Below are 1,153,433 nucleotides of genomic sequence, written 5' to 3'. Positions count from 1 at the left end.
CTGCAATTTGAAATAATACTGAATTAAAATGCATTTCTGAGGTGAGAACGTAGCCAGAAGAGAAAGCTTGCAGGCTTTATGAGACCCATGGTCTGCAGAGAGTGGCCCAGGACAGTAGAATCATTGTTGTGCATAAAGTAACATCTGAAACTAGGCCCAGATTCAAAGTCAGACTCCAGAGGCAGTAGTTGTAAAAAGTTTCTGAAGTGTTCTTAAGAATTTTGTAACAGTGACTTTACTTACTACAACAGCTCTTTTTTTTCTGTTGGTTTTTTTTTGCTTTTTTTTTTTTTTTTTTTTAATGTAAGTGGCTTGAAAACTATTTAATTTCCTGCAGCATAAAAGTGCTTATTTTCCTACTGCAAGTTTTCACTCTACCTATTGAGTGTGAGGACATTAAGGGAATTGTTCTTTCTGTGATAAATACAAATTATTTCTAAAGAGGAATTTAACTACTCTTGGTATCACTTACATTTTACTTCTAAAATGGCAAAACCTTTTGCATTCATTGCGTTGTGTATTCACTGCATCATACATTCATTACCTTGTTTGTTTTCATACGCATTGACATACCAATTACTGCTAAGGTACAAGCTTTTGATACTGTGTGGGTTACAATGTTGTGGTGGATTGATGCTGTCTGACAGCAAAGCCTCCACCCAGTCACTCACTTGCTCCCCACCTGTGGGATGGGGCAGAGAATCAGATGGTCTGAACCTCTTGCCCACCCCCTATCCCACTTGCTGGGGCAGCAGAGTGAGAATCAGAAGGCTTTAATGCTATGTGAGCTCAGCTCGGCAATATCTGACACCTTGGTGTGTTATAAACACGGTTTTGGTAACATATCTGAAACAGCACCATACAGGCTGCTGTGAAGAAAGTTAGGTCCATCCAGGCCAGACCCAATACAAATATATAAATACAGTTCTGAATCACTTGTGCACTCAGATCAATGCGTGATGTGACCCCCAAATACAGTATGAGCTGCAGGATCCTTGAAGCATTGAACCTGTTTCTCTATTCATCCTGTTCTGTGAGTCCAGCAGAATAACGAGCCCTTCATCTGATCAGTCAGGGCTCTTCCTGAGAGCAACCAGCTCTTTGGTCCTGTGGCTTATCAGCCAGCCAGTCCTTGAGAAGCTTTTGTAGATGATTCATATGTTCCTGCTGACCTGTTTTAGCACACAGTCTGCAGTTTTCCACTCATTAGCCTTTTCTTCTAGTAGCTATTTCTCCTTTCATGCCTAGGGGGTCCAGTCATTCCATAAAGTGTTTTTATGATCATATGATATGAGCTACTTAGGTCTCTTGTTCCTATAAAAAGCCACCGCTCCACTTCCTGTTTATGTTTCTAGAGTAATAATTTTCTTAATAATTTCTAAACTGCTGGAAAGGGAATACTATTCCACTGGAGAGGGCACTAGCCAAGAATTTGGGAGTTTGCTCTACAAACCGGCCATTTATTTTTGCTAAGTCTCACTGTGCCTTGATACCAGTTTTGGAATTAGAGACAATAATATCTTCTATGTCACAGAAGTGTTGGGAGATTATTATTTTTGTTACTATGTTTAAACATTTCTGAAGTCATACAAGTAGATCTGTAATGTTAACCATCAGTCAATGAGATACATAACACATAACTGTAAAGTGCTTTCCATTTTCCTTTTGTGTATTCAAAAGAGTTTTCACTTATAAGTGCGGACCAGAGCCTAATATTTTCTTCTGGTTTTTCAAATGCATATTATCATTCTGCAATATTTATGTCAATTTGGAAAAACACACAGGTCATTTTTCTGAAGACTAAAAAAATACCCTCCAATGAGCAAAGCTAATCCATGCCTAACACAACAGCAGGGGTTAGCATATGAGCTGCACACCTGATAAGAAGGCAATTCAAAGCCAACTGAAGTGTTTTGGAAAGTTAAAACTCAGCATCAGCTTGTTTGACAAATAAATATTAAGAGAAACACTAAGATATAGTGAGAAAATTCTTTGTGAGTCTTCAAGACCTATGATATTTTTAAAAATAAGAACACTTCAGAACTATTAAAACCAACAATTTTCATTTCTGGCCTTTCTTTTTAAGTGGCTGGACATATATATTACATGGATCAGTTCAAATGATACTTTCTTTTCTCCCATTTGTTCAGGTTGTGTAGTACTCACTCTCTGTAAATGAATTTGCAAAGCCGCAAATGGGAAACATAAGCAGCTACAGGATTCAGAAATCTTTAACAAAGCACCTCAGAATTCTTAAATCCACACTGATGGATATAAATAATTGGCCTTACTGAATCTAACTGTTTTATTCTACCATATGTCATAGCATTTTTCATCTAATAATACAGTTTTATCAAGTCTATTGGTTTTAACTAGTTTCCTCAGATGTTGAATTCATACTAATCAACAGTACACTTGGTGGCAAATAATTTGCATATATCCTCCTCATCTTTTGTACAGTGAAAAAGGATCAATTGCTACATTACTGTTAAAAGGTACTGGCATAACGTACAAAATCTTTCTAGGATTGTAGTAGTAATATTGTTAAAGTGAATATGGTGTGCCTGGTTAATCATTTGCATGCTCTAATAAATTGTTCATTACTATCTATTGTCTGCCCTGCAGATGTTTTCTTTCACAACCCATCTGGGCTGAGTATGACAGCTTTACATTCCACCTGGTATTTGATTAAATACTTTTATTTGAGAAGTACTTCTCACAAGGAAAGAGATCCATGTGCCTTGAGGCACATACTGTTCTGTAATGTGTAGTACATCACAGCTACTACTGTATTTGTAGCAGATCAGATTTGTCAGTAGCTACTGAGATCAAACCTAGATTATAGCCTTGTTTTTGAATAAGTTGAAACCCACAGCTAACGCAAGAGCTGCGGTTAACACTGGAATCAAAAGCATGCAGTGAGATATTAAGTATCCGCTGGAAAGTAACTCTGACTTACCATCAGCTTCTATTTAATTGAGAAGTTGAATTTCTGGAAGAATATTTAAGATGCAGAGATATCTTACTGCTTTAAGAAAAAAACCTTGCATACCTTCTAAATAAATGCATTTTAAAGTCTGAAAAATTGTATTTTCCAGCCACTTGCTGGGAGATGTCTTTCCTTTTCCTTTCCCTTTTCTCTTTGTATGCAGACAGCATTTTTTTATTCCATTTCACCAAAACCACCTATTCTTAGAGCAACTTCCAGTTGAATACTCACCAAACACAGGTAAAACTCGAAAGCAATTATCGTATATTTGAGGTGGAGCTGAAGAGAAAACGTTCTAAAGAAAAACAGGTGTTACAAGCTGTGTACTGAAATCCTGTCTTCACATGCTTTCTTAAATGACAAAGGAAAAATAGAGAGAAATTGATGTCCTTTTTAAGCTGACTTTTAGGTCAAACAACAGACCTATATTTCTAGTATTATATTTTTTTAGACTTGTAATTTGCCTACAGTGTGGGTGAACTGCCTGTCAGCCAGACAGCCTTGGTTTCTCTCCATCATTCAGGAATTTACAATGGCTTCTTTCTCAGACACAGGCATGAGACAATTGCGTGGCTGCCTAGTGCGACAGATTTCTAGGGGTTACAAAGTGAACGTGCCCCTGCTCTTATGCCTTGCCTATGGCAGAATTACAGGAAAACAAGCTTCCGTAAGGCACATAGGATAAGAACTATGGGGTCACCCCCTCACACTTTGTGAAGCAGCCATCATTATCTCCATTTTTCCATCTCCTTGACGGAAGTAAGAGCAGTAACCCTGGTTTACATGCACTCGGTTTCTCAAACTACTTATCTCAATCTTCATATCCATTGGCAGGAGTGGCCAGAGCTCTGTTCTTTGATCCTTTTGTGGGCAAGATCAAATTTGGCTTTCACTGTTGAGAAGCCTTTAGTTAGTACTCACCAATCAGCATGTTTTTACTTCATTTACCCAGATGATGTGTATAGTGTTCTTCGTGCTAGTATCTAGTATTCTTAAAATTTGAAGAAAACCAAAAGAGCAATGGCAAGAGCTACCTCTGACCTGTTGCATTTCTAAGTTGTAGTTTCTGGTATTCATTAATGTAAAAGAAGTAAAATATGCAAAACCTATTGACAGTCTAAATAGGCAAGGATTAAAAAACAATGTGCTTTTTCCATCCGTGGCTTCTCTTCTGAGCACTTTACAGTGCAGTCTTGTTTTCACATAGTAACAGTCAGACAAAGAAAAGAATAGTAAAAATAAGGCAGAGAAAGCAGAATAATTTAGGGTGAGGTACAACAACATTTATTTACTGTTTACCCTGTTCTAAATCATGTTATTATTTTCTCTGTAGAATGTTCCATACCAACCCAGCCAGAAATGGCCGTGTATGCTGCCAGTACTCCACTACATTTGTTTGAAGAGGATAGTTTTACATTAAGGCAAATGGTAAGATTCCATGCTCTCAGGACAGAAAAGCATTACATATTTTATTATCAGAGTGTTTCATTTTGTAGTAACTACATTGTAATGAAGAGAATAAAACTGGTATAGTGAAACAGTCACCGGGTAATGACTATCAGTTAAATTTGTATTTCGGTACTTCTGTATTCTGATCATGTATTTTCCTGCCACATCGCTGCTCATTTTTTTCAGTTTTATTCCACTTTCCTCTGAATCCCAGGAGCTGAAGTCTCCTGGGAGAAGCTAGATTTGGACTAGAAAATGTATCGTGATGAGATACTTCTGAATGAAAAGACATTATTTTCAGGGCTACTTGAAAAACATCAATTTCAATTTTTTTTCAGACTTCAATTAATGATTTTTCTGATATATGTTTTCTGATACGTTGTTCTATAAGAAATAGCATGTTTATACCCATTTCTATCATTAGTGTTGTAACTGGTGAAAGCAGCTGGAGACAGTGTAGCATTTCATGCAGCTGGGGTGAAAACAATGCTTAAATTTTCACTTAGTCACTCACACTCTACAGAAAGCTATTTATAATGCCAGAGCAGACTTTCTTGAGTTGATTATTAATTAGATTTAATTTTTGTTCATTTAAATCATATTTATCATAACGAGAACACTAAATTTTAAGCTGCCTTCTCGTAAAACTGATAGGTTTCATGAAGAAATTTCCAGAAATGGTTTGCAGGTGTTATGCTTTACTGCTCTTAATTCTTGCTCTATTTTCTTCTTTTAAATTGTTCTGTGTGTTTTATGCTGTTTGGAAGACTAGCTTGTTCTCTGTGATTTTATTTTGATTTATATTAATTTTAGATAATACTGTCTCTTTGCTAATAACAAGTAATACTAGTCATCAAAAAGCAAAGTGGAAACAGTTACATAGGGTAACTGCCACCTAAGGACTTGAGTCTCAAACTTGGCTTCAGTCCATTAGGATCCAGAGATTACTGAAAAAGAGGCATGGCAGGCCAAATAGGATGAGGCAGATGAATCTATATGTCTGAAAAAGTATTTTAGTAAAGACTGATAGAAAAATGGAAGTTGACAGAAATTAAATATAGAAGCGTAGTGGATTTCTTGTGGGCCTCAGTTAAAAAAGCCCATTTTCAAGCTTTCTTTGGGGGATGAGAAATACTATATCAATAGAAATAATTAAAGTTTGGAAGAGTGGGTTCATTGCTTGGGATAAGAGTTGCTCCCTAAATTTGGAGGAAATTTTGTCATTGGCTGAAGTTGTGCCAGAATTTCCCTCCAGAATGTTTGCAGTATCCCTTTTTTGCTGTTCTTTTCTACTGTGTATGTCCTTGGATTGATGTGGCTTGAATTTAATTGTCCTAAGTTTGCTCAAATAAAATGAAAAAAATCAATAGTTGAGTTATTCAAGTGTGTTTCCTACTCAGCAGATGACAAGTTCTTCTTAATGGCACCTATCTGGTCCTCTTCAAAATCCTTTTTAATCTCAGAGGTTTTAATTTGCTTTTTTAAGTTGTTTGAATATGTGTGTGCCCAGTCACCATTCCTGTAATATATTTTATAAATTCAGAGGCATTATCAAATGAGGCTGATGTATTGCTTGTGTACCTTAATGTATTTAATTTGATCATCTCCCTTTAAATAACCACAAATACATTCTTTGCAGTTTGTAATTTATATAACCTCAGAAATGTTTGACAATGAGCAGGAGCAATCAGAGACTTGCTGATGAACATGTTAAAGAGTTAAGTTATGGGTGATTTATTTAGCAACAAAAGGAAGATGTATTTTTAAAATCAAAGGCACGTACAAACCTTGTAACAGAACTTTCAGAAGTGAAAAATATTAAGTCCTGAAGTATTATTATTTTAATGGGAAGAGCACCACTCAATGACCACATCTAAAATTGCTCTTAAGTCTATTGCTTTGGTATATGGGTCAACTGTAGTGCCTTTAATGTGGTTTCTAAATTAGCCAGCAGATAAAAATCTTAACTTTAATGATGTATTGGTTCAAAGACATATTACATTATGGAGACTTCACAAGTTATCTGAAAGACCAGTTGCTTTTAGAATTCTGCTGCTTTATAAATTCAGCATGAAGTAAGGACTTTTTCTCAGAAAAAGTATTTTTAAATCTTTATTTAAAACAAAATGTTGTCACTGTTATTTTTGAACATCTTAATTCTGCTTCACTTAAATTTTTTTGTAGTGCCTAAAAGAATATGGTTATATAAATAAGTTGAAAGAAGTGATGAATCTGTTATAAAAAGTAAAATCTATCGAAACACTTCTAAGTATTCAATTATACTTTTTCTGCTGAAAATCAAATCCTAATTACAATGTTTTTGGATAGCCTTGTCAGGTGAACGATTTTTGTTTCATTTGTTACCCAAGCTGTTAGATGCTTTTGTGTGCATACTGTTCTTTTTTTGCGAGAGATATGAGAGCTGACCCCAGTGAGATAATCTTTCTGTGTTTCATAGTCTGATTCTTCAGAGAAGCTGAGGCAAAATGGGCTTTCCCACATACATAGCCATCCTGTCTTGATTACTAGAACTAGGTCCTGTCCTCTGGTAGCACCGCCACAACCACCACCAGTTCCTTCTTGGAAGCTTTTCCGTCAGAAAAAGGAGACTGTTGTGACATCTGAACCTCAAGGTTTGTCTACTCAAACCTCCAAAATACATTTCTAATTACTTTTTCATTATTATAAACATTTTTAGAGCCCTACTTATAATCTGTTAGTTTAATTTCCTTAGAAGTTTCCTAGGGATTACTCTTTCGTTCTCTTTTTTTTTTTTTTTTGGTTGCCAATTTTGTGCTACTTCCCCTTAGCCCTATTATTTCTTAAATGCTTTGAGCAGTGTCTTAATTTATCTCTGAGAAAGCACTCTACTGGAGAAAATGAAGAGGGAGTGTTATCAAAGCAACGCAGAAGCTCTCTCATGCAAAGCCATGAAAGCTTCTGAACACCTTTTAAACTTTTGAAGTATGTGACTAGTCCTGCTGCAACAGCTCATAGTTTTAGGGGTAAACTTGTTCTAGGGTTTGTCTGTACTGCGCAATGGAGTTAAATGCATGATATGAGGCAGATTGAATATGAAAGCATTACAGGCATGCTAGCAAAATATACTGGGGTCAGAAACAGAGGAAATCAGCAAAGGCAGAATGTGCTGCCATAGTTGTTCTGAGCTACTTTGGATAACCTTGCATGAAGGTTAAGAGCACTTTTAATACCCTGCAGGCTGAGGATCAGAGTGTTAATTTTTTCATGATATGCCACTAAGGCCACCCCTGGTTGTGCTCTTCCTTTCAAGTGTATACAATGATACTTGGAGAATATTAATACTATATATTATACTACTATTCAGGGGTGATGAATCCACTATGGAAATTCTTTGTAAAAATTGTAGTATTAACTATTCCCTATGAATATATATTTAACAAGTTGCTGCTTTTTTTCCAGAGCCTGTCGTAAAGAAACCTGAAGAATATATTGAGATTGCTAGCCTATTTTTGAATTACAAATTGAATCTTATCACAATACCCACAGACATGTAAGTATTCAATGTAGTTTCAGCCCTAACATCCTATTGTTGGTCCATTTCACTGTGAAAGCACAATGGCTTATGTTTACTTGTGTCACGGGGCGAAGCTGCTCAATTCATGTAGTTTAAATCATATCAGGATAAGAGCACTCTATTGCTCTATAGAATGTCACACAGTTAATTGGCAATGAGTGAATTGTACACTTAGGATCGATATCAGCAGTGCAACAGATAAACCACTATACTAGATGCTTACAAAGCATTAATAAACACCTACAAACTTCTGAACAACTTTCTGTAACTAATCCCAAGAATTTCTAATCATGCACACGCAGAGAAATACACACCTTCTCTTTTGGGAGTGCAGGTTCTTCTAGTTCCACACATCTGTTGGAGATGCAAGCTGGGATGCTCTAAGCTTTATATGCTGTTCCTACAATCTGCTAATCTACACTCTGGTGAAAAAGCCAACCAGGAGGTGGCCATGCACACACATGAGGGGTGAGTCCCAATTTGTCACACCCTGTATGGACACCCCCTGATTTGGATGCACATTTCGCATGGCATCTGACATTGAAGGGCAGGGAGTTATGTCAGGCAAAAACACTTTACCGGTTTCTCATTGAGTCCGAAGACAGAGAATATTCAATAGATCACTTCCACCACAGATGGGAATATTCTTTGATATCTTTCAATTTTTTCCTTCAAACTAGTGGTCTTTTTCAATTCTTGCACATATCAAGGAAGTCATTGAATGGCCAATCAGTACTTTCATGGACATCACTTATTTGGCACAGAACAGTTACCGTTAATGTTTATGAATAGAGCAGGCTGTTCTCTGTTCATTGTAGTTGTTACAAGAAGCCTGAGAGTACAGGTGAAGCAGCTCAAGCTCAAAACATGACTTTGTATAAATGTATTTGTTAAAGACTGTTTAGAAGTCCTATAAACCCTTGAAAACCAGGGTATTTAAACAGGGTGTCTTAAAGAAGAAGTTTCAGAAATTGATGTATACACTACTTCTATTCAATGTTCAGCATAATACTTGCTCACTGGCAAGAAAAGAAGGATTAATATTAAATGTATTAGGGTCTTGTTCTTTTACTGTGACCCACTGCATACTAAATTACTGTCAGGTTCAGTTTATAATGTGAACATTTGGTAGACCACTGCTAGAGTTATTGTCTCCTCTCTTTTATTCTGACTGAACTCCTGACAGAGGAACCATTGAATGTGTCACATAGCAAATGTATCACGTACCAAAGTGCGTACCAAAAGGTTTATGTTATTTTGGAGGATATTTCTTTTCTTGAACCTGAGTCCAACAATAATTTGTAAGTTGTTGGAGGTGTGTGTATTTTTTTTTTTTGTTATGTACATCTCTAAGTAAACTGAATAAATTACATACTTGACAGGTTCTGCATTTTGATTATCATGTTTGGATGGACTGACAGTAGGCTAGTTAGATTTTTTTTTTTTTTTTTTTTTTTTTGAACAGCAATATTTGTCCATGGAAGAAATGACCTTGGAATATTATGGGAATATCATTATCTTACTGATACAGTTGCATTTTGGTTAAAAATGCATTAAATTACTTATCGTTTGTTTTCAAATAGCAGGAGTAGAAATGCATAAAAATGCTCTAAGCAATATCTATTAATAGGTTATTAAAAGAATGAGAGAATAGTAATTAAGATGTTGCAGTATTTGCACGTTAGCATATTTTATATTGTTGGTTTTTTTTTTTTTTTTAATTTAATAGATTGCTTCATGGTCAACTTACCCCATTTTGTCAAGGACAGTTTATTTAATGTGCTAAGTTTCCATGACAATCAGCTAATTTAATCTCTTGTGATTTAATTAACAGGTAGTCACCAAAAATATATAGCAAGTATTAGCATTTCATTAAAGTAACATAGCTGCCTAAATAAGATAAGGGACTTAGATACACAATTGGGACTGAAACTGCTTTTAATCTCTTGCTTTTATTCTAATAAAATATTTTGAAACACTCAAAGGGAAGCTAATTGTGACTGTGTTACTGCTAAAGATCTGTATATTTCATTATCTCAGCCCTTAAAAAGGGGGGTTAGATAACACATGCTTACATTTTTCTCTGTTCTTTATTGCTGCAATAACACAAATAGATACTTATGTCTAATTGGCATGTGCATGACATTGTTTTGATCTTGTTCTCCTAGTTCTATTAACAAGCACAGTTATTTATATGTCCATCAGTTTTTACTTGTGCCTTCACTTAAGTCAGCAACAAAGCTGCTTTTAACTATAGCCAGAATAGGCCTTGCACAGGTTTCCTTGGTTATCATGTGTTTTAGCTGTCTGGTAGCTATGGAGACCCATTTTGAGGGGAAAAGACAAAAAACTGTTCTGACACAGAACACTTTTTTTTTTTTTTTGCCCTGCCTCTCTTTAAGTAGTTCACATTATAATTTTTTTTCCATGTCTAGGGGCCGTAGGAATTTATTCACTTCTGGCTTTATCATCTAGTTTTCCTCAAGTGACTTGGGGTTTGTTTTTTTGAGGGTTAGTTACGAGGGCATCAGTTCAGTTCTTTTGAGCATAGATATGTGTGTAGTGCCAGGCCAATAATGATAAGAAACATATGTATATAGAGATTTTGTGATGCCCAATTAAGCTGTCAAAATAAAGGAGGCATAAATTATTTTGACAAAAATCTGTTAAGAATAGTAGTTATGAAGATTGTCATTTGAAAGTAAATGTATGGATTAAAGTGTTTGAGTTTTCTTTTATTATTTAGCCGCTTTCCACGGTCTACCATCAAAAAAGGATTTCATTCCCTATCCTGTCTCCCTTCTGTTACTGAAAGTGATGAAAATGTAAATGACAGTAATGTGGTTATGAGTCAAAGTGAGAGACACTCAAATGCAGAAGATTCTCAGGTAACATTTTCCTAACTTTTTTAAACTTGACCTAGTTTTATATTCCAAAGGACAGTTAAAGACAAAATAGAAAATACTTTATACTTAAATATAGGCTTTTAAAGGCTTTTCAGTAGGATTTTTTTCTGCTGATGTTTAAGTAACTCCCCTGCTGTCTCCACTTCATAGCTATATTGGTGTGTACTGTTGGGAAATCTTTCTAACACTGTTTGTTTTAACCTTATTTTTTCATTATTTATTCTTCACATTCTAGAAGTCCTATTGCTAACACTATGAAATTTTTTGGTTTTGCTCTTTAAAATCAATTTGACGGGAGAGTCTTAAGAAGATAGTCAGGGATCTTTATAAATAAATGTTTACTTCATGGATTAATATTACAATTAGTGTATTTCATCTACAGTGAAGGATGTACCTAGGCACGTGGCTACTTGAAAAATGTAAACTTTGGAAACAGATGCCTTAAAATGGCACCCTCATTTGGTTCTTAATTGAAAGACTTCAGGCTAAATCTAGAAAAAGAGTTAAGGCTTCAATGCTGAGTTTGCCTGCTCTTAAAGTTGCAGAAGCTTTGCCTTCTAAGGGAATCCTCAGCCATGAATGAGATGTTCAAAGCTTCCTGAGCGACACCCTGAGAGAGTGACATTCCTCCAAACAGGTTCACTAGATGCAGCACACTGACCACGGGTTGTCCAAGCTACCCAAGGAAATGCTAGTTATTAGGTAGAAGTTTCCGTGGTAGTTATCCAAGAGAGATAAGATGAATGTTACCCAAGTTCAGTGAAACATTGTTACTAGGATGACTTTGGGCAGTTCTAACTACTGTTGGATTTTTTTTCCCTTATTGCTGTTTGTTGTTGGGTTTTGTTTTGTGGTTTTGTTTTGTTTTGTTTTTTAATTGGTGTGTTATTTACATATGCTACCAAAGTCTGTTTTTAGATAAACCTTTAGCAAGATGCTCCTTATAATATTTAAATCTTATTTGTTAAACAGAAAAAAGTATACTCTCAAAGAGCTTCTGGACGCTATTTCACACAAAGTATTTTGTATAGGGAAATAATTTGCAACGTGGAGAAGTAGACACTTAAATATTCAAACAAACAAAACAGAGCTCCACTGAAGTTATTTTATTTGCTCAACACCTACAAAAGAAGCCAACTTGGCAGTGCCAATATCTCTTCAATTTCATATTCATTACAGTAAGCACTGCTCATAAGAGCATCTGATAACATTTCTCTTTTTGACTTTAAGAAAACTGAGGGGAAAAGCAGTCTAGGCAAAATAAAAATGCTTTGAATGAAGCTATACTCAAAATCTGGATCTGACCCGATAAACCAATTATACTTTGGGGAAGATGTAGTCTCAACTTGTGTTTACTACAGTTCTCTCCTCTACATTTATTTTCTATCTCAAGTAAAGAATGAGTACTTCTTCCGTATCTGTTACATTCAATATGATTACATTATCGAAAATAGTTTAAAAGAACCTATAAAATGCATTCATCCATAATGCTGCATAAAGGAAAAACAGAAACAAAGTCCTTACCCACACAATCCCGCAGTAAAGATGACCCAATTATTTTACAATTTGTACTGTTATTTTCTGGGACAAACTGATAAATATACTTGACGATAACATTTGTGATACTTGGTTGATATATAGTGGCTGCCTGTAGGGTTACAAAATACATTTGAGACCATAGACATACTGTTAAGGATAATGTTAGGTATCTTCTGAATAAATAAAATAAAAGGGAAATAATTTTCTGTGTAATTTCTATGTATATGTTTCCTCTTCAGAGTATACTGTAATGCCATTTTTGTGTTAAGATCTGAAACTTGGTTGTTTTAAACTGTTCTATGTCTATTGTGTGAATAGAAAATATGTGTGGATATAGTTATTGGGTATGTATTAGTTTAAAATTAAGTACTTTTGTAGTGAAGAAGAATTCTTTGCAGCAGAATATATATTTTGTTATTCTGTATTTTGTGTACATTTTATAAACAAAAGTTTAATTAGTACTTCATGACCTTTTAAAAGTCTTTTTAATAATTGAAACTTAGGAAAACCATTACGAAAACAGCAGGGTAAAAAAGAGCTGTAAATAGCATCTTACAATTCATAATAATTATTGGTTGCAAGACTTCAGTCTCTCTAGATGTACAAATATAGATTTAATTAATTACAAATTAATAGACATTTATGTGCTGGAAGCATAGAAGTAGTTTGGAAAGTCACTTCGATTTTCTCCCTACTCCAGTAGTGTAAGAATCATGTGCTTGCTGGTCTGTCATAGCAGGACATACAGTCAAGGAGAGACCAGGGCAAGTAAGAGAGATATATTAATAAAATATGTCTCAAGAGAGAGAGATATATTAATAAAACTGGAATGGCTGGAAGAATACATGAGACTGACTTAGTGTGAGGGCAACCTGATTCAGACATGAAATGTAAGAAGTCATGAGCAGCTAATTGACTTATACTTGAACCTTACTTTTCCCTCAATTTAAATCTCAGCTGAAAAATGCTAAGCCTGTTAATAGCTGCAGCATGTAAGTAGGATTGCATTTGTACGCAATGCAAAATAATGTTTTTAACTTGCAGAATGATCTTCTTCTTCATTTCACATACTGAATCTTTCAATCAACAAAATTATGTGGATATCTCTGGGAGATTCATTATGGAAGAGCTTTCTTTCCAAAGTTTTAAAAACTTGAAATAATATACATCTATACTTTTTTTTTTTTTTAATCAACTACAGATTAAAAAAGAAAACACTGAAAGAGAAACTTTGATATCTCCAACTCATAGATTATGGCTAATTTGTAGAGATTTGTATTATAGTACACTGAGTGTGAATAAATTTGTCTCCATTTTAGACTGTGCAATTGCTATTCAGGAGACATCTGCTTTAAAACCTTTGATATGGATAGGGTAAATCTTTGGGATGCAGCAGTTTTATGCTTCAAGCTCACTGAAATTCAGTCAGCTGCTGTGCCAGATCCTCAGCCAGTTTAAATTGGCATATTTCAATTCACTCCAATGTAAACTCTATGAAGTTACATCACTGAATATCTGCTTCAGTGTTCCTAAGGTCTGTTGTCACAGAAACAGACTAGTGATAAATGAAATATTAAAATTTTAGGAGCTGGATGTACCTTCTTTGAAGAATATCAAGTTAAAAGACATGGCATTATCCCTTGTGTCCCCAAAGTACTCATGCCAAAAAATAGAAATGTTTTATTATTGATTTTTTCAAAGTTTTTTCCCCCGAATTACTCATTCCCTCTGTTTTTACAGTTCTGAAAGCTTTTTGGATTTGCATTAAGGAAAAAGAATATCTATTTTTGGTAGTTAAATTGATCTTGGATCACACTGTTGTTAAGATAATTTTTGTGAAGTTTTTGTTTAAAAATTCCATTCTTTAATGAAGAGGCTTGCTTTTATTCTTCTTCAGTAGGAAGCTAAGTTATGTGTGTAAGATGCATTGAAATGCATGTGAAAGTAGATTTTTGGCTTGTTCCATTTGGTTAGAAATTTGTGGAATAATGGCTTCCTCAACTAGAAGGTTTTCAGAATTGGATTTTTCCTTTCGTTTTTATTCCTTATCCACTTCTGTGGTCAGGAAAAAGGCAAAAAGGCCATCATATGTAAATTGCACAGTGTCTTGCAGTTTTCTGTAATAGCGATTTCGGAAAACTCTTTTGAGAAAAAGATTATCTTGGAATAGTGTTTCGTTGTAGCTCTGTCATTCAAAAGCCTACTTGAGTATTCTTCATCAAGATGACTTTTTTGATACAAGTTATCTCAGTTCCATTGAGAAGAAAGCTCTTTACCTTCTGTTTGAGGAAGTGTTGAACAGTAACAGCAAGAAAAATCTAATCCAAATACTTTTACCATCAATGGCTACTAGATATTTTAATAGACTGACCTGGTTGCTGTATTCAGAAATCTTAAGCAGAGCACAATGATTTTTCTTTGTGGCTTCTTCAGTGTCAAGCTCCCTAGCAATGCTACTTCCTAGAGCATTGGGGTTAAAATTTTAAAATTTCCACTCTCTCCCAGTGACATAAACACAACACATTTGTTCTTTAATGTTCACATTTACCTAATTTTTCTTACTTCAGTGCTATCCTTTTATATATGCAAGCTCAGTCTTACCTTCTGCTTTACAGCTGGTAACAGTCTGTTTAATTTGCATGCTCAGTTGTGTGAGTTTTTCATGTTCCCCATAAACATTCCAGACTGCTGTGTTATAACAAGCTTTTTCTTCTCCTCATTTTAATCCTTCTTATGAGATATTTCATAATCCCAGTGAATTGGTATTGAGCCAATAGGGAGGGCTAGGTGGAAAATACAAAACTCTATTTTCTTTAAAAATTTTGTAGTTTTGAAAATTACTTCAATCTGCACAAAATGAAAATTCGCTGATTATTTTTTCAGGGTAAAAGCACACATGAGATATGAGACAGATAAATTAGAAGAGGGACTTGAGCTCTCAGTTTAAATGTTTGTGGTACAGAGAATCTTTCTGATGGGCCCATAAAAAAGTATTTACTTGCTTACACAGATTGGGACAACTCCAACATTAGAGACTGACTAAAAGAGAAGCTGAGCTGGTAATTCAGTATTTTTAATCCATTCCTATACCTCTGTCTGTGCTCAGCTTTGCAGCTGTTTGTTCTTTTGTACCGCTGCCTTCTTTCAAAAGCCACCTCTGTTACCTTCTCCCACATCACAGCTAAAACTAGAACTGATGTTCCATTTAGTAAAAGCACTGACTCAGAAGCAGGCGAAAAGAGAATGCATCCAAGTAACTATAGATGCAAAATCCTTTGATGATAGAACTCTCAGGTCAACATCAAACCTAGAAATTTAGTACAGGGTTGAATCTAAAGGAATATTTTGGTCATTGTTGTCATTTTGGAGGTACATTTAAAATTAAAAGTTTATTTAAAAGTGACATATTTGAAGCTTTATTCCTTCATATCCAGAGAGCTTATTTTTTGGAAGACGACTGTTGTTTTTTACAGAAGAACTGGTGTAAAAAGTTTTGCCGTTCATAATTTCTACAATAGAAAAGGATACTGGTTTTGTAAAAACATCAGATAGATTTTAAAACATATCATTTGCTTGATTTGAATAATATAATGACATCGTTAATGTTAGGTGGCCGAACAATACAAATGAATCCTTGAAAGTAACAAGATAGCTATAAACTTATGAATTACCATTATTTTTACAATTATGTGTTAGTAAGTGTAAAACATAATAGATGATAAATCAGATTTTTAAGTTAACCAGCAAATTTTCCTCACGTTTTGCATTCAGAGTTTCCATTGGTTGCAGGAAGAACAATAAGTAACTGAATTCTCGCTGAATCTAACTGTCTGCATCCTTTCATGTTTCACAGCTGGATCCAAGTCTTTTTTTATTTCTTTCTTTATCAGATAGTGTGGCAGCAGAGCTGACCTTTCAGACAATGCGTGTTCATTAAGGAGGAAAAATGCCTTTAGTTTCTCTTTCTGTGCCAATGTCTTAGTCACTGTAGCTGAGGCAATAGCATAACAGGATGAGAACTTCCTTGGCACTCCCAGTTGTCTCATTATCAGTGAGGTTTAGGTAGGTGGACACATCCCATATCATTAGAGAAGCAGACAGCTTTTGACTTTGTTATGTTTGTGCTCCAAAGACTGAGTAAATGAGCCTACAGGAGACTCTGCATAGCTGCAGTTAGATTGCTTTCACAGCTCAAACTGCCTAAAGTAACATTACTAAGCATCAGATTTTCCAGGGTACATTTTCCTTTTTTACTGGAAATTCTGTTGAAGCAGTTTTTGAGGATTTTCTGTATCTCTCCAGGCCTTCCTGCTGCCAGCCGTTAATACCACAAAAGTAGCCCTATACTAAACTGCTACATGTCCCTACTAGAATCATGGATCATGTGTACTGTCCGGGAACATTGTCTGGCAGAAAGTGCCAGACTTGTGGTGCAAGCATTACAGTCTCCAAGGCTTGTACAGTAGATCTGATAAGTTGTAGGCTCCCATGCAGAAATACAGCAGCTCTATGCATGTGTACTTCTGAAGTCACAGTTGAAAGGGGAGAGACAGTCTGTGTATTACTAGAAATTTTTCAGACCCAAATGTTGAGGTGTGACTGTCAATGTCACGTGGCAAGTGATCACGGATTGCCTTTTGTTTTGCACAGTTGTATGTACACAAGTCTGGAAACAGGAGCTGAAGTACATGGGCAATTGCAAAATCCTGTTGTGTCCTTTTCAGCTCCTTTGCTCTAGAAAAGCAAGAAATTAATCTAAAAAGGCACATGTAAGACGTAACATATTTCAACTACTAAATTGTTCGACCAACTGTTAGCAATTTCAACAATGTCTGCATTTTTTTCTTAATTGCTGTTTATATTAGATCTGTCCCGAGCTTTGACTCATGAACATTCTTTTAAAAATCCACGACAGATTTGGAATAGAATTTAGGATTTATGCTGTGAAAAAACTGGACTTTCAGATTCCCTCTCAACAAAGAATACTGCAACTAAATTATAAGTATTAAATTATTTGGTACTTCCTATTTTAGGGCAGAGTCTCTTAAATCTGTAGTTTCTTCTCTCAACTCTTTCCTTTAGTTAGTTCAGAGAAGAACAACTAACATTTTGACAAGAGGGTGAGATCCCTGAGTCTATTCTGTGCCTATGGAGATGCTGTAAACTGCTGTAGGAAGACTTTCACTGCAGCTAGGAAATAAAGTAGAAAGCTATAAAGCTTTCCTCTAAGGAAGAATTCACAGGTCCCTTCACATTGTGTATGCAAAGTAGTCTGTAATAGGAAGGTTGAGGCAAGCCTGGAGTTATAGCACGATGACCTTGTGCAAGCTTCAGCTGCTGTTGTGACCTGCCATCCAGTCTAACTTACTCAGACTCTCTAAATTATGTCAATCTACCCCTCAAAAATGTTTCTAGATTGTATTGAGAAAGCATAAAACTAGCTCTAGGTCAGTGTAGCTCCCACAACTCCTCCTTCAGATGCAGAGCAGAAAATCACTGTGTGTGTCCAGATGTTTGCCAGCTCAATGCTGTCAGTGTCAGCATTAGCGCCTTTGACACGTGTAAAGATGGGCATATGAGGAGTTTGTTGGGGGGAAAGGATGACAAATCTTGTTAAAGGGAGACCTGGGTTGAAAAGAAGCTTGCAAACTTGTTTGCAGTAGCCTTTTTGGGCTTTAAATAATTATCTTTGCAAAGTCAAAGCTAGTCCATTTAACCCATTATTAGTACCACATTCAAATAGAAAATAAACTGGGAACTGTGGAATCTCTTTCTCCCACTCTCCCTCTCTTGTTAAAAAAAAAAAGTGCAGGTGAGTCTTGTGCAGAGTGTGTCATATTGCAGGTAAGAGAGCAGTCAGAAGGAAGGATATCAAATATTTTAATCTCTCAAAGAAAAAGACCCTGTCTTTGCAAATTTAATGAATGGACTTTCTGAAAGGCTGGCTAACTTGATTTCAAATTTAAATGTAAGTGGATATTGCATTCATATTAGTTCAGCAGATCTAGCTTGGAAATGGGATTGACCAGGATAAAGTTGTTTGCCAAAATCATTAAAAAAGAGCAGGCTACTTTTTGTTTATGCAGCTGATAGAAAACAAAAGATGCTGTAGCAATCAGGCATGCTGTTGCCAATGACAGCTGTCTACATTTGCACAGCAAGAAATGCTTGTTGGAAAAAGACCCCTCCATATACTTTCCAAGAAAGGAAACTTAGCGTAGAAAAGAACAGAATTGGTTCTAGAATAGCACTAATTAGTTCTGAGAATAGAACTTATTTTATTGTCAAAGGACAGTAATATAAAAGAACATTTTTTAATAGCAGAGGAGTAGGCATATGGAACAGCTTTTTTCCCAGACTCCACCTCACATGTACTTCTCTAGAAAAATATCAGTCTGTCTACTGGTGATGTTTATGTAGGTATTATGGTGAATTTTATTGTTTCTATTTTTCTTTTTAGAAGAAAAAAACACCAGAACTACAGTGAAAACTTACTAGTTTGTTTCTCCATCTCAGGAGGGACTGCCCCCAAACCAAGTATTTTCTTTAACAAAATAATGCAAGATTATAATCTCCATTGTTGTTTCTATGTTTTTTTCACCATATAGGAGACAACCCTCTTTTCAGAGCAAAATACAGAGACACCCAATAAAGGTAAGTGTGTTTAAAGATTATATTTGCACTTCTATCGTTCCCATATTCTTTGGTCTCAATATTAATCCTCATGTACAAATACCAACAGTCTTATTTATGGTTATTGGTTTTATGAGAAAAGATTTCATAGATTCATAGATTCATAGATTGGTCCAGGCCGGAAGGGACCTCCAAAGGTCATCTAGTCCGACCTCCCCGCAGTCAGCAGGGACACCCCCAACTAGACCAGGTTGCCCAGGGCCTCGTCGAGCTTCACCTTGAATATCTCAAGGGAAGGGGCCTCAACCACCTCCCTGGGCAACCTGTTCCAGTGTTCCACCACCCTCATGGTAAAGAACTTTTTCCTAATATCCAATCTAAATCTCCCCTTCTCCAGCTTAAAACCATTGCCCCTCGTCCCGTCGCTGCAGGCCTTTGTAAACAGACACTCCCCAGCCTTCCTGTAGGCCCCCCTCAGGTACTGGAAGGCCGCTATGAGGTCTCCTCGGAGCCTCCTTTTCTCCAAGCTAAACAACCCCAGCTCCCTCAGTCTGTCCTCATAGGAGAGGTGCTCCAGCCCCCTGATCATTTTGGTGGCCCTCCTCTGGACCCGCTCCATCAGGTCCATGTCCTTTCTATATTGAGGGCTCCAGACCTGCACACAGTACTCCAGGTGAGGTCTCACCAGAGCAGAGTAAAGTGGCAGAATCACCTCTCTGGATCTGCTGGCAACACTTCTTTTGATGCAGCCCAGGATGTGATTGGCCTTTTGGGCTGCGAGAGCACATTGCCTGCTCATGCCCAGCTTCTCGTCAATCAGCACCCCCAAGTCCCTTTCCTCAGGGCTGCTTTCTAATACCTCATCCCCCAGTCTGTGTTTATACTGAGGATTGTTTCTTCCCAGGTGCAGAATCCTGCACTTGCTTTTGTTGAACCTCATGAGGTTCATCTGGGCCCACCTCTCCAGCCTGTCCAGGTCCCTCTGAATGACATCCCGTCCCTCCGATGTATCGACAACACCACACAGCTTGGTGTCATCTGCAAACTTGCTGATGGTGCTCTCAATCCCTCTGTCTATGTCTTTGATAAAAATGTTAAACAGTACTGGTCCCAGGACGGACCCTTGAGGGACACCACTAGTCACTGCTCTCCATCTGGACTTAAAGCCATTGAGTACCACCCTCTGGATGCGACCATTCAGCCAATTCCTTGTCCACTGAACCGTCCACCCATCAAATCCGTATCCCCCCAATTTGGCAAGTAGAATGTTGTGAGGAACTGTGTCAAAGGCCTTACAGAAGTCCAGATAGATTACATCCATAGGTCGCCCCTTGTCTACTGACTAGTCACTTCATCATAGAAGGCCACTAGGTTAGTCAGGCAGGACTTGCCCCTAGTAAAGCCATGTTGGCTGTCCTGAATCATCCCCCTGTCCTCCATGTGCCCAAGCATGGCATCCAGAGATGCCATTTCAAAGAACTGGTAATATCATGTAACAGTAGAATCTTCAGATTGGTATTAAAAATCTCTAATTTACAAGAATATTTTGAAAAAATAATACTTCTCATCAGTTACTCTCCAGTAAAATATACTGAATTCCTGAATTTCGCACACAGAGCTCTTTTTCTTGCTACTGTGGATTATACTTTTTTTTTCCCTGAAATGAAAAACAAGAAGAAAGGGCAACTTCCATTGTATTAAATGTTACTTTTTAAATGTGTTTGAAGGTATTCAAACTGAGTAATTTTTTCAAAATGAGTACCTCTTGGTTTAAGCGAACGTTTTAAGGGTTTGGTCAGGAAAAATTAGTAAGAATCTCCTTTTTAAAAGAAATGACCAGATTTGCTTGGTGCACAATGAGTCTCTCCAAAAATTGACTGCTAGGAAACACCTTTCCTTTTAGTAGAATTCTGAAACTTAATCTCAGAGCAGAACATATGAAACTTGTGAATGGATTCATGCTTTATTTACACCATTTTTCATATATGTGACACTTGTCCTGGTTTTGGTTTTCAACTCTTCAGGCAATTTAGAAGCCTGTGCAATGCACATTTGCTTCTTACACATTTCTGAAGACTGATTTTCATGGGGGGAAAAGGCACAGAATGTGAGTTTTAATTTTTTTTTTTTTTTTTAATTTTATTTGGTCTTTGTAAAATATTTATGATCTCCTCTTCCAATAATTTAGGAATATGGTAAATATCCTCTCAGTTAAAGCACGTGCAAAACATCCTATCTTCTGCAGTATTTAAACCGAGTAATTTTACTCAAAATGTTTAGATATTCTCACAGTTTTTAACATTATCTTTGTTCTGGAAAACTGTGCAACCTATCAACCATCTCTAGTAACCCCCAAATAGGGTAATACAAGATAAAGAGAGGGGGGGAAAAAACCCCACAAAACCCCTGGGTCATACTAAAAGTGTAATGGAGAGTAAGACTACATTTATGATTTTTAAAAATCTTGAAGCAAAAGTAAATCATACTTCTCCAACACCTATACTAATAAATAGTTTTTTTAAAAAATTGGTAAATATATGTTCAGTACAGGCGAAGGGTATAATTTTGAGGTTATACTTTTAAGAACTGATAATGATTTCAAGTACTACAGTGCTTGAATGAGTTTTCTTATGACTCCTTGTTTTTATTTAATATCATTCCAGTAAAAAAAGAACCAAACCAGAAAAATCTCACTGTATCAAAATGGTAGAAGTTAATGAGCTTGAAATATATCTTTCAGTTATCCTCTCTCAGCTGAATGCCAAAACCTAATAGAAATGTAGTAGATTGCAATAGATGACTCTTTAAGCCTGCCATTAATATGTTGGAATCTTGGAGTATTTTTGTAGCTGTCACTATGAATTGTTTCTGGTTAGTGTTTCTCAGTAGCCAGGTTGCCATCTTTTCTGCTTACTCAAAAGTCTACTCATGAGATGCCCATTGCAGAATAGCTCCCATAGCACAACCAAGGAAAAAGACGAAGTCAGCGTGTTTCCATCCTCTGGCCTATAATACTAATAATTCACATTACTACTGTAACAAAATCCTTTGCACTCAGGTCCTCTTCACAATCTCCAGGCCATCTCAACCCATATGTTGTCATTTCTCTGTGCAAAATCCATTTATTCCATCTTTGCATAGAAAATGCTACTGATCATTACAGGATTCAAAGACTGGAGCTCTGTGCTCCTATTAGGTGGTATAGATATGATTGTTTTTCTTTAAATAACACAATTCCTTTTAATGTCTTAACTAGTTTTGAACTATACCTATCTTCAATTCTTTTTAAAAGAAAAAATAATCATTGGGAAAGGAGGCTCAATAATATATCTTGGTTTAATGCTTTGCATTATGCTGTAGATTATGAGAGTAACTTCATATTACTGTTATTTCAAAACGTTTCATAATGAGTCTTTCAACTCCACAGAATATCTGAGAGCATGAATCACAAGCCAAAACAGAGAAACAGAGAAATCTTTTAAAAAATGTTTTATTTGTCTGTATGGTGGGTTTAGTACACTTTTTAACATGGCTAAAAATTACTCAAATTTTGCAAAGTATGTGAATGAGAATTCATTAACTTTATCTTTCCAGAGTTTGGTTACAGGTCATTAGACAGTTAAATACATGAATAGTCTAATGTCAGGAGAGTTCTTTCTGTTCACTTGAAGTGGATTTGAAACACATTCCTATTGAGAACAGTGTTATTTTACAAGGAAGCTCACATATAGAAGCAAATTCTGCCCTGGCTTTTCTGTATTTCAACCTTCTAGTTTAAGTATCTCTGTCCTTTTATGTTGTTTTTGTTGTTTGGTTGGGTTTTTTTTCCATTTTTTTTTGGTGGTTTTTTTTTTGTTTTTGTTTTTTTGTTTTTAAAGTAATTTAAAATATTCTCATTAAACTATTTAAGCTGCTAAAGTCCATTGAAATTTTGTGCTATTGAGGTTCACCAAATGCAATGAAATTTTTTTTGTAAACGTATAGTGTATCATTGTCTTTCTTTAGAATGTCCTCAGAATAGAAAATCATAGCTTTGCAAATTTACCAGAACAAAAATTGTCTTAAATAATTACACTTAATTGTGCTTTGTTGTAAAATTTAAATTTGTACATTTGCACTTATTCTGTGTTGTTTTTACAACAAAACAGTTATATTCTCTAGATGAAGTGCTTTTCTATGCTTCCCAATTGCTTTTGGTGCACATACTGGACCTGATGGAAGTTGTTTGTAGTGTCAGATTATTCCCATGATTATCTGTATCTCACAGAGATCTTACTGTTCCAGTATTTGTCCAGAGACATAATGAAACTAAAATACAGGCTGAAAATGACAAAACCAGAAAGTGAAATTTCAAATAAGCATGCTGGAATTAAGTATGACATTACTGTACAGTATATAGAGGCTATATGGAAGTAGTACACATTAAGGTGGAAAATTTCTTTGGTCATGTGGAAAATCTTTATATTTTCCATAAAAGTAGCTAGAATTTCACATTCTGTTAAAGTGGACCTGAAGTTGATAGATTTGTAGCCTTCAGCTTTTCAGCATTATGTAGCAATTTTTCAAAATAAAAATGCAATTTGGTTTAAGGCAGAGCATGTATGATACTTCTGTTTCTTTGTTTGATTTTTTCCATCAAAAAATCCCTTCCTCCATCCCCCCACTGCCCTCTCCCCCCCCCCCCAAAAAAAAACCAACAAAAAAACCCCAGACCCTGAAGTAGTCTGGTATGTTCTACCTGGATAAAGTTATTTTGCCTTTCAATTCATTTACCCACTTGCCTGCATTTGAAATCTGGTTTATGGGCATCAGACTAAATAATCTGTAGTTGCTTAGGTCACTTTTCATATTTTCTTTAAAAGATTTGCTAATCTTCAAACTCATGGTAGAAAACCTGCATTTAAAGATCTCTTAAGTACTGTTTTGTGGATCCGAGATTTCCTGTGCCATTCTCTCTGCTCTTTTATGGAAATTACCGACAACCTTCATATTAGGTGTGTTAAGTTCTTGCAATTTCTGCTGTAAATGGGAAAGTTCTGGGTTTGTACCTCTATTCCAATAAGCCAGCCTGTCTATACCTACTTACTGAAAACTGAGAAAATTAAATTAAATTTTGAACCACATTGAACATTTTCCTAACAAGGTAGTATTTTCTCATGCTTTTTCATTTACTAGGCTAGCAAATGCTTTAATTTGCTTATTACTTTGTTCTCCTAAAGAGCTAGCTTATGACTTCAAACAGCCAGTTACAAAGCGTCTAGATACTGAAAATAAATGTTAGCACCCAAAACTGTTGTCAGCTTGATGAGGGGCTTGATTTCCATGTAAGCACCTCAGTTAAGAGCCAGTGCTTGAAAAATGATGAGCGCTTATCAAAAGCAATGACAGTGTTTGAGCCTGAACTGTCTGAAAATGTCTCTTCTCACTTTAAGAATGTTACTCTTTAATAATTTTGGGGGTTTCATGCAGTACAGTTTTTTCTTACCATATAAGTAGGAATTTTTGTGATAAACTCTGCTAACGTATGTTCATTTCCTTTCTTTTTTCCCTTTTTGGATTAATTCTAGTTTGTATGCTGCTGTGTTCTTAGTTATTGATCTGTTTTTATTTGTCTTCTATTTTTTGTTACAATGCATGTTTTATTATTACTTCTGCACTTGAACATTTTCCCTTATTCATCAAGTTACGTTTTTTTCCATTTGGGCTTGATTGTAGCATTAATCTTTGTTGCTTGAGTTCTAAATAGCAAAAAATTCTTGAATTCAAATATGCTGTTCCCTTTTCTGAAGCTCTTTGCAGTGTTTAACTTTATAATAAGCTCATATTAGATCCCTGTGTTTTTGATTAGTATTTGCATTTGTTAAAGGAATTAATTATGTGATAATTATGGACAATTATTTGCTGCAATTATCTTCCATACATCAGTTTTAAAATACTATTTTATACTGAACATCTCTTAAGATTTGCTTCAAATGTATTTATCGTTTTATTTCATAAATTATATCTTCATTATATCACCCAGTGTTTGCAGGTTCTCATAGCTGGAAATGTCACTTCTTGCATACAAGGTAAACGATAGTTAGCAGTTTGATTTACTTTTTTCTTATAATGGTATCAGGAAGCTCTGAACAACAGTCTTTGGACCGCATAGATCAAAAAGGATAAAATATGCTTTTTGACAACATTCGCACAACATTCTCATTACTTCTGCAAAGAGAAATGTGAAGAACTGGCGGTTTTGTTGACACTGTTTTTGCTCTCCTTTAGCTGTACTGGAAGAGCCATCTTCCCACTAACCCCAGTCTGCACACAATCAATCGAAAGGTTTATGCATTGACTTTTAAATAGGGTGCAGCATATCTTCTGTTTGAAGGTTGCAGAGATCTACTGACCCTATTGATCCTGCAGAAGTTCTATTGATATTACTCTAGTATTCGTGTTCAGAATGAACGCTGAGCAACATTGAGCCACAGGAAGATGATATTGGGCATAGTTCGGTTGTGGTGAGCCCTTCATCATCCTCCTTCTGATATTCACATTTGGAAACCAACCACTGGTTTTTATTTCACTGGAGTCCTAAAACCCATGTTAACTTAAATCAAAGAAAAAGCCTAGATTTTATAGCTTTCAGGTAGTTTTTCCATAGTGTAAGGAACAGAATAAGATCTGTGGTGCTTGTCCTTACATTACATTTCTTTCAATTCTTGAAAAGTAGTTGCAAACTAATTTAGAGCCACCTACATCTGATAAACTCATTAGTTATCCAGCACATCATTATGTGTCTTGCTGATCATGAAGTATTACAAAGCACATTTAAATTATGTATTTTTCTAATTAGCTTTCTCATTTGTTATACCTTACCTGTTTGGATGTTACCTCATCTTTTTTCTCAGTAAACATTCTGGATTAGTAGCTGTTCATGTTTGAGCTGTTCTGTTCTACTATTCTTAGCTGTTCTGAGATATTCTCAAAACTTCCTTTTGGGTCAGATTAAACATCTTCAATAACTATTTATATGAATGTCACAGAGTAAAGGCAGAGAAAGTGACATTACAACTCAAAAAGTTATTAAATGATTGCAAAAGGTGTCTACATAGCATTTCTGTGTTCATATTTTGGTATGAATCTAACAGTAGTTCTGGTTTTCCTACAAGAAAATTCATGTAATGTAGTTCAAATCTATTTCTGTTTACAAATAGACTGGTTTGTATGAGTAGCAGCACAAAGGGGTACTATATAAGTACCAGAGGCAAGGATAGGTCTTTGTGTCCTCCACAATTCTGTGTATTTGTCATTTTCTGTGGTTTGTAAAAATTTTATGATACTGCCCCATCAGCTTTTCACTGAATAGGAACTTTGGACAGGGGGTTATATTTTTCTTTATATAGATGAGTTTAGGTTTGCAGAATTAGTATGTATGTTCACCTAACATGCTTATATTAAAGGTTCTAGTGCATAGTTCAATATGTATTTTGAGGCAGAATACTGAAGCAGATGTAAACAACAAATATCTATACAGAGTTGTTTCAGTCACCTTTTGAGCTTTTTAGGTTAGTGGGTTAGTTTTTGTTTTTAAACTCTGAGATGTATGGAAAATGTCTGGTGATTTTAGGATAATTTTTCAGTATAACAACGATACTGCTTTAATGTTCATATTGTCACTATATTGACTCCTGTGTCATCTTATCTTGGCAGAAGAGTGTCATGAGAATATCAGTTTTGATGCAAAACGAATGTCAGAAACAACTGATACTGGTATTAACAGCCAGACAGCAGATAAATCAAAGGAAGAAACAAAGTCAAAAAGGACTTCTGTTTCCAGGGAAACCTGGATTAGCTTTGAAGACTTCTGTGTTTGTTTCCAGTAAGGAGCAGAGGGTTTGGGGTTTCTTTCATGAAATATGTATATAACAATGGTAAAATGTGAAATGTGACTATATAACAACTGTATCTTCTCAACAGATCTTCTTTGTATTACTGTCCCACCTTTCAGGGTAGTCCCAAGGCTACTCTTCAGACCAGACTTACTGTTCCTTTGGCCATGAGTCTGTAGGTACAGCCACACGCTGTTTCCTGGGTATGTCCTCCAGAGTACAGCAGAGAACACAACCACCAGCTTCATAAAGCACGTCAGACTGAAACGTGGGTGGAGGATGGTAGGTCACGGAGCGTGCACCCATTAGGGTGCTCACATACCAGACCAGGCCACTTGAACAGACACAGTCTGCATCTGAACAACACAATTGTAAGGGAAAAAAAAGTTGTTAAAATCGTCTGTTGCCATCAGCATGGCTCAGCATGGTCAACTAGGTGCTTTCTTTCACTCCCTTTTCTATACAATTCCAAGGCATTGATACCTCTGCAAACATAAAAAGGGCTAGTGTAATTGTAGCGTAATATCTTTAGCTTCTGTCTTTCAGATTTAAGAAGCCTGGCACAATCTAAATTCTTTAGAGAATCTGATATTGCTGAGGGGAGTAATTTTATCAGAGAGAGCTCACCCAGGGATTTTTTTTTCATTTGAATTTGTAACTGAGATGTATTTGTGAAGTTTTTGTTTTCATAAATGAGTGTTTTCTTGAGCAGATATTAAACTACTCCCTCTCTGAGGGTGAATGTATAACTTTTGTATCAGCAGCACTGCAGGAGCTTTAGGAATAAAAGTCCATAGATCACTTTAAACCTCGTTAAGGTTTGCCTGACTAATTTTAGGGAGCCCCAGGTCCAGGAATATAAGGCCTTCAGAAAAAAGCATCACAAATAAAGTAATTTCCTTTCCTTTCAAAGTCTTGCTCACGTGTCATATAGAGAAAATGTAAAATATGAACTTTTTAACTTGTTAGCCAAACACTAAAGTACTGTTGACCTTTTGTAGACCACTGTAATATTAATGTATAGAGCATTTGTCAGTTTCTTATTCCTGTTCCTAAATGGGAGAGAGTTTACTTATTTTGTAATATTTTTTAATGCTGTTAACAAAGCATCTTGATTGACCTTTGAAGAATTTATTACTCAGAAGAAATTAGGTGCCTAAGATTTTAATTTTACCAGTCAGTTCTGTTGAAAGCATTTCCTTGTCTGACATGCCTATATCTCAGATGCAGTGAAAAAAAAGATGAACGTTCAGAGTTCGTATCAGCTTTGAGAAATGAGAAAAATTTTAGTCATTATAGGAATTGATATGCCAGTAGTGTGAAGTTGCTGAGTAATCAAAAGATTTATTTTACGGAAAACATTGGACTTCACATCTGATACCATCCTCAAAGCTGAAGGCATTTATGTTGCCCTTGGGTAAATCAAGGTCAGAAAAAGTTGTTGTCAGGAACTAAGTAGCTTTCTGAAGGTGTGCAAACACCACAGAATTGAAAAAAACACATTAATAAACTATATAAAATAGTTCTTCCTTCCAGTGATACTTTATAGATAGCTTTATTACAATGATTTTCAGGTAGGCATGGAAGTTTTAGAGTAATATTAGCTTATTTCCATTTATAGATTCAAATTGGACAAATTAGTGGCCTGATCTCCAATAGAAAATTGTAGAAGTGCAGAAAAGATACAAATTAATGTCAGCTGCTTTCTCTGAAGATGAATTGTATTCACCTTTTATGAAACTAAAAATGTTGAACCACTTTTGAGAAATAGCTGGGAGTCTGATTTATGAAAGTAAAATTAGTACCTTATGCTATGAAATAGACATTTACCTGAAATATATAATTTATACTAAAATTTTTTCCTACATGTATTTTTATTTTATTTTATTTTATTCCTAGGAACCTGTATGTTTTCCACAAGCCACATACATATGCTTATAACTATCAGAAGACAGATTTTAAGGTATATGATTGTATTGAGTTTTTATGTGCCTTTATTTATGTTTGTCAAAGTCCTACATAATTAGATAATAAATATATCCGAAATGATATTGGTAGATCACATAGGACTGCTATTACTCAAAAAGTAACAATGCATTAAGATTACTGTAGTAAATACAAAGATAATGTTTGCTAGCAAATATCCAGAAGTATTTCACTCTGCTTAAGACAAGAAAAAAACACTATTGCAAAATAATAATAATTTAAAAAAAGTACGTAAATCACGAACTTTGAGAGTATATATTACAGTGGATGAGTTCTCCATCCTCTCCTTATATTGGTTTAAATCCATTTTGTAACAATTTAGAGACTAAATTAAATTTAGTGATGATTCAGCTGCAGAATCTGCCCTTCAGTTCTCCTTCATCTTCACCTGTCACCTAAAACCCAGATCAGGAGTCTGTGTAGTGTAGCCCTCCATTTTCTCTTTACATGCTACATCCCTTAACAACTTGCAAGATTCTGTTCCAAGGACTGAAAATACCCCTTAGGTACAGTGAAATTACAGTGTTTCTTTAAGCCTGCCATTAGTTCATATTATCAGAAGGTTATTCAACATTCTTGAATATCCTGTTCCAGCTCTAGTTTTATACTGTAACTGAAGTGTAATTGTAGAGTCCTGAAATGTAAACTCTGAGTGTGAACTTCATGTAAAATCCTGTACTGAGAAGGTTAACTACATGGGTTATGCTTCATAATTATAGTATACCTGCAATTTCACACTTCCCTGTATTTGTAACCACATCACAAGAAATTTTCCAATCATGGTATGACACACTATCGCAAGCCATAATCAGCATCAAGACTATGTAAGTCTGTGTGCTATTGGGCCAAAAAACTAACCCTTTGCTGTAAAACCATTCTTTTTTTTTCACATTGAGAGAGATGAGGTATTTACACTATTAGGTAAATTCTGTATCTGACTTATAAAAGAACACTTTTATATTATGCTATGAAGGGAATAGTAGTGGTATGCCAGGATCAAGTACAAAAAATGAGTTGATGTGACTCTGGAGAATGTAGGAAGGAGTGTATTAAAACAGTTCTGAAGCAAAGACGCTCATTCACCTTCAGATTTTGAAGAATTTCTAGGAACAGTAGAATCATTCTAGGCCACGCCTGGAGCACTGTGTTCAGTTTTGGTCCCCGTCATACAGAAAAGAAGTGGACAGGCTGGAGAGGGTGTAGAGAAGGGATGCAAAGATGATCAAAGGACTGGGGAGCCTGCCATTTGAGGAAAGGCTGAGAGAATTGGGTTTGTTCAGCCTGGAGACAAGAAGGCTAAAGGGAGACCTTATATCCATGTTCCAGTATTTAAGGGGTGGCTACAAAGAACACGGAGACTCCCTTTTTACAAGGAGTCACATGGGAAAGACAAGGGGTAATGGGTACAAGTTACTCCTGGGGAGATTCCAATTGGACACAAGAGGAATTTTTTTCACAATAGGAAAAATCAGCCATTGGAATAATCTCCCCAGGGAAGTGGTGGATTCCCCAACACTGGACACTTTTAAGATTCATCTTGACAGGGTGCTGGTCCATCTTGTCTAGACTGTGCTTTTGCCAAGAAAGGTTGGACCAGATGATCCTTGAGGTCCCTTCCAACCTGGTGTTCTATGATTTTATAGTTTCTAATATTGGCATAGGAATTATATATTAAAGTTGAGAGTGAAAAATTCTTCCTCCATATATTTTTGTAGAAAAAAAAAATCAAAATGAGGCAGAATAAGTCACGTGTTACAAATTAAGAGAGTGCTTATTTCTTTCAAGCTTACTGTAATTAATTAGAATCAGAAAATTGCAGCACAAAACAAAATTTTTAGTCTTCCATTGAATGTTGTTTGGCAAGTAGAACTACTAAACTGAGGTACGTATGAAGAATATCATACAAAAGTAGATATATTCTCAATCAAGAAACTTTTCTGTTTCCTTTTACCTCTTAACTGAACATTATGGTTTATACATGCAGCATGAGGCTGTGGGCTTAAATGACATGTCTGAAATTTGGAAAAAATAGTGAGAGTTAATTACTTATTTCCCATACCATATCTAGGGTCACAGTATCTGAAATCTTAGTCATACTATGTATAAGACCAGGCAGACAGCATTCAATGAAAATGAAAGATGAACAAATGTCCATTTTTCCATGCAGTTTACTGATGAGCGAGTCTTCTATTATTTACTTGTGGACAGTCTGATGCCCATTGAAATCCTGGTTGGCTTTTCTGCATTGGTATGCTGGGATGATACTGGAGGTAAGGCCAACATAGAAAAGTGCATATTACTATTATGTTTTCCCAGTCTTGAATATGTCTGTGCTGTTGTGTTTGTCTGTGGTGTATTTTGACAGAGTTTGGGTTTAGCATTAAATAGTCAAATTGATTCCAGTAAATACAGTAATATTCAAGCAATACTTTCTTGTTATTTCATATCGATTTTGAAAATTTTCTTGAAAGGATCCCTCCTTTTACCGTTTATTGTGATTTGATGCAAGCTTTTCATCAGTATATTTCTGGTGGGGATTTCCTTGTGTTTCTTAGACTTCTTTTTCTACGAATTCCATTCTTGCAAGCTACTTTATGCCTTAGCTGATCAAAATACAGTAAAATCAGCAATATGACCAAAGTTTATTTTCTAAGTGATTTATAAACTGGTGTACAGTAAGCTCTTAATTATATTTACAGCTGGCTTATTTCAAGATCCAACAACTTGGATGATTTAAATAAAACTCACTTGTATTTTATGAAAATCATAGAATGGCATTCAGAAAAGCTAATGCATATTATGACAGTCGGCTTAAGTTAATTAGACATTTAAACGTTGGTTATGGACATGCTTTTAGTGTATCTAGAGTAGATACAATGAAAAGAAACCATAAAAGAAAAACAAACTGACTATCCTGTTAAAATAATTAAACTGTAATATAAATATAAGCTTTGTATGGCTGTTTGCTTCCTTTGTACGTGGACATAATTGATTTTTATGGAGTTTTAGAGCAGCCTTAAATGATGTGGAAGATGTCTGATTTACACATCCTCCTGACACATTGTTTTAACCATTATTTTTTAGTAAATAGCACAAATAAGCCATAGTTGGTACCACCCAGGCATTTTAAATGACTGGCTCTTTTCTCTGAGTTATCAAAGCTTAAGTAAAGACTTCAATGACTGTAAAGTACCTACAGATTCTGTGTAAGTGTATTTGTCTTAATTTTACTGTTATCTACCCCCACAATTGTGTGGGTTGTTTGTATGTTTGTTTGTTTGTTTGTTTTCTTTCTTAATCTAGGTAATAAACAAGAGTGTTCTAGTATTTCAAAGGGTGTGCTGATGGTTGAACATTTCTCTTGGAAATCTGTGACTCCTGGAGAACTTGTGTTAAAGGTGCATACATCCGCAACCAAAGCTACTCTGTTAAGACTTCCTGTTGGGTATGTATGAGGCTTCATTTCTGTCCTAACACTTTCATCTCAAGGCTTGAGATGACCTTTTACTTTACACAGTAACTAAGAGTTGATTTCCTAAAGCATGAGTTTTTGGAGTATCAAACTGTTTGATAGCTAGGATTTGGTAAGACTGCAATATTGCTATGAATTTAAAATAATGACCAAAATCTTTATGAAGGTTTTGAATTATTTACTATTATTTAAGAGCTTTTAGGAAGAAAAATCATACTGACTTGCTAAAAAATTAACTAGAATAGGAATTCCTACTTAAAAGTGTTTCTAACTGGAATGATTTTGAGATGTTTCCTTGACTACGAACAAAAATTAAAGAATTAGTATTTTTAGTGGAACTGTAAAAGCATGATAATGCCATGGGAGGTTTCATAGCTTTTCTTGAAGCAGGATTTATGAAACATGACAGGAGAAATTCTGAAGTTATCCAGGAAGCCTTGCATATCTTACTTCACGGTGCTTAATATGATTTACTTCTCTTTGCATGTAACTCTAGATATTCAGTATGGAACATTAACTGGTTGTTTAAATAAAGAAATAGATAAAAGGGAAGAACCTTTGATATTTGCTAGTTTCTGAAAATGCTTGCAGTGAAACTAGGAAGATGACATCTTCGTATCTTGCCGTAAGCATAAGGTTGCTGACTAATTCATTGAGGCCTTCTACTTTTCCAAAAATAGAGGATCACCAGTTTAATCTCAAAGAGATGAGACAAAATGTATTTTTAAAAAATCAAATAAGGTACCAAATAAACAGGCATAGGAAGAAAATACGAGCACCTTGATATCAAATCAAAGATCTTTAACAATGCTCTCTATTTGGTTTGATTCGGACTTAAAATTGAAAAGTTATTTTTGTGTTTATAGGTTAATTCTGGTGCTACATGTATTTTCTTAGTGTAGTTTCTAAAAGTTGCATCTCTGTGTCCTGTAGGGTAGGCAAAAGCATTTACTTTTTTGCACCTGCAAATTTCACAGCTATCAGAGATACAGGGAGCTCAAATTGATAAGCTTCTCACCTTTGATTCTTTCTACTCCAGATAGTGCCAGCAGGCTTTCAGGAAGATTTATTTTATAGCAGGTGTGGGACACAAATGGACTTATTGACTGCTTCCCCATTTGATTCCAAATGAGAAATGACTCGCTAAGCCAACAAGGCTCTTTCTTCCCTCTGTCTGTTGGTGGCCAGGGGGCATTCCAAATTTCACTCGCAAGAAGATGGCAATTAAAAAAGTGTGACCGTGTGTGTAGGGGTAACTTTCTTACTCTCGCTGTGCTGGATCTCTGGTTAACACTTTGAAGCTGTGGCCTGGGTGGACTTCTCCAGCTAAATGCCATTCTGACAATGATATAAGACCATGGCTTCACCATCTGGTATCGGCAAGCTCCTCAAGTATTTCAGTGGGACTGCAGGACATTGTTGACTGGAGAGAAGAGCATGGATCCCCTGTGTTGTGTAACTATAATTATGAATGGTTTCTTTTGTGATTGGAATCTGTTACAGGATATGATCAGGCAAACGAGAATGAGCTGAGTGTACCCCAGTAAGACATACTGAATTACTATTGTTTGCCACCTTAGGAGGTTGTGGTTGAGTGGTTTGGCCCGCAGTTGCTCCATAAAATTGTTACTCTGTAGTGTTCATCTAGCCTGACACAGTTATGCCTTAATTTTTCCTGGTTTTGTTAATGCGAACATGGGAATTGTGATCTAACTAATGGACAGACAGAACACTTTTTCTCTTAGCTTTCTAGAGCAGATATTTTTTTAAGTGTAGCTAACTATAATCCTGACTGAAAAACTTCAGTGTTGTATCCATCTGAAATAGTCAAACTACCTATTTTGCTAAAGAAAATAAAATTAAAATCAAAGCAAATAAAATAAGAAAGTAGTGAGTTCTCTGATTTCACCTACTGCCTATTGTTTGGAAGTTCTTGAGAAGCAAGGAATTAGAAATGCGGATTTGAAGATCCAGGAGATCTAGGGAAGGATTTCATTTTATCAAATGTATGAAAGGAAAAGCTTAAGAATTATTGGAATTTAACCCAAAAAGCACCTTTTTAAATTTTTTTTTTCTTGAATGTAGGCGACACGTACTGCTGTTCACAGTAAGTGCTCCCATAGGGCACCATATTCATTTGTGTAGCATGGTGCCATGTGTCTTTGGAGACGAGGATACTGTGATGCCAGGTCTTGAAAAGGTAGGCATAACCAGAACCATTCAACCATTGTGATAACAGTGTTTCTGCGTATTATTTAAAGTGAAGTGCTGTTGGATCTTCATTTAGAGTTCCTATATTTAATGGTATAATATTAATTTCAATATGAAATGGATGCTTGCATAAAAGAAATGTGTTTTACAGCACAGCAGGCACTGAGATGGTTATTGCAACAATTTTCTTATATAAATATGTAAGTAAGCATTGGGTAGTATTGTGCTTTACATATAGCAGCAGCATAAAATGCAATGTTAAAAATAATCTTGTTGAAATACATATGTCAGAGGTAGATTATAAGCTGTCCTTTAGGGGCATGTGATAAAAGTGATAATATACATGCACAGATATTAATTAATATTCACAAATACCCACCTAGTAAAATAAACTGTCACATCAGTGAAGTTTGCTTTTTCCCATGAGATCACATTACTCACTAGATCCCAGAGAAGCTTTTCTATCTAAAATGAACAACTGGTCCAAATAACTTTTCATAGTTGAGATAACAGGCCCAGGGGAGTAATTACTACATTTTTTGTTCTTTGTTGCCTGCAGTTGAGACAGATATCACTGTCATCTGTATTTTCAGATTTCTTTGGCAAGCAGTAGGCCTAAATATTTGTCATGGGCAATGAGGGGAAGGAGTTATAGCTTCTAGAGCACAGTTGGGCAAAAATATTTTGAAAGGTGAGTACAACAGGAAATTTATATAGCAGTGTAGATTCAGGGTCCTAATAATAGGACATTAAAGCAGCTTGTGCAAATCTGTTACATTTATTGTAGCAAAGAAGTTTAAATATAAGAAGTTGGGCCATTAAAAATGTCTTGTGGCTGTACTATCCTCTTGTCTTCAGGTTGTGAATGAAAAGCTATTCCTTATCAAGAAAATAAAGCAGGATTATATCCTGGGGTCTACTTTGCACTTCTTTTTGAAGACAGCAATTTCTCTGCAGAGTGTCATTTGCAAGAAAGTGTCCACATTCTTGCACAGAAATCCTAATGAAGATTAATGATGCTTTAGGCAGCATGTATTTGGACGTTGTTTTCAGCAGGGTACAAATACTTCTCTGTTCTTTTATAATAGAATAGATGCTGAGCATTTCAGCTAACGAGTCTTACTATCACTGTAGAAGAAAGTCTCCAGATGCATCTTATTTTTGATTAAATGTCTTAGGACTAAGGATACAGGAAAAATTCAATCTTTATCAGATATATGTTGTGGTGCCTGTCTAGTGTTATAACATTTTTATTTTAATAGGTAAAATCAGTGAAAATTTGATATACTTTTGAATGCCAGAGACCTAATTGATTTTACAGTTCATAAAATTAATAACAGTTGCTTGACTTAAGAAGCGTTTTGTACTTTATCACAGAAAAAGATGCTTGTATGCTGTCACAGGCTAGAAACAAAACAAAAGAAAATCTTAAAGCAATCTTTCTACCAATGGTTGTTTTTATTCACTTTCTCCAGGAGAGCTACCGGTTTATAGAACAGGCTACAGCTATCCTGAATGCTGTTGGAAATGTGATAAATAATTTCAGCAGTAAGCCTGAACTTTCTAAAGCCTTGAAGAAGTTAGAACTAACTCATTGTCCTCCTGGCCTCCACGGTACTGGAATGGCTGAAGAACACTTCAAGGTGAACAAACAGTTTTAATGAACATGTATCTAAAGGCTACTGAAGCTGGATAACAGCTTAACATTGTCATTATCCTCTTCAAACCAATGGATATGCTTTTAAAAATGACAATCTGAGTGCTCCAAATGTGGCATTCGTTATTAAACGTAAGCCCAAATGACATAGCTTGCAACTGTGTGCAATAATTATCTTCTTTTAATGTGAAAAAAATTCAATATGCAGAGAGTAGCACATTCTAAATTTGAGTCTCAAATTCTGTCAGTTTAGTTTTGCATACTTTGAGGCAGAAAGCATCAGCTTTTTAAATTTTATTTAAAAGATGCTACCTGAAATGCAGAAAAGCTAGAATGGTTCCTTTCTGTGCCTAATGTTGATGGCACAGGAAGACATTATTACAGCTTATATTACTGGAGACAGTAATTAATTTTTTTCATTCACAGTATTTCTGAGCTGTTTTTCTTTGTTTTTTGAAACTGCAACATTTCTATTCAACTTCTTTCCTCTGTGTGTGTATGATAAATTAAAAGGTCTTTAGATACATGATGAAAATGTTACACTTTTCTGTAGATCTCTATACTGTAGTTTTTCAATATTATAAAAAGATTGAAACAAAAAAGTTATGAAAAAGATATGCTAATATTTATGTATATGCAAATGTTGGTAATGCTGCTATAAATGAAATTTTCTACAGTCAGTACTTTATATATTTCAGATGCACTTACTTTCATCAAAGTACTAGAAAGCTCATGCAGCTTAGACTGCATATTTTAGAAGACTAAATAGAAGAATACATTGATATTTTTATATAATCACTGATATTAAAAAATAGAACACCTAAACCAGTGCTTTTATACGTCAGCTTGACACCAGGCTCAAATTCAGCAAAACAACAAAATTAAGAAAGAACGATTCCAGGTGCACCACTCATGAAAGAGGTAATTTTCATGCCAAGTCCAACAGAAAAAATTGGTTTGACCTCTCTGAAATGGAAAATAAAAATTTTTACAGTGATTCAAGAATGAAAATATACAATTATCTATGTTTAATACAAACAGTGAAAAACTATTCTGAACATAAAAATGTAGTAAAGTAGAAGTCTTTCTTCACCAGTCTTAAATATTTCAAAATAAATGAAGTGTTTATTAATATTAAAATACATAACTTGGATAAAATATTTCTAGAAAGCAGAAAAATATGAATATAAGAACAATCAAAGAGAAAAATAAGGTCTTTTCCAATAAGTTATTAGTATGTTCTTCAATTCAAATTATTAAACAAGATCTGAAAAACCCACTCTAAAATTTCCATCTACTGGAAGAAGGAAAATATTTGATTTCTACTATTTAAAGAGCATCAATATGTCGAGAATAAAAATAAAGCCATCAGTTTAGTCATATAAGTAGAACACCAAATCTTCCTCTCTTGCTCATCAATATATTCCTACTTTTCCCTGTTGTGCCAGCTCATAATTCAGTAAGCGTGCCTGTTTGGTTGTTGGTCTCTGAAGCCTCTAATGGCAGTTGTCATCATGGTGATCTGTCCTCTGGTATAAGACCATCAACTCACTTCATAGAAACTACTAAGATATTTTTGGGTGATAAAAACTTATGCTGTAGAATCAGTCCTATATTTAATAAGCCAGGCATGAAACAGGTTTTCTCGTAATTGTTGGCTTGAAGCATTGTAGTTCTACAGTTGGGACTAATTTTCAGATATTAGATTTGTTAGAGGAAGTTAAAGACTTCATTTTTACATGAAAAAGGAAAAGAGCTAAACAGTTTTTTAAACAATACTGAGAAGCAATATAAATCAGCTTTTTAAAATGAATTGTTCTTTGAGTGCTTTTCCTCTTTTTGATTTTAGGTTTTCAATAGTGCCTTTTGGCGTTTGATCAAATATGTATTGGACAAGAATGCTGCTGACAGCTGTAAATTTGCCTTCAGGTCCTTCACGTTGGATTTTAAAGACACTGATGTTTCTGAGGATGACACTGCATCTTCAGGTACTGTGTTGGTATTGCTAATCACTTCATATATATCAGCCTATTCTTAACTTTTAAGGAAGCCAGCTCTTCATGTATCTTGTGTTTTCTTCCCTAAGTACATTTCTTATGACATGCCTAAGCCTTCTACTGTTGACAGCACGTCAGAGACTCGTCTCAGAATAGAAATGATCCTTTTCTTTATTCCAGAATGTCTGTTCATGTTCTGTTAATTTATAAAATTGCCCTTTGTCTTCTATGACTGGCATTTGTCAGTATTGACAGGCATTAACAAGAATCTACAGATGCTTTTTTAACCTGATGTACTGCAAATCATGGCTCTTGCTCTTGCCAGCTAAGTTGGCAAACATAACCCAGTAATAAAAAAAAATAAAATAGAATCATGATATCTAAGTCAATTTGGTCACTTCTGGAGCCTGCTTACAGGCAATTCACAGTTCACAATTCACAGTTCTCTAGATATTATGAATGCTGTTGCTGGTAATACAAATACTGAAATACAATATAAGCCATTGATTAAATGCAGATCATGTTCCGACCTTTTTCAGCTTCACTGAATGCTACTACTAAAGTCCTGTCCTTCCCCCCTTCCCATCCCAGAACATGTACCCCCACTACAAGCAGCTGCACAGGTGCCAGGAGTTCATATCAGCTTGCTGATTTCACAGGAAGCTATGCCAGGGAAAAAAAATAAAAAATTGTTCATTCAGCAAGCTAGTCTGACTCACCATGCCACTATGTAATCTCTTTATACGGTATTCATTTTTCCACACCTGTTACAAGGTTCTCATATAACTTAAGAGGAGAGCCTATTGGCAGTGACATACAAGCTGACACTACTAAACTTCTTGCTTACCTGTCGGAAACCAAGTGCAGGTGGCACCATCTTGCACCAGTTGTGCTTTTCTTGAGGAAGCTGTGGATTATTTGATTATTGATTAAGAAGTAACAAGAATAACACATGCTTACATGAACCAGGAGTAACTTTAGATGTAGTCTCACTTTTATGTATTATTAATTCAGGTTCATTGTTAGGGTCTCCTTACTTGGTAGGCCACACTGTGTAACTCTGTGTTCATATAAAAAGTAATATATTATAAAGTAAATAAAAGTTGTATAATTTGCCTTATATGGGGAATGCAACAAAGGCCATTATTCTGAGCTAAAACACCTGCTGAAAATAGAACTCTATTTCCTTTCCTTGAAAACAATGATTAACGGGGTCAAAAGGCTTTTTGACACTGAATTATTTAATTATGAAATAGACAAGCTTGTAGATGGAACAAATTCATTTTGAAATATGATGAATAAATGGGAGAAGATAAGAGCCAGCGCCTTTTCAGAGATGCACAGTGTCAGGACACATCTTAGAACATGTTGAATTCCAGTCGGATATTGGGAAAAAGTTTTTCACCGTGAGGCTGGTCAAAAATTGGAAGAGATTTCCCAGCGAGGTTGTGGAGTCTTCATCCCTAGAGATACTAAAAAAATGGACTGGACGTTTGCTCAAGACCATGAGCAACCTGCTCTAAGTTGATCCGGTTTGAATGTGGGATTATATCACATAACCTTCAGTGGTCCCCTCCAGCCTATATTATTCTATGATTATATGCTTCTGTTTTATAAAATTGTTCGTGCCTTTCATATTGTTGAGTTCTAATTTGTTGTCTGTTGAAGTGGGCTTGTGTAACCTTTCAGAGTCACAAAGTATTAAAGAGGCTTTCTGGGGTTTAGAAATGTGACAATAATGAGGATTGATGGTTGGGAACACAGCCACATTTAACAATATTCAATAAAAGAGATTTGATTGAAAAGTGTGATCTCCTGGCTGATGACAGAAATATTTTTTCTTAAGCTAGTTTGTTTGTCTGCAATTCTGTCTGCATTTTTCAAGCAGTTTTCTCTATTTTCTCCTCCTTTTTGTTTGTTGGTACTTCCTTGTGCAGCACTGTATACTTCCTCTCATGCTGTCTCACTGCCCTGGTTCTTTATCTGTGCGGTTCCAAACTGACCCCGTGGCACTGCCTCCTGGTAGTGCTGCTCCCCACAGCCTCCCCCGAAACCCTGGCTCCCAGGATTCTTAATTTAGGCAAGGATGCCTTCAAAGAGCTCATTACTAACCTGTCAGAACCTGCTAATACCTGTTCCACACCAAACCTCCTTTGTAACAGAAAGCTCCAGTCAGATAAATGAAGTCTCGCTTTATCATAGATCTTATCCTTATTCCATGGCTCCTTAGCGAAGGTTGAATACAATGTTTTTGAACAACATTGGTGTTTAAATTATTACTTAAAATTATCAGGTTGAGAGACAGAAGCACTTAAAATGTTGTGAAGCCCTTTTAGGCTGTATGCAGAGTCAGGCTTTAATATGTCAAATTCTGTTTGTTCGTGTTTGGAAGGATATTTTGAAATTACACTAGGATACTTGATTTTAAAAAATGAACTGCAATAGCTGTCCATAAAGAGAAGTAAGAATTCAATGATTTGGTATTTGGAATTAGAATAGTAGCTGCATTCTGTCTTTGTGTCATTACATTTAATATTTTGTCTATTTTATCCTGATAAGAGCAAAATTTTAAGAGTGATATTTTTGTCATAAATGGAAGTTTTATGCAGAAACCACTCTGTTTCTGTAATATAGCGCTCTCGTTTTGTGTTTTGGTTGGGTTTTTTTAACTTCATTGCAAGCAGCTTCAGGACTTCCAGATTTATTGATGTTGCTCATCCTCCTCCCTGTCTTTCAGAGAGTTGTGAGAAGAATTCCCTTAGTAGCTGGCAGAACCGAACTCCCACTTCTGAAGAAGCAGCAGCAGCTCTTACACTTCAAGCCATCTGGAGAGGGACCTACGTTAGGAAAGTACTGAACAGCAGGAAACCAGGTGTGTCCTTTAAAAACGCCTTTTAAAAAATGTTTCATATTTCACCTTATTCAAATATTTACTGCAAAGATTTTGTTACTAATTAATATCTAATCAAAATGAACTGAAATGCAATAGAACATTAGAGTTGAATCTCTAAGAATTCTGTTCAACCTAACCACTCAATTAGCAAGTAGAGGAAAGACACCACCCTTAGATTGTCATAGATATGAAATGAGAATTTACATTCATTTATATTTAGCTCACAGCTGGGCTAAATGTTTTGGGGTTTTTTTTCTGGAAAGGTAAGGGAAGTCCATACAAGAACCTAAGTATCATAATGGATAAGCAGCAGAACACAACATCAAAGGCTGATACTGTGCTCAAAAGATACTGTGCTGATACTGTCCCTCATTCTTATGTATATAAATAGAGGAATCTTAACACAGAAGTTGAAGACTTGTGTTACATTTCTTATTCTCTTATCTCAGCTGGAATATTATATACAAGTCCACAGCCCAAGAAGAAAGATAAGTAACATGGGTATAGTTGTAAAGATCAGGATTAAAGAAGGGCCTTGTACTTGCAGGCTGTTATTTTGTGATTTCAGAAAGGGAAGATAAAGAATTACTTCAGTATAATCTGTAGTACCCATATGAGAAAAGGAATTTGATAACAACGGGGTCTTTAGTCTGAGATCCAAAGGGTTGATAAGAAGGTCTTTGTCTGAGATTCAAGGATTCTGAATTGAATCCAGACCCACTCAAATTAGAAAAAGTGGCATTTATTTTTAGAAGATAACCAAGATTTGTGTTACACTACTGAAAACTTGAAAATCAAACAAATGCTAATCAAACAGGATTAATAGTCACTTATATATGATGAAATAGCAATTAATATGTTAACAAGACTGTTGCAAAGAGAGTTAGATCACAGTGATTCCTTCTAGGCACACAGTATATGAATGCCTGAGGGTCTTGACAAAGAAAAATGCTCCATTGTGAGATATATGTTCCCTCTTTAGTAAGTCACCCCCATTCTGCTGGGAGCTCCTTCTTGAATTAACATTCATTCTTGAATTAGCTGAGGTTCTTTCACCTATATTTACCTGCACCAGATGCTCTCTTGAAGCTATCTTTTGTACCTTCACCTTCTCATCAGTAAATCTGGTGCTGCCTCTCCCAAACTATCACCTGTAACCCTGTCTTCCTTAAGCTTTCCTACTAAGTAGTCTAGTGCCCTTCTATTTTTGTTTATGAAGTGCCATGTAAATTAGGAATTTCTGTAAACTTTCATGGGTATTATTAATTCCTACATATTAGAGAGCCCAGAAGATGTTCTGTTGAAGTTTAGATTTTAGATTTTTGTCATTTGAGCACTATGTGAGTATCCCAACTCTTTCCTTCCATTGTCTATAAAGTCCTTCTTAACTTTATCTGATTTATCAATACTCTGTTACTTTTAATTCTGTTATTTTCTTTACAGTGCATTACTGTGGGTTTTTTTCCTAGTCATACTATTCTTCTCCTTCTCTCCCCCATTATCTATATTTTTTTTCTCTCTTACTTGCCATTACTGTAAAGTGTTATTTAATTTTTCCCCCTCCATTTATGTCACTAATTGTTTATGCAATAAAGGACTTCACCTAAACTTTAGTCTTGAAAAGGTAGACAACAGGTCTAAACTAGTTGCCTAATCTTCACTTGTACTCTGTGGATAGAAGTAAGACACCTTGATATGGCAACACATCTGTCACCTAAGAGGTATCGAACATGGGTGGGATAAACTACCCACTGGAGCTGCCTGATTCTTTTCGTTCTAGTTACACAGATCACCTGGGCACATACCTACCCCCTTCATAGCATCTGCAGATGAAAGCTGCTGGGGGCTAAGCAGCATATTCTCTGAGGCCAGAGATCATCTGATATAACTACAACATGTTACAGTGAAAAAACTGTAAATCAGAAAAAATATTAATCATCTCATTTTTGCAGTTAAAGGAGTGCTGAAAAGTATAAAGGTGATGATCAAGGGAATTTACTCTGTCAAAGGAGAAATTAGTTTTCAGTTCAGTGAGACTTCTTTAAAATTCCAAATAAAAAATAATGATTCATAAGACAATTTACTTGTGCAAGCGGATTTTTTTTCACAAGTGTTTGGCAGGTGTATATTTAGAGCAAACAGAAGTTAGATGTTATATTTTCTAACTTATTTTATTATTTCCAGGTACTGAAGAGAACACTAGGGTCAAAGAAACCTTGGAAAAATTGTGGACTGCAATTGAGCTAAATTTTGAGCAGTGTGCTGTAATGCTGTTAAGGTAATCATGTAATAAACTATATCCAGTACTACAGAATTGCCATAAAATGCTGGTTCACAAAATAAATATGATAAGAGCATTACTAGTTTTAAAATGACAAAACTCTCTCGGAAGGGATGACATGTTTTTAGTGAAGATATGTGATCCTTTATTCTATATACCCTACATATGTTAAACTAAATCTAATTTTTAGCTACGTGTGTTACAGGTTTTTTCCTACAGCTTGAGCTAGAATATTACCTTTCTCCTGTATTTAATTTTTTAATATCCTGTAGACTGTTCATAAGTGAGTTCCCTCACTACAAAAAAGATATTGAGGTGCTGGAGCGTGGCCAGAGAAGGGCAACAAAGCTGGTGAGGGGTCTGGAAAACAAGTCTTATGAGGAGCTGCTGAGGGAGCTGGGGTTGTTTAGCCTGGAGAAAAGGAGGCTGAGGGGAGACCTTATCGCTCTCTACAACTACCTTAACGGAGGCTGAGGTGAGGGTTGGTCTCTTGTCCCACGTAACAGGTGATAGGAAAGAGGAAACGTCCTCAAATTGCACCGGGGAGGTTTAGATTGGATATTAGGGAAAATTTCTTCACTGAAAGGGTTATCAAACATTGGAACAGGCTGCCCAGGGAAGTGGTTGAGTCACCATCCCTGGAGGTATTTAAAAGACTAAGTGCTTAGCAATATGGTTTAGTGATGGGTTTTGTCAGTGTTAGGTTGACCGTTCAACTCAGTGATCTTAAAGATCCCTTCCAATCTCGACAATTCTATGATTCTATAAATCTGATACTGATTCCTTAGTTAAACAACTAACCTATTGATTTAAAGAAGCATTTTCATTCATGCTATCTGTTAAGGAATTTTGGTTGACATTAGAAAGGAGATAGCTATACTTTTTAATTGTACCAAAGTTTATATCATCAGAGGATTTGTTTGCACCACTTGCTTGAAGGAAAGTAAATGGATTTCTAGGTAGATGCTTTCCCTGGTATTTAATTACAGCTTTTGCAAAGATAGCTACACTAATTTCAACAGTGTTCCTTAAGTCATTTGCAAGCATGACACTCTTCGGGCATTACGCATTTTCATTAAGTGCTTCAAAAATCTCTCTGCAAGTGTTCACACAACTGATCTAGCAGTAGATCAGTTCTGCCAGGTGTGAGGAGTGAGAACTGGCAATAATTACTGGCTGTGGGTATAAATCCTCACTCCTTATAACCAGCAGTTTGAGGAACACTCATGTGCAGTATAATTTTATGTCACTTTTTAGTGTTTCTAATCCTGTAAAAGATTCGTATGTTGATGGGATCAGGACTTTGCAACCACAGCCTTGTACCAAATGTTAGACTTCAGTTTTAGATTTTTAGTATCTCTAAATCAGCAAAGATCAGGTGCAGTTTTTAGTCTACATTCAGACTTAAAGCTTATGGGATTTTATGATGATTTATATGATGATTCTTAGGCACTGTCCCAGGGGATACATTGGGGTGTTAAAATCATACTAATGTGATTTTGTTTATTTTTTTTTTAACAGCTGACACACTTGCATTTAATATGACAAGCTAGCACCTTGGCAATAAATAATATGCAGGAATTTTGAAAGGTCTACATTAGGATAAAAGTTTTCCCATTCTCTAATCCTATACTTGCTGGAGACCAGAAGCAGTACCATTTTACAACACAAACACCGGTTTCAAATGCCCTAAAACCTCTCAGTTTGTGCTAGGGTTGCCACCTGTTTCTCCTTATACATCCCATGTAAGCTCATCTATGTTTAAACTGCTTTTGTCAATGTTTGCATCCACTCTGTGACTCACAAATGTCAAGGTCAGCTGATATTATTGCTAAAAACATGAATGTGGAGATTGTTTCTGTAATTGCAGTTACTATCTAGGAATAACAGAACATCAGCGTAGCATTGTCCAGATTTTCTGGATAAAACTTTTGCTGTTGAACGACTTGAACACGTTCATTTTTGACACAGAAAAGAAGACAGGTATCACCAAAAATGGGTGTTGTGAGGTTCCCTTGGGCTATCCCCTTTATGTAAATGATTTAAACCAAACTTTGAATTAGAGTAATTAAAAGATAGCAAAAAAAAAAGATATATTGTTTACTTACTGCAGAAAGCAGGTAGTTAAAGAATAATGCAAGACAGAGGGGGTGGTGGGGAGAAGGATATCCTTTCCTTTATCTCTATGTAGGCATATTTTCACTTATAATCTCCAGAGAAAATCACTGGAAGGAGTCAAAAGAGAGTGAGACTTATTATCTTTCTCTGGCCTTCATCCAACTACCTGTTCACATAACAGTGAATTTTGTATGCTGGTCTACACATTGCTTTGTCCAGAGGAACATTAATTTCTGATACTGCATATGATAAATAAAAATCCATGGTGTCAGTTAGGTGCCAGTGAGGTTAGCTCTAATTTTGTAGAACTTCATAACACTTGAGAGCTTATTTGCCTTAAAAGTAACTTTTGAATTTAGTCTTATGTTCCTTCCTGTGTGAATGTATTTAATCCCATTTTAAATTTATGTGGTTTTGCTTTCACTCCTTGTTCCAAAATTTTTTAAAGGAAACGAAGGGTTTTCAAATCTCCTAATGATGCCACAGCTTTAAGATGACAGCTTAATAGAAAGAAATGGAAGATATGCTAACTGATATTTATTTAAAAAAAAAAAAAAAAGAGTAAAATTTTGTAGAAACCATAAGATTTTGGGGATATTAGAAGCAGTTGTTCTCACGGATAAGCTGACTGATACAATGATTTGTATGTAAGCATTGAGCCATTACAGGCCATTAGCTCTAAAAGAGTAGATCCCTAACTTTTTTTTTGGAGAGTAAACAGCTACTAGAGAAAATTAGTGACACATTTTATACCATTTTTTTACACTCATGCATGAAGCAGTGTTCTTCATGATAAGCATAAATGAAAGATATATTTGCCTTCTTGATTAGATTTCAGTATTTGTCTTGTTTTCTGCTTTCCAGAGAAATGTTTAATAGAAACTGTAAGTCAATTGAAAAATTTCCTTGCTATGAAGATGAATGGTGTAAGATGTCTTTCACTGACTATGCTGTAACATACGCTGATCAGCCACCAAATGTGTGGTTTGTGGTTTTTAGGTGAGTTTTATACAGCCCTATGTAACTCTTATGGGGAAGTAGTATTGTTGTACTATGATTTTTCATTAACCTGCTTTAAAAACATAATTTTACATATGTCTACTTTCCTTAAATTCTAATGTATACTTTTACTTCATGTTACATAAATAATTTTATTTTTGAAAATAATTTTAATATAATTTGAATTCTCTTTTTTTTAGGGAAATATTTATTGTTCCAGAAGACATGCTTATAGTGCCAAAGGTATATACCACTATCCCTTGCAGTAGACTTCATGTCATTGATAATGACACACTGGAGGAAGTGCCACATGTCTTTTTCAAAGTGACACCTCATGTTTATCCAAAAAATAAGGTAAATGCAAAGAGTGGTTATGAAAAGTATAATTTTAAAAATAATAACAATTGCCCATATTCTGTGGACAGCCACTTTCAGCTATGTCATAATGTTCTTCTTAGAAGCGCCCCCTTATTTATTAGCAAGTTTGAACAGAGACTATCACTGATCTGCTTCTGTGCTAAATCTTTAACAGTGAAGGCATAGCCTTAATTTCCTTCGATATTTTTTTACTAACTCTAAATGGAGGAACATCATCCGATGCCCCTGTGCTGTGCTAATCAATGGCTATATGGCTGCTATTGATGCTATCCATCTGACAGAACAACTTTTAAGAGTCAGAATGAGGTTTGAATAGGCTTTTTTTGTTATACTTACATTAATTAAATTAACATGCATCTTCAGGTGCTAATGATAATTGCCGCATTGATACCAAATACAGCTTTAGATATGCTCCCTCTCAAAGCCTCTAAGTTACCTCAGAAGCATTAGTGTAAATTGCTTCTGAAAAATAACTGTATTGGTAAATAGTTATCACAGCTTCCCCTCCTCCTCCCCCTGCCTTTTTATCTTTAGGCTAAAGAAGACAATTAGCTCAGTCTTTCCTTGCAAGTTACATGTTCTACATCATTACTCTCTCCTCTGGACTCTTTCAAATTGCTGTTGGTTTTTTTCTTGCTTATGATGCACAACACTAAGCACAGTAAACTTTGCACTAAGGATTAACTTGGGCCATACAAATAATGAGTAAGGAGCAATTAGTTTACATGTCTTGTGGGCTTTACTTCTGCTTATATAAGCCAACTCTGATGTTTGCCTATTTTGCAACAACATTGTTGACTCCTGTACTTCTGTAACCCAAGGTGCTTTCCTGAAGAACTGAACCTTGTAATTTATTATTCTTGACTAAATACAGTGTATTTCACTACCGATTTTAATGATTTTTTTTTCAGACCATTTCCCTATTTTAAAATAATGTTGAAGTTTTTTTTTCTCTTCCTCTAAAGTTAAAATCCTTCTTTGTGTATCAGCTAATTAAACATAAATGTTCTCCATTCCAGCATCCACATTACTAATAAAAATATTGAAAAGAATCAGGTTCAGGTTAGATCTTTGAAATCTCACTGATTGCATCCTACTTTTCCAAAAGGAGCCATGAACATGTGCCTTCTGGATGTGATTGTCCAACAGCCACCCTGGTTTCTTCATTATGACAGCATTTCCTTAGGCTTAGAAGAATGATCAGAGAGACAATGTCAGGTGTCCTTTGTTCCCATGGTGTGCTTTCCTATACAAGGAAGCTTGATTGATTTGATAGGAGTTGGGTTTTGCAGTCTCTTTGCCATGTTGAGGGAGTTGCAAGGAGTTAAGTTTATTAGTTATTTCATTATGTTTTCAGCCACTATAGTTATGCTGACTGATAATTTTCTAGATCTAAAAAAAATACAGCATTGCAGTTCTATAGTCTTCCAGTACCTTACCTGTCCTCCATCAGTTATCAAATGTAATTTAAAAGTTTTGTGATTGTTTTAACCTGTTATTGAATTATCCTTCAAACAGTTCAGAAGTTCATCAGGCTGAACTAATCTAAAACTTTAATTTATCTACATAATAATCTGCTACTTCTTTTCCTGTGTTGGCCTGCCTCTTACCTCTTTAATATTACCCCTACATCTTCACATGTTGACCTTTTAGTGAAGATGGGTTCACATTTTTGCCTTCTCAGTCTCACCTGTCATTAACAAGGAATTGATGTCAGTCTAACATTGCAGGAGTAGTTTTCTTGTCTTTCTTTTGTAACTTTCAATTTCATCAGACTTTTTTTTGCACTAGAATGAGCTTGCCTTATCTAGTGTTTATAGTAAATATTAGCTGAATGTGACAGATAAGGACTGCTACTGCTGGAGGAATATGCTTAAAAAAGAAGGGTTGCAGACAAGCTCTTTAAGCTCTCAAAACTAATTTGGAATCCTCAGAGATGGGCTGTGGATTCCACCAGACAGAAAAAATCGGTTTGGAATTCAACAGTGGCAAGTGGCAGGATGCAAAAAAGAAATCTCAGTGGTGAACACTACTTACTGCTTTTCAGAAAAGTGATGAGTTGTGGAAAGAACAATCACAACTCCAGATTTATTTCAGGTCTCTTCTCAGTATTTGTCCTGCTTAGCAGGGTACAACTGCCTACTTCTGTCTTGTAAGGCAGGTATTCCATTTCCTTGATTTTACTAATTCTTTCTCAGACCTCCTCCCGTTTAACGTAACTTTCTTGAATAAAGATGTCCAAAACTGTACACAGTATTCCAAACCAGATCTTACCAACACTTTGTGCAGTGCAGTGGTTTTAATATTGAAAATGCTTGTTTTGCTATGTGCTACCCCACCTTGTACATTCCATAATATATTTTTTTTCATGAACAACTAATGAAAATGCCCCTTTTAATTTTATTCTTGTCCTTCCTTATTGAAGAAGTCCCCACTTAAAGCAGACATTTTTGTTATTATCCTCTAAACTCATGACTTACATTTTAAAATATTAAACACAGTTGATATCAGTAAAGAGTGATTTTGGTTTGAGTATTAAAACAGAATTGTGTAGCTATGCTGTATTTTTCTACTTGTTCTTATTACATTTCTTAATCACTGCTACTGACTTTCTCAGTAAAATATAAATTTATACTGTACAATTGAGCTTGTTTTGTATTTGTAAATGATTCATTAATGTTTCAGTGGACCCGCAAAAACCATTGAAAGCTCTATTGATGTTTTGACAAGACATTATGCAAATATTATGAAACACAGAATACAGTGGTATCGTTTTAATCTGTTACCTTTCTTTTTAACAGTATTTTGTAAAAAACAGTCAATGATGTAATAAATTAAGCAAGAAATTATAAAGTATGTCTGAATTCCTAAAAGTCAATATTAATACAGAAAAAGTCCTATCTTTTTTTTCCTTTTTAAGTAGATCTACCAGTTAGTTGTTCTGCTTCAAAACTACAAATCAGCAATTCACAACACAGCTAAAAAGAAATCCTATCAACAGATATTGTTGTTTTGCTGCTGAGACGTTCCTGGAATGCATTATAGTTCATTTCAGAATGACTGACAATAAGGAAAAAATCTGCACACTAGCAATAATGTCTGTCTTCTTTCTGCAGACATTACAATCTAGATAGAAACTGGCTGCTTGCTTTGCATTATTTAGATTTTTTTCTGCATTAAATGTTTTTCTTCCATGGTAATGTTTTCCGCTGCAGGATACAGTTGGGTTTGGGTTTGTTTTTTAATTCTACTCTATTATTCACAAGTCTTTTGAACAGGTTGTAGAAAAGGATTGAGATAAGCATTTCTCAAGCTTCATCTGACCAACAAAGATAAGAGGTTAAGAAATCGTGACTAATAGCATATTTAGTCTAGAAAATAGAAGTCTATTTGAGCAAGGACACTGATCAGTTATTTTCTTGACTAGTCATAGAAATACGTAAGGAAATCATCTTACTTTAAAAAAAAAAAATAGTTTAGGTGGTATATCAGAAAACAACCCTTTCTGATTCTAGAGATAGTGAACTTTAACAAGATATGTAAGTTGGTAATAAACTTCTCAAAGGTTTCTAAGAAAAACACGTAAGTCTTATGGGTTTGTCTAGATCTATTTGCTTATTTCTCAAAAATATTTCTGATGATTACTCTGTGTTCCTACCAGCCACTGTGCTTTCTACTTGCTTAGTATTCAGGAAGTGCCCACTCAAACAATTTTTTAATCTGAAGTCTAAATTTTCTGCATGTTTGTAGTGTATACCCTTTCTTTATAAATAAATATACAACAGAAAGTGTTTTTCTCATGTGCACCATGATGTCAGATAGCACTTGAATATCTGGCTATCATGAACTTTTAATGATTGAAATAGCAAGTTAGTATGGATAGTTTGGAGAATTTGAAGAAGGTACTTAATCCTGAGTTCCTCTGTTACATTGCAATCGGCCATTGCACTCATTATATCCCTTTTCCAGCCCCTGTCTTTCAACTAATCACATTCATATTGCCTTCTTTTTTCAAATACAAAATAAACTCAAATTTTGAAACCTTTTAAATTATATTCTGTTTTCTCATATTCCTATTCTCAGAATTCATAAAGAGCAGATAAATCTGCATCAGAATTATTGTTGCATTTTTAATTAATTTTGTATTTTATTTTTCTAATACTAGAAATATATTTTCTCTTAAATCATCATCTTCATAAAAGTAAGATTAATATACTGACATTTAATGTTATACTTGCAATGACATCATTAAAAGTAGGGACAATTTTAATTTAACCTCAGATTTGAAGACAGAATGAATCTGATCTCTGAATTTCCATGCAGTAAATTGCATTCACACATAGTTTCACACTGCCTACAGCATGAAGGGACATTTTAAAATCTTTGGTTTATCAGTGAATGCAGTTTTTTTCATGTTTACATTTTACTTTTATCTAAGTTTACTTTCATATATGTGAGGGCTGCTAGCTTTTGCTAAGTGTCTTGTACATGATTTGCCAAAATACTAGTTTCCTTATCTTTAGCTGTGGTCACCTTTGGAGTTAAAAGTGTCTATAATCTCAAAATCATTGTGCAGTTTTCAAATACATCAACACTTTACAATACACATCTTTCTCACATCTGGCATAGAGGACAGATGTTTCCCAACAATAGAGTAGAAATTTAATGTGATTGTCTCACACCTTGGAGTGAAGGTTCTTGGCTTATGCAGTTTTAACTCTTCATTATATCTACTACTACGACTATTACCACCACCACCACATATAGTTTTGGTCTGATATCAAGAGGGAAAAAATATTTTGTACCCAATGAAAAGACTTTGATTGATACTATTGCTACGGATTATACAAGAAAAGAATGGTAATATTACTGAACCCAGAGATATATAGATGTGTTTTATCTGGGAGCTATTGGTATAGTAGTATTATGTACAAAGCAAGAAAATACATGGAATAAATATGTTTTACTGGACTTTACTCATGGTATAAGAAGACTTTTCAGGCTACAGTTCTGTACATGCTTAAATAAAAGAGTAAGAACTCATTAATATTTGTGATATTAGATTTTATTAAACAACTTAAAATAATCAAATTATTTGGTTAGAAAGTAACCTCAGGAGTTTGATTATATCTGCCCTTAAAAATAAGGTTAACTTAGAAGTCAGATTGTATCAGATTTGACTTGCTATGTAACTTTTTGTCAAATATAAATTCCTGTAATATGAGATGTTTCATAAGTTAGACTATAATACTACTATATTTTTCAATAGTAATAGGACTATGTAGTCCTTCCTGCTTATGAAGGACATCTTATTACATGTTGCAGATGGAGTGTTGGACTTCAATAGTAGAGAGAACCATGGTACATTTATTGATATAAAACAGGGATTTAACAAAGTTGATAGTAAATTCAACAGTGTTTTAACAAAATTCACTGGGAAGGCACACTTGGTTATTTACTCCATAGAGGACAGGGTCAGACAGAACTGTCAGGGAGACCCTCCTGTTGAGTCATGAGGTTCAGAGAGGACCCCCTTGCTTTCTAAACTCCTTCTCAGAGAGGAGTCTAGGTGCAGCTGGATCCATTCCTAGTCCCAGACTTGGTCAACAGTTTATGTCTAGAGGATTATATACGCACAGTCAATCCTTTATATCACTTAGCTAAGATTTCAAAGTTTAGTATGCTGTTAGTCACTTTCTGAGGATCCGTTGAGGGAAGGAACCTCATAATCTTGAGAAATAACCTTGAAAGGCATCCCTACTCCAGGGGAGATCCTGGTGTGCAGCCTGATGCCATGCAGGAGAGCTCAAAGGACTCCTGGGCTGTTCACTATTTATGGGAATAAAATGATTGACCTGTAGTCATGTTTGCGTATCAACCACAGTGCCAGCATTGTGGTTAGGTGGGCACATTGCTCGAGCTAGCCCTTGGCTATTGTGTTGTTATCTGTTTCTCCAAAACCTGGTTGAGCCAGTTGCAGCCATCACAACTGAATGCACCCATTGTGACCACCATGGGTAGTTATCGCTTGGGCAGGGTTACGGGAGATAAAGGTCAGGTTGGGGTTTGGGGAGAGTACACCCTCACATTACATTGATGTCTAATTTGGACAAAAACTGTGTTGCGTGTTGCCACAGAGTGCATTTTGAGTAGTGTCATTTCAAAGTGAAAATTACTTCTTTTCTTCTTTCAGAAAGGATACACATTTATGGCTGAAGCATGTACTGGTGACCTACCTTTGGCAGCTGGAAGATGGAGGCTCCGGCTCATCAGTTCTCGTAGTCCACTCCCATTTCTCAATCGTGAGGCTGTAAATAGTGTCTATTCTACTAAAGAAATTCGAGAGTATTACATACCCAATAACAAGCATGTAATGTTCAGGTAAATATTGAGAGAAGAATGGTTAACTTCTGCTTTTTCTATGGACCATCTCTGACAGAAAAGTATATTATTTCCTCTCTCTTAGAAGGGGAAGGTATTAAAGCAAATATCTGTATTTTATGAGCTGTTAACATGCAATACCAAATTTAACATTTCATTTATGAAAGTGGTATTTTCGGAAATATTGCCACTGTTTAATGAAGAACAGGTATGAAGTACACAGACTATAACCTTAAAATTGTAATAACAGTATTTTGCATTTCTGTAGGCTTGATCTTGAAATCTTATTCCTATGTCAATTACTGAAATTCCATAATACTTTGGGGGGATTAAATATGAATTAAAATTGACATTTTGCAGGTGGGAAGGAGACATAAACTTTGATAAATTTTTTTCTGCTCTTCAGATAAAGCTTTAAATAAAATCCAGAAATACACACTTTCTTTCCTGATATATCATACCAATTTCCATTTTGCGGTGTTGGCAGAATTTATATACTTTCTATTTTAGCATGCTGATTCTTTTAGGATGACAAATTTAATAAAAATATGACAATTTATTTTTAATAATCCTTTTTTAATTTATTAAAGTTTATTCTAGTAGAGTTTGAGTTCATAACTGACTGACTAAATCAGTATGCTTAAGTTTTCACACAAAGGACTGCACGCTGCACTTAAGCAGGCCCCGTGCTTAGAGCTAATTACATGTATATATTTTGAAGGTTAATTGTAGAACATTTTGCCTTGACCTGACAATTTGTATCATGGAGAATCAGGTTCAATATAAATGAAGAAAGTATGTAATGGAAATATAACAAATGCACTCAAATTCTGTAAACTCTTGATGAGTTTGGTGGTTTGTTTTATTTTTTCCTCTCTGACGTTGCCAATCTTTTAAAAAATTTGAGTTTATGGAAAAAAGCAAAGAACATAGAAAGTTATGAGTCGCAAAAAAAAATATGTTTAATTTTCATCCTAAGACTCTAATTCTACAGTCTGTTAATTCCACAGTCTTTTATGTTCATTAGACTAGCAGCTGCTATCAAATGAGATAACTCTTTTGAAAGTAAATCTTTCTTCTTTTTCTTTTGCTCGGTTACTTTTTAATTGAAATGGTTCCCTCATCTGGCTAACCACGTTTTTCAACAAATACTAGTACAGCAGAAGGGAAAATGTAAATTATCACTGCCATTTGATAAGGCAGTGGAAAAAAGAAACGGCAAGACCACCCCTGTTTTGCAGCAGCACTTACTTTGATCATAGATTCACTGCACTAAACTTCACTGCAGGAAGCTTTGTCCATTAGACTGCAGGAAAACCATTGACTGCAAACTCAATTTTAAGTGTTCGCTTCCAGTACAATGTTTAGATACTTTCCTAAAAAAGAGTGATCTGGCATAGTTGGTTATATTGCTATAATTTTTTCTTCCTCTTTAGGTATTTAGTGAAAGTCACAGCCTCACATATTGCTACAGTGCAGGCACAAACCTCTAAATCAGATGTGTTCATTAAACTACAAGTCCTAGATAATGAGGAAGAAATTGTGAGTGTCACTGGAAAGGGCCATGCAGTCATCCCTGTTTTTAATTTCTTGAGTAATGAAACGCTTTCGAGTTCCCACTGTAAGTATTGCATTCTGTATTTGATAATTTTATTCACTGAGAGATATACATTCTTACAGTAAGTTCAGGTAATTACAGAAAATATTATTTTTTCCAACTTTTTCCATGAATCTGTAATTGCTTTGTGGTTGAGTGAAATTAGCTACATTTTTGAGCAATGAACAGGAGCTGTTCGTCCTCAGCAATGAGGAAAGGTACCAAAAGGATTGCCTGAGATAAGATGTCCAACCTTATTTTCTTCCTCTGCCTTTTGGTTTTGTTTTGAAACTAAGTAAAGATTTTTCTGGAAAATTGAAGTAGCTTCTCAGTTATGAAAATTTTATGCATATGCTTGTCTTGCCCTTGAGAATTGAAATATGTTTTAGTTTCAAGATCTTGCCTTTATTTGTTTGATGTTAAAGTTCAAAAAATTTTGGCTGTTAGGAAACTGATACCCAGACCATGGGACACGGTAGATAATTTAGAGATGACACTGAGCCTTATGGTTTAAATGCACCATCTTAAGCATCACTACTTGTAGCAGAAGCACATGTTTTATTGGTTTTTCATCCATCATATGAGCTTCAGAGTACAAGGCAAAAGACTCTTGAATAAATGATACAGTATTTATCCTGAAGAAAAAATACTCAATTTTTGACTCTGCCTCTGCTACAGCTTCACCATGATATTGATGGAAATAGAAGACACTGAAGGAAGAGCTACTTGCCCAAGACTTGCAAAGCTTATAAATACCTATTATGCTATTGTCAATTCTTTATAATAGCAACAGAAATACTAAGAAAAAATTATCCCTTATGGGAATACACAAATCCAAACAAAATTTCTTTTGAGATGAATTTATTTGAAAGTTATAGCAAACACCTCACTCATTTTTTGGCTGAGCAGTTGAATCCAAGAAGTTTATTTGATCATAATTAATTTTCTTTTTTATTTTTTTTTAATTTTTATTGCCACTCATTACATTGCCGTCTTGTCAGCTAAGCTTTCGTTAAAGATGAGAGCCAGTGTGTGTTTTCAAAGGTCACCTTTCATAAGTATGCTAAAATTCATGTATTTTCTCAAAGCACTTTGAAACTAGTGGTTGTACCTAACAAAAGTCCAGCTGGCACCAGTTAAAACTGGCTCTTTGTAGTCCAGCAAACTACTACACTGAATCTGCTGTATGCCCAAGGCTGACAGCATATAAATACTGGGGGAAGGGGCAGGGAGGTATAGAAAATTAAGCCAAACTCTTTTCAGTGGCAACCAGTGACAAGACAAGAGGAAATGGGCACAAACTGAAATACGGAAAATACAATTTCAGCATTAGAAAGGGTGATTTGGAAAGGAGGTTGGTTTGGTTTGTTTCATTTTTACTCTCAAGGTGTCAAACATTGGAGCAGCTTGCCCAGAGAGGTTTTGGAATTTTCAACCTTGGAGATAATCAAAACCCAACCGGACATGGCCGTGAGCAACCTTCCCAAGTTGATGCTGCTTTTTGCAATGGTGTTGAACTAAATGGTCTTCAGAGGTGTCTTCCAGCCTCTGCCACAACCACTCAGCCTCCTGTGATCCTGTGATATCAGTTAGTAGTTAAGACATATGGTTTGTTTTTTTCTTAATGATACACAAAGAAACCAGTTTCCTTGGATGTGCTGTCCAACTAAGCAGGTATTCATTTACAAGTGGACTTAATAGAGAGAGCATTCAGCTTGAGACTGTGGCAATGCTCTGCCATCTTTCCCCTCTGATGTAGCAAGATAACTCTGCCCTCTACTGTGTGCAGGAAGTTAGGTTATCTGGTCTTCCTCTTCCGTGCTTTACTTTCAGGCTTTCAGAAGTTAGAGTTCTGCCAAACTCAGTACTCAAGAGCTACCGTCAGACAGTATTAGCTGTTTGCTACTGGCATTTTTATTGTTTGATAAAATTGGGTCTGGGCTGCAAAGAAGCTAAAACAAAATTGGAATGAAAATTTTGTCATCTGAAAGTACTTGGACAGTTGATTGACATTTGATTTTGAAGTGCTGTTTAATTTTACTGTTCAGAAACAATAAATACAGCTGAATGAGGTACATAATTCTTAGGCATATTTTCAGCAGCTGTCCCTGTAGTACTCCCGTAATTTTTAATAAAAAATGAAGTACCATCTACCTACTTACGCTACACTTCTTATATGTAATAGATTTTGGATGCTGCTGCCATGCCATCTTAACTTCTTCCATAAACTTCGTTTCCCTGTTTTCTGTACACTTCATTTCTTTTATTTCCATTTTATTGGTAAGATTGTTCACTATTTTGAATTTTTCATTATATCTATGGGTTACATTTTGAAAATTCTTCACAAGCATTACAAGTTTTCTTAAAGCAGTTGTTTATAAGCAAAGTCAGCTACTGTACTGTCCATGGACTCCATTAAACATCAATGTTGTAAGATACTAAAGTCTTCGGTCCTTTTATGAAGACTTTTAAACAATGAGTCTTCTACATCAATCAGTTTCTGCCTGTTTGAGCATATTCAGAACCTGAGGCAAAGACAAATTGTTCAAATACTGGATTATTGCTTCTGTAAAGCCCAAAATAGCATCATATTTTATGTGCTCAGCTCCACTGTTTTGAACAGTTTAGTTTTCTAACATGACCCTTTAGAAAAATGTTTTATCTAAAATTCCAGTGCTGTGTGGGAAAAATAACTAATTTGATCATGTTTATGAAACATCTTGATTTCTGTCTCAACTGCACCTTGTTATTAACAGAAATGTAAAATTAAATACTATGGAGAGCATGTTCTTAAAGCCTAATTCATTAGATGACAAAGTTGTGGTTTTAAAGGAAGTCGTGGCGAAGCTGTCATGATTCTGAGTTACCAAGATAATCAATAGCTATTTTTGGTTACTGTTTTGGAATGTGGGAATGAATTAGTAAACTTAATAGTAGACTGGTGGAAATAGAAGCAGAAAAGTTATAAAATAGCTGAGATTAGGGTCAGTGTCACAATACTTGAAATAAATTGACAAGTTACGCTCAGTGAAGTGAAGGAAAAACTTTCTCTTAGGAAACCATTCTGTTGGCAAAGATCATAATCTGAAGACTGAAATAAGTTAAAAGGCACAATCAGGTGAAAGAGAAATGTGTTCCAACAGCTGTTGGAAGGGAGAGGATGGGGCAGAATAACTAAGAGGGACGTCTTGTCTTTGGCAGACTAGTAGGGGGCATAGGTTGAGAAGAACTTCACAAAATATCCTCAGAAATCAGACACACACATTAGGTTTCAATCTCTTATTCTTATGTGCTGTGATACAAATAATTTATGCTAATTTCAAATTATTTTAATCCATTGTGAATCATTCAATGAAATATCTGTTATATTAAACTGGTTGAAAATAGGAAGGTTGTCATATCAGGTTCCAATTCAGCAGTGGAGCTTATAAAAAAGTGTTATGATTTCAGACTGTATTTGAAGGTGAAGCAAATATTCTGATGCCATTTAACTGTGTGTGAGTGTATAGAGAGCTGTCATTTAGAAGGAATGACTGTGAAGCTGTCACTGTTTGTTGGGTTTTTTACTATTACTATCATTTTTACGACAAAGTGGCCTTAACGCTCAAGTTCTTTTCCTATATATATGCAGCCTGTATATTACAAAGAAGGCATTTTCATAAGTGTTCCAGGTCTTTCAGAGCATCCAAATTACATGAAAAGATTATGAAATGTACTCAGTACAACCAATATAACAGTATCATATTAGCCAACCTGCTGATCGTCTGTAGGTGCAATTTATGGCATTGTAAAAGCATGTTTCTTCACTTTTGTCAAAAGTGTTAGGAAATTACAGAATCACAGTTTGGGTTGGAAGGGACCTTTAAAGGTCATCTAGTCCAGCCCCCCTGCAATGAGCAGGGACATCTACAACTAGATGAGGTTGCTCAGAGCCCCATCCAACCTGACCTTGAATGTTTCCAGGGGTGGGGCATCTACCACTTCTCTGGGAAACCTGTGCCAGTGTTTCACAACCCTCATCGTAAAAAATTGTAAAATTTTTTTTCCTTATATGTAGTCTGTATCTACCCACAGATTGGCCTGTACAATATAGGAACCCCCATAAATACTGATGCCAAGGTGGGGATTGCTACAATTGACACTCAATACAAGAAAATTCATACTGTCAGTATCTAGTTATTCTCTAAAAAAGTGTGCTTTCACAGAATAGGAATAATCAGAAACCACTGCTATACCATCCGCACCAAATTTGTTAGTTAAGCAAGACACAATCTTCACGTTTGAGACCTATTCAGTGTCACACATGTTCTGCCTCTCATGGAATTGATTGCTGTGTTTCCAGAAGTACTCTTAAGTGACATTATTGTGCTAGCATCACCAATAAAACATTATCCCCCTTTCCCACTCAAAACCCGTTAATTCATCTCCAGTCATGGCTGTTTTATAAATGTCTTTTATAGCTCAAAACTTAGAGTAAACCAATTGATTTTGAATATATTTACTTCTTCTGAGATGTAGCAGGAGACTTGGACCTTGAACGTTGACTTGCTAATAAAGTAGTTATATATAGACATGTTACAAGCACAACTTGTTTTGTTGATACAAGCACAGCAGTCCTGTAAGCACAGATGGGCAAGTGATTGCTCATAATCCTTTTATTTTCCATAGTAACAGTCTGATACAATCCAATCTCAAAGTGTCAAAATCTCATTCTGATATTTGTTTGAATCTGGAATCAAGGTAGGTAGGAGTTCCTTCTAGTCAGAGCTTTGCTTGGGAAAACCAATATTTATTTATGTAGTAAGAAAAGTAGTTTGGTGTTATAGCACCACCTGGTGACAAATGCTAGAAGTATTATTTTGGATGTGTACACATTTTTGGGAACTCTTCCAGGTCATCTTTCCAGCAAGGAGAGCAGAATGAGTCTTATGGAGGATTCCACCATTCTGATCTGTGTTACCTTCATGGCAGGATCACCCTCTAGGCAAATCATTATAGAATTTTTCAATACTTAAGCTCTTCACATTCAGGAGAGAAAAAGGACTAGGGTGGTGAGACATTCATGAAAGCTAATTATAACCTAAGGAATGCAACCTCCCTTGAAACCCCCCTACCTTGATAGGTAGAGGTAGACTCCTTCAGAGGGCAGTGCACAGCTCCTAAAGCCCAGACACCAGACCTCTTGGAGAGGATCTTGCTTCTGTGTTGACTACAAGAGGGAGTACATTTAGTTGGCCTCACTGCTTTAAAGCTACCTTTTTGTAAATTATTTGCAGTGTCCCTTGATAGTAGTGTTCAGGCAGGCATTGGAAGATCCTTCCTGGCTAGAAACTTTCATGCAAATACTGCAAGTGTTACCCTAAAGGGAAGTTACCCAATTGGAAAATTTCTGTATGTAGAGTTATTCTTCCATTTAGAATCCAAATTGTTTCTTTGTAGCAGGTTTTCACACAGATGTAAAAGAACATGCAAAATTCTAGTCTCTGAATAACGTTTCTTCATCTAAATGCCCTTATGTTGAGTGAAAGCCTCGTGATTTTGGTTCCCTCTGATGAAAGCCTTGATAATCTAATCACTATGAGTTTTGTCACGCCTTCACAGCACAGGAAGCTAACTGATACCTGGAAAGCTCAGCAAGTTCTATTTGAGTGAGAAGCTATTCCACAGTTACAGGCTTGCTTAGGCAGGTCTTTTACAAAACAATGCCCAGGGAGTTGCATCAATCTAAAAAATGGGTTAGAAGAAACCAAATATTGTCTTCCTTCAAGTTTCTCTCAGGAGCTTCCTTACCGCAGGGACAGCAAGAGGGATAGCTCAGATGCTAAAGATTCTCAATGTCAGGCAGAAGAACAACTCATAGCTTGTGATTAGGACTTTGAGACATCTTGAAGAAAGCATCTTTGCAAGGTTTCGTTTTCATTTCCTGACTTCTACTGTTTTTCTTAGGAAAAAGGAAGCACTACCTTATGCAGAAGAAGGATCTGATAGTGAGTGATCCATGGCATTTGACTTCCACAAGAAACAATATTTCCTGGCTCCTTTGAGTTTCTAGTGGCACACTTAAGCTTTTGTTTGGCATTTATATACTGACACAGCACCAGTAAATTTTGCTGAATCTCATCCAATCTTCCTAACTTCTGTGAACTACCCTAGATGTTTTGTCGACATACAAAACTCTGTACATTTTTCTTTTGAAGTGTTGCAATGATACAGTATCATCCTTTGCTTCTACAGTAAACCTTGGGAAAATTAAAGCCTTCTATCCTCAGTGAAGTCAAAACTGTATCTCTTTCTCAGTTGATGGTCCAGCTGTTGTTAGTATAACACAGGTGAAGCTGCTTCCCCAGAGGTGTTATTTTTGCCCTTATTCAATTTTCTTTGAGATATTCTGTTTTAAAATTCTCTTTCCTTTCTCTGTAGACATTCAGGCAAGATAATATCATAGATTTCAGTAACTTTAGAAATGAAAACAAGTTTACATGGCATGAACACACTTCTGTTACAGCCTTTCATTAGCACATTCTTGGGTTTCACAGTTTTTCCACATTAGTTCCTTCCTTAGGAGACAATGATATAACTTTACAAATGATAGACCACAAATAGTTCTGTAGCTCCTTCCAAGACTGGCTTTTTCTAAACTTCAGTCAGCTATGATCTTTGTCTCAGGTTGACGTAAGAGACTTCTGTAAGTGTAGGAGTTGCCAGAACTGTGGCCAATGCACCTGTCCTTCCACGGGTGCACAAAACTTATTAAATTAGGTCAGCTAAAAGAGACCCATCATACCGAGTACAAGGCTATCTGTATTATGGAATATATAGTATTGTGCTGTGGTGGTTTGTGCAGGAAAGAAGTGTGGGATTTGAGGGAGGGGAAAATTATATGCTTTATAAACAGTAAGAACAGTTATATATTCAGTCTTTCAAATTTCTCATTATTTACTTTGTAGAGATTTGTGATTTGCATGCAGAATGAAATCAGGACAGTATTTGGAATAAGCATAATTTTAATTGGAACCTTGTGAGTATAATACAGCGTGAGAAAATTGACTATGGTAATTCTTCTTTCTTATAGTTTCTGGAGGCATCTGTTTACCTCATAGTGATAATTCATAGAATTTCTGGAAATTAACACTGACATTTTTCATCATCTTGCAGCAAGCAAAAGCCAGATTATTCAAAGTAGTACAAAGAAGGAATCAGAAACTGGAGGATCCAAAAAAAAAGGTGTTTCATCTTCAAAGGACACCAAAGCTTCTTTCAAGCCAGAACTTGTACGAGAAGGTCCACCTATACTAGAAGATGAATCTTCATTCTTGGAAAACTTTCAAAATAATGGTGGAAGTCCACAACAAGTAAGAGATGCCAAATCATTGGGATTTGGAAAAAAAAGCCCCAGACAATGAAGGGGTACTGATAATTCTTTTGGTACATATGGAGATCTGATATCCTGAGGCAAAAACAAAGAATCCAAAATGAAGATTGTTGGTAGCTTCTGAATGAGGCTATGGAGAAAGGATGATGTACATACATGAATAACCAAATAACAAGACGTCATTTTTATTCTCAAATCAAGGTGATCTATTCTATCTTTAACTGTTCATCATTTGCTCAGTCAAATTCAGGTACAGTATAACTTTCAGCTAAGGGCCAAAAAGTACAAGTAATGAAGTTAAACTTCTGATGCTTCAGTGTGAGTTTTCTTTGAAATAGCATGTAAGAGAAGCCCATCTCTAGTATTTTTAATAGAGAAATACCTGTTGCCAGTCAGCTGAAAGCTTTAGGAACATACACACAATAGCTACTACTTGAGCTGGGTTTCTGAGAGGGATATCAAAAATGTTGATTTTTCTTGACTTCACAGAGTATTATTTGTCTACCTTAAAAAAATAACAGTTATTTCCCAAAACAGTTCTTGTTTCTCTGTCTTCAAGTGTTTCTCTACTGTGATTTTTCTGATAATTGAGTTCAATTGCAACAAAATATTAAACAAAAAAGAAAAAAAAAATTGAGAAATAAATTCCAGGGCTGAACCTTTGACTCAGAACTGGGTTTAGAATTTGGAAAACAATTTTTAAAGAGAATAATTTCCTGTTCAGTGTAGATAATGTTTAAAATAACCCATGGACCCTTTCACCTCTACCTCAAATTAAGACGATATTGAGTGCTAGTGCTAGGGCTCAAAGCCCTGTAAGCAGGTCTTAAAATCAAAGACAAAAGTCTTTGTTTTAGCATGTGGCATACATAGGAAAGTTACATGGAAATCTTAAAGGAATGCAGCTCTTTATTGTATAGCCCAGTTTAGTTTCACTTGATAAACACATGAGTAATTGTTTAATTTCACAGGAATTAAAATAAAATCTGTGGAATTAACACTAATTTTTTAAGCTTCTTGTGAATACTTTAATGTGCAAGCTTGTAAATTAATTATGTGCTTCATTTGCTGAGTTCAGTAGCTGGCAGTTTACTCACCTGCAAGACTTTTGAAAGCTTACTATAATTGTTATGTTTTCAGCATGCTAACATACTGCATTTTCTTTCACAGTCTCACAAGTACGTCATACAAGCTTTGGTGCTATATAATAGTTGGCCACTTACTGAGAGTCAGTCCCTGTTTGTTCAGGCACTGAAAGAAATGGAGAAAAATGAAATCAAAGGTTGGTTCAATCTAAGTATGTATTTAGTCACATGCATCATGTTACTTTTTTTTTTTTTTAAAATCAGTATGTTATATTGTTACAAGCTAAGACCATATGATATTTTTTCTTTTATTCACTGCTTCAGTGGAATAATTGAGCAACAAAGCTCTTTGTTCCGTGATTCATAGAAATTAAGTTTGATTGCATGATTCCGTACCTTCAGTTCACAAATTATAAAGAAAGCAGAGAATACTTTGCAAAAATCACCTGAGCTTATTAGGGCTCAAGTTTAGGTAGGGATGTGGAATGGTTGTAGACTGCTTCTACAGTCAGAGAGACCGATGAAGTGTAATATAAAGACCGAGTGCCCTGATAAAGTACTTCCACACATAGAAGTTTCTGCTGAAACTAGAGAAATGTGCCTGCTGATAATTTAGGAAGATGCACTGAAAGGAGGTAAAAAAAGACCTGTTTTGGAATATGTATTACTTCTGTACTGTTAGGGGAAGAATTTAGGCAGGAGGCAAGACTAGGAAAGTTCCCAAGGACAGGCTGTGCATTCAAGCCTGGAAGACAGAGAAATTTCAGAAACTTTTCTCTTTTTTCCAGATTATCTTAGCATTTCTTGTTAAGGGTCAGAAAAGAACCCAACACATATTAAAAGCAGTTAGAATTCTAGTCAGTATCTTAGAAATTGGGTAAATGGCTCGTATTTGCTTCTGATTTTACTGCTGAGGCTGACACAGAATGATTTAGATCTTAAATATGTTAGACGAAAATTTATCATGCTGGGTCCAACAGCCCAAGAGAGGGGATGCTGCTGCTACTCCACCTCCCAGGTCCAACGAGTAGTGGGGCTGAAAACGTAGTCCCAGCAGGCACATTCACAAAGAACACATATAACTACGTATTGCCAGCCACACAGATCACAAACAGACACTCAGAGCACTGACACAAGCACAGACAGCACCAATGGCCTCATCCTGCTCCCCTCTCTGGGTGGACAGAGTGGAAGTTTACTAGTGAGACTATATATAGATTTGTGTGGGTGTGGTGTGTTTCTACATGCGTATAATGTGGATCCTTCCAACAGTTGGGCTTAGACACCTAGTCTGCCCAGTATAAGGTGCTGAGGCTGCAGCCCTACTCCAGCTGCTGGTGCAGACCATTTCACACACACACACATGCAGCTGATCAGGAATTCCCAGGTCCCAGTAGCTGAATCCCCTGTGCTCTTGACCCTACATTCCTGCAGAATCTAAAATTCCACCCCAATTCCACTACTCACTAAATTCCCTGCATTATTAATATTAAAATTCTATAACTCAATTTTTAAAATATGAGATAAGGAGAATTTATTTGCATTATTCTTCCTCATATATATACACTTGCTAATACCCTTACATTTTCTTAGGAAGATTTGATCTTTATTTATTAGTGGTATTTCTCACTTCTTACTCAGGTTAGATATTTCTTTTTAATGTCTGTTCATTGTTTTTTTTTTTTAAATTTCTATTACCCTGGACTAAAGTTAGATTCATCAGCAGTAATTGCTGATATATATTATTTCTTTTCTTGTGTTTGACTGCAACATTTGAGATTTTTGCAATCTTTTTTCAGCTAGCATTACAGAACTTTACAAAGATAAATCTTGTTGGTTTACTATAGTCCTTAGTCAGTTTTAGTACTATTTGAGGAGCTACATCATGTAGGCTTGCAGGTCTGTACAAAGGCAGCATTTTTAGTGGTTATTTTACCTGCTTTTATCTTGTTGTGTTCTTCACAAAATCATCTGTTCTTCCTAGATGACTCCATTTATTCTCCCAATTTTTCCTTTGATGACAGACTGCTTCTTGTAACAGACATCCTATTACATTTTCTTATCCTTCTGAGTCGGCTACATAGTAAGAGCTTGCACTTGACACACCAGTCGTGCTACTGGTATGTGTCCTTTCACATAGCTTTCACCATGGTCTGTAAAACTGCAGGTCAAAGGAGGTCACTTAATTTCTATGTCACTTCACTAGTTCTCAACTGTTATTACTGAAGCTTCTCAATGTCATGAGTATTCTCATGCTTAGTTTAGGGACCAGTACTCCTGTTCATAGCTTCCCTTCTCCATGTTAACCAATGCTGTGGCACGTTTCCAGTCAACCAGTATCAAGCCACAGTCAGTGATAATAAGCACTTTTCTCTTAGGATTCTTTTTAAATGTTGTGATTTCTGTGTCCTCTCATAATTGCTGCCTTTCAAAGTAACCCAAATCCATTTCATAGTTAACTGGGTGTTTCTGTTTATACAAGGATACCAGCAGATTGCCCAGGCCACCAACACAGTTTAAAACCAACGTATATCATAAACAGCAACACTTACTGTATTTACTACTTAGCATTTTTTTATGTATCTCTATTAACAGCAATATTTATCTGGAGTGCTTACTCCAGATAGGTAAGTATTTTGGAAAAAAGCAACATTTAATCTTTTAATCTTTTTCTGATTATGAACTCGTCTCAAAGCAGTTTGGAAACTGAGCTTTACCATTTAAAGCTGCCAGAAGCAGTTGTCAAACACACAATTCATATAATAGCAATGTTGGTGTGTAACCAAAAAGGCATCTTCTCACATTGTGATTTTTAAGAAGGCTGCAGTGAGCCAGGTGGAAAATTCCTGCAGCAAATTTTCACTATTTTGGGTATCACTTTTCATGTAGGACAACAGTGCCATCTGGAGTTAGTTTTGTATTAAAGCTAACTTAACATGGCAAAAGCATATTTCAGCTTTGTATTAGCATTAACTAGTCTCTCTTTAAAGGAAGACCTATACTATTATACTATCAATATTTGCTAATGTTATAAATATTTATTAGGAACATTTTTGAAGAAAGTGGCATCTTTGGCATACAGATGCTATGAAAATTTTGTATTTTGTTGATGTTTGTTATTCCTTCCTTTCTTCAGCATCCTTAATATTGCAGTTTGGTAGTACTTGTAAAAAGAACTATGTTAGCAAAAGTTATTTCATGACTAATATTTAGTCATATTTATTATATATGAAATCTCATTAAATGTTTTATTAGAGACCACATTGCACAAACAGAACATTAAAAAGGCATTAACCAGGAAAACCCAAGAACACAGAAATTAGAAAGTGCCAGATAGTGTATTATATATAAAGTCTTCATTCTTTTCTCTCTTTTTTTTTTTAATCTTTTTTCCCTTCCATTGGGAACTGTTAATGGGGCAAGATTTCAATGGAAAAATAGTAAAAATGTCTGGGTCATAATTCTTCTGTAAAAAGGGAAAAATTAGCAGGCACTTTTGCAACTGCTAATAGCATTTTAAGTTGCTTGACTGCAAGAACAAAATTATTTCAAGGTCCATTTTGTATATGTGATTTTCAGCTATTGCCTTTTCGGGTTCTTTGGTTTTACTTTTCTTGTAGTTAGATCAGAAGTTTTAGTGTGCAGCTGTCACAGAGTTGAATCATCAGTGTGCGCTGAATGCTGACTGCAGCGTGAATTTTATGTATTGCCTTAAGTTAACTCAAGAGTATTAGCTGTTGATGGGAGAAGGCTGTCTATCCCACTGGGAGAGCAGGGGGAGATAGGGTGCCCAACCCAAGTAGTAGAGGTAGGTTTGAAAAGGCAGGAGAGGCAGTATTGTTTTCAATACTGCTTTTTTTTTCTCCACAGCTGGAAAAGTTTCTCCCATGGGTTTTCCATTCCAGCAGGAGAACTTGCTGGCACATGCCAAGGGCAGGATTTCATGAGAAGTTTAACAGGATGTTCAGTTCTCCCTCTCTTTGTCTCTTTCCCACCTTGCCTGTCTGTAGTGATTAATCACTTGCCTGATGTTCAGTGAAAAAATAGGTCACTGAGGATACATGGTGGTGCTAGAGCTTAAAGACCTGTAGACCTCTAAGCCATGCTCTAACCCCATCCTACTACTGCAACCAAATTGGTGGTTTGCTTCTATCCTGGTGTACTTTTACTGCAACTTTAGTGTCTGGATGAGTCCAACTTTGGAAAGATTTTTGATGTTGCTATCTGTCAAAAATCCTTCTGAGGGTCCAATGAGAGACAGGAAAAGAAACATCTCAACTTCTTGATCATTTCCTAACCAAATCTGAAAGTCTCTCATGGGGCAAGTAACAGTCATTTCTACCAGCCACTGCGTAATCCCACTAAATGCTCGAAGTCTCTTTCAGGTAGTGGGAGCATGATATCTTCTCAAAGAAAACTCCAAAAGACTTATAATTGCCTTCCAGTACCTGAAGGGGGCTACAGGAGAGATGGGGAGGGACTCTGTCAGGGAGTGTAGTGATGGGATGAGGGGTAATGGTTTTAAACTGAAAGAGGGGAGGTTTAGATTAGATACTAGAAAGAAATTCTTTCCTGTGAGGGTGGTGAGGCACTGGAACAGGTGCCCAGAGAAGCTGTGGATGCCCCATCCCTGGAAGTGTTCAAGGCCAGGCTAGATGGGACTTTGAGCAACCTGGTCTTGTGGGAGGTGTCCCTGCCCATGGCAGGGGGATTGGAACTCGATGATCTTTAAGGTCCCTTCCAACCCAAACCATTCTATGATCCCAAAACCGGGGAGACAGCCTGCTCTGCTGGAGGAGGGAGGCAGGCTGGGGGAACCTGGATGGTGCAGGGTACCATTAACTAAGAGAGCTTAACAGAATCCTGCCCTAAGCCTTTATATCTGGAGTTAAAGCAGATTGCCTCATTTTAGCGCTGTCATTTTATATGCTTGTTTGTTATTTACTAACGTCTCAGTGTATGCAATATGTCCAGAGCACCAACTTGTTATTTATAGAAGTCAGACAAAGCTTGTGGTATCCCATGACATAGAAAGTCTTTGTCTGATATAATTTAGCTAATGACACTGAGTGTCTCTTGAGTGTTTGTATAAACAATAAATAATTTATCTTTAAAATTAATAATTCATTGAATAATGCATGTACACCAGCCTGATTTATGGTGCTAATATGTTAGGATAATGCGAAATTAAATGGAAAACCATTTATGTAATGATATTATAACTTCAAATAATGTCATCACTATTTATTTTATATTTGCATTTCCTCTGGAGTTGCTTTGGTGTCTTCAGTATTTGTGGAGACTGCTTTAATTTTTGCTTTCATACTTTAATGTATGCTTTGTTAGCATTGAATCAATTTAATTTTGGTACTTTGGTGCCATTGTACATTATTTAAGTAGCATGAAAAGATAAGAATAATACAATTTATACATAAACACATGTATAATGTATGATGTAATACACATATATATCATATATATATGTATGTGTAAATTATATGTGTATTATAAATATGTTTCTATATATTTACTATTTACAATTTTAGATGTCCATATAACCTCAGCCATGACATTGCAGATCTGACCCAAAGCTCATTAAAGCCAGTGCGATATTGTAGTGAACTTTGGATCAAATCATGCAGCACGGTGATTTGTTCTCAGTGGAAAGAGATTAGAAAGGCATAGCATTAAGTGAAAGGTACCTTGTTATTATTGTCAGATTGTAAAACAGTTCCTCTTTTTTCTAAGAGAAATCCCCTGTTTTATAGTATTGACTAAATCCAGGTTTTCAGCATTTGCTTTAATGATTCAAGCAGTATGAAGGTGGAGGGAAATGGAGATTTCACTCAGATTTTTAATCTTTCTCATAGTGTTGTGGGTACATTCCAAGTTGTTTCAATTGACACATTCCTTATGCTATTCCAGGCTTTATTTATCTGTTTCTTTGTTTTAACAAGAATATGACATACAAAAAATCTTCTTAACAGCTCCCACCAGCTAAGACAGTGCGGAATAAGTGTTACAAATGTACAAATGCCAATTCTCAGCATCTTTAATTCAGACATACAGCATACATATAGCATACGCATGTACTGATAAAATAATGAATCCAACGTGTTCTCTGATAGTTCTGAGAATGATAATTTTGAATTTCTTAAATATGCATCAAATCTCAAATAAGTTCCTTTGCCTTAACAACTTTGCATTTTTGGTGGGGCATATCTTCCCTTCTGCTCTTCACACTTTCAGGCTTACACAGATATGAAACAGTGAGAACATTGACTACCTACTTTGAGGTTCTCACCTGCCTAGTGCATAACACTGACAGAGACTGTATGAGACTATGTAAGAGAAATAAGAGTCAGACTGTGATTCTGTACATTGCAATCTTTGGACTGACCCATACACAAGGCAACAACGCAGTGACTGATGTGGAGGGACCATAGCAAACTCAGAGTTAAGCTCTGGGTAAAATGCTATTTAGGACAGATAAGGCTGTCACAATTTGTCCACCTGGTAAGTCTGTTTTTAAAAGTTGTTTTGTCCCTACATTCTTTCTTAGTCCAACAATAAATGTTAGTATAGTACTTGAACGTGTCAGCTAATTAACTGAATTTTCTTTATCTTTCTGCATGGCTGTTTTGTGCTGTTACTCCACCCTGGATATTATATGGGGACTTATATTTATGGATGACAATGGTATCCTGTAATTCATCATGCATCATAACTACATCTGAATAGTACATGGGGAAAAGCATGAGGACCACAGCTTTCCCCTAATGGTTAATCATTCTGAAGGACAAAAGTCTGCAAGTATTCCTAAACCAACCAAAAAATCAAAAGATAAAGCATCTGAGAAGACAGAAAAAGAGAAGTCCAATAAAGAAAGAGGATCACTTATATCTCTTGCGTATCGACCTGAATCTCAGGTGAGAACAAATCCAAGAAACTGGATTTATTGAATGTGCCATCATTGTACCAAGATATTTTCAGGTCTGCAGATCAGTATTACTAGCACTTCTAGTGTATACCTTGTGTTTCTGTATGCCCTGCTTTGCCACCTTTTTAGTTTTACACTTGAGAGAGATTGAATTACGCATGTAACAGATATACATCCTGCATTTAGACACATAATCTGCTTATTTTTTTGTTTATGTATAAAGCAACTACTGGTTGATCCTTTTTTTGGTCTAGTTTCTGTCTCTGCTGAAGGCTTATTAAATTCCATGAATTCACCATATTCATGTCCCATTAGTCCCTCATTGTAGTGGGTTCCAGGGAGATGAAATAGGTCTTTCTGCTATAGTCAGTTCCTGACTCATATGTCACAATTGTCATTAGCTTGCAGACACACAATGGCAGAAAAATTGGTGCCTACTTGCAAATTCTTCTCAATGTGGTGGGATAAACTGAGTGTTCAGTGGTTGACCGAAAGGCTACTGCCAGCCTGTATGCCTTAAAAGGAATAACTGACTTTATGGATTGCAAACAAATTAATGGAAGGCAAAGAAGAAACTGACAGCTCCTCCTTTAATGGCATTGCTTTTGCTGGGAATTTTGCTGGCTCATGGCAGGTGGTTCAAGGGGACAGCATCTCCATAGAGATTTTCATGAAGAAATCTCTGCTGAATTTTTTTGTTGACTAAACCTGCTGCACAGCAAACTTTCCTGTGATTCACATCCACACATACAGAGTTCCGTAATAGTGCCTTAACCCTTCCTTCAGAGCAGCCCAAATGGCTGCAGTTGAGTTTGTTGGGCACAGAAGTGCAATGCAGCTCCAGGCTGTGTCAGATTTCTGCCTTCAGCTCCAATGATGGCGTGCTACGATGATAGCTCTTGGAAGTTCTTCAGTCTGCCACTAAAACAAAAGCAAGTTTCAAGATGGAACCGCTTGCAGATAAAGAAGATGCACCCTTTAGTCTCAAATGAAAGCTGAACTCCTATCTCTAGTTATAAAACTTGCGCTTAAAGCTTCTGCAGATGGTACAATTTCCAGAAATATATGCAGCACAGCATCTCATTCATTGGTCAGACAGCAGAATAGTCTCATACACTTGAGGCACTACTTGTACCCTACGGTTCTAGAGAAGCCATACGTTAAAGTGGTTTAGATAATTTGGGAAGTGATTGGAAAGAATCAGATGCCTCATAAGACACAGCAAGATGTATTTCTGCACAAAAAAGCCTAGTTAAATATAATAAGACTTCTAGTAAAAAAGCTTGTGGAAGGAAGGAAAGGAAAGGAGGGAAGGAAAGGAAAGGAAAAAAGCTTGACAGGAAGATAAGACGATGCTTGCTACAAAATACTCTTGTTCAGAAAGATTGTTGAGAAGAACTAGGAGTGTGGACCATGCTGTATGGGAGTGGAGGGAAGCACATAAAATACCTCAAAGAGTTTCTAGACATTACAAAGTAATTTTCCTTTCCTTTGGCAGCCACTGTGTAGTAATGCATGTCAAAGTCTATCAGTGTATAATGTATATTAGTCAGGAAAATTAACAGGATACAGAAATACAACTTTATCCTAAACAGTGGCAGTAGATGTATACCAAACCTTATGTTTATGATACTTCACTTTCAGCAAGCTGCTTCAAACAAACCATACTGGACTTTACGTCTAGTTAGTGAACAGAGAGAAGCAGACATTCTGGAGGTGAAGAAAGACACCCAGCGAGCAGATGAGATCAAAGCCATGAAACAGGCATGGGAGTCTGCAGAGCCAGGAAGAGCTATCAAGGTAATATCAGAGTGCAATCTTTGCAGTAATGTTTCTTCACAAGTTCCAGGAGCTGCTGTGGTGGTAGAGAATTGACAGAACAGAGACTTGACTTCACATGGCTGTCCTCTTCACCACTCTGTGGAAAACAGGAAATTTTACACAGCTTAAAGAATCAAAAGTGATATAGGCATGAGTTCTGGGAAGGAATTGGGATCGCCTCCTTTAGACTTCTGTAGATCACTGAGACTTTAGGTTGGCCTTTACAAAACAGAGAAAAGTTACTCCTTAGAAAGCCCACTACCTCTACACAATTGCAAAGCTGCTCCTTGTGACAAGTTTAATGTTTAGCATGAACAGATTCTAGTGAGAAATACACTGTTACAAACATGCCAAAAAGATTTCTCTTGAAGAACTGGCACGTGGCCATATCATCACTCAAATTGCCCTCTGCAGCCAGGATTCCTAACTTCATTCTGGGTTGCAGGTTATCCATGAGCCTGTATGTGCTGCTCTGTATGAATTCACTGTCTTGGAGAAGCAATTCTAATCCAGATGTCAGCTACAACTGGGCTCTTTTGGCATGACGTATGCTTAAGATGGAAAAATAATACAAGTTCTTTCTAGCAAAGCAAAAAGCTAAACTGTTGATTCAGATTTGGAAACATCATTACAAAAAAAAAAAAAAAAAGGAAAATTAAAGAACAAAATGCAGTCTTAAAACTTACCTAGCAGTCAACCGTGGTCACCACCACCACCAATGGTCAGGAACTCCAGCTCATAAGCATTTTGCCTTTTTTATATTACCTTTCAGAAATGAACCTCAGACATGGGTCTTCACAGTAACACTTTCAGATCTTGTCAGTTCTGTTCAGTGTATCCAAAGCTCAAAAATTTTTCTGACACCACTTTACTAAATTCTGATCTAAGGAGAGATGCATTACTCTGCAGTTTTGATTGGCTTGCTGAGACTGAAAATGCAAGTACAGCGTCCTAAAGATTAGCTGGAAATGAATCCACTTTGATGTGTATTAGAATGCTAGTTCTATCACCATTGCCTTTTTTGATCAGAAAATCAACTGGATTACAGCTAAAGGGTTCCATTTTAAAAGCCCCTGAGGTCTGTGACCTTTTTTTCTAAAACATCTGTTGTTAAGAGAATTGCAGCAACTATGTCATATGCTAAAAAAAGGTCTCACTTGGGGATCTGATATCCAGACTAAGTAGCTTCCCTCCTCCTTTTTTCCTGATCACCTTGCCCCAATGTCTGCCTGTTCCAGAGGTCACATGCCCTGTGACTCTGGGAATTAGGTGCCTGACTCTAGCCTTGACTTTTGGCTTCTCCATCCATTCTGGCAATCTGAGCCCTTAAGAGAAAGTCTCACCACTCAGGCAGAAGTGGTGATGCCCGGTTTTGGCATTAAAGGTAATTGAGTCTGAAAAGGCTTGCATCCATAGCTCCCATTTGTTAGGAGGAAGCCTAAATCACCAGGCTATAGCAGCTCCTAGGAGGAAGAGATAATCCCTAGGGAGGTGCAGTAGCTGAATGTATTCTGATTGTATAGTTAGTTATGAGGGAACAGATTTTGCTTTTCAGGTTTATTTTGTTGTTTGTTTTGGGGTGTGTTTTTTTTTTTTTTTAAATCCAAAGATTAGTTTAAACTGGCCAGAGATCAGTGATTTTTTTTGTTTATTTTATTTCATTGCATGGTGATCTTTAGTCTAAGTATTCAAGACCTCAGGACTGATTGAATGGGGACTCTAGTATCTCTTCTGATTTCAGCCCCAGGCAGAGTTGCATACTGAACTCTAGTCTTAGGTTTGTTATTGACAGCATTATTTTCTCATTTGGGATACGTACTAAATATAGCCAGTATGCAATGGGTGTTGAAAGTGTACTGTCTACTTTTCATTTTACTCAACTACCATCTCACAAAGGTTTATTTAGGGGTTCTTGTTCATATACTCAAGACACACTTGATATAAATTAAAGATGAAGTTTAAGTACTACTGCTAATTTATTTCTCCTCTACACAACACATTAAAAGTAAACAAATAAAGCTTCCAGAATTTTACTAGAAATAAAATGGATGTTTCATGTTGACAGGTTATTATTTAAGAAAAAAAAATCTATTGGAGAGATGACTTGAATATGACTCTGACATTAAATGTGGTCCTCTTATGTTTCTTTTTTTCTCCCCAGTGACTCACTAATGGTGGTCCTGTTGTTAGAGGTGGTTTTCATAGCTGAAACCAGTGAAATATACTCACCAGTAATATGAAGTAGCATCATGTCTCACACACATTGGATTTGAAGATTTACTGTCTTATTGACCACTTATAGCTCCATAGCTTTGAAAATTCTTTGCATTTTAAAGTATGCATTAGAAGTTTTCTTACCTGGATTCTAACTTTGATCTCTAGGCTTTTCAGGAACGCATGCGGTTTATTAATAAGTATGCTGTGAGAGATTCAGAGGAGCCCATAGCTGGGTCTGAGACTGCCAGTTTAACATCTGGTTCAGTAGAAGGAGGTAAGGTGTGACGAAACGGGAAAAAGGACTTCACTGAGAGGTTCAAATTAACAATTTATTTGGACTTCACTCACAGGTCCAATACGTCACTATTGCGAGTTCTATGTGTACAATGGCGATTACACTATTGCAATTTAAAAACAATTCACGGAATACACTATTGCAACCTACAAGTGATCCCGAAAAGTAACAACACAAACCACAAGCGCGCTAGATATTAATACCTTAAAAGAGTGCACAAATCACGATCTTAATAGCATGCCATATACCATACGTATGTTTCTTTATCACTTACCCTTTCTCTCAGGTAAGGTCGCTCAATCCCTGGGAAGTTACCCTGTACAGCGTCCTGGACAAGGGGGGGGACGAATCTCCTACAGGCCAGCTGTATCGTTGGAAGATTACCCCCCATTTTCCTCCTCAAACCTTGAGGTTTATATTTCCTGATTCTGTGGGGGTGCAGGATTATGCCTGAGTGGATTACACTATCTGGGATGTTTACCTCTGGTGGTGCGATGGCCAAGTCTCTGTTGCCAATTTTGTGATGTCTAGCACTCAAAGTCATGGGACTAGTGGTGGGATGGGACTCAGGGCATTTTATTTGTTAAGGGAGTTAAGGCTCCATTCGGTTTCGGTTCTTATTGTGATGCAATCTTGAGACAACCCCGGGCTGAGCCGTTTTTGCAGCTCCCCCCAAGTTATCTCTGCATAGACAAGGCAAGGCGGAGATGAAGCTGAGTCGGATGACAACCCCCTGCATCTCACCTATTGTGCTCCGAAACCGGTTTGGCTGGGTGCTCCCATACATTCCACCCCGTGACCTGAGTCACAGATCCACCACTGATATGTCATCATCACCCAATGTGTCTGTATAATTTTCATCTGCGTGTTTAAGTAGATCCAGGTATTCCCCAGTTTCCAGGTGGACCCTTACCTGAGAGATAGATTTTACAATAATTCTTTTGACACAACTAATGGCAATGCATACTACAATAATGCAAATTATGATAACAAACAATGTTTGCAACAAGTTAGTAATCCATCCAGTAAATACCCATCCTATTTTAGCAAAAATATTTCCCAACCAAGTGTCCTTCATTTGGTCCTGCAGCTCATGTGTCACTTCAGCTATCTTCTTCATCTTCTGGAGGTTTTCCCGGAGAGGTAGTGACACATTAGGAATTGTGACACAGCATTCTTCTTGTTCGTGGTTTGCCTTTAGGTATCCACACACTCCTTGTTCTTTGAGTAGTATCATGTCTAGCACGAGTCGGTTTTGAAGTGCAACTTTCGAAACAGCTTGCACTTGGGCATTGAGCAATTCAAAGTTGTCATTAGTAAGGTTTGCTAAAGTTTCTACTTGTGCAGTTAAATTGGACAACATAATTCTAGTTCTAAGGTGACCTATTCCTAATCCGAAGAATCCTTCCGCCCATACTGCTAATTTCTGGGATACAGTCCAACCAGTACCATCTGTACTTCGTTTGGTACGGGGATACCACAGTCCTTGAGAAATAAATTTTTCAGAGTAGTAAGAAGGACATAATGATGGTACTCCCAAAGTACATTGCAGACCAGGATGAATAGGGTTTAACATATCTGTAATAGTCCCATCTGAGCATATCCAAGTTAACTGGCGAGGAGCATATATAGGTGAGTCATCACAATTGCCCATGGTTCGAGGGATCCGACAGGAGGATTTTTCTGAATATTTTAAGTCCTTATAGCTTATGCTGGTGTTACACCCCATTGCTGGAGGATATGGCTTCGTGTAATTTTGACACAAGCAGGCAACACTAATTAAATGCCGTAATGAAGGGATTAACCAAACCCAACTGTTTTGTAGATTCCCACCAGTGGTACAATTGATAATATTTGTGCAATTCCACAGTGGGCTTTTTACACTGGGTTGTGTTGAGGTCTTTTGTTGAGACCTCCATGGATAGCAATCCTTCCTGTCATCTCTTTTCTCCTCATGGACGTGAGACCATAAACAATCAGCAGGTGGCCCCTGCATTACATTGAACCATGTACATGAATTACTGGGTGTTGAAGGAAACTCAAAGCACCACTGGGTGTTTACCGGTTCCACATACCTCAGGACTAAACGTTTCCCCCAGTACGGTTTCTCCCCATAACGCGTATCTGCCCAAGGGTGTTTGGAGCACGGCTGTTGGAAGAATTGTGGTTGTTTACCTCTACATCCCACAGTCTTATTGTCCAGACAAAGAGGGGCATAGGAACAGTTTAAACTCCAAACAGAAGTTCGATTTAGTGTATTGTTAAACGGCCACCTCCATTCAAATTCACCCCAAATAATAGACTTATTTTGATTCCAGAGCCAGTCTAAATTTTTACCCATATCCACAGGGAGAGCTGTTATGGGGAGCCCCTGAGTGGGGGTATGTGGTAGAGGCAGACAGGTAGTTACATGAGAAAAATTAAGCATGCGGGCAAAGCCTTGTATCATCTTATAGATCACATTGTCTGGTTCAGCGTGATTTATAATTGGGGATCCATCAACATGTTGTTCAAAAGCCCGAGGCTGTCTATTCCATATTCTAGATTGCCTACTTATACCTATGATTCTTATGGAGCTAATGACTATTATTACAAAAGGCCTTACAATCACTGCCATGATACAGCATCTAATATTAAAACTTAGGTTAACAAACAACCAAAATTATTCTTATCAAAACAAATATACAAAGATCAGAAAAAAAAAACTTTCCACTTTCAAGTTCTGCACAGTTTGTCCACTCCATGCAAGCACAGTTCATACTTCGGGTCGACGCATCTTAGGTCTCCACCCCGTCGTACTCCTCGTCCCTCCTTTTGTTGAGGTGCACCTGCAAGCAAATGGAAAAGTGCTGCTCGACCGTATATATGATCGACAATGAGTCAGTTAAAAATCTGGTATGATCCACCTACTACTTATTCGACGTATGCGGTCAGGGTTATCTTTTGCTTCCCATGCATGTGATCCCCTTGGATTGGTCAATGTCAGGGGCATAACTCCAGTTTGAGGTATTTTGACCATTACTGGTTGACCAGGATGGAGGGATTTCTAATCCCAATGAAGTCAGTGTGTCCCAGACCTTACTGGACACTTCTCTGACTGCCTCTTCATTGTCCCCACCTATTAAGATGTCATCAATGTATTGGTACCTGCTTACCCTATCTGGTACTTTTATCTCCTTCAATATTTTTGCTAATGCATTATGGGCAATAGTGGGAGAGTGTTTGTATCCCTGTGGGAGCCGATTAAAGGTATATTGCACTCCCTCCCACATGAATGCAAATTGAGGTTTATCTTCCTCCTGAAGAGGAATCATAAAAAACATGTCCTTAACATCTAATGTGCACATCCACGTGTGGTGGTTAGCTTGAATCTGGGTAACCAAGTCAGCAATGCTAGGAACAGCGGCCGTAAGGGGCATTGCATTGCTATTAAGCCTCCTGTAGTCAACTGTGAGTCGCCATCTACCGTCCGCTTTACGTACCGGCCATACTGGGGAGTTATAGGGTGAGTGTGTCCTAATTATAATGCCACGGGCTTCCAGGTCTTTAATAACTTCCCTGATCCCCGTTTTGGCTGCGGCTGGTAGTGGATATTGATTAACATTCGTTACCTGGGAAGGAGGCAGTCTAATGGCTGTCTCCAGTAACCGAACTTCACATGGTGGGGCTCCAAAGCTCCACACTGTCCCGTCTGGCAACCTCCAGACTTTGTTTGCTAATACATCAAATCCCAAAATGTTATTACGATAAGGACCGATGACTACTTTTATCTTAGTCATTCGGTTTTCTCCTGGAAGCCAGACACACACCGTACCAATTGGTCTGATTTCAGGGACTCCAGTTACTCCTAGTACATTTATTTTCTTCCGTGTGGGGACTAAACCTAACTTTTTTGCTGTTTTTTCAGTGATGACACTTATTTGAGCTCCAGTATCAATTAGAAAATTTACAGGTATTCGTCTGGGGCCAGTAGCTAAAGTAATATGTGGGTCACTTAAATGGTTAGGCCATTCTAAGTTAGATATTACGCGGGTGGGTCGGCCTAAAATACCCCCCGCGCTTTCTAGTTTTTTAGATCTATTAAATCCTTCCTTAAATCTGAGAAAGGATTCGCAGGAGCAGAGGGTTTATCTCTCTGTGTTTTAGCAGTATCAGTATGTTCTGTAGTCTTGCTAATAGGCTGCTCCACCGGGTTTACCATAATACGAATATTCTCTGTGGACTGCCCATGTAACATTGATCGGGGTATTCCTAATGATAAAGCCTTTCTCCACAATTCATTACGCTGGGGGTCAAAGCGAGAATTAGTTTGTCGGGGAGGACGAGGATTATTATGCCCAACAAACTGTGCCTGGCGGACCCGGCGCTGTAAATGTGAGCCTTCCTCTAACCAACCCATGTCTCTACCAAAAATCACTATTTCTTGTAATAGTTCCCCCCAAGTCAAAACAGGCTGCTGCCGCTGGTGCGGGTTGCGAGTATTATGGTTAATTGCCTGTGCAATCTTTTCCTTTAGGTTTTGCACATACATTTTCACGGAATCAGGGAGACCTCTAATCAATGGTTTAAGGTGGACCGGATCTACCGGAGCAGCAAGGGGAATGCCCTGCTCACCACGCTCATACATGGCTTGTATACAGGCAGCCTTTTGTACGGACTCAGCTAGCCCAGACAGCCCAGCAGTTTTAATAGCCAGTGGCTCGCCCCGCTCTCTAGAATCTATCCCCCCTGCCCAGTGGGCGACTCTAAGTGTTAAGGGTTGATCCCCTACCGGACCCCTATCCAGAAATACGCCAGGACCCCAGTAACCTCTTGCTTCCTCCTCACTCAGCAAGATACGATCGCCTCCTTTTAGCGAAACATTCCATAAATATTCAGTTGCACTTTCCCCTGGCTTGCGTGAAAATTGCTCTTGCATTCGGGCAAGCTCGGGTCCGGACCATGGGGTGATACGTGTTGTAGTACATCTCCGATCATTTCTATCATTTGACTGCACCTCCGTTTTAATGAGGGGTCGAATTTCAATATTACTTGTCCCCTCGGGCTCCACATCTGGGTCACCCCAGATGTCCCCGTCCCAAGTATCAGGGTCGGCACACATAATTAAGTTCCTGACTTGGGTGGGAGAGGGGGTCGGAGCACTCGACAACAAAAGATCTAATTTTTCCTGTAACCTCCGATTCCTCTCCCTTTCAGCAGCTAATTCGTCTTTCAAAAACATGTTTTCAACTTCCAATTGTCCTTCATGGGCCCTTAAGGCCTCTTTTGTCTTTCGTTCTTCCTCTAAAGCAGCTTTGGTAGCCTCAACTTCAGCTTGCAATTCACACACCTTTTTACTACAATTAGTCAGCGCGTCTGCTTCCGAGTTAGCTACAACCATTTTCTTAACAGCCTCAGATTTCCGTGCCTCCTCCTGTGCACAGACTAAGCATGCTCCAAAAACAGTACACAGAACACCTTTACCTTTTCCGTCTTTTTTCTTTTGTTCCTTCTGACACTGCTCTACCCATTCCACCACTTTCCCCTCACTTTTCCACAACCTCTTAGCCTTCTCCCTATCCGCCGGAGAAGGTTTACAACCATGTTTCTGCAATAGCTCGTCCATTATACACCCTGCTCGCTGCGCCATTTTTGTGACGAAACGGGAAAAAGGACTTCACTGAGAGGTTCAAATTAACAATTTATTTGGACTTCACTCACAGGTCCAATACGTCACTATTGCGAGTTCTATGTGTACAATGGCGATTACACTATTGCAATTTAAAAACAATTCACGGAATACACTATTGCAACCTACAAGTGATCCCGAAAAGTAACAACACAAACCACAAGCGCGCTAGATATTAATACCTTAAAAGAGTGCACAAATCACGATCTTAATAGCATGCCATATACCATACGTATGTTTCTTTATCACTTACCCTTTCTCTCAGGTAAGGTCGCTCAATCCCTGGGAAGTTACCCTGTACAGCGTCCTGGACAAGGGGGGGGACGAATCTCCTACAGGCCAGCTGTATCGTTGGAAGATTACCCCCCATTTTCCTCCTCAAACCTTGAGGTTTATATTTCCTGATTCTGTGGGGGTGCAGGATTATGCCTGAGTGGATTACACTATCTGGGATGTTTACCTCTGGTGGTGCGATGGCCAAGTCTCTGTTGCCAATTTTGTGATGTCTAGCACTCAAAGTCATGGGACTAGTGGTGGGATGGGACTCAGGGCATTTTATTTGTTAAGGGAGTTAAGGCTCCATTCGGTTTCGGTTCTTATTGTGATGCAATCTTGAGACAACCCCGGGCTGAGCCGTTTTTGCAGCTCCCCCCAAGTTATCTCTGCATAGACAAGGCAAGGCGGAGATGAAGCTGAGTCGGATGACAACCCCCTGCATCTCACCTATTGTGCTCCGAAACCGGTTTGGCTGGGTGCTCCCATACATAAGGGTATAACTTTCTGCCAAGAGTGTCATCTGTTCATCATGTTCAGCTCCTTAGAAAAGACTTCTGCATTAAATACTGGTAGTAAATGGATAGAACATCCCTGCTAAAGGTGTCCAAACGCACGTAACATGTTTAGTCCCTATCTTCTCTATCACCTTTTTGGTTTAGTTGTTGCATTGCTCTATTTTCAGACACAGATCTTGGAGGCCGCCAAGTTACCTTTAAGCAAACTTTAAACAGTCCTCCTGTACTAGAATTCTAACCCTAAATTAACCTGAAACTTTTGGTAGTTCATTAGAAAAGGCTTACTCCCTCAATTCCAAACTGGGTACCAGAGGTCATTAATGTAGAAATATTAAAAAATTGTTTAGCAGCTGAAATCGCATGTCAGTAAGATGCTAATACTTCTAATGTACATTTTCTTTATGTTAAGGTCCATGGAAACTGTTCATGGACAGTGACCTGGAAGTACGGTGTCAATAAGTGCATACTGAGTAGCATCAGCTTCCTGGCAGTTTGCATAAAGTATTGCTTAATTGTATGTAATGGTTACAACTTCTACGCATTCTTCATTTGTATTCCCTGGCAATTGCCAGACTCTGATGAAAATCTAAACTGGGTATAAGGCTGCAAGGCTGTTTGTTATTTCTTTTCTTCTGAGAATAATGCTGAGATCAGGCTATCACAAAACAGAAAGTAAAATATCCAGTCTGATTGTGACAATATCTGGTCATGGCTCAGGTGCATGGAACTAGAGCCTGTGACTAGCACATAACTTGTTGAGATTGGTATTTTTCCAATTAGGTAAGTAATCCTCCTAGGAATGTTTCAGAATTTAAAGCAAAAGTAGTTCTCACTTTATGCCATAAACAAAAACATCACTAGTTACTTCTTGCATTCCAAAGGAACTTGAAAAAGTATTATTTCCTTAGAGTTATTGGATAAGGACTTCAAAATTAATGGTTGTCTACCAAGAGCTTTGTTCTAAACTAAGCATTTTGAGTCTAATACAGTGTCTCATGAAGTAAAGAGGTGATATGCCACTGACTTTAAATTGTTATGGTTTGGTTCTGTAGAGTGCAACAATAGCCAATAATGTGCTTGAACATATATGTTCGGTATCTTAATGAGAATTGCTATGTTCTGGAGAATACTTTTCTGATGGGCAGCATCTAAGGCACTTCCAAAGTCCATGTTACCCTTCTAGACCAACAGAGAAGGCTGGTATATTTCTTTATGTATAGATAGTAAATTTTTTTAATGCTCAGAAACCTCTTTCCTATTTTTGGTAAGAAAATTCCAGTAATGGCTTTTTAAAAGTTTCAACTGATTATTAAAATAAGTAGAGTAATATGAGAGTTTTTATGGAAACAAACTACTGCAGTCATCGTTAAGCCTCATCAAATTTCGCATGCATTTTCAGTACATCCACACGAGCTGAAAGAATGAAGTGTTGGAATAATCACAGTGCAGTTCAGCCCAGTGGCATGTTTAATGTCAGATATGTAATTGTATTGTGAGAATGCTACATTAAAGCATAATAGGGTTACTATCCATGTGGTAAAAAAAAATCTAAGATTTCAGCATGACAATTTTAACTTGTCATGGAACCCTTTTTCTTTAGACTGCTATTTCTCAAACTAAATCTCTGCCAAAAAGTGAAAGTAATTTTTTTAAACTACAGCCAGGACTGAACAATCAAATTTTTATTGATTTATATATATATATATATGTATATATATATATATATATAAAAGAATGTGATTCCTTGCTGATTAGAAGTTGTTCTTATATTCTTTAGGCACTTTAAATTGAATCTTCTTGCTTAGATTTACAAACCTTCTTGAGTACCATGGATTTAGCCAAAATACATATATATTAATTTCTCTCTAGCATATGTGGGGCTTTTGCAGTGTCTTTGATTCTATCATGAGTGTTAGAAATAAAAAGGCAGAAATATTGTATCCTCTAGAACCCATATTCTCATTTAATAACGTATTTCATTGAGCCAAAACAGGAAAAAACTATATAAGAATTAAGATGGGGTCTCCTAATGTAACTGAATAACCACTTTAATCTGTTCTGTTGTAGACTCTTTTACCATAGGAAAGAAAGCATCACAAACAACTATTGACTCAAGCTTACAAATGCAGCAAACAAAATGGGAGCCTATAGACCTTAGTCCTTATATGAGGTAAACTACAGCAAGAATAATTAAGTCCTAGTGAAACACCAAAATGAAAGACTGGCTAAGGATTTTCATGTATAGGAATTAGTAAATGCAATATGTTTTTATGCACTTGTATCCTATTTGTAATTGGTTGCAGTATAATTGATGTGAATTTAGACTTACTACTTCACATGTTATTGAAGTCAGCTACAATTCTGTAACATGCTTGTTAAAGTTGCTGTGAAAATCCTAGCCCATATTTTATCTGTCATTTATGTTGTGTACACAAAATCACTCAGTAGTGAACACAGAAGTGATACAGTTTTCAGCTTTGATTTTACTGAAAATCTGTGCTTTCCCTATCCATTTACAATTTATTTCCTTTCCTTAACATAATACATGTCAAAGGAGCTGAATCACTGCACTGCATGTAATAAGAATGTGACATGAAAACCTGAAGAAAATACATGTGCAGGGAAATACGTTTATTTCAGTGATCATCTTGAAAGAAGCTCATGTTAAGTTTGTCAGGATGTGATGCTGGATTCAAATAATATAATTAACAAATGCAGTTCAGTTAATAATAAAAGATAATAGCTGAAATAATTATATTAATTATATTCTTATTCAAAAGATCTATATTCTTTATGACATATTGATATGAACCTGTGTAGCTGATAGACATGCATCTGCATGTTTGCTGTGCTGCAGCTAGAACCCAGTTCATGTTTAAGTCCATTTGTATTCAATGTGGCATTTATGCAGCCATTGATTTTCAAAAGACCTCAGAACATGCTGAAAAAATCCCTAAATTTAATTTTAAATTGAAAGGGAAGCTGGTGTTGTATTGAAGGGAATAACATTAAAACAGTAGAAAATATGGCAAAATATCTTCCTTGTTAACATTTAATTTGTGTTCAACTCCTTGACTTTTTCACTAGTCATTTAAGTGGAATTATAAAAATATATTATGGACTTAGCTGCCATTATGCCAATGGCAAGAAAAATAATATTACATTTGTCTCAATGCTGAATTATAATACCAAAAGCTTCTGGAAGATGATATTTCTTGCAAATTAATAAGTGTCATATGTAGGAGTTTTTCATATGCTCAAAGATGAGCATGATTTACAAACAATTTTAAAATAGACACTCAAGTATAAGACCTGGCCTCAGGAATGTACTTTCTCATTGGGGTTATATATAAGCAGAGGAAAAGTGACTCCTTAACCGTATCTAACGATACGATGATGACACTGCAGTATATAACACAAATATATGTATATGGGTGTAAGGAAAATATATACCACTGACAACTGCACTTGAAATGAGACAAGTATTATTTTATTTCCTTCAGAAAAACAATGTCTGAGTCTGTGCTAAGAAATGAGTCTGTCATTCAACAGCAAAAGATTCATAAAGTGGAAAAAATGAACCATTTTAGGGACCTTCGAGAGCTGGCTTTGGAACAAAGAGAAAAAGAACAAAATGCCAGAGCTTTATTGAAGCACCATATACTTGAAATGTATGAGAATCTGCAGGTAGGTTTTCAAGATTGCTTCCCAGTAACTATTACTGTGATATTCAGCACTAGTATGAATATCTTCATCAACCATTCTCAAGACTATTGTATTCAGTATCAATAACTAGAAAGAGTGAACAAGCTTGAAATTTTGCTTGGGCAAAAGTTAAAACCTTAAAAGGTTAAAAAAAGGTTCTAGGGAAAAAAAAATAGTACTACACAACATCCTTAATATCATAGTCTTAGTACTTTCTTGATACAGCTCGTTGCAAAAACACTATTTTAAGAATATCACCATAAAAGGGTAGTTAGAAGTGAGAATAAATTGAGCATTTGATATCTATGACCAGATGCATATTAGATAAAACACTGATTTGGCTGTTTTGGGGGGGTTTATAGAACTGTATAGGGCTTTTTGGCAAATAATAAAGAACAAGTTAATTTACATATGAAGGTGAGTTGCTCCTTGTGTGTCTTACAGCAAAGTTAGAGAGCATAGTTTTCATGGGATATGCATGATGCTAACAAACAAAAAATTGGAATAATTAATCCTTAAAAACCCATGTCTATAAACAATAAATTTGGTAGCATTCCTGTAGGATCCATTGTCAGGATTAACTCAGCCAAAGTACTCCACATGAAATTGGTACAAATATCTTAACAAAATTGGCTTAACCCTTGAGTGTCAACAGGAGCAAAATGTTTTGGTACACCGTGGTGATACAATAAACACTAGCAATCAGTTGGTGACTATTTAGAGCTCTTAAAACTGGATAAGAGTAAAATTAATTTTACATCAAACCAACATATTTACAGAAGTCACTTGAAGACATCTCCTTAACAAGTTCCCAGACAACCTGATTTATATTACTTAACTGAAAGTCTGCAAGGAGCCATAGTTCTCTACCAGTGACTGATTGATCCTACTAAGAGTGCATGTCCAGGTTTTTAGATGTTGCTATGATTTTGGATGCCTAACATATCATACATTAGAAGGGCAAACGTTTATTAAGAGTAGATCCTTGACTCTTTCTAGAAAGTATGCCCGTTAAAGATGTTTCACAGTACTAATTTAAAATGAGTTACTTGCAAATATGCATACTGTGCCGATTAGCACTTTTGCAGTTTTTTTCATCTGTAGACTACAGAAAACTATATCAAAGAATCCATATATACCCATTTTCCAGGATGGCAATGTAAAGAAAAACATTTTCAAAAGTGTCCCAAGTCCCACTTGCCCTAAGTCTCATTGAAGGTCAATGTGATTTAGGCACCTTTCATCTCTCAAAAGACTAGAGCTCCTAAGCCATTTCGGCATTGCTGAAAACTAGGTTTTAAGGGACTTGTTTAAGACAACAAAGCAAGCCAGTAACTGAAGAGGGACTAGACCCAGATGGGCAATTGGTCTGTTGCCCTATCTTTCTTTCACACGATCAGCTTATTATACCAGCATTTAAAAAAGGTTTTCATGAACTTTCTCTTCTACTTCATGGTGAGAAGACTGACATATAGCTGTGTCACTGTGACAAATCAATAAAAACACATGTAAAAAAAAAAAAAAAGGAGAGATGCTCTCCCTGTACTTATAGACTCATAAAGTGAAACATAACAGGAAGGATGCAGTTGCTTGTGGTGAAATCAAGATTCATGTGTTGGGTGGGTATTGCTGTTTGTTTTTGGCTAGGCATCCTTAGATGAGACACGAGGCAGAATTTACAGTATTCGGGAAGCATACAGAAGTAAGCTGCTAGAGGAAGAGCGCAGAAAACAAGAAGAGCTGGCAGCTCTTGAAGCAGCCCTGCAAGCAGAGCAAGAGAAGAAAAGCCCAAATGCACAGAAAAAAAAGCAAGGAAAAGGTTTAGGGAAAAAAAAATAATTGCTAGCACTACTGAATTGTATTTAACAGTTTGGGAAAGGAAGTTTGCATGCAAAGATGAGAAAGAATGTTTGTTATTTTCAATCATTTTTGTCAACTATATCTCATTTTATGTCTTTGCCTGGTGCTAGTGAAAAAATTGATCCAGTATTCATCTTTTTAACAAAGCGTTTGGTATTTTGCTTCTCATAACGGTACTCACTACTATTAAAGTTTGTATCTTTTACAAGAATAAAATTTCACAACAAAAATTCATATTCTGTTCCATCTCACTATGTCTTTCATCCTCTTTTTCCAATCAAAACAGAACCAGCCAAGAATGAACCAGAGTTGAAACAGGGAATGTAACCTATCAGTTTGAAGTCGTTAAACTTGGCAGAAACATGAGCTCCTTAAGTGGATGACAATTTGTGGAGTTTATAATAATTAGATAGTGGCATACCGCACATTTCGTATGCAGGCATTGGAAGGCTTCCCAAAGCCTGGTTCAGTAGACACTCACAAGGTTTCTGTGTACAGTAGTATTTTTCCCTTTCATCATTCTCTTATGTGTTTTTGAATCTCACAGTACCTCTCTGTAGTGGCAAACTCATGGTAAAACTTTCCAAAGCTTGTTGAATACCCCTTAAACCCTATTACTCTCCTTGTTTATCTTTCCTAAGCTATGTTTTGCCCACAGTGGCTTTGCTCAAAGTGATTACAGTAGACTGTCGGTCTATTCCTAGACCTTCAGCTGGAATTTAAAAATGTTACTTAGAGATAGACAGCCTGTGTGAGTGAAATGGCAATCACAGGCTTTCTACATGAAGGGTAAAATATTTCCTCTAAGCTCTTGCTTCCATTAGCATAGAATTCCTATATTTTTTGGTATTGCCATCAAACACAAAAAAAGTGTGTGCATTCATACTCACTAGCTAGCACTCTGTAGTCAGAGACAATGGTCTTAAAACAGTGAAAACTCTCTCTAGACCAGACAGAGCTCTTTTAAATGGTTTAAAGTACTTTTTGCATATGTAGTGACAAGCAGAAGCTTGGGAAGTTGGACTATCTACATAATGTACACAGATGATCTGTCCAGGATGTCCAAAAGCATTTCATTATCTAGACAACATGAGAAACCATGAGACTCACCTATTTAATGCAAATTATGAGAAATGTTATCCCTTGCATTCTGGCTGCTGGTAATGGCTAGCCATTGCGTTTGAAACCAGCCTTTCTTCTGCATCTTAATGACGTACCAGATGTTCAGCTTCTGCTGGTTTTGCTCACCTCTGTTCTGTCAGTACCTCAGTGCCTGGCCTGAACTTGACTCACTTCTCTATCAGTTCTGTGATATCTGTTCTTTGTACATTATCACACCTACACACCTGCTGTGATGCCTCTGCCTCCATTTGGCCTCCTTCCTCCCAAGCAACATAAACTAAACTAACTGGCTTGAGTTTTTCATTGAAACCAGACTCCTAAAACTGCACTGGTGATTTTTATTTCAAAGAGCAGGATCTAAGTTTTGCTTTGACCTGTGCAGGCTGCAAACAAAAAGCCTGTCAGTCTTGTGCTATAATTGCTCTGACTTTGTCCTCTCTATTTTGGAATATGGGCTATACTGCTTCATAATATTCCATCTTGTTTCCATGGCAATAGCACGTGTTGGTTGTCTTCTTATGTGAATCTCTAATGAGCTTCTGTAGAGGAAGATCAAGCTGAAGTTCTGTTCTTGATGTCACTGCAAGTGCTATAATGACATTCTGTTGTAAAAATCAATCCAATTCCAAAAGCCAGCATAATTGACATCTAAATGTCAAAAACTCAGCTAATAACCTGTGTGATCAGAACCCATCCCTGCATGTAATCAGCTATAAACGGATTTAAACTCAGACACAGTGTACTCAGATCTACATTATCAAATCTAGTTCTTATGCTACACACAATTCTAAGTTTCATAATTTCCTCTTTCTAAAGAGTAATGTGGCATCGTCAGAATCTCCTGTGTGGTTTGTGAATGTCTCTATTGGCTCATTTATCATTTCAACAATGCAGATATGATGAGGGAATGAATTACTGTCACACTGTTTAATTGCATGTACTTTGGAGTATGTAATGTTTTAAGAGACACACAGTAGCAGTTTTATTAAATCCCTGTGCATATTCCAGAAAAGCAAAATATCCACTTACATCATAATGGAGCCTGGGAGAGAAAAAGCCTTGATTTGGACTGTGCCAAAGAATTTACATACATTGGACCTAGAAGCAGATGATGGATGAAATTTCATATGCATCAGTTTTACATCAACACAACAGCTTTTTACATGGTGCGCTATAATACAGGCTAAGTTAGTGGGGAAAGATGTCAAAACGTAACTGTATTTCAAAACAGCCATTTGCAGTAATTTAAGGAGCCGTCATGTTTAGCACTTTACTGTAAGAAAAAAAAAAAAAAGTAAAACTGTATGTTGTGTTTTAATTGATGTGATTGTTTCCTCCAGTTTGTAGACCAAGTTTGCCCGAAAGTCAAATTAAGTGTTCATGTGAATAAAGCACTTTTGCCCTTTAGGAGTAAGCTTTCAAGCACCATAATTGCATTAAATTCAACCAGCCTTTTTATCAAAGGAATTTACTGGCCTGGATTCATTACAGGTGATTGCTCAGATTCTGTTTTTACAGACTACATTTCAGAAATATGCCATATTGCATCAAGCATTCATATTTTCTTAAGGTTTCCAGGAATAAAAGCTCTAGAATTTCAACAGTCATCATTCATGCTTATACTCGGCTTGGCCATTCAGGGCCAGGTTCAGTAGGGGCACAAGGACAAGCTTTAAATTATGTGCTTTCTTATTCAATAAAGGATTTCGGCAGAGGACTGAAACAAGAGGTCAAGCCCTTTACAGAACAGAATAAATAGGGAAAGCTTTTCTGAATCAAGACAGGATTGCTGGATCTTTTAAGATGACAGTCGTTTTGGAAGCGCAATAGAGGAATGGGTGCGTCAAAGCATACTTTACTAGGTATCTGGTGGCTTCAAGTCATAGAAGAGAGGATTTAGTTTTTTGTGAGTGGAAGCAGGAGTTAAACAGTTGCCTTCTAACATTCCTTAGAGAAAATCATCCCTGAGAAAGTTTGCACAGTTTGTCACTTACACTGCCTCTAATTTTTGTTCATGGAAGACTGTATGAAGAACATCTTTAAATGTTGGAGTTTAGTTGTCTTACTATTTGGAAAGTTACATACTTCTCCCCTGAAATGCCAAGTCTTACTCCTGAAGAAGAGTATAGCAATAGCCATCTCTGTACATTGATGAAGAGGATGGGGTACTCCAACAGTTCAGAAATCCTGATCTCCCTCTGGCAGAAGATTGTGTGATTCTTACAGAGCCAGTCTCCAATATTCCGGTAAGGTTCTCCTTTTGTGTTTGTGTGATTCTCCCACACCTTAAGTACCTCCAACTCATGAGCCGAATACAGAGCTAATTCCAATCTCTGTGGTTAAAATGCAGTAGGACGGTCTCTTAGGGTCTAGTCATTGCTGAGGACTTGCACAAGGAGCAGCTGTTTCAGGAATCCGCACAGTGGCATCTGAGAGACAAGCCTGGCTTTTCTTCTGGGGACTAACTTATGCAGGCTGAGAGATGTGATGAACTCAGAGCTTAGGGCAATACTGGAAATATTTTACAGCTATACTTTGTGATTGGCTGGAATTTTGATTAAAGATTTAGAGATTCTTTAGAGCAGAGGGATATCTCTCAGAACATCTTTAAGGTTGAGCTGCATCTTTGTAGTGGTAAAACAAAAAGAATTTGTTTACTGTACTGATTCCTGGTATTCATTTCTCTTTCATATGAAGTATAGCCATTATACAAAGGAAAATGTCACTGTTCAGCAGAAGTTTTGAAAAGTTTTGATGGAAACTGGAAATGCCACAGGAGAATGAAAACTTTTCAACATCTTAGACTGCATTGTGAATAATCCCTAAAGAATTTGTTAGAGTTTGCTTGCTTGACTTCTACGTTTTAGGAAAAAAGGTAACATTCACACAGCATTCCAAGTACCTGAGAAAGAAATTAAGTCTTTGACTTAATAATTCAGTTTAATGGGGATTAACTCTGTAAAGAGTTAATCACTTGTAATAATTCTTTGTAGGTGTGTTCTGCTAAGCTTCAGGGGTTTTCACTGCTTGATCCTTTTCTTTTGACCAGCTATTCTGAACTAGAAAGGATCTTTTTCATTAAAATACGTATCTAAAGTTACTTTTTAACACAAGTAGCTTCATTAATCTTCAAATGACTTGTCCCATCTGCTTTGCTTTAATTTGGCTGGCATTTACACAATGAGTTACAGACCAAAAACCAGACCAAGCCCGTTCCAGGATGCCTCGCTGCTGAGACAAGCAATGTGCTGTGAAATCAGGCTCAGTTCTGAGCTGCCAGTCTGCTCACCCCGGCAATATGCAATTTACCAGCTATGTGAGGTCTCATTTTAATTCAAGGAAGAGACACAGCATTTATGCACATGCACAGCATTTCCCCTCCAAACGGCAAGAAAAGTGTCTACATATTTTGTCTGGCAGAAAACATAAGAGAACAGCTTTGCATAATTGCACAGCAGTTTGCAGAATGAAAGAAATTTCACTTTCAGAGCCCTTTTTTCCTCTCATTCATTTCTTGAATCAGCCTTAATAGATTCATAGTCCAGGTAATGTTTCAATGATTTAAATATTCTTATTATTTGCAGAAAAACAAGATGCTGTTGTCCCCCATCTCAAAAGAGGACAAAGACAGGAATGAAGTAGAAAGACAGGGAAGGAGCGAAAACAGTCTGCATGGTAAGAAGTGAGGCAGTAGCACAAAAGAAAGGTGTGTTGAAGATGTTGCTGGCTGAAATAAGAGAAAAGAGATAGGGGGGCGGTCAGGTAGGACTCAGAGCCTTTGATTTCTGTGGCAATAAGAATGCGGTTAGGAACAGTGGTTCAGGGACTGGCAGGCTAACCTGAGAATGCAATAATGTACACACTCAAGTGTAGCCAGGACATGTCACTTTGGGTCAGGTCTGGATGCGCACTCCTCTCTGAAACCTGGGCTTCTCTGCCCAGCACCTGGACTTCTCCCTAAGTGCAAGCACCAAAATGCTCATTCTTTCAGGGACACAGGAGAGGTGTTTGCCTTGCACATGGTAGCCCAGTGGGTGCAGCATAATCCATGGAAAGCAATAGCCAGGCTTCTGTACCCTCAGCCTGAGAAAGCTGAATGGACTCCGTGGGTGTGTGCCCCACCCCACAGGGCATCACAGACATCTTTCCCAGCTACACCTGAGTTGGGACCACCATGCAATGCTCACAAGACCAGGTATAGAGCACAGCAAGAGAGAGCCTGACTTTGCGTATAAGCCAACTCATTGCAAAGCTGGAAGACGGAAGAAGGAGGGATACAGCAGCTGCACGTTCAGGAATGTTGGTAAGGTTTAATTTGCTAATAAGTCAAATATATGAAGTGTCTTGCTAAAAAGAGACTACTGTTTTGTAGCCAGGAGTGTCCTAGATTTAATTTCCATCCCATGGCTGGACATTCTACAGGTGACAAAAAACAGATGACATCAGCCACAGAGAGGGTACAGAGGCAGTCAAAGCAGTCAGCTGTGGCATGGCTAGGAGCAACCAGAACTACTTCAGACATGCAGAAAGTGCCTAAAGGGATACAAACGAGCAGTGAAAAATTCATATTCTCTGCATCTTCTCCTTACTCTGCCCATGCCAGAGACTACAACACAACTCCACCCCTATAGCTTTAAGGCCACAAAATTGTTTTGGTTTTTTTTCACTACAGAGAAACCTTGAGTTGGCTCTGGAAACAGTTGTTGGCAGAGGCTAGAATCATAGATCTAGAATTGCAGGAAAGACTAAAGCTGCTCCACTCCCAGCCATCTGGGAAGACAAGGGGATGAAATCTTATATGTCACAGGGTTTTACGTATCACATAAAAATATGACTCTTGGCAACTGGAGAAAGATGAGACCAGAAATTAGTCACAAGTGCCTAAAGCAATCCTTATACTTTTCTCTCTTATACCACAGAAATGTGGCATAAGATGATGTGAGATTCACCTAAAGAAGGAATTGGAAGTGGTTTCCTCTCGCCTTGTCCTTACTCTTGATAGACTGAGTTTCACAGCACTTCTCTGTCATCATCAAAAGTATTTTACCTTGCTTTTCTATCGATCCAGTGCAAAAGGTGGTTTTCCTGAAAGCACATTTCGCAAACTTGCTTAAGTGGCTTTCGCCTAAACTATTCAGCGTTAACAGTTTCAAAGACTTCATTGATATCTTAGCTTTTTTGAGTGTTTTCTTTTTTTCTTCCATATATATTACTGGCTTAACACATTGCAGCTGCAATATTGCAGATGGAAACTGTTTTGATAATTGATGCTCTGAAATGCCATTTGTGCATAGACTGAAATATTCAAATGCTGTTTAGGGTGTTTGTCCATCTATATCCATATCTGCTTTCTCTTAAAGATTCTGATTTATTCATCACAAAACAAAGGAAAAAAAAAAAAAAAGAAAATCTGGGAACCTGGCTAAAATGAGAAGAATATGCTTCCCTGTCATGCCATTTACAAATTGGATGCACAGAAAAGCAACTCAAGATGAGATGTCATTCTATTTACAGTCTTCTCACTGACCTTAGCAAGAGCTGGAGGTCTATTATTGTCTCCCATGTATCTATCAGCATGTGTGCTGACTATATCACCTATATAATTTAACACACAGTCAGCACTGATGCAACAGTGCCGACATGCAGTGCAGAAGAGTTGCAAATCAGGTGCGAGACATTTTGAAAGATCAAGTCCCTGCTCAGTGGAGTTCAGCTGGAGTTTTGTTAGAGGCTGGGAACTTTGCCAGCGGGATGCAGAGAGTAGGACATTGTGAGATATCACCCTTGACAGTCCAGTTAAGTACTTTGCTTTCAGATACTACAGGGCCTGAAATCTCCTTGTTCCGTTCATCCACTGTTTTCATTGCTGCTTTCATATTGTCACGCTGGTAGCAATGTGGCTAGATGGGCAAGTAATATGGATAAAGTGGAAATGACTTTAAGTAGAAACCTACAGAAAGGTTGTGCAATGGTGATTTTTTTTTTTTTTTATCAAAGATAGTACCGATAGTATAGCGGCAGTGCGTAACTGGCCAACTAAATCTGGAGGCTGAGTCATTCAGCCTCTTTTAAAAATTCATAATGATTGTTGCCTGGAGGAATTTCTAAAATGAGATGTGAATTGTGTCAATGCCAACAGGTAATATACACTGTGAATAAGGTAATTAAGAGAGTATTTAGCTTACTAAATGACTTGTAATTTTTTGTGTAGTCCCGATGTTGCTCTTTCCTCATGTAAAAATCTAAAATATTTTACTTATTAAAACAAAATATATGACAGCTTTACAGTCATTCTCAGGAGTCTAACACCTTCTACCCATATCAGGTGTTTCCTAGGCTCATAAAAATACAAACCAGTCAAACATCCGCATGCGCTCGCAGTGCTCCTTTGCCAAAGTGAAGACATAATTATCTTCAGAGCAGTTGCAGAAGGACATGTCTTCCCACCAGTAGCTTAGATGCCGGCACAAGCCTGAGGCTCCCCAAGATCCCGGGCCAGATGCACGACTCTCTTCTCCCGAACGCCTTCGTTATCAAGACCCCTCACCCCTAAGGGCTGCTTTTCCCCGCAGAGCTCAGCTCGCTGAGGCTCCGGCCGCCCGCACGGCGCTCCGGCGGCGGGGAGCGCCCGGCAGGCACCGGCAGCTTCCGCGACGCCACGGGGAAAATCCGCGCTCGGCAGCGAAGGGGTAACGCAGAGCCCGGAAGGGCTCCCGGGCAGCGCTTGCCGGAGCCGCTCACTAGAGGGAGGTGTTTCGGTGCCAGCCGCCCCCCCGGCCCAGCGGCAGCGGCCCCACCGGCGGAGCAGGGGGTGCTACCCCCCTCTCCGTCACCCCCAGGCCGCTTCCACGCTCGTCCAGCCGCCAGGCTGCAAACTGGGGGACACACAGGAGGAGCCCCAGGGGAGTTCCTGCTCAGAGCTGTGTCCTGGCCGGGCTCTGACAAACCCGGTCTCTCAGCAATTCCCGGCTACAAAAGAGAAATGCTGAATTTCTAGCTGACCTGGGCTTATTTCTGAGAGACTGCAGGCAAGGATAGCTATCTTTGTAGTCTTTTATTTACCCCACAGCAAAATATGTACTCAGTTTTGAGTAGCACTATAAATAAACAAAGTAAAAAGTAATAACTGAAAGGCACTGGTCTGCAAAATAACAAAAGCTCAGTGCTTTCAGCTGGGTCCTTCAAAGCTGTGCCCTGTCTTGCCCTATTCTGCTTTTGAAGGAGAATGAATCTGTGTGAACTGGAAGGTTTTTGTGCGGCTTTCAATCCCTCTGTCCATTCAAAGACCATATGTGTAACTGTTCCACGATAAATCTCAAACACAGCTCAGCTGACCAGTGGATGAATCTTCACTGCTGCAAACCCCCATAAATGCTTTAGTTGCCTCGAGCCTTTGAGTCCTAGAAGACTTTTCTACTTTGTTTTCAGTGCTTCTCCTCAGGCCAGATAACTGCTCAGCTGACCTTTCTCCTCCAGCAAGGCTGACACCAGCACACAGTATTGATCTCACTGCAGTACAAGAGGTGCAGCCAAAATACCGCTACTCACTTACCTTTCACAGTGTAGTACAGTGAACTTCCAAAAAGTGCAAGTGCTTGTTCAGGAGGCTGATAGAGTAAATCATTAAAAATACCTGCTGTCCATTCTGCCTCTTGACATTCATTGTGCTACAGCTGGGACTTGTTTTATTGACTCATTATAAGAATATAATGCACTGGGGAATGAGTAACTTGCAAAGGGAAGTATCTGCTGTCCCATAAATTGTCCCTCTAATTTTGTAAGACATTACAGTTTAAAGGCAGGTCATAATGTTCCCAATCAGTTACCAAAAGGTAGGTCTCTAACTAAAAATGACTTGATTTTGTGAGGAGGTAAGGAGCTTGCTTCAAATTGGGGCACTGAAAATCAGGGCAGTTTGAATTAACTGCTGGTAGAGTCTAGCTCTGAAAACACTGGCTGCCATCTCTGAGTGCAAGGCTTGCCTTTTAAAACAGAACCAGGGAAGGAACAAGCATAAAAATATTCCCTACAACTTCAGGGTACTGTTCAGTGGCACTGGCCATGCCTACGCCAATGAGGAGCATGATCTGCAGGCCCTCGCCTTGAATGACGATGAAGTACAAGGGCCAAATCCACTGGATGGGCATTTGCTTCTTCAGCTGGGATACCAAATCCACACTCTGTATGTTGTACAAGAGGAAAATGAGGGATTGGGATAAGCGAGGGTCTGTTTTCTCCCCTCCAAGTACTCTTGCGCAGCCTGAGTAGCTAAGTGTACAAGTAAGCTGAATCATAGCAGGGGCTGCTTAGGTTTTTGAACAGCTGATTGACCTTTTCCTTCCATTTATGAATCTGATGCATATTAGTATGCTGTTTTCTTTCAGCAAATTTTTAAGTTGCATCATTGAAGACTGCAGCAAACCACTTAAATTTGTTTTAAGTTTTGTTTATTACTTATTTTTCAAATGTTAGCATGCACCAAAGGTCTGCAGGAACCCATCACTTCTCAGGGACAAGAAGACTTAACGAACCTTCTGATGGGGAACGCTCTGTGCAGTCTTCTGCCTACAATAAACTTTTTTCTTTTTTTTTTTTCCCCAGTATGTGGGCACCAAGGCAGAATATCACAGAGATTAAAAAACAGATTGAAGCTCTCATTGTGTTTAAGCTGCAGTATATATTAGGATATGGCATTTGTCTAATGATGAGTCTTATGGCTGAGGTGTTAAAAAAGAATTAGTCTAGGCAATTTAGCCACCAGAGCTATTGATATTAACAGAAGCAGTCTGATTGACTTTGAAAGTCTCCAATTATAATCTTTGCTATAATGAAGATTATGCTTCTCTGTGGATGCACTACTGAGCCTCCACTTTTGACTCATACAAGATTCCCACTAAAGTCAGCAGGAGCTGTGCTGGAGACAGGGCTCTCACAGGCAGTACTGTTTGTCCAAAAGTAAACAAGCTGTTCCTGTAAATTGGCTCCCTAATATGGACTGGTTTCCCCTTTGTATGGTAATAGGTCTAATCAAACATACAGCTTTTGCTTTGTTCTGCCACGGAAACAAAGTAAAGCTTGAGGTCTGGAGTATTTTCAGCCTTGTCCAGCACTGTAAAAGTCTTAACAAGACTTTTCAGGCTGGCAGATTCAGGGGCTAGCTCCAGTCTCTTGAGTCTCCATCCAATAATTCACTATCAAGAATAGTCTGCTTGCCTGTAAATCTTCTCCTCATTAGTTTTTGGACAGACAAGCAAAATATCTTTAATTGATTTCATCATCACAATTAAAAGGAGGTAAGTAGATTTACTGCAAGAGAAGCAAATACTCAGGTTTATTGTGGAAAGCTTACACAGGAAAAAATCTATCTTCATCTCCCTACCTACTACATTATATACTCAGGAAAACTCTGTGTATTGATTGTGGGTGAAGTTGTTAATTGCCTGGACAGCACTGCAAGTGAGGAAACGTGTTTGGGAAGCAGCTTTCCATTTTTTGAGAAAAAGAGGAAACAAAGACCATAAGCTGGGGAAAACCTGAAATAGCAAAATTTGTGAGACTATCATTATTCATGTTAAGATGCACAATGTGAGAGGAAGGCCTTCATATTAGGAAGTTTCTGTAAAGGTTAGCTTGCTGACAAATTGCCCCCGTTATCTCTATAAATCACTTGCTAAGCTGTAAAAAACATAAATCTCTCATCTTGCAAGCAGGTCTGTGGCAGTACAATTCCGTGGGATTCTGTGTGGCCCCACCAGCCTGTTCAAGCTGATCAGAGGATGGGGTTAGGAATGCCATCTCAGGCTGTGTTTGGATGTTGCAGTATTCTCTTATTTCTGGGAGAACTGGGGTCTTCACCCCATCAATATTTGTCTGGGAATCAATGAACACATATATCCACAATCAGAAGTATATGAACATTTCTTCATGGAGAGTTTTAAGAAATATTCAACTGCCCTTAAACAGCGTGTTCTACAGTTTCCTGTGTCCTTTATGTTTCCCTGCTACATGGTCACTGGGCTAACCTAAAGCCGTACCAGTGTTTTAGTGTCAGGCTATTTTTTACAGACTCCTCTTTCCAAAATTTGCAGTATCAAATACTTATAATCAAGCACTGAAACAGAACAGAGAGTATCACTCAAAAAGTTTTCCATTGCAGTGGTAGCTACAGTGTGTCACCCTATGGTATTTGAGCACTTGCATACAGGAATGGTTCCTGTCTCCTGAGAACGCTGGAGGGCAAAGAGTTGTCCTAGTTTTGCAGAGAGTAATTTGGGTATTAGCAGTAATACCACATAAGCATTGTGGCCTTTTGAAAGTGGTGTTGGATGGGAGGTACTGCATGGCCACAGTTTCATGGTGAGTCTGGGGTCTTGTAGGACCTGGGCACATCATACTTTTGACCCTATCAATGTCTTCTCTCATTAATCCATAGCGATGCTGCACAACTCAGTAGAAGAAACCCTCTTGCTGAGTGCATGTTACCTTCCTTCTGTTGGGAGGGAAACCAAAATTTGGAAAGTCAACTCATCCTTTTTTCTCACCTCATTTTTGCAAAATAAAAAAGTAAGGCTTCCTAATCTGCAATCACTTACATTAACCAGGCAGCGACTGTGTCTGAGATGCTCAGAGAGCTCCCACCTGGCGAGCAGACACCAGGTTAATCTGACTTCAACATTTCTGCTACCTGCAGCCAGCGGTAGGGGCGGCACGATCCTTTTCAAGAGACACGAGTGTCACCTAGTGGTGAAACAAACCCACTCGATCACACCCCAAGGGCCACCATCTGCCCACTGGTTTCCAAACAGGGCATTGGGCGACACATTTTGTTTCTGCTGCACTTTAACAACCTAATGCAGAATGTATGTATGTAGTAATGCTTATTTTAGCTTTTTTCCTTGCAGGATTTATTTTACGCAGGCTAACGGAAAATAATATGAGCCAACCCCAGCTAAGCAATCAGCAGACAGTAACATCTCTCTGCCTGAGGTTTTTCTGTCCCTGTGATGAGATACAAAAAGAATATGTCTGCCTGGGTACAATGACCACCAGCACCAGCCTTGCTCCACAGCAAAGTGACAATTTTACAGGATAAAGGGCCATTTAAAGCTTTATTTACTTGTTATATTGTGTAATGTGTCCATTGCAGGAACGGACATTCCAGAGTGAAGCAGAGCATAAAAGTAGTAATTCTCTTTTAATCAGTCAAATACAAAAGAAAAAGCACCATCTCACCAGGAGCATCACTAGAAGAGGAATACACAGGGAAAGGTAGGTGAGCTGCTAACAAAACGGAGTAGGGAAATACTGGCTGGTTATGTGTAATTTTCCTGATTTGACTTTCTGGCAGTTCATCACAGTAATTGCAATACCACAAGCCCAGCTTAAGGTGTTGTTCTGTTCTTCTGAGGAAAAGCAGACTTTGAATGCACGCAAGTCACCTAGAAATCATCATGTTGTAAATTTGCTCCCACAGTTGGAATCCACTTGAGTGTACTCAGTGCACATTTCTAAGTGCAGAACTGGAAACCAACCTTTTTTAGGACAAAGGTGAACTTCCCATATTTTCAGCTTATGCCAAGGACTGAGGCTTAAGGAAAATCCCAAGTGCTAAAATCAGGAGAACTGAGTAGGGGCTGGTGGGTGGAGGGAGCTACATGGCCTTGTAGCCCTGTTCTCACCGTGGGCAGTGTGAATAGAGAGACCACAGGATCTTATCACTCTTCCCTCCCGCTGAAACAAGGTCTGTGGGCCATGCCAATGGAGAAAAGACTCAGGCCTCTTTTAACTTGACTGTTTCTCTGAAGAGGAATCACACCACAAAACAACAAGTGCCCAATGGCCCTTGGGAACTGGCAAGGGAAGAAATGTGGCTGGTCCTGCTGATCTCTGGGACCCTGTTGTTCCACATCTGTATTGCCACCAGTTCAGTGCCAAAGAAGCGCTCCTGTGTTTAAAAAAAGGCACATTACTAGTTCTGCCCTTGAAGCTGTGAGCAAAGGATGCTCTGTTGGCAAAGGATGATCTAGCAGCACAGGGCAAACAATGCTGCAATTCCCTTCCCAGAGAAGAAATCCACCTTTCTCACCCTTTCACCCCTTCTTACAATGGTCCCCAGTTTGTCTCCTGGCTCTGTGCTGTTTCCTTTCTTTGATGCTGGATCTTTTCCTGTTAATTAGACACCCCTGCACGGCTCTGCATCTCTCAGGGGCTGACCTGCCACCTCCTGCCTGGTTGCTCACCCTGTGAGCTGTGGTAGTGCTAATGCTGCTGCCAGCAGCTGGTACGGCACTGAGAAAGGTGCATGAACCTGAGAGCCTGGGCTCCCCGCTCACCACCCTCCTCCTCCTGAACTATGCCACTCTCTCTGTGCTGCGCAAAGATGAACACCGCTAATCCTAGATTTGCTCTGTATTCACCAGTGCATCCTATGTATTGTATCGGCAATACACGGCACGCTAGTTTGCAGCGAGGCTTTTGAACCAGCAGAATCAAACCATGCCCCTGGCTGCTCGCTGATTTGTTTCTGACCCCAAAGCCTCTGTGGTCACACGGACTACGTTGCAAAAATTTCAGAATCCAGTCCCTTTTCTAGGAGGAGAAATTAAGGGCATGCTTCATCCTCCTTCAAAGGGCGCTTTACCTCCCACTGCTCTGCAGCATTTCCTGCTAGAGCAGGCCCTGGGCAGTCATGCCACAAGTGTTTCTTTATCCTAGGGGTGGATGCAAGGGAAAAAAAGAAACAAAAACAACAACCAACCTAATAAAAAGCACTGAATCCCTTTGCAAAGCTGCCAACCGGCTGCGTAACAGGGCACTGGGCAGGGCTCAGATCAGCCAGGTAGTCAGGGTCTCTTGGCAAGCAGAGGGCAGTGAAGCATATGCGTCTTTCCCCTATGTTGCTCCATGCCTGGAACCACAAAGGGAAGGGATATCAAAAGCCGCAGGCTCTTGCTGTTTGCCAGCCCCTCAGCCTCCCTCTCCCGTTCCCCGTAAAGGCTGACCCGGCGGGGCTCACACTGGCTCTTTCATTTGTCAGCCCGCCTGCGTCAGCAGTAATACGGGGAGCTCAGCTGCTCATCATCTCAGCTGATAACGTCTCGGGAGGAATTAGGCAAGGCATGCTGGTAGGGGGGAGAGAGAGGGTTTGAGGGAGAGTAATCACAGGCACAGTGATGGGAAGTAAATGAGATCAGAAAAAAAAATAACCCTCAAACAGGGTATTCTCAGGCTAGAAGGGAGTGCATTTTTAGGAGGATAGGGCTGTTTCAGTCTCAGCCATGGGGAGCCATGGGATCAGCAGCAGGTCTCCCCAGGATTTCAGCAGGGTTTGGCTCAAGGCTGCAGTAAGCGAGTTGCCACAAGGCAAGTGACATTCAGTTGTGCCCCAGAAAAGCTGCATAGGTGTGCTGGGTTGTCCCCTTGTCCACAGATGAGATGTGGCAAGAGGCAGGCGAGGGCTTGCAGACGCTGTCGGATCTGCATGGGCACTGTGCAGGCTTTCCCACTTCTGAGTGAAAGTGTGAAGCTCTGCTTGTCGCAGGTGCGCAGTCACACACCTTTCGGCTGAGATTTGAAGTACTCCTTCCCCGTGGGGATAGTGCTAATGAGGAGAGGCCATGCCACACACGGTCTGACTGAAACCTGGGGAGATCCTGGTGATGCGAGCAGCGTTATTCACCGTGCAGCAGCCGACTGGCGTCCAGTCCCTGGTACCTCCCTTGTCAGCAGAGTGAGCAAACAGAGTGCTACATCAAAACAAGGCATACATTTAATCAATTCCTGTGGTGCTGTAAAACTCAAATTTAATTTGAATTTTTTAAACCTGCTTCAGTGTTTTATCCGATGCTAGCACCAGAGTGACATTATTCTCCTTCTCCCAGTCATTCCCCAGCAGAATGTGTCTCCTTTCACTGAAATTCAGTAAACAAACATTGAGAAAACACTGTGGCAAGGTCAAGGATGTTTTGCAAAATCTTTATCTGTGTAGCCTGAACGGACCAGGTGACAGAACAGATTGTGCTCTGAACTTGGGAAAAAAGGTGAAATAGCTCATCCCCGTCAGTTACGCCATTTGTACGTGGGAGCAAAATCAGGCTGATTGTCCATCTGCGTATCCTGCACTGACCTCCAGCTACATGGCACCCAGAGCCGCAGTGCCTGGATTGTCCAGCGGTGTGCATCACGGAGCCGCTGGGCTCTCCCAAATGCCACAAAGTGACCCCTGAAGGAAAGTCGCATGTCCGGAGTGCCCGCGCTGGGCTGACCACAGAGCTACAGATCAGAAGTGTCAGCATAAAAATCTGCCTTTCATGGAAGCCAGGAAAGGAACAAGTATGACAGTGCAAAATGAGCTTTTTTTCATTTTAAGACTGTTGTGTCATGTCTCTAGAACCCAACACTGTAATAATTTATGAACAACTTTTGCTTTTTTGGACATACATTTGATTTTGGATATACATTTTTCCATAACTCAAATTTTTCTGCGAAGTTCAGTGGTAAATGATTATTTAACAATCAAAAGAAATAGCTCCCCCCACCCTTTTTTTTTCTTTTTCTTCTTGTTAGCTGGCCACCAACAGAAGAAGACTTATAGGGCGGTTCTGAAAACAAAAGTTTTGGCTAAGATTTTCAGAGTGACTGAATGAGAATTGTCGAGGGAAAGGTCTCTGGCCTCTGCACATCAGGCCCTGAAAAGTAAGCCTAAAAAGGGGACATCTTTGTGATTGAATTTTTGGCCAGTGGCTACATTTGAATATTCAACTGCTGTGATGGCAAAGCCTCTCCTGAAATGAATTATTTTGCCTGACATCATGCCGCCAAGTTAAATTGCATTTCATATTCTTGCACAGAAATTACCCCATACTGTGTTTTTCTTTTTGGAACATGCCTGGGGTAGGCAGGCATCCTTTGCTAACAAGCCCGAGAGGAAAAGCCTAGCTTACACAAGCTAAAAAATGTCTGAAGGATTGATAATTTTGTTAGAAAACACTTCATGCCCTTTAAGGGAAGATTATGAGCCATCACCTGTTGGCTTGCTCATAAATTATCAAGCCAGAGCAAGACTGATTATTCTTCCATTTATGAGAATATTTAAAATAAAATTCATCACTAGGTTTGCACATTGTTCGTTGATTCTCTATAAATAATTATGCACTGCAAAGCCTTTCACCAGGCAGTGTAGCTCTGTGGGTCTCAAGCAGGATTGGGGGAAAAAAAAACATTGGTGATGGAAATGGAGAGAAAGTTGTGTTCATCAGAAACGTCCTTTGCACTACCGCCAGCCTCAGTGCCCACTTTTGGTCTCCGGCTGTTTGGTATTTCTGCTGCCTCTGGGGCCTGGGATCAGGGAACTGTCACCCAGCCACCAGGATAACCATCTTTGCTGAACAGCAAAAGTCTCTCATATTATACAGCGAGTTCTACAAATAATCATGTCAGTTTAGCATTATGATAACCTCCGGCTTTTTTATCCTTATTTCACTTTGATTTTTGTTTGGGAAATTCAAAAGCCTGTATAATTCTCTCTATCTCTTGGCATATATCCGCACACACACTAAACTGCACTTAAAACATGCAAGGTTCAAGACTAAGGTGGGAGAAGTGTTTTCTGCATTTTATAAATGGGGTGCTGAAGGAGCAGGAGATGACATGAGTTTCAGATCATACTCAACATCTGCGATAGATCTGGAAACTCAGCCTAAACCTCCAAGGTTAACAGGAAAACAATCTCTCCTTCCTGGGATGGAAAGAAGGAAGCTAATGCGCACAGGAATAAATAGGATTGTGCCTTCTGTAGCATACTTGTAGTATTAAAATAACCTTAATTCCCTGCCTGAGACAGTCTCCCTGCTTTTCCTTCATTTTGCATTCAGTAGTCTAAAGCAGGAGCTGTGACGCTTAATTTTGATTTTATTTTTTTTTATAATTTCTTCATTTTTTGCAGCAAAACCTACAATACATCAGACTCAGAAGCTCTGTGAAGTTTACAAAACCCAAGCCCTACTCAGCTCCAGGCATTCATACATGACGCATACACTCATCAGTGCTTGCTGCTGTTGTTTCTCTGCCAATCACCTTACCCAATGTGACGATGTGTCACAACACTGAGCAAACATGGAAACAGCCACTTTAATCAACCATATTTTCCCCATCTGGTAACTTTCCTTTAACATGGTAGTCCAGCTTTCACACAGATTTTATAGAGAGAAAGTTTACAAGCAATAAAAATTATCAGCCAGTATATATGCAACAAACAAATCAACAAACCCCCCCTATAGTGTGTGCCTGAGTGGATTTAATTCAAACTGTGACTAAACTGTGGTTGCATTTCCATGAGATATTTTGCCTGGGGATGTGCAGTATGCAAAAAGTGTGTGATTCATCTCAGCAAGAACCAGACCAGGGGTGACAGGAAGAAGTTTGGAGGACAAGCACAGAAAACCAGCTGTAAAAGGAGAGGAAAGCCGCACAGGACTGCTTTGCACATGCTGCAGTGCCCGTTGCCCTCCCAGCAATAACCGGGCAGGGCAATGAGGGCCTTCCCCTTCTCCTGTGCCTACAAAGAACTTAGCTGGCTCCCTTTGTCTTTACCTATCCTTCCCCATAGTGAAAAAAACCAACCACAGCGCAATGGGGTTAAATGCTGGGATAGATCATGTTTCCAAGCACTCTCTCTACTCTGCCTCAGATCGCACCACACTTAGAGCTCCTCCATGCACATTTAAAGGACATTTCTGGGACCGCTTCTTTCCCAGGAGAAGAGGCAGTCTCTGGGGGAGGAGGGAGCGGGTGCCTTGCTAGAAGTAATCCTCTCAGTTGTCTGGTTCATGTGTTGTTAATGCAAGGGAATTATTTCCACTGGCATAGATTAGCAGTATTAATGGCAACAGAACAATGAATATCTGTGCAACCAGAATCTGACACCCTGTGTTTGTCATGCCACCAAACAGCTTGTTTTCAAATTATAAAACACTTGTGTGGTGACTGGTCTCAGGCTGTGATAATTTGGATGTATGAACAATGTGTAAGGTCCAGTCGTTTTTGCATCTCATTCAAATACTGCAAGGATGGATGATGGGTGAATGGAGGTGCTTACGTACATCCTGTTTCAGAAAGGCTTCTCTTCTCATCCTTTGTGTTGCTGATTAAACTTCCTCTCCTCCAGCTATTCACTTTTAGTAAGGCAGTTGGGAAGGAAAAGAAAAACCGAACACAGCCCAGCATCTGAGGATAAAGTGTTTTTGGGGTTGGCTGGGAGCGGTAGTCTGTTTTCCTAACAAAACAAAGATAACGTGACAGCTCTGCCAGTCTCTCTTTCTCCAATCTTCTCCTTTCTTCTCCTTGCCCTTCCTCTTTTTTCTATCAGCTGCATGACCTCAGTCAAATTTGTCAAAGGAACTGAGGGATAATATCTGAGATATTTTGCCAAAATTGAGGGATAATGCCTCAGGTTTTGCCAAAATCAGACGCAGAGAAAGAGACCCTACTAGAGCCTGTACTGAGGGAGAGGCAGGCTTTAGCCACTCGCTGGCCAGCCATTACATACACCTCTCCCAGCTGCTTCAGTCATCTGCTGCTTTTTGTCCAATTCTTTTCTGCATTTTGTCCAATCGAGAGGCCAAACACAGGCAAAGCAGTGGGATGGGATCAGGCTAGGGATGGAGGGGGATACAGGCAGGACACGGAGGGATTGCGGCAGTGCAGGAGATAGATAGAAATCTGCAGCAGGCGTAGAAGTGGAGCTGGGGAGCTGGAAACACTGCAGTTAGGACTGAAGATATTGCAGTGTGCGTGAATGCCTGGACCTCTAAAGTTAGTGATGAGGAGAAGAGGGAGTCCAGAGAACAAAATTCTGCCTATAATATTAACTCATTTTCTGTGTAGAGCTTAGAGTGAATTAAAAGCAATGAGTCAAATGAGATGTTTCACAATTTGTGTTTCCCATAACAAATTATTTCTAAGGAATGCAATGGAAATATATTTCAAGAGAAACAAAGGAGAAGAGGGAAAAATGTGAGTCTCAAAACCAAGGATGGATAAGTATCTACATTTAAAATGTTCTTTACTTCCAATTCTTTATTCAGCTGCTTAACCATTTGATTTGATATAATTTGCTTGACTAATTGGCAGAATTTTCTTTGTTTATGACAATGAAAGGTGATCTCAGACTCAGTTAAGAGATGCTTTGTGCTCTGTGGTGATTCCATGGTAAGGTGGACTTGCAGTAGCTGCTATGCAACTTGTGGTTTTGACCTAGCAAGAATAGGACAGTGTTGTTTCTTCTTGGCTGCTTGGGCAATTTTGAGAGCCAGTGATATCTAACACCAAGTTAACAGACAGGCATGTCTTATGGGCAGATGTGAACAACTATCTCCAAGCATGAAAGGAGTGGGAAAATATATATGGCCCTGGGAAATATTTATGGTCCATGATGGGAATAGTGGGAAGATATAGAAAGCAAGAATTATTATGATGAGAGCAATCAGGGGTTATCTGACACCAGTCTGTGGGAACCTAGGCTTTCCTAGTTCCATACTGGTGGAATTCCTTGGTCTAGCAAAGTTTGCTGGTGACTGCTCCGTTCAGTTGTAGAGTGCTCAGAGGGTATTTATTTCTCTGAAAGGAGTAATGGAAGACAGTGGAAAACAACTAAATTAAATTCTTAACTGACGAGTTTTCTTGGTGTGTACTTACATTTTTGTTCAATGTATTGAAATAAACAATGTTGTTAAATGCAGAAATAAAATATATTGAGAAACTTAAGTCCCTTCATCTCTGTTGTTCTCTGAAGACCAGTATGTAATGTACATGTGATCAATATGAATATCATTAATACAAATTTAATTATTAGCTTATTATGATGTGAGACTTTTCTTCAGCATGGGATATTTCAGCATTAAACTTTGCAGCCCAGCTCTGCACAGCTAAGGTGCTGGATGAGGAATGGTTTTAAACGGCTCCTCCAGAAACAGTTGAAAATTCCCAGTGATCATCTCCTGCAACCCCAACTGCACACTCAAAAAGTTAGAACATTTCAGAATGGCTTTCTTCTGTGTTCCTTTGTTTTTTGTTGTTGCAGTTGTGCTAGCTCTGGACAGAGGAAACCACAGCATTTTTGCAGAGCAGGCAAGCGCCAGGAAATTGTCTTATATTCTGTTTTGGCATTAACTCCCAAATTCTCCCGTTCATTTTTCTGATATAATTTTGTTTTAAAGCAATCTCACAAACAACAGGCTTCCTGAGAACCGATAAAGATTTTATGCTCTTTTGACTGTACTAGTGCTGTACTGTTCCAGCTCAGCTTATCAGTGCAAACTCGCTCGCCTTCATTAACTGCTAACCTTTCCAAAGATAACAAGGGGAGATGATATTTTTTTTCTTTTCCTGATGAAAAAGATTTGTGAGGTCTACCAAGGCACTGACTTTCTCATTTTCTCAGCACATTTTTTCTGTTTTTCACCTGGTGATTGTTGGCATGTTGAGCTGCTGACATTTTGGGCTGAGGAGTATCCCACCCAGCAAGAGGACCTGCTGTTATCAATTCACCCAGGGCCTCAGCTTATTCTAGAGATTAATCAAATGAATACGAATAGTGAGGGTGATTATCACATAAATCGCCCGCTCTCAAGTAAATAACTAAACCATTTATCCTGAGATCTGTTAATTAACTTTATCAAGAGTAGGAGATGAATAAACACCTAAGTATCTAGGTGCCAGTAAAATAGTAATTTCTGCTTATAATAATACCAATCCTCTATGAATCCCTACCTACACTTTTGACTCTGAAGAAAAGCCTTTTAAGAGTTTTGTGTTTCTCCTTTGACTTTGCCCTTGTGCCTGACCTTTGAGCAGACACGCAACAGCTGACGGGAATTCAGAGCTGCCTGTTTGCTACTTCTGTAGGATGTCATTTCAAGCCCATCTGGTTCACAAAACTCCTGGGTTACCCTACATCTGGGTGTCTGAACCTGTCTGTCTGCAGTACTGAACCAGAGTGGAGGACAGGGCTGACACTCAGGTATGATCTTGCAGATGCTCTGACTTTTGGAGCTTGCCCAAACATCTGCATTAGGCAGAAGAGCTCTTCAGCCTAGTTTTCTGTGGAGATGAGGCCTGGATGGCTGCAGGTTGGGTGGTGATTCTGCCCATTCTCATTGGCCAATTTTGGCCAAATTTGCTGGAGACATGGAGCTCACAAAAATTATAATTTCCTTACGCATTCAAAAGTTGTCAGCCAGGGAAAGAGGCGTTGTACAGGCAAGGGAAGACAGGTCTGGTTTTCTTTTGCGTTACTTCATTTTACTCATAAGCCAATTAATTAAGAAGGAAGATAGTAAGTCACAGTAACTTTTCATCTCCAGTCCTAACGCATGCCAAATGCCTGTCCTTCACAGGGCTGTCACTCCAAAGTCGAATCCTACAGCTCTGCCCTCTTGCTCTGGCACATGGGCTGAAAATGAATGCCCCGTGGAGGTTTCTCTGTGTGAAGGTTCTCAGCACCGCCGTTAGGTGGTTCCTTTGGATCCAAGTGGCCCCAGGCCCCATTCGTTTCCCCACGAGGTGCAGCAGTATGGCCTGGGCCTTTGCATAACTCTCCTGTTTCCTGTGCCCTTGTCGCAACGGAGTCCTCAGCTCTTCCCCTTTTTCAGGAGCTGCTCTGAAAATTGGTTCAGAGTCAGCTGCTCGTGCAAATCTTCCTGTGGCTTTAGAAACGGCAGCAGTGGAGCAACATTTAATTTGTTGCTTCTACTTCTTAACCTCGAAGGAAAAAGGTGGTAACTGTTAATTGCATCCCAGCGTGCGTGTACTGCAGAGCACAGCAGTTTGCTCTGACTCTTGGTGTCCAGGGGCCAGCAAACCTAACCAAATGCAGACCCAAAGCACCACGTGTAAAAACCTAAACCCAAACCGCACTGCAAAATGTCTCTGTTTATTGTTCCTGTGGATTCGGAGGCAAGAAATCGTTAACCATCCTTCAGAGCTCCTGACGCTAATGCACACAGATATAAAAGATTGCAAGAACGCTGACACATTCACTGGTGAGGGCAATTACACAGTGAAGATGTACATGCGGCAATTCTTTCAAAAAGAGCCTGAAGATGTCCAGATCAGGTATGTTGAAAGAAATAGGTTGCAAAATCTGTTTTTGAGGCCCCATTCTTTTATTTTGAAGATATGCCAGACCTCAGGGGTTTTGTTTGTTTGGGGGTTTGGTCTTTTTTGTTATCCAGCACTGGCTGCAGGGTGCACAAGAGAGCGTGCATTAGTCTACAGGGGAAGGATTTTGTGTGAAAGGCTGCAGGGGTAAGGCTCCAGGGTGAATTCTGCAAGGTTACAAAATCTCAGTGTTTCTTCTGCCTCAGGGTTGACCATGTTCTGTATCCTCTTCCCTCCTCCCTTCCCCTCCCTTCTCATCCTTTGCCAAGTCTAAAGCTGTCACTGTGAGAGGTAAGAGCTGTAAAGGTCTGTGCTGCTTTATAGCAGCTTACAGGGAAGCTGTGATGATGGAAATACAATGAAAATTGGACATATTCTAATTAACCTCGGGAAAGTTGCCATCAGGAATGCAGAGTATTCCCCTGGAAAAGATGCTTTTAAGTGGCGCTGATTGTGTGTTTGTCCATGAAGCTTTTATCAGACCACATAAGAGCTTTGTGGAAAGCTTGTGAGGGCTATTCTTGAATAGGCTTCCATCAGAGAAGGAGGGGTGGGAAGCCAGCTCGGATGCTGAGAGGCAGTCTGTTGCATTTAGGAAATACAGCAAACAGCCATATAGGAGAGCAAAAGAAATGGAAAAAAACAACAGGGCGCTCTGTTTAGTGGATCAAAGGCTTAGGGGCACCTCAGCCAGCAGAACCCAGCAATTCCAGACTGATGAATCCTTAATTATCTCACAACAGTGAAAGCTTTTCTGCGCCAGAACAAATATCAAATCATATTGCCATGCATAGTGACAGAATCTGGTAAACTATTTAGGCCAAGCTACAAGATGAAGATCTGAACTGCACAGGCAACAGACAATAATAAGGTGCAACCCTGCAGCTTTACTGCTGTTTGTGACTTTTTTATATGTAAATTCAAAAAAACTACTTCTGTGTGATTTTGAAAATCCATTTTAAATAGCATTGCAGGGCAGTGTGGGGCATTTTCCTGGACTGTCTTGCCTGCCTTAGGGCTTGAGATGCTTGTATTTAAAATGAGTCTCACCCTTCCCCCTTTCCAAACCTAGAGTTAATTTGTTCCCACACCTCAGTTTGTGTGAACAGATGCCTCCATCTCTGAGCTCACAATTGCTGGCTGGGAAGTGATTCAGCTACTAAACAGTTATAAGTGAGCAGGGGAATAATCACTGGGTATTGCTGACATCTGAAGAAATAATCTTGTGTTCATGGCTTCGCTAGCAAATAAAAAGGGACAAAAATAGAGGCCCAAGCTGCCTCAGAGCAGGGCCACATCTGAAGTCATCTGCAGCGAGGAGCAGGCGAGCACCATGGTGCCCATGACTTCAGATGCGGCCCCACTCTGAGGGTGAGCCCTTCTGTGTGCAGCACTGGACCTAAGCAGCTGGACAACATCCCTACATGGACAAGACTGCTGGCTTTCGGTGGAGGAACAGCATTGAAAGAACAGGGTCAGTTTGGTAACTATGAGCATTGCCTCCATGTCTTCCCAGCATGGTCTCCTATCTCACCCCACAGCTCCCAGTGTGGAGGTTTGACTTATAAAGGAACAGTTCCATGGATGGTTGCTACCATGGCAAATGGATGGATCCACCAGGGATGTGGCGACATGGTACCCCTATACCTGGAGTGGTGTTGCAAAGCACCAAGTGCTGCCTTCAGTGGAGCTAAGTTCTGCTACAGAAGATGCCATAAAGAAACAAGAACCAACAAATAAAAATTCCCAAACTCGTGGGTTGTAATGAGCCAACAGAGGCTTGCAAACATTTGTGACTCACTTTATGGTTGTTTTTTTTTTAAAAATCTCCAGAATAAGCAGTTAGTTTTTATAGTCTTGAATGGGTTTTGTGCATACAGTAAATACACTGGATTCAGTTATAAGTGTTGAGTAGTTCCTACCTTGAGCAGTTTCTTAGTCAAAGTAGCTGAAATAGCTTTTCAAAATTTATTAATCTTTGTTGATGCAGTCTCTTCTTTTTGATTGAACTGTGTTCAGCTATTGAAATAGAAATTTGGGGATTAAAATCACACACAGGTATTAAAGGAGAAGAATTTCAGTTTGCTGAGTCTTTCTACATTGTGTAATCTGAAGTGCAAAAGGATGAATTCAGCGAACAGCCAAAAATAAAACAAAAACTTGTGCCAGAACAATAGCACCTCTGTAGCATACTGACTGCTGCCTTGTCTTTTGTATTGTCTCCACTGCAATATTCCCTAAAAAGCCAGATAACTCCAGTTAATAGTACAGGGGCATAACTCAGAATCTGTGGTCCTCTCAGGCTAATAAATCTAAATTGCAGTCGGTCATCAAAATAAAAATCATAAACAAAGCCTGTAGATTCAGCATCAAAGTTCTAATGTCTAATGGGATCGGAAACCCACATCTGCACCTCTTCAGACTCCCAGGCCTTAGCTTTTCTATACACTGTGAGGTGACCACAACTGTGGAAGCAAATTCCAAGATCTGCACCTGGGTACAGGTAAGACTTTCCAGGTGAGGATACGTTGTATGTTTAATAGTCTTTGTCTACTTTGAAGATCAAAAGCTATCATACAGATATTTTGTTAGGCAATAGATACTAGGACTCACCTGTTCACCAAGCAATTTTTCACCTCTATATGGAGAAATATAGAGGATGCTCCATCCCTGGAAGTGTTCGAGACCAGGCTGGATGGGGCTCTGAGCAACCTGGTCTAGTGGGAGGTGTCCCTGCCCATGGCAGGGGTGTTGGAACTTGATGATCTTTAAGGTCCCTTCCAACTCTAACCATTCTGTGATTCTATGAAATGGATTGGCATAGAAATTAGAGAAATTATTCTGCTATATGGGTTCCACAGAAAAATTCCCACTGTGTACAGACAGTACTGTATATTGCCACTCATATTGCAGATAGGTATCTGCACAAGAGCCTATTTTGTGTTACAGTAGTAGAACTCATTGTACCATGACTACACTGATTTCACTCCTCATGCAAAGCAGCCAGTCGCAGTCGTGTCATCAGATTAGCAGGAGATACATGGGGAGTTCTATTTCTGGTTAGAAAGGGATTATTAGTTTTCAAGTGATAATGATCATGATAAAATCCCAGCTATAATTCATTCAAGAAAAAGGAACTCTTTCAACGAGTAAAAATTATTACCGGTACCTAAAACCATTGTGACTGCTCACCAGATTCTTGTTAGTATAAATCAGTATGCAATGATGTCCTGCAAGCCAACTTTAAACAGGGTGAATTGACAGAAGTGAATATTGGTAAGGAAGGAGACATGAACACATCTTACCACTACAAGCAGGTATGTGGACCACTATAAATAGAATATAAATAGAATGAGGTTTTGAAGAATAAAGGATTCAAATGCTTTGGTTCAGGAGTTGCTGAGGATGGGTCTATCATGTTTAAGATAGAATTGAAGCTGCTTGGTATAAAAGTGCTTCTAGCAGGAAGGAGTTTTCTGTGAGGAATTAAGAGAGAGCAATTCAATTAACAAATATTTAACTCTGTCTTTCATCCTATTAAAATATATAAAAAATGATAATTATGAATGAGAGGCATCATATGCTCCATCACAGAAATAAAGATGTTGAGATAGGCTCTTCTGATAAAAAATGAAATAAAGCTGGGAAAACAATTAAAAAACTGTGGAACATAAGCCCCTGTTGGTATGGGTATCCTTTGGAAAGAATTGTTTGGATGGTAGTTGTGACAATGGTGGGGAAAGTAAAACAAAGGTATAATGAAAGACCACACCTGGACAAGATTTTCTGGACAGCTGGACACCAACAGACTGATCTGGATAAGATGGATTTATTTTACCTGAATAAGATATGGGTGACCTTAAAAGCTGTCAGGTTGCACAGTGACCTGTCAGAGAGATACAGCACAGTCATGACAAAAAGGGTAGGAACAGCGTTTTAACAGGATTCGATGGCAAGGCACACTTGGTTATTTACTGCATAGAGGACGGGGTCAGTCAGAATTGTCAGGGAGACCCTCCCATTGAATCATGAGATTCAGAAAGGACCCCCTTGCTTTTTAAACGCCTTCTCAGAGAGGAGTCTAGGTGCAGCTGGGTCCAATCCTAGTCCCAAACCTTTTCAATGGTTTATGTCTAAAGGATTATATGCGCAATCAATCATTTATATCACTTAGCTAAGATTTCAAAGTTTAGCATGCTGTTAGTCACTTACCAAGGATCTGTTGTGGCAAGAAATCTCTGAATCTCAATAAGTAACCTTGAGCAGTGCCCCTACTCAAGGGGAGATCCTGGCGTGCAGTCTTCTGCTGTGCAGAGAGCTCAGAGGGCTCCTGGGTTGTTCACTATTTATGGGGGTAAGATGATTCACCTATAGTCATATTTGCGTATCGACCACAGTAGCAGCATTGCTTGAGTTAGCCCTTGTCTATTGTGTTGTATCTGTCTCCCCAAAACCACGTTGAGTCGGATGGAGCCATCGTGACTGGATGTACCCATTATGACCACCACAGGTGTTTACCACTTGGGCAGGGTTACGGAAGATAAAGTTCAGGCTGGCACCTGGGCAGGGAGCATGCTTTTACAGTCCTGCTCAACAGACCTCACTACCCAGTGACCCTGGGTACAAACTCCAGAATTATCGTTATGTTTTTTCCAACCCTGTAAGCGATTTCATGGGCTGGCAGTCCAGCCTGGATCTTTGAAGTGCCAGCACAGGAGACATCCTGAGCAGCATGCTTGTCACAGTGTCATCATCATATGCTGCAGAACAAGATTAGAAATCAAAATTAATGTGGAAAAATGTGATGATCTGAAGACCATCTTCATAATGACATGGGATATGGAAAAGTAAGGTGGCCTGAGCCAGAAATACAGGAACACATATGAATTGCATGAACAGCTTTCCAGGGATGAATTCTGCTAGTGATTTCAGAGGGTAACAAGTTGACCAGGAGTCAGAAAAATCACAGTGAAAAGAAAATAGCATATTTCATGGTGGGGTATACTTACCGGAACACAGCCTGGAAGACACATGAAGTAGCCCTTGGCTGGATTGGCAGTGGAAGCTCAAGTAGGATTTACTCAACTGGGCCTCTTCAGCATCAAAACCCTCCCTCCTCTCCTGTTTGAAAGAGCAAGCCAGATGAAGAAAAAAATTGATAAATAGATATGAATTCTGTGCACAGCAAATTGAACTGAAAAGGGAGAAAGTGAAGTCAGAGATAGAGTTATTTCCTCATTTACCATCAAACTGATTATGACAGTTCAATCTACCTCCCAGGTTCCTTTTTCCAGTCTGGAAGGAAAAGCAGACTGCCTCCTTTCACATTACCAGATGGAAGCAGCAATATACACATATGAACGTTGGCCCAGTGTCAGTTTTGCCCTACACCTACTGGAAGAAACTGCAGAATGCTCATTGACTTGAGTGGAGCAGACAAAGAAGAACAGGTTACCGCATAAACCTTTTCCAATGTATTTGCAAACTAGTGTGCATGGCTACATAGTCAAAGGCTTTCTTCAATAGGATTATTAATTTTGGTCTTCTCTTATTTAATTACTTCAAATAAACTCTCTAACAGCATCTCAGTCAGGGCTCCAAAAACCTCTGCCAAAGCCTTCAGTGCAATCCCTCCTTGGCAGCCACAGCTCTCAGAAATTTGCTTGCCATTTACTTTCCCACACTCACGTCTAGCCACCACTGTGGTCCTCGTAATCTCGGAATTTGGCTGTATCACACAAAGCCCAACACTGTACAATTCCACACCTTATCCCTAATCTTTAAGGTAGACTTTGTATGCAGCTTCTGCTCTTTATTTTCTGCACTTTTTCTCTCAGCCTTTTAATTTACATTTGCTTAGCCCATCCAAGCTTTGTCATATTAACACAGAATAAAAATGAGACAAGTAAATCTGCCTTACTTGCATTTTCTGCCAGTTTGGGTCTAGCAAACTTGGTATGATGATATGATAATGTTTTAGAATTGGTGATAGCATTATATAGTGATGCCAGCCCCACAGCAAAGGTCTCTATAGTGTGTAAGCTGTAGACGCTACTCAGCCATCTGGGGTGGCAGGAAAGGAACATCTGAAGAAGCAGCAAAATCACATCTTCTGTCTGCAGCCAGCCCACATCAGCCTAGCTATAGCGGGCTGAATGGCAAATTCTTCCGGACTGCTAAGAAATATGTGATAAAGCATTGTTTGCATGAGGATTTGGATTGACTCAGCAGGTCTTGCAGCTATACTGCTTCCTCACAACAGGATCCTTTTTTTCTAACCTTCTGTTTTTCTTAGGTGTTCACCTTTAAAATTTTTTGCATGAAACTAATTGTGGCAAAGTGAATGGTAGACAAAAAGCTTTTCCTGGCAAGAACAAGGATGATACAAGTATGGAAATAATCTTCCTTATTTAGAAAGGAATGCTCCATCAAGCACATTTTGAAAAATAACTGATTACTAGCTTAAAAATCATAATAAGACCAGCTAATATGCCTGAATGTGAAGAAGGCTGTGATCAGGACTTTGGAGACTGGCACCTAAAATGGATCTCATCAGCATCTGTCCCTGTTGTGTTGGATCCCTTGGGACCAATAATTGGGTTTTAGTCTCCTGAGATTGGTAGGCTCAATGTACATAACAACTATGATTTTTTTCTGAAAAGGGACAGCTTCTCTTTCAAATAGCTGAGCTTAGACACTGCTGCTTTGAGATTGCCTGCAAACCTCAAGGGTCATGCTTCCATCTGGAAAGGTAGGCTCTCAGTTCATCAGGCCCAGAAAATCACTTAGAGAGGTATCAAATTGGGGAGAGCTATGCAAAGCTTTCTGATGCTTTGTGTAATAATATTAAGTAATCCAAATATCCTACAGACGTCAGAGCAATATTTGATAAAAGACTCTGCTGTCCCTCAGGTCCATAAGAAAACAGCTGAGGATTTCTTGACTTCAGAAGTCATACTGAGAATTATTTTTACTGTAGAACCCTATAAGATGACTTAAAAAATCCCTAACAGCAGCTGTTTTCTGTGAAAAGATATTGGATTTTGGAAAAATTTATTGCTTAATTATCTATTATGGAACCCTCCCAATATGGTTATAGCGGGAGTCAGCAGATGGCACTGTTACTCATAGTGATAAAAATTCTTTTTACAGCTGTGCAAAGCTTGCTACAACTTTGAATAAATTCTGCATTGCTGCTCATTTTCTAGTGAAATGTCCTTGGCCAAAACCTAGGCATTGGCTCCCCGCCTCACCTATCAAACCAAAGAAAAAACTTGAGACAGATCTGGCCTTAGAGAGCTGTTCAAACTCCTGAGAAAGCGGGTTGTGTGCATGCTGTCTGAGTACCTCTGTTGCAAAAAAAAAGGAGTAAATAAATAAATACTTTTAAATGAATAGCCATACTTTTTGTCAGTGACTCCTCCTCAGCTGGGAAGTTGATGCTTTCAAGCATACTGGTGTGTGGGCTATATGGATCCCCTCCCAGAGCCCACGAGCCCTGATGGAGAAGTTAGATGGGCACTACAGGACCAAATGGTTGCAAAGCATCCCGAGCCATGCAAACCAAGGGGGTGCTTCAGCTCTAGTAGAAAAAAAAATATCTTTTTGAAAACACATGGTCATCAGGTCACAAAAGCAGGGTGAAGAGGGTAGCTGAGGTAAAGCTGAGGAAGTTTAGAAGACAGGGAGAAGGACTTGGAAACGAGAGGAGACTCACCAGCAGGAAAATGGTGGAAACACTTCAGAAGTCAAGGTAGAAACATGTGTAGTGTTGTGGGGGCAGCAAGACTGGGGAGAAATTTAAAAAGGCTGTTACAGGTACATCAGGCAGGCAGGGAAGTGTGGCAAGAGGAGGCCGTCCAGGGAAGGCCACGGGGCATTCAGCAGTGGTTATTTGTTCCCCAGGAAGAAGCAGTACCTCTCAGAAGACTGCTAGTCCAGTCTGAAGTATTTACCTCACTGGTGCCAGGGACCGAAAGAAACATCGCATAACACCCAGTAATTTTCTCGATAATTGCATCTGTCTTTGTTAAGGTTGTTTTTTCTCCTAAGGGTCTTGTAAAACCTCTGCTAACAAATTCCACTTGTCAATGTTTTGCTTGGTGTTTCTGGCTTCTGTTATTAAAATTCTGACATCAGTCACTTCAATCTGTCTGTTAATGATGAGTAGGCACACAGATGCAGACACACAGACACTTTTTGTCTCAGAAAGACTGTTCCTAAGGTGAAAAGGATTTTACTATTTGACTGAGGCTGCACGCTGCATGTATCATCAGCCTTCCTATACCTGGTAAGGACAAAAGCTGGTTTCTAGGAATTTTCACTAGGATGCTCCTATCTGGCTACATTTCTCTTTGGTACATCCAAATCCATAGAGATCCTGGTCCCACGAGAGGTAATTTGAAATTCAGCCAGGTTTGAGGTCTAGATGGGCACCCTCAGCTCCTCATACCTGTGAGCCACAGCTGAGACCAGTGAAGCAGAGTTGGGGGCGGGGGGAAAGCTAATAGGCCTCTCTCTTCCTCTCCTCTCTCATTTAAAAATATCTGTCTTGCTGTGTTTTTCCTTCTGTCAGTTAATGTCAGCATCCCATCCACAAGATATAAGGCAGAGTCTCTATGCCCTGTGGAAATTTGGAGAGTGCATTCTTTCATCAGTCTTCACAAAGTGCTCACAACTGGGTAAGTTTTAGGCAATTAAGAAACACAGAGCTCTAAAAATAACCATCTATTTATAGTCTTTTTATAATCTATTGTGTTGCTACCATAGTGGTCACAGTTTTCTCTGGTTTGCAAGATATGTTGTAGGGTTTTTTTGTGTTTAAAAAAAAAAAGACATAAGTAAATAAGGACTGCTATAATGGTTGAGTGGATTAATGTTATGCTTGAGGCTCTTGGTTTTCTTAGATTCTGCAGCCAAATTGTTCATCAGCTATAAAAATTATTAAATCAAAAGGACTAAAAAAGACCTTTAGAACTGCAGGAGAAACATGGGCTTCTCAATCTGCTTGCAAAATAATCTGTTGCTTGCTTGTCATCTGTCCTAGGTTGGTTTGCTAATCAATATTTGCTCCATCATTGATTAGGGCAGGGGTGGACAATAAGGGAAAGTGGTAACATGGACTGATCTGCAATACACAAAAGGGAAGAAAAATACAAGTGTGTAATAGACTTCTATTTTTATTTATGGATTTCTGAACCCAGACAAATATTTTCTTATATTAGCTTCTCTTTAGAGTTTTGTTTAACTGCTAGCTGAATTAATGAAAGCTGAATTAATGTCCAAGGCATTAAGGAGTGGGAACTGGGTGTTAGAGAGATCCCTATTTACAGACTACTAAATTATATGAGGAACACTGCTGTACAACGTGCCAAGCATATGTTCAATAAGAGCTGCAAGGTTGAAGACCTGCTAAAATCATTTGGAAATAAGTCACTTGCATGGCTTCCTTCATATGCCTTTAGGCAATTACATATTTAAACTCTCAGTGTTTCTATCCTCTTTTTCAATGAACAAAGAGCTACAAAAAATCCTTTTAAAATTCTGTTCAGTCAATGTCCAATTCTGGTTTGTATTCCTACCTAAATTTGGTAGGTTCAATATTTTTTTTGTTCAAAGATATGCAGTCTTCCTGTGCATAATGGAAGAGGCCACAATCTGGAGGGGTGGGAGGGAAACACACATTTTTCCAACGAAGTACTATTATAGATAATGCTTATTCTGTATTCATTTGGATGAGAATTGCAAGGTAATAATGCTTAAACCTTTCAGTCAATGTTTTGGAACACATTAAAAAAAACCACATGACTTTATTGCTTAGCAGCCATTTGATATCACCTGGAGTGCTATGAATTTGGACACAGTGGAGTGTATACTACCCTTCTGTTATGCTTTTTTTTGGACTTGATTCTTTCAACCTTGTAAGGATTTCATTGGTAGTACCCAGCCCAATTAGTTATTTGGCCTTTCATCACAGCCACCAGCTTACGGAGAAATAGCTCAGGGGGAATATCTGCACACAGGACAAGAGGAATGGCTGCATTACTTCAATGAAAAAGTACTCAATTCTAGATTGTTATTTGCTGGGAAATAAAGAGTTGGGACAAGTTATCAGCAAGGCTTTATCTGGATGTATATCAGATAACTCTAGGTTAATGTGAAAGGTTCATGGCCAAAGCCAACTTGCAGTTCAAAAGGGAGTCGTTAAACCATCTTGCCTTCTCCTCCTTCCCCACATTTAAAGAGGTTTGGACAAAATACGTGTAAAAATGGTTATGTAAGAGCTCAAGACAAAGCTTTTAGATGTAGGAGGGTACAAATGAGAATCCAGTTCTTCAGCTGCCAGGGCTGTATCTGCACTGAGCAACATCTGCCTGCCTGAGCAGTTTCAACTAGGAGGCTGAACAGGGCTGGTGCTTTTGAATTTGACTTTGCTGTTCTCCACCAATGTCTCTGGGCAGCCCACTGTAGCTGGCTGGAGCCCAAGTGCCACATACTGCCAGGAGGACTCCCAGCCAGGGAGTCCTTCCTGGAGAGGCCCTGGGACACCACAAAACTGAAGGACGTGGCTCCCTCCGTGAAGTGTGGTGGCCCAGGTCTAGGATGTGTAAAAGCCAGAGGCATAGCGAACCTTGTGGGTCTTCAGAGACTATTTCCATCAAAGCAGTGCCGGCAGAGTTATCTGTTTAAGCACTGGTAGGCCTTTTACTGGCCTGGCACGGGATTTGTCTCCTGTCAACATCTCTGATTTGGATTTCAGAGATGTTATTATTCGGAGCCAGACAAACTAGAGGGCCATCTCATCCAAGGAGATGGCTCAAGAGGAGATTTTCTGAATAATATCCTAGATCTCTCACAGAGGTATTCTGCAAATTCAGGATAAAGGCACAGGGCTTCACTCCTGCTTCTGTTCTTTTGTGATTCAGCCCCTTCCCTTCCCGGGGAAGGTTTGCTCACAGCCATTGTTTGGCACAGCCTTGTATCATCAGATTTTTTGTAAACCTCAGCCTAAGGGCATGTGATCCTGTATCACTCCTTTTCTACTGACATACCCGAAGATTGTTTTTAGACAAGAGCCTTGGCTCATGGTGTTTTTTAAAGGAGAGGCAAGCAGAAGAGCTGTCCCGGGCCGTGTTTTGCTGCAGTGCTTGGTTGGTCTGTCTGTGTCATTTCAAAACTGCTGATTCATTTCCAGACTTTGAAACTAGTGACCCCAAACATGGCCCTTTTCTAACTTGAGAAACAATTTTTCGTGGTATGTAGACAAATGACATGTTAATGTAAATCATCAGGCTTAAGCTAGAGTTAATCTGATTTGCTGTATGAAAGGCAAAACAACAAAATTCCTTCAAGGCTGTGCCTCGGATTCAGACGTTAGCTTCAGTCATAGCCTCTTTCTGTAGCTGCCAAAACGTGAGCAACAGTCAGAAACTGTTGTGCTTCAGCACAGGGAGTGTAACAGCTAACGAGAGCAATACCTGACCCTTTCCTCTGCAATCTAAGCCCATACACAAAGGCAGCTCTGCCAGAGCACCTTCCAGACTCTCTCTTTCTCCATTAATGCTTTTGAGTTGGGGCATGTGCAGAATTCAGCGAGGCAGAAACATCGCCACTTCCCCCTCTCTACTTTTTCCCCTCTGGGGCAGCTTGCTAACGGGGAGGGGGAGATGCAGGGTGGGGTGGGGAGTGGGTGGGGGGCATGTGGAAATTAAGCCTGTGAGTCATACAGGGAAAGTTCACTACAGGTCACACAGTTGTATACCCTAGCTGAAAAGGGCTGGATGCATTGCTAGCCCAACAATCTCCCATCACTGGGCTTTGCATACAGAAATATGGTGTTGTGCACCTGCAGAGGAGATCACGGTACAGAAGATGCATTTTTGAAATCAAATTGAAAAGCAGGCACGGAATGCAGTAAAAGCATGGGACGGACAAGTTTCCTTAGAGGTATGGATGTCTGAGCTTGTGCATGTGCACATGTGCGGGGGGTTGCTTGCGTGAAAACAGGTTCAGCTAAGGATAAAGAGAATCCTTAGGAGAGGCGTCCCTTTGCTTTTGGTTTGAATTTCATTTCACTCTAGCAAAATGCGTAGGGACTCAGCTGGCTCCCTCAGGATGTGAAAGATATGTGAACCCCAACTCTGCCTCTAGGTGTTTCCAATTACAGAAAGCACAGTTCTTGCAGAATCACCTCTTAGCTGCTTACAGGTAAGCTTCTAGATGGATGCGTCTACTGCTTGGTCTAAACGAGCTAAATATCTGATTGAGCTATGTTTTGTAGCAGAGGAAAAAAAACTCAAGTAATTAACATCTACTAGAGTGTTCTTCTTCTAATTGTTAAATGTGTATATTAGCTACTAGTGAAGTAAACACTTGCAGCCTAAACAGCTAAATGTGATAAATCTGTCTTTGGAAAATAATTGATTAAGGTAATTTAAAATAAAGCAAAGCAAGACCGGACCATGGCTCCAGGTAGCAAATCCCCCTTCCCTATGCTTTCAGGTTGTTGTAATTTAATATTCCAGGGTGTATGTGATTTACCAGACAAGAAAACCTATACCTGTTACTGAGATTGATATCTAAGCTGTTAACATAGGGTACAGTTCATGCTCTTCTGAAAACAAAATGTCTGCACTACATTCACTTCTGAGCAGAAGAATTCCTTTTTCACTCTTCCACAACAACCATGTTTAAAAGGATGGAAAAATAGACAGGAAAGGTGGAGAGGATGAAACTTTGAACTTACTGTTTTGGAGAGAGTATCCCTGCCAGATGACTCAGAATTCAAGCTGCTGCTCATTTTGCAATGCCAAGTGAAAGTCAAGTACCAACTTCAGTGGTGTGAAAGAGGAGGCTGGATTGGACTGAAATACATTGGCCAAAAAGTGAGGTGGACCTTTTTAGTTGTATACCACCGTCCCATAATCTTTCTGGGCTTTCCTCCAAGAGATGCTTCCTGTAAAACAAAGACGGATCAAGAAAAAGAAGGCATGCAGGGTCACTGCTTACAATTTTTAATAATGAAAATAGTTTGAATGATCTATTGGCCATCTTCCATAGCCTGCAGTTAACTTAGCTATGGCATTAAGTATTCATCTGTGAACTTAAGAGGTCTGGCTGGAGAGCATGATGATGCCCAAAAGGAAAGCAAACTTTTGACATTAATACACAAGAATTTCATGTGAAATAATACGGTCTGTAGTCAACTGGGTTGGGTGAAAAATTGATTATCTCCAGGTAAGCTGCTCTCTGGATGTGGTTATCAATGTTTCAACTTCAAATAGGAGATATCAAGTTGGATTCTTTGTATGAAAAGCTGTTTTGGATTGGTTTTTTTGTTTTGTTTTTACAAAGCATGAAGGAGTAATCTGTTTTCAGCCCTTCAAAACCAGAGCAAAACTCTCTGAGCTCATTGAGCATTTTGCTCAGCAAGCTTTAATTGCAACAACAGAGTTAGAGATCAGTTGATAGGGAAAAAAACAACCAACAAACAGCAATCTAAAAGTAAAGATAATGAGATATTGTCTTAGATTTGGGAAGATGGGAAGGTCTTTAAGAAGAGGTTGGACAAACATCAATCGGAAATTGAGACTGAACCTGGACCTGGGCACACACTATGTGACTTCATAAAGTTCTTCCTAGCCATCTTCTTGTATAGTGCTGTAACTTAAGCTTACATTTGAAAAGCAATACATACATATTGCCTTCATGGAAAGGTTAACTTCTAAATGGCTGAACCAGAAGTGAGGTCTTTTTCTCCTAGGAAACTGGAAAATATGAAATTTATAATGATGCACTGAGTAATTCTTTCCACTGCACCATCAAATTACATGCTTGCATCTGTCAGCCATATGCCATTCCAGTCTTTCCTGTCTTGATTTCATTAATAGCACTGGGCCAAAGCAGGCAGAATTCCTGTTTGTGTAGGCAGGTGACCTCTCTCATTAATATCTTCTTGCTTTCTGTTTTAGTGAGTATAACCCCAATAGTATGACATTTTAAAATCACATACTTCATTAATACATGCAACTTAGAGTTAGTTCCTAGATGGCAGAAATAAAAATGCACTGTTTATTTTCAGTCTCCTGCTTTTGCACCTTACAGGGACCCCCATTTATGCTGTGTTCTTCCCGGGTTGCTTGTTCTGTACCACATCCTGCTGCAAATCCTAGGAGGAGCTGGTGTAATAATGACAATGATCTCTGCTGACATGAATATGAACTCTGTGCTTTGTCTGAAAATAATTATTCTAGTGAATTGATCCTCTACTGAAGTGATGGCTTGACCTCCCCACATTCCGTGGGACACATGCGGGAGCCTGTTTTGGTAAGACTGGATGACAGTTCAGAGATACAGGAGGTAATTGTTCTCTGGCAAAAAGAAAATCTCAGTGGGACAGATATGCTAATAGACCTTTGCTGGTTTAATGAAAAGGCACCTAAATGCGTGCTGCTGTGCCCAGAAAGCTTTTGAAAGATAAAGCCCAGACTCCGATACAGCTAAGAAACTTGGATGTGATTGCATTTTTGGGACAGAGGGTGTTTTCCTTCGAAATGGCAAATTATCACACCCCATTTTATCACCTTGCTAAGAAGGCACTGCAGTGGGGTTAATTCTTAAACTTCCTCCCAAATGTTTCTCAAGATTTTCTCTGTGCCCATGAATGAGCTGGAAACCCTCAGGCTCCCCATGAAAACCCTTCTGATTCAGGTGGCTAGTGCTGCAATTACCCCCTTGGTGCCACATGTCTGCAAGCCACGGGGAGCAAACAGCCAGAAATAGGTTTCTGGTTTTTAAACACTTGGCAAGTGCTGGGAAAAGGTAACAAGGACAGAAATTTTGACATGTTCAAGAAGCAAAGTGGTGCAGTGCTGCAAAAATTATGGTGCAATGAGGAAGCTCTTTATATTTACAATTCAGAGGACTAAGTCATGGCACCCCAAGACACTTCCTCCACAGGCAGAAGGAAAGGGTTCTAGCTGAACCTCGTTCATCACAGAGGATGCCAAGTCAATGGTTTTTTTCCCTGATTATGCTCAAATTATTTTATTTACTGAGGGGGCTGTTTTTTCCAAAATTATGGCTTCCCTGACCCGTCTTAATGTTCAGCATAGTTCTGTGGTTTTATAGTCTCTTCACATTAACTTTACAGTAAAGTTAATACGGTAGAATGACTTCGTGCCAGCATCTCTCAACATATTTTATTTAAAAAAAAAAAAATCAAAACCACAAAACAAAACATTTTGCTCTCAAAAGAAAAGGGATGCTCAATCATTTCAAGACTCATCTAGCTAATGTGGAGGTGAGTTGTTTTTCTCTAGGGATATTTTTAGAAAGACCTAGACTTTACTTGTACTCAAAGTAATTTTTTCTATCCTTTTTCAGTCCTCAATTCCACCATGGACAATGTCTTTTCCTGGCATCAAGTCTCTGGTTAAGAGAGAGATTTACAACCCTTTCCCAGAAGAGAGTAGGTACTTGGCCCTCCTACCTAAATCACTGTTTACCTACAGACTACTTCTGATTGGGGAATCTTTAAGAGGGAATGGTATTATCTTTTCCATGTAGATCTCAATTTTATTCTTACCTCAGATTTTATTCATCTTTCTCCAAGGACATTTTGCCAAGAAGAAAATGGTGTCTTTAAGTTTCCGTTTGTTGCAGGAATCTGTGTAAAAAAACTTAACAACAAATGTCACTTCCCTTGAAATTAAATTGCCCAACTGTTGTTTACTTTGCAAAAGTAAAACTTTTGAAGGTAAATATATAGGTTCTTATGTTTCTAGCAGAGCTAACAGAATTTGAAGTCTGACGTAGCATGGTCAATTCTATTTGAGTCAGTTCCATTTCAGCATTTCTACTTAATATAACCAAACTGGCAGAAAAATTATTTATTTGGATGTTGAGGAGGTAAAGCATAATCTTCTGGGTTTCTTTTTTTTTTTTTCTTTTTTTTTTTTTTCCTTAAACTGACAGGCTAAGAGCTGTCTCTACAAAGAGGTCCCCTTTCTATCCAAGAACAGGAGATGCAGGATAGAGTGTGAAGGCTGCCCTGAGATTAGCCAGTCTGTCACTGGGGTGGGAAGAGGTGGATCTAAAGTGAATTCTTCAGCTGTCAAGCATGGGAAAAAATATAATCCAAGGTGTGTACTTGCATATCTGCAAAGAAATGCCTCTGGCAGCAAGAGAATTCCCTTGGATTCCCTGCCCAAAAGTTAAGGAAGAGGTTTGAAGTGACTATCTTGCCATGGATCCCTGAACTTACTTTCAGATATGGACTCCCAGCGTTTTCTCCAAGTCTAGGTGCATTTCTGTGCTGCAGGGAATAAGGGAGGGAACAGACTTGCTCAGAGCAGGTTGCTCATGGTAGTGCAGAGAGCAACTGGAATGAGGTCTTGCCTACGTGTGGGATTATACTATTTTATATATTGGCATATGTGGGAATAGGATAAATGTCTTGTACTCAGGCTAGTGCAATACTCAGTGCCTATAGCCTTACAATTTAAGAGTGAACCAGCAATTGATACTATTTCTGAGCTACCTCAAAAAGTATGGATTTTCTGCATGACTTGGCAAGAATATTTGTATTCAAGTAGTGTGTAAAAGAGCCTTTCATCATGGAGAAGTTAATGGCAGCCTACATCACATAAGAAGAACAAAAAGCTCAACACTCTTAATAAACTTACGTGCTCATAAACTGAGCTTTATTCATTGGGTGGAGATTTCCAAGAGCAGAGAAGAGGAGAGCTGGAAAGAAGGCTCAGCTGGGCTAGTATTGAGTCAATGTCCAAGAGGCTTCAATAGGCACTGAGATAAATATGGCTGAAACGAGGGAAAGATTTCTAGTGTCTTCTAAGGTGATGAGAGAAACTTGTAGGGTCCTTGCACAGGATCTAGACTGGCTTTTTTTTTTTTAAGGAGCAAAAATTTAAGTTTTATTGGGATGATATTGTCAGAGTTTACATCTGGAGACAAAATATATTTCCTTACTTCAGCTACTTAGTGTGTTGGTTTACGTTTTTGAAGTTTACTTGATTAGCTTGGACTGAACCTGTCTTGCTGCCCTTTGATCCATTTATGGAAGTTCATATATTATCGCTTCATTGCAAAGTAAGCAATAGAAATGTTAAATGGCATTAAGACTTCATTCTCTATCACAGTTAGGGTTCCAGCATCACCAAATCTGTCACCAAAACCACTGGAAAGTATATATCATAGACAAACACACCTTCCCTTACCCACACTTCTCACTGGCTTTGGAGGAACCACTCGCTTCATGAATGGGATTTCTAGAGGATTATGGAGGGCTACCAGACAGCTCCTTTATATCAATAGATCATGTAATGCTCATCTGCAACAAAAGGAAATGCTTTTCAGATTGAAAATGCTTATCTCTTCTCACTTGACTACATACCAGTGACAGACCATTCACAGCCACGTAGCTTTGCTTTAGAAGTGTGCCTATGAGATTTTGGTATAGTGCTATTTGATAGAGCCGTGCTAACAATTTAACAGTATAGACCAGGAAAGATCTCAAGCATTATTTAATTAATGAGGAGAGACAGCACCAGTATTCCCCTTCTGAAACTCAGCTGGGCGTTCCTGGGGAGCTGCGGTAAAATGACAGAAGCTCTACTGATATTTAGCTACTGACAATCTGATAGTTAATTGCCAAGGGGAAAGCACAGTGAAACAATTATCTCTTTGATTTCAAGAGATCTCTCTCCTTTTAAGATCTCTTCATTTGTTACATGCATGCTTTTGTAGACACGATATTGAGATTCATGATACCTCCTTCTTGAAAGACTGTCAGTTGTGGTAAACAGTGTTCATATTTATCCCGAAACCCAGATAAGCTGTTGTTCTGGATCTGTAGTTTGGATTTATCTAAATTAATCTAGAAGTGAGGTGCTATGCAATGGCAACTTAATATGATAATAGAAAAGAGACTACAGGTCAGACAAAGGATCCATCTGGCTTACAATTCTAGCTACTACAGTGGCCTCAAATGGAGGCATCTGAAAAAGTGAAAACAGTGCGAACATGGGTAACCCCTAATATTCTCCCAGCTACAGCTATTATTGTCTTAGGGAATGTTGTATAAAGAACCTTGTCCTTTTGTTTGCTTTGAACCTGGCTCCAAATGGCTTTCATTAATGCCTCATTTCTTTTACTGGCAAAGAGGGCAAACAAGTGATCCCTTTTTAACCTATTAATGAGCTTCATGATTTTGTAGACTTCTACCATATCCCCCTTTGGTCATCTTTTTCTGACTGAGCAGTCCAATCCTGTGTCCTGTATCCTTGCTATTTGTTGCTTCCCACCTCTGAATCTGTTCCAGACTCTTACAAGAGATGAGGACACTGCACATAATATTCATGTTGCAAATGAACCTTGGCATAACAATGGTCTCACTTTGTTCTCTGTTTATCACCTAATAGCGCTTAAACTTTAAGTTTTTGAGCATTGCAAATTATTTAGCTGGTGTTTTCATGGAGCTTCCTATTAAATTTATATAGTTACATATTATGTTCTTATTTTTGTTATAGTCTCAAAATACTGCTTCTGAGTGGTAACATTCAGCTCAGTAGTCAGGGACATCATTTATATGTGAAGCTGGGATTGTGCTTTTTCTTCTGTGCATCCTTTATTACCACCTACACTGAATTTCCCCTGCTCCTTTATTGTCCATTCAGCTCTCTGGTCCTGCTGTTTTTCTGTTGGCCCTCGTCCTTAATAACTTAATATTTACAAAATAAGAAAACTTTCTAACTGCATTGTTCAGCCTCTCTCAGGTCTTTCACCAAGATGAGAACCAGCATGAGTCCAGGTAGAAGCAGCAGTCAGCAAGAAATGACCATTTACTTCCAACTTCTGTTTCCATTCCTTTCAATTGGTTGCTTTTCTATGATAACACCTTCCTTTTTTATGCTGTAGTTGCTTCTTTCTACCCCTTTAAAAAGATAACCTTTTGGAAATGTAAGTAGATGCTATCACTCTTATCCATAGAGTTTCTTGGCTCCTTCAAAATACAGGTTTGCAAGGCATAACTTGTCTTTAAAAGCCACGTTAACTCCTCAAGTTGATCATTCAGATGCCTATTAATTCTGTGGGGGTTTTTATTGAAGTTGCCACTAGCCTGCCCTCTACAAAGACCAGGCCAAGGGGCCTGCAGTTCCCTTAAAACTGTTTGTTAAAAACTGACATCATATTCGTCATGTTCCTCAGGTATTGACGCAATGACAGGTTGCATGCTCTTCTTGGTAATTCAGTTATTTCATCCTTGAGTGTCTTTAGAGCTCCTGGGTGAATACCATCTGGTCTTGGCAATGGCAATTTGTTAACTTCATTTTGTCAATTTGTTCCATAACTTATTCTACAGTCACTTCAGTTTCAGACAGATCCTCTGAGTTGCTTATTTAAAAGAACAAACAAATAAAAAAAACTCCAAAAGACCCCCACCATTTTTTGATTTTAGCATGGTTTTAGTGTTTTTCCAGCTTCTCCTAGAATGAACAGCAGTGCAAGAAATAATGTGTCTTCTCTTCATAGGTTTCCACTCTTACATTATGATCAACTGACTCTGTAATCATTGACAGAATTTCTCCTCCTGATGTACTTAAAAGTAGATTTATTACTGATACCTTTTATCCATTATGCCTCAGTGCTTTTGTCTGCTTCACTGTGTATGTAGGTTTTAACCTGCAGGAGTTCATGATCTTTTTTTATTCAGCTCATCTGGACACACCTTTTCAGCTTTGAGGGCTGTCTCTGTTACGTACCACATAACAATATTGCACTCCTCTCTCGAGGATTTCTCCGTAATGGTATTTATTCACCTCATGCTTTCAATATGGTGGCTTTACACAGCTTTGAGTGTATGGATGTAATTCTTTTAGCTATAGCTTGAATTTTACAAGCTTTTCTTTAATTTTACATAGAGTACTGACTTTTTGCAAGTAATTTTTCTGCTGTGAGGAAGAAGAGTTTTCATTTTTTCAGCTCCGAGTGGTTGGGTCAGCAATTGCTTGGGTTTTTTACCTTGACACTTGTTCCTAGATATTAGCAATGGTTATATACTCACTTAGATCCTTTGTGCACTCACTGAATACTGAAAAAAAAAAAAAACAAAAACAAAACCCAAACCCATATATGCACACATATGATTTCTATATACCTAAAATATACGTACATATGAATAGAAATGAATTTGTTGTGTTCTAAATCAGTAGCACCACATGGGATGAATTAACTAATTCTGGATCGTTTTTATGACTTCGTATAATAAATGAGTTCCTGATGACCTTGTTCCATAATGTTTTGATGTTTTTCTGTAAGCGTCTCTCATTGGATGGCAGTGACTGCAACGAACAGTTCAGATAGCTCATAGTTGCTAAGCACCAAGCAGGCCTTCAGTAAAAAGGAAAAGATAAGTGCGAGAATTTAAAAATACACAAGAAATTATTTTAATCCCAAACTGCATCATTTGCTTTGAAGTTATTTGACTTTTGTCATTCTAAAACAGGCAGTTAGGGAGAGTAGTGGTCTGACGTGAGCCTTACTTTCTCTGGTTGTTTACGTCATGTCTTGGAGCGTATCTTTAGGGGGATCTTAACATAACACTAAGGCTACTCAGTGAGGCTTCCTGTTTATAAATTAACAATTTTATCAGTTACTAAGAAACATAGGCAATATTATCAGCTCGTAGCAGCTCTCTGCACGTGGGCATCCTGAAATATTGCCATCTATTTGAACCAGAACAGTCCTGTGCAGTTACATCTTTAAGGCTGATTTGGATGAAACTCTCCCAGTGCTTTACTTTTAAATGTGATTATTAAAAGTAATTAAAAAAACCCTCACTGTATAAATGCTTTCCTAATGCTATGAGTCCAGATGACTTGTGGGCATGTTCTTGTGTACTACACATCCTTGTCTTCCTGTGAAAGATGCCTAGTAACGAGATGAGTAAAGGAAGACATACTGTTACCTTCTCAGAGATGGCAAGTTTTACATCTAATGCTTTGATTCTACTGGCCCATTAGCAGTGAGCTTCTTGCCCTGTCTGTGCACTAAAAGTGGTCAGAATGTGTCACAAAACAGGTCAAAAAAGTTCATCTGCCAAACCCAACTTTTTTGTTCAGATTCTGTTGAAATGTTTAATCTCAGGAAGGTTAAAGCGCAGTTTAGTTGCAATAAGGTTGAGGCATTTTCGTTCAATTTTATCCAGTGAGCTCTCCTCTTACACTAAAATAGAATTTCTAACATTGAGTATTTGAACCAGTTTTTAATGCTGTCTTGTGCTGTGACCAGAATAGCAGGCAGGGTGTCATGCAGAGGACACCCACTGCGGGCACCCCTCTGAGAGCAGTGCCAAACCAAAGCAAATATGCCTCAGTCCCTCCAGCTACTGCTGTCATCTGAGAAGAGGGAATATGATTGTTCCCTGTAAATAAGTCTTGACATAATATGACCGGCACTTCCATGTACGTACACTATATTATATAATCCAGTGTGTAGGCATTCATAGAAAACTTTGCAATCTTTGTCTTACTCTCATTTTCTTCTCCTTGATCAGATGTTGATTTACAAGGACTTTCTGATCTCTTTCAGTGGTGGTAGAATCATAACTTACCAATTTTCCTGTGCTCTAATTCTAATACCAGCATAAATGCTGTTGCAAATAACAGTTTATTTTTCAGTGAGATTGTTTAATTTTGTGTTATATGCCATAATGGCTTGAAGCTCTTGATACACCAATGAGAAACTGCAATCGTATTTTCAGTCACTTGAATATGACTTCTATTTGTTAAGTTTGCCTGCTCATTTATGAGATGGACTACATGTGGTGAGGATTGTCCCCCTGTACTCAGCACTGGTGAGGCCATGCCTGGAGTATTGTACTGAGAGGCCCAAAACTGGACACAAGAGAGATATCGAGGTGCTGGAGCGGGTACAGAGGAGGGCAACGAAGCTGGTGAGGGGCCTGGAGAATAAATCATACGAAGAACGATTGAGGGAGCTGGGACTGTTTAGTTTGAGGAAGAGGAGACTGAGGGGTGACCTCATCACTCTCTACAACTACTTGAAAGGACATTGTAGAGGGGCTGGTGCTGTTCTCTTCTCACAAGCAAACAGCAATAGAACAAGAGGGAATGGCTTCAAGTTGCAACAGGGTAGGTTTAGACTAGACATTAGGAAGAAGTTCTTCACTGTAAGAGTGATCAGGCACTGGAACAGGCTGCCCAGGGAGGTGATTGAGTCACCATCCTTGGATGAGTTTAAGAGTTGCTTAGATGTGGTGTTGGGGGATATGGTGTAGGGAAGAACTTCGTAGAGTAGGGTTGATGGTTGGACTCGATGATCCCAAGGGTCTTTTCCAACCTGAATGATTCTATGATTCTATGATCTGTGGTTGACATGTGGAAGAAAGTACTTCCAGTGCTCAATTCCTCACAGACACTGAAGATACCTCTTTTTGGATGTGACAGATTGTCCTGTGGATCAGGCTTTCTTTTTTTGTTGGCTACATGTCCAGCTCATAAGTGTCTTTAAGTTAGGTGCATAAAATCAGATGTGTAGTTGAGAATTTGGACTTCAGCAATCCTCTGATAAGATTAGTCTAGGCAAGTAGGTCAAGAGACCTCTACTTCTTTCATTACCTAGCTAAGCCATGTTGTTTGCTCAGGCATGGGGTAATGCTATGCCATCTTTTTACTTTTGAACGGTGCAAAAACAGTGTTGTCCACTGCTCTCAATGTATAATCCACAAAGGACTTTCTTATGAGCTGCATCTTATTGTGTCAGCCTTATAAACAGTCAAACAGTTATTATTTGCTGAATATAAAATGTCCATCCATGTTAATATGCCTGACCTCTTTAAATGTATCATGTCTGAGCTTTCTTGATGTACGACTGCACTATTTTTCTCTTCATAAAATGCTAAGCTGCTTCTGGAAGAAGGTTCTGTTCTCCAAGTGGATGGCCTTTCTGAGGTCATAACTTAAGGTTTGGGCATGTATCTGCTAGGATTACTAGGAAAAACTCCTCTCCCTTACAAACCAAAGGGACAGCAAGTCTTCAGAGGCCGTAATAGAAAATTATGGGAGACATCCCAAACCTTGTAGAAATTGAAAAAATCTCTCAAAATATGAACTGGTGGGTTAAATATATGGCTAGCGCCTGCCTCTTGGGAAAAGAGGTCAAAGATATTTTATATCATCTTTGAGGCACTCTGGAGAAAAAAACGAAATGCACTTGAGGGAGTCACACTCCTGCTTTGTTTGTTTCTGCCATGTAAAACGTCCCATACAAACATGCTTTTTGTATTGAATCATACTGCAATGTTAACACCTGATAGCTTGCTTCTACAATTATACTTTTGTCTCCCCTCCCTATAGTACTCAAGTTATTTAGTGGTAAAATCATCACTTCATGAGTGTAGTTAAAGTTGAAATGCAGCAAATAAGCTTGGAGTTTGGAAAGGGAGGAGGCAGACTATGTCTAACTGTCTTGTCACTTACACCTGGTTATGCAGAAAGGCGAAAGTATTTTCAACCTCTTCCCAGTAGGGATTGCATTACTCAAAGTGATTCCTCCTTCACCCTTGATGTGGCACCAATACATCGTCTAGGAATGACTGTGAACATCTGAAAGATGAGGAAGTCTTCCTTCTCCAGCAATGAAAATCTAATGGCCTCCAGCACCTGCCAGCTCTGGGGATTATCACTTGCTGTGGCCTGAAGCAGTAACAGAAGTGAGGAGTCAATAGCACAAAATGCCTTTTTTTTTCCTTCCTTTCTCCTTCTTCCTTTCATTAATCCCAGCTATGGAACAAATTATTGTTTCCAACTAGTTCTGTTGGGTAGGGGCTGGTATGTCCAACTGCACTGCCAAAGAGTTTAAAAAAAAAAAAAAAAGAAAACCAAGAACACAGTGCCTGTAGTATCCTCCTCTGTACAGCCATCTCACTATTGAGGCAAACTAACTGGTGAGGAACCTCAAAAGCAGAAAGGTGACTGTAAAATGGTGTGAGTTAAATTACTGTGCAGCAGATGATATCACTTTATACACCAGTACTGTCTGCAAGGCACGTCTAGCTAGTAAGATTATTATTTTTTTTAACCAAGTCTCTCTTAGCTACAAAGAAGAAATTGCTGAGAAATTATTTCTATTGAGTTTCTGAAAGAGGTGTTTTTCAGTTGCAAGTGGTAATTATGAAACATAATTATACTTAATTTAATTTACATGTAAATTAAATTGGATTTTGGTTGCAACTCAAGTCACTCTTACTAGATTATTACTAAGTGGGAAGAATGAGTCAGACCTGAAAAGAGAGTAGACTTTATGAACTGACAATAAAATTCTAAATTATATTTAAAAATTCCAATTTTAACTAAATAATTGGTGTCACAAATGCAAGACAGTTGAAGACAGAAAAAGGTTTGTAATAAAGACCTTTAATTTTCCATGCACTGCCTTGCTATATTTGATATGAATAAAATCTGGCTTATTTAGTCAGTTTTCACAGGTTAATTCCTGTCAAATTCAGGGGGTCTTGCTTTAAAAAGATGAACAAGATTTGGCTGGTCTGAGTCTAGATGCAGTATACAGCTAATTAAGTCCACAGAACACCCACCCACAAAATAACTTTTACATCAGCGTCTAAAAGCACATTGTATTTAATATGCATACTGAAGATGCAATCTGAGAGCAATGAGAGGGGGCAGGGAAAATATGCTTTTAGAATTTCAGACTCCTTCTTGATCACTCTATCGAAACAAAAAACAGCCAGTCTTCTGGATGTAGAGTCTAATGGGAACATTTCCAACCTAAGTGTAAGGGAAAAGTATCCCCATCAGCCAGGTATTTTTTTTTTTTTGCCAGATGTCTTTTAAATTAGTACCTAAAATAGCATCTTTGCTCCTTCTAAATGCAGTTACCTATTGAAGCAGCCTGGCACATGAGTTTGTTTCCTACTTTTGCCTCAATGAGGGGATCACTTGCCCCAGAGTTAATATATAACATTGCTGCACTGAGAGTGGGGCTGATGGCTCCAGAGATGCGTTGTTGTGCTCCATCGCAGTGCAGCAGTACTGCCTGGAAAACTGATGCAGCATCACAGTGTAGCCTATGAGAGATACCTCGGTGCAGCTTCAGCCTGGCCTGTTAAAGCAACCCCAAAACCATTTGCTCCCAGGCAACATAATTGAGCTGTACAGAGCATCCAGTTGCTCCCAGATTCTTTGCTTATTAGGATAATTTTTCTTGGAAAACTTCACCTTGTTGTAAGTCATAGCGCTTGCATTCATGCTTTGACCATCTTAGTCAACAGTTAAATAACATCTGTTTGTGGTCCTGGAAAATCCTGGCAGAGCTGCTCAGTGACAAAGGCAAGAGAATCCAAAAGCCACTGAAAATAAGTCCGTGCAGAAAGAGCCATCGGTCTGTTACTGGCTATAGTCCTGATCTGGTGATGTGCACATCATTTATTTCAAACAGTAGGCTTTATATTTCCCAATGCAACAACTTTCTGTCTTTGATTTTTGTGACCAAAAACTTTCACAAGTCACCACAGCTGGGCTCCAGTGCGCAGCTTGTGGGAGGCAGAGAATCTAAGCTAAAAGAAATAATAGTTTTAAGAAATTCATGGGCAAAAAAAATTAAGTTGATGAACAAGTTAGTTTTTTTGGTAATGTTTTGAAGTTGGATTATTTACGCTACTCTATTCATATTTACATAATAAGACTGTGTGCATATTCCCTTCCTCACTTGAGGGAAGAGGGAAATTTTTTTGTGCATATTAAACTCCTAATTGTTCTTGATTTAACTTCCTTTACTGGTGCAAACGAAATATGTCATATATAACTAGGTTACTGGGTAAGATTAATAATTTCCTCGAGTCTCACTTCTGGACAACAGGTATTGCAAGCACCCTGTTGTTATCTGTTGTGCTTATTGTACTGTTTAATGTAATTTTTAAAATCTTCTATTCAAGTATTTCTTTCAAATGAATTAAAAATGGGAATACTGTACTCGTGTTTTTTAATACAAAAGAAGTGAAAAATGGGGAGTAATTATAACTCTACAAAGCTGCTTTTATGGCTCAAGCTTTTTCTCCCCGGATGGCTCAGTATGTAGAGTCAGACTTCTTTCAGCTGGCAAGCACTTGCTTCTAATCAATTAACGGGAGGCTGTGTTCAGCTCCTCACATATTTGAGCCTTTTAGATCCTGTGTTCCCATACTAACAACACTTTTCCTAATTGGAAGCAATCTGGGAGCTTGCTGGGATTAGCACTAGGACCATGAGTACCCAAGTTGACTTGTTTTGCAGATTGTTTACATATCTGATAAATTAGCCCTATCATCAATAAATATGGTAATAATGTAGGAATTATTTTTGAAATGGTATATCATGAATAAGGTAAACTGCAGTTTAAAGGACTATGTATACACCCTGTGTGCATATGCATGCCCATTGGCACACACCTTGTGCACGGTTTCCTGTTGAACTTGCTGTTCATTTCTTTTGCACCAGCAGTCAGAAGACCAGTTAGGATTCCCAGAGGTTCCTACCGGGATTTGTTCCAAGTGGTCACGCTTCAGCCTGGTGGGGTTTTTTTTGGCATTTAGACTTGATGAGAAAGATGCTGTTAGACTTGGAAATACCTGCCACACAAAGGCAAAAAACTTTCACATTTGGACCCAAGGTTTTTCCTCCAAAGGCTAGTTGAAGTTTTGGGTTGACTTTGTCTTGGCTAGTTAAGGTCAAGAGGCAGACAGCTGGTGAAATCCTGCTCCAGATGAAGATAAGGGTTGTTTTGCTATAGGCGTTGAGAGACAACATTTTCCTTCACCAGATTTTCCCAAAGAAAGGGCTATCCGTGTAAGGAACAGGGTGCAGATGAGTGTTTTGAGATGTACTTTCTACTGGCAATTAGCAACGTAATCAGTCCAACAGTCCATAGCAACAGTTATGCTACTAAACTGGCTCAAATCATATCTAGGGAGAAAGGAGGTCAAGAACTTTTATAGAACAAATGTTAGTTCCTCCCTAATTTCACTTCAGTTGGTATGTACAGACACGCTGGTCTTCACTTTGCAGTATCTCTGCTTTTTTTTCAACCCCATCACAGATGGAATTAATACATGTGCAGCTTCGGTAGCCCTATATGACATATTAAACTGAAGCAGTGATGAATGATCCGCAACTTGTTTGCAGAGACACATTAACTATAAAATGTTTCTGGTTTCCTGTATTTGCCAGGAATTTTCAGGCTTGGTCCTTCAGTCCAAAAAGCAAAGGCAATTGGAAAAGCATCAACTTCTATCTAGTCTACTGTGTAACTGAAACAGACATTTAATTGTCCTCCATAGTGTCTACTGAGAGCAGAAACATTTTTGCAGGACAGACATGATCCTGAATGCCCTCTTCTCCCAGAGGGAATGCGTCTCCTGGCATCAGGCTCGTGTAGAATGTGTCTGCAACAGCGCATTTCCACACAAGCGTGTCTTGCTTCCTTCTTCAGAAGTCCAGAAACAAAGCCAGGCCTCTTGAATTGCAGCCCCTAGAGTGTTATTTCCTTCTTTCTGTACTGCATGGCACAGCAATTTGGTTTCCTTTTGTCCAATCCAATAATAATTCAGGAAAATAGCATGTTCCTAAAAGCTGATGTTGTTACCAATGGATAAACTGAGATCTATTTTTTGTTTTTGGAGAGGCTTGTTTAAAGCTAAACAACCTTTTCTGAAGTCATAAGGAAGTTTGTGAAGAGTGTCCTTTGTTTATCTCACCACTTTATAGATGAGATATTGAGATATAAAAACTTTTATAAACTTGAGATATAAAACTTTTATAAACATTTCCAGAAAATTTATATTTCGCTTCCTCTAAAGTGCCCTATTCTCCTCCCACCTTTCTTTATAAGTAGAAGAAAGTTATGCTAAAATAATATGGTGTTAAAGATAATCATGTGATATCTGTGTAGTTTTGGAAATATGTGCATTCTTACTGATAGAGGCAATACTAGCTGAACAGCACTATGATGATATCATCACATTTATCACACCCTTGCTAGACTCCTTCACTGTTTATGAAGTTCTTTGTGATCTGTGTGAAGAAACCATATTCTTGCTAAGGTTATATGCATCTGTATTGGTACAAGGCCATCTAAGCAACCTGTCATACATTTAAATAACTCTTAGCAAGCAATGAAGTTAAAGGTTTATTTAGATCTATTGCAAGTATTTAAATGGATACATAAGCGTCTAATACAAGTTCGACTTTCTCCAGTAGCAGAGAAACTTTTGCAATACTCCTAGGCATGTGCTCATTGTACTAACACACCTCCTGATGGGGTGACATTCACAGCAGAATTTCAAACCTGTTTAGCTAAACCTGGTTGCCACCTCGCCTGCCATTTACTACTACTAAGGTATGATGGTAGTACGCTCTCCAAGTATGGGCTGGTTAGCAGCCTCAGTTATGCAAGCCTAAATGATTGGTGTAACTTCAAAGCAGATATATATTCAGGACTTACAGATTCTTTTCTTCATTATCTTTCTCTGATTCTGAAAAGTACATTGCCTTGAGTGAGCTGGGTGCTGTTATGCTCTAGGCATATACATTTTTAGAGTTTATGGTGGTATTTTTGTAGCAGTTCTTACTGGAGTGAGACTCCCAGAAATGAACAGTGTGCAAATATGCAAGGTCTTACTACCCTTGTACACTGCTTTTACCTCAGATTTTATCATTTCTGTTAAACAAAAAAAAAAAAAAGATAAGCAGGGCAGAAGAATTACAATCTGTTTAAAGAGTTACTACCCATTTTCTGTGTAATATAGTCATGTACTATCAAGGGACCTCTATATATCAGCAACGTGTTAGGACTCTGCATCTGCTCTAGAACAGTAATCGGGGGGGGTGTGGAAACCTATTTTTAAAAATAACTGGTTTATGTTTAACTCACCCAAAAAGAGTTTGGATGTTACAACAACAATAAGAATGCTGAGCACTCTTGTAAGAAAAACCCTTTTACATGCTGTGCATATTATAAGATCTTTCTCGTGCATTAGAACTACCATAAAGCACAGACTACATCCAGTTAAACTAAGGAATTGTCTAGCCCCCTCAGAGTGTGGAGGAGAAAAGACTGTTGTCACACTCCATTTAGAAATGAAGTTGGAACTAATGTATATTAATGCTGAAGAATCTGGCAAATTGGTTTCATTTTATAATATTCTTTTATGTAGTTGTCTGTAGGAAACAAATCTACAATCCTTAACAAATACTGGGGTGGATAGGAACAGGCAGTCAACTGAGAACACAGCACGTTACTAATGATATCCTTCAAATAAATGATTCACATGCCAAGCCTTTTGCTATAATCTACTCACACAGTGCAGGTCTCTGAGGGGGAAGAACAGAAACAAATTGTGTTTCGCATCACTTGGCATCTCAGTATAATCAAAACCCCAGATCCATGTGAGTGTGCTATTGAATTGTAAAGTATTCTTATCCTGTTCCTAAAAACACCTATTCACATGTATCAACTTTGCAGTCCTTGTTCTGCTGCCTGAGCTTTGTTGCCAAGCCACAGGGAAACTCAAAAGCTCAGTTCAAGCCAAATGTGATCACAAATGGCAGTGATACCAGGATTTCTGTCAAACCTGCAACAATAGGATTGGAAGGAAAGTCTGAATTTGATGCACGCTGCTGAGAGGTGAAATTTTCAAAGTACTTAAGTCCCAAATAAGGTGCAGGGTCAGATTTTTCAAAGGCATAATGCTGTGTAGACTGGAAGGTATGTGCTAATTTGGATTCTCAAAAGCGTCTGAGAAGCCTGGTTTCCTAAAATCAGTATTTACTCACTTTGACGAGAGTGTTTTATTCTGCATGCATGTTGATGATCATTTCTGTGTCTGTATCTGAAAAGAATACAACTTTCTCATAGATTAAAAGGAGCCATTTCAGTGTATTTTAGTTTTCAACATGAAACTTAAGCTCCAAGAAATTCAAACACAATTTTAATTTGTCTTTTAATTCTGGCTTTTAACCTAATTCTGATCAAAAGTTTGACTGTGAGCTGGCACAGTTCAGATTTATTCTGCATTACCTGGTACAAAGGCTAGTAGTAAAACTTGTAAGACCTTGTACAACTGTATGTCTGCCTACGAAGCTGCAACTGTTGATTCTGAGACCCAACCCTGACATTAGTTGCTCTTTTTAGATTAATGACAACTTAGTAAAGCATATCTGACAAGTGTGTCTATTCAACATGTTTACCTTGCAGAGGGTTAGAGACAGAAATTGTACATTATTCCTTGTTCACTTTATTGATGTTAAACTTTTGTATTTTTCTCCTACTGCAGTTTTTCACTGACTATTTTTCTCTTAATGACCACATGGAATGACTAGTAACTCTTTGATAATCTCAGCAATAGTGTAAATGCCTTGCAGAATTTTTTGGGTTTGCAGAAACCTGAAGTTTTCTAGATGCCATTTTTTTTCCTAGGATTGCAAGTTATGGCATGTGCCATGTAATTGAATAACCAAGAAGTAGAAGGAGCTACCACAACCGGGTGGGGGGAACACTAGCAGTGAAGTAACCTTGGAGCTTGACTATATTTTCTTTCTTTCTGTTTAAATTGGCACAAGGAATTCAAAATAGTAATACAGTCATGCTCAAATCAGAAGTTCAGACCTCAGATATAAATAATGTGTCATGGGACCACCACTAAATAACTTAAGTCCTGTATGAGTTCAACCTTGTACTAATCTCCATGCTGCTTCTCTACCCTTGAGAGCCTCAGCAGCAATGATTTAGGCTCCGGAGGCTGTCAGCTTCTGGAACTAAACACTGCCACCAAGCCCAAAGAGGAGAAACTCCCTCATTGAAAACTGAAGTCTTACCAATTACCCACAACCTTTTCAGTCTTTAGGGGAATGCTTTAGGTTCTCAATATCTTGCTGTAAGGCTGGTTGTCTCCTTATCAATTTTAATAGCCAGAAATATACTACTTTTTTTTTTTATTATTTTCCCTATGGGACACTTAAGGAAACTCACCCTTCCTGCCCTGTAGCCCCACAGAGAGCATCAGCAGTAGTTTGGACTCTGAAACCTCTGTTTATTCTAACCCAGAGTGCACTGAGACTCCTGCAGTCTTTCACTAAGACTCAATCTCTCCGTATCGTTGTGTATGTTCAGAAAGACCTTGCCTTTGAAATGCAAAAGGTCATTAAACTATACCAATACTAGTCCTCAATACCAAACCCTGTAGGCCCTGCAGAGTTTAGCACTCATTTGGACTTTATTTAGACAGGAGGAAAAATTGAATTTTGCTACCACAGGGGTGTGGGACAGGGACCAGGCCACCACTGCTGTAGGAAGAGAATAGGGAGGCAGGGGGATAGAGAAGAGCAGAGCTGACATGGAAAGCGGCTGTGGGAGGTGCTGGGAGGTCTAGCCCTATGGCTTCTTCCAAGGCTGAATGAGGAAGGGGTATGGGAAGGGTAGAGTTTACTGTTGCTACAGACCTCAACAATGGCCTTACCCACGAGCCCCGAGCCCTTCCTTGGCAGTGATACCAGCCCCACCACCCAGGGCTATCGCAATGACATAGCAGGCAGTGAATGGTAGTCTGCTTTGCCACTCCAGCAGTCTGGAGTTGTTGTCTGGAGAGCTGTGCTCTGCTGATGCCCAGAGAGGTGGTGTTCCACTGCCCACAAAGTCATCTTGCAGCAGATGAAGGAGCAGAGCTCAGTTCCCGCCATGCCTGAACAGCCTGCTATCTGCTCAGATCTGCTAAAGTTGCAAAACTTGAACAAGAGTTTTGGGAAAAATGCGTCTAACAGATAAACAGTTTGGTAATCTGGGGAACTTTTGACCCTCTGCTGTGGTGGAAGTGCTTCCAGTGAAATATGTATTTGTCTGTTTGCCAAAGCTACTGTCTTCTTGTCTTCTCCCAAACTTGGGAGTGTAGCCACACTCAGGGCCAGATGTCTGAGTTTGCAGGCCTACTTTCAATTTCAACAGCAGTCAGTATCCCAGCTTCATTAATAATTCAGGTTTTTCCTTCTGTTAGGAAATCAAGAGCTTTTCCTCACTAATCTTTTTAAAAGATATCTTAGTCAATCTTATCCATTTTTACATATTCTGCTAGGTGGCAATACAGTCTCTGGTTGTGTTCTGAAGGTTTTTTATTCCATATTTTTCACTTTGAGCACTCTTTTAATAATTTATTAAGCAATGTGATCATACATATTGAGTGTCTGTTTTTTCACCTCCTCCTTTGAGACACAAATGTGTTTAGGAAGCTGCTTATTTTGGAAGGCTGGGTCCTGCTCCGGTCTGAATTGAAGGAAAAAGTTCTCTTGCATTTTAGGGGAGTATTTTAGATTTACTTGTATTAGTGCTTGCATTAACGTGTGATCACGCTACAGAAGATCAAGTTCAAGAGACGTACCTTCCATTGGCTTGGAAACAGCATTTTTTTTTTCTTTTTGGAGGTTCATTTCAGAATAAATATGTTCCCCAATTTCAGGCTGGCCCTTCATAAAGTTTAATGTCAAGTATTTTGTAGCCTTACAAACTACAGAGCCAGAACTTCTGCTCTGACATCCCTTATCTTTAATAATTTATAAAATCTTGTTTTGCAATTTGCCTTTCTTTGACATTCTGTGCTTCCATTTAAGCTGAGTTTAAGCAGGACAAATGGGGAAAAAAAAAAAACCAACTAGGAGCCCAGGAAGAATTAGTTCCAAGGTAAGCGTACCAGCCAGATGTATAAAATATTTGGATATGATTTAATTGCAGGCTCACATTCAGATGATCTAACACAGAATGGTATATTGGCACTTCTTTCTCACTAACAACTTGTTCCCAAGAATCTGATTTCTTTCTTTTTAAATAGTCTCTAACATGGACACTGAGAAAGCTCTAAAAGCTGAGTGTCATCAGTATAGTAGTGGCACTGGGGTGCTATGTCTGCTTGCATTTTCAGGAACCTGAGAGAATGGCTTTGCAAAGATATGGGCTGCCCCATTTATCACAGTGCCATGTCACGGTGTTTTAAATGCCAGCCTCCTAATGTGCTACTTCTCCAAGCGTACGGAAAAGGCCTGGCAGGAAAATATCTCTCCTGCAAAGATGGCTTACTATGACAGTATTACAGAAATGCTTTTCCTAATCACCAGAGAGGACAGTGACTATGCCACACTTGGAAACAACTGGGTCTTTCTCCTCTCCCATAATTTCTAGTTGATATGCATCCCTCGAAGCAGAAGTTTTTGCTGTCTATCCTGAAATGAATAAGCTTTCTATGTGGAATGACATTCACTCATACAATCTCCATTGCTTCAGTCTGCAAGGTCATCTATTTCTTCCAATGCAATTGTCTAACCCTATCATGTCTCCGTATTGCTTCCCAAATTCATAGGGTCAGCAAACTTCACCAGTGTGCTCCAAATACTAACATTATGTAAGATGAGACCAAAAGACCAATTGCTGATTAAATGCCTGCCTTGTTTCCCTTCCCATTTGATGGTCCCTTCCAACCCACCCTTTTTAGCCTGTTTCTTGCAGCTTACAATTCTCATAGGTATTCCCTATCTTCCCCAGTTTAATTAATAACTTCCTATGTGGTAGCAATTTAAATAATATTCTGATAGGTTAGATCAGCCATATATTTCCCTGTGTGAATACTAATTATCTTGCCAGCGAAAGAAATCAGTCTAGTCTGATCTAACACTGGAAAAATCACATTCTGTCTTATCCCATTTTTTATTTCCTTCCATGTCTATAATGATTTTTTTCTTTAAAATTGACTTAAGTTTTGGTAATAGCAAAGCCAAACAAATGGCTCCATTGCCACCAACATAATTTATGACACCGTTATTGGATGAAGGTATTGTGTCTGCTGTTCCTTAGTCAGATAACACTGCTGACCCCCACCTCCCATATGAACCTGGAAGATCTCTCTGCTTGCTTTCTCCAAAACTCTGGGGAGCGAATCGTCCTGTGCCTTCATCTCAATGGTATCAGCTTCCTCAAGGATTTTACTTGTACCTGCCTTGTGGGTACTTCCTGTCTATATACTGACTAATAGCATCCCATTCTTGCTTGTTCTTAATGCAAATCTGAACCAAAATATTAGTGTTTTGGGACTGTAGTTGAAATGCCTTGACTCTAAATGTCCCTCTGTGGCAGGCTGGATGGGCCCTGTAAGGGCTTGGGAAAGCAGCTACACCCTGTAGGCAGCGAGTCAGCAGAAGGGAGGACTCCCAGCTGGTGTATTTAAATAGCATGCCTCTCAGGGGAGATTCCCAGGGGAAACAAAATTCAGCAAAGCCTTTACAGGTGGAGGAGGTTCTCTTTCTGGATTCCAAGCCGAATGAATGTATCAAACCTGAAACCTGGCATCAGCTTCTGCTTTTATCCAGTTTTAGAGGAATACCTGTGGCAAACATTGTTTAGATTGGTAGGCAGCAAGAGCCCATGTGCTGACCTTTCCCAGCCTTAAAAATTGGAAAGGCAGAGGGTAAAAAAGAAGGAAAGAGTTCTCCTGTTTTTAAAGAGGAAAAACACTTGAGGACAGATGCTGTCTCAGTTTGGGAATGTGCCATTGTGTCTTTGTGCCAGTCTCAATGAGAGACAGTAGGTGCGTCTGTGCCACTAAAAATAAGTCTGCAGTTCACTCTCTTTCCACAATTGCATAAGCAGAAGTTGGAATCTGTTCCAGCACAAAACCAGTAGAGACTGTCTTTTCTCTAGTGCTCTGAAGTCCCACTCATGCAAGCAGAATTCTGGGCAGAAATCTGAAGTGCTTCACAGTGAAAAGCCATATGCAAGTATAGCATAGTACCCTGAAAAGCTGTAAAACCTACTTCATCTTGAATAATCTGAGATAAATTAAGCTTTTCGGCTACCTGTGATCCTACTTGAAATGACAAATAAAAAATAGAATTTGTTGGAGTTTTTTTGCCCATCATCTTGGGGGCGAAAAAAGGAGTGGGGAGGGGACAGCCTCTCTGCCATCCTACTTGGGAAGGCCAGATTGAGTTCCTTTCTCACCAAAATGAGCACTAGCAGTGTGTGTTTATTTTCATAGTACTTCAAGCACAACCAAAAGACCTGCAGGCTTCTACTGCAAACCTCTATTCTACAGAAGGGAAAAGCTTCACTGACGTGGCATGATATACAAGATGATAAGCACAGATTGCACTGTTGGTCATCTGTGCGCCTTGCCTGAGGAGATCATGTTGCAGTTATTTAACAGCCTAATTGCAACACTACAGTGTATTTTAGGATGGGCAGTGAAGACTGACTACCATAGAAAGTGAATTAAGAAACAGATTGGAAAAGCAACAGGACCAGGAAGTTGGCTGAAGCAGTGGAGGGTAGCACCTTACTTCTGTGAAAAATACTGTGAGATTCCTTTATAAGACTACAGTTCTGAATTAGCTCTGGTCCCCTATGGGGAGCTTTGATTTTACTTAATAAAAATTGCCCCTTTTATTTTTATCTTAACCTGTATCTAGAATATTAACGGAAGAGGAGAGCATGTACTGTCTTCCATGAACAGACATCAGGATAAGAACTATTCAGTATTTTCAGTACATGCAAAGAATCTCAGCCATCGCCTTCAAAATAAATTATTCTAATTGTTCCAAAAGCAGTTTGGCAACCTTTAAGGCCTGCGGACCACAAAATGACTTATTTTAGTGTTGAGTTAAAAATCAAGACTTAGAATAGACGCTGAATAACAAAATGCTAGCAAAGTGACCTTTTTGTCAGCAGTTATGAGAGCTTACTCTGCCTGACTGAGCAGACTGGACAGTCAGAATACTCTTTCACTGTAGAAAATTGAAATGAAAAATTTAATGGAAGTGTCAAAAGGCTGCATTCCTGCATGGAGTAGGTGCATAAGATCAAATTTGCAAAGAAGTGATCAGTGATATAAAATTGCAAGCATCTTTCTGAATTTGGAGGAAAAATGTTCAGTAGACTTGAAAGTAGTTGAAATTTCTAGGCCAAATTCAACTCTGATGTGATAGAGAAAAATTATTTTGCTATTCTTCTGTAAGAGATTAACACATCAGTACTTAACAAGCCAAGGAACCTCACACTGTGAGCCATCAGATCTTCTCTTTATGACTGTGAAAGTAAAGTAATCCAGAAGTAGTAATACTTTAGGTATAAAGGCAAGATTTATGCCACAGCAACTATACACACACAAGTACTGAGCAGGAGAGGTGAGTAGGATGCGTACTGACAGCCTGACATGTCCAGAGGAAAGTTTGCCCTGATAAGACAGAGCTAGTTCACTGTTAGTTTTAAATCATAATATTGCAGCATTCAAAATCTCAAACATTTTGACTTTGTCCTGTCTGATATGTTTACTTAATATTTCTTCACCTAATATTCTGTGTGGTTCATTCTTTCCGAGGCCTTAAGTAGAGAAAGACAACCTTATTTTAAGCTGTCATCAGTGCTTCTGTTGAGTGGCGATTAAGTAAGATAGAAACATCTTGTGAAGATGCATGGAAAATGTTTTTTCATTGTGTGATGGAACAGGCACTTGGCTTACTCTAATCCACAGCACTTTAGAAGGCACCCTGCTGACATTAGGTCTCTTTCGTGTGCTACGAGAAACAGTAGCTCTAGTAGAAATATCTCAGCTTTCAAGAAGCACTGAGCATTTTGGTTTGTTCTTTGTTTTCGGGGCTCAAAAACTTGCATCAAAACTCAGCCATGGTCACCAATTCTTTTCAGTCATAAATCTTAGCCATTCCTGAAAGCATATTGCAGGCAATTTGGACAAAGTTCATTGAAATTTAGCCCAGTCTTGTCATAAAGCTGTGGCTTCTGGTGAATCAGCTGAATTATGGAGCTCTTTGGGACTGTCAAGTAGAGTCAAGGGAGCTTTGGAGGCGCAATGTTTTATCTGAGTGTTACTGAGCATGTGCTGCAATTAACTCTAAAAGTTAACTGCAAAATGTTTTTTCCAAACAGGCCAAAGTGAGCTACCTCCAAAGCTACTATGAATAAGATCAGGAGAGATTTCTGACAAGGTTTGTCCCAAACAGTCCCATTTGGGGGCAGACATAGAGTGTGGTTTGCGAGCCCTTAGCAAGTACAGATGGCAGCACGGTGCCATTCCTGGTGAACCGCTGCTTTATTCACTGAGCCCCTGTTTAAGCATTAGCTGGAAAAGGATGTACATGCAGGTGCTTCTTACTTAAAGGCAGATTTTCACAGCTGTGGAGACATAAACCATCTGGCTTGACATTCACAGGGGAATTATAACTGGATCCATTTCCTTGGCTTTCAATAACCCAGACCACATGTGCAAAGTGGGTGAGTGGGTACAAGGGCAATATAACACTTTGTGTGTATAGGTGGAGGAGATGTGTTTTCTGACTATGCAAATCAGTTGCGGAGTGCTTGAGGGGGAAGGTAATATTTGTTATTCACATTTGCACATTACCTATGAGGCTATGCATTTAAAAAGAGGCATGTCATTTTTCTCTGCTGTCTGTGAGTTGATCAGTGTCATTGGGATATCTATAGCCCTGGCATTAAAATGACATCTCTTTTATCTCCAGCTCTTTGCATCTGCAAGAAGTGCAATGGCCCTAATGTGGTGCTGCTTCCAAAAGCCTAATACTGGGGCTGCATTATAAAACATTTTCATACTTTATTTTATGAAACTTAATAATTATTTCCCTTGAAAACATTAGGATTTCAAAAGAGTTTAGAAACACTTTTTTTTCATTCAGCGTAAAATAGAAGTATAGCTTTGTTGTTAAAGCCAGATAATAATTGACCTATATTTCACATACTTTTATTTCTAAAAGTTGACAAAGGCAATGTGTTCTTGAAGCTGATAAGAAATTGTACTGAAACTGGGTTTAAGCTTTTTGTGGTGGTCCTCTTTGCATAGGTTTTGAACCTCGAATAACAGTGATAAAAACTGCTGTACATTGAAACAGTGTGATGAGCTATCATTTTAGAGAGGAAGAACAAATCCCGCTCTTTATTACTGACAAATTATGGGATGCTGTCCTAGTTAACTTTCACAAGTAAACAAACAAACAAAACAAAGACTCTTGCCTTCATTTTTCCTTAGCCAAGACATGATCTACCTAAAATGACATGGAAAACATATGGTTTTTGAAGTCTTTGTTAGTAGCAAGAGGAGAGAGAGAAAATCTGAAGTTCCTTGTGAATGAAAATAAGTTGAACCCTGTAAAAATACAGTTTAGTGGTAGTCTAGAAATGAATCTAATTCACATGCATGGCCTGGAGGGTTCGTATTTTAACTTGGCCTAAGGATGCACAAATGCTTAGTAATTCCAGTTCATGAACGAAGATCAGACAATCACACTTCTCTTTGTTTACAGGGGAAGTTACAAATAAGCATAATAAAGACCTAGGATATGTGTACAAATACTTGCAAGCTTTTCTCAAACATAAATAAGTTTGAGATCAGGCTTTTCATCCTTACCTTGCTCTTTTGTACCTCTGGTTCAGTCTAACAGAATTTTCAGAAGAATAATAGTCTCTGTCCCCTACAAATATCACACTTCCTTGAAAATGCCATTGGTTTCAGGTGTTCTTGTCATCTTGGGATTGGTGAACTGCATATATAATTAAAGCATAGTGGAGCAAGGAAGATCATCTGCGTCAAGAACAAAGTCTACACTCTCCAGATAGTGTGTCTGGCTGTGGAACTGAACTAAGCATGTGTGAGGATGGGAGCTCTTGCAAGGTCGGTGCTTTCTGACAGCCTAGGAAAAAGAAAAACTGCAGAATCATTTCCACTGAACAACAGCTTAGGTTAGGGAACAGGCTCTTGATATAGCTAGTTGGGAGAAAAAGACTAATTTTAAAGAATGAATCAGACCTCCAGTGTATTACTCGTGAGCTGGCAAGTTCCCTCTCTCAAGGTGACACAGTCTGTATATGGAGTATGAAATGATTATATGCGTAAATTAGGTATGGTAGTGAAGTCTCTAAAGACACATAAATTGAATCAGGCCTTCTACAGCCTTAAAAGCAGTTGTAGGTGGGAGCTGGAGAAATGTCAAAAGTAAGGAATAATAGATACAATGTGCCTGATTGAGTCACATCCTACATTTTGTTTTTTCTATCTGGTGTAATTGTACTGTGCCATGAATTTGAGCTCGTGCTGTGAAGAGGGAAATATCTTGGGGGCTGTTGTTATAGAAGATTTTGCATTTATTTTTAATAGCTCTGCCTTCAAATGAAGATTTTATGGAACTTGTAAGTCTTGTGATTTGAAAACTTTTTATTTTCCAATTTCATTAAAACCTTGCCATCCAGCAAAATCAGATTTTGTTTGGTTTTGTTGAGATTTTCTGGCCAGTTTTAGTAACTAAGCAAAAATTACACGTTTAAGTAGCAAAGATTTTTTTGTTGTTTCAGCTTTTTAATTGGCCTAGATTTTGTTTTCTAGAGCTGTCTTCCCCTACCCCAGCCCAACCCCCATGGACGTCTGTAATCATATATTACTGCTAGTCACTTAAGGGAGACTAGCATTTCATAAAATAAGTAACAAAAGCACAGCCAACCTCATGATGCTACCTGAAGGGAACAGCCAATTTTCTAAAGCAAAGGTAATGCTGAAATTAGCGGTCTGCAGGATGTCAGACACCTCTTCTGCTTCTGTGGAGTCCTGAATTCCTCACAGACAAGTGAAGTCTCTTCTTAGTGGCCACGTTATTTCCTTTAGTGGTTTTCTGACAAAGTGTGTTTTCTGGTTTGGGGTTGGGGGGGAGGGTGTTTGATTAAATTTAAATTAAATTTTCCCAAGCTGGAAGAGAGAATAGGATGCATGAAAGGAGAAGGCTGCAGACAGCTGTTCTTACAGCTACACTTTACTGCAAGATTGTTGTTTTGATTTGTTAAAATAAAAACAAAATTCTTGCTCCCCCTACTAAGTACTGCAGTCCAAGAATAAAACAAAGATCCATTAATTAAATAAGGCAACAAATAAGGAAGAATAAGTATAAAATGCTGGTCAAGGAGAGAAATTTGATCTAATTATCAGTCACAAGTGTGTATTGAAATACAGTGTGTGGCTAAAACCTGCTGGCAACTTGAGGCTGGGATGCAAATGCTCCAAGAGTTTGCTTTGCCAGCCTGTGTCTCCTCATTAGGCGCTTCCTGCTTTAAAATGGAGCAATTCCTGTTCATCAAAGAGAATACTGTTATATTCTGTGCTTAGGAGTACATGTTATTTTTGATACCATGATGAGATCTCTTTCTTTGTGAATACTCCAAATCATATTTTCTTTTTTCTTTTAAAAATGCATGTTATGGAGCTTCGTTTATTACCAGGGTGAGGCTTTCAGGTTATTTTCCATTTCAAACAAATGGGAAACACTTTATATTCAGAATTGACTGTAATTTGACTGTTCCCTAGCAAACTTTCTGAGTACATCCACAGACATTCAGCGTGTTGACATAAAAAAGAAAGGGAAGCTGGGAATTTAAAGTAGATCCAATTCAGAGATGCATGTATTTGAACACTTGGAAAACGTTCATATTTAGGTGGGAATGGGTAAATGTGTGATCAAGGCCTCAAATGAGTATCCACTACTGAAAGCATGATCGCGACTGATCCAGAATTACTTAAAAGATCATTAAACTGTGGCCCAAAGGACCCTTAGTCATAGGTGTAGTCTGGCCTGCATTCAGGGCTCAAGGGACGACAGCTGATCCGGATACTCATCACCGTGCTGGGAGCATCGCTGCTTTCTGCTCCCCGGTAAGGACTTCTCCTGCCTTGCCTTGGCTCAGTGCCACCCAGATGAGCTGGAGGAAAGTGGCCGTTCTGCCACTCATATCTGGTGAAAAGACTGGATTTCCTGACAAGGGTTTTCTTACCCTTGAAAGAAAGCATATTCCATAAGAAAAAAAAAATAAGCCTTTTCTTAGCAAAAACTCTAATATTGTTTTTGAATTGTCTGTCTCAGTCCAGTAACATCCCAGCTCTGACTCACTTTCAGTTCCACTTTAATGCTTGAAAGAATAATAGTCTTTGATCTCTTAGAAGGGCATGCTTCCCAGATAACAAGAACATCTGAAAAAAACTTAGAAGAGAGGTTATCTTCAGACCATTCTGGGTAACTAGTGTTTCATCAGGTCCTTCATAGCAGGTGACTTTTCTTTTTCCTGAGTCAGGGCCACCAGCTGAGTCTCAGAGATTCTATCTCTCCATTCTGCATCTGACACAAATATAAACAAGGGAGAGTTTCTTACCAGTATCTAAACTGAAATAATCCTCTCCAATCCCATAATGAGTTGTGGTTTTCATAAGACTAACTCATTTCCTATTGACTTTATTTCTTCCCCTTGCTTCAGTGGGAAAATTCCACTCAGTTTTGGGCTGGCTTACATCTTTAAGTTCTCTCCGCAAAAGAAGCGTGACTCAGATAGGAGGTTCTCCTCAAACAGACACCACATCTTCCTTCTTGCTGGCACCTGGGGATTTGTGTGTGCCACAGGTGACCTCCTGGGCGTGTAGTGACCACCACAAAGCTGCTCTGTGCAAGCAGGCTGATGGTGGGAGTAAATGACACTTCGGTTTCTCTTGACACTGAATTGTCAGGTACAGTAGGAAAAGATGTTTGTAGGGATAAGGATAGTGCAGGTTTCTCCTCCAATCCCTAATCTCTTATGAGGGCTTTTATAGCATGTGTACGCTCAGGTGCCAGCAGTAACGTGGCAGGTCCCTACCCATCATGTTGAGCCACCAGGATGTGATCCCCCTCTGGGAAGTGATGCCAACAGTATTTGGCTGTCCAGAGAAGGATGATGGCGATGACAGTACTTCCACACTTGCTAGTCCAGCCCTACATGTGGCCCTGCTGAGCCAAAGAGGGAGTGGAGCCCTTCCCTGGAGCCACAGCCAGGGCTGCTCTGCCTGGGCTGTGCCAAGCACATCCCCTGGCAAGGACTCAGCCAGTTCTGCACCTCCTCAAGAGCCACTTTCTTAAAGCTAAGTTGCTTGTCCAAAGGGCGGAGTTGCTCACTCTTAGCTACTCTGGCACCTATGGAGACAGGAGTGGCCTCGTGAACTCTGGCTTCTTTAATGCCCTGATGTTGTGGGTCTCTTGCACCCCCCTACCTGAAGCCTGCAGGGGGGCTTTCAAGTGGCAAATACTCGGTGAAGGTTTAGCAATATTTGTCTCAGAATATGAACGAGGGGAGAGGACTTCTGCTGTCTCATGTTCTTAGGTCATGTCCTATATCCGGAAAACTGAAAAGAGGAGGGATTGTGAAGATGTTGAGGCAAAAAGGAGAGAAACAATGAGATCTGAATCAGGGATAAATCTCTGGAGAGGTACAGGCTTCCTCTAAGTCATTTTTTCTAGGTACTAATCTATTCTGTCTTATTTTTGGCATGATCAGGCTTCAACCATTTCCAACGATTTTTAAAATCCTCTTGCAACAACTGTTTCTGTTATTTCTGGACGGCTGGCTCCCTGCCCCCTGCTCTGCTGGGTCGACTCTGGAGAAAAAGTCCTTCTTGGGGCCATGACTGAGAGCACGCTGCCCCAGCAGCAGCGACGCCTGGGAGCTGGTTTATGGCAGTCAGCAGGGGACGTCACGCCTTCCAGGTCCTGCTGCTCCTCCACACGTACTGGTAGCACAGCTGAAGAGGAAACCTGCTTAATGTCTCAATGCACAGGCCACATGGGATGCCAAATTAACAAGCCTGGGCGTCAGTGTTAATAAAGTGTCTATGAAAGGAATACAGTTTAAAAAGCTGATGATCCCACAAAGAAAATATGTCAAAAAGGTCTTAATTGTGTAATTCTATAAAACCAGGCACACAGTGTGTCTTCTTCCATTTGACATCTCTTATAGCGAAAGCTTTGTCTCTGTAATGGGGGTGGGTTTTTTGGTGCTGTATTGCTATAATTCTGCAGGTACTCAGTGCCAGCATGTCTAGCGAAGCTACAGCACATTCACAGAGAAGGCAGGAGAGAAAGGAGTAGTACCATGGAAGAGCCAGCTGACTGCTCACTGACACTGTTGTCAGTCACTTACAGCATCACACAACAGCTTAACTAGAGGTTAATGTAAGGAACTATGCTGTACAACTACATGGTTGAGGCACCATCCCTGGAGGATTTCAAAAGACAGGTTGACATAGTGCTTAGAGACATAGTTTAGTAATGGGGGTTTTGTATGGTTTTCTTTTGTTGTGTGTTTTTTTTTTTTTTTTTATCAGAGTTAGGTTGATGGTTGGACTAGATGATCTTAAAGGTCCCTTCCAACCTAGATGATTCTATGATTCTATCTGTGTACAGCAGGCCTAGGAAAACAGTTTTCACCTTCTTGCAGTTTGTATTTGCTCCAGCCAGTAGTTCTCCTGCCAAAATCTTGGTTTGCTCCACAACATCAGAACCGTGTTTTTAGTGCTGAACTCTGCAGCAGGGTGTGGTATTGGGAATGATACAGGGCAGGTTGGACCGGGGTACAACCAAGACCAGGACTTCTGTTCCTGTGTCCTCTTTACAGCCACGGCATTCAGTGTGGGAGTGTGGAAAGGCTTGTCCAGTGCTGAAGATCTTAAAATTGTTATAGATGCAGAAAGCAGAAGGAGGAGAAGGAAAATGGGCTTAGTATCAGACATTGACTAAAACGAAAGGGAGCTCTGATAAAGAACTGCAGGACTGTGATCTTTATGCAAACAAATTTCAAATTTCCAAAATCTATGTAGAGGATTTTTGGATGACTAGCTTCACAAGAAGTGCTGAGTGTTTATGCTGGGGAAAACCAAACTTCCTTAATGTGACAAGTCATGAATGCAGAATTGGATGCATTCAAAATCATTAATTTCTTTCATGAAGGTTCACTTCATATATGAAGATCCATATATATATATATATATATATATGAAGATCCATCATGTATCAGAAAAAACATTACGCGGGCTTAAAAACAGTTCTCACTGGTTTTAGCAAGGGATTGTGGGCTTTTAAATAAAGAGATAGCACAATGACGAGAAGTCAGTTCGTGAATGTCAGGAAGGAAAATATTTCAGACTTGACAAACAACAACAAAATGCCTTAAACTTAAACCCACAGGACCTGAAGTTTAAACTCAGATCAGACCCGAAGCAGGAAATCAAACACGTGATGCAGGACATGAGCCGGGCCGGCAGCCCGCTGCGCTGATGCACTGCCTGGAGGGGAGGCCGGTGGTGCTCGTGTCATGTCTAATACAGGCCAGAGAGGCTACGGACTTCAAAACAGGAAGAATGCACTAACCTGGAGCAAGTCAGACCACAGTGCTTTACACCAGTTTGAACTGTCAAAATCTTACTAGAGACTTCCTATTATCAGAAGCAGGTTAGCTCCCAGGCCACAGCTTCACAGGCTGCCGTGTATGTGGCTGGCATGGTTAAAGGACTGTTGGCTGCACAGCTGATAGGGAACTACTAGAGCAGGGAGCTATTTCAATGCAACGGTTCGGTTTTTAAAAAAAACCCAAACATAGAGGATTAAAGATTAAAGTATATGCAAGCAAAAGAAGTGTGTAAACAAAGTGCAACCCACTAAAAGCACAGTCTAGCTCCACGACTGTTGTTAGAATAGCGCTTTCTCCTCTAGCTGCAGAGGAAGCAGTTAGCTGGTTCTGCCCTAGAGTTGCATGTGGGAAGGGGCCAGCGACCGGTAAGAAGAAATCATCCTTACTGGTGAGGATAGGTGCCAGCCCACATAGGAGCAAGACCTGTGCCTTACAGCCATGCCCAATTCTGGCTCTGGTCCTATTCTTTCAGAAGGACAGCTCAGCCCCAGGGTAGCAGCCACAGCTATAGGGCAGCCCCTATAGCCTGTGTATCTACGAGTGCCCTGCAGCAACCATGCTCCATGGGGCTCAGTGTGTGTGCTCAACTGGGCAGAAAACTTTTTCCCAGGTAAAGTGCAAGGTTGGTTAGATGCAAACTTGGACAGCATTATATATATACACTATTTGCTCCAGAGAGTTATCACCTTGGGCTGCTTCAAAGGCTGTGTTAGAGACAGGATTGACAATACTTGTGCCTCCCACAGGGATTTTCTTTTTCAGAATTCCCGTGCCTGGTGCAAATGGTTTTTGAAGGTCTGGATCTTTACAACATTCGTAACTGAGCCCAAATGCTCAGTCTCAAACAGAAAGGTTAGAAACAGGTTCCTGGGAAAAGCCCTGTCTTAAGCCTACCCTTCATCTTGTTTCTGTTTTCTTTCTCCGAGAGCTGCAGCTCCAGTACTGCTTTGTTATTGGAGCTGAAACTAATGAATTCACCTTCATATTCCGTGCTCTGGTGGTAAAGAAGCCAGAACTCCCTAAAAGTAGAGAAGCAGAAGTAGTTTACAAAAGACCTAGCTAAGGTTTAAAATTCAGCATTTACCACTTAGGTATTGCAGAAATTTGTAGTTTAATTTGGACAGAGACATCATGGCAAAAATGCAGCTGCAGAGTGCCTCTTATCAGAGTGCTTTTCAGGTAACGGCTTCTCTTTTTCCCTCCTTCACAAAGAGAGGCCACACACAAAACGCGAAAAAATTGGCATCCTTGTTGCTTGGTATTTTTCACTAGGTGTTCGATGCTTTTAAAAGGTCGTGGTAGGGTATTGCTTGTTAGATGTACCAATCACTGCAAACTTTTTAAACTAACTTATATTCTCTGCATGCTTTTAAAATTTCTGCTCAAGTGCTTTTGATGTTTTGCAATATTTCTACAGGACTACAAATACCTGAGAAGGTTAGAATTGCCATACTTACTGGCTGATACCTTCTTTCTGCTGCAGAGGGGATGATTTAAGACACAAAGAATGGTGAAAGGTTTCCATTTGGAAAATATTTTTACAGAAAACAAGTCACAGAGGCGACACCGAACAGACAGGATTAAAGGGCCTGCAGGACTGTTCAGAACTGCTACTTAAAAGATAGTGATAACAGACTAATTAAAATAGCAGCAAAGCATTAAAGGATTACATAATCTAAATCTTAAAAAAAAAAAAAAAAAATTCTTGACAAAAGTGGGAAGAAAGGAAAACAAAACAAAAAAAAGCCAAAAACCAACCAAAAAAGCATTCCCAGCCTGGGTAAACATTACTTTTGGTTACCCTTTCTTGAAGGAGTAACAACCACACGTAGTCCAGGCTGTTAATTATCCTAGATACCCAATTCCCACTCCTTTCCCACCTACTCTATCTCATGGTGTGTGCCCATACAGGGTCCTTAATTCTTACTTAAATGCATTAACCTTAAGTTCTGGGAAAATGATAGTTCTTGCGAACAGGTAGAGGAAAGTCAGACTTCAGTATTTGTTTTAAAAGCAGCTGTGAAGTTAAACATGTACATCTCTCAGAGTGCTGGCTAGCACTTGAATTGATAAGATTTTTTAACAAGCTGACAATGGTTGGTTCTTTGCAAAAGAAGAGTCAGCAGTGTTCTTTCTAAGGCCAAAGCAAATCAATGTTGTCTTCCTACGGTCTGTCTATTCATAAGAGAAAATGACAGATTATTGGTCATTTCACTCTTTCCCAGGTTTTCTAGCCTCATCTCCCTGGATGACCCTGGTTCTTTCAGCTCCTTCCTATTCAAAAATGAATTATTTCCTTTGCTTATGGCCTGTGCTTTCCAACATCCCTACTATTTCTTCGGTACAACTTCCACCAAGAGTCCAGCTCCAAAATCAAGCTTTGCTAGAAATAAAGGATCTTTACTTGATATGGGCTTTCCTTGAGAAACTCACCTATGAAAAATTCTAGCAATAACTTTAGACATTTAATATTTCCATTCTTTTTGTCTGGGTCACAAGCTTTGTAAAGAAAAATTGCCACTTGAAATGTAAATCCATGAACATTTATCTTCTAAGTTAGAAGAGCTTGAAGAAAAGGAGAAAACTTCTTTTTTTCAAAAAGGAAGAAAAATTAAAATATTCATCCTAAAAAAAGTACCACTATGCAAAATATAAAATTATTTTTTTAAACAAAAACCAGAGGAACTTGAAGTCTTTCTGTAAACGCAAATTTAAAAGCAGACTTAATTATATAATTTCTCACAACACTGGTATTTTGTACAGCTGAATAGCTGGCAATGACTAGCTGGTAATGCAACAGGGCTTGTTCCTCTGGTGCTTCACACCTCAGTTATTTTCAAAAAAGCACACCCTTGTTTTCTTCTTGCACTGAGTGGCTATAAATGACTGACAGGTTCTCAGCAATAGCAAAAACGCAGGTCTTCCCTCAGTAGTTTGATTTCAGACAGCCTGGATGCTGGGAAAGGGAAGTCAGTGACTGTATATATATATATTTATGTGAAGTGAGAGCACATTCCTCAGCTGTGTTGTCCAAAAGACACCTGAACTTACCACACAACACCCCCATTGTGTCCACACCAAACCAGCTACTTTCCCCATGAAAACTTTGGGGTTTTTTCTGCACTTGGTAGCAGAGGGTGAATACACCAATGTTTCTACAAATCACGTACTATCAGAGTTTCCTTTAGGTCAAGTTTATGATTAGGTATAAACTTCAGTCTGTACCATACTGGTCTGGGGGCAAAAGAGAAAGAATAATTTCCTCAAATGGCAAAAATACACTAAATGTACACATAGGTTTGTTAAAAGGGTGGAGAAAATCCTGCTTGCTAGCTAGTGACTTCGTGACTCACTTCATCGTTTTGCAAAGGTAGAGGGAAGGGCAAGATTCTCATCTTGCACCTGAAGTTATGGTGGAGTACCTCAGTGGTACAGCCAGCTAATCTACCAGCCCTGCCTCGCTGGCTTGCACGGCAGGGGCAGAAACTCTGGCACACAAGAGGGAAGGTGTTGTGACTCCTTTGCAGGAGGGCTGTTTGCATTCCTTTCTAACTCACAGAGCCAGTTACCTAGATGTAATTAAGTGATAAAGATACTTTATAATGGCCAGGAAAACCAGGCCCCTCACCTAGAGTTATTTTGAGTGCCTTTCCTGGATGCAGTTTCACAAACAACATAGGCTCTTTTTTTAGCCATTCAGGACAGGACAAGACTTTCTAACATGTTTGCTCACATTACTCTGCCACTGCACAGTTTTGCACCAGGCTCTGGCTTTGCAAAGTTCAAGAGGAAGTTTAGGTCTGAGATTTTGGTTCAGGTGCACTGTGAGAAAGGAATTCAGAAGACTGTGAATGTAAGAGCGATCCAGCCAGCTGTGGAAGTGCTGGCTGCTCAGATATTAGTACTTGTCATTTCCATATGCTCCGAGTTTCAGACATATACTGAAAAGACAAAAGAAGCTCTTTGCTATGTGCTATACAAATATAGGTCTGGCTGCAGGTTGGGTTCTCATTAAAGTAATCCATTTACCTAAGGCTGTTACGACTGCAGCCTTGTAGCAGAAATTGGAGAATGATGGAAAAAAACCCCCCATGTTCTTCAAACTTTGACTCCTTTCCTTTTGTTTTCCATTCAGCAGGGCTTCACGATAGGACTAAAGGGGTGACATCACTCCACTGGATAAATTAATTTAGGTTCTCACCAGAAAGCTGGCAGTCAGTGCCAAGGAAGAGAAAGGACCGCAGAAGGAGTGGGAAGGCCACCATCTGCACAGTGAGGTGGCTGGTGCCAACTGGGCCCAGGGCTAAAGGATGGAGGAGGAGAGAGGATGACCACTGTTCTGTGTGCATGGCTTTTCTTGTTTTCCTAGCTACAGATGGGACATGCCCAGTATTTAGAAGTCGCTGAGACTGCTAGGAGAGAAGAGAGGTGGAGAACCTGGTACTGGAAGCACATGGCTGGAATTTGTCTGGGGTACAATTTGTAGTGTCTAAACATGCATGATGCAGTGAATTATATCCATTCTGTCCTTCTGACTGTGTTTATTTTAGAGAGTTGGAGGGTTTAATGTAGCAAAAAGATCAAAGAAAGAGTTACTTCCTCATGCTTAACTTTCATCAATTTGTTATCTGTCACTTTTATCAAAGCAATATTTTCCTAGTCTGGAGAATTCAAGACTGTGATGATGTGTAAGAAATATCAGGATCTTTTCTCTGTATAACCCCATTCAGTCACTAGGAATCTGGTATCAGCTGGAGACTGCTACCGTCGCATCTTCAGTTCAGACACAGGCTGTTGCAGAGGAGACACAGACTCTGTTCTCCCACAGATTATTTACTTTTAGCTTCTTTTGTTGTTCTCTTTTATGCAAAATAATTATTTTTGAATGTAAATATAAGATTAGAACTTGTATATGGAAAATGTGATTAGTGAGTGTGCGCCTACCAGCATGCATATTATTTTCATTAATCAATGTTGACAGTCGTTTTGTTTTCATGCGTTTTGGCAATCCGTTCGCTCTATTCTGAGAGACTCGGTATCTAAGGAGTTTGCTGGAAAACAGAATTTTGCAAGAAGACGCTGGAAAAACACATTCTTTCAACCAGTTAAATGCTGTCATTGGCAGTTACCCTCACATTATGAGCAAACCGTGTGTGAAACCACAGCACAAGCTCCCCCTCCCCTTTTGCCTGATGAAGGCTCATGAGGTTGTATTGCGCATACTTCAAGATGAGGCTTTTTTAACATGCTCTTTAGCTCAATAAAGCAGGTTTCTGACATTAATGAAAGAAGTGTTTGCATGTCCTCTAATAAAAAAAAAAACAACAAAAAAACAAACCACAAAACAGTGAGATTTTAACTAGACCAGGTGATATTAACTAACCTATCACCACTTATAAACTAAGACTGTTTTCTTGCTAAGGAGATATCTCTGACTTTATGGCTACGTCATTTGGCTCTTGGCCTAAATAAGCATATGTATGACTGATGTGTCAATGGTAGATTTCTTCTTGATGAAAACCAGGTGTTTGACAGTATTGTTTTAGCATCTCCTCTTGGTAACCTTAAACACAAAGAAATAAGATCTGTCTTTTCCAGCTGTAGCCATCAAAAAGTTATTCAGAGTCATTCGCTTAGTCTCTTACCATAAACCATGCAGGCACTTCTTAAGAATAAATTCAGCCTTTATCTCTGTGAGATATGTACATGGCAATACCAGATATCTAACTTTAACATGGCTAACTGTAAATTAGGCAGTTCTTCCTTAGAGCGAATGACCCAGTTCCCTCTTAAAGTAGCCATTTATGTAGTCTTTCATTCAGTTCCCTACCCAGTTGGGACTGTTGAAAAGTCACACAGGGCTAAAGCTGCAAAAGGATTCACCTTCTGGGTTTCCATGACTCCAGTTCACAATTTGAATCCACAGCCTTGAATTTGGTGCTTTAACAGTAACAGCCTTGGTTGCCCTCTCTGCCCTGGGAAAGCTGGTACTTTGGTGGGATCTTTCCAATAGCTTGAGCATTCAACTTATAAATAGAAAATGCTTCAGACATGAGTGTTTATCTTAAATCTCACCCTTTTTCTGAATCACATACAGCTTCTCTTGATGTAGGACTCCAGATTTTACTTGGACTACTTAGCCTAGTGGTCTGGAGTACCAAATCACTTCCCAGAGCTGGGAGCCTAAAGGATTCAGGAGGCGTAATTCTTTTTTATTTAAAACATTTGTCCCTGAGAGAGTTCTACTAGTATGAACTAACCTCAGCCTGGCATGTATTTGATGACTCTTAAGGGAGTGAACTCGAGTTAGAGCTTTGAGGCTCTGAAAGGTGAGATGTGTTCTTGCTGCCCGGTGATTTCACATCTGTATAATGGAAGGCCATGTTCAAGAGCCAAGATGGGAGGCCTGTCAGCTGAGGCCTGGTGGCTGAAAGGTTTTGTGTATTCCAAAGTTAGAGACAGCAAATCCAGTGTGAATTAACTCATAATTTATATATTCCCTGCTACTGGAGGGAGTAAGTATGCACATGTTCATATGGTAAGGAAGGGATACTCAATGTCATTCTCCTCTTTCTTTCCCATAGCTTTGAACAACTACAGCTTCCAGCACTGTTTTGACTGGAGACCAAACCTACTTATGTATATGTTTTATAAAGAGTGTGCTGAGGATGACTTCTAGGTCTGGTTCACTATGGCCAAGAAACATTTAAATTGAGCAGCCTGTCCAATTTTGGGAATTAAATAAATTTGCTGAGCCTGTGAGATGGAGAACTTGCTCTGGAATTAAGCAGAAGTAGAACTTGAGGGAACTTATCAGTAAAAATGCAAAATATCTTTTTTTTTTTTTTTTTTTTTAACTTTCTCACTAAGCAGAAAACTTGAGAAGTACCATCAAGACTCTAGGGCTCCAAGTTGTCACTTCTCATGGACTTGTCCTTTCGACTCTCTAATAACATCTAAATATTAGGAGAATAAATTCTTAAAGTCACACATTTAAGATTCTGTGGCGGTGGGAGCCCCATAAGCGCTCAAGAAATATAAAAAAAGCCTCAAGCCCTCAATTCACCCACTCTCAGAACTGCTTTATGGTATTAGGTATATCATTTATGACAGTTTTTGAATGACTGTTCTGCTATAAGGGTAGAATATTAATTCTAAATCCAAAGTGTATTTTGGTATCACAAACACATGTTGAGGCCTTCTTGCACTTTAGATGAGGAACAATAAAAGTGGTATGAAACAATATAACAAAAAGAATAAAGAAACCAATTTCTTACTTTTTATCCCTTAAAACATTATTCTGTTCTAGTTCAGTCTTCATTCTACTTCTACTACACTTACAAAGTGTAAGAGAGAGGAATGCTACTCTATTGCATTTTATTGCATCTTGAAAGTAGTGGTCAATCTGTTTTCTTTTCTTACTGTAAATGTATTTATCTCATACTATTCCACCCAGGCACCATGCCAGAGGAACAGTTATTTCATTGGGGTCATACGTTTCAGTCTCTCTCCATTTTTATTTTGTCACTTTGTACCAGATGTCAATGGTTACTGCCTGAGTCAGACTCAGTTTTCTCAACAGTCTTGCTTTAAATCTTCCCTGTCCAAAAATGTGCCTATTCTCATGATTCAAGACTGAAGCTGTGACCTTCCTAGTTGCTTTCCAGGTATTCTTCAGCCTTTTAAGATCACAGGAGAGTCTTTTAGAAGATGAAATGACAAACAACTTTCTTTGGAAAATATACAATATAGTCATATACATAAAAGTGAACAAAACCCATTGCATCAGCGGAGTGGCCCACAGTCCCAGTCTTAATAACTGCTTGGCTTATTGAAGGTCAAAACGTTACCCATAAAACATTCCTTGTGCATCTGCAGCTTTCCGCTCTGAAATCGGTTAGACTCAGTCAGGTTGGCTGGTTGTTCTCCTGAGTGCTCACTGCCCTCCAGTCCAACGCAACCCAGGTGCCCAGAGTCCACCCAGCCTTGCCACAATCACCTCACTTTTCTTGAATAAGGCCGACCCTGCCTAATTTCTCTGTTCTTGCCAAGGCTACCAATACAAGGTAACTGAACAAAAAAAACCTTCCCAAACCTCTTGTCTTTCAGAAACAGCCCTGTTATTGAGCGGAATTTTTCTACAACACGAGCCTGTTTATCTGACCTTTAACATAAAAAGAACTGTTGCTGCAAAGTAATTCAAATGAGCATTTCTCTCGAGCACCAGCTATAAAACACTGCGGTTTTTCAAATGAGTTCACATCAGGTGCTCTGGGCATGTAGATAACGGCTGCATCTCACTGGATAGCTGCCCTCAGCCTCTGTCTTTTTAATTCCTCCTGCCATTAATGAATTTCCCTCGTGTTCCCAGTGCACATACGAAGAGAACAGTTCCAAACCCACTAGCAAGCCAAACATTCAGATACAAGTACCACGGTATCCACAGTGATTCTGTCCTTCATCCTTGTACCCAGGACCAAATTCACCTTTGGTGTAATTTTATCATGGTCAATGGAGTTCCACAAGAAATGACATTCAGGTAATTCCCAGCAGACAGCCCAGCAGGAGCTGTTTACATTGATGCTGATTCCCAAATCTGTCCCTGGTATTTTTAGGAGAGATGCTGGAAAGAGGAGTTTTGGTTTTCAGTATGATGTTTCCAGTGAGTATTTCCCTTCTGAGTAGAAAATGAAATAACTTTAAAATGTACAAAAAGTGACATAAAACTGTATGCAATCTCTTTTATTGGACTTATTAAAAATAAGAGGCTAGCTTCCATTACTGTTGGGAGGCTGTAAAAGACTGGGGATGTGATTTAGTTGATAATGTTATTGAGCTTCTCTGACAAAGGTACACCCATCAATAACTTCTGTTATTATATTTTATGTCCTCTAAAAATAGCTGCTTATTTGCTTTACATCTTTTTCTTCTCAGAAACAGTTTGTGGGTCAGCTCCCTTTAAAGAATAATTAATTTTAGCTTATAAATTACAGGACTCCTTGAAGTTTCCCTGAATAAATAAGGCGATATCATAAGTCATTTTCTCTCTATTTCCCTTTCTCATACTTGTACTGCACTGCTTATGGAAAAGGAGAAAGCTTCCTGCCAGTGGGGCCAGCGTGTAACTGACCCACAGTAAGGGAATCTGGGGCTGGCCCATGGGCCACGAGTTAGCACAACTCAGCACTGCTGTGCAGGAACAGCTAGTTACCACCTGGTGACTTCAAGACCTTCACTAGGGCATATGGAGGAGATTTAGGACCCCTATGGCTCTCTCTGACACAGAGAAAGAGGTCACCATCAAACTCACAACACAGGTGGCAACAAACAGGTAGGCATAAAGAAGATAAAATACAGCCTCACCCCCTGTCAAACAGCAACACCAGCCTCCATCAGGAATGTTCTCTGGGGATTAATATCTGCTAGCAGTTAATGAGCCAAAGCACAATGTGGGCCATTAACTCCTCCCAGCTGGTTATCGGTTCCCCGGGAAATGTCCTACACCTCAATCATTATTGTTCAGTTACACCCACATCGCTGGGTCCTGCAGCCTTGCTGCGACATCACATTTCTAACAGCTGTGTTTGGCCAGCCACTAGCTAAAAGGCTGCATCCCAATTTGAAAGTCAGTGGAGGAAGAAGGACACAAGGGCTGGTTGATGAGTGGCTGCAGCCAGTCCTGCATCTCCCTGGCTTTCCAGCAGAGCAGAGAGTACTTACAGTAGATTCAAGCAGAGAGGAAAGAAAGCAATAGTCATGCTGGCTTCTTAGCTTCACTGTGGGCAATGACTGTGGAACTTGTCCAGTCATGACTGTGACAAGCCTGTGGAGATTGGGAGCCTCCTCCAAGCATCTGCTTTGCAGAACATGGCAGCTTTGGTCAGTGGTTCCCATGCAGAAGTGTTCAGAAACCTGATTAGCCGTGTTGCATAGGCAAGTCTAATTTCTCATTTTGTTTTGTAAATCCTCATCTTTGACACTTCCTATGAACAGACACTGTGGAAACTGCAGTGTGAATCTACTATCAAAATGTTTGCTTTTAATACTATGAAACCTTTTTCATAAAGTTAAATCACTAGGTAGCTTTAATGTCAGAATACTATCTATCTGTATTACGTGTATATAATAGCTCATTTAGTATTTAAATGCACAGTAAATCAAAGTGGTAAAAGGTGAGATGAGCTGTTTTCATAGCATAGAATTGAAACAAGAATGCTCATTTTTCAAATGGGAAGAGTCCAAATGAATCAATGCTGTCATCTTTCTGTGAAATGTGTCAATTTTAATAGAACTGTCTTTTTAATGGAAACATTATTCTGTCAGAAATTTTCCAACCAGTTATATACCCAGAAGCAACTGGTAAAAATGCCAGCTCTGGCTTTGAAGGCTGTCCCACTAGCCCAGGGCAGTCTGGCCAGTGAGCCAGCCAGCAACCTCCTTTGCCTGAGAGGGGCTGCTGCTGCTGCTGCTTCCGTGTGAGGGTGCGGGCAGGTTCCTCCTGCCAGCCCCAGTGCTGGGACCTGCTTCCACCACACAGCTGTTTGCAGAGTTCTCAGTTTTCCTCCTGCTCTGCCGCCTTGCAGACAAGTAACATCTCCTGTAGTGTCACATACCAAACCACCGATACTCCTTTTTCAGGCAGAATGGCAAGCTATGACATCCAAGGGGTTCACATCCCACCCAGCTGCTGAAGTCCTAAGGGGCAACCAGGAAGGAGCCTTCCAGTCCCTCTGAATATTTTTTATTTGCACTTCATGTAAGGGTGACTTTGCAATATTTTTCTCTATTCAGTGTATTAAGTGGAATGAGTCAAGATTAAACAAATGAATATTTAAATACCTGGGGGGAAAAAAGCTGAAGTTTTGTGGAGTCACAAGCACTTGGGACACGAAAAATGAAGAGTTTGCAAAGCAGGTGGCTATTTGTTGGCTTTAAGGGAAAAATTTAAAAGCAAAAATCCCAATAATGCCATGAAATTTTAAATGAATTTGCATCCACTGAGAACTCAATGCACAAGCACAACAAATAATCACAAGCAAAAATCTCAGTGTCACTTTTTTTCCACACATAAAAATGTTGGTAAGGTTTGAATGTCTGTGGGAACTCCCCCAAAACCCGCAACTATATGGTTCAGGGAACCAGCTTGGAAAGTTTGATGCTGGTTGCTGCTTGCGAGTCAGGGCACAGAATCTGTACCTTCTACACCTATTAAATTCTCACCAGGTAACTGTGTGTGTTAGCTGGGTTTAGTCAGAAAAACAGGGGTATCTGGGCTGCAAGGAGTCTGTTGTGCAGGATCTACTTTTTAAAATGTAAGTTAAGCAAGGTTTCTTTTACTGGATATCACATTGTATCTTTTATTCAGCTGGAATCGTGACTTGCAAGCTCTAGAAGCAAGGTAGTATGAGTGTGAAATAAAAAAAAAATAAATTTATTTAATTTAAAAGCAATATGTTAAGAGCAACATCTGTAGAGTGAATTCCAGACACAGTCTGAAAATAGACTTTTGATCTTCTGTTCTCATCCATTGCAAAGTGAGAGGCTGTTGCTACAGCAGAATGCAAATAAAGTAGGTAGTCTGTTTCTCTGTAGCGAACCTTATAAATCTCAAATCCACTTGTCCTCCTAATCCTGTGTTCAGGTCAAAAAATAATCCTTAAGAATATGGGAAGCTGCTTAAAAGGTGTGAAGAGTAGTGATGTTGAGTGAGAACCCTATCGTGTTATGGAGGCATGTGGTTATCGCCCTCCTGGAGGGGCGTCGGGGCCTTGCTGCAGGCTCTCCCAGGGAGATTTTGGTGGCAGTGGCAATGGCCCTGCAATCGGCGTCTTCACAGTGCCTGCCAGGCAGAGGGGGAGTTGGGATGGCATTCAGACAAATTTTTCTTTAGATATCTCAGAGGCCAAATACCTCTACCTTCCCATTAGAAGATGCTGTTTATTCTGGCTCTTTTTTCTCTGCCTCTTTCCCGGCTTTGCCCTGAACTGACCTTGTAGTTTCCTCTCCCTGCTTTTGTCCCTCAGGCCAAGCTGGACTGCCTAGAAGGTAGCAGTGCTACCAGGACAGAGTGGAGTTCAGGGCAGGCTTTACCCCCAGGTGCTTACCCAGCAGATCTCTGTGTCCTGCATTATGTTCATTATTATTCTGTTAGCAGCTTACTTTTTGTAGTTAGCTCAAACATGGTTTACATGACCTGCAGTTGCATCTTCGACAGTAGCAGCTAGGGAAACTCCATTGCCTTCTGAATGGCAGGTGCTTTGTTATCTGCTCTTAAAAAAAAAAAAACAACCCAAAAAACTGTCTACAGCCTCAGTGCCTAAATGGTACCTCCTTTGGCTGTGACTCCACCAAAGCTTTCTCCTACACACCTGTCCATCAGCGTTGTCTCCTGTGAAAGACAATGAGAAGCTTCTGCCACCTTTGTGCTTGTAACTTGTGCTTGTAACTCAGAAATTGTGCTCCACAGCTACACTTTGTAGGGTCCAGCAGCAAGGTTCCCAAAATGAGAGCCAAAACAACTCCCCATAAATGCTAATGAGGGTCACGTGGATAAATCTGTGTTTGCTGCACATTAAACTTACCCTGAAGGACAAGTTCCAAGACTTGAAAAATTCAGTGAGAGGGGGAGGAATATTAAGACTCTCTTCTAATGTCAGTGTCTTCTGGACAGTTTTGTTACTTTCATTTTATTCCTTGCTGCTGATTCTTAAATAAAATTTATGGTTGTCCATTTTGCACTCACCTATTCATAGGGTCACAGATGTATCCATGCAGAATGATTACTATCATACAGCCAGAGGAAATAAATGCTTCAGGAAAAAGAGCTCCAGGAAAAAAAGGATAAAAACTCTTGGAAAAAAAAAATCACACTTCTCCTATCTGCTGTAGAAAAGACCCAAAAGAGATAGAGTAACTTTTCAGCTTTGCATACATTATGGCAGCAGCTTTACAGTTAGTTTTGCCACGTCCAGCATTATTCTTACTAAAAACACAGGTTCACAGAAAGAATCCAAAGTTCATGGAGGAGGTTACACTTGTCAGCATGCTGGCAGAAAATAATCTTCCATTTACTTGTAAGGATCACATCTTCTCATGCCATGAGAAATAATATGCAGCCTCAAAAGTGCTCTGCATACAGTAAGGCAACAAAACACACACACTGTCCTGTTAATATCTTTGTCAAAACTGCCAAAAATAATAGTTACTTCACCCGGTTGACTCCTTTATGTGCTACTTTACTGGAGGTGTCTTATCACAGGAGCATGTTATTATGTTGGATTGGTTTTGTGTATCAGATGGAGTGGAGTAGCACCTTTGATGCATCATTTCAGTGACCCCTTCTAACCTGGGTCAGTGGTCTGGTTTCTGTGCTGAGGTGCCCTGTGTGCAGCACTGGTCTGATATCTGCATGTGTGAAAGCCAGCACGTCACCAGATCTACCCTGATGACCCAAGGAAACATTGCTGACAGAATGCGGTGCCCTGAATGTACTTTCTGTATAGAGATTATGTGGTGTCTACAGTGCTATCTGCAAAGAAAAGCCTGATTAGACCAACAAAGAAACACAGGAATGGAGGGGATCCTACTTGTTTCACTGGGTTTTTAAGGAATTGGAACAAGGCCATGAATAATTTCATTTAAATTGGCTGAGCAAGATTTTCAAAATTTTCAGAAATTCAACATTCAAAATGAAAGGTACCACAGTAACTACTTGAGAAAACTAATGCTGCAGAACTGTCTTACTCATCAGAAAAGCAGCTCTTATGTAGTCTCTGTTAACTTTTGGCATTGTTTTATTCTGAGAGATTGACTTTAGTGTGACCCTGGCCATGTTACCTACTTACAACCACAAAATAGTTTACTGTCAAAGGGCACAAAAGTACCTTCGACTTTTGAAGAAGTGTCTAAAAGAATCTAAGTAAACTGGTCTTGAATTTTGAGAAATAGAATCTCTTTTTTTTTTCTTTCCTCCCTTAGCTCCTGTGTATCTTTTCACTTGGTCATACTTGGGACTAGAATTAGAAATGCCAGTACAAACATCAAAAAGATGTTAAGCACTCAGGTACTGTTTTGACTACAGTTGAGCACTGAAGTACAAGGGGACCCTTGTGTTGATGCCCCATCCCTGGAAACATTCAAGGTCAGGGGCTCTGAGCAACCTGAGCTAGTTGAAGATGTCCCTGCTCATTGCAGGGGGGCTGGACTAGATGACCTTTAAAGGTCCCTTCCAACCCAAATTATTCTCTGATTCTATGATTCTATGACCCTTTGAAAAGGGATTTTTCTGTTTTTAACAGATTTCAGTGTTATTTGCTAGCTACAGGGTTCCTAAAACTTTTAAAGTGATGATGAAGCTAGGGGACACACTTTAAAAGATGTCTACTGTACCTTAGGTAAGGTTACAGATGTGAAACACCTGGCCTCCTCAGAAGAAAGAATTATACAAAATCTTACAAACTTTTTTTTTTTTTAATAACTCAAGAACTTGTAGATCTTAAACACCCACACATGGCAGTACTTAAAGAGAGGGAACTGGAACCTTTTGGAATTTTTTCACGCTTCTTCCACAATCAGCAGAGGGTTGCAAAGTGAAAGGTTGACATATGGGTCACTTTTGCTGACACACTTGCTAGATCACAAGCAGCTGCCAGACAATTTGTTTCAAGGACATAGAAATCATTGAGTTACAGTAAGAGAGCTGCACAAATCTTAATTGTCAGCTCCTCTGCAGAAATGTATACCTAAGTTTGAAAGTGGTCTCCTCCACTAACTAGAGAGTATACAGAAGAAAAAATGCTCTGTAGGTCTTTTAGAAGAATTGATTTGCTAATTGTAAGATATTTTGATTCATTTCCTCTTTCATAACATGGTAGTTGGACCAAAACTAAAGTGCATTATAAATTCACAAATATAAAATATATCTAAAGAAATAAACTTCCTATAGAAAACCGAAAACTACTTTTGAGACTTATGAAATTTCTCCTGAAAAATTTCTCCTTACTTTTTTCACTGCCTGCTTAGATGGTGGAATTAGTGTGGCATTTGAAGTCCTTTATGGCAGAAGTCTCCATGTAAGGTTTGCATTTTATCCTTTTTTTGTGTGTTTGCACCCTTCAGGTTTACAGCAAAGAGTCTGTTCATAGTCCCAAAAGTGATTGGTACTATTTGTATCTAATTCTTGCTGAATGAGTCTTCTCCATTGGGATATTTCTGCTACCCAAAAAGCTCTTACTAACATTCTCATTTCTAAAACCAACACAATGATGGGACAGTGAGCTGAGCTGTAATTCACGGATAAGAGTTACTTACATTGGACTGCTGGTCCTTATTATTGCAGAGCACACAACTTACTGTGCTCTTGAGCTTAGGTTTGCTGGGCTGACAGAACACAGTCAAACAGAAGTCATTGAGAGATTCTAAAGATAAACCCTTCACTATCATCTCTAAAAAATTAACAAAACTTTCCTGAAAATATAAAATATACAGCATGTAAAGACAACTTCATTTGTTATACATATTCATTGAGTAGAAATCTTTTCATCTTAGGGCATACACTCTTCACGAGACAAAGTTTTTAATAATGGATTAATCTTTTCCTGCTGCTTAGTCCTCGTATACATTCCAGTCTGCAACACTGCAGTCATTTGCTATGGAGGTTGTGATGGTGCCATGGAGAGTAATGACTGCAGTTAACAAATTAGGCATGGAACAGGCTAACTGCAGCAATATTCTTATTTATATCACTTTAAGCCTTGAAAGTGGGCACATAGCTAGTTTGTGTAATTTCTTCTGCTTACCTTGGTTAACTTAAATTACTCCTTATTTCATCATGTCTTAATGCTTGCCTGAGTCTCTGAGTCTCTTCATGGATGTCCTGCCACCACAGGCACAAAGTGGAGCTCCCAATCTTCCCCCGACAAGTCTATATTTTCTTTTGCAGAAACTGCTTCATCTTCCTTGCCACTTTGTTCTTTACAATAGTTCTCTCCTTGATCCTAAAGCTGCATAAGAGCTAAAGTTTCCCCTTATTGCCTCGATAAACTTCCAAAAATTGGCTACCTCTCCTCTCCACCCTCACAGATAAATTTCTTATTCCTCTGCTATGACCAGAAGGCTGCTGCAACAATTCTTTTCCTGGTTTGTCAGTACTGTCTTGAAGAAGGCAGAGAGGTTGCATTCACTGGTAGAATGAACTATTCATCTAAAAATAAAATTATCACAGCAATACTTGTCACTTGAGCTATGATCCACTACAAAACCTTTCTCTCCCTTTCTCTGCTGTGAAATACTTGCCTAGACTATCCCCTTGTTTCTGCTGTTGAACCCTTCCACGGCTTTGCCAATAATAGCAGTCTTTTTGTGTTTTCCTCTCATGTAAGAAGAGCCTCCAAAAGTTCCCCTCCTGCAAAACTGTCTCTTGTCTTAAGGTTGACAAAAAGCATATGCTTGTTAAAATTCAGGCAGCAGACGAGTTTGAGTTACTTCGTTTCAGGCTAACTAATACTGAGTCATCTTTATCTCTATGTTCCCCCTCCCAGTTCAGCAAACATTTTTCATTACTTACCTTACATTTAGGTTTTAAATTCCTATAGAATGTATGTACTCTGCCTTGTAGGATGAGGCCCACATGCTGGATTAGTTTCTGACAGCTGCCTCAATACAATAGCAGAAATAATATGTTACTACCTAAGTTGTGAAGAGGGAGACCTGCACTTGTAGGCTTGTCAGTCTAATTGGCACCTTCGACAGCCACCAAAATTTGCATTAAAATAGCTGACGCAGAATAAATTCTTGATTTATATTAAAACGTCTAGCTAACACAGACATGAAGGCTCAACCCTAATGGAGAAAGTCCGAGGAAAGCTATTGATGAGGTAGTGCTTCATGGTGCTTGGCATGCGTAGCATTACACAGTGTGAGCACTGTATGTGTTTGGGATGGCGTGGAGATTGGGGGTGAGACAGTAGCTCTGCATTAAGGAGTGTTTCTACTTGGAAAGGGAAAGAGAAAAGCAAATGAACAAACTTCATATGGGAGATGGTTGCCTAAAAAAAACCTCTTTCATAAATGAAAGGGCAGCCTTTATTCCACGGCATAGTGAAGCCTGTAAGACCGGCTGGAAAAGCATTGGTCCCTCCCCAACAGGGTGTCCTGAGCAGGCTCAGTACTTCCCGAGGCGGCGGAACTGCCAGGGGAGGTTCCGCCTCTCAGCAGCATTGCTTGCCCCTGAGCACACCAACAAGCCGTGGCTGAGGTCCCTCAGCAGACGTCCTTCTCCTAGCCTTGGGCTCTTATGTGAGGAGCAAAATGTCTGCCTGAGAAGCTGCATTTGGGTGTCTGAGATGGTACATTTTGTGCGGCGGGCACAGCTTGCCCCAGGTACCACTGCCGAGGGATGCTGACGCACTGCCCTTTGAGCAGAGGCAGGCTGGACAGACTGTTACAAGATACACAGTGCTTCTGAACTGGCTGCTGTTCACATCCCCATGAAGCATTGATAGCTTTGGAAATATATTTTAAAAATAAGCTTTTTATGACAATGAGTGAACTCAGAGCCAGGTGAAAGCCTGTCATTCAAAAGCCATTTTGAAAGGAGAAAGAGCATGCATAGCTATACAAGAAGTGTTTTCCATTTTAAAAAAAAAGCCTGTAGAGTAAAGAGATGATAGCACGAAAATAAGGTCTATAATGTGAGGCTATAAACTCAATATACTACCAGCATTTGTACATTACTTGACATTGATGTGTTGGGTTTTTCTGGTAGTGTGAAGAAACCATCTTATTTGTGTCCTACTAATCCAGTGTTATCATCTTCCACCACCACTATTTCAAGCCAGATAAAACAGCATAATGAATTCTGTCTCCACAGGCTAATCTGCATTGTCCTCATCTTGCCACTTCACTGGTATTAAAGTTCTCCCTACAAATATGCTGATTCGGCTTGACCTTCATCTCACACTTAACATCCGCTCTCAACCAACTTTACAGCCACCTCACCAGAAATCTTTAGTTCAGACACAGTCTGGGTCCCTACTCCTCTGCCAAACATTCATTTTTGCATGCATCAGTCCAGATTTTCCATTCCTCTGCTTTGGTGTAATTCAGTTATGCTTAATTGAGTTATCCCTGGCATCATCCAGTGGCAGAGAAGAGACCTGGCCTGATTGTCTTTGTTTTGGCAACTGTAATTCTCAGTTACAATTTTCTTAAAACTATGATCTCCAATTCACTGCCTATTTCAGAGCAGGAGTGGACAAAGCTCAATTTGAAGGGCAAGTCGTACATAAATGGCTTATTAGACCAGTCCCTGGGGTCCCTGGGAAAGAACCAGCCCCCATCAAGCTGGAAGCTGCTCAGACATCCAAGAGAGCCTCTGCACTGAAGGGCGTGCAGTTAAAATAGACAAGAAGGACGGCTGCAAGGAAAGTGTTAACCATAAGAAAGATGAGGAAACACTGATTTGCCAGGCTTATATAGAAGAAAATTGAACAGAACCATTAAGGTTTGACTCAGTACCTCTTCCTCATGACAATACTCATCTTCCCATCCACAAGCACATTTTAAAAATATATTTCTTCTCCATTATTTTTTTCCCAGCTAAACAAGGCTAGAGTTGGTCAGTTCATTACCCAGTGCAAGACTCACTGTCCCCATTGAAGTCGGCAAGGGAACCCTGTTATATGTACCTCACACATGTTTAGGCTGACAACTTTTATTTCCAGGAAATACAGTGCTGCAGAAATAGTGTCCGTAAGGATCTCTTTGCAGAATTTCTCAAGCTTTTCTGGACAATTCAGTAGCATTTGATGACTTTGTATTTTCTGAGAACAACATGAGTGCCACCAGAGAAACAGCATGGGAAAGACACAAGTGGTTAGCGCTTTGCCTCTTAAAGATTTCAGAACAAAATGATGTAGCAAATATGCATTTGTATATGTGCTTATTCTGATAAATGAATATGGCTGATAACTTTTCTATGAATTCAGTATAGAAAATGAGCCATGTCAGAAAAATATTTCATCCTGATAACTCCTCTTTGGAAGACACCATTAATTCTTGGTCATGTGGTTCAGTATTTCAGAAAATTATTTTGTACATATGTACATAATAATACATGTGCATACATGTGCATTTAAAGATTAGCTAAGGTTCTTGCATCTTAATGCAAGCAAGTAAAAAAGTACTTTGTAGTTTAATGCATTACCATTATCCATTGTGTTTTATTTATATGCTTTCTTTATTTTATTATTACTTTAGAGTAAAAACTTGGTGTGTTTTGCTTTTTGAAAAGGAAGATTAAACTGCCTCCTATTCTACAGTAAACAGAGGTAAAATAGAAGCCGCAGTAAAATCACATAGCCTTTTGGTAAGCAGCTGGATGTGATAGCAGGATCAGAGATTCAGGCTAAATAAATTTGTTATTCTAAATAACAGTAAAAAAATAATCCTTAAAAAAGTCAATTCTAAATTTGTCAAAATATATGTCTAAACATATGTCTTAATAACCACACCAGCATTGTAAAAAACAAAGTGACTATACCGGAATTTCTTAAGCCTGCGTTTCCCTGGTATGTTCTGAAAGCAGGGCAGAAAATAAAGCTGATATGAAACATCATTGAAAATAGCAAATTCCTATTTTCTTACATTCATGAAATTTTGTTCTAGGGAATGCTGTGATCTCTTTCGCTCCTGTACTGCCTGTGTTTGTACACATATTTAACTTTATTCCCCTGAATAATCACATCAAATTTTGTAAAATTACAAATTTTGTAAAATTACAAATTTTGTAATTTTAAAGTTAACAATGGAGATGAGAGCTTGCAGGATCTGGAGTGCGCTTTACCCTTCCAGACTTAAACTACAGCTAAAAATTTTCTTACTTTCACCTTCAGTAGAGTTCTTCTATCCCTTGCAACCTCTTGCAATTTTGCAAGTCTAGAAACGAAAGAACAGTTTGCAGTCTTAGGGCTATATTTTTTCAAGTATCGTATTTCAGGTCCCTTGTTAAGTTTAGAATAATGCATAATCGAAGGTGAAAATTATCTTCCTCCTCTAAATTTGTCTCTGTGAACTTCTAGACCTCAGTATTCCTTGCCAACTTTTAGTTAATAAAACATGAAAAGTATTTTTTTCTTTGACTATGAAAATAAGTCTTTTCTGTTGCTGCATTTAGAAAATATTTTTAAAAACAAAACCTGTTTTCTGAAGTGAAGAACTAGATTCAGATGCTGATACACTTAGTAAATCATCACTCCTGGAAACTGCTACTGTTTTATGGTGTTTCATACCTTTCTATAAACAAAAATTATGTCATGCCAGTAAATGCTGCCCAAAGAGTCTTTGTTTTCCCCCTCATATTGTATTTTGATGGTTTCTATTAATGTCTAAGAGGAAATACTACATATTTCATTTATAGTATCGTTTTATGCAGAACACTGTATATGAAGTATTTTGATTTGTTATTTGTCCTTTGAACAGTTGTACCTTCAAAGATTTACAAAGCAAAACCCCATTTTTTTATCTCTGCAAGCTCCTAAACCCCCTTTGTTTTTTCTTTAATATAAAAAGTAAATAACCAGGGGGGAATCAGAAAATCTATTATATCATTAGAGTTGTCTAGTTTCACAAGTATAAAAATGGGACCATTTCCAAGAGACATCTGTTTTTTCATCAAAACCTTTCCTGGTCTTTTTCCTGTTCTGCACAGTTGCCAGAATTAATCCTCACATTTGAAAAATGGAAAAATTCAAGGTATCCTTTTGTTATAATTATGAACTCGGGAACAAACACAACCTGTTAATCTTAAGACCTAATGAGGAAACTGCAGTTTATATGATAGTACAGATGTACCCTAGATAGTGGGAATCCCTAACAAGTATTTTTTCATGTACTTTGCCTTTGATACTGTTAAAAATTTAAATATATTTTCAGATATATTATTATATATGCGCTCGTGAGACCCCACCTGGAGTACTGTGTCCAGCTCTGGAGTCTTCGACATAGAAAGGACATGGACCTGTTGGAACAGGTAGGTCCAGCGGAGGGCCATGAAGATGATCAGAGGGATGGAGCACCTCTCCTATGAAGACAGACTGAGAGAGCTGGGGTTGTTCAGCCTGGAGAAGAGAAGGCTCCAGGGAAACCTTATAGCAGCCTTCCAATATCTGAAGGGGACTTACAGGAGAGCTGGCAAGGGACTCTTTGTCAGGAAGTGTAGTGACAGGACAAGGGGTAATGCTTTTAAATTGGAAGAGGGGAGATTTAGATTAGATACCAGAAAGAAATTCTTTACTGTGAGGGTGGTGAGGCACTGGAACAGGTTGCCCAGGGAAGTTGTGGATGCCCCATCCCTGGAAGTGTTTAAGGCCAGGCTGGATGGGGCTTTGAGCAACCTGCTCTAGTGGGATGCGTCCCTGCCCATGGCAGGGGGGTTGGAACTTGATGATCTTTAAGGTCCCTTCCATTCTATGATTCTATGATATATATATTTATGTTCTCGTATATGTTCTGATAGGATTATCAGTATGTAGGTGAAGTACTGGCATGATCCATTCTAGTTTAGGCAGAGGTACTGATTAATGCCTATTCATAAGACATCTATTTAATACAAAACTATAACAATGAAAAAACATATGATGCTAATATGTGTGATGCTAATTAATGTGACAGCACTGATGTGAAGATCTGTCTAAAGTCAGCTATAAGGCACTAAAACAATTAAATCTGTGCATAGTTAATAATCTCTGGAACACTTCTTTATAGGAAGTATGTTCCTTAAAGAATAGGTTATCAATTCTTTGTCTTTAGCTTGCACTATGCTGACATAATTTACATTATAGAAAATACAATAAGTTAAAGCAGGCAACAAAAGTCCATGTTAATGTAACAGGACATGATATAAAATTGCCACTTCTTGCTTTAATTTTTCAGTATGGCTAAAACGCCATTACTGTCTTCTAGGCCTGTGAAGAGGATGTCATCTTCAGCTTGGCCCTCTCTCAAAATTTTCACACTTCTTTGCATAAAAATTTTAGAAATTCTTCCTACATTACATTTCTAAGAAAATGCCTTTTTCATCCTCCTTACAGTGGCACCCTTATCTGACATGTCAGTTACTGCAACATCCTTTTCTCTTTCTTTGTGAAATGCCACCTCAACCGTCTTTTTGCTAACATGCTGCACTGACTGTCAAGATTTCCCTGTGCACCCCATCCCTGGGCTTCTGTTCTCTGTTTCACTGACCATGCTGCTTCATTTCCTTCTGTAAGACTGCTGATGCCCATCCTGGCCATATGCACTTATCCTCATTTCTTATAAAAATCCAGCTGTAATGCCAGCCTCCGCTTCTCTTGTTAACCTTCAATTGTCTTTGTGGTTTTTTCAGGCACCCTTCATACTCTAAAAGAAGGGTAGCTCCCAGAGCTACCTTGTTTCTTTTCTTCCCTATCTTCTTTATAATTTTGCTTTGCTCCGATGCCTATAAACTTTTGAAAACAGCATGCTCGGAGCATTTGTTGATCAATAGTATTTCTTTACTTTTTTATCAGTCTTCTCACTTAGCCTAAGCTCTCCAAGAGGCAGAGAATGTCTTGTGGTCCCTATTTCCACAGTGCCAAGGACACAGGGTCTTCGTCCATGAATAAGGCATCTAAATGCTATAATATTCCAAATACTAACTTGTATTCCCTACGAGTAGGTCTCTACCCATGAAACAGATAGATAAAGAGGATTTAAGAAGCTTGAATCAGGAAGGAATATGTTCTAGGGCATTTTCATGTTAAAGCCCTAAGGAAGTGGCATGATTGACTTTTGTGCTTGGAGTCCCCATTGTATATTTCTATTTTTTATGCCCAAGGAAACTCTCTTCCACATCAGACTTCAGTTTGTCTTGTTCTATAAAAACTGCTGGCTGCTTCAGGGGAAGAATAAAAGAACTCTGTAGAGGAAAATTATGTAAAAAATACGATAGAAAGTTTGTTTAATCCTATCAATTCATCATTGGCTTATATCCTGAAGCATGTAGGTCTAAAAGTACTCATTTTCTCAAAGGAAAAACAATCCTTCCTGTAAATTATAGTACGTATGACTATAATTCTGGCTTTAGAGATTTTAGAGGGAAGAATAACTAAAAGAAAAAAAATCAGAAACATACTCTTTGTTATGCATTTCATCATTTTTCCCCATCTCCTCTCATTAGGAAAAAGCAAAGAACAGGAATAGTCACTGACTTTGGAACAGAGATTAGGAAATAAGATGGACATTAATTACCAACAAAGTAGTAGGAGTAATGACAAAAAGACCATGATATTAACCTGGGTAAGCTCAGTAAGTTAAAGACAAAACTGTGCACATGACATGTATAGTTGTTGCTAGTTCCTGCAAAAAAGGAGAAAAGTACCCAAGGCAATAATGGCTTAGACATTCTTGTAAAAATGAAGATTTTACTTTTTTTTCTCTAAGTGAATGAAATGCTACAGGGAGAAGTATGATGGAAAAGCCTAAGAATGTATAGAAATAAAAGGAAATGGCTATATGAATGAACTCCGTGTGGCACTAGGATGCAAATAAATAGATTACTAGGTCTAAGGGATGACAAATGCAAAACGTTAGCATATGTGGAGACATTCTTGAAAGAAAGGACATAACAAAATGAGAAAAAAAAAGACAGGTTTGCTATGAAAAAATATTCTAAATCAAAGCTAAAAACCTATATTTAAAGACACCATTACTAGAAGAATATAAATATGTTATGTCTCTTAATCCACTTGCTATATATCAATTAATAGAAACTAGAGAGATATAAAACATTAAGTGCAAATTTACTCCCTTTTAAAAAGTGCTCAAACATGAAGAAATGTCTTTGCATAGAACAATGAAAACAAAGCAGAAGCAAATAATTGAAAAATAAATAAATCTATAGGGTCACTTTCCTTAACAGCACTTCAGAAGAGCTGAGGTCTCTTGAACTTTCTCATGTCATTAATCTTCTCAACACAGGAAAAAAAGGAGAGTTTATGACCTTTGGAAGATGGGGCAGGCAACTCAGGAGGACTACAAGGATGTTGTGAGGTTATGCAGGGAGAAAATTAGAAGGGCCAAAGCCCAATTAGAACTTAATCTGGTTACTGCCGTAAAAGACAATAAAAAAATGTTTCTATAAATACATTAGCAACAAAAGGAGGACTAAGGAGAACCTCCGTCCTTTATTGGATGTGATGGGAAATACAGTGACCAAGGATGAGGAAAAGGCTTAATGCCTTCTTTGTCTCAGTCTTTAATAGCAAGACCAGTTGTTCTCCAGGTACCCAGCCTCCTGAGCTGAAAGACAGGGACAGGGAACAGAATGAAGCCCCCATAATCCAATGGGAAATAGTTAGTTACTTGTTACACCATTTAGACACACACAGCTCTATGGGGCCGGATGAGATCCACCTGAGGATACTGAGGAAGCTGGTGGGACTGCTCACCAAGCCACTTTTCACCATTTATCAGGAGTCCTGGCTAACTGGGAAGGTCCCAGTGGACTGATGTGATAGCCTTCTACAAGAAGGGCAAGAAGGACGATTGGGGGAACTATGGACCTCAGTGCCGGGGAAGGTTGTGGAGCAGATCGTCATGAGTGCCATCCCACAGCCCTCATGATGCCAAGTGATAAGGCCCAGTCAGCATGGATTTATAAAAAGCATGTCCTGCTTGACTAACCTGGTCTCTTTCTATGACAAGGTGACCTGCTTAGCGGATGAGGGAAAGGCTGTGGATATTGTCTACCTAGACTTTAGTAAAGCCTTTGAAATAATTTCCTATGGCATTCTCCTGGAGAATCTGGCTGCTCACGGCTTGGATGGGCATACTCTTTGCTGGATAAAAAACTGTCTGGATGGCCAGACCCAAAGAGCGGTGGTGAATGAAGTTAAATTCAGTTGACGGCTGGTTACAAGCAGTGTTCCGCAAGGCTTGATATTGGGGCTAGTTCTCTTTAATATCTTTTTCAACAATTTGGATGAGGGGATTGAGTGCACCCTCAGTAAGTTTCAGATGACACCAAATTGGGCAGGACTGTTGATCTGCTGAAGGGTAGGAAGGCTCTACAGAAGGATCTGTACAGGCTGGAACAATGGGCCAAGGCCCATGGTATGAGGTTCAACAAGGCAAGTGCCAGGTCCTGCGCTTGGATCACAACAACCCCATGCAGCACTACAGGCTTGGGGATGAGTGGCTGGAGAGCTGCCTGGCGGAAAACAACCTGGGGGTGTTGGTCGACTGTCGGCTGAACATGAGCCAGCAGTGTGCCCAGGTGGCCAAGGTCTATAACATCCTGGTGTGAATCAGAAATAGTGTGGTGAGTAGGACTAGGGAAGCGATGGTCTCCCTGTACTTGACACTGGTGAGGCCCCACCTCAAATACTGTGTTCAGTTTTGGGCTCCTCACTACAAGAAAGAGATTGAGGTGCTGGAGTGTGTCCAGAGAAAGGCAATGAAGCTGGTGAGGGGTCTGGAAAACAAGTCTTATGAGGAGCTGCTGAGGGAGCTAGGGTTGTTCAGCCTAAAGAAAAGGGGGCTGAGGGGAGACCTTATTGCTTTCTACAACTCCCTGAAAGGAGGTTGTAGTGAGGTGGGGGTCAGTCTCTTCTCCTAAGTCACAAGCAGTAGGACAAGAGGAAACAGCCTCAAGTTGGACCAGGGTAGGTTTAGATTGGATATTAGGCAAAATTGGTTCACCGAAAGGGTTGTCAAGCATTGGAAAAGGCTGCCCAGGGAAGTAGTTGACTCGCCATCCCTGGAGGTATTTAAAATACAGGTAGATCTGGTGCTTAGGGACATGGTTTACTGGTGACTTGGCAGTGCTAGGTTAACGGTTGGACTTGATGACCTTAAAGGTCTTTTCCAACCTAAATGATTCTGTGATTCTGTTTTAGGCTTTCCTAACATGAAGTTTCTAACCTTGTTTGACTAATGCATATGTGTAACCTAGCCATGTGTGATGTCATTGGAAGGGTTACACCATTAAGATAAGAAGAGCTTAGGGACTTGCTGAGTTAGAGGTCTTATCTTTGACTATTACATACAATCTGATAACCTGCTCTGAAGAAGGGGTAATAAAACCCCTTCATACTGAAATAAATTAATGTGGCCAGTGTTATTTATTTTCTAGATAATTGCAATAGCAGCACATTTTGCTTTTGAGATTCCTGACACTGTAAGATGACATTCAGAGGTGCAAAGTCTAAAGACTGTAGGTTGCCTGTCTGCTTACTCACCACAGCACACCCTAGCACTGAACTCACCTCAGGAAAACACAGTGTCCCTGCTCAGAGAAATGCAAGACTTTAGACATGCTGTTTCTTGTGTTTTTCATATTACGTAATAGCCACAATTAAGAAAAGGTCTTTAAGCTCTCATTTAAAGGAACAGTGAGAAGAACAGAGACTATCTGGATCCTGAAACCACTGTTGATAGAGAGAAGGTAAACTTCCATTTGAAGGACTATGATTATTCTTATTAATATGTCGTACTAGGGTAGTTTGTAAATCCCTGGAAGGGATAAGTCCCTGGATCTTCTGAGTATCTTGCACATACAGAAGGAAAGGATGCAACAAGACCACTGGGGCCACCTGTATCACAGCAACTTGTTCTACTTCATGCACATTGATGTACACTTAGACATTCTTGTTACCCGTTGGCAAGAATGTCACCACTTGAATCCCACTTAGGCGCTGTCATCACCTTCCACCAGCACAAGGAGGCCTCACCATGTATTCGTGGTGGACACCCAATTGAAGGAAATCATGAGAGCAAGGAAAAATTGTTGTGTGATCAAGGTATTCCTTAAAAATAAGGTGTTAGACAAATAATTCCTGAATAAATACTTAAAGACACTGTGTTAATAAGGGAAACATTATACTTCTAAAACAATTTATACTTCTAGCCTGCTGTCTTGGAAGAGAACTTAATCATCAAATATCCAAATGCTGTTCCATTAAGATAAATGCATGTTTACACTGGGTTTAGCTCAACAAATTTGATTTGATAATTTACATTAATGTTGTGGTTTATTGACAGTTTAGCTAATGCCTCTTGCATCTTGTGTGCAATTGTTTGACAACATTGCTTTATGACTTTCCTGAGCTGTCAAACACACTGAATCTACATCTCCACATGAGCATGCATGAATGGTTCAGTAGCTTCTGTGTACATGAAAGTCAGAATGATGAAACACAGAAATACAGTTAAAGGCACAGATAACCAAACCCAATTACTCTACATAGTTTGCACTCTGTTGACTCTGGTAATTTTAATTGTTTTCTATCACAAACAAGACAAAGGTCAACATGAACGTGAATCATACTGTGTCATGTGGTTCTTGCAGACTTACAAACAGGTTTGTCAGCATTTCTGGCATACAGCAGCTGTATGATGGTACCAAATGTTTTATGTCTAAAGCTCATTAGCTTTTTCTTTGCTTTACAAAAATAGAAACCTGTGCATGCTTTGAAACAGGAAGCTCTGAACTCAAACTGTACATCACAGTTATCTTTCCTTGAAATGCCTGCCTCAGGTAAGGCCATTAACATATTTACACTGATCCATTTTCATTACAGAATGAGGAAGTAGGTTAGTTACAAAGAAAATGGATCCATTCCTCATAGCAAGAATCAGTCTGATGGTTTATTTGTAAATATAATGTAGCAATAGGGAGTGAGGGAAGATACACAGAAGTATCCAAGCTAGGAACAAAGGTTTCTTACGCTTTCTAAACAAACCATTGCCCTTGCGTTCAAATGCACTCTGACCCCACTAACTATACTGAGGATTTTCTTTTCATAATCTCAATCTATAATAAATGATCAAATGAAAGAATGAGATAGATGGGAAAAAAAGAGAGGTCAGATATGCTGGCTAAAATGAAATTGCTATTAGAAACTGTTTAAAAGAATAATCTCCCTGTTTCTTTAACTTTCTGTGTTTGCTCATTACAGAAATAATTGGTTTAGTCGTTGACACATACGAGGGCTTGTCACACCTCACAATTATTTTTACCTGTGACATTGATTGTACACAGCATAGCCAGAATGACTAAAAGCTAATGTATGCTCTTCTAAAATGTTTCATTTGGGTTACAAATACATCATAGGCCTGATTTGTTTAAAATCTATATGCATGAATAGGTCAATGGCACAGGATCCTAAATGATGAAATGCTGGAAACTCTGCCAAGAGGCCAAGGGAGTGTTCGCTTTCTGGCTTTCTCATGACAGAAGCAGGATGGCCTGAAGGCAGGGCAATGCAATCATTACATGGGCATTGCCGAGCAGGAGTGGACACAGCCAAGCTGGCTGCAGGATGTCCTTATTCAGAGGTTTTCTAAGCTGCTGAAATAACTCGCAAACAAAAAGATTGGCAAACTAAGCCAACGATGACCCAATTCTGGCTAGTAGAAATGAAAGAGGATTCTTGGTGTGACTGTAGCCACACAGATTTTCAGAGCTGGCAAAATGGGGGAGTATTGTTTTTCTTTTTTTCCCCTCCGAAACACCAAGAATAATGACAATGGGAATCAGGGCCCAGGTTTCGTTCTCTTCGGTGCTGTGATTTTCAACATGCAAAATTAAAGAATAACAATTCCTATGCTTATCTCCTTGGACACCAGGAGGAAATATATTAATTCGCCTAGGCAGACTTACACAACTGATTGATTTGACACAATTTCCATGCTGCCTCTGTGAGAAGTCCCCACAGGGTGGGGGTAGGAAGTTGTTGCAATATACGGCATTATATTTTCAGTGTGTGATATCTGTGTAGTGTCCATTACCTCCACCTCAGAACCTCATCAGCTTTAACGCAATTACTCTCTAGCTGTGCTGTGATGACATGCAATGCTGCTACTCACATTTATTAGTGGAGGAAATGATGTATTGGAAGGCTGAGATCTACGTATTTAGATACTTAGTTCCAACTAACCCCGTGTGAAAAAAATTAAATCAGTAGGATACAGGCACCTTTATACCCCCAAAGACTTTGTTTAAAACAGTTTGTCTAGGGGTACCACAGGGGCTTATGGGATCAGGGAACTGGACCCCATTGCGTGCTCTAACTACAGATCCAGCATTTCTCCCTAGTTGGTTATTTCTACTATCTCAGTATTAATCTCCTTATAGGGGAATATGTATTTAGTGTTAGGAGCGGAGAGGAGTTTATTTACTGACTGTAAAGTCAGCACACTGCCTAGCCTGAGAGAATTTATAAAAAGCTGTTGTTAACCTAGGCGTGTAACTGCATCTTTATCATTTGTTTCTGGGCATATGTGTTCTAGCATGTGCTTGTGTTACTTTACCTCTATCCGTTTCAAAACCTATGAACTGGAATGAAACTAACCTTGTGTTTGAATGAGTCTTTAGTGCAGAAGCGTAGCTCAGTAACACAGAGAAACTCTCTTTTTTTTGGCATATGCAAAGCCAAAGTTAATGTGTTTGGCCTTAGGGCACCGGGAACTCCACAAAGGTTTATTCACATTTGACTGCTGCATAAAAGATTCATGCAGATGAATGGGAGCATTTCACAGGAAAGCGTAGTAGGTTCTGACTACTAGATTTTTGTTTCAGCTTCTGAGTTGCCTTTGATGTAGCTCATATTCTTCCTTTTGCTTTCAGTGTTGCTTACGACACTGTTCAGTGGGAATTATTTTGCAATTGCTATGTTTGTTTTTCACTTGCACCGCTCATGACCTTATCCAAATGCCTCAAAATCCATCAGTAATGTTCAATGAACCTTTACTAGCTAGAAGTTGGAATGGCATCTTCCCTTTTATTCATTGTATATTGTCCTGGGCACACCTGAATGCCTTTCTTCTGCTCTGCTGGCCATTTTAATATGTACTTTATTGTAAGAACAATTGGCTACTAGGACAACATCAGCTTTCAGTGCAAGAAAAGGCTATTTTTGTATTTGAGAGCAACAACTGTTTTCTTTCCTTGTCCATAATTTTCAGATGAGTTCAGTCTGCAGTGTGCAGGTCTAGAGTATGCTGAAGTTCAGCCCCGAGGCCTTTGCCAGATCATCGTAAAGATAGAAGCCATCTGTAAAATCTGGATCTCTGTGCAAACTTCCTCGAGACTGGAGCCATTCAGTTCTGAGGCTTTGATTTGCATGACACACTTCTGAATATTGACATTTGGCTGTGTCAAAAACACAAGTTAAGCCAGCCCAGAGCTTTCCTCTCCACCTGTTTGTACAAAGCTGCCAAGTGGAAAAATTAAAAGCTTATATTACTAAATGGGAAAGCCTGTTAAAACTCCTGAGCTGTTGATTTCTGCAGCTAGTTTTTCTTTACTTGTTCCTATAAAGATGTTGTTAGCATCTCTTATCAAAGCTGGGTATCTGTTCAAAGTTCTTGAGAACAGTAAATTCTACCAAGTCTGGCTTCTCTGTTGAGACACAGACCCACAGGACAGCAGAGGCTGGAAGGCACCTCTGGAGATCATCTAGTGCTGTCACTGCAGCTCTGTAGTGGGGACATGTCTAGCTATCACAAACTCCTGTCAGTACAGATAAGGGGTTCCTGTACAACCATAACAGTGGTGCCGCTTGGACCAAAAGCCTGGGGACAGGGCTTACTTACCATCATTGCACAGCTCTTGAAGACCTGTTCAGAGCCAGTTCTGCTGTCTGAAACCATGGGGCAGGCTGTGCATCTCTTGTTTGTCTAATTTCAGGCCAGAACATCTATTTTACAGTCCACCAAGACTGGCACACAGGAACATAATGTGATAGCAATTGGAAATATAAGGAAGGAGAAGGAGGGTAGTAACTCTAGCTCTGAAGAGAAGAAACCAATTACAGCCAGCAGACGGGGAAACATCTCTGTCCATCTCTTGTTCTTTCCCTGCAACCGCTCAGGGTGACAGTGACCTCCCCCTCACCCTCCCCTATCACTGGCCTGAAAACAAGTCTAACAGCTGACGGCAACAGCAACTAGCAGCAACTGGGCGACTGAAGTGATCAAACACCTCCCGATATGCGTCAAACAGTAGGCACAGCTGTATGTTTGTCGCTAGACTGCTTCCTCCGCAGAGAAAATCAAATGGCATTTGTTCAATTCTGACTGGGATGATATTTCACATCTTGCTTTTGACTCTTTTTGATCTCCAATCTGTTGACTGCATTTCCCTCCACAATAATGAGGAAGCCTGCTGAGGAACCACAAAACACACAAGAGCCAGGGGAGAGAACAGCACAGCCCAAGGTTCATTGTCATGGCAATTTAATGGGGCCTCCAGGGACCTGTACTTTAAGTGGTTGGGGGATCTCTCACAGTTTAAATTCTTATTTCCCTTGGAGGAGCTACACTATATAACATTAAGAGAGTTGTGGAAACTTAGTGCTATGCCTTCTCAGTCATTACTTCATAGATGTTCATGCACCAAACAACAAATCTTGGTGCAAATCATGGGCTTTGTGACTGACAAGTAGAATTTGGCAGTGTTTGTCTTTTGAAAACCCCTTTTCTGAAAGGCAAAAAGCAAATATTTGCCACTGCTTTCTAAGAGGGGGTGGTTTTGTTTCAGCTGGCCCAGGTCTTTTTTTTAAAATACTGCTCCTATTAAACCATCCCCATTCAAACGCCTTCTTTCCTTCCTTAGAAAGAAGTTAAGCTACATACTGCCTATAACACATTACACTTTGTCTCAGAAATGTTAAACTCAGTGTCTCAGTTCTCAAGATTAGGTGGCACAAGGCCAGTGTAAATTCATTCCTGCAGTGGATCCCTCTTTGGCTTAAAAAGTAGCAAATCCTGCTAAAAAAAAGTATGATAAGGAGCGGTGTAACATTTGGAAGCAGGAGAGCCTGTGAAGAGGCAGCACTGCCCTCTGTATGACATTCATATACCACAGTGGAAATGTGTCATATTCTGAAAGTATATTTCTGTTAGGGATTAGAGAGCGAAAGAAATGGGTGGACAAGGTGGAAGGAATCAGATTATATTTTTGTGATGAGAAGGGAATCCTGGAAATAAGAACTCTTTCAGTGTTTGAAAGGAAGAACCTGCAGGGGCAAAGGTGGGGAGAAAACTCTTGCAAGGAACATGTCAGAAATTACTGGGAGCATTTTGTAGGCTGCATGAAAGAACACTGGGGAGGAAAAGGTTTTCTTAACTTCAAGTAAAAAAGTAGCCCAGAAAAGAAACCAGCTGTTCCTGATGTACCCCTATCCTGCTCATCATTGCCACCACTATCCTGCAAGCTGACTAGTCTTGCCCTTTTCATCACTTATGCAAATTCTAGGTCCAAGCAGAATTTGGCTCTTACTTTTCCACTACAAGAACTTGACAGATATTTTGTTCTTTTCTTTCCAACCACTTTCTAGATCTAGATTTAATTTCAGAGCTATTTATCCATTCAGGCTCCCTGTCTTCTGTATATAAATCAACATTGATCTCCATCTTCTTATTCTTTTAATTAATGCTTATTCACTGAGCAGTGTACTGACAGAAGTTTTACAAAAGACTTCTGCTTCATGGCAAATGAAGCTGGGGGGCAGTGATGGGAAGGGTTGTAAGCAAACAGGAGGAAACTGCCTTCTTTTTCCTTTGTTACATTTCATATCTCATGTTTGCTATAAAAGACAGTGGTGTTGCGTTGAAGCCAATCTTAGGGAAAAGGAAAGAAAGAGTCAGAAATAGACAAATACCATCCTTAAGTAGCTGAATGGACAGAGCGTACATAGAAAATACACTTATTTGTATTTAGGATTGCTTAGCTACGGGCTCTTTCCAGCAGTCCTTTTCCTTCTGGATGCACAGCTTTGATGCTGTCTGCAAGGAGCGCCTGGAGAAAAAGTTGCTTATGTCAGTTTAGGACAGAAATTAAGAGGAAGAGGGAGGGGAAGGAGCCCAAGCTCATCTCCGCTCTGTAGCTGCCTCAGTCTCTGCTCTCAGCTCACAGTCACTGGTTCATGATTTGCTGCTCCTTAAAACATTTTCATTCATGATGGTTGTCACCCACCCAGAAGCTGCTTTTCTCTCCCTAGCCACCATCCATGGCCTCAGTAGCGGTATCACACATGACCCTGTTGCCTGCATAGTTTGCAAACAAGGAAACTCCTCTGAGGTGGCTTCTACCTTCCTGCCTTCACCCTAAATCTCAGACACCATCGCTGCATCCTAGCTCCCACCCCAGCGACTACTGACAGCTGCAGTTGATGTCCTTGGCCTGAAAATGAGCATTGAACGTGGATGAGAGATTCAACTTGTGTTATGGGTCCTGACACCAATGGTTGTAACAGCAGAGAAAGACCAAGTCTTGGCTTAATAAGTTTTATTATAATACCCATGTTTGTGAAACATGAACTCTTAATAGGTCTAAGCAGCAGTGAAATATCTTTCACAGGGCTGTGTCTCAGAAGGCCTGGCAGGCCAGCTGCAAAATATCACGTTGAGATAAAATGAAGATTTCCTGATGAGGATCAGTAATAAATGCTGATCTATGATGTGAATTTGGCTCAAGCTGAGATGGGGGGAAGCAGTGCATTGGGCAATGGGCTTTTTGCTCTGGCAAAAGAAGAGCACAGCTCTGGGGGCAGAAAAGAGACCCTAGGCTGAGCCCCAGGACCTCTGGGCTTCCCACCAGACTTTGAGGAGGATATTGCCTGTTTCTGCATGTCGGGAGGGAAGCCAATTTACAGAAACTGTGAGTTCATGCCAAAACCTGAGGTTAGTAAGGCACGAAGGGCATAGGTCAGTGGAACACAGCTCTCCTGGGCATAGGCAGTAGCCTGCGTTTTAGCCACACACAAAGTTATTCAAGCAGAAACAAAAAATGAAAGGCATGATTAAAGGAAAGAGGTCCCAGGATGCAGTTACTCAAAAGGACTCAGCGCACCAATGAACTGGACATGAGGGCTCAGCATACCTATATGGCCACTATAGTTCTGGGGAGAATAAAAGGGGAATATTGAATAGTACTACTGATGTTATGTTTCCACTATATTAGTCATTTGCACAGCCAGTACTTAGAATACTTAGTCCAAATTTGGTGTTTCAGATCCAGAACTACACAGATAAACTAGAGAGAGATCAGAGCAATGAGGATCGTGCAGAAACAAGCCTTAGAAAGAAAGAGTGAAGGAACTCAATATATTTAGGTTACAGAGATAAACAGTTACTTGGTCACAGTCTGTAAGTACGACAGTAAAGAACAGAAATGTGGTAGGAAGGTTTCTGAAGTCTAGCAGATAAATTAATAACAAAATCCCGAGGAGGCGATGAATCCAGTTAAGTTCCTGAACCTTCAAGAACGAATTTTAAATTTTAGTAGAAAAGATAATTAACTGTTAAAACAAAATTTTATATTTTGTAATGGAGCCTCTAACACTGGAAAATTTTTAGTCATTGTCAGATATTTTTCTAATAATGGCTTCAGTGCAAGCAGGAATTAATTAAGCCCCTTGCTTCTATTGCATCGGAGGTCGTGAAGGGTCATTGATCAATTTTAACAGCAGGATTAATGACCATGTATTCATCTCATAGGCCCAAGAATATACTTTTAACGTCTGGATTTAAAAGACCAAGATGCCCACCCATTCTACCCTAAAACTCTCCGACAACTCAGGGAGATGTCCTCTAGAGGAGTTTGAGCCATATTATCAGGTGATTTTAGGAAGGATAAAACATTACTCAGAAAACCAAATTTTCCTCAAAACCTCCGGAGGAGAAAAGACGGTGAGAGCTATTTAAGGCTGTTCTGCTGCCACATGTCACACGTTGTGACGCACTCTGTCAGTGTGGTTACACAACACCGCCACCTCCTCAGACACAGCCGCCTTTCCACACAGGGCCTGCATCCCCCCTGCCTCCCCCCGGCCCCCCACCATGCCACACGCAAAGTAGTAAAACTCGGCTGATATATATCAATATCAATTCTGAAGCAAGGATGGATTCTTCTCTTCCTAGGGACTTCTTGCCTCTCTTTGGCACACAAAATCTTTGCTATGATCAAAATACAATTGCTGTTTTATTTTTATTAATTATTTACTGGCATTTAATTTGGTGTTCGATAGAAGTATTAAAGGATGCTGGCATTGCATATGAGAGAATCAATCCCGCAGCCTTTCTACCTCCTGGCAGGGGAGTATGAAGCTGTACAGTAGAGGCAGATGAGCTGCATGGCTGGTTTTGCGAACAGCCCTTGGGCAGCCTCACGCCCGCGAGCAGCCCAGGTGAATCACTGGGTCTGTTCACGCAACAGGAACTCTGGAGGGCCCCGAGACACTGTTTTGCAATAACGTTTTGGTCAATATGAAAAAAAAATCATAAAAAATTAAATTGCAACTATGATAGCTAGCAGAAACCCGATAAAAACATGGAAGTAATTTAACATGAGTATTTTGCTTTTTTGGGGGGGGGATGAATTAAGAGCACTAAGCGTAAAATATGTACTGCTGTGGTTATGATTTCTTTTTTAAAATGTTTCCAGGCTTTAGAGATAAGCATGTGTTTACATAATTAACTACTGGCATGAAATATATATATAACAAATAAGGCTACCAGTAATCTCACAGTGAAGGTTGCCCAATACTTTCCAGAACAGGGCTGTGCCTCGAAGTATTTACAGACATGCCAATTTTTTCCCTTTAAATGATAGTATTATAATGTGGGTGTCTGCTTTTGAATGACTGTTTAGTGGGAGAAAAAAAAAAAAAAAAAATCAGCTGTTTCTGACTTTGAAATTAAAGGAAAATATCCTGCTCTAACATTTTAAAAGTACGCTTTCAACCACTTAGTTAAGCAACTCGGACACCACTGTGTTTCTTTGACAAGGTTGCCAACTCGGGAGAAAAGGAGTTGTCCCTAGGGAAAAGTCTGCTCAAATAGAAGTTAAAAGCCTTTCAAAATGTGCACATTCAATGGAAATGTGGATTCCAGCTGAACACCCCCACCATTCTGTCACACTGAGAATAATCCAGTTCGGGACTCGGGCGATGGGAAATGCCTGCACTTGCTCTTTGTCTGTCATGCGTGGCTCTGGCTTGAGCCTTGGGAATACAGGAGCCATGGGAATACAAGGAAGTGAAAGCAGCTGTCTCTACTTTTGTGTTCAGGCAGTATGGAGAAAAACAATGTGACCGGTTCCAAGTGCATAGAAGGAGAGCAAATGAAGTATAAGGTTAATTTTATAGATGACCGGATCAAAGACATCTTGGGTTGAGGATGACATTAACCCTGAAGACTAAGTTAATGTTTCACAAGTGCCATTAGTGATAATGATGAGTTTGCAAATTTACCATTCCCTGGAGGAAGAGAAAGTGCTGAATTTGAAAAGTTTATTTATAACAGAAGAGTGAAGCACTCTTGAAAAAAATCCTATCTTTATTTTTTTATTTAGATTTTTAATTTTTTGCCTGCACAAACCAAAACGAGACGCAAACTCAGTATTATTTTGGTAATCCCAAACCATGAACGTCTTCCAAGGCAAGCCATGTTTTCTTCGTAAAACAGCTTCACATACAAATATCTCTTCCTTCTTCTTTACAAATATAAATACAACAAGCTTTTCCAGAACCAAAGATCAAATGTGGTACTCAGACCTGTGCCCTCTGGGATTAGTCCTGTTTTCAGAAGCTACTAAGAGCTTTCCACCCTTCTAAGCTGGCAGGAGCCCAAAGCACACAAGAACCTGCAGGAAGTTCCCAGTGTAAAATTGCCTGAGTGCTGCTTCTGTCAGGCTGTCTGACTGCAATGCACTGATACTTTCCTTCAAGTACAATTTGTTACTCTCTTAACTTCACAGAACCACAGAGTGGCTGAGGTTTGAAAGCACTTCTGGAGGTCACCTGGTCCAAACCCCCTGCTCAAGCAAGGTCACCCAGAGCCAGTTGCCCAGGACTGTGTCTGGATAGCTTTTGAGTATCTCCAAGGATGGAAACTCCAGAACCTCACTGAGAAACCTATGCCAGTGCTCAGTCACCTCACAGTGAAAATGTGTTTCCTGATGTTCAGCAGGAGCCTCCTGTGTTTCAGTTTGTGTCCATTGCCCCTTTTTACTGTCACTGCTGAAAAGCACCTGACTCCTCTTTGCACCCTGCCTTCAGGTCTTTATATACATTGATAAGGTCATTCTGATCATTCTTTTCTCCAGGCTAAACAGTCCCAGCTCTCTCATCCTTTCCTCATATGTGAGATGCTCCAGTCTCTTCATCATCTTTGTGGCCCTTCATTGGACTCTCTTCAGTATGTCCATGTCTCTCTTGTGCTGACGAGGCCAGAACTGGACACAGTGCTCCAGGTGTAGCCTCACCAGTGCTGAGTAGATGGGAAGGATCACTCCCCTCAACCTGCTGACAACAATTTGGCTAATGGAGGACACCTTTAGACTTATTTACTGCAAGGGCCCATTGCTGGTTCATGTTCAACCTGGTATCCACCAGAACCCCAAGGTCATTTTCTGCCAAGCTGCTTTCCAGCTGCGTGGCCTCCAGCATATATTGGTGTATGGGGTTGTTTCTCCCCAGGTGCAGAGCTTTGAACCTTTCCTTGTTGAACCTTGTGAGGTTCCTGTTGGCCCATGCCTTGAGCCTGTCGAGGTCAGTGGTAAGTAGATCTGGTTAAATGGTATTTGCTGATTCATGGATGAATTATGTTAGGCTTTGTTATGGCATTAATGTTATTTGCAAACCAGTCCAATCATTTCATATTTATTGGTGGCTGAAAACACCCTTCACCTATTGCCAGCAGATAAACACAAACTAGGTTAATAGCTAAATGCTTAGCGTTTGCATTCAGTGGGTAAGTCTGGATTTGGAGAGCCAGGCCATTTGTTACTTAAAAATTCCGTGTCTCTGTCTATTGGAGGCTATACATCAATCTGCAGACTAAAGTATTCAGAGATACATGTGTTTGACGTAGAAGATGTATTCTGACATACTTTGAAAATGATTCAGTTCAGTAACTAGTTCAGGTTCAGCTCAGCTGAACAAGAGCTGAATTGAGCAAGATTTCAAAAATATTCCCTGTGTGTTTCTGACCAGCTCTAATATTGCTCACTTTCTCAGAATTTTTTTTTTTTTGCTTTTCTCTAAAATAGTGATTTTATTGATTTAGGGATTTGCTCAACTAGCCCTGTACATCTTACCAGAGTAAGAAAGCAGGCTAGGATCTCTGGGACTCTGGAACCAATGAAAAGAAAGGTCTACTTGATAAAGGGAAAGAAAGGAAGAATGAGCTTGTGAGAAAGTATGTATCAATGACATACTGCTGCTAACATCTAGCTTTTCTCAGTCCATTTTCTTAACCTTTAAGTCTTGACGTCACTTGAAGAAATTAGAGTAGGAAGGGAAAGGGGTGTGCTATGTCTATCTGAGGGTAATTATATTAACCTAAAAAGGTACACATCCTCGGTTTGGTCCTCTGCTCAAGATTTTTACTTGATGGAGGCCCATGGAAATTCATCTCTGCTACAAACTTAGGATAGAAAAAGTTCTGAGATGGTAAACCAGAGCTCAAGGAGAAGATACCATGACGTTGGCCTCAAGATTATAACAGCTGGGAGTGCTGGGGACCTGATGGCAACACAAGGCCATAAATTAAAACAAATGAAACATCAAACCAGTTGATGATTAAGAATCAATTTTTAAATTGCCTCTGAGAGCAGCACAAGCCATCAAGGGGATACTCTTCTGTGTTTAAATAGTTGCTAAATCTTTGAGGCAGTCCTTCAGTTAACTGAGGTAACAAGAGCCAAAAAAGCCAAAAACACCCTGTCAGAGTAAGGTGTGGGTTCTCCATGTAGACAGCGTCACAGGGGCCTGGGGAGGTCATGGTCACCCTTCCTTTTCATGGCCAGAAATGAAAGGAAAGGACTCATAACTGCGTTTGTCATAGAGGGCCAGGGAAGACTGGGATCTTGCACTATATCTTCACAGTGATGAAATAAAAGAAGGGAGAAAGTAAAAGTTGGTGTCAGCGTGAGGGCAAACAGAAGGGTGGAGAGGACTGTCAAAAGCAGCAACACATTCTGGCTGAACTTCTCAGCAAAGGGAAAGGCAGCCTTCAAACCCTCCCTTTTCATCACAAAGGCAGAAAATTACTGCAAATAGCCAAAGTGTAACTTATCCAGGAAACACATTCTGTCCCCTTTTGGGAATGTGATGTATCCTCATTGTCAGGCACTGCAAACTACAAGAATGCTGTGTGGATCTGCAGATATTACACAAATGTACAAAAATCCATATTATTCAACCTTGCAGTACAGGCACACACATAGAAAATAAAAGAAATACGTTTAAAAAGCAAACTTAATCTAACAAAACTTGCCAGATTTAAAAATAAAAGCCACGTGTCTACGTAAACTCAGTGAACAGAAAGGTCTTGTTAATGTTCACATGGGGCTTGCATTACACAAAACACCATAAAATTCTGTAACTCAACAGAGGTAAGAGTTAAATTCTCTTATCCCTGAGTATTGACATTCTTTTTTTGTAAGAGTTTACAATTCTCTTTGAGGTTTCAAGCTGTGTTGAGAGCATAATTAAGCTATTCAAGTGTAGTCATCTTTGTTAGCTGGTACCTCCTGCACCTCTGTAAGCAAGAGGGTAGAAAGCCCTGTTCCACAAGGCAACCCACCCAGACACAACTCCTGCTGCAAATTGTCTTATGAAGGAGCTTCTCCCTCTATTAACTACGTGGGAAGCTGAGAAAGACTGTCTGGCTGTTCAGGGAAGTGGTTTCTAACACTGGGGGCATGGAGAAGAATGCAAATGACGAGAAAAGATGGGAGAAGATTGGAGTTTTCTTCTGCAGGAAGAAAATTTGCTAACCATTAAATCAGAGAGTTTCTTTTTTCTCCCATTGTTCAAGTTTTTAGTCCACACCACCAGCTTACAAGCAACACAAGAAATTACTAACAACAATGATTCAACAAACTATTTGTGTATTCTTAATTTTAACTATAGAAGTATGTACTTTCAATGAACTGCTTGTACATTTAAGAATGTACTTCAGAGTTTGCTGGATCAAGTGCTGTGTTTATTATGAGCTATGAAACCATCAGAGTGGTTTCTGTGGAGGCTAGGTCTTGATACAGTTTAGATCTTCCTGACCTTATTTTTTTCTACAGCACTGCTTGCTCTACCTGTTCAGTACTGTGATGTGTATTAAATCTGCATAATTACCTATAGTGGGATTTGTTTATCAAGATTCTCTCTTGAGAATTGAGAATCTTGGGGATCTCCAGATTCAACAATTTTCCCACTCGGTAGGCAAGTCTATTCTGCTTTTGATCAAACATATCTAAAGTTATAATGACTCTAAGATTTCACTCAGAAGTAATAGGGACAGAGGTCTTATCAGAGTGCTCAGAAATAGTATTTGTTCTATGGTGTTAATTCTCCGACTTTGTTTGGAAGTTGTTTGTTTTCTACCTGTGGAAAAGAAATTATTTACTTAAAACCTGCAGCACAGATGGGTAGGGCTCTTCCTTCCAATTGGAATGATTTACCCTCAGAGAGTTTATGTAAATCTTTGGAAATTAATTTCAAAAGCCCTACTCCAGAGAATCCATGCTGTTCTTGTAGAATACACAATTATATTAAAAAATAAAAAAGAAAACCACAAACAAAACAAAATCAAAACCAATCTCTAAAACAACATAAAACAATGCACATTAAATGAAGTAAATTTATTCCTTTCTATAGGCCAAATCCTTGGCTTGTACAAATTGGTACAACTTCCAAGTCTTCAGAATAGACACGTTTATCCTAGCCAGCCACTGTTTTCAAAACCTGAATGTCCTGAGCCATACATTTAATTTTATTATATTTTGAATACCTAGTTAATTGCCATATTCCAAGCCCCAGCCTAGAGGATTGCTGAAAACCCTTTAGAAAGGAGTTGCCAACTGCTGGGCTAGGTTAGTCAACACAAAATTAATGTGATGTTTCATGGCACGTTGAGTAGAGCATTCATAAAGCCAATGGAGCAGGTCTTTTCTTTTATATAAGAGCAAGGGAAATCTGTTATGGAAATAATGCCGTTCAGGAAATACAAATATCTGCACCATTCATCTGCTGCCAATGCATCATTTTTGAAGGTCATGAGCTTTACATATAGTATGAACATTCTCCTCAGCGTCATTTCTCTCATGATTTTTTTTCTTTTCCATTTACTATCCCCAGCTCTTCTTTTTCTAAAGGGACCTCTCTGGTGTTCCTTTCACCTTTCATTGACCTATATCTACAGATATATCTTCCTAGGCATCTATAATTCTTTCCTCCTTTCCTTGTTTTTCTTTCACATTTTTCTATATTCCCTACTTATTTCAATGTTCCCATTTTCTTTTGTATCTTTCAATCCATATCTCCCAAAATAAGAAACAGAGAAAATACTGCTAACGTGTATTATCATCAATGAGAAATCATTGCCTCTGGCCACAAGTGCAAAATAATCACAGAAGTATGCCAGGCTGGATGTACCATCCAAGAAACAATATTTTGGTGTTAGTACAACTCATATGTATAAAGGAAGGTGAGATTTTTATTCTGCCAAATAATAATTACCATTCCAAGACACAACTAATAAATCTATCCATGATTATTAGTGTCATATTTAATCAAATATAAGACAATTTCTTAGGAGGCTCAATTTAATTCCTTTCTTTTTTAGCTTGCCAGTCTAACCTAAGATTTTATGGGAAAAAGTAATTTATTTCTAATTAGCCAAGTTTCTGTTATGACCAGCTGCAGCCTGCGAGCAGAACAAATATGCTCTTAGCAGAAAGGATCCTTGTAAAGTTCTCTGCAGTCTGCTTCAAGAGATCAGATCTTTATTTAATCAGCATCTTTATCACTCTTCTCAGAGGAAAATTATCCAAACTGCCTTTTGAGAACCCTTTTTCCAAGGATCAAAGGTTATCTCTTCTAAAGTCATAATTTCAGCTGGGGATTGCAAGGCTGTAAGATCATTAGAGACCCTTCCTCAATGTTGTGCTCCTTGTATGTTCTATAGCTTCAGAGTTCATTAAGCAGTTCATCCATGAAAAGATGTTATAGTTCGTGAGATGTCTTCATTCAAATCTCTGTCATTAAGTCCTTATAATTTTAGGGGAGAAAAATGGGGGTTTTTTGTCCTGACTTTTCTCTGCTCAAAAGTGAATGCTTTGTAAAATTTGGTAAATTTCTACTTGGCCTTTCCTGAAGGAGCTCAGAATATGAAAAATTCTTTTCCTTTGTGAAATTTTGGGTGTGCTTCTTTTGCAGTCAACCAACTCCAAAATGGTCTTACCTATTAAAAACAAACAAACACACATGCAAACAAAACAAAAAAACCCAAACAACCCCCCCACAAGCCAGTCCTCACAGATGACTATTATAACTTACTCTCTTTTACAGTTTAGCATTTTTAAGCATTTCTCCCATTCAAAAAAAAAAATTAAAGTTGGCAGACAGTAAACGTATGAGTAATAAGATAGTGAAAACAATGCATACCAACAATGAGAGTCCATGCCGACACATCTAGCACTCTACCCAATGAAATAATTATTCATCTGCATGCGTTGTGTATTATATACATTCAAACACAAGTCCTTGGCACATTTGACTAGAAAGCACAATTAATTGATCATAATTTCTAAACTCGTTGCAAAACCTCTGTTCAGTGCAATGTTTCCAACACTTTGGAAACCCTTTGAAGTATGTAAGTAGTGTTACACTACATGTAACTTGTCTTCTGAATCTTGTTCCAGATATTATGGTTAGACATCACCAGATCACACAAGCAGGAGTAACCATCTCACCGGTTAGCTAATGCAGATTAACTAATCCCAGATTTTGATGGGACTAGCAGGTTTATGTTAAACCCTGTTTTAATTATGGTTTCAATCAACTGTGTGTCGACCTGCATGAATGAGAAGGATGGAGAAAAATGGCTGTCTCACCATGCCTGCTCTCAGCTCCAGGGGCTGTATAGTCATAAAAGCGAGTTCCACTTGTGCCAGCCGGTATATGAATTCAGAATAACAATGAATCTGGAAACTTTTGTAGTTTCCTGTTATTCTCCGTAACTCCCTCTTGACTTTATTACAAATTTACCTTCTTATTTATTGTTCACGTATTTATTTTACACACGAAGTGTCTATCATATTAGTCCTGCCTAGCACAGTTTTTATTTTCCAGGACATGTATGCCAAACACGTGATGGTAAAACAATGTACGTCCTCCCCACTGAAAGCAAACTTCATCTAAGATCAAAGACCTTTGATATGCCTTTTCAAGGGAAAGATCTATATATGTTATTTGTCCTTAAAAACTGAGAAACCTAGTGAAGTCTAGAAACTGCCGGGGGACTTGCTGCCAGAGCACTTCTCTGGACTCTGGTGGCTTTTGGGCACTGCATTTGCAGGGAACGAGGTAACTGATATCGCTCCTGATTTGCACAGTACTTGCAGGTCACCACAGCATACAGGTGACCTTTCACATAAGAAGGAGCAACCCAGGTTCAAGTCTGATTGTGTGACAGCTGATTCAATGTGTCGACAAAGGAAGTTTTTCCTTTTGTCCATGATACCCAGGGAACCCATTCTAGGGGAAAATATCTGGAGAGGCACAGACAGAAGGGCATATTTTAAATGAAAGATTGAAACCTAGTAGTTTATCAAGACCCATAAGGGTTTGGGTGTTGCTTTTTTTTTTTTTTTAATGGTTTGGAGAAGCCTTTAGTTTCCTTTCCTTTATGTCAGTGCAGAAAACATGAACTTCTTCATGTTTGTAATGATGCAGGTTTACTTGGAGAATCTCACATTTCCAGTATGAACCAATTAAAGACAAACTGAATATATTGCACTAATCTGTTCCTGTTTGTATAGTATTTTGGCTAATGTCAGAACAATAATAAAGCCTGAAATAAAAAGCAGCAAATTAAAAATTCATAAAGCAGCTGTGCATTTCTAAAATAGATGAAGGGAATTTTAGAATTCCAATGAATGCAGTTGTGACTTGGGACCTGGTCTCATTTCAGACCTGTAAATCCAATGGTGTTAGTGACCCTCCAGCCACAGTTCTTTAAATGATGGTGATGTTTTGTACGTGGTTGGCAGGGTTAATCTTCTAGGAGTTTATATTCTGTATGGGGTAATTAAAAGAACAATACTGTCTATAATATAAAGGCTTTTTATGGTCATATAGATATGCCACCTGAAACATGAAGCCTGAAAAATCGTACCAGTTTGTTGTATCTGCGTGCTGTGAAACTGCTTAATCTATAGCCTTTTGATTTTCTTAAGGATGTATGGTGAGGAATGGCATTTATATCTTAAGTTGATTACAATAGACATGAATCAGCTAATTTCAAACATGCCCATATAAAGTTCGTGCTTTCTTTTTGTATACTTATGAACAGAAAGGAGTTGGAATAAGCAGCCTAAGGTCTTGAAATAAGAATGTAATACTTACAGATTGTCCTAAGATAACCTAATACATAAGTGAAGCCATTATGTTTTATCCTCACACTGAGTTTTAGTTTGCAGAAACATCTATAAACAAACAACTCATGACCTTGATTTTCTTTGTTTTGTGGGGTTTTTTTGACCAGCCCTAACTTTCTCTACCGAAGTGTTCTGATATAATTTGGAAAGTTTCTGACCCCCTTCCCAGTTATTCTTCTACTTCCAAAAGTCTTGTGTTTTACGTAAAGGAATAAAACCCTCATGTACTGAGCAGCTAAGCAATTAAAGGCCCTATGGATAGAAGCCAATAGCTTTAGTTTTCTTCCAGCAGTTGTAGATGAGACAGTTGGAAGGTGTTCTTGGGTGAGAGCTACAGTGCTGAACATCAAGTAGCTGTATCTAAAAATATAGGTGGAAGAAGCAAAGATCTTTCAGACAAAATATTAATAGTTTATTTTTATTTAAAAGAAGGAAGTAATCCCACCATCTGTCACACAAAAATTCCTTTACTGAAGTAAGAGATACCATGACTCAGAGAGGCAAAATAACTCCATTATTATTAGACAGTCATTTATATTTAAAAGTAAATAAGAAATAAATAGTGACACTATATAACATGCTTGGGACTGCAAAGAAGAGAAATAGTTATGCTGCAAGAAGTTAATACATTATTATTGAAAGTAATGTTATGAAAGTAAGAAAAGTGTAAAACTTAACTGGTCTTTTTTGTCACAGTAAGTGGTTACATCTGTAAAAAAACCAGAAACTAACCGAAGCTCCATCATAAGACTCCTTTTTCTTTAGTATATTTTTAACAATACATTATTACTCAATGGAAATCTTCATGCATTTAAAATGAAACAAATGTTAAAAGTTTTCCATTCCATTTTGAAAATATATGTAGACAATATAATAACATCATCCTGTAATCAGGTCCATCCCAGCTACAGAACCTTTTTTGCACAAAATGAAGCAAAGGAGTTAGTCTCCATAGTTTTACAGAGGCCAGAAGCTAAGCAAAAATAAAATAAAATAAAATTTTAACACTTTTCAAGGTCAGGCTGGATGGAGCTCTGATCTAGTTGAAGATGTCCCTGCTCATTGCAGGGGACATTGGACTAGATCACCTCTCAAGGTCCCTTCCAATACAAACTATTCTATGATTGAGCACCATGTTAGACTGAAATCGATGTGAGTCAGTATTATTTTTATTTTCTGTTAATTAGTCTCTGAATATTTTTCAAATAATTAGAAGTTCTCAGGTTTACTTCAGATAGTTGTTGGTAAGTGTAATGTTCTTTTATTGTGAATATCAGCAGTTATGTGCCATCAAGCCCTACATAGCAATCTTTTATTGCTCTGTTATACCCTTCCATATGCAAAACCTTTTTCATGAATTTTATTTGGGTGCAGCCTAACATCAATACACATGATGCTACAGAAAGTTAACTCATCCAAAAAATTACTATTTCTCCTAAATATGCTTTTACTATGTTCTATCTGCTTCTCATGTTTATGTCCTATATACATCTTAACCATTTTGCATACTGCTAGCAATGCCTAAACCTTATTGGCTGTACAAATTAGTGACTTCAAGTTGCAGCAACTGAAGTCAGCACTGATCACAACATTAAGTTTTCATATTATTAGCACAACTTTACTTTGCATATGGCTCATTAAAATCACAGGTATCAAAATAATTTTGTTACACAGTTCATATATCCTGATCAAAATGTTCATATCTTATGCTCTGTTCTCCTAATCAAATGTACCTTCTTTTGAATAAAATTAATTTACTTATGCCAAGCTACATGTTATACCAAAATTTTCCCCATGTGCTTTGTTGCAAACAAAGGCAAACACCTCAATAAATTCAGTAGAAGTAAGGGCAATACAATCTACATCTAATTTTAAAAGCATGCCCTTGGGCATAACCTGCAGTTACCTGAGTCTGGAATAATTTTACAGGGATGCTTCATAATTGCCTACTTTGGTGGTTTTAGTACCTTGGCTGACAGATGGACGTTTGCGTGCAATACACCTCGGATCTGCTCCAGTATCATCAAGACCGTGTCCCTAAATAGTAGCCAGCGTTACTGGAAGATCTAGCTATGTACACCTTTGGTAAACAGAAAGGATTGATTGTAGGTAACAGTACTGCTTCTTGGACTCCTGGAATATTACAAGTAGCACAGAAGTTCTGTTTCATTTTGAGGGTTCAGATGTTTGCCCCCAAAAAATACTCAAAAACCAAAAAAAACCTTTTTTCAAGATCCAAAATGATTGCACTTGGATTTGTTTTATTTCAGTGAACATTTTCAGTGAAGGGCAAATAATTTTTGTTGAAAGCCATTTTTCAGAGGTTATTTTTGTCAGCTCCAGCTGAAAATGCACAGAAATGCTCCCTCAGCCCCTGGCTCTTTAGCATATTAGCCATAAAAGCATCACAGCATGCTATGTTAGTGAAAAATTTTTGCTTTGACGAAGTGCAGCATCCTGTTTTCAAAAGCCTGTAACTCAAGTAAATCAAAACAATTTTTCACTCAATTTCAGCTTTTAACATCTCTCTATTACAGTTGTACAGATGTTCAAAATAACACCAGTGCCTTTTTTTGTGATGAGAAATGTCTATTTTCCCACGCTCGCACTCTGAAATGAATTTCTGATCAAACATTTTAAAAATTCTTTTTGGGTAGAAACCAAGTAAGGAATACTCTAACCAAAAGTTGATTTTTTTTTTTTTTTTGAGTTTGAGAATAACTGAATAAAAATGGAAATCATTAGGCTGCCTCAACCAAAGCTTTAGTTGGCAGTACTATCAGATAACAGGCTAGTATAATAAAGTGAGATTACCTGAGGTATGTAGTCACAGAAAAAAAGAAGTAGGATTAAATGCAACGCTTTATCAAGGCTTTACTTTCATTTTACACAGTATTAAAAGTTACTAAACTTCTTGTCGGGGAGAGTTACCCATGCTGCAGACATCTGCACAAAACATTCCTGCAGTTACAGTACCTGCCCATTCCACTCTTATCTGCAGACACTGAGTTAAAATGTGCAAAAGCAAAAAAATTCTCCTTTAATTCTTGTGAAAAGTTTAACAAGGTAGAATTAATTTGATATCTACTCAGTAGTATTTTATTTTCAAATACATATTTGGTTATAATATTCTCTTTTGTGGTTAAATAGAAGGTGGAAGTTGAGAGATGACAGCTGAGGAATGTATTGACTATAGTGCTGCTAATTAGGAGCTTTTGTGCTGGTCTTTTCTTCCTGTCACATTCATAAATCACCTGAAATAGTCTGCATCAAAGTCCAGCAATTTAAAAAAGAAGTCAAATTAAAAAATTCTACATGAACTTCCATCTAGAAAGCACAAATGTTCTTCTCAACAGACCTACAGTCATGTTGCTGATATAAACATAGACTCTTAGTTGAAAAGTCAATGTTAGTAGATAAGGCTTGCATGTTTTCAGATGGTGATAGAGGGTTTTGAACACTTCTAGTCCCACTCATGCTACACTGCCAGGTAGCAGGGACCATATTGTGTCCAAATGGTGACTAATGGAATATTTCTGCTCCAAATTCAGACTAGGTTAAGGTTGGTACGTTGCGAGCTTGCTCACACCAGTGCTGAATTTAGCTTCTTGTGGCGTCAGAACCTATGACTGGTTTTATCAGCCTTACTTTGAGTCTTCCCTGCTCACTGCATATTCCCATAGAGAAGAACTTTGAATCAGTTAAGGCTGAGTAAGTATGATATCCATGCAGAGAAAACTCTTGAAAGCAAGAAAATGTCAGATTACGGAACTCCTCTTAAAGGCACCTCAGTGCCCACACAACACATTTCTACTGACATGAGTAGACTTCACACCTCCCCACAGAACTTCCTTCTGCCTCCCAAATACAAGGGATCCCATCCAGCTCATTAATTTCACACTATAGAACCCCCACGCTATAAGCCTAGCTCAACACTGATTATTTCATAAAGTTAGTAAGGTCAAGATGATGTATATGTGTGAGATTTTGAAATAAAGAGGAGATGGGGGTGTTTGAATTTTATTTATGCTTCAGATTTGTAGTTCAGAGCTGTCCAACTGACAGCAATTTTTTTTTTTAGGTTTTTTTTTTTTTTTTTCTAAATAGAATAACATGCAGGATCTATTTCTAATGCTATATTTCAGACCACCAGCTTGGAGAAAATATTCTGCATTCCTGTAACAGGTGAGGTAGCAGAGCAGTTGGTCCAAAGATTAAACAAGGACAGTAGTAACTGAGAAGAGTTATTAGGTTGAGAATATGAACTGAAACATGCTGGATAAACACATGGGCAATTTTTAAATGGGATAAAGTTACTACTTGGTTTCTGATGAGTTCCTTTAGAAAATTTCTGCTGCGTAATGAGAAAAAAAATTTAGCATCATTTACTAAGGCAGTCGATTCCTGTGTCTTTTATACACTACCCTGTAGTACTGCGACCTCTTCTTATTGCCGTCATCTGCTGTCTGTATATGAAGCTATCCAGAATACATGCTTTATAACAGCACTAGCTCATATATATTCTGCCTAGAGTAGGTAGCTCATATTAATGTTGAATGAAAATGTAAACTTAATGAGAAATAAAGTAGGCAGTATTGAATTTTTAATCACACAGTCACCCGAATATTGTTATTGCTTAAGAGGCAAACTGGTTCCTTAGACTCAGATTAGCAAAGCTATTTAGGATCTTCTTGATACAGAGAGCCACCAGGGAAATCCACAAGTTTACATAATCTATCAGACACTTTTATAAACCCCCCTCATCTGCATGCCTAAATAGCTTTGAAATTGTTTTCATCCTTTTTCTGGATTGGAACAGCATCTTTGGTTGATAAAGGCCAAAGGTGCAAAGGGGAAGTCCTAGCTAGGATTCTCTTTTTGCTTGTTTGCTTGCTCTATCTGCCTAACAGTTTGGAGAGTAGTTTCTGGATTACTCTGAAGTGTACCTAATTTTGGCATCAGCAGTCATTTGTTAGATTACAGGTATTATGGTCTGCCCAACCCCTACAGAATCAGATGTGTCTGAAAAGATGGGAGAGTTGTGAAAGGGTGATCCAGAAGGCACCTATAGCAGTTCCACACCGCTTGAGTAATCCTTAGTAGTAGGAAAGGTTTGAACTCCTTATAAAATGAGTCTTCATGTTTCCTTTTGTGATTGGAGTGATGCAAATGGGACTCAAAATGGAGTTGAGCCTGAACTCACAACAGTTTTTAAATCCTGTTGATTGAACAAAGACCATTTGACTGTAGGTGAATGAGAGAGCATAGTAACAGAAATATAGAGGGATGGCAAAATAAATAAGCATTAGATTTGAGGAAAAGAAATAGAAATTAAGACAGCATAATGAGGGGACAATAGGGAGCAGCAGTGTACTTTTCCCTTTACTGGAAACAATTGCAATATTTTCATGTGGGAGAAGATGGGTCTTTTCATCATTTGTTTTCCCTTCCAGAGAAATACGTTGCTGTGGTCCTCTTGAATACCCTTGATCACTAGGTAGTAGTATTTCATTCTCAGAAAACCATCCTATTTCAGAGAACACTAGGAGTAGTTTGGGAAAACCAAATGTCTAACCCTGTAACTGAATAATTTAATGCCAATGACACATTTGAATCACACTCTTTAAAAAATAGTACCTGAACTTAGAGCATATACAGTAGGCAAAGTAGAGTTGAAATGGTATTTCAAAGAGAAATTTCATACAGAGGTTGTTAAGCAGAAATAATAAGTCTTCTGCAAATGGATCTTCAGCTACTTTTGTTTTTTGGAAATAAGGAATGTGCTCCTAACTCATAAAAACATAAGTAACTAGGTAGCAGAAATTAATCTTTAAAAGACAGTTTTGGTAGTTCCAGGGCTTGATTGGCTTTAAATTAATATGGCTTACAGAATGAGAGAGATATTTGCCACCAGAAACCTCTCTAAAATGCTAGTCAAGCTAAAATGTTATGCAAAGGTATCATGTTCTGCCATCCTGCAGACCTTTCAAACATTCCTGAGATTATTTAAATGCTTTTTGTATTTTATATGAATGTATCTTTATACATACACTATGACCATACTGTCAGCAATTCTTTCCTTGCAGAAGTCTATAGTTAATTTTTTTCCTTTAATCAAGTCAAATATTCCCTTTCATAGACTCAGACAATTCTTTGATTCTATAGGTTGGAAGGGACCTTTAAGTTCATCTAGTCCAACCATCAACCTAACTCTGATAAAAAAACCCATCACTAAACCATGTCACTAAGCACTATGTCAACCCATCTTTTGAATATCTCCAGGGATGGTCCCTCAACCACCTCCCTGGGCAGCCCATTCCAATCCTTGATAACCCTTTCAGTGTAAAAAATTTTCCTAATATCCAATCTGAACCTCCCCTGGTGCAACTTGAGGCAACTCTTGTCCTATCACCTGTGACTTAGGAGAAGAGACTGACCCCCGCCTCTCTACAACCTCCTTTCAGGTAGTTGAAGAGAGTGATAAGGTCTCCCCTCAGCCTCCTTTTCTCCAGGCTAAACAACCCCAGCTCCCTCAGCCTCTTCTCATAAGACTTGTTCTCCAGACCCCTCACCAGGTTTGTTGCCCTTGTTCCGACTTGGATCCATTGCTTCTAGTCCTTCGATTGTGTACCTCCAAGAGTCAAATTCTGGTTTTGGACAGCAGAAAGGTGTCCCCCAAGCCTTCTCTTCTTAAGGCTGAACTAGCCCAGTTTTCTCAGCCTCTTCTTTATACACCGTGTGCTCCAGCCTCTGTTGTTGATGTACTCCTTAGCTTGGGCACGGAACTGCATGGATAAACCAGTCTGAGATTGGTACATCCTAATAGCTGGGTATTACTGGAGAAATGTTCTTGCCTGGGACTTTCTCGGGCATCTCTCCACTGAAGGTTACATCTCCTATGGTACCAGCCAGTGATGAACTAATCTTCTTTCCTGTGCTCAGGCTATTTAAATTTCTGGTTTTGTTTCAAGAAAGTCTAACCTCGATACCAGGGAAGGTCATGGAGCAGGGCATCTTGAGTGCCATCAAAACCCACATAATGGGCAACCGGGGGATCAGGCCTAGTCAGCATGGGTTTATAGAAGGCAGGTCCTGCCAGACGAACCTGATCTCCTTCTATGACAAGATAACCAGATTATTGGACGAGGGAAAGGCTGTGGATATTGTATACCTCGACTTTTGAAAAGCATTCGATACTGTCCCCCATACAATTCTTGTGGAAAAACTGGCTTCACTTGGCCTGGATGAGCATACGATCCGCTGGGTCAAGCAATGGCTGACTGGAAGGTCCCAAAGAGTGGTGCTCAATGGATTTAAATCCAGCTGGCGGCCGGTCACAAGTGGTGTGCCTCAGGGCTCAGTGTTAGGACCATTTCTGTTTAACGTCTTTATTGATGATCTCGACAAGGATATAGGGAGTATCATCAGCAAGTTCGCAGATGACACCAAGTTAAGCAGGAGTGTTGATCTGCATGAGGATAGGGAAGCTCTACAGAGAGACCTAGATAGATTGGATCATTGGGCCAACATCAATGGTATGAGTTTCAACAAGGGCAAGTGCCAGGTTCTGCACTTGGGCTACAATAACCCCAAGCAGCGCTACAGGCTTGGGGAAGTGTGGCTGGAAAGCTGCCTGGAAGAAAGAGACCTGGGGGTTCTAATTGACAAGCGGCTGAATATGAGCCGGCAGTGTGCCCAGGTGGCCAAGAAAGCCAACGGCATCCTGGCTTGTATTAGAAATAGTGTGACCAGCAGAAGTAGGGAGGTGATTGTGCTCCTGTACTCAGCACTGGTGAGGCCACACCTCGAGTATTGTGTCCAGTTTTGGGCACCTCAATACAAGAGAGATATCGAGGTGCTGGAGCAGGTACAGAGGAGGGCAACGAAGCTGGTGAAGGGCCTGGAGAATAAATCTTATGAAGAACGATTGAGGGAGCTGGGACTGTTTAGTATGAGGAAGAGGAGGCTGAGGGGAGACCTCATCACTCTCTACAACTACTTGAAAGGACACTGTAGAGAGGTTGGTGCTGGTCTCTTCACACAGGTAACTAATGACAGAACGAGAGGGAATGGCTTCAAGCTCCAGCAGGGTAGGTTTAGACTGAACATTAGGAAAGAATTTTTCACAGAAAGAGTGGTCGGGCATTGGAATAGGCTGCCCAGGGAGGTGGTTGAGTCACCATCCCTGGATGTGTTTAAGAGACGTTTAGATGTGGTGTTGGGGGATATGATATAGGGAAGAACTTCGTAGAGTAGGGTAGATGGTTGGACTCGATGATCCCAAGGGTCTCTTCCAACCTGGACGATTCTATGATTCTATGAAAGCAAATTCTAATCAGTTCCATGGATTGAACTGCATGCAATCCAATTAGATTTAGGCTTCACAAGAGAAAATGCACAGTCTGACGCTAAACTAGGCCAAAGCTCTGTCTCAGAAATTCATGAGAAAAATAACTCGTCACTGCCCTTCTAGTCAGTGCCACAGTGAGGTACTCTCAGGCAATGCTCCCAGATATTAGGAAGAAAAAAACATGAGGGACAGTCTCAGGTATTATTTATGAAAATTGGAGGTAATTATGGACAAGAATAATTAAGGCAGTGCTTCTGTTTAAAAATGAACAACTTTTTTGTTTCAAAAACTTTCACACCTTAATCACGGTAAACTTCTGCAAATTTTACTTTAAAAAATTAGTATAGCAAACCAAGTATTGCTTGCAGAGCCCTGGAAGAAATTTTCTTTAAGGAAGACCTGAACAAAAGAAGAATAAGATCTGTTCGACATTTATCATTTTATTCTGCAATATTTCCACATCAGTCTCTGCATAAAAAATGTAAGATATGTCCCTTTGCCAGCCCAAAATTGGTCCCCTCTCAGTTTACTTCCATTAGCTCCAGACTAAGAATGCATAAGCTTTACATCTGTAAGAAAAAAGAAGCAAAACCAGCTTTTTTGTTTCCATCCCCAGAAAGCATCTGTAGTAGTTCATAAACAATGAACTTGTCCCACTTCTGCATCCCCAGATATGTAGGTGAAACAGGCCCTCATCACAACAGAGTAAATACACAGTTTGGCCTTCTAATTGTATTTTTATACCCTTGGAAGAACGTTTTTTTTTAAATGTAAAATGTTAAAAAAATTGCATGTTAAAAATTTGCAAACCACTAAAAGTATCAGAAGACTTACTTTTTAATGATGAAAAGAATGCATCTGTTGTGTTACACAGGGCACGTGATATGTGGGAGATTTTCCATTGTTCACAAATTTTCCTTGGTTTTCCTCTGCCTAGTCCCACCTTTGTGTTTAAAGGGGCTCTTGTCTTTTGGATATCTTGGTCTGAAAATGGTACTTCTTGGTACTTTTCTGACTTTAGACCCCAAATAATCAGTTCAGTCCTTGGTACATATCTCATTGCATGCTAGCTGCTGACTCTCTGGTGGCAAGTATATGGCTGTGCTTTAGGTAGGGGCAGCACTGGCTGGTTTTAGTTTCACACTGCCCTCTGCTCCAAATGTTCTAGGCGCATCACTGCAACTAATGTGTGCATTCCTTCTTCCTTCAGCAGGACATGCTGTAAGTCATTCCCTGTTATTTGCAGTATGTTCAGACAATGCAGCACAGTAAGCAACTGCTTCCACTGTGACCCAAGTGTTTATTTGCTTTTCAGTTCCTGAAATCTTCACGCATACTTGCAGTCTGAAATCTGAAAACTTATTAACATCTAAAGTTATCCAACTTTAAAATAAGAGATCATAAGTAGCTATAATTTAGAAAGTAGCTATAATTTAGAAAGGAAATTATTCTTCTTGAGAAATCATGCTGAGTATACTGCTGGTTTTCCCCAGTAATTAGCCACTGAACATGGTTTGTATACAGTGAGGTTTTCTGTTCTGAAAATCTGAGTCTGTTTAGGCATCTGTACTGTCTGTAGAGGGTCCTTCAGTCACAGTTTCCACTCAGCAGCATCCAGAGCACAACTGATCTCCTACAGTGGCAGCACTGTACATGATGTCAGCAGTAGTAAGCAGAAACATTTTTATGTTTTTATTTTTGCTAGGGGAGGGTTGAAGTTACTTCTGTACTTCCAGTGGAGTCACCTCTGCTGTGGGGAAGTTAATTATTCTCAAATATACTCTTGAATTTTAGGAATTTATTGTTCATATTAATGAATAACATGAATATCCATTTATTTTATTTTCTGGTAGTATGTCTCCCTGTCCTGCCCCTCCAATATGACATTAAAATGTGTCTTTTAAAGAGTCCTTCTGGATAGACTTACACATCCATCAAAGTTTTTCTCCTAATCATAGGTCTCAGAAGATACATTCTGATCACTGGACAGCTCCACCAGTTCTTTCTATAGTTTTCTGTGCTTTGATGTAAATCTTCAGTACTACAATGTACATGCTACACTCTTTATAATGATATCTTTTAAATATTTTTGTTAACAGATTTTACTATTTTATCTTAATTATAGTGTTATTAATGTTATGAAAAACTTATAATACTAATACACTTATGTCTGTATTTTATTTGTGTATATTATTGTTCAGTTCACTTATTTACACAGACATATATTAGGGTCCAAACCAGAGGCCAAATAAAGGAGGCCCAAGAATTCTAGAGCCTTGTCAAACATACGTGACAGCACAGCCCTTCCTCAGAATGGAAGAGAGCTCTAAACCAAAGGCATTAAAACCAGAAATATACGTTGCCGGATAAAGAACTGGAAACAATAGTGAAAAGGGACAGAGAACACGTGTGTATTTTATTCTGAGATCTGCTTTCTTGTAGAGGCAGACTCCTTCTGTGAGTAGCTCTGACGTGGAGGAAGCACAATAATGGCCCTTACTGGCACTCTCCACTGAGCATGGTGGAGCAAATTGCTTTTCCAGGCTGGAAACCAGAGGCCCATCCTGAACCACTCCTAGTGCCTACTCAGCTGCCACAGGCATTCAGATGTCAGGCTTTTCCACATCTGTCTTAAGCCAGTAGCAGAAAAAATGACAACACAGACAGAAACCTTTCATAGGCTGGATTGGATTCTCCATTGGTCGCTACTTGGATCATCCTCTAACAATAACTTTTTGAAAATACAGGTCCTCTCATTATGTATTTTTCTTACCAGACTTGATTTGATCTTTGTAAGTCTATGGAAATATTTCTGTAGGCAACAAGAACTAAGGGAATTAACATTGTTGTCTGGTATTAATTCTTCTCCCGAGAAAGTCATAGGCAACATCCATGTTACTGTTGACACAATTTTTGTAGGTTTGACAAATATGGTGAGTCAAGCCTGTTTGTTCACTACAGGTACAACCGGGATGTTTTTCAAGGAGTGCCTGTTTAAATATGCATACCACACCCTCTGTATCAAGGGGAAGGCCTTGCTCAACTGTGCTGGTTAAGCCTTCTACTGTTTTAATGATAATGCTACCTGTTCCAAAGTAGGTACCGACAAAGGAAGGAGGTTCCAAAGTACTTAAGCTTTTCTAGTTTGCTCAGAAAAATGTATAGGTGTCATAGTACCTACAATATACACTTGACTATTCCGTCACTGCATATGAACTCATTAACATCAATCATCTCTTTATGAAGTGTTTAATTTTCAATGGTGTCAGCTCTGAAATTCCCACCCAGATAAAAACTACTCCTGTAGCTGCTGAGACTTCTGCTAAAATAAGTGTAGCAAAAATGAACAGTCCTTCTTACCTCAGAATTAGTCTGGAGAGTGCCAAGGTTTATTTTTGAGGTTAATAATATAGTATTAGAGTGCTTAAATCTTAATATTTTCCTAGTGATGTTTGCTGATTGTTTTTGCACACTGTCTTTGATCTCTATAGCATCAAATGCTAGAGGAGGTGAAAGTAGTTACTGGCTTAGAGTGTTGCTGGAGAGGTAAAAAGATATCAGGGAAGTTATGCCTTTTAGCATTTGTGTATCTATCGTGTTGTGCTTAACTTGGTCGCACACACAGGTGTGAGTATCCACACAACTGCTCTGTCCCCTTATCTGCAATGTAGCAGTGACTTTCATCCCCTCTTCTGGAAATTCAGAGTTTTATTATGAGTCTCATAGTGTCCAGGGTTTCTTTTAAATCCAGTCACCCAGTATTAACAAATAAAATGTGCACCTCTTTGTATTTTAAAAAATGAAAATATACCTAGCCCTTGCATTTGAAAAAAAACCCACACACCTCTCAAAAATAACAAAAGCGTACCTCAAGGTTCAAAACATAGACTGTGATTTCAAAGAATCAAATTTATCCATTCATAAGGAGGTGGGGAAAGCTGATATGCTAGAACTGCATTTATGAAGATACTAAAACACATTTAGCATTAAGCACATGAGTGTCACATATCCTTGAGTGCTTAAATTTAGGCCCGTGATTTTATATTTTGCTCAATCAACATTAGTATGTCCATTTTATGAATGGACACTTACTTTCAAATAAAAAAAAATTCAAAGAAGAAAATAATTATTACAGTATTCCACTTTGCTACTCACTTGAAGGAGATTAAACCAGTTTAGGGGGCCTAGTGTCTGTTTTTGAAGAAAGATGAAGTAACTGCCGTACTGAACAGCTGTTTCTGACAACAGGGAAGCCACTTAGGCAATTTATATTTGCAGTGTTGTTTACATATGGGAACAATACTCCAAAGCACAGTATGTGAGCTAAGGAAAGTAAACATACACCCATTTGTAAACTTTTAATATGCTTGTGTTACCATAAAAATAGACTTGTAATTAGTTCGCAGGAGTTTTGGTACAATAAGACAAAGTCTGATTTCATACAAGATGAACAGAAGATTGTTGCTTTAGCTGAGACTTAGACAAGCATGCCAAGACAAATACAATAAATGGGAGTCTTCCTATAGGTTAAAGTGCCTTAACATCAGAATAAATAGCATGAAATTGAGAGTGCTGACTGCAAGCCAGTGTTCAGTCTCTGAGATTGCTGTGTAAACATAAACATACAGTTTTGAGCAATTAAACAAGATTAACAACTGTTCTGAGAGGGAGGGGAAAGAAATCCTTAGAAGTAACAAAGTTCTAGATCCACAAAGGCATTATGATTTAAGATTTCCTTTGATTTCAGTTTTACTGCATCTAGAAGAAAGATCCAATTCTGTAAAGACTTATTCATGAGAGTAATGAATTACAGTCATCCCCACATGACTACTAATATAAATAAAATACCAAAAATGTAGGCTTGCAAAATTAGGTCCAAATCATAACACAATATGGTGAGGCTCTTCACACAAAAAATACATGTAACAGACATAAAATACATTTAAATGTTTGAAGCAATTTTAAAAACTCAAAAAAGAGGGAGAAATCAAAAACTGCAGCCTCATGAGCATATTTGGTATAAGAAAATCAAATGTCTATGTGCAAAATATTGAAGGTTTTTCTGCCATAGTCATTAAAGACAGTTATAGTTTGGGAGCTTTTTCTTGCATGTTTAATTTAGGTGATAAGCCCAGATGTTTCAGAGCTAAATTGTCTTTTTTGGCAGCATAGGCACAGTCTCATTACATCCTTTTCCCTCTCATCAACGACTTCAGAGACTCTGATGCAGTTTTGAGCAGCTTGAAGTCTTTTTTTCTTTTGTGGTATTTGCAATGAACTCCTAGAAGATGCTGCATGCCTAAGGCCACTACAGTGAACTCCCTTGGGAAAATCTCCCACTGTGTCCTTTATATGCATAGATATGGTCAAAAATGTAACAACATATTCCTATTTCAAAAGATATCTGATTCCTATTCCTGCAATATCTATTACAAACTCTTTGAAGAACCTTTCTATTCCCACAAAATACCATGCAAACTTTCTCTGTAAATGAGTTGCTTTCAGTTTCTCTGTGCAAAGTAATTAAATTATTATCAGCGTTGTAATATGTCCCTCACTTCCTATTGCTTTCCTTTTAAAGAATTATTTTGGTGTATATTGTTTTTCCCTAATCTGGCTTTCAAATAACACAGATATAAACTCTACAACTAATAAATTGTGTTTGTTACTTAACCTCATCTGATAATGGACTCCTGCCATGACATAGAGGGACAAGGGCTTCCCAAATGTGACCACAGCAGTCTTTATAACAAGGTCTCTGGCTCTATCATGTCTATCTGATTGGTGGTGGTTGATTTCAGAAAGGATGGGGTTTTTCTTGCTTGTTATTTGGTTGGTAAGAAGAGAATGTCTTGTACTAGTTTAATCAAGGAAGATTATTATATAACATCTGTCAGATTGACTTGTACCATATGGGCCCTGGGCCATCTTCTGTAAAAGAACTTACAGAGACATCTCAAAATGTCTGTGAAAATAGAACATATTTTTAGAATTGTAGAATATCCTCCTACACTGCCAAATGAACCTGTCAAAAGCGCATCTTGATTTGTTCAGCTCCTACAATTCACGCTTGTTTGCAGTAATGATATTTATTGACCAAAGGTGGGTGGAGAGGTTTTTTGTATCTGCTTTTGCAGATGTGAAATTAACAGTATGGAAGATTTTTTAGGGTGGGGTTTTTTTGCAAAGTTTTCTAGAAGTTCTGAAGCAATCTTTTTTTTTTTTTTTTTTTTTAACATGAGAGAGGGAAGGATAAAAGAGACCAAATAATGAGAACAAAAGAGGAAAACAAAGTAAAAAAAAAAAAATAGATGAAAAGCATTTACATGACCCAGTCTTTGTGTTATGATCCAAATACAAAGATAACATGTACCTGAGCTTATTCATGATCCAAAACTCTAGCAGTAAGAAGTAAAATTTTGAAATAACAATGCTCAGTTTGGGGGTGGCAAAACGGCATCTCCCAAGCCACATTGAGCTCCTGGATCTGGTTTGAGGAGAATGGGGGAAATAGGCAGTAGGAGTGCAACTTATCTGGCAGGGTAGGAGGGCTTCAAGGGGGCAGAGGGGAACTGGAAGGAGAGCATTTGGAAGTGCGGGAAAGCACCTAGGAGCTCAGTATGTGGCTTTTTGACCCTGTGTATTTTATTTACTTAGCTAGCGGTCTTTGAATGATAGCATACTCCTAGCCTACTTACTATGGTAGAAAGAGAATGTTATTCTTTAACAGGCAGGTATTCTAGCTAGTTTCTAGGAGTAAAGTCATCAAGCAGTTGGCTGCTAAAGTCATAGCTGCTAGGATATGGATTTCTGAATGGTGGTGTCTAACAAATGAAGAAGCCTGAGCATAATTAAGACTGAACACAAACAAGGTTTTGAAAGAAAGGGAAGTAAAGAAAGAAAAGGGAAGTAAAGACCCAGAAATTGTTCTACAAACATCCATTGTCCTGAGAATAACAATAATATGGGTCTTTCATTAAGCGAAGTGTCAATGGAAGGTCACATTGTCTAGATGTATTCACTCACAACTTTCTATTGAGAGCATCAATGTGAGATGGGAAAGAATGATTCATGTCTTGTAAAGGAAGCTATACCAGTGGCTCACAAATATGTATCTTGTACTGAAGACAGTGTCTGTTCCTTCTGTTGTGAGGCTATTATCAGCTATCTATCAACTCTGGAAACATACATACATCTAGGACTACGTTTTTAAACACATTAAGGGCAGGATCATAAATGCTTATCAGCACCATGCAAGTACTAGTGTCAAAAGCCACAGCTCAGTCACTAATTACCCTTTTGGGTACCTAGAGGAGAGCTACAGTGCACAAGGAGAGGAGTGCATAGCTGTCTGAACTTCTGTCAAATGAGCTGGTATGACAATATGGTGCAGCACATGTGCCAGCATGCTAGTTTAGCCTCAGGAAGCAGTCTGGCTGTGAAAGGAAGCCAATGTGCGTGAACTAATAAGCTTTACATCTCAGCAAGCCTAATGAGCTTGGGATGACACTGTGCTGATATGACTATAGTGTGGACCATGCTCCTCTTTGCACTACGGACATATCCTTTTTCTCCATCTGCTGGCATCTGCTAGCAGGCTAAATGCTGCTTCCACCTCCCAGTTTGCAAGCTGCTCAGAGCTTTAACTCAAGTCACAGCCCTGAAGATGCTAAAGGATTTTATGTTAGTAGAAAGAGCGACTTGGAGCATTTTCCAGGGCATACCTGATACCTGTGGCATGTTCCATACACTTGTATTTTGGCACAAAGCTTTATTCTGAGGCCAGACACTGGGTAGAAATGTGACAGCACTCCAGTGCCATGTAGATCTGATTACGACTATGGGCAAATGCCATTCTTAAGCCCCAAGAATGCATGTCTTGACATCTGGGTGCTGAAAGGGAGGGATAAGACTGTAATCTTGCAACTGAGAGGTGTTTAGGGTTATGATGTTTGCTGCCTCTTTGCTTACTGTTTCTCTCTACGTAGTTGCCCAAGTAATCCAGTCTGTTCAAGGCAAAGTCAGCTTCAGGGACTAGAAATACTCACATTATCTTTTACCAGTTTTTACCCAGGAACCAGTAACTAGCAGTTGAGCAACTGCTTGATTTGCCTCCTCACGCAACAGGCCATGTTTGTTTGAGGGCTGTGCCCCAAAAGGTTGGCCTTACACCACTGGCACTTTGCACTGAAATGCAGGGAAGGTGAAACATTCACAATTCAGGCAGCAGTCTCACCTGGGAGGCCACAACAAAAGGCTGAAGGGTGGTCCCTGTACCTTCCAGGAAAGGTCTTTCCCTGCCTGTGGGAGTGTTTGCTGCCTTCTGTTCTAGGGCAAACATGGAGGAGCAACATGACTACGTGCTTGCAGTAAAGAAGCAATTTCAGCTAAGAGTTTATGCAGCTAAGGCTACCATTTGTTTGAGAATACACTGGGCAGAAGCAGCAGAGAAAGACCACTGACATGGACAAGAACAGCTGAGAGTTAGTTTAGGATGCTACTGCGCCAAAGCTGTTATTGTCTGAAAGCACAGGTTAGCTTAGCATATGCTAAATACGGTTTTGGCTGTAAATAACATTGGCGTGACCTCTATATTACTGAGTAAGCTGATAATATTTTAAGATGCTTTTGGAAGAGGTCTGAGTGCAGCTGCCAGAAGGTGGAAGGGCAGTATGGCTCTCATCAAAACATAGCTGAGAAACACAGTTAGCACAGTGCACGTCTGTGAGATACCACATGTAAGGCAAGAGGAATTCAACTGCTGGTCGTGGGCTACTAAGGGCTCAGAGACACCATCCAGATTTACTGCAATATAACAAATTATTCCCCTGTAGCTGTTCCCAAATTTGTTCCTCATGCATGTTACTATTTGGTTAAAATTCACTTCCACTTTATTCTTTGAGGCTTAGACTGAGGGACTTCACCTCTGTTTGTCACTGCTCTGACTTTGATGAGTAACTTATCCTGTCTGAGTCAATGAGATTTATGAGTTCTGCATGTTCCCTAGCTTTCATAAGTTTTACATAATGTAGATTTTTAGATTTAAGTTCAGTAGGGAAGTACAGTTTGATTAATATGTAATGCATGAAATGCAACCATGGCTCCCTGCTTGGAAAATTAGGCAAGTAACCCATCCTGTGAACTGCTTGGGAGTCTAACCAGCATGGTACTTGCTAAAATCCATCAGGAATCAGTCAGCTTAGTGGAGAGGTGATTTCCCACTCAAACAATCAGTCCTTTAAAAAATCTCACAAAAATCTGACCACATGCTTCCTGCCTCCTAAAGAACATGTGTGGTAGCGCAGGCAGCCATTTCCAAGACTTGTTTTAAAGGCACTTAAGATATAAAGAACTGGCATAACTGGTTGCCTGTATGCAAGAGCATAACATGCATGAGCTTCTACTGTAGATAGTCTCGGGTGTTACCCAGTGCAACAGTAGCTAACTGATACTGCTGACATGAAATATACTGTCAATATGGAGCCGTTAAGAAGAGGACCTGATGCCAATTTTGCATCTCCTTTACCTTCAGAGAAGGAAAAGAGATCAGTAGGAGGTCTACCCTGCTCCCAGAAGGCTGAATATGGATCAGATGCAGATCAGAAGCAGTACCACAATGTTAACATGCATCATGTGCTCAGGATAACATATGCTTCTTTTTAGCAGAGATTTGCAGCTTGGGTACAATGTCATGCTAACGTGGCTACGTGATTTCCAGAGAACTTGGAGTACAGGCAAAAGTCATTTGAGTACATCTACACCTGCCTCATAGCCACACAGACAAGAATGCATCTAAATTTATTTCTTAAATTTTTGTTGCAGTTATATAACATTATGGTTTGTCTGCGTTGTTTCATTAATGACAAAGACAGCATATGCTTTGAACATAGCAGGAAGAAAGCATTGCTGGCTAGACAAACTCTGAAGATCAGAAAGTAGCTTTTGAAGCCTGTTCTTGCCTTTGAGGTAACCATATACATTCCAAAGTGCAGGTAGTTGTCTGATAGGCAATTACAAGGTTTTTATTTATTAATTTTCACAAGGGAAAAGATTTGAATACAAATATAAATATTGCCAAAGCAGATTGCATAAATGGGAGTCTTCTTATGTAACTCTGGATATGTGTCATAGGCAAGCATTTACAGAAATTCAGCAAGATTCCTTCATTAAGTACAGATTAATTCTAGCTGATCTCTAGCTTCAGCTACTTCAGATCCAACTGAAAATGAGTCTGCAAAAATGTGTATTTTCTCATGTCAGTTTGAAAGCTTCTGAACCATTGATCAAACAAATTTGGAAGATTCTTGAAACATTCAGCAAAGGGAAAACAATCACGTGTATTTCTTGAGCATAAATTGGCAAGAGGGAAAGGTCATTCTATTGACAGGCGGCTAACAAAGGGCACTTTTTTCTGGCAGCTGCAAACAAAAGTCACCGTTTCCTCTGAAGTGTAATATTTGAGAGCTTGAAATGTATTTTCACAGCAGGAGAAAGTCAAGAAGTGGCTCAGCCTGTCCAGTACACATAAGGTGTCCCCTGTGCCTACTGTCCTCACTTTCCCTGCCTCGACATCTCCCACAAGAACGGTGCAGCACCTGCTAAGTAAAATTAAGAGAGGGAAAATACCAAATCGGGCAGCTGAATGCCTTTAATCTGTTGGCTTTCGCTGCCTGACTGCTATGGTAACCAACCACATAAGGTAAGAATTGGAGTGGACTAACAAAATTGTGAATGTTACTATTCTGAAATAATGGTGTTTACAAATAAGACATAGTTTGGAGAAATGGAGCTTATAACACTTCTTAGAGATATTGTTTTAGGCTAAAGCACTGATGAATCCAACACTATATCCACTGGCATTTAGACTATTTTCCTCACAGACACATGCATGAAAAAAAAATTATGACATCTTAAAATCTGCTCTAGAGAAATATCTTATTAGTTTTGTAGTGAGAACAGTTTTGTTGCCTATAATTTGTGTATCATAGGCTTATAATGCTGCTTGATGTCTTTAGAGTTCTTATTAGGCTCGGCAATGGCCTGTGGTAAGGTTGTGCCTACATTTACTGAGATCATCTCTGGTTTTATGTTGCATAAGATAAAAAAAAAACCACCTTAATATCTTCTATGCAGTAGCATTAAAAAGTAATTATAAGGAAGGATTGGTTTTTGCTGTTTTAGAGGTAAATTTAAGCACATTTGCATTCTTTTCTGGAAGTGGAACAGACACTCAACCTTTCAGTTTTTGCAACAGCCTAATACTAACACCTATTTGCTAGGTCCAGATTTTGGTTTCGCCCTTAATGTGCAGCTCTTCTCTATTCTGCTACGTAACACAGGGAATCACTTCAACTGTGTTCTCTGCTTTTAGTCAGTTACATCACATCAATTTTTGTACAATATACATTCTATTTCTTAGTTTTGTCACAGATCCAACAAGACAATAGGAAAGTGAACCAGATTCTGTATTGCCAATAATCAAAACACTTATTCCATCTTCCTTATGTACTGTGTGATTACAACAGTGTAATTAGAGGCAAAACAACTATTTCTAATATGCTTAGGGTGCCAAAGGGGTCGTCCATTACAAAGATAATGTGAGTCAGTAAAACGCCAGTCTCGGTTTTCCTATCTCAGAAGTAGCATGCTTTGCTGCAAATTAGAAAAATCTTTTGTATTATAAACTTTGAAAATTTTAGCAAAAAAGCATACAGTCAGTAAACATGGAATTCTAATTTTCAGAACAGAATCAACAAACATGATCACAAGCCTAGCAAATGCAATATTTTAAAAATGTCATTTATCACATGAATATCAAGAGGCAGCAGTTTTGTAAAGTTCATATTGTCTGTTTAAAAAGTGCATCCTCATAATGTTTCATGTGAGGAAAGGAAGTTTCCCTATGCAAACAAGTTTCTTTTTGATATTATTCTCAGCTACAAATACTGTGAAGTACAATGTACAGTGCAGAGACTGCAACAACTACTGCACTGGTCTCTTGGTATATTTAGGAAAATAAAACATATACACACAAATTTGGGAGGCTGTTCAACCCTGCAAATTAACTAGCTTCCTTACCAGGTGCAAGACCAAATAGAGGAAACTCCAGAGACTAAGTCATATTTTCGTATTAGGAGAACATTGGCTGTAAAATTGGTCCTACCCATAAGACTCCTGAGATTCTTTCACTGGGAAGTATATTAGAGGCCTAGTCCAACTTAATGTATCATTTGTCACACAGAGAATTTCCATTAAAAATTCTAGACCTACATCATTATGCACCATCTCACCATCATTAAATATGTTCTTCATGGCTGACTAAAGTTAGTAGAGACACACTAATAATCAGAGAGATATTACTGCTGAGAATTGTTAATGCTTCCTTTCATAAGGACAAGCTGCTGACCATGCTCAAGCATGCAGTAGTTACATCTTCTTTCTAGCTATCTTTGGATACCAACAGATTCACAAATTATTGTCCTGCCTGGCACCTATTCCTTTTAGAGAGCTATCTCAATTGGTGTTATGTGGCTAAGTATAGACACATATAGAGACTTCATTTTATTTTATCTTAATCAGACTGTACAGACTACCAGAATATTAAGCTTTATGGAAGGTCTCCTCACAGCAAGAATCAGAAGTAATTGTCCTGATTTTTTAGGTCTTCTCACCATTGACCACAATGTATTTCTGGCCTATAGAGATGTATTTCAGGGATTTCACTTTGATAGGGGATTCCAGACTGCTAGAAAATTGATTTGTTCCTTGAACTTTTTCCAGAAGAACTGACTGTACTCTCTTTTGACCCTTCTCTTGTTTGGTGAGTTATTCAAAAAGCTCAAGAGGATTCCTACTTTCCTAATAAGTTTAACATCTCCAATACTTTTTCATTAAACACAAATTCTGAATTTCTCATTCCTTTGCCAGATCTGACAGCAAGGGACAGCTCAGTCCAGAAGTGAAGTTTGGTGGCACAAAGGCATTTTGGGGAGCAGAAATAAGTTTTTTCTGCCCTGTTCTCTGACAGCGTATTAGTTTTTACCTCTGCACAGAGTTTTACTTGCAGGGTAAGAGAGAAGTTGCTTTTAAGATGTTGATGTTGAGGGTGACTGAAGTCCTAGGCAGGCTAGGACAACTGCAGGGCAGCCAGAGGGCTCCCCAGTGCAACTCCCAGTGAATTATTCAGAGCCAGCTGCAGATTTACTTAAGTCAACACATGCACCAAGCTTTCTATCTCTCTAATTAGGGATTTTATAGAGTTCCTGCCACTCTAGTATCTGAGCAATTAGGGAGTTACTCCTGCTTCATATCAATGCTGAATTCAGTCATATCCGGTGGCAGGAATTTCTCACTTGAGTGATCCTACCGTTGGGATGTGCTGCCCTTGAAGGCCTGAATCTCATACCCTCCAGGGCATGATGCCCTGATTTTTTCAGATTAGCATTTGGTTCACTCAAACCTTTTTGTTTTGTTTTTTAATTTCCACAGTAAAAACATTCACCAAACGCAATGCTCATAAATTACATTTTAAACACAAATATATATTAATATCTCTCTATATATAAAATTATAGTATTTACATGCTTTGAAACAAATAATTCAAGGGTGAATTTCACTGCAATGTTTTGGGGTAAAAAAAAGGTTGTGATAATATGAAAATTTATAGGTGAAATAACCAGTCCAGTGTTCACTCTCAAAGCTCAACACAGCTGAGAAACAGACACGCAGTATTAAAATTATTTATGTGAATGGTCATGTTAAATCTATAATATAGTAAAGAATCTTTAGAGAAGTAAATATACATGCAATGTTCTTTTAAAAGGCTTCGAGTTACAAAGTGTACATCCTCTGTAACTCCCTTCAATCCTGAAACACTACAAATATTTCATAGAAGAAGCAGTTTCTTTGTAGGCAGTGAAATTTCCTACAGATACCCAGGCATATTTGCTGGTTGAATTTCAAGTGTCTTCCAGGATTCTTGTCCAAACATTAATAAGTTTTTAAATGTCAGATACTGTGTTTGCCAAATATATATAAAGTTTAACATGGTTTCTCAAACACATACAAACAATACAGGGAATTTTTCTCATTTATATTACTTACAAAGTGATGAATCTTCCCGTTAACATTGATGAGAGGATGGGAAATACTTGTTCCAAGATATGAAGGGAAGTTTCACAATTCAGAGAATAATTTCAGGAACAGAAAGGCTCCTGCACAGAGGTTCAGTCTTGCTAACAATAAAGAAAGTGAGATGCTTATAAATATTGCAAGCAGAAAGAAACTCAGTCATAAGTAAAAAGCTATCACAAGAGAAATAAATGCTGCCTTAGTTGGGAGGAGAACAGCAGTGTACCAATGGAATTAAATCAGTGGTCCATATAATCCTGTTTCTGACAGTGGTCAATACTTGATAGTTACAGGAAGTAAAAAAAAACCTCCAAAATGAAGACATACAACTGATCTTTCTGTAGAGGAAATTCCTTCTTTACTCCAGTTAAATTCTGATTAATTTAGCCATGAATGTCTACATGCAATATTTTACAAAGTTGACAGCTAATAATCAGTGGATGTTCTTATAAATCATCCAAATATGTTCTTTTAAAGTCTTTCAAAGCTCTTGGCTGACTAATATTTTTGCATTGAATTCCAACACCTCATTTTGTGTAGTTTAAGTGACATTCCATGTTGTCAATTTTTAATTTGTCAACTATTAGTTAAATATTTGTCTTTTTTTTTTCTTGGGTGACCAAGCATAAAGTAGACATTGCCTTCTCATAATCCCTTATAACCTTCTCTTTTTCACTATTATTTGTATATAACTGGTGCCTCTTTAATTCATCTCTTTCCTGAATGATGTAGACTCACTCTCCAACATCTTCTTAGAGTTTTCCTAAACAGGTCAGACTCTCCTTACTTATTTTCATTTTACAATAATGTTTAGAATGACAAAATTCAGTCTCAATTCAGTATGCCATTAGTTTTTAGAAATATCTTCCATTGATTGTGCACAATAAGAATTTATTTTTTTGATATTACCAGTCACAAGTTCTCCCGAGCTTTCTACAGGCATGATGCTGGTAATTCAATAAGCGAAAATAAATATACATGTTTATATTTGAAATTTCCCACTCTATATACTAATTTACCAGCATTTTTTTTTGCTGGTCATATGATTCTTCTTAGCTTTCTTCTAACTACTTCTCTCACCTAGATATCATTAACTGTCTTTTCCAGATCATTAATAAATATATATCAATACATACATTAAGCATATATTGGAATATTCTGTTTACATTGTTATTGATCTTTAATGTACTACTTATTTCTGTTTATCTGCTTTCATTTTTTGTCTTTTACGCAGGTCTATTCAATGACTTTTTTTTTACATAATAGCTGTTCAGACAGACATGATTAAAGACTGAATAAGACCAAGTCTTCTTTTATCTATAGTTCCTTTGACAATCTACATTTCACTAAAATATTCAAAATATTAAAGATTTTTTTTTTTATTTTGCTTTTATTAGCTTTATTTGTTTTTTTTTTTTCTCTGTTAAAGGTAAAGTAAATGCATCTCTACCTTGAGGCTGTTCTCAGCATCCCTGATAATGTCAAGAAAGCAAATAGTCTTAGAGTGACCTCAGACACTCAAAATAATTCTTGTGTGTATAAAGATACTTCAGAAAAGAAACGGTGCTCTTTTCTTTCAAAACAATCTGCAATGTTTAAGACTTCTGTGTATAAGGTATATCAATTCAGATCCATTATTTTCATTTCTATCATGATTTTTTTTTTTGCTACATTGTTTACTATGTGGTGGGAAGGAAAATTTCATACCCTATGAGAAAAGTGGTAAATTATATATGTTGAGACAGAAAAAACATTTTTTTCCCTTTTTTAAGCCTAACTTAGGTTGCATGAAAGGCATATGACTTTCTGAGAATCTTACTCAGCCTTCTAAATTGATTTCAGAAACTTTATGTATATGCACGTAAGGCAGCATGGAAGAAAACAGGAAACCCTCCCAAGCAAACAGTAAAATATGAGGAATATGAGTATCAGAAATTAATCTAGGTATGTAAGAAGGAACAGTGTCTTACAGAACTTGGAAATGCTGACAAAATGCTTGAAGTTGAGATAATATAAAGTGAAGAGTAAGTAGGGGTAAAAAAAAAAAAGGAATGATACAGTGGTAAATGATAGGCAGGGATGATAACTTGTGTTGCTGTGTTTCATGGAAAAAAAAAGTGTGAGAAGATGTTTTTAAAGAAGCCAGAGAGAAGTTGCATTAGTTGATATGGGATGAGGATCCAAGAAAGGACCACATCCTTGAGGAGAGCAAAATCTTTGTGACACTAAGAGAGAAGACAAGGTAAAATTGGAGCTTCTATTGCTGTAGAGAGCAGGGGGGAATTCAAATATACTACTTCTAGTGCTGGTAGTGTGAGCTCACACTGTGAGCTGTGTCGGTGTATGAATAACATACATTATACCCTCCTTCTGGGAGGAAGACCAAGCGGTCTGATTCTCTGTGTGTTAACTGAGGGCAAACAAGGGGATACACAAGATATACTTAAAAGATGGCCCATGTCTTTGCTGAAGAAGGTTGATGGCTTACAGATCAGCACCAAGAGACAGTAGCTGTAACTGTGATGAGATAGTTCACAGGAAGCATTAAGTTCAAAGTTCCTTCAGGACATGCCAGAATAAAGTATTAAGGACAATAAACCACACGGGGAGGTAGCCAGGATGGAGAAAAGCCAAGAGTACATAACATCTTATACTGCTCCTGATGATTATCTGACATCTGGTGGTATAGCAAGCAAATATTTTTTTACCTTTTTTTACCTCATTACTGGAAAGTTCTCGAATGTTATGCAAATCTACACAAATTATCTCAGTAAATCTTTTCTGATTCAAACATTTTCATAAATATTTTAAAATACTTTTTCCTTGGATTTCCAAGTATCACATATACCTTTACATCAGAGCAATAAAGGAACAGTTGAGGGGCATGAGTGTTGAGTAAAACAAGTCTAAGAGAAAAATGCATAAAAATATGGGGGTAAGAGGGGTTCACTGTCCTTTGCATAGTTTTCACTCATGTAATACTGTGGCAGTTAAGGTCAGCTGAAGCACTCACACTCACAATTCCACATTCAACCAGGTATGACCTGAAGGAAGATAACTCCACCAAATGATCTTCAATCTTGGAATGTGTCTCTCTTAATCCATTGGAGCTGTAAGTCACAGACCTCCAGGTCACACTTTTTACCCACATTTTTTACCCACTTGCACACTTTGTATTATACAAAAGAAATGTCTAGCTGCTTCTGACTGGGGGGGGTGTGATATCTTAACAGTTGTTTATTTCACAAACACTACACAATGCACATAATTACTTCAGAAATTAAATCAGGCAGTGGTAGATTATGATCTTTTTCAAAATGTGTGAAAAGCAAAGCAGAATCTTACTTTTCTCTATTTATGCCTTCCTTTACTTTGTTTAATTTTGGTATTTTCCAGCATGAAAATACATGAGCACATTTTGCTCCTATTAAATTTTAGAATGTTTCACTTTCACCGGGCATGAGTTTCACCAGTTGAACTCTACTATGTTTTTTGGGTAGCATGAGCTCTGTGGGGAAAGTTTGTTTAAAAAACATTCTTAAGTATTTACTTATTCTATTTATGTTCTTTTCCCTTGAAATTGAGCAAATCCATCAGGGATTACTGATGACCAGGCTAGGCTGGACATCAGGTCACTTACATTTCCACCACTTACATGTTCCTCAGTTCCTAACCAGGTATTTAGGAATTTTCCATATATTAGCTGCTATATCCATGTCTACAGACTTCCTCCTGGCTACTCCATTCAGGTTTGGAGGCACTCATAGACACACTGTTTTTCAGGAATCCTCTAGAGCCACCACATACCTGAAGCCACCTCAATACTTTGAGGAGTCTTGAGACTGCTCTGTCTTTTGTTAGATGCTTTGGCATACTTTTGTCTGTCTCACTGATCCTGCACTAAACACAGTTTTTAAATCCAAGAATTTAGGCCACTGAATAGTATTTTCAAGGAATTATTCTCATGTAAGCATAAATTTGGTAAAGTATATCTCTAATATCTCATAATGCCCGTGACTGGAGCTTTCAGGTGCAGACAGATGTATTGAAAAGGTGTCTTCCCAGAAAAAAAGCTTATTAGAGTTATACTATAATAAAACTTCAGCTCTTCTGAAATGCAGAACGGAGCAAGAATAGCAAAATGGATTTTGGAAATCTTTCATAATCACTGCCTTAATTTCTTTAATTTTAAGATAGACACAGATAGTTCTCCAAATCTATATTAGGCTTACAGTGCATAGTAAATAGCAAATAAAAGAAAACTGATTTTTTGCACTTATTTGTGATGACTCATTACAAGTCCTGTTTCCTTTAATTGCCACTTATGAAGTCACTACATAGTGTTGGAAATAAACAGGAGGCAAAAACTACGCAGTCAAACGAAAATAGGCAACAAGTGAGATAGACAATCTGAGTGACACAGTTCAGAGAAGCTCAGGTTTTACTGATTCTTAAATCAGCTCCCACAAAAGCCAGGTACTCCCTTGCTTGGGAGTTAGAAAACTGAGTGAGAAGATCTTTCCATTTACACCTGATAAGAAGTAAGAGACATTGCATGATATAAATCTCAAACTCATTTTCAGATTAAGTAAAACAAAATGAACAGCTTTAATAGTATCACTCGCATTACATAACTGTTGCCAGATTTTCCAATTTTAAACTTGTGGATGGAGCAACTTTATACAATTTTTCAAAAAAAATCCTTCTGAGATTATGAATGCATGTCCATACTAAATATACAGCAAGGGAATAACTCACTTAAATTTGATAGAAGAATTATTTATGAGATAAAATTTTCTCTTCAAAAAATGTTGCTTTTGTTGAACTTTTAGACAAAAATAGTCATGACAGAAAAAAATTTCCATGGCACACAAATTAAGACTGTCCTTGAGATATGAATTGCTTCTAGATGTCAGCCTGAAAATGTCAGGGCCCTGGGGGCACCACCAGCTCCGACTGCCCCTGCCTGGCCCCCCAGGGCTCCCCCACAGCCCAGGACCCCACATCAGCCCCCAGGGCCATCAGCTCCTGCCCCAGCGACACTACAGCAGGGCTGGCCTCCAGCTCCCCACAGCCCAGCCCAGCCTTGGTGCCCAGAGCTGGGGCTGCGCTGGGTCCTGGTGGCTGCCTGTGCCTGGTGGGGGGTGGGTCGGGCCCTGGCTGTCAGGTCCTGGCCCAACAGACCCCAATGGGCAGCCCCCCAAGACCCAGGGAGCCACCAACCCTCACAGCCCCCTGAGGAATATCTATCAAACTGTCTTTACAATGTAGCCTTCGTGGCCCAGAGTTATAGAATCATAGAATTGTTTTAGTTGGAAAGGACCTTTGAGATTATCAAGCCCAACTTTTAACCTAAAGTTACCACTAAACCATGTCACTAAGTACTACATCTACAGGGCCTGGAGAATAAATCTTATGAAGAGCGATTGAAGGAGCTGGGACTGTTTAGTTTGAGGAAGAGGAGGCTGAGGGGAGACCTCATCACTCTCTACAACTACATGAAAGGACATTGTAGAGAGGTTGGTGCTGGTCTCTTCTCACAGGTAAATAGCGATAGAACAAGAGGGAATGCTTCAAGTTGCAACAGGGTAGGTTTAGACTGGACATTAGGAAGAAATTCTTCACAGTAAGAGTGGTCAGACACTGGAACAGGCTGCCCAGGGAGGTGGTTAAGTCACCATCCCTGAATGTGTTTAATAGTCATTTAGATGTGGTGTTGGGGGATATGGTATAGTGGAGAACTTCGTAGAGTAGGGTTGATGGTTGGACTCGATGATCCCAAGGGTCTCTTCCAACCTGAATGATTCTATGATTCTACAAGTCTTTTAAATACCTCCAGGGATGGTGATTCAACCACTTCCCTGGGCAGCTTGTTCCAATGCTTGACAACCCTTTCGGTGAAGAAATTTTTCCTAATATCCCCTTTCTATGGGGATATCTAATATTATCTACCTTATTTATGTTTACAATTATCTAAAGGGTGGTTTGAAGGATGATGGACCTGGACTCTTTTCAGTGGTTTCCAGTGATAGGATGAGGGACAACGGGCACAAGCTGGAACATAGGAAGTTCCATTTAAATATGAGGTGAAACTTCTTTACGGTGAGGATGAGAGAGCACTGGAACAGGCTGCCCAGGGAGGTCGTGGAGTCCCCTTCTCTGGAGATTTTCAAGACCCACCTTGATGCAGTCCTGAGTAATGTGCTCTAGGCAATCCTGCTTTAGCAGGGGAGTTGGACTAGATGATCTCTAGAGATCCCTTCCAACTCTGAAAACTCCATGATTCCATGATCCAATCTAAACCTTCCCTGGCACAGCGGAAACCTGAGGCTGTTTCCTCTTATCCTATTGCCTGTGACTTGGGAGAAGAGACCAACCCTCACCTCGCTACAACCACCTTTCAGGTAGTTGTAGAGAGCCACATGGTCTCCCCTCAGCCTCTTTTTCTCTAGGCTGAACAACCCCAGCTCCCTCAAGTTGGTGCAGTTTATTATTTATTAGTTAGGCTAGCATGCTTTTCAAAAGCTTAGCTACTGTTTTTGTCTTAAACACTTCCCCGTGTAACTCAGGGCTACTCCACCTCCATGAGGAGCAGCACGCTGAGTGCTGGGGAGAAGGACAGAGGAGTGGGGCTGGCCAGGGAAAGCAGATCTCCTCACCCTGGCAGGGAGGCAGCACAGTGGGTACCCTCTGGCTGTGCCTGCAGCCTCCACCATAGCTCCAGACACGCCTCAGCATTGGTACAGGAAAGCGATTTGCTTTATGGGTAAGGGGAAAAATGCAAATCTAATGCAAATTAAACAGCTTCCACTGCAGATCGTAATTTAGGCATAGCTATATGAAGCAGTACAAATCATACCAGATACTTGCACAGCTAAACCAGCAGAGCTTTACTTCTATGTGTCGCAGTTTCCAGTTGCAAAAATTAAGATAACCTCTTTATTCCCATTAACTTTGCCTAAAGAGGTGGGCGTCTGTGCCAAGAGTTTTTCTTCCATTGTTTCTCAGAAACCGTCTTTTTGGCCTGAGCATCTACATGGTAACATACTAAAAATATAGGTATAATTAATAAATGTTGCCTATTCCTAGTTGGCGCTGTAACCAGCCCTAACTGGAGTACTACGGCTGAAGGGATGGCGACTCCCCAGGAGAGTTGAAGGAGCAGATATTAATGACTGCTTACACACCTTGCCCGAAGCAAAGCTCAAAACCATGATAATGCATCAAGTTGCTGAACTTAACCCCAGCAATAGGTCTAAATTCTGGTCAGGACAATGCTGTGCACTATAGTACTTGCTGAGCTGATCTAATTAAAGCTTACAATTTCCTCCAGGCTTTAATTCAATCAGCTACTACATGCCAAAGTTCCATTGCCTCAATTAGGGTTTCAAAAAGTCCCAGATTAAGTCACCAATTGGACCTAAAGCCTACTCAAAAAGCTCAATGACTAGTGTCTTGGGATAGAATCTAAAAAAATGTAAAGAATGGGAGAAATAAGAATTGTTAGGCTTATTGACTTTATTAATAAATTGGAATATGTCCTGTATAGTCTAGGCTTCTCCACCCTCTTTGCCTTGCTACCCATTCACTTCCTCTGAAACAATCATTTGTTAATTTCAAGTTATTATGTTCTTCTTAAAGTGGAGGGCACTAGCATTTTCTTCAGAAAGTTGCAGCTGTCCTTGTATTTGACCTTCTGTTCTGTTCCACTTGTTGGGAGGGAGGGGGAAGAGGTACTGTTTGCCATGCTTAGAATGAAGTAATACATGAAGTAATACCATACAGAATACTCTTGTTTTTATGGGAAATCTTTTAAGTGTCTTGAAATCTGAAACTTTTCTCACACAAGTGAGCTAATCAGAAAATGTAAATATGTATCTGATATTATTTCTGGATACAAGAAGGGTTTACATTCACAGAAAAATGGTAACATGAATGAAAATAAATGTACTAAAAAAAAAAAAAAAAAAGAAAAAAGCACCTAAAATTAAATGAAGCATAGACACATTTTGGATCTTCTAGCTTCAACATCATTAAATTAATAGTCCGCTTGCTTGCTCGTGGGCCTAGCCTTCCACTTTATGTAATTCACTGATTTTGATTTAAAGAAAAAATACCGGTGAAATAGTAGCCACTTTTAACAAAGGCCTAATATTTCTGTAGTCTAAATGAGTACTTTTCTAGATTGTTAAACTACTGTAGAACAGGAATCCCCTTCCAACTAATGCATTGTAATTACAATGCCAGTAATGAAATATGTGAGGTTTTTTTATTGTAGTGGGCAGTCACTTACAATGACTCATTGATGAAAGATCCTTTCTGAAAAGCTACACTTCGTACAAAATACTGTATATAAACAGATCACTATATTTGAAAAACATTTTTTAAATTGCAGCACTATAAATTTGTTTTAAGAATGGATAAATTAGTTTTGTCCATCATATTTTAGCTTTAATTCATTTAGTCCAAGAAAATCCTTCTTCACTTGGCAGACACTCATACTTCATCTTAATTTGGCTATTTTATAAAGCTTGTGTTGATTTCACTTGTGATATTTTGCTGCCTTTTAATGGAGACATTGTATTTCATACTTACTTCACTCTGTTACGCAGGTCTTAAAGTGGCACTGTAATAAGAAGCACTTGTATCGTACTTGACCAAATACCATAAAATATGTATGATAAATACATATGAAACAATATTCATTACTCAGTAAAGTATCAGCCCATATTTTTCTAGACGGATAAAAGCCTTATGTTGTTTAAAACCTGTTCTGACTGTACTAGCATTGTATGTCTGAGGTTTTAATCCTGGCTTAGGCTACTGTTAATGTAAAACTGAGAAAACAGAAATGCAGCACACGGGATGTGAAATTGTAATTTTATTTTTTAATAATGCAAAAAGCAGAGGTTACAGACTCTCCACCTTTGGAGATATGCAAAAAATTGGACAGGATTCTGAGCAACATGATCTGACTTTGAAGTTGGATCCAATTTATGACTGAGTGGACCGCTGGAAAAGATGACCACCAGAGATCCCCTCTCACCTCAGTTATTCTGTGCTTATCTGATTCTGCATTAACATGTTTGAAGTATCCATCAGAATAGACCAAACTGTAGAAACAATATGGTATAAGGCAAGCAATGATGGAAGTTTTGTACTGATGACAAGTATGTCATACTACCAGTTGAGTAAATCATGTTTTCTCCTGATGTAGCTTAAGCTTATACATATTGTTAAGAAGGTGCATGGATTGCATTGAAGGAAACACAAGGTTAATTACATGTTCAAGTGATGGCATAGCTCGGGTTAAAATTATAAATTCTTTAGAATCATTATTTGTAATTTTGCTTTGGCATCTAAAGAACAACTACAACATATTAAGCAAACTTAACAGTTGAATGTACATATTACATGCTCCTCCTGTAAATCGTTACAATCCAGTAGCAGTATCTAAGTAATGATTTTCTTATAAATATATGGAGACCAAAACACTTCTGTTCAAGTAAGAAATAAACATTATAAGATGAATTCATACACAAGGAAGCATCCATAAAAATATAATCAGTTAGAAATGGAAGAAATTCACAAAGGATCAGATCCAAAGTATAACAGATGTGGATTTTAGGAGCCTAACCACAACACTGAACTTCAAAACTGCTGATTTTGTGGCTGCCTAGCCCTGGTGATGCTTATTCATGAAATGAGAATTTTAATTCAGACACCTCACTTTCTGCCTAATGAGTAGACACAATCCAGAGGAAAATGCCATGGAAAGAGAATCTATCCTTCACTTCTTTCTTTTTGAAAAAAAATTAGTTAGGTGACGGAAGGAAATGATCTCTGCAGCTTACAAAGAATCCACTTGCAAGGGAAGCATCCTGAATTGTGAACCCTGCTCCTAGGGCTGTTAATGCACTACATCCTAGAAAATCATGAACAAAAAAGAAGACATACTCTACCACCAAAAGTGCCTATTTTGATTGCGTAAGAGATTAATTTAATAATTAATTAATAAGGACAACTGAGGAAGCTGCTGTATGCAAAAGCATGAAGCAGTAGAGTTGGGTAGATGCTAGGGTTGAAATACCTCTATTCTTAATGCAGAGCTGGCCCAGGCTCAAGCAAAATGTGATACAGAAAGCAGAAGAAATCAAGAGACTGCATGAACAAAAGAGAAGTGTGCATTTTTAGTACAACATAAGAACAAAATTAATTAAATGCCTGCACTGGCCAAAGAAGATTTGGATAAGCAGAAAAATAAATTACTCCTTCAGACAGCGATAAAAGGAAAGGATTGGCCGGAGCCAAAGCAGTCAGACTGTGCCGCTAGCATGACCTAACCTTAGGTACTGAAGAGATGGCTGAAAATAATGAAAGTAAATTTGAAAACAAAAAATGTGGTATTAAAATCCTCCTTAAATATTTGTTTCGTGTTATTTATTTTTTATTTAAACAATCTCTATCTCATGAAAAAAAAGACAGATGGATGCTTAAGTATATTTTTTGAAGTGACTGCGTATCATCAGTGAAGATAAGAATAGTATGTAAATAGGTCAACAGATAAACAATACACATACTTTGATTAAATACAGTAAATTTTCGTGTATAGTTTAATAGCTGACACTGCCTTTGGTCCAAGATGACAGTGGTTGGACAAAAGTGCAAACAGGCATGTAAGCTACCAAGGAGGACGGTAGACAACCTCTTTCGGAAGTCTTACATTTCCGTTGCATAGCGCTGCTGTCATTCATTCCTTTTGCCTTATGCACTGTCCCTCGCTAGTGTACTGTAGCTATTCACCTCTTGTCACATACCACTGGTAGTGGCCAGCAGTCAGAGACCCACAGCGGTCAACTGGTAAACAACTCCTTAAATCTTCCTAAGACAGCCACGCCTCTTTCTTTTGCCATGCTCTAGCTCCACACGCAACAGCTACTTGTGTATTATTACCTGTACTAGTTGCATAGATCATAGAATAGAATCATAGAATCATAGAATCGTCCAGGTTGGAAGAGACCCTTGGGATCATCGAGTCCAACCATCTACCCTATACTACAAAGTTCTCCTCTATATCATATCCCCCAACACCACATCTAAATGTCTCTTAAACACATCCAGGGATGGTGACTCAACCACATCCCTGGGCAGCCTATTCCAATGCCCGACCACTCTTTCTGTGAAAAATTCTTTCCTAATGTTCAGTCTAAACCTACCCTGCTGGAGCTTGAAGCCATTCCCTCTCGTTCAGTGCTGCAGAGCGTTCCAATCCAACAACCAAGGTATGCACTTGTAATTACACCTGCTGACCTCTGCAGAAATCTTGATGCAGTCTCTGCAGCAGTAGGATGTGCCCTCTCTCTGCCATGCACCTCCATACAGCCTAATGGCACCCATACATAGGGTGTCAGTCACGCTGTTCCGTAGGTCTTCTAACAAAAGATGCCCTTGATCTGTGATCTTGCCAAAGACCACACAGGCTTCCTGATGCAGGAACTCATCGTATCAGTACAGGTGCGGTCAATTGGGATGTTTCTGAAATGGGTGAAATTACAAAGAGTAGACAGTTCATCTCCAATTGACGTTATGGAAAGCACTGGCATAGCTTTTTGCCAGAAGCTGGCCAGCTAATTTACACGTGCTCTTAATTTCCTTCTTGTTTACAGCTTATTCAAATTAAGCTGCAGAAATATCAAGAAGTTCACCTGTAGCTGGAAGTCCTCCTTAGGATTTGTCACCAATGCAGATTATTGGGACAAAAAACAAATCATAGATAGCTGTTTGTTTGGCAACAGCTCTGAGTCTAGAAAGCTTGAGCAGTTTCCCAGCAGCCAGGAAAGATTCCAAAACTCACTTGGAGCTGTGGTTACACTGCCCTGTGCAATACACTTGAGTAGAACAACCTGAATAGGATTAGTTCAGAAACGTTTCCCAGCTTCTTCCTATTTATGGGAAGGAAATGTTTGGCTAGGGCTCAGTCGATCCTGACTCTGCAGTGTGAGTGACTAAGCACCATTAAGAAGTTCTCAGGAAAGCTCAGCATCTTAGTTAGTCTTCAAAGCCTGGATTGACTGACTGTCAAAAGCTTTACTGCAGTTAGAGGCCAAGCAGAGATCTTGAGGTCACTTCTGATGGTCCTTTTCTTGTCCGTGCTGAGTAGCGTAATAATTATTACGGTGTGCATATCACCTGGAGTACACTGCCTTCTCTGGATACAAGCATTAACACTTTTGGGTCTTATGTACAAACTAATGACAAACACCCCAAGTGGACCTGTCACTTCACTCCCTACCCCCTGCTCTGGGATTATTCCACCAAATCTTAGCATACATTAGAACTGGGTGGGCTTTTACTCATTCTGGCTCATGCCGGACTACCATCATTCTCTTTCAGGTTAACACTGGTGGTATACTACCCCACAAAAAAAGAAGAAGAAAACAAGATTGTCGGCACAGTAACAGCTGCACTCTGCAGTTATCCATGAAGTTATTGTGATTATCTTGAGGCAAAAGACCCAACAAGTCTGACCTACACCAACTAATGGTCTGTGGGATCGCACTGGTATGTGGGCCAACACTACATGCCACATTGCCTCAAAAACCTATTAGGAATAGTGGCTGCTTATGTGGTATCTGTAGAATACTGATCAAAAAATGAGCAGGTGAGCCTCTCTCTCCTTTTCTAGGATCAGTAAATAACAGGATCAGTAAGAAAAGGTGCGCAAAGAAGACCAAACCCAAGTGGATTCATTTGGTGGCAGGGATTTGTGTGGCCAATGAAGATGCACTGCTGGGGGCTAAGTGACTCATGCACATTTAACAGTGGCTCTATCACAGCTGGACTCTGTCACAGTTGAGTACAAAGATGTTGCAAACTAGTTGGGTCTGATTGCTTCTTCCCCAGCTGTGCAAGACACTTGGGCTTTGGACTGGAGTATAAAACACTGGCAAGAGATTTCAGACATCAGAGGCCGGAAGGTCTGAGTGGGCAACACGAAGTAAGGAGGTTAAGCAGAATCGGTCTCGTTTGTAAACAGGATGTGGTTATTGGGTAAGAGCTGGAGGCCCCAAAGAAGCTCTGAAATACAGCAGCTAAATCCTGAGAGATAATGGGGATGCTCGCTGAACTACAAAAGTTAAAAGGCCTACTACTACTGTTACCACTGACGTCTCAGCGAGATGGAAGGTTGCCACTAATTTTTTACAGGAAGAGTTGAAGTCCCAGAAAGCACTGGCTTGTTGAATGGCATCAAGTAAAAAGTGTGAGGGATTAATCGTTTTGCAAGTATTAGTACAATGTTGCAATAATGAATGAAATTCTCCTTGTGTTCTGTGCTAATGTAAACGGAAAATGAAATCCAAACTCTCCTCTAAAAATGTATATTCCAATCAAAGAATGGATTCAAGGGCAAGCACACAGAACAAAATGAAGAAGAAAATGAAAGTGACTGTAGTATGCAAAAAGAGTGCTTTTAAAGTTCTTTAATTCTTCACCCAGTTTTGAGGGTTGTGATTAATATTACTATATGATTACTGTGATTAATATTACTATAAATAATGAGGCTACCTGTGCTATGGAAGTTATAACTAGAAGCGTTTGCAGGGCCTGGCCTAACATACACTGACAACAGAACTCAAATATTCTTAAAGTTATATCTGTACACGTCTTTGCCTGTAACAGTCTGTGTGTACCATTTAGTCAAACATGGCCAACTTCTAGAATTTTTCTTCCCAGTTTAAAATAAGCATGTGTGAATAGATGGAAAAATTAGACATTATTTGTATAACTTATAAACTGTTAGCTAAAATATGTAATGGTCATTAAAGACATACTGAAAATGCACACATTTCTCCCTTAAAATTAAGTTAATTAAGTCTACTTCTTTTATTTCTAGGATTTTTGCCATCTCTGGAAGCATTCTTTCACATTTTACCAAGATGATTTGAAGAAGTGTCCAAGTGTCTTGGTAACAAAGGGAAACAGCTCTGTAAGTTCATGACTCAGTCACTTCCTAAGAATATATAAACTGTCCTGGTTTCTTTCAAATGCTTACACATCATATACCTGCTGGCAATATGGCTGGAAATTGTCATGGAGTTACAGGTCTAAGAAAAGTTTGTGGAATTTTTACTCCTGAGGTCATGATGATGGCCACTTCGTAAGTATTTTGCTGCATCCTGATGATGCTTATCCCTCTCTGCACTATTACAATTAGTGCGCTAATAAAGCATGCCTGGCTATCAGGCTGAAAACACCACTTAAAAGGACCATCTTACTGTGTGTGGATCCTTTTAGTGCTAAGGCACTCAGGCTGTAGCTACTCTGGAGATGTGAGCCAATGTCTTGAATCACACGTCTACAAGTTTTTCCCTCCAAAAGTCATGACTGATCTTCCAGTTCATTTCAGTTGAAAAGAAAGTTCAGGAAAGATTCAGATATAATAATTACCTTCAGCAATGTAACAACAACTGAAACAAGCGTAATGTCTATTACCTGACCAGGGACCAGATAATCCAAGACCACAATCTAGTAATAAAAGAAAAATAAAAGCAGAATACAGAACGCTAATATGACAGCGGAAAGAAACGTTTCACTCCGTGCCACCTGCTTCAATTAGCTTGGCTGCCGGATGAAGAACGGATGGAAGCACCTTCCTCAGCCCAGCGGCTCGCCTCGCCACGCGAGGGCTGGCGGCGACTTCTTCGGCCGGCAGTGGCTGGCTCCGCGGTAGCCCTCGCTCCAGCCGCTTTGGGCTACGAACAGCAAACGGGCGCAGGCCGGGTCCGCGCCGCCCTCACCAGCACGGCGGTCAGGGCGAGGGGTACGGGGGGGATCGGCCCCTCCGTTAACCGTTACCGCCGTTGGAAACTCTCCTCCACCTGGCCCCCAGCCCCGCCGCCAGCCCCACCGCCGCACCGTCACAGGGAAACCGCCCGGCGCTGCCCCGGCCCCGGCTGACACCAGCCACCACGGCCGGGCCGCCACCGCGGGATGAGACGCAGCCCCTGGGGTATCTTCCGTGGGCAACCACACGTGAAGCGCGGCTCTCGCCACGGCAGCCCGGCTCCCCGGGAGCCGCCGTGCGCCTCCAGTGCCGTGCCAGAGGCGGGGACGGCGCTGCCGCTGCCGCCACCTGTTACCTGCTCACGCCTGGCCGGAGGCCACCACCCAGCTCCCGCCGCCGCGCCCCACCCGCACACCCGCAGCCCTCACGCCGCCTCAGCCCACGCGCGGGGCGGCGCGGCGGGGGGGTGCGATCGAGCACCGCCACATCCGGGTGCCGGCGCTCTTAGAGCGCATGCGCGGGCGCCCCGCCGCTGCCAGGCAGGGCGCCGCGGTAGTCGCCGCCGCCGCTGCTCCTCCCCGGGGCGCTGCGCTTCCGCGTTGTCAGGCAAGGGGGAGCGACCGTGAGGCGGGGAAGGCGCCCTCCGTGGCGGCAGGAGGAGGAGGAGGAGGATGGTTGTGGGGGCGGGCGGCGGCGGCAGCAGCCGCTGGCAGCAGCCGGGAGAAGCCCCGCCGGTGACTGGCTGGCGGCACACGCAGCTCTGAGGAGGCGGAGGGTGCCTGAGCCGAGCCGCGGGGCGGGCGCCTGTGAAGGGGGGAGAGACTGCGGCGGCGGGAGGGGACCGGCACACGCACGCACACGGACACACACGCACACACACACAGGCACGCACGCAGGGACGGATGACAGCGGCGGCCGCGGCTGCCACGATGTGAGGCGGGCTGCGCGGGGGGACGCGGAGGCTCCGCTGAGAGGAGAAGCGAGGCGAGGCAGACCGCACACCCCGGCGGCGGGAGGGGCGGCTGGGGAGGGGCCGACCGGGCCCGGGGCGAACCGTGCGCCCCGGCGGGCAGGGCGCGGAGCGGCCGCGGGCGGCGAGTCTGGGACCGCTGGTGGGCTGACCGGCTCCTGTTTGCTTGGCTCCAGCCTCCCTCTCCCAGCCCGCGGGCCCCGATGAGGAGCGCCCCTGCGCTGCCGGACTGACGCCTCGCCGCCCTCCCCTCCGCCGCCGCCGACGAGGAGGAGCGCTGCCCCGCGGCGGAGAGCGCGGCGCCCCGGATCGCCGGCCGCCCCTTGCAGCGCCCTCCCCGGCGGGGGCTCGTCTGCCGCCTGCGGGGCGGGCGGCCGCGGAGCGGCGGTGACAGCGCGGCGGCGGCGGCGGCGAGGCCGGGTGAGCGGGGAGCGCCGCCGCCGAAGACGATGAGGAAATTTAACATCAGGAAGGTGCTGGACGGCCTGACGGCGGTCTCCGCCGCCGCCTCGGCGTCGTCCGCCGCCCAGCAGCAGCAGACGGGGAACCGGGAGACCGAAATCCAGGAGACGCTCCAGTCCGAGCACTTCCAGCTCTGCAAGGTGAACGAATGCTGCAGCCCCGAACCGGCTGCCGGCCGGGGAAGGGGGCGCAGCGTCGCGATGGGCTCTGCGGGCTTTGCTTCTCGGTACCGACCTCGCCGAGCCTGCCCGCCGCTCCTGTTTACTTGTTTGGATTCGTTATTTGGAGAGGGGGGGCGGGGGGAGGGGAGAAGAGGGGGAGAAGGGAAGGAAGCGGTGGGTGTAGCTGTACAGATCTCGTTGGATTTCCGTAGTCGTCTTTCCTGGAGAGTTTCGGGGTTTGTCGTCTTCTAGGCTCTTTCATGCGTGTAATAGTGACCATGTTCATGAAGGCTTCGTTGAACGAGTGGGAAGGATGGGGGAAGGAGTGATACCTAGCTGTAGTGCAGATCTGATTATCGCGGCATCTGAGTAGAAGCCTCTGCTAATGGGCCCAAAGGACAGAGGATCTGTCGCTCTGCATTATTTGGAAATGCATTTATCCTGTTCCTTTGCTCCTGAAAAAGGCTCTAGACGTTTGTGGTGGTTTCACTGCAGCGTGTTGCCAAGTTGCTGATGCTGCTATTGCAAATGTTCTCTAGAGACAGGAGAAAAGTTCATATTTTTTTATTTGCTTGTGCGTGATACAATAACTGCGGTTTGTGTCTGCACACTTCAGAAAATGATGCAGCGAATTAATCCACCAGCTGTACCAAGAGGAATAAAAAGTGATTTGAATATCAATAGCCGTTTTTATCTTTACAATGTACCCGTGGCCTAGCTTGATATGGATGAGCTTGTTTGTGGATTCTCCTCCTTGTTTTATCTAGTGTTGCAGGCGTTTCTGCCACTTTTGCAAGTTGTTCACAAAGGACATGGACAAGACCAGAGCTGTTGCCAATTAGATTTTATTCACTGTGAAATACTGAGAGTTGCAGGGTATGCCTGCAACTTCAGTGAAGTAAAAGGAGTATATCAGAAGTTTGCTATGTGTTTATGAGGTCCTAAGGTAACTCTGCTTTAAGCTGAAGGTTTTGAAATGGAAAAGCTAGTATTTGTGTGGCCTATGTTGTGTATGTTTATAACGGCAATAAGAGTAGGTGACACTTTTTATTATGCTCGCAATTCTGATTAATTGCAGCCTGAAAAGTGTAATGGAGTTATTACTTGGTCAATTACCAAATTAGTCTTGGCTAACCAAAAAGCTAAATGTGCCAGTAGCTTCGTATTAAGAAAGAATCCCGTGGTTGAGGGGATTTTGCTTTGTGGGTGTGTTTGGTTTTGTCTATTTTGGGGGCTGTGTTTTTCTGTTTTGGGGAAGCAGAGGGCGAGAGATTAATTCTGTGGAGCTTGGGTTGCTTTTTTCTTAATGTGCTGAGAGAGGTTGCACTGTCATGTGGGGCCAGTTCGATTGAAATTGAAATGATTCTTAGAAAAGCAGGTCTAGTAATTTGTAATAGTTCCAATGACAAGTCTGGCTTTGTTGCCAAACTTCCTAGGAATAGCTCAGATTTTAATAGTTTAGTGCCTTTGTTAGAGCTGAAAATAGGATTACTTGGAAAATGAGGTAGATGAAAAAATAAAGTGCTGAGTTGATACAGTCTTTGTACAGAATAAACGTAAGATTCAAATTAAGTTTCAGTAAATGTCTGTCATTTGATGATCAAGGATGAATGAGTAATTATGACTAGAAAATCTTTTATAATTTGTTCATGTAAGACATTTGATTTTCTCAGTCTGTTGTTAAAATGCCCTGTAGTTCCTTTCATAATTGTTATTAACACTGAATCCTGTTCCCTAACATAAGATATTGATTCTGTTTATTTTTGGTCTGCTGCTTGACCCATCATTACTGCGATGCTCTGACTTTTGTTAGACTGTACGCCATGGTTTCCCCTATCAGCCTTCAGCCTTGGCATTTGATCCTGTTCAAAAAATACTGGCCATCGGGACTCAGACTGGAGCACTAAGGCTGTATCCTTTTATATTCTGAAGTGGATTTAGTGCACCTCATGCAAGTGATGTTTTGATTCAGCTGCTGGAACCATTCAGAAATGTGGTGGGAACCAGGTATGCAGGAGGGCAGAGAAAAGCTCTGCTTTCTGTTGGTGGGTGGCCTGGTTGTTCTGGTTGTTCTTCGTGTCAGTTCAAGCTGTGTTAATGATGTGAGCTGAGGCTGCTCAGTCCCTATTATCTTGAATTTATATATACATTTTGTAGAGGGTTACTGGTGTGCTGACAGTTTACAGCAGCTGACTGCAAATCTAAAGAGAGACCTGGGCTGAGCTCTGTTTCGTTGTTCTGCTGTACCCTCTGGGACTGAAAATTTCCATGCTACTTGGTGGGGTGTTTTGGGGTGGTGGGTGTTTTTTTTTTTTTCTTTCTGTCTTGTTCTTGAGATCAGCTTTGTAATACTGTACTTACCTGCTATTGTGTTGCCAAAAGATGGTTTCCAGTGGGGATACTAAAAGGTGCAGGAATTGTATCTCGCTAATAGTTTCCAAGTGACTGAGATAAGCAGAATGAATTTGTGGAATAAAGCACCAGTAAACCTGCTTCTTTTTTGTTCACTAAAAAGTGAACTACCCATATGTTTATAGCCATATGGTACCATAGCCATATGGTACTATCCAAGCCACGTAACAACATATGTGTTTAAACTTTTATTTTTAAAAGAAGATGCCCTCTAGATTCTTTAATCCACACTGCTTTTGCCCAAACCTTACTTTTCAGCAGAAGAGAATGAATTGAGTTCTCTGTTGTCCTAAATTGACTGAACTCTGACCTTTTTGGGGAAGGCTTAGGCCATTTTCCTAGAAAAATTGACTTAATCCTCTTTAAACTGCAGGTAAATCTCATCTTTTCATTTGCTGCTTATATTAGTCTGCAAGTAGACCTTTTTTATTTCCTTCTGTAACATCACTACTCTGTGTGTAAGGTTAGTTGCCTTAAGAGGGTTGTCTTCTAAAAGTTGAAAAATTAGTACTTTGATATCAAATCTGAGGCTTTAAAAAAAAGGCTGAAGTGAAGTAGCTTGTATGGTATCTATGATGATATCTATCATGAACTCCCAAGATCTTCTAATTCAAAGTATGAGTAACAGTAATGACCATGTGATGCTCTTAATGCTGCATTTAAAACTACCCTTAACTCCATAAATTTTGTTTTTAAATACAATGGTTTTGATTTAAATGAAGAATGAAGTGTGGGTGGGTGATGCTGCTAATTACACTCATATTGGTAGAATACATGAGAACAGAAAGTGACCTAAAAGTAAGGATTTGGGTTGCAGGAAGAGATCAAAATGCACCTGCTTAGAGCTTACTCACCTGTAAATTTGGGCAACATGATGTTGCAGTTTGGGTAATGACGACTTGACAAAACCTGTTTACTGGCACTCACCCATGACTACACCTGTGAATTCTTGGAGTGTGAATTGCTTTCTAAATACTCAAGAGAAGTATTGTGAGGGAAGAAACAGTTACTGTGAAAGGAAGCAGTAGCATTGACAGAAAATGTATTTCCTAGGGGAAGAAGTTTCATGCAGAGGCTGAAATGTTGGTGTTCCCCTGACTTGATGAAGATGAATATGCTTCTTAGTACCTTGATACAGATGTTGATTCTTGGAAGAACTGATTAAAAGCCCTCAACCTTAGCTGGTAGGTTAGCTCTGTAGCCCAACAACACCACAGAAATTGCATCTCCTGTGGTTACTTGCTCTTTGGGATGGAGGAGCACAGGAAAAAAGGATAGACTCAGACACATTCCCAGTGTAAAACCAGCCTCTCACTTTCTGCCTAGTAAAACTGGTTTGAAAAGGACTCTTTGGGAAGGAGTGAAACTTGCAAGAAGTGCTTATTTTATTCTGTTGTGCAAAGATGACTTACAGGATGCTTTACCTGCTAAGGTTTTCATGAACTATAAATTATGTGCAAGGATTCATAAAAGTAGGAGCCACTTACTCCAGAGCTGCAAAAGCATTTTTCGTTGAAACAAAGTGCGGACTAGAAAGACTGAGAGTCCGTAAAGAAGTTATTGAGAAGTAAATCCTAAAAGTGGGAGAAAAGCCAATCCTCATTTTCTTCTGCATTCATGTAGTGAGATTACAGAAGTAAAGGAATGATAATGCTTCTTTCATTGCATACCGGCAGACAGGAGCTGCGTATTAGCCTTTTCCTTGCATCTTCAATTATAGGTGCATCTTGTCAAGCTTTCACATCCTTCCTGTTGCAAGTAATCTGAGGAATTGTGAAGCATTTTTTTTTTAAAAAGGGTATTAAACACAAAATATTCTTAAATCATGAAATGAGCTAACCTGTTTTAGATTTCATTAATATGTGAAGAAATTAAAAAAGAATGAATCACAGCTGTGATTGACTTTGGGCTGTTTATCAGCTAACCCCTTTACTGAACATGTTCTCTGTATTTGACCAGTCTGAAATTGGTGTATTTTAATTTCAAACCCGGTATTGATTAGAACAGATTAATGTGAGCAGGAATTTTCTTAACCACACTTCCATCTGATTCTTCTTTATGAGGGCTGTGTAACCACTAGTAGAGGAACAGAGAATTATAGTACACAGATACCAAATGTTGTCTCGATACTGTGACATGTAAAAAAAAGAATTAAAGCTTTTTCTGAAGAACCAAAAAAAAAATCTGTGGATACAAATACACTGTGTGTTCACTTCGTATATTTCTCAATTTAGAGATAGTGAAGACAAAATAACATCAACACTGTATTGAGTTCTCAGAATCCATAAAGTAATTGTGAAAATGGAAATACCTAAACTGTAGGTGGCATGTCTCACTAATTGAAAGCAGAATTACTAGTCTGTTAATATTCTTTGTCCCCGATCCTAGGCTTGATGGGTTAAAATCAGAGGATAGCATTGTAGAGTTGGTGACTTAGTGTGCCAGTGGCAGGACTTAGCCATTCTGTGCCCATAAGCACCAGTTGGTTCTAGATCTTGCAGTTTTAAGAGGGACAGAAGTCCATAAAAATATTAGGAGGAGACTGCTTTTAATGTAAAACTTAAACCTTATCAGTCACCAAAGTTACAGTTTGGGATTATTTATTAGCTTGAGCAGTGTGTCCCTTGTATTCCTTTTAAAACAAACAAAAAAAAAAACAACAAACTTGTTTGTATTTCCAGAGTAAATTAGAAATATTTGAAATATTAGAAATGTGGTTTCTAACTCTGATTTAGCTAGGAAAATCTAAAATGTTTCTGAGGCAGACTGATACTGCTCAGATATTATCCTTAATTACAGAAGTATTTTGTGCCTTCCATAGGCAGGAATGTTTTTAGCAATTAATGGCAAAGGCTCTGTTCTTCTGTTCTCAGCAGTCGGCAAAAACTTGGGGCCTTTACTGTGTATGAGGGAAAGTTACAAAGTGTATAGTTTAGTAGAATACAAACCTTGGAGAGAGGTCAAATGCTGGACCTTTCTTGACTATAGAACAGCCAGCTGATGTGATCCCTTCCCTGACATTATGATCTGTTGAAAATAGTTAAGCTGTTTGATTCTGTTTTCTGTATTGCAGAGGAAATTGAGTAATGAGGTAGGCACAACAGCAGAAGCACAGTGTTGAGTGACATAAAATCTTAAATGGATTTATTTCGCCTGCACCCACAGTCATCTGCTCACGTGGCTCCAGTTGTTCCTATGAGTTCGTGGTGCTGATCAGAGGACTACTGTTCTAGCTGCTGAGGTGTTTGCGTCTTGGCCGGTGGTCTGGCTCTTATGTGTAGCATTTCTGCCTCAGGCTCACCCTTCTGCACAGCGCTGGGTGCTTGTGGATGTGTTCCCCACAAGGAGCAGTTGTGCTTGCTACTGACTTCAAACTGCAATGATCAGTGTAAGCTGCTGGTGGCCTCAGTTGTCACTGCAGGCCAATCTTTTTGACTTTCTCCATACTTAAAGGGGTCTAGCTGTTACCAGGGTGGATTTAACGTTTTGACCTCCTGTCCCAAATGTGTTAGACAGATATCAAGTAGTTAAAAGTTCATCTGTGCTTTGCCTTTAGCCTGTACATACCCAAACCATTACAGCAGGCCACATAGTCCATAGTTTTCAGCAAGTTTTGTGCATAATTGTACTTTGTTTTCCTGGCAGATATAAAAGCCTTCTAATGAGCTAGAGTTGAGTGTATGATCTCGAGATTTAACTTGCCTGAATGGTGCAGTTGGGTAGACTTCACCCTGTGACATCTTGGCAGCATTCAGTATCATCCATGCTGTCCGTTGTTTTCACTCTTCTGCTTGAAAGTCCTTCGAGGTCAAATGTGATCTGAACAGGGTAGCATCTAATCTGTAAAGTGGTATGAGAAGGGTGACTGGACTTTGTCCAAGGATTTGTCTGTCTTTAGGATGATGATTCCTCAGAACTTCAAACTACTAGTTGTATAGGGCTGTGGACTTACTAGTCAGTGGAGTTTTTTTATTTGCCTTTATAGGAGGTAGGATAAGCTTTGAATCTAAAGCAGAAAATTGGAAGGAAATCTGCTCCCTGCTGTTTTAACTGCTCCATCTTAAACAACTTTCTTCAGTTTTTTGTGCTTTAATTTCTCAATAGCAAAACTAGGACAGTATATAAAATGAGATGTATTTTGATTGTCTGCCAATATGATCGCAATATCTTTATTGGTGCTTCATGCCTTAAAAATACTCATTTGCAGCTTGGAGCTCAGTCTTTCTCTCGATAGAAAGAATTCTAAAAAGGAAGACCATTTCCACTAGAAATTCTTGAGAATAAGGGAGGTACCTGTAGAGTAAGTGCTGTGCCTTCCGTACAGACCAAATTACACTTAGGACTCTTCATTCCCATGCAGAATAAGTTATTTAATTAAAATTTGGGTGTGTTTTTTTTCTATTGCAAACCCAGCTCACAGGAAGGAAAAAAATTAGATTGTTTGTCATTCTGTCATTAAATATCTGAAGATCCAAATCATTCTGAATGTCAACATCTGCTCATTTCCCCCCATTCTTTTCAGCAGTAAAACATGACTTTTATGTAAGCAAATGACTGAAGTTTTCATATATTTGAGGTGTATAAGACTTGCTTTCTGTGACTTCCATTCTCAGGCCTCTGAGAAGAACTCGCAACTGTTATTCTTTGATCAAAATAGCTCAAAGCCTGGACATGTAGTTCTGTGCAGTCAGTTTCTGATGAAATGTTTATATTGCTGCATCTGGATAGCTTTGCTGTAGATGTATACCAAAAAATTAAAGCAATTCAGTGAATTATCTGAAGCTGTAACAAAATTCCATTTTTAAACTTGTCATGTTGTTATATCCATTGAAAATGCTTTTCCTTTAGATCATTTGGACTTTGCAAGGTAGTCTGGGTTTTTTTTACCCCCACTTACTGAAACATCAACTTGAGATAGTTTTGTGGTTTTGGTGGTTTGTGTTTTTTTTTTTTTTTTGAAGTAGCTTTACACCTGCTCCTTCTCCCTTATAGAGGAAGGGCAGTAGGGCAATGACTGGACTTGCATTTACAGTATTCAGAGCAAAGACTTCAGTTTTTCAAACCAAGCATCTAACTGAAGTTGGCACAGCTACCAGTGGGAAACTGGACCAGATGAACTTGGGAGGTCTTTTCCAACCTAAATTATTCTGTGATTATGTCTGTTCTGTGAATATAACAAAAGTTGAACTAAACTACTGTTTTGAGGATTGTCTTTTTTTTTTTTGGCATTTGTACACTGAAGAGAATAGTCTCAACCTTTGCCAATGCTCTTCTGGACTTCAAACAAATCTTCCTGTTTTGGGAAGAGTACATCAGTAAAACTATTAAAAATCTTGCAGTAGTGCCATGCCAGAGATACTCTGTGATTATCTATTATTAAGAAAATGTTTGTTGGCTACCTTGACACCCGATTCACATAGAGTAGTTTAAACAAGAAAAATACTTTGCTTAAAACATACATTAATCTTATCACTTTTCCGTTTCGTGTTTTTTTAATGCTACCCCGTTTCTTATCATATCTTCCAGCACTTAGTTCATGTGGGTATCATTAACTCTTATGTCTGTCTTTCAATGAAAAAATCTCCATCCTCTAAATGAAGAAAATCAACTACTTTTGGATATTCTGAAATGAAATAAGGTCAAAATGCCATGATGAGACACATAACTCTTAAAAAATGTATGGAATTATAGCAAGTTATTCCTACACAGAGAAATCTGACTGAATGCTTCATAATAAATAGGATGGTGTACTTTTTAAATCCATAGTAACACTTACTGGGAAACGGTGATACTTCCATCAAAGCAAGAATACTGAATGGGTCTTAGATTTGCTGTATTATCGCATATACTGTAGTTGTACTAAACAGCTTTAAATAGTAATTGCTTTTTGTTCAAAAGTACCTGAAGTATAACTGTATTAAATCTCATACTGTAATTTACAAAAATGAACTTTAGAATGAAAACTCTTCTTACCTGTAGCTATTTCACTGGCAGAGTAGAAGCCTAATGGATATAGCCTTGCAGTTTCAAACTTGCTGGCTCATAGTGAGCTTGGGGAAGGAAATGCCTTCGGAAAGCATGCAAAGTTTGCAAGGCTGAAGGTGTTAGCATAGCCTGTTTCCTTGTACCTCCTGGCTATTTGTGAAACACTGAGGTGGTATGGATTGCGTGATCTGGTGTTTTAAGGGTAAAATGTAGCAGGGAATTGGATAGCTGTGACCCAGCTTAGGCTTTCAGATTTCTGGTACAGTGCTCAGTTCACTGGGGTCTTAATTCGACATTTTACTGGATTTGTTCTTTCTTGGTCACTGTGGAAGGGCTTTTAGAACTGAAGTAGCGTTACTGCTGCAGGAGAAAAATGAGCAGTTTCAGTAAAGTTATGTCTGGAAAAGTAGAAGCAGCTCACAACTTAGGATGTGATAAAACTTGAAAGTACAAATCAAGATTGCAAACCCTCCTTAACAAAACTTCCTGTTTGGCAAACATTTTTGTAACTGAATTAAATGTCGTATAAATGTGCAGATCTCTATTTTTCAAAGGTTTCACAACGCAAGGATAAGCATTCTTACACATTACCTTTAAGGTGACTAGAAGTACTGGTACCCACAGTTAATACTTTTATGTTTCCTATTGCTCTCTAGAAGTGTTTTTAATGGAACACTAAAAACCCATGTTATTTATCAGAGTTCCCATAGCACGTCTGTTTTTGTGAGGTTATCTATGTAGAAGCTCAGTGAAAAACAGAATAAAATTAGTAAATTGTTACACTCTACATGAAGTTAAACAAAACTTGAGGACGTGGGTTTTGGGAACAGTTCTCTTTGTCCTTCGTCTTAGCTAACTGGTAATGGTTTCACATTTTGAAAAAAATAGGTTCCTTAGAAGTTTTGAGAGAGTTAATACTGTGGTAGGTCTTTATCTTTAATCTCTTGGGTTGTCTCTTTTTCTCTTGCTGCTCTTGATGTGTATCAACAAACCGATCATTAGAATTCTTTGAAAAATGCAGATTCTTAATCCTGCAAAGTACATCTGACTATTACTTTTCCAGGGATCTAGTGCTTTGACATGAAATATATGTATTTGTTTGCTGGCCCGAGGAAGAAGTTTGTGGTACTTGTAAACCAAAACCACATATGAGAATGCACTGCTTACCTGCTGCCAGTATGCTGTCTTTCAGCAGCTCTTGAAGTTACCTTATTTTGCTGAACTATAAATTTAAATCATGGTATCATAATTGGTACTTGAATCCTAATCAACCATACCCTCTTAGTATTCAACTGGTGATAACTTAGGTGACCTTTTTCATGTCAACGCTTCTATCACAGGAACTTGATAATAATACAGCTTACATGTTTATCAAAGGGAACACTGAGTTATCACTTTTGTTGGCTTCCAGTGCAAATACAGGTGAAGGTCTAATGACATAACTTAAATGTCTGGCAGTGATATTAGTATCACTGAATTTGGGCATGGCTTAAAATAATGAAGGTCTTGGAAATGGCGAAAAGTGAAATATTTCACTAGTGAAGACTGTGGTAGAATGGTATAATTCCTTATTTAGTAGATTTCTAAAATATATAGCAATTCTGTCAGCCTCTGCTCTATATTTCTAAAATATATAGCAATACTGATTCCTGATTCATCTTGATTTTTACAATGCTTTAATTAAATTACTTTTTTTCTGTGGTTATCGTTTAGCCTTATCTGACACATTGATACTCGGTTTAAGACCCTTTGCCACAATGAGAACCATTTTGTCTTACAGTGAAAATCTCTTTTTGGTAAGAGATTCCAAAACTGCTTTTATGTCTGAGATCTGTACAGCTTGTGGACTAGTTGTTCTAATTTAATCACTTCCTGCAAAGTCTATTTTGAATCCCTAAGCTTTGCTTAAAAAAAAAAAAGTATATTCCTAGTTATTGATAGTGTTTGTATTGAGGCAGCTATATAAATTGCTGAATTGATTCTAATACTGTATTGGTAAAAATTTTTCACTGAAGTTCAGGAATAGATCTTCCCTAGTCATTTGCCCACAGTTCTACTCTGCATCAGTGGTTCTATACTACAGATTTTTCATTTGCTTTGAATTTTATCTTAAGTGTCAAGAATAGTGGAAGTAGGTAAAACTTGAAATGTGTGTCTGCTAGTGTAGAAAACAAAATGCAAGATTCAGTGCTTTGAGGAATGTTAGGTTATGCTGATTGAGCTAATTAAAATACGTGAAACAAAGTTTTCATAATGATAATTATGCTGATCTTGTAATACTTGAGTACAGTCTGAAGTGTTGCAGTTTGCAAAAGCAACTACTTGATCCCAGTTCTACAGAGAGAATTTTATAGCTTGATAGAAATGACTGAAGGCTACTACATTTATTCATTTTACTGAGTGTCATGGGATTTTGTTTCATAGGTGCCTTAAAATGGCAATAACCAAACTTGGCTTCTGTTTGGGCAACTTAAGGCTTAATTTCCTTTCAAAATTGAGATAATATAATTGCAGTGACCACTGCTTATGTGTCCAGAACAAGTCTTAGCCTGTCCCACTCAAACCAGAGGGCATTCATATGAGCAATGCTGGTGGAGAGAGGAGGTTAGGTTCTCCACCAAGAAGGCTGATACCATTTTGAGGTATCTCACATGGATTCCCTAAGAACTGATTGTTGTCTCCTGCTACTATATTCTTGTGAAAAGTCTTCACAGCAGCTGTTATAACTTTAGAAACCAAGGAACTAAGGAAAGGATGCAAGGCCTTTGTACTTTTGCTTAGCGAGCTACTATTTTATTTTGTGTGATTTATGTGATCTCAAGCAGGGGATTGTGTTGCATAGCATTTTGAAGCTGCTGCCAGGCTTGTACTCTGTATGTGTTTGATTAACAGTATTAGATCTTTGGTTCACATTAAGATGAAATATTTAACACTTCAAGAGTAGTGAACTAAAGAGGTAATCCAGCTGGTGTTCAGTGTTTTTGATAACCTTTTCTACTAAAGGTCCTGCCTCTCTCCTACCTAGTAACACCAACTTGTTGTCAGCAGCAGCAGCAGATGGACAAAAGTAATTTGCATTTTTGTACTTGCTCATTAGGGAAAAATAATAGAATGCTAATTTTTTGTGATCGCTTAATGTTAAATTGATAGGATTAGCATGCCTGTATATTTTTTTAGCATATGCTCTATCCAGTCTTACTACCTTGTTAAACAGAGCAGATGTTCATCTTCACAGTTGAAAAACATTCTTGACTGAACTTTGTAGTGTTGATATTAGAAGCACAGTTACTAAGCTTTAGTGATGCTTATTAATATGCAGAATGGGATGCATAGCAATAACTTGCCTGGCATTCCTTTTTATGTGTGTTCCAGACTTGTGCAGTGAGGTTAGGTTCACAGCCACCAAAAAAAAAAAAACCCAATAAACTTCCATTTAAGTGACTAAATATAATGAGGTTTCTTGCTGGTTTGGTGAATATCCCCTCATTTTTTAAAATAATTAAGTGGGAAACATAATACTTTAGTAACTCACTAGGATCTCTTTCTTGCCTGTGAAAAAAGGGATCAGGTAGCCTACCTCTCTAAAGTATATATTATTAGTAATTCCCTTATGTTTTAATAAGGGCTGCTGACCAAAGGAAACAGTATTCAAGTAGCAGCCACTCACAACGAATACTACCATTTTCTTAAACTTATCTTGTACTTGCTTCTCTATATTTCAGTTTAAAAAAATAAACATAGGTCCAATAACTTCTTTCAGTTACCCACACTGTATGTGGCTGCCTAGGACTTGACTGTTGTACTTGCTTTCTTTTGGATGTTGCCCATGGAAGTGCTATGAATATAGTCCCAATTATGTTAATAGGCAAAGGGATAGTAAAGAAAGAAAAAGTAAAATAGAATGGGACTTATAAATGCTTTAGAGGATGCCATGGGGAAGAGGCAGTAGGAACTTCTATAATGTTGTTTCTTTTCTTGAGTACTAAAGCACAAAACCTACTTACTTTTCAATTATGGCAGTTCAGAAGAACTGTGGGTTTGTCATTTTTTCTTGGGTGGGGGTTTTCTTCCATATGAACACTCTGCCAATAACCTCCAGATCAAATAAATGCTGTTCTGGGTGGAAAAAAAATATGTGGGGAGGAGGTAGCATTTCCTGAGTAAACTTTACTGACTTTTGATGATCTGTTCTTTTTGCTGGCATTTCCAGTGGTGGAAGCAGCGCATCAGAAGATGCTAATGGTGAATTTTGGCTACAAAATATTTAGGAACTGCAGTTTTGCATTTTAGCACGTAACCACAATCAGTTCCAGTTTTGTGGTGATCTTGTGCATAACTGTGTATTCTGTCATTTCCAGACCATGATTTTTGATTGCATTTGTGCAGCCTCTTTTACCTCCTGTAGTTTTGTATAACTGGCTAAAATTTAGTAAACGCATCTCTCAATGCAGGAAAGTCACCTATAATGCATTCAGTGTAGTGTTAGTGCTAACAGTTATAAAGGCCTCTGTTACAGCAGTTTGCGAATACAGCTCTCCAGAAATAAAAACTTAACTTCTACAGGTCTGCAAGTACATAGCTATGCACTGTGATGTCTTTAATTGGAGAGCTAAGTGAACAATACTTGGATGCATCAGTATCTGCTTGGTCCCCTACTTTGCAGCATAACTGACTTGTATTTGCAGCAGACTTTATTTAAAGCTAGCTCTATTTTAGTACTAGAGATTACAATTCTAAAGGGGCCAGAAACGTAAGGGTGCTTGGTTTAAACACGAGTATATGGTAGTCACTAAAAAAAATTTTGATGGTTTTTCTCTGTTATAAAATAGATAAAAATGAGGCTCTTAGTACTCTTGCACCTGAGGGTAAGGTTGTCTGCCTTGGTATAATAAGCACTAGAGGTCATCACTGTCACCAGTTCCTCTGGCAAATAGGTGGTGTCTGCATTTCATTTCAGTAGACTGAAGTTGTAGAAATCCTTAGTATTCAGTTAAGGTTATGGCCAGTCTCTTCTCCCTTAAGTGGTCAAAAGTGACCTTAATTTATCTGTCTAGTGCACCTGGGCAGAAACTTACAGGCTTTAGCTGTTACCTTAGTGAAACCCGTTTTAAAGGAGGATAGTTTCTAAAACCAGGAGGAGGGAATTACTTGACTGTTGCCTACCTACAGGCTTTCATAACTTAAAGTTGGGTTGTCCTTTACAAAGATAATTTTCCTCTATTTTCAAGATTGATGGGGGGGTGGGTGGGAAATCAATTCCTAGTTGTGCTGCAGAAACTTGTGAGATACTACATCAATTCCAAGAATACTACTTAAAGTGTTTAATTTGTAAGTTTTCTGTGTAATTTCATAGTAATTCACCTGTCAGAATTCACAGGAGAGATGATCCTTATGTTTCTCAGTATATAACACATTATTAAATGAACTATATTGTATGTAATAAATACAATATAGTAAAGAAGGGGCCCAGCTTATGTTTTCTCCTTAAGTAATGTTGATTGCTGCTGTAGGAGCTAGTGCTGGGCTGTATGGACCTCTGGATTGAGTCAGTGTGGTGGCTCCTGTGCTCTTGGTCTGGCTGACTCCTGTTGGTGGAAAGAATTCCTTCACCATGAAGTTGTTCAATAGTATGGTTGCATGAACTTCTTAGTTTCAACTCAGTACTTCACATTGTAATCATTTTTGTAAATACAACTTAAAATTTTCAAAGCTTCTGTGATTTATTAGCAAGGAAATAATTCTTGTTGCTTGAGCAAAACTTATCAGATGCCTAAACAGTTGATGAAACAATTTCTCTGGTATGGTAAAATGATAACCACCAATAGTGTTGGTGTGGTATAGTGGCAAGTTTTAATGTCAAGGAAGCTGGCATGAAAACTTGAGCTTGGTAATGACACTGATCTGATAATGTTCTTTGCCTTACCTTTTTTTTTTTTTGTGTCTGCAGCTGAGGTTACTGTTGTAATTAGATTGCTGGGCAAGTTCAGTTACAATGGCCCTGAGTAAGTTTTAAAGGGGAAAAACTATTTTGTGCCACTCTTCAAATGCCATTGTGCTATTGCAGTTGTATCCAGTTTGACAAAGAAGATGCTGCTAACAGTGCTTGCTGTTCTGTTCTCCAGAGTAATGGATCAGCATTTTTAGGACTGCAATCTCACTTGCTGTAGGAAAGGTCATTTAAAGGGACTGCTTTTGCAAAATATTCCTGAAATTGTATTTAATATCAAACTTAAAATTAGCAGGTTTTTGTTAGGAAGCAGGTAAAATACTTAGAAGCATAGTTGAAAACTTTGTCCACATAGTTTGTTCTACAAAAAAAACCTCTGAAAGTAGTAGCAAATCCTTTTACTACAAAAAAACCCACCTGTATTCTGAAACTTCTCATTGTCTGCTATAGTACATTAAAAGCATAAATTAAAATTATACAAATTAATTTGTGAGGAGTTCACGTCTAATAAACTCAGTTGGGGATACTTGTTCTTACTGTTGTCTTAGTGTACTATAATAGAGAATCTTTAAAGATGATCAGTGGAAGTGCATTTTGTATGAGTGATATTGAGTAATTATAAATACATTATTATCAGCTCCTTACAGGCACTTTAAAAAAATATTAGCAGTCTATCTTAGCTCAGTGCTGGTCACAACTATTATTTGGTATGATACTTCTCTGGTAGTCCTCTTATAAAAAAAAAAAAAAAATGCCATTCAGCATACATGCATTCCAGTCAAACACCAACAAAAGTATCAGTCTATCATGGTGGTTTTAAGTAGAACAGACTTCATCCTGGGTTTGTACAAGGCCACTAATTTGATGTTCCTTTTTTCACTTGTGTTTGAGGAGATTATACAGAAAACACTGTTCCTTTTATACTTTTGTTTTTCAATTATTGGAAACAATTGGTTAATAGAAGTGATCTGTCTTTCAAACCCTAGTTACTCTGCCTTTATCTTAAACATATGAAATTTTCAGTGTCTGTGGGTGACTGATTTCTTTTTCTCTCTAAATGTTTCCTCAAAAATAATATTTTACAGTTCTTCAGTTGTGCTTTTATACAGTGCTGCTTCTGGTAGAGTTAATTGTAGCTCTTGTCAATTAATAGTTTCCAAGAATGTATCCATCCTGGAAGAGCCATCTCAGGTGGTTTGAGGGGATCTCCTCTGCTTCAAGAGGATCAAGTTTGTGGCTTGTGAGGAGGGATACGGCTTATATCTGTTGAAATGTTTCTTTGTCCTGGCTGTGCAGCCTGGTTACACATAGTGAATTTGAAGACCACCTGTTCTCTGCAGACTCAACAAGTTTAGAGAGTCCAGCAGAGACTGGACAGAGAAACTAGAGCAGTTTAGAGACTCAGAATGTGTAGGGGGATTTGTAGTTGATTCTTGATTAAACAACCTACTTCTCATAGCCTTTCCTGGAGGCTGAAGTTGGGAACCTGGGCATTCATGGGGAAAAATGAGTAGTAGTGAGACTTAAGGTGGAAGTGCTAGCATATCAATCGGAATTTTTTATAGTCCTTTGAAGAGAAGTTGGGGTACTTTGCAAGCAAGACACTTCCAGACTTGTAATGCTTCAAGGAATGAAAGTGAATCTGCGGTTGGCCAGTAAAGATACTGGGTTTGTAAAGGAAAAATGCACTTAGCTTGTTCTCTAAATATATATGTGATTTGAAATTAGCTCCGGTGGAGTTCTTTACCATCAGGAAGTCTATTGCTTTTTTTTGTTTTTTTGTTTTTTTTTTTTCAGTTCACACAGAGCTACTGACCACTGTAAATCTACAACAGGATTATTTGTTCCTGTTTAAGATTGCTATTCAAAGTTTATGTCTTTTTTTATTAGCATAGCAGAATGGCACCTTGTAAAGATGGTATTTATTCTCTCCAAACTTTTCTAGACAAATGAAAACAATAGTTTTCCCTGGCGTTTTTGTTACTTTTTTTTTCTTTCTAGTAAATGTTTAAGAGAAGCATCACAGGTGATTTAGTCTGGTGGATATCAACTTAAATGCTTACTACTCCACATCATATCTGAGCCTTCTGTGCTTTTACTCCTCACGGTGCAGATCATATGTAAAACTTAGACATGTTGCAACTTCTAATTTCAGCAATAGTGACTGAGGGTTATGTTGCTGGTTTCCTCTTGTATTTTTTGACGGAAGGTGTCACAGAAGTGAACTTTCAAAACAAATTGATTTTATTTTCTTTATTGCTGAGTAGAAAAATCTGTGTAATGCTCAAAACATTAAAACAAATGTTTAAAAACATTTTAAGCAGTGAATTACACTGTATCAATGCAGGTTCTCCTGACTCAAAGCAGGTCTGAACTGACTATGCTACAATGCCATGTTAATTTTGGTGATCTGGATTTGCTGCTTAGAAACCATCTTCGGTCTGGATGGAGTCCTGTTCCAAACAATACTTTTTCTTATGTCTGAGCCCCTGGATATTTTCATGTTACAGCACTTCTAAAGTACTGTTCCCCACAGCTGGAATTTTCCCTGGAGAAGGTGGGAAACCCTGTCTATTTGATATCTGTAACTTCAGGCTTTGATATTAAAACCTCAGTAAAGCTCTGGACTGTGATGATAGTTTACCTCAAACAGTGAGTGTTTGATTTTTATTGTTTTAATGTCCTTTTTTAATTTTATCTGTGGGGGTGATACTGTGACTAGTGATGATGATAGAGGTTACGGTTTTTTTTCTGGAAGATGTATGACTGCTAGGTCTTTAAATACTTTTTATCTGTTAACTAAGCTGTAGCCATGTCATTCTTGGAGTGGTTCTCACGTATAAATAAGTTGCTGAGGATTCTAGTGGGAACCAAATTGCTTAAAAAAAAAAAAAGTCCAAACTTCCTTAGTTTTGTGTTTTAACAACTCTCATTTTGAAGGTAATAATCTTCTGAGGAATCCAGCAGTATTTCCCTTCAAGGGCATCTTTGTGTAGACTTGCTCTTTACCTTAATGCCTTTTTACCATTTAAAAAAAAAAAGGGGGGGAGGGAGGAACAGTAGAACTGTGAATGTCTTTTCTTGGCATTTGGGGACCAAAGTGGTAGTGAAGGAGACAGCAGCACTGAGTGGAAAGGAAAACCTCTGCTCTGTTTCTGCAGCCTTTCCTTGACTATATAGCATTGTAAACAAATGCCCAGCTTTCTTGACACACACAGCCCCCTGCCCTGACCCTTTCCTTGCTCCTTATTAAATCAGAGGTCAAACTATTAAATTTCACCACATCTATTTTTTTTTAAGACAATCTTATTCTTGCAGAATTATTGCCTAGAGGATTGTGGAGGAACCGTGGAAGTGCTGAGCAGTATTAACAGGTATAGCTCTGCATCTTTGAATGGCTTGAAACTGTGATTTGCTGTGTATAACACCTCCTTCAAGCTACCATAGGAAGAGAATGGGGTTTCGCCTTCCCTTGGAACTGGAACAGATTCAGTTATGGGAAGTGAGTCGTAATGTATGGATATTCATTATTGTATCTAGAGTAAAGAAACACATTTATCTGAGACCTGCTATCGTATGGCTCTATCTTGTAGTATAATTACCTATGTGTTGTAATTTTTGAAATATTTTCTGTGACTGCAGCATTTTATACAGAGCCTCTATTTTAGGTTGATGAGGTAATGCTGCCACCTTTCTTAGTTTGATGGGATATGGACCTAATGTGGGTTTCTCCCCTCTTCTCAGCTTCCTATTTTTATAAAACTTACAGCAAAGTATTATCTGCAAGACTTCTCCCCTTCTGTCAAAGTTGATCAAAATAGCTCTTCAGCCTCAGAAATTACTAGCAGATGACAAACTAGTAAAACAAACATTCTTGTAATAGCAGGGCAGATGAGCACTGCCTGAAGTATCAGACATTATTTCGAATCTGTCAGGAACTGGAAGTACACAAGGATAGAAGATGAGCAGATTCTCTAAAGTACCAAAAAAAGTCTCACTGAAGTTAGATTTGCAAGGTAATACCTTCCTTCCATCTAGCAAATGCCCACTAGGAAAACTGCAGGAAAGATTCACAGCAGAACTACCTTGGACTGTGCTTTTCTGTTGGTAATCTGGTTTCCATCCTTTTGCAGTCGTAAACTGGGCTGTGGGTACTTGGACAGCTCATAACACTGAATTATCCCCTTCCCAGTGCTAAGAGAAGCTATTTGTTTCTGACATCCACAGCCTGTACAAAACAGTAGCTCTGTGTTTATGCTCTGATGGGAACTCTTTAGCGCTGTTGAGTGGTGTCTGTCTTGGGGCCAAAGAAAGGACCTATCTGAAGTCCTCAAGGTCATTGAGAGAGCAAAATACAGGATCTAAGATGGCATCTGCAACAACTTTAAAACGAAAAGTCAAGATAGAATGGGTAGTGTTATTTTTAATGCTATGCTTCACATCTTAATAATATTAAAGAACTGCATATTTTAGTGCCAGGCTTTTTTATCTGGCAAGTTAATTTAGGTTTTTCTAATGATCGTTTATCTCTTTTTGGCACTATTTTAAAATAAAATTTAGGCCGAGTAATGCAAAACGTTTACTAGTGATGTGATAGTGCATAAACTTTCAAAAATAAAAAAGTACCATAATACATTTGAGGAGAGATGAATTAAGGTTGCATAAGCAGCTTCTTAGGGACAATGTCAACATTTTAATAGTCCATCTCAAGTTGGATTTCTGGTAAACACAAGCCACAAAAATACCACTTCATGCGACACTGATATGCAGCTATTTTTGTGGTGTGAAATGGAGCTATGTGTAATAGCACAAAAGTCTGGGCAAAATAGCCAAGTAAAATTACAGGTATTCAAACAAAACATAGCAATCCCTCTTAATATTTTGGGTTGTAATAAACTATTTTTCTAAGCTCTATGAAAAGCACAAAAAATTGAAGAAACACTCTAATGAGTAGGAACTGGTTTTGCGTATTAAAAATAAGAATTCCAGCTCCAAGTACCCCTGGTATATTATGAGGACTGTTTCTTCTTTTGATTTTGGTGGAAGAGTGCCATCTACTGAATTGCTTGAATTGTACCTTAGTTTTTCATTTGTGGTGGTAATTTTGAGTAAAACTTCTATAAAATTGCCACTACTACTTTGATAGTAGTGAAATGGTAAGTTTGAGTTCATTTGATGATTTACCAAGCTAAAAATTATGCTACAGTGGAACCTGAGGCTTAAAATAAAAATTGAGAACACTGTTCTTAGAAGGATTATATTGCAAAATACTTAGAGTAGCATTGAGAGGATAGTTATTGACGGCTCATATGTTGGAAGCTAACTTTAAAAATCTTGTGTCATTTTGAATAGAAAAGATTTAAGATTTCTCTCTACTTATGCCTTTGAGCAGACTTCAGGGAAACTCTCCTGACACGTATTTATTGCATTGTGTTTGAATTAGGATTCAGACACTGCTAGCTGAAATATTTAAAAAGCAATAGGAGCAGTGCTGCTTGTGAATGTCACTTTGGGTATTTAGAAGACTTTCCAGCTTGTGACCACTACCACTGTGAGCCTGGGGACAGATTGTCATGTCAAGTTGGTATACACACAGACATAAACTTGTATCTACCACCATGATTTGAGGTCTAAGTTTCTATATTTTGTTTATATAATGGAAGTGTTGGTACTTCTAATCCATGACCCCCCTAAGCATTTCAGTGAGTGACTTCGCCGGTAAATACTTCAAAAGGCTGCATGAGCAAAAAAACCCCTATGATATACCTACATCACTCTATTAATAAAACACCTAGCAGTGAACTAAACTTTCTCCAAAAGGATGTTTGGAAGATGGAGTCATTTCCATAATTGGTACAAGGCAAAATAGTGGGAGAAGCAGAAGAGTGGATTTAAGTCTCATCCGCAAGTTAAGGGTTGAAGGATTGTGTCCAAGAGGAGGAGATAATATCAGTATAGACCACAGTAAAATCTGTGGGAGAAATATCCAGTAGTCAATGATTAAAAATAACTAAAGAAAACTTGTTTGGCAGGCAAGAGTTAAGGGAAGCATTTTAGGTCATGGTCTGGGAATAAAGAGAGACTTCTGGACCTAGCAAAGAATTGCTTTGTAGTCAAAAATCCATGTTGACAGCCAAGAATTGATTGGCTGTGTTCTTTGAAAACATTAAATTGTCCTTCTTATTAGATATCTATGGTTCTTTATGCTTTCATAAGTTAAACTAAATAGGTATATAAATTCACTTAACATCTAGTCCAGAACATCACATTTGTTAATGCTGCTGTTGGCAATGTCTGTACTAAATATTTGGACACTGGGAAGAGACATTGTTCTTACTACAAGTATTCCTCTGTTCTAGGAGCTTAGAATGGCCCTGCCTTTAGTCTTGGCCAAGAAGCTATGGACATAAGAGGAAAAACCTGTTAATTATTAATATTATGATATAGTATGTGCTACCAAAAGGATGGATGAGGTATGATATTTGTAATAACATGTTAAAATTTGATGTTAAAATCTGATGTCAAAACTAAAATTAGTCAAAATTAAAATTAAATGGTGACAGATGAGCAGGACTCAAAAGCATTGCCCTGGTTTGAGGTAAAACAGAACCAATTTTCTGTTCAGTAATTTTACTTCTAACTAAACTCTGAAATCAACAGCATATTGTTTGGAAATTGTTCACTCTCACAGTGATAAGACATGATTATACCGAGGAATGGTATGTAGAGGGGCTCTTGCTTATAGTTATTGCTATAACAACCAAGGTCAGCTAACTTCATTATTTGTCCCTTTGGAGGGTCGGAAGTGGAGAAGCGTGGAGGGGTCACACCTGTAGGGAGGAGCGGACAGGACAGGTGACCCAAAACTGACCACAGGGTATTCTATCCCATCTGCATCATGCTCGGTATAAAAGCTGAGGGATCAAAGGGTCAACTCTTTCTTCAATGGCCGACAATTGAGGACCCGGTTTGTCTGTCTTTGATCCCAGTCTGAGCATTCCTGACTCCAGCACCAGGATCCAGCTCCTGGCCGTCACCAGATCCAGTCTGGGACTTTTCCCAGTGCCTGCTGATGATGTGATCATCATCCTGGGAGCTTGATACAGTTTTATATATACTGTATAGCTTTTTTCTTTTTTTATTATTTTTCTTCTTATTGTTTATTATTTCATTATTTATTAATATTTTCATTAAAGTAGTTTATCTTTCTAAATTCATAAATCTCCTTATCTCTTCCTTCCCTCTCTTGTTTTAGAGGGGGCAGGGAGGGACCATCTGTCATTCTGATTGGCCAAAACCACAACAAGTATATACCAGAATACAAAAATTTTGCCTCTGTGTTTTGATGAAGATCTTTCAAAATATATCTTTTCCTGGGTTTACTCTTCTGTATATAGTCTTTGTAGAAACTTCAGTGAGTTAGCAGTTGCCACCTGTTTCACTGTCTCTTGTGTAGTCAGAGGAACCATTATGCAAATGTATTTGTAGCAATTTCCTACTCTTTGCCTTTGTGTTCTACCATTCTCCTTCCCTTCCATTTCACCTAAAAAGTACCAGATTAGTCACCAGTCTGCATTGTTACTGCTGAAATACAGCTTTTTAGGCTGTAATAACCTGGATCAGAAAACGAAGTGAGTAAAATAAAGGAAAGCCTGTAGTCTTGTTAGTTTTCTGAAATTACTGTTTAGTCTAAATTGATGGTTTTACCTCTTCATTTAACTGCATGTTTTGCTGTCTGAATTGCGAATATAGAAACTTATTAAAACCAATTTTGTTTCCTGTTTGATTTTTAAATCGCAGATTTTTAAACCTCTTTCCATTTGTACTGCTTAATTACAATCTAACAAATGATTGCCTCTCACTGGCAGCTATGAGAAAATTCTACCAAATACAGCCTTTACAGAAAATTTGCTGGCACGTTTCATAGTTGTTTGGGAAATAGTGTATTTGTGCATGTTTGTGTAAGCAACTTTGAAGTTTAAGAGATATTTTGACTCCTAGCTATTATTGGTGTTGTTAGAAAATGGATCAGATACAAATAACCGCTTGCTATTAATTCCCTATTAGTTTCCATGCAAACTCGTTCAATAATTGTTTAATTTTAAAATATATAACACATACTCATTTAAGCAAAAAAAAAAGTAGTTTTGTGCTTTAGAATTGCTGCATCTTCCTGTATACAGAAACTAATTAGAGATCTACGTACTTTGGTGTTTTTCAAAACGGAGCTCCTTTTTTCACCCTATGAATCGAAGTTTTATTTTTTTTTAAGTTAACACTGAGTCATTTGGCTTCTGATGTTTAAAGGAGCTGAGCATTGTTTTGTAAACAAATGAATATTTAAGGAAGTTGAACTGCATTTATGTAGGAACTACTATTATTGGTAGATGCTTTGGAAGTTTAGAAATTCAGAGTCCAGGCAGTTGTGTAGTCACCATTTCAATGGAATTTTTAAAGCTGCAGTAGCAAACAGCAGTAGTAGTTTGCTGTAACCTGTTAAGCTAATATGATATTTGTAATAAGATCTAATGTAACTGTTCAAATACCATACCTAATGTTGTGCACTTCTACCCCCAACAGAAAAAGGACAAATGATTTTGCCCCCCATCCTCTCCCACCACTTGGGAAAGCATGAACTCTTATGAGTGTCAGGAGATGTAAAAACTGCTGAACTCCAGTGGTGTTAAATAATTTCATGATAATGCCGCCCAAATACTTTTTGGAGAAACATAAACTATCTGAATGCAACTTCTCAGCCTTCATTTTTATTTAAAAAAAATTAAAATGCTGAACAGTCAATACTGTTGCGCACTCAAAAATATTTGGTAACTTTGTATAATGTTAAGATTCCTAGAAAATTAGGAAAAAATAATGCATTTTCCAGTATTTTGGCATGTAAACGATCTCTTCCAATTTATCTTCCTGTCTTCCCATTCTCCTTCTCCAAGAGAAAGGAAGACCTTTGGGAAAAACCTTTTGGTAACCTTCCAGGACTGAGATCCTAGTGTCTTCATCTCTGAGGAGCCTTGCATTATTTTCAACCTTTTGACTAATGGAATGAAGCTAAATGTAGAGATTTGATTTTTTTTTTTTTCATTGCCTGGAAGTCATAGTTCTTTACTCTCTAGGGACACTTGATTTAGTTTCCATGCACAATATGTAATGTCTTCTGTCCGAGTAACCAGGTCAAACCATCTAGATACCAGCTAAATCAGCAAGCACTGTGTTTGATGCATACGTGTTGCAGCCAGTCTTCTGACTGTATCTGAGGTGGTGTGTGTTTTTTTTTTTTCCCCCTTATGCTATTTCCTTACTGCTAGTTTTCTTGCCTTCTCACCCATTAGCTGGCAGAAGGAGAATGCATCACAACAGGCTGGCTGGAATTCCCACAGTAAATCGTTACTAGTAATTTGATAGTATTTCCACCTGACAAATTTTAATCTCAGTTCTAAAGCCCTAGTTTGTTTTTGCTTGGTGCTGTTATTTGCATAGAGGAAAGTGGATCTGAAGTCTTAAGAAATATTATTCTTAATGGTATTGTTATTGCAACCATCAGTCCTGAGACATGGGGAAGAATAAAAACCTGCTCAGCTGAGTGATATAAACAAAGCAAGATGCTATGTGGGCCTAAAGCTTTTGAAAGAAACTCTATAATCCTGAAGTTGTTGAAGACTAGTGATATGATACCATATCAGGATTGGTATGAAGTCTGAAACTTTCCCAAAAGTATCTTGTAGATTTTTATTTTATCTTGTTTGGTAATATATAGATGCAAAAGATCAAAGTTAGTTTTGTAGACAGTGTTGACTGTGGTACTTACCAAATTTTTGAGTAACTCTTGCTAAATAGCTGTGTGTCTTGATACTCTGTTCTTCATGAAATTATTTCTGGGAGACACCATGCTTTTGTACGTGCAAGTAATAGTACTGATTAGGTCTAGATGCAGGTAAGATTGACAAACAAGAAAAAGTTGGGTGAAGCTGCTCTTGTACTGCTTTAGTCCTGCTTAGATATATCACTGGGACTTTATGGTACTCTGTAACTTGATGTAAATTAAATCTCTTTTTTTATCTGTTGTTGGATTGTATCCAGAGTTGGCAATGGTGAGTAATAACCACACAGACTTCTAATCTTTATATAATTAAAATACCGTTTGGAAATCTTGCCACCACTGTGTGTTTTTTCTATTATAATGGTTCTTGGGGACCACTATCAAAGCACAGACAAAAGTGTGTGCAAAGTAAGTGGTGTCTTTCCTGCCCATAAAAATAATTCGGGGTCTGATCAAGTAAAGTGGGAAACAGCTACATAGCAGTGACTGTAGCAAAGTATGCAGGTATAGTATGTAGCCCTGGAGGGCTATTTGCTACAGACTGGTATAGATAAGAAAAACGCTGTGAGTAATCTACTGACATTAGTGTTTTGTATGTAATTCAGATCAGTGCTGTATTTTTTTCTTTTGGACAGATACGGCTTTTTTTTCCTTAGAATTGTCAAACGTTTAAATACTAATGTCCTGGTTTGAAGTAAAACTGAACCAATTTTCTGTTCTGTAACTTTACATCCCAGCTAGGCCTCTAACTCTCCGAAATTAACGGCATATTGTGGAGAAAACTGCTCGTTCTCAGAGTGATAAGACCAATGTTTGTGCTCGGTGCCAAGGAGTGGTATGCAGAGAGGCCCTTGCTTATACTTACTGCTATAACAACCAAGGTCAGCCAATTTTCGTTATTTGCCCCTTAGAGGGTCGGAAACGGGCTGACCTTGGGTGTTACAGCTACAGTTTTGAGAAGTATCTAGGAATGAATTTTAAAAGCTGCCACAGTTAGAGTTGTCTTAATCTGGAGCTATTGTAACAGTGGCAAATCTGACAGGGGAACATGGTCCATATCTTGTGCAGTGTAATGACATGAAGATGTAAATATCTGCATGTTGATAGTTTGGAAGGTAATTTATATTACAAATGTATCTCTGTGTACGTAACTGACTTATGCTAGTGATTGAATTGATAGCTACAGGTTTTGCAACTGTCTCCTATGTCAGATGGGCCAAACACAGGTGAAGAACCCCCCCGGTATCCCCTAGGTCTACTTAGAGTAACTTAAAGAATTAAAAAAAAAAAGACTGCTCTTCTGAGGCTTTCGTAAATATTCTGAAATTAGTTTTCTCTTTCAAAATGTGACTTCTAAGGGCAGATAAGCTATAAATAATAGTAATAACTTAAAAAAAATATTTTAAAGTATATTTTGTGGGGAGAACTCACTAGTTGAAACACGTTACTTTTGCCTGGGGGGAGAAAGAAGTGTAAGCTTAGATCTGAAGTTTGTTTGCAAGAAATGCCTTCGGGAATTGTTGCCTCTTCCCACAAAGCAAAGTAAAATCAGTGTTATTATGTGATATTAAATTAGCATGATAATGTGCTTTTAGGTATGACCTGTACTAGTTCTAGCAGTTACGAAAATGAACACTGTTAGGACATGAATATATGACCTCTTCCTTCTCTCAGCCACAGCTTTTGTCTAGTCTTGTGTTTTGAAAAAGCAAGAAATGGGGAAAAAAAAAAAAAGGAAAAAAAGAAAAGGAAATACTAGTGTTTTCCAGGATTTCCTAGTGGCAGTGGGGAACACAGCAGCAGTATTCAAAGGTATAGCTGAGAAGCTATTAATTTATCCTATTTGTTCATGTTTGGAATAGGGATGAAGCAGGAATAGTAGAAAGAAATTCTTGGAAGTGAAGGAATAAGGATGGGTCTTTGATTAGAAAACTGGTCAAAGCAGACTGTTTCCTCTAGAGCTACCCTAAGTCTTAAGCAGAGAGTTTTTCCTGTCTTTGCCCAACTTGTCATTACTCATTATAATTTTTGTCTGTTTTGGGGACTACTATGTGGTAGATCATTACTGCTCAGTACAGTGAGCTCTCTTGCCTTAAGCACACATGCAAGTATAGGGGATTTGGAAAAACTGCATTCCCTGGGATGCTGCCTGTTTTGTGTGGTAAAGAAATGCTTAACATGTACTGAAACAGGCATGTAGTATTATGCTTCTATAGTCACTATTTAAGTGACATGCTTTTTCATCTCAGCATACCCCGCAAAACTGGGAGGCTTTGCATTGCTTTAGAAAAGAAGATTAATGCTGTTTAGGAGGATGATATTAATTTGAGATGAGAAGAATAATTTTAGCTACTAGGTGAAAAAGTGAAGATGACATAATCCTTGGGTAAAGGAACTAAATGGGACTAGCTGCAAGGACTGTTTTTATTTTTTTTATAACTGTAAGCACTATAAAAGAGGTCAAACTCTATTTTCAGATCTGCATATGAGGCTTCCGCTAATTTGTCAAAAAGAAACTTGCTTTGAATGTTTAAAGCTTGTGTGAATGTATTCGCAGTGCTGCATATTTACTGATTTCTGGAGAGAGAACTGGTTCAGGTGTCCTGGAAAATGTAAAAAGATTTTTTTCTTTAAAGAAATGCTCAAGTATTCTCAATATTGAATTTTTTACTGACTGGTTACAACAGTGCTTCCAGAAATATTTGCATCAGAAGTGCTTAAAGAAAACATTTGAGGGATAAAATTTGAAGGTTGGAGTAACTTGAGGAATCCATGGGCTCCTCCGTTTTTCTGGGTCATGCTTCTCTTGTTTTGAGGCAGAGTAGCTGTAAAGACTCAATTCAAGATAAGTGGGTAAACAAACAGGTTACATTTAATTCTGTTAGAAGTTGATGTTCAGGGAGAGGACTGGCAAAGTCTTTTGTTAGAAAACTACCTGTGTCAGTGCAGATAATTAACACGTTTTAAAATTCAGTTCCTGTAAACTTCTGAATTTCGCTTTCAGAAATTGCTTTTTGTCTATTTCAGCAAATAATAATTAACTCAAGCAAATGCAGAAGCATGAGCAAGGCTGAAGCAAATCTGCTCTGAAACTTCTGGTATTCCTCGCAGGAATATTTTTTTCCAATCTGGCAATTTGTGTAGTCAATCCATAGTTAATGCAAAGGGAATGATTTTACATTAAAAGTATTCTGATTTTGTGTAGGAGTGTATCATTTATGGAGACACCTCCTCCCACTCCATGTTTTAAGCTCCGTCTTTTTTTTCTAAAGCTATAAACTGTCAGTGGAGTACACATGAGTTCTTTGTATAGGAACCACGTTGATAAGAATGTCAAATACAAGGGAAAAAAACAGGTGAGGTAAGCTGGCTCTTTAAGAACTTCCGTGGTAGAACAAAATTAAATTACTAATTCTGTTCGGGGAAGAAAGCTGGTATTAAGTTTTCTGTATTATTCAACATCTGTTTAGTATATCTCTCATCACTTAGCTGGAGGTTATGCAGATACATTAGTCTGAGAGAAGAATGTGATTGAAGTTTAAAAGTTAAAATATTGCAGTGTGTTGAAGCAGACTTGTTCCCATTGTAGTTCTAGTTATATTTTATCTTGCCAGCTTAGAGGTTGAGCAGGAGATGTATGAGTTCTGATTTGCTTGAAACCTAATAGTCTCTTCAGCCTTTCAATTGTCTCTAGTGTGAATGCGTGCTTAAGAGTCCTTGTATCCACTTTGGTTTTGATCAGCAGTTTCTCAGTAAATTTAAAATTCTCACCCATTCTGCAAATTTTTCTTTTTTATTAATTTCTGGTGTATACTGAGAGAAGAAGTTGTACATTATACTCCCTGTCTTGCATGCATTTTTGGAATTATTTCCTTTCTTCCAAAAACTAAGGTGACACTTTAAAACAAGAGTAGTTCAGCTCTGACAAATTTTACTCCAGAAACCCTGGGCATACTATAATAATGGAATACTGACCACTTTGTGTAATTCATTTGGACTTAGGTTATTTCTGCTCAGTCTCCTGGAGGTTGGAGAATTTCCTTATTTTTGTATCAGAAGAAGGGGAATAACCACATTTGAAATACAGAACCTTTGCAACTAACAAATGAACCTTGTATAGAGAACTGAAAGAATCTGTGTTGCTGCTGCTGCTTCTATTTGATATTCATTATGGAAGTATAGAACTGATTTATGTGTGGGAGGGAAAATGAACAAGCTTTTGTTATCTCATAGTTGGTGTGAATCCAGGAAGTCTTGATACAGAGATCCTGGAAATTTTCGTTATACATAATTTCCCATTGACTCCTCCATATTTTGGCTACTGATCTTTTTATCTCTGTCACAGCAGATTTTAACATGCCTTGCATTATTCAGCTTGTTTCATCTAGAAGTAGTGTTTAAAAAGGAGAGAAAGCTCCTTGAAAAATGTGATCATTTGACTATGATGTTTATTTAAATTAACTTCGTTTCGTACTACTCCTGATACTTAACCTGCTAAAATAACTGCTTCATTATTCTCCATTGTCTCATTCATGAAGAATCCTTCAAATAACTGTAAGTTAAGCAGTTATAATTTTCATATTCTATGGGGATAAATAAGATGGGTGTTTTGACTCCTTTGTGGTGTTTATAAATGACTTTTTTGGTGATCAATCAGATCTAGATGATTAAATATGTTGAGTGCACTGGCTAGAAGCAGGATGTTAACCTGTTTGAATGTTGTAATAGTAATAGTGACAATGTTGGTTATGGTGGGTTTGTGGTTTTGTTTTTGTTTTTTTTTTTTTTCCCCCGTGTTCCATATGACGATTATTCCTTAACAGTACCAATTCCAGCTTTGGTCGGCCAGGAGTTGAATGCTACTGCCAGCATGACAGTGGAGCTGCAGTAATACAGCTTCAGTTCCTGATTAATGAGGTTAGTAAAATGATGTACATCTTCAGAGAAGATACACTCTGTATCTTCTTAAATTTCTTATTAAGCAAGCATCAAAATCAGCTAACACAAGTGACTCTTAGCATGAATGGCAAGTAGTAATAACAATTGTAAGTTAACTTTTTAATTTTAGAAAATGCTTGCCTAACTGCTGAAAATAACTTTGTCTCTAGAATACTCATTTGCTCGAAGTAAGGATTCTTTTTTCCTAGGAATATTTATTCATGTCATAGAGCATTGCAAGTTATCTCTTGAAGTAGTAAAGTATGTTTTCAACAGTACTAACTTTTTCAATGGTTAGTTAATTTTGATAGAGTTACTTTTAGACATGAGCTGAGCAAATATCCCTAATCTGATCCCTCAGTAATTTCAGGTGTGCTTTTTCTAGGAGTGTAGTAGCTGAGATGTGGCAGCAGTGCTGTTCTTGAGCTAAGTGGGGCCGGATTTGTAGAGGGACTTCTAGCTCAGAGGAATGGTGAGGTCAAACCTCACTATCTCTGTCAGCGCATAGATATTAGCAGATGAGTTCATTGCTTAATTTCTCTATGGAGGTGGGTATGAGGGAACTGATGCACACACACCAGAAAAAGATGCTCCTTCCCTATCCTTCCTTAGTATAGCACTGAACCAAATGTGAATGAGCTGAATGATAAGTGATCACATCAGTTATCTCATTGCTGCTACTTGGAACTTACACATGCTGTGATGTTGATGCATGTGCTTATTTTTTTTCATCCTGGAGGCAAATATGTAATATATTTCCACTATGATGATGATAAACTGTTACTAGGGTTATTGTGAAAATAAGTTGACTAAAACTTTTTCTTTCTCATAGGGAGCTCTTGTGAGTGCCTTGGCTGATGATACCTTACACCTGTGGAACTTACGTCAGAAGAGACCTGCTATACTTCATTCCCTCAAATTTAACAGAGAACGGTAAGGATTGGATTATTGCTTTGCCCCTTACCAACACACTATGTGCTATCTTAAGATCAGATTTATTAATGCAATCCAATTCATAACTTGTTAAATAATTGATTCTGGATTTATGTTGGGATTGACTTGCAGGCTATTATTTGTGAGTAGACACACTTGTGACCTAAACTGAGATGACTTTTCTATCACTTTGCATATTGCGTTGCTGAACATCAGTTTTCCCATCTTTAAAATGTGGAGGTATAGAAGACTTCCAATGTATGTCTCCAAAGGAATTTTAGAACAAAAAGTGTGTGTATGTACCAATGAGAGAAAAGGAAAATTAGTTCATTTTTTATAATTGGAAGGGTTTCTGCTCTTGATGCCGAATTGGAATTCTGCAGTGTTAGAGCTCCTCCTGTGTGTATCAGAGAAGCTGAAAAAAACATACATTTTGGCTAACAATTTTGAGACTTAAGTAATAGCGTTGTAAGCAAGCTAGAGAGATGTTTTAGATTAAATTTCTAAAAGTCAGTTGACAGCTATTTCTGAAAAAAAAGTGACCATTTTTTTTAATAACAAGTAGTCCTTCCCTTTTGGGAAGTAGCTCTTCTCTTCCAGTATGGGTAAAGTCTCAACTGGAATGGTATTTCTGCTTCTGAGCAGCGTGCTTCAGAGATGGACTGCTTGGGGAGCTCAAAGGATGCTAGCAAGAACACACAATAATCTGTGATTTGTACTCCTGTTGAATAGGGCAGGAAGTAATAAGCTTGAAGTAATGGTTAGCAATAGAAAGAGGTAAGATAAATATTTATGTAAAGCCTTCTAATGTAATGTCATTCAAAGTGCTAAACAGACTGTTGAGTACCGGGTTATAGAGTAACTCTGCCTCAAGAAAGTGAAAGTTCCTTTATGCATCATAAACGGAAAAAGGAGAGAAATGCAATTCACAACCTCTAGTTCAGTGAGGATTGTCCAACTATAGGAGATGCAGTGGTGTATCCAAACTGAATTTTCTCCCTCTCCCTTCCCCCTTCTTTCTTAAATGACTTTTTACCTTTTACCTATTTAAGTGTCAATATAAAATTTGGATTTGCAGCCTGAAATCACACTTGGACATTGGCTTCTAACTAAAGCTTTAAAATAAGTATCTGAGGAGGTGATTCTGATTGCATACAAATCTATTGAAAGCTGGTTTAGAGTCTTAGATGTATGTTTGTTTAAACAGAGTGGAAGTTTTAAACCATCCTCTTCCTGTAAATGTGGCATTCTAACTAGCAAAACCTTTCACGGGAAGTTGAACTCTGTGTGCTCGTACCAGAAAGAGGTGAAGGACTGGAAAGGAGTCTAGGTCACTCATTACTTCACTGAAGTGGTGAAGGTATAGTTTGAGACAAGGGCTTATTTTCTAGTACCTTCAGTCTTAAAGTATCCATTTTAATAGCGCATAGAATGAGCCAGAACACTGAAGATCGCAAACCATACATTGTCATAGCCTCTTATTAAGTACTGCTGGATGACTGTTAACTGTTGTAAAATACTCTGTTTTCTTTTTACTAGTTTATAAAACAAAGCTTTATAAAATAGAGTGTAATGTCATTACTATTTTGATTTTGAACTTTAGAGACTTGCACAAATTCACTGTTGAATAATTCTAAATAGGTGTCTGATAACTAAGAACTTAGTGTTATAATTGCACCTAATAGGCTTGATATGTTATGCGATTTTGAAGCAAATGGGCTTTGCTTCGATTAGTTTTATGATATATATTAACTACTAAGTTTGAGAAGAGTGTATGAATAAAGCTGGGTCTTCTCAATTAACAAGTGCTAAATTGTTAGATACCAAATTAAAGAAATCGTGTAAATAATTTAGTCGTAGGATTAAGATTTGCTCATAGGGATAACTAACTTCTCCAACAGGAATTATTTAAAATATTACATGCTACAACATAGAATAATATCTTCTCTAATGATACTTTAATTTGCTAGCTGGTGTAGGGAAATTCAATATTTTGGAAATTAGTTTGGGTAAAAGAATAAATAACTTAAACTGGAAAAACTGTCCGTGCAGGGGAAACAAAGCCAAATCTTACTACATGACTGAAGTGACTATTCCAGTTATACCATTATTTGCTCTAGGACTCTGTAGATGTTAAGGCTTAAAATTATATACCTGACTGGCATATAACTGGAACTTCCAGAGTTCCTGGAAATGTGCTGATATTGCAGAAAAGCAGTATTTGTGTCCTGTTTAGTAGGGGTTAAGTTCAACATGGCACAGGCCTATTTTTCTTCAGATTTTTTTCCTTAATGTGTAAGGATTAGATGTTAACTAGAAGGTTGCTTGTAGCATAGAAAGCCAACTGTAGCAGTTGGCTACTCAGATTAAAGGATATTCCAGTCTTGAAAATTATTACTGAACCATGCTTAAGGAAAAAAAATATAAGGCTATGACTTGTTAAAGAATTCTGTGTTCTCCTGGTGCAGCCTTTTACCAGCTCTGGCTTATTTCCTGCTTTTAGCCATATGGAAGAATTACTGTCCAATGTTTAACAATGTGATTTCTAGATGTCATATTTGTTTCTCCTGTTGGTGATTTAGTTTGGCTAGCTTACTTTCAGGCCAGCTTTGGACATTTTTCAGATAAGGAATAAAAGACTAGCTTGTTTACAAACGCTTGTGTTAAGTATTTTGTATACTTACTTGAAAACTGGAGTATTAAATTACCTGTAAATTAATTCAGACTGCAGTATGACTGGAAAGCACTGTGAATTCCTGATTTCTACTCATGAATTTTAAGAACAGGGAGTGGTAAGAGTTGCTTTTTAATTTAAAATAATTGCATGCCCGTTACAGATTTTGTTCTGAGCTGGGGAAAATGTCTTTATTGGGTAACTTGCAACTCTTCAGATTTGAGCAAACATTTCTTCAAAAGTAGTGGCCAAGAGTCTTTAAAGATGCTGCTTTCTGCTGAATGTTTAAATGAGTTGAGTATCTGTAGGCATGAAACTGACAATTTAATAGATTCATAGCTCTTGACTTCCTTTTTTACCAGTGATAGTTAGTAATTTGAAGCAAGACTGGTGATTGAAGTTTTTGATGTATAACAAATCTGTTATTTGAAATTACTGGCAGATGTCAGAAGCACAGTTTTGCAAGTTTTCTAGCCATTTGTTCCTATTGCGTTTGTGTGGGTTTTGCAGCTGCTTCACGTTCTAGTTACCAAACAAAAGTTAAAGATACTAAACCTATGTCATAGTAAGCTTGGCCACTCTTCCTCAACTGTGGGAAGCAGTGTGTAGGGGCCAGGAAAAAAATGCATAATGATGCTGATATTGCGGGGGTTGCTTGCATGACTTGTTATGCAAGTTGAAAGTGTGTAAGTAGTACATCTTTGCACAACGCAAAATTCAGTGTAAACTTCCCTCTCTAAGATTTCTTCAGGGAATCACAATGTAGTTTCTCTGTCATCTACATACCTGTGTAAATATCCTACACATAATAGAAGTGTTGTGTGTTCCCATGTAATGCAAGCCTCATGACAAATTTGTTTTGCCTCAGTAGCAAATGTTGATGTTAGGCTAGATTAACTCTAAAATAAGCATAGCTAACACTTCTTATTAGAGTAAATATTGAAAGCATGTTCTGTGGTAGATACTCAATCTGGCTTTAGTTTTCTTGCTATGCAGGAACTGTTAAACTTTGTGCTGATCTAAGGTGTGAAAGTTCAAATGCACATCACTAATGTGCTAGACTTTCACAGAACCAATTTAAGAGGGTGAAGTGATAGACTAACTTGATTTAAAAAACAAACAAAAAAAACCCCCAAAAAACAAACAAATAAAACCAGCCACAAAACCCAACCAAAAGCAAACAAAAAAACCCCAACAAACCAATAGTGGTGTGGGCTGACCAATTTGAGTCTCCTTTGCTGCAAACAAAACCCCGAACCAATCTGCTTTACATACAAGTATGAAAAATTTGTTTAGTTATCAAAGACTTGCATCTTTCCTGAGCTGAGATTACCTGTTCTAATGCCAAAGAAATAGTTGACTTGCTTTGTGACTTAGCATAAAGAACAAGAACCAGAATCGTAGTGTAAAAATAGAACTGAGTGTTTAGTGTGTGAGTGCTTTTCATATCGATCACTGAATGCATTGATAGCAGTTTAATTTTTAATATGTCAACTTGTGTGCTGTGGTATTTGAATGGTTTTCTTCACTATGAAACTGCGTGATTCAGAGTGACAAGATGTGGGAGAATGGCTAGCTGAGAAGGGTCACGTAGACATGATCCAGCTGGCCGAGCAAAAGCTTGAGAAACATCGGATTCAGCCCCCGTAACTACTGGGCTGGTAAAGACACCTTGTCCTTGACTATAATTGTTGTATGATAACAGAGAGGTTGCAGCTGCTTAGGCATGGGAAAAGAGGATGAAAGTAACTGTAAAGAAGGAACCAAGGGCGGAGTTGATCTTTCTAAGAACTAACCAATCATGAGCTTAACTTTTGTAATATGTATGAGCTAATTATGTTAGAACATAAAAGGCCACTGTGTGAATCAATAAACGAAGCTTGCTGATCACTCATATTGAGTGGCCCTGTCTTCCCTCCGTCGCGACAACAAGATTATTCTTTAAGAATTGCTGGCTTTGTATCCTGCTGTAAACAGCAACTTCAGCATTGTGTTCAAAACACAAACTCTGTCTACAGAGAGTGAGTGGCGAAAAAAAAACCCACACTTGTATTGAATTCTTATTAATAAACAAGACAACTTTTTTGTAACCCATACCATACCTCGTTAGATACTGTAACTTTACACCCTGCCCGTGCATTAGCAGACATTAGTTGTGAGAGAATTTTTTCTTCCACCTCACTGAATTTATAAACTGACCAATTCTGCCACTTTGTGGATAGCAGAAGGACATACAGGTTTTCTTGCCTGTGAGAGCAGGTCATGATAGATATTATTGTTTGTGGGGTTTTGGTTTTGGGGTTTTTTTCTTCTTCTTTCTGTTGATGAATATCACTGTTTCACTTCCAGCCAGTGTTTAAGGGCTGGCTTTTTCCCCTTTATCCTATGTATTTTGCGGTAGGATTATAGTATAACTAACAGAAGGATTACAGATACATATCCAAACGATACTTCTGAGAAGCTAAATATTTTAGAATCTTTGGAGAGTCGATATATCAAGTACAAGTTTAATATAGCATCAAACCTAAGTTTTTCCACACATAGCTATGTTTTTTACATTTTTTTTTAAACTGGCTTTCTTCTTGAGAGTGAAAGGAAATGATCACCAGCTCCGCTCACCTTTATGGTGTCGCATAAAGCCTTTGTTTACCTGGTGGGCTTAAAAATGTTACTCAATGGTGATCTGCTAGGTGATGCATTTAGGACTTTTATCTTGTTTCAAGAAGTTAGTTACTCCTCGACTGTCTGGATTTGCTGCAGATGTGAAAGTCTCTTTCATGCAAGATCAGATTCCTTTAAAAAATGTTTTCTTGAGGCCATGCATGCAGAGTCCCACATGTTGGTGTGATTGATGGAACTGCAGTTACATCAGTTACCTTCTGCCTTTGGCAATAAGGCAGAATGGAAGTGCTGAGTCCTATTACTCTGAGATTTCTGGTTTCTAAAAAACAGCCCGCATTGTCCTGTTTGCTATTTTCCTTGCATGCTGATGACTTTCATAGTAGTATGAGGCACATACTGGCAAACTGCCATGTTCCTGGGCAGAAATAGACCTCTAGTCTTTAATCCCTGCCTATCTGACAGACTTTAATCTATCATTGATGGGCATAATTCTTCTGTCTTCTGTGGGAAAGCTACATATTTGACATGGCTGGTTTTTTTTAAAGTTGTAGTGTGTGACTTCCCAGATGAAATGTTCAGCCTGAACTGCATGTGTTAGAGCAAGTTACCTGAGTGTCTTCTGATGCCAAAGGTGGTAGGTTACTTTTTGAGTCATGTCAGATATACCACCAGGAGCTCATAAATGTGTAGTGCAGGAGACTTTTTCGGTGGTTAGAGGTCCTCAAATCTTGAGGATATTTTGTGTGAATTCCTTCAATATTGAAAAATTTTCATAGTGTTCAAATCAGTTGCCTCAAAAGGCATGTGTGTATTGGTCTTTTGTCAGCATTACAAGCAGTGAAACAGCCCTTTCTGCTTGCATGGAAATAAAAACGTGGAAACATCTTGTTAGGTCCCAGTCCAACTGTTGGTCCGGGAGGGTTCTGTCAGGTTCTCACATCCCTTTCGAGTGAAGTACAGCTTACAAAGCCATCTTAAAATGGAGAGGTAAAATGGGACTCCATAAAGGAAAGAACATGTAGGCTGTGAAATATATTAGGAACACTGTATCATAAAAATACAGATACCTGCAGCAACCTAAAAAAACCTCTAAAATTGAGCCTTTTTCTGGAAAATTATCTAAATGGCCCTAGTATTGATCACATCAGTGGTGAAAATTTTATTTCTGTTCTTGGCTCTTGCTTCCCCATTACTTCATCTTGACACCACAACTCAGATACTGAACAACAGGCACTTCTCAGCTGCCTTTAGAGGCAGCACTACCAAGTAAATGTATTTGGAGAAGCATCATTTGGAGTGCTGTTATAGGCTATAAATGGAATTGAAGTACCTGCTCCAGTTTCTGTGATATTCTGCATTTATCCATGTGGTCGTTTGGGGGATCAATTCTGGGAGGCATTGAAGAGGGATTCTTCCTCTGTATGTACCTTCTGCCCCTTCAGGCCTTTTTTTGTACAGGTAAGTATTTTAAGCTTATTGCAGTTAACAGATCTGGAAATAGACCCCTTGCAGCAGTCTGGCAAAATCACAGCCACTGCTTGCTTCCATCAGTGTGTCGTTCTGACACTGGCTCATGACTTTTGATGCCCGTTGAAGACTTGACAAGAGACCATGTACATGGAGTCTGGGCTAATGTAAGAATTAAACTTTTCAGCTTTCAGAATTTTACATGGTGGGTATCTCACGCATGAAAGGTTGAAGATAGAGGTATGCAGAATACAGCTTTAGTAGCTTAACACTTTTCTTTTTTACAAAATTTTTATTTTGTGTATATGATAATGATGTGAGGAGCTAGTGTAATTACAGTAACTGCTTATAATGAAAGCCTGAGGTTCTAGAAATAGTTTTAGTGACTTAAAAATAAAACCTGTTATCAATGTTTGTCATTCATCAAAGTATTTGTCACTGTTCTTTGTTAAAGCAGTGGAAAATTCTGAAGAACATATAATACTTCATTACGCAGTAGACTAAGGAAAGGTAAAGATTAATTTAGAAGGATTTCTGTTGTCATAATAATACACTCAAGATAACAGCCTGTCATTTTTACTTAGTATTTCTCTTAAAAGTCTAATTCTTACATATCAAAGAATACAATTTATTAAATTAATATTTCTGTAATTAAATTCGTGTAAGGAATAGTATCACTTGCTATAATAATAACTATTTTGATACTCATTGTGAAACAACAACAATTAAGACTTTTCTTAAGTAACTTTGACAGGTTATCAGAAAAGACACATGGTCTGCAGTTACGGAAGGAAATCCTTTCAGTAGGTTTACAAACAGCTTCTTAAAGACTCTCCTGTCACTGCTAATACTCTCCCATAAGCAATAGCACAACTTATATTTTCAGTACAGTAAGAACAAGAAATACTTTGTGAGGGTTTTACTTTTATCAATGTTTTCCACTGCTAGTCTGCTACTGGGTTTTCTGTATATAACTTTTATTGAACTACTGATTCAGTTCCTACAAACTCATTTCACAGGAAAGTGAAATTTCTTGCGGATTTTTCGGAAGGGAAGAACAGGGAAAGGAGTGGCTTTGCAAATATGTATGCAGTGAGGAGGAGGGTCTTGTGCTTAGGAAAGTACAGCTACAGTAGAGTTTAGGACTACCCTGACTGTTTTGGGGTTGCATAACAGTACCTCATTTTAGCAGTGATGTTGGCATATATTAATATCATACTGTAGATTTCAGATTAAAAAAAAACTCTTTAAAGCATTGGGGTTTTTTCTATAAAGGCTTTTTTTTCTTTATACAGGTATGGGGAAGTGAAATATTTGGAATCAAGTGCTGTGCACAATACTTGGTTTATGCTAAAAGTTCAGTGTTTTTCATAAAATGTGCTATACTTCCTAAGGTAGCTGAAACTTCTTTGCATATAACACGAGGGATCTGTTGTGCCATGAAAGAGCTGCCTGCAAAAGCCTCCTTTCTGTAATCACTGGCTCAGGCAGTCCCAGGCTATCTCTTTAGATGCACAAAACTGGTCTGTTTTTTATAGGTGCTTCTGTTCTAGTATTTTTGGCCGGAATGGCTTGATACAGGAGAAGAAGAGTATGGTACTCTGAACTGATAAATTGTTTCCAGGCACTTGGGATTTGTGTGCAAGGAATACTTACAGTCAACCCAGATTTTTGCATCTATAGTCCTTTCAATCTATTCCCAACAATTGATTGTATTTTCCACATTTATGTATGGATACATTTGTGGGTATGTGAGGGAAGAATGCTTGGGTTGTAGAAAGGGCCAGAGTGTTATATGGCAACTTCAACTTCTGTTGGTCTTAAAGTATGTTGTGGATGGAGTATATTCTAATCTTCTGGTGGCAGAAAGATAGGTTTCTGAGAGAAAAATCTGCATTTTTTCAGGGAAAAAAAATATGCTGTGCCTGGCAAGGTGTTAAATAAGCAAGTATTGCCTCACCACCAAGAAGACCCTGACCTTTTGTTTCCATCTTCCAAAATAAGTTTGAATCTGTTTAATGCTCAGTCCAGTTTTCAACAGAGTGAGCAAGACCAAATGCAGCCTGTGTTGACATGCTAGTAGGTTGACGCTGGTCCTTCAGATGGTCATAGCTTCACTGAATTTTAGTTTTTAAGAGGGCTGTAACATTTCCAATGTTGTTTAAAATCTACATAGTTTAAGATGAAGCCTTAATCACTGAAGAGAGGGAATCTCAGTATGTGAACTTTTATGTTGGAAATGTTACTCTATAAATTGCTAAAGTCAATGCAGTTATCTGAAATGAATCACTTTCAGGAATCCAATTATATTTTTGTCTAAAGTTGGAGGACCTGATTTTTCTATTAAGAAAATAAAGAAATAGCAAATAAAATTATATTTCAAATGGAGTAACATTCACCACATTCAAGGTGAAATGGTGATTCTTTCATTATAGCAGATTCAGCATGACAAATTCCTTTTGGATTTAACTAGTCATCAGTTGTTCTGGGAAACACAAAAGCTCTTAAGAATATTTTTTAGGTTATATAGAAATCAGACAAAACTTCTTTCTGATTGTAGAACACTGGCAAAAGCACACTTTGAAGGACAAGGTTAAGAACCCTGTTTTATATTTGCTGAAACTTAACAACTTTGAAGTCTCTTCAACCTCCTGCCTTTGATAGTTTGAAAACATTTTGTGAAATTACTTATTCAACTCTAATTTACTCTTGGTGTGGAATCCTTTCATTGCTTGCTAACTCTTAACAAAATTAATCTTGCTCGCACAGAGGAGACAGTAAATTGAATATGATTGTGTATTCAAGGAGAGTGTCAGGTGTCTTGAGGAGCTGGACACTTTAAGTGTTGCCTTTTTGCCATAGCAATCAAAGTTGCAGCTGCATCTTGTATTTTTGCCCACCTTTAAATGACATGACATAGATTGTTACTTATAATTAAAGTGTTGGATAACTGTTATTGATGATATTAACACACAGATCAAGACAAATAGGCACATGACCCTGCTCCTGAATATTATTTTTGGCTGCTAGGCTGTGTTCTTAGATCCAACAGATTTGGCTGCCATCTCCTTCTGGCACGTGGAGTCCTGGTACAAAAAGAAGCTGTGGTGTTGCAGAGTGCTGAGGGTTTATATTTTCATGCTGCATCTCTTTTCCCTTCCCATGACCTGCTTTTAGTGGGAGAGCTCTGTTACTGGGCCGTGAGGTTTTGGGCCTGCCTAGGAAGTCTGTGCAAATTACTGTGCTTAGTAAAAATGTTATGACCTCTATAGGTTCAATGAGTTGGAAGAGCATTTTCAATCTTGTATATAGTTATGTTTTCTGATAAACATCAATGAAAAAGTTAGTGCAGCCTTTTGGCTTAAATATTCAAGCACAAGAAATCAAGGAAGTTAAAAAGTGGATAAATTAAAGATTTGCTTGAGCAAACTGTATTGCCTAACTAGAGAGAAATTAGTGATATCAAAAGTGAAGTGGTACACTTTTGATCCAGGTACTATTACTACAGAAGCCTTGGCTTTTGAAACCTGTAATAGAAATTAACATCTTTTCCAGCCATTAGCAATTTTTTTCATTGCTGCTGTTTGCTTTTGTGCTGAAGTTGTGTGTGTATATACAGCATCTAATGTAAAGGATCTAAAGCTGTTCTTTGCATAAATAGTTATTAACGGGCTTGTGAAGTGATGCATGGATTTGGCAAGAAGGGAGTCCAACTGGGAGAAAATAAGAACAAAAAAAAAATTCTGTAAAGCTAAGGATTAGAGCTGACAGAACAAATTTCCATGGGATAATTCTTTTACCTTATTACGGAAACATTTCTGAAATCCCAAGTTTGATAGTCTAAGTAGTTTGGCAAGTTCTTTCAATATTGGACACTGTCAGATTAAAATGGTTTGTAGAGTTTAGTTTCCAGAAAGTCTCTAGAAATTTCAAGTTAGTATTTCTGTTGTATAGAAAGCCAGATACTTTAGAAGCTTCAGTTCCTACAGGCATTATATCCTTATTGCTTTTGAAGAAATAGTAAACAGTAAGCAGGACCCAAGAGGACAGAAATAACCAAGTTTTCAGATACTAATATTTGTGCTGGAGCTACGGTCAAAGAAGAGTTCTCTGCTTTGTCTCTGACAACCAGTCATTAGCTTTTGGGTTTTCTTCAGGTATTTCCTTCCAGCAGAAGAGAAAACCTATAAGGCAGGAAATTAAGAAGTGGTTTAAGTAAACTAATAGCCCCAAATTTAAAAATTATTTTAAATTACCTTTATAATTGTTTAGGATTGGGTTCAGGTTTGCTCTTTCAGAGATACTTTGGGTTACATGTAAACTTAACATTTCTTATGCTTTATTTTCTGCTTTTGTCTACTCACTCAAAACCAGCTAAATCTGCTACTTCTCAAAGGAGGCTACTTCTAAAATACTTTGCTCTTTAGAACTTGTAATTCAAATAGATTCAAGTAGCTTTCAAAGGGAGATTTATAGATTGCAACATAGGAGTATGATAAGTTTAAAATGACAGCAGTCGAGTAAATACATTCAATACAGTAATTTTCAAAGGTGGCTCTGATTTTTTTTTTTAATCTGACTTAATTTTAGAGTAACTTGGTTTCTATTTCCTGTTTATTCAAAGTTTACATTATGCATCTCTTACTTTGTCATGTACTGGCTTTGCTACCTTTCTCTTTCTTATTTCGTGTCTTACTACTTCCTGTTTGCCTCTTGACATTTCTTTAATTCCTCCTTTGGTGGCTTTCTCTTTCAGGATAACGTTTTGTCATCTGCCTTTCCAAAGTAAATGGCTATATGTGGGCACCGAAAGAGGAAACATTCACATTGTCAACGTGGAATCATTTACTCTCTCAGGCTATGTCATCATGTGGAATAAAGCCATTGAACTGTGAGTGAAATCAAATGTGTCTGTTGAGGGGAGGGAACAGAAGTGTCCCAGATGTTATTAACATCAGTTGCACTGCACCAATTACATGATCAAAGTACATAAATAGTCACGTAAATACTTTTTATTCTCATAACTGTGAGTGTTAATATATGTTTCTGCCTATAACATTATTTTATCATAGTGCCTAGAATAGGCACAAAAATAGATAATATAAAAATAGACAAAAATCATTATCTGTGATAAAGAATTAGAAAAATAATCTATGTTAAAATATGATGTGGCTGGTACTTGGGCAGGCTGTCACTTCCATGGTTTTGGGGTTAAAGCCCAAAGTATAAAGATACGCACTGTAAGAGGGTGATGCATCCCAACTATAAAATTACTGGCTGTTATTTTGTTCCCAGAATGTTCTATCTTTCTTCAAAACATATATGAAGTCCATCACTTGCCAAAGGTTGTTGAAACAAATAGCTCTTCATTAGTCCCTCTTCTTCAATACAAGAGGTCAACATAGTCTTAACTCTGTGTTGTTTTAACACCGCCCAGCTTGGGCAGTTTATGAATAATGGCAAGACCCGTTTTCCAGCATAAAAATAAAGATCTTATCCAACTGTGTCAATTCTGTAACAATAAACACTAAGATAGATGTAAAGCTAATGGCAATTTTTTGTGTAGTGGATAAGAAGTAAATAAGTTTTTCCTTCTTATAAAATGACAGAAATTAAGTGTCTAAAAATAGACAAAGTATTTATGGGCTTGAAGATAAAAGTTAAAGTGACTCCATGCTGAAATGCCAACAGCTTGCTTACATGAAGCTTGTATCTGCAGAATCTGTATTACTTGCAATCATTTTGAGATGCAGTTTGGGGCATTTTTTTTTTTTAATTAAATGAAAATATTTCTTGTTTAGGTCATCCAAATCTCACCCAGGACCTATTGTCCACATTAGTGACAATCCAATGGATGAAGGAAAGGTAGGATATGTTTAAAGACTATTCAATACATTATTTTTCAAGCAAGACTTTTTTATTAAAGTACAGATACCGCTGCTTTTTAAGAAGGATTAAGTAGATGAGGACGATATTGAAAGCATAAAGAAAGGCTAAGTCAAGGTTTTAGGCTCTGAAAATAGTATGAAGCAAGGTACAGACATCACTGTAGGACACATTACTGGAATAATTAGATGCATTTTGTAATCAGAAACATCTGAAAACACAGCTGAAAGTGCTTAATTGCAAAAATTCTTGGAAATAAAAGCAAACTACTTTACTTATGGTGGTAAAAATTAAGATGTTGCCAAAAGAACCCAATCATAACCTGAGTGCAGAAATAGTGGGATGGAAATTAAATAAACATAATGCTCTTGGGTGTTGCTGTTTCACAACTTTAAAATGCTTATTTTTGTAGAATAATGTGTACTTTGTCTTTAGTTTAGCTAATCCAAGGCAGCAGATCTTATGGGGTTTGAGATCTAACTGACATACTCTCATTTAGCAGCCAGCATCTAGTGATTATAATAAATTGCTTAAAACCAAACTGGCCTGTAGTACAACTAGATATTTCAGAAAAGTCAATTCAATTAAAACATGTAAGAAAAAGCTATGTATTGGACTTGTCTTTTCCTTCTTTTGAGATGGTATTAACATAATCAGCTTTTTGTCCTGATAAAAAGTTTTACAGTACACATTCTTGAAGCCCTTGCAAGATGAAAATTATGTCCTTTGACATAGCCACAAAGAAGAACTTGAGCTATGAACTCAGTGGTCATAAGTTCCTTCTGTATTAAAGTAAATCTGCAGGTATTACCCTTTGCTTTGGGGTGACTGTTATGTACCTCATGCAAAAACAATGTAACTTTAGTTCATAGTGAAGACTTCATGAATCAAAAAGAGAAAGCAAGGAGTTAGAACGTTAATATGCCTTTTCTAGGTGACAGCAATTACTGTAGTACCAAATCATGCTTTTCATACATACAAATCATTCCCCACTTAAGTCATGGTTACAAGACCTCTTCTACAGGTCGTAAGATGGGATCACATGACTCACCCACTCTATGAAGGATCTTCAGACTCTTTAGCTTGTGCACCCCATACAGTTCTCCAGCAAGTCTTAGTGGTCTGTTTCAACTTTCATTCAGATCCCTTGGTCCATAGTGAAGAGTATGTAGGAGGGGTTTTCCTGAATTTTGATGATAGGAATAAAGCCCAATATGAAAGAAGGATTTGAAAATAACAGTCTTAAATGTGTCTTTTCCAAAAGTCTATAGACCCTTGACAAAAGTATGGTTATAACTTAGCTAGAGAGACCTTGATGCCAGTTTAAGCAGACCTTCAGTAATGATTATGCTCTAGATTAATCTGGCACAAGTGATTAACCGGACTGATTAATTACATTCTAAATTATTATTTTTGTCAGTGCAATGTCTCAAATACCCTAGAGTTTTAAAATCCCATTTGTGAAGAATCTTTAAGGAAAGAGAAAATTTTGCTTACTACTGTTCCACATACACAGGAGAAATATTTTTTGGTTTACTTGTTTTTCATTTGGTGTGTTGAAAACTTGAAGAGAAGGGGAACAATACTACTGTCTCAGTAGTATTTGAATGTTTTTGTTTGAATGTTTTAATAGCCTGCTAGTTAAAAACTTCTATCCTAAACACCTGAGGTTTCAGTTCAACAAAGAGAATTTCATGAGTAGGACACTTTATTTTTTTCACTGGGATGAAGCTTGCTGCAGTAAGTGCATAACTAATGGGTTTCTCTGTAGAACTAGGTTTGAATCACATTCCAGAACCGTGGACCCTAGAATATGTATGCAATGAAGCTATGGCAACCTCAGAAATGACAATTGATCTCTTTGTTCGGGTGTATTCCATCCCCACCTCACATCTAATTATTTTCAATTAAAGTTTAAGAATTACGGTTTTTATCAATGAGGCTAGCAATCAGTGTTTTAGAATCTGACCTTACACTCCTTTCTCATAAGAAAAATTATTGCTGAAGAAAACCTGTGCAGTTGTAAGAATGTCCTGTGTACTCACTTTTTAAATGTGTTCATGCTATTAGCCTTCTAATCACTGTGATTTTTCTAATGTTTATAGTTAAAATAGGAAAAAATATAAAACATGGTTATGATAAGCAAAACCACTTAATAGTATACATGACACTAGTGAGAAAAAAATCTAATATTCACTTTTACTAGATCAAATGTGTTTAAAATTTTGGGGGTATTTTAGTGCTGTATGACACTGAAATAGCATCTTACAGGTAAAATATTTTATCTATCATCCTCTTATTTTTCATACTGGAAATAACAGTACACTTCTTAGCATGCTGAAAAGACCGTCCAGGCAAAACCTCTAGGTATTGATTTAGAGCTCTATCCTTGACTAGAATGGCATGTATGTGAAGGCAGTGTTTTCTTAACTTGTAACACAAAGGATACTCCTAAGGGCACTTTTGTTTGCTTGCATGAAGTAGGCTGTTTCAACAACATGTAAATCCCAGCAGGCAATTATACCTTTTTTTTTTGTATGTCCATGCTGAGGAAAAAGAGGTGAGAGTGAAGGTGTGCTACTTAATGCTAGGAGCTGCTTCTCCTGTAGCAACATTGCTCAAAGGAAAGATCTTACAGAAGATCCAGCAGCTATGAAAGATGAAACTGCATTGCCGCCTTCTATATAACAAGTGCCAAGACTGTTACTACTGCCTTATGTTGACCTTCTTTTGTTTTCGATAAGAGAACTGTGACTTAAGATAGGAGAGCAAAATGCTTAGATACTCAACAATGGGTTAGACCAATTATTATGAGCAATTTGAATCTTCGCTCCCTGCAGAAATGGTTTCATCTTGCTTCTAGCAAAAAGATTATTTGGAAATTACCTTGTTTAATTTCTCTGTAGCTTTCCTCTCTTTAACAACTAATGGTCTTGGTGTTCCTTTAGCCTGTTATCAATTGCGATTAACATCTGGAGAAAGCTTGTATACATAGTTTCTTTATAGACAACGAGCCATTACCTGGAACTTGAGGAAGTGTAGTGTGTTCTTCCAGGAAATCTAAGCAGAACAAATTCTAGTGAGGAAAATGGACAATTAAAAGTTCTCTTTTCCAACTCTGTCCCATTTTCGCTCAAGAGGGAACACACTTAAAATTTTATGTTGAAGTTTCTGGAACCCAAAGGTGTTTCCAGGGACTCTTCAGAGGAATGCATTATTTCTTTCTAATTTTGCATGAATGTTAGTTGTATTAGCTGGAAGTTTAGGAGAATGACAAGAAGCACAAAGTAAACATCTCTAACATTGAGGTCTTCACCTCCTTCTCATTAATTTTTGTCTTTGTAAGTACTTGTAGTTACTACATGTAGTATTATGCTACACCTCTTTGGGGCAAGAACTACAGGCATTGCAAATGGTATTATTTTGCTTGTCCTTATAAAGACTTAATATATATGCTTATTGCAGCTTCTGATTGGCTTTGAGTCTGGAACAGTGGTATTATGGGATCTGAAGTCAAAGAAAGCAGATTACAGATACACACATGATGAGGTAATGTTTTTTTTATCTGCATGACTTACTATGAGTATGTCATTTGCTATTCTAATAGCAACTTGTTTTATTTTTTTATTTCTTCTCCTGCTTCTGTTATCAGTGCATCAATAAACTGAAATTTATTGAATTTGAAATTGCAAGTACTTGAACTTTTCTCTAAAAGAGCCATAGAGTTTCAATAATAGAAACTTCAGACCAACTGTTTACTGAGTTGGAGTTTGTGAAGCAATGAATGGTGGCGTGGATTGGATTTCTTTACTAATTTTGGTGGCGAGGACGTGGAAGCTTTCAGATACATTGTTACTGAGTAATGTGACTTTTACCTGTGTTAAGAGCTTGAGTATTAAGTTGAAGCAAGACGGTATAGCAATTTCTGTAATTTCGAATCTGTCACATATTCTGAAAGTGGGGGGGAGAAACCACTATGTAGTCTCAGTGACTCAGTAGAAATAAAACTGGGAGAGGTTTAAAAAAAAAATCACAATGGCATTGAATGACACTTTCTTTAAAACTTGATTCTTGAGAGAAAGTAGGCTTTTTGAAAGACCGATTAAGAAAAATGATTCAATGTAATATGCTATATGATATATTTTATTTCAAATAACATAAAATTAGTCTCAATTAAATTTCATTGATTGTAAAAAGTCTGTACCGTTGTTCATTACCAACTAGGCCTGTTTCTTGTATTGCAGTGGGTATGTTTTCATTAGCTCTGCGCTGAGCTTTTCACAAGATAGGATTTGGGGTTTTCTTGTGGTGGTTCTGGCTCAGTACTCATGCCTGTGTATCTGTTAGCTCTACCAATGAAGTTTCTTTGAAGGAGGGTGTCTCTGAAAAAGCCCAAGCCTTAGGTCATCAGAGCTGTATTAGAACATCAGAGCAGCATTAACGAGGTTTCTTTGTTCATAAATGTCTGTATAAGCCTCTAAATATGTTGTGTGAAGAGCAATTGTCTATCTTCCAGTTTCATTGCATGCACCTAATTAATTCCCTCTGTTTCTTTGTTTCATAAACTTACTTATATCTCTATCATCTTTTTCTAGTCTTAATCAACTTTTTCTTATACCTCTTATTCTACTTGCTCTTCTCTAACTTTCTTTTTTTTAATAATTCTATTTTATCTTTGTTTTATAAAGAGAAACACAACAACATTATATTGAAGATGTGGACATGCTGGATTTATGATGTGGACTAATTATGTTTGGTCTTGTTTTCTTTGTCTCTTGATCTTGATACTGGATTATCCTTTTAATGCTGAAAGCATTAAGCAGGTACTTCCTTGGAACAGCCTACTGAAAACCAGAGTCTCATTCTTCAGTGTTAATTGTTGGCTCAAAGTCCATTGCATTTATGCATAGCTTCATTTACTTAGTTGGATAATAAAAGTCTTTCTGCAGTTTTTCACTGAAATCTTGATTTCTGCCTTGAATATGCTTTGGTACTGTCAGCAGACTTGTCACCTTAATATGCTTGTTCTAATTTTCTAATTGAATAAGCTGAGCAGCACAGATCCCTGAGGGTCTCTACCAATAACCTTCATCCATGAACTAATCAATTACTGCCAGCCTGTTTTTATTCTAGCTTCCTTTTACTTCCTGATACCTTAACCAATTACTGATCTGTTCAAGGATCTCTGGTCTGTTTGATTTCAGTTTCCTTTGAGAGATGTTGTCTCTTTCTTGTTGAAAGACTGAAAATTGTGTAGACAGCTTAATTGGTGTTTCAATTAGCCACATGGTTGTTAACACTTAGGTTGGTTGGATATGATTTCCTTTTACAAAAAGCATGTTGGCTTCTCTTACCTGGTCTATTATACTCATCCATATGTTGATTAACTCTGTTCTTTAAAAAAGTTTTGTTACAGCTTCTAGAAACTTACCCAGGGTAGGCATAACGCTGCTTATTCTTTTTTTTCTTTGGATTTTTCTGGTCCATTAGTTTAAAACTGACTGTACTTCTTCCTGAACTTGAGAGATTGCAAACAGCAGTGAATAGTTCAGCCGTTTCATCTTTGATTTCCTTTAGGATTTATAAGTGAATGCATGTAACTGTTTAGTTTGTGTTTTGACTGCAGAAGAGGTAATAAAATACCTTAGGTAAGATCCTTTGGTAAAGAAATGTTTGTTATCATAAGTTGGGAATGGATAGGAAGGGGCAAGAAAAATGAAGATCTATGGACTAATTTAACTATTCTCATTAGTGAGAATCAACATACAGTTAAGTTGCTTAAAAAAAAAATTGGCCATTCGGGTCTTAAAAGTTGAAGTACGCTTTTTTCATGAGTTTGGATTGCCCTTTAAGAAAAATTTCTGTTTGGAAAAAATTACTGTATGCAGTAATAATTCGTTAGTTCTCATTCATTTAACATTGTATGACAAGGAATTTCTTCTTCAATGGGCAAGTTATTTAGATCTAATCTTCCAAGGAGGAAGGCAGAATCAAATAATATCTCTCTTTTTTTATTTGGATTTGATACAGTATATGCAGTTTCAAGTTATTGTGTATTCTGGCCTGAGTGGCATAGGAATAAAATGATTAATTTTGTCTAACAGAATTGAAAAATATGTGTTTCTTGAAAGGTGCCTTCGTAGAGAGTGCTGTAATTGTTTCTGGACCGATGGCCTTGAGAGAAGATCCTATTAGATACTGAAAAGATAATGAACAGAAAGCAGCAGGAAGCGAATGATTATATGTATGCTATATATATATCTGTCCATTTTTTTAGTGCAAGTCAGTTGAGATGGGGCTTCTCCTGTATCTTACTTTCACTTTATTCTTCAGCCCCTCTGTTTTGTATGTAGCTGCAAAAATGAAGAATCTCCCTCAGTTTGCCAGTGAAAGGAGTATTCAGCCCGATGTTATCTTTCTAATCATATTATGATCAGTGCTGACTAACTAGTGGCCTATATAAATATACTGTTGCTGTTTTTCAGCTAGCACAGTCTCGAGTGAATGTAAATGTTAAGAAATCCAATAGAAATAGTTTTTTGTATTGCATTTTTCAATAGTAAAATGATATTGCCAAATAATAAAAACTTTGCTGTTTTTTATGAGCAGTTTCCTTAACAGAAAAGAGAAAAGCATTCTCATTTGCTTAATGCTGAAAGAGGTTACTGTGGAAAGGTGGGTGACTTTGAGTCTTAGACAAGTAACACCATACTGCTACTGTGAAAAATGCTGACTGGCATTGTTGGAATTCTGATAATAAGGTAAACTCTTTGTTCTAGTTGAATATCTTAGCAATTCAAATAGTTAACCAAAGATAAAATGTCTCTCTCTCTCTCTATATATATATATATATAGTAAGCAAATAATTCTTTTTAGTTGCAGGCTAGTACAGTTCTGTAGATTTTAAAGTAGAATGGAAAAATCAGAAACCAGGGAAATTGACTGAATTGAGCAAGACACGGGGAGGGTACAGCTAACCAAGGTTTTGGGTAAGTGGAGAGTAACTAGTAGATAGTTCTAGGCAGAAATAATTTGTGTGTCCATTCTAAATTTGACTGCACCTTTTTCTTTTTTTTTTCCACATTTGAGACTCATATTAGTTTTGTTCTCTTAATGTGTAATACTGACTTCAGAGTTGAAAAACTTTGGTCAAGATGACGCAGCACAATCTGATTTTTAATATATGTAATAGAAATAACCAAAGTGTTTTTATAAGGATGTAACCAGGATTTAACACAATTCAAACTTTCAGAGTTAAGCTTGCTTCTGAATGTTTTTTCTGGAATATCTTTTCTTGTTGACTGGAGCACTAAGACATCTGCTCTGTTTATTATAAAGGAGCCTAAAAAATTGGTGGCCATGTTCATTCCTTATTTAGCTCCTTCTCCCTTTTGTCCCCAATAACAAATAATTTGGATGACCTATCATAATTATTAAAGTATTGTAATGTTTTGCCAAGACTCTTATTAACTAGTTTAGTCTAATCTAAGACTGTGTTGCTGCCCAAAAAGGCAGTCTTATCTTAACCACCCCAGCAACAGCTTTCCATAATGAGTTGTGGCGGCATGACAATACAGCAAGTCACGTTATAATTAACTCTTTTCCCCTCTTCCTCTACACCCAAGAAAAGTATCAGTTCGAAAGACCCATTGCACATGAAAACTTAAATCTTAAGGAAAATCTTCAGACTTTCTGCCAATATAGTGGTTTCCTTGCTCAAGAGAGTACGCACAGTCTAGCAGTGGTGGAATAATGCCTTATCTCATGAGATCTCCTCTGCTTCTGATAAGTGTGGCACAGAGCAGAGAAAGCCCTCTGCTATTTGATTTCCTGGTAGCAAACCTTGTAAATTTGAATACTTCTGTACATAGAATCTTTCTAGCTCTTGTTTCTTGTTGATTTCCTGGATTTGCCAGAGGCTTCTTTCATATGCTGACTCTAAGGGCTATATTCCATCCATGAACATGTGCCACCTCTTATCTCACAGAGGATAATACACGTGACGTCCTGCCCTGTAGCAGGAGCAGGATTTTAAACCTCAGGATTTCTATCCTTGGTTCTCTCCTTGTTCTTGATGAGATCTCTTCTGAGTGTGGAGTTGACAATTAGTAAGAAGAGAGCAACTTAGTCCAGTCTTGTCACATGTGAGATCTGGTGGAGAGCTGCTCATCAGACACAGGAAATGCTGTCTGGTCCTCCCTTCTTCCTCCCTTACTGTGCCATCTCAGACTGCTGAAGTGGAGAGTTGCCGAGGGATCTTGTTTGGTGAATCAGGCCTGTTTATTAGCACCAGGGGAACATTATCTGGCTCTAACCCTACTTAAAACAAATAATTCTTCTGGTACTGGTTAACTGTGTAGTCCCATCAGTCTCATAAAATCCATCATCACCAGTCATTGCAAAGGTGATGACTGATTCTGTGTCTATTAGAAATTGTAGTTCTCTACCTGGGGTGTGAGGATTGTTGCTGCTGGGATTTACAGATCTGACATAAGCAGAGCTTGGCACTACAGCACAGCTGCAGTTCTGCATGATGTCAAGGCACAAGATATAGCTGTGAGGACCCTGGAGCTGGATACTTTCCTGCTGTGCAGGCCTTTTCCTGTAGCAGTGCTGTGAAACACACCTCTGTTTTGTTTGAGTGATGGTGGCTGTTAATGGGTGACTAGGCTTCATCAGGCATCATGAATGTGATGGCCAGACACATTGATATCATAAAGACTGCTGGAAATTTTGCTGTTGAATTAGTCTCCTTCTCTCTCATCCCTTTGTATTTGACATTGGTCTTAAAACATGCAACATGAGGGGCTCTGCAGTCTACCACCATCATTTGATGCAACTCTTTTGCCTCAAAACTTCAGGTCTGTCAAGGGGTCCAAATGCTGTGATCTTCCTCTGCTAAACAGCAACAAGGGTCAAACTCCCTGCATGATCAGAGGTGTAGATAGATACCTATGTGATTTTTTTTTTCAGGGAAGAATCTGAATTCTGTTATATTTTTTTGTTGCTTCCTGCTTGCTTTCTTTCCAAGTTACTTCACCTTTAGGAGGCTTTTTTGAAGCGAATTCCCATGTTGTGGTGGGGAAATCTCACTTATTGCCTTGGAAGCTAGGTCTGTGCAACACTATCCATGCTTTCTTCCTGTCTGAACATGTGTGCCTGCCCAGTACCCTGCTGTGATAGTTGCAGCACAAGAACACTAGGAGGACTCATCCCAAGAACAGGAATGCTTATAGACTGGGCAACACCACCACCCCTAAAACCTTTCTAATCATATTTCTGCTTAACCATGGCTGGGGGAGGTGGCTCTGGGTCATGATTAGTATTAGTGCTGATTGCAGGCATATTCTTCCCTCTGCACCATTCTAGTTTGTAACAGGAATTTAATTAGAACTGGATCTTGATTTTTCTATATTACAAATGAGATCCTGAACTTAGAGTACTGTATACATTCTATTATAACAGCATCGTGTCGCATGTTTAGAATTAGTTAGAAGAATGCACAAATATAACATTCTTTTTCAGAGAATTTGGAGGAAATTATCTGTGACATAATGGAACTGCAGTTGTGAATTAACTTTTTCTTTAGAAAGTTTCTTTGAACCCTTTCCTCAAAACATCCTTTTTGTCTTGGGCAGGCTCAATAGAAAAATAAAGCTGTAAATTCTTTTTGCATCATTCTTAAGTCTTTTATGTTCAAACATTGGGGACTCTAAAAAAAAAAAGTTATGCATATCTTAAGTGTAATACAGTTTATACTGCAAACATTTCCCATACTATATTTTCAGCTATGAAAGAAATAAAAACTGGTTTTGTTTCTAAAAAATTAAAGTCCAACTTTTGAAAACTAAAACTAGTTTTTTAATAAAGTCCAATCTTCAAGTAGTGTTTTGTTCTGATTTAAAGTAAGCTTTGATAGCATTAACTCAGCAAATGTATTATAGACTACTATTTTTAGGCTCAATGTTCTGGTACATGGCTGAGTGTAAGAGATTATTTTACAGCATTAAAAACATGTCAAAGTAGCCTGTGGGATTAAAGGCGGTGGGGGTGGGGGGTGGGGTGGAGAGAACTGCGACCCTGACATGTGACTTGCCAGAAACCAAAGCATTTCAATGCAGTCCTTAGACACTTGCACATTTCATTGCATCAAAATATATTGCCATTTAAGGCTCAGTAGCTGTAGAAAAGGAGTCAGTGTCATCATCCATTCAAGTTTACCAGAAAATACTATCCGTGTCCATGGAAATGGAGGACAGTGAAATGTCAATAGGCTATGGTAGACAGGCTGGTTGCAGAAGAAATAATCTCATTTCAAAGAGTCAATCTCATGACTCTTTACCAGTCATGCACAGTATGTTTCAAGCTCAATTAATGGCACAAAAGAGTGAAGAATCATGGTCTAATCCAAAGAATGATGAAAGGAGTTCTCCATGATTTTGGTGCATTCTTGTGGGAAAGCATGCAGAAACATTTTGCCAAAGGTTGTGTTATACTTGAAAAACAAGCAAGCAGAGATGTGTACTATTGGAATAAAAAAAAAACCCACTTTGCCTTTTTTATTTTCTGAGTTGTAGCAACTGTACTTGTAGTAGTCTAAACTTTGGTATTAGCAAAATGGGTTAAAAAGTCTATTTTAGAAACAGGGAGAACTGCTTAAATTAACTTTTTGAATTCACATCAAAGTATCGATATGTTTCTGTATGTATGTTGTCTTGCAGAAAGACAGGGTACCAAGAGTGGTCTCACTTCACTGGTTTCACTGGTTTTGAAATGGTATGCATATAATCAGCTGCAGGGCTAAACTAAGTCTGTAGAAAGTGAAATGGAAGGGATTTTTTGTATATGTATTTTTATGAATTGAAACAGTTAAATCCTCCTTAGTGGAAAAATACAATCAAAGCTTAGTTAGTGAGGTCAGGACTTGGGTTACCTGTGCAAGCAACTCTTCTTAAGGATACAAACGCTATAAATATAGCACCAGTCCTTTGTGGTAGTAGTGCATGATCCTGTCATGAGGGATTACTGTCTGTTGGGATCCATATGATGAGTGAAATGTTCCACAAAAGTACTTGAGATAGATGAATCAGTACCAACTGATTTAAGCACACTGCAGTATTACGGTACCAAAAGGGTATCAGAGAACGTTTTAAATCAAGATGAGAATTGTGATTAAAACTTTGAGAGTATTATTCTGGATCAGTAAGTTTTGTGTAAAATATTGTAAAAATATGCTACTCCTAGGGGCTTTTTAGTGTCTAAGAAGCTATGTATAGATTTGCAGCCTCAGTGGATTCTGCCTGACTTTTCTATTTTGGATGTTATGCTTTCCTTCAAATTCTAGCACTAATGTTAACCATGGGAAAACTTTTGCTCTTGAGTTTTGAGGGCTTTTTTTAGTTTTGTTTTGGTGATTGAGGCTATTGATATCAATCAACTAGTGCAACCTAAAGTTAATGTACTTTTTTCATTGTGACTTGATACTGTAGATATACTAGCCAGTTGTATAGCTAGAGATTATGCTACAGTTACTTAGAGGTCTGGTTTTATTTTTCAGGCTTACAAAAAATTGTGAATTTTGTAATAGCAAAGGATAGTGCTTTCTACTAAAGCTGATCATACTGAGCCCCCAGAATTGTTAGTTGGATTACTTTAAAAGTACATAAAACATGTATTTCTGCAATGCTTTAAATTATATTTAGCTGCATTGCTAAATGTAACCAGATGCTATATAAAACTAGGCAATAAATAGCTGTAAAGCCAAAGGCCTCATTATTTTCTTCCAGTGTTCTTTCCATCCCATCAGGTTCCTTGCAGAAATTAAGTGATAGCAGTCATCCTTCCCCTTGGTTTTCAGTTTATCAGATCTTTTAATGTTCATAAGCATTAATGCTTTTTCAACAGTAATGGCTTGTTGCATTTTCTTCCCCTTGACCTTCTTTTTCAAGAAAATAAAAAAGTGTTCATTTCTCAGATTTATCCTTCTATAAGGCTTGCTTCCATACTGATTGTTAAGACCTATTTCTATATAAATGGATCAGGTTTTGATACACATTTGCTCTATGCGCTGCCTACTCTTGTAAAGGTTAGACTCCACATGGGAGAGTACTTAAAACATACTTATTACTTGTATTAATAATCATAGTATAGATAATCTCCGTGAACTAAGAGATGCAGGAAACAGAAATGGCACCGGTCTTTTCTTACTAGTTAACCTCCATGCCTTATTTGTGCTCTTTGCTTCGTTGTTTACTTTTCTTTCACCTTAAGGCATCAACTAAATTTCATTTAGTCAGCTTTTTTCTGCAGTAAGACTTCATGTGGCATGGCTTAATAATTCCATTTATAATTTCATGATTATAAAGTTGTTTCTGTATCCATGGAGAGATTTACTAGTAGATCCCTACTTTCCTGTACCTCAAAACTGCTATTGTAATGTTAGAATGCTTATTCAAACTAGCATTTTGTTATCATCATTATTAATCATTGTTTCCAAAAAATCTTGTTACTTCAGTTTTACTTAGATTCTCAGCCCATGCTTGCCTCTTGCGCATATCCACATAGACATCTCAAAATGCTATTTAAAACTTTGACTTAATTCCATCAAGTAGGTACTTACTGTATGGACAGCATATTTTTCCCAATAACAAAATTTTGGTTAACAAAGCTTAAACAGTACTTGCAGTTATTCTCTGCATGATACCTATTGTTGAGAAATACTTTAATAGTACACTCTGAGGAGGAATTTTTCCTCTGAAACATGTCGCTACAATGAAGACGATATTTTTGATGGGTAAAGTATGTCTGAAAGAAGTACTTAGGAATGGAGAACTTACTGTGGGTAAATTAGGAGATACTAAGAGCGGTATGATTTAATTAGTACTTTCTGTAATTTCCTTTTGCTATCTAATGTCATTGAGGAAGGAGTAAGGATAAAATAATACTGAGATACTCGACTTTCACTGTTCTGTTTTCTCTTTTCTTGCATAGGCTATCCACTCTGTGGCTTGGCATCATGAAGGAAAACAATTTATTTGTAGTCACTCAGATGGCACCTTGACCATATGGAATGTAAAATCTCCTACCAAACCATTCCAGACAATCACTCCACACGGTAAGATGAAAATGGATACCCACTGTGTTTGACAGCTTTTAAACCACAGAGGACTTATTTTTAATAGAAATGTGTGTTTCAAAATCAAGTATTGACAAACGCACTTGCAGTGCAAATAAAAAAACTTTCTCTGCCATACCAAATTCTGATAGATTTAATTTAAAAAAAAAAAAAGCCCAGTCTTAATGAAATAACAATCAAAATAACTGCAGTTTTATCTAAATCTCTGAACTTTAAACTGGCCTTTCACACAATGGCATTGATCTCAAAATTAAGTAATGTATATTTTGCAGGGCTTGGTTTTTGCTTGACATTTCAATCCCATATGTTGTTTAAAATACATATAAGCGAGCATCTGTTTCATGTATAAATGTGTAGATTACCATAAATTCTTGGAAAGGTTGTAACAGTAAGAGTGGCATCTGGTAAGATGTTCCCACTTTTGAGAAGTCTTGCATTAATCTTCATCTAGGAAATTAACATTACATGTTAGATGCTAGGTTTACATGGTGTGCGCGTGTTTAAATCATGTCTTAGCACCTTATTTACCTCAGGTTCTTAAGTGTGACTGTAACAGTGAGGATAATCTAAGGAGGTTACAGTTATAGTACAAGATGCTATAGTTAAGCAACCTGGTTTACCTATCTGAGTCTCCAGCAAGTCAAGGTTTACTGTGCTGCCTGTGGACTACAGTGGAAAGAGGAAGATGTGGATTTCCACGTGATCCTGTAGCATCAAAAAATAAAAAAAAATCTGTCTGCTACTGTAGTAGGAAAACTAGTTTGACAAGACTAACTTTATTTTAATGTTTTTACCTCTTGTAATAATAATTTTTATTATCTTGGGCTGCAAATTAAATTCTCTGCAGAACTTTATAGTTGTATCAGACTTTATCAATATTGAAATAGAAAAGATGCATATTTACACTGTACTCGTAATTTCTGCTGACTCCATGGGAAATTGTATCTGTAGAAGCTTCAGTTGCTAATAGTGCACAATAGAGAAAGAGAAGGCCTTTATGGTCAAATTCAAATCTTAGCCCTTAAGGATAACACTCAGAATAAACCTCATTTTACTTGTAGGCTGACCAATTTTAATTGCAAAATGGTAGACGTGAGAAATTTTAAATCTCCCAGTGCTACTTAAAACAAATTTTTTTTAGGAGAGGACTATATTTTTGAAAACAAATATTCTACAACACTTCAGGGGAAAAAAGAGGGAAGAAAAAACCCAACAAAATATTCCCTAAATCTAAATATTCTAGTTTGATATTTTTAGAGTTTTAACAAATCTTTAATGCTGTTATTCCAAGGCATACTCTATACTTGTCAGAGGTGTTGAATATATGTTTGTATTAATGTTCTACTTTGCCAGTTGCACAGTGAAGTTCAGAATTTGTCAACAAGTTATGGAACTGTAAGATTAATATAAGAAAATAATTCATTTTAGGAAAGCAGCTGAAGGATGGAAAGAAGCCAGAACCCTGCAAACCTATCCTTAAGGTGGAATATAAAACAACTAGAGCTGGGTAAGACTTGTTCTGTATGCAAAATTAACATATGTAAAATAAGTGCAACTTGCTGGGAATGTACTTTGTTTTCCAGTTGTTGGGATACGTATCCTGATGGCACTGAGCTGCAGTAAAACAGCTGAAGTATAGTTTTGGTAAATCAGATATTGCTGAATAAATTACAAAACTATACGTGAACAAATTACCATATACAATCCTTAACTTAGGTAAAGATAGTGCTAATCCATTGTCTACATGCTTCTTCCATGTTACTACTAGAGTGCATTTTTGCTCAATCTTTTGAGAATATCAAAGAGAAAAAGGCTGATAAAGCATAGAAGACACTGAAGCACAGACTTGAAAAAGTGAACTTCGACAAATAGTAGCCTGATAGAAATACCCTAAATTCTGAATGTGTTCCACCCCAAAAAACTTTACTGACAGAAACACTATGCTGCTGGTATAGTGCAGTAATTTATGTGGTGAACTGTGCCTAATTATGCACATTGAGAATGTAACAAAGCAGTAATTGCAACAAGAGGTTCAGATGGAATTACAGTATCCTGAGTAGCATGTTTTGTTACCAAGACTGCAGTTAGGTTTGAAGAATTTTGTGAACTGTGTGGAATTTCTTTTATTCATAGTTCTAAAGTGCTTTAAAGTGTTTGTGTAAAGAGTGCAATATAATGATAAAATATTCATGGAAAACTGTTCCGTTATTTGCAAATGTTGATTTTTTTCATGTATTTTTTCTTTCACTTCTTGGGGGGGGGTATGGGGTGTGGTGAGATACTGTTTTTGTTTGTTTTCCAGCCACTGAAATCTAGAAGATTGTTACTTCATTTATATAATATAGGTTTCTAGTGTATCTTGGTATACCTGTACATATACTATCAGTGGCTTTGTGTATTTTTGTTTGTATTTTTGGTTTTTTATATTTTTGTTTTGTATGTCTTGGTTTTTTGTTGTAGTCTTAAACTAAAATAACAAGTTTCTTCCACCTTTATTACTAGGGATAAACTTCTTGACAAATTCATCCATGGTTTGAAAAATAAGCCAACTGGTACCAGTTGGCTGAACTTCTGTATATATTGTTCTCTTCCGCATCCAGATTGCCAGAAGCTTACTGACATTTGACAGTTTACTTTTCCAAAATTCAGCAGAAACATCCTGTAGGGTTTTGAGCCATTCAGCACTCAGTTGTATTATGTTTTCATACACTACAAGACCTAATCCTGTGTTTCCTGAACACTTTTTCATTGGAACGTTGCCTCCCTTTGTAGTGAATTTTTTAGAGTGCTCGCCAAGTGATTTTATAGATTTAACTGATGAGGAAATTAATATAGAGGGATTGCTTTCAAACCTGCTGAAGCAAACCTCTGTGTTTGCAGCTGCTGAAATGCTATATAGCAATTCTCCAAGAGTTCAGAACTTATTTTTGTTAAATGTTTTCCATTGTTTCAGGTAGGTAAAATGTAACTGTCAAAGAGGGATCAATCTCATCTATTATTTAAAGTACAATATTTTTTATTTTTCTTTTAAATTATGCATTTCTATTTAACATTCATGTTCACTAACCTTTTAATATATATCATAACTGAAGGGCAACACCTTAAGTATTGAATTAGAAAATGTACAGCTTGTGTTTGTGGTAAATCCATGGTTTCATGAAAATATGAAAAGTTCATACACAAACCTGTATTAGTCTTTCTGGCAGAGTAAAGTCAACTTTATTCTTTGACTCGTATGTGAAAAATCCATGTGACACATCTGTGTAATCTATTCTTAGCTCTTCCATTCTTTGCTTCATAAGGATACAGACTCTGGCAAGCCTGCCCAAAGCAACCTGATTACTTTGAGAAATAAAAGCAGGAGAAACCAGCGTGTGGTTTTCACTGTGATGTATGAAACTTAGAAACTGAAATTTGGCACTTTGTTATTGTCAGTTGATCTTGGTGAACCCACAAGTCTAATAATTACTGCAAGTTTGTTCTGGCAGCATTATTGTTTAAAAAAACCAATGATTTTGTGAAGACAACACTACAATAAATCATTCCAGCAAAATGAGATACTGCAAGTACATGACAACAGTGTTTTTTCTTTTCATTGACATCCTGAAAAATATCAGGTTAAAGCTTGTCCTTCTCATGAAATTACTTCATGGACCTGATCATAAAAGACTGTGAAGTTGCAATATGAAGAATTGAGATGAAATGAAAACTTGGAGAAAACTTACTCCTTTTCTAAGAGATACACTTTTGGCTACTGTTGGAGGCAGAATATTGAACTTGGTGGACCCATGGTCTAATTTATGGACAGTCCTTTGAGGTCTCTTCCTCAGACAGCCAAAGTCTTTGATCCCATTAACTCTTCAGTCATGGGGCTTTTGGAAGGATCAGGCATATTATGAAGTAATTGTAGAAACTGAAAGCTTATCTCAGTCTATTTTACCTTCAATGGTACAGCCACATTTCAACCAAGTCTTAAAACTCATGAAGGGCAGCATGTGCATAAACCAAACCCTTTGCACGTGGTTTTCAAGAAGAAAAATATACCGAATCTGTCATTTTTGTATTTCAAATGCTAACTAGTGAAAGCCATTTAGACAGTATGGGAAAGATGGTGTTATAGGAAGAGGAAAAAAATAGATCTCTTCAGCTTCCGTTTCACAACATGTCAGGATGGCACTTTTTTCCCTACAAGTTTTCTCCAGATACCGACACACTAGCTGCTTCCAAGGTAGAAACAAACAAAGAGTAGGATTCCTGCCTAAAGTGAGCACAAAAGTAGATCAGAGGAATTTCACACTCTAAGTGCCTATTTTTCCTGCAGAAATATAACCTGTAATCTGAGGCAATGGTCAATGGGTGAAATTTCTTGAGCTGTATGCTTATAAACAGCTCTTTAAAAGGTATTATGCTCTATTTTAAACATAAAACAGCATTAAAATGAATGGTGACTTGATAATCGGGAAAGAAAATACCTAGTAAAAAACATTTACTTCATCTCATTTTTAATAAATTAAATACTAAACTGTATGTGATGTGCATATTGGAGAAAATGTGAATGTATATAAAACTATGTTTCTGTAAAGACTTAAGGAAGCCTCTAATCTCTTTTTTCAAGACTAGAAGAAATATTTTTGCTTCGCTGTATTCAGCCATTTAATTATGCAGTAGCAGTAGTCTATGATGTAGAAGTAGTTCCTTGAAATTTGTGCATGGTGGTAGTGGGGAAAATAGATAAAATGCCTAGAGTAAATGGGTGATGAGAGAACTGTGGGCATTTATTTGTCTTTGCTTCTTAAAAGATATTAGGTCTTGGAGAAACAACTAATTGCTTGATAAGACTCAAAGACAGTCAGATTATTGTGACTGCAAAATTACTTTACGTTGTTTCCAAAATTATTCATCTTTCAAAATTTAGGGTAATTCTGTACAGGAAGTAAATGGGACTGTCCTGATCCTGTTGAAATATTTTATATTATGGATAAATGGGGCTGTTGGCAAATCTGAATCTGCAGTTCAGTAGAAAAGAAACAATTCTGAAGTTCAACAAAATAAAAATCTCATCTTGGCAAACAGTTGCAAAGATGGGTTAAATAAGTGGGGTAGATCTGGTTTGGAAGAGATGTCTGACTTGAGTTATAGTCTTCTAACTCCTAGTTTTTAAGTTTTGAAACACATACCCAGCTACTTCATGAAGAGCTGCTTTGTGTTATTCTTAATATATCTCTGCTTAATGATACTGTATTGAACTTTATTATAAGGTTACAAAACATGCCAAATCTTTTTATGTATTATCTTCACTTGATCCTAAATGCTTCTGCTTTATTCCAGGGACCCTTTCATCATTCTTTCGGGAGGCTTGTCATATGACACTGTAGGAAGAAGACCCTGTTTAACAGTTATGCATGGGAAAAGTACTGCTGTGCTAGAAATGGATTATTCTATTGTTGATTTTCTTACCCTCTGTGAAACACCATATCCTAATGGTAGGCTCTGTAAAGACTTTTCTCAGCACTTCACCTTTTCTTTTATCCCATCAGAATATTCTTTATTACTGCCTTTCTGTTTTATCTCTGGGGATCAAACTGCAGCAGCGGCATCTGTTATCCCTATTGTCTAAAGTCTGTTTTGCTTCCCAAAGCATCATAATAGAATAGTATATTATTAAACCTGTTTTGCTTCAGAAGAATGATGATTACTGGTTGCATGGTTTTTTCCTTTTTTTTTATTCTAAAAGCATTTGCAGACAAAAAGTAGCATTACAATTTTAAGCTGTAGTTAACTGCAGCAGATGTGTTCATCTGTTTTCACTTGACCACATAAGGCTTTTCCAGTCAATTCTAAATCTTGATTAGCATTTGTGTAGCACTCAACTTCTAGTGATTCATTCCAATACTTACATGAAGTTTGTCACTAACCTGTAATCTCTCTTCTATAGAAGGGCGTTTTTTGTCATAGTTTAAGTAGTTGTGCCAGATTAATAGTATTATATTTCTGATGGCTCCAATGTTTTTAGCTGTCAACACCTATCAGACTATATAAAACTGCTTAGCTCAGAATTTGAGGTCTACCTGAAAAAGGACACAAACTGTGGAAACTCTTTCCATTTTCTTTTTTTTTAGTGTCAAGTCATCTGTCTTCCAATCCATTTTTTAAGCAATTGGAATGTAAACTCCACTGAATATGAGGAAAAGCAGTTTGAGGGTGGGAGGATGTTACTGTTCAGTAATTGGCTCTTTCTCAAAAATACTGCTTATACAAGCTCCTCTGCATGTTCCTTTTACTGTTTGAGCTGTTTAAATGATTCTAGCACATTTGAAGAGAGTTGAGAAAATTGAATTGAAGGGAGAGTGTGGCTTTTCCAAACTTGGAGTATTAGTGGTGGGGCTGAGTGTATAAAATGTCTTCAGAAACTCTATAGTCATCTTTTTTCTACTCTCAACTGATAGAGTGCAAGGACTGATTGCATTCTTGAGGCTGTGCATGCAAGAACTGCATTTACCAATAAGTAACTTTTTTCTTTCTTGTTTTCAGACTTTCAGGAACCTTATGCTGTAGTTGTTCTCCTAGAAAAGGACTTAGTACTCATAGACCTTGCACAAAATGGGTAAGAATCTTACATAGTCTTTTTAACGGTTGGCTGCAGTGGTCAGCCTGCTGTTCTGCTCTATAGCTTTTTAATTTACCATAATACCTCCCTGTCCAGAACATAAAATTTTGAATATTAAATACAAGATTTTGTCAGCAGAACTGAGAATCTTTATAGATCAACTTTTCTGAAGTTAGTATGTAGTAAATTAGTAGAATATTATGTGACTTTTTCCAGGCTTGACTGACAAAATACTCATAGATCATTGTTGCTTTTAATTATCACAGTTTATTTTGAAGTTGATCCCTTAATGCTATGAGGGGAGCTCAGAATTTTCAGGCAGGAAGCAGGGGGAACAACTGTTCAGGAAAGCCAGGTAATTTTGGCTGACACAAGTATTGCTATCATCACATAAATATTTGCTGATTTTATTGCCAAATAAATTGCTATTTGTATTGGTTAAAGTAACTTAATACTGATGCAATACATACTTTGTATACAAAATTAGGATGGTAATGTCCACTCCCTGGTTTACTGATGTGGTCCAAGGCTGCTTAACAGTAGAAAAGTAGCATCCTATTACAGTTTTCACAACTAATACTTGCCTAACACATTTTGAGTCTTATTTTTACTTTGTCCATGTAACAGTCCATATACTCTATTAGGTAGTGATTAAAAATTCTGTATCCTGAAAATTTTTTTTACCAACAGTTTTGAAATTACTGTAGGCAATAACAACTAACTGTTAAGGGATTAGTAGCAGAGGAACCTGAGGGATAAGATCTTTGTGGTGGTCCTGATTTAAAAGTTGCCAATGAAATAAAAAGGATGTGAAGAACATTCTTCTAGAGCAACACAAAACCCTGTAGATATGTATCCTCAAAGTCAATGATGAAACCTTAGATAATGAAAACTATCAAATTTGGAAAAACAAAGTTTCATCCAGATAACTCTGGAGCTACTGAGCAATTTCCTTTAGATTGTCCCAATGTTGCATGGCCATATGCTGTATCCAGAACTTGTTTCTGATATATCAATGGCATTAAGCTTCCAGCATATTAAGTTGTAAGCTTAATAAAACAAGATTTAATGAGTTTGAAGTAAAAAGGTTTGTACGAGGCTTTTTTTCTTAAGTGAAATAGTTTGCAGGGCCTGAAACTTGAAGTTAATGCTTGTTCCATTTCATGTTAAAAAAATCTTCAGCAGTTATGTTTTTAAAAGTCTTATGATGGTCATTCTTATGATTGACTTGCAAGTTTATTAATAGTTTCCCACTTGAAAAATGTAACAATATAAATAGACTTTTGTTACAGGAAGCTTCCTTTTGCCCTGTGTTGCCATCGTGTTTTGTTAAAATTAAGCCTGTTTTTCATTCAGTTTTTAGAAGATTGTTTTAGCTTTGCAGATAGCTCTGTATAAAGTTACTGGCATGCAGAAAATCTTCAGCTGTTGTTGCTGATTCTTCCTTTCGATGGGTTAAGAAGCTGTGTCCCTTTTTGCCTCTCAAAAACAAAAAGGCAAAAAAAAAAAGCATATGCATAATATGCATTTCTCTGGAGATAAATGTTCTTTAAACACTGACATTTACCTCTTTATTATTATTATTGGCTTTTTTTCCTCATTAATGCTCTGTCACTTCTCGGAATGGAGGGGTGTGTGTGTTTCCTTCTAATTGGTAACTGAGTGTTGCTATTTATAACTTTCAGAAAATGATCTTGGAGTTGCAAGTAGGTTATGAAAAGCGCTGGACAACTTTCTGACTAAACTAGTATAATAATACAAAGTGAGAAGTGAAGTCTTCCTGTCTTTCTCCCTGGAAGAATAGACTGAAGAGTTAGAAAAAATCCATAGCTCCACATTACTACAGTTAAGACTTGGTACAGGTCATTAAAATAGTAAGCTTTTTAAAACATAAAACTGCAAGGAATAGTGGTGTTCTAAAAAGGTTCTAGAAACAGAACAAACTTCAGGTTCCATCTGGCACACTACAGTATCTCAATAGTGTACTGGGTGAGCAGTAAAGTAGCATAGTATATTTGATCATAATGTAATTTGTGTTTAGATGCCTCTATATGAAGGGAATGCAAACTTCAGTGTCTTCAGTGTTTTACTTGTGTTCTGCATTTAAAAAAAAAAAAAAACAAACAACTTTTTTCCTATATTAACAGTCTTCCCCTTTCACCCATTCAAGGTACCCTATATTTGAGAATCCCTATCCTTTGACTATACATGAATCTCCGGTTACCTGTTGTGAATATTTTGCTGATTGTCCTGTGGACCTCATACCTGCACTCTATTCAGTTGGCGCTCGACAGAAACGTCAAGGTTACAGTAAGAAGGTACAAAATCTAGTACATGCGTATGTATTTTGAAAATACTGAAAACCAACAGCTCTAACATAAGAGTAGCCATATGAAGGCCAAAGCTCCACCTGACCTGTTATCCTGTCTTTTGGCAGTGGCTAATAGCAGATGCCTAGAGAGGATATAGCATATGTTAAGCCTATAGTCATGCTTTCCTGATGTGCTCCCATTGATCTACATAGCACTGGAAGCTAAGGGGTTTTCTGGAGCCAGGGGTTTTGTTTTATAGCCCTTGTTGATTTTATTATTTTTTCTCTGCAGTGGATATGTCTAATTCCTTTTTGAAGTCATGTGAAATACTGGAATCTGCAGTATCTGCAGTAATTTCAGTGGCTTAATTTTGTGTTATGATATTCTCTTCCTTAGTATATTTGTTAATCTTCTAGGAATGGCCTATCAGTGGAGGCAACTGGGGTTTGATCACTCAGAGCTATCCAGAGATAATTATTACGGGGTAAGTGATGCTATAGAGTAGTAATAACTTTCTTAGCTGATTAAGTAGAACTGAGAATATTTTGTTCCTCTTATAGAAAACAATGTTCTAAGAGTGGTTTGAATGATTTGAGAAACTATTTCACCAGACAAGTCATTTGCATTCTTCAGACATTAACAAGGAAGTAAAGGAAAACATGGAAGAGAAGCTAGGAACAAAATAAGAGCAAGTGTTTTACAGGGATTATAGTTATGATGTGGTATTATGATTGTCTACTTGATATCAATATATCCTGAATGAAAATTATATTTTATTCTTTAACTTTTGGAAAATAGTTGCATAGTGTTTTAAAGCATAGGAAGCATTGAGCATTGGTGCTCAATGGATTTAAATCCAGCTGGCGGCCGGTCACAAGTGGTGTGCCTCAGGGCTCAGTGTTAGGACCATTTCTGTTTAATGTCTTTATTGATGATCTTGACAAGGACATAGGGTGTATCATCAGCAAGTTCGCAGATGACACCAAGTTAAGCAGGAGTGTTGATCTGCATGAGGACAGGGAAGCTCTACAGAGAGACCTAGATAGATTGGATCATTGGGCCAAAATCAATGGCATGAGTTTCAACAAGGGCAAGTGCCAGGTTCTGCACTTGGGCCACAACAACCCCAAGCAGCGCTACAGGCTTGGGGAAGTGTGGCTGGAAAGCTGCCTGGAAGAAAGAGACCTGGGGGTTCTAATTGACAAGCGGCTGAATATAAGCCGGCAGTGTGCCCAGGTGGCCAAGAAAGCCAACGGCATCCTGGCTTGTATTAGAAATAGTGTGACCAGCAGAAGTAGGGAGGTGATTGTGCCCCTGTACTCAGCACTGGTGAGGCCATACCTCGAGTATTGTGTCCAGTTTTGGGCACCTCAATACAAGAGAGATATCGAGGTGCTGGAGCGAGTGCAGAGGAGGGCAATGAGGCTGGTGAAGGGCCTGGAAAACAAATCATATGAAGAGCGGTTGAAGGAGCTGGGACTGTTTAGTATGAGGAAGAGGAGGCTGAGGGGAGACCTCATCACTCTCTACAACTACTTGAAAGGACACTGTAGAGAGGTTGGTGCTGGTCCCTTCACACAGGTAATTAATGACAGAACGAGAGGGAATGGCTTCAAGCTCCAGCAGGGTAGGTTTAGACTGAACATTAGGAAAGAATTTTTCACAGAAAGAGTGGTCGGGCATTGGAATAGGCTGCCCAGGGAGGTGGTTGAGTCACCATCCCTGGATGTGTTTAAGAGAGGTTTAGATGTGGTGTTGGGGGATATGATATAGGGAAGAACTTTTTGTAGTGTAGGGTAGATGGTTGGACTCGATGATCCCAAGGGTCTCTTCCAACCTGGATGATTCTATGATTCTAAGTCCATTAAATAGTTATGAGTTCAGTTCTCTAAGGGAAGCCAAGTTTTTTATTTCAAAAAGGACAACCAAATACTTAAATCTGTTCATTTTGATCTCTTTTGAAGACCGATCCTTCTAATACTACTCTAGGGAGTGTAAAATGTAGTTTATAACCATGCAGTTTATCACTGAAAGTGGGAGCACTACTAATGTGTTTGTTTTTTTTTTTTTAGAACAGCCCATTAGCCCTAATGAGGGTTATTGTCATTTAATACTACACATCACAGAGACTTTGAGAGATAGTCCTGAAAAGCTCTAGTCATCTGATTCTCAATTTCAAGGATAAGTTAGGTGACTCATTTACACTGAAATATAGTATATTTTGGCATCTCCTTTACAAGTGTCACCCCAAATAGAGGGTATCTTTTAAGAAACAACACGTGGTAAAGTATAGCAAACTGCTTATGGGAAACGCAGGTAACTGAAACCAGTATTTAAAATGGTAATTTAGTATTAGTATGGTGGAATCTCAGGGAGCTAACTTCCAAATGTTTTTTTTTTTAATCCCTTCTGTCTACAGTAATTGGGGCACATGTTTAAAAAATATTGGCTTCCAATAAATTGTGAAAATGTCACTAAGAATACTAATAAAAAAACAATGTTAGCCATATATTTTCTAATCAGTAGCAAAGTCGTCTAACACTCTAACCATTTTACCATCTTATTAATTTTTTAATATTTCATAGGCATGCCGATGGGTCAATCAAGTTTTGGGATGCCTCAGCAAGTAAGTGTTTCCAGGAGAGATTTTTTGCCTGTGCAGTAAGAGTTTTCTAAACTTACTGATTTCTCTAATGAAATGTAATTGCAGACTGGTCATTCTCATTATTTCCTGACTCCTGTAGAGTCAGTAACTCCATAGGAAACTTTGGTTTTAAAATTAACTAAAATTAACATTATTTCCTAGCTAATTGTTCCACTGTTCTTACCACCTCAGTGAAAATGTAATGGTAGTCTGAGGGCCAGCTAGCATGATGGGCAAATGTATTCATTTTAAGTACAATTGACTTGCAGTCAGCTATTTCTGGTTCGTTTTTTTTTTTTTTTAGACAGGTGAGAGGCATGGATTTATAAGACATGAGCTCACCATAAGTTACAGTATCTAAAAATGAGAATTGGAACCAGTAGTAGTTTGTGCTAATAAAATGATCTAGGCATTTGTGAAGAAAGGCAGGAGAACAGTAAAATAAAGACACTTTTGATGGAACACTGAACAAACTACATTTCCCTTCAGTTAAAGGGTCAATTGTGTCTGATGGTCTACACAGCTAGTAGTGAGGAATTCAGTAAGAATTCAAATTAGAATGGACGACACAGATGTTCTAACTAACCTTACTCTTGGTACTTAAAAGCTGTCTGAAGCAATCTCAGAATCATTATCAGTTGTCTTTGAACACTTATGGAAGACTGGTGAGATTCTAAAGTGCTAAGGGGTGTGTGGGTGTGGGAGGGAACAGATGCAATGTATGTGTTTAAGAATTGGGAGGAGGAGTATTTGAAGTGTTATAGATCTTTAATTTCAGTTTGGGGTGGGAGTGGAACCTGGGGGAGAGAAAGAGATGGGGGTAAAAAATAACCCGATTTGATTTTGTGTTCTTAAAAAAATCTATTCTGCATAGATCTGTCAAAAGGAGATTCTGTTAAAGACACTTAGTTTATTTCTAAAACAGATAAACCAACCTCTTAAGGGAGAAACTGCACGTATCCCGTATCTTCATTTTAAAACTTTTAAATCTAATAGCGCAGCCTTACACTTGAACTCAGAAAGTGTGATTCAGGTAAAAGCACTGAAATATGGAAGAGGAGAAAGGGTGCTATAAATTAAGTTGTCCTAATGATATGATTAGTATTTGTAGCAGTGATTTGGGCCATTTGCTAGAGAATATGCCTGTGAAGTTTTAAAGCAACACTAAGACAGTTGAAAGAAAATGTAAGAAAGAACTTGAATTGCAATTGAGAACAATATTACTAATTCTTGAATAGCATCCAAGACCACTTATTTGAATATAGGATCAATGATTTACAGTCAGAACTTACGTTCTGGGAAAAAAAATATTGGAGGTCTGGTGGATTGCAGTTGTCAGTGTTGCGCAAAAAAAATCATCTGGATAAATAAGTGGGAATACATGTAAAACCAACAGGGAAAAATTCATTCACAATTTTAAACTGGGGCAAGGCTTCCCTAGAACTGGGAAACATGGTACCAAGGAAATGTGGACTGATCAGAGCGCAGCACTTCTACTTTGTCCTCTCTGATCATTCAGAAATTGGAGGAACTGGGGCTGTTAAGTCTGAGAACACAGGTGAGAGGCCATGGATTTGAAATACCGTAAGGAGAAAGGAAAGGAATTTCACTTGCTCTACCATAGGTGGGCTTAAGTTGTGGGTATGGCATATGTAACTGGATGTTGTTGTTATAAAGTGATCCCTAAGTATAGTTAAGCCTTGAAGCTGTGAGGGCTTGCTTAATAACTGAAGCTTAGTATATATTTCTCAGGAAAAGTGTTGTTGGTTTTTTGGTTTAGTTTTTTTTTTTATACTAACTGACCCTGCATTGAGCAAGTGGTGAACTACATGGGCAGAGTCAACAGAGCTATTCAGAGCTTCTACTCTGCCCTCTTTTGTAGATTATAGTGGCTTTATCTCTGAAGAGAAGTTTCTAAATTAGAAAAATTAACAAGAGAATATTATCTGTTTAGATCAAAACTAATTTTTATCTCTTTTGATTTGTTCCTAGTAACGCTGCAAGTTCTCTATAAGCTAAAAACAGCCAAAGTATTTGAAAAATCACGCAATAAAGATGACAGGCCAAACACGGATATAGTAGATGAAGATCCATATGCTATTCAGATCATCTCATGGTGTCCAGAAAGTAGAATGCTGTGCATAGCTGGAGTTTCTGCACATGTCATTATTTACAGGTTCAGCAAGCAGGAAGTCACAACAGAAGTCATTCCGGTAATTAGTTTTTCATTTCATTATTGAAATAGTCAAAAAAAATTGCCTCAAATTGTGAAAATATATATATTTTTGTGAAGGAAAAATAATAAATTATGAAATTCAGCAAAAGTGAAAACCAAAATCTTGGTGTGCAATTTTCATTGCCTTTTTCACATTTTGCAGCCAACAATATTTCTTTGTTCTATCTCTCAAAGCAAATAGTGGATCAAAACATGTCTGCAGCAAAGGTAAAATTAAAACAGAAGTGAATGAGATAAGGAGTTTAAGAATTTTCAAAGCTTTTAAGGAGTTTATTCCATTTTTTTCCCTCTATTCCTAATAAATACCATCTGTCTTGGCAAAACTTCTGCAGTCTGCAGAGCTGGAAGAGCAGAAGTATGCCAGACATGCCCTAAGGTCTGTTAAAGACTTTGCTGTGTCACTTTTTTTATTCTGTATAAGATACACTGACGAGTTCTATTACAAGTTTGAGAAGTCCTTTTTTAAATCAGACACACATGCAACTTTACTTATCTGAATGTATGAACGGAAAGCTAACTTGAAGCCATTTAATTATAAAATAGTGTGTTTTCCGAGTAGAGAATTAATCATAATGTACCTTTTTTTTTTTTCCTCTTCCATGCCACATCCTCTCTCTTATTTTGCCCACTTCAGGTAAGTTTCACTTTAAGGAGATGAGGCATGGTTGGTTTTGGTTTTTTTTCCTTCTGGCATTTACTTATGTACAGGTACATTTCCTTCTGAGGGAGCAGGTTGTCAAAATGATTTTTCATATCATCCCTTAGCAAACTATTCTTTCAGTACTAGGAATGGTTAAAAAGAAAATACTGTATTGGTCTTTGTTTCAGTCCGTAAGGTAAGTTCTACTTTGCAGATGATGGTAATAAAACAGGGGTAAACTTTCTTTACACTTCACTACAATTAATACTAATATTGTTGTAGACCCAGCAGAAGGAAATCTAAAATCATGATGAACTTAAAGTTCTTTTAAAATGTATGGTCCAGTTCAGTACAATATTAAACATTAGCACTGTACACAAGACTTGGTTTACAACAGTATAAAGTGTAGCTGTCTACATGCCTTCAGCTCTTCTTAGTTCTAGAATTCCTGAACTAAATAAAACAAGTCATCCTTATAACTGAGGATTTATTATGTGCACGAAATTATAATTAAATTGGTCTTGTATCCACTATTTAATTTCTTTCCAGTATAAAGCAACAGACTTTTAAATATTGGGAAACAAATTAAGATTTTTCAACTTTTAAACAACTTGTAGATATTCAGTCTGTAGTAGCCAGTATGAGTGTTTAGGTTGAATGCTTTATTAAACTACTGTTATCTTTTAAAAATGGGGAAGTCCTGGGTGTCACTTTTATCACTGGTATCTTCAGTTGCACTTCATTTACCGGGAAAGATCATGGAGAGGATCATCCTGAGTGAGCTGTCACGGCAAGTGCAGGGCAGCCAAGGGATCAGGGCCAGCCAGCATGGGTTTATGAAAGGGAGGTCCTGCCTGACCAACTTGATCTCTTTCTATGACCATGTGACCCGCTTTCTCGATGAGGGGAAGGCTGTGGATGTTGTCTACCTGGACTTTGGTAAGGCCTTTGACACCGTCCCTCACGGCATTCTCCTGGAGAAACTGGAGAATCATGGCATAGACAAGTGTACCCTCCGCTGGATAAAAAACTGGCTGGATGGCCGTGCCCAGCGAGTTGTGATTAATGGAGCGAAATCTGGTTGGCGGCCGGTCATCAGTGGTGTCCCTCAGGGCTCAGTTTTGGGGCCAGTCTTGTTCAATATTATTCAATATTATTCAATATTATTCAACAATATATTGTTCAATCTTGTTGTGATTTATTTTGTATATAGTTTTTTGAAAGGCAGAATGTACTGATAATTGTGGGTTTTTTTATTTTTCATTTACAGATGCTGGAAGTACGTCTGTTATATGAAATAAATGATGTTGAATCTCCAGATGGTGAGCAGGTGCCACCTTTACCAACTCCAGGCACGGGTTCCAATCCTCAGTCTATTGTTCCCCAGTCTCATCCATCTACTAGTAGCAGTTCATCTGACGGACTTCGTGATAATGTCCCATGTTTAAAGTAAGTATATTCTGTTACACTTAAGTGTGAAGCTTCACGAGAACATGTGATGAGAATGTATGTACACTGATATTATTACAGAAATGTCATTATTGGTTAAAATGCTATATTTATTAGAGCAATGTTTTCCAAAGATCTGAAAGTTGAGTTCTGTTTTAAGAAATTTATATTGCAGTCTTAGTTTCTTTAAACTTCATAAGCTGATACTAAAAAAACCTCTGAAAAAGCCTTGCCTTATGACTGCTGCTTGCTTTAAGAAACTTTGGCATAGATGTTAGTATAGTTATAGGTGCTCATGCAGACTTTTTCAATCGCTGCAGTACATTTACTTTGAAATCTTATTGTCCATTGAAATGAATAGACAACTTAGTGGTTTGTGACTCTCCTTAACTTCAGGCTTAAGTATGCCTGAATAGATTTCACCTGTTAGTTTCCTAGGGCCTTAGATTTTTTTTTTTTTAGAGCCAAATCAAAAGCAATGCAAATGCTTACAAATAATGGAGAGGTAACTCTTTTTAGGTTTATAGGCTTTTTTCTATAACTCTCTAAGGGAACTACTTTGTATTTTGGGAACAGGAAACAAATGTCCCATTCTCGCGGAGCTTCAGTTTGCATGATGCCTTGTAGTGCTTGCAGTGCTTCAGCCAATTTTCAGGTTTTTTTTAAATTGGGAGTTTTTTCTTTAAGGTTCTTCATGAGTGAACTTTTACTCATTTGAGAAATGAAAATTAGAACAAGACAGTCTTTTTTACTCTTCTACCAGAGTGCATTATGAGGCCTCTAGACCATCTCCTTTTCCTTACAGAATATACATTGAACTTCATTTTCAGATATAAAGTTAAAATATGTATATACTTTCTGTTTTCTGAAGTTTCAAGATCTTAACTTGGATTTTAATTCTGCGTGCATCCACCCAGAAAATAACTAATTCTGATGGTGTTGGTGGGCGGTGTCATATCTCATTGGTTGTCCTGAGTTACAGAAGTGTCTTTCTCAAGACAGTAAACTCTGAAGAAAACTGGACACAGTAATAGAAAAAGTGGGAAAACTGAGAATTCTTATAAAATACTGCCAAACCAAAATATGCATTAATGAGAATGAATGGGTAAAATAAGGGGAATACAGGAACTGAATCATAAGCTTTTTGTTTACATTTGTCTTGATACATTGTGCTTCCCTTTACATTTTCAGTACAGTTCTTCCACGTGCACACTCATCCCCTTTCATTCTCTAAATCAGAGTTCTTTTAGGAGCTCTGAAAAGAATTGGTAACACCTTCCTTTTGGACACTGAACACCTTTATTCAAGTCAGTACAGCATGCTAACGCTGTTAAGCCTTGCTCTGCGGAATGGAAAAGTGAAATATCTGTGATCATTGCTCAATTATTTTTTCAATTAGGTGATGGATCAAGAGAGCCCTTAAGAAGAAGCAAATGACCAGTTCCAGTGTGGTTTTTTCTATTGTTTTTATGTGTTTGTGTTGATTCTTTGCAATTTTCCAGCTTCTGAAGTCCAGTGTGGAGTAGAATTTAATGAACTCTGAGCCCATAAGGAAAAAACGGAGAATGTGGAGAATCATAAAAAGACACTATGTTTTGTTTTACTTTGCAGAGTTAAAAATTCTCCTCTCAAGCAGTCTCCAGGCTACCAAATTGAGCTAGTTATCCAGCTAGTGTGGGTGAGTGGAGAACCTCCTCAACAGATAACCAGCTTAGCAGTCAACTCAGCGTATGGCCTGTAAGTATATTCTACACAGTTTTTTTTTCATTATTCTGTTAAAGTGGTTTAAAATTATCTGTTAAATCTTCATGTGTGTTCACATGAGCTGCACAGCAACAGGAGAGGCAATCAGTCTTCTGTGCTTAAAAGATAATTCCTTTTGGGTCATGGCAGATCCTGATGATGCTAACATCAGAAGCAAATCAACTTAACACTTCCTCACCTGGCACTGTAAGGCTCTGTCAGGTTGGCAAGTACAGTGAGGGTGATCTGTGCTACTCAGTGTCACATGTTTTTACAAGAGAACAATTAAACAATACTGCATCCTAAAATAGTATTTTATAAATATATTTAATTTAGGGTAATTTATAAAAATTAGGAAGTCTTAGAATTCTGAACAGAAACAAATACTGATATAAAACTTTACCAACATTTGATTAGCACTATCTTTCCTTCCGCTTCTTTTTCCAGAGTAGTTCTTGGAAACTGTAATGGTATTGCCATGGTTGATTATCTCCAGAAGACGGTGCTCTTGAATCTAGGCACGATTGAACTGTATGGCTCCAATGATCCTTATCGTAGGGAGCCACGATCTCCCCGAAAAACTCGGCAACCCTCTGGAGGTGAGTAATCCAAAACTTATTTTAACCAACTGTGCCTTTCTTCTGAGCTCATCTAGGCTACTAGTGTGTATTCTTTGAATTCAAGTGTATTTTTCTATATTGTGGCTTCATCATTCTTGATCTATCCCTAATGTCAATGTTCCAGGTTTGTCCCTTCATGTTTCCTTCAAAACTGTTGCTTAGTGGAATCTACCGATGCTTGATATCATAACTCATTTTTCAGTGTAATGTTAAGATAAAGCAGATTGGGAAAATATTATCTGTACGAATGGATAAATCCTTTGTGCTTATATGCAGTTTACAAGATCTTGATTTAATACAGGATGAAGAAGTAGAAGTATCCTGGTATTTCTGATAAACCTAGTACCCATATCACATGCATGTATAAACTCAATGTTTGCAGATACACTGGCTATCTGCTGTGACCCTTTGGCTTCCTATTTTAAACCTTGACTAGAAATGTCCCTGATAGGCTAAAGCATATTATGTTGTGTATGCTGTTATGTTATGTTTGAGAGGAAGCCTTTGATTTAAATGAAACAAACTTCCAAATACGAATCAGTAAAAAAAGTCTTTTTTTTCTTTTTTTGAAAAAAGGACTTTGATTTTTAAAATATAGCGAGGAAGGGTGTTACTTTCCTCCTCAGCTGTAAAGAGACTTTTCAGGCAAAATCTCAAACTTTTGCCGAAAGGAAAACTTAATATTAAGTTATTTTCTTCTTGTTATGTAGTGGATACTTTTAAGCTAATTTGGAAGGCATTCTTTTGCTAAAGGCAGAATGATAAACAATGTTGTTGCTGCCCCAAATGATTATTTTTCAATGGGAAATAAACTGTTCAAAAAACCTTCATGCTCTAGTGTTTGTTGCTTTATTTTGAAATCTAGAATAAAGTCCAGGTAAGTTCTTTAGGTAATATTTTATTCAAATTGAAATGGATGCTCTAAAACATTTGAGAGAGACCTAGTTAACACCACTTAGCTTATTTCAACTGAGGAAACTGGTCTAAGAGTCATTAACGCAGAGCAGAACATACACAGTCAGATAAAATATTTTCTTCTTATACTTAAACTTTAAAAAAAACCTTTTTAAGAGAGAAATAACTTTACTGGTTGACTGTGTTAACTTTTCTTGGGAGTTAAATTCTGATTCATACATTTTGATTAGAAACTGGTTTTTTGAAGTGTTAAACATGACTTGCTTTGTTTTCTTGGCTTTTGTTATTTTAATGGATCGGATCCACATAACTGAGTTACAACTGTCTCGATGTTCATGAATGAAGTTCTTTTCTGCTCATGAATGTAACTGTTACATGAAATCATATTTTTTTTCATCTTACATCTTAATATTAACAGTCTGCATGGCAAGAGCATTTTATAAACCTGGTTATACAAGTTATTCTGCTGGCTTTTCTGTCTCAAATGCACTGTTAGTGTCTCCGTCTTTCCTTTTCTCATTGCTTCATAAAGGTATGCTGACTGTGGCTTCTTGCATGTGCGGCCTTTCTAACTTATATTCAGAGTCTGTGAAAAAGCTTCGCACCTCTTATATAAGTAAGTCATCTCATGGCAATAAAATATTTTTGAACATCTGAATTTGATTTTTTGACTTGTTCACTCCCCGTAAATATTTTCATTAGTCCATTTTAAGTAATTGTTTTTACTTTTAGAAACTAATTTTTAATCCATCACACACCTATCGTGTTTTTGTTCTTGGCATCTGTAAAAGAAACTTGAAAAAAGGAATCATAACAGTCTCTGTATTTTGTGTTTTTTTTAAATAAGTAAATATTAAAATCAAAAGGAAATCCTGTTTCAGAAGTTACTGATGTCTACAAACCCACGATCTTTCTCACCAACCTTAGTGTTGTTTTGAAGTCTGAGGCTAGAAGCTTCCCTTGCTTGGTCCCCTTTCTGGCAGAAAAAGCTTTAGAGCTCTAGTGTTAGGTTATTATTATTTTTAATAATATTTACCACTGTAAAAGATGGCAATTTGTCTATTACAAATGAAAATGTACTTCTACAAAGTTAGTGATCATAGGGATTAAGAGTGAAGGTGTCTGCATATTGCACAGCCCTGTGCGGTTTCCAAGCAGTTTTGAAGTTCAGGTACCTGTGCAAAGGAGGTAGCCCATCAGAACCATGATTTACCTGAGGGCTTCTCTGGCTTACTCCATCATTCGCAGCATCCAAGAATTTTGAGAACGTAAAGCTGATTTTAAAAGCATAACATTGTTCCTTTCCCTAGGGTGCCAGTTTTCTCCAGCCCTTGGGCAGAGGTAGGTAATCTCATCCCATTTTTAATGAAGGAGACTAGAATAAGCTAAGGGAAGAATGACCTGGAGTTAATGAAAAAAATAAAAATAAAAAAAGACTTGAGATTGTGGTGCAATTCTGTAGTTTCTGATATTTATTTTTTTCCCCAACAAGAAAAAAGAAACGTCAGAGGGGGAAGGCTCAATAGCCAAATACTGCTTTCTGTGTAGTCTTCCATCTTTTGCTGCCAAGGGAGAAAGCAAGCTAGGCATAAAAGAAATGCCTCCACCTTATGATAATACAGAATTGAAAACCAGGCTCTGCCAATGATTTATTATTGTGAAGGGAAGCAAAAATTGGGCATAAGTCCCAAAACTGATTTCTGAAGCCAATGGTTGTAAAGCTGAATTTACCTACACTATTTAATATTAGGAATAAGTTAAGACAGGTTTTGTATGAGAATTAATTTCTTAAGCGTGTAGTTAATACCCTTTCCCTCCACCACCCTACCAATATCTTGTTTAGCTGGAGCTAGTGTCTCTTTAAAAACTGAAAATAATTTCTCTGGAGTTACCATTTAATATTTCTCATTATTTGTAGTTCTTTCAATGTTGCCCAGACTTGAATAGCTTAAATGATAAAGCATTATTGCTGTGTAATTTTCCACAAAGTCAGTTACATTAAATAACTATTTTTTGTTATATTCATAGGATTGGAACTATAAGAATTAGCCAGAACACTTTCAGATTTTGCATTCTCCCTTTTTTGAACATTAATATTTGTGTTTAGTGTCTTCAAAGATGTAAGGAACTTATACTTCCTTGGTTTGGTTTTGGAAAATATGCCTTCATTGAATTCTTTATCTTTAAAACATTTGTGTTTTAATACTTCTAAATTTATTTTTCTATGAATAAGACATTTTCAACTACTGTACAGCTCTAATAACCTCCTTCAGGGAGTATTAGTACCTAATTTCTAATTTTTCATAGAAAAAGTGCTTATATATTAAATGTGATTTGTTTTGGAGAAACTGAGTGCATTTCCCATTCTCTGAGACAACCACAATGCATTTTAAAAAACAAAATAAAATCAAAATCATACTAGCCTATGCATGCAATCAGCAAGTTACGAATTAGTTAAGTTCAGGTTCAGAGAGCATGCAACAGAGCAGCATATTGTTACTGTATGTGGTATCCCAAGATGGACAGAACCAAAAATTAAATTATTTCAATATAGAAGGGAGTAGGAAGTCATTTACTGTTATTCAACCACTTCCATAGGTTTTGCCCAAAAAACACAGCAAGAATTCATCCTTCCTCATTAAGAACTCTGATACTCTGTATGTTTCAGCATAAACTGTCTATTTAATAGATCATCAGTATCTGCTTACATATTTATAATTTAGTAAATGGCATGTCCTGAGTCAACCAATTGAAAATTAAAAGACTTTTTAAAAAATGCGAGATTTTCCCTTCACTTGTGTTGCAAGAATATGATGTGTGTTTCTGTCATCTTATTTTTTTTCTACTCAGAAAAGAAATTCAGATTCCCGTCTTAAAGCAGCATCTTTTTAGAGACAAGGCTCTCTACACTAGCTAGACTGTAAACTGTCATTTCAGGCTAGCTCAACAGATACAAGCTCCCAGTTGGGATCGTGTTTTGGAATTTATCAGTGATTCATACCAGGTATATTACTCACATGTTTTGGGTGGCAATTTATAGTTTGTGAAGCATGCAGTATATATGTTTTGTGAAGGCCTTTGAGACAGTGTCATCAGGTGCTTGACAAGGATAAAAACCAAAGTTGACCTTTGCCTTCAGGTTGTAATAGTGGGGGGGGGAACCAACTTCGGCCATGTGCCAAAATACACACCATGTGTACGTAAAAGCTTTATAGCATGATGAAAACTCTACACGCAGTGGAGGCGAACATTGCTTAGAGACCTTTGATAAACTGTTTGCTATAAATATGACAGGAGCCATTAAGAAGGCAACCAATATTGGTACCAAACTATCAAACAATTTGTAATTTTATGGCTAAACACCAAAATTTAAGACAGCTGTTATTTTTCCTTGCTTAGTTACATAATCAAGTTCACATAGGACACCAATCTTAACTCTTTTGCAACCTACTGTTCTTGGGAGTTAAAAGTTTTTATGTGACTTCTCAACTATTACAATATAATACAACAATACAACTCTTTGTAAGTTAGTATTTTGTAGTTCTACCAGAGGCAGTTTAGGATTCTGACAAAATAGAAGCAGTTCTTGCATACATATGACTTCTTTTTTTGCTTTGCTTATACATCAAAAAGCCTTTTTTTGAATGTAGTGTACAAGGGTTTCAGAACTGGGGTTGAGTCAAACCTGAATAAAATACATGCCTAGAACCTTTCTGGAGTTGCTTGTTGTAGTTGTTTTCCCTATGCCCTTTTTCCTTGAACTGAATCTGGACATTAACTCTATTTGCATTTTTAACTTAAACTAGAGTAATGTCGGCTGTGGCTAAGCCAAGTCCAGAACTGAATCAGGAAGTTTGATTGTTGGGTTTGGGCATCTTTGTACTCCATTTTTCAGGTTAATTGTTTTTAATTCTAACTTCTATGTCTTCATATCAAGCTTGTTCTAGGTATAATTTTTAATTAGACTAGTTTCCGGTCAAGTTATAGTTTCTTCAGAGGTGTATCCACCTAAAGATTATGTGAAAAACTGACAAATGGCTCATGAGAGTTGCTTTGTATGTCCATTAATTCCAGCTATAAATCTAGGGAATTTTTAATGCATATAGGGAGTTTTTAGTGCAATGGTATTTTTTGTCTTTAATGACACTTGATTTTTTTTTTCATTCATTTTTGGGTTTTTTCCAATTTCTTGCTACTAGAGTTCAGATATATAAGCTAAAAGCTTATTAGGTCAGTTTTCCATATATTTGCGTTCTAATCAGGTTGTAGTCTTTGCAGTTTTGACATGGGAAATCTTGGAACAATTTGCTTTTGTAATCCATAGTGATTTGCACATATGCTGTAAGCCTGAAGCCAGAGGACTTTGCCAAGAGAGCTGTCTTACTGCCAGTGCGCACACTGCTTCTATCAGGGTACCTGGGCTTTTAAGGTGAACAGCAGTTAATGGTTGTTACACCAGTTTCTTCTTCTCATTGTTCATGGACAGACCCTCATATCTCATGGACTTAACTCAGATTATTCTTTTTTATTCTCTGCTTAGTTTAATTACTAATACAGTTATAGATAAAATTACTTTTTATCTATTCCTGTCTCTTCTCCTCTCTTTTAAATAATATAGCAGTGATGGCTATGCTTAGATTTCCAAGGTTTATGTGCCATAACGATTGCCATAAATCACACTTCTCTTTAGTGAGATAAATCTTACCTAATGTATAAAATTTATAGGTTTATGATGAAAGAATGTTTTGGGGGTTTTCTTTTGGAGCAATTGGTAACAGTTACTCATTGAGATGTATATTGATCAAATCATAGCCTCAAAAACATCTTAGAAATCAAGCATGTTAGGTGTGTGACTTCATTGTTGGCTGTTCCTGTCAATGCAGGATTTCACTTTTCATAGAAAAACTAGTGTGAGAAGTTAAATTCTTCCTATGAAGATAAAGAATTAAAAAACTTATGAGAAAGAGGAATTAAGTTCCTGAACTGTGTGTTTAGATTTGTACAGCTTGGCTCCTGAAGGAGCATGATCTAGAAACATAACTATTTCTAAAAGCACAGTACAGGTTTGTCATCCCAACACTGCTACCATCTAAAACTTGTATTGCTTGTTGGGAGAGCAGCACCTCTATTTTTGAAAGATCTTTTTACGCAGCCCTGGCTAGTACAAAATATTTAGATTGCCATGCATGTCTAAAACTCTGGTGTTTTCAGAGGTGAAATCATACTTTGTTAGAGACTATCTACTACGATTATCCCACAGTGGTCATTGATTTACTGACAGATAAGTAACTAAATAAATAATTTTTTTTTTCTTCTGTGTAGTGGAGGTATAGTGTCCATGTGAGATTTCACCGTATGTTTTAGAATTGAAATCAGCTTCTGGACTGTTGTTAAGTGTAGTTTTAACCAAGCCTTAAGGTCATCTGATAATTTCCTGTCAATCCTAGTTATTGAGTTTTGAGGTTCAAGCTGCACATGTTCTTAGTTACCTTAAAGGATACTTTGCATAAGTGAAACTGTGTGAATGCAACATACTTTTAATGTGTTCCACACTTCAGAAGAACCTTTTTTTTCTTTAAATGATTAACTTCAGTTTTAGTATTGGAAAATCTAAATCTTTGATCGAGTAGTGCTGTTCCCATATTTTCTTTTTGTTGTCTGTTGACAGATATGTACAGATGCACTAGTGAATGTGTAGAATACAGCTGTATAAATGGGCATTGCACATGCAAGCCCTTTTTGCCTTAGCCATTGCCATTACACCTCTCGAACTCTTTGACTATCTGAAATATTTGTGTGCATGCAAAAACCTTTCATTTTAACAAATATTTCTTATTGTTACTGTTAAGTATTACAGGCTTGCTTGCATAAGTATCACATTGTGAATTTTTGGAGGAAGACTTCTATATAAACCTGAAGATGCATTTCTAACCTTAAAATATCGATAAAATTCACTGTTCTTAATCGTGGGCAGTCTTGACAGCAATTTCTTTTCAAAAAGAAAAATAAAATTCTTTGTATACTTCTAGTTAGTGCTATGGAATATAACTTAGGACCCTTATGAGGCAGCTTCCATCTTTAGCATCTGATTGTGGACTCCTGTGGTTTATTTCCTTCCCTGGAATGCAAGGAACAAACTTTTAGATATATTAATATATTGCAGTTATTCAAATGATCAGCTTTGACAATGTAAGAATTTAGTGAAATTCCTCCATACAAGGAAGAACACTTTTGTAAGCACCCTAGTACCTAAATTCTGTGAGGGACATCAGTAAGGAGTTTTGCTGGAAAATGAACTTGGCAATGCAACAGCAAATACAAAGCATGTCACTGTAACAGTGGGAAAATAATTTGAAAAAAGGCACTGCCATTTCACACATACTGCACGCATGGCTGTAATCTTCAAAATTTTCTTTCATCTAACTTTCTTTGAAAATTACATTTTTAATATAACTAGGATTTTTTCAAAATAGAAATTATATTTTACTTAATATATATCTATAGCATGTAATTAACTAACTGTTCTGATAAGTCTAACTTGCTGAAAATGTGGTGTTTTTCCACTGAAATTTAATGAGGAAGCATATTTCGTAAAGAGAACCTTAGTAGGAAGAACTGACTCTACAGTCACTGTGGGTAATGTCCAAATTAAAAAAAAAAAAAAAGTAATTCATAACAAATTCTAGCATAACTGGCTGGTTTGTAGCTAATAAGAAATAAAGTTCCTAACTGCAGTGAAAGAAAGGATAAAAGTAGCAGCTGTATTTATTATATACTGGTTTTGTGTTCCAGCAGGTCTTTGTGATATTAATGAAGGTACAACAGTGCCAGAAGATCGCTGCAAATCGCCTACTTCAGGTAATCATAACTTTCTCTGATCTTCAGTTTATTTGCCCAGAAGATGGCATGCTTTAAGTCAACATCTACTGGTTAAGTAATTATACAAAATTTGTTGTCTTCTCGCATACTATTTGAGCTGTTGTAAATTTGGCTGTGTTGCACAACTGCTTTTTTAAAACAAGGCTGATTTAAGAGATGCAATAGAAATATGTCATAAAGATGAGTGAAGAGAGATATAATCTGAAATATTTATGCTTTGGGGAACATACTGCACAATAGAATTTTGAAACTTTGATAAGAAATGCACAAAGTCCTGTAATAGTTCACGTGACTGTTTCATAGTCCTCAGAAGTGGTAAAGATTATTTCTGTAAAAAGAGGTAGTTTACTTCTGCTTCCTCATAAGTGGTACATTACTATTTTTCTTTGAAATCAGAGGTCTTCAGAAACTGGCATCCTTACAAAGTAGGAATTCCCTACTTAACATTCCCCCTGTCTTTTTTTTTTTTTAAGTTGGCACTACTGTATGTGAGCATTTTAAATGCATGCTTCAGCAATATGTAATACTATTTTGTTTAATAGTGGCTAGTTGAGGTTATAGCCATGTAAATGCTTAATAGTGCATGTTAATATATAGCATTAAGATGAATATTTCATGTACTAGCTAAATATTTTTCACTTCACCTTTTCTGAAAAAACTTTTAAAGTAATATGTCACTTCATCTTTTTCATTGAAAGCTATACTCAAAGTTAGAGTAAAGGACAAGATTGCAGACTTACTCAAGTACCTAAAGTGGCATGTGTATTCTTTACAGTGTAGTGCAAAATGGTAATCAATATAGGCATCTAAAGATAGATTCCTTTTCTGTTGTAGCCTGTACCTTTCAAAGCCAAGTTGAAAGCGTAATGAAAAAATATCCCATTTGTAGCTCCAGTAGAAATTTTAACATAAATTTTAATTTCTGATTTGACAGCAGCTGTCTTTTGATGTTAATTTTAAATTGTGCAAAACTCTCATCTAGATCAGTCAATGTCACTTTCTTTTTTGCTAATCCTTTCTTAGACTAAATTAGATTTATTTATAATTAAAACAAAATTTGGATGGAAATTTTAAGAAGTCTTAAGATGTAACTTCATGACAGACCTGTGTAAAGATAAATATTACCATGCTGCAGTTGTCAACTTCAGCATAATTTTTAATGCAAGCGTTTTTTGTTGTGTTTAGAATATATTCTAAAGTGAATCTCTTTCATTTTTAAATATCAAGACAATGTCTGTAAACGATTTGCTGTGTAGTGCTGCAGTTGCAGTAAATCGCTTTCTCTGTCAAGATTGAGGAGGCTGATGCTAATTCTTACTAAGGTATTTGACCCACTTAAAGTCCAGGCTAAGTCTAGTTTCTCATTGACTGCTATAAAATGTGTACAATGAACAGCTGATGAGTTGTAACCCTTAATCAGTATCCTTTTTTTCCCCCTTGATCTCCAGTGTCATCAAATGTCAGTTCAAACCATTTCCAACTGGTACTGCAAAACTTAAAATACTCTTTCATTTGAATTAGAGGATTTCTTTCATAATTTGGAGTAAAGCTCCATTTATTGTTTCCATTAACAGTGCAACGAAAGTAAGCCCAAAGATGAAAATCAAGGTTTATATGGAAAAATCCTAAATTTAACAATTTGCCTTCCCTCCCTCTCTATTTACCTTCCTCCTTCCTATCTCAGTTGCGCTAGCTGAAGTAGGTTAAAAATAATGCAATTTTGTTATTTAAGAGGATCAAAAAAGGAGGCAACTTAGAAGAGATGGATTCAAATGTCCTGAAAGGAAAGCAATTTAGAGGGAAATTCCTGCTCCTACAGAGATAGAAATCAGTCTCCAATTTCTTAGTTGACTATATTTCTTTGTTGACTATATGAGAATATTCTAATATACACTAACTTCAAAAATTGTAAAGTCTAGAAGTTTGGAGAACCGAGTGTTCTGTGAAAAGAGTGTATGTCTAAGACTTATTTGTCTTTAGTATTGTGTGTATAAAAGTACCAAAAATAGTGAATGGACAAAAGACGGAGGGGGAAGACCACTGTTGCGCTCCCCTGTAAAACAAAATCTTGAAGCAGTGAGGCTGGACTGTGCCTTGCTTCCCTCGGGTCTGTCCTGTTCTCCCAGCTCTTGGTGAATGAGATAAGGCTTCTCCAGCTTTCCTTTGAGAAGGGTACTCAAAGGGAGGCACCTCCCTGATAAGGTTTGTGAAGAGAGAAGAGCTGCAGTTCCTTAGGTCTGGTTTAAGCTTTATATCTTTTCTGGGCAAGAGCACAAGACTGGAAAGAAGCAGGAAAATGGCATTCTGTTTTTGGAGAGATGAGAGGACATCTTGGAGAAATCAGCTGCACAGTATTGGTGAGCTTGAGATGCAGGGCAAAAGCCAGATTTAAATGAAGTTCTTCCAGTCTAGAGTCACTCTAGTTAAGAGGAAAATACACTAGCACAAAAAGTTTGCTTTTTGCTTGCTTTAAGATTGGAGGATGGTATTGGCAACTGAGCACATTATTGGTTTTGACTGCTACAATATGATCAGTAAAACAGACCAGCAACTGTTGGGGCTGAAGTCTGCATTTGCTTAAATGATGTTAATTTTCCACCTCTTCAACCTTTCTGTGCCCAGGTGAAGAGAAGTGGAAGCAAACTTCCATTAGACTTCATCCAGTGGGTGGTTATATAGTTGAGAGGACTGTAAAAGGTATTACCTGTCTATGCAAGTTAGGAGAGTATCCTACATTTTTAATAACACAGAGCTATAGAAATACTGTGAAAATGCAAGAGAAATAATATCTCCTACTTTTTTTACAGAAGTCAAATGGTTACAAGCTTAGGCTCCAGAGGTGTTTATCTGACCCCTAAAACATTGTATAGCATTGTGAACTGTTGAGTTTGTTCAAGAGTGTCAAAATGTTTGCATTCTATTCCTATTTTACACTTCCACAATATAAAATCCAATGACCGTTACCATTACAATGGTAAGCATCAAGTTGTGGCCTATAGCCGCCACTGTTTTCAGTGTTAAGGATTTGGAAAAATCTCAGGTGGCAGCATTGCCTCAGAGCTGTCTGCAGAGTGTTGAACTGTGGCCCAACAATACTTACTGCGTTGGAAAAAAAAAATTTTTTCAAAATTTGAGTTTATTGTTACAACAGTGTTCTGTGAATGATAATTTAGTTTAATCTTTGTGTCTGGAACTGTGATTAGGACAGCAATCTAGTTATTCTATGTAAACATTTTATTCAATGAGGGGAAATATTTCTAGCAATAAACTTGATGCACAGGGCAACGTCGTACCTTGCATTATAATTTTTGTGGTTGATCTCAATATGGCAGAATTCCTGTCATACCAACATAATTTGGACTTCATAGTATCTAGTACAGCAACAGAGGATACTGGTATCGGTATTTGATATTTTAATACATCTTTGTATCTTCCTTAAACTCAAAGCTTGTATTAATATATCGGATTTGTGTCAAAAATATGTTTGTATATCCGTTTCATTCTGTCTTCACTCATAGGTTCTGGTTCACCAAACAATTCTGATGATGATCAAAAAATGAATAATTTTATAGAAAAGGGTACAGTATTTTTCTTTTTTATAGTATTATTTTTTCTTCAGTTCATCCTTTGATACACTTAGATTGATCTTTTTTATTAAAATATTATTTACAGTGAAGAACAAAAGCAGAAAGTTTTCCAAGATGGTAGCCAATGACATAGGTAGGAACTAGAAAAATTCTGCTCTGTTCCTAATCTAGTGCCTTATTCTATGCAACACTAACCCAGCAGCAAAAAAAAAATAATAAAATTTCAAATTTTAATGCATTAAGTTATTAATTTTTCATTCTTTATGCTAATTGGTAATTCTATGGGCTGCTTCTGTACTAAATACACTGGGCACAATGATTTTTAAAAAAATCAAATATATTGGTGGTTTAAATTCTCTGATCTTAAAATTGCACTTCTGTTTTCTGGATGGGTGAAATTCTAATCCGCACTAAGAGTTCAGTCTATGCAAGTCACAACATTATTCCACTACTTTTGCAAAGGTACACTTTCTCTGAGAAAACGTGGCTGATATAATTTCTTTTTATGTTCTGCATTCATAGCCATATGGTCAAATTTCCATATGACTATGGCCAAGATAGAAGTAGTATTGTGTTTTCATTTGATCATCTGGAGAACTTGGTCATATATATATATATATATATGTACACTCCATTACTGTTCCAGAACGGTATTTACTTTTCTGCATCCAACGGTGACACAATACCCTACCAGCTCCAGACCTGTGTCTTAATGATGTGGCAACAAAACTGCCTTGGAATATGTTGTATGCAGGTAGATTGAACCCTTTTATGATTGGAATGGAAATTAACTCTGCTTCTGACAACTGGGTCATTACATAAATGAAGGCAAGAGGCTGTATGATTTAATTCTGGGAAAGGGACTCTTCCTTAACTGGGATATGGTGATTTTCATTTCAGAATCACTGTGTTAATCGTTCATTTTGTTTTTGTTTAGTACATTAATATATCATTGCAAGAGGATTTTATTTTATCTCTTCAGTCAGATCAAAAGGTTGAAACTACTTTAGATAGTAAGAGTGTTTGCTAAACTGCTATTTCATAGGTCACATTGAACTATAGGTTAAAACTAGGGAGGAAGAGATTTCTTTTCCTGTAGTCTCCCTTTGATTTGCTGTTTGGCAATTTAACTTTTATCTTAAACCTTCCATCGCATTTAAGTAATTGAGAAGAAGAATCCAAATTCAGTGAGATAAATAGAATGATGAAGTCATCTTTGGAATCTGAGGTACAGAATGACAAAGAGCAAGAATACGCCCTTTGATCAGTACCGTGTGGTCAGTACTCCTTGCCGTGATAACATAAATGTTAGGGAAGATGAGCTCTGAAACAGTGAAAGCCTGAACATAATTCTAGAAAACAAATGGCTGTCAATAATGTATTATGTCAATTCATCTGTAATTAAAAAGTATGCATATAACTTACATGAGTATTGTTTAATATGTCCTCCAGAAGGAAATTCAGGTTAATTAGAAACTTATGTTCAGTTCTTTTAATAAGAAAAACAACAGTTCATCTTGTGCGTGTAATGTCAATGCCTGGTGATGATATAGTATTTCCATTTTGTTCCAACGCAGTCTTTTCTGAACTTAATACAGCCTATCTTGTGCAAAAAAACATAGTATATTTGAGTATGACTTCATTATTTTTCTTTTTTCAAAGAGTAATGTTAAAGTATTAATAAAACATGCTAATGACAATTCTGTAGAACTATTGACATCTGCTTCAGCTTCAAGCCTTTCAGCTGAAGTGTTGTGAATGTTTTTTACAGCTAAAAAAGCAGAACTTTTATTCACAAGTAATACATTCTTCAGGGTGTAAGTTAAACACAGAGTTAATTGAGACAATAATGCATTTTATGTGGAATTCGTGTGTCTTCCAGTCAGCCCATACTGTGATTTGTGTAACTTGCACAGTTTATTGGAACTTTAAAGAAACTTAGTTATTTCGTCTTCATTCTCTTAGAGTTTTGAGTAGTTTGATGCTGTGAACGGAATGTTTTTTTTTTCACTGACACGTTTTCTGTGCCTGATCTGGCATGTTTACTGTGCATGGCTCTTTCTGAACTTACATTCGAAGCTCTTCCACATAAGTAAAGCATCTCTTCTTCGGTGTTAATAGTTGCATGTTTTTGCATTTCATTGTTATAAACTGAATTGCCAACTAAATGTGGAAATGAGTTTTGTAAAATGTGTCACTTACTGTCATTAACTTTGCCATGTTGTATGAAACAAATTGTTTACCATCAACTGTGTTGACATGGATGAATTTGTATGTAGCATGGTTGTAGCTCTTCACACTGACATATAGTGCACTCGGTTCAAGTTCCTTCCATTCCTTGTCAATGTGTGGAATATAATCTGTCAAATGGATTACGAAACAGAACAAGAATTCTTTACATTGATAATTTTGGTTACTCTTAATATCTCTCCTGTGGGTTTTGTCCTATGGGAACAGTGAGTTAGTGGATACTGCTAGCAAAGTGAGAAGTAATTTGATTTCAGTGATACAAATGCATTTAGAAATAGAAAGCCATTATCAATTTAGTCACTTTATTGAAACTTGTATAGAGACATCTTCATTTCTACAGATTTTTCATTGTTGACAGTATCAGTATCATTCTTGCTTCATTAAAGGATCAAAAAACCACCTAAGAGTGCAACAATAGCATAGATTTTAAAAAAAATTAAATGCTTCATGTACCAACATTTCAGCTTTGCCATATATACTGTTAAGATTGGTGGTTCTTCTGTTGTGTTTTTTTTTTTTCTAAATACTCAGTTGTGAACTTTCCATGCTAAGGATGGATAATAACTCAAGTTGTGAATATGTTGCTCTTGGGTCACATTCCCTTTTATTTGCACCAGAGGTGAACTTTGAAATAGTTGCAGTTACCTTGGGTATATAGAGATACTTGGTTTAACTAACCATTTCTAGAGATTACGGAAAATACTATGGCTATTATTAAAAGCAGCCATTTCTCTTAGGAATGGCAAATATTTGACAGTATAAATAACATGCTGGGAAGTAGTACAGAGAAGTGTACCGAATGTAGATGAACTTACAGGAAGAAGAATTGGTAGGAAGTATTTGATTTCTAAGGTCATGTCATTTTTATAGAAACGTGTTGTGATCCAAATTCAGTGGAAGCAAAATCTTAAGCTGTTTTACTTGTACTTTGGTCAGTTAATTATTTGGCATGAATTGTGACTATGTGACTAAGTATATAGCTACAAATCAGGTCAGAAGTTAAGAGGTATTGTAACAACCACTTCTGGAAGAAGCTTTAGTAAAGGTGCATGCAAAATATTGCAGACTATAAGACCTTCAGAACTGATCCAGTAGGCTACATGTCAAATACTTTTCAGGAAAATTGGTTTTATTTAGTTTCTGCAGTTCATAAATTTAAAAACAGTTGCAAATATTAGTAGAGAGATCTAAGCAGAATACCTTTAATTGCAAATTTCTGTTATCCCTGCTGTTACTGTTGACAAACTTTTTCACATTTGTTACATTCTAAGTGTACACCTAATTATTTCAAACAGTGCTAAAGTCATTAACTGTTAATGCTGTTTTCATGGAATCAAAGCTCAAGATGCTTGTAATAAGTTCTCATTTTCCCTAATGCCAGAGTAAGACTGTTTTTTCCAAGGTGTTCTTAATAATTTGATCTAATCTTGGATATATCTAGTACATCTTTTCATACATTGTCTTGTAAAATGGTTTTATTATTCTTATATCAAATTTAGAGATTCCAGCATTGATAATCTGTTTCTGCACTGTATTGTCACCACTAAAACATTTAATTCTTTAAGCATCTTGAAATTGGTAATGTAACTTTTTCACTTCTGTGTAGCTGTCAAATAGAGAATAGTTTTGGAATTTTGGGATGTCTGGCATTCTAAGCTGCTTAGTTAGTTCTCATGAAATGTTAAATGAAATAGCCTTCATGTAAACTGTTTTCTTGTCTGTCAAAACAGTAAGATGCTTGTCTCCTTTATGATCTTTAGAATATTTTTTTAAAGGGTTTAGACTGTTTCCTTAAATAGGGGATATATAAAAAATCACTCTTTAGCTATCAAACTGATATGCTAGACATTGTAAAGCATCAGGTCAGGATAACCCACTGCAAATAAAATGTAACTATTACTTTTAAACCACAGCCTCCTATTGATAGTTCAGTCATGTCTCAGCCTTCAGATTTTCCTCATTGAATGGTTGAGCCTGCTATGCTGAAATATAACATGCTATGCCAAGGTAACCTTTCATATTTTAATGCCTGCCCCCTCAAGCCTGACCTAAGAGAAATCTCCAAGAATCCTGAAGGTTGTTTTTCGGACAGTTGTCTAATATCACACGTTTATCTCGTTTAATTATATTTATATTAACAATTTAAAGTATGTGTGTGTGCCTGCGTATGACTCTAGGTTTTCTAATGTAGAGGAATATTAAGCGTAGGTCTAAACACAGGCAAAACAGTCACTGGTGCCTTGAGCAGCAGCGTGCCAGGAGAAGCTCCCCAGTCTGTCTCCTTGTCTCACACCAGCTGAAGAAGGGTAGTCTTGGCTGTAAATGCTGCAGCAACCACCACCACCAAGAGAGGTATTAAATTCTGATATGACAGCTACTACTTGAGGTCAGCCATACCCAGCAGGAGCAGTCATCATCACCTTTGCCCTGTTGTACAACTGGAGTAAAAAGCCTGACATTGAGCGCTCTTGCTGTAGATGTCTGTTCTGTCTTTTCCATTTTTCTGATGTATATCTTGTGTTGTAGTAGTTGTATAGCATATTGCTGGCTTTCATCTGAGACCTAGCAAAACTGAATTTTCCAAAACTATTGTAAACCATAAGCCAGATAAGAATACAAGCAGGATTTTTTTAATACTAAGTAATGTTAGTTAAAAAAGGCTTAGCTGGCAAAATATTCGTATTTTCTTACCGTGTCTTTAGGCACTTTTTCCTTTAAACACAAGATGGCACTACTGCTATTTAAATAGGTTCTTGTTTCCTATTTACATTTGAATTTTTGAGGTTTTTGACACATTAATGTAAGTTTTGAAAGTTATTATTTTGGATAGCACATTCATTCATGATTTCTAGCAATGATGTCCTTTTTAACATTTCATGTGTCCTCTTGTCCTATTAATGAGGCATAGTTCAGTCTTTGTAGAAAATGATGTCTGACAAATTTGTTTTACTTTATCAACGTAGTTCACACAGCTGGCCTTTCACTAAGGAACCAAAAGCTAAAACTGTGGATTGACTCCTGGAATCCAACACAAATGCCTGTACTTGTTATAAACTGCTGTATTACCTGTTTCCTAGTATCTTTTTTGGGGGGGGTCAGTTTTCTCTAAGTTGTTAAAACTGTGCATCAAACAGTTGGGGAGGGTCTGTTTACAAAGGCCTGCAGCGACAGGACGAGGGGCAATGGTTTTAAGCTGGAGAAGGGGAGATTTAGATTGGATATTAGGAAAAAATTCTTTACCGTGAGGGTGGTGGAACACTGGAACAGGTTGCCCAGGGAGGTGGTTGAGGCCCCTTCCCTTGAGATATTCAAGGTGAAGCTCAACGAGGCCCTAGGCAACCTGGTCTAGTAGGAGGTGTCCCTGCTGACTGCGGGGAGGTCAGACTAGATGACCTTTGGAGGTCCCTTCCAGCCTGGACCAATCTATGAATCTATGAATTTCTGTCTGAAAAACCAAAAGTGATGGCTCTGTGACTAACTTAACTAAACCTTGCTGGTATTCACATGTAGTAAAAGCTGTGAAAAACCAAAAATAACTCAAATTCTTTTCTGTGTGCATAGTTCAGCTCTTGTTCAGTATCTCAGCTTTTATGATTTACATGTCTAACACAAAACAAATCTTACGATGAGGAACACTTATCTAGTAATTCACAGTTCCAAATCTCTTTCATGATCTCTTTTCAAGCTGACAGCAGAAAGATGGGCTCCTGGTCACTACTGCTGTTTTGTACCATGGTTTCTGTTTGTATAGCTGTGCTCTGATCTGAAACAGGAGTTGATCTTATTGGAAACATCCCTCGGCAGAAACTTCATTTCTATGACTATTGGCCTCACCATTAAGCTAGGCAGATGCCAGTGCGAATGCAAGGATGAAGGTAGTGGGACTGCCTGTTTCAGTTTCAGCCTGCACTAAAATAAGTCAAAGGGACTAGCATTTCAGTCTGAGAGTAAGTAATTTAAGTTTAATTTGAATAGGACATACTTTGTACCATTGACACATGAAGGAAATTAGAAGATTATTTCTGGATTCCTATTCTCAAATTTTTATAATATATGACAGGAATAAAACTGTTCAAGTATTCAGATAACTAGCATTTGCAATATTGATGAGCATGATTGATGATACAATGAAGTATTTAACTTTTTGAAGAAGTGGAAGTAACTTTAAATCACATGCCATTCTTCAGGATATGTAGATAATGGGATGATCTCTGTTAAAACGATAATTTGGATGAGTTAACTCCATTTTTAGCTGAGAAGCAGCAAGATTCAGGCTGCTTTATGACTGGAATCCATTACAGTCTACTCTAGAATTATGAGGCTATTCTCAACATCTTTAGGTAGAGAAGTATTACCCTTAACAAGATAGTGAAGAACTAAATGATATATCAAAATTCAATCATGTGTCTGGGAAGTAAAGTCAGAGTCTAGCTCTTGTCTAATTGTTAAGCTACATCAAAATTACTTCTCCAGTAATTGTTGAAAGAAAGATGGAAGAGGGTTGTGTGGCTACTAGTTTGCTAGTGACTTTTATTATAGCAGCATTTGTTAGCGTTGTACCGCATTTTAAATGGACTGCAAGATTTCTATTCCTGTAAAGAGAATTTTCCAGGTCAGGAATGAGTTAAAGAGCTATTTCTTACTTCAGCAATATTGTCAAAATCGTACTATCTTTTGTTTGTCAGTGTTGCAAGCATTTGTACGCTCCTGCTTTTATAATTATTCTATGTAACATCTTCATTCTTAAGTTATGGACTGCATCTCAGATTACTAGTGTTTAACACGTGTGCATTAGTGTTTTAGCATAATTAAAAGTTCATCTTTTCTCTATTTTAAGTACCTCAGGTTTGATCAGGAAGTAGGGCAGAAGAGCGGATGGGATATTAACTTTATGTAAACTTTAGTGCACATTCTTGCAGTAGCCAAGAGTCTGTGTTCTGTCCTCACCTGAGGAGATAAAACTTGAGATTGAGCCAAAGCAAAATTCATCCAACCCATCAAGTTCTGCTGGAGGAGAAATGAAGCTTAAAAGTCATAAAATACTGTATTTGGGGATGGTGTTATCTTCCATGTTTTACTCTGCACCCTTCCCATGTGGAAGTGAGGCTTTGATTGAGTAGAAATCCTGTTAAATACTGCAATTAATGTAATAAGCAATTATATATTAAATATTGGGAAAGAGGCAAATAAAGGCCAGCAGAATCATGTTAATTCTTTTTAAAAAAAAGATATACTTCACTTTTCAGCAAAGATGTCCAGGAAGCTAAGTTTGCCAACTGAGTTAAAGCCTGATTTAGGTAAGTTTACATAGTTGGTTTTATTTTTCTAAAACTGTTTTACAGAATGCGATGTATGTTAAGAGTCCTACATTTTATAAACTGTTGTGACTTTGTTGCATTTACCTGAAGTGTAAAACGAAAATTTTAATTCCGCTCTTTCTGGGGACTCTCAGGCACAAAATGTTATTGCTGTCATCATAAGGTAAGCCTGCAGATCTTATACATGGCTTACGCACTTTCATCAAATTTTTAGGCATCTACCACTCACTTTATCAGTAGTGTCGTGATAGCAAAAGCATGAATAAGCAGGTAATGTAAGGAGAACTGCTGCCTGTTTAGGACCATATTTTAAATGGAAAAATGAAATATCTTAAGAATAACAGCATATGTTGAGGTCCACTCAACAAATAATTGGACATAGTTTCACAAATGTTAATTGTCTTGTGACCACTCTCTCTAAATGAAAATAATATACAGCTGTTTGGATGGATGACCAGTCTGAGAATTTCATTGTTCTTGAAAAAGCACAGTACCTTTTCATGTCAGAAGCAGTTCCTTTGTGAAGTCTGTAGTACTAAAGGTCACTATATTGCATAACTAAAACAGCATACAAATGAGTAGATTTATTAATTTTAGTATTTTGTCATCAAAAGTTCACTGCCAGCTTGTAGATCAGTTCCAGCTCCCCTGCCTTGTTCTCTAAAGATGATGGAGGACAGCTGTAGACCTACAGCAGTAGATGTAGCCTGAATGTGGAAGCCGCCTGTCTGCCTGCCACAGCTCACTCCCCTCTTGCAGCAGAATTGCTACAACAGCCCCAGCAGAAGACAGGCCAGAATCAGACTGGCAGCTGCAGAACTACGTATTTGACAACTGCTGCTATCAGCAAGGAAAGAGTTCATGGCACTGGGATATCCTGAAACTGAGCTGGACCACCCTGACTTACATTTACAGCTTGCTCCACTCAGAGAAATGTGAAGTTGGAAAGAACCCTCAGATCCTTTAATCCATTGCTATGGCAAGGATCCAGATGTCTGACAATTTAACCTCTCATCTGTTCATGAGCCTCTAATAAATAAGTTTTTAGAAAAATCCCAGACAGAAAATTCCAATGTTTTATAGTCAGATAAATTTCCTGTTATTTAATCATAATCTTCCTTCCTTCCATGTTAACTTTTTCTCATGCTTTCCACAACGAACAGGGATAACAAGGGCTCCTTATCTTTGTTAGCTGTGTTTCATGCTGTTGAAAGCTGTCATTGTATCTCTAATCTCCATTTTTGCAGATAACTTAAGAAAGGAGAAGGAACTTAATTTTGTAAAAAAGTTATGTTGTCTAAATCTAGGATGGTTTCTGTTAATGTCCTCTTGGAATTCTTCCTCATCTCTATAAAACTCTCATGCCCAAAACTAGAAGGATTTAACTGTGGCCTTGCTGGCAAGAAAGAGCAGAAAAAATTGATTTGTCTTTTCAAACTGTCTGTTCTTCTTTACTACGTTTACTAATGGTTTAGGGATGACTTCGGTTTAGTGTGAATTTTATCATACTTTGTAAACTGGAATACATTCTTACTTAAATATTATACAGTTCATTACAATTCTGATGTTGTTTTACTCCCAGTTCTTTGATAGTGATAAGTACTTAGAAAAGTCCTTTCTTTAAATGAAGACTGGAAAAAGAGAATGCTGAAATTCTTTTAGCATTTTCCAGTCCTAAAAGACTTTTAGCATTTTCTAGTTCATTTAATATTTGCTGTTCTTCCTACTGAAATAATGGAGTTTTCTTGTGATCTTACTTCCACTATACTCATAAAATAGTTTGTACTTTCTGAATTGTAATAGCCTTTGAGTGCTGTTGCTTGACTTAGCATATGTGGGGATATCTACACTTAGATGCCTCATTTTGTTTTTGAGGTCTGTAAGTAACTTGGGCAATTATAATTATTTCTTTTTATTTTACTTCTATCTTTTCTCCTAGTGGGATAGCTTTCCCATAGTGTTCTTCAGAGATTGTCAGCTTGCTTGTATTTTTTTGTCACTGATGTGGCTATATCTGCTGGCTCTAGGTGACAGCTGAAATACCTTTCTTCCAAGTTCATTATCCTTATTTTCTCTCCTTTTCCATGGCTTCTTGAAACCTACTTTTCCGTGATCTTGTTCTTTCAAATGACTCTTCTGTCTTTAGATCTCTTTTCTTCCCTAAGTAGCCAAAACAAAATCTAAAGTATGTGCTTCTATATTTAACTTCTGTTTTGGAAAGTGGAGGTTATCTCAAACATACTCTAGTCTGCATTATATATACCATTGCTTTTCAATGTTGTAATCCAGATGATTAAGGTACCACTGCCACTAGGTCCTAACCTTGGCTCAAAAGAGCCTCATCTTTCCATCCTTCTCATAGTGGTGTGTAGTGAGTCATCACACTGTTGTTCCTTCCGCTTCTATTAACAAACCATAGATTCTTCCTTTACTTTAGGGTAAATAATATGCACTAAAGCAGTTAAACTCTTTACTGTCAGTTCTCTCTTCTGAATAAGTTGTCTGTTCTCCACAGTGACCATATTGTCTGGCAAGTTAATTTTTATGGGGTTTTCCCTGTCTATTCTAATGCTTCTGGAATTTGTACACATGCTCTTCAAATGTTCAACCTGATGCAACTCAACAAATGCACATTTAATTGTATACGTGCTTGCAGTTAAGGTATGATTATATTCAGACTGATTAATCCATGTAAGAGTTGAAAAAGCATTGTTGGCAAATATTCAAGCCTGAAGAAACAAGCATCTTAAGAGGTTGTGGTCATCAGAAGAATTATAAAAACAAATAGTTTTCATTGTTTTACTCTAGATTTGATTTTTTTTTTTTAGTGAGTAAACTTAAGATGTCAACATCTGAGTGGTTGACCTAGTTTCTTTCTCTAATCCATGTTTTATGCTTGACTTAGTTAAAAATTTGGCAGGACAGTAATTTTTCTGTCCTTGTTGGAATGAGACAAGTATCTCCTGAGAAGATGCACTGTTTGTGTTGCATAGATGTCTGCACTTAGTCAGTTGAAATCTAGTTTGTATGTTTGTCAAATGCATGTTAGATGTTCTTTGTAGAAAGTTTTGTAATAATTTAATGAAACTATCATAGTGATACTACCAGAAGGTATGTGGTTAAAATGTTGTTCTTTAGCTCTTAATCCTGCTTTAAAGATGCCAAATATATCTATATCCTACACAAAGATCCAAAACAATAACTTAAGTTTTTAAAAATCATTATGTAAATTGCATGAAAATTTTACTAGGAAGTGTTGTCTCATGCTGAAGTTTTGGAATGATGAGTTAAGTAAAGCACTAATTGGTGAATGCACAGATAAATTCAGACATCCTGATGTGTTAAGAATCACCACGTGTACAGACAGCACACAGAATGGAGCAGCATGTGTACTGGTTTGAGCTTTTTTAATGTTAGAATTCATTCTCTGTTACAAGAACCTTATTTGCTAAGCAGTGAGCAAGACATCCTGTAAAGTTTTAGTGCTATTTCTGGCCCTACAGTACAGTATTCAAAATGGAAATCTTCAGCTCTGTGTACCAGTGCCAGGTGGCGTCTGGTAGCATTTGGTGTTTCTTTTACTAAAAGTTTTTGTGTGAGTAAATAGCCTGTTAAATGTCCTTCATACAGTTTCCTAAAGTGGGACAATATTATCGTGAATCGTTACAGGTTATGTGTGTTATCACGCTGTTTGGATGTCACTGCAGTTTTTAAACTAAAATAGTTGCATCTTTATAAGATTATTAAACTGTATTCTACGGAAGCCAATGTTTTTTAATGTGATAAATGAACTAATTGGCGGTGAGTTCTGTAATTTAATTTTTTTAAAAGGAGGAGTCCTGTTTGATCGTAACTGCTATTCTCTGTCCCAAGAAGACAGAAATATGCATAACAATTGTTTGTGACAATTACTGAACAGCAACCTCTGCAAAAATAGATTGGGTGCTTTGTTCAGGATACAATGTTGAAAACTGGGCTGAAAGGAAATATGACTTGGGAAGAATACAAGAATAATAATCAATAGAATGATAGTATAAACTTCATGCTAAAGACAAAAAATCTGAATGCCTGCATTTATCTCTTAATGCCTGCATTTTGCCATTCTTTTTCATTAATACTGATTTATTTTCAGATGTCAAAGACAACTCTTTCAGTCGATCCCGGAGTTCTAGTGTAACTAGCATTGATAAAGAGTCACGTGAGGCAATTTCAGCTCTTCATTTTTGTGAGACTTTCACAAGAAAGGCCGATACATCACCTTCCCCGTGCCTGTGGGTTGGGACCACGCTGGGTACAGTGCTTGTCATTGTACTGAACTTACCCCCAGGAGGAGAGCAAAGACTTCTTCAGCCAGTAATTGTTTCTCCTAGTGGTATGTACAAAGCAGATGGGCCAAAGTATGCTTTGATAAAGTAGTGGTGGTGTTCTTTTTCTAAAAAGAAACATTCTCTCAATTGTGGGTTAATTGAAAGTTAAATGGTTTAGCTTCATTGGTGTAGCTACTAAGGTTAATAATATCGATTTAGTTACATCATTACTGGAGTTTTTAAGTTGCAAAGTTGAAAATATGATCACATATAACATAAAAATACCACTTTAATGTACACTTGCTGAGAAAAACATGTTTTCTAATCTTTAATGTACTACATGGCAATTGTTAAACAGAAATAGCAGAACAGATGAGTACTTCAAATGCTCAATTTATTTTTTTTTTTTACTCTTGAGGTTGGGAACTTTCAGTTTTCCTGCATCATAAAAATGGAATACAAATTAGTGATCAAATATTCCTTTGGATTGCTGTGAGAGGTCTTGTATCTTGTTTCTCTGATACACAGCAACTGCTTTTGTTGTAATTATGTATTAATGGTTTGCTGAATGTGCTGTTAGGCATATACTTAGCTTTCCCGCTACCACTGTCACATGCAGAACATTTAGCTGTGCTCTACTTCGCTAGCACAGATGGTATCAGGACATCCAAATTGCTACGCTGTTTGATTGAAATAGGGATTAGGAATGGTGTGACCTCTAGACCAGATTTGATTTGTTCTCATCAAGTATGATATTGGCAGCAGTATTCGGATTTGGTAACATTTGATGGTAAAGGCAAAGCTGCAGACTGGATGCTGTTTAATCACTGGATCTGCAGCATGAACCCTAAAAGATACTGCCATATGTATGATTTTTTTGTGTACTTAGCAAATGTTCATGCTTTTACTTGCATGTGAATAAATGAAAGTAGAATAAGAAATGTATTAGCTTAAGATCTGGCCTGCAGAGACACAGTGATTTGAACAGTGGGGAGGGAAAACCTTTCCTCTTTCATTTTATGCTAGAGAGAACTGGATTCAAGCATGAACAGCAGCAGAAAAAAAAAACCCTCCCATGTTGCTCGTGTCTGAACCTGTCTGTATTGAAGAAAAAGGAGGTGCTCGCCTTTGACTAAGCATTTATTGTTGATATTAAGCACACTGCGTACTCCTTAGAGAATTGTATTTGTGAAGCTGAACTTGAATACAAATGTGCATTCCAGCTTGGCTTTCTTAATAAATGTATACATTTCCTTTGAAGTTAATGGAAGAGTATGCATACACTTAACCCTTGAAAATGGGCTTAACATTTTGAGTCTGCATATGCTCTTGCACTGCTTCGTTGGGTTTTAGATAAATATCCAAAGGTTTTGGTATGTCTGTTTTGCTACAGACGCAAGCCTAAGTTCTTGTTTTCTTTTTGTTTTGCTAGCTTCTTAAAGGTTTATTTTGTAGCTTGAGAGACAATTGAGCAGGGCTGTTTTAGAAATGTGCTCAACTTCTTTATCCTAGGAACCATCTTGAGGCTAAAAGGGGCAATCTTGAGAATGGCTTTTCTGGATGCCACAGGATCTTTGGTCCCACCAGCACATGAACCATGGAGAGAACACAACGTTCCTGAAGACAAAGATGAAAAAGATAAATCGAAGAAGCGACGACCTGTCTCAGTATCCCCCTCTTCCTCTCAGGAAATCAGTGAAAACCAATATGCAGTGATATGTTCAGAAAAGCAAGCAAAAGTTATCTCACTGCCATCCCAGAACTGTATTTATAAGCAAAACATAACAGAGACTTCTTTTGTTCTTCGTGGAGACATAGTGTCATTGAGTAACAGTATCTGCCTTGCATGTTTCTGTGCCAATGGACATATTATGACTTTTAGGTAAGACCTGTTTGATAGTAACTTAGATATAAAAAGAACAAGTAGTCTTCTGCTAGATAAGAAGTTTCCTTTTCCATAAGAATATGAATTAAAATCTGCATTCACTTAGTGTTGATGAACTACTAACACGTGGGCCTGGATAATTTTGATTATTCATTCCTATTAGTTATGCCTTCAACACATGAAAAAGTTTACCTGTTTAGCTCAAGCCACCCTGATTCAACAAATAGTTCCAACTGTGTGATGTAGGTCATTGAGTGGATGAAGATTCTCAAATGTGAATTTACTCTCTGATGGAGAGAACTGCCTTGAGTCAGACCTTCACCTGGTACCTGACTGCAACTCTGCGTATTTTTGTGCAGCTGTTTGCATCACACTCATGCCTCCAGTTTATCTTTTTGTTGTATAGCTTGATTGTGTCTTAAAGGCCTTAAGCTATAAGGACAAGATTAATTAATAGCACTTGTTTTATAGAAATAAACATCATACTTAAAATCGTAACTAAAGTGATCTAAAACATGTAAAAGTAATGCTTGATTGTACTTAGATGTCACTTATGTAACTTTAACATGTCCTTTTTCTTTAATATTTCCAAATGCTATTTTATTCTCAATAGCAATGTGTATATATCTATACACTTGCACATACATTTTAGTCCTTGCTAATGTTAAGATGAATGTGGAACATGGCATTATACAATTATGCCAGTAAATCTCCTAAAAGGTCATTTTTAAGGTTGTGAAAACAAGCTCTCAGGTTGGGAAATTCTGTAAAAAAGATACTTCTTCAGGAAGCTATTAGGAATAAACCTAAAGCTCATCTGATGCATGCTACAATTAAAAAATGTTTCGATTGTTAAATGTGTTAACTCCATTGATCTATATCCCAACGTATATTCTAAACATCTCTAGAAAATGCTGCTCACCTTGCAGGGCAAACATGCTTTTTATCCCTAATGAAAATTGAACTTAATGTTCAGGTACCATATATTCAAACAAATCCTGTTTTCCGTAGGATTCATTTTGTTTTCTAAAGAACTTTGCATAGAGGTAGGTGCTAAATTATAAATATTTGTTACATTGTGTAGGGAAGTTGAACTCCCAAGTATTAACTCCATAAGCATGCATTGCTGCTGGGAAGTGGATTTAATGTGCTGGTTTTGTAAAGTAGTGAAAGCATTGTGTCATACCCAAGATGCCCAATATTTATCTACTGATATAAATTTAGATAGGACTTACAATTCTGTTAAATTGGAAAATGCTATCATGGATGTCATGCTTATCCTATCTGAGCTAATGTTTTTTGTGTTTTGTCTTGAAGTTCTAAGGATGTTTTATGCTTCCATCGGTCCAAAGCAAAGCACTTCCCTGTTACTAACTCACTCTTATGAATATTCTTATTTTAGATACATGCGTGGCAGAAGTGTCATTTATGGGTGATGTGCTTACAAGAGAATATTGCTTTTTATTTCTCAGCTGTAGAACTTGCCTCCACAGTCATGTTACCTGTTCTCCTTCCTTTTGTTTGTCATAGATAAATTTGCGAAGATAGAAGTCACAATCTGTAAAATGCAAGCTTAACTTTTCGAAATCTCAGTATTAATACAAAAAAAAAAAAACCAACACTAAAAAGCCAACACTTACTGTTGCAGTTACTGCATCTTTCTATTTCATTGCTTTCAGCTTTACTTTGCCCCTCTACTGCTTTTTTGAGTTTCTAGAAATAACTTATGCAGATGATACCTGCAGCAGAAGCTGCTTAACGTATTGTCGGTAGATTTGCAGTTAATATCTTGTGTAAATTATGTTTTTACAAAAACATCACAGGGGATGTTTTTGAGACTTGTTTTTTTGGGTTCTCTATCAAGACATCAGGTGTTCAGTCACTTCTTACTTGCATTTATTATTACTTTGAGGGAGAGGAATGTTTGGTAGCAAGAGCGTTGTTACAGCCTGAGTGTGTTGCATCTGTTCTTCAGTAGCTTGATGCAGTAGGTACTGCAAATACATGTGCAGAATCAGAAAATACAAGGTAAGCAAACTTTGCTGTAAGAGGACTTCCTCTTAAATATGCAATCAGACAAAAAAGGTGGACGTAATTCATAAGATTTTTCTTTGAGGCTACTGAATTCTGTTTTCCTTTGAAAGCACATGTGTATTTCCAAGTGTTCTTGAGGAAAGAGATCTTTTAGACTTGTATTTTTAGTCAAGGAGAAATTCTTTACCTGAGAGAAGAGGTTGGATCTTTAATTGTAAACTTCTGGTAGATGCTTATCAAAATACTTATTTAGTAATTACTGAATAATGCTTTAAGTCAATCTGTGATTTACATGCTCAGAGTATCATTTAAATGATGCTTTTAAATGCATATGTTTTGATTTTGTAATTGCATTAAATTGATACCCTCTTTATGTGGTACTTGCGCAGATGGTGAAGAGAAAAATAATGTATTGCAGTTTAATGAGCCATTTGATCAATAATAGACAATCCTGCTATACTTAGTGGTGTTTTTTTAATTTTTTTTCTTAAGTTTGCCAAGTTTAAGGCCATTGTTGGATGTATATTACCTGCCACTCACCAATATGCGGATAGCCAGAACATTCTGCTTCACCAATAATGGACAAGCACTCTATCTTGTCTCACCAACTGAGATACAGAGGCTCACCTACAGTCAAGAAACATGTGAAAATCTTCAGGTAATGAATTTAAAAAAAAAAAAAAAAAAAAAAAAACACAACAAAAAAACCCTCACAAAACTGTTTCTTAGATTCTGAGGTTCCGTGTTCTAGATTCAAAAAGCTTACAGTAATTTTGTCATAAAGCTTAGCACTTTAGCTTTTGTGCTTAGATTTTTCTCACTGTACAGTCTGATTCAGGATGAATCACTTCTACTCTTAAATTTCACTGATTCATCCATCCTCTTGTATTTGAAACAGTTTCGTACTTGATTTCTTTTTTGATTGATAGGAAACTTCCTTGTTTAACATGTGCAGTTAATAAAATTCTGTTGTTCAATTGATGCTGGTGAGGTGCCTGCTGACATAAGGGAATGCTAACTCAGGATACTTGAAGCAAGCTATTATGTTTTAGGGGTATTAACAGCTTGAAAAGGTTCTCAGCCGTGCTACAGCTTGGAAGAAGTATAGAATACTGAAATAGCAGAGATGCAGGCTATAAGATCTACTATGCTACCATGCATGGATATGAGCATTTGTAGATTCAGTTTGAACAGAACAAAAACAGGAGAGTTGCCCAAGTTGTTGAGGGGCAAATACAGCTTTACTTGAACCCATTTCTTTGCTACTAAATTTCATGAGCTGCAAGCGTGCAACTCTCAGATTTCTTAACGAGTTTTTAGTTTTTATTTGCTAAGTAAGTTGCCTTGCAAAGGTAGATGACTATTAAAGCATATTAATTTTGGTATCAAAATCTATGAAATCGTTGAAGTGAAATAACATTCCATTAATTTGTGTGTGAAATAATGTATGCCTTATATGTGTCTGTTCTTCATTGCAAAGGAAATGTTGGGTGAGCTCTTCACTCCTGTAGAAACACCAGAAGCACCAAACAGGGGGTTCTTTAAAGGCCTGTTTGGAGGTGGCGCTCAGTCACTTGACAGAGAAGAACTCTGTAAGTTTGTGTTCATAATTTCTCTGATATTTCTACCCAAGGAAACCAATGATCCTTGAGAAATGTATTACCTGTGTTAATAGAACATTACATTTGCAAAGAGGAAAGTAAAGGGAATTACGTGCTTTTTCATAGCTTTTTTTGTGCTGTACAACTTACCAACAAGATCAGAAAGGCTTGGTACTGTTTTCTCACAGATTCCTTTACCTCGTTTATTCAGAAGTAGATTATAAAATGAGAAATAGGACGGCTGATCTTGTTTTTATTCATCTTTATGAAGGATACAGTACTGACAATGATTTTTCTTAGTGCTGTGAGACTGAAAGGCGCTGGTTCTGAAGAACACTATTCTGGACAGTGAGAAAATTAAAACTCCATTCTATTTCAGTTCATTTGTGAGATTCTTTTTTCTCATTTGACTTGTGCAGAGATGCCTTAGGAATGAGAGCAAGAACGGAACTGTATGATGATTCAATACAGTCCTCTGCTCATAGGACAGTAAAGTTCAGATTTGGCAAAGTTCTTATTGCTTTATCATTTCCTCTTTTTTTGGATTACAGCTTTATTTTTCTTACTGTGGTGGCATACAGCGTTTTATAGAATCATAGAATAATACATGTAAGGAAAATAACTTCCATTTATTGAGACATTTGCTAGGTAAAAGACTATATTACGCAAGTTTATTTGTAAGAACTGTTTCCTTTTTCACATGAAATGTAGCTGTTAAAACAGACAAGGCTCCCTAGCAATCCTTTCTTTTCATATTGGTTCTTTTGATTTAACCAATAAAAATTAAATTAGACTTTACTACTTGGGCCTGTACATTTTGAACAAATTACAAATATTTAGAGGCCACTTTCTGCATTAAAAACTCTATTTGTCTTTATATATGTGTGTAATACTTTGAAAGCCTCGTCAAGTATTCTATTAGAGAAATTTGTGTGCAAAATTATGTTTAATTAGTATGACTGGGACAGGGAAAAACTGCCTTGCCATGGCAACAGGAAAGCACTCATAACTTTAGAAGCATCTCTTTACATCATTTCAAGTTCCCACCATCAAGTTTTGGCTCAGATCTTTAGAAGGAAATAAGTATTGACTGGGAGAAAAAAGCCTAGTGAATTATACCCTGAAAGTGAGTTCAGTGACAAGTCAGAAGCCATCTGAAAATGTCTTTAAAAATAGTCATATTTAACATGACGGTCAAACCAGAATCTGTAATAAGTGAAATGATTTCTCTTTTTTATTCTTAGGAATTCACAGATGTTTATAGTGTTAGTTGAAATCTAAATCATTCTTCTTAGAAGCATAGAATCAAATCAGAAAATCTTGAAGTCCTACAGCAAAACTTGTTTAAATAGGTTAATATTAGTTTTTCTTGAGATCAAAAAAAAAAAATATTTGAACCATAATTTCATTATTTAAAAAAGAAAAGGTAAAGATTACTTGGTTTGACTTTGGCACCCAAAAGTGTTTTGGCCTTCACTCAAATTTTTGTAGAGTATACAATTCAGTATAAGATTGACATGTCCTTTAAGTGTTGAGACTGAACTAGGTGGCTGATCTCCAATTATGAGCACAGGAGATGCAGTTGGTGCAGTCACTGGAGTCTAGAGAGCTGTTCAGCTGACCAGTCGTGAGTGTTTACTTCAGGAAAGCTGATTTGTTCTTACAGCTGTACTGCCTTTTCATGATTTACATGACATGACTTTTTTGACAAGATTTTTACAATAATGAGAGCACAGACACGTAGTCTTCAGGTATCTGCATCTAAAACTGAACTTCCATCAAAGGAAACTTCTGGTGGAGTCATACTGGCTGGCTACACCAGCAAATCACTTCCAGAATTGACCACAACTTGTATTTTCAAAATTCAGCTCTCCTGCTCTGTCTGCTGAACTCCCAACACCTTCCCTGTGAAGTAAGCTATGTTGTTAAAAACCACTTCACCAGCACAATGCTCTTGATGACCATGATGCCAGCCCTGTTGAGAGAGTTTTAATTTCATACTTGAGCCATTGAAAAGTTTGGAATTTTATAACCTGTCTGCAAACTCAGAAATGTGTTTGAAAATCTCAGTTTTATTATATAGTAACATCGAGTAGTGGATATTGCTTGTAGACATGCCTATGATTAAGTGTTTGGTGTCTATGCAAAGAAATGACACCTCTTCATGAACTAGTTACATTGGCATTTACGTAATAATCATAGAAAACCTTACTATTCTGTCTTTGCTGTTTTGCAAATGCCTCCAGTTGGAGAATCAGCATCTGGGAAGGCATCAAGGAGCCTTGCCCAGCATATTCCAGGGCCTGGGGGTATTGAAGGTGTCAAAGGAGCAGCATCTGGTGTAGTTGGTGAACTAGCACGAGCCCGGTTGGCACTAGATGAAAGAGGACAGAAACTAGGAGAACTGGAAGAAAAAACTGCAGCTATGCTTTACAGTGCTGATTCTTTCTCTAAACACGCTCATGAGGTGAGTCTGTTATGTGTTTAACATTAAACTTATTCTCTATTAAATAAATGCAAGTTTTGTGAGTAACTGACATCTGCAAAGGCATGTTACAGATATCTAATGAGAATGCAATACAACTTATAACGGGCAGTTCCCTGTAATCAGTCGATCATTACTCCTAATTATTAAGTATTAATGTAAACAGCTTTGTCTTGTGGCATGTTGGTCTAGAGCACACCCTCTGCCTGAGTGGCATGTAGACTTCCAAAAGTGCAGTTCAGTTCCCATTAATTAAAGAATTTGTCACTGAATTAGGTAAGAGTGATGTTCTCTGAGATTCCTGTGGTTCTTGAAAAAGATCCAGTTGTTGTATGCAAACCCTATGAGTCCAAGCTGATTATTTTTTTTTCTATGTAACTACATGGGATGGCAGTTCTTTTCTGTGTTCATGCAGATCTTTCCATCCCCTAAACTCCTGTGCAACCTTCCCATTCTCCAAAAAATGTCTTTTTCTATCTGAGGCCGGTTTATCGGCAGTGAAGCCACCATGAGAAAGTTCATCATGCTAAACCATCACTGTTCAGCAAGAGTGTTGTTGCAGTTTTGAGAAGTCTTACTAAAGTTCCTCTTTCTGCTGCCTTCATAAAGTTTTTTTGTATATGGTTTGTGTATAATGTACAGAAACAGTAATTAGAAATTGGTTGTTGTTTTTTTTTTTTTAGATGATGTTGAAGTACAAAGACAAGAAGTGGTACCAATTCTGATGATGCTCATCAATTACATCTGTTTAATTTTGCCCTGATGGAAAAACCTTTTTTCATTAATTTTGGCAGGACCATTGAAATCTAAAGGAGTATTCACCATTGGATACTGTTGTTTCCTAGCACAAATCACACACTGATTTACCTCAGTCATGGCTTTAACTGAGGAGCTTTATATTTAAAAGAAACACATGCAAACAAACTTGAGTGTTTCTTAGCTGTTGGTTAGCTGAGAGTCGGAACAGAGAAGGTAACTAGAACATGTGGAAAAGAGGGTAAAGGGAAAACTTAGTGTGAGATGGGCAGGGGCAATGCAGGGTCAATCCTGTGTTAATATTTCATATGCCAAAAGTTCTTGTGCTATTGTAATTGCCGCCAGTGTTATACCCTCCTGTGAGGAGAGGCAATAAATCAGGGGTCCAAGAGCTGGAATAAAGTTGTTTGTCTTGCTGGACGGTAGCTGACTTACGCTTATCCTCTCTCCGACTCCCTATATTTACCATTATTGTTGAAGAAGAGTTGAAGTTTGCTGTCACTTCTTTCATCGGAAAAGCTGGAAACTTGGAAGATTTCATGCTGAAAATTGTATACATAGTTGACCTGTGCATAGTCTTTTCTTGGACCCCTGATCGAGTATTCTTGTATTCACATCATATTCTGTGAAGTGCAAAACCAGAGAATACACAATTTTTGCATTAAAAAAGTCAAGTGAATAATATGACTGGAATGTGTCATGCTGGGAGTTTTCATTTGTGTTATGGCTGTGCAATGTGAAATGTGGTAACATCTTCATTGTGGTAAGAATACTTCAACTTCTGTTCAGTTACACCTAATTTTTTGCCAAAAATAGTTATTGGTTCAGTTTTTATAACATTTAGAATTGGCTGTGGGTTCCATTCATGCTGTGAATTTTTATAAATGTTTAACAGAATGTATCTTTACAGCCATTAATTAAAATAGCTGAGATAGTTTTGCTCAAAACTGAAGTTCTAGATGCCCCTTTAGTCCTTTACTATGAAATCAGATAATCTTGGACTCAGGTTTTCAAACAGTTTTACACTCCATGGAGGTGCTGATGCATGAATAATGGCAAGCATCTAATATTTAATAATCGTCAGTATCTTATTTAGCAAATTTCTAAATCCTGCTAGTAGAGCTATTTCACAAGTACCTATCTCAGCCCCACCCAGCACTAAAGGCAGTTTGGATCCAAACTAAAGTTTGGATTTAGTCTCTAAAGCTGTTGTTTTCCAATGTGGGCAGTGGTAAGTGTCCACTAAAACTTCAGGAATTGCTGAAGTAATGTTCAGTTTGGGTGAGATAAATGAAATAGCTGAGTTAACTTGATAATGGCTGCTGCACTAAAGCTGTAACAGTGGGAATATCCAGAGCTGTTTTTAAAAGAGAGGATTCCTTAAAATAAATGTTGGCATTTCAAAGATTAATTTAGACTTTTTTTCCTCAAAGGAGGAGTAGTAACTGGTTGGTTTTGTTTTATAAAAGGGAGTACTTCAAAGCTGATAGGTCTACGTTGTCTGAAATGAATCATTTGGGCTTGCTTCTCCAAGCATCACATCCTGTGTGGTTTTTCCGTACACTTTCCAAATGTGCCCAAAGCAAAACCTTGGTTATATTTGTATTGTAAAGTGATGTTGCAGAGATGTTGCGTAGATAAGGCAACCTTACAAAACATTTAAAGGATATAAAATATTAAAGTTACTAGTGGTTCTTAATTCATTTTTCAAGTGAAGGGCAAATATGTTTGGGATGTGTAGCATAAATTGATATTTTTTCTGATTTTGTGTATAGTAACATCAAATTAAAAGTGAATTCTGTTGCCAGTACAAGGGCAGGCCATGCCTTGTCCACAGTCCAAAGAACGTAACAAATGAGAACATGGCAATTTGAACAAGCAGCATCATGATTCCTTGATGGCTCTGTCCCATACCTACCCTGGAGGCAATGTTAACTCCAGTTTAACTCAGCTTGCCACACAGTGTTTGCCTCTGCATGTTAAATTCTTTTTTTGGTGCCTAATGCATATTTAACACTATTTTGTTTAAAATCTGGATAGAAAACTAGATAAACTACTGTCCATACCATTTTCAAAAATCAAACACCCGATCTGACACTTGTCCCCTTCCTTATCTCACATTTGTAAATTGAGATGACTGATGATTATTTCAAGTGATGAAGACGAGCTACATTTCAGAGCAACAGAATCCTGGAAAATTAATCTGGTCAGGCTCCGTGGGAGAAGATGACAAAAGTACTTTTCAGCAAATCGTGGTATCAGATCAATGGAAGATGAATGACTTAACAAGCGTACTTACCTTTCCCATCAAGAAACATTTGATAACCACCAGCAAGTTAAAAAAAAATAAAAGAGGCAATGAGAGACCATCTGCCAGTACAAGAAGAGTAGTGGCTGATTTGGTATAAGAGAATTATCATAGTTGAATCAGTTGATTCAACTGAATTATCAGTTGAATCTTTTTTCTGTTGCATACATTCAGAGGATGCTTCGATATTTGAGAGCTCATGAAATGATTGCTCATGAGATGAATATACAGATGGTTCTTGGTCAATAAATGGGGCCATGTACAATTTTAGTCTAAAATGTTCCTTTTCCCTTCTCTGTGGAAGGAAGTTGATCGTACACACATCATTGCATTTTATTCTGCTATTGGTGGTGCACCTTTTCTACAGCAAAGTCTATTGAAATCCTTGGGGGGCAAGCACCCCATTTTTTTTCACTAGCATTTTGGTTGTGTGAATCTTTTTTAGAGTGTTTGGAAAACTATAAAATACAATTGAGCTATTAACTTTTTTTTATTTTTTGATGGAAGTGTAAGAAACTGCTGCTACCTGTCTGTTTGTATGTAGTGTCTCTCATTAGGAACTGTAAACTGAAGAAGCTTTTCTTCACCTTAGTCCTGCCAAATTGTAACTTTGAATGTTGATATGTGTAAATATGCGTGTATTCCAAATAAGTCTGAAAGTGTTACACCACAGGCATCTCCAGTGATTTGTTCTTCAGCAAAGTCAGTTATAAATATAGTAATATATAGCTGTGTTCCTTGTCTGTCTTTATGCAAAGATTTTTGCCTGAGGTGGTACTTGCATGGCAGGTGATACTGGAAAGCTACATCCAAAGGAGGATTTTTGGAAGCAAGTTAATTTCCTTTTTTCCTTTTTGTTTTCCTTTTCTCTTCTCCTTTTTTTTTTTTTTTTTTTTTTGCTTAATTAATGGCACTGATCTTACCTGAACTTTTAAACTTGAATTTCTCCTGCACTTTAATTCAATCATGGATTTTATTCCTTAATTTTGTTTCTATATTTGTGCAGTTCAGGTTCATTATTTGTATATAAACACACACATTCAGTAAAAACTTTAGAACAGATTACTTTTGGGCACATTTGCTAATTATGTGACTATCATTTAGAATGTGTGTTTTCTTAGCAAAATATGTATATACAAGTATATACAATATAGAATCTAATGAAAGGCACTTATCCTGTGTCAGCATTGAGTTTATAAATTACTGCAACACTTTCAGATTTGTTACTAGATAATACAATAAAATCTGTTATATTTATACATACTGCTTAAGAATATACTTTTAGTTTTAAATAATTTTTATATGTACACTTCTACCTTTAATTTTAAAAAGACTTATGTTCAATTTTTAAGTCAAAGTACTTAAAGTATGTATATTATCCATAGAAGAAGTTGTTTTAAGCTTATGAATACATTCATATCTCATATGGAGATGATACAATTACTAAGCAATGAAAACAAATAGCCCATTTTGCTTTGCAGAAAATAATCATACTTATTTTTACCTCCCATTTGGAACATTCTTAAATAATTCCTTAAGTATGGAGAGGGAAGATAGTGCATTCAGAAAACTAACCTAATGTAAAAGTTTTCTCAGCTGCAGTCCGTGGCTGACTGGTTTTCTATGATTTCTACTATTTTTTTTAGGTATACACATGAAAGGCTTTTTTCAGCTCTATTCCTTGGACTCTTGAAGTTCCCTAAAACCGAAGTGGGGTTTGTCCAATAAATATTTTCTTTGAGTAATGTATATGAATCTTGATTATACATCATCTCTTTACATGTAAATCAGGGGTTTTCTTTGTATACTGAATGTGTGTTGGAAAACTTACAGCCTGTGGCTGAAGTGCCCTCTTCTTTCTCATCATGGTTTAACGTACCCGGGTGGGCATTGAGAGCAGCTGAAGGTTGTCGGGGGAGAAGGAGCGCAAAACCTTGTGGCCCTCTCCAAGTTGCGAGGTAACTTGTCAGTTGAACCTTTTCTTCATTCTAACCAATTTCTTGTATGAATTTACATGAATCTTTTCAGGTGGATGTTGAGATCTTTGCTACTACCACAAAATCTTCAAATACTTTGTAGACAGAAATTAATGATGTTTGAGAGGACGAAGTAAGTAAAATACAAAAAGAGATGTGTAGTGTAGGCGAATCAGCTAAACCAATTTTATTTCAGTTTTCATTGAAAAACTAAGTTAAGCTGAGCCAATTTCTCCTCCTTATGCATGTTACAGAGATGTGCTGGATATCATCTACTTTATTACTGTTTCAAGCCAGATGAATGTACTGTGTTTTTGGGTTCTTTTACACTTTATAAAGTTTAGGCTTAAAGATGGGGGAATTCCTTTAAAATTAGAAAAAAAAAAAAAAAAAAAAAGAGAAAATGAGACAAACATAGAACAATCAAATGAAAGAAAGGTGTCAATTGGTATTCCTTTTAGTTTTTCCATGTAAAGCGCCTAGAAATGTTTCAAGTCATACAGCTGTAGGTTCCTTTGACACTTGTATTTGGTTTTGTTAGTACCTAAGTTACATATTACCAGGCAACTAATAACTACAAGTTAAACTGTTTCAGTTGAAAACATGTAAGGAGTTGTATGTGGATTACCACTACCATTCAGTAACAGGTGATGCAAAGGGAGAGGGGTGGGAACATGTTTTAAATATTCCCTTTTAAAACGGAATTGTAAATAAGCAGTACTGTGTTATTTTAGACCTGAGCTCTGCTATCTGTAGTGGTTAGAACTAGGAAAACATGCTGCTTTCTAGTTATGCTACTGTTTCATTGTACCAGCACCATGGGGGAAAATAAAAAAACATCAGTAAATTTTTCTAACATTGCCCACTTGTGGGTGAGCATGCTTGATGTGTAGCAGTTCTCGTTTATGTATATCTTAGTGTGTACATGTGTGTTTCCTTTTTTCTTTTTGTTCATTGCAACTTCTTCTTCAGTTAAGTCTTGCTGAGCCCCACTAGCTCTTCTGAGGGTGATTACTGGAATATGCATTTTCGGTAGGGTTGCAAATCCATCTGTCTACAAATATAGTTTCATATGAACTGCAAACTGTACTGTTACAAACACAACTATGTTAGATTGCATAGAGTTATTTTACTTACATGTACTTGAACTGAACTATGTCATCATAACAAAGTTAAATTAAGTATGGAATATTTTTGTAAATAAAAATACCTGTGCAGCTGGTATTTTAAATTGAAAATGTATTATACATTAATGTTTCAGAAAAAATGTTCATATATGTGTATATGAATGTGTCATTATGCTGAAGGGCTCTGATTGGGCAAAATAAACTATTCAAATCTCTCCTGAAATGAGTGGAGCTTACTCCTTGTCTTCCTAAGCAGTTCTCTTCTTGCCGGCTGGAGCGTGCAGTGACTCTTTGCCAAAAGGGGCTGTTTTGTTTAAGGTTTTGTGAGATGTGCTTTGTCACGAGGGGAGTGCTACGGCAGTAGCAGCCAGGCCCACGGTGAGTTGCCCCGAAGGAGCACAAAAGGTGAAATGGTTTGTCTGTGGTGATATTCCTGGGCAGGTCTAAAAGCGTTCTGAGACGCACATCTTGATGGTGACGATGTGAGGTCCTGTTATCCTTTTCAGCTCTCAAAGTCAAGGTCACTCGTATTACAAAGACACAGTAAAGAGGAATATTTTCTGTAGGTGCGTTTTGACAATGTTCATTGATGTAAGAATCCAAGGTGCATGGGGAGAAGAGATGAAGTTGATTTTTTTTTTCTTTTCTTTGTCATATTTACAGCACATCAAATGTATTTTCTTTGGTTGTGGCTCAGCTCTGCCACAGACCAATTTCTAGCTTGCAGCCTATTGCGCTTTCTGTCTAAGGCTGGGGGCGGGGGGGGGGAACCAAAACACCACACCTTTGTAAACATGCTCTGAATGATGCAAAAATACAGAACCTGAAGAGGCTGGAGAAGTAATTCTGAGAAATTGCTGCACCTCAGTGAAGTTTTTTGGAATCTCATGAGGTCAAACAGCAAAATATTTCAGTGCTGGTTATTTCAGTATGGGATTGATACAGTGAGGGTGCAGTTTCATCTGTGGGAAAAGTCGGCTGGTTCCAGACCTCTCCTGCTTTCCTGGTTTTGTTCTAGTATGTGATGGTTACGTATCACGTGCTGCTCTGTAGCACGTGGAGTTATTCAAATTATCCTATTTATGAAAAATTATTTTAACTTCAGTCCAATTAAATTGAAGGTATTCAGAGCTGTCATCCTGCTTCCAGCCCCACCCTAGCTCTGGTAATCTCTGCCATCACCAGTAGCGCAGCAAAAACAGCTCTCCCTGTGGGGACTGCGTGGCTGCACATGGGACCAGGGGCTGACGAGAGGAGGGGGTTCTCTGACTAAGGTCGCAAAGTGAAGCGCTTCAATGTAGTGAAGGCCAGGATTTGATGAGACCTACATAACACTTGGTCCCCTTGCACATTATGTGTTACAACACTTCCAGTGCTGATGTACTGTAAATTAAATGTCTAAGACCTACATACACATGATGGTATGCCCATTAGTATTAAACTGTGCAACCCTCCCAAAGTTTTCCTTACCCAAATTCTTTACTGGGAATAGTTCCTGGCCGGCTCTGCCTGGGAGGAGGCTGGGAATCACCATGAACATGTGGCAGTGGGCAACCGAGGTCCAGGACAGGCACTGTAAATCGGGAGTACAGACCTAAGGGACCAGGCTCACGTCCCAGCTTTCAGAGGCAATCTTTTCTTCCAGGCTGGGTCACCAAATCAGCTTCTCCTTGTTGCCAACTGGATGTCACTGGCGGTGACATCCTAGCCCTAATCTCGCTTGCTCCCTCTTCTTGCCCTGGTGCACCTGGGCTGCTCCCTCAGCCATGAGTCTGCCAAGCAAGGACCATTGGCTGTTTCCTCTTAGGAGAAAAGGTAGCAGCCTTGCTGGAGGCATCCCAGTCTGGCCTAAGGAAATAGGATGTTTTTCCCCACAGTCCTGCACTGAGATAAACCCATGAGAGCAGAATGTCAGCAAACACCAGCTTCTCACCTTCTAGGTTCCTGGCTGATTTTTTCATAACATGTAATTAATGCTCCCTTAGTAAGGGCTTGGGGGCTTGCATATGTAACTCATTATAGTAGCAGAGCTCTGCTCAGTTGCTGTAGAAAACAGTTTTCTGCATTTTTCAGCTACAGGAGACAGCCTGGGCTGAGGCTTGCGCGTGGGCTGCTCGGGAGGGAGGGGGGGAGCTGTACCCTCTGGCTGGCCGATACCTTGGGAGCCCTCCTTTAGCCTCAAACACTCATTTAGAGCTGTTTGACTCCAAAACTACTCAGAAGGGGTAATGGAGGACTGTAGCAAAGCCACAATCAAAACAAAAATGGGAAGACTGATGTTCTGTTTTGGAGCAGATAACAGCGTTTCTGTATCTTGCTGCAGTCACAGTGTGAGCAGGGCTTCAGAGAGAGGTGATCATTTGAAGGGGTTTGCAATCAAAATGTCAGACTGTGCATATGTTTTGGTAAGTTTACCAAGTCTTCATTACCTAATTAAGCAGACATAATGAGAAATTTTATATAACTGTGATTTCTGTGGCACAAGAGACTCCTGGGAAGAATAACATGGAATGCAGTCTCCTGTGTGGGAGTAAGCAGAAAACAATTTCAAGCTGGTATCTCCTAATTCTCTTGGGCACCCGCAAGTCTATTAGCACCACCTCAGTAACTACCTTTTATCTGAATGTCAGTGTGTCACCTGCTGACTATGGTGCTTTTTCTTCTGGGATGTTGAAGCTCATAGCACAGGCCAGGACCTCTGAGAGGCTTCTTTTTATTACTGTTACTGTCTCTAGACTGAATATGCACATGCCTCTCATTCAAGATGCATATCACAACATAGTACTAGTTCATATAACAAAGGACTGGGTTTGTTTAAAATCCATCCCCTATGAAAGAGGTAGACAAAATTTAATAATTAAAAAAAAAAAAAAGGACTAATCAAGGTCATTGTATCAGTTTTTCCTCTCTAATATGCTCAAATTCAGAGTCAATTCTAGCTGTGAATTTAGGAGGCCCTGATATTCACCTACTTTCCATTTTGTCTTTAAGCACAGCAGTTTCTGGTTGGTGCTTTTTTCCCAGCATCTCTTGAAAGAATTCTGTGAAGCACCTGGGAAGATAGAAATCAATTCTTTTATTCTACTCTTCCAATTAAACCTTTTTAGAAAGATTCTCTCTTTTTTTTTTTTTTTTTTGGCACATATTTAAATTTAATTTGTTGCCAGAGCAGGATCTGTGGAAGCTGCACTGACCTCTAGAGCTTTCATCTGGTTGTAAAAGGCCATCAGTTAGTTCTAATTATCTAACTAGCAACTGCAGTCGTGCTGCATGCACCGATTTTGGCAAGTAGCTTGTGGGCTGTAGTCACCAATGCAAACTTTCTCTTCCTGCGGGTAAAGGAGAACTGAAAAATACCTAAGCATTGCTGGATAGGAGGCTCTGATACCAGTATCACAACTACTTGGATGTATTTAGCAGATTATGTCCTAAGGGACAAGCAAAAATCTCTCCCTGTGCACTCTGCCTCAGGACTCGTACGGTGTCAGAATGGGGGAGCGCGGCATCCAAGGCCTTTCACTAGCTCATTGTATTTCAGTCCTGGGAATGTGAACGGCTGTCAGTCTGAAGCGGATGCATCCTTTAACTGAGGGCTCTAATCCAGACCTTTAAACTCTGGTCTTCCAAATAGATGTGGTCTTCCAAAATATAAACAGTGGCAGGGATTAGTCATGTACCGCATCCTGGAGAGCCAATTTCAAGCCTGAAAACCCTGGTCCTTGTGATTTAACCTGCAGAAAAGGTAAAGCTGATGTGAATTAATTTAATGGCTGTTTGCCATAGTCCTCCATCAGACCGATGGCAAGAAATAACCTAAAATCTCTCCTGTAGCTGTTGAAAGGAATTTATTTACATTTGCATTATAAACTATAAGGTTGTGATTGGCTCTCGGTCAGAGTGTGAGCTGTGTATATTGCTATATCGTTGAGGGCCCTATTCACAGTCAACTACCTTATTATTGCAGGTAGTGTAAAAACATGGAAAAAAATTGTTGATCTGAGCCTGGGCCCAATCAGCTTCAGCCCAGTGAAAGAATGACTGATGTAGGTCAGCGAGACAAGGGGGCAGAAAGAGGGAGACAAGGTCTGGCTGAGCTGGTTGGCACAACACCGGTTCTCTTCCTGCCACATTTTTGCAGCTATTGTGGCAAAGGAAAACTTTTAAGAATGCATTTAAAGTGAGAAAAAGTGGCTGTTTGGGTGTTTAGGGGGAGCTGCTGCCTGACGTAAACAACAACATGGAAAAAGTGAAGTGGGACTGTTTGAAAAATGTAACCAGGATTGATAGTTTGGCATAGCTCACCAATCATGGGAGATCTGGCATCCCGCTAAAGGAGCAATGATAGCTCTGGAGGGGACAGGGTGCTGAGAAGGCAATAAACATGGAGACAAACTGCTTGCGTTTGCTGCTGTCAAGAAGGGGGGAGCAAAGGGAAGGCAGCACGAGGGGAGACAACAAGCCTGACGCAGCAGGCTTCAAAAAGGTCTTTGCAGCTCCCTTGTGCAGGATGGCATTTGTCAGAGCCAGAGGAGAGAATCTAAAAGAGCACTGATGTGAAGCTTTGTCATGTGGATGTATATGACAGGCTTTGCTGTAGCAGCGATGCACCAAAAAGGGCCTGTGAGGCAGCAGGCAGCCCCATCGTAGGTGCCTGGGGAGAGTAGCTGGAAACGATGCCTGAGGAGACACCTGCTTGGCCAAACAGAGGACCCACGTTATCCCAGGCATCACTTTGCATACAGACAACACCAGATATGGGCCACATGTTTCCAAGCACAGTCACATCTGGAGCAGCACTGCAGCGAGTGACAGTCCAGGAGTGACAGGCCCCAAATTTGTCTGGCAGACAGGGCGAGGAGAGCATTGACCCCAGGGCTCCTCTGCTGGAAGCAAGGAAACTGAAAGCAAGAGTTTGATGATGCTGCCTCCTCCCCAGCATCCAGAGCAGCATGTCCATCTGCCTCAAAGTGATAAAAATGGGCTTCTTGCCCTTCACAGTTGGTCGGACATGACTCAGAGACCCCTCACGCAGTCCTGCTGACACCAGGGCTTTGACCCCCGGGGTTTTTCAAGGTGGCTCCAAACCGAACAAAAAAAGACAGGTTTTCTTTTAGTGTTTCTTTAGCAGGGAAGGTGAAAATTAATCAACCTTTGATTTTATAGATTTTTTTCTTTAAGAGAAAAAAACAAAAAACCCACCGCTCTGGGCTAAATTCACTGGCGATGTTGCTTAACATAACTAAGGCACAATGTGTGCAGCTTCCTTCAGCACACTGACATGTGGCCTCATCTGTCCAGAGGACATTGCAGATGAAAACACCCTTCTAAGTGAAGAAATAATTAGTTGCAGAGTGCCCTTCAAGTAGCTTTTGGCTTCACAGTTGCTCTTCTGCAGGTCTGCCTTACCTTGGGACTCTTGTTCCCTGAAGGCAATGCATGTGACACGGGAGCAGATTTTTTTCATTTATTCCCAGACCTTACAGTGAAGTGACACATTCTGGCTGAAGACTCACAAGATGGGACTTCATGGGCTTGCCAAATTCCTGAGCTTCCACTGCCAGGTCACTGTGAGAGGGATCTGCATCAAGCTCACAGGCTCAGCAGAGAACGTGCCCTGTAAGTAATAAGCCCCTTGGCTCTTGGGCACCAGATGGATGTTCATGGGTGGAGTACTCATAATATTGCAAATTACTAAGTAAAGAGCCATCCCCTTTTCATTGTTACCACCCGTCCTGCTCTGGAGTGAAATAAAAACCCCTCCTGCTCTGTAGTTTTAATTAAAAGCTGTGCTGGTACATCATAGGGCATTAAGGATGACTGAGCTGTAAACTCCTCTTCCCTTCCACTGGAAGATTTACAGTGTAGGCAATGGTGAGTTGTATGTCTTTATTCATACATTATGTGTGTCTTCATTCAGCATTATCCTTTAGTTCCTTTGCATATCCAAGTAATACAGTAATTAGTATATGCTGTAGTAAAACTTCCCATAACAAGTTCCCATATAACTAAAATAGGGGTCTCTAGAAGCTTTTGGTTTGATAGGGGCACTTAAAAGATTCACATGCTCACCTCTTCTTTTTTTTCCAACTCTTCATACCCATGTGTGAGCTACAGTAAAAGCTTTCCCAAAACCTATGCTTCAGTTTTTTGTGGATCGGCATGGCAGCTCGTTGTAGAGGGTTTTCTTTGCTCATTATACCAGGCAAATAAATGCAGATGGGCCACAGGAGTGCAGGCATGGCAGAGGTACCTTGTGGAAAACTCCTCCAAGACTTTCTCTCTCCACGGACAGCTGGCCTTTTCCAGTCAGGTGGGTGAAGAGTGTGGTGTTTACGCTGGGAGGAGGAGAGATGAGAGGCTGCAGGTGGGATGGGGAAGGTTTTGTGCAGCTGGTGCTGGCCAGGCTACCTCCCAGAGACAGGAGAGGACACGTTAGGTGGAGCAGGATGCTAACATGTCTACGAGGCACTGGAGTGCGTAGGAAAGACAGAGCCAGAGGGACCTGAGCTGGGTAGTGGTGATGTTTCAAGCATAAGACTGGGCTGGGCAGGGTCCTGGCTGGCTCTGCCAGAGCCCAGGAAGGGTGCAGCTGTATTTTGGACAGGTGAGGGACTGGCAGAAGAAAATAAGTCTGTGGATTGCCAATGCAGTGGCGGGCAGCTGGCAAGGTGGAAGATGGAGGAGGTGGTGCTGGTTGAGGATGGCGGGAAGAGATCTGTGTGGAGAGAGTCACTGCTCCAACTGCACAGCAGGATCAGGCCTTGCTTGCTAAGACCTAACGTGCTGTTTTGCAAACATTAGGCATCACTGGAGACCTGTGAGAAGCAGTTTGGCTTCTCTGACTCTTCCAACTCATGCTATTAGTCTTCAATTTAAGCTCATCTTCTAACCAACAGCATATAATACAGGGACCAGCTGCGCACACAGCCTTTCACTTCTCTCAAGCTTTGAGAAAAAACCCCCAAGGACAGGATCAGCAGCACCAGCGTGTGGGTCACCCGAAACACGACTGAATCTAGCACTGGGGGATGCTGCACCTTGTATCATCCTACTCAACTCTAACTTATGTTTGCTGGGAAATCCTTGTTTCTGAAAGGATGCTCTACAGTGGCCTGTGATTATTGCCCGTCTGGGGGGCTAAGAGCAAGAGCAAGGGTAAAGATTTGCCTCAAAATATATAATCAAGAGAACAGTGCAGATTTTTACCTAGGTCTGACTGTGAGAAGTGAGCCCTGGGTCATTTAGCAATTATTATGGTTGATCAATAATAAGCACTTCACGAATTAATGTACCCAGCTCCTATAAAAGATGTAGGTTTTACAGATCGTGACCTTTGCCATATAGCAACAACTCTGATACAACCGTCCCAGTCTTTTCCATCACTGAAGAAATCGGCTTTTGTCAAAAGCACAATGAAGACATTAGGCTCCTGGTCTGGGTTCAGATACATCAACCCTGTGGTTTCTCAGGAGTTTTTAAAAATAAAAACAAAATGCCTTTACTTAGCGTAGTCTTCTATTATAAAATGTCATTGTAAGTAGATTACGGATTTTGCTAGAGTTTAACAGTCAATCTTTTCCATATGAGTGCATGCTTTTGGCTGGGAAAACTATTATCTGAATATAATGGCTTTCTTTTCAAGCCAAAAACTAAGTATGGAAGGCTCATCCAACTGAAATGAGAAATGCTGCGTTATTTCAGTTTTTGTAAGACTGCTCTTATTTCTGACAGTGGTTTTGCTGAAGACAGTGGTTTTGCAGAAGAGATGCAATCTTTCTTAAATAGACTATAAATAATAGCTAAAAACTGAATTGGAAGCAGAATAAATAGAGACAATTAATTCAACTGAAAAAGGCTAATTTTCATTCTGATTACCCATGCTAGCACACAATCATCACTTAATGCCATTAGGAGACTGTAGGATGAGGAATAAATCATAGAATTCAATTGATAAAATAAATGGTACAATACGCGTGCTGTTCGCTTCAATCTGCCAGTAATTATTCTCCGCTGTGTTACACAAAAATATTCCCTTCCAGTTTGAACACAATTCCCAAGCTCTCATTAGAAATTTCAAGACGTATATGTAGACGATGTGGGTGATGCTCAGTCCTCAGTTCTTCAATGTTACGTGTGTCTTTCTGCCTTCACTTTCCAAATGCATACTTGGAAACCCTTCTCCAGTTGGTCAGTATGCTCATGCCCTCCCCTTTATGTTCTAAAATATTTCACTGAGGTTATTTCTCTAATTTCAGACAAATCTTGCTGCTTCCCCTCAGCCAGCTAATTTCCCAAGCTAGCCCACAGTTAATTAATTTTTTGTTGTCCTACTGTGCTGGACACATTTCATTTCTGCTGCCAGATGCCAACCGAAGTTCCCTCTAAGTGGCAACTGTCATCTAAAATTGGATCTGGAGGAAAGCCCATGCTGCTCTCTGCTGGGAAGACCTGAAGGTACGTGCAGCGTTTGATGTGTTGGTTTCTCACTGCAACGCTGATATACCCTGGAAAGCCATTGCAAGAATGCCTTTTGAACAAAATTCCTCAATTTTATTGGTGCGGTCTTCATTTTCTGCTTAAAAGCATTACTGTCTAAAAGCTTTATTTTACTGTAATACTGACCTTCCCCACTCTCGCTCATTCCTGTATTTCTGCCCATAAGGCAGGCCAGACAAGACCAGACCAGTCCAAAACCTGTCCTCAGCGTTTCTGCCATGGGTGAGGTGCGATAGCACTAATATACCCGCTTCTCTCATTCTAACTGTTGATGACCAGAGAATGCATCAGAATTTGGAGGGATTTACTTTTAGCATGATATGAAATTTAAGTAAAATTTGCTCAACATCAGCAGCTGGACTCCATGAGCACATAAAACTTGTTTTCTTAAGAAACTAGACTGAAGACCTAGTTTGAAACTCTCAGATCAAAAAGTAACGAGAAATCAATTCAAGAGATCCTATAAACAACTGTACCCTGGAAAAAAAAAAAAAAAAACCAAACATTTTAAACATTAATTTCTAAACAGCAACATACTCCTAAAAAAAAAAAAATGCTGTTAGCTGGCTGAAAACTTTTCCAAGCCTATCTTTCAGTTTATCTCTCATCTTTATAGGCACTGGGAAGGCATTTTAGTCTCTAGGCGATGAATATGATTTGTTTACTCAAAGAGCTTCCTGAAATCACAACACAGCACTACTGTATGTTATTAAAAGATAAAAAATGTATTACCGTCAGGTGAAGGGTCAATGTCAAATCCTTGTTATATCTGGCAAATTCAGATTTAAAGCTGAAGCAGTCTTGAAGATGCTCAATTGAAAGCATCATATTCAGCAAAAATACCTCATGATAACACATTGTTTCCTATGTCTGGGTCCATCTAGTGCTGTCAGGAGAGAAATATCACCCTAACATGCAGCTGCCTGTCGATTTACCTCTCTGGATACTTGTAACAAATTACAAGTTGTACAACAAAAAAAGAAATTTAGAGAAAGACTGACTTTATAGCATGTGTGCCTGAGCGGGAGGAGAGGAAAGGAGAGCGGGGCTGGTCTGAAAGGGCTTGCTGGAATCTTTGTCTCTTCCAGGCTGCAAGAGGTGGTTCTGCACTGAAGGGAGACTGTTAAAATGGCATTGGTACATACCGTATCTCAAAGGGAAGAGGCAATAAAAGTCATTTCTGTCAAATAACTAAGCTGATGTGACTGGATATTGTAAGGAGCGATTCAGCTGGAAATCAGAAGTCATTTTTACATAACTGCGTTCCAGAAACATTCTTTAAGTTTTTATTTCAGCACTCAATTGTGTCTTGCATACTTGTCTTTTCATTCAGTTTTACGTGGATACCCCCTTCATAAGGATTACTATAATGTATTTTATAGAAACTGTGGTTCATAATTATACTTACCCTGGACAATTATTTAAAATATAGAAAGTCTGCTTGAAGTACTTCTAGTCACAGTGCCGTGATGAAGGTGAAATACCACAACTGTAACGTTTTATTCAGAAACTAAACCCAAATGTCTATTGAATTGACCAGCAGGGGAAGAGGGGGAAAAGCAGAGCAGTGTGTTAGGACCACATGGCAAACTGTTCTTACAGCTAAACTGCAGGAATCCATCATGTTGCAATGAGATTCCCAGAGGCAATTTAGGTAACTTTGCTTGATACACATCTCAAAACAGTAATGGTAACAATAAACCACAGAGAAAACAATTTACCCTGTTTCTGACAATTATTCTTTCAATATTGTGGTGACCCCATTAACCAGCCACGTGCATTAGCAAAATCCAACACTTTAGCTAAGAATAAGTGGAAGAATAACAATGTTTAAATGGGTTAATTCTATATCTAATAGCCAGTTGAAAAACCTATAAAGTTTTTATCAAGCGTATAGATTCACCTAAATAGACAATGTTCTTACTTATTTTTCCACTACAGAAAAAGATGAGATCCTTAAATCCAAGGCCTTTTCCACAGAGGGCCTGAATTTCTATTACAAATCTTAGCTGCTGGAAACTGCTTTTGTATTGACATTTTTCTGACAGCAGAGGATCAAATATTTAAAGTGTCTAATTTATTATTGCTTGCATGCAAACAATTTCTCTCTTCCAGAATGAGCAAGTGCAAATAATTACTTATGCATTCCTGACAAAAGAGACACATGAATTTTTCCCCCCACGTAGCAAGGCCGTCAATCCATCAGGTATGACTTCTGCAGTTGTTCTAAAGAAAACATTAATGTCTTTCAACACCTTGATAAGATAGTGTGTCACATCAGTGGCCTATGATAAACCCTGTTCTCAAACGATTTTGCTGAGACAGGAGTTCTGCTGAGCTTCCATATGAGCAATACTCATGGACATATTTCTGCCGCAAGCAGGCATTAACAAATCACATTTTGTCCCCTGAGACAGCCAGAGCTCAGTGGAGTTTGCATCCGGTCCCATCCTTGTTTCAGTCTGCTCAGGCATTTTATTCGGGTTGCAGCTCCTGGTTCCTACCATGGTATCCCTAGAAGAGACCATGTTCTTGCAGAGCTGCTTGTGGGTTTTTGTTCCAGAGTGTCCCTTTGCAACCCCAACCCCATTTCCATAGTTTTGTGCATTATGGCAGAGATTCTTGGCTGGTAGAAGAGTGTAGAGGTGTAGATTCATTAATGCCAGCCGCAAAGTAGCAACTTGTTAGCTTCAATTCTTTTGGTACATTAAGAAAAGAGTTTTAGATGTTTCTCTCCACATGCAGATGTGATAGAGAGTGAGTATTTCAAATTCTTCATATTCTACAACAAAAAATTATGAATTCAACAAGAACAGTGTGTCAGTCAATCCAAGCTTGGTCTACGTAACATTTGGCCATATGTAAATCATTCTGGAGTTGGCCTGTTGACACCCTTATGTAAAACACTAAAACAACCAGTCACTGCTAATGAAAACACAAAGCAGCACAAGCTTAGGGTCTATCTTATGCTGTGGCCCCATGTCATAAAGCAGTTAGATCCTCAAAGATATTTGGCTGCTTGATGCACTCTTAAATTAGTGGAAATCTGGTCATGCTTACCTTTGCTTTGCTTCTTGGGGAATTTTCAGAAGCACTAGAGCACCAAATTTCTACAGCTTTCTCTGGGAGCTGTGAACCTAGAGGTTTGAGTGTTGCTTTTGGGTGCCTATCCACATGCTTGGGTATTTACGTATCTCTAAGACTCCTGCCTTTGGAGCTATGATCTCATTAAATCACAACAGGTAAATGGCATGACGGCTGATAAGTACTTGAACAATTTCCCTGATGCACCAACACGCAGCAACAGCCCCCTCATGCTACAGATGTCGTGTTTTATTTGATTGCTTGTGATCACTCATAATCCCATGCCATTCTTCATAACAGACCTCAACACACAATTTAATTGCAAGCTTAAACTGCAGCACCAACACGGTTGCTATTTGAAATGGTAGATGCAGCCACACTGGGAGCGAGGCAGCGATGGAGCCAGCTTCGTGGGGTGACACGAGATGATTTGGTGGGGCTGAGTGCTCCATTTTCCTCCCTGGAGAAGGGTGGGCAGGGAGGAGGGGAGTGAGGCAGGAGGGGGTGGACCCCACACAGGTGGGGGGGAGCGGGATGGCAGGGCCACCGCCAGCTCAGCCTTGCTCCTCCTCCACCAGCCAAGGACAACGCAGCCCTGCCACACGTGGCTGGTTTACCTCCCTGTTGTGGTATAATCACTGCTGTTATAAGGAAAGCAAAAAATAAGTTTAAAAACTGCAATAAATTAATCAAAGTCCATTGCTGCAAAGCAAAAGAATCAGGAACTTCTTTCAGAGACACTTTCCAGCAATACCACTGTGTAGCCTCCATTTCTTCTCTTTCTCTGTGTTTGAGGCACTAGTTTTCATGCCAAGCAAAGCAATTGTTTGTGGCCCTGGGAAAATGTACAGACATTTTGTGTTTTCATTTACGCTTTCCCTGTGTTTCAGAGGAAGACTCTGCCATGGTGACATAAATGCTATACTCTGCTCTGGACCATACACCTCTGGTAGGACCAACTCTGAAAAATAGAATTTTCCCCTGGGTAAGTAAAGTTCATCAGCCCATGGTGGTGTGTGGGCTCTCATACAGCTGCTTTGCACTTACTATTCACGAGCAACAGCCCAAGAGCTGAATGTGTTGGTTTTATAAGGAGAGAGTTTTTTTCCTTAGAGTCGTCTTCAAAGTAGTGTTACACTCATAGTGTCTCCTAACCATTTCCATCTGAGAAGCTACTTCAGATTTCTGCAAAACAGACAGGCCGTCCGGGTTCCACTCACGGCTCTTCTTGTCACACTCATCAGCAAAGTCTCTTTTCTGTCAGGCTGAAGAGTTTGCAGTCCTCCTTATCAATTCTTGTTGCCATGCCCTGGTTGCCATGCCCAAGCTTGTGTATTATTTATTTTACTTATAATTACCTATTCAGCTATTAGGAGTGTACACCTGTAGTTTAGACACCTTCACAAATAAAACTAATGGTAACTAACATTTAACAAAGTTTGTACCAAATTAAAAGCCAAGGAAGGAAAACCCCATGTTGGTAAGAGAAGTTGTGCCTGCTGTCCATTTTTCATCAAACTCCCCCCAAAATCTGTTAACCCAGGATAAAAGCTTGGAGATTTCCAAGTTGTCATGTCCTTTTTCTCAGCTTTTATAATTTCTAGGAAACTCAGTAAATGCTGGCATAATGGCAAGTGGAAAGTTAATCCACTTCAGGCTACAGAGATCGTTGGGCACATGGGTCAGCACAGCTTATTCTGAAGGAAATCCTTTGAAGGAAAACAAACTGGCTGTCCTGGCTTCAGCTGGAAAAGAGTTAATTTTCTTTCTAGTGACTGCAGTGAAAGGAATGTCAATAGTGCATATGGTTTTAGTTGTTGCTAAGCAATGTTTATGTTTTTCAAGGGCTCTTTTCACCTTCCTATAGAAGCTGAGAAGTAGCACAGACAGAATAGAATGTCCGATGGAATATTCTGTACCACAGAGGTCATGCTCAGTATCTAAATGGGGTAGGCACTCGTGATCACTGCTCCCAATGGTGCCAGTTCACCGGGCAGTGAGAGTGACTTCTGTTATTATTATTATTGTTATTGTTATTATTTTTGTTTTCTGATATTGTTCTATTAAACTGTCTTTTATCTCAACCCACTACTTTTTTTATTTCCTTTCCCCTCCTTTTCTCCCTCTTCCCCCTACCCTTCCTGGTGGTGAGGTGGGGTGAGCAAACAGCTGAGTGGTCCTGCTTGCTGGCTGGGGTTAAACCACAACACTGGCTTAAAACAGAGTGATTTGGTTTTTTATAATTTTTTTTTCCCTTTCAAATCTAGAACAGAAATACAGAGAGCTATGGTGGAAAGTTGAACTTTAGAAGTTAAATTATGCTAATCTTTATGTTTTATGCATATAAGATTTAGGCATTTTTTATGCTAACCTGAAACATAGCAAACAGATTGCATTCTTATTCTGGACAGTGAAAATTTAAGCCACTTAAGACAAAATACCTTTGCTTTGTGTGTATTTTGTAGGAGCAATTCTGGTTACAAGTCAAACCTTTTCTCCTTGTCCCTGTTCCCACACAGCAGGTTTTCTGACAGTGCCTGTCCCTACCACTGCTGCCCCAGCCTGCCCGAGTGCCCCGGGCTGGCTGTCGGGTACTGCTTGGGACCACGGGCCTCCACCAGAGCAATGGTTTGTCCCCACCATACCTATCCTGCTGCTCCCTCTGCCCTGCAGCACCTCATACCTTCCAGCCATACCCTGATCTCTCCTGCCTTAATGCCAGGACAACCCTAGAAGGTCCAGATAGGATCCTATTAACCCTGCTTTGCTTATTATTCCCAAATCTCCAGTGTCTGTATCCTTACTAGGCTCTGCCTTTTCTTCTAGAGCAGTCTGCTCCCTCCCTGGTCTCCTACCCTACCACTCTTTTATAGTTCCTGCCAACCTGACTTTCTTCAGATCTTGCCATATTCAGGTTTCATCTCCAGTTCCACAGTCTGGTGCTGGCTTCCCAGCCCCAGCTCTTTCTCCTTCAGCCCCAAAAGGGTTGAAGCAATAATCTTCCGCCTGAATATAAATAAACTTTGGTAAGCATTTGCTGAAGTGAATAGACTAGCTTTAGCAAATTATTTCATTTTCACTCATGCCCTCAGCATTCCCCACCTTTGAGCAGAAGAACAAGAAGAGTGACTAAGGCTCACTCTGAAGTTCAGGAACCCTCCTTTCACCAGAGAGCCTGCTGCCAGCTGTAAAATGCCCTGTCCCCTCCTCCACCCCACAGCTTTGCACAGCTCTAGCAATGGGGCTAAGCTGGGCCCAGTGGGAAAATCTGCTTTTTGTCCACTTTAATAATTGCTCCATACAGCCGTGTCCTTTCAGTCACCAAGCCGTAAAATTGCTTTTGTTATTTATGTTATAAAAGCACCTTGAGTGCAGCCTCAGCAGAGCTTTCTGTGCTAGGTGGTTGGGTTTTTTTCCTTTTGCCTTTGTCTCGCAATTTATTGATTGAGGTCCTTCTACAGATGATTAACATCCCAGGACTACCGAGCGTGGAAAAGTTGCATTTACCTCTTCCTCCAGGCAGGAGGTCAAAGAATTGGCTTGTGTATTTAGCCCTGAAAATGGCAAATGTTTTGGTCATCTCAGTACCATTTTGTAGTGAGCTACAAACCTCAGACTCCTGAACTGACTGACAAGGACACAAAAAGAAACACAGGCCCTCCCCCAGTGCCACTGCCACAGAGGTGAGCGCTCATTGTTCTCATCCAATTACAAATCCCAATTCCACAGTCCTTTGGACTATACAAATACAAATTAAGAATTGTTCATTAAACAAGATGAATCAAACTTTTCCTTTGATTTGTTGTTAGATTAGAATTACTAAAGACAGCAGGGCTGGGGCAGTACAGTTTCGATAACTGCCTAGGTCTTGTCCTTTCGTCAGCAATGCTATTCTTGATGCAAACGATTTACATTCATATTTCAAGCTTTCAGTTTAAAACAGTGTTTACCATACAGCAGTCTGAATTCAACAGAAAAATTACTGCTGCCTTTCCAGCTGTCAGTCGGATCAGAAGAGCTTCACTCTCCTTTCTAGCAAACTCTCCCATGAGACTTTTTCAAACCCGAAGAGTATCTCAAGGATTTGGCTGGACAAGTAATGCAGTAATGCCATTTCTTCTCATTTCACAAATTTACCAAATATGATAGACATATCTTAATTAGGATTAAGCATTTTAAAGTTTCTATCACAAACAAAGAGTATTTTCAGAAAGAAAAATATATAAAACATTTACTTTCTTCTATTGAATTTCACCCTCTTGAGAGCAGAATATCCACAAAAATGAAATTTTTGCATTCATTGCTCAAAAGTCTTTGGCAGTTAAAGCACTTCCAGGTGCCACCAAGGATGAAATATACTTGGAGGTCAGGCTTGGAGGTTAGCATTTTTTAAAACCCCAGTGAGGTTTGCAGTGTGAATTGAAATCCTGATATTTAAGGTGTTGAGAACATCAAAATGTGTGACTGCAAGTGTACTTACTGGTTTGTACTGCATGGTTAGCATCCATTACTGTCTTCAAGATTTTGTTTTCATACGATGCACAGAACTTCTCAGGTACCTGTAAGTCTATGTCTTAACCATCCCTGAAGGTTTCCAATTTTCCCTTGGTCTAGGTCATGAATAAAATGGTATGCTTAAGGTAAAATGGGCTCTGGCCATCCTGGGAGCATTCTCTTCTATTCTAGGTAATAGGGTTGGGGCCAGTAAACCATCTGAATATTACCTGCTCTTTCAAAAGACCAACAAAGCTTAACACAGGGAATTTGAGAGTCCTTGACCTAAAGAACTCTAAGACCTGATCTAGAAAAAAGTAAGTGCTGGGCTGTTAGAGTGAACAGGAAAACTGCTGGTGGTGACAATGGCAAAAAGTCAGGCCCTACCTGCCCTTTAAGATAGACTATTTGATGTGTAAAGTCTTCACGGAGCCACTGGGCTGAGAAAGGCAAGGGGAGAGAAGAAGAAAACAGACAGGAAACTGTAGTCCATGTTGGGTATAATGACTATTTGTTTTGATATTTTGCCTCCATTTTTGTCTAACCACTAAACTGGCCTGAAGCAATGTCTCACATGGCCTTCAGTCTTTTAGCATTAGGAGGTGGTGTCATCTTGTGAATGCCCTTGGTGCAAAAGTTTCTCTCCTAAACCTCAGTGCTTTCTCTCTCCTAAGCATTTAAAGGGCTTTTTGAAGTTTGGTGATCTTGTGCCATTCCCAGTCTTCAAAGCAATATGAATTGATGGACAGTGAAAAGGCCATACTTTGGGGCTGTGATTTAATTTCAGAGATCTGGTGTTATTGCAGCAAGTTAAGAACAAACAGCAACACTGAAGTCTCCCTCCCCTCACCTCCCTCCTCATAAAGCAACAGCTGTGACTTCAGAAACACCCAGCTCCAGATATTAATTTAAGTTTGAGGATTTTCATTTCAACTAATTGCATGAGCAGTGTGCCAGGGTACTGTCTACATTTCTGAGCTTCATCCATTTAATTTCTTCATTCTCAGCACTAATCCATGTGAATAGCAGATGACATGCAGACCTAGCAGTAGTCTTGTTGCTCCAGTTGTTTCTATTTAATCTTTCATGAAAACCAGCCTTGGAGTAAAGTTTTCAGCATTTCTCATCTTCTCAGCTTGAACTAGCTCTTCATCACTTCCCCTCTAGCATCAACAAAGATTTTACAGGAAAAAAAGAAACAACAGAAAATCAAAGGACTGCATTAACCTACCTCAGAACAAAAAAGGATAGTTGATGGAGAAGGGCATACCACCAGTGGCATGACTTTCCTCTGCTCCAAGAGAAATACTTGTGTTGTTGGTCTCCAGAGACTTCATTGGCACTGGCACTGGAGGAAATGAAAATTGCTAAATTCTATGAAAATACACCTGGAAGTTCAGTAATTATTTCTTACTCTATTTTTTTTCTATGCAAATAATAATTGTTGCCACGGTATATTACAATAAAAATGGTCTGACAGATTGCAGGTGATGGGGTGGAAGAGTCAATGACTTTGTTAAGCTGTGACACTGATACAGAAGCCACTTTTTCATGGCTTTGGGCATTCTGGCCCTTCTCCCTCTTGCTGCCTTTCAAAATACAGACTTGCGTTTAAATGTGTTGGTTTGTTGTTGAGCTTTTTTTCTTAATCAATGGCACAGATTGAAAAGGATGTCACTGCTGATGATATTCTAATTCTTTGGACTAGGCTCATTGAAAGAGCTTGGGTACCCAACCTCCTAAGGCTGAACTTTGGCCTTACAGTGTTTCCATCCACTGCTGGGACTCACCGAAGCAGAGCCCCGAGCTGCAACTTCCACTCTCCTGTTGGCAGCACGGTCCTGTCATCAAGTCACTGTACTTAAAAGACTTTAAAGAAATCAGCAGATTTTTCTTGTATATATAACAAATGCCCCTTAGAAAAAGAAAATAAGATACAACTCTGCTTTGTAATTATCCAGAGAATAAGAGCTCTTAAGCCTAAGACCAAATCCTTCCTTGTGACCATGTAAGCTTGCCAGCCAGCTAGAACACATTCCTTATAAAGACTGGAGTAAATCAAAGTTAAAATTTAGTGTACTTATAACTAGTGATGGATTCCCCAAAATAATTGCAATTACATAAATTTGTACTTTTGCAAAAAATTATTGTTTGTTATTGTGTTTCTTAGTTGTGTATCAGCAGCACTGAGATGCTTTGTGACATTCACAAAACTCCAGAGGGAAGGTATCTTTCTTGTAGCTTCATTTTAGCCACTCATATGAGAGCTTTCACTGATTTGTTTGCTGTTGTTCATTGTACTGAATATGAGCTTCTAAGCCTGTTTTCCAAATCTCCTGTGATATAGCTCTGACCAAGCTAGCTCTGGCTTAGCATGTTGCAGGGGGAGGGGGAAGCCGACTGCTCTTACATCTTTTTTTAATGCAAATATTCAAATGACCTTCAGTTTGTCCTCCTTCAAGTGCCTCTAAGCATAGCATGAATTTTCGTCAATATTTAGACTGCTAATACCACCACTTTCACCAAATCTCTAATTAGCATTTGCATCTGTGTTGGTGCCTGCTGGAATTAATTGATATTTCTTAGATGCTGAAGGGCAGGAACATATGGAGCCCACCTTGCATGCTGCGCTGATCTGTATAAAACCCTGCTGCTGTAACTGCTGAGTCAGTTCTTCCCTTTCCTGCGTGATGGCAGTAGCTCCAAGATTGACAAGTAGCGAAGGTGAAAACATTTAACCTAGTGTGAGAGCACTCTGGCTACAGCTGCATTGGAGTTGTATTGCCCAATAGAAAGTTATTTGTAGAGACAAAAATTCAGACTTTCAGACTATACCCAAATCAGGAGAGTTGCTTTGGATTAGGTCAGTTCTGGGCTGAATCCCAGTACGTGGATGAAGCACATTGCATGTGTTTCTGGAGCACATATTTTTGTTTAGTTTTGACTTGAAGGAAACCAGTTCCTGCACTCCAAGGCTGCTCCATGATGCCCACCAAGCAGTTGCTAAACTCTACCAAGTTTATCAAAGTGGGAAGCAGGAAAAGTTGGGAGACGGTAAATGTAAGCTTACCCTATACATGCCAAACTTCTCATCTGTAGCAGCAATGCCCATGTGTGATCTAATATCTGTTTCATTTCCCTACACATGTCCAAACTGTGAATTATTAATTCATGCCCTGGCTTTGAAATGATCTCCAAAGGTCCCTTCCAACCCCTACAATTCTGTCATTCTGTGACTTCCTTTGGCAAGAAAACATGGGTGTGATGAGAGGGCTGCTAATGCCAAGCTCCATGCCTGTAGATGCAGTGCAGATGTAAACAAAGCTGTTTGGCTTTCGAAGACTGACGTAATCTTAAAAAAAATATCCCAGCAACCTTTGTGGCCTCTTTCACTCGTAAGCCACATACAAGTCTCCATATGACACACATGGACATCGTGCTGTAAAATGTTGCCTGTGGTGGGCTGTGAAGCAGCCAGGCAATTCTGTACCAATGGCCAAAGCACACAGGGGTTTGGTGACTTCAATGCTCTTGTTTGCAGTTGTTGTGACTTGGACTTTGCTTCAAGAAGCAGTATAAGCAAGAAGCTCAGCAACTGCTCAGTGCTGGCTTTCACTCTGACAGTGCAGAATGCCAATTCAAACAAAAGAAAGGCAGCCTACCTGGAGCCCATGAAATAAAATACAATCATAGCACAGCAGAACATATTGTCCTTGTTTTGGCATGGAGACCTTTGGCATGGAGCCCATGGCAAAGGGTGTGGTCATACACGACTTGCTGGGGTTGGGGTCTGGGTTCCATGTAAGCTTGTGTGAGGCTGTGATTCCAAATTCTCCTGTGAGTTTCTCAGTGACTGGGGACCACGAGTAAGCCCTGCCCAGCAGCCTTGACCATAACTTACTGGGGCCTCTCCCAAAAAGCAAGCCTCCCTGCTGTGCAGGAGTCCAGCCCTGAGGAATATCTTGTCCTGGTTTCCATGTTTTGAGGAGAAAGAAGAGAGTATAGCGGCTGTGTGTATAAGGCAAACACTGTCTGACACTGTATGTGGGCAGTGAAGCGTGAGGAGACAGGTCGCAGGGCTTGGAGGCAGGGACAGGTTTCCAGAACCGCTGGACCGTTTTTATTCCTGCCCCATGACAGCTACACACAAGGTCTGAGCTGCTCAAACTACTGGTCCCCATGTCTGACAGGGGCCAGGCACCACTTCTGCATTGCACAGACCCACACCACAGCTACGGTCCCCGGGAGCCTGCAGCAGAGCACGGGGCACGCATCCCTCCTCAGGAAGCTTTGCCCTCGTAGGCATCCTCGCCCTACTGCACGCCACAGGAGAGGGATGCTGCACATCATTACCCACATGCTATTTTTTTGAAAGCGAGGTCTGGATTCTACACTGACAAGCTGCTGCTGCAGGATCAAGGCATCTGTGTCTGTACTGCAATTAATCTGGGTTCTTTTTAAAAAAAAAAATTCGCCCCTATTCAGGGAGTAGTGGTGGTAGTGTAACCATACAATGTGTTACCAGCCTCCTGACTTCATTGTTCACCTTCTTGTCTTCAGAATAAATAAACTGAAAATGCACCGAAAGAAAAAAAGGGGAAAAAAAAACAACCAAGAGCTCCACCAAACCAAAACCTAAAACTAACTCCCCATTGCAAAAAAAGGTGGTGACTGGGAACCAGAGGTGCTGAAAAACTAAATTGGCCATGGCTTTCAGCACTGATTTGGTACACCTTGCTTCCAGGTCTTCAGCAGATGATAGTACTAAGTAATTAGTGCAAGGCTGGGGATGCAATCTAGACTCTGATATTCCTAAACCATTCAGCTTAATCCCTTTTTAGAGAGGACATACGCATTGAATAAAAGTTTATTGTTTTAAAGCTACACTGTAGACCCATCTATTGAGATTATTTTTTCTTAAAAGTTTATGGACTTAACTACATACTAGTAGAAAGTTGCATACACATTTTTCTCAGCCAAGGAAAACCATAAATTGGCTGCATTTACTGACAGAAGAAGGTGCTGCTGAGGCAAACATTCTATTTCGTGCTGAGAGGCTGTGAATCATAGTGCACAAAGCAATACATACAGGGTTTTTATTCCCTTGTAAAAATACCGGGGTGAATTTGTTTCCTGGAAGAAATTAAATGCAGTGAGATAGTGTGAAATACCTTAATCTGTTGCTTGCTGACGTGTTTGGGATAGCTTTCCATTATATTACCCTAAACAGCTGAACATCTGAGTTGATGAGATTTCATCAATTTTTCATAATTAATATAGGGGTTTTTTCCAAGGGAATGGTATTTCTAGCACAGCAAAGCGTTATTTTATTTTCCTTATTTTACTCTCATTTATCTTCACATCTCTCTCACTGACTTTTTATTTCAGCACCTTTTGCTTTTCATGGGTCTTTAGTTCCATTAAACATCCAGCACTAATTAGACTCTGTTGTCTAAACTGTACCAAACACTTCACTCAAAATCAAAGAGCATTTAATTAGTTAGTCTACAGGTTACAGCCTATCTTGCAACATTAACGCAAATGAGCAGTTGAAATGCTTGTTAGAGCCTGGCGAAAATGTAAAAAAAAAAAAAGCTTCTTTAATGGCAATCAAGGTTTCCGTTTCACTATTGATGAGGAAAGGCATGACAAGCCCTTGCCACTCAGATGACTGCTGGGCTCTTTGCGGCGGAGGGAAGGCAGTAATGCTTATTTGTGTCCTTTCCCGAGAACAGCTACGCCAGTGAAGCCCCGTGCCTGTGCTGAGCACCCGTGAGGTCAGAGCCAAAGGGGTAAAGCCACAGGGTCGCCTTGGCTCAGCGCAGCCTGCTACTGCCCTCGGCAGCATCAAATTTCCAGAGTTCCATTCCTGCAGCTTGTTTGGATTTCTGGGTGTTTATTCTGGCATTCAAATGGGAAGCAAGGAAACAACTGCTAGTCTAGTAATATCTGTTTCTAATTAATACAGCAATAGGATGCTGAAGTTCAGTTTATCTGTGTTTATTAAGTGTTTTGATATCTCTGGTTGTGCTACCAAGCTCTTCTGATTACCTGAGATTTTATTCAAGTTTGTCTGTGTGGGGGGTGCACAGCAGGTTTGGGGTACGTTGACCATAGTGTCAGCTCACTGTTAATGAATCTGTCCATATCCTCTAACCATTCACAGGCAGAAGTGAAGATATTAAGCTGAAACAGACATGTCAGACCAAACTTAACTAATTAAAGATCTTAGGTCTTGCCCATCTTTTCCAAATTGGACAGAGTGATAATGAGTTTGATACAATTAGCCACATGCAGGTGAAGTAAGAGGAATTCAGCAACCACGTGCTTATCAGACAAATGGTATTTCTTTCCAGATCACTGCAGACGTAAGGGTGAACTGGATGCCCACTAGATGCGAGACAGAGCATCCAGTGCAAAGTTTCAAAGTTTCCTGAAACTCCAAATCCCCAAAGCAAGCGATTATGCAAAATTTCACCTTTCCTTCTAAAAATAAATAAAAGAGAGAGAGAGAAGTAATCTCCCCATGCTCTCAGCTGCACCCCCATAAAAAAGCTTTCATGAAAATTAAATTAATGTCATCAAACATCAGACATAGTTCATGATTTCTGAATATTCTGGATTGAAAACACACTGGTTGCTAGAAGCAAAGAATATTAGGCAGTTCACTTAAGAAGGAGTTAAATCTCTCAAGTAATTACTCTTCAACTTGTCAAAACCATGAGTAATAATTATTTGTGGTCTCTAGTAAAGCTGTATGTGGCTTGTGTGAATGTTATGTTGGAAAAATGGAAATGGCGAAACAGAGCCAAAAACTTGATCTGAAAGTGCTTTAAATCTGTGCGATCTCTTGAATACTTGAAGAAAAAGATCTGCTCAAGTGAGTGAACAAATTCTGCTCAAACTAGTTCAGACCAGTGACCAGCAGTAATGCTTTCCAGGCATTGTTTGCTCCCTCTTCCTTCTCAGTAACAATCCTCTAGCACCATTTTAAAAGAAAATTCCTTCAGGTTCAGTCTGCCTCTATTTTGCGAGACATTTTAAGTGTCCTTTAAAGTAAAACTCCCTAAAGGAGCCTCTTCTTGTAGATGGGTCTATGTAAGTCATCGTTTCAAAGAAAACTTGTGCTGAAATATGCAGAACTGCTCAAGATGTGCTTGAGATAATTTGTTGATGGCATGGGGTTAGGCAGCTCAGTCTGTGAGAGCGAGCTCTGCAACTGAACAAGGAAAATAGAATTAACTAAACTGCTAGACTCCCCCTTTAAAAACTGGAAAAATATTTTTGATAGAGAAAAGAAATTTATTTGAAGCAAACCAGAATCCAATTTATAATGCTTAAATCAATGCATTTCAGTCATCTTGAGAATAGTAACCTTTTCAGTCACTTGCTTTGGTCCACTAGAATAGCTGACTATTAATAGAGGCAGATGTATTTGTGGTATTCCCATTGTGAAATATAAAGAAAATATTTATGTTACCAGTTTCTAACTATTATTATCATTTTTATAGTGCACTGCTGTGACAAATGATTGCAGCAAGTGCCCTCTCTTCCTTGTTCATTCTAGGAGTAAAAATATAAGGAAATAAGGAAGCTTTTACATTCTCCCTCATGAAATGAAAATCTCCAAAATTAAGTTGAACTGTGCACTGCCAAAATTAGAGTAAATATTCCTTTTCAGTGTGGTTTTGTTAGTGGTTGTGGGGTTTTTTTATAAAAAGAGCTTGCTCCAGTCATCTTTTAATACAATTACATTAAATGCAAGTAGACACGTACCATGTATATGGCTGCCATCTCTGCGGAAAGATTTCCAACAGATGTGCAATTCCATGAGTTGGAGGTGTCTGCCACTTCTTGAGGGGAAGATAAATAAATAAGGCAACATGTCCTAATTTATATTTATTTTAACATATAAAACAAAGTAAAAGCTATGTCTGACAAGAAGTTGTGATATTTTAATGGAGAAATCTGTCTTTAAACAACAACCAGAATTAGTACTTTAGAAACCATGTATTTGACTGACATCTGCTGCAATGCTTTAGGTGTGTTACATCTCAGGGGGATTGCAGAGAATATTGGAGCATGTCAGATCAGCCAATATTAAAAGAGAAGCATTAAATATCTTTGGTCTGCAGTAGAAAAAGACACAGTTTCCTATTTGCACTTCAGGCAGAGGCAAAAAAAAGATAGAGGCCTGGCATCTATAGATACTGTTCATTGCTATACACCACAATTAGCAGTAAGCTAGTGTTCAAATTTAGTTTATTCCAGAAGTTCAGTGAAGTCTTCTAGCATAGCAAAGGTTGATGCACATGCTTTGTACAAAACACCTTCAAGACTTCATTTAAAGTTATTCATTAAATTAATTAGTCATTAAAATTACGTTCATGTGTGTTAAGGCTGAATTACTAGGCAGACCACAGAGACATATATGTTTCACTTCTACACTTTCATCTCATTGATAGGATCTTTCATTCTGTATTCCTCACCTAATTTACAAAAGTCTTTAGCATCTCTCTTGCTCTTAGTTTCAACAGCGTGCCACTTCCAATGTTCCCTCCTATAATTACAGTAGGTACGGGGTATATAGCTCAGCATAGCAATGGGTAAAGGAGAAAACATCTATGAAACAAGAACTTTAGGAGTTTAAAAGCTCTGATTGAAAGCATCCATAGAAGGCTATCTTTTTCTGAAAGTAAAAGAGCTCATCTGGGTGAGATGGAATTTTGTTAACAGCTTGTAACAGAAAACACATGAGCCCTGCACTGGAGTTAGAGCATTTTGCACAGGCTGGAGCTGATAAAGATTTGTTTGGTTTGATTTTTGCTGCCATAAGAAAGGTGAGATTTTACTGTAAAAAGACAGGGGTTGTCCACAACAGTAGCTTATACACCTGCTAACGGAAAGGTAACCTACAGATTGCCTCATAAATTTATGGACTGGCATGACTAGAAAAGAGTTGGCTTTATACACTATCTGGAGAGAGGAAAAATAATTCATCACAGCACATCTCTGCAGAAAATTATGACACTTCAGCTGACCAGTCTGAACCAATGCTGGTTTTATGAGGCTAAGAGTGGTAAGAGATAAAGATGCATTTATCTTCTACCTTGGTCTTCAACTGGGCTTGAATGAAGCAGAAATTTCTCTCATACTTGACTAATCCAAATTAAGCTAATTCATCACTATTTCATTAATTTTATTAACGTTAGATTTGGATCAAGCCTTGCACCTTAATTCCAAATCAAAGTCTTGACCTTGATGAGGACAGGATTTAACCAGTCACAGTCTCAAATCATTAGCAAGACTGAAACCCAGAGGCTGCAGTTAGATGAAAAGGTGGGTGTGCTTCATGGCACACATCTAAGTCCTGGTTCCTCAACCATCTTAATCAAGCTTTTGATTGACATGAGCAATAGCTGTCTTCCAGGCTGTGTGACTGCTGTTCTGATGAGTTAATACAGAGATAACTACCTGGACCCTCAAATTCTACTCTGGTAAGAGGTTGTGACACAGCTGAAGAATTCACCTGGACACCTAGGAGCTCATAAATGTCCTTGGTCCACCAAGCTGAGATATAGCCTTTCTCTGCTGCTCAAAAGACTTAACAATTGCATCTTCTGAATTTGGCAACCTAAAATGGCAAAGAGAATCAGGATGTTGAAAAATACCAAGGTGTTGTCAATGAAGCTGCTTCTGGACTAGGTTTGACCCATGCCTAGATCAGAGTTGGTGTCACAGCTGGGATCATCTCACATGTGCAGCCCATTTTCACTTACACAACAGTCCACTCCTACTTTGCATACTCAGCTGAAGTGGGTGAGACGTGAGAGCCTACAGAAGCCTGGAAGGGAAGAAAACATTTCTTTCTCCCCCTACCAACACTTCCAGGGTTAACAAGCATCAGCAATCTGCACATATGGTATTTTTGAAACTTGAGAGTTATTTGCCTTATAACTCGTCTTTCTCCTGTCTTCTCCCACCAGAAGTGCAGAGGTTAACCCACAGATCTGTCTATCTTTCTGCAGCCAAGTCTGTACCCCTCAGCAGTCTTCCCAAATTCACTTCAAATATAAGCCAATAATTCAAGATGGATGTGGGTTCGCTCAAAGGAAAGTGTTTGTAAATGAATGGAAACTGCATGCATGCTATAGAGAATTGAAGACTCAACAATACAAAGATGAAAAATTCTGTTAAGTTACTGGTTGTTGAAAAAAGGAATTAAAATATAATACATCAAAAATATAAAATTGGATGTGCTCCCTGGAGATAAAACCCATCATCCCAGTTTTCTAACTATGGAAAAATTCTGTGTTCTTTAAGCTAGAATGACTCTCTATAACAAGGAAAAAATGCCTCAGAAGGACAGAAAACACATTACTTCCTCCTTTTTCTTCCTTGCATTTCTAATTATACTGTTATATCAACTTTAGCAGAAATATGTGTGATGTAAATGAATTCATATGATTGTGAGAACTTTTGTTTGTTAATTCCCTGATCTCGTAATATTCTGCTAGTCTTGTATTTGTCCATCTAAACAGTTAAAACCCCACAGACGCACCAGCCGTGACTGCCTGCGTCGGGAAGATGCTGGGTATCAGCTGCAGTAAGACTGGGATCAACACTGACTTAATGAAGAGCCAGTGCTGTGCAGTGACGTGGCAGTCAGTGGGGGAAAGGCTGGTGTGAAGCATGATTGACTCCTGACATGCCAAGGGATGGTGGAACGAGTCCCAGCTGGAGAAAAAGACCACACAAAAGGTGGGAGCCAGGACGCAGTGCTGTCTTTTGGGAGATCTAGTTGAATGACTGACAAAGATCTATTACAGAGAAAGGGGTGAGCATGACTAAAAGGTCTCACAGCGTTTATTCTGACAGGATGATTAATTTCTTGTTACTCATCCAGAATGGGACTGTCTGAGGGGAATTCAGGGAAATATTTGATTCTTTCAAACATTGATTATTTGGAGAGAAGCTTTTGCATAAATCCAAATGCTTTATCCTGTCTTTGTTTTGAAATGGCACAATGGCATGGTGGGAGCTTCCTAATTTCTTGGTGGAGGTTCATCAGAGCCTCAGCACTATCAAGAGTTCAAAGCCAGGAGCCAAATCTGTAGCTGCTTCAGAGGGTCTAACTTACTTGGGCCATGCTGTAACCTTTCATGCCAGTTGGCTCCTTCTTCTCCTTCTCCTCTGGGACTAGAGGTCCTGCTGACATGTTGGGCTCAGGCCCATAAGACGAAAAATCATGGCTGTTAACCTGCAGTGCTGCTTGGCTCCAGGAATTTTTACCTGATAGCCACTTGGATAATAATTTTGATTTCTCCCTGCAAGGAAGCACTTCGCATTTGATGACCCTCACAAAATAGAATAAGTATTTGCTGCTTTACTCTTGCTGATTTCTACCTTGCATGGCTCTTGCATTTATGCCTCTTATCTCAAGTGCTGTTGAGGAAGGTCTGTGTGTTTATACCACGTACAGCATCTGAGCTTAAGAGAGAAAGGGAAAGCTAGGATAGTGCTAGGATTTAGTGTTTCATGAAAACCATACACAGCAATGGCCAGGCTGAATCAGACGCTGAGTCCCTCTAGCCCAATATCCCATCTAGGTTGCAGGTGCCTAGGCAAAAAAGTAAAAGAACAGGGAAAACATTACAAGGGAATTTTCCAACTTAACTATTTTTGTTGGAGAGGTGTGGGGAAAGAATCAGATCTGGACATAGTGAGAGAAAGAGAAAAATAACTGAAACTGAAAAGTGTTAACAAAAAAGCCATTCAGCAGAGAAGTCATGAAGGAAAAGGGCAGGAATTGTGGAAATAGGAGATGATGAAAAACACAGTCCATGAGGCAGGCAGAGCTGCAGGAAATTGGTTGGGATAATAGATGTGGAAGAAGGATGGATGGATGGATGGAGCCCATGGAATAAGGCAACTGAGCAGATGCCAGCGGGTAATAAGAACAGCCAGTCCCTACTATTAGCCGTGTAATAGAAAGAAGCTTAGGGACACAGTTTGAATTCTTACGTACTTCAGAGTACTTCTGGGTTTTGGATAATTTTGAAAATGTCATGATTTTCTATCTATCTTCCCCATAGATCTGAGCCTTTACCTATATGGCTCTCAAGCGAGGCAGAGTGAAAACGAACATGGGAGAAACTAGGATCTGGCTGTCTTATGGCAGCTTTTCTGATAGCTCTGTGAAATGAATGGATGACACTGCTCCAGGAGCGCACAGAAACCTCAGCTCTTCTCAGCTGATTGGCAGATTTTTTTCCATAATTTTCCCAGAGGTCAGGATACTACCCTGTGGTCCTAGGACATTGGAGGACTGTTTTGGAATAGAGAGGATAATTTCTGAAGGGCTGAAGGGTTCCCCTCTCCCCTGACATACACTTTCTGTCCCGCAGTAATTACAGCTAATAATTACAGCTAGTGCCACAATTTTTAGGGCAAGCCGCACAAACTACTTAGAAATGATGGATCCATTTTTGCCCATTTTATTAAATCCCTTTTTTTTTCCCTTAAAAAAATGCATTGGTGTCCTGGAAACCTGGTGTCTGATATTTACGGATTTTCACAATGTATTTGTTCAAGACATATGACTATGCTGACCGTAAGTGAGTTCAATTTTATTAGGCAGTAGCTGTATGCTCTAAATTCAATTTCTCACTGGAAAAAAAGAAAAAAAAAAAAAAAAAGAGCCAACAGCTTGAAAGCTGCATAAAGATTGTTGTTTCATGGCTTGTGCATGTGTCTGATTAAGAACGTCTTCTTGCCGAAGAAGAGTATGTGGAAGTTCATAGAAAAAAAAGAAAGGAGGCAGAAGGTCGTGGTAAATGTCCAAGTGAGCAAAGCTTTCAGCTTTTTTTGTTCATTATGATTCCAAGATGGTATCACATGGAAGTGCTAGATTGTAAATTGTGAGGATGTAAATATTCATTAGTTTTCTACCCACTGAGCCAGTATTCACTTGGTATTTCTAGGGACTTCCACAACTTAAGTACTTAAGTAGCAGCAGGAATGCTACTATTAGTAATAATTTCGTATTTCTTCTTATATTTGCCTGCCATAAATGGTTAATTTAAACAGCATAGAGTGTGAAGTGAAATGTCTTGAGTACAGGTAAAATTCAACCACGTGCACACCATAGTGGCATTATCTTCTGGCTCAAAGCCAATAGCAATGACAGTTGGTCAGTGTTTAAAGTTTGTAAAGACAAACTCACCCTGAATTACTGTAGGGAACTGTTTCTTTATGAAAATACGTGTCTGCCAGCAGTTGGTGAAATAGTAGGCACAATATATTTCTAGGGATAAAGTGTATTTTTGTTTTGGTTTAGAATAGTCCCATTTTCTTTCAGGATAGAGTCTTTGCCAAGAAGCTGGTACTTGTGCAAGCCAGTTTTAGCTTCTCATTGACAGTGACATACAAAAAATGTTAGAGGTTGACTGGTTAATAGAGAATTGGCTACTCCATGGAAGAAGTTTAGCTCTTATACTTTCTCCTTCTGTTACTGAGGAAAAAGAGGCCAAATTTTTAGACTGAATTCTGGTTACAGAACTTGGTCTGAGGAAAACAACAGCCCTGTTTTGGATATTTATTCTGATTTCTATTCGATTTGCTTCTCTATTGCATTCAGAAAGTGATCTTATAGTTATCATAGAATTGATCTTAAAGTAATGCCTGCAAATTTTTAATAGGAAAGGAGCACCACAGTAAATAAAGTAGCTACTCAGTTTCAACTGCAGTCTCAAATCGAAAATAATTTTATCTTCATGACAGAGAGAAAGGGATGTTTCATCAGCTAGATCTGTTACATTCTCAGAAGTCGTGAAGGAGCAGTGAGCATTAAATTACTACAAACATAAATATAGTGAGTACATTTAGGGCAAGGGGTCATGATTTTGTATATTTTAAAGTTTCCTTTAAAACATTGTTTTGTTTATATGAAGTACTAAGTGATAAACTTGGTTTTGTAAACAATTCTATTTTTACACTTAACTTTCATATAAATTCCTTATTGCAATGTTCTCATTAGTGTCATTTTTGGTTTTCTTTCTCTGATAGAGCTTTTGCTTTTAAATAACCCTCCGTACCTCACAAACAGCATCTTTTCAAATTTTTGTCTGCTGACAAACCATGAGGAGAGGCCAGGAGAACTTGGCTTGTTCAGCCTAGAGATGAGAAGGCAAAAGGAACTAAACTGCAGTCTTTCACTACCTATGGGGAAGGCTATAGAGAAGACAAATCCTTCTTAAAAGTGCTCAACAAAAGGATATGAGACAAAGGTCACAATTGCTCTGACCAGACAGGAAGAAGAAATTGGTGAGAGTGGGTCAGTGCTGGAAGAGACTGCCCGGAGAGGCCAGGGAATGTCCACCCCTGCAGATTTTCAGAAGTCAGCTGGGCCAAGCCATTTGTAGCCTGGTCTGTCTTTGCAGTTAGCCCTACTCTGAGTGGAGTATGGAACTGGGTGACCCCAAAGGGGTCTTTCCAATCTAAATTTACCTATTCTTCTATGAGAGCATACTTAAAATAATGGTAATCTGATTTTTTTATGAGGAAAAGTGAATCTGCAGAAAACTTAACAGCCAGTACTATTCATTAGAGTTAGTACACCTCACGGGAGTTGACAGGATGTGCACTAATTTTTGAAGTTCTAAGCTTTATACATAAGGTTATTTCTCTGCAGAGTTTACATGAGCAAATGTCCCTTTAGACGCCGAGTTTTGTTGCTATATATTCTTTAGAATTAACGTTTCAGATAAAGCAAGGGATATTTTCAAACCTTTTCTCACCATCATCATTACTTTCCTCTGGACTCTTTGCCAATGTACTCCAGGTACAGTCAAATAATTGCAACATTTTACACAGAAATAAAAATAGCTCTATTTACCTGAACTAATAGACCATTTCTGCAAATATTTGTCACTGTGTATGAGCAGTTCCATTCATTCTAGTGAATTATTCACCTTGTGCCCTAGTGGAAACCTTAGAAAAGTATTTGAGAACCTACTTCTGATGTTTCAGAAAAGTACAAAAGTATTAGCTTGCATTCATTGCACATTATTCATTGCAACATAATCATGTGGTAATCCCTCACTCTGTGTGTGAATCTGAGTTTCCTTTTCTAGCTGAAAAACTTCATAAATATCTTAACGGAAACGTATTCATTTCAGGGTCTTCCTTTCATTCATCCACTACTTAGAGTGGTTACTCCTCTAAGTATTCGTGGTCTTGTCTAGCGTTGTTTCAACCATGAAATAAAACAGTGTGTGGTTCAAAACACTAAAAAGTATTTAGGTATCCAGAGCAAAGGCCCACAATGCTTCCTTAATGTGTCAAAAATTGAGTTAAGTATTGATAAAGGTAGCAAAAAATAAACAGCTGTAAAGATTCCTGAATATATTTTGTACCTAGGTGTAAGTTAGCATTCAGCTACATTTTTATTCGTCTCATCCCAAGCAAAATTATTATATACTATATATACATATTTCTATACTATATTAATGACATAGAAAATACGCCACCAGAGCTTTGCAAAACGTATCATACATTATTGTCAGATAATGTAATTCAATAGATAATCAAATATTTTAGTAGAACGGAAGTTCAAGGATGAAACTCTTTCATTTCTTAGTACACTGTAAATTTAGGGTGCCCTCTTTTAAAGGATGCCTAAATCAACGATTCAGTTAAAAAAATCCTTTACGTTTACTACGCAAATCTGACATTGTGCTTTTTGGCAGTATCAAACACATTTATGTTTTATTACATGAATAATGGTGAAACCTGCCAGGAATGTCAGTTTTTCCTCACAGTGGGCCTGCAAAGCTTACAGAGGAGAAAAAAAAATCCTCAGGAAAAAGAGTATTTTTTCTGCCACGCATCTCATCTGGACTTGATTCTTCTGAATACAAGTTAGAAATATCATCTATCAATTTTGCTAGAAGTTACCCTTAAATGCAAAAAACTCATCCTTACCCTCCACTACCAAACTGCTTACATGTAAAAACTCTACCAGCAACTTCATAACAAACATTTCTGTACTTGCTTTCCATATGCATGTATGTATATTGTGGCTGCAACACAGCAATCCTGTATCGTCATGACATGCAACTTCTAATACATCTTCTCACCTTTATTATCTGCTGAATTTGAAAAACAAAGTCAAGACTGAGTATGGAGTTGGAGACAATCCAGTCATACAGAACACTCAGAAATTAAGCCCATCGTGTCAAATATTCCACAGCGCGCACACTTCAAATAAATTCCAATCCAACTGTGGATTGATTAACTTAAACTCAGATAAGTTTGGAAAGAAGTGTTCTTTATTTGAATAACAAGGTACGAAAAGTGGGGAGAAGTGTCTGTTTCTCACCTGTTTATAAAAAGGAAGAAAATATTTATTATGTGCGGCGCCTCTCTCCTGGAACAACACAGTTCAGGTTTCCTCTGGAAAGCTCATCCTTTCTCAAATAGTCCATTGGCAAGGTCAGAGACAACAGACTGTTCCATAGCCTGGGCACGGACTTAGGTAATCCTAGAAAAGAGAATAATTATTTGCATGATGAGAGTAGGGTGTAATACTAAATGAAGGAAGCCAGGATGGGTGGCACTAACATATTTGCTTTTCCACTCGTAATAGCTTCTTTCTGTTGTTTATCCTGGAACTTGAAGGCAGACCTACCTGTACATGCTTTATCTCACCCTTATTAGTTGTCTGACTGTGCTCCTTTGATTCACAAATTGCTTCTGCTCCAGCTCTTTGTTTGGGCACAACCTATTTCCAGGATATGCCAGAAAACTCTGTGCATTCAGGGAAAGCTCCTCCCATCTTGTAACAAACACCTTAATTAGTATGTGTATATAACTCAAGTATAAATAGTGTACTGCAGAGATAAACTGAATTCAAGGTGAAATACAGTGTATATATTGCACCACTAAAATTAATCTGCAAATACTGTAAGAAATACTGTTTAGAGTGATACTACCCTATTAATTTAATAGTTCTATAGATACAATACGCATGATAGGTGGGGCCTTAAAATCAGCAAGCACACTCTTAGGTTTCAGCTGGATTGAAAGCACAGTTCAACGTCTCAGAAATTAACATTTTTTGCGTTTAATATTTTCTAATAATAATTTTGGATTTAATAAAAGGTACATAAAGGAAGTTTTCAAACTGAGTTTGCCATTATCACTCAAAACATGCCTCCATTTCTTGCTCCACTACTCTGTGACCTTCCTCTTTCTTTTTCACTCTCAAATTAGCTTCCCAACATACTGATTACCCCTCCCAGTTTGTTGTTGTCTGGGAACTTGCTGAGGCTGCACGCCACCTTGTCACTGAGGGCATCAGTGAAGATATTGTACAGTGCTGGCCTCTATCAACTCCTGAGGAATGCCCCTTCTAACTACCCACCAAAACTGCATGTAAGACTTCACGAGGTCTTGCCCTGAAGTTTTCCCAGGGCCTGAGGTGAGGTGGACTGGTCTTTGGTCACCTGGAGTGTCTTTTTAAAGGTGGACATAACATTCTTTTTTATTGTTGTTTATTTTTGTATTTCAAAGCCATATAAAACTTTGCTGTATCTGCTGCCAGGTGAACTCATTTTGTGAAACCAACATCAATGCCAAACACAACCAGTTTCACAATGTTGTAACCTGCTGCCAAACTCCATGCTCCCACAGGGGTGCACCACTTCTCCTCCTGCTGTCCCCTCGGAAGCTAAGGATCCTACCCTTTTACAGGTGGGATACCTCTAGTTTACCAAGCACATCTGAATCATAATATTTGCAATACCTTAAAAGCCTTCCAAGACCCTTCTAAATGCACACATAAAAATGATATAATTCTGTATGTACTGTCAACAAGCCCAATTAATATGGGCTGTACCAGTCAGTTTTTCCTATCTCATACACCATCAATTCCAGCTCCAGTTCACAGAACCTCCTTGCTAATTTCTCTGGCATTGTCAGTCTTTCACCAGGTCTGTGAAGAGAAGGTAATTGCTGCTTCAATCTCCATCTCGGGGTGGGGGGCATCTGTGAGTCTGGTTTTGCTAAATTTGGCCGAAACCACGACACCTGAGAAAAGGGTTTGAAATATTATGTATTCTGGAAAGAAAATAAGATACAGAAAAAGAGGGATGGAAGGAGATTTTAAAAGGAATAAAATGCTGTTCCTTCCTTTCTCCTCTTTTAGCACGTGAATCTGATCTCTAGGCTTTATACCCAGAAACTGCATTTTAAACACTTTTAAATATCTAACCTTTTCAAAACACCTTGCAATACAATGTTTTTCATGAGAATGCTGCTACGCTACATAATCCTGCGGTGAACTACCACGAAGTCCCGAGGACAAATGAGGGCCTATCTGCTAAAGAAACCTGTTTACAGGTTTACATCAGGAAACCTGTTACAAACAAAACCCACCAAATTACAAAAGTGAGTGTGTTCCTCCTCTGGCACCCCTGCTCCTAGCAGCGGTGTGCTGCGGGGCGGCAGGATGGGTGCCCCCACTATCGGTCCCCAGCTCCCCCCTGCCCGTGAACCGGGTACTGACCCTGGCCCTTCTGCCGGGACCCGACAGGCAGGGCCAGCCTGAAACGCTCCCTCAGTATCCCACGCATCGCGGCTGAAGCGTCTGCCGAGGGAAGGGGATTTTCGTGAGTAAACAAGTTTCAACCTGTTTTAAATTAAAATGGCAGCGGGGTGCACGCCTCATCCCCCTGGGGGTCCGCAAGGGGAGCGGCGAGACCCTGCCACCCCGCCCCGCCACCCGCCGGGCCGGCTGGGGCGGCGGGTTCGGGCCGGGCCGCGGTCGGGCGGCGCTTTCCGCGGCGGCCTGACGGGGGCGCTGCGAGCCCGGCCTTGCGGGCCGAGCGCGGCGGGCAGCGTGCGGCGCCTCCGCCGGCCCGGGCAGCCCGCGGCGGCGGGTGGGAGAGCGGAGCCAACGCCTCCCGCCTCTCCTCACCGCTTCCCGGAGACGCGGAGGGGACGCTCTTCCCCGCCGACAGCCCCGATCCCCCTCTCCCTTCCCCCGAAGGGTCGCCCTTCGGCCGCGAAGGGGCTCGGAGAGCCGCCGCCGCCGTCGGTCGCCCCGTCCCGAGGGCGCTGGAGGGCAGCTCCCGGGGCCGTAACGCCTCGGCGCGGTGCCTCTCCCTTGCCGGGTGGAAGGCGGCCGGGCAGTCCCGCCGGATCTCTCGGGGAGCGGAGGCAGCCCCCCGCCCCTGCCCGGCCGGGCTGCCTTGCCCCCGGGCGGCCGCACGCCGCCCCCTCGGTCGGTCTGGGGGGCGACCGGCAGCGGGGCCGGCGGGGAAAGTTGGAAAGGCCGTGGGGAGGGCGCGGGGCAGGGGGCTGGCAGCGGGGTGACGGGCGCGGAGGAGGAGCGGGGAGAAGCCGCACCGGAGCACCGGGAGGAGCCGGAGGAAATCTGCTGGCGGCGCGTCAGGCGCCTCGGGGGAAGGGGAGGACGGAGGACCCCTGAGGGGAGCACCGTCGCCGGGTACCGCTGGCAGGGAGGGGACAGCACCGCCACCAGCCGGGGGAGGCGGGGGGAGCGCCGGTGACCTGCCGCAGATCAGCTCCGCCGCTGCCGCCGGAGGGTGCGGGGAGCGCCGGCTGCCCGCACGGCCCCGCCGCCTCCCGAGGGCGGCTGCGGGCAGCGGCGGGAGGGACAGGGGAGAGCGGGGAAAGTTGTGGGCGGCGGGAGCGGGGCTGCGTGCCCCGGAGGGGCAGGGGGGCACCGCCGGCATCAGCGCGGAGAAAGTGGGGTTGGAAAGCAGTTTCTGGGCGCTTTGCCGCCGAAGCGCGTTTAACCATCATCCCAGGGATGAAGGGGAACTGGGAAAGTAACTCGGAAAAGTGAATGGGATTCTTATCGGTTTTTTTTTCTTTTTTTTTTTTTTCTTACCTAATCTGAAAGGACCCGCTTAAAAGGAAAGCAGAAGCCGCCGTGTGCACCCGCTGCCGGGAGAGATACGGGAAAGGAGGGCACTGCACGCTGGCACCCCTGCCTGGGCTGGGCGAGGGTGCGGGATCCTGCGCTCGGTTCTCCCCCAACACGATGGTGTACCAAAGCAGCTACACATAGTAAAGAGATTCATCATGCGACAGAGCGCAGGAAGGTGAGACAGAAGCAGAAACAGAAACTAACACTGAAAGGAAGAGGGGAAAAAAAAGACAGCGACTGCGAATTACTTCCAGAGAAAGTGGGTGGATGTTGTGCAGCAGCGACTTGGGATTTTAGGGGATGCACCCTTATATTTTGCTTCTCTCCAGTCCGAGTCTCCCTTCTCCGGTGCCAGAAAGCTGCTGTACTTGGTGGTAGGAAAACAGGAGGAGGAATAAACAGGAGGGTTTCGTTCAGCAGTGCTTGCGATGCCCTATTGATCTGCTTTAAGGCTTTTAATTATTTTTTTTCCTGGTGGATGTTGATTTCTTGACCTTGATTTTAAGTCCTTTTAGTTGCATCGCAGCTTTTGGTTTGTGTTTTTATTTCCTTTGGCGAGGAGTGCTAAGGGGGAGGCTGGCTTCGGTGCTGAAAGTTGCAATCGTTATTTTGGAGCCAGCATGTGCACCAACATAGTCTACGAGTGGCTGAAGACCCTGCAGCTCCCCCAGTACGCGGAGTCCTTCGTCGATAATGGCTACGACGACTTGGAGGTCTGCAAGCAGATCGGGGACCCGGACCTGGATGCCATCGGCGTTGCCGTGCCCCACCACCGGCGCCGGATCCACGAAGCCGTGCGGCGGCTGAAGGAGGCGGACGAGCGGGCGGCGGGGCTCTACTTCACCCTGGAGCCGCCGCCGCCGCCGCCCCCTCCGCGGCCGGCGCCCCCCGCCGCCGGGCGCTGCCCCCGCCGGCCGGCGGGGCAGGATGGGGGGACACGGCGGGGGGCGGCCCCCCGGTACCGCCCCGGCGGGCGGCGGGGGGCGGCCGGCGGCGGGGGGCTGGCCGCCTACCCCCGGCTGAAACTGAAGATCATGATCCGGGACAAGCTCATCCGCGACGGCATCAACCTGAGTAAACCCCCCTACTCCAACAAGGTAAGAAGGTCCCGGCCCCCCCCCTCCCGCCGGCCGCTGCCCTCAGGACGGGCCGTGGTCTCAGGTGTGGTGAGGCAGTGGTGGCAGCTGGACAAGTCCTCCCACCCAGCTGGAGATGTGGGGGTCCGTCCGGCAGGGCTTGGTCCCAACTCTGCCGTGCACTGGTTCTGAGCGTCACCGCTGTGCCTGTGGCATTTTTGGAGGGAAACATGGTCAGGACTTCACACCAGCCGGGTGTGAAGAGGAGTGAGGCCAAAACGGGTCAGATCCCGCAGTGCTTGTTGGTCTGATGTGGACTCACAGGGTGGTGCAGCGTTGTGCTGTGTTTTGGTTTCACCGCTATTTTTTTCATTAACCGGTTCTTTTAGTCCAGTCTAGTTTGGGGCGTGAAGGCAGAAATTGACAGGGCGGTCTTAATGGTTTGGGGTTTTGTTTGTTTGTTTTCCTTTTCTGTGAAACTTTTCCATTGTGTTGGTGAGTGATGGCTTCTCTCATCTTTTGTTAAAGGTCATATTTTAGTGTCAGTTTCTGTTGGCGCAATGGCTCATGAAGCAAGTGGTAATCTGGCTGGAGGAACAGCTCCTTCTGTTGCCTGGATTTATTTACTGGAGGATGGTAGTGACTGGTGAATGTCAAAACTATTCATCAGCCGCTCCAGCATAGGTTGGTCTATCTCCAGGACACGCAGTCTACTGAAAGGCCAGAAAAATGCAGGTCTTGGAAGAGTGCATTCCAGTTTGATGAAACCCCAATATTTACCTAATTCTTATCTTTTGAAAAGGTTAAAATGTAAGATTAATGTGGTTTGGAAGATAGAAATTGTTTTGTCTCAAGTTTTCTGTAGGTTTCCTGCTGAAAACATTATATACGGAATAAATAAAATGATAGAATTAAGTGGATAATACCACAGAGGAGAAAATGATTTGTGAAAGAAAATAAGTTATTTTAATGCATGGTGGCTTCAGAGTTCAGAATTAAGTGCTTCAAAGTTGTTTGATGACCCTAGTTGCCTTTATTTTCTTTAATGATTTGAAGTCTGATTTTTCAGAAAGACTGAGCAGTTGCAATTGACATTCAACTTGTGGGTACTTTGTATCTCTGAAAAGCTTATGGAGGGATGAAAGCAAGGTGATGGGGAAGTCTGCAGATCTGGGTTTACAGAAATGTGAGGAGTTAAAATTGAGAATGAATGATCTGCTGTAGGGGACCTGGATGTGAGGTCAAACCAGGACAATAACAATGTGGAGGTGCGGGTACTAAGACTCCTCGGACAGTAAGTTTCAGGACTCCAATTTTTTTACAGCTTGGTGATAGAGGGCCACTAGTTACTTCTCAAGTACAGTACAGTTTGAGATATTTGTTTGTTCTCTTTTCCTGAAACATCTGGCTAATGACGTTGTCAGAGAGGGTGTATCAAATCTGATAGGACAGTAGGCAAATCTAACAAAGCATCCACGGACATATACATATCTAGTCTAAGTACAGCATCTTCAAAAAGTTACTGTATCATTTTTTGAAAGATTTTTTTTTCTCCCTCCCTTTGAAGTGATACATCATTGAACTGACACCCTTCTGACACTACCATTAAATGTCTTATATAAAAGACCTTCTATGGAAATTCTGTCTTATCATTGTAGCTGCAGCACGTTACCCACCTCTGTAGCTCCATTTCACTTCTTGCTTTTGAGTTTGTGTATGTTCACAGTCACCAGTTTCATCTTACCAGGTGAATCCTCTACCTTTTCTCTTCTATATCTCCTCCATAGGAAATGTAAAATTTCTAAGATGCCAGCATATGACATCAAGGAAATTCAAATCTTTGGCGTTGATTTCTTCTTTAGCTCACCTTATTTTAATTTGATGGGTCTGATAATAGTGTGGATTAACTGTCAGGGCAAGCTCGTCTTACACGGAAAGCATCACTCAGCTTTAATTGGTTTAAATTTAAATGAATATTTTGAAATAGAAAAAGGAACTAAGCTTACTTTCCTAGTTTTATTTCAGCCTGTGGTGTCAATGTATTTATTCTGGATGATAAATGCATATAACATAATTTTTTTTACAGTAATAGAAAAACTTTCTCCATCTCCTCAGTGTGAATCACTTCACATCATAGCATGTTGTAAGAAATCATAAAGCTGGCAAGATCTGAGTGTGTGTTGCTCAACATGTGTTATTCTGAATGCCACCCACTGTAGCAATCCATCTCCAAAACGGCTTAAAGGGAATAGTGAAAGATCACGTCACTGTGAATTATTCATTGGATGTAGTTTAGAGCAAGAAAAATGAAATACTGTATTCTTTCATTTGGGAAAGAGCCATATTATAACAGTGTCTCTTTAAAAAAAATCACCAAGCTCTAGAAAATTGTGGATATAACTTAAGCAACCTGTATTGTACTTTTTATATAGAATATGCAGTGTACAGACTTCGGAATGTCAAAAAAAACCTGGGATGTACTCTCTGCATAGGATGAAAGAATCAGCTTGAGGTTTGAGTTAGGTTTTTTGTATACGTTTTCTACACATCTGTCTACAGATGGTCGTGTGGATATTCTGGAGCAGGGCACTGGACACTGACCTATTTGACATCTATTTGCATTGCCAGTGCTGCTGAGCTGCTAACTAGCCTTTCACTTCCCTCCATGGCTTACCTGGAGAATGCCATCATCTTTTCCTGTTAATATCTATGAATGGAAATTAGTATCTCTGAACAGAGGAGCATGCTTGTGTGTGTATGTATGTATGAGCAACCTGGTCTAGTGGGAGTTGTCCCTGCCCATGGCAGGGGGGTTGGAACAAGATGATCTTTAAGGTCCCTTCCAAGCTAAACCATTCTATGATTCTATGTGTATATGCATTTTACTTGTTTCCTGAAGAATACTTCATGTGTTCAGTTATGTAGTTCTCAGACAATTTCAGAGTTTTATTTGAAAACGTCCCTGAGAAGTGGAAGTGCTGCTCCTCTGTCTTGTTTATAGCCTTTTGCCAGCTGCCTGAGCTGTAGATATGTCAAAAGATCAAAAGTGAGTATTGGGTGTGGATGTGGAGATGTTAAAAGCATCCTTTTGCTTTCAGCGTTGTTGCTGTATTTTCAAATGAAGGGTGAAACAACAGAATGGGAAGGATAGAAATGCATCGGCATGGTAAATTTAAGTTTAACTTAGTTTGATTACAGTCAGCAGAAATGACTAACAACTGCTTAGCAGAGCTTAATATAATTCTCTTAAGACATGCAAACTTTGAATTGAAGCCATGTGTGTGGGTGACTTCAGACATGGAGAATTATCACAAGCCACATCTTGATTATTTCCATGGAGAGTTAGAACAAGGCTTTACCTCCTCAAATTGCATCATATATTTTTCAGGTATACACCAAGGAATGTAACTGTAACTGAGGAGAACTCTGTAGAAGTCAGGTTTTTGTTCTATGTCGGTAATGCTCCTTAATACTCAAAGCCTTTTATTTTAGTTTCATGCCTGCTGTTGCTGGCTGATAGCCTTAGAAGTCTCATAGAAAGAAGACATCTTAGAAGTCTCTAAGAAACCTCTTGTGGAGGTGATGGGCCTGAATGCCCTTCAAACAAGAACCTGCGGTACATCTCTGAGTCAAGTGAAACATCTGTGTCATCTCAAAACATCTAGCTGCTTTAAAAAGTTATCCTTGATGGTTGTAATTCTGTCCTTAATTAGGAACTTAATTATGCCCAGTGTAGGAATACCATTAATATTGCTTTGCCATGTAGAAGTTTTGGGGGATGAACTGATGACAGAAGGAAACCAAAATGAGCATCCCCCCTGGGTTCCAGTGAAGATGAACAAAGAAAAGCGTGGCACTGACCTGAACTAGCCAGATCAGAGGAAGTAGAGCCTTTACCTCCATACGTAGATATTTCTTGCCTTAGTGGGCTTGTTGCAAAACGGATTATGTCTATGCGGGTTTGAGCAGGAGTAGTGTCACTAAATGTCACTGTGGTAGGGAAAGCAGAGGAGCACCGATTTTGTCAATATAAAGACAAGTACAGTACCTCATTGTGGAACATGCCAAGAGAAATTAAGTATTCTATTTATCTTGAATATAGATTAAGTGACATTTAATAGTTTATTGGAGTTTCATTACTATTTCTAATTGAAATCAATGGCCTGGCCTGTTTCTTGAAGAACTTTATTCAATTTTGCAGCTGTGGAGAGTTGCAAATACATTAAAATTCACTAAAAACATACATGCATTTAAAGCTTCCACACCAATTAAGATGATTTGCTTAGCCTCAGTAAAGTTATACTCATGTAGATTTCAATATTTGTTAGAGAGAATAAAACTAGTGTGACATGTATGTGTACGTGACCCCATTGTCACTCACTGTGCTGTTCATGATTATCAGCATGCTTGGAAAACAAACAGTAAAAATTCAGCTGCATTTGAGGTCATAATCTCAAGAGTTCAAGCAGATGTAGAAAAGTAAGAAGTCATATCCAAGTGAGTATCTGCTTAAAGACCCAACCACATTTTTTTAAGTTCTGTGCTGATGATATAGCACAGATTTGTGGTTCTGATTAAATCTTTGTTTAATCCTTGCCACTACAAAATGAGGAATATTTCACGTAAGTTAAATGTTAAGAGGTAAAGATGCCAGTAATACTGCTATGAAATACAGTGGTTCAAGCTGAGTCTGGGGCTGGATAATGTAGTCAGTGCTTTAGATATTTACAGGAGTGAATTCAGTGAATTAAAAATATTGTGCTTTGAAGAAATGGCAACACTCACCCATACTAGAATGAAACATGAACCTTTTTCTAAAGACCTGGCTGCTTTGGAATAACTGCATCAAGTCTGATTAGCAGAGCGTTCTCAAATATGCCTTGGGGAAAGCTGCCTATTGACAAAAGTACCAGTGCATTAAGTAGTAACAATATTTTCATGGCAATAAATTAGCAAAGCTACAGGCAATGTTCAGGAAGTGAAAAGGTATTTTTTATAAGAAAACACTGGATTTGCTTTTGACTTCATAACTCTGTTTTCTTTTAAAGAAAACATAGCACCTCATATATTGGGCAGTTGTTTCAAAGTCCTGGTTTATTAAACTAATGGAAAACAAACAGGAGAAGGTCTTCTTCTAATCAGACCATTAAGGCAAAATGTTGCAGAATATGACAGTACTGTGTCATATTCGCATTTGAATTGTTCCTGAATAAAGTGTATTCAATAATCTCCTCTGGAAACATTGAATGTAATCTTCTTGGGTTTCATTTTCATTTCAGTTCTGAGGAGAGGAAGATCCTGTTAGGGTATATGAAAAGTGGAGAGAGGGTAGTATCAACTCCACAGCCTTCTCGCCCCCTTTCTACTGTCGTGTTCAGTGCATTTTCTCAGCTCTGGTCGTGGCGGGGGCTGGCAGAGGAGAAGGGGAGCGTGTGGCTCCCAGCTCCGAGGAACTGTGCGGGGCTGAGCAGCCTGGCACTGGGAGCAGCAGCAGCAGCCCTGGAAGGGGGATCCTTCCTGTGTCCTCCACATGGCTCTAAGTTTGAAGGAAAAGCTAAACTTACAGGTTCCTGACAAAAGAGAAATGCCTGGCCTCTTGTCGGTCCCTGAAGGCTTTTGCTTCCACTGAAGGACACTTGTGGTGTCCTTTGCACCACAGACCACTGTTGTGCAAAGCAGAACTGAGTTTTTTCACGTAATGCGGGGATTTGTGTCCATACTGCACCTCAACAGAGACACCACCAGTGGTGTGGCAAAAGTCTAACTACCAGTTTCACTCCCACACACCCAGAAACCTGTCTTGTTTTAAACAAATTTGGTGATCCTAAGTCTTTCTGAGGAAAAAGCACATTTTAAGAAAAATATTTCTGTTGATCCCCCCACCCCCAGAGCTTCTGTCTCTGCCATATGTAGGATGATGAAACCCATACACACAACCGTGTGTGAGGAATACCAAAGAAACCAAGATAATTTCTCACCAATGAAGTAATCTTGTGAACCATGTTTCTAGTTCGGTTTATGACCAATATCACTCTCTCACATATACTGTAACACATAGGGCATGTGTCCCTGATTTCAGATGTGAAATTGAAGAATTTGCCTAAAGTAATGAAAAATTTTAGACAGATGAAGCATTGGGACCCACTACTGCAGCATCTTTGTCCATTACCTTATGATTTAGAGTAAACTTCCTTACATGTAAGTAACAGAAAAACGATCAAGGAATAACCATTAACTTGGCTATATGGCAATTAGTTATGCCTGTTAATTTTGCCTATTAGTTATACCCTGTGTGCATATGTCATTATGAAGAGTCTCTATCCACTAAGGTGTATAGATCCATATGTATAATCTGAAACATACTACCAGCTATTACAGAATTTTTGAAAAGTGCAGCAGAGGGGTTTGAAGTGACAGGAATATTGTTATTGCAGATTAGGAATGAATTTATTATATCACTTACAGGAGCTCACTTACTGGTTTTAGACTCTTCCAAAGCAGGAGAGGACAGAATGAGTTAAGACTAGATTGGTAGGTTCAACTTTTAAATTTCTTGCTTTGTCAGTTTGAATGAGCCCCTTTGCTTGGCATTTGACAAAGCTATCTGGTTCAATCTCTTTGTCTAGGCTAATATGACATCTCATATTGATGTACTTATCTTGACAAATGTGGTGGCTTGTACACGCTGCAGGAATTGTCATTTATTAAAAGAGCTCGGCGGTGCTATGTTTAGCACTGCCATGTTATTTTGGGACCGGCTGTGGAGCAGGAAGGGGAGAATCGGGTGAACCTTCCCTGACACTGGCAGTCTGTGAGCTGGGTTGGCCCAAAACTATCTCCAGTGACTCATCCAGCCTCTTCGGTTTGTTACTTGCAGATAGTAAAAAACTTTTCTTACTGCCAAACAAAAGAGAAGTGGTGTGTCACATGAAACACAAGTAGAAGGGCCTTCAAATAGTATCTTATCCTGGTTCTCACAAACTCAGCAGGATGTGAGTGACAGTGATGCATGCCTCTCACGGGAGCCTTGCTCCTCCAGTTGGGCTCATTCCCAGTGAAGTCAGTGGGGGTTTTGCCAGTGATTTCATTTGATGCTGGGTTTGGCGTGAAGTGTTCGAATTTAAATCAGCTAACAAGCACACCCTTACCGACTGTAAATGTTGTGGTGGGTGAGAACAGGATGACATGAGATGAGAATGATAAATACATCAGTAGCATGCAAAAAAAAGAAATCGGGACTTTTCAGAGCTTTGAATATCACCGTTAGCAGCTTGAACAGCAGCAAGGCAGACTTCTGAACATAGATCTAACAGGTTTGTGCTAGAATAAATGTTTGGTAAATATTGTCTGAAATCTCCAGTAATGTATATTGGTTGGACCCAAGTACACATAGTTGTTTACAGCTGTCCTCTCAGTAACTTAAAACTAGGGAGAAATGGCAATAATATTTAGCAAATAAAACTTACAATTGGGTACAAATGTATGTCTTCCACAAATTCTTTTTTCCCCAAGAAGAATTGCATTGGTTTTGAGGATCCACACCTGAAGGAGGGACGTGGTGTTATCACTGCATATGATGTCAGTCGGAACTTTATGGGGAAGGTAAGTCTGGTTCTGATGTCTGTGCCTCAGAAACCACTCAGTACATTTGGTGTGGTTGATAAAAGAATTAAAAAGCTGGAAAAAACCTTGCCTTTCAGTCAGGGACTAAGAAAAGCTTGCACTGTTTTTTTTCCCAGAGTTAGTTAAGTGGCCACTTGGCCATGCTCTCATATGCACGGAAGGAAATATTTTTATTAGCAGAAAAAGGCATTGAGAACTTCAGTGGCTGAGAGCTGGAGCTAGGCTATTCATGCTGTGAAGAAGGCCAAAAGCCAGTATAAACCAAAAACTTAATAAGTCAATATTCCATAGAGGAAAAAAAACAACCTCAAAACCTAAAACTAGGAGTGGGCGCCAGTTCTGCATCAGTGCCCTTGGTTTGCGGATAGAGATGTTTGCTGGGAGTGACTGTTCTGTGCTAGCAAGCTCCTGTCCCTTGGGCTCCATATCTCTAAGTCTGCCTCAGGGCACATGATCTTCTTCCCTAAGCGTGATCTCTTTCCCATCCAAGAATGTATGTCTTTTGCCTTAGGTCTCCCTAACCTTTTTCTCCCCAATCTGCATTCCATATCTCTCTCCTACTGCCCCAGAGTCTCAGGCTTTCGGATCCTTTCTCTCCCACTCAGGAGAGCGGGGTCATCACTTCTCTCTCCTTTGTGCTCAGTGCCCCCATCAGCCTTCCCATTGACCAATGCAGGTGGCTGAGCCCAAGTTGTTCTCATAAAACTAAAGCTCTAGAGTGAGATCTTAAAAATTTCAATCTTAAAATTGCCATAGGCTGCAGTTATCCAGAGTCCCTCCAGACCCAGTCCTGTGGAAGAAAGAAGGATCTAGGAAAAGGAGGATGTATTATTATAGCTTTCAAACACATTTATGGGACTGACTTGGTCTTTTTGAAGCAAGACTGAATGTAAAATGTTAATTTTATAAAAATATAAGAGTTTTAACCTCATCAAAAGTTATGAGTTCAATGAAAACTGTTGAAAGAATTTTTTTGCATAATTTTTTAGTGCTCATCATGTGATCATGATAATTACTTCTAATTGCAGCATCTCTGAATTCTTGTCCGAATATTTCATGGTTGCCAAAATGTTTTTCTTCAAATTTTGTTTAAAACCCTTCTACTAATAACTGTGTTGTACTACACTGAGAATTTTTATACAAATGCATCTCTGATCTTTTGTATACCTTAGAGTTAAGGTTTCCCTGTAAATATCCAACTATCAGTGTGGCAACAGTTTTTCCATAGCCAAGGAATGGCAAGTACCAGAATAAAGAATCATCAAGAATCAAATTTTGCCTTGAGAAGGTCTGTCACAGATCTTCATGTGATAGTTCCTATGCTAAAAATTTCAATCAAAAGGTAACAGCAAGTGGCTGTTTCAGCTTCTGAGTCTACATTGTCTCACGTATCAGACCAAACATAACAAGGAAATCTCATTTTAAAACACTAACCTGAAGAAACTCAATGGTTAATAAAGAGAACTGTGGAAATTACTAACCAAGAAGGCTTGTTCATTTGCAAGTGTTAATAATGTTCAAATAAGGAGAGAAACAGAAACTAAGGAAATGTGACTGAAATTATACCAAGAGATCTGGAAAAAGAGTGATTTTGATTTCACCAGCTTTATTATTTTCATGTGAAGAAAATTTATCAGACTTTCCTTTGATAACTTCTAAATAAGATTTTGCCAAGAGAGTGTTTAGGAGAGAGGATTTTCACATACACTTGGTATTTATACAGTGGTAAAAATAATGCTCTGTAGCTTGTGGAGTAGGATGGAGCAAGAGGAAGCTTGACAGGAATACCACTAGCTGGTTTCTGTCCAGCTCTAAAAATTACATACAGTAAGGACATACTTCATGCAGCCAGTGACTAGAAGCAATGAAATGTGTGTGCCATTGCCAATAATGTCAAAACCAAACAAAAACTCCAGTCACTCATTTTGTGTCTTTTTAAGAAGTAACATTAGTATCCCTAGCAAAGATTATGGCAAAATTCTCCTAAAAAGTTGACTTTCTTTACCAGATTTGTGGTCTAAAACCTCAGTCTTTGAAGCAATGTTGAAAAATTCTCCTTTCAGTAGTACTTTGGGTGCTGATGCAATAATTCCCTGGGAAACCAATCTTATTCTTTTGGATAGAAAGGCATGCACAGTGAAAGGAAGGGAACTAACAATTAATTGCAATCAGGTAGCAATGGAAATCACCTGAGCCAGGCTTGCTCCTGGGTACTCTCAAGCTAGTACCCTCAGTGCTCATTTACTTCTATAAGTATGAGTAGCACTGCATGGGTTTGAGCCAGTTTGGATCATTTTTCTAATGAAGTTTAGATAATCTGCAATACTACTTGTCATAGGTAAGTTTTATGCTTATCAATGAAAGCAGATTATCATAATTAGAGGTAGTCTGAATCTCTTGTTGAAGTTGGCTTGTACTGGTACTGTAGTGAGTATGTGATAGTGTGGGTACTGTGCATTTTATAAAATATTACAAAATTGGGTGGTTTTCATGTGAGTCTTCAGTAGCAGGTATTAATTCATCTATATAGGAAGTTGTAAAGGATTGAGGTTTTTCCCGAAGGAATTATTTCATCTTAGAGCTGGAAACTTACTTAACAGAGAATTTATATTCTAAGCTTGCGTATATTAAAAAGAACTGCTTATGCAACCAGTGGATTCATAAAATCAATTCCTATGGTGTCTAACAGGAAATAAGCCCTTGCAGTATATCCTTCCTCTGTGTGTGTGATGGTTTTGGTTTTGGAAGGAGCATAGACATGTCCAGGAGAACTGATTGTTTTCATAGAACTTGTTTTATAGATCTTTCAGTGGCTGAAATTGATGTAATAGTTAATAGTATTGATGTAGATTTGGAAAATAAGGCAAAACTTCCTTTGTGCTGAGCACACTTCTTCCTACGGGGATAGGGAAATGATCATCATCTTCTTAATAAGAAATAGCTTCACACTTGCAGCGAATATGAATTAAATTCGAGGTGAAGGTAGTGAAGGAATTTCAAGGTCTTATTTTGCTTTTCTTCTCCTTGTCTCTCTTGTCATGTTTACCGTGAAAAAAATATCTTTCTCCAATTTGAATTTGCTACATGACTGGATAAAACCAATTTCATCCTTCTACTTGGCACATTCTAAATTCATAATCTCCCCTTTTTTGTTGTTTTCCCGAATAACTTGTGCAGTATGAATATACACTTCATGTACTCAATAGTTTACAGTGGCTAATTTTAGATTTTCAAGATGTGCTATTTTTAACTCAAGTAGTAGCATTGTTTTTCTTTCAAATTAAGCATGGTATTTAAATTCTGTTATGAGCTTTTAGAGGTGATGTCTTAGAAATGACTTTCAAAATGATTGAGGTGTTTTCTCTAACACCTTGCTTGTTTAGACAGTCCCTCCCAGAACTTATATTGGCTCTTTAGTAGTACAAGTTTGCATTTTAATTTTTTTAATTTACTTTATTTTCTGCTCCCCACTCCCTGCCTGCTTAGTATTTGCTGATATATTTCTATTTCTCTGGTTCCTGCTGACAAAAGATTAAAAAATGTCATTCTAAACGGCACTGCTTTTGATCACTCCTTTATTTTAGTGAGGGTTTTGTCTTGCAAAATCTTGCATTTACAAAAACCCCACAAGACTTTTCTGTAGAATCTTTCAGATAGTTACCTGAATAGTAATTATCTATTAGAGATAATGTATATGACCTGACAAGGAATAATATGCTCATGAAGCAATATTTATGGTTTTTATATTTCATGGTTTTAGGGGAGTGCATGAATATTTAGGGTTTAGTTTTAGGGGATTTTGTAGTGGTTTCTAAATAGACTGCAGCACTGAATTTTTGTCTTTGTGTACTTTCCTGCGGTCTGTTTGGTAGCTGCTTGAAAGTGAGACATGTGGAATTTGTAACTGAAACATGGACGTTGGTGGGTAAATAGCGCTTTGATATGAGAGGAAACTTATGCAGCTTAAGCAGCGAGTGTTATCAGTTGCCTTTTCTATAGTAGAAATTTCAAAACTAAAATCATGTTTACAATAGATTCTGTCAGGCTCTGACCCTGTCACCCCTAACATGAAAGTCGGTGGAATTCTTGCCATTGATTTTGTTGGGAACAGACTGAGGTTTCTGCCGAGGACATACAATTCTGTTTTCCAAGTACTATAAAAAAAAAAAGTAACCATTATGGTTGCTGGTTGAAACCTTGCCTTGATCTAAATGGCTTTTTAAATGTATTTTTATTAGCTGCTATTTTCATGAACTGGTAAAAGTCCTTTCTCTTTGGAATGAGTTGCTGAGATTGTGGGTGCCCCTCCCCCCCAGTTAATACCATGAAAGTGATCTCTATTTCTTTTCTCTCTTTTTTTCTTTATTGCTTTCCTCTCATCCGTCCTCTCTTCTTTTTTCAGTTTAGAGCCTTTTGAAGTAAGTCCTAGCCTGTCAAACAGTGTGGTGAAATTCTGGATGCTTTTCCATTTTTCAACTAGAAGTAACGGAATAGAAAACGTAATCAATAAGAATGAGATGATTTTTGATACATGAAAAATATCCAGAAGGCAAGAAATGGAAAAAAGCTGATAAGTATGCTATAATTATTTACTGATGCTGGATACCCCTTTCAAAAAGTTTTTTAACTTTTTTAAGAAGAGTAATCCTATATGTTGATTATTTCTGCCTTACTGGGCTAAAACTGCCTGGGAGGAGCTAAATTTGGAAAGGAGATATGAGCTGTAGTCAAGAAATCTCGAGAGCAATCAGGTTGAGAAAAAAGTGTTAATGCTGCGAGTTTAGATCATGTTGTTTTGGATCTATATGCCCCAAGGAGGAGATCAATTTGACTTTGGTGAAATGGCAGGATTTATCTGGAGATGGGTAGATGGTTTACTTATGTGTTTTATCAATCCTAAAGGTGGAAATCTGGCAGACATTGTAACTAGTTTCCTGTGATGTGTTTAGAGGAGTTGCTGGCTGGCTGCCCATACGCTCCCTCACTTTTTCTTCAGAATCTCTTATTTCTGCTCCCTTTCCTGTTAAACACACTGGTTTTTGGACCTGTTAGTCCATTGCTTGTGCCTGTGTAGACCATTTTGTCAGCCCGGGGGCGGGGGGGAAAAGGTCTAAAAGGGTATGTGAATAACACTCTAAGTGTGTTTTCTTTCTATGTTCCCAAAACTGTGTATGAAGAATACTTAAACTTTGGGTTTCCAAATACAAGAAAAAGTTGGAAGAGAAAAGCATTATTTTTTTTTTTATAGGTTCATGTTTAAATTGCAGCTCTGGAGGTTGTTTAGACAGCTTGCAGCTGAAGAATATGTTTAGAAAAACTCCTGCAGTTCTATGCAAGCTTATTCTCCACTATACAAATAAGTGGTGGTGCTGCATGGAGTAGAAGCAACTGCATATCTCTAAGGAGCAGAAACAGCAGTGAAATTGGTGCAGCATTTTTCCATGTGTTTCTTTAGCAATATCCATTTAGTCAAGCCTTAGATGTATTAAAGTTGTAAAAATAATTCCATTCACATGATATCAGATCCATGCTGGGAGTTAAATGCCCTTCTGCTGTTTGATTAGTTGGTAGTACCAACTCTTTGTAATTTTTGTGACTGAAATACTTGTGCAGTACCTCTGGACAGAGACGATATAGTGGCAAGCATTTTCCTCAAATGTGAGCTGGATTTTTGAAACGACTGATTGACAAGCAGTTGTCTAACTCTACAGAGGTTACATTACTGATAATCTTGGCTATTAATCTTTTTATGATGCTAAGATGTCTTTGCTATTAAATATATTTTTTTTCCTAATATTTTACCTAAATCTTCCATGCAACAGTTTTAGCTTGTTACTTCTTGCCCTGTCTGCTAGGGCCACGGAGAACAGAGTCTTTTTCTTTTCCTCTGATGGCAAGCTTTGGCTACCTGAGGGTACTACAAAGTCCTGCCTAAATGCCTCTGCTGTAATAAAGAGATGGTTCATTAATCCTCCTTTTAGGTTACACTTTCTAGACCAATTCTTATTCTTTGAAGTTGGTCCCTTCTGTCCTCTCTCCCTCGCTGGTCTGAAGGGGTCTGGACATGGTATCCCAGTAGGGGGCCTTGCTGGTGTTGGCCAGAACGTGACTCTGTCTTTGCAGTTGAGAATTTGGTTCGTTTACCCCCATGTGGATGTTACCCTTTTTGTAATGTTGAGATATTGCTGACTCATGCCTTGGATCCACAGCAGGCCCCGAGACCTTTAGGGAGCAGAGGGAGCCATTTGTTTTCCATTTTTGGTGTATGTAATAATTCATAGTCGGGTGCGCTTTCTTGCTGTTGTCCCTGATGAATAACATCCCTGTATTTACTGGGCTCTCCCTCCAGTTTAAGGCCATTTTGAAGTCTAAGCCTGGCCTCCTGTGCAGTAATGCTCCAACCACTTGAATGTGGCCTGCTGATATAAAAAAACCCAACCATTCTCTGTTTCACTACCCAAATCAGTACTAAAATGGTTATTGCTGTACTGAGGACAGCCCCCTGCAAAACTTCTCTTGATACCTCTTCAAATTTTGGCATAGATAGTTTGTAAATATGTTTCTCCTCATAGTTTATACTCATTTGTTATTTTCCTTTAGGCTGTGCTTCCCTAGTTTGCGAATACAAATGTCTTGTGAAACAGTATCAAAAGATGTAATAAAGTCAAGATTTTTGGCATCTACTTATTTCCTTTTTTCCTGGAGGTTTGTTGTCTGGTATACAAAGATATTAGGTTGATTTGACATAATTAGTTCTTGACAAGTCTATGATCACTGTTAAACACCGTGTCACTTTTTGATTCATGAAACGAAAGCATTTTTATGTGGGAGGATCAATAAGGCTTTCCCTATACAGCTTAATAATCTTGCTCCAGTAAATACAGGTTTCTTTCATCCTTCTGTTATCTTCCCTTACTCAAACAGTAACTACTCTTGGTCACTTACACCACCAGTTTTGGGGGAGGGTAGCGTGCTTTCTGGGTACACAGCAGACCACCTCCTTACACACAGACTAGTTTTCCCCCATCATGCTGCCAGTCTAGTTGTAATCATAAACCTAACCCGGTCAGTGGACTCGTTTGTAGAGCTGTTTGCCCCTACATGTACAATGTCTGTTGGGTCCAGACACCTGTGTGTCCTCTGCATTTCAGGTCCCACTAGTTTTCTCATGGGTAGAAGGAACTGAGGATAACTGTGCTGCACTTCAGCCCTTTGTGCCCGTGGCAAGTTGGTCTGCAGGCATTACAGGAATGTGCACATTCCACAGTGGGGTCTGCAAAGGAAAGCCTTTGAGACACTCGTGTAAATCATCTCCTGGGGAAGATGCCGTGTGCATCTTGGCCACTGCCAAGGATCTGGCCTGATGAGTATTGAATGCTGAGTGGCGTCCATGCTGTCATCCAGGATGTAGCTGAAGAAAACGATAGTGTGCCCGGGTCACACATGAATCATGATTAAATTTCTTAACACTCAGATGTATCTTTATTCTATGTTAATCTGACTCAAAAGTACAAACTGTAGGAAGCACTTTTCCTACTGGGCATGTCATGTAAAAATAAATGTCGGTTCTGCGTCTCCCTGCAGACATATTCACCTGATTCAGGGTCACTAGGGACAGGACTAATGTGGCTTTTAATCGCAGGCCTTTAGGATTTTACTATATACTTGCAAGGATATCTCCCTCCCTCCCTCCCTCCCTCCCTCCCCCTCTGTATAACGTGGTGGATTCGATCTTCCCAAGGAGTCTATGCTATTCTGCTTTTTGCCTCTTGCATCAAGACCTCAATCATAGACTTTTTTTAGATCTGGCAATGGGCAGATAGGTATCCTGCAGTTTGTTTGTGATTTTTTTTGTTTTTGTTTTGTTTGTTTGTTTTGTTTAGAGAGGGTAGACTAAAAACCATCTAACCAAAACCAGAAACCAGTTGATTAGCTTGTTCTAGTTTACACAACATGCCAGGGACAAAGGCCCAGGAGTAGCCTGCTGTACAAGTATGAGCAATTGAATGACTGACACAGGAAAAGACTTACAGGGCATACCACTACTTCCCTTCATTCTGTACAGAGAAAAGGTGCCTTCTCCTTTTTCTCCCCATTGTGCATCTTTCTGCTGCTTTGCCAGGAATTCATCATTCATGCTTCTAATCCCTGGGATCTTCGTCCTTTTTTTAAACTCGCCTAACCTCGCCTTTACGTGGGAGAGTCACAGCAGGATTGTTTTAAATCTCTTCTTCTGTCAACAGTGGTCCAGTAATGAAATCTCTGATACCATTACCTTGGAAGAAGGGCTCTTCCTCTATTAATTGCACTGCATGATGGCCATACATTGTGAGGATCTACCTGCTGTGATGTTGCAAAAGGCAGAAGCAAGAGCAATTGACTATCATACCTCAAGCATTTGGCCTAACAAGAAAAAAATCCTTTCTTGGCTCTAAAACAAGGGGTCAGTCATATGCACAGCATCCTGAAACATAGCACAGTAATGTAACCACAGGGAGGGATGTGCTACTGAAAGGAATCAAGTTCATGGAAAAGCCCTGGAGAGTTTAAATGCACAGGCAAGAGAAAGGCAGAGCCAAGTGACTCTTCTGTTTCCTCAAGCCTTAGCAATGGAAGGGATAAATGAGGAAAAGCAGCATCTGCATCCCCATGTCTGCTTCTCTCTAGTGCAGGTCCCTACTTGTATAATCAGCAGATCTTCCGGTTAATGCAGTGGGAACCCATTTAGCGTCTTTAAGTGTTGTTGGCATTATCATTCTAATGGACTGAATATGTTTTGAGTCACAAATGCTGATCTTAATGTGAAGGGGGCAAGCTGCAGCATACTGGAGATTACACTTAATTACTGAACCACACATTCATCTACATATACTTATGCAAAGTTTGGCATTTTCAACAGTTTATTTTTAAATAGCTGAAAACATTCTTAAATAATGCTGATGTTACCCACTTTCAGCATGTTGTTTCTGAAAACAAACAGTTCAACAAACAACAGTTGCTTTTAGGGGAAATATTTTTGCATGGGTGCCCCTAGCCTATCTGCAAACTGTCTCCTACTGATTTTTTTTTTTCCAGTGTTTTAATTGAGGAAAACCCCACCAGAATGAAAAACAATTGTTACCTACCTTAAAATAAACTTTAGTGACAAGTGGAAGCAAACAGTGATGTCAGTATGTAGGTGTGGAAGAATCTTTCTGATTTAGGAAACTGGTTTATTCCTGCTGTTCAACCTAATAGAAGCACTTAGTATCTTCAAAACTGTGGTGGTTTTTTTTATTTTTAAATTGGAACTATCTTCTAATTTCCAACCCACATTTATTAATGAGTTCTTATTCCTTTTTAAAAAAAAAAAGATGACTTTCAGTTTAAGTAGGTTACCATGTCAAAAGAACAACAGCAGAGTGCCCATCCACCTGTGCATAGTCCCCAGCGTGGGTGTCCCTCCTCGCATGTGGAGATGAATTGCAGCAGCAGTTCCCATTCAAGGAATATCCCAGGCTCACCAGCAGGATGAGAGCAGTCATATCTCTTAATGTCTTCGTCCTGATAGCTGAAACAAGGAGAGCTCCTGCAGTCTCTCCTTGTAAATTGGGCTGTTCAAATCCATGGGAACCCTGATATCCCTTTTCTGCACCCATCTAAGTTTGTATTATCCCTTTTTTTGAATGTGGGTTTATTCCAGATGAGGTTTTTATTCTAGTATTCTGTGAGATGTCTAGCTAGCATACACTTTCATGTATCTAGAAACATTAAAACCTTTTCCCGTTTATGAGATTTAATTTTTCTGATTTCCTTTTCACCCTTCCTAGAAAACAAATATTTCTAGAAGCCAATTTTCTGTGTATTACCAAAGAAATGTGGTAGATCATGTAAATAGTCTGTGGGCAGTTTCCTTTTCTTAAAAGAAACTCATATACAGTGTTTTACTATTCTGTGGAATGTTCTTGGGCAGTGCTGTAGGTAGTAAGTCATACCAGGTGTTATAAGCTGTGTCTTGAAGTTTTTAATTACAGGTCCAAACTGCACAAATACCACTGCCGGCCTTTTCTGGTTTTACCTATAGCACTTAAAGGAGATTTTTTTTTAAAATTGGTTATTTTGATAGTCACCTGCATTACAGGAGTGCCAAATCTGATCCTTGCCATTTTTAATTCTTTTTTTAAATACCCAAAGCAACTACTACTGTCCCTGCCACTACCACTCTCTGAGATAAAGTAAATGTTTTTAAAGTCAATTCTGCAGGGCTGCAATTCTTGGCAACAAAATAATTTTGAACACTAGTAAGGAAATTTATGGATTTCAATTATAGCTTGTAGTGTATCATAATTCTAGTTTTATACCCTGTGCAGTTCAGTGTTTTGGATTTTTAATGGGTATAGAGCAGTAATCATAAAAGTGATTCAAAATGCACCCAGTAATTACAGAGATTTGCTGTTGCTTTTGCATTAAAAATGATTATGATTTACAATCAACAAAATTGCAGTCTGTGGTTTTACTTCAGATACTCATGCTATTACACTGCTTATTAGTTATGGTCAGTGATTTAGAGCTTAAAAGTTACAGGTTAGAAAGCTGTAAAATTAGTTATTCTTTAATAGATGATAACAGCAAATTTAAAACAGACATTATATTAATTATAATCTTGTACATTAAAGAATACATATGTAGCCCTTTGTATCTTCTTTTGTTGCTGGAAATTAATTACAACTAAAATGAAGTAGTTGGGCTACAAAAGCTAGAGTCACATAAATATTTTTTTTCCTCTTACTTTCTATTACAGTCCAAGAATTTTAAGGTTAGCTGCCAGACTAATTTCTGTCTAGCAAGTAATGTAAATTAGTCCTTTTCTTCACCCCTTTCCATACCTCAAATGCATATTTTGGTATATAGAGTTATTAAAAAGGTAGCTAATATAATGAAATTGTGAGCATTTAAAATCATGTAGAAAGAATCACAGAATTGTAGGTGTTAGAAGGGACCTTCAGAGATAATCTAGTTCAAGCCCCCTGCCAAAGCATGTTCACCCAGAGCAGGCTGGACAGGAACGCATCCAGGCGGGTTTTGAATACGTCCAGAGAAGGAGACTCCACCACCTCTCTGGGCAGCCGGTTCCAGTGCTCTGCCACCCTCAAAGTAAAGAAGTTTTTCTGCGTGTTCAGATGGAACTTCCTGTGTTCCAGTTTGTGCCCATTGTCCTGTCTCTGGGCACCACTGAGAAGAGCCTGACCCAATCCTCTTGACACCTGTCCTTTAGATATTTATAAGCATTGATGAGATCCCCTCTCAGCCTTCCCTTCTCCAGGCTAAACAGACCCAGGTCTTTCAGCCTTTCCTTATGAGAGAGGTCCTCCATTCCCTTGATCATCTTTGGATGAAGAAAGGCATATTTTACCTGCAAATTATTTTTAAATACCTTTGGAATAAGGTAAGAGTATGGAAGGCTTCTGCTCACATGTCTCCTTTCTGTCCATTTTCTTCCTTACCTGTATACTTCCGCTCTTTTCTGGTGCTCTCATGCATCAAAACTCAAGGAGAACAGATTTCTATCTGTAAGGACTAATATTTCTGAATTGCCTTTGCAGTTGGGAACTACAAGAGTTAAAGCTATTTCAACAACAATGTGTTTCTTTAGAACATTCTCAAGCATTAGCATAAACAGCACTTTCCCTCCTTATTAAACCTGGATTTTAACTAAGATAAGATAGTGATCAGATACATTAGCAGTCAAGTCACGATGTGAAATGTACTGGCATAGTTACTGATTACATAGCTGTTTGTTAGAAATCCTGACTGAAAAACTCAAAACTAGAGAAGTTTCTGAACTGTTGAATGACAGTGGTTTGTTTCTACAAGCTCTCATGGAGAGAGTGCACTTACTATTTTTGACCAATGGTGTTACTAGAATAAACATACAGTACTTTATTTTAGCTTGTGTTTTATGTGGGATCCATAGTTGACTAAGGTTTCAATCGCTGTCTTGCATTAAAAGTTGCATTCATCTTACTGTTTGCAAAATATCCTAAAGTGCTGGCCTTTAGAAATTCTCCTTGTCAAAATTCTTCATCTGAAAAAGGGTTTTGAAATGCAGCAGAGACGACCTTGGGACTAGTTGCTTTAGGGTTTGTACAATCTGGCAGATTCTTCACAGTTCAGTACCTTGTTTAGGTGGTTGTGATAGTGTGAGACAGGGTGCATAGAAGAATTAGAATAGCAAGATTTTATTTTTATCATGGTTGAGGACTAAAGCATTTGTAAATGCAAGCAGGAGAGATGAAGCCTAAACCCTCACCTGAAGAGGTGGGTTTTTTCACCATGCTGTATTCAGGTCTAGAGGCTGTTGGATATTTTTTGATGAAAACTAAGTCTGAAATGTTTCATTTAGATTCTTCCAGGTTGAGTGAACTTCTGGTTTCTGATGAAACCTGGCCCAGGCTTCCAGCAGAATCTCTCTGGTCTGTAAAGCCTAATCTGTTTTTCTCTTCCTCCCTGGGAAGAAATAAGAATCCCTAGCTGGTATCTGGCCCCGTTTTTTGTAACCAGTCTGATGTATTTGTGAAGCCCAGGTGGTTTTCTGTTGTGTAGGCAACACCCCTGTGTTTGAAGTGTGGGAATTGATTGTCAGGGTGAGGAAGAGTTTGCCCAGGAGCTGTATATCCTGCAAGCCCTCACAGCTGCTCAGTGAGATTGCATTCTTACATCACTAAAGGTACCTTTTGTCAAATTGGGTTTTAACTACTGCACTTTAACTGTTAGCTGAAATAGTTTGTATCAGAATTAAGTCCTCATTTTGCAAGCAGTTTAAACTGGTTATGGTGGTGTGTGGTTTTTTTTTTTTTTAAAAAACCTTTTTTAAGCACTTCATTTTAAATCTGGACTACCTTCCTCCTGTAAAAGCGCGCACACAATCTCTCTTTGTATGAGAAGGATTAGTTTGGACTTCAATTAGTCCTGTGATATGGGCAAGTCCATGGTCATGCAAAGATAGGTGGTATAAGGAGCATTAGGAGATGGAGTAGAGGCAGAGATGAAGATGTGAGGGCTGGGGCGAACTGATGAATACTGCTTCAGAGTCAGGGTTTGCCTCTGCCTCCTTAAAATGTGTGACCCTCTGTCCTGTGCGCTGTAGATTCATGTTTTCTGAGCAGGATTATTTCAGCCAAGTATTAACTGGAAGGGGTAGCGAGTGATGGATGAGAAGTAAACAGCCCTGACAGAGTCCTTTGCTCCAACTAGCTTTTCTTCTGTTTGTCAAGAGAGTTCAAGCCTGCCTGTTCCAAAATCATTCTGGATTTGTAGAAATAAAGCTGTTGGGCAGGCTTCATTTTTTTTGGCCTATTTGTATAGTGGATTGTGCCGGATGGGTTAATACTTGCTGCTAATAATTCAGTGGTTTCTCTGTTTAGACTCTGTTTTCCATGTATTACAGGAAGGACAGAAAAAGTAAGACCTTAAGTTCCCAGTAAGTCTGTAAAGCGCGAACATCTGCTGGAGTCATGAACTGTGTATTGACTGTGTTTGGTAACAGGGCAAAGGCAGCTGATCATGATAGTCCTGCTCTTAATTACTTTGTCAAATGTCACTACAGTTCCATGTAGGGAAAAGAGGTATTTCCTTAATGACGAGGAAATAAGATAAACAGCAAGCAAAAACGGGATAGGCTGCCAGTATGCTGCTGCTCTTAGTTTTATTTGATCATAACTGTCATTTGTCATGTTGAATTCTTTCGTGTTAAGATCTCAGTACCTTTTTTTACCAAAATACATGATCTCAAGTTCTAGTTTTAAAGGCAGCTGGCCTTTCATCCTTCTAGTAATCACCCAAAGTGAATATAAGTCAGAGTGTACTTGGATATTGCTCCTGCCATTTTCTCTAGCCTGATGCTCATCCACTCTAATATTGATACTTTCTTTTTAGTTTCTTCTTAATGCTTTTATGCAACAAGATGAGGAAAAGGTATATTTTGCAAATATGAATAGCTTACCAGAATGTAAAATGGACAGACTTCAAATAAATCTATTACCTGAAGCTCAGCCTAGTAATAGAAATTATGTTTCAGGCCTTTGGACCTTCAAGGGACACTCGTAATCCATAGCTAATCTTTGTTAGCAAAATCAAAGATATGTTAATTCATTTTTAACACTGAAGTACTTATAATATCCTACTCCAAAAGGGATTGAATATGTAAGCCAAAAGTGTATTATGTCATGCTAATTCCTTATTGATCGTTTAGCTTGTGAAGCTTGAATAAGGTATTTGTGGCCTGTAAGGCAAAATAGACCCATGACTCTGTTACAGTCGTGACTTCTGCCTGTTCAAAGGCAAAATCAGACTTAAGCTTTTTTTCAGGGTAAAGCTAGCTGGGTGATAGCGGTAATATCACAGTTTAGACTTCAGTGTCGACTGTGATATTCTGCTGGGAATTTTCTGGCCAGCCAGGCACACACGGTAGGTAGATAAGCAAGTTACGCTTTCGCTGTCCTGGAGCTGAGCTTAGTCTTCTCCATTTGTTAAGTACTGCTGAGTCCCCTGAGCACTTCTCTCTGTGGGAGTATGAGACAGCAACAGCTTCTTGTGCAAAACAACCCACTACAGCTGTTCGTTAACACTTACTATAAAAGTGACTGCCTTCAGTCATGCTGAATTATGTTAGCCTTTTTAAGATGAAATATTCTGAAACCAGCTGCATTTACATGCATTAGCTGAAGCTGCCTAATTAGTTTAATTAATTAGCATAATTAGCTAAAGCTTCATTGTTCTGCAGAGTTAGACTGCTGGGTAAGCCTTTGGGTTCAAAAAGGGTATTTGAAGTACCTGGGCTAAACTAGCGTAGACAGGGATGAACTGACTGTTTATTAATCTCAGAAGTAACCAAAGATTTGGAATTTCCTGAAGGTTCTGGTGGGGTTAGTATTTACATATAAAGGACATCTTTAAGTCTGCTAGGATGTGGAGTTTTCTCATATGAAGACTTACATGAACAGTTTTTCTTGTGGTAAATACAAAATATGGGTTTGAACTATGTTGCAGTGAGATTAGAGTGTAACTTGTTGGTATAGTTTAATATAACTTGTCCACAAAAGGTCCAGTCACTTGTATTGACTTATTATATTATAAATTCCATATGGGTTGCTTGGGAGCATTGTTAGGTGCCTGCGGATGGCAGTCAGGGCCCTGAGAAGCACCAGCAGTGGAAGTTGCTGTGTTCACCACCATTTCAGATGACTGGGCAGGCTCAGTTTGCTGATGATAGAACAGCATCTTCTGTCTGATGCCTGAGAGCAGCACACCTGAGCAGGGAGTGCTTTGGTACCCTCCTCTCCACAGCCGCAGCCCAAGACTGTGCTGGGCTCCGTGCCCTTTCACAGCAGGTACATGTGCAGAGCAGACAATGGGCTGCTGTGACCACGTGCGAGTACACGCCAACCTTCTCAGACTGTTCAAGGGATTGGTGCCTTTTCCTAGGTCAGGTTGCTTCTGAGCAGGTGTAGATGAATTCTGTCTGTGTGCCTGTATGGCTGATGATATATAGGATTGGGGTTTTTTTTGGCTTGACTGCTCACAAATCCTGAGGGGCAGGATTTGTCCCTGATGTAATGTATAAAACTTTTGTGGAGTCACTGCAGAGTTGAATCTGATATGTTTTGGCTTGTGTATCCTTTCAAACTAAAACAGTAGTAGCAGGATGAGCAATGTTCAGTAAACCAAATGTGGATTTATATTTTGGATACTGTAAATTTTAAGGTATGATGTTTGGTAAACAATACTGTCACTAGATAGATTTATGGGGACTTTGGGAAAACTGAGGCACTGCATTATTTGCTTTTGGGATAGTTCTTTAATTATTCTCCGTATAGTTGCAGAACTGCATCACAGCCATCCCTTCTGTTTCTTATTGAATCAGAATTTTAATTTTTTTGTCCTAGAATGACTTCTGTAAAAGCTAGTTCTCTTATATTCATTTATGTAATGATCTGCAGAAGTGTGAGAGAGGATAACATACTGCTCTTTCCTTTTTACTGTGTTTCCTCTTAACACATTGCAAATGCTCTGCCTGTGCATTGTATGAGCTTCTATCGTTTGTTTCTCAGTAAGCATGCAGTACCAGTGCATGCAACCGAAACATTGAGGCTTATATGGCAAAGGTGTGGAAGACGGGTAAGGCATCATCTTATACTTTAGTTTACTTACAAGTTCTAAAAAATTATTAAAATGAGGAAATTAAGCAATAAAGAGTACCGTGGGCTTACGTAGTTTTAAGTGTGAAATTGAAATAGTCTTGTGATCGTAGTAAGTGTCTACATTATTAATGCCTGGTGTCCTGGTTCCTAAAGCAATAGTAATATGTAGCAGCCACTTCATTTTAGTGATTGACCTGAAAGTAATTTTAAAACGTGCAATTTTAGAGGTTCGGTTGGAACCAGCCATTTGTGACTGATAAGTCCTGGGATGCATTCAGTATTGAAGCTTAGCATGAACGCTTATTCATTCAAAATCTTGCCACTTGTAAATAAATGGAAGTGTTATTTTATTGTGTGAGCATTTCCTTCACCAGCACCACTTGTTTCAGAAAACCTTGTAGATAAATGATGAGTGTATACTAGGGGCCATATGGGTGCAGAAGTGGTGTTGAAAGCCAGAGTAATTTATTACAATCAGCTTGTTCCTGGAACAGGTGGGGTAAATCATTAGTTGCCAAGGACATCTCATGAGTGTGCAGAGAGGCAATACATTAACTGAGGAAAAAGCAGAGCACATCTTTAATATTCTCTTGTCCTAAATATAAATGAGGAAGAAGAGACTGGTACAAACAGGATACTCTGCCTCACAAGGACTAGGGAAGACGTCATGTTGGGGTTTTGTTGTTGTGGCAAATGTATATTGTTGTGAGCAGCTAAATTTTATTTGTCCTGCTAGTTGTCACTGATACACAGATGAGCTCTCTGGAGTTTGCATCTCCTGTTTGTTCTTTAGACAGTTTTCTGCACCTTGTTATAGTCCTAAAACTTCAGAAGCCTGTGGCTTCCCTTGTCCAAATTTTAAAACCAGCTGTTGTTGTACTTAATTGGACAGTAGAGCTGGTTGAATTTTTTTCTGACAATATTTTAGTGAAGCAGTATTTTTTATTAATTATGTGGGATTTGATACGATGACATTTTTTCAATGTTTCAATTTTTCACAGGAAACAGCAACATTCATTATATATTTAATAAAAGGTTTGAAGTGGTCAATTTAGCATAGAGTACTTCTTTAAATAAAATTAAGCTTGTACATCAAGTGAATGTGTTGTGGTTTAGGGTTTGTTTTGTCTTGTTTTTACCCCCTATGGAAATGATGAGATTCTTTTCTGGAAAATGGAAGCAATATTTTTTTTCTTTGAAATAAAAAAAATTAGTTGGTGCTGATGGGCAAGATTTGCAAGCTAAGGAGTGTGGGAGACGGAAGTAAGGGATATGACAGGGTGGAGGCCACCCAGGAGGGTCATTACAAGTTCATTCTTTCTCTTTTGGAAACTGAGAAGGAAATGTTGCAGAGTAAAGGGAATACAAAGAAGGCGGAGACGGAAGTATAGGTTAGTAAAGTCCTATGCCAAAGTACCAAACCTAGTGTGTTGTTTCACATTATGGGAATTAAATAAAGCTGTGGCCTGCCATATAAACTGATACTGTTATCCTTGCTGCATGCTTGAACAGTGATAGCTAAAAGCTGTCAGATAAAGTGACTGTTTGACTTGCTTTAGATAACTGGAAACGTCTAAAGCACATCTATGTGCTCCGTGTGTTTGTTTCTACCCTTTAGGTTTACATATCAATATTCAAAAATAAATTTGGGTCTTGGCATTGCATGACTGGCTGTCATCTCTCTGCTCACAACCTAAGGTCCTTTTGATCATGATTTGTTGCAATTGATTGCTTCCAGATCCTCTTCCAATCTGTGATGAACGATAGCAACTTTTTTCCTCATCTTGTGTATCTGTCTTTGTACATCCTAACCTAGGTCCCTACAGCAGCTGGTACGTACAATGCATCACACGGTTTGAACATAACTGTTCTTGTTCTGTTCATACAACTCTGAAATTAAATCAGACCTTGACTGCTGTATGGGATCTCAAATGATGAGATTTCCTTCCTAATTAAATTACTCTAGTTATAGCAATATTTCAAGTTATACTGCTAACTTTGGTTTTCTCTATACTGTCAAGCTGACTTCTGTAGGTGATGTGCAGAGAATCTTTACATGTTGCTCCTCCTTATTTTGATTGTTTCAGGAATGAGATTCTCCCATTTTATATATGCCAATTTTGATAACTTTTTGCAGATATTTGTTATTGTTGTTGACATGCTATGAAGGAGTGCAGCCCAGCTGGAGGATGGTGTGCCTCTCAGGATTTCCATGCATCCAGAACTCTTCTTGTTCAGGAGGTTATTTGGCCGAGGGTCTCAGGCCCTTGTCTTTCCAACCTTTGCCCTATCAATGTAGGGTAGTATACTTGGGAAGGGAGACCCCTGTTGGACCCTCCTGTCCCTCTAGGAAATCCATGTGCCAATAAGACAGCAAGGAGTTTATGATTAGTCTGAAGAGCACTGATACTTGATGCACTGATACTTGATACACTGATTATTTAGTCTTTGTGATGGGGTGGGAAATTTTTTTCTTTCTAACACTATTTTTATCATACTCTCTTTTGCCTCTTCTCCAGTTGATTAATAAGGCATCTAAATGACCGAGTTAATAATAAATAACTTGCATCTTCCTCCTGCTCTGCATACTAATCCAGTTCTCTGTGACTGCTGTGTCCAGTAGGCAGTTGTGATTGGCTCTGGGTTTTTTTCTAAACTACTTGGATCTCCTCTGAACTGCTCAGCCGGTGCTTTCCTGCTGCAGTGGAAGGGAGGAAATGTAATCTCTGATTGGTGTTGAGGAGATGCAGTGTCCTGCTGAGGGCTCTGTCATTAGTCTCCCTCTGTGTCTTGAAATCAGAAGATCCTTTTCCTAGTGGTAAAATATCAGTGATTGGAATGCATATACAGCAGCATAAAGGGATAACAGATGAAACAACTCATCTCCTGATGATGAATTCAAGAAATATGATATGTCACAGATGGCAGAAGGACTGTAACAGAAATAAATGGGTGCAGTTAAATTCTGTACTATAAAAATTAAAATCTTCTCAATAGCAGACTCAGTTGAAATCCTCATTGCAATATATGTGAAAAAGCAAGGCATTTGGGAATGAAGATTGTATCTTGAGTCTTAAAAGCTGACATTAAGGATGCTTGCTGAAATGGATGTTGCATTATTATTATTATTATTAAAGTGTTCTAGGTTTAATTAGAGAACTAAAAGGCAATGCAGTGTTCCACCTTTAAGCAACTGAGGCAGAGTGAAGTTCTGGAGCTGGAGTCAGGAAAACAGATACATAATTGCAATGGAATTGGATGTTTAATATGTATTTGTGTAATGTGGGTTTATATGCATTTTTAAAATTTCTTTTGCACTACTTCAGTCCCAGACCTTCAGAGTTAATCAGTGCACAGAATTTACGCGATCATCTGCACAAGGTTGTTTTGCACATTGTGTGTTGGTTTCCCAACTAGAAGCACAAGCTCTCAGAAGATAAGAAATTTTTGAGGATGATAGGAGGAGGAATTGGAGGTTACAGTGTGGATCAGCTGTTTATGGGAAACTTTCTGGGGATAAATGTGTTATGTCTGATCTTGAACTAAGTGATCAATGTGAGAGGGAGTCAAGTGCCATTCAAAAAAAAAAAAAATCCCAAACAAAACCATCCCCCAAAACTCCAGCATTAGTCAAGGTAGCATTATTGCAGGTGTGTCTTATTGCAGTAAATCATAGTTCTTGTATCCCTTATAATTTAAATGTGCCAAGTTGAGTCAACAGTGCATGTTTTGGGAGACTACTGGTAAAGCACTGGCCTGCAAGCTAATGGAGACTTGCTGAATTCATTATTCAATACCTGAGTGTCACCCAGTCTCTAGTTTAGCCTACAGGATCTATGACGTGAGGTGGCAGGCTGAAAAATTTCTGGTTTGGTACTGAGTGTTGTGATATTTGTTAATGAGAATTATCTTTGTACCAGGTTAGTGCTTGCTGCCGTGTTGCTTTATGAGCATGTTAAGGAGACTGTCGCTTGGACTTACCATATCAATAGGCAAGATTATGAAACAGGAAAAAAAAGGTGAAGGGTTGAGCTGATGCATATAAGAACTGGGGCTAAATTTTCCAGATTGACAACCTGCTGTGCTGAGCATCAATATAGTGAAATGGGGACCTTTCTCCTGTCCTTGGTTCAGCAGCCCTGCGGGTTTCCTCTGGAAATCTTTTTTGCTTATTCTTAATGTATAAAGCCTGATGGTTTTTCATGGGGTGTAGTCTGCATTTGGTGATCTGGTGCTGCCATTGTGCCAATTGATAAAAGTTTTTATCTTGCTTGGAGCATACAGAAACAATGCAAGAATTTTCCTGTTTGCCTCTTCAGGCAGGTAGCCATGAATGCTGGATGAGCTGGCTGGCAGCCTCCCAGTTCCTATCTGCTTCTCCTTCTTGCCCCACCAACACTGATGTTTTACTTCAGGTTTCCAACCCTCTCAATGACAAAGCATTTTTTTTTTTCACGTAGCAAATGTAAAGTTTTTGAATGCTATACAAAATACTTTCAGTGATAGAGTAACCCGAGCATAAGTTAAATAGTATAATGGACAAAAATGCCTTGTTACACTTACGTTTTCAAGTAAGTGAAGACTTAGTAATATCTCCCCAGAGATGGGAAGACAGTAGTTCTGTGAAACATAATTACAAACTTCTTCGCTGTTTGCTACTGTTGGCTTTTGTTTCTGATAAACAGTGTTGTTTGGTGTTTTTTTTTTTTTAAACATTGTTGCTCAGCATCAATGGTTTCAAGTTACTGTTTAATGTTCCAGCTGTTTGAGTTTCATGGGAGTTGAGAAAGGGCTGGTTCATAGTCAGTAAATTTCTTGGTTTTCCAGCCAGTGCAGTCATGTTTCTGAAGTAGAAAAATATATACAAATCTAAATTAATGTTTAGTTTAGCTGAATTGAGAGATTTATTTTCCGTTTAAAAAAAAAACTATAGGTGATTTTTTTTTTGAATAATCACTTTCCAACAAAATGCTTTTCTTACAAAGTGGGAACAATTATTTTAGTAGTGTTTTGGATTTTTTTAATCTGTGTTATCTCAGCAGTGATACTCTCAAGACTGTGGGAACACTTTTTAATATTGCATGTGATATTTTTTTTCATTCCTTTAATCTGTGGATTCTGTAATCTCTTGACCTAGATGCCTACTTAGTGAACTGAAAAATAAAAGTACTTGATTATGTAGAGGTCTTCATCAGTAGATCAAGTGTTTTACAATGGAAATAAGTACCATTTGACAGGTGATGAAACTTAGAATAGTAGCAAAATATATCACCTGAATTTCCTCATTAGGAAAAGATCTGGGAATAAAACACAGTTTTTTCTGTGCCACTCTCCTGTTCTCTTTCCAATAAAAAAATACCTTCTTGTGCAGCCAGGTTTTTCCTGAAATGTCTTTGTTTCCTGAAAAGAGTAGCTGGCAGTTACTAAAAATAGTAACAAGTAGCATATGTGTGCACATATAGTGTTATATATAGTGCTTGCCTGCTCATGGCTCTTTGCAAACACTAATTATTCTAATTATCCTCAAGGTTAATATAATTATCTGCAAGGTTATATTTTATTATATGTTATAAGTATCGTTAATATTCCTAATTATCTACAATGTTAATATCATTTTTAAATTCAATCAGACAAAGCTGTCTCTTCTCCAATGACAACATCAATCACTATGGTTTAAAAGAATAAAAAAAAAAGAGGGGATTTGGTTTATTGTATAAAGTGAGATTTATCTCTCTTTCTATAAAGTTTGGTTTGGTGGTTTTCTTAAAAGATTGAGTAGAGGTCTTAGTATTGCCTTTTTGAAAAAGCTGTAAGACTGGTTATTCTTGGCCTCCAGCACAGATCAAAGGAAGTAATTCTGAAGTAGGATTAAACTTTTATTTCTGTCTTAACATAAATGCCCCATATGCATAAATTGGATTTATTTCAGCTGAAATGGAATGTCACCATTGTACATACCTTGTTGATCCATCACTGGATTATATTTGCTTTTCCTGTGGGTGGTAGTGTCTGGTAGTGCTGACACTCAGTTAATTACAGTTTGATATATATACTCAGGTCTTTCCGCCTCTAATTTTTTTGATATAAACTGACATTGCACTCTGAAGTGTTATGGCTGTCTCTTTTCCATACGTTAATCATAAATAAAAAGAAAGGATCATCCAGTTCTGTGTGAGTGTGATCCTCCTGTGTGTTGCTGAACCTCCCCTGCTTTGTGACATTCACAATTTCCATTTACTCCTTTTCTCATGTCAGGGAAAAGACTAAATAAGATCAGTCTTAGGACTGATATTGAACACCAGCAGCAGCCTTGTTTACATTGCATAGTTCCTTTTTCATTTTAGCCTAGCTACATCGCTGACTGCTTTCAAATTCATGTACTAATCACCCTGCTGTCCCTGTAGGAAACTAGGTGAATTTGATGTCAATATGGAGAAAAAGTGAGACTGAACAGATGAGGTGTTAACAGTTCACCAGGACCAGATGCCATTCACCAAAGGGTACTGAAGGGACTTGACCGCAACATGCAAAATAGCTGAGCTGCTGGCCCAGTTGAGTAACATCCTATTTCAGATGGCCATCATGCAGATTACCAGTATGGTGCCCATCTACAAAAAGAGCTTAAATGGTCATCCTGGAAACTAGAGACCCGTAAGTCTGGCTTGTATCCATAATACAGTGGTAGAGCCTGTGATTAAGTATTCACACTGGGATTAATGGGTGGGGATGGGTTTTGATCAGTGTCTTCAGTGACGTTAAGAAGAGCTGAAAGAGTAAAATCTCTAATCTTATGGATGTTGTTGAGCTTTTCTTTTGAGTGGTCAAATGCTGTTGCGATGTTGGGGAACTGCCGGAGGAGCCTCACAAAGGTGAGTGGACAAAGAGACAGCAGAAAGCTTTAGTGTAGAAAAAATGTGTAAGCACTGCATTGAGGGGAAGAATAATCCATACCAGGACTGCATGTTTCTGAACTTGGAAATGCCAGTTGCAACTCAGGAACATCACAGCATGACAGAGTGGGTTTGCTATTCTCCGAATCTTGTGATGTGAGAACTTCAGCATACTCAAAACTTGTAGGATATGGGTGTAGAATGGATAAAGGAGGCTTTCCTGACAGAGCAAGTAGGGAAGTTCTAAAACTGCCTGCCCTCACAACAGGGAGGGAGATGAACTGCAGAAGATGACTGCTCCCTCAGCACCACTTTCCCATTGCTGCTGCTGCTGGGGATGGAATATGGGCCTATATAGACTACTGATCTAAACCTCGATTCATCCTCTTGTGTTCATGTCTCCTGCCCTCATGTTCTGTAACCTCAGCTATTAAAAACTCGGCCAAAGTAAGTTTTGGTCCATATTCTAAATTTCTTTAGAATTCTAAATTCTAAGCACCTTCCTCCCAAAACTTTTTTTAATGACTGATGAAAATAATCCTTTTTGTACCTCTTCCTGCAGCTACTAAGACTTGCTGTTATTAGTGCCCTTTTTTCATTAATTTCTATGTGGTAGATTCAGTTACTGAGATAACTGTGTATTTGTGGCTTCTTCAATAAAACACTGTTCTTCACTCATAGCTTCAGATTTGTGTTTAAGATGAATATGCTCCAGCAAAATTTTGGCGATCTTCTGTGTGAGTGTTCAACTTGATGCATGCCATGAGCAGCCCAGCAGCAGGAGTATGTTTATTATGGAGAATTAAGCATAAGTATAAGCCTCCACAGGATCATACTTCTGGGTTCCACTTAATCAGTTACTTAAATGCCTAACATAGGCTCTGACTTGTTCTTTTGACTTCAAAGCTACTTACCTTGTGGACGCTTATGTGGGAGTTTTGTTTCTAAGATCATAACAGAGTGGAATAGAGCTGCAGAAAAGCTCTAAGGGACTGGAGGGCTTTTCAAAAGATTATTTTCAAGAGCAAATATCAGGGATTTATTTTTCCCATATATGTTTAAAAAAATTAGTTACAACATGTGCTGTAGATATCCACTATAATTTCTTTAAGTTTCACATGTCATCATTTGACATGGCTCTCGCTATCAACTTCACTTAAGATAAAACATTCTTTTTTATGTGTTGTTTAAGTTTAAAGCATTATAGTTCATTCTTTGCCAATGAATTTCACTAGTAAAGGATGGATAGTGGGGATGTTAGTATGGAACAACACAATGCAATTTTTGTATTGTGTTAAAATATTGATTTTTTTAATTTCTTTTAGGTCAGTATTTCAATACTACTTTTTTTTTTTTTTTAAATGACATAAGTAGAAGTTTGAAAAGATGCATGAGTGGAAATCTGTGTAATCCATCTAGCATTTTGTGGTTGCACTACATAATTTGGTAGGTTACCAAATCAATTAGTAACAGCCTAATAGTTAACATACTGGCACCAGCAAGCAATTATTTCAAGTGTGACTTTTTTTCAATTCTTAAATATTGTTCTCTGGTTTAATGCGATTTACAGTAATAGTATAATGAAAAAATTATGAGAAAAATATGCTTTCAATATATCTGAGTATGCTTTGAAAAATCTTGATGATACAGTCTATAGACAAAGCTCATATTCTTGATGAGGGGCAGACATTAAGAAGTCCAAGAACACTTCAGAATATGTTGGATTGCTTTTAATAGTAAAGTAAGGGGAAGGTGTTCCTGGGTTTTAGGACAGTAACAGAACACGAGATCATCTAAACATCTTCATATCACCAACCAAGGAATCCCTCCCAATTTCACTTGTGCCTCTACTCTTGGAAATCTTTATCAAAGTATTTGCTCACGCCGACTCCTCTGGAATAGCAGGTTGAAGCATAGACTTACGTTGTGTTTAAGCTATGCGTAAGCCTCTTAGTAAGGTTTTTGTTGGTGCGTGGGAGGTTGTGTGATCTCTTGCAGCGAGGTGAGTGTGGCTGTTCAGCTAAAGCTCACAGGGAATGCTGGGGGTCACCTGCCCAACCCCCTTCCCCTCCCACTCCTGGCCCTGACTCTCTACTCGCATCTCCCTCAGTGGAGTCGGGGGAGATGCGCCGTAACACACATTTCTGAAGGGCTGACATTCAGCCTTGACAGATGGGTGGTAAATCGTAAATTCTGCTCGCCTTCAGTTTTGCAGGGGCTGTCGTTCCAATGAAGGCAGTTAAAACTGTCAACACCTAACAGTGCTTGAAGATAATGAATGTAATATAAACCTGGGAAGCCCGTGAACAGCGCTGGCTTCCCACATAGCAGATGAAATCCACTGGGTCTCTGCATTTCAAGAAAGCCTATTAATCCTATTCAGGCATTCATAATAATACAGTGCTTATGTAAAAAATTCTGCTTGCTCGAAGAAGCATGTTAACAAAAAGAAGTTGAAAGTATTTAAGCATCCTGTGTTTAATGGGTTCCAAAACCACTGCAGTATGTTGACAACTGGTTATTAATTACAGTGCCATGGATAAATATGCCATGATAGTGCAACATATAATTTTATATAACTTTTATACACATTTTCCAGCCTCTGCTCAGTGTTTCCTTGGTGGATTTCAGCAATAAAATATGATACAGTGGATTTCTGTGTTGACTAGCTTAGGTTGTTTTAGTTGGGTGCGATGTGGAAGTGAATTTCGTTATCAGTTAGCAATGTTTGTGATACTTGCCTGTTTTTATATGAGAAAATGTCTTTGTATTTAAGTGACTTTCCTTTTTTTGTAAGGAAGATAGGAGGAATGAGCCCTTGGTAAGACTCTAAAAGCAGGAAATTTAATGATGGAAGAGGCCTGGCTTTCAAAATCCTTCTTTGAAGTGAAATAGAATACAAAGTATTGTAGTATAAAGTAATCCCCAAGGAAAGTAATTAAATGGAGAAATGATCATGAAATGTGTGAAGTAATTGCTGAGAATCATGCATACACAAATAATTTGTTTTCTGTCAGTGTGTGTGGCTTTAACTAGAATAGAGTATTGTTTGAAGACACTGAAAGCTGCCACTAGCTGTGGAGTATTCTGAGTGATTTCCCTTTTATTTGACTATTGCAATGTAAGTGGCTTGAGCTTTTTAATTACATGATCCTATATGATAGGAGGCATTTACAGTTATAACATATGACTTTTGTTGTGGAAATCACATGGATGCTCTAGAAGTGTTCAGCAATTATTATTAAAAAAGCTGGTCCATACACGTGTGCATATATTAACATCATCATTCTATGCACTTCCTTGAAGGTGCATTTCAGAAAAGAAGTTCACTTTCAGCTTTCTGACGTAGCAAGGTGTCCAAATTAAATCTACATGGGGGAAAGGAACTCAGCTCTTCTCTGCCCACATTAGTATCTGAGGGCAGAAAAGGTGATCGTTACTGTGCCTTGAATAGTTAAACACCATACAACAGCCTGACTGATATTTGCTCATAGTCTGTCTGTGGGAGCTCATTGCTGTTACTTCTATTTTTTTGCTCTTTAATACTATTTCTACAGAAAGACAATACATCTGTTTTTGTAAAACTACAAGCATTTAATTCAAAATGAAAAAATGACAACCTTATGTGATGGAAGCTGTACAGTAGAGCTTTGGCTTAATTTTTAGTTAATACCAAAGGATTTGCTTAGAATTACAGATCCCCGTGCTAAACAGTTCCACAAAATGCTGCAGAACATCCATGTAAAACTGTGCAAAATCCTGGGTGCATTTCAGCTATTACTTGCATGTAAAATGAGTTTTTTACAACTTACATTACTTACTCCTTTATAATGTAGAAAGAACAGGTGATTAGCAGGAGGGCTACTTTGGCTTTTGGAGATTTGTAAGTGAAATGCAAAACTGTGGGAATGAATATAGCTAGTGAAGGGTATAGATAATGTTGCTGTGCACTAATGAAACCGATACACTGAGCAATAAGGGTCTATAAACACTAATGACATTAGCTTAGTTTTATACAAGTGAACTGTTCCACTCAAGGAAGAGTACTTCTCAGTCATGTCTAAACCTAAGGAAACATTCAGTTCTTCGATGTGTTAATCCAATAGAGGTTATTTTCTGGAACAGGAGTAAATATAAAGCTGTGATTATTTCATTTTCGCGTATCACAAGAAAGACAATGCTTTTCTGAAGAGAAGGTAAGTTTTAGCTAAGAGATTGGGTAGGTTTGGTGGGTTTACTTTTTGGGGTTTTCTTGAGGGTGGTGGGTTTGTTTGGGTTTTGGGTGGCGTTTTTTTGTGTTCTTATATTCTTCCTGTGACAATCTCCTGATTTAATGTGTTGCGAATGCTTTACTGGCACTTCTTGTTTTCATTCAAGGTTCAGGCACCTTCACATTGCAGGCTGTGTATCTTCACTCCCACAGGCTGTGGAGTGTGATACCAAACTGGACAATATTCAAATTTTTTCCACTTTGGTCTTGGGCCAATAGCTGTATGCCATAGTGATCAGCTGAAGTTATGGAACAGAGCGTATTTTACATGTGTTTGATAAATTTATATATTTAATTCTAACTCCTGTTTTAGCAGTTAAGGCAAAACACTGCAGTGATACAGTGGATATCACACATCAACATGCATTTCGGAATTGGACCAGTCATAACTTTTCCCATTGAAAAATGCTGTTGAGAGTCATATAAAGAAACAAGTCAACCAGCTGGGGGGTGGGGGGGGAGGTAAAGTTTGATTCTTAAGCTAGTTTGTCAAATAATCTCCCCTGAATTTCTTGGGAGAATAAATATCAAAAGCCGAAGTGAATGAAAAAAAAATAGATTTGTTACTTAAATCTTTGGGGAGACTTCAAAATCTTATAAATGTTAATATTGAGTTCGGATAAGAAATAAATGGGTTAAACTCTACATTTAGATCTGGTTTCTACTTTCCAGCTAGTTCTGCCAAAAAGTCATTCTACTGGAACATTAGGAAGGAAATAAACTTTTAAACATAAATTAAGACCGGAAAAATCTTTTATGGTTGTATTTTGTATCATGACTTTTATAAGAATGACAATACTTATTTCAAAAATGAAACAGCCTTTCAAATATGTAAAGGATAAAATAGTACATCCCTCGGACCAAATGTGAGACATGTCACTGTTTTCTGTATTTGCTTTAATGGTTCTAAGTGTTTAACATTCTTAGCAACTAGTTCATATACTAATGGCTTAATTCAGTAAATTCCTCTAAGATTACGGAAATCTGCCTAGTCCCTGAAAAACCATTCTGGGGCTTGTTCAACAATGCAAGTGCTTATATAAAAGTGTGTGGGGTCTTCAGTTTTATTTTAATAGTGTCCTAAAAGTATTTCCCCATTGGATTTTCTTTTGGTTTTTTTTTTTTGAGGGACCCCTAAATCTGAAGCAGTTTGCTTATTCTTTTCAGACAGCATAAACATGTTCTTTTTTTTCCCCCTCTGTCACTTAAAACTATTGTTGCAGTAGAACTATACTTGCTGCCATTATTTCCATTGAATAACACCTTATCCTTGAAGTATTTCCAAATTCCATGTATAAGGGATACTTGACCTTGAAACTTGGTTCTTCTAGAGAAACCAACAGAAGAAGCACAATTTTTCATATAGTTTGAATAACTTTAGTTTTGTCATGACTTGCAGAATTCCGTAGTTTATCACTTTTATTCTCACGAGATCAACACATTAGTCCAATGATGGCAGCATTTCTCCCTTGCTATCTCTTGGAAGGAACCTGCATGCTTTGGGCAGCTCTCAGACCTTCTCTGTATTCAATGAACAGAGATAATTGTACGTAGAAATTTGGTTTCCAAATTTTGGAAAATGGGCATATATTCTGAAAGAGAAATAATCTTTGGTGCTTATTCAAGAGGAAACAGCAATAATATTCATTGGATTGCCATTGAAAGCACATCATGTTTGTGCAAACGAAGCAAGTGTGGGCTCGTGGCAGTGGTCTGCAGCTATGTGCCAACTCCAGCCAACGGTGATGTGCGAGGCCTTGTGTTTATTAACAAAAAGGTATAGTATGTCAAATGTTAAAATTAACGTTTAAAACCTTGACTAGGCAAGGTGAGCCACAGGCATATAGATGATTGAGGCCTGTCCTTTTAGAGTCAAATATAGATGACTGAGACCTCAAAGTCCATTGTGAAGCTAGAAAAAAGTAAGTCTGTTTTTTAAACTAGCTGATTGCATATACAGGGAGGGGGTCATCTGGGACGTATGAAGAGGGTAAAACCACAATTCCTAGACTTATAACTGAAACAATATTCCAAGGATTCTACTGAGCCTATAATTACTTCTTTTTTTTTAACTGAAGGTAAACCAAAGTGTTTTCAACCAAAATGGTAATTTTCAAAAAAGAGTTAATAAAACTGTCATTTGAACTATAGCTACATTCAGTCTCATAATAACACTTAAATGTTACAGACATCCTTAATTCTTATAATTAGAAAGAAGGAGAAATAAAGACAAAATATCTTGCTTTGTGAGGACCTGCCTTAACAGTGGTTTCCTCATTTTATTTTTATTGGTGCAGTTTTACCTACTTCAGTATGCCCCTATATAGTTACAATTTTTTATATAGTTACATTTTATATAGTTATAGTTTTTCTGAAGCCATCAGAATACGTTACCAGGCTTTCATTTCCATAGCTCCATGCTACGTTTTAGCAAACCATACACATCTGTGGATCCTTCCCTCCCAGTCTGGTGCCAAGAGTCTCACTAGGTCAAAACCCAGAAAATACCAAAATCTAAAAACAACAAAAAACCCCTCCAAAATTTAAAAGATAAAATCTAAATATTTTCAATAACCTGAAGAATCCATGCCCCTGGAAAAACGGCAGGCAAATGTATTCTGTCAGCCTTCTGAATGGAAGGGGTGGAGATTGAGGGGAGAGGAGCTTCAAGAGTTGCATCTAAAAGCCCTGGAAATGAGAAATATGGAAGGCAATGAGGAATATAACAAACCCTAAAGTATTTTCCACAGGGAGTGTGTTAAGTAAGTGGAGAAAATAGCTATGCATCCAATAAATTTGGACAGGTACTGAAGAATATATGAATTTATTTTGCTGTCTAGTCAAATTACTGTTAATTGGAGTAAAAAATTAATTAGAAATATATTTGAATGAGACTGAATTTGTTTCACATGCCACCTCCTTTCCCATCCCCTTCCAGTGTACGAAGCACATGAAAGGAGAAAATCTGGCTGTAGAAACAAATTGAAGCACTCCATGACAAATTGTGGAGTGTTACTGGGATGAGAATTTAATCAAAAAGATCTGAAAGTTAGCACAGGAGGTTTTGCATGAGTTTAACAAGTTAAAGTTCTCTAAATGCATATATTAGGATATGATTGAGTTTTTAAGTGATAGGCCTTGAGTTTCCTTCTTTACACCCTTCCACTCCCATCCTGAAAATCCTTCCACTAGATTAGATGCTCTTATTTTAAATAACCTAGATTAATCTTCCTTGTTCCATATTAGTCATATTAAGTATGTCCTTTAGTAGCTAGATAAAACTCGAGTTTTTCAAGTAAATTTATGAATACAGTTTCTAAAACAAGTAGCTTCTATAAATACCAAATTCTAATCACTTGGTCAGATTGGTTGATCAGAACTTGACTGTTTTATGAATTGTAAGCATAAAGTAAAACCAACTTAGGTCTCTTTGTGGAAGTAGTAGTTAAGATCTTGATGATTGTTAATAGATTTTTATTTTAAAAAAATATTTCAGAGAAAAGAATGTTTTGCAGAATGCATGGCTCTACATAATCTTATGTTAGTGAGATAATTTAAGGCCTGGCCTCATACAGGTCAAAAAGCAAATACCATACTACTGTGTCTAATGTGTGTTCTACTTGCTGTAAGAAGGTTAATTATAAAGGAGAAGCCTTGAACAAATAGTAAATGTGATTATCAATCATTTTTCAGGTTGCCTAGGGGCAGTGTGCGTTTCTGTAATTAAGGGTGCACACTTAAGCAGCACAAACATGGAAAAAAATGTATCAGTGTCTTAATACTGTGTTTGTGAAGCTGTGTTCATTTCTTTTCTAAACAGGACTATATATATGAAGTTATTGTATCAAAATCAAATTTGCTTATGCTATTTTCACTAGTTTTAATGATAAAAAAAAAAAACACAAAAAAACCCAAACAAAAAAACAAACCCAAAACCCAACAACAACCCCTCCCCCACCATAAATATCGGGTAAAAGATGATAGTCATTTAAAGAACAGTTTCAGATGGTGTTCAGGAACTAGGTCGTGGCTTTCTGGAGAAGAAAATGTTACTTTTGTTCAGATGTTAGACTACTAAAAGTTTAAATATTGTATGCTGACTGTTCTTGAAACTCTTCCCTTCCTCTGCTCAATCCTTGCATCTCTCTACCTAGGGTTTGAATGAAATGAAATGGTATTTGTATATCTTGGTTTGCTATGGTCTGTTTTTGATTAACCCAGGGCAGCTTATCCAGTTTTGAGATTAACCCACCCCCAGGGGCAGATGGATTTGCTGGCACTAGGCAGGGTGGGCTCTGCCACCCCGGGCTGCTGTTGGGGGCTGCTCTGCACAGGTGTTGCAGGTGCCTCTTTGCTTTTCCATTTGCACTTTCCTGTGTTGTGTAATGTCTCTTACATAAAGTAGCTTGATATGGCATTTTCTTCCTGTGTTATTCAGGAAGTGAAAAACTCCGTAACCTACAAATTTAAGAAAAATAAAAAGAAAAACCTGCATGACTCTGAACTTGAAACTAGAGTTTGTCCAAAAAAAAAAAAAAAAAAAAGGAAAAAAGAAAAAAATTACAAAATGGAATATTCAGTGGGGTTTTACCTTCCTGAAAATCTTTGTCCTCTCACTTTGAGAGGAGACTTCTGTGTGTTGGGGGTTCAGCCATCCTAGCCTCCAATGTTTATCATGAAAGACACCAGCTCTTCCAAACCAATTGTGTAGCACAATTGGTGTAATTAGATCTTTTCTCAGGCTCCTGGTGTATGTTAAGAACAGTTAAATTAAATTGTCTTGTGTTATTGTAGATCATCCCTGTGTCCCACTGATCAGTTTATGGGGCATGGATACTGTATGCTTTCTTTTTCCATCATTTTACCTTGCCCTTTTAGCTCCTCAACTTATTATATTGTCAATTGTATCCTTTCCCTCAGTTCATCTGGAAGTCATTTCTGAATATGCTGTCTCTGAAGATTTTATTCAGGATCATAAGTTTTAATACCAAGTCATGTCTGCTTCAATGGATATAACGTACAACTGTTTTGCTCAATGCTTCTACTGAGCTGTAATATTGCAAATGTATTCAGAAACACTCTAGTGGGTGGCTCTAATACTGTGTTGCCCAGAACAATATCATCATAGTTCTTTGTTTTCTGTTATCTTAAAAATAAGAGCAAATTTAGTAGAAAATCGAAAAGAAAATTGTGTGGTTGAATCCTTCCCCAAAAGCAGGATGCAGCTGAATGTCACAACTGCAGTTGCCTACAGCGTCCTTCTGAATGATATTAAAAGCAGTGGCTGAATATTCTCTACTTAAACTGATAAGAAAAAAATCTTTCCTCCTTCAAACTTCCCCCTCGTGTGTACACAAAAATACGTCGTGAAGAAAATCTGGTTGAAAATCACTTAGACTCTTTGTGAACCCTGTATTTCACTGCTGCTTGGACTGTATACTTCACTAAAATTCAAGGCAAAAACTTTGATTAAAAGGGTCCCTTTTATATAATAAAAAAGAAAGCAAATGGAATGTCATGTCAAGCTGCAGCACAAAACAAATCTAATGTGCATAGATGTATATTTAAAAGGATGTGTGAAACAGAAGTTAATTTAAAATCCTCATGTGCTGTGTATAAATAGCCCAGAACAGAGAGACCCTGGAGATCTGTACAGCAATATTAAGTAAATTATTGCAAAAATCAAATGCATCAAACTAATAGATCTATTAAATAGATGGTATTTCAAGAGATAATCTGTGCATTTGACAGTCTTTTTACCATGTAAAGCATTTTGAAATACAGCTATTTACACAACAGCTTATGCGGTCTCTTATTTCTCGCAGTATTTCAAAATGTTCTTCTTCCAGTCTACCACTTGTCAAAATGTATTAGTTGGCATTTGCCTTTGTTAAAGATTTCAGAACTCTGCCAAGTTAGTTTAAGGATTTGTTGACAATTATTAGGGAAGCTTGCAATATAATTAATATTTTATTTCATGTTGTATTATGGTGCTTTACACATTGTGTTGCTTAGTAGTTAAAACTGTTTTTTTCTCTAAGGAGAAAAAAACCAGTTTGTTTCAGTGAAGTTAAAGAAAGAATGTTAATTTAGAAAATAAAAAGCTGTGTTAAAGATGTAGTATGGTAATTCCATGATTTGCTTGCTATCAACAGTTGCTTGGGATTAAAACACTACTTAATGCCTGCCTCAGTAAGGGTAGATATATTAGAAATGAGGTACAGCTCATCAAGTTTTACCCTTTAAAATTTTTCTGTCAATAGAACTTAAATAATAACAAAATTACTTCTCCCTTCTTGATCCTCATTGTTGAAAATCAATATGCTCTCTAGTAGGAAATACTGTTTTGGAAGAGAGAGCTAGCACTTGCAAATTAGTTTCATTGGGAATTTGAGGATAAAAATACATGTATGTACACTTACAAGAATGGAATAGTGCATAGTTTTATGCCTATGACTAATTTCCTTATGCTGACTGTAACTTGCTCTTCCTGAGGCTGTTTCAAGATATCTTGTTTTCAAAATCAGGAGAAGGGTATAACACCGGCTAAGTTTTAAAACAGAAGTGCTTTTGGCTGTGTGGGGTTTTTTTTTGGTTTTTTTTTTTGTTGTTTTTTTTTAAAAAAAGGCCAGGATTTCCCAGCAGAACTTGTTGCTTGCTTTTCTTGTTATTTACGTTTCCTATACAGCACAGTGCTGATCAGTGTGGAGAGAAGAGTTCACCTTCTGCCCCTTGCATTTAACCACTGGATCCTTAAAATAGTGTTATGTGAGGATGAAGGGTTGGAAATGCTGGCTAGTCAAGTAACATGAACTAAATGAGGTGGTGCAAAGAAATAGACTTTCTGGATCTGTGTGGACCGAAGTCCAAGTAGTGCCAGGCATGTCTCACGCTGTAAGCCATGCACTGGGGTGCCTGGCAGCTCCTCTGTACCAAAGCTCTTCTGCTCAGTGCCCGGAAATCTTCAGGCTGTTTTGAACTGCAGCTGCTCAGGTAGCTAGAGTATTTGGAGCATGTCCCCTGGTGGGATGTCCCCAAAGGAGGCTGTGTTCAGGTGGTGCAAGTGCAGCACACGTGGGTTTTTAGTGGATTGCACTTTGGATACTGAAAAGCTCCCAGAAACCTGTGTGGTCTGGGTCAAACTTATTTTTTTGGCAGGTCTAGAAAAGCAAGAGTGTAAACTGAAGAACAGTATAAAATCATGTTTAGCTGTTTTTAGGAAGTATTGTTTTCCGAAGTTCAACTTTGTCCTATGTCAGTACTGGTCAATAGGGTCTCATTTGAGGAACTGTATGATATGGATGTGGGATCTCTGTGACGTTTTTAGCAGCCTTTATCCATGCAGTAGAAAAACCTAATCTCATTTCTCTAGGTATGATCCCTCTGCACTAGGACAGACTGAGTTTAAAAATGTGCATCATTTGTCTACATTCTCACTTTTCCCTGGATAAATAGACTGTTTTTAAAACTGCAAACACCACATCTTTTCTAAGTACTAAATTCATTATTACAGAAGACTTTTATAAGAACAAGAACAAACTCTTCCGCAGTTGTGAAATTTGCTTAGGACTCTTACATTAAAATACATCAGTAGATGTGATTTCCCATCAGTGCATTACTTCTAAAATTTCACATACAGGAATCACTTCTAAAGTGATTTATAAGATTTATAAGTGTGTAATAAGCATACTGATTGGTTTGATTTTATTTCTGGGAATGAAGCAGAGCACAGAAAGCTACAGATCTATGCTGAAAAATCCTTGTTCTTGTCCTTGTATGTGCTAAAGGAAGAAGGACGAGTGAGGGAAGAAAGTTGGGTTATGATGAAAGAAGTAGCGTTCGGTTACCCTTGATTATGTTTAGTTTGGCAGTGTTACAAATGTAGACTCATGATGAGATAAAAGTTTTTTCCACTTTCTGTTGCATAGTGTGTATGTACATGTTTTCTTTGGAACTGATAGGGAAAAGTAAATGTCATAGGCTACACTGGGCATATGGGCGTTCAAGTGCACCCTCCGAGGTCCCTCTAAAACATGTTACTCAAAATAAGAACAAGTTGTAAAAAGTTCTCCAAAGGCTGTGTGTTTTTATGTTTTAAGTGTAAAAAATGCAAATGCTTTTTTGTGGGTTGAGTTTGGGTTTTTGAGTGCTTTTTTATGGATATTTTACAGAATAGAAAATGAAGCAGATGTTTCAACAGATGTCACAGGGGGGCCTCTGGAGGGAATGGCTGTTCCATGCACCAACAGCATTAGAAAACTACTGAAAGTGGGGGAAGTCTAGAGTTCTGTAGCCTGAGGTCCAGTGAGCTAGGACTCAAAGTCTTTGAGATTGCAGCTATTAAGAGGGGCAGGTTCTACTTTTATTCTTGTATCAGGGCACAAACTCAGAAACCTTCATCACAAACAGTATTTCTCCTCCTTTGGCAGCTAGGAAACTCTCTGCGAGGACTGCAGTGGCCCTCTGCAAGGTCTTGTGTGAAGTGCTTCATCACTAAGATGAGTGGTCAGAAGCAGATTCCCCTCCCTTGTGAGGAAAAAACCTTACTCTGGCCACTGCAGAGATGTGCTCTGTGGAGGAGCTGCCAGAAGGAAATCGGGCACACCTATCTGCAAATGTGTTTTCTGGGCTGGAGAAAACTGCTGAAGTGAGGGAAGGATGAAGAATAGAAATTAAAAGCAACCTTAAAAAAAGGTAGGATGGGATATGAACTTTAGACTCTTGCCACAGAGTTAAGTGGTACCAGTTGCAGCATTTAGTCAGCTCTAAATTGAGACTAATTTAATTTCACAGCAAGGAAGAATTGCAGCAGCCTCCACATCCTGTCTAGCAATGCCTTGCTCAGGAAACAGCTTTCCTATCACTCCCCTGCTTTTTTTCTTTAATCAAAATGCCTTTCCTAGTTCTAATAACTACAACAAGAAAAAAAAGTTGGAGTTAAAATTAGATGATAGGCAACTCGGTTATCTTTATTGCTTAATGTGCAAAAATGTTTTTTTTTTTTAACACACTATGTGAATATTAGCTCCAGCAGTCCTGAGTCAGCATGATTATTTGTAGGGTGTTCGTGCCATGAATGTGATATGCTTCATTCTTTATATGCAGTTCAGTGGAGAAATGTCATCTTGCTAATGAATACAAACACATATTAAGAAGAAAAAGGAAGACTTATTTCATTTGGGAATAAAAGCTTTTGTCAGTGAGGCCTTGTAGCTTCCAAACATACCTGAGTCTTCTGTCTGAATGACACAAAGCTACAGGGAAGATAAAGTGATAGGTCTTAGGAGTCAAGAAAACCTTTCAAAATGCAAAATAAGCCTTTGTCTTTTAATTACCCAGAGAGGGATGTTGAAAGGAGTGGGATGATGGAGAGGGCAAAGGTAAGGAAAGCAGCTCATGATTTCTCATAGAGCTGGACTTGCCCAAATCTGCAGAGGCAGGAAACATACAGTTTTCCAGTTCATTAAAGGCAGCAAGCTGTCAGTCAGATGCTTATGAGCCAGCTCAGTTGAGAGAGGACACATGCCTTGGGTGTTTACACAGAAATCCTATGACTGCTGCACAAATGCTTTTGCAGCCACTGTTGGCTGCACTTAACACAGTGGCGCGTTGCTTTGATTTCAGACTTGCTTCCCAGTTTGGACCTACTTTCCCATGTCATCACAAATCAGCCTAGAGGGATACAGAGCACCCTAGATTTTTAAGTGTTTTGGAACCAAAAATTTTCATGGTATATTTTACCTGGGATTGACTGTATGTTTCTATTCATTTAATCGGTGAGAAACTGCTTCTAAGAATAAATAATTGCAGTAACTTATACAATGGGAATATGTATTACAGAAATAGAACTGTTTCTCCTTTTCCCTGCTCCATGCTGCAGTATGAAGAAAAGCCATCATCCTACTTCATGGGGGGAAAAGGGTTGCCAGGGCAGGAGAAAGAGAGATTAAAATTTTAAGAGGATTTAAGAATTCCTGACAAAATAGTTTTTTGCCTCGTGCTTTTCCAAAACATGAAAAGCACAAAATGAAGGGGAGAGGGAAAACCCCCTAGAATTAAACAGAGCAAACCAAAGCCTAGAATCATGGAGCTCTAAGAATGTATGAGGTGTTTTGTTGGGTTGGGGGGGTTGGTCTGGGGTTTGTTGGCATGTGTGATTTGAGGAGTATCTTTTGACTCCGGGCAATACGAAGCTGCACAAACAACACTGTATGCAGGAGTGTAGAAAACACTGAAGAGCTTTAACAGGAGGAGTGGAGCAGAACCTGGGACCATCTTGGGCTACCGTTCCCAGAAAGGTGTGATGCTTCACAGAGGTGGGATCAAATGGAAAACAACCATTTGCTGAGAGGGAGAGATGTACCCATAGTGGCAACACTCACCAATTCCTTGTGATACAGCAAATTAGCATGGCTTAAGTGTTTGGAATATAATATTTTGATGCAAGTGGAAGATTTACATGTATTATCCGCTTCCCGAATGGAAAGTAATGCTCTGCCAAATTCTTAGTTGTGAACATGTGAATGGCTGGAATTATACTCAGAAAGATGTCTTCCGTTCCTTTTTATTATGTCATTTAGTAGCTCCTGAAAAAGAGAGAACAGTTTTGCTGATTCAAGGGCCTTGGAGATGTTTGTTGCTATTTTCCCATGTACCGTAAATCTCATTATTCGTACTTGCAGCAGCAAACTGATTTGCAGATGTAGAGACTGAAATTTATGGTAAGAAGTAGAGGACTCCAGTGGGTTTAATACTGTCCACAGCTGAATTGAAATAAATCCAGAGCAACTGCATTTAAGTGTAATAGTTGCTTCAGAACTTTTTTATTGCAGTGCCTTTTCTATCCAATGTGCTTTTTAACCTTTATTTTTATTACTACTTATTTATCAAGAATCATGTAACTTGAGACCATTAAAAAGGGAATAGAGAATTAAATGTTGGATATTTGTGACCCTTATTTGAACATCTGCTATATTGCTAAAAGCCAACCTGTTGTGGTGGCAGGTTTTCTGGTTTTGGGGTTTTTTTTGTTGGTTTGATTTTTAAGTAATGCACAGTGAAAACAACTAAAGAGTCTCTTAGATGATGGAGATTAATCCAAAAGGAATGGTGTCAATACTACACTGATGTATACATGGTCTTGATTTGATGCATAAGGTACTCCATAATACAGCATGAAAAAAAGAGCCATGAAAAATGCTTCTCTGTTTCCAGAAAGTGCCAATGCAGACTGCCCTCCCCCTTGACAATGAGAAATGCAAACCTTAAAGAGCCACAATTGCTACTTTGTTTGATAGCTTCTGATATTTTCATGCATTTGTGATCTGAAGGTGGAGCAGGCGATGAAAGTATAGTTATTGTTGATGTGCATATTAAATGAACCCCCTGAATGGTGGAGATGTGGTTGTGTTTGTTTATAGTGCAGTTCTATTTATTTTCCATTGACATATCTCGACAGAAAGTCTCATGGAAAGACCTGGGACTTTTGAGACAAGAATCCATTGCAGGGCAGTGATGTTCTTTCTAAAGTTTTATTTATTGAAAACCATAAGGTAGTTATTAAATGCCTTGGACACAATATGTACAAAGAAGTAAAAATATGGAAGTGTGTATTCCTTTTTAGAAGGGCCAGATTTGTTGCCCAGAACACAGACAGAGTTCATGCCATGAGGAGGAGGATGATGTGAATGGGGGAGAAAGAGAATACTATCCTCCTGACGTATGTTTTAATTCCATTCCCAGTGGTCTCTTGGAAACCAAGGACTGTAATACCAATGAGAACAATTATGCTCCTTTAAAAAAAAAAAAAAGTAGGTATGTGTAGTAGATCTGCCTCTGTGAACAACAGTATTGCTAATCAAATGCTTATACCGTTTTCTCAGGAATAGGAGTGCTGGTCCAGCAGTGGGCATGATCTATCCCAGCTCTGGGCAGTGGAAGGTGTTTGCTGCAGAGGCCTATTTAGGTATCTGCAGGAAAATCTGACTTGCTTTTTCACCCTCACTCTTATCTGTGAGGGAAATGGTGGATTCTGCAGTAAATCTCTCTTGTGCTGGGTGTGGTGAGGAGCTGTTGTGTTTTGCCATCTGCACGAGGGACACATACGGGAGACTTCAATGCCATGTTCACCTTGGTGTTACGTGTCCTCTTGATGACTTATGACTTAATTACATCAACTCCTTCCTGACTATGCTTAGGGCACTGCCATTCACAGATCTTACTGAGAGTGCAGCAGCCCTTTATTTCCTCTTCCAGGCCACCACAGCTGTATTACCACCCAAAAAAGAAATAAGGAAACTGAAAATGATGAGATCAGTTCAGGTTCTTTTGGTTCTTCTGAAACTTATTTTTGCCTGTTGTTTTTGCTTTTGTGCTTTTTTAAGCTTTTCACCCAGTTACAAAGAACACATTATTAAAGAGTTATATGTTCATTGGATTGTCACTTAACCATATGCCTTGGGGGGGGGGAGGTGGAATGCTGATGGCATTTCTGACAGTGTTGTAGAAGTTGGCAGTGTGCTTATATCCTCTCTGTGTTCCTGACAGAGAAGGCTGACTTTGACACTTTTATTTTGCCACTCTAAATTATTTGGCTGACATGCATATTAAAAACAAAAACAAGAAAAAACCCACAAGCCCCTATTTTTTTCCACTACTAGTATCTAAAGAAAGAAGTGTGAGAATGTCCTTTAAATATACTGATGTCACAAGACTTTTGTTATGGTCAAGCACAGGTATAAAAATTGAATGTCCTGGATTTCCCTCTTCCCACACAGTAGAACTCCAGTCTTCAGTTTTGTGTTTCCGAATTGTTTGGTCTTTTAAAACTTTTATTTTGCTACTATTTTTTTTTTCTCTCATATAAACTTGTTTTCCTTTCTTGTATATTCTACCATCATAAAAATTAGCCTCTCTTAAACCAAAAACTTGTTTATTGCTTTGGTGAATTGGGTTTTATTGCACTCTTCTATTTTCAATACAGCATAATAATGCAAGCAATTTAAGGAGAGAATGTTTTAATAATAATTAGTTCAGCTACAGGAGGTATTCCAATAACTTCAACTGTAGTGGTAACAATGTTTTCTATATATGTTAAAAAAACCACAATAGCATTTGCAATAGTAGCGAGGACATTTAGCTTTACCTTAATCTACTGGTTGACAGATCACCTGTCATCTGCTGACGCCAACTAGTTACTAAAGACTGAATGCAGTTATGTTTCAGCATAGCTAGAAGGTCAAGTTTTCTCTCCTGATGCTTCAGCTGAAGGGGGAAGAAAAAAGAGTCTTTTATGTGACTTAATCTGTACCACCCCAAATAATTACATAGTTTGAATTACATATTTTTTTTTTTAAATGAAAAGAAATAGAAGGAAAAAGGTAAAGCTAAAGGACTATAGAGGTACTGCTGAAGTCACCAATAGTTTTCCTGTGCTGTTTGTTTAGACCCAGTAGTTTGGTTCGATAAGTTCTCCTTCAAATTATGTTTCTATTCAATTAGGCTCTTCCATGCTCAGATAATAATCTACTTCTAGCTAATGTTTGCAATTTAAATGTATGCTTTGGTAACTGTTATGTTAGGGATTTCTGTGTGTATATGTCAGTTAAACAGAATCATTGACTGTATGTGATACTTCCTTAAATAGGCATCAGGAGGAAAGGGTGTTAAATGCATAGGGAAAAGTAATATGAAAAGTCACAATATAAGTTATGGATAAAGGTTATTTTTAAAAATGCAATATTAATGATTTATTTTTAACTAGTTGATCCCACTTGGTCTATCTTTCTCCAGACACTTCAGTTATCAATATAATGCAAAAATAAGTCATTCAATTCCTTTTAGTTCTCTTTATGCTTGTCAGACACATTTCTGCACGGACTGTTTTGGCAGCAGCAGTGATGAAATACATTTATTGACTGCAGTCACAGCAATCTAAATAGATATCTATCTTTCCCTAACACCATGTAATAGGAATTTGTGGGTTTTATTCCTGAAGTAAATGTACTTAGAGAATTTTTCCTACCATAGGTTTTAACGTTTGGTTTTGTCTAGAGTGGTTTTGTTAACTTTTGGAATACTTACTGAAGGTGGGAAGGTGGTTTCCCATAACACAATGTTCCTTTTGAACAAATTTCACTGTATTTTTGACTTGTTTCTTAAAATTCATGTATAGTCTCGTGTTCTTTTTCTTTCAGTAAAACCAATCATTTACTGTTTTCTATAAATGTGGTATAAAAGGAGCCTGAAATAAGGGCTTACAGTACACACAAGTGTGCAGCTGCTTGGTAGGACCTAAATTAATGGCAAGTATCAACCAAACTTACTTAATCAATTCTGTTAAGAAACTTCTGATCTATCATACAGCTGCAGAATTTTTGGGTGTTTGTGAGCAGGGCTTTTGCGTTTGATAGTAATATCCAAATATTACATTGCAGGTAAAATAAGCACCCTGAAAATAACTAATAATGAGTATCCTATAAATTTCAGTGATAGTTTCATTCGAGTTATGAATTAGATTTCTTTGCTGTTCTCATGTGGTTTAGTATAATAATTTGACACACATTCAGGAAGAGGGGGGGTGTGTGTGTGTGTGTGCTCGGGGTTTATTTTGTTTTACTTCCTGGGCCAGAGGGCGTTGGGCATAAAGTGATGCAGTAGGATTTAATAAAAAGATCCTTGTAGTTCTTACCCATTGAGATTCTACGAGGCACCTTGGTGAATTTTTATTTTACTAAGTAGCTTCTAGAGTCTGATGTGGAGTGGTTTCTTTCAGTCTTGGGCTTTGGCAACACACCTAGTTTTCCAAAAATAAACAGCATGAAAAGACTTAATAAACTAAAGAGAATATTACGGCTGCAGAAGCAAGCACTCAGAATGGAGAAAATATCAAGTTGTGGACACCTGTGCAATTTTAACTACTTCACCCTTTCTCCTCTCCTTCCATGTGTATGCTATTTCATAGATTTTTTTTTTTTTCCAGCCAACCATAAACTTGTTTTATTACATGGGATGCAAGATGTGCAAAATGTTACTTTTTCCTCACTATATCCCTAGTACGTTTTATATGCTAGTTAAACTGTATTTAATGCAGAATTATTCATTTCTCTGTAGGCTTATAAGGTGAATTTCAATGAAGCATCTTTGTGCTTCACGAAGTTCATTAATTTATTTTCACAATATCCCTTGATGTACTATCTCCATTATACATTTTTTTGGGTAACTTAGACACAAAGAAGGAAAACGAGTATCAAAATTTTTATCATATTTAACATCCTATAGACATACTGTCAGATTCAACTGTGATGACAGGAGGATTCTGCAATGAGGTCTTTAGCTTGATATTAGACAGCACGTTAAGCTGGCTGTCACACATTGTAGATGATTATGTTTCATATGAAATACCTCGTATAATTACAATATTTCTTGTGTGGAAAGGGATATACCCATCTTCTCAGTGAGACAAGACAATTACATAAGATTATTCACAAACACTGCAGCCCTGTCATGGTTTTGCATAGGCTTCTCTGCTGTTGTGTGTCTCTTGCATACCTTGATGATTTTAAATTAAGTAATATTCATAGGCTGCCTCATGATTTATGTATCCTCTCACAGGCTTCGTATTAATAATTGTCTTTTCTCAGATTCCCACATCAGTGCCATACTTCAGAATCAAGAGATAAGTAAATGATTTTTAATAGCATTTGTTTCCTGTGGTATATGTGCTAAAGACCAGAAATATCGCTGCTTTTAGAGTTGCTCTGGATGTTCCCATGGCGCACATGGTCTTGTCAGTCAGTAGTTAGCTAACATGTTCTAGAAACATGAAGTTAATCATGCAGATGGGCATTTAGGAACTCAGCTTTTTCTCAGCTTTACAAGTTGATGATGATTTTCCTTAGGACTAATTAGTAGGGTTATTAATCCAAACAATTAAATTCTCTACTAATAGTACAGCTGTCTGATTAGTGAATCTATTAATTAATCAGTAGGTTCTCCAGATGTCTACTAAGATACTGTCCCTTGAGCAGCAATTTTAGTTACTGAATTTTTGTAAACCGAGAGCCATTTGTTTGGTTGTGTGTTAAACAGGAGCTGGATTTATTAAAGTACAGGGGTTGTATCTTTTCCTGTTTTCCTCTGAGTAAAAATCTCTTTTGAATTATCATTGGTTATTTTTTCCATTCAGCCACCTGACATACTTATGAATAGATAATGTTGTGATTAAAATCTAAGGGGTTGTTATTCAAATGCTTCCTTTCCAGTGACCCAGAAAAATCTCTTGCAAACTTGAATGTTACCATATAAACATGCAAATAGCTTAATTGCTTTCAATTTCAAAAAACTACTTACCTTGTACCAGTAAGTCATGATCTTACCACAATACTGCTGCTGCTGAACTCTTGTATTTACTTGGATGTGTTTGGTGTTTTCCTTACAACTGAACGGGAACACACTTGTTGAGCCCAAGGTCACTATTTTGTTCAAAACATTTAGGTAATAAGCCATTACTAAAGATCTGGTGAACCTTCCTGCTGCCCTTCTGTGTGCTCATCTCTTCCCTCTTTCAAATTATACAAGTGCAAGGACAGGGAAAGTTCTTATGCCTTTCACCTGGAGATTATGGGTTGTCCTTCTCAGTCTTTGGTACGGGGAGACCGACCTGTGGGAAAGCAGTGTGTGCTGTATCGTTCCCAAAGGTGTGTTCTGGTCTGCAGCGTGCTGCCTCGCAGTGCAGCTTGAAATCGGGCTGACATTTGGGTCAAGTTTGGCAAAGTCATCCTGTCTGGTTTCGTTTGACTGACACCGTTTATCCCATGGGAATGGAAAGTGCTTTGACCACACACTATGTGTATCTTTATGTGCACAGGTTTGACAAAAAAAACCCCACGTTTCTCGGCATATTGAAATATATAGGATATGCTGCTCGTGTTTGTGCTGGTCTACTTGATTTGTAATTTCTTTTCAAAAAAGTTGGCTTTCCAAAACTAAATATTAAATCTTGTTATTTAGCATCTTTTGTTTCATGACTAAAATAGTTCTCAGTTTATTCAGTAATGAAACCTTAGTCATCTAAAAGTAATGAAACCTGAGGATCATGCTTCCCTCTCTGTTCTGCAGAAGCCAAGGTATAAATTACCTCGTCAGTTCTAATTATCGTACAACAGCCTAGAATGTATCTACTAAGCTGCCATGGCTGCATTTTTGCTAGCACATTGTCTCCCTCAGACGCAAGGACTTATTTTATTTCTCCTTTCACTCCTTCCTCTTAAAATTCCTTCCCTTTTCATTTATCAGGTACAAAAGAAGGTAAGGAGGAGGAATTTAAGAAAACAGTATTCATTTTAATTAAAATCCTAGAATGCAGTCCACACCTCTTATATTCCTGTGTTGGTGTGTGCGCGACTCCAAAACTTGCCAGCCCGCAGCTGCCAATGTTGCTGTATTATTGGAACATATGCAGAGTTGGCTGCTTTTCCCGGTGCCATGCGTCCTTGCTGAGAAAGGTGCTATGCTGGGGAAGGACAGTGTCAGAGGAGCCGAGGGCATATGTTCTCAATTGGAGTTTGTCCGTAGTGACATTTTGCTGGAGGCTGGTGCTGCTGTTTGGGAAGGTAGTTTTACTGAGGTGACAGGCTGGGTTTTGCCAGCTGGCATTGAACTTATGCAAACTATTGGCAACAAGAAACAACTGCTTGGAATAAAACTTTGTAGGAGCTCAGACCTGAGTGAAACTGGCTTTACTTGGGAAATACCTTGTTCAGGTTCCTTCAGCTTCTGTCCATCTAATTTAGTGTTAACCCTGATATTTTAGGGAGCTTTGAGATTACATTGGCTCAGTTTCCAGCTGAGTTCTTGGAACTGAAGACCGAGCAGGGGTATAATTCTGTTTCTAGCCATAGAGCTAGAGATAACTGTTAAGTGTTTATTGTCTGGACTGTTGTGCAGAAACCTTCAGTTGCATTATATCAATAGCTGTCTGCATGTGGCTAACCAAGCACGGAGGGCTAACTGGAAAATAGAAAGAATGCTGAACTGAGGAAATAAATCCTGAATCTATTAAAGGAAAAAAATAGAAAAACCTAGCTTTATAAAATTCTTCTGAATTAGGAAAAGCCTCAATGTGTTTCAAGGGCAAAAGCTTTATTTAGCTTATCTTAAAAAAAAAAATACAAATTCACTGTTCCTATTCATCTAAATTCTTTCACTGGAATTTAAAAAAACAAATCTGACAAGTGAAAAACTTTCAGTGGCAGCTGAACAGGTAGTATTTTGGGATTTTTTTTCTTGTAATTGGTATATGTTTGTATTGCAATAACTTTGGAAATCATTCCTTGATCATTTTTTTGAATGCATTTAAAAAAAACCTCAACAAACACCCAAAACAACCCCCACATCAAAACTTTAACTATGTAAGCATTTAATAGTAAAAGTCACCACCTCTAAAACAAATGACAGTGGTGTTGGAGAGCTTTGTATAGTTGCATCTTAAATATTTTCTCTGACTAAAGAATCCTTGGAATCCGGCTAATCAGAAACTGGAAAACAGTTTCTGTCTCTCACACACAACTGCATCCCCCTCCTTGCTCTCCTCTTTTTTTTTTTCTTTTTTTTTTCCCCCTCATCTTAAGCTCGATTCATTATCTAGTACTTGCTATTGTATTAATCCTTGTATATTCTGTGTATTTGAGGCAACAGTGCTAAGAATCATTTGAGTAGTAAAGTGAAATGAGCAAAATTCACTGTTTGCTTACTTTTATCTTGACTTTCAACTGTGTCATAGAGGTTTTCACTCTTGTGGTTCACTAGTTATTGGTGGTCTGGGAAATATATGGCAAGTATTTGATCCGTGGAGAGCTAGGTAATAGTATAGTTTTAACTGTCCTCTCGGTTTTCAATTTTAAAATTGCATTAAAAGGAAGACAAAGCCACATTGCCAATATTGTTTCCTTATGTAAGCAATTTATATAGTAATTGAAAAGATATTATATGAAAAGGAAAGTTGACTGTGCCTATGAAAGGAGGGATATATGTTTAAGAAATATAAGACTATGTTAAGACATAGTCTGCAATATAAAAGCATTTGAGTAATCCTGCTGTCTGACCTCAGCCTCAATGTTTTCATGGATTCACATTCAAGGATACCCAGTGTGGTCCAAAACCTGGTTCTAGAAGTTTTCAGAGGCAGAATTAAGATGTGCCCAAGTTCTGCTGATCTAGAAGACAGTTTAGAGCATGCCATTGTATTTTGTGCCTTAGAAATTGTTTCCTGGCAGTGAAATCAAGAGGTCTGTTTTTCAGCCTTGGCTCTCTTAATGTCTTTATTTCCCCTTTTTCTGTCACAACCAAAGCTATAATATTTACTCCAACCTTTTAACCTACTTACAAAAACCCCACCATGTAGCTATTACTGCTATATTATTCTGCGTCTTACACCAGCGCTAATCAAGACTACTTTAATAAGACACAAACAAGATGGGGAAAAAGGTTCTATCAATTCTCTATTATAGATTTCCACAATAAGTGCTGGAGAAATATGGTTTTATGATCTCCACCACTTGATGAGAAACTTCCTTCTAGGGTGGACAAAGTAGGTTATTTGTTAAAATAAGCTCCACTTTCAGCTAGGATTGAGAACTCCCTGAAGAGCATAGGTTAAAAGCATACCTCAAAGGTGAGATTATTTCAAGAAATGATAGTCTTTACCTCTCTGCTAAACTCTTCTGTGCACTTGAGTTTCTCACCACCCTTCTCTGTTTCATTTCTTTGACGCTAGCTATTGGTAGTGTTTAGAGAAACTTTGTCAGGATGGTCTTGAGTACAGCAGATTCTTGCTATGCAAATAACAACATTCTTTTGAAAGCTGGGAGACGGTGACATGCCAGCCAACTTTCCAACTAGGTATAAATAAATTCCAAAGTAGATTTCAGAAAAATGAATTTATATCTCTGGTGCTATTACTTTAGAGAGTAGGCCAGCAAGGAGGCTACACTATGTTTGGCAGAGATAGGTTTTTAAAGGCAACTTAGTTTGAACCTTCTGTTTTTTGATGTATGTGGTAAAGATCCTTGAAATATGAATAGATATTTTTTTTTTTCCTTCCAGCCTACCTAAACACAGCTCCTTGGGACATCAAGTCAGTTTTGAAGAAAGCAGAAGGGCCCCTTGTCTCCTCTTTAGGCAGACTCTCTCAGCATACTGTGCGTGATACTTCAGCACTTTAAATAAACATGCTGTGTCAGGCATACTTGATCAAAGGTAGCCTTCCACTTCTGATTAGGGCAGGTGTGCTTAGAACTTGACTTTTCGGAAGTGCTGAGCATCTACAAAGCTCTGAGTCACTTGGATTTGCAAACATTCAGCATCTTTGGAAGTCACACCACTAGCAATGACAAAATTGGAGTATCCAATTAGGTGATCTCATTGTAAGTCCAGTTAAATTATAGATGTTAGTATACTTACAGATGCGGGTAATTATGTGAATGCTTACCTCCATTGAAATCAATAAATGTTAAATTACTCAGTGCTTTTGAAAATCCCATTAGGCACTGAGACAGCTGAATAGCTTTAGAAATCTGATGTATGGGAACATTATTTTATAGGTATGGCATCCATTATGGTAGGGCACTGTGCAAGAAAGCTGAGCTTTTTAGAGGAAGCAAAAGGAATTAAATGCCCAGTCAGTGGGGCATTCAGTGGCTAACTGTCCCAAGCTACTTTAAAGCCTCAGATTGCCGTTTCTGCTTCCAGAGGTTTATGGCCCGTATGTGGGAAAAGAACAACTTGGCATACGGCAACACTGAAGCCCAGAAGAATGTTTATAATGTTCAACACTGTTGCCCTTGGCGGAGAAGTCTAAATATTGACCCACTGCCATACTTTCTAACCACTCTTAGCCAAATTCTCTTCTCCAATACATTCACGCAATGCCATGAAGTTTGGTGGACAGAACCTAATAAACATGAAAAGGGGCAATTTCTGGAAAAGGAGGAATTCTTTAGAATTGATTATTTTTGTAATCTTAACTTATTTCACTGGATTTCCTTGTTCTCCTGGTCTTTGTGAAATATAATAAAATAGTATTTTCAATCCTGAGAAGTTGCGTGTAAGAAAGGGTTATAATCTCTTAGGGAGGGAAGGGGGAGTTACGGATGATAATCAGGAAGCCTGAGTGGTAGAATTCCAGTTATAGTGTTAGTGAGGAGAGGAGCAGATGCTTAGCCAATATGAGTCATATGAGACGATGTGAAGATATGCAATTTTACTCATCTGACAGATGTTCAAAACCTTATTTCAAAGGCATGTCTAGAGCCCTTCAGTGAATATGAATGTATTAACAATGTTAGTCTTTTAATGTTTCAAAAAATAAAATATATTCGAGCTACCACTTGGCTATCAGCTCCACCATGAACTCTTCCAAATGCCAGCCACAGATAACAGCAAGAAAGCTTGTTTCATCAGATATTATTAGAAAAGTCAAATTATGTCTTAGTTGCACTTTATTGAAAAAAATAGATACAGAAAAGGATTGAAAACTGTTTGAAATTTCCTTCTGTTGTGTTTGTTGTCTTGTTTTGCCTTGACTAGTCTAGACAGCTTTTTGAAAATACATTTTTAAGATCTTAAAATGTTAAGAGACTTTTATAATGAAAACTTTACCATGTGGTCAGTTACTCCATTTAGAAAAACCATAAAAAGCATGTGTTCGTGAAGTGCATTTACTTGGCTAAACTTTTGAATACAGAAACTGCTAAAATTAAGGCTTGAGTAACAATTTTTTTTTTATGGTCTGAATATATTTTATGGTCTTATTTTGTGATAACAGCAGTAACCAAGCAGGAAATTTTTACCTAAAAAGCATCTGGTGGAATGCAGTTAAATCAGGGTTTGTTCCTGCAGTGGTATTCCCTTTTCTTGGGGCAGGAGGGAAGTGAGGAGGGGAAGGTTTGGCTGCCCTAGGGGGGTTGCTTTTTTGATTGGGAGGAATTTGGTTTTATTGGGACAAATCTTGAGGATGGACGCTTAATAGAGCTTGCAGCCTTCGCATTTTTTAGTTTCCTTTCTGAAGATAAGGGTCTGGGTCAAAAATACTGTATGTGCTTAGTGATGATAATGTTCAATAGTGCTGCAAACTGATCCCTGTGAATGAATCATTCTGCATGACTCCTCACCGTGGCATGCTGTTATAATTTAGTGTGTAATAATCCTCAGTAAATTCCTGTACTTTTATTTCTTGATATGGCATGTATTTGGAGGTATGGTAACTTGCCATTGTTTGACTTGAGACAATTTGTACCTCACCAGAATGATCTATGGGAGCCAAGCTGCTTTTATTATTGGCTTTATCTACCAAGTTCCATAATTGGCAGTACAGCCTTGAAATTTAGGAGCAGGTGGCTTTTTTTGTCAGGGCTATGTCTGTCTTTATTCATTTGCCAAATTACAAACTTTTAAAGTCTGCTTGCATGGGCTGAATACCTCCTCCCTACAAAAGGGAGGTATTGAAAAAGGCTAATCTTCTCTGTAGTTAATGGCAGACAAGTTCTTCCAGGGCTGATTGAAAGGATCAAAGTTAGGTTCCTGCTGAGTTGCTCTCTTCTTTTATTACTTCTGGAGGAAGTCAAGGGAGAGGAAACTCAGTTGACTGAAGTTAGCCTTGGTAAATGCTCCTTTTCAGGCTGACTGAGTTCTCTGAAGTTGTATGTGAGCATTTTGCTGCACCTTTTAGTTCTGCTAGCGCTGACCAGTCTGTGCACATATCAACCCCCCTGAGATACTTAACATACTTTAGCCTGGAGCTACATCATTAAAGTTGGATTCATTTTACTGCAATTGCTGCTCCTGGCTGAAGAACTAGCACTGAAACTGAAATCATAGCCCCTATCTTGCTGTGCTCTTGGTGAACCCTGTGCTTGGCCCTAAGGCAATGCTGAGAAAGAAGCTGTCAGACAGGAGCATGCAAAGCTAGAGGGGAAGAAGCGGGGCTGAAGCATTTCAGTGGCAGTGGAACAGCAGCAGTGAGAGGACATAGTAAGCCTGATAGTTCATATCTTTTTTGTGACACAAGGGAAGACAGGGATTGGAGGAAAACCAAAACAAACAAAACTCCAGCAAACCTAAAAACCCCCAATCAAACAAAAACCCCTTGGTTCTTCATCGTGTCACTCGCTTTTGTATGTTTCCTTTTATTTTTTTCTATATTGTTGCCCACTGCTTTTTAATTTCCGATTTCCATAATAAACCCATTTATACTCAAATGTATGAGAGAGTGATGCTTTTGTGTGTTGAATGTGCTTTGACATAATTTATCTAGAACTTGACAGGGATGTCATCCCTGATGATTAAAAAGGCATTAATGAGATGGGTACTTGTCAAGACTGGATTATGGCCATCTCCATATTAGTTAAATGGCAATGGAATGACTACTGGAAACAAATGTGAAGCACACATTTTTGCAATGAATTATTGATTGTTCTTGATAGAGGAAATAAGGAATTAAAATGGCTGGACAGCAAAACACAAATGCTACTTGGTATTTGACGTTGCATCTATAACAAATCTCAGAGCTTAAAAATCAGGCATATTATGATGTAGTCGATGTAAGATAAAAAGCTGCACGTTATATGAAATCACTTCTCTTTAAAGAAACCTAGTTCAGTTTAGACAGGAAAAAAATGAATGTGTGGGGTTTTCTTTTTTGATTAAGCCATAATGTACTATGGTTTATGCAATATGCAAATAGTTAGGTTTCTTCAACATGTACATGGGAATTCTAAATTACCATTAGATAAACTGATAATAATTCAGCTAGATGCTAAGCATATGGTTGATTTACATCTATAACAATTCTCAGAGCTTAAAAATTTAAGCATACACTAATGCTGATTTAATTTCTTAGCTGTTTAGTTATCTATTTTTATTTGACAAACTGAAATAGGTGGCATCTTGAGGAACCAGACCAAAATCTGATGTGTAAATACTTATCTTTGCAAAATGCTTTACAGACACTGATTTTTCTGTGAAAGTCTCTTCACTGATTTTTATGTTGTAATGTCAAAACAATTAATGGGAAAATAGCATTTCAGGATGCTTCCTCTTACTTGTCTTCGGTTTGTTAACAAGCTCATATCTCTGTATCTGTAGGTTTTTAATATGTATGTGTGAGGAAGGACGTACTGCAGTGCTGCTGCTGCTTTATGGGGCAGTAAGGCTTCAAGAAAATTGTAACAGTGAATGAATATTCCTTTACACACACCCCTCCTCAATCTAATCTCAGAAGTATGCGATGTGAGATACAGTAAACATTTCCTGCACACCATAAATCTGTGTGTCTTCCAACAAGAGATAAGAAAACCAACACGTTAGGGTTTGGCATTTGCAGAATTTTGCCTAAATGTGGAGATGTTACATGTGGAGATATTAGGATATATTGCTCTCTAGAATTTGGAAAAAAAAAAAAGTATTTATTTTCAACCTTTATTTGCTATTCCTCTCATCACGTAGTTGAAGAAGAATACAAGAAAACAGTTTTAATCACCTCTAATTCCTCAATACAAACTTTACTATTTCTCTTGTGTGCATCAAATTGGCAGTCTTTATCTACTTTCTTGTTCAATACTGTACCCGTGTACTCTCCTATTTGAAACCTCATAAATAACAGTAGCTTTAATTCCAAGACATGATGAATGAGTATGTCTGGGCTTTTAACACTTGATACAATAACTTTTAAAGGTATTTATTTTCACATCTTGTTTTTCAATCATTATTTTAGTAATTAACTGCAACAAAATAGTAGTTAGGAAGATCCAGCACTGACATTAATGTGTCCAATCTTGTGGAGAGCCACGTGGTCTTCCGTTCTGAGTTAGCCACTTTGGTTTTGCATTGCAGCACAGGGATTCCAGGATTACACTGTCCACTATGTTAGTAAATGATTCCTGCCTGGCTGCAAGGCAAGTATGTAGTAAGGGAGAATAACTAAATTTTATCTCTTTAGATTCTTTTTGTTTCTTAGTGGCAATAGCTTGGAAAACTGCTCCCCATCTCCTCAATTGTTTCTAGCTGTGGGTGTCTTTTCATCATGGCAGGTAATTTCTTATAAATACCTAAGCATAGATGTCTTGTAACACACTTGTGGATGTAAGCGTGACAAAATATCCTAATTAGTTTACTAGGAAGTGTGATCATCATGTGTACAAACATTATCAGGCACATGATCACTTGTTGTGACTTTAACTTCCCCCATTTGGCAAGAACAGGAGATAATCTGCCTCCTCTTAAGCAGCATGAAGGGAACTAACTGTTTCCTGCACCCTGGCCAAGCAGCAATGCTGGCAGAGGGATCCGCTTTGCTTCTCCCACGATAGGATTACACCAGGAAAAATTTCCAACCAAAACGAGCCGTCACATGGAAGGGAAAAGGGGTGGGCATGTGTGTGTATTTGTGGTGATGGGGGGAGTAAAGACCATTTCACCAAGAGTTGAGCTTGGTCGTCTGAATATTTCAGCTAAATTAGCACTCAAGCTAATGAGAAGGAACTTAAATACCTGCTCAAGCTATAAAGTAACTCTTGGCAGAACAGCAAAGCACAGACGTTTTCCTGGCTGTTTGCGTTGTGCCAGGTTGTGAACAGCCCTTCAGGTTTAGCAATGCACGTTTCCTCTTTCATTGTAAATGGTAACTTTCAGAGTGCTTGGCTTTTTTAAAATTGTTTCTGTGAATGTAAGGTTTCTACATTTAGAGAGTGAGAAACACCCCTTTTTTGAGTTTTATGATGCTTGGATGTTTTGCCTTTGTGAGGTTTTTAAAAATAATGAGAGTATTGTGAGATTAACGTTCTCCTCTCACTGAAATCAGTAGGAAAACCTCATGAACTTGACTGGGAAGAGTATCAGGCCAATAATGGGTAGGAAAAACTGAACCATGCTCTGACACCAAGCTGGTTCCGCTTGTGCCCAAGCCCACAGCGTTTTCTCATATAATGACTTCTGGGAGATTGCATTTGTCAGCCCCATGCTGGAAGCCCTGGGCTGACTGGAGTTGTTCCAAACAGACCTAAATATCGCCAAATAGGTAGGAGTCTGTTGCATATTCCTATGGCTTCCTGCCCATAAGAAACAACTCATGGGTAGGTGTAGGCAGGCTGAAAAGTCTGGTTATCTTTAGGTTGGGTAGCAATGTCAGTTTTACCAGATCTGCCACAGAATTACAATTCAGAGAGAATGGTATCATAGAATACCAGGTTGGAAGGGACCAGGTTGGAAGGATTGTCTGGCCCAACCTTTCTTGGCAAAAGGATGGTCTAGAAAGATGGCCCAGCACCCTGTCCAGCTGAGTCTTAAAAGTGCCCAATGTTGGGGAAGCCACTGCTTCCCTGGGGAGATTATTCCAATGGCTGGTTGTTCTCATTGTGAAAAATTTTCCTCTTGTGTCCAATCAGAATCTCCCTGTGGGAACTTGTACCCATAAATACGTGGTATGTCATGTCATCACACCTTGATGTGATTTAGTCCTTGCTGAGAATTTAGCAAAGGTAGTAAGTTGTAAGGCTTTATGTCAGCATTTTGCAGCTGAATCAACACAAAACATTAGACTCACAAGAACTGTTCTTAACACAAGTCCAAGCGTACAGTGAAAATTAAGTTTCCTACAGAAACTCTCTCAAAATATAAACTCCGATTCCCCTATTTTGTTAGATCCTGTTTAGTTGAAGAATGTTATGGGCATATAAGTAAATATTGAGTGGAGAGAGCTGTGAGAGAAAACAGGTTCTCTCTCCATCTGGTAGGTTTAAAAGAAAAATTACGCTAAATTAGAGGTTTATGTTATCATTTATTGATGGTATTTTTATGCTTCCATAACATCTTAAATTTGAAAAATATCAATGCCTCAGGCAGCAAACTCATTTCTCTGTAGGTGCTAAAATTTCCATAAACGTGTGGCGTGAAATCTGATACATTTGTTTGTACTGAATTGAGATGTAACTGAGTCTCTATTAACTTGTTATAATTCCTTTGCTAAATTGGGTTCTGTGTATTTTCTTACTGTTAAGTTTCACTATGTGCTGTATGTATTGCAAATATGTAACTCTGCAATTGACTGGGAATAGTTGCGAAGAGGTTGTTATGGTCTCTCTTGCGTAAGTAATACATCTTTAGAAAACAGAATTAGGTCATTCACACACACATTTAACAGTGATTTGACTCAAACAGAAGAACTGGAACTGTTTCTTTGCCCCCTGAGGAAAAGAGCAGTTCTTTGTGTACTGAAGTCCTTCTGACTCTTCATCATAGGCTATATGTTATGATTCTGTCCTTCCTTTAGAGGAGTTTCAGACCTTTTTCTACTTCTCCCCATCAGACACACAGTTTGGCCAGGATAACTGCTATGACTGGGCATACTCAACAAGCTGAGCTCAAGCTCTTAAATTCAAGCTTGTGACTATTCACTTTGGAACACTTTTACAGTTAAAAATTCCAGAATGAAACTCAAGACACACAGTGTGCTTCCTTTGCAGTAATCAGAAACTCACAAACCTAACTATCTTGGAATTTGCAGTTCCAGAGAATCTTTCAACAAGGCTGTCAAGGTATTCTGCAAATTTTAATTACATAGTACACTTGGACAGCAGTTTACTTTCTCTGCTGGTAATTGAAGCACCAGCAAGCTCTGGGGTATTGCTATGGCTGTACACTAAATCAGTAGTACAAAGAGATAAGAAATTCAGAAGTCCAGACTGCCACATGCTACTATTGAACCACTATTTCCTCCAGTACATCTAATTAAATAACATCTAAAGGTTAGCTATACATCCAAAACTGGTAAGCGGTTTTATCAGTTTATATGAGAACAACTGAGAGAAGTCTTAGTTTTTAAAGGACCTCAGTGACACGAAATTAGTTAAGAAAATTGGGTGTGTTGCTGATGCAGGATGTTGGCTGGATGGTTTGTGGCACTTGTCCCCATGAGTTTCTCAGTGAAGGCTTGAGTTGCTCAGTCTGTGCATGTGGTTGTGCCTCTGCTCTGCGGGAAGCACTGCGTCAACACAGCTGTGGAAAGCCACGTGCTTAGATCTCAGTGTCCTTCCTCCTCACCACCCCTTGAGCGGCTTAAGTATGAAATGGCTGTTTCAGAGTATTACATTTAATTCTTCTTTCTTTTGTCTACATGAGACCCTATTAAGACTGGTTCTTACTCGGGGACAGTTTTATATCACTTTCACTTTTTAGAGATGACTTCACATGGCCTTAGGTTACATCCCCCACCAGTGGGGTGTGCCTCTGGTGAGCTGGAAATAAACTGTCTGTAAGCTACAATGCGAAATGTGAGCAGATAAACTTTGCCAGACCCAGTACTTTTTTTTTGCATTGTCAGTTTATCTTAGTCCTAAAATCTCGGTGCGGGAATTTTGTAGCTGTGACAATTTTCCAAGAAACGTGGCTATGAAGAGGTTAGAAGCAGCTATTCTGCACTTCTCCACAGTGTGAAAGAACGTACAGGAGAACTTGTTTACAAGTGTTAAAAATCAGTTCATAGATATGCTGGTCAAAACCAGAATAGCTTCATTAAATCCAGCATATAAATTCTGGACTGGCATTCAGTGAATACAGCAAATTGTCACATTGCTGCTTGAATATTTTGTTTCATGCTTAATACAATGTCCCTGACAGAGGAAAAATGTCTTTATATTAAAAAAACCCAAACACCCTGGACTGTGGTAGTAGGTTGCATAAGAATCTCAGCACACTGTAAAAATAAATATATGAAGTAATGCTATATGTAGCAACCGTCATATGGTTTAATCATCCCTTAATACAACCAAGTTCAGCCTGAGTCCAAGAGATAGTTATCCTATTAAAACCCAGTGTGATTACAGAGCTGTTTTCAGGAAAGAGGGGGAAAAGGGCTTGTCAGCTTTTGGCAGTGCTGAGGTGTTGGACTTTGATCAGAAACTTTGATTCCTGTGGCTTCTATTACACAGGAAAGGAACTAGTCTTGGCACATCTTCTAACAGGTTGTGAAAGATCTGTTGCTCATGCCCATTGGAGGAACTTTCTTGATTATCAGACATCTTGGTTTCATTAAATAGTTTCAGAGAAGTCGTGAATTAGAACTTGAGCATTCAAAAAAATGGTTTTAATAATGAGTTTCCAGGCACCATATTTATGAAGCATGAGAGAATAGCACTTTCCTGCCTGCCAGATATCTGGAAGGAAAAGTTTATTGAAGGTTATGAGATGCTGTACTTAACTGGAGATTAAAACACAATAAGGGAATGGAAGGTGAAAAGTAATTTCTAAATACTGGTATGAAAACTAGAAGCTACTGTATCTGATTTAATAAGCATATTAAACAAAAATGGTTGAGATTTTCTATATTTTCTTAGGTTTTACATTTTCTATTACATTTACCGTTTGTATGATTTCATTCCCCTCTTAAAGTCAATGTAGTGCTATAAGTGGTCAAGTTTTTCTTTTTACCCCTCAAAAGGCTCCTCCAGGGAGCCATAGCAGCCTTCCAGTACCTAAAGGGGGCCTGCAGGAGAGATGGGGAGGGACTCTTTATCAGGGAGTGTAGTCATAGGATGAGGGGTAACAGTTTTAAACTGAAAGAGGGTAGATTTAGATCAGATGTTAGGAAGACATTCTTTACTCTGAGGGTGGTGAGCCACTGGAACAGGTTGCCCAGAGAAGTTGTGGGTGCCCCATCCCTGGAAGTGTTCAAGGCCAGGCTGGATGGGGCTTTGAGCAATCTGGCGTAGTGGGAGGCATCCCTGCCCATGGCAGGGGGGTTGGAACTAGATGATCTTTAAGACCCCTTCCAACACAAACCATTGAATGGAAAGCCTCTAGGCAGGCATGGATTTTCTAGAAGTTGGACAAATGTTGCTGCTTCCTCAGCACTGCCTGCTGTAGAGCATCTTGCCCATGTGAGATGGGAAAGGCTGTGTATGATCTCCACTCTCTGACCAGCCAGCCCACTTCCATGTTTGTAGATACAGCTGCGGTTTTCAGAGCTGTGGAGCTACTGCTGGCTGATCTCAGTCATATCCCAGTTATCAGCCACCTGAGTCTTCAATACTTCTGAAAATTCAGCCTTAGCTCCCCTTCCAAATGTTTCTCATTATAGCAGAGTGTGAATTAAGAGTGTAATAGCTGTGTCTGATCAGCTCCACATCCAGAACCTAGCAATAGGGGTGCCTATGCATGGAGTTAATCAGAAACACTTTCATGTACAGATAGCCAAACTAGTTCATCCAAGGTGATGGAGACTGGGAAACAGATTTTTGGATACTGTAAGTCCATGCTTTGTAACCTTAAGCTTTAGCTTATCTTTTTCTTTAAATGTAGTTATTGTACTGGTTGAACAGTGTGGACTGAGCACGTCTGCAAGTATGTTCCACGGACCTGAGATACCCTAAGGTTATTCCAGCCGTATGTGGAAAACTAGCCTTTCTATGGGGAAGCAGAGACTGCAGGAGGGGCACTGGAGGATTGTCAGTGTTATTTTATTTGTATTCTCTCTAGAAAATGAGCATGTGCGAACTCAGTTTAACTAGATCCTGGGCTTGAAGCCACACTGCCATCTGTGCTAGCTAGTCAGGATTCAAGATACCCAGACTCGAGTTAACCTTTTGTCTCTGTGGAGGTGAGGAAGTTTCAGCCAAGATTCAGTGAAAACATTAAACTATTGATAACAGAAAAAGGACTGGGCTTATTTTATTTTTCATTAACTTTCTGGACTGAAATGGTTTGTTCTTGTATCTGTAGTTGGAAATAATACACAAACAAATTGCAGCCTTTGAATGAAGTTTGGGGTAATTGTAAGTTTCCATACAAAATAATAATATTAAAAAAAATAAAAACATCAGGACCTGACAGGAATTAGTGTTTTTTTCTTCTTACCATTCCAAGGCAGAATTATTCAGTTCAGCTCTGGGCTTGATTTTCACTTTGGATGATACAGCTTTCGTTTTAACTGAATGATGTTGTAACAGTTATTTAAGCCAAAGATGTTATGTACATTTTTTTTTTTTATCTTCTCTGGTTCAGAAACAAAGGAGAGAGTCAATTAAAAACATAAGGTTTGTTTTTGCAAAATATATCCTTTCTATGTTGTGTATACCATAATTTCATGTTTAAACTTTTAACCAAAATCCAGCATACTTAATGAAGTACAACATGCAGATCAGTGGTTTCAAATTTTCTGGTGTCTGTGAATCCAGTTCCAGCGTCACAGCCTTTTTTCCAGTTGTTCCTTTGGTCTGTGAACCCTGATTTGAGAACCACTGAGTTTGCAGAACCATGGCTATGGGAAACCTCAGTGATGAGGAATGAGCTCTTTGTTTGCAGGAATACCAGCTCCCAATGCTGCCTTGGCTGGTGTCCTGGCTCTGACAGTGCATTTGACAGCATCAGATAACCAAAGTTGTAAAAATGGCACAGTAGGCAGATAATTTCTTCTTCACAACTGTTTTCACCCTGATTACAGATATTTAAAGATAGGTTTAAAACCATAAAACATGAGACTTTAATAGCATTTCAAAATGTTATGATAGTTTCACAAAATCCGAGTATCCTTGACAGCTGTGCAAGTTATGTATGGCTGTCAAAACTTTAGATATATCCTTGCTCTTTTTTTTTTTTTTCTGTAAAACAGTACTGACCACTTCTCTATTTCTGAATTTCTCTGCCTTTGGTTTCATTGCATGACTCTTCGTTCTTGTATTGCGAGGCAGGGGACTCTGATTTTAACTTCTCTGTGCCGTTGCTATTTTACTTTCCTATACTAGCTGTTCATATTGTTTTGCTTGAACAAAGCAAAAAGACTTAAAATTGCAGTCTCTTTAGTTTCATGCTACCAGGTTTTCCCATGTCCCTAAATGAGAATGGTGCAGATCAGATAGGTGGATGGACCACGACAGACCGTTGCAGGTTTCCCAGTGTGTACAGCCTTTCACTTTTCCCTTTCACATTACTCCTAGCTCTCCATATGCCCCTGAGTTGCCTCTATGTTGTTCCCACTAGTTCTGTGATGTCCTCTGTATTTTAAAATACCCTAAAATGTTTGGCCTTCTCTGGGCAAGAGGCAATACAGCTGGGTGGATGAACATGCCCTCTGCCTGGATGAGTAATGGAGGTGGCTGGGAACTGCTGGGCCAGTCGACTTTTGTCTATGGCCTGTCGTGCACTCGTGCAATTTGCTGTTTCATGATGTATTCATTTTAATAGCACCAATGTGATGCTGGGGTGATGAACTTAAACTGCTCTTTGGTGAGCCTGGATTGCATAACTCAGTCTGAATGTGCAACTTCAGTTTAGCAGGGAGCTCTTGGAGGAAAAATTAGTAGCAAAGAAAATAAGTATCAGAAAGTGAACTCCGGTGCAAATGTCTGAGGACTGTTGGTGGAGAGGGAGAGGACAGGCACAGGTGGCAATGCGGCAGAGAGCTGAGGGAAGGGGCCTGTTTAGGAGAGATTATGACTTTTCTTGGAGAGGGGAAGTGTTGGATGAAGCTGGGATGGTGGTGGGGTTTGTCTGAGGCCTTTCCTAGTTACCTGCAGACAACACTCAGTCTTTGCATTACCAACAGCTTCACATAGATATGTCTTTTTTTTTTCTTTTTTATTTTTTTTTTTAATCCTAGAGACAGTGTGAATGTACTTGTGTTTTAAGGTGGCTTTGCAGTTGGTCACTTGTCACAGTGGGCTGGAGGCCCAGCTGTGGCAGGGCCTGTTGGACACACAGTGGGTAGTCCGGGAAGCAGTGGGGGCTGCGATGTGGGGTCTCACCAGGCTCTGCCATAGGGCCTGTGAAGGCTGCAGATTGCCAGGTCTAACTGGATTATCCCTCTAAGAAAACCTGATCTTTTCTTCTCTGGAAGTGATGGGCAGTGCTGGAGAGGCAGAGATATGAGGGAGCAGGGGCAGGCCGGCTGCCCGAGAGGGCAGGGCTGGCTCTTTCTCCCCCAGGCAGCAGTCACTGCCATGCCTTACACCTTCCCTCAGCATCACCCCTCAGCCCTCTGGCTCCTTGGAGATCTGGCACAGGAAAGCAGGTGCCAGGGACAGGACTATTTTGCTGTCCCAGCAATCCACCACTGTAGGCAATCATCTGCTTCGACTGCACGGGTGAGAGGATCCAGCATCAGGGAAGTCTGAGACAGCCTCACAGTGTGGCAGCAGGTGAGTCCTGCCAAATGCCAACATATTGGAAAACTGGATTTGAAGAGGGATGAAATTTTACTGCATCTTGATTCAGGATGTCAATACAGGTTATTTTATTTATATATATGTATATATATGAGAGAGTAATTAAGCCAAAGGGAAAAGTTGCATGGAAAGATGCTGGGACTGTCAATTCCCAGTCCGAAAGACTGTACCCCTTAAAAGAAGATGCAGAGGTATTTTATGCAATACTTTCTACTCTGTGTTGGGGTAGGTGTAGTTTTCTAAAGGTGTAATTTCTTATGTTATTCTGGGTGTGGCATTTCTTTAGTAAGCGGAAGAAAATCAAGAGAAAGACTTCCCGAGCTTGCTAGCAATGAGCCTCTTTAATATCAGTCTATTGAAGGGGTGTGAAGTTATTTTGCAGGGCATTTATAAATCCTTTCTGTTCAGCTGGTATTTGTGCCTTGTCCCATAGTTTTTGATGATTGTGTTACACTCCTTCTACACTTGTGATGGACCCCAGAAATCATTGGGCTGGATTTTCTTGCAGGGTTGCAATGTACATTTCAGTAAGTGTTCTTTATAGTAAAGATTGTGAAAAAGATCTGCTGTGATAGAATATGCATGATTTTTCAAATGCTTTGCTCAGATTAATTTTTTATTCCCAGAGAGTCCAATAGCAACTTACAACTGGAGTTTTTTCATTAAGTTGTTGGAAATAACTGTGCTCCAGCAAATGATAAATATGCTATATTATTCTGAAAATTCTGTGCTGTAAAGTATGAACATAATTTTCTTACTTATAAGATACTTTCCATGCTGTGCACAAATCTCTTATGTGTCTTGTGTTGTGGTTGTCCTTATTTTCAGTTAAATTTATTGCAGTGCTTTGTCTGAAGAAAATATTTTGATTGGTTAGTAAACATGCCACAGGGGGTAGGTAATTTACATGAACTGGCAATTCTGTTGAAATTGCTATTCAGCACTTTAAACTACCTATTTCATCCTTGCTGTAGTTAAACTAGGGGAAGGAGCTCCCCAAAACACAACCTAGAAAAAAAAATAAACAAAAACACCCCAAAAAAACTCAAGCAAAAAACCACTTGTCATTTTCAGAGATATGGAATAGGTGATTTGTTTATTTCCTTCTAATAAGGGAATAACTTTCTGGGAAAACAGTAGGAGGCTGGTGCCTCTAAACACACCAGCGATGTGTTTCTATTGCAATAAATTCCTGTAGCCATCAATGCTGTTCTTGTTCTGTTACAAAACTAGGTGGGACTGAAGTTCAGTACTACTAGTTTGAGACAGATAAAGTTAATTTCTCAACTACTCCAATAAGCATGAAAAAATGCCTACAAAGTAGCAACTTCATTGACGAAATGAAACAAATGAAGGCCAATGTCAGAGATCTGTCAAGTATGAAGAATACTGTTTTAAGAAACTTCAGGTTCTGGACAAAAAGTTGTTGTTTGCTCTTGTTCTGGTTATAATAAATCTGTTAAGTATTAGTTACTAAGACATGAATTCTGTAAAACCACTTAGTACCTTTGACGTCACCTGAGGATTGTTAAGGAAGGTTTAAGCTGTGAACAGCCTCCCAGTTCTGATACAGGACTTTTGAAAGTTGTGCAGTCCTGGGCCTCCATTTCCCAGTCTTTCATGACTGTGTCAGGCTGTATGTGAAAGCATTTGTGTTTGGGAACAACTGAAGCATATGTAATGCTGACCATTTTAAATATGTAAAAGATTCTGCTCTGGGACATGATGTGACAGAAATGTCCTTCATTACTCTTGGACATTGTGGAGCATCTTGCACTCTGTACGTACTTGGAAAACATTCACTGATAAACTGCTTTCTGCTGCCTTACTCCTTGTTTCCATTTTCATGCATTCCAGCGAAGTAATGAGACCCAAGCCCCAGTGGGCCCAAAACTAGATAGAAAAAGAAATTTAGAAGCCTAAATGTATTCTCAAGGTATGTCTAACCACACACATGTCTCAAGTCAACTAGTGCTCAGATTTTCATTAATAAAATTTTCTGAGAGCCAGAAGCTCTGTTTTTGCCTTGGGCATTAAAGTATCTGCCATATACCCATGATGATTCCTGTCATTTTGCTACATTGAAAAAATCAAAAAGGGGCTACAAAAGAGGGGAAAAAAGCCCCACCCCAAAATGTGAGGGAGGGTGTAGCCTTCCCATGTCTGTTTTAGAGCGCTTAGCAAGGTTGTGAGAGATTGAAGGTTTTTTTTTTTTTCTTTCTTCCATCTAGAAATGTTCTAGCTCAGACTCAGGAAAGTGTCTTGCCTTGCAGATGACACTTGTCTGGGCTAAGGGACAGTCCTCAGTTGAAACTGCTTTTTGCACACAAAAAGATGAGAGAGCTTCCTAAAAACAATAATCAAGAATTTAGATTTTTAATGTTCATCGGTCTAGCTCTTGGGCTACATTCCAGACTGGTTAAATGGGTACATTGCTGGTTGTTTTACAGGGGGGAGCTGGGTTGAAGATGCACCATTAGGTTCCCTGCTAGCATTTGTGGTTCCCATTGGCTAACTTCAGCATCTCCCTAGCCAGGTTGCTGGTTTCTGAGGGTGCCCTGTGAGGCACCTGCTTTCCCTGTGAATGCAGAGTGCTGTGCACAGGTACTCAACTCCGGACTGTAAGGACAGTGCCTGGAAATTTGGCAATGAAACCTTGGCAGCAGGTACCTCAACCATGCAGGGGCTGTGTCTCTCCCCAGAGAAGGTATTTATCAAGTTGTATTCTCTGCCCAAGAGAAAATAACCTGTAAACTTCCTTTGTAAGTCAGGATTTGCATCCTACCTAAACACTTCAACCCCATGACTAGTATTAGCCCAGGCTAATACTGAAAAGTGCAAAAAGTTTGTACCAGGACAAAGGAGGCAGCATGTGCTAATCACGTCCACATGGTGATCGAAGAGCCAAAGATTGTACTTTTTCCAGATAGTCTTCTCTAAAACATAGCAACACTTTTAAATCCTGGACATCTGAAGAATTAACAGTAAGTCTTGAGACCAGCTGTAACACATCTGAAGATTAAATGTGGTGATCCAGGATCAGGATAATTCATTCAATGCCGAGCCACAGATCTACAGCATCCCTTTCTGTTGTATTTCATGGTGCCTGTGGGTGGTTTAGTGTGTGATTGATAGAGTATACAACAGAAGCTCATAAGCTTTTCAGTCATTTTTCAAATAACTTGTTGCACATATAAAAGCAATGAATTAAAAATCAAAGCATAAGGTACTGTAATACTGCTTCTCAGCTACGTACAGGCAATTTCTGTTTTTTTCTTTTATTTCATACTGAAGCTCTTCTGATTCAGTGACAATTCATTTATGTAAATATAGTTCATAAAATGTACCTTACAGTTCATTCCAATTTCTAATTCCAATCCAGTTTGGAAGGCTATCTCTTTACTGCAGTTCTGTAATAGAAATGCTTCATGTCATGCACATGAAGACCAGGCTAAGCAGCAAACTACACCAGAATTTTCCTGGCTTCAGTGTCAATAGGAAGTGGTCAGGAATTTCCTGCTTTGAAATGTTTTTGATGGAGTTTTGAAACTGTTGTGACGTTCTAATTAAACACTATTTAAATGAAATAGTTCTGCTTTACTCTTTGGTGTTTATTTCAAAAGCTATAATAATTCACAGTAAAACAATACAAATTACAGCCATCAAAATAAAACATTTGAGTTGATTTAGGATTACTTTTGGCTTGAGGCCATGTTTGGATTTTTGATGTTTTATTCATACTTAGAAAAAAAATACTGAAATTTTGTGTGACAGCAAAACCACTTCCATCTCAGTCTGTGTAGCACTAAGATTGTATTAAGCTAGCTTTTCCCATTGGAAATTATGAATGGAGCATAAATATGGCAGGGATATATTTCTTAGACATAAGAACAACTCATTATGAATGACACGTAAAAACTGCTAACCTTCCATTGACAAAGTCAATGTCATAAACATATGCATATGTTTGTATATGCTCTAGTGTTAAAATCTTTTGAAAGCCACAGCCACCATTCCACTTGAGTATTTTGTCATAGTTCAAATTTGTTTAGTATCCCTGTTTTCCCTTTTGCTCCTTTTGTGTCTCCTTGCTCATTCAGGTGCATTTGATATTTGTAACGTTATGGGTATTCTTGCTGCCCTGAAGTGTGCAAAAGCTCAGTAGCTGATGAATATATAACATAATAACAATCATTATAATAATGACAACTAATTTATTACTGTCCAAAGCCTAATCTGATGCAGTTGTCAATGTCAGATGCCTGTGAGGTTGTTCTTCTTTCTATATTACCAAATTAGGAGCAAATTGAGGGTTTGCAAAAAAATGGCAGGAATATTTTCACTCAAACTATTTTCAACCTTTGTGAAGTACCTGTTGCCATTTGACGTTTTACAGTTGGGCTGGTTTCTGTGAAGTTATATTGGAGAAAAGGAACAACTCTCTACACCAGAAACTATACTGTAGCTTTGAAATTTTGGATAGATTCTGAATGTGTGTATGCTTTTATTGGAGAGTTAGTACGAGCCAATGTTGCCATCGGAGTGGTAGAAAGCCTATCAACCACTTCCTTTTCAGCTATATGCTAATATATTTTGAGGCATCTATTTTTGGGAACAGCATATCCCAACAAATAACTTATTTATGGCCAGTTAAACTTGTGTTGCAGAAGCACAAACAATTTTTTTCCTTGTCTGCACGCGGAGGAATTCAAAGCCTAGGCTGGAAGTGGGGAACAGCGAACCTTGTTAAAAACTGCAGCTTGGCAAAAGTGTGATGTAGTTATCCCAAAGAACTAATGCCACTGATTATTTTACAGGCAGAAAACTAGTTATAGGCCACAGCTGGGGATAGGGATGGAGGGGAAAGGAAGCATGCCAAGACTGTGAGAAAGAAATTGCTTTTTGTTGAGCCAGCTTAAGATGTTCAAGTCAGGCTCCTAGGTCACTGCTGCAGTGAGAAGCAGAAATACACCTGCTGGGGAAACGTGCATGATGGAAACACTGACAATAGCACTTTATTTTTAACTGTAATAACTTTAAATGGCTTAAAAATAGTAGGCATTTGGAAACCAAAGTACTTCAAGGTGGTTGAGAATCAGAGTAATTTAGGTTAGAAGGGACTTCTGGAGACCTAAGTTCAGCCCTCCACTCCGAGCAGGACCAACTACAACAGGTCACCCAGGGCCTCATCCAAGCCAGCTTTGAGTGTCTCCAAAGATGAGCATTCAACAACTTAACGAGCCCTCTCTTCCAGTGCTTGACTGTTTCATTGTGAAAACTGATTTCCTAATACCTCACTGGAATTTCCTGTATTACAGCCTGTGTCAATGTCACTCATCCTCTCCCTGTGAGCTTCTGAGAAAACTGCCCCCCCCCTCCATTTAGCTAGTTTATGTTGTCATGTTATCATATCCATGCTGACTGTAACGAAAAGAAAGAACAAGCAGCCTTGTTTCCAAGAGCTGCAGATTCTGAATCATAGTTTTACAGGGACCCAGAACAAGAAATTAAGAATACAAACCCAGCATCTCAAGTGAGCATTTTATTTATGTCATATTAAATATCAGTAGCAACAGAGCAATAATTATCTATCTGATATTTTCCCCAGTTTAAAAAATGCATATCTTAATATGGTATTTAAAATATAACCCACATCCAGATAGGCTCTAAATGTTATTGCTGGCTGGAGTCTAGTGTACACCTTTCTACAATTTCCAGTCTAACTCTGTGTTGATACTAGTTAATTAGATTTAGTAATGACATGTCTTCAGTTCAAACATAACTTTGTCTTCACATGCTCTTCGATACACATGATAACAGAAAGAAGTGCCCTCTCTTGATCATCCCCTTAGGTAGTCCTTTGCCTGCCCCACTTCACTGCTTAGCAGCTGCTTGGATTTATAGGATAGTTTCTGTGCCAGTTACATAAAGTGTGGGCTGGCAAGTTCATGATTAGTAAAGAATATGTACAGCTGATCACAGTAAAAATTGATTATGCTAAATGTGTTAAAATACAGTACAATACTGGTGCCAGTGTGGTGCTTTGAGATAAGCACAAATGTCTGAGATGTATTTCATGTATATAATTTTGGTTAATTTAGTTATTTAGGATGAGTTTCAAGTCCTTTCAATCTAGCTATCTGGTCAGGCGCCAATCTTGAACATCTCCATACCGTGTTTTTTTTATCTACCTCTGAAGATGCCCTTTCCTGTGATAAAAGAAGAGTACGTGCTTGGATTTTATTTTTTTGTTTTTAGCTGGCCAAAACTAGATAGATAAATCCTACTCTTAAGCAGTATCTATCCCCTGTGTAATTCCCAACTTCATTTTCATAGTAGCATAGTTCTTTTCATACCACCTTCTTCTCATTTGTGGATTTCACAACACAATGGAGACCAGTTGCAATATACCAGTTTCTAGGTGGGAAACTGAAGCATCATAAACTGAGAGTGGAAGCAGATAACAAGAAAGCCATAATTAGAATCTGTATTTTTTAATTCCCAATGTACTGCCCTAGCCTCTAGGACAAACTGTAATGTCAGTCCTTCAGGGATTTATTTTTTTCTTAGGGTTTTGTGGGTTTTTGTGTTTTGTTTTGGTTGGCTTTTTTTTTTTTTTTTGTTGGTTGGGTTTTTTGGGTTTTTTTTCAAAAGTGCTAGAGCTTGGAATTAGGTTATTGTGTGATAACTTCCATTTCCTTTTTAAATTTAAAAAGTTTGAAGATACAAGACTCAAAACTGTGAAGAAAATAAAGAGCTTTACATACAGTCTCTAAAGGAAAGCCTATTTTTAAACATAATCTCTTGAGCTTTGGAGAGGGCCTTAGTCATGGCTGTCCCCTCCCCAAATGCCGAAGATTTCACTTTTTTTTCCCTGACTTTTTACTGTGTCTTCTTACGTGTATGCATTTAGCCAGCACAGTATGCTCTGTTTATGCAGTGATGGTGGTAAATAGTGATAAATATATTGCAGAGTAGCAGGTTTTTGCAGAGAGCTGTGGTAGTAGTCTAATCTGTCTAGTGCAAGGATGATTCAGTATTGAAAATCTGGGTGGTCTTGGAGGGGAAGGAAACAATAGCCTGTTTTAAGTAGCTATATGTTAAGCAGACCACCTCCTTGCTTCTTAGTGTGGGGGGTGGGGAAGTAAAAGTTAAATAATTTTATCTGTCATCAAAAGCCAAGCAAGTCTGGAAGGACTGCTTTTCAAAATCTATTACTTTTTCCAGTTTGAAAAAAAAAAAAAAGAATCCTGTTGGAATTCTTTTTTGCATTTTGGGGTTTTTGCATAGTTTTTTGCATAACAATGTTGCTCAGATACAATGGTGGGAATGCGTCCTTATGGATTGATTGCAGCTTACAGTAAGGGTCTGGATCTGTTGGTGTAGAGTAATTAACAATATAGAGCAGTGCAGATGCTTACCCCTGAACCGAAGTAAAGGAGACCTTTTGTGTTTTTAGAACTAATTGCAGTAAGCCTACATAGCAGGGCATTATACTGTAGGAAATACCTCTTAAACGTTGTGGTTCGGTCCAATGTGAAAGAATTTAGCAGTAAGGCTGAAGAGGATTAATGAGTTAATGTGGGTCAAAATTATTTCTCTGGATGATTATCTTAGACTAAAGGTAATATAATTTTGCTAGTGGTTTTCAGTCACTTGCAAGTGGGTAGGTGTTGGCTTTATGCCTAATGTACTACATGATGATGTTCTGTATAGTGTTACATAATGCTAATTTTCTAAACTTAACAAACATAAGTACAATGAATCTGAAAAGTGCATCATTCTGATAGCCTAAATGGTGTTAAAAGGATATAGAAGGGAGGGAGTTCAGAGAGGTAAAGGTTCGCTCTGTGTGTGGTGTCCTGGGGAAAAAAAAAATCTAGTGAGGAAAACATAACTATTTCAGTGTGTGTGGGGAGGGGTAAAATATATGTACTTTTGTCATCACCTCAGCATATGTATATGCTTCATTTCAGTAAAGTGAAGTGAACTTCTCATAATGCTGCAATAATCACCATTAAGTGATATTTAAGACAATATTTTAATTAAATTTAATCCTTCAAACAATGTATTTAATTAATAGGTTGTGTTCCTTAATGACCTCTAAATAAAAGGGAACTTATTTTGTTTTCTGTAGAAGAACAAATGGTTTCATACATAATAAGCTGCTTGAGGACTTTTCCTTTCTAAACCTTTAAAAGCTGATTTGGTCTTTACAGAAAAAAATTCAATTGCAACTCCCACTTGTGTTGCCCTGCTGCAAACATACCTAGGGAAAGATTCAGATGGTATTGCACGTTACTGTACAAGTTGAAGAAAACATAATGGTTTTTGGTACTTTTTAATTATTTTGCATGTGCACATATGCAATTATATGGGTAAAAAGTAGACACCAAGATTTCTAGCTGAAGCTGTTTGTAAGTGTTGATTAGGTTTGTTTTTTTCCTAAATATATGACTCTATCATTATGTATGTTTGGAGTCATTTTAGGTAGTGTTATTTATTTCCCTTCAGTAAGCGTTGGCTGTCTGCCTTTACTTCTTTATGTCTGTGCCTGTGATAAGTTTCTGGACAAATACTGTTATGCTTTAGAATCACACCGTTGTGGCTCAGACACTGTTTAAGCACAGACTTGAAAGGAGTATAATTACTGTTATTTTAACTAAACTGTAGCTTTTTTAATTGGCAAAGTAGTATACTTACCACATTACATTTCTGAAATCAGTTTTAAAAACTTCTTTTTTCTACTTTTTTTTTTATTTGCCAGTCCCTGAAAAATATCTGGAACCGTAACTGTTCCTGTTTATTCCTCGCTTTTACATTTATTCCTTCCATTTCTTCTATTTCCCATCTTCCAGGTTTGCTTGCTGTTTTTTATGTACAAACTTTAGATTCAGTCCTTTGCTTGAAGTGCAACCACTAAATTTTATGGTATCATAGTAAGCAAAGTGATGGACTACAGCCCTTGTTATATGCTCATTTCACGGCTCAGATTTGGTTTTTTTGAGACACTGCAAACAGCCCTGAGAAGTGGAAAGTGGCTTCATGGGGAAGGGATAGAGATGTCCTTTTACAGCTGACTGTCACTTACTTGAGTTGCTGGTAGGAAAACAAGAATAGAAACTGGACCTACAAAAGAAAGAAGCCCTCCACCTAAGGAATTGGATAATATGGCACATACTTTCAGATGGGTTTGTGCTGTTCTCCCCTCAGTGCAATGCAGCAACAACACAGACTTGGTAGACTTTGTTCTCTCCTGGAGCACGAGGGGGAGAGGAATACAAACTGAGTGAGTCTCCCTCTTAGACTGTTTCTGAGGCTGTACAACTGTGTCCTATTTGCTTGTGACCTGCATTGACTGCAAATTTAGAAAAAAAAAAAAAATGCTATTCTAGGCACTTAACGGGGATCAGAGTGGTTTTATTTGCAGAACTCTCCTGCACAAGGCTATATTTTACTACTAAGTAGTAAAGCTTGTGTGATTGAAAATGTGACATACTGCTAATTGCAACAACACCCAGCTCCTGGCATTTCTAGTGCTTGTCCTGAGGAAATTGGAAAGCTCTTCAGTAACATTACTGCTATTGGCCTTCATTTTGAAGATTGGAAAATCGGGGCACGAAGCGGCAAAAGTCTAGGGCAGTGAGGCATTGGCAGGTTTTAGCCCAACGCACAGTACAATAGGCTGTTAACTTCTGTTTGGCCCATCTGTTGTCCATGAAAGTGTGATTGATTCAAGTGCTCTTTGGATACATAAGAGCACTGTATGAATGGTCTGTTTGTTCCTATTATGGTATGAAAGGATTTTTTTTTTTTTCCTTTAATGTAGTTAAATATATGTCCATATTCTGGAATCATTGTCTTGCGTTTTTAATCTTTTGTTTTCATATTGTACCTGATCCATCTCTGTTTCTTCCTTATCTATTACTTTAATTCTAAATTTTTTTTACTGTTAGACAAAGGTTGATGGATTTCCATAATAGTCTTACAGATTCTTAATCAGTTTTCAACAAGAAGGATATAGAAGCTAAATTTTAAAAGGTAGAGTAGAAGCTTCTACACATTGTTTGATTTTAAGCTGTGGATAACAGCTGCTGCAGCTCAGATGAGAGAAGGTGTTTGCCATGTACAGACACTGCTCAGGGAGGCAAATCCAGGGATGTAATATTGTATCCCACTAAAGCCCTATGAACATATGTTAAACAATGGCAGTACTTGGCATAAGACTTTCAGAGATACTTCAAATGGGTATTTAGATTTGCATGACTTTGAAGGCCATTGATATGCAATTGTTCTGAAACAAATTGAAGCAGTGGGTATGATCTATGTGGGGATGGAGTTTATTTCCGTGTGCTGCAAAAGGGAATGTGTCGGCAGTGGATGGGGGAATGGGAAACCATGTATTTTTCACTGACAAAAAAAAAACAACCCAAACCCCAGTCTTATCACTGCTTATCATGAGAATTCACTTCAGAAATCTTTAAGTAATTCCAAAAGAATTAAAAAGACTTACATCTTTGATCATTTTTCTGTCAGCGTAACTTCTGACCCAATCCTACGTGTCTCATCTCTTTTTGCAACAGCATCTATACACTCTCTATCCGCACCTTCTCATGAGCTATAGAGAGTCATTGACTTTAGTGGCAACAAGCATTTTGCTAGAAAAACACCATGGAGAAAAAATAAATCAGAGAGGCATTATATAGGCTTTTGGTATGTGGTTCATCTTTGTAATGAAGATTGAATAGGTGGTAAATTTCAGCTTTAAAATAATTTTACCTTTGAGATACTAAAGTGGAGGAAAAAAAACATCTGGATAATCCTTATAGTGGTGATAGAGGATTTTTATACTTGGGTGGTTTTTGTGTTTGGTTTTGGTATTTTAATATGCAATTTTGCAAGAATGATAATACTCTCAGAATTCATAGGAACAAATTAAGCATAAGAAATTTGTCCCAAAGGATGACCTTCCTAAGAAAAATGTACGAAGATGCCTGACATAGCAATTTATGAGAAAAAATGACTTCTCAATCATAGTTATGACATTGTCCCTCCGATTCTGAAGTCTTTGTACTAGACGTAGTAAAAAAGATTGTATTTTGTTTGGTTGCGGCAGTACATTGTTGGTGTAACTGCTAATCCTTCATGCAGCTTCTTAGAGCAGTTATTCTGTTGTTCTGCTGCAGCATTAACTTAGCTTTAATTATATGATATGCTTGCTGCTTACCTGCAAATTCCCAGTTAGAATGGATGCTTCATATTGTGCTTTTAACACAAAACTTGTCTTCATATTGTCAAGTAATTGGCAAACACTTACATTGGCTTTGGCATTGGTAAAAATTAAATTGATACTATGCCAAATTCATTCATGCTGTAACATCATTGACTTCAATGGCATTGCACCAGATCTCAGTTTAGTCTATTGTGCTTCTGTGGCTTGGTTTTTCCAGGCACAGATACAGGAAGGAACAGGGTGGATATAGAATAGTTGATATCTTCTTTGCCTTTCCCATGATTCATTTTCCTTGTAAATTAGTTTCATTGAAGGAAATGATATAACTTAGCAGATCCCTGGCACAGTTCTTCACATAAACAAAACACATTATGGAAAAAAAAAATAATCTTTGTCCATTATAGTTTGACAGCATTGTGTTCACTAACCATGTCTGACATCTGAAAACATAATGGGAGCCACTCCATCTGAAGCAAGGAAGGAGCAAAAAAAGCATTTCAAATAGGATGGCAGTAACCAAATAACATTTCACAATATGGGTTTTTGTTTGAGTTCTTTTAGATGTTTTATAACATTGTGGTAATTTTTACAAAGTCCAACCAAACCAAAGAGCTTACACAATAGTTTTGTTTGGAGTATTGTCAGTTAAATTAGGACACAAAGTAGAAAAATAGGCAAATATAGTCTATGCAGCAAATTTGGTCTAACCTGATGATTGTTACTATCATTTCTCGTGGAAAGAAATTTAAGAAGAGGGAAAGCAGCTTAGTCCTGGATTCTACCCTGTGGGTAAACAGTGAAGTGTGAATTGTGAATCTGAACATAACATTTGGGGTAATATCTCTTCATATTTTACTTGTTTTCTGTTCGTTTCTTCAACAGCTCTTGAAGCTGGCAGAAAAAAGGAAGACAAACTTCGTGTTCATCCTATCTGTCCTGTAGGCCCTCATCCTTCTCTTTGCCTCTGTAAATGAAGCTTGCTTGTCTTACCTCCTTTCAGATTGCTGCATGATATGTCCTTTTTCTGGCCTGTTGCATTGACTGTTGACTCTTGCTTCTTCTTTTCTACTATGTAGTTGCCATCAGTACTTTTCTTTGTTATTTGGGATACGTTCCCTTTTTGCAGCAGCCTGCTCTTGCACTGGATAGGTCTAACATGAAACTGGTTTTGGTGACATCATCTTCTCCCTTTTATCAGTCTACGATCTCTGTCTCCATTACCTACGAAAGAGAATCTCAAATGAGCACCCATTGCAGTTTCTCAGATGCAGCTTTCCATGCTTGGCTGGAGGTCATCGTGAAGATCTGCAGAGCTACTTCATTGCTCTCCATGTCCCTCCTTTAAACTGTCCTTCATCATGAGCCCTATGGAAAACAGACCTTGTAGATGGCTGTTGGGCTGACCAGCACTGCTCCCACTCTTTGTTTTATTGAACTTCCATCTCCCAAAATCCATCTCCCCTCCGTCCCTTTGAGTATTATTTTACTAAAGGGAAGAACTGTCCTTATGTTGTTCATTCTGTTTTTTACAACAGTGAGATCTTAATCCATGGCTAAGGCGGACTTAAGTCATCTTTCTCATACTTATTGGCATGTTGCATTAAAGAAGGACGTAATGGAAGGATAAGGTAGAGCAACACTCAGAAAAAGTGCTAAATCAGAAAAGTGGTGGAGATATCACCACCAGTCCTTTTAGAACGGATGCCACATGGCACCATTCCTTGCAATAGGATTTATTTCAGGACTAGTTTTCTTCATTGTTCATTCAATTTCAGTGCCAGCACCCTGAAATATGTATCTCCAGTGCTCGTGAGAGAAAATTCTTTTGTGGTTTAGAGTTGGCATGCAAATATTAAAATTAAAACAGACTGGTAGTTAAGCAGCTCTGCTTTGAAGTAAAATGCTGTTCTTCCTGCAACCCTGTTCATTTAAGGACAGATTTGTGTGCAGGAGAAACCAGTCGTGATACGCAGCAGTACAGATAAGCATTAGTGGGGTTTTCACTGGGGTGCGAGAAGTGGGGGAAGAACAGCAGTGGGAGTAATTTTGATTATAGATTCAATTCATGCCCACTACACTACTTCACTGATCTGGTTGATAGAAAACTGTTGGAATTCCCTTCAAAACTGTGTTTTGGGAATGGGGCACCCTCTGTACATCTGAGGTTGCACAGAGCCCTTCACTGTCCTTTCTCTCACTGTGTCCCTTGATGAGAACTGCACACTCTTGATGATTACTATTGTACTCTGACATAACCATATGTATTATTTCTTGTGACACTTATAGCTCTGCTTTCTTGGGTTTTTTTCCCCCTTTTTCCTGGAATTATCTATATATGAATATACATCGTTACGGTGGTAGGTTCTTCCTATATAGGGTGTCAATATCCACTGTATTTGAACCTAACATATTACAATCATATATTAATTTTTAGATGCAGTAATTAAGCATGTTGCTCTTTAAGTCCACCGTCAAATTTCACATCCCAGTGAAGTAGCACATGTGCTTTAACATGTATTTTAACTATTCCAGAAAATGCCACAAGCCAAATCCTGTTCTGTTTTATACCAGTGTAACACAGAAGTTAAGGATTTGCTGGTCTAGCATGGATTTATACTAATGTCATAGATGTCTTTGGACTTTGCAAAATTACACTGCTATTAAATGAAGCATACTAATAAAATAGAGCACAAAACAGAAATAAAATCTCTCAGTATTATTTTTTACATTCTTTTCTAATAAGTGCAAATAAAAGTGATGGCCCTGTTTATGAAAAAAGGGAAAGTCATATGAAAACAATTAATGCATTTTCTTTTTTTTTTAATCAAAATGTCTTTTCATAAAGCTTCGTTGTGCTGAGAGTGCTTTGAAAGGGAGGGGGAAAAGCCCTAAGGAAATACAGAAGTCATCCTCTAGCTTATTTGTTATTTACTGCCTATAAAAATTTGGGATTAGAATATTTTTTTTGTGGTGGAGATAGAACTTAATGGTGTGTATGACATTGTGGTTTACAGGAGCTTAATTGTCAGGGGGAAGATCTGTTGCTCTTTCGTGTTGAGCAATGGGGCATTTGTTTAGTAGCAGGAGAGCATCCAGTGTAGCATCAGCTATGCCTTCCCCAACAGGTGGGCAGCTGAGAGGGCTGCTGAGTTTGCTCTTGGACTGTGACAGGTGAAAAATGCTATTTAATGAGTTTTCTTCCCAGTCAATTAGCAGAAGGAGGGAGCTTTCCCATCTGTGCCTGACACAACCAGGGTTTACTGGTTGCCACATTTCTTTTGTGAGACTGATGGGTAATTCATAGAACGGGGTAGTGACAATGACTTTGCTGGCTGCAGTCTCACTAACTGCTCTGCTCTGTTTAATCTCAGGGTTTTTTTATTAAATACTTCACAGTAGTGAAAAAGGGCAGTGTGGAAAAAGGGTTCTCTCTTAGGATAGTGCAGTGCTGGACATGGGCTACAGACGTCTCGCAGTAAAACAAAGAGGAAAAACAACCAGCAACTCTTAGGCTGCACTTAACACTCTCATCTATACATATAACGTATCAGTAAGGTGTATGTTTATTTGGATTACTTACTATCTGCAGGAGCTACTGGTACACGCTGTCTTATTTTTGACTACTACTGACTTTCTCGAAGTATGTTATACCCACATCAGTAAAATATACATAAATTCTTCTGAAGTCTTTATTAATCTTTTCCCACCGTTTTCTTTTCAGGGACCTTAGTGAAGAAAACTTTAGTCTGACACCAGAAAGCACAAAAAAAAAAAAATCAGTAGATTACCATTCACATGAATGCCTTCCTCTCTGCAAATTCTCTACTTAATTTAAAGAGAATTTTCTAATTGTGCATTTTAGTCATTCAGAGACTATTAATCCATCTAATGCATACACTTTAAATTTCTTCACACATCAGTTCTGCTGAAGTAATGGAAATTAGAGCACATTAACATATCACATCCTACTGCTGATACATTGTATTTGCTTGCAGTGATACATAGAGTTTTCACAGAGGAAAGGGCAAGATGGGTAGCTATGCTTTCTGTACAGCAAATCAAAATATCTTTGCAGGTTTTCTTGGAAAGTAAGGTTCTTAAAAGTATATCGTGTTTGGCTAAGAATCTATATATTGGATGGCACTGAGTTGCCTGGTAGCAGTATTATTCCTGTTACCTACATGCTTAGTATTTATTTTTCACTTTCCAAAAACTATTTTTGTCTTAAAACCTACTTGAGCCATTTTATTTCATGTGTTTTATTGTGGGTTTATAAACTAGCATAAATACAGTTTTGAGTAGAGGGAGTTGCTTTGTTTTTCCTTTTCTTTTAAATCTTCAATTCTGTGAAATATAGTCGCCTTGGGGATTCCTTTGAAAAACCTGATAATGAATGTAAGATGTGAGTGACTGGTGTGTGATTGTGTTGATGTTTTCCCTTCTCTTGAGCCCAGTTTGAAATTCAGCTCTGCACAGCAGGGATTGTCCTCAGCCACATATGACTATTTTGAGGATTGTGTGCTTGAGTAGCTGTGCAGGCTTTGGGCAACTGGCAGCAGTTTGTCATGGCTGCCTTTAGGCTAGTAAACCTTGGGGATTTTAATCCCCGTCCCTCTCTGTCAATCAAGTCTGTTTCACTTTTTAATATAGTGTTATATATTTTCAAACAAATGGTGTTCATTCTACAGTAGGTGCAAAAAATACCAAAAGGCAAAATACATAATGTAGGGAGTTTACCTATTTTCCCCGAGCTGTGTCACTGAAAATTATTTGCTCTGTGATATAATTGTTCATATTTAAATCATCAAGCTCACTTGCCTATTTTCTCATTGTTTTATTTTGATTGAGTACTTTGATGCTGTGAATCCTGGCTGCATTTAATTCATTATAATCATGTGAAACTAAACCCTGAATGCGTTCCAAATGAATATTATTTAATTTTCTTTGGCATTCACACAAGCAGCTTCTTTGCCAGCTAAGTAGTAAGTATAGACACGTTTTTCACTTCTGTGTGACATGGTCAGATTTTAGAGCTGTTCTGCTGCATTTCCAAAGTACTGAATATGCTATTCTGAATACTTTATTAATGTTTTTCATTCCTTTTACTATCAAAATGTGAAGAGTAAAGAATAAATGGTATTAATAGCTTTTTTTTCAGTGCTTTACAAGATGAAAAGAGAGTTTCCACGCTTAATAGCCAGGTACTGTGCAAAGATGATCAGACATACTGAATGTCCAGGAAGAATAATATGATGTGTACTTGTGGTACATTTTAAAGTATTATTACATATTATGGAAAAAAAAAAGCCATACAAATATCTTTATGTGTATAGCCATGCTATTCAATTGCAAAACCTCACACTGTAATGTTGGCAGGACTGCCAACACTCCAAGCAAATTAGTTTTGATTTTAGGTTTCTTTTTGTGCCTTGTTCCTTCTTGGGCAAGTCAGTGAATGTGGTTCACAGTCTCTGTAGATAACTTACCAAAATTCCAACATTTTAGTAGTTCAACAAGTTAGTCATAGAAACTCAAATATAAGTGATTTCAGGAGGAGGCTGAGGTATCATCTTTTATTACCTGACGTGGTAGGGGAATCAGTGTGGCTTTCAAAGACTTTTGATTATTTGAATAATACAATTCTTCTTATACCTGAAAGGAGCATGCAACCAAGAACTCAAAGTTTGCTCATACTGAGCTGACAGAGCTGCACAGCTAACTGTGGTGTTTTAGAAGCAAACCAACAAAACCCATCCTCTGCTGACTTCTCCCAGTGGAAACAGGCACATAGTCTAAACAGTGGGACTTTGCAGCGTTGTTTTGCAAAGAAAGGGCAATGTAGTTCCTGTTCTGTGGCACTCTGATTGTTTTCACAAACCATGAAGCTCACATACTTGGACTTTGGCCCCATTTTGTTTTTCCACCTTTTGAGGATTGTTACCCTATTGTAGAAAGATAAGTTTGGGGTTTGGGTTTGTTTTTTTTTTTTTTAAGTGAAATGCAGGATCATCAATTGAGAGATTTCCCTCCCTTACAGCAGATCATATGATGAACACAGCTTTCATGATATGACGATAGGGCTAATGCCAGGTTGCCTGTCTCCTGCCTTCCTGTTGAGTCTGAGAGTGGGTAAGTCCCTAAAGCCATTGCTTAAAAGAATAAAATGGTAAAACCCCTACATAATGGACTCCACGTGGGACAAAATCCAGAGACTTTATTCAGAACATAGAGGTCATCCTTTGATGATGATTAACATGGGTCCTCTGGTCACTATAGTACATGCGCTCCTATGAGAGAATGTCTTTTCTTCTACTCACTTATTTTGGTTTTCTAATAGGGTTTGAATACGTAAGAACTGCAGGCTGCATGGCTTGTATTTGAGTGGTACGAGCACCCAAAACAAGAATCAAATGGGAATCCAAAGAATTCAAAAATTAAGTGACAGTAAGTTCCAATAGATAAACAGGAAAAGGGAAATGGAGGAAAGGCTTAAATCTCATGAGATGTTAGAGACAACTATGGCATCCCATTTCAATACATGTTAAATGTATGTATGTTTGTTAAATACAACTTATCATGCTTGTCCTTGTGTTCTGCGAGTTGTGAGTCTGACCAGACATTTGATTTTTAGAACCCTTGGTTTTGCTTGCCGGCGGAGGGACTTGCTTAAGTGTGTCTACATTTCCTGTAGTCTTTTTTTTTTTTAAGCTTTTTTTTTTTTCCTTGTAATTTCCATGCTGTTATTACTCTGTTACTTACTCAGTCACTTAAACACTGTGCATTCTGGAAAACTTTGACCCAGTATTTGTCACGCTGTCAGACTCCCACAGTACAATTACAGAATGCATGAGGGAGGCTTAAAAATGATTTGGTCCCCTAGTTTTTAACAGTTTTACATATGATTAACTGCTAACTGTCTCAAAATGCTGCTGCAAGCACCATCTTTATATTCCACCAGAGATGTGCTCTCAGGAGAACAATGAGACATTTATAGTATTTGGGTGGGAGGGAGATTAGAAAGTATAAAATAATTTCTTACTCATAAACTGCCAGTAAATTATCTTTTCATTTTGTAATAAAACACTTTAGTTTCAATAAAGATATACATCAGTGGATTGCCAGAAAATGGCACTATATTTCTAGTCCTTAGTGAAGGATAACAGTGAAATAATCAGATGGTTTTGGAAATTGTTTATCACAAATCTTTGGATCTTTATTTGTGGGAATTTTAGTGCTGAGCCCTTTCATTTATATTCCCCTCATCATCTCACTTTCATTAATTCAGAACCTCAAGTTACTGAATTGCGAAGTCTGCTTTTGTTTTCATTTAAATGGCAGAACATTAAACAACAGTGATATGTTACACTTGGATGGCAATGCATTTTCCTCCTGAAAGGAGAAGACATACAGCCCAAGACCCAGATATTCCTCTGTCACAAAAGAATAGATGGTCCCATAGAAAGACAGGGTCCCGCTCAGCCCTGACCACCTGCTTCCTTTACAGTCTTCTGTTGTCTTACATGGAAGATACACTCACTGTCTGTGGCTGTGTCAGTTTGTGTAACATTCTAGGTGATGGCCCTTCCCCATAGCCTACCTGGCCTTTGGCATGCTTTTCTAAAGAGCTCCCTAGTCTGGATTAATTTTGTGTGTCGAAAAACGATGAGAGTGTGATGGATGCTATGGAAGTATTAGAGACCTCCTTCTGTCTCCGAAATTTCAGCTTTCATATATAAAGTTACACGGGGGTGAGATGATTTGGACATAAGGATGTTAGGACAACTCAAAAGCTTCTCCTGCATTCAAATGACTGGCTTTTTTCTGGTTCTCATTCCGGAGCAGAACAGCTCACTTTGAGCTGGGTAATCAGGCTGCAGCATCACACTTGCTCAGAACTTGCCTTATGGGTTTGAAATTCTTCAGGCTTAACCCTGGGAATGGAGTTAAAGTTACCTTTACAAATGGCATCAAAGACACTAAGTAATGAGTCTGAAGATCACATCCATGGGCACAGAGATGATTCTAATTAAATCCCCATCTATGTACCATGCTATAGATCTTAGTCTTACTCTCTGGCTTTTGGAAAAATAGCCTTCAACACATCTGTTAACAATTGGTTAACAATCTTCAATATCTATAAAGCATGCTTTTGATATAGCTCTATACAGTTGCATTAATGTCTAATAGATAAATTGAAGTATGGGTGATATTCCCAGTGAATGATTAGTCTCCTTCATTCATTACAATCCTTATTTGTTTGTTCTCTCTATTTTTAAAAATAGGAAGGAATATTTACTGGTATTATCACTGTTTAATTTTATTTAAAAAATTATATACGGTCCATTCTTATGAATTCTAATTCTGCACTACAGCAGAATGTTATTAAGTTTAGTTTTCTAGATGGATAGTCTTCATCTTCAGACTTTTTCTTCCTCTGTGGTTGATTCAGGTTCCTGGTGTTTTCACTTAACATCCAGGATTCAACAGCGTAAACTAAATGACCTGTGTGTGTCTCTTCCAACAGCTCACATCAGTACCCAGTCAGCTGAGTGAGCAGCTGGGGGTTCTTTCACCAGTGACTATGCCCAGCATTTTTTTGAGAGGTGTGCAGTACCTGGCTGACCTGTGGATATCTTTTTTAATTGGAAACATTTTAAATGGACAGAATGGAATTGACAAAATGCATACTTTTCTAAGGGAAGTCAACCAATTAATATTTTTGCCTTGTATTTATGAATTTCAAAGTATATGGTCAGACTTCAAATAGCTGATCAGCTTGCTTGATAGGAAGAACTTGCATAAAATTACAGTCATATTTCTACACTTGCTTCTTTCAGTGCAATGGAAAATGAGAGATGCAGTATGTGGATGGCATACTCAAAGCAGTAGCGTGAGGAAATGGTCACAACTGAGCACTGTTACATGTACCAGCCTTAGAAAGAAAAATAATACAATAATCAAGATGCAAGATGCTGTGGGCTCGCATGCGCATTGTAGCTGTGTGGATGGACACAAACCAGCCCTATCTTCCTTCCCTCTCCCAACAACCCAGACAACTAATTCTGCTTCCTTTTACTTGCACTAGTGCCTCAGTTTGTAAATCACAGAACTAAAAAAAAAAAAAAACAAACAACCCACCCCCCAAAAAACCCCAACCAAACAAAAAAAACCAAACCCAAAGCCACAAATTCTACATTCAAGTACTAAGAACTAGAAACTGTTTTGGTATACTATCTTTCCATGCTTACATGAAAAATAATTCTCTGTGGAATTATGTAATTCTTTTATTTTTACTTTTAAATAAAGGATCATACCAATTATGAAGTCTTCTATTCAGTTGTTTTCTTCGTTTGTAATACAATACATATTTATAAACTAGTAATACATATTTATGGATTGCTTCTAAGACAGCATGTATTCCGCAGTTTGTATAGAAAATAGTTCACAGGGCTCTACTATGTAATTTTCAGAGCTTGCAGAAAAATAACAGTATTGGTAACCTTCTTTTGAAGAGATATAGCCTTAGCAATTTTCACTGTTAAATTAAAAAAAAATTAAAGCATGCCTGCATAGCTACTAAGCCTTTGCTTTTTTTTTTTTTCTTTTTCCCCTGCTTCCCCCAAAGCACAAGGAGTGGAGAAAGAGTGAAGTGATAAAGGTAATCTGTAGCCTTCCACTCACAACATGTAGTACAATCTGTTGTGTTTGGGAGGAAGCCTGTGCACCAAACAGAAACATTGCTCTGGCTATTTTAGGGTATGAAGCTGTCCTCTGGTACCTGGGGGAAGGAGCTGATGTGAGTTACGGAGCATCCTTTAAGCAGTTTAATACATCTGGGAGACATAAAGGTGACTTTTGCTTCTTCATTCTCCTGGACTGAGTCTACTCTGCTGTACTTTATTCACTCAGCACAGGATATGGTTGTTGATTTTTGTGGTCCAATTAAATAGAACTAAGCTTGGGAATCAGAACCAATCACTTCCGATACTTGTCTTTGCCTGCTTTCTTAAAATCAGCATATCTTAGAGTTGTACAAAAAATAACTGGAGAAGAAAATATACAAGTCTTTAGGAAGTTGTAACAGGAAGGAGTTGTGCCTGCTTTTTAAAAGCAGATAGCAATGGGAAGGAGTAATTTCATAGACTAAAAATGTTCTGTCTTCATAGCATAATATTACTGATCACTGTAACTCTTGTGTTCACTTCCACAAGGAAAAAATTGGGGTTGTCTGATTCCTCAGTTGATTCGTGTTTGTAGCCTGATCATCTCTGCCTCAGGGCCTGGTTTGGTGGCCAACAGCATGTCTCCCACGTACATAGGAGTTACTCAAAGATTTGGATTAGTGTGGGTCTTAGTTGCTCAGAATACATGTCTTCTGTCAGGTGAATCTAGCCAAGTTCACATAGGAGTTTAAAACCAGCTTTTCCTCTTGCAGGATGAGGCCTATATTGCATGTACAACTTGAGGGAACTGGGCATTTCTGTTTCTGCTGAAGTTCACACTGAGTGAATGGAGAAAGTGAGAAAGATGAAAGCCTATTTCTTCACCTCTGCTCATCTCTAAATTAAGAGTCTTGTAATGTCCCAACTTCATGTTGGGACAAGTCTAGACCACACAGTAATTCCTCCTGCTCCTGCTGCCCTTATTTTTCATCTTTTCCCTGCACCCACAGACGCTCAGGTCAGGTGCCCTGCACTTCAGACACAGTCTTTATGACTAACAAGGCCCAGTGCTGATGGAAATCTCCAGCTGCCTTGTTACTGCAGCACCAAAGGAGATAGCCATACAACTGCAAGGCAAATTTGTTACATATATAGAGATTTTTATATTCTGAAACCCTGTATATCTGCTACATCTTGAAAATTTTACCATTTAAGGTCTACTGTTGTGATTTTTCTATATTATTTTTACTATTGCTTTAATGATAAATGCTTATATTAGTTTTGTGGCGGCTTTGCTATGCTACTGCAAAAATGTTTGAAGTGCTAAGAGAAATGCTTTAAAAGAGATACGAAATTTACAGGTGCTTAGAATCCTTTGAGTAAAATAACTTCTATTCACCTTTATCAGTGTCCAAAGTAATGGGGTTTGCAAGATCTTCCAGTTTTGAACATTCTTAGCAGTATTAGAAAGTTAAGATTTTGGAGCTTGCTGGTGTCTTACACTGTTTCATTAGAAGCCATGTGGAAATTGCCTCGCTTTGTCAATTTGGGAGGATTACTGAAGATACCATTGCAGTTGTGCCTTGTACTGCATAGTCTTCATTGCCTAGAAATGAGCAAAGACCTTCATGCCAAGGGGAAGAAGAAAGGAGCGTTCTAATGAAAATTCCAGAGAAACACACTGTACTTTGTTTAGAGGCCATAAGTGGAGATAATACTTCTTCACAAAACTTACAGCCTATCTTATGTGGCTGATGATTGTAGACAAAAGTAAGAAGCCACACAACAAACTAAAACCGCATAATTTAATATCGTTGACAGCAGCAGTACCAATTTGATGGATCTGAAAATAGAAATTCCTGTCTCAGGGTTTGGCAAGCAGTCTGGGAGCATAATGCCTGATATTAAAACCGTGGCTACTAAACTGCATAAGGTAAACTAAGCTATGATTCTCAGCAGTGTTTCAGGTATCAGCATCCGGACAGGTGGAGTGCTGCAGGCTACCCTGACAAGACCATGTATACCTGCCAGTCAACAAGGGAATTCCTAGCAAGGCTGAGACATTAAAGAGAAATATAGGTGGCAGATACTTTGCGTTCCCTATCACTTTCAGGGGGAAAAATACTGTTAATGTTTCAAACAGATCTGTACACGAGCTTGGTAGGTGTTTAGGTTCTCTTACTTCTTACAGGCTGTAAAAAGGGATTTCTGCTCTGTGTCTCTTCTTATTACTTGCTTAACTGAATCCGTTGCATGTAGCAAGAATGAAGACTTTTATAGTACTAGAAAATGTCCAATGAGTTTATGGTGCCAGTGTGCTCAAGGTAACCAGCCAACACAATCCTCTTCTGAGAATGATACTCTTTGGTTGCCTCTGTGCTTTCTTAAGGCTTTGTGACTCTGTAATAGTAGTAGTGCTACATGGAACTCATTTCCATTTTAAAAGATTCACCTTAGTGTTGGTAATCCAGCAATGTTAGTTAGTCTTAATGGCTGTAATATTATATGCTCGCTCACCCTCTCTGCCCCCTCACAATTTTTATTCGCTAATGTTGCCATGCATATTTTTCCTTAGTGCGTTCTGTTTACGTTTTAGGGTGGGGATTCTGATCTAATCATCTGTGGTGTACACATCCACATGTGAATTCAGCTACCTTTGCAGTTCATAGAAGTGGCACTTGGAGAAAATGATTCACATGTTCATCCTCTGACAGGCGTCTAGAGCTGGTCAGGTGAATCACAGCCCAAAAACGCCCTTCTCATGGTGAGTCTAGGCAGCAAGCCAAGATGTGGATGTCTGCGTTACAGAAGTCTGAAGCTGTGTCCTTAAAAAAAAGTTATTGCTTTCATTTCCTGAACAATGTAAGCTATGGCATTCTAACACTATTAGGCTATTTAGATAATTGTGCAAAGAAGTTTACTTTCAGAGTCTGAACTTTAAGAAAATCATTTAAAATGATGGTTGAATAAGTTAAATAGGTGAGAAAGCACATTTATTTAAAATGGTGGTTGTGATATTGGTATTTCCTGTATTTGTTTGATTTTTTTTTTTTGTACCTTATATATAACATGCAAAATAATTTTTTCATGTTATATGGAATTTGTTGTAGGCACATAGAAACTTCCGTTCAGTAACTGTAAAGGCAGATGCTCCCTCTAGTGCCTAAGACTATTTTCTTGTAATGGCAATAGCTTTGTTGGGCTTTCTGCCATGTTTTAGTATACAGTTGCTTGAGTCCCTTAGGTGTCAATCTTAAAATGGGTAATATGAAAAGGGGATCCTTTATTATTGCATGCCTCCTGCATTTTTCCCCTTGTGTGTAGCAGAGGGAGTCAGATAATGCATTAGGATAAAACATATGGGAAAGTTAATCTAAATATTTTAATGTAAAGATTTTTTTTATAGCCTGTCAGGTCAGTAAACTGTTCCTTCAAATTAAGCATCACTTGTGAGCATTTCTGGACCTAAGGAATGTTCATTGTGTACATGGAACGTGAGGGACTTAAAAAGTACCTGGACGCTAATCTCAAATTCAGGTCATTGTTCCCTTTTTGATATTTCTATTAGTGATGCTTTTCATATGGCTATTGAAGGTATCAGACTAAGGTTATATGACGTATTCTGAACCAGTATATAATATCACTGTGCAGAAAGAAGAAATGCCTGAACTATCTAGACAGCCATATACACTGTTTAGTAAGAGGGTGTAAGCTGTGAGCATCCATGCTAGCATCTGGGAGGAGGAGAGGGGAGAATGGAGTATATTTGTGTGCCGTGTGTGATGCCTGAGGATGCATATCCTCCTTTCTCGTTAGGCTGCTCCTGTTAGGAGCATCCTGGCACACAGTCCTTTCTGAAGGCAGCCTTTTGACACTGTATGCATTCTGAAGTTTTTAGATGTTATTTTTAAAAATATGCATTCTACCGTTTTGTGTTTATCTGTGAATCGTGCTTAAAAATAAATTCTGTTAGTATGTGTAGAGAAAAAATATGTATGATTCAATATATATTCTTAGCAATGTTCCATGATAAATTGTAAAATCCAAGGTTCTGAATAGTAGTGCAGTAATGCATTGCCTACACCATTATCAAACTCGAGTAGATGTGAGAGCAGGGTGATTTGAGGGAAGAGAACAGGTAGAGGTTTCAGAAGAAATTTCTCCCAGGTACGATGGTGAGTGAATATTCTTGTGCTCTGTATTTCTCCTGACTAAAAGCTATCCGCAATGGTGAGCTTTTAGTTTAAGGGGTTTTCTCTTATTTCCATAGGTAGTCTGTGTGTCTCTTCTCCCTGCTTTTCCTTCCTCCAATCTTTCTCCCCGCAAGGAAAACAAATGGAAAATCTATTGTAAAGGCTCTGTGGACATCAGCATTCAAACCCAAGAAAAATGTATACAAGTAAAATGCATGTTCTACTTCAACACCCTGGGAATATCAGTAATATTTTTCATTCTGTAGCTTGCATTTTTACAGCTGAATGGAAGAGTGATACAGTGCAATTTGAAATAGCGGCCAGCAGCAGCCTCTCTTTTTTCCTGGATCCTTGAATCTTCCTTTTTCCCAGGGGGAGGGAGTGAGGAAGTGTCCATGTGTTTTAGCAATCTTTCTTTTCAACATGTACCAATACCCAGTGTAAGAAAAAGTAACTGAAAGTAATTAACTATGCTTGATTACATTTAAAGTAGTCTGAAACTAGAGCTGAGTACAAAAAAAAATAAATCTGGTAACTTGTTACAATTGTACTGATTGTCTATTAAAAGTTACTTTTTCAGCATTGCCATTGGCAAAGCCATTTGCCTGCCGTAAAGATTCCTTTTCTCCTTGTGGTGGCATTTTATCAGCATTAGTGGGTATGACAGTAAACAGCAAAATCATGTCATTTAAGAGCTAGACTCCACTACAGATAACCCCTCCATGAAGAGGATGCTTCTTAGATTACTTCTCTTAAATACTGATAAGATATGTTTACATCCTATTTGATGTCTCCATATGCCTTTAACCACTTGGAAGTTTAAATGTTGTGCACTTACTCTTTTGTTCCCAGCTGTGCATTGTAGATTTTGTGCAGTAAAATGTTCCACTTACTACTTCAAAATTGCTAGGTAGGCTAAACCCTCAGCCAACTGAGTCTACATTTTATTGTGGTTTTTGGGTGGTCAGTGACCTTCTCAAGAACGGCACATCTTTCCTAGGAGGGGAACTTGGCCCCTAACTTTTTATTGTGCTACATGATTACCTTTGCCGAGGTTCTCTCAAGAGAAATGCTGTTGGCAGTTGCAGTACAACGTCAGCAGAGACAAATATGGTTCAACAGAGTCATATTCAGGAATTTTAAAGATCAGGTAACATGTCAACATCCTGAAATACAGTATGGAAACGATCATTCATGAGGATGCCATTTGCATGTGAATATCACATTTCTTTTCTTTGAGGAAACGGGAAGGAATTTATCCATCATAAGCATTTGCATTCCTGCTTCAAATACAGGTTGTTTTCTTCAAGCTGCATTGAGTCAGCAGGATGTGACCCATCTCTACAGTTCCCTCCCTGCTGCTGCTTCTCTCTAAGACTATAGCAGTTAGCCAATAACCTGTTAGAATAGCTAATTATTACTCCCCCTCCTGCTGACTCTGCTTAAGGAAGAAAAAAAGGAGGATAAGATTTTGGATATGAAAAGCTGAATTATCTCTTTTCTTATCTGATGATCAGTCCTTGTCTATTCAACCTGAAGATATGGGTGCTATTTGAAAGTGTTTAATGAAGTAGACTTTTTTTGTTGTAATCCATCCTTAATGTTGTCTTATAACCATTGCTGTTGCAGAACCAAGATGCTCAGGCTTGTGATCTTAGGCCTATTTCTGCTCTACTGCGTGTGATTAGCTTTGTGCTGCTTAGTTAAAATTGTGACGTTAGTTTAGAAACGACTAAGAACAGAAGCGCACAGCATCATTCCGCAGTGATGCAGTTATTATAATTTCTGTCTAAACATTAAGTGCTATGGGATTCAAACTTTAACAAAATTTTTAGATTTATAGTTTTTATATTAGTAAAGGGTAAAGTCTGCCCTGCAACTCTGAAAAAAATGCATTGGCTTTTGGTTTTTATACTATATAGTAGTTTTTTAGCTAAGAACAGGAGAATTTCAGGTAGCTGAATATATATTTTTAAAATTACTGTTTTAGTCATTATTCCTTGGAGCTATTTTATTTTTGCTTCTCCAGTCCTGGGAATGTCTGGGCAGTGGGACACTGACCTGACCTCTAATTCTGTCATGAATTCAGGTCTCATCATAGGTATTCGGATGTATATTGCTGCTGAAGTTCAACTAAGATCTTGACCATTTATATGTCATGTAGTGATTTTTTTCAGGTAGTTTTTCTTTTGTTCAAAAAAAGGTGGCTGTTGACTTTCTTTAAATTGTACAATTGTTAATGTTTTCTAACAGTCCTGTTGTTCTGAGTTAGTCTTCCCCTGAATGTGTTTGTACACTGTGTGAAAACTGCTTTTTCTATGATGCAACATGGGGGCAGAACTTAGCTGGATTTAATTTCATTCTAATAGTGACCTATTTGACACAGTTCGCAGTTCACCTTTTTATAGATATAAATTCATACTTTGGGTCTTATATCTTTGTATTTCATCTGGATTTTCTCAGGATAGACCTAGAGGAAAATGCTGTCTTTGACAAAAGAGCTTTAAGACACTAAAGCTAGTGACCATATCAGACCTATAGTTTCCACAAAATAAGTCAGACATAATAATAAACCAAAGCCCCATCAAACTTTTAGCATTATCCTACATTCCTTACTTAAAACTAGAAAATAAACCCATTATTATTTCTCTCAGTTTTCTTTTGTAACAGTTGATAATATAAATAATCTCATTTACACCATTCATCTGACATGTGCTACCAGGGGTTATCTTTTAAGTGTAAATCAAGCTTTTGGAAATATTTCAGAATATATCACAGCGTGATATGTATCATTGTATAAACATGTTGGCAAAGCTTATCTCAGTATAACTCTAGTGAATTGGAAGTATAAGCCACTGTGTTCATGTATTTCCAGTAGCTATTTTTCCTTTTCACACTTTTGTGATAGTTGACCTGCTTATCTTGTATGCTACTCTCTGATTTGTATGCTCTTTCTCATTTTCTATCCGAGTGTTATAATGCTGTATGCGCTTCCTGAGAGCCAATTAATTGGCTAGCTTTTCATGCAGCCAAGAATAGAGGTAGCAGTTCTACATGGACCCCTCATGTCCATTGATGTGTACAGCAGACATCCTAAGAATGGGGACACATTTCCCTGGTCTTGTGACTGCATGCTGTTCACATCAATTTCCCATTAAAAGGTAATTTAAAGGTATAGCCCCAGGCAGACTCAGGAGAGAGTTATAAAAAGAGTTTAATTAACAGTTCAGAGTAATATAATCTAAGGTTGAATAGTCTGTAACCAGCTCATTTTTTGTTCACATTTGTCATTTCCTTTACTTGCAGATTAGAGAAGACTTCCTTGTTTGGTAAAGAATGCAGTGAAATAGGTCTTCGCAGAAGCTTTGTTATACGTGTCTTGGAGCTAGATCACTGCATTATCACAAGCTTTAAACCTGCCACTGCTTATCTCTTCTCTGCATTAGCTCACCTCTCTTCTGATCAACACGTTTTAAGGAAAGAGATTTAAGTCACCTCACAGTTGGGTCCTCCATGCTTTTTGAAAGCTTTGCTGCTATTCAAAAAGGCATTTAGGCCAACTTGTTCCAAAATACTCTAAATAAATAGCTATTTTCATGTGTAGAAAATGGGGCTAGAAGAGATACAGAAGGCGTTGTATTCAAAAGCAAGTACTGTTGTTTCTCTTTCCCTCTTCTTGTTGGTTGTATTTTTGATAAAACTTTCTTTGCAGGCTTTTTTTTTTTTCCTTTTTTTTTTCCCTCCTCATGTGTTTTGGTGTTTCTGCACACAAGCAGCCAGGCTGAATATAGCAGGATGTGTTACTTTCGTGACTCCTAACAGCCTTCAAATGAGAATGATTTTCTGTCACACTGGCCTGACCTTTTCCTAGAAAAATTTATTACCTAAAAGATGAAAAAAAAAAAAAAAGACACATGAGGGGATCTGAAGTACTTTCTTCCTTGAGGGCTAAAAATATACAGTACTTGTTGTCATTTAACCGTCCACCCACCTAATTCATTCTAAAATGCCAGCTACAAGTGCAACAATTTGTGGACATGACATATCTTGTGTGTTTGGTACATTAGGTCTACAAGCCTGACAATTTTATTCTTCCACAGAAATCTGTCTTGCTTTCTTAGGTCTGCTTCCTTTTCTCTTCCAGTGGAAAATGCGTAGATTCTTAGAAACTTTTGGGTTTTACATAGATCACCTCTGAGGAATAGAGTGGAAGCAGTGACTGAACTCTTGTTTTGCCCTGTGGCCTAGTATGTTAAATCATTCCACAATTAAATATGGCTACGCTGGGACACATTCTGTACAAGTTAAATAAGCCTGACTTGTCAAGTACCAAGTTTGTTTTGATTGCAGAGAAAATGAGATGAAGCATAGTTTGATCTCTATTCTTTTGTGTGCCAAGTTTTTAAGTACATTATGACAATTTAGGAAAAAAAAAGAAGCAAAACAGGAATCTTTTCGTATGATTGACAGAAAGACCCTGTAAGAAGTGCTTGAAGTGACTACCTCAGTGAAAACTGTTGTGGAGCTAAATCAGCTTTTTCAGTATCTAATTAACACTGCCACAATATCCAGATACTTCTTTAATTACCGTTCTGCTTCTCCCTCCAGTTGCTGTGTCAGGTAGGCACAAAAGGTAACATATACCTTCATAGTATACATCAAATCCATTAATTTTCATCGTGCTTTCACAATGGAAAGCTGTAGAGGTGATCAAAATAAATTTTAACTATAGCTATTCTGAAGGCTTAGTAAATTTATGAGGCAAATGTTAATTTACACGTCTATTTCAAACATATGGTGGTTTATAATTATAACTGTGGAATGGTTGGTGGGGTGGGGATTCTGTCTTGTAGAGCTGAGACTAAAAGCAACATTTTTCAAGCAAGGCTGAAAAACTCCCATGGTGCTGACAACAGGGATTTTCCAAAGTGAGCATAACCCAAGCAGGCTTGATGTTCAGTGCCAGGAAACTCTGACTTCAGGGGTCTCTAGCATTCATGAGTTCCAGGGAGTGGGTGAAGGAAATTAAAAGTAATTTAAAAATAGAGCTGTGTTTCTCAGCTGTAGTGTAGACATGCTGTCTCATGAAAATAGTCACCATGTTACTCTTTTTTTTTTTTTTTTTTTACCTCCTTTTTTTCCTAACATCGCCATTCCCCCAGTTGCAATGCCAGGCTCCTGATCTGTATCTATCCTATACAACAGACCCTGTATATCCAAAGGCATAATTTTTCCATACAGACATGAGAGCACAGCAGTGAAAATTGACTTTACTGTCCTATAGGCATACACAGCCCTTCACTGCAGGATTGAGCACCACTGAGGAAGAGGTCTAGTGCTTGACTTGCACCACTGCTGCAGGACACCAGAGGTGACGTGAGCAGGAACAGGAACATCAATAGCTGCATTTTATTCTTAGCTTTCTGTTTGCTCACAGGTATTTGCTGACCTACACAAACAGTATATATGCTGCCCACTAAGCAAGTTTGGCTAGTATATGCAGCTGTCTGGAAACAAAGTTCTGCTTGTCTGCAGTAACTATCTACTCTGCAAGGAATGAGGAGAACGCAGTACAAGTTTCTTTTGTGATGTAGGCTTGAGGACTTGGTAGCCCAGGTAAAGATGAAAAGGAAGAGATGGGAAGCTTCTCACTGGGTTGCATAGTGGAAATCAGTATCTAGCTGTAACTCACTTAGGCCTGAAACTACCACTTTCCAGGAATGACAATAAGATACATCTGTGTCAAACCATCACTCCATCTTGTATTAGGATCTGCATCTTGTATTACAGAAAGAATACATCCAGCCTTGCCCAAGGCACTGTACTGCAGACAGTTTACCTGCTGAGAAGGGCATTTGACAGCTTGTCCCTGAGAACCATTATAGGGTGATCCTGGACATGAATTTGGCTTTTCTCTAAAAAGTTGGCCCAACTAGCAGGGACAGTGAATTTTCTGTGGAACCACCACTGAATAGCTAATAACAACTGACACTTCTCAGCCTTCTAACATGGCAGAGAGAAACAGTGCATTCAAGGGTTTATTGACCATCCCTGTGCAAAAGATGGCTAGAGAATAGGAAGACAAGAGACATGCTGCCTGCCCCAGAACATTAGAAGTTTTCAGATTCAGGAAACAATGAGATTAGACAAGAGTGGGCAAGCCCAGTACCTTTGTTATTATGGTTTGAATTAGAATTTCCGAACCATTTAGAGTACAGTGGCTGTGATTAAATAATTCCCTCCTTTAGCTGAAATTGGTAAAACTAGAAAGAGGAGGAGCCTGCAGTCAGGGGAAGGAGTGAGGAAGTGTGAGATCAAAGCAGCACCAAAATATTCAGATGAGTACGTCAGTCCTGGAGAGATCTGGATCTATTAAGAGCTAGTGGGTCTGCAGATGTTTAAACTGTTCAGCGGTGGGCTGGGCCAAACTGTCGCACCGAACATCTTTTGATGGACATCCTTAACTGTCACAAATGCAATCAGGAGAAATACAGCATGTTGCAGTTTTTAAATCTATTTGCGGTGCTCTTTCATTTCACCAGCTGTTCTGTCCTTACTTCATAGTAGCTTCCAAAGTTTTAATTATTCTTGCCCATAGTTAAAATTATGCTTGTGTGGGTAAATGCAAGTGTGTTCTATCTAACGTCAGAGATAATTGCTGGCTGCCTCAAGAGACTTGATAGATTCATTACCTCTACATATGGTAGGAAGAAAACTGTCAGATTTTATTTAAGCTTTGAAGAGCCTTTAAAAGGGGTTAGAAATCTTCACAGAAAGAGCATCAGTTTGCTAAACAAGGTCCCACACATTGCTACATTGGTGCGGTATATTTAGATTGATACATCTTTCCTACTTGTCATACAAAAAACAGCCTGGAAACAAAAAATAAAGTATTTACGGCTCTCTTTCTGATGCCCATAGAACTTCCAAAATGAAGCACTTCATGTTGGACTCTGTCATTTTGAATATCTCTAGGAGATCTGTCAAATATGTTGAGGTATTTTCCAAGCAAAATCTCTGATGCTATCACTTACTAAGAATATGGCCAGTTCAGCAAACATTAAAAGCTGCACGTTCACTTTGACATAATCTTATTTTATTTATTTTATGGTATTTTTCCAGTTGCATTGCACTTAATAGCCTCATTGAGTTTGAAGTGTCGTTGGATGAATGCAGAGGAGACACATTCTTGTTTCAGAAAAGTAACTGAAGTTCTTGTAAGCACCTAGCAGGAATTTAAGTTGATTTCATTGCTGGCTGCATAGTCCCACTCACCTCCTTTCTTTTCTGCATGGTCTCATCCCACTCACTTGTGCCACTTGATATTCATCAAACCTGTCTTTCACCACACCAAGACAATAAAACACTGATCCAAGTAGCCAGTAGCTGTTTTGTTTAGCCTGCTGTAGAGCCTCAGCCTGGAGGTGCAGGTGCAAGTTTCAGCTGAACTCATCGAGTGCTGTAGAGAGGAGTCCTCCCTTGCTCCTCCTGTCTGCTGCTAACCACACGCTTCTATCCATCTCCTTTGCCACAGCTTTGGCTCTCACCACCTTTTCATTTAATTTGTTCAACTTGCTGATTCAGCAGAAAGTTTGTGGTGCGAAGGAGGATAAGGGGCAGATGAAGTGACTGGGATGAAAGGGGGGAATGGCAGAAGAATTGGCAACAGTGGGAGCTCCTTCTTCGGTAGCAGCATACTTCAGATCAGCTTGGGTCATAATCAGATCAGCTTGGCTGCTTCTCCCCAGGACCCTAACTGGAGGAGCAGATAAAGGCCAGGAAACAGAGGTGCAGGGAGCTGGGTATTAGCTCAGGAACTCCACACCCACCATCATCACACTGTTTTATGATCTTTGTGAACTTGTGGCAGGGTTTTGAAAACTGCAGCTGTTGCAGAAAAAAAGCACAACAGATTTTATTGGATGTTTTCTTTTTTGAATCCCTCTGCCTTCCCTGAAATATTTACACAAACATAGCAGATACTGATAAGGTTTTGTTTTTTTTTTTTAATGCACCAGAAACATTACAGCCTAATTTCAGTGTGTGAATGAAATATTTAAGTAATAAAAGGAGAGGAGCGTGTAGTGGTAAGAACAACAAGTACTTTTACTGACACATAGGAACTGTGAAGGCTGTAGGGCAGTGTGGTGGCCTAAGGAGGTTTCCCAGTGACACTTGCTGGAATTCTCAAAAGCTTGAATCCTCGCTTTGTGCTGAGCTTTCATGGGTGTTTAAATCTGTCATGAGCAAGCAGGGAATTGATCAAAATATAGCATGCATTTGACGTAATGGCGGCTGCAGAAAAAGGGATTAAATCTTTTACAGATGTTGACATATTGCAGTTAGCGCAAGTGGAATTCTAGCTTGTCTTAATTAACACACAGAAAGCTGGAATACTTATAAAGAGGAAAGTTCTTCAGAGCAGACATGGGATCTTTCAACTAGTTAGCCAACTTGCTCTCATCTGAAATTTGGAATGGCATACCTTTGGACAGAAGAGTTGGATGATGAAGCACAATTGTCCCTCATTTTTTCAGCATTTAAGGTTAAGGAATCTGGTTATCCACAAAAAAGTCCATTTGTAAAAAAAGTTTTTGTGCTTAATATCTGTAACAAACTGTTGTGAAACTGTGGAAATCAAAATTGGTGAAGAAAAAAGCAAGGAGATTCCCAGCTTTTCCAATTTTGAAGTCTTTCCTTCCAGTCAGTGAAACACCACACAAGTGTACTACTACCAAATATGGAGTATTCAGATAGGAATTTTATATTAAAGTAGATTAGAAAGCACATAAAGTAGCTCTATTACTATGCAGAATAATCTTATAAAGCAGTAGAAGCAAGCGTGAAATGTTTGACTTTTTTTTTGACAAAAAGTTTGACTTTTTTGACAAAATTTTTCTTTGTTTGACACACCTGAGAAACAGAGGGCTACTCTGCAGAGGGACATGTAGGAAAGCAATTAGTTCATGTTATGATGCAATGTGCATAGAGAGTCATAAAAACCTGTAGGGTTTTATTTGGAAGTAAAAGAGCATTTATTTGTTGTTGTGTAAATCTCCTTTGAGGAGAATTTATATTGGTTCTTTTGTCTTCAGTTCTGTCAGGGAAAACATTTCTGTGCATTCTGTAATGTGTCTGTTTCTTTCTTCTCTACACTGCAATTTTCTCTGTTACTCTGGGGAAGAGAGTTTTTGAGGACAATGATTTGGAAATTTTGCAGATGTCATCCAGAAAGTGAAATTTGTCTCACTATTGGCTGAGCTGTAGAAATTAGCTTGCGAGGTTAACAGTGAAATAAAAAATGAAGTTTGGTGCGATCTTTATTGTTTGTGATTTATTTGTGGTAATAGCCTCTGTCATACAACTAATCACTTTACAAGTGTTCAAGGAGGACGTTCTTTGCTCTAGGGAACTCGCAGCATAAGGAAAACCGGTGAAGGGAATGGGGGGACAGTGACAGGCAATTTAAAGCTTTGAAGGTGATGACAAGAAGCTTAAATTTGATGTGATAGAAGTGGAAGGCTTCAAAGAGGGAGTGACTTGACATGATCAAATCGACATGTGAGGGTAGATGGCTGTTGCAGCTGTGTTTTGCATGGAATGAGGGGAGTCTTTTGGCAAGTCAAGGAACAGGATTTACCAATGCTTAAGGTGGGATATAATGAGGGTCTGAGTCAAAGACTTTTCTATAGGAAACAGCAGCAGGATCTTAGAGATGTTAAGAATGAAATAGCAGTAGAATTGGAGTGTGAGTCAGCTGCATGATAGAGGAAACAGCAAAGTGAAAATTAACTCTGAGATTGTAAGTATAAGTGATGGTGAAATCTGTTGAGTTGTCATCTTTCATAAAGAAGTGGAAAAGTGGAAACAAAATGTTTATAAGGCAAGATGTGGATACTGTTGTGGCAGTGTTATATAATATCCATGTACTTAGTTACTCAGTATTGAAAAATAAAATTGGAAGTGCAATGTCTTTTACTTCAGTTTTCCAGGATACAGGACAAAAACAGAAGGCAAATCTTCTAGTCTGTGCAAGTTACCAGCAGTGCAGAGCAGAACTGTGTACGCTGTGGAAAACACAGGCACAGTTTAGAGAAAGAAAATTTTAATTCACCATGAACTGGGTTAAAAAGCTTCTCAAAGCAAAGCCATGTGAATTTTACTGATGGGAAAAAGTTCGTTTCAAGTCTCAGAAGTCACTGAGATACAGAGAAGCTGTGTTCAAGTGAAATCTAGGCTCTGTGACCGAAGAAAGGGCTATAGAAAACTCAAAGTCAAGCAAAACAATTTTAGTACTTCATCTCAAGTTCTAAAATATTTCAGCTGTCTTCCATGTGAAGCCAGAAGCATCCTCGTCTGAGGAGCAAAGGCATAAGCAAACACAAAGAGTTAGCACAAATCACAGCAGTGTAATAATTTTCAAAGTTATTTTTTTCTTCTTGGTTGCTGTTGATTTTTACTTTTTAGGGGATTTTTTTGTTTGCGTGTGTGGGACCAAGGCTTAAGGAGACTTTTTTTTTTTTTGTGGAAGTATCCTAAGAGACTGGTGGGATTCAAAGCCACAACTCTCTCTTACAAGGAGATTTTTCTAAACAAATTACTTCAGAAGGGTTGTCCTAGGGTGGGCATCTAATTATGGGGCAGTACCTATAGAGAAGATGCCCACTTTATCAGTCTGTATCTCACCTCTTAGCTTCTCTGAAGTTTGAGGGACTACTTCTTGGCTGATGTCAGAGTAATATTTGAAAATTATGAAGTGTTTGTTCTCTCTAGATTTCTCCATGTACTTTTTTCCTGCTAGTTTACAGGATATGAGGTCTGTGGCAAAAACTATTCTGTTGCAGGTTATAATTGTGCATGATATTAAAAAAAGAAAGAAAGAAAATCCTACAAAAATCAAATTAAGTCAGGTAGCACTTAAGGATAATCTAAAATTGTTACCAACATAAGAATATATGGAAAGCCAGGCACAGATGATTTTAACCAGTCTCACTGCATAACAAAAAATTATGATCTGCCAGCCTGTCTTTTTCATGATTCTTTTCTTAGCCTTGAGCTTTATGAAACACATTTATTTTAATTTTATTTTATATCACCGCCCGAATAACGTGGTGGCTGAATGTCAGACTAGAGTGAAATATGCTCTCCTCTACTGTGGGCTTTCACACAGGCTTTTAATTCCCCCTGTTATTGCAGAATATTTCTTGTCTGAGCTCTCATAGTGAAATGTGCTGCAATTCTCTCTGGCTGTCTTGGGTGTTTATGGATTGCTGCTTTAAGAAGCAGAAAAGTTCGCATTACTTCACAAACAGAACCCTTAAGGTAGGGTAGTGGAAGAGGCAAGATAGCCCTTTTGCTACTGTAATGGCACAAGCAGCATTACATTTCATGTTGCACTTGCTCAAGACCAGCAAGCACTAGATTTTTCAGGAATTTTTGGGTGGTGGGAGAGGACTAACAGAAGACTTTTTTTAAGACAGAGTATCTGATGTATAAAGGCATAGGGAAAAGAAATAACATATCATCATTGTCATGATAGAAATCACGGGCTTCCTGGGAGTCACTGGCAGTTAGTGGAAATAAAATTAGTGGGCAGGAGATGTATTGACTTATGGCCAATCTGAACATGAATATGTTCGGTTGCATTTTTATTTTGATAAGGTTGCAGAGACTTTGCCAGGATCCATCAACGTTTAAGGGAAATGAGACTTAAAGGATTTACACGGATACAGTGTGTTTTCATTGCAAGAATGATGCAGTTTTGCAGGTGCTTCCTTGTGCTGGCGATTTCTTTGCTTTCAAACTTGCACAGTGAAGATTTCTAAGTATTATTAACCCACTTGTTTTTTTGTTATCTCTCGGAGTAGCTACCTGATTACATAATCCATGTTTCAGTTTACAAAGTCATGTTACTCAGTGACAATGTCATTTTGGGGTTTATATTCCCTTTCCATGGAAGTACCCTGGAGAGGACAACATAGGAACAAAAAACTCACAAGGAAATGGCTGTATGTTCAGAATAAAATATCTATCTGTCACACTAAGTCATATTGTGTGTGCTTATATATTATTTGCTTTTCTCTATGAAGTAAATGTAATGTGCAGGGGTTTTAACCTTTGAAAAGAAAAATGTTTAAAATGCAGACTGAAACAGCGGAATGTAATGTAAGGGCTCTTCTACAATGGAAAAGATCAGATATTATTATGATTCAAGAGAAAAACCCTTCGCATTTTAAATTCCCTGTCGACAAGAGTTACTGCTGTTAAGTGTGTGGGTGACCAGCTGCAGATCTTCAGCACATATGAGTAAAGCAGTCTTTTTTTTTTTTTTACATATTATCTATCTCTTTCAGTAGCTATACAAATGTATACATAAATATATAAAATGTCACTGGATAATAAGATGGCTAAATGCTGTATGTCTGGGAATTATGGGGGAAAAAAAGAGCAACAGAAAAGATAGAAAACAGGAGATATTAGAAAGGACTTGGGAGATGTGGAAAATAGAAACTCAAATTATGCAATGAAAAGTTGCTCCATACAAGAAGGTCTATCTCCCCAGACTTGCGTCTTTTCAGAATTTAATATAGGGAATAATCTCCAATTACTTGTATATTTTGGTAAGCACTTGACAGTTCCTCCTCTGTCCAAATTACTATTACTTGGGTGGAATTAAGTCAGAGGTTGTAGTAAAGACAGACCTTGAAAGAAAAAGGAACTTTACTTGCTATTATTTGGTTCCATCTTTTTATTTAGTAGTAGTCCACAGATCTACAAAAAAAAAGAGGAATAGCATATGCATGGCCTTGAAAAAAGTACATTTGCATGTAATAAACTGCAATATAGTAGTTATTGGTAACTTTTTAAGGCCATTGCTTTTAAAGTTTTAGCAAAACCAGAATGTATAAAGACAGACAGTCAAGCAAAATCGTATACCATATTTCTTCTGATATATATGCTTTTTTTCAAATTGTTTATAAGTTCTTGGAAGAAGAATTAAGCTGTATATTTTGAGGAGATACTGTTTAGAAGGCTCTGTCCCAAATTCCCTGTGATACATGATCATGTGCTACACTCCCAGTATTAGAACTGACTTCTGAGTATTGGTAACGGTAGCAAAAGATTAGCCATTTGTGGGCTTTCAGAGGTGAAAAGAAAGCTGGTTAGATTTTTTTTTTTTTTTTTTAATTTCTGTTTCATGCTTTCATTTCACATAAGATAAATGTTAACTTGCTAGTTAAAAAAAAAAGAGAAAGCACCAAATGCTTTATTCAGAGGCACAAAGAAAAGGCATATGAATATGTTGGTAAAGCATATGGAGACCCTTATGTAAAGACAAAACAAAAGCAAAATAGAGTTACTGGCTGGACCCCTGAGGTGCAGCATGTAAGAGCATTTTGTGGAATGTTGCCAATTCTCTTTTCTTCTGAAGAACAAAAGTTCCTTTATATCCTAAACAAGTAAAAACAAGTAACGCGGACAGTATACATCTGGTAGCAGCAGAGAGTTACACACTACTTGAACCTCTGTTTTTGTACTTGTTCCAAAAGTAGTGACCTTCAAAAGTTCATGGCAATTACTGTATTACATTAGTTGGCTTATTACAAATGAGTGCAATGCACTTTTTTCTCAGGTTGTGTATTCACAATACACAAAGATTGCTACTGTAGGAGCCTCCTTTCTCTTAACAAAGATCGTTACCCTGAAGTGATGTTTTCCCATTGCGATAACTTAACTACACTTGTGAATAAAGCTTCACTGGCTGAGCCCAGAAACATGGTTTAATGCATTTACTGTTTCTCTAAATTTTATGCAAATTTTTGGTAATTTTTACTTCTTTAGTAATGCGTCGTGTCTCCTCTTTTCATATATGGCAGCCACTTAGACACACCAGCTGTGCAAAGGTAAACATGTACTTTAAAAAATTAAAACATTTATCTTTTGCTGAACATGGCATCTATTAATAGTTTGCTCTGAATGTATTTGAATCAACCTCTGGGATCTGCTATAACTGACACATACTGTCATTACTAAATTAAACATGCCAAGAACTGTTATGGCATATCCATACACTCATAATAAATTTTCACACTCTTTTCATGTCCTCCAAAGCAGAGGCAGCATGGTTGTAGGCAGACTGCCTAGTAGGAACACTGTCTAGTGTATGCTAACCCCTGAACCATGGCAGGAAGTTGTTAGGGAGCTCACTGGTCATCACAGCCCAAAAGTACATTCTAGTGATTTAATAGTAGAGAGAGCTAAGGTTTGGTACCCAGGAACGTTCCTTGGCACAGTAAAATTTACTCCTATAGGTATAACCAAGGAATACTTCTACTAAGTCTTCTTCTAGCTATTGCTGTCTCTCTATTCTGAGTTGTTTTTAGGAAATATTGCTTGGAAAGAGACCACCTCACCGACCATTACCCCTTTTCAGAGCATACACAGAGACTAGAACTCCTGTACCACTGTGCACATTGTTTAAAGAAAAAAACCAACTCATCTTCTTTGGAGATTTTGAGCTATGAGAACTTTCCAATGTTGCTACCTAGTAGATGGCTAATTAATTGTGCTGAATTTTTTTAAAGGACTCAGAGTTGAGTACTCAGCAGCAACCAATAAAGATGTCTTGACAACTTTGACAACTTCAGGTTCTTCTAACAATAATGGTCGCCATTTTCATGATATCTTTTTAAGATATCCTTAAAATTAACTAAAAAGCCTATAATGGTTACTATTGCAAATTAATAATGTTTCTTTCTCCAAAAGAATGGGAGTTGTGGTGTAGCTTCTAATGTGTAACTGAGGTTAAGTTCTGAAATGTAAAGAATGTATTTGGGAAAGCTGAATAGTTGTCATATTCTTCTACACTCAGATATTATGTCCTAAAATATGTCTTTAAATTACAGACTGGAGTGAAGTAGGAGCATGCATGGACATGAGGGGAGAGAGAGGGTGTTAGAGCCCCAAGGGGAGCTGCATACCAGAAGTGACATCACTCAGAGCTGTGGCTAAGACACATACAGTGTCTGCATGGGCACTGTGACAAGACCTCCGCAGCAGCATTTCTACATCAGCTGCAAATTGTTTTAAATGTATAGCTCCACCTCAGTCCTGCCCAGCCTAGTATGTGTGAGACAAACCTCTGTGTCCAGCATTTCTCAAGCTAGGATGATACCCTGCAGGTTTGGAGCATGGCACTGGCCTTCCTTTCAGTCTGTAATCTCACATACCAGAGAGAGAAGCTCATACATCTGCCTCTTATCTTGGAGACTGCTGTACCGTGCTGCAGCTGTGTGTGCTTCCTAGCATAGCCCCATGCTGAAGAAAGTCTTGCCGGAAGGCTTCTTATCTTCCCTCCCCACGTTTGGAGAGGACTGGCATAGCCCATCTCCTCTTGTGTGGCCAGAAGTATTTCCTGTGCACACCTCCATTGTATGGGCCCTTGTAAGAAGAAAAAGTTGATCTCTGCCTGTAACGTGTCTCAAAATTCTGGAGAGTCTCCATTTTGGTTTTGGAGAAGATCTATAAATTATGTTGTTAAACGTAATTCATTAGGAAGGTAGTTTACCATGGATAAGTGTGTCCAGCTGTTAGTGTGAAACAAATAGACAAGCGGTGCTTGGCCCCAAGCCGTGACTGAAGAGCAATTGAGCAACGCGTGCTACATGTCACAATTTGTTTTGCCATTTGTTGGATGTAATTCCTCTGATATGGAGAATTCATCTTCTACCCCCACCTCTCCTTTTTCTAAATGGCAATAGAATTTAAATTGAGAACAGTTTCCCAGACAACCTTAACATTCCTTAAATGCTAAAGACACTTCTGCTGTTTACTGTAAATGGGGTGGAAAAAAAATCTTAAAAAGCCAAGCAAGCTATGTCCTAGTTTATGTCAGTCATTTTAGCAATTTGCTGTGATTAGATTCAAAATTCATAAATGATTTTTACTTTTATTGCCTATCAGTTGCACCAAACAAAGTTGCATTTTTTGCCTCTGTAAGGGTTCTTAAATGCCAGACTGATATAAACAAATGTGGAATATCTTTGCTCAGAAGGATGTACTACAAAATTTTGAAAAGAAATGTTGAGAACATAGCCATAGTCTGGAGAGTGAAATTCTGCTGCAGGTAGAGCAATTCCTTCTTTTTCTTCCACACTCCCCAATTTGATCATGCTGATAAGAGTCTATCTATGGGTCTACACTACTGCATTAAAAGATTAAAATATTTTGGGGAGCTTATCCAGTGTCCCTGCAAGGAACAGATTATCTTTTCAGACATGTCTCTGCTATTCTGTAGAGTAGGATTTGAGGTGGAGGTCACAATGAGCAGGAGAAGAGCAGGAAAACTGGTAGGTCTACTCCTACACAGTAATTTTTGCAGCCATTCTATGGCGAGTCTGGATGTGGGAGAGACCAAGGGGCTGCTGCTCTGCAACGCAGTTAAGGAAGGAAGATAACTTTCATCCTAGCTTTATTACTATAAAGTATTTCTGCTAATAAATAGTTTTGTCCCATGGCAGTTTAAATATGCAACATTATTAAAAGGCACGTAAGAGAAGAACAGAAAAGCTGGAAATTACAAGACTGTCTATGCATGAAGACAATTTTCCAGAAGACTTATATTGCTAATACGTTCAAATCTTTCTAATATGATGCTGCATTTAGTATGGTTTTTAAACTTTTGCCAATTCAAATTATTATGATACTGTGATGAAAAAAATGAAGACTGTTTCAGTGTCTGATGTTATCCCAAGGAGTAGGTAGCAGCAGTGTTTCCCCTACAGGTATATAAATAATTTCTTTTAAGGCTTTGACGCTCAGGTAGGTTTTCACCGTAGGTTTAGTGAACAAACCCTTCCTATTTCTGTAGTACAAGGTGGCTACATCAATTTGAAGGCACATATTCTCATGGTATAGAGCTCCTGTTATTGAAAGCTCAAATAGCAGCTCTGGCTGAGTCCTAACCCATTGAGCTCAAAGTTTTGAACCTTCCCTGATGGTCCCTTAATGCAAGTAGTTTGCATTGTTACTGCTTTGTTTTGACTCAGTGGCACACGAAGGTGGTGAAGGCTCTCTGACTCTTCGACCTCCATGGCAGTAGATGCTTTTGCGACTTGGCCGTACTAGGCCTCCAAACTATTGCTGGTTCCCCAAAGACATTCTAGGTGTTCAAGCATCATCTTCAGAGGTTAATGATTCTCTGTTGTGCTTGCTATGGGAGATGAATTTTACTATTTGGACAACGGATTATGGATTCCAGGTATGGGGAGGCATTTTCTGATAGTTTGATAAATCAGCCAAAATTTATCACTTGTACATACGCAGTTTATCAGAATATTTTGTTCTACAAGCACTCCTTAAGCTATTTTCCAGTCTCCTGAGTGTGACCTACAGGTATCAGTTGGATGGGTTTACGTAGGGGAGGCCTTATATTGAAACAGAACATAATGGCAGATTAAAGGAAAAGAAATCGAAAGTCAGCAAAAGGTAACCATTTCTGTTGTACAAGATCAGCTGCAACAGTTGACACCTCGCACTGAGTAGCACCACAGTCTGCCAGAATTGCATGTTCTACAGAAGGATTTTGAAAGGCACAAAATAATTCTGTATGCAAGCAGGGTATTCACTATCAGTTTTACTGCAGATCTGTAACCAAGATTGTAACATCTTGGTTACAATTTTTTGTCCTCTTTCATTAACCTCTATTAGGACTTTTTTGTAATTTTTAATATTGACAGCAACAATAATTAATATTAACTTAAGGTATGAATATAACATAGTCTTACAGGTGTAGTGAGATAATGGGGAAATACTGTTTTAGATATTTTTAAATTTAATCACACATGCTTCTTTTTCTTCCTTCAAATCAAAAAGATGTTAATTTCCATTGCTGAATTGCTTTTGTTGTATTAAATTATTTTAAAGTATACTTTACAAATAACTTTAGATCTTGAAAATTGAATTAGTAATTTGAATCATGGAAAGTAATGGAAGTGCATGTTTGGGATAATATGCTTGCCTTCAAAATCAAAGACTCGATTTTAATCAGAATTATAATAAGAAAACTTCCCGAAAGGGAGCTGTGGTACATCTTCATTGGTGTATGTGTGGTGAGCCTGCTGGTATCAGTGGTTCATGGACTGTGAATGATCCCATGAGTTCTGGTAACTTGAGGTCTTCATCTCTCAGAGTGGCATCTTTAATTTCTGTTGTTGAGGGTATAAGTGTGTGCGGAGAGCCGAGGGTCTAAATATTCAATGAGCAATTTCCTCCTCCTTTCAAGGAAATTGATCTTTTTATTACCAAGTGATTTCTGAATTTTTCATTCTGTTAATCAAGACAGTACATTATTTTTGCCTTTCAGAAAGACTCAGACACATATACCTTAATTTTACAGTGTTGCTTTTCAGAATGGAAGTTGCATTTATCACCTCTGGTTTCCTACATAGCAGATTAAGGAGAGATTTGTATGTGTTTAGCAAAATGCACAATGTCATTAAAGACTATTAATCCCAGGCTATCAAAATTATTTTTGACAGCCAGAATTGCAGATGATTTAACATTCAGAAGTTCCAAAGTGCCAAGAGGGAAAATAGATGTAAAAAAAATAAAAAATCCTAAGCATGAGAGTTAGTTGGTAGAGTTAAGATAAACTAGAACTTAGTGACACTAAATACCCTTAAAAGTCTGAAGACTAGAGCTCTCTGCCTTCCTTCAGCCTTCTAGATGCTGTCCAGCTATTATGAAGCATATCCTTATGACTAAAGAGTTGTCATGTCCTCCGGCCGTGTAGCGTCCCCCCTTAGGAAGCTTCAGCAGAAGACAGCTCATAGCTTTAACAAGTTGAAGGGAGGTGGGGAGGAAGATCAGTAATAAAATTAATTAAGATATTTATAGTTCCTTCTTACCACTAACATGGTCGTGTGTGCATTTTTATGCCTCTGACCTTGGAGCTTCATAAGAGGATGTTTACTTTAGGAATACGTGATAAACCATGTACTTATAAATTTTGTAAGTATTAAATTTTGTGAAAAAAAAAAAAGTGCATTATTTAAAATGAAAGCAATTCACTTTACAAAGAAAAATGTCATCATCAAAGAGATGAGAATTACACTTGGTTGTTAGTTTGCTGTAGATTTTTAAAGAAATTATAATAATCTAAACCATATGGAAATTTATAACCTTCTGCTATAAAACAGCTGCACTTTTCATAGCTAGTAAAAATTATGCATATTTTATATTTGTCAGATTAACTGCTGGGTTTGGTTTTTGCCAGAGCTGCTGTTACAAGATAAGACAAGGATTAAGTTCATCTTCTTAGAGCACACTCTGTTATTATTCTTTCCTTTTTTCCCCCCTTTTTCACTCCATATCTCACTGTAATCATTCCCACCCCATCTCCAAAGATCTTTTTTCAAACAGGCTTCAGTCTGTTGTCAAAATTGGTACGAGTAACCTGTTAAGAAGGTGATAGTGGGCTTTGGCTCCTGGGCCTTTGCAGTGGAGCAAAGTTATGTAAGAGTGTTTGATATTGAAAAGTAAGTGTTTTAATTATTTTTTTTTTTAACATTTTTTTTTCTTTACATGCTTATGCCCCGTCTACCCATTTTATATGTCTTCTGTGTAATTAACTCTGAAATAACAGTGAGATTTCTTACCTGATTGCTTATTGTCCTGTAAGCAGTGGTGTTTTCCAAACACAAGAACAACACTATCATGTTTCATGATCGGATGCTGATTTCAGAGGACAGTCTTTCATATAACTTTTCCAAACTAAAGTTTGCCCTTTAGTTATAGGCAGAACTGAGAAAAAGGTGTCTCACTGGGCTACACTGACTTCTCATAGCCTCAGCCTCCCAGGTCCTCTAGCTGGACAAACGTGCCGAGTGTCTGCACAGGGTATTAACTCTAGATCTCATTCAGGAGTTTCGTGTGGTTTATCATCCTATGAAAAGCAAGCAGCTGATGCTGAGTAATAAACACCTCATTCCCACTTTGCAAAGGAGAGGTGGGAGTTCTCGGTTTTCTCCCCTTCCCTCTCTGCAGCTGCTCCCCTTCTCCTCCATTTCAGACTGTGAAGATATCTCCTTAAGTGTTGGTATTAGAATACTTGACCAGAAGTTTCAGGTTGCTTCCATTTGTCTCTACTGATGTAGGTGAAATTAATTTTGAATGATGAGTTATTTCAATTACACAGCCTTCTCTGCCTGCTTGTCTTTAGAAAGAATCCTTAACTGTCTTAGCTCTACATACTGTAATTATTGTTTTCTTCAAGCTTATTATTCATTGGTTTAAAATAGAAAATCATTTGCTAAGGGAAGAAGAAATCTCGGTATGTCTACTGTTAATCTGGATGTTTTTTCCCATCTGGTTTCCTAATAATGATAGGTTGTGAAAAAAGGATGTTTATATTTACGGCTGTAATGAACTGCATGATCACATGAAGAACTGGTAGGGGCCTGCTGGGGATAATCCAGGAAGGAGGAAGTGAGATGCAGAACATAAGTGCCGAACACTGTGTGTAATTAGAAAATCTGCAGCACATTCTTACAAACTGTGACCACTCATCTGCGCTGCATATTTGTCCTTAAAGATCTGATCCTGGGAGATATTGACCGTGATGCTTGCAGGATACAGTTTTCTTTGACATTAGTTGGAACTGAGGGCATATGCCACCTTGCATGAACATATGCTCAGAGGGGTAATATCAGTTACCTCCTGCCGTGTGATTGCCAGCTTTGATCCATCACAATGCAGTTTCCCAGATGTGTCCTGGGTCAGGTCTCTGTGCTCAGGCAGTATTGTCCACCTAGAGGACGAGTGTCCTGTATGACTTCTGTACTCCTTCCTATACCTGGGAGACTATTTGAGCCAACACAGCTCAGTTACTGCAGTAGCAGCCCTCAGGGTTTTGTGGGTGGGTGGTTCTTTGTGTGTGAGTTCTGATGGTGTATTTACATTTTTAAAAAGAAGAAAACTGATCAGAGGAAGAAAATAAAAAACATAATTCTCCTTCTGGAGGAACTGCAGGCTGACGGACTGTTTTACTCAACTCTGTTAAAAGTGCCCAAAATGTATTTACACCACCTCATTGATTATCATGACAAGAAATACACAGGAGGAATTTTGCTGGAGGCAGAGACAGCACCAGAATGTCTGGCAATTATATTACCACTTAAAAAATGGATCTTAACCTCTGCTTTTAATCAACATCTTTAGCAAAGTTGTTTGTTGAGGGGGTGTGTGTGTTTGTGTCTGTCTCTTCCTTCCCCTTCGCTTTCCACATTGTAATGGAAATGCAGGATGCCTGTGTACAATCTTTCACCTCTGACAGCGTGTACTGCGTACTGCACGCAGCTGTCATGGTAATGACAAGTCTGGTGCACCAGGATAATTGGGTACTTGAAGAAGATTCATAAGGCAATATGCTGCACAGTACTGTGTTGTGCCCTGGGGCAAGGGGAAAAAGAGAGAAGGTACCAAACAGAGTAGGGAGTCTTTTTGTGAGAAATTATAATCTAGTAATGTGATTTTGTTTCCCTGTGAAGTGGTTTCCCCCATGCCCACCCGCCTCACAGAATTACATTAAGGTTTTCAAAGTTGGTTTGTACTACATAGGAAATAGGCTTCCATTTCATAAGTAATGGAATTGAAATATCCCAGTGGAGTGAAGGAGGTCAGTGTCATCACAAGGCTGTGGCTCTCTGCGAGAAGTAGTTTGGTGTCAAACCACACTATAATCCTGCCATCTGACAGCTCATTATTAAGAAACAACAAGAACTGACTTTATTACTGTACACTATAGTTGGCTTAGCTGCAAATTACCATCTTTTGTTCCCTTGTGACAGATTCTGTCTGCTTTTCTGGCATCTGTCGTGAGGTGTTAAAGGGGAACATATTTTTAGAGTTTAATGTGATAACAATTAACCTCTGATCTCTTTTTCTGATACATCTCCTTTTTCATTATTGTTGAAGTTACTTGTCTTGGAGTAAAGATGAAATGCTTATGATACTGATAGGCTGTGTAATGCACTATTAGATATTTAACAGATTACTCATTAAAATTTTTATGATGGCTTCTCTCCAGCAAAAGGAGAGGAAGTGTTGGTCACCATTAAAAGCAGGAACCTAAGATTCAAACCTTCCATCTGAATCTCTGATTTTGTTTCTGCGTCCTTGAACAAGTCATTTAATCTCTTGGTATAATGGAAATAATAGCCATGCTACCTCACCAGCACATGGAGAAATCTACTTAATTACTGTTTATATAGCACTTGGGTACCAGCGAATTACTTGTGGCAGAAATATGAAGTATTATTAATAATAATAGGTTGGAAAAATGAAAAACTGCCAATAAGGTTTTGCCTGGAGAGTTTTTTGTGGTATCATACAAACAGAATTTTCATCAAAAAAAGAAATCATTAAAAAATGAGATCTATAATGCAATTTATGCTGCAGATAATATGGATAGTGATACCAGTGTAACATAATAATAGCACTTGTAAACAAGAGCTGACTTGCAGTTATGTAGAGGAAGGTCACATGCCTGAAAAGCTTTTCCGGCATCACCAACTTTGACTATTACAGAAAATGAAACGTGTATTGAGGCATCCTTATCTTATTAAGAATAAAGAAGTTGACACAGGCCACGGATGAGTGCTGGAAGAAGCACTCCTTAACCACCTAAATGGTGAATTAAGCTGAGCTTCCTTTTCATACATCTTGACAAAGAACTTTTGACAAAGAAAATTTATTGTTTTGTAGATACCCCCCTTTGGGAGCCCACGTTACCCTTCAATGAAATTAACTTGCTGAGTCTTTAATTTTGCAGTAACATATTCAAGAAATAATCTAGAAGCCAATGTGCTATCATATATCCTCTGTTTCTGGCATTGAGACTATGTATTTTGAGTGTGTTTGGTCTTTGGCTGAACAGATGCTTCCCTTCATTCCCCCTTATTCCTCTCATCAAAAAAGGATCTGAGATTTTTCACTGCGTTTCTCTCCAGAGATGCCTTTGCATTTTAACCATCCAAGGAGGACTGTCTTAGGACAGTCCAATTCCCATTGTCTTTAAGTGAAACTTCTGGGCGTGATCCTGCCAGGTGCAGAGCACTGCCACCTCACAGTGTCCTCAGTGGGAAATAACAACTCTTCATGCCCTTAAAAGGGTCATACTGCCTTGCAACATATTATTATTCTAGTTATTATATTAGAAATTGATAAGTTAAAAGGCAGCATACAGGTGGAAGACATGACCTATTTAGCTGCTGTGTTAGCTGTGCATTTTGATGACTTATGATTAAACCGTTTTCATTTTTCAAGTATCGAAGGGGATAACCTCACACTTTATTGGCGTAACTAGCATTGTATGCAGCTCCCTGGGATAACTCATAATGTATACACTGGACCTTTGATCAACAGTGTACTCTCTTGGCCAAATTTTCCTGAGAACGGAATATGATTTGTTTTCACTTCATTGAGAGCTGCAGACTTAAATTATCTCTTTGGATGTTATTTTCACTGCAGTGATGAATCACAAAGGGTTATTTTTTGTGATAATACCTCTGAAATCTCCAATGCCCAATCATCATTATTTGTTAGCAGCAAGATGATTCAGGCTATACTGTGTGGAAGTATGTCTCTGTCTTCTGACTTTTGAAGGCACATAATGCAGGAAAATTTCACTGCCCAACTGGTAGTCCCATCTGGATATCTGGAAAGCTCTGGGGCTGGGTATTTTTTGTTGTTTGTTTTGTTTGTTTATTTTTTTAATTCTGTGTTCCTTCTTTAAAAACAGCAAGACTCAACCTTAGGTTCACTGAGAAACAAATTGCTTAGTTTTTCAATAGAAAGATGAGTACTGGCTCAAATAAAATATATTGTAAAGAACTTTATTCTTGTTGTGTTACAGATTAAAGAAAAGGTCAAGTAAAGAATTAAATTTGTACCAAATCAGGCAGAAATCCATTACACTATTTTGTATGCTCTGAACTAAGGAGTAAGCTTCAGAGAGTATCATGGTTGTCCTGAGGTCTTGTACAGTTTTTCATTCTTACCCCATTGGCTTTAGTTCACTGTAAAGGATCTTCCATGGGATTGTCACCACGCAACTGAAAGCTCATTTTACTCTATTACACAGAATGATAAGATGGGACTTAATTCAAGTTGTGAATATGCTGCAGGTTGGTGATGATAGCAGGCAGATAACCAAAACCACTTACAGAAAGAAGTAAAGGCAGCGGCCTGGATTTCTAGCTGCCCAAAAATGCTTCGTTGCAGATTGTGATTCTGATGAAAGTCTGTGCTGATGTGGGCCTCGTACAGCTTTTTTTTTTTGAGTCTGGTCTGTATGTAAATTGACTACAGTACTTAGTAAAACAGACCCCTGACCGTATTATCTTATTTTCTTTAACATGTTTGTTATATTGGGTGACAGAGAGGTAAAGGGTACATATGCCAGATGGGATGATCTGGCTACTATCTGTCCCTATTGACCTGCCAAAAAGGCAGGTTGTTACATCTGAGGATTTGACTCAAGTTATTTAAAGTAATAAGTCTGAGCTTTGTGAAGCTATTGGGGTACGAGTGCATATACTTGAACGGGTGGAGACCTGCAGTAGGTGGGGAAATTGTCACACACAAATTCCAAATTTGACTTACAGGAAACATGCACATTCCCCAAATGAATCCCCCAGAATAAATTTGTCTCTTTAGTTTGAAGAATTTGATTCTTCATCCTCACCTATTTGCACCATCTTAAGAAGCCTTTTGAACCTCAGGAAAAGCATATTCCAGTTTAATGATACCTAAGGGGTTAGACTTTCTTTGCTTTCCATAATTCTTGCTAATTAAAAATGTGCCTGTGAAGAACTAAACTGTAGAACAAATAAAGACTAATACTTACAGATACTTTCACTTGCTAAGTTCATTGCTGCTATTAACAGTCCTTACTCATAAAAAAAATATGGGTATAAAATACTGTTATTCATAGAGGTTTATTTCTTATATGAGATTTTTGAGACCCATTAACCATATCAGTTAGTAATTTTAACGGGGTCCACATTCCCTACTATTGAATGAAAAAGTGTTCACTTTTAACCATAAGCAGAATACATAAAACCACAGTAAAAATTATGTTTACACAACACAACCAGTAAATCAAAAAATACTGTTCAGTAACAGCCTGATGTTTGACATCAGAATTATAGAGTTTATACACATACTAAATTTTCTAGAAATAATAATCTGTAATTAATGGTTTCATTTTATTATCAACTAAAGAGACTCATGAATGGTTGGAATGAGAGAACGCATTTTTAATAAGTAAGTACATCTTTTAAGTGCTAATTAATTCATTACTTGTTCATCCTTCACCATTCATCTCTTTTTTTCTTCCTTTTCTTTTGGTGACTATTGTTGTAGCACCTTTTTGCTCAGTGCCTTGAGCTTACATGCAAAACTGTTGGATACTCAGATTGGCCTGCATTTTAAAAATTATAAATGTCACTTTTATTTGGAGGAAGATCTTCAGTCTTCCTTTGTGTTTTTTTTATTTATTTATGTATTAACAAAAAAGCGTAACAATCCTTGTTTCCCTGCTCCACAGAAAAGCAGGTAACAAAGGAATTAAGGCTTTAAGGATGGCAAGGAATTACCATTAAGCCACAAACACAGGTAGGTCTTCAGCATTATAGGCCAAGTAAATCTCTGAAGAAGTCTGTTTCTATTTTTACAAAGCCTGTAGGATCCCTAGTAGAGACTTCCTTTGTTGTGACTTTAGAGCCCTTCTCACCTTTTGCAGTCTTCTCCCAATGGTAGGCTGCAGCATTGGTAGGTAGGAGCCTCATGAAGTCTTTCCTGCTGCAGCTACTACAAAGGTATAAACTACTTGGGGGTCTCTTTGGCATAATCAACTGGGATGTCCATGGAAATCAGATGGTCTATTTATTATGGTAACTACTCCTTACCTACTTCACCTTCTGTACTAGACATGCCCATGATTCACAAGGAACGGTAATATCACAAACTAATGATAAAATGTGCTTAAGGAAGAGCTCAAACAGAGCAGTGGCTCCTCTACCTTTTGTCAGTCTTACCCTTCTTACACAGGTTTAGTTGATCTGGTGGCTTGCTTTTTCTTTAGTTATTTTGTTGAGACCAGTGGGATCAGTATCCAGAAAGTAACTGTAACCAAGGTATGAAAGTGATTTGATCATCAGTGCACATATGATGCTCTGATTCAATCTTTTGTATCTGAGTGGTTTTTAGGATATACAGCAACAGGGCAGGAAAAGGTAGACAAGCGATTGTTCGGAGGCATTAGTTTAAATTTTGATTATATTTTTGACATGCATTGTATGCTGTGGAAGAATAGGGAGTTGTTCCTCAGGGGACCTAGCACATTCTTTTATGCAGGTTGATGCTTAAATGTGACCAGATTGACAATGCTGAAGACACTATTTAAAAGTGAGACACAACAAAGCACCACATCATTTAAAAACAATATTATTGGAAACAATGATGGTAAATGTGATTTGCTGGTGGTAAATTGAAATCACTGATTAAATTACATCTTTGGCTAATAAATTCGCTGGGGGAACAGTGCACAGCAAGTGCCAACACAGCACAGCCCTAAGGCATAAATAAAAGTTATCTAATTGACGGCAAAGATAAATCAGAATAGAAGCAAGTGGCTTATTAATGTGCTTACACACAATTCATTACAGCTGGTGGGAAAAGCTCCTCCTCTCTGCATGGTTCACTGCACAGGGCAGCCCTGGTGTCTGTCCCTTTTACCCACCTGAATTTGTTACCTTAAAGTTTCTCATGCATGTGGGTTCATTTGGGGGTGGGGGTGGTGTACAACAGGTATCTGTGAGATATTCCATTCTTACTGGACTACATCATGGTTAAATTGACGCTTGAGCCATCTTTAATTGCTTTCAGAGTTTTTCTCTCTTTCTCAAGAAGCCTTGAGTGTTTTATTAGGGGATGTCTTTAGTTTGTGGAGTGAGTCAGCATCCCAAGCTAATTTCAAATCTGCCTCTCTCAATATAGTGAATGAATTCCTGAAGCAGCTCTGCTGAGGAGGTACAGTTGTTTCTAGACAGTGCAATTGCCTGTAGAGAGGGAAGGGGATGCACTCTTCAAAGATGCTTTCCCTGGAGTGGACATCAGATTAAACTCTGATGACTGAGCAGCCATTAAATGTCACTCAAAAAATGCAGTGTGGAAATTACCCTTTCTTCGTAAAATACTTTGTAGTATCCTTGGTTGCTGCTTTGGGTTATGTGATCATGTGGTTTGCAAATGAATGTTTAAAAACATCCCTTTATTGCATAAAAAAGTGAATCTCATTCTGCAGCCTTTGAGATTTATCTCTAGGAAAAGTCAGCGGGAATTTGGATATCATAGTTCTTCAGACATAGTTCTGCAGTTCTGTGCTAATACATCTTTTAAATCAGAGTCAGCTCTAGCACAAAGAGGTAAGCATCACTGCATATACCGTGCTGTCTCATCTGCCACTATTTACGGTTGTGTTCTGCTCTCAGTGACACTGAGTAAGACTCTTGGGTAACTGCTGCATTTAAGGAATTTATTATTCCTCTACACATCGCTGAACAGAACTTGTCCTGCTACCTCAAGCTGACAATTAGTAAGGATCTAGTCACTTCACAGAGGTTATATTGTGCTGCTGCTTTGAGATGGGAATTTTGTGATTGATATTCACAAGCTTAAACATAAATATGCATGTTCAAATAACGGCAGCAGACTTAAGCTTTAGTAGAAACCCCAGAAGCGTTTTCAGTTGTGTAGTTAAAGGCAACCATGTCCCACATAAGGCAAAGTGTAAAAGAGTATAAAAGTGTAACAAATACAAGTAACTGTTGCATTTGAAAAAAATAACAAAATGCGGTTCAAATCTGACAGTGATAAATCCTGTAAGACTGTAGTCCTTCTACGCTTAGCAATAGCAGTCTGTTTTTTCATTGTCCGTTGAAAGTTTGGAGCTGCCATTTAGTGGGAAGACCAAGTCATCTTCTCTCTTTGAGGTAGAATGCGTAATAGCTCAACTTTTCCTATCTCAGTAAGTTAAGAAAAGAGGCAAAAATTGCCTTACTTGAAATGATTGTGTAGTTCTCCAGAGGCAGAATGACTGAGCAATCATGAAAACCTTACTGACTTATTTTACCTGCCTTGCTGAGTGGACACATCATTCAAATGAATGCTAGTCAGCATTGCGCAATCCTTTGAAGTATGTTGCTGGTTTTTTTTTTTTTTTTTTTCATCTTGAAGTGCAACTTCAGGCACTGATGAGTTTGTAAAGAGAAGCAGGGTGAGTATCAGGAAAAATGGTTGTAGTGAATGGGAGACTGGAGTGGAAGGAAACTCACTCTGTGTTTAAAAAAAAAACCCAAAACATTTTATACATAATAAGTGGAACATCCTATGTTTTCATCTCCAGATGACATTTTGTTTGTTGCAGCATCTTTTTCTCTAACCTGTCTTGTAGATGTGTGTATATACAGATTGTGGCCAACAATATTCAATTTTGAGTACAAGAAACTAAAATTATATTGAAATAGTTAAAATATGTTTGTCCTGATTGGGGTTCCTGCAGCCTTTTCTGGAGCCATTACTCAACACCTCTGAAAAGAGTTTCTTTTGCAGGGATGGCTAATTGAATGTGCTCAATTCTGAGGTAAAATGGACATGTTTTTTAATGCACACAGACATTCATTCAGAGTCTAATGCTATACATTACCACATGCACATACATGCTGAAAGTTATCTGTAACTGGATATGGAAGGCTCTTTTTCCTGATGGGTCTCATAGTGTTCATACTCAATGGCAGAGTAGAGTGGTGGGTCCGTGGCAGCCTCTGAATGTGGTAGAATAGAAATAAGCTCTGGAGGTAAACTGAGTAAGAGGTAACTATCATTTTTTCCTTAGTCTAGAGGCTGAAGAAAAAGAGGTGATGGAGTGACACGGCCTTTGTGGAGGGCTACAGAGCCAGCTCCCACTTCGGAAATGGGTTCTGTACCTTGAAGACCTCCATAATTCGTTGCCCAAAGCCAGCTGCTGCTGCTGCTCTTATGTATGGGGAGGAGTAGATTTCCCCTGAAATGAGTATAGCTGTCTTTTTAGCACTGAAATACGTTACTTACTATAAATGGTAGTGATGAAAAACCTCCTGAGATTATTGTCACAGCTATGTGCTATTGCATGCCTTGACATCCCCATTCAAGGGATTAGAGGTACAAAGAGAATGCTCAATGAGCTGATTAAATCAAATAAACAGATTTTTAATTCTCATTAAAAAACATTAATTAGCTACTGCTTTTACCAACAGTGGGAAAAAAAAAAAAAGCCTAATAAAAAGCTGGTGCTGTAATTCAGAAAATTTAAGGCAGTGTTTGTATTAGAAATATTGGGCAAATGTAAGTGTATCTTGCTGAATGTTGCAAACCTTTTGCATTATAAGCAGCAAATATGCCAAGGTACATTTTGTATTAATCAGTCAAAACGCAGAAAGTAAAATCTAAAACCTTGTAGAGCAGCAGAGGATATTCCTCAGGGGCTATTTCTGTGGAATTGCCTGACTTCTGCCACTGCACAATCCAGATATCCAGCTGTTGATTTAAGTCTAATTATATGCTTTTTAGTAATGGTTTGCATGTGTATTAGAACAGGTTTCATGAATGGAGTAAGGCAGTTGAGAAACAGAGGTAAAATGCAGGAGTAATCAGGAACTGGGGAAGATAAATTCAGAAATGTCTTTGAATTGTTGTGAAATAATTTTGTGCTTATGTGATGGGAGAATCACACAATCAGAAAACCATTTTATTGCAGCCATAACCACAGGTTTTGTTAGCATTTTCACTATTATAAATGAACATTTATTTTGCTTATTTGGAGCCCTGTAAAAGCAGAATTAATAAGTTCATTTAGTTTCCTTGTAGAATGTACTGAAGAAGGGCAACTGATTTTCGGACTGGAACAGACAGAGAGACAGAAGGGAGGAAACAGGAAAAAAGGACTGAGAAGAATTAGATGAATACCATCTTGGCCTGTCCATTTGGTTTCTTCTTTCCTTCATCCGTCTTCTTTTCATCCTCCTCTTGGCCATCTGCTTTGTTAGCAGCTCCCACAGGTGCTGGGAAGATGAGCACATAGAATCATAGAATCATCCAGGTTGGAAGAGACCCTTGGGATCATCGAGTCCAACCATCTACCCTACACTACAAAGTTCTTCCCTATATCATATCCCCCAACACCACATCTAAACGTCTCTTAAACACATCCAGGGATGGTGACTCAACCACCTCCCTGGGCAGCCTATTCCAATGCCCGACCACTCTTTCTGTGAAAAATTCTTTCCTAATGTTCAGTCTAAACCTACCCTGTTGGAGCTTGAAGCCATTCTCTCTCGTTCTGTCATTAATTACCTGTGTGAAGAGACCAGCACCAACCTCTCTACAGTGTCCTTTCAAGTAGTTGTAGAGAGTGATGAGGTCTCCCCTCAGCCTCCTCTTCCTCATACTAAACAGTCCCAGCTCCTTCAACCGCTCTTCATATGATTTGCTTTCCAGGCCCTTCACCAGCCTCGTTGCCCTCCTCTGCACTTGCTCCAGCACCTCGACATCTCTCTTGTATTGAGGTGCCCAAAACCGGACACAATACTCGAGGTGTGGCCTCACCAGTGCTGAGTACAGGGGCACAATCACCTCCCCACTTCTGCTGGTCATGCTATCTCCAATACAAACCAGGATGCCGTTGGCTTTCCCGGCCACCTGGGCACACTGCCGGCTCATATTCAGCCGCCTGTCAACAAGAACCCCCAGGTCTCCCCCCTCCAGGCAGCTTTCCAACCACACTTCCCCAAGCCTGTAGCGCTGCTTGGGGTTGTTGTGGCCCAAGTGCAGAACCTGGCACTTGCCCTTGTTGAAACCCATGCCATTGATCTTGGCCCAATGATCCAATCTATCTAGGTCTCTCTGTAGAGCTTTATACATATAGCTTTTTACATATAGCGAATAGTTTCAGTTTACTGGAACTGGGGGCTCTCTCATTATAAAACTGCCAACCACTTTTGACCACCTTCTCAAATACTTCATTAGAAGTTCCATGGGAATTTAGCAAAAGAGTCTTCCCGTTCAAGCATAAGGTAGGCACCTAGTGGTTGGGTGCATTTCGATAGTCCTCCGAGCAGCTGTGGATTTCAAGTCGCTGCATTTGAAGGGTTCTTTATTAAATGAGAGTAACAAAACAAAGAAAAAAGAAAAAGTGAAACAAAGCTCTTTCAAGGCTCTGGTGTATTACTTTGAGGTTTCTTTAGATTGAATACTAAGCGTAGTGCTGACTGTACCTTGCAATTCTGTTTTGAGATTGCTAAATTAGTGGTGAAAATGTTGAGGGCCGAGTCAATAATGGTTATTCCTTGAAGGCCCATTCTAGCAAAACACAATACTAAATAGGCAAAATAGGCAAAAAGAAAGTAGTAGTCAAATAAATAAAAGTTAAAATACCTGGAATACATGTAGAGCAAGAATGAAGACTCACTGCATGCTTCACAGAACCCTTAGCTTGCTAACTTACACACAGCTTCCTTGTCTCTTCTGAGCTTCTGCAAGACAGCAGCTGAACAGTTGTTTTACTTAAAAATGTCTTCGGGTTCTATGGACATCTGACCTTGCTCCTAGATAATTTGATTGTACTTTTTTCCCAAGTAATTATACCTACTGAAGTTAGACAGTCCCAAAATATTAGGAAATGAGTAATGGAATGATACCATAGTCTTCCTTAAGTGACAAATGAGTCATGCAGATTCCATTTACAACTTGGGAGATATCCTTATCAAATTCTTCTTTTCTTAATCATCTGGTTAACTAATTGTGTTTATTGTTCCCTATGGAAGAACAGTACAAGGTATTGCTCAGAACAGCCAGTGTGGACTGAGGTGGTATATAGACCCTTAAATAAATATTTACAGAACTTTTTTTCTGCCTTGACGTATGTGAGTTATCTAGTTTATCTTTTTTCCCTTGTCAGTCTCTCTCTTTCTTCAGTACATTGTGGGGGGGAAGAAAGGATCAATTATGTCTAAATTACTGCATGGAATTAAGATGTAACTGCAAAATAGGTATATTATTCTGACTCTCCCTTTCCCATTGCCTCCTGCATGATTAACTTCTGTTTATTTCTAATTAGAAAAGCCACATCAGACTAAGCCACAAAGCATGTCAAAGAGTATGCAAATAATGCAGAGTACTTGAAAACCTAGGGCACTTTGCCTGTAAATGCCCTGCGTGGTTTATTAAACTATAATTGCACTCTCTGAAATGGCATATTGCAATTATATCCTGAGTTATTAATTAAAAGAAAAGAAACTATAAATGGTAAAAGATAATTTTGCCTGTGAAAAGCCTTATTGAGATTTTAGAGAAGGGCGTTCAGGCAAAAAGTCATTTGTGAGAAAAGCTCCCACTGAAAGAAAATTAGATGTTTTGATCACCTTCTGGGGAAGTGAACCTGCATCCGTTCTCAGCAGGTTGGGGACTGTAGCTAAAATACAGTGAACCACAAAGGAAGAGTTGTAGGTGATAATGACAGATACTTCTGCAAATTCATTAACACCAACCTATATAAGTAAAATTTCATTTTCTCTAGTCATATCTTTGAGCAAAAAAAAAATTGTTTGTTTTTTAAAAATATGTTTACTTGTTGGAGTTACCATAACATGGAAGTTGTTAATGTTCTTTAAAAATTGATGCAGATGATGAAACTTCTGAGAGTATCACCAGCATTATCTCTGCCTCTAGTAGAAATTGAATTTATGTGCAAATCTTCACTATTTGGGAACAACACTTCTAAAGAATAAGTGTTTATGCATCTGATAGGAGTTTGCTTTCCATTTTCTATAGAATAATAGGGCTTTTTTTAAATAGAATTTAATTTTATGGTACATGGAGCAGACCTAAAATGTCTGTCTGCTAAAGTAGGAAAGAAATCTTCTAGAAGCCAAACTCACTCTTGTATGACTTCTCTTTAGGAGTTTGTTTATGATTTAATCCATCCTGAAAATGAGGGATTTCGGTTTCGCCAAAGTTTTCTCATATATAAATATCAGTTTCCCAGGTCCTTTTGTGTGAGAATGCATTTATACTTCTCAGAAATCATTGTGCTGTTGGACTCTATTGCTGAGATGGAGTATATTGAAGCATTTGTTCGTTCTTTTCTATTAAAGCATTCCTCCTGTGCAAGCTGCCTTCTCACACATTATTGCTTTGCATCTGATGTCAGAAAATAAATTTGGCAAGGTGCAGTATGTGTTTCTGTCTACATGAACATTCTCAGTCAAACCATAAATAGGCTATGTTTTTTCCTCTCTCTATATAAATGGAGGTATATTTTTTTCTTCTTCAAAAGAATGCTACAATTAGCTGTCTTTGGGAGTGGGGGGAGGAACATCCATCAGGTTACTTGGTGAGTTTGTTTCCAAAACCAATTTTTCTTTGCTTCTACATACTAGCAGTAGGAGGATGTGTGCAGTGCTTCTGAAAAGATGATACCATAGTAGCTGTTTGTTTCTCTAAGCATTGTTCTGTCAGTGCAAGTCATAAGGTTGCTAACAGTCAAGAGTCTTCAAGTTACATGTTTTCAGCATACGGCTTTCATTTAATTCTGGAGAGACAGAGGAAGCTGGGTCAAGAGGTACTGGCGAAGGAGGGACCAAGAACAACTTTTTAAAGTCAGCTTTTTTTGTTAGTCTCGCAGGTGTACGTAATTCTCATGGTCAAAGGGGCTGCTGGAATGAATGGAAGAGTGTACAAATAATAAATAAACTGCACCTTAGACTGCACAGAAAGACAGCTTTTTATGATAAAAAGGCTCTAGCTCCTATCTTTTTCTTTCAGCTGTTGAGAGGAGAATAAGCTCAGGCAGTTGGTTATTTTGTGGAATGCTAATCAGAATATGCTTTTTGTTATACTGTGTCTTTTAATTGAGAGAACAAGAGGTGAAGAAAACAAAATGAATATTCTTAAACGGGTTTTTATGTGTCTCAATGAATGAAGAAAAAGCAAATCCTCTCCTTCTGTTAGGAAAAAAAAAAACAACGAACCCCAAAGCCCCACCACATAGAGGCACAAAACTCTTTAAGTTCACCTTTTTACAATCTCTTTTAGAATGTGTCAGGCAGGAACACATTTAGGATACTAAGAAAGTTTCACTGAATCTGATGTCCCAGTTTCAGAGCTGCTGCTGGAGAAGAGCACTTCTTAGAGACATGCCACCATTAAACCCATTCCTCTCATAGGAAAAATGGAACAAATATGGGTTTTTTTCCACAAAGCAAATAACTGAAAAAAATAACCTGTCTGAACTGCCAGAAAGTGGAATACATCCCAGAATGAGTTAGGAGCTCACCACTCCGTCTTTGATCACCAGTCATATTTGGCAATTTCACAGATGTAAAATAGTAAAACATCTATATCAGAATATGACCTTATCTGCTCTCTCCCTCTGGTAGAGGTTGTATTTCCCCTTCTTAAATCTAAATACTTTCTTGCTACTAGGTATTACAGCTGTTTCATTAAATTATGCATAAATAATATCAATATAAAGTTAAAATCAAGTTCACGTTTTTTTCTTATTTTAACAGTACAATTTGGACTTCTTAACAACTCTTCAGTAGGGACAGGATTTTAAAAGCTCAAAACATTTCACCCATTAATTCCTGTGAACCTACATTACCATTATTGTGAGGTTCTGAACCAAAGCATACATTTTAAATAACTATTTAATGGAAGAGTATTAAGACAGTGCTGAAGAGACTGCCATGAAGGTGTAATAAAAGTGAAGTCCTAGTACTGCAAAAGACTGATATTTTGGCACTTTTACACTGCTTTTAAATCCCTATAAAACTTTAGAAATAAGTTTTTCAACTCTCTACATAAAAGAGTAATGCAGAATTGGATTTTCTAAACTGTATGTCTGCACCAAGCTTAAGCCTAAGGAGCTGTGGACTGACTGTGTGAGAATGGGAATTACTGCATCTGAATTTCCAGAGCTTAATGTGCTCAGTTCTGGAGAACTGCATAGTTTATACTCCAGATTTCTGAGGAAATTTGCAAATAAGATTGTCAGTTTGGAATTAATATTTTTGAAGCAATCTACAATGACAGGAATAATATTGAAGCATAGCAAATTCTTTTTAGAGAGGAATGACAAAACCTATTTACAAATCTGGGGAAGATGGGACTTAGTATGTGAAATATTAGGAAGTGGAAGAGCTGGCTAACGGGACATGACAGTGGATTGTATTGAAAAAGGAAATACTGGCTTGAGGGGGAAAAAGCAGTGGAATTTCCCAAAGATTAAGAAGTTAATGGAGTTAGTCATATATTCATTAATAATATTGTAGCAAGCTGAATTGCTCTGCTGTTGCAGTTGACACTAATTTAGGAGGGGCTGTCAACAGAGAAAGAGTATTGAGATAGTGTGATGGGAAAAAACACATGAACTTGAAGATTATAGTAACAGAAATGTAATGAAATTCAGTTTTAGAACATGCAGGATCATTCCTGTAGATTACGTGTAGACTGCTAAAGAAAATGGAGATAGGTCATGAGATCAGACAGTAACTACAGATTGTACCGCTTAATTTGTAGCGTGATCCCTAATTTTTAGCATAGTCCCTGATGTGGTTTTAGGCAACACCAATTGGCCATCTTCAAGACAATGGTCAGGTGTGGCTCAGGGAATAGTGTGCTCCAAACACCATTGCTGACAGCCAGTTTGGACAAGACAGTATCAGCATCAACACCACAACTCAAAGGCTTTGCGCTTTCAGACATTCCTGTATGGAATACGTATAAAAACACTACCGTGGTGGGCTACAACATGGGGTTCTCATTATTTCAGATACTTTGAAGTGAAAAAACCCCACACAACAACAATAGTAATAATACTCATAGTAACAATGAATAGTCATTGTCATCGTCATCATGTCCTCGGGCCAAACAGGTGCCAAATATGCCAAATCTTAGACCCTAATGCTGTCTAGTGTGTATGTGGCTTTGGGGATAGAGAAGCCCCGGGACTTGATTTCTTTAGCCTTACAGGCTACCAGTTTCTGCATGGAGGTCCCCCCTTTAATCAAAAATTAACAAGTAAGAAAAAAGATCTGCTAGTACCCCAGGTACTAGAGGTACTTGTAATGCTGAGTCCATAAATCAGGCTGTAGGAAACACCATGTTTTGGTAGAGATAGGAGAGCATTTGTGACATTGTACAGGGCAGTGGAGAGACCTCACCTGACAGTTTTGGTTAGCCATGTTCATGGAAAATGAATTTGAACTGGGACAGCTGGAGCTGAGGTAATTAAGGAAATGGAAAGTTTGCCATGTGGAGGGGACAAAAAGAGCTTGGCTTGTTAAAGGTAGTACAATTAAGGCTGAGAAGTGCGATTACTCCTTCAGGGGCAGGCACCAGAGAAGGCAGTGAAATAGCTGTTTCAGCTAAAGGGGGGTAGTAGCACAAGAGCAAAATGAATGTAACTGTTCCTGAATATATTTGGCTTGGGAGAAGATTTCTTGCCATGAGACAGATAGGGTTCTGGAGCAACCTGCCAAGAGCAGCAGAAGGAGCAAAAAACCTGGTTACTTTTACAATGGATCATTGGTGACTTGTGAAAGCATAAAAGTTTAAAAGATGGAATTGCTTGCACTCCCTGGGCTGTCCCTTCCAGGTTTATCTTCTTATTTTTGTCTAGCAGAATGAGCAAAACTATTTGACCATTCAAAGAAAAATAAGCGTGAACATCAAACACACTCAGGACAATACCAATAGTAGTCTTCAGTTTTCTCAGGTTAAGCTGCACTGGGAAGAAGTTGCAAACGCTAAATGATCCTCTAATAAAGAATAAAAGAATAAAAGAAGTGCTAAAGAATAAAATCTCTGTGTACATCACGTTGAATAAATTATGTGAAAAAAATGCAAAGAATCTTTTTCATATTTTACTTATTAATTAAATTTTTGTGATTTAAAAATCCAGTTTGAGTGACACAAAGTACATTCTATAAAATGCCAGTGTTCTCCCACTTTTATTGTCGACCTTTTTCAAAGATGAAATGTAGCTTTGAAATAAATCTAGGCTTATTTGTTATTTCATACTATGAGAAACTAGTAATATCCCCAAGGACTCATGATTCTTTCATTTTAACTTGGATATAGCGTGAGCTTATATTCCTAAAGAAAAATAAAAATTCTGTGTGTGTTCACAGTGAAAATAATTGCATAAATTGTGTATGCTCTTAATTACAGCTACAAAATGGTAATGCTTTTATAGGCTGTATGAGATCTATGATATATATTTGCTACAATTTTCCAGTTTACTTTTTGTAAAAGTTGATTACTATTTTATGTATTTGTAATTAGACTGTTCTTTTAAGAAAGCCTATTTGATACAAAGAATATTTAATGCTGTGTTTTCCCCATCTCCTTTTTATTATTCTTACAGTAGTTCTGGGGACTGTGATTGCCAAAGTTCATGCAGGTATAAAAAGAATAATACTAGATTAGTCAAAGTTTACCAAATAAAAGTATTTCCCAACTTTTTGTAGTGAGATAATACTCAACACCACAATTAATTTGGCATTCTTATTTTGGGTGCTGTTTCCTTTTGCAACTCTTGGAGATATTATTTGAGGAAGGGCAGAATTTAGGAACATGTGCTTTTAGAGAACTTGTGACCAGTTATGGTTTCCTTTTCCTGTACAATGATCTGATGATAACTGGGAAAATTCTAGAGGGAGAAGGTCAGTAATAGAGTAAAAATGGATTGTTCCTCGCGGGGGGAGGGGGAAGTTGCTATTATTAAAAAAAAAGTTTGTTATTTTAGTGAGAGACTTAAGAGTTTTCAGGGCAGCGCCTGCGGTCTGGGGCTGTACATCCAGTGTTACCAGTGGTGGAAAAGTTTGTTCATTAGGGCCCATGTCTGCACATCTACCAACCTGAGCTGGTATTTGTGGGATATTCTGCTATAATCTCAGTTGTTCATATACACCTATTTTTTAACGTGACAGCCTAGTCTTGTTGAAATTTCTGTTTGTGCTATATTAAAAATACCCATTCCAAGCAGTATTACTGGGAGGAAAAGGCTCATTTAAATATATCATACAATTATCTTTATATATTGGCATTCTCAAACAGTTCGTATGTCTAATAACTTTTCCTCTGAATAAAGAGACCCAATGTATGCAAATGTATAAGGAGGCATCCATTGTTCGGCTGCTTTTGTGCCTGAGGGCACTGTATGAAGTGTCGGTGATTACAGGTGCTTTTGTTTCGAACTGCATTTCCCCTAAAATAGCAACAATCACTAGTAAGGGGAAAACAAAGCCTTGCCAATATCAGCAGCATAAATGAACTCAAGGGTGCTCAAGGGCCCTTCTAGCAAAGATAGCTGGTAGGGAGATGGTCTCCTCTTGGCATATTAAATGTGTTTTATTGGTGGATTTTTTTTTGTGAGAGAGGAGAATTATGCCTCTCTGAAACCCAGTGGGAGTGGCACTGCAGCATAATGGGGCTAACTTTTATGCCTCCACTTTAAGTACCTCATCACAGTAGTGAGGTATTCAGGGAATGGGAGCTTCAAACCATTGCTTGTGTACAGTCCCCATTGTGTGAAGAAGCTGGAGAAAAATTAATATGTTGCAACGAAATGTAAATAACCTAAAAGGCTCCCTTAGGAAAAATGTTATCGTACTGTTACAATCACAGGGGTTTAGGTATTCTCCCACTGTCCTTGCTCGCTAAGGACCCTCTGGCTGAGGATGGTTATTCGAAGGTGTTTTGTTCTGAATGGTGCCTTGAGTTATCTGTTGCCACTGCAGCTCTGCACAGGAGCCCTCCCACCCTGCCTCCTGCTTTTAGCTGCTGTACTTTGGTGTCAGGTACTGTGAGAGCTGTGGAATCCCCCTATAGCTACAGGTACGGAAGGATGAATAAAAAGCATCCTTAATGAAAGATGAACATTCACATAAAATTAAGGTAGGACTTAGACTACCATAAATATATTATTAACACCTGTATTAGAATGTGAGATAGCAAAACACAGGAAAAATCAAGCTGATATCTTCGTGTTCTTGTGATTAACTCCAAAATATTTTTCTCTATGTTACATCTTGTTGCAAGTTGTGGGGACACTTGCATGACATCACAGCTGGGATCCAGTCTTAATGCTGACTCTTTCTCCTAGGGTTTTTTTTGCTGAGTAGAGCCTTGATTTGAAGATGCAGGTTTTGTTATGTGCCCAAACCCGCTTAGGATGGTGCTGTATACTCTTCCTTCTGTTGCTCTTCTATGGAAGAGGAAGAGAGTAATTCAGAATGCCTTAACAATATCGCTGATGGACTACTGAATGCAATGTCTAACCTCTAGAAATGCAAACCTGGATGTGGTATCAGGTTGTAATCTCACATCCAGGCAGGGAGAAGAATGCGTAATCAGCTCTCAACATTTTAGCAATGTCTTTCATCAGTGTTAGAACCGTTCTAAGGTCAACCTTTCTATTTGATTCTCAGGCAGTGGCTCACAGCTCAGTTGTTCATGCTCTGAGAGCATCTACAAATGTAGACAGATTAATGATTCTTTATGCAAGCGTTCATTTAAATGAGAAAAATGCATTTGACTCTACTAGCTCTTGAATGAAACTAGACTTAAGATAGCCATTCTGAAGAGAGAGCATGTCAGGAAGAAATATTTTGGAAGAACTTCTTTTTGTATTAGCTGTATTTTGGTGGAGCAGCTGTATTTTGGTGGATAATGCTGCAAGTGTAAAATAGAAAAATAGGAATTAAATGAGTGTCTTTCTCTTGAGATGAAACAAAATGTTATAGGCTTAGTTAAAACAATCTTGAGTAAATTTTTAGATTTTTATTTTTAATTAAGATTTACTGAGCAGGGTAATAAAAAGGGTTGATGTGAAAGTAAAGTATTAATAGATTTCACAAATGGAAATGATACAGACTTGCACACTAGGAGATAAATGACTATTTAACACAAAATCTAAATAGCAGAGAGGAAAAGAAATAGACGTGCCCAGCAATGTTTCAGTGTGCCAGGCTACTGTGAACTGAAATGTATGATAGCTCCAAAATCAATAAGAAAATTCATTTTGGTGAGACAAAGGATGAAAAAAATGTGGAAAATATGTTGCTTTCCCAATAGACTCTTTAAAAAGCCATTTTCAATTTCTGGTGATACATCAAAAGAAAGATAACATCATTTTCTGTAGTGGTGCACTTCTAAGGCAGAGCACATGAAGAGTTTCTACAATGAAACAGGTGAAACTTCAGATGCAATTAACTTGCATCTAACTCCTTAATTTCGCATAGCAGTAAATTCCATTAGCAAACCTGATCTTTCCTTTATGACAGAGTCTATCAGGTCCTTTGTCTCATATTTGTCTCTGCATGGAGACCAATTAATTTCAGGCTAGTTTTTACCAAGGTTCTCACTGAAACAGTTTTTATTGTAATGCACATGACTTGCCAGAGAAAAATAATGTCACTTGGTTTTCAATAGCAGCCTGACTCAACAGAGTCTAGTAAGTAATCCAGGTCCCAGTTATCAGACTGATCCAAAAAAAGAAAGTCCACTTTATGGTACAGTCCCCTTTCAACAGCATAAAAAGCTGTGAGTCGAAGGGTAGACATGTCGAGGCCTTGCAGTATAAGGTATGTGAAATGCATGAAATAATTTGGAGAAAAGTATATTTTGCCAATAACCAAGTAGCTATCAGGTATTTAAATTGTTTTCAGGTTTCTATAAGGTCTTTTGGCATACTATTTCTTCAAATGTAAGTTGTACAAGAGTTCTACAGGCAGTTTTATACTGCATGCCATTTAAAAAAACAAAAACAAAAACAAAACAAGAGAAAGCCTATAAAGCAATTAATAAAGACAAATAGTTCTAAAGGATGAAATTCCTTGTATGAGCTACAGGCAAACACAGCATTTAAGAAGGCTTTTCAGTACTAGGCTAGTGAAACAGTCATGGAGCACACACAGCCTATTTGCTTTGTAATTGAAATTTCCTGGGCATCTAAGCAGTCATATGACCCTAAAGAAGAGAATTAGTGATTGCAATCATATCTAGCTAATCAAGGCTTCTGCAGTGAGCCATATTTGAAAATTCTCCACGTACACAGGATGTTTCAATCGACTTCTAAATTTTTCTCACACATTTTCACAACAGTCCAGTGTTGCATATTTGCTAATATTCCCTAATCTCATTAAGCAGATCATGGAAGATGGATAGTTGGTAGGGGAGGAGAATAATGTCAGAGACTTCTGTGAGCAGAAGTTCAGCTGCTGTGGCTGCTTTGTAAGAACTCCTGTTCTATTTGTTGCTCTGATGTGAGAATTGAGAAAGCTCTGAGGTGAAAAACCAACATCGCTTTTGAGTGAGGAACAATGGCTGATCCCCTAGAGAAATTCACAGGCTCTGTTTTTTTCCTCAATTGATTTTTCATTTAATGAAAAACATGACAATGTGCTGGATGCCCCCAAATAATAATCTCATAAATAAAAATGTTCATTTTTACAGGTAGCATTCTTTATGAGACTTCTTTTTGAGACATCTTAGTTCCAGCCTACAAAATCAGTTTCTTCCGTACATACACTGACACTCATGCTCATGTAGCAAATGAGTATTTTATGCAGGTTCTGCCATAAAGAAGCAGTCTTGTAAAATTATTTAAGACAAGGAAAAAACCCAATCAAACAAAAAACCTAACCCTGAATTATTCAAACTATGGCAGAGATCTTTCTCCTGATTGGTTGCAAGTAGTAATTTAATGAGGTATTTTCTGTACACGTTTAATATACGCTAGCTCTCCCATTTAAATTGTCTCACTGAAGGAAGAGACATTTTGTCTGTCTTTGCTAGAGCTACAGCTAAAGACACCAGCACAGGGCAAGACTATTTTATTTGCAGTAAAACACTGGCTTCAAGGCAAATTTTCTACACCTAGTTCTAGAAATTAACAGGGAATTGAGCTTGCGGTTTGAAATGTTGAATTCCTGCATCGTAGGAGTAGTTCTCTTTATTGATTCTCACTGTCCAGCCTTGTACAGAGACAGTGGGAAGTGTAATGTCAGATTAGATGATCATAATGTCCTTTTCTGGCCTTAAAAATCTATAGATAAAGTACTTCAACCTCTCTGTTCCTCAGTCTCTCAATTTTTAAATTGGAATAATTCTTGGACACGTAGGTCATGAGATAGGCTAGGATTATTTAGTGTTTGTGAGTGCAATGAAAGTAGAAAGGCATCTATTTTTTAATAGAAATACTCAAATACTGTTAGAGACTCTCTTTAAACATTTACCAAAGTATCATCTGGCTGTCAGAGTTAATCTAATAACATTAACAATTAAATTATTGTGATATGCAACACAGACATTTCAAAACACATTCGCAAGGGGTTGCTTCTGATTAATTTGTATGGTAATCCACAGTCATTTATTCTACTTTGTGCCTGTTTGTATGGGGTGGTTATAGCCTGTGTTAAGGTGTTTGCGAGCTGGATAGGCAGCTGGATTCAGGCTCATTAAGCGTCAAAGCTTCTCACTTTCTCCCCTGCTAGCAGTGTTCAACGTGCTATGGTTTTGTGATTTGGAAGTACAGCACTGGGGGATCCGAGCTGAAACCACCAGTCTAATTTCACTTTGGTCTTTTTTCACTTGACTGATCAGAATGATTTTCAGTCACTCTAGTCAGGGCTGGAATCCCAGAGGTGAAAAGTCAGCGAGTAATCCATTTAGCCACCAGGTCCTCCAGGTGGAGCTTAGCAAACTATAACAATAATTGTATTCTCTTCTCTCTTATCATAGCATGGCCATTGCTAATGTGTTGGACCTTCCATTTTAAACCATGCTTTGCAGGAGGTGGAGAATTTGCTGTAAAAATTCCCATCGTGATGAATTCGGACACGAAAGGTTGCCATTTTTGCCACCAATTTAAAGATGAACTTCAGTGATTTATAATGAAAAATTGACTTTTCACCCAGAATATTCTTCTCCCAAATCCATACACAGAAGAAACTGTCTGTGAGGGAAAAAGATGTATTTGGTGAGATATGTGTCAGCATTTCTTCCCAGCTGCTGCCTAAGTTGCAGAGGTTCTCTCAGTTCAGTACTATAAGAAACATGGAATAGCAAAGGAATACCTATGAACTGACCCATTAGTTAAACATGATAGAATGCATTTATTTATTTTTGACCAGTAACACCCCATTTTGTTACACTTAAAGTACCATTTAACCATAGAAATTGTTTTTCATGGTTTACGGTTTGATTAAGCCCTTTCATTTCTTTCAGGTTGGAAAATACAGATCCGAGAAGTCACTTGCATAAACAGGCAGTTTCAGTTTTCAGGTTCCCTGTACATCAACACCTGGGAAGCAAATATCACCAAATTCTTTGGTTTAGTACAAACTGGTAGAATGACTTTTTTTTGCATTTATTGAATTCCTGTTGTAAAAAAAAAAAAATATGATAAATTAAATTAATATTAAATTAATATCAATCTCTTTTAAATTTATCTTGGCAAATCATGTGTGTGTATATATATATGACACATATTCTCACATGTGAATTTTTAACTTAGAAAGTAACCACTCTTGAAAACATGAAATCTTGCAGTTAAAAACCAGATGGAAGATAAGATCACTGTTATTATTTTAAAAGCAACTGTTTTATAATCAGTGTTTTGTGAGGTCTTACCATTAAGGACTACAGACACTTGAAACTGAGGGAACTTATGAATAGTTAAAAACACTCAAAGGAGATATTTCTGAACAGTATTCCATTTACTGTCATTTTGCCTGTTTGGGCTTGGTTTTTGGTCTTATGTCCTTATATTCCTCTCGCTCCCAAGATGAAAACATTTGAAGATTAATGGCCTTTCTGTTCCCAAACAGGGAACAGGATTATACCCTTAACTTGTTACTGTTGTTAACCATGCAGATACCTTCCTAGACATTATTCTTCCAGTTTATCTCAAGTGCTGCCATTTCTCGGATTTGATGGCTCCATGGAATCACATAAAAGCAATTTATACATTTCTTTGAAAATTCAGCCACCAAAAAATAACGGGGGAGAAAAATAACAGAAAAAAACCTTCCTTCTGTTTTGTGTTACTGACCCTTCATAGCTACTGTGCAACCCTTTATAACTTTACCCTAAATTTCCAGTAAATGATGTAACGTTTAGCAGTATCACCAGCTCTTACTTGTCTTAAATCCTTTGTAGTTGGATCTACTTTTGTACACGGGAACAAGATGGCATGTATGAATTTTATTTGTGGTATCCTGAGTGTTTGCTCTTTGGGAACTGCTAAATAGGGAAAATAATCAAATATGGGGAAATATTTTGACTACGTCTTTTAGTCTACAGAACACAATAGGAAGGCTGACAAAGCATTCCTGAATTGAAGATCCTTTGTTTATTACAAATCTTTAACAGTCTCTTGGCTATTAGAAGTGAGATGGATTCAATTACTTTAAAAGTGACAAACTCTAATCAATATTCAATTATTGGTGTGTTAATTAGTAGATGATGCCTTGTCTCTATTATTAGCACAGGCAATTTGCTGCTGAACTTCTTTTCTGTTTTGACTGCTCAGTCTCCAGTTAGGAGTCAGTATCACTACAGAAGCTGAAGCAGTGTAACGATTGCCTTCTTGGAGCTTTAGGTTAGCATTTGGCCAATCGACATTCTCAAGAAACATGAAATGTCTATGAAGAAGTATTTCTATGGGATTAAGCTGCATAAAACACTTTAAAGAGCTTTTATTCATTAATTAAGCAAAGGCAAACCTGCAAGGGATGTTACAATATCTGCCTGTGCTTGTTTGTAAGAGGCAAGAGGACTGCTTTGGAGTTGGCTGCAAAATGTTCCTGGACCTCAATGCAAACTTGCTTGGATTATTAGTGTGCATTGCAATTGGGATGGTCTTTCTATGAAGCTAGCTACATATCAAATTCATGTCTGGACTCCATTTTCAAAATATTAGGCATTGTATGAACACTTGCATATATTGAAGGTACATTTCATTTTAGGGATCAAAGTGGGGAAAAGACAAGAGCTGGAATTATTTTTCACAGTCGTAAAAGCCTAGAAATTTATATCTTAACAATTGGCTGAATTATTGCTCATAGAAGTCATCTTTAAAAATGCCACTAAATTTAGGACACTGTTGATCTGTTGACTGCTTCCAAAAGTTCTTTTATTTAGGCCAATAGAACATTAACGCAAAATGAAATGGTCCAAGTGAAGGGTTATTAGTAGAGAGACAAAGTTGAATGCAAGCTTATTTTATTCTGTGAGATGTCAGTAAGTATTGGAGCACTGTGGCAACATGCTTTTGGTTAATCTACCTGTTCCTACAGCAGTTGAACTCCTAAAAAATGAAAGATAATAATATAGACCTACCAAATGTATTAGGGTACGTTGCTTTCGATTTTAGGGGGCAGCTAGGTAGTTGCAGGTGATCAGTACTCCTCTTGGACTATTAATTGTGATACCTAAGGAAAACAGCGTACATGCTAGTTTTTAGTATCATGGCAATCCTGATTTAAACCACACAGTAATTCTGCAAAAAAATGTTTGAGTACCATCACTTTCCAACTGCAGTGTAACAGTGGCAGCTTTTCTCTGCAATGGTTCCATCTGCCTTTATGTATTTTTTTTTTTTTTCCCCCCAGGACTTTCCTGCTGGGCTACTATTGCACGTTTCCCTATAGCTTTGTATTTTCTTGAGTATTAAATATGAATTAGAACACATGCAGTTCAGCTTTACTAATTTTTCCTTGGTTTATGATACTGCTTTTCACCCTTTGTGTACAAGGGGGAGAAAATTAATGTTGCCTGTTGAAAGGGACTATGTGCAGAGGACTGGGAATGGGTGCTTTTGCTCATCAGAAGCTGCCAATGGGTAACCCACTCTGGCTTCAGCACATTTTCAGATACAGCCTTTTGCCTGACCACTCTGTCTTACCACCTCTGTGCAGAGCTGAAGTCCTCAGTATTCTTCCCATCTCCCTATGCTTTTCTTGGTGTGATTTAGCTGGGCAACACTTAATTAAACTCCATTTCCTCTCTTTATGCTTCAGGTATTATTATGCAGCTCCCTTCAAGAGGTAATTTGTGGGCTGTTTATCAAAGCTGTGAATTTAATAATATCAAAGCCATGCTATTGCGCTGTCGCTGTAATGAGGTGTATTGACATTTCTTAAGAACAGAATTTTCACTCCATAAGTGTGTTGTTCCTCTCCTGAATATTGTGAGCTTTCAAATTGAAGAAAACCCACAACGTCTTTGTTATGTAGTCATATTATCCCATTACCCTCACCTCCTTCATAGTTAGATATTGCCCTCTAAAAAAACAGAACTTCAGCACTGTGGTACTTTGACTGCAACAGGAAACCATCCTGTGTTTTATCTAACAGTGTTACCTGCAGCACTCAACTACTATTTCTGATATGAGGCATGAGGGGAATCCCAGCAGTGCCCTTTCAAACTGTTGGAGATACAGGTAGTCTCCAGCTGTGGTTCTAGAGCAGCACTGATTGCGTAATTCAAGAACTGGTCCAAACCACAGATTTTTGTTATCTCTGGAAATTGTGTGTGATTTGTTTAAAAGTTCTTTTTTTTTTTTTTTTTTTTTTAGGAGAGAGAGTTCTGAATAAAAAACATAATTATTGTCTAGAAAGTAGATGCTTTCTTTGATATAATGGAAAATTACTTCATTATTTTTTTCTATATAGTTTCAAAATAATATGTAGTATGATTACAATGTTTGTTCTTTCCTTAACTATTGTGTATAGCTCTGCTTTCCATAATTCTTTCCCTACATTCAGGAGGTCTGCTGAGATTGCATATCTAAAATATCCAAAATGCAAATACTGAAAAATAAGCATGGAAGGAAGTGTGGAAAAGACCAATAGCAAACAAAATTATCAAGTCTAACACCCGCTCCCCTTTTTTAAGTTTTGCTTTGCTTTGAATTTCAGAAAAGTAGTAGGATGGGAAAAGGGTCATCTTGTAGACATTATACAATCTTCAATGATTTAGGTCATTTTAAGTATAAAGGTCAGATTATGCAGTATATCCATCCATTAATGCTACTATCTATGGTAGCATTGTGGCAGCCCTGTGGTATTTTTGAATGAAAAATTATTCTTGAATATTCAATCGAATGTTTTAATAGCTTTTTATTTTAAACTTGTAGACTTTGTTGTTCTCTTTCTACATTTTGGGGCCTTTTTGGAGAAAGTATGAATTAATTATTTTCTTAGTATTTAGAACCAATGAGTGATGTTTCTGGTCCTCTATTTATAAGGGCAACCCGGTTTTTGTATTGTTTCTTCTTTGAATGGATGTCTACAAAGATGCTGTATTTAGTTCATGTGTGACTCGTGTACACGAGACTAGATTTATATTGAATACTAAAGTAAATATCGTGGCCATGGATGCTACTGAAAATTCCTGGCTTAAAATTACCCTTGCTCATCTAAAACCTTGCTCTCTGTTGTCAAAGTACTTCCCTGGAGCAAATGCAGTTATGTGCTGGCTGCAGAATCATTGATAAGGTAGTCCTAGCTAGGCATTTTGACAGAAGGTACAGTGTCTCGGAAAGATCCTCAAAAAAATGGTCTATCCTCATCTGCACTATCCTGTAATCTCATCTGCTACCTCAGTGACTGTAGGTGCTGGTATAATCGCATATTCAAATTCAGAGGACTTTCTCATCAGCAGTCCTCTGTTCCTTTCCCCCTTCCCTTTTTGGTGATGCTGCCAGCAGCTGCCTTAGGCTGTGAAAAAGGAATGTACGCTGGTCCTTGTGGAAGCGAACATCCAACATGAGAAGACAAATCAAAATCCAGAGATGGTCTTGGTTGCTGGAGATTGTGGAACTGCTGCACAACCCACAGAAAATATGCAGCATATCTTCAATCACTGACCAGCATTGTCCAATGACTTCAGTCTGATGGTCAGAGAAGCTGAGGACATATTTCAACCTCCCCCAGGTCAGCTGTCCCAACACTAATTAGTGGAAAAAGGATCAAAATGGTCACCAGCTTTATCTATGTTGATTGCACTCTTCTCAGATCAGTAGCAAATGACAATGAAATTTGCCTTCTCGCTTTCAAAGAGAATTTGTCTTTTAGTTGTGAGGAAAAATACAGATCTGATTTTCACTTCACTTGAAGTAGAATGATACTATACTCTTTGCATTTCTCCCTGAGTCTTGGATTCTGTACAGTCACCATATTCAACACCTTGAGCTGTTGGAATAACACAACCTGTGCTGGATTCTGGAGTTTCACTGTCATGATCAACATGTCAAAAGCTGAGGGGATACTGAGATGTTATTGAGTACTGGATGTGATCTAGGATTTCATTTGCATTGGGCTGAGTACACACAGAAGAAGGAAGTCTAAGATTCTCAAATTGGATTTTTGCTGCCGGTTACCTAAGCAACAAAAGAGAAGCTGGAGGTATTTGATCAGCGCAGGAAAGGAAGTTACGCAAGGACAGCATAATTAAAAGTAGTACTGTAGGGGAGGCAACAAAATATTTTAAGAAGTTCCTAAAATGCTTCCATGAATTAACCCTGTTAAATAAGTTTCAGTACGTAGTAACCAGAGGTTTTGAGCTGAGAAAACAAATCAATTATGAGACTAATGTAGTGTTTGTGGTGAAGTATACACTCAGGAGAGAGAAGAACTTCAAAGGGAATTAGACACTGCCTTTCAGCTGTGTTAATTTGCTTAGTTGTAACTGTGTTTGTTCCTCAAATATCTGTCTGTTCTCACGTGAATGTTCCCATAGACTGTGAGACTGAAGAAATAGTTGTTGACCACAACAAAAGACCAACAAGTCAAGCTTAGAGTGAGACCAAATGCTGGCTGCGTGCTCTGTCTGTTCTATGACAGAGCTTACGTGAGGGACAGTTGCATTCCCATTATGTGACTGGATTTTATTTCTCATATTCTTTGAGCTTCTATAAATTTGGTCTTTGGAAGGAAAAAAGTAATTTTTCATTATCTGTATACTTAGTTTCTCCCTACTGACTACCCTTTTCAAGAGGCTACTTTAGTTGTTGTGGCTGATCCCTAGGCTCCTGGCTTTTAGGCCTGCCTGATGTGTTCAGCATGCAAACACTCTTGTGGCTTCCTCAGCTCTGGAGACAGTTGAATAATTAAGCTATTGCTGTTAGAGGCTCCAAAACAACTGTTTCTGAGAAGCCATGAAAAACTTCAAGGTTGCTACTGTCAAGGGCTGTTGTTCTTGATCCTAGGCTCATTATTCCTAGGCCTGTGCCTCTAAGCATGAATGTTTTCTCTGTCTCAAAAGATTATGATGCCTCTGGTGTTTTCTCCTCTACTGCATCTCAGACCTAGACACCTGTGATTTCCACAGGTTTGGTGTTAGCACCAGTCAACTCTTGTCAGGCCACATAGCTTAACACTGAACATCTCATCACTGAAGCTGCTCAGAACATTGGCCAAGCTTATGAGTTAGTTCAGTGTTGAAATCTGCACTACTAAACTTCATGAAAGATATGACATTCAGGTAGTTGCCAGCTCCAATTCCACTTAAAACAGCATGAGGTGAAATTGTCACTCTGCAGATCCAGGCCCTTAGTGGATGACTTTTCTCTGTTTCTTCTGTCTCTTTGAAAAGACACCAGGGTGCTCTCTCTAGCCACTTCTCCATCACAGATTTCATAGAAGGAGGCAACACATTGAGCCATTTTCAGAAGATGAAAAAGGGGACATTTTCCTTACAGCAACAGATATCTGTTCTCAGTGTCCTGTGTTCTTCAGGAGCCCTATAGGCCTTGGATGTCTAAGTCTCAGTGGATTGTGAACTTCTGTCAAAGAAAGTTATTTTAAATGATCCTATTATTTCAAGGTCGCTCTCAGAGGAATTGTGGTACTTGGTTGCCTCTATTTTTTCAGTCACGAGAAGGCAAGGAGTACTTCTGTAATTCTACTTCAGGAAGACCTCCTTTAATAGTGGTACCTCTCCAAATTTATCAGGTGCTCATCATCGGGTGCTTTCCACACTTAGTCTGCCTCCTAAGATTTGTTTTAAGAACTCAATCAAAGGATAAGTTGCAAAGATAATTAGTCATGGATAACTTGGGAGAGGTGTCACAACATTTTTAATAACACACACACAACAGCATTAGAAAAACTCATCTGTTGGCACAGAGTGCTGTAAGCATGCTGAAGTCATTGGGCACAATCTCACCTTCCCCAGAAAAAGAAGTCGGAAGTACTGCTAGGTCACAGCCAAGGAAGAAATCTTGGTTGGTAAAATTTAAGGCATGACTCATACAGTGGGGACACATGAAGGGTGTTACGGTTCAGCTGATCCTGTGGCAATTGACTACTAAAGGAACAAGTCTGTTTGCTCTCCTACCCCAACATCATGTTTTCACTTCTCTACTTTGAATTGGATCAAGTTATTTTATCACAGGAAGGTGAGTTGATATATCTTGTTGATCCCTCAGAAAACTTTTCCTTCTGTTTTTCTGTGTTAGCAGAGCTAGTTTTCCACAGGATGAGCCAATTGAACTAACTCACTATGCAACTACATAATTCACTATATCTGACACAAGGCAGAGAGGCAAGAATGCTTGACATCAGAATGCAGAGAAACCGAATTGTTTTGGCTGTAAAATCTATTCAAAGGCTCATATCCAAAGGGAGGTAGCCAGTGCTCAAGGTCTCAGACTTTAAATCTAACTTTCTCCTGAGGGCTCTTTAAAAAAGTTGAATTTGTAAAATAAATGTTATTAATATTGTATGCAATTGACTCATAAATTGGAAAAAAAAAGATATCTATCAAGTTGACTGTGCAACACATTGTTATATAATGAACATTTTACACTTTGTACATACAAAAGTTATTGCCAGTGCTCACCAGGATGTATCTTTTTTCTTATTGGCTTGGATATCCATCTTTTTTTGTTTTTTTCTTGCATGCTTGGTTTTTCCTAGTCATGCACACACAGACTGTTTCACAGATCAGCTCCCTTTTGAACCATAATCATGGATTTATTTTTTTATGTGTCCATTAATATTTACCTGGGCTAAGTTATGAAAGGAAATAATTCAGATGTTTTTCTGATGCAGCTGTGTATTATATAGTCTCTTCTGGTGGTGCTAGTTACTCAAAAATGAGAATATAAATTCATTACAAGGAAAGAGTCATTACATTTTTTAAGCTTCACTTTAGAAGCTGAAGGCTTATCTTTGAACGTGCTGCAGCTGTTCTGTGATCTTCTGAATCAAATGCTAGATTGCTGAAAATGAAATTAAGTAATGCAATACGCTCTTTCCAGTCAACAACAAATGAAATGAAGTCAGATGGCCCCACCTGTAAATATTCCTATGCTTGTCCTTTGAATAAAACAAAACAAAACAAAACAAAGCAAAACCCAAACTTAGATTTCGTTCTGCTTGGCTTGTAATGTGTTTTAAGGCTGCAGTGCCTTGTAGCCATGTACTGCCTTTAAAGGGTTCTTTTCACATGTATTTTAAAGATTGAGCAGCAGAAACATCTATTCTTCCTCTATTGTATATAAGAGAGATGAGAGGAAAGATAGGTATTTGCCATAGATAAATATGCATTTCTAGAAACATCAGAAACAATTCATGATCTGAAAAGCCTGTAAAAAACCCAATTTTATCTTTCATTTTGATGTTTTCCCTTTATATAGTAGAAACTGAAATATGAAGACTACTAAATGACAGTTGTAAACTCCTTACAGTAAGCACAGCAATTCTTTACTTTCTGCAAGACTGCAAGGTGAACTCTGGCAACGTGTTTTCTCTGAGCTGATCTCAAGAAACTTCACTCATGCTCTGAACTGGGATTGAGAATAGTGTGGGCAGCAGCATCTTACACAAATAATTCTGAAAATACCTTCAGTTGTGTCCGTAGGAAATTATTCTCATTAGCCACATGAAAGCAACAGTTAAAATATAGCAGGGATCTGTCCCAACAAGTTGTCCTTTTCCAATGATGTCAGTGATGGTCAGTGCAGAAAAAGCAGTACAAAAAGGGAAAGCTCTTTTTCTTCCTGTAGTTTGGAAATCTGAATAAGACAGGGTATGCCCTTGCCTATCAGTGTCATGTCATGTTCCACAATTGGAAGAAGGCACCCTCACATTCAAATAAATTCTTTCTCTGTGCACATCAGAGGGTGTCCCCTTTTTGTTTTCTTTCTGTATCCCAAAGTACTTTCTCTGTGGCTTAGTAATGCCTGCTGAGTAATATGCATGCTATTTTATTTGCTCCCTGTTGTGTCCTACTGAATTATCTGTTGCTTTAATTATCTGCACCCCCATGGGATATCACAGAAAGTGCTCCAGCATAGCATGGTGAGAGAAGGGCTCATTTAGCCTTTCTCCTCTTCCTGACTCTGCTAGGAGTTCTGTACTTTTCCTGAGGGATTCCTGTGGTGTCTGTCTTCTTTGGTGATGTAGCCGCCATGTGAGTCATAAAAGGAAGAGAGTTAAATTCTAGCACATGTTAAGGGCAGGTATAAGTACAAGCAAGAAATTCAGGGGTTATTTTCAGTTTGCTAGACATGTTTTAGATTTGGGAGAACGAGAAAGTAAGAAAAATACATGATAACGTGAAAGTGGAATTACATTTTCAGAGTGTTGAGAAGAAATACTAACAGAAGAAAGGAAGGACTTGGACCGCGCAGATGCTGGATGAGAGAAAAGCAGTGTTCAGAAAAGACACAGAGGGAGATTGAAATAGCCTTAGTGGTAGGCACGGCAATTGCAACATAGGGAAATAACGGGGGGCAATAAAGGATTGCATAACAAAGGAAAATAAGAAAAAGAAATAATATGGTTAGAATGGAGAAAGATTACTAATAAGATAGAGATGAAAAAAAGAAAAATAAATGGAACATGCAGGAAATTAAATACTTTTTCCCCCCCCACATTTTATGTAAAAATAGTTTAATGAACAGCTCAGGTATAAGAAAAAAAAATGAAAAAAGATTGTGGCAAGTGGAATTGGAATGCACGGGTACACATAAAGACAATAAAGGCAGTGGCAATATTTGTAGGATATGTGGGGCAGCTGTTCTACATTGTCCAGTTTTAATTTCTATTCTAAAGAAATTCTTCTACCTGCCTGGTGATCAAGTTTCTCCTTGATAAAGTCGCAAGTAAGGTCAAACTGAACGTGGAATCACTGCAGTCTTCTTATCTAAAGTTTCTCTGTGGACGCTTTGGTAAAAGGCCCCATCAGAGCTTGCACTATTGACCAGAAAAAGTCAAGGTAGAGAAGCGGCATAACATGCAAGAGGAACAGGATAACAGCAGATACAGTATGTCACTGTGTGCATGCACCACATGTCATGCTGTAATGTCCTTTCAGGAGGAAGCAAGTGAGGGTGTGTTGTTTACTCCACCCCGGTTCTTTCCATGTGGCCATAGGTTGGATTGTGTCAGCAGCCAGCTGTCTAGTTGTACTGAGAACTTATCTTTTGGTCAGGCTTTTAATTAAACCAAAGATGTTACTTAAGATCTGTACATCATAAATGCATAAAGCGTTAGGATTTTAAAATCAAATTATTGGTTATGAAATGTTCCCAATGACTATTAAAACAAAGGATAGCAAGGCATTAAAACCACTTTTTACTGCCACGTAGAAGGTCAGTGCACTGTAGTAGCACATTTTTCACAGAGCGTTTTCTTTTGCTGCTCTGATAGCTCCTTAGCCATACAAATGAAAATATTGTAGGAACTCATCTTGCTATACCAGGATTAGGCAGACTCAGTTGTGTTATCAGCTTCAAGATTGCCCTGTGCTATACGTAGGTAGGCATTGCATGCATGTTGAACAGCAAGGTCGCTGCTTGCTGAGAGCGCTCAGACACAGGAAACTTCATGTCTTCTGATTTTGTCTAGATTTTGAGTGGAATTCATTATCAGAAGTAGGCAAGGGATCAGGCTTTTTTTGGTCACAACACAAGATACTTATGGACGAGTTACTTTATTAGTAAATAAATTAAGCCTAGTGTTGTGGCAAAATATCCTGTTTATGCTGCTGCCAGATATTGCTACTAAAAAGAGATGGAAAACTGTTATCCTGTGATGTACTTTTGATCTTGATTCATAAAGGGAACATTTATAAACTTAATTCAATAACAGTTTCAGACCCACTGAAGTTAATGGCAAAAATTTCTTCAAATCTTCATAGTGTTTGCCATCATATTTCTCAAATCCACCTTCTGTAGTTTTGCATATTTTTTTAAATTATTTTCAATACATGTGGTACCTTTGAAAGTATAAAATGTACAAATATTTCATGTGTCTCTCCTTCAAATCTCAAATCCATTTCCAGTTATTCACAGTGACTCTTTTCTCTATTCTCTTGGCTGCTTGTCAGCATGAAGAGAACCTGTGGCAATTATTTCCTGGGGAGATCTGCCTTGGGCCATAGGATTCTGAGCCTGTGGTTCTCGTCTGTTCAATTCTCACTTAAAACTAGAAGGCTTAGGCTTTAACTGTGGACTAGTACATTTCTGGATTGCTTTTTTATTTGTACATTAAAATTAAATATACAGTCTTTAAGGTAAATGTAGATTATATTTAAATTTAGATCAAGTTACAGATGCAAATTCTAGAATACTTGAGTATCTTTGTTAGACTTTCCCAGAAAGCGAAGGATTCAGAATTTGCTGATTTCTAGTGATTTTATTAAACTTCATATTTTGATAGTATTTCCTTCCATCTGATATTTTGTGTAGCTGCTTCATTCCTCAGCTGTAGGTACCTATCAGGCCTAAAGTTTCATTCCAGTTAAGTCCTTGGATTTGGAATAGGTACATATATTCCATTGTATTTTCAATATTAGATTGAGGAAGAAAAGAAAATAAACTCTCAAATAAATTACTATAAGGAAAAATAAAATATGGCCTACATTAATATACATTTATGTATTTTAAAGATTGGTCTGCCAGAAAGTTTTCACTAATTTGGATCCTCTGTATGATATGACATACTCACAGTTTTGTCCACTCTCAAATCAAAGGTTTTGCTTGAGAGAAAAACAGAAAGATGTCTATTACCGGTGAAGTAGCCTTGCTACTTGCCTAAAATTTACTCCTTAGCCTATAGGGTTTTTTGTTTTCTTTCTTTTATATTTCTTCTTTTTTTTTCCTTTTTTCTTTTTTTTTTTTTAATTTTTACTATCAAGACATACTGATATGAAACACCATCTGTGTCTTTTTCAAAGCTTTTAGCACATTTATTTTGTAAAATCTTAAGGTACAGCCAGGAACTGTTAGTTCGTTTATGGCTTTGCAACTGTTCAAGGTATCGGGTCTTTCAGAATCTGCTTCAAGTGAAGCTCTTCCATGAGACATTACTTGAATGTGATAAAGCAATAATTACAGTACTTAAAAATGGCAGTCCGTACATTTTTACTGAAAATATGCAAAATTATGGTTCAGGGTTGATTATTTTATAATAGCTTCTAATTACATTATTGTTTGCAAAAACAGAGCGGTGTTTATACTTGCAGCAATTTCAAAACTAAAATTTTCCTACATAATAGCCTTGTTGGAGCAAGTCAAAATTGACCCCAGCAAAGCGTCTAGCCTGGGGTATCTCCAGCAGAGCGCCTTTGAGTGAGAGTGAAGAGGAAGGAGGGTGTGCTCAGCTGCGGGCTGAGGCATGTCAAGGTTTGTTTGGAATTCAGAGCCCTCCTTTCAGTGATACTCAGTGTGTGTTTAAGGTAGGAACACGATCATCCTGGTCAATTTGAGAATTACTGTAATTTTCTTTTACTACACTGCTCCTTGCCTGGTAAATTGCTTTACAGTAAAAAAATAACGTAACACAATACCTTTGTCACTTCCAGGAAGACTTTTAGTCCCTGAAGGACATGACTGACTGGCACTGAATAAATCCCGCAATATTGCTAAAAGGACAGTGTACTAAAAAATAGTAACTTGTTTCTCCTCGCAGCATCAGCTGAATTCTCTTTCTTGTAAAATTTCACAACACAATAACGCTATTAAGAACATGTCTGAGAAGTGCTTACATGTTTGGAGGATAATATTTTTGTATACTGGCCTATAGACCAAGAGTCCTCTTCCTTTCAGAACCCCTTCTCTGTCATCTCTTCGAGGGCTGATAAAATTTATCTGCATATTCACATACAAGGTCTCTGCTGTCCTGTGTATTGTCTGAGAGGAGCCTGTTTGGCAGGAATTTCTTAGCAGGTTTTTTTTTGATAAACCATAGAATCCTATACACGCAAAAAATGGTAGGTAGTAGCATGAATAGAAGTAATATAAGGTTTCTTGGATAAAAAGTCTAGAGAGATTTTAATCACCAGTATAATACAGGTGTCCAGGTATGGTATGAAGAAGTGACTGTGTCAGCATCATTGAATCTTCCATAGCTCCTGTTGTTTCTGTGCAACTATAAAGGATAGCTGCAATATAACCAAAAGTAATGTAGTATGAATAAATGATGACCCTGCCTTCACTCTCTATAGATACAATACTTGTAATTATATGCATTACTGAGATGTTGTCTTCTCTGAATCCCAGTAAAATACACAACAAGGAACAGCTGTTGAGTATCTGAAGAACTTTTCTTTATTCCCCTCTGTGGTCTGGTCAAATGCAGAGAGATGTTGCTCTTAGAGAATATTGGACAAAATATTTCAGAAGAGTGGGTTTCTGTTCAACATGTTTTTCTCTCAGGCTTACATTGACTATAGGAAATAATTTTGACATTTATTAACCCAAAGATTTGGACTATAATTTTCTGTAAGCACGATAAAATTGAATATGAACCTGTGGATACTAATATTAGATGAAACATCAGCGTATTTTGACTACTGCCAAATAATTTCTGGAGCATTTAGTGGTTTACAGATTAATTAAATGGTGGAACCAAACTGTTATCTCTTTCATAAGAAGACTATCTATCTGTACTATGACTGGGGTTCATCACTGTCTGGAAGAACTTCACATAGCTTCTTCAAAAATAGGTCATACCTACAGAAATCATACAACCAAATCCTTTTCTAAACATTGGGATGTCTTTAAGCATGTATAACATATGGTACTACACAAGAAAATTTCCTAATATTATAATTTGGGCCTGAGCTTTAAGAAAGGAACCTGTGGAGGGAAGGATAATTTTTTTATGACCTTGCTTTAAGAATGGAGAGTTAGTTTACCATTTATTTTTGCAATTGCTTCTAAATTTGTCTATGTTTGATTATAGTTTTATCTAAAGAAGGACCAGAGATTAAATTCTTAGATGTTAGGAAAGTTCTGTTAAGTTGCCTGTCCTTCTGTCCACCACTGCACCATTGTTCTCCACAGGCAATTTTCTAGTGGTTGTCTAAATTGCTTCTTAAACCGTCCCATCCTCCCCCCCAGATTGTGCTTTTGCCATTTCTAGTGGAAGATGACATTCAACGAGACTCAACAAACATATATTTAATTTATTTCAATTATATATGATGTCATCAGAACTTTATCATCCAGATAAAATTCAAGCAGAAAAAATATTTATATATATATGTTCAGACACCTTCTGGCATTGTGGGGATGTGTTCTTTTTCACAGTATAAATTCTATGCTTCAGTGCACAGCAGCTGCCTATACTGCTGTGTTCTACAGGAGACTTCTGAGGAGACAGATTTATATAATACAGTCATAATTTATAGTCATTAACATGAAGATGTTTTATCAATTACCTAAGAAAAAATACCCCACAGAATTGATACCTTTTTAGGTATTAAAAAGTGGTGACTATCTTAAATTAGTTATTGGATATAAGGAATTCAGCTACAGAAATTAATCACTGTCGCATCCTTGTGCATGTCTTCTGGATGCTAGGCTGTGTAGAACATTTGTTTGGAAAGGGAAAAATATTATTATGATACCCTTAATAGAAACAGACAATCAAACAAATCTTAATTTGAAAAGGTTTTTGCAGTCATAAATCATAATGGCACTGTGCTCTAATGGAGGAAAAACATCTTCATAACTGTATGACCTTGGTGCAGGGGGCCACATTCTGGGAGGGATATGCTTTCATCAGACATTTTTATTTTTCCATTTCATAGATGACATTATTTCCAAAATGCAAAGTTAAAGACATGCATTCTAGATCCTGGTAAAATCATGTTGTATTTATCCTTACATTTTGTGGCAATTAAATATGTATTTCACCAGTGTGTTAAAATAATCTCTGTCTCTGTTAATAGATACCTTATGGTCATTTGCAATGTCACTGAAGCCAGCACAAATTGAAGGTCAATATATGTTTAACATAGATATATAGACCGACGTGCTGGTACCACTTTGATTGTTAGGGTCATGAGTACTTTCTAGGGCTGAACAGAATGAAGTGGGGACAAAAAAAAACCTCCAAAAGGAAAAATGTAAAATATGGAACTTAGGCTGCACAACTTAGGTTACATCAGTTTGGGATGTAACATAGCTTAGCTGCCATTAAGGCTATCTGCCCATACTATCAAGAAAGGATTTATTTTTACATATAAAAGATAATATATTAAAGATAGTAATCACATTTTCATTCCCATTGAAGGGGAGAAGACAGTGGAATATTGAGTAAATCAAAGGCTGAAATGATGAAGATATTTATCTTCAGCCTAAGAAGAGATTAGTATAAATTTAAACTAATGAAGAACTGGATAGCAAATTAAGATCACAGAATCACAGAATCACAGAATCTTAGTGGTTGGAAGGGACCTTTGAGATCATCGAGTCCAACCACATTAAATTAAAAAAAAAAACAAAAACACACAAACAAACAAAAAAACACAACACAAAACCAAACAAACAACAACACCCCCCCCAAAAAAAAAAAAAAAAAAGCAGCATCCATCAACTAAACCCCACACACAACACCCCACCACAAACCAACAATCCCGGGCACTAGAGCATGCCCTGAAGAGCCACGTCTACACGTTTCTTAAATACCTCCAGGGATGGTGACTCCACCACCTCCCTGGGCAGGCTGTTCCAGTGCTTGACCACTCTCTCAGTAAAGTAATTCTTCCTAATATCTAATCTAAACCTCCCTTGCCGCAGCTTCATACCATTAATTGTATGATGACCTGAATTGTACTTTTTTATGGAGTTTGTATTTTATGGAGTTATGTATTCTTTATTTACAAAAGCTACTGTCATCTCACCTATTACATCAGTGGGAGGCAACTAACATAGTTAAAAAAGATGAGGGAGATGTTTTGTGAATGTAGTTGAGATAACTTACATATTTGGTACAATTTATGTAATTGAGGTAACTGCCATTTGCCTAGAAGGCCTCTTTATCTCCCTCAGCCATATCCCTGAGATGCACCAAGAATGGTGCTCCAATGCCCATATAGTGTACATATGGTTAGAAAAAGATGCTCTCCCTGCCAAAGAGCAGGGTAAAGAGTGTAAAGGGCATACTGTGGAAAGACAAGAGAGAAGAAAGTTAAAGTGATGTGGACTGTGGAATTCAACCTGTATCTGCTGAGCCCACCTCTGATACCTGAACCACGTCTAGAGTGGTTCAACAGCCTGAGCTGGCTGTATTTGGAGATACAGCAGTGAATGTGGGGGGAAAAAAGTAAGATTTGATCTTTATCTTCTGAAAAGGAAATACAAAATCTGTCGCTACTGAAGCAATAAGGGCATAGCAAAAGATTGGTGATATTGTTCCCTGGTAAATGTCTGTCATCTATCAGTGTGTGAACTTGTACAGTGTCTGGCTTATATCATTACTATGCATGTCCGCTCACCCTCTCTCTCTGTGTACTGGGATGCACTTCCTGCTGGTTTTCTCAAACAAGGATTTTTGGAGTAATGTTTTGGAGTAATTTCTAAGTGTGACAGGTTTTCTGCTGTAAAATGAACAGGCCCCATAATAAACAGCTCAGCAGTATCACATAATTTTTTTCAGGTCACCTTTAAAGACAGACAAGGTGTTCCTACTGTGCTACATGCCCCCAGCAAACGGCTTCCTTAGCAGGAGCTCTGTTGTTTTATTGATAGCACAACTAACTACAGATAAATCCTCTGATTTGGTAAGTCCCCCATTACCTCCCTGAAACAAAGCGTCTCCTACTGCATTTCCTAACTATCAGATGATCAAAAAACTGAATTGTGAAAACAACAGTAACCACTGTTAATCTTCTTTTCAGAATCCAGTTTTTTAAATAAAAGTTTTGTAATAAATTAGAAGACGAATGAAATGTATCTCATTAATATACATTATAGCAGTGAGAGAGAGCAGATTTTGTGCTAATTAAGGAAATACAGTAAGTTTGAGAGAGTTTGGGTTTGCTCTTTTACTAATGAGCTATATGGTGTGAACAGTTAGTCATTTAAATTACAGCGTGGTATGTGATTCAGACAACACTTACAATTGCAGATCCATAGAGTAGAAGAATAATGATTGTGTATAAGGTGCTGCATTATCCAGCTTATCTGTGCACAGGATCATGCTGTGATCTTGGAATATTTTTCTGTTTGTCTCCCTGAAGAAGGCACTCACAAGTTTTCAGCACCCACTCTGAAAGAAGAATCTCGAAGTTACTGACTTGATTGTATATATCAGCAATAAGTCAAAGCTTCACAACTTTGCTTTAGCGAATCTCTGTTTTGGGATGCAGTTCAGTCACATGCTTTCTCATGAAATCTCACTGCCTAAAGCATACTGAACGTGTCTGCTATCCCACTGGCATCTCATGTGGCACTGTTGGAGGGACTTTAAGACTGGTCATAAATGAACAGCTTCCCAGATTGCACCTCCAGGAACTGTTCAGCTGTTCTGCAGTATTTACTCAATAGGGGTAGGAACTAGCAGGTCAGAAACACCCTTAAAGAAATTAAGGGGCCTTTGATCCAATCTTGGTCACAGTCTTGGTACTTATTAAAAAGGCTGATTAAGTCTCGGGAATAACTGCTTTATTAGTAGTGGTTTGGGCTGTGGATTTGTATAAAACAGGTCTTGACATTCTTTATGGTTTTTGTATGAAACTGTTCGCTAATAAAAGTAGCACTTACTAGAATGCAAGTGTTGCCTTCTCCAGTATTGCTTCTGGAAGAATCTCAAACAATTTGAATATGTTTGCAGAAATCTAGAGGATCGTTCAGTCACTGAATATATTGACTCCACAAACCAGTCCAGGACAACTGAAACAAAACTTTCTCTGCTTCTCGTCAGTCTGACCAAGAGAGCTGTGTTTTGTCTGATATTCCTGTGATCTGGAGATCATAGAAAAAGAAAATGCTGATGGGCAAAAACTAGCTGAGTTTTTCAAAGCTCAAAAAATGTTCAGTTTGACTGTGATTTGGATTTTGGATAAAGAGGCAGTGGAAAGAGAACATACGTTTTGAGAACATAGGTTGCCAAGACTGGTTTTGCTTCTCATCTGATCTAATGTTACTTCTGGATGTTATGTGTTATGAAGATCTAAAGAGCAATGGGTTATACTTCTTATATACTTATTTAGGTATATAAACACTCCATTTTTCTTGAAGAACCTAGATCTTCATTTTGTGTCTGACATAAAATATGGCAAAGTGAATTAATTTATTTTAAAAAATTAGGTAATATTCCCTGATTGTGGCTATAATTAGAGAACCAAGATTCTGTCTCAGAAATAGGCATATGCCCAAGTCTTGAAATACAGAACAAAAGCTCAAAAGTCAGTGTAATTGTATTTAGTGTGTTTGTGTATTTGTGTGTGAGAGTAAAAATGCAGTAATAATGTAATGAGCACGGAAGCGCTGTCCCCTGGGTAGTGAATTCCCGGACTTAGGACATGGACGGGAGAACCTGCAGTAGATTTTTCTCCCGGTTGGAGAGAATCCTTTCTTGCTTTTTATTAATGAGATGCTCTGCTGAAGCACTGGGGGTTGGAACTGTCACTTTGGTTACTTTGTGATCATAAAAGGCTCAACACAAAAGGGTTGCAAAATACTAGGGTTTTTAATGTCTCACTTCATAAATGATCTTAAAATGAGGGGCAGTCTCTTTTGGAAATAGAAGACCAAAGTGTCATCAGTTGGGCACTCTCATTGTAATCATATTACCTTTTCACTAAAAAAGGTACGGTTGATGGTTTAGGGTCCAATACCATAAAGTATCAAAATTAAAATGGAGTTTGTGCTCTCAGAAAAATTATAACAAACTTTCGAACTGTGTGATATTCAACACTGAAATTGTACTGTGCCCCTAAGGAAGAGGGCAGAGAAGGCAGCTTTCATTATGCACTGATCTAAAAGCCTTTTCCCCTAACTACACAGGTTTATTTTATGATGAAACAAGTTTATTATGTTTTGCTTATAGATAAGAAGCATATGGATAGCACATGATAGCCAGGACCTACATCTAGACTATTTTCTGCAAAACAAAAGATTATGAAATGTATGTTCAGTTCAGACAGTGTCTGAGGTTATTGCATCCTGGAATTTAACACATACTGCAAACAGACAACATCCAAAGCAGTTGGTCATCCAGCAAAGACATCCACATTCTCTCTTCCTCAAACACATGCATTCTAAATTTTCAAGAATTTTAGCTCTAACTATAAAGATATCTTTCAGTCACAACAATACACAAATGTTAGAGAAACAATGTATAGGCTGCCTAAAAGTGACTTCTCATTTTACAAATGCAATAGAGATTGTTAATTATTTGTACAAGAAGTTATTTACAATAACAATTTCTGAACCAGGAAATGATCTTTTACACTTCGTGTAATGGTTTGGATATTTTACCATGCTCCAATGCATTTGGACTTATTACCAAGTCATTACAACAAGAGTAAAGTTTCCATAATTTATAGAAGAGATTATGCTGTGTAGTGTAGGAGCTGACCAAATAAATAATTGAAAATGGCATTTTTTTTTCCTCAGGTCCCCTGCCACTAATACGTTTCTCCACTCTGACTATTAGAAAACTGTGTCCTGAGCTACTATTCAAACAGTGCAGAACGTGGCTACAAGCATCTTCATTTTCATCAGTCTGAATGTGATATCTGCTTAATTCAGTCATGTAAGCTTTGTGTACTGGTAGTACTGTACTGATAACTTCTGATGTACAGAAAGGAGTTTTATTTTTTGCTTTTCAGGTGCTTGATGATTTCGCTCCATCACTTTTTTTTTTTTTTTTTTTTATGGTTATGGGTGTTGTACAGATTGTCACAGCTTTAGTTATGCAATCCTTATCTCTTTAGGGCTTTTGCCTCAGGGCAAACCTTAACTGTCAAGCTTCATTGTTTAAATTAGCTTGTTTAGAGTATGGTGCAGGAAAAGGCTGAGTAATGAAATCCATACCCTGACTGTATTTAAAAAAAAACTTTTTTCTCACTGAGATATCTGAACCCATGTATTAATTTTGGGCTAGTTGTAGAATGGTCTGAAGCACCAGTTCTAGACTTGTGGGCAATCATACTTGCAAAGTAGACCAAAGAGAGCTCCAGCGAGCAGTCTGGCTTCTGAAGGAGCAAATTAGGGGTACAAACTGTAGACTTGTATTTAATTCTTGGCTTTACAATTAAAGTCTTAAATGGATGTCACACGGCAATCAGCTGCAAAAGCTTAAGAACAACCAACCACTTGCCTGTTCCTGCTGGACTCTGCATCAGCACCCCATCTGAGAGTTCCTCAGCTAGTGCAAAGTTAAGTGGGTTTATTTTTTTCCTGTCATGGAAATGTGACTTGGACTAAGATGCTGGATTTCACACTAAGTGGCTGAAGAACACAGGTCAGTGCAGTAACCTCAAACACCAAGGTGGTGGTTCCACACATTGCTGTGGAAAAGCAATCTTCAATTACTGTGGGCGCTTGCTAGGCAAAATATAAGTCTGATCCTTAAAATCTGTATTAATTTAATGAAGACAAGGATTCATGACATCCTTTGCCTGAGTTACAGTAGCTAGTTTAATAATTGGATCTTTATGTATGAGCTTGATTTTCCATTTCCATTCTTTAAAGGAGGGTTAGTTTTTGAAGTTACATTGTCTTTTTCTTTGCTCATGCTATTAGGTTAGTGTATATGCATACTTTCAGATATCCAGCTGCTCTAGAATGAGAATTTTAATCCCAAGTGTTTTCACTGAATTTTCTGAATTTCACTGAATTTTTTTTTAGAGTTGGAAGGGACCATATAGATCATCTAGTCCAACTCCCCTGCTGAAGCAGGATTCCTTAGAGAATGCTACTCAGGACTGCATCCAGGCGGGTCTTGAAAATCTCCAAAGAAGGGGACTCCACAACCTCCCTGGGCAGCCTGTTCCACAACCTCCCTGGGCAGCCTGTTCCAGGGCTCTGTCACCCTCACCGTGAAGAAATTCTTCCTCATATTCGAGTGGAACCTCCTATGTTCCAACTTGTGCCCGTTGCCCCTTGTCCTGTCACTGGGAACCACTGAAAAGAGTCTGGCTCCCTCCTCCTTCAACCCACCCTTGAGATACTTATAGGCGTTAATAAGGTCTCCCCTCAGCCTTCTCTTCTCCAGACTAAAGAGTCCCAGCTCTCTCAGCCTTTCCTCATAAGGGAGATGCTCCAATCCCTTAATCATCTTTGTTGCCCTTCGCTGGACTCTTTCCAGTAGTTCCCTATCCCTCTTGAATTGGGGAGCCCAGAACTGGATGCAATACTCCAGTTGTGGCCTCACCAGTGCAGAGTAGAGGGGGAGAATGACTTCCCTCGACCTACTAGCCACACTCTTCCCTATGCAGCCCAGGATTCCGTTGGCCTTCCTGGCCACAAGAGCACATTGCTTGCTCATTGTCATTTTGCTGTCTACCAGGACTCCCAGATCTAAGTGTTTTCCTTGACAGCTGTGTAAAATTTTCATAAGCAAGAGTGAAGTGTTGTGTTGATTATAAGGGTTTATTTAGAAGTATAATAGAAGATGAAGAAGGTAAAGAAGAAATTGGGAGGACTTTTTAAAACAGAAACCCAGTCTTGAGAGGTCTTTCTTACCACACCGGTATACGGAGTTACTGGCTTCTGTCATACTTGTAAGACTGACACAGGGTTCTTCTTTATTCCTGGTTCTAGAATATCTTAAGCTTTTTCTGTTAAAAAAAGCATAGCAAAAAGGAAGAGGATAGTATGCCAGCCATCTTCAAGGTTCTCAATAAAACCATCCAAAATCATGAGTAGGGAGATGTATCAAGAAAGAGTAAGGAAGAAAACACGATAGAAGTGTTGAATCTTAGATCAAGAAAACAATATTCTGAACAAAAACCTTCAGTAAAATGAAATAGTAATACCTTGTTGTAATCAGAATGTGTCAGGTTGGTAAACTGCCATTTTATTTCGAGGACTTGGCTCTGCATCGCAGCCTTCCTATTGCAGTGTCATCTTCACTGTCTGTTGGGGTGGGTTACAGCACAAATTTTGTCACAGCTAGTGGAGTAACAGTCACTGCGCAATAAAAGGCCTTTGACTGAAAGATGTTTCCCTATTTCAAGGACAGTTTCTCATTTATTAATCACTTTTTACAGAAAATAGAGGGGAATACGTATGTGTGGGTGTTTGAAGGAAAGGAATATGGAGAAGTGAAATTCTCCATATTCCCCCTGAAATTCTGCAGCAAAAAGCAATCAGCCAGGTCCACGTAGGCAGCCTTAGCTGCATAGCCCAATGAAACTCATTAGCAAAGGCATAAGTGCCACATAAGGAATATACTCTTTTCATGGCTCTTTGTCAGTCTGATAACTCTCCAATATATTTTGTTCAGACAGAGGTGTTATGAAGTTAAGAAACTTTATTGCTGAGACTCAGTTGTTTGCCTTCTTGCCATGTTTCTCTAGGTAGTTTAGCGCATCTGCAGAGAAGTAGATTATATAGGGGCAGTATCTGTGGCCAAGGACCCATTCCTTGTCCCTCAGCTCAAGTGCCACAACAAAGTTTTCACCCATATATCTATCTTTTTCCTCCAAAAAATATCTTGGTCTCATTCATACAGCCTTTTTAGAACAGTCCCTGGGCTTTGCTACCAACTAACCAGACTGTTACCCAGTTGCACCACTGCTAGCTGGTGTGAGCCAAAAGCACCAGACAAGGTATTAATTACTACTTTGACAAAAAGAGATCACAGAGTGGTGCTGGAGCTTATTCCTAGCCTTATTATCCATACATTTTTGGGGAATGTATCTAAATATGTGAAGTCACAAAGTAGAGGATACTCTGACTGGACTTACAAAGATGACTGATCCCACCGGTTTCTGGGATGCCAGAAATGATAGTGCCTTTGAGAGCTCCAGGACCACCAGACATCATTACTCACTAGACAGATTCAGTGGGCTTTGGATCATGTGGGAGGCAACAGGTATGGCCATGTGTTAGAGGCATGTCCATCCAAGAGAGGACTAACTAGGTCATTTCCATGTTTTTGCAATAGCTTGCTTAAAAGCCTGTGGAAGTACACAAATGATGGAGAAAAAATAAGAAAGCCTTGATGAAGAAGATAAAGAAGCTATACTGGAGCTGCCACAGTGTCACTTCTTATTCATTTTCACATAATGAAAGGAGCAGGTTTACTCTTGCTTACGTAATGCACTAAAATGCTCTAAAATTGCGCTGACTGACAGTTCTTTCACTCAGAGAGTCTAATCTCCAATTGCAAATGACTGTAATGTAAAATGGAACAAACCTACAAGGTCATACAATTACAGTAAGGCTATGTTTGAAACTTTTCAAAGGTTTTGAAGTTGATATACAAAATTCCTCCTCTGAGTAGTCTTTAAGATGTAAAATGTAAGAATTGTGCATGTATGTCTACATATAGGCTACTTTTGAGTTTCTAATGAGTGCTTGATTGTGAGGATTCTAATCTGATAGCAATTTTCATCTTCACTTACTTATTTTTGGCATGGAATACTCTATCACAAAAAATAGACTGTGTTCTTTTCAAGTATATTCACAAGAACTGTAGGGAAATGCATTTCATGGCTTTACAATAGGGCTTCAGACTTCACAAAGCAACTGTATTGGTTTTTATGCATCCTTTCAGCATCTAAGTAACTTTATTCAGTAGTAATCACCAGTAAAAGGCAAAGCACTCTCTTGAGATGTGAAGGCATTGATTATAAATCATAGTTTTGTAGTGGTTCACTACAGGAACTAGGAATATCAAACTATGTATATTATTTTTATTTAAGTGCCTGGAAGTATCCAGCATCTTTCAAGTAAATCACAAATAACCTGATGTAGCAGCAGTGACTTTTGTTTAGGTGAATGCTTCAAGACTTGGTCTAGTGAAAATCTCTCTCCCCCTTCAAAATTTGTTGGCGATTGCTCAAGCTCTGAAGCTCACAGAGCGGGTGGAGGGTAGAAACACTAAGCAGAGAGTGCAGAGAAGAGAGGAACTGCCCTTTTCAGGATCGGAATGCACTTAGATCTGTTTAATAAAGTGCCAAGACTGTAAGTGACATAGGCCAGGGTTGTCCTGGGCAGCTCCTTACTCTTGTTCTGCTGCTTCCTTCCTGGATTGTGTAGGGATTTTACACAAACCAGCCAGTAAATATGCTCACTTTAATTGATGCTCTTCCTCCAGTTTCTCTAGTCTCTCAAGTTGGATCAGAATTACTGTTATGTCTTAATTATTTTTTTTCAAGGGTTTTAGTACCTTTGCAAAAATTATATGCTGATTTGAGGGAAGGATGGGAAAAAGGAATGCAGATGTGTGGGCAGGGGAGGAGTGCTTCTTTGGGTGGCAGAGCAGATTTAACCTGTCATGGGTCATGAGGCTACACTGAGTCTGGCTCAGCTACACCTGTTTCCTCTTCCTCTTGTCAGAGTTGAGGACAAGGCTTGGTTGAGGTATGAGTTAAGAGCAAGTTTAGTGCCTTTGCAATTCATATAACTATTACAATCACTATAGAGCAAACCACCTTATTCTGCAGCCTGGATTCCACTGTTAGAGCAATGCCTCAATATTAATGTGAAAGCAATACATTTTTGGTCCATGTGTACAAAGGTAATCAGTCTTCTTTTGATTTGGTAATTAGCTGATTTGGCCTTCAACCCTTCTGTGCTTCAGATCTTGAACTCTGCAACACATACTCATTTTTTTCTCACACTTCACGGGAGTCTTAAGTAAGAAATATTTTTTAAATTACAAAAATTCAAGTAATGAAGTGTGAAAATGGACCATTATTGTTTTTCAGTGGTTGAATGTGGTTGAATGTGGGATGTGGAAGATAAAAGGCACTGAGAAAATGTTAAAAAGGTAGAACATATAGAAAATAGGAGGAGCATTCTGGAAGTTTTTGAGGCTCTGCCTGTACGATACTGTAACTTTCTGGGTTTATTTATATAATATTTCACAGAATCTAACAATGATGATGACTTCTAAGATTCAAGAGATAATAGCAGACCTGAAGCCAGATCATAGGTTGGTCCTTCCATGAATATACCAAAGCCTTTGCTCCAGTTGGAGCAGGCCAGCTGACCCATTTTAACAAAGCATATGTCCCCCCTGATGCTTAGAACTGCAGGATCTGCTGGCAGAACATTAGAAATTGTAATCGAGGGTGAATGTGCCAAATTTCAGAGCCTAAGGCCTTCAGAAAGACCCAGCACATCGGGAAGGTCTTTCAAAGGCTTTAGGAAAGGGTGGAAACCAATAAAACTGTAGCTTTTCTCAAAAACAGTTGTGCTAAAAAGCAGAAAGTAATTATTTCTGAACTTCTTATGGCAGTAAAATTTCTATTAATTACCTCAGAGGGGTACTTCTGTCATCTGGAAAGGTTAATACCTTGATGTAGTCTGTGTTTATCTCATTGGTCATTAATTTCCAAAAAGTGCCCAGTGCATCCAATAATGACTCCTCAGATAATAAATAAATAAATAGCGCAAACCAAGTAAGCCTTAAACTTAAAATATAACAAACATTTATTAAAAATTGTAGTTGTGTGCAATAAATAGATTAAACAGTCTTAGACAGTCAGCGTCTAGTAGCTCCCTCTCTTCTTGATTGATTTGCTCTGATTTCTCAGACACAGTTGCCAATAAATAAATACATTTCTGGATAGCTTTCTCCTGTTCTAATGTTACCTCTTAGCCTGCTGAATCACTTCTGCCTTTGAAGTCAGATATTTTTTAAGTGAATATCACCACTTTTTTATGGAAATAGGTTTTGCATATGTCCTGCAGATAAACGTCCTTCAAGACTTGGAATTAGGTGAACTAATTTTAATGAAGGTTTTCTGTTTGGACATTGAATAGTCATGCTGACATTTTCTTACTGGGGTACTTAAGTAAGGTATCTAAGTCCATGTTTACACATCAGAAATTAGCATCCAAAGAAGAGCAATGGAGCTGGTGAGGGGTCTGGTGCACAAGTCTCATGAGGAGCAGCTGAGGGAACTGGGATTGTTTCATCTGGAAAAAACAAGGCTCAGGGGAGACCCTATTGCTCTCTTCACCTACCTGAAAGGAGATTGTAGTGAGGTGGGTGTTGGTCTATTTTCCCAAGTAACAAACTTTTCCAACCTAAATGATTCTATGATTCTATGTAAGTTGATTGCCAAAGGCTTCAAATTGTAGGAATTCAATTAACTACATGTCTATAAATCAGGCTGCTTCCATTTGTATATAACTTGGCTATCCAAATTTGAAAGCACTGGCCAAACTTTTGCATCATGCCAACAACGGTTTGGTGCTTTTTAGGAAAAAATGCAAACAAAAATCCCCAGGTTTAATGCTTTTGGGTTTTTTTTCCTCAGCAAGAATGTTCCTTGTGCTCTCTATAGGTATGTCTGTACAGATAATAAGAGGCCAAGGGCATGACCTCAACTAAGGGCCTCCACACTGCTCCTAGAACAGCCCCAGGCATTGTTTTGTCCTCTCCAGCTAGTTCTGCCCCAGACATAACTGTGATGGAGGGTCCTGAGCAATGTGAACACGAATGAATCAGTTTCTGGCCATTCAGCATCATGGAGGGAACCTGTGTTTCCAGTTCATCTGGTGCCCCTTCTTAGTCAGGATCCAGAAAGGAGTGTCCTCTCCCTGAATATTCAGAGGGGCTTGATATATTGAATGACTCAGAAGATCCCAAAGAGGTGATGGCCAGCAGAACTCCCCATGGAGTGTGGGTGCAGCTACTACGTAATGCTGGGGGAGACTGAGCTGCAGGTCTGTGTCATCTTCTGTATTTCTACTGATTGCCTTAGCCTTAGGAACCCATCAAGGAGCTGCAGGTCCAGCTTGACTCCCTTCTCAATGTTCAGGCAGAGCTGTTCACCAGCAGCTTATTTATTCTCATTTCCATAAGCTGTTGAGCATCAGTTTAAGAGAGTCTTGCCTGCTTCTGCCATGCCAGCAGTGGATGTTTCCTCAGCCCTGCAGAATGGCGCTGGGATCCTGCCCAGCCAAGGGGCCGAGTGGCTGTTTTTCATGGTGCCAGAGGCTTGGAGAGAAGAAGCTGAACTAGTGGAGGAGGGTCTCTCCCTTCTCACTGTCTTCTCCTTCCACTGGAAGTATGTGCCTGTGAGTTGTAATCTGTGGTTAATGCCAAATCAATCGCTGTTTCTAAACTTTTAATGCATCTGCTGTCTATGGAGGTGGAAGTCTCTGCCTGGGAGAAAGGGAAGAGAAACAACAATTATAATTTTTACAGTTTCTATTTACTGCTGGCCTTTTTTCTGGTTGTAACTGTTAAATAGTTGGCTCTCTGAGTATTGAATTTACACCGGAAAGGCTTGAGGTGAGGATTTTGATCTTTGCAAGGTTCGGGAAGGCTCAGAAGGGGCCCCAGAGGACTGGTTGCCAGCACTTTTGAGCCGAGCTCCAAGCAGTTTCCTTTGTTCTGCTTGAAGCCAGAATTGATTCTTACGAGTTGTGATGGTGGTTAGACATATTCATTTTTTTCAGTGATTTTAGGTTTTAACATAGTTGAAGTTTTTTTCTCCTTTATTATATACTCTTGGAGGATTAGGTATGTTAAAAAATCAATGGATAAATTATTCTAATCTAAACGTGCAGAGGAAAGACTGTGACCCTTCTTCCCCTCCCCTCCCACCCTGCATATTCATTTGACTGTTTCAAGAGAGACCTGCCCTGGGTTTTGTTTTGCACCTAGTTTTAGCAACTAGTCTACTGTGAGATTGGCCTGTCATCATTTTTGAAGGAATATTTCATATCCCATTGAGCAGTCTTTGTTTTATATAACTATATAGGACACAAATTACAACACTTTTTGAGTGAGATGTCATGAAATCTTTATTTTGACTTTAAGTTTTTTTTTTGAAGTGCTGTTTCAGATGTAGCATGATTGTGAGCAATGGGAACAAGGTAGCCTGTGAAAATGTATGTTATATTCATATTTGGTAGGTATGTGACCACGTTCTTCTGTTCTCGTAATACATAGAAATGTGTTTATGCTTAGACTTGCAGTTTGGAGCTAAGGCTGCCATAATGAGAATGATATGTTGAGATTCAACTGCTCTGTGGATTGTGGTACAATAAAGCAGTAATCCGTGTCCCCTGTGATGGTTCTAATTTTTTATTCAGCTGTGGCATTCCGTACCATGCTGTTTATCTTGTACTTTCATTCACTCTTGGATCTGATAGTTGTAAAATTGGCAGATGGTTTGTGATGCTTTACTAGGAGTGGTTGTATCAATCCCAGTGATTAAAAGGCTTGCTGATTTGCTTACCCAAAAGGATTAATGGCAGGCAGTGAGGGCTTTGTTTGAAAAATCCATGCCCCATAATTCAACAAGGGAACAAAAAAGTAGACTGGAAGTAATCCAGTATTAGAACTGCTTTATGGAGAAGCTTTTTAAAAAACTTACTGACTCAGCAATTGGACATTTCCTGATGAGATCTGAACTATCAAGGAAAATGCAGCTTCACATTGTTTTCGCAGTCAGTCCGTGAGAATAAAGTTCAAGTTTTTAAGCAAGTCAGCAGCAGAACTGGATGACATGTAAAACTTTGGAGAGCTGCCCTGCATATTTTGTTTTGGTATAAAATCAGAAATGCAAAGTAGAGAAGTGTGACCTTGACCCATCCTCTCCTACCTATGTAATTTAAGCATTCATAAATTGCTGGTTTTTCATTGGTATAGTCAAATGCTCTAGCAGACTAGACTATGAGCACTTTAACCTGCTGCTTAGGCTTCCGTAAGTTATTGTAATGGTTTCCTAGGAAATTGTAGTTGCAAATTGCAAACTATAGTCTGCTGTAATAGTAGGCTATTAAATCTGAAGTTAAATGTCAAGTACACAACGCATATCCTAGTGAAGAGCAAATTCCTCTGAGAGTCCAGGATGCTGGTCGCTGTTCTCAAAACCATTTTTAAGGTGCATGCAATGATCCTTGAATGGGAACGGAGCTACTATATCAGCCTTTCTCATGCTCATTTTCTCTTCAGCCCTTTGCCTCTTCCATTCTCAGTTTCCCAGCTCTGAGAGGAGGCAGCTCCTTCTCAGTCCTACCTCTTGTCAGATGAACTGGGCACTCCTGAGCAGTGGGGTTCAAATACTCTCAGGCTGGGAACCCGTAGGTCCTGCCTCTGTCAGCAACTGAGCTAACTACTGGATGCCCCACAGAGGCAGGCATGGCTTCGTCTGCCCAGTGTGAGCTTCCCATTTCAGTCAGCTCAGGCTGTCTTAGTCATTTGTGAGTGATTTGTTCTAAACACATCTACTGACTTTATTTCTCTGGGGAGCTTAAGTACACCACAACTTAGATGACAGATAGATGCCTCTCCACAGACTAAGGTGCTCCTAAGGAGATCTATTTTGTGGCTAGGAATGAAATGGAGGTGATTCTTTTCTAAAGAATCTCCTCTTCTGGAGGTGATGCGTTTCTAAAAATTAAGAATGGGCATAAGAGTAAACAGTCTAAGCACACCTGTAATAATATATTTGTGATTATATCAACCAGGTTACTCGTCTCGTATGTTGTCTACAGAATCTGAGACCCAGCTGGAAAACCTGTCTTATAGACCAAAGCTGAAATTGTCAAATGTGCCCAAATAACTTAAGATCCTACCTGCAAAAGAGGGGAAAAAAGAGTTAGGGTTCTAAACTTCATTGAAAGTACTCTTCCTACATTCTTTTGCATTCTGTGCTCTGCTAGATTTAAATCCAGGGATTTTAAATGTGCATATCTTCCATATTGCCTCAGCATACTCTGGAGATGCTCTATGTAAGCTAGTTTTAATTAGATTTGTGTTAAAGAGAGACTGCCTTTATCCTAGTTGAGCAACTAGACATATGTTGAATACTTTTAATGGCAGTCTCTCACTGCTCTAAGTGTATGTGTGATTATTTATTATCTTTTTCCAAGTTATAAAAAGACAACCAAAATCAGCTTCAAGCAATAGAGGCATGACACTGATGTGATTCTTATCTCACAGATAGCAGATGGGAATAAACCACTGCCCCCAGAAACACCTGAAGAGTGAATGAACTTAAGGTGCCCATTTACCTAAAACTCGGTGGTACAGGATAGCTTCACCAATCAAATAATTTCCCTTTCAGTTAATTCCTCCATAGGTGGACAGAGCACTTTTAGCAGACATTTGCTTTAGACAAATTTTTTCCAGAGCTTTTGTTTTGACTGGAAAAGATTAGCATAATGGGGGAAAAAAGTCCCACACGTGAGTAGTTTTTGTTGCCATGAGGAAGAGTGAGCAGTTAAAGACATGTAAGGGCAGTACATTCTTTTCTGTTCATATTCTCAATGTATGGAAAAGGTTCTCAAGCAATCCAATTTTAGCTTCTATTCCACAAGTACTTAATATATTCCAGCATTCTGTTAACCTTCTACACAAGTTATTTGTCCAGCTTGAACAGCTTCTATCAGTATTTTCCTGTGTCCAGGAATTGTTGATTAGGCTGAGCACAGGTGAATTTCTGTGTATCTGTGATTAAGCACATGTGCATATCCCAGTGCATATACAGTGGTTTTGGGGAAAAGAATTTGATCTGTGTTGTGGAAGAGACTTGCAGTATTTCTGTACAGGTTTGTGACATGCAGTCTGATAATTTCATAAATAAATACAGTACTTGCTGCAATGAACAGAAATGCAGTGCAATTGTGTTTTTGCCTCATAAGTAATACACATGCTATCTAAAGCCCCTGTTACCGCAGCTACCTTCGTCCTTCTCTGTGTCTGGCTTCTCTCTGTGCCTTTGTCTCAACAGGGTGCCATAGAAAGACACATCTCACACTGGAAAAAAATACTAGGTCTTTCCAGTGGGGGAAATCCATACAGTTCCACTGTACCTCAGGTTAAGGAACAGTTAATTTTCCAACTTTGGAGTTGAATAGATTTTTCTTCAGTCTATTGCTTTGGGTTTTTTCATACTTAAATTAAGTATCATTGCATTTAACCTGTGGAGTCCACTGTTTCCTATTTGAAAACTGAACATAAAATTGGTTAGGAGTAAATTCATTCTTCTTTGCAAATCATTGTATGAATATAGGATACAAGCATTAATAACATAATTTTCAAGCCTTTGTTTAAAGAAGAAAATGTTTTGCTTTTTCTTTCTGATTTGATTGCTAGATGTTCACCTTATGAATACCAGCAGATTCTACAGATTCAAATTTAATGGGGCATACCCCTGATTTTTATCACAGTTTGTAGTCTTTAACCATTTATCCCTTTCAAAAGTCTGATCTTCCTAGCAACTCTTAGAATTACTTTACTTTAAGACTGTGTATAGTCTGTAGCTATCAGATCCCATTCCTTGGACCACAGAGTGGTACCTTATTTCATCATGCCCCTTCTATTGTATAAGCTATTAAAGACTCAACATTTTTCTGTGCTGTCCCCATTATAAAAATGAACATTTTCCCTGGAGTGTAAATACTTTACTCCTAGGACAGAGTGATTGGCACAGGTGATCAAGTTAGATGATAGAAAAAATTGGAACTATTGTCTCGTGGGGACGTTGAGAGAAGATGCAGGTAAAGAGGCTAGATCTTCCCCACACTGTTTTCTCCAGAATTAGAATTAAGTTTTTTCATCTTCTCCATAGAGTACTGGTCCTCTACAGTGCAAGCCTTATTGAAACTAAACCTTACTCAAAATCAGATTGCAGGTAAAGAAAGTGGCAACCATTATGGGGTAAATGCAGAGAGAGCAATTACAGGGAAGAATTAAAACATTGTCGTTTCCTTCAGCAATAACCTAAAGTCTTCTAAGTAGGCTTTTATATCTTTAAGATGTTTCAGATAAAACAATGAAAAATGTGTGTGTGTGCATATGCATATGTATGTGAAGCTGACGATTTAATTGTAGTTTATACTCAAATCTGAGGCTTCAATAGTCAATATAAATAGTAATTTTTAAATACTGTCTTTTACTCCATTTCAGTGTAAGTACTGTTCGGTACAAGTTTAAATGTACCTGATAAGAACAAACCTGTATGCTAAAGTGAAATTATCTTTGCCCTGTATAAATATTTTTTCGCAAAACATAAAAAAACCATATGAATATTGAAAATATATCCTAAAAATTAATAAAAATTAATAGTTGGAAGTACCAGAAGGAAAAAAAAAAAATCCTAGGTATATTATTAGTAATAATTATCCCGTTGTATCACTCAAAAATTTTAGTGAAGATCACAATGAGGAACGTAAAGAAGCAAAAGAACAGTTTACAGTCTAAAGATTAAAAACAGATTGGGGCTCGAAAAAGAAAAATATCATATAAGGAAATGAATTTGGGCAAAAAAACATCCTGGCTTTTTTAACTGTATGTCTACTTCTGTTTCCTGACTGTAATTAAGTTCCGGATATGTTTTTATTTGTTGTGTTTTTTACTTTTATTTTACTTACGTAAAGAATGACTAGGTCTTGCTATGTGCTTTGCTTGAGAGTCATTTGAACATATGGTTCAGAACAGGTCAGCATACCCTAGCACACAGATGTGTTTTTCCATTTGCACAGTATCGCTTTCCCAGATGAATGTTTGGCTGTGTCTTGCTGGGTTGCTAGTGTGTTTGCCAATACTGGCTTAGGACCATGATCTGTCTGGTATCTCTCTTTGGATCTGTGTAATGTAATGATGAAAGAGAGAGAGGAATTGTTTCTTAGCATTGACCTAATTCACTCTGCTTGTTTAATGACATTATAGCTTAATGTGATGTCCGTAATGAAGCTAGTCTGTGATGACTTCACTTGGGATGGAACAAACCTTAGGCTGTAAAAGAAGGCCCGCCAAATAATTTTATTTCTTAAATATCTTCAAAAATCTTGTGAGCTATCTTCAGCACCCTCCTGCCTAACCTCTTTTTCTGTGCCTGACTATATAAAATTAAAAAAACCCCAAACCCACAAAACCCCACGGAGTTAATTCTCCAAATTGGGTACTCAGAAATTGGAATCTGCACTAAATTTGGAAATAAGGTGTTTTGAGTGTTTTTCAAGAGATTGTTTTTCAATAACTGATGAAATCAAAGCTATAATACCCGGCCACTTACCAGTGAGAGACTGGGGATGTAGTTTTTTGAGAGATCTTCCAAACAGGGACTGATGGTTAGTATAAGAAAACAAGAAATAAGAAGAAATCCTCTTTCCTCCCCTCGTCTCCCCACCCCTCCCCCCCATCTTTCCCTCCCCAGGTGAGATTACAGATTTGATTAACTCTGCTTTGGGAAGTGCTAGCTGTAAATTTTTGCCACTGTATGGAATAGTAGATTTGAATGAAAAAAAAAAACCAACAATTGTAATGCACATGAAGAGCTGAGAACTGCTGCAGCATAGGAACGACAGGTGCATTAACTTCAGCTGAAGATGGTATGAATCTTTGTGTCTTATGCCATGTTCATGAAAAGGATTTTGTCCCGTTTCTAGAATTTTAGTGTCTTTCTCCCTTGCAGGTATAGGATACCATGTGCCGTAACAAGGAAGCCAAAAATAGACCTATGTGGTTTGGTTCTTGTTTTCCGCTGGCTGTTATGGCACATTTTCAAGCTCATCAAGTCATATATTTTCAAAAGTATAGTTCTGTACCCTATTAAAATAATTTTTAAGAGCAGTGATGGCTTTAGTATGATTTGGAGTTAGTGATCACGAGACTGAAAAGTGAATTTCTTTTCTTACCGTATGACAGATGAGTTTCAATCAAACAAACAAACCTATTAAACAAAGATGCTGTCACAGGTGATAACTGGTTTCTGCCAGACATCCACAGAGAAAGTGACTTACGTCATGACAACATGATACAGAGTAGGCTGCCCTGTGTGATTCCTTTGTGGAGGAGATAGGTGAACATCTTTGTAATACTGTTGAAGAAGAGCTTACACCTCCTCACTTGAATTGGTGGCTGACATAAGGTTTTCTAAAAAGCGCTACATAAATCTTACTTTTTGATGGTTTTTGAGATTGAATTCAGTTGAGCTGAAGCCTTTATTGCATTGAATTGCAATGTGAGTCGAGGACCAATGGACATGAATAAGAATTAAAGAGATGCAAGAAAATAGCCCTAATAAAAAAAATCACAGCACTTGGATGCCACAGTTAGATTGAGTCCTGAATTGTCATTGACAGGTTTCTCAATCTTGTCAGTAATGATGGTCTCCCATGGTGCCAGCAAACTGCGAGCAATTTTCTGCAGTAGCTGCTGTGACCAGATTGTATTAAGATGAAATGTTGTCATGAGACAAATACACAAAAGCATCTACTTGCTTGTGTCTGATGCAAGGAAGAAAACCATCTTTCTCTGCTTGGTGAAGCATAGAGAGTCCTCCTTGAATCGAGGCTAGAGGAAAATGTGTTGGTGTTTCAGTCACATGCCATTTATTGTGTCTTTATTAGAGACAACTTTTGTAACTGGAATAAAATGAGATTGTGGATGTACAGACTATTTTCAATATATTAAATGTCATTTGGTTATTTATGTGGATATATTATCTACAGTAATATTTTCCTCATGTATTGCATAGTAAAACCAATGTTCTTTGCATGAAGAGTGATTTAACCTAGTATGAACATTTGTAGATAACGTTGCATTATGGCTAATGCATGTTTTCTGTACATAATTCAAATTTGTATTTCTTACAAATAGCCCAGAGTGGTTGCTGGTGAGAAAGGGGAACAAAATTATTTAAATGGGTTTATTGAGAAGCACTGACATAGATGACAGGTATCTACATCATAGATTCATAGATTGGTCCAGGCTGGAAGGGACCTCCAAAGGTCATCTAGTCCGACCTCCCCGCAGTCAGCAGGGACACCCCCAACTAGACCAGGCTGCCCAGGGCCTCGTCGAGCTTCACCTTGAATATCTCAAGGGAAGGGGCCTCAACCACCTCCCTGGGCAACCTGTTCCAGTGTTCCACCACCCTCATGGTAAAGAACTTTTTCCTAATATCCAATCTAAATCTCCCCTTCTCCAACTTAAAACCATTGCCCCTCGTCCTGTCGCTGCAGGCCTTTGTAAACAGACCCTCCCCAGCCTTCCTGTAGGCCCCCCTCAGGTACTGGAAGGCCGCTATGAGGTCTCCCCGGAGCCTCCTTTTCTCCAAGCTGAACAACCCCAGCTCCCTCAGTCTGTCCTCATAGGAGAGGTGCTCCAGCCCCCTGATCATTTTGGTGGCCCTCCTCTGGACCCGCTCCATCAGGTCCATGTCCTTTCTATATTGAGGGCTCCAGACCTGCACACAGTACTCCAGGTGAGGTCTCACCAGAGCAGAGCAAAGTGGCAGAATCACCTCTCTGATCAGATACGCTCAGTTCTGTTAAATCCATTTTAGTGTTAGGTTTGAGGCCTTTAGGGTGACAAAAGTTCACAACTAAACAGCTCTCTCCTGGAAATTTAGCTATTTTCAATTATAATTAAATATGAACTTAATTACACCAAAGTCTGGAGATAACAGGAAGTCATCATAAGCAATTAAATTTAAGCAGGACTTCTTAAGAAGGATGCTGTTTAAGGTTTGTGTTCTTGGGGTTGCTTTTGCCAGTAGAGAAAGAGTCATACTAGCATACAGAAAGAGTCATACTAGCATACTAGATACTGCATGCAAACAAATTTCTGGGCATAATCAGTAAATCAGAAAATTTCTATCTTTGGATAACTGAGAGGGATATTGATTTTGATTTCAAGTAGATAAAGTATATATACAGTCAGGTGCAGTTGAGAGAAAGTAGACTAACAGCTCTAAATCCTTTAGACACATCATTAGCTGAAAATGTTTTGTTTCATTTTTAAAAGGTATTTAGTCATCATTTTTGTGTAACTAACAGCAGCCTATAATTCATCACATAAATCACTCTGGTACTTGAGGATTGGAAGGTGCAGAAGTTCCACCAGTTTTTGAAAAGACTTTCTGGGAAGTCAGGGTTAATATAGACCTATAATCTATACAGGTGTTAATCTGTAACAGACAAATATAACTTTCAGGGAAATGAAGAGAAACTGTGGTAAAAATAGAATTAATGGATATATAGATAAGTATGATGAGCATTCATGGTGGCTTTTTAAATGGAGTGCTTGACTGACAAAGCTACTGGAATTTGTCAAAGTTGGCAGTAAGTATATGGGTAAAGGAGATTGTCAGAATTTCCAGGTGGACTTCAAAAAGATTTCTTTCCCAAAACTTTTAAGGGAATTAGGCAACTAAAGGGTTGCTGCCTATACAGTTCCTTGCGTAGACAAGTAGTGGGTCAAAAGACAAAACCAAGGAATAGAAATAACTAGAATGAATATGGAAGTGACCATGTCTGTTGATGATATTAAACTTAACTTAGCATAGTGAAGACAAGGCCCATCAGTAACAAATTGCAAGATGAACTTATAAGAATCCGTGGCTGAGAAGTCAAATGCCAGATGAAATGCAATGTAAACAGATGCAAAGTGATGCACATAGAAAAAAGTCCCAACTTCACTCAGAAAATGAAGGCGTTGAGCTCACCATCAATATCCAGGAGAACAAAGAGTGACCTGGACAGGCTGATCACATCTTCCTCTGTAAGTCAGAGGGAGCTGAACTGAAGCTGGCAGAAGGCAGGTTTGGAACAGTAAAAGGGGGCAGTTTTTTACCAGTCATTGATCTCTGACACAGAAAAAAACTTTGCTCTGGCCCAAGGTCTTATGTGTTAAAGCTAAGGAGCTAAAAATTATTTCAAGGATAGTTATTTCTCTGATAGTCCCAAAACATGGCTTATAGTGGAACTAGCAGATGATAACAAATAAAAAAGTACTTCCAAATATATTTTAGGTGTATTTGATTAAGTAGGTTGAAAAAATTTCTTCCAAAAAGTTTGTGAGGGTTTTTTTCCCCTCTGATCATGACAAGATATGACTGCTTTACAAGTGCACACTCAGAAGAGGAAAAAAAATATAGTTCTTCCTTTTACTGTGTCAAGTCATTTCCTGTTAATTAAAGGGAAATAAACAACTGATCTTTTCATAATGATATCACAGCACATGTCTATGCTTCTTGCATAACGTTGCTTATCATCGTCCTCTAAGATTGTTTTGAGTCCTTCAGTAATTTAAGTTGCAACTTAGGCAGTAAATATATACTCCAGTAATCAATTTGAGTTGACTACTTAGAGAGAGACGTATAAACTTAAGTGCTATTAATATACCCTTTAGCCTGCAGGTGTACAGTATATGAAAAAAATAGAATATAGCAGGTGGGAATACTAAAGACCTCTGGAAGTTGATGAAACTCATGGCTGTTTATCCTGAGAAAACATGTGTTTTCAACTACTATTAAATATGATTTCTTTGTTGTAGAATGGTTTGGGTTGGAAGGGACCTTAAAGATCACCTAGTTCCAACCCCCTGCCATGGGTAGGGACATCTCCCAGTAGACCAGGTTGCTCAAAGCCCCATCCATCCTGGCCTTGAACACTTCCAGGGGCATCCACAACTTCTCTGGGCAACCTGTTCCAGTGTCTCACCACCCTCACAGCAAAGGATTTCTTCCTAATATCTCATCTAAATCTAACATCCTTTAGTTTAAAACCGCTACCCCTTGTCCTATTGCTACAATCCCTGATAAAGAGTCCCTACCTACGTTTTCTGTAGGCCCCCTTTTAGGTACTTGAAGGCCGCTATAAGGTCTCCCTGGAGCCTTCTCTTCTCCAGGCTGAACAACCCCAGCTCTCTCAGCCTGTCTTCATAGGAGAGGTGCTCCAGCCCTCTGATCATCTTCATGGCCCTCCTCTGGATGCACTCCAACAAATCCATGTCCTTCTTATGTTGCTCTTGATATCCCTGGCCAGATTTAATTTAATTCTATCTGGGCTTTAGTTTTTCTAACCTGATCCCTGGATGCTTGGACCTTTTCTCTGTATTCCTCTCAGGCTACCTGTCCTTGCTTTCACCCTCTGTAGGCTTCTTTTTTCTGTTTGAGTTTGTCCAGGAGCTCCTTGTTCATCCGTGCAGGCCTCCTGAGAGTTTTGCCTGACTTCCCATTTGTTGGAATGCATTGCTTCTGAGCTTGGAGGAAGTAATCTTTGAATATTAACCAGCTTTCTTGGTCTTCTCTTCTCTCCAGGGCTTTATCCCACAGTAGTCTGCCAGGCAGGTCCCTGAAGCGGCCAAGTCTGCTCTCCTGAAGTCCAGGGTAGTGAGCTTGCTGTGCATTACGTTGCCTTATATGTCACATGGGAGGTGTTAGTGACTTGACTTGTCATGTATGTGATGGTGCTGGAAGGTTACTCTTATACTTCCAGAGAGTGTGTAAGGCAAATGCTGAATGTCTTACATTAATTATAGAAATACCTGAATGAGTTTTGCCCTTTATCTTTTATAATCTTCCATAATCTCAATCTATTTCTTCGCACCTCAGAAATAAAACTTGAAAACATGGCCTGTAAAACATTGCTAGTTTTCAACTACTAGTTTTTCCCTTGTAAGATTTTTACCTGAACTCGGTCAATTAGCTGAACAGAGTCATGAAAACATCTGTTTCTCTGGAGCAGCTAATATGGAATTGCTTAATCATGAAAAGCAAGAGCAGATGGGTCCTGCGAACACACAGTGGCACTCTCCTGGCTCCCTTTGCTCCTGCTTCCAGACTGAGATGCCAGTCACTGGGCACAAACAGGAAAACCATAGTGCCAATTGCCTGGGCTCACTGTAGGGTACCTGCACCTACCCACAGTTAAAACGTCCTGCCAGTTTCTCATGAGGACTGGCTGGCTCCAGCTCCAGCTTTCCCTTTCTTCTTTTAGGGGCTAGCACTGGCCATTGCAGCCTGACCCAGGGGGTTTCCAGCAGAGGAGTCCAGTTTGTGTTCTCCGTTTTGACACAGGAATGCAGAGAACACATATGGGGGTTGCGCCCCACCATTTGTGGGGTGGCTCCTGCCTGCAGAACTGCTGCGTGAGGCAGTGGCACCTTTCAGGCATGGGATGGGATAGGTGCACCGGGGGAGGATAAGGAAAAAAACAACAGACGATCTTATCTGATCATCTTGCAATCACTTTCTTGATGTATGATATATGCAGATCTGTTCTGAATATTTTGCATAGAGATAATTTAACTGAATTATTTTTAAGAGTTGTCCCTCAAATTTCTTGAGTTTTTGAAAATCATTTTTGGATTATGGGTGCTAAATACAAAAGAAACTCTCTTATGTCAGTTTAACACTGTGGTGAAGTCATTATTTCCGCTTAATACTCCTTGCTCATGTCCAAGGATTTCATTAGTACTTCTTGTCATAACATCATCCTAGGAGTTCATGTCCTCTCCAAATCTTTCTCAGCTTCACCATTTTCCAGGGTTCAAACCTCCTGTTCTGTTATTGTGGCTTGTATTCTTGGTTCTTAGGTGCGCTTACCTTCTCAGTAACTGGTTTCTGTGCACTACTTCCTTTTCCCAATCAGAGTTTACAAGCAGTCTTTGTGTAATTTGAGAAGTCAGCAATGGAGGGTTTTTTTGTATTTGCTCCTAGATTATTTTTTAGAATATTTAATGGGATTGTCTCTAGACTCAACATTACAAAATCTCACTTTCAACATTTTGAGGATGATTCAGTGTTAGCTAATGTTAGATCACTTAGTATTCCAAATGTATGCTTTACTGGTATTGTCCAGTGTTGTGCTTTTTTCTAATTAGTAGTTGATGTGGTTCTAACTAAACCAATACAAAATTCTAAGAATATCTTAACTTTGTAGTTACCAATTTATAACTTCCTAAAGTACTAGAACTAGGTATGGCTGCCAAGACTTTCATTATGTAACCTCAGATGTAGTGTTTCATTCTTTCCCATCCTCTAGAAAACAAATCTTTGACAGTCTTTTATCATGCACAGCATTCATACTTCTTTGTTTGCCTTCGTTGCATACTGAAATGTTAGCATGCTTCCAAATTTCTTAAGTTTCCTGAGTATTATGAGTTTTATATAAAACCTGGTAATAGTGGTTTAAATATCTCTCCAGCCATCTCCATAGAGCTTTGGGAGGTCATTATAAAAAAGAAGCTGATTTAGTAATCCTTATCCCTAGTCCATTTTAGGTATTTATCTGCTTGCTACTCACACGATATAAAAATCTTTCATCATTCTCATGTGATGAGTACCACATTGCTTTTTCCAAATACAAGTCTTATTTACTATTTGAGCCTCACTTCCATGTTATGAAGTTTTATCATTTCCATCTATAATTGAAGTTGTTACTATTGCTAAGTCTTCTCTTTTTACTGCATTTTAATGGCTTTTTCTTAATGGCTGTATACTTTCCCTCTGTGATTTGATTCTGGCTGATCTTAGATCTCATCCCCATGTTTCTAATAACATCCCACTGGTAATGATATATAAATGATTTTCCCATAATTTTATCGTTCTCGGAGCCAAAATTGCTGGTGTGAATTTGGCATTAGCTACAGACCTTGGGAAAAGGGGGTAGAAAGGGAGAAATATCAACCAATTGAATTCTATGATTCATTGCAATTCATTCCCTGTATAGTTGTGCTTGAATAAAGATCACCTTTGCATATTTTTAGGGTTACCAAAGCAGTGACATATTTAATATTTTGTTATTTGTGTAGAATTTTCTAATTAATTTTAAATGAGGTCCTAAAAATCATGAGAGAAGCAGCTCCAATAAATAATCCCAAAGTCAAGGATTTCTTTCAATATCAAAAATAGCAAAGCGACTGTATTTATCAGTTTAGCCAAAGAAATCACACGTTGCTTTTGCAGATAGTTACGGTCTGAAATAGAAATTGCGTTTATCTTTTGAAACAAGCTTTTATTACTTTAAACTTCAGTGTAGTTAAATTGCTTCCATGTGCAAATCCTTTTCTAAATATCCCTGTATCAGTAGGCCGGACTTCACGTCATGAAGCAAAAATCATGTTGCTTTTTGCTCCCTCTGGAAGTCAGGTGTTGATATTTTCTGAGAAGCTATTTTCTCTGTAGTTACTGTGCTGGAGTAAGTCTGAAGACATATTACTGTGGAGCCAGCGATTTTTCGAGCATAAATGGAACACCCCTCCAGCCTGCTGTGACGAATTTCCTGCACAGTCATGTCCTTGAATCATAAGCAATCAGTGAAGCACGGTTGCAGGAGATGATTCTGGGAAAGAAACCTGGGGGATAACTACCTTTTAGAGGGAAAATGTCAGCAGTAAAACTGTAGCTCTGATCTGACAATCAGCTCCAGATTAATTCTTGAAATTACTCCTATTGAACCTGCCACAGGATCTTGGTCTTGCAGAGACACAGGTCTGTAGTAATGATTTTAATCTTAAATTATATGAGAACCATCCTACAAAATTAGAGATTCTTCCATTCTTTAATATACATTGAATAAAAACCTACCTTCAGTTATTTTAAAAGATAGTGAATGCCTTCAAAGAGAACTGTTTGTTATTCGTGCCAAAAAGCCATACCTCTTAGATACCTAAGTATAGATTTAGGAGTCTATTCCTGTTAAGAAAATTCTGAGTGCTCTTCAGGGCAAAAATCTTTATTCCTCCCTCTATCTTGGATAAATGGAACTAACAAAAACTAATAAAACAGATGTGGAAACTAGGGTTAGTATCCTAGGCACAAAAATGTAAGTGCAAACACTTTTGTTAAGCCCCTCAACAGAAGCTATTTTTATGAATACCAGAGGTGATTATAATTTTCTTGTCCTTACTTTCTTAAAATTCCAGCAGGCTCCAACCAAGAGTTTTATCTCAGCACCCATTCACCTGGAAAACTGCAAATTTCCATTTTGATACGGATTCTTTACAGACTCCATACATAGTTGGGAGAAGAAGGATTGAAAGTCATTTTTTGATATATTGAAAATAATGTAACTGATAAGAAAAAAATAATTTCAAAAAGATACACTCAAGAAATAACAGAAAACAAAATATTAACTATTGAAGTACAAGACTTCTTTTTTAGAAAAAGTTTATTTTGGGTAGAAGTTTGTTGTGGAAAGTAACTTTAAAAGTGCAATCTAACCTGAAATGCTGATAAAATCTGTCTGTAACCCAAGTGGAAGTCTATTACATGTCCTTTTTTTATATATATTCCTCAAAAAAATATTTGCCCAGTAGGCTATAAGTGACACTGTAGTTTGTTAGTGTCCTGAATATTATTAATTATTAAAGCAGCTGTGTTCTCTTCTTTAAAGTAGTTATCCATCTGAATAATTTATAACATAATTGCTTGTGCTCATTCCTATTACCTAAGGGCTTGTCTATTTGCTGCTTGAACATCACTATGTGGAAGAAGGCTACTGATAATATGTAAAACATTTTCTAGTGCTTATTTAAGAGGATAAAAGGGTATTATAATGATTTTTGGTGAAGAACTGCTACATACTTTTACAAAATCTGTGCTATATTAGTCTCTCAAGGAGGAAATGTCACTATGGTTCACCTTGGGGTATTATACAGTAAGCAGTTGGTACATTTTTGTGTTCCTCTCATTTTCTTTCAGCCAAACAGTTGCTGAACCCTATCCCTTATACAGTAGTTTTGTTTAACAGCATCCATATTCTCCTAGCACTCTATGTTTCCCACATCTCGGATCAGACAGTCACATGCAAAGCAGCTTAAAACCAGCAGAATGGCTGTCAAGGGATCAGAGTGGCGAACTGGTAAGGCTATGAGGAGGGGAGGAAGGGTGAAGAGGAACACGGACTGATCTCATGATCGTATATGACACGTGGCAGCCATGCTTCAGTCCTTGGGTCCTTGAGACTTGGCAGATTTTTGGCTAATACTCTGAGAAAATTATAAATTGTGAATAGGATTTGTGTGGGCACTGTGTAAAGAATTTGTTGGTTGTGCAGGAGGATTGGCTATTGAGCACCAGGGTAGCAGCTGCATCCTGATTGCTTGGCCTCCGATCCGTACTGCAAAGTAGAGTTTTCTGTTATTACAATCTTACTGTTGCATTAGATACCTCCTGGAGGTCATATGTGGTTTTTCCACTTGCTACTGTAAGCAGAAAGAAAAGCAGCCTCTCCAATTATGTCCAGCTTCACTAATAGTCATAGGCATAGAAAACATGATAAATGATTCATGATTCATTCTTTGGCTTACAGGTCTTTGACCTGGGAAGGTGTGGTATGCAAATGGAAGGAGCTCTTTGCCCTGTCATAAAGATTGGAAGTTGTCTCAGAACTGTAAAAAATTATTGATAGTATAATGAAGGAAGCTGTAATCTCCATGGAAAGGAGGGGTTCAATTGCGATGCTTCAGTAGGGGAATAGCTATTGTGCCAACAGCTTGAAAGCTTTCTCAGCTTCTCTACTAGATTACACAAGACGAATATAATACTACAGGTTTCAGTTCTGTGACTAGTGTCATACTACATTTTTGTAAGGAGCTAAAGACCACAAGCTCTGGAGAAATTCCTGGTGGCTATTGCTTTGTAAAGATCTAGAGAACCAATTGCAAAAATTTTGTAAATGGAGACTCTTGCCTAAGTTTACATGTTAACAAAAAGCAGCTGCCACTTCTTCTCAATTAGTGCCACTGTAAGTATTGACAAGTTTGCTCCCATGACTTTGCTTTAAGCAATTGTCATGCCACATACATAACAACGTGTGTGTTTGCTGCCTCCCTACACTACTTTGTGAAGGCAAAGCAAGTACCCCTTCCATTCCTTGCTGTAGCAGTGGAAAATAAACATCTGGCTATCTGTCTCTTCAGAAAATATAAAATGCAACTTCTGAGAGTGTCTACATACCAGAGCATTTCTTTGTCAGAGAAATAATGCTTTATGTAAGAAAAAAAAGCCCAAAAAACTTTAAAATCACAGTGTACAGCATTAACATCTGGTTTAAAGTGTGTTAAGAGCCAACAACTCAATGTCAATTTGGTCTGACTTTACGGTATTACTTGCTTGATTATGGCTCTCGCTGGGGGAGCCGAGCATTTCGATATCATCCAAAGCCCCTGAGAACAATCCAAACCAGCTGGTATTCTCTATATTACATAATTACGAAGCCCACGGTGCCATTTGGCATACTGAAGAGGCACTGGGGGCCCACTTCTCAAAATATTTACAGCCTTTTATTCTTCTCTAAACAATCATTTGCATAGTAAAAGTGATATACAGCACAGCAACATGGGGGTTTACTTTATTTTCACTTTCTCAAACTTAGCTGGAAGTGGCTGTGTTTAGCAGTGAGTAGGCAGAAGGGAGATGGAGCTGGCAGGAGTAAAGGCTGTAATATTTCCAGGAAAAGCTTTACGTTGACTTGGTCAGTGAAATATGAAAAATCTTCTAAAGAAAACCTGAAAGATGTATAAAAGTTCTCTTACCTATGGGAAAGCATAGCATGAAATGTCTGCCCTGGAAGCAGACAGAGAAGCTAGAAACCAGGAGGTGTTGCAAGTGAGCAAGGTCATGATGGGGTTGTTCATGTGTAGATGAGATGCAGTGGCTGCATCTTGATAAGAGTTGAGTGTGTGTGTGTATGTGTGTGTCTTTGTTTTGAGTAACATATTTTTGATCATGAGAACAGTTTCTCTATAAGGCAAAATTACTAAAACTGCATTTTATCTAAAGTGAACAAAAAGCCGTGGAAGTTATCAACAGCTGAGACATCAGAAAAAAAGAGGGAAAAAAAGGAAAAATCTGTTGGAGTTTCTATTATTGTGTATCAGTCCAAGAGATTTAGTTACAAAGGGACAGGTGAATTTTTAATGGTAACTGTCTCTTTTCTCCCTACCACACCAATAAAATACATACACTTCTTGTACACACACAGCTCCTGAACTGCAAACCTCTATCTGGTCTTAACAACCACAACTTACCATCATGCCATGTATGGGAGGCATTGCGCAACGTAACTGAGGTCCTTCAAAGAGGCACATTCTTCTCGAGCTTTTTCTTATTAAATTCATGTTTGTCAAACGGAATCATATACAGCAATGTTAAATCATAGATTAATGAAATTTTAAAGGCTTTCATGCTGTGTAGCACAGATTTTTCTCTCTCTTTTGGTTTGGTTTTAATTAAGAGATCATTTAAAGTGCTTAGTTATGTTGTGTGTAGGGCTAAACCCCAAACCCTTTGTCTTTTCATCCACAAAGCTTCAAATCTGATTTCAACCAAACTTTTACAGCTTATAAAATTGTTTTGGGAAAGAAAAAATTAATAGCTCAAAGTGAGCATAGGCAAATTATTAGATACACTATAGGGAGCCTGGTATTTACATATTGTCCAGGATCTGAATGGTTGGTACGAACAGATATGATTACTTGTAAATCTCTGCACCCCTGCAGGGGGTGTTATCATTCAATTTCCACACAGCAAGGGTTACTGAAACTAATTTTTGGTGCCTGTTTGTTTCTCACTTTCAAGATGTTTTAATGCCTTGCGTAATTTGGACTGTAAGTGAAGGTATTATAAGTGCAGAATCAAAATGAGAACTGTAATGGCAGTCTGAATGGACCATTATAAGTGGTTTGCTGAGCACAGTGACACAGTATGGCAGGTGCCACTGTGTAGTTAAAACTGCAGACTGCAAACCCTACTGAATTCTTAACTATTTTTTGCCGTCTGGTCCACGTCAGAATTTGACTGAGTGCCAGTGAGTTTCACAGCCAACTTCGTAGACCTGTGCAAGAGAAAGGGCAAAGAAAGGATGTTCCTGTCACACAGAACAAGGAGGTAAACACCTTCACCATGAAAAGTCATGTGAGATAACCAGACATAAGCAGACCATTGGACCTCCCATTGCACTATTTCTTAATTTAGACATACCACTAGAATCCCTGCCACAGAAGGTGCTAGAAAAAATTACCTTGGGCCTGCTGGACTGCTGGAGATGAACTTGTCTATTCCCTTAGTTTCTCCAATATACCAAAAATACCTGACTATATTTTAATGTATGAACAGGCTTTTGCCTGTTGATGGACCTGTAAGGATTCCATAGGATATGGCCCTGCAGAGAAGAGGGGTCCAGGATAGCTGGTTGATTTTTAAGGTTCTCCTCTTCCAAGCTCTGTAATGGTCCAGCCTGGTGGGCAAGAAGTCAGGCAATATTAGCAGGAGGTCTTTGTGAATGAACAAGGAAGTCCTGACAGAATCCCAAAATAAAAAAGGTAGCAGACAAGAGGTGGAAGAAGGGTAGGTGACTCGGAAGGGTTATAGAGACACTCTCCAAGCGCACAGGGATGGGTTTGGGAAAGCCAAGGCCATAAGCAAAAGGCCATGTATGAAATAGGTCCTGATACAGACTAAAGGTTTAGCTCTTAGGTTTTTCAGACTGAGAATTTATTCTCAGAAATGGATCTATGTGTCCTGGAACCTGTTATCCTTATAACAGCCACAAAGCATAGAAAGGAATCCAGATTTTTTTTGTTGTTTTTGTTACTATATCTTTTCTGTGTGTCATTTTTAGGCTTTTCTGAATGTTCTGCTCTGCTAAGGCCAACACAAATTTAGCCACTCACTCAAATGAAGTGCAAGCTTTCATCAGGCATCCAATATTCCAAACAAAATTAAGTTTTGTTATATTCTGGCATATTTTAGGACCTTTCTTACTTTTCTAGTTACTCAGTATAGCGGCAAAACCTAGTTCTATCTCTGATGAAGTTTATTTTCTTTCATCACTGTCTATTTTAACACTATGCTAACTTTTTCAAAAAACATGCACTGGAGCAACCCATTAGCATGTATATTTTTTAACATGAAAGTGCCCTTTGAGTTTGTATCTTGAGGTTGAGTTTGGAAGCCTGCAGAGGCAGAAGCGTGGTTTATTTCAGCTACTTACTCCTTTCCATATATACTCTGCTCATTCTGTCTGTGAAATCAAAGGAGAAGAAGGAGGGGCAACAGAGTCATTGACATAATCAAATCTGGTAAAACAGATGATAGATTTAATGGAATTCCTGTGGAGCCTCAAAGTAAAATCCATGGATCAGCTATGAATAAATCAGCAAAAGCTTACCTACATGGATTTCAGATTTGTTGCCATAGCACACGACCTATTAAGGAAACTTGAATCAGTGTAAGAACACTTCACAATAAAAGTCTAATTTCTACTAATAAGACAGATCCATCAAAGAAGGCTGCACACAGATCTCTAACCAGGGAATGAGTCTTTCCACGGTGTGGCTGGAAGGATATTGTGGATTGAACTCCCAACTCCCTGAACAGGCTCTCATCTGCACAGCAAAGAGATACGGGCTTTGCTTTTCACCTGACACTTCAAACACATGTTCACGTAGATGAAAAGAGGATGTCTGACAAGAGTCAAATTTAAAACAGATTTTTGTCCCCTTGCTTGTAGGTTTTTCTCAACAGTTAATGCAGCCTTCAAATAGACAGTGTTTCTCTTCGTCACATCTCCAAAATAATATTCCTTTGCGTTCTGTCATCTTTTAGCACCTCTCTTACCTCTCCAGCTACTTAAATATAGCAGTGACACCAGGTTCCATCCTGTGTGATTATGTTGTTGTTTATGGAAACCTGAAAAAGCAGTTGTAGCTGGAAGCCTGTTGGCCTTGATATAGGTAGACCTTACCAGTAGTTATTCAAGGCTGACTGAAAATTCCATTAATTACATGTGAGTGTTTTTCTTTCCACAAACCTAAGATATTTTGCAGTCTATTCTGTGTTCTAATCTGTTTCTGAAACAGAAGCATCAACGAAAAGTAGCCATAATCCTCTTTAATGATACAGGCAGAGTGGACAGTGAATTTTAGAAGAGACAACACACCTCTCTAAACCTGTGTAAAATAGTGTAGCTGCTTCATTCTTTGTTTAGTTTAAATCCATTTTTTAGCTAGCAGATTCAACAGTCTGAGTGGTGCTACTGTACAAGTTAATGATATTTAATGATTGCATTCAATACTATTATTAATAAAGTTCAACAAAACGAACAGTGTTGTGGAAAAGCAATAATATCCCTTATGACAGCTTAAATAAGGAAGTAACCATTATTCTATTGAACATGTGCTGTATCCTGATATGATTAACTTTAATTCATGTTGAGAAGACTTTTCACCTCTTACAAGAGAATAGGCTTTTCACATAGGGTTCAATTTCTTTTACTGGCTTTAGTAATTACATTTATCAAGTACTAATTTTTCTCCTTTGCGGAAACATGCATAGTAATTTTTGTGCGTGTGTATATTAATGTGAATTCCCTAATCTCTTAACTCTGTAAAGCTGCACTTTAAAAGTCTGTACATCTTGCAACAGGAAAAGAACCTTTATCATGCATAACTAGTGTGTAGATATTCAAGGTGGGTAACGCAGTCTTTGTTCTGAATAGTATTTGTGCAACTTTTTAAACATAGTTCTGTATGTCGTTGTTACAAATCATAATCGAACCCTTATTTGCTGAAAGGTTCTAAGAAACATCACTTTAAAATATGCCTTAAACCATTCAGTTGAAAGTGATACCTTTTTAAAATGCATGGCAGCTAGCATTTTGCTACTTGAAAAAAAAAAAAAAACTAAAGCTTAATGAAGCAAACGCATCAATTAGGTAATTATCTTAAAACGTAAAAGGGACTTTCATGTCACTTTTACTTACTAAACCTTAGGGCGTCTTACTAATTTATGCATTAGATTTTTCTCCTAAAGAGGTCAATAGATAGTGTGCTTGTAACTTCATTTACGAAGATGGTAAAAATGGCAGACATAGAAAAGGAAATTTGTAAAACTTGAAGAATGATGCCTACTATGGAAGAGCAGTTTGCCCCTAAAATAGGTCTCAGCATATGAAATTAAAACGTTGATTAATGAAATTGTGCTTTGATTTCTTTAATTCAGTTCCAGGAAGAGCTTAAATAAGAATAGTGCACAGAGAGAATGTTATGTCTTCAATGCTGTGTTGCAGTACCAATAGTTATCTTTACAGCAGAACACTAGTTTCCCTCTGTTAGAAGCTGATTAACCTCTCTTAGGGAGGCAGAATTTCCAGCCTTTTTTTCTCTGCCTCTACTTTTTGGGATCCAAACGTGAATACCCTGTTGTGAATTATATTTGCTTACTTTAACAGCTACGGGTCCTCACCATTGTACTACAAATGCAGGATGAGGCAGGTGAAAACAAAGGATCCTTGCCACCGTCCTGATTTGTCAGGTGACAAGATCTCCTTTAAAACAGTGAATAATCCATATCAATTTCTAAAAAGCACCTAATACCTCCCACCTCCTGTGAATTACATCTGATGGGTTTTTTTCATGGGTGAGGGTTGTTTCTTCTTCATACACACAATATTTTCCAGCCACAGCGTTCTAAGAAAGTTATGCAGGGCTCCACTGGAAATGAAAGAGAGAACTTTTCTGAGTTTTATCTATTTCATAGTACTAACATGTAACTGATGAAGATCCAAAGAAAGGGGCATCAGTATAATAGTTTTTAAAACAATGAAATTACTGAGAGGTGTTGTGTATCTTTATAACCTGTTCTTGGAGGCTTTCAGTATAATCCTTAGTCACTGAGTATCCTTAGAACTAAAGTTCCCTTGCATGAGGATTTTATAATCAAGTACCGTATCAGTGCTGATACAGTTCTTGAGGCTATCATTACAAACTTCTTTCAGATCACACTTTGATCATTTCTAGACTTTTTTGCTTTCTTGCATTGATTAATATCCAGGAAAACAGCTAATGAAAGAGATTCTACCTTCTGACATTCTGACATCTTGTCTTTGCATGCAACATCGGCTCTTGGAGACTGATTGATAACTGACTTTTCTTTGAAGCCCTAGGTCTTACTTATTTTTCTCAGAAAGGGGTTTTCAGAGGCTTGCCTAATTCTTCAAGGTTCTATGAAAATCCCAGATTAATTCTTGATTCATTTGGCTATTGACTGCACAGCTCTTTTTCCATTATACGATTGGCCTCTATCTTCAAATAAACTAAATTGTGTTTAACTGTATTTTATGGGTATCTTTCTTAGAGGTATTTGTAAGGCTTTTAAAACTCAATTTATAACTATTCTGTAAAGCTTAACTCTAACTCAAAATTGTAAATTCCCCAGACTGGCCCAAAAAAAATGAGTCATACCTACAGAGGAAAAGCTTACCATCAGGCTGTTCTGTAAGTAACCTTTCTGTAAACAAGCTGCCAGCATGGCTGTGTTGGGGAAGTGTCTGTCTGCATGGTCTTTCTATGCCAGCTGAGGGCTTCTGTGCTTCAGCAGAGGAGCAATAGAAATGCAAGAATTTACTTGCCTATATCAAATTTCTGTGTGAATTCTTGTAACCCAGTTGCATCCAAACCACAATTTTTGATAATGAATCCTTCTAAAATAGACCAGCATGCTTCAAAAGTCAATTTGTATTTCCTTATATCATGAGGCAATGTGCTTGAATCAAGGTCACTCAGATGTGATCAATCTATTTCAGTTCTCCATTTTACCTTTGCTCTCTCTCCTTTTCCCTCCTTCATTTTCTACCTGGTGGTTTGACTGCAGTGCAGAAAGCTCCTGCCACGCTCTGTGAGCCTGCCCGCCTGCCGTTTGGCCTCCCTCCTGCTTAGGGACCATCTCACCTCTACACCTGCTTTTACTGCCATAACCTGTACTGCCAGTCTGCATAGGCCAGCAGGAGCAAAAGTAACTGGAATATGCTTGAAGAGGTTCAGTTAAGCTTTTTTTTTTTTTTTTTTCCTTTCTTTCCAGTTTCTCTTTATTTGTGCCAGATTGGCTTAGCCTGCAATCTTACTAAGCCTAGCAATGGCTTTTAGCTGAGCAACGTTGCTGACCGTGACTAATTTCTTGCCCCATTGGCCTGCCAGCTCCAGTGGACTGGCTAAATGGTTGTGAACCTGTCAGCACTAAAGGGCAAGAGGGCAACGTTTTGCTGCACAGTTATAAAGCCACTTCAGCAAAGTCGTAAGGATTGCAGAACCTTATTGTACAAGGATGCATAGTATCATCTGAACCTTTCAGAGTATCGATACTAAAAAGTTAGAATCATGATACTGCAAAATACGTGATGCTATGAAACGATTTAGGTTATATTTTAAGAGTCTGGGTCTCTCTCTCTTGCCTCACTAATGCTCTGCTTTCCAGGCAGTCTTGGTTTTATTGTGGCTATGAGGACATTTCTCTGGGAGATTTTGCCTTATATTATCAGATCTTTTGCTGCAGCTCGTGAGGATTCTCTCTCCCACATTAGTGCCCCCCCCAGCTTCCCTCCAGGTCCCTCCAGCAGCCCCTGGCCCCACACATGGCATTTTGCTCGTAGAAATCCCCTTTGCAACCTTGCTGGCGTGCACAAGCTGTGCTTACAGTACTGTCCCCATGCTTGGGCCAGGCTGGGATGTAGTGACTTAGAGAAAGGCCAGACCATGTGTGGGACTACAGAATAAGCCACAGGTCTGGTACCACCAATACCACACTAACATTAATATGTAATACCTGTGATAATACTAACAGATTTCAGTTTATTGCTGTTCCAGGAAGAGGCTCCAAGCAATCGAGTTCATTCCTGACCCTTTGTCTATTGCATGTATGCTCCTTATCTACCCAGGATGATGGGTTATCTTGAAAGTGGAAATATTTCAGGGAAAAAGGATATTAGAGGAGTTCATCAAGTGAACAATCTTATTTAATATTCTCCTTAATGACCTTGACTCACGAATGAAATTTGCTGATAAAGCAGAGATGGGGTCAATCTCAATGCAGAGGAGTAGTTGAATAACAACTAGGATGAACTGGGTAATATCAAGAGCTGAAATGAATAAAAAGAGGTGGATTTTAATAGTAGAAAAGACAAAGCTGTTCATCAGAAGCAAGCAATAATTTCTTCTATATTCTGATTTCTCATCAGTTAGAATAAAACAGACTGAAGTACCTTAGGCAGTCATAGGATGCTTATGAAATACCGATGAGATTTGGCTGTGCAAAACACACGAGAACAAGAGGCATATGATAAGGTATTCCTAGCCCTTGTACTGAGTAGTATCAACTATTTAAAAGGTTGATGGGGTTCCTTCTGAAATGCAATGGACATGCCTGTCTTCAAGAAGGATGAAAATGATATAGAAATCACTGCAAATAAGGACTCCTAGGATTGCAGGTTATCAAAGGAAGGACATGTTTTTTCAAGAACAAATAGATGTTAGCCAGTTGTGTGTACCTCTTGCCTAGAAAATTTCTGCAAGTACTGAAACAACAACTGCTCTCGCTTTCCAGTGGGAACAGGAAATCTAACCAGATTTAAGATGACACTTAATAAGGTTATAAACAGGATTATGTGACACAACTGCTTGTCTGGTATAGCAGGGGACTAGATTTGGTGGTGTGCAATTGCTTCAAGTATACATTTTCTGTCTGAAGAGAGCTCTTAAGTTTTCAAGCATTGAAAAGAAAATTTAATAATCCAGATCAGAGAGATGCATTCTCACATTTATTTAACCTCTAAAAAAGAGGCAGTGAAGATAGAGCTGTGAATCACTTTTGCCAAAAATATTTACCTTTTTTTTTTCCCCATAAGGGATTCTGGAGGGTTATGTTTAACTTTCCTTGCAACAGAAAGGGAGTTTTGCACACTATTGACTCTTCACAGACTCTGGGCCTCCCTGGTTTGAAAATAAAAATACTTATTTCCTGGAGTTTCATGATTTTTCATCATCCTAAAAGGAAGCTTGCCCTTCTGGGTTAGTTTCTCTGAGTCACCAGTCTTGAGCTTTGCCATAGTGTAGACTGCTTCTAGGCATTGCCTTTTGGTCCTCTTGGATTTTTTTCTGTCTGTAACAACCCAGTGTGTCTGGATTGTGACAGGAAGTGCACAGGCAACTTGTTGATAATGATAACATATGTGTGTAGTGACAGAATCTTTCAGCTGAAGACACTTTTCAGCTTTTTCCTAATTTTTCCAGAAGGGTTCCTTTATTCTCAGTCCAGGTATGGCTATTCTTAAAAAATACTCCTGGTTTTAGTTCAGATACCAAGGAAAAAATTCCCATTGCTTTTTTTCTAAGAATTTGTAAGTATTTGCTCTCAAGGAACTCCAATTACTTTGACAGTGACCAGATATAATGCTGGTAACTTTCCAAGTTCTCATTAAGGATCATTTCAAAGACCTCAGAAAACAGGCATCTAATTATTACAAGTGCCTACATCTGAAGAAAAAGATCAGCAGTTTTACCAGATCCAATAGGATTCATGAGAATGAGAATAACAGAGTCTCTAGACAGTTCACGGAAAGGGAATAATTCAATTACTATCAGAATTTTAACAGATACCAATTCAGCATCCACAAGTGGTTTTCTCTCAGATTCCTAGACATTCATATCTTAGGCTTCAGGACAAGAAACTGAGGGATTTACCTTGCAGACAATAAGCATCATTGTATTTCTCAGTTAACCTTAGAAAATATACACACTTTTTGACTTAGGCAATTATGAAAGAATTTGACCTTAATTTTGCTTCAGAAAGGACAAGATTTCAAAATTCCGCTGAGAAATACATTAGTGTTCCTGTGCTGTTAATTATACCTGTATCCTAGTTTTCTGAAGCTTTGGATTTCAGTGCTTTGGATTTTCAGAAGCATTCTTTAATTTTACTTCCAGTTCTGGATCTTTTTTCCAGCATGTTCTAATTTCTCAAATTCTTAAACTAAGTCTGCAAGATTAAGTATAGAGAATTCCAGCAGGAAAATATTGTACTTAATATCATTTCACTCTCATTATTCCCTGAACCCTTGGTAATTTTACAGATGGGAGACTCCTTTTTTCAAAAAGAAATTTCAATACAAACATTTCCCATTAGCAGTTACAGTGAGCCCATAGAGTTAGTAAGTATTGACAACTTATGCATCTGGAATCCTTATCCATGCATTTTTCCTTTGCATAATGTGGCTCTCAGGTCAAAAGCAGGATTTTCCATCCTGTGAAAATTTTGGTTGGAATTAAAAAAAACATCTACCTGTCTGTCTCTGTTCTAGGATTTTCTCACCTGAACTAGTTGAATGCAACTTTGGTTGACGCAAACTAATGCAGTAGCTATTACTGAAGAGAAAAATTACGGCCAGTAGGTACTACTAACCACTGTCCACCACTTTCATCTGTATACCTAAGACATTTCTGAGTGTATGTAATGCTTCATAAAAGGTTACCCTTGCTCACTTAAAGAACAGAGCTGCTGCTTAGGCAAAGAAGAGCAATGTTTCAATTTTATCAATTTGCTGCTTGCCTTCCATATTTTCAGTGCATTTCTGCATTTAGCACTTTAAAAAGGGAAGAGAATAAGGAAAGTAAAAATTGTTCCATAAATGACACTATTACATCCTAATAAGGAGTCCTCTGGTTTTGAGATCTGGACATACTAGTTGCCTGTCTGATTTCTGCTGCTTAAAGTGGGTAAAAATGTTCTTTTTACCTCTACTTTCAGAAAAAAAAGGAGATACTTATGAGAGTCTTACTCCCCTACCCAGGTGATATATAAAGAACTTCACTCCCTTTTAAAGCATGGTTAAAACATTTAAACATAGAATACTAGGACATTCGATCATTTTTATAGAGGTTCAAAACAGAGGAAATAAAAAAAACCCCAAACCCAACAAATAAACCAGGGATCACATATGGCTCTAACAAACAAAAAAAAAAAAAAAAAGCCATCCTTTTCTTTCATTTCTTTTCTTTTTTTTACTCCAAGATGTAAGGTTAGACCCACTGTAAAGGATCGTGGAGCACTATATGCACATTAGTGGAGAAAATACCCATCCTTCTTCAGCATGCTTTTCAGCAAGAGAATATCTAGAACAATTTGTTAAATAATTATTAAAAATACTCCAGATGTATAGCTAACTGGTGAGAAAAAATCACAGAGAATGAAATGGGTCCCATGAGGAGACTCATTTAGCAGAACATGAAACACAGATCATTTTAACTTCTTAGATTTCATGGGAAGACAGTTGATAGTTTTGGTTGACCTGAACCTGAGATCTATAGAACAAAACTATAAGATGTGAAAGACTGCAGAAGCAGTCTTTGGGGAGGTAGTTTAGGGGAAAAGAAAATAATGGCAGGATGGCTAGAGAGGTTGTTCTCAAAAATATCTTCCGATTTGTCAGTAGAAGGGAGATGGATTTACATCATTTAAAAATACAAGTACTATATGTCAGTCCGCTTTTAATAATGCTGTTTGTTAGGATTTTGATGGGGCTGCTTTAGATTAGCCAATAGGAAAGTTGCTGAAATGTGAGAAATGTGTAGCCCTCCTTCAGCAAAGTCTTACTGTTCACGTTCGTCAAAACTCTCTTCTCCAGGTGAGATCTGTTCCCAGCAAGTGGTGGTGGTTGAATGCATGACAGGAAAATAAAGTAATTTCTTGTCTTAGGAAGTATAAATCTGATAGACAAAAAGGACTGTTTTTTTTTTACTGTAGTTCTTTTTGTATTAAGTATGTTTGGGGAATTTTGAGACCCTCTTCTGACTTTAAAAACATAAGGCCCAATAGGTGTTACTCACTGAGAGTGTTTCAGATCATTCACTGCCATTTTAATCAATACAACTTTTCTCATTGGGTTTTTCATTACTTTATTATCCCACTCACACACAGTTTTTAACTCAAAATACTGTCTGTAGCTATTCCACCTTCAGGTAGGTGCCTTGAATGCCTGTTATGCTATGATTACCAGTTCCAGTGGAGAAAATATTGGGTGGAGTTTTTTTCTCCTGCATGCTGCTCCAAAAGGCACTGACACATGGTACTTCAGCCTTTGGACACAACAGTTGCCATAGGAATCTGAATGTTTACCCCAAGGTCCTTTGCAAAAGTGCACCTTCCTTGTGGCAAAGGTGTTTCTATGGTAACATTTTACTGGAGGCCATAGAACTTATACGGGATGTGCCATAAAGCTTCTTTTGCACATTATCTGTCTTAAATATGTCAATATAGGTTTAGCTATATTAAGGCAGGTAACAGTGAGAAGTGTTTCTCTTGGTGACGAGACTCTCTAGAAGTTATTGAACACAATTAATCCGATTTTTACTTTATTCCAGGTTTTTATTCTGTGCTCTTTCATTATTTCTGGTGGGGTGACCTATTTTTCAGTGGTAGACATTCTCTGAATGATATTGGCTGATTGTAATATCCTCAAAGAAAATATTATATCAGTATCACTTCTGGTTCTTTTTTAATAAACCCAGTAGGACTTTTGATTTCCAAGAAGATGTTATTGGTGTTTTTCAACTTCCTAAAATGTCGTTTTGGTGTTAGTAAGGAAGTCGCTATCTGTAGCAAACATACTGGACTGAAGGGTTAAGTATGGGGTTTTATTATTTCTTTTGATTCGCTATAGATCATTGTCACCTCTGATAATGGCTTTCACCTGAAAAAATGAGATGACACTTCCCAAATTAAAACGGGCCATGTTTTCTCACTGAGAGTCATCCATTGATGTCGGCTTCCATTTACAGCAGAGCCTGAGTAGGCAGCAGTGTTCTTGCCTTGTAATAAATAATTTTGGGTTATCATCATTGTTTTATTACTGTGCTATCAGCCTTTATATTTATTCCCATCCATCAGTGAAGGGACTGTTATTGCTGCCAGGTATGTGGGCCCATTTTGTTTCCCTGCCTGTTTCAAAATGTTGGTCCTGTTATACCTGGCATCAGCCATCGCTTTGCTTTCACTATTGGGACTAGCTACAATATGGGTTATTATTAATGTCGATCATTCTCTGCTGGCAAGGGTACAAAGGAAGACTTCAGCCAAGACTGTGCTACTTTTAACAGGGGTCTTAATCAGATCATCTTCTTTGGCCAGGGAAAGGTGTAGAAGAGAAAATGAGATGAGCTAAAAGAATTAGGACAAAAATAGGCATTTTGTGAATGCATTTGTGACAGATTAACTCAGACTGCAAATAGAGATTGATTTGTTTGGGTGAAATGAATCGGTTCTCAGGAACAAAAGGTTCAGACTCCTCAAGTTTAGGGTGGGGGAAGGTACATTTAGAACGAACGTTAGCTTTTCTTCCGGCATTAACCCTAAGCTGAAAAGTCTGAAGTTATCACTGTTGAAGCTTTTTGTGTATACAGTCTTCTTGGGTAAGGAGCAGCTGTTCTCACACAGAAGTTGGATAAAATGCAAATTCTGAAAGTGAGAAACAAACTGAGTCACACCCTGTAGAGTTAATACTGCCTGCCACCATACACATGCTGCCACCGCAGAGAAGGGTGCCAGCATCCCTCATACTCACTTGCCGAGAAGATTGCAGAGTCTTATTCACTGCTGGTGCATTTTAGATTCACACCCACTTGAGATGAGTCCCATCAGTCTGCTCAAACTGAATACTGTGAGCTCTTTGCCAGCATATGATTGATGCTAATTTTTATCTTTGCCATGTAAAAGCACAAAGAACGAAGAGGAAATTATTTCCATCCAACCTGTTGGCATTTGCAGTATTTCATTCAAGACAGTGTTACTTTATTCTGCTTTGTAACATAGGTGCCATGCAATTAAAAGCTTTACATGTGAAACGTTCATACACACCTGACTTTTTCTGGCGTTAATCTTCTACTTAGAAAAATAAGCGATTCAATAAAATATGGCAGCCATGTTTTCAGAAGTGTCTCAGTGAAGCATCTGAAAGTATTTGAGTACTTTTAAACAAGCATTCATTGCCATGCATAAGTTAGGTGGCTGTGCACACAATCATTTGATCCTTGTGTGTACCATTTGGTGCTCCGTTTCAGACTGACTCAAAATTGGAACATTTGTTTACTTAGCTAGATTGTTTAGAAATGTGTTTTGCCAAGACTTTAAGCAAGCCAAATATTTATAGATGCTGTTTTCTAAGGATTCTTCCTAGGGGCAAATCTCCCGGTCCCCAAGTGGTAAAGCATTAAGCCGGTTTACCTGAAAGGAGATGAGAAATGCTCTGTGATGCTACCAGTTCTCGCTCCTGCATTTCTTTGGTTAATCTCCATCTCTATATCTTTACATCTCTGAAATAAATAATTTCTGTGTTCAAAATAATCAGTTTAACCCTTTTGCAATTGAATTCTGCCCAGCCAAATGAAGTCATTTAATTCTAGTATCTTGGCCAAATCAAATTAATTAATGCTGGCCTCCACTCCTTCCTCAGGTCTTCTCTGCTGTTACGCGCAACTGCACCCTGGATAAGTAGCAGGCCTTCAGGGCACCATTTATTTCTCTTTACTTAAGCCTGCTGCCTCCTCTTCTCAGCAGTTGTGAAAGTATTTGATACTGCCTTTCCATGCCCAAGAAGAAGGATTAGGCACAAAGTTTAGTATAAACCTTGTTCTCATCTTGTACACTGAGAATATAGCTGCTTCCTGACTTCTTCCTTCTTCTTTCTTTAACTTCTATCTCTAGCAGCATCTGTATGGACCTTTTTATTGCACCTTGATTCTCTTTTCCTACAAAAGCTTGCTGTTCTTGGAGTGCAGCCCGCTGATGAAAGACAGAGATCACGTGAAAGTATAACAAGGCAATTTAGTTTTTTCATCACTTGCAGGAAAAAAAGAGTCTCGATGTTTTGTTCTGTGGTTTTTTTTTTTTTCTACGGTGTTAGAAAACAATGATAAATAAGGGGTGTGGTATTAAATTTGCAATTTGTCATGGAAGGAATTCTCCCTTGAGATTGCACAGCTTCACCCGTGCTCCACCTGAGCCCTAGGAGCTGAGCAGTTTTTCAGAAATGGAGGGATAAGAGGGAGTGGTGATGAGCTATATTCCTCTCCTTTTTTCCTTAGCCAGTAAACAGGTTTTCCTTATCCCTTGAGATACCAGAACAGAGCTGTCATTTTTGTCCTGTCATAGTGGGGGAACTGGCACAGAGAGGCAATCCTGGATCAAAGGAAAAGGGAGAATGCAGAGACCCCACGAGTGCTCTAGGCTATCGCCTGCATCATGGGATCCTGACCGTTCCTGCAGGATTCATTTTGAAGCAAGGGTCTAGTTTGAGGGAGAAAAGGAAATTTTGTAAATGCAGTAATTGATAAGAGTTAGTGTTGTGATTTGATGGGAGATTTTTCCAGCCATGCACTTTTATTGTGATCATCCTTTCTTTTGTTTCTAGTTCTCAGTTACGTGAAATGAGAGTGATAACACATATATTGTTTATGTGTGTTCAACAATTAATTGCTAGTTGGAATGAGTGTGGATATACACATAATAGCTTTGCAAAACTAATCATAAACTCTCCAGTATTTTTGTGGTGGCATTCCTTTGACAAGTTAGGTAGAAAGTGGTCCCTAAACCTGCTGGTAATGCAGAAGTTGCTCTAGATGGAGAAAGAATTAAATTCAGGACTTCTGCTTCCTGGGCAAAATCTCTAGCCACTGAGCTGAGGTTTGATACCACCTTTATCCTTCCATGTCCATAAACCAGGTAATTAAGCACAGGTGAAAGTTTCAAGCTTTTCACATTTCTTGCAGACGTTATTGGCGGGGGAAGAGAGGGGTATCTTTCTCACCCCACCTGTCCAGCAATTTCAGTGTCACTCATAATAAGATATACAGGGTTCAGTAGAACAGCGGTCTATTATGTGTGCCTGTGCAGCTATGTTAAATGAAACTCTAGTAGCAGATCATGGGAGCTCAGTTATGACTGACGCAAGATTTTTGAAAGAATTGTTGTGACAGTTTTTGCACTCTCTTAACTAGTAGCCAAGGTAGGAAATACCATTTTTGTTCTATAGGAGCAAAATAATTTAAAACCATATGAATGAACAGAATTTATTATTCTTCATTGTACCAAATTCTTCTATAATGAATTTTGGCAGGAGGATCTAATTAACGTAAATAGTGGTAAATGGTGGCAATAATACATGGAAGCATGTCAAATAAATAAATTGGTATCTTGAGAAGCTTGATTGAATGTTTTTCATAGCCTGTTCAAGCTATAATATTGTGCAGTACTCTTATTTTGAATGTTGTGTAGTCCCTTGTTATTTTAAGAGATTTTTGGGGTTTGGTTGGTGGTATTTAACTATTTTTGGGGGTACAGTCACATTAAATCTAAACCAAAGCTTTACTTGCCCTCTACTTTCCTCCCAGTAAAAAAACATTATGGCCTGCCTTATTATTGAAGTGTAGCTGGCTGAGTTACCTTAGCTGTCATTTTCTTTTGGAAAATATAGATTCTGGGTTCTAATGCTTAGTACCATAATACTGATCTCTTTATGTAAAGACATATGGGGTGGGTTTGCTGTAATCTACTAAGATAGAAGCGGTTCTCTTAAAATTGCAGTGCTTGGAAATGTTCTCTTGGTTTTCTAAATTTATCATGAGCAGAGGTTAAATAAATTAGTAAGGAATCATATTACCAAACTTAAAATTATCAGATTTTAATTCAGTGTATTATGTCTTTATGTATTGGGGTCACTCCAGAATAGCACATCTGTAGGCAGAAGACGTCATGTGAATAACAACCTTATTTCGAAGGAGAGCTGAAAAGTTCAGACTGATTCTTAGAGGAGGAGCAGTCACGTCATTTAATGCTCCAGTTCAATCTAGCCCTTAGTAAAGCTTAGCGGGCACAGCGATGCAACCGTTTTATCCAGATATTTTGATTCAAGGAATTCCAATAATGTAAAAAGAAAAACCAAAGCAAACCAAAACTCAAACCAAAACCAGTAACAACAAAAACCCCAATAAACTTTCTTGTCTTTTACAGGCTAATTTTAACAAAATTCAGTAATAATTTCTTTCTCTGAGTTTGGCTTTTAGTTATATAATACTGGTTTGCAAAAAAATAAGGTGATTAGGATGGCAAAGGACTGTTGTGTTATTGTCTGTTATCTCAAACACATTGAGCACATTAGACAGGAGGAAACATCAAGTAGCGGGGATTCAAGGTATATTTTTTTTTTCAGCACTATTAACTTTGATTTTGCATAAGTTCCATGTGCCTCAGGGGCCTGCTAGCTTGGACAGAGGTTAGCCAGTAACTGCTAACCTTGTCTGGGTTACTATTGATTCTGTCTTTCAAGCACAGTTAAAAAAACAACTTTCTGAATAAAAATTGTGTCACAGTCCATTGCAAAGTGTTTACCAAAGCAAGAGTGAAGAATATATAAAAAGTGACCTTCTGTCTCCTCCTTAAACAGTGGAATCAATTTTAAATAAATGCAGATGCTTTAAATGCGCCTTATGATTAATATCGTAATTGAATATAGTATTCTTTGATAAGCTGTAGGACTTTTTAGATGTTTGTTCATATTGGATAAATATTGAATTTTAAATCATTAAGGAAAGACAGGAGAAGAGGGATGATGTTTCTTCCTGTGACCTGGGCACCATTCCTTGTGTTTAGCCTTCTGGAGACGATGCCGGAGAAGGTTTCTCTTTCTCAAGAACTTCCACTGCCACTTATGGCAGAGTAGAGCGGGTCAGCCAGCAGGAACCTTCAGCTGTGGCACAGCTGGGGAGAGTCGGGGAAAGCTGGAAGCTGATGGTCCCTGAGCTCATGAGAAGACGAGGGACTTCCCCATGCCCACTGATGCAATGGCAAGGAATTTAAACCTAGACACTGAGAGTCACTGAGCTGAAGACAAGGCAATAGTTTGTCTTCAAGCTGTTGTTAACTTTTTGTTACTCAGCAGTTCTGAATTTCTTTAGCTGCAGTTATCTTTTTCTAGTAATTCTTCTGGTTTTCCAAAAAAAAAAAATATCTTAGAGACAGCCAGTCTAGAGTTGCTCTTAAAATCATGCATGTTGTAGTATGTTGTGTCACTTTGTCCAGTCTACTGTTAAGAATCCCAAATGAAAATTTCCTTCCTATGATCTCCTTTCCTTAATGTCATCATATTTTCATTTTCTTTATTTCATTTTCATCTTCCTTATAATGCCCTATGTACTCGTCAGTCTACAGGCTGCTTTTATACCTTTTCAAATAATTTTAATAGAGACTGTTTTGCTGGAAGAATTGGGTGTATTTCTTTACATTTAAATAAAGTTTTGTCCCACTGTCTAGATATTTATTAGTGATATTGCAAATCACAGTAATATTAAACCAATGTATCAAGATAGAACTTGGCCAGCTGCAACCATTTGTTCCTGTGGCATTCCCCAAAAGCCCTGAAGTGGTGAATGAAATCCTGTGGCCCAATGTCCACCAGCAGACAACCACCTGCCTGCCTGCTTTCCATTTACGTGGATGAAGGGTCTACTGTGAGAAGTCCTCCTCTTTACCTTCTACTGGATAGAGTAGCTGGAAGAAAGAGGTTACAGTCTGAGTGAGTCCCAAGGCCTTTGACTGCGAGCTTTGCCTCACAAAAAAACTAATTCCAGCACTTTAAATAAATATTCTGAATGTTCACGTATTTTCTGTAATAGCAAATGGTAAAGTAAGAGTATTTTTATAAGTTGCTGCATAATAATTTAATCAAGTATCACAGTTTCTGCTGTGCATTTTTCTCAGCTGTGTAGTAAAAGCAATGTGTATGGAGAGGCTTGGGAAACTATGTTAGGGGAGAAATGGGATGGAGAAAGATCAAGGGAATCAGTACATCATCTTTCTACATGAAAATGATGTTGCAGTAGTAGCGATATTGTTCTTACTGAAAGCTATTCTAAATAAATGAAATATTCCACTAGAGGAAACAGAAAGCAAATTTGTTTTGACTTCACAATATACCAATAAATATTGTATTTTCAGTGGTTTGAAAGGAAACCTGTGCTATAGCCAAAGAAACAACATAGTTCTAGTGTAAGAAATAACCTTAAAATGCAAAACAAAGCATGTGATACTTTTCTTTTTTAAAGAAACAAAATGTCTTTAATGAGGAAGTGTAGAAAAAAAGTCATTATTTTCACTTGACAACTAATCATTATGCCCTTGCCTTGGTAAACATATATTTCTCTCAGTTTAGCTGCATTACATAATAAAATATTCTGGTTTCAGCAAGAGTGTTTTCTGCTGAGTGTTGTGAAATTTAATAGAGAAGTAATGTCTTATTGATGCTTAGTTTTTGTGACCTTTTCCGTCTTGTATTAGTGACATATTGGTCCTCTGTCTCCAGTACTATGGGATTCTAATGGATAGTATAGAATGGGTCAGATAATGAAAGTCCCTGGTACATTAACTTTCAATTTCATGAATGTCTGAATACTGCCTGGAAGATGAATAACAGGCATTTCCTTCCTTTTGCATTTTAACATTTATGACCTGGTTATGATTTTTTTTGGCTGTGTTACCTCACAACAGGTCCTATGTTATCATATTAAACTATGTGCTTCTGCTTTTGGCAGAGATCAAATATTGCAATTTGCAGAGTGAGGCAGATAATGCCCAAATACTGTTAAATGAGATAGTCTAATGCCCATTTTTTATCCCCGAATGCAAATTTTTTGCCCAAAGTTATGTTCCTTGTTTAATGAGGTCTTACTCAGCTGGTTTAGGAAAGCAGTTGGACTTTGTTAGTGGTTGATCTGTAACTGAAAAAAATGGTGATTACTGTTATATGCAGCATTTGAGCCTTGTGAATTTGTAACAGTAGGCATGATCTATGGAAGATAGCCAAGGATAGGGACTAAGCAGTATTTATAGGATGTATGTAAGTGTACCTAGGATACAATATTACATATATAATATACATATATTGTATATATGATATAATGTGAAGCTGGAAGTAGTTCGATTCAATATTGCCAGTGTTAAAAGAAAGAACGAACTGTTAATGATATAACTTGAGGGTACAGCGAGGTGGGAACTCAATCAGTCTTCTAGCTTTTCATAATGTATTAATATAGCAGTTAGTCTTTTTGCAAAGTGTGTAAGAGCTGAACTGAAGCTTTCTAGGCAGGACTTTTGGACGATGTTTCAGAAGGAGTTAGCTTACAAGTCAGAACAGCCTCTTCTGCTGATTTCAAGAAGCCTGTGCAATGTCAAGTTGTATAGAAATGGGTATCAGAATATTTCTGAGAACACAGGTGATAGTAATGCCTAATGTTAAATAACATCAGCTCAGCATCTTCAGACTCTTTCTCTTGAAAACACTGTAAAATATTTTCAGGGGAGAACAGGATAAAGCAGGATTCTGTAGAAGAGTTCAGCTGCATTTACTCTCTTTCCATTCAGCAGCATCCAGAAACTGGAAGCAAAGTTATTAGTGTCAGTACTTGTTTCATCCATTGAGATTGATGGATATAGATGAATAGGGTGGTTAACAAGATGGGATCGTAGCCAGTGCACTATGGCTAAATAGGAATTGGACTAGATTGCCTCATTAAAGTGAGGTCTGTGGTTTCTGTTCCAGATTTTAAACTGATCTGTGGTTGGGACTAGTGGGAAAAGGATGTTTCTCCCATGTCGGGAAGGAAGAAAAATCCACAAACACCTTAGATTTAAGTGAGATTTTCTAGAGGGAGGTATGAAACATGATGCCAAAAGCAGGGTAGGTTACATCACAATGTTTTATTGTTTTGTGGCTGCAGCAGCTGAGTCAGTTCACAATGCATCTCAGAGACAAATTATATGTCAACAATTTTTCAATTCCCAGCATCAACTTTATTTATGATCCCAAAAGAAGAATTCAAAACATTCTGGAGCTGGAGTGAATCTGCTGCCTAGGACCCCATTCTTTTTCTGAAACCATTTTATGTTGGAGTATTTCAGAAATGAGCAGCGTGTGACACTGTGAATTTAGTAGAGGTTTGGTGGAACCAGTCATAACACTCTTGCGGTCGTGTAGGCACTTTATAACTAACAGTTTGATAGACATTCTTATTCTACATCCAAAACTGTAAAAAAATAAAAAAGTAATAGCTTTTTTTGAAACAGCCCACGTTGATATTTTTGCTTTCTCTAAAGGTGTGAATACCAAACACATTATATATTTTATTAAAAAAGGAAAAGGAAAGTGTTCTTGAGCAGGCTGCGTGCAGGAAGATATGCAAGGTAAGAATTGTGAAATAACTTCTGTGTTGTACCTTTTGATTGGGGAAAAGTCTAAAAGGTGCCTTTTTAAAATAAGTATTTTTGAGGAGGGATTTCTCCACACAGGTCATGCTCACTGTCATTAGCAGTCCCATCTGCTGCAAGAGCAAGGACTTCTTTGTGAACAGCTGCTGATTATGCAGATGCTGCCTGTTTTACAGAGGTTCTGTCATAAAGTAAAACATGAGTGTATATGCACATGGAGCATCTTTTACCTGGATTTAAAGGATTGTTTCACCTTTGGTAAAAAACATAGTGGCAAAGACTGTGCCTGAAGCCTTGTCTAGCATTTGAAAGATACTACCTGACAGGCCATAAAGGCCTGTTCATGTACTTGGCATGTGTAAAAATAGGCTGCCTCGTACAATAGCCTATTATAAATAGCCAGCTAACTGCTTTTCAATTCTAGTCTGGTTCCAGCACCAAATGGGAGAGCTGGTGTTTGGAGGGTTAGTGTGCGGGCAAGTGTACAAAATAATTTATGTCTCAAGTTGTCCTCCTTCCATCCAGGTCTAGTAACCTTTGGAAGATCACAGCTGGGGTTGTGGGGTTGCTGCCGTCCCTTTCTGGACAGACCTTTGACTGTTGATGACATTGCCAAAAGCAGGTGTAATGGTATTTGCCCAGCAGTAGATTCTACAAAGTACAGATGCCATCTACTTCCCTAGTTAAAAAGGACAGGCTACCAAATACAGTGTGAAGTAGAGCAAAAATGTGATACAAGGGAGAGACAGTGAATCAGGCTGCCATCTGGAATAAACTTGGTTTACTTGTATTTTAAAATGAACTGGATTTCATCAATCGGTTTTGATCTGTTGTTAAAATGTCCTTTATTTTAATGCACAAACAAAAAGGTATTTAAAGTAATCATTTCAAAATGCAGAGATAAAGCATTATGCAACATGTTTTTCCCAGATTTAAGAATGAATCAATAGACTCAAAAGGAGATAATCTGCAGTTTAATTTTACTACTTTTAAAGCAGGTACAATACAACTAAAGAAGATTTACACTTTGTAGCAGAGATGAATATACAGTTGTTCAAAATGAATGAAATAAATCTGGTAGCATTAATTTAATATGCAATCTGACAGTATATTTTAAACTGAGGCATGTGACTGTGCATTATTTGGCAAATTCACGATTCAGATTCAGACAAATCTTACAGGTCTCATTTTCAGTCTAAAGGCTATTGTCTGCCTAGTCATTGCATGAATTAAATGGGAAGTTTAATTTGTGTTGTGCTACACACAGATCTGAGTGATTTTTAAGATGACTGGGATTGCATTACTCTCCGTTGTTTTACCAGAGCAGTGATCATCACAGCTTGCTTACAATGGTGAAGAGAGTGACCTCTCTGTGGGGTAAACACAATTTAACAGCCTCATGAAAATCAGAGAGGAAGCACAAGGGGGTATTCCTGCACCAGCACATTTATGCACATCCTAAGTGTAAGACCTATGTGCTTGAGGAAGGGGAAGCTTGTAAATAACTATTTGTAAATAAATACTTTGTACTAAGAAAATGCCCCAGCTCAGGGCTGCATCAGGGTCTCATTAGTGAGAAGTGGCTCTGGAAGGCCAGATCTGGGTCTGGTCCTACAAAGCAAAGAGTCTATAGTACTAAAATTTCAGCTATCAGCAGCTCTATTAGGTCTAATCAAAAGTACCTCCTGTTGAGATGGTCTGCTGCAGCCTTGCTAAGAAACGCTTCTCTGAAGAGGTATAGATGGCTGGTTTGTGGAAATGTGTGACCGATGGCAGAGGCTGCAACAGTGGCAGCACAAATACAGTTGATGTTTCTCAGAAAAGGCTAACAAATTCTCTAAGATGGGATAATTCTCATTAGAAAAAGAGGTGCTTGCAGATACAAAATGTAATTGCATGTTTTCAGGGTGAAAATCCAGGAGACCAGTGCACTTGGGGAAAGCAAGCTCAGGGGATGTGCTCTAGCAGGGAGAAACTGATTTCAGTTTCCAGTGATTACAACTACACCTTGATGGATTATTGGTAATAAATTAATCAACTTCCATTTGAAAACTAATTAGAACGATTGCCCCCCTTGCTTATACAGACTAGTAATTTCCTTTTAATTCCCAGACTTAATTTATATGTATTTAGCTTATACTCATTTTTTCTCTAGCCAACATGACCAGTTTGCTTTGATGTCTTTTGCTCCTCCCTAGTGTCTGTGCACCCAAGTGTCTCTCTGGTTCCTTATATTATTTGTATGTCCAGTCTAGCTTCTACCTTCCTCATCTGGCAGAATTTTCCTTGACATAAACATACATGTATATACCCTAATTCACAAACAGAATGCATTATAGTTAATTACTGTGCTCTTATCCCTTGCAATTAAATCCTCCTCTTTCCCATTTAACCCCATTTAAGCTTTCTGAAATAATACTGCCCAATGCTAGGAACTCAGGCTAATAACCTCTAGTGTCATGAAGTAATATAAAATGCTGATCTTTGAACATATTTCTCCTGCCTAGTTCCATCAAAGCAGAACACCTTAAAGGTGGAGATGACATTTAACTGCCATTCACCGGAACTGGGAAAAGTGCAACCAGGAAACCCTATGACAGTTATCATATTTCCCTCATTTTGTTGGAAAGTTCCCTTTAACTCATATTAACATCTTACACTAATTGAGAAGGAGGTAATAAATTACTTCATGGATCGTTCAAAGTCTGATGATGCAGTGACATACAAGGGTTTTCTCTGAAGAGTCATTAACTGATTATTTAATCTTTGCCAGAGCCTGAAATTCTGTATTTATTTCTGGCTTTTTTGGAAGACTCGACTGAAAGATGTGAGGGTCACATCCTAGAGATATGGTGTCAGAAAATTAACAGTGAATGTATAATCAATATTTCCAGCATCTATTGATTTATGTCAGTAATTACTTGTGAACCCATAATGCTGACTGTTGTCAAAATAGCTTGCTCTTTATGGTGTAAAATACTAGTTGTGCCAAGGGATTCCTTATTTATCTCAATAAATTAAGTATAATAGTGATAACTCTAAGCAAATGTTTATATTATATGGCACCTTTGACACTGACCAGAGAGTAATTCATTCAGAAGGTTTCTAGGCATGAATTAGTAAATAAAATAGTAATTCCAGTCAGAGTCAGACAGCAAAACCCTTGGGCTGAGTGAGCCTAGGCAATGGTGATGTAGAATGTAGCTGAAATATAACATCAGCTTTCCTGAAAACTTGCATAGATTCTGTTCTGGTTTGACGCTTGTATTTTAATTTTTTTTTTAAACTAAGAAGCAACACTCTAACTTGTATTGCTGGGAAACCCTCGTTACACAATAAATTAAAGCTTATGGAAATTGAAATACGGCACTGATTTTCTCTAGATTAGTAGTTCATAACTGATTCTGAAAAAAAGAGGCTTGCAAATTTACCAGTTAATTCCAGCTCTGTCCCTGATGGTTTGTATTGAGCACTTCTCAAAACAGGAGCTTTAACTTGCCAACTACATAATGCTTTTTCAAGGTGTAAGGTGTTCCCAATTTCATCAAAATCCACAGGGAGCTGCAGAGGACTGGAATCACGGTTTTCCAGTAGCTTATATGTATTCTCAGTTCCTTTCAAAAACAAACCCTCAGAAACTGTGGCTGTGTACCCTGGTAATTGAGGAGCAATATTGAGGAACAGTAGTTGGTACAATCACAATTCAGTTCAGTCCATCTTAGAATATTTACAGTGGCCTCAGCTTTATATCTGACTTGGCTGTAATGATGTTAATTTTCACAGTGGTAATTCATGTCTTGAACTACTTCACTATTCGAGTGATCACCTGTTGCCTAAGTGTGTTCTTGGGTTTTTTTTGTGATAAACACCCTCCTTTCTTGGCTCCTTATTTTGGTGTTAAAATCACCAAGATTTTAAAGGAAAAGAAACCATAAAACTTCTTTTTTTAAAAAACTGAAAAGAACATTAAGAACATGGGCTCTGATTAATTTAGACATAGTGTCAAGGGCCATATGTTAGTGCTATCAGTACTGTATTACGCTAGAGCTTAAAATGCTTAATGGAAGATATTAAACTTTATTTTTCTACCATTATTTGATATTGGCAAAAGATTTTTGCTGATCCATACTGCTTTAAGATAAATTGTTCAAATTGGCCATGTAGTTTGTACAGTTGAAACTAAGCATAAGTGTATGAAAGGTCTTTTACTACAAAAGTCACCAAAGATATAAAAAATACTTTTGCAGCAGAAATCCTCTGGATGAAAAATGCTTGCCCCTAATGAGTCTCCCCCCTTTTTTCTGAGTTAACAAATGCTAAAACAGGTTGGGCTGCCTATTATCTATGTTTAATATTTCATTATATCTTAATGGTTGTCACATAACTTGGTTAAGTAACAGTAATACTGTAACACACAATCTATGAAATTAAAAGTTCAAGTGTAAAGCTATGGTGAACTAGAACAGTAGAAGACTTGCAGACATTCCTCTGGTTTCTAGTACATCTTGTTTTTAATAATTTCATTTAAGAAAAAAACGTGAAATGAGAATTTAAAATATCTAAAAAGAAACTATAGATAGATTATGAGTAGTCTTCGTTACTGGAAATTGAAAGAAATCAATCTGATCTTAAGGGAGAGGTAACTGAAAAATAAGCCTAGTAGAACAGCAATTTATAGGCTGTTGGAAACCACAGTGAAGGATTCATGCAACTAGATCAGGAGCACTAAAGAATAACAGCTGCTGGCAGCAGGACTGTATAGCTCTTGGATTTGCTGTTTTTAAGCTTAAGTAAATAATGCTTAAATGGTAAAAAGTTTATAAAGATAGCATTAATAAAAATTCTTACATTTACCTAATCTGGAATAGACAGATATATCAGGAATTAAGTTGTCCTATACAAGTTATCATTGTAGTTAATTTTATCTGTAATTATTATTAAGATTTTTTTTCTTTGGTTACATGATTTTGAACGGAATTTTGCATTCTGACATAAGAAAAGAAAATCACAGGATATACTTTTCCTTTAAATCTCTTAACTTCTGATTTGTAATTTAAGAATATATTTACCTTACTCAGCTCTAAGATATGTTAGAATCTTGGATTTTGGTTAGTGTTCATTTGCAATAGTTAGTATGGTCAGAAACTAGAGAATGTCCTAGAAATATTATACAAGTGTTTGACAGGAACAGGTAGATAAAAGAAGCAAGCAGTGTGTTCAGAGGATAATTGTTCAATAAAATTAATTTAACTAGGCAGAAGAGTTCCAGGTAATTCCTCTTTCTCCAAAACTGTTCAATTATCATAAAACTTTTGTGGCTGGAATCACTCAGTCAGTCCCTTGAGGCTTGCCTGATTGCAGGTGAAAGGATTTTTTTTTCCCCATTTGCTGCAAAATTAGCATAGGTGCAGGGTAGAAGGTAATTAACTATAATAGAAATCCTAGCACTAGAGAAGAGTAATGCAAAATTATATTTGGGAGAAGTTTAGAGTTTGTGGGAGGACCAGACGAAAATATAGAGGATCTTCAGCTCACTGCAGGACAACACTGGAGCAGGGACTCGATTCCTCCAAGCTGGAGAGGCAGGGCAATGTTGGGGCGTTCCCTTCTTCACCCAACTCCAGTCCCCTCTTCAGAGACCATGGGAGCTTACAGTGTTTCTGCCCGTATCGGGATATGGTGTGTGGGTCTCCTCAAGCAGCTCTCGTGTTTCATCTTGAACAGCTTCACTTATTCCCCACACAACAGTTGGTGGCTGAGTATCATTTCAACGGTTTTAAACTGAAAGAGGGTAGATTCAGATTAGATATTAGGAAGAAATTCTTTACTGTGAGGGTGGTGAGGCACTGGAACAGGTTGCCCAGAGAAGCTGTGGATGCCCCATTCCTGGAGGTGTTCAAGGCTAGGCTGGATGGGGCTTTGAGCAACCTGCTCTAGTGGAGGTGTCCCTGCCCATGGCAGGGGGGTTGGAACTTGATGATCTTTAAGGTCCCTTCCAACCCAAACCATTCTATGATGCTATGATTCTTTGATTCCAAGTAAAGGATGAGACATTCCTCCTTAATTTGTGTTCACTAGGTTTGTGATTAAGAAAAGAATAAGTAAAGAAAGCAAGAAGTCTTCCCTGCTAAAACTAGTCTGTGAAGAACAGATTTGGATGTTTCCTTGAGAATGAGGAAATATGAAGCAATATCCTTTGACAGGTCACATCTGCTGAAGTTAGCAAGAGGAAATGCATATGATGTAGTGAGCTTCTGTCATTCAGCATTTCATTTGTGATTGGTAATACTATAGTCAGCCCTTCTGCAGTCAAGGACTTAATTTTAAACCTTCATATTAACTTACATTATTAATACTCCAAAAAGTTAACTAGCCAAAAAAAAAACAGTGCTGATAAAAGTTTGGGTTTTTTTCCTGAGGTACATTATAAAGCATTGAATCTTTCCTTTTTGTGAGAAATGGGTGTTAATATTTTAATTACTATGAACCTGTGGCTTCACTTGAGAGAAGCAGGGCTATGGAGTTAGCACACAAGGAGAGGTAACATTGCAGCCTAATTTTAGGATTCTTTTTCGTTCTATTTTTATAGATATAACTTATTCATTATAGGAAAAAAAAAAAAAAACATCAACGCCCCGAAAATGGAAACACCTCTAGTAGCTCCAGAAAGGTTCAAGCTATAAAAAAACCCTCTTTGTATGGTGCTTCAGTTTGTGACAGACACAGCTTTTAACAACCTTTCCTTTACTGTCAGAATCATTTCTGTGAAGGCCGCAGCTAGACGAATATTGCAGCCACAGCTGTGATCAGCAGATTCTGCTGCCACAGCTATAATGTAAGTAAGACTCTTCTTCAAAGAGAAAAGCATTTTTTTGATGAAGAACTTTATACCTAGAGGTCTCAGCATGACACATGAAGTCCCAGTTGCATATGGAAAGATTGAGATGGCAACTCTCAAGAAGAGTTTAAATTCCCATCTGGTCCCAAAAAAGAAGTAAGTAAGAAATTTAATACTCACCTGTGTGGCTGTACACCAAGGTTGCCATTCAGGATAGAGATGAGCGGTTGCTAAGGACATGTTTATATTTTGAAGGGATATGATGTCCTTTGCAGTCAGATTTTTCCTTGTCTGGTGACCATCTAATATACCTCTTTATTTCTAAAGACCATGGGCTACACAACAATAATGTTTTTTCTTGATCTTGAGGAAAACCTCCACTGACAGCTGCTCCTTTGTATTTTCTTCTGTTGTAATTCCCCGAAATTAGCACCTCTAAGCATTAGCAACTACTTTGAAGTGTTTCTTCCAACATAATTCATTTCAGAGCATTGAATATGTCTGAAATATATATACCTTCAAGGTTTTACACTTTGTTTTATCACCTTGGGTACAGCAAGTCAAGGGACAATCTCTTTATTAATTATGAAAGAGTTTTTAGTACATGTGAAATCTGCTGGGTTAAGAGAACCAAAATGAGAAAATACAAAATAAGAAAGTTTTGTTGACAACTCAGACTGGGCTGTGGTAGGATTAAATCTTGTAGGGAAGGAAAGTTGATTTAAGGCAATACTATGATACTAAGGCTAATAGCTATGATCGTTGTGATGAGTGTAGGGTGAGGTACACAGCTAGCTGAACAGCTCATAAAAATAAGCTGCTGTTACTAAGGCTGAAGGACAGGCCAAATCTCACCTTTGCCAATGCTGTAAAGATGTCTAGCTGTGGCCTTGTTCTCCATCAAAGGAGCCCGAGCAAATGAGTGCAATGCAGCATGCACCTACTGGTTTTCTGAACTGAAACTGCAAAGCTGTAGCTGGCATTGCTGTTGACTTTATCGAAGGTGTTAGCTAACTTGACAGTTTGACCTTTCTCTTCTGATGACAAACGCTTGGGAATACGCACTAGAAGTTAGCTTTACTTGACTTTTTGTGCTTAATTTGGTGCTATTGCTGCCGCCTTTTGGCTTTTGTGAGGGAAATTGCCCTTTTCTTGCATTCTCAGCTCTAGCTGTAAAGCAGACTGCAATGAACAAACTTCTACCCTGAAAACATAATATACAAGATCTGCTTGCCAGAGGTTTGCTGGCTGCTCTTAAGCACAAAATTGGTGTCTCAGGGTATGCTCCATTTTTTACCTTAGCTTTATAAATATTCATTATCTTACATTTTCACTAATTGCTCTAGAGCAAGAAAAAATCTTACATTTTAATCAATAATACAGCATCCTTAAGAACATTTTACAAGTTAGGAGTTCATTTAAGTCCCAGCATATGTTGATAATGTTGGTTCTTACATGCTAATTAGTTTGGATATTTTTAATCAGGAGTAGCACTGGAAATGCAAGCTATGAACTGGCATTGAGCAGAAATTTTTTGAGGAGAGGTCATGTAAGAGCTCCCATATAGAGAAGCAGGATGTATTTACTTGCTGTTTGAGTTTCCTCTATGAAATCAGTTGATAAGGAAATTAACTCCTTTTCCTAATATAGGTTAACTAACTGTATGTGTAATGCTCAGGAATTTGTTCTGATTAGTGATTTCACCATTTTAAGGCACCATGATTATAAATTGATGCGTTTTTTGAAGGTTAAGTATTTTAAAGCACACAGATTTATTCATGCAGACTATCAATTACTTTGATATCCCTTGAATTAGCATTAAAGTTAAGGGTCTTTGAACTGAAAGGATTTCATTAATTGCAGGCAAAAGATATGGAGTCCATAATTCCTTTGGATGTAACTGTCATGAATCTTGAAATGTGGCAGGAAGAGTCATTAGCAGAGTGCCATTCACATTGGCTCATCAGAAAGGGAGTTTGATGTGATTGCCTCAAGCAGAGTACAGAAGGTCAGCATGGGCCAATACCCTCAGCTAACAGAAATGCAGAAAGTTCAGAGCTGCATGACAGCTAGCTCCAGTAATCCTGACTCCTCTGTCTAGATGAGTTGTTTCTCTGGGAGAAACCTATTGTCAACTGCTCAAGGCTCTTGCCATTTAAATTCTTAAAGGGATTGTATTTTTTTATTAGGTGACATTTCTATAATATTCTACATGACTTAACATTATTTTTAGGGGTAGTAGTAAGGTTCAATTGGAGATTAAGGATCAAGATGATGACCTGCTCCCTATTTCTACTTGTTTCACTTCCAATTTTTCTCTGTGTTTAATGTTCTTCTACTATAGCTCTTGTGTAAATTCACATACTATTAAATACAAAAAGAAAATCTTGAATCTTTGCAGACTGAACAGATATGTGACAGGTCAGGAAGGGACATTTCTCCACTTCATTTAGCAGAGCCTGGGCACAAAAAAGATGCATGTGTGAGAGAGAGCACCAATCACCAATTCTCAGTTCTTTCGTGCTTTAGTTTATTCTACACTTGAATGACTGGAGGCATTTACCCTTCTTCCCCCTGCACTACTAACATGGACGGGCACAATTCTGAGAGCAAATGAGGAGGTGCAGGTTGGCGGAGCCACCAGAGACAATGAAACATCAGAGGTGTCCAGAGGGTTATCTCATCCAGCATCAAAAATATGAGATCTGGCGTTGTTTCAGCTCCTTCACTAGATTTCAGTTACAAAATTTTAAATCTTAACCAGTTCTGTAGTGGACAACATTCTTAATATGGCTGTTGAAATGATACATAGAATTTCATGATTCCTGGTTTACCCTCAGAAGTCATTTCAAGCAGTATCTGCCTTTGTCTCCCCTACTTCTTAATCCTTCTACCACCCCGTTGTCCCGTGTTAATGTTAAATATTCCCAAAAATTAGATGCTGAGACATCAAATTGACCCAAGTGGCCTGGCCTTCTGGCTGACACAGATTGTGTGTGTGACTTCATGCCTACAGAGAAGTAAAGGGAGGAGATTAATTTTTCTGAACCCCAGTTGTTCTTGTTGCTTCTGCAGAACAGATAGAGTTTCTTCACATGCCACTTACTGGTCTCAACCTTTACAAGAATGTTATTTGAGACGGGGGTTAACTGAACAAACCACTTGATTCATAAACCTTTCAAATTACTAAATTGATAAATGTGGAAGGACAGGAGAAAGGATGAGAAAGGCCTGGATCTGACTGGTCACAAAAATTGGTCTCATGTAAAGATTACAGTGCAGAACAAGGTTAATTTTTTTGCTTGGGGAGGGAGAGGCTTTCCGTGGTGGTTTTTACTGTGGTCGTTACTTATCTTTTTATACAACCGCCTTTTAGGAAGTGTGTGAAATGCACTCGGTTCTGGTTGCATAAAAGTTCATGCTTAGCCTCTGGGGCTGTGAAAAGGTTCAGTTGATAGTTAAAATAAAAGGTAGGTCACTTACTGCTAGTCATATTTTAAATCTGGTGATAATTTTGGGGAACCACTTTTCATGGCATTACAAGCAAAGGCACTTTTCCCCCTTTTAATTGGCATTTCAGGTTGTAGCTATATTTTCTCTCATAGTCAAGTTGAGCTTTTATGTCTCCTGTCACAGTGACAAAGTGTTAATGATTTCATTCAAGCAGTCAGTCAGTCAAATTAAAATCTCACACCATCTATATAGTTTATCTGTCTCATCCTACTATCTTTCAATAACGATTTTGATCTTTAATGGTCAATGACTCTTAAACCTTGACCAAAATTTAAGTCCAAAGGGTTATTTGGGGGTTTTCTTCTTTATTATTTAATTAAGTATATTAGGTCTGTGCCCCATCACCATATCTGCTTTACTTCAGTCAGATTCATAAGTTTTGGTGCCTTGTATACTCTCATATTCAAGCCAGCCAGGCCAGTTCCAACCTTGCTAGTCACCTCTGAATCAACAGTCAGAAATGTTAGAGCCTGGAAAAATACTGAAGTCACAAATATTTGTATTTAAAGTAACAGCTTCCCAGATCTTCCATGTACCTTCTGTTTTATTCTCCCCTGGCATGTGAGCTACATTATTTTGACTCAGCTGTAAGTACATGCAATTTTCCTGGTAGTAAATGCCATGGTTTAAAAAAGTGGTAATTGGTGGCACTACTACCAAACAATGGAGCTCCGTTATTTCTCAGTCTTTTGCATCCAGACTCAAACACATGCAGTATCTGGAAATATTACTATGCTGTGTGAGTTATTTACCACTCATGAGATACTTTTTCTGGCAAAACACAGTCCTTTTAAAAAAACATTTAAATTTTGTAACTGGTGATGGTGACCTGGCCAATGGTGATACAGCTTTTTCATATGACTTCACTGCAGTCCAGTAGGGAATATGCAATAGCCCCATTTTTTGGGACCCAGAGATGATAGTATCATCATGAGGGAAAAAAGCAGCGTGAATGACGAGTTGGAGGGTTTATATATAACTGTGTCTGTGTGTGCATATATATGCATAAAGAGTAGAAAGAACAGAGAAGACCAATCAGTATTTTAACGTGGTCTGATTTTCTAGTTATCCCAGAAATCCATTGAGCAACCTTTTTTCAGATGTAGATTAAATCTAAACATAAATCCAAAGCAAATTGCATATCCATTTATTCCGCACAAGGGAAGGAAATGCATAAATAAGCTTAGAATAAGCTTAGAATTTTTTTAATGTTCACTTTATTACACATGCCCCCTGATAGTTATTTAATTTTAAATGGTTTGGGTTTTGAGTCATAGATTTTGAGCACATATCTCTTCAAAGAGATTATCAGCACTGTTGCATTCCAAAGTAAACTGTGATATAAATAAAGGCAAAGTAAAAATGTTTCAGTGACAAAATTTGAATGTACTTAATGTTGTAGTTCACAAATGTCAGATAATTTTAAATACCATTCCTTTACGTTCTAGGTGTTTTCTTCACTTTTTCATATTTAAAAATGTGATAAATAACTAGAATATAAACTATAAATGTAAATATATACAGTGCATTTTAGAAACTTAAAATATTGCATTCACTATATGCATATTTTCACTTACTGTAAGCTGATTCAAATAACTGCACGTCAAATTGAAATAAATGCACATCAAATTCAAATAGAATTCCCAATATTCAGACCAGGTCGCCTACTAATATGAGGCCTGCTTTGATCCAAACCTGTGTAATTCGTTCTGAAATGGGGTTAGGAGGAAACAGCTTTGGTGTTGGTATAAGTTTATATGAAAACACATCCAACCGAGGTGATGCTATCGATGGAAATATTTCAATACAGAAACTATAACAGGGTAAGTTACCTAAGTAATGTTTGCTTGTATTTATTTTTATAATTTAGCCTTTAAAGGCCAAAAATCAGTCAGGACTTTCTTTAAAAAACATATTGCAAAACCATGAAGAGAGACACACAGACATGCAGAGAAGCAGAGGCACTAAACATACTGGGATGTTAAACATTTTTCTAGCACAAACTTTTAATCAAGGTAATATATTGACTTGTCCTAGGGTGGCCCTCCACCTCTGCCTCGTGTTTCTTCAAGTGCCTTCATTAGATTTAGAGAACTTCTATCACTCATAGGAAAAGCCTTATTGGTGAAAAAGAAATTAGCATGGAAGCACTCAAAATAGTTAGAAATGTCACTGCCTGACATTAATTTTAAAGTAAAGATCACAGCAACATTGATTTTTTTCAGATGTTTCAGCGTTTCCAAAGCCACAAAATGATCTCTCTCAGGCTATCAAAGTCTGCTTTAAGATTATGTGAGCTCTTTGTAAGAAGAGTCCTTGAGGATTCCCTGCCATTTTTGATCCAAATGTGTAGCTTTCATATTGATTGAATTGAAATTTTCATGAGACGAAATCTCCTTGTAGCATCTTTCTCTTTTATACCTCTGGGTAAAGCTGTACTCCCCAGATCTCAATTAAATCAGCATTGACCTTGCAACTCCCAGTAGAAAACACAAGAGTTCATCTTGTCACTTTTTTCCCCTGCTGTTTTCAAGAAGTTGTTGTGGCCTCCAGAACTGCAGGAGAAAACCTTCAAAAATATATCCAAAACATGCCATAGGAATATTTCAAATGCAATCTCTATATTAAAATTACACAACTCAACATACTCCTTCTGGAAATAGTTAAAATACTACAGGAGTCCGTCAAAATTAATTCTTCAGTCCTCATTTGAACCATTTACTGACCTCAAGTCTCCCTGAATTTCTGTCCAGGAATGCGCTGTGCCATGTGCCAAGCTCAACTTGGTAGTGGGAATCATTGGGATAGGGCAGAAGCAGTGTAGATAGAGCATGGTATTATCATAAGTAGTTTTTAACTGCCAGTTGACGAAGCAGGTGTGCATTTTATCACCGGGTTCAGCCAAACTGAATGCCACACAGATCAGCCACTTGGTCATATAACAACTAGCTGGTATAGAGGACAAGCTGTAGAGGAGATATATATAGGCTGAGACCCTGACAAAAGTGAATCTGTTTTTTCCTTCAACTCTGCAGAAGGGCTTGTGCACATATGTAGCTTATACAAAATACAGACTATAGACTTACAGTAAAGCTGATGCTTCCTGAATTCTAAGGATGGAGAGATATTGGAATATTTTTTCATATGTCTAGAATATAGTACAGGTGTTCTATTTTTCTTTTTTTCCATTATTCATACAGGAATTTTGAAAATCCTTTATTATGTGTTGGAAGTTATGCCATGCTGAGAGAGTAAAAGTAAAAAAAAAAAAGTAAAAGAGTAAAATAAACCAAAACCTAAAGACCGTTCTGTTAGTTTTTCTAACATTTATGCATTTTAACTATTACCCGATATTCAGAGGCATCTGTTCTAAGAAGCAAATTTGTAAGGTTGAGTAATTCAGAGGCTTGTTAAAACCCTGGTCAGGAGGACCGTCCGTCTGTTTTAAATTTCACTCGGCTTTGGATTTTTTTCTCTGTTTTACTTTTGGATTTGGGTGAGTACTAAAATCATGTTTGTTACACATTTGGGGAAATGGCTAGCCTTCCCTGCTATGAGTTCTTCAGTGAAACATATTTCTTCATGTGCTCTCCCCAAAATTACAGAAGTCAGCTCCAAATATTTTTGTCCCTTTTTATTTATGAACCAAATAAGACATTCTGACTGGCTATTTTTTATCTTTCATGCGGGCATTTGGTGTATATAAAAGTTCAGGTTGTTTTGGTCATCATTGTCTGTGATAATTATGTGTATTACAGTAGAGTTTGCAGGATCAAAGACAGAGAGACCTAATAAATTCTTTTCTCTATTTATTCTAAGCACTTACTTGTCTCCAGTCAGACTGGAATACATATGTTGATGTAATTTCTTCTGCAGATGCTAAAGGGAGACAAGAAGAGTTGACATGAGTTCTCCACCTGGAGAAGAGAAGGCTCCGGGGAGACCTCATAGCAGCCTTCCAATATCTGAAGGGAGCCTACAGGAGAGCCAGAGAGGGACTCTTTGTCAGGAGATGTAGTGACGGGACAAGGGGTAATGGTTTTAAATTGGAAGAGGGGAGATTTAGATTAGATATTAGGAGGAAATTCTTCACTGTGAGGGTGGTGAGGCACTGGAACAGGTTGCCCAGGGAAGTTGTGGATGCCCCATTCCTGGAAGTGTTGAAGGTCAGGCTGGATGGGGCTTTGAGCAACCTGGTCTGGTGGGAGGTGTCCCTGCCCGTGGCAGGGGGGTTGGAACTCGATGATCTTTAAGGTCCCTTCCAACTCTAACCATTCTATGATTCTATGATTCGATGACATTTGTTTTTTATTTTACTAAAAATTTTGAGAGAGAACTGTGGCCTCGTAAAAGCAAGACAAAAAGAAACCAGAATTAGGTATAATTGAGTTTAGAGTCTAAAAATGTGGAACTCAGAAGTTGTCCTGTAATAGCCTGATCTGCTGTGCTTAACAGAAATAGGTCATGTGTTTGGGGGAAGAAATATATGCGTGGTGTGCGTTTTGGAATATTTGGATTGGTTTGTTCAGGTGTCATCAGCTGGTACAATAAGACATAGGCTACAGGATATATATATAACATAATGTATAAAGCAATTATTGTTTTACTAGCACACAGAAGATAGCATTTAATGAGCTATTAGCTAAGCATCAGTCCATAAGCATTATCATTAGCTGTTAGGCTAAGCATGCGGCACCTCCAGCCAGCATGAGCCCGGCGGGGAAGGGTCAGCCTCTGCAGCCCCTGGCACTGGCTCCGCAGCGCTGCTGAGCTGCCGTCTGCCACCAGCTCTGTCATCACTGCTGTCACTGGCAGCTCAGACCCGTGACCTGATGATTCCCAACTCACTTGACCAGCATCCGTGGCTTTTCCCTTTAGAATTTTATACCTTTCCGCGTTGGTGCACCTTTCCCTCTTGGAAGTTGGCGCACCTCTCCCTCTTAAATCCTTGAGCTACTAACAAGCCCCATCTTAACAACTGTATCCCATTTGTAATTTTTCTTTTCTCATCTTTCTACTCTTTCACACAGCTCTTTCTCCCAACTTTTTCTTAGAAACTGGAGGCACAGTTACACAGTTGGGCTGGATCAGAGCCGGGCCTCCAGTTCTGGAACCGCAAATGGCCAGGGCTCTAGGAGATGGAGGGGGAGCATATAAAGCATTGCTGTCTGTTTTTACTATAGCCTATTTTTTTTACCATTAATATTTAGTTTTATCAATTTTTGGCAACTAAACAATTTGGAACATTTTGTTTGTGGAAGCATAGTATTGCATTCTACTTTCCTCTTTATATTGATATAGGCAGTTGTTCTATATCGACCCAATATTTCATCTTTCTACATTGACCTATATTTCTATATTGACCTATTTGATCTTTCACTAGCTTTTTGAACCATTGACATTGCTTTCTTTCAACATGCATAGCATACATTGTAGGTTTGTAATATAAATACTATAACCAAGAAATGTATGTGTTGCATTCATTACCAAGGAAAATAAGTCATGAAGGTATCTGTGCTTTCACTTCACAGCATTAACTGTGCTATCTTGCTGTATTCATAGAAGCAGTCCTTATAAACTGATATTTATGTAAATTCTGAAAAAAAACCAGACATCCAGTGATTATTTTTTTCAGTATAGATTTACATTTGGTCCAAATTCCTTTCTTGAATGCAGATTGAAAATCTATGTTTTGAACACCAAGAAATATTCTCTATTTCAATGGATTTTGTATACTTATGCAAATTACTACTCAAGTTATATAAATTTAGTTTGAGGTCATTATATGGATAATTTGTTACTTAGTAAAGTCGTTTGTCGGGTTATGAGACATTAATCCTCCGATAGGTCTTTAATTAGGAGAGATGAACTAAATAATTCATAGCAAGACTTGGCCTGAAAACATTTATACTGCTCGATTATACCATTTTACATGCAATGACAAATTGTTTTGGTGTAGTCTGGAAATAGCAGGACTTAATTAATTACTTCCAAGATTTTAGACATCTGTGATAGGTTCTTTAAATGCATTAGATTGGAAATTCATACAAAGGCTAAAAATAGAGTTCAAGTCCTTGGGGTTAAAAAGCTGAGATGAAAAGAGAGCATTCTGCTTGCAGAAAAGAGCAGGAAGCAGCTAAAAGAGGAGAGGAATGGCAGCTAACTAGCGTGTCCAATTCCCCAAATATTATTTTTGCAAAACTGAGCTGGAAGTCATTAAATACTGAAAATGACATGGTTTTAAATTTGAATAAAAGGAATGTGCTAATTACTTGAGCGCCTTTTACTCATCTGGCCAATTAGATGGAGGAGGTGGCTGAGAAAGGAGCCCTGAATAGTTTAAAGAGCCTACAAACAACTGAAAAAAAGGCAAGATGTTTTTCCATTCTGAAATCACCTCGCAGATGAAATCAACTGAATTAAAATAATTTATTAGACTGGAACGAGTGATTCTGTTTTCAAAAAAAAACAAGAGAAATAAGCTAGATGTTGTAGTAACCCAAGGTTTAATATATGTCATTAAGTGGTATCTTCAGATGATGAAGCAGTGAATCACGCTGCTATTGCACTTACAGCTAGGGAAGAGCAGAGAGCAAAGGGTTATAGTCATATGATCATATAAATCTGAGAAAAAAAACATTTTGATAAGAGTATTTACCAATTTATGCTGCAGAGGAGGGTATTCTTTACAAATTAGATACACTAGCACACTTGAGTTGGGAACTCTAAAAGATGCTCTCATATTCTGACCTCAGTTTGCTCAATGGCCTGAGAAGACTCAAATGCACATCGCTACCTTGCAAGAGGACATCTGGGTACAGTAAAAGGAGCTGCACCATTGTGCTGAATGCAGCTGTGGGAATCAGAAAATGAGAAATCAAAAGGGAAAGTGATGGAAAAGATAAGTCATTTGCAGACTACATGATGGGAAATGGCAGCTTGAACACCATAGAGACTGAAAAGGGTGTTTTATCTACAACTGCTTTCAGACTTTTTGCTATAAATAACTACTGTGTAGCTACCAGCAGACCTTGAGGTTATGCCTGTTTAATTTATTGTACGGATATGGCTTGTGGGAACAGCTGGAAGTTTGTGAAATATCCTCCATGGATTTGGACCACTATCTCCCACTTAAATTGCATGTTAGGTGCCTCAGCACTTGTGCTGTTTTAGACCTTTGTCACTTTAGTTTCAGGTTATCTGTCTGTTTGTGAAAGTACTGGATTGAAAACCTCCTCTGACCAAAGCTCTGGTATGAGGAACAGTGGCACTGAGGACAGCGTCAGGTATGAAAACAAAATGAGGTGGCTGAATGGAAATAAAAAGGGAAATGGCAGTAGCCACTCAGTAACCGCTACTGCTGGAGTTCACATACCTAGCCTCATTCATAATAGCTTTCACTACTAATTCTTTCTCGTAAACCTAGGAAATATCAGAATATTTGCCACCTTTGGGATGGCTGAACATTTGTAGAAAATTTCAAACCCATCCATATTTAGTCTGACATGCACCTCAGAAGTAAAATAGCCCAATGTATCATTAAGAGATACTGATAATAGAGCTGCAAGAGGCAGAAGAAAAGGTATGTGTAGGGCCTGAGCAAAACAGTGTAGTTATATAAAGAAGGGTCAGTAGCTAAAGACTAGACTTACTGATTGTGTTTGTCCAATACAGGTATGTGGGTCAGGTCGAGGCTGAATTTTACGGGTTACATGTGACTAAAGAAATCGCATTTCACAGCTTCAAAGCAATTGCTTTATTTCATAACCATCCAAAATCAGATGAAATTTTCTTGTTCCATTTTTCAGTCAGAAACACGTTTTTACAGAACCCACTTTTTAGCAAGTCAGGGCACTTAGCAGGAGCTGCAGCAAACTCTTTCAATTCATTTATCAAAGCATTTGCAGCGCCCATTATAAAACAACAAAAGATGTTAACAAAAGGAAGTTAATCTGTATTCTATAAATAAAAAGCTAGAGAACATCAAAGCTACTTGCAAAATCTTGTGTTTCTTTTAAGTTTCATTCAATTTCCCCTCTTTGCATCTATGTGATGAAATTTTATTTAAGGAGCCCAGCTAAAATATTCAACATTGTCGAAAAAACAAAACGGCCTACATAAAGAGAAGTAAGAAAAGTGCAGCTGAGTGAGAAAGATGTCAGAAAACAGCTTAGCTGTCAGTAGCTGTCATATGCCACTGAGGCAAAGCCCTGAAGACAAGCTTCAGTTGGCTGCTGCCCTCCTCAGCGTGAGAGGTCAGCGCCCTGAGCAGCTCCAGCAGCACCGCTGGAAGGAATCACAGAAGCACACTCTCCAGCATCCACAGCCCCAGTGCCTGCCCGAAGCTGAGCCTGGGTTTCGAATTAGCTGATGCTGCCAGCGTGGTTCCTCCCAGTCCACCTGAACAAAACATGAGCTGTTGGCCTTGCAGGGGCGGCTCTGCTTTCTGTGTGAAGCTTTGCAACCCTGCGGCAGTCTGCTTTGCTGTTTTGAGTTTGTTCTGAAGGAACTGATTGATAGAAGCGAAGGTTGCTCCTGTGCCTCTGGCGCTAGGAGCACCAGTGGCTGTGACATTAAAGAACACATGCCAAGACGGTCCCAAAATAGTCTCTGCCTAAAGTCTTAAAATCAAAATAAACAAGAAAAAAAAGGGTAAAGTGAGCGTCTCAAGACAAATTGAAAGGTCAGTGGAGGAGTTTGAATATGGAGTCTAGCAGAATGGCATCCTCTGCCAAGATGGCCCATTACATGTGAAGGCTGCAGGGCAGAGGCAGCGGTGCCAGCAGAAGTCAGCATGATATGTCTCACCAGAGCCTGGCTGCTGAGACCCAACGTCTCAGCAGCAACAGACACAGTCCAAGTTTTCTTCCCTGCAGAGAGTCCATAAAACCTGAGATAGGTTTCCACCCAGGGCTAGATGGCCTCTGTCATTTTCTGAAGAGCTTTTCACTATAAAGCTTGTTGTGTTTTAGTCTAGTGTTAATGCGTCTCAGTTTGCTGCACAGATTTTTCTGGGGCAGAACAGGTGGTTGGTTTGCCTTGTTGGAGAAGCTGCCAGGACAACTAATGGTAAAATCCAGCGCCAATGCCACTCAAAGAGGTTAATCTCTACTTCTATTATAGGTGAATTCAGCCTGTGTCTGAAAGTAAGCTAAGCTGATTTGTATGATATATGTTTTTTCAGAGCAATTCTTACAACTGGATAAAATAGATGCTGTTCAGTTATTTTACTTTGTGTTTGAAAAAAAAAAAAAATCAACACCCAAACCAAAAACACAAGAGCCATTTTCAGAACATTACTCTGTGTTGTCATCTATTTCTTATGCATTTTCACTGAGAATATTACTAAAATGAAGAATAATGACCATTTCTCAAGCTACTTAAATAATATTTTCCATTTCTCTTATTTTTCAAATCATTACTCAGATGCATACAACCATCCTAAGTGTACACTGCAGTCGTGAGATGAATCTTAAAACAAGGAGAAAATATGTAACTCAAGCAGGGTTTGCATATTTGACTGTTTGCAAAAACAGCTATTAAATGCTGGGAGTTGCAAGAAATGTAAAATCTGGCAATGAAAAGTGGAAAAAAAAAAAATAGAGCGAGGCTGTGACGTGGAGGAGCAGTCTCTCTGTGCCACCCCTCAGGTCTGGCATTTCAGGTACGGGGGGGCACTTGTGTGGTTTGTTGGTGTTTGGTAATGGTAAAATCTTTCTTTTCCATGGCAAGGCAGAAGAAAGGCAGGACTTTTCTCCTGAAGAGCTGATCCCTCAGGAGCCTGGGAGCTGCTCCTGCCTGGCAGTAAGGAGGGCTCTGGTCACCCCTCAGCTGGCCATGTTTCTGGCCACACCTTCTCCCCGGTGGAGAAGCAGCGCAGCCCAGCTCTGTCAATGCCCCTGCACGCCCAGCTCTCCTTCAGTCGCCCCAGGGGCATGTCCAAGCAGTGCCACCTGCCTTTCTCCTGCTTCACATCGCCCATCTCTGGCATCCTCCGGAACGGCTGGTGCTGTAGCCCACCTCGGCCTCCAGGAGCCACATGCAGAGGAGAGGGGCTGGCGCGAAGCCCCCGTACTTTTGGGGTGGGGAGAGGCTGCAGCTGCATCCTTGGGGGAGCTGGTTAAGTAGAAAAGACTAAAAATGTGCTTTTGGGCTGAGTGGGTGGGGGTTACGGGCCTGGCCTGGCCTGGAGTGGGCACGCAGCCCTGCCTCAGGGGGTCAGTGGGACCTCACTGGCCAGGCAGGCCGTGCTTCCCGCCATGATCTGGAAGGGTGAGCCCAAAAAGTTGGGGGTGGCACGGGACATGTGCCCTGGGCAGTGCCAGGCTCCTCTTGTGGCACGACCGCCATGCGGGATGTCAACGTGACACTTGCGCTGTAGCTTGCTTGGTTTTTAGGGAGCCACTGCAAATACATGGCTGAAAGTTTGTTGCGTTTTGTAGATGTGTACAAACACCTCCTGGGCACAGGCATCTGTTGAAGCTTGTTTGCTGAAGATGGGGTAGGGAAAGCCATGGGGTGGGCGGGCATCAGGCCCACCCCTGGGAGGTCAGCCCCTGCCCACGCCCACTGCTGTCCCCGCCTGGTGTCCATAGCTTCCTGGGGGTCCCTCTGCCCCTCTTGAGGCCCGTGTGCTGGGAAATACAAAAGTCAAATGAACATACTGAGGTCCCTTCCAACCTAGACGATTCTCTGATTCTGTACTGAGTTCAGAGATACATGTATATTAATCTTTTAAAAGGAGCTGTATCTTCCATGGAAAACTCTTCTGTGTCTATGAATCAGAAAAGGCTGAAAAACATTGGATTAGCAAATAGACGTTGCTGTTACCTGAACCGTGGTGTTTTCACTTCATCCTGGTTGTAGTGTGGAAAGAAGTTTGAAGGGTTGTCTCTTATACTTCCTTGCTATAACACTGCATTAACTTTTGCATAGAAATAGATTGAGTGCTAATGCTGCTTTTGTGGAAATACAGTATCCGTGATTACTGATAGCTAAGGAAATAATTCAGTCTGTTCCAGAAACTCTTGACTCTGCCTTCATTTACTGCTGGTTGTCAAAGACAAGAGATAGTGTGTAGAATACCTGCATAATAAAGTAATCTTGAAAACTAATTGTCATATTTAGGAGACATACTCAGGATACTCTATGTTCGCATCATTAGGTAGCATATTATAGCTCTTTGGCTCTGGGTATGTGCTGAATTTGCTCACAATATTCAGTGTTTTAAAAGATTCACTAGAGTGGAAAAGAGAGCTAATTTTTAAACGGCCTTCTGGTGCACTTGCAGAAATGTTTCAGAAGTGAAATAAAGCTTTCGAAGCCTGCCTGTACTGAGCCCCTCAAGGTGATGCTTCTTGATGGCTCCTGCCAGACTCTGCACAGCCAGATCATCTGGTGGATTAAACTTGGTCTGTAATTAGGCACAGTTACATGCCTGGTCTCTGCTCCATGTTGGCAGTCATCCAGTAGCGACTTTAACCTTTACAAAGCTTCCTGAACTATGTTTAAAAAAATTCAAGTGTAAAAACCAAACAACTAATGCCCTCTCTCCCCCTTACCCAAGTGCCAGTATCTTAGACCATCTTTTGTGTACTGAGAGATCTTCTTCAGTGTCTTTCAGTGTGCTGACACTGCATCTCTCGGAGACGGTGTCATCCATACAGACCTTCACAAGAACTCACAGGAGAAGGAGTAAGAAGGATTGGAAAAATGTACAGTAAAGACTTAATGGGAAGTCTAACGTGCGATCCATGTCTTCTGCCCACCAGGAAAGCCATTTACCTCCCCTTTGTTGTATATGACCTTACCCAGATATTCTGACACTGTAATTCTTCAGCCACTAATGTTTCTCTACACCATATTTGTTTATAAATTAGCATGGGGATCTTTTCTCCCTCTTTGGCCTCTGTCATTAAATACACTGTGAGGTGCTGGCAGAAGAAGCTTCATGAAAATATTGGCGAGGGGAGAGGGAGATGAAGTTTGCTTCAGTCTACAGAACAAACTTCTTTGACTGGCTTGTAAAACTAACTTTTATTCAAAATGCAATTAAGAAAAATTACTTTGAAATGTCTATGAACAAGCATATATGAAACATTCAGCAGCCTCTTGTTTGAAATACATTCTGCGACTCTCATCAGGCCTGCGTCGTTTGGGCTTCCTCGATATGTGGCATATTCCTGGGCCTAGTTTTGGTGCAGAAGGCTCTCCCTGTACCTTGGTATAAGCATAATTGTGTGAAACGTAGCTTGAATTTGTCCCATGTTAGCATTAATATTGAGTGAAATTGCTAATTTTGTAAATTTTGCTACTTCTTTAATAGTATATTCTGTTGTAATATTGAAGTTATTCATTCCTCTAAAGTAACTTGTTATTATTTAGTCTACAACGCTATATATGTAGATCTTCATTTTTTTATACCTCTATGATATTAATTCAATAGTATTGGAGAAATATCAGATGTTTGTGTGGTCAGAGCCAAAAGGCAGAGGTCCAATATGGCCCAGGATCCCTCACAAGAGAGTAGCACAGACACTTTTGCACAGGAGTCTCAAAGAGAAACAGCCATGAAATCTGTGTGGGAGAAAGAAGGGAGCATGGGCAAGGAGCTGGGTTTGCAAAAGACAGTCTTTAGCAGGTGACTTGGAAAGCTGTCTGTGGTGTCTGCTGGAACAGCTGTGAAAACCTAAAGAATATACTGGATTTGTTTTCTCTTTTAATGGTTCTTTTTATGTATTGCATTTCTGGATGAATGTGAATAATTGTATTATATACTACACTGTGCTTTTTAAAACATGGATAAAAGGTGATAAATCTGTGGGAAAGGGAAGAGAGCTGGTGAGACACATTACCTAATATATCACTTTCAGGTTTTGCAGATAGTAAATGCACATAAAATGAAAATATTTCCTTAGGTTTCACTGCTTGTCAGTCAAAGCTCTGCCATATCCTCCCCTAACAAGAGGCAGGAAAAACCATGCTGGATCGCTTCCTTGACTATAACTAATGAAAAATCTCTTAAATGGAAACCTCCATTCCATAAATGGTCCTTTGCTTATTACATCTTGGTAATAAAAGAAAAGCATGTTCAAAAGTTTATTAGATAATTCTTATTATCAAAATGCCTTTTTCAATAAAAAATGACCTTTTCTTACATTTATTGGGAAGCTCGCTTTACAACACATTAAACTGAAGCTTTTGTGCTGGCACTGAAAAGCTTGCAGTTCCACAAAGATGATCTTCAGTTTGTTTGCTCTCTACAACCCTTATTACAGACAGCTGGCTGCTTGATAAGATTTTGGGGAAGGGGAGGGGCTCTCTTATGTTTTGGCTCAGTTTTCCTGGTCTTTCAGTCTCTCCTGCATGTTATTAAGTCAGCTTTACAAAGCCTGCACTCAGCTTAAATTCTGGGTATAAAAAAGGATAGATAAGAGGGGGGTTTGGGTAAAAGATTGTCCCCTGAAGGTTCTGCAGCAGCCTTGTTACATGTAGCACTGCATCAATGTTGTCTTTAGATATTGAATAAGATTATTTTGTTTGAATTAAGTTATTTTAGAGAACACAAACTTACTATTTTCAAGTTTGATTCTTATCTCCATTCTAGTTCTATTACTAGTTGTTGTTTTCTGGTAATGACATTTTTATACTAAATAATCATCTGTCTCCTTTCTGAGCCTTCCTTATACTGCTAAACCACGTGGGGGGGAACAAACAAGGACCTAACTATGTTGAAAGAAAGAAATTATAGGAGTTAGGTGCTATTTGAGAAGTGCTTTCATCTGCTGTCTGTGGTTCTTTTTTTCTGCTCAGTGATACGTTTTTCAGAGCAGAATTTTTATGCTTGTCCAACATTGCTTGCTTTGTGTTTTTTTGTTAATGATGATGGTAAGGAGTTATTATCTTAGAGTATTGGCTTTTGCTACAAACCATTTAATATTTCCTATTTTCCTGCAGCATTTGAAAGTACTTAAACATCTGCTTTTTCTGTAGATCAGTTTCTCCTTTTTGTGTGAAAGTGGAAATAACACTCTTGTTGGAGATTTTAGCTTTGGTTTTTTCAAGCTGTAGTTTTTCAATAATCAGTCATTGCAAGACTCCCTTCCGGACATACCAGTAGTTTTGTATGTGACAGCCACGGTATGAGAATTACGTTCCTTTACCTGTTGCAAAGCAAAGTGGTCACTATATTTTAAACATACACTCTTTTGTATTATGTAACTTACAGCAATGCTAAACAGGACAGAGCTGCCTCACTGCTTTACACTGACGGGAGGGTATATCATACTTAAAATGTTCCCAACATAGGCACCCACATGTGAACTGGTGGTGTAGACTCCCCCTTTCTAGTCAGTGAAGAGAAAAAGGCCTTTCTAGGATGTGGTCAAAATCATCCTGTGGCTAGTGCCAAAAACACAACAGAAGTGTCTGTTTCTCTCCACTGATAATAAAAGTCATCTAGATAGTTGTAATTCTCTAGACATGTAAAGTTAAGTGACATTTCTATCAATCATTCCCTCAACTGTGGGACGTGCATGGGGATACAGAGTTTGAGACCATTGCTTACTGGGGGGTCAGTAGTAACGCCTCCATGTATTCAAGTTAATTGACATGTGGTTTTTAAGTTCTTTTGGAAGAAAAATTGTGGGTTTTGAGAAAACAAGGATTTGCTTTTAGATGGGTGATAATTTTTAAATAGTAGCTGTTCCTTGTGGCTTGGTACCTAGGGATGTCAGAAATAGGAGAGAGAGAGAGAGATGAATTTGTGGGCAGAGGGCAGGTGAAGATAGCCAGAGGTGCACAGTAAAAGCAATTTATCAAGTGGTTTTACTGCACAAAAAATGTAATATGTTCTGTAGGTAGTTACCACATAACATTTTTTGCTGTGATTCATCATAAGCTGTGCCTCTATCATGCCTCTGCAAGGGCCACAAAAGAGACAGTGACTTTTGTTCTGTTGTTCCTGTGCAGGAGAATGGCAGAGGCTCCTAATTTTCCACGCTGCTTCTCCTGAGGCTTTGTGGAGGATCTTATTGGTGTCGTGCTTTGCCTAAGTTTTTGCAGAATACCTCTCTCTGCAGCTTCAAAGAATTACAACAAATTTGGGGAAAGCTTGTCTTATATGCCCTAATTGCTTGATGACCTGACAGAACACAACCTTACTGCTCATGTCAATGGTATACAAGCTTCTTGCAATTATAAAAGACAAGCTTCTCTGTTTGTTTAATGTGCCAAAGTATCAAATGAAAAAAAATGGTGTTTGAAAAAAGCCTGTTTAAATTTAATTGTGTGCAGATAAAAATCTCCTACAAGACAGAGAAAAACTTTTTTAATAAAGAAAGAATTCTGTTATGTATGTATTGTACAAACAGGCATAATACGTCCACAGGTAAATGTTTTAAATCATTCGAGGGGTAAATGGAGCACAAACTAAGAACTATCTATACTTTTCTACCATATAAAGTTATCCATACATATCTAATATGAAAGCAGACTGGAATTCAGGCTGTATATCTCAATATTTTTACATAAGAAAATTGTTTTCAATGCAGTAGAGTTAGCCACAGTATCCTAAAATTTAAAGAGAACTTTTTGTCTGAGAGGCTGATGTGTTTTGTGGAGTTTGTGATACGGCTTTTTTACAGGAAAATTTACCAGATTATCTATCTCTCACTTAAAACATGGAATTTAGCTGATGTTATCATTACGGATACTACTTTCCCAAAGACTTAATTTAGGAAAGTTTGACATGGAACAACATGGAAAGAAGGGAAAGACTTCCTTTCTTTAGGAAAGACAGACATGATAGGAGTTCAAATAATTTCTTTACTTCAAGTATGTTTTACTTCAAAAAACACATAATGTTGTGCAAGCTCTATAGTAAAAACTATTGCACATTTAGTTATGCCTTAAAAACCAAAAATAACAAAGAAAAGTTTTCAAAGTTTTCAAAGAAAAGTAATTCCAGTGTACAAAAGGGAGCTATTAATGTTTGGATGCAGTGTCATGTTATAGACTACATGAGAGCTACCGGGACCAACACTTATTAGTGGTGTTTGTAACCTCCTAGGGCATCATTTGAAGATTCTAGGGTGTCTCTCAACTTGAACATCACAACATGGGTACAGAAATTGTAGATAGTGTTCTTTAATTGTGTGAAGGAAGAGCAGTCTGATAGTAGTGTAATTTAACCCTAAGGAAAAAAATACAGCACCCAGAGGATAGTTGTTTTCCTCCTTAGAATGCAAAGACGAAAGGAGAATAAGAGTAAAAAAAATACTTCAGTTTGCTCTTAAATTACTCAGATATGTGATTCCGTGAACGGGTGGGATAATTTGGTTATTTAGGTGAATTTCCGACTTTATGCAGATAAAAATTCAATGAGGCAGAAAATGGAAAGTCCATGCTACATAGAGGCTGTTCTTTTTACTCACAGTTAACTGATTGGAACAAGTGGAAATTAAAAGCAAGCCTGAAATTTAGTGACCCACTGATAAGATGCCTCAATTTAAGTAGCACAAGGGTGGGAGAAAAATTTGTTTGGTTCAGGAAATAATATCCAAGTGTGCTGGTACCAGTCAAAGAAGGATCAGTTTTCAAACTGTGTGAGCTTCATCAGGGGTTTCTCACAGACGTGCAACTACATTACAGATATATATATAAAAATATGTATATAGTATATATATTGTAATGTATGTTTTACATATCATGTATTTTTTTAAAAGCACATTCATTTTCAGATGGCATATTAATCTGAAAACCTTCTTTTGATCCCTCAGTAGTTCTAAAAAAAAAAAATTATTAATATTGCATTTCTGGCTCCTTTAAGGTTTATGAGGAGAAGCTGTAATCTCCACAGTCACATTCTGGGGGCATTACAAGCCATGTGAGGAAGCACATCTTTCTTACACAGTTGTTGCAGCAGAAGTACTAAAGTCATAGTTAAATACTTCCAGTATCTCTAGTGTGTCAATGCTTTTTAAAACTCGGTTCTGATCTACTGACACTATTTTTTTTAATTTCTACATTTTATGATTATGTAAGTGCATCTCCAGAGAGTAGCTTTAAAATGAACAATTATTTGGGCTTTTCGCTCACTTTTTTGATAGACTTCATTTTTCTCAATTGTCTTTATAATATAATTTCCCTTAAGTAATTATATAACTGAGCAGACTAACCTTCATTTAGTCTCTGCTGATCTTTCTCGAGCTAGAAACAGAGTCATAGGTGGATAGTGAAATTTTTCTCTGACAGCAAAAGTGTCAGTTGAAGTCCTAATAAAGGATTCTAAAATCTGCACTAAAATCTAGACTTTCAAAATCCTTTTCTGGGTCTTATTTCTTAGCAGTGAAGCTAGCAAACTGCTAGTGAGAGATTAGATTTTTAACGGTGGCAATCGTGAGACCTCCACACTTCCCCTCACCTCTTTAAATTAGCTTTTTTTAGACTGTAAGGGTAGAAATGATGTTGAAGGCTACAGGATTCAAAGTGGGGGTTTTTTTGTTTGTTGGTTTGTTTCAGGTTTGTTTTGTAAATAATGCTGAAATCATGCATCCATATTTAAAAAGATGCCAGATGAGATTATGAGAGCTACAGAATTCAGTTGAAAAAATTATAGAGAGATTTTCATTATAACATCAGGGATACAGTTGCAACTGGGATAAATAAAAAAGTGTCCTCTGGTTCAGTGTTTCTATGATATTTCTTTCTTGTATAGGTATCTTTATGATTCTTTGTGGCAAAAGATTTAAGATTGCATATCAGCACTGAACATCAACAAAACATATTGTTTATTTAAATTGGATTTGTTCTTACTTTAGTAATGCCTTCCATTTGTACTGTTGGTTACAGATAATTGCTTCTTTCCTGTCAAAAGTAAAGGAGACCACTGTACCAATTCATATATGAGCTCCATATGAAGCAGCCTAATTTTTGGTGAATCCGAGGTCCTTATTTCACTCTTTGGTTTTGTTTTTTTTGTTTTGTTTTGTTTTAAGGTGTGTATGTATATATTTATAAATATATATTTACCTTGGGGTGAGTATTTTTGCCAAAAGTCATGATGAGGAGTCAGCTCTTTTCTGTGCTCAAAATGAGTGTTGCTGATTTCAAAACACAACGGTAACTGTCTCTGGTATCACGTATGAAAAAGTGTCCCCTGCGGGCATAATGGGTACGTTTTAGACCCACAGCTTTAGAAAGAACATACTTCTTTCTTACCTTTGCAGTTGCAAGTGGCCAGGAGAGCTCCGTATTCTCCCCGTAGTTCCATGATGGCCACAATCTTCATGTTCTGCAGTTAGTGAGAAACATAAATTATCTTCCATTATGATGATATCGCTAATTAGCATACTGCAATCTATGGTGCACAAATGATATTTCTGCTTTCTGTAGGACAGTTTTGGGAGGGCTCAAGAGGGACTTATATGCCCTCATCATTTCCCTGCTTCTAGGTCAGGGTTTACTTTTGAAGCCAGACGTCTTCCTGGAGAACGTACACCCGTGGTGAAAGCTACAATATCAGGTAGTGCTGGCAGTCCCCAAACACTGCTCTATAACAGTTCCTCCCTTCAGCTGCTGTCCTCTTGAGACCTGTAGTCATCTTGGTTTTCCTGCTCTGCTCCAGCCCATGTTGGGAAGAGGAGTACAACTGACTGGGAGAAAAATGCCTGACTAGGCCCTTTCCACGTATTGCTAGAGCAGGGAATGCACATAGATAGTACTGTTTTACTTGGTAGAGGGAGAAGGGATATAAGAGCAGAGTTGCATGAAGCCACAGCACTAGGTTGTGAGATTAGTATCAGCCTACTGGGGTTTTTTGGGGGGTTTTTTGGGGGGTTTTTTGTTGTGGTTTTATTTTTTTTCTTTCATGACGTGGTGTACCAGTAGCACATTACTAGCAGGAACTTGGCAGTGATACCACTTATCATTAAATTCTATGAACCTTTACCTGTTACTCGTGCAGGCACGAGGCCCTGGTAAATGTTTGATGATTGTGCTTTGCTTTCTGTTGTATTCAGTAGAACATTTCAAGGAAATAGAATCAAATCCCCATGAGTTTTCAGGGAAATATAATTTTGATGTTGAAGTGTAGAGATCTTCTCTGACCTAAATTTTCGGAAGTGACTAATGCTTTGGGGAATTGCATTTTCTAATGCTTGAGCTGAGGTTATGTAAGGAGACTCTTATGGGGAATGAGTGCTAACAATTGGGGAATTGACAAATCTTAAGAGATCTAAACTGGTTATCTGAATATTCATGCCTCAAAAATGTATGCAATAGTTCCTTCTCTCTAATTGATTAACATAAATACTTTTTTTCAGTACTGCAAAATCTACTCAATTATTGACTGATGCACAAAGATGTGTTAATGTGAATCAAAGCAGGATTATTTTTTTTCTGTTCTGATTGAATTACTCCTCTTATCTTTCCCTTTCTCTTTCTTATTCATTTTATAAAAGCTACATTAAATTTTGTGGAAAACAAACATTAGGATATGGATAAAAATGTAAATTTACAGATGTCAGGAAAATAAAAAATAAGGTCTTTGTGATCTCTGTCACTTTTCCTATCCTGTATAGATATGCAGTATTTTGTTACTGAGGTTTGCGGTGCTAAATGTATGGCGTAAGGGAGCCACTGCTGGAAAAAATATTTTTTTCTTTTGGGTTTTGTGTGATTTTTGTGGTTTTTTTCAAAAGGAGTTATTCAAATGTTGTTTGTTTTTCTGGTTAATGTAAATTGTTTTCATTGAATTCCATTTGACCTTGGGAAGAAAATGTGAGTAAAGAGATACTTCATTTGGAAGAGGAGTAGAGAGAGATACATGTAAGATTTCTGTATTGTCTGATGGAATAAAATCTGCAGGCTTGCCCTGACGCTGACTAAGCGGCTTTGGGTGGTGGTCCAGCAGATGCAAAGCAGCTTTCCTAATTGTGCTTGTTGTAGCCAGTTTTTCATTCTGATGTTTAGAACTTCAAAGTATGTACCACGAAAAACTCTATTTTATTCAGATGAAACAGTAGGGAATCACACTGTTTTAAAGATGGTCCGATGTCTTCATAACATTCCTGCATTAATTTGCATATGCTATATAAAATGTATAAATCTGTGCTCAGAAAAAGTATATCGATTTCAAAATGCAAATATCTATTTGTCCTCTAAGTAGACAATCCTGTGTACCTTCAAAGCAGGTGGCAATCTTCACCAATGTAATGCAAAAAATGTGTATTACTTACAGAAAAGAGATTTAGCCAGAGAAGCAAGATATTCTTGACTTGCATCTTCTTACCTGTTACTGAGAATAGGCTGGAGGTCAGAGAAAAAATGGAAATATCAACCTTCAGAATTACGGCTTCAAGATTTAGAGAGCGAGAAATGTGTCCTTGGTCTCCAAAACCTTTAACTTTCAGTGAGTTTCATATTTGGTAGCTTTAGAAGTGCTGCTGTACTTTAACTGAAGGTAATTTGTTATATATGAGAACTGACAGTGGTTTTAAGTGCATTGTAGAAGGAACTGTTTTACTGCTGAGTTATAGGCAACTTCTGAAAACAAGATGTTGACTACTTTGGATGAAATTTAAGTCAACTTTACTTGATTAAAATTTACAGCCAGAAGAATTGTGTATTTTAAGGGTCATCCTTTGATATTTAGCAATTTCATGTCCCTTCTTAAAAACTAGCTTAAGCAATTAGAACAAGATTTCTAAATGTGTGGGGTACCTAAAGATGCAGCAAACACCTGGCAGGATTTTGGAGTTGTGCATCTGAATCTTAAAGATGCCACTACCTAACAGTTTAAACATTCTGTGACCTTAGGCACTCTGAAAGTGATGGGAACTTCTGACTTCTAAGCCATTTATGTAACTTGGAAAATTTTATTCATTGTTTCATATACTGAAAATTGTTTTGCATGTTTATGTTAATGGCAGATGATGGCAGAGAGGAAAATCTGGATAAAGTGAGACGCACAAATATTCTATGAACTCAACTCTCCCTGCCAAAGAAAAGAGATATTACAATAGATGACATTATTGCAAATTTAGTTTAGTTTAATAAGCTTTTAAATCTGAAAGGTGAGTAAGGAATTCAGCTGCAAAATAGGTAGCCACAAAAGCATCTGTTGGGATTTACCCCATAAGGTGATTTCTTGTTGTTGAATGCTACATTCAACAAGATACACCTTGATTGCACAATGTTCTCTTGTCGCTTTTTTTCTAAGCACATTTGTGTGAAGACCTCAAGAAGAATTTTCCTCCTCTTGAATATTTTGCTCCTTTCCCATGAGAATTCATAGAATCATAGAATGGTTTGGGTTGGAAGGGACCTTTAAATGTCATCTAGTCCAGCCCCCCTGCAATGAGCAGGGACATCTTCAACTACATCAGGTTGCTCAGAGCCCCGTCCAACCTGACCTTGAATGTTTCCAGGGATGGGGCATCTACCACCTCTCTGGGCAACCTGTACAAGTGTTTCACTACCCTCGTTGTAAAAAATTTCTTCCTTATATCTGGTCTTAATCTACCCTCTTTTAGTTTAAAACTGTTACCCCTTGCCTTATGACTACAGACCTTATTAAGAAGTCTGTCCCCATCTTTCTTACAAGCTTTCGAAAACAAGAACAATATTTCTCTCTGTGCAGGGGGAAAGGGGTTGTTTTTTGTTAATTTAATCAACACAGCAGCATCACTGATCTCATAGGATTTAGTAGTCTTCTGCATTAATAGTTTACTTTTTAGCGCCACTGAAGTTATTATTTATTGTTCCTTAAGTTGGCGTGTGAAAGTTTCTTGTTACTCTTGTGCATACTCTTGCGTATCCATGCACCTCCAGCCGCAGAGGTGCAGAGAAGGTGAAGAATAATTTGGGGGATTAAAGCCAGCAACATCAGTGTAAGTCATATATGCTCTTTTAGTTGTTCTATGCTATTGTGTGGAAACTGCTCTTCCTACTTTGAAAGCATCTCTTTTGGCTGCTGAGTACCAAGTAAGAGCTATAAGCAAGTTTGAGCTGAAAAAGACAGAGTGGAAACTGGCGCACCTACTAGTAAGAGATTCTGATGGCCTGAAGGAATCTTTGCTCTGGGCTATCAGGGGATGCATCCTACAGGATTTAATTCAGTTCATTTTGCTCAAAGAGACTGTACACAGATGGTACTGAAAATGTTCTAAAGTAATGTTATTAAGTTACCTTCAGTAATAAGATATTGGTAATTTGTTGCAAATATTACACAAAAGCACCTATAAAAACCTGGGTTAAAAACACCTTTTCAGTTAAATCCTTGTTTTGAAGTGAGGCTGAAACTCATTTATGTCCATAGAAACAACAGAAAAGGATAAATTATGAGAGAAGCTACACAGTTACATGAAAAATCTCTTTGTCGGGGAAGATACCCAAATACATTTGAGCTGATAGTAAAATTCTTCTTTCCTCACACCATGGAGTTGTTTAGATCTTTGGCTTATGAATTATATGTAAAGTGTTAGTACAATTATATTATTCTTAATTAGCAAAACACCATCATAAATGCTGACTGCATTTTCAACAATGAAATGCTACATCATACAATTAATGTATTATAAAATAACTGTAATACTTCTCACATGCTTAAACTGAAAGTATTTGAGAATCTTCTTTCTTTCATGCACTGCCTTCCTCATTCATTCATAAATGCCTGTGTTTTATATAGCTGTATAAAGGACTACACATGTGTGCGGCTACGGATAATTTTAAATTCCCTTTTAGAAAGGAAAGAAGACTGTATTGTTATGCTTTGATTTGTAGTTTCTCCATGGGAAAGACAGTCTGGGCTGCAGTAGCCTCCTTTATTATATCCCAATCACTGATCCCATGAAAGGGCTGTGTCATGCTGCATTGTGTCCGTGTATTAGTCCTCAAAGAGAATGCCATTCTCTCACCATTTTGAATAATTAATCATAATTATCAACAAAGTAGGAACAAGGTCAAAACACTACATGATTTTTTTCATTCATATCAATCCCACCTATTTATTATATGGTCAGAAAAAAAAAACAACCTAATTTTTTTAGAATGTCTACTTTTGTAATTTAGATCCAGCAGCAAAAGACATTAAAATGCAACTGTTAGAGCTGAATTTATGCACCTTTTTTTCACCTGAAAGAAAAAGTCTCTATTTCAGCACTCAAGGTAGGCAGTATTTCTTTTATAATCCCTTAGGAATTCTAACTAGGATGTATTCATCCTATTCAGGGCTGTAGGTTGTTGGGGTCTTTTTTAGCTCCTTATAAGTATATTCCCGTCAGTGTTGGCGACATATATCAGCACCACGGAGTGAAATACAGAAATGATAATAGAATTTGAGGCCAGCACATACTTGCTAAAAGCACTGAAAGAGATGTCTTTAGCAATAAACAAGAGAATAAGAGGGTAGACCACAACAGGATTTTGTCCATGTCCTCCAAACATGCACTCATGCTATAAAGCTGCACAAATGGAAATAATAAAAGGAATGATTTTACCCCCAGGCTTGACTCCAATAACTGATAAAAAAGTAAGAGGAGGGAGGAATCTGATGGCCTGTGTACTGAGGACTGAGGAACTGGAGAAAAGGTTATGATTGATTTGACCCTGGATACATTAGGAAGTCAAGCTGAATGCAAGACCATTACAACACGATGCTGCATGCTGGTTATCCCTGTAGATAAGAACCAACTGGTTGAAGTTGTATTTGAAAGTAAGAACTAGATGTTTTATATTTAATGGGTCAAAGCACTCTGAAAATGTTAAATCAACTTGGTGCTAGTTTAGTTGCCATGCTTCTACTTGAAGGATAAAAGGTTTGACAAATGTAAATAAACCAACAAAATCCTTTCTATTCTTGAAAAGTTAATGAAAATTGATCTTAATCTTTGCCTCTTCCCTCTTTACATTTCCTTTTCTTTTTTTGATAAACAAAGAGAAATCATTCCTGACATAAGAGAATTATTCCTGACCTGAAAAACAGTGGCTTAGGCATCATTTACGTGCCCTACATCAGGTGTTTTAACTACAAGTTTTGATAACTTGGGAACATAGGTTTTTGAATGCAAATATATCAGTGTGCTGGCTACTAAACCTCAGGAGGAAGTGCCCCTGGGACATATCACAAACTATTGAATCAAACCAGAGAACTCAATTAATTGCTCCTTAAGTAACTGCAAATCATACGAGGAAAGGGAAATATTGTTGAAAGGCCTCAATTTGCAACAGGCATGCTGGAAATTGCATACAAACAACATTTTCTACAACTGATAGAGAAGTTAACCTCTATAATTTTTTAACATAGTCAGATTCTATAAAATACCCTTTGGCAGTGACAGTGTTTCAGAAAGAAGGGGAAAAGTTTAAATGCAAAAATGCAAAAAGAACCCTCAAAGAAGGCATTGAGTAACATATGCTTGGCGACAGCATTTCAATGCCAGTGAACCCAAAATTTAGCTCTAAATTAGAGCTTGTGGAAGAGGTCTAATTACAGTGAACCTAAAGAGTGCCTTTTCATGTACATGAATGCCATGGCACAGATTTGGCAACGAGATTTTTCATAAGAAATATTGATCTTTAAAGCCAGTAGGGGTGACAATTGCCTCCCTATTTTTCCCTCTCCTTTCTATTATCCCTTTCAGCTTGGTTACTTTAATGATTATATTTGTATTTTGTTTTCCCCTTATGGGAGACCTGACAAGAGATTTCTGAAATACATCCCAATTCTGTTACCATTACATCAATACCAGAGTGAAACAATATAGCACATATTTTTGTGTATTTTGTATACAGTGTGAGTATATATAATGAAATAGTTATCAAATAATTAGCAAATAAGGAGAGTTTATCCAGTTTCATTTCTCTGAAGGAATACGAAGCACTAAAAAGTGCTACTCAGATCAAACCAAGCTATCAGAAAACTGGAAGGATTTTAGTTCAGAAAATCAGAGGGCTGGAGGAAGTCATGTACTCATCACCTTTGCATATTTTCTCTCCTTATATATTCATTTGGCTAAATTACTGGAAAACTTAGGAAGAGCTGAGGACAAGATTTTAGACAGGAAAATGTGTAAATGACCATAGGAATAACTAATTATGAGTGCTGTTGACTGGAGAACAGATGTGAACTGGGATGCCATTGTTTGAAGTGCTTGTGACCTCCTTATAAATTACTTCAGTAATCATTTTCATTACTATAGAAGAGTAATTGTTTATTACTTCTGCCCTCTGTTCGGAAGTGCTGCATCATTCTAGAGCACTCTGCTGAAGAGATACTTCCCCAGCATCCTAAACGTTGTGTTTTAATGAGCAGATATGTACAGCATGCTGTTACTTTTTTCTGATAATTCCTCGCACATTAGTATTTCTGAGGTGTTTTCTAGAAGATGATTAAAACAGATTGTTCAAAAGCAACAGATCCGAGCCACCAGGGCAAGACAGACTAACAAAATTTCGATGAAAAGCATGAAGCCAGCTTTACGGTTGCTTTATTTTGCCTTAACAGCCAATATGCCCTCGGCTAGATAGGGTCTAACCATCTAGTACAAATTCTTATACTTCCTGCTCCAGTGGGTTTTGTTGAAGATACTGGTTTCTATTATATGAGTCAGCAGTGTTTATCAATTTTAATATCATGCCTCAGGAATATTGCCACTTACACTTTAATATGACTTGGCTTGTCAATTCAAATCTTGGTTTTTTGCAATTTTAAACTCTCATAATGTTATATAGTTTATAGGGCTCCACGATAATTCATAAAACTATGCCTGTTGGTTCTTAGATAAACAGTTTAGGAAGATGTGGGTTTTTGTTCCTGCAATGAGCTGTTTTATTTGGCAGGATTTATTTACTATATTTAAAGGCTTAACACTGAGAAAATTCTAAATTCAAGTTTAGAAATCCTTATTTGAATCACAGTGGGCATCTCAGTTGGAAAATGCTCCTGTAGAGTCCATTCTGAAGAGATTTAATTCTTGTTGCTGATATGCCCTAAAATATTTTTTGTATAATCATGTTTTAAAATCACACCTTTTCTAAGCCTATTCATGTGGGAAATAGTCATGTTCTGATATAAACTGATACCTTAATTCATTGTGCCAGCACTTCCTAATACCCATCACAAGAGCTCTGTTTCCCAGGACGTGCACAGCCCCGAAATCATGACACCTTCATACAGCCTCTGGCATAGGATTTTGCAGGCAATGCACCAAGAGAATTTGAGGAATTTGCAGCATCGTTCTCAGCTTTGTATGGCCTTTAGCATCTTACTTGCCTCCTCTTTGCTTTGGAGTTCCTTGAGTGAAGAAAATAAACCATCTTCCTGCTTACCCCACTCCATGTAGATACCTTAATTAGTAATCAAGTGACTTGCATGTTAGAATCCTGAACTGAGTTCCTGGCATAGATCTCTTGTGAGCGGTGTGATGTTATGTGCTAACAGCCGCTTCCTGTGCAGGAAAGAATGTGTACTTCACTGTCTTGGCTTTTCAAAAATAGAGCTAGGTTGTATTATCTCTATCCACTTAGAACTTTAGTGGCAAAGCAGTTATTCATTATTTATATAAAAGGACAATATATTTGATTTAAAATAAACAACATTCCTAATTTTGTGTCATCTTTTGTCCAAATGTTGTATAAGCATTTTTTTAAAAAAAATCTTATGACACATCTGTGAGATATGTAAAAGACAAATTCTTAACATGCATCAACTATTAGTAAAACAAAGTTGTTTTTAAACATTTGCTGTGTATTGAGATACAAAGCTAGGAATACTTTATCAAAAGTAAACTGCAAGAGAATTCCATTAGGTGGAATGTAATTACTGTAATCTAATCACTGGGTTGAGATTTTCTTGCTCTTGGAGCTGTTTGTTGAACAAAAGGTCTTTAATGATCACTCATAGTTGGAACTTCCACATTTATATCATGTATTATCTTCCAGTTTTATCCATATAAATTGTATAAGATGTAGCAAAATCAAGTTCTATTTAAAGGGCAGGAAAAAAAATCTCCCTTCCCTAGAAGCTCAGAAATATGCCCTAAGAGCAACAGGTACTTCCAGACAGTAACTGTGAAAAGGCATTCATGGTTTATTAACCTACCAGTTGGGCCTGTTTCCCCAGAGCCCCTGGGACGTCTGAAAGAAGGGAGAGCAGGGGAAAGGAAAATTAAAACAAGAATAAGAAGAGGATGAGTAATTTGAGTTTTGAAACCTTTATCTGCACCAATGGATTTTAAAGAAGATAAACTGCACAACCAGTAGGAATAGTGTTGCCTGTGGTACCGAAATACTATTTTTTGGTTGGCACTGGGACTTTTCCTTTGATGTTGGGAGATTCTTCAGTGTGAAATATGATTGCAACGCTGCACAGTTCCTCTTGTGTTTCCTTAGGCAAACCTTGCTATCATTAACAAGGAAATTGCGAAGCAAACCCAGCTGTTTCCTTCATAGAGGTTTTGACTCACAGATGTGACAGTGCAAACCAAAATCATGCTGAATGAACACTAAATCCCAAAAGTGTGCTGATAATTGAGTAAACTGATGAATAGTAGCTTTCAACATGTTTGAGCCTTGATTATGGGGAGTGGTGAAGGTGTGGTAAGTGTTTAGGGGATTTTGTTGTTCTCTTACCCAGCGTTTTATCAGCCCCATTTTTTGTTTCCGTATTTTCCTGTCTGTAGCCCTCACTATTTCTACAAGTCTGACAAATTACTCAGTACACTTTTTTCTTGTCCCTCCGATCACCAAGGTTTGTGTACCATTTCCAAAGTGATGCTCCAGGCACATATATGGTACCTGGTGGGTTAAAGTCTTTATCAGCTGTAAAAGAATAGTTTAGGGAGGCTGTTTTCTCGAAGTATTAGCCAGCAAAGGTGGGCTCAAAACACATGCTTTTGGAAAACAGTATTTCCAAAACATGTTGCTACTGTACTGACTGATAGAAAATTTATATGCCTCCGTTGATCGGTACTGCAGTCTGCGTGCATATGCTGACAGAATAAGGGAAAACAGAAGGAGCTCTAAGGATTTAATTTATAGTATATACTACAGTTGTAAAATTGTATTCTTGTTTTATGTGTTTAGTTTTCTCTAAACTGAAGTTTATGGGGAAAAAAAATATGAATCCCTATATATCGCTTTCCTTTATTCCAAATTTATGGCCTTAACAATTTTCAGTGAGAAGCTGTTTATCTCAGCTCTGTGCATTTTGACATACAGGACTCAGGTGGCTTCATTTATTTAATCTAGAATGCTTTTGAAAGAAACACCAATAGCAACTGTGAATATTCAGAAACATAGTGTGATTCACTATAAAAGTAGGACATTTTCTTTACTGTGTGCTCTCTTGATCTTTCAATATTTGTACTTTTTCATAAATAAAGCATTTAGATATAATTTGTAGAAACTTAGTATAATTCTTTTAAAAAAAATCAAAAAATCAAAGTGAGGAAATGAAATTACTTTTTGTGGTTTTTTATGTGTGTGTGTATATATATGCGTGCACACACTAATTTATTAAATACCAAGCTTCAGTATATGTAACGCTCTTACATTTACAGAGGATAACTTCAGTGGTGGTTCCTGACAATGAAACCTTAGAGTTGTGCAGGTTTTATTCTGCAAACTTCTGCCCTTTGCCATTCCACAAGCTGCATTTTGGGTTCAACTAACAGTGTTTGGAGTGTATTAATACTGCACAGAAGTTAGACAAAAGGAGGGAGCTGCAATACCTCTAAGGGTTTCTGTAATTTATAATTTCTTATAGGTGCTTTCAACTTGCATGCAGAATTATTGTTCTGAGAGTAGAGCTGAGGCAATGAGCTGGTCTGTGTATTTAAATTGGGTGGGTGACAGAGGTGACAGGCTTGAGCTGTGGGTAAAGGAAATTTGTCATAGCTTCTTAGAGGTGGATTTGGGATTTTTGTTTCATTCTTTGTTTTTCCATGATGCTCAGCAACTTGATGATCTTAAGTCAGAGTCGGCTCGTCCTCCTTTTTCACGATCTTCATTCCAGTCACACTGCAAGAAACCATTTAAGTGATCTTTGTGATATTTACAGTGAAGCTCAATATTGCCCTCCTTAGATACACATTAAGCATAGGTTCCATAAATTGGTCCGTTCCCTCTGGGCAGAGCTGTTACATCTGGGCCCACGCAGAGCTGAACAGGCATTTGTATTAATGGAGCGCTGTGCGGTCACTGCTGCCGTGGCTATCTGCCGTTTCACAGATAACATCACAGTCTGATGTGATGTGTGTGAATAGCTCCCTGCACCGAAAACAATATTGTACTGATCCAGCCTTCCAGCGCTTTCCTGATGCTGACTACTCTGCCGTGTGGTTTTCCTCCTAGAGGTTGAACTTTCTTCATTATGCAGCTGCTTAAGTTCTTGAATTTTCTGTCCTTATTTATATGCAAGGAACACTTACTATATGCAAGGAGCGCTTGCATTCCTTCCTTCCTAAAGCTCTGTGGGTTTTTTCCTCCCCTCCCCCCAACCCCGGACACAAAGTATCCTGGAAAAACATTATTTCTGAGAGATTCAGACTTCTCGTGGTCTTTCTTGTCTGACTGTGCAGCACCCTGTATCACTTCTAGACACCTTTCTGACCACACGGTAGTTCGGTTTTCCCTCAGAAGGCCACCATGATTGAGTATTAAATTAGGATAGTGTTGTGGTTTAACACTGGCCCAGCAGCTCAGCCCCACACAGCTGCTGGCTCACTCCCCTCCCAGCGGGATGGGGGAGAGAATCAGAAGAAAACTTGTGGGTTGAGATAAAGACAGTTTAATAGTAAAGCAAAACCTGCACGCCCCAGCTAAGCAAAGCAAGGAATTCATTCACTGCTTCCCATGGGAAGGCAGGTGTTCAGCCATCTCCAGGAGAGCAGGGCTCCATCACACTTAGCGGTTACTTGCGAAGACAAATGCCGTAACTCTGAATGTCCTCCCCTTCCTTCTTGCCCCAGCTTTTATTGCTGAAGACAACATCACATGGTGTAGAATATCTCTTTGGTCAGTTGGGGTCAGCTGTCCCAGCTGTGTCACCTCCCAACTTCTTGTGCACCCCCAGTCTCCTCGCTGAGGGGGCAGAGCGAGGAACAGAAAAGGCCTTGACGCTGTGTAAGCGCTGCTCAGCTCTAGCTAAAACATCCCTGCGTTATCAACACTGTTTTGGTCACAAATCCAAAACGTAGCACCATACAGGCTATTATGAAGAAAGTTAACCCTATCCCAGCAAAAAACAATGCAGATAGTTAATTAAACTCTCTGACCTATATCACAAGATTAATAAGGGGACATGTGCTTTAACGGCAATGGATGAAGTTATACAGGATAGCCAAAATTTTAATTAGCTCCTGTTAGAGTGGTCAGGAGGAACTGCAACAGCAGAAAGCATGTCTCTGAGCTCCCTCACCAAGTGAACATCTCCTGCCTTGCTCTTGGGTAGGTTATGGCTGTTAGGTCACTTCTAGCTCCCCTGTACAGACCAAACACCTTGACTATGTGTTTGTCTGTCTGTGTCCTCATCTAGCAAGTTTTTAGGAGATTCTGTCTTCAGTGTGATGGCCTTGACGTATTGTCAGGTTTTACCACATTGTAAACCCAATGTTTTGTGATATTGCTTGTCCTCTGTGTTTCTTTGTGATTTACCTGTGGAGGTTCACACTGCCCATTTTAGTAGTCTAAATAAGTGGCTCCTGACCTTCCCTTCATAACTGTCTGTGCATCTATCACAATGAGGCGTAAATGAACTGTGACTGTTAGTAGCAACATGTAATTTTTTTTAGTAGCTACGTATAGCTCAGCTGATTGCTAATCAGACCCACAGCCTGTGTTACTCCTGTAGATGAGTGCAGAACCCCAGCTGTTGGCCCTAGCTATGAATCTTGATCAGACTAAACACCGAGGGCTCATCTGTTATTGAGATAGGTGAGAGTATGGCAACAGGCGATGATGAGAAAAGCTGCTAAGAAATGAGACAGTCGAATAATGTTACAACTTCACAAGTTTTCAGACACAAAATATAGTATGAGGGTTTACAAGGCTGGTGTATAGCAAGCGCCTGACATTATCTAGTAGCACTCGGAATGTGTTAGTACTGGGTAACTGTGCCTAAATTATTCAAATAAATCTTTTGGGCAATGCCTCTAATAAAAAGTCAAGAAAATTGAAACTGCTTTCAATAAAAGGCATTTACAAACTGCCTATAGGTGCACTCAGTCTACAGTTGTTAGTGTATGTCAAAAAGAACATCTTTGTTAAAATTGGCTGCTTCATCAAATGGAAATAGCATCTGATGTCTAGTTAGACTTTGGTAATTTTGCTTGTCTGTGACATTTCCTTTGATTTCTCTTCCCACTCTTGGTGACATCATCTTGGGATTGTACAAATTCTGATGTTCTATCTAGCACATTGACATGATTTATCAAAAGCAAGTAATTTCTCTCCACCCTTCTATCGTGTTTATTTTATTAGTTTGCTCACCTGCTTATGGTAAAGATATGCTAAAAGAAGGCACATGGGGACAAGTGGGACTGCATTTGAAACACAAGTGACAGTCAAGATCTGGGTTACGTTGCTAATTGGTAAGCTCCAAAATATTGCAGGAAAAATTATTTTGTAACTCTAGGACCTTCATTTTCTCATCATCAGTCATCTCTCAGTTTTACAGCAAAGGACTTCTTGTGATGCTTAGCTTTAAGGAATATTAAGATAATTGGAAAAGATATTGTTTTGTTCACTATTTGCACTGGACAGTATTTCTACGGCCCCAGTGAGCTAATATATTACTAAATTTTAACAGAAGGTTGGTCCCTGCCTCTAAAGCTTTGCAAAGTCTGTTTAAAAGAACATAGTGACATTTCAAAGTCAGGGGCTCAGAAGTCAAAGTGCAGCTGCCGAGGCTGCCCATGAAGATTCCAGCCAGCTCCTCGGTGTGTGTATGGCATGCCATTCCCAATTTTTCCTACTCCCCGAAAGGCATTGCCTCATCTAGTACTCAAGATCTCAATGAGTGCTATGTGGAGAACTAATGCCATTGACTGTAGATCATCTGCCTTGTTTGTTATTTGGAATATTTAAAAGTTTGACACCCCATATGCACAATTTTAGCGCCTTCAATTGCACAACTTCCTCGGGTATGTGTGTGAGTATATATATATCTCCTCTTAGAAGTGTTCAAAGATAAGTTCATCAGTGTTTGTACACCGCTCAGATTCTGCCATGATTGAACACTGTATAACTAACCATGTACAATTTAACAGTTCTGCCAGGGTTTTGTTGGGGTGCCATAGATATGACTCAGACTGTTAACACACAATTTCACAAAATCCGACTGTCCACTGAGCAGATGCTGCACGGAGGTAAAAGTTTTGGCACCAACATTACACAACCAATACTTTTACTGTTGTGAAATATATTTATGTGTGCAAGTTTTATCTGCTTGGTGGTGTTTTGGGTTCGTTTTTTTTTTTACATTTATATATGTTAATAGGCCATTTAGGTGCCAAGATACCAGATGCAAAGTGTTTACAAAGTTATGTTCAGTAACTTACTGAAGGCCTGCCAGTGAAAAGGAGAATTTTTATTTTAAAGAGAATATACACAGAACAAAAAAATTTCTCAAAGGTGGGCGGTGCTTGGCCGAGGTTTTATGATTAACACTGAGATGATGTTTCTGTAGCATGGTTTTATGAAACGGGCATTAAGAGTTTTATGTAGTGACCAACTTCGTATTGAAAGGGATTCACTCAACATTGAAATGAATTCTGTTCACATTGTCACAGAATAAAGTACTGAGCAAAGCAGAAAAATGAGATATTTGATTTTTATTGGAAGTAATTTTTTTCGTATTTGTATGGAGGTATAGCAGAAATATACCAGAACTAATATGCACAAGCCTATTTTATAAAATGGATTATTATTTTATTAAAATAATACAGATACCCTCTCCTAGCTTTACAAAATATATTATAGCATAATAAGCAACAGGCATTGTTCTGGGAAACATTCCCATAGTTTATACAGTATATATTCTAGAAGTAATTCATTCTCAGTCACTGGGCCTCTGTCAATTTTTTCAGTACCACAGTTGATTTAGCTCTCAAAATATGGTGAAATTGTATTTTATGCAGCATTTCTTTTCAGATTTTCTTGTTTGGCTTTTGGTTGATTTGGGGGTTTTTGAGAACATAGTGTCCTTGCCAGTGAGATGGTATATGCACTAACTACATTATTCTAAATATCTCCAACTTAACAAGGTATCAGAGGCTGAGCTGACATTATCTCCAGTGGCTGATTACATTTCCTGCTGGTGGATTACTGTCAGGAGTGAGGGAAGAAACTCTTGGTGGGACAGATAGAATCTACCAATCAGTTCTGCTTTAATTAATGTAGAATTTACAGCAGAAAATCCAGACTGTCAGTGAAGTGTTCAGTAATTCATGCCAAGGCTTCTTTATCAATAATGCTTATCTTTGGAAAGGGCATGGTTAATTCCTTCAGTAGTCCGTAAATTATTACAGAACTTACAAATCTGCTATAAAATCAATACAACTAATTGTAAATTAATAGATTTCTAAGCGCAAAGGAGCATATAATAATGTAGATGAGTCCTTGAATGAACATACCAGTTCTGGTGTCAGGGGTGGGAGCTTCCCACTGTTTTATGTGACATCTTCAAGTGTAAACACATTTCTTTTCCTTTCCCCAACTGATTTAGCCTGCTACTGTAGCAAGTAACATTTCCATTAGCCTCCTACCGTTAAATCGTGGAGTAACTATAATCAGAAAAACATCCACCACGCAAGGAAACTAATAGAGCAGCAACTGTGGTCATAGCTTATCTCCATCTTACAGGCATTTTTTGTGAGTTCACCACAGTTGGTGCAGAAAGAAATCCCTTTAAACTGAATTTAATAAAGGAGAATAAAAATGGATGGTTACAAGAAGGACCAAGGTTTTATAGATACTCTTGAGTACGCTTGCTAGAAAGAAAAACATTGTGGTGTTTTCCTTATTTGCGGTACTTGGCAGCGAGGCAGTGTCCTATGTATTGACCACTCCGATTTGAAACAGAAGATGAATAGTCTGATTTGAGGACACTTCAGATTTTATTTAAAATAAAATATATGTAGATGCTGAAAGGTTTAGCTGTGTTACAGGAAGTAAAACAGGAATAATTTTAAGGCAAGAAAAATTTCCTGTTTATTGCTTGTACTATTTTGGATCTGGACTAAAACAAACTGTGTTTGCATATGTGCAAAGCCATAACTTTCTGTGATTTAGCTTTCTTTTAAACTAGCATTAAGTAAAAGATAGCTTTCATTGCATAGCATACTAAGCTTTTGTTTTTCTAAAATTTCAGTTTGGTGAAGCATTTAGAGTTGAAGCTGAAGGGACTCTGAAGCAAGGTTAACTTTTACACACAAGTTTTTCTGATCTGGGATTTCAAGGTGTTCTTATCTTCCTCTGGGACTGAAGTCAGGAAACTTGGCAGAAAGCCATTCTCGCCAAAGGCTTATCTTGCAGCACAGCTCCTCTCTTCTGGATACAGCTGTACCGCTTGGTATTAATGAATTTGATGGTAGCACCTTCAGTAGCTATGCGCTGTGGGTTTGGTTTTTTGGGGTTTTTTTAAATCATAGAATCATGAATAGGATGATGATACAGAGTCTCACAAAGAGTAGTCTATATGTTAAATATATGCAGTAATAGGACAGTTTACGTAAGAGTAACATACACGGTGTGTCATAGTTTGGAGGGAGGACAGAGTCTTATAAAGCTTCATAATAAACTACTGGACCTAAAATGTGTAGAAATTAGATGCTTTTGCTTTTTTGCTTTTGTTAATTTTCTTATTAGCGGTAAGATAGTGGTAGAAATAAGAGGTACCTTAGAAACAGTATCTGACCTGTGACTAGTGTCCCCAATCCTGGTTTGTCAAATGTATTGTGAATATGAATTTTCTTGTCCAAATATGAGGATTTGTTTAGGGTGCATTTTGAATCCTTCCCTGTAGAGTGTCTGGGTGAAAGGACACAGAAAAGCAATGTCTTAGCTCTGAGTAATATGCAAACATTAAGTGAAAGGCTGAGGGGAAATGTATTTCTCAAAAGATCTTGGTGTAGTTTTAGATATAAGTTTTAGAAAAAATAGGAATTAACAAAGTTTTACATAGAGTGACAGAGGATATTTTTGGTGTTGTGTCATCCCCACCTTGTCATACCCCCTCCACCCCATCCTCCCCTCTCTCCCTTGTGATAAAGGAGGGGGATAACAGGTGAAATCCGCTGAATGCTGACTATGAGTAGAAAACATTTACGGTGTGCCAGCATTGATCTGTACTCTCATGCCCAGCCAGGAGGTCCCAGTGGAGGAGCAGTCTCCTATGGAGCTGCTGAGCAAGTACCCGAGTCTGCCAAGGGTCTGGCGAGGGGGAGCTCAGTCCCTCTGGATCAGAGGGTGGCACATCATCCCTTTTTCTCTGTAGTTTTATGATGAAAGGGGATCTGCGACAATGCTGTGTGACACAGCCTGGTGCTAATGAGATGGCGTCTCTATCTCCAAAATAATAGGAACATTCTTGCTGTGTTTAAAAAGAAAAGGATGCACTTTAAATATGTTTTGGAAGAGCACAACTACGTATAAACTATTTAAAATCTTCTGAGAATTAGAGGTTTATTATACAGTCATCTGTACTCTGTAGGAAATCCTTTGTTTCTCCTTAACAGGCTTCCAAAGTTCCTTATTTAAATGCACAATATCATCTTTTAAATGATTCAAACACTTCCTATGATAGCAAATTTAGAAAAGGAGCAGTGCAGTTCGAAGGTGGTATCAATTGTAAATGAGAGGCTTTGTTCTTTTTCTTTTTCTCTCCTCCTGACTGCTCTTTTAAGTGTCCTTACACATTAAGCATTTCATGTGGTTGAACAGTGCTGTGTTCTCAAACTACCCCTTCTTTGATAATACATGCTAGTAATTAGAAAGCTTTGAATGTCTCTATGCACATTTACAGTGGAGACAATATGTTCTATTTTTTAAAATCCCATGTTCCAGTAACTTTCAGACACTACCTCATTTCAGATTTCACTAAATTCATATTTATTATCACAATTTTTGCTTACAAAGCTAATGAATTCTGGAGGACTTCTGACCTAACACCACCCCGTTTATTAAGAACTGTTTTATCCCTATAGGATTAAATACTGTGCCAATTGTATAGTTGTTGGTTTTATAATTATGAATTTAGTTTTCACTTGCTCTTGAGTAAGGCCACTGAAATCAATCAACCCCCTCAGAAGGGTTGGAGCCGCCTCAGGCGTGCCTCGACTGAGTGACCCTTTGGCTGTTGTTCCATGCAGAGGATTAGTCCCAGCACATCCCCAGGAGGCAGTGGTCAGGTGAGCTGGGACTGGCCCCTGGTCAGAGAATTGTCTAGGTCAGTCCTTCCATCCATCCCTGCCAGAGGGGGTTTGTCTCCCCACCTCAGTTCTCCCGGTCACCCCAAATTATATATCCCTTTCCCAGTATTCTGAATTTCTGCACTGGTTTGGATAAGAGGCCTATTGATGATTATGTGTATTGATTAAATGTATGTGCTGGTTGTAGTACATGGGCAGACTACTATAGTTTCTTATTCTCTGCAAAACACCTCTTTTTTTTTTCTTTTCTTTTTTTTTTGTGGGAGGAGAGAGAAGAAGGCAGAGTAAAACCTGAATGATGTAAAACTTATTTTCCTCCCCTAAATGTCAGATCTGTATTATAGATTTCATGATATACTATTTTCATCTTCTTTCTTTTTTTTTTTATTTTAGGTAAGTGGAAGCTTTTTCTTCATGACTTGGTGATGGGTTTAATTGCTGTGGTAAGTGTTGTCCATCACATGATTATAGGGATCAGCTGTGTGTAAATTAACACCATAAGCTGGCTTCACTAGTGGCAACAGATAGTTTATAGAAGGCTGCATATACATATACACATGCTGCTCCTACGCAAGTCGTTGGTATTTTTGAGTACAAAAGATGGTCTGGCCTCTGCAGATCTGTTCAGTTCTACAGCTTGCAGGTATCCTCGCTTTTTTTTATGCGTGTAACTGTGGTTAAGCATTAGTTTGTTGTGTTGTGTTTGGTCTTACTATAGAGAAGCTTGGCAGCTGAAGTGGTTTACCTGCGTTTCTGTTTTGGCTCCTTGTCCTCCAAATTTTGTATGTTCGGTTATAGGAATGAATGTTGTTTTTCTCGTCTCCTTTGGCATTATTTCATGCTGCTTTGCAATAGCACAGTTCTGACTGTTAGTGGCTTGGACTTATTGTGGTATGCATTTTTTTTAACGGCAAATTACTTTATAAATTTTGTGTGTGTATATGTGAAAGGAAAAAAAATACTGAACACCTAGTCTTGAGTTCTTTCAAAGTAAAAATGAATGCTTAAATTTGCTTTTGTGTACTGACCGTTCCTGATATACCATAGCTGGGTTAAAGGGAAGGATTGAATAGTCTTTAAGTGGTAAGGGGGGAATTTTCTATTTGGGGTGTGGAAATTCCACAGGTTTTTTTTCCTAAGCAGGTGTATGATGAATCGGGCAGTGGGCTGCAGGAGAGAGAAACCTCCTTTTGTGTTTTTTGGCATTGTCCTGGGAATGGCAATATGTGTGCAATCCTCGTGTTGAAAGGGCTGTGATCTCGCATTCTGTCATCATTGTCATCATTTCAGTTGTGGCTTTGAAATGAAATTGTATGACCCTTGTTGATTTTTGGTTTCTCTTGGAGGGGTTTTGGGGTTGTGTGACTGTAAATCTTTATCATGTGTGGGCTTTGTTTATATGTTGGATTAAAGAATGCATTACTTACGGCACTAGTATTTTAAGCATATCCAGCATGCTTAGTTTTTGCAAGCAACATTATTTATATTGATGGTGTTTTTTGGACGCAGGTAAAGAGGGTTATGCTAGTGTTGCATAGCTTCTTGCTTCATTAAAAAGGCTTTTTTCAGTAAGCTTTTTTTTTTTTTTGACACTATAGCTTTTTTTGTACTCTATAACAGAAAAGTACAGTTCACGTGTTTAAACAAATGTGGTTAAACCAAACTTCTATTGTGACTTATCTTTTTGAGAAAGCACCAAAAGATACAATGATACTTTTAAATAATAGGTTATTAAACATAACAGTGATGGAGCTATGATATGTCCTAGTTCAGAATGATCATATGAAGGCTTGGCACAGTCCATCAACACTGGTGTGGCTGTTTTCTGTGATCATTGTATAGTTAAGCCTGTACCTGTAAAATTTGTGAATTAGATGGAGGATGCCCAGTTGTGCTTTTTTTTTTTTTTTTCTTCTCCCTTAAGGGAAACATTTCCTCTGTACTATACCTAGATCAAAATTGTGTGTGTGTATATATATATATATAAAAATATTTTTTTTTTAAAGGCTATAGACTACTGCAGCTGCAGAGCTAACACTGGGTTGAAGAAGAACCGCGTACACCAGACAAAAGTCACAACAAATGTGTATGACTATGTACATATATAAATATATATGAACTTTTTATTTAAAGATGTCCAATAATTCAAATGTCTTCTAGTGCTTAAAGTAACTTTTTTTTTAAATTAAAAAAAACAACCAAACAAAAAACCTCAAAACTTTTGATAACATACAAGTTGTGAGTAGGTTGTATTCAAATGAATTTTTTTATAGGATTCAGTGAGCTGATAAAGAATGTTTACTACTTATTTCAAGAATTTTGAATTTAGAATGGGAAAGTACTTATTTTCTTCAAATGTTCTTTCTCCTCCCCTACTTTTTTCACTGAATGCTTGCTAAAACATTTGATTATTTTTTTTTGAGGTCTTACCAAAAAAAGGTTAAATTTCTTGTTCAAAGAGAAAGGTAGAAAAAATTCAAAATAACTTAAAAAAAAATTCAATTACCCCTTAACAGCACAAATAATATTTTATTGCCTGGTGAGGTAGAGTAGAAAACTGACAACCCTATGAAATAGAAAATGTCCAAATGGAAGAAAATGTCATGCCAAAGCTGAATAAACAAACTCACGGAAGTTGTCATCCCTCTTGCTTTAGTTGACTGTTGGCTACGTGGTTATAAAGACCAGAAACTGTCCTGCCAGTGATACTCATAATAATGGGGGAAGGAAGCCGTGTGTGTGTGTAACGTTATATACAAACTATCTGCTGATGAGTTGCCAGTGGCTTATGCATGAAGAAAACTGTGTGCTTGAGAACACAGTTATATCAGTGTCAAGCCTTGTTACGTACTATTTTTCAGCTTTTAAATTTTATGTCCTTGTTGGGTAGAAACACTTAAAAATGAATTCCTGGCAGACAAATAATTTTTTCTTGAAATGTACTAAAGACAGCAGACTTTACTTTAGATACTACATCGAGGTCCATGCCCCATGCTGTTTCCAACCCTGTTATATTTTTCTTTTCTATTAAAGAAGCAGGACTAGAAAGATCAGAAGAAAAGAAAAATGGGAAGGTAAAGAAGGTCAGGTTTTGTGCTTGTGTAGGTTTTTTCATACTTGTGCTTTGAACCCTTTTAAGAACGACAGAGGCACGCAAATCTAGCTGTTGTTTGAAGAGCCGCCTCAAAGGAGGCTGCTTGGAGCAAATCACAGCAGTGTCAGGTCAAACCTGTGCTGTGGCTTTTCATGGCCGTATACAGTCCAACACCTTGACAGCTGCACCTCATTTCAAGCAATAACGGTACACTGATCTGCCTGCCTTTTCTTTTGTGCTTGGCTTGAGGGTGCTGGTTCTTGACACCTAAAGCTATTCACTGTAAAAGCAGCAGTTAATGATTTGTCATAGATTTTTTTTTTTTTTATACTGCTTACCCCCAGTGATCCTCATTTGTACTCAACATCATTATATATTTAGCCTTTTTTTTAATGGTGATAGATAGTTGGCATTGTACTTCAGCAATCTTCAAAATGTTAAGAACTGAATTTGGGATTAGAATCATAGAATGATCATAGAACAGTTCAGGTTGGAAGGCACCATAAAGATCACCAAGTTCCAACCCCCTTCCATAGTGGTTATTAATATATATTAATAACTATGGGGGTTACTATATATATATTAAACAATATTAATGCAGATATTTAATTTTTTCCAATTCATTTTACAGCGCAGGTTGCTTTCAGTAATACGTAGGAAAACTTAATAAAACAAAATAGGATTGTAGAAACTGGGAAAAGTCAGTCTTGAATCCCTTATACACAGCAAACATTTTAGTTAGCCAGGCTTTGCAGGCTTTCTTGGTCATCATTTTTACGTTGTAAATGTTTCTAGTGTCGCTCTTCCATGTTCAATCACTTGTTACATTCTAACTGATCAAGTTTAGTTTTATTTTCAGAAATCAAGTAACTTTTAAAAAAAATAAATCTTTAGCTTACAGCTTCTATTACGATGTTGCTTGTTTTCTTGCATTAATAGCTAACTCAAAGGTGACAGTGAAGATGTTAAAACATCAGAAGAAACAGCTACACCTTTGCTTGAAGGAGACAGCAAATGTAAAATTACACTATCAAAAACTTGTAAACATTAAAAAAATGCTATGTTTCAAAATAGCTATTCAAAATAACAGTTCAAGTAATGAGTGTTGGATTTGGTATCCATAACAACTACTTTAGACCTGTGAAATTTGCAATGCATGGATGTGAGGGGAAAGAATTTCCAAGCAGCTCCACAGGTTACTTCAGCTAAACATGATTTTTTGAGGTGTGCCTGGAGTGCACACATTCCTAGGTGGATGAAGGCTATTGTAAAATTTCTCCATCTGGCTAATGGGATAGAATCCTGGACTGTTGATCCATTTGGGGAGTATTGGGCGTTCTTTTGTGGTGGTGTGGTGTGTTTTTGTGGGTTTTTTCGGTTGTGTGAGTTTTTTGAGTTTGGTCAGTTGTTTTGTTTTTATTTTACTTGCTACATTTCTCAAAGTATTTTTTAAAAAAATTTTTCTACACTGTATATTTATTTTAAAAATGGATTTTTAAAAAAATATTTGATACCAGAAAGTGCTTTTATCTTAAAGGATAAATGGTTGCATTTCAAGATGTTTCATGAACAAGAATGAAACAAATAAGATATCAGACTTCTGACAGTACATGGTGGTAAAACAAAAAACCAAAAACAAACAAAAAAAGAAACCCCAACAAGCCCACTCCATCTTGTCTTGGGAACAGATGTGAAGTTTGCAGTGGCAGATTGCTTCTAATAATTTTACTTCCACTGCATCAATCTGTTAACTAACATCTAACTTTTTCGTGATTATACTGAGTTTTTTCCAAAGCAGTCTTATTTCTACAGTGGGCTGGTTAAGGTTATCTGTCAAATAAACTTCCGCCTGCACCAAAAAAGACTGTGTCTTTCATTGAACTAAAGCACTAAAATAATAATCTAAGTTTTGAAACTGTATACATGTGAATACATGTATACATGTACGTGTAAACATGTTTGTAACAAAGCAGGGTTATGATACCAATCTAGCTAGATTATACTTTCCAATTTTTTGTTTTGATGGTCAGAACTACATTGCTTTTCTGATTTTGTACCCCGACGTTTTGTATTGCATTGTGATTTCTTGTAGTCCATGACCTCGCCTTTACCTTACCACAGTTTTGTTGGGATTAGTCTGAATCGTGTTCCATAAAGCAAAAAGTGCATTAGTTGCGTTAATTCAGAAGTCCAGTCCAGAGGAATTGTGGTCAGAAGCTTATTGTTGTACTTTTTAGTCTATTAAATTTAATTTAAAAGGCTTAATCATAAGCTTGTAGCTGCAGCTTTTTTTTTTTTTCCTCTTGGTTTCTTAATTTTGAAAGTGAGGGGTGAATTTGAATGGAAATAATCAGTATAGTCCCAGAAGATGCACACAATCCTCCATAGAGGGATTTGTTTCTTTATGCTAGAGTGAGTAGAACCACTGTGGGCAGGAATAATAGCGAGCTTCTGTGGGGTGCGGTTTCCGATTACTTGTTTTACTTGGCTTGCTCAATGTGCCTTGTACAAACCCAGTGTGCAGTAAGTTGGAGGTGACGCGGTGTCTTGTTAAATTGAAGCTCTCAGATTTGACCCAAGATCCTGTTGAGAGCACTGAGCTCAGTGTTTACCTGCCCTTATTTATGCCAATCAAGGCAGGACATTGAAACTAAGCACATGCTAGTTTACATGTTCCTGGGGCAGTCAGGTAGTATTAAACATTTTAGGAAGCCTTGAAAATACCTTGATGCTTTTGTGCTTTTTCTATCAGCTAGTGATGACAAGCTGAAAGTCAAATTATCTGGTGTTGTCTATCAAAATCAGATGTTAAAAAAGAGTTGTGGTAATTTTTATAGAGTAGAATAGCTCTGGAGTATTTAATTGCTGGGAACACACAAAAACTAACAATCGTATCGTGGGCTGCCACATGAATATCGATCCATGCACTTTACTACTGTAAAATTTTTTTGAAACGAAGTGGAATTTATGAATTGCAGAGGAAATCCATATTATTTTTCTTAATTGATTTATGAAATATTTCAGTGAAACATTTGTTATTTTGTGATTATTATTTGAATGACTGCTTTCCTAATTATATGAAATATCTGTTTTCCTCAGGGTTTGCCTGACAGGAAAGAATAAAATACTATTTTATAGCTTTTTAGTAATGGTGGCTTTTATTTACTTATTTTTTAAATATATTTTGCCAGCTGTGATGCTTCCTCTCTCATTCTTCTATATTCAGAAGTTAATTTTTCCTCTATGAAAAAGAGATGGGAAGAGACACTTGTAAATATCTATAACGCTAGAATGGAGTGACAGCAGAGGAGTTGACAACAAATTGTTTTAACCTTTATTTACAAGTGTAATTAAGAACTGAAAAGATAACCTCAAAATAAAGTCATGGGGGAGAGTCTCATGCATGGTAAAATCTGCTCTTTCATTACTGCACACTTTCAGCGCTCATTTACATTGTTATTTCCCGAAGTCCCTGCAACTGTTAAATTATGCAAATCAAGTTACCATAATATTCAGTGCCGAAATGTTTTATTTAATAGCAGTCATTAATTTATTTCTCTAATCGAATCCACTAGGAAATAATCTTAAATGTATCATTTTGTTTTAAATAGGTCCCCGTTCAGCATAACGAAAACCTGTTGGGCCTTACAATCGTGGGGTTTTTTTCAACATGTACATGACAATACAGCAGTGATGCTCCCCGCCCCGCCTTTCCCTCCCATTTACCCAGTAAATTTTCATAATGGGAGAATCAAACAATATATTTAAATGTGACAAAACCATGTGTTTTTATAACGCAATGAGTTACCAATAATGTTAATGCTTCCTCTCAAAGCAGAGCGTTGTAAGAAAGAGAAGAGCTGAAGCAGACCTGAGAGAACTAGGGTAACACCTCTGAGAGATGGTGAGGGCAATGCTAATGAGATTACAGAGGAAAAAGAAGAGAAATTTTTGCATAGCTCCAGGTCTCTGATTCACGTGGTCTTTAGAACAGACTAGAAGGACATCTTGAATACTGCAAGTAGGTAAGTTGAATTGGTTTCTGGAACGCCCCAGGACAGTAATTTTTTTTTCTAAGCCTTAGCAAAGGGGAGGCAAGGGAATTCCCTTTTGATTCATCCTTCTACCATGTGTTTTTCGAATGTGCTATTTGGAGGAGGGAAGTTTTGAGGCACATGATCTGCTTTACTGCAAGCACAAGGAGCATGATTATGGAGTTAGAGCTGCTCTAGGCTTTGGGAGGGCTAAATGTAACTTAAAGGTTCTGTGATCTGAAAACACTACTCAAATAACATACACATAATTTCTTTTTGTCAGAGGAAGTTGAAATCCTGAATTTTAGGTATAAAATCGAAAGTTTTGTATGCATGTATTTATAAGAAGAAAAAACTGGATACCGGATAGATTTTTCTTTCCACTAAATTCTAAACCTTCGTGCTCCTCGCATCCAGATACTCTTGTGCAGCTGTGGCAGGAAATTAAATTCGGTGCAGGACTGGAGATTGCAATCGTCTCTCCTCCTGTATCTGACACATTTTTACCTTCTTCCATTGCAGGGAAGATCTGCCAGCTTGTTTGAATACACGAGTGAAATATTTTTGCAGGGACAAATAAGGTTAACTTTGCACCATTTAAAAGCCACAGGGAATAGAATATCCTGTTGTCTTTGAGAACATGCAAATGAGATTCTTGTCTAATTGAAAAATAGGACATTTCTGGGTTAATTGCTGGAAATGACCAATTATCCACACACCTCCAAAAGAAGAAACACCACTACCCCTCTGCTATCTTTCTTCAAAGAAATTATTATCATCTTTAATCTGTAGCACGTTCAGCAGAAGACTACATGATTCTTACTACACCATTCTTATTATTCAGCTTTGTGAATAACTGGTAAGATCTTTACCCAGTTGCCTTATTTGCCTTTTGAAATTAGATGGAGCAATGCTTCTGATGACAGTGCATTGCCTCAAACCTGTCAGTGTCCATCGTAGTGACAAGTTATAGGTCCTTAAGCACATCAAGTGTTGTGAAAAAGTAGGTGGGCATCACCTCATTTTCCTGCCTTCCCTCTATGCAATTTAATCCAGCCCTAAACAGGATGATTCTCTCCACATCCATTCTTCCTTCTCAGCTTCACTGCTAGCAACATTGCTGTAGGAAGCAGAGGAATTAAGAGTGGAAAATGTGACCATTGTTCATATGGGGTGAAGGACAAAACAAGGCAGCCCTGGTCTCATCACGCTTTCTCTTTCCCCCTGCCCAGCCCCTCCTATGCAAGGAAGATCTGGCAATGAGAAAGAACTTTCCTGGTTTTAATCTTCAAAGCAATCTATAAGTGCTTGTAGGTTTCTCCATATACTTATTTAATATAAGGTTTTCATAAAAGCCCAGCATAAAATAAAAAACTTGATGGGGTGTATGTGTCTTTTTGTCTAGTTAATGGTGCTTACCTCAGGTTACCTTGACTCTTTATATGTAAAATATCAGGACTTAAAAGACATTAGAAGAATGTCTAGGAAATCTAGGAAGTTCTTAATACCGAATAAACCCTTATTTCGTGCTCAGGACAAGTATTTTTAATAATGACTTTCTGAATCAAGAACAAATTCAAAAAAGAATGGCACATAGAAAAAAGGTATTAACGTTAGCCAAAATAATGTAATCTGCCTTTGACTAATCACCCCATATATAGGTGTTATATTGTGGTAGAAGTAAATATTCCATTTATTTTTAACTAAAATAAAGCAATAAACAAAGCAGAAAGCAAAATTGGTGACTATCTCCCCTTTTTCCCTTCCTCTTGGCTTTGTTCTTGGCAGATTTTCCATCTGTGATGATATATTCCTGCATTCCCAAGATATAAAGTTCTCTGCTGAATCTCAATGACAAGGAAAATCTCAGCAGGTTTATTCTTTAGCAATCTGACCTTTCCTCTGTCAACATGTTTACTTACAAACAGTTCCACATCTTTGATTCAACCTGCAGTTTACTGAAAAGCAAGAAGCAAAACTTCTGAGTCTACCTCTCTGTTTCTGTGGTCTGTAATTTCAATTGCAGAATAATAGTTTGGAAGATTAAGGGGAATATTTTTTTTCTTTTTTTAGGAGCTCAAAATCTCAGACTTGGAATTTTGTAGGCACTTTTTGCTATCTTGAAACGCTGTTTGTCTCACCTCAGAGTGGGATATTAATCAGATCAAATGGAGGCAACCAGCTGCTAAGACTTCAGCTCTTGTCGCTTCTACGTAGAGATAAAATGCAGTAGATAAAGTGCCAGCTCATCAGTCCTAGACTTTTTCCAGTTTTCTGGTTGAATTTCTTGAAGGTAATCTAGGAATACTTTTACAAACTCGCCAAACTCCATCTAGCACTCCGCGTGAGCACACATGATTTTTCTGTCAGTTTTGCTGGTCATGGAAAATGTTTTAATCATAACAACATGGTAGAGACTGAAGTGGTACATACGAGTGTTTTTCAAATCTAATAAAACTTCCTTAGCTGAAGACAGTCCAAAGCTCAGAAAGTGCACCTCCTTTTATTAGAATGTTTATTCTGGTCATGTATTACAGCATGTCCTATAAAACAGTCTTGACTTTTCTTTCCCTCCTCTTTTCAGGATTTGGTTCTAGTGATGAGTTGGGTTTTTTTAAGGCAATAGGACACTGACTTAGAAGGTGTTTACAGAGAAATGTTTGCATAAACTAACTATCACTTTGGTTGTCTTTTGTAGCTGTCCCTAGGCTTCTCCTTCCCCAGATTTTCCTCTAGAAGATCCTCTCTCTGCTCATGGCTCGGGAGGATGTTTGGGGACCTTCACATTGCCTGGCAAGCGCTGGGCTCTCTGAGGGTGCCCAGGGTGGCAAAGTGGGCTTCTTTACCAGCAGTCAGTAAAGACAGCTGGTAGTGAGGAGTTTTTTTTCAGGAGTTCAGAAATTACTTCCTTGATCATTTGCTGCACCTGTTACCAATTAGCATCATCTACAAATAGTGTGTTGGCTACTCATTAAAGACCAGCTTCTTGAAGTTATTTATATGACCGACTTCTGAGGGTTTCAGTATGGAAAAAGTTGAATGAGAAGGTACTTACAACTTCCAAAAAATTTAAACATCTACAACCAGTTTGCACACAGCTTCGTTTCCTTGATAGCCGTCTGCTCTGCTGCTGTGCGCTCCTACATGTAGACGGTGGGTAAGGGAGATAAAAGTGTATTTGCAGATTGGTTGCTTGCAAGTTATTTTCATCAAGAAGACAGTGGCTAAGAGATTTCTTTTTCTCTTTTTTTTTTGTTCTCAAGCATGTGGTATGAAGGTGTGCAAATGCAAATTAATACTTGCTTTTTTTCTGTGCATTTTTACTGGCAATTTTTACTCTTTTTTTTTTTATCCTGCTTTATTGATCTTCATCAGAGATGTTTGTGCATCTACTTCTCCTAAGTTTATTTTTACCAAGGTATGATTATTTTGTGTGGAAGCAGTGGTATGTTATTTAAATGTCTCTGCTTATTTGCAAAGATTGTTTTTCAAACTGTAGAAAGGATCAACCTTAGCGATATTTAGTGCCCTTTACTGACACCAGTTTCAACTTCAAAGCCGCTGGTACCTGTTAATAGTCTTTGGATCTATCTACCTGAAATTTCTAAATGTTTCAGTACTTCTACATTTCATCAAGTATGTAATTATATTGCTATTATTCAAAGAAATCTATGTAACATAAATGTATACTATACTTCCTTCTCCATATAGAACTAAACCTGCAAATCTCTAAGTTGTTTTTCTTTTTTTTGAAGTAGGCTGAAATTGTGTGTAACTTGTCAGGACAATCAATGTGAAAAGAATGCTGACTAAAAAGGACTAAGATGTCTTGCTAAACTTATTCTGAGTGACTTGGTGATAATGCCAGTAAAGCCTATGCTCTCTTTCAGGCAAAAACTTCATCTGTACGGTATCTGTTTGTCTTTGTCATATGACTTAGAATAAATCTTTCTTGAAACTATGCTGCTCCTTCTGATGTCAGTGAAGTTAAAGATTCAGTCCTAAAAAAGCATCTTGTGAACGGATTTGCTGGATGATGCTGAAGGCTGACTATTGAACTAGTATTACTATTGGGAAAACTTGTATATCTGTAAGACTTGAATGTACAAGATTGTCAGCTCTTTTTCCCAACAAATTAAATTTGTTTGTTTTCAATTTCTAATTATTAATAAATATTAGATCTGTGTTTTTAATAGTATGAAACTGTGTAGAGTTAGGGAAATAATTCAAAATCAAATATGTCTTTGAAGGTTAATGAGCAATACATACTTAAAGTAATCTGAAGACCATTAAGAATATGTTGTAAGTAAAATGTGTGTCCTCTCTAATTATATAGAGAATTTGATCTAAGAAGGGATCAAATTCCTAATTCTAGCCTTAGCAGAAGATTTCTGACTGTGGAAGGTAGCAGAGCCCTTTCCGCACTGAACATGAGCAAATGAATAATATTGCTAAACAGTAACACAATAAACTGAAGATGTTAGAAAGCATGCACTGCTAATGCTTTTGATGTTACATCATTTTGCTTCAGTTCTGGAAACTGCTTGGCAGGTTTATAAACTTTAGACCCAAGGAGAAGTATGCTCTGACCAACAGAAATGCAACAACTAGAATGAATGTGTATCTATTTACATTAGTTGTGTAAAAGCTGTGTATCCTTTCAGCCTGTCTTACACCTAGCTATTCAAGAAAGGAAGATACTACTTTGTTGAGATTCTTCCAATTCTGTGCTTTAAGTATCGTAAACCCCTCAAACTTTTATTATTCCTTTCTAGTAAACTTTTTTTTTTTGAAAAAAAAGATCAAACGTAGAAACAGCACAGTATTTTGGCAATGTATATAGCATGCAATGCACTCAAAACCATAGTTTCTTTTTGGAGTCAAAGATGTTGGCCTTCAGTCAACTACATGATTACTGCTAATAGATACCACCAGAAAACCGATAACAAAACTCGCCTCCATTAAATGTATTTGTTCAGCAGGTGCATACCACTGAAAATGAAGTTATATTCATGCTTCACTCCAAAATGTAGCAAAATGATCTTTGGTATGGTTTAGTCCTGCAAATTGAAGTGATAGCTGACTTAAATCTTCCCTGTCAGACATTTATTTACATTTCTCACAGGGAAATGCATTGCACATTTAGAAAGCCACTGGAATGTATTGCAAAAAATAAAGATTATTGGTTAGAAAAATCTTCATCTATCATTGACGTGAATGACATCTTGTTTAAGTGTGATGAATGCATATTTGTATAAGAAGTGAGACATCCTGATGCTATTGCACATACATCTTTGCAATTACTGTTGTGCTCTCTTCTTAGGAGCAAGTTTGTTGCAATTAAATACCTTATTTATGCCAAACTGCTTTAGAACACCAAGGGTACTTGATGCTCTAGTAATCCCCAAGACAACCTGAGAGTCTGTTACACAGTGCAGAATTGTCCCTGGAAACAGTAGTAGATGCTAAAAACCACATGAATGATTTCTTAGGTTGGACTAAATACCACGGTAGCAGGCACCCATTTTCCCCATACTTTGCCATGTGGATGTCCCTCCAGCACTTTGTTGGACTCTGTAGTTGATGAAGTGGAATGGCTTTGGCATTACTTTGCTTCTTGTGTGGCCATGGTGGCAGCTTGGGTATTAAATGTCTACATATATATATATATATATATATATATATATGCGCCTTATGGAGACATTTTCCTATCAGCTATTCATCATCTCTTCTAAAGGAAAGTGGTAGGTTGTGTAGCAGTGGGTCTAGGTTGTTCTCACCCTTGCTCCCTTTGGGGTAAGGGAAGTTAAGAGGGGTAGAGCTTGAAACAGCAAAGTTTGTGATACCAAACAGAAGCGAAGTGTAAATATCAGATTGTTTTCCCCTTTAAAGTCTGGTTGAAGTATGTTTTATTTAATATCTCTCAATTGTCTTGCTAAAAATGTAAAGAAAGAATAATAATAATAAAGTAAGCAAGTTATTCTCAGATCTTTATTTTGTTTTGTAATACCTTGGGCTGGGCTCTTAAAATGATATTTTCTTGATTATTTATTTATAGAAGTATGATATTGGTATGCTAAATTAAGTTTAATGAATTCATTTGGTTGTTAAAAACAATAAAGCAGTGGATGTCTCTGAAGTGCAGGCCTCCACCTTTGAAGTGCTGTCTCTGATAAACCAGCTTGTGTTCATATTTATAATCACATCATGTAACTTTAAATAAAGTGAACCTCTGAGGAATGATGTAATAATCTAGAACAGAATAATCTGTTTTGGAGCTGATACCATGTTGCAACTTGACATATTATGGAAATACAGGAAATTGTTGTAAAATGTGTAAAAATAATTTGTTGAGAGCAGCAACATGTTTTCAGTGCTCTCGGATGTAATGTTTGATCATGGGAAGAGAAAGGAATATTTGTGGAAGATCAAACAAGAACATGTACGGGGTAGATTTTACAGTTTACATAAAGTCTGAGCCTTGTTCTTCTAAAATTCATCTGATACCTGTAGCTTTGTCTGGGGGGGTTGGTGACTTTCAGTGTAACAGAATTTTGTCCCTGTATAACATTGAGTGAAGTGACTGTACGCAGTCAGTTGTTATTTCATCTATGGGGAATCCATTGTCTGAACTGGAATATTTTAGAGGATGGTTAAATCTATACTTAGTAAGTAATAATCAAGTTTATAAAATACATTAGAATCTGGTCTTATGAGTTATTTCCATTACACTTCAATACCATTTGGAATACTAAATTTGAAGAGTGCTACAGTCAATTTCACCTGTGGCCAGATAACTGTCTAGTCTGCATGCAGCAGATCAACGGCACGGTACTTCTTGCACACACTCGAAACGAATTTCTGTAAGTCTATGTGTGTGTATATAAATGTTTTGTAGCTTAACACATACCAGGTGGAATCTAACAAAAAAAAACCAAAACAAAACAAAAAAAAAAAACCTGTGGTTTGTGTCAGTTGCTGTGCACGCCAAGTAGAATAGAAATTCCATCACTCAACCATAGTGAATAACATGATAATCTTTCAGCATTCCAGTATGTCTTTTCCTGGGTGGAAAAAAAATAAGTCTGAGTTAAATAAAAGCAAATAATAGTAAAGTCAAGGATGTATTTCTGTTCCAGTTGGGATTTTAAGTAGCAGGCTCCTGATTTGTGGCGTTCGGATCCAGTAAGTAGGAATTCCTTTTGGAAGGGCAGAGGAAATACTCCCCCACATCCTACAGAGCTGCCCTTTGGTGACCCTGCCACTTATCCTGGCCTTCGCATATGCCTTCCTCAAAGCATGGAAATCATGACAGATCCTCAGCTCCTCCAGTACTCTGGTCTGTCTTAACCCTGCAAACACTTGCACACCTACCTGAATCTAGAGAGTATTTGGCACAAGGCTTCTCAGTGTGAATGTAGTACGTGTCGTCTTCAGTTCAAGCTGCCCAGCCTTCCTCTGAACTGCTGATAAAGATGCTTTTACAGCTGGAAAATAGGGATGTATTTTCCTTTTTGCTGCTACCTGCTTGTTTGTTCTTCCTCTGCTGTGTTCTTCAGCAATCACTCATTGCACTCTATAGTTAAAATGAGTTGCCTGCTCAGCCACATCACCACCAGATTCGTTTATACTCTTCTCTTTGAACTCCGGCTTCTTCTAATTTCACTACAATTCATATTGTTATCATTACATGTGGCAACCTGTTTCCTTATTAATAGGAATAAAACAGCAGAAATAAACTCGCCTTTTTTTCAAATGGCTTGTAAGTGACCCAAGTACAAAATTAAAATAAGCTGAACCCTCAATATCTGCATTTCAAACCATTTTTCCTTTCTTTCTGTTTTGTGTTGCACAGGCCTGCTCCTTCATAATTACTGTTGTCCTGTGTTTTAAATATCTGATCAGATCCCACCAAAATCATGGCTGGCTCCACTACAGATGCAGTCTGTGCTCTGCTCAGAGAGCAGGAAGCAGGGATGGTTCTTCCAAAGCTTTCTAAAATATGGGAGAAGCCAACAAAGGTCTGGGAAAAAGTGTGGCAGAACTGGCTTTATAAGTCTGAGGAAGTAACATAGTCCAGTTCCTGTTCTATAATAATTATATTTTTTTAAACTGCATGCTACAGGGAACTTGATTCCTTGCTGTGTGTCCTATATCAGTTTGGGCCACTGCATGTAGCTGCTTTTTCCTTTTAAAATTCTGTGGCATGTCTTAAACCGTATATAAAATATAATACGGTGATTGTATCAATGGCATTTCTAAACATGGGGGTTCTGGTTTTGTTTCCCTGCTTTGATGTCAGGGTTTTGACAACTGCCCTTTACTTGTGTGCCTACCTGCTGCAGTTTGGGGCCCAGCCTATATGCCATATTCTGCCTTTAAAACTATATTATTTTTCTTTTGACGTTTTTTCTTCTTTTTTTTTCTTCCCTCAAAAGATTCTATGTTTTCATGCTGGTTTTCTTTTATTCATTTTTTTTCTACAAATAGGAATGAGCCCACCCAGGTTCAATACTTAGGGTTTTTTTTGTTTCTGTAGTTTTCCGACTTCCCTGTTGCTCACAAAGTTTGCATAGACATGCTACACTTTACTGATATTACACTCTAGTCTGGCATTACATTGTGTAATCATTTGTAATCAAAATTCTTTCAGGTGATTTAGCAAGCGACATTGAATGCAACTGCTAAGTATTGGAAGTGTGGAAGTCAAGCCTGATTTAGAACCTGCTCTTCGGTCTTAAAGCATAAAACTAATGGTGCTAAGATGGTAATGTGGAGACAACTATGTGTTATCTGAGACTGGCATGACAGAAGTCTAAATTACGTTATCACTGTACTGTAGCTTTCACATGTAACAAATACTGCTAGCCATAAGCAGAGCACAGAGGAAAATAAAATCAGCTCTGTCAAAAGTGAATTCACAGATGCATCTGAAGAGGATGGGCAGGGTATTTATACAGTTCTGTTCCTAGTGGTTTCCTTGTTCTGAAACAGTGCACTTCCACTAAGGATTTTAAGATCAAAAGGGGTGTTTTAATTCAGATTAAAATAGTCAGGGGACTTTACATTTTCTGATTTTTATTCTACCTTTTTCCATAGCAATAAAATCAAAATATTAGCTAAGTCTTTAAACACATAATAGAATGCTGTGGTGAATAATATGCTGTTCAGTGGATGCAGGTGTAATTTATTTGCTTTTTTGTATCATGTTGAAAAAGATTGTGTTAAAATTTTAATGGAAATATATATTTGAAACTCAGTCTGAAGGACCTGTATACAGATATTAGGATGCAAAGAGGAAAGTTCTGATTCCAATTTGTTAAAAAACTTTTCTTTTTAAGATATAAGCAAGTTACTTGTCTTCTAAAAATCTTAGTGTCGTCTTAGTGTAGCTGTACATTTTTTTAAAAAAAATGTAATTAGGAAATAATGTTTGGACATGTCTACGAAAAGCTGTTAATGGATGTAAAAAAAAAAAAAAAAAAAAAATGTTGATGATGTAAAAGAACTGCACTCAGGCTGTTTTCATAGCTGTCCATGGGGATAACTGTTTGAGATAGCTTCAGAGTTCCAACCCAAATTTCCTCCCTGAAGGTGAAGGCTCCTTTCATGTTTCTTCCCTTAGCCAAGATTTCGATTCACTTTTCCAGAACACTTCAGAAATTAACCATTTACTAGAATAATCTAAGAAAACTCCACTCTGGGATTCTACTTGTATGGCATTAGGTATTTCAGTTTCTTGGTCTGCTGTCCAAAAAATGCCTTGTTCATAGATTTCAACTCAGCTGGTAAAAACACGTGGTACATATGGCCAGGGTGTCTGGATGGGTTTACAGAGAAACACACAGCTGGGATAAGTAGAGAAGGTGGAGTTCTTGGAATATATGGGCTTGTTGGCTTTTACTTGGAAAAGCTAAGGAAGGGGGAAAAGTGTTTCCCCTGGAAGAGGAAAATAATTTACAGTGAGAACAGTAAGCCATTGGAATAATCTCCCCAGGGAAGTGGTGGATTCCCCAACATTGGACACTTTTAAGGCTCAGCTGGACAGGGTGCTGGGCCATCTTGTCTAGGTCCAACCCTTTTGCCAAGAAAGGTTGGATCAGATGATCCTTGAGGTCCCTTCCAACTGGGTATTCTATGAATTCCTAGTGAAGATACTAAGGAAATATGATTGTGTTTTGTGGTGCAAAATGATGAAGAGAAATATTCTTGTAGTCTGTGATTGAAGAAGTTAGATAAGACTTTTACTTCTGCAGGTGGCTATAAGCCTTGTTCTTTAGCTTCCTCTGTATTTAATTTACAGAATTTTAAATATAGCGCTGACTTTAGTGGTGCTGGCATTGATTTGCAACAATTTCAGACAAATACAGCTTAAATGGGTTTCTAACACAGGCTAACATGTTGTTCTATTGATATATTAATTAAGCTCTTAATTAGGTGGTGGTAGACTATGACAATATTATGTGATGTGGCAGCATCCCCAAACTGTTCCTGGTAAGTTATGTGTTTAAAAAAGGGGTGTGAAGTATTGCAGGTGGAATGTTAATTTCAATAATGCAGTTGTTAAAAGAAAATGTATTGTGTTTTGCCCTGAATAGATACAGCTTCGGCTTTATTCTTTTACTGGGTTTAACATTTTGATTTAGTAAGGTAATCCTGAAATGTTTTCTCTTAATATATTTTTGTTTATATTTAGTTATTGGCTTTTTATTCCCTTGCAGTAAGTGTGTTTGCAATTTAATGGATTTTAATTTAATTTTTTTTAAAGACTTCAGAAACTGGAGGTCAGCGCTGCTTTGTGCAGAAATGTGCAGGTACCAAATTCAGCACCTCCTGGTGAATGGCATCGAAGACAGGAGTCAAGCATTTCGTTCGCCTATGAAGACAGGGTCTTTCCAATTGGAAGAAGCTTATTATTACTGAAAAATCAAAAGGCATTCAGCCTTTTGGTGATAAATTGTTTCACTGCAGTCAGACACACTTCTTCCAAAGACAAAAGCATTGATAAAATATTTATACTGAAAGGTGTAGCAGGCAAAGGGATTGTGAGGTTCTAGTTGTGAGGTTGCCAAGACAACTTTTTATTTCCTTTTTTTCTTTTTTTTTAACTTGAGTGATCTGCAGGTGAAGAATAGGGATTGTATGGAATACATTAGTGAATTAAGCCAGAGTCAGAAGCCACTGATGCTGTCGTTTTACTTATGGTGGCAAACACAGAAGTTAGAGCGTCAAAGAGTTTTTACAGCTGAGTGATGCAACCTGTGCCTGAGCAATAGTACAGTAGTTACTGGTGAATAAAATTAGAGATGTCGGGGTGCTAACAGAGAATGATGTTTTAAATACTCTTATTGTTACCCTGGTCCTTAACTGCACTTGGATTATTCAATTTTTTTTTTTCCTTTTCAGTCTTTCTGATGTTATTTCTGTCTGCATAGTGTAGTGGTGGGTGCATTGGTATGGAAAGACACAGCTGCCCTCTGAAGCTATTTACAGACACTGCAGTCCTAGCAGCTGCTCTATACTAACATTTCTACAACTCAGACATTCTAACAGGTGGTACAAACATTGGCTGTCCCAGGAGAAGGAAAAAAAAAATAATAGTATATCTGTATAGGATCTTTGATTCTCTAACTACCTATTAGTGCTGCGAACTATAATTATTTAACCCACCCCCAGTTTACAATTTGACAATACTGCTATATAAGCCTAGAGTTATAACAATGGATAATTTCAGGCTTCAAAGCTCCCAGCATAGATGTGTCCAGAAGTCCGTTCTGCACTCTGAACTCTCTGTGGTTTTCAATTACTACACACAAAGGTCATGATTTCCAGCCCTATTGTTCTGCTCTCCACTAGTTTTTCCAACCTCTGATTTATTATGGTAGAGAGTGAGATAAGAGCCAGTAAGTTAAAGTGTGTATGTTTTGATGGGGGATGGGGTGGGAGGTAAGGCTACAAATCCTTCTAGTAAAACAGAATGCTCTCTTGGTGGCTGCTTTGGGGTTTATTTTAAGGCAGTTCACCTGCCTTCAAATGAGTCCTGCAGGTGCTTTGACAACTGGATTGAGAGATTGCCTAGTAAGTTCCTCTCCTTGTAAGTACTTCTGTGTCCTGTGTAGGTGATTTGTAACTTCCTATGCAAAGATGTCTTTGTAAATCATGTCAGAGCCCCCTGTGCCTTCCAAAGCCACATTGTGGCTTGGAAGGGGAAAGGAATGAAAGCTGAAGAAAGATGCTGATAGAAAAAGTATTAATAGAATTTCAACACCTTAATTTTCTAAATGTGTACTGAGGAAAGATAAGTCTTTTTCCCTCGCTAGTTCTTCCTGCTCATGGCAGTATGTGCTGCTTGCACCTGGACTTATAAGACCAGTTCTCTTTTCTGCCAAGTACCATGGTCCTAATTTGAGTCTCCTCCTCTGAAGTCTCATTTCTGTTGTGGCTTCTCCCTGCACTACTTTTTTTCCTCAAGTAAATACTTCAGACTCTTGAGTTTGGCTCATCCCAACACCACCTCTGCCTTGAAAGAAGTTTAGACTTGACATGGAGACTTGAACTATTCACAGCTCCTGTTGACACAGTAATGTATTTGTTCTCTCCAAATATTTAGAGAAAATATCAAAGTTGCAGGTGTTTCTGTTGAATGAAGAAAGTGGGAAGATCAAGTCTAAAAAAACAAAACCCCAAAACAATTGCACATGTAATAATCAATTTCATTTTTACCCTGAATATGCTTTAAAAGCATTAGTTAATCTTGTATGCAGCTTTGAGATAGGCAAGAGCAATATTTGTACAGAGGGAAGAAGGGGGAACACAGCATAAGTTAAATGTCATTTCCAAGGCTCAGTTTCAGGAGCTGGAAATTCCAGAGTCTGTTTTCAATCCCCTCCATGATTATAAAGAGCTTTTGAGTTTTCTGCAAGATCTTGCTGGTTAAAATTCATGGCAGCTCCCACAGGTGAAGGACATTGTGATGGTACCTAAGCTAAGATGACTTCTTAATTATTTTTTTTTTTCATTCTTCCAGAGCATGCTTTAAGTGAAATGCAAGATACATGGCTCCATACTGGGATAACTGGGTAGAATTTAATTTGCTGTGATTTAGTAACACCTGATTGATTCTTCTTCTTTGTGGGAACTTGTTAGGGACCTGATGGGTCACATTTGTTTGGACTGAGGAAAAACTCTTTTATAGAATGGGTGTTTTGTTTTAATAAATCCTGGAAGTGTTTCGTTCTCTATGTAAAATATTCCCATGCATATATATTTGTATCTATGTATTAAGGCTGGGAATAGTACTGCCTTAACTCACTATGTGAACTACTTTATAGATATCCTTACAATTTCTTCTGAAGTGTTTACTATCAAAGCTGGTCTCAACATTTTAAGATTGACCTATTAAATTATATCCAAAATGAATAGCAATGAATGTCAAAGATAATGACTTTTTTTTTCTAGCAGAAAAAAAGATTTGGAAAGTAGGCTTTTCAAGTTCTAAACATCTCTTACAAATTTTTTTGGTACTTTGTTTTCTGATTACACGTAATGTATTCTGTGCTCCTTCACAGCCATGCTTGATTCTGAAGTCAAACTGAAGAGAGAGATTATTTCTAAGATAAAGAGTGTATAAGAAAGTTCACTAAAATCTTAGTTTGTTTTGTAATTGAGCAGGTTTTGGTTTCCTTTTTCTTATTTATGCAAATGGTGTGGCAGGGGGAAGGGCATTCTGTTTCTGCTTCCTTCCTAGGGGGTTAGCTTGTATTCTGGCTGGCTCTTAGTAATTTCTTTTTCAATTTTGGATCTCTATCTTTTTATCACCTATTCATTTCAGAAAAATTAGGGGGTTTGAGCAAATTTTTTTTCCTGCACTTACCCTTCGCTATTGGTAAAGCAAAATAATTTTTAATCCTGCTTGGAAAGTATAGATCCCTCTTAATCAGCTGTGTTTTCCTCTGTGTCCGCCAGCTTGGGAAAAAGAGTTTTCTGGTAGAATTGTCATTTCTAATTCTTGTTTTGTACCTTAAGTCTTAGGCTGTGGCTAAAATGTGCTAGCACACTAAGGTTCCTTGTCTTCAAAAATGTTAGTGTCTCCTCTTAAAATTCCTAATGGAGAGAAATTAAGAAATATTGGTAGGCTTTTAGAAACGCAATTTTACCTGCTGGGAAAACTACAGTGCTTCAGATGATGTAAGTGATGGATGCAGTCCCAGGCAACCTACGGGTTAATGACGTTTGACCATGGAAGCACATAAAGTCTTGTCTCTGTATGGAGTCAGTTATTAAGTTGTAGCCTGTTGTAGTTAGTAGTAACTGGGAGCCACTATAGTTTGGATATTTGGAGGCTTGTATTAAAATGAGGAGGCTATTTCAGGCTAAACTTGGGTTGACAGATATCTGTACCTCTATAGATTTGTTTATTGGCAAAGGCACAGTTCAGACAGGATTGATGTAAAATGTCTTTGTGTTAAGATCATAAATAAGGGCATACTTCATTCTTTGGCCAAACCACATATTTTATTCATTTTTTTGTTTATTTTATTTTGTTTAAAATCAGGAATACAAGAGGAGAACTGATGCAGTTCCAGAAAAATATTTCAAAATTAGATATAAGCATCTGACTTGATCAGCATTCATTAATGTAAGACAAAAGGGCCTTTCAGATTGTAATTCCAAATTATTGACCAGTTTTTATATTTAATTTGCTGAGTGTCAGAAAAATCTCTAACATATTTTAAATTTAGAGGGAAATTTTAAATGTCACTGCAGGCTAAATAGAGAACTAACACTAATATAAGACCTCTACTTTCTTCTTCGTACACATAGGTGTACATACTTCAAATGTTCTTTCTCTTTTCTCTTATGCAGTGTTTTCCAAGGAATGGACGAAGTCCTGTTTTCTGATAATGATAACCACACAGTTGGATACCTGGGCTCTCGGGGCTTCCTTAGATTAGTTTCTTTTTTTCTTTCTCTTGTGTGAAACTGAGCTAACAAAATAGTCTGTCTTTGTACAAGAGAAGAAAAAATGTTCACTATTTCAATTCATCAATGTTTTTGTTTCTACAAGCTTGGGAGGTGATAGAATTTAACAATAAGAGTAGTGGGGTGCTTTTTCTGAAGCATTTTTTAAGGAATAAAGACAAGAAAAATATTGGGTCATAATTCTGAAAAGACATATGGTGGAGCACTGCTTACCTTCTTGATGATCCTTCTTCAGCACTCTAACAGTGAAAATCTGAAAGCACAAAACCAGTCATCTCACCATTTAAATCAGTGTATAATTTCATGGAGAAATTTCTAGATAATTTAAACAGTCCAAGCTTGCGTTACAAATATTAACTAAAATTATTTCCCATTAGAGGAAATTGTTTTCCAGTGTGTACTTATAACCGTTTTACTTCATTTTCTTATTATCTTTTTGTTATGTAACTCTTTGCTGTAGGCACTGTCTCTTCCTATGCAGAAGAGAAAATTGTCTGTTAAATCATTACTGAAGGTGTTTAGGAATAACAGAATAAAATGCTTTTGGGTTTATTTAAAAAACAAAACAAAAACAAACCCAAAACAATCACACAAACCTAACAAACTCATGATGACATTTGTCTTGACAAATCTGTACATACTAAGTGTAGTAGCTTTGAATTATACTTAACTAATGAGTTAAACAAATTGTCACTTCCAGTCTGCATTTTCAGCGTCCAGTTTTTTACTGTGTGGGCATTTCAATGAGCCAGGAAGATTTATAGTAAGGTGGGGATTTGTAAGGTGGTGAATCTGCATTTTGAGATGCTTTAGTACTAGGTCAGAAACATTTCAGCCATGTAAATGGTGAACAATCTGTTTCAATTCCAACTTGTTTAAAAGCTCTGAAAGAGTAGCTTTGTCCAAAGAAGACTTAGATGGTATTGGGTGCTTTCTGCTGGCTTACGGTATTTGGCATTCAGGCACGCTTCATGCTGGAGTAGTGCTCCTGTCTTCCTACAGCATAACACCTGCATGCGCTCTGGCTGTGTGGAAGGATGCACAAGCACATCTTCAGGCTTGATCTGCTTCAAACTGGTACTATATGGTGTGACGTTAATGAGTTCATGGTATGAGAAGCCCATGTGAATAAACAGAACACCAACTCAGAAAACTTTTGTTGGAACCCTTAACACAGAGCAAAGCTACCTTGGTCAGTAGAAGTAAAAATAGCAGTATAGATGGCAGCACCACGGTGTGAGCTGCCTATAGAAGAGAACTGAAAGCTGTGTTTGTACTGGATGTTTTCTGGATTCTGCCTCAGCCTTTACAAATAGATCACAGCTGGAGCATTTGCAGAACTTCACATCATTGGGGCATGCTCAACATGGCTTTTAGTATAGATCTGTTTTTCCTTTTGCTGTCTCAAAAGGAATTGGAGTGCAGGTCAAAAAGAGCATCTGCCTGAAAATACCCAAGTCAAGGTAGCAGGACAATTAAAACAGGAAGAAAAGCGTGAGGATAATAGCAGAACTTAAGCAGTCACCAAAGCATGGTGACCTTCGTAGCTGAGCCTGACCTCTGCCTTTCAACTCCCCGTGTCGTGCTTATATTTTGGGAACACATTATATGAGAAAAGAAGAAAAAGCAGACTCTAATCTAAGAATACTAAAATAGCTCAGCAAAATGGGGTATGGGTATTGCAATCTGAATGCTATTCGAACATTGTTTTAAAATGCTAATTTTCCATTTTTTAATCTTTTTTTTTTTTCCCTGAGCACAGATACACCCATGAAAAATGACACTTGGCATGCGGTGATTTGAAAATCACTGTCTGCCCCTTGATGTCTTCATCTGACAACATCTATATGTTGCCAGGTTGCCATGACAACTAAGTACAGTTGTAATTGCAACCCTGGAAAGGTAATTCTTTCACTCAAAATGTGGCATACATTTAGCCTGTCTGAAGTTTCAACAAACCATCTTTTAATGACAAGTATTTTGAAAGGCCTGAATGAGGTAGTTTCTTTGATGTCAATTTTTTTTTATTATCTCATGTAGCTTAACTAGGTAGATATGTTGGCTTTCATTCAGTGGAGTCTGTATTTTTTAACCTTTTTATGCTTTATTTAAGTTCCAAATATATGGTATCATCTGTGAATCTGAAATTAACATATGAAAGCGAAATACCACATAAAGTGTTCATTTACTTGTATTGGCAGTTCTGGAAGCAGAAGATCTTGATACTTTCTCATACTTACCATCCTTTGGGCTAAATCTGAGAATTGGCAATATGTAGCTGCATTTTTCCCCATTGACAGCCTGAGCAGTCTTCTCTGTCTATGATTATGTACAGTCTCTCCCTATCCATTTCCATTGCACAGGGAAAGTAATATGTTGGTCAACTACACCATTTTGTAGTAGTATAGAAAGACACCTTACTTGGATGTTTTGATTGTCATTTAGGGCTAGAATACCACAGAATGGTAGGGGTTGGAAGGGACCTTGGAGATCATCTAGTCTGACAGCCCTGAAAAACAGGTCCACCTAGAGCAGGCTGGACAGGAATGCATCCAGGCAAGTTTTGAACATCTCCAGAGAAGGAGACCCCACAGTGTCTCTGGGCAGCCTGTTCCAGTGCTCTGGCACCCTCAAAGTAAAGAAATTTTTCCTCATGTTGAGGCAGAATTTCCTGTGTTACAGTTTGTGCTGAATATCAGGTTGATTTTGGTACAAAATCTTTGACTTTTCAGTGTAAACTTCAATTGTCACTTGAAAAATACTTTAAATTGATCAAGGTCATTCACACTCCTGATACGTTTTATTTTCATAATAGAAGGTCTTGCAAGTCTGGACATCTGTGATCATTTCAGAAGGACAGGTCCTCTGAAACAGTTGTGGCATTATACCATCTGATTTTGGGGATTTTTAATCAGTTCTTTTGTGCTTGAAATCATTCAAAGCGTTTCTCTTTGGCTTTTTTTCATTGCCTCCTAATGAACCAGAAGACAAAACCATGGTATCACTCAACAAAATAGAACTTGTATATTTTGAAACAAGTCACAGATGTGTCCCTAGAGTTGTCTTAAAGCTCATTATGACCCTCATACTGAGTCAGGCTTTCAATATTCTAACACACAACCCAGTGGTAGAAATTGCCGAGAAAGAATCATGATTGTTTAATTTGAAATAATCCTTTTATCTGAGGCCTGTGCTTTGCATAGATATGCTGTATCGTTTGAGCATTTTGTGTGATGTGGTAAACAGTGTTCTAATTGTTTTTTCAGATCAGTAGTTTAAAAAGCCAGGCACACCACCTACGCGGGGTAGGAAACAGCCGTTCTATGATTAAAAGATATTGAGCAGTAAGCAGATAACCATACCAACTGGTAAGGCAAGTGGAAAGGGATCACAGCCATCCTTAGTATCTCTCTGCTTATCTTACTCTGAATATTAATATAGAGAGATATTCTAGTGCCTCTGGATAAACATACTAGGGTGTGCTGGCATAATTCAGCTCGGAATTTGCTGCTTAGTATATATGAAATATTTCATATATTAAATATATATGAAACTTTATTTTGAAAGTTAATTTTCTACAATGTAAATGTAGATAATAAGCCCTCAATTATTCCTATAAATTTTAAATACTCATTTTAGCACACGGGAAGATCAACTAGGGCCTTACATCCTGGTTTTTGGTATATGCTATATTTGTTACTTGACCTTTTCTGAAAACATTGAGATCTAAAAACTGGCCCAGTATTCTTGCAGGAAAATGGATTGTATGTGTTTTGAAAGCTAGCTATGACCATGACTTTGAGTTCTCATCCCAATTGCCGCTGTTTTCTGGCAAAGGCACTGTGTTGTGCCAGCAAAGTTTAGGAGTTATCACAATCCTGTAGCAACTCCACACTGTTGGAGTTTACCTACTGGACTGTCGTGCTCTGAATCTTCTCCTGGCATTGAAGCAACAGGATTCTTTCTTAATTTCCTTTTCTTCCTTTTTTTTTTTTTTTCTTCTTACTATCATTTCATGAGAACTGTGCTTTCAGAGTGACCTGGAAATCACTTACATACTCTAGTACTCTGCCCACTGAACACTCTGTATTTACAATATATCTTTTCAGGGGTACATGATAGGCTGTAACATACAGATTTGCTCGTGCTATGTAGGATTAGAACGTAACTTTTTCTTAACTTGCACAAGAAATGCAAAAAAAAGAATCCATTTAAGTGTATTTATTTTTTCAGTTGCCTCAAGGTCCTTCAGAACCCTTCTTCTGTTTTAAACCCACTTGCTTTCACTCTTTATCTGACCTTGTACTTAGGACTCCACCTGCTAAGAAAGCAGGCTTTTCACTCTCTGTATTGTGCCAATGCTCTTTAGGGGCTCAGTGCCTTTATTGTATACCAGTGACCTCTTCAGCCCCACTTTGCACAGAGCCTCTGACAAACTGGTTGCCCATCTCAGCAGCTTGCTTGCCCTGCTTGCTCTTGGGTTAGGGCAGGGATGTTAGAGTTAACACTTCACCTGATCCTGCTTCCCACAGAGGCATGTTACAGTCCCCTTTCCCACAGACAAACACTCCTCCTTAAAGCAATTACATGTCAACATTATAATGGTGCCAAGAATTCATAAATTATATATAGGCTGCCTGTATCATCATATTTTTCCTATGTCAAGGAAACCTCATTAGGATAGAGGTGAGCTAGTCTCCTGGGTGCCTTTCTGATGTTTTGGCATCTTGGTCACAACACACCTGCTTATAATCCTTATTAATTGAGACTTCCAGCATTCACTCTGTGTATGGCCCCCTATCATGAAATTGTTTTAGGTCAGTTTTCATTTCCCTGAGTAAATCTCCTTTCTTGTTACCTGTGGGAAAGCTGTACAGAAAGAAGCATTCATAGATCCCGCTTCTCCTGAAGTTCATTCATCCATGAAATCTGTTTTTCACACATGAATATTAAAGAAAAGGATTTACATGAGGTAGATGTGAATTAACCGATAATGCTTTTGTGAGTCTCTACATCTGTGTGAGCCACTTATGTGCAGTTTTGCTGTTGCTGTAGAGCCTTCTTGGGGAAGTTTGGAGTCCAGAGCATGTTTGTCTGCTCATCAGGTGGGACCTCTAGTTAAAAGAAGAGGAAAGACTACATTTCTTTCTGTTGCCCATTCAGTCTATAAGAATTTGTTAGTTGTTTCTCACATAGAAATGTGATACAGAGATAGTGTCTTGCCTACTCGGTAAGAGTTCTGATCTTGAATATGCATACTGTGATTAATACAGTCCTCCCAGCCTTTGGTTATAAATGTGGAAACGTGGGCTATTTCAAAGTGTACAACCTGCTTAGAAATCTTAAGAACTCATTCTGGCAATGAAAAACATGTTTGAAGGAAGAACAGTATTTAAATCAGAGGGTAACACCATTTTATTAAAATCATAATTCAGTAAGGAAATTGATGCTAATTAGTGTTTAAATCTCTCATCTTGTCAGTTCTGTATGTGGTGCCTTCTTTGAAGTGAAATAGCTTTCCTAATGAAAAATTGTTTTCCTTAGTTCTTTGATGTTGTTGTTAAAGGGAAAGACATTAAAAAAAAAAAAGTTTCTCTTTAGCAATAGTAGTAAAGGAGGGAAATTGATTTGATATTCATATTAAATTCTCTGGGGCTTTGCATATAAAGCATCAATAACTGACCTATCTTTATCAAGAATAGAGAAAAATGATCTATTTTTTGTATTATAGTAACACCTAGAGGCTCCTTTTAAAATCGGCTTTATAGTATTTGACATTATACATGTTAATTAGCATCTGTCATCCAAAAATTCACAAACAGGCCAGGCAAAGACTGTAAGTAAAACCAGTATTGTGGTAAGCTGAAAGGAGGTACCCAAGGTCATTGACAGATCCGAAGCAGAGCTGGGGAAAAAATGCAAGATTACAGAGGGTAGGACCCGGCACAGCACCCTGACCCCCACCAGTGTGCTGGTGCCAGCAGAGCAGCATTTTGGGGGTGGGGGGCTGGGGTACCAGATCTCATGAACTCTGCTGGACTCCTTAGATCACACTGTGGCCTGTTTGGATAGCTTTGTGGAAATGAATGGAGTAATGGCAGCATCAGCTTGAGGTGAGCTGAAGGAGGAGAAAATGGTGACAGTAAAGGCTTGATACTATACTGAATGGCACTACTTCTGCACTATATACTCTTAATGCAGTGTAGTATAAAAACACATGAGCTTGCTTTAAATGCTGTGATAGTACAGCGCGTTATAATCTGCTCTTCATCTTGCACCTGGCAATTGCATAAACCAAAATATTCCAGGTGTGGAGTGAAACAGAAATAATAAAGTATGTGCTATGAAATAATAATGTGAGGGCATGTTTGATGCAAAATGTATGTGTGCATGTAGACATTATGTAAGTTATAAATAAACCAAGGTTATATAATATCATACACAAAAGTAATGTTACAGTGGCCTTATTAAGGTCATAAAACAGCTTTCAGGAGCTAGGAGTTGTTGTGAAGGTTTTCTTCGTGGTTTCCATTTAATCTTCTTGTGCCTGTATATTGTAATTACATTGCATACACTGTGTTTTCTCACTTCCAAGTTCTTAATACGTTCAGGAAGGATTGTTTCTTTTTCTTCCCCTCTCCTGTTCTTTCTTTGCGTACAGTCCCTGTACCTGCTTTACTGCACATTATTCAAATCCTGTTCAAACAAAACAATTTATATCCTTGTTTTATTACTATCCTGTCCAAACACTTAAATGTTAATAAACCTATCAACAACACTATTATGAAATGTTATTGGTATCATTATCCTCATTTAAAGATTAGTTTTTCGAGTCCTGTCACAGAAAGCACCAAAAATACTGGTTTATGGGTAGTAGGAAGTCTAGAACTGAGGCTAATAGATTTCAGTCAAAAATAGCAATTAAACTTATTTGCCCGATCCAAGGTGTCTGGGATCGTGCTTCTTAGGGTACTGCTTGGATCAGAGTTCAGCTTCTGCTTGGATCCACAGCTAAGAAGTTTGGATCTACATCACTTCTACAAATAAGAACCAGACCCTTCAGCTAAGAACTTAGACAATGTGAAGCGCAAATATTTAACTATCTGTGGAAGTTAAGGTTATGATTTGTTCGGTGTTCTGACTTCTCACACAGTAAATATGTAAATGCAGAATTATATTCACCATGGCAACATCCTTAAGACATTATTTATTATTCTTTTTCTCTGCAATATCTATCCAGCTTTTGGAGTGGGGGGAACCCTAAGCCTGAAACAAATGACACAAGAATTTTGTGGGTGTTCGTAATCTCTATGCATCTCCAAAGGGAGGTACATGATATCCAACCCCATTTCACAGAGAGAGTAAAGAGAGTAAAATTGAGCAGATCCTATTTTTCTTTAAAGATACGTAATGCAGTTCACAGGCAACGTGACACATCTTGTTTATTATCTGCCTTATGTCATTGTCAGGAATGGAAACTGTAGGACTACCCACGAACGATGACTGAGTTAACAGTACACCCAACTGTAATGGAAAGTTATTTTTCTTTATGTTGGGGAAGATACTGAAGGATTGGTGGGTGTGGGTCTTGGGTTTTGGTTGGACTTTTTGGGGGTTTGGTTTTTTGTGGTGTTTTGGTTTGATTTTTTTTCTTCTTGAAGCACAGTACAGAAGACAGTTGCTCATACAACCGCAGGTCTTATTTAAATAGCCTGTATCCTAATTTAATTTGTCTATATGAGCCTATTGTCTTCCATTTTAAGAAGAAATCGAATTTTGGTAGTGCATAATGAAAGTCTTAAAGCTTTTTCTCTGAAACTAAGTATAACTAAAACACTTTAAAAGTTCTGTAAACTCTGGGTGTATCTTTTCTTTTTTTTTTTTAATATTCTTTTTTAAGTCACCCTGATGACTCTTGAGTAGGTACAAGAAATCATAAGTGGGGGTAAACTAAGCCCTGATTACCAGATCTGAAAAATAGAAATCAACACTAAAATAGATTCTTCTCTGTACATGGCACAGAATCAGCTAGAATGTGGGAAACATCTGAAGACTACTTCAGATGCTGTGTTTGTATTAAGGGATTTCATTTCCAGTTGCTCTAAATAATAAGAAATTGCACGGAACTTCAAGTTTCTAGATGAATTGATTTATTCTGTCTGTATTATTAATGATGAATTGCAGTTGCAATGTTTGTTTGTATTAATGATGCATCTTCAGTCAATAAACAGCTTCCAGCAAATATTTGAAAACAGCAATCAGATCTGTTTGTATCTTCCATGGATTAATTTGTGTTGTATGATATCTGATTTTCTGCTCAGAAATTTCCTCTCAAAATAGTGTTTATTATGATGTGGACTTTGTGTGGAATATCTTTTGTTAAGAAACCTCATAATTATTCATTTCCTTATGATATTTAATATTTTCCTTTATCAGCACTATTATTTGTCAACTTGACAATTTGGAAATTTTCAGTCCTTCCTCACGTTCTAAGGTGGTCCTAAATGTAGTATGATAGTGCTGGAGAACAGCAAGGGTAGAGAAACCATCTCATGGAACCGTCTGAAAAACAATAATATTCATTAAAAATAAATTCTAATATATATATTGCTGCTCCCAGATATTTTCTCTCCTTGGATTAAGTTATATTCCATTTGGGTGTTTCTTCCTTCTTTGCTTGCTGTATGCTGTAAAAAATGTTAAAGCATTCAGGTAATTTTAGTAATCTTTTTAAGTACTCCTAATACTGTTGGTTAGCTGATCTGCAGTGGAGCTTTATTAGTCAAATGAGCCATTTCCCATGTTCTAGCAATAAGTGTAATATTTAGAAATATAAATTGCATCTTTCATATTGTGTAGGTGTTACACTGTTATTTCAGTGTATGAGGAGCCTGGAAAAGGCACAAGCCTCCCTTCTGTAGGAAGAAATTATTTTTCTCATCTCCAGGGCGCAGCTCTGCCAGCAGTGTGCTATGGGGTGTGTGTGCTCTTCTGTTGTTGGCTGGTTTTTCCTCTCACAAGGTGTATTTGTGTCTTTCAGTTTGTGACTTTCCCTGAGATCAAGGGCGAGCTTTGACAAGGCTGTGCCTTTCTGTAACTGGAGCTAAAGGCTGTCTGTCCAGGTCTAAATGAACTCATTTTTATTAATATGGTATGTCAAAACACTTGAATGGTCAATATTAACAGATCCTTTAATATAGCACTCGCTTTTAGAGTTTCCCCAGAGTAACTAAGCACAGAAGATCACTGACTGTAATTGCAGTTACCACCAGCCCTGGCCACCTATGGAGCCACGTGAACACCCAGTGTCTGCAGGAAATGCTACAGTTCTTCAACTCCCTGCTCTGCCCAATTTGAAAAGGTCATTTTGTCAGACTGAACATGTCACTGTTAGTTGTGACCACTTAGATGGCAAGGAAATTTCCTCTTGTCGTAGGGTAATATGTTAAATAGAAAATGTTAGTAATGTCAACCTTAAAAGAAAAGGGTTTCTGTCTATTTTTTTTTTTTCTATTATGTAGTAAAAGACCTGTCCCTTAAAGGTCAGGTGCTCCTTGGTAGCATTTTGATAAGGAAACTTTTTGGTTACTGCAAGATCAGTTTATCTTAGTAGCATCAAAAATATGGCTAACTATCCCTCTCGGACCTTTCCTTGCATCTGTCATATTGCCACCAAGTGCTGCCCACTTCTGAATTAGTGAGAAAATGATGGATCTGCCAGAGCAGTTTAAAGATTTAGGAGGTGCAGCCAGGCAGGAGGGATATTCTAACAGCGCTGGGGCTGCAGCAGAGAAATGCTTGTTCTCAGATTTATCTTCTGCAACATATAGTTATGCTGAAGGTCTGTATGTATTGGCTTGCTCTACCCATCTGACATCTATATGTAAGTCTATTTTGTGTCCATAAGTAATTTCTTAATATTTCATTTGCCTACAAGTGTAAAAACTTTAGGAATGTGTTACTTTTCTCATTGATAATGTTGGCAACATGGATTCAGGGCTTTTAATCTCTGATTAATCATGAGCATAAGAAATTTTTTGCCAGAATTCCATGTGAATTTAGTTAATTGCATGTGGAGGATAAATCTGTATTCTAAACACAGCCCTCAAAGGCCCTAAATTCAAAGGTACCCATGCTGTGCGTAGGTAATTCAGACCAGTATCCTGTGTGGAATACGTCTATTACCTTTTAAGCTAAAAGATCATGTAGACTTAATGCGAATATTGTTAGTGACTGTGCAGGTAAGAAATAATTTAGCCTTTGTATTGCTGCTATATAAAAATAGGTGTTTATTCTGGGGATGGATTTTTTGATGGTTTGGGATCATTTCAGCCAGTTTTTATGGCAACTATTTGGAGTTTAATCTGCCAGATGAAAAGACCCAGGAGTTTAATGGAAACGCCTTTACTTGTCTTTTCAGACTTCAAAATGATTTCTCTCTTTAACTCTCTCAGACTAAAGGAGGTAAAAATATGGAGGGAGTAGATGTCCTGGCACTCCAGGGAAGAGAAAAGCTACACCTCTTTTTTCTTTTTCTTTTCTTTTTTTTTTTTTTTTTTTGTCAAGGAAATGCTCCTCTGTGGGCCGGAGGGAAGGAAGCTCAGGTAGAGAGAGAGAGAGCACTTGGCAGGAGGCAAGCAAATGCAGACTTCAGCAGTTTTCTCCTTTACGTCCACTGATGTAAGGCTTTGATTTGGAAGAATACATCTGAAGGTGCCTTTACCTATGCAGTTACGGGTTGCAACTCAGAAGAAGGAGCGGCACAGATTTATATTCTTTGGGTAAATTGATGAGGGAGATCCAAAGGACCTTAAGCTTCAGTTAAAATTCCTGGAAGAGAGAAGAGTCTGGATCTCGTGTCTGTGAAAGCAGTTAGGGTAGCTCATGAATAATTTTGCATCAAATGATTTTTGGGAAAGCACAGTCCTCAGGCCCAAAGACTTTAAATCTTGATTAGATTCAGGCCTCATGGGTTGAGCTCAAAATAAATTTATTATTCAGTGCTAGAAATTAAAAGAAATTGCTGTCTCTTGAAAAATGAAAGTCAGCATTTGTTAAAGAATCCCTTTAATTCTATTTCTAGTCTACTTTTCTTAAAAAAATTCATTCAGCATAGTCTTCACTGCTGTCTCCAAAATAAAACATGATTTTGTTAATTGGCCGCTGAAAGCGAGCAGGCTCTTGTGTAGTTGCAGCATGGCTCTTCCAGTGATAAGATGAGGAGTGGGGTGTATCCGCTATACAGTGCTATCAGGATGTGCCTGTTGCTGCTGACAAGAATTGCTGCACTTTCCATTATACTTGTTTTCCTTCTGTCTGGATTCCAGACAAGTACTGAATATTTGTGTGTGTTCTCATGCACAGCTCTGTCAGTATATTTTGCCACGATGTAAGCCCCCTCTATTTCTTTACAATAGCTGCTAAACATCAGACGGCACAATGGGTGTTTTTGCGATGAAGGTTAGATGACAGTGATTTGTCTGAAGCCACAAAATCAGTTTTCAGCTTTGGCCAACAATGGATTTTTAAACACGTTCATGGTGATAGACTGGCAGAAAAAGTTGTACAGATGAGTCATAGGTGATATTAAAGCGATAACTTGGTAATACTATTCAGTGATTTGACTGCATATCAAGTTGCAATAGAAACTATGATTAAAAATAATTCAAGAAATCTTTCACTAAACAGAATTAAAAGGCTGAGAATTTTTAATCAAATTTACTTGCATGATTTTAAATACTTTAGAATAACTTCACAATAACTTATTTAAGAAAAGATAGGTCCTTTGTGAAAAATGTTATTAGTGGATTCCTTGAAGCAAGTGCTGGAAAATGGCTTTTCCATTACTTCAGAGGCAGCATTAAAGTACTGTGAAATTCAGAGCTTCTGGTTTTATCACAGACATTTTTATACCAGTATTTAAGCATTTCCCTTATAGACCTTATATCTAACAGCCAGCATTTTAAGAGAACTTATATACCTGGAGATGGATCATGAAGTGATCGTTAACTAGGAAGTTATAAATCCATCAGACTTTCGAAGTGTTACAGATACTTGTGTATTATTAACTGATACTACAAAACATATTTGGGTTGAATTAAAATTCTAGCATATATACAGAACTAGCTTTCATAAAAGAAAGTTGTAAATGTAGCTGACCTGAAGCCAGCTCTTGGATCCTTTTATTTGTTCTCTTTTTTTTTTTTTTTTCCACTTAGGTGGGCCTTTACAAGTTAAATGAAATTATTACTTTGTCTCTCATAAAACTAATAAACTTCCAGAGATCATTGCAATTATTGTCCTTGGTCATGATAGGGAATTTTCTTTCCTGTTGCAATGTCACCTGCAGTCTATAGAAGAAAAGATTTGCATTTTATTCCTCCCTGGAGACAGGTTATAAGAAAGAAGAATTAGTAGGTAAAACGGAGTAAGTCTGAAATAAAGCACTTGTGCTGACTGCCCACCCTACCATCAGTCTCCCCTTGCCAGCAAATTCATTGAAGCAATATTTTTTCAGACCTGCAGATTATTTAAGATAGCTGTGGCTGATGACTCCAAGAACACAGCTGCTAACACCTGGGTTATAAATAGTGGTAACTGCAGAGAAAGAGCAGATACATACCTGTCTCGAAGCCAAAACATTTTACTGAAGGAGCACTTTCAGAAAAAACAGACTGGGACAATGGGAACAGTTTCAGAGAAATATGCTTAAATGTTGCTGTACCAGAGAAGGGCAAGAGAGGTTGCAAAATAAGAGCAAATGCTTTGCTCTGTACACAGAATGAGGGAGGAGCAAGAGGTTAGAGGGATATTGCCACAGTTCTTGCTATGGCACTTCTCTCTTAAATAAGGATAAAAAAACATGGTATTACAAGATATTTCAGTACAATATCAGTACAAGATTATTTCTAGTACATGAGGCAGATGTGTTGTTCTTTGTTTCAATTACTAGTCAGAGGACTGCTCTTTGAATATTCATGGTCAGTGTTAACATCACAGAAAAATATTGCATAGCCATAGGGTTGTTTGTCTTCTCTCACCGTGATAAAGGATAAGGCACAGTGGGGACTGGTCAGTGCTTGGTTGGGAAATCTATCAGGAGCTTGAGACGATTCATAGGAGTGGTTGGTGGAGGCAAAGGGGGATAAATGACTGAGTTAAGAGAACATTACATCAAGCTTCTTCTCTTGGAAAAGTTGTAAATCTGAGGTTTGACCGCTTAAAGTTTTGACATTCTATTTTACCTTTCATAAGTTGCTTTCAGAAGTGACAACTAGTGATGTCCAGACCAAATTTGACTTTACGTAATTGTTCTCTGACTACTGGTCAGTTCTTGTAAAACAATGTAATCACATCTTCTCCCTGAATATGGGCTGGTGTTTATTGCATTTTATAAAATATTTTTTTTCTTTTTCTCTAGAACATATGTATTAAAGGGGAAATAGGCAAATTGCTTCTGACAGAGTAATTTTAGGCAAGCTAGCAAGGAAATAAGGTTGCCTAATGCTTTCCATTATTAAAGGCTGCTTCCTGTATCTTATAGTTTTACCAGACTTAAATTTCTGGTTTGGAGTTTTCCATGCTTGATCTCTGTCTCAGGACACTTTTCTCACCACATTAAAAATGAAACTTGAGAGTGCAAGTATAGACTTTTTGCACTGAACAAGGTTTACAAGTATTACATACACCTTTAATTATAAGACGGGATCATTGGAGATAGATTTGGTTTGAATTGGTGACTTTAATGTTAAAATTTTGTGAACTCTTGCATACTTTTAACAAGGTAAAGCATTTCAATAAAATTAATGTGGCAGTCTTGTGTTCAGAGAATGCAAGAAGTAACTGAGAAGTCACAAGTTACCAAATATTACATTATATATAATGTTCTTTCCAGAAACTTAAAGTTAGTTCTTAGTATGATAAGTCATAAGCTTGAAAGGGATTAATCTGTTCAGTCACCAACAAGCTGGGGGAACCACCCAGAGGAAGATCAATGGCCTCTATTTCATGTCATTCTTTCATTTGATCAGATCATTGTAGTTAGGAGACGAAGTTATCTAGATTTAATAAATTTTCATTTGCTATGAGATCATATGAAATGTCACTTGGAAATAAATTTTCAATTGTTTTAAATACCCTTTCATGGATGAAAAACTGACAGGCAGTAATCCAAAACTAATGAATGATCAATACAGGGCACTGACTATAGGAAGGAGGATCTGTTGAGGGTGTCACTGGTCGTTGGTAGCCCTGCTTATGCTGAGTGAAGAGTTTTAATAGTAATTTCTTGGGAAAAATGCCACATATTTATAAAACACATTGGTTACACTAAACTGGAAAAGAAAATAAAAATGGAACGCAAAGCAACACTTAATACAGGCAATAACAAATTTTAGATTTGTTATACGGCATAGGCTAAAAGAAACAGATGCAGTTTTAGTTTTAAAAGAAATCTTGTCATGGTGGGGATAACTCTTTTGTAGTAATGGTACAGTTTAGCACTATCAGGCTCTGGTGTAACAGCATCAAAGCTGGACAGCTTGGTATTAGAAAGATGTGCGCTGAAAGAGGAAATCACGAGTTGAACCTATAATAGTAAATCGTTATTTAAAGCCTGATCTCTGGCTTGCAGAATAAAGAGGTCCGGAGTGCCTCAAGTCCACAGCATTCGCATTAATCCCCTCTAGACTGACTTGATGGTGTTCCCACCATGTACACATTGGTTTCCCCTGGTCTACATGGGGCACCTGTCACTCCCTGACATGTTATATAGGCATTGTGTGTGGGACAGAAGGGGAGAAGTTCAGTCTCTAACCTTAAATAGAGAGAAGGCTAAGTGACAGCCCACCAGAGTGGTGGTTTATGGCATAACGTCAAGGGCATGGCAGACAGCAGTAGTCAACTTCTCCAACAGGAGAGCTGGTCCTGGAAGAAGGTGACATTAAGTGGTGCTGCATCATTCATACTGCCCCTTGGAAGGAGAAGCTGAAGTCCCCACAACCTCACCTCAGTTGTGTTTGAGCATTTTCTCTTCCTTCAAAGGAAGACACAGATAGTCAGTGGGACCTGACCCATCATCAAACTAGAAATCTGTGTTATTTGGTGGCATACATCTATCCTCACAATTTTTTGTGTTGGCTGGAATGACTTTATTTGAGCCTGATACGATACTGAGGACTAGTGGGAGATGTGGAGGTCGGAGGCCGTCTTGGTCTTAGAGATCATGAAATGGTCAAGTTTTCAATTCTTAGTGAGGTAAGGAAGGGGGTGAGCAAAACCTCCACCTTGGACTTCCAGAGGGCAGACTTTAGCCTGTTTAGAACCCTGGTTGGGAGGGTCCCTTGGGAGATAATCCTGTGGGGCAAAGGGGTCCAGGAAGGCTGGACACTCTTCAAGAAGGAAATCCTAAAGGCCCAGGAGCAGGCTGTCCCCATGAGGCACAAAATTAAAGGGAGGGGAAAATGGCCGGCCTGGTTGAACAAAGAGATTTTGATGGGACTTAGGGGGAAAAAAGGAAGGTTTACCACCTTTGGAAGAAGGGACAAGCAACTCATGAATAGTATAGAGATCTTGTTAGGTTATACAGAGAAAAAATTAGGAAGGCAAAAGCCCAGCTGGAACTCAACCTGGCCATTAATATAAGGGACAACAAAAAAAGTTTTTATAAATACATCAACAAATAGAGAGTCGGGGAGAATCTCCATCCCTTACTGGATGCGGGGGGAAACATTGCGACCAAGGACGAGGAGAAGGCTGAGATACTTAATGCCTTCTTTGCCTCTGTCTTCAATAGTCGGACCAGCTACCCCCAGGGTGTACAGCCTCCTGGGCTGGAAGACAAGGATGGAGAGCAGAACAACCCCACCGTAATCCAGGAGGAAGTAGTTAATGATTTGCTTATGCACTTGGACATGCATAAGTCCATGGGGCTGGATGGGATTCACCCAAGGGTACTCAGAGAGCTGGTGGGAGAGCTCACCAAGCCTCTCTCCATTATCTATCAACAATCCTGGTCAACAGGAGAGGTACCAGATGACTGGAAGGTGGCCAATGTGACACCCATCTACAAGAAGGGCCGGAAGGAGGATCTGGGAAACTATAGGCCTGTCAGTCTGACCTCAGTACCGGGAAAGATCATGGAGAGGATCATCTTGAGTGAGCTCTCATGGCAACTGCAGGGCAGCCGAGGGATCGGGGCCAGCCAGCATGGGTTTATGAAAGGGAGGTCCTACTTAACCAACTTGATCTCATTCTATGACCATGTGACTGGCCTTCTTGATGTGGGGAAGGCTGTGGACGTTGTCTACCTGGACTTTGGTAAGGCCTTTGACACCGTCCCCCACAGCGTTCTCCTGGAGAAGGTGGTGAATCATAGCATAGACAAGTGTACTCTTCACTGGGTAAAAAACTGGCTGTATGGCTGTGCCCAGAGAGTTGTAATTAATGGGGTGAAATCCAGTTGGTGGCCGGTCACCAGTGGTGTCCCTCAGGGCTCAGTTTTGGGGCCGGTCTTGTTTAATATCTTTATTGATGATCTGGATAAGGGGATTGAGTGCACCCTCAGTTTTCAGATGACACCAAACTAGGCGGGAGTGTTGATCTGCTTGAGGGTCGGCAGGCTCTACAGAGGGACCTGGACAGGTTGGATCAATGGGCCAAGGCTGATGGGATGAGGTTTAATAAGGCCAAGTGCCGGGTCCCGCATTTTGGTCACAACAACCCCAGGCAACGCTGCAGGCTTGGGGAAGAGTGGCTGGAAAGCTGCCCAGCAGAATAGGACCTGGGGGTATTGGTGGACAGCTGGCCTAACATGAGCCAGCAGTGTGCCCAGGTGGCCAAGAAGGCCAACGGCATCCTGGCCTGTATCAAGAATAGCGTGGCCAGCAGGAGTAGGGAAGTGATGGTGCCTCTGTAGTCGGCCCTGGTGAGGCCTCACCTCGAGTGCTGTGTTCAGTCCTGGGCCCCTCACTACAGGAAGGACATTGAGCTGCTGGAGCGTGTCCAGAGGAGAGCCACCAAGCTGGTGAGGGGTCTGGAGAACAAGTCCTATGAGGAGAGGCTGAGGGAACTGGGCATGTTTAGTTTGGAGAAGAGGAGGCTGAGGGGAGACCTCATTGCCCTTTACAACTACCTGAAAGGAAACTGTAGAGAGGCGGGGGTTGGCCTCTTCTCCCAAGGGAATAATGGCAGGACCAGAGGAAATGGTCTAAAGTTGCGGCAGGGGAGGTTTAGATTAGATATTAGGAAGAATTACTTTACTGAGAGAGTGGTCAGGCACTGGAACAGCCTGCCCAGGGAGGTGGTGGAGTCGCCATCCCTGGAGGTGTTTAAGAAACGTGTAGACATGGCGCTTCAGGGCATGCTCTAGTGCCCGAGATTGTTGGTTTGTGTCTGTTTGTGGGTGGGTGTAGTGTGTGGTTGTGGGCGTTTGTTTTGGTTTGGTTTTAGTGTTTGGTTTTGGGGGGTTTGGGGGGTTTTTTTGGTTGTTTTTTTTTTTGTTTGTTTTGTTTTTTGTTGGTTGGACTCGATGGTCTCAAAGGTCCCTTCCAACCAAGAAGATTCTGTGATTCTGATTGTTCTCTGTAGCGATATACAAGTAATGGCCTACAAAGAAAGATTAATAAATATGCTAAATTAAGATAGCAAATCATGATAGCTTGTGCTGAACTAGTTCCAAAACCCTTTTAAACTGTTGAGTCATTGGTTTGTTTTATTTTTTTTAAATATATCCAATGTCTTTCACACCATTGAGACCAATAGTATATGCTATATGCCTTTAATAAGCCAAGAGTAACTGTACTGGTAAAAAATTCCATCAGTCTGATTATTGTTGTTCCTAAGCTAATGCGGTTGATGACTGTTAACCTGAGAATTGTTAGGTATGGAATCAATGATGAGTGCCATCTGTAACAATGAAATTGTAACTTTAAATGGCAGAAAGCATTACTGTCTGGTACTGGGTATTAATAAAAAGGTTTGCATTAGAAATACCATAATTGACAGAACCAAGGTAGTAATGAGATTTCACATCTAGTTCTATTAATTTAAAACATCTAGAGTTTGGTTTAGAATCTAAAATGGAGATCTAAATCTGGATAGATGTTCTCAAGGAGGGCTATCAGTACATATTGTGAAATTTCAGCAAAGTAAAACTTATGAATGTTTTTACAAAACCAAGAAAACTTTTCTGGGTTGTTTTTTGTGTTTGGTTTTTGTTTTTTTTCTTTTCATTTTTGATTTTTTTTTAATATCCACTGTATTTCTCTTTTTTTTTTTTTTTTTGAAGAGCAGAGCTGTTGCTGAAATTGAAATCTATTATGGGATAAGTAATAAATTCTTTGGATTTTCTATGGGTTTAGGATTGAATAAGGATAGAAAGAAAAGTCTGTTAAAATCTTTGTTCAAAATTGCTATATATACTTGAAAAATATTTCAGGTATATGGATATACCTGACCATTTAATTTTTATTTTTTTTAATATGAATAGGCACTTATTAAAATACAAAATATACCAGTCATTAAGGTCTAGCATGTTTGTTATGGAAAATAATCCACAATTTGATGCCAATATATATGATGTTACTACTGTATATTGAGGCAGATTTTCCAAGGTGAGAGCTACTATTGTGTGATGTTCTCTGGGATGTTTTCCTTTAAGATGCTACTGGGAGTACATGCAGTTCCCAGTGTGTCCCTTGCTGCCGTGTGAAAGATATATCATAAAAGTTCCCTGTGAATATGTTCATGTCAGTCACTCTGTATGAAAACAGAAGTTCCATCTGAGCAATGACCTGCAGAGAAGAGGGCAAAAGAATGAGCAGTAGGATCTATGCCAATAGTATGTTTTATATCTTAAGGAGAATGACTTTCTAAGATTAATTCATTTTAAGCGAGAGGAATCACCTTGTTTTACGACCAAGTAGTAATCTCAAGGTCTGTACATTAAGTTTTGTCATTATGAAAGGAGGATTCTCAAGTCATATAAAAAAACATGACCTGTTAGAACAATCCAATGCACAGAGTCTATTTGCAAAGATTGTGTTATAAATCATGATTCATTGTGTGATTCTGATCAGCATGTAGTAGGGAAAAAAATCATCTTTTTCAGTGGCGTGTTCTTTTTATGGCTTTCTTTTTATACAGTTAAATTGCTTTACTGCTTTTTTCTTTATCTGAGTTCAAATAGTTTTTTTACATCTTTGCTTGCATATTTTCACAATATCTTTTACAGCACTGAAACATTTAAAAATAAGAAAGCTTTTTTTTTTTCTTTCTTTTGTTCTTTAAAGAATCTTACATTTGCATTCATGCACTAATGTTTCAAGCACAAGGTTAGGCATGTAACAGTGAAGTATTACCTTGCTCATTTTTGACCCAGATTGTGGCTAATGTCTATTGCCAGAGGAAAGACTCACATAAAGCATCCCTAAGTCTTCTGCACCACAGGCCTGGGTGTAAGTTATAGCCCAGTGGGGAGCAAAGCAGAGCTGCTAAGCATGGATGAGAAATGAGGTAGACACCCTTCCTCACTGCTCCTGTTCTGCTAGCCAGCGTTCCTGAGCTAGCACAGAGGCGGGAACGGTCTGGACAACCATAAAGCTGTCACTGATTATGTCCCTTGCCTTTGAGTTACTGCCTGGTACAACTGCAACTCTGTGTTTCTCCCTTGGGTTTTGTATCAAAGGTAGAATTAGTCCTTTATAAGCAAAAGATAGAGGTGCTCGTGGTCTTTGTGAAAACTTCATTTTCACTGACTCTCATATGATTTAAAAGTAGAGTTCTGGTCTAAAACGTGATGACGTTACAGACTTGTAACTTTCCTTTATGTGACATGAGCTCAATTTACACCCCGAGTTTTTTCATTCTTCTGTGCTTTAAGTACTTGAAAATATTTTTCTCTGCCAGCAAGTGCAGATAGCTTACAGACCCTCTGTATTGAAATACCCCATGTATTTAAGAGCGTTGCCGGTTACCAAACTTCAACAGTGTAAGGAACAACAGATGGGAGAGCATAATAACTTTACTATCTCAGGAGAAAGCCAAAAAATATCAACTGTCTGAGACATGGGCCCAAGAGCACATAGAATGATACAGTTGGGGTTTTTTTTGCTAGAGAAATTGGAATCTAAGATATCATTTGGCCCACAAATATGAAAGGTACGGTTGGACATATACAGTCTCTAATATAAAAATGGATTGCTTGTAGCTTTCTTATTTACGTTCAGAGGATCACTCAAGGATCTATAACCATAATAATTTAAAAATAAGTAGTTATAATACTTTAAGAATCTCTGGTCTAGAGTACTCTATTATTGAACTGAGACTCTTATAAATCTTGCACTTGTGTTGTTTTGTGTGCAGAATCTTGACCTCTTCTACTGCAGACTATTAAACCAAATGTCATTTCTTCTGCATACTATGATTAACAATGTGCAGGCCTTTGAAATTTTGAGCTGGGCTTTCCTAAACTTATCAGTGCATGGTTTTTTTTTTTCTTTTTATTCCAATGACATGACCCCTGAATCAAATCAGGCAAGGCTTGCCTTAGAATTCGTCTCTGTTGCTTTGAGAGCAAGCCAACACGGGATGTGTAAATTATGCAGAGAGCAAATCCCAACTGTGTGCCGTTTACTTGCACAACAAGCTCAACTTTAATTAAGCCAGGGCCTAAGATCCTTTGCCAGGTTGCTTTCAATACTGATTTTACAGTTCATAGAGCAACATCCTCACCTATATGAAAGCCTTTTTAACCCTTCAACAACCTGTCTGTGGTAGAATTTACCTAATGAGGGGCCCTCATAAAGTAGTAGTTGACAGAAATGCTCTATGACAAATGTAATCATTTTAGCAGACTGCAGACTTGAATTTAGAAATGCAGGTTTTTTTGACTTCTTCAGTGCAATAGGCGCAGTGATTGACATGACCTACCACTAAAGTGTCAGTATTAAATCTGTGAGATTATCTCCTGCTAACATCAAATCGAAAGGATTAGAAAGAGGTGACTTAAAAAGGCATACCCAGGATACCCGAGTACTGTGTGAGGCCTCACCTCGAGTGCTGTGTTCAGTCCTGGGCCCCTCACTACAGGAAGGACATTGAGCTGCTGGAGCGTGTCCAGAGGAGAGCCACCAAGCTGGTGAGGGGTCTGGAGAACAAGTCCTATGAGGAGAGGCTGAGGGAACTGGGCATGTTTAGTTTGGAGAAGAGGAGGCTGAGGGGAGGCCTCATTGCCCTCTACAACTACCTGAAAGGAAACTGTAGAGAGGTGGGTGTTGGCCTCTTCTCCCAAGGGAATAATGGCAGGACCAGAGGAAATGGTCTAAAGTTGCGGCAGGGGAGGTTTAGATTAGATATTAGGAAGAATTACTTTACTGAGAGAGTGGTCAGGCACTGGAACAGCCTGCCCAGGGAGGTGGTGGAGTCGCCATCCCTGGAGGTGTTTAAGAAACGTGTAGACATAGCGCTTCAGGGCATGCTCTAGTGCCCGAGATTGTTGGTTTGTGTCTGTTTGTGGGTGGGTGTAGTGTGTGGTTGTGGGCGTTTGTTTTGGTTTGGTTTTGGTGTTTGGTGTCTGGTGTTCTTGTTTTTGTTGTTTGGACTTGATGATGTCAAAGGTCCCATCCAACCAAAAATATTCTGTGATTCTGTGATTTGGAAGTGAGATAAGTTCTCATAGCTCAAGAACAGTGAACCTACCATCTGAACTGTGAAGCTATTTCCCCAGTGAGTTCAATCCATTCTAGGGATGCTCATTACTGTGTGAATTCTTTGCTTCATGAGGAAATAAAATATTAATCTATTTTGGTTATATTCTACAGAGCTATATAGTTCAGTTCTATTAGAGCTGCCACCTAGCATCTGTGACTGTTTCACTTCAGAAGGTAGTTGCTGTAATTTCTATTCGTGTGTTTAACATTATTTCAAAAATTTATAGGGTTTGATTTCCAGTCCTAAATTTCAGCATTGCACCTAAGAATAAAGTCCATCTAAAAATCTCACTTTAACAAACAAGAAATTGACAAAAACTTATCCCCTTACAAAAATTAGTGATAATTAGGTGTGTATGGTTAAACTTGTCACGTGCTGTTAGTGGTTTGAACTTAAGTATGAAAGAGACCAGTTTCACCAGATGAAAATAAATTATCAAGAACATCAAAAAGAAAGAAGTTTTAAAGAAGAAATACAAATAAAGATTGGAAAGATTTTCTGATTTATTTTTTTTTTGCCATGCTTTTTAAAACCACTGTACTAGCTCTGATAAGAAATGTAGTGCCCTAAAGCAGGTGCAGAAGCAAAACTTAGAAGAAAGAAGGTTGCATAAAAACTAGTGGTTAGTTGCGGGCTGGGGCAGAGGGGACTGTGTTTTGTTTTGTGCTTTTTTTGATGTTTTGAAGGGGCTGTTAAATTAAAGATCTCTAAAATGTGCAAGAGCTCTTTCTGACGGTCTCTAATGAGCTTCAACAGGTTCTCTTTGCTTACTCAGTTTATTTCTAGTTTCTGTTAGACCTCTGTTGAGGATGGGAACTTTAGTTAAAATTAAAGTGAAATTTTGGCTGTTGACAGTCTGTTCTAAAGACCCTACTATATGTCAAATACAGGCAAATATTACTCTACCATTGGATTTCTAATCCTTTTCTTTATTTATTAGCAATTTCAAAAATAGCTTAAGCTCCATTATGCCTCAGACCTCTTGAATGAAGCTGTCTGGGACTTGATGGTGAAGATTAAAATTGCAAATTGCTGTAAGGCCTGCTCATTGAGCTGAAAGCCGTTATCAGGTAAACTGATCATATACAGATCTAATGCGTGCCATGATATATTTTTATGTGAGATTGCCTTTTAATGCAATCTCTGGAAATATAAGTAATAATAGTAAAATGTAACCTCTGTGTGTAAATTTTAATGCCTCGTTCAGATGATATCTTCAACATTATCTTACGAGCCAGCATTGTTTCTTCTCTGAGCTTTTTAATTCCCATAACACACTGAATGGATGCTTTAAGATATGTTTCTGTTGGTATTTTAAAAACTATGTATAGCACTTAACAGTAATAGATTTCCTACTGGTTCCTTTTAATTTTCAACTCATGGTCATAGAGTAATTCAGCAGATGCTAGATCTCCACTAGGCACCCTCAGATTTAGTTCTTTTTTTTTCTTCATAAGCTTGCCATTGGTGATCATGTAAATGTTAGGCCTGGAAATACTGTAAAGATTCAATTTTTAGTTATCAGATACACAGACACGGTCTCTACAGAGACTTCATGCATTTTTGTTTCTTTCTGAAGGTCTGCACACATCTCCATAGCTTTTCCCAATTCTAATTTTTTTCCAGGCTTTTCAGTAGCTTTTTTATATTTGCTTCTTGTCTATTACTTGATTCTGTCCTGAAATCTTCTGTAGTCTCATCATTGTGTCTTACTCATTAGTTTAAGCTGTGTCAAAAAACCTGACATGTTTTCCTTTTCCAGCCTTGTATAACTCTTGCTCCCCTTACCTAAATTTCATGCAGTATTATTTAATGTACACACTGTAACTTATGGCCCAACTCACCTTGACTCAGTGCATAGCAATTCCACGGGACTCTCAGTCCTGTGATATTTCAGAAAATTACTGATTTTTCATTCTTTCTGAGTCCAGTTGCTCGATTCTGGATCTTGAAGCTTTGCACAAGTTTGGGTTTCTTTGGTGGAGCCTACAGATGAGTCCTAGCTCTTTTCAACTTCTGAGCACTCTGGTTTTTTTGATGTTGCTGTTTCGCTCCCAACAGTTCTCCTATTTGGTTCTTTTGGGGGGAGCATCTTCTCTTCTTCTGATATCCCTTCTTTTTGAGGTACTCGGTGATTGTAAGGCAGCATTTGAGCGAAGACTTCTTGTAGTTTATAGAAGTGTTAATAGAGTTCAAACTTACTGTCTAGAGACATGTCACGTGTTGGAGAGCCCACAGCTGCCTGTCTGTAGGTAAGAGATAATTTCCATAGCCTCGTATGCCCAGGTGACCAGAAGGGCAAGATGGTTAAAGGGAACAGACAAAAGTGTAAGTTAATAGTAGCAAATATAAATTAAACAAATACGCGTTATGGAAAATGTACCAAGCTTTTAAAAAGAAGCTCTACATGGTATGTGCCAAAGGTGACTCTCCAGCATTGCTAGCATTTAAAACCATCCCTTGCAGTTCTTCAAACACCAAAGCGCATGTTGGGTGGTATGTAGTCTACAATAACATCAGCACCTCAAAAGACTAAAATTTAGGTGAGGAATGTATGTAATATTAACCTTACTGTTATTAAGATTTCTACAGGGAGATTCACTAGTTATAGGAGAGCAAACAGCTCTGCCCTTCAGGGCTCTGCTTCTAGGACACTGAATTTCAAAGCAAAACTTCAGAGGTATTTGCTGAGCAGAAGTCAGCTATGGCCTTGTTAATCACACTCTCCTTCAAAGATGGAACAAGAATAATACTGAAAAGCTCAATAAAGCAGAGGGTGATTACTTTGGTTAGGGGCCTGGTGAGTATAACACTGGAAGAGAGGCTGGAAGAGGTGGGTTTTACAGCCTGAAGAGAAAGATAGTCAGGGATATAATTGCAATTTTCAGTCAGTGTGTGTGGGAGGAGAGTTTTAGAGAAAGAAATCAGTTTCATCTTGGAGGTGCACAGAGAAAAGGACAAGTGGCAGCGGACACTTGGTTGGACATATGGGGGGGAGGAAAATCTTCCCTGTAAGGGTTCAGCACTGGAACAGAAGACCAGGGAGGTTGTCATCTCTCCAGCCCCAAAGATTTTCAAAACTTGGCTGGACAAGGCCCTTTGCAACTTCATCTAGCTTTGAAATTGCATCTAAACTTGAAAGTCATCCCTGCTTTGGGCAGACAGTTGGACCAGGTCACTTTCAGATGTTGCTCCCAGACTAAATTATTTGCTGATTTTATGATTCAGTATTAAATTTTCTACGTGGCATTTGATTTGAAATCACATGGTTAAAAGTTCAAAATTAATATGAATAAATTATTAGATTTAAAATTACTAAGCACTGTGTGTAAACAGAGGATGATTCCCAAGGGTGTGTTTTCTAGTTGAGTCTTGTAGGAATTCATTCTTGTTCCATTGCTAATTAATATCTTTTACCTTTCACCCCACTTTCTCCCCCAGAATAGAAAATATTCAATGGCTAGTGAGGAAAAAAGAGAGAAGCTTTTTCTTAGGGTGTTTTTTTTTTTCCTTAGTAAACAAATGCACATAAATTGAAACAGTATTAAAATGGAAAAAAGTTCCTACTGTCAGAAATATGTTGTTACCAAGAAGAAAACTGGCTGTGGGTCTTTGAAGGAAGAAAATGTCAATTTTTGTAGTGTGAAGTAAAACTCGCACCTTGTTTCTCATGAAATACCTTGTATAAACTGAGAATACAATATAGAGAATAGGAATGAAAAGATGTACAAAATCTTCTCTGTATATTTGAATTGCTGAAAGGGAACTCTAGTTTAAAGTAGACTTACTTGTCTTTCAAGAATTATTATTAAGTAAACTTTTTTATTCTTACTTTATTTTGTTGTCTTCATCGCTGTTTAAATTTTCCCTGAGGCGTTGGCCCATTCTTGCATCCAAAATTGTAACCTCTTTTCCTCGCTCCTGAGCCCTAGATTAGGGAAGGCTGGGACTGAAAGTGAACTTTGAGGCTGGCTGGTGTTCCTTTCCTACCGTGGATGAGGATAAACATGTTGGTCTCATGGTGAAGTATTCACAGCCTTTAATTCAGTTCTCTTAGTTATAGTTTACTTCATTGTTATGTGCAATAACTATATTGCCCTTAAAGGCAAACTATGTTTAGAGAAGTTGTTTTATTCCATTTGTAACTTCATTATCAAAGAAAACAGTAGGAATAGTGGGCTTATTTTAAAAGAAAGAAGAAAAAAATGTCCTGGGTCACTTGTGAACAAAGGGAGGGAACACCACAGACCAAGAAAACAGTGCAACTCAAGTGGGCTTGTCTCTAGTATTTTGCTTAGAAGACTCCCTCCCTCCTTCTCTCCATAATTCCTGAATACATCCTCTCTCTTTCTCTGCACTTCTTAAATCTTTTTTTGTTTAAATTCAACCAGTAAGATTAGCATTTTAAGCTGTCAAACATTTATTTGAAAACTAGGATCAAGCTGTCAGTTTTAATACTACTTTTTCATTTATTTAACTCATTATAAAAAGGTAAAAAGAGGAGATTAAGGGAGGGGAAGTGATCACCCTACCAATTGTAATGACTGGCAGAAAGGTCCTTAACATTAAGTGAGCATTTTTATATTTTGCTATTATAATCTGTAAAAGGAGAGTGAATTGGTTCAGTAATGTTGACTTCAGCAAGTCCTTGGATGAGCTGGGAAAGACATGGGACAGACAAAATGCTGGCGTAGTTTTAGGTCCTTTTTGCTGAGCTAGTATGGCAGGAAACAGGTAGAGAGTTATCCAATAGGTAATGTTAGCCATTTCTTACCTCACACTTCTATGCAAAATGCATTTGAATACCCTCTAAAGAGAGTTTTGGACATCTTTAGTGCATTGGATTAAACCCAGCTTAGGTCTCACAGGCATTACCAGTAAAAGGACCAGAGGAGTGGAAGAGAATTAAAAAAAAAAAACCACACCATTTGTAGGATTCTGCTCATATCAGCAAAAGAAACCTCCAAGAAACTGAGGTACACCCAAGAAAGAATGCCAAATTTGTGCTATAAGGAAAAAAAAAAATAGTGGCATCATGTATCAGGAATTTGTATTTGGTTTGTATTTATTTGGTTTCATTTTTCATCGTGTATCACCCCTAACCTTTAGGGTAAAAGGTATTTCACATTAACATAAATATTAAGCAGATGCCATTTCTGCTACATAAAGAACTTTCAGCTAATCATTTTTCCATGCATTTAAATAGGAATATTAGAATGAGGGTAATTACTTCAGTTTTCCATGAGTGATCCATCAAGACACTGACTTTCACAGTATATTGTCGCGCAGATTAGTAAGTGTAGAATTAAATTAGAAACTAGTGTTGGAATATTTGAAGTGTTTTGACAAGTTTGATATTTTTTATTTTTTAACTAAGTTAGGATTTGATTTTTAAAATGCATTCCATTCTTACAAAGATTGGATGATAAGGGAAAGTTTTAGATTTAAGATATTACCACTTTCCTTCATATGAAGGAATAACCCAGCGGGAGTGAAATAGAGAGTGTGAGCAAATAAGTTAGGGAAGTTGCTTTAAAATTTAAAGTTCCAAATTATTGCTGCTGCTATTATTTTATTTGACATCAAAGATACCATGGTTGGCACTGGGGAAGGGCAGTACAGCATCATTGAAGCAAATGCAATTGTAACAAACAAATATGACTTCAATAAAATTATCTCTGGGAATTTCACATTTGGCTATTGTCAAAAAAAAAAAAAGGGCTTTTATTTTCTTTTCCAGTTTTTGGCCATTGTACCCAGATAAATTTTATTTTACAAGTAAGTGGAATACTCTTGTAAAAACAAAATCTCATGCTGAAAAAATCGTAGTTTTATATTCCAAGAGGCTAAGAGGCTGTCTCAAAAAATGTCTCACTAAGTTAGACTTGTGAGGAGCTGCCAAGAATTACGCACTGTCATGTTCTATCCACCTTGATAAGCACAAGAATGTACAATTCATCTCCTATCGAGGTACAGAAGCAATGCTTTTTTGAGTGTTCTTCTCTGCTTGACTTTATACTTGAAAGCTGATCATCAGCTAAGTCAGTGATGGGACTTGGAAAGAAATTTGCTTTTTGAGTAGAACAGATTGCATTGCCAGAATGGAGTATCAGAGGGACTGCTTATTGCATGGTCGTGGATCTGATATTAACAGGACGCTTTGTCAATGGTTGGAAAAATCCTAAGTAGGCATTCACTTCTCTTGCCAATATCAAGATTTATTGGCATGAGAGATATTGACTTTAGCAAATCCATGACATTATTATATCTCAAAGATTAATAAATCTTGTTACCAGTAAAAACCATAAGTCAATATAATTATACTTGATGATGCGTGTTTTCCCTAAAGATCTCGGTTTCATATTATACTTTCATGAAATCTCAAAATATTGAGGGGGGAAAAAAAAACAACTAAGGGAGAAGTCAGTATAAATAGCCACATTCACATTATCATATGTGTCATACTCTCTGGGACTTCATGAAAGGCACTTGCCTGTTTCTGTGCTATTGCATATGCTTTTTGAAATGGGTTCTTTTCTCTTGAAAAGTTGGACTCCTTTTCAGCAATAGGATTCAGTTTTTATTATTGAAAAATAACCAGATGGCACATACATGTGTCCATGGGAACTTCTGAATTGACAGTCTTATTTCCTAATTATATTCTAAAATATGTAGGCCCAATCGGCTGCATAGGATTGTGGTCTGTTGAAGAGACCATCTTTTAACAAAGCCTGAAGGAAAACAGTGCTCCAGTGTGCAATTTAGGTTAAAAAAAAAAAAAATCAAAAACATGCTTCTTAATAACCTGATTTATTTTGAGCCCAATATTGTTTTGTGGACAAAGTAATTTTTATTTTAAAAAGACCTTCTGCTATTGATAATATCCAGGGTTTATTTTCATTGGGTTTTTGTCTTGGATTGCGTTCTTCAAAGCAGGAGGAAGGCAGGGGAGGCTGGGGAAGGCTGCTTAGCTGCCCCTCCCAGGGGTGGCAGGGGACCCAGCTGAGATCTGGCACATGGATGCTCCCTGTGCAGGGGGTGGGCAGGCAGAACTACTCAAGATTTACAATATCTGCAGTGAATAGTTCAATATAGATACAACATTGTTTTGGGGGCTGCATTTGTGGTTGTACGGTAATTTCTGGTTCTCTGAAGTGTACAGTTTGTAATTAATGGTGCAGAAGCAGGGAACAGTCATGAAAATCCCTTTGCACTGGATTAGTTTTGACTTCTTTCTGGATTTATAGAAATCTGAAGAAGCTTCTGTCTGAAAATATATAAACACTTCTCTTTTTCTTTAATTTCCCAAACAATTGCATGATTTCATATAGTTCTTTTAAATTATGCTATTGCGGAGCTCTTCTTGAGATTTCTCTCTTGACCATGGCATTTTCTTTACCTGTTGACACGATCAACCTTAATAGCTTTTCTTTCCAATTTACATAGTAAGTGGCAATCATCTTATTGTGGAAGTTTTGGGTTAATCTGCTGACTTTGAAAAATATATAACATCAAATGTATAAGCTAGTAAATTTCTGAAGAAAAACAGGAAGGTTCATAAAATGTAGACTTAAATTACATGTTTGTATTTTTTTCAAAGAGGATATAAAAAAATATATATGTGAAGACCTGCAATCACACAACAGTGGAGGTAATAGCGCTACACAGGAGTTGAATACAATTTTGTGACAAACCAGTTACTGAAAATGCATTTTAACAAAATGGAGATACTGATGGGATTGAGGAAGAGGATAAGTTTGTCCTTTCTTCTCAACTGCTTTAACTTCAAATTTGTCACTACTTTGATGTGAGAGGGCTGTAATAAAATATCAGAAAGTCACCTTTTTTTTTTTTTTTCTGAGAAGTCTAAGCCATTTATCAAAGCAGGAGGACAGCATTAAGAATAGGTGCTTTGCCACATCTGATATGGTTGGGGTGGCAAACCAGTTTCTATATAATGTGAGGGGATGTAAAGTATTAATGGCTCCATAAAATCAGGTAGCAAAATCCCTTCCCATAATCTTCCTTTTGCTCCCACAAATTAGTTGGAAAATTGCTTTACTTCAGAGTGAATAAGAATTGTCAAGCACTTCTCAAAAATACAGATTAGATCAGGGAGATTTATCATGTTACAGGATTGTATCAGTTGGTACTTTAATTTATTTTTTTTTCCCACACATGATGTAGCTTATACGTTATTCAAAAGTTGAGATAGGTGGTCTTTCATGATTTGAAGCAATTCATAGAGATTAGGGTTGCAGCATAAAAGAATAACAAGGAGCTAAAAGTAAAAAAAGCTGCATACAAATGCTTATAGAATTACAACAACTTTTAAAATCCTGTATGTCCTGTGCTCCTCATGAGGCTTCAAGGTGGCACCCCTCCTGGAACAGAGCTCTTCTGCTAATAGAGACAGTATAGCACTGCAGGAAGAAAACAGTTGCCACTTCATCTGCGGACTCAAATAGCATGTTTTTTCATGTGAATTAGTATATGTTCTCCAAACCAAATTTTGTGGGATATAGCCTTTTTTTAAGTACACAAAATATTGTACTTCATATTTTAAAAAGTTTTACAAATATAGCTTCCCCCTTATATTTATCACAGCACAGAACATAGTGCAGGCGATTGTATCTAGAAGAGATAACAGAACCTATGATAAATGAGTGTATAGTAAAGTCTAACTTTACCACTTCCTGTTTCGATAATTTTCTTCCCTTTCCCTTCTGACCTGATGCCTGCTCATCTCTTTTTTTACCTGGTGATTCTCTATGGCCTCTACAGCCCTTTGGTAGAGATCATGCCTAGAAGTCTGCACACTGATTTGGGGGGGAAACTGTGACTCACTGAGGTACAAATGACATGTAAGAATTTCAGCCCTTTACAAAGCAGGTAGGTCCACCTTCTGTCCTAGTATAACTTTAATGCCAAATCTCTAAACTGCTGAAATCTGTAGCTAAGCACCGTGTCTATAAGGAAATAACTTTTCATATTTCTAGTAGTTTTTTATAATAAGCTTCAAGCCTTTAATTTTCCAGTTTGAGTTGGTTATAATAAGGATAGTGTGGGATGGCTGAGACACTGTTACGTAATATTTCATTATCTTAATTTTACTGACATATATTGCCTCTTCCAAGGTTAAGCACAAGATTTTTCAGGAAGTTTAGAAAGGCGAAAGCAAATATGGCACCCGCCGTTCTTTAAAGGCCTGACAGTAGTCTGGCAGCAGCCAGTTTATACTGCAAATACCAAACCACGTGCTTTGAATTTCCCAATGAATTAGCGACTTGTCATCGTGCTTATGCTGTATGGACAGACCTGAAATACGAAACTCTTTACAATTTCCCTTACCTACTGATCAAATAATTTTGTTTATGAGCAATGTAAGGTAATGGTATGTTGTACTGTGTGCGGAACTGAGCTATAAACCTTTGCTGTCTGCTGTGGCAGGGGTTCGATTTGTAATCTTTGATTCAAGCCATTGCTCATTCTTTTTATATTCCTCCCTCTCGGTTGGCTGAGTCCCAACACAGTTTGTTCTTTAAGCAAGCACTGGGAGCAATAACCATTAACCTTTTTGAAGTGCCTTTTTAGCATGTCATGAGTTTAGATGTCTTGCTTCTTTTCACCATTAACCTTTCTGATGGGACAGTGCGCTGTGTTTTGCTTACTTCAGCACGTCACACACATTTTCACCCCTTGCCCATTTGCAGGCGCTGTACTTCATTGCAAGAAGGATGGGGGAATGTGGTGGGGAAAGGACAAAGGCAGTGCATGCCATACCTTTTCCCTAGGCACATGAGCAGCTGGCGTGACCCTAGTTAAGAAAAATAGCCCATTAAAGAAGTATCCTTGTTCAGGTGCAGAAGCAGTGCTTCTAACAGCATCACTGGCACTTGCTACAAGGCCTTAATTGTCAACCGTGATAAGGCACTGCAACCAAAGCCCTCAAAACAAAAGCTGTTCATCTAAGGCCAACGTCAGTGAAAGGCTCAGTTATTCTTGCTTTACTGAGCATGAAATGGAATTGAAAGACAGTATTAAATGGGTTATTAAACTTAAGACATGGTGTCTTGTGATCTTCTCTTGGAATTGCCCTTACCACATGCATATGTAATGTGTGGAATATTCTCTGTAGGGCTAGTCATTTGTATGGCCTTTAAGTTCCAAGAAATGTTAGCATTGCAATTATTCAATCATCATTTTATGATAAATTAAAAATATGGTTCCTTTGAAAATTAAATGTCAGTTCTCTAGTTATTTTCATCCTCTCTATATGCAGGCAGGTATCTATCACAAAGAATGATTAAGAAGTGGAAAGAATATACTTATTTCTAGCATAATTTCCCTTCTCAAAAATTCTTAAAGTAAAAAAGTTGTACTTTTGTTTCTCTTCAACATAAACACTAATCTCAAGTTTTTGGTTTATTTTATGTAGCATTATGACTTCCCTCGTCCCATTGAAATGGTTCTAGGACAATTGATGTATGTTTCCTGAAAAAAAATCCGGGCATTTAAAAATGAATGACATCATGTAGCAGCATTTTGATCAGAACCTTCTCTCAGGTGAGCACTGAACAGTTGTTTCCATGGTCTTTAACTGGCTTGAGGGCAGGCCCAAGGGAATTGCGTGAAAGCACACTTCTAGTGCTGTATTCAGTGTTTGTTCAGCTTGCCTGGAAACCAGAAAGGACTGGAAGATTAAACAAAAGGAACTGGTGTAAAGGACACTTGCCAATTAAACCCAACAGCTAGTAAAGCTACCTGCTAATATAGCATTTCCACTGTTTGCTCAAAAACTGCAACCAAACTGGACTAGAAAGCTCCCTTGTAACTCTTCATCATTTGTCCAGAAACTAACTCTTCATCAATTGCCTGGCAACAAAAGTATTTTCTAGATATTAACTATCTCTGTAACTAATTGAAAGACTTAACAAGACTAGCTAATTATTGTCAGGCAGGACCATTCAGTATCACTTCAGTAGCATGAAATAGAAGTTGGAGGAACTGACACTGTGCATAACAGGCAATTAAGCAGAAGCTAGAGCATCAGTTAATTTTGTTAATTGAAGCCTAGCTGGTATCCAGTTTGTGTTTAACAATATATCTTAGAGTTCTTGCTAAAGAAATGCAAAATTCAGAAGAAAGGGGAAAAAAAATTCCTTGTAAAATGAAAGAAATATTAAAAGATAATTCCCAAAAGATATTACTAGAAAACTAATCACTTCCACTAGGATTTGTCTGTCTTATTTTGACAGTTTGTACTGAAAACAGCAATTTGACTTAGGAATGGCTGAGAATCATGGTATAAAAGGGTGATCTGTATTAGAATTTCTAGTGCTTATAGCTTCAAGCTATGAAACTATTTCTAAAACAATAGTGAAGAAATTCACCTTTTCCTTTAATGATTCTGAAAATATTTTTAATGATCTCTTTAATAATTCACCTAACTGTTGAAGATCTGTCAAACAGCAAAAGAAAATGAAGTGGTGATACAGCCAAAACATTCACAAATAGCTCTAGAGCAAGAAAAAAATTGAATAGAATTAAGGATGCCACTGGGGAGGATTTTGGTTTAGTCTAATGACTTGTTTTGGTTTATGGCTGCTGGCAGACAAGTCAACTGCCACAGCTTCATTTTAACACTTTACAAAATCATTTTCCAAATTACTGGAAGCACAAAGAACACTTAAAGGCAACTTTCACCTGAAAATAAATTTCTGTATCAGAAGAAAAGTAAGGCTAACATTAAATGCTTCACCAGAAAAGGTATGGGTTGCTTGGACCAATACAGGTGCTGTAGTGTTACTCTAAAGATGCTCTGATGTTAGGGTTCCATCTTATTCAGAACTATTATTTTCAGATAGTCAAGGTCCTACCAAATTTTGGTGTGTTTTATGCCTGGGATTTTGGCTTATCCCAATGGTCTTTCACAAGAACTATAGAATATGACTTTGATTGTGGGGCCATCTCAACCTTTAACTAAATCCTGGATGCACTTTTCATAAATCACTCTTCGGTCATAGTGTTTTATGGCTATACATGGGAAAAACAAGGATTCATACCAATGATTTTTTGTATTTTCTTCTTTTTATTTACAGTAATGAAATTCCAAGTTGTATTTTTTCCTGCCAGGCATTTCTTCCCCCTGCCATTAAATCTTCCATTGTTCTTCAGCACAACCGCTAGAGTCCAGGGAAATGTATCAAAGTGGTTTTTATTTCAAATACTATAACAATACTGATCTTATTTTCTGCGTTAAGGAAATTAGTAAATCCGTCCTTCCTGGATGGCTCAATCAATTTCCTTTTGAAAGGGAAAACCTGTGCTTCTTTTACCTTCAGAGAATATGTCAGTATTTCTACGGTGATATGTGGGCAATGCATTTAGAGGGATTTATTTTTTCCCCCATAAACCAACTAGGCTCTTTGCTCTGAAGCTCACGTTTGAGGTATGCATGCTTCAGTTAATCCTTCAAGAACTGGTTTTAGCACTGCAGTTTGTGCTTCTGCCTACCTGAGGTTGGTTGTTCTCACTCCTGCTGTTCTCGTATTTCATAGTGACTCAAGGATCTGCCATATAGATTCACACTGGTTCTGCAGTGCTCGGTGCAACTGGTGATACTTGGTGTGTGTTGTTCTTATAGAGACTGTGTTGACACAGTGAAGTTTTGAGTGCTCTCCGTAGCGATGCCAGTAGTCTCTGTGTGCAAGCTGTGTGCCACTCGCATTTAGCTTGCTGAGGCCCATTGAAAAAGTAGTAGTGCAATACACAAAGATTTTGGAGTGCTTTGTGATTTTGTACAATAATCTTTTGCAGTCCTATTAAGACATGAGATCTCAGAGGTTCGTTCTAAGACTGTCAGAAAAACAAAGTTTGTAGTTTGTGGGGAAAAAACAGTTTGGGCCTAAAATTTGTATTAGATCAATTGGGTTTGAATGCTTCAACTTCTTCCCCTCTTTAACATCTCTGTAAAACATCAACTTACTGTAGCAGGTGCCGCTCCAGCATCCTTCCCCCCACCCAGCCCAGGGAAACCTATAAGGAAGCCAGGCACGTGTTCCTTAAACTTCCTTCTGTTCAAGAAACCCAGAACATAAAAAATCCAAACAACCAACCAAAACCAAAACCCCACCAAAAAAAACCCCAGTAAATAAGCTATAAAGACTGACTTTTTAAAAGATAAAATGTTCTTCCCTGAAAAATCCTCAGGCTAGTTCTTCTTGAGGTGAGTTGCAGCTCTCTGATACTGGCAAGGGCAGGGCCTCAAGAAGGTGAAAGTACTGTCTTTATCACATGCAGAAACTTTTTGGTGACATCATAGAATTGAACACAGGCTTTTATTTTATTTTTAGCTCCTACATCTCATACTTTATTTGTGCGGTTTTCCTTTTATATTTTACAAAGCATATCTATCAGTCACACATATAAAAGATGAATAATTTGTACTTACTCTAAATGTGCACCGTTTTAAGAGAACTTCAGTCTGGCGTTTGAAAACCTCCACTGGGAACAGAAGTAAAAATACAAGTTCATGTTGATTTTCAGGTCTAGGACGGTATTCTAAAGAGTATGGGAGAGCATGGAAGAGAATATAAAACAGCGTATGGCTGTCAATCTATTCTACCCCTCACTGGGTTCCCTTGGTAGAACAGTGGTGTCTGTAACTGTTAACATACTCAGAGGCAGTTTAAGCTCTGCAGCTTTAAAAAGATTGGAAATATTTGTTGTTGTTTCCCCCCCGCTTTTTTAAGGTACTTCTAAACCTCACTACTGTCTGCTCTTACATGCAACAGGGATTCTTTTTAATGTTGAGGTGAGGCCTCAGGCTCTAATCCATGTCTCCAGGTGACCTGCATTTAAGGCTTGTCAGAATAATTACACGTTGCTGTGGATGGGCATAAGCATTCTTTGTCTTTTTTAAGATTCTTCCCTGTAAACTACCTGACCTGAGCTGACTACCCTTCACAATGGGGGAGGGGAGAGTAAAATAAAATTAGCTATGCATGTCCTGCTGTCAGCCTGAGATCTCGATCATTGACTTCTGTCAACCTCCTTGACAGGAAAACAGCCTATTCTGCCTGTGCTTTGCTCTATGAAAACAATGTGTGCTCATTAAAATAAAGAAGAAACAACATAACAAATCCCTCCATCATATATTCATTTACATCAAGTTGTCCCAGAAGCCAAACCCTACATGTTTATTAAGATGTGTGTCCCTGGTGCTGTGACCACCGTTGCCTTGAACTGCAAAGAACAGACAAGGAGTGATTGAGTGTGGATTTTTTCCTCTTTATGTATTATACTTGAGTTTAGTCTTGGTCTGGCTCCTAAATAGAATAATCAATGCCATTATCTCTTCCTCCCTTATCTAAATCACATCAGGAGATCAATAGCTACAACAAAGACGGCCAGTGCTTTCTTTCCACTGGGACTCATTACTTCGCTGCCCAAGATGGGGATATAGATATTCTCAGGAAGGTTATCTGGTGTTCCCTGGTAGTTAACAACAACTGTCAGTTATTAATGGTGCTCTGCAGCCTCACCTTTACAGTGCTGTGACTGATAACAGGACATGTTTATAACAAAATGAATCTCTACCGCCTTTTTTCCTCATCCTCATGATTCTTGTTCGTTCTGTAGTTTCCTCTCTCCCCTCCTGTCTGCTGCTGCTGCAATCTGAGGCAGCATGTCTGAGCATATCAAACGTTGGGGGCTTTCTCATTGAGATTCCTTGCAAGTACAGGTTTGGTTTTATACTGGCTAACATCTGCTACAGTATTACAAAGACTAATTAAAATAAATTTAGATCCTAAATTAGTCTTTTCAGTAACACTTATTACAAAAGATGCTGGGTGTATAATACAGTTAAGCTGAAGTAAAAGTTGTATTTTGATTGGGTTTGCTGGCCAGTCAGGAGCAGTCTCCCCAAAGAACTTTACATTTGCAATGCAGTACTTTCCACTAGACTAATAACAAAGTCTACCACAATTCTCCTCATGTTTATTTATACATATCAACTAAATGTAAAAATGATGCTTAAAAAAAGAAAGAAAAATACGCTTCTCCTGTCAGTTTGGACTACACTCCCAGTTTTTCTTGTCAAAAACAGACAGCCAGTTTGCAAATCCTAGGTGAATGGTATGACAGACAACTCGCACATCAGGTCGTCAAATCCTCAAGGGGTAGTTAGCCAGTAATTTAATGGCTTTGCTCAGTGTAAGTGAAGTTCCCACCCCACACCGTAATCCTGCCTTGGCAGTCCAATCCTGACTGGGCATGAAGCTTGGGTAACCCCAAATTTCTGTGGAGTGATGAGCAAAGAGAAGCAAGGCAACAGTACCTAAAGTACGTTTGGTATATGTCGAAAGCATTGGCAGCAGTTAGAAATACATGGATGACCAGGATTGTATTTATTTCTTATTACATGCTTCAGAGAAGCAGAACAGGGTGCCCAAGCAACAACATTGTCACTTTTCTGGCCTGCAAGGCTGTAAATGGATGAAAATGAGGGGAGAGAGCAGTTTTGAAGCCGTGCCCTCCAGACACACTAAACCAGAACATAAAGCAGCCACACTGCATCTTTTTTTCTAATAAAACATCAGGATTTGCTTGTAGAATCTTATGGGGCTGACCTTATGCCAAGTGACAATAATGGGAGTTTAGTGGTTGGATTTGGGTAGGAACACGAGTTACCTTTCTTTGTGTGAAAACTAAGGGGTTTCTGACACATGGAGGATAAAAGAACATGTGATGTGTCAGGCCTTCAGACCATCAGTTAATACCACCATGATGTGAAATAAGGAGCCATAAAAAGAGTAATCTTAATAAGGCACTGAATTACTCATATTTCCAGTCATTTGTGACACTTATTAGAAGAGGTTACTACAGTGGGGTTTTTCGTGGCTCTATGTTAATAATTCTTTTTGGACTTTTTTTTTTTTGACTACTTTTATCTGCAGTCACTCCTCATTTTCCATGAAATAGACTAAGAAGGAGCAGAAAACAAAAGTAAATGTTTCAATTGTCTCTTAATGTATCTAAGAAAATATTGAGGAATGTGGAGTGTGGGAGTATTGCTTTCCTTTGCCTGCACAGCATTTCAAGTGAAAGACATCCTGGCCTCAATCATTCCTGCTTTTATTTCTTTATGCATTTTAGGTGAGGTTTTGGTCATCTTTTTCTTTAAAGATTTTGAGGCCTTTTTTAATTAATAACTTGGCATCTGTCCTGCTACTCAAAGACTGGGCGCGTCTTCCAGTGGATGGGAAATGTTAGTTGGAAACAGCCTGCATTTGTTTGTGTATGAGAGAGAGAGCGCCCTTACATATACTGTTTGCTTTAATACTTTTTATTCAGGGCTAAAATATAACTTGAAGATAGATTTTCCAGTAACTCTTCCTTGGCTACTTCATTTTTCTTACACGAAACAGCAAAGTAGTGCAGGAGTTAATAAAAGACAGGTCTGTAAAAAAGCCATAAATTACAGGGAACTCAGCACTGATATTTATGTTTTCTTTCACTCTGTCAGTCCCCAGATTATAACATACAGATTGAGTGTTTTCAAGGACACCACAGGGAAACTTGTGGGGAAATCAAAATGGGCTATGGTTGGGCATAATCAAAACAAACAAAACAAACACACACTCTCCAAAAAATACCCTTGAAAATAACCAAGATTCAGAGTAAAATAATCTCAGCAAAACACTTAAGAGGAGCATAGTGAATGAAAGAGATGAGCAACAGAAGTGACTGAAGCTGTCTTAAATTAGAAAAACACAAAATGGAGTTGTCTGTGTCGGGATTTCTTGAGCAATCTGTGTCAAGTTCCTTTCTCTGATAGTTTCTTTTTATGGCATAAATAAAATGACTTGTATCTACTTCGCTGCCTAAAATAAGTCTAGGAGAAAACATGAACTGGTAGTTAAATTCTGGATTGACTGATACAAACTTCTTCCATCTTTGCTACCTGGGTAATACTGTATCTTCATCTCACATGATGATGAAAGACTTGTATCTATTAGAGTATACCGTTCTTTTCTTTATCCAGCAATGTTTTTGTACTTTTCTCCACTGGTTTAGGGGCTTTGTGCTAGTAGACATCCACTGTTGTCTCTGCGTTACTATTGCTGTCATTACTGTTCAAGGCCAAGAAGAGATTAAAGCAAACAATTTATGTCTTTAAATCAAAGCGTGATCATTAACTAGCACAAACATGTATCTCTGCCATGTAAAACTGGGAAGCTACGTTAATGCACACCTTCACCTTTGCCATGCTGAAAAGCAAGCGGTGCTGGAATATGGATTCAGTCCCATAGGAGCTCCTAAAATAGTGAAAGTTTAGTCATACAGTTCACAACATGTTTGGCTACAATTTAGCAAAAAGATGAGAAGGGAGGAGTGAGGCAGCAAGACAGGCACACGACGCGGGGGCGCTGATGCTGATGAGACGTTTCACTAAGATGATTAATGCCCATTTACAAAATTGGGCTATTTACAAAATTGAGCGTGTAACTTAAAGACTGCCTGGGTTAAAAGCAAGTGTCCCTGCCTGCTGACACCGTTTTTATCCCGCCCTGTTCCCTCTGTCCCATTGTGCCATAATTACAGCTGAGCCTTGTGCAATGGCCTGTTTCAGGTGGCATTAGTCCAGGTCCTGCTCACTGCAACCGCTCCTATCTCTCCCGGTGTGTTGTGCCAGGCTGCGGGAGCGAGGGGACAAGGGAGCACTTAATGGAAGGCAAGAGGTTTCCTTTTATGGTTGTTACTCCACTCTGAAGAGCCATTATAAGGGTGTTTCAGAGCACAACAGGAAAAAACTACCATAACTAGGAGTAATGGGATAAGATTGAGCAAAGGCAAATGGAGGCTATTTCCTGACAGTGAGATCTATTAGACTGTGGAATAGATAAGTCTCCCAAGGGAAGTGGTAGAAGTCCAAGCACTTGAGTCATTTAGAACTACAGTGGACAAAGAGCTCAGGAGTATATAATAGGGAATAATCTACCAGTGGCCACAGAATGAAAGACTGACATAATATGTCCTTCTACCTCCAATTCTGGAATACACACAGACCTATTGAATCTTTCCAGCTTGTAGTTTCCTGCTAAACATTTTTTAGAAAGTCCAGTTTCTAGAGGAATAGCAGCTGCAGGTGTCTCTTAAAGGAACGCCTTTTATAATGCTGTTCCACAACCCTTTCTGTAGATGTCTCCTCTGCAGGTGACAAGCTTCAAGCTTTTGCAGTTGAGTGAAATCCAGCCCAGGGGACAGCTTCCCTTTCAGAGACACCATTTTCCCTCCACCCTTGTTGTTCATCACACCCTGTACCCAAATATGCATACCATTATTGATATTAGCTTCAATCTCTTGGATGCCTTGTACCTTGCTTAACCATTTATGTAAGTGACATAAAACATAGAAATAAGGTTTCATCTCAGTGTTAACCATCTCCTTCACCTTACCACCATACGCTGATATGATAGAGTGGGCCTTGCAGGAGGAGAAGTCCATGGTCATACAGTTAAATTTAGGAAAGGCATCTTATACATGAGGGACAGTAAAAATGTGAAGCACCAAGAAAGTATGTATGAGAAGCACAGCAGAGTCTAGAATTAATAAAAGAAGAAGAGATAGGGAATGACGTGGTGCCAGAGGAGAGCAGTCAAGGTAGGAGCAGCAGAGTTCTTAAGTGTACTTCAGCATGAACATGATGCAGAGGGATAATGATGTGAGCAATGCAGTTCCCTAGAGCAATAGACCTGAGACACCAAGTTTTTCATAACTTGAAGGCAAAATAAAAGGTGTTGAACAGGAGTCACCAGGGAGGGCAGAGAGACATGTTAAGTACTTCTGGTTTTGGAAATTCCACTGCCTCCAGTAGGCAATATTGATCTTATGATGCATTGACTTAAAAGTTGCATCTAACCTGTAGCTTTGTCCTCCTTTCACTGTTGCACGCGTAACGTAACCTTAAATTAAACCACAGATTGCAGAATTCATGAGCGGGTTGTGCAATGTATCTGTGACTCACTCCTCCTCTCAGGCTATACCCCTTAGTGGGTATTGGCAGAACAATACTACTGGCATAAGAATTGTCTTGATCTAATCTGTAATGTTGTTTGTGCTAGAAAATGGAGAAGAGAATAGTTATTGAAATGACTTATGTTCAAGAAGCCCTAAGGGGTGGGCTAATATACTAAGAAATCTTTAGCACCCTGTAATGATTTGCTGCCTTCAAGAAGTTGGTTTCTTTTTTTCTGTGACTTGTATGTCTTTTATTGTTGCAAGATTCATTTTTAACGAATCTGGTCTGAACATTGTATTGTTTGCTCCATATTTTTTACCTTCTTTCCCTGTTTGTTTTTTTTAAATATTTATATGAATCATATTTGCTGTTTATATCTAAGCCCACATGCTTTGCTATCTTAAGATTCTCTGATTAAAAGTCTTAGCCAAGAACTTAAACACACTAACTCACTCTGAACTTAATATCATATTAAGTCTTTTTGTATGTTGGGCTGTGAAATGCATGGATCTTTGTCTTGTGCCTGGATGGTGATCACATTTTTTTTTTTTTTTTTAACTAGCTGTGATGGCTAATTCCAAAATTTTGACCTCTAACCAAGATCTTCATTTGGTCAGTACTTATATATTTCCATTTCACTGATACAGGTGGTCAAGATATCGAAGACAATGTACTTTAGTGCAACTTGACATCTCAAAAGAAATGACAAAATTGTTTATTGGTCTTTTTCTAGTTCAAAACCTCTGTATCGCTTGATGTGTAATCTCCTATTAACAGTAGCAGCTTAAGACAATTCTATGTGTTTTCTGTTGTCTATACTAAGCAGACAGATCTTCTGTTTCTTGCTATTCTGTTTTTGCAGAGCAAATTCATCAACTTTCTGTCTCAGAATTGATTTGTATAGGATAATAATAAAACTAAAGAATCAAAGTTGTGCCAGAATAGCTGTTACTTCATTTATGTTTCATATTTATAATGCTCTTCTATATTTAAAATAATAAAGAATTGCTGAGGAGCAAAATTTCAGTGACTATACCAGTATTTATTCACTAAACGAAGACCTTTATTGTATCATTTAGGTGAAAGATAGGTATATTAAAAAGCATGTCTTATACACACTCTGTATCCTACCATGTATACTATATACAGTCCAGTAGAAAGCCACGCTGAAGCGTGTAAATGGATGAACACAGCAAATATAACCATAGTACATCAATATATATATTTCCATATTATTTCTTGTAAAGCATTTTCCAAGATGGAAAAATAAGAGCATGTGAACGGAATACTGATTCCACTCGTAATAGTGGCATCTGATCTAAGGAGATGGCTAGTAGATTCAAATCACTGTCAGCTCCTGCCTCCTAGGCAGCAATCTTTTAATGCAGGATTTACCATAAAGATCAGAAAAGCAGCTGGCAACTAGCAACTTTTTATATAAAAGACCTTTAAATGTCTTCTGCTATCTAGCTGTGATGTGGTGTGATTTACTTAAAAATGTAGCTAATGAATGCATAAAATTATTCAAGGCCCAGATCTCCAATTAGCTGGTAAAATCTAGTTATGACTTTAATTGTTTTAAGGTTTCTGTGGGGATAAGAGTCTGTGAAGAGCTGAAAACAGGGGGGATGGGGATGTCTGTGTTCTGGAAATTCAGTTTCCTAATTGTGGTAGGATGCATTTGCATTGCGGTGCATGCATTTGTACTGCCATTAGTGAGTGGGAAGCCACATGGCAAGTGTTAAAGAAGGGTAAGATATGGCAAACTGCAGAAAAATATAGGGAAAAATAGGTTGAAGGACATGTTGGACATTTAAAGCAGGGAAATAACTGAGATTATCATTTTCCCTGTCACTCAGAGCACCAGTGCAAGGTGTACAGTCCATACAAATCCATGCGCACTCTACACTGCCGATGGGAATGATATATCTGCACTGCAGTTACTACTGAGAGAATTGGATTGGGATTATTTCTGAAGGTGGATTTTCAAGGCACCTTTTTTCCAAAGCAGAAAGCTGTGAGAAAATGCGGTTGCCATCAGCAAGATTTTTATTTCTATTTCTTTTGTAAGGTGCAAACTTGCTCTTCAGTCATCCATACTCCCTCTTCCCACCCGCTCTCCCACATGATTCCTGGATTTCTCTCTGTATTACCAAGTATCTAATTCAGCTTTCATATCTGTTTCAGCTATCTATCTCTCTGTTATAGCTACTACAGCTATATTTCAACAAGCTATCCTGCTGAAATATCCTGTCTGAAAACTCAGACCGACAGCTTAGAGAGTCAGTTTGGATGGATGGATAGATAAACGGTTATCCAGAATAGCTCTTAGAGCTGTCTATTTTAGCAAACTATTTAAGCTGTCAGGCTCTGTGTATTTATAGCCTACTTATCACACTAGTATCTGAACACCTATCAATTTAGCATTAGAAATCCAGTCCAAGTCTCAATCCAATTGTGGAGACTCACTGGCTGTTCCCCACTTGCCTTAGATGAGTAGAATAAAAGCCTTGATATCCAGCCATGCTTTGCTTTTTTCGTTCCTAGTCTATTATCTGAAAGCTTGATCCAGAGCTTCCTAAACTGTCAAGACAGACTCTTTTTGGTGATTCCTTATTAAAGGTAGCTTGTACTTGTTCAGAGCTATTCTCTGAAAAATGTTTATCTCTTTCTGAAAAGGAATATTTTCATTGAAAGTCTTGCAAAATTTCCAGATTAAAACTTTTCTTTCAATTTTTCCCAAACTTTTCCTTCATTTTTAATATTTTTACCCTTTTCCATGTGTTTTCTTTTATCCGTCAAGTTGGTTTTGTTTCTTATATTACTAGTCGAGCAATCAGCAAAAGCGAGGAAGTGAAGATTTATTCCTTCCTCCCCATACCCCCAGCCCGGTAAAAACAATGGATACCACTTTGTTGAAAGCATCACCAAGTGGTAGAGAGATGAATCTGGCAGCCAGAAATGCTAAGCTTGAACGTGAAGCAGTTCAGTTCTCCAGCATGCCGAGCTGAGTGTCATGTAGAGAGAGGAAAAAGCAGATGTTAAACAAAACGACAAAAGGAAAAGTTTCACATCTGATAACTTTCTTTTTTCTTCTTCTTCTTTTTTGTTCTTAAGGAAAAGAAAAGATTTAAGGAAAAAAAAAAAAAAAGAAACTAATGGTTCTTAGTGTTATGCTCCCAAGCATGAGAAGGACAACATGAGCACATGGTGGACTGCTCTTAGGGTTTATGCTGATCAGAAAACTGCATCCCACACATATCAAAGCAGAAGTCTACATCTTGTCTTTATAAGTGGTCAGCGTTATAGACTGCATAAAAGAAAAAAAGGTTTTTTGTGATTCCCTAGATTAAAAGGCAGAATAGCCAGAATATTAGAAAATACAGTATGATAGGGTAATACAGCTCTTTGTGCAGCCTGTTGCTGTTGCATACTGACTGTTAATGCAGTTGTATGTCATTACTAGAAGTCAGTCCATTTATACTCATGCTCAAATCCTCACAAAGGCCCTTCTGCAGCACTGGAGGGTTCTCGTTTTACCCCAGATGCTCTGAGAAAGCACTGGTAGCAGCAACCAAGTCAGCATGGTCACGAGTTATCCATGTGCATATAGATGTAAGTTCACACCTTCATTATTACTCGGGTCACTCAATTTTCTGGTCATACCTCTTATGAATGAGCAAAGAGGAAGACTGGATGTGTGCAGCCAGGGGTGTGCATGCTTTTGTTCAAGAAAGAGCGCTTGTTTCTTTTTGGGGGAGAGAGGGGGAGCTTCCTTACATGGTGGTCTCAAGGGGCAGAAGATTTGATTTTTTTTTTATTTTTTTTTAGTTTTTTGTCCTTGCTCAGCTGTAGCTGTGAGGCATTTGAGACAGCAATCAGTCTGTAATATATGAGAATCCATCCCTTGGCCAAAGGTAAGTGGCATTTGTGGCCCAGTTCAGAGTTTGCAGTTTCTTAGCCATTGTTGCCAAATCACACATGGCCCATTTATTTCGTGTCAATGTGTTGGTCCCTTTTCCACTAGGGGAGGTCAAAAAGGAAAAAGCTTGGATTGCACTGTTTCCCTTTCACTGAATTTGAATTTCTGGTGCACACAGGTGATTAATTCCCTGATTAATTCCATATGGAACTGAATTGGAAGTGTATTGATGTATTTGGCTCTTCAGTTAGATGGGAGAGATCACAGGGCAATCTACTAGATGTTTTTGTGGACTCTCAGCAGGCTGCTTTTTAATACAGTCAGGAACATGCATATTTTTCTCCTTTCTCTTCTGTTAATGTTATTAATTTCTTTCATATAAGAAAAAGAAAGATGAGATGTGTTTGAAATACTAAGGCACACTGGGGTTTTGGGGGGAACATTTAAGTGGTTGGAGAAAAATCCAGGTTAGAATTGGGAAGACATAGCAGAGTGTTGGCTGGGTATCTGCTCTCCTGAAAGAGCTGAGGGAGAGAACAACCAAAAGATGAGGAAACAATGAAGGAATAAGCTTGCAAGAGGGTTAGTGAAAACATTGGAGAACACTGCAGGATGGGTCTTTTTATTGGGTCCAGTTGGGATGGAGTTAATTTTCTTCAGAGCAGCCCGTATGGTGCTGTGCTTCAGATCTGTGGCCAAAACAGCGTGGATGAGACACTGATGTGTTATCTCCTGCTGAAGAGCTTGCACAGCTTCAGGGCCTTCTCTGTTTCTCACTCTGCCACCCTAGCAAGTAGGTTGGGGGTGGGCAAGAGGCTGGGAGGGGGAGCAGCTCGCCGAGCTAAGCAAAGAGATATTGCAGCCCGTATATCATCATGCACAGCAATAATATGGGGGTGGGTAGTTTTTCCAAAGTAGACATTGCTCAGAGGCTAGCTGAGCGTTGGTCTGCTGGTGGGAGGTGGTAAGTGACTGCCTTTGTATCACTTGATTACTATTACTATTTTCTTCACTTATTAGACTGTCTTTATCTCAACCGGCAAGAGTAAGAGCAAGTTTTTCTTGCTTTTGCCCTTCCAATTCTCTCCCTGATCCCACTGTGGGGGCGTGAGAGAGTGGTCTGGTTCAGTAGGGGCTCAGCTGCCAGACAGCCATAGTCAGTGATGACCTGACTTTGGAAACAACGAAGAAGGCCAAGTGAAGATAAGAACTTGGTATCGGCTCCTCCCTGCTATGCAGCTATATTTACTACTAACATACTTGTTGTATTCATAGGTTGTTTGTAATAAAAATATAATGGGGAGAAAAGGACATGCATATAAATATAAATCTCTAGAGGTGTTAGTGACAACTTGCTCTCAAAGGAAACAGCTGATCAATGTAAAGGGAAGATGAAGGGGTGTGATCATGATCAGACAACAAGGTTAGCAATATCAGCCAATTCTCCTAAAATAGATGGAAGAGTTGCAATTTCATGTCTTCTGCTACAACCTGGCCTTGTTTGCTGGTTTCAAATATAAAATAGCAATAAAGCATCCATCTACCTGACATTCTTTTATGTTCTCTTTCAATCACAAGCCGCAAAATGTTTCTGTTCAGGTTTACTCTGGTTTGGCAGCCCTGTTATTGCCTATCACTTTAAGGAGTTGAAAGGCTGAGGATTGATTTCATTTTCTTTTAGCTCGCAAGCTTTTTTATGTGGAATCTGTTTCTCACTTGGTTTGCATTTCATCTAGGATAATGCTGGCTATCAGTGCTTGAATAATAATTGAACTGAAGCAAGCTGTTCAGCCTAAGGACTCAAGCTGGGAAAGCTGTGTATGTCATGTGTGGATATTTCAAAAGAACTTAATATTCCAAAATTAAGTTGCAAGTAGACACAAAGGTAGGGAAAATCTGTGCAGCTCCGGCTACGCAGCTTACACCGCTGCCTTCAGTACTTCCTCACTGTACCTGAGCTAGTCCTTTATGCTATTTAAAAATTTTCATCAGTGGTATGTAGTAAAGCATTACAGCACTGGGAGGGGGAAAGTGGCATACTGGTGATTTTGAAACATGGATGAGCCTCGTGGAATTGTTTCTCCCGCCCCTTCATATGCTTAGCTTGTGTTGAATGGGCCTTTAATAGTTACCCTACTTGAAATTGCACTTTTATTTAGATACCATTAGTGCTGCTAAAACATAGATTCTGGTTTTAGCTTTTGTAATTATGTTGTAACACCTTTATTTTACAGTAACACTGTACCATTATTGCTTCACCATCTGTAATCTCTGCTAATAAGAATTCGAAATTGTGGCTCAACTGGCAGGAAAAGTAAGCTTATTTTACGCTATCAGTCTGTAAATGGATTGTTAATTACGCAGTTTTTAGATTGCTTATATTGAATGCCACGGTTTGACACATCCTACTTGAATTTGGCAGATGTCGTTAGTTGGAGATAAATGGTTTGGGGTTGCAGTTTGGGCTCACCTGCGGTATGTGATGGTGAGCACCAAGTACTTGGAAAAATCCTTGTGTCTGCAACAGGCTTGGGCCGTGACTTGGGCAGGGTTTTAGGGGATAGAGGAGCAGAAAATTGTTCACTTCATCAAACTTAACAGACGCCTACAGAATGTGTTGGTTTTTTGTTTTAATTAGATTGCTGTTTGAATCATTCTAATCCTCTTTATAGTCTCCTATATAAACCTTTTTTTTTTCAGGTTGGGGGAAAAATTCCATTAATGGTCCAAATAGTAATCACATCTTGTAAATCACAATCTGGTGGCTTGAAAACATGGGTTAATTAAAACTTCACAGACTGTTTTAATCTTTGAAAAGCTTCAAACTTCTCCTACTCTACTTAATCCAGACATAGCACTGAAATTTCACCATTATATAAGAACTGCTACATGCTTTAGTAGCTATTCACATGCAGTTACTGTGCTGCCAGTTAGACAACGTGATTTCTCTGTGCTCTGGAGATGAGAGACAAGGAAGGATGTGTTAAATATTAAGAAAAGAGCTTTCTAGAAGAAATTCTGCCATTTGCATAAAAAATGCTGCAAGACACAAAAGTGTGAGTTAATCACAGAGGTTAAACTATAAAAGAAAAAGTCATGCTTAGAGAGAGAGAGATTGCTGTTGTAGCTATCTATGAATTTATGATACTGCCGATGGATATCTTTTAAATTTCAGAATTAATGAGCACCCTGAGGAGAATGAATGATAGTTGGTTTAAAAGAAATAGAAGAGTGAGGGGGCAGTACTGAATAAAGTTTGGGTTCTGCTCTGCAGGGGCAGGGTGTCCTAAAATCCTTTTGCTGATAAATATAAAATAATTTATGTTGTGAAAAAAAATCATGCTTCAGCCAAATAAGAAATTGCACAAACAAGTTACAGTGTAGCCCCTGCAGCTTAGTTCCCTTATAATGTAAAACAAGAGACAGCTAAATACGATAACTTAAAACAACACCCCGGCTTTTTCTTTACCTTTGAAACTTCAAGGAGAAATGCCAAGCTTTCAAATGTCAGATGGTATCCAACCTGTTAGTGACTTCCTTTTTTAGAACAGAAGAAAGGAATTGGGCTGCCTTGGGACTGTGTGTTGCTGTGTACATAAAGTTAGGAGAGGAGTGTACAGGTTTGAACCATCCCTTCCTGAGCTGGTGCCTGCAGAATCCCATAGCGTGTACATTTGCAGTCTTTCTGAACTGTTAACGTTGCAATTATGTGACCTACTTGCTTAGTATATTCTTTCTTAGGTTTAAAGTGCTTCTCATGAGTTTTGACGAGCACCCCACATCAGGGATGAGGTATGATTCTTCTGTTGCACTGCTCAAGCTGAGCCACATGATCTTGATGGGTCAGATGGGCTTCAGACTGACACCTCTTTTTTCTGTTTAGAGTCCTGCTATAGGGTAAAATCATTCACACACACACAGAGCAAACCTCAAGAGGTATTCAGCTTATCAAAAGGCTGCAGACACTTTCATGGGCATCTCCTGGCAGTGGATGGTCAGTGTCATGGTGGGAGTATGGATTCAACTTCTCTCTTGTGGGTACACGCTTTATTACCATCTATGTGCAGGTCTTCGTGTTGCACCTGGTATCTCTCCTGGCTGTGGCAAACCAATGGCCATAAGTTTGTCAGCTGTCCAACAGTAAGCAGTTCTTTAGGTTGTGAATCTGCTACCTGCATTATGGAGGGAAGGGAGCAGTGTATTTTACAGGTTTGTCTTGGTCTCATAACATAGTGTTTTTTCATCACACCAGATGCCTTCATCTTTGCTCAGTTTGTAAAATATTTGGGCAATTGTCTGCAATGTCGATGTTCCATGGCACTTAATTGTGAAATTTGATGACTTTTTTCCTTGTCTCTAGAAAAAACTTTTCCTGTATTCTTTAAATATCAATTCAGGCATTTGAAAAGCTCTTCGTGACTGAAAAATTTCTTTTAGTCTCACTTATTCTTCGAGTCTCAGGCTGATCAGGTTTTTCTTTTCCTAAACAAACTTTTCGATAGGAGGGCAAACTGAGGAACATAGGACTGCAGTAAGTAGGACAAAATCTTCCCTCCCCTTGCAGAGGTGGCATTCAAATGGTGAAAAGAAGGAGCGTAAGCTGTCCTTCTCTGGTTGTGGGGATCTTATCAGGGGGGATGTTATCTGTTTCACATGCAAGTCTTTCAAAAATCATACATAATACACCCTCCGCCTTTCTCTTTAATTCCATTACATGCATTCTTCATATTATGAAATCATGCCCTTTACTGTATTTCTAGACTCTCCAGCTGCTTCTCCTTCTGCTAGACATGGTGCCTCTGTATATCAGGGACAGTGATGTGAAGATCCTAACTGGGTTTGATCTGAGTGCAAAAATAGCAATATAAAATGTGACAGCAATTATTTTATTTTCCTGGGCTTGGAAATTGTTGTCTTAAAGGAGAAAGCAGAATAGAGGAACAAGATAATATTTCTAATCTCTTGCCATCCTCATCCCTTTTTCTGACCTGTCACAGTTCCTACTTGATAAACAGGTCTATGCTAGTGTTAGGATTGTAGTGTTGGCACTGGACTGCCCCCGTACTAACATAAACGTAGATACCATACTAACATAAAGGCCAGCAGGTGGAGGGAAGTGTTTCTGCCCCTCTGCTCTGGTGAGACCCCACCTGGAGTGCTGTGTCCAGCTCTGGAGCCATCAGCGCAGGAAAGACACGGACCTGTTGGAGCAGGTCCAGAGGGTCTTCTTTATCAGGAAGTGTAGTGATAGGACAAGGGGTAACAGTTTTAAACTGATAAAGGCTAGATTTAGATTAGATATTAGGAAGCAATATTTTTTGCAATGAGGGTGGTGAAAACACTGGCACAGGTTGCCCAGAGAGGTTGCCCCATCCCTGGAAACATTCAAGGTCGGGTTGGATGGGGTTCTGAGCAACCTGATCTAGCTGAAGATGTCTCTTGTTGCAGAGGTGGCTGGAATAGATGACCTTTAAAGGTCCCTTCCAACCCAAACCATTCTATGATTCTATAAAACCTTATGTTAAGCTTACTACCTTTATTAAACATGGGTTTTTTTTCCTGAAGCCTGTTGCTTCACCCTATATTTCATACAGATTCCTTGCATGGATCTCTTGAAAATGAGCCCTAGCTCTGCAGTCTCCTGAGCCTTCGCCAGGGCTGTGGATGGCAGTTATGCTGTGTGATTTTTTTTTTTTTTTTTTTTTAATAAAGGTGGTTCAGTGCCTGCAGTACTTCATGCTCAGAATTGAGAAAATGGCAATGTGCTCCCAGCAAGCATCAGAATATTTAATCCCCGGGGCTAGGAGGTGCAGTATTTATATTCATATTTATTTCTCAAGTGATTTTAATGTCTTGGGTTCCTTTTACAAAATAGGGATGCTGTCGCTTTTTTTTCTTTTTAATGACAAGGAGAGTACAGACAACACAATAATAACTTCCATTTTCATTAGCTACATCTCTGCCTGTCCTGACATTTTCTGATTAATACCCCCTAGAATTTCAGCAGCAGCAACAACAGCAAAAAATACTGACTACACTTGAGGTTTATTAGCAGATTGAGAGACGGGGAAGAAAAAAGAATATTCCAAAAGTATATTGACTGTGCAGAACTTGGGTCTGCTTCCAAGTGATTAATATAACCAAAAATACACCTGAGAAATAAATGAGTAGGATATTATTTATATTCTCAGAGATAGTCTCCCTTAAGCATATACTATTTGTATTTCCTCTCACACAGTTTTTAGAAATACTTTTCTATGGAGCTAGTTTGTGTGTTCTCCACACGAAACATAACACTTCTGAGAATGAGAGCCACTGTATTTTTAAAGCTTCATCTACTCTGTGTGTAAATGGAACAGACCAGCTACAACTGGTGCCATTTGTTTTAAACATCCTGTTGAATGGAACCGTTTTATGGAGAGTTGGCTGACATAGTGGTTTCAAATAATGGCAGTGGCCAAGAGGGCAGCTACGGCTATGACTTTCTCAGCAATGCTGTTGCTCTTTGTTCTGACTCCTCAAAATAAGTATGAGCAATTCTTGCAAAAAAACTTAGTGGATAGACAAAAAAAGTATTTCCAAATTTGATCCACACAATTATATAGCTGTCCCAGTGTTTCTGTCTCCAGCAGTGGAGAGTATTAGATCTTGGAGAAAAGTGCTAAAACTCCCACAGTGGACAATTATGGAATAAGCTGCTCTAAGGGAAAGTTCCTTCCAAACCCCAGGATGCCTTGAAGTATTTCTGTTCTGTCTAATGTAATAGTAGATCTTCATATTAGTCCTATAAATGCCAAATCCTGTTATTAATCCTTCTGCAAGATTAGTTCTTTTAAAAGTCAATTCTGCACAGTGGCTGTTCAAAAGAAATAGAAATTCATCTTCAAAGAAAAAGAGATTCTCTCTGTTTTCAAAGCAGGACAAGATCTAACTGATAATTTATAAACATATTTCTCTTCATGGCTAGCCTGATACATTCCAGTTGAAAGACAAGAATGATTATTCATCCTGGTTGTAGGCAAGTGAATAAATGATGTTGCTGGTAGAATATTTTTGAGACTTCTTTCTAATGGTCTTATTTTTTGTTTACCTATTTCAGTTATTCCTATAATTCTCTGTATAACACCCATTCCATAATCCTTTGAAACCAGAATCCTTTGAGACCAGATGGTCTTCAGAGCATCCTACACCTTTTTCTTTTTTTTTCATGCAGGTTCGTGATCTAAGTTTTAAACATTTAATTCACTACTAATCTTTGTAAGAAATAGGATCATAAATTCAAGCATTAAAGATAAATATTAGGTAAATTATAAGGCTAATGTGTTCCCAACTTAGTCATTTTCTGATAAGCATTGACATTTCTGGAAGACATTTAATTATTGATGTACAGTATATCAGGAATGATTAATCAAAAGGGTATCATAAGTTCAAATGGATATAAATTATGTGTTTTATAATGCTGACATTATTTAATTTTCTAGGATTTTAGTTTAGTAGTCGTCTTGGATTAGACAATGTAGGGGCACACTGTGGGAATATTAATTTTTGTCTGACTTCCCACAGACTCTGAACCGGCAGGAACTAGGCATAGTTTCCAAGACTAAATCCTACGTAGAATTTCAGTATGAATGCATGCCTGAAAGACTGTTTAACTTGTATAATGGTGTCAAACACAAGCAATCTTTTAAAATAAAATTACATTGGCTTCAGTTTTCCAGGACTGGGGTAGGGGTGATGTTTAACCTTTTAATGATCTTCCAGACCTATGTTGTACCATAACGTGGTTAAAAATACCATCATCCATTTTTATCTAAGATTTAATATTCTAAGGTTACACTGAATAGTTTATATGCTGTAGATTTGATTTTTCTTTCTAATGCAAATTTTACTCTGATGTGGTAGTGCAGATATTGCTTTCTCATGAATATGTAACAGCATAAGGAAAAAACTGGACAGTATGTGTTCTATATTAAGAAATCTATTTTCTCTTCATTATAAAACACAAATATGTTCCTAACAGAACTGTCCATACTGTAAGTATGTTTAAAACAGCTGTTACACACTGGTCTTACGCAAAAAAGCAGTTCTTTTATATTCAGTTTCTGAACATGCTGTCTATTGTCCAGGCTGCATGCTATCTGACCGATTCATTGCTAGGAGGATTGGATCTGTGGTGATGATTTCTCAGCCCTCCTGAAGGGCTGTATAAAGTTTCTGGCTTTTCAACTTTGAAATGAGTTTCCTTTTCAAAGTCAAATTCATCTCTAAAATGCCTTTTCCACCTTGAACAATCAGTTTACCAAAAATCACCTATATAAAGCTTTTTCAAGCTTTTTTAAAGCAAATAAATAAATGAATAAATAAAACCAAAGAGAAACATTTTGGTGGCCTTCAGGCAAAATCGTGTTTTCAGTGAAAATCTGGATGCAGTTTTAACTAGAGAATCTGTATTGGGAAACGCGGGCAGATAAGAATGTTTGGGCAGTTTAGTATTTTCTCTCAATCTGACTTGCTCAATCATTCAAAGCAGATAGAAAGTCCATTATTAGGGCCTTTGGTTATCAGGTGGCTTAAGCGTATTGAGGTAATATTGCTCTTCTCACAGCTTCCATGGCAACTGAGGAATATTTAGAGGTTCAGTTCAGCAGCATGCATCAGTGATATGTAGGAAAAAGACAATAGCTGTCTGAAAGTAACCTCTTTGCTCTGAGTTACCCTGGAGAGCAAACTAATGGAAGAAGAAAAAGAAATACCCCACCTCTGCTACAGGTGAGAGCAGCCCTGGATTTGCCTGCATCTTGTGCATGGAAGTATAGGTGAATTCTTAGGCCTTTTGCTTTCCCAACATACCATAGAGCCATTACTGGAAGTAACGCAGGCACATATCAATGTATTACTTCTTTGCTTTTCTGTTGAGAGAGGTGACAACATCAACTGTATGGCCAATACTTTATTACAAAATGAAAAAAAAAAAAGGTCATCTTCTCAGTATGGTAGACTGCAACCCTTATGATGATGCAGTTGGAAATTCACGCAACTTCTTTTTTATTACTACAGTATCTGCACAAGGACTGTGAGAGTATCTTTTATTCAGTTTGGAAGAACTGAGATTGAGATTTTGTTCAGAATCTTAGCTTGATGTTGGATAAACAATGATTTTGTTAATAGTAAAGCGGTAAGGTAAGCTAACACAATGCAGCTTGAAGGAAATGAACAAAGAATAGAGAAACATGATTCTCTCATGTGCATCATGTAGTTCATGTGGGTATGAAAGGGACAAATCCCAGGGAATCATTGAAGATGAAGGGCGAGGTGGTGCGTGTTGAAGGCATTTTGTGCTTAGTGTCTCCCCGAAATAAGTCCTGATCTTTGGGTAAAAGAATTCAACTGTCATGATTAACTTATGGCAAGGAAAGATTGAAAACAAGAAGCAATACTCAGTGGAATGCATCTTGAGGGCTGCATATATGTTTGTATAGAGTCATTTTAAAATTGCGTATTTTAATGCATGAAATGCTAAGATTGGTTTGTAACTTCAGAAGAAACTGAAAATGTCACAAGGTAGTTTATGTATTTTATAGAGTATATCTTCTTTCCTCTTTATTAATTATAAAAACTTAGAAGCTAAAAAAAATACTTTCTTGGCTACTGAAATTGTTATTCTGTGGGAAGTGAACCTTGGAGGCCCAGAGCAAAAACCGTAAGCTATGCATTGCACTTGGTCAAAGAGTTAACTTTAGGGTTTTTTTGTCTACAGCCTGAATTTGGAATGGGGAAAGAATTTGAAATGAATTTACAGAAAAGGAGAAGAGTGCATTTTGCATTTGAGAGATATTGCTGTATTCAAGGATGGTCTTATTTACCAGTAGGGATTTTCTAGTTTCTTTCCTCTTGCAGACCATGAAATGTAGCTTAATACTGTTGATCTATTGCACCGGTTTTATGGCAGCTAACTGCATGGTTAGTTGTAGGGGACAGTGTTCCTATCTGAAGGCAATCTAGTAAGGACTCATTCCGCTGCTGCTGAGTTAAAATCAATCTGTTTAGGGAGAGAATTCATCTTACCACTGTTCTTTAAACAGATGAGAAAAGGCCTCTTCTGCAAGGGTTAGAGGCTTTTCAATAGCCAGAGTTGTCAGCCAAGTGAGTGCTCTGTTGGTTCTCCCTCTGCGGGGGCCTGTGTGCAAAGTGGAAATTCAAGGTTGAAATGGGATCTCTGCAATCATTTATGTGAAAGTTGTACAATGATGCCCCTAGATGAAAGAATACATAAAAATTCATAAGATACATGAGGAGCAAATTTCATTAATATTTATCAGCCTTCTCCTTTGTGGAATATACAGATGTTAGCTCATTGTTGCATTTAAATGCAGTATACTCAAGACAGGGAAGAAGTAATGGGCAGTAAATTTCAGCAACCTAATACTTCTGAGTATATCTGTAAAAGGCCATGCAGCCAGAATGATAGCATCCCTGCTTTTAAAACAGCATTTTCGGCTACTCTTTTCCTCGTGTGAGTTTGTAAAAATTAATCGCCTTTATTAACATCCCAAATTAAGGACTGCATTAAGGCAATTTGGTTTTCAAACAGTTATCAGACTGTTCCAATTGCCTACCATCACAACCCCAGCAATACTGGAAAATTAAATTATGATGGAAAAACACCATCATTTCTGTTAACGTAGATGGCTTTCAATCTCTTGCACTCTTTCTGAGAGAGGACGAAAGTTCAACCTGTAGCTCATCCATCCTTTAACGCTGCTCCAGAAGTGTAGCTGAAGTGGAGAGAGCTATTTGGAGTTACAAATGTGCTAAAGCCTATCAAATTCTGCTGGGGCTACTCTTGTTCTCATGCTAGGGGATAGTTACTTGGAACCAAGGTGCTTGGCAGATGTACTTTGTGCCATACCAGAAAATCAGGCTGAGCAGTGCAGTGTAATAAGCAGTATTGTATAACATGTTGTTCCAATTAGCTCATGCCAGGACCTATTAACAGCACTTTCTCCCATTTTTATTCCCAGCCAAACACAACAGTAATACCATTGGGAAACACAAGAAAACAATTACAATCAATCCATCAGTTCTAACTAAATGGCAATATATAATCAGTTACTGAGGGGTCCTGCACTATTTTATGTTGACTGATTGGGCTACCCTGAAGTAAAACCAGAGTGAGAGCAGTCTTAGCTGCAGCAATTCTGCTTGTGCCTCAAACTCAGTGCTTTCACCTGCTGTGGTTCTCACCTGAGACTTTCTCGAGCAAAACAGCATCCCACGCTTCTGGGATGTGGGAAAGATACCACCACCTACTTCTGCATAAGTGCCTGTCTTGGTTGACAACTTCATGTGATGCCACTACTTCTTGTGATCTTCTGCTATCAGCAGCCATAGTTTCCATTTGTAGGTGCTTGTTGTTTTCATGGCAGCCTCCAGGACCCACATGGTATTGGATTTTGCCTTCTCTCTCTCCTTAGCTACTGCACGTCCTGGCTGGGTCTGATGTTGGTTTCCAGCAGTGCAAGTCTTCTTGCAGTTTTCGGTTGAGCAAAATGCAATAGCTATTGAGAGAATTTCTCCTCAGCCCATCTTTTAGATCAGATATTTGTGCAGATCCAAGATACAGTGAAGTGCCAGAAACACTTCTGTGAATTTCTGCTAAGTGGACCCTCCAGTTTCCCACTGCATTACTGTGAGAGTCAACTGCCAGCTGTAAGATAGCAGCTAGACCCATGCACATTCTCTGGGCCATTCAACAGACTTCAGAGAATTACAGCATTAATCTCTGTGTCAAAGATGGGAAAAAAATTAAATAAAACAATCAAAATTGATGCAGTACTCTCCGTGGTGGAGGCTGGCTCTAATGGACTGTCAGAGGCACACTCTGGTGTGGAACTGTGTGTGGCAGACCTGGGAGACGCTCACCACACAACGGGCTATTACACAAATGCTACTACAGGAGCAGTTTCAAACAGCCCTCAGGGGAAAAAAAAAAAAAAAATCAATGATCTAGAAAAACAGAGTTGAAGAAATGATGATAAGACTGTAAGAGTCCTGAAGGAATTGAGGGCTCTGACCCTGAGATGATTTTAACTAAATGGCTACTTAGTTGATTGGATTTACTTGAGGATAGAGGGGTGGAGGGGCAGGGAGGAAAATGCTTAAATGAAGCTGCATGGAGAAAAGATTCTCTAATAGATCAGACCGAACAATAGTAAGAGCTTTATTATAGTCTTGTTAAAATTCCCCCAGCTGAACAGTTACTCAGTTATCGTGTTAAGATCCCACTATAACATGTTCCTAAGGGGTTTTTTCAGTCTCAGAGGTTGTATCCATGTCATAGTAGAAAAAAGTCAGTAGTTCTCCAACTTTTGTGCCAAAGGGCGACTGTGAACTCCTTCCTTGTGAGACATCAGCAGAGCTGCACAGAGCTCATCAGCCCAACGTGAGCCAGGTACAGACCATTTAGATCAGACTTCTCCACCTGCATTTTCATCCAGGCCATAGAGTGTCTTTAAATTCTTGTTCTTGCCTAGGGACAGCCAATTTGCTTCTTTTTTCTGCTATTAAAATGTCACTCCTTGATTTTCCTTCACTGAATGGCATGTGTCTGTGAGTCCTCCCAGCAGCTCTTGAATCTTGTTTATTAAATCTACTATTAAGAACTACTGGTTTGTATTATTCTGAATATATTCCACTGCTCCAAACATCGGAGTTTCCTTCCTCCCCTCTCGTTTTCTGAACACTTTGGCTGTAGCTCAAGGTCATTCTGATCTTACAGTAGGGCACTTCAGCTTAAGTGATGGGTCTCCAGCTTCAATGACCTTTTGCTTTCTCCAGCCAGGAAAATACGTAGTAGAATCCCAAGAGGTATGTGATTGACTGCACATGCACCAAGGCATTGCCAAAGGAGTACTTATTGCCATACTCCATGCATTGCATACAGGCAGATTCGTGGAACTGTCATACTAGGTCTAGTGTGACATCTAACTAGATGGTTAGATCTTTCTATAAATGCAAAGACGAAATGTAGTGCAAAGGATGGTGTCAGATGAAAATGTGTCAGCAGATGGCAAGCTGCTGCTACTAATACTCCTGGTTTATTTGTTTCCATAGCAAAAAGTGTCTCGGAAAAAATATCCTCAGTCAACTAACTGAGCGCACAGCAAGCCCTGGGGGGAGGGGGAGCAGGAATCTTTGTCACTGACTTGCAAGGAAGATCATTTCTATCATGCAATTTCTAACATCACAGATTGGATCAAATTGTTCTTCATGGAAGAGGCTGTTAGATCAGACCAGGTCCCTAGCTGGGTGTTGCAGGAATGGTGTTAGATGACACGTCTGTTCGGGACTTTCTCCTCTTGAGAACTGATTCCTGTGGCCAAGCTGTCTGAGGGTTACTAGGGACCCCTCCAGACCAACAAAATGAGTCTTCCTTCAGAGCGTCATGTGGATTCTTCGGGGCAACTCTTTACCTCTTTCGAGTGTTGTAATGGCTGAACTTATCATGCAGTATCAGTTTCTGTTCATCCCCAACTTTTTGTTAAGAAGGAAGACTTAGGTAAGCGTAGATGATTTAGAAACCAAAGAATCACAATCAAAGTTCGTGAACATAATGCTTTTCTTTGTAGTTTACTTTCCCTTGGGAGTCTAGCTTGTTCAGAAAGACAGGCCTCTGCTTTTGCTTCAAGCTCAGATAGTAACTTCATTTAAAGCAAGTAAAACAGGATCCAAATGTAGAACATCTCTGATCCATTTATTATCCTGCTGTCATAAAGCGTGGCACTTAGCACCGCAGAGTGATTCTCAGCAGACCCCACTCAGGGTTCTGTTCTACCTCTGCCCACGGACACCAGTTGTAAAGGGCAATGCCATCGTGCTGCTTAGGAGGAACCCTAAGCTTTGTAAATATTGTAATATTGTAAATAATTACAAACCATATTGCTTTGTAAATATGGAAATTAAAAATCACTTCATATAGAATTTTCACTTTAAAAAAATTAAGTTAGTCCCTAATTTGGTCAGGATTGGTTTTAGTCTTTGGGATTTTTCAGCAGCTGGATTCATGGTGTATTTTTATACAGAATCTGACTGACAGAGGTGCAACCCAAGGGCACCAGCTTATGAGCAGTATTTGCACCTTGCCTCTGTACTCCTGCTTGTTACTCACCAACTGCATCATACATTATTTAAAAGCCTTGTTTTTGCAGACATATATGTATGCTCTTAATTTACTCACATAAGTAGTCTATCCTTCAGAAAGCTGTTGTCTTATGCTTGAAAAAAGCTTTTAAAGGCTAATCTTAGATAGGTTCCTAAATAAGTAGTAGGATCCTTTTTCAGTGTAGGAGCATGCCATGACATAACACTGGAAGCTGGCAGGGTGGGAGCCTGTTTTGCGTGGGGTAGAATAAATCTGCAAGGACATCCTCGTGTTCCACAGACATGGCGTGAAAATTCTGGGGTCAGAAAGAGACCATAGGGCAGAAAACATCAAAAATGTTTCTATGTTAAGGATACATTAGAGCAGGCTGATGTTAATCCATGATGAATTACAGCAGTACTAAATGTTGCAACCAACTGAGTACTGAAAGAGAGCATCAGCATAAACATTAAATCAGCAAATACTAGGAAACAGAAATCAGTTGCAGATTGTTATGACAGATGTTATCTCAACTCTGTCTCAACAACTCAAATTTATTTATTAATCAGGAGGAATGCAGAAGTTTTACAAAGAGGAGGATGGAAGTTGAGTATTTTGCACAAACTTCTGCTGTGTAGCAGTTAGATTTCTCTCACCTGCAGTTTGCATGGGACTTGGGTGAACGGTATGAACCAGTGCTCTCATGGCATTATATGAGAATGGTTTCAGCCTCCACAGAAGCCCTGCCTGTATCTCACCCAGGGCTGAGGCCCCTTCAATCTGCTCATCAGCAGGCTCTAATGTGATTTTTGTGGTGTTTCTTAGGTATGATCTGCAGGGTTTTGTGGACTCCTGTCTCTCACAAAGGCAGGGTAGAGTTAATGTTAGCTTGGGAAAGAGAGATGCTTCCATCTTCCACTGAGTTCCTGCTGATGTTGCAAATGCCTACAACTTTGGGGGAAAAAAATAAATCATCTTCAAAATAAACGGGGAGGGACATAAAAAGACAGGAGGATGAATATATCAACATTATGAACAGCTATGACAGCATTAGCTCAAGGAATGATTTGCACTTTACATAGATGTAAACATGTAAAGAAAGAGTTACATGGGTTTAATAATAAAATCCTCCATTTTAGAGGAACCACTGGCTCTATAGCTAACTATGCTTAGTGACTTGGAACATTTCTCAATTATATATTTATCTACTGTAGTTATTTAAATAATAACACATCAAGTAACATTTGTGAGTTGAGAGAGGTAGCAGAATATGGTGCCTGCAAGTAAATCACCTTTGTGTATTTGGAAAGTAAAGGATTGAAAGACGAACCTTTTCTCACTGAGAATACAATTGGAATTTCTGAGTGTGGTGCTGCTCAGCCTACACCTTGGCAAAGTGTGGGTTTGCTGTGCTGCTGGTGGTGTGTAAAATCCCTAGAAGATGTTCTGGGTCTAGACAGCTTGCTTTGAATATTCATTCACTGAGTTCATATAAATTCAGATGATGGTTGTCACACTATTTAGAAAACAGACTGGAAAATTATTTCTGTAGTTCTCATATTGGTTAACCTTCAGCAGAAGAATGGTAGAGGGACCAATGGAGTTAGAGCACGTTTTTTAGATTTTTCCATATTTTTCCTGTGCCTCGTAGTTTATTAAGTACTTCTTAGCTTGTAATATATAGGGAGTGTTATACTTAATAATTGGTCTTTTACCCAGTTTAGAGTTACTGAGCAATTTTTAGAGCATATTCTACTCATTAAAGGACACCAGCACAAATTATATTCTCCTTTTCATGACTTTTTGAAAAATAAAATCAGCATAACTAAAGTTCTGGTTATAAACTGAGACTCAGAATTTTGAGATGAATCCAGAAGTTGTTGAACTGTTGGTATGGAAAGAAGCATCAGTCTGCCTTCCTCGGGGCAAAAAAGAAGTTTCATTCTATTGGCTATTTTTCAGTGTTTAAAATGTTTGTGAGGATTGTGTATTGCTTAAATATTGTGGAAAAGTTTAGAAAAATATTTGAGATATCCTGTTATCAGTGACAAGTCAATTTTTTATGCATTTAATTTTGATCATGGTTGTAATCACTTTGCCTTAAAGCTCTTTACTAGAGCTTTTTCTGCAACAAAATCATTTCAGTTTACTTTTTCTTTTAATGCAAATTTATCAAGATGTATCTCTACAGTTATCAAGGGGACATTTATACAAATTATTTCCTCACATAATCTTAGCAGCAGCACTATGAAGTTGTTAATTTCTTTTTAAAATATCACATGTATACAATTCTTATTATGTGTTTGCTTTAGTGTTTTGTTGAATGCAGGTGGATTATATCGAGAATTAGTTTATAAGACTTGTAAATATAAGGATGAAGTCTGTGCATTTAAATACTGATATAAGAATTAAGCTTTCCTTCAACAAAGACAATTCATGATAGTTCTTTTGGAAATACCGCAATCTGTTAAAGCTGAAATGACATTAAAATACACATATTAAATATGTATTAGATAAATCTTAAGCCTGAAATATGCAAATGCTGGAGCCTGTAATTGCATATTTTGTTTTTCCTGATGTGTCTATTGATTTTTTGATGACACCAAATTTTCCTCTTCTGATCTTTTAATGCTTTAAAAAAAAAAAAAAAAAAAGAAAACCAAAATAAAAATGCAGTCGTGCCAGGTTTAGTTGTGTTATTGTGGAATCCACAGTGGATTTCTCTGTTGAACTAGTGACTCACCTCAGCTTCAGTATTTATAAAGTACATTTGGTACATCTTAGATATTAAGGGAAGTAAACAGCTATATAAAACCAATTTCCAGTCAAATGCCATTTGAGAATTTGGAGTAAATATTGCATTATTGTATGCACTATCATTTATTATTTACATGGAATAAAAATAAGACTTTGACCTTCAGTGATTCAGTTGTTTTCTAGGATACAATGAAGGTTTTACTAAATGTAATTTAATGTTCTGGAACATGGGTAAAAAGATGTGCAGATACAGACTGTAAAGAAAATGTTAATTATCTTAAATTTAATTACAGAAAAGACCATGATGAGAATACATAAAAACTCTTGAAATGCAGCCAAAACATTTTCCAAAGAACATTAAACGATTGCTGTTTACTAATCACAGATGATGTAGACACAAAGCTGCGGTGAGAAAGATGTTTAAATTTCACCGGTGTGGGTAGCAGTGGAGAATCAGGGCCAGATGCAAACTGGAACCTCAGTCTTATAAAAGAGTAATTTGTCTAAGGCTGAAGCAGAGCCTTCCCCGTTACCTCCAGCCTGTGCCAGCTGGGCAGGTCACCAACCTCTGTAAATGACAAATGTCTCCACACAGACTTCCTCATACCCAAAGTACTGACGGATGTTGTGGTCTTTGTGAGTTCTGCAGCTTTCAGCGCTCTCCTTTCGTGTTTAATGTAAAGGCTGAAGGTTACAGGTAGGAAAGAAGTAATGGGACATGACAGCAGCAGTAACTACTTGGTAATTGCGGGTGTTTAAGGATTACTGGCTCATACAAGCAGCTGGGAGCTTCCTTCATGGTGGCAAAGATGGAAAGTTTCTCAATCCTGTACTTTCAGACAAAAAATGTGTGTTAGCTAGGGGTGAAGCAGAAAAGTCTTTTTATTGCAAGGATTGCTCATGACTATTGATTTTCATGTGAGCAATCTTTACTCTCAGTTCCTTTGAAAGTACTGCTAATTTCTGACAAGCATCATCTTGATGTTTTATGCCAAGCTGAACGTTGCCTGTTCAGCCAAGCTGAATCCCAGAAAGCTAATTTTTATTCCTATTAAATGCAATATTTGAGATTTAGATAATTAAATACATTCAAACAAGCATTACAACTTGCAAAATTATTGTTTCCCTTCAGAACTGTTTGAGCTTTTTCCAGTTTTGGTTGGACTTCTCCTTTCTCCCCCCTTCCTCCAAGGAAACAAAGCATAGACAATTGGGCTGGTGCTTGGCTGGCTGGCTTCCAGTTCTTCTCCTTAGTTTGAGGTGAATAGGCAGAAAGGACAACAAATGAAAATATCCACAAAGACACACTAATGAAAATGGATTGGACTTCTCACTCCTCCTTAATATCCAGGTGGTTTGTGTGAACCTTTGTATTCTGCAGAATACTAATATTTCCTAAACTGCTAGGAAATCTGAAAGTAAACTTCCCAAATCTGAAGGTGAGAAAAATACAAACCTTGAGGCAAGACAAAGGATAAATATTTGGTTAAGAAAAGGGGCCAGGATCATCTTCCTGAGTCAGCAGATGCTCTGTATAGCAAAGTTCTGGAAAGTGTCCACTCCCTCATCCCACCCCCATCCTTATTTTTTTATCACCCTAATAAATGAATTTATGAATTACTCCAGTGCCGATTAACCTTGAAGTGAGAAGAGGAAAGAGGCCTGAGGTACTGTAGGAGAGCAGGGAGGGACTGGGAAGGAAATGGAATGGACCAGGAGCGAGGCAGTGAATGGGAATGCAGAGCAGCGTAGGTGAGCCTTGGCCCCGAGTCCTGCACGTGCTTTCCACTAACAGCGAGATGGGTCCTGTCTCTAACCTACCCCTTGACATCTGTTGAAAAACCAAATTGGAGAGTAATGAGGAGTCCAAAACATCACGCTCTATCCCTCAGATCACAGTTAGAAACCTCACGCAGCCTTGCCTGTGGATTTGGCATGTGTTTGCAAGCCATTTTCAGGGAGGTTTTGTTCTCACCTCTCAGGAGCAAGCACCGTGAGCTGGTGTGGGTCTGGCCCCTGTGCCCAGGCAGGGACAAAGGGAGCTAGGGGAGTGAAACCAGCGCCCGGCAGAGCATTGGGAAGGCTGCTGAGCCTGGTGTGGTTGGGGAGAAAAGATTCATTATATTTTAGGCAAATCAGAAAACAGTGTGGCTCATAGACCTTACAGGCTGCGCAACAGATGGTGTTGTTTTGGCTGGCGCAGGAGGCAGGTGTTACAGCAACTTCCAGAGATAATGGAGCTGCAACCAGCAGAGTTGAAAAGAGTAGAGAGAGTTACAGGGCATAACACATTTACATGGTAAATAGGAGAAGAGGGGCTTTGAAACTGAACTTGGACTTTGGAGGCAGCCACCTGACTTGTTCGCTGCTTTGAGAAGGAAGAGAGATATGATGGCATGAGCTGCTTTGGGCTCCCACGGGAACAGTGTGAATTGCTGAAAATACGTAACCTTGTCAGGGCTGAGACATTGTGGTTATCATCTTTTATTGCTGATGTTTTCCATCCCCATATATCACGGAAAGAAGAGATGTGCTGTCTGGGAGAAGTAAAAGTTGTGAAAAATGGGTGTAGATGGTCCCTGAGCATGGCAGTATTTATCTACCGGAGCAGTCCGAGAAGAGAAAAAGTGTTCAGCCAGGGAACAGGTCTTCAGGCTGCAGAGGGTCTTGTCTTCAGTGATGAATCCCAACCTGTCAATTTCTGGGTTTTGCTTCTGTAGATGACTTTCAGATTCAGATATAAACCCTTGCTGGGCAGACCTCTGCCAAGCCCCAAACCCTGCTCTGATGGTGGGCCTGGCCCAGCCTCTCTGGTGTTTCCACTGCAGCTTCACCCCTCTGCTGGAGCGGCTGGCAGACCTGCTGGGCTCCTAGCCCTGGGGGCAAGTGCCCACATGGGCCAGGCACTACCTGGGGAGCCTGCTCTGGGGCACACACCCGTTAGACCCTGCTCAGCCACTTGCTGCTGTGGCCACACAGTGCTGGCTAGTGAATCCTACCGGCTTCCTGATTTAGTTACTGCTCACTTGACTACAACTACTTGTACTGCAACCTGGGCAGACGTAACTCACATTCAAGTGAAATTCCAGAGGCTTGTGGTACAGGCTTAGTAACAGGGCAATATTAAACCTTATTAACTCTCTTTTCATATTAATTTGCCCGTTGGCAAAAACCTGCTACCAGTCTGCCCAGTTTATTTTGTGACTCGGGCATAATTTGCCATAAAGGGATATTTGAAATCAAAAAGAAAGGCTCTCACAGGGCTGTGCCAGAGCAAAAAAATGCTGGATGCACCTGCACAGTTTTCTTGCAGTTCAGAAATAAATATTGCTGCAACTTCATCAGGTCAAGCAAGCCTTACAAGTGCAGAGACCAGCAACCATGATTCACATTGGTGTCCATCCAGCTTTAGAACCTCTGGCTGGGAGAATGACTTTTTAGGTATTTCTTTCAAGCTGTAATTTCAAGGGTTATTTCCTCTATTTCTTCTGTGTCTTATTTTAGCTGATTTTGTTTCCATTTCATTGTGATATATTTCATCATTGTTACCATGAAAGTAAGTAGTAGCACAGTTGCTATAATACTTACTGTATACAGATAATTAAAATAGAAAAATATTATTCTACTAGTTTCCTTTCACTAATTTAATGAAGAGTCATTGAACGTTTCAAATGCCACTTACCATTTAAGATGTACTTCCTGATGGTGTTAGCTGCTCACTCGGCAGATAGTATAAAGAAATACAAGCTGTGTGTCCTAGTTAGGTGCAATACCTGGGTTATTGCATCATGGGGATCATTTTCATCCAAGGATTGGTTTGAATAGATTTACAAAATATATTAGACCTCTGAATCCCTAGAACTCTTTTTACAGATTTGTCAATCACTTTATCTGTTCTTGAAAGAATGTACAGAGTATAACTGGTTATATAGATTAACAGAATACAAAATAATCTTCTTGGAAATATAATCTCTCTGTTTTCTAATTTAGACTGCCAAGGCTAGTACTGAGTGTTAGTTATGATCTACCAGGGAGACTGATGCTCAAATTGTCTAAATAGGCAACTGGAAGTCTCCCTTTACAAAGAGAGTTACAAAGCTACTTATTTTCCAGTTGCTGAATGCTACAAATATGTATTATTGTTGAAGTACAGCTCTATATTTTAAGTGATTTAGGGACTTAGCTTGCAATAAGATATTATGTCTGATACAGCCGTGTTGTGATATCATCCACGATAAAATAGGGGCAGTACAAATTACCTCTTAGGCATGTCTGTGGGAGAGTGAGTGATACAATACTTAAAGTATCTCTGATCTGTGCATGCTGCTCTTGGTTGTGTGCTACCTCGTAGTCTCAAACCCGTAACTTTCAACATTTGAGGTTTGTTGACTAAATGAACTCAGTATCCACGCTGCCAAAAGAAAAATCTTGTGTAGAAACATAAGGTGAAGAATATTTTAAATCTTTTGCAGGGCAAAATGCTTATAGAAGTTTGGGGTTTTTTAAAAAAAAAAGTGTCAGGCTCTATAAAAGCATAGGTTTTTAATACTTTCTTTATCATTGTCTAGTCAAGCAGATTTTACCCTCTTTCAACTTGCATTTAGTATAACAGGGGCTTTGGGAAACCTGCTATAATTTAATTTGACGTGTAGTTTGTATATGCTGCACAAATTTATAATATGTGGCACTTGAAGCACACCAGAAGTCTCAATCTTACAGAGTTTTGCTAGACAATGAGAGATTAATAAAACAATCTCATCGTGGGTCTTTGGAAAAGGCAACATGCATTCTTCCTTCCTAGTAGTGCTTTTGTCTCGCCGGTTGGCCAAAGTTATCCGTGTTCTCAATAAAATGGGATTTTTCACATGGCAGTTGGTGGGATGTTAGCAAGGTGCATAATTTCTTGTCAAGTATTATCAACGAGAGATTTGGATATAAAATTATACAGTTATTATCAATCCTTTTGAAAATTTGGATTGTTTTAATAATGAAGAATAGATTGGTCTCATTTTCCTCTATTGCAGTTTGAACATATCACAGCAAAATCTAGGATGGAGGAAAGATCAGGAGCCATCTACTCCAACCCTCCTGCTCAAAGTGGGTTGACCTATGTCTTCAGATGAGGTTGCTTAGGGTTTTGTCCTATTGGACTTGAAAACATGCAAGGATGAAGACTGCATAGCCTCTCTGGGCAATCTATTCCACTGCTTCACTGTCCAAACAGCGGAAAAAAACCAAAACTATCTGATATCCAGTCTGCACTTCTCATTTCAACTTAATGCCTGTTCTCTCCCATTCTCCTGCCATGCACCACTGTGAAGAGCCCGGCTCCATCTTCTCAATAACTTCCTTGCAGGTACCAGGAGCTGCTGTCAGGTCTCACCAAAATTGTCTTTTCTCCAGGCTGAACAAGCCCAGCTCCCTCTGTCTCTTCTCATGAGGCAAGTGCTTCAGGTCCTGACCATGTTGGTAGCTTTCTTCTGAAATGGCTTCAATTTATTGGTGTCTTTTGTGTATTGGAGGACCTAAAACTGTGGTCGAGGAAGTGCTGAGTAGAGGGGGGCTGTGGCCATGGGGCTCCTGTTCATGCAGCCCCGGGTGCTGCTGTGTCTCTTTGCTGCCAGGGCCACTTCTGCTGAGCTCATGCCTGCTCACACCCCCAGGGCAATGTCCTCAGAGCTGCTTCTCAGCCAGTATGGTTATAGGGGTTATTCCTCCCAAGTTGCAAGATTTTGCATTTGTCCTTGTTGAGTTTCGTAAGGCTCCCCTTAGCTCTGTCCTTCAGCCTGTCTACGTCCCCCTGAAGAGCAGCTCTGCTCCCAAGCGTCTTGACGGCTCCCATTGTTTTGGAGTGAGCTGCAAACCTGATGACAGTGAGCTCTGCCACTTCCTCTGGGTCACTGACAAAGATGTTAACCAGGACAGGTCCCAGAACAACCCCAGCGGTGCTCTGCTTGTAACCAGCCTCCTGGCAGAGCATGACCCATTGACCATTGCCCTCTGAGTCCAACCAGCCAGTCAATTTTCTACCCACATAGACTGTAACACCCTAACATGGATTCAAGGATATTGTGGGAGATGTGTTGAAAGCCTCACTGAAGTCAAACGTGTCGACTTTTTCCTTGTTTGGCCTTTTACTTCTAAAGTATCCCTTATATTGTTTCCCTTATTTTAAGTAATTTTGCTGACACTGTTTATCTCTGTTCTTTGGAAATTTTTGAAGCAGCTCTTTTGACTGACTGGACCAGAATCTATTCTTTTAACAAATGGCCTTTAGCTTTTGTTTTATTGAGTAAAAATCAGAATGAGTGATATTTGCCATTTAATAAATGAGACAGCAGAGCCCATTAAGGAAAGGAATACTAAAATTTCATAGTTTATTCAATAAGTAATAATTTGCTATGCAGACTCTTATAGGCTTTTTAAAAATGTATATTTGTAGTGGAAATTATTTCTATTAATTATAAAGACAACTTATAATACAGTCTAATGGAAAGCTTTGTTTTCATAGCAGTATCTTTCAAAAAGGTCATCTGTCAGCCTCAGAAATTGCCTTCAGGCAGACTCTGTCTAGGTTGATTTTTCGATGTGTTCTTAGAGATATCTTGTCCAGGTAAGTCATATTAGAATGCAAAAGTTCATCTCTAAGTAGTTGCAGTCTGTAAACTATCACAGTTTAGGGATTCAAATGTAATTTTTGCAGTTAAGAAACTCCACTATGTCTGTACGTGGGTGCATAAAAGCTTGCATCTTTGACACCAAAATACTGAAGTACATGAATTCCATTTTCCGATATGGCAGGTGGTGTTTCTAAAGCCACCTAGGTACCAAAGGATTTACACAAGCAGTGGGACTTGCTTTTAACATGCAAGTTAAAAGCATCTGGGTATCTATCTTCATCATGCTTTACCTCTCTCAACTTCAGTCATCTCAAGCATGTAATGAAAGAGTATCCTAGATTCCCCCAGTCACCAGTAGAGGCAGACAGATCCACCACACCATGAATTCTTCAATGCAATCCAGAAACCCCCTGGACTGCTTGTGCCCTGTACAATTTTAGATTGTATATTGCATTATATGTAAGGTTTATATTTGGGCCTAAATAGTATGATTGTATCCACTTAACAATTTAATATCTAAGGCCTGAAAAATGAAATTCTTGAAAGGATTTATAAAACAGTGTTTAAGAATTTTTCACCCCTGATCTTTATTGTCTTTATTTATCACAAAGCCCATAAGGCAGGCCTTTAAGTCTGAAAGACTTCTCAGGCTCCTTTTTGCATCTAAAAGCAAAAAGGAAGAATGAAAAGCATTCGGAAATTACACTGAAACATACTTCTATGTGTATTTGGGGAGTTCTTCCCTTCTGTAGCACTTACATGGCACTTTCCATGAAGGTAGCTGTCTAGTTGTCCTCCGCTGTGTACACAAGGAAACAGGGTCTTGGGGACTTTTCACTTCAATGGTGGAAATCAGAATACACGCACAAACTGCAAAACAGCTGCTCCAGCCAAAGCCCACTCTGTTTCAGCAGTTCGATTGCATTTTTCTTCATGCATTCAGATAATAAGAAAAAAATGTATTCTAATTTCTTCATCCTGTAAAAAATAAATATGTATGAAGCAAAGACTTTATTAAAGAACAAAGTGTGCTTAGGTCAGAGGTAGTAAATGGAAATACTCTGGAGAAATATTTCATATTATGTGGAAATTTTTATGCATATAATAAAAGACTGCATAAACAGTCTCCTTTTTATGCCGGGTGGTAAGTGATAGTGAATTTCTTGTAGAAATGTGTCAACTAGGTTCTAGGGGATAAATTAGGGTAAATTAGAGAAAGATCCTTGTTTGGGATTTGAACTCATCAAAATAACCAGATAGTGGGCTCTCAGTCTGCTGCCGTTTTTCAGGGCACGGCACCTAAAGCCAGAAGGTAAATAGGAGCTGCCTGTGTCAGCAGGGAGCAGGCGAGGACCCGGGTACCTCTGCTGTGAGCAGAGTCTGAAGCAGCAGCCCTGGCCAGGAGGGTCAGAGAGAGAAGGGGAGCAAGGTGGGGACATGCTCGCGGGTACCAGGGGGCACTCTGCGATAGGGATGTACAGCCATTTCTCAGGCTCCTCGGCTCTGCCACACTTCAGCTCAAAAAGCTCTGGGAAAGAGATAAGTCAGTCAGTTAAACAGAATAATTATATTCCTTCAAAAGCAAGTGAAAGTGGCACATGTTCAACACGGATCTCCTCCCCCTCCTTCTTGATCATAACAGAAGATTTGGGCGGATTTCCTATTCAGAGGCAATCAGTGAGCGTGGAGAGCGAGGGATGCAGGATGCCCCGGCTGACCTTCAGAAGAATTATTGTTTCTTTCACTCATGGTTTCTCCCCCCATCTCCTTCATACAAGGCTGGGGAGCTACAGAAGCTTTCTATTTAAAAACAGGTGCATAAGTGGAGCTGTCTGCTGCAGGGATGTAATTGATTCAGGACAACAGTGCCCCTAATCAGACAGCTGCTTTTGTCGCCTTGCCCTTTTGTGTGAGGGAATAGGAAAATAGCTATCACTATGCGTTTTACTCAGGAAATATTCAGCAAATATTTGTCAAGTAATGTGTGTTTAGAATATTGCTTGAAATTATACATATATTTAACACTTTCCCCTCCTTTGCTGTTTAAAACTGTCAGGCTTTAAAGGATACAATTTAATTAGCAATGGCATTTTAATACAGTTATGGGCACTGGCTATGCTGTATGCAAATAATTTATTTCAGGGAAATTGCGTTGGGATTGAAAAGGTTTTTTCTTTCCCAAGAAGTATTATAATTCCTAATTGACTGAAGCTGTGCTGATTTAGAAATGCATTCAAAGAAACCAAGACGCAAGTCAAGGGTATAGGGGGATTAAAGTTACTGTCACTCTTATGCAAATGTCTGTCACCCTGCACAAGGCTCACAAATTAAAATTGAAGTGCTGTTTTGCTGCCACAGTCATGCTTTCAGAATAATCAGTGATTAATTCAACTGACATACCACAACTGTTTCCTAAAACCAGAGCATCATTCTTGTATAACACGGCACATTTATATTGTTAGAGAAGATTTATATCAATTTCATTCGGCATTCTGATTTTTGAAAGTTGCTAGGTATGAACCAAGTGCTCTTGCTTGCCCTGAAGATGAGGTTTCCATGTGCAGCGCCATGCTTGTCATTACAGATTACTGCATCGTTTAGAGGGAAAAGGGATAGAATAGATAAAATATTTTGCATATGCATAATCAACACAATTGCAAATAAAGGCAAAAGTCTTGGGAGGCAAAACACAGCTGTAATGCTAATGCTGAGTGAATAATTTTCTTGATGAATTTAGCCTCTCTGTCTGCTCACCAAATATCCTCAAACATATTGTAATTTCTGAAAATTTGGTTATTCTTTAGAATTGCTGTGCTGTTGGAGTTTTTTTGTTTTGTTTTTTATTCTTCAGATTGCATGCAATTTGTGAGTATAAAATATTTGATATTCAGCCTGCAGGCCTTATTAGCTAGTAGTCATCGATCATATAAACAGACCTCATTTCTGTCTGCTGGTTGATTGGTGTGATTCCTTTAGGAATACCATCTGCAAACAGTTGGCCCATAGCAAAGTGTTAGAACTTTATTTGTGGTGTATTATGGTATATCCTAGAATTGGTTGCTTTCTGTATATACGGGAAAATTTTTAAATGTACAGGGTTGCAGTCTTTGAAGGAAGGGCAAGAGATAAAATGATGGTATGTTTCCCATGGGATATGTATTCTTTTCTCACCATGTTTTCATCTTATTAGTCTGGTTGGACTTTTCTTGCTATTTTTCTGTGGAGGGGAATGTTGAATTGCTTTTTTGTGTACTGTTTATAATTTTATTTATAAGCAAATTAATGGTGATCACAAGCATTTTGAGAAAGGATCTGTAAGAATTCTCTATCTGAAAAGAATTAAAACCTCTTTCTGTTACAATATAAACAACTTATTATCAAGGTATAAGGGAACAAGCATTATTTCAGAACAGTTATTGTCCTTCCTAGAGTGATTAGATGATTGCTTTACATTTTGTATAAAGAAATATTTCCTTTAGTGGTAATAAGTTCTATTTCACTTTCTTTTTCTAGTTATTGGAAACTGTTGCAGTGAATCCAATGAGGCAGTTCATTATTGTCTTAACATATACACAGGCTGCCCAATGATTAGGGAATATTCTCTGTGATTGTGTTCTAATGAGTAGCAGACCAGTTGTATCAAGAACCATTACAGAAAGTATAAAGCTATGAGCCATTTGAAGTATTTTCATACTGAAATAAAATCCTGTATTTTCAAAAACAGTACATCAAGAATATAAATGTCCTTACAACTTGGGTGGAGGAGGGGAGAACACCTTAAATGGACTTAATTTTAAATTGCCTGAACTAAAATATTTAAATGTACAAGCACCAAACAACAGGCTGCTGCTTCTAGTCGTGTCTGCATTCTTGCACCTGCTTTTCCATAAATCCATTAGTCAGGCACCACTCTTCAACAGCCTCTGTATTGGGTTTTACAAAGCATTACATTCAGTTATTCTAAAATCAGTGAGTTACATACACCAGAAGAAAATCACAAATAGTACATTTGTCAGTGGCTTTGTACTAGTAGTAGGGTTGCAATCAAAATTCTATACATATAATACTGTTAATGGTTCGGATTATGTAATCATAATACAGGAGAATGAATGATTGCCCAAAAAGAGCTCATCGTTTGCCATTTTCTTTCATGATATGTTTGATGACCAAGTACAAAACCGTGCTAACTCCATAGCTGTTATTCAAGAACATGATTTTTGATGTGGGGAAGGAAGGTCAAATTCATTTAACAACACTGCATTTCCTCCATCAGTGTTTTTACTCCATTTAGTGTCTAGAATCATAGAACAGTTCGAGTTGGAAGGGACCTTAAGGATTATCTAGTTCCAACCCCCCTGCTATGGGAAGGGACACCTCCCACTAGACCTGGTTGCTGAAAGCTCCATCCAGCCTGGCCTTGAACACTTCCAAGGATGGGCCATCCACAGCTTCTCTGGGCAGCCTGTTCCAGTGCCTCGCCACTCTCGGAATAAAGACTTTCTTCCTGATATCTAATCTAAATCTCCCTTCTTTCAGTTCAAAACCGTTATCCCTCCCATTGCTACACTCCCTGGTAGAGTCCCTCCCCATCTGTCCTGTAGGCCCCTTCAGGTACTAGAAGACTGCTCTAAGGTCTCTCCAGAGCCTTCTCTTCTCCAGGCTGAACAACCCCAACTCTCTTAGCCTCTCTTCATAGGAGAAGTGCTCCAACCCTCTGATCATCTTTGCAGCCCTCCTCTGGACTTTTTCCAACAGGTCCATGTCCTTCTTATGCTGGGGGCCCCAGAGCTGGGCACAGTACTCCAAGTGGGGTCTCACAATAGCAGAGTAGAAGGGAAGAATCTACTCTAGGTGTTAATTATCAAAGCACGTTTTTCAATGCCTTATTTGAGAAAATTATCTGGGTACGTTTTTTATGTCTGTGATATGCACTGCGTTTTCAGGAATTATTAGATCAACCAGATGAATCCCTTTAGCACCTCTAATTTTTATTCTCCATTTTTCGGCTTGCTGTCACCCCTACCCACAAGCATTCACCCCCAGTGAGGCACACAGTATTGCTATTGGTCCAGTGGCTGTCTGGGGGCTTTGCTCAGGGTCAAAGCTGTTCCCTTATAGCTCTTAATTTTGCAATTTATTAAACGAGTGCACCTCAGTGAGCCATATTGGCTATTGCTATCCTTCCACATCATGAAGCAACAATTTACAAACTGGAACTACCTTTCCTTTTTCCCTCTGAAAGTAATTATTACCTAAAAAGCTGTAATAAATCAGAGCACTTAAAGATGGCCCAAGGGAGCTTTTATGTTTGTAAAACCTTGTCAGACATGGTTTGGTTCTGAAAAACTCCTAGAAAAGTTCCTTGTTTTGTTTTCATTTGTATTTTCAGAGCAATGAAGTTGAGAAGGTTTGGATTAAAGGTTGTCATTGGGCTTTATTATTTTTTTTTATACTGTTATCAATATTAATTCAGAATTAGAGTGAATCAGTTCTCTTTAATTCCCAGACTGCAAAAAATTTAAGCTGGGGTGAAGAAAAGATATATTTTTTTATATCTCTCACAGATCCACCTATGTCTAGCCAGACAATTTAATTGCCTACATTACTGTGTATTTGATGGTTTGCCTCGAGCTGGGAGTTAGCTTGCAGAACAGGACACATCGTGCTCTCAGCAGTGCTGGAGAGCTAATGCCAGGCTGAGCCAGAGCACTGGCACTGGTGATGTGAAAGGGTGCACTTTACTGTACTGGGAGCTGCGGAGGTTTTATGTGCTCACAGAGGCTACTGCAAAGGCAGGCACCTCAAGTCCTCACTGTACAGTGGCAACTTGATTTTACATACTGCATATATTTTGCATTGTGTGCAATGTTATTGAAAGCGCCTTGAGGTACTTCTGCTAGAGGATACCAAATATCTCATAAAACACGGGGCTGGACTAGGTGATCTTCAACAGTGGCTTCCAACCCAAACCATTCTATGATGATATGATGTGCCAGAAAAAAATCTCTTGAAAGATAAGTTAGCCCCAACATCATCAAAGATGTTGCTGTTACAGTGATTTGGGCAAAGAAATTTGGCAACTCTGCTCCTGCAAACTCTGAAAACTAAAATGATTTCTAAAACTCTTCCAAATAATGAGCCTTTGGTTTTACCTCGGTAAAATGGATTTATTCTCTTAATAGAAAAGTCATTCCTTTTTTTTTTTTTTTTTACAGTGAATTAAGTCAGAGTTTCCAAAGTTGATATATATGCTGTTTTAACAAACTGAATGGGACTAACTTAATGGCAGTTTTTGGTAGGGCAGACAAGGTTAAAAGCATTAGTGGAGCGAGCAGAGACATAGGCTGTCTAGAGAATATCTGTTGGAATAGCTGAGGTGGTTTTAGCAAGGAAAGTGTAGTCACAAACCGTTTTCTGTTTACTGCCTTTCTTCCAGACAGTAAATCTACTAATCAGTTAGTATCTGAAATGCAAAGAAATTGGAAGTGCTGATGCACTCATGAAGGTATATTGGGAATATCAGAAGTGTAAAGAAGGATTGGCACAATGGTGGAAGAAAGAGCACAGCCCTACAGTGTGGTTCAGGTGGGCACAGCCTGGAGCTGTTGATTTCTTGTGTTTTAAGTCTTTCCTGTCTGTTGTCCCTCTGCTCCACTGCAGCAAAGGTAAAGAGGTCACAGGAAAAAAGAGTTATCTTCCCATGATGTATATTGTAAGCAGCGTTTTATAGATTCTTTGATCTTTGATTCTTTGATTCTTTGATAAAGCTGTTACTATAATTCTTACTGTATGTGTGCAGTAGTTGCGGGCCTGATTAAAAACAAAACAAAACTCCAAACCCCAGAAAAGTGTCTTAAATGGGCGGGGACTGGTAAACTGCTGGATGGGTGGTTAGATGTATTTAAGAAATGCAAGTGTTAATTTAGGTAACAGTCTAGACCAGGGCATAGTGAGAATGCAGTGAAACACAGGGTCAGCTATCTGAAAACACTAGACCCCCATTAAAATAGACAGTTTTCTTATTATTATTAAAAAGTCATTGAAGTATGAAATGTGATGTTAGAAGAACAATGAAAAATTAAAATTAAAGAATTGCAAATAATTCTTCCATTTCAAACACGCGCCAGTTAAATGCCTGTGTAATCTCTGCTAGTCATTAACTGAGATCAGCTAATGAAGAATGCACAAAACAGTTGGGCTGTAGCTGTGCTGTACAATCAGTCCTGTGAGTAAAATTGTTACCCGATAGTGATGAAGTGTTATTGAAGCTGATTCATAGTAAAACTCCAGCTGACTTTGATGGGGAAAGAGAGGAACCAGGATCTCGCTCTCCATGTTTGGCTAATAGAGAGACTTTTAACATAATCCAAAAGGCAAAAAAATTCTGCTTCAACTTTTCACTGAAACACCTCCAATAAACAGGATTATATGTTTGTAAGCTCTTCTGATTTAAAATAAACTCAGCAAAGTAGCAAGTGCCTGCTCAAACAACTGAGTGGTCTCATTGCAGAGGGTGAATGAACAGTAACTCTGAAATGAAGGCAGTGTACGTAGAGTCAAATCATTCCCTCTTTAACTTCTCTACACTTAAATTGGGAGAATTAGTAAAAAACCTGTTCTCAACTGCCAGTGATACACTCATAAAAGTATCATTAATCACACGAACAGTCCCACATACATTTAATGGCATGTTCCCAAATGACAGGAAACTTCTCCACCTCTAAGGTTCAAATCTATGCATGAAATCAGGCTGTGGGTGAAAAGGAGCAAACATAGAAGTGACACTGGATGAAAAGGTGAAAAACTAAAGAATTAAATCAAGACGTTATTTTGGTCTTACAGTCCCTATGAGCAGCGAGAAGCACAAGCTCCTTTTAATACTCCACAAAACGTCAGTACCTTGGGGTATTTTTCTGTTGGTTTGGATTGGCTTTTTTTTCCCCCTTAAAGCTTCACGCTCTCTTGGAGATGTCACTCCTTCCTCCCTAACAAAGATTTGCGAGTCATGCACATATTAACTCCAGGCTCAGCAATCCTAATTTATAGGCTTTGTAGCCGCATGTAAAAATGTGGTAGAGCCCCCAGCTGGCAGGCTGTCCGGCTGCCCTCTGGGACAGACCCTTGGACGGCGCTCACGCTGGGCTCCTTCCAGCAGCTTTAGTCACCCCTTCCTGAACCTGCTAACAAGGATCTGTCGCCCATCTTTGTTTGGAGGGTGTAGTGGCAGCAGCAGCAACAGCTTGTTAGTTTTAAGCTTGTTTACTCCTTTTTGGCAACCCCTTCTCCAATTCAAAGGGGCATCTTGAGAGGTCATAGTTGCAGCCCTTCTGCTTCCCTTCCCCGCTGCAGGCACATGCGCTCTCTGTTCACCTTCCTGTAACACGGTAAATCTTTTAATCTTCCAGTTCAAAGCCAAAGCCAGCAGAAGGGTGTTCAAAAGCAATAATTGCTTTTCATTTCTCTATAATGTCATCATCTCAAAAATTTTATTCATCAGTGAACCTCTGTGAGAAAGTCAGGAACATCTGGTCTTGGAAAGGCAAATATTAGGTGAATATCTAGTTTGACCATTGTTCACCATGAAAAATTGCTTTCCATCACAAGAAGATGATATTTACTTGGCACTGCTTTATATCCATAAATTTCATCTCCTTTTACTCTTGCCAAAATAGTTTTTATTCTGAAAAGCAAATGTCAGAGAGTTGAGAACTTTAAGACTTTTGTCTAAAGTTGTTGCTGTTACATGAAGATGCATGAAAGTTATAATGATGGGGAGAAATGTAAAGACCTTAAAATAAACTTCTTTTGGAACTGGAATGATCCAATGACATGAGTAGAATTACTGTAGTATAAATCATGGCTTGGCCCAAAGTCTGAGTACTTCTGCAGTTTTTGGTAATTCCATGTAAGGCCCTTGTCATTTTGTCAGCGTGCAGTGTGTGCCGTCAGTGTTGCCATTTGCTTCAGGTTAGCCCTAGTCACACTTGTTTCCATTACTTTCTAAATGTGCTTTTAGGGCTGAGTGGTGGAAGGTTTTATTTTCACCTGTGAAGAAATACAGAAACAGGGAAAAGGATCCCATAATGCTTCCTTAAACCAGCTGTCAATAAACCCTAACTAGTTTCTGGAGATAGCAAATATTCACTTATGTTTTCATAGCACAGAAACCATCATCTCACAGCAGGAATAGCGCCAGCAAACTCTGAAAAAGCACTGTACTTGCTCAAACTCTTAGGCTGTGTGGGAATCAGCACTTTTCTCCCCCACAAATATCTCTGTTACCTGATAAACTGTCCGAGTGCTGCACATATTCATGATTAAGGGTTCATACTTTGAATTTCACTGGAGAGAGTTACTACATGTAAAACCTGTTATCTTCCCTTCACTCAGCCTTTACTAGCTATTTAGAGTTGATTAATAGCAAGTTGCAACTATACGAGTAAGTAATTTTTCACGTTTCTATGGGATTAGATGGGATCTAATCTGATGGCATTGGCTCAAATCTGTTCTTTGATTCATTCAGCATGCCTAATTTGGGAAGTTCAAATTTTTGGGTACTGCCAGTACTGCTTGAAAGATGCTGATTGGGGAGCTGTCAAAACCTAGGTCATGACCTAAATGCTAGTGACAGTACAACATCCAGCGTTAAGTTTCCTCAGGTCTAGCTTGGGCTGCTCCAAAAATCATGGGGGAAGATGCTGAACAGTCTCAGGTGCAGGGTCTGGGGGTATGTGTTCGTTCTCTTGCCTCCAAAGCAGCAGGAACAAGTGGAAGGGTTAGGAGGTCACCTGGCTGAGACCTTGTAATGAGCTTGTGGCACAGCTTGGCACATGCTGTTGTGGTTGAATCTGCCTTGGACCAGTGCCAGGCTGGAAAAGAAGAAGTCAGGGGTGCGTTTCATCAAGTGTGCTGCTAAGAAGCTGCGTGTGCTCCTTGTTGGTACCATGTGGTTTCTTCTTATATTATTTTTTGGGGGTCAGTTTGCTTAGTTTCTTTATCGGCTTCCTGAAAATCTCCAAGGAGAACTGAAAAGTTTTAATAGTTAATAGAAATCAGCCTTTTACAACAACAACAGTGGGGAAAATGACATTAATTTTTCAAACTATGTGGTGCTGGGGTTTTATGTAGTATTTGGGGGGGGCGTGTCTTTTTATTTCTTTTCATATTTTTTTATTACTATTTCTTAAGCAATATCAGTATTCCGAGAGATACAGAATACTTGTCACGGAATTGGGAGCACAGGAAACTCAGGTATTCTGAATGAAAGTGATAGGAACTGGAGAGTCCAGGGTTGCAGGTTGCTCCTGCTACAGGTGAAGGCACTGTAAGCACTCACAGACTTCGCAAAGGTGCAGAGACATCCAGGGTGATTTTCTCCTGGAAAAGTGTCAGAATTAGCTCTCTTAGTGCTTGTCTGCAGGGAAAATTTGCCAGTGTAATTAAACTGCTCTAGTTACACAGGTATAACTCCTCCTTCGGTCACTCTTGTTTTGGGAGCAGTGCCCAGGCAGGGAGTTTATACCACGGAGTAACCACGGCAATGTGCTGCCATACAAGTACAGCGAGACCATTTGCCAGCTGGTGCGTGCCAGGTGGTTGCCATCTGAGATGCGCAGGACAGCATTGCTCATGGTGAAAAAAAATACCGAGCTGTGCCAGGGCCTTAGGCAGGACACACATTCCCATCAACGCCCTGAAAATAAACATTTTAAGTCATAAGTCAAATAATTTCCCTATGTATATAAGCTCCAGCTGCCTTTGAAAACCTCCTATCACAGCTTTCTTTCACAGTTCAATTTGACAAAAAGATGAGTTTAACTGTTAATATTCAGCAGGCTTCTGATGTTTGATCCTTAACTCAGTTTCTCACCACCCCACCTTCCTACCACCCCTCTTTTTCTCCACCGTACCGGTGGCTGCAGTGATTCCTGACTGAGGGAAAGGCTGGGAAAGGGATGAGGTGACTAGCTGGAAGCGTGGGTGACCTGGCTCCAAGTCCTTGCTTTGCTGCAGATTTTCTGTATGGTCTTGGGTAAGGCAATCCCTCTGCAGTTTGATTTGTGCCCTGCGAAGGTGACGAGCAGCACGTCTGCGACTCTGGGAAGAATTGCAAGTCGTGATAACCACGTTGGAGAAGAGGAGTTGCAGAGGTTGTGCAGGCTGAGAGGTCGGATCAGTATCTCAGCTGCGCTGCATTTCCCGGGAGATAGGGACTGAAAAGTTGTTCGTTCCCCAGCCAGGCTGCTTTTCTGGAGCAAATCCACTTTGCCCTCCCTCCTCTTCCTTTACTGAGCAGTCTTCCAGAGCTTTAACTGCCCAAAGCGGGTTTCTGTTTATATTAATGCACTAAAAAGTATCTTTCTGAAAGGAAGAAATCCCCTTGAAAACCCTGGTGGCTTCTGATTATCACAACCTGAAGAAATAATTTATTTTAAAACAGGAAGGTTTACAAAACTTCTCAGGCCATTTGTCTGTACAAAGATTTGGCTGGAGCAAGACAAATCTCATTGAGACAGAGATGTTCTAAAGAAGTTGACTTTTCAATGTACAAGATACCACAGTTCATTATGGGACAGGCTCTGCTGTTACTGTCAACATTTGCTAACAACAGGTTTAGAAAAACTGGCAGCACTGGATGTTAGTGTTGGATATGGAAAAAGAGAAAAAGAAAAGGGGGTGTGGGGGGAGGGAAGACTGCTAAAGCTGAGCTAAAGCTAGGTTGCTCTTCATCTCTTCATCATCCACATGTAGCCTCCCATGCTTGGCCTTGTCTGGACTGGAGTTACTTATTTGATTACTGTTTTTGCAGGGTGTTCCTGAACTGCTGAATATTTTGTGTGTGTTCATCAGCTTGAATAATTTGCTTTTACTTGTCTTACACCAATCTCTGTCTGAGGGGGGGAAAAAGCGCATATCTGATGTGGGAACTCTATTATACAGTTGTTAAAAGCAGCTGTTTGAATCCTACTATTCAGTCTTTTCTTTACTTCATTTCAAATGGGACAATTCAGATTGTGAGTTTAGCTCAAGGATATACAATGAGGGTAATCAAACGTCTTTACATAGCCTCAAATTTGCGTCATAAAGAACTGCAAAAAAGGCATCCAAACGCAACATTGAAAGTTAGACGGCAATTTTACTTCTACAGTGTAATCTGGCAGTCATTTCCCTGGCCTACAACAGGCTTGGAAGCGCTCTGCTGTGGTTTGTACACTCCAGAAAGAGAGACCCACATGGGCATAAATACACACCGAAGTTAAATGTACCTTCTGTGTTTCAGAATTTGTGTTTACTTGTGTAACTGTAGGCATAACACTATCCCTGACATGAAAATGAAGGGATAAGCTAATATTTCATTAGTCGTCTGTTTTCCCTCTTCCAGCACTACCACTTTCTCAGCGTTAGATGTCTGGTGATGGGAGAGACAAGTTGTAGCTTTTTAACATTAAATAGATTGTGCTACCTGTCTGGTCTGGTCCTTGGTCAGAGTAGTGGACGGGGTGATGGAGATGTGCTTAGCGGGTAGGAACTGCCAGGTCCAGTCCCTTTCCTTACCCACTGTCTCTGGTTGAGTAACTCTTTCATTTTTTTTATTCTTACTCTGCAGAGGATTACTCTCAGCAGGAAATAATTCGTTCTTGTTTCTTTCAACATGCAAAGCAAACCAGTGCTGCGTCCTTTCAGATCACTGACAGATCTTTGTTGCTTTTCTGCGAGGAGGCAACACAGGGGGGCAAAGTCAGGCCGGGCCTCCAATCCAATAGGCACTATTCATACGTGCGTAAAATCCGAGACGATGTTGCAATTGTATCTATGTAGGAGAAAGCTCACAATATATTCAATGCTTCATAGGATTTGTCTCTGGGCAATTTCATTGATGAGGGACCTCACTTGCTTGGTCTCTGCGTTGGGCTAAACAGCGATGGTGGAGAAGTTTTGTTCAAAACTTGCTCTGCTAAGTTTAAAAAAAAAAAAAAAAAAAGCCAAAACCAAATGTGGTATTTCTACAGCCACATCGGGTAAAAAGAATTATCTTTGAGACCACTGGTAAGTTTTGTAGCAAGCGTCCAGCTGGGGAGCCCTCAGCACAGCAAGGATATGAACTTGTTGGAGAGGGTCCAGAGGGGAGCCATGAAGATGATCAGAGGGCTGGAGCACCTCTCCTGTGAGGACTGAGAGGGTTTGGGCTGTTCAGCCTGGAGAAGAGACAGCTCCAGGGAGACCTTATAGCGGCCTTCCAGTACCTAAAGGGGGCCTACAGGAGAGATGGGGAGGGACTCTTTATCAGGGAGTGTAGTGATAGGACAAGGGGTAGCGGTTATAAACTGAAAGAGGGGAGATTCAAACTAGAAAGAAGGAAAAACAATTTTTACAGTAAGGTTGGTGAGACACCTGAAACGGGTTGCCCAGAGAGGTGGTAGAAGCCCCATCCCTGGAGACATTAAAGGTCAGGTTGAATGGGGCTCTGAGCAACCTGATTGAGCTAAAGATGTTCCTGCTTGTTGAAGGAAGGTTGGACTAGGTGACTTTTAAAGATCCCTTCCAACCCAGACTATTCTGGGATTCTAAGCTTTATCCAAACATGTCCTCTGTGGAAATGACTACAGTTGCTCAATCTACTGTCCCTATAAATGCGGGGAGGAGTTTATCCAGCGGTGACTGCCCGAAGAGCTCCTGGGCACCGGGGCGGCCGCCCTCCCCGCCGGGCCGCCTGCACGAGCTCCGGCTGCCACCCAGCGGCCGCCGCCGGCAGCCGCGCCGGGGCCGGGAACGGGGCCGGGGCCGGGAACGGGAACGGCAACGGGGGGACCCGGCTCTGGCCGAGGTGCCCGCCCGGGTTCGGGCGTCCGCCGGGTTTCCCTCCGGCAGTGCCGGGGCGCTGGAACCTGCGGCGGTGTGTAGCAGAGCTCCTCGCTTCCTAAAGCAAACCAAACAAACCCAACCCAAAACAAACAAACAAACAAACAAAATAAAAGGAAAATAAAAGCAAGGGGAAAAAAGTGCAAACCTACCAAATGTCCCTTGGGGTTTAAACGGTAGGGCTTTGGGGCTGCAATTGGGTTGGGGGGCTTCGTTATTAATTGTCCAGGAAGGGGAGGCCCCCACTGTACTCTGCCGGCACAGCAGCGTTTCCCCAGGGAAGGTGCGTGTGCCGGGGCTCAGCACAGCCCTCATTGCAGCTCCCAGGGGCCGGTGGGGGCACTGGGGAGTGTGGGGCTCTCTGGGCCACCCTGAGCAGCTGACTGCCCGCTTTGGGGTGGGATCAGGGGCTTTTGGGGGCTCCCGTAACATCAGTAACAGGGGAGGAATCAGCCTTGTCCTTTGCTTTTGTATTTCGAAAGAAGTAGACATTTGCTGAAGGAATACCCTGTGTCTGCTGAAAAAGCCTATGCCAAACAGCCTCCTCCTCCCTCTGCACGCCCTAAAACCCCAACAAAATGAAGGAAAAAGGAAGAAAACTGTAGGGCAACTTAACTTAACCAGGCTAAAGAAGGGAAGCATAATTTGCTTATGTACAAGATCACAACTTAAACATGATATAAAGAGCCGATATTTTGTCCTGACTTATAATTTTACTTGCAGGGTTTTTTTCCAAAAATACAGTACTTCTGATAAGGATGATGATGTGGCTTAAATAATTTAGCCATTTAAACTGTTCTTTTGAATTATCTGGCATCTATTCATTTAAATGAAGTTATGCCTTTGGCTTTGTTCAAGACCAATAATTGAAATTACAGATTTACTTGCCATTTACAGTCACTTCATATCCAAAATCACTACTGTAAGGTTGCTAGCATTTGCATTATATTTTGGTATTAACCACTGCAAGATTAGTAGTTTGTTTATAGCACAGAAAAGTTGTTTCATTGTGTGCTTTCCTGCTACGCCACACTACCTTTCTGAAATCAATGGAACTGAGCACGTTGGAAGAGAGAGGAAATTTTGGGTTTTTTATGATATTCTGGACAGAAACAGATGAGGCAACTAAGTCCATTATGTTTAAGGGTAAAGAACAGTGGATGTAAACAAAATGCTGAAGGATCCATTGGTGCTACAAAATTTTGATTTCCCTATTTCTAATGCCAGGTATTATAAAAACAATTTTATTTGTATTATTATTTTTGTATCTTTTAGGCATCAGACTTTATGTCCCTTTCCTGTGACCCTGAGTACTTAAAACATGATGACACAATGAAAATGGAGCTTCTCATAAATAACATGATTCTAGGAGCTGAAGCTTTAAAAAGAAAGCTATGATTATATACCTCTGAATCATAGAATCATAGAATGTTTAGAGTTGGAAGGGACCTTAAAGATCATCAAGTTCCAACCCCCCTGCCACGGGCAGGGACACCTCCACTAGAGCAGGTTGCTCAAAGCCCCATCCAGCCTGGCCTTAAACACTTCCAGGAATGGGGCATCCACAACTTCCCTGGGCAACCTGTTCCAGTGCTTCACCACCCTCACAGTGAAGAATTTCCTCCTAATATCTAATCTAAATCTCCCCTCTTCCAATTTAAAACCATTACCCCTTGTCCTGTCACTACACTTCCTGACAAAGGGTTCCTCTCCGGCTCTCTTGTAGGCTCCCTTCAGATATTGGAAGGCTGCTATAAGGTCTCCCTGGAGCCTTCTCTTCTCCAGGCTGAACAACCCCAGCTCTCTCAGCCTGTCTTCATAGGGCAGGTGTTCCATCCCTCTGATCATCTTCGTGGCCCTCCGCTGGACCCATTCCAACAGATCCATGTCCTTCCTGTGTTGAGGACTCCAAAGCTGGACACAGTATTCCAGATGAGGTCTCACGAGCGCAGAATAGAGGGGTAGAATCACCTCCCGTGACCTGCTGGCCACACTTCTCTTGATGCAGCCCAGGATGCAGTTGGCTTTCTGGGCTGCCAGTGCGCACTGCCGGCTCATGTTGAGCTTCTCATCCACCAAGATGAGAGAAAGATTGAGAAAGCTCCAAGTTAGGAAAATCGTGTTAACTAATTGACAGTAATTGGGATTTTGGGGGTTTTGTTTGTCATTTTTAGTTATCAAAGCATCTATAGATATTATATATTGATAATCGGAAATGAGACTGACCAACAATACTGCTCAATTGTTCTATTAAACCTTTGGGATGCATAGCGATGGGGAGGCAACCACCTCTTTTGCTAAGAGCCAGGCTGGGACTATACTGGCTTCTGGTCTTGGATATTTTTTTCCCATCAACTATCAAAGCCTGACATCCTCCATATAGTACTGTCAAGGAGTTTGATAAATATCTTGCTGATTATTTATATACTTTATATAATTCTGGCTTATTTCTGACAGGTAATCATGTCAGCATTTGCTGCAATCTCGCTTGGGTTTATAAATGTTTTTCCCATGCTGTCGGGTTGCTACGTTAAGTTGAACACAGGGACTGTCTGCCATAGATGGAGAAAAAATGGTGCTGCATGAGAAAATGATGCTTAAAAATCTGTTTGCAAGGCTAAACAAGAGAGAGGCAGAGCGTTGTTTACTGGGGGACTTTATACAAGAACAAATGAACTTTTTGTTTCCAGTCAAGATCTGTTGACTCAAAACTACTTTACCTTCTAGGATTTAGGTTAGTAACTCTAGTAATTGGTAGCAGCCTCCTATTAGTTCGTAAGAAAGTTGTGTAGGAAGCTGGCAACATGGACAACGTCATTTACAGAGCCGCTGGAAAATTCAGAGTAAAATTACTTTTTCCTTTCTCTTTCTGTCTTTTTTGGTAAATGGGATGGTAACTTTTTCTAAAATCGGTGTCAACTCTCTCTGTGTTGTTTCCAAAAAACACATAATTTTCATGTCTGGGTAAGCCTCACTGAACAAAAAGGATCAGTGGCTTCTTTGTCCTATCTTCCAGCACAGGCAAATTGTAGGATAATGTGCTGTATAAGAAATTCACATAAGCACAAACCCACTTTTCAGAGAGATTGCTGGCATCACTCCCGTGGAGGTAGCAGGGCTGCCTAATGGTTTTCTCTTCCCTCTCCGGAGCGGCAGCACTCTGTGTACATTGTCTGCAACATACAGCACAGCATAAATGCTCAACAGCCTAAGTACACAAAACCTGGGTCAGATGAAAGCAAGGCAGCTAGCAGGCATCAAATATTTTCAAGAGGACATGCGGGGTTTTTTGTTTTGATTTGATTTGATTTGATTTTGTCTTTAACTAAGCTTAAAATTGCCATTATCAGTCTGTCCAAGTTGGTGAATTCTGCTAATGAAGAAATATTGAGCCACTTCCTTGGAAAGTAATTAAAAATGCATTTTTAAAACAGTGAATATTTTATTGTGCACTTCTTCATTCCATGCAAACTCTTGCTTGGCTTGTGTTAGTGTCCAAGTGTCGTGATCTATTCACGGGATGTGTGTGCACAGATAAAAGTCTTGAGTTAGACTGGCTCCAGATGGAGAGCAACACCATCTGCTACCTCTAACTCACAGCCCCAAAGACCGTAGATCTGATCCAGGGGAATGTCTTTGTGCTCCTCTGCTTGCAATATTTCTTAAATGTTTCTCGCACCTCCCATAGGAGTTGATCTTGATGTCCCAGCTTCATTTCAGCAATGAAAGGACACCTGCTACTGTAAATTTTTATTCGTACCAGGGTTTTCTGCTACAGGATCTATAAAGAAGAAAAGAGCAACGGGAACTCTTCCTGTCAGCACCCCGAGTTCAAAAGGCAACATTATTCCTGCAAGGAGGAGGAAGGAGTTGGTGGGGGAGGAAAGGCATAAACAGTTAGAAACTAAATGCATCATTTCCTTGATCCTCCATTTTGGCAAAAGTATCTGGGAACATGACAAAAGTTTTACTACTTGTTGATGCTGAAGACCTGTGTAGGGGTTCCCAGAGGATGAAGATGCTGACCTTTGTTTGGAATTACCAAACCTGCCATGAGCTTTACTGTCCTCACGTAATGTCCCAACCCCTCTGAAGTCTCCATGCTCTTCCAGCGTTTTAAATTGATGAAAATGAGGACTGAAGAAAATGCAGTAAAGAGGTAATAAAGCTTTTCCTAGCCAAATTTTGTCCTGATCCTTACAAATGTCAGTAGTATAACAAGCAAAGTAAAACAGTAAAATTTAAGGTTCCCTTAGCACAGCTATGTCCTCATTTCCTAATTTAGTATATAGTTTGCATTTGGAGTCACTGTTAGACATGTTAGAGACCTTTTTGCCCCATTTCCTCTTTAATTTATCAATTACCAGAGACTTTTCTGTTGTATCCTCATTTACTGCTCTGTAATAAACAGGAAAAGAATTCCTCCACATCTCAGACTTTGTAGTTAGAACTGGTACCATTTCATGTAATGAGAATCTTAACTGTAAAACTGAGTCCAGTATGGAGAGTTCACTTGGAGTTCAGAACCATAGGATTTTATGATCAAAACTCTCTTGGCATTTCATGAACCAAAGGGTATTTTGGAGAGTCAAAAGGAGATCATGTGCACAGACAACAGTGGGGATTTATAGCAGGGTTGTGTTTTGCCACTTGCCTTTGTCACAAACGATCCAAAGCAACTATTTTCAAAGATCTTCTACCATGGTACATAGGAAGCATACAATAATTTTCAATATCCAAGGTCTAGAATTACCATTGCTGCTTATGCCCTATCACACTTCTAGCTCCTGTCTTATATTTTAACTTGATGAATCTGATCCAAATTCCATTGGCATTAATGAAGAACACTCATTGACTTCAATAATCTTTGAATTGCATCTAGTATCAACTACATTAGCATAATCAAGTGAGGGGCAATTGTTATGGATGCATTATTTAGCACTGATTGGGGAGGTACTGTCAGCTCCCAGTGTCAGCTGGTGTTAGGTGTTATTTCATAAGGACTTGATTATTAGATTACTCTTGCAGGTTATGAGTCTTTCAGTTGTGCTTTCAGTTCTTACTGTGCAATATTCTGTGTTTATGTTATAGTTCCTCTAAAGAGTATGTTGGAAGGGTTCAGTCGCCTTATATAAATTTCCAAATCTGTAGTCTCTTCTATGAAGTGGCATTTCTTACAAACCAGAGTGAAGCGACAGCCACAATGTGCCTCACATTCCTCTCAGCATCATGTAATGAGACGCATCCTGCGTTGCTGCAGATAAGACTTTGACTTTACAGCACTCATTCGTGCAGAAAGTGGTGTGTCAGAGTGGGACGGTTTTCTGATGCTGCTAATTCCAGGCAGACTCCTGGTAGTACACGGTGCTCCTTAGCTTCAAAGTTGTTGGAGGCCATTAACACAAAGAATATCAAACTACCGATGCTACATCCTGCAATATAACTTCATCAAGCCCTGTTCAGGGGTATGATCACCAGTCACGAAATAGGCAGTTGCAAGTAGGAAGCAAGATGTTGGCAGATCACACACGTATGGCAAAGCTCTTGTCCAGCTGGTTTTAGTGGCAGTGTTAGATATTACCCTGTCCACCAGAGGCTCTGCCAGTGGCCAGGATATAAGTGTGGTTGGGTTGGCACATGCAATTACGTGTGTGTTTAAGTTTTTAGAATCAGTATTCAGCTTGACTGAACCTAGAAGTATTCACGGAGCCAGTTTCCACCAGTTTAAAAGCCATAGTGGATTACAACTCAAGTGAGCAAGTTTAGAGGCCACAGTGGTGTAGCAATAGGAGACAGGATGTTTTCTACAGTAATAATTTCAGTTTTGTTAATACTTGTGGAGCAGTTAGAAATAATTTTGTTTGTGATCAGGTTTTTTTTCCAAAGAGCTGCAGGAGACAGAGATCTCTGCTGCCAAGTTAGCTGCTTGCCTCCCCAGAGCATGTGATTTGCTCTTAGTGAAGCCTGAAATGATTAGCTGTCATATTAACCAATGCATATACTTGTGTCAGTGGTTGGAAGAATTTCACTTTAGATCCTAACATTCAGGCTGATGGGTTTCTGTGCCAGTATAAGACTTCATCAGTCAATAAAAGTTGATCCGCAACCTTATTTCATGCTGCAAAAGCCAGGCTTCACCCAGCAAACCAGAAATGAAATCTTCCTTGGCCTTGTCAGATTGGAGTGAAGATGCTGGCGAATAGCGTGCTTTAAATTTTGGGACAAAGACACATGTGCATGTCATATTTGGCACAGTAGTGTCACAGAGGGCTGTCCTGATCACCCACAAAATAAGGGAAATCTGCAGCATCGCACCAGTAGGTAAAGACAACCCCTCACTGGGGTAAGTTGCTGCATTTCCACAGCTGAGAAAGAAGAGGTGGCCCATTGGTATGTAACTATGGTACCAAGGTCTGCTCCAGAAATAAATCATCAAAACCACAACTGATTTGTGATTGCTACAGAAGTCAAACCTTGGAAATCTTACTTACAAAGCAAAGCAGGTAAAGTGTGCTGAAGCACTAAGGGATAATATTTATAAGATGTTAGTACAAGTGCATGGTTTTAACATGGACCTATTTACATAGGTATTGAAATTAAAATATAAAGTTGGGTGGGGGTCTGCCTGGTTCAGGCAGAAACATGGAGCTAGACATGAAGCATGGACATGTTCAGAACATGTTCTCTGGGTGGATCGGTATAAAAGAACTTCAGGAAGGGTACATAAAGGTGATTTACTTTTCACCTTTTTCTGGCTTACTGCAGAAAAAAATGTAATTGAACTTCAACTGGTCTCTGAATTATTTGGTCTTCTGTTAAGGTAGCAGAGAAAGATCTTTGATAGATGTTTATTATGATCCTGATGGAAGATTTTATGCTGTGTAGCACAAGAATCAAGGGAGTAAAAAGCGAAAAAATGGGCTTTTAAAATTGCTTTCTACTGTGTGCCATTTCACCTCTGTGGTTTTCCTTGCCATCTCTATCCCAAGTTCCTGCTTATAAGATCCAGCAATGCACAAGCTGCCATCACTCGACCTTTGCTCTTCTTTTTCTCCCTCCCCCTGCAAATATTTGTTGAAAACCAAGAAGTCAGTCATTTAGAGTTTTCTCCACAGTTTTTCACCACAGTGCTTTTAACTGTCAAAATTGTTTTCTAGTTTTTGAAATAACAAATCTAAGATGAGGTAATTTTCCATGTAAATTAAATTTCATAACACAAATTCAAATGCTCCTTAAAATAAAATGCCTCAGTAAAATAAAGTAACATTTTCATGGTAAAATAACAGATCTGCAAAAATTCCATTGTGCTTACAGTGGGGCTCAGTGACAGGACATATTTCCAACCCACTGGGTTCAATGTACTGGTTCAAAACAACAGATAAAGTACTAGAGACATCCTGGTTGTAACTGGAAAGCCTAGAGGGTTCGGGATCCTTTGCAATAGGACAAAGATGTCTGTGTTCTGCAAAATGCCAGAATTATTATATTCATTTGCCTAATTGCAGGATTCACAGAATAAAACAGGAAAAACATACATGCTGATAAGGAACAGTTTGCTAGTTTTTGCAAATCAAAGAGCTTGAAAAGCACTAATAATAGATTTATTGCTGAACAACATCCTTTGTAATTATTTATTTCTGGACAGATGCAGGATGATCGGCATCCTGTTTTATTTAATTTTGTTTGTATAACTAGAACACTGAAGTGCTTAACTGGGAATAAGTGCTGATTAAAGGTGCATCTAAATTTATCCCACATTGTTTCGGGATGGCATAGACTTGGGAAATCTGAAATCAGATCATTGGATTGTAAATGTTGATTGGTGTGTTAAATAGGGCAAGTATACCCCAGGCCGAAGTGTGCAGTCAGAGTCCAGTAGGGATGTTTTACTAGCCTGGATGACTCCCTTGGGTGAAAATATGGCATTTTTATTCTCCTTTTTATTTTGTCCCACTGATGTAATTAAATGCTGTCTGAAAGCGCATAAGTGGTTCAGGTTATAATAGTGTAGGTAATACAATATTATATGTACGTTATATTATTAGTTATTATATTTATCGGTAGAATTTCCTAACCTATAAGAAGGTGGAAGGCTTTTCCTATGTTTTAAATGATTTAACAGAGTAACGGATGGCATTACCCCTATCTTACCCAGCAAAAAACAACACGTAGGTGTTTCACCCCCCAGCTGTTGAGGAGTCCCTCCAGCCGTGGCCCCACCAGATGGGTGGGCCCAACCACGTCCCCCCACTCCAGCAGCCCGGCCCCAGCAGAGGCTGCCTGAGCTCCCCAGGAACCGCTCCAGCTCCCATCCACCTTGTTACCTGGTTTTGCCTGTCCACTTCCCGTAGTTACAAGAGGAGCACTCAAACACAAGCAAGGGATTCAAGGGAAGATGTTAAAGATCAGAGGATATTAAAGATAGGAGCTTGGCAGAAAACAAAAGCTTTCAAATATTAGAACTTGGAGCTGTGGACAACATTCATTTAGATTGTCTCCGGAATTTTCAAGCCAGTAAGGGCTGCAGCACCTGCAGTGATCCCAGCTCATTAGGAAACATCAAGAGGTGGAGACTGAATGCCACCTCAGACCTCAATGTGTCAGAAAAAGCTTACAAAGTAAAAAATGTTATCTTATGAATCTGGTGAGGGCTTGATGGTCCTGTAAAGACCTGCAACAGCATTTATTTGCTTGGAGTATTTTTTGTTTTTAGTCTGGGACTTGAAAGATTTTGAACCTCCTCAAGGTTTACCTGTGAAGGCAGCTGACCAAAAGCTTTAAAGATAGGCAGATGAAGTAAACGACAAATATTGCATTGGAGTCTCCCAACTAGCAGACAGTCATTAGGTGGTTACATATTTCCCCCTTTCTCAGTCTACTGCAGAGAGTTGCAACTAGGCTCCTCAGCGTCTCTTCTTTGGGCACAAACAGGTCTGCATGTCTATGGAAGAGAGGTGGTAGCATCTAGATTGTCCCTGGATTTTGTTATTCCCATTTCTCAAAAAATGCACTGCAAATTCTTCTGTGCTTTTCTTGGATTTTGGGGTGGGTTTTTTTTAATTGTTAAAAATGGCAATTATAAATACATTTAAATATGTTTTTGCAACTTCTTCCTATTGCAATAGTTTTGTGCATTAATGCAGCAATCCACAAGATGTTCTTGACGTGTAGCTTATGATGAACTTTATGATATTTATATACATAGCAAGCAGGAATCCAGAGTTACGTTCCATGCATAGAATGTAACTTCATACACCTTAGGGACTTACACTTCAGAGACTTTTAAATACAAGCCTCTGGCTTGAAGCTATCTTTCTCTTGGCTGCACATAGCACCCAGTAAAAGTTTGTATCTGGCACGTCATTTTTGAGGTGTGGCAGAGTTATAGATGGTAATACGAGTTGCAGTTTTACAAACGATTGTGCTGGAGACATGTATGAATCCTTGAGTTCCTTTATTATACGTTGTGCAAGCATTCAGTTAGCTGAGGCATACTTCACTTTTGAATCATAAGGAAAATGCCACTACCCAGCTTGCTTGCAAACTAGTTTGCTTAGAAGCCTCATTGCATCAGCGAAAACAACAGTGCGTTGAGAGTGCTCTGTGGAGCACAATGTTTCCTTCTCTTTGTTCAGTAATTTAAATGATTGGAGCGATACTTTTGACAAGGAAGAAATAATTTCATTGCTATGGATCATTTTTCAAGTGAAGCTGAGTTTTGGAATAAAGTGATGGTGAGTAAACCCTGTGAGTGGGGAAGGAGGGATTATTTTTGTTCCGAGTTTTATTCAGCAGTTTCTGAAAACTAAGATGGAAGTGATTTTGGTATTCTGACTGCAGGGCTATATGGTTTTTATTAAGTGGAAAACATAACATATCAATTAAAGAAGGGGTGAGACAGTAACAGGCACGCTTGCTGTCGTGTTCCATGGGAAAGTGGAATGTGAATTCTCTTTTAATATTGAGATAGAAATCTGATTCACAGTTAGTTCATCTGACTTCTTCTGAAGGGGAAACATGTCAGCTCATTAAATAGGTGCATTTTGTCTAAGCAGCTGCTTTTAACATAATAGTAACCTAGATTTTCAAAATCGTTTGTGGTATTGCTATCTAGTTATTTAAAGAGTTGGGGTTTTTTTTACTTTTTAAAAAAAAGGAAAAATAAAATCAAAACTTAATTTTATTTCAGATGGGTGAAAACTCTTTAAATGACTAATTATCATTGTTCTCTTTCTGGAAACTGCATTCTTTGTATTAACTGTATTCTGCATGTTCTGTAAGTAGCCATTTTCTTTTGTTTCTTTTCTTCTCTTTTTTTTTTTTTTCCATCAGAATACAAATAATACTTCAGTCATTGAACTGTCAGTTTTATCCAAAAAGAGAGGGTGGGTTTTTTAAGTCCGAGTTTTGCCCATAAGAGTAAAAAGGCCAGACAAAATATTGCTGTTTAAGTATAGGGAGGTAACCATATGCATAGCTGCAGGTTAGAACAAGTAAACTTTATTGTGCCTTCTCTTGTTGCTGATGGTAATCAGGACATTCATATTAGCCTGATGAAAAGAAAAAGATCAACTGGAGGTTTTCTAAAGTAACTTAGGGAACACTTTTTTTTTTTTTTTTCTGAGGGAGAGAGGCAGCATGATCTGGCGGGTAAAGCGTATAATCAGTGTGTCTGGTTTATCATCTCAGGCACTGCCACAGGCATCCTTAGATGAGTTTGAGGAAGCCACCGTACAACCAATTTTACTAGGCTTGTTTAAAAGGTACATTGTACTTTATTCATGTAGTGAGGTAGACACACACACACAAATCTTTTGGTTTCCATATATTTAAAATATCAGTAATTTTTGTCTCCTTCACAGGGCTGCTATGATTCTTACTTCATGGCTAAGTTTAGTCTTTGACACCATTTCAGCCATCTCTAGATCTTTCCTCCATAGGCAGCACTGCAGTAGGGAGAGAGAAATTAACATAAAAGGTGTTCAAATTTGCGAGGACTTACTTGTATTTCCTTTTTGTTTTTTTTTAAAAAGGCAACTAAAGTAACCCTTTGGCTATCCAACTGCTGAAAACACCGGAATACATAAACAACCTGCATTTTAGAGATGTAGGAGTTATGCTAATCTTTTTTCATATAATTTATTTCAAGTTTGCAAGCTATGAAGTTCTTGGTTTTGCTGTCTTGTATATGTGATTTGTACAAATGTCATTAGCTTGTGACAGCAGGTTTGCATGTGGAAATGTTTGTTCCGTTGAACCTTTAAGCTGCGATCCTGTAATCTGGTTGTAATCCAAGAGTGTTGTGGGTAAAGACAAGCTCTGTAGTTGTCTGAAGTCTATATTGAGTGTGTTCCCATGCAGGGAATAACCTTCACAATTTAGTTATTTCAGGTGAGCTTGTGTCCAGTGATGGCCATGGGAATTTTTCTCCTTCATGATTTGCTAACTGGTTTAAATATTTCCTAAAATTAAAACTGAGAGCAGCTTGTAGTGACTTTGTAGTGACTGGGGTTTTTATTACTGCCTTTCTCCTGGAATAGTACCCCTTCCATCTTCACCTGATCGCATTCTTCTGTCGAGTGAGCTCTCTGTCAAGAGCAGATCCCTGGCCTCAGAGCTGAGCTTTATAAATACTTTGTGAAGAAGATGCAATGTAAACTTCTGTCTGCGGGCTTTCCCACCTCTTGAAATCAAATTTTCAAATAAGCATCCATGTTTCCTAGCATTTTCCTGTCACAGAGCATTGCTTGTAGGACAATGCAGTCTTCCTCATTGTTTTTTGCACTTGAACACAGCTTAATAATTTAAAATGTCCAAAGGAGCAAAAATTATTTTTGAAAAATGGGGCTGCGGTTGAGAAAACACTGTACTTTTCAAGAAGTATTTTAAAAGAAGAGTGCCTGGAAATATTGGTTATAACCTCAAAATAAAACAGCAAATGCATCGCATTCCTGTGGAAGAAGCCACCTTGTTGTCACAAAGAAGATATGCCGGTGTCTGCATTGTTTGTGTGGTTTGCCGTAACACGGCTGTGCTGAGCTGAGATCTGGAGGGGATTCTCAAGTTGCTGTGTGGAGTATCTCAGCGCTGGAAGCTGGCGAGCTGGTTCCTCATGTGTCTTGACAATGGGGTTATCTAGCCAGCTTGGTGAGTGAGTCACGATAGCTCGTCCATATTGAATCATTGGACTGAGCAATGTCTCCTGTCAAAGATAATAATAAGAAGAAACACTTTGAGGCATGCAAAAGCTCCAAAGACAGTAGTGGACCCGTTCTTCTATCACAGGCATTTTGCTTACTTTGGTTCCAGTTTCGAGTTTTGGTAGAAAAATATATGATAACCAGAATGCGGCTAATGATGTCGCGACAGAAAGCGTAACAGCGGTAGAAAGTGTTTAATCCTGCACTCACACTGAAAACTGAGGTGTGGGAGGGAGGTCATGAGAGCAAAATGGCTGTTTGATGCAGGGCAAGCAAAGCCCATGGAAAGATTGTTTGGGGGTTTTTTTCCTCAGTTCCTGTTAGACGCTGATTTGCTGCCTCTTTTTGTATCTATGGGTCAGGTTTGAACTGTGACTCTCAACAAGGGCTGATGAAAGTGGAAGGTCTCTTGGCTTCATTTTGTGGCTGACAGCATCCTGAGCCCAGGCATCACTCTTGCGGGCTCATGAGTGCCCTGCAGTCCTTATTGTCTGCTGGATCATTTCATTTGGGGTACAGCTAGTCACCAGCGAGATTTCTTACTGAAGGGGTTTTCTTCTATAAGCTCAGAACTGCTGTGGTGTGCCAGTTGGTGTCAAGGCAGTGTTTGAAATGGGCTGAGAGAAGAAAAGTGTAACAGAAGAACTGTTAATTGCCAAGTCACGGGTTCATGGGGTCTGTCGAGCCACAGGAATAGGATGTGCCAGTGTTTGCTATTGGCAAGTGCAGTGTCACTCCACTAAAATTTTTGAGATGTGGTTCAGAAACTTGGCTCTGCAAACCCCCAAGTTAACTGTGTGTGTTGCCAGCTCCACCATACAATGGAAAGAGTGATCACGCTTTCCTTTAATTAAAGTGCTTAAGTAAAAAGATAAGCTAAAAACTGCCTTAGCAATAACATAAATTAAAGCACTAGTAGGTTTTAAACATGAACACTGAAGAAATCATGGTTTAAAAAGAAAGCAGCCCTTCTGAACTCCACGTGTTTTCTGCAGTCACAGGTGTAGGGAGGGGAATGCCTGATTTGTAAGCTCATGCCAGCAAGGCAGTGGGCTGTATCCTCTCGTTGTTCAAGTTCTGGAAATTATCATCGATTACAGCCAGCTCCTTTTGCCAAGCAGAGGTCCCACCATTTTTGAGAGGCCTGCTCTTGTCCGCATACAATCCATCAACATCTGAAACGCTTTACACACCACTATGTGGAAAGTTCAAATTCACATGTGAAAAAACTGCTGATCCATTTGCATGATATGCCACAGTCCCACTGCTTTTTATGTAGTTAGGTGGTCAATAGCAAAAGATACTGAAACATACTTTTCTGTAGTAGTTGCATATAGAATGTCTTTTATTCTCCCTTCCTCCTAATTTTCACTCCCATTTTACTATTTCAATTTATATTTTGCATTTCTTTTTCATCCCATCTATGGAACTGAAAGCACTATAGCTGCTGCACAGCTGCATTTGTCTTCTATCAAGTCATCCAAATTCTAAAAGCCCAAACCTAATATTTACAGGTAATCTGCTCATCTGGAAGCCAATAATTTTTTTAGAATCAGGTTGAAGGCTGTATGCTTCCCCAGAGAAAAGACACATATATTGATGTGTTTATGCTTTGCAATAATAATATTTGTCCATGTGAGAAAGTGTGAAGTTTTTTTCTTCTGCCATACCATATGGCTCATGACTATTTACAATCCAAACAATAACAGCTGCTGCTGCTGCATAAGAGAATTCTTTCCTCTGAGCTGGAGATGCACTGAGTAGGGAATGACAAAGTGTATGTCCACAGATGTATTCCAAATATCCTTATTTAACACTCAAAATTCTCATTCTCCTCTTTGGAAACTATCGGAGCCTTTTTCTTATATGCTTAGCTAATGGGGAGAGCTTTGACAGCTTGGGTTGGGAGTTTGGGAGCCGGTAGAGAAGCTGTGTCCAATGAGGGTGTTCCAAATGGGAGAAGGGTAGGATGTTCTGGTTGGGTGCTCAGCAAAATGAAAATGTGAATCGTGCTCTTAACCCTTTTAAAAAAAAAATCAGTTGGCTTCTCTTAATAAATTAGAAGTCTCTAGTTTGAAGAACAAATCAGGTAGTCTTTAAACCTTTAAAATGTGGGTCACTTCATGCCCTTCATTGATGGCATGCTTAAAGTTTGGAATTCCATATTACATAGATACATTTCGCATTTCTCAGCTAGTATCAGTTACTTTGGCTCCTATCAGTTGCCTTTTTGAGCCTCTTTGGTTTTTTCCTGCAGTTTTCTGCTGGCCTTTTTGATAATTCCTGAATTTTTGTATCAGGTATTGTAACAGGTGACTTACCATTGTCAGTCATTCCTGTCAACAGCAGGAGGACAATTTCCAGATATTATACGATTGGGCTACATGCCTGGCCTTTACCTATAGTGCTCTGATTGGAGATGGCATTTAAACCATGTCTGTGCCTGTCAGCAGGTTCTCTCATATTTGCACACGGTTGTTCATCTACCTGCTCTTTCCCAATAGGTTAGGCAATTGGCATATTATATTTATTATGACTTATCTTGCAAAAGCATATTCCAGGGAGGATGAAATGTTCAGGGGGTTATTTCCCAGGCATAGTCTTCCTGTCACACAATAATCTAACAATGCTCATTAGCAAAAAAAGAATTGCAGGTTTCTTGCAGTTGACGTTTTACCTGCCATGAAGCTTTGCTGGCAAGTAAAACCCACTGGATTTCATCCGGCTTCAGAACACGTTGAAAGGTGGCTATGAATAGAAGCAACCATGCTTTCTAACAGCATTTACTGGAGAGCCTTCTCATTGAAAAGCCTTAAAATTAAGATCAATTAATTCATTGAGAACATATAATGATTTCTATCATTTACATTTTATTTTTTTTTTAATGGGTCTGTAGTACTTCTGTGCCACTGGGAATTTTTCATGTCAGGGCTTACAGCTACCATAGAAACAGAAGGACTGAGAGGAACCTTCCGAGCCTTGCTGGTAGTTAGGCTGGCAGCCCCGAACCTCAGTCCTTCAACAACCCTTTAATTTGGATGCCTTTGCGGTCATCTTACAGAGAGATGTTTTTAACTCAAATAGCTTTTTCCCCTCTGCTTGGTGTGAGCACATCTCCATCTCAGGCTCCACTTTACTAAGGTCAACAGCCTCTGCTCCTCTCATCACATACTCTTTTGCCATGATTACCCTGACTGCTTACAGTTCCTCTTTCATGACTGTGCAGCGACCAGAAGGGTTTTGAAGAAGGGACCCCATAGAAATGAATAGGCACTTATGACCACTGAGAATTACGCATAGGGCAGGTCCCGTGGGCCAGTTCCGCAAATAAATAAAGGGGCGCTCCAGGTAGATGCAGGTCAAATTCCTTTATTGTAGAGCCCTAGCAATGCTGCTTATAGTTAATGAAAAATCTCCTTTATAAATCTAAGGGCAGTGATATGGCACCACATAGTTGTGATTCCATAATTCATGTGCTGAGTCAGCTCATTCCCATGTGAAGGAAGGAGTTACTTGAGAACATGCTCCTCGGTGTGAATTTCATCTCGCCTGCCAGAGATAAAATGGAATTACCAGAAATATTTGTATGAAAAGCCATAAGTGCAGGCTTAATCTACATCAGTGCTACGGGGAAGAGATTCTAATATATTCCTACCAGAAAAATGGTGATAGGTGCCATCTCCTGCCCCATTTCTGCTTCACTAGAAGAGACAAATTACCTCAGCTTTCTTGGATCAATGCAGCTGTGCCCGGGTTAAACTCGGAACTGCATGGAGAGAAATCAATATAAAACAACTGACAACAAAAATGGCAGATGGGAAAAATTGCTCTGTATAAACTAAGGCTATGTTTTGTCGTGGCCTTTGGCTGCCAAAGCTGTTCTGTGAGCAGTAACAATGGGTTGCATAAACAAATTTAAGGGACTGATGGAATTTGATTTCATGCTTTGTTCTTGCTAGCTGTCTGCTATGTTAAGCAGAGAATCCATTTCAATACCCCCTATGCAAAATTCTGGAAACAGCTGTGAGTATTTACTTCTAGGGTGCTGCCTAGGGATAGTGGGGCTTGTTGGCGACTCTGTGTTAGAGCAATCAGTGTCAAGAAATCACCTAGTGAATAAAATCGTTTTGCTGACCTGTGACATGATTTGATGCCATTAATACCAGATGTTGAAGCCTCTGCTCCTCCTCCAGTCCTGCTCTTAGTTCATACAACACTGAGATGAGAATTTGCTAGTGAAAGCTGTCTCTGCTTCCTTAGCAGGGAATCCATGAGCTTCATCTGTAGAGGAAAGCAGTTGTATTGCTTAACTAAGGGAACATCTCTATGGACTGCTGACTTCATAAAAACAAAGAGCATACATATTGTCACACGGAGACTGAATTTACACCCATGCCTTCCTGCTGCCCCATGGCTTTGGAAACAGTGCAGAAATAAGTCGCAGAGGGTCTGTGCTTTGCTATCAGCTTTGCAAGCTTGGTGAAATTGAGCCTTTCCTCCACAGAGGCAACCCTGCATAGTAAAAATTGCTTAGCTTTGGGACTTCATAGATGGTGTCTGCGTTTTGGCTTCAGACCAACAAGCTAGAATCTGAGAGAGTAATGTCTCAAACCCCATACACTTGCTTTAGCATAGCAAGTTTGAGCAAGAAGCTACATTTGGACAGCATCCCAGTGAGACAGCATGGAAAGTATGGAACCAATTAATGACAGAAACCTGTACCTTGATGTGAATCCTAGTGTCCTGGAGTTGCCGAAGCGCATCTCTCAGAAGTCTCCTCCTGGAAGTTAGACTTGTTGATTTGCCCAGAGACCTTTGCCAGGACCCAAGTGAGTGATTTGAAAGCACTTACACAATAACCTTGCGAAAGTGCGTCCATTAGAATCAGGCAAGTGCCTCCAACAGCAATTGTTTGTCTGGTTTTTACCTGGTGTACCAGAAAAGGTTGAGCAAGAGATGAGGTAAGAGGGAATTTGGGGAGGTCTTCATCCTACTCAAAAGTGAAGAAGAAAGTCCTGTTCTTCCATCTCCTGTCTGCACGGGATCTTCTTTCCCATGTTTCCATGGTCTGATGATATGAGGGCTCATTTTGTTGGAAAATACAAGGTAGGGATAACAGGACAATGCAACAGCAGAATCTTACAAGAGAAGAATTAAAGTGCAAATCCCATATCTTCTTCCTTTCCCCTCCAGAAATGCCCCATCCTTGCCAAAGAGCAAGGATGCCAGCAGCAGGGAAAGCTCAGCAACACCAGGTCTCCTGAGAGCCTCAGGGGAGCCTCAGGCCCCACTGTACCGTAGGAAAAGCATTTTGGGCCGTTCTCCCTAGTGTGGCTGTCACTCCATATCTTGAGAGCACAAAACAGTCCATCAGTGTCCCAAGAGAGGCTCTGACAGGTTGGGAGCTGGGCATGGGCAGAAGGGTTCACAAGGTTTCAAGCATCTGCATGGTATGCTTTAATGTGGGCTATTTTAGATTTAAAATGTGCTTGAACTATCATCCTAGACTAATTCCTCCAACATGAATTGCACTTTATAGTTCCATTGATCTCATTTCTTCAACTTCATTCCTTTTATTGTGAGTTTTATCGAGGCGGGGAGCGAGGGGGGAGGACACAAAAAAAAAACCCCAAACAATTTATGGTTCACCACTTTCTGCTGTCACAGGATGAACTTACTTTCCCCAATACCTTTACTAAACCGGTGGTGCAGATCCCCTGTGAAAAACGTGCAGCTGTTACAGGAATTTCTAATGTATATCTTTGAAATCTATCTTTTGCCTCTTGATTTAATAGTCTTCTAGGCCATTACTTCAAAAGCGGATGTTGCCTATTTTTTATTTCTTGGGTTCAGTAGTTAGTGATAAATGAATCTCAAGAGAGAAAATAACTGAAGATGATGAATAGAAGAAAAATGTTCATTATTAGCTCAGGCAGAAAATGAATCCCTTTTCAGAAATTCAGGAAGTCGATAATAGTGGATTTTTTTTTTTATAGATGATTGCCCTCATGACAAATCTATCACTTTTCCTTCTCAAACAAGTATGATATGTTTTGTCTTCTTTTCCTCTTGACAAGGGAATTCATGACATAATGTCACCCTGTTGGAAAATGTGTATGTTTCTGGTAATTACTGGAAGATGATGCTTTCTTAATTTCCATATTATGCAGGGTGGTTGTGATTAAAAAGTTAGACATTGACATGCAAGAAAGTGCTGAGATAAGTCAGTTAATTTCTTCTAGCTGCAGCAGACATTTCTCTGTGAGAAAACGTACTACCACTTGCATGTGCCTTTTTTTAACTGTTTAACAGCAATCCCTGTACAAAGCAGAGCTGTGATCCCACACAGATGCTGAATTTCTGTGCTGTCTTCAGTGAAGTTACCCCATCCCTCAGGTAAATTTTTACCTCATCAGGAGCTCTGCAAGACCTTTTATTATTTGCCACACAAAGCAAAAAAGAAAGAACTGTCGTCTTCTCAATTTCCAGGTTTATTTGTATTATTTTCAGAGATGCAGAGGTGAAACTTCATCTAAGCACCCATCCCTCTACAGTGATGTGTTGCATTTGAAACTCAAGCAGAGAACAAGATGTCATGCTGCCCTTCTTATCTGTAAATTAAAATAGTATCTCTGCCTCTTTAACATACCCTGCCTTTGGACTTCATTTAGTATTTCTCTCCAAGTTGTTCTGTTATAGAGTCAAAGCCAAGGGTGACAGAACCACTCTGTCACCACACGTACTGGTAGCTCCTTGCTGTCAGCTTAATGAGTGAAGTCACAGCTTGTATTAAATCTTGCCTAGCCCTGTAAACTCCTCAGCTGCATTTAACATGTCACATCTGGCCACCCTTAGGCGTGGTTGGCATCTTTATTCAAAAGATGTGATGGCACGCTTACCTAAAATGTTTGCCAAATCGAAGGACCGAAGCAAAGCCAAGGCTTCCCTTGGGAAATGGAAAGAGAAGCTGGCAGTGTGGTCCCCGAGGGGTCCTTCCAAAAACCGCTAGGAGAGAAGGACTCAGTAAAGAGCGGGAATCTGAAGAAGGGCTGATCCTCGTACCAGTACCCCAAAATAAGGGAAGGTTTGCATTAATGGCTTGCTGCAACGCAGGCAAACCCTTAGAGCTTTCTGAACTTAGAAAGGGTTTTTTTCTGACTGGTCATGGTAGAGAAGTAATCCTTTAATGCGGTGAGAATTTATAGTATTTCAACACGGTTTTCATTCTTAAAGTAAGACAGAAAGCCTAAATCCTGGGAAGCATTATAAATTCACAAACTAAAAATAATTAAAAAAAAATTAATAGCAACATCTCTTTTTGTTTTCTGTCCCTTTCCCTCCTATTTTGAACCTTGTTTTGACAGGTTTTTTGATCTAAAATTGCTAATCCTTCAAAACAACAACAACAAAAAAAATACTGCCACAGAAAATACAAACTTTTGCAATCAGTTTTGTTGTTAGCAAATTGAAGTCTTTTATAAAGACAGGATGTGTTTATTGAAAAAATTTGCAGTTGACTTGATTCTACTCTTGAAAGTAGTCCCTTCAAATCCATTCAAAATGCAGATAAAATCCCCCTTAGTTGTCCTTTCCCCTGGACTGTGGTTAAGGAGTCTGGGTCCCATGGGCTCAGGACACAAGGTGAAAACCTGTTCCACTGACTAGACTGCAGTATAATCTGGGTTGAGCTATTGCATTGGTTTGTATAGTGTGTAGCCCAAAGTCTTCTAAATTCCCTGTCTGAAGGGAAAGGAATAGGAAAGGAACTTCGTCTTAAGTGTCTAGATTAAAATCCAATAATCTCACTGTGTTATAATTGAATGATTGATAAAGGAATAGTACACTATAAAATGATCTGAAAAAGATGAATACTGTTCAACAATATTAATATGCTAATGAAGGGGATTTTTTTGCTCTGAAATAATTACAGAATCCACCTCCTGCAAACAGCTGAATAGGCTTAAGTTGCTTCTTCCTAACATTTCTTTGCTGTTGATTATTGTTTAGTGATAAAGTTCATTATTTGCAGTATAACGGTAGAATGAAAAGTTAAGGGAGGGAATTGTCATCATTTCAAGAGGATATGGAGTTTTTTTCATCTTTACAGGCTTTCTGGCACTTTAATTTAGCTTTCAATCTGTATTTAGATTTTAGACTTTGGATGCAGCATACAAAGATTTCAAGCAGATGTTTATAGCCTGAGCACTGGTCAAGCAGAGTGGAGCCCTGCACGTATGCTCTGGAAGCTGACGTGTGGTGTTCCCCGTCTGTGCTCCAGTGAGATGAATGTCCCATGGCTTTGGCTTATTGGGAAGGTTTTGTCACATGTGACTGACAAAAAAAGGGCCTGTCTGATATGATTTCTGTGAAGCTGTGGAGCACAGGCAGCTTTCAGGGTAGAGATGGTGGAAACACAGGACAGTTAAGCTCTCTCCCAGAGGAAGACAAAGACATCTACTCCTTTGCTAACAGTTGTAGGAAGTGGTAGTAGGAAGCAGGTGGTTCTACATAAACAGGACAGATGTGTGGCAACTCTCTTAAAAGATTTCTCTTTCTCCTGCAAGGCTTCATTTTCAAAGTCACCTTGCTTTCGCACAGCTTTTGTCTGATCTCACCTCTCTCATCTCGCATCAGAGGCCTTTTGGTCCTACCAAAGGCTGCCTAAAACTTGTGCTGCCTGAAAGAAGCCTTCCTTTATCTTTCTGAAGCATCTGTTCACCATCTAATTTCAAAGCATAGCTGAAAATATGTTTGGTTTGTTGTGTTTTTTAATTTTTCCCTATTGCTAGTGCTTTTAAATTTCTAAATAACTTTGTTGTTGTTGTTTAATTTGTAAATTTTTAGATGTGGTCTGTTGGGGGTTTTTGGAGAGCAAAAATATTGCTGTATCACAGCATATATCAGAAATTTATTAGTTAATAATACTTTTTAAAAACCCGCAAGCTACAACATCCTCATTCTGTTTAAATCAGTGTAATGATTTGGACCTGTTTTGTTTCACCAAATAAAACCGCAAAAGGAAAAAATCAGCTCTTTGACTGGAAGAGTTGAAATAGTTAAGCTTGGTGGATTTTCACGCATCAGTTTTGGTCAAGTTTTTATGTTTTTTTCCCCTAATACTGTAAGTCCCCTGCCTGATGCTGGGATGCTTGCCATAATAATATAATTCCTGACTTACAGAGATTGTATGTGCTCCTTGGTGCGTGCAAGAATAACTTCAGTTTTCCTTTCCCACCCCTTACTCCCCTCTCCCCCTGCACCTCCCCTGCTTTTTTCCCTCATCTATATTTATACCAATAGTATTGAAAAAAAAAGGAGGGAGAGCTACCTCCTACCATTTCCTTCAGAGCCTAAGAAATTGGGGTACGTATCCAGCTGGGTTACACTTTTCAGTTTATGTGGATTTTTTTATTCTCTCAATTTATAGAGTGAAGTCAGGAAATGCCTTCCTCTTACAGCCAGCCACAATCTGAGGCTCTTAGAGAAGAAAGAGGAGGGACCCTGAGAACTTTTCCTTTCCCTCTCCACCTACCTCTTCCCCCTTGAAATCACTGGTCCAGACGGTCTCATCTCAGCCAAACACATCTTTTAACCTGCATGGATGCATTTCTTTCAGATCTTTTAAAACTCATTTTTTCAAGGAAAAGGAGTGGAAAATTCGCAGTCCTTTGTGTGGGAAAAGCCTTGAGAAAGACATATCCAAACCTATCATGCTGACCTTATGACAGAGGCTCCTTCCCCTGAGCATCTTCTGAGCTGCATGACTTGAGTCTGCTCAATGAGAAAACATCACATTGGGCATTTTCACCAGAGCAGCTTTGCTAAACGTTTTGCTGTGTTGTTGGCCTGCATGTTTGCACCACTATCTATGTTTGAAATCTGAGACTAAGACAAGACAAAATCTTGTTTTTCACCAGAAAACTGAAAGTTGTATCTTATTGCTCCTTGAATAATATTTGGTACCAGATATTTTTCTTCTCTTGCTAGGTATTTGGGGATAAAAACTCTTTTTTAAGAAATGGTAGAAATTATGAAAATGTCATTTAGGTTTTCACATTTCTCCAAAATGTTTGAGCTTTGGAAAATTCATCCTCCAAGAACAAGAAATGCAGATGATGTGAGTCTAGAAAGTAATAATAATTGTAGCTGTAAACATATGAAAATCAAGAGGATCCACTAGGGGTATTCATACAACATGACAGTTGCTATTCTCTTTGTAATAGATGCCTGAATACACGGATTCACGTATATATATGCTCAGTTACTGTAGAACTGGTCCTACTGAATACAGAAATCCCGGGAACACAGTTGAGAGGTTTTGAAAAAATCCATGTATGTTGAGTTACAGCTGCAGCAAATAAGAATTCTGCATCTATCATCAGTGCAATAGTTTGGCAGGGAGGGGAAATCTCATCTAAAAGCAGGTACAACAAGTATGATTTGCCTGAGTTTCTCCTTTGAACTCAGAGAAAAATGTTCTCCACCTAGGTGAGCAAGAGCCAGCTGCTTCCTTGCATATACCCGTACTTGTCTGGTCCTGTAGAGTGGGCAGAAACTGAGCTGATGCACTAAGCAAGTGTAATTTAAATAACAGGTTTAATTACAGTCCTAGAACTGGAGTGTCAAGTTTGTGACAAAGGTGTAGTAATTTCCACTGCACTTCATAGAGTCAGCAAATGTTGATCAACAGGTGCTGCTTACTCTGTCTTCATGAAGTTTTGATTTAAAATAACTGAGATCAAACCAGTTCTGAGAACAAGATACGCATGCATTGGATTCTTAAAGTTTATTCATTTTACCAATTCCATTTTTTTCATGGTACATATTGTCAGTAGCAATAGACATTGCAAAACAACTGCTATGACAAGATAATATGGTTTTAAAAGCCAATCCTGTTGAGTGCAGGAAGAAGAATTAGAGAAATGAGTAGCTACAGTCTTAGAATTTGTGTGCGGTGACAGTTGATTTCCTGGATGTCGGTGGTATATCAATAATCACATCCTATTCAGGGGATATGTCATCAAACCATTCTAAAGGCTACTAACTAAACATTTTTCAGTCAGAGATGTATTCCCACGGCATTTGTCAAGTCTTTCCTTGAATCTTCCTTTTATTCTAAGAGTATGAATGAAGCCCCTTATATTAAAATTATTTTGCCTCTGGTTAACAGAGAATAGTATTGTTAATACAAAAAAAAAAAAAAAAAGTAGAAAGTGGTGCACAAGAACTTTATTTTTAGAAGTGATTTTCTAAACATTTAATTTGTTTTATGTCCATTACCTGCACTAAAAATGAATGCCAAAGTGGGAATTATATTTTAGAAAGAAACCTTTTTTTCATCTTTAAACCATATTTTGTGCCTTTTTATGAGGCTCTCTGGGGAATGAGAGGAAATAGTTGATTCTCAAGAGGACTTTCATTTGCTTAGAAGTGAGGATTTTTCATTTTTATTTTTTTACAGCAGATGTTAGTTTAAAAGAAGTTATTCAAGCTAAATGGGTTATTGGCTTCCTGTTTCTTTGGTTTTCCCTGTATATTTTGCTTTTCCAGAAGATTCCCAATAACCACCTCCATATATTTGAATGTTTTTCTGCTAGTGTTAAAACAGTGTTAGAAATAAATAGACAACTCCAGAAGATATTTTTAAATTCAAAATTTATCCATTTTATTTTCATCTCTTAATTTGGGCATGCTTACCCTGTTCCTATCAGGAATCTGGGCCCCATCTATTTTTCTTCACTCTCCCCTCCCCTAAACCTTTGCAGCATTTCAGTCAAATACATTGATGACTGCAGGATTTTTGTCTTGTTTCTATGCTCGAATATTTGAATTCAAGAAATAGATTGTATCTAGTCAGTTCAATTTTGATGCTTCTAATGGCAAAACCCAAGTGGGATGCACTGAACACCACCTTGGTCTCTCCATGATGAGAAGCCGATTTCGTGTTGTCTTATATCTGTCCCTATGTTCTCCGTAATGCACGATTAATAGAAAATGAATGGGCTAGTCTTCTGTAATTTCAAATTGATGAGTTCTGTTTTCAAAAAAACATTTGCTGAACAAAAATTTTTACCATGTGTTAACTCTCTGCTCTGTGTCTTCAGCAAAATTTAGACAACGTTGCCAATTTCAGTCATACTTGAAAAATAATATTTTGGTTTTATTTTTCCATTTATAGAATCACAGAATCATTTAGGTTGGAAAAGACCCTTTAGATCATTGAGTCCTGCTGTTAACCCAACACTACCAAGTTCACCAGTGAACTATGTCCCTAAGCGCCACATTTACACATCTTCTAAAGACCTCCAGGGAGTTATTGTCAAGATCTATGAAATAACTGAATAGAAAACATATATCCCATTTAAATATGAATAGATTTTTGCTTTCCTATTTACAACATGAGGATAAGCAATTCCATTAATCAGCTGTTGAATACAGGGCCAGATAGCGAGACAGGTAACAGGAGCCCCATGAACCCTACTGGATGTGAGCTGTTCTAGGTAATGGTGATGACAGAGCTCTGGGCCCTGTTATGCAGTCCCCCCGCCTGATCCCCGTAACTTCATACCTTTCCATCTGAAAATTCCTATCCCAAGAACGTGTCTTGGCATCCATAACTGACAAAATTGTGCAGTATCGTGGAGTGATTGGTTCCAACCATCCCCAACTCCAGCCTCCTGGAGGGACCACCCTAAGAAGATTTATGTAAATTCTTCCCTAGAGTATCCTGTGTGAAAATGATGCTTGAACTTTTTCCCCACACATAAAACGTTGTGAACATGTTGAAGACTTGAATTGACCATCACTGTTCCTTATGACACCTTGACCCCATGAACAGGGCCCCCCTCAAGTCCTCCTTGGGATGCCTCCAGAAAGAGAAGTTGCAATTCATGTCACTTCACCACAGGGAGAAGGGAACGATGCACATTCCCTCTAGGCTTTCTGCTTTTCCTTAAGGCATTAATCAAAACGCTGCATTGGAACCAGAAGGCTTGGGGGATGATGCTGTAGAGGTGTTTGTGACTTTTTGTTGCAAAGTGGAGTAAAGATCTTCAAGAAGGAGTCACAGCAGAACTATCTGTGCTGGTTTTGCACTCTAGTAATGTTCCTTCTCAAGTGCTGATGAAAGCAAGAACTCCATTAGATACCAATAGTCTCTTTCTGTTATTTATATCAATCCTATTAGGTGCTATTGTTCATCCAGAAGCAATCCAAAGACAGACAGGCTGGTTAAGAAAGAGACAGTTGTCTGGTGTTATAAATACTGGCCCATGGCTTTGCCCTTAGTGACCTAAGAGGTATAATAGGTTGAATTTTTATTAGCAGTACTTCCCCAATAAAGCTATTTTCCCTCAAACATCACATATTAAATTGATTATGCACCATGTCATTTTAGAAGTATGCAGTTGCTGTTTGATTTATATGGTCAGACTGCCTGCCAACTCAGCAATTTCCATCCTAAAATAACAGATCCGAAAAAAACCCCAAGCCCCGCAGTCGGCTGCTTTATGTTGTAATGAGTCAGCTGCAGATCTGTGCAACCACTAATTTCAGCCCATTTGTCCAAAGGGACAAGGGAAAACATGCAATTTTCTAGCAATTACAATCAGTGAAGAACTCTTCGTGGAAATGGTCGGCAGAAATATCAAGAAAAGAATTTTGACCAGGAAGCACTTTCTGCTGTTTTCTGTGCTAGGTCTCTTTCTCTATACATATGTATGTTTCCAGTAAACAATTAAATGACAGTCATAGACCTTGTTGACCAGTTCTAGGAAAAGGCAAAGAAAAAGAAGGGGGAAAAAAAAAAACACAAAACAAAACCAAACAAAACCCCCCAAACCTGGTGAAGTCAATGAAGTTGATAGAGGTCTGCAACTAAGTGTGTACTTAAGTGAATGGATGCTGGCAAAGCAGTGCAAGCTTTAATAATATCTCTTAATGCCATATCAAAATGAATGAAAACATTTACTGGCAGCTCTTCCATATGTGGTTATTTCAAATATAAATCAGACAGGCCTGTGTGTGTCACATACGTGCTACTCTGTCATTGCATAGCACAGAGACTAACAGAGAGCAGTAGCAGGTATGGAGAATACAAATGTACAAGTCATATCTAAAAGCAAGAAAAAATAGGCAGGCAGCCCACAAAGCTAAATAATGCTGGTACTCCTCACGTGTATGGTACAGATCTTGGTATTGGTATTAATTAGGAAGGAGTAAGAGAAGAAATGAGTCTACTTTTATTTCTAGTAGTTCAAGATATAGAGCTTGTTGATCTCTTCAGAATATTGTGTTAAAGATACCTTGTCTTGACCACTTAAAACCCACTGCACCATAGTGCTACAGTCCTTCCTTTATGACTGGAACATGAAAAGATGTAGGGTAAATTTGGGGTAAGAAATGGCATACTCGGAGTTCTCTTGTGGTAACAGGAAACAAAAAAATTCAGCCCATGTAGTACAGCATCTAGGAAACAGACAGCCCATGTCCGTTATCTTCCCTTTTGGGGCTACAAAGGTCACCAGGAATTCAGATATCCTTTTCAATGTGAAGGAGCCAATGAGCGTCTGACAATCACTGCAGATGCCAGCTTTTATCAGTCCAATCACTTATGACCATAATCATGTGTGACTTCGTCATTTTAAGGTGATCTATAGAGCCTCATACTTAACTTGTATATTGTTTCTGTTAATGATGCATAGTTAAGCCCAGAGCAATAATGTAATGAGATGAATCCAATAGAGTTCATTTGTAGGGCCTGTGAAAGGAACATCTTTTACAGACCTTGCATTTAATGAGAATATGGTATTGATTAAATTGGATCCACAATGGCATAAACAATAACACTGAATTTCAAAAGTGTGCTCTGATTGAGCTACTATTTCAGATTTAGGCTCTAGGGTTAGAAATGGGGTGAATGCATATCCATAAATAGTGTTTGCGTGGCATCAGTACTAATTAGTATAATTATATCCCAATGTCATTTGCTTAATTTATGAGTTGGCAGCATGGCTGAAAGTAGGGGTTTTTTCTTGCCTTTTCTGTTTAGTATTTGGTTATTAGGATGAGGTCGTTAGTTTACAATTAAGTCACTTTATTTCCTCTAGCGCTAATATTAATGGAACACTTCATCACTGGAGCCCATATCTTGCCTTTCTGGTAAATAGAGGGAGGAACTCCTATGGGGTTTAGCTTCCCACTCCATCATTAAAGCTGCAGGAGGAATTTCTTACATGTGTTATATGAGACAATGAGGCAATTTCTTATGAAGTCATTTTTGTACACACATTCCCACCTTCATTCCTCCAGTGGGCTCTTTGGATCTTCCCCCTGCCCCTCTGCCAGATAATCCATCAGTTCAGATGTGGAAAGAGGGGGGGGGAATGTGAAACCTAGCTTTAATTACAGAGTTTTATCAATCCAAATCAGCCCTAAACATTCAGTTCTAGGATATGAGTCTGGCAGCAGTTGACATCAGATTACTCTGACGAAGGCTTTCTCTCCTTGGTATGGAAGGGGGATAAGGGAGGAGACCTCTTCTTTGGACCACTCTATCTTTGGACCACACCATCAGTGTGCCACATAAATAAAACCCTATTGTTATCACCATATGATGCTTAAAAACAAAACAAAACAAAAAATAATATAAAAAGAAAAAAAAAGGTAGGAGAGAGTCCTTATTTTCCACCTGTAAAAAAAAAAAAAAAAAAGAAGAAGAAAAATTGCCTCGGGGCCTTTTTATTATTTGGCACAGCATGATCTGCTTTAACAATCCGTCTCTCTTCGTACCGTTCCCCTCTAGCGGTGGATCAGAGGAGGATCTGCTGCCTCCCCGCAGAAGCTGCTGCAGAGCTCAGCGAGCTCCTTGCTTGTGGAACTGGGCAGCAAATGTTTGAGTCACATTTTAGGATGCAAGTTCATAAGCAGTTGTTCCTGATGTGTTAAATACTGTATTTTCCAGTCATGTAGTCATATCCTTTCACAGGTTTTCTTTTTTTCCCCAGAAATTAAATGACCTACAGCTACATACCACTGCTATAAAGCACATACTTCCCTTTTATAGCCCTCTTTTGCCAGTTGTATCTGCTCGGAGAGAGGCATACTGTTATAATAAAACACCCTGTTTCAATCCCAGTTCACTAGTTCTGTCTTTTATCTTTCTAAGTCATTGTAGGCGTGTTTTAAAAGAATCCTGAATCTAAAGGCACCTGAGAATATGTGCTATGGCTTTTTAACAGCGTAGCCGTGTTTCTTGTACACATGGGGATACATGTCCCTGTATATAAACTATATGCCTGAACCTTCTGAGTGGGGCAGCTTGAGTTCATTGAAAAAAATCCCCTCCGTGTTTTGTAAGGGAGACCTTGGGTGGTTGCTTTGCAGTGGGTGACCATGTGAGGATGTGTCAGAGCGAGGGCTCTTGCCAAGGCTGGCCTCCTTCCACCCTCTGTGCTTGCCCATCGGCCTCCAGAGGAAGGTGTGCACTGAAGAGCTCTGCCTCTTGTCAGGAGGATTAACTGTTATTCCCAGTTTGCTGTGGTGGTGGGGTGTGGGAGGGTCGAGGCTGAGCAGCTGGCAGGGCTGTGAAAGCTGTTAAATGGAGAGCTGGGGGTATTGCCTGAGAGTGGAAGTCTTGTCCTGGTGTTCCTTCGTCCATCCCACATTCCAGCCTCCTTCATTCATCTCAGATGTCTTCCAGAAACCTTCCCAGGAGAAACAGCTGCCTCATGCTTAAGAGAGGAAATACTGAAAGCCCCTGAGGTTTTAAATCTGGGGGATTGATGCAATTTCTCCCCTTTGGCAGCAAAAACAGCCTTTAACTCATCTCTTGCCGCAATCAGGGGCTGAAGAACTACCCTAGAATTTTTTGTTTGCTGGAGTAAAGGATGATACCTTGTGTGGACTCTCAGTGGTCTCTTTGGTGGACAGCTCTTTGGTATTAAATCATCTAGCTTAACAGGATTTGAAATGCTATGTTGAGAAAAGGAGGAACGTGATGTGATATTGGAACATGGGCTCAGATTTTCAAGTCTTAAACTTCTTCACCTGAAGGTGGCTATTTAGTGAGGGTTTTGGAAGTGTCCACTAGTAGGAGAACAGATAGATCATTTAGCAAATCTCATTTGTTTGCCCTTTAGAGATCCTAAAAAGTTATAAAAAAAAAAAGAAGTGTGGGTTTTTTTCTACTACAATGGCTGAAGTTCTTACTAAAATGCCTTTGGAAGGGACCGTCAAATATTAGCGTGGTATGGGGCTGACTCCTAGCAATTACTGACAGACAGAAGCAGCAGCCATGTAGGAGTCTGGCAGAGAGGCTGAAGTCTGAGCTCTACGCACATGGATTTGTTCATGCATGTAGTGATGTTAACAGACAACTTCTGAGTTGGACTTGCAGCAGATTAATGTTAATTGTTAAATAAGGTGTTGGGGTAGGTATTTTGAGTCATAGATATATTCTCCCATTGCTGTAAGAGTCAGCTTGTGTTAATGCTTGCAGTGGTCTAAATCCAGAGTAACTCTCCTGAGACAGTGGCTTTAGCATAGATTTTATCAGACTGTAAAGGGGAACGGGTACCTGAAGAAGAGTGGCTAAGACATGGAATAAAAATTAATTGCTGTGATATGCACAGTAATTTTGCTAGATAAATAGAGGAGGTAGTGATAGTATTCATACTCTTTACGAAAAGAAACAGCAGTTCTTCATAAGAAGCCACAGTTCTGGTAAATAAATGCATATGAAGTACTTTTTCTTCTATTCATTTCTTCCAACTTGCTTGCTTCACACATTTGACAGCATTTTGAGGAGAGCTGTGTTTGCTGTATCCCCTAGCATACCATTTAATCAGTTTTCAGTGTTGTGCCCAGGTTGGTGCTGTTAAGTATTTTCAGAAGTGCCAGCTGTATACTTGGCACTCTATAAGCACTTGAGGGTGGCAGCTTGGACAACTGGTAAGGCAAAAAGAAATAATATTACCCCATGCAGCTTAAAAAACAACGTATTTTCATATGCAGCATGTCACAAGTGTATCTGCCAGGCTCAGGTAAAGCAAGGCTTTTGGGGAAATTTGAACAGAAGAGGTGGTATGGGGCAAAAGACAAGGAAACTCTGAAAACCTGGCAGGCAGGAGGGCTGGGGAGAACTGGAGGAAAGGCGCGGCAGATAAGAAGCTAAGATGAAGCTTAACGAGGGAAAGATAAATTAAAAGGACTCAGAATTACATTGAACTTGGAAGGTGCTGACATCTGTTATGATTTTGGAGGGAAGCCAACGGAGAAACTAAGAAAGGGATGGGGGAGAGGAAGGAAAAGAGGCGATCAAACTTCTAGGCAAGAAACACATGTTTATTTGGCAGCACTTTGATTTGTATGCCTTTGTGCACACGGGAAGCCAGAAAGGAGGAATGAGGCTGCAGTAATCAAAATGGGATACGTGTAAGAGTTGGAGCAAAGAATTACACTCAAAGGGTGGAGATGAAAGGGTGGATTTTGAAGGTGCTAAAGAGATAAGTTTCATGACTTGGAGATGGTTTGGATGTATCTAAGGGGGAAGGAATCAAACACGAGCCCCAAACGTAGGCTGGAGTGATAGAAAGAAGAGTGGTATTGTCAACAGCACGAAAAAAAAAAGATTTTTGAGAATGAGAAAAGGTAAATTGTTTCAGCCACAATCCATCAAAAATGACAGAGAATTACGGATTTTCTTGGATAGCTAATACATACTTAAACAATGATTTTTCTCATGGGATTAATACAGTGTTAACTCCCAGCAACTGAAACAGTTGCCAGCTAGTTTAAGCCACTCTTCCATAGATCTGTAAAAGGCCTTGTGTTTTATGACATAGCCCTGTTGAAACGTTTGTTAGTTCTTGGATTGTACAGGTCTTTCAGACAACAGTGGGGTAGGGGAAATACATATATTTTCAAAGGAAAATGTAATTGGAAGATCCTGGAGATCAGCCAGGAAACGTAAGGCATAATGTTAGTACCTTAAGCAGGAAGTTTGTGTGTGGATATGCCTGTGCTCCCTCTTTGGGGGCTAGATTTCGCAATAGACCTATCTCTTGGATTTCCACAGGTATCAGTCTTTCTCTCTGTCTTGCTCTTTTTTTTTTTTTTTTTTTTATTAGCACAAATAAACATAGTATCAACTTGTAACTAATCAAATATGATGCCTAGGATTACTCTTGATTCCTTCTTGGACCACAGTTCAGGAAAAAGCTGTTTCTCAGCCACTATTGATACAGCTACACAAAGCTGTTTATACCAAGAATCTTTACAGTAACACTAAAGTTACCAGTTTTAGTTGACACAGCTGAAAGTCATTGCTGTTTCTTTTAGGACTGACAGCAACGTTCGCCCCTCTGGCAGCTGTCAGGTCTAGGGCACCCGTAAGAAGTTGTCTCCTAATGAACTGTTATGGACTACCCAAGTGGGAGAGTCTGACAGCTGTTTGGCAGACACACATCAATACTGTTGCAGTATCGTGACTTAGTTGGTAGACAGCATCGAAACTAGGAGTTGCCAATATTATCATGGCATTCACAAAACTAAAAAATCAGTTAATCAGGCATTTCTCCCCCTCTCTGTGCCTCTTCTTTTGCCTTCCTTGGCTCCCAAAGCAGAATGGTGCTACCATTGCCAACATGGCTATTCCTTTTGGAGAGGTGAGGGCAGCCCCAGGTCCTGGGGGAGGCTTGAGGGCAGCCAGACTTTCCTTCCATTCCATACATCCAGGGGCAACCCTTTCTGTTCCCAGTAAAATGCCAGAGCACGCCCTCATCAGTGAGGTTAGTGGCACAGATCCTGAGAAGCTGCAGGGGGTGAAACAGGAGGCTCTAGCATCATTCTGCATTTTAGGCCCCAGGAAGAGTTGGGGGGACACTTTGCTGTTGACAAGTCCCTAGGGGCACACCTGGGCTCCCAGCAAAAGCACATCATTTAAGAAGCAGAGGGATTAGCACAAGAAAGAGATTCCTGTTGCCGGTGGGATACTCATAGAAACTGGTCTGCTGCATGGCACTATGGATCTGAATTCTTGAGCAACATGGTGTCTTTTGTCTTATTTTAACATACAGATGAATATACTGCTTCATTTCAATGTCTTGGTGCAAAAGAGGAGCTGTAGTGTGGTTAAGTTTAAAATGCTAAAAAGTATTTATAAACCTAATGCTTCCTCCAGCTGGGAGCCGGAGCAATTCCTGCAGTTTCTTGTTAGCTACCCAAGGACAGTTGCGGCTGGTCTGCGATAAGAGAAAATTATTCACGCGATCTGTCTGGAATACAGATTGCATCCTTTATTTTTAAACTATTAGAGGAAGACGTGCACATGAGAGGTGGAAGGAAATAAAAACGTAAAAGTTTTAGTAGAGTCAGCCCAACTCCTGCCCCTCCCTTCAGCAAACGCTTCCTTGTGCAACATCAGGGGTTTTGCTTTCCTTGACATTACTATGTGCTATCATCATCTTACAGCATTCATTATTACTACTGAAGAAAATTGAGCCGGAAACCCCTCATTTTTAAACCGAGCATTGTTTGCTAATCAGGCTATTATATTTCATTTAAGGAAATCACAGTCTAATTTCCTGCTAAGCAATGTATTACATAGAGGTGGGGAGAGAGCTGTAACCGCTGCTGCCGCTACTGTTGTTTTAAGGTGCTGGTCTGCATTTGCTATAGACAAAGTTTGCGGCTGCCTGTTTCATATGTATGTAATGATTAGGGAAAAGGAGCTTCAGCAAGTTTTGATGACTTTTCTCCTGAACCAGGCTGTGCTGTCGCACCCCTTGCTGGCCACCTCTGGGATACTGCGTGGGATTTGTGGCAGTAGAAAAACCAGAGAACAAAGAAAAGCGGCAGCTGTGGAGAAGCACCAGCAGCAAAGGGCTGCCCTTATCACTTCAGCCCCAGCTTGAAAGTTATTCAGAGTGTGATAGCCGAACATTTCCTTTGTAGCAATTACTCCCAACTTAAATTTCCTCTAGGATATAATTGGGTCACTTGCAGTGGGTTGTGCTATGAAGTCTTGCTTGAAATGTATAAATGGATCAAGAATGTTGAAGTCCTGTGGGGAACTGTTTTCAGGGTTAGATCAGGATTTGTGTGTGCATCCTCACACAGGCAGAGCTTAAGGCAGGTAGCCCTGCGTACATAGACTGCCTGCTGGCAGAAGGGAGGCCTGTGCATACTAAGACAGATTGACTTCTTTCCACTTGGATGCTAACAAGAATACAGGAGCGTGCTAGGGTAGCCAGAATAAATTGAAACTAGATTACTCTATACTTGCCGCTGAGAAATGCAGAACAGGAGCATCTCCATTCAGATAACATTTCTCCATTTAAGCATTCATCTAGTGAGGCATGAGGGAGTGCAACTTTACTCTTGCTAGAAATATAACAGTTCTAGCCTGCATCGCCTAATTTGAAAACAGTGCTCTGTGGCAGTACTGCTGCTTGGCTGGAGCAGTGGCTCCCAACTTGTTTCCTTCCAGTTTTAGTATTGCTCTCCTAAATATAGCTTTGCTTATCAGAGTCATCTAATCCTTTACAGGAACAAGGCTGGTATTTTTTAAGGAATATAATTACCTAAAGCTGTTCTATTTCAAAGCTCAGACCATCAAACTCATTGGTTTCTTATCTTGCTGCATTTCCAGCTTGACTTGTGAGATCCCTTCCAAACATTGTGTTGGAGGATGTTTGGGAAACGGAGTTTACTTTGGACTTGCAGTGTCCAGGATCAGAGCTGTATGATCCAGTCATGCCTTAACGACTACCTCTGTCTCCAGGGTACCTATCTCTACCTTTAGCTGTCACACTGCAGTCTCCAGTCTGCTCAGATTGCCTCCACTGTTCAGCTCCATGTTGTCCCCTCGTTGCAGTGACTCAGCTTCCAGCATGGTTCTAGAGCACAGATTTTAATGCCAGGTATCACTTCCACAGTACGGTGCCGGGGATTTTGGCACAGAGCTCATTCAACCTGTCAGTTATGTTAGACCAACGCTAGAGATCCCACATGCAGCCTGGTGGAAAGGGTTCATCTTTGTCTGTCCCTTAAGTTATGGAGGGATAGTTGTGAAACCATGAATAGTCTCATTTTGATTGCATTGGTTAGAAAAGTCTGAAGCAGACAAAGATGAAGAGGAAGGCTAGGGGAAAGGCAGCACATTCATCATCCTCCAGGCAGAATCCATCAAGAATTACATTTAAGATGCCTGAGTAATACTGGCTTCCTTGGCCAGTATTACTGGCCATACTCTGTCTCTTTCCTGTGTGCATGCACATGTATGTGTATACACGCACATACACACACGCATACACCCCCACACCCACACATTCAGTCACAGTAGAATTTGTGATCTCTGCTTGGCTCCTTTACCTATGTGTCAGTCCTTCCAGGTATAACATATGCTTCTGGGGAGCGCAGCAACATCACCATGCCAGCTGAGACCTGTGGGCAGTTGTCCTCCTCTGCTACAGCAAATGTGCTCTTTGTTCTGATGAGATGCCATTTCTCATTTACATCAGCCCTCTTTCAGTACCGCGTCCCTCAGTCTGGGGTCCTGGGAGGGCAAAGGAAGAAGGATGGCTTCAGAGGAGGTTATAGCTCATTTCAAATTGGCTTCTGAATGCCCAGGTGTTATCTTGGTAGAAATGTAACCAGTTCTAGTATCCACATCTGGCAGTGTAAATCCCATTACTCACGATGTGCCTGCAAATTTTGTGTATATTTACTATAAAAGCAAGAGATGCTTTAAAAAAATAGAAAAGTGACTTGCTTGTGTGATTTCTATATTGAAGTATACATGAGCACTAATGAGCAAAATGTGAAGCATGGCTTGGAAAACATGTAAATCCAATGAAAAGTATGTCGGATTTCAGACGAGACAAAGAAGAGGGAACACAGATGTGAGAGAGAGTTTTCCCTCAAGCCAATATCGTTATTGTGGTTGGTGAAAAGGAGGAACTGCTCTGAAATGCTGAAGCCATCCAGACCCAAATGCATTAATTCCAAGTTCAAAGACTATCACAAACCAATCCAGGGTTGGTGGTGCTTGGTTTTATTTTTTTGTGATCCACCTGCACGTCAGGGGTAAATCCTTCTTGCATCCTTAAAAGTTGCTCCTTCTCTCACTGGCGATGCCACGGAGGAGCAGAAGGCTGTGCCTGGGTTCACTGAGCTGGAACAGCATATTGATATAAACAGACCTGGGACCTGCTGAAAGAGATGCTGCTTGGCAGTAACACCACCTTGAGTTCAGACGGGATGTACATCTGTGCCTCATTGATAATGTAACAACCTTCATTACATTTTTGGCTGAGAGCACCTGTGCACAGCCCGAGACGTCAGCCCAGGGCAACCATTTTGATAGAGGTGATATTAACAGCACTCATTAAAACTGATGACTACAGCAGTGCCCAATAGCACTGCTGTACTAAAGCGTCTGTCAGCATTTCTATTACAGAGCTCTATTTTCAGGAGTTAATAACTCGGCCATAAAAGTTTTTCTACCTCTGAGCTGAAACTTGAATACAAAATATCATACTGGGATGTCTTCAAAGCAGCGCAACTACTACAGGTCTAAATTTCACTTTTTTCTGAGGCTATCTTGTGCTTTGTTGACAGTGCAATGGCATTTGTCTAGCAATTGCAAGATGCCAAAGAAGTCATATGTCTTCCTAGGCCAGAAAGGGAGAGCTGGAAATGCCTGAAAACTCTTGGGATTTCACTGGAGGAAGCATCCTCCATCTGCCCGAGTGGAACTGAAGCAGGCTATTAACCTTTAAAATTGGGCATTGTTCTAAAGTATAGTGATACGATTATCATATTCATAATTGAACTTTGGCTATTTTGGCTTGAATTTTATTTATAGACTGCACAGTCTGTCTGGATAATAATAACATCTCAGTAATAATTAAGGAATAATTATTTCAGATAAAATACTGCTGGTTTACTTTCTACAGGTAGACATGCTTATTTCAAAGTAAGAATACCATCTTCATGCTAAGTTTTCATACTTTGGAGAGCGTGTTTAACTGATTTCCAAAACTTAGGCATTCTGATTTTGGAATATACATTTTTCTACTGAGTTATTCCTGAATTGTGTTCAATTTAAATATACTGGCCAGTGGGGACAGGCCCTAAAAGATGCTTAGATTAATTTAAACATATAAAGCTAATGCAGAAATACAGACCCTGAAAATGTCATCTTTCCAATGCTTAACTTCACTGGCAAGTAACATTAATGTGTTTGAAGGGTTTAAATCACAATATTTAATTATACAATTCCTTACAGACACAAAATGACCAGCCAAATCAGTGGGACCGCAAGGCTGCAAATACATGTCAGCAAAGAAGAATGTGGATAAACAGCAATTATGACACAGATCTGACAAGTAAAAAATCCAGCTGAGCTCTAGAAGTTTATATTTTGGCATCTGGCTCTTTGCCAACACCAATGTTTCATACTTGACACCTTACATGGACAGTGTGTACTTTTCAGAATATTCTTAGACAATTATGTGCATCTTGGTCAGCCAATGTTCCCCTTAGGGAAAGGAGGGGGTGGGAGAGAGAGAGAGAGAGGGAGAGGAGAGAGCATAATGAGAACATTAATGATGCCTCTTATTAGTCATAAATTATAGAATCACATAATAATTTAAGTTGAAAGGAGCTTATGGAGACCATCTAGTCCCAACCACCTACTTGAAGCAGGGCTAACTTCAAAGGTAGAACGGGTGCTGCCAACTTTTCACTGTCTCCAGGGATGCCGATTCTGCTGTCTCCCTGGGCCCCCCTTCCAGTGCTGAACCTCTCTCGCTTTGAAGAATTTTGTCCTTGTGTCCGATCAGAATTTCTCTTACTGCTATCTGTAGGCTCTTTTCCTGTTGTCATGCATCTCTGAGAAGTTTAGCACATCATCTCTACAACCCTGCTTTTGGTAGGTGAAGACTATGGCTGGGTTGCCCTTCTGCCTTCTCTTTGCCAGGGTAAGCAAGCATGGCAGTGTTTGGGTTTGGTCCAGCCTCACAACTCATTGGCCTTTGCTGCATTCCTCTCCAATTTATCAGTATTTCTCTTGTGCTGAGGGGCCAAATTGGCCACAGTCCTTCGGATGTGGTTTCAGGTGGCGGAAAAAAGAGAAAAAACTTTTCCCTAGACGTGCTGGTTATTATCTTGTTCATGCGACCTGGTATACAGGCTGGTCTCTATCACTGCAAGGGTGCATCGTTGGCTCACATTCAACTTGATGTCCAACAAGAGCCCCCAGTGCTTTTCTGCAAGGCTGCTTTTCTGCAGGCAGATCAGGCTGTATCAATGCCTTCTTTGGTCTCTCACCATATTGATGGGTGATATTTTACTTTTGGGTTTTTTTGTAAAAAAAAGGAAACATTCTAAGGTTTCCATCCATAAAACTTGTCTTTTATACAGATAATTAAAACATGCTAAGCATCCTTTCCATGTATGTTATCTACAGCACAGCACAGGGGTATGCTAATCAGCATTCCTCCAAAAACTTCAGCTAGGTAGGGAGATAGGAAAACTGAGACCCAATGGTTCAGCTTTTTCCGGAGGTCCATGCAGTAAGTCATTAAGTGAGCCAAAAGAAAAACTCTCCAATCCTTCTCCTTAGTGATGCAGCCAACTCAGTCACCTAAGCTATGCTATACGTGTACTTCAAATCTAGTATCTTTATGCTTTTAGTAAAAATGATTTGAAGATGATTTAAGGAATGTATGAGTGTTTTGCATATTTAAGTTATGAGTTAACCAAATGGTTTCTGTTTCTGCCTGAAGAAAAAACATTTAGGACAGGATAATACCTATAAATTCCCAGAAAATCAGAAAATGTTTTCCATTTCCACAAATGAAAGTAGATTTTTTCCTCTCAGTATCAGAATGACTACAATTAACAAAAAAACTCAAAAGTATATTAAAAAGAAACCAAACAAACAACAGAAAAATTACTAGTCGAGCTGAAGTTAAAAGACAGAGAAAGCAGCTGTGATTTGAGAAATGTGGTCCTCAGAATGCAAAGACAGATCTGTAAATCTTTACTTTCTTGAGGAATCGGTCTAAATAATGCCTTTATGATAAGTCCTTCCCAGTGCAAGTAGGCTATGCTCAGCGTATTGAGTGGCTTAGATTAATTCGCATGGGGTTTACCAGCCAAACTGGAGAGGTGGGAAAGCAGATCAGTTGTTTGGCACTCCTAGGTGGCTGAACTCAGCCAACAAGCTGTTTGTGATGGCAGCAGATGTTCCTGCCTTTGCCTTATGCCAAAGTTTGCCGTATGGACTTAGTTCATGGGCCATTCCTCCCAGCTGCAAATTCCAGTGCAGGCAAAAGCCTTTCGGAGTAGAAAAATTGGGTGCTGGGGCATCAAGACCTGGCACTAGCCAGTGTTTTCAAAAAGGTGAATTACAGAATAACAGTAATCTGCAACATAAAAATGCAGATACTGGAATTGCTTTCTTTTCCAGTCTTTGGCCCAGTGGCGTTCTCTTTTGTTTCAGTGCATAAACGCTGAGGTTTTCGTGGCTGGACCATATTAAAATTTGTACTTTGCAAAATCCACATTTCCTTTGATGTAGGCTGTGAATGTTTGAGGACAAGGTTCCTCAAGGCCATGATCCACCCTGTGGAAAAAATGCTAGCACGGATTTGCACAAGCAAACAATAATATAAGCAGATTTTTTTTATTTATAGTTCTTTTATCCAGAGAAATCCTGGTTTTGCTAATGAAGGGCTTCACAAATAGCAAATATAAGACTCAAGTCAGCTCTGGTGCAGGGGAGACTATCTCAAGAAGGAAGCAAACTTTGTCATGTGCATCAGTGAGGTGTAAGATACAAGTGCAAATTCTTTCCTTCTGGAAGCTCTGCATCCCCACTGAACCTCTGAAAAATGAGCATGCATTGAAGCCATCTGGCGAGCACACATGTAGCCTGCTCCTGCCTTCGCCGGGGAGCCAGGCTGTGCTGGCCACGGCAGGGCTCCACCCAGAGAGACATGGCTCCGGAGGGAACGGGGCTTCAAAAATCACAGTCTTAAGTAAAGAGATCAGAATTCCTTTTTAACTCGGGGGTTTTGGGGGCTTTGAGGTGTTTGGTTTTTTAAGAAAAAGTACTGGATGGCACATAGCTCATCATTTTGGAAGAAACAAGTCACTTTTTCAATTACTCATGTAATCTTGCTCTAATAAACACGTTCGTTGTTTTACTTTTAAGCATGGAAAGTCAATCAAATGGCTAGTTTGATAATGCTGATTTTTTACATATTATAGAAAGATAAATAGACCATCTACAATTTTATATTCCTTTTTGTGTGGCTTTTATCAGTGTACTAGTTAGTAGTCATTTGTCTATTTTGCTTTTAAAAAATCAGAAAGTATTATGCAACATTTCAGAAATTCTAATAATTTTTCACATTTTTTTTCCACATACTTTACTGTGAATCATGCTGACTAGTCCTATACAGGAAGAAGGCAGAAAACACACATGGATGCTCCTGTAGTAGTATGGTGTCAGTATTTCTAGGTTTATTACTGCAAGGGCATTTTAAAATGTATTAACACTTCAGTTTTCATAAATGAGAATTTTGGGGTCATTGGGTTTTATTCAAGCTAGAGAGAAACCTAAGAGTGGTTATACTGCTCAACGGGATTTCAGTGCCTTTGGAGTTCTGTTCCTGATTTTCAAAACTCAAGCATTTAGTGTTTAAAACGATTTTGAAAGTGAGACTTGGGTTGCAAGACCATGTAACTGCTTCAGAAATCTGCTGCCTTTCAACTACACTACAACAGAGTCAAAGCATCTGGTTAGACCATGTTTAAAATGTACAGCGTGGCTGGCACCTAATGGCAGAGCTTAACATTTTGTTTATTTCTTAAGAGGGTACATTGCAAAACCCATCTTTTTTCCTTAGAATTGGTTCGTTATGTAAGCCTTAATTTTTCTGCATGCTTACTGACAGTTTGATGGAATCCTAAGTAAGCCTCAGGAACCAATTCCTCTGTTTTACACACCGTGCTAAGAGAGATTTGATTATCCCTGTGGCTGCAAAAAAAAAAAAAATAGCCTGCATCTGTCCTGAATTGAAAACAGATCCGCATTAAAGAGCATGACATCAGTATTGCTGATACACTAGAAATGAGTCAGTTGGGAAGTACATTTTCAAATAAAATATGATGGAATTACAAGCAATTAACTTCTTCCTTGGAGTAGCAGAGATATACAAGATGTGTGTTCTGTTCTTTAAAAATACTTCACACTGTTAGTTAGAGAATAAGATAGGAATAATGTGCTTGAAGAGTGGACTGCACAGGTAGCAAGGAAATATGTGGCGCACAGCATTAGGGGCTGTTGGCTTCAGCCTCACCCACATGAGTGGTAGGTGTTCAATCAGTTACACGGTCATCACTGCTTCCTCCTTCAGCTGAAAATATGGTCTACCATCTCTAGTCATACTGGTGCCTCGTTAGCCTTGCGCCAGGGTCTAATATGTGTTTTAGATTCGCTCTTACTGTGCAATAGACTACAGCTCTGTAGAGTCAACACATATTTGTAATTCATACAGTAGAGTTCTTACTCAGATTGCTATGTGTTTGGTACGAACCGAAAAATTACTTACATCTTGGGCATTTTTATCTCTCTCAGGTAAGAATTAGAACACTGCAGTCAGTACTGCTTCTTGGCAGCCATCAAAATTTATTTAAAAAATCCAGTAGCAAAATAGGCTCTTCATAACCCTTTCCATCTTAAACATGGATGTGATTGACCTAAATTTTTTTCACCAGAGAAAATCTCATTTTAGCAAACTAAAATGCAATGTCAGTATCTGAAAATTTAAAAACTGTATAAAGCATACTGTAATTATTATCTAGGTCCTACTTCTTCATTTATTTTGCTTCTCAGCAGTTCGATGTATTTAAGGACCAGCTTATGCCAGAGGTGACTGAATAAAGCATGGAGTGTTTTGCTGTAGCTAGTAATTTGCTTTGAAGCTGCCCTTGACTGTTTCACCTCCCTTAAAAAAAAAGTTAATGAATAAAGTTACACTGCTTTGCTATTTTACGTCAATGTTTTAGAGTTTGCATGTAAAATGAAGTCTCTTGCTGGCATCTGGGACAAAAAATTAAAATTGAATCATCTAGATATATGTTGAGTTCAAGTAGCGGTTAACATGAGGAGAGATACGATTTTATTGATTGCTTTTGGACTTTCAGCTTGGGACAGGACAAGACTGTGGGAGGCAATAAGCCTAATTTTTAGGGAAATGAGGCTGTGAATCAAAGATTGACTCCCTGCAGGAGGTATGAGTTACAGCCAGTGACTAAAACCATGTGAGGGATAGGGAGCCAAATAACTGACAAAAGTGGAAAGAAGGATTTTTGTTGATTCATTATAAGATAAATAAAAGCTAAAAAGATTTTGGAAAGCTGGGCTAAGAGTCACTGGGAAACCTTCTTCCTTTCTTTCTTTCAGAGCTGTCGGAAAAGTGGGGGCAAAAATCTGATCTAGTCAGCTACCACTTTCTTTTTTCTAAGTCCATTGATCATAAATATTGTGATGGTGTTAAGAGAATTTATGTTACACGAGATTCCCATAACTGAAGTAATGATATATTGGCCTGGAGATGATGTTTTCTTTAGAGAATCCAAAATTTTGTTGTGTTTTGAGAACCTGCCAGCATCTCTTAAATGATGTCAGATTTTCATGTATGCCAAAAATGACTGCAGACTGGCATGGGACCATCTTTGCCTTATGATCAGTCACATTTCTTATTTGGATTTTTTGGGGTGGCTTATTTGTCTTCATCTAACACTGAAGGACCAAAAAAAGTGTATTGGTAGTACTAGCAGATTGCCAATAGCTCAAGCCGTTTGATTAACGGGTCATTGAGAATCAGTTAAGGAAGTAGATTAGTGGATAACTCTTCCATCTCTGAAAATCCAGATTGCTCCAGATGAATAGGAATGGAAGGTTATCTTTTGATGGTTGTATTCATCTTGTCCTTGAATTCATTTTTTATCAAAGTTAAGAACCCATGCCTTGTTTTTGACTCACTGGCGCTATTGCTGACAATCTCGTCATGGGAGAGGAGCACAAAGGACAGAGAGATAGCACTGTCTCAGGGTGAGATAGGGACATGCTGTTAGCACTCGGATAAGTCTTCCTGCATTACTTACAGAAAAAGGAAGGAAACTGTTACTTGAATGTTTTACCACTGTACAAGCTGGGTTTTTTGAGAAAATCTGCTGCACCATTATTGTTACTACTTTAGGTTTATGTGTATGCTATTACTGAAGAAACACGACAACATTTGTGAGGAAAAAATTTTAACTCATCTCTCTCCAGTTATTTGGTTTATTTTCTCTCTACAGTTTACTTATATGTGTTTGTATAAGATTACCTGGTTTTCACAGAATTTGACTTAAAATATTTGCAAAATCCCCAAAATTTCACAAGTTACTCCTGACCTTGCATGCTTTGCAAACTGTCATCAGGCATTAGTCACCACTGTTCTGTAATCAGAGAGAAAGAGAAATAGTCAGCAGGCAAATAGCCAAAAGTGTAAGTATTATTTTACTAAATTATTTAGCTATGAAGTATTAATGTGAAATATGTTCTCATTAACAGACCAAATGAAGGTGCCATATAGATTAGTGGAGGAAGACAGAACAATGCAACAGTGTGGGTGCTGTGCTGTCACATCAACCAGTGTTACTGGGTATCTGTACAATCAGGGAAAGGCGCTGTCTCCTTAGCTTCTCCCTGAGAAACCTGCATCTGTCGTCTATTAGATTAAATGATTAAGCTTCTGTGTGGAAAAATACATCAACTTTTACAGAACTTTTGTGTAGTGGCAATGAGCTGACTTCTCTGACTGTGTCAAGGGCGCAGTGGTGAATGGCCTACTGGAAGCCCTGATAGATTGCCCGTGGATGCTGCCAGCTGATACGCTCAGAGTGTAACACCCCGTACTCAAGTGACTCTTATTTCCTCTCTAACATAACTAGAGCACAATATTGCAAAATATGGCATTTAATTTTGATCACCTAAATAGTTTAATTGAGGCCCCATCTGGAGTACTGTGTCCAGTTCTGGGCTCCCCAGTTCAAGAAGGACGGGCAACTGCTGGAGAGGGTACAGCAGAGGGCTACAAAGGGGCCTGGAGCATCTCTCTTACGAGGAGAGGCTGAGGGACTTGGGTCTTTTTGGTCTAGAGAAGAGAAGGCTGAGGGGGGATCTGATCAATGCTTATAAATACTTAAAGGGTGGGTGTCAAGAGGAGGAGGCCAGTCTTTTTTCAGTAGTGCCCAGGGATAGGACAAGAGGAAATGGGCACAAACTTGTACATAAGAAGTTCCTTCTAAATATGAGGAGGAACTTCTTTACTTTGAGGGTGGCAGAGCACTGGAATAGGCTGCCCAGGGGGGTGGTGGAGTCTCCATCTCTGGAGACATTCAAAACCCGCCTGGACAAGTTCCTGTGCAACCTGCTCTAGGTGGACCTGCTTTGGCAGGGGGGTTGGACTAGATGATCTCCAGAGGTCCCTTCCAACCCCATGTGATTCTATGATTCTGTGACATGACCCACGTTTTTGTTCTTAAATATAATTGCCCTGTTGGACTGACACCACAGCACGTTCCAGCACCTTGTCAGAACAAGACATTGCTTTATTATATGGCAAAACTAAGTAACATAAACCATATATGGGTATATCTACGCTACACTTGTAAACACATTGGGACATCCAGCTGTAAGACTACTGGTTTTGTCCACCATTATGGGGGTTTTATTTCATATTTGGTTGGTTGGCTGGTTGAAGGAATTTTTGATTCATGCACATTGAACCACCGTTACAGTGGCTGAGGAGTATCCCTGGTGTTTAATTCTCTTCGTAACCATCTTCAGTGATCCAGTTCTTTCCACAGGCGAAGGTAACATTGCCAGAACTAACAACGTAGATTCTCATAACTTTTCAAAAAGTTGCTACTCAACAAAGAGGAGCTTTCTAATCTTGACTGGGGAATGTTACATAGAAGAATAAGGATTAAAAAAAACAGATCATCACATAGCATCACTTGTGTCTGTTATGTCATGGATCAGAAATTCATGCCTTCTACTTCTGTCTGGCTCCAGAATACCATCATGCATGAAATTTCAGACACTTTTTTTCCTGACTGAGAATTATTGGATATACAGCTATAAAAGCATATATAAAAGCTAAAAACCCTTAGAATTATTTGGAGGGGAAACACTTGACCATATCACCAAAGCTTTCTATATCCTGTATATCAATGCATATCCATATCTTGAATGCTGATTTTATTATTGAAGTTTTTTATGAAAAAATAAGATACTTATTTTCAGCAAGAAATATTTATTTTATATTAAGGTATATGGTCTATGTGTTTATTTTTTTTCATGCATTAACTTCAGGAATAGGCATCTCTTTTACTTATAATTTTTGAAGGATTTTTATCATCTCAGCTTTTCTAAAGGGAAATGGATGATGCGTATTGATTAATATTCTATATGTTTTTATTAGTTAGCAGCTATGCCAAATGATTTGCAAGCAGATTACTATCTTAGAGGCAGCTATTGAAAAGGTTTTCTTCATTTCTTCAGTTATAGACCATATGATAAAAAGGACAAATAAGTGTCAGGAACTCAGATGTAAATTATACACTATTGCATTCTGTAGTGCTTTAAGCATCTTATATTTTAATCCTCAGCTTGTTTGGTAATACACCATTTTTTTTAAATTCAGCATGTACATACATTTGGGCATGCACATAAAAGATAATAAGTTACATTTATTCTCTCTCTTACCGTTATCGTGAGCATCATTGCAATTACTGCTTTGTCAAAACCAAAAATTATCTGGTCTGCCAGAGATGTAATCTTTTTCAGACTATCAAACCCAAGGGGAATTTAAATTTGAGAGCTTTCAAAGGAATTACTGGTGACATTTTAAAGATCTTGACAGAAAGACAGATAATAAAATTCTGTCTAAAGGGAAGGCACTAAAATGAGGTGCTGTGTTTGCCTTTTTGCAGTCTCTGGAATGCCAGCCTCCACTCAGGAGTGTCTAGCGGCATCACTAACAGCATCGAGATTGCTTCAGACAATTCTCTGGCTTCCTTAGGGTAAATTTCAACCTGAACTAGCCTGTTTGAAAACATACAATTTATCTAAGTAGTCTGTAACCTCTTCTTTTTCTTAATCTGACCTAAATTCTCACCCCTTTGTCACTCATCTTAATGGTGTTAGACACCTGATAACAGTTAACATGATTAGTGAAACAGAAACAACAAAATCTTTAAATGCGTTAGCGGTCTCTGTAGTGCCTGTTTGCTTTACATTTCTCTTGAACTGTGGATCAAAGCGTTTCCTGGTCCCTACAGTTAATCTACTGTATTTTCTTCTTAGGCCTTCAAACACAGGAAGTTTACAGCTACGTTGCACTTCGATTCAAATATAAGATATGAAAGTACAGGGAAGGTATTTGCCCAGTCTTAAGCCAGTAATTATTCTATAGAGTAATTTACATTTTGACTCATGTGTCTTTAAATCTTAATTTAAAAAAAAAAAACAAAAACTTTTCACTGTCACCCGGTATACATGATTATTTAATGTTCTTCATATGTTGAAGTTCATCTGGCAAGATGATTTTATAAAGGTATTCAGTAAGGAATTCAGGTAAAAACATGGTTTGTTTTTGAAACGGTCGATACTTCCCTTTATTCTCAGGGGACTAGAAATTACATCCCTGAGAAAAAAAAAAAAATCCCTGTTTGAAGTTGTTCCTACCTGTTGAGCAAAAATGCAGTGGACTAACTTGGCTACTGCAGTAGTTTTTTAAGCCAGCAGATCTCCTGTCAGTCACATAAGGTTGTGCAAGCAACTCAGAGCAAACCTCACCGGAGAAGTACCGCCCCACACCGTCAGGAAAATATTGCTGAATTCCATCATATGAAAAGTTAAGTGTTCTTCATGCATGAAGACCTCTTTGCAAATGTTTTCCATTATCTAAACTGTTGGCCCAGATCCACTGGCAAGAGCAATAGTGGGAGTGTAGAACAAGCGGTGAATATTGTTGTCTTTTTTTGTTTTATTAGTTTTCTCATGACATTTTGTATTATTGATAATCCCTCGTTACTGAATATAGTGCTTGCATGAGAAAGACAGCTTTCATTACAGTAAAATAAATGAGAAGTTGCATCAGTGGTAAAATTCAGCCCTTGATGTTGCAGACTTTGTAAACATATACTCTGGAGGTGCAAAATTGCAAATGGAAAAAAAGCCCTGAAATCTGCCTCTTACACATGAATTTAAGCCACTGTAGGACATTGGGGAGTGCAAGCTACAGTATTTGAGAGTGGGATGTCCACATTCTAGGGTATATGCATTACAGACCGGTTGTTCCTTGCTAGTTTCCGAAATTAACACATAAAACAGTAGTAGCCAACTTGCCACACCTATGCAAAACCTCTTTTGCCTAGTGAGGGATGAAGTCACGGAGGGACCAGGCGCTTCCAGATAACACCAGACGCATGTTAAAAGCGATATGCAGCATCCTCCTGCTCTTTTAAAACAGCTTTGAAAATCAGAAGGTGGTGGTGTTTTCAGAAATGGAAGAATTCAAACTTTTAAATGTTAAGCTGGTAAGATTTAGTTGGGAAGATAATGTAGTTGAGGTCATATCTGTTTGCATTGCTAGGACCAAAAGAAGACCAAAAAATAAATCTTAAAATGCAGGCACAATGCAGTGAGTGGTGTGGGGGAGCACGGCCAGTTTGTGAGTAAGGCAATTTCAAAAAACCCAGCTGAATTCTTCAAGAAACAGTGCTGATGTGAACTGGAACGGGAATTACAGGCCCGCAGCAGGGAGCAGGAATCCTGCTGGGCAGCAATATTCCTCTGTCCCAATTCTGAACCCGTGCTCCAGGGGGCCCTGTGCGGCCGAAAGCGATGCTCCCTCTGCTCAAGCCGGGGGTTGTGCTGCTGCCAGCGCCCTGAAATCACGCTCTGCTGCCCTGCATTAAATGAGATTTGGCGGGGGAAGCTACCCCCTGCCCAAGTCCTGCAGCTTCCAAGCGGGCGCTGCTCGCTCTTCCCTCTGTGCTTGTCGGGGCTGGCGTGATGCTGCTCTGGTTGGGAAAGAGTTGCTGCGTTCTGCCCCGGCGAGGATTAGTTTTCAGTGCTGAACGCGGCAGTCTCACTTTATCATACACAAATGTCAGTTTATATGTCAACTTTAAACTCCTTCAGAAGTCCTTAAATGCTACAACAAATCAAAGATTATTGTAGGAGTGATGGTTTATTTAGAGAGAAGTATTTTATTTCCAAATAAGATGAGAGGCAACACATGAAGAGCAATGAATTTTGTGTGTGTTGTGTTTGCATGCTTCCGGACTGAAAAACATCGAAGTTAAAAATGACCCAGCAGGAGCTTGCAGTGTTTGTGAATTATTTTCTGTTTGAGAACTGTGGTAGGAGGAGGAGAAAAGCATGTATTTAGTTCTTTGGTGTTATATGGTCTTGTTGCTTAGCAGGTTTCAAAACAGTTGAGCACACCTTTTAGAGGTTTCCTGTCCTCTGTCACATTCGGGTGTGTTCTGCTGCTCTCCTCTTCCCAGAGTCTTCCAGGTCCCATCTGCAAAACTGATATGTGTTGCAAAGGCTGAGAGCGGCCAATTGGGTTAGCTGTAAAACGCTTGGACTGTCTAACACCTCTTGCTTCCTTCAAATAAAGTGTGTTTCCATGTCAGGAATGAACGGAAGTTCGGACTTCCACCTTTTCTTTCTGTTGCTTAGGTTTCAGCTGTACTCGGCCATGTGGCCTCTGACACTGTACAAGAAAAGCACCCCGTCCTTTTAACAGTTCCGGCCATTGAGAAAGCCCTTCTTCCAGGAGACACCGAGAAGTTTTAGCCGGCAGTATTCCCCAAGGCAGGAGAAGAAGCTTGAAATGAAGCTTCTTGGAGCTTGGCTAACCTCAGGAGTCACAGGCAGCCTTATTCCTGATAAACTTTAATTATTTCAAAAACCAGTAATTTGGAAGTTGAAGTTTTAGAGGTGGAGGTAAAGATTTTTTCTTTCTTCAGCAGTCTCTAGTTTTTTTGTACATAACAGTAGACACAAGACAGTTTTCTGGAGTAAAGGTAGGGAATGCAATGAGTCAGGCTTGCCTGTTACATGTAGTTGTTTTTGTGTATTAAGATTAGTAGTAACTGTGATAGGTCACAGAGCAAGCCTCAACTTCTTCAGTTTCCTGAAGATTTATATAAAATGCTTACCTCATTTTTTCTCATTGATGGCTGGAGTTTAAAAGATATAAAACTGCCTAGTCTTAACAACAGTGATCATTCTTGCTTCAAAGTCCTTCAAAAATATCAGTGTGACAGACTTGGGACGCCACTTAAAGATGCAGTTAGAAAGTGCTGTGGTTGTAATCACGGCCTGTTTCCACAGGGCACTATTACCAAGCTTATAAAAATGGTGCCTAGCTTTATTTAGCTTTACAAGGCTTTAACTTCATTCTAGCAGAACCGCATGAGCCCATTTCCCGCCCCACTCCCGTGAGAAGGGGGGAAAGTTTAAAAAGGGGACCCAGCCATTATTAATGAATGCCTGGATTGTGCACACAAATCCTACTTCTCGGGGACATAGGGGAGTGCTTTGGATGTGGCTCCACATGCAGGAGCAGCGCTGTTTGAATAACACCTCCCATAAAGCAGCCTTTCCTCTTCCCTCTCTCCCACCCCAGGCTACGCCAACAAAAGCGTTCATGTGGCTTCCTGATGTACCTGATCACAGAATGATCTGGCTGGAAAAATAGCCTAGAATTTTATTTCGGGTTTCTTTTCTCCCCGCCCGGATCAGTTCCTTGATGCATTTCACCACACAGCTGCATAAATAGTTGGCTTTGGCAGAGCACAGGGAGAGGAGTGTGGTGGGCACCCATTTCCAAAGAAGAAGGGGAGCCAGGGCTGTTTAAACATTCCTTGCCATCAGAGAAATGCTCCAAGAACCACAGTCCCAGCTGCGTGAAGTGCAAAAGCACAGGTCTAGATTGCCAGCTGCTTTCTGTGTGTGCAGGAGGAACCTCTACAAAATTGGGAAGCCATTGCATGCAAATACTCATATTCGCCCTGATCTGTTTTTTTCGTGTGGGCTGTTCTCAGTGTGCCATTGCTATGAACCACGCTGGTTATTGGTTGTTCAACATTATGTTGTTGGATACCATCCAGAAGTAGCTTCGTGCCTCTAAAAAAGCCACCTCCAGTTGTAAATAAAACTGACCATCGGAACGGGTGGTGCTGACACTGTGGTCCCACAGACATCCATCCTGCTTACCTTGCCGTTAAGATCAGGTCTGTGCAACACCAGATCCAGATCAACTGGCAACATAGATGTGTCCCGAATCAGACTTGGGCACATGGTTACTCAATTAGCCCAAGCCTGCAAAACAGCATGTGTTTCAGACTTCTGTTTATGCTGGATTCAGAGGACAGACAGTTCCTAGTCAAGAGTAACGTCTGCCAGAACAAAAGTTATCCTTCTGAAATACTTTAAAACAAATTAGAACCAGAAATGTAGGTTTGGGCAGGTTCAGTGTTTATGTCAAGTAGTTAGATTTTATTTTATTTGGTACTAGGTGCCCTAGAACCAGAGTTACCACATCGTGTGACAACAACCTGTTATTCTGCACCAGAGCTACAAAAGAAATTAAAAAAAAAATAATTATAGAATCTCCCCAGCTAAATCCAGTTGGTCAAAATCCAGCTAACAAACTCTAACCACCAGTAGCTCATGAAGTCTAGCATGCAGTTCTATTTTTTTAATGCCTCAGACTTGCAAAACTGTTCCAAGGCAGCTGAATGAAAATTAAGAAGAGTTTCTTGTTTTATTTTCATGGTGGTCCTCTTTTACGGCAGGGAAGATGGTTAATTTTGGTAGCTGCAGCAACGGAGAGCAGCCTCTCTATATCTTAATGAGTCGGGGGGGAGGGGGGGTATTTTTTAGGTACCCAAGAAAAAGCTTTTCACACAGTGAGTTAAACTGTTTGCAATGTGAGGTTTTTGAAGCTGTCTGTGGAGGTGGTTGCACTTTACTGTACTGTGGACGTATTACCGGACTGAATACCTGCCAGGCGGCTGTATCCAACTGAACGGGGCATTCTGCACAATCCTTCTGGAAGGAAAACTGGCTACAGAGGTCCGTTTGAACACTTAGGATGATGGCAAAAAGGAACAGACTAAATTTTTATGGAGTACCGTCCTACAGGTCACAGAAAGCAATTTGCAAACGTTGGAGAAATGTCAGGGAAAAGAGAGGCAACAAGGTTGCTCTGAAAGCATCTGTGAAAAATTACATAGCCCAGATGGCTAAAATGGTTTTCACATTCATTGCACATGTAGTCTGGTTTTAGCTATCTCCAGTGCAGTCGTTCTGCTGATCTATGGTAGTTATTTTCCCCTCAGTGCGTGAGCATGTTTCCCGTTCACATAAATAAGAGTTATGTCTTTGTATCCAGAGAGAGGGGATTTTATTTGTCTAGTGCTGAAGCAGCTTCTCAGAGGACTGTTTTCCTCCCACAGTCTCGGTTTTGTTCAGCTCTCCTGACCTGTGTTTTCTTTGTTTTGAACTGTTTGGACTTCTATATTTTAGGTAATAAATGTTAGTAAACTATTGGAGAAGGTGACATGGCTAGAAATGGGAGTCCTTAGTGAGTTCAGCCATCTAAGTAATGCAACCTACAATATGAGAGGTAGCTAGAAAGACAGAAAAAAATCTTGAAAGTTTTGTAGCGTAAAAGTAATTTTATTTTATGTGATGATATCACCACGTTTTTCACTCTCCTTTCCCCCAGTACCTATCAGTGAGAGTCTTGCTTTGCTATACGTGGGAAAGCTTGCTCTTATTTACAGGGCTTTTGTGTTACTTAGCTATTTTTTCTCAATTGCTTTTAAAAACCTTTATCACGAAGTACTATACAAACAGTGCCAGCGATGACTATGGCTATCAGTGCTAAAAAGCTTCTAAGCCATGGAGCGTCGGTTTCTTTTGTATATGAGTTTAGGTTGTTTAATTACTGGAGTGCAATACCGATGACCAGGGTACCTCAGGCCGTGCAGATACTGGTGCTCTACCAGCAACCACAGGGTCTCCTTTGACATTCCATTTATTGTCCAGGAATGTTGCTGGGAAGATGATGTTCACTCAGCGTTAGCTTTGATGTACCAGGTTTTCTAGAGCAAAGGTTCATCAAGTCAGAATAGTCAATTTTTGCCATGTGTTCTGCCCCCTGTGCAGTTCACTTGGTTACAGCCATGTGGGGATGAGGAGCATAGGTACACTCTCTTCCCTGTGAGCTTCTGGAGGTGTTGCTGATGTGTCTGCTTCTCTCCACCTCATTTTTTCTGGGGGAAGAAAGGAGAGACGGGAGAAGAAAAAGAGAGGCGGCAACAAAATTTACAACATTTTATTTATGTATGTATTTATTTATTTATTTTTATTCATTCCACTGCTAGTGTTAGGGACCAGGCCCCCCGCCCACTCCAACCTGCCTCCTTTTGAGTGACAGGAGCCGTCATCCCACTTTCTGATGATGCCATTTCTCTTTACCGTTACTGTCTCTTCTTGCAGTCCACGATTTTCCTACCCTGCTCGCTGCCTGGTTAATCGAACAAGTTGGCACGCAGCCACCTTGGGAAACAATTGTATAACTGAAGATACTGGGGAGGAGACAAGGGGAGGTTTCAGCAACGTAAAGTCAGTAGCAATGTGGGAGGGACAAGCTCCTGGACAGCACTGCACGCCCACTAGCATCCCCTGGGCTGGCTCCTGCGTAAGTGGGAGTCAGCTAAAACCACGGGGGGAGTTTGTGCTTGTACTTGAAGCGAGTTCTCCGCAGGGTGCTCGGTCGCCATAGCTTTAGGATAACTTTGCATCAGGCTCTGGGTAAATCCTGCTCTTTTGCATCCCCTGTGCTGGTGATAGGCGGTTTTACCTCAGCTCCTCGTGGTGCTGGGCGAGCTCGCTGTTTGCCTGGCCGCTCCCTGGTTATCAGGGGCTGCAGGAGAAGCAGATTAGGGCCATTCACACTGGCAGTTTCCTTAGTGCCTTTGCGAGACTGATAACTTCTGGCGGAGAGGCAGTGACGCCAGCGGGCAGTAATCCCGGGAGAGCTGCCCGCCCTGCCTGTGTGTTTATCCCCGCAGGTGGGGCTCCCGGCTCCTGGAAACCCTGTCTCTGCTTCTGGCCTTTGGTGCCCGCAGCAGTATCCCAGGCCAGTCACTGCGGCTTGTCCGGCTCCAGCAGTCCTCCCCCAGGGAGCCGCTTCTGGACAAGATCTCAGAGAAGAGTTGCTCAACAGCAGCCTCGTCCTTCATAGGTGCCGTTATGGCCCTGCGAGGGGGCATGTGCTGAGCCAGCCCGGCTGTGGCCCATCACAGCCTTCACCCCTGATTCCTCCCTGCTGCCTGGCAGCGCATGGGGGAAGATGTCGCCTTGCAAAAACCTTGACGGGCTGGGTGAGGAAGCAAGAAGAGGGATGAGAATATCTGTGTCTGATTCCAGTCAAAAGGCAGGGTGCAGCCTGAGCAGCCCGGGACAGGTGGCAGGGGAGCGTGCCCACCCTGGGTGTGCGGCCAGCGTGCAACGTTGCCACCACAAGAACGTGCCAGGAGCACAACCACAGCCAGGCACAGAAGGCAAACACCTTCTGGACAACCGTACCATACAGGCGGGCTGCTGGCCCAAAGTGCTGCACCTCGCCGAATCCCTTCACACACAGGCAGCGCTAAGTACGGGCATGCCCTTAATCCTTATTTCCTAGCCTCACCTTTCGGGGGAGTTACGAAAGCAAAGTCCTACTGTGTTTGAGGATTTGTGAGCACGGCTGTGAATGTATATTAGCTTGCTTGGCCCAGGATATAGTGAGCTACTGAGAAGGAGTGTTTACTGAAGTGTCCCCTGGCATCCTTATCCTTCCTTTGCAGCTGCTCTTTACCAGACGGCATTTGTGGTGAATGTAGCTGGCAGGAAACATCGTCTAGGAATGAACTGGATCAGTTAAAGAAATTTTCACGCTAACATTGTCACAGGCGTTTGAAAATACTTCACATGAAGGCGTATTTTTTGTAACACTGAATTAAAATAGCATTGCATGAAGTTGGTTCAACTAAATCGAATTTACCATCAAAATGTTTGGTGTTTTTGTTATGGGTCCCTGCCTTGTTTACAGCTCCGCTGTGTTACGCTCTGTGTAGTAGAGAGAGCATCTCCATCCTCTCTATTGACGTGTTGTTCCACGAATGTGGCAGCAGCGCAGCTAATTCATCAGCACTGGGGGCCGGGAAGGGAGGGGCCGCGGGGGAGATTTAGACTTTTTGACTTTTTCTTGGCAATTAAAGAAACTGATTATGAAAATGCACTTATCCCTGTTGTAGTCAAAAAGGCTTGCTATGATGCTATTTCTTTAAGAAGCTCAGATTGCTTAACTAGAATGAGAATGTCTTCTTTAAAAATTGTCAGAATAAAGTAGCAGGATTGTTTCTTCCATAGGCTGTTCTGAGATTGGGAAATCGCTTTCCCCATTCTGGGATTTAACTTGCCAGTCAGATGTAATTATTCTTCTTGTAGTTTTGTAACCCATGACTGGAACTTTTTTTTTAATCATCATTCCAGAAACTGAAAAACTGCTTAAAAATAGATTTTAGAAGAGATCAGAACCCACAAAAACAAAAATATACAGCTATTAATATGCATGCCAGTCCACCGTGCTGATTCCTTCTTTGTAGTTTGTGCAATCTACCCCTTCCTTTACTCGTTGTCTTTGTTTTCTTATTTAGATCCGTGTTTAGATTTCTTGTAGGCCTGTAACTCTCTATTTTGTTTAGAAAGTTCCTAGCAGATTGTGGTTGCTATAGCTATATGGGAACGGACTATTTTTGTTGAGTTATTTATTTGAATTGGGACTCTCTAAAACCCCCTCCTTGTCATCAATCTAATAGAGACGTTCCAACAGTGTATTAGTCACTACTGGGGTGACATGAAGCAAAGTAGAGTGTTTGGAGATGCCCTTCCAGTGACAGACACTGAGGTTTAAGCCTCCTCACAGATGTGCAGGGCTGTGCTGGCCATGCCTAACTCCCTTGCATGCTTAATAGGCTTTTTGCCTGTAAATCCCCACGTGCCACTGAGAGATTGGATCTTCGCAGAAGAGCTGGATTTAATGGGAAGCCTGGATGTCTCCGATTTATCTCACAGCTCCTGTCCTCAGCATTGCTCATGGGGGTGGGTGGAGTGTGCTGCTCCGACACCGACTTCTGTTGCCACCCGGGTAAAAGCAGCAGAGGGAGAAGATCTCCCTGCCCAGCACCCAGAGCAGGCTCAGAGCTGGGGCTTTGTCTCCAGAGCTCTGATAGCAGCATGGCCATGAAACAGCTGAAGTAAACAAACCAACAATACAGGCATTTTTGTACAGAATAGATCCATTATTCTTCCTGACAGCATGACTTGGGTTTGAGTTCTCATTCTTTGTATTGTTCCTTATTTAAAAAGAAAGAGAAAGCAGAACAAGGAATGATACAAATGAGACAGCCTAGGGCTTGTGCTTGCCTATAGGATATTATTACGGTCTTGTCGACGCTACAAATTGGAACCATTTTGTAACCAGGTCCCTTAGCCCAGCTGTATTTTTAAAGCAGTCGAGCCCTAAAGTTTTACGTGCTGGCGTGATCGATTTGCCTAGGACTTTTACGCGGAGAGCAGACTAATAACCAAGAGGCAATAAGCAATCACTTACCCAGACCGGTTCATTGATCATTCAACGCGCAGACAACAGAGTTTTTCTTAGCTGAACAACGGGACTCACACAGTCGTACAGAGTAGCATATGTACATGTATTTACTGCCCTCTCCGTCTCAGCCCTAGGCAGGATTTAGGATGGAGGATGCTCCGGTGGGCTGCAGCTGGGATGCACTGTGTGCCCGGCCTCTGTGCCTGGGTACACCAAGAGGTGAGCCCCGTCTGCAGTGGGTGGTCAGGCCGGGTTCTGCCCCAGCCACCCCTGCCAGACAGGGAACCTGGAGGGAGCTGGCTGCCAGAGGGCGGCTGGAAAGGTATGTGAAGCTGTCAGAGCTTTAGGACAGCAGTTTGTTGCAAGGCTCCCACTCTGTAAGGCTTCAAAAACTTTGGATTATATAAATTTTGAGCCTTTTCCAGTCATTTGGACTGGAAGTCCATGCTGTCTGATGGACAGAAAAGCCAGAATGGATTCTGGGAAACAACTTTTTTTTTCCTTACTGCAGCAGAGGCTGGCTGTCCCTGACAAACAGCCCTTGAGCTTGCTGAAGCATCAAAGCTGGAGACATTTCCCACCTACATCAAGAGAATCTGGATTCCCACACTCCCAAAAGCACAGTGACTCCCTGCCAAGGGGTGATGAGTCCACATGGTCTGTGTGGTAATCTCCTCACCCAGCCGAGGACAACTTCTGGGGTGCTCCTCTGGCTGGGGGAGGTACAGCTGTGAGGAAGCCCTGCCTGTGGGAGAGCTGAGGGAGGCTCTGTTGAAACCCTCACGCTCTCCCCAAGCTGCCGTTTTCCAGTCTGGGCACCCATAGCAAGGGACAGGCAATAAAGCTGTCGTTGCTGAAATGAGCTACGCTGTTATCACAGTCAGATTAGCCATCCTGAGCCCACTCCTGGAAAAAACACATCAAGAACATTAGGTAGAAAATAACTGTATATTTAAAAATTGTTAAAGTTACTGATTGTGTGTGTTAGAGACATCATTTCTTGAGTTGTTCCATGCCATTTTTGTTTTAATTTTTGCATTTGTGATTTTTCAGGGAGGGACATGGAGTAAATCCTTATTCCACTTTGAAGACTGTGCGTAAAACTAATTTTAACTGGGCTGTCTGGAAGATCTTTCATTCAACTAGATCCTATTTCTCTTTATACATCTGCAGCATTTAAACATTGCAGGACTGTTTAAACACAACGTTAAAAAGCATTTAACATTTAATGTGTTTATGTTTAAATGCATAAACAATGCATAAATTTATGTTTAAATGCATAAACATCGCGTGACTACCTCAGTTCATGGTCTTAAACATAAATAATTGGGGGTTTTGGCCTGAAGCAAGCAAACTGACAGTAGAGGAATTAAAGGAAACCACAGAACATCTCTCCATGATTGACAGATAATAGACAACAATAACTTTATTGACAGATAAATAGATAAGTGGCTGAGAGTCATATCCATTAATGGTGACCAGCAAACCAGCTTCCCCACTTACTCTCCTGATACAGTTTGAGAAGCCGATGGCAGACACCCAGAAGGGCTGTTCTCTTGCAGCAGGAGGTGGGAAAATTGAGAGGAGTGAGGAGTGAGCAGTGAGGAGGACAGGGTGCGTGAGGGGAAGAGGAGGCATGAGGAACTCTGGTAGGCAAGTCAGACGCGTTAAAAAATATTTGGCTGAGAGACATGGAAAAAGAGAAGAGAGAGCTGGCAGGCATCTAGCAAGAGAGGCAAATGGGAAGAGATGGAGGTCCTGTTACAGGAGGGCATTAAAGGGTTCTGGTCAGGAGACATGGAGGGGGAAGGTGAGGATACACAAATGTTATATCCAAAACAGGCTATGGCATCCAGTGAGGATCAAGGGATGGATGCACAATGGAGGGAAAGGGGTTACACATGGGTTAGTGTCCATGCTTACTTGAAGGACCCAGGTACGTGGGACACAGGCGCATGGATGGCACGGAGGAATTAGAGAAGCCCACACTGGGACAACATAGGGTACACGCAGAATTGTTGGCACAGGGACACTATGGTCAGCTGCAGGAACATCCTGTGTGGCCCTGGGAGAACTTCAGGCCCTTTCTCCCCACACCTTTACTGTTCAACGTATAGTGGAGGCAATATATGCAGTGGGACTGTCCTAGGCAGTGCACTTCACAGGACTGACAGCAATAAAATTTCCTCAGGAAATATATTGTTCATCTGTTATTTTCAATGGGTGTAAGGTGGGAGAAACAGCCAAAGGTAATTCACTGGCTTACTTCCCGCTCATACTTTAAATTTCAAATCTTAAGCCTTCTTTTTGGCACTGTGGCTGTTCAGCAGAGGTTGTAAAGCTCTGCTTTCAATGGGAAAATTGATCAACTTGAAAACAAAAACTTCTGTCTGAGAGACACTGTCTTACGTATTCTGTAACTTATACTGTTCTTTTTTTCCTTTTTTTGGTTTTGATTTCTTTGTGTGGAGTAGTTATGCCATGTTTTTCAATGTGTGCATATGTCTAATTGGGCATTTGTCATTAGATATATGTAAAATTCACACACATGCACACACATTAAGCATATGGAAGTCTTGTTAGGAAGGATTTATTCCCTCTGTGGCCATATACAAACATTTGAAATCCTGAATCAGACTGAATCATGAGGTTAAAAATAGACCAGTAAAGTCTTCGTATTTACTTTCTGAATTTTAAACCCTGTGGAGGCGTAAGGAAGCATTTAAAGTTTTCTCACTTTAATCTTTTTCTCTGATACCAGAAGGAGTAAACAGGGGGTTTTCTTTCCTTTTCTTTTAATGAAAACAGGAGATTCTCAAGACTTGAAATGAAATCCTAAGAATAGGCAACAGCATGTTTCCTGCTTCCTCCCCGTGTTGTTTCCTGCCAGGGATCCTCAGCCTTGGGGCACAGCCCCCAACCCTCCTGCCCCCCCCTCCAGCCTGCCCACTGCCCTTGCCTTCTGCTCTCCTGCCTCTTGCCCCCCTTGGACAGTCGGTGGTGAGCTCAGATGGGCTAAGGCTGCTCCTGCTCACTTCAGCCCCAAGGCTACTGTCACTGGGTGTAAATGTGGGTGTAAAACCCTGTCCTAGAGCCTGAGGACAGTGGTCGGTTGCTATCTGGTGGTTGGTTGTTATCTGGATCTCACTTAATCTCAGCCCTTGTTCCTCTTTGCACAGCAGCAGGGACGGTGGATGGGTCGGGACGGTGTGCAGCTGTAGCCCACACTGTTTGTCCCCGTAATACTGAGGTCAGGCCCTGTTTCTCCTCCTGGAAGTGTAGAAGAACCAGACCCTCCAGGAACTGCCTGATTTAAGAGCTGCAGATGGAAACGTCACCTATAGTGACTGCAAAGAGCTGCTGCTGCCGCTGCCAGAGCGCCGCTTTGCTTTGCGAACACAGGAATTGCCGAGCCGCACAGTGAGCTAATGAAAGTAACGGAGTGCGGGGGAATCGTGTAAAATCACCACAATCACCATCACCATCATCTGTAGAAAGTTGTTTTCCGTTCTTCCAGCCCTCCAAAACAGCAATGCTCATCTCAGGAAGAAATCAAGACATTTTTAACCTGAAAAGGGAAAGTGCGAGAACATCAGTGACTTAAAACAGTGTGGAGGGACTTGATTTATGGCACTCCATCTTAGAATCATTTTACCCCTTTTGAACTCGTAGTGATATATGTCTTTGATAGAGTATTTCATTTTTTAATTTGCTTCCAAACAGAACTAGAAAGCTGCTTTTGAAAATTATATGCAGGGACCTTTCTAAAGGCCTAACCTTTAAAATCTTCCATGAGTGTGTACATGCATACGTCCAAGAGAAATTTGTGTGTGTGTGTGTGTGCATACATAGGAATGAGTCACAATTTTCAACACATTTTCTTGCTTTCTGTGCTCGAAGTCCACTTTCATTTGTGCAGTTTTGCTGTATTTCGTCCTAGATAAGATTCAGAGGGCCACGACAAATTGGCGGTACAATCCTTATCAGCAGTTTTCATAACCGGCAGGACTTGGGTTGGTCCAAGCTGGCAGGGAAGCTGCCAAGGGACCAGCCTGGGCTGGGAACCGGGCTGAGACCTGCATGCGAGGAGCACCCCCGGGGTGATGATGCCGAGGTGATGCTGGGGTGATGCCGGGGAGCGGGGCTGGCTGCTCCCCTCCCACGCCGGAGAGCCCTTGCGTTCCGGGCACAGCCCCTCCACGCCGGTGCTTGGGCAGTCGGCGTTAGCGGGTGGCCGGCGCGCAGGGGTGGAAATGACACACGTCTAGCAGAAAGGGAAAAAGGTGTTTGTCAAAGGAAGGCCGGCAGCTGGACAACTGCAGCTGGGCGGCTCTGCCTTTGTGTGAGACGTAGTGCCGGGGAGTCAGCAAGGCCTCTGGCTCAGCTCCTCTGAGCTTTTGTGTCTACCTGTCAGTATACTTTTTTGTATCTTAGGGAGCGGTTGCCCAGTGTTTTTAGGAGGTATGGCTCTTCTTCAGCAATGGAAAGCTTGCTTCGGCATCAGGAAAGCTTGCTGATGCTTTTCATCCGGAGCATGAAGTGTTGTTTTGATGGCTGATGGGTTTTTCCTCTTGCTGGGTCTGGAAGTTGGTGGAGAAGTGAGTGGCACAGACGCTTTGGAGAATAGTCTAGGCTACAGAGAAGAATTAATTTAATAATCCCTATTGAGACAGTTGCTATTCGTTGGTGTCGGTGTCAGATGGTAAGTCATTTAGATTCCTCCATTCTCATATATTTCTATAGATATTTACCTGTATTTCCAAACTACATTCAGATTACAGTGGTGACTTTTACAAAGCTATCATATGGTTAATTATGGCTGAATTTAATAGTTACTGGCATTGCATATTTGATTGAAAATAAATAGTTACTTTCAAACTGGTTTCACCCTGACAAATAGAAGCATCACTTCTGATATCACTATTTCTGAACAGTTCTGCTGCTTGCTCTCTTCCCATCACAGAAAGTAAGAAATTAATATAGGCTGTTATTTATAAGCACAGGTAAGATTTTAGTGTTGGTTTATACTTTTAATTTCTCCCTTTAAATGAAATTTGTGGACAAATATGAAGGTAAGGAATGTTTAAGTTGAAAGGGAAGAGACCAGTAAATACAGTTGAGGAGCAGCAGGATGTGGATAAAGGGTAGTCAGGGGGAGGGTGTGTATGTGTTTCTCTCTCTCTGCTTTAAATATTAGTGAAAATTCACTTCTTGAACTTAGCTTGAATTCAGATTGCTTCTCACTTGCTACCTTTTCTAATTACTCTCACCTATTCACATTGGGTATGAGCCAACAGAAACTGAATGTTGCTCCCATGTATTCATTTGGTCTAGATATAATGTTCTGCTCAGGGCGGCCGTACGGGAGAACGTAAAACCTCAATGATTCATTGGGTGACTGAAGCTGTTAGTACTTCCCAGGGATGGCACAAGAAATGAAATCTCAATTAAGAGTGACTTTCCCTTACAAAGTAAAGCCTTTGAATCAGAGCGTACCTCTGAGCCTTTTGTCTGCCAAATGGGTGGGGGTAATTCAGTTGAGAAAATGCAGTCAAGATGTGAAAAAAAAAGTGCCTGGGGGCACGCAAGGCCTGTTTCCAACGACACGGATGTTAGCAACATGCTGAGCTTTAAGATCCCAGAGCACAATAAGGCAGAATATTCCCTTCTCACCCTCTGGGAATTAAATTAGGTGTCAAACCAAAGGCCTTCAGGAAAATAAAATCAGAAAATGTTTAGTTTTCAGTTGGAAATTTTATGTGACTTACAAATTTTCTGTGTGTAAGCCTGCAAAAATGTGGTTCTTGTTGGCACTGAAATGAGTTGTCACTTTTCAGTGTCAATGCTTTTTAAATAAGCGAGTTGTAACATTAACTCAGGAGCTGTTCAATTATATGCCTTATTTCCAAAAAAATTGCAGACTACGCTTCAGCAAAATGAATTCTAAAAATTTTAAAAGTATAAAGTATGCTTTATAGTATATAGTGCTTTACAGTGCCACACTTTATAATAGGTGGCATAAAATCAAGCTTAAGATTCTTAATTCCTAGAATTATGTGTAGAAGTGAACCGAGTTATTTTGAAAGTTCCAGTAGAGACTCTTGTTCCAACTAAATAAGCAGGTTTCCCCAAGTGCAATTATCTCACATGTTGTCGTATTATACTAGTACATAAGAATTTAAAATGAAAGAAAAAAAAAATCTGGGCTGTTCAGTTCCACAGTTCCTTCAGTGGTGATAAATATAGAATGCATCCCCATCGAGAAGTACTGAAAATATATTTTCAAAGTCCGTATACTTTCAGAAGACTCATTAGGGAAAACTATGTTGACAAAAATAGGACTTGAGTCATTCTGGTTGGTGAAGACTTGGCTATTTGCATCCCTTGCTGTATCAGTGGGAACCGCTTCGCCCTAAAGGGACTGAAGCTAAATGTATATTTCTCTGAAAGCAGACGAAATAAATAAAAAGGAAAGACACTGTAATGGCACTATACATTTGGTTTAAATTAATTTAAAAGATATCACTTGAACACTGTACGAAGATATCACTATATAGGGAGGATTATAAGTGTAGATTGTTTATTTTAAGAGAAAATAAAAAATTAAAGAAACTGGTCTTTATTCTCTTTTTTTCATGAAATATGAAGAACATCTTTTTTTAATACTTTCAGTTTTCTTCCTCTTACAGTCTGTTTAAATATACAGTAACCTTGATCTTAGTTGTTCAAGCTTAGGTTAGGCTTCCTGATTAATGAGAATTATTCTTTAAGCCATTCTGCCCAATACATTTTTGGTGTCTTTTTATGCCAGGTGGTTTTTTTAAGTATTTGAAATATGCTGACATTGTATTTTCATGCACTGTAAAATCCCTGCTTTCTTCTAATCATTTCCATTAAAAAAAAAAAAGAATATTTTGTGTCCACATAACTTCATGTGTTTGTAGAGGGGCAAGGAAATGCCAGCTGTCCTAAATTCTTCGGCTGAAGATCTTCCAACTGAGCTAGCACTAACTCGCAGGCAGTTGGATTTTTTTTAAAGGACATGTTTTGTAGACCTAATAACTAGGCCGCTAGGTTATTTAAGGTGTTCTCCTCTGGACTCTTCTTAATTGATTCAGATCGGTTTTGAAGTGCAGTGTCAGGAGTGAGTCTCGTAGCCCAGCTGATGGAGGTTTTGCGATGCTGAGGAGAGCAAAAGATTTATTTTACGTGCTGTCTGTTAGTAAATCTTTATATAATGGTTGCTTTCCTGTGACAGCAAGAAAGAAGTTGACTCATGTTCAGCCTGCAAATCCTTTTGTGAGAACTGCCGCAGGGCCAGCTGTCTCCCATCTCCTGCTCATCCTCCTAACTTATTTCTTCCCAACTGAAGTATTTTGCAACAATATGTCCTTTTTGCATTCTGCCTCCTGTTTGTCTTAGCCCATTTCTCCAATTTCCATATCCATCTGTGTGTCTAATCATGCTCTCTGATATGCCTGCAGCTCCTTCTAGCTTTGTGCAATCTGAAAACTCAGAAATCGGGCTACATCATCCTCATTGGAGGCTAGCCTGTGACACAGTCCTCTCTTACTCTCTCATGGTTTTCAGCATTCTGTTGGCCTCTGCAGCCTCAGGCACTTCTTGTAGGTAGCTGATGAGCACAGTGATCTGGAGAGGCCCTGGAAGAGCCTCAAAATCGACGTCTCGGAGACAACTCTCAAAATGCAAACAGCCCCTAAACGAGTATCCTGTAAAAATATTGAATAATGTCAAAATGTCTTGATGCATCTTTCCAATTTGATAAGGAGCCACTGATAAATATTCTTTGATATGGTTTATTTGACATGCACTGGCAATTTCATGTAGACCGTTCGCCTCATCAATATGCCATGTGAAGCAGCATTGGGAACTGTATGAAAATGAAGATAGATCTCACCTACTTCCTTCTTAGCTGTAAGGTATATCATTGTACTCTTGAACAAAAGTTAGTTTTATTTGACAATAATTCAAATTGTTTCTCAGAAAGACGTGACCTTGAAATCTTTACATGCTTACAAATAGCGTGTGTGATTCCCAAGCATTTTTTCCTGTAAATTTAGGCCAGACTGAAATGTCAATGGAGCCCCTGTGAAATCTACTTTCAGCCCATAAAGATGAGCATTGACTTGACATTTTCTGTCTCCTGGAACGTTAACCATCTGTATTGTTGTGCGTAGATCTATGCTATTGGCCTCACCAGACCTGTGCCAGGAAGATTTCGGTGTCCGTGGCTGAGGCAACTGGAGGGCAGAGGTGGCATGGGGCAGGGCAGTGGCGTGGGACAGCCCTGCGAGGGGCCGCTGGGGACCCAGGCCACTCAGGTGACTTCTCTGGGGGTGGGTAGGGCTCAGTTTCTCTCCCTGTTTCACGCTCAGGCTGCATCTGCTCTTGACACTTTCTCTCACCTATGTACCAAGTATATGCTTAGTGGCCTGTGAGTTTTGTGTCTCAGCAGCATTTGGATAGTTAGGTCTTTCTGCTTACCAGCAGGTTCTGCTTTGTGTGATACCATTCAGAAATAATTCTTATTCATCCTGCTTTAAACCTGATTTATTCATCTATAGTAGGTCTTCAACAGTACCGGACCTTTTATTATTTTTCCCTCTTATTAATGCCCTGAAACTCTCAACAGGGCTTTCTGCTCTGTCTTTCCAGAGTTTGGGATGAGCGTAGGTTACCTTTGAAATACAAATGCAGGCCTCTCCCTTGCCTATCATTCCCAAACAAGCTGTATCTTTTCTATATTAATATTTCAGTTGTGTGAATTCTCAGCAAGTTTCTGTTATGCCAGTTAAATCCCATACTTTATTATGCATTAAGACTTCCAGTTTATCCTGTTTTATTCCTCATAGCTCTTTTATTAGCACACAGGCTTTTAATACATTCAGCAGACTGAGCTGCTATTTGTTCCTCTCCCTCTTGTGACCTTACAGTGAACCCAGTATCTCTTTTCCCCTCTTCCCTCTTTGGAGTTTGTGCTCTTTTTTTTCCCTCCATTCCATCACTTCCCTGGGTTTTGAGCATTGCCTGCATTGTTTTGGTTGAGAGGGGAGAATGTAGTTCACTTTGTTGTTTTCTGTCTTTCTTCGCTAGATGGATAACAGCAGAATAGCAGGGAATCTGTCGTGGAGCCATTATACCCTGATCAAAGAAGGCAAAGCGCTCTTGGCAGCATCCTCTGCACAGCCTCTGCATCCAGCTCCAACGTGTGCATGTGCATGTAAGCACACACACGTCCAGGGCTGCCCCTCTCCTCTGCCTGGTCTTTTACGCTCATTTGGTGAGGTCTAAGGTGATGCTCAGGGAGCCTCTGCACCTCCTTCCTTACCCCAGTTGTTGTATAAATTTATCCCACTTTCCCTAGGAATCCATGGTTTTGTTTCTGTGCATTTCCTGCTCCGTTTTTTAACTAAGTGAACTTTTTTGCCCTTCCTGAAAGAGGTCAGAACTGTGGATGGAGGGAGGTCACTAAGGTGCCTAAACACCTGGAGAGGAGCAGGAGCACTTCCCACTTGGACTGGGGGTGCCCGGGCTCCTGGTAAATTCAAGGGCAAACAACAGGCAAGGGAAGAGGCTCAAGACCCTAACAAAGGGAAACAAACTTCTAAATAGTTTTTTTTAAAGGACTTGGGAGAAAAATCCTGCATACCTAAGGGTTTAGATGTCTTAAAAGATAGTTTTTCATGTCCTTGAAAACATCACAGCCACCTCCTCCTCTTGATTGCTTCTTCCTCCTTCCTTCAAAGACAGTGCAGTTTAGCGCAGTGCACCAGTATTTGAGGGTCTCTATGCTACTTGGTCACCTGACTGTTAGGACTTTGCCACATTGAACTGACTACTAAACTGCCCCAGAACAACTAGTTATCCCACATACTTTTTGCCTGCAACAGTTCCTAGGCATTAGCTGTGGTTCCATTAGTACATACCATCATTTGATGGCATATTCTGCATGTGTAACCATTGAGCTGGTACCGTAACTTACCTAGTTAGTTTCAGACTCTGGTTGAAACTCAGCAAAAGTGATTTGCAACCTTTCTGTATTCCTAAAGATGTCTAGGCACAGATGCAAATCGGTGCAGTGAATTTAAGGCTATTAAAAACTAAGAAATTTTCTTAATTACTTTATAAGGACTTCATTAAGGTAGTTAGTAAGGCTTCAGAAGTCCGTGAACCACAAGCTGAAAACCACAGCTTCAGAAACAATATATTTGAATTCATGGTGAATTCACAGTGTTTTTTACCTGTATTGCTGCTAGTAAATAAGAGAAAGGCATCTGCTATCTATTTAAACAGTGAAGGTTAGCAGTAGAAGTTTCAAAAGCAATTAGTTTACTCCACTGATATAAGATGGAAAGGACTTCAGGAGCTAGATTATTCTAAATGTCTCATTTCTCTTTCTCCCTTTTCACCATACTGGTATATAGTTTTCAATAGGGGGAGGTAACACAAAATCTGGAAAGACGTGAGAGCCTGAAATGAAGAGAGACAAAACTCTATTGCTATGATTCTTATAAACCTAGATTAGCGCGGTTGTAGTTGAATACTCCATGATTCTTCATCTTTAGTACTGTGTCAGCAATTGATGACCATGGGTCACTATGATATAGTGTCTGCTACTTCTACAATTATCATGAATATAATTCTACATGGAAAATACAATTGAGATATGACTGCCTGTCACTGTGCTACCTTCCAGAAAGATCACGGTGCTGATAAAGTTCTCCAGATGACTGTAACGCTTTTAGGTCTAAGATAGCAAGTTTCCTTGCAAAAAGACTTTAAAAATATTTGATATCTCAGGTCAGTTTCTTGTGAAGCTCTGCATTTTTGCATGCACTTTGTAGTACGGAAGTATTACTTTCCAGCAAACAGTACCACATCTTTGCATCGTTTGGGACTTCACTACAGAGCATTTCCCCTTCCCAGTTACAAGAGTGTCTGCTTACAGCTGTGTATTTACTGTGGTTGTTGCTGTAATGTTTGTAACAGGTTTATTTCTGTTATGTGTAAAAGGTGTCCAGCAAAACAGATCATTTCCTAAGATAGCTTGGCTTTCTTAGAGTCATGGAGCATGTGATGCGCAGCCTGGACTGCTGCGTGGTTATTTACAGCACGAGGAGCACGGCGTGGTCCGGTCGGTGCTGCCCTAGACTGCAACTCAGGAAGACCCCGATTTCCTTTTTGGCTCTATTACTTGTTTGCTGTGTTTCCCAGTGCAAATAACTTCATCTTTGTGCATCTTCACCCTCTATTTCTGACTCAGATGTGGAGTGAAAACACCCTTAGTCTATATGGAGTGTTTAGTACAATAAGAAAGATCTTGTTCTTCAGATGAGGTGTCCAGATGCTTCTGTAATAAACACTAAATACATAGTAAATGCTAAATAGTATTTGAAGAAGTAGCAAAATATGTTCAGAAACTTGGGCAGCATAAACAATCTATTTGGGCAAACACTTGACAGGAGAATTTTCATCCTGGTCCCACTACCTGTCATTTCCCTGTCCTGAATTTATTCCTGCATTATTTATTTCTAGACTTTCCAGAACCTTATGTATAGGCAAAAGCTCCTATTTTACTTCGTATGTTCCTGACTTTGGCAACTGTAACTTTGGTAACATTGTCACTCATCATTACTGCAAGAATTATAATATCTTGAATTGTGGATGTCTGGCAGCGTGGCAGTTCAGGCAGTAAGAGCAAGTCGCTCAGAAAAGCAGGAGCTCCCTTTCACAGTTGCCAAGGTAATTGTCAGCTGTGATGAAGTCCAAGCACTGATGATTTTAGATTGAGTTTGTTTCTTAAAACGGAAAATAGTCATATGAAATAAAAAAAAAAGCTCTTTTCAGAAGCTGTGGTTATTGCTTTATATCCTTGTCAACGTTCATTTTCTGGATTTTGTGCAAATTGGATTAGTTTTCAGACCTTTTAAAGCAAGCATAAGTGGTTAATGCAGAGAGGCTGCAGGAAGGGAGCACTGGGATTTCAGGGAGACTTTGTCTCTATTCAGTGCAGTGAGGAGAGCAGACTGGCTCCCCCCGCTCCCGCCTGGGTCGTGAAGGGGAAAGGAAACTTCTTGCTGCTCCTTTCCAGAAACCGCTCTTGTTCCAGGGGAAGTGAGTGGAAGGTTTACGACTGGCATTGTACCTTTTGCAAAGCGCAAGCCTAGAATTTACTAGGAACAGGTTTAGACCCTTCTGGCAGGGAAATTAGATACTTAAAGTGTAAGTTGCCGACTTGTATTCCTCTTTCAACAGGTGTATTTGAGGGGAGGGAGTGTTTTCCTACCATTGGAGTCTTTAGCTAAAGTTATTGCACCTTCAAAGTTACAACAAATCTCACTCTGACTTTTGTGGTAAGGCATGTAGTGTGGAAAGGGTATGTATATGTCTTCTCTTTTTTCACCCTCTGATATAAAATACTACTGCAAAAAATATCCCAAACTTTTCCAAGGGACTCTTGCAGTGGAAAGCACTAGCACAAAAAGTCCTTTGTTTCCCAGAAGTATCCAAACCTGTGGTAAACTCTTGCTCATTTCCCGCCCCCCCCCCCCGCTCCAAACAGGTGCCATGAAGCTCTTTGACGTTTATAGAGCAGATGGGATGCCATTTTACTTTTGTATCTAATTGACAGAAAACTTACTAACTCTCTCCGTGCATCCTGCCTTGGAAAGTGTGGGCTGTGGAGTCTTTGAGAGCACTTTTTCCTCATCAGCAACTTGCTTAACTCACTTACTGCTGGGTGAAGAGCGAGGGTGATAACTCGCTAACTGGCCTGTGAAGCCTCTTGGGAGTTCATAACCCAGGGAAATGATTTCTTGCTGCTGAATTTGCCGTTTTGGCTGGTTGGTCATTGCTGTTGGCTTGGCTATCATACATTGTATTATGTATCTCTGCAGCCACAGATGTTATAGCGTGCATATAATTTTAATGTAAATAGCAGTGTTTTCTGTTTATGCAATCACATAATCACATACGTAATTGAATATGTGTAGAATACATAAAGATGTCTTTGAAATTCTGGCTCTGGAGATGTGTGAAAGCACACGTCTCTCCATGCCTCCTCCCCCTCTCAGGCTCCCAAGGGAGGGATTTTGCAAATGTCCGGTTTTGGGATTCCATACACAGTGAGGGTCTGATTTCCAAAAGGCTGGTGCCTGTGAAAGTCTCAGAGAAGAATATATCTGTCCCAACCATTTCTGCTAATCTTGGCATGCCACCATCATGCTCAGTTCTTGCACATATGCGTGCCTCAGATGAAAAACACAGAATAACTGTTTTGAGTGTAACTTTGCTAAAGGTTGTACACTCCTTGGCAGGTCTGGTTTACACAAGAAAACCACATTTGCAATGTGCTTCCAGCATTTAAGTCCCGATAGACACATATGCTTCCCCAGAATTTGCTTCTTTGAAGAAAGCAGGCGGTAATTTCACTTTTGGAAAGATAGCTAGACTCTATTTTATGGTGATTGTCATTAGATATGACCAAGAGGGGTAGGAATACCTAAACAAATATTCAGTGCATTTCAGTTGGAGTATAAATGAACTAATAAACCCCTTGCCCTTGAGCAGCTGTAATTTTTAGGATTATTCTTATGAAGTATATTGAGTTTGAGATTCTTGGCTTCCTTGTGCAGCGGCCTGTCCCTCTGGCAACTGTCATCCTCAGCCATATCAGTTACATGCTGCCACAGCCACTCAAACATCTTGTGCAAATGTTAATATTAAAAGCAGGCCAGGTGGTAGCAAACTCTGGGTTAAATCTCCAGGTCACTGTCAAAATCACCAGATTTACAAATAACGTGTGTAAAAGTTCTCCAGTTCTCCAGGTGTTAATAGTTGTTTCTGTGACACTGGCATACAAAGCATTTCAATGCCCTTTGTGGCATCCTTGATACCTGTAAACTCTAATTCTAACTTGTGGCGTTGTATGTTTGCCTTGTGGCATGAATGCCATTTGGATAACCTTTTGAATAAATGCTGTCTCCTGTACATAGAGAATTAAAACATTTTAAATACTGGGGGTGAGGAGAATGGAATAAAAAAAAAGACTCGAAAGAATCTTAAGAGGTTATTTAACAAGCCCCAGAGCAGAATCAGTTGTACCAAAATAATGGGATGGTGGGAGGCTCTCAAGAACAGGTTAGACAGTGATGAAGGCACCACACTGACCCCAGGCAATCAATTCCACCACTTTTACGAACCTTGCAGTTAGAAAGCTTTTTCTAGTGTTTAACCCAACAGCACCCCTGCTGCAATTAAACCTGTTCATTCTTGCCCTAACCCCAGTAGATAGAGAAGTTCATTTTTCTTAGTGAAGCAAAGCTTTTACATATTTGAAAATTATTATCCTATTCTCTGGCAATCTTCTTTTGTCTTAGATAAAGCACCCTTATCCTTTCAGTCTCTGCTTGTAAACATCTCATTCATGGAGTTGTCTTCTATGTTTTCTCCCATTAGTCCATGTCTGCCTTGAGGTCTAGGGCACGCTGGGTCAAAACACAACCCAGTGCCCCAGCTGAGAGCTTGGGCTTGGTGAGCAGCATATAGATTGCTACATGTCATGCATGTGGTTGTGTATCCTACTGGCTGTACTGGGTATGTCCTATTATGAGATTTGCTGCTCTACAACAAGATGATTTGTTTGATTCATCATCAGCAGTTATTTTCAAGCTCTCTGAGCTTTCTGTCATCTGTAAATTTAGTGAGCATATTCTCTATTCTCCCAACCAAGTTGTTAATTAAAATATTGAAGAACAGATCTCTGCAAAACCCCACTCAATATATTCTTTCACTTTGGCCGCCAACCACTGAAAACTAATCTCTGAAAGTGTTTTTTTCAACGAGTTGTGTACCACTTTATAATGGTATCAGCTGACTGTGTTGAATAAGGTAGAAACCTTATTAAATTCAATATGTATTCCATCTACTGCTACTTCTTATCCAGTACCAATTATCCTCCAAGGAAGGAAATTAGATTGATTTGACACAATTAATTCTTGACAAATCCATTTGGCCGTTTTAAACTCTTACAAGATAATAGGGTGGAAAAAGAAACGTTGTCGAACTCCTGCATGTATCTTTCCAGCCCTGTGTTTGCCCTCCCTTCGCCTTCCTGAACTCTCCTCTTCAGGAGTCCTCATTTGTAATTACCGTGGTGCAGGAGTGAGAAAAAGAGATGGAGGCAGCAGTCATTATTACTGCCAAAAATCTTTGTATCTCAAAGCCAAGCCTGGGCATTCTTGGATGAATGTGAACAGGTTAAGATTGTTTGAAACCATCAAGCACACTAAATAGCTTCTAATACTGTTCAGCCCTTTGACACAGGCAGGAATCATATGTGGAGCCTGTTACAGTCATTTTTCATACATCCATATAAAAACAATTCAGCTATTTAACCTCTGTTACCTATATATATATATATACACACTTCTTTGGGAAATAATGGGTGCTAAAACATTTTAAAACTGTTTCTCCCTTGCCAAAGTCTTTTGGATACATTTGAACTTGTTAGAGATCAGGATAATATTGGGCATGTTTAGGGGTGCTGTGAATAACTAGGTCCTTTGAATTCCTTTCTGGTTGCAGACAAACATGAACAATAGCTGGGCAAGTACAGGCAATAGAAAGCATAAGTTTAAATCACGTTTGATACACTGAAAACTGCTTTAAATACCCAGGAGAACAATTTCTTTCTTTTCTAACATAAGAAGTCCATGTCTGTTAGTATAATGCTACCTGTAAAACAGTAGGAGATAAAAAGGTATCACGACATTTAGAGAATGCTTTTAGGAGGTAAGGAATTTGTCTTTTTGACAAGTCAAAATGCAGTCTTTTCTTAGCTCTATCTGCTCATGTAGTTTACATATACAAATATAATGAGTAATTAATAATAAACAATAAGTATAATAATGATTTTTATCTCCAGGAGTTTTAAATTTCTGTATAGAAACCTGAAAGTTGGTGAGTAATGAAAATCATCTAAATGAGGCCCAATACCTTGCTGACATCTTACTGCATGCTTACGTATTCCCCAAATGCCACATGTATAATCATGGGGAATCTAAGGTCCACATAGGTTTTTCAGAATTCTTAGGCAATTGCCCATGTAGTGTACCCCTTAGAATTATCCATTAAAAAACACCCAAAATAATTCATGTGGCTGCAAGCCATGTGAAATTAAGTCATTGATTGTATCTAGCTCAGAGCCTTGTGGGCTGCCCCTGCTGCTGTCTCCTCAGTGGTGAAGATGGCAGATAATAAAAAGCGACTCCAGAAGGTCACCTGGCTTGACCCCAAGACACGGAGTTACTGCTGCTATTTCTTATATTCCCCTCACCAATATAGCAAATTTCTTTCATTCCTGTTAGTCCACTTTCTCATATTTTGTCCTCAATGACAAATAGCTATGACTTCTGAAACGACCAGAAATTCTTTTGTACATGCAAATAATGTCATTGTTTTAGCAGCCAATATTTCAGGGCTTAAAAACACATCGATTTATCTCATTGCCCCGAGTTACACCCTCTTGAGCTTTCTTTAGCAATCTGACTTTCCCCTTGGTGTTTACACACCCTTCATGTTTTCACATAATCACTGCATCCTTTCCAGTCCCTTTAACCTTCATATAGCCAAGCAACAGTTGTTTGTTTAAATTTATTCTCATAAATCACATCTTCCCACAGAAATCAAAAGGAACGTGTGATGCACTTCTGGGATCAAGTGTATTACTAACTCTCAAAAACCCAAATCTCAATTACTTTTTGTTAGGCATATGTTGCTACAGGATACACATTGTACTGAAGAAGTGTATTTGGCCATCTTCAAACAGAATTGCCTAATTATTAAATCCTTGCAAACGAAGATTCATTTTTCTGAGAACTAGAGATACCAGCCTACTCTACATCTACTTAAACAAAATTACTTCCTTGTAAAAATTCATCAACGTGGAGCCAATGCAGTTAGCTCATTGCCCTCGAGGGCTGTTGTATCATCATCGATGCAGTTGGTTGAGTTGTGGAGGGTAAATTCCTCCCACTCACACCACTGCAGTCACAATAATCCTTCTGTTCACAAACTTCCAAAAATATTTATTGAGAGAATAGCTTGGAGGTATGTTTTCAGCAACGCTTAAGCCTGTTTTCACTTGTCTTTCTGGCTGGCTTTTTTTTTTTTTTTTTAATTACATTTTGGGAGTGGGTTGGCCAGTGCTTAAAAGCTGGAGTTTCAGATAGAGGGCTTCTCCTCGCTTTAATTAGTTTGACAGGCACCTCTGCTTTCCAGCTGAGTTGCCCTAACTGGAAGCAGCTGCTCTTTGGAATTACTCCCCCTCCTCGCTGTGTTACAGAAGTAGTAAGTGTCTCGTGCCCCTTGAATGAATTTATGGATGTAAAATGCACCATTCCAGGGCTTCAGGTGTGCCTGGCTGAGGAGAGATGTTTCTCTCCTTTCTCTATTACTTAATGAAGTTTTATGAAGTGAAACGTGTCATTAACAATATAGGGAAAATGAAATGTACAGATTGGATATGATTCTCTGCTTCCTTGTTAACACTTGTTAGTGAGCGTAGAGCAGGTTTTAAGATATTTTTCCATGGCAACTTGAAACTGATTTGAGAGAGAAAGTCTTGAATGATTGCACAGCTTGGAAGGTAGTGAAGAGTAAAGCTTCTCCAAAAGAGCACAGGCTCTGTGAATCAAGCTCATGCTTGTGTTTACAGCCACAGCTGAAACGAATACTTATCATCTTGACTGCATTGTCACTGTCTTGTGAATGCTCCTGATTTCATCACTAGCTTGATGATTTATTTAACATCCTACCACCTGCAGCCAAATGATGTAAAAATCTCAATTTGCTGCTGTTTTTTTAATAATGAAAATGTAAATTCTGGCTTTTATTTTCCAATAAAAGTATGAAAATGTGACCTAAGTGCACCCTGATGACTCAGACAATTGAAGCTGAAGCACTCCAAAAGTCTTACTTTAAAAAATTCCATTATATTTAAATACAAGTGTAATTTTCAGGTGCCTGACATCTGTGAGTTTTGAACACTTACCATTACAGCAGAAATTGCAACACCACGTGTAGCACAACAACTTGCCTACTGCTTGCTAGTCAACTGCTGTTTGTTTTTCCATGAATTATCTCTTAATGTATGTGTCTGGGCTTGCTGCCTGGCGCACAGGTCAGCTAACCTCAGCGGCACAGCTCTGAGATGGGGAGGACACCTGCGTTTTGGTCTGATCTGGTACTCCAGGGAACGGGCAGGAAGCATTCAAAGGGAAAGGCAGGGCAGCTGTTTGGAAAATGAGAAAAGACTGAGTGCTCTGCATCCATCAGATCCCACTGATGAGAGCTGTTTCCAGGATTGGAGGCAAGAGGAGAAGCTCTGGTGGTGGAGCAGGAGTTATCCCAGCAGAAACTGATCTGAAAGACATGGTTGAAGCCAGTGTGTTCTTCCCAAGTGGTTTCAGCAGGGAGAAGTGACCCTAGGCTGACGCCACCTGCAAGCAAACATCAAATAGTCACATCTGGTCTATTATCTTCACCTGTGGCTAGCTGAGATCATCAGGCAGGTTTCTTTGGTTGGCTTCTGCATTAAGTAGGCCCACATACTTCTTCACTAATAACGTATCTATGTGATTTGGGACACAAGCTTCAACAGTGCAAAGTCTGAGCTCTATACTGAATCCCTATGGGACTGAAAGCCAGGCTTTGGTAGGGTCTCTTTGCTGCTTGTTCAGAGGTGTGGTGTATTAACTTTTAAAGAAACAGTTGAGGAAATAGTTTGTGTTCTGATATGTTTTGAGACAATATTTAATTGGTGAATTGGGGAGTGGGTGTTAGGTAGAGTGTAGAGGAGATGTCTTTTGGGTGGAAGTGGTCTGTTTTGGAAGAAAAGCTAAGCAGCTCTTTTGTTTTCTTCTAAGTCCATCATTGCCATGGTTCTGTCCCATGTTCTTTGCTGTAATATTTTGCTAAGGGCAGCTCTGTAAATTTTTGTCTCTCCACTGTCCTTTGATAGCATGCAGGTAACTTTTTCTGGTTGAGATCTACATTTGCATTTCATAATTGGTTGCTTTTGCAAAGATATTAATGTAAGCTGTTGGTTGTTTTTTTTTCCAGAAAGCGTACTTTTAGGAAAGATATTTTCCCTTTCAAAGGGAGAGGCAATAAACATCTTCTATGAGGTGTATCCATACTTATTTTAAAAACTTGAGCTGGTCACAAAGTGACTAGTAAAAAAAACAGTCACTGTGTGAGCTTGGCCATCTCTCTCAGTCCTCCTCCCACCTTACTACAGCCAACTCGGTGTGATATTTACGTCAGCACTGAACATCTCTGAAATACACAGCTCTCACACGCTACTAAGCTGTACCTTATTCTTGGCTGGTTTTATGATGCGCTTTGGGATGAGATCATCAGACTCCTTTTCATTAGTAATTCACTAAGAGTTTCAACAAAGGAATCAAAGGATACCGCGCTTGGAAAAAGAAGAGGCTGAAAGTCCTATTCCCAGTTCTGAGGCTTGCTTTTTTCTCCTCTTTCACTTCCCTGGTTCTAAAATTATTTGGGATAAGAGCAGCCAAAGGACATTGAGCTAAATAGTTCTGCCTCTGTGGATTTACAAAAAAAGATTTGTATGCATCCTTTCTAGCAGATGCTTATGAAAAGAATATAAGTAGTTGAGCAAGCTCCTGTGAACGACAGTGTAGAGACTATCCCTAGACATCCCAAAGGATGCTGAACTCCTGTCTGAAAAATTAATTAAGTTTTATAAAATATTTTGTTAAAAGTGCTGCAGAAAACTAATAGAAAATGTTTACTAACTATTTAAATGTTGACAGGAAATAACAGATCGTGAAAGCTGGCTTTGCCATGCAGCTAGAGAAGAGAGGATGCTGAGTTTGGGTAGAGAAGGCAGAAGTAAGTAAGATTAAGAAGCAAAAGTCTTAGCAAATTTTGGAAATTGTCCAGACAGTGCCTGGCGTTGCAGGATGCAGATGGAATCCTGATCTGAGGGTGGTTTTGGAGCAGCATGCTGTGCACCTAAGCAGGATCACAGCTGAGGTGTCCCCGGGAAAGTGTGCTCCTCGCTGGTCACGCTCTGGCTCCCGGAGCCCCTCGTCTGGCTGAGCCAGTGCTGCTGCCTCCCGGTTAAGAAACACGGTGCTGTGCTCCACAGCGGGGAGGGGAACTGGGCAGGATATGAGAGGCCCTAGTGGAGCACATCTGTGGGCAGGAAGGGAGGATACAAACCTTTCCTTTCTCCTTATGAGTCAAAAGGTATCCTTCCAGAAGGGCTGTGATAGTCGCTGTGTTTAAATTTGTTTTCCTTATATGATTTGTCATGCAAAGTCACAGCTACTGTATTTTAACTGAAGGCTGCCAAGCTTAGCAGTATTTGTATGTCTACCAAGCGTGGTGCTAGCCCAAAGCATTAAGACTAAGAATAGACCAGGAACAATTTTCCTGGGCATGTGTCTCTCCCTCCTTATTTTTTAATCTAGGGGGGTACTGATATATAGAGGAATGATGGATCGGGTGTAATGTGAAGAGTTCAGGCTTTTATCAGAATAAAGCAATTCGTTGTTCCTAACAGCTTTCCACTGGTAGAATTAAACAGACTTAACTCCATCTGGTTCGTGTTGGGCATATTAGTGTACTGCTCCCGCTGTGATGTGGTACTCTAGTCACGAGGCTGGCAATAAGACTGGGAGCTGACAGCTGAGCCTCTGGGAGAATAAGTAATGATTTCTGACTGTACAGCAAAGAGTATTTGGTCTAAATACTGTCTCTTTTAAAGCCACTGGATAAGTATTATTTGCACTGCTTTTTAAATCAGGAATATTTTCTGTAGTTATCTAACTGGCAGAGGATGCTGAAACTTGATCATTTCAGGAATATAAGCTGTCTGATGTTCAAATGCACATGATGGATCTAGCGCTCTCTTATAGTTTATGTCTGTACGTACTAAGAGTGTCTGAGACAGAGGGACAGCCTGTTTGGCAGAACGGCTGATGGGATGGGTGTTGGGGTCCCCATCCTGCCCCACGTGAGAGGCTTTCTGAAGTGGCTGCTGGCACGTCTGCTTCCAGCTGGAGAGCAGCTGCCGGCTCCTTCAGCTGATACAGGTGATGCAGAGAACCCCACTCCAAGGGACTCCGCTATCAGAAATAATAATCATACTTAAATAATGCTTAAGGAAAATACTTTAAAAATTAAGTAACAGGTGAGAATTAAAAAAAATGATGCTTTAGAAGGACTTTAAAAAAAATGTAGCGAGGACAATGAGATAAAATTCTTCCACGATGGATTGTGATAAGTTGATGGGATGCAACCCATCAACCAGTGAGGGCTGCAGTTCCAACCAAAGGCTGATGGGAAGCTCTGCATGTTTCAGTTTGATCACCTCCACCAAGGGGAAGAAGGGAGATAGCTCAAAGGAGACACAATCACTGCTAATAATGTGTTGCATTGTAATTTGCTTGTGTTAAGAGTTTTAGTGCTTTTGCAGGTCACCTGTAGGGGCTAGCTGGAATTTTTATTTCTCCCTTCTCTTGCACCCTCTGTGCATACAATGGCTTGTTTATTTATTTCTCTGAAGCTTTGATGTTCCGATTTAAACTTGATATACTGGGCAGGGTGTTGTTAGTGATGTTGAGAAACCTCATGTGTTTTGTTCATGCACGCAGAATTAATTGCCAGGCCTCTGAGCAGGAAGCCATTTCCCTCAGGTCATCTATCAGGCACCCGTGAAGTTTGGTGTCCATTACACTGTGGGGCACAATCCACTTTCCAAGGCATCCTGATCTCTCCCAGCCTTTTGCATGTAGTTTAAGATTGATATAAAAAATGCTTGGGGTGGTTGGTGGTATAGATTTCTTGGATTAAATGCCTTTTACGTGGTTGCCAGCAGTTGTTACAGTCTGGTTCTGATGGTGCACATTGTTTTTTTCCAGTATATTTTGATTAATATTTCAATTTTTCACTATTAAATGCTTCACTGGAACCATTGCGTCACTTTTTTGTGCCACTGTGGTGAGACAATACACACTAATTTGGGACAGAAAGATTATTATCTTTTGTCTTAATGACTCAGAGGTTTGCGTTTGAGGCTTGTGCTTTTCACAGAGAAAGAGCTTGGCCTGGTGAAGGTGATCTCCCTAAACCCTCGATAAAGAAAGGAGACAGATGAACTTCTCTATGGCCACCTTAACCTGCAGCTAAGATCCTGCTCTGAGCACCCCTCTAGAAGAAAATCCATTGCTCCTGAATACACAAGAGTGCTCTCCAAGTTGGTTTATCCTGCTTGGTGTGTAGATGTGGGAAACTGGTGTTAACTGCACGCCCACATGTAGCTGATGGTGTGATAGGAGGATACGCTCAATGCACAGTGCATCTGCCATAACTGGGTGAAACTAGATTCACCGCATACGTGTTGATCGTTTCCATCTCCTGTGGAGAGATTTGCAGGAGAACAACCGCAGGGAGCTTTGTAGCTGCTCTGTGGAGGGACTTTCCATCCAGAGCACATTGGAGCATATGTGAGAGCAATCGTGATCCCACGCACTGAGAGTGCCACATGCTGGGGAATGGCATCAGGATTGCTGCCCTGTAGGTCCACAGCAACCATTTCCCAAGACTTCCAAATGTTAAGCACCCGGTCAGAGCTCCTGTGAGATGTCCCAAAAATCTCAGAAAATTGACCAGATTAATTTCTTACCAGAAGTGTACAGAGGTCCAGTAGAACATGCTTCTGAAACAGTCTTTTGTGGATGCTTGAGTTATCATCTAGACATCTACAGATAAAAATGCAAAGAAAAACTGTATTCTAACATCCTAAATTTCAATTAATTTGTAATTCTGTAGTAGCAGTTGTAACACAAACCAAATACTGCAGTCATAGCTGGGCTTCAAAACCCTTGTAAGATCTGAGTTCCTGCTTCTTCTGAAACTCGCATACTCTTCTTGTGGCTGTTTTCTGTAAAACGCCCCTAGGATTTATTGCTGCAGGACATTGGCATCCTTAAAATAGAGGAACCCTGTGATAACTAGAAGGATAGGAGTCTGCCTGAGAGAAGGAGAGCAGGTAATATTTTAGCATGTCATAGTCATTGAATGTCTTGGGAAAATGGCATCTTGCGAATGTCTGAAGATGAATACATATTATAATTGCAAGACCACAGAAGATGGTAGCTATTGTAAACTGCCATGGATTTGTTGTGATTCTCTCAGGTCAGTTTGTTTCTTAAAGCAACTGCTCCTGGAGTCAAGTGACTTTGCGAGATCTTTTTTCCTTATCTCCGTTTTTTAAAATCAAAGGCTCTGTGTCTCAGATAAATTAAAGTCAACTGGCCGAGGGGAGGAGTGCCACAGCCATGCGTCATGTTCCTCTGATGAAAGCTGCTGCCTCCGCAGAAGGGATGACATAATGGCTCAGGAAGCAGCTCTTGGACCACCACAATTTATAATCTAGTTTCTGTTACCTGCACTGCACGGCTGAAAAGTGTGGATATTCAGGACCTGCTTCTGTAAGCGGTGTAGTCATCGCTGCCCAGGAGCAATGACCTCCATGGGCAGGGAGGGGCAAGGCAAGTGGGAGCGCTGCCCCTTGCACCTTCTTGATCTTAATCTCTTGCCGCCTGAGTCAGAACAATGAGGGATTTTTAGACTTTGTTCTGCAGTTGTTGGGTTTTGTTGCCTCCAGGCTATAAAAAAGACAATGTACAGAAGACAGTGTGCACAAGAGGAGCCCCGAATATTTAAATCTTGAGATCAATAGTGTATCTTCTTCAGATATTTTGAAAGTAGGTTGGCGTTACTATTGTACGTGGTTCAACGTGGATTTCAGAGGGTCACTAAGTAAATTACTCCTGACTAATTAAACCAGTTTTGAGTTATGCAAGCCATCTCAGAGTACTAAGAGACTTCACTGGCACGCCTTTATCCTCATACTTCATAGGCTTATAGTTGCATACGATTTAAAGGTCAATTAGCAGAGATTTTATACCCGGTTTGGGCCTTTCATTATTTCTCATTACTAGTCAATAATATGATGAATTACATAGTGTGTATCCTACATGTGCACCCTCAAGAAGGGTCAATAAAAATGTGCATCTTTCTACATCATCAGTGGTTTCTTTACCACTTTCTCTCAGCATAGTAGTTCTCTTTCAGCTTTTCTACCTGTGCCCCTCCTCCCCCCCCCTTTCTCTGTTCCGTGTGTGCTATTCACCACTCCAACAAAAGTTGCAGTAACACACAGTGCTTAGAAGAGTCTCGTCCCTTTCTTTGCCTGCCAGTTGCTGAGAAAGGAAGCGTTTCGACCAGCTTTAGTCTCTGGTGCTAGCCTACGAAGTAAAATAAGCAGTCTTAGCTCCGAGGGCAGAAAAAGAGCTGGGAATGTGGAGAGAAGACGAGGAGCACGTAGTCACCCCACTTCTGCTTTATGCCTTCTCCAGAAACTATTTTTAGCCCTGTTGGCAAATGGTGTCATTTGTTGCTCGGCTGCTGGTGCCGCGCAGTGGGTGCGAGCCGTGTCAGCTGTGGGACGGACCGCGGGGTTAGCGGGAGCCCAGGTGGTGGGGAGATGCTGGGGGGAGAGGGGGGTCACAGGTGGCAGGCCAGGCCCTGGGGTTGTGTTTGGGTGGTGCAAGGGACGTAACATCCAGCCTGGCAACCAGCGGGGCTGGTGGGGTGCTGGGGAAGCTACTAACTGCTCGAAGGTGCGGGCTCTTGAAATGCACGTCCATTAAATACACCACTTTTTTTAGTGCCCCCCTGCACAGACAGGTGCTTCCAATCAACAGCAGCTTGAAACAGTAGCTTTGCAACATGCATCTAACCATTTCAAAGCTTAGGAACCAGCACCAAGAGTAGAGGATTTCCTTGCTGCTGGTCCCAGTAGAAGCTGGGAGCGAGGTGTGGGGTGGTGGGCAGCCCTGGGGGCTCCCTCCCATCCAGCTCCCGCAGACCTCTCCCGCTCTGGCTGCCCAGGGGCAGCGGGGTTTGCCCACCACCGCCCAACGTGCCTTCCCCAACAAGTGCGATCCTGCGTGCGCACCCAGCTGTTTATCCTAAGAAGGATGCGGGAGCATCCCTGCTGCTGTCTGTAATTAGTGATGATTTAATTTCATTATAATGGGGGGGGGGGGGGGGGTAGTAATAGGAAGCAGTGACGGGGGCAGTGTTTCCACAGTCCCTCCCCAAGGAGAGCTTTGCCTTTTACGAGGCGGTCGGTGGCAGGCTTCTCCTCTCCTCAGGAGAACGGCGCGATCCCGGTACTTAAACTAGAAATGGGCATTAACCGGGCGCCTCTTCCCGCGCCGGCCTCGTACCGAGCGCGGCCGGGACACGCCGCTTCCCAGCCAGCCTTCCCGCGGCGTTAAGGGAACGCTGTTAACTCCTGCCGCCGGAGCTCCCGGCGGGCAGGTGAAGCGCCGGCGTGGGGGGGGGGGCGACCCCGGTCAGCAACGAGCCCTCCCCCGGCGACACCCCCTCCGTCCCCCGCCTGCCCCATGCCCTGGGGCGGGGGAGGCCGCCGGGGCCGGCACCCCACCGGGGCGGCGCTGGGGCGGCCACGTGCGCCGGGCGAGCCCACGGGCGGGCGGGGGGTGCCGGGCCGGCCGGCGGTGGCGGGAGGGGGCAGAGGAGGGGCTTTGCCGCCGGGTGGGCGCCCCCGCCGCGCCGCAGTGGCACCGCCGGCCGGCCTCGGGCTGGGCCGAAAGTTTGAGGGGCGGCGGCGGTGGGGCCGGACCGTGGTGTCCCGGGGCGGGCCGGGCCAGGAGCGGGGCGGGGGAGGCATGGCGGGGCGGGGCGGGCCGGTGGCGGCGGGGAGCCGGAGCTGATCCGGCGGCCGGGCCGGGGCATGGAGGGGGAGCAGGCGGGCGGCCCCGCCGCCCCGGCGGAGAGCGGCACGTCGGAGGCGTTCGCCCAGCTGTGGGCCGACGTGATGGGCATCCTGGTGAGTGGGGCCGGGGCGGCGCTGGGCGCTGGGCTCGGCCGTGGGACGGACGGGACGGGACGGGGTGGGCGGCGGAGCCCTGGCCGGGGCGGTGGGTTCCCCCGGGCCGGCACCTGCTGCGGAGCGTGGCCGGGGTGGAGAGGGGTGTGCGGGCCGGGGCGTCCCGGGAAAACTTCAGCCATGTGTTGCGTCGCTGAGGGCTGTAACTACAGCCCCGCAGCGCGCTCTCCGTAACCTCCCCGCGGCTGTCACGATAGGAGAGGCGTCTGGAGAGATGGGCTGGGGCTGTTTACCGGAGCCGACCGGCCCCCGCGCTTGTTTACCCGCCCGGCGGCGCGGCTGTAGGCCGGTCCGTGGGCGCTTTGTTTCCTGTTGCTCCGGCCCGCTGGCGGGTTCGGTTAAATTTGGGCGAAAGGCCGGGTTTGTTGTCGTCGTCGCCGCCGCTTTTGCGTTCCACGCACGTGTTTTCGGCGTCCCCGCGCGCGTGGGGTCGCTGCCGCGGGGCGCAGCCCTCCCGTGGGGCATCCCCTGGACCCCGTCCCCGGTGCCCTGCTGCGCTCCCGGGTGCCGGTGTGGGAGCTCTTATTCCGGGTGGTTTTTTTTGGGAAGCGAGTTGCTCGGTGACGGCCCGCGGAGTTTCTGGGCTGGCGATCTCCCGAGGAGGGACTAATCCTCGTAATTCACTGGTCGCAAACAAAAGGGATGGCCCCAGTAACAAGGGCTCAAGGAATTATGTTTGGTGGGCACGCAATGTACCGACAGGACGGGCTGGATGGCAAAACAGTAAAAATACAGGAAGGGTCAATTCTCTATTTCTACTTGCAGCGAGAGAATAATATTTACTTTAGGTGCAGGATGATAATTAACGCAGAGAACTGCCACTCAGCAAAAAAAAACAAATACTAATGTTATATATGTACTGGAGCTGGCAGTTTTCCAGTGACACAGGAATGTGGTAATCAACAGTGGAGTGCCTGTTTATTCACTTTAAAAGCAAATGAATAGGCTCGATGCATATTAATTTTTGTTGTTAACATTTAAGCAACAGATATTAAAGAATATTATGAGAAACACCTCTTGGAATACTACTGCAGAATATAACAAATGGTAAACCTGTAGGATATAATTCAGAAGTGTTATAGAACAGAGAATTTAATTAGCGTCATGGACTTTATTGTTAATATCCAAAGTAAGATTAAAAAACCCCGCCTCATTCCTTTTCTTCATAGCAATTCTCCACTGACATGACATTCAGTTTAATAGCACCCGACTGCGTACTCTCTTTCACTGTTAATGATTTTAATCTAAGAATGCAAGCAGAGTCAGTTCTGCCAGTTTGTAGGGAGCACACAGTTGGTACTTTATGAACAGCCTCTTTCTCTCTCTTTCTGGCAGGTTTCAGTACTGCGTTTAGAAAGAGCAAAGTGCTATTGGATGCCTGGGAAGGAGTGTTGGAGGAGGCCAAACCAACAGCCTTAGTGTGCTGGAGCTCAGTGCAGAAAAAGATCTGATTCTCACACAACTAATAATTTGAATAGGTTTCTTCTGGCTGTACAAGCTAGTTTCCTCCCCAGGAAAACAGCTATTTAATTATTATTTGTCTTCTAATAAAACAAAGTAATTTGTCGTAGAGTTGGTCTGCTTTACAGGGAGGAATCATCTTGTAACTGTGAAGTTGCTGGTTTGTATTGGTTGCAAACATCACCCAGCACTATTACCTGTCCTTACTGCAGTGTTTTGTGTTGCAACACAATTATAAATATGACAAGACACCCTTGTGGGTCTCAAATATGTTGTCATTATAACATATCTGAGTGAAGACAGAAGCTTTTCTCACTGCAAGCTGTCAGCTTTCTTCAGATTTAAGACTTCTAAAAGTCGTTGCGGCTGCAAAACGTGTCTTAATGTGAACAGAGTATAAACTTACTTTGTGCTCAGTCCTTGTCTGAAGGTAAGAAAGAGGTAGCTCCAGCGCATATGTCACTGCTTGTCTTTTCAGTACATAGTGCTTTGACTTTTTCAAACCTTTGTTGCAAAAGGCAAACAGTAGACTAGATCAGTGGTTTTCAAATACAAGCCTGTAGATGGTTCGTTGTGGTCCATGAGGCCATGACAGCGGCCTGCAGAGCCGACTTACATCTTTCATATGGTGAATTAAGTAAGAGTATGGGCCTTAAATTCCTGGGATTTACAGTAATTCACTGTCCAAAGCGTTTAGGGGGCACAGAGGTAGACATTGGAGTGATTCTGTGGGAACGGCTCTATGAACCAAGAAGTTGGTACGGTGATACGCTGGTAGGTTGGCCCTGAAACAGCTTGAAAGATACCAAAGGAATGCACTAACAGGAAGGAAGAGCCAGGATCTTGGGAGGGGAAAACTAGAATGAAAGGAAGAAAGAAGGTGATCATCAAAAGTTTGTTCATTGAATGAGAGAGAAAATTACATTCTTAAACAATGATCATAAGATGATGCAGGTTAGAAAGGACCTCAGGTGGCATCTAGCCTGACCTTGAGCTGAAGCAGGGAGAGCTCTGAAGCCAGGATAGGTTGCTTGGGGCTTTATTCAGTTGGGTCTTGAAAACCTCCAGGGGCAGAAACTGCACAACCTCTCTGTGCAGCCTGTTCCACCACTTTGCTGTCCTTACGGTGAAAAAGTTGTTCTTTGTAAAAATGATGAAATATTTGATTCTGTCCTCCTTATACTGAAGAGTTACTGCAGTGGGGAGGAGGAGGGGGAAGGTGTTACCTTCTTCCCACTGGCCTTTGTGGGGGCATGGTGGTGGTGTCTCCTCGAGGTGCAGATGTAGGAGGAGAGGCCATGCAAGTCAGCCCAGGTGGTAGATTGGGTGCTGCAGTTACTTAAAATACAAATTGAGCCCCTCTTCCTCAGTGGATAAATCTGTTTCATTGTTTGTGTACATTTAGTTAGGTTCCTTAAAATAGGACCTCATTAGCAGGAACCTGTGATGGCAAATCCCAGGTCCGGAGGGGAAGCAAATACTTTTCAGGTGCTGCTTGTAAGCAGCGTATTTTATGGACTTTGAAGTCCCATAATAACTCTCTCTATATTTGACAAATATTGAACATACTTGCAGTTGTACCGGGATTTTGCTGAAGCAAATGTGACTTTTCCCTTTTGCACTTATTTTAATGAAATATTCCATAGTTGCAGCTGTGGCATAAGCACCTCAAAGCTATTTGTGCTGTTAATGGAGCTCAGTAGATAACATAATTATACTTAAAAGCTTTTCCTTAGTCTGCAGCAAGCACATGTTGGAATGTACTGGTTAATTATAATTTGCCATGTCTCAAAGCAACAATGGATGGTGGAAGTGTGTTAAGGTTTTGGAGAGAGCTTGCAGTGGTAGTGGCAACAGCAAACTCTTGTACGTGGTCAGATCTGGGAAAAAATCCTAATGTGAAGTGAAAATCATGAACTTTATTCTTTTAAATATGTGCTTTCAAAACATGGGCTATTGACCTTAGTATGGAGAAGACACTCCAGTGTCTCTCTTGTTAGTGGGATATTTTTTCTTCTCACACACTATACAGATGGAACAGGTGTCTGGGTCAAATCCTGACATTAAGCACATCACTGTCAAAACTCTGATCAGTTTTGAGCGAGCAGGGATTTCACTGAAGAAAATGTCTATTTGTGTGAGGAGCTTTTGTTTTCAGGGGCCAAGATGCAAAAGATAAAGGAACTTGCGAGAGATGCAATGAAATCAGAAGTTGTCCCAGCTTTTTCTTTCAAGGTGATAGCTAGTTTCTTGTTTCAAACTATTGAATCAATTTTAAGAGCTAAAAAAAAAAAAAAAAAATTTATTTTTTGGTAATATTTTGCAGTTATGCTAAGAGAAAACCAGTGCTTTCCCCCACCATCTGCTGTTTGCTGAGAGAACAGAATATTTTGAGGACAATAAAGCTGTCTTGGGTTTGAACTGGGAACCCTAATATTTGCATATATAATCTATCTCGCTCTCCGTGTTTCAGTGACTATTTGAATTTCTTATCAAAGTCATAAAGAAACAAACCAAAAGAGAAAGATGCCAGCTGATAATGCTACTGTGATAACATGTAATTACATACTGGCTACCATACTTTGGGGAGAGGAATTTGATATTAAGCCAGGGAGCCTGGATATCTGGAGAGATCGGGGAAGTAGATCCCCCGCCTGATAAAAATCAGTCGGAGGGCTGCCAGGAGAAGTTACGGCAGCTCACAGCAGCTGCGGATTTCTCTCAGGATTGCTCTTCCTTAAATTGTCATTAGTTCCCCGTCACCTCCCGTGGAAATCTCTACTCCATCACCCTCCCAACGTCTCATTTGCGTGACTCCATTTCTCTGATCTCTCTTGGCACCAAGAGGCCACTCCAGCTGAAGCCATCAGCTCTCAGCTCGGCTCTGTGGAAAAGCGCAGGCATCCAAGTAGCTGCTCCAGGTAGAACATGCTTTTGAAAATGCAATATACTCATTTTTTTCTAATTTTTATTGATGTGTCTGCAAAATTGCTGCGGTGCTGTTTAATTAGCTCAAAAAGGACTTTGGGGCATTCTGATTCAACACATTTTTGTTCCGACTTCTACTTTGGAGTGTATTTTTACAGTGTGTATTAGTTGCAACAGTAGGGATAAACCCAGAAGCCCTTGCCTCTGCTTTTCAAACTAGCAGGTATTGTTTTTTCTGTTTTACAAAACCGTGGAGTATATTTTGCTTTCAAATAAAGAAATCAAAATGGGGAGTGACCGTCTGTCAGTTTTGGTGTTGGATTCAATTTTATATTTTAAACTTTACCTGTTGCATCTCCTTCCTCTCTCATCTCCATGCGGTGTTACTCCTAGCAATGCTAAGACCTTTATGAAGACAGCTAGCTCATAGAGATAACCTTTGGTCTAGGCTTTTTCTTGCACGTCAGGTCACATAACACAGATGTCTCCATCACACAGTACAGTCTCCACAAGACCCTACACAGTCAGGGATGATAAGGGGTTTTGGTTCTGGTGCCGTCCTTGTTTTTTCGTAAAAGCAAACTCTGGGTTTCCATGGCCTTTGAATTACAAAGGAAAAAGTAGAAAAGATTTTTATGTACCGGTTCTTTGTCTGCTACGACCTGTTGTTTACTAGAGGATAACTATAAATTTAAAGGTAAACTGGAATCTTGGTGATAAATTCTGTTTTCCAGAGTGTTGCTGGTTTGCTGTGAACACCGGCTCCATTATCAATATTTGGAAATACTTTTTCCTCTTTTTTTTTTTTTAATGTTTTGAAAGTCAATCAACCGAGCTCTCGCCTTCTGTGAAGAGTAGTGGAATACCAGACTGATAGAATTTTCCCATAATGATGCCTTCTTCCTTTTGTGGATATGAAAAAATGGCATTGACTAAACAGAAGGAAAATGTGAAAATTGGTGTGGAAAACAAAAAAAAAAATGTTGCATATGCATGACAATGAGCACTTACAGGAATTTTATTAGGTGGACTGCAATGTATTATGCTACATGTGCTTGTTACAATTTTCTGTAGTCAGGTGAAAAACTCCTTATTTTTAGTATATCTCAGAGCAAATGACATTTTACGGAACTAGCTAATGATTAATCTAACTTAGTCTGATGCTGTCTAGAAATCGATGTAAATTAGTCCTGATTACACGAGATGCTGTGCAAACAGAGGAGCAGGAGTCAAGTGTGAGCTGAGCAGAGGGACCGGAGCGTGGCAGAGCGGGGTCACTGCTGGACGTGGCACAGAGCCGAGGGACAGACAAAACTGGCAGTGCCCGGGGCAGGGGAGTTTGAGTCAGAGAGGTGAAAGGGCTTCCTTCTCCTTCTGGACCCCGGCTGAACTGCTCTAGCTTTAGCCTTGGACTTGGCTTCTTCAGGACTTCTCTTCCTCCAGAGGTGGTGTGGTGGAGGAGAGGATGCCAGTGTGCCCAGCCCTGCTGCCGGTGCCTTCCCGGGTCACTCTCTGTCATTTGGAGTCTCTGGTTGCAGCTTTTCCTTCGGGCAGAAGCACAGGCTTTCTCCTCTTCCATTTATGCCATTATCACTGTGTTAATGATTGTAGAGCACACCTCCTGCTTGGGCTTCAGGAGGTTCAGTAACACAGCATGAATGGAATTCGCTTTGTAATGACCCAGCAAAGTGATTTGTCACAATACCTGTTTTAATGTAAAGTGCTGTTAATAATTTTCCTCTTTGGGACTGCTTGATGCAGGCAATGACTAATGAACTTGCCGCTTTGTGTGTTGCCATTATTGGTGGTGGGAGAAGGAGGAGGGAGGCATTTGTTGTGACTGTGGGAATGCTGAGGTGACTTTGCAAGAATTTGGATTCCCAGGTGTTTTGTGAGGAGATGAACGAAAAGAAGGAACTTGATTTAATATGTGCAAGTCTGTAAAAATTCAGTTTTTACTATAAAAGCATATTCTCCATTAAAGAAGTACATAGTCATGTGTTGTGTGATTAGATAAAGAGATACGAAGGGCTTTTATTTCTCCCTGTCATCAAGAGACTTAACTTTCCCATTGGCAGGAAAAAAATTAGAACGCAGTTCACTGAAACGCATTCAAACCCAGGAAGGAGTTCACAGCACAGGTTTCCATTATGGAAAATAAATGCTCTAAAAATAAAAGGAGCTGCCCTCACCGCAGTGCCGTAGCTGTGGTGTGGGTCAGGTGTGGGCACGCCGGCTCTGCTTTCATCCTCTTGAGGTGAGGGGAACGTTTTTTTCCTGGCTTACGGTAACAGCAGACTTTTCTTGTCTGCTGCCATGTTTTGAAGCGCAAAGTTTTAATGTGCTATTTTTATTTGAACTGAGATTAGTATACTAAAGTACTTAATGGTTTAAGTTTTTATGACAATGCTGGATAAGCATTTTTGAGCTACGTACTAGTTTTAGAGGTGCATTTCCTATGAAGAGTTTGAAATTGAGAGTGGGGATTGTATAACCTTTCTGGAAAACAGTTTTAAGCAGGGTATAACCAGAAAATTAGATGGACAAGCTTAAGAATATAAAACAACAATGATTTATAGATAACACTTTAAGGCTTTTTAATGGAAGGTCATAAGATAAATTGGAGAACTGGTTCCTAATACCCGTGTCAGGACCCGAGTGTGATCTGGCTGGAGCGCTGTTGCAGGTCTGCTCTGCTACAAACCCATCAGATTTTGCTGATTTGACTTCCCCGTGGCCCTGCATGAGCATGGGGATATGCTCTTGAGATCAGTTTACACGATCAGGCCTCCAGATGGGAAAAATATGGTTGTTCTTACGTGCGTGGGTAAACACACACGTTGAAGTGTACAAGCCTAGTAATATAATTATCAGGAACATAGATACATGCTTGTCTGTTTTGTTATTGTCACTTTATTTACGATGATATACAGTGCTTTTTGCTGTTTGGCAACAGCATACTAAAATTTTATACATCTGTATTCTCCACCTTCAGTATATTCTCTGTGTGTGGGAGTGTGTGTGTGCAAAGGAGATTAGGTAACTACTTAATACAATAGTAGAAGCAATACTTTGAAAGCTTTGCAGTGAGCATGAGGAGAGTCAGTAGATGGTAGTGAGAACAATACTATGCTTGTTACAATATTAAATCGAGAGTATATGAGCAATCTCTTGATTGCAGGATGCTCCTAACCCTCTCACTTGCAACTGAAGGTCTTTTTGCAGTGCTGATGGGTTTGATGGAAACAAAAGATGAAGAAAAGAACAAGAGATAAAGGGTCTAATTTCTGCCCTGTTTACATAAAAACTTCATGAGCCTAAAGCACAAAGTTTATTTATGCTGGAAGAGTGTGTGGCCCATAGGTTTTCAACAAGAAAGGAAAAAGCAACTTTTGCCATTCCTTCACAAGTTCAGCTGAGTTGAGCCTCCTGGTCCTTTCTGTGCCAGCACCAAGCTGACCCTGCTGCGCAGAGCTCGCTCTCTGCTCCACTGTCACCCTGGTCTAACTCAACGGAGGGAAAAATGGATTTGAGAGCAGTTATTGTGAGAGCTCATTGCACCACGCTGGCACTGTTAAAAGTTCTTTTAGTGAGTGTACATCTACAGTTGGAGGTTGGGTGAAAACACATGCTAGGGCTGCTTGCGTAGCATTACATTGCACTTCAGGAAAAAAGCACTTCAGGCTTTTAAGGTATTTTGCTTGCCAGAGTAGTATCTTACCGGTCATAGTATATACCTCTAGAAGTGATAGGTCATTGCTGTAGAATCTGTGTTTTTTATGCACTTAAAACTGGAGAGGTGTTTGTGTTCTGTCTATGTTTATTATCTCTGTTTATCTGTATCTGTTGCAGTTCAGAAACACATTCATCCTCCTCCAGTTTTGCACTTGCAATCTCCCAGCAGGAGCTTCCTGCATATTCCAACTCAGCTGAAAGCATTTTTTTTCCCCAGAAATTTCTAGTGCATTCCTAGGGATGGAGTGCAAATTGAAGATGGTCATTTTCTATTGCTGAGGTGAGGCTCACCTCTGCATCATCCCTGTTAGACATATTTCATATTGTTATTAATATCACTGCATAGATTTAAATGTAGTCTTCAGTTACACAGAATAATTTTTAATACTTATGAGTTTTGGAGCTTTCAGTGGTTGGCCAGCTTAGTGCAGTAGCTCTGAAAGCTGATGATAAATGCTTTGCATTTAAACTGAAATGCATCCTCTGTGAGGATGAAAATAAGAAAAATCCTGTTTTATACATACATGTGTTTGTATTCATAAATAATATGCACCACAACTTGTAGGTTGTGATTTCCATTTCATTATTAGGCCTCTTTCCCAGCACAGAATTCATGAATAACCATTGTAAAATGGGAAAAGGCAGGGGCAGACTGCACGATGTATGTCAGTTGTGGCTTCTGTCTTCAGGTTTCCATTTTCAAGATAGTTTACGCTTCAAGAACTCGATGCTTCAGTGTATTGTGGGAATATGTCGTGTTTTCTACGGAAGTTGGGGAGAACAGATTTCCACGTGCAACATTTTATCAGAGAGCTAATAAAGGTACTACATTTCAAAAGCAAAAAAAAATGGTAAGATGAGGAAATTTCCAGTCGAGGATGCAATCAAAAGCTCATGGTCAACTGTCACATTGGGGATACTAAGAAATGCAGGAGTTGATGGGCAGTGGAGCAGGGATGCTGGTGGCTGTGGTACTAAGCCACATTGACTGGTTTCTGACCTGTTCTTCGTTGAATTTACATGATGCTTCATGTCAGACAGGACTGATTAGATTCAGAACAGGTATTTGGTTTTGCTGTATCTCTGGCATATAAATGCGGGGTTTTTTTTTCATCGCAGCAAACAGTGGGGGATCTCCACCACGGAAGCTGTTTTTGTTCCTGCTTTACCTGAGGTCGCTTGCAATTTGCCACTGATTATGGTGGAAGTAAGAGCAGGCTGCTTATATCCCTTGAAAAACATGGACCACAGAGGTGGCTCCAGGTACCTCAGTGAAGGTGCGCAGTCACTCATGTCCTTACATGACCAGAGCGCCGGTGTGGCTGTAATGGCAGGTAGAAACCTCTCTTTCCCCCACTGGATGCATTTCCTTGGGTCTGCCTGTTTGCGTTTCACTGGAGAAAAAGGGCTGAGTAAAGGCAGATGTCCTGCTGGCGGGGCGTGTTGTGAATCTCCACACGTGGCAAATTCTTTGGACATTTTTCTCTGTTTTTACATACCATACTTCTCTGAGGTTTTCCTTCTAGAGGAAAATGGCAATTTGTGGTGTCTCTTCTTAATTACCCAAATTTCTCTGTCAGCATTCCAGCTTGTATGTGGAAGTTCCCACCTTGCTTGCTGTGCGCTGTACAAATAAAAATTGGAAGATGCATATTTTCTGTTTTTATTTTATGATGATGTGTCCTGCTTATTGTTTGGGGAAAGGTCTATTTTATTTCTTGTTTCATCAGTAGAGACTACTCAGCTGTACATAGTGCAAAATGGTTGTCAGTCCTTAAAAATTCTGTTTTCCTTGTTAATTACTTCTGCCTTTATTCTGAGTGTTTTGCAACAAGGCATGAAATGGAGTCTAATCCTTTGTCGTCCTTCTCCACTGTGGTGGCGTGTTCTGTTGTGTACCTAATTGAAGGGGTACTGGGATGAGTTGGCTTGGTGAGGTATATTGTTTCTTGCTTGGCCTTGATCCAGCAATGTATTGTTTAGATTTTGCGTCCGGGAGTGAGTATATACATGCAGATGGATAAAATTTGTAAAACCTAAGCTTCACATGATAGCGATCTAAACTCAGGAAGTTAACAGAGAACATAAGGTCAAGGACTTAATCAAAATATTGGCGTGATGATGAAGAGTTGCTTCATACTGCATATGGTGTGTGTTCATGCATAAACAGGAATGAAAAGGGATGCTTCTGCATACCCTTGTTACAGACCTATTCATGATGAGTCTCATAGGGTTTGATCAGTGTGGAGATTGAGTTCCTAATTACTACAGTTGAGGAAAAAAAGAGGTGGATGTTCACAATATTGCTTTTTCTTTCTGATGGAACAGTAGTTTCTTCAAGTAATCATTGCCAAGTTACTTGTGCTTTTTAATCCTCGTCTCAAATGTACTTGGAATACAAAATATTGTACAAATTCTCATTTTTCATCTGCCAAACCTGATTACAGCTATTGTAAAGTGTTTACAGATAGTTTATTTTGCAAACTTCCATGAAAAAGAGAGGGGAGGGAGGTAACAAAGTATGTTTAGCTCCTCTCTGGCCCTTCTGCCTTTCTTAGGTAGATCTGTTGCTGTGTGGGTTTGAGCAATATTAAAAAAAAAATAATATTTTTTTTTCTCCAGACTCATGCTTCTCTTAGGAAAATACTTCTCATAAAAAGAGGCAACAGAGGGATGGAGGTGCAGTGACTCAGAATTGTTTTTCTGTGGCTAGAAAAGTGAAAAGAGTCCCAGCTGAGAAGAGTAACTTGCAACTGTTAGGAAGAGGGATTTAGGAGGATCATGTGAAAGGAAGAATTGCCGCCTTCATGGCAGGAAATGGCTGGAGCACGCACCGGGACCTCGGCAGGGGAAGGTCAGCACGCAGGCTGGCTTCGGGGGGGTCCCAGGGGAGGTGGCTGAATGGTGTGGACGGGCGGGGAGCACGTGGGAAGTAAATAATGGAGATTTAAGCCTGGTTCAGAAATGACAGGGCTCGCTTCAGGTGCTGAGTAGGGATATCAGAGGGCAAAGTAAGCCTTTGTGTCTCGCTGGTTGCACCTTGTTTTGGTTTTGCTTAAAGACAAATACAGGCTATAGGTGGGTAACTGTTGATGCGCGTATGAGTCACGTAAAATTATGCCATTCGGGTATTGCTAGTAGATGCTTCAAATGGATAATTTGTAGCAGAGGGCTGGCTGGCTAAAAGAGGCTGAGGGTGTGATTTACTATTTTGCTAGAGACAGTCTGATGCCCAGACTCCCTGTTCACACGTAACTCATTCGAAACCAACCTTTGCATTTCGAGTTGCACCTCTCAAGCTTTGACAAGATCTCCACATTTGAAAAACATGTGATTCTCCTTTCTCCTTGAGAGACTCATACAGCGAAATCTTTGTTTCCCTTCAAGTCCTGTTTCTTTATGCATGAGGCAGTTTATTTACCGTACATCCTTTGATTGAAACTGATAATGGTGCATACTGGCAAAAGTGGTGTAACATCTTCCTTTTGCTCAGGGAGCTCCCTGCTGTTTTTGTGGCGCTTCAGATGTGTCCTGGTATGTTGGTTGTCCTCCTGCGCTTGCTGGGTTCATGGTTTGGTGTTCCCTGAGACTGCAGTCTCTTCTTTCATCTCAGAACCAGCATCTGTGAAGAAACTTCTTCCATCTGAGACTTTCTTCTCATGTTACAGTCTCTTTTACGACTAGGTGGGATGTTTTCCTTTGGCATGACTACTCTCCTGACAAATGGTTAGTTAGCGGGAAGCTCAAGTTGCTATGCATAGAGAGGTTGCTTAAGTGAGAACTTAGTTTACCCTCCAAGTCCAAGTGTCTTTATCTACAGTTGCTGTCTTTCAAGCTGTGGATCAAGGCCTTGAGTCGGTCAGAACCAGCTACTGGGTTTTGTAGAGACACACAATTTTTCCGAGCTTTATTGACAGTGGGGTTCTGCCAGCTTCTGCTTTTTATGATCTCTTTAACCCCGTGGGGTTCAAATTGTTTGGTGCTTCAGTTTGAGGTGCATCTCTGATGTGCAACACTTGAGTAATTGAGTAATTGAGACATTCAGTCTCCGGTAAAAGCAACATCTATTATCAGTGGGCAGAGGCACTGGACTGACAACACCCACGGGCTTAAGCACTTCCTTGAAATAAGCACGTAGCATCCTCCTTGTTGGGGGGCTCCTGTTGGTAGTAAATTGCATGTTGGCCCTTCAGAGAAACATGTTTGAAACACCTGGGAGGTATGGCAACCACACAGTTATTCAAGCCCAGACTCTGTAGGATTTGCTCTTTAGGTAAGCAGAAATATTTCTCTTCTATTTGGGTGAGGCCTATTAAGCCTAATTAGGAAGCGCTTTGGCAATGATGAAGCAATATGAGCACATAGGAACGCAAAAAGCCCATCTTCACTGTACACAGATAAAGGGAAATGAGCAAATAAAATATGAGATCCCAGAGTAGAAAGGATTATAAGCTGGCAAGAGATAGAGTTCTTATTGCTAGGTTGATATCCCTAATTGATACAAACATGAAGCTCTGTGCAGTCTGTGGTAGTTAAAAGATACGCATCTAAATAATATTTAAATAGATTCTTGCATTTTTAAGACCCACTGGAGTGTAATTATATTCAACTTAATTAAATGAACTGAAACCCCCTGATAACTGTGTATTACTGCTCCTAAATAAAACGCTCTCCAAAGAGACTTCAAGATGCTTAGTTAAGGCCATAAAAAACCTGAGCCCAGCGCCATGAAGTTTTGCATGAGCAGCTTTATATTTAGTTCATCTGTACGCTACCTGCAGTGGGTGAGAGTCTGTGTTAACAGTGCTGTCCCTCTGCTACAGTCAAAAGCTGAGGCGCCGCTGGAGTGCTGGAGGGCAGAGTCAGTCTTTCTGGTTTGACGTTATTCGGATGAGCGCGGGATCTCTATTTAAGCTAGTTTATGGATGTCACCAAAGAGCGGGATCCTCCCTGCGGAAGGCAGGCACCCCATCCCTGCAGAAGCGAGGATTTGTGGGGGGAGCACGAGCAGATGGGATGGGCAGCCTCATTGGGGGGGGGGGGGGGGGGGGCTGGGAGCAGCTTGCTTACGGGAGCTACAGGAAACCATTTCTTCTGCTGCTAAGATTACATGGGGAAACATGGATTGCTGCCATGCTCAATTACAGTTGTTTCCTTTCCTGGTAAAAGATGGCCCGTCAGGAAGCGGGAAGAGTGAAGGCAAGGTTAGTCCCTGGGTACACAGAAGTGTTGGGTGTATCCTCCGGGCTGCGAGCTGCTGAATTTCTAGCAGGAAAAAAAAACAAAATAGAAGAATAGCAGAGTTTCAGAAAGCAGTTTAAACGTTGGCATTCTGGTTTTGCACAGCTGACAGCCAGGCTGCCCTCTGCGCTCGCAGCTGTAAATCTAGGGCCGTGTGTCTGGGGCGCACAGTACCCTGCCTGTACTGCTGATTTCCCCATCTACTCCCCAAACAGAGGAGAGACCTTATCACATCTTGGTGTGCAGAACAGTATTTTTTTTTCACGCTTTGTAAAACTGGATTTTGGGGTGAAGGGAGATACTCCCAAGATTTCCCTTTGCCCTTTCCAAAACCTTTACATGGATGGCCGGACAGTGCCTGTCTTTTGGAAGTAAGCCTCTTAAAATAGCACATGAAGGAATAAGTAATTGTGCTTACTGTCACGTCCAACTTTGTAGTAGTGTAGTAGCATTTCTAAACGTCGGGTGCTCATCACCGGGCTGGGTGCTGCATGAATAAAGGCGCAATGCTGCCCCGTAGGTCTTGCCTTGTAAGTGCAGATGAGATGATAGGCTGGTCCAGCCGGAAGAAACCTGGGGTGACTGCATCCCCATCGGGCTTTTCTGGGCACTGGCTTCCCGGCAGAACAGGAGAGGGCTGTGCTCTCTCCTCCATTCTCTGCTAATTGTAGCTGTGGGGGAAGGTCCTGATGCATGATTCGGCTGCTGAGGTGTTGAGAAATGAAGGAAAGCATAGAGGGCTCTCTTCCTTTATTGGTGCATACCTGAAGCCGGTACTACCAGGTTTCGGTGGGCTGGGGGAAGCTGCAGTCCTTAGAGATGGCCAGGCAGGAGACCTATTCAGGATCTCAGGCCTGGCTCTCAAACAGGGTTGGGGGGAAAACCCCAGACCTGGAGAAATAGAAATAAAGGGGCGAGGAGCGCACAGTGGTACATTGAAGAAGCAAGGGGAAGGGGGAACAGAGCGAGGGATAAGAAATGTCTTTGAGTGAACATTCCTTTTTCTGGGCAAGGTATGTCCCACTTGTGCCAAACTGCGCTGGTGAAACGCATAGCAAAGTTTAAGATAAAGATGGCTATTCTTACTACTGTGACGCTTGGAAAAATACATGAGTATAGAGGGACAAAGGTCAGAGTAGGTACTTGTTGCTGTCACGGGTTTTTATACAGCAAGGCAGAATGAAATATAATTTTTTCCACAAAGAGATTACAGATTGTAAGAGCTTCTTAGTGTCGGGGGGCGGGAAGAAAAATAAACATTTTGTAGGCCAAAACAAATTCTGATAATTTTATTTGGAGAAACTATTTAGGGACCATCAAATTGGATAAAGAATTATTTTACTAAACAAGCAATTGTTTGGCCTTTGGTAGTGTGGTGATGATTATGTATATGCCCTTTATGCATATACCTGTTAGGAACCTGTGTATATTGTCTCTCAGGCAAGAATTAACTTCCGCAGTAAATATGGAGGGTATAGGGTGCCATAAAGGTTTTACTGGCATGTGTTGATGCAATAGAGATTCACAAATCCAGTTAGTAGCTGCTTTCCTTACTTTTTTATGATGTTGATAAGATACTTCAAGGGTAAAATAAAGAGGTTAGAAAAAAATCCTATATAGGTGCAGAATATCAGGGTACCTGTAGATGATATTAATATTTTGGGTTTTGTTCGTGTATGGAGGTTGACTTACAGACAAATGGAATTGCAAAAACAGTAGAAAAATAATTGCCTACTCTTAAAATCAGCTTTCAAATACTTCTCAGCATGCTACTAAGGCTACATTCGTAGTGAAACCCTTATTTTACAGTAATTTATAACTTTTTTTTATAACTAGTTATAACTAGTTTATATATATAAATTATATATATAAATAACTATAACTAATAATTTATAACTAGTTTTTCTCAGTTGAAAATGAAACCAGAATTTCATATAGTGGAATCATTGTTAAATAGGATTTCAGTGCCTTTTGGTTCATTGACTTAGATTAGTGCATTTTATTGTGTTTCACCAATACATCCATCTGTGAGCAAATACCCCTTAGTGATACCAAGTAGATACCAATTTTGACTATGCTTTTTGTAGTAAAACTTAGACACAAGCATAGCCAAAGTTTGCTTTCTCTGAGTCTACCATGCAAATCAACACCTTGGGAAATACTGTAAACCACAGTTGTCCTGAGATACTGTTGTCTTGTCAGCTTGTTTTGTCTTCAAATATTCAAATTGTTGGGTTTTTTTTTTCCTTTACAAGTTTTCTGTCTGTTTCTTTCAGGCTACTATTTTAATGAGTTGCTCACACCTCAGTTACGTAGACCGAAACCATCACAGAAGATTTGGTTTTGTCATAGTGTGTTGCTACTTTACATAAAGAAAAGATATGAATTTTAATGAGACCTCCTTCACTGTTGCAGTTGATATGGCCAGCTCGCTGAGATAAAGATTTATTTCATCATCTACTTAAGATGTTTGGGGTTTTTTGCATATCTATTTCATTAGACTCTAACTTAACCCAAGGAGGAAGCCACCCCATAACATCTGCTAAACTTTGTGATTCTGAAACAAGAAATTCATCTCTGTCTCCTTACTGGTGCTTTAATCGCATATATGTTCATTTCTTAATTCTTGCCATTCTTCTGTTTATCATTCGTTTCTGCTCCAAGTGTCAGGACAGAAGCCCACTGCAGCTGGTGTGCATGAAGAGACGCGTTTACACCCAGTTTGAGGAAAAAGTCTCAGCAAATACACTGTGCAAAAGGAGGAGGCAGAGAGATCAAGGGAAGCAAAACCAGGGAAAGGTGATGTCAGGTGCCGCTATCACTCAGTTTAAGGAGTTGTTGACTTACTCTGCTTCGCAAGCTGGCAATGATAACCTGTGCCTGTCTGCTGCCCAGCCAGGGAGTAGCGGTGGCCTGGCAGGTATCAGAGCAGGCAAGAGTTCCGAGTTACAATTTGATGAGCTTAGTGCAGATCACCTTGGGGAAAGGAGGATAGAAGATAATATACTGTTATTAGGGAAGCTGGACGTTAAGGGTGCTTTGAACTAACTTCTCATGAATAAAATTTGTATTTAATCTGGTCTGTCAAGATAATGAGCATGTGAAAGAGCTGGTTCTACTTGTGATAAATACCTACTTTTTAAGTATGTTGGAATGTATATTTGCATAGATACAACTTTTTCGTTAGCATGCATATATACATATACAGACACACATTTTTATTTTTTACATAGAGGACTTCCTTGGTTGCGTGCCAGAGAGGGATCCCAGTAGTGTGCTTTCAAGTTGATTACAAAGGGAAAAACGTAAATCACATTTAGAATGCTTCTCCAGGGATGCTTTGTTATACCTTCTTGACAAAACTTCAGGGCTTTACAGTGAAAAGTGAGGGAGGCGGGGGGGAAGGTTGTGGTGCTGATGGTGAAGGCAACACTTTATTTGCAGAATTTTGAAAAGGGGAAGAGTTTGTTTTGATGTAAAGGCAGGGCAAGGTTTCATATCTATTAGAAAAAGCTTACATAGCTGTGTGACAATATAAAGTTTCTGGGTCTAGAGTGACTGTGCTCTGAACTCAGTGGGCTGTATCACTTATTTCAGATAACCGCTGCAAAAGCTTTTATATCAAACTGTACCATTGTGCATTCTGCTTATTGTACAGAATCCAGAACTGTTTCAACCATGCTACAGAGAGCTTGACACAGTTTTATTAGATCTATTTTTGTAACTCTGTCTGTAAAGCTGCATAGCTTAATGACTCAACCCTCAGATGCCATAAAAATTAATGGAAAGTCTCCTATTGAATCGGTCTGATCTGTATGTTCTCTTTGTTCTCGCAGTGTCCAGCTATAGAGAGGTCAAGGGAACCATGACAACCCTTCAGCATCCTCTAAAATAGCTGTTCTCAATATAAAAATGTCATGACTTCTACACTGAGTATTTTATGCCTTCCCCTGAATATCAAGGCAAGCACTGGGCTGCCTGGCCTCGCGCTTCTGTCTCATTCACATGTCTGACCCCACTGACTGTCAAGACAGACTTTGAACCTGTCACTTCATGGATAGTGGAATTGTTACTTCTGCTGAATGGAATATTGTCCTTTGCAAGCCCCTAGGAAAAGAAGGGAACGTTTTTTCTAGCAGCTTGTTGGGTTTATTTTTAATGGCAACCATTTCGAAGCTAAGCCAGAAGGCAAAACATCAGCCCAGCTCCTGGCAGAAATACACTGCCAGCAAGGGACGAGTAAGGGGGTCAGAAATGTGTAACAGATGCTTGTCCTTATCATGCCAGTCTGTATTACTGTGGCAAATTGAGAGGCAAGTCCTAGCCAGAGGGGTGCACGCAGATTTAACTCTTCTGTTTTGAAACATTTTGGATCTGATTTAAATCTGCCTCCTTGGAAAGAATTGTGGAGGAACATGAAATACAGTGTCTTCTCTCAGATGAATCACCTGTAGGCCGAATTCATGTATTAGTATATCTTTGCAGTGACAGTTAAAGGTTGCCTGGGGAAGGATGCACAGGTTTCTTGAGCTTCTATGAACCCACATCAGGAAAAATATCCAAAAAGGACCAGTATCTTATTCAGACTTGTTCCCATGAAAATCTGAGCATCCCTTGCTTTCTAGGTAAGCTAGTTCTGCTTAACTTTAAACATCTTCTAGAATGTGTGTTATGTAGATGAAGTCCTGTTGAAAATAGCACATTTATTAGGTACAAACATGTTACCCTTCAGCAGATGTTCTCAGTTCACCACTTTCTTAGTCCCTCTTCCCTCTTACCTCTCTCCCCTCCTCAGACAAGCCTGTTTGCTCTGGCCCATGTTCTGGCTTTCATTTATGTACTTCTTACAGCTATCCAAACCAAAGGTATTATTGCAATGCAGGGTTGTGTTCCACAAATTTTTGGTAAGCGTCCCTGTTAAGATCCAACTGCCAGAAATAAGCTGCTAATGTTTACAGTGACTCTCCACACAGTAGTCCTGTGTTTCAGGCACGGAAATGGAATTTTCTCATCTTGGGCTGTGAAGGTCAAAAACATGCCTTTGCCAGGGCATGATTGCAAGCATTGTGAGAGAGCATCTCGCCTTCGTCTGTGCCCTTTCCACATACATTTATACTTTAATAGGAAAAAGTCAGATTTTTTTTTTTTTTTTTTCCCCTCCTAGTTTCTGACCTGTTCCTAACCTCCCAGTGTATACATGTGCTGTGGCCAGAGCTGGAGTGGTTTTTAAGTAAGGAATTTGTATAGCTGCATTGTGTGCTGTAATCTGCATTGCCATGTGCAGATGGAGACACCAAACCGGCTTGGAGCACGCACATCTACACATCTTTTTTACATTTTTGAGATTCATGCAGTTACATGAATTTCATGCAGTGGCTCAGAAGAGTGAGCACATCTATCTGATAACCAGGACCTCTTTCCTGACACTCCTAACTTCGGTTGGAATAGGAGGAGGATATGCTGGAATATGCAGCTTTGTAATACTTTTTTCAGAATCAGAGACAGAAAAGTACAAACCCAAATAGTTGTGGTTTTGGTAGCTTTTTCTAAAACTTATTCTGTATGGAAATTTATGCAGAGAGTATGTGTGCTGTGCCTAGTATTTAGGTTCATATGCAGGTTCATGAAATGTATACATTACTTAGCAAAGTCCATTATTCTTCCTTAAGTCATAGTGTTTTTATTTTATTACTATTATTAAAATATGAATGTATTTTTACTTAGTTTTATTGCCAGCACCAGCGCTCTGACAAAACAGCTTTCTCCTTCACACTTTCAGATGTCAAATACAAAAGATTCTGCCAGCGCATTAAACTAACTGATGTGCAGTGACCGATAAATTCTAACTTTATAATAAGTGTCAAATTGTTCCAACTTTTCTTTGTAGTCACTCCATTAACAGGAATCCCAACGGATTCCTTTGGTATTCACATGCATATCAGAACTAATTCTCTGGGAATTCCAGGGCAATTCATCATTTACTCTGTGTTTTATGATGCCAAAAAATGTTGCATGTATACATTATAACATGGAAATTTAGGAACATATTTGACAACCGAAAATGAACACAGAAGTTCTCAGATTTCTATTAGAATATTTTATTAAATCTTCATTTTAGGTTTAACCCTTTAAAGCTAGCGGGTTGTTTACTTTCCTGGCTATCAGACTATTTTATGGTATGGTCTCAGGCAATAGTGAAGTCTTAGGAGAAACATGTTGTAACTTTTTATGAATAAATTAAAGCATTTCAGGAATGGTATTTTTGCTCAATATTTGTGTTGCTTATGATTTTTTTCCACTGGAGATGATCTGTGGAATTATATAGCTGGAACATTGCAGCTTATATGGCAATAAACACAACTGGTGCGAAGCAATCTTCATGGTAGGGCTTTGCTTAACTGTTATATTTGCAACAAAACGAGAGAGTTTATCATGAGGTCTTGGTTTTAAAAACATTACTGACCTAAAGCAGTTAAGAGCACATCAGTGGCTACTGAATTACGGATATATCACTAAGAATAAATTTGAAAGCTGTCTCTTTTCTCATTACTTACATAAGCTGTTTCAAATATGGGACCCATCGACATCAAAATGGGACTTAGTGGGACATAACTGAACGCTTACTATAAATTGCATTGGCTTATTATTTTTGGTATCAAGTAGCTGTATTCTTTTTCCTATCTGTGAAGCTAAAATGGCAGTCCGTGTTTGTTTAGACCCTGTTGTATTGGAATCAAGCCCACAATGAAGGGCTATTAATAAGGAAGAAGAGGAATGAACAAACTGATGGGTTTAGACTTTTATTTCTATTGTCTTAAAAATCCTCTAGGTTTTGGCTTGCATATGAAAGTAAGAAAGTAGAAAGAACTTATGAAAATTAACATTAGCTCTTATTTTCTATGCATCAGAGTGACATATTTTTAAAATATTATTTATGAATACTTTTATTCTATTTTATTAATAATGCTAGGGATTAAAAAAAACAAACACATTTTGGACAATTCCTTTGACTCCCCATGCTTCATAAGGGAATGAATAACTTCTCAAGCTGAAGTTAAAGTTTTGCATATGAATATTTTCTAAATACTCAACTTAAAAACAAAATGAATTTTGTTTGGCTGGATGAGGGGAGGGCAGCAGATATCATCTACCTTGACTTCAGCAAGGCTTTTGACACTGTCTCCCATAACATCCTCATTGGAAAACTAAGGAAGTGTGGGCTGGATGAGGGGACAGTGAGGTGGATTGAGAACTGGCTATGTGACAGGACCCAAAGGGTAATGGTTAATGGAACAGGCTCAAGCTGGAGGCCTGTAACCAGTGGTGTCCCCCAGGGGTCAATGCTTGGTCCAGTCCTGTTCAACATATTCATCAGTGACCTGGACGAGGGGACAGAGTGTATCCTCAGCAAGTTTGCTGATGATACCAAGTTGGGTGGGGTGGCTGACACCCCGGAGGGCCGTGCTGCCATCCAGAGAGACCTGGACAGGCTGGAGAGCTGGGCAAGGAAGAACCTCATGAGGTTCAACAGGGAAAAGTGTAAGGTGCTACACCTGGGCAAGAAGAATGTCAGGCACCAATACAGGTTAGGTGTGGACCTGCTGGAGCCAAGCTCCGAAGAGAAAGATCTGGGAGTCCTGGTAGACAGCAAAATGACAATGAGCAAGCAATGTGCTCTTGTGGCCAGGAAGGCCAACGGAATCCTGGGCTGCATAGGGAAGAGTGTGCTAGTAGGTCGAGGGAAGTCATTCTCCCCCTCTACTCTGCACTGGTGAGGCCACAACTGGAGTATTGCATCCAGTTCTGGGCTCCCCAATTCAAGAGGGATAGGGAACTACTGGAAAGAGTCCAGCGAAGGGCAACAAAGATGATTAAGGGATTGGAGCATCTCCCTTATGAGGAAAGGCTGAGAGAGCTGGGTCTCTTTAGTCTGGAGAAGAGAAGGCTGAGGGGAGACCTTATTAATGCCTATAAGTATCTCAAGGGTGGGTTGAAGGAGGAGGGAGCCAGACTCTTTTCAGTGGTTCCCAGTGACAGGACAAGGGGCAACGGGCACAAGTTGGAACATAGGAGGTTCCACTCGAATATGAGGAAGAATTTCGTCATGGTGAGGGTGACAGAGCCCTGGAACAGGCTGCCCAGGGAGGTTGTGGAGTCCCCTTCTTTGGAGATTTTCAAGACCCGCCTGGATGCAGTCCTGAGTAGCATTCTCTAAGCAATCCTGCTTCAGCAGGGGAGTTGGACTAGATGATCTATATGGTCCCTTCCAACTCTAAAAAAAATTCAGTGAAATTCAGTGAAATTCAATGAAAATACAAAGCACACTGGTAGTGATTTTGTGTGAGATGGTTTAGAAATGTTTGGAGGAGCTGGGGGGTCAGTTTAATGAATAGACAGAAAAAAATTCCATAGTCCAAAATTCATCTTCTGTGATTACCTGCGATTAGATGATATCTAAAGTAGATCCTCTCAGCTGTTATCAGCACAGTAGAAAAATGAAGCATCTTCTCTTTTTTTTTAGTTTTGCCATGTTTTTAATAGTACTTGAAGAATGAAGGAGGAGACTGGAGGTAACTACATGTAGGGATAAAAATTGAGGCAATACAAATCAGATATACAATCCTTTGTTAAGTTATGACATTATTTCCTTATATGTAACATGGGTGTGAAATACTTGCTCTTTGGCTTGCGTTGATTTGCGTATCGGTGTTTCTTTTCCAACAAAAGGAATGCTTTCTGGATAACTGCATGCATAAACTCATAAAAGAACCTCTTTGCCACAGGGACAAACGATTCAATCGGCATCTTCCACTACAACTTCCTGGCAAGCTGAGATGTAAATGCAGATGTTTGTATATTTATTCTCATTTTTTTCAAAGCTAGAGACTTCAAACCCCAAAGCTGTCTGCATCTAGTTAGGAGGCTGCATGATGCTGTTGTGGAGTGGTGAACTTGTACTGCCAGTCGCCCTCGGCCTGGTAACCCAGCAAAAGCGTATGGCAGGGCTGCAATGAGTATATGTTTCAATTATCAATTCTCATCTCTAAGATTGTGTGGTTTTTTTCTGTTCCTTCATCTTTTTTTTTTTTTTTTTTTTTTTTTTTTTTTTTTTTTGGACGTTAAGCTTGCTTTCACACAGGACTGGTCTTCCCTGGAGTTCCCTGGAGAGCTGGCATGAGCTGTATTTGGAGCACAGCCCCCGGGTTGAGTCCTGAGCACTGACAACAACCCCTTCTGTCCATCGGTCAGGCTGGTGCCCGCAGCTCGGCTTCTCTGGAGGCTGCGGCGCTGGTGGACCAAATCGCTTGTGAATAGGCCTTTCTTTGCAGCCACATGCTCCCCGGTGGTGGGGCCACCCGTGCTCTGCGGGCTTTAACTGGGGTGCTGCAGTCGAGCCATTTTTGCTCTAGGGACAGCCTTCAGCCTTGTAGAGACCACCCTTAAAAAAAGCACAACTCCACTCTAACAGAAGTGAAAAGTGAGCAGTTGTTTGGCTTGGTTTGATCCGTTGTGCAGCACCATCACTATCCCACAAGTGGTTGGTGACCATGGACTTGAGGAGCATGGGTGTGGGAAGGTGTACAGAGGAATGCTGGAGTGTGCTGCAATCCTTACCTTGGCTCCACTCGGTTCTCAGCTAAGCTGAAGTTCACGTGATATGCTTGGGATTGGAGTATATCACTCAGTTTCAGAGTCATGACTTTACCTTCACACGTTACACCTATTTCCAAGCAGATTTACTACGCGGAATGTAAAGGTTTCCAAAATTGAGAGAGTAGATGGACTGATAAAATAAATAGGTAGATTTCATATGGTTTCCTGTCCTGCCCTTCTGTCATCGCTGTTTCCAGCTCCTATACTCCTAACTGGCAAAGCTTATCAAGGAGTAAACAAGATTCTGTCTGGGGAAGATACTCCAAAGTGGGAGTATCCTAGTAAACTACACTCTTGCTTAGTGGTGTGAAAAGTTTTATTTGTCTGAAGCCCTGGAAAGTCTGAAGTTCCCAGAGGTGTATTTGCACTAAGGAACCCAGTCTTTTAATGTTTGAAACATCTCCAGTTTCAAATCTTTGGCAGGTTGAGAGATAGGAAATACAGTAGAACATACAGGTACGTATCGAGGAGAGTGTGTGTATAGATGCATATATAGTGTAGTTATTTTGCTTCTGCTGCTCCAACAAATGGCATGCAAGTTGTTTTCCACCTGTACTGTACACAGTAGTTTTAAGGAACTGCAAGCTGTTCTGAATTCTGGGAATGTGAGCTCTACAAAACTTCCTGGGGAATCTGAGATACCTGTTGCACATGTGGAATTGTACTTCAAAAAAGTAGAGAGTGTGTTTTCACAAAGTCTGAGGTTTAATGGGCTTTCACTTTGATTTTAAACTGGAATGCTTTTTCCAATTCTCTGGAAGTGATACTCCATTAAAATGGATCTGCCCCTTATCATAGGCAAGAACCCTGAGAGCAGGACCACACGCTTATTTCCAAATGGCAACAGCTTCAGTAAGGTGTGTTTTCTAATTAAAAGATTTCCTCCTAGCTCGTATGCATTGTAACTTATATATATTATTAGCATAATTATTTGTAAATGATTTCTTGATTGTTTAGTTTTTTCTTAATATTCAAGACATACTTTTATGTTTACGTGTTGCATCTATTAACAGCAGCAATGAAATAACACTGCAGTGTATTCCTGTTCTCAGAATACGTACAGTGTAGATTGTTCCCTTTTAAAGAATGTATATATTCTCTTTGAATGTATATATACTCTTTCATAAATTAGACAAAGAAACAAAATTACTCCATGTCATCTTTTTGGATCTATTTTAAGCGCATGTACATTGTACCAAAAAAGTTGTTAATTCACCCTGCCCAGCCCTCTATGGCATATGTACCTGAGGTTTAGAAGGATTTCTCATGCTACTTAAAATTCAGCCTGGTTTTTGTTTTGAGTTTTTTTTCCTTATCCATTATCAGTATGAATTTGACTGTAATCAAGAGATTATTACAATTAGATTCCTGGCTATAGCCATTTCATTAACAGCGTAGCAATCTTGCCGAGCAAAGCAGGCATTTGGGACTGAGCAAACCGTGTTTCCGCCTCCAGCGTATCTTGAAAGACCAACTGGCAGAGTGTCTTTGTGGGTGGCATAAACTTGCCTGTTAAAGTCATTTGGCTGGAATTGTTTGCAGTCCGGCTGATTATGCTTACAAGCAAGAAGTTTAATGTTTTAAATTGCTGTTAGTCATTGTCAAGGAAAGCAGGGCTACTCCCAGTAAATAAGGTCAGTGAAACATATGTAGTGACTGGTTATTGGATGAGTGGGCAGCTGCTTGGGAGAACCAGATGGAATATGAGTATATGTGGGTGGGAGGGAATTGAGGCAGATAGTGCCTGGGGATATGTTGTTCCTCTGCTGTGCGTTGCTGTCCCTGCCTTCCCTCTCTGTGTAGGAATTAGCAAGGACTCACCTGTTTCTGAGGAGCTGTTGTGGTATCGCAGTTCCCAGCTGTTCTTGTGTGCTCTGGGCTAGGGATTAAAGAGGACGACCGAAGAGCTCTGTGCTGGATGTGCTGCAGGGAGATGTTACTTTTAAATTAGAATTTTAAAATTGATTAACTTTTTTTTTTTTCCTTCTCTCTTGCTGCCCCCTCCTTTGTCTTCACCATAGGATGGGTCCCTGGGAAGTATTGATGACCTGGCACAGCAGTATGCAGACTACTATAACACCTGCTTCACGGATGTGTGTGAGAGGATGGAAGAGCTGCGCAAACGGAGGGTTTCCCAAGAACTTGATATGGTATGTAGAGAAGTTATGACTTTATTAACAGATGATTGCCATTCATGGCCCAGATGAAGAATCAATATTTTAGTTTGAAGAGTTGTCCACAGGGAATATATGTGATTGTGTTCACGCACACAAACATTTCACCAACTCAAATGTGTAGATATTAGCAGGGTTAGTTTTTTCTGTGTATTTGTTATGATTCATTAAGCCTCGGAGTCTGTGTTTATTAGTTCTTCTTTAATTGGAGTACTCTTTGCTTGTGCACATTTGCTTACAAACCTCAACTCTTGGATGCAAGATAGTGTCTGATGAAAGCATTGCTTCCTTGCTCTGAGATGCTCCCAGTGTCAGCACAACACTGTGAGCTTTTTTCATTTGCACTGTGCAAACTGCTAAAGCAGTGCTTCTCAGAACTCCATGGTGCAAATATTAGTTTCAGGCTCCAAAATGTAAGCAATCTTCAATTTTTTGAACCCTTTTCCATTATTGCAGGTTACAGAACCTGTAGCAGGGGACATTGAATCACCAAGTCCTTCAGGCTGGAAGGGACCTCAGGAGGTCTCTAATCCAACCTTTGCCTCAAAGCAATGTCAACACTGTGTTCAAACCAGGTTGCTCAGGACTTTATCTGATTGGGTTTGAAGACCTCCAAGGATGGAGGCTTTGCAGCCTCTTTGAGCAACCTATTATACTGCTTCACTGTCTTCATAGTGAACTATTCTTTTTTTCCTGATATTCTATGAGATAACCCCCCCGGGCAATTTATACCTGTTGTGTCTCATTCTCATGCCGTGCACCACTGTGAAGAACCAGGCTCTGTCTTTTTGATAACCTACCTATAGGTACCAGCAGGCTGCTGGTAGGTCTCCTTGAAGCTGTCTCTTCTCCAAGCTGAATCTCCCAGCCCTTCTTGCAAGGCAAGGGCTCAAGTCCTTGAGCACCTTGGTGGCACTGCCCCAGACTTATTCAAGTTTATCAAGGCCTGCCTAGCATGCAGGACTGCAGGGCTCAGAGGTGGTGGTCCAAGCAAGGCCTGACAGGCGCCAGAGAAAGGAAGAATCGCTTCTCTCTGTCTCCTGGCTACACTACTGTTGACATGCTGCGGGATGCTGCTGGCTGTCATTGCTGCCCAGACACGCTGCTGGCTCGTGCTAAGTCTACTGTCCCACAGGCCTTTTCTGCAGAGCAGGTTGGCCCAGCCAGTCAGACCCCAGCCTGTGCCAGTGCACAAGCTTGCTTCTCCGCAGGATCAGGAGGAGCATTTGTCTATGTTGAATTCATGAGGTTCCTGCCAGGCCACTCTGAATGGCAGCCCTGCCCTCGAGCGTATTGACTGCAGCCTGAGGTGGGCATCATCCCTTACCCTGATGGGGGTCCCCGCTATTTCCTTCTCAAGTATCTAACAGGATAGGCCCTTGCACTGTTCTGCTTGTAACTGCCCTCCAACTACAGCATATTAAACACTACTCAACTGGCCATTTTTTCACCCATTCAGTTGTGTAGACTCCCTGAGGAGTCACACTTTAGCCAAAACTAATCTATTTGCAGGTCATCTCCATGCTTCATTTTTGTTAGGGTTAAGAAGGAGCCTTTTAGGAGGCCTATCACAGAAACATCATGTCTTTTCACTTGTTGGACAATTTCCTTACTGTCCTGTAACATTAGTAAATGTTTGTCACTACTTAGGGTATGTATTACTAATTGCTGTGCTTTTTTCATTGTAAACATCTTTGTTAGTTTCCATAACATTCATAAAGATCATCTGTGGCAGAGAAAAAAGCTTCTAGGTCTACTTAAGTCAGTGTTAAGTTTGTGTTTCCCAACAGTATCATATGGTTTTACATGCTGAATTACAGATATTTCCTTCAAGTTCTGTCTCAAAGAAAATGGGTAACTGAAGAAATTATTTTTTTTTTTGTCACTTATGGTTTTGCTGTAGTGGTAACTTTTGTATAACACATACAGAAACTCAAAACCAAAGTATGGTTATGAGGCACAGAGCTGTGGCAGAGCCAGCATGGGATCTGATCACAGTTTTGCAGTTCCTCTACAAGATCAAGTCCTTTAAGACAAATTCGGGAGCTGAAGTTGTGTAATTGTCTTCTACCTTTGCTTCCCCAGATCCTAGCAGTGACTACCAGCAGGGAGTGGTTTGTGTCCTTTCTCTAGCAGCTGTACCTGGTGACGTGGATTACTTGAGGCTACTTTCTCTCTTCTTGGGATTCCAGCTTAGTGACTGAGAGGCTTCCAGAGCTTGTACGGACTACAAACTTCAGTTACACAATGAATGGCTGCAGGATCAAGGCAGAGGGAGTCATCGCCTCTGCACCACTGAAGTTTGCCAGTTCCTTCATTTTTAAATGAAAAAAAAAACAAACCAACCTTATTTTGCAGATCTATTGCTGCCAAGAAGTTCCAAGTGTTAAACAAAAGGTTATTGCAGGAAATCCCTTTGTAGACAGACTGACCCTTGAGGCTCTTGTGTGAAGAAACTGATGGCACAGAATCATGATTCTTGTGAAAACCCCCATGCTTGGCGTACCTGGTATTCTGGGTAGCTGCTGGCAGCAACGAAACCACTTTCCTGGTGCTCTTGGAAGGCAGCTCCTGTGCTGGGTAATGAAGCACTCCTTATGGCCGGAGAGGACTCCCTTCCATTTAGGCAGATGGGCCTAATTTGGCTCCCTTAGCTTCTAAAGCTGCAGAAGTCAGGCTGGGGAAAGCCATGTGAGCGTAATTAACTCACATCAAAGGTGTGGAGCTTCACACTGGTTTAAATAGATGTGAGCTAACCCAAGACAGAGCAGTGAGTGATTCACTAGCGCATTCTGCTCAAGAGAAGCTATAGCCAGAGAAAGTGGCTGCGTGAAAAGACATCCTGGAGATTCCTCTTTAGTGGCTCTCATATTGAGTTTGCTCACTCTAGTCCAGTGGTGACTTCTTGAACTGTCAGGTCAGAGAGAAGATATTGCAATTGAAAATGAAATTAGTGCTCAATTTTTGCTACGTCTATCACAACTGTAATACAGTTTCTGGACATCAGATAGCCATTCTGCTGGTAACGCATGAGACTATAGATATTAGCTCGCTTCCACAGCAGCACCATCCAAACTGTGCTGATGGCAGCTGAAGTTTGCTCTGTCAATAAGTAGGCGGGCTTGACTTAGGTACCCAGGGAGCAGCCATGCTGACTAGAATGTGTTTTCCAGTGTGATAGAGGAGTAGGCCTGTTTATAATCTGCTGTAGAAACAGGAGTTGTTTTAAACAGCAGAGATGCTGAATTGACCACAGAAGTACTAATGGGAAAGACAGAACGGAAGAGTGACTCATTCGTTGTGATGTTTTTTCTCTCTTTACAGCTTGAGGAAAGGTAGTATATTTGCAGAGTTTTTGGAATAGTGAATGGGGAGCAACGCCAGCTTCCTAGCATATCCCAGATGCGCTATGATAGCAAAATATATGCACCAGATTAGCAAATACATGCAGCCTCAAAATTATTATGCACCAGTATTATTGGGCTGTTAGTCTAGCCTGGCTTTGCTTGCCATACATTACTGTCCTAGCAGGGGTGAGGAGAGACGGTGCTGTCTATATATCCTCTCTTCCCAGCAGTGGGGTTGTGCCAGAGCTGGAGGTGGGCAGTACTTCTGCTCTTCCTCCCGATGATCTTCTCCTTCTCTTTAACAAAGTGCTAGAGCAGAGCTGATAGGCGTGTAGCTTTAGTGCACTTTTCCATGGTTTTGCTGGAGGGAAGATTACTGAATCATGAGAAAGGGCTACCATAAGATAAACCCAACCCTTGCACTGAGATCAGGTCTAAAGGAGGAATAAGGGGGAGAGTCTCTGTTGATGTCTCTCTCAAAGCCGCAGATCCCACGTGTGAAAAATTTCATGAAGCAGAAGGTATTGGGATAAAAGTTTAGATTTTGTAATCATGAAAGATCAGGCAATGAGCAGCTGTGATACAGCTGGGAGACGGCAGCTTGATTTTTGGATGGCAGTTCTAATGACTTCCTCTGAAATGCTGTATAAGTGATAAATAATATGTAGCAGAAACAGGAAAGGCCAAAGTTAGATTTGAAGCTGCTTTTACTGAACGCTCTGAACAAAGAGAAAGAGTGGGTCACCCCAGGGGTCAAAGTCTCCTCTGAAAGTTGCGCAGAGGCTGCGCCAGGAGGATCGGTGTAATAACAAAGAAGGGCCTGAGTTGGCAGACCTCTGCCAGGAACATGTATTTAGCGCCGGCTCGCCCAGGTTGCCCTTTGTAGCATTTCCACTGGAAGGACAGAAATATGAACTGTTTATTGCTGCTTCTGTACACTTTGAAATCGTTTTAAGCTGTTTGGGAGCAAGTGTTGATATCTTGATTGTATATTGTATTTTCTAATCAGTTCCCCAACCTTTCCTATCGGACCATGGCCATTTCGGTCTAGATATCCTGCCTTGGAGTTGGAATTTTTTTTAAAAAATCACTTGGTAAAATTGTTTGGGAGAGCAGCATATCTTGTAACAAAACAGTAGCTGCAGATGGAGCTGAACACAGCGTATTTTTCCAAATGGTAGTGCTGTCAAGGATTGTTAGTTGTCCCTAACCACGATAACTGCTTTTTGCATTTGGAATTTTGCCTCTGTTTTTGTAATGGAGAATGTGCTTGGGTTTGGACATTAATGTTTTTGAACAGCATGGGAGTTGCCCACATTTCCTAGCATTTGGCCTATTCCTGTGCTCCATGTGGTTTTTTTGGCTGAGGAAAAACTGCAGTCGGAGTAGATATAGTGGATTTTCAGGCCTGTAATGGATGTATCACTGGTAATATTGAGCTGGACATCTGCTAAAATGCAGTTACAGCCAGAAAAATGACTTTGCGAGGATGGCACCTTGTTACCACTCGTATCTGCTTGCTTTGTGTATTCGGGATCATATCTGCCTGGCTCACTGACAAAACCAGGTTCGCCTTGCCTGTCAGCAGGGCAGGAAGGCATTGATATAGCTGTGAAAGAGCAAACTGCATTCTGTTGTCTCATCCATCACTAACAGCGGCCAGCTAAGTGTGGCTGCCAGGGCCTGTATTGTAGCTGATGATCTTGAAGTCAAAGAACAGCTTGAGGTTTTCTGATGGACTCTGACAGCTACGGTTGTGGCACTGAGAAGCTGCGCTAATCTTTTGACTTTTAAATTACATAAATTAAAATGAATGCCACTGGAAAGCGATAAGGCACACAAGTATACTTCTTTTTTACCTCCATCCATTTAATTCATTTCAATGTGTAAAAGGGGAAGTCTTCAGAATCTGTCTATATACATGGCGGTACAGTGCATGTTTTCGACAAATTGAGTTCCCTAATTCCATGTGTTTTTACAGTACCTGCACACATACACGTGTAAAGTCAGAAAATAGAAATGAAGGTAAAACCAACATATGTTTCCTTTCCTGCTGCCCAACACGTATGTGGTCCTCAGAAGTCTTGTCTGTGCCTGGTTTTGAAAGATGCTCAGCACCAGTTGTTCGATTACAGGTGGAGTTGACCATCTAGATAATGTCATCATGTATAAATGGTATGCATACAGCAAGGCAGAGTGGAGGAAAAGTGGCAAATGTAGAGTAATTAGTAATTTGAGTGGTAATTAGGCTTTAGCCTTCTTAGAGGTGTATTTGGCTGATATAGTACTGCTGGTTGGCCATATCATAAGACTACTTGAGAAACTAGCCAGCCTTCACTGAAGGAGACTGAGATATCTGGAACGGTTGCAGTCAGTGATTTATGTGTATTTAAGAAATCTTCATGGGAGTTTGCTGGAGTTACACCGAAGCTGGAGTTACGATGCTGAACATCTTTGTGGAGTCTGCCTGTGCCTGCTCTAAAGCTGGCTCTAGCCACGTCGGCTACTCCTTGCATCTTATATACATTGAAATCTCGGGATCCTAAAATAGACTGCTTATTCCCTGCCATGAAATGATCAGCTCTGCTTTGCAAATGTGATACTGGCTGCTTATACCTTTGTCCTGAGAGGACACCTCTGTATCTTACTGGAACAGGATCCCGCTGTTTTGTTTTGTCTTGCTGGCTGCAAGAGGCCTTCCAAAGTAAAAACAACATCTGAGTTGGATTAAAAAAGTATCTACGGCACAAGAAGAGAGCTGGAGAACACACAGATGAGACTTCCTAAATTTTGGAGAGTTTGCAGGCCTTATCAGGCAGACACACAAAAGAAAAAGTAGCAGTAAAAGTAATGGACTTTTAAGCATTTATTTTTTTCTTCCAGTATAGCTTGAAATGGGGGGGGGGGATGTGTCTGAATATGAGGTGCATAAAGTAGATTTACACAGAAAATATATAATAGAGATTTACTGTGTGTCCAGGCTCAGTCTCTGTGTTTTAGGCTTTATCTTTGTAAGTTAAATTTGTAGTAATTTTTTCATCATTAATGGAGCTTTTCAAGGTAGACACAATGGAAATTCTGGAACAGACAGCCTATTTTTAGTGCCTCATGTATCACACACCAAGACAGCAAAGGAATTTATATACAGAGCTAGCATTAAGCATGAAAATAAAGCAAGGCTTGTTCTGTACACAGCAAAGTGAATACCATTCTTAAACAGTTCTTAGTCCACTTAGTACTAGCAGACTAAGTAAAAATCTCTCAACTTTCTATAAGCTGACGATTTCCTGCAGTCTCACCACTGTTTTTGTTGGAAGGCCATTTATGAATAATTCCTTGAGCAAAATCTGTCTGTTTATGGGCATACTTGGTAGGCTGGAGACTCAGCAGAATGCGCAGCTATGGTGGGTTTGGTGACCTTATCTTCCTTTCATACATGTGGAGGATCCTCGCTTTTTGGAGCGGGATCTTCAGTTTAATACTTCTGGTCTTCTGAAAATTTATTTTTGCCAATGTCAGTCTTATTATGAATAAAAAATTTGTTATAAATAGATAAGATAACACACTTCTGGTAGTCTGACTGGTAATTGTGGAGGGGAGAAATTCTTCTTAGTGTTATAAATGCTTTTCTAGCTATTTTTAATCTTTTAGCATCATCTGTAGTGATTTTTTTGTCCCTTTACATTTACCAGGACTCTTCCTTTGAACCTAAGATCAGTTGAATATATTATTCCTGTGCTTTTCTTTTGTCCTGGAAGCAGAGCATATCTGCTGGAACTGACAGACTAGATTTGTATTAAATATGTGATTTAACCTCATCAGAGCCTGAGGACTTTGGGGGAAGGGGAATTGGTTGACTAACTTCAGCTTCCTTTGTGATTTTTTTATTTTTTCCTTTCTCCCCTCTGAATTTAAAAATGACAGCAAAAATGGAAATGTACAGTGTCATGCTATCTGGACCATTAGGTAAATTTTATTGCAAGGGATAGGATTGTTAAAAAAGAAAGCAAATTAACTTGTCATTTAAGAAGGTGCATCTCTGAGGAAAAAAAAACCCAACAGAAAAACCAAAACCAACAAACAAACTAAACCATCAAAACACCCAAACTCTGTGGTGAACAGCGTGATGTGCAGCCCAGCTTGCCATTCACTTATTACTAGAAGAATTCCAGAATACCTGGCTGGGTGGCCTCACTCTGGCAAGGACAGCAAATGTGTATTGGCTGGGTCAGAAGAGTGTCAGACTTTTGTAATGTGGTAGCAACTAAACCAACAGAAGAATGAACCTAGAAGGTGTAATGTCTTGTGTTTAGATTACTCCTCCTTGTCCCCATGCAGCCTCTAGGTACCTTTCTTTTGTCCCCCAGCCACTGCTCTGCAGTCCATCTATGTGTGCTGAGGACGGCTGATGGCAACTTCAGATGTCAAGTAATTGTTGCACTAGCTTGCACTTCTTCTAAGTCCTTGGGTAGAGGAACACCACCCTGGCTCCTCAAGGAATAGTAAGGTTATTGCTCAAGACAGAAGTCTTGAAGGTAGTGAGGTATTCAAAAAAACACACTTGTAAGAACTGTAACGGCCTTGCAGGTCATCAGGGAAAACAAACAGGTCTTAATTAAGAATAAATCAAGAGCATGTTGTGATGAGAATGAGAAACACATCACGAGCATTTGTGCACATCTGGATGTGCTTTGGAACATCTGTTTCTCCACAGCAGAAGGACACTCCTCCAACAAAGATGCCCAGAGGAAGGCAAGCTTCCATCTGCGAATTCAAAGGGGTTGGTTTCTTTTCTTTCTTTTTCCTTTTTTTTTTTTTTTGTTTTGTTTTGCCAGCCTGGCCCTGCTCTTCATGATGTTGGTTCTGATGCTGCACAGCTACTCTCCTTTGATCTCTCCGAGCTTTATCTTCTCTCAGTGTTGTGTAGGTTTCCTCTTTCAGCAGTGTTGCCTGAAGCACACAGAGAAATGCTCCATTTCAAACAAGATGGTCTGTGAGTTTTGTGTTTGAAGAAGAACTCAAGCAGTTTGAAGAGATGTGATTTCTTTGGTGATTGATCAATGTTTTCCGCAAAATAATAAAAAGGAATGGCTATCAGCTGGGAACCCCTCTTCTCGATTCCCATATGTCTCATACTTCTTGATTTATATTTGTAAGTTTTTCCCGGCAGCTTAGATTGCAGCTGTATTTTACATAAGGGAACAAAGTAATTTGGGATTACTACATCCAGATTTTCCCTGACTTTAAGTCTTTTTTGGCTGCTCAAGCAAAATGAGTTGAAGTCAATAATCCTGTAAAAATATACGTATGAAAATGGATAGGTAATATTTTGCAAAAGGATTCAATTTCAGTAGCATATCAGAGGGATGAATTTCTTGTGTTGCTGGGCATGATGAACAAAATCAGTCATGGATTAGAAACTAATTAAAGAAGAAAGACTTGAAATGATTAGCAAAATTTGGAATTCATAACTTCCTTACGAAACGCATACTGGTAATTTTTTGTTTGTCTGTGTGTTTTGCCTGTTGCTGTTGAAATTCCTGATAAGACCACAGTTACAATCATTTGGTTTAGGCTCCATGGGAAAACAGCAGCAGTATGGTTGTGTACCCAGGCTCATTTAAGGATGTAAAGAAGGCAGTGCTTGCAGGAATAATGTCTTATTAAATCAATGGATATAGCTTTTCATCACATAAGGCTTTATTCACAAGCCATCCAGATAAATTGAGAGGGGAGGGGGGAAGCTAACAAAAGAAAAATCATAATTTGGAAGCTTCCTTTAAGACGAATTGGGCTGATAAATTAAACAGTACTTGAAAGAAGTCCATCTCTCCTTCGCCTCTAAGGAGCACATGTTTCAGGCCTATCAGCTTTCTGTCTTGGACCATCCAGGACCAGACCTGTTCAGTTTTCTCCTCACCCTGGTATCCCAGCAAAGGTTAAGCCATAGTTCAAGTCCATTTTGACAGAAGAGATAGCTTTTAAAGTTTTGCACCATGTGGGAGGTGCTGAAAGTCATGCAAATAAGAAGTAAGAAGGAAGTCAGTCATCAGAGTTGCTTTATTGTGTTCATGTGGTTAACTATTGAAAGCCACATAATTGGAGCCTTCAGTTGCTAGCCTACACAGAAGCTCACAAAATAGTTTTATTTCTCCTTTGTGTAGCACTTTACACCCTCGAAGCTCTTTAAAAACATTAATTAGCTTTTGTTGCGTCCTTTGAGGTTGGTAATTTGAGTGCCATTATCCCTGTTTAGGTCTTTCCTCCCTGAGATTCAGCTTCTGATGAAGTTTTACTTACGTAATTCCCTAATTCCTCCTCTGGAACTAAATTTGTGATAGTGGCACGAAACTTAGAGCAAGTTCAGAAGAACTTAACAGACAATGCCATTAGTCTGGGTCTGCCTCAGCGTAGCTGTGAACAAATACTGGCCACAAGAGCTAATTAAGCAGCACGTGGGCAGTAAATGACAACCTAGGTGACCTGCGGCTCAAGCATGAAGTCGAGTCCTCTAGACCACACTTTAAGAAAAACAAAAGTCAAATGTGTCTTAAAATTGTGACAGACTGTTACAGCATTCCTGATCTAGCACTTTTCAAAGAACTGTCCTATTTTCCCCTGGAGTGTGGAGGTCTGGTGAAGAGTCTATCTCTACTGGTCAATAGCTCTAGCCATCTCTTCCTACTGTCCTGGATCTACTTTAAATAATTGTCTGATGTACAGCAGGAATAATGTTAACATACATGCAGACACAGGGGACTGTGCTACTTCACTGTGGAGCAGGCTTACATTTCTTCAACAACGCGTTAGTTTCTCTGGAATAACATTAGCTGGTGATGGCTGAAAAAAATGCTGTTTCATTAAGGCCCAAACTAGATATTTCCTTTTGAACACCTGTGGGAAAGTATGAGAAAAGAGGGGCATGGTGTGCAACGGAGTAGGAGGTGGTGGTTTGATCCAGCTATGTAGAAAACCAAAGTTTGGTTCTCATCTGTGCCTGAGGAAACTTGAACTCTTATCTCCTATCTCTAAGCAGAGAGCTCTGCAATTCAATATTCTGTAATCTTCTGAACCTTATCTGTTGATCAACCCTGTTCGTATTTATAAACAGTTCCTGGTGTAGCAATGGGAATACCAGTGTCTCATCTTCCAGGTAGGCATCTTGTCTCCGAAGCTAGTGAATCTTTTCTTCTTCACGTGCAGGTTAAATGATTTAAATATTTTAAAGGGAGTAACAGAGTGGGAATATGGATCTCAGCATAATGGTTTTTGCCTCCTTTTTTTATTATTTTACGTGTTTTGGTTACTTCACTTTGGAATGATACTCTAAAAAGGAGCCAAGCTGCTGACCCTCTAGCAAAATTCAAGTTTATTTTTCTTGATTGCTGTTTTTGACTCCATAACTAGTTTGGATAACTTTTTGTTTGTAGGATAAACAATAGCAGGCATATTGTCTCCCTTGATCTCTTTCTTTATGAGTAGCATCCCAAGTTAACAGCAAGACTAGAACTTGGCTTAATGCTAGGCTGGATGAGCATTTCAGGGGACTTGGTGACTTTGTTTTTCCTCCTTTGAACTGAGTTACGTTTAGCCTCAGAGGATTAGTTTTGTTGTGGCTATTGAATTGCAGGTGGTACCTGTAAACTTACAGCTTTGCTCTTGAATCATACAGATGTCTTGTAGCAATCATTCTGATTTGCTAAGAATTGTTAAATGTTCTTCAAATTTTCTTTAAATGATGAAAATGGAAAAACACCATGATTTGCATCAACTCTTAGACTTGTTTTTGGTAATATGGAAATACAGTATCTCAGGAAGCTTTCCATGACTGAGTCACGAGGGGTAGTTAAACATGGAACACGTATTGTTAGAAACGCATAGAAAAAAATTAAATGTATTCTTTTCAGTGTGTTATAGTTTGTAGTAAACAGTTACTACAGAAGCTAAGTAGCCATGAGTTTTTCTCACCGAATTTTTGGTCAAAGGAGGTTAGGAGGAGAGAAAGGTATACATAAATTTTGGCAACTGGGCATGCTCTTTGGAGCTTCCTGCTCAGTTTTTCCCCTTGTGTAGGTTTTGTTGGGATACTTAGAGTTTTCAGGTACAGGAGGTGATGACCGCTGAAGAAAGGAGCCTCAGCTTTGGGCAAGTGAGAGCAGAATAAGGAATCCAACAGAGTCTGGAGCAGGTGCCCCAGGAGCTCTCACTGTGTTTCTCAGGCGGAAGAAGAGGAAAGAAGGGAATTTGGTCATTGTTTGCTCATAAAGGTGAGGAGTGAAATGCTAGAAGGTTCAGTGAGCAGGTCACTAGAAAACTAAGTGGGGGTAAAGAAGAGCAGGTGATGCACTGTGGCTGCAAGGGGAAAAACTGTCACAAAGAAGGCCTTTTTTAACTGATGTGAGCTTTGAACTGGCTGCATTGATCAGAATACTGTAACAATATAACATATTTTAAAGTATGATAGTAAGTAATAACCAAAAAAAACCCAGTATTGTAGCACAACTTTGGTTACTCTAAGGCATTTTTTTAAAATGTTCCAATTCTGTTATGAGTTAGAGCTAGAAAAGGTGCCACGGCTTGCCAGAAACATCATCACTGAGCGGCACGCACCTTTTCTGTGAATCTGTCATGGTCACTGGGCCTAATGCAGGCTCAATTTGAGGCATGAGGTCCAAGGAAGAGATTTGGAATAGTGGTTTTGACCTTTTCATTATAGGTACTGCAGAAAAAGCAGTGAGCCACAGTCAAGGCTCTGATTCCCACTACGATAGGTTGCGCTGAAACTTTGCAAGCTCCAACATGAAACGAATGAAAAAAGAGAAATGAAAGAGTTGAAAAAGAGTATTATGGAAAGGATGAACAGTTTCTTCATAGTGTGTTTTATACACTTGAAAGCACGCAGAAGAAAAAAATAAAATGGAAGTAAGCCATGTCTTAGTCCACCTTCACAAAATGACAGGAGAACTTAAAACTGTTAACTTTTAAGAATAAACTGCAAAAGTTCAGTGAAAACATAAGATTGACCATGGAATACAAAAGGTGTTTATTGCATTATAGCCTCATTTGGAGCAATGGCAGGGCATGAATATCCCTAGGGTTTGCATCTTTAATGCGTTTCTTCTACTCTTCAAAATTACAAAAATAGAAATGTCTTCCTGACCATAGTTCAGGCAGTGAATGCAGAAGAAAACAGGACAACATTTTAGCTGTGTGAGTGGTACCGAAAATCTGAGGTCCATAATGAAGTTTAAGGAGGTGGGCGTTTTGCCAAAAGTCACTTCCATGGGAAGCACAGCAAAGTATATTAGGAAAGACTCTTTGTATTTTCTATGTCAATGCTGCATGCAACAGGAAATACTTATTGTTTTCTTTAAATAGTGCAAACACAATTGATCTTCTCTTCTTACTATTGATGCATTGAGAGTTTTCTGACTGAAATTTCTAAAACAAAACTTATTCAATAGTGGCCTTTGTTGCCAGTAAAAGGAGCATAGTTAGAGCAAGACATTGCAATTAGCTCTCAAGATAATTTGTCTTATAGCAAATTATCTGTTTTGTTTACTTTCAACATTTGGCATAAATGGTTTCTTTAACTCTTGAATCTTGGGGTCCTCATAACACTGAAGAATGTTTTACCATTATCTTTGAGGTAGTTTGAGATGATTCCTTTGAAAAGATCTTTGTAGGTGCACAGTAGCAGCTCTGAAACTGTGCTTCAAGTGTGAAAGCTTTCATTAGAGATGATTATAGCATTTTTCAAATCTCTACCTATAAACTTGTGGACTCTCTTAAAAAGCTAACGTTCTTGAATTTTTTTTTCTGTGGGGTTTTCTGTTTTTGTAACTATTTCCCTTTATCATTTCATGACCACAGTCTTTTTTCACCCTCTAGCAGACTTGAAAACAGGAGTATAGTATTTTCTGATAAGATCACAGCAGGTTGCCAGGACATGAGGCCCAACAACTTCCTTCTTAAAAAAAAAAAAAAAAAAACACAAAAAAACCCACACACACAAAAAAACCCCAAAAAAACCCAAACACCTGAATTTAATCTTATACATACGACAGGGCCATTCTGTTTCTTACTGCTAATGCAATTCCCTCTGTTGATCTCTGTTACCTGAGGGACACCTTGAAAGTTATCAGCTTCATTTACTTGCAGGGAGAGACACCTTGTCAATCAGTAAAACCTAAAAATTTGGTGGCAACGTTAATGTAATCCTTTTCTATATGAACATATATTCTGTTGTGGCGATGCTTTAGGTAATGTAACACTTGTAACACAGAAATGCTGACCCCATAGCACATAGAATCTTGCATTATTCATACCCCAAACCTACCCAAAATGGTGGGTTTGGGGTATGAATACATACAAGATGAGCAGCTGTGTCTTGTCTCACCTCTTTAACTGGAGGGAAATGGCATGTTTCACTTAACAGCTAGTAGAAAAACCAAAGGAGGTTTGGAAAGCTAAAAGGGTGTCTTACCTAAATTGATCTTTCATTTGTCTGAAAAGTAGAATGAAATTGAGGCTTCTTGAGAACAAGTGTGATCATGAATATTGAATTTTAATAGCTCTTTTTATTAGAAGTGGCCTACTAGAAGTTTTTAAAAACCTATCGGCTGTCCATGTCTCTAGCTTTGGAGTTTAGTATCTGTAAGACACTAAGATGGGTGTGAAAAAATTCACCTTGCGTATCATACCAAGAAAATACTTGGCATCAATCACCCCTCTTATCCTGGTGGCACTAGCTGCTGTTGCTCATCTGAGGACTGGATAGGTGAGCAAGGCTTACAGGAGTTGGACCTGTTTCTTAACCTGGTTCATTACCTGCAGAACACGGTAAACCCTTTTGAGTAAGAAGTTACAAACCTGCAGAAAGGGGTTTCACACACACAAAAAGAAGTTTGTTGAAACATAAGCACGTCATTCTTTGTACTCCTTCTGTTACCAGCAGCTTCAGAGCGACTTGGATGTAGTTATGTTGAGTGTCAAGATATGTTCAAAATGGAGGATGTCATGGGCTATTACCATGTATTAGGCATTTATAGTGTTCTAATGGTTTGTATCTCTGGGTTTGAGCATAAGACTTTTATTTCCTCTGCTGTTACAGAGTTGCTAAGTGGGGGATGGAAGGTTTTGATTACCAACACTGGATTTGTCAGCTTCTTTCCTGGAGTGAATGTGGAATAAAATACCTGAAGAAGCTCTGTTGTTCCTGAATTAACACTTATCCCTCAGTGATCGTTCAGATAGTGCCTCTGTATTGCCTTGTTACAGGAGACTCAAAGCTATGGGAGGAGCCTCCTTCATTGTAATAACTCTCCTTCTGTGACACCATCTTTATTCTCAAGGCTGTTGTTCTTACCAGTCCCTATGATCTTCTCTTCCAACCCTTCCTTTCAGCTCAGCCTATGCCCTTCTGCCTTCCTTATTTCACTCTACCCATGTTTGTTTTCAAAGCTTCACAACCCTTTCTCTCTTCTGTACTCAAAGTAGAAGGGTCCTTGCGGCACCCTATCTCCATTCACTTGTCTCACATGATTTGTTTTCTCTTTTCCTTGAGTGCCTCCTTCACCATACTTTTCTTCCACCCTTCTGCATTCTTTATTCTTTCTCGTACTTCCCTCCGAGCTGAATGTTATCTCCTGTAGAGCAGGAGACTTGTGAAAGCAGCTTTGCTACTTCTGCAAATAGCAATAGAAAGAATGTAAAAGATCAGAAATCTGTGCAAAAACATACTGATGAGTTGAAGATGGTGCAAATGTAAAATGTCTCTTGAAACACAAAATAAATGAAAAGTTAAGCTGTTACATTTAGCTTCTTCTGGTTTTGGATTAGACATCATGGTAAGCAGTCTGCATCTCAGCCACACCAGATTAAGGTTGCAGTAGTGGCTCTGGGATAAAGTTGCTGGTTACTGCAAATGGATGAGTGGAAATTCGCTTTGTAGTTATGTGTGAAATGTATAAACTGGAAGCGAAACACTGTTATACCAAGATCTGAAATTTTTTTTGTTGTGGTTGAAGATGGGTTACCAAACGTATTCTTTTAAGTTTTCTGCTGCCTCAGTCTCTGTATTTTAGTACTGTTGTACTTGATGGAATTTACCTCAGCTTCATTTTATAATTTTGAGATATCACCTGGTACATCTTCTGCCTCAAGACAGATTCAGCTCTGCTTATCATTCCTGACAGGTGCTGATCTGACCTGTCCTTAAAATTGTCCCAGCATGTTAATTCCACTGTCTCCCTAGGCAAACTATTCTAGTGTGCATAGTCCTTACCACTGAGTGTTTTTATTAGTATCTTACAGACATCTCTCTCACATTTGCTGTCTTCCGTGGATACCAAAAATGTCCTTCTTTACAGGAACTTTTTTTATATTTATGAAGGACATTCTCCTTCTCCTTTTTTTTTTCCTCCCCTCAGGTTAAATAATGCTAACTTCCAGCAATACGTGTGGGGGTTTTTTTGGTGGGTTTTTTTTTTTTTTTTACACCACTCACAAATACTCCTGTTTCTTTTTCTGGACTCTGATCAATTTTCTACCTCTGTTTTTCAACAATGGTACCAAATACTGAGCACATGATTGCACCTGAGGTTTTAGCAGGACTGACTAGAGCAGAAGGGTTGGTAGCACACCATTATCTTGTTTGTATTTGTGGTTCTTTATGCAACAGCATGACACTAAGACTCGTGCTTAAATTATGATTCACGATAATCCCTACATCTTTTTCTGCCAAGCTGTTAGCTCTCCAGATGTTCCCCACCCTGGATCTCTTTGTCTGGGTAATTCTGGTTAAATGCATTGCCTTTCAATTCTCCATGTTGAATAGGATCTGATTTCCAAACATTAGGCCAGAATAACCTGCTTTTTGTCAGTTATTTCCCTAGCAGTGGTGGTGGATTGACATGTTTGTTTTTCTAGAATGAAGCCTTATATGAAAACAACCTTTGTCTGTGTAATGGATAATGACAGCACCTCCCAGCCCTTTGCTCCTTGGTAACAGAAGTAGACAACAGTCCCTCTTTGCACCTTTCTTGTTTGATCTATCAGCAGAGATCAAGCATGTATTTATCAATCTAATATGTATATGTGTGTATATATATAAAAAAATACATTTGGGTATATTTGTATAGATCACACTAGCTTTGGCAAAAATTAGGCAATCTTCTGGGGTGGCAGTTTTTAATTGAGCAGTCCCATTATGTGCTCCTGTAGTCGTCTTAATTGATGTAGGTGTGTTTTCAACTCCTCCTGAAAAGCACGTGCCACTGCGGATAACCGTAGGAAAGGGTCAGTGTGTAAGTAAGAGTGACAGTGAAGGGTCCAGAGAACCACCTGTATTTACATGTGACCTTGCGAAAAGGTGGGAGAGAAATTGATCTGTCTCAATACTGAGGTCACGCGCAAAATGTTAAATAGTTTATTCAATGTGAATTATATTTCACAGATTGATCTGGTATATACTTACTATGTAGAAAATTTTTGCCATCCTTTCAAGTGGAGTTACCAGTATTACGAAGTTGTTTTATTCATAATGCCTTCTTTACTCGCTATTTATTGATTTCTGTAGTGGAGCCTTCCATAAATTTAGTTATGAATTACTTGATCTTGAACCCTGAAGGCCTTGTTTTTTCTTTACTGTAGCAAGCAATAAACAAGAGGTCAACTCGGGCAGTAACATGACTGCCATCCAACCTTCCTTTCAGTAGAACTGAGATGGAAAAATAAGTGTTTATTGTTTTTTCTCATTTTTATGTAATATTAATACCTGCTACTTCATGTATTTTTAAATTTTCCTGAGATGTTCACAAATAGTTGCATTCTTCCTGTGCCTGATGACTTTGAAATCAAATAACAAACTATATTGCATAGATTTCCAATTATATACTTGCTTTGTGAAATGAAATTGTGTAACTTGTTTCCCATTGTCTGACATTCTATTGTTCTGTGGAATCGTATTTTAAATTCCTGATTTAGTTTTTGTTGTTTCAAAAACAGTATCCTGAACATGTCTTATGATGGGGCAAATTATTGGTTTTAATACAGGTGTTTGTCTGCCACTTTTTTATTTTATGATCTGGTTTTCATTAATATGAAATAGTACCCTATTCATAAATACTCCTGAAATTACTTTCATGTCATCGTGTCCCCCCTGCCTTTTCTGTGGAAAATACCATTCTTCATCAAAGATACTTAAAACCATATAGGAAGGGAGACTTCTGCAGTGCTTTTTTCGTTTGTCTGTAAAATATAATTTTAGAAGTGTAAGGGCATATAATGTAAAATAGCTTCTGTCCTTCACCAACATCAACGTCTCTTTGTGAAAACGCATTTTTTCAGGTAGTGAATTATTAGTGCCCTGAAGAGGACAGACTGTACCTAAAGTCCTGTGAGGAGTTACTTTCATTGTGCCATGGTATTACTGTGTATGCAGATTATTGTTATATATGGTTTGCATCTGTGCATTACACAAAGGTGGATGCTAAAATATTCTTTTTACAGATGGTTAAACAGAGGGATATAGAAGCTAAATAACTTGTTGGAGTATTTTGTTTTGATCTGGTGCCTATTGACAAGTACCGTCTCTTGACTGGGTGTGGATCAAGCCTGTGATGGGACAGTGACCAGATTTGACTAATGACAAATGATGCCTCTTCAGCGACACTGAGAAATAAAACAGCAAAGGGGTGTTTGGCATACAGGATGGGCTGCTGCTTCTGGCTTCCACATTTTCTTTACAGCTGGCTGTGAGCCATTTCTGGATTTTCATTTGCCAAGATAAATTTTCTCAAAATTACAAGAAAATAAATTAAGCTTTTAAGTCTTGAATGTAGCAATGTTCATTCTCTGAAGCTGATGAAAATTTCAGGATATTCTTTCACATCTATGTGAAAGGCTCTGCAAGTGAAGAAAGCAACAATCACCAAAGGAACATAAATTAGCATTTGAAGGAGTTGCAACAAAAGTTAAGGACATTCTGTTTAAGGGATGCTAGGTCAGAAGAAGGCAGGAGAAAGGATATTCCTAATGCTGTCCCTTTAAATAATCTAGAGAAGGTAATATTCTTGTGCAGTCAGGGGAGATTTTTCTGGAGGAGTGGAAGGCTCTCTGAAGTTGGTTGCCATTTCTCATTAACATGTGGGACACAGTTTAAGTCTCATTTGCATTGCTAGATTAGGACCTTATCTTAAGCAGTCAGCAAGGCAGTGCTGATAATATGAAAATATTTGCACATACTGTGAAATTGGCATATAGAAACAATTGCATTATGGCTACAGAGGGAATTTATGGAGGCCATAAATATGTTGGTTTAATTAGGGGCACAGTGCTAATGCTGGCACATTCTTCTCCAAGTCTGATTTCAGAGCGCAAATACTAAATGTTTTTTTTTTTCAAAACACAGGAAGTTTGAGGGAGAAAATTAAGTTGGGTAATTCAGTTGGGGTTTTTATGTGAGTTGTGGAAGTATAGTCACAGTCCATATAGTCTGCAGGGCTGTTTGTGTGTATGCAGCCAGAGTCGGAGCCAGAGTTGACACAGAGCAAATCGTGAATTGCGTAGATGAAAATTATAACAGTAAGATATGTTACCTCAACTTGGCACACATGCTTTTAATAAAGCAGGGCAAATTAAGAAGAATGATTTTTCAGGAAATTGGATTCTCATAAAAAAGCAGTTACACTCTTTTGTTCCCCCTCCATTTATTTTTTTTCAAAATGATTATTTACTGTAAAAATTAGGGACCTGACAATAGCCACGCAGTTACATACATAAGGTAGGGTGAACTGTTTAACCTACTCAACAAGCCTTTATCTGTTTGCTGGGGCATTTGCCAACTTTGCTTTCATAAAGGCTATTTGTAAAATAGCTCTTGTCTGACTGTGTTGTCTCTTTCTGCTTTCTTAGACCCCTAGAGATAGCTACCCCTGCCTTTAGTTATCAAGTCTAATTAAACAGGGAGAAACACCATATACACATCCCTATAAGAATATGGAGAGAGAGGTTTGTCTGGGACTGAGTGGGAGACAGTCACGGAGTGTTTTGTGGTTATTTTCTCAGATGATCATCTCGCTGATGGTTTTTGGTTTTCAAGGCTGCTTTTGGCAATGGGGTGGTTGTGGTAGCAGAGCCCTCTTTGGGCAGCCGGCTGTGCACCACGGTCTGAGTTGAGACTGCTTGCGTAGGTGGCCATCAGCTGCAAATGCAGGGCACTGAGGAAAGGAGATGCATGCTGTAATTCTAGTTATTTTTACCTCTGTGTGGCTTTTCTGAGGTGTTCAGGCAGCTTCACAAAAACTTTGACAAAGCGGTGAAGTACCATAGGTAAGAATTCTTGTTTCCAGACAAATATATTGAGATACAAAGAGTTTAAATAACTCCCTTGAGATATATAGAAAGTCAGTAGCAGAACCAGAAGAGGAACTGGGTGTTTTTAATGTCTAAATTTCTCTCTTACTGTTTTGAGAGTGCCATTCACAGAAGGTGAAAAGGGAAACACTTAAGTTTTTGTGCTGCGTTTGTGGCGGGTTTGGGGTTTTTTATTTGAGTTCCCACCCCAGAGAGGATGTGCTTTTTATCTTTGTAACAAACAATTCTCTATGTTGTCTTTGGGTATTGGAGGAGGCATGTGGTGAATGATTTTTGGCAATCTGAGGCAGAACAGGCACCAGTAATAGCTTTTTTTTTTTTTTTTTTTTTTTTTATATACCATGGCCTGGGTCGTTCTATTTCAGGCTCCTAAATCCTAGAGAGGCTTGTTCAGAGTGTACGCAGCCTGAGCACATGAAAATAATGAAGAGGAATTTTTTTTTTTCTTTGTAGGTTTGCTGGATGAACCTATCAAAGAGTCACTCGGGGCTGCAATGAGCTAGTTTATGGCAGGAGGAGCAGTAGGTGTGAGGAGCCTTGCTGCCCATTGGAAAACGCCAGCAGTCTCAGTAATGTCAAGTGTAATCTACAGGTCCATCAGCACTGCGCTGCTCATTTTTGTCTCAAGCTGGTTTTCCCCCCAAGGAGCACCATCTTCTGAAGTAGTCTCTTGTGTGTTTGGGCTTTGCGGCCATGTTCTCTTCTGACCATGACACAGTGCTCTTCCCAATTTTGCGTATGGAACTGCTGGCCCGGTCTTCAGCAGTATGAATGAGAGAGCTCAAAGCAGTGTGACAGACCTGAATGCAGTGGCTGTCCTGGTGGCAGGTGTAGACTGAAGGTTGAGTAGGTTTTGGGCTAGTTTTTTTCTTCCTGGGTATAGCAGTGCATTGTGCATTTCACGATCACCATATAAATCACTTCTCTAAGTGTGGAGCTGTGGAAAAATCCCTTGGGAGCAGGTCCGACAGAGACTAGGACAGTGTATGTTAAAAATGGCTTTAAAAAGCAAATATTTCACTTGAGGCAGTACAAAGTGCAAAATATGCAAAGACGACACCGGAGGATACTTTTTTTCCTCTTTCAAGACTTTTATTTCCCCTTTTCCTGGTGTGGAGGACATAAAAATTTATGGCTTGCAGTATGCCCAGAATTAGAGAGATGGGAGAAGCAGTTGGAAAGAGAGAAATGGGCTCAAATTAGCCTTGTGTGCCAGCCTCTAAAAATGCAGTAGTCTTCTTTCTGTAACTTCTCCTATTTTGAATAGACTTCTAACCAAAACAGTTTCATTACTTTCATGCTTGTTGAAAATAATGATTGCAAGCACATTTGCAGCTACCAAGAAGCTGATGTTCAAGATATTAAAGCAAACAGATCATTCGTTTTTCATTCTGACCAGCTAACATTTTTATTTTTTTTTCAGTAAACTGCAAAATGTCTTTTTGTCCTCTAACACTGAGACTTGAAGTGATAGAAAGGGACGGTATAAAAGACGAGCATTTGCCTGTGCTAGAGAAGCCAAGGACGTGCAAAGAAAACAGATTAATTTAGTAGCGAATAGGCAAAGGCCACAAAGAACGGTTTTTACAGCAGATATCTTGCATAGCCAGCAAAGAGACTGGAGTGGGAGTGATCTACTGAGATAACCTCGCATTTTAGTACCTAAACAACAGTAGCAGCATTTTGAATCTTTGCAGGCACTTCAAGGCCCTGTCGAGGGGGGCAGCTGGGGAGGAGCTGTGAGAAGCCATTCCGTCCACGCCTTCTGGAACGTGCGACGTTGCAGTGTTAGAAGTTGTTTCTTAATTAGATCTGAGGGGTGCTGAAGGGGTGAGCAAACAAAACTGTTAATATAAAAGGCTAATAATTGAGTTTATGTAATTAAGGATGTCTAATTTGAGCTGACAGCTGGGAGGCAATTTAGTTACTGTTTAAAAAGTGTAAAGATAAGGATCATGTCAAATTAATGCTCTCACCTTATTTAAGCTTAAATGTTGGCATTTTAAAGTTCTGCTGAGCTGTATGTGATTTGAAAACATCCTTCATTTCAGTATATACATTTTCCATGCATTTTTTACAGGGAACTAGAGTTGGGTACTTGTCAAGGACAGGGAAACACAAGGAGGAGATTAAATCAGTTATGAATCCAAGTATAACTTATCTGGTCTAGTGTCATCATATACTTCAGAAAAAGTTAACAGCAAACAGTTGTATTGATTTTCAGGGCTTTTTTTTTTCTTCAAATGAGAAATGAATCTGGTTTTGGCAGTGCATTTTTGGCAAGATTTGGACCTTCTTTTCAGAAGTGCAGAGTACCAGTAGGTCTCTGATGTCTAAGGAATTATGTCGCATCTGCCTTTGCAATTTAGCAGTCCTAGGAGCCCTCTCAGAATTTCAGTGTGTGAGGAGTGTTGGTGTGAGGTGTTAGGTGTGAGGATTTGCATGCATTTATGAGGAATCGTGAATAATGAAACTGGCATCAGGTAATCTCCCTGACATTGCTTCAGCCTCCACTCTTTCCTAGCACTGACGAATTTTCACTCTCTTGTCTTCTTTTCTCATGTGATCTGTTGAAGCAGCCTCTGGATATGCTTGGACAGTGAGTGATTTAGTCTTTTTCCACATTTAAAAAGATCTGTCTGTTTTCTAAGGGCTTGATAGTTGCAAAGAAACTGCAGCTTTTATGCATGGTAAAACATGAAAGCTGCAATTTCTACAGGAACTATAATTCCTTTCTATGAAAAATGAAGGTATCCTGTATTATTTACTAATTCCTCTTACTGCTTTTAACCTGTCCTGTGGAATCAGGATTTATCTAGTAAAGCATGCAAAAACATGCCAAAGTTTATACGTGAACACTGTTGCCAGGCATGTGCTTAAATACTTTGTTGTCCTAACCCTTCAATTTCTCTGAAAGATTATATTAAAATATATATACTTAAGAATGACCATAGATTAAGCTAGATGAAGAGGAGACTAGAAGGACAGGGAAGATAACTCAGTGCTGATGAACTGCACTGTGTGTCTCTTTCTGGTTTATAAGCTGGTGGAAATACATAAAACAATAGTTTCTTTATAGAAGTAAGTAGCACCCTGAGCACATTGCAATACACTTGATCTAATTCATATAGTGGGACCTGTTGGTATCTGTGAAAGCCTAGTGTAGCATAGCAGAGACTGTTCTGTAGTTTCAGCTACATTTGCTAATGTACTGTTTTTATTTCACTTGTTTTTTACAAAATCTTGTGTAGTTGAAAACCCATTCTCTATCCATTGGCATACACTTATTCACAGAGTTAACATAACCTTGAATAAGAGACAAAAAATATTATTGAGGAGCATTTTGTGTTAGAACTGGATCTGAAACAAGAAAAGCTTTTAAAGAAATGCTTTATGCACTGATGAGTGCCTCAAGCTGTTGTAACTAAACCCTGTCAGGGCCGTAACCTGGAAAAATATCGAAGATACTAGGAGGAGTCTGAGCAGGAAAAAATTAAGCTTTCAGTCAAGACATTTTGTTGCTGTCGTGATTAGAGCAGACTTGTTTCCAGGAAGCCAGGACAGCTTTCCCTTCTGAAGGCAGTTGAGCAGAGGAATTTGTACCATGGACACTCCCATTAACAGTGGCAGCACCTGCCCAAACAAGCAGGTCTTGGCTGCAAAAGCCCAGGCATTTAGAAACTCTTGCAGGTGTTTGTACAGCTTAAATTTTACTTCGCTCAAATTTTCCTTACCACAGTAAATTAATTTAGTTGGAGGGCCTACCAGCAAACTGAGTCATAACGCTTACACAAAGGCATTTGCAATGACGGGGTGTTTGGTCATTTGTTCGCCGGGTTTTGCATGTGTAATTTATATTTGCTGGAGGGAAGAGGAGACAAGACCCAGCACGCTGCCTTCCTGCAGCAGAACCCTTTGCTTGTTGCAGGCAGGCAGCTTGCGGGGCGCTTGCTCCGTGGGCTTGCCAGCAATGAATGACAAAGCAGCACTGAAAGCGCTTGGCAGCGAATTATTAACTGAAATTATTTGACTTCAATAGATTTTTTATTTTTTTTTTTCCCCCAGTCTAAAGCTTTTGACTGCCATTTGGTTTAGATTGAAATTGAGAGTTGTTATCACTCATAGCAATACTTCAGTGTCGTTAAGAGGCACCAGGGTCTCTGGACTTCTAGGTCTGATTTATGAGATGTTTGTGAGTTTTGTTTCTTTTGTACCTTTCCTACTGCCTTTCTCTTTGAGGGTTCTGTGCAATTGGTTGGGGTTTTTTTGATAATTCTTTGTTACAGATATTTTATCTGTCTGCAGGTTGAGGTGTGGCTTAACACATCTTACCTTGAGGATTGCAGTGTACAGTCTGCTTTGCTCTTTCTCTTACGACATGTGTGTCCCACCTATCAACATTTTCTGTAACTTCTTGTCTTGTTATTTCATGACCCATAATATTTCATTTATTCCCTGGGGTTTTGGTAGGTTGGTTTTGGTCTGCTTCCCTTCAATGTAGACATCTGTTTAGAAGATGATTGGGAAGGCTTAGTTAATATGAAGGAGTCATGATGAAGTCCCAATTTTCTGCAGCAACATGGTAAAAGATGGCCTTTATATTGTCCTTAAATTGCAGAATGACAGAATGATATGGGGTTGGAAGGGACCTCTGGAGATCATCTAGTCCAACCCCCCTGCCAAAGCAGGTCCACCTAGAGCAGGTTGCACAGGAACGTGTCCAGGTGGGTTTTGAATGTCTCCAGAGACGGAGACTCCACCACCTCTCTGGGCAGCCTGTTCCAGTGCTCTGCCACCATCAAAGTGAAGAAGTTTCTCCTCATGTTTAGATGGAACTTCCTGTGTTCAAGTTTGTGCCTGTTACCTCTTGTCTTGTCGCTGGGCACCACTGAAAAAAAACTGGCCACAGATCAGCTGGGCTTACATGCTTGCTCTAGCTGGTCTCCAGGCCTACAAAGGCATTTCTTGCATTTACAGTTGTAAGTGACCTCCTTCCAATTACTTAGCTTTACAAGTCTGCTAAGGCATGGGGAGGGCTGAACCTCCTCTGCAGCAGTACAGATGAGGCATACCCACTTAATTTGCTAGTTTTACCTAGTTTGTCATGGCATCCCTGTAACTTATGGCCAACTCTTATGCCGCTGCATGACCTGCATAAGCGCACTGTTCAGTGATGTTAGCAAAGGGGCTGGGTTTTGAATGGACCTCCAAACACAAATAGTGGTTGCTAAGGGCTCTGTTTCACTTCATATATGTTTGGAAGACAAGTTATAAAAATTCAAAGCAATGCATGCCAGCATTTTTAATGCCATAATTTTGATTAACTGTGACTGCAATACTCCTTTAGTAATAAAATATGGAACTGGGTGGGTAGGTTGAATAAGAAGGTGCACGAGGGAGCGCAAGGCTGTACAGGCTTTGCTGGAATGAAGAATATGTGCTACTTGTACACCCTGCGTCACTGAAAACCTGCGGGTGGCTCTTGGAGTGCAAGTCTGCTCTGCACTCGTGCTTCATTTGTTTCTGCATTGCCAATTCTGTGTGTCCTTCAAGTCAAGTGTGACCCACGGTCTGGTGGAGAGAAAGGCTGAAGTTGCAAGTGGAACTTGGGAAGAAGGTCATTGTAGTTGCCGCTTCAGGAATAAAATGGTCTAAGGAGCTGAATTGTAGGTATGTAGTCTAACTGCATGGGGAGAAAATCTTACATGAGAGAAACATTTGTTAGGCTTTACTGGAGGACTCAATTCTCTGGTGAATAGTTGTGGATGGTGACTGCGGGTGATTTGCTTGGAGCAGCGGTGGCAGCTTTGTTTGCAGACTCCTCAGGTCTGAGTTTTCTGTGATTACTGAAGGACGGCTGTTTGCTGAGGTTCAGATGCTTTCTCTGTAAGCAGCATGTAATAGTGTCATAATTATTTTTTCACTGCAGACATTCTTGTTACAAGGTTTGTTCATCCTTCAGCAATTGGCCTTCTGTTTGGAAAAGACCCTGACTCAGTCCGTGATGGGATAACCGCATGTTGTGTAAAAACACAACGAGGCAAAGCAAAATTGTATATCACCATCCTGTGCTAGCTTGAAAGCGGTGTGATGTCCCTGGGCTGGCGAGAGCAGGAGCCCCAGGGACCACACAAGCCTGATCTCACCAGGAGGCTGCTGTTTCCCTGGAGGGAGGATTCTGGTCCCCCCTGTCTTCTCCTGGGGAAGATCTCTGAGCCTCCTGCTTTGAACAAAGGAAAGGATGAGCATTTTACAGCTATTTGACAGATCCTCAAAACTCATATTTGTTGCCCTTTAAATTTAAGAATCACTGAAACCTGTATTAACCACTTTTCTGCTGTCTGGCTGGTGTGCCAGGGCAAAGCCCATCTTCTAGCCCAAGAGCTGGTTAAGTGGCAGGAGCCCACTTGTGCCTTTTCAGCAGAACAGCTGAGCTTTGCAAGAAGTGGCTGGAGCTCTGCAGCTGGGCTGGAGCCCGGCCCAACAGTGGGAGCTTTTAATGGTGTGATTCAGGCCTTTAATTTAACCCCTTACCAGCAGTTGTGCCGATTAGTGTCAGAGCTGTCAGATGGCACTGTCATGCCATTACCCGTCAAAGCAAAACTTGCTGCAGCAGTAATCCCGTACAGCATGGCTTCCATTTAATGCACCACCACGTGGGGCCATTACTGTTAACTACTCCATCTACAGCATAAGAGTTTCTAGTCCAGTCTTACTTTAAATATAAAAAGAAAATGAAGAATATTTCTATCAATAGTTGTGCAGATACAGATTTCTATCACGAAGGTATAGAAGGCAATAATTACTTCTTAATGTTGTCAAACAATGATGTTGTGTATCTTCTTTGTAAATACACAGAATTGTGCCAAATGGTACAAAGGCTTTCAGTAACAATTTTTCCCTCTCATGGAAACAATCTTTCATGCTGTCTTTGCGCCTAACACAATGCATCAGAGTTGATTTGAAATTCAGTTTGATAATAATCATCATGTGATGGCCAGTGATGAAGACTTAAATAAGTAAGAATCTTGCCCAAAGCTTCCATCAAATACAGGCTTCAATTTCAAAACTAAAGAGAGAACGGCTAATTTAAATCTCTCTTTATCAAAGGTAGTTTTTATAACAGGGAGGATGTATAAATACAGACTAGCAATTTGTGGGGTAATCCTTTGTTGCATTAACATGGTTAATTTGGTTTCAGTTTTCTTGTTCAAGAAATTAATTTCTCCCTCACTTTCTAGGAGACTTTGAAGTTAGCATCCAACTATCCACCTCTGTCTCTCTTCTCTCACCCCCTCACATTCCTGGAGTGCGTTTATGCAGGTTGAGAGCGAGCAGTTCAGTGCCTAGCTCTAGGGAATGAATTCATATTATCCATCTTAATTTTCAGGTGTTCAGTTTCACATACCTACATAGTAAACAAAACCAGTTAGATTCCAAGTTAAACATTGATTCTGCTTTTTAAATCATTATAAAAAGTCAGATTTAAAAAAAAAAAAAATAAAAACTTTTCCCAATATGACCAGGTTTTTTCCTGCTTCAAGTGTGCCTTCTTAAAGAGGATCCTGCTTCTTCAGAATACAGCTTCTTCAGCCACAGCGGCTGAAATGGGGGTCAGACCCCACCAGTCCTTCTTGTTTTTAAGTCATGAAATCAGCATATCTCATGTTGTTATAGCTCACCGACTGGGGTCTTCTCATGAAATAACGAACATAGGAGTCACTAAGGAGGAACTAAACTGGATTTAAAACATTAAACCAAAAGTGCAAATCAGCAGAAAAGGCCTACCAAGTCTGAAACACTGCGAATGGATGGGTTGAAAGCTAGGGCTGCGAGGCTTTCTGCCGATGAAGATCTGAGTTCAGGATGTCTGCATTTTTGAGCTTGCAGCTGTTGATGTTTTTAACCTCTGAAAGAGGAAAAAAAGAGGTACAGTTTTACTGTCAGTTGGAAAGCAAGAATCCCTTTTGCCCAAATGTTTAAAGTTTTGGCATAATTCTCTTTGCGTGAAAGGATGCAACAGGAGTCTGTTTGAGTTGCTTCATGGAAAGATGAGAAAACCACTAAATGTGCATGTGGGCACAGCTTCATAAGACTACTTGCCAGGGATGTGGGGTAATTTGGGTCAGGTCCTGGCTCAGCTCAGCTCTCTGTTACATGGTTCTGTCCCCCCTCTCTCCTGCTTTTTACTGAATTCTTTCACTTCTCTAAAAATTTAAAAGAAAAATTAATTTTCTGAGCAGTAGCACTAAAACTTTCAGAAATTCTGTGCTCCTAGCACAGAGAAAGTCTTAAATCTGATAGATTTTCTTGACTTAGATAAAGGCTTCAGCCTGTTCTGAAAGGTTCGGTTTCATGTTTAAAAGAAAACACAGAGTAGGTCTAAGTGTCTCTATACATACAGACTTTTTAAAATTGGAAACTTGGATATAGGTGCAGATATTCCCAAAGGCTCATGAAGCCAAGAGGAGGTTGCGAGCTCTGAAGAGCATGGCCTGATAGCAGCAACAGGCAGCCCAAAAGGCAGCAGTTGCATAAACAAGGGTGGTGCCAGGTTTCTCATTAATTGGTGCTTTTCTTCCACTGCCCACGATGCTGTCGAGTTCTGAATTTTGGTTTTGCTGACCACAGCTAAAGTATCCAACAGAAAGAGTCAGATCTCTTTCTGCATTTGGGTTTCGTTTTGAGTCTCTGAATGTGAGGTGTCTCAAGTAAAAGAAATGGAAAGGACTGTCTAATTTCACACCAATCTGTGCATTACAGTGACTGTAATGATGGAAGTTTCAGATACAAAATGCATTGCGGGTTATCAGGTTGATATAAATCGGGAAACAAAAATTTAAAAGTCAGGGGAAAGTTTTAAACTAAAATATCCTTTGTTTTGCACTAGATAACTTTTGTAACTTTTTTTTATCTGTCTCCTTTTTTAACAAAGTAAAAAAAAATCACTGCTTCCACAGAATTAAATTAATGCAAAGTATTTTTATTTTTTTCCCTGAAATGAGGGACTTCATTGCTGGTACCACATGCATTTGTGGTAATACAAAAAAATTCCTCTGCGGATTTCTTACTGAGTAGTGCTTTGTTCTGATTTACCTACCCCTGAATTTCACCAGGGTTTTTAAGGCCTTAGTAACTCAAAGTCAACTGTAGTTTGTGTTTTCTGCTACAGATCTTCTGAATAATTCATTGGTAACTTATTGTTTGGCACAACATGAAGTGAAAGTGATGTGGAGTTTCTAAATGTTAGCTAGCACAATAAATGATGATGTGAAAGGGAGTATATTTGCAAAAATTCATCAGTATTACAGTAGCAACCCATTTCACAAGAATCCCTGGGCCTTGAGTGTATTGATTGATTCAGCACGAAAGCTTCTATTCATTTGCAGTATAGATCATCTGAAATTTCATGTGCGGGAGGCAGGGGTATTGGTATGTAGGTGAACAAATACAGTATCAATATAAATGCAACATACAGTGGACCCGTGTTGTTACCCTGTGTTTCCATGGTATGTCGGTTCGAAAGGATTTATAGCATGGCCGTAGAAGTTTCCTGGAGGCATTGGTTTCTGCCTGGGCTTCCCCTTCTCTTCCCTTGCCAGTTTTTAAAAAGAAAATACCTCTTTTGTTGTTTTTGAAAGCATTGAAGAGAAATTGAGAAAATGGCAAATAAGCTTAATACAAAAGTAGTGCAGCTTTGTGTATGTGAAAATGAAAAATTGGTAAGATCTGAAAAGTGTTTCACAGAGGGAAACGGAGAACATCACTGACCCTGAGGAATGAGTATCCTGGATTTGAAAAGCACGTAAAACAAGATCAAGACTGTTGATATTCAGAAAGAAGTTTGGCATATTCTGCCATGGCTTTCAAGGCGGTGAGCTGCTTATGATTATTTTCATCTTATCGGTGATATTGTGAGTGCTTCGCTTCAAAACCACTCTAAATTCCTGGCCCTGTGGTTACAGGAAAGCACGGTGCAGGGTGGGAGGGAGGACAAGTTGTTCACAGAGGTGCTGCCTTCCTAATTGTTTGAGGCCGAGGTACCCGCATGCTGCCATAGCCATCCTCGCTGGAGGGCCAGCAGCTGGGCAAGGAGTCTGTTCTTGGCTGACCAGACTGTTCCTACCCAGAAGAACACTGTAACAAACTGTTGTTTGTTTGTTTGTTCATTTATTTTCTCCTTTCCTTGTGTCACTTTCCCACAGGCCAAAATCTTCTCCCTGGGGGAAGTGGCGACTGGTCCCTTGGCCCCTTTTCAGCTCCTGCACAAGAAGGGCCCCTTGCTTTGGGCAGTGGCCAGTTGGGCTTTGCCTCACACCTCCCTCCCCGCGTCACGTCCTGAGCCCTCTCTGGCCTCACATTTAACCATTCTTGATGTGGCTTGTTTGGGTTTTTTCATCCCTCTGAAACATTACAGCTCTTCCCAATGCCACAAACACCCTCACTACCTTGAAGTCCTTCCCGGAAACCCGCATCTTCGCTGTCTTGTCCATCATTGCTTCTCCTCACAAAAGTTATTTTTGGCCTTACCTGTACAGTAAAAGTTAATGCTGACCCACCTGAGGAGTTTTAAGCAAACGTAGCAGGTCTTACTCGTCCTGTTTATACCAGCAAGAGCTCTGGTATAGATGCAGTTATGCCAGCACACGAGCACTTCAGTATTTTACCATTTGGGTAATGGGTGTAAAATACATCAATCAAAGACCTGCTGTGTCCCAATCACATATATATGCCTTTATATTAATATAGTTTTTAGCACAGAGACAGCTACCATAGTTCTGGGCATGCTGCCTTTCTTCAGGAGAATTGATCATAAGGTGTTCGATTTCCCTGCTGCAGAACGCTGTGTTCCCGTATCGACTTTCCTTTCTCTGAAGCCCGTTGCTGTTGGTTTTTTGTCTGTGCCGTAATTTCACTGGATTCAGCCTGTGTTTTTCACAAGTGGATTTATGAGTTAGCACTGCCTGGCTTTTCATTGTTACAGGGCTTTACAAAAGCTGCAGTTTCTTTGTAATTGCTAATGAATTATGTTTTTTAAAATCATTGTGGAATGTTTTCTGACCTCTGTGGCTTCCAGCCTTAGTGTTGAATGCAATGTATTTGAGATGGACAAAAAAACCCCTTCTGTTTTTATTGTTGGCAGAGGGGAGAGTGTCAAACGCTTCCCCCTGTGACGTGTTATGTTCAATAGATTCCAGCATTTGTGTCAAGCTGAGAGGCATGGTTTTTCTTCCTTACCTAATACTAAAAGCAGACGTGTGAGTGCTATAGCAGCGTGTTCTCTCTGAAGCTGCGTTTCATCAGTAGGTAAGCTAAGTGTTCACCTGTGTCTGCGCTGCTGTACGAGGCGCTGAGACACTTGGACTGTTACTTCATGTGTAGAAGTATTTATTGTTTTGAAATCCCATTTTTTAACCATTCTTCCTACATAGCTCAGTTCCTTGGTCCAGAGCTTTGCTGCTGCTGTAGGATGTTATCAATTAGCATGCATCAGCTCTGGCTCTAATGTGCAAGAGTAACGGAGGAGAAAGCCTTCACTCTTCCTTGAAACAGCTATGGGGATGGTCCAGAGATTGCGATTTGAGACTCAAAGTGGGTCTCCTACTAATCTGTACCGCTGGAAACTCACCGAGATGACTGATTCCCTCAAACACTTGCAGAGGTGGTTGCCACAGGGATAGGTCTTTTTTTATTTCTTTATTCTGAGCTGTGACCCATAGCCAGTGACTTGGCAGCCAGGCAATTCCTGTTACACACCTGAGTACCTGTGCTGTCTCTGCACAGGGGCTTCCCTTCACCTTCTCCAGAAGCTTTGCAGAGGCTGAAATATGGTATGTCGTGAAGGACTCCAGGCAGAACAATTGGTTTCAAAGTAAAACAAACTCTTGGAGACCTTTGGTGCTCTGGCTATCTTTCAGATGTAGCTTTGTTTAATGAGTTCAAAAGCTAGACTAGAACATGCAGTGGATGTTCAGAGTGAACAGGGAGAATGTCTGGGGGAAGAGACTGGTAGAATTTTCTCACAGAAGTTTTCTGCTGTGTGTGCTTTATTTACACCTGCTGAAATGGTTTCATCAAATAATTTATGAATATATGAGCCTTTTAGCCATGTCCTTTTCCACTAGTTACGTCACTGAATTTTCCCAGCGCTTATCTGGATCTCACTTTCTTTGTACAGTTACTCTCTGCTCAGTGAGAATAAGTCTGTCTTGGGATCTGCAGAGAAGTGTTTAAATTTATGATTCAAGTGGATACAGTTCCTGTGGCAGAAACTCTGAAGAGGTTCATGAATTTCTAATTAGAAGGGATTCATTCAATGAATGTAATTTCCTAAACTAAGTTGTGGTGTGGAGCATAGATGAAGCTTAATGCTTAGGTAATTAAAATATGCGCATTCCCCCTAGAATATGTGAGCCTTACTCTGGAAAGCCATGTTTCCTTTTGGATGCTCTTCTCTACTGTGCATGTGTATTTCAGGAGCAGAACAGCAAAGCCTTCAAGGTGGAGATGTCCCTTATCTGTTACGTTACATAGAGAACAACTGAACTGAAGTTATCACAGGAGGAAAAGTCCCTCGTGAATTCAAAACCTGCCATTCCAGTCAGGAAATGGGTTTTCAGCTTCTTCCCTCTCTATTTTGTACTTTGTACTTTCTTCCTGTGTGCATTTTTCAGGCTTAGCTCATAGATGATTGTAAAACTGTTTTCAAGATTTTTACAAGGAAGGTAGTATATAAAACCAAAATCACAACATTTAGAAGCCTGCAGTAATTTGAAAAGAAAACATATCCAAATGATCACACAAATCACACAGTGTACAAAGCAAGCAGAAAAGCTACCCATGAAGGAAGCTTCTTTCTTGAGCTTTGAGATGAACAACTTAAGGCTTGAAGCATAAGCCACAAATCCTGCTTGTTAACTTACAACACGCATTTTCTTTCAAAATTAGAGATCTGTAAAAAGCACTTCGCCGATTCACACTCCTGCACCAGAGCTCCCAAGACTTATCAGTTCGACTCCGCGGTCGCTTCCTGCAGCGCCTGCAGTGCAGAAGGCTTGGTGATACCGGGCAGTACCTGGGCAGCACGATGCCTGCAGACCTTCCCTTCCTCTAGCTGCTGGATCACAGCTTCAGCCAAGACCTCAGGACATTGCCCTGCGGCTGTCCTCTTGATGGCATTGGCTTTGGGTGAAGGAGGAGACAAGAGAGAAATAGGGCTGCTAAGAATATGGCTTTAAAGCTGGGAGAGCAAAATGCTTCTGAGAGTTGAGATTGTTCTAAATCGGCCGTAGGTGACTTGATGAAGGAATCTCTAGTTTAAATTCAGTGGGCTTCACTCTACAGGATATTAGGATTACTGATTTTCAACATCTCCCTCTGGCTTTTTTTTTTTTTTTTTTTTTTTTTTTCTCCAGTATTTGAGATTCTGTGCTGTGCTAACCTTGGACCTCAAGGGGAGCTGGACAAGCCACTGCTAAGCCACGGAACACTCTTATGTGTTCCCTGGGGATTGGATACAATATTAATAGCTCCATTTCTCCAGAATCTTCAGATCTTAGTTGCTGTGATTAAACAGTGTATTCATCGACAGTGTCTGGGTACAGGATGAGTGACTTAGGCAGGGCCCCTTAAATCCGAAAACCATGCAAGTAAATCAGATGCTTTTGGGAGACACTGGGTTTAACCACATAGCTTAAGGAATCTGCACTCGATGCACTTCTGAGATCACTGGGTTTCTTGCACCAGCATCGCACAGTGTGTAGGTGTTGTGAATGTCTGGTACACCTCAGAGAAGCTTTATGGGCACACGTGGAGGGCAGTTATCTGGGGCAGCAGACTGCTAGGACAAAAAATACCTATCGCTGTGATGCTTCCTTTGTCAAGACCAGAGTCCTGGAAATGCCTCCGGGTATCCCTTCTCTCTAGGGAAGGGATGTCTGTTACTGCAGCCACTGTTTCTATAAACCCAGGCTCTCCTCTGTTTCATTTTTAAGGTTTGGTTCAGAAGGGTGAAAGGCATACTTTCATGAAAGTAATCTTCAAAAATATTTTTTGAAAAGATGTTATAGCGTGCTTGAGAGCATGCCAGCGGTACAACATTTGCTCAGCCTTCTAGAATTAGCCCTTGATATAAAAAAGACCCTGATCCTGCTGCAGTAAAGTCAACACGACCTGTGGATTTTAATGTGAGGTTTAACATGAGGTTTAATGGATTTTAACCTAAATAAATAGAATTGCTCAAAGCTGATAAAAGTTCTGTGATACAGATCTATGCCAGAAGTTCAGTTGAGAGTAGTATTTTCCTAAGTATTTTCCTTTGGTTTCTTGTCTAAATAACAATAGGAAAAATATCATTCTGCTGGAAAGCCAGTTATGAATATTAATCACAATAGTACGGGACTATCAGGTGTTTTGCATTCCAGCATTGCAAAGTAGAGCTTTACAAAAGGGAGAGGAGGGTTGTCCTTGCTTCTGTCCTCCACCGTCATCTTGATCCTATAAAACTGTTTCTGTTCTAACAGGGTGGGCTCGACAGTAAATGAGAAAAAAGAAAGCAAATACAGTCAGCTTTTTTAGGGTTCTGTTACAGGTGATAGAGCTGACGATTCAGCTGAATAGTTTTTGGCTGAAAATAGTAACTTTCCATCTAATTGCAATCCCAGGCTACGACTTCAGGAGCAACTGCTGAAGCAAAAGACTTCTATAAAGCCTTGGGAGCCCAGATAGCATCTTGTAAATGGCAGTTTACAAAACCTAGCATATTTTTTTAAAAACCTTTTGCAGCAAGCAGCGTTTTAAGGCGACAGATAAATCATCAGGAAGTTGGGATATAAAGGCGTGTTGGGGACACAGTGGATTCTCCTGACTGGCATACTGAAGCTTTAAGATGGGATAGCTGATAAAATGCTGCTTTTATCATCTGTGCAGCAGTGTGTGGACCAACGAGGCGCTCATGAATGGGAAGCATTTGGACCATGGGGCTTGTCTTACCTTCCCTCCTTGCGGACTGCTAGGTGGGGGTGGGAGAGTGCCCGAGGAGGATTCGCAGCGATGTGCCTGCGGACTTTTCCAGATGCAAAACTTAGTCACATTCCATTTTGACAGAGCTAATGGAGAAATAGAGGGATGCCTGGTGCCAAATAGCTAATTTCACTTCCCTGATCTGTTAGCATCTGTGGAATTTCCCTGGGCTCGGTCCAGCTTCTGCTTGACTAGAGGAGTCCTGTTGGATCTGTCAGTAAGTGAACGTGGTCGCCTTTTCATGCAGACTTCCACTCAAGGACTTCATTTCCCTTTTTATGCTGTAAAATCAGCAAACCCAGATCCGCAGACCACGCATGGTCAGGCAAAATCCCCCAGTTGGGCAATGACCCCGTGTCAGCCCTGTTTACTAGCAAGCACATGGCCGTGAGCCGTCCTGTGCCCTCCCGGCTGCCGTGGCCAGCAGTGCAAGCGAGCTCAGTCGAGTGGAGGCAGGGTAGGCTCCTCTCTACTCTAGTTCTTGCAGACTTTCTGGGCAGGCTAATGCAACACCACTTCATGGCACTCAGTGGTAATTTCCTGTTTAGTATTAAAAGGCTGCATTTCCAGAAAATTGTGTCTGGTTTTCTTTTTTTTTTTGTATTAAATCTTAAGAACATTTTGTCGCCCCGTATGTAAACAAAGGGCATAGGAAGCACAATTTCACAGAGATAAGAGACTTACATGTAGGCTGAGGAATGCGTGAACAAAAAGACCTCCAGTATTGAGAAATGAATCCGTGTCCTTTTTTTATTTTTTTGGAGTGTGTATACTACTGTGGTTGCTTACCTAGCTATGATGGCCTTTCGGTTACAGTACTCACTTTGCAATAACTTCACTAGGGGTAGGACTGGCTGAGAATAAAATAGCCATAATTTGGTTCCCCCATGGTTTCACACGCAGATCAACCTGCAAAGTGTTGTTCTCAATACTGACAACTATAATTTCTTCCTCCATTCTAATTGGAGTTTTCCCACTGACTTCAGCTAGACTTGTTGTTAATAGTATATGCCTTTTAAGCAGCTGGCTTGTAATCTTAAATTAGATACCACCAGTGGGACTTGCCTCATCTAACTGGAGGCAGCTGAAACCCGTTGGGTGAGTTGTTCTGTAAGAGTTCCCTCTTCTCTCCATTGATTGCAAAGGGAGCCTGGATGACGGAGTCCTGGGGTAGATGGTTGTATCCTAGATGTTTGAACCCAGGTGATTTGAACTCTGCCCTGTTGACAAATTTCTGTGCGAGCAACTGGACTTGGTGAAATGTATTGGAAACCTCTCAGTATTTTTAGCTCAGACAATGCTCTTTTAATGCCACATTTTCCCTGTATATTCTTCCTGAAGGTAAATTTTGGAAATTGCACTTTGTGTGATGATCTAGTGAAAATAACACATTCCTCTTTCTGTTTGGAATCAGTTCTGTCTGGCAATTTTACCACCTTCTATACTCTGCATTGATAAGGATGGAATTACCTGTTTTACTGGTGTATTTCAGAATTTATCCTGAAAGTGATTCCTTCTGGAGAGGTTAATGTTTCCCATTTGAACAGTTTTGAGGTAGTCGTAGGTTCTATTACCCTATTCCTTCTCCCACTTCAGCTTTCTTCTTTCTAGTGTTTGGATATTTCATTAACCTGACATTTGTTCTGTTTTAGGAGAAACCTGATGCCAGCCCCACGTCTCTACAGCTGCGATCCCAAATTGAGGTAAGGTCTTTGATTTCGATCACCCATGTTTGTTTGTTCCTTAGTTTGATATTCTGCATAAATTGGGCAAAGGCTGCTCTTGTGTCTGCTCTCACTGCTATGTGTCTTCTCTTGCAGGAGTCACTTGGTCTCAGCAGTACTGCGTCAACACCTGACACTGAAAGAAAGTAAGTGAAGGCACAGGAGGTGAGAAAGGGAGGGAGGGGGGATTTGGTATGTTTTCTATTTCCTTGGAATAAATTAATTTTAGATTGTATTGGTGTTTTAAGATTTCAGATCCAGCCGCTATTAATGAAACCCATTTTTGAACCTGCTCCTTCCCTCGTTCTCTTTTGGCCTTTTATTATTTTAGCCTTTAGACCAAGGGACAGTTATCTGTTCTTGCCTCTGTGAGCACTTGGGGTGTGCGTACACCAAGACGACTGGTAGTCATTTTTGAGGAGCTTCACTGATTTCACATTTTCTGCAAATTAAACCTGCTTAAAAAATATCTTTCTGTGACTAGACCTAAATGCAGCCAAAAAGAGATAGACAAGGGGAAGGGAGAGTTACAAACTTAAATCACTTTCCTTTTCCTGTGCACTCCTGGGTTTGTAACTGTGCTTTTGAAGAAGGTGCCAAGGGAATGAAGTATTTAAGACCAAGTTAAAAGGAGCTTTAATTTTAGCAGTCCTTAATAAAAACCTCTCTGTGAGGACTGAGAGGGTTTCTGTTTACTGTCATCTCCTGCTGCAATGTGTGTGCTTGTTTTCTGCGCCTCCTTCCTTTGATCCCAAGATCTTGGATCCCTATTGCTAAGGGTAACGTGCAGCAGTGCATGAAGACAACTGACACTGTATTTCCAATTGCCTGCGCTTCATGGGATGGTGCCAGCTGGACTGGTTCAGAGGGAGTACGTGGAATCCAGTTGTGATGTGACGTGCTTTCGCAAGGTTTTACAGTCCCGCATTTTAATATCTTCTAGTGATTCAACACTGGACAGTAATAGGAGGGTTGTAAGAAAGTGCCACCCTTGCTCTTGCTAGTTCAGTAGAAGGAGTGTCAGTCCCGGAGGGAACTGTGGTGGATGCGGGGTATGGGACTCAGCTGAGCACCAGCCATGTAGAAGGCTGTTGTACAGTAGGGAACAGCTGCTTAGGGGCTTCTCTGGGATCGTCTGAAAACTGGTTCACAGTAAAGACCTTGGAAAGCCATAAATTATCTTTTAGAGGTGCCTTGCCTCTTCATCACTCAGAGAGAAAGCAGAGATGGTTTCCTTGGGGTAGATGTTCATTTTCGAAACACCTTAAGACAGATAAAGTGAATTTTACCTTGGGTACAGTCACTGCCCCCATTTTACATGCTGTTAACAGAGAAAGCTAGAAGGCATAGAGTTTAAAAGTGGTGCTTCAGATACTGAAAGATAGAAAGTTTTCTTCAAGGATACCTCCCTGTATAACATTATAATGAAACCAGAAGTACCGAGTGGATGGGAACACTATGAGATCTGTAATCTGGGAAGCAAGCCTCCAAGGTTATCCTATAATCATAATACTTTTCTCTCAGTCTCAAAGCACTTTCCCCATGGGTAAATATCATCATCCTACCTCAGGTAATAATGAGATAAAGATCTCGGAGGAGGACAGCACACAACTGGGAATAAACTCCTCTTACAAGTTCTAGCCAGCTTCCTAAGTTCTGTTTCTGTGTAGGTGTTGTACCACAAATAACTGAGTGAGAAGACAATGTCTACAAAAAAAAAAAATCTTCTGAGTGACTCTGTTCTGAGAGAGCTCACTGAAAAGAAATTAACCTTGTTATCTGAGTTCAGATGGAAGAGACTTGTAATTTTGGGGGACTTTTCAAGAATGGAAGTGTCCTGTTTAAGAATTTGTCTGTCAGTTGAAGGGTTGTATGTGATTAACCCGATCAGATACACGGAACTGCCACGGGGCAGGTTGTGTCAAATATTTGCGCAGTAAGAAACAAGGCAACGTGATGCATGCTAAGTGGGCAAGGTGTTGAAAGTAATAAATGATATCTACTCAGTATTGTACAAATTATTCAAAACTGGAATTATACAGGCCTGTGCCTATTAGTGACAGCCTGCCACATCAATGCTGGAGGGCTGAATTGTCGTGGGAATGCCTCTTCTGGGGGGACAGAGTTTATAAAATTGATCTACAGGAAGATGACCACTGCAAGTCCATCTGATGCATCTGTGCTTGTTGTGTTGAATTTGATATTTTTCGGGGGAGGATGGTATGTTGGCCCTAGAGGGCTTTTTTGGTGTTTAGTTTATGACTTTCATCTGAATTTGCTGTGTGGTCATGCTAGGAGACAGGAAAGCTTGTCCCTTTAGGGATGCTGCTTTTGTGGCCCCCTCATTCTGCATGAAAGATCTGGGGTAAGCCTTTTACAAAACTTCTTTTGTTGTGAGAAGTTTGCCAAACCTGAAACTCGATGCAGATGTGCATTAGTTTCTCAGATTCACAAAGAGATTTGGGGGGCAAAAGGAAAAATTTGTCCCGTAATAGACATCCAGATTTTCAGGAGCTGATAAATCAGTTGTTCTGAGTGCTCTTTTAAAGCCCAAGTAAATGCTTGCCCCAAAAAAGTTATATTTCTACATGTTGAAAATGAAAATGTTTTCCCAGGGTGAGGTGAGGCGAGTTGTTTGTGTGTTCTGAGCAGGCTGCTTCAGAAAGTAAAAGCAAGTCCCAAGGAAAAGCCTGTGCTGGGATAGGGAGGAGAGAGCAAGTGGCCGGCTAGAACGCGGTCACTCTTGGTAGCTCCCCTCACCCAGTGCTGCTGCCTGCACACCCTGCAACTCAGTGCTACCAAGGTCTGAAGTTTTAAAATAACACACCTGGATGGCGGTTTAATTTGCCAGAGTTGAGAGATTCCAGACAGAAAGAGGTTTTGAGGGAGTCTGGAAGACGCTGTGTTTGTTTTAACCTGGTTTGGTTTTCCTTTTCTGTGGTGCCCAACTGGAGAGAGAACCTGACAGGCTCCACTGTGCACCGCACCGAAAATAGATTAGCCTTGGTGCTCTGTGGTAGGAAAAAATCCTGTTTGTGTGGACAAGCAGTGTATGTTCGGTCTTGCCTTGGGTATTAGTAACCCTGCTGCCCAGTCTGATCAAAGCCGGTGTGAAATTAGTCGGTGCCCTCCATCCAGCAAGTTGCTCAACAAGTATCTGTCTAGTGGGTGATGTGCTGTAACTCAGATGAGCAGCTGTAGTGCCTGGAGGGAGGCAATGGGGGTTAAACGAGCCTGGAGGCAGAGTCACTTGTCACTTCAAGTCATTGTCCCTCCTGAAGGCATTTGGGGCAATACAGCCTTCCGCTGTTGCTGACAACCCTGTTCCTGTTAATTAGATGAAGCTACAAAAAAGACTGCACATACGAACCTGCTCTATGCATTATAAATGCCCTACCAGTGGTTTTCATTCGATTGATTCTGACAAAGAGAGAAAAATCTTCGCTGTAGCAAAGGCCTCTGAGACTTATGTGAATAACAGCAAGGGTACCGATGTGGCCTGAAAAGCTGTCTGTAAACAACAGAAAACAAAGTCATGTTTGTTCAAGCTCGGCCTCACAATTGCTCTGATTTTTTGGCCATACTGGAGTTCCTTCTGTAAATTGAAACAGCTGGTCAGTCTTCCGAGTCATATACTACGCAGGCAATAACGCAAAGCATGGAATGAGATGTTTGTAGCTTTCTTCTCTTAATAATGTATTTCATTTCCCTCTGCGCTTTCCAAGATGCCCACTTTTAAACTGCAGTCTCGCTGTCAGTTGTTGTGCCAGTGTAACTTTGCAGATTCTTCAGCAAAGTGGCAACAGCATCTTTAACAGTGATATTATTAATTTTAAACGAAAATCTCCCCGGAACTGCTATTGCTCCTGTGTAGACACACTGATTTTTGCTTTCACTAGAAGAATCAGCAGTGTAACAAATATGCCGTAAATGTGTTCTTAGCAGTTACTGTTGCTTCTTTGTCCCCATACCATGTTGATCTGGGGATGTATTGTATATACAATCCCTATTATTTCCAAGTGATGGCAACACCCCAAGGATGTTTACTCAGGCAGGGGACTGAGCAGGGTTTTCTCAGAATTGTAAACAGAGCATTTAAAACAATGTAATCCAACTTTTAGCCTGTTCCCATTTTTGAGCATTCAAATCTACATGACAGACTGATGAGCTCTGCATGTTTGCCAGGAAATCCAGGTTAAATCCAGTCCCCTGAACTCAGGCTTCTGCATCCTGACTCTCATCCTGTTTTTAGAAGAACTGGGGATGTAGCAGAGGGGAAGTTGTGTATTTGCCCCCTTGGGAAATAGATCTGTTTGCTGTCACTGTTTGGTCCAGTGGCCTCTGGGCAAGTTTCGAATGTGGTGTATCAGAGAACTGCCAGGAAAGAGAAGGAGGTGGGTGAGAGACCCAAGAGCGCTGCATACAGATAGGATGAGGTACAGTCACTCCTATATACTAATTTTTTTCTTCGCAGCTGCTAGAGGAAGGAAGGACAGAAAACAACGCATGAGGTAACAGTTGTGGCTGTATCTGGTGTTTCACGGGTATTCCCACCACCTTTGAGTGGCAGTGGGTGTTACGAATTGTCACATCCTATGTGAATCACCTGCTGTTTCTTGAACTGCACCACTCAAGCATGCTCCCGACCAAGTAAATGGTCATACTTCATATTAAGTGCCACGATTCATCCTGCTGTGCTCCTCAGCCTGCGGCACAGTACAGCTTAAGCGTTCTCAACCCTGTGATCCTCAGGACATAAGTCCCAGACTCTGCCAGAGCAGGAAGCTGAGCAGAAACAGACTTCTCTAGCAGAAGGTGCTGGAGAAAAGCAGGCACGTGTGGGGTGCAAGTGGCACAGGGCGACATTGCTTGAGGGCTTTGCATTCCCCCTGCCTGGGGGAGCTGCCGTGCCCCCGGCAGCTGTGTCCTCAGCTCCCTGCCTCAGCTGCTCCTGAGAGTGAGTGTCTTTGTCACCCTCTCTGTGTGTGCAGGACGTACGTCTCACACTGAGCCCCTCACATGTTGAGTTCATACAGTTTGGCCAGATCTCTGGTGGCTTGTTGGGAATGTCAGAGGAGGAGCTGTAGGCTGCTTGGGCTTCCTCTGAGGTTGTTAGCGGGCAACCAGTGAGGCCGCCACACGAGTGGCTGTTATCTGCCTGCTGTTGTCTCTGCAGGAGAAACTATTGATTGAATCTGGTTTTAGGGATTTTCTGCAGTGGATGTGCCATAGTAAAGCCAGTCACCATCCTGTGGTATATACTTGAACTCCAAATTAGCCTAAGGCTGGGAGTGTGCCTGCAATTCAGTGTTCCCATCTTCCACAGTGATTTTCAGTGAAAGCAGCAGTCTCTTTAATAACAGCTTTCGTTCTGCAAAAGGGTTGATGCAAGCGTCAGTTCTGCCCCCATACACTATCTACTGGCCTTTGCTGGTAGTTTTTAACACTGGATTTCCTAATCCTCTTCCTCTGCAGCATTCAAACTGCAGGTCAAGCTTTGAATGGATAAGGTTATTAAATCATCCCTCCAGGTCATGGATGGGGGGACTTAAATTCCATCACCTTTGATTCTGGCAGCTTCTCAAGGTGCCCAAATTAACTTTGGCAGGTATTTGTAAGCTCATCTGCAAAGAAACAGGAGCACAGATCTGACAGAGGAGGTGAGGCAGAGAGAGGGCAGAAACTGAGAAGAACAAAGCAGAAAATAAACAAATCCCCCCAACCGAGGATGTTAAAGGCTGCACTTAATACTTGACAGAATAAATTGTTCCTTTTGCATTATTTAAAAGTGGAAAGTAATATTGGAAGAAAATTAAGTAAGAGCTTGCTGTACTTGAGATGTCTGCATTTAAGATACTTTTTTTTTTTTTTATACGCTGTGCTTGCAGGAATCAAAAAGAATCAGTGAATGTGTATGGCCCTGTTTTCACTTGTTTGAGACCTGATTTAGTCAAAGCCAAATTATTCATGCTGCCTTTAAACAGCCTCCTCAAGAGAAGTAGGGCAGGAAACTCCCACAATAACCCGCACAATGGGAGTGAGAGGCCAGCCAAACGCCGCCCAGGACACGTGAGGAGGGAAACCAGTGCGCCTTTGAGCAGCTGGAAGAAGATTTCAAGCCTGGTAATTTTGTACGAGGAAGCATGAAGGGCGCCTTTCATGAGAGAGCCCGACTTGTCGCAGCTCATCGACACGGCACGGAGTGAGCAACGCACGCAGAGCGGGGTGCACTGCATGCAGTACGTTGGACCCTGCTCTTTGCTGTGGAAGAGCTTTTAGCTGAGAATTATCTGACTCCCGGTCAGTTATTAAATACGCGACACAACCTCATCTGCCCACTGCCAGTCACCGGACCAAGCCTGTGGGACCAACGTGGTGGCTTCTGTGCTGGTGGTGGCAGAAAATACACATACGCACGCACAGCCCACAAGCAGCTCAGTGTTTGTTTCCACTGAGAAAGTTTTGACCTGCTTAAAGAGCCATTGCTATGGAAACCTAATGAGAAGATAATTGAATGAAACGTCTTTGCTTTCCATCCCTTTCTCACACTGGTGCCAGCAAGGTCAGAACCTTGCAGGCCTGCTTTCTCTTCAGGTTCATGCAAATTTGATAAAAATACCAAGGGCCCATTTTCTTCCCTGTGCCAGCTCTGGTTAGATAAATTATCTAGTATTCAGTCAGGAGCAGTTACAAGTCTGTCAGTTTTTCATACTAATTATGTGACTGGGCCATTTCTAATGTACGCGGATAACCGAATGGCTTTGCAGCAGAGCCAGCATGTGCTTTTGCATGGGTTATTCACCACTATGAATGTGCATAATATTTGTAGATTGAAAATCCCATCCAAAGTGTTTTCCTCAATGGGCTATAAATAGTCATTGGGAGGGAATAAGAGGGCCACTATCAGTTTATTGAAGATCGTAACAGTGGTGGTTTCATTATCAGATGGTGCTATGCACCTGTGGATTTTATGGTCCATAAATGAGATGCGGCCATGTGTTAAAGCACATCTGCACTTAAAATACTTAGTGTTGAAACAAAAACCCATCAGAAACCCTGTCATTCTCAGTTCCCATGTTTGTTCTGTTTGGAGAACGATGAGCTTTCAAAAATCAACAGGCGCATTCATGAAAGCAGCACATGGTGTCACTTGTTTCCTTTCCCAGTTCTGCGGTGTACCAGCACATTCACATCTCAGGGCACGTATGACTGTGTATCTTGTAAAATAAACCACTCTGTATGTGAGATAAGCCCTGCTGTTTTTCTCTCCGAGATCAGAATCAGTCCAGAGGTAACAGGGAAATCTGTAGCCTCGTAGCTCAACACAGCCTAATTAAAACCCATCTCAATAATCAGATACAGTCTCAGCTGGCTTGTGAGCAAATTGCATACATTGGTTCTTCCTTGTGCTCCAAGTTTTGGAGCCCACCTCCAGGTTTTAAGGGTTAATTTATAAAAAGAAGGATTGCTTAGGTATAGCAAGGTCACCCCCACTGCAGCACCTCTATGGAGAGGTAGATTCAAAGACTAATTTTGATGCCTGCCTTTGCCGTTGTTCATGCAGAACTCACAGGCTGCAAGAGAAGAACCAGAAGTGCCTTCCAGAGACTGTGCTCATGTCCAGATCTTTGTTGTCAAAGACATCTGGTCTGGTCTCTATCTTCCAAGGACCCTCTTAAAAGCAGTTAGTTAGTTTATAAAGCTGCCCTCCCTTTCTCTACTTACTCTCGGAAGTTTGTCCAAATAATTAGAAAATGTTAACTCCTCTTTTCTAATTTGTTTCCAGCTTATGTCTTGTTTGTGTGCCTGATTTAATAGGCAGTAAATTAATCTTCTTGCAGCTTTCAATTTTGACAGACTGAACAGGCAAAACTTTTCTAGCTTTCTCTCGTAAGATAAGCTGTCCAGTTCCCTGACTATTCTAACAGCTTTTCTCTTTACCACTTCTGGTTTGAATTCATCTTTCTTGAGCATGAGTAATGATGGTTGTATAGCTATTCCCATATATATTCATTCTTTGTACTGCCATTGGAATTTCCCATCCTTATGCCTTCTAGGATTAATGTGTTGTTTTTTTCTCAGTCATCCTTTTTCAGCTGGTATCCCCAGGTACACTTGTCATTTGCAAACCTTCAGTGGTTGAAAGACTGACTTTTGTGCCAGTCCTGTTTGCGTACTTGCACATTTTAGCATTGAATGTTAACTCATTTCTGTTAAGCCAGTCTTTCTAATCAGCTGGTTCCTGGTCCAGGTTCTCAGCTCTGGCTATTGCTACTAAATTTTGTGTTGCTGGTGACTGAGTGGTCTGATGTAATTTACTAAACTCTGCTGAAACCAGTTGTCTCTCTGAGGCAGTAATATTTGGTTACTCCCAAAAGTAGTTCCATTTTTAGATTATCTATTGTGCTGCTTTTTTTTTTCCTCATTTGTTTATTTCAGCAGTTTAGCTCCAAGAGGCCCAAAGTATCAGCCTAGAGATGGTTTTGAATTTGCCAGATTAATGAAGTGGATTAAAGTTTTGACCCCTTCTGCAGCTCGCTTCCAGAGATTATGGGTTGATAAGAAAGTACTCCTTCCCTCTGGCCATAAATCTTTTTTTCTTCCTTCTTGTATGAACATATACCCATACGTTTCTTCTGCTATATGCTGTGATGGAGTACATTTAATGTGAAAGCTTGCTAATGAAGTTGTACATCAGACCACAACAAAAATGAAGGCCTCCACGGTGGAGTAATGGCATTTGGCTCCCTTTCAGACACACAGTGCTGAAACTTCTGCCAAGTGTCACTGCATCATTAACTTTCAGTACAAGTTATCAGTCTATGAATGGAAGAACACAAATCACTTTCAGTGCACGTTCACAGAGGAGCTGCGGATTTAACAGAGTAAGGGAGTGTAATTGGCAAATCAAACATACAGAGACTCCGAGGTATTCTGGAATTTTTCACCAGACATCTAGGAAGTAAAACGCTTGATTGATTTCACCGAGGATTTTTAAGCGCCAGAGTTGTCTGGTGGAACTAAAAAGTAAGTGCCTTATCAGGCTCTGTGTGGTAGGTTTTGTTGGCATTTCCATCTCTTCAGAGCAGCTGTTAGCATTTTCAAGGTCAGCCCAGGCATGGAAGATTTCCTCTTTAGGGAATGCATGAAATGATAATTGGAATTTGCATCCTCTGATGAAACACAGCATAGTTCTTAAATCAGTTATAAATGAGAAGGTGGTCCGCTTGCTGTGGATCCTACTTTTCTCCTTGCCCCTTCTAGCTCAGGCGCATCAGCAGTTTGCTCCTACTGCTCTTCCGCTTCTTCGGAGTTGGTGGCCTCAAGCTAATTCCCAGTGAACAGATGTCCACATCACAAACATTGCCGCTACACCTGCTGCGTACTTGCATCGTTGTTGGCAACTGTGCAAGAGGAGAAAAGGATTAAAATCGATTTGGAGGCTGAAGAGCACAGGAGACTGCCCCTCCACTTCGCGGCTGATTTCACTAGTCAGGCAAAGTTCTGATCATTAACAGAGTTCATTTTCTAAGGACAGCGATTTAGTGCATTTCATGGATACTAAATTCATTTAAGATAAATAGGCTAACTGCCTGATGGGTGAGGTCTATGCTCAGGTGCAAAACATAGAGTGGATCAATTTTGTCAGTTCCAACAGGACTTGGCTTTCTTTTTACTTGGTTTTCTCCATATATGAGTCCACATACTTTTTACCTGATTTACCTTTATTTAGAAAAATACTCACTGACAACTTTACCTTTAAGTGTCTGGATGAAATCCTGGCCCAGTTGAAAGTCTTCAAATTTTGATACTGGCTTTTCTGGAGTTTTTACCCAGAAAGTATGGGGTTTGTGTTTTTCTCCTGCATTTGTTATTCAGGCTTCTTAAAAACTAAGCATCTGGTTGCATATCACCTATATCATTAACTTTTGCCCATCAAGGGTAAACTGGATCAGCAAGGAAAACACTAAATGTCTCCTTCTGCCTGGTGCACTACAAATCTGAAATTTGGTTGCTTCAGTTGGTTTGCAGTTTGTGCTGGATTATATTTCTAATCAGTCTGAGGTTGAAGGAGTTTATATGTCAGAGCTTCGCGGTGCCAAACCCTCCTTGTCTAGATGAATTACTAAACCAAACTGAAACATCATACTGTCTCATTTCCCCTTTAATGATGTCTTTGCAAATTGATGAGCATGTTTTTCATGCTTATGAAACGTTGGCCAGTAATTGCTTACATCTTCTAAACTCTGAACTGGCTTGAACTAAAATTTTCCCTCGAGTGGTTTACTGAATTGATAAAAAACTCTTCATTGCCCTCTTCTGGGGGGTCTAAGAAAATGCAAGGAGCCTGCGCAAACACTGGACAGCAGCTAGAGTATGGCATGGGTGTGTTATTGTATGGCCTCGTTCAAAGAACGATTTGGCTTGAGGTCTTCTTGGTATGCTGGGGTACGCATGTTTCTGTTCTGCATGGCTGCAGGACAGCCACCGCACAATAGGCCATTGTCATGTCGCGGGGCCGAGCTCTCGACAAAGAGACTGCAGTAATGCTTTGCACTTGGAGCCTCCAGCAAAGCCATTGAAGCTGGCAAAAGTCATTTCACTGGCTTGGTGCAGCTTGGTTAAATAGTGATTCCCATAGGAAGGCTTCAAAGAATTGCACAAGATTTGGTAATTTCTATTAGCTCCATTTATACAGACAGAAACAAAGGCAATGAAGGGGGGTGATGTCTCATCAGAGATCCCACAATGAACCGTTGGCACTGAGTTGGAATCCATTACGGAAAACTGGTTCAACATAAAGACCGAGAATAAAAGATTTACTTACTATTTTACTGGGTTGTTTGTAAAGTCCGTGTTCTGTTAAAATAAGTCTCTCCAGCTAGCTTTTGAAGAAGGAAGTATACAGTGGTGGGAAAGCACACAGAAGGGACTCAGGAGAAAGAAGCTATAGACTCCTGTCATCTATGGTTGCGCTTCATAGGGTCTGGACAAGCCTCCTTCACCTTGTCTTTAAAAAAAAATCTCTATTCTCTTCCACACAGTGGCTTCTGAAAGTTTAATGAAGGCATGTTTATAAAGCATTTTCAGGTAAAAAGAAAAAAATAGGCCAAAACCTGTTATACAGCTAAACAGATACAGCATCTCAGTGCTACAGTTTCTAAGGCAGCCAAAATACTGTTTTACAAATGGAAAGGGGGAAAGTATGTGAAAAAGTGTTTTTCTGAGGGATCCCTAGACTCCTTTGCCTTAACCATAAGTTTCTGTCGGTATGTATTTTTCTATGCTGGTCACAAAAGGCATGTTTAAGAGGGGAACTCAGTTATTGTGGTCGGACCAGTGGGTTCAGTTTTTGTTTCCGACTTGCTGTGTTGGGAAGAAAAGGGAAGAGAAAACAGCTCATGATATATTGTTTGGAAACTATAATTTACTGTAATCAGACAGCTCCCATGAAATGTGAGAAGCCTACATCAGTAAGTCCACTTCTCTGTTTTTGTCCTAGGCTCTCCATTCATAAATCAAGTTCGGAAGAAGGCTCTGTAGGTCAGTATATTTCATTTTATTTAATACTCCTATGGAATTCTTAAAACAGGTTTTAATTTTTGCTTGTGCTGGGATGTGAAGAGCTGAGTAAACACAATGCTGACGGAAGTCAGCAGCATTTGGGGGGCGGGGGGGAGCAGGCGAGTCTTTGCAGCTTTAAAAGTAGATGCTGGGTGTCTCAGTGATCACTTACACTGCCCGACCAGCATTGTCATGTGATAAATATGCATCTTTTGACTTGTTTTATTGAATTTCAAATGTCTGCATGTTAGATCACTGCTAGCCTATCCGTTTGTACTCTGAAAATTGCCACCACCAGTGAATAACTGGGGTTTCATGTCACACCAGAGTCGCTTCCTTTGTTTCTGAAATATTTTGTGTTCTTAAGCATGTATTTGTTTTCCATTGTCTCTCACATTTTCTTTCTTTTTATTTCAACTTACTATATTTAGTTCATATTGCTATCGTAAGTCATTTGCTGAGCTGATACAATTCTGGAGAAATTTTATTTTGGTCATAGGAGAGGAAAAGAAAATCTGGGAGGTTTTTTTGTTTGTTTGTTTCTTTTTATTTTTATTTTTCTAGGGACATTTCCACACAGTCACAGTGTTTCAGAGAGTCAGTAAACCCAGCTTCTAGGGCGAGATCTAAAGTACTATATTCACATGCTGAAACTAGTGGTACAGTATAAACTGCATTCCTTTGAATTTTTCAAAAGCAGAAGGGTGAAGTAGCTCTTTATCAGTAGCATTTCTGCCAGATCAGGCTCAGTATGTTCTCTTGCAGATGGCATAAACTTTATAGCGTGTGCTCTAGTGAATTCAACAGAACACAGTTACGTCCTCTATCTAGAGCCAGATCCCGTTTCTTTTTTGGAACAAATTATTTATTTCTGGGTCATCAAGCCGTATGCAGATTTGATATTAATGGAGATGGAGATCCAGCCTTGTACAGTCCAGGCATACAGAGAGCAATAGTCAGACATAGCTGATTGTCCCATATAATTTTTCATGCCAAGTAGCAGAATGTGCCTGTGTTTTTGTGCTTATGTGTGTATGCATTAATATATATGTAAAGTATTTCTTTTCTGTATAGATATGTACACACATACTAGAAAATTACTTATCTTAGTTGTGGCTTAGGCTGCATAATTGTGGCTCTGTTAAAGAGAATAAACTAACAAAATACTTCAAAAACACTTCCAGACTTGACGTTAACAACTTAACAGATATCAAAATGAATGTAAAATATTTTCTGTTTATAATTCAAAATATGTAAGTTACTGGCTTATCTCAGTCCTCTATAGCATTGTCAATTATAAAAGAATGTGCATTTCCCTGAAAAGCTACATCAGCATAGTTCTACTACAGAATAAATAATGAAAAACAGAAAAATTGAGGTTTTTTTATTCTTGTTTTTGACTTAGAAAATACAACTTAATGTTTGAAAGCTTCTCTAGTGTTTACTAACTAGTGTTTCTTTCTGAAATTCTTTTTCCCTTTCCCCTCATCCTCCCTCCCCACTTTCCTTTTAGGGAAAGCAGACTGGAAAAAGAAAAATAAGTTTTTTTGGCAGAATTTCCGAAAGAACCAGAAAGGACTAATGAGGCAGTCTTCAAAAGGTAAATCTTTTCTAAGGACACACAACCTACCTGTTTAAAATAGGAGTCAACATCACAAAGGAGTAAAACTCATTTGCAACTGTGTGGCAGTTGGGGGAGTGTGGATCTGGAAGCGTCACAGGTTTGGTTCATCGCGTGAGAGCTCAGAAAGAGAAGTCATATTCTGTGAGACTGCAGACATGAGACCCTTGGTCCTGACTGTCAGTGATGGCACACGCGCAAAGTGATGCAGTTAATATATATTTACAAGTCGTATCTGTAAATGAAAAAGGTGTTTGGTTTTTTTTTTTTCCTGATCCTGACTTGCTGAGAGAAATGTTGATCTGTTTTAATTAGAAAGATGTTTCTCCTTTCTTTGGCATTTGGTTACTTTGACCTGTTTGCTTTAGGCTTGAATCCAACCTCTTCTTGTAGGAGAAGACGCTACAAGGAGGAGTAGTAAAAGTGCATCTGGTGACTAGTGCAAATGTAGGATGAATTCCACTTAAACTGTCAGGTGTCTTTCTCTAGTTCTTCTCCAGAAGACACAGCTGTGTGTTGCTTTAGGTATTTGTCTTCACACGGAAATTTGTTTCCCCGTGTGTATCAGTTAGATCCTTGTGTTGCAAACAGATGCTTCTCCACATCACTATGTCTGTGTTCAGACGGACTGTGGAAGATGACAGGAGCCCACTTAGGATGTTGGAAAGGGGCACATTTACACTGTCAGTTAAGCATGGATCCTTGCTGGCTTTCAAGGCAAGTTCTAGTTGTCCGTGCTGACGTGCCAGGCACAAAAGGAGAGGTCCTGGAGTTGAGAGCCCCAGTGCATCCAGCACCATGTGCCAGCTCAGTGGCCAGTTAGATAGCTCAGATAAATCAGGGGACATGGCCAGTCCACAGCAAAGAGGCCAGTGCAAGGGCCCAGCACGCCTTTCCTGGACGGGCTTCCCATCCGCTCTGGCAGCTGACTACAGTATTCCTCAGGGCTGAGTGCAGGACTTTTCTGGCATTAGCACTTTCTCTTTTGATTCTTGTCTTTCAGGGTCAATAGCTGTGTGATGACAGTCACTTCTTATTTCTCCTTGTCACGCTCTCTTGCTTTCAATGTCAGAGCAGACTTAGTTTTCTAGCCCTAATTTACTTACTTTTCTTGCTCAGTTACTTCCAAATCATTCAATCCTTTGAAATCATAGTATGGGACTGCTCTGGGGAGGGTCTGTTTCTGGCCAGCCAGATCCACGTGGCGACCGGATTTCAGAGCACTGGGTAAAATCCAGTTTTAATGTACCCCACTCTGTGCGTGACTTCTTACACATGCCTAATACCTCTGTGCTTTTTCCTGCAGGAGAGGATGTGGGGTACGTGGCTAGTGAGATCACGATGAGTGATGAAGAGCGGATCCAGCTGATGATGATGGTCAAAGAGAAGATGATCACCATTGAGGAAGCACTTGCTAGGGTATGATATGTACATCATTTTCCTTGAGAAACATGTTTTAGGATGTAGGATATACCGATTTGGAGTTTTCATTTGCTCAGAAAGCATATGAGAAGAGGGGAGAAAACTTGCCTATTTGTCTCATCGTGCTAGGTAGCATAAATTATTGGCAGTTCATTTGTTTATGGGGAAAAGCGAGATTTAGCCCCACCAAAACTAGGTGTCCAGTGCATGGTAAATTAATCAAGTCCTAAAAGCATTTTCTTCTCTCCACTGGCAAGAAAGGGTGCCAAACAGAGAAAAGCTGAAATGTAGACATTTGCATTGCAGCGGTCTAAAGGGAGAGGAATCCCACCTGTACTACCCCTTATTTATCATGTATGTTCATAGGTTTAAGTACTAGAAGGAATGTTGCAAGTTTTCATGGGCTTGCCTTACTTGTCTCAGAAGGCATATATTTCTCATTAGTTTCCTGCTGCTAATGGCTAAAGGGCATTTTAGGCTGCCTTTCCTTTTCAGCAAGGAAAACTTTGAAAAATACTGATGTTTAAGCTAAAATTTCTTCTGCTTCTTTCTCAGCCAAAAAGGTGGTGTTTTGTTTCAGTAGCCTTCAAGAGAACATGTCCAGCCATTTTTGGCATTTGACATTAAAATCAACATAGATGTATTTTTTTGATAAGTACAGTGGCTGTCACAAGTGTTTCTTTACAAAATCTAAATGTTAATAAACAACTAGAAAAATAACTGTAAGGTATTGTATTTGTGCAGCAACAGGGCTGAGATTGTAATTGCTCAGCAGCCAAAAGATCAGTGTTAAAGTTTCCACACCACTTTTCATTTTGTATCCTAGTGCAAAATATTCTGTATGGGCTCCATTAGAGGTGCAGAAAATGTGATTTAGATCATGAATTGGCACTCGGATTTCTGTACTGACATACTGTATCTTGAAATAGATTATCCTAGAATGTAAAGTTATGTTACCGTCTGAAGAAAATGTTGCTTTGCTGGGAATCATATCATGAAAGAAAATGCAAAATTTTAAAATTACTGGGTGGTAATATCGGGAACTCTTTTACTTCGCTGCTGTTAATTTGTGGGGGAGGGCTATACCTAATCTGTACGGTTCATATATGTACTGGTACTGTTTCCCTCTAGTGGTCTGAGCTACTAGCAGCAACTTTTTCTTTTTTGAAATATCATCAGTTCTTGATGATCCTCTCAACAGTTTGGCTCTACTAGAATTGCTTTTCTGTCTTAAGACTTTTATTGGAAAATGGGAAAGATTGTCTTTTGTTTTAAATTTATAAAAGATGGTTCCTAGCCTTTACTGCAGATCATTTTCTTTATGAAGGAAATTGGCAGGCTATTGTGATTTAGTCTGTCCACTGTAAACTGCGCCTCTGAGATGGGGATGTGTAGTTTATATTTTACCAATGACAGTTCATCAAAATTCAGTATTTGCAGATCACTTCCTTTTAAGAAAAAAAAAATTCATCGTTAAAACTTCTGATTCTAAAGCAAATTAATTTGTTTTGAACAAGTGAGACATGCAGTACAAAAGTTCTGATTTTCCCAGCTCCACAATTATTTGGGGGGAAAAACAATGAAAGGATGTTAACTCTTGCTATTTTAATGAAGATTGATGGCTTCTTCTCACTGGAAAACATTCCCTCTTTTCAAATTTCAGCTGAAGGAGTATGAAGCCCAGCACAGGCAATCAAGCACTGTAGATGCTACAGAATGGCCTGATGGTTCTTACTCAACATTTGATGGGTCTTCCAATTGTAATGTAAGTACTTGTCATTCTGATATAGCTCCCAGTATCATTTAATATTTAAATTCTTGTATTGCAGTAGAGAAATATCCTGATTTACCTGATGATTTCCTTAATAGCAAATGTATCATTTGACCTTATGATGCTACATTCTGTCTGCAGAAAATCTTTAACATGGATTTTTGAATCTTCTAGGTTTGTTGTTGCAGACTTTTATGGTCTTTTAAATCTGGCCCTTCATCACTGAACTTTTGAAGCACAAGTGGTACCTGGCAAAAAACGCCCATGTTCCAAAATGCATGGAAAAGGTTTTTTAGGTTGTTTAGAGGGAACTGTTTTGTTTTGCTGATTCATAGTAACTGAGAAGTAGAGTTTCCCAGGCCTTTGTAGCCTTTGTTGATACATTCTAGGTGAGGGTCTGGCTAAGTTCTAGCTGCCTGCTGCTTTCAAACAGTTCTATCTCTGCATTTGCTAACTGTCAGCCCAGAGAGTCTGCAGCTTTTGCCAGACAGTAAGGCAGCTTCCCTCCCTCATTTTTATTTCTGAACTGTGTAGCTTCTGTTGTTTTTACGGGCACCAGACAGTCTTTGTGTCATGCCATACTGAATTAATTAATTTTTCCTTCCAAATATCTTCATTTTCACTGAGCAGTTTATTCCACTTCATTTCTCTAATTGAAAGTTCACAGATAAATCTTAGAGAAGAACACATTTGGCTGTCAAATCCAAGCTCTTTGTAACCCATATAATTGAATCATAGGCTTTTGAGACCATTGATTGATTTATTTATTTTATTGTCAATGGAATTTCCTGCTAACTGCAGCAGGCAGTTAGCTTCTCCTCCCTAAATGAAAAGAGGAATGCTATGTCATTTTATGAGAAGTTTAAAATATTTTGTGGTGGAAAAAGATTTTCTTGTTTGTATTCAAAAAAAAATATGCCTATCTTTAGTTAGATGGGAGCAGAAGGGGACTGATGTTGCCTTATACTCTGTTCTGATACAATCAGAAATGTGTAAAGAATAGACAAGGAAGGATCCTGAATCTTCTGCACTGATTGTTTAACTGACTGAAAGATGTCTTGGTCTTTTCCTCATTAGTATTTAGAACCTGAACTTTCCCCTCTTGAGGCCTTTGGCCTAGGTACCTATAGCATAAAAGCCTCAAAATTCTCATTTACTGTGGTCAAATCTCAGAAGGATACTGACTTTCTCGCTTAAATCTCCTGATAGTGATTTATATTTGTGTATACCTTTGAGAACTGAACATGACTTAGTATTTGCTCCCTAAAGGAACAACTTGGCACCTTTTCTCTAAAACTATTTTCCTAAGCCATCTTTACACTTTGACTCAAGAGCTCTGTTGCCTCTCTCTGCTGTTGTGGTAGGATTTGAACCATCTTCCTGCTAACTTTGATGGGGGATCTCTATTCCATCGTTGTGGATACCTCTCAAGATTTTTGCCCTTCCTTCTAATTTTTATCCTGGTTACATTGAACAGAAGCTGTGAAACTGCATGCCTTCAAGGGAAAATCAGATCATCTGTAGATAAGAAACTTCATGTTAGAACAAAAGTCGGCTTGGCTTTCTTTTTTGTGGACCAGAAAGAAACTAGGGTTAGCTGGGGTGAAAAAACTTTGGGCTATAATTGATATGCAAGAGGGAAAAACAAACAGTGCAAAGTATCAGATATGCCTAGAGGTAGGGCGTGTGTTCACCCAGACTGTGCTGCCAAAGGACATCTCTGTTAATCTAAAATGACTGGCTTTTGAGAGGTGCAAAGAGGATTCTGTTTCAAGCCCTTTCTTTGCCAAATGGTTTGACCTTCAGTGCCATTTGTGTGATTTGTATTCTGCAAATTCGGAATCTCAACTTAAAATTACCCCACTCATTTTATAGAGGCCATGAAGCAAAGATGTTTTTCCATATATTAAAAACATTTTGTTAGATAGCCCACTGCCTTCTAACCTCATAAAGTAAATGAAAATATGAGTCACTGAAATTGAAGTTTCTGGTTTGAATTAAAACTCCTTGGGCAATGGCTCTTCTGGTTCTGTTGGCATTTTTTCTGATTTCTTTTTTTTTTTTTCAGTCTCATGGCCAAATTGTTACTAGGCAGTTTTTAATGGAACATTGTGATCATACTTGATCATTTTGTAAACACTTTGTACACACAAATGATAAAAGTGAATTGCAGGGTAATTGCAGATTGAGGGAATTTAGGAAAAGGATAATTTTTAGTTTACTTGCTATGCATTTGTTTGGTAACCTTGGAGATTTAAGAGGTAGCAAGATACTAGTGTAATGGCTTCTTTCTTTCTTTCCTTCTTGTTTCATCTGCCCAGGCAGAGAGACCTGCTGGTAGGTAGGACGATTTGGGAGGACGGGTCACTAGGTTTTTGTGGAGAATCTTGGTGTAGCTTTGCCTAATGACTACATTTCAGGAATTTAAAAAATAAATAAATAAATAAAATAAAAGTATAGAATCTAGGCAATCAGAGAATCTAAAAATGAAGGCAGAATGTCTAGAATGTTCTAAAGGTTTAAGTAGTCCATTGCTTTCAAATCAGGTCTGCCCACAGAATAAGTACAGCCACCTACAAAAGTACATCTAAAGGGCAATTGTTATAACTAGCATTAGTTGTTGATGTTTTCCTTTTTAGGAAAAAAAAATACAACCTTTTTTTCTTTTTAAACTTGTGTAACTATCATGTGTTTATGACTAACATCACTGGCCTTGATCCTTAACTCATTTTAAAGATTGGTTTAAGGATTCTTTTTCCCAGCTCTTCCTCTTTTAAGTTACTGTACCAGGAAATGGAAACTTGGGTTTCGTACCCTTACAAAACTAAACGCCAAAGATGAACCACAAAGGACTGAAGGGTTGAAGGGTCATCATCTCAGCATCCAGAGGGAGGCAGCCCGACGTCATTGGTGTGTGGTTCATTGTATGTCATGTTTGTTTGCTCTTAAGAAACAAACAAACAAATAAAGGCCTTGCCAAGTCAGTAGGTGACTTGATTCTCTGCCACTTGAGCAGTTTATAGCTTTCAGTCTCACTACTGTGGTCCCTTTGTTTCACAGCAAAGTATGCGTGTTATTTATTTGCTAATGTGGGAATGCAGTTGAAACGGTTTTTCGTTTTAGACAGATGTATCAAAAGTGTAAAACGCCTTATAATTTTTTTTACAAACTTATTTCTGAATATTTATGTTTCATCTCTGTTGGAATGAAGTCTGCTCACAGTAATACTAGACAAGCTTTCATTGCCTTGTGCCAAGTGTTGGGATGTAAAGCAGGTGCAGATTACAAATGGATCTCTTTCTGGGTTTTAGATAAGGGCCTGTTTGTCTTCAGGAGTCAGAAAGTCCAGGGAAAGAGAAGACTTCAAAATTGTATCACATTCTTTCTTTACACTGAGGTGCCTTTTATGCTTCTTAAAGATAGAAGCTCATTTGATAACTTTTGGGGGCTGAAATTTTCAGTTCATCTAAAACAGGGTTGCTTCGTCCCCAGAGCCCCATTGGTATGGCTTCAGCCCAGCTTGGAGGGCCAGCGTTAGGAGAAACCAGTATAAATCCTTTCCTGTGCCCTCTGCTGAAAGACTGCTAATTGGTACCAATCGCTGTCTTTGGTGTGGGAGTCAGGGAAAGGAGAGAAGCAGGAGGGAGGTTGTGACAGAAGTGTGCATCACACGTGTGCTGCCAAGGAAACAAACCACTAATTAACTTCACTGACGGTTTCCATAGATGCAAGTTAAATGAAGTCGTAATTATCCCTGGACTGAACTGTTTTGTTGGTCTCGTAGGGCTTCTGTGTTTTGGTTTTGATCAGCAGCTAATGGTCAGCCATCCAGAGCTCATTAGTGCGAGCTCCCAGGTAGCGTAGCCAGCCTTCGTTTGAAGGGTGCCACAGTGAGATGTGCTGCACTCCCCCGCGACCTCCCCACCTGCCACATCTGGCCATAGCAGCCTCGGGAGAGAGGCCATAAAATTTATGAGCCGGGAGAACAAAAGCAGCACCTCCCTGCAGCAGTATGGCCTGCAGGTGGGCAGTGGGAAGCCCACAGTCCTCTTTTACCTCCCTGCCTTCCCAACACTTCTTTACCCAGGACTGTCAGCGTGGCACTGGAACCAGTAGGAAACTGGCACCCCAAATTTTTTTGCTGAGGAGAGTGACAGCTGTTGTGCAGACGTGGAGGCGTGCCATGTACATCTGCATCTGCCCTGAGGCTGATGCTGGGGAAAACTCCCCCTTGCATTGCTGCCCTTTTCCATCTTCTATTAACCCACTTCGTAACAGGCGGCAGCAAATCGAGTCCGCGTAGCGACAGCTCAGTCCGAAGCGAGATAGTCTATTGTTGCTCCTGTTCTTCATGTTATTTCCTGGGGACGTTTTCATTTATTAAGTCTTTAAATGGGGCGAAAAGTTGAAAGGGTGTGCAGTATTGGGCTTGTGTCTACTATCAGTGTCAGAGACAGAATAACAGACGAGAATGGACTTTGGGTCATATTCGTTTCAGTCCGAGAGATGCTGAAGCCATTGAATCACGATTGTATTACCTATGGTACAAAGCTGACTCTGACAAAAGACAAAGGCTGGAAGAATTATCTCTGACTCCTGACAGCCATTACCATTTGGTAAGTGTGAAGAGTAGGAAGAAAAGCAATAATTGCAGTATAACTTCCGTAGCACCAATTATCTCGAGAGTAAATCTCAGTGCAACTACAGCAAATCCACATTATTCAGGGTTACACACTGTTTCAGTGGTTCAGGTTGTAGATGCTTTCTAAATACAGCAGGTTTTAAATTGGTTTTTATTCATAATACTGATGGATTCTTAAAATGTTTAACTTTTTTAACATTGCTATTGCTCATACTACGGGACTGTTACAGTAAACAGGAAAAAGCCCTTCTTTTGATATAGTCAGTGTGTTAGATCTAAGCTGGAAGCTGATGCATTCTGGGAATCAGCGTTGGGTATCAATGGAGAGTAGGGTATGATGCGTTTTTTTTTAATTTAAACAGTACTGTTTAAGCTGAAGCAACGTGGATACTTGGAGCATTATGCACTGTTAGCCACATTTTTGCTGTTATCACAGGACTTAGCATTTTTGGTAAGGTTTGGGTTTTTTTCCATGAAAGGCTAAAGGGTGGAAGAAGATGTTTCAATGTTTCAGTTCTTCTTGGAGAGCTTGTTGCCACGTCCAGGCCCTGCATGCTCTTTGAAGTGGCGGAGGGGAGCTAACGCTGAGCACGGCTATGAATGCATGCAGAGCTTTCATCTTTGCTCCAAAGCTTCTAGTGACCCAATTTCTGATAAGATTTCCTGAAAGGCACTGATGTGCCTCATTGTATCGGATGGTGTATTTACTATTACTATCCAAGTTCCTGTAATACTGTCAGTGCTTAGTTAACAGTTATGATGAAGAAGAGCCTATAATAAGACATGGCTTCGAAATGATAGTGCTAAATTCCCACGCTGTGTGCCTACCACAGTGACCCATCCTGGGAGGCGCTGGCTCCTTTTCCACTGATCTCAGGGACAGTGTCCATCACCTCTCGGTGAAAGCTAGTTGCAAAAGAATTATGGCATATTTTGTTACAGTCTTTCCCCCCCTCTCTGTCCATGCATAAGAATAGGGTTTCCCATGGGTATAGTAATACGAAAACCTTCCTGAGAGAAACTTGAATTGTCATTGCAGTTCCCAGGACACAACACAAAGTTTTAAGTAAGGTCAGTGCTGTGGAGTGATGATAGCAGAGCTATCAGTGCTGTGCTGTGGAGTGATCATAGCAGACCATCAGTGTGTTTATATTTGTTTTTGTAGAACACTGTAAGGAGTTTTTTACCTACTTGGTCTGAAATGTGTCCCGGTTTGAAGTAAAACCAAACCAATTTTCTGTTACAGAACACTTTAGAACTTGCAGGAGAAACACATTTATTTAGGAATAAAACTGTATCACTTCCTTAAGTATTATTTACCATGCAAGACCTGCCCATGTTGTCATCAAATATGACTTGGCTAGGTATGTGTCCCTGATGGGACTAAACATTGTCACCACAGGGTTGTACTGAGCAGTTGGCAGTAATGTAGCCCAAGTAAACCTCCTGCTCACCGCCAGTAGGAGTTGCTTCTGTGGATGTGAAGACTGGATGTAATTAGTCTGTCGTAAGGTCTCTGAGAAAAATCTTCCTGCTGTCATGACTCAGAGAAGAGAGCTTACAGTAAAGCGCAGGCAGTGGCTGTAATTAAGCGTGTTCATAACCACTTCTGTTTTGACTGCATTCAGACAAGCCCCATTGACTTACTTTACCGCAAAATGTTTGGCCACATGTTTGGGGAGGGTGGGAGGTGGGAAGGCAAATTAATTTAATATTCATTCTAACACATTACTTGGCGCTTTTTTTATACCTTTTTGCCCTTGGGCAGCTGCCTAATTTCTCTGCTTATTACCTATAGGGTGGGGGACCGTGGTAACAGTTTTTTCCTATGATCTTTCTCCCTGCACACACCAGCCAGCAGGAGATGCTGCAATCCATAATGTGGCTTCCCTGCCCCCATCTTTTCTGAGACCAAGCCTATTAAATTGGAACAAAGCCTTGCTCAGTTCAAGAATTAGAAATCTCAAAAACCATGTGTTTCGCTGCCCTATTTGGCAGACCCAGGCTGAATAATCTTTACTTGTGGTACAATAGAAAATTTTAATTGTGCTCCCGTCAGTTACGACTTCTTCCCCCTCCTCACCGCTGGTGTTTCCTTCCTCGCGCTTAGGACGGTAACATTAATAGTTTGACGGTTTGAAAATACTGTAAGAATGTAATATAAATTACTACACCTTTCACTAAAGGACTCTCATTCTCTTTTTTTCCTTTTTTTTTTTTCCTCTGATATTAATTTCACTCTATTTCATATATTGCTGTTCCACCTTTGGTTTTCCGAAGTGCAGGGAGGTTGGTTTCCAGCGCCAGTGGTGTACTCCGTTCATGAATAGTACAACCTACACCAAAGAATAGGGATTCTCCCCAGGCCCTCTTACCCTGAGATGCAGTTGAGAGAGCCTTGTTAGAGACTCTCTTTCCCATGTGTAGAGGAGTCTGCAGGGGAATTGGAAAGGAACGTTATACTGTAACAGATACAGAATCATGTAATGCAGAGCTTCATTCTGCCACATATACCTATGACAGGTGGTACATGCATACAGTTGTAATGTCATTAAAACTTATTATGCTAATCAGTGAGAGAAACACTTCACCATGAGGAAATGTGTCTGGCTTGCAGATGCAAACGTTAGCAATGTGCTTCTCAAAATTATTTAACTAAAACCTGGAAACAGTTAACATCTAAGAATTTGCCTAAGCAGCTATTCTAGTATCAAGCCAGTTCTCCTGGGAGAATTAAATTTTTGTTCTCTCGTTACTTATGACAAATATTTCCCATTAATTCCAGCAAGCAGTGTCGTCACTAGCTAATGTGTAATATATCTTTCACTAAAGTAGCCGTTGGATGCTCCTTTGATTTCCTTGTAAGTAATCACAGACCAAACCCAGACATGGGATTGCTGTTTCCTGCAGTTTACCTGGGGGGGCTGACGCTACCACTGCACATTTTAGACTTACACAGCCTTTGTAATTCATACTCTTGCAGTCAATTGTGTAAAGTGGCAAAAATGTTTATGACCTCTGTTAAATTTCTTTAAAATTTTGGAGGCCTTTATTTGTAACCTCAGGATATGATGCAGTTTATCACATCTGAGCTTCACACAGTTTTCTATAAGCAGCCTCCGCAAGGATTAGAGGTTTGTGAAACTTTCTTAATGAAACCCAAAACCTTCAAAACTCAAGTTGCAAAGCTCCAAACTTAGATCAGTTTCACTCATGGCCATGAACTTTTAAGAGAATCTGGGATACATTTCAAGGAAGTCGCTGTCATGTTTCACTCGATGTGGGCTGGTATGTTATTGAAATCAGAGAACACTAGCTGGTTTTATCTGAAGCTTAGGATTTTCCGTAGGGTTTTACATCAGGGTTTTGGGGCTGAAGCAATTCAAGAGTAAGAACCCTGTTACAACACACCAGTAAATCTAGTTTACATGACCACTAGGGAATAGAAAAGCTGTGTACGATCACTAGTACAAAGATGGAGAAATTGAAAAAGGATATTTGGCTAAGTGGCTCGTTAAAATCAGCCAGTCCTCAAAGGAAGTAGATGTTTAGTCCCACTGTGATTTCACTGTGTGATTGATCTGCCGTGAATCCAGATTAACTGGCCATTGATGGTATGGTCCTGAGTAAGGGGAATCTTTTCTTGGTTTAAAGAGGGTGCTGTTGTGATATGCCTTTGCTGTTACTTCCACCATGGGATAGCAGTGCTCCTAATTAGTAGAGGTTTTGGTTCATGTTTTCTTGCACTCTGAGAAGAATTGTCCAAATTCTGGACTTGTCCTAAGGGTTGGGATTAGGTATTGTTGACTGTAAGAGGAGTGCTGATTTACTTGAGCATCTCATTGTCTGTTTCTTAGGAAGGGAGGTCTGAGCCCAGCCTGGGAGGAAAAGTTGGAAGTCACGCTGCAGTGCTTCATAAAACCGCAATGTGCCTAATTCTAGACCAGTCTGAGATTTCTGAATTAAGCATCATTTGCCTTTCTAGTTCTTAGTGATGTTCTTTTTTTTATAGCACTGAAACCAAGGGGAAAGAAAAAAAAAAAGAGTATCTAAGTTCACTAATTTAAAAAACATTTAAGCAAGGTTTATTTTCCTGTCAAATTAGCTCTTTATAAAGTGAAATTCTCAGGGAAGCTTTTTGTCAAAAGAATTAAAAAGTGAAAACAAAAAGAGCCTGGTAAAGGGCTTAAGTTTTATTTCCTATAGACACAGCCTCCACTCTAGTGGTCGTGTTTGAGGGTCAGTCTTCGTCCTGGCTTTGCAGAGATTCTCTGTATTTTTTTTCTTTCACTGAAATTCCATAGACAGTAATTAAGGAACTGGAGGCCAGCAAGAGGTCAGCAAGCCTTCGTCAGTGAAAACAGGGATTGTTTGCCATGTACAACACTCCCTTTTTTCCTTGTGGTGAATAGAAGATTTGCTTAGAGCTGATGACTTATGCCTTTCTTGCAAGTTATGCAGCTAGCGAGTAACTGGGGGAATCAATCAGTGAGCAGAAAACAGCTAATTGAGTCCAGCATCACGCTTTTTTCTTCTTTACATATTCAGCGCTGGAATCGGAGCCAGTTTGGTGTCTGATAATGTAACTCCAGAGAAGAGGCATTTTGTGCACAGGATTCGGAGCGAATACAATACTTAAGAAGAAGGGTCTGCTCCTAAATTTTAGGGTTACGAAGCTGACAGCAGTTGAGGACTCAGGGGGAATTACTCGAAACTGAGCTTTAGGCCTATAAATGCCGAAGCTGGTAAGTCACTGAGCATGTAGCATGATGTGGAGAGGGATGTGCCTCCTGTTTCAGAGAGGGAGAAAGAGAAAAGGCTTTTGTGGTTATTCTTAGGCACAGCACAGCATGCATAGCTTTTCTCGGTTCTCCTCTTCCTTTCCTTGGGCTTTTAGGTTCTTTTCTGTTCTATTTTCCTGTCTCTAACTTTATCCAGGCATCTTTACTAAAACTTTAAAAAAAGTTAGAATGGTTGTTTTTTTTGGCAGATGTAAAGCCTGTTAAGAGAGAAAGAAGAAAGGACACGTGTAGCCACGTCTCCTAAAGGGAACAGCAAAATCTCTTTGCATTTGCTATAGAGCTCTTAGTTCTGAAGTGAGCCAGCCAAGGCTGGGGGATGTGATATGCCCACGAGTCTGAATGTGCATTTTTGCCCCAATTCGCTGAACAAGAATTGTCTGATAGCCAAAAATAATTGTAGCTTGTGCTTAATCAGATATTAAGAGATTTCCTCGTTTCTTAGATGGGAGGTTTCCTGGAGATTTCAGTTTGGGGCTGAGCTATTACTGGGCATAAAGCGAACTGTAAAATTTTAACATCTCTCTAAATGGCTTCACACAGCTCACATAAAAGTCATGTATGCTTTTGTTTATGGAGCTGAAACAGATTAATCAGTTATCATAGCTTTAACTGGATATTGTCATAGAGTTTCTTAAATATTTTTATTAGGACCTGGCTAGCAGGCTTTGCCTATCTTGTGTTTTTTAAGGGCTGCTGCTATAACCCTGAAGTGTTTCCAAACATAGTCCTGCCGAAAGCTAGCTACTTACTTCTGGTTTACATTTTGCCAATTAATTCCAAGTACCCTAATAAATGTTAGTTTTCTCTGGATGTGTGTGTGTGCGTGCGTGCGTGTGTGTGTGAAGTGCTAATTCAAAGGGGGAAGTTAGGGTCGTTATTTCTATGGCGTGTGAAAAGGGCTGGATGTTAGAGAGTGGGAGAGCAAGGCGTGTGCTTCGCCTCCGGAGCAGGCAGCAGCAAAGAGCCTGCGTGAGAAAAGTGGGAGAGAAAGCAAAGAGGGCGCCGGGAGCAGAACTGTAGTGAGCTCCTTGAATATCAAAGTACACGTGCTAATTTCCTATTTGTTCCTGAATTTAAGGCTTTTCACTTTGATCTTACGTGCGAGATGATGCAAAGCGTGGCCTTTAGAGGTGCACGAGTAGGAAAAGTTTTCCAAGCAGAAGAGACGCTAGAGGTGGCAGAGGGAATTGGTCTCTCCTGGACTTGAGAGCACCTTCATAGGTTTGTGGCCGTGTTTGTTAGCGGCGAAGAGCTGTGTGGTGGGGCTGGACCTTGGCCCCTCCGTAGTTTTCCAGCCATGTGGTACGTGGTGGCTGCAGTCCTCTGCATGCAGTCCTTGGTATTTCCAGATGCTGTTAATTTAGCCCCGGTTTCCCTGTAGTCCTTCGCGCGTTTGTGCAGCTCAGCTCTCCAAGCCTGGCGGGTTTCCGCACCGTGAGAGCATTGCAGATGTGTCGGGGATGCACTTGCTCCAAGCGGCGCGGGGAAGGGCGGCTCCCCCACCTCGGCCAGCCCCGCCAAGGGGCCCGCAGGCTGGGCCAGCTCCCCGGCAGCCCGCGGGCCCAGCCCTGCCCTCTCTCTTTACAGCAAGCGCGATTTTTGTGCATCGCCTCGGCCAATTTGTTATGGTTTTAAGGCTGTGGAGCCAGCTGTCTGCAATCTGATGTAATGTTGCCCTGGAAACCAGAAATGAAACACTTAAGCGTTCACCATAGAATTACTACATACAGCATTAGCCAAAATAATTAAAAGTTGAGCCATATGGGCTTTCGGATGGAAAGATTTGGAGCGGAGGAGATGGAAGTTAAGTTGTTCCTATTTACAGTACTGCAAATCCCTTTGTTTTCCCCTTGGAGCGCAGGGAGAGGCCTGCTCCCCGTGCGGGGGGACGGGGAGATGGAGGGCCCCGGCAGCCTTACTGGTGCATTAACAACACCGAGGCTTGGCCTAACAGGGCGGCCATGTGCCGGGGGCCGGGAGGCATTGGCAGAGGGGGATACAGCATGGCCTCCTCTCGTGCCAGGGAGCCTGCAGCCAAGCCTCTTGCAGATGTATCGTTCCCTCTTTACCAGACTATGTCTACTCTTTTCATAGAATCATAGAATGGTTTGGGTTGGAAGGAACCTTAAAGATCATCGAGTTCCAACCCCCCTGCCATGGGCAGGGACACCTCCACTAGACCAGCTTACTCAAAGCCCCATCCAGCCTGGCCTTAAACATTTCCAGGGATGGTGCCTCCACAACATCCCTGGGAAACCTGTTCCAGTGCCTCACCACCCTCACAGTAAAGAATTTCTTCCTGATATCTAATCTAAATCTCCCCTCTTCCAATTTAAAACCATTACCCCTTGTCCTGTCACTACACTCCCTGATGAAGAGTCCCTCCCCATCTCTCCTGTAGGCCCCTTTCAGGTACTGGAAGGCCATTATAAGGTCTCCCTGGAGCCTTCTCTTCTCCAGGCTGAACAACCCCAGCTCTCTCAGCCCGTCTTCATAGTGTGCGGTGCTGCAGCATACTGAAACACTCATTAAGGGGGGAGAGGACGAGAGAGGGGCTGGCAGCCGACTGCATCGAAGCCCCATGCCAAGGCCTGGCTGCTAGAGCTGTCCAGGAAGCCATTTGCCCAACCCACCACGTGTTGGGGAGTTTGGGGTGATTTTCCCATCTGAAGTCAGGGACAGCCACCAAGAAAAGCAATTCTGTCACCATGGAAGCCGGGAGGGAAGAGTGGGTTGGGGAAGTCAAAGCATTGAAGTTCAGTGATTTCCAAATATGTCGCTTACAGCCTGAATGCTTTACATTTCTGTTTTCTGTTTAATATTAGCTGTAAAAGAAAACATTGCTTGAGCTGGAAAATTAAGCTCTGTTTCCCATGTGCCAAAATGGAAACTTCTGATAATTTCAAGGCCTTTTTTAAAAAAACTGTTTCAAAAATAGGAAGCGAATCAAAAGTAACCCTTTTTCAAAATTGTTTCATTTTCAAGGAATCAGCATTATTTGACAAGAAAGTTTCCTGAGTGGCACCGCTGGCATAGTCACTGATATTTTTAGGCCTTTCGGCATAAACCTATTAGCCATCCTTTTCCTTTACAGAAGATTTTTCCATGCCACATGCTAACCAGTATGATCGGAAATAGGCTGCTGGAGAGGGATAGACTTTGATTTTAGTCAGCCCATTATCCAGCAGCTCCTGTTGTTACGCACAAGCTGTTCTCGCCACTCTCGGCCGAGCACCAGTGCTAGGAAGGGTCTGTCCCTGCCTGCGGAGGACCCCGGCTCAAAGGATGCCAGCAGTCCTGAAGGGTTGGGGAAAACCAGCTGGCACTTGAATACGATGGGACTTTAGTTATTTTGAAATATAGGGGACCCCCTGTACCACCCACTCAGGTTTGATGTCAGTACCTTGTGCTGAGGCTATTTTGGTGCTTTCTTTTGCAGTGGTAGTTGTGAATGCAAATGTCAGGCATTGCAAAAGCTTTTGTTGTCGTTTTGTTGTGTCCCCCCCCGACCCCTGAGGGGGGACAGTTCTTTATCAGATACCAGGAGTGTAAAAGTAAGACTTGTTGTTTACCCTTTGATGAAATCCTGGGCAGGAGGACCAGGTATGAGACATTCTCTAAGTCTTATAGAGCTCACAGTTTTACAAACAGTGGTCTTGCAAACCAAGGATGTGTGAGAAGTAATAAAGGAGAGCAATGACTTAGAGTAATTGCATTTAAAATAAACATATCTTGAGTGCAGAGTATGCATGATGGTTGCTTGCCATGATGCACTTAATGGCCTAAGAAGTCTTGACTAAACTTCTTGATTACGGTCAATAATCCATTCGTCTTCTTATCTAAATATGTCTGTCCTGTTGTTTGACATGCCACTAAGTTTTCCCAGCCATAATCTCTGAATTTAACGCTCATCTTGCTGCTTAATTTATCTTGATATAAACAAGCCTGGTACTCCTCTTTACAGCCCTGTTTTTCCCAAAGGAAGATTATTAATTACCTAGCCAGCCTGTACCCATAATAAATGCATTCCTGCGGCTCTCAGATGGCAGAATGGCAATTCCTACTGCCATATGTGATCCATTTGGTATTTCTTCTTGTTTTGGAGTAACACAAAGTTTGTGGGAAATCGGTAATTGGCGGTGCCCTTGCAGAAAGTGGCTGAAGTTTGCTCTGGTGTGGTTCTGGTGGCCTTGTGAGGTGCATTCCTGCGAGGTAGGCTTTCAGAGCTGCCCTGGCTCCTTCAGGCACTGTTTGTGCCTTTGAAACTGTACCCGTGCAACTGCTGATTGGTGTCCTGCCCCGTGGCATCTACTGTTATTACCACATCCTGATATTTAAGTGTATTAGAAATCCAGGAAGGGGTTTTATATTTGGCCTGTCTTTTATTCAGCATCCGGATGAGCAGACATCATTTTTGCTGGGGAAGAGAAGGTGGTTTGTTTTTTTTTGTTTTGGTTTGTTTTTTGGCTTGCATTTGTTGGGGATTTTTCTTTTTTTTAAAAGTTTAATTAAGAAGAAAAAGAAAAAAGGATGAGCACGCTGTGGAAGCCCAGATAGCTGTGCCGACAGGAAGTTGCATGAGGGTTTTTAGAGCCGAGCATTAGGAATGCGGCGAATTGGCCAGGACCGAGGGTGAAAACAAAGTAAGGTATATGATCCATACCACACTCCAGCTGGAGCCCGTGCAGGAATGTGCAGCAGCGCACGGTGCCAGGGCTGTCCTGGCCGAGCCGGAGAGCACTGCCGGCCTCCTCTCCTCTCCCCTTCCCTTCCCCCCGCCGCCTTCCACATTCTGAACTGATTAAAACAGAGGAAGTAGCACATTGAACGTTGGATCTGGCTCGAAAATCGAAGTCGTCTTCTCGTTCACAAGGAATGGATTGTTTCAGCTTGTTGTGTCACTGCTGCTGGAGAGAGGGGAATTTTTTTTTGTCTCTGTAATGTTTGATACTTGAGGGAAAACAGCTGGAACTGAGCATACTGGATCAGATGCAAAACGAAACGGGATGCTGGGGAATATGGACTGCACTGTATATCTGAAAAGGTCAGAGTTTTCCCTTGGTCAGTGCTGGAGGAATGCTGTGTCCGTCTTAATTCCAGCCTCGAGAGCCTTCAGGAGGAGTATAGGGAGCAGGGAGGAGGAAAGGAATATTTTGTAGCTGTGGCAGTTCGTGAGTGAGGCAGATGAGGTCTCCTCCTTCCTTTTCCTTCCCGTCCCTTTCTTGTGCTGCTGGTTTTGATTTTCTGGGAAGACCAGGGAGGGGGGGGAAAGAAAAGTCGTCAATGACAGAGCTTCAGTTTGGAGAAGCTGTTTATAGCCAGGTTTAAACAGCAAGTTCTGAGATGCCAGACAGACCAGTGACTGACCCAAACCACAGGAGCATAACTGGTATGGTAAGAAGAGCCCTGGGAAAGAGCCCTGCCTGAAACGTACCAAGAGAGGACGTGGAAGTAGTTATTACACAATGCATGGGAAGAAAGACAAGGGCAGGAATGCATTTCAATGCGTACGATCTTACGTTTCACAGATTTAGAAATCAAAATGGTATGTCACGCTTTCAGAAAAAGAAAGAAAGAAAAAAAAAAAGAAAACCCTCAGTAATTTAAATGTTTCTGTCTGACCTGGTCTGAAAATACAACACCAGTTAGAGCTGCATTGACACAGTGCAGCAGATGAGCTGGGTTAACTTGACTTGAAGGAGCAAGCCGTGGAACTACTACTTTATTAATATTCCCTTTGTTTCTTTGCCAGTCAAGAGAACAATCCGATGATGAAACAGAGGAGTCGGTGAAGTTTAAGAAGTTGCACAAGCTGGTGAATTCTACTCGCAGAGTCAGGAAGAAACTCATAAGAGTGGAAGAAATGAAAAAACCCAGCACAGAAGGTAAAAAGCAATATGCATATGGTTAAAACTGCGTGTGTGAATATGTGTTTCTGTTGAGAGGGGACAGAAAGTGGAAGGCTGGGGGAGGGAGGGGTGGAGTGTTCTTAAAGGACAGTGGGAAAGACTGCCTGATCTATGGTGCATGCCTTACCCAAGTGATTGCATTTTGATACTGTGGAAGGAGGAAAGTGACAGCCTAGGATGTGGTTCCTGTTGATCTCTTGGTATTCCCAGAGCAGCACTGGAGAGCCCCTCATTAAGAGATTAGAACTTGGTTTATGTTTTATGCCTCATGCTGGGGAGGGAATGAGACTACAACCAATCCCAGGCTCAGCAGGGAGGTAAGCAGAGCCACCACCACGTTGCTCCCTCCTCCAAGGCCTGGGACATGGGGCACAGGTGAAGCTCATGCTAGTTTTGGGAGGGTAATGGCTGGTTGGTGGTGCAGTTGTGCCACATGGCAATATCCTGCGGCAAGAGTACAGCAAGTCTATCAGACATTCTTGTGGGATAGTGACTGTCTCGTGTGATATTAACTCCTCTGCTTCTGGGGGAGCCTGCTTGCAGTTTGCCTCCTGAATGAGCCCCGCTGTCAAGAGAGAGGGGGAGAGGGAGAGAGAAGGGAGGAGGAGGAGGGTGGGGAAACGGGAAGCAGAGTTCAGCCCCTGGGAATGCCATGAACATGCTGTAGAATTAACTCTGGATGATCTGTACCCATGTGTGAGCACTCAGAATAACGGAGCCTGAGCCTCAGGAGCCTCTCTGCACAGCCCTGCTTGAGTCCTCACTGGAATTGTGGGCACCCCTCTACATTACATGATCCTGGGATCATATGCTGATTCCCCTCAGCTTTGCAGTGAGCTGAGCCATATTATGATTCCTTCCTGGTGCATTTAAGGAGAACGTGTGCATCTTGGCTATGTGGCAGGAAGCCGTTGGCAGATTTATGACCTAGCCTGCCTCTCTCCTGCGTGATGGTGGTGTTACTGGCTGGCGTGAAAGGCACAGCCAGTCGAGCTCTGGACCGGGCAGCTGTCTTGGTCTGAAAAGGTTTTGCCACCTCATAGGGTGAGCATAAAGCTGGGTTATCTTGGAAGCAGAAACATGGTTTATGAGAAAGGGCAAACAAAACAGGGCTATTTTTCCTCTGCACTGGGGAGAGGACCCCAGAGAGGCCTTTCCTACCCCCTCCCTCCCTACGGGCCTGGGAAAAGCTGCAGGGAGCAATCAGAAGCTCCAGGGGTGGGAGCAGCTACAGGAGCAGGCAGTCCAGGGCCGCCCAGACTCTCTCTCCAGCATGTTAACTGTCTGTGGTGCTCTCTATTCCCTCTCTTACAGAGCTTCACCTCCTTACTTCCTTTTCACCTTTAGTCTTTCACCGAAGTGTCCCGGTTCCTTCAGGTGTTTTTTTCCACAGTTTTCCACCCCTGTGACCCCCAGAAAAATCACTCAATGAACAATTACCTAAAAAAAAAAATTTGCTCTGCTTCCTTCTTTCTCCATCTCCTGCCTATCTTCTATGTTTTAACTCCGGGTTTTTCTGAATAAATTATCTAAAACTCTGAGTTTGCACTTTATCTAGCATTCTGGAGTTCCTTTGTAAATTGGCTCTCGGGGAACCATAGCAAAACCAGTTATTGCTAAATAACAACATGGATTACTTCTGCATAACTTCTACATAAGTAGAAGGCACCTTAAGTAGCCAAGTCTATGTTAGGAGTAGATATCTATGACTTTTCTTTCAGTGAATTCTCCCCGCACCCAAGTTTTCATGTGGCATATTAAAAGTGCTTCATAAATGCTGTCCATCCTCCTATCTCATAATGTAGGTCTGTGTTCCCCTTTGGATATGTCAGAGGGCTCTGCAAGATCACAAAAAGTACTGCAGTCAGATTTGGGGGTTGCTCTCTGACCTTCCAAGTTACCTGCGGTTGACCGGATCGGTTCTTGAGCTGTTTGCTGCTCTTACGTGAACCTGTGTTATGAATGTGAAGTAATGTGAAATCCTAGATGGCTAGGTTTTGGGGAGCTGTCTCTAAAATTTGATTGAGTAACATCAGTAAAATTTCAATAAATTCATCAGTGTTCAACAGCCTTTAACAAAGTGTGAGAGTAGGCTTGGTTTGAAAATTGACGTGCAGTTCTCCAGAAGAAAGGTTCCTCATAATCCTCCTCAAAAAATTCTTCACAAAGAACAACTTTGCCAAATTTCCCTTATACATTCCTGTATAAAGGAATGTACACTAGTCCCAGATCCTTCTCCCACATTTCTACTATTGATCCTATCGCACTAAATATAAATCTAGATGATCTGATACTCACTAGAATGTGCCAATGTCTGAATCCATGTGTATTTTGTGTTAGTCTGTTCCTAGTGAGCTAAATAACTGAAGCTTTCTAGTCCTGGGCACCATTCTTATATAGCATTTAAAAACAAATCACATCCACATCTGTGTCATTATGGCTTTGTGTCATGGACTCACTCCAAATGACATCTGTTACAGTGTTGACACACAATGCATATTTTACAAGCTGTTTAAAAACATATTTACTCAGTGGACTAAAGTTGTTTATCAGCACATATCCAGTCCCAGGAGAATGTCTATTTTCTGTTCAAATTGAGAAGTAGAGGGGGAAAAGAGCAAGTTGGATAGTCCGGTGAAAGTGGTGTCAAAATCAGACTCCAGTTTGCAGACCTACCCCAGAAAAGTTCTCAAGAGTGAAAGTTGTGTGTCAGATGTGATCCACTATCCTTCACTGTCACAGCAAGTTTGGTCTTGGTAAAATAGCATATTAGGTTTCAGGAAATATATGTCAAATATGTTTTGCTCAGGTTTCAGCAAATACATGTCAAATATATTTTGCCAACAGAGTGAATTGAAGGTGAGACAGGAAACCTGTACATGGCAACTAATCTTCTTTCATCTTGAAATGTGTCCCCTGTTAGTAAATCACCGGTGTTTGGTAATGGTTCAATTTTAGCTCTTTTCTAAGACTGTGGAAGCGATCAAAAATGAAGGCGAAGTTGGGTCAGGCAAGAAATTTATTTTGGCAAGAAGTAAATACAGTCACGTTTCTGTGTGTGTTTCTGATACATACCTATGCTGTGAAATTTATCAGGCAGGACCGAGGAGGATGTGTGCTCTTGTTTGACTTTCTTCTTGTTACTCCAGCTAATACCTGAGCCTATACTTTGCTCACAAGAAAACACCAGAGAATAGTTTCTTAAATGGTAAATATGAAAAGGAATTGCAATTTCAGGTCCTTTATTCCCCTCTCTCCATTCCAAAAAGGAGACCTGGCTGTTTGCCCATCACCAGTACTTGCACTGCAAAACTTCTTCTTCCCTTTCTGTGAAATATGTATTTGGTGAAAACCAAGTGTTTCTGTCATTACCAGGACACTGTTGAAACTGGCACACCTGCAATTTGACCTACTTTATTTTTTAATTTGCATCTGTTTAAGTAAATTCTGTGTTAAAATTGGTACCTCTTTCCCCCATCAAGAACCCAAAACTTTTAACTTTATCCCAGGGCTTAGCTCCATAACTTTCTGGGAAAAAATACTGCTTTCTGCAGCAGCAACAACACTGGGTATTGGAAAACTGGACCTGAGAGATACTTGTTTGGTTTTTAAAATCTGTGTATACTTCTGAGTAATTGCACTAGAGCTGAGCATCAAATGCCAGTATCAGAAGAAAAACATGAGAAACAGATCCCAGTTCCAGCTTTTAAGGGGTTCTTAGTGCTAGAATCTGTGGTCGTACTTAGCTGCAGATTGAAGAGAGAAACTTAAAAATACGATGAGTTTACTTACAGGATGTTGTTGTCTGCCTACTGTTAACTCATCCCAGAACTCTCACTTCACAAATGGAAGGAACTGCTTCAGGTTTATCCACTTGCAAGTACCTTCTGGGCTGTTTATATCAGAAAGAGTTTTCTTCCATTTTAAGTGGGTGATATCGTAAATAAATACAATAAGGCTGTACAGGGAAACATCTTAAAGAATTATGAGTGATGACACGTGTTGTGCTGGTTTTGTCCCCTGTAGGTGTGGAAGAGCACTCACTTGACAACTCTCCTATACTGGATGAGAGATCGGCACTTTACTCTGGAGTTCACAAGAAGCAATTCTACTTTGACAGCTCCTGTGAAAAGCAGCCAGAGGATGACTCGGACTCGCTTACTACTTCTCCCTCATCCAGCAGTCTTGATACGTGGGGAGCTAACCGGAAGCTGGTGAAGACCTTCAGCAAAACTGACAGCCGTGGCCTTATCAAGCCTCCCAAGAAACTCGGGACATTTTTCTCTTACCCAGAAGATGAGAAGACTCAGAAAGTTTGCCGCTCCTTGACAGATGGGGAAATGAAGAAGAGCCTCGGCTCCCTGAGCCATGGGGTAAGTACAGAAAGCATTTGCTTTTATGACAGCAACAGGCACAAGCACCATCTTCTGGTGTCCCTGGAGGAGATTCAGAGTGTAAGGAAGCAGATCCGATTGAAGAAAATGGATACTAACTATTCCTGTTCCAGAGCTTTTCTTTGCCAGCGCCCTGCTAGGAAAGGAGCATCCACTGCAACTTGTGACCTACAATTACTGCGGCACAAAACGAAAGGGGGTGGAGGTTGTGGCTTCCCAAACAGAAGGCTACGAGGGCGCACTTCTGTCAGCGAGTTCAATATTACCTATGTGGTGGAGAGAAGCCTGTACAGTCACCTCAACCTCTCACAGCTGGTGCGTCCCGTTACTGACAGGACCCTGAGCAAGGCCGACAAGCAGGACCTGAGGAGATGCCTGCTGGAGGAGGATGAGGAGGCCAAGAGGAAGTGGGCTGCTACAGTGGATCGCTGTACTAAAAGGGTTCTCTTGAGAATCCACCAAAAGTCTGTGAGTCAAAGAGTTGCCATGAAGGTGGTCTTCCAGTTTCTGTGAGGTTGCAGTCAACACTTTCTGCTTTATACTTTTAACTAAGATTCAGTGCTTTCTGCTTTCGTTGCTGTTAGAAACTCTTAAGCACTGTAATTCAGCTATAAGGGAAGAGCTTGGTATAACCCTGTCACAGAAGAGTTTTGTTGAATCTGCAGTTTCAGAATACCCTAGTGAGAGAGAGCAAATATGACAAAATGCTGCCTTTTAAATTCACCTAGTGCAGAAATTGAGATCACTGGTGAACAGAAGAGCTTTGAGTTGCTATAAACATGTTCTTTGTGATGCTTTCGGAGTCAGTATTTTCTTAAAGAAATGCCAGGAGATGAACAAAATTTTCAGAGGATTAGAGCATCTTTAGTCAACTGTGCTCTGTTTCTCTCCTGCTGTCATTGCCTCATATTGGCCCTCCCCTTCTCAATTTGCATCTCATCAGTTCACCCACCCAGCTCTGTATTCTCAGTTACACAGCTGCAGAAGGGCAGGGTTTTTTGCAGGGGCTTTTACATTATGTAGAGCATGCCCTCCTGCTTGCTGCTCACCACCACCAGAAGTGCCCTTTCTGCGCTGTCCCTGGCCACTGCTCCTTCTTTCTAGCATGGGGTGAAGGTGGCACCTTCCCTCAGAGAGTTGTGGAAAGGGAACCAGGGGTGGCCAAAAAAGGAAATTATGCTGTACAAGGGGAAATAAAGTGATTTGAGCACTCCAGAGAGATCCAAAGCTGCTTCCTGATTATATGACCCAGTTTTACAGTTCCCTTAACCATGATGCTGACTTTCCTAGGAACTTGCCTTTGGGGCCAGCCAGTCTGTTGTCTAGTTGACAATGTAGGTATGTTCCCTACTTCAGTGGGTGGAAACAGCAGTGCTCCCATTAACATTAAGTAAGATATTCCAGTGAACAATACAGTAGAAACAGCTTTTCCTCTTGAACTGCAAATTTTTTTAAGAGGTCTCTGCTTCATTTCTTCAGGTGTGAGGTATTCTCGATATGAGTCACAGCCTTGGTCTCCTTGAATAACCTGTGGGAGGTGACCAAGCCTTCATGGTTCACTTTTTTTCTCTTCAGCCACAAAATAGATAGTTTTTTTCTACCCAATACCATGAACATTCTCTCTTGGCAGCTTCAGTATTTCTTCTGCTTGCCCTGTCACTGAGAGGGTACTGTTTATTTTCATAGACATGTACTCAAAAGACATTGTTTGCCCATAAGGATATTGCAATGATAAGAGAAACCTTACTCGTCCTTCTGTATGTTGAGTAATAGTGGTACCTCAGGCAAAAGAGCATACTCATACATGCTAGAGATGCCCCATAATTAAAAATACCCTCTAAAACTGTTTTTCTAAATACAGATAACACACACAAGCTTTTTAGTTCTTCTGATAAGTAGTCTCGCTATAGTAATTTCATTATAGAACCATCTGGCCTGACTACTTCTTATTCACAGAGGTACAAATGGAGAAGAAATGGATAGCAGTTGGTTGTTGTTATTGTTGAGGAGCTCCTCAGTCAGCTGCTCCTCCAGTCTCGTTTGAATGGGATAAATGGTGGAGACACGCTGCTCTTACTAGCTTTTTTTCAGCACGCTTCTTCCTGAAACCGCAAAAAGCTGGCAAACTTCAACTAATGCCACTCCTTCTTCCTAGAAACACTTAATGTTTGTTCGCTGCAACCTCAGGGAAATTGCAATGCCTATGTATTCAGTGGAACTGGTCACTCTGTCTTGCCTTGCCATTCATTTTTGTCATTTATATTTGTTTCAGTGACCTGGACATGCATGAAATTTTCAAATCGCATCAGTTTTTCTTTTCTCCCAAAACGATAATACTTTTGATTGCATGGCCATTCCATTGAATATCCCTCTCCCCATCCACAGACTTTTTGTTTGGTACAGTATTGCCAGGGTTGCTACTGGAATCTGAAGGCGGAAGTCAAATGTTAAATGTATGGGGAGGTCCATAATGAAACACTAAGCAACATTAATGTGGTACATTTATTCAGAAGCTTTTAACCAACAGACATTTTGCTTTCTGAGAAGACTGCTTTAGGAGGAGCTCTGGCTGGTTTGACAGACAAGTTTGCTCAGAGCAGTTCCAGATGTCCTCTCTCCATTGCTGGGATTGCCATACACTGTAGGATTAGTTAGAATGGACTCTTCACAGAAGGATGACATTACTCATAGCTAAACATGCTGTGCTTTAAAAAGTGATCTTATTAGTTGTGGTTGGTCTCAAATGTTTTCCAAAAACAATTTTTAAAAGCTATGCCATAGTCCCATTGCCTTCCGGGGGGAAAAAAAAAAAAGACCCAACAAACACTAAAAAAATTCTACATCGCATCACTCTTTTTAATGTGTGTGGGGCCTACTCAAAGCTGGCTTTGACTTCTAATAGAGTTGTGGTGGGTACATTCCAGCACTGTAGATACACAGGAGCCCACATAAAAGCTAGAAAAGAAAACTTTTTAAAAGCTATTAATATGTATGTTGATTACCACTGAATAGGGCAGGAAGAATGTTTACTTTAATAGAACTAATTGTTATAATTGTTTACTAAGTGGCACAGTTTTTAGAGCTTGCTTCATCCTCTTAGAGTGTTGAAGCAGACTGGTAGTTTTCAGGTGGCAGGGTCCTCACTGACTCCCAAGTACACACAGCACTGACTGGGCAATCCTTTGTAGGTCTGATCTGATGCTTAGCTGAGTCTTAAGGTGTCTTTGAAGTTACTCTTCTGGGTAGTTCAGCCCTTAAGAACTTATGGTTGGCAACTGGTTGATCTGCCTCCTGTTTGTCTCAACTCTAACACTGAAAAGAATACTTATAATAGACTCACAACCCACACTCGGAGCCTGGATTTGAAGCTGTGCAAGTAAATTATAGCTGCCATGCTTTCATTTCCCTGGATTGCCCTGTGAGACTTCTGGCAGGGCCGGGTACTTGAGTACTGTGCAGCTGGTTGTTCAGTGGCCAAATAAAAAGTCAAAGGTTTTACCTTTTGGATCTCAAAGCAAAAGCTGCATTCTCTCTCAGCCCCCTAAGTGTCTGGTCTTTTTTCAAGTGATATCAAAGCTTTAGCAGAGACTCATCTGCCGCAGTTAAACAATGGTTGGCTGTGGAAATGCAGCTGTACTGAGTTTGGTTGCCCTCTGCTCTTGGGAGGGAAGCAGTTTCATAGTGCTGATGTTCTTTTTTAATTCAGGATGATTATGATAAACTGCCTCTGTGCATTCAGCCAAAACTGAGTCACACCACTAGGTGATTGTGGCACCATAAGCATAGCATGCTTTCTCCCAGAAGTAGCAGAGCTGCTGTGTATCACCACAGGCGTGATGGTAAATACTTAATCTGGAATCAGGGCTTGCGGAGTCTCTGGGAACACAACGCCTATGGATAGCTGGGCTGGCTTTTCCTTCCTCTTGCCATACAAGGCCTCTAGCGTTTCCCTGTGTTTCAGTGGAAAAGGAGTCTATGCAGCTATTCCCAGAAGGTAGGTTATTCAATGCTTTAAAATATTGGTGGTTCTCTGTTTCAGTGCTACTGTGGACTTATTTATGAAGGCAGATGGGAGTGCTGAGCTGGAGTTGCCAGCACCCTGGAAAACTTGATTCATAAGATCAACAGTTTCCTCGGATCGAAAAGTCTTTTTTGTTTTTAAAAAGAAGAGTAGGCAATAGATGACTCAACAGCAGCAGACCTTAGGCCAAGGAGTTGTCTCTGGAAAAGGCAAATGACTCAAATTGCTTTATAACAGATTTCTTGATTTATAATCTCCCATCCTTTTGTTTGTTTGTTTCCATTTTTGCAGACATTTGTGTTTTTGCTGGTGTTCTCCAAGTCACAGATGTTTTGGGTGAGCTAATCATTGTGATAGAACTGTATCCATCCTTTTTTTTTTTTTTTTTTTTGCAGAGGACCTGTAGCTTTGGAGGATTTGACTTGACAAATCGTTCCCTTCATATTGGAAACAGTTCTGACCAAATGGTGAGTTTAAGACAAGAAGACACAGACTTGAAATAGCATAGAATGAAATGTGCAATAGAGTTATAATAGACTGAAGTGTAATTTAGGTCTGTAATGACAGTTTGGGGATCCAACAAAGCAGAGCATCTCCGTTAACCTCAGACTTCCTTAGCTTTGAGAATAACACATCCACCCATATCCATGTATGTATAAGTATTTATATACCATATGTGTAAGGAGGCAGGAACAAGTGATCAAAGCGGAGATCTGGGGGCACATCTGTGGGCTATTCTTATGTCTGACTTCCTCAGAGCATCACCCTGGGCAAAACATACGATTACTATACTTTCTCAGTAAAAATATTTACTATTTGGAATGATGAGGCAAACTTTTATTTGCTGAAGATCTGCAAGTTATTTGGGTGGAAGTTATTATGCAAGAGATTTATTATTTGTTTTCTTGTTGTATCTAAGAGCTCTGGAGTAGACCAGGATCCCATTGTGCTGGGTGCTGTGCAATTGATCTCAGAGCTCTTTGTGTTTAAAAAAAAAAAAAAAAAGCAAGCAAATAAACCTTGTCTCCTGAGAATTAATTCCATTTTATGTTACTCATGTTGATCCCAGTCTTACTGTTGGTCAGCTTGCAGCCAAAAATAACAGAACAGAAATGAGCCAGAACATTATATCAAATGAAATTGCCAGCATATTTTTTCCTTTTGCCCCATATATTTTTTTCTTTTCTGTTTCAGCATTGGCTCTGATAACTTCTCTGTCCACTTATGTCTAAATTGTGAAACATTTTATATGCCAGCATTATATTGTTTTTTTTATGTCAGCTGGGTTTTGGGGGGTTGTTTTTGGTTTTCTATTTGGTTTTTGGTTTTGTTTTTTTTTAACATCATAAATTATCCCTAAATTGGCCAAAACTGTGGGTGGTTATTTCATTCATCAATTTTCAACACAGTAAAAAAGTTAACTTCCAAACTTACAGTGTTTATCTTTAAACACAGATACTTTGGCATATTTTGTTCAGATTGGTTTTGATAAAGGAAAGTGTGAAATCTAGATTTTTCCCTACAAGCATCAGTAGTGGGACAGATGAGTTAACCAGAATAATGTGTGCACATCAAGCTTTTATGTAAAATATAGTGTACACTTATTTTAGTATCTGTTATCCTACGTACCTAAATTGTCCTCAGAAGGATTGTTGAATCAAGTCAGAGACCAAATTCTGTAGTCAACCTATTCGGCCAAACAGATTTTGGTCCTTTTTGTGTTGTGATTTTTGGTGCACCCTTGCCAATGGAGGGTGCTGGGAGTAGCCCTGACAGAGGGGTCTTGCTGTGGTTCCTGACACACTGTAGAAGAAAAGACCATGTTTAACGTCCTGCCTGGACAATCTGAGTAAGGGCTGAGTCATACAAGTAAGTTTGGCAAAATGTCAACTGATCCATGTTCATACTCTGTGTGCGCTTGTGGCATAAGTAAATACTAGGTAGGTATCTTAAGCTGGTTTAGAAAAGGTTAAATGTGTTCAAAGCAGCTGGCCCTTGTCATCCACTATATATGGACCAGGTAATTTAGTTCGGCAGTACCCTGTTGTGTGTCCTAAGAACAGCTGTGCAAGTGTAACCTTCTACCTTGGTTGATGAATTTAGTAGCTTTTTGTTGTGTTTTTTTATAAACAGTCCACAGTAAAACCACAGAGACGGTCATCAAGAGAGGTTAACTGAATGCCTGTCTGAAAATAAAAAGTAAATTTGGGTAGCCAAATGTAGGTATCCATATATATATACACACAGAGAGACGTATTTGGCTAGGATCTCAGAGGTGCCTTTACTCCTGCTCAGCTGTATGTAGTATTGACCAACATGAGCCACAACTACTGTTGTCTGTCCTGTCAGGAGGGCTTAGCCTGGAACCATGGAGTTTTATATCAGGTCAAACACTTACCTGAAACTCAAAGGGATAAAGGCATCCTAACAGACCCCACCACCTCTACACACGGTACCTGCAGTAGAGGTAACAAATCAGGCCTTGGGAGTAAGGTACAGGAGCAAGGACTGTTACAGTGGTTCGCACGAGGTGTCAACACTGAATTTAGAGCAGCAAACAGGACACCGTGCTGCTGTCCTGTGTCTGCCTGGATACCTCTGCAATGACTGCTGACCAAGGAAACAAATGGAAATAGCTCTTGTATTTTATAGGCTTAAACCCCATTTTATTTTGCAGGGCAAAGAAGGAGACTTTGTTTACAAAGAAGTGATCAAATCACCCTCTGCCTCCCGTATATCCCTGGGCAAAAAGGTGAAGTCTGTAAAAGAAACCATGAAGAAAAGGATGTCTAAAAAATATAGCAGCTCTCTGTCTGAGCAGGTATGTAAGGTCTGCAGTAGAATCCACTTAATAGTGTAGAAGTGATAATCAATATTGATTTCCATGCTTCAAGGCATCTCTGAAGAAATTTCTAAGAAGACTATCTGGTGTGGCTTATTCCTATGTTCTTATAAAATCCCTCACTGTGAAATGGCTTCCTATAGATGCCAAACCATGAAAATGCATTTTCAGATTTTCATTCAAGTAGCTCATGGGCAGAAGCCTGTGGCTGATGGCATCACACATCTCGCTCTATATTTCCATTTCTTTAGCTATCTTCATTATTTATTAAGGGAACCAGTCTGTGACACAGGGTCACAGTAATATATTTAATCTGCAATTTACACCTTAGTTTAAATTCCCAGCATAGCTTCACATACACAGTTCCTCTCCGCTATTACAGATCTTTTCTCCATCATAGCTTGCCCTCTGCAGCAGCCCATTAAAACTGACGCACAATGTAGTCAGAAAGGGGCATCCCACAGAAGATTTTCCTATTATTCTTTCATTACACATTTTTATAGCTTATTCTTAAAGGCAAACCTGAAGTACATTAGCTGTAAATTAGGCTTTGAATTTCAGTGGCCTAGGAACAATTGCTGTCTTTTTCCCTTCTGGTATATGTTGAGTTCCTTGCTTTGGTGGAGTGTCAAAAATTTTTCGGCATTTGTTTAAAAGCAATTTTGCCTCTTGGAACGTTTCAGTAACAGCTCAGAAAGCTGTCGGGAGAGCAGAGCTCTCTCTGGCTAACATCGCCCCCAAGTGGCTCGTACTGGCCGCTGGCCCACGGGGGCTGCCTGCAGCCATGGAGAAATGGAAATGGAAAGGGAGTCGTGCCCCCCCCGACCCGGATCTGCCTTTGGTATTAATGCAGAGCGTTAGTGCCTGTGAAAGGAGCAGTTGAGAACATTCGAAGTAACAGCCCCAAAGTGCAGAATCTGGAGACAGCACAGAGAGGCAGAAACGTGACCTCACGTTTTATACAATGCTTTGCAACATTAGAATCCCTTACCTGTAGGACTGTTAGCCATGCTTATTCATAACCAAGGGCAGTGCTACAGTTACAGTTATTTAAATTTACAATTAAAACATTGTAAGGTCTAACATGATTTGATATTGATAAGAAGGTGCTTTGGTGTCTGGCTGGCTTTACAGTGCCCCTCTGCAAAGTCTGCCTAAGAAAGGGATACTTTGAGAAATTGCTTTACAGTGCGTTAGCAATACTTCTGCCCTCTAGCTCTCTCCAAGATTGACTTGACCTCTGAAGTCATATGTTGGGATGACATTTTTTCTGATGATTCTGCAGCATGCGAATAATAGGTTTCATCTAAAAGTTTTATGACCACACGTCTCCACAAAAACTCTTCCTGTATGCAAGCTACAGTTCTTTTGTTTTCAAACCTTTTTGCACAGTAGTTTTAGAATATTTGCGCCTTTCTGGCATCACGACTCAAACTATGTGCCAGTGTCTCTTTCTGCACTCAGAAAAACAAGCAAAAGCTATTCTGGCCACAAGTGTTTGCTGCTTTGCTTTAACTGTGCTTCACAGAGCCTGACAGAATTTCAATTTAGGAAAGACCTTTTTTTGATTTCCTATAATGCCTGACTGAATGAAAAGAGATACTGCCTCACCTATTGCACATGTAGCAAAATCTTTTTATACTTATGCATTTATGTTTAGGAGTACTTATACTATGCACAGGCTGCATTTTCTGGTTAATTCTTTTTTTCTTCAAGGTAAATGAGCAAAGATGTCAACAATTCACTGAAAAAGAAAATGTACGTTGCTGCATGTCTCATGTGCATTGTCTGATTTGTTTATATTCACCTTTGTACAAAATCCTAATTCAGAAAGCTGAATTTGGTGTTAGCTGTTCTGCAAGTACTGCTGGCAAAAATATCGTGTCATTAAAACCTTTGAATTGGGAGTTTTGTGTAATGTTTCTTTCCTCTTACAATGCTAGCTGTCAGTACCTGTGTTCGTTTACCAGATTGAAATGGTTCAATCCCTTTCAGGAGTCCAGCCCTGGGGTCATGCCAGGTTCTCCGCAGTCGCCGCCGCCAGACACTGACTCCCTGGACAAACCCAAGCTGAAAGCCGGTGGCTCAGTAGAGAGCCTGAGGAGTTCCTTAAGTGGTCAGAGCTCAATGAGTAAGTTCGGTTGTAATTACGTTGCTCCATTTCTGTGGCTTCAGGAAGCAGAGATCTCCACAGTAAGCAGAATCAGAGAAAGTCAAAGCAGAAGCAGCGGTTAAAAAGTAGAAAGGCTGATGCGTTAGTCATTAAGGATTTACAAAGAACAGCAAGCTCGTTGGTGCAGAGATGATCTTTTTTTGCTTTGTATTTATACAGAGCCCTGAAAAAGTGAAATCCTGCTTTCTGGCTGGACCTGCTGGGTCTTACTATTGTAATATAAACTATTGGAGTGAGAATTACAATCTTTAACCAGTAATAAACAGGGTCATCTTTACACTAGATTTCTCCTGACCACTCCTGATGGACTTCCTACTCCCCATCCCTCCTCCACACATCCCCCACCCCTCCCCACCCCGCTTCGAAAGACCTTGAGGTTCTCTCATTAACTAGTTAGAGGGGTGTTACTTAAAACCTCTCTGGTTAAGATTGTCTCTGCACAAAACAGAGCTTAAGGGGAATACAGATGGTTTGAACTTGTTTTACTATGAATTACTGACCAAGAGAAACCAAGAACACATTAGGGACAAAAAAATAAAGAGAAAGCTCTATTTCTAAAAGAAATGAAAGTGTGTTCTGAAAATCATCCACTTTTTTGGGGTTTTTTTTTTTTTTTTTTTTGTAATATCAATACAAAGTGTTGCCATAAAACCAAATTTCTGGACATGAGGGGCATTCTGGAACCCTCATGCAGGATTCAGAGCTTATCTTCCTTACACCACTATACTTTTTTTGTGGGCAAAACTTCCCAGAAAGATGACATCTTCTGTGATGTACCATAGATGAGACGCTAGTCAAACAGCTTCTCAGTTGAATATTGAGGAGCTGAATTTAGGAAAACAGGAGTGCAAAGTAGATTAACTTTCCCATCACACATGTACATAAGAAATAGCAGCATTTAAGGACTTCTAACTTTGATTATCATGGTTTGTAGAAAGACCCATTTTCTGTCTTGCCTCTGTTTGTTTCTGAACCCTCTTCACAAAGAGATTCTTTTCTGTGCACTGACACTGTCTCTTACACAGGTGGTCAGACGGTGAGCACAACAGATTCCTCAACTAGCAACAGGGAGAGCGTGAAATCAGAAGATGGTGATGATGAAGAGCCTCCTTACAGAGGACCTTTTTGTGGAAGAGCCAGGGTTCACACTGATTTTACTCCAAGTCCTTATGATACAGACTCTCTGAAGCTCAAGGTATCAGCTATATCTGTTTTTAATGGGTCAAATACTTATTTTGGAAAAATTATTGATTAAGAGCTCTTTGCAAGCACTATACATTTCTTAGTCTTTTGATGAGTTTACATGTGTTTTTAAGCCCTTTAAGCTATCTTATTCCGATACACTCAAGATTTGCTTGAATTATAGCAAAATGTTATAGAATGTAAGTAAGTATTAGCATTTCTCCACATCCAGGGAAAGACATTTCTGTATTTAGTTTCTGGAAAAATAAAAATATCCTACAAATTCATTTCCATTTTGCAAGAATTTGTTTGAAAGATTGGGAAAATACTTTTTCTGCCACAATGAATTAATCCATCGATGGAAAACTTTTGAATATCCTTGGAAGAAATATGAATACGCCTACACATAGTGTCTCTTAAAGGCATTTCAATTAATAGAACTTGTTTTGAATTAATATTGAAATACTTCGCAGACTATGAGTTGTAACCCCCCTTTAATGTTTTCTGGATATCAGCTTTTAGTATTTTCAGTTGTGCCATATTCAATTCAAACTATCTTACTCCTTACATTCATTAGTTAAAATTCTGAGGGCAGCTAATTCCTATTAAAGCAGATGTACATAAGATAATCTCTATAAGGATAGAAAAACAGTTGTGCATTATTTCTTTGTTACGGTCAGGAGCACATTAGGAAAATCAGCAGTGTTATACGGTTCCTTCTGCATATGCCTCATTTCCTCAGGAGATTTGATGTGAGATTGTGCCCGTGTACACTGAGCACGTTCTTATTTGCAGCAATTTCAGATAGTTGCACAGCTTAGAGACATTTGTACACAACTGCAGTATTTGCTTGAATGTCCATCAGTAAGCACGCCTACATGCCTTTCTTGCTGCTTCGGTCTGCAGAAAGGTGACATCATTGATATTATCAGCAAACCCCCTATGGGCACTTGGATGGGCCTGTTGAACAACAAAGTTGGAACTTTCAAATTTATCTATGTGGACGTGTTAAATGAAGAGGAAGAGAAGCCGAAGCGGCCCACCAGGAGACGCCGGAAAAGCAGACCACCCCAGCCCAAGTCAGTTGAGGATCTCTTGGATCGCATCAACTTAAAGGTCCAAATTCTCTCTTTCTGTTTACCCTTCAGTTTTGCTTGTGGGAAGGGGGCCACACCTTTAGAGTTGTTAGTTTTGAAAGCTGCACACCAGATTCATAATCCTAAGGATCGTGACACCACTTAGCAGAATCGGGTCTTGGCTGCAGAGTGAAGATGGCTGAGGCCAGGCAGAACTGACTGCCAGGCTTGATGAAGTGCTGCAGGCTGCAAGCCATATGCACTCGGGAGGTTGTACTTCGTTGCATAGTATGGCTACTAGCTAACACACTTCAAAAGCAAGCAAAAAGCGTAAAATAACAAGTTACCCAGTCTTTAAAGAGGAAATTCTTCACCTCATTTCTGTTCAGAAGAGCCTAGGGATAAAGAGGTGCAGCTGTCGTGTACCCTTTGTACCTCTCCCTTCATACAGAGCTGTGCCATATTGTGTGTCGGGGTAGCATGCTACCCAGGAAGTTTAATACAGTGCATTCCAAATGCAAAAATATGTGCAGCATTCTAGTTCTGGCACAGCAACTTCCCTGTACTCTGAGCAATATTTATACAAGCTATGATCCTATAATTTTGCTGTTATACGGTGGTTTGCATTTGCTAAACTACTGCTTTTTTTTGCTGGTTGTTAAAATCTCTTTTAGTATCTTTATTGACAAAATAAGTTGAATAAATGTGATGTCTTACAGCTTTTTTTTTTTTTTTTTCCTTTTATGCAGGAGCACATGCCCACTTTTCTGTTCAATGGTTATGAAGATTTGGATACCTTTAAGCTTTTAGAAGAGGAAGATTTGGATGAACTGAACATCAGAGATCCTGAACACAGAGCTGTTCTCCTCACAGCAGTGGAACTTCTACAGGAGTATGATAGTACGTGGGATGTTTGAGGTTTTTAGTTTTACTAGAGCTCTGCCAAGAACCTTGTGAATCCCTTAAAGTAGAAAACTGGTTCCAGGATTTTGATCTTTTTTTCCCCTAATCTAGTTATTTCCAGGGTAATCCTGTGTAACAACATGTAGATTTTTGAGTAGTGACTTAAGACTTGTATTTGTTCTGCCAGAATTCTTTTGTTCATGTAAGCCCAGCTACCCAACTTATTCAAGTGGTGTCAAGCGTACAACACCATACCCTTTAGAATACTGACTTCAGGAATAAATCCTGAGGTAACCTACTCAAAATAAGAAGTTGAGGTGTGGAGAATAGGAAAGAAGAAACTTGGGAGACTAGAGGGAAGAGATTAAGGTCATCAAGGGTAAAAAAAAGATCAAAGCCCTGAGGACTGTGGGGAAGGATTATGAGAATTAAGTATGCATATAATTCTTGGCCTGTGAATTGCAGTGTTGTACAGGTAGCTTCAGGTTTGACACATGACAACACAGAAATTTTCAAAGGGAGAAAATATATCAGTCAAATGCAAAGAGTGAAAGACCCAGCTATCGAAGGTGCAGCAGTGCAATTCTGCCCATTGTACAGATTGTCTCGGGCAAGTGGTTGCAAAGATGAGGGAAAGCAGAGTAAGCCAGGGCAGTCAGATTTGATGGTGGCTTTGCTGCGTGGGAGGAAGCAAGACTGATGTCTGATTAAGGTTAGTATCCCACCAAGCAGAATCAATGGAATGGATTGTGTGAGGGCTTTCTCAGCAGCTTCTGTGCAAATTCCTATGTTTTAGCTTAAACTGCCATAGCAGCAATTTAAACAGCTGCTTATTAATTAGGCAATGCTTAATTCTGTTATAGAGAGATGTGTGGTTAGTATCTCTAGACAGTGCAGTGTGGCCTGAGCTTTCACTGACACATAGCTTTCTTGTCCATTTCATTTCCCAGAGGCATCCACATTTCTCCGTCCTCCTCTACCCCTCAATAAAACTGCAGTTGCAGAAATAGATTCTTTTCACTTATATCAGAGTAGCTTTCTGTCACCTAATGTAAGCTTCTCTTCATTATTTGCAGACTTATTTAGAATGCTCACTTCCCTGAAGTAATAATTTTTTTTTAGGGCCTTTCAATTTTGGTTTGAAAACTTGAAGAACTATGTGATGTGGTGGTTGAAAAGTATAAATTCCAGCTTCAAATCAGGGAGATGAGAAGTCCAGACCAGACAGCTGGAACCTGGCAGGGGCAATAGCACTTAGTTCCACCCCATAATTACCTTCCATGTGCTGAGAATAGGAATTGGAATAGCCATTTTTGACATTTTATTGCAGGGAAAAAAAAACACAACATGAACTGTATCCTTGCATCATGAAGCTGGTTTTCTATATCTTCAGCTTCAGATTTAGTTTCTTTACAAAACATGATTTCTGACCAAACATTCTGGGTAAATTCCTGGAATCCAGCCTATGCAGTCTGCATGGACCACACTTGAGTGCTGGCTTTTTGCACAGACCAAGGAAGGAAGGAATTTTTACCACTAATCTCTCCCTTGTCCCTTCGTTAGGGGACAGCATCTAACTTTGCCAGACCCACTCCTGATCCTTCCTCTTGGTCCTTTCTGTAAAGTAGGTCAGGATTAGGATTTTTTTTTTTTTTTACTTGATTTGGTTCTTTTCAGTGCCTTTTGCTTTTGTTTTGGTTGTTGAGGTTTTTTTAAGTCTTAGAAAGAACTTTGACACCATCATTTTAAACAGATTTCCATGATTGTGAGTTGCAGGACTTGGCTGCAAGGCAGCTGAGGTGCACAGGCGGTCCATTCTGCTTTCATTACGTACCACGCTGCTCCCTCATATTCGTGCTGAGGCTGTTGCTTAATCCTTTACCAAATGGGATGAACGTTTCCAATATTTGTGATGGCTGTTCCTAATGCTCCTTCTTTTCTAAAAGAGTGATCTGATACAATTAATGCAACAGTGAAGATCAGAGAATCATAGAATTGTTTAGGTTGGCAAAGACCTTTAAGATCATCAAGTCCAACCGTTAACCTAGCACTGCCAAGTCCACCACTAAACCACGTCTTTAAGCACCACATCTACATGTCTTTTAAATACCTCCAGGGATGGTGACTCAACCACTTCCCTGGGCAGCCTGTTCCAATGCTTGACAGCCCTTTCATTGAGGAAATTTGTCCTAATACCCAATCTAAACCTCCCCTGGCTCATTTTGAGGCCATTTCCTCTTGTTCTATCACTTGTTACCTGGGAGAGGAGACCAATCCCCACCTCTCTACAGCCTCCTTTCAGGTAGTTGTAGAGAGTGATAAGGTCTCCCCTCAGCCTCCTTTTCTGCAGGGTAAACAACCCCAGTTCCCTCAGCCATTTGTCATAAGACTTGTGCTCTAGACCCTTCGCCAGCTTCGTTGCCCTTCTTTGGACACACAAGATAATGATGTTGGAAATGGAATCAGCCGTATTTTCTGTTTGCCTGTTTTTCACTGTATTCTCACATCCTCTAGGTAACAGCGACCAGTCAGGATCTCAGGAGAAACTTCTCATTGAAGGCCAAGGCCTAACTGGATGCTCTCCTCGGGATTCTGGCTGCTATGAAAGCAGTGAAAACCTGGACAATGGTAATGGTGACAGCAATGAGCCTTATAATCCCTGCATCCTTTTTTCAGTACATAACTTCACATACTTTCTGCTCCTGTTCCTGACTAACACAAGCTACTTCATACTTGACTTTCTCCTTTGCTCTGACTGCCTCTTTCCCTCTTGGCTTGAGCCATTGGTTTTCATTGCTACTGTTTCCAATTTATTTATTTGCACGGATAGAAAACAGATCACAATTCACAAATTATCTTTCTTTTGTGATCCTGAGGCAACAGACACTCTTGCTGCCATTCCCTGCCTTCTCCACACCCTATCATAAATCAATGCAACTGTGCCTTATGAGGCTCACACTGGTTATGCTCCAGCAACCCATATCTAAGGGACCACTGGCAATGGAGAAGTCACTGAACTCCGCTGAGATGAGGAGGATTTCTACTAAACCCATACAAAAACTGTTAAGAAAAAATGTTCTCTGTTGTGGGCCATATTTTTGTGTTTGGTTAAGTTGTATGTTGCATTCTCCTCTGATCAGAAGCCAACCGCAGAGATTTAGGACTTTTTAGTGTATGAACACTAGCAAGTTAAATTAATTGAGAAGTTGGCAAGGAAATAAGCTATTAAAAAAACACTTATGATACTAATTCTCATTACCTTATCTTGCATCGGTGAAAGGTGATACACTGAAAAATTACCAGGACAGATGATAATAGAGGTTCCTCTCTCTGTTCTGAAGAAATCAGGTGATTGTGCTGACTGAGCATCCTTTACTTGAGGCATGGTGTAAACTTGTCATTAGGGATGAAATATTAAAATAGATGAAATTGATTTGAGTTTGGCATTATCACTCCAAGCATTTGAGTCATGGCATGGCCTCAGAGTTTCATTGCTAACATCCAGCATAAACAGGAAACCGAGAACAGAATAAATATAGATACTGTACACCCCTTGTAGAGGCTGTTTTTCCAATTTAAAAAAATGAGCTAGATTTGTCTCTCAGTATGCGCATTTTCTGTTGGTCTGCCACTCAGAAATAGCCATTTATTGAAGAAAATTGCAATTTGCTTTGAAGCTGAATGTCTGAAATCGGCAATATACTGAATTTCTGAAAGCAGAGAGAATTTTTTCTTGAAGATGAATCCCCACACAGTACGCATGCTGGAATATAATCATAGCTAAATATATGGCACATGTGACAATTTTCTTTCCTTTTTATATTTAAGTGCCATCATAATGATAGCTGTAGCACTGAGGCTAAATTGCTGCCTGTACGTTTTCCTTATTTTAACAATATAATAAAATCTTTAGAAAGCAATTGTCATTGCCTGTCTGCTTAGATACTTACTATTACATTTAAACTAATATTTCTATCTGAGTTTTGCAGAATGTGAAATACCACTGATGATTTTTATATTGCTTTTCATGTATGGCTTGCTGCATTTCTGCGTTTTTGCTCACAAATGCATTTAGTGCTAGTTTTGAAAACCATTATGAAAAGAACATTTGGTATGGGATTCATTGAGAGATTTTGTCAAGGCTGGTTAATCTGAAACATGCTCCACCTTCTTTGCAAAGCTCATGGACCATAGTTGTTCATATGCATATTGTTTTCAAAATACCTTGGATTCTCAGCTGTTAAAATAAGGATAATCATTTGTCTAGTATAAACATCGTAAGGTGCAGATCAGCCGTAATAAACTGGACTTCAAAAAGGGGAAATGCATTCTGGGAAGAAATTGGTCTTCAGATTTTCTGGGTAATGGTCACAGGTAATATTTTGATGACTAGTATAGTATCCTGGTTTGGGCTGATATTGGACCTTTTGGCATCAGTTCAAGATTGCAGAGCTGCTCTTACATTTTGTCTGGAAAATGGTTTGCTATGCACTATGGCAGTGGTATAGATGTATCTTTTATAGGTACTTCTCAGGGTCCCACTGCAGAAATATTTGGGTATTCTCATAGGTATCTACAATGTACTTACAGCAGCATTATGTTTTTATTCTAATTTATATAGAGCAAGGAACATACAGTTTGTGACCTATTCAGTGCTAGACAGGAGGAATGTAAGGGCAGAAAGCGACCATCCATGATCAGACCACTATTCCATATAGTCCAGTCCTTGGTTTGAAACAAAGCAGAGCGAGAAAGCTCTCCTTTACACTTCTGCCAAGGGTGCAGTTATTGGATTTGCTTTGTGTGCAAGTGTCGTCTGTCTGAGACACATTTGGAAACCATATCGGAAATGTAGGTCTCACAGGACTGGCCAAAAGCAGATAGCTAGAGAACAGTATAGCAACAGAGCAAGCAAAGTTGATGCTTCCCAGGGTACTCTTGGGGAATAAATCATTTAAGGACTTCAAAAATTGGGTACTGTTTCCTGGCATTCATCCATTTTCCTGAAACTGTTTCTCTTCATGAACATCCCCAGCCTTCCTTAGAACCTCCATATGTAGCAGTGTCTGTGTTATAAACCTCTGTTATAGTCCTTCCCAAGTCATCTCTTTTCTAGTCTGAGAAGGCTTGTTAATTATTCCTTATAGGTCATTCATGTCCCTGATCATGCCTGCCGCCTTTGAACCTTTTATTGTTGTGCTGTAAGGAGCTTTTTTAAGGAGAGAGGGGATGTGAAGAGATCAGAATTGCATATGCACTGTGCAGAGCTGAAGAAGTAGACAAACCATGGCTTTATCAGGTGGGATAAGGGTGTTCTCTGACTTGTTCAGAAACTGAAGCCCAGACTTCCATACTGCCAAGCAGGCCTCCTAAGCACTTAAGTGGTCAGTTCTAATTAGTCAGAAAAGGAAGCAACAGTACAGGTGGCCACATTGCCTAATGTCATGTGCATTTCTACTAGTTCATAATCAGTCAAAAAAGCAATGAGGCTAGGATTGTCTACTGCACCATCATCTTTGTGGTGGCAACAGGGCTATTTGAAATGCACACAAAATACAGCCACAGAAAGCAATGCCAAAATGAAGTTAATAAAATCTGGGGTCTGGATAGGCCTCTGAATGCATTCTGTGTCTGGTTTTGAGTATGATCTTCCATACAGGAAAAAAAAGTACTAAGAGAAACACTGAAAATGTGTTGCTGTAGCTCTGGAAATATTCCCCAAGATAATCTCCTTTCTTCTCAGGCAGATGATGACAGGGAATTGAAAAGTTCCTACTCTGTATTCTAGTAACGAGAAGTATTGTGAGAGGTGGACAGTGCTTTTTCTAGCAAAAACTGCACCATAACATTAAACAAGAGTTAAAGCATGCCTGTAGCTTGAACTGAACCTGGAAATAATATGAACTTTCCATTTCTTTTGTGTAAGGACCAGCTTTGTTATCTTGGTTATCACCCAGATACCTGTGTCCTTCTGCGCACATTTAAATCAGAGATGCTGCTGTGGTTGACAGCACTATGAAGGGCATTAGGCTGCTAAACTGTACCAGGGAATCATAAGAATGAGTTATCAAAAATGCTAACATAAAAAATGCCTTTTAAACCTTATTAGGTATGCACTTCAACCCTTATAGGTTTTTTTGGGGTTTTGTTTGTTTGGGGTTTTTTTTCTGAGATAGGGAGGGAATGTTACATTTGTGGACATTGTTTATATAGCTCTCCACTTTATGAAAACAACTTAAAAACATATTTAAAAGTCTGTTTTCAGGAAATATTACCTTTCTTTCTTGATGTCTAAGAATCATAATGAAGTTACACCTGGCAGTCAGGAGGAGGGAAGGAATAGGAATAGCTAGAAAAAGAGAAAGCATAGTGCCCTCCTGATTTTGCTCTTGACAAATCTATGTAAGAGAAATTACATTCTGAACCCATGTCCTTTGTACAAAACAACAACATTGAACCCAACACTTTTTTCAAACCATTTTGAAGCAGAGAGCTTAAAGATTGCATGTTCGGTTATATATTTTATAGACAAAATGTTTTGAACTTCCTTCAAGTCTCTCCAAATTTGTATTTCTATGCAAAAAAAGGCTGGAATGAACTCAAGATTTGATGTTACTTTCCCAAAATATTTCTTTTCTCATTTTTCTTGCTTTTTTCTTCTTCCTTTTCCTATTCCCACTTTCTTCTTTTTTTTTTTCCATTCCCAGGCTACTGGCTTTACACAGACATATCCCATTTCTAAAGAATGAAATGTTGTCTACTAGATGATACCCTTATGGCTTCAGTAGGAGCTTATACTGCACAGTAGTAGCATTTCTCACGGATTTTCTTTCAGTGTTGAGGTTCCTGAGTGTGCTTTCCTAAAACCAGTATAACCCCTGATCAATATTTCAGATTGAAAGGAAGGTACATGGATTTTGTTGGGTGAGCTGCGACAGCAAGCCCCAGACCATGTTGTGAATTACTGCCCAAGTCAGATGTGTACTAGCAAATATGAATAATGAAAAGAGAACACTCCTTTCCATACTCATTACATATTGACAGTAATGCCTGAAGGCACTAAAAAATGGATGTAGCATTTCTTACGCATGTCTTTTTAATGTGGTTGTAAGTTATTTTCAGAAGCCGGGGGCTTAGCTCCATGGAAAGGTGCAGGCAGAGAAGTCTCTCTGCTACTTCTCCGAGCTACCTGAACTCAAGGTAGTAGCAACGGAGCCAACTTAATCTCTGATGTGTCTTTATTAGCATTTTGAAGAAATGGTAATACTTAGTTTGAGTTGACCTGTGAACCGTACAGCTTCTGAGAAAGCAGTTCCTGTATGCTTGCATTCATCCCTGTAGGCACACCTTGGTTTTAGATAGAGTAACCTTGCTGGCATACCACTAAACGCAACCAACTTTTTTTGAGAAGAATGTTTTCCTTATTTCTCTTTAAATGTAACCTCCATTTTCTTTGCTACTTTTCTGGATACTTTCTTTTTTAAACTTTTTGAGCAGACACCAAGTTAAGCGGGAGTGTTGATCTGCATGAGGACAGGGAGGCTCTACAGAGAGACCTAGAGAGGTTGGATCGATGGGCCAACATTAATGGTATGAACTTCAACAAAACAAGTGCCAGGTCCTGCACTTGGGCCACAACAAGCCCGTGCATCGGTGCAGGCTTGGGAAAGCGTGGCTGGAGCTGCGTGGCAGAAAAGGACTTGGGGGTTCTAATTGACAAGCGGCTGAATATGAGCCAGCAGTGTGCCCAGGTGGCCAAGAAAGCCAATGGCATCCTGGCTTGTATTAGAAATAGTGTGACCAGCAGAAGTAGGGAGGTGATTGTCCCCCTGTACTCAGCACTGGTGAGGCCAGTATTGTGTCCAGTTTTGTGCACCTCAATGCAAGAGAGATACCGAGGTGCTGGAGCTGGTACAGAGGAGGGCAACGAAGCTGGTGAAGGGCCTGGAAGACAAATCATATGAAGAGCGGTTGAAGGAGCTGGGACTGTTTAGTATGAGGAAGAGGAGGCTGAGGGGAGACCTCATCACTCTCTACAACTACTTGAAAGGACACTGTAGAGAGGTTGGTGCTGGTCTCTTCTCACAGGTAATTAATGACAGAACGAGAGGGAATGGCTTCAAGCTCCAGCAGGGTAGGTTTAGACTGAACATTAGGAAAGAATTTTTCACAGAAAGAGTGGTCGGGCATTGGAATAGGCTGCCCGGGGAGGTGGTTGAGTCACCATCCTTGGATGAGTTTAAGAGTCACTTAGATGTGGTGTTGGGGGATATGGTGTAGGGAAGAACTTCGTAGAGTAGGGTAGATGGTTGGACTCGATGATCCCAAGGGTCTTTTCCAACCTAGATGATTCTATGATTCTAAAACAAGCTATTTCTCTTTTAGGCTAACCAGGTTCTTTCATATTCAAAGCGAGCAGTGTATATTATTCAAAAGCCAAGCATTGAGCTGCTTTCAGGATAAAGCTTTGAAGGCAAAGCTGTATGACAAGAAAGCATCTGTTGCTTAAAAGTACACCAGATTAATTTAGTTCCAGTGAAGTTAGGAAAACAACTCAGATCTCGAAAAGTAACTGGTCCTTTAATTGGCAGCTATTGATTGCCTACTATTACAGACTTTTGATACCATTTAGGCAAACCTGTTGGTTTGGGGGTTTTGGCTTTTTTTTTTTTTCCACTGGAAAAATAAATTTCAGGCTTTATCTATCTATCCTGATTTTAGAAAACTTACCATACATGGGGGGAAGTATCCCTGTTACCCTGTTCATGATGTGCTGTCATTCTGAGAGGTCATCTGCTTTGAGACAGATTTACTTCTGTCTTGTTAAAAAGAAAATTAGAAGAAATATTTATGCAGTATTTCAGAAATTACCATGTATTTAATATTAATGAATAATCTAATGAGCTCAGTCCTTTTGATCAGAATTTTTCTGTCAAGCAGATTTGATGGACTTCACTGTTTAAAATCAGTAGCGCGTATCTCATAAAAATATAAAATAAAGCTTACAAAGAGCATGCGGTTCATATTGATTCATGTAATCTTAAATGGTTATAATAAAACACCACATGTCGAAGACGTTCCATTTCAATAAAACACTATGACATGAGAATAACACTAAGATTAGTCACACTTCAAACTCCCTTTTGAAACACTTCTCCATCTCATACTATAAGACCTTTTTCTGTAAAACTCTGCTGTCCCTAAAAGTAACTTTACAAAGGGACTGGTGCAAAACTGACTTTCTGATACTTTTTTGCTCTCTGGTTTTGTCATTGCAAATAGTTTGTTGCTCATTTAAAAGATGAAATAATGCTATTAGCACACTTTGTAATTAAAATGAATAAACAGGATCTTCTTTGTAAAAAAAAAAAAAATCTTTCCTGAGAAATCTAGTAAACTTCATTAGAAGGTATACATAATTATTGATATCCTAAATAAGTTAGAAAAGTAGAAAAAAAAAAAGGTGGGACTTTTAAGTTAGTTCTCTGTGGGGTCGAACAAGTTCATATAATGGATATAGTGTCTCAGTTTTAATTGTAGGATATTTCTACACTGAAAAAGGCTTACATGAGCTAAACCTCAGATCTCTGCAAATTGGGGAGTAGGAAGGATATTAATATTTTAAATGTATTTTCCTTTCATGGTCACACCAGTTCTTCACTAATAAAGCTGAAGCTCACACATTCGTATGCTTAAAATGGCACTGAGTTCTTGTACGTTTAGAGGTAACAGAGAGTAAATCCTTTTGTTTCAAAGACATTTAGGAGTGATCAGTTATTTACACTGCAGATTTTTTATTTTTTTTTTCAATGGTGTATTGTGATTTATTTGCTTTTAGGTAAAACTCGAAGGACCTGTCTTCTGCCCTCAAAATCAGCAAGTGAGCATAGCTTTAAGGACTTCAGCAGAAACCAGCTATCAAATTATCCTACACTTCCACTGACCAAGTCGATAGAAACTATACAGCAAGGGGAAAAAGAAAGCCGGTTGAGTTGTGCACATCATGCTCTGAAGAGCTCTGTTAAACCTCCAGCTGCTACAGGCCTGAAGAAGAACCGTAGAAGTCTACCAGTTGCCGTCTGTCGGAGCTATGAAACTCTGGATGGCCCCCAGGGTGTAGATACGTGGCCAAGATCTCACTCTCTGGATGATCTCCAGGGAGAATCCAATACTAACCTACAGGACACTAGCAAGGAAGTAGGTTCTTTTCCTCAGGATTCACTGGATACAGCAAAAAAGGCGGCTGGCTCTGCCCTGCTGCCTCGGTCTCATGGAGGCAGCTGTATGGCAGATGACTTGATGGCTAAGCAGGGTAAAGGAGCTGCTAGTTCTCAGAAGGGAAGAGCTAAGGAATTGGACTGCTCTGTAATGGAGAATGCAGGTGGAAAGCCTGCTCCGTTCCCCCTGAAAAACTGTGAAGCTCAGCCTGCCTTAGTGATGCATCTTGCAACAAGGACGCCTCTGGAAATACAAAGTAAAGGCTTTCATGACCTTGCACGGGCTGATTATGCTCCAGTCCTCAAGGGAGGTCTAGAAGCTGAGCAAAAAGGCACAAATGAGGCAAGAATGCAACCAAAAAATCCTTCTCAGCCGCCACCTGTCCCTGCCAAAAAATGCCGAGAACGCCTTTCTAATGGATTATATCATCCTCCCATGTCTGCAAGTGGGAACCACTCAAGTGTAGAAGCACCATGTTTGCCAGTAAAAAAGACCAGCTCATCCACTCCCATTGATTGTCACGGAGTATCTGTCCATAGGACATCTTCTGAACAGGAGCCCAGTACCCCTCCTAGCCCCCTGCCACCCTGGCTGTCGGAGCTGCCAGAGACTGCTAGCGTTCAGCAGCATGTGGTAAAGCTAGGTCCTGCCTCAGCGAGGAAAGTCTCATGTAGCAGGGGGATGGATCTGGAAATGGTAATAGAAAACAAGTTGCAGTCTGAAGACATTGATCTTACTGAAGAACCATACTCTGACAAGGTAAGTGGAGGACACTGCTTCAACATTTTTATTCTAGTCTTTCCAATGATAGTCTTTCATTTATCATATCTGTTGTATTTTTGTGAGTAACCAGCCTAGATAAACCATAAATCATTGGGGCATTAGGCATTCTGTAACTATGTTTGTCTTTACTATCAGGCCTTATGCCTAAAGTAGCTCTTAGGTTGTGAGGGGACTGAGAAATCCCAGACTTATTCTGAACCTTCATCTTTTCAGGTCGCTAGTACCTTGGTGGCACTGGGCATGGAAATGTCTCTTTCTCTGCTAGTGTGGGGAAGTAGAGCTGAAAAAGGAAGTCGTGAATAGATTTTATGCTTCCAAGAAAATTTGAATTGATAATAATAGTCACTAGGACAACTTTTTGGGAAGGAAGGAGTCCTAAGGTCCAGTCCTTCCTTTAGGGATTGCTTTTTCAGTTTTCCTTGAGAATTCAGTGGAATCTCAAGAAAAGCTCTTTCTTGCTCTCACCCAGCCCTCCTCTTTATGTTGGCATTGATTGGGCTGTATTGATACACTTCTTTCATCTATCCTTTCTCCTTTGTGTCTGGCTGGGAACATTCAGCATGGTCGCTGTGGCATTCCTGAGGCTTTGGTACAGAGGTACTCTGAAGACTTAGACCAGCCTGAAAAGGATGTTGCCACAAACATGGACCAAATCCGGGTAAAGCAGCTGAGGAAGCAGCATCGCATGGCGGTGAGTATTTCCATAAACAAAATTTTCTTATTTTTGAGCAGACTTTTTAAAAGGACTGGGTACTGCCAAAGGGAGATACCTGCAAAGTCCTGGTACAAGAGTGCTCCCTGTGTTCACCCAGCAGGTACAACGTAGGTAAGGGTGCTTCAGGGGCAAGAGGTATCTCCCTCTGTCCCAAAGGAAGACAGTTAGTAGTTGAGAGGAGAGCAGATGGCCCTCTCTCTTGACTGAGAAATAATCTTGAAAGTCTAAGCAGACTGCAGGCAGGGGTAACAGAGACTTGCTTACTAAAGGTAGCATGTGTTAAATGCTTCTGTATTGAAATCTGAAAGGTTTTAGACTCCTTTTTCATTTCTTAAACTATTCTATTGTTCAGTCCCCAGCAACAGGAGGAGGGGAAAACTGTCAAAAGCTTTCATGGCTTTTTAAATGAGAACTTGGTCTGTCTGAGGAGGCAGTAGACAAAATTGGTATTCTCTTGCTGTACTGAGAAGTTAAATGGATCACTGTGGAAAGCCTTGTAATGGGGTATTTTTTACTGATCTCACACTAATTTAGAACGACACATGATGGTCACCCAAGCAGCTGGATACTGCCCACTGCATCTGCATTGCCAAAATTGTTGCTGTTGATCCTGTGCCAAGAGATCTTTGCCTTTCAACCCACACCGTGCTCATAGTGACAAATGTGACATGAGAGAAGTTGCAACAGCTGCTATGAAATTCGACCAGTTTGGAAATAAAAACAAAAGATGACTTGCTTTAAAACAAGCAGTTATGTTTAACGTTAAGGGTCCTTTTCTTTCTTTTCTTTTGCATTACTGTACAGATTCCAAGTGGAGGGCTCACTGAGATTTGCCGAAAACCTGTATCCCCAGGACTTATCACGTCTGTATCTGACTGGCTGATTTCCATTGGTCTACCTATGTACTCCAGCCTGCTCACAGAAGCAGGATTCAGCACACTGAGCAAAGTGCCTTCTCTGTCACAAACTTGCCTTCAAGAAGCTGGCATCACAGAGGAAAGGCACATAAGCAAGCTCCTGGCAGCGGCAAGACTCTTCAAACCTCTTGATCCAGAGGCAATTTAACATGCTCCGTAGTGTGGCATTGCCTGGTCGAGAATCCACTGCTTCTTCCTGCACCAATATTGCTCTAATTACTTCACATAGCTAAAGGGATCAAGGAACTGGCTCCCAAGGACAGGCAGATATCTTCTTCAAAGAATATGAAATGTTTCTGTTGCTGTCTTTGGCAACTGAAGGAGAAGAGAAGCAACCACCAGGTAACATAGATGTGGTACTTCCCTCCCCCCTCACTCCACTGTATTCTTATTTTATAAAGTGCACAGGGTTGGCCTGAGAATCGGACAGCTTCACAGAATTAAGGGACCCATGCACATTTTCTTCAAATTTGTGAAAATACTAGTAATAGGCCCTGCTTCTGTGGAGAGCTCATTAGGTTGGGGGTCTTCTGTACATCTAGGTTCCAGGTACCTGGAGTCAGTCCTAAAGACCAGGTACAAGCCAAGGTGCAAATTCCAGTAGCAGCTGTTTGGCAAATGCCTTTTGTTTATTTTAGCAGTCTGGAGCTGAACACAAACCTCCCGGTCATCCTCGCTGCTGCTTGGTACAGGTCCCCATACACCACAAAGCCTTTAGCTAGGCCAAAGTTAATGGACTGGAATTAGGTTTCAGTATGGTCCATCTCTGTCACTCCAACGCAACTAACCCGCGGAGAGTCAGAAAGCTTCTTTTTATTTGTACAGAGCTGAGGTCATTTTTATAACTGCTTTCTAGCAATCAGCTTTTTATTTGCCTTAAAATAAGCTTTTAAGCAGTTACCTAGTGTTCACTTACCCGTATTCATGTTTCCCGAGCCTTGTTTCAAGCTGTCACCCTTCAGCTGCACTTAGGGTGATTTCCAGCTGAAGTAGCTTCTATAAAATGCCTCATCGTAACACCTTCTGTGTTGTAGAGATGCTTTTACAAATGCAGGGTTATGCTAGGTTTCGGTTGTCAGGCTAACTTCTTGTTCACTACAGTCTGCATTTACTGTTGTTACTAAACTGTTCCAAGATATACTGCCTTGTATATATGTAACTGCTTTTCATTTAATCATACTCTGTGTACTGTGTTATATTGTCAATCATTATGCTGCAGCTTTGACTTGGTATCCTGACCATATCGATTCCAAATGGTGGGTTTCTGCAAATGAAAATTCACTTGTGGGAGATAAAATGCATCGGAAAAGCAAATTGTGTCCCATAGACATCATCATCATCAGATCCACTAATTCCATTGCATGGGTGAAAAAAAAAATCCTATATAGTCTTATCAATTACACTGTGATTTTACCACAGTTGGTATCCCTCCTTCATGACTCTGTTACTGTTACCTCTCACTGGAAGAGAGCATTGTTCTGGCATATGTGGTGAACCATTTTTTCATGATGTAATGATATTTTTCTGCCTAAATCCATGTAAAACGTTCCATTCGCATATGTGGCTAATGACAGATTTTATTTTTCTATATGGGTACACATTTTATATACCAAATACAGATTATTCTGAATAGCACATAACTAGCTTTTTTTTTGGGATCTATATATGGTGTGTCCTTCAGCTTCTTGTAGCACAAATGCTCCGTGGAAGACAGAGCAAGCTTTCTCTGGCAGGTAAAGGGAGATAGTGTAGAAACCTGGGCACAGCCCAGGACGTGTGGCTGTTTCCAATATCAGTTCTGACATCACCTTACTGTATAAAACCAGACAAGGCACTTCGCTATTTGGTGCCTCAATTATCCCAGCCTCATATCGAGCTAATGACACTTTTCCTGATAAATTGCTCTCAGATTGATGAATGAAAAATTGTGGTTACTGCATGATTCTTTACTATATATAGTCCTTTGACGGTCATGTTTTAAGTCAAATGAGCTATGCATTTTCCTACAGATGATAATTAATTTGGCTCCTGGTAGAATTGATAGATGTTAGGTTCACTTCCCTCATTTCGTATTTCACCACTGTCTACTGCACACTGTCATGTGAAGGCAACTAAGTCACTGATGGAACTTGAAATTTTTCTCAAGCAAAGCTCCTCTGGATCTGTTTCTGTAGTGTTCTCCTTGGTGTGTGGATAATCAGCATGTTCTAATATGACAGCATCGGGAAACATACAGCATAGGTGTTTTGCGCAGCTGGTGAATATCTAAAAAGAGAAAAAAACCTCTAAGTGTCTTTGTAATAATGATGATTTGATGTTGTTCCTCTCTGAGGCTTACATCGCGGCTATCAGTAAGCAGGAGATGGAAAGAGTATCGAGACTTCCTGGGATTGCTGGCAGGGGCCAGAACTGAGTAGAAGTAAGTAGACAGCAGCTACGTTGGAGCGAGGAAGAAGTCCAAGCTGGCTATATGCAATAAAAAAAAGGAAACAAATTTCCTTGTGTTTCAGGGAAGGCAAGTCACATAATAAAGCTCTTCCGTGTTAACTTTCCCCTCCCTAACAGGAGAATTATGGGAATAAGCTGAACCTGTGTGCCAAAAACTCTTTGTAAATCCATAATTTTCAAATGCTTACGTAGCCCAGGGAAACCAAATCACACCCATCAGGACTAGAGTGAGCAGTTGGAGATTTGTGAGTTTTAATAGTTGCTTTGTTTTTCTTTTTAAGACTGTGCTCTGTGGTCTTACTTGAATTACAATTTTAGTTTATATTTTAATCTGAAAAAGCCTTAAGCTTCCCAGTGTTTGAGCTTCCCTGCTGTGGTTACAGTGACCTGTGGCGTTGCCCGAGCAGGTGAGGTGGTGCAGTATGAGAGCCATAACCTCTTACATTTTCTTGCAACCATTCAGTGCTCTAAGCAAAAGTTCGCTCGTTAACTCTTGGGAAGCACGAAAGAAACCTGCTGCTGGAATCCTAATCTGCTCTGCTCAGGCTAACGACGTTAAGTATCTATCCACTGTACCGTTGTAACTCAAACGGCTATTTAGCAATAGAAGCAGCAAGCCCATAACATTACTGAATGCCATCATAACCCTCAGCTTCGATCGATAACCCCCTGTTACTCCCCAGGCGGCAGTGACATCCCGAGTTCCCTCTGCTCCCTTAGGAGCCTGGCTTTGAATGCAGACGGGGAGCGTGGTCCGAAGCATTAAACATTGCATTATTCAAACAGGTCATCATCTCTAAGAGCAGCAATAGTGGTCGATTCACCAAGTCACAGCTGTGCAGTTGTACTGTATTATTTTTAGAATAAATAATACTTTTGGTCCAAGATACTTTTATCTTTAATTGACACCCTCTGGGGAATCAAAACTGTCAAGCAAGTTATGTAACAACTAACAAAGTTGCACTTTCTGTATATGAAATCAATATTTAAATAACTTATTTTTCTCCATTTGCTGTTCTTAAATGATGTAAGTAGCTGTAATATACCAGTACTCAATATGTCCTGCAGTTTGCTTCAACCCAAGAAAGCTGTGTATTGTAAAGAAAAAAAAAAGAAAAAACAAAATATGAATGTGTAAAGATTATTGTGCTGTTTCATTTAGCAAAAAAAATGGTTGACAAAAGGGTTTTCCTGTGTATCAAAACTTGTCTATAATTATATGTCATACTGTTCATAGATAAAAAGTAAATAAATTTCCTTGGTCTCTCTCTTTTTTTGGTTGTTTTTAATTTAGTTAACAGATCTTCTCTTTACTGGTCTGGTGGCAGTCCCCAGCTATTTAATTTCTTTGCTTGTATCCCTGGCCCTCTCCCTCCAGCTTACCCAGCCTGTAGTTCACCTTGTAAGCACTCTCCACACATACCTACAGCAGGAGAAAAAGGTTAAAAAATAAAAAGATTTAAAGCCCTGATAATGCAGGACTAGAAGCAGCCCTCAACATGTGATTGCGTGGGATATGAATCATCACTGTCCAAACTTTGTCTGTTACATCCCATGAATGTCCAGCTGCTGGGCTCAGGCAGATGCACGTGAGAGGTCTCCCAGGTCTCTCCTTGGAGCTTTTCCTCTTTGCAATAGAATGATTAAAAATTGGTGGAACCAGGGAAAGAGTATACAAGCATAACGCTCTGGAGTTGTAGTTACAGCTCTTGCCTGCAAGAAGGGATTTCAAACCTGGTTTTCAAATGCTTTGTTGGGTTGGCGAGATTCTCTCCTCATTCTGGAGAGGGCGGCTGTGACTCCTGAGCCATCAGGTAATCTTTGCAGTCTGTAGTAAGATGACAACGTCCAGGTTCTAGGGCACAGGAGCCTTAGGACGTGACTCTCTTGGCGCTTCCTTCTGGTTCACTTGAGTGACTTCTTGCTTAGTGTTGCATTGGTTGGTCTAGTTAAATTTGCTGTGTAATTAATGGGTATGCTTGTCTACCTAACAGAGTGCTGGCAGGTCCAAATGGCAACAGTGCACCGTAGCTGGAGGTTAATCCTTTGTGGGTGTAGCCCTAAGTAACGAGCGTGGACTGTGCCTGCACTGGTTGTCGTTAACCAGAAGCTTAACTCTGGAAATGACATAAAGAGAAAACAAATATCGTTTGGGTTGGGTCCCAAGAGCTGAATCTCCAGTTCCCTTCAGGCGACGCTCCCATCAGAACTGTACAACGTGGCAAATGGTTCATGGGAATGAGGTAGCGTGTCCAATGTGAACTTTTTAATTTTTTTCTTCTATTAATATCTCCTGGTTCAGCTGAGGACCAGGCCGCTGCTGTGCGTGTGCAGCAGAGGGCACTGCTCTGCCGGCTGGAGGAGAGGCTTCAGCCCGTCCCCGGGGACCGCAGCTGGCTCAAATGCAGGCCGTTTCCAAGAGTCTCTCAAGTAACAAAACAGAAATAAAAACAAAACAAACACTGCACAACATGAAAAGCCCGCGCGCTTGCCATTTCTGCAGCTGGAAGGAGTATTGCTTCCCTTCCAAGACTGCCGTGGTCCAGGATTGCTTTGGGAGCAGCTGAAACACAAAGCCCCTGTCTATCGCTCTCGGCGTTTTGCTGGTGCGTTTGGTCCAAACGTGCGCTAACCACCACAGCCGCTGCCGAAACCAGGCACCCCCCCCCACGTACGTACTGTCCGTATTCTAAAAGTTCTCTCTCCGCCATGAAGTGTTTGCAGCAGAAAAAGAGACCCGGGAGAAACGTGTTAAAATCCTTGCTACCAATACTTATAAAAAGAAACTTTATGCCTGAGCAGAAGGTTCAGATGTAAGCCCGTGGAGACCTAAAAGCTGTGAATGCAACGTTACCTACACCAGCGGAGCTACCTCGTGAGACTACTAAAGGTTAATCATTTAACATTCAGGAAGTAATATAAAGCAAAAGTCTTATTAGCTCTTAAGCTTGCCCTTTTGCAGGTACTGCAGTCTGTCATTGCAGGAATGGGCATCATCATTTCTTTCCTTCAGTTCTGCAACACAACGGGTTTATGCTGGCCTTCTGCCTGCGTGGCTGTGCTTAGATGTAAGTGTCCTGGCGATGTTCAAGCCCTGACCCCAGAGCTCTGGTATTACCGAGATTCTGTCCTTTCCAGTGGTTTTGCGCCTGGCTCCACGCAGGAGAAGAGTTTTTACACGTGTAAATGAACTTACAATATTCTACACAAAAAAAAAAAAGAAAAACCACAAAAAAACCCCCACCAAACCAAAACCACTTTAAAAACTTTTCAGGACGTTTATGGAAATAGAATGCTTCCAAAAAGAGTCAGGGTAGAACAAAGCCATAGGTCGTATTTCAAGACAACCTTATATCTGAGGCGGCTGTGGTTGGAGTTCATACATGAAAACTCTAGGTGCCTACGGTCAAACAGAAGGACGCCTGGTGGGATTGGTAGCTTCCAAGACCAGACAGGTTTGAGTAGGAGAGAAAGGTGAGTTGGGATCACAATTTTGTACTTCAAAGATCTTTGTTGTTTATTGAATCCAGCCTTTTAACTTCACCATCTCCGAGACAAGTCCTGCATAGGCTTGGAAGTTCTAGGCTTGGCTCTTCCGAGACAGATCCCATCCCATCCCAGGTAGGCAGAGAGCTTTGCGTCCCTGGCAAGTTCTACCTTCATTATATTGGCATGTGATACTGTGAAAATCCCTGGAGTTCTGCATTTAGCTACACAATGCATATACGGCTGTGCAAGTTTACAAAAACAAGACCTGTATTTATGTCCACAAATCCTGCCTTAAGGGGACACACTTGAGAATTAGATTATCAATCTGCTGCTATTGCTTTTGCTCTTTGGCTCCACTGACTCCTGTGATACCGAATGTGTACTCACCAGCTACTAAAAATGTGTTAGAATTTCGTTATGTTCTACTGAAGCATGGGTAAGCTGTTACCTGATACTACCATTCGCTTTTAAAGTTCGGATTTAAGTGGCTCATTTGCAGCCAGCCAAAAAAAGACCCCACCACCAGTCCTCTGCCCCGAGGGGTGGAACCGAAATGCCTCTTTCCCAAGTTAAATGCTGATTAAGAAGAAGACGCCATGCCACCTCGACCATACGGTGAGCCGTTCCCGTGCAGGACTAGCAGTGTTACTATAACCTGTCTTTCGCTCGCCAGCGTCCAATCAGTGATGCTGCTGAGCACGCTAAAATGACAGGCAAACACTGTACACCTTTTTGTCTTCTTTTAGCAGCACTGAATTCCCTGCCATCCACAGGAGCTGCTGCGTGAGGAAGACCGTGTTTGCCGATAGCGAGGAGCAGGACTGCTCCTCTCCCACCGCGGTGCCTGCTCTCCCCTTCGGGTCAGAGCGGCGCAGGCTGCGCTTGTTGCCGAGCATCGGAATATGAGCATCGCAGAAGGTGCTTTGGATTTGGAGCAGTGCAGTTTCTGAGGAGCAGGAGAATGGCTTAGATTAATTCAATTACACAAATAAGCACTTAGGCGCTTAATAAAGTCATCTAACTAGATTAGATGAGAGATGAGAGGCTCCCTCAATTCATTAAGCCACTTCCCTTCGAGAGAGACTTTATTTATCCCCCAAGGGCTGGATTTAGAACGTGCCTTGGGACCGATTGCTGCCTCCTCAGTTTTCTCCTCCACAACCTGATGACAAAGCAGGAGAGGGTTTCGGGCTGCTTTCTAATATACATGCAAGTGTGAGTCAGAAATATGCCTTTTGGCACACAGCAAAACCTCTGGAAGGTGCTCAAAAACTTACTTTTTTTCTTTCTTTTGTGTGTATTTTAGCAATTCATCCAGTTGTGTCTTTCTTTGGGAATATGGGAGGCTTCTACCTGAGTCTATGAGGATTCATGGAAGTTGACATGAAAAGCAATGGCCCAGGCTCCTGTGCAATACCTGTCAGTGTGGAGATGCACCTCCCCTGGAGCAGACAAGCGTCTGCAACACCCAGTGTTTAACTTTGGAGGCAAAGCTTCCCAACCATAGATGGTTCGTGGCCAGGAACGCATAAAAGAAACACATTTGTCTGTGCTTGTCTGCCTAGATAGTAGGCTGAGATCCAGCCTCACTCCTTGCATCTTTGCAAGCTGTATCCTACTGCATCCTATGTCATGTTAGTTGTTTGGCCTGTGAGAAGACCAAAGCCAAGATTTTGTCAAGTTTTGGTCTCCAGCTCATCGTTGGGTGCTCACTTCGGTGTGTGCACAAACAAAAGTGGCTCTGCGATCCCGTGTGCAAGCAGCACCAGAGGTGGAAAGTGTCACAGGGAAAATGCAGCCACCACCACGCTCATTTGGTGAATACCTCGTCAGGGTCTTACAAAAACCCCACAATCCAATGGGAAACAGAAGTGGGAAGACAAACCAACCTGCCAGAGGCCCTCCAAGCTGCTAACTATTTCTCCTCGTTTTTTCCAGGTGGGTCTACTTTGCTGAGCAGTTGTGTAGAGTTCTGTGAAGTCAAGATGCTATTCGGGGAAGAGAAATTCAGTTCAATCGGGTAATTGAGAGAAGCATCCAGGCCAGACTTTTTAATTCTGAGTAACGTTGCTTTTACCAGCAGCATTGGGTCCCGAAGCACAAGCAATGAGAGGCCCAGGAGAGCAGGAAGGCATGGTGGATAACAGCAAGATCCTACAGATGCCGTCTTCATGATATAAGTGAAGTAAATCTAGATAAATCCTATTTAGAACAAACTGCAAATGTCTGTCAGGTTGCACCCTGAGGCTTGTACAAGGTTTGCACAGTGCCAGAGTAGGAAACATTTGATTCCTGTTATTTCCAATGCCATCCCCAATAGTGTTCCTTACCTCTGTTCCATCCTGCCTGTGCTGTGGGAATAACATTTACGGGCTGCACCTCTCTTCTTCCTTGCTGCCTGTCAAGGTGTGCCTGAGCAGCCCAGGCAGTAAATGGGCTCAGGAATGTTCCTGGAATGTGTTTGCTTTGGCTGCATTAGGGGCACAGGAGGAAGGAAAACGGATCAACCAGCTCCCAGAACAGCTGAGGTGGTAGGGAGGATTACTGGGAGAGAGAGGAGAGAAAGAAGGAAGGGCTGGATGAAGAAACTGGTGGAAAGCTGATGACTGTCCTAAAAATAAGAGCAGCATTTTTACCTTCTGGGAACACGGAGATCTCTCATTCTCAGATGTATATTTGGTCTGTATTAGACAAGGCTGTGCCATGCATTTAATAGGTTAGTTTAAGAAGATGTTTTTCGAAGAGGAACCACCTAAATATGTAGAAAGCATTGAAGGAAAAGAAGAATGTTCTCATTTATGTCTAAATGCTTAGGGGAACTACATGCTGTTTTCCCCCAGAACAGGCATCTCATGGCTCAGGACAATTACCACCGATCAAGGCGAGACATCAGGCGCTCAGCAATGACCGCTGTTCTCTGTTTCCGTGTTGTTCCGAGCAGGCTGTTGCTAACTCCAAATCACAACAGCATCTGATTCATCCTTTCTCACACAGAGCAGTGGGAACATAAAATAGATTGTTAGTTTTCCCAGACATATAGTTTCTGCTCACTGGCTTGCCTTATAAAGTTACAGCAGTTAGGTTTGTCATCACCATTGCGTTCACTATCTCTAAAACCCAAGGGCTTTTTAAAAAATAGCCAAGCAAAATCCAAACAATGAGAGCACACCAAATCAGCAACCCCACACTTGGTGCTAATGAGCCAATTAGCCAAAAAACAGTGTGAGCATCTATGAACCACATTCGCATAGAAACTCTTCCACCTGGTGCCCGTTGTCTGCAGCCCATGCAAACCTGAAGCTCGCTTCCAGCTCCTCTTTGATCCGAAGTGGAATACAAACAGTAACTGACGTTGCTACAAGGCTCTGAAATTGCAAACTCTTCTGCGAGCGCTGCTGCTTTCATCTCCCTTACGGCAGGGTCAAATATTTGACAAAAGGCCATTTTTACCTCTATAAATCCATACTTTTAGAAATCACACAGCTTCAAAAGAAATGTATGAATAAAACAATAAAGAAAACCTATGAGGACTTAGAGATGGGAAAGCTTATTTAATATTAGCAAAATATACTTGTATCTCTATTGATTTGCTGCCTTCCCTTTACTTTGTTGTTTACTGACTTGTCACCCTTTTTCACAGAAGGATGTGCCCTACCTCTCTTCAGGTAACCTAGCTGGATTACATCTCTTCCTGCCTGGACAGCCCTTAGGTGGGACACAGCTGTGGGATGATGAGGAGCACTTCAGTCATCACTGCATCAGGCAGCACAGAGCTGGTGCCAAACGCCCTGACCTCCCTTCTGGAGCCCCTAAATCCATACCTCCCCCATCTCCCTGCTCTGGAGGGAAATATCACCACTCTTGCCCACCCCAAACTCTGCTGAAGGCTGTGGTGACCTGAACAGCTGGAAAAGGTGGGATAAGCTGGGCTATCAACTGAAGCAGGGTCCACACCAAATCTGGTGTGTTCTGTAGGTCTGATCTTACACTGACGATCCCAGAAATGGTCCTTATTTACATTTCAATGTAAATAAGCAGAGGAGGCACAGACACTCATATGGCACACAGCCGTGGTATGGAGAGAAGGTCAAACAGAAGGGAGAGGATTCAGGAAGTTCTGTGCAATTTTTTTCTTAAACACAAGAAATGGCTTTACAGCACTCCAAGAGCAAGTAAAATTCCAAATGAGTAGACACCCAAACTTACATTTTTACCTCCCATGTCTTCTAAAAGCATTGGTGCAAGAGACTGTCTTCACTTAAACAACCAGCAGCTTTTAAAGACATAAAAATCTTCCCCTTTGCTGAAAGGCACTGCCATTTCCACACACGCTTCTCAAGTCTTATTTGTTCTGGCGTTGCCTCGTGCTGGCCAGTGCTATAATAAAACACCAGTCAAATGATTCACTTGGATAATGTTCACAGTCCGAATTTGCACTTAGAATATATAACGAAAGCCCCCACGGACTTGTATATAGAGAAGGCTCTTCACATGATTATTTGATTGGCCAAGTACTGGATTGCCATCTACTGGAGAATAAAGAAATAAAAGCCAGTAAGCAGATACTGCATAGTAAGGGAACTACGTTGCCTTTCCTTTTTTGTTTTTGGCTTTTCCTGCTTCTATACAATCAAAGTCTGTGATGGCTTACCAAATTGTTTCTCTGTTATGGTAAAAAACTTCTGGGCTTCAAAGTTTCTTCAAAATGAGCGTATATGGTCCATTTAGAGCTGGAATTACTAGATAAGCAGCCAGAAAAAAAAACATTCCTAAGGATTAAAGCTTTCATAGTCCTGGACTTCTGAATTTGTGTGACCTTTGTGGTCTAACAGTTGTAAGAATGGCTACTGGATAGCTAAATAGTATTACTACTGAGTGGTAAAGTTACTACTAGCAGAATTTATGCCAAAGGCAAATGAAAATGAAATATCTAAAGCTTTCTCCCTCTGCCCATCTCCTTTTGCCTGTGTAATGAATCTGTGTATTTAAGCCTATTATTATACAGTAATCTCTTGCTGCCTTCCAATTTTCTTTTAAAAGACCATAAATTCAAACGTTCTTAGAAGATGGGAAGTAGAAGAATCAAAATTGGTGGTACAGGGTCAGCTCACCCTACCAAGAGCTCTACAACTGCCTTTGACGAGCTGAACATGTTTCCCACAGGATGCTCTTCTCAGTTGCTGCAGAACCTGACCCTGCATTAAGGGACTGTCCAGGTGGCAGATTTAAAAGAAGGGGGAAAAAATAGATCTATAGGACTGCATTACTGAGGAAGTACAGGGCAGATATCAAACGAGGCAGGTATCTGCAGTAACAGTAAGACTGGGTTTGTGGCTGTGTCATTTGAGGCTGGTTTGAGTCATGCCTGTAACATAGAAAATACAAAAAAACCAGATGCTTTGTTTAAAAAGACAGATGAAGACTATTGAAAGGTTGGCTGTGTGTCAACAAGAACGTACTCCAGCCACCACAGCTCTTCTGAGTCCTTCTGCCCACCTGCCCCCCCCGCCTCCTCCCCATCTTTCTTTACATCTGTCCTGTACCAATCCCGTATTTTCACTGCCCCTTTTTTTCCTCATCACCTCTCCTTGCTTACGTTGTCATTAGATCACCTGTGGGGGCACTTGTTCCAACCCATTCCTCGCTGCTGACTACCACAGCCATCAGTATTTCATGCAAGACAATTTATTCACTCGTTGCTGCCGAGGCTCAGCTGGTGCAGCAGGAGAAAGGCATTTCAGGGAACATCCCGTTCAGATCCTGCAGCGTTATGGCAAATCTGCTGAACAGATTTGCGTGGTGCACAGTGGCTGCAGCCAGCATTAAGACTTGCTTTAAGCTGAACCACTTTCAGTTCAAAGTAAAAAAAAAAAATCTTATAATTTGACTGCTACATTTTAGCAAGTAACCAAAAATCACAGGGGTGATATAAGACCTAGACTTCGCCGACATTCATGATCATAAATCAATGAGGCAGCCAGGGCTCGACAACAAAATAGAAGTACATTTGAGGTGTTGTTTTTATATTATTAATTTTCTTCTTTTCTTTTTTTTTTTTTTCCTTTTCTTAAATAGTTGAACTATTTTTCGTGGAGGAGAAAACAAATCAGCCTGCGGCATAGCCAGGGGAGTCAGCCTCCCAGGGGTGGACGTTAATACTTATTAGAATAGTGTTTATCACATTAATTTAGGTTAGGTTTTCCTTTTCAGAAGAAAATACATTTCTGCTAATCTCATTTACCCTGAGAATAAAGCACATCGGTTTTCTCTGCCTCTCATACAGGGCAGGCTGTATCTCTCTGAAGAAAATCCACCACACCATCTGACTCTGACCATATTCCGCTCCGTAGCAACCCTTAAGACAGAGGTAAATCTCACTGCTAAGCGTTGTATGATGGGGAGGAAAAAAAAAAAGATCACTTTGCTATGGGTACAGTTATCCTCTAGGCTCCAGGTCAGGAGATCAGTCTATTGGTTCAGTTTTTCTGTTCAGCAGTTTGGATACGTTTCCATTTTGATGAGACTGTATTTCCTGAAAAAAAAAGAGCAGAAGCCAAGCAGGGTGGGGAGCTGGGGAAGTTTCCAAGCAGAGCACTGAGAGACAGTGTGCGAGAGAAAGAAACTTCAGAAATAATATTATATATCTTTTGTGCAATAAATTTTCTGAATGCCATCAGAAGAAAAAAATCACTGTGGTTCGCTGTCATTCAATAACATTTCATGTAGCTCTGTGCCAGGCCTCTTTATTTGCTTCCTATAGCTCCTACAAAAACTGATACCCCATTTTATATAGCCGTGCACCCCCCTGGTGCCTCCGCCTGTGCCCTCTGGGTGCCACCACGACCCCCTCCCACCTGGGTGTCCAGGTGAGGGCAGGGCCACGGTGGCAGCTCTCCCCCTGCTCAGCCGGAGCCCAGTCAGCGCCAGGTTTGATGTGCAGATACAGAACTGGGGGAAGTCCCATGTCTGCTTGAACACTTCCCTGTCCTCAGATCTAGGAATCTGGGCTTAGCAGCAAATTATCACTGTCTTGATTTAGTGTCTTGTTGCCAGTGGCTACTTTATATTTGCCTGAAAATGAGTGTTCGAGTTCTCCTTGCCTCGTCCTGAGTCAGCTCACACCTCCATCTGTGGTATAGAGAACAAAGCCATTAGCCTGGATAGCCAGCTATGTCTTGTAGAAGCTGAAGCCTCTTGGAGAGGCAGTGGAAAAATAAAGAGTCTGTGAACTATTTTTTTGCAAAACCTTTCAATAATCTTATTCAGAGACTGTAGTCAACCTTACATGTTATTTATTTAATTTTGTTGCTTTCACTTTACAACAACAAAAAATAGTCCCTGATATTCTGTGATATACTTCCATGGATGGCCCTGAAAAGGGTCCTTACTGCTGCCCATCTTGATTCATCAAAATGATAAACCAACCTATTGCTGGCCCTGGTGCCGTAATGATCAATACCAATACCAAGCATATAGCTTGATATAATCACCCAAGCATGGGTTTGTGTAATTATTTATTTATTCTGTGCAGCCTTTGCCTTCAGTGGTGTGTCTGGAGGACAAAAAGACAGACTTTTCCTTCCCAAAATAGGCATATTCAGCCTTCCTTATCCACAAACATGGTACTTCCCTGTACGCTGTCTTCATCTATTTCTTCCAGAGGCTCCAATGACCCTAGACACTTTCTTTTCTGCTACTATCATTACCCCCTCCCTCAGTACTTTCCCTTCACAATTTTAACTCTATTCTAGCCTCCACTGTCTTAAAAATTGCCCATCCAAAGTTCCTGCCCCTGATAACTGCCCCTCTTCTTCCCACTCAGTAGCCCTGGTCCTACCAAGATGCCCCTGCCTGCCCCATGCCGTTGGAGGGCCACCTCTTTAGGGTGGCACATGTTTTGGGCAAACCTCGCTCTAGGCTAAGGCAAGTCTAGATGTGCCTTGGCACAATCGGAAGAGTCCAAGAGGACACTCCTGGACTTGCAGTAAGGCAAATGTGGGTCCCAGTGAAGCAGCGGGGGGGGAGCTCAGTTCTTTCAGTGCAGTTGTCTGAATTAGTCCTCTTCTTTTATCTATATCTTACCTACCAGAAGTTGTTGTCACTGCTATCTCAGAAAATTATGTGGTACAGGATGAGGACAGGGATGTTCAGTGTGGCACAGCTTCCATATGAAGAGAGACTAAATATCTCTGAGATCTGAAGGGAGAGACTGAGGTAGGACAGGATGAAGGCCAGTGAAATGATGATGGCCAGGGAAAATGTGAATGGAGAACAGTTTGCTCAGGGTCTCCACAACGCAGTGAACCATTGGTATTAAATCAGCAAGAGGAAATAATTGTTCATGACCATGTAGATAAATTGTGGCATTCCTTACAGCAAGCTGTTTCAGAGGTCACAAGAATTAAGGAACTGGAGAGATTGTGGAATATAGCTTCATTTATGGCTGCTAAAAAGATTATGGTGTGAATGCAGGCTTTAGATTGGGGCACACTTAAACCACAGGCAGCTGGGAGAGTGTACAGTGGAAAAGGTCTCATACTCTTTCCACAAGCACAGTTTAGGATGCGGCTGAAGGAAAGATACCAAGATGAATAAACCCCTAGTCTGACCTAACACAACTGTTCCTACGTTAATGCATTTGGAAGACTTACTGGTAGAACGGAAGGTGCAGCTCGTGCTTTTCTCCTTGTATCTCATCTTTTCCACGGTCTGGACTAGTGGTAACAACATGGATTTAGCCACCGTGGTCAAATATGAGATTGCTTTTCTTTTGGCTGAGAGCAATCTGCAGTACCTCAACCCCCAGTTTAATTGCCCAGAAGCCTGTGAGAATTCAAAAGAAATAGGAAACAGCTTTCCCATTAGAAATGAGTAGCTCACTACTGTGTTGCTCCATAGGACTTCTCAGTCTTCAATTGATGTCAACAGCAGCAGCAGAGGAATGATCTGTCCTGGCTGACACGCCATTTTCATACAGAATTTGTGGAGCTTAGTGTTAATATATGGCCTCAAACAGATGGTGCTTTTCTCCTTCCATGTGATAATGAAGGTTGCGGCAAAGCCAGGAGTACCTGATGAGAAGGAAAGGAAGCAGAAGTGTTTTTATTGCTAGGGTCACCACGGAGAGACTTCGGTGAATTAAGCAGCTGTGCAGTAGGTGACATAAATGTGGCTCGGACACTATCGTTGCCCTCTTGTCCTTTCCTTCCAGCTTTCCATTAACGCCTCACAAAGTGGGAAGCAGAGAAGCTATCCATCCTATTTAGTCCAGACAAATTCCAGACATCTACTTTCTTACTGTTATTCCAATTACTAATTTTTCAGGGTTGAAGCAATGGCACAAACCAGAGAAACAACCGTGGCGGCCGCTGTCAGTCCTCCAGCACCCATCTCTGGGAGAGGCTGGGGGCTGCCATGGCCGGGGGTTGCCTGGCAGAGCATCCCTGGTGCCGGCAACCGCTCCCTGGTGCTCGCTGGCCCGTGTTCCGGCAAGTCCTCCTGATGCACGCTCCTCTGGGCTCCACTTCACTGCTGCTCCCAGCAAGTAAATGGCTCTTTGTGACTCACAAAGCCCACGTTCACCACCCTCAGCCTGCGCGTTGGAATCTGCTCCCTGCCATTGTTTTTCTACAGGAAAGCAGCTAAAAACCCCTCTGTCGGTGCCACGTTTTTCCAAGAATAGGGCCTGTCGTGATTAAGTATGCGCGTACGAGGGAGCTTTCCAAGCTTGAGCAATCCGTCTGGCAGCAGTACGCAGTGCTATAAGATTTGTTTCTGCGGGACGGGACCGAGAGCTGATTTAATTGTATTAGTCACCAGCAGCAGTACCGCTGATCTTGGACCCAGAGCGCTGGCTGGCCAGCAAGCCTCATGGTTATTTTAACTTTGTTTGTTTGACCTTTTCAGTGGTCCAGACCCCTCAAGGAGCCGAAGAATGCTTCATCCCCCCGCTGTCGCCTCTGAAACGCAGTGAGGGCCAAGCGTTAGGCTAAATATCAGGATACACAGGCTGCGTAATGGTTCATCTTCACGGGGGAAAAGTCTGCCTCTTACTAATTGACTTCAAACAAACCAGTTTTTAGACAGTGATTGAACTTGATGGGAAAGAAGGAAATGGTGCCGGCTGCTGTTTATTACTCTGAAGCTCATTAAACATTTCTTTCTTTTATTTATTAGCTGTGGGATTTCTTTATAGGCAAGTAAATTCACAGATCTGTAGAACAGAACCAAAACCTGATATTTAGACCCAGACTCACGTTTTCCCAAAGTTTGTGGGTGTTTGAATCATGTTATCCACTGATTCAAGGAGGATAAATAGAAAGAAGCTGAAAGAGTTATGTCCTAAGAGAAAGTTTTCAAAGTCCAGCAGGGCTCTCTCTTTCAGGTAGATCATTTAAGATACATATTGTATACATAATAACTGTGATTTGCTGCAATTCTTATTACTGTGGACAAAGCATTGCACAGGTTTAAGTAAGTCTCCAAATAATATTTCTAAAAAGCTGTTTACTGCCAGACTATTATTTTTTTAACCTCTTGAGCCAAACTCTCTCGCGCTGCACAGCATCTGGGGAGGAAATTATTGCTCAAATTGCCAGTGTCAGGACAGTTGCCAGACAACTTGGTTCCGTAGCAGTGATATCTCACTCATTGCTCTCTGAACAACACACTCGTGCCTTGGAGTCCTGCACTCTTCAGCTTTCAGGAGAGCACATGTCAAAGCTGAGCTGACACGGGAATTTGTACCTAAGGAACCATAACAAAACTTGCCTTCGACTCCTCTCATCGTACGGATTACTTCCGTATGGCAGGTTCGGAAAGAAGAGAATATATTCTTTTTAAAAGAGCCCACACCACTGAGTTTTGACGATGCCAACAACAGCATGCTAATGGGTTATTTGTACTCCAAGACTGAGCTCACAGGTTGATGCTCCCAAAGTTGGAATATTTACCCCTCAGGGCAAGGCTGCTTTTAGCTGGAAATACTTTACTGTTTAAAACTTCCTGATTAACACTTCTTGGGATTCTGTAAATAACTGGGGAGGAAGACATGTGTGTCCAGATAAAAGGTATTCGTGGATTTGCTGTGGAGGTGTGCAGTTCCCAGAGCAGCATCACCAGCGATCCCCGTGAGCCAAAGGAGATGACTGTGAAAACGATGCCTCTGATGACACAGAGCATGAGAGGGACAAATGGATGGCCACAGGCAGACGCTGGCTCTAGAGGTCAGTTAGGACTCTGGTAGATTATCCAGTGAACATTTCAATAGAGAGGAAGATAACATTTAAATTCCTCCAGATTTATTTTTGCTCCGTTTTACTGTGACCAGGGGGTCAGGGCAAGCAGCTGTGTTTTCAAAATTCACTTTTATGGTGTGAAATTGCTTTACTATCTAAAGGGAGGGAGCTGAGGCTTGGTTTTAGCAGAAAGTTAACATTTCAGACTAAACTTCTTTTAGCTAACTAAAACATGATAAGCTTTCTTCCTGTACTGCCACATAAACATATATGGTATGGCTCTATCCCAGCTTTTGAGGTTAAGAGTTCCAACTCCAGCTCTACTCTGAAAAGATACTCTGTAAAAAAACCATGTCTGTATTTATTGGTTCTCAGTCACTCAAACCTCAGATCTGCTCATTTAAAAATAAAAAAGATGTTTTTTCTTGCTGCCAGTGCTTAAGCTGCACCTGGCTCACAAATCATCTCTCATAGACTTCAGCTGCACCTTAACTGCGCCTGCAAGGCATCTCACTGGGCTGGGGTTATAGACGAGGTGGTCTGTGCCAGGAAGAACACAGCTTGTCTTTCACAGCTCTGAGAGGGTGTGCAGGGCTGGCAGCCCTATAAAACATCTTTTTTTTACTTATAAGCTGAATGCGTTCAACCCACTGGTCAACTGAAGCATTCCAGAAATCACCTGAGGCTGTGCTGAATACCCCAGAAGCGGAGGTGAGAGGTAGTGCACGTTCATCATGTAGTTAATGGAAAAGGTCACTGTTCTTTCTTTAATGAGGTGGGCCAGCTTCCTCACAACATTTTTGGCTTTCTCTCCAATGCGCCTCTCAGGAGGGGCCACACAATTATGTTACACAAACTGCAAAATCCTACCAGAGGGAAGAAATGGTCTGCATGGGTAATTTAAGTCATTGTATTTATTTTTTTTTTAATGTGGGTTCATAAAGTTATAATTGCAAGTCATCTCAGAAGACAAATTCCTCATAGCTTGCTAGAGGACCAGGAAAACGTGAGGATCCTGCAGTGCAGTGTGCACCCGGGGGGATCTGCTGAGCCTGTGGCTGGGGGGAGGGAGGGAGGGAGGGAGGGAGGAAGGAAGGATGTGTTATCAAGGGATCGACCAGCCCAGCTGAGACCAAACACCACCAACCGCTGGGGCTATCTGCAGGAAACGGTCAGGGTCTGCTACTAGAGAGGTTAGGGAGACACTGAAACATCCATGGGGAATGCCAAGCCCCTGCTGAAGTGGAGCAGGGAGGGTGATGGCTGAAGCAAGCCCCAGGACCCAAGCAGAGGAGCGCAAGTGCAGCTGCACCTGTAGTTAAACTGGGCTCAATTTGAAGAAAGAAAGAAAGAAGAAAAAAGAAAAAAAGAAAAAAAAAAAAGGAGACAAGAAAAGGAGAAAAAAAAGGAGGGGATGGCTCATCTGATAATTGCTAATTAGCTCTTGCTGGCAGGGAACTCAAGAGTTTTTGTCAGAAGTAGGGAGGGAGCCCTGAGCTGGTTTTGCCAAGGTAAGCTCTGTACCCGCTTTACAACCTGCAGCTGAGCCCAGAGCAATGGGGGTCTCTGCACTGAGGCAGGGGGAGCACCCTAAGGGGGGGCAGGCACATGATATGACTTAAAAGCAGACAGGTCTGGGGCATGCTTAATCTTCTTCCCCAAACAGAATGTTCCCCAGGTGTTCACCAACTGCTGCGGCCACAGGAGCAATGGTTATCCATGCTCAGTTGTATTTCTTGCAGAAAGGTTTATATTTTACCCTTGAAAAAATGAAATTTTGTTTTGTCAGGAAGCAAAGGATGAGCCGAGGGAGCGTGTGGGCTGTTGTTTTCTTAACGGGCTGGATGTAAGGTGTGCTGCAAGGGGTAACTGCTGGCCCTTCTCTGTGTGAGTGAACCCTCAACCTCTGTCTCCAGAAGGATCATTCCTTCCCTTTTTCTCCTTTTTTTTTTTTTTTTTTTTTTTTTTAATTTTTATAGGTTTCCCTTCTTGATTCCTTAGGCTAATGGATTATCATTCAGCTTTAAAGTTTTTTAGCTTTATCTAGAAGCTTTCTTTGTAATTTAACTTCTTCTGGTTGTCCAAGCAGTGGTGGAGAGCTCTTAGCGTGTTTTCCTCTCCCTTTGCAACTTGTTTATATTTCTCTTGTGTAATTTGAATTTGAATGACCTCTTCCTCTTCTCTATGTTCTTTCCTACTAAGTTTCTACCTTCCAGATCTGCTTTTCCCCTTCAGTGGCAGTTTTTCTCTCTCATCTGTGTATGTGTGACTCCGCATATACTAATGATAGGGTTCAGTGCTTCACAACACAAGGTAATTTTCCTTGCATTACAAACATGTATAAATGTTCCTATTTTGAACCGGTTTGATCTGTGCTCTGGCTTATCAGAATGATAAGAAACTTCTTTGCTGAGTAACTGCCCAGCTATTTTTAAGCAGTCCACTTTAAAGAGTAAAAAGGTTGGCAGCTGTTTCATTTATTAAATCAATGTCAGTGCAGCTATGCTTTTAAATGGGTAAAGTCTTTTATTGGAGGGGGCAAAATTTGCCTAGTATCGGCCATCAGAGTGTTGTCACAAATTGTTTTTAAGTGGCAAAGTCAATGTAAAGAATTGCTGTGTGACTAATAAACACATTATCATCTTTAAGCTATAAAAACTAAACCATTTCCCTCTTCCTGTAGGAAGGGAGGTATCATTTATCAACCACTACAGCTTCGGGGTGTAAGGGTTCAAGATGGTCTGTGATGAAGTGGGCACACTTTTTGCACATTGCTGAACCTGTAGGGAGTTATTTCACTTTTATTTTGAGGCTAAGAGGCAACTGAACCTTTATCATGTGTCTAAGGAATACACATATATGTATATTGTTTCCAGTTCACTTAAATCTCAGTAAACAGGGTTATGCTTACAACAATAAAAAAAATTTTGATAGCTATGGCAGAAGGCAAAAGAGAGTAGGATAGGAAAAGACAATGTCTTCTAGTGAGGATATAGTATGCAGCTGTGAGGTGTGGGGGGAACCAGCTTCTCGTTTAACATCTCCAATGGCACAAGGCGGGGAAAGAGGTTCAGTTTCCACTAATTGCCAGCAGATAATTGTCTCCTTGCTGTGGAAATCAGAGGGAGGGTTTTTTCCAAAGGAGAGGGGGGAAATGACTGTCGCAAAATGGATGAAGACTATGCTACTCTTTGATTTTGTTTTGTGACTGTCATGGCTCCAGGGAGCACAAGACCATTGACTTTAGCCTAACCTGAGCTAGTGGTGGCTATAATTTCTGCCATCTCTTGTTTTGGGAAGATTTATCAGAGCATCATTTCTCTAAGTCACTGCACAGAAGTGACAGCACTTGTAAACAAACGATGATGAACTACCTGTGGGAATTATTCCTCCTACATATAGTGCTGTTGGAGGGTAATATCTGCCTGGTAGCAGACAGCTGCAGGAATACAATGAGAGCAGAGGGACCAGAGAGACTAATCTTCATCCCACTCTTCCTGCCCTGCAACAGCTTGACTTTTGGTAGGACAGCTTTGGGGATAGTATAGTAAACATGTGCTGTTTGCATTGCCCATTCAGTGACATGATTAAACAACATGTTTGCTGAAACAAGAGGCTGGGACATAAGAAGGGAATGAAAAGGGGTGGGAACCGTAGCTCTCTCCTGTGCAGAAGTATCAGTGCCGCACACTCACTCCGTTCCCTTCTGCAACAGCGACGGTATCTCCAAAACTCTCCAGCAAATACACTCCTTCAACGCTGTCTACATTTACCTTTTCACAAGAGCATCTATGAAAGTCTGAATAAAACCAGAATGTGCTGCTTGACAAGACCTGGTCTAGGATATCAAAGAATCAGTCTGGTAGAGCCAGGATGGTCTCTAGAGGTGGTACAGTCCTCTGGGGATGGAGGAGTTCCATCCAGATTTGACTTCTGCCAGCGCCCACAGATGCCATCCCCGCCAACAGTCACACCTCACATGTGCTGCCAGCTGCCTGGGTAGAGAGCACTTTTGCTGCCCAGGTGACACCCTCCTCTCATACAGTACCACGCACCCTGTCCTGCCTTGCCAGCACTCCTCAGGACGTTCCCAACAGCCTCAGTGCTGGGAACCCACTTAACGTGTTTTAAGAAGGCAGTTTTAAAAATAGAAAGGAAAGCAGTTTTCCTTGTTTCTTTTATATATATATATATTTTTTTTTTTTTTTTTAAAAGAAAAAAAGTCCCTTCTCCCATATGGGCATGTTGAGTAACGAACTGTGTAAAAATGATGCTCTCATCTCGCCTTGCTTTCAGCTCTAACAGGCTTGTTCAGAGTATAATTTGGTCAAAAAAAGCCAAGAGTATCAAAGGTTTCTTTCCCACTTCAGGAGAGCGCAGTCTCTACTGATAACCACCAAGATCACTCATCTGTTACTTAGCGTCACGTTTCTTGAACTTTTTGATGTTTCAAGCACCTCTTTTTATGGAATGAGGAACAGACCTAGTGAGTTTTCCATATTGCTAACTGAATATTTCAGACACACGCACTCAATATGCAAACACACAACAGCTTTCATTTAATTATTTCTATGAAAGAATATTTTATCTATTTCCTGTACTGGGAAAAAATGCTTTCATAAAAATACAGAAGATATAACAGTCTTCTAGCATAAAGATATGAAATGTACGTGTGTTGGCTTGGATTTTATTGAACCTTATCATAGGTCTTGTGCTTGGTGGGGTTTTGGGGTTGGGGTTTTTTTGGTTTTTAAGTGCACATGTTAGTAACAAAGGGCATAACGCCAAGTTGAACAGACTCCTGTAATATATATGAGCTAGTCAGTATCCATTGGAATAATTAGGTGTTTCCTAGTGTGCTTCATGGTCCTCTCCTTCCACCAGAGCCTGACAGGAGAACGCAAGATGCTGTGTTTGTGCACTATTACGTTACATGTACTATATCTGAGTGATTTCTCAACAGTTCTCTCTACTGCACCCCGAGTAAGAGAGACTGTGATGTCTCAAGTGATGAAAAAGTGTGGATGACAGCGAGAGTGTTTTGCGCAGGCAGGCAGCCAGGAGGCTTTGTTAGGAGGGTGGCTGGCACTGAACTGCAGGTGGTGAGCCCTACAAGCGGGCACCCTGAGCTTAGCCTGGCCCCATGGTTGGGGTGTGGAGCTGCTTGGGTCACTCTGTGCTGTGACACTGCCCGTGTCCCCAGAGGGATCTCCTGCTGGGGTGCTCAGCATCCTGCCCTCATGGGCCCCAGAGGGTCACACCATGCCTTGCACCACAGCAGGAGCCTCCCCAGAGCTGGAGAGCTGACCAAAGCAAAGGGGTCCAGTCCCAGAGCACTGGGCAAGCTTTTTGACTCTGGTCTGGCTCTGCATTGGGTGTAACAGCTCCTGGCTGAGTCCTGACCTGAGCTACTGGGTTGTCTTTGTGTCACGCTCCCAAATCTCTGTGTTGTGCTGGTGAAGTCGCCCAGGACTCTTGCCCAGGGCCTTTCCGAAGCAGAGCACTGCTGTGTTTGTGGTACAATTGGAGGGAATGACACGATCCGTAATTTAAATACGGAAAACCACAGGAATTCAGTCTTTAGGGTGTTGACTGCTGCTCTTCTAAAAGTACTGAACTGTCTGTTATGATCACACAAACTTTTCTTCTCAGTACCAGACTCAAGCCCTCTGGGGATTCATGAATTTTTGAATATATAGATCAACGTATATATACACCCTAGATGGTGTTTTCATGACCTGTTGCCCAGATTTCTCAGGGTAGAACTCAAGCAATGAAATGTCAGCACATTACTCAATTTGCAAATCTAATGCATAGTTTCTGTAATGCTTATAGTTGTGTGCTGGATATAATGGAGTTTGACAACCCATATTCACAAGTTAATGACATATGCAAGATACCATGCAGTAGAGCAAACTGAACAAGAGGTTTAATCCATGATCTTTATCATGTGGTGTACCTGAGCAGCTGAATCTAAATGTAGAGACTGAAATGCTAATCATGGTATTTTCAGACTGATGTTTACAAGCGTCCAACTTCACCTTTCTTGACCACCGGTTCTACCTGGTAAATGCTGCAAGAATTCCCTTGGGCTTCCCACGTGATCCAACAGTCGCTGGAGGCCAGTCTTCTCTTCCCCTTACCTGAGTAAATGCTTTATACACTCTGTGAAAGAAGAGGTGCAGAAACAGACTCTCAGCTCAGGCAAAACCTCATATTCAGGTCCCCTGAGAAGAGGGCCTTCATCCCCAATACTGCTGTATCTAGATAATGAGAGAATATGGAGCAATATTGCAATGTGAATCCAGATTACCATGTCCAATATTTGAAAATGTACCTACTCGGATACATTGCGGATTAAACATGCCCTGGTAAAAAGGCAAAACGTCTGCAGAGTATATCTCATTTGGATCAATTGAGGTGAATACCGCTGAGGCTGCAGTGTTTGGTATGTTCTGTAGAAGTTAAGCCAGGTTCAAAACCAGGTTCAGGAAACCTTCAGTAAAATCAACACAAAATTTGATTGTTTGTTTGTTTTTCTCCCAGCAGAAAAGCAGATAAGGGTTCAGGATAATTAGCAGCATGCTAGATTTAAGGAAAGTGATGCAGGAAAACCTACTAAGTAGGATGACAAATAGAGTTGCTGTGAGTACTATTTGTCAGACTGGTTTACTTTTAGATCCTTTTCTGAAAAGAATTTTCTGGTTTATTCTGGCTGAGTGTTTCTCCCATCCCCATTTAAAACTTGAGGCAGACCTTAAAAAAGAAATAAAAATGTATCAATGACACATGCAAACAAAAATCTGACATGGGGGTTGAGCACACTTGTATAACTCTAGCAATATTTTTCTTTAGGAAGGAGATGGCATAATCCAGTATAGAATACATATATTCTATATGTATACTATGCATATGCATTCTTACATGTAGTTTGACACTTTAAGTTTGGATAATTTTCCATTAGTGACCCAGGTAATTTATCTAAGCTCCACCTCCCTTGTATGCCTTACTGCTTGTTGGTATGTCTTTACGTTTTCTTCATCACTGAAGCCCACAGTATATACTAAAACATCTGTTGCCAAGAGAAATAATGTTCCTCATGGTGTTTTTTAGCAATTAAAGAGGTTTTTAAGGCTTAAGTACTAATGCCAAACTCATTTATGGTTACTTTTGGTATTGTAAGCAACAGGACTGGGCATTCCATTCAGAAAGTATGTGACGATTTAGGTTAAGAAAACAAGAAATGCTTTTGCATCCTTTTTTATTCAACCCTCTATGAAGGAAGGAGGTAGCCTGCAGAGAAAGTCTTGGAAACTTATTTCAAAGGCAGCTTATAGATTATTGAGGAGAGATCCAGTAAAACCTGGGATGAACGATCTGTCCCAAAGCCAAAAGAATTTGAAGGAAAAAGCTTAACCAGTTGGAAGAAAATGAGAGATGATTTTGTCAGCTTGAATCAAGCAGAAGAGTGAAACCCCATTTCCTGGGAATTCATGAAAAGAGGTATTTAAAAAAAATAAATAAAGTAAGGATGCTGTATCCAGATGGTCAAAAATCACAGAGTGAAAAACTGTCTTCAGCAGGTGGAGATTGCCAGCCTTTTTAAGTGGTGATGTCAAGTCTCATCAGCTACAGAACTGCAGATGCAAGCAGTAGCTGGGCAGGAGGCATCAGAGAGACATGTAAGCACCATGTTTCTCCCAGTGACTCACTAGATGTCATTTCCCACCCAGAACAGAGCACGTGCTCTGTCTCAGTGCCTAAAGGTGCCATTTTCAGAGTGAAACGGTAAAACTGAGATGCTGACCTCCACAGCGATTCAAGAGATGTTACTGCCGTTTTTGCATAACTAAGAGTGGTGATTTACCCCCCAGCCTTTTTTTTTTTTTTTCTCCTTTAATCATATCTTTTTTTCCCTTACATTTTCAGGAGGACAAAATGTCTTAGAAATTTTGAAAATAGTGTAGATGTAAATGTCGGCACTGAAATCTCTAAGTTGGAGAGGACAACAGAGTTAGCTCACTAGTCCTGGCTCCAACCTTTTCATGTTCTGGATGCCCTCTGGATAAAACCACATGTGGTGCATTAGGATCCTGGCAGTCAAGGAAGAGGGATCACTGTCCACAAAAGTTCCAGCCATCTAAAGCTTTCTTTCCTAAAAAGTAAAGGTTCTAAGTACAGCTTTTATGGCTGCGTTACTGGGTCTTCAGGTATTGGTCTTGACCACTTGCACTGTTGCTGTTGGTTTAAAATTCCAGGTGGAAACTTTTCACTTCTGCATTCTCTCCTTAATCTCCCATCTGGCCCTCTCTTGTATCAACATTTTTTTCACATAAAACCTAAACATTTAGCTAGCATTCTACATTTGTAATTCTGGGTCAATGACAACAAGATGTGATACTTGCACTCATCTGCCTAGACTGTTGATATGAAGACTGAAGTACTTCACCCAGGTGAAATACTCTGGGTGTGGGGTTTTGGTTTGGTGGGGTTTTTCCACTGTTTTCATGGTCAAAGTCTTCTTTCTGTCTTCCGTGCATACCACCATAATTTGGGAAGGAGACGTCCACCCCAGCCATGGGGGAGCAATGGGTTAGAGGTTATTTTGACTGATATTGACTGTATTGAAGTCCATGGACCAGATGATTCACACAAGCATACTGACTAAATAATAATAAACCTTTTTTTAAAAAAATCACCTTTCATTTTGGGGTAGGTGAATCAATTTTCAGCTCCTGAGTCTAGATTTTTTTTTTTCTAGATGGCCTTGAAAAATTATTGAGCTCATCACAAATATTCAGAAAATAATACGAACATATTTTTTTGAGATTTACTCCTGTTCAGACATACCAAGTACAATTAGATTGATTGTACAATCAGGCTGATTCAGTGCTCTAAGTGGAACATAAACATATTCTTGTCTTTAAGTGTATTTTCTATATTAGCTAATTTTCTACTAAAATGATCAGCAGTGAAACAGTTAACAAAGTTAACATTTAGTCTGTCATCTTCAGATTTCAGAGTCAGTATTGTATAAGGATGATCAGTTCAGACCAATTCAAAATCATTTTTTTCATTGTCTTTGGTCTCTTGAAGATCAAGACCGCGTCAGTTCTGTTTGATTCATGTCTTCAAGGATTTCTCCACAGCCATGACTCTCAGGAACATAATTTTATTTTAAATGGAATGTTCAGAGCACCAGCTTGATAACAAATTTAATAATGACATAAAGTCTTGTGTGAATGCAGCATGAGAAATTTCAGAAGCACAAGAATTCAACTGAATGCGCCCTCCTTCCTTCCACCTCCTTGCTTTCTTCCTGTCATACTTAAGTTCAGATTGGTATTTGTTTACATAGCACGCAGTAAGCTAACACCAGCTACTATCTCTCAGCTCCTCCTGCCTGATTATTTCCATCTCTATGAAGTATTTATTGCGGTTTCTTACATTCTTATATCCTGAGGGGTATGGCTTTTGCTTACATCTTAATGGAATTAAGTAGCAGAATGTGTTTGCACAAGCCTTACAGGCACGCTCCTGCTTAGTCTGTTCAGGTATGAATTAAAGCTGCTGCTAAGGGACTCGAAAACTGAAGTTTTCTAAGGAAAGGTCTATGTTTCTGGTAGAACAGAAAGCGTCTTACATCACATAACAAGAGAAAACGTGTAATTTTGGGACCGTTTGCCCAGCTGAGCAGTTTATTTCCCTGCAGTAATAGATGTATTTTGCCTCTTTCTACTCTTGATGTGATTCACAATTCTGTACGTTTATCCATAAGAAGGCATGGATACAACCTAATCATTTGGCAGAAGGTTTGCCAGTTTAAAATCTGTTTGCCTGTCCCTAAATCTACTGCCTAACTCTTTCTCATTTGTAGTTAAATTTACAAAAGGACATAGTGGTCTTAACGCTGCAACACTTGAATTACAGGTGAGCATGGCCCTCCCGTGTAAGGTGTAGGAGACAAGTGTTGAGTCAAAGCTTGCCTCAAACATTTTCAACTCGGGTCTGCCACTTTTCTGCAAAGCTCACTCCTTTGGAGGCTGCTGGTCGTCGCTCCTTCGCCCAGTGATCTTCAAGTCTTTATGCAAAGTGGAGCACCTTTAAAGAGGGTCAGCATGGCACTGTCTGCCCCTGCCCCGAAGGTCCCCAGGTAGGACACTCACCCATGGGTGAGAGGGAGCTGAGCCCTCATGTCCTGTTGTCTCTGTGTGCTGATAAGAGATAATCAGTGGGGAAAAAAAAACCTCTTTGCATGCCTACCCGTCACCTGAGAGCCCTGAGGACGTTATTGTCAGTCCACTTCTGTAGCAAGAAAATGGATATTTATTGCAATCCAGTTTAAACTGCACCCCCAAACTGTGCAGACTGTGACATACTTTTCCCCTAGAAGTAGTGAGAGGATTATGTGTGTGAAATTGTATTTGCAATTAAATAACTCCTCTTAGCTGCTTCTGAGCAAGCCTCATGGGGTATGTCTGTACTGCTAAATAAACCATGGCAGGAAGCAGTACCTGGCCGAGTGGTGCAAGACGGGTCCTGTCCGTCTTCCCAGTGCCTGGCTCCCCTCTGAGCAGAAAGTGCCGTATCTCCTGCAGAGTGCTCTGCCCTGCGCCTCCTTGGGACCTCATCTGCTGCCCTGAGGGCCTAGGAGGTGATAGCTTTGTTTTCAGGAGTATTGGGTTTGGGCTTTTTTTTCCATTCCAAAGCAACTGAAGCAGTCTGGGGTGCATTACAGCTCACAGTATCGATGGTTTTACAGTATGAAACTGAAGGTGTTGTCACATGCCAGGGGATCTAAGTGGGAAACGTTGTAATACAAAGCCTGGTAGAATAATGTCGGAAAATTGTTCAAGGTTGAGGGAGCCAAACTTGGGTAGCTGTGTCCATATTGCCCTTTGAGAACAATCCACTGAGTGAAATATTCCCAAAAATGCACCCAGTCCTTCTCCTGGAGAAGGCTTTCAGGTGTAGCCCACAACTGAGGAGCTCACTTGCAACTGAGCAATATAAGTCACCTGAGCTGTGGTGCTAAGGCTTGCTGTATGGCCTTTTTTTTTTTTTAATTTAGGGGTAGGGGTGTGCTCAATGAATCTCCGCAGATGCCAGGAGCTACAATTTCTGTCCTTGCAGAGGTAGGCTGTAATGAGGGAAAACAGGCTACAGGTGGAATTTTGCTTCCCAGCTTGTGTTAGGGCTGTTTATTTGAGCCATAGGATGCTATTGACTTGGGAAAAGAGAAAGAGATGACTCTTGCAACTTTTAAAAAATATGTACATTTAATGTGGTTTTAATGGTGAAGAGAATAAAATATATCTGGGGAATATCTGTCTCTAAAAATGTCAATGAATAAAAACAAAACAAATTGAAACTGGAGTAGGATATGCAAAGAGGATTAGGAGGTAAACATACATAAAATATGTAAACATTTCATTAAATATAATGTAAACATACATTAAAAATAAACATTTTATTTCTGCTTTTACATTGTCATTTAGGTCTCAGCCACATTTTCAAAAGCAGATTTCTTCATAGATAATTAAGCTCCTAAATCACTCGGATGTTGCAGAAAGTAATCCCCCCTCCCATTTTTGAATTAACTAATTAACATTCTTAGAAAAGAACGGCTTAGTTAAATAACAGCTTAAGTTAAAGGTTTACATAGTCTGTCATTTGTTGTAGGGAATAAGAAAGGTTCCCTAAGAAGTGAGAACTATGATTAATAACCCTGTACCTGTAAGAGAAAAGAATATTTAAGTCATTTTTTACATTTCAGGGAAAATGCTAGTTGGAAGATTATTGGTTGATACCCAACTTTCAAAGATAATTTTCTTAATCAGGACTCTTGCTTCATCACTTTGCCATTCCCATTGTCTGTGAAAATGAGAAGTTTAGGTGCCAGAGAGCAGACTTAAATGGTGAAAGGTAGAACTGCATGCCCTGCTCAGAGATCAAGCCATAGCATTGCCCTTACTTTCCAACACTGTGTATAACTAGGGTACTTAAATAAAGGGCATTGAACAACTGAAGAGTTATGGACGGCAACAGCAGTGAGTGGAGCTTGAGGAAATATGTGACCAGTGACAAAATTCACAGGAATTTGGTTTGTTTATCTTGAAGAAAAGGTGACTTAGAAAAATAGTAATAACAATCCCCAGGAATGTTAAAGACCAAAGACCACCAGGGGATTAAAAAAGAAAAAAAAAAAAGAGAGAGAGAGAATAAAACTGGTCTCCCTGGCCTCTGTGAACGGGACAAAGAATAATGATCTCAAACTGCATCAAGTGAGATGTAGCTGAGGTATCACCAGTCAGAATAGTGAAGGACTGGGGTCCAGTGAGGTGGTAGACTCTTTGTTGTTGGAGGTTTTGGAGATTTTAAGAACATCTCTTCAGATATTTAAGTACAAACATCTGTCAGGGTAGTCTAGGCACAGCCAGTTCTACCTTGGGAGAGGTGAATGTGCTAAATGACCTACCAAGGTCCCTTGTGGATCTACTGTCATTCTAGTACTCTTAAAACAAATCACAGCACTCTTTAGCTACTGTATATGTAAAAAAAAAATAAATCCCTTTTTTGTTTTCTAATACTGTTCTCCCCTGAGGTCACAAATAATATAGAGATTCTCATGCTGTAAGATTTCCAAGCAATGTGTTATCCAAATGTTGTCTGAATGCATCATTTCTACCCCTTCTCACCCTCTACATAGTCCTAGAAAATTACTTTACATTTAAGGGGGAAAAAAAAAATCTTTTGACGCTCAATCTTCACCACAGTAACTTGGAAAGAAAGGTGTTTTACATGAGCAAAAACATGCCTTCCTTTTGGGAAAGTGTTTTTCATGTTTATGATCTTGGCCGCAGAAGCAAAAAGTGAATGACATATAGCTGTACCTGGTACATACAGGGTTTTTTTTTCACTGAAGGTAATGGCAGAAACCACAACTACAGCACAGCTTTTTTCTGTTATGTCCTTCATATTCCATAATTGCCTGGGATTGTTCCTGGAGTCAGTCCATGACACCTATAAGCTTACCCAAAGGGATGAAAATTTTCCTACCTCTATAATTAAAGCCTATTGGCCTTTTATGTTAAAGTACATGTGAGAGAAGTTTTTAAAGTAATGAGATGGATATCTATTCAGCAAAATGTGTATACGTGTTTTTTGGAATCCATTTAGTTCTTGATACTTGAACACACTCAAGCATGGAGCCTTGCTGAATCACAACTGCAATGTTGGTAGGCTTTGCTGGTTCCTAGCTATGGAGCTGAGAAGCGTAGTGCACCCTCATGAAACTTGAATACCTCCAAAATGTAGAAAAATATGTGGAACTGCACAGTACAGAAAATAGCATCTTTATTTTTTTCCAATCTACTTATACACCTGTAATCTACACTCTTTTCTCTGTCTAGTCCTGTTATGCTCACTGCAGGCTGCCTGGTCCACCTGACTCTGTCATTTACTTTTGAAGATCTTCTATTAACCACTGGTGGCTTTCAATTCATCATTCAGCACATCATCTCCTATGCCATACTGTCCCCTGTTTAATTTTGATGTCCTTTACTGTCCTCTTTGATTCTATGATTCCTTCTCGTTTCAGATCATCTTTGATTAAGATCAAAGCTTTTAAATGTCCTCTCTCTATCTTAGTCTGTATCATATTTACAGCTTGTTTCTGTCCCTTGAAATGTCTGTTCTGTAGGAAGTGCACAGATAAGCATCCTTTATACTTTTGTTATTGTTGTTGGTTTTCACTTATGCCTTTGTTGTTCAATTTGTTCATTAAAATATATCAGATTCATTCACCTTTTCACTGTTACGCTCTCCAAGGTTTTAAATTTGAGGCTTCAGTAGGATCAGAAAACCTCACACTGAGGGCAAAAGGACATTTGAAAATGTTCCGACTCAGATCTTGGCTACAAAAAGGCACCTATCTCCCAAGTGCTATGCTTGGAAGGTATGACCAGGAAAGACCAACAGCATTATGCACAAGAGTTCTGACCAGGGTTAAAAACAGTAACTGAGCCACGAAGCTTGTGAGATGAGCCAACTGAACGCCACCTGAGCTTTTCATTAGGGCTGCTGAATGCTGGGTCTTCACATTGAGCTCTGGCCCACGCAAAGGAAAGTCTCTTGGGGGAGAGTCCTGCTTGCCCTGTGACTATTAGTAAAAGTCTAAAAACTATTATTTTGCTTTAAGAGATTTTATTTCTGGTCTTCTTTCCAAAAGTTCTTTCTTTCCTTGTCTCCCATTAGTTTATATTTCCAAAGAAACAAAAATAGACTTAACTCAGTAGTTAATGCCTCATCTTATGTTCTGCTTAAGCTGTGATCAGAGAAGGAGAGAGAAGAAAATATTACCAAAACTGAGACACAAAATAAGTGCCCAGAGCAGTTTAAGCTGAAGGAATGGGTAGGCAGAGTAGTTACAGTGAATTGGTAATGTTTAGATACAGCCTGGTTTGTTTAACTCAGAGGTAACACCTAGATGTCAGGGCTGAGAGGCTGGCAGAATGACCAAATGCATGAGAAGAAAATACAAAGAGAACATGTAGAGGAAGATAGAGATCTTTTTCCACTATATTAACAGCTAAAGATCCATGAAGTGCAAGGGAGATGGGCTGAGACATTATCTTGGAAAGAAGATGGATCTGAAGTGAATCATTATGCGCCTGAAGGTGCCTAAGTCCATGGGACCCGACAAAAGTCCTGAGGCAGCTGGTGGACGAAGTTGCTAAGCCACTTTCCATCATATTTGAGAAATCGTGGCAACCTGGCGAAGTTCCCGCTGACTGGAAAAGGGGGAACATAACCCCGATATTCAAAAAAGGAAAAAAAGAAGACCCAGGGAACTATAGGCCAGTCAGTCTCATCTCTGTGCCTGGCAAGATCATGGAGCAGATCCTCCTGGAATCTCTGCTAAGGCATACGGAAAATAAGGAGGTGATTGGAGACAGCCAACATGGCTTCACCAAGGGCAAATCCTGCCTGACAAATTTGGTGGCCTTTTACGATATTGCGACAGACTTGGTGGACAAGGGGAGAGCAACAGACGTCATCTACCTGGACTTATGCAAAGTGTTTGACACTGTCCCGCATGACACCCTGGTCTCAAAATTGGAAAGTCATGGATTCGATGGATAGACCACTCAGTGGATAAGGAACTGGCTGAATGGCCGCACTCAAAGGGTTGTGGTCAATGGCTCAATGTCCAAATGGCAGACAGTGATGAGTGGAGTTCCTCAGGGGTCGGTACTGGCACCAGTGCTATTTAGCATCTTTGTCAGAGACATGGACAGTGGGATAGAGTGCACCTTCAGCAGTTTTGCTGATGACACCAAGCTCGGTGGCGCGGTCAACGTGCTGGAGGGAAGGGATGCCATCCAGAGGGACCTGGGCAGGCTTAAGAGGTGGGCTCGTGCAAATCACATGAAGTTCAGCCAGGCCAAGTGCAGGGTCCTGAACCTGGAACGTGGCAATCCCAGGCACAAATATAGGTTGGGCGGAGAATGGCTGGAGAACAGCCCTGAGGAGAAGGACTTGGGATGAGAAGGATGGATGAGAAGCTCAACATGAGCCAGCAGTGCGCGCTGGCAGCCCAGAAAGCCAACCGCATCCTGGGCTGCATCAAGAGAAGTGTGGCCAGCAGGTCACGGGAGGTGATTCTACCCCTCTACTCTGCGCTCGTGAGACCTCATCTGGAATACTGTGTCCAGCTTTGGAGTCCCCAACACAGGAACGACATGGACCTGTTGGAATGGGTCCAGCGGAGGGCCACAAAGATGATCAGAGGGATGGAACACCTGCCCTATGAAGACAGACTGAGAGAGCTGGGGTTATTCAGCCTGGAGAAGAGAAGACTCCGGGGGGACCTTATAGCAGCCTTCCAATATCTGAAGGGAGCCTACAGGAGAGCCGGAGAGGGACTCTTTGTCAGGAGATGTAGTGACAGGACAAGGGGTAATGGTTTTAAATTGGAAGAGGGGAGATTTAGATTAGATACCAGAGAGAAATTCTTTGCTGTGAGGCACTGGAACAGGTTGCCCAGGGAAGTTGTGGATGCCCCATCCCTGGAAGTGTTTAAGGCCAGGCTGGATGGGGCTTTGAGCAACCTGGTCTAGTGGAGGTGTCCCTGCCCATGGCAGGGGGGTTGGAACTCGATGATCTTTAAGGTCCCTTCCAACTCTAACCATTCTATGATTCTATGATATAGTCTTAGTCAATATCGTATTGACAACAAACTGACAATAACTGCGTTTATGTTCATAGTTCATATTGCCCAGAAATAAAATGTGGAGGGAGAAGAGAATGACAGGGCCCATGGAAAGCTGGGGGGGACAGCAAGGGTCCTCCGAAGGAGTGGGTAGGAGGGAGGGGAAGGAACCACAGGTGGTTGTGGAAGCTGGGGAGGACCTGGCTTCAGGTAGAGTCAGCAGTGCCCAGAGCACCTGACAGGCCACTGAGGGAGAAGTTCTGCACCCAGCTTTGGATTAAGGAAATGGGCCTCCGAGACCCTGCCAAAAGCAACCTGCCTGTTCTGTAAGCAAGAACCTAGGGTTTCTAAGCTTTTAAAGGAAGAGTTAGTGTTTCTAAATCACTTTTTACCCCCACAGGAAAGGCCCCATGTCAAAGCTAAGTATTACAGTTTAATCTGCATCCCTGAATAATGTACAAGACAAGTTTTGCTTATCACCTATTAATTTATTCATTCTTCCTATGTTCAGAAACCTTTTACATGAGAGGTGTATCTGTAACATCAAAACACCACAGGAATTGTACTCCTGTGAGCTGATATATCTTTAATCAGCTGGATTATATTCAACTAACTATGCATTATCTGAAAGGGAGAATTTATAAGCTAAAAGGGGATAAACGAGCTACCTTTTTGTAGTGTAAAAGGAATTAAAATGAAATGCATGATATTTATATGTCCATCATGCATAAAACTGCTGTTTCCAAAACACTAACTCTGCAACTTGAGTTAGAAAAATCCATCCAGTCATTCAGCTACATTAATATTATACAGTGAATAGATGACACAAAACACTATTGCCTTTTTCACTTTGCTTTTTGCTATTAATGATAAGAAGAACTAAGAAAGCTTGTTATGCAAGGTAAGTTATTTAGTAAGCTAGTTATAATTCATATGGAAAGAGAATATTGATTTTTATGGAAAGGCTGAAATGGGAAGATATAAAGCATCCATTTGTCAGATAGGTTTTGGGGGCTACATACCTCAACCACATTCAGTAACAAAACCAGCACTTCTAAAAAGAGAAATATCTTGATAACCAGACTGCAAGACCATGACACCTTTATCTAAGTAATTAAAGTTCTCTCATGGAAATCACAATGGATTTTAAAAAGGAACATTTAAAGCAGGCAGAATGATCCATATGAAGAAAACAATAGATGCAAGTTTAAGTCTAACTTCTCTTTTTTCCATGGAAAAAATCAATGACCCATGGTGTACAGCAAATTAGTTATTTATGTAAGATGTCAAATCCTGTAAATCCTGTAAGATTTGATTTTACAAATCAGTTCTGCCTGTGAGAAGTTTTGCAATAATAAGTACTAGTGAGGGAGTACATGAGGGACTGCTGCAGATTCCTACCCCTGTAATAACAGAACATAATAAATACATACTTGGAAAGTCCCCATAATAACAAAGTTCAAATTATTTTAAAGAGTGGTTTCAAATGAAAATTAATAAGCAGCACTAAGGTACAGCAAGGTGGTCTCCATATGTGGCCTTTTTTCTTAATCAGAACATACTCTACAGCTGCCTTCGGAGCACACTTACCACCCTGCCAGCCGTGTTTGGGGACAGTGTCAGATTGTCTGTGCCTGGCTTTTGCAAAAATTGCACATAGTCTGAACATGATGCATTTGCAATTTCTTAAAACACTCTCCTATTCTCAGTTATTTGCATTCTTCGTTTCCCAGACAGCCAAATTCCAACAGGACTTGACAGTTTCAATGACAGCAGTTTCTTCTCACTTTCTAGAGCATAACATAAAGAAAACACAGCAGAATTCCTATAGGCTTTACCTTACCTCCTAACATATGACTCGCTTTTAATATAAGATGAAGTCCTTCATTCCTGAGTGGTACTACTATTTTTAATTGTGAAAGGAAAGTGTTGTATCACACAGTAGTCACAGCTCAAAACTGAACTCTGCAGCAGCAGTTTAGGTTTATTTGACAGGCAATGTCTTCTTTAAAAGATAAAGCGACATTATGTGTATTTCAGATTTATCAAAATGTAGACTGTTGGAAAATAGTGGCAATGGAAAAATTTTTTGGGTCCTGAATGTGGGAATTTCCCTACTGCATTTTTTTTTATTATTTTTTGCATTGTTTTCCTGTTGAGCATCTCCTTCTTATAATTTGCTTTCGTTAAACTAGAACTATATCTGCTTGCAAGAATACAGCTTGTCCCTTTTTGCTGTTGTTACAGATGTATTCTGCACATTTCAAGACTTCTGATATTTTTTGCATCTTAAATTCCTCAAAAACTTTTTTTTGAAGCATTGCTGTCCCTGAAGCAACTTCTTCAACAATTCCTTCTAGCTGGACGCACTGCCAAAGCAGGTATGTGATTATTCCTATGTTACTAAGCATTCTCAAAGTGCAAACCTCTGGCAGCCTCTCTAAAGCAAAGAACTGAATTGTACACGGTATGTTCAGTGTCCCATCTCAGCTTCTCACCACACACATCCCCAAAGCATTAACGTGTTTCCATATTCACCTAGTAAAGGCCAGTTAGAGTTTAAATTAGGAGACACTGGACAAACTTTTGGAATTCTCACCTTGCTGTCATCAGCTAATCCTTGCCTCCGCAAGTTAGCGTGCAGTGCAGCAGGAGGGAGTAGATTTCTACTCACAGTAGAAATCACACTGTGAGTAATTTCCCTTGAAAAACATAAGACAATGATGTAAATGTTATAAAATGTTTCACAGTCTCTCTGCCAAACTTCTTTGGGATCTTCCAGTCCTGCTTTAATTTACAAGAGTCTTGAGCTCTGCAGAAAAACAGCACGTGGGGTACTCGTGCCTTCTCCATTTCCCATTTAGTAAGTCCCACCAATAAGCAATGTTATCCAAACTCTTCTGAAATTATATTGATTTTTTTTGCTTCTCAGAATTTTCACTGCCATAAAACTCCAGTAAAATTGCTATCTTCATCCCCTCCTAGCTTTTCTTGCTTAGTTATAGGTTTGCTAGAGCAAACCTATTCCACTGATTGGATGGAAAAGACCTTTAAAGCAGAGCCAACGGATGGCTCCAGTAGAGGCATCCTAGGGGTTGCAAGTAGTGTGGGGGAATGATTAGGATTTTCATTTTCCCACCTTCCATTTATCAAACAAAACTCAGTGGAAGGAACATCCACAGGAAATATGTGGGACTGTCTTCAGGAGAGTTGTGGCTCTGCCCAACAGCGAATGGGTTCCCCGAGGAAAGGGAAGGGATGGGGAGAGCAGCCTGTAAAGCACGTAAACCAGATTTCCCTTTTCTGTAGACTTGTAGGAAAGGGATATCCTTTCAAATACTTGCAAATAAAGCAAAGACCTGAGGCTCATACTATGTGGGCATTTGGCAGCTCATTTTTGCAGAAATGAAATAAATTGGAAGAAATTTACATGAAAAGATTAATTAGTTGCGCCACTCATGATTTTGGCTTTCTGTATATCATCAGGAGGCAGGTGTGGCTACTAGGAGAGGAAGGCATTGCTTCCTTACAGCCTGAGGACAACAGGAGTCCTGACTTTCAGTATGCAGGGCAGTGAAACCGGGCTTCAGAAGGCAAACGATACGGGAGCAGGGAGGGAGATTGTAAACTGGAGATATTCCAAAAAGGACCTTTAAAGAGCATGGAGACCATCAGACTAAATCTCTTATTTAATTGACTCATGCTGTAGATGGCACACTAAACTCATGCACTGAATCCTCAGTATTCTTGATCTTAGGCACATAAAAAATGATATATAAATAATAAAACTTACATCCTGCTGTCTCAACACTATGGGAAATATCTGGGGTTGTAGTTCTTGTGCATCCAAACCACATGGAAAATGGATTTAGAATTCAGTGTCCACAAGCTCAGAGAAGTTGAAATGTCTCAGCTGTAATATAAGACGAGTTGCAGTTACAAGAACCTCAGCTGCCTATTAGTATTAGAAAATTCAGTTGGAAATTAATGGGTAATAACAGTCTTTTACTCATCTTATATTCCCTTAAGAATTCGGAGAACATAAGTCAAAACCCTTTTTAAAAAGAGAAAATACAGTGAGTTGCAAAAGGGATATAGGAGAGAATGTATCCTCTGTAATAAGAGATGAATGTTTGTCATTAGTTTAATGAAGGGGCCCCAGAAACCTGCTGCAGCCCCCCATTAGTCTAACAGTTAGTCCATTGTATACATATACAATACACAGTCACTTGTCCTTGTGGGGGATCATGTCTGGGCTAAGTCTAAAGGCTAAAAATGAAGCCATGTCCACATTTCTGATGCTTAGACAGACTTAGCATCAGGAATTTAAAAAAAAAATAAACCCAAAAAACCCCAACCAACAAACTTTTGCTGTCCCCATTTTTCTAAAATATTATCTCATCACTACAACAAACTTTCTTCTTCGGTTTTGGCTGAGGGCTTTGTCTGATAATGATTTATTTCCATCTAACATTTATGTTTCTGGTTAAAAGGAGAAGAATTTTCAAAACATCACTGTTCAGTTTTGCACCTACCTCCCCTGGCTTGAACATACTACTTTTGCGAAGATAGAGACATTTTGGCCACTTGTGTAAGCAATACATGCAGTAATGAAGAATGGGAAAATTTCAGCTTTCCATCTTGAGAAGAGTTAGAGGTACAAGGCTGTCACTTGGAAGGGGATTTTGATTGAGGATAAAAGGTGCAGTTTATCCTCTAGCTGCTCTGATCCATAACTATATGGATGCTGATGGTGTAACACTGAAAGGAATAACAATTAAAGTAATTGGTAAAATATCCTCTTGGGGTGAAATTCAACTCTTGCAGAGATCAACAAGCCAATCAAATCTCTGAATTCAGTGGGAGAATCACACTTTTGACCCTGTATTATAATTTCTTCCACAGCACTTGCATTTCATACATTTGTGGTACAGTGCTGTAGTTTTTTCCTGACCTGGGATGAGATACAGATGATCGTAAGAGGAATAATTCTTCATCACGCCATGCTTGGCACAAGGAACCTAGGCTGAGGTCCAGAGGAGTGGAGATGCCGCTGGTGCAACGTGCAGAGTTTGAAGCTACAGCCTTGTCCTGCCACCCTTCTCTTGTTATCTGTCCTCAAGCAAAGAGGGGCTTACACACCACAGGACCCCTGTATGTATTTTTTCCAATACACAACCCAGGGTGAGATTTCCTACCCAGATGCACATCTGTCATCTCCCAGCCTTCAGCCAACTTAAGACTCCACAAATGTAAGAGGTCTGTAACTCATCTGAGAGTGTAAGCAGGGACTGTCGTACACAATCCTTGCAACAGTCTTCTGTCCATGCATAAATGTAGTTGTGAAATAAAAAGGCAAGGCTGAGGAGAAGGCAATTTGACCTTTCTTTTACAGTAAATTACCAAACATTTTTCATAAAGTTACAAACATACAGCCTTTTTGCTTGGTGCTGTTTGAATATGAAAAGGCAACAACACTTTAAGTAGATCTTCAAAAGACATGGTGTAATGTTCCCTTAAATGCAAATGACATATGGTTGAGTATGCTTGTGTTAATTTGAGATAAAAAGAGAGGAGAAAAAAAAGGTGTCATCTTTTGAAAGAGCCTCCCATAAGGGCAATAGGAGCTGCCTTTACAAGGTGTGATGTTAAAAGTCTGGCTTAGCTCAATCGGCAGCACGCAGGCAGACCCACTCCAACAGCTAAGGTCGCTGCAGCAAGAGGCGGGGAAGTAAAATGTCGTGCAGACAAAATAGTATCAGCAGCAGTAACAGAGTCAATTTTTATTTCATCAAGCAACAGAAATCAGACCAGTTGTTCATAATTGTTGCTCTGGTTTTTAAACTCAAGTCTCTCAATCAGATCACTCAGTTGAAGGCCCAGTATAATGAGAATACATGCTTTCTTTTTCCACAAGAATTGGAAATAGTATGATCTAAGACTGACAACCCCGGCATCTGGGAGTGCTTAAAGCAATTCAGAGTTTTGCTCCAGTCACGTGGCTCTGGACAAAGACCGCAGAAAAATCAAATTGGTCCAGAGGAAGCCTTGATGCTGGGTAAAATTCAATAAATTGAGCAAGGAGCCTTTGATTTATTTGCCTTAATTCATTATAAATGAATGACATTCTTTCTCATCTTGCAAATGCTCGGCTGTACAAGCACAAACACACACATGACTATGTTAATAGCGTTGCATCTTTTTATATTCATTTTATAGATTCTATTGCTCTACTTTAGAAATCCTAAATAATTGATTTATATAGTCTACTTTTTCAACAGACATTTTCATACACATTATCCTCCAGATGTATTTTATATAGGTTTAAAAGAAATGCTTACTCCATTCAAGAAATACTGTTGCAAAAGAATTTAATTTAAAAGTGGGGAGAAAAAGTTTACGATACGCAGATCTACTTGCTGCTTTGTGTATTTAACATTTTAATAGCAACATGAAACTGCAAGAGTAACAAGAATGAATTAATAAAATGAGAGGTATTCTTTCTGAATTAAAAAATTAAAAGGTTCCATATTTCCCACAGTTATTCTACAAGCTGACACTGAATAAAACTCCTAATCTGACTGTATAGATTCAAAATGAAACTTTACATACAACTTAAAAACTTTCAGGTTTATATATGCATGTGTCAAGGAAATGACGGGAAGCCAAGGTTATATATGCAACTGTCTGGGAAATGAGTCAAAACTAAGTTAGAAAAAGAACTCTCTGGGCTGTTGCAATAAGCTGCCTGAACTAGTCTAAGTCAGCATTTTATACCTGCAGCTACTCATATATGTGTGTGTGCATACTTGTATACAGGACAGAGTCTTCACCTTTAGTGCACCACTCTTTTCCGGCCACTTATATGAGGGGAGAATTATTGGATATTGTTCTAGTAATTTGAATATTACTCTGTTGGCCTGAGGTTTTTAAATTTTGACCTTCCATTTTAGTTCTCAGCAGTGTATCACCACTCTACACTTAAATGTTTGCTGATAAAACTGATTGCCTAGAAGATCAAGTTCCCTACAGAGCAAAGGCAAACAGTTCTAAAGGACATTCCCTCTGCTGTAGCTCATGAGTAAAGTTTGTACCATCAGAAACACGGTTTACTCTGTTTGGGGGTTGGAAGCAGCAGGGCATTGGTAGCTGCAGGAAGAGCAAAGGCAGTTTCATGCAGCATGTGCACTGTGGACCACCACTCGTGGGAGATTAGGAGATTAAGTGAGCTAATTTACAGACTTTACAGTAAATTTTATCTTGTGGGTCAGTCCCTTTTTTGTACATTGCTTTTTCCAAAATTTGACTTAACAGACATCCCAGATTATACAAAAGCAGCCAAAGCATGACTCTATTTTCGGTTAATACCACTTTACAAAGTGAGGGATCCATGCTAAAGAGCTTGACATTTGCTGGCTTTTTGATATGTGAACAAACAGTTTTTCTGAAATACTTTGATTACATGCAATCTGTCTATGAATAATTCAGTAAATTAACTTTCAGCTTGTGAGTTGTTTCATACATAAGGTCTGAGAAGAGCTGAAAAAACATAGGGCCAAATTTATTGAGGGATTTAGACCCCCAGTTGTTCAGATAGCTGCTTTTGAAAATCCCACCTAGAGTCTGAGACTGCCAAGAATTAAATCCACCACCACATCAGGTGCTGTTTTCTCCACCCCACTAGGAAGGAATTTCCTCCTTCTCCCCTGTAAGTACAAATCACCTCTCCAGCTTGCATGCCACGCTAGGTGTAGGATCTTCTCTATCTTCACCTTCAGTGCACCACTCTTTTCCAGTCCCTCATAGGAATCTGCTTCCTGCTTCTTTTTTTAACTTCTTTTCTCTTTGGCTTTTCACCTTCCTTTTCTCTCACCCTCCCTCCCTCCCCCGAAAAAAAACCTAAAACCAAAAATTAAAAAAGTTGGACAGTCACTAGTTGGAGCCCTCACCTGTGGGAAAGAGAGACCTCGGTTGTAGGTCTTCCTTATTTCGTAAGACAGCAGTGGTGGCGCTACTGTTAGTAGAATATTAGGAGTGAGAATATTAATTTTAAGACTGGTTTCAGAGATGCGGATTGAGGCTAGACTAGGTGTCTTTGTATGACAAAGTCTGTTTCATCCTCCTGTGGCATCCTCAACTGCAACACCAATGCACCTCTTGGTGTGTTGGCTTACTTCTCCCCAGAGTTTTTCCCCTATGCTACAGAATGTGGTGCACTATGGGGAGCTGTAGAATAGCTCTGGGACTGGCTGGGGTGAACCAGTGCCAGGATGGCTCTCTGCCCACCCTGGCTAATTCTGCTGAGAGCCCTGCGCTAACCTGGCTCTGCGGCTCCCTGGTATTACAGTGGCATAGCTCTGCATGGGGTCACATGCACACACCAGCTATTTTGGAGGTAGCTACATGTTTCTAACACATTCTTGCATTTCCTGGATTTAGACATAAGTGCCTAACTATCTACTTTAATTAATGCCTAATTAGCACCAGTACTGTATTTTCCCCATGTGACTGTCTCCATCTTTACATGTCTAAATTTGTCCGGTACATCATATGGTGTTACTCAGTTAACTGTCTAAACAAATGTAGCTTTTAATGGGTCTGCTGTCTGAAACCTCATGTTTACACATTGCAACTTCTGCCTTTCTATTAGTAGCTTCTGCAGGCAAATGTGGGAATTAGACTGCGATTGGAAAATCAATACAAAGAGGACACAAAGTCAAAGGGAACTCACTTGGGGGGTTCTGAGTGGATATTTATGAGAGGAAAGGATTGATCATCAAGACTATACATTATATAACATCCTATTGCCTCTACTGAACGATTTTTTTTCTAATTAAAAAGGAAAGTGTCCTGGTTGAACTCTCTTGTTACTCATTTTCTGAGAAAACTAAGCAAACAAATAAAAAGAGTGGTATCAGGAGTTAGGATAGACCTGTGAGTAGCACTTTGCTGGAGTTAGTCAGCACTGCCAAGCAATTAATATAAATCCCTTTTGAGAAATCCATCACACATAGAACATGCTTGTGTAATTCCAAATACCATTTCAAATACAAATTATAAATACCTCTTCTGAAGCGAACCTGGCATCAGAGTGTCACTAAGTTGTATCCATCTGGCACACCAGCTCATTTCCCTGTCTTCAGACACTTACTGTCATATTTTTCCCAGGGATATGTTCCTGAACTTTCCACAAAGGACGGAAATGAACACAACCATCCAGCACAGGGCTGCAATTCCAGTTCAGTCAAGGCAGATGAAACTTGCAAGCGTTCTATATGCATGAAATGAAAGGGTATGGTGCACCCTTATTTGATCTCCATCAAATTATCAACTGTTGCTGAATCAAGCAAAATGAAGCCTGCAGTTGCCATCAATTACTCTGTTATGCTCTCGACCCTTTCTGAATCAGAGAGTGCTGGAGGAATATAAAGCTGCAATTTTTCATGGGTGCTTCTCAGATGACATTACGTTATGTTATTTTGTTATACAAGTGAACCTTTACTCAGTGAAGCCTTGCATCTAAATTTTCTCTGTCCTTATTGTCTTATGACAATTAGGGCCCAGGCTGTATCTTATCCCTTTCTAGTTGCTTATACCTTTGCCTATTCTGGGCAAACTGGGAAATATCTCCAGCTGGGAAATTTTGCTTAACGAGAATGTGTTTAGAGAATTTATTTAGAAAAGTTCACCAAATAATGTTCAGGTGTTTCTAGGAATAAGGGAAAGATGTTTTGCCTGTGTTAGAATCAAAATCCTACCACTGCAAAAATGCAAAATTGTAGTGTATCTGTCCTTGGAGCGTTGGCGTTTTGTTTTTTAGGCATGTGGTTTTGGTATTCCCATGGAAGACCAGAGATCTCTGCGTAACCTCAGTTTATGTGGGCTCAGTAAAAGAGAGCTGCAGCACCCCAGCAGCCTGGTGCAGATATTCCCAAACAAAATACTAGTGATACAGACTCAGAATCACGAGTGCACAGCCCAGTTGGCAAAACATTACACCCAGGCTGCCCCAGCAGCAGAACCGACTAACCAGGGGGTAACCCACACTGACATGGCCAAATGAGTATCTCTAATGAGAACTGCGAGACACACAACCTCCATGCACTCTTTATCTTGCTTATTGAACCTGTTTCTGAATCCATTCATTTGGAGTTATGAATCAGCTCAGGAATATCTACCGCAGCATCATTATGGACCCACTTTGAGATTTTTGGCAGCTCCATTCTCCGCTCCTTTGATTGTACGGAGCATCCTCTTCCAGCCCTGGAGAAGCACCCCTGTGCTCGCAATGTCCTTCTTGCTGGAACCATTGCAGAGAGGAGGGGGATTCAATCTGAGCAAAAGCTGGACCTGGACTGGATAATGTCATGGAAGGAAACAGATCCTGGAGCTGAGACTAGATCTAGGAGAGAAAGGAAAAGAAAAAAGAGTAGGACAAGGTAAAGGCAGGCAGAGGATAAGGACTGCTGCAGCAAATACGGCTCTGAAAATGATTGATTCTGTGTCTGCTAGCACCACAGCACTCCTATATGATGTCAAGCAGATTACTTGAACTACAGGTGGCCACCGAGTGCTCTTCCTATGCTTGGTGTTCGGTTTGAGAGCCCGGGGTCTGATTTCTAGAAGTAGTTAGCATTCACAGCTGCGTCTGAAGTCCCAGGGAGCTATGCTTTGAACATACAAAGTGCTGCATAATGCTAACTCCTTCACCAAGGCAAACCCCAGTCATCTCAAGGCTGGCAGGCTGGCAGGCTGGAAAATTAATAGACGCAGTTAACCTTAATCTCTCTGTGTCTTATTTTGCAATCAGTAAAATGGTGACATTAGCTACATCTCAGGCAAGTAACTCATAAGCATTCATCATATGCTCAAAGTACTGTAACAATGAATGCTGTAGAAAAGCCTGCTATGACGTTAATAATTCCACATTACACGCAGGATTTAAATAGCTTTAAACAAAGCCCGAGGACATATGTTGAACAAAGAGATTAAAAATAAACTGAAAAGCTGCATGTACAGCAAACAGTGTCTGTCCCATGCACTGTACAAGGCAGCCGGTCCCCTCAGCAAAACAGTATCATCACACAATTAAAGGCTAAATTGTAAAGTCATACCCTCTACAAGTCAAAACAAGTTTATCTGAAAACTCTAACCTTTGGATTATCCTAAAGTGTCAATACTTGGCTTTTCAACCGTAATATTCCTTTAATGTGGGGTTTGTATTTTGGATTCTTTGGGGTTTTTTTTGTGTGAATGGGAATGTAATAAGTTAAGGATGTATATGTTTTAAATGCTTTATGCTGTGCATGCAAAATCACACTGTTTTCATTAAAGTAGATGAGTAACAGGGGAATTAAAAATAGGAAAACAGTTGCACTGGATCAAGCTATAGCACAAAGTAAATAGCATTTATTTTCCTGCTTGTTGTCCTGGTTTAATTTTTGGCATTTTAACTGATAGCACGATGTAGGTGTGATAGTTCATATATGTGAAAGTAATTAATTTTACAGCTAATTTACGCAGTGAAGTATATGTTCCAGCAACAAAAATTTCTATTTCTTCTTTTTCCCAAGATAATTTTTTACCTGTCAATACTTAGAAATACGGCAAGAACTCTCTCAGTGGCATAGTCTTCCCACTTAAATTTTACTCCATTGATTGGTCTGGTTTTTCATCTTTTTTTTTTTTTTTAAAAAAAAATAAATCTCTTCCTGGAGATCAAAGACATTCTTTGCAACCGGAAAAATAAAGATTTATTGATTCACCTTACAGGTGTTGTCTGTCTTCTCATCAAAGCATCCATTTTTCTCAAACGTTCAGTGTAAGTGCTTACCTGTTTCTCATGTGCAACAGCAGCCAGCACTATTAAACCGATCTGCCGCGTGGTCACTACTAACAAGGCAGTAGATATGGAAGCATTCAAAAGGATAAACCAATGTAAAACATCCACGGGAGCAGTGCAAGACAAAACACCCAAGGCAGCAGCACACATTAAATAAGCCCCTGAGACTTCCTAAGTGTTTGAAAGCAACATTCACGAGAATTAAGAAGTGGTAGTTTACCTGTGCAATTACAGTTAGGATTTCACCTGGTGAAAGTTGTTGAATATTTTCTGTTTAAAGTGAACTGCAGTCCTAAAGGTTTACCTTTTGCTGGGTCTTTTTTTTTTCTTTTTTTTTGTGCTTAAATACTAGCCCAAAGCGGAGTTATTTGTTTGTATCATCACTTTTTTCAAAAATGAGGTGTCATTCCTAACTTTGTCTTTGCTCCAGGTTTTGTGAAGGATTGTGAAGGATCTGTGCAGTGATGCCGTAGAACTCTGCGACTAAAACACAAGAGATTCCTCTCAAAGCTATCAAAGAAGGTCAGCTCTTTCAGCCAGTATGTGGATTTATTTTTGTTTTTTGTCAAGGAATGCAATGGGATTGGTTATTTATTGTCAGATTCTGGCTTTCCGCTCTTGTCCACACCAGCAAGATTAATTTCCATATTTCAGCAGATGCCCTTTGCTGCTGGATGCCAGCAACAAAACGAAGCCAGTAAGCGTAGGTAAGATTCAGGCATTCACCCAAGTCTTTCAGTAAGTGGCAAAACCATCTGAATTCAGTCTCCTGAGTAAAATTTCCAGCTGCAAATGCACAAAGATTATGAGTCAGGGCCCCCTAAATCAGGATGCATTTTTTAAGCCTAAAAAGGAAAAGGGTGATTGCTTTTTAATTTCTGACCTGGCGAGTTGCACTTGGGTCATCATTTCCTACTTTTCTCCCAAGCCACAGTGGATAGAACTTGCGATTGCTTAGAAACGAAGAGCCTCGTGTGATGTCATGAGCAGGATCTTGGGGAAGCCCCCCCTCCTTCCAGCCAGGTCCATGAAAGGACACGGTGAAGTGGCAGAGCCACCCCAAGCCCTCCGCCCTCCACTGCTGCTCTGGCAACGCACCCGCGTGAGGGAATGAAACGTATTTTCTACTTCAGACAATGCCCAAGGACAGGAATAGCTCCGAATAAGCGCTCAGGACATATTGGGGACATATGTTGTATAAAGAGGATGAAGCTATTAAACAGCTCAGCGCTGAGTGAACGCCATTCACCCTACGCACGGTGGGAAGCGGTTCTCTAGGAAAAATAGCATGATCGAGTAATTACAGGCTGCATCATAAGCCATATGTGCAAGGGGGGTCAAACTAAGGTTGCGTGAGCAGTCTTAATTTTGTAATTTCCGTAGCTGTCTAAAGCCTTGTCCCCAGTAGACAACAGCCTTGCTTTAATCATCCCCATGCGAAGAGCCACCCCTCTCCTCCCCCACCAACGAGCATAAAGGTGGGGGGCCTTAATGCCGCCTTAGACTTGTCTAAATCACCATCGTATTAAACCATCCCGCTGCCATCGTCACCGTAAGGCAAGAAACGGCAGTCCTCTCTGGGCCACTGGGGCCCCGGCGAGGTGAGATCCCCCCCCAGGCCCAGCCCCCGGAGGGGTGTCCCGAGGCCTGCCCCGGCGGCCGAGGAGCGGGCAGGGGGCGTGGGGCAACTCAGGCCCGGCGGCTGCTCCCCGCGGCCGGGGACGGCGAGAAGCCCGGTCCCAGCCCCTGCCCTGCGGGTACCGGCAGGGGCGGGCCGGGGCAGGTGGGTTGGCTCGGTCGGGGCGGGCCGGGCCCCGCCGCAGCCGGGCCGGTGAGGCGGCGGCGCCCGACGGCGCCCGCAGGGGTCGCTCGCGGGGAAGCAACGGGCGCGTCGCGGGGCCCGTGGGCCGGGGCGGGCCGGAGGCGGTAGGACCGTGGGCCGGGGCGGGCCGGGGCGGGTGGCGCGCACAAGTCGGCCGCGAGTTGCGGGCGGCCGGCGGCGGAGCGCTGGCTGTAACTTGACACCGGAGCGAGAGGCCGAGCGGAGAGAGGGAGCGGAGAGCGGCGGCGGAGGAGGAGGAGGAGGAGGAGGAGGAGAGGAGCCCCAGGGAGCGGGATGGTGACCACCTCCTTCCCCTCCCCTTAGCGGCGCTCCGCAGCAGCAGCCGCCGCAGCGCCGGGGACTCTCGCCTTGCCGCGGGGCCGGGGGCAGCCGGCGATGGGGACGGGACGGGTCCCCTGAGCTCCCGGGAACTTTCCCCGCCGCGGGCAGCCGGAGCCGAGAAGGCGGATGGAGGATGCGCTTTCCCCGGCGGGCTGCGTGACCCGGCGGCGGCGAAGGGGAGGATGAAGAAGAAGCAGCAGCACGGCGGCGGGGACTGCCCGGCGCCCCGGCCCCCCGCGACGGCGGCGGCGGCGGCGGGAGGGGGCCCCGGCCCGGGCCAGGGCGGGGGCTGGAAGAGGCGGCGGCCCCTCTCGCTGCTGCCCTTCCTCTCGCTGCGCGACTACGGCTTCTGCATGGCCGCCCTGCTGCTGTTCTGCCTGGGCTCCCTCTTCTACCAGCTCAACGGGGGACCCCCGCACTTTCTGCTGGACCTGCGGCACTATCTGGGTAAGGGCGGCCGCCGCCGGCGGAGACTTGTTGCGGCTCCTCCTCGCCCCCCGCGGCGGCTGGGCTGGGGCCTCCCTCCGGCGCCGGGAGGGGGGCGGTCGCGGGGCCCCCCGGCTTCCCGGGCGGCGGGAGCGGGGCCGGGGGCGGCGGGAGGCCGGGGCTGCCCCCGAGGGGTGGGCGGACGGGGCGGTGAGGTGTGACAGGGGGGCGGGAAGGGCCGGCGGCGCCCGGGGAGCGGGGCGACTGGGGGCGCGCCCTCCCCGAAGTTAATTTTGGCGAAAGGTGGAGTTGCCCCTTGAAAACCATTCCTCGGAGCCCAGACGGAGCGGTGACCGGGGGTGGCCCTTTGTCCGCCCGGTGACCGTGGAGGAGCGCGGTCTGCCGGCTGCCCCCGGCCGGCAGGTGGGGTGGGAGGCGGCGGCTTTCGGAGCGGCGGGGCCGGGGGGGAGCTCGGAGGCAGCGGTCCTGTCAGCGCCCCCCGCCCGCCCGGGAGGGAGGGAAGGTGCTGTGCCCGGTGGGGAGAAACGGGATGACCGATGGCTCATGGCAGAAGATGGTGTTGTAAAGAAAACCAACAAAAAAACCCACCAAAAACCAAACACCCCCAAACAAACAGAAACCCCAAAGACATATACTTGGCGAACCAAGCATCCATCCGTGTGCAGCTGGTTGGCTTCTGGAGGGAAAGGTGTGCTCAGAGCAGCAGCGCTCGAACGCTTGGTTGAGCTCTCTCCAGTGCGTTGCCACAGCCTGTGTGAGTCCCAAGGAGGTGTCCCAGCGGAGCAGGTACAAGCCCCCGCGCTGTGGCCTGTAGCCTGCATCCTCACGTTGACCACAAGTTCGCACGCGGTTTTTCTTTGTGCCCAGTTTTGACATTGCTGAATGTCGCTTCCCTGCTTAACAGAGAAGTTGTGAACAGCAGAGTGTATCGTGAGGTCATGTAAGTACGTCAGACTGGCAGGACTGTTCAAATGGGGAACACAAAATAAGGGTTTCTCCGTATAGGAGGCTTACTACAGAATAACTTGAGGTGTGAGTTTTTACCACATTGGCTACTCAGTGTTACTTGTCTGTGAAGGTAAGCCTTTGGTGGTACATGCTGCAGAAGGACAATCCATCAGAGACAGTGTTAAGTTGCAAACAAAAATTTGTATTTCAGAAAAATAAGCAGAAAAATTCTTGTCTGTGTGTATATATTTATGGACATCTTGGAAATACAACTCTGTGTGTGTTGCTTTTCTTTAAGGGAAAACTATCCCATGTCTTCAGTTAGCTGATGAGAGGGTATGGAGAGGACACAGCCAGGCTCTTCTGGGAGGTGCACAGCAGTACGACAAGAGGCAACAGACACAAGTTGCAACAAGGAAAATTCCGATGAGATATTAGGAAAAAAACCTTCCAACGCGAGGATGGTCAAACGTTGGAACGGGCTACCCAGGGAGGTTGGGATGTCCTTGCAGATGTTCAGAACTCAACTGGACATGGCCCTAAGCAACCCAATTAAATTTTTATCCGCTTTGGGGGAGGCGGGTGAGGATAGGACCAGGTGAACAGAAGTCCCTTCCAGTTCATGTTATTTTGTGATGCTCCTGTGACTGAAGAAAAACATAAGTGAAAATTCAAATGAGAATGGGAGAACATAGTGCCTTTTACGCTTAGATTTTAATGACTTTTTTTCTTTTTCCTTTAGTGTTACAATTAGGAAGGAATTTCTCCATTCCTCCATTGAAGAGGGAAAGGACAAATTTTCCATCAAGGTCGAAGCAGGTTTTGTTACAATTGATTGACTCCTTAATTGGATCAAGCACAGGTCTCTATTTTTCAAAGCTAAATTGATGATTTTTTTTTTTTTTTTTTTTTTTTTTTTTAAATTTTAATCTTCATTAGGGCAAACGTTGCTTAACTTGTGTGGGGATAGACTGTGAGAAACACTGGGTTACGCAGCTTCTCACTTTGTGGCCTTTTGACTGTTTTTGAGGGATCCGAGAAATAAAAACTAGGATCTGCTACACTAGCGGCTCTAACCAGTAGTTGTGTATCTGCTGGAAAATCATCTGAAGCCTGGAGATGAAAGGCTTGGAAACCATTGCGTCTTGGTGAATGGGTCATGATCATTTTTGTGCAAGTGCAGAAAAGCCTTTATTGTGTGTGCCTGAATGTGATGAGCCTCCGGGGAAGGAGTGCAGTCGTCTTTGAAAGTGGTTTGGGGTTTTTTTGAAGTGTTGGCTCCTCTCAGGAGAAGGTAGACAGATCTATTAATATCTGTCCATTAACAAAATTCTGCACTTGTTATATCAATTAGCATAGGTATTTCCTCCCTGTGCCTGGGTCACCTGGGATGTTGAGAAGACAAGGACTTGTCTAGCATCGTGCAGCAGGCCAGTGGCTGAGAGGGAATCAGAGTCCTTGTGGCTGGAGTCCTAGTACCCACTAAGCAAGCTGGGCTGCTGCCCCTGCAGAGAAGTGGAACGTATTTTGCCTGGATGCTAGGGTGCATGCTTGCATGCTACTTTCTAAAGTTATTTTATATTTCCTTTGTGCACAGTTTCACTGGAGCTGTCAAAGGAGATCCATGTGGATGACATTGCTAAAGGCTTTTTTTTTTGTTTTTGGTACTGAGTGTAGGTTTTGTAAGAATGGTGCACGCTCCTTGGGGATCCCAACTGGCAAGGTTTGCAAATTCGGAACTATTTTTTTGTAAGCAGGTAGTATGATTGTTTTCCAGGGGACTAGCAGGCATGTTTGGAGGAATAGATATTGGACATCCAGTCCAGCTAAGTTCCAAAGCCCCTACATATGTGCATGTGTGTTTCATACAACAGTTGGACTAGTCAAGTCTCATAACATTTAAAAAAAGTAAACTTTTTTTTCCCCCCTGAAGCCTTAGATCCAGTGTACAAACAACTCTTTCCTTCCAGTCCTTCCAACCCACAATTTATGGTGTTAAAATTTAAATCCCCAAGCACAAAGGAGCAGTTCGTTTGCAAACCATGTTTGCAGTGTGTCATTTTTGCTACTGCCCTTATTGCATTTAAATCTACAAGAACCATGAAGGACTAGACTGAAGAGAAAATTGATTCCCCTGCTTAATTACTTTGTGGCTCCCACAGTGTGGGGAGGGGTCATCTTGTCTGGCTTTGTTGTTTTTTTTTTTTTTAATTTGCAATTTGCAGTGCATTGCTTGTGGTTAGTTATACTACTCTGAAGGGAATGCTTGGATGTTTTTTACCTCAGAACTTGAAAGGCTGTTCCTAAGTAACAACACAAACTTCAGTAGTGATCAGGGTAGGAATCACACCTGCATGAGGCAGGTGTGCATAAAAGAAAACCCAGGCAGTGTGAAAACACTGGGGCTGAGAAACCTTCATTTTGTTCTTAGGCCTGCATCATACACTGTGGAGGAAGAGGAGGAATAATTTTCTTTTCAAAGGAATTAAGTGTGAAGATTTGCTAGGTCTATGAACTTTCCTTTGGTGGTGGTGGGGTTGAGCAAATTTTCAGAATATTCGGACCATTAGTGCTTTTTTTTTTTTCCTCCTGGAATAACTTCTGTGGTGTCTTGGACCAGCTTCTCTGGTGTCCATATGCATCTGCCTTTTTGTTTGATTGCCATACTGATGGGGGAGAATCTGTTGGAAAACCGTTATGGCAGCTCACAGGGAAGAAGGTAGCTATATTCAGTATTTCCACTTTGCATTGCCTTCTCTTTTGTGAAAGTCTAGCAAAGTCATATGGAGCAAATGAGAGTAGATTAGTAGGTATGAGGCAGTGCTTCATTTTTTTTATCCTGTTCTGACTTCAAGCTCGTAATAGTTTGGAGGACAGAAAGGGCTGTGGAAAGCTAATGGATTTTGCTGTCTGTTCTGGCTGTGATTCACAAGAACACAGCTCAAGTTCCTCACTGTAGTTGTCCCATCAGGGTAGATCTAGCGCTCTGGTTTTCAGCGTGTAATTGGTGGGGGCATGGACATTAGTGGGTTATTTCTAAAGAATCTGTGAAAGATACTTAAAAGCCCGGCTGTTGCTAGTAGGCTTAAATTTGCTATATGGGGGCGCATATCAGCTCTGGACCATCTGTGGGCTCCAAAAAGCCAGAAAGTTTAAAAACTGCCAGGCTTTCCAGTAATAAACTGGAGTATTGGGACTTGCGCAACATCTATGAGGTCTTGCTTGTTGATTCTGCCAAGGTAATCCTGGCTCACTAATCAAAACCCAACTCCAGCAGTGGGAGGAAGCGAGAAGAGTCTTCCTTTAGATGAGTAAGACAGAAATCATAAATCTTGGTCAGCCCTGTGGCTTTTGGGGAACGCACTGGGGACTCCATTCCCCTGCAACTGCAGTGGTTTTGCATTTCTTGATTTTTCCCTGCCTTGGCTTGTGATACATACGTGCTTCAGAATACAGAAATGACTATTTCCAAGGTCTGGTAGCAACTCTCGAAGGACCAATAAAAAAAAAATCTTTTGATCTTCAGCATTTCCAGTACAAACTTGTTGTTGTTCATGTCAATTAAAGCATTTTCCCTGTTGAACTTCCCAGGAGCCTGCCAACAACTACCGCTGGTTTGATTGCATGTGGAAGTTGCCTGTGCTGTGGCTTCCTATGCAGGATGAAAGAGTTAAGTGGCCAGTTGTGTTCTTCAAACATCCGTGAGTTGCTTCCTAGTCTCACTCTTCGTGCCACTGAAAGCTCTCGGGGTATTTTGGCTCGGTAGGCTTAAAGTTGTCACAACCACAGTTACATTTATTTTGGACACATGGAGGAATATAACCATAACTTTGTCAAATAGAAGAAGCAGAGAGAGATTTGAGTATTTGGGGTGTAACAAAAAATCTCCAAAATATTTAAGATTAAACAGAAAGTGAAACTTTTTTTTAATTGAGGTAGTATGAATTGGCTTTATTTCAGTAGGGTGTTTCGGGGTTGTGGCTGGTTGGGTTTTTTTTTTTCTTCTTATCCCCGAAGTGTCTGACTTTTTGCTGTTAATGTCTTAAGAGAGGGGGCAATAAAGAAAAACTGACCATCAAAGCAAACAATGAAAGTGACTGAGAGTGTTTTGTAAACAAATTTTACTCCTTAGCTCTGTGTGTGTGTGTAACAACAGTTACAGGGGTTTTGGGGCATTGGTTTGGGTGGTGGTGGTTTTTTTTTTTTTATTCTGGTAGTACTTCAATTATATCTAAAATGATGGAAAGCACAGAATTCTTCAGGGCAAGCTTTTCTAGACAATAGAGTACCTAGCGTGCTGCATTGTAGGTAGACAGTATGCTGCCTTTTTTATGGCCAAAAAGAGTTGTCTCATCCAGTTTTGTTTTGCACGTGGACCATGGATCCCTTAAAGTTTTGAAGGCCCTCCCTCCAGGTGGGTGAGTAGGAGAAACACTCAAGAAAAGACAGTCAGGTCTTTGGATGAGGTTTACTGTATGGTGACACAATACCTGGTTTTGAAATTAATATGCTTTTAACAAAGCCCTGGTTATGTTCTTATTTCAGAAAAAAAATTTTTCTTACTGTTTTCGAGAACATGTAGTGTTCTAAAAGGAGCTCTTCCGTACTTTAAAGTGCTTTTATTTTTCTCTGGCTTTTCAGTGGATTGTTTAATTCCATTGCACTTGGAATTTATCACATTTTAAAATTCATTAATATTGTGAAGAAGTGAAAGGTCAGCTTAGAAGCTGCTTCCTAAAGCCTTGAAAAGAGATGGTCTGAACCAAAAAGACAAGTCTGTAGCTGTATCTTTCTTAATTAACTTTCTGTCCTCTTTGGACCTCTCATTTTGCTATTGTGAATGTGATACATGTTACCCTTTAAGTAAGATACGTTTGGACTACTTATGTTGCTAAGCTTGCAGGTTATAAGTGAGCTTTTCTGGAAGACAAAAGATGTGCTTCATCTCCAAGAAGCTTCTGTTAAAAGGCTGCATGACTTGCTCATCGCTCACAGCTTGTCCAATTATAAGATTAACAAAGCTTTACCTAACGCATGATGCTGTCAAGGAATACTCTATGGAGAACCAGAATGCACCTCATTTTATGACCGACTCGAGCCTTTTCCTTTCAAAAAGATGAAGTGGTCACTGGCCTACATTATCTTGGCTGGCCATAAAACACTGTGTACAGTGAAGTCATAGCAAAAAATGTTTAAGATTGTGAATGTGTTGTGATGATATTCTAAATATATTTGGAAAATTGGACAGTATTTATTCCGAGATGTATTTTTCTGCTTTCAAAATCAGACTGCAGTCTGGGAGTCAGGTATTGTATATATGCAATGTGTACATTTTTCTGTTTTATATTTTCAACTTTGTCTGTTGACAAGGGATTTAAAGGATTAATTCAGTTCCTGATGAGAGGAAATATTACTACAGCTTTTTCAAAAATGTATTTGGTTTTGGTTTACTTTCAGGTTATTTGACCATAGGGTATATACACCTGTGAGAGGACGAGTCCACTGGTTAAATGGGATACTCCACTTGAGAAGATAAGGGAGGCTTCAGTTCCCTGCCCTGACAGACTTCACGTGATGTTGAACAAGTTGTATGCTAATTCTGTCTGTATTTAATCCCTATTTATCCAAAGGATATTTTGAAGATAATTGTGTAACGTAATATTATATTCTCAGATATTGCAGTGATCATAGCCATAGAAATTCTTAAAGGAAAAAGATACTTGTGATAAATTCTATTGTTGTGGAGGGATTTTGGCCATGTCAAAGAGGTAAGACAGTGTTAGACAGGAGCTCCTGTGTAGGCTGAGGAAAAAGTCAGTGGCCCAGCTACTTTTCTTTCAAGGATGTTGCCACTGGTCATTAGCAGTCTCTGTGCAGTTTTACTTCAGGCGTTATTGCTATAACTTGTTTCCAGAGTCTCATCAAAGGGCATCAGTTTTCAAATGTGTCTTCACATAGAAGACTTCATGGCCGGGAGAACGTAACCAGGTCACTTATCTCGTTTCCAGTGGTGCTGCTTAGACTTGATTTGCAAAAATGAAAGTAGAAATACAGTTTCTTGAAGTTTTGCTCACGTAAAGTGAATGGCAAGCACTTTGTGCTCTGTCAGAGAACACTCAGTCAAAATGAACTATGGCTGTCCTGGGAGGAAGAAAGTGTTTGATGCAGTGGTTCTCATGTTTTCATGAATGAAGTTAGGGAGGAGGAAGATTGCTTTTGCTTAGGGTTTGACAAAGAATGATAAGCATTAAAGGATGCCAGAGAGGGAGACTCTTCTAGCAAAAGTAACTCATACAAAAGTTTCAACGCTTAATGCTCTGTGGGGAAAATAAAGGTTGTCTAATTATTTTATTTTCCTTAACTCTAGTGAAGGATCTGAGATTAACATCTATGCTAGCTCTACTGTACTCATTCATGATAAAACTATTTTGAAATTAATAGCACATGTCAAAATCAGCAGTGACAGTAAGTGCAAGTTTTTCATTTGTTATTTAAGTGTAGGTCTATATTGTCCAAATTTGTAGAGCAAATGATGAAGGTATAATGGAGGGACTTGATTTTGATGTGATTTTTGGTGGGAACACCGTAAAATGGTTGAACAGGTCAAATAAGATCCTAGGACTGTTCTGACACAAAAGCTTGAAACAGTAAATAAAAAGGGATAAAAAGAAAAGGAACAATGCATTCATTTTTCATATATTTTTCCAGTATCCTCCTCTACCCCCTGTTTCCAGATGGCAGTCGATTCTTTCTCTCCCATCCTCTTCTTCTGATCCCATAATTTAGTTTCATATATTAATAACAAGAGGGAGTGTCTGATGTCGTTTACGTCTAGCAAGAAACTGGAGTTACTGAAATTGCTAGAGTCTGTTTTTTATGATGATTAGACCACTTTTTTGGACATAAATTTTGGGTGCTTTAGAGAGCCCTTCTTTCTGGGTTGTTGTCTTAGCCTCCTGTGAAAGTACCTGCATGTTGTTAGCTTCTGGCTCCTGTAACACGTTCAAGAATAGCACTGCTGGTTATTTCGGTCTCGTAGCTGCAAGTTTGCGGGTGAGATGTAAGAGTTTTTCATCTTGGACTGGAGAAAAAAAAAAATCTGTTTGTTGTTGGTTTTGGAAGTTGTGACTTTGCACCTGCTGCTGACCCCCTGCGAGCGCTGTTTTAAATTGCAGCGCTGTGAAAGGCAGCCCTGTGCGCTTCTGCTGCTACGAGCACAGCCAAGGGGGTGAATAGCCACTCTGTGAACTCCTCCGGGAGTGTATGAACGCACTTAGCAAAATAAACCACCGCATTGTGATTCAGGGTGGATAGTTTTTAAGGATGCATTTATAGCCCTTTCTAATTGGATTGTCTTTCCTGAAGAATTGAGTGGATGGGGGAGGTCCTCCTGCCCCCCTTCTGTGCTGTTGTGCTTTTGGAGCAGTAAGTTTTGGAGCCAGGGCTTGCAGGGGTCCAGGGGCTGCTTATTCTTACCATGGGAGCAAGAAAGGGATGAGAATCCTTCTGAAGCTGGTGAGAACTAGGTTGCTCTTTGGATCTCGCTGTGAGATTCATATCACTCTCAGCTCTTTATCTGGATTTCCTGCCTTATCACTGAAGGGAGAGAGCCACTTCCAGGTTATTACAGTTTATGGTAGACATGTGATGCAAGTAGGACCTACCCTTTTCAGGATGTCAGTCATCTGTAGCCCGTTGCCATTAACTTGGAAGTTAACACCAGGCTTGAGTACACTGCCACTGCCTCGGCCACTGCTGCCTTTCCCTGGACAGCAGAGGTCCTTGCCTGTAAAACCTAATCTCATCGGTGCAGCAGTGGCTCAAAAGCATAAACTGAAAGCTTCTGGGTTGTTTTGGGTTTTTTATTACTTTTGGTTTGGTTTTTTTTTTTTAACTTTCAAGTGAAAGCTGTGGAAAATGATGACACACGACTCTTCACCAAGGAAAGTTTCCTCATTGTTATTGGTGAGCAGGCAAGTAGATTTTCAAACATAGCTTATGTTTATATAATGAGGCATTTGTTTTTCTTTGTTTTAGAATCTGGGTTAGAGGATGTTTGGAGACTGGAGGGGTGGATAGGAAGTGGAGAGCAATTATTTGACTGAAATTTGTTTTACTCTCTTGCTCTTTAGAGCTGCACAGAGGGAAGCAGATCCTCTTGTGTGGAAAATAGATCTATGGTTTTGTTTGTAAGCATGGAAGCACGATGATTAGGTTTGCATTACAGTTTCTGAGTACTAATGCTTTAGAAACAGACATTTGGATGCTTGCCAAAGCTTTCTTCTTATCACACTTCATGATTCAGGGCTGAAGTCATCAGGAGACTGGGATGGAGATCATGGCGCCCATGGCAGTTTCAGTAAAGAAGCAGCGCATCTCCTGCCATACGTAAACAGTATCTTTTAGCACCCCAGAGAATGTTTATTTTAAAAGCCTCTATTGGTCAAGTGAATGTTTTGTTCAGTTTAATGTATCTGCCCCAGAGAGAGGATGCCAACATAACATTGTACTCATACAGGGTCACCAAACTGCTAGCAAGTGACAAATCTGTGAGCTGAGCTGCCGGTGGCTGGATTAAAAGCTGCTAGTCAAGGGGATTTGATTCATCATGTCCATTTTTTTTTTTTCAATTTGGAAAGTTCTGGACATTTGAGGGGAGAAGGTGCTCCCTACAACTGTCCTTGTAGTTTAATGTTAGGTGTTTGTAACAAATAAGTGAATGTTTCATAGCTTTTGCCTCATTGCTACTAGGGGTTATCATGAAGTCTCTGTTGGTGCTTGGCATTTGATCAGAATGGCTAGTTACTTTGGAGGAAACTCTGGTTGTCTCAAAGATTTTTGTATGATATTTCAGCACAAAATTAAAAGCTTGCTCATGAAATCTATATTTCAGCTCTGTGTCTATCTACCTTGTAAGATCTCCTAAACTTTGCCTGGGAATTCTTGTGCAGGTTAGAACTTGCATTGTTTTTCTGAATAGATAATTTTTATTTTTTTTTTAAATTGTTCAGAATATGAAGTTGTACACTTTTGCTCCATGGCAGTGACTTGTGTGGAAACAGACACAAGACCTGAAGGGGTTGAGGCAGATGGGGGGATGTAAGGAGAAACCAAGCCTTATGATGTTTCAGAAAGCATTTAAGAATTTGTATCTCAGTATACCAGTTTCAGTTTCAGATGACACAGTGAGTTTGTGAATACCTACAGTAATTGATTAATGTTATTATGACTTTATCTCATAGCAATTAGCAGGAGATAATATGAAGTATGGCCACTTTTTTCCTTTTTCTCTTTTTTTTCTATCAGAAAGGAGTTAAATACAGTACTGATGCCGTGTTTCTTCAGTCTCATTTTCTCTCATCTGTTTTCTTACTGCCTTCCAAGATGTGAGCACATCCTTTTCCTTCCACTGATCTTGCATTTACAGGTAGTTGCCCAGTCCTCTTGTTAATTTGTTCCTTTACAACGCCAGACCATGTTTAGTAGCTTGTGGTTTCCAAGTCATGTCTTGCTGGTGGTCCTGCTTTCTTCAACCAGGTTCTCTTTCCTCAGTGGCTTGCATTATAAAGCAGGTACTCCTGCCTCTTTTGTCTGACCTACATCTAGGGAAGAGCCATCTGCATCTGTGCATTGAAAATCAGAAAGTAAGTGGGATCTTAAGAGAAGTGTCCCAGGAGTAGCCCATGCCTTTGCATTCTTAAAAGGTAAGGAAAAATGCTAATTTGAAATACACAGAAAGATCTTGGAGCTGGGATGTTGGTAGACCAAGTTTGTACAAGTTTGAGATTACAGGTGGAAATTGCATTCAGATGGGGTAGTATAGTGCCAATGAGATTTTTAAGTGAGAGAAGTAGTAGGGGGAAGAGGGGATGGACAGGTGTCTTTATGGTCAGAAAGTTACATGAGATCTAGACTGTGGTTCCCTCTGAAGTTATCAGAGAGAGCCAGAGGTATCTCCAAAGAGCAACTCAGGCTTACCTGTGTCTTTATTACGGCTGAGCCCCCAACTTGTGAACAGAGAATGCTTGAAATTTGATGGGAAGAATCTGAGTCATCAGGGTATTTATTCTTAGAAACATTGGTTGATGACCAGTGGAAGGCTTCCAAAGAGATGGAGGAGGAGAGGGGGAAAGGAGCCTGGAAGTTATACCGGCAAGATTCTTAGATGGATAGGTCACTTCATCTCAGTAGGTCATTGAAACCTGAATGCTTAGGATACCTAAAAATAAAGACTACATAAAGCACTAGGAAAATACCACTGCAGGAGGTATCTAAACTGCTTGATGAATGGATTTGATGCCATGTTTGTTTCTCCCTAAGTCTTGCAGTTCCATGAGAAGGGTGTGCGACAGCAGCTTTGATATAATCTGAAATGTTGCAGTAGATATTGTAAGGCAAAGGCTGTGAAATTGCTGACTTCTCAGTTCCTTTCATATCTGCAGCTGATTGTTCTTTCCTAGCAGAACTCCTCATGCAAATGTACAGATTTCTTTTGTGTTGCCTGTTGGGAGATATCACAATAAGTAAATTAGGATGAATAACAAAATAGCGGGGCCTAAGCCCTACCACCTGTAGTTGTTTGAGTTTGGGGGGTGTGTGTGTGTTTTGGTTTGGTTTGTTTTCTTTTTTTTCCATTTGTGTCATTTCGGTCATCACTGCATCTGTGCAACGGGCAAACAGAGGCAGCTGTACATATAAGTGAATAGTAGCAAATGTATTGGCTACCATTAGGAACAGGCATGAGAGACTGAGAGTTAGCTGCAATCTGAGGATGCGTGGCTGAGGAAATGTTGAAACCAGAAGCAATTTGGGAGGAAGGAGAAGTTTGATGTTCTATGGAAATCAAGAAGTAGCAGCTGTAGATAAACATCCCCTGATTGTTGAGTATTTCCCAACCAGTTTAATTTTCTGGCAGAACTAAATGATTTTCAACCACCCTTACAGAATCACAGAGTGGTTGAGCTTGGAAGGGACCTCTGGAGGTCATCTGGTCCCAACCCCTTGTGCTCAAAAGGGGCCACCTAGGGCTTGTTGCCCAGGACCATTGTCCATGTGGCTTTTGAGTATCTTCAGGGATGGAGATTCCACAACCTCTGTGGGCAACCCATGCCAGTGCTTGGTCACCCTCACAGTAAAGAAGTGTGTTTCCTGATGTTCAGAGGGAACCTCCTGTGTTTCACTTTGTGCCCATTGCCTCTGACCCTGTCAGAGGGCACCACGGAAAAGAGCCTGGCTCTGTCATCTTCTCCCTTCAGGTATTTATATACATTGACAAGGTCCCTCTGGTCTGAACAGTCCCAGCTCTCTCAGCCTTTTGCTCATATGTGACGTGCTCCAGTCCCTTCATCATCTTTGTGGCCCTTCACTGGACTCTTTCCAGTATGTCCATGTTTCTTGTACTGAGGAGCCCAGAACCGGACACAGAGTACTCCAGATGCAGCCTTGCTTTCCGGACAAGGGAACATGATTTGAGAATGTGAGAGGGAAGCCCTTTGCATAGTAGGGGCTTCTTTGGAGGTCTTTTTCAGCACATATATGAGGGAGAGAGGAATCCCAGTAATCCACACACTTGCTTATTGCCTTTCTGTTGCAGATTTGTTTCTTAAATCACTTTTGAGCTGACGGAAGTTCAGGTTAAGAACTGCATGATATTACCACTGTCTTGCATGTAAAGTAGCCATTCTCAGAAGTGTGATTAAATTAAAGCTGAAGTAGTAACTACTTCTTTCTCTGAGAGCTTTCTATATTGTCTCACTAAAAATTAGCAAAGCCAATCACTTAATTTCATCCATACAAAAATATTTTTCTGGCGAGTCAGTTGAATTCAGTGTGAGTTATTTAATCTTAGAGTCATAGCATGGTTAGAGTTGGACGGGACCTTAAAGATCATCAAGTTTCAACCCCCCTGCCATGGGCAGGGACACCTCCACTAGAGCAGGTTGCTCAAAAGCCCCATCCAGCCTGGCCTTGAACACTTCCAGGGATGGGGCATCCAAAACTTCCCTGGGCAACCTGTTCCAGTGCCTCACCACCCTCACAGGAAAGAATTTCTTTCTGGTATCTAATCTAAATCTCCCCTCTTCCAATTTAAAACTGTTACCCCTCGTCCTGTTGCTATCTAATCTTCTAATTACTTGCCTTACTCTGTTAAGCCTGTTGCATTTTTCTCCCCTCTAGTTTTGCTTCTGATATTCGTCTCGTCAATGAGGCAAATTTTGGCAAAGCTCTGGGTTTCTCTATAACTCTGCGGCCATCTGTTTTTTGCACTGTGCTACATGGAAACAGCTGACAGCTTCAGTTTTGTGGTTTTTTTTTTTTTTTTTTTTTTTTTTCTCCTGGAACATTTTGGCTATAAATGTTAGAAACTGAAAGATTTTTAAATAGAATGGTAGTGCCTTTCACCTTCTGACCCCAGCTCAAATACAGCTGAGGTTGACAGTAACTGGATCTTATTACTGTGCTGAGGTGTTCAGTGACTCGCATGCAGTAAGTTCATTGTAAGGTGTTGTGATACCTTTGCTGGCACTGCCACTCTGCTCTTGGCTCCACTGGCTCAAGGGTATGGCATGGGAACATACAGCGGCAGTGGAGGATCCAATGGGTTTGATCTGCTGGGCGTCCCAAAGGGTTGGTGCACTTCCTTCCCCTTCTCTGTGTCCTGTGGTGCTGATGTGTGTGCTGTCCGTGCTGAGTGCAAGAGGGAAATGAGATTCAGAAAGATGTTACTGAGGGTTATAAAGCTTATGGGGGGGCATGGAACCAACTGTCCCCAAGGTAGGAGCTGTGCCTGTATAGTGGATTTCTTTGTACTGCCCTCCGCAGTTAGAGGTGTTTGCAGCTGTTGCATCAATGATAAATTTATTCCTTACTAAAAACAAACAACCAAAAAACAACACGCCCCCAAACCCATGCTTAGGTGTCATTGACGAAGAAATCTTTCTGTCTTCAGCAAAAGAACCTGCTAAGTGTCCTCCTCGCTTGCTCTTCTCTCTCGGTCACTGCTGACCGGAGCGTACAACTTCCTGGTTTTTATCGTCATACAGCAATTTCCGTCTAGCAGGTCAAACAGGAAGCTAAGTATTAACACGTTTTTTTGTTTTGTTTTTAATTTAAAGGGCACAGAGAGGCCACGTGCCTTTCTTGTGTCATTTGGCTTATCATTAGCAGTATCAAGGCCATGATTCCCTGCACCCTTAGAGGGGCAGGGGTTTGCATGGGAACACCTGCAGCCTGTCCGACAAAACGCTGACGCTCAGCAACACAGAAACTCTGCTGCTTGCTCTTGTCTCGGCACTTTCCCGGCTCTCCTGCCTGGGGCGATTTCACTGAATTTCACTGAATTTTTAGAGTTGGAAGGGACCATAAAGATCATCTAGTCCAACTCCCCTGCTGAAGCAGGATTGCCCAGAGCATGTCAGAGCATGTTACTCAGGACTGCATCCAGGCGGGTCTTGAAAATCTCCAGAGAAGGGAACTCCACAACCTCCCTGGGCAGCCTGTTCCAGGGCTCTGTCACCCTCACCGTGAAGAAGTTTCTTCTCATATTTGAGTGGAACCTCCTATGTTCCAGCTTGTGCCCGTTGCCCCTTATCCTCTCACTGGCAACCACTGAAAAGAGTCTGGCTCCCTCCTCCTTCAACCCACCCTTCAGATACTTATAAGCATTGATAAGGTCTCCCCTCAGCCTTCTCTTCTCCAGGCTAAAGAGGTCCCAGCTCTCTCATTTGAGTTTTTACAATCTGTGGGGCTTGTATCTGCACACCTGAAAAGTAGCGAGGTTATTTTACTGGGGGGGCTTCTGAAGCACGAGATAGTTCAGGGAAGCGTGAAAGCAGGTCTACCAAGCTGTGGTGCAGCTTTTACCCAGCAGAGCCTCCATGCATAGGTACGGGAAACTCCCATTTCCCTCTCTGTGAGTGGCAACTTTTTAGAGCCTTTCCGCACCTGGTTCCCGTCGGCAGGGAACTACTGCTACTGCAGAGCTGTAGGTTGGGTTCAGGACTCTCAAAATGACAGGGAAGCATGTGGGAGGGAGTGATAGCTGGGAGAGGAAAAAGTGGGGTGAGAGAAGGACAGGTTGCTGGGTAAAACTTTCCTGATTTAAGCTGAACAGCATACCTTTTAATGTATTCTGCTTAAAATGAGCCTGTGAGAGACAGGAATAGTACTGGGGGAGCAGTTAAGCGATAAACGGCATGTTAAGGAGCCTGTTCCTACTGAAAAGTATTTCTTGCTGCTTTCTGCAGCTGTCTTCAACACCTCTGTGGAATTTACTCACCAAAGCCTCTACTGTGGGTGGAAAAAGTTGTATTTGTGGCACGAGTAGATGTTAAAACAGCTGCTTTATATAGCCAACACAGCTTAAAAGCTGTATAGTCAGCTTCATAAGTGTTTCCTTAACTTATTTATTCTGAAGACAGAAATGTTTTTAATACAAAGGAGTTCATAATGTGAGGGAGTTGAGAGGCTCATGCAAATTTTATCCATCTGTTAGGCCCTCTGGCTATTTTTGGCTAAAACTTTACACCCCCAGATTTCCTTAATGCTGAGGTAACAGTTGCATTGTATGAGGAAAAATGACCAGAGAACTTGTTTTCTCATTCTAACAGAATAATTACCGTGTCATGAGCATAAAATAATTATAAAACTTTAAGGCAGATCAGTTGAACAGCTCTAGCTCTTCACTTTGGCTCACAAAATATGAAAATTTTCTTTTTTCAGGCAGAGTACTCTGAATCTTCATTTCACTGAATTTCACTGAATTTTTTAGAGTTGGAAGGGACTATAAAGATCATCTAGTCCAACTCCCCTGCTGAAGCAGGATTGCCCAGAGCATGTCAGAGCATGTTACTCAGGACTGCATCCAGGCGGGTCTTGAAAATCTCCAGTGAAGGGGATTCCTCAACCTCCCTGGGCAGCCTGTTCCAGGGCTCTGTCACCCTCACCGTGAAGAAGTTTCTTCTCATATTTGAGTGGAACCTCCTATGTTCCAGCTTGTGCCCGTTGCCCCTCGTCCTCTCACTGGCAACCACTGAAAAGAGTCTGGCTCCCTCCTCCTTCAACCCACCCTTCAGATACTTATAAGCATTGATTAGGTCTCCCCTCAGCCTTCTCTTCTCCAGGCTGAAGAGGCCCAGCTCTCTCAGCCTTTCTTCATAAGGGAGATGCTCCAATCCTTGAATCATCCTCGTTGCCTTTCACTGGACTCTTTCCAGTAGTTCCCTATCACTCTTGAACTGGGGAGCCCAGAACTGGATGCAGTATTCCAGTTGTGGCCTCACCAGTGCAGAGTAGAGGGGGAGAATGACTTCCCTCGACCTACTAGCCACACTCTTCCCTATGCAGCCCAGGATTCCATTGGCTTCCTGGCCACAAGAGCACACTGCTTGCTCATTGTCATTTTTCTGTCTACCAGGACCCCCAGATCTTTCTCTTCAGAACTTGTCCCCAGCAGGTCCACACCTAACCTGTGACCAAACCATTCAAGTATCTAACCATTCAAGCTTGAAATTTCATTTCTGTAAGAAATAAATGTGGTGGTCTCAGACTATTCCTTTGTGAATATGGCCAACATCAAAGAAAATAAGAAACCCACAGTGATTCAATATATATAGTTAGGTTTAAGTTAAAAATGACAGGTTTAGCTATTCAGTCATAATGTGGCCCTGGTTAGAAATATTTCCTTACTCATACTCTATAAATAACATCAGAAGTATGGTTTACACTTTTTTTTCCTCCAAACACCCATGCCTTACTTCAATTTAGACTGTTTTCACTCCTGATCTCTGACTGCACTGGTCCTGCTCACTGGCCAGGCATCTCTTATTTTCAATAAATCTGTTTTATTTGCTTTAATGGTGTGCTGGTGCGGGGAATGGTTCATGGATTGCAGAACCGGGGACTCTTAGTTCCTGATGCCACATGACAAGGTGGACTTCTTAGTATGTACCTGTATATTGTATTTGGTCATATCACACAGAGCTTTGTAATACTGTGCTGGTCACATTTGTAATTTGGAAGATGCTCCTGCTCAACCGTGAAAAAAGGTTAGAGGAAAGGACAAGGAAGAGGAAAATTTTAAGCATTCTTTCTCTTTCCTTTCTTCACTGTGCTTTTGGACACTCACAGCAAAGTGATGTTAGCACTAATGTGAGACTTAATGGGTTCTGACTCCTACAGCTGTACTTCTTTGTGAACCACAAAGAATAGTTTATAGAAAGTATAAACTTGTGAAATGTTCTTTTGTGTGCTTTTGAATGCATTGCAATTTCTTGGGGGGGGGGGGGGGGGGGGAGGGAGGAGGGGAGAAATGCTTTACCAGCTTAAAAATTCTGGAAAGAAAAGGAGTTTTGAATTGGAAAAGTCTGCATTAGGGAACTAAAAAGTCAGAGCTTGCATTAGTGGTTCTTCTCTAAGTTTTACCAGCTTCAGTCAGACTGTGACACAAAAGGTAGGTTCCTGCTGAGAATTACAGTTCAGAAGGGCATGATGTTTATTTTCTTTAACTAGAAATAACATAGAGTGTGTGACAAAAGTAGGTTTATTATGCTGGCATATATTGAAATTTCTTAGAATTTACATTTCATTATTTAATATTATTTTATTTATGCAACTCTATCTTCAGTTTGTTTTATTTGGAGTTCAGTCTGTAGTGCCATATTTTCTTTTTTAGGAGGAAGGTCTGCTAGATTTGTTTCTTCAATAGTGGGTTGTGTTTTTTTTTTTTTCCCTGTGTGTGTTTTAGTGTAGAAGTGGTACAAAGCTTAGATGCTGGGTTACAAGACTTTCCGTAATAGAAATAAGACATAATATGCTTCTGGAAAAAACAAGATCAGTAATACATTTGTGTGGATGTGTGTTTGAAAATAGAAATCATACACACAGTTTAATTAACATGAAAGGGATGCTGCTTTTCATGCACAATATAAAGCTGAAGCATTGATTAATACATTAAACCTGTGCTTTCTTCTTTGCCTTGCTATTTGCCAGTATTTGTGTCCTCCCTCTGACTTAAAAGTGAATAAGGAATGGATATAAAGAATTAAAACACTTACCATTGGATCGCCTTTAGGCATGAGGTTCAAGTGAAAAATGTTTGATGATGTGTCTCCTCGGTCTGTGGTAATCGATAGCTGGTTTTAAGCATGGATTGAAGTAGTTAATAAGTTTGGTGTATATAGAAGGGTTCAATAACCCACTATATTGATCCCAAATACTGTATATTTATCTGTTTCATACAAATTCTTAAGATGAAAATGGCCAGGTTGCCTGCAAATGTAGATACTAATGTGCATATGAAGAAATTGGTCTGAAGTGCTCTTGAAAGTAACTTTGGTTTGTATGGGTGCTCTCCTCTTAGAATTCAGGAGCTTAGACAGCAATGGCTGTGTCTTGCTCCTGTAAAAAGTTGCTTTATACTTCAAACTTCTTAAGTATTTTCATCAGTTACTGCATGTGAACTCACTGATGACTCTGATAAGATCTGTGTCAAATTCTTCCTAGGAGTACAGAGAAACTGTTTGAGCATGCAGGCATGGAGTTAGGAAAGCCAAAGCCCACCTGCAGTTCAATGTAGTGAAAGACGTGAAGCAGAACAAGAAGGGCTCCTACAGCCATATCAGCACCAAAAGGAAGAAGAGCAGGGAACATGAGGGCCTGCTGCTGAATGAGGGTAGAGTTCGACTAGATACAAGGAAGAAATTTTTTTACAATGAAGGTGGTGAAACACTGGAAAAGGTTGCTGAGAGGTGGTAGATGCTCTGTCCCTGGAAACATTCAAGGCCAGGTTGGACAGGGCTCTGAATAACCTGATCTAGTTGAAGATGTCCCAACTCATTGCAGGGGGGTTGCACTAGGTGACGTTTAAAGGTAACCCTGCTAACCCAAGCTATCCTACAATTCTAATAGGGACTGAGGTACTTAATTAACACCATCTTCAGCTCAGCATTTACTGGTGAGATTTGCCTTCAGGTATCCCAAGCAAGGAAGACTTGCCCTTGGATGTGGAACATCAGGTTATGGAACGTTAAAACAAACTGGACATACACGAGTCTGTGGGGCCTGATGGGATGTACGCATGAGTGATGAGTCCAGTGCAGAGTCACTAAGACGATCATGGAACTGGAGCACGTGTTATGTGAGGAGGGACTGAGAAAGCTGGGACTGTTCAGCCTGGAGAAGGTCTTACCAATGTGTACAAATACCTCATGGTGTGAGTACAGAAAAAGGAGCCAGACTCTTCAGACTGAAATACAGGAAATTCCATTTAAACGTAAGAAGACACTTTTTTATGTGAGTGTGATTGAACACTGGCACAGGTTGCCCTGAGATACTCAAACCCCATCCCTGAGCACCCTGCTCCAGGTGGCCCCGCTCTGAGCAGAGGCTCAGAGCAGGAGAGAGGCTCTGCTGAGGTGACTTCCCGCCCCACCATGCCGTGAGGCTGTGCTCCTGGAATCTAACGGTGTGTGCTGTCCTTTCAGAAACTTGCTTGGTTGGGAGTAGGAGTGAAAAGTCAACTCTAGGCTGAAGCGTGGACAAAATGTTTCCTCTCTGGTGCTAGGAAATGAAAGGGCACGGAAAAAGCTTTCACCATACCACTCTGTATTTCTTGCTGTAGGTGAGGTTTTGTAAAATTAAGACTTTGAACATTGTGAGAAGAGAGTCCAGTCCATGTAGCCAGTTTTCATTATTTATGGTAGCGTATTTTATGTAGAGCTGTTTAGACTCTAATGTAGTATGCGTTTAAGGAAGATGGACAAGATAGACATGTTGCTGATTAGTGGCAAGTTGAGGAACAGAGGTTGGGTCCTAGTATCAGTCTCAGCCTAAAGGAGATTGATGCATCAAAATTTCATGTGACATTCATGAATTGCTTGAATTATTTTTTTTTTTTTCAAGGCTCTGGAAAATTATTTTCTAGGAATAGATTAATTGAACATGGAAGAATGTAATTTTTGTGTTGAAAAGGGAAGGACAGACTACTTGACTGCTAAGTACTTAACTTTGGACACTGAATATTACTTACTTGTTCTTTTAAGCTGGAAGATGGAATATGCTACTGCAAACTTTTCTTGGTCATGGTGTTCCTTGCATGGGTTTCATCTAGTAGTTGTGTGAAATCTATTTGTCATCTTGCATCAGGTCATTCTCAAAGTATATACTAGTGGTTAAAGAGAAAAAGAAGTAGAGACTTTGGTAATAAATTTGCATTTATGTTTTACATGCAGTTAAATATCCAGTTGGACTTGAGCCTAGGAATCAAAGTAAAATAATTTAGACTTACAATTTACTGTAGCTGAAAAAATTTTAGAAGTGTTGTTTGATTAGCTTCTGTATGTATTCTAGAAAATTAAGTTTTTTACAAAAAAAAGTCTCAGATAATGTGTGTGTCTGAGAGAGAGGGAGAGAGAGAGATAGGAAATCCAAGAGAGGATATATGCATAAAATCATGTTGGGAAGGGAATGGTCCTTAGTGATTCCAGTTATCTTTTACCATGTCAAGTGTAATCACTTTTTTTCTCCTTTTCTTCTTGTTTCATGTGTTCTTCCTCTTGGGTCAGTAGGAGAGCAATATCTTAGAACAGGGAGATAGAACAGTAAATCTATTGTGCCTCTAGGACATATTAACTTCAGAAGATGATGCTTCAGTCTCCTCACTGAAGTCAGGCAGAATCCATCCTGCTTGTTTTTGTTTCTCTGACTTCAGTGTGATTCTATCTTGCAAAGGCACGGTCAAATTTCTTTCAAGTGAAAAATATTGAAGTAGATTTGTTTCAATGAAATTGATACCTCTAGCAAGTTGGATCTAATTCAGATGGCTGTGCCAAGGATGGGAGTCTCAAAGTTCAAGGAGACAAAAGAAAACAAAGAATTTTTTCAATTACAGTTTAATTTTAAAAAAATTATAGCAAGCTTAGCTTAAAACTACATGTGGATTGAGAGTGGAATTGCTATCGTGTTAATCTATTTACTGAGATGAGCAGTAATATTCTGAGATTTTCCTTCACACACATGACATTCATATTTGGCAGTGGTAAGCATTCCTATCTGAAAGAATTTTTCCTGTTTTTTTTTTTTTTTCTGCAGCACTTTTTCTGTTTCCTGGAGTGAAGGAAGAGCTACTTGAGTACTTTTGTATCACTTTTCCTACAGTCCCCCTGCAATTCCACATGTTAACTAGATCTAGTTAACTGGTTAAGAGATTCTGAGGAAGTTTTAAAGGAAACCTTTAAAGGATCGACTGAAAGGATCAGTGCTGTTCCATCAGGGCAGGCTTTGATATCTTTGCAGAGGCTCAACGAACGCAGTGATGTTGCAAGCTGACAAAGAATTCATTTGAGTAATTCAAGTGCTAGAATTGAGGTGTATAATTGCATTTCACTGACTCTTTCTTCATTTTTTCCCCACTTTCTTTTGCTTAAACGTCTTAACAGGTCATAGAAGTCTTGCTTGTGATGTTCTCCGTTTAAACCAAGATACCAAGTACTTTCCTCTTTTAAAAGACTTTGCTTTCTCTCTTTAGTTTCTGTAGCTCTCCCCACTGGGTTGCCTACTGATTGCCTAAAACTCTGGACATCTGAGTTAGAGTATCAGGAAAAGGACAAACCAGCTAATGGTGACTTCTCGGCCTTTAACATGGAATCTGCTACTCAATCACCATTGGGTGAGGGGTGAAGGACACTTCCAAAAAAAACCCAACACCAGGAAACAAAGGAAAACAAAAAGGATTAAATACTTAAAAGATGACTTGGGACCTTTCTGAAAAGGTACCTGTCTGTTAAAATTTTGATTACTCAAGCAGATAAAACAAGAGGGCAGCAATTCTCAGGTAACAGCCCTGTGTAACTGTCCTTTAAGATTGGCAAAGGCTTTGTCGCCGTGGGAGTGGGGATGTGCCCTCTTAGTTGCAGGCCATGCAAGAGAGTGGTTTCTTTTAGTGTGGTGGGTTGGCTCGCTTAAGAAAGAAATGAGAAGCTTTTGTGCTGTTTCACTGTCACTTCAGCTGACTCTCTTTGATGTAAACTGGACTCGGTGGCATTGTTGGTGGGCACGAGCACCCGGACTGCAAGCAAGAGCCAGGCGAGAGGGTCATCTTGAGAGGGAAGGGGGGCTGTGGTACGGCACCACTGACCAGCGCTCGTTTAAAGCTAGTGGTTCTCTGCTCTGAGAAGTAAGCAGTGGCAATAAAGAGAGTTGGGAATATAGATAAGCAGTGATACTGTAAGAGTGAATCCTGCTTTATTATGGTAGACTTGTATGTCATTTTTACGAAGCTACACTTTGTTGCTCTGTGGAACCGTACATGCTGTTGCAAGGAAGAGGAAATTTCCCTCAAGTAACCTTTGGGTGAGAGTGGTTTCTCAGCCCTTTGTGAGATGGCAACTGTAAGATACACTGTCAGCCAGCATTCCCTCATCCGCTGTCTTTGCTCTTCCAGCCTCCCTGTTCTTGGAGGGGCAGGAGCATAAGCAACAGCACACAGAATTTCTTCTGAAGTTGCACTGGAAATTAAAGTTTATCTCCTTAAAATATGTATAGTACCTTACACTTAGACTTAATTTTACTGTTTGGAAAAATGATTATGTGATTTCTTGTTTTTACATGTAGAAGTTTCATGGGTTTTTTTAATATATTTTTTTAAGTTGTGCCCCAGTTGCATTGTAATTTCCTTACAAACTGAAGGGAGAAGTTTTGAAGTTAAAAATACAGATAATCAGAGTAAGATTGTAGAAACAGTGGCTATCAGAGACCAACACTAAAACCCCAGCGTAGATATCTTAAGAATGCTTGAGACCAGAAAGAGGAAACAGTCCAGGAGACCATGTTCTTTATTATTAAATCCAAGGTAAACCTCATGAAATACAGACTTTGTTTTACATAGACAAGAACTTACAAAGAAGGAACCTTTTATAACTATAAGGAGGAATGAGAAATTATTTGAGTTTTAAGCTTATTTTTGTCACTGTGCCATCCTCTGCACCACATGAACAAGTATCTAGAATGATCGGGAATCAGGTGGTATTCCAGAAAGTTAGCAGTGTTTTAAGCTTCAAGAAGGAATGTTTGAAATCACAGGAATTTCTGAATATCTCTTTTGCTGTTCTCTTAAAGAAAGAATTTGGATGTGCATTTGAATCTGGCTTTCTGAAAGTGACTATAAATATATATACTGAAATATATTGTAATTGTCATCACACAGCTAACATTTACTACTAACATTTAAGAAAGCCCCATGATCTAAAGGCAATGAATAACCACTGCTTACTGTTGGACCTGCATCAAAACCCTTCTCTCAGAAAAATGCAGGCGGCTGTAGCTGCCAGCTAATGTACAAACAGAACCGAGAGAGGGAACAGCTGTGCTCTGAAAAATAGCATAGCTCAAAGGCAGCAGCGCCTGGCTCAGCTCCTCTGGTGCTTGGTTTCAGGCTAGAATTATATATTTTGAGCAAATTTTACTTATGGAAGTAGGTTTTTCTCGGTGATCTGTAGGGTTAAAGATTTCTCGACTTGGGGCGGGGGGTGGGAATGATGACATACTGGTTTTAAGAATAACTTCATCCTGTTTTTTACCTTTGTGCTTCTAGAATTTTTTACACATTTGTGTGACGGTCAGCATAGGACTGTAGGTCCAGTATTCTGCAATCAGCATCTCTGAAGCTACTTGGTGAACACATGTTGGCCAAAAAGGCCTTATGCCTGGTTCTCCTGGATTATGAAAAATATAATTGAGAAATAGGTGGCGGTGGCCCAATAAAATATTTCTACTTGATGAGCTTCTGTGTTGCAGGAAGTGTGACCCCTTCGTTAAGGAGCAAATAGTGTGTGTCACGTTTCAATTAAGACTGCAGCTGAATCTGCACGTGGCAGCTTTAAAATAAGAGAGGAAGTTGTGACTAAAATTAGGGAAACTACACTATTAGAAAAAATGAAAGCAGTGAATAGAAAGAGTGATAAGTATGAAGGTGTGCATTCATGGAGGTTTTGTGTGCATTGTGGTGTGCCAAATATCACTCTGTATCTCACTGAAAGGTACGCGGAGCTTGTCATGCGGAAGGAAGTTTTTACAAACTAGAAACCCTTGACTAACCATCTTCTAGTGAATATAAATTCAAGACAGCTGTAAAATCTGACTTCCAATGACCGCTTTAAGCAATTCCAAGTTTTATATACTACTACGTCCATTAGTTATTACTGAGAACTTAGAGCATTTTGTCTCCATCACAATTGTGTGTTTTGTTGCAGATGCCAAAGGATACAGTATCTTATTTTTGAACTCCACGAAAATAAGTAAATAAGCTTAACACTTTATTTGCTCCAAGCCAAAAAAGCATTTATGTCCTGTTTGTTACATTTTAGCCAATGTGCTGTATTTTAGGAAGGGTATAATGCTGCCATTTTCTAGGTAGTGTGAATATAATTTGTCATACAGGAAAAAATTGTGTAGATTGTCTTAATTTCTGAAGTGGAAACTTGTTTCTGGGTTCATGTTACAAAGTTCTGGTTTACTGCGGGAGTAGGGTTTACTCCTCCCAGGAGCATATGGTGTTTTGTTTTCTGCATAAAACCTGGTAGTTTTCAAGGGCAAGACAATTGCAACTTGCTTGCTGCTTTTAGAAACTTGGGTGCTGCTGTTGCCACGCGTACAAAGTTGTTTTACATTGGTTTTTGACATGGACACTAACTTGCAGCCAGGATCTGGCTGTCTGCTCCTTCACTGACGCCTTGGTCCTGGAAAGTCTTTCCTTGCTGGCAGAATGGCAGTATCTGTCCCCGACCTGGCTTCCCTGAGGTCACCACACCTGGCCATGGGGCACCCTCTGCTCAGAATAGTGGCCCTCATCACTGGGAGTAGTTTTGAGCACAATTTTTCTGATGTAGCAACATAGATGATCCCCAATAGATGGAGAAATAGTGCTAACAAGGCCCTTAGTAACAAATCTTTTAAAGGACATGGCAAAATAGGCATCTGAATTTAGTATCAGCTTCTGTGAACATTATGATGCATTAATACACTTAATTGAAAGTGTGTTTTGCCTGATAGTGTCCTAAGTGATTCTTATGGGGTCACATTAGGTAGTTTGGGACAAAATGAGTACTCAAAATAAGCTTATTTTTAATTAACACCACCTTTGGTGGTTGCAATAACTTTGGTTTTGCAGCATCTCACAGTTTAGGAAGAGAGGAAAAAACCGATTATGGAAGGCACAAAACTATTAATTTGGGTTTAGTGTTATAGCTTATATGAGATTTATTCCAAAAGCACAGAAGATGCTTTTATGTAGAATGAAGGTAAGTCACTTTTCTTTTTCTTTTCTTTTTTACACATCCTGGCCACTTTTAGTTTGTTTTCTGTGAAAAGCATTTAGAAATGTTGTAATGGCAAGTGTGGCAGTGGGGGCACACAAGCAAGGTTGAAGAAAAGAGGAGAATGTTGGCAGTAGCAAGATAAAGCTTTGGAGGTTTTTCAGAAACTGTAGCATTTTAGCTTTATTCATATTTTAGTTCACAGGGGTTTTTTTCTGTTGCTTCAGAGTTCTGGAACTGTAGTAATTCATGTGTTTTGTCTGTATTTGGGTTTTAGCATACACTCAGTTGTTTTCTTCTGACATTCTGGAAGTATAAAGCATCCAGGGATAGGCACAGCTTTGACGAATTAAAAGCTTTTTAGTTTTGTGAAACGATATCAAGAATGTAATAGAGATTTTTGTATTAAAGCTTCTACTAATACTGAACAGCTGGAAAAAATTATGAAAGTTTAAAAACCAAAATAAACAGAGCAGATGTAGGAGAATATTGTTTTGGACATGCCGTAGCCATGTCTTCTCTTAATTGCAGGCCGTGTCCTGGTCATGTTGGCTGGTGAATGTTTCCCGTAGAGCTGGAAGGTAGAGTGAAGGCTGTGAAGGAAAGCCAGCTTCCCTCAGGGTGTGCCAACGGTGTGTGTTGGGCTGAGGTGGTCGCCCTGCTGGAGAAGTGATATTCTGGTAGTGCCAATGACTGACTTAGGAATAGTGTAGTCTGTATTATCTCTTAAAATATTGAATTATATTAGCTGAGAAGTGCTAGTTGGATGAATGCCAAATCACCAATGCTGACCATTGCAGAATGACAGGAGATGCCATTGTAGGCTGTGTGTAGCTCTTACACTGTTGAATGCTACCATCGACAGTGAAAACGGCTTAAAGGTTTTAGGAATAAACACACAAGGGCTTTGTGGCTTATTGACCCAAAGGTGTTGATTCAGTCTTACCAACAGGGGACCTAAGCTACGTACAAAACCCTTGCCTTCCTCCGGAAAGCGTGAACCCCCCTCTCCAAGGTTCCCAGTCTACTCTGGGCTCTGACTGAGGGGCTCGATGACCAGCTACTACCTCTCGCAATGGCACTGACTCCATTTGGACCAGTACCCTGTAGCTCTACGTTAGCTGGTTTTGGGGTGCGTTAGAATAAGTTGTCTTGTATTGCAGTGGATCTAGAAGCTGTGGACATGGGGGTGTGGAGGCTGAAGAGGGTGCTGTTTTTTGCAGCCCCTGGGTGTCTGCACTGGTCCTGAAACACACCCATGGCATGTGTCCTCTCTTCCCATCCCAAGTCATGGAGTTACCACTGGCGAACTGATAAACAAACTGAACGAATTCACTGGCTTACTTTGTGAGATTCGGAAATAAACTGTGTATTGGCTAAATTAAGAGTATGTAAACTATATTTACTTATGTTTATCCTTAACTTTGGATTTATATGTAAATGTTAGGAGGCTGCACTTCTGAATTTTCTAAACAATTAATCTCCTGCCTGTCAAAAGGGACACTCTGGCCTTGATTATGATACCAGATCCCATCTGTCTAGCTGGTTTCATCATGCTGCTTCAAATTGTGTTAACACTTGAATAGGGAAAGTAAATGTTTGCTTTGTGTGATGATAATAAAACTAGGAATTTGAAATTCAAGAAATTAGTTGCGTTAAATGACTGAGCCCAGTCTGCAGATCTTGAGAATGGTATTTACAAAAGCTGGAGGTGATAAACTGGATTAGATTTTGGAGATGATTTTTAGGTGTGTTGAAAACTGATTGCAGCAAACTTCTCGATTTGAGCACTGCCACGTTCCCTGGAGTGCTGTCTTTGTCTTTTGAACTTTGCAGATGTCAGGCATTTCTTTAGTGCATTATATGGAAGTGTTGAAAATACATGTATCAAGCCGCAGCTTTATGGAAACATTTGTAGAGTAAAGCTAAGGGTGAAAACACTGCTCTGTCGTGTGCATCTTCTCCAGATGCTGAGAACCTTTGCAATACTGTGGTTAAGATGTTTTGTGTCAATTTTTTCCTGTATGTTAGAGCTGTTGACATTTTAGGAATTTTTGTGGCAACAATTCAGCAGAGGAAAACATGATTAGAGGCTTGGGATGGGGGAGACAACCCACATTCTGTATATGCCTCTACTACTGGATATATTTGGAATGTCGTTGAAAATAGCTTACCTTTATTTTCCCTTTTGATAAGCAGATGGGCTAAGCTGTTTGTTTTTGAATAGTAAGCCACACTGGTGGTTCTGGATGTGTAATTACCAGAAAGACTCCAAACATAATCAAACCTACTCTTTTGGCATTGTCTGACCGAAATAAGCAGCTTTTAATAGCACATATCAGCAAACCTGTCTGTTACAGAGTTGTTGACTTTATCTCTTACACTTGAATTTTAAAATTCAACTGAAACTTCAAGATGATGTGGCATAATTTGCTGAAAATATGAGGGTGGATTTTTTTTTTTCTGTTTGTTAGCTCTTGTTGCGTTGTCAAGAGTGGAAAGTTGTAAATAAGCCAAAAAAAAAAAAAAATGCTGAACCACTTCCAAATTTGATTTGTATGTTCAGCAGCATAAATGAGGTAGGGTGTTTGAAGAAACATTCCACCCCTCTCATGGGGATGCTGGCCATCAGCAACAGGGTGCGGAAGCTGCTGTTTGCCAGAAGTCCACAGTGAAGAAATTCAGTTCTCCTGTTGAGTGTTTGTGGATTAAGCCCAAGTATTAGAAGTGGTCTAGCTTGTAATGTTTTCTTGTTACAAGCGATTTTTTTTTTTCAATGCAGATCACCATTTCACAGAATCACAGAATCTTCTAGGTTGGAATGGACCTTCAAGATCATCTTGTCCAACCATCAACCTAACTGACAAAAATAAACACCTACAAAACAACAAAATGCAACACCATCACTAAACCATGTCTCCCAGCACCATGTCAACCTGTCTTTTGAACACTTCCAGGGATGGTGCCTCAACCACCTCCCTGGGCAGCCCATTCCAATGTCTGATAACCCTTTCAGTGAAAGGGTTTCACTGAAACCCTTTCAGTGAAAAAATTTTTCCTAATATCCAGCCTGAACCTCCCCTGGCAAAGATTTTGCCACAGATTGAAAAGAATAAAGAGGAAGCGCAAGTTAAAGAGAGAAAAAAATGGTGGTAAATGTTTTGGAAGTATCTGAGGTAGGTTTTAGTGAAATAAAGGTGAGTGTCTCTAGCTCTCAGGTACATGTCGCTCCGCGGTGCGTTTCAAGGCAATTGATGCCTCTGTGCATTGATTGAGCTGTAAAGTGAAGGACTGGATTTGTGTGGGGGGATGATCCTGTGCTAAATCCCCACTCTGTCTGTTTAGACATGTCACTGGAGCAGCAAGCTCTGAACACAAGTGGTAACAGTAATAGTATTAAAACTTTTGGGTGCAGGTCTTTCAACTCTTAGAGTAAGCTGAGGTGAGAACTCTTCCCTCCTTCTTAGCAAGTCTTTTTTTTCTAATCTATTTTTTTAGATGGCTGAGCTTGCAAATAGGTTTGAAACTGCAGAGGGATGTTTTTCAGATAATATACCGAGGCATCCTTAATGATCCAGCTCTAAGAACTCGAGCTAAGGGTTAGGTACCATTCTTGGACATCCTGCTTCAGTGCACTTACTCCTTCATGTTCTGTCTGCCTCCAGAGGGGCTTTGAAAGCTTGCCTCCTTTTGGAGTGTTCCTGATTCCAACTTGCATACTTTGGCAGTAAAATGAGATTAGGGGGGGAGTTGGAGGGGGTAGGTGTTGCGCAGTAGCTGAAATCCTTGCCCTTGTGTTTTCTTCTAAGAATATGCATGAATCCATGAACAAATAAAGATAATAAGTTTGTTCATAAATGGCTGTGTTCGAGGACACTTTTATGGACACCAGCTGTACTGGGGAAAAAAATAACTGATAGTATCAGCTGGGTTGTCAAGCTGCCAAACTACAAGGAGAAAATTGCAGAATGCTACCTGAAGAAATCTCAAGCGCTCTTTTCTTTCTCTTGAGCAGAGCTAGAGAGTTGTCAGCTATGTAATACAGAAATCAAAGGTAGCAATACAGGCAGGGAGGGCTCTACAATCCAGTCCCCTGCTATTGTAAGCAACTAAATAATCCATTTTAAAAATGTTTTAAAACTAGTTAGGTTTGTTTACTTCTGCATTCCTTCTGAAAGCTTGTTACCAAACAACACTGCTCTGATGTTTAGAAAATTCTTCTCTCTTCCAGCTGAAACTTTTCACTCTGCCATCTTTATTCATCTTTGTTCTTGTGCCACAGTCTTTTTGTAGTTCAAATAACTCCAGTTCCTCTGAGCCTGTAAAAGCTAATGTAGCCCTTTCACGTGAAGAAAAACAGCACTTTTAGTTTCTGGCAGGACTCTCTCCTTTCCTCTGATGGTGCTAATAACACTTCTTGCACCTGTTACAGGGTGAATTACTCTTTCTGGAACAAAATGGACAAGAATGGTACACAGTATTTTATATATAGTCTCGTGCAAGACTTTGTTCAGTGGTATTAGTACGTCCTTTCCTCCACTGGGCATAACTTCCCTGATGCACACTAGGCTTTTGTTTGCCTTTCTTAACATTGTCATCTTCTTACAGATATGGGCACGTTGTTTCCAGGTGAAAAGCTCCTGCCCTATTAGGGAGTGTCCCTCAGTTGGTTTGTTGGTTTGTACTATTTAGTTTCACCTCACTTCTGTTTTTCTAATCCTCAGCATCACCACTCCATAAACCAAGTGTAATCCTCCTCTGCTGACAGTTTCTTCCAGCTTCATGTCGCCAGGAAGCTTCATTGTAGCTGTCCTAACCTTTGTCCCAGAGTAATTACCAAAATTATGCCATTCTGATTATAGACTGCAGCATGTCCCAAGTGAGGTTTGTGCAACTTTCGGTTCTTATTATACAGTTACAAACTTATTTTCTGTCTTTCTCGGATAGCAATGATTAAGTTTAGAGCAGAGGGCCAAATTCTGTTGTGTTTTGGTTTGGTGTTGATATACAGTCATTATGTGAAACTAACAATTCTGCATTTCTTCAAGTACCAGACTAAGATCAAACAAGCCCTTTCCTGTGAGTTTGCCATTTCAGTTCTTTATAACTTCAAAACTATTCATAAAATATGAACACACAATTGGAAATTATATGTCTGAGATGGATAGTAGCAGGAAACACTCTAAGATTAATTATTAGAACTGGATAACTGTTACTGTTTCCCTCTGTTTTGTGTATGTGTTTTGCCCCGTAGCTGAAGATGCTCTGTGGCAGCTTATGCCTAAGGTCCAGTACATTTCTTCCACAACCCTGGCAGAGATTGTGGGAGACCAAGTTCAAGATAAAAGGATGAGATTCAGGCATGGGTGATTGTTCTGACTTGATCTTAAAAGACTTGTCAAGTCATTAGTTATTTATTTCTTGAGTAGCAACATCAAATATTTGGAAATTCCCAACTGTTATTTTTTTTATTGGAAAAATTTAATAAATCACTGAAGTACAGTTATTTGTTATTTAATCTTATTCAATTAAAATAATGAAGTGATGCTTTTGACAAATCTCTGTTGAAGGGAGCTTAGTTTTGTAGTCCACAATCTTACAAGATCGTGATAAAGAATAAGATTGCTGAACTAACTTAATGTAAGTAATTATTTTCTGTCATGGCAGTTTCTATGTATGTGGTTTGGGTTTAGAGATAGGATTGAAAAGTTTTGTACCATAGCGTGCTGAAAAGTCTCCTTGGCAGTATGGAGCCATTTCAACAGTTACTATAAGATCTGTGAATTTGTTGATTTATTTTATGAATAAATGCCACAAGTAGAATCTTAGGTGTAAGCTGCTTACCTTTCCCTTTCCATGTGCCAGATATAATACTTCTGACTGTGGATATTATTAGCTGCCTTCAGAAGACTTTCTTTTCAGAAAAACATATGGAGTCATTTATGTGAGATATCCAAGTACCTTTCTTTCCATCATTTAAAAATGTGATATACTTCTAACTGTTGACCTCTGTCTCCTCCTGTATTTTTGTGTGTCTGCTAAAGCAAATGAACTGTCCCGATGAGGATAGATGTTTCTACCTGGTAAACCCCATGAGATCTGTTCTATTAAGCAAAAGAAGGACTGCACGTCTGCAAGAGAAACTTTGTGTGGAGCTTTAATGTATGGGTGGTCTGTTTTCCCCCTTGAAGTTTTCAAAGGTTGCTAAAACTACCTGAGTGTTTTCTTGCAAAGGAAAGCTTTCTGATGTTTTCTTGTGCTGGAAATAGGCAGCATTTGCCCCTGAATTTGGAGTTAAAGGGAGAACTCATCTAAGTTCTATGCTGGGGTGAGAAGGCCCTGCTAAAAAGACTTACAAATAGGTTTTGTGCAAGATTTGTGCATAAATCGACCTAATTAGGATGTAGCCCCGGAGTGGCTGTATCTGCTCTTGTTCCTCCTACTAAATTAAGCAATTGATAACCTGGCAATGGGCTGCTTGGAAAGTAACTTCTGCTGTTTGAAAACTTTCTAAAATGCCTTAAGTGTATTGGTTTTGCTTTCTTACAGCACTTGTTTATATCCGTCACACGATGAAAAGGTTGTCCAGATGCTGAGAAGTACACTAAGGGTTTTGAAGTACTCAAGCAATCTGCTCAGTCCTGCTGAAGCTGAGCTGCAGGTTTGTCTGATGAGGTGCTTCTGCTTTCAGTTCTGAACTTGCAGTTAAACCAGCCAGTAGTGTCTTACCCGACAGAGGGGAATTTTGTTAGCAAGTTATTTTAGGCCATTTTGGAAGAAGTAGTAGCTTACATGAACAATTGGCGTTCCTAACATCATCATGAATGCGTAGGAAAGCGAATGTCAGACAAATGTTTTTTGGAAGATGCAGGATTCAAGAAACAACTTCTTTGTGAGAATCCAATGGAAACTGTACATACATCCAGTGTGATGGATGGCACGTGGTGTATTTAGCCCCTGGAAATCCAGTCCTCATTTGCCAGGAGTTCCACTGAGTGGATTCCCACTTCGGTTCTGCACTGTTCCCCCTCACTGATGAGGGCTGGAGGGTATTTGGATTTGCTTTAAGTCTGATGCCCTGGGTTTTGATTGCTGTTGCCTTTGTGTTCTGCTCCTGCAGTGTGGTAGAGCTTCGTGCCAGAACTCCCTCTAAGAGGCTGAGCAGAGTAAAGCAGGTCCACAAAGTAAAGGGAGGATCTGTGATTCTATGATAGTGTGTGTTAATACCATGGCCTTTTTTATTCTCTCTGGTCATCTTCTTAACTGTTGCTGTGCATGGATAGCCATCAAATGCCTGCCTTGAACAAAATGGGTGGTAGATCAAGACTCAAGGTGGAATAGAAATGAGAAGAGTGATCCTGCCCTACAGTGAGCTTCCTTAGCACTGGGGGATTTTTCTGACACTCCTGGCTAAATGATTCAGTAGGTTATCAAGAAATAAAACAGAGTCAGGGAGAGTCACAAGGAGGCATTGCGCAGGGCGTGGTAAGGTTAATAGAAAATGGTAACTGGAAAAATAGTCTAGAGATTTTTTCCTCAGCTAAGGTACTAAAAACAATGATGAGCCCTATATTTTCCCTTGTATTTAAATTTTGCTTAGAGGGTTTAATGGAGAGTGATATGAACTGATTGTGTTACACAACAGAACTTCAGGAGTATAAGACAGAGGAGATGACTTAAATCGTAAGAACCAGGGAGGGTCACTGCTTTAATAATTAACTGGTGGGACAGACAGAGGAAAATCGTGGGTTTTATTGTATTTAGTTTCATATCCCAATGCAGAAGTAAGAAGGCTGAACTGGAGAAAGTTGGAGAGCAAACAACCCTATCTATGCATCTTCCAGGGTGCATCTGAACCTGTTGATCTTTAATGCTTAAGGTTAAAAAAAAAAAAACTGAAACAGTAGGAACTTCAGGATAGGGTCTTCTGTTTTTTAGATCTCATGTTGTTATGTGTGTGCCATATGACTCAGATGATTAGATACATCTCAATCTCAACATGGATGGATGGATTTTGAGGAGTTGCCAAGACAGCCTTTCTTAAGCATTGGTGACTGACTGTGCAGTTTTAGCTCATGGGGAAATGGATAATTTTGTTTTGATTGATGAAACTGGATGGAAAACTTTGTTCCGGTATTTGCAGGCACTGTGGGTGTCTAAACTTGCAAGTTCAGACAGAAATATTGTAAAGCTGTGTGGTTCATACCATGTTGGAAGGAAGACTTAGACATGCAGTGAAAATGAGAGAAAGTAATAGCAAGATATTAACCTGCTGTAGTGGAGGTGTCCCTGCCCATGGCAGGGGGGTTGGAACAAGATGATCTTTAAGATCCCTTCCAACTCTAACCATTCTATGATTCTATGGTTGGATTTTGAGGGTCTTCACGGAGATCTGCTGTCATTCAGGAAAGGGAAAAGATATGGCTATAGCACGGGCAAGTGTGTTTGTCATGTAAAAGGCTTACTGGAGTGGCAGAATCCTACAATTCCACTGAAGATGAGAAGAATCAGAGAATAACCTGTAGTCTCCTTAAGTTTTCTTTAGTTAATGTAGTACTTTGTGTACTAATCAGGCTAATGAGCTCAAGCAGAGTACTGTGCTAGTGTAGTGAGACTGATGCAATATCAGTGTGGCTCGTTTCCAGGACTAGCTGGATGTCTCCTGCAGGACTTCACTGGGCAGTGCAAAAGGGACCTAAGAGCTTTCTGGTTGTCTGGCCAGGCTACATCTCCATTCTGGTAAGTGCAGCAATCATCACATAGGGAAAAACAGTGTTGTTTTTAGTTTGTCCTATGTACAGTCTGCCTTTCTTTGGCTGTATGTTTGATTTTGCTGGAATGAGCAATATCTTTATTGTGGCCATAGTCTGCAAATCCAGCATTCGCGATGGCTAATGGGAGTAGCTGTTTGGGTCTCTCCAAGTAACTCACTTGATAAAGGGAATGATGGAAAGCAGTTGAGTTTTATTATCATTTATCCACTGCTTGTCCTTGGAGAAAGCCTGTGGTCTTGAATACTTCTCCCACACATCAAATAGTCCTCCCTCAGACCAGATAGCACTTCTTGTGCAAAAAACCTTGGAAGGTTTCCGAATCTGTATTCGTGACACATACAATAATTTTTAAACATTAATTTGTATGTGGAGTTACTCATATTTGCAGAAATTGGTACTGCAGTAGGTAGAGAGCACAGTAGAGATTTAGTCCTACTAAATCTCTTTAAAGTGTTCAAGCGTATGCAGCTGCTGCTCTTGCATTCTTGCTTCCTTACATGCAGGGAGAAGGACTTAAACAGCAGTGAATCTGCATGTGAGGTGATGCTTCTGTCAATTGGGTGAAGGCCTCCTCTCTTGAAACAAAATTTGTTCTCTCCGAAAGTTGTTATTTCTTTGTTTTAGTTTTTCTTGCTTCAGGTGACATGTTTATTCCAGAAATGGGAAGGCTTTGAGTCCAATTACCTTTACTGCTGTTTCTCTGGACGTTATTGCTGCATGAAGTGGCAGAAAACTTTTCTGCTGTTAGTGCACTGGTTGCAGTTGTTCGTGAAGTAGGTCAAAGGGGTTTGAAGATATACGAAAAGATGGGAGACATATGTTGGGCTTTTCATAGTTAGGCAATTGAGTAAGAGAGTTACAAAAGCAACAAAATCGCAATAAACTGTGCCGCGTGCTGGAATCTGCAGGCTGTGGGATTTCATGCATGTGCTTGAAGGTCTTATTGTAGATTCAAATAATTTGCCTAAAACATAGAGATTGTATAATAATGAAAGATACTACTTCAGTTAATGTTTCCTAGGAGTAAGAATAATTTGAATACTTTATTTAGGGAATACCTATCTCAGTAATAATGCTGTCAAACTCTTGTATTTGTGAGGTGGTGGGAAGAGGGGGTTGAATTGGCTGTTGCAGGAGAGAGCTCACGCAGATGCGGTAGGGGATACCAGGAGACCAAGCAGCGGACAATGTGATACTTGCAGTTGTGGTAGGTCCTCTTGGGAGGTGTAATACCTTCCTTCCCTTCCCACACCTCCAGCATACACTCTGTTTACACAAGTAAATTTTACTCACAGTGATATAGTTACTTTGAGGGCTGTGGTGGTGGTGATCTCACAGCCACTACTCTTCTAGAGGTACAGGCTCTGGGGAAGCACGGGAGTGTTTTTAACCATTGGAAATGGTTAGGAATTGTTATAAAACAGGCACTTTTTTTATTTTTTGGAGGGATGGAAAAAGAGAAGCCTTTATACTTGTCCCATCCTTTCTTGTATAAGCCAAAAGATGAGAGAGAAGAAATGATCAGTTGAAGTAGAGAAAGAAATGACTTTTTGAACTTTCTTATTTTGCCTTTTTCACAAAAAAAAAAAAAAGAAAAGTCTTAGAAAAGTGATTGGTAGGTTTGCAAGTGAAGACAAGTTGAGATCTGTGGTGAAAATATCAAAAGGCTCAAGTCCCTTGTCTGAGGGATGCTGAGAGTTTCTGCGTGTGCTCAGTGGCACTTCTGCCATGTTCAGGTGGAAGTGCTGGAACTGTTCTGGGTTCAAGTGGTGAAAAAATGTTGCATTTCTGCCACAGGATTGTTGAAGCTGAGCATTATGGCAAGAGGGCTACGGTTTGTTTTTATTAGGTAACAGTTATGAGTGGGGAAAAAAACAAATTAACTTCTCTATAAAAAATGTTCGCTAGCTGAGATGACGTTTGTGAGAGCAGGATTTCTTATGAGCTCTGCAGATGTACTCAATATTTCTCTTCTCCAGGATCTCAAAGATCCTGTTTTCTTTGCTCTGCATCTTGTCACTTACTTAATCCACAGGGTCAACAGGGTACTACACCAAACAGTATTTCCTGGCTTGCTCTCGTGAAGCCTGTGCACGCCTCAGTAAGATTTATGCCCTTTACCACTGGCAATTCTTCACGATGAGCCAAACAAATACTTTCTTGGGTGCTCATTGATTGCATTTGCCTGCATGTTCGATAAGAGAAGACTTCCTTTTTGCAGGTATCAGGTGTTAGTTCCTGAAAGCCTCTGGCACAAGACGAAGGTTTGATGTGGAAAATACCAGTTGAAGTGGCCAAAGCTGTTTTAGTTTCTCAGCAAGTGGAAATGGGATCTGAGGACAGGAGGTGAGTGCTGCTGCTGGCTGTAGGCGCAGCTCACTGCCTGTCCCCAATTGCTGTTGCTGCAAGGCTGAGGGAGACCAGCTGAAGGCCACGTGGCAGCCTCCTCTGGTCAGACACAAATGGTGGTACAAGGCCCACCTGCCGTGCTGGGACACCATGGAGCGTGCAGAGATGTCCATGGCTGGTCAAGGGCAGGCATTCCTCGCATATGGGACCAGAGCAGCAGAAGGGTGTCACCGACCAAGGCCATCGCATTGCCAGGGCCCCAGTGCCCTCTGGTTCTATAGCATTTTAGCCTGAGTACTGCCCACCACTGAGGTGATAGGCTTTCTCTGTTTCCAGGTGTGGCTTTGCTGTCTGCACCACCCTGTGGGTCACAGAGGTGCCACAGTTTCCTGCTTTTGTATTGTCATCAGTGCATATTTTGGCAAAATCTAGAAATGAATATGTGTTTTCTTGCTCTCTGCCAGCTTTATGGCCAGCTCTAACGATGCTCATAATTTATTATGAGGAACTTGTCAACATGAGAGCTGTTCAACAGATGCAGGAGAGAAATGCTGTTCTGAAGAAAGAACTTCTAATGGAAATGGAATGTGAAAAAGAACTACTGGAGACCTCTGGAAAAAATGTTTTCCTTGTTTCTAGTACTTGCAGAGCTTCAAGATATAAAGATGTGCCAGCAGATCAGTGAGGAATTGCAGAGGCATATGCTAACACTTGGAGGGATTTAGATGTGAAATTGCTAGTTCAGATTCACTTGATCTGTATTTAAGAATAATCTGAAATATAAAATTGGTGATACTTAAATGCAAAGGGGGAACTGAAAGACCTAAGAACCTTCTAAATATTCTCTGGGCATCATCTATGTTGATAACATGTTGAAAGGGCAGATGCTAAGTATCTGTATTTCTTGCCTTAAGAGCGAAGTCCAGGCAGGAAGTGCCTGTGCATTTCTGTGTACATCTGTCTAAATTATCATGACAGTGTAGGAAATTGCCTCTACTTAAAGAAAAAAGAGCGGGAGGGGTGGGTGGGTGGTGGTAGTGGAATCTCCAGAATGCTCAAAAAAATTAAATACAACAAATAAAGCTCTTTGGGGTTTAAGACATTGTAGCCTTTTTGGCTATGTTCTGGGAAATATTTCCTCCATAAGAAAGGAAGACTCTTCAAAAATCATGAAGATTAATTCTGCAGAATTACAAGTGTATATATACGTATCCAGTCCTTCTGTAAAACATGGTTTTCATACAAAACATGACCAAAGATAATAAAAGATTTCGTTACAAAGTCACATTTTGACTTATGCTGCTGTAGACTTAATCTTTGAAATGTAAGATGTGCTATTTTGCTTCAGAAATACTTAATGACAGTAACAGAGATGAGGTATGGTTCAATGGCTATTGACAAAATAGCAGTTTTAAATTATAGCTGTTATTAACTTGCTACAGAGATATGTTGCTAGTGTCTATTTAGATCAGTCAGTACCTGTTGTCTTTTTGAGTAAAACTATTTGATGTATTATGTCTGTGACCGAATGGAAATTAGTCCCAACCCATAGGTCAAAGGCAGAATTTTTAAAGACTAATTCTGAAAATGAGTTGGACAAGTAATACTTGTAAACTCTAATAAACAGCATTGTCCTGTTCAGCTTTTCTTGGCTACTAGTGTGCTGGTATCAAGTATAGTAATTTAAGGAGTAAAACTTGTTTTGGTTGTTAAAATGTGAAAAATCCTCAGTCTTGCAGAGATAGACCGGTACTTTGTATATTTAAATATCTATTAATTTTGGTCTAAGCAGCAGTCACTACATTACCAATATAATGTTTATGCCATCTAGGTTTAGAATCCTTGGAAATACTTAAATACATACAATTACTCAATTGCGTGGGTCAATATTCAAGTTTAAGTTTGTGTTATATATAATTTTGTTTCCCATATGTTAACATGCCCTTCAGAATGGTGGTGTGGTAATAAAGGAATTATTTGCTCCTGAACATGTAAACAGAAGAACAGTGAGATGACATTTATCTCTGTGCATAGTATAGTTTTGAGCGGCCACATTTTTTTGGAGGAAAAAACAAATTGGAGAACATACCAGAAAAAAAAAAAACAACACAGAAATCATTTGAGGGCTGGAAAAAATACCTTGCAATATGAAACTTGGTATTGGTTTAGCATAAAGAAGACTGTGACATAACTTGATCGCAGCGGTCAAGTACCTTTACAGGGAGAAAATACCAAGGAAATTACAGTACGTGAGAAAGTCATAACAGGAAGCAATAGCTGGAAGCTGCAGTCAGATAAATTTGAACTGGAAATAGCAACGATAATGAGATTATGTGGAGAACTGGGACAACCATAAGAGATGTGAAGAGAAAAATCTGTTGTGGAGAATCTGTCTGTAACAAGGTCAGTATCAGTAGCAAGTTCTTCATTAAAAGTTATATTATGAGAAACATTTTGGCTTTCCTATGCTGTTTGTGTAGAAGCTATGGAAAAAAAACCCACATTTTTTAATTAAGGGAGGAGAAAAATGTTCTGGGAGGTTATAAAAAAATGTAGGACAAAAACATTTCATGTGGCAAGGACTCAAAGATATGTCTCTTCTGGGGAAAAAAAAAAGAAAAGAAAAGATTCTGCTGATTTCTTTGGTGAATGCTAGAGTTGTAATACTCAGCACTCCAAAAATAAGGCAATTTTTTACAACCTCATCGTGGCACTTCAGTTTTGAAATAAAACTGGCTGTAACAGTCTTTGTCAAAATGGACTTGAGCTGTTTTGAGCAGTGTCAACTGCTTTGCTTCTGCCTTCAAAAATCGCAGCTCTCACTGAAAGTAGGCGGACTCTGTATCCCTCAATTACTGCCCAGTTTTTCCACTTGTAGAGTATTTACAAAGCATTTACAATTTCCTAACCTGTTGTACAGGACTGTGATATGAGAAGAACCTCTTCTGGCCTTTGGGAGGGGAGAGAAGGGAGATGCTTTCTGATTTCAGGAAAGAATCTGAACTCTATGTGGCATTTTCGGCTGTGTTTGTTCACTCTACATACTTTGCCCAAGGGTTAAACTCTGTGTGCTTGAGCTGGATACTTGTCCCTTTACAAAGTACAGGCGCTGCAAGGCTTGGTATTATAAACAACTGTGGATAATAGTTTACTCGTGACATGCCCTTGAACAAGTAGCTTGTGTGGGAGCCAGAGAGAAGAGAACTCCTGGGTCACCAGCAGACCTACAAATTGTGGAAAGGAGTTCCCTATGAGCTCTCAGAACAAGCCATGTAAGTTTTCACTGAGCAAATTTTTCAACAGGAGTAGTTTTCTATCTGTTTTTTTGCCCCACACGATCCCCCTTCAAGATCATCATCCCTTTTGACTGCAAGGGAGGACGAAAGGTTGTGGGCGCAGCGTGACTTGAGAAGATGCTTCACCGAGCCCCAACCTGATGGAGCTGGGTTGCATTTTGCAGATACAGGCTGAGAAGAAAAGCAAACTGGGGAGGTGGCAGCGAGAGCCAGGGAGGCTGGCAGAGGCGCTGCAGAGCATGGCCAGCAAGCGAGGGCTGCCTTTGGCCACACCAGCCGGCCAGGTCTCACAGCTGACAGCAGCAATGGAGCAGGACTGTCCCAGAAGCGGAGCCAAGCGACCAGTGAAACAATCGTAGCTGCTCCTGGGAAATTTTCCTACGTGCCAGGAGAAAGCTTTGCTTGTGCTTTTCTTGGATCTCTGTCTTGAGCTTTTCGTAGAAAACAGCAAGAGGGTTAGCATCAGATTGAATTTGGAGTTTGACCTCCTGACAAAGTGAAGTTGGAAATCAAAAAGCAAAGCATGTGAATTCTTGCGGTTTAAGAACAGATGTCCAGTTTAATACTATATACCTCCCCAAGACACTGCGTATTTCCAGACACTTCTAAACCAGTGCCAGCTATCAACATCAATGTTAGTGCCCTGTATCTGTGTTGGCCTTGCAATACTTGTGCTCTCTTCGAATGGGTGGCAGTCAGTCCTTTCTCCTAACAGTAGCTGACCCTTTTATACTGCTGTTCTTAATGTTTTGAACAATGGGACTAAAAATGCTGAGTGATGAGTCTTTCCACCTATATTCCTTCGTGTAACATAGCAGGAAATGTAGGAGACTAGCTCTCTGTCTGAATAATCCCAAATGCTCTTCCTCAGTATTGCAGTTAATCCTAGGCTTTCATGCATCAGAAATACCAAGCATATGCCCAGCATTACTAGCGTTAGCTGTGGACTGGTAACTTGCTCAGAGGTAGAGTAGAAGAGTGATTTTGCTTGGGATGACCACCCGAATGTCACTAAACAAGCTAATTTTATATATAGAATAGCTTTAGAAAAACAAACATACTTGTTCTTGTGAATGTGCTGTTAAGTCAGATGTGATAGGTAACAATTTGGAAAGAAATGTTTTGTCATTTGTAACTGTGTGGCCTGAGGCACAGAAATGATTTTTCTGAACTTGGAGATAACAATTGCTTCTCACACAAACACCCCAAAAGACATGGTATAGTGCCTCTTCCCAGCATTTGATCATCTCGCTGAAATGCGCGTGCTTTGGTTCCAGAGCATGAACTAGTTTATCAAATGTTGAATCTGCTTATTTTGAAACTGACATTTGCTACTTTGGAGAAAAAAAAAAAAAAAGGGGCCTTAAAATTAGGGCTGGGTTTACCATGGCTGGTGGGTATTGTGACATTGTTGTGTGGTTTGAGTATTTTGTTGTAGACTTTGTGATGCATTTACAATTTCAGAGGACTTACAGGTCACAAGATGCACGTCCCCACCCTTGTAATAACCCAGACTTTTATTCCCATAAAACTGGAGATCTAATAGGACAACGAGTTTATTAATGCAAGAAAACTTGCCATGTTAAAACTGGAGGAAAGAGAGGCATAAATGCCTGCATTTAAATAATGGGCAATACAAACGAGGCTGGATTTAGTTACTTTTATTGGACACTGTAGAGACAACAAAAGAAGCTAATGGGCTCAAGCTGTGCAAAGGAAAGTATTCACGTGGACAGTGCTGGAAGGCTTCTTGCTCTCACCCTCTGCTTGCTGAGATCAGTACTTCAGTCTCAGTTCCTGTTTTTGAACAAACACTTCTGGAAAAGAAGGTGGACCTGGTGCAAACAAATCTTTTGGTGTATTTTTGTCAGATCCTAGAAAGGAGAATGGTGATTTGTTTTTTGTTTTGGTTTTTTTTTTCTTTTTGTAAGAAAAGAATAGTCACGGCTATTGTGCAAGGCACAACAGCCTGAGATATCTCTCTATGTACAGCCTCTGGAAGAGGAAAGATCTCATGATGCAGAATATTATATAGCAGGTCAGCCAGGGTAGCACCCGTAAAGAGGGTGAGAAAATAGTCTCTTGTGATGTGTTAACAAACTAATCAGTGTCTGAAGATGTCTGAAATGAATATTTTATCTGTATTAGCTGCTGACATAGTCAAGCCATTCAAAATCCATCCCCTCTCCCCAAACTGCTTCCCTCTCTCATTGGTAGCAGCAGCTTGCCTCCATTTTAATATCTTTTAGCAGGACTATTCCATCCTCCTCCCCTGTGCTGTGTCTAATACTGCTGTGGGGTTTTGTGGGTATTCAGGATTTCGTGGCTTTCAGTGCATGATCTTGCAGACCTAATAGACCACTCTGCTCCTCAGTGTCTTGTAACAGCAACGCTCTGTCCCAGGTGTAATCGGGATTGGGATCCCTCAAGATTGTGGCAGATTTTGGAGAGGGAATTGTTTAAGTTTGGGTGGTCGTTCACACCTCTTAAAGGAAGGTGAAGGAAACCTCCTATAGGTCAAGTCTAGCCCATAGGGTCCCTCTGAGACATACTTCAAGTAAAAATTGAAAAGTTGACACCAGGGCCGTGCTTCCAGAGAAACCCAAATTGCCATCAGCGACAGCAGAAAGAAGTTACTGACTGTTTCTGTGTTGTTGCATCAGAACTTTCTGTGTATCAGTCTCTGCCTGTCAGGTGTGAAACAATATCTGGAAGTATTAGGCAAAAAAAGAATTCTTAATTACATGCATTTTTCAAGTTTATTGATTTATTTGAGTGGCCTTTATATTACCAGGAATAAAAAGAACCTTAATCTGTCTTCTGAAGAAAAGTCATTAAAATGAGACAGTTGGGAACAAATTAGCACATCATCTCTGTCCTCAAGACTTTGAGGATAAACAACTACCGAAATTCAGAATGTATGAATTAGTAACAGCGTGACTGTTGCACATCTCACTGTGATATTTCAATATGATCACATTCCACATTGTTTTGCACACAACTTTTCCTAAGGAGCTATTCAAAACTTGGATTATGCTTTTACCATCCCGTGACCCTGACATTCAGCAACGATGAGTTCACATAGTTAAATTTTCAGTACTTAAAATAACAAAACAAAACCACTAAAAAAAAAAAATAATGCAACCCCCAAAACAAAACTTCTGTTAATTGAATTCAGATGTCTTGTCTGGAGAACGTTCAATTAAACACAAAAAAAAGGATACTTTTTGGTTCAGCAAAAGGGGTTTTTTTATTTTTAATTTCTTTGTTTCTTGTTGTATAATTTTGTGTCTTACATGTACTGAAAACTCTGGATATTGCAGTATCAAGCTTTTGTCTTGCTTTGCCTTTTTTTTTTCTGCTCGGTGAAAATAGAGGTGATGTTTCCAGCTGTAATTTCTGCATCTGGCTTTGAGAGTCTGTTTCAAAATAATGATCGCTGTTTTTAGGAGTCATCGTAAATTATAAGACTGTAGAAGGAAAGTGCTCAAAGTTGTTCACACGTTCTGCAGTCTCTAGATTGCAGAAAATTATGTCATTTTGTATAAATTCACATTAACCTTGTTTTTAATATGACTTGATGCCAGAAATTACATCGCATTATGAAAATAATGGTTTGGCTGGGGGAAGGAGGTGAGTAAAAGTGAGTGTGTTTAGTTGTAATAGTGCCATGTGAAGCTGCAGACATCGATAGTTAAAATATTAGTGATGTTTCCCTCACCATTTTCATGAAAAGTAGTCACTCACCTTAATTAGTTGTCCTATTGTCAACCTGGGCAAGTCATCAAGAGCAGGAGATCTCCTTGCCTGCCAGGCAGTCACTGGGCAACATCAGGACCACTGCTGAGGACCAAGGAAGGAAAATGGGGAGGTACAATATATTGAAAGTGTCGTGATAGATGCCAAGGAGCATAAGTAGAGAAGCTGGAGAATAGAGGCAGGACTTGGTGATGCAGGGAGGCTGCCCTTGGCTTCATCGGGTGGCAGTGTAAGACTGGTCCCAGATGAGGCAGAAAGTGGCAGGGTGGGAGAAGAAAACCTCCCGCTGGAGGCTGGCATGTGTTCTGGCCTCTGCAGTGGACGCTCCAGTGGGCAGCTTGGTTAGGTCAACATGTTTGCGGGTGATTGCAAACTGAATATTCCTTGTCTTCTGGATACCAAAAGCAACATGTTTCGGTCAGATTTCTGGAAGCTTCAGGTGTGCAAATGGCACCAGCTGTGGTTTGGGCAGGATGCTTGTCTGCCCTGTGCAAGGGGAGATTGCTTCATGGGCTGCTCCGTAGCTGCAGCAGATGCTGTGTACATGTTTGCAAGCATTACATGCTTGCAAATGCTCTTCAGTGGCATGTGTACCTTGGCCTGTCTACTAGTAAGAGGGCTTCTTGCCCTGAAGAGCCTTCCTCAGCTTAATTACTCCTGTGGCTGCCTGTGTGGCCGGGGCAAACTCACTGTGGCCACAGGTCTGAGAGTTACTGTAGGACCGTGGTGCCTCCGTGTGAGGCAGAAATTCCTGCCGGCTTCCTGTGGGCGTGGGGAACATGAGGTTTTCCATGGTGGCCTTGCAATAAGGGTCCCTCAAGGCCAGGCTTGCAAAACGCTGCTGCGGGGCTGCCAGCCAGGGCCTTGCGAGGATTGTCTCTCACAGGACCCGGTGGGGAAGCTGGAACAGATCCTTTGAAGGAGAGCATGATGGCTCGGCTCAGCTGGGGACTACTCAGCAGAGTCCCCTTGACTCAGCCAGGGACCCAGCACAGTTTGTGTTGAGCAGGGTGGCAACTGAAGTGCTGGTGGGACTGTACGGCTGAATCGATGCTCACCTGGCTTGCCTTGTACGCTTGGCATGACTTGCGGCAAGAGGCTGTCAGGAGGTTTAGTTTGGTTTATATCGCAAGTGAAGTGTATCTGTAGCGCTTGAGCAAAAGCTGTCATTCTTAAATATTGTATGCTTGGGGTTGTGGTCGGGGCTTTTCCTTGTTGCTATTGCATTAAAATGGCATTCCACTGAAGAAGGTGCAGGATCGTCATAGTTAAAGCGTTTACAGGAAATGTAAACATATGATGGAGTACACTGGAAGAGCAATTTAGCTGGCCTCTGTTTAATTTGGCAAAATTTCAAATATCGTTGAGTGGTAGTGGTAGTGTTGCTTTGAATGTTTTCTTTCTCTCTGTACTTTTTTCCCCTGTTGTTGCTGATCAGATGAATGACCGAATTAGGAGGAGTTTAGGAAGAAGCAGATCAGCAGCAGTAGCAAAGCAAAGTTCTCCCACTGTTCGGTACAGGATGCTCTCGTCATACCAAAAGGAGTTTTTTTTGTTTTGTTTTTTTTCTTGTTTTTAAGTATTTTGCAGAATGAGGATTTCTGCTAAAGTAAAATCAAGAGATTAAATGAAAGTCTGAATGTACTTGAGTTTTTTCTGAAAGCAGCAGTAGGACGAGGAAGCAAACAGGTTTCAGTTTCCATAGAAACAAAGAGAGAAAAAAGAATATCTCAAAACAGCTTGTAATTCCTGTGTCTCCTTTGTTGCTTTAACACTTAACCAGAAGTTTCCGAAGTGACCAGTGTATTGGGGGTCCTACTTCCCAAATCCATGGCTTCAATTCAGGGCTGCTAGAAATGAGAATAAAGAATTTTAACTTAGTTAATAATTTCATATGTGCCACACTGTAGTTTTGGAGCGTTCCAAGCTGCATTTGCTGATTCAGTCATAAACTAATTCAAGTTTAAAAACCACCATCGTGTGTAGTGTCACACAGTTTGCTATCAGCCATAAAAGCATTACTGTTAAAGCGCTTTACACAATGTGCAGAGAAGCCGGAGGGCAACTGCTGCGTGCTGGGAACAGTCTTGCTGCAGCGGTTCAGTGCTTGCGGAGCAGGTGATGCAACACTTCACGGTCCCACTTGGAAGGGAAGGTGGCACAATGGAGGGGAGGTGCAGCTTGGGTCCGGCCACCACAGCTGGGTGAGGTGGAGGCTGCTGCTGGGTGGTACGGGGGGGCTCAGTGATGCAGGTACCACGTTTGCACCCAGGTACAGCTCAGGGCAGGTTTGCAGGAGGCAGAGGGATGACCACGTGCTGCTCACCGTGGTTTCTTGAGGTGCTGAGGATGCTACTGGTTTGGAATAAGGTCTGATTGCTGGATGTGGTTGTGTGTCATTTAGGGTGTGCTGGAGTGCAACACTGCAATTATAATCAGAAACCTGATAATATTTTATAGAAGCAAATTTTCTTTACTTCATTTAACCTGTGCTATATTAGCATATATTCTTTATTGATGAGAATAATAGTAATGAGTACAGTATGTTTCATATACCATGGTGCTAAGCTATAATGGTGCATGTACGTGTTCAAGGAAGGTGTCTACCAAGGATCAGTACTCAGGTTTTGTGCAACATCTGCTTTAATGCTTAGAAAGTGGAGAGTTAACGTTTTGATTATATTTGCAGATGATTCTGAAATAAAGATATTGTAAAAGCCAGTAAGGGCAGAGATACACTTTGGAACAGTCTAGAAAAATAATGTTGACAGTAAATAACAGGTCAGTTGTGGAAAAATATGGAACTGGCATAATTGCAGAAAAACAGTTAAAATGCCAAAATGGCATAATGTTCGAAGGACTAAATAACATACTAACAGCGGAAGTCAAGTCAAAAACAGGTTGCGTGCCAGATTGCAAAGAAATAAAAAATACTATAATTTCAGCTGTGTGAAAACAGTGTTAGGTTAGATGTGAAGGTATTCTTCCATTTGTAATGGCACAAACTTTCTAATCACTAAAGACGTCGTAACTGGGTTTTTGACATTTCTGTGCTGCCTTTATGAGTTTCCTGAAAAGTGTGAACTGCCTTCACTTATTCCTCTACTGAAAACAAATTTTGAAACTGTAAAATGCCTGTTTCTCCATGATCGTTTTAACAGAAACTGTAGCTCCTCCAGGATATTGGTCAGCGGCTGGGAGAAATAAAACTGCTCTCTCCTTTGTGATCTTTGAGTGAGTAAATTATTCCTAGATCTTAGTTATACTATGAAATCACATTTCCCAGCCTACCCTGACTACTTCTGACATATATTGCTGTCCACTTCTGCCTGGGCAAAGTCATTGCTGACTGGCAATGTCATATAGAGTAATATAAACATGTTAAAATTCTTGAAGCTTTTGAGTCACATTTTATTTGTGTGTTGCACACTTACGGGTGCATGCGTGCCTTGACTGTCTGGTATTTTTGTGTTAATGTTGTCAGAATATTGCATGGAAAGTGAAGTTTCAGAAATGTCCACGTTATAACAGCTCAGGTCTGTGCAGGAAATCCCTCTTTCCTTCAGAGGAGAAACTGTTCTGTGTAACCAAAACTTAAGTAGCTGGAAGTTTCCACTGACTTTAGCACTGGCTTCCAGCAGAAATTATTTTAAAAGTTCATTTGGGTTCTGGTGACCCAGGTACCTGTTCTGCAGAACGGTTGAGGAATGAACATCAGGAGTCCATAGGTAAATGGTGGTTTTGGTTTGTTTGGTCTTTTTGGCTTTTTTTCTTGTCAGTTGTGGCTACAGCACCATTATCTAATGTGATGATATATCTCATGCATCATCTGCCGTAGCCCCAGTGATGGTACTGATGTCGGTCAATTTATTGGGTCAGCTCTGTTGGATCCACAAGTGGGAGAAACAACTACAGAAGTCCAAAAACTCCTTAACAGTGGTTCAGCTCTTTGTTTTCCAGTTAATTTTGGTAAAAGAGGAGAGGGTTCCACCTGATGCTGTAATGTTTTGGTCCACATTTCTTGGGACTCATCCACACTGCCCTTTTCCTGTTTTAGCTACCACAGTAACTTTGAATGTGTTTACATTCAAATGTGTCCAAATTATGTGTCCAAAGAAGAGCAACGAAGCTGGTGAGGTGTCTTAGAGCTTAAGCCTTATGAGGAGCAGCTGAGGGAACTGGGGTTGTTCAGCCTGGAGAAAAGGAGGCTGAGGGGAGACCTTATCGCCCTCTACATCTACCTTAAAGGAGGTTGTAGAGACATGGGGATTGGTCTCTTCTCCCAAGTAACAAGTGATAGGACAAGAGGAAATGGCCTCAAGTTGTGCCAGGAGAGGTTTAGATTGGATATTAGGCAAAACTTCTTCACTGAAAGGGTTGTCAAGGGCTGGAACAGGCTGCCCAGAGAAGTGGTTGAGTCATCATCCCTGGAGGCTTTTAAAAGATGTATAGATGTGGCACTTAGGGACATGGCTTAGTGGTGGACTTAGCAATGTTAGGTTTACAGTTGGACTTAATGATCTTAAAGGTCTTTTCCATCCTAAATGATGCTGTAATTCTGCAGTCTAAGCCAAGACTTATGATTCCTGGGAGCTGTGGACGTTGGCAGTTTTGAACACTGTCTCTCAGACTCTGTAGAAGTTTAACTTAAAAGAAGTGGTCCTGCTGTCTCTGGTAGCGCTCCCAGATTCAGCAGAGATGGTGCAAAGGGTTGATGACGTGGCCCAACCCCTTGAAGCAAGGCTGGCACTTGGCATGGGATCTGGGCTTTTCCTTGGGTCTGTGTACCTGCAGCAGCCCAGCTGCCAGAGTAGCCCAGGATGCTTCAGCGTAGGGCTGAAACTTGGCACTGTCAGTGACAAGGTTCTGATATCCACGTTTCTGTTTATTTGCTTTTTCTTCTCCTGGGGAATTCATAAGGGATGACTTTTCTTAGTTAATAGCTTTCAGTTGTGGTACTTAAAATTTGACTAAACATGCAGCAAGTGCCATGAGAATACATGGTGAAAATGTATTCTGTCATTCAGCTGCATTATAAAAATGGAGAATATCATCAGAGCTGTGGTTTGTTGAGTGCTAGAAAGAAGCAGAAGGCCCTGAAATCTTTTCCTTGACGGAAGGTGGTGGAAGAGGGTATGCTGAGCCTGCTGGCATCCTTCCCAGCCCAAGTGGCTTAATATGACATGATAAATCAAGTGCAAAGTTGCTTTTCTTCCCATGGAGATTATGTGTAGAATAATCTATGATTCCATTACAATGAAGACACACTTCTAAAATAGCGTGTGAGGGAAAAGGAGAGAAGCAGTGAACAAACGAAAACTGAAAAGGATATTTGAGGGCAAAGCTGGCCTTCCTGGTTCTGCTGTCAAGCTTTGGACTTTTTGGTTTTATTTTGAGGGGCAGGGGGATGGGTGCACTGGTTTCCTGCTGTGATTCATGCAGTAGGCCATTTGTTTTAAAAATAAAACAAAAGCAATTCAACTACCGTGGTTGCCACTCAGGGTGGTATGTGGGAGTCTCCGTCTTCCTGTAAAATTTTGTAGTTTTACATGAGCCTCGTATAGCTGCCTGTGCAAAATCCTGTTTGTGCTCACTGGCCATGTGTTCCAGCTGACGGCTTCGTATTTATGCCCCTTCCTTTAACTTTCCATAAACTAAAATATCAGCATATTTCAGAGTTTCTTAGGAGTTAAGTGCAATGCTTGCTTGCATCCCTGGGGAAAGAGTACAAAGTGTAAGAGTATGTAAAGTCCTGGACTTAATATATTTAATAATAAGCTCTTAGGGATGTTGGAAACTGGATGTGTTTTAGTTAATTGTGAAGTCAGTGCGTGCTGGGCCCTACATGAACATGTCAGGAGGCTGCATCCTCTTCCCAAAGAGGTGCTAATCTGAAGGCTCAATCCTGCAAGCGTTACTGGTGTAAAACTGCTGGCTGCTCTCACGGCTTTCCAGTAACTACTGTACTAAAGTAAACCTTCTATAATGGCTCCTACAAAATAAGTTAAACAATGATTTGGATGTTAAGATGACTCTGAATCAAAAATGTTAGTGATGTTTGAGGTGACACTGTTCTGCCTCACTTTAAGAAGGGACTGCAAAGAAGGGAGGAGAACTGCCTGGCATGGGACAAGGAGCTCTGGGCCCAGTTGAGTCATTTGGAGCACTTTATTGCTTGTGCGTTGGCTGCGACCTCACATTTCAGCCTGAGTAAATACACTGGTGTCTTCTGAAATACGAGTGTTGGTAAATCCCAGTGTCATGGCATTTTGTCAAGGTTTCTACCCCAGTTTTACCTCCTTAAGGTCCCATTTTCAGCTTCCTAATTTCCAACAGGTTGGGCTGTTATATTTTCAGTGCCAGAAGTCTGTCTCGAGCTGATTTTGTTTTATTTTTTTTGCTTTTTCTTAACTATTTGTTTGGGGGGGGGGAAGGTACTATTTTTGAGAAGGCAACTAGGGGAATTACATTGTTTCTTAGTGTTTGACAAAACATAAGATCTGGAGGGGTCTTGATTGGTAAATAATGTAATACAGTGGAAACTGCTGTGGGAAAGGAGAAGAAAACAGTGGAGACCTCTTAAACAGCTTGTGTGAAGTTGCAGCGGCAGCGGAGAGGAGGTATTTTCACAGCTGTATTTTGTTTGGAGTTAGGGGAGCTGAGGAGCTGACACTCTGGCTGACCATAGCATGGGAGCTGCCGATAGTGGCTCCGTAAGGATGTCAAGACCTGGAACAAAATGACTTGTGGTAGGAAGTCTGAGATGAATTTTTGAAGGCTAGAGAGGGAAATAACACCACAAAAGTCCTGACACATATGCCAAAGCCTGGAGTGTTGTCAGGGTAAGGACACCGAAGCCCTGAGCAATCTGCTACAACAGTTGCCAAAAGGTTTATTTCACCTTCATGGCAGGGTAGCAAATGGATGGCAGAGCAGTTCAGTCAAATGCACTCCTTTATGTTGTGAAGGCTGCATTCAGATTGAAACAAACTTGGTGTTGGCATTATACTGATTTTTTGGGTGTTGTTTGAAAGATAATCCCTTTCCCACAAGGGTCCGTTCGAAGGAGAGTTCAGTATTCATCAGAAAGCACCCCTCTGTCTTTGCATCAGGGGTCCTGACAACCCACAAAACTCTTAAATTCTCAGTGGGTAACTAATATCGGTACTGTACCATCCACACAGTTGTCTCTCTGTCCTGATGATTTTTACGCTGCAGACCATTGTTTCTATGTCTGGAAATGTTAGGTTCCTTAGTTTTTAGGTACCTGGCTTCAGAAAAATCTGAGCACTTACCCTGTCTGAAAATGGATTCTTTCAAGACGTGAGGCATCTAATCCATTAGATGGCTTTAAAACATAAGCATTAAAAACTTCCCATCCCTGGAAGTTTTTAAGGCCAGGCTGGATGAGGCTTTGAGCAACCTGCTCTAGTGGAGGTGTCCCTGCCCATGGCAGGGGGGTTGGAACTCGATGATCTTTAAGGTCCCTTCCAACTCTTAACCATTCTATGATTCTATGAATAACAACAAAAACCAACAGCAAACCCAAACCAAAACCTGTGAGCAGCAAACGCGTCAATACGTGGAATGAGATTTGATTTTGTTTCTGTGGTGCTTGTATGAACACTCTCCATTACACACCTCCTGAGTAAAGACTGCCAGTCATGCTAAATGGGGCTCACTTAGGAGAAGTGTGTTTTGCATTCTGTTGCTGACTGGGGAACTCAATAATTTAACTTCAGAATTACTGTACTTAGAGAACCTCTGCTGTGAATGGACAGAAATCCAACGTGAAGAAAGACAAAGCCGTAAGAAAATTAATGAGTGACATCTGGCTGATCTTGCATTATAAGAATGTTTTCACTTAAAGAAACATACAGCACATAAGAGTAAACCGAGCTATAATGGTATGTATGTTAGTATTTAACCTTCTAGTACACAGAAAACCACAACTCTGTACAATTTTTAATAGAGGAGAAGATACTTATGTATTACATTTGTATAACATGATTTATTTTTTTTTTAATTCTTCTTGCTTTCTTAGGTATAAGAAAATGAGAAGTACCCACGTTTAGTAGTTAATCACGAACTTTTCATAAAATGCTGTTAACAAGTGCTGCTGGTGGCAGTTAGATAACATTAAACAGTAGTGTGGCTTAGCTCTAGGAGTCTTCAAGCTTTCTTTTATGTAAAACAATAAATAATTCTCTAGATTAGATTTCTCTAGGCAGATTGCTCTATCATGATTGGTGACCAAATGTCATCGTTCTGACAAATGTAGAATCTAATACAGAATAAAGGACAAAGAATTGCATTTTTCATGTTTCTGAATGTTAATTTCAGTATGCTGCAATTCCTGTACTCTGTATCTCAGCCAAGCTCAATGGAAATTTGTAGAAATGAAATACTGTCACTGAAATGACCCTGTGAAATGTTGTAGAATTACACCACTGCTATATGATTCGAACAAAAAGCCTATTCTCACCTTTCAGCAAAAGTTTAAAAGTATTGCCATACAGTTCTGGCATTAAAAAAGCATTATTACCCTTACAAAGAACGCTGACAGGCATATCCTAAAAATAATACACCACCACCTAGTAATATAATGCAATAATACGTCTAAGTTATACTGTCCTGTAGTATGTGCCAATGGGAGTACTGTTTAGGAGTCTCCCAACCGTTCGGGCAAAGCAGAGATTGTTGTTGATGTATATTTTTATAGTTATATGTAGACAGAGTACACTGAGAAGCTGAATTTAGATAATGGCTGCTATATTGTGATAGTCTACATGGCACAGATGTTTTTCATATATTTTAAGATGTCTCTTGTAAGGAGCATGGTCTGCAGGAGGGCTGGTGAGTGGCAGTTAGAGACCTATTAAACTACCGCATCTTAGTGGTGACATCCTGATGTGGTTCTCCAAGCTAAATAAAACACAGGAAAATGATATAAAAAGAAAGAGCACGCCTAGGTAATTGTTACCAGTAGTGAATGTTTGCATCTCAGAGTTCATACGTGCGGTCAAAGCACCCAAAAGCGATCCTAAATAAACAGTTACCCAAGTGAGTCAAAATGCAATTTAGACCTCCTTAGTACCTTCATTGAGTTGAACTCCTCACCAGTTAGATTAGAAGTATATATAGAAACTGCAAACCTTTCTGGGACAGGTAGAGAGCACAAGAGAAAATGCCAATTTGAAGACTTCTGCTGAGGCTGATGAAACCTGGACTGCTCGTGTGGGTGTATGACACTGCATCCAGTGTAGTTAGCTTTTTAACATAAAGATGTTAATGCAGAACCTGTCATTGCTGACACTTTTGAGACATTGTTTTAGTCGTTGGAGGGCTTAAGGCTGCAAGAAGTAATCAGTGTATCTGAAAACTCTTCATGTGTCCATTGCCTTCCAAATGTTTTTACTCAAGCTGTTGAAAATTGAGAGCATACTAAATGTTTGATAATTGATAGCCAGCTCTTTGCTGTTTACAGTCTGGGAAAACACTGTCAATACATATCTATGTTTACTGATGGATGAGTTCATGAGTTGTTGAAAGTCATGAGGCTTGTCTTGTCTCTTTCATACAAGGAAGCCTTGTGTATGTGTTGTGGGTCTTAGGCTTCAGTAAGAAGGACAGCATTAGGTTTTGAAGAGCAAAAGTTTTTATAACAATATATTCAATTATTTTTTCTTAGAGCATTCTATGTTTACGAATCAATCTAATCATGTGCCCATACAAAAAAGGATATGAATCTTTTTTAAGATCATGAGAAATAAGGCAGAAGGCAGGAAAAGTCATCTTTCTAGAGATCATGATGTTTGTGCTGGGCATTTGCAGTGCTTTGTAGAAAAAATTCTTTCAGAAACATTGAGTTTTAACTTACCTGTTCCATGTACTAAAATGACTTTTTCTCAGGAAAGGCTGAAATCTGAAGTAGAAGGTATGTATTGCAAGGGGTTGGAATGACAGGAATGGGGTTAATCCCATCCTTTTACAGTTGCAGGAGATAAAAGGGTGGTGAAATGGAAAGGCAGGTTTAAGACAAGTCCAATGCTCTATAGTTGCTAAATCTTCCCTCTTATTTTTAAACATGCAATTTCTATATAGAAGTTCCTAAAATACAAACCACTTGCCTTGAAGTCTTTTTATCACTCAAATGCATTTGCTTAAGACAGGGGCATAAAGGAGTTAAAAGGAGTTCATGAACAGAAGCCAGTAGCTGGATAGTGTGAAAATTGAGCAGTTTGGCCAAAGCATTTATAGTAATGGAAAATATTTGTATTAAATCATATTGAAGTCTAGAAAATGATCTCAAGCTTTAGTATTTTTTGTAATAGAGATTAATAAAACTTTATGCTAATATGTCTTAAAGAAGAAATGGCTCATTTAGGTACAGCATGTTCCTTATCTGACCTACTTATATATTCTGGTTTGCAGTTACAGGCGTCTAACAGAGCTTGGCAAGAAATGCTACTCCAATTTTGTGACTGTTAAGTCTTTTGAGGATGGGAAGCTAATAATGTTGAAACGATTTGTAATGTTTTAAAAATTTTATCTTCAGAGAAGAAAGCAATACAAAGCCACTTCTTACCTATAGTGCTCTTGCTTTTCAAGATGTATATATGTATAGGGAGGAGTTATACAGTGATTCGCTCGTAGCACAAGAAATGGTGGAGGGGGGGGGAAAGGAGGCAGACTTGTAAAAAGACTCCTTTTCTTATTTTCAGTCATAATTTTTGAGATAGAAAGAGAACCTGAGCTGTGAAGAAAGTGGAAAACCATACAGACATACAGTTTGATCCTGCAGGCTACCTCATATGGGGGGTCCGTTATCCTAAATGCAGCTGCCTTTGTAAAGAAGTGTGACAAAATCATAGCAACCATATGACTCGAGAGTTGTTGAGAAAAGCACACGCAAGGAAAACTCATTTGGCTTTAGCACGATAAAAATATGAATAATTCTTTAGAGCTTTATGTGACCAATTGTCTGGAAAGCGTGTTCGTTTCTTCTCCGCTAGGAAGGTGCCGCTGAGGTCAGACCACAGACCTATGCAGCTTCTCGGAAATGTGCCTCCAGGGACACGAACTTCAAACCAAACACCCAACAAACAACCCATTCTGGACAGCATTTGCAGCGTAGTACTTAATAATACTATTAATAGTAATAAAAGTCTTCCTTGAAAAACTGGTGACTTGCCAGCTGGGTGTTTCACAAAATTTATTGACTTGCTGTTTTCCAAGGTTGCCTGCGCAGGGGAAAAGGAGGTATATCTGAAAATATCTGCATAAATGTAATGGACAGAAATAAAGCTTGCAAGTTGGCTTGAGTTTAAATAATAAAATCCTTGTCTCTGGGAAAAACGTCACATAAAAGAGCAGAGCTGATGTCTGGCATTGATGTAATAGGAAACTCTTGAGGCTGGTATCATCTGAGAAGGTGTCTGGCCAGATACAGAGTCCCTGGAGCTTGTAGCCTGAGTGAAGTGAGACTAAGAGGCCTTGCGTGTGACAGGGTCTTCATTGAAGCCTCCTCATTATGTCCTTTGTCCAGCCCTTAACCCCAACTTTAAATTGTCGTCACTTTGGTAAGGAGAGCCTTGTAGAGAGAAGGTTTATCTGTGGAGTTGCAGTCTTGTACTGCGGACATGCAGAGGGAAGTCTCCTGTGCTTGGTGGGCCGCTCTCCGTGCAGGGGAGACCGTGCACGTTGAGAGGGGGGGTGCCAGGGCGCTGCCACCATCTTTTGTCCCACAGAGTTTCTTCTTGTGCATCATGCATTCTCCAGGGTAGAGGTAAAAAAGCTTTCTCTGATGAAGGCGAATGGCCTGCAAATATTCTTGCATCTGTCTATCATTTGGAAGGAAAAGGGGGAAACGGAGTAACCCTAAGCCTTAAAACGTTTCTTCATACGACAGTCAATTAAAACAGACTTCTTGCCAAGCTAGTGAAACTATCGCTGTGCGTTCAGCTGGAATAGAAAGATCTTCCTGAAAAGTTTTCATGGAGTTCTCAGAGATCCAAATTGATATTCACTTCCTATCATCTCTCCTCAAGCTCTTTTCTGCAATTTCCCCTTTGTTTCCATTCTGCTTTTATGATAATATTGCTCTTATCCAAGTTGAAATTTTTATGCTTGTTTTTACTGAATTGCATCTTGTGTTTTCAGACCACTTCTTCAACTGATCAGCATCTTTCTGTGTTCGCCCTGGAGTTTCAGCAGAGGTCCAATCCCTTTATTTGGTGGTGTTGCCAAATTTAATACCAGTGCTCTTTAATGCATTTTTTCAAGTCATGAATGAGAATATTGAGTAATAAGACCCAGAGCAACACCCAGGGAAAGTTTGCTTGATTTAAAAAAAAAAAAAAAAAAAACCAAACCAAAAAAACCCCCAACCAACAACCAACCATTGAAAAGAAATAGGGCTGGAATAGGAGCTGCTGTAATTTGCTTGTTGATTCCAAAGCATTGTGGCTACACCCGGGTCGTTCCTGGCAGATGGCCTGCCTAATCTGCTCTTGGTGACCTCCAGTGGTGGCCAGTCTGCATCCCCCTGACTTACTGCAGCATTTTTCTATTTCCAGTCTAAGATTGTTGGGTTTTGATAACTACTTTCAGAGCATGGTCTTCCAGACAGATTTTAACTCATTCATTCTCTGTTAATCCTCAGAGATAGTTGGTAATGTAGCCTGCCACAGGCAATTTCTGAAGTATGCTACCTGAACATCATTAAGTCTAGCTCATTTCTAAATGTCAGATGTTTCTAACTACTCTCTAACTTGCTAGTTTCTGTGCTGCACTGGTCCTTTTCATATTCAGCCGTAGTAATTTTACAGTTTCCACTATTCTTCTTATGTTGCCAGTTAGGAAATGAAGTAGGAGACCAGTCTTTGTGTGATTTCAGTGGGTGGCAGTTTAGCTGTCGAACTGTGACCTTTTCCCAACTTGGCCCTTAAATTTTGAACAGCTTTGTTTGTAGTTGCCTAGCTTTAAGTATTGTTTGACTACACATTTTGGGAGGAGAATTTTTCCCAGGAACACTCCAAAAGGCACCAAGAAACATAGTACTGTGTGCATTTATAGAACTGACTCTGCATTTTGTTAAGGAAATTAAGAAAAGAATACAAGTCATTACAAAATATCTGACACACTGTATGATAGAGGGTAGGACAAAAATCTAATTTGGGGAGAAAAAAAAAAATGACCCCACATTTAATCAGTGTCCACTTGCTGAGTGATACCGGAAAGCAGTATTTGAGAACCAGCTGAAAAGCAGGGTGAAGATGAACAGATTAATGGGGCTTTGAAGTGCTTTTAGTAAAGAACTATCTGGCTGCAGAGATAGGTCACAGTCTTTGTTCTCATAACAAAATGCGTTCAAATAAAATTGAAATTGTTTGGCTTAATTGCACCTTATTTTTTCAGTCATTAGTTTTTCTTTGCACTGTCTTGATAGAAAGCTACATATCTGCTTTTCCTTTGAGTGCAGGAAAATACCTGTTGGGTCTGGTTTTATTACCTGATTTTTTTTTTTTTTTCCCCTCTCCCTGCTCCTAGTAGTAATAAAGCAGTTTATTGACAAGACAAACAATAAAATGAACATATGCCTGTACATCTTGAAGTGCTTGTTACCTTTCTGTAGAAGGTGTGTTGAAGCAAGGCTTAACTATGCAATTTGGAGAGGATCTGTGATTTTGGCGTAGCTTTGCCTTCTGAAGTCTCCTCTTCTTTGCAGAAGCAGGACCATGCCTAGGGTGCGCCTTCCCCTGTCCTGCCCGCACCTCTCTTCTTCATGTGCCAAAGTCAGGAGCACATCAGTCAGCCTCTCACTAGGGGAAGCTGGGCAGGTGATGTGCCACCATCAGGTGCAGAAAGGATGATTGAACCTGCAGAAGTCTCAGAGTGGTGAGAAGCATCTCAGAGGAGTAGAAAGGGCCCGAGCACTAGCAACACAGAGGATAAAACTGCTGTTTGTAGGTACTCTGAGCTGGGTCCAGTATATGCTCAGCTGTGAAGTCTTCTGGGTGCTAAAGGCCAGTACAAAAAAAATGTTGGTGTGACCTGGTCATGGAAAACTTCCAGAGTGAAGATTGGATGCAAGCGTCTAACAATTTGGGGTAAGGAGTTTGGGGTTAGGAGAAGTCTCCCAGCAAGAGTCTCGGAGCAAAATATTCATTCAGCTGTTTGATATATGTATATACAGGACAAATACGCAAAGTGGATGCTTGTAGTAGGAAAATTATGAACTTTCTGATGTCAGACCACCTAGGTCTGTCTTTGTGAGCTTGTAAGATGGATGGATTTTTCTCCTTATTAGAGAACAGTTGTAGCCAAGAGTTTTCATTATCGAATATTCAGATTCAGTTTCATCTTGCCAACGTTTCTAAACGTTCCTTGAAATGGGTCTTTCATCTTGTAGAATTATAGGCTGGAAAGTCTGTCATTAGAGGGTAGAAGCAAAAGCAAAAAGCAGCAGGAATATCACCAATAAACCCAATGTCTGTGATATTTCCATCATAGTGCTTGCTGTAGATCACATAATTTGAATAGATGGGGTCATATAAGAACTTTGATTATTATTGTTTTATTTTAAGTAAACCACTGAAAGTTTTGAATTTCTTATATATGACATAATTACACATTTTAGTGTGTTTGAATGTAACAAATACAGTTGATGTGGACATTTTTCCTAAGAAATTGATCTACGGAAGAAGTTACCACCCTAGTCTTGAGTATGTTAGAAGGCAAGCATATTAACATAAACACTAATAGATTTGGATAAACTGGTATGTATGGAGAAAGTCAGTATTCTTTGTTTTCATAAATATGTTTTCCTTCATTTACAATCTTTCTCCAATATATATGCACTGCTTTACAACCTACTATTATCCAAACCTGTATCTGTGTTCCAGGGGTACTTGTATACATATATTACATATTCAAAATTATGAGTAAGTTTTCAAAAACTGTGCTTATGTATGTCAGTTTCTCTCCAAATTGTGTTAGAAGTATAAAATGGGTAGGTAAACAAATCTGAATTATATCTTAAATGAAGTTTCCAGGGTTCCGTTGACTGGGTAATAATGCCCAAATAGGTATTTTTACCATGTTCCAGCTGCTTTGCTTCACTGCGTGCGGCGATGTAGACTGAATTAAATGTATGGGTTTGGGGTTGGGGTTTTTTGGTATTTAATATTTTAAAAATAAGGAATAACCAAAATGTTTTGAAAGGCAAGAAGGGAAGCAGAAAAATCCATTCCAGAATGTTTTTTAAAAAAATAATGCTTACTCTACTTTTTTTTTTCATGGTCAAAATGAAAATTTTCACAGGATGTTAGTCTTGCGTAGAGGAAAGCAATTGTAGGTACAGAGTCTTTTATGTATGATGGAAGAAATTGCTATAAGTCATTTTGTATTCCAGTGCAGGCTGGTCAGTGAGGTTTTGCTGTGCTTTGCTATGTTAATCTTCTCTGTACACCTCTGAAAAAGTTCCTTCTGTTAAAGCTGGTATGGCTCTGCTGACATCAGCAATAGCAGAGTTTTCTTTTTAGGTTGGATTTGACCTGGGCAACATTGTTCTACTAAGCTGCTGGTTGTCAAGATGTAGTCCCAGCCCCCTTTCTTCAGAGGCTCCATGACCTGATGACTAAGAACGTCTTATTATGTCAGATGTGTAGAAACTTCATAGATTTTTTTAAGGAAGTCCACTGCTCTACTGGGAGGAAAAAAAGTGAAGGGGAAAAAAGTTAACAAGACCCCTATAAAGTGCAGGAGACCGAGAATAAACTGCAGAAACCACCCCCAGTCCATTGCTTCTGGCGGTCGTGTCTGGCCTGGGTACGTGGTACCAGCCACGGGCGTCCTGTTCATGTTAATGCTTCTACCAGTAGAGCCTCCCCAGCACTTTCTGTAGTGGGAAATTTTTTGTGGTGGAAAGGAAATTGCATAGAATAGAATGATAACTGGCACTGGGGAGTTACTGGCACTTTCGTTTATTTTGAAGGTGCGGTTCTTAATGATTAGGAGTACGTGGTGGGGGAGTTGTTTTTTAAAGCCTTGATTTCCAGACCAGAAGACTCATCAGACAACTATTAAACAGTTCCTTTAGTTTAGATGTCAGATGATCTAAGGGATGGTATGCCAGTAAAGGTTGTATGGGCTCCTGGAATTCTGAGACTGTGACCAAGTGAAAAGAGCAAAGCAGGATTTTCACAAGGCACGTTAAATTTGGCAGTAGCTGGATCCCAGCTCTCTTAGACTGCTGCTTGTGATTCCCACCAAGGGAAAACCCTGCTCCAGGAAAATAGTCAAAACTCTGCGTTTTCCATGTTGGCTTTCTCTCCATCTCTACTCAGTTCTTTCCGCGTGATATCTAAATTATTCAAATGGAGTGATCCTGGTTTGGTTGCTATCAAAGGGTTTTCAGTTCATACATAAGCCCATTTAGCACCTCTTCGTGTACTTCCCATTTATTTTTTGGAAAGTTTTTTTCTAGAATTGCAGTTACTCTTGCTTTCTGCTGTTCTGCACCGCACACAGTAATGTTTGTCCTTTATTTTGGTCACTGACCATCTCTCTCTGTGGTAACTTGGCTTGCTTCAAGCAAAACCCCCACACTTCAGTGATTCCAAGAAAAAAGGAACATAACCACAAGGTTTCCCCAAAGATTTTGCATACAGCTGATTCACTTAACCTCAAAGATAATAAATTATGGAAAAATTTGGACTACTTCCACATATTCACCATGTTCTGTAATAAAGATGAATTTTTTTAATTTTTCTTTTTTTTTTTTTTTTCTGGCAGAGGCTAGAGGAAACTGTGTTCCGTCAGCTTAAGTGTGCTGTTGAGCATGTTTGTGGAATGCATAATCCCACTGTTTTGAGACTTGATTATTCTGTCTGACTTGTTTCTAATGCCTTATACTTTCACGGTATTATGGGAAGGCAGAATATATTATAAGGGCAGAAAAATTTGTTTTTAAAGAATAAATGTTCTTCTGGAAAAAAAAATAAAAATCTAAAAGTGTCTGGTTGCACAACAGACAAGAGCAATGATGTCTTTAGTATGGCTTTAGTGATGGCTTTAGTATGGCTTAAAGGACTTCAGAGAAGTCATCCTAATAATTTAATGACATGGGTTGCTTTGGGGCAATGGACTAGATTCCTAATGAAGAAGGGATGACCTCCTCTTCTATCACTCTGTCACTTCCACCACAGAAAGGCTTTACTCTTCTTGTTGCACTTAGTGATGTCGAACACATGCTGGCTGTGCCATAGTATATAAAAGCTGCGTAATAATGTTCTCCATCTTAGATAAGCTTGTTGTGTTGATGTAGTTAACAGTAAACACTCGAGATTATGAACAGTGTTTTCAGTGTTTATGGCATTCATTCCTCAGACCCTGATTTTTGCTGTGCAACTCTCCTTTTTGTACTACTTTGTCATCTCTTAGTAGAAGATAGTTCATAGATTGGCTTTACTTGGTATTTCTCTATAGTTGCAATATTTATAATGCTGAGTTTTTCTTTTGTTTTTAAGCTAACCTAGTCTGATACGTATTCTCTGAAAAGTGGCCCTATGCATGAAAGCAGCATCCTGTCTTAAGTTCATAAAATTTGTAAATATCCAGCTTTGGAGCCAAGCTTAATATGCTTTTCATGGCCTCTTCTTGTGTTAGAAAGTCATCATCTTTCCTGCAAGTCTTCCACAGAAATATTCTGACCTAGGTGCATGTTTTTTAGTATATTTCTGGCTGCATTAAGGCTTCTCTAGTGTGGCCCCTGTTTGGCAAGCAGAATGGAAGCAAGGCCGATTCTATGATACGATGATCAATGAGAGCCCATGCAGGGCTTTGCAGGGTTAATGAACTGGCTGGTGTAACCCCAGAGCCTGCCCGCCCCACTCCATTGCAGCTGGATTTGTGGCGTTATTTTAGGATTTTTTACATAGGGTATGGTATGAATCATACAGCAAAAGGTTTCTCTTTTATTACTGAAAACAAATACTCATTTTAAACTCAAACCCAAAAGAATTCAGACTATTGAATTGATGTGGCATGCTGTGGATGCTGAGTTTGGCTCTGGTCCATGTGCCTGAGGAGCAGAAGCAGGAGATGGGGCAGGGGCAGGGAACTGGCTCAGCACATGGCGTTTTGGGCAGGGTAAGGGAGTGGAGAATGTCTGCAGCTTTCCTGCCCCCGCTCTTCAGTTGTGAGCTATTCTGACTAGGTTTCAAATCAGTACTCTTTATTTCCTTGATCACTTGTGTCTGTCTGGCAATTGGTTTCTATCATGATTAGTTGCTTCTGGATTTGAGCAAGCAACTGCCGTGAAAAAGACCTTTATAGAATGGGCCAAAATTGTACTGTTGTCTTTTAAGTGGATATAGTAGTAACTAGACTGTGGTGTTAAAAAACAAACACACACAAAAAAAAACAACCCCAAAACACAAACAAAACCAACAATCAATCAATCAAACAAAGAAAAAAACCCACCCAACAAACCAAAACCATTTTGAAAGCACAAATCAAACCTACAGGATGCATGTTCAAAACTAGGGATATTTTGATTTTAATCATTAAAAAATTACAAAGGAAGGAGAATGCAGCATGCACACTAAGGACATAGATGACTTACACAGAAAGGTGAAATTGATTGTTACTGGCTCCATAATTTTAAAGAATATACCAGAAAGATTTCTGTGATGTATCTTCGACATTCTTGGCACTGCTCTATAAGATACTGTATAAACTATGACTGTAATGATCTGTTTTCTCAAGAGAAGGTGGTAATTCAAATCCTTCTCTACAGCAAAATGGACCATAGTAGGTGATTACTAAAGATACAGTTAATGTATATGTAGTTAATATTCATTTTTGAGTAAGCATAACCTTCCTATATTTTGGGGAGACAAGAAATATATATGTCTATTGATGTGCCCTTCTTACTATCAATTATAAAACTCAAAGTTTTGTTACTCTTTTTAACAAATTAGTAGTTTTCAGACAACGTTCATGGCATTTCTAATGTGTTGCCTTGTTTAGACAACAAAAATGGTTTTTAGCAAGCATCACTTGTTTTAGCATGGATCAAATTGATCCATGTTTTCCTGACATAGTGAGAAAACTGTAAGAGTTATTTTTATCAACAGCAGTGGCAATCTTTCAGGTTAATAAATTGCAGAGAGGAGTAAATTGCTACGAACTGCATAGTAACAGCCTGATCCTACAGGAAAGTTAAATCCCGAATGACTGTGAGAGTCACTAACAGAGCTTTGTCTGCTCCTCTTCCAGGTGTAACTCTGGGTTTTCCTGAAATGTTTCTTCTCAAGTCCATCTCACTGTGTACGGCAGAGCTATTTAATTGGAAAGCCATGTACAACTCTGTTGGCAGTCTGGGAACTAAATTATTTCCCTGGCAATTAGAATCATATGAGAGGAACGGATAATAGAAACTATCCGAATATAGGGAATCAGCCATACTATCTGTAGCATTGAAATAATCAACTGGGTTGTTTGAAGGATGAGTATTTGTGTCATGTGTATAGAAAGATGAGGTTTTGGTGTGCTTCAGAAGATTATTCATGATTTCACATGACCATCAAAAAGTTACTGTTCAGGCCTTTGTAGTTGTGTGAACTACTGCAAGATCAAGGTACATACATCTGTAAAAGAAAGAGGTTGGGGTATTGAGACTCACCTTTAGATGAGCTGGGAGCCTTTTGACTCAAGTGTTCATCACTTCATAACCTATGCTAGAAAAGCATAGGAAAAACAGACAGGAAAATACTTCTGCAAAGTAATTCTGACTTTTTATTGTACGTGGAAATTCATCACGCTCACACACAAACTTCTCCTTCCTGCCAATGGGTGTGTGTGGGAGGGTGTGTTATATATATCAGTGTGTGTTTATAAGTAACAGGTAAAAAGTCTGAAATTGCTGCCTTCTTTATTGCAGCTAACTAAGAAGGCACCACTTAAAAATCTTAGAAGTTGGGGGTTTTTTTCTGAGGATTTTCATCTGATTTAAAAGAGCATCTTGAAAGGGCAGGTGTAATTACATGAGAATACAGCTCCCATTCAATCAATACTGAACAAAAAAGTAGCTTGGAGGTTTGGGGAAAATCCCGGTTAGAAGAGAGATAAGTGAATGCTTGTCGACTCCATCAGACCAAAGTCTGATGAAAGCCTTTGATACTTTATGGTTTAAGAAATCTTTTTGAGGTTAACTGTGCTCACTTGCTTAAAATGTAGAAGGATGCATTTGACAGTTTTTGTCATGCAAATAATTGAATGCAGTGATTATTTAATTAAAGCTGCCTTGGCCCATTTAGTTTTTTTCTGAAGTGACAATGTGCATCTAATCTTTTATCACACATGTAGCCAAAAGAAATTAGTTTTGCTATTTTCTTGTTAATCAGAAATTTAAGCAGAGCGTATTTATTTTCCTTGCATTATTTGACACCACAGGACCAGTGGGATAGAGGTACATCGGTTCCATGAATTGGCAAGTTTTGAAGTTGCTTTGGATGACTTTTGTTTATCTCCATCCTTCTTCTTTTTGTAGGAAATTCCACTTATTTGGATGACCATGGACCACCCCCTCAAAAGGTGAGCTGCTGTTATTTTTTGTTTGCTTTCTTCTTGCTTTTTTTTGTTGGTTTGTTTGTTGTTGGTTTGTTTGTTTTTTTAATAATTGTATGTTTACTTGTGTGCAAAGCAACTCTGCTGTGTTTACATCAACAGCACTTGGCCTTTCTGACTTTTTTCCTCCCAGTGTTTTCAGGCAACTTGGGTTAAATCTCTGTGATTAAACTAACGGATTTTTTGTCATAGACTCAAGGGGAGGTAAGATTTTGGTGATGTTTTGTCTGTCAGCACATTCGTGCAAAAACAAGACACTGCAGTTGGAGCTAATAAGGCAAGTGAAGATGGCCTTTTTGCTGGCAGCAGTTCCTAGAACAGTCTGCTGCAGGTGCAATGCTTTCAAGCAGAGCATTAGGATATATTTAATGAGTGCATGTAATGAACCCTTTTATAGGGATAGGATACACTGTGCCCATCACCTATGACTGTGCAGCATTGACTTTTCTCTCACCATCATAGCACCTCATGACATTTCAGGTGAGGACCACCATTGTGATGGTTTCTTCAAGAGGAAAAAGTGGAAGCAGACAGTTAGGATCTCTTGATTTGTTTCCTTTTGTTTTACCTTGTGTTGGTTTATTCTCTAAAACTCATTTTGGTACTATCTTGCGTCTGTCTTTCCAGAAGGCTATTGTAACTCCTTTTCTATAGTAGCTGTTTAAACAGGGGGGGAAAAAAAAAGCAGTTCTCTTGCCAAGTTCTAATTTCTCCAGACTCGCTTTATTTCTGTAGGTGTAGTATCTTATTGAGGTATTTGGGTAGAACTAACTGTGGTTTTGAAGTCTTTATGATGTGCAGTTGCAACACCCAAAGGTGCAGCTTTTCTGAAAGTTTCCTTTCCAAATTATGCAGAATTCTCACTGTTACTTGTAAAACACCAAAGCAGAAAGGGGGGGCAGAGATACTGTAATTATGTATATAATAATAATTAGCCATAGGCTAATTTATATAATATAGCCTATGGCTTCCTTTAATATAAAACTTTTCAAGTACTATTGTTTTAATGGAACTTAGGTGCCTGAATGCTTTTGTAAGCCTTATTGGTATTTACGTAGAAATTTTACCCGTTTTAAGAACTCCCCATGAAGGGTGAGATTCTGTGGTCACTTCCAGCCAAAAAGTGGAGTCTGATGATCAAAGGGTCATTCTATCAGCAGTGCAGGATTCCCACCAGGCTGATGTGGGTGAGCTAAAACATGTCTATCTTATAGTTTAGTTTTCAGACAGAATATTTCACTGCTGTGGCCCACCATGAATGCTGGTGCAGCAGGTAAGAGTGAGTAGTTAGAGATGGGGTGGAGGTGAAGAGCCCCTATCTCTGATGGTCGTTCTTACTCCCCTCTGTTCCAACTGACCATGAAATCCCATCCTGAGCCACCAGGTCTTGAGTTTCAATGTTCAGCCATGTGAGTGCGTCAGTGTGGTGCAACTTTTGGCTTTTGGTCAGTGGAAGGAGGGTAATGTGGAAAGCCATTTGACTTAGTTATCAGTGAAAGCAAACTACAATAATCTGGATTTCTTCACCTTTTTGCTGCAAACTCTATGGACACAAGATCTGTAATTTTCAGCTCATAATGTGGAAATTTGTTACACTTTTAAAGTGCAGACAGCTCACTTAAAGGGATGATGTACATCTATTTTCTTCCTCTCAATACAAATTACACTCTTTTTCTGCATGCACAGTTACAAAAACAAATGGATGTATAGACAGAAGTGACAAAATCAACCTGTTAAGTTCATCATTACTAACTGAGATGGGCCAGGGGAATCTAAGGCTAAGCAAATGTTTCACACTTAAAATTTATTTAGTACCCTCTTATGCTCCTGAAAGATATTTTTTTTGTTATTTAGGTACCATGTGCTTCTCTTGCCCAGAAGTACAGCAGCTTGCAGGGGGTAAGGCATTATGTTTGTCAGGTCTCCACAGTGAGACCTCAGCTCAGAAGGGTAAAGCAATGCTTATTCTGGACCTGTATTTTTCATGCGTGCGTTAGCATTCAGAAATGCCTAGCTGTGCCAGTAAGGAAAAGGCTGTAATCTAGATAAGAAGAGTTTTTAACCTTGGGAACTTTATTCAGATTTTGGGTTTTTTACTTTAGGAACGTTGCATTACCAATTAATGGTGCTGTGGGTGGGAACTATTCTCCAATGGGCAGTAGCAGTTGGACAGATTTATCCAAGCCAGACACTTTCCTGTTTACATTATGAAAATTACTGTTGCCTATCTAAAAATGTAATTTTGGGCCGTGTTCACACAGCTTCATCCAGCTGCAGCTCCGCTGTCTGTAGAAAGGCCAGCTGATTAGATACTTACACAACGGATTGATTGGTCATGTAGATACTCTTTGATTAGCTACTTACAGTTGGTAAAGTTTTTGGGCTTCCTCTGTAATCATGCTCACTCCTGAAAGCTTGGTGAATAGCTCAGTGGAATAACGGGCTATAGCCTTGTATAAGTTACAGGTATTTTGCTTTTTGAAGTACTTGCCTGTATTTAGAAACGTTGATGGATGGACACATTTTGATCATCCCTAGGACAACATGTGGGCAAGTCATCTTGTTCTTGGGTGGATTTGTTTGTTTTGGTTTTCATTCTTCTAATCAAAATATGGGCGGGGATTAGTAAAAGGGCAGATAATTCCTGGTATTTGCTTAGGGTCGTGTTTTGCATGAAGATGCTCTTGCTTTGTATGTCTCACGCATTGCATCATTGGTTTAGTGCAATTATTCATTGTCCTACAGCTTCAGCTCCGAACTGTGAACTCTGCCTTCGTGAGTGAAACTAAATTCACTGTAATTGTCATTATCTTTCAGGTAACTTCTATTCATATGACTAGAGAACTGTCTACACTTAAACTAATAGATAGTTAAGGTCAATGAATGCTTTAAGTTGACATTTAAAAAGGTGTCAGAAATTAGTCCTGAATCCAACATTTAAAATATTTCATTACGAATAGTATTTTCAGTTGTGATCCTCACAAAGCACAGATGACATAATGCGCCTTTCTTTAGTAGCACATATAATGCACAGATGAAAAATTTGTTTCTTTCAGTCCTGGCAGTCACTTCCCCTGGAAAGCAAACCTGTGCCCTGCTGCATTCAGCGTGTGCTCAGTCCTTCATGGCACTATTATATGAAGCGTTTTCCTAATGTCTGCTGTATTCATCAGAGGGAATTACAGCATGCCCTGAATGAAATGAAAATATGAGGGGGGGGGGGGGTGTTAGTAGTTTAGGAAGTAAGTTTTAGAGTCAAAGGGATTCTAATTTTATGTGTTTCCTTAAAAAAGCTTAAAAACTAGAAATTAAGATAATGAACAACAGTCCATGGCCCAGGGGCACTGGTGAGGCCCCACCTCGAGTACTCTGTCCGGTTTTGGGCCCCTGACTACAAAAAAAGACATTGAAGTGCTGGAGCGGGTCCAGAGAAGGGAAACAAAGCTGGTGAGGGGTCTGGAGCACAAGTCTTAGGAGGAGAGGCTGAGGGAGCTGGAGTTGTTCAGCCTAGAGAAAAGGAGGCTGAAGGGGGACCTTATCACTCTCTACAACTACCTGAAAGGAGGCTGTAGAGAAGTGGGGGTCAGTCTCCTTTCCCAAGTCACGGGTGATAGGACAAGAGGAAATGGCCTCAAGTTGCGCCAGGGGAGGTTCAGATTGGATATTAGGAAAAATTTTTACACTGAAAGGGTTATTAAGCATTGGAATGGGCTGCCCAGGGAAGTGGTTGAGGCACCATCCCTGGAGGTATTTAAAAGATGGGTAGACACAGTGCTTAGAGAGATGGTTTAGTGGTGGGTTTTGTCAGTGTTAGGTTGATGGTTGGACTAGATGATTGATCTGAAAAGTCCCTTCCTACCTAGGCAATTCTATGATTCCATAGCTAATATCAGTGGTATGCAGTTAGCTGTAGTGGAAGGCCACCAACAGTTGATATGCACTGGACTGTAGCTGTTTTGCAGAGTACATTCCAGTGTTTTGTTGGAAACTGTATTAGTTTTGGCTTTTTGTCGTGGCTAAGTGCCAAACTTTGTCTTTTTAAAATACTATGTGGGGCTTTTTTCCCCAGTGGAAGAACTGAAAATAGCACCCATTCTCTGGATAAGGAATAAAATCATCACGTTTCAGGAGATCAGGGTACTGGGCTGTTTTTTCAAATAAAGGTGGCAGCAGGAATTTTCTCAGTGCAAGCAGAGAAGGAAAGGTTTGCTCACTCCTGTACATGAACATTGCTGGTGTGGTTCTGGTTCTCCATTTTGGACTAGTTCAGCCAGCTTTTCAAGTCTTGCTCCAGTAAAGGGTTTACTTGACTGTTAAAGATTAGCAATGGTTACCTTTGCCAGTGGTATGAAGGTTAGCATGTCAGTGGTATGAAGGCATGGCATAGGCTACTCTTCTTTGGTCTTTAGACACCAAAGGCTTGACCAGAGATTGACTAATTCTAGATTTTCACGAGTTCTAAGACAGATCTCTGTATGCTTTCTCCAGTAACACTAGCATACAGCTGGTCTTGCTGGTGTTAGTAGGTGACAAATAAAAAGGGAATATAGTTGAGCCAAACGTAGCCTTCTGCTCTGTCAATGAAAATTTATTCTTCAAGTTACAGCACTTGAATTTCCTAGTTCAAATCTCTGTCTCACTGCCTCCTGGGATTTTTTTATATGCATCTGAAAATATCAATTTTAAGATTTTTGCAAAATGATCATTTGTTTTTTCTTTCACTGTAGGTTGGAGTCTAAGTGATGCTTATAGACAATGCTAGCCTGTTTTTAAGTAACACCTGTGAAACTGATGTTCGTTAGTGACTGATGGTATTCAGTTGATACATTTCATGTATAAGCATTTCAGCAAAGAAACCAGGTGTATTTTGTTCCAGTATTTGGGTTAGTTATTTCCTTAGCAAAACTTCCTGAGGCTTTTTCCTTCATCCAAGGTGGTGAAGCTGACCTTTGAGGACCAATATGTGATCTTTATCAAATCTACTGTTATTATTGATTGAAAGCTTTTCCCCTGAGAACTTCCCCTGAGAACTTCCATCTTTTGGTGCAGCTGATATATATGTGTAAAAAAGCTATGCATATAGATGGCAGGTAAATTACATTCAAATGCTCTATTCTCCTTTTCTTGATGGGTTTCCCATGGGATGCCTGTCATGGACCCAATGTCTTTTGGCAGCTGTTTAGGTGTCAGCAAAGCCCTATGCTTAGCACGTGTGTGACAGTGCTTCAAAGCTTTAAGCGAATAGAAAAATGGATGTGGGCAGGATGAGGTCAAAATGAAAAGAAATAAAATGCATACACAACATACGTTTTATCTGATTGTATTGGTTCTCTAATGTGGCATCTCCAAGACCACAGGATCCACTTGTGACTCAGACGTGGACCATGGTCAGTCAGGGGAGTTATTCTGGGCCTTTGAATAATTTTAGGTGACACTGGGATTTCTGCTACGTTCTGGCTCTGCTGGAAGAGTTGGCCAGCAACACGTTGTCCTTCCTGTAGGTGCTTCTTGGTGGTGCACCTTCCAGGTGGCGACACATTGTCATAAACTCGATTTGAATCTGTTACCTGCAGAAGCTGTGTTGGAAATTCAATCCCTTTGAGTTCCTCTGAGCATGCAGAGCGAGAGCACCTCGGAGCCAGCTCCATCAGTAACGAGCATGTGGGTTACAGTCCAGCAGAACTGGCCTGTTTTACAAATGAAAATCCAGTTACGGCTATAAACAACCTTTATTTCATACTGCAATTGACTTATAAAGTGCCTGCGCAAAGTGCAGTGGAAAAGACAAGCATGCTGGAGACATTAAACTAAAATGTGAAACTACTGAAGGAGCCTGAAGTGAAGTGCAGGAGGGCAAACTGAAACACAGTGTGACAGATCCTTGGCAACGGTGAAACCCTAAGTTGTTGCCCTATCTGCAGCCTAATAGATAGTCAACCACAATAGGTACAAAAGGGTTAAACCTCAATGTGAAGAAAGACAAGTGCATACAGAGGAATTAATTATTTAGTCTACCACTCATCACATTCAAATCCAATATTATTGGCTCCCAGGGTGAATTCGTGAATATTGCATTGGAAGGATAGGAACTACCGTAAGGTAGTTAGGTTACTTAAGGGAACACCAGTGCCGTGATGTGTTATAAAAAGTTTTAAAACCAGGCTTAGCTACTTAATATCTCTCATTTTGTAAGTATCCAATACAAACATGTGGCTTGGATGTGATAGCATTTATTACTTAAACAGAGAATAACTGTGCCGATGTGTTCTGAGCACATCACAGTGTACAAAACCCTGGGCTCAGGAGGAAAAACAGCAGTTTTAAACTTTACAGTTCCAAGATACATATACATATAATATGAAGCTGCTCTGGAGTTAAAATCTGGATTGCACAAATTCTGCAGCTTAAGTGGTTTTTGATATTACACAGAAAACCTTCCTCTGGGAAACTGGGTAATTAAGGTGACACCAAAATTCTTAATCTACCTGAATTCCCTCAACAAATACTAGTGTCAGTGAACCACATCCTTACATCATTTATCTCTTTTATCTTGTTATGAGATATAGCTAGTAAAATTACCAGCATACCAGTAAAATTACTTCCACAATGTGATGAACTTTAGAAGTAAGAGATGAAAATACTGCTTTGTGCAAGAAAACTAATGAGGGTCTTCCTGTTCTTTTTCTGTTGTAATCTGAATACAGTCATATAGGGTAAGGAAAAAAAAGAGTGATGGCTTTATGTTTGGCAACCTTCTCTATACTAGCAACAGTCCCATATGCTTTGATTCTTCTAAATATTTTAAAAAACATTTCTTCTGAGATTCTTCTGAGATGTTTTAAAAAGAGCTGTCTGCAAGATATAAAGGATAACTGTTCAGTTCTCTTTGGCAGTAGGGTGATGATGCACCACTATATCTAATTTTAGTCCCAGAAGAGGTGAACAAGTTGCAAACTGCAGAGGAAAGAATGAAGAGGAGGTCGAAAAGCATGCTAAGAAAGGGTGAGGGGAAAAGATTTGTTTAATCTAGCAGGTGTTGGTTGTACTCCCTCTCTAGGCAATTATCTGTTTGGTAGGGTGATTCCCTCACCTGCTTCATCCCTGAGAGGAACCGGAGCTGCCATTGCTTGTGTACAGCAAATGTTGCTGAATTATTAGAGCCAGGAGTTCTGCTCATGCCTCCAGAGGCTGCCTAACACCAGTGACCACCTGAAACTGCTTGGTGAACAGAGCATCTGCTCTTTACCAGCCTCTCTGACTCTTTGTATACATGGGCTGAATTTGAACATCGCTGTAATTTCACATACTTGAAATAAACGTGGTTCTGCGTGCTCTTTGGCAGGGAATGTTGTGCAGCAGATTGCAGAAGTCGAGGCTTTGATCTCCTGTGAGCTGCTGTTGTAGGGAGGTAAATCAGGTGTACTGTATAAAAAGAGCAAAATGAAATGTGTTGACGGGATGCAGTCACAACTTTGAAAACTTGATCTTTGACCTTTTCTTGGTAATTTTCCCAGGTTGCTATCAATGTTATCATAGTTTCAATTTGCCGTATGTATAGCCATAGTATCTTGTAATAGGATGTGATCTGAGACTTAACAGAGAGACTTTACTATGCTTTGTACTGAGCTCTTCTTAGATTTGTAAGGGTGCGGTACGTCACTGAAAAACTATTGGAAGTTTTAAAATTGGCTATACGGGTCTGTTTTGGGGACATCTCAGGAACCATGAGCTTTGGCAGACATTTAATAGTAGTCCTTTCCTTAAGTCTTTGTAAGTTTGAGGACTATGTCTACACCTAGTCTCCTTTTGCTACTTATGCTCCGAGCTTATGTCTGCAATTTATTTTGGTACTTTGGGATGTTGAATCATTAGAGAACACATTTTAACTCATTCTTCCAAATATGTCAGCTGCAAAACAGATGAAATGCATTGTTTGGGGCAGGGCAGGGGGGGGAAGTCATCCTTTTTCAATTAAATTAGTTGCTTAATGGAAATGCAACAGAAGAATCTTCTGGTTGTTATTCTGCCCTACTCAGTGCTCTACTACAGCTATATGACTTTCAAACTCCAAAAACAAACTTCACCCTTATCTCTCTTGTGGTTTCTAGTATATTTTCAGTGACCCGTAGAGAGGATATTGCTGTCTGCTCTGCTTTGGAGTTGGTTACTTCCAAAAGCTTAACTTTGTCCAGTGTCACTACACTCTACACGTGGATCTTGACATAACTGGATCTGTGAGGTTTAGCTGGGGAAGAAGGAGGCTGACTAGTAATTTATTTTGTTTTCTCTCTTTTTCATCTTTCAGTCATGTTTTCTGCTGACATATCTTTGTGTTAGCAATTCTTTTTTGTGTTAACAATTCTCTGTTGTAACTGCTTTAAAAGTAAGTTGATATTTGTGTGGAATGAGATTTTGTGAGCAATTGATGAAGTTAGGTTTAGAACATGTTATCTCTTAGTGGCCTTAGAGTTTGTCTTTAAATAGGCTGTGGCAGGCTTGTGATAAACCTCAATTAAAAAGAGGCATGCAGTGTACCGAAGAAGATCTCAAAGCTGGTGACTAAGTTATCTCATCTGTCTTCATGAAGCCCACAATGTGAGAATGGGTATTCTCTGGAAATGGTAGAAGATAAGCTAAAAATGAAATGCATGATAGGTAACAAAATTCTGGAATTTGTTGGTATAGAAAGTGGTGTGAGAAATTCTTCAGGAAACAGACAAGGATGTGCCTTCTAACATCCCATGTGCAATCTTTGGGAGCGCTGGAGGAGGAGGGGAGAGACTGGAGGGAAATGGACTGCTGACAGCTCTGAGGTTTGCAGGTGCCTAACGAGCATTTTCCAGTGCTCATGAGCCAAATGAGCCACTGCTTTGACCCAGTAAGCCATTTTTTAAATTCTTATAATTCTGTCTCAGTTGGACAGGAAAAAAAAAATGGAGAGGTTGCACTCAGAAGATGTGATGCTATATAGAGATGTGTGACGTCAGCAAATGTTTCATTGCTTTCACAATCTTACCAGTTTTGTCTGTGTTGGTTGGCCTCATTCATGTGATAAACATGGAGCATTGTCTGACCACGTGTTAGTGTCTGCTCAGAAAGGAGAAGCCAGTTCTGGCACCCATTTCTGGCCCCTCTCATGAGTAAGGACAGGGGTCACTTGCAGACCTGTGAAGTTAATGGATTGCTTTCTGGGAACATGTATCTCTGGCATGAGTTATTTGTCTGGGCAAATTGTACCTGGGCTGAGAGATTTTTGGCAGGTGGGCAAAATTACACTGGATTTGGCTCAGTTAAAGTGGAATGGTTTAGGCCTTTGGGTGGATCCCTAAATTGTTGACACTGCAAGTAATTATCCAGCCTAATTTTTTTTAATGGTGCAAAGGTTTACCTGGACACAAAGCCACCACTGAAGATGGGAGCCTGGGCTTTTGTCAGACTATCTGAGAAACGGCTTCCCTCCTGAGACTGGCAGACCCACTCTACGGAACTGCTTGGTCATCGTCTGTAATGCAAATTCATTTTGGGTTAAACTTGCTTTTTTTTCTCCTTGATTTCATTCACAGTGGTTCTTGACGTCTTATTTAACTGTGGAACAAAAGAAAAAAAAAAAAAAACCTGAGTTTGAATTGACAAGGAAATTGTTATAAAACTTTCCAAACCTTTGGAGAGAGTTGTTTTAATTATACTGTGGGTTTTACTTTTTTGTAGCTGTAAGTAGTAATTAATATAAATCCAAAAGTGAATTACATGTTTGAATTGTTTATATTACCTCTGGGCTTTGATGCAGTGCTCAATAAAGTCACTCTGTAATTATTTTTAAGTTGTGTATATTGTTACATGAATATCATGTTGCCAGAGCATCACCTCAGCAGTTAGTCAGTCTACATGATACATACTCTCATTGTAAAATAAAATGTAATCCAATTAGCATTTTGTAAACCTCTAGCTGCTGTTTTCCATCTTGTTTCTGCTAATATAATAGGAGCCTTCTTTTCAAGTGCCTGTTTTTCCACCATCTCTCACATTGTCTCAGTCTGTTGTGGGTATCATGAGGGGGAAAAGAATGAAGTTCCTCCCTGAAAAAGTTTTCAATTTCTTGCATTTCTAGATCTGCCTGATACAAACTCAGTTTTCTGGAAGAAGTATTTCTTCTTCTAAGAAGTTACATAGACGTTTTCTAAAATGCAGAAAGCAGCTTTGCAGTGTCCTAAGGTAACTGGTCACATTAAACAAATACTTGCTTATGTACCAGAAGCCTGATGGCTTTGTGTAGTGGGCACACCCACTGGTGCATTTAGTGGCATGGTGACGTAAACAGAGGAAACATGAGCAAAGCTTCAGCAGTGAATCCCTAAAGCTGGCCACAGTCAGCAGTGCTGCAAGTCAAGTTTTGATTACCCTTGATGACTGTGTTCTTCTGAAGTGAGCTTTGAGCTGTAGAGTTTGTCTTGAATCTTGTCAGATTTTACCTAGGTGCATTCAGATTTTTACTGAATCAAAGCATTGATATATTGGCCTCCTTTAAACCAAACAGTTGTCTGAAAATAATAGCCCTTTATTTCAGTTTTCTCTATCTGCAGTGAGTATTTGCTTATGCTTTCTTTTTGGGGGTTGCCATGGTTATCGTCTGTGCGCGGAACGGAATTGTGCTACGTAGGAAGGTGAGTTTCAGAAACAAAGGTGAGAACTGGCCAAACTTGGTAGCAACTGCCATTTTTTTAGCTGGTAAAGTTGTTTGCACTTAGAATAGAGACTTTACAAAAGCCTACTTTAATTTTATTTCATTTTTAAAGAAAGATATTAATAAGATTCACCCAAAGTTACTGGCTTAATCAAGTCAGGGATTTAATTAGAACTTGAATGTAATCTGGGTGCAGCAAAATTTCACTTGAAATTAGTGAAGTACTAATGAAGAAAAAATTTTGCTCACTATGTTGCAAAGTGCGACTCTGCTATGAAAATCAAAGCAGTTAATAATTATGAGGCATTTTTAAACATTTCCATAGCCCTACAAACTCTCATCATTTATCACATTTCCAGGATGCTGTGCAAACACATGCTATTTCGCTCTTGCTCCTTCACTGGCACTTGTCAGCATCTACTTAACATTTCTCTTGAAGACTTTCACTTACTTGCACAGCAAAGTGTGCCATAAGTGTCTGTCTGAGCAGAGAAACTCCCATTCCGCAAGTTGCAGTGGTGGTGTGTGGATAGTGCTACAGGGCGGTGGCACGTACTGATGCTGGTTCTTGATATTCGAAGAAATGAAATCAAAAAGGGGACAATCCATAATATGGCTCGTGTTCTTGCATAAGAAAAACTTCTCTTGTGGTGTCCCTGGTGTTATAATCAACATAATAAAATGTGTTCAAACATTAACCTTTCAGGCGTCATCAGCGGTTGTTTTGGAAAAGTTTAGCTACAGCTGTAACATAGAGATGTTAAATTCATCACCTTTGGAGTTCCCTAGTCATTGAGGCTGGGATTTTGCATTTCACAGGAAGCAAGGCTTCCAAGGAATAAGGGGGCTAGGTTTCTCATAGAAAACTTTATAAAAATATTACAAAATAGTATGGTTTGGTGTGTTATGTGGGTTTTATACAAGCCTTGGGAGACCCATATTTACTTGCTGAGTTAGCATATGTGATGTCCTGGAACTTGGAAAGCTTAACCGGGGCCATGATTACCGAATACCTACCCCTTCCCCAGGTAATTTGGAGAATGGCAGCTTCCATGTTTATGTTGCAGTGAAGGATATCCCAGACATTGCAACCAGTAACAATAGTTATGTTCCTTTGATCATGAAGTGTAATGTTGATAGCAAAGTGTCAGTATGTTCCCATTATATATAAGGGAATCCAGATTTTTTTCTTTTATTTTTTTTTATTCTAGTTTGCAGTCCTCTCTGAAAGTAATCTTAAGGGTTGCCTGAGGAATCATTTTGCTTCCCTGATGAAGATCTATTAGCTGTTCAAATATTGTGAGAAGTGCCAGAAGCCCATACGCCTCATCTGACTGCTTTTATGTTAGAAATCCTTCTGCTGGGAGAATGTGATTGCATCAACAGCATAAGTAACTATAGGCTGACATACACCATCACTTTGGCACACGAGCTGTTCCTTGTGCTGAATACGTCACCTGGAACCAGGGTGCAGGCCCTGTGTCGGGAAACATTTTTGTGCAATCATCTTAATAGAAAAATGAGCTTTTCATAAGTGACTGCCATATATGCACTGCTGTGGATGAAACTGTGAGCCCCTATGTTAGCCAATTTAAAAGGCTTGAAAACAGATGCCTCTTGGCCTGTAATATTACCAGATGCTGCTGCTATGTCCTATACACCAAATACTGTCTAGTGCAATAACGTGACTTCAGAATGCCTTTTACTGAAAGAGTTGCCCATGGACATCGTCCAGGAACAAAACAAGCCTGTGTCCAATGTACTTCAGGACAGCAAATTACTACTCACTTGCCGGAGAGCATGGTGCAAGAGTTAGCGTGGGCTGGAGACTGTTCCCAGTGGACAGGTTGGACGTGGCTGTGCTGTTTTGAGGTTTAGTGAACATTACCTGTGCAGAGGTGATCAGACTGTGCCAGTTGGCCTCCAGGCCACCTATGGCCCCACAGCTGTTTATTCCACAAGTCATACCTAACCAGTGGCAGGATTTGTCTTCTGAGTCTCTTTGGAAGATTCATGTTTATATTTGAAATTAAAGCAGTTGGTTAGTTTTAGCTCTATACAACTGGGGGTTGGTTGGGGTTTTTTTCTTTTTAAGCTGAAGTTTTGCAATTCCAGCATTCCTCTTGTGTTATGTCAACTTCACTTTGAGTTGCCAAACTGTTGTGCAAATTCACTTTTCCTCCTTCTTTGTATGGGAGGCAGTCAACTAAAGCTAACTATTTGCAGTGAGGTTACAAGCAGCAAACTTAAGCTCATCATCATCTTCACTGGAAGACCTCAGCAGTGGCTAAGTGTTTCTGGACTAGCTACCAATCTGCACGTTTACGTTAAACTGGATCATGAAGGGAGAATCTCGGCTTGCCACCTCCTGAGCCATGTGTTTCTGTTCTAAAGAGCTTCTAGCTTGCTGATGGAAGCGAATGCTTCAGACCTGGGCAGGGCCCTAGAAATTCTCCTGTATGTATCTTTTGGCTTAAAGTCAAAACATGCTGTGATTCAGAGGTACACAGAAAGAAAAATACTGACTCCATGGTTTTTTCAATCTTTATTTAGGTACTTCCTTTCCCCAGCCAGGTGGTCTACAACAGAGTTGGAAAGTGTGGGAGTCGAACTGTGGTTTTGCTTTTGAGAATTTTATCAGAGAAACATGGATTCAACCTGGTTACATCTGACATCCATAACAAAACGAGACTGACCAAAAATGAACAGGTAAGTTACTCTTGCTCACCTTAGATTCTCTTTTCTTATTATGTTTGTGAAACTGAAAAACAAAGGCACATGCTAGCAAAAATAGTATTGAAAAGGTGTACTGCTACTTTGACCTCAGTAATCAGCCAGAATTCATCAACCTCTAAGTGGCTTCGGTTAATAGGAGGAATGGATGGTAGAGCCAAGAGCAACACGGTGTGGAAGCTAACCAGAAAAACTAACTTCCAGTGAGCCAACTCTTGAATTTAGTCAGCATAGCAGCTAGTCCAGCAGTGAGGCAAGAAGGGTTAGTACAAGTGAAGTTAGGTGCTAACAGCTTCTGGGATCTATATTAATGTATCTGCAGGGCACAGCCATTTATCATGTAAGCGGGCCAGCTTATTCACACCTAGCTTGGGTCTCATTAAGCAGAGCAGGAGTAAAGAATAGCCAACAGGGAGGTTTTGCTCACTTTCTTAATTCACTTCTAGTGATCGGTTGCTTCAGAAAGTTGTTTCCCAGGGCCATCCTAACCCATGTTGCCATAATCTGATATGTCCTTGATCCTATCTCAGCCTCTTGCTCATGTCTTTTTCATGTTATCGCACAACACTCACTAAGGCAAGTGGAAACACCACATGAAACTTCTTTACCCAGACACCCCTTTTCGTGTTCCCTTAAAGTTATAGAGGGCATAATTTTGCAGCTTTGATTCCACTAAAGATCCGGTTATTTAAATTCCCTTGTATTTAGGATAACCATGTGCCCTCTGTGAGTATCACTGCCATCACTAGATATTGATGAAAGTAATACAAAAAAACCTCAGGCTCCCAAGTGTACAGATGTAGTCAGATGCAGTACATGTGGCGGTTGCACACGCTGCCTGCAGCTGCTATTTTGATCTGCTGATCAGGTAAATGCTGCAGTAACTGCCTGTGTCAGTCTTAGGAATAGCAGCCTGCAAACCACAGAAGGATGTGTGTGATGAACAAAATACGGATGTGGGCCTGCCAGTGGCGTTGTGCTGTGATTGGGGATGATTTATTTGCAGCCTGTTGATGAGCATAAGTTTGTTATTTTTGATAAAGCAGTTCATTCCAAATGAGAATTTGGGAGCAGATGTTGCTCCTGCGGGTCCCATCTTCCTCCCTTCCAAGGTGGCCATTGGCAGCTGGCTCCCCTAACCCCATGCAGCACTCAAGATCAGCCCAAGGTGGGGACCAGCTTGCCAGGGCTGCCACGCTAGCCCAAAGGCTTCTGTGCATGGCTGGGTGCGAACCCCCAGTGAAAAGCTGTGGGGGAGGCCAGTGACCCCCAAATGCCCCCACCTGTGGCCAAGGGAAGGGGCAGAACCTGGGCTACAGCTACAGCTACTGCAGCATTCCTCTCTATCCCACCAGCAGCACTATGGAGCCTGGGGAGTTCACAAAATCGTCCCATGAGGTTGCAAACTGTCCTCTGCTACAGAGCCTGCCTGGGTAGTTTTTCTGCTTAACTGTAGGATATGGAATTTCTGTGGGTATGACTGCTTTTGTGTTTCGGATTGTTTTGGTTTTGTTTTGACTATGTCCTTCATCGAGTTTCATTGCTGATTGGGAGATGCATGATAAAACCTAAAAACCTTTCAGGTATTAATAATAATGAGCTTTCACCCTCATCAGCTGCTTCATTCCAGTTCTGTTCCGCCTTTCACTGGTAGGTGGATTGTCCTTTGTTAAACACGATACAAGATCACATCTCAACAGTCTTCTGTGCTTTAGTCCAGCATGTGGAGTTCCAGAGGGTATATTTGATGCAACCAATATACTGCCAGAGGATAAATACCTGCATTACTTTTTGCACTCCAGAAGCTGTTAGGTTACTAGACAGCGAATGTGCTGGAACACAGATGGTGCTGGAAGTATTGCTACAGAGCTGATGATTTACTCTATAGATTGCTCTACTATAACTTGAGTCTCTTCATTTTAATTTACAGCTTATTTACATAGTTACAATAGACTCATAATTTAATGAGTACTTTTGCTGAAAAGTACCTTTGATCGCCAGGAAACATGCCTGGAGACAGTAACTGTTCTGTTGTTTAGCATATTTTTAGTTGACTTCTCATTTTTTATGAGCAGAATATGAAAAAATAAATTATTTCTCCCATCTTTAATGTGGTACGCACAAGAGGAAGTTAAGAGAATGGATGGGCTCAGGCTCCAGGCATTGGAACGAGAGAAAAGATGGCTGTAGACTCCCAGCATGAGCATGGGCTTCTCACTGGAGATGATACATCTCTCTTCGTTCTGTCATTTGTCTGTCCTGTGTTTGGTTAAAGCCCTGATCCAGCTAAGACTTTTCTGTAAATGTTTAGCTTATGCAGTCTGCTGTTGTTAAATTAATTTCAGCACATAGGTGTTCTTAGTGACTGTGGAGATTGCACATAACTGGAATCCATATTCTCATTGCCTTTTCCAGACTCCCTCCTACTAAGAAATTTTCCCAAATTATTTGTGCCTGCCAGCAATTGGAAGTGCAGCCTTTGAACATCTGTGGGCATAAGGGAGTGAGTTCTGGAAACAGATTAGTTAATCTGTGCCTTATCATTTGCTATAATATTTCCAAGTAAATTAAATACAGAAAATAACATGTAGTATTCATGTATACAAAGTCAATCTAATTGACGTGGCTTCAACATGACACACAAACTGTTGCAAAATGAATTCTTCCTCCTCCTTGACTTCTTCCCCCGCCCCCATTTTTTTGCATTTGGAGAAGTAGGAATGAGTATGCTTGTAGACATACAAATACCAATCACATACAAGAGTAATTGATAGTTTATCCTCATATTGTTTCCTTCCACTACCTATCCTTTTGGCTGTGCAGCCAGTTTTATATATAATTCCCATTTAACACACTAAAAATCCATCACTAGCTTTTCTTAAATGCTTTTAAAGAGAGAAAATTGGTCATAGCAGCTTGGGGAGCTGAAGAAATTCTTGAACCCATTCCAAATTTTTGAGAGCTGAAAATGAAGATCTAGTCTCATTCCTGCGAGTTGTTCATGGAAATGAATACCAAGATGAAAGCGATACACCAAATACCTGTAGATACTTGTGCTTCCTGGACCCTACGTGCCTTCAATAGACACTGAAAACAGTAGAAGAAGGGAAAGAACTCACAAGACAGATACAGAGATTTTGATTTTTATTTTCCTATTTGTATCAGTGTTAGCGCAGATCATGGTGTCATCCAGATGACCTCACTTGGAAAATCCCAGTTGTCTCACCATACATTTTGACCTCTTGTTCTCCCAGTGAAATAGAGTGGCTTAAAAAAAAATATCTAGTAACTTTTTGGCTGTTCCCTGGGCAGGGTTATTATCTGATTATTTCTTTTTATTCCCAGTAGAATTTACCTATTGCAAAATTTGAACGAAACGGGGCTGCTCTGAGCAGCCAATGCGGCGGGCTGACTGTTTCCAGAAGAGGGAAAGAAGGTGTCCTCTCTCACAAGCCTGAGTGGAGTTTTTGTGCAGGAGCAATGCTGTGGCTGGAGCAAAGCCATCCTCCACATTTCTCCCCTTTTGGGGAGGGCCCCATCCAGTCTCTCTCAGCGTCATTTCACTGTGCCATCTGCTGGATTGTTATTTGCAATGCAGCAACAGCTGAGTACAAATACACAGATGATGCTGAGCCATTATGGTTTGATTTCTTCAGTATGGACAGCTGAGATCCTACAGTGGTAGCATAGGACAGTACACAAGGAAAAAACTTCCCCCTTGGACTATTGCCTCTTGGTGCTCTTGCTCAGGGGGCCTTTAAGACTCAAAAATATCTTGTGATTTACAGGATTGCCGCTATTCATGGTTCTGGTCTCCTTTAAAGGTCCTGTTTAAAAGTCAGCGCAGAAAATGAATTTTGGAGAAGAACTTAGAGTAAAAGCTTAAGCAAGGAGTCACAGTGGTAGAAAGATGTTAGACTAGGGAGCAAATCAGCATTTAGGCTAAAGGTTCTGTTCCTTACAATTACTTGGTGTTTGAGGCGGCGGGGTGGAATGACAGCAAACGTGTGTTGACCGCACCACAGAGGTCTTTGCAACTGTTTGCTGTGGGTTAGCATCTCTGCAGGCTCCTGCCATGCAGTGTGCATGCTCCCCTTTGCCGGGGGAACCCAGTGCTTTTGGTTCACTTTTGCCCAGCCGTCGAGCTGAGCTGATGTGGCTGGGCTGTGCCGTGGGCTCCGTGGTGGATGGGAGCACTGAGCATGGGGTGCCACCGCCTGCCTCTCCCCACACACTCCTCATGCCCTGGCATGTCCCTCTCCCTCAGTCCTTGTTCAGCAGGTATAACTCTCTGGTGCAATTTACTTAATTTCAAAAGCAAATTACTATCTTTTTCAGCACCGCTTCACTGAAACATCCTAACTCCCACAGGAGAGCTCAGGGCAGCAGCAAGGAATGGCCTTATCCTAGCGGACGTGCTCCTTTCAGGCTCCCTCCAGATATTTTTACAGCTTCTCTCTCCAAACATGGAAGTACTCTGGTTCATCTCTTCCCTAACGGTGTTTGCCAGGGTACTTTATCTTCTCCTGCTTGTGCCTTTTCATCTCTTTTCAGACTTAGGTTGGTTTAAGACCACGTCCTAGGTCATCTGTGCTTGTATGTTATCTCTCTCCTTCATCGCTCATTCCATCCAAAGGTACTTGCTTTCCTCAGCTTCCATCCTTTGCTCACTCTTACTCTCTGCAGGTCCTTTACACTAATCATCTTGTAAGAAAAAAATAACAAAACCCCAAACAAACAAAACCCAACTCACACCACCACCCCCCCCCAAAAAAAACCCCCATGCTAGAGACCTTACTCTTCTGGGAGACATTGAAAGATTTTTGTTTTCTTTTCTTTTTTTTTAACATCATCTTAAAAGGAGGGGCAGATGGCTAGGTATTCCTGAGCAATACATTTGGCTTGTTAGACTGAAATCAGTGCAGCACAGTGGGATCAGAGAGAGGGAGGCCCAAGGGAAATATGGCCACAATTTGCATGTGGCCGTGAGCCATTACAGTTATTTATTTGTCCCTCCTGACATCTGTGTGGTGTTTCTGTTGAGCCTTACTTACCCTTTTGGCTGCATTTTTAAAAGAATGGTTTTTCGCTTGTTTGTTCATATGCACATTGTAGCTTTATCCACATCTGCTTACAAGTCCAGTTGATCATTAAGTGTCTGAATATGAAGGTACTTCAAATCAAAACAAAATTCTGTGTCTGCTTTGGAGTAAGCTATTATCATAGCTCGAGAGATTGAGTTTGGTAGCAAGAGATTTAAAAAAAAAAAGCCAGGAGGCAGATGCTATCCTACTCTCTGTGCATCTTTCCAGCCTCCCTTTGCTCCCGAGGCAGAAGTGCCTCCGCCAGTCTGGCAGCAGGTCGAGAGGAGCCCGACACTGACATCGGGTGCAGTGCGATGGGAAACGCGGGGGTGGTGGTGTGTGAACCCGCCTGGTGCTGCCAAATTGGTACCAACCCCAGGGTGAGCTGAGGGGCCAGGGAGGGTTGCGCTGTACGTTTTAACACTCACATACACTCCCCTGCCACGTTTATCTAGCAGCATCTTTTTAAACTCAGTGAGATTACTTTGTATGGATAAATTATCTTCACATCTCCATTTTTATACTCTAATGATGATATTTCATTTATTCCAAGATGGAATTAAAAGCGATGACTGTAGTGGCATGAATTAGAGTTTCTGTCGCGTATCAATAACTTCCTTCTGCCATCTTCCTTCCATCATTCGTGCAGATAGAGTAACACAGGTAAAATGCCATTATGACATAAAGCTTCATACAGTTCTGAGAATTTCACTTCTTCTGTAACTTGTAACAAAAAAAGAAGCCAATTGAGGCATCAGATACCCAGCCTCTAGAGTTTCCTCTTGTTTCATTCTGCAAGGTGAATGAGTATAATTTTTTGGCAGAGTTACCAGTCCTAAAGAAATGTCAACTTATTTGGTTTGCTTGGAAAGCTTTCTGTCTCTTCAGAGTATTAAAAAACAATACTTAATTACTTTATGCCAATTATTTCAATGGGCTTTCTAATTCTGGTCTGGGCAATCTCTGCTTTTCAGATTTATTAATTTCTTGCTCATAGCATTTATCTTGAACTGAAGGAGCTGTATAAAGACCTGTTTGTACCCAAATCAAACAGTCCAGAGTCCAGATACGACTAACTAAAGCAGGGGGGCTATTACCTTCCTGCTGCTTTTTTTTTTTTTTTTTTTTGACTTCTCCACACATCATCTCTCTGTTTTCTCTTGTTTCTCTTTTCCTTTCATATTGTCTTTCCTCTTCTTTACGTTCCACTCCCTTGGGTTTGCAGCCTTTCTCAGACGTAATATACCTTGATATACTACTATACTTTGATACACTTTCTCAGACCTACTATGTCTTGATATACAAGGTCTATACCTTAATATGCCTTGATTTACTCAAACTAGTTTGACAGGAAAAGGCCCATCCTGAGACAACAGACAAACTGAACTGTCTGCTTCAGTGCTCATCATACATGCATGTGTATAAAACCGTTGAAGGCAGAGCAACTGTTGGGAAAAGCATATTAGTGTGTGCACTTTTTTATTTGATCCTAGAAGTTAAATGGCAATAGCTTGTGTTGTCTGAAAGAAGTCAGGAAAAAAATGCAGAATGAAAGATGGATGAGAAGCAGTAAAACATGACAGAGTGTAAAAAACCATGGCAAAATACCAGTATATCCAAACTGGGAAATAGAAAGAAAAAAATTGACAATTGGTGTCTCTTAAATGTAGTTTAATATTTGTTATGGCATGGGCATAATTTTCTACTATGCTCTTCATGGTACACTTTTTAGCGTAGTAACTCATACCTATCATTTCAAATGCCTTTTTGTTCAGTGTCCGTAATATAGCCTGCATTTGAGCATAGAACAGAAAATCTGAAAATCAATCTTAGGAAATTAATAGTAAGGAAGCAAAATTATCGAGGACGTCTCAATTCTCTAGCATGATGCTCCTCTAGACACTTTCAGTTTCCTCTAGATCATAGTTATAACTCAACTTATACAACATAGATACTCATATCCATGGAGCACAGTCTTCAGTCTATGCTGGTTACATTATTCCATTTTAATGATCTGAAAATTTATTTTTTAAAAAAATTTAAATGGTGTGAAGGTGCCTGAACTAGAATTTAGCATCATCTTTCTAAAAGTGCCTATTTAATTTATACTCTTAATTTGCTCTAATAGTAAAAGGAATGGCAAGTGCTGATTTCTGTATTTAAAAGGGTGACTCAGTCAGTGTTTTGGCAATGTTGGCAATTTTTATTGTTATATGAAAATGGTCATTGGCTCAGCTCTCACCTTCTGTTACAGTTTCAGGCATTTTACAGTTTGGTGTTCTGGTGAGTAGAGGGCAACTGCCACTTGCAAAGCTCTGGTGCAGATTTAGGCAGGGTTTAGATTTTTCCTTTAGTTTACACCTTTCCCTAAACTCATACGCACTTCTGGAAGTACATAAGCTCCATGATAGCACGATGGTGTCTGTGGCTTAACCTTTCTTGCTTAGACATGAAATAGTAGCCGTGCTATCTTGATGACAGTGTTTGGGAGGGACAGTGGGGAAGGAGTTCCTGAGTAATTCACACTTGAAAATTACATCATCATAAGTTGTTTGAGAGTTAGATTTGTCTCAAAATGTGTATTGACGTAACATGGAAAATTTGATTTGTTAATTCTTTTTAGATGGAATTGATTAAAAACATAAGCACTGCGGAGCAGCCCTATTTATTCACTAGACATGTTCATTTCCTCAACTTCTCAAGGTAAGGCATTTTTTCAGTCAAAAGTCTTTTTCATTGATTTCTATTAATTGTAATACATAGAACATTTTCCCTCCTTTTTACATATAAACAATACAGTGTCCTATTTTTCCCTTCCTTTCTGGCACTGGAAGTCACATTCAGAAGTTGAGAGGTTTTTTTCTTGCGCTGTCTTTGCTACAGAATAGTTATGTAGAGTATGTTTGTGAGAAGCCAGGATGCTATTCCATGCCTTTGCCCCCAAGGTGCTCTTGATTTACAGCGTTTCCAGCCAACATGCATGAGATGGTAACTTGGGTCTTTAAACTGTGCACTCGTGTTTTAAAAGTGGCAGCATACTGTTGCAAATGTTTCATCTCTGTATAGCCAGATACTAATATGAGACTGAAAACTCCACTGAGTTCATTTATTTTGTACCTGGAATGACTCTTCACCAATTTAACCAATTTAATTTTGTTCTGACAAAATAGTTGCCATTCCACAAGATACGGAAGTATTTATGAACCATGCAGACGGATTATGCCCTGTATCATGGGAGTGCAGTCCCTTCTGGCAGCTATTTAAAAGTATGCAGCAAGACTTTAGAGACATTTATAGCATGGAATGTGAAGAAAATTGAATTTGGATTAAACTTCTGAGGAATTTTTGGAAAGACGCGAATGAGTGATGCCAGTTAGCATTTAGCCAGGACACAGAGGTTAAAGCTGACTGCAGATGGTTATTGCTCAGGCTGTAAATTTAATTTGGAAATTATATTCAGGAACCATGCCATCTGTGCCACTAGCTTGGACTCCTTGCATTGAGATAAAAATATTTTTGTAGAAGTGTGAATTCTCTGCAGATCTTTGCAAGACCTTGCCTAACTTCCCGGCATTTTGTTTACATAGTAATGTCAGTGCATGCCCTTTGAATGTATGGCTTCAGGCATGGGTAGAAAGTGTAGTCAGAAATTATAAAATTGGGGGGGAGGGGATGGGATTGGTTTGTTTTTTTTAGAAAATAAAATATTTTGAGCAATTGGAAATTCACTGGATATATATACATTAACTATGGGCGTGATTTTGTTACATGAAAACAACAAGAGTTAAACAAAATTTCAATCTTCTGTGTTCTCTGTTCTGATTCTATGAGAGTTCCATTTCTAATGTATTATTTTTAAAGAATAAAACTCATTAGAATAGGACTTCACATATTTGATAAATGATCTCTTTGCTGAAATGCAAGATAAAACAAGTAGCCCCACCTGACAGTCAAAGGGATTAAGTTGATTTTTCCGAGATGGTACACAACATAAGGTACATGAGAAACAGATGAACATCGTTACTTCTTCCTCCTCCCAAGATCCCATTTTCTATACATATGGTACATCCTTGCCACATAGGTAACATGTTTCTTCTGTAGTGTATCCATGAGATGAAATCTCTCTACGTTTTTCTTCCAATACAAATTTGTGAAAATATATAAAAATTATGTGAGAGGTATAAAAGTATTTGCAGCTTCCTTTTTGGCTGTTCATTGCAAACCTGAAAAATGTATTTTTCATTTTATTGAGAGGACACTTAGTAGTAGCTGTAGAGTAGTGAAAAGGCTGATGAATCTTTAAGCGAGACATCGTTGAAGTGCATCAACATTACTTACTATTGGCTTAGCATTTCCTAGTGTTTTCTGATAAATAAAACATTTTTAGAGTTTTAGTCTTTAGTTTCAAAATCTATTGGTGGGCGTTGGACCTAACAGTGAAGTAGTGTGTTGAATATTTCCTCTGTTCCTTAATTCTAGGGTGATTTTTTTTTAAATTAATTTCATTAGGAACTAGAGTGTCAAGTATTGATTCTGCAGAAATTTCAAGAATGTGATTCAAATACACATTATAAATATTACAGTATCGTGAAAGCATTTCAGTTTTGCTTGATTTTATTGCAACTATTTGTTTGTAGACCATCTCTAGTGGATAGCTGAACTCAGATTGTCTGTGGAATACAGTTCTTCCCGTTTCCTCCAGCTTTTCTGCCAGCTCAATGTAAAAACCATGCAATACCCTAGAAACTAAAAGAATTGAGGGTCAAAGTGTTGATGCAGTGTTTTCTGGCTGACAGCTGAAGACCTTAGATGGCAGCTCACCATGAGCAGCCAGCGCAGTGGGGAGCGGGATGGATGCTCAGTGAAGGGTAGGAGAGAACCGACTCCTGGCTGCAGGCTTAGGGCACCTTCAGATCCATGAAAGGCTCAAAGATCAGCTTGAAGATTGAAGAATCCTACTTCGGTGAAACCCCTTGCTCCTTCCCAAGGAAAGTGATGGGGTTTTCTACATGCCATTGTAGCAGAGCCGTTACTGGAAATAATGAATTTTTGGAGGGGCAGCCATCCTGGGCATTAGTCCAGCAACCAAACTCACTTCTCTTGTTCAGCATTTTATAACTTTGAAACCAAGCTTTTGTTTGCAGGAAGGGATAAGGAAGGCTTTGTGCTCCTTCCTCCTGCATGTATCGAGCTGTCAGACAGGTAGGAGAATAGAAGGCATGTTATCTTTGCTATTGTTTTGGTAAGCCTAAAGGTCACTGTTGGGACAAAAGAAGTCTCTTCAACTTGCCTGGCGCTTCTCTGCTTGAGCGCTTTCAAGAACTGTAGGGATTGCATTAATCTGTTTAGAGCATATCATCAAGGTACTACAGAAACAGAGAAAATGTAAGCAGGAGTTGTGCAAAAAGGGAGTCTGCTTTGCTTTCACTTATTGGTGCTTCTCAGCTTCCCAAACAGTAGTAAGAAAAATAAACTTGATTTTTGTTTAACATCACTGATGTGAATAGCTGCAATGACAAATCGCTTGGATTTTTCCCCTTTGCACCCTGCACCTGCTTATAAACCTGTCAGCACTTAGAGCTCTCTGATTATTCAGAAAAGCCTCATGGCATTTACTTACAATCATTTCCAACTGAAAAAAAAAAAAAAAAAAAAAGAATTCAGTGGTGAGTTTGAGCACATGCATTTTTCTGAGGCACCATTAGTTTTGCTGAACAAAGTTCTGAAAACTTGAAAATCTCACCCTGACATGAATGCTTGCCAGGGACATTTTCCCCTCATTTTTGAACTGTGTTTTAAGATTGCCTGCTGGTTCAGCTGAGTAAAGGAATCCTCATTTACTCTCATACATCTTCCTCTTTTAGTTCAGTACCATCTTTTCTCAATCCAAAGTAGTGCAAAGAGGCAGACAAAAAGGCAAATCTTAAAAGGATGCCTTAAATCTTATGTGAATTTTTACAGACATAAATCTAATTAATTGCAGCTTCAAACAAGATAAAAAACTAAGTTTCTTTCTCTTCTTTGATGTGAGTGAATTTCTACATAATGCTTGTCAAAGGAAAAGCTTTTATTCCCAGTGGTTTGCAGCTTCTCTTCCCAGTCTCTCCAGTGCAGCTAGGGCTAGCTTTAGGAGGTGACCTCGTGCTTGGTAGTGTGGCTACTCCATCCAGTCCATTTCAGGAGAGTTTCTTTTTGGGAAAATGGTGCTGTTTATTGAATTCTGCTTTACTTGTGGGTGAGGCTTTTCTTTATGACTCTGTGGTCATTGTCCTGCTCGTTTCAGCCTAGATGCTGGACTGACCTCTTCATACCTGGCTTTATTCTAATAATCCTGCTTGGAAATGTTCTTATATGCAGAGGTAAATGTTTAGGTCCTTTTTTATTTCATACTGGCTGTTGCTACTGGGGTTAGCCCAGCATTGGATTTTCTTGCTCTTGATTGGAAAGAGTGTATTTCTCAGAAGTCTTCCATGAAAGCATCCAGGCTGCATTTGAAGGCATCAAGTTTTACCACCTTTGCTGCTTCCTTGGGCACTTGGTTCCAGCTGTCTGTCAGCTTTGCTGTCAAATTATTGTGGCTAATTTCTGATGTGAACTTCTCTGGCTTTTGCTCCTTATTGAATGAAGTGCTTTCTTTATTCCCTGGTGTTTCTCCCTGTGCATCTATCTGCTGCTGTCATCTCCAAATACCTTTCACTCTTCCAGTGGGTGTTTTCCTCATGCATTTAATGTCTCTGGGACTCTTTTCTGAAATTTCTCCAGTAGTTTCATAGTCTTTATTAAGTGTGTCAAAACTGTACTCTGGACCTGGGTCAGCTTCACTAATGCTGTATGTGGTAGGGAAAGACCCTCTTTGCAGTAGCCATGCTTATAGCTTCTAAAACTACGGTTGCGCCAGAGCAATCTGGGCTTTCAGGGGGAGTTGTTTTTCCAGTGTCTTTCCTAGATCCTTTCCTAGTCACTGTTTACCAAGCTGCTATTTCCTATTCTGTAGAAATGGCCTTCATTCCTTATTATTAAATGTGTTAACCAAGGGGAAAAAAAATGAGCGTCATGAAACGTGCAAAATTACTAGCTGCTGTCCTACTGCAGTGCATGTTGTGAAGCAGAAAGCTCTTTGAATAAAAAAAAAAAAAGGAAAATGTCCCTTGATATTTATGGGAACTTTCAGAATGCTGAGATCTCTTGGCCTGTGTTTAAAAACCACCAAACAAAAAAAAAAAAAAAAAAAAAAAACCCAAAGAACTTTTTTCATAACCTGTGCTGTGGTCTACGGTGCACAGGGCAGAGGCACCCACCTCCACTTGTGCAGAACTCAGGAATTCAGGAGATCTGCCTCCACGCAGGGATGTGTGCCCGGAAAGGGCACGTTGCAGGACCAGGATGACAGCTATCATTTATCTCTGTCATACTGCATTTTCTTTTCAAAGTCAATGCTGCATATATTTAAAAAAAAAAAGTGTAGGAGCCATTAAATTCGTAAAAATACTGATAATTTTTTTATCTCTGTCTAAATTGAAGTTTATATACTAATGTTGCCAGGAAAAGCATCAAAATGTTAATAAGAAGCAAATATTAAAGAATGTCTCTAAACAGGTAAAGATCTCTATATGCTGATACATGTGCTGAGATTGCAGGTGTTATTGATCCAAGCAGTAGAGTGAATAACCTGCAGAGAGACAAAACACTGTTTCAGGATAGCCGCAGGTCTTTTGCTGTGCTTTATCATATATGCCGCTTGTCATCTGTTTATTTAGCCTAAGGAAAATTAAACAGGAAGAAGCTTCAAGTTCGTGGAAAAGCCACACTGGACCTCTTAGTAATCTTCTGCTGAATTAAGTGACTGAAACAGTTTTTGGGCAGCTACTCAAGATGCTCAGCGTGTGCTCCAAGCGTCACAGGTTTCAGAGAAGCAGAAAGAACGTTTGCAGGAATGCACTGGGGGCGGCGAGGCCACAGGTTTGGGTCAGGATGTCTCAGGGACAGGGAGAATTGTGCAACTCCTGTTTTGGACACAGGAAGGCAACTTTCCCCCTCCGACACCAAGCTGTTCTCTTTGGAGCATGCACTCACGGACCCCAGTTTGGGCGGAGCGGGAAGCTTGGCTGCTCCCTCCTGTCTTGGGGTAAATGAACATTACAGGGGAAAGTGTAAAAGCCTAAAGATGTGCCTCTGTTGGTGACTGGTAAGTGACTTTTGCTTGTTTAATGGCTGGCTGATTAGGTCAGGGTAAAGTCATAGGAGGGAGAAGCATTAAAAAGACCACCCAGAGAGAGAAACAGGCTTTTTCACGTCTCACTGGAGCCATGAATTCTTTACTTTCTGCAGTAGTTATAGACCACTGGGGAATGATCTCCTTTAAAATTTCCTATGATGTGGTAACGAGATGCAGAGATAAAGCATGGACTCAATTTAATCTTACATTTTAATTAGCCCTTATAATTCAGTTCATTATATCTTATTTGTTCGAAGCCAGGATGAATTATCGCCCGGCATTAGTATGTGAGGAGTCATCCTTTCTGCGCTGTCGGGCTGCTGTCCTCTTCTGCCTTTCAGCTGCGGTTTAATATCTGCGGCATGTATTTAATGTCTGTGTGAATGTGCTTCGGGGGGAGGGTACAAAACTTTCCTTTTAGCATAATTTTCTAAGGAAATAAGACACACACAGCAGTTCCAGCTGTTCCGTGTGTCTTTCCCAGTTTCCTCCCATGCCTAATTCCTAAATAGTTTCTCAACCTGTTGGCCAGTTTCAAACCAAATTTGGAAGGCTGGTAGAAGACTCAGAGGCAACCACGCTGCTGCAGGTACATCTGCTCAAGGGAAAGCCAAGCAAACCAGAGCTGCTGGACCTTCTGCTGGACCACAGCCAGCAGCCACCTCCCTGTGCCCTGCTTGGGTGCCAGTCCCAGCTCTGCCAGGTTCCTCTTGCTTGGTGCATGAGGGATGTGGGGGGACAGGTTTTGGGGAGGAGAGAAAAGTCTGTTGGGTCTTCTGCTTGGGAAGGTACTTGCCTTTAGCACCTGGGAACAACATAAGAAACGTTTCTGGTTTTCTGTTATTCATTAGCAGAGTTAATGTGTAAAGTTCTTGTTTTTCATGAAGACTTCATTTTTGGTAGGCAGTCTGTATTAGCATTACTGATTAATATTTTTTTATATTTTTTTAAACAGACACAGTGGCCAACGCTAACTAATAAAAATGAGTAAATCAGGCTGCTGTAGCAGCAGACAGTGTAAAGTGCTGCAGTGCTGATCAATTTGGACACTTTCCTTCAACTCTGACCTGAATTCTGATTTATGGGTAGCAGTAAATCACATGCTGTATGAAGGCAGGGATAGACAGAGATTCAGTCTGAGTAAGCCCAAAGCTAAACTTGGTTTCTGAATATTGTTCAGGTTTTTCTGATGCAGAAGCAGCTCTAAAAATTATGGTTTAACCCAGCACTTTGACATTACAGCATTCCCTGTTCTTGGGCTCTGTAAAATGTGGCCAACAAATAAAAAGGAGGTAAATCTTTAAGAATTAACTTGACTATATGTCATGTGAATAAGCTGCATATTTGAAAGCAAAAGCACATTCTGTGCTGACAGTATGGTGTTTGAAAGCCTTGCATGTTAGCTTGTTGATCGTTTGTAAGGGTTGAATGATACACTTGCAATTTTTTATGGCAAATAAGTATCTTGCTTTGCCATGACTTAACCTATGTATGTGTCTTTGGTCCGTTGATTTGGCAATGGAAGTTCACTTTTAAATTTTTTTATAGAGTGGTAAGAGGTCGGTAAAACCAGGGTGATTCTGTGATGCTGTTTTCATTGACTTAAACCACAGTCATGTGGTATTTGTCACGACACTCGGATTTATTAATAACTCAAGCATTCTTACTTCTCCCATTTCTGTGGAACAAGTAATACCAGACAGAGCGTAGATGTTTTGCAGAGCATGCCTATTATGTGTTTTAACTGAGCTCCACTAGCTTTTGAAAAATAGTGTGCTGGGCAAATGCGTGGAGCTGGGATAACAAGATACTGAATGTCCCTGATCCTTTGAATGCAGACTGGAGTGTACTTTGTATGAACAGCAGTAGTTCAGTCAGCTCGCACTGATTCTGTACAGCTCAGCTGTGGGAGGGACCAGACTCTTTGAATGCCTTCTTGAATCAACATCTTGAAACAATGATCACAGCCTGAGATTATCTACTAAAGTAGTTTCGTGTTGTGGATTTTTTCTCCTTTAAAAAAAAAAAAAGCATGATACACAGCTAGGAAATGTCATTAAAAGTATGGTAACAAAAAATTATTACCCTCTGGGTAAGCTCTTAAAAGTAGGGAAATGTCAGCTAAACTTATGTGCATGGCCTTAACACTGTGTCTTTATGTGCATTCATTATAATCTATATTTTTTGCTAACACATCATGAAACACTTTCTACCATCATGTGAGGTCTGCCTTGTAAAGTACACATTTCATGAATGGCCACATGGTGCTGTAATCCCTCCTACATCTTTTTTCCTTTTTTGTACTACATTTTTTTAATGATGTGAGTGTGTAATTATGTTTTTTAACTGTGACTTGATGGAAGGCTAGGCACAAATCTAATGTGCAGCTTGACCTTTGTATGATCTAAGGAGGGTTTTTTGGTTTATTTTCTTAAAAAACATTGCTCTAGGGTGAATTTTTCCACAGTTCTTAAGATTATCTGATTTAAAAATTATTTCCTGATATTTCCCGTGTTCATTGCATAATAGACTTTTTAACTTTCATTCAGCTGGTTATATGATATTCTCAGAATGGAGATGGTTGCTTGAAATCTAATTACTGAAGATGAGATCAGGCATAACACCTAAATTATCCTGGTTTTACTGTTGTTTGGGTTCTGTGCTCACATTCACATAGGGTATATTACCAGTTCAGGAATAACTTAAGGTGTTGATTACTCCAAAAGAGTCTGAGAGAGAATAAAGAGAATGATCAGAGATATAAAAAATTGACCTGTGAGAGGAAAGATTGAAAGGGCAGAGAAAGAAAAAAGAAAAATTTAGAAGGCTGGGAAAGAGGGGGCTGTGATAGCACTTTTGAATTTTCTATTTAAGAGGTTCTGCCAGAGATAAAGGGACTATACAGTTCTTTATGGGTAATGGTAGCAGAAGTGGTAGTCTAAGTTGCATCGACAGAGTTCTAGATCAGATATTTAGGCAAAGGCTTGAACAAGAGCAGTGAAGCAACAGAATAGGTTGTACTTGAGGATTTTGGAGCCATTAGTGGCAGTTACACAGCTGATCCTGCCTTCAGGCAAAAAGATGGATTGTGGCAGTCGCAAGTCATTTCTTGTCTTTCTTGCCCTTGTGTAATGCACAATACAGACTATTTAGGTTTGAACCTAAAACGTTCATCTTTCAGAAAGGAAATTTAAGTCTTGATTCAAAATCACCAATAATGGAGAATTTGCTGCCCGTGGTAAATTCTTATAATACAGAAATGTTCACTTGGATTGTAAATTGTGAGTTATTTTTCCTCTTAATTTTTCCGAGAATTCCAATTGACTCTTTCTCCTTGACTCTCAAGAGTACATTTGCTCACTAGGTAAAGATGACTCCTATCAATTTTTTCCCCTGTGTAAGCTTTCATGTGTAGTTTCTTACACACCATGGTGCAGTCACCTCCCAGCCTTCTCGACACTTTTACTTCTCATTTTGTTTTCAAGAGAAAGTTTCTTGACGCTTTTCCATTGCAAAGCATTTTTTTTCATCCTTGTGACTCTGCAGTGACCTGTGTACATCCTTTGCTTAAAATGAACTCTGCTCATGGTCGCATTGGTGCTGTGCCAGGTCTTTGCTCCTCTCTGCTCCTGCTTCTCAGAAAAAGGGAACTGCTCCTTCCCTGTGAGCATCATCTGCATCTGGTTCTAGATTCTCTGGGGTTTATTTGCCGTGCTACAGTGTGTGATGTTTGCTTATGTCATGCTTGCCCTGTGACTCAAGTGGCTCTATCAGCAAACCGTTCCCTTCATTAGTCTCTCCTTCTGCAACTTTTGTTACCTGAAAATGTTATCAGCAGTTTGTCACTTATCTTCTGAATCACACATTATCGTGTAGATTCAAAGCCTCAAGCACAATGATATCCACAGGTCCCTCTGTTTGCTGGTGATTACTTAGAATTTCGCATCTGGGACAGGGCAGCCATGTTTTCAATTTCAGTTACATTGATTGTTGTATTCTATACATTTTATACAGGTTAAATACCACCAAGTTACAGTGATTTTTATTTTTTTTTAATTATACCCAATTTACTGTATTTCAGTTTCCATATGGACATCCCTAGCATTATCTTGAGTAGCTCTCTGTGACAGCAATTTGCATAGGACAGCTGGAATCATTCATGACATTCTTGATAAATGTATTCAGACGAGAAGTTGAATATGCAGTGCTGAGTACATTGCAACATCATTTGCATTATAACCTTCCTAAGAAGTCAGGTCCTGAGATTTTATGTGAACATAACTATCCCAGCCCAATCTGTGGTCTCATCCAATTGTGAAGATGTATCTTTTCTACTTACCATGTTTGTCGATTTAATACTTTCCAAAGAGCTGTATCAGCTGTTCTACTATTTGCTGGGAATTTATTGTAATAATTCTTAATTAGTTTTTCTGTTCCTCTGTATACTGTGCAACAGTTGCGTCTCTAAGTTACAATGAAATGTTAATCAGAGGTCCAGAGAGATCCTGAGCCAGACCTTTGGTAAGTCTTGAATACAAGGTATCTGGAATTAAGTGATTTTAAATAATGCAGAATTTGACTATAGCTGCTGTTAGTGTTTTGTGGAGAATTAGTGTTTTCTTTCTTTCTTGTTTGCAGTTGTATCTTTGCATTACATAAATGAAAACACAATTAGTATTTTCTTCTTGAGTGTTGCCTTTACTTGAGTTGGGGATGCTATACAGACCCAGGCAGGATTTGTGTCAGCGTTGGTGCTGTTCATTATGAGTTTATATATTAAACTATTTTGATATCCTCAGCATAATGAAATGCATAGGAAAAAAAACCAATCCATTGTTTAGCATGCATGAATGTAATAAAACTGACAGAAATACAACATTAAATATTCTGGGAGATTTATAGGATAGTGAAATAGAGAAATACAAGGCTTTATAGTGTAATCTTTTAGCCATTCACTGGTCTTAGGCAGTTTACTAAGCAATTCCTAAAGGACTCAGTTGTGATTTTTATAATGGCATTACCCAGACACATCACTGCAGAAGCTGAAACTTCCACTATTCAAATCACAGCTTCAGAAAGGGTAATTAATGAGTGGGGTGTTGCCAGTTTGCACTATTTTATTGTTAACCTTGAACCACTGGGAATTTTGGATCCACACACACGTGTCCAGGCCAGCTGAAGGTGCAGTTTGGAAATCAAAAGATTTGTCTCAACTCACTTTCCTTTTTCCCCTCCTAATTCCAAAGAAAAGCTTGGAAACATGGCCACAGCATAGGGTGAAGGCACAAAAGCTGGAAGCGAGGCACTGCAGACAAAAGCAAGAAGATAAATTCCTTAATTTTGGAGGCTGGCGATATCATGTAGGTACCTGCCATACCAGGCAGGCAGAACCTCAGCCCACTCCTCTGGGAATCTTTGCAGAAATCAGCAGCTTATCCTTGAGGATGGTCCTTGGAACGTGCCAGAGGTTCCTGCCGCCTTGCGTGCGGAACAGAGATGCTTTGCCACAAGTGCATGCTAACACAAAACATTATAGTAACTTTTCATTTCAAGATACCTTTTTCAGAAGATAGATTTTGATGTAACTGCATCATATTTTAAGTCCTAAAAAGGTGAAAGTTGTACGTTAGTGTTTTTATGTGATCTCCCCGCGAAGTTGTACTACAGAGCGGGTAATGAAGCCGTAAGAATTGATGTGTAAATCTTGCTGGGCAGTTGGGCTCTCAGCGTGTGATTCTCAGTTGTATGGGGCTGTAAAAAGAAACTGTGCTTCCTTTCTAAGAAGGGCACAATGTGCCGTTCCCTATTAACATTAGGTGACTATCAGTTCTTGATTGTGTCAGTTATATTGAACTTCTAGCAACCACCTCATTTGTTTAAGGGGAGGCATTTTATGTTAGAAGAGTAAGAGGCAGCCAAAGTCCTTACAGAGAATAGGTTGGGAGTCTTCCTCAAGGAATGTGGTTTGCCTGCAGGGATGAAACTGCTGCTTCTGCTTGTGCAAAGAGTTTTGTGCTGAACAGAAATGCAGCAGCCTCCCAAAGTAAAGTGACAGGACTGCCTTTATATTTAACCTTTCTTAAAAATAATTGAAGTGAAAAATAATAGGTGCTGAGAGATCCTCCATTTTACAGCCAAGCAAATCACTTTGGTTGAATTTTTTTCTTTCTTTTATTGTTTGGGGTTTTTTGTTAACTCATCTTATAAAGGGTTTGTAAATGGCTTTGAACAAAGATTTTGCTCAAGTAAATAATAAAATTGGAATTCATCAGAGACATTCTTCTAAGGGGCAGACTTGCAACATCTGGCATACCTCTCAGGCCTTTTTTTCCCTTTTATTAAAAAAGGGATGGGGGAATATATTATTAATGAACCTAAGTATCATTGATTGAAGCCTGCAAATACGCTAGTTATTTTGATGAGGACTCCAAAAATATACTTGTCACAACAGAGCAGTTTAAACTAATGGGATTTCATAATAGATACTAAATATGTCAGGAAGAGCACTGCAGAAGATTGGTGTATACGTTTTCAGTGCTCTGCTGGAGTGGTGGTGTTGCAGCCCACTCTACCCAGTTGCTGCGATGTGCTGCTGGGCATGAGAACAATTTGGTACCTTTACCATGCAGGATCCAATTTTGATCACACTCAGAGAAGGCAAACCTTCTGCTCAGGCCTAGAAAAATATGATTGTGTCCCTTTCTGCATCTTTCACAATAGATATTTGAGTATAAATATGGTGACATGATGTATAATGAGGGCACAATATGTTATTGTTTGCAGGAGCATTTTCACGTGGGTGTTGTTAATTTGAAAAGTTTCACTCTGAAGAGCTAAGTAACATTTAATATGTAGTGATTGATGGGTACCTAAAAATACGCAGAGCATACTTGAACAAATGGAGCATTGATTTTCCTTTTTTCTTCCAAATAGCTTAAGATTATTGATTTTTAACCAGTAGGGGTTTTTTTATGCCATGTGAGTGCTGCTTAGCTTCTATAAAAGAGTCTCAGTACAGTCCATAGAAACAAATGGTTGGAATTTTAAGTATTATAAACTATGTTTTTTAAAAAAATGCAGATTTGAATAAGAGCCAGAACAGACTTAATTTTTCTAAAAATTCCTTGCTTGTTGCCTGGCGGAGCAAGTGCAGCTGGGCATAGACCAGGCTGGTTACAGTGTGTAGGAAATCAGAAATTCAAGCTGTTCTGTATTTGGGGGGGACAGTCTCCATTTCAAAAATGAGAAGTTCCTCTGTAGCTCTTTGTGAAGGAGTGACCTCCCATCTCAGCTGAGAGAGACAAGCTTGCATGTGCCTCTTCTCTCAGAGCTGTTGGTACTGAATTTACAGTTCATGTGTTCAGGGAGACGACCTTACCAGCAAAAGGATGGGCTCTGACACTTTGGTGGGTTGGTTATGCAATTCGACCATTCTTTTACTTCAGAAAAGACAGTATGTGTTGAGTATTTCCATCTAGCCAACTAATAGCTGCCTGCTTCTGATTTTTCTCTCTTCTGAGGAGTATTTCAGCTTAGTGTTCTCTACAAAACCCAGCAGGCTATCCCTGCTCTCTTGCTTCTCTGAATCTTGTGATCTTTCTGTCTCTGTCTTAAAGACAACTTGCTGCTGCTGTCATCGCTTCTTGCTGTCTTCATTGCTTCCCCCTTTCTTTGCTCTTCTCCGTTCCCTTCTGTCTTTAGATTGTTGCTGATCTGAATCAAGCAGAAGGAAGATAATGTGTGCAGTAATTTAGAAGCAGCCTGTTCTTGCCAGCAATTTCACTCGAAAAAGTTAGGTTTCATAGCTACCAGCCATGGCATTCACTAAAAGCTTTCTATTTGAATAAATATTGTCAAAGCTTAATGCCCTCATTATATTATGGTATTTGCAAGAATGCCTTTTTTTAATGTAGGTTTTATTTCTGCATAGAGACGAAAAGCAGCAAAGACAAGCTCAGAGAAGAATTCAGGATACTGAATTCAGGATAATTCCCTTACACACCCATGTCCAAACTGGGCTGTGCGGTAATCAGGAAGCAAGGAGTATCTGCCTTTTAATTGGATTGTTTTAAAGTTTTATGCTGTCTGTGCAATTTCAAATTATGGCAGTGATCCTGCAACACTGAGGTCAATGAGATTACTGATATGCATAGTTATTCATGAGACAAGCCTTTGCAGACCGTATTTAGCAGTCTGGGGAATCATGCAGAATAAAAATCAAGTTGAAATTGTATAGGACTTTTTTTCTTGTCTTTTACTAGAATTCATATTTTTAAACCACTTTGCTGGCTCTTTAATATTTATGAGGAGCCCTGATCTTTTATTATACATATTCAATTATTCATCTGACTCAAAAGATGAAGAAAAGCTGAGAAGATTTTTTTTAACCAAAAGGGTGTCTTCAGATTTCTCTCTTCTAATCTAATATTTTACATTTTAAAAGAAAATACATAAATTCTGACTCAAAATCATCAGAACAGCATTTAAATCCTTAAATACGGCTATATCATCAAGCTCCCAAAAATAAAGCATAAGTTAGTGCTTAGATAAGAATTGTTCTCCTAAATTGAGGAAACAGAAGGAAGAAACATAATTTCCTAAACCAGGTAAATTCCATGTTGAATTTATCTTATGAACTTCTCAATCCAAAAAGGTTTTATTTTGTTCTTTATCTCACAGCATTTGTAGTCCATAAGTCTGTTCCATAGCATTAATGTCCATTCTTCAATTTTGACCATGGAAGAGTGTAAGCTGCTTTCCTTTTTTAATTCCAACGAGGCCTGTTCTTCTGATGCTGTGTATTGACATAAAATATGCAGTCAATACTGTGAAAATAATCACAAACCTCTCAAACTCCCTTTTCTCCTTTCCTCTTTTCATATCCCACCTATTAAATATAAGATGTTTGTTGTTTGCTACCAAGAGGAGGCATACAAGAGGGTAGAGTCGAGCTGATGGGGCTTTTTTGGTATATCCTCCCATCTTTAAATTGCAGGTACCTATGTTGCATTTTGGTTTTGGGCAGAGCCGGGTGACAGCTGGTTTTACCCTTTCCTTCCCTTGGACATGTGTGTACTTGAAATCCATACTTAATTTCTTTTTTTGAAGCAGGAATTTTCATATTGACTTTTTTTAAAAAGATCTTCATGAAGCGCAGTACAAAGATAAGGTGTTGCATAACCACGGAGTAACCTCAGGTCTAGCCGGCGGTGCAGACTGGGGGTGAGGGGAGGGAGATCTGCACAAGTTCCAGCAAATACAAGGATGGAAATACCGTTCATATCTATCAGTTCATCCAAAGGAAGCCTTTTGAAATAAGCTTGAAAGTTGAAAAATCCTTTGCACGTTACTACACTTACTGTACAGGTGAAGGTGGCGCAAGGCTGTGGTTAGTGTTAGGCGGTGCCTGCTCTGACATGATTTCCCAGATGGGAAACACGTGTTGAGAAGAAGAAATGTTCATCCTTGGATTCAGCTGAAGAAAGTTCTTCAGCTGCAAACAGCAAGGAGAAAACTCAAGAAGCAAAACTATTGACACAGTAGAAAAAATGGTCTTAAACTAAAATGTTTGTAGTACAAATGTAGCTTTTAACAAGAAATCATATTTACCATTTATCCTAAAGAGATCTTACATGCTTTTACCAAATTTGGGGAAATACTTATAAGCTTCTCAGTTTCACTCCTAACCTTGTAAAAACCTCTGAACTACTGTAGAGAGTAATTTGAAAACATTCAGATGAAGGATGTGTGCCTGTGTGGAACCTTCTGATGAGATTCACCCATTTTTCTTCCCACCAGGTTTGGAGGAGACCAGCCAGTATACATCAACATTATTAGAGATCCTGTCAATCGATTTTTATCCAATTACTTTTTTCGACGTTTTGGAGACTGGAGAGGAGAACAGAATCACATGATCCGCACCCCCAGCATGAGGCAGGAGGAAAGATACCTGGTATGTTTAAATAAAAGGCTCTAATTACCCATTTCCCAGCATCATTACATAATGCTGATGTTCAAACGGGATGTTTGAAAAGTGTGAGACTGAGGCATCTTCCATCTTGCGTTTTTTCCTCTGTCTTGCCTGGTCCTCAGTTTGGTCAGCTTTAATATGTAGAGTGGTGCTGATGAATTCAGTGATCCGGTTGGATCTTGTATAAGCTGACAGAAAGTCCCAGATTGCCACTGTTGAATCAAGGTCCTTTCACTGTGTTGGATTTGCACTGTATAGTGGTTAGGCATAATAATTTTGCCTATATTTATCACTGTGAATATTCAGACGGATTTGTAGGTTGAAACTATGTCTGTAACTGTGCAGCCTCAGGGGAAAATTGGGGAACGGAGCAATTCAGTGAGCCCAAGCCTCTAATGTTCTTGCTGGTAAGTTGTGCAGAGTGTTCTTTATACCAGGGCTCTGATCTCAGTTCTTGGCTTGGTTTTGTTGCCTTTTTTGGATTAAGAAGGTGGCAATAATGCTGGATAAGCGGTTCGTGGTAATTTTTAATTTTGCTCAACTGCTGAACTGTCGTAACGGCTGTCAGCCTTTGTCAGAGACCAAGGTCCTATGGCAGTAGGTGTTGTACAAATGCTGAATGAGAAACACAGAAGCTAGGGAGGTGGTCAGTTTGCTTGATAATGATCTCTGCACATGCACCGACACCTCCCTAAGAAGGCAAAAAGGTCAAATTAATTCTTACTCTCTCTGTAAAGCAGTTTTATTGGACTCAGGCTTTCGCCACACTTGAACTTGCAGAGGGTAGTGACACAGCGGTGACAGGACAGCTTGATGGTCTTCTATTAGATGTTGCAGGCCAGACCTAACGTCTAAGCAAGAGAGGGTTGTGGCTTCTGGTGAGCATAGAGGATGTTTCGGAGGGGCAGTGGAGTACAGGATGTGGTGTGGATGAACTGTAGAGAACAGGTATGAGCTGTAGAGAACAGAGCTCTGCAGGACTGCCACGCAACGTGTTTCAGTCCTAGCTGAGGTCAGGTGGATCCAAGAGGGCTGGTTTTTTTTTCGGATGACAGGGCTGTGTTGATTTCTTTTGTACTTTACTACTGTTGTTTGTCATGTAAAGCCCTGTGAACAGATAAGCTTATAAATTATGAATGAATGAAGGGGGGAAGTATCAGCGTATAGCCTTAAACTTTAATGACATCTGCTGTACAGCTGTAAACTCATTTCAGTAATGTTGCAAAGGGTTTCTTACTTGCTATATGGCTAGAGATACCAAAGAAGTCCCTGTGTCATCTGAGCAGGTTTTGACCTCCTGGTGTGCAAAGTCAGAAGGCAGTCCCAACAGCTTTGCACGCTGTGTGCATGGAATTTCCCTGTGTCCTCATCTGTGAATGGGACGGGACATTCACAGAAATGAATGTGGGGTGGGCTTTTTACTACATTATTATTTTCTTAGCGATGTCATGTTTTCTTTTTTGAAAATGTTAAAAAAGAGCGGTACAGGCTGTACTTCACTCTGAGTGCCTCTGCTTCTCATTTGAAGTGGAGCATGCAATGATTGGCACCTCTCACAACTCACTGGCTCTGTGAAAGCTGGCATTAATTCAGTACTGCCTGTGCAGTTTAAGATGTGATATGTACAGGCGGTGAAATTTTACTTCAAGCAGAACTGAAATGAATAGATTAAATCCTGTTGTTTGTGTGGTTTAAGAGCTAATAGAAAGAAGTCACCTTGCATTTTCATTTGTGTTGGGATGTTCTTTAAGAAATCAATTATTTATGTGCACATGCACATATGTACACATACACAGATCAGTACAAAAGCTGTAATGAAATGAAAAATGGCCATCTGAAGTTAGTAGTCATTTTGTTCAAAAGGCAGTTTGTCGATCTGAGGCACCATCAGCATCCTTTATAAAAACTATTTTTGGTTTTTTGTTTTGATCTTCTCCATCAGTAATTCAGTGTTAGAAACCTGGAAACATTTTTGGAATCTGTCCTCTGTCCCTCCTTGGCAGACTTTGGCTGTCGCTTGCACTGCCCAAAGAGGGTGGTTGCTCCTGTCGCAGTAACTTATAGGCCACCTGCCAGAGAAATTCATTTTAACAAAAGCCACTCTGAATGGCATTCAGCCATTCTGAATGTTAAGTGTTTTTAAGACTTGCGCTATCCAACCACATAATATATTGCATGACTGCATTTTAATCTTTTCCTCAGTGGTGCAAGGAAATCTGCTGGCATATGTTTTAAAACTCAGGTAACGCATTTTGTGGAATGGTAGCTTCAGAAGTCTGCTAAATCACTTGCCTGATCTAGCTGTGGCGAAGTTAAGCAGCTGGTTTTAGCTCTGAACATGAGCCAGTGTGGCCCTTTAGCACACAGCTGATGGCTGGCCTGACTGCTGGCCTCATACCCTTTGCACTTCTTCCCTCATTTATTTTTCTTTTTATTTTAATTGAAAATTCTTCATAAGGCCTTGCTTTTTTGCAGGGGACTATTTGAAGAATAAGCTTAGATTTAGCAAATTAAATAGTTTCTGTATTGATCACAGTATTAAACCCTAGTCATTTGGGATGAGGGGTGCCTGACTGTGGGCAGGTACATGAATGTTGGGGGGAGGATACAAGAAGCTTTTACTTTTCTTCTTCCATCATGCCTCAGATCATCAGCTAGGAAAATACAAACTGCTGAATGCTCCACAAGGTTGGGCTCATTGCTGAAGAGCCTGAGAAGCCTTGTGTTGACAGCAGTTATAGACTTACAAAATGGACTGCAAAAGCAGTAAATATAACTCCTCTGTTTACCGGGAGAGACAAGTTTGCCTGAGGAAAAATGTACGTCTTTTGAAACTGGGGTATTAGGGGCTAATTGTGCTTTTCTCAACCATGATGTTCCTGGCGGCCTATCTCTTGGAAAGTCTTGGGGACAACTGGGAACCTTTCCAGGTCATCCTGGCATCTTGGTCCATAGCTGCCAACACTGGTCTCCTCCCTTGAAAAGCTGAAGGGCAGTGTGCATTTTCTCTTAGAAACTGCAGTGTCAAAGAGTGAGATCTCAGCACCTCTACGAAGCAGGCTCTGAAGGGAAGAAAAGCGTTTTAAGATCAGGTTTTGTATCCGATGAACTCGTGCTTGGCCGTTGGGTTGTGCTATCCTTAATGGAGGCATTCCCTCCCCTCAGTTCTGATGCGTAAGAAAAAAAAGGGAGGTGAAAAAAACCACCTTGAAGTCTTGTAGTACTTTGGGAGCTGTTTTTTTAACTTTGAAAATCTGAACTGCTGACATTGTCTCCGTTCCTGATCTTTGCAGAAATTTCCAGAGAAAATTTCAAATGATCAGCAAACGGTGAAGAGGTCTTCAGGCTTTGACTCTGTTCCAGAAAAAACAACCATTCATTCAGGAGTCAGATAAATGGTTTAAAGTGTTTCGGTAAATGTCTGTGTTTCCCAAAATTTAGTTGAAAGCCAGGATGGAAAACAAACCCTTTATTCACGAGTCAGATATGGCAGAGGCAGCTGCTGCAACGTGAGGCTTTCCACCCAGATGAGCCAGCTCCTTGCCCTGGCCCGGCGCTGTCTCTGCTGGCATGGGTTCCTGTCAGTGACCTGCAGAGATCGGTACCAAGCTTCCCCAAAATAAATAGCGGCAACGCGTTAGCGTGGGATATGGCAGCGAGGTAATGGTCTGAAACGGCAGTGGGCACCTTGGCTTGAGTCTCAAGCACGCTCATGTGAGAGTCACACTACCCTATGGTCCTCTCAGATGAGATAAATTCACAAAAGTGAATTTGAATCCGTCGTGGTGAATGTGTTTCAAGTTGAACTAGAGTTCTCCGAGTAAATACACTTCAATATAGCAAGTATCCCCTTATCAGAGCAGTGGTGAGTGCTGCTGGTACCAAGCGAAAGAAGAATATGCACCAGATGATTTAGTTTAAGGCCTGAGTGTGCAGAAGGAAGGAAGCATGCCTGATAAAGAGAGGGGACTACCATAAATAGTGAAAAGCTTTGTATTAAAATTGTCCTTTCCAGAAGGTTTGTTAGTAATTACTTAGTATTTATTACAACTACAGTGTGAGACATCAAATATAAAAGGTATGTATGGGTTTTTCATCTTTCCTTAGTACTTGCTAAAATTCTGGTCTGACAGCTGAGGCTGAAATGACTGTGTGAAGCCGCGTGGGCTGTGTATTGTTGCCTGAATTGCAGGAAATCTGGTTATATGCGACTCTGATCTCTGTTAGGCTGAGGAATAGCATGGCTCCTAACTCACTCAAGCACAAGATCTAAACATCTTTGAGCTAATTTGTCAGAAGAGAAAGGTTTTGTGTAAAAAAGATGGTTCAGTAAACTAAGAACTTGTCACCTTCTGTAGGATGTTTCAGATTTTCGTTATAATTGGAGGTTAAGTTTGCACCGCATCTTTGTCAGGCTCAGCATAGTCTTTCAACTTCATCTCTGAAAATAAATATGCTTTTCTCAGCTAAAAGTAAAAATATTCTAACAATATTCAGCCTCAGTTATGCTGAAGATTACTCATGCAAGTAATCCCATAAAGGAGCATCTGCCTCTTTGTCTTTTAAATTAAATGTTAAAATATTTGTAAAAAAGTGTGTTAGGATTACTGCAAAGGAGGGAAGTAAATTCAAAGGACGTCAGGGAACTTTCAAGTCAAATTTCTTACAATAGGAACTTCTCGTGTGACAAAGATTGGCTTTTCTTGCTAAACATTTAAACCAGTGGTGTTTAGGTTATTTCATAAAGTTCAAACAAAATGATAGAAAAAGCTGAATGGTTAAACTCCGTAGAATATTTTTTTTTTGTATTCCTGAATTTTGAGAATTTCCTTTTATGACTGCAGCGTTTTTCAGTAACGTAAGAATATGTGCTAAATACATTTAACCGATTTTATTATTTATATCCCCAAATTTCTATCTACAATGAAGAATACTCTTTTACCAATTGCATTGGTTTTCTGACAGTAGCTAGCTGTCTTAGTTCCTGTCTTTATCTGGATAATAGAAATATTTAACCATGGCTAATTGTATTGTGAATTGTAACACATTGAACTTTCTCCTTCATGGCTTTAGATGTTTCTTGAAGCTTTTGAGTCTGCCAGGGACATGGCCTCCAGGAGAGACCATGGTATGGAGCCCGTGCCTCCACCTCCTGGCTGTCACTCTCAGGAGTGTGTTTCTGTATAAAAGAGACAGTGGGAGAGTTGCCTGTCTACAGGTTTGGTGCAGGGGGGTTAGTTTCTATATGGAATTTTTCTGCTGAGGACCTCACAAGGGGCTACACCTGTCCATTGATTGAACCTTGGAAGAACCTTTGGGGAAGTTCTGGTGAACTTGGCTAACGTTGTTTAGATTGGAAATCTGAGGCACGCGGAGGTTAAAATGATTTGCCTAAGTCTGTGCAGTGCACACCAGATATTAGGGAGATAAGATATATAAATAAAAAAGTACACTTTTCATTTACTGGGTTCTGAGCTGTAGTTAAGAGACTAAACATCTTATGCAGCCTCAGTGTTTTCCCTGACTTACCCCCATATATAAAGTAGTTATTTTGCTCCCTGTGTTATGTATCGGTGCTGAGATGGTTTGAATTGGTCATTGGACGTCCTGAGCTGCAGGAGCTCGGGAGCTTTGCAGCTGTAGGTCTGGTTCCAGGATCACACAGTAGCATCAATCTCTGCGGCTGGGACGGGGCTGCTGGGAGGGCACTGCTGAAGCACAGCCACCTGTCAGCTGACCCAATTAGAACAGTTTGCTGCTTCTTCCCTCTAATGAGTGCTTTTAATAGTCTCCAGCTGTTCCCTTTTACTGCATTAACTCTTCACAGCAAAATTTCTGGCCTGTTTTTGTAACTTTTAATCTGGTGTGTATGCTCCAAAGCACCATCTTTCCCTTAGATTCTCCCATTTTGTATTAATAATTTATTGAACCACAGAGTTAATGATAATTCAGGTCTCAGCTGGATGATGGACTGATGAAACAACTTATAAAATGGAATATTAAAGGAAATGTTTTCACAGCTGACGTTTACTTTTCAGTGACTTTAATTTACAAACCAGTATTTTTTAATGTTCCCCTGTGGAGTTTGCATTCCAAACATTGCAGCATTGTGCAATTATACAAGAGCAAGAAAATATGCCTTCCTAATCTGTTTTAATTTACTACTCTGAGTCAATTGCATGTAGTAAATAAGCAGTATACTATTGATTAAGATTGCAGCACTAAAATCTTTTATGTAATTCATAATATGTACTTATGTTAATAGCAAAAGTAAAAAGATCTGAATTTTATTAATAACATGCTTTTATTTTAATTATACTATTCTGTATTGCATTCCTTCTCGTGGAGGCAGGATGCAGGATAACCACAATATTTTGCTTCAGAATGTAAAAACGTGAAGTATTTTTTCATGCAATGTTGTAGTAGTCTGAAAATTTCTGGCTGTTGCCCATGTTACTACACAAGAAACCAGAAGCCAAGTAACAGAAGAGTCACAAGAGCTAAGTACCCACAATCTTATTTAAACTGAACATTATTACAGGATCTAAACATCACCAATAAGCAGTATATGGTATTTAAGATGTTTGTATATATAGTAATTTTTGTTCTTTTATTTAAGGACCTAGCTGTATTGAGTTGAGAATGATGAATTTTCATTTTTGTGGCAATTTTGCCAAGTTTGTTATTTATGCCTTTCTGAGCATGAATACAGGATAGCTCTTGATGTTCTCTTTTGTGTTCTTTTTTGGGGTTTATGTCTTGTGGTAGCCTGGGGAACTACTTTTCTTCAGCCTCTCTATAGGAAGCTATTGTTTGTAGAGTCGAAATTCCCAAATGCAGAACAATGAGTCTAATGTATTGATGCTGGCCTTCTAAGGCCATAGAAACTGTATAAGAGAAGAGATTATGTCCATGTTATATTTTCAGGAGATTCGATTTTTGGAGATTGAGAACAGAAAGGATCATTCTTGTGTAGTCCAGGGATAAAAGCCAGCCTTGCCTTCAGCAAAGGCGGGCAAGCGGTTTGCTGCAGATAATCCTTATTTCACAGAGAAAACAATGGGTTCTCAGCAGACTGTTACCAGTCAGGAATGAGACCGTGTGTGTGTGGTGGATGGTTCTACTATAGCATCAGCTCAGTTCTTGGTAGCAGTCAAAAAAAAGCAAATCAAAAGCAATAGAGAATAAAACAGTGACCCTCATTGTGTATAAATCTGTAGTGTGGCTGCGTTTGACTTCCTTCATTTGACATTTGTGACCACCCATTCCCAAAATGGGTTTGGAAGAACTGGGAAATACTCAGAAATGGGTAGGAGCAATGATGAAAGGGTGGAATAATTTCCAGATGAGGAATGACAAAGATTAAGACTCTTCAGATGAGGAAGAAGTAAACAAGGGGAAGGAGATGAGAAGACAAATTTGCAGGAGGCATGGAAAAGTTGTGTCAAGGACGATTGCTTGTGAGCTGTTTCAGTGTGAGACCTAGGAGATCCCAGCTGGAACGGGCAGTTGCCAGATCTGGGAAAGTGCAGAAAGATGTGATGGTTTGGACAACATGTAATTAAGCCATGGAAGTCCTTGGCTGGACGTTGTTGTGGATATTTATATATATGCAAAAAAGAAACATTTTAGGAAAGATTTCTTTACAGACAGGGTGCTCAAACATGGGAACGGGCTTCCTAGAGAAGTGGTCGAAGCCTGTCAGTATTTGAGAGGCATTGGGACAGTGCCCGTAATAACATGCTTTAACTTTTGGTCAGGTCAGCCCTGACCTGGTCAGGCAATTGGACTAGATGATTGTTGTAGGTCCCTTCCAACTGCAATAGTCTGTTCTACCCTACTCTATTCTATTCTATTCAAGTTAAAAAGAGTAAATATGTAGCCCTCAAGGGCTATTAATTACTAAGGCAAGATCTTTTAATCAGAAAATCTCTGATAAACACATAGCCAAAGACAGAAAAGGGTCCTGTGCATACAGTAGATGTTCCTCATAGCCCATACTGATTTTTTGAAATTAATGGCTACTCTGGGTAACTCAAAAGCAAGCTTTGTAATTACATGCTTGCGAATGAATTCTACTACCAGGTGATTTATGTAAGATAGTTACCATTATAGACATCTCCAGTTGAATGTATTGTATCTTGACTTTAAAGCAGTTGAGCGTTCTTGGGTTTATGCCATAGTGGCTAAGGTTTTGTTGGTTTACAGCTCTGCCAGTCAAATGAATTTTTGCAATTTCCAAACTGGCACTGAAGCTCTTAATTGTTAGCACTGTCATGACTATTCTTAAATTTATCTTAAAAAGCTAAGATACAAGTACATTAAAGTATGAAATGCATCCACAACTTCACATTATGCACTGCTACTAGTAAGGGTACCGAAATAGAAGATGTGAAAATCCTGAAGACAGTGGGTTTTAAACATTTGGGTTTTTTCAGTGCATGCTTTCCAGAAAGTAGAAGTCTCTTGGTTTTGATATACAGTAGTTTCAGTATGGAGGAGTTTCGAGTGTTTTGATAATTTTTGTAAGTCTCGATTTGAGTATTTGCATTTTCAGTTCTCATGTGTTTTGTTAATGTGAAAGCAGCAGGAAGACACATCTAAGGAGACAACACTTAAATGGTTCCCAGTAAGTGATGACTTAACAATAGTTAGCTGGCAAGTAACCATTGCGGGGGAATGGAAAACAAGAGAATCTGTGTGGTGTGGATATTATCTTCAGTGCAATGTTATCTTCACAGTGCACATTTTGTGCATCCTTAAGCTGGAGAGTAGTCTTCTAAAGTTGTCTAAAGACAACTAAAACTAATTACTAATTGATACTTTGTCTAAAGTTGGAACAGAATGATTTTTAGAACTGCAATGTTTTATGATCCAGAAGAAAAGAGTGCTTCCAGTTGCCATTTGTTTTAAAGTTACATTTTTATACATGGCCTAAGTAACAGAGATGGGGCATTGACCACCAAATAGTCTGGTGTTTAAAATATGATCTAGTCATATATGTTTGTGTGTATTCAGAAGTCTGACTTTTTGAAATGTTTGGTATTGTTTTCATGTTAATAAAAAAATGTTTTGAAGTCTTGTCTAATGAAATCGGGGTAGCCTTCCCTAGAAAACCCTACTCAATACCCTCCTAAGTACACTCCTTAGGACTAAACCCGTCTCCTTTTCCTGGTTGCTTTATGCTCCAACCACCTTAAATGAAAACTGTTTTATTGGCAGTGTGGTGGGGAAGGAGACTGCAGAACCTTTTAGTTCTCTTGACAGTGGAAGGGCAGAGAGAGGCAGCCGTCCCCTTACTGCCAATATGTTGAACGTGTTCAGGCTGTGGCGTGATAATGTAATTTCAAGCAGTCAGATATTCACTGACAACCTGTGAGAATAAAACTGAATTTATTAGCCCATTTTATTTCTTGTCTGTCATTCTCCTTCCTTTTTGTGGTTTATACATAAGTTTTCTGGCTGTCAGCACTGCCAGCGAAATGAAATAAACTGAAATCCGGATCTCTAAAACTTATTAGCTAAAGCAAAGCTGAAGCTCTGAGGTGGTAGATGGCAGGGAGAATTCAGGGTGGTGGGGTTAGGAGAACTACCCGACTGCTGTGCTTGGCTGAGATGGCGAGGCATAGCCATGCTTTTATAAAAGCATCCAAGGCTGTTCCGGGCTTAGGTGTGTGTCATCAACAAAATATTTTCCTATCGTGTAATTTTTGGTGGTGGTGGACTCCTCTGTTGACTGCAGAATGACTGGGTCACACTTGTGAGTTCTGTATTTTTAAGCCTCTGAAGCAGTTTATGTTGAAACCACATGGAAGCAGAGATGGCAAGTTGCAGGAAAAAAAGGGAAATTCAGTGCCCAGGCATACTCAAGACTTAGTTTATCCTAGTTCTTCTGAAGTCTCTAGTGTTCATTCTAGGCTGCAGACTAAAATGCTGTGCCTGCTCATGTGGACCCTGGGGCGTGTTGGAGCACAGGGTGCTCCTTTCTGGTCAGCACCCAGGCTCATGTCCCTGGAGCTGGGTCACAGGTGAGGTGCCTGAATATCTCGTGGGACCCAGCTGGGGTGCATTCAGATGCTAAAGCTGATATATTGTTGTCTGCCCATGCTATAGATAGAGCTTTACAGGCAGTAGCAGTTTTGCTGGGGCAACCCCTATCCAGCAGCATCTGTTTAGACCACATCAGACCATGGCTTAAGGTTTGGCTTCTCCATAAAGAACAGCCTGGAGCACCGTGGAAAAGATGCCAGTCCTGCTTAGTTTGATGGTGTACTGTTTCCAAGCAGGATATCTGGTGAACTTAGGACCAAGAAGAACAGGAGGAGTGGTTGGAGGAGACAAGAGGGAGAGCTGCTGGAGGGAATGGGAGGAGAAGTCTCAAATCCACATCCTCAGTGCCGGGATCACAATCTTTTCCGGGATGGTGTTGCTATTTGTTCATGTCTTTCTAGTTAAATGGAAGAAAGAACAGAAAAAAAAAAAAAAAAAAAGAAAGGCTACTTGAATTAAAAGGACTAAGGTCAACAATCACAGCAGGAATGTCTGATTCAACAGTAAAAATCTTATCACGTGAGATTTGAGGGCATCTGTAGCCACTGTTCAGACTCACTTGTCCTCTCAGAGCAATGCTTCCTGGTTTAGAGCACACGGTCTTTACCCTGAGTATCACACTGGAAGCTGTCAGGACAGGGGGTGCTTCCCGATGCGCCTCCCTGTGCACCGCCGTGGTCAGCCCTCTCTGTCTCATGGGTGAAGGCGACATCAGTTTCTCTGCAGTGTCAAGTATCAGCATCCTCCTTTGTTGAATGAAGACTGTGTAGTATTAGTAGTAAGTAAATGTGGCTAAAGATACTTAAATTGTAAGGGTCTTGCATTCACAATGTTGTGAACATGACGCATTGCATGCTGAGTCGTGCATCTTTTTTTCTTTTCACTGAAAAATGAAAATTACTATAATTTCTGACCCACTAAACACACACAAATAAAGGAAAGAACCTTTCCTTTATTTCACCACAGTGAAAATGAAGCACAGAGGTGTGAATTTAGTTTTTATTTCTGTCTCATCACAGAATGAACAGATCCAAACTGGGGAATATTTTTCCCCAAAAAATAGATGTTGGCTGCCTAGTCTTGCTCTGTTTGCTTCAGTATGCTCCTGTGAAGTGGAAATATGCATTTGTGTGTCTACAAAACAACAACCAACTGCTGTAAGTTTTTGTTGGCAAGTGGATTGGGATGTTCTCTCTGGTTGCTTGGCCCTGCCTGGCAAGTGGCTGGTGTGCTTTCCCACAGGATTGCTCTTCAGGTGTCACATATTCCAAAAATTAGGTTTTCCATCTTGGCATAAAGGATATTGCTGCAGATGCTTTTGGGTTTGTTTTTTTTCTTAGAGATTTTTTTTTTTTCCAAGAGCATAAGTTGTGCTTTGACATTATCAGCACAGTAATAGCTTCAGTTAAATGAACTTTTAGTATGGAGGCTACAGACTCTTATTCGATGTTCTCCCTTCTCATTTTTCCCAAAGGGATATGAAAGGATCAGGGGCTTCAGACAGTGAGGCGACAGACCGGCTTCTTTGCTGGACCGATAAGGAAGTACAATCAGAAGAACGGTTGGCAGGTTTTGCTGTTTAATGCAATAGCTTTGGGAAGACTAATGGCTTCTGTGCCCTGATATAAGGACTCTTTCAAACCACATGCTCTAAGGCATCTTGGCACCTTAATGAAATAGAAACCCAATGGAAATAAACCCAGGTATCTGAGGGGTACTGATGGTCATGGAGTCCTTCAGAAAGCTGTGGAGATCCTGATTCCTTCAGCCTTTTTGTGTTGGATTTTACCTGAATTCAAAAGAAAAAATAAAAGTTGTTCATAACTTGGTGAGATGATGTTGCCAGAAGAAAACGCGAGGGAACAGACTGTGACAAATTGCAAACCTGCATTTGTTGACATTGAGTTGGGGTTTGGGACATTTGGCCATTGTTTCCTTATAGTCAGTCAAGTAAGGAAGGGTATGAAATCCCAGAAATCTTCTCTTTTTTTTGGTCTGTCTTATAATTCCACCTTATTTAAAGAAAGAAATGAGAGAAAACAAGAAAGATGTCTCAGCTGTTTCAAATGAGCTGTTTTGTTGTTTTTTTTCTTGAGGTGACTATGTAAAGTCAAATAACCTTATTCAGAAATTCACGTCCCTCACCATTGGCTGATGATGCTTGGTTGTGAGCTATCCTGGGGGCGGTGGGGGCCTGTCTGGAATGAAAAGGTAATTCCATCTTTCAGAACAAGCAGCAGTCCTTCCATGTTAGTTGAGAAAATATGTTGCCCATGAACAAGGTAGTGAAATTCTCCTTTGAAGTAAAAGCAGTGTTCACTTTTCCTGATCTTTATTCTAAGTGTTCTTTTTTTCTCGTTGACTAGTATTTTCAAAGGTCCTCTATCCCTTGTAACTATAGCTGCTTTACATAAAATCAAAACCAAAACACCAAGAAAACCCCAACAAATGGTGTTTAGCTGATTATTTGTTGTTCCAGACTCTGAAAAATGGACTGCTGTTGTTTCAGCAAAGCTGCCTGCTGCACAGTGAATTACTGAAACGCAGTCTAGTCAGGTTGCCCTGAACACAGTTTTTTCCTATGAACTCTGATCCAAGCAAAGCCAGCCACTATTCATAACTGAGCTTGTCAAAAGTAATTTCCTTTTTCTTGGGGAAAAATCCACTAACTGGTGGCAAATAGGAAACTTTCCGTAGTGAATATGGGTTGCTAAATGAGATCTTTTTTTTTTTTTTAGAAATTAATTTTCTGCTGTCTTTAAAAAGAAGAAACAAAACTAAATTACCCATCAATGGTTGAAGGGAAAAAATAAAATTTCTTCAGAATGTAATGCGAAGAGATTATGCCTTTGATAAATAGGAAGAAAAAAAGCAAATTTTACATTTTTTCCTTCCTTCTAACACACATCTTAACCTCCGTGATTTTATAATTGGTCTTGTTACTTGCCATACATTTTGGAGTCATAGCGCCTGAAATAAGGCAATTGAGAGATTCTGGGTTTCCTTGTGTTTTGTTTTTCATAGTTCTAGTGAAGAACTTCAGCAGATGACTCAAGGTTCAAAAATAAAAAGGAGGCAAATAGGACCACTTTTACCTCCAAGTTCTGTAATTTTAGGAGTTTTTAAATACTTGGAGTTATCAATACAGTGATAGTCTTGTCAAACTGAAAAGTGAAATCAATATGTTTGTTCCATTTTGTGGCTGCTATTCAGAATGGCAGTGCTACAAATGATGTGAAGTTATTAGTAATTTCCCAGAAAAGCATTAGAGCTGTTCAGCAGGAGGAGGATTATAAATAGGGAAATTAGATAGGGGCAGCAGAGCAGAAAGCATCCCCAGTTGCAGCAGCAGGGAAGCCATACACAGCAGCGGTGTGTTATTCATCCCTGCTCTGCAGCTCCTTTTGCATTTCAGCCCTGAGAGATGAAGGGAGAGTTTCAAAGTCAGTCAACGCTTGCAGAAGACTGATAAGAAAGCAGAATTAGCACACAACTCACACTTCTAGCGCTTTTCTCACCATTCAGGAGGCTTGTGGGAAAGTACCACCACAAGTGTGGTAGGTCCAGGGGACATTAAAGACATTTAGACCTCGGTGCTATGAGGAAGCCAGTTGTTTTTTTTCTTAGAAGTCAGTACCATGCTGTTACGATTTATCAGCTAACTTTAAAAAATGGGTGAAGAAATTTATAACCTGTACTGTATGATGATCATCATATATTTTCTCTTCTTTAATGGAGATGTCAGCAGCAGGGTTTTTTTCTTTTTTGCTAGGCAGTGTACTTGACGTGACTGGATTAGTTCAGGTGCACATCACGAGCTGTTGAATACAGTCCCTCTCCCTTTAGTATCAGTGAAAGGGGAATTGTATCACTGGAATTCACGACAGCAGATAGTCTAAGCTGTAACTGAGTAGTATGTTGAAATAAAACTTTTAAGGTGCATCAGCTAGCCAGTGTTCAGTGAAAATTTTGCTATACCTACAGATGGGAGAAGCTTGATAATTAAAAAAAATACTGCTTTCCTGAAGCCTGCAATAATTTTCTTAAATTTATTGTGGCATATCTTTCCTTCTCCGTGTATACACTCTTTTATTTTGAAGATTTATATTGAAGAAGGTAAACATCCTGGGCTGCATCAAGAGATGTGTTGCCAGCAGATCCAGAGAAGTGATTCTGCCACTTTGCTCTGGTGAGACCTCACCTGGAGTGCTGTGTGCGGGTCTGGAGCCCTCAATATAAGAATGACATGGACCTAATAGAGAGGGGTCCAGAGGAGGGCCACGAAAATGATCAGGGGGTTGGAGCACCTCTGCTATGAGGACAGACTGAGGGAGCTGGGGTTGTTCAGCCTGGAGAAGAGGAGGCTCCAGGGAGACCTAATAGCAGCCTTCCAGTACCTGAGGGGCGCCTACAGGAAGGCTGGAGACAGTCTGTTTACAAAGGCTGGCAATGACAGAACAAGGGGTAATGGCTTTAAACTGGAAAAAAGCAGATTTAGATTAGGCATTAGGAATAAGTTCTTTACCATGAGGGTGGTGGAGCGCTGGAATAGGTTGCCAAGGGAGGTGGTTGAGGCCCCATCCCTGGAGACATTCAAGATAAGGCTCGACAAGGCCTTGGGCAACCTGGTCTAGTTGGGGGTGTCCCTGCTGACTGCGGGGGGGTCGGACTAGGTGACCTTTGAAGGTCCCTTCCGGCCCAGACCGTTCTATGATTCTATGATTTTCCTCCCTAATTCTTGTCACGTGAAGTTCTGTAAAAAATATATGGTAATGGAATGATCTCTCTTCTTTGTTTTGCCTCTATCTTGATCGGATGTAAGAGAGAAATAATATTTAATGCTCGTTAGCAGTGAAATTATTTTCCTCTTGGCTCGTGGATTCCTTCTCTCTGATAGCATGTTTAACATTCAGAACTCTGATATTTGCTTTAGTAAGACTCTTTTAAAGTTTTGTATTGTTAAAACTATTTTTTTTTTTTGTGGACCTCTACTAAAACCAGTGTAAAGCTAGCTTCAAGATGCTGTGGCATTCATAGAACTTAAATGTGTTTCTGTTAGTATATGCATTTTTGAGATTTGGGCTAAAATCTGCTGAGCATAATTTCTGTGAATGCAGTCAAGCTTTAAAGGAATGAGAACGTTTGATCTGGGAAAGAAGACGTGAGAAAAATGTGAAACTACAGAAATGTCTTGTTATTAAAATAGCTTTTCCTGTATTGTATCAACAAAACAATATTTTGAAACATTTAAATCATGTGATAGCTGTGCAAATGACATTGTGTCATATGTAAAGGTGTGAACTTTCTGTATTAAGCTTTCCTTGAGAGGTGAGCACCATCCAGCCCAGCCAGGGAGGACAGTACAAGCTGGGGAGAGGCTCTAAAGGATTGTTTCCCCTTCAGTATCTTCCCAGGTTCTGACATTCTTCAGCTTACCAATTTCCTGAGCCAGACGTTGCTTCCATATCTGTGTTTAATAGCCGTTGGTAGACCTTTCTTCTACGAATATATCTTTATTCTTTTTTTTATTATTATTATCCTTTTGTTGGTTTTGTTTGGTGGTTTTTTTTTAAACTCAGTTACACCTTTGTCATTCAGAGTATCCTGTTGCAAGGACCTATGCGTTTACCAGCACTGAATTTCTTCCAGCATTTTGTTGCCTAATCAGCATCAGTCTCCTCAAGGTCAAATTTCTTACCTGCTCACGTTAATATTTCCTGCAAAATGTGCTACTTCACTGTTAACGCTGAGATGTCTCAGTACAGATGCTGTGCAACCCTACTCAGTGTCTCGTTTTGCTGAGAAAACTAGTCATTTTATTCCTGTCCTTAGCTTCCTATCCTTTATCTTTTCCCCATGAGAACTTAGGAATGGAGGGCTGCCTTCATCGCATCTTTAGTGACTGAATCAAAGACCTGTTGCAAGTTGGAGAGGCACAGCTTTCTCTGCTGATGTTGATTCTTCCCCTCGCTGGTTGTGTTCTTCATTATTGTGTCCTCTAATACTGGCTGGTTCTGCCAATCTTCTGTTCATTATATCTATTTTTTCTAAAGCATCTTTGACTTTCACTTCAGTTTGAGACTGGGGTTTTTTTTTCCTGGCTTGCTCCATCTCTAGAGGACCCTTTTCCGTATGTGAAAGCATCCCAAATCTCCTAATATATCTTTCGTGACACGATTTTTCATTCTAAGCAATCTGTAGCGCATATCACAGCTCAGTGGTGAGCAGGACTTGCTCTCAATCCAGGACACACTGAATCTTAGCATTATAATGTGCTTGGCTGGACAGCAAGGCTTTTAACATTAACAGTGGTGTATTAGAGAGGTGATAATCTGCAGTGTTATTCAATGATTTCCTCTATATCTTCTCCAATTTGTGCTACATATTTTTTTTAAACAACAAATGGTTTCTGGGATCCAGCATTTCAAGTCAAACAGAAGATACTGGGTTCCAGGAGCCAGAGACATGAAATTATTCCTTAATTCCCTCTATGGTGCTCTCTTGTTCAGATGAGAACTTTTACATAAGGTACCGGCAGGGTCTTTTCTGCTTTGCTTGGAGCTGAAAAAGTCTAAGTTAAAAGTGTTTTGTTTTTAGGACTTCTAAGAAATTAAAGAGAATCCAGAAGACAGTCTAAAAAAGGAAATACTGTAGGGAAATGTAAATCTTCAGATGAATAAAAATGTGCTGTGAAGCAGATGTCCTGCTGTTACTCCTTGTGTTCATCAAGATCAAGACGAAAAGGAGTTTCCCTAAATTACATGAAGGTGTTTTCGTATCAGATGCGGGTAAAGGTTTTCTGACAGCAGGAGCAGTAAAGCACTGATACAAGTTAGAGTGGATGTGAACATCTTTATGAACAGACTGGACAAATGACAACCCTAGTTTAGATAAACTTGGTTCTCCCTTAGCAAAGGATGGAGTAAAATGTTTCTCAATGCCTTGGGTCTTCTGTAGCAGCCTTTCTTGCTGGGATAGGCAGCAGCCAGGGCTGCGCTGCATTGCCAGGTATGGTGAGACCCTGCCAGGAGGACCCTCACCCACCAGCTGCATCTCTGTCCACTTCCAGCCTCTGACTTCAGCCTTGTAGTCAGCTCCAGGCTGAGACTGTGATCTGTCATAAAATAACTTCATCTGTGCTCCAGAACTACCTTTTGTGAGCATAAATTGCTGGAGGTATCTGTTGTCTCGCTGCTTTTCTCACAAGCATCTGTCGGCTAGGGTCCAGCAGCGCTGCGTTAGGGAGGGCTGAGAAATCCTTGAGGTGGGGGGTATTTCCTGCTCAGCGTTTGCAGGCTTGAATATATGCCATCCCTAATTGACTTTATTAAGAGTCATCATCTGAGCAGACTAATTTTCCAGGTTCTTTTATGAAGAGGTGTTAGTACATCTGTTAATTCTGTTTACTGTCTCCCTGCCGTTAATTGCCACTGGGATTCATTCTTGATTACAGTATAATGGTCTGTATTTTTGGTCTTCCCTGGATCTGTTCCCTCTGTAACAGGATGGTTATTTAATGCTTACACTTCTTCCAGCTGGCAGGCACTTTCTCATTTTTGGCATAATTTCTTTCTGTTTTTTTTTTTTTTTTCCTATTTTTTTCATGTACTAAGACAGTTCGAGGTGAAAAATAAAAAAAAGCGATGGAAAAGAAAATACGAGAAGGTGCCTACTTACAGCTAGGAAGTGATTGCATTATAATTGGCAAAACTGGTCTTTGACAAATTGCTACTATGATTTTTGGTAACAGGAAAAAGAATAAATATATCCACCCACATATTTTCTCAATGTTGTACATCATTACGAGGTAGAAAATTGGGATCTGCAAATGTGTTTAATGTTTGTTACATCTAAATAGTAGTGTTGTGTAGTAGCGTTCCTCACCTCTGCTATGTTAATGCCAGCAAAAGTTTGTATATGAATGAGTAATTTATGCCTGCACAAATTAAAATATACACAGCTAGCAGAAGATACTGTTTTGTTAGCTGCTGCTTCACTTGCTAAGATGCTAGGAAGAAGAGTTGAATACATTGTTGGCAGAAAAGCCAGGCAAACTAGCCCCGCCAAAAGAGTCCATCAAAAAGAAAAAAAGTGGGAATTAAACTTGGCAGCCTATTTGCTTATGTGGTCTGGGGGAGAAAATGAAAAACATGTATTTTGCCAGAAAAAAGTGGAAAATCAGTTCAAAGAAAATCCAGAGTCATTCTCTACAAAATAGAAAAAAATCAAGGAAATCTATGCTGATGTAATGACAGCACAAATTAAATCTAAGCAAGCCATAGGTTACTCTGGGCTAGCTTTAAAAAGTCAAGTTTCCTCATTAGAGCACAATTAAAAGCAGACTTAACTGAATCAGCCTTCATATCCAACATTTGAAAATAGTTTTATCCTTTTCTCCAGATTTTCATAATAGAATTTTCTCTTGAATAATTGTGCTCTTACAGTACAGGCTTTTTTAATTAAAAAGTATCTCATACTATGAAACAAAATGAAGTTTCATTAACTTGCAAGGATAAATGACTAGCCTACCAATGCAGTTACTCAGGAAAAGTATCAAGCTTTGAGGAGAGGAATAGAAGATGTGTATACTCCTTCCTGTGCTATCTCTGCTGATATTTAGGTTTGATCTCAAGTCATCAATAGCTGCCAAGGGGTCTGTAAGCTTCCCATCCCCTCTCTCAAATGCAGCATTAATGTGCTACCCTGGAGCGTGTGAAATAGAAATATTTAGTATAAGTCTGTAAGCGGTCCTTGTAACCATAGGTGAAGAAGGCTTTGCAGAAAGCTCTGGAAAAGCCATTTTTGTCTGTGAGAACAGCAGTCATACTACACATCAATAACAGCAGACATAGCTACTCCAACCTTTATGTTTGGATGCTGTTTTGGGTACAGAAGTAAGTTCAGTTTTGATCTATACCTGTTAATTGGTGAAAACTCAGTCTCTAGATATGGAACTGGGGGGTGGGGTGCAGGGAAGGGAAAGAAAAAAAGAAAGAAAGAAAAACCCTATTCCCGGGCTTTCCAAGGTTTTATCACAAATACCAGAAATACTTTTAAATTTTATTTTCTCAAGTCAACTAAGCACTTGCAGACAGCTCCCTCCACCCTTTCTCAAGACGCTGTTGGACTTCCTTCTGCCTGGAGGGAAGGAGAGCTGTCTGGCTTGTCTTCTCCATCCTGAGCCAGAGACTCAGAAGAGGAAAGTGTAGCAGGCCTGCTTATGAGAGAGTGAATGAACAAAAGATGCTTCTTTTCCTTTATTTTTATTTAGGTTAAACATTGGAGAACTAGGGTTTTTTTCAAGTTTCTAAAGTGCATTGTTCTATAAAGAAAGATTTTTCAAAGCAGAGATGTTTATGTTCCCCGCTTTTTTAATTTTGGGGGATTTTTTTGTACACATGGTTGACTGGCTTCAAGCCAACATGTTGTTGTGACTTGCTACCCAGACCAGTAATGCCAGAGAGGGAGCTCGCTCTCAGAAAGGGAACAAAATGTCTTTGGATCCCTTTGGCTTGCAGTAGCCTAGCCTAGACAGCTGATACAGGGAAGAGCTGAAGTGTGGACGCTTGAAGATTGCCTCCGTCCGTAGCTGTCTGTTGTTTCCCCAAAACAACTGTGTATGTGGTAACTTTTCGTAAGAATCCTTTCAGAAACACCTCGGTGAATAATCATGAAAACACAGCAGGGTCCAATCCTCCCAGTTGTCCTCATTGTTTCCTGGGGACTCTCTGGGGACTTTCTGCAAGACACTGGGTTGGCCTTGGTAGCCCCTGGCTACTGACCACGTGTTGCCACCACCCCTCGGTTCCCAGGCCTCCCATTCGCCTGTTGGAAAGCCAGTTACCCGCAAGAGAGAGACTTTATTGTAGCTCCTAGGTAAACACTGCCACGTGTCAAAGCGAGTGGTTGACTAACGATGTGCTGACAGAAGTGTTGGTTATAGGAAGCGTCTGAAGAGCTGGAAAAAAAGAGAAGGGAGGAGAGTCTGTTTCCAAATAATAATAAGTGAAGAATTATTGGGCAAGGGGGGGTGGAACCCAATACATTTGTAAGAGCACATTGCTTTGTTTTACAGGACAACCTCTGTTTTGAACTAACCTTTAAATAAGGTGGCTGGAGGACAGCAGCTTGAATGGAATGAGCTGGCTCTATGGGGTGCTTTTGCTCGTCCAACATGCTGCTGCAAGGAGTCCTTGGGACTTTCTAAAGGATATTCTTCTGATCTCCCACGTAGGCTGTTACACTGCCTCTCTCCATAGCAGCGCATGGGGCCTTACAGAAGTATGGGTGAGGAGAGGGTTCTTTTCTTCTTTTCGTTCTCTAGTGGCTTTTGCTGCTGCTTTTGATCAAATATATGATTTAGCTGAAGGCAAAGAGCAGTTTGAAGAAATGATAATGAGGGTTTTCTGGGAATTAAAGAGATCAGGGATTTTTTTATTTTTTTTTTTAAAAAAGCATATTTCAACTCCTGACAAATAAGTGGAGGGAAGGAACTTGAATACCTGCAAAGGTGTGAAATGTCTGTGCAGCCTTTCAAGGGCTGTACAAAAGCGTTCAGAAGTGTATGTCTTCAAAAACAGACGTGTCAAGCAAGAAAGAGTTGAAAGGAATATTATCTGTGACTGAAGACAAGTTTTAAAATGCAAACCTTAGCTCAGCTTTCAAATGTACTGTTTGTCAAAGATAAAGTGACATACATCTTGAACTTCAAGCAGGAAAGCGATGGTTAAAGCCAGCTAGAAGAAGTCATCTCTGGGATTACAGCCTGAGCTGTTTGGTGCCCCAGGCCTTTAGCAGAGGAGCACAAACAAGTACCAAATGCCTTCAGAACCTGAAAAGAAGCAGGTTATCCTGCTGCTGTGTGGCTTTAGTTATCTGAATACTTGACTGACATTTAATTGAAACATTAAATATCACCTGATGAAGTAAAAACTTCTCTAATTAGGGTTAAAAATATAGTTTTATAGTTTTATTTTCCATTATACTTTATTTTCCATTAAAATATGTAAGTAATTTGTGCTTCTAAATAAGATGTAGTGAGTCATGTTACATTTGTATTTTAAAACCTTCACGCCCAACTGTATCTTGACTTCTGCAGCCTTACAAAGTAGGAAGCGGTGCTTTTCCTTCTTTCCTTTCATGTTGATACTCACGAGCCCTTTTCTGAGCCATCATGTTTACATTTTCTTCCCCATAACTCTGCCGCCACCCAGACCTCCCTGACTGGGGTGAGAGAAAGCAGAGGATTTATTATTATTTTTTTTCAGCGTGGTTGTATTTAGTTTATATGGTGCAACGTTGTCCTCAGGGTAGAACGGTCAGTTTGACCTCCTTACAAACACCAAGCAAGTGTATGAGAGAACGTTTTACAAGCTGCAAGAGGATTCTCGGGGGCTCTCAGCAGAGCAGAATAATTTTCCTTGGCTGGCCATGGTGAGGACTAGACTGCACCATTGACTGCAGCGGCGTATGAAGAACAAACAGCCTTGTAAGCAGGAGAGGTCACCCTAGACTGGGCTCACTCACTGGTTTTCCACATTGTTTCATTTCACGGAATCACGGAATTGTCGGAGTTGGAAGGGACCTCTAGAGATCATCTAGTCCAACTCCCCTGCTAAAGCAGGATTGCCTATAGCACATTACTCAGGACTGCATCCAGGCGGGTCTTGAAAATCTCCAGAGAAGGGGACTCCACAACCTCCCTGGGCAGCCTGTTCCAGTGCTCTGTCACCCTCACCGTAAAGAAGTTTCTCCTCGTATTTAAATGGAACTTCCTGTGTTCCAGCTTGTGCCCGTTGCCCCTCATCGTATTGCCGGGAACCACTGAAAAGAGTCCAGCTCCATCATCCTTCAACCTACCCTTTAGATACTTGTAAACATAGATAAGGTCTCCTCTCAGCCTTCTCTTCTCCAGGCTAAAGAGCCCCAGCTCTTTGAGCCTTTCCTCCTAATCATTTCTTCATAATCATTTCCTCACTTCCTTTTATGGAAACTTGGAAGGTATTTATTCAGGTCACTGCTTCCTCTGTAGCCTTCACGACACACCTCAACTTCCCATCTGCAACCTTCAAGACCCAAGTAAGGAGCATGGACCAGCGCTGGGCTGTAAGCAGGGTCTCCTGGTTTCACCGAAGTCACAGTATCCCGCAAGGGCAGGGCATGGAAAGACTGTCATATTTTTCATTTTGATTTTGAGAGAAGGAAAGGCCATTTCCTTGGCTTCCCATAGATTAATGGATGGTTAATGGGAAAATACTTGCAAGGCATGTATGTATTTGAGTTATGATCCCTCATTTAATATTATTAGGGATACTAAGAATTGCTGTACATCCGTGGCAGAATCTGGTGTTTCTGTAATTGTTGGTTGAGACACCGAGGATCAAGTAATAGGGAATGCTTTCAAGCCCAAGATTTATTTCTTTTTAAAAAAAATTTAGGTGTTTAAAAAGACTTCTACTGGACAATAAAGTTATTATTTCCCCCAGTACTCTTAGGATTTTATATTAGGAGGAAGAGAAATTCAAATTCAAATATATGGCAACATCTTTTTGTATGTGGTACAGTATTTGCAAAGAGTTAAAGACACTAACTTAAGTAAATTGTTTATTTTTCTACAAAAAATACTTTGAAGTTTGCTCTTTTTTGTGATAGCATTAAAATTCCCAAAGGAATTTTGTACCTTTTAAATCATGTGTCGACTTGTTCTTGTGACATGTATGAACTCGTTATGGCAAATAAAACAGCTTGATTGTTATTAACCTTAAAAAAATACATTAATAACACACCCTTTATATATTTCTGATAGATCAGTAGTCTGGCTCATTGACTGATTAATAGATTAGGGCACATTGTGATTTTTATATGAAAGACAATTTTACAGAAGAAGGAAGTAGACATTAGCAATTTACCATTTCAGCCAAAATTGTAACAATAGAAAAATATAGTACTATTACAAAGAAAGATGGTTTCTGTTGTTCCTTGGAGGCCCAGGGCTGGTTCCCGGGTGTCCCTCTGCCCTGCTGGAGACAGAAGCCCAGCGGGATGCGAGCAGCGTGGATTGTAGCCAGAGCTGAGGAATAAAATAAAATTCCTCCTTCTTTATTGTAGATGTGTGCAATCAAAGTAGCTCTGTTTCTTTCTTTCTGTATCTTTCTTGGCTGTGTTTGAATAATTTTTTTTTTTTTTTACAAGGCTTCTCCAGTGATTTAAATGAGCAAGGCTGCCATCTGTCACCTTGCAATTTTTTTGTCTCACATAAAAACCTTTCTGCCCTGAAAGATCTGTGTCCTGCTGGGAGAACATGCTCTTACTGGGAAATGCAGCATTAATGTTGCTTGGGCTAACAGAATAACACTGCCTAGAATAATGTGATTTCACCTTAGCTTTCCGTGCCCAGAAAAAACAGAAATGCCCCTAAGTCCTGCCAGCAACTGAGGAGCAGCTTCCTTCAGCTGTATTTAAGTTTCGTACTGACCAGCACACCTCAGGCTCAGCTTTTTTTCGCCCCTCCTCTTGCTGAAAAACTGTGATTTCAAATCCCATGGAGCTACATAATTATCATCAAGTAAAATCTTCTCTGAGGGGATGGATGCTGGCTGGTGATTTATTTTACAAATTACGAATACATCAAAATAGGAGATGGGAGCAGGTGTTGCAAATGCGTTGGGATGCTCCAGGAGCTGTATTGAGGGTCACAGCAGTGGTGGTAAACGGAGACTGGAAAGGGGCGATGCTTTTACCGCAGAGGAAACGTGGTGCTTCTGATGTCGGGAACGTGAAATGTGTGCCATTGTGTGGTGAAAAATTCTAAGTTCCTGTGGAAGCATATCTGGCTTTTATCTTAAACCTTGAGTGCATCAACAAGGAGCGGGGGGAAGATTTTTCTCCCTCATCCTTTTGCATCCCTTCCACAAATCAAATTTGAAGGGAATTGCTACTCGATACTGTCTCGGTTGTTTCAGTGATCCTATAGCAGTTAACCCTAAAAAAGAATACTAAAAATCTCTTTTTGTCTAAATACAAGCTCTTCATTTGTTAAAGCTGCAGGACTTCTGATGTGAATTTACATTGCTTTTATTGTGTAGCTGTTTCTCTGGTCATATTAATCAAATATTGCTTTCAGAAGGAAAAGAAGGTCCCTGTTATGCTTCTGGATAGGGATATTGATACTTATTTGTCTCAGGGAATATCTTTTGACTCGCTGTACTCATTGCTCTTGCAAAGAAACAATAAGTTTCTTTGTTGTGAGTTAATGTCCCTTCACTTTTCTACAGAAGCTCTTGGTTGGGTGATACTCATGGTTTTTAAATCTTACATAATAATACAAACACATAATCTTTTTCAACAAATGCGTAATCTTTTTCTGTCTTCTGATTAATCGATTAATCGAGTGGAAGCTGGCTTGGATATAATTTCAAGTATTGTCAAGACAGTATTTCTTTTTTTTTTTTTTTTAAATCTAAGCAATTAATGAATTCATTGCAGATCTCTGTGGGTTCTTCTGAAAACTGAAAATACATATCCCTAAAAACATTCCTGCTGGTGTCTATAGTAAGAGAACAATAAGCGTTTTAAGAACTGCAATTTTTAATTCATGTTAAAAAAAAAACAACTGATGATAGGAGGGACACACTGCCTGTGCCACCTTACTGTGCCACCAGTAAATTTCTTCGTAATATTCATAGCATTGAGGATAGGGGGCTGGTTAGCTTCAGCTCAAAGCTTTGAATGTCAAAATGCAGATTTTGACTATAAATCTTCTGGTACGTGTTTAAGGCAAGCCCTTCTCAGTATGTTTGAATACACTGCGGGGAGCAGGGGAGACGAGTTGTTTGTATCCTAATTGGCAAATTTTATGTTGTTTTCTTTGATGGTTCCTCACAATTTGATTTACTTCCCAGCCCAGGATATTCTGATGTGCATATAAAATTGGATTTGCGTAAGTGTAAGACAAAGGAGAAAACAGGAATGTACTTTAAAAAGCTTACGGACCCAAGTGTGACACTAATGAAGTTAGATATGAGGGCTGAAGTTCTGGGAAGAGGTTTTCTGCCCTGAGGTCTCAGAAGTGGATGCTGAGGCTGGTGTCCTGTACCCCACACTGCCCCAGGAGAGCAGGGGATGGTCTCCATGTCTCCCACGCTGCCAAGCACTTCCATCTTGCAGAGGACATGTTGCCTACTCAAGTTTCTCTGTCGTATGTTACTTACTCGATGAAGTATGAATTTGATAAGTCATTGGTTTTATATTGATGTGTATCAAGCCTATTGCATTATAAAAGCCCACATCTCTAAGTAAGAATGAAGATTGGGTTTGCAAAGATGACATCCTTTCACCTTTGCTTGTGGTTGTCTTCCGCTTGGTTTTTTTTTGCCGGGTATGTCTCTTTGGAGTCAGTGGGTCTGCTTGCAGAGTGAGGCTCCATTGGACTAGATAAGGATAGTTGAATTCAGTCCCACTTGCAGGTGTGTTTATTATTGCACTAGAATAAAGCTAGAAATGGAATACAGTTCCTCAGGGTTCAGTAGCTATGCCTAGTCTTTAAAAAATGATAAATAGCTCCTAATTAGATGAACAATAAATCAGGAAAATGAGAAATACTTCCCAATAAGCCCTTTACTCAGTGGAAGTTTATACAAGAGGATCAGTTCTGAACATCAGAGGAACGTACAGAATTGTAATAAAAATTGATGTATGTTTTTATATCAAGAGGAAGCTGTGCAAATTACAGCTTACATTTGTTCATTCCAGTCATTGAATGAAGCAGAAAAAAAAAAATAAAATAAAAAAGAAAATAATTTTTGTCATGATTTGGTTTATTCTGGCTACTTCAGGTTTCCGCCAGGCCGTATTTAGATAAAGAAGAGTCTGAAAATAATCTCCTGAATATTTTAAATATATGTCAATATGAAAGTTGATCCATGTGTCCCACTTTGAATCATGCAGTAATCTCAATATAATGATTGTGTTATTTGCAGCAAAAAAAATATGTGATTTTTGTATTCTAGAACAAAATCACTCACCCACCTCCCCGAAACTGCCTCATGATATTTAGAACTAGATAAATTGACTGGTAGATTACTTTAAAGGTATTTTCTATAGCCTCAGCACAATTCTTTGACTCTGAGATGACTGTGTAAAGTATGAGATAAAAAATCCGCTTGTTAATAGAGAAGGGAAAATGAACTATTAAACCTCTTTCTTTTCTTTCCTTCCCCACAGGACATTAATGTATGTATCCTTGAAAACTACCCTGAATGTTCCAATCCCAGGTTATTTTACATCATACCATATTTCTGCGGACAACATCCAAGATGCAGGTAAATATACACAAAGTATCCCAATTTGTTCAGCCATAGGTGTTGCTGACATTTTGTCAGAAAGTGCTAGTAGAGAGTCAATGGTTACTTGAAGTACAAGAGAAAAGTGTTAAGTACAGTGTAGAGCTGTTCGTGGTAACAGCATGAGTATCTTTTGGAGTAAGGAGGGTAATGCAGATGGAGTACTGCTCTTTTGCTTGATTTAATACTTGAATAATTCATCAAATCTGGATGTATTTACGTGGATTTTTCTTTTCTGGGTTGGCAAAGTGACAATGGCAGTGACAGTATGTGCTCGTTACTCTTTTTACCTGCGCTGTAATTTTGTAATACATGTTTTAGCTCTGCTCAGATGCTTGTATCAGGTCTATATCTGAGGAATTCCAGGTTTCTATGTCACAGAATGATATGGGGTTGGAAGGGACCTCTGGAGATCATCTAGTCCAACCCCACTGCCAAAGCAGGTCCACCTAGAGCAGGTTGCACAGGAACGTGTCCAGGCGGGTTTTGAATGTCTCCAGAGAAGGAGACTCCACCACCTCTCTGGGCAGCCTCTTCCAGTGCTCTGCCACCCTCAAAGTAAAGAAGTTCCTCCTCTTCTTTAGATGGAACTTCTTATATTCGAGTTTGTGCCCATTTCCTCTTGTCCTGTCACTGGGCACTACTGAAAAAAGACTGGCCTCCTCGTCTTGACCCCCACCCTTTAAGTATTTATAGGCATGGATCAGATCCCCTCTCGGTCTTCTCCAGACTAAAAAGACCCAAATTCCACAGCCTTTCCTCGTGAGAGAAATGTCCACGTAAGAAATAGTGATGATGCTTAAAACAATGCAAACTGCAGCCTCCTATTGCTGTAATTGAGCTGTCTCATTTTTATTGTGTCCATTTGTGCCATTCTTATATTGCTGTATTATTGATAATGCTTAGTAAACTTCTATGCAATAATACGTGAACAATTTTAAATACCTTCTTGTTTTCAAATGGTTTTGTATTGTTGGTCACAGCATGTTCTTTATTAGGTTTTTTCAGCTTCAAGGTGTTCCATTCATGTATTGTTACCGCTTCTCCATAGTTGAACAACTGCACGTGTCCTCAAAAATTTCTGTCAAAAGCCATACTTTTCGTAGCAGTAATAACAAGTGAAAATGTGTTTGGTTTTGTATCTTGGTTTCTAAGTATCTTTGCTGTAAAATCTTGCTTTAGTTTTTTGGCATAAGCAATGGTATGATTAAGAAACCAAACAGATTCATGACTTCATTCTCGTTAGGCTTTTATTTATTTGTTTATTTTGGCCTCATTTGCAAATGCTTATGTTTGCACACTTAACTTGTATATATGAGTAATCCCATTAACAACAGTCACATGCCTGAATACTTTCACAACATATCTTTATGAGATTCCCAAGCAGTATATTGAAATACTGCTTTGTAGCTTACTATAGATCTGTCTCCTATCATGCTCTTGCACTTCCTTCAGCTGCTTCCTAATCTCATAAGGAGCTGCAAGAAGGAGGATCGTAGTATTTATCAGGACACCCTGCTCTTCCAGAAAACGAACCAATGCAAAGAAGATGGTAGGGAATAAAAAACCTGCTCCAGTTCTGCTCTAGTGGGAGTGTAAAGCAACGAGATTTTCCATGTGTCATCAGAAGAGCTTCTGACAAACATTGGAATTTCACTATTGCATAGAAATTGCAATAGCCTAATAGACGCAGGGAAGAGGTGTGATCTCCAGCTCCTCTCAGGTAGCCTGTGTGACTCAGATGTTCATCACACCATCTGGACCCTCGGACAAAGCTAATTTCCTTTAGATTGGGACACTGGCATTATCATATCCCTTGTCAATATGAATGCTGACTGCTGTTCCCAGGACATAAATTAATATGAGTTCATCCAAGGGACTTAGGATTCCTCTGCTTGTCAAAACTAATTGTGCTTCTATGAAACTATGAGAGAAGCGTAAAGATGTACTGGTGCCCTGCCAGCTTCTCCCAGTGGGGAAAAAGATAGAATAACCCTGAAGTGATCTTCAAAACCAGTAGCAGTCAGAGCAAACAAATGCAAATCCTGTGGCAGAGCTGCAGGGCAGTCAGGGGTTAATGTCAGGGAAAGAGAAGCTCCTGGAGACTTTGGCAGAAATTGAGATGAAGGACAGGGTGGGAAACAGGCCGGTAGCCTCCTGCGGTTCTTTGTGGCAGTTCTCCTGATGTGGTTCAGGGACCCCACCACCCTTTAGCGCACCCTTCATCACCCAGAGCAGTTGTTCCTTCCAGGAGATGGGCCATGATTCTGAGTCAAAGTAATGAAATATTCAGAAATGTGAGCTTTTAAACAACTTGGCGAAAGATGTTTACGGAACTGAATACTTCCACACAGTGATTAACCTCCTTTTAATACGATCATGTTTTTACATGCCAAATCAAGTCTAGATGTTGTGCGGGAAAGCTCAGTAAACCGCTCAGGTTTGATGTTGGTTGTTGGTTGTTTTTTTAAATGTTCTGTTGGAAGCACTGAATATTTTTTGATTCAGTTGTGTTCTTGGCTTGAAGTTCTGAAGTAAATGCATATTTAAACTCTTTTTTTTTTTTTCCTCTCTCCTCTCTCTCCCTCCTTTATTTCATACAGGGAGCCCGGTGAATGGGCCCTTGAAAGAGCAAAGCTGAACGTTAATGAAAATTTTCTGCTTGTGGGCATTCTGGAGGAGTTGGAGGATGTGCTGCTTTTATTAGAAAGATTCTTACCTCATTATTTCAAGGATGTGCTTAGCATCTACAAAAACCCAGGTAACTTTTTCCATTAAAAAGCTATCCTTATAGAAACTTTGGCAAAACCTGCATGGCTGCTGAAAGGTAAGTGTTCATGCCTCATTGAGTCAATGAAGAGATTTATCTCCCTTTTAGGGAGCAGATTTGATTGATGGGAAAGGGTACATATTCTGCTTTTATTGTTAAGGGAACTGTGTGGTTTCATTCCTGGGCGAGCGCTTGGTGCTCCAGTGATCTTGCCACATGGCAGAAAGCTTCCAGTTTACCACTGGAGTGGCTTTTTCTTCTTTTAGTTCTATCATACTCAGGTCTCAAATAATATTGTCAAAACACTCTCAAAATGGCATAAGCAATATCTACCTAAGTAAACCTTCGAGAAAAATGGTTTGGGGAGCTGTACACTTTAGGGATTCTCCAGTACCAGGATATTTATTTTCCCTCAGTCTGGACTGTTCCTGTGATATCAACCAATTATGATGAAATGAACCTGAGTTTAGGTAAAGTACAAAAAAGAACACATATTTATAGCACTTCAAGTACAAAGCATACTCAGGAAAAAGACTTAGGTCGACTTGAGTAGAGAAGTTTAAACAGAGAGCACTTAATCTAGGCCATAATTTGCAGCCCCCAGTCACTGTGAAAGGGTTGTCTCTTCTCTCTGTCAGTCCATCCCTCCCAATGCTTATTTATTGCTAACTTCTCTAGAAGACAGTCTTGTGTCCTATGCCTAAACCAAGAAATACGATGCTGCTGTGGGGCTGTACATGTCATTCCGGCAGAACAGATTTCCTGCTTGCATTTGGCTGGGCCATCAACATCGAATGAAGCAGGGAGGGGTAAAACTTCTTTTCTTGCTTGGTGACTCGGTTGCATTCATGTCAGTGTGAAATGCCTGCAGCCACTGAAATGCGTGTTTTGTACCAAGTTGTATATTAAAAACACATGGATCAAAGATTGAATTTTGTTTGCAATGCATGCAGCTGATGGCTGGCTTTTGACTGGGAGCAGCTATCACAGGAATCAGTCACTCTGGAGAAATTACGGGTTTCTGTCCATAACCAGGAATTACGGGTGACTGTCCACTAATCCCTGCTTCCAGGATGCATCTTTGAAAATCTTGTATTTAGCAATGATACAGATATTACAGGGAAAGCGTGGCATTCCCCCTCTGGACATGATTTCAGTGGGTCATTATCTGCTTGCAATAAGGCAGTTAAGGCAGCTATTTAGAAGATGTGAGTGTTGCTTTGTTGTGATGCTATTTCCAGCCATAGACCTATTTTGCTCAATAGCAGACATAAAGAGAGCATGGTATGGTATTGACATGAGATCAGTGCCTAGTTTTGAATCAGTTATTTCTCTTTTCTTTGTAAATTAAAGAAGACCTATGCTTGTACTACGTGGAAATCTTCTTAAAGGTTTGCACACTTCAGTCTCCAAGGTTTTCCCATGAGGATGTTAGACAAGAGGGAGGCAGAGGATCAACAGAAGGATGCTCTCTTTGAAATAAGCAGACATTTATTTGGGAATCTACAGGATTTCCTCAGCTGTCCCGTGCACTACAGATTTTCACTTCTCTTACAATGGGGGAATCATAGAATGGTTAGAGTTGGAAGGGACCTTAAAGATCATCGAGTTCCAACCTCCCTGCCGTGGGCAGGGTAACAAACAGCACGTAGGGTCTCAAATTTTCATCAGGGTGCGCTAGAAATCCTGAGGTGTGAAATAAGCAATATCTCAGAATTGTTAAGTGGTGAATAATCTTTCTCTTTTCTGTGTATATTCCAGTATCTGGGGGAGATTTAATCCCCTGTTTCAGGACAGTGATTTCCTTTGGGATTTCATCTTTCAGACTGGTGTTGTGGCATGTCTGAAGATTCATCTCTTTCCTTCAGTATTCCCTGTGCAGATTAAACTTTTGTTTTATTTTTCCCATTCGTTTATTGACAAGGAAGAATAGAGAGTAAACAGTTTCCTTGTGTTAACTCTCTTCTTCCTCTTTCCGTACATGCATATGTTTGGGGTTTTTTTCTAATCACAATTATTTTCAGGTTATTTCTGAGTTGGTGCTAATACTTACAAAAAACTTAACAGAATCAGCCAGAAAGAAAAAAAAAAAAAAATAAATATCCAAGTCCCATGTAAGAAATCGTACATCGTTCTCCTCAGGGCACCTTAGACCTGATCTGCAACACCCTCTGCTGTTGCATCATGAAGTGCTGGGAAGAAGAGATGTTATTCTGCCCAGCTGTGTGGTGATCCCACGAAGCAGCAGATACTTTGGGCCAAAACTGACCTTCTGTTGCAAGTAACACTTGCAGGTTAAATCTGTACTATTTCTAATTTTGTCTGCTGACCTGCTGCTCCACCTGAGATACTCTTAAGGCAGTTTTTCCTCTTTTTGTATAAAGAAAGAAAAGCTTTTCTAGAACGAACTTACCTTACATCAGTTCAACATACTGAGATGAGAAAAACACGTTTACATCAGCACGGAAATGTGAGTGCGGGTGTCTGTTTATGTATGTAATGACACAGATAACTGCTTAATGCAATATGACATGAGAGCTTTTGTTGGTGATCCTAATGACTTGTTTTACATAAGCTGGCAGAAGGTAACTGAAGAAAGGTAAAATATAAAAAAATTAAACGAATGAAATGCAGTTGACTTGTTCAGACATCGTCACTAACAGTTGGTTGTTGAGATTTTTAATATATTTTGCTTGCCAGCTGCTGTGTATTTGTTCTGTGCTGGCTTTTTCTTTTCTTTTTGATGGTGTCACATTTTGAGGTGCACACCAATTTTTCTCAAATTTTGTGAGTTTAAAAAAGTTGGCATTTCTGCATGACAGGAAATTTTAGTGTCAGAGGACACTAGGAGGGTAGGAGGATAATTTTCTTCATTGCCTTATTAAAAATGTTGCCTTCAGCTAATCCATATGCCAGATATTTTTTGATTTGTGTGTTTTATAACAACGTGCAACAAAATGTGAAAGATTGTTGTGGTGCTAAAATTTTTTATTGGAACAATCTGGTTTTATCTTGTAGAATACTTTAGAGCTGCAGGCTTCCTGTTTTTCTCCTTTTCCACTCTCTCCTTGAAATTAAGTGTTTTCTTAATGTTGATACCAAGTCAAGAATTGTTGATACCAAGTCAACATTTTCTTAATGTTGATACCAAGTCAAGAAAGGACTCTCTTTTTTGCTGCCTGTCTTGTCCAAAATGACAGACTCTGGGGCAGGACAGATTGTTGAATAGATAAATGGATCAATAGATGGGTAGAATGAATGAATGAATAATTAAATAAATAAATACTATGTTTACTAGATTTCTTTGCTAACTTTGCTCCACATTTCGTCTTTCTTTTTTCCCCAACATTGAAGCAGATAGGGTCCAATTGCAAAGCCTTGGATTATATTTACTTCAAATTTTAGAAGTATTCCTTAACTCTTTGAAAAACTTGAAATAGTTACTGCATAAATTCACATGTAAAATCTCTCCTCACTCTCAGGAGCACAACTGAAGGAAAAATAATTGGTCAGTGCTGTTCATTTTTGCTGGCTGTAACTCACTTCCGTAGCCTGGCTGGTAGCCAGAAAGCAGAAAATACTTACAGAGTTTCTTTTGAATTGGGCACGTGGGTTTCGTATCTTTGTTGTTTTTAAGAGGCAGAAAATACACACTATACACAGCAAAACAGACTTTTCTTCTGCCTTGTCAACTTCTGTGGCATGGGGTAAAAGTTAACAGCATCTAATTTAAAAGAATAAGCAATAAAATCTTTTTTATCACCTCAGAAATAGCCCATATCCTCTCACCTTTCTGCAGGAGTTCATAAATTTGCTTTGCACCAGAAGCCCTATAAAAACACTTCTTCCCAATACCAGAAAAAAAAAATCTTTGTTTCTTGAAAGTTACATTTTGCGTGGAGAATTTGTAGATCTTACTCTAAAGCAAGAAGACTGACTTAAGCTTTTCAAACAGTGAATTTTATTGAGTGCGATGAAATTACTCATGCTGTCATCTGGAAGAAAATACATTGTTCAGGTAAACTGTAAAACGTGCTTTTTTTGAAAATGCAATACAAATGTGAGTCTCCTTAAGAATCACATTTTCAGGGAATGTTTTTAACTGTAGTAGTAGTATTATCCAGGGTGATGTAAACTTGCTGATTTTCTAAATCCGTCCTGTTCATGAATACTGGTGACACAGTCTTGATGCTTTCTATTTATGGGCCCTTCTCTTTAAACCCAGTAAGAAGCGAGATGCTGCCATTTGTCATTATTGCAAGGCTGAGGTTTTGTTAGGCAGATGGTGAAGCCGTCTTTGATGGAGGTGGGAAGAGAGTAGGAAACCTTTGCACTGTGCTGAAGATTGCTCCTGTGCAAGGATAGCACTGAAGGTGGGGCATGCCTTCAGGTGATTCCTCTGCTGGAAGTGGAAAACAGCATTTTCCCATTCCTTGTCAAAATAAAACGCTTTGCAAGTGGAGAAGGCTGAGAGAGGCTTTTCTTTCTTTCCTTACCCCCCATCCAGGCCATCACTTTTTTAGCAGTGCTCCCCGTTGTCTGACTGATACCTTTAGTACTAAATTCTTGTGGCAGCCTTTCCCCCACCCAGTTTTTGAGCTGCTCTGGGAAGATGTGGATGCTGTGTGATGGAAAATGTTCAGGAACTGAGATCATTGCTGGAAAAGTTGCTGTGATATGAGGAAAGAAAAGGGAAGGTGGGAAGATCCCACTGTTCTTTTTTCCCCTCTGAGAAACTAGAATGGATATCTTTGCAGGCACAACCTCCAAGAGCAAACACTCTGGGTAAGAAATGTTGAAAGAAGTTGGACAAGACAGAATGTTGATGGAAGGAGACAGTGCTTTTTGTTCAGTGTCCTTAAATAGTGATCATCTTATGTTCTGCCTTTTTTCAGCACAAAATTAAAGGAAAGGAAAAAATTAGGACAAGTAATCTGCAGCTTCTAATAGTCTGCCTGCTTCTCATAAGCTGTACTTTCTAGAGAGGGCTGTGACTGGTTTATGGAAAGGGAATATATTGGCTCATCTCTTGTGCACAAATGTACAACCTTTCTCTCTCCTACAAGCATCTGCACTCTTGATGTGAGAAGAAAAGCAGTTTGGATTAGATTCAATTTAAATGCTGAGGGTTTTGTGCATCACTTCTTTACATCTGCTACTTTCTTAAAACAGAATTTGGGAAAACTTTGAACACATTCAAATGTTCAAAAACTTCGGAGACTCCAAACATGCTGTCTTTTCCTTTGCCTCACACTCTAAAACAGCTTTGTGCTTTCCCTAAACAATACTCTCAAGAGGAATCACTGTGTATCAAAGTTTTCTACAGAAGAGGAAAATTCTAAATTTCTTGTGGAGGTAAAACATGAGGTTGGGCTTGGGAAGTAACTAACTGCATAACACTTTCCATGGCACATTCCCATCCATTATGTGAAATGAGCTGTATGCGCGACTTAAAAATTTGTCCAGAAGGTGGTGTAATCTCCCTGCTTTTTCAGGACTTCCAGAGGACTTGAACATCATGCCAGTGGTAATAGCATATGTGAATTTACAGTCTGCCTGGGTGGCGTTTTCGTCTTTATCACCCAACATCCTGTTCTGGAAATAGAAAATAAAAATAGGAAATGTGAACAAACCATGCCTTTCTTCTCCCTCTGAAGTTCTCCCTCTGAAGTTCCAAAATTACACAGAAGAACGCACTGAAACAATGTGTATGCTAAAATAGGCAGTTTAAGCTCTAGGAAGAGTGTTTAATTGTGTTTTTGTTTCTTGTAAAACAAATTCCCAGTTCTTTGTGGGCAAGAAAGGCAGGGAATGAGGAAGAGTCACAGCGCATATCCCTGAGGACATTTGTTCCCAATTAGGTTGAAAGGATCTAGGACATTCTGCACAACTAATGTGCTCCTTGGTTTGTTTTATAAAGCTGAAGGTAGTGTCAAAAGCTGTAGCTATATTATTTAGCTCTTCAGCCATGCAAATACAAGGTTTGGAGAGCAGGGACAAAACTGGAGTGCCTGATCTGGGATGCCTATAAGTTAGTAAATGCAGCAATCAGTGATAAGCACAATCGGTGGAAATATCCTTTCTTTTTCCAATTGCGTAGAAAGAAAATATGTTGTTTTCTGTCTTTCAGAGTTTTCAAATCCCATTGTGACTAATCTAAGCAGTTCTAAGAATGGGAGTGCTTGGAAGGATTTGAGCACTTTCTGGGCTTTCTCATGACTGTTTTTCGAAAGATCCGCTCGATCTTTGGAAGATTTGTGTCAGAAGCTGAACTTCTCTGTGGCAAGTTCTGCAGCAAAGGTTGGCAGCTCATACCAGCTGCAGTTCTTGTTCTGCTGAGGAAGGTGAAGCCACCCCAGACTATGTGTGTGTTGCATGAGAGACATAAATGTGGCACCAAAAGATTTATCCAAGACAGTGTCAGTCTCATTGTAAAATTCAAGCAATGGTAAAGGTGCAGCAAGAGAGTTTGCCGTGGCTTTCCAAGCCCACACGGAGCTTGTACGTATCCAGGCTCAAGTCTGCTGTATTTCTGTTCCCTGCTAGTGTGTACTTGTTAGATGGGAGTTAGCACGTATGTGCATGGTTACACGGCAGAGCATTTGCCTGTAAATATATTTTGTAGCCCAAAATGAATGGCACATTTTGAGACACAAAGTGAGGTAGCTGACAGCCTGACGTGGAAAAGATATTCACTCCAGGTAAATCTGCTCCCTGAGCTTACAGTGCAGTGAAATGCGATTTACAGGTCCATCTGACAAACATGCTACCATGGTTCAGCTTTCTCCTAGAGTCAAGATGAGTAGCTGCTTCGTAAGTACAGCAGCACCAACAATAATCACTAGCTCAGGTGAGAAATCGATGTATTTTGTATCGGCAAGTTGGGATGGTGAGCATGGTTCATGAACTGGAGGCATGAGGAGGGACAGTGTTGATCCACAGAGCCCCTGCTCGGCGCTTCTGGCATTCAAGGAGGTTGGCCACCTTCCAGGTCTCACCATTGAATATGGCAAAGAAGGATATGGTTTCTCTGCTTGCCGGTTACAATGCAGATCTTTAAATCCTTATTTTAGGCTTGGATTTTCATGGGAGTTGAATTTGTAAAGGCTCCACTCAGAATGAGTTGTAGTGGAAGGAAGTCTATGTTCCCTTAAATCATCCTGTGAAAAGCCTAAATTAAATGTTTCTCTTCTACTAAAGTTTCTTTTCAGCTGATAGACTGGCTCTGACAACCTACAATGCATTGGAGAGATAGGCTAAATATTTTTTCATAGAATTACTGTATCTTTCCTTTCTTTGTGCTATACTGCACATATATACAGCTTGTGCTCTGCAGCCTGCTTTTTCCTATTCCTCTCCACTGCTTTTTTCGTATTGCTCTTTCCCATCAACTGGCAAGGTCTTTACCTGAAGCCAAGCACACTTTATTGTTTTGCGTGCTCTTGTCTGAGCCTCTCCATCATGAACAGAGTTTCTTGTCTCTAAATTTTCTGTATAATGCGTGATGTACCTGTAGAGACCACCTACAGCATCAACTCGATCTTTTAGTGCAATTCCAAAAGACTTCAGCCTCCAGATTTTGCGTTTCATCCCACATCTTCATGATGCTCGTATTGTTTCAATTTCCTTTCATCAGATCTGTTGATGGGCTGTCTGGTTTTGGACTAAACCCACGCAGATGTAATTTCATACTTTGTTGCAGTAAAAACAAAACTTATTTGTGGTCTAAATCCCAAGGGGCCAGTCAGCCTAACCCTTGCATCCCACATATCAAGCATTCATGTGTATTTTTTGTGTGTGTCAGGAGATCATTTTGAAGGGCTGGTGCTGGTATCTTTCAAGCAACTGTCATGTTTATCTAATGAGCATATCAGTCACCAAGGATGTTACGGTTTATAACTGTGCTCCTGCTCTTCATCTGAGTTTGATTCCCTGATGCATCTTTTGAATGTTTCCTGTTCCGAATATAACAGAAAGAAAAACCCATGGACAAGCAGCTTTGTTAAAGCTCTGGCTCAGAGGGAAAGCTGCATTCGGATACAGCATTAGCTATATCTCATAAATAATCCAGGGTCACTGGTGACAAAACACCACAAACTTTTTAATGACTGACAATTAAAGCTTGCAACAACAGTTCATTCCTTCTTGACTAACCTCCTAAATAAAATCATAATGCTATTTTAATCAGTAACATTCCAGCTAAAGCTCTGTTACTGCTTCTGTTTTAAAAGTAGCATTTAATAAAAAGTATAGCAGTAACAGGTTATGCTAATTGCTTCTTTGACAACTTTGACCTCTGATGCAGGCAATAGAAGGCATAGAGGAGGCAGACAGCCATTAAAGCCCATAGGCCTACTTCTGTTCCAAGCTGCAGCTCCAGTACATTTGCACAGGTCTTCATTTCACCTACATGGAAACAAGCAAGTTACATGAAGTGGCTGAGGCTGGAATTTGAAAAACTTTTGTTAATAATAGCACCAAAACAACTAAGAATTTAGCTCAATTATCATCGTGTCCTATGGTACGTTTTCAGGGTCAGTGTTTGGGAAGAATCATCTTTTAACTGAACATATTTGGCATTGAAGACACAGGAACACTATGGAGCAGATCTCAGAGCTGACTATGCACTTTGCTTTTAGGAGCATAATAATATTTTGTCTTCAAAGAAGGCTACTGTATTTTTCCCTCAGACAAATCTTAAAGTCCTGCCCATTGTATCAGTGATAGAATAGGCTACAGGTTAAACTGATTATTTTTATCCCTGAGACATCTTGCAAGAGCAATATAAGTACCATGAGACAGTATCTTTGATGGCCCAGAAATGTTTTGAAAAACGTTAAAGGTAAAATAACTACAGAAAATAAATTTAATTATAAAAAAACTTTTACCTGTAATTTTTGTACAGTAGGGATGAGCAGCTGTTCCTAAGGAATTACATGGGTTCTCACATAAACATTGCAATTTGAAATCTAGTTTTTACAGTGATACAAATGAGCTGCTATAATAATTAAAATGCTGTAATAATTAAAATGAGGAAAACATGAAAGAACATAAATTCCAACAATTTAGGTGTGAAATTATAGCAAGGCACATTCTGGCGTGCAGCTTGCTAAAGGCATTAAAGCTAATACTAAATGGTTTTTTTTTCAACCACATCAGAACTAGGTGGCCCACCAGAGAGCTGGGGAGAGGGAGACAGTGGTGGGTAGCTGGGAGAGGTGGCACAGAGGCACTCTCAGGGAAGAGACATCCCCAGTATACATCTGTAAATAGACCGGTTACTCCCAGAGGACACAGTGTATTGTGTTCTAAGTCATCTTAAGACCACTGATATTATTATTAGAAAAAAAGGGAAGAATTAGTAGAATAAATTTCAGCAGAGTGCAAGAGTTCCTCCTGGATTACAGAGTTATAGGAATTAAAGCGAAGGCAATATATTAGCAGTGTAGCTCTCAGCTGCTATGCAGGAGTCCTTTCCGTACGTCTGCCAGCCGTCACTCCCAAGGGGATGACCTGCTCCCGTGAGCACAGCTTCACACCGTGCCTGTGCTCCTTCTGCCGAGCCCCTTTGCTCTACCTGCCCTGGAGGCAGTTTGTGGTGCTGGAGGGCTGACCCCTCGCTCTTCCAAGAGTGAATCTTTCCTGGAGTTTATGCTCCCTACTTCTTTTCCTAGTTGGAATTTCCCAGCCTTTTTATCTGTCCCTCATGAAAACTTGCTCTCCGAGAAGCTATAGCAAGGGAAGAGGTTTTTACTAAATATGGCTAGGAAGATGCCTTTTTTCTTCTTTTTTTCTGTTCTTGGAGTGGAATCACAAATTTACAAATGTAGTAAGAAAGAGCATCCTCCCCTCTGCTGCTCTCTAGGCTGATCTTCCCTGTCGCCTCCCTTTCTTCCAAATTGCATTCCCATTGTGTTCTTTAATTAGTATCTTTACAGTTGAGCTGCTTTTTCTATCTCCAACATTTGCACTATTGTTACTGCACTTTATAAGTCTCATCTTTTGCGTTGTACTGTTTGGACTCAATTTGAATAACTTTTCAGTTACTTGCAGATGCCATCTGTGATACAGATAACAGATTTGGTGTTAGGGTGTGGTGTCTTTTTCTCCTCAGCTGTCTTTCCTCCTTGGCAGTGTCAGGAGTGCTGCTGCCAGAGCTAGTATTTACCAAAGATCTTTTTGAAACTGAAATTGTCAACCCTGCTGTGTGTCCTGTCCTTCAATCAGCAGCTATTTTGGAAGAGCGGATAGTAGTTAACATGACCCCAAGCTTCTAAAGGGCAGAAATGGTCACCTGGAAAGCAACAGATGAAAGAATCCAATTTATGTACTGGTAGGAACTACGATAAAGAATGGGATTAATAGGCACTTGGGAAAAGTCAGTGTGGCGTTTGTAGAGCCTCAAAAATCAACGAGTTCCTTGAAGGAGTCAGCAAGCACAGGGATATGAGATGGTACAGGTGTGATTTTCAGCAGGATCTCTGTCTAAAAGCTCTTAAAGAAAGCAAGTTGTCAGGATATGAGAGAGAATGTAGGATGAAATTGGTTAAAGAGCTACGCATTAATTGTTTCGTAGTCTCCCCTAACTTTAAACGAGCAGGGATGTCCCGCAGGGACTGTGCTCCAGCCTGGGATAATTGTTCTCTTAAAAAGATGAGACTGAGGTGAGAGAGGTCACTGCCAATATGAAATTGCCAGGAAGCAGCAAGAACAACGCTGAAGTGTTCTAGTAATTGCAACAAAGCAATGCATTAAAATTCAGCTTCTGTGCACTTAGGACTGCAGTCCACTGATGCTCTGGGTCCTGGTCTGTGTCCAGCTTGGTAGGAAAGTGAACAGATTGTCAGATGGGTGGGTGTTTTTTTATGCACAGGAAGGCAGATCACCCTAGCCACTGGGCAGCAGCATTTCTATGGCAAAGACATTTTTATGTGACGCTCGATCAAGCCATGGCTCAGTTTTTCCAGATGGCAGAAAATGATGACACAGGACAGAGAGGCTAAATCCTGGCCAAATCTCAAGAGCAGCTGAAGGAAAGACATTCACATTCGAGGTGCTGCCCTAGCTGCAAAGCAGGGAGTTCGTACAGCTGTAGTTCTGATCTACGTTTAGTTGTAGGTAATTCGGGAGCATCAGTACGTACCTGCTCTTGCTCTGATTTATCCTTTCGTTTTCAAGTCCGTGTTCCGGGTAGCCCACGGTGGAAAGGATGATAGTGAAGCCAAACGAAGGTAGTTTTTCTGTAGAAACACCAGGCCTCATTTGCCGGCTAGACTTATCAGAGGAAGAAAGAAACTGTTGGGTTTGTTGGTCTCTGGTTTTGTAGCAGTGAGCAGCAGCTGTTTTGGTAGCAGTAGCAGCAGCTCATATAACAAATGTTTCATGATGAATGCAAACAAAAGCCAGCCCTGAAATTCCAGCTCCACTATGTACGCGTAATATATAAAACCAGTTCAAAATAACATAACTACTCAATTTAAGGGATTTCCCCCCCCCCCACTAAATAAATTCCATATGAGCATTAGTGTTTGGTCTGCTTGGTTCTCCAGGGCTTACCCAGAAAACATTTTTATTGTACAGGCTGAGGGCAAAAAGTAAGCATAAAAACAGACCAAGAAAAAAATATTTTTAAAAGAAGTGCACGTGCAAGGAGGTGTGTGGTTTGGGGGATGGTTTTGAGAATACCAAACATGCTTACTGGATTGAAATTACTGCTGATGTTTGTGAGTTGGCTGAATTCACTTGCCTCCAAAATAGGTCTTAGAGGGATTCTTCAGGCACCTCGATGCAATTTGGTTTCTGAAGATGACTTGTGGTTTTAAAGGCATCTTCGTGTTAGAAGAGTGTTATGCCCTATAGCATGAATGTCTCTCCAGATAGCTAGTGGGAGGACTTCTGGGGAATGCAAGTTGCTGATGAGTGCGTACTCAGGGGAAATGAGGGTATTGAAGAGAAAGAAAAAAATAATAATTGGAGACTCAGGAGAAATAGAGGAGCTATGCAGGGGGCAGTGCCTTAAATTGTCATCTTCCTCCAATTTCTGAACTTAAAACAACAAGTATTTACCCATCCCTCCCTGCTTTGCTGCTTGCTGGAAGTCTGGAGCAGCATCTGTTGCCTGCCCACACAAGCGCTCCTGCTCTGTTCTCAAGCCCTGAAATACTTTCTCCCCACAATCCATTTGCTTTCCCTGTGGCTTTCTTCGACTCCTTTGGTCTGGCTTCCCTGTAACTCTGGGATTAATCAGGTCTGTGCCTCCACCATAGGGAGAAAGCTTATTTCTTCTGTTCTGCCAGATCAACTATAAAATAGTATTCCCTATTCCTGTGCCTTTTGCAGTATGATTCCATCTAATATTTTTCCTGTAGTGAAAATCTTAAACAAAGTAATTGTAGTGGTCCATCTTCCTCAATTGAAAGTGTTTCTTTCAATTGAGGTTTGGGGGGCCTGTGAAGTTGTGTTGCTGTGTGATGTATTGCTGTGCTTGGGGTACCTGTGTACCTGTAAGTCATTATGAGTATTACATTTTGGGTATTACAGAGTATGCAAACACAGGGTTTGGAACAAAATCTGTATGCTCATCTCGGTCTTTGCTCCTTCTGCTGCTTGACTGCTTTGATTCATTTCCAAGCAGTCGGCTACATTATTTGATTTCTTGCTTTTGGTGGAATGGAAGGGGGGAAAGGAAATGGATAAAGAGCACTGTTGGACCTAGCAAAAAAAGAGGAGAGAGGGGTTGGGGGTATTTCATTGTTTGCTTGTTTCTAGTCACAAAGAAGCGCAGCGCAAGTTACTGGGAGAGCCCAGTGGCGGGTTGTGTTGGGTCAGTGTTGAGGGAAGCCATGGAGCCGCTGACGCTGCTGCAGCGGAGCGTTTGGTGCCTGTCTGCGCTCTCGGGATGTTAGCAAGTTTCGAGGTTTACTGCTTGGGCAAGAACATGTGCTTTTTCTGTTACATAAAATGAGAGTGTGGGATTAATGTGTGGCTGATATATAATATACATCTCCTAAAAGCTAGTGGAAATTGGACATGACAGGAACGAGAGCGTAGCCAAAGCAAATTTATTTTAAATGTTGAATGAAAATATTCACAGAAAACTCTGTTTTAACCTAAATACCACTAAATATTTTTCTGGGCATTGAAGGCTTATTTTTATTTTTTAAGTTTTCTTCTGCTCTCCACTGTCCTTGTAAGTGCTCTGCCAATTTCACAGTAGCCATGACCGAGCTTTGAAGGGTCTTCAGGCAGCTGACAAACCTGATTTACTTCACTAGGTATTGACATTAAGTAATGTCAGGGGCTTGAATTAAGTACCAGGGCAACTGAACTCTCTGCATGATCAGTGAAGAGAGGTGAATGGCTGAATGGCTGTTTATCTCTCTAGGGGTTTGTTTGAAGCCCTGAGCGGCTGCTGGGAGTTCAGCAGCAGGAATGTATCTCACTCGTGCTGTATTACTGGTATGCATTTGGGTAGAGATGGATGTTGTCAAGGAGTTGGCACACAATGGTGTTTGTAGGAGCAAGGATGAAGTACGCATATAAAAACAGAATTTACATCATGCCTTCTTAATGCTCTCCTTCTCTGTCCAGTAGATAGATCTGTGCATCATTGAGTGCTATTTGAACTAAGCTTTTGGTGGAATTGTTTGAGGGTTTTTTTGTGGCGTTGGTTTGGGGTTTTTTAGCACCCTCAGTAGTATCTTTTCCTGCAGTGTTTTCAGGAGCAATGACTATTACCTAGTTCCCTGTGGGGCAAAGAAACATGGCAGAAGCCCAGGGCTTCCTTGCCAAGAGCAAAGGAGGTGAATGAAAAGGAAGGTCTATTCTAGTAAACGCTCAAGAAACCCCTGCATGGTGACCAAAGCAGCTGCTAGAAGAGTGCTTAGAGTGAATGAACTGCACAAGACAGGGAACCTGGGGAAGGAGCTTGGATAGTAAAACTATGAAGGGATCTTGAAGAGGGTGAAGCGTGGCAGGACCAGATGGGGTAAGGGCTGATGGTCAAACAAACCTGCTCAACCTTGGTAATTTCACCAGTTGCTTCCTCCATGTTCTCTCCAAGGCTTTTTGGATGCAGCACATGTGAGATGCGTCTCTGGTCTTGCATTGTCCACAGCTTATGTTTCAGTGTTTGAGAAGTCCTCAACCTGTTTTCCTGCGCTGAATCCTGGTTCATAGGGACTAGTGTTTGTCCAGTTTCACCGTAAAGATATCAGCTAATAATGCTTTCCATGTCTTCCTTAGGGTTATTATTTCAGGATTTGTAGATCTTTCAGGGGTTGGGGCGGGGGTTCCCCTTCTAGATTTTTATCCTATTTATTCCCACTCTAAATTTAGTTCAGTAAGTGGTAAATTCAGTGGTAAGCGTTGAGTGCCTGTGATGGCAATTAAAAGGCGTTAGAGACAGGGTATAATCTGGGAATCCTGGATGCCAAATAGCACTTTGAAGAGGTTTTCCTGGGTTTGAGTACTTAATTTTGCCCATGATTTTGTGTGTTAAAGCAATTCATTTTCTTTAATGATCAGGTGAGATGCTTAGCATGAAGGATGTATACCCTTTTTAAGGACAATGTAACAGATTTCTGTTGTTGTTAGGTCCTGGTCTGTTGGGTTCTCACCGTTGTTAAGATTATTTTGATTTGTGTTGCAAATGGCAAATTGTTCTTTCCAGTCAGTATGGTGAAAAAGGGGTGAGATGAATGCTATTGGTGTCCAAGCCCTTGAGAGAAAGACGTTATCCTGGTAAGCATATATATGTACGCTCATATATACACACGTCCTGATATACATATATATATACGTCCTGATATAAAAAGAATAGCTTCCACGGGACTGCAAACCCTTTTAATAATTAACTGTTTTCAGCTCTTATTAGCTGAAAATAACAGGAACAAATTTTAGCTCGTACAAGTTTGCCTGTTTGGTGCAGCTATGCCAATGCAGGTGCCTGGTAGCAGGAAACCTCAGTCTGTCGTCTTATACTTTAGCAAACAGCTTACCAAAAATGTCAATCCAGTTCATCTAGATCTCTTACTAACAGAACAGTGGTGAAGTTGCAAAACATATTTGTCTGTATATTGAATTTCAGCATTTACTTGGCACTGTCTTCTGCTGCTGGTGGAATATGGCATGTGGTCCCTGGTAGGCACTAGTACTTTGTGCAGTTGCAGAACACATTATTTAGCCTATTTTAAGGGCAGACTTACCACTTAGCCGGCGGTTCTGCTTTGAATTGCTGAAAATTGTTTTCCTTGGTGCATGTTTTTGCAAGCTCCTTGTAGAAATCAATGGTTTGATTTCCTGCTTAGTTCAGCTATTCAATTCACAGGCTGCTTCTGTTATCCTTCCGGACCACATCTTGGTGTACATCCCACTTGTTCAACAGGTTTTGTTTTAACAGAAATAAAGTTAGTGCATAGACACTTTGCATCTCGTGTGCAGAAATGGAAAAATTCCAACTCCCACACATCTTTTCGTATTGTATACACATGTGTGAGTAATTTTGTGAAGAAATGGCATATGATACATTGGTATATTTTATTAGCAACTGGCAATGCCAGACCAACATTTTGATTTCAAAGTAGTGGCAGAATTTACGTAGATTGCCACTAAAATCAAAGGACAAATCTAGCACCACATCCCTGTTTCTAAATCTTAGCAGACGGACTGGATAACCAAAGGCAAAAGAGATACAACAAAAGTGTTTTGATAAACAGATGTCACCCACTTTAAAGTGTTGAATCTCAGTTTAATTTTTCCCATGCTACATAAATAGTCCCTTCACTTCCTTCAGCCTTGTGGTTTTTAATTTCCCACTGTTATTCAGACCAAATGAAAAAAAAAAAAAAAAGGCAGTTATATTTATGAGGACTCTATATTTGCTCAGTTTAGGGGCTTTCGTTTCTTCAATAAATGTACTTAACAAAATTAAATGCTCTGGGAATGTGCCAGAAATGCTGTCAACCAGTGTGGCAAGCAGATGGATGAAGTGTCAGCTGAACGTGATGTGCTGGGGTTACCGTGTTTGTTTAGAAACTGATGACCATAGTCACTGGCCACACCAGAGCAGCCTGCGAGGAATGTATTTTTAAAGAGCTCGGAGTCACAATTTCATATTCCCAGCACCCGCAGGATTATGGGAGAAATTGGCCTCCATCTAGACGCTGAACTGGGTTCTGTGACCCGTATACTCAGCCCTAAGACAAAACCTGGTTGCACACATTGGTCTCCCAATGAGCCCTGAGCCCAGGACAAAACATGTGCCTTAGGGCCCTGTTGCCATGTGTAAGTGCATCTACACATCCAACACAGTAGGTGTCCCTTCTATGGAAACACATGCCAAGCCTCCCAGAGATGAATTATTGACTTTTTGGACAGGCCTTCACAAAGCTTCCTTGATTGAAAAATTTTTTCTCATTGTTTTTGTTACTATGGAAACCCTGAATGTACCATTCTCTCAGATAACTTTTTCATCATGTTTTCCACAGAACTTAGTTAAAATATTCCAGTTTTTTATGAAAAATAATATATTCAGCGGTGCATTCTGTCTGCAAATTTTAAAAAGCTGATCATTTATGGTTTTGGGATTTCTTTGAAGTGTTGGGCAGGAGTGAAATTTAGGCATTTATTCTTCTGGTAAGCTAAGTAAATTGAGTTTCATAGATTCAGAATCAAATTTGTTGTTTTGAGGAATATCTGTTGAAATCGGGCACTGAAATTTTAACTCTTGGTTCCTAATGACATTTTCTGTTACTGTTCTCTTACAAGTTAAATTTACTTACAGGTTCCCCATTTACTCTTAGAATTAGGCTTTGAAGTTGAAGAAATCTCTTGCCCTGAATTGCCTTTTTTGTTAAAGTAAAAGAAATATTCTCAACCTGTTCTTTGGGACAAGCAACAGTTCAAATCTGTGGTAAAGGCACATAGGTTATGATTTACTTCGGATCCTTAAATATTAAAAAGTTAAAATTAGTTATGTTTTATGGCTTTTTAACCACAAATTGCAGCGTTTCCCATTAATTATTTGTAGCTCTAATTACACCATCTCAAAAAGGATCTAACAGATTTAGAAAAGGTACAAAGCAGGAGCAATGGAGATGGTCAGGGACATGAAGTGGCTTTCATAGGAAAAGAAATTTAATAAATAGAGTTTGGAAAAGAGACAACCATAGTGGGATATGCTAGAAGCAAAAAATGAGCTGTGCAAAGAGATTGAATGCAGAATGATTAGTCTTGATTTCTTGGGGACAATCGGTTTTTAAAAGTTTAAAATAGACATAGAATTGTTTAGGTTGGAAAAGACCTTTAAGATCATCAAGTCCAATCATTAACCTAACACTGCCAAAACCACCACTAAACCATGTCCCTAAATGCCACATCTACGCATCTGTTAAATACCTCCAGGGATGGTGCCTCAACCACTTCCCTGGGCAGCCTGTTCCAATGCTTGACAACCCTTTCAGTGAAGAATTTTTTCCTAATATCCAATCTAAACCTCCCCTGGCACAACTTGAGGCCATTTCCTCTTGCCCTATCACCTGTTACTTGGGAGAAGAGACTGACCCCCCCACCCTCGCTACAACATCCTGTCAGGTAGTTGTAGAGAGCGATAAGGTCTCCCCTCAGCCTCCTTTTCTCCAGACTGAACAACCCCAGCACCAGAAGCTTTGACTTCCAACAGTGGCAGAAGACATGGTCTGTGCCTCTGCCACTCCTCCTGCAAGCATCCACTGCTGGCCACCATTCATTTGAATGAATTTGAACTCAGTATAGTGACTAAGTGGGTGCTTCATCTGATGCATCGTGCCTGTTATATGCATTATGTATGTATTTTGTGTGTATTTAAAATTTTCTAGGTGTGTCAGGTTTGCCCATGCCTGACAGCAGCCATTTTTACTCTGCTGGCTCTGGATGGGTTCGAGCTAACTTTCTTGATAGCAGCCTCTGTAGTGCTGTGGTTTGGATTTGTGCTATTTTGGCTGTTGCTGAGCAGAGCTCGCACAGCATCAAGGCCTGCTCTGCTTCTCTCTCTGCCCCCTCGGTCAGTAGGCTGGTGATGGGCAAGAGGTTGGGAGGGGGGACAGCAAGGACAGCTCACCTAAAGGGATAGTCCATAACGTACAATGCCATGCTCAGCAATAAAAGCAGGGGTGGAGGAGGAAGAACGGGGGTTTTGGCTTCCAAGGTGGCCACTGCTTAGAGACCGGCTGGGCATTGGTCTGTCTGTGGGAGGTGGTGATTTCCTTTGCATTGCTTTTTTTTCCCCGCCTATTAAACTGTCTTTATCTCTACCCAAAAGTTTTCTCGCTTTCATTCTTCCTGTTCTCTCTTTCATCCCATTGTGGGGGCAGGAGGAGTGAACAAGTGGCCGTGTGGGTGCCTGGGGGCTGGCTGGGGTCAACCCACCACAACAGGGTTTCTCTCTTTATGTTGATGCAACTCTTAACATTGCATGTCTTGTGAATAATGTTGGAGGCCTTTATTTTGCCGCTCCTGAAGATCACAATGTAGAAAATGGCGATATTCCTCAATAAGACCCTGGTTTATTGCAGGTTTAGGGTTCTTTTTAGTAACCTCACTCCCTCCCAAAATTGCTTTTTCTTGAAGAGTTCTTCCTAATTGCTGTCACATCCTTCCTGTTTCTGTCCCATTTTATCCTCATTCAGAGGTGTTAATGTTTACATGTGCCCATAAATACCGAAATGGAAAAAGACAGCAGGTCATTTTATCTCCTGTTTTCTTAAGCACAAGGGAAAGTTTTGTGTGGTGTAACCTTGAAGCACAGTAGTCATTAAGTCAGGGCTAGTATTGTCATTAAATCAAAACAGTGCAGTCATCCTGGAAACTTTGATAATAGCCAGTCTCTCTAAGACTGGAATGAAACTGCTGATTGAAAGACTGCAGACATAAGACAATTTGCAGGACTAAGTGCAGGAGCAGTGGCTTTTCATACCCTGTAAATCTCCTGTTTTGATTCATGGGTGTTTTCACAGTACTCAGCTAACTCCTTTAACCTGCAATAGAGGTAAGGCTACTGAGAATATACGTCCTGTAAACAAGGTGATAGATGGCAGAATGATGTGTCTCTTCCCTGTCAGCACAGTAATGCTAAATGTGAGTTGGATTAAAAAGGATTGTTGACCAAATACTGCTTCCTCACTGGATTGCTCTTGGCACTGACGCACGAGCAGGAACGGTCAAGGTGTGCTGGAGCTGATCACATTAAGTCACTGAAGACAGATGAGAGGTACTACAGGGGGGCTGCCTTTGCTACTGCCGGGTGCAGATGCACGGGGTGTGTAGGGAGGCCTTCGTCTGCAAAGATTTCGGTCTCATAAGTACATGCCAGAAATGCCATTTCCCCCCTCTGTCAGGAGGAAAATCTATTGCCTGGACTACAGAGTGAGTACATGCACGTGTTAATGTCTGTGATGTCTGAACAGCAACTAAAAATGTCCTGTATTCATTTATATTAACCCAAGCAGATTAAAATCACACTTCTCCTTGAATTGGGGCCTGCTTCTGAAAACTCTCAGACATATAAATAATTGCTAGGGGAAGTCTCCTGCCACAGCTCACTGAGACACTGCATCCTGTGACACAGCCTCTGAGGTAGCTCATCCCACCCAAGCACTTCACTCCTTAGAATCAAGTGGGTCACGCCAGACCCAGGGATTTTCTTCTGCCTTTTCCAAGTTCTCATCCCTCGGCTGTGCTGCTAAAGAAGCGCTGAGGTTGGCACGAAGAGCCACTGTGTGCGTCTCTGTGTAACCTCTGCAACAGCATCTGCCTCGGAGGATTCAGGGAGAGCCATCGCCTCTCAACTTGCAGCAAACCCCAAGTGTCCCCAAGCTCCCTGTCACAGATCAGGGCTGCAGACTCGGTTACAGACACGGCTAAAAGCCCTGGTGTGAATTCACCCTGACTTGGGTTTAGTGAGTTTGTGAAATCCAGAGGACCATCGGTCACTGTGAAGTCCTGAAACATCTAAATGTTTGGCTTGTTTATCTGCCTTCAAGGTCTGCAAGGTCTTCTTGTGAGTGAGGACACTCGCCCTTCACGTGAGCTTCTTAGTGCAGATATGGAGGGGGAAGCAATGCATCACCTGGGGCTTCCTGGAAGGAGGGAAGATGCATTCTTGTTTCTGGTTCATCGTAACCTCAGGGGATGCAAAAACCCTGGCAGCCTTAGGGCTTTAGCCCTGTTGAGACATTATACTTTGCCTTCTAGCCTGAACGGTAGAGGATCAAGACGTTCCCTCTGCAGGAAAAGCATGGGGTGAGAATTGCATTAGCCACACTAGGAGATTACTCTCCTCTCCCAGGACTTCCAGTTAATATAATTCCCCTTCTTTTTAGTTTTTTTTTCTCTTGCTGAAACAAGTCTGCCTGTGTTAAACAACGGACCCTTTTCCTCGGTTTTGGCCAGAGGAGGAAGCCTTTGTCCCGATACCCTGGCGACTGGCCAAGGCAGTCGGGCTGAGGGCCAGGAGGGGGTGAACTTGAAAGGAACAGTGTGTTGTTTCTGCTCTGGTAGCATTCTTCCTTCTTCACCAGTGCCTCAGCCCCTGGCCGCCTTCAGTCGCTCATTATACACAAAAGAACCTAAGGGCAAAAGAGAGAATTTTCTCTTGACCGCCTGTAACTTGCAATAATAAGAAATAAAGCGGTTTCAGGGCTTTCAGTTGTGTGTGTGCAGACATAGTTGGGAGAAAATCTTCTTAGGACTGGTAACTTTCTCACAAGGGAGAAGAGAACTGATATCTTTTTCTTTTTTCCTCCATTTTAATAGCAGCTTTCATACAGTAATGTGCATCTTCCAGTCCTGTGTACCTTATCAGTAGTGGGTTTACTTTGGCAGTGCATAAATTTTATTATTGACCATTACTTTAGTCCTAGTTAGTACTTTTGCTTTCGTTTCTCATTTCAGTAGTTATTCTTTTATAAAGCAATAAGCAGTCATATGTATGCTCTAGGAAGACAGGCAGCACTTAGAATTAATAATTTTTAAGGCCATATTCTCAACTTTTTAAAAAAAATGTAGTGTTACTTCACATTCCTGCAAGACCTGATGCTGCAGGTTGGTAACTGCTAGGTTTGAACAGCCAAGGACTGGAAAAGGTATCAAATTAGGTGTTCAAAAATGACATTCGCATTGAGGTATCTCAAAGGCACTGACAAAAAGGCTTCCAGAAGTGGTGCTCTGGACTCGGAAGCTGACACATGTCGTTCAGCTTGGTTTCATGTGTGCTACAGGCCATGCAGTTTCTCTTCCTTCTGCACAGAGATCAGTAACTGGAGTCGGTTAAGTTATCCGGTGTTGTAAAAATATCACGTGATAGCAAATACACTCTTTTTGTTTTGTTCTTGTTATTAATCACCTTCACCGCTTTGAAAAGTTGTGCCTTACTTCCAATCCGCATTTCTCCGGCTTCTGCTTCCAACCTTTCAGTATCCATAGTTTTCTTACCGTGAAAATATGCAGACGCTGTAAACAAGTCACCTCTCAATCTTATTTTTTTGGTAAGCTGACCAGAATGAATTTATCATCTTCCTCTAAAGTGTCCCTTCCAACCCCAGTATTCATTCTGAGGCTGTTTTCATACCCTATCTGATTTAGGATGTAGTTACCAACTGGATGCTGTATGCCAGTGTTGCACTCGTCAATACTATATATGGAAATAAAGACACCTCCACCTCCTTCCATCCCTCTTAGACATCTTAAGCTTGCACAGCACGTCTTTTCCATCGCTTCCTTTTTGTGGACAAAAATCACAGATAGCAGCCTACTGTGACTCGAAGCACAAAGGCAAGATGCCTGCTCTAGGTTGTCAAGTCAAGTCCCAGGCTGTATCTCTGCGGATTTTCTGCATAACATACCTGTGGTGAAGCTTTTCCTGCTTGTGAGTGCTGCTGAAATTCATCTCAATCACTGCAACTTTCTCTTCTCTCTGCAAAAAAAAAGTCACAATGTTAGTATCTGCGTAACCTACTATGCAGCAATGTTCACAAGCGATCTGTAAGAACCTATTTTTAAATTGTGGTTTTTTCAGATCCAGGTTTGACTTTGGATCCGTTCAGTAATACTTATACAGCTATAAAAGATGTATTAGAAATTGCATATGAACTGCAACCATAGCAATTCTTTCGGCAACTTGAACTAGAGAATCCTGGCATTTCCTCTGCAGATGACTTTGGTTTTGGCACCTCCAACTCTGTCTAGTTCAACTTAGAAGTTGCTTAACAGCAATAAAAGTACCTGACCACATTCTCATAAGAATCTGCCTTTTCGCTCTACCAATGTGGGTTGATTTTCAGCTTTTTTTTCCTTCTGTGTTAACTTACCTTAACTGGGAATAAAACATTAAAGCGCACCAAATAAAGGCATCTCTTAGAAGATCCTGTTGAGATTTGTTATCTGGTCATGTGTGAGATACAGCACATTTCCAGGCTGGGGCAGCAGCAGAGGCAGTGTGTGGTACAGGAGGGTTGGCTGAGATGTCCCCTGCAGCTGGAAATCCACCTTGTTGGATCCCCAGCTCTGAACTGGTAGGAGCAAAGGCATAACACCATGAAGTTTCCAAGAGCAGAGTTGGAGATTTCATGATAAATACTTTGTGGCTGGAGAAGAGACCTCAGAGAGTGGTAGCTGTTTACAAAGTATGGAGAAAGTTATATATTTGCATTGCTGAGTGTGTTGTAAGGCAAGCATTTCATAATAGGGATATAATGCCTCTAATAGCTTAAGTAGTATTTCAGAGCACTGTTGGATGCATATCACTGTTACATTTTCCAGTTGACAGCCAGATCAGTGCAGTGTTGACCTCTGCAATATATTCCTAATATGTGTTACTTGCATACTGCAGGAAGATGTTTCTTTTCTTATTTTCAGCCTTATTGGCCCAAGGTACTTCTTACATTTATCACTAACGTTATTGGTTGGTTTTTTTTCTCTTTTTTTTCGTGTTTCTTCCTTGTTCTAATTTTGTGCCATGCTTCCCTGGTGTTTACATCCTTGAGCATTAGTAGTTGTTTGATTATGTGTCTTTCAGATTATCTCTGTGAGCTCTTCCTGGCTAATCTCTGTTTTGGCATCCTTCCATTTTTCTCTGCCAGGTAATCATTCTCTGAGCTCCCCGCATTTTGTCCATATTAATGTTAATAATGACATTATATTAAGTTAACAGTGACATTGTTCTTCCCTCTGGTTTCCGTATTCATTGTAGTGGTAAGAAAGAAGAAAGCATTGCTGTAGCTGTCTCACCCATTTCAGTCTCTGTCATTGGCAGCCATCGTTTTGCAGCATCCGTGCTAATTACAGTCAGGTGTATTTGCTCCCAAGATCCCTGTTTGATAAATAGGACATCCAATTTGCTATCTGAGATTGGAGGCCTCTGGAGTTCTGGGTGTTTTCATGACCCCTTGAAAGCTGTTCTTTCAGAGAGACCGGTATCTGACCTTTAGGAGATGAGACATTGCTGTGTGCCAGTGGGCTGGAGTTCTAATCCCCTGGAGTTAGGAGTTGTTCCGTGTCATCAAAGCAGCACCATAATTCAGGACAGAAATGCTAAAACAAAGCAAGAATTACTAGTGAGCCTCGTGTCACTGTCCTCAGTATGCACATGAGTGTCTCATCTTTATCTACATGTTGTTAAAGCTTACACCGTATTTTGTTGATGTGGATAACTGAGTGTAAACTAGCAGTAAGGAGATTAATAATTGGGATTTATCGTATTTCAGACAGACAAAGCTAGTAGATGCTATGGGACAAATAGACTTACTTGTTCGTCAACTTTGGGTTTTAATGCACTTCTTCCGGGTCAGTGACTCTGTTAGGTTTTCTCCACCGTCCCTGCTTTCCTTTAGCAAACATGAGCCTACACGAGGCGCTCAGTCACGCGCTATGGCCGTGGTGCACCACCTCCCTGTCCCAGACCTGGGACCTGCCCTGCGCCCGGTGTGCTCCTGAGCAGTAGCAGCCCCGTGGTCATCAGAAAGATGATCCACGAGCCAAGCACATCGGCGTCTCATCTGTTCTCCCAAAACCATCCTTTCCCAGACATCCGGCAAGAGCCCAGCTAAAAATTTCGAGTTTGAAAAGCAGATTAGTTGTGCCAGAAAATTTTCCACTGAGCTGCAGTTAGGTATTCTGGGGGGAGATCATTTCTAGCATAGCCATCAGAGCCCTGTTTTAGCACCGCGGCGATGGTTTGAGTGGCATATCAAGCAGAGGCCCTCGCCGATGCATACGTCACATCTAACCACAGTGACACACATCCATTTCCATTTAAAACTATGGAGAAGTAGGTATGTGCTGCAGCTCAGCTGCCTACCGTCGAAACGCGGGGCCTCCCCGTGTAGTTCCAGGAAATGAGTTTACTCTATCTGTGACAGCCATCGTGTTCACACAGCCTTAGAGCAGCGCAGCTCGGCGTGGGGTTTTTCCAGCCCGAGCCAGTGGCGTGCAGCCCTCCCACACCGGCTCCAGCCTGGCTCACCTCTCCCCGCCGGATGCCCAAGGACACCGGGCTCCCTGCGGCTTTATCCAGGAGCAGCTCTGGGGAGCAAACCTCCGCCTCACACTCCCCACAAACGGCGGGGGGCTGGAGAGAGCGTCACTCCCAAATTCTCTTTTGAGGTGGAGAATGCCTTTAGGATCATTTTGTCTAAATATGGCAATCCAAGGGGTTTTGAGCCGCAAAGCAGAAAAAACACTTTTCCGTATGGTTTGGGTTGCTGCAGTGAGTAACACTGATTTCTCAGTTTAAAAAAAAAAGGACAAAAAAAGTGAGAGTGGGGAAAGTAATAGTAAATATTCATCACCTGTAACCCAAAAGAGTTTAATTTTCTTCATGCATATCTACATACCAATTTAGTCTTGGTTCCAGACATGGGCAGGCTGCACTGGGAGGTTGGGTTACTGTATAGTACATTCTTTTTAGTAATTTAAATGAATGCCAAAGCAAACACAGTTTAAAAAAAAATAACCCTAAAAAGTAAATGGTGTAGTTTGTTGCCCTCCATATGGTTAGCTGTCTCAAAGGTCATAAAATGGGGGTCCTTTGGTGGGACAGCTGGGTTTATGTAGCATATGCAGATTGTTATTTTGGCTTTAAGCCAGACCTACCTAATTTTTCCATTTTGCTTCTATGATGAGGAGAGGTGGTTAAGGTGACTTCAAGGGGCAGTTCTGTGATTTCATTCATGTTTGTATTAAAGAGCCTTTTAAGGGTATTTAAGATTAGAAACCAGTCTAAATAAAATTCAAGTGAAAAAAAAAAAAAAAGCGAAGTTCACTTGTTTTATCAAAAGGCTGAGCCTGGAGCCAGGCACAGCCCCAACTTTCACCATCTGACAACCAGCACCTCACAGCTATTTGTGCACTGCAGTTACTGATGATTATACTGCGAGGGGAACCGGCAGAAGCCAGAAAAACTACTTTGCTCCTGTAGCCTTCCAGAGCGTGAGTGTGTCTGTCAGTACGTATGTATACATCTATAGACGTAGCTGTGGGCATAGAGCAAAGAAGAATTGTGCACATCCAGGAATGCTCTATGCGGTGACTGCTGCAAATTCAGGGGAGGGGGGTGTTTTTATTTTGCTGCGAGGGTGGCACGCAGCACCTAGCCGCTTTGGCAGAGCGGGTGCTCCCTGCCTGGCACGCCACCGGTAAATTCCCCTTTGGCTGGTCCTGCCCCACGCTGACCACCCCCCCAAGAAAACAGCCCAGTGCTTTTCACCTTGTCATCGTTGGCAGCGCTCCTGGGCCGAGAACAAGTGCCCCTCTCTGCGGGCAGGAGCAGCCACCAAAGGGAGCTGGAGCTGTAAGAAGTGGCTTTTCTCCCTTAGAGTCCTGGAGGGACCGTATAAGTAAAGAGCTTTTTCCAGCGAAGTAAATGGAGGTTTCTGTAACAGAAATAACCTACGTAAAATAAAAATGAAGTTGGCAAGCAGTATAAAGGCTTAGGCTTAATAAATGCAATATTTAGTAGTGTATATTTGCTGCTGAGTTTGTAAAGAAAACCAGACTGCAAAGCTGGTGGGAGCTACCAACTGAGCACCAGAAAGAGGAATGTCTTGAAGTGCTCAGTAATCATAAGGCAGCAGTTGCCTTCCCACCCTGGGAAGGACAGGCTGAGCACAGTGTTCTGCCCGGAGTGTATTCATCTAATACCCGTCAGTGGCAACTTGAACAACTGACTGAGAATTTAAAGAGATGAGATATTTGTTAGTCTAATCTGGTCTATGGGTAAAGGTGGTGTAGAAGAGAATAAGCTCTTGGGGAACCCAAATATTTTCACCAAAAATATTTCACACCATTCACTAACTACAGGTAATGCTTTCTATGCTAATGTCTATTTTAAATGCAAGCATTTCATTATCTTTTCTCTACACATTTTCATATCTAGACAACACATTAAATATTGCTTCTTTATTTTTAAATCAGTTTTTGTACATTTTTAATAATTTTACTCCTATCTAAATAAAACTATACGAATTGATAAACTGTGAACAATCGGTAAGTATAGAGCATATATCACTGTAATTAAAGAACAAAGAACTCTTTGTACTTAGTTGTTTAATTTCTTAGATATACGAGTAGAGACAGATTTCAGTGTAAAGAACTACAAAGTTTGGTGTAAAAGCTCCATTTAATTACAGAGCAGGATATTTTAATTGTTACCAACTAATGAAAACCATTCTTCCTTTAGAGAAGCAATTAAAAGTACAAACGTAAAATAGAATGAATGCTTTAAATATTGTTTTGTGATTTAGAACAGCCTTATGTTGGGTAAGCTAGTCAACCTATTCTCTCTTTGTATCGTATTCTTCTTACATTTCAAATTACTCTGTTGTAATTGGTAAGCAAAACTGGAGGGAGAATTCCTCTTTCAGATACAATTTTTTTCGTTTGCACCAGATGTGTGTGATGCAATGAAGTCAAATGAATATGAGGATGTCTAACCCAGCAGCACTTGCTGTCTCATGTAGTAGTATTAAAATGAGCAGTTCTTAGTTGTTTTTCTTTAATTCCTTTACTCTGAAATAGGAAAATGGGCATCCATTAGTTTATAGGTGTGGATACCCTAAGCTATATGAACATTTTAAATGTTTAAAGAAAGCAGTTCATGTTCACATAGGTACCCTTCTGTTGTACTTTTCAAGATTTAAAATCTTGCATAATACCAATATTTTGTCTAAAGATGATTGCTGTTGAGTTTGCTACCTGGACCTACTCATCTTTTATTACCCCTTGAAATAAATGGGTTTGCCTTTGCTTAAAAATCCTCTCTTCCCTAAAAAGTTATTCTGGATTATTTCTCTTGGCTGAACGTACTGCTCGTGGAATCCCAAGAACAACTCTCTTTTCCTACCAGGAACCATTGATCCATCCCCTTATGTGTTGTCAATTGTGAAAACGTGTTTCTCCGTAGAGCTGCTAAGCGTGCGTTTAGCTTTGCTGGCAGGTGCTTCAGAGGACTTCAGTTTGGACTGCTCACATGAGCAAAACTCTGTCCATGATAAAATCCCATTTTGATCCAGGGACTCCCTCTGGAAGTGAGGGTGGTCACTGCCACTGGGACCTGGTTGGAAACGTCAAATGTTCTTTGTTGTCTGCTTCCTCCTTGTTTTTTCTTCGCCGTGCTTCACAGCCCGACCCTTTTGAACTCCTCCAACTTGCAGAACTGCTGTTACAATAAGAATTAGATTTCCGTATCAAAATCCAGCTCTTCCTCACTGCAACAGTTTATCTCTATAGGCATGTAGAATATGGGGATTTCTGTTTGGCATTTGAGGCAGCACAAATAGAGAATATAAAGGAAAGAATGAGCAGCAGAAGCCAAGACATTATCCTGGAACAAAAAAAATAAAAAATAAAAAAGTTCTCATGCAGACATTGCTGTTGTAGCAAAAAGCGAGAAACTGGAGTAAGGACTGGCAAGATTAAAATTAATCTATGGGTTTTAGAGTCATGGAAAAAGGCCTTAAGATGTCCCCTGGTCAAGTGGCTTCCCTCAGGAGAGAATCAACTGATCTCCTCTTACAATCTTCCAGAGGTACAGCCTTTGTAACTTGTACGCTCTACTGCGCCGCCTAACTGTCCTTGTCATGGAAAGGGCTTTTTACTGATGTCTAACTGCCATCTCCTTGCTTCCGTGCAAGCCCATTCGTCTTGCCATGTCTTGACCCAGGAGTATTCTGAGGCTATTACTGTCATTTCCGTGGGCATCACGTTCTCTCAGAGTAACACCTGAGGCTTACTGGATTGGAACACTGAGCTTTCAGAAAACCTAATTGTAGCAGCTAGTACTTCATCAATGTAACGTTAATCTCCACTTTTCCTAAAGCAAGTTGCAGTAGTTATGGGAGATATGGTGATGCTATAGGTCAGTGCTGTTCTCTTTTTCTGTTCTCTTCTTCACAGTTGACTTTCCATTATGTTGCTGTCTTGGAGAAGAAGAAAATACTTAGGATACTCTGGCAGCCTGTTGCTATCTGGTAGAAAACAGCAAAATGATTGCCTTGGGAGTTTTCTTTACACCTTGTTCAAGTACACTAATCTCCAATGGTAGAATAATCTATTGAGAGAGGAGGCAAAGAGGCAATTCAATATTTTTATTAGTAATTCTAATTCTTTATCAACAATAAAGGTGTTTTATTTCAGTTTACCAAAGCAAAAGTTGTCAGGTGAAGAAAAACTTACTGAAATCTTCCAGTCCCAGGACACAACAGGAAGATGAGTCTAGTTTAATTAACAGATATAACAGGATGAGAAAGTCAAGAGGCACATTCAGTCTTGAGGTGTCATGTGGTGATGCCAACAACACTTCAGTGCTAGCCTGAGACAGATTCAGGTTGATAAATACCTGTTTAGGTTTGAATATCTGTTTAGATTTGATAAAGCACATCTGAGACACAACGTAGTATGCCACATAGGAAATAATTGATTAGTTCAGCTCAGCTGTGTGCTGAATATATATTCCACATGCATCAGGCAAAATTTCCACAGCTAGGCAAGGTTATGGGTTTCTCTACTTGTAGTTTATGCTCGTAATTGGTGTGATTTGCATTTTCAGATCACTATTGCCAGTCAAGATCCTCGGTGACTACACGCAATGCCAAATGCCATGCATGAACCAACCATATTTAAACATGCAAGTCTAACTTCAAACATCTATATTTTTTCATATCTTGTTAAAAGTAAATCCATTATTAAGGAGACAGATTGAGCTTATTTGTATCAGTAATGCAGTAGGGCCATGCCTTAATTTAAAAAAAAAAAAAAATGTTTAGGTCTGGTCTCATTAATCAGCACCCACCACATTGCTCGTTTGGTTTTTTTTTACAGAACATAGGAAACTTGGCAATCTGACTGTGACAGTGAAAAAGACCGTCCCCTCTCCAGAAGCAATACAGATCCTCTACCAACGCATGAGATATGAATATGAGTTTTATTACTATGTCAAAGAACAGTTCCACCTGCTAAAGCGCAAGTTTGGACTGAAGTCTCATATCAGGAAACCACGTCCCAGACCTGAGTTCTTCATTCCTTCTCCCCTGGAAACAGAGGAACCGATAGACGATGAGGAAGAAGATGACGAAAAGTGGCTAGAGGATATCTATAAAAGGTGATGGATGGAAGAGCTATCCTTTCTCTTCTGGTGACCCTTCCAGCTCTCTTAAGATTTTTTTAATTATTGTTAAAAGTAATTCCTTAAGGAACTGAGTTAATGCGCAGCAGCATTTGAAACGGAACAGAAGAGACCATTCCCACATGCTGGGACCATCGGGAGATACCTGGTTTTGCAGGTTTGATTCGTTATACAGTGTTGGCTCTGTAGCATCCTTGCTGTAACATAGTTCAAGAGAGAAGTATATACTGTCTATCACAAAATAACTTTTGGAGTACACAGTAGTCCTCTGGGAACCTGCAAAACATAAAAGAATAGATTAGGTGGTCTTGAAAAGTAAATTTTACAGACTCTTGTCTCTCTCTTTCTCCAGAAACGAGTCTTCATTGCATAACACTGCGGCATTAACTACCGGCAATGTGAACTACGGGCAGTGAGCCGTTTGGGAAGAGTGCCTCTTTCTGCCCAGAGCACACTGGTGTCCTGGTGGTACGGCCAGAGCCATTGCCATGTCTGTGCACATCCAAGGATAACGGGCACAGAAAGGGGGTATATAATGGTTTCTGAATTACCCTGTGCGGGAGGAGCAAGGCTGCTATTCTGGCAAATTAATATTAGTGGTCATAAGGCAAGTTACAGGAACCAGATGGTTTTGGTAAACCCTTCTACTTTGTAGAGTGGAAAAAAGTTACCAAGTCAGTGAATGGCAACAGATGAAAAGTGCAAGGCAGGGTTACCTAAACGGTGGAGTTTTGTTTCTGCAGTTGAATACATTTCTATTAGACTCTGTAGAAAAAGGTGCAACATACGGTTTTTATGTTCAGGAAGGGTATTTGTAAGGTTTTATTATTCATATGGGTCCCAAATCCAACGAGATACAGAAAAAGTCACTCATTAAAAAACTTAGATGATCTGGAACTCCTATTAAGCATGAATGGTGTTTCTATGATCGCAGAATTTAGTTGCTCACATCTGAAGGTGAATGCAGCTGCCCCACCAGCACAAAACCAGATGCCTGCTTTTAGCATGGCTAGAAGTAAAATTAACAATATGGCCATACACAACTTCTAGTTGAAATATTTCAGAATAATAAAACAAACAAAAGAAGGTTTGCTCTGGGAAACCAAAGCCGATTCAGCGATACGCTGTTAAGAGAGTCACTGTGAAAGTTGCCCTTGTTAATCACTACATGTATTATCAGCAAACACTAGAAAGAGTACAGGTGGAGGCTGGGAGGGGAAAGGGAAATGGCTCCAATATGTGACATGCTGCTGTCTTTAAGGTAGGTGTCCCTCGGGATACCCTGTGACGTGCTATTCCTGCCGGGACTGGTGGTGCAGGAGTGACAGACCTGCAGGCAGCAGTGGACAGAACTATTTGGCCATCTGCTCCGTAGCAGAATAGGGGGGATTTGGGGATCATGATGAGGCCTCAGCCTCTTGTGCACCGTTGTCGCCAGAAGCTGGACTAGTAGAGGATAATAACAACAAATCCCTGTCCCAGATCACAGGAAAGCATCAGGGCCAAGGAGTTGCAGCTCCTTGCCAGGATGAGTCCCAGTAACACTTCAGGGGCAATGCACCTCTGTCTCACTCACGTGCTTTCTCAAACATCTACCTGGAAAGTTTTGCTTCCTGTTCTGCGGCTGCCTCAGCAGCGTGTCTGCCATCCGCAAGATCATGCTTCGGTTTGCAGTAACAAGCAAAAGTTATTTTGTGATGGATGAGGCATAGAAACTCGGGCTCAGCTCGAATGTGCTTTCCAAGGGTTTCCTCTTCCATGAGCCTGCTGAGAGCCAACAAACGTTATATCTTCATCACCAGTCAGTCTTCACTGTACCTACACGCAGAGAACGGAAATAAAGAAGTGTAATCGTGTTAAGACAAGATGCTAACTTACAGAAAATATTACGTAGAAGATTCTCTTCTCATTATTAACATCCCAGGTTGGTGGTAGCAATGCACTACCGTGGGGGAGCACATTAAAGAAAGCTGAAAATGGCACAGATAACAACTAACATATTAGCTAAAATATGAATCTGCTGCATTGTATATTTTAAGTGGTTTCTATGAAATTACATTGAAAGAGTAATGATTAGTTTACACACTGTGGAGTTGTTGTATTTTGGAAAGAAAACTAATGTTCTCACCTTTCTGAAATTCTGTTTGAATCCTTTTTGCCAATATTGTAACAGAATAATCAGTCACTTAACACATTCACCCTTCCTGCAAGTTCACTGCCGCTTACCGTAAAGTCTATTTTTATCTGTTTATTTAATGGTATCTTCAGCCATCACTACTTATAACCTAAATACAAAACCTGTTTAATGATTTACTCGCTAGGTTTTAATAATGTTGTATTTTTCGTAACAATCAACCTGGCCTCTCCTCCTTGAATGGTACTTCATAAATTTATCTGGCACATAGCATCTAAGATTCCTGGCCGTACGGCCTATTTGTCTGTCATGAAATATATTTTACTTAATTGTTAAAAGGTACGTTTTAAGCTGGTTAATCTTTGACTTATTTATTGAAACTTTTCAGCACATTCCAAATTCTAAGTTGCTCAGGAAGAAGTTGATTTAAATGATTTTATTTTGGTCTGATGAATATTTCTTATTCCAAAAAAAAAAAATAATAATCATTGTTTGTAAGCCTTTAGCCCACGAGAGCTTTGTAGGAAGTGCCATGCATGTACTTGTAAATCTTTGTGGGGGGAAAAAGGTGGGTGCTTGACATTTATGACAATAAGAAAACATATGTGTGCATTAGCGTAGCTATAAATGAAAGCAACGTACGTTTTGGGATGAAATATTCTTTAACTTATTCACTACCATCTCCTGAAATATAAATAAGCCATATGACTCTTTTATTTTTCAGTCCAGTGATGTTTAAAAATAAAACTTGTACATTTCTTCCTAGCGCCGTAGTCCAGTTGCTTACGCTGGTTTTCTTGCCCGGGTACGGCGGCGGGGGGTGAGGCGTTGGGGTTGCACCGAGCAGAGCAGGACTGGGCACGGCAGAGTTTGTCAGCTGAAAGTCATACTTTAGCAGCGAGATCGGGGCAGGTTGTTCCTGCGTTATTCTGTGTCCTGAGCTGTCTGGAGGTGTGAGGGCGAAGGCAGAATTATTTTACTCCCCTGAGATGTGCAGTGAGTACCCTGAAGTACATTGTCTCATTCCGCTTTGTGGCTGCTAAGTAGAAAGAAGTTTTATCCAGGAGAGAAACAGCTTGGTCCCCATACGCTGCGTTTTACCAGACGTGGTATTTGATGGCCAGGGGTAAAAGCTCCAATATCCAGAGTGATGATGTGATGTAAGTGAAACATCAGTGCTTTCACACTAAAGAGAGAATCAACTGTTGTTAAAATGCAGCATTCTGGAAAAAATGAATTTTAGACAAATGGTGCGGGTTTTTGTTCCTGTTTAATTCACTTCTCTTCTACATAAATTGTGCTAATGGTGCAAGGCTAAGTCCGAGTATCTGAATTGCTCCCTACTTATATGCAGCCAAGTAGCTCAGCAGAACTGAAGGTATGTGAAACTCATGGTGTATCTGAAGCATTTCAATTTCTTTGTGAGTCTTTATCATTGGACTTTTGATGAATTGTTTGAAAGTTATAATATAGAGTGGTACGTAGTATCATAAAGACACAAACAAGCCCGCAAATTTTAAACATTGGAGAACAGATCTGGGGATTCCAGCTGTTGAATTCTTCCTCCTTCCAATACTTGATGTAATAAAAATATTTAATGTAAAGGTAGATTTTTTGACTAACAAAGGAAAGCACACTGCATGCCAACTTAGATCCCCTTATCAAATGGCAAAACATCATCCACCAAAGAATAAAACTCTATTCTCTTAAAAAATAAAGGTCTGTAATTCTCTGTTAAGGGTAATGGTGCTCTGATCTTTTCCTCTGTTTTAAGAAAGGGAACTCCCGTGACATTAGGCCATAGCCTAAAACAACACAGCAACATTTTTGAGAGCTATAATACTGTAATATAATACCACAGCATTCCTTCTGTTTTATTTTTAAGGAATCAGTCTTTATTGCAAAGAGTTCAACAAACGTATAAAACACTGTTGATCGATCTGCTTGCATGAGGCAAGACCAGAGAAAACTGAGCGTTGTTACATATAGACCTCCATAGACAGGCTCCATGGGAAAAATGAAAAACCAAACCTTGGAAGTCCCCGTCCAGTGGTGTTGGAATCACCAGGACAACTTTTGCAGTGGAGTGTTTGCAAAGTCGGGCTCTGCTTAGGTGCCCATAGGTATGGTGGGAAGCGTGCTGGAACTCAGCTCCGCGAGAAACAGCCATTGGGGTGTGGGGGTGTGTGTGTGTAAAAAACCTCTACAAAATGTTAGAAGTGGATGGAAGGGACCTTACTTTGAAGGTCGAAAATTAAATCTCAACCAGCAGTTGATGATGTCAACAACCAGTTGCTGATGTCTTACAACTGAAAAACTCATGCATTTTCTTTGGTTTGCCCAGAAATGGCATTGCTTGCCAAGCTGCAGCACAAAGTGAACTTCAAAGCCCAGTTGTAAGCTTTTGAAAGTAGGTGTGTGTAGAGGAAGGGAAAGGAAGCACC

At 39.6% G+C, this 1,153,433-nt stretch overlaps 3 protein-coding genes across 9 annotated transcripts; all 3 read left to right on the top strand.

Moving 5' to 3' along the window:
- Positions 1-236,439: 236,439 nt before the first annotated feature.
- STXBP5 (syntaxin binding protein 5) lies at positions 236,440-343,389 on the top strand. 5 transcript variants are annotated; one of them, XM_074164020.1, is made up of 29 exons: positions 236,440-236,592; positions 238,427-238,524; positions 265,625-265,706; positions 266,560-266,660; positions 278,180-278,314; positions 279,225-279,288; positions 282,775-282,858; positions 292,300-292,423; positions 293,873-293,951; positions 297,773-297,927; positions 298,976-299,048; positions 301,222-301,369; positions 301,780-301,847; positions 303,949-303,989; positions 306,000-306,220; positions 308,154-308,332; positions 309,944-310,069; positions 310,523-310,674; positions 312,143-312,226; positions 318,403-318,468; positions 322,008-322,067; positions 322,162-322,209; positions 329,573-329,623; positions 333,777-334,016; positions 335,464-335,833; positions 338,363-338,528; positions 339,351-339,462; positions 341,718-341,938; positions 342,640-343,389. In XM_074164020.1, the coding sequence occupies exons 1-29, from the start codon at positions 236,440-236,442 to the stop codon at positions 342,679-342,681; spliced, it is 3,543 nt and encodes a 1,180-aa protein (XP_074020121.1). In that variant the 3' UTR covers positions 342,682-343,389. The 5 variants fall into 5 exon arrangements, with proteins under 5 accessions (XP_074020121.1, XP_074020127.1, XP_074020135.1 ...); XM_074164026.1 differs by lacking the exon at positions 312,143-312,226; XM_074164034.1 differs by lacking the exons at positions 312,143-312,226; positions 322,162-322,209.
- A 40,920-nt stretch (positions 343,390-384,309) lies between these two features.
- Positions 384,310-945,167, top strand: LOC141476810 (SAM and SH3 domain-containing protein 1-like). Of its 3 annotated transcripts, XM_074165606.1 has the most exons (21): positions 384,310-384,329; positions 384,714-385,251; positions 843,874-844,002; positions 880,424-880,474; positions 880,592-880,641; positions 891,999-892,039; positions 893,574-893,660; positions 894,988-895,100; positions 896,767-896,868; positions 912,071-912,203; positions 916,254-917,089; positions 921,038-921,109; positions 923,320-923,463; positions 925,480-925,615; positions 926,683-926,852; positions 927,746-927,955; positions 928,665-928,815; positions 931,333-931,446; positions 938,657-939,795; positions 940,379-940,510; positions 941,339-945,156. In XM_074165606.1, the coding sequence occupies exons 1-21, from the start codon at positions 384,310-384,312 to the stop codon at positions 941,597-941,599; spliced, it is 4,629 nt and encodes a 1,542-aa protein (XP_074021707.1). In that variant the 3' UTR covers positions 941,600-945,156. The 3 variants fall into 3 exon arrangements, with proteins under 3 accessions (XP_074021707.1, XP_074021710.1, XP_074021719.1); XM_074165609.1 differs by lacking the exons at positions 384,310-384,329; positions 384,714-385,251 and adding an exon at positions 818,678-818,773; XM_074165618.1 differs by lacking the exons at positions 384,310-384,329; positions 384,714-385,251 and having other exon boundaries at positions 843,880-844,002; positions 916,254-916,600; positions 941,339-945,167.
- Positions 945,168-989,026: 43,859 nt separating this feature from the next.
- UST (uronyl 2-sulfotransferase) lies at positions 989,027-1,148,835 on the top strand. Its single transcript, XM_074168737.1, has 8 exons — positions 989,027-989,291; positions 1,053,283-1,053,326; positions 1,066,594-1,066,749; positions 1,074,481-1,074,560; positions 1,089,871-1,090,024; positions 1,116,314-1,116,411; positions 1,119,036-1,119,193; positions 1,148,552-1,148,835. The coding sequence occupies exons 1-8, from the start codon at positions 989,027-989,029 to the stop codon at positions 1,148,833-1,148,835; spliced, it is 1,239 nt and encodes a 412-aa protein (XP_074024838.1).
- Positions 1,148,836-1,153,433: the final 4,598 nt, after the last annotated feature.

This window comes from Numenius arquata, chromosome 2, assembly GCF_964106895.1.
Source record: "Numenius arquata chromosome 2, bNumArq3.hap1.1, whole genome shotgun sequence".
Lineage (NCBI taxonomy): Eukaryota > Metazoa > Chordata > Aves > Charadriiformes > Scolopacidae > Numenius > Numenius arquata.
The sequence above is the reverse complement of the archived record's forward strand: the minus strand, read 5'-3'. Positions and strand labels throughout refer to the sequence as shown.

Bases quoted from the DNA above. Each gene is read 5' to 3' on its own strand.
- STXBP5 (XM_074164020.1), top strand. From the start codon at position 236,440: ATGAGGAAATTTAACATCAGGAAGGTGCTGGACGGCCTGACGGCGGTC. The intron at 279,289-282,774 runs GTAGGATATGTT...TGCTTATTGCAG, and splicing joins ATCCAATGGATGAAGGAAAG to CTTCTGATTGGCTTTGAGTC. The intron at 308,333-309,943 runs GTAAGTATATTC...TTTACTTTGCAG, and splicing joins GATAATGTCCCATGTTTAAA to AGTTAAAAATTCTCCTCTCA.
- LOC141476810 (XM_074165606.1), top strand. From the start codon at position 384,310: ATGCGACAGAGCGCAGGAAG. The intron at 912,204-916,253 runs GTAAAAAGCAAT...TGTCCCCTGTAG, and splicing joins GAAAAAACCCAGCACAGAAG to GTGTGGAAGAGCACTCACTT. The intron at 940,511-941,338 runs GTGAGTATTTCC...ATTACTGTACAG, and splicing joins GGAAGCAGCATCGCATGGCG to ATTCCAAGTGGAGGGCTCAC.
- UST (XM_074168737.1), top strand. From the start codon at position 989,027: ATGAAGAAGAAGCAGCAGCACGGCGGCGGGGACTGCCCGGCGCCCCGG. The intron at 1,066,750-1,074,480 runs GTAAGTTACTCT...AATTCTTTTTAG, and splicing joins GACTGACCAAAAATGAACAG to ATGGAATTGATTAAAAACAT. The intron at 1,119,194-1,148,551 runs GTAACTTTTTCC...TTTTTTTTACAG, and splicing joins TAGCATCTACAAAAACCCAG to AACATAGGAAACTTGGCAAT.